The 1,082,235-nt window shown below is 46.6% G+C and overlaps 3 protein-coding genes across 5 annotated transcripts; 1 reads left to right on the plus strand and 2 right to left on the minus strand.

Moving 5' to 3' along the window:
• Positions 1 to 55,493: 55,493 nt before the first annotated feature.
• DTX4 (deltex E3 ubiquitin ligase 4) lies at positions 55,494 to 345,399 on the minus strand. 2 transcript variants are annotated; one of them, XM_069628868.1, is made up of 9 exons: positions 344,935 to 345,399; positions 115,364 to 116,087; positions 77,211 to 77,272; positions 76,642 to 76,803; positions 76,424 to 76,485; positions 66,740 to 66,892; positions 65,455 to 65,616; positions 64,529 to 64,618; positions 55,494 to 63,091 (listed from the first exon to the last, which is right to left on the minus strand). In XM_069628868.1, the coding sequence occupies exons 2-9, from the start codon at positions 116,026 to 116,028 to the stop codon at positions 62,861 to 62,863; spliced, it is 1,587 nt and encodes a 528-aa protein (XP_069484969.1). In that variant the 5' UTR covers positions 116,029 to 116,087; positions 344,935 to 345,399; the 3' UTR covers positions 55,494 to 62,860. The 2 variants fall into 2 exon arrangements, with proteins under 2 accessions (XP_069484969.1, XP_069484968.1); XM_069628867.1 differs by lacking the exon at positions 344,935 to 345,399 and adding an exon at positions 174,626 to 175,792.
• Positions 345,400 to 345,523: 124 nt separating this feature from the next.
• On the plus strand, positions 345,524 to 831,954 carry CENPQ (centromere protein Q). Of its 2 annotated transcripts, none has more exons than XM_069628870.1 (10): positions 345,524 to 345,770; positions 407,347 to 407,468; positions 499,708 to 499,824; positions 548,716 to 548,770; positions 570,655 to 570,775; positions 627,580 to 627,648; positions 650,034 to 650,163; positions 719,850 to 719,960; positions 720,615 to 720,686; positions 830,790 to 831,954. In XM_069628870.1, the coding sequence occupies exons 2-10, from the start codon at positions 407,349 to 407,351 to the stop codon at positions 830,916 to 830,918; spliced, it is 924 nt and encodes a 307-aa protein (XP_069484971.1). In that variant the 5' UTR covers positions 345,524 to 345,770; positions 407,347 to 407,348; the 3' UTR covers positions 830,919 to 831,954. The 2 variants fall into 2 exon arrangements, with proteins under 2 accessions (XP_069484971.1, XP_069484970.1); XM_069628869.1 differs by having other exon boundaries at positions 345,526 to 345,830.
• A 16,845-nt stretch (positions 831,955 to 848,799) lies between these two features.
• On the minus strand, positions 848,800 to 880,363 carry LOC138514609 (olfactory receptor 8A1-like). Its single transcript, XM_069630059.1, has 2 exons — positions 879,476 to 880,363; positions 848,800 to 849,102 (listed from the first exon to the last, which is right to left on the minus strand). Exons 1-2 carry the CDS (start codon positions 880,361 to 880,363, stop codon positions 848,800 to 848,802), a joined length of 1,191 nt encoding a protein of 396 aa, XP_069486160.1.
• Between the last annotated feature and the right edge of the window lie 201,872 nt (positions 880,364 to 1,082,235).

Here is a 1,082,235-nt window from a genome sequence, read left to right on the forward strand (position 1 = left end):
ATGTTGCCATTTCTTGGTAATTTTTTACAGTTACAGTGCACAATGTACCCTCCAGTACCGTGCGCTGGGGTCTCTTTGTTTTATGGCCCTAGACACCCTCAAAAGATTTTCTGGTGATTTTACGAGTGTGCCTGGGACAAACTGGTGGCAGCAGTTACTTTTCATAAAGTTGTAATTCTTTTTACTGAGTTAAACCGTGTTTACTACGTTTTAGCTCAAGACTGTGGCCAGATCCGAATATGGCAGAGCCACAAAGTCTTTTGTTCTGTCCATTGGCCATTTTTGTCCCTTGCCTTCACCCAGGTCGAGTTACCCAGGTCTTCCTTATTTGGGCATGCAGCCGCCCACGAAAACCGATCTCTTTCGCAGAAGTCTGCCCGTCTCGTTTGTGTGCCCAGGAAGTGGGCTGGGACTGTCTCGCCCCAATCCACACCACTGGTACCAGGATTTCTGGTTTCCCCGAATTTACAGACCACCGTGGACAATAATTGGTCCATGTCTGGGATGCCAACAAGAGAGCAGATCTTCTATTCAAAGTCCTCGATTTTGGCGCAAAGCTAATCTTGGATAAGAGAAGAGGCTCTGCAGCCATTCCAGGTTGATCACCTGTGCTCTCACTTAAATACAAAAGGAGCCAAGTCTCCTGCATGAAGAAACAGACTCATGAAGAAGCCTTATATGCTTTGGAAGGTTTTGGCACCCTACGCCCTCTGCTATCCCATCGGACCCCTGCTTTCTTCTTCGATCAAGAAGGCCTGCCAAGGCACTTCACTCCTTTGGAGTAGTGGGAACAACTACTCTCGGCACCCCCTGCTTACCCACTGAACAAGCCCCTTGAGAAGTGATCCTGGGCCATCTGGCAAACTGTCCAGCTCTACCTCAGGGTAACCCACCGCTGCCGTCTCGAGCGCAGACCCGAGAAATGGGACATTGCTTGCGGTCTGCACATTCTGCTGCCAATTTTGCAGGCCTAGCTCCTCTGGTCCCAAATTAGGATAATGCGTAACCCTGCCTGCATCCACAATTCCCATGTCACTACCTGGTGGTGACGGTCCCGAAACAACCCCTGCTGTTCTGCTCTCCAGTGCCCTGACACCAGCTGCACCAGAATTCTCTTCATACCTCCTTTGGAAGCTGAGAAAAGGCAACTGTTCCATCAAGGATGATCGTTCGCCACCACTGCGCGCTGCAGTACTGCGAAACTGCAGGACTCGAAACTACTAGCGACCTCAACTAAACGGTCAAAGTTTGGTCCAGACCGTGCCGAGGGTCAGTGAGTACTTGCATCACTTACCGCTGGCCCCCTGGCACAACCGATCACTTTTATGCACAAGTATCCCTTAAAAGGTATTCGAACTTGGCTGGGTTAGCCTGCACTCCCTAGCTATTCTCGCCATTTGAACACTGCTTTGCCACCAAGGGCAGGGCCTGCTCAAATAGTGGGAACCAATTCTTCATCATCTCAAGCCCCTTCCTGACTTGCTACAGCCCTTCCAAGAAGACCCGCTTTTTGAATCACCTGCGCAATTGTGTGTTTTTACGCACAACTTTACTGTTGAGCACAAGGCTCCACTCTTCGTAGGGTTGAACTTGAAAGTTAGGGACTGAACTCTGAAGGATTGCCTAATACCGTCTGTGTGTTAACTGAACCCTTTCTTTGCAGGTTGTGGTTTTATCTTCTCACTGAATTGCATTAGGAAATGTAATGTATATATTGCATTGTTTAAGGATTTGTGTAATAACTGTTTTCTCATTGCTAAAGTGTATTTTGTCTGACCAATAATAAATGTATAGATATTTTTCATATACACTTGTCTAAGAGTAATTTGTGGTTCGTTGCTGTGTGTGCTCATTGTGGGCTTCCGATCACTCTCACCCCTCCCGAGACTCAGTCTTGACCGCCTGCCAAGCTACCTAGATTGGTCTGGCTTATTCAGAAGGTTCCCCTGTTTCACTAAACTGAGGGTGGCCTCCTAAACCGAGGGTGGCCTCCTAAACCTTTGCCCACCAGGTCAGGGTTTAGAAATCCATATTAACAAATTGATGTTATTGTTAATTGTCATTTATATAGTGAGCTATATATCATTGGTATGATCTCAAAGCACTTGTGAGTTGAATGCCCTTGGGGACTGTAGTCAAGGTCAGTCGAGAGAGTAGGGTAGCATGTGGTGCTTGGGTGCACTGAATATGTGAGTAGCTGATGCGATTGCATGATGGTAGCTGCATCCTAACATTAGGTGTGGTTGGCCTCCGAGACAGCATTCTGGCGGCATTAGGCCTGTGTAGGACGCTTATGTGCGCAGCTAGGCTGATTTTTTCATGGGATATAGCTGCGTTTGTCACACTCACCTTGGTCTCTGCAGGAGCGATGGACGAGCCTCCCTTGACCCAGAGTCTTCACTTCCCCTGTTTGACCCGGCGGAATACCTGTCAAATACAATGTGGACATTCAGACCTGAATTCACCCGATTCACCTGGCCCCTTCCCTTCTCTTTACTGTGTGCTATGATGTCCCTCTATGGTCTTACCTTGATCTTTAGTAGGGTGTGCACTCCATCCTGCATTTGCAGGGGCGCGATTCACTCATGTGATTGGTGCCAATGTCTGTAGGCTGAGTTCAGATGCCAAACGCTGTTTTATGCCTTCACAGCAAGGCCGACAGTTCAAGGCATCAGTTTCTTCACTGGCTAGAAAGTTCTTCCCACAAGTGAACGTTGCACTTTGAATGTTGAGTGTCCAAAATTGTCCGTATTGTCTTTGTTTGCCAGTATTTTTATGGGTGAGTAGCGCTGCTTGTAGAAGCTAGCTGCTGGTAGGTTTGCGCAGCGCCTTCAATTCGAGAGCGCCTGGTAATGTCTTTCCCTTTGCCTTGCAGGAGAAATTATGTGGTATTAGCGCCTTGAGTCCGGGTTCAGCGCTACTGGAGACTTGGTGGTTTTGCACCGCGTAGAGATAGAGAGAGCGCAGTGAAATAAGTGTTCACGTTATTGGAGTGAGCGTAATGAATAATGTCTCTTCTTTCTTAAAGGGGTTGTCCAATCGTGCAACTGACCTGGATTCCAGCGTCGCGGGAAGATTTGGTGAGTATGCGCAGCGTTACTGATGTGCGCGTGTTAATGCTGTTCTTTGTTCTTACAGGTGCTGGTGTAGAAGTCCCCTCTTGACTGGAGATAGCTGCGGCATGGAGCAAGAACCAGGTAAGCTGAAGCTGAATGATCCGGAGCAGGTAAGCAGATGCTGGCTGATCCAGAGCACCGCAAGTGTGTTGCTGATAAAGCTCACAGTAAGCAACACAAGCACTGGAAGAAATTTGGGTGTGGATTATATAGCCAGCCACACCCAAACACTAGAGAGCTCATGAGCTATCATGTACTTCCCGTTTGGCAACAGAAAGTTACTACAAACACTAGGAAGGAATGAAAGGAGGGATTTGTTATGGGTTCTTTGTGTGCCTATGCCAGGCCTGCCAAGCCTCCACCCAGCTTCCCCCAACTACCTGCCTGATACCCATGACAGCATTCTAGCAGGATGTTGAGGTGTTCATGGAGTATTGTTCGTATGAGAGCAGCTATGCCGAAATTGATCGAGGGGTATAGCTGCGCTCTATTGCATGTTGGTGTTAAGTAGAGAGTGAGCATAGTGATACAAGAGGTGAGTGTTTGAAGTGGATGTTTTATTCTTATGAGCCCACTGTTCCAGAATTGCATTCTCGTGACGCAGTAGCTGCACTCCGAGGTAGATTCACAGCTAGGAGAAGTGTAAGATATATTTGCTCGGTCAGAGTGTCATTATTTTAAGCTCAGCACTATGTGGTTTATGATGGGTTGCAGGGTAGGATTAAGCAGGATAATTGGTTATAGGGCAGGAGCTATCTCGCACCAATGCAGTCACATCGAGCTCATTTACCTGGTCTCCGGTTGTCATTAATGGTGGGTTGCAGGGTGGTGGGATAAGATCAGCGGTACCCAGTGTTGCACACTGGTAAAGTACCCAGGTTATACTTACATGAGAGACCGTGTCCTTAAACCACCTGCCTTTACTTACAACATGGAAGCAATTACAGACATTGCTTTGAGTGCCTCTAGATCTGAGACACTAAGAAAGATTATTAGCAAAAGGGGCCTTTCAGCCACTGGTACCAAAACCAAAATGATCCAAAGGATCACAGATTGGCAAGAAATTTTTTTTTTTTTTTTTTTTTTTTTATTACTTGTATTTAATCATATAAACAACAGATTTTTACAAGGGCGTTTTTCAGTCCGACTGAAGGGAGTCCGTTCCTAGTTTTACTAGATAAGTACTAAATGATGGAAGCCTGGCTGGTTGATTCAGTGTGGGTCTAATCATGCGCCAGCCTCCGAAATCGCCTTTATTCTTTCCAGGGCCAAGTTTAGAAGTTTTGCGGCAGCCGTATGCCATTGAGTCTTTTCGCCCGTTATCAGGCGTTTCCACCAAGTATCTTCATTCCCTGCAAAGGAGGTTGTCGTCAAGGCAGAGAAATATGCAATCCTCGCCTGGTGAAGAGCAGGACAACACATCAGCAGATGTTTTATTGATTCAGTGACCTCGGGATTAGTACATAATCTACAGTTTGTTTTCTCCGAGTCTGCTCTAATCGCTAAAATTTCTCCAGTCGGTAAAACATTTAGACGGGCTTTTAGAAAAGTTCTCATCAGTAATTTGTCGGGATATTTCTTACAGTACACCATCGGTTCTTTTAATTTGTTGGTATTCATTGGAAGGTGGTCAAGAAGTTTACAAGATGATACTGACTCAATGGTATTAATCCAGTCCCAACATTCCAGTTTTGTTTTTATCCTGGATGGGTTATCTTTCAGTTCTGCTTCTGTACACGCAATTTGATGTAATTTTTGTTTTTGGTCCTCAGCCCACTTATTCATAGTTTGATTAGAACCCTTTTCCAGTTCTGATGCCATTATTTGATAGATTTCCAAACTTTCGGGGTGGATCATTTTCCTAAATAACTGAAGAGAGCTATGGTCCACAACTGCCTTCAATGACAGAAGGCCAAGTTCTCGCCTGATTGGGGCGATCGGAGTTGAGTTTGGTAGACCCAGGACGGCTCTCCATATGTAACCTTCCAGTTTTTGCCAAATTAGAGGTGGAATGGATGGTATGGCGTCCATGCCATAAGTCAGAGATGGAACAATCTTTGCCTTGTAGTAATTTATGGCCGGTTGGAGGGAGAACTTTCCGTATTTTCGGTCAACCATTTTCAGCTGCGCTGTCAGACTTTTGGTTTTTGACCATAGATTTACTTGCATACTGCTTGCTTTCTTCGAGCTATCCACGAACACTCCCAGGTACTTGAACGAATCCACCACTTCAATTTGTTTCTCGTTCAGATGCCAGTGGAAACGCTCCTTTTTTTTTAAAGCCCTTTTTTGCAGAATCATTATCTTCGTTTTGGATTTGTTGATCTCCAAGTTGTTTTCTTGAATGTATGATGATAAATTATCCAGTTGACGTTGGAGACCAACCTGAGTCAAATCAAGTAGGATTAAATCGTCTGCATACAGCAGTCTTGGAATATGAGTCGCACCTATTTTGGGAGGAAAAGATCTGATCTTGTTTTGGCCTTCTTTAAAATCTCCCAAGAATGATATAAACAAGGCTGGGGCCAGGGGGCAACCTTGCTTTACCCCTCGACATGTTTGAATGTGTTTCGAGGTGAGGCCAGCGTTGTTTAGGCGGACTCTGATGGAGGTATCTCTATGGAGACTGACTATGGGCTCTAAGATTGTATTCGGACAGTCCCATGTCTTCAATTTCGCCCAGAGTTTCTGCCTATCCACTCGATCGAACGCTTGAGATAGATCAACAAAAGCAAGGAATACTCTAGGGCCACCTGTCAGAGCTTTTTCTTTAAGTATCGTCAAACACATGATGTTTGCGCTGGTACTTGCATTTTTCTGAAAGCCAGTCTGTAGAGGATCATAGCAATTTGCTGAGATCGCCCATTTCCGGAAGTGACATAAAAGGGAAGAGGCAAAAATCTTCCCGATGACGTCCAGAAGAGCTATTGGCCTATAATTCACAGGATCGTCTCTGGGGCCTTTTTTATAGATGGGAACGATCAACGCTTGAGACCATGATTCTGGTAATGTTCTTTTTGCCATACAGAATTTAAAGATCGTGCTTATAAGTTTCGACCACTCGACTGGATGTTGCTTTAGGTCACAGTTTGCCAGGCCGTCCGGTCCGGCTGCTCTTGATGAATTTAGTTTCATTATTAAGTTGTTGATATCTCTCACATCTGTCAGGTCCACCCATGATGAGTCTTCTTCTCTGATGAAAACCTCCTTATTTTCTTCTGGTTCTTTGAACAGATTTGAGAAGTGTGAGATCCAGTTTTCTTCTGAAACTGGATTTATCATGTGTGATTTTGAGATCTTGTTTGATTTATTTATCAGTGCCCAGAAGTCGCGAGATTTTTTGTTAGCTAATGCTTTCAGCATATGTTCAGCGTCAGCTTGATATAAAAGATTCCTTGAATTTTTCAACCATTGTTTGTAGTCTCTGGTTTCTGTTTTTAGAGTTTCCCACAGAGATGGTAAATTGACACTTTTTGCTTTCCTTCTTAGTCTTCTTAACGTTCTGCGTTTTGCGACCAGAGTTGCGTTGTATTCGTGAGTATGCTCGACGAACATCATATTCGTGGTTTTCCTTGGTTTTTTAAAGGCCAAGAGAAGAGGGATGTAGCTTGATCTGGCCACATCGTCTTGCACTGTAGGATTTGAAGTTTGAATTGTGAACTGGTCATTTAGCTTGGAGACATCCGAAGCAATCATTCGTAAACGGGTGTGTTGTGCATTTGTCTCAATTTCAGACACATAGAATTGCGAAGGAGTCTTCTGATGTTTACATTTGAGATGTAATAAATTATGGTCACTGTGCGTTGTTTTGATGATATTGAAAGAGACAATGTTGCAGTGTAGAGAGTCAGAGACGAAAATGTAATCAAGAGTTGCCGAGGATCCAACCCGTTCCCATGTCGGTAGCAAAGACTCCGAAGTCGACATTGAAGCCGCGTTGTGTAGGTTGCGAGATTTCATGGTTCTGTTCCAGGCCAGACCCCTGTTTAGCGTGGTTGAATTGGTAGATCGATTTCTTTCAATTGAACTGGACGTTGCGCAGTTGGAGTTTAGGTCACCACAGATCATAATGTTGGGAGATTTGTAGTTGATAGAGATTTCGTCGATTGTATTTATTACTTCTTCACACATATTCACTGTTGAAGTCTTTTGGGGGTTCCAGTACACATTTATTATTGCTACCAGCTCTTGTGATTCTGGCTTTGTCTTGGATGTTCTTGAATTCCATACAGTTAGGACTGCCAGCATTTCGTATGTCCTCTTTATCACCTTCATAATTGCTACCCCAGAACCAATCCTAGTTGCTGTAAGTAGACCCGATGAAGGGCGGCCAAGTGGTCCCTTGTGTGCCGGTGATATTTCCATAGAATAGCCATCGAGTGTCGGTTTTTCGCACAGCCAAGTCTCTTGAAGGCAAATGATGTCATACCCGCTGAGATCGTGGCTCTCGGAGTTGGTAAGGTGTACATGTCCCCTAGTGTTCCAAGATGCTATACTTAAAGTGTTGCTTATTGGAGTTGTTGCAGACGAAAGGGATGCTGGTATCATTGGCTTTGCATCCCTTAGTGATTGCTATTTTGCTTGCCCTGGCGTTAAAATATTGCGGAACCAGCTCCATTTACTCTTCTTTGTTTCATTTTCTGTTTCATGGTGGGTTCGATTGGTTGTTTTTTTTCCTAATGGAGACTCAGTCCATAGTGATCTCCTTTCCTGGTCACGCAAGCGTTCTGATGAGGTTTGTTCTATGTCTCGAGCCGATTTATAGTTTTGTCTCCTCTCTTGTCTATGATCAAATCTTTCGTCTCTTCTTGACTTATTCGGCCACTGGGCTCGAGTTTGTGGACTTTGGTCTCCTCTTCCAGGTCTATATAGGTCTTCGGTTCTAGATTTGAACCTATAGTTCCTTTTTGGGGAGGTCCTGTGTGGGTATCTTGACGAGTCTTTCTGGATCGACGTCGAGATCTCGAATAAACTGAACCCTAGGTGTTCTAATTCCAGATAGGCATCTTGAGAGAGGTCTTTCAAAGCTCGTTGTTTGATATGCAAGTACGCCTTTGCTAGTTTCTTACTATGGTAGGGTTCAATTAGTGCGAAATCGTCTGATTTTAAGTTTTGCAGAGTTTTAGTCTTTTTAAGTATCTTCAGCACCATATTGCGATTTAGGACCATATACTGGTCCGCTGAGGATGTTTGCTCAATCTTAAAGAGACGCGTCTTTGATAGAGAAGGACCACTCTGTCTCGCACGATCGTCTCTGCTGTTTTTCAGTGGACTCTTTTTCCGAGAAGAGTCAGGGACTGAGTCTGTAGATTGTTTTGGGATGTTGCAGATTGTCGAAACCGGAACACCGGTGAGGTCTATTTCTTTAAGGTTTTTTTTTTTTTGCCGGTGCTTTTTCAATAGGTTTCTTTTCTTGTATCCGAGCATTAGAAACATCAGTAGGCTTGATTTTTTGAACCTGGACACCTTTCGTGGCCGTAGAGTTCGTTGTAATCATCTTTGTTTCATCTAGGTGTTGGCTTACGTCCATTAGTGAGCTCTCTAATATAAATTCTTCTACCGATCTCGGAGAGGAAGACGTACAGATTATTGAGTTGTTTGCGCTTTCAGTTGACTCAGGTAGCGTCGTAATTTCTTTTACTCGATCTGTTTGTTTGCTTCTCTTTACCATCAGTGGATCCAGAGCCGAAATTGTTTGGTCCCCACTTTTTCTCGGTTCGTTCCTCTTTCCGATTTTCAATAATGGTTTACTTTTAGTTGCAGGTGTTACTGGTTTTAGTGTTTCACTCATTTTCTGTTTGCTAGACACTGTTGTGGTGGTTTGAGGAAGCTCTTCTGGTTTTCTAATAAAGACCGGTGCCAGATCTCTAAGCACAGATTGCCCATCAGTCTGAGATTCCTTGTCCACTGTAGCTGGGGAGGCTTGTTTTAAACGAGACAAAACGTCTTCTATCCTGCTCAGCTTTTCGTTCCAAGTGTCGATATGGTCTTTATTTTTTTTGTCTAATGCTGTGATGAAACCTTCAACAAAAATCAGCTTGCTATGCATCATTGCGGTTAAAACCGTGCTGTCTTTCAGTGAGTCATTAATTGCTTCATAAAGCTTACAAAAAGGTGCCAAAGCAATGGTGATAGCTGACATGATGATTGGGAGGTCTGTTTTTTTTGATGGAGAATCTTTATTTGCTGGAGTCGCAATTTCACTCAGTCTTCGATTTTTTGGAGGAGATCTAAGGTGAGATGTTTGTTGGGATGCTTGGTTTGTCACATACGGGAGAGCGTCGGGATTAAAGGTCTCCACATCTGAAGACCGGCAATCTGGCAGGGGACAGATATCTGGAGACATCACGTATGGACTGGATTGTCGGTCTGGGAGTTTTATAGGTGTGGACGAAGTTTGTAAGTCCCGTTCGAGGGTTTTGGGGCTAGATGGTTTAGAAGCCCCTTTCGGATTGACCTCCGACAAGCGTGGTTTATCCCTGGGTAAACGAGTGACCTCCTCTGGGTTGATGGTTTTTAGATTTTCACCTCTTTCACTGTTCGAGTCGATCCTAAATTGTTTACTTGGTTCACGCTTTTCAGCTAGCTGTTCGTTTCTTAGGGGTTCCAGGACTTCTTTTCCCCCCCTCGATTGGATGCTTTCAGCAATTTGTATCTGTGCCTGATTTGGCAGACCCGGCATTTCGTTGGTTAATTTCCGTGATTTGCTCATCGGTGGTAAATCTTGAATTGCCTCTAGTATTTCAGCGTCTGATAATTCTTTTGGTTGCTCTAGTTTTTTTTTAAATTGTTTGTTTATAAAGTCTTTCAGGGCACTTGACAGAAGAGGGGTCGATAAGGCTGACTTCCCTGTTTTCCTAGCTCTATGTCCTTTTAGTTTGACATTTGAGGGGTATGTTCTCTTTCTCTTTTGGGTTTGTTTTGACGGTTCCTGTAAGAGGTTAGATTGTGGTTCTGATATCGTGGTTTTCTCCACTTGGACGCTCGTCAAGTCCAAAAGTGAGTCCGTAAGCAGCACTACGCATGAATTGCTTTGATGGATGGGCAAGTTCTTTGGGGATCCGCATACCGACACCTCCTCTACAACCACAGTTCCCTGTGTCGGACATTTATCACCGGCTCTTTCTTGGGGGATCAAGTGAGGATTTGTTTTATTCAGGAAAGTATCTTGGGAGGCATGGTACTGGGCCGCCACCGTACTTGACGTTGAGTTTGTATTGAAAACTGTGTCCGTTGTAAGTTCCTTGGTATGGCCCCTTGGTACCGGCAATGAGACGACATCGTCCTGGGCGGGCTCTGTACTCGCGATTTTCTCCACACTCTCCACACTCGCGTCCTGGTTTCCCAGAGAATCCACCGCGTGGGTAGCGGTCATGCTATTTCCCGCGGTGACCCTCCTCCTGCCTGGGGCTGGCTGCACAGGTGCCATGGTCGCCCGTCCTCCGACGGAAGAACCCAAAGCACTACTCGTCTCGATTCCGAAACGGGAAGGCAGAGCCTGTCGGGCAGGGGGCTGATTACAATTACCGGCGTGAGGAGGTAGAAGCAGCTGTAATCCATCAGAAAACGATGCGTCGTGGGGTCCCCCCCTGCAGGTCCGTGTCGCTGGAAAAACTGGGGATACAGGTATGGCTGGTAACATATTTTTGGTTTTGTTTGAGTCAGTGAAATGACCCTGTAATTCCATTGGTCTCTTTTTTGGGTCCCCTTCTGAGTCAGAATTTTCCGAGACATTTACAGACGTGTCCGTCAGGGGGATTGATTGCGAATCTATTGATTCAGAGTAGAAGTTCGAGGTACTTGGAAGTCTTGCTTCAAATCCGGCCATATATTCAGGTCTTTGTTCACCGGCCCCTGTGGTCGCTGAAGCTTGGATCGGCGAAAAAATAATATTCGCTGCATTTGTTACAGTTTTAGTAACGGGAGAGACGACAATTGCTTTTGGTGGCAGTCGCTGGTGTTTTGGAATAGGTAGCGGAATAGGTAGCGTTGATTTAAGATTTGTAATATTGCTTTTTGTTGATTTCAGGGAACTTCGTAGAATTCTAGGGAATTGTTCCTGGGGGGAGGGGTTTATCGAATTTATGAGTTGGTGTGACTGGTGAGACTGAAACTCCGATATTTCAGTCTGGTTAAATGTCTCTCTCACCTCTTTCCCCTCCATTGTCCTCCGCTGTCAGCAGCGGACTGCAGAAGACTGCTCTCCCTCTGCTCTCGCTCCGCTCACCGCTCCGCGAAGAATGGCAGGTTTAAAGCACTTCAGGCAGCGTAGACAGCGTAGACAGACTGCAGAAGACTGCTCTCCCTCTGCTCTCGCTCCGCTCACCGCTCCGCGAAGAATGGCAGGTTTAAAGCACTTCAGGCAGCGTAGACAGCGTAGACAGACTGCAGAAGACTGCTCTCCCTCTGCTCTCGCTCCGCTCTTATGATAGTGCAGAAAGTACTGGGGCTGTCCCAAGGACCAGTAATGTGTTAACTAGTGCTACCATAGACAGAAGCCAGGATTTTGATGTGTACTCTGTTCCGCTGACCAACTCTGGAACTGATCCCATACTGGAATTCAAGAACCAAGAGCTGCCGTTAAAGCAGAAGGAGCTTGGATTCCACATGGCTAAGCTGGATGTGAATGGGGTCAGAGAAGCAGAAGGACAGGGAACACCAATTGCAGCTTTCTAGATTGCAGAGCACCAATGGTTCCACTAGAGGGTTTGGCCCATCCTCTCAGCCATGATTTCCCAAAAATCTGCTTGGTGTATATGATGACAAGAATGCCTTCATGGACTGGTTGACTGCATTTGAGTATACATGTGAGGTACAAGAGGTAGTGGATGCTGATAAAATTACATGGTTGCTCAGTCGACTACCCCAATCTGGCTGTAGTGATATTATAGATATGTCAAAGGCTTACAGAAAAGACTTTGCAAAATGGAAGCAAACTCTGGTTTTAAGGTTTGGGAAGACTCCTGCCCAATACTTGAAACGTTTCAGAGAATACAAGAAGAAAGAAAAACTTGACTGGATGGGTAGAAGGACACAAGGTCACCACCTTTGAGGGTATGATGTATTTAGTCATGCATGAACATATTTTTACTTCTTGTTCCCCTGAGCTTAAACAGCACTCGGCTGCCTCTAAGGGGATAGATCCTATGAAACTAGCCATTGCGGCAGATGTATGGGTGTCACAGAATGGCCCATAAGGACAAGACTGCTTCTGGTAAGGCGGAGGAGGGGAAAAAGCACAAGGATAAGGTAGGTGTGGGATCTGCAAAATCTTTTTCTCAGAAGGGCCACCCAAAGTTTAAAAAGGGTAAGTCACCTGAGAACAGTCAGAATAGTGGAAGTAACCCTGCCAAGCATAGCCCAGGTTTCAGTAAGCCTCCCTATGTGCACAGGCCCAGTGGATCCTGTGTGGCTTGTGGAGCAAGTGCCCATGTGAAGGGGGACCCCAGATGTAAGGTGAAAACCTTGGTTGTCCACTCTGAGACTAGCCTTCCCCTCCTATGAGGAGGAGAACATTATCACAGGGGCATCCATCTCCTCAGATTATTTCCCCAGTGGGATATAATCTGAGGTAGTCTTAGTTTCCCTGGGTTACTGGGAGCCAAGCATTTCAGAAGCTTATGCTAGAATACCTGACAACACCAAGCACTACTTTAAAGACAGTGTACTGATCAATGGAGGTTACACTCTTGCCCTTAGTGGAGCCAGCAGAACTGTGGTGGCTGTGACACTGGTCAACCAGGAGGAGCTTGCCAGAGCTCCCCTGATGCCCACCAAGTTAGCTGATGTCCACCCCTCAAGTTCCTAGTAATACCTGCAAATCGGACTATTAATGGTACAGTAGTAAGGACTCCTGTGAGTGTACAGAGGCAAGCCCCTAGAAATGTCCTGCTGGGAAATGACCTCAGACTTGATTCTTGTGGGGGACACAGCAGAGAGACCATGCACAAAGTCACAAGCAAGAGCAGCCCTGGCCAAGTCCAAAGCTGAGCTAAAGCCAAAGCCAAAGGGGAAACCCAAGGCTTAGTGAGTCAGAAAAATCAAAAAAAGAGAAGGAAAATATTCCCCCAAATGCACCTACCACTGAGGTGGAGGTAGTTGGCCAAGCACCTGAACCTGACGAGGAAGAGGTGCTGCCTGAAATACTCAATTCACATGACCATTGTGAACTCCAAAGTTTATTGGTTGAAGGTGGTACTGATAGGGAAGAGTTCAGTAAGAGCCAATGTGAGTGCCCATCTTTGGAAGGCCTACTGAGACATGCCTGAACCCAGCTGCAGGGTGAACCTCCTGGGAAGCATAGGATTTGTTGGGAAGGTGGGCTCCTGTACAGTGAGCCCACAGAGCCCACTGAAGGAGATCATAGGAGGTTGGTGGTCCCCCTTCAAGTCAGACCTATTTCCTTCAACTGGCGCATGAAGTTCCCCTTGTTGGTCACCTTGGTATCAAGAGAACCAAGCAAAGGTTATCCATGCACTTCTACTGGCCCAAGATGGGGGCGAAAGTAGAACGTCATTGCCGGAGTTGTGCCACATGCCAGATCTCTGGAAAAAGTGGCTCAACAATCCAGGCTTCATTGGTGCCACTCCATGTTGTGGAAGTGTAATTTGAGAGGGTAGGGATTGACATTGTTGGTCCCCTTGTCCCCCAGACATCCTCTGGCAATAGGTTTATCTTGGTGCTGGTCGACCATTCCACCAGATATCTTGAAGCCATCCAATTGAAGACAGTGACTGCCAAGTCAGTTGCTAAAGCTTTACTTGGCATATTTACTAGGGTTGGCTTCCCTAAGGAGGTTGTGTCTGACAGAGGCAGCAACTTTATGTCCAAGTATATGCAAGCCATGTGGAAGGAGTGTGGGGTCACTAATACGTTTTCATCAGCTTATCATCCACAAGCAATTGGCTTAGTTGAGAGGTTTAATATAACTCTCAAACGCATAATTGGGGCTCTGGAAGAACCTCAAAGGAGAAAATGGGCTATTGTGCTGCCATGCTTACTCTTTGCCTACAGAGAGGTACCTCAAGAGGGGATTGGCTTTAGCCCCTTAACGCTGCTTTTTGGTCACCCTGTAAGGAGACCACTGGCCATAGTCGAGGAAAGGTGGGAGCTCCCCACTCCTCCTGTCACTACCAACGTGGTGGACTATGTGTTGGGTTTAAGGAAGAGGATGTCCTCCTGATGGCTCAGGCCAGTGACAAGTTGAAGGCTGGTCAGGCCTTGGTCAAACATTGGTATGACCAGAAAGATTCCCTTTTTCACTTTACCCCAGGTCAAGAAGTCCTGATCATGAATCCTATAAGACCTCGAGCCCTACGGGATAAATGGTCAGGCCCTTACACAGTTGTGGAACAAATGGGTGTGGTTAACTATTTGGTGGACCTTAGAAGGCCTGGGCAAGCCCCAAAAGGGTTTTACATAAATAGGCTGAAGGCTTTCATCCCTACGATTGAAATAGCTGCACTGCTACTGGCATCAGATATGGAAGAGGAGGAATCAGAACCTCTACCTGACGTATTACAGAATGGTCCATCAGATGGCCCGATTGAGGTAGTCCATGTTGCCCCTCACCCGACTTCGGACCAAGAAGCGGAAGTAAGAACTTTGCTGAAGCAGATCTCCTTGTTCTCACTGACTCCAGGTTTGACACCTTCGTGCAAACATGAGATTGACACTGGAGATAGTGTACCTACCAAATGAAGGGGATACAGAATGTCAGACAAGTTAAGATCCTACTTCAAGGCCGAGGTCAACAAGATGTTGGATCTAGGAGTATCGAGCCCTCCAGTAGGCCCTGGTCCAGCACTGTGGTTTTAGTGCCAAAATCTGGTACCTTTGAATTTAGGTTGTGTAGATTTTAGGGCTCTGAATGCTGTCACCAAGACAAATGCTCACCCCCTACCTAGAACTGATGAGCTGGTGGATACCTTTGGTGCCTCCATGTACCTCGACTAATTTGACTTCACTGCTGGCTATTGGCAAATAGCCTTCGCAGAGCATGCCAAGGAGAAGATGGCATTCGCAACTCCAGAAGGCCTTTACCAGTTAAGGGTGATGCCATTTGGGTTGAAAAATGCACCCGCCACCTTTCGGAGGCTTGTGAACCATGTTCTAAATGGGATGGATGATTTCTGCTTAACATATCTGGATGATATAGCAGTCCTCAGTGCCACCTGGGAGGGACATGTAGAGCACCTTAGCATTGTGTTACAGGCTCTTCAGAAGGCCCACTTAGCCATAAAGGCTAGCAAGTGCCAGATGGGTCAAGGATCAGTGGTCTACATTGGACATGAAACAGGTAGAGGGAGGATTCAGCCTCTACCCAGCAATGTACAAGCAGTACAAGACTGGGTTACCCTTACTACCCAAACCCAAGTGAGAGCCTTCTTAGGACTCAGTGGGTACTACCAGAATTTCATGGCAGACTATGGCACCATAGCTGCCTCTCTGACTGCTCTCGCCATTCCAAAATAATCCTAAGAAGTTCTCTTGGTCGGAGGAGTGTGAGAAGGCCTTCCATGGCTTAAAAGACTCCCTGTGCCAGGCCCCTGTTCTCAAGGACCCCGACTACAAACATGCTTTTATTGTGCAGACAGATGCCTCCGACACTGGGATAGGTGCTGTTCTATCACAGATAGATGAGAAAGGCAAGGAACACCAGATTGGATTCATAAGTTCCCAGCTTAAGGACAGAGAGCTCAGGTGGTCCACTGTGGGGAAAGAATGGTTCTCTGTCGTGTGTGCCTTAAGGGAGCTGAGGCCCTACCTCTTTGGGACCTACTTCACTGTGCAAACTGACAAGAAGCCCTTAAAGTGGCTAATGAACATGAAGGGAGAGAATCCAGAGTTGCTCAGGTGGTCCATAGGCCTGCAAAGGTTTGACTTCACCATTGAGAACAGGCCAGGCGTCCAACATAGCAATGCTGATGAGTTGTCCAGAATGTTTTAACAGCCTCAACATGAGGCCTATCCATGGGTGGATTAGTTCCCCGTATCCTTAGTCTGGGAGGGGCGAGAGTTAAGAAAGATTTCATTTATGTGCAATTTTCCCTCCATTTATGGAACCCCACAAACGTTTTGCTTTTGTTTTTGTTTTGCTGTCCGAACCCGACTTTTTCCAGTGGAGCTCAGCCTTCAGCTGAACTCCCCTGGGCTTTTGCTCACTTGTTATGGGGCAACTGACATGTCCTTCAGACTGTCAGTACTGGGGAAACTAGGTTTCCCTTAGTCTTTGACTATGTTGCCATTTCTTGGTAACTTTTTACAGTGCACAATGTACCCTCCAGTACTGTACCCAGGGATGCCATAAGGGTATCCCATGGGTGTTGTTCACCAAAAGGAAAAATGAAAAGCTGCACTGCCAGAGGTGAAGGCTGGACCTCAGAGGCAGAAAACATACAGAAAATCCACACAGATAAGTATCACACTTGCAATTTTCAAAAATCAGCTGGATTCAAAACAGTGGCAATATTCAGGGGGCAGCTAGAATCAATGGCGTTGTTAAAATCAAAATGCTGCTAAATTCAAGGCAGTGGTGAGATTTCAGAAACACATCACTAGCTGTGCACCCAAATCGTCATCCCTTACCTGATGGTTGCAGCAGGCCGGAGTTGGGGTATTGGTTTGGAGGAGTCAAACAGGCAGACATGCGATGGAGGTGCCCTTTTCCTAGGCCCTTAGTTGGCTGCCCGGCAAGTCCAATGGGCCTAGGCTTAGCTGGGGCTCCCAGCTAAAAAGTGCTTACTGGAAGCAACGGCCAATCAGGCAGAAGGTGGACATGAGAGGGGTGGAGGGGTGTGGGGGAAGAATGGAGAGGAGATGCATGCCTAGGGGAGCGCAGGGAGCGCAGTGAATGGAAAGCAAATATGCCGGGCAAAAGAATTGGCTTGTAAGGGGTCACAGGCTTTACCTCAGGGGTGGAGGGTTGTGGGTCTCTGGATTCACCTGATCAAATGGAAAGAGGGCTTCCCCTGCAACAATGGTGATTATTGTGCTTCCTGGAAGTAACTGCCAATCAGGAAGGGGGTGGGCAGGGGAGGGGATCTGGAGGAGGAACGGAAAGGAGATGGAGGCCCAGGGGAGCACAGAAGTGCAGTGAATGGAAAGAAAAATGCTGGGCAAAGCAAGTGGCTCAGAGGGCTAACCGGCCTTAAGCTTGGGGGTGGAGGGACCAGTCTCTCTGGATTCACTGGATGGACTGGGAAGAGGGCTTCCCCTGCACTGAGGATGATCAGTGTGCTTCCTGGAAGCAACAGCCAATCAGGGAGGAGGTGACTGTTTGAGGGGAGGAACGAGAGGAGATGGATGCCTTGGAGAGTGTGGGCAGTGCAGTGAATGTTAGAAAAAAATATGCTGAGCATAGAAAGTGGCTCAGAGGGGTCGTTGGCCTTACCTCAGGTGTGGAGAGTGCCGAGTCTCAGGATTCACCAGATGGAACGGGAAGAGGGCTTCCCCTGCACCGAGAGTGATCACTGTGCTTCATGGAAGCAACAGCCAATTAGACTCGATTACTATGGCTCTCTTCTTTTAGGAACGCCAGGGAGTCAGTTACAGCGACTTAAAGTGGCCCAGAACACCACAGTTCGACGAATACATAATCTTTCTAGAGCTGCATCTGTGTGTCTGCATCGCAGGAACCTACATTTGTTGCCTGTCCAGAAACGAATTGAGTTCAGGTCCCTCTGCTTTATATATCAATATTTTCATGGCATGGCGCCCAGTTATCTGGTTTCTCATCCATCTCGCTATCTTCGCTCGATCCGGGAACATTTGTTGGTTTCCGCCTTCTCATTTTGTCATTCCCGGTGATCAGTGTTTTTCAATCAAGAGTCCCCGTCTCTGGAACGCACTGCCCGATGAACTCTGCAAAACGTACTCTCTCATTCTTTTTCAAAAGAAATTGAAGACCCACCCATTTCAATACTTCTGCCTTCGTATTGTTCTATGCTGTGTCTTTAGGAATGTAACATTGCACCTAGATGCGGGTGTGAGTATGTGGGCAATATACATTTCAAATCAAATTCGGTTGTGATGGGCGCATAAAGGGAGGAGGTGGCAAGGGAGAAACTGAGAGGAGTCAGATGCCTAGGGGAACACAATGAATAGAAAAAAAGAAGCCAGGGAGTGCCTCTGGCTCAGAGGGGTCACAGGCCTACCTCAGCGATGAAGGGTCCAGAGTCTCTGGATCCATCGGATGAATTGGGGACAACATATTGGAAAGAAATAAAGGGCGATTCCAAAGTAGAATCCCAATAAAAGAGGAAACTGATTGATCAACTTGCAAAAACAGGAGCTCTACGTGGGGCATTTCATTGATATTGACCCTCTCCAGAAGGAGATCCAAGCATGAACTATGACTAGGTCAGTCTTGTGCTGAGTGACAACCAAGAAGATAAGTGAAGCAGAGATGCACCAGAAAAAGATTGAATTACTGCTAAAAAAGAAGATCACAGCATTGGAAAATGTCATCAATACTTATAAGACCCAGTGAACTTTCCCCTTACTGATCAATATTATATGGGAAAGGAAGAATTTTGAGTGATGACATTTTAAAAGAGGTTTCACATTCAAGAGGGACTTCTGATCAGGAAACTCCAATCAGAGTATGACCAGCGGTCAGTATGCACATTCTTCTGAAGTATTATCTTAAATCATGCCGCTGCTTTGACAACAGCAAGTCACATGGGATTTCATTGGATGTACACAAGCAATTTCTCTAAAGACTCCTTTTGTTTATTCTGTGCATGTAAAAACCAATAAATGAACCAGGTTTTCATTAGTTATATTTATCGTATAACTTCCCCTCTGTTAAGGAGGAGGGTCTCTGTGCTTAAAAACAAAGTTAAAGATTAATATGCCATTCCATTACTCAAAAGACCAGACCCTCAAACCAAGACATGGTTTTCCTAAGGAACAAACCCAATATTATTTAGGCACGCATGTATGTATTTTATTAAAACTACAGATCAATTGAGGGTCCAGTTAAGTCAGTGTGGGAGACCTCAAATCTGATCAATGCTTAGAGATTACATTTGTCTTTACTGGTAAGGTGTGAGTGTTGTAAATCACCTGAAACCTGACCATCAGAAGCACCTAGGAGCACACAATGCAGAGAAATAAGAAATTCAAGCTACTACATGGGTCGCATATCAATCAGGGATGGGTGTCCTACAGTGCACAATCACTCCAAAGTGGCAACATTTACAGCCTTCCGGACTGTGGGGAGGGACAAAAGTGCACGTTCCTTCCTGCCAGATTCTGAGAATTGAAAACAGAACATACATTCTGAAGCTCCATGAAGGATTGCATTACAACTTTAATGTTTGAGCAGGCTAAGTATTAAGCCCAGATTACATTTGGAGACAGAGTGATGAAGGAGTTTGTACTACAAAGAGAATGAAAGACTTACTGTCAAAAACATTGACTTGCAACTTGTGTACTTGGAGCATGCTGAAATGAAGAGCTACAAATGCAGATATTCTATTAATGTAGATCATTTAAATGTAAGGTTATCAAGAATTAGGAATGGTCACATCTTTTCAACCATTCTCGCTGTAGAAAACCCAAAAGGTATGACTGATCTACAGAATGCGGGCCTTCACATTCTGCTAGTGTTGTAGCATTATCAATTATTTTATGTGTAGAAAACATTTTGATAACTCAATGTTTGTTCATCCTTGCTGAATTTAACTTGCATGTCAGAAAATGGCTTCATTTGAAAGGTCTAAAGTGGTTATTTTAGAAAAGATGTTTATGCAACAATTTTAGCAACCACATACTTATTTTGTAAAACTGTCCTTTTGGTAAAGCCATTTTACAAAGAGGAAGGATCAATGGAACATATGATCTCTTCTCCAGTAAAAGCGAGGTAGAAAAAAATGACATACAATCCGCAGATTAAACAAAAACAGACAAACAACAGAAAATAATGTCATCACTAATGCCTCATAAGTGTTTGTGTGATGCTCTATATAGACCACGGGTCTGCAATCTGTAGCTCTCCGAATGTTTTGCACTATGATGTCCGTGATCCCTCACCATTGGCTACGCTGGCCACGGGAATGGGAGTTGTAGTGCAAAACGTATGGAGAGCCAAATATTGCAGGGCCCTGAAATAGGCAAACCCTACGTAGTTATGAAGAGACATTTTTGAAAAACATCCAGAGCAAAAACACCACAATACAGAAAGAATGACAGTGATCCTACAAGGAGAAACACAGATGCCAATAGAAGCAAGAAAGAACTCATCCTGGAAGAGGGTTCCAAAAGACATTTGGGGTCGGTAGGCATTCCAAACTGGCACTGAAGCAGAAGGAATCCAATCCATAGGAGCTGAACAAGAAAGGCTGAAAGCTGAAGTGGTTTCCTGGGAATAGCTGGAGGCCTCTTTAACCCAGGCAGTGAGAATATACTTGCCACAGGGAGTCCGTAGAGTGACTGACCCATGCAAAGTCCTGCTGCCTTCAGCCCACTGTGAAAATGGCAGTCTCCATGTCCCTTGCTGTTTACTGTGGGATTCCTGTATTTCCCCCCACCCCCACAAATGTATTTTTCATCTTGTAAACTTGTTCCCACCCCATGCTAACAGCTGCCAGTTTTTACGGCCAATGTCATCATCTATTCCTGAGAATACCCTCCCAAGTCCCTGCAAGTGTTACCTAACTGTCCCCATCCTGAGACCTCCTTGCCCCTTTCTGTCACTTGAACAAAAGCAGGGGGTAACGGGTGCACACCAGGTTCGAAAGGGAATTTAAATAGAAGTGACTAGGTTGGTGAGGTGCAGAGGAGAGTAAGGCAACACTGGCACTGTGATGCAATGAACAAAGTACAGAAAAAAAGGAAAGTGTCCACGGTCTGTGGATCACTCGCGTCCCCTGCACACTCGGGAGATTGTACAAAGACAAACAATTGTTTAAGCAAATTTCAGTTAGAGGTTAATAAAAGGTGCTTTTTCCTTCTGGGTTAGATGACAATTTGTCAAGAAAATATTCCAAGACACAGTTTTTTTTTTTAAATCATCCAAATATATAAATTATAAGGGACCTACATAGTTATGAAATATATTCTTACTGAAACCTTTACTAGGTCAACTCAAAATAGAAGTAGGTTCAAGATTGAAACATTAGTTTTAATGTGATTCAAATATAGTGGAGCAAAAGAAATATTCCAGCTCATAATACAGAGTTACAATATCACTTTCATATTGACACAATGCGATCAGAGGTGAATATTATTATTAAAAACTCAACGCGTTTCGGAAATACAATTTCCTTCATCAGGTGTGGTTATTTGTGGATATATTCAACACTTTCAGTGATCCAGATTTCTGATATCTGCAGGTAATAAGACAAATGATATTCATCTTAGATTATACTTGAAAGACTGATGTATTTACAGTTCTTCAATTAACTAAATTGACTAAAAATGACAATACCTGGCATAGGTGCCCCACTGTGGTTCATCTTGTGGATATTTTCTTGACAAATTGTCAACCCTTTCGGTCACTTGGACAGCTGTGTTCATCATGGCATCTCTTCCTGAGAAACTCTTCCTCTCCCCTCTGTGGCAGGGGGCCGGGGGAATCAACAGCTGTGGGAAAGTCTATTTACCCACTTGCCTCCCACTTTACAGCCAGTGTAAAATCTGCAGCCTGGGAACCATTGTGTCCATCATGGGCGGTGGGTGGGTGGGTGAGGGTGGTCTCTGGAGGGGTTACCTGTCCCTGCATGAGTCATCTGCCACAGCCTGTGATCCCCACCCCCTTCCTCCTTTGACCCTCTGGAGGGGCAGAGCAACAGCCTTGCAAGTGGACAAAGGACTGGGACTCAGTTTCTTTTTGGTTGCATTGGTGTGTTGGATGCGTGGGTGGGGGCAGAAGAGCTACAGAGGTGATTAGCAGGTAGACTTGTCCCAGTCTGGCCTTCTCCCTTTTCCCTCTCCTTGTGCCCCATTCTTCACAACCTGCTCTCCTCTACCACTTCGCTCTGTCTCCCTTTCCCTCTCTGACTGTACGCCCCTCTCACTGTGCACCCCCTCTTCATAACTCTCTTCCTTCCCCCTTCTCTTAACCCTCGCCGTCTCTACCAGCCCCCTTCTCCCTCTCCAGCCCTTCCCATACTCCTTTGGGGTCCCTTCCCCTGCATCCGAGGGTACTCCCCATGCCGCTGGGTCTCATGCAAGTGGGTGTGCTTAGCTAGTATGCCTGCTATCAATGCCCCACTTACTCTGCTGGAAATGGGGTACATATCTGCCTGTAGAAAATCTGGTCCGGATTTCAGCAAAGACTTTGGTGCCTTCATTTGTTCCCATTTTCCATTGTAGCCTGCCTGTGATTGCAAGGGGGGGACCCAGTCCATCTGCACACAACGCACCCTCACCGGGTCTGTTAATTCCCTGGCCCAAAACCGTGGCCCTGCCCGGGGTCTCCCACACAGCCTTTCCCATTTGGCCAGCCTTCCACATCCAGTTTTCTGGCACTGTGACTCAGACCTAGAATCCAGTGTAGGTCCCTGATCACATGAAGATAATCTTAACATCTGTACCATCTATGACTGAACTCACCCCTGCTCTGCGGCCTGCGCTCCTCTCCTCTGTCTTCAGCAACAGTAACTTCCAGCCACATGGATTCTAACTTTCCTCTTTTTCAGAATCGACAGACCAATGCCTACCAGTCCCAGATAAAGGCGATTGTTCCCTCCAAGCTGCTTACTGTACCCGTGTCTAGCTGTCTGTCTGCTGGATCAAGTAGTAGGTCAGAACTGGATCACCAGTCACACACACTGACATTGTCAGCTTGGGGGGAGGGCTCCTAGTATCTGAGGGGAGCGGGAACACTGAGGGTGGGTCAGTAACCATCCAGTTAAACCAGGTCCCACTCCCACAGTGGCATTAGCCACTGTCAGAGGAGGACCTGCACACCCACACAAAAACACACAAGTGTACAGGATAATCTACCCAACTAGTCATTTTCTCCAGTTCTCAGTCCATCATTTTATATGGCATTTGGTTTTAACCCTGCAAGTTCCTCAGGAAGGTGGGGGTCGGGGGAGGTTTGCCTGCCCTGAAAAGGAAACTCGCCTTCTAGGCCCATACTGGAGGGTGAACAAGGGTAGCTCTGACTCATTGCTCAACATCAGGACTGGTCAGTCTGGAGACTCGTTTTAGAGCATGCTACCTGTCGCTTAATTCAGTTTACTAGAGCCATGGCCACCTAGTCTGTACCAAACTAATCTAGTCACTCACTAGGAGTGAACAAGGCTAGTAGAGGGCCCCGATTCACCCACTTAGCCAGTGAGTCTGTCCAAATCCTGGTTGTGAGAGCCGTGCATTTCTTTAGGAGCACAAGAGTGGGCCTCTAGAAATCATCTTTGTGCGCAGTGCCTGACCTGCCTGAATCAGGTTTTCCAGAGATGCCTGGGAATTGTGCCAGACACTCCTTTTGGAAGTGGACCAGTAGCTTAGCATCACTCCGCCCCCTGTACTGAGACAGTTCATCACTCAACCCCTCCCCTATTTGAGCACCTGTGAGTGTGCATCTGTGAATGCTTGTGAGCAATGAGTGCACTAGGGTAACCCGGTTGACAGTCTTGGATAGTAGGGACTCAGTGGTGCTGGCATATGACCTGTAGTGATTTAGTACTCGTCCTGAGAACATTTGTCAAGAAATGTTGGTTTGTGTACCTGTAAGGATGGGAAATTTAACAAGCAAGGGAGTGAGCCTTTGCCCCCGCACTCCTCCCAGATTACCCTCTGACCCACATGTCCCGGATATTGTCAGGTGGCTGCCAGTATGGCATAAACAGAACCACCACCAGACCCTACTGGTCTGGCCCGTAGAAGGCTCCTTTGATGAAACTCACCTAGCTGCAGTTCATGAGGCTCTTTAAAGGAAGAAAGGGAACTCTGCAGTTAGACAGTGGGAGGCCTACATGTTGTGGTCCCAGCAAAGTATCTGTGGCCAAAAAGCAGTGGCTGAAACAAGTGACCCTAGAGAAAAAGTTAGAAGATCATAATAGAGAAGATGAGAAATGACTCGTTATAGGTGTGACCCCCGGCTGTTCCCAGTGTTACCCCCAGTAACCACTTCTGCCCCAGCGGATGTCCTAGATTTTTCTGCACTTGCTCCCCCACTTTGCTATTCTGCATCCTTCCCAGTGTGCATATGCTCCTGCTGCATCAGCCCTTGTCCAGATGGTGCATGCACCCTATGGGGGCCAGTATGGGGCTTCCAGAGGACAGCATGGATTTGGCAGGAGAGGACGAGGAGGAATCATTCACTACTCCCAAATGCCCCCTCTGAAACCCCAGTACTGGGACTATCAGTACATGCCTCAGCCTGTCCCAGGCCTGTATTCACGCCCCGGCCTGTATTCACGCCCAGCCCAGTGCTCATCCCAGTTACGCCCCCTCGTGCATCAGGACCAGTGTGCATATTGTAAGGAATGGGGCCACTGGAAGTACAACAGTTCTTAGCTGATTCCGCATGAGCAGGACCAGGCCACAGTCCTGTCTGCTCAGGGCCAATCCCAGCTGCCTTCACCATACCGACCTGGTCCCATTCAGCTCCCCGCTCAGCCTAGATCCCCAGATCAGAATGCTAGTTTAGACCCAGCACTCCAGACAACCCCAGGCCGGAACCTAGACTAATGCTGCTCATCACCCAGCCAGTAGCCAGAGCAGCCAGGGTGCCCTTTCTGGCACCGCTTTGCCCTTCCAGTTTCCTCAAGTTTGACAGCAACTGGGCCCAGATGAAACACCCCTGGCACCCAAACTCCTCGCCTAACAACCCCCTTCCCATCCATTGGCCCCTACATGACAGCCCAAGTAGGTAATAAGAGTCAGACACGGCTCTTGTGAACAGGTTTTACCTACTCATTCAGGCATGGATGGCAACTCATGGCCTCTGCCTGAATGATGACAAGACCGAATTCCTGATCCTCGGAACCACGACCAACCTTAAAAAACTCAACTGTGACTGCTCTTTATTCAACATCGACAGCAACACCATTAAGGTCGTAAAAGCAGTAAAAACCTTAGGTTTTTACCTTGACTCCACCTTATCACTCAACAATTAAGTCAATTCCCTAGCCTCAACGTCAGCTTACACCTGCAAGTTAATTAGGGCTTGTAGACCCTACCTATCTCCATCCAGCTGCATCGCTTTAGCAAACGCCCTCATACTCTCATGACTGGACTACTTGAATGCCCTTTACCTGGGCACTAATAAATACATCTTGAACAAGATACAAACCTTCCAGAATAACGCCCTAAGAACCGCGTTAAATATTCCAAATAAAGCTCACATCTCTGAGTGCAGAAGACAAAACCACTGGCTGACAATCAAAGACAGAATACTACTCAAAATGACCTCCCTGACCTTCAAATGCCTTAATAACGCCGCCCCCCGCTACCTTTCTAACCGTAGAACTAGGAAAACATCCAATCGCCCTTCCAGGACTGCCAACTCATTCTGTCACAATATACCAAGCTTTAACCTTGTTAATTCTGGGGGCAGAAGCTTCCCAGTCATGGCAGCTCAAACCTGGAACTCCCTACCCTCACCCTCTGCCCTAACCAAAGCTACCCTAGCTTCAGACGTAACATTCAGAAATGGCTATGAACGAATGACAACCATAATGGAACCTAACTCCGACTACTGCCTACAGGCAGATGGGGAGCAGGTGCAAGTGTATCTAGGTCACCTGGCCTAAGCCCCGCCCACCTGGTGCCTTCCAGCCTGCCGCTCTTTTTCACCACTTAGCAAGCCCGCCCACCTGGTGTCTTCCTGCTTGCCGCTCTTTTCCACCACTTAGCAAGCCCTGCCCACCTGGTGCCTTCCTGCTTGCTGCTCTTTTTCACCACTTAGCAAGCCCCGCCCACCTGGTGCCTTCCTGCTTGCCGCTCTGTTTCCCTAACTAAGGAGCCCTCCAGCCTCTTTTCCTTTGCAGATGGGGAGCAGGTGCAAGTGGATCTAGGTCACCTGGCCTAAGCCCCGCCCACCTGGTGCCTTCCTGCCTGCCGCTCTTTTTCACCACTTAGCAAGCCCGCCCACCTGGTGTCTTCCTGCTTGCCGCTCTTTTCCACCACTTAGCAAGCCCCGCCCACCTGGTGCTTTCCTGCTTCCCGCTCTTTTTCACCACTTAGCAAGCCATGCCCACCAGGTGCCTTCCTGCTTGCCGCTCTGTTTCCCTAACTAAGGAGCCCTCCAGCCTCTTTTCCTTTGCAGATGGGGAGCAGGTGCAAGTGGATCTAGGTCACCTGGCCTAAGCCCCGCCCACCTGGTGCCTTCCTGGCTGCTGCTCTTTTTCACCACTTAGCAAGCCCCGCCCACCTGGTGCCTTCCTGCTTCCCGCTCTTTTTCACCACTTAGCAAGCCCCGCCCACCTGGTGCCTTCCTGCTTCCCGCTCTTTTTCACCACTAAAGGAGCCCTCCAGCTTCTTTTCCTTTGCACATGGGGAGCAGGATCAAGTGGATCTAGGTCACCTGGCCTAAGCCCCGCCCACCTGGTACCTTCCTGCCTGCTGCTCTTTTTCACCACTTAGCAAGCCCCGCCCACCTGGTGCCTTCCTTCACCATCACTGTCTTGTGGCCAATGCCGGATTTGACTTTTATGGACTTCATTCATTCACGGTGCGTCACTCTTTCTCAACTCTCATGCTGGACTTCCTTTGAATCTTGTACTCATGGTGGCCCTGAATCATGCTGTTCCCATCTTCATCTTGTATTCTGGCTTGCAACATTATGTGTTACTACTGACTTCTGCAATTGTGTTCGCTCTCCACTCTTGCTTCTCCACTCTTTTTGACGGCTTACTCTCTTTTCTCTCCTCTTTTCCCTTCTCCCTTTTCCTATCTCCTCCCCTTACTTTCTTCTATGCACTTACTCTATCAGAATTGTCCCTGGACCTAATACGATAGCAACCTCGTCCGTTTCCTCCACCCTCCCATTACTGTTTTTTTTCCTTCCCAACACCCCTCCAGCACTATCTGAAATGTCGTCAGGCCTAGTATGATAGTCGCTTGTTTTGTTCCTCCCCTCCCTTTCTGCACCCCTCTCCCTCACCTTTTGTTTTTCTTCGGCTCTACCAGAAATGTCATCAGGCCTGGTACGGTAGTCGCCTGTCTGTTTCCATTTCCTTCCCACTCTCCCCCTCCCTTCCTTATCTATGTCTTAGCTCTTGCACTATCTGAAATGTCGTCAGGCCGAGTACAATAGTTAATTTCACATCCTTAATGTTCATGGCCTGTAAGAATGTGGTTGTATTTTCCCTTGTTCCCTCCCTTGCCTTGAAGCGCTTTGAAACACATTGTGTATAGGCGCTATATAAATAAACAATCATATCATATCACCCAATGACTGTCCCTCCTTTGATTGTATTCTAACCTCCACCTCAAAGGATCACCTTGTATACATTGCCATGAACCTACTGCACCTGTAATTCTACCTGGAACTATAACCTATGTAATCCTTGTAAATGTAACTTGGTAACTGTTTTGTATTTACAGCCTCAAAACTATTCTTGTATTTCGATATAACACATGTATACCTTGTAAGGGGGGCGTGGCTAACCGCCATGAACGCTTTCCAGAAGGCTCTGCATGATGCACCCACGATACTGCTGAAACATCACGGTTCCGCGCCTCACAAACAACTGAGAGTGGCCACAATTACTGCCAAGCACCCCATGCACCCTCAACAGAAGTTTGCAGCCACTGCGACCCTCCTCCTCCGCGGAGCGCCGAGTTGCGGAGAGATGATGGAGCCTGGGGAAAATGGTGCCCGCCAACTGAAAAGCGTATTACGCAGGGCTCCGACCCCTTGGGTTGAAACAGTATAACCCTGAAGCACCAGAGAGCACTGAGAAGACCCAGCGGGCGACCCGAGAGCTCGGTGGAGAGCCCACACCTCGGATCGAGCAGCAGTGAGACTTACGCCACGAAACACTAAGACCTGAGACCCAACACCCCCGTGCTCCATAAGAGGACTGGCCGCGTGAGGCCTGGTGGGTGACTGGAGAGCACCGCAGGCGGGTCCTTGCCCGCACTGCCGGCGGTGATGCGTGGGTCCCCGGAAAGGGGATCACAGAAGCGGCCCGGACGGGACTGCCCCCAGCGAGAGCGAACGGAGCGCACGGACCATCGCGGAAGGCCCAGGCAGAGAGGGGCTGGAGACTGGGGGAGTCGGAAGCCGCCGCATGAGAGAGCCCAGCAGTCCAGACCAAGGGCACGAGGTGAGGAGCCGGCGGGAGGGGGGCCCAGTCGAGACAGCTTGGCTCATAACCAGAAAGCGGGTGCCCCCCCTTCTTGGGCCCCAATTCACAACACAACGCAGAGGGTGTGGCCAAGGGCAGTGCATGGCCTGGAGCGGTGCATGATTAGCGCGCACTGCACTACAGCCGCAAACAACGGCATATATTGACATTTACACCAGCGCGCAGCCCCACTGGATGTGTTTGGGGCCGGGCAGCACTTCACAGCAACAAAGACTCCTGGGTGCTCCAGACAAGCAGTACCCACCGAAAAACCGGCAGGCAGCCAGACGCGGCCAGAGGGGTCCCCCTGCACGCCGAGCAGAGAAGCACAGGGGACCGGCAGCAGCATCATAGTAAGCCCGGGAACCCACTCACCCACATCCAAGAGATTGCGAGCGACCCACATAGCCCCCGTTGGCTACTAAGCCACTGCACCACAGCCAGCAATGGTGCAACCTGATTCGGGAACTGGCAGGCCCCCCTGCCCACAGAGTAATGACCACAAAAGGAGCTAGAGGTAAACAGAAGCAGACCACCGTGGAGACCTACACAGCAGGCAGTTCAGTCAAACCAGACACCAGATCCACCGGCACTGAGACGACGCGGACCGAGTCCCTAGAACTAGCAAGCTCGCAACTCCTGGAGGCCATCAAAACGCTCCAGAGGACAATGGAAAGTAAAATGGACGCAGTGTCTATTGATCTAAACTTACTTAGACAAGATGTTCGCTCCATAGCAAGCTGAACCGAAGCGCTCGAAACCCAGGTTCCGAGAACACAGAGGCCAAAACCCAGCTCCTTAAGGACGTTGATGAACTGGCGCAAAAAGTAAAAAACCTGGAAGATAGAGCCGATGAGGCGGAAGGGCGGGCGCGCCGAAATAACATTCGAATTTTAGGCCTGCCAGAGGGCATCGAAGGAATCGACCCCACAAACTATATTGAGGATCTCCTACTGCAAGAAATTGGGGCTGGGAAATTAACACAAGGCTTCACCATTGAGAGAGCCCATCGATCCCGCACCAAACGGCCGCCCCCGGGGGACCCACCCAGGCCAAAAATAGCTGAAGTGCTCAACTACAGAGACAGGGAGACGATCCTAGCCTTCTCGAAGTCAGGAGGCCGCATACAAAGAGACTCAGCGAAGATAGCCATACATCCGGATTACACTTTTCAAGTCCAGATTAAGAGCCCAATTTATTTACACCAAAGCAAGATTGAAGAATGCAGGCCTACGCTATATGCTTCTCTATCCAGCAAGACTGAAAGTGGTACATAATAATAAAGCGCACCTGTTCGACACGCCGGCGGAAGCCAGAGAGTGGATGGACAGAGAACAGTTCCCTGACCTCGAAGCGAAAGAGCGCAATCCACGGCAACCTGCAACCTAAACCTCCATCGTGGCCCAGCAACGGGACAAGGCACGCACTGAGAATTTAACTAAATCCTGATGCAGCAAGATCGATCCTCACAGGAGCCACACTGGAAACGGACTGCTCTTAACACTACAGCAACCGAAGCAGACTTCTTCTGCCCCCAGAAGTAGTTTGGGTATATTAACCCGCCCGTAGGGCACCATGAGACCTATAGGTCAAATGGAGCGGAAACGGGATAGTCAGAACAGGGGGAACCCCGCTAGACTTGTTTTGTTACAGGGGAGTTTATTGTTTTTGGGAAAGGGAACCTGTAAATTGGGATCTCAGTTGGGGAGTTACATACAGCAAGACCAAGACCACCCAGAACGCCAGAAGCCGCCGGAACCGATAGAGGAATCGCCGCAAACACCACCTTCGAACAATCGGCCACATAAAACTCATGGCTGACAAAATCAAGATCATGACATGGAATGTCAAAGGAATGAATAGCTACGTCAAACGATGCCGAATCCACACATTTATGAAATGTAGCAAGGTCGGAATTGCCCTCCTACAGAAGACCCACCTGGACGCACAAAAGCTAGCAGCGTTAGCAAAAATTTGGAGAGGCACATTGACAGACACCACATACTCCACGTATGCAAGAGGTGTCCTAATCTGGATCGCCCCAACCATTCCCATAAATGTGATGCAAATGAAAACGCACGGTGAAGGCAGAATGGCCTTGATACACGGCACCATAGAAGGAAAGGAAGTCTGCCTGATTAACACTTACACCCCCAGCCACGACGCCACTGTCTTCTTTCGCTCATTATACACCCGACTCGGCCCATATAGGGATAGCATCTTCATATGGGAGGGAAACCATAACTGTACCCTTGACCACCGTAAAGACAGATCGGACAGTAAACACGTCTGCCCCTCCCCCCCTGCCAAAATACTGAAAGCACTAACACAACAATTTGCACTTAGAGACCTATGGAGGGAGTAGCACCCTGAGAAAAAAAAAAAAAAAGTATTCCTACTACTCACCCCCACACGCAGTACACAATAGAATAGACTATATATTCGTGAGTGAGGAACACCAAGCCTCGTTTGGGGACACGCAATACCTTGCCAGAGTGTTGTCAGATCACTCCCCATTAACAACCACCTGGACGGCGCTCGTGCCCAGACCCCTCGTGCCCACATGGAGGCTCAGAAGTGAAGCCCTGCAGGACAGGGCCTTCTGCGAACAGATTAGGAAGAGTACGCTAGACTACTGGCAAATAAATTAAAATAGTGTCCAACGCATCAGTACAGCATGGGAGGCGTACAAAGTAGTTATGAGGGGGGAAATGATTGCTGGTGTAGGTGGTGCCCAGAAGTCTACATTGACCTCGCTAGCACGTGCCGAGGAGGAGCTGAGGGAACTAGAAGCAGAGGCCTCCTCAGACCCGGCCTATATAAAAAAAGCGGTTGAGCTTAAACAAGCCTGCTTAGTGCACTGGGAAAAATTGGGGAAACTCAGCTACGCAAAACATATCGAAAGGAGTCACGCCCTCGGCGACAAACCGGGGAAGCTATTCGTTTGGCTCTACAAATGCGAAGTCCCCAGAAAGCCCAGCTGCCAAGTTTGCAGACCAGATCGTACAGTAGCACACACGCAGGCCGACAAACTCGGCGTTCACGGGGTTCTTGTAGTGAAGAGCTTGTTGGTGAATTTTGTGTGGTTGTGCGTCATTGGAAAGGAAGGAGATGTGTTGTGAAGTGCTTGCTTGTGAATGAGGACCCTGTGATGTCATGTGGAATGTTGATGTGTGACTGCTGCAGGAGTGTTCTACCTGAGGTCAGATAAGCCTGGGTGATGGGTCCCAGTGGTTATCCTTATATGTAGCTTAATGCAACTATGTAATAAAGTATATGTAAGAATCCCAAGAAGACCCCTGAAGTTACATTATTACACTGGTGATGAGGATTACTGAAACAAAGAACCTGAGCAAAGAAGAAGAATGCTGAGGGGGGAGCAGCAGAGGAAGTCAAGGAACCACTGCCCCCCAAAGATAAGAAGTAAGTCCCATCACCCAGGGGTGCAGAGCGCAAGGGGCATAGAAGTAAAGAAAGCCCCAGCGCAGGCCCAGGGCTCAAATAAAGAAGGAGCAGTCCTGCGCAGAAGCTGAGGGGTTGAGAAGTAAAGAAAGCCCTAGCGCAGGCCCAGGGCACAAGTAAAGAGGAAGGGGCAGCCCAGCGCAGAAGCAAAGGGATTGAGAAGTAAAGAAAGCCCCAGCGCAGGAACAGGGCACAAGTAAAGAGGAATGGGCAGCCTAGCGCAGAAGCAGAGAGGTTAAGTCTTGAAGTGAAGCCCCAAATACTAAAGCAGGCCCCAAGGAGAAGTGTTGAAGCTTGAAGTAGAAGCTGCAGCAAAGTGACTGGGGAAGTGAAGCCCCAATAGCGAAGCCGGCCCCAAATGTGTGAAGTGTGAAGCAGAGGCAGGTTGCAGTGTTATGAAGATAAACACCTGTGCTGTGATATTTTGAAGTAAAAGCAGGCTCCAAAGGGCTGTGTCCAGGGGGATGTAAAGTGGAGAAAGCCCCAGCGTGGATGTTACGCTCACCTGGCTCCCACAGGGGCGTCGATCGGACCCGGACAGCTGCGACCTCCTCCAACGTGAAGCGTAGTGCAGAGATGACAGACTGGACTGGACCGCCTAATCTCGTCTGCTTGACCCGTAGAAATATTCTCCTGCAAGTGGAGAAAGGGATTCAGCCACCCGTGGATTTTAGTAATGGCACCCCACTGTTCTCCCCACTAATCACCACCGATATTCACTTTCTGTAAGCTCATCTTATGTTTGTAAATGATGAGCTCTCCATCCTGTGTGGAATGCAGGGGCGCATAGATACCAGTTGCTTCACTGGTTTGAGGGCGTTGGAAGAGTTCTGGATGAATATTGACTCCGAGGTTCCAGGCGAGAACCCGCAAGTATAAAGTTCAAAGAGTTCAATACGCCCGATGTTCACTCTTGTACATTCCTTTCTTGTGTTGCAGCTGGGTCCAAGGGAAGATTGTCTTGTGGCAGCTGATGGTGTTGAGGTAAGAGTCTGTATTACACAACACTGTCCGGCAAAAGATGCGTGTGTTTAAATTGCTGGTTTCTCTCTCCTTACAGGTGCGGCGTAAGAAGTTGCGGTTTGTTACAGAATAATGCCTCCGGTTGTTAATCAGGTAAATCTATGGTGGAGAGGTTGTATTTGTTGGCTCTCTCGGCTCACCTTATGTTTCTTTTATCCCCTAGATGGTGGAATTCGGCGGAGAAAATGATGGAGGCTGCGCCGGATCGAAAAATGCTGTGAGGACTGGCGAGTATGGCGCGGCGCTCAGCTGGCGATGCGACGCGTGTAGAATAATGTCCTTTTCAAGTTCGAAGACGTGATGGATCCGGAATTCAGGTAAGGATTGAAATAATATCTTTTCTAACCTTTCCTTCTTCTTTCTTCTATTGCTAGGAGCTCTGGATTCGAGACGGGCGTGGCTGAAGACTGGATGCTGACTGCAGGCACGGTGAGCGTTACGCTGCTGGATGCAGAATAACACGAAGCATGTGCTGCTGTTCGGCCGTGGTTTAAATAGCCTCCAAAGTAGTTCCAGGTAAGAAGTCCCTAGAACCACAACCAAGTAAAAAATAGTCCCTGTAGAAATATAGTCCCATCCAGGCCTCACGTTGGCTTGGATTCATTTGCAGCATGGTCTGCATGAGGTAAGTAAATTCTATGAGCCTGGCGCCTAAGGCGCCAGGACTGAACCCAGACAGCCCCCAGCCGGGGCTGCTGGGGTTTTAATAAATACCTGGATGCCTGCTCCCGGGGCTGATGGGCTTGATCCGGATGCCCGGGGGTAGGCATCATGACAATGGACCCCAGGGTGCAGCGTGATGAAGATAAGCACCTGCGCTGTGATATCTTGAAGCAGAAGCAGGCTACAAAGGACAGAAGTAGAAGCAAAGTGAAGGGAGAACTAAAGTGAGGAAGAAGGTCCCCAAAAGGAAGATTTGGGAAAGCAGATGCAGCGTGGTAACCAAAGGTGTGAGATGTCACTGCAATGTTGAGCCCAGTGAAGTTATCATAGTGAAGGGAGGAAGAAATAAGTGGGAAGGACCTTTGAGCAATGAGAAATGATTGTTTTATTTTGGCAGAAGCGCTATAGAGCAAAGTGAAACCAAATGACTTTGGGGGATATGGTGCAGTATAGCTTCCCCAAACTTTCTCAGGCCAGACTAAAAGAAGTGATGGGCGTGAAGAAGGAGCGCCATTATATGAGGCGTCACCATATGCATGCATCCTTTAAAGCAGAGGTCTTCAAACTGTGGGCCGCGCAAGAGCCCAGCATGCAAACATTTTTTTTTTTTAGATTGGAGGAAATGGGAAGGGGCAGCTCACATGGTCAGACTGGACCATAAAACGGTCTTAGGCACCAATGAAAAAATGGCCAGCGGTTGCAAATTAATATTCCGTCCTTTAGTCACAGACTGTTTGAATAGTACTCAAGGGGTTGTTTTTTGTTCAAATGTAAACAAAATTGTGATATTTAAAGAATATTTATTCAGCAACAATGGTCAAAACTACTAACTGCATAGTGAAGTAACTCCTCAAACTGGCCCACATTGGCCAAAAAAGTGGCCCATTTTGACTGGCCTACACTAACATTTCGCATTTTTGGTATGGTCATCGCCCTATTGCCCTATAGGCCAGTCCAAGCCTGCCGGCTCATCCATAATGGGTGAGGGGGCGTCCACCCACTGGCCAACTCGCCCATTATGGAGGAGCCAGCCCAGTGAAACACTGAGCACTCCCTCAGCTGCTTTTTCCAGCTGAGTGAGTGCTCCTGGGCTGGCAGAACTGTCAAAGGGAAACACTGTTTGCCTTTGACAGATCATTTCCCCAGCCGCACATGATCACCGAGCCATGCAACGCTGGGGGTGGTTTGCTTCGCCAGCCTTGCATAGCTCATTGGAAATGCTGGCTGGGGCACTGCATGTATGTATGTATGTGCAAGGGGTGCTCCTGCGCCTCCTCGCACATACGGGCAGAGCAACCTGGAGCGGGGCATTTTAGCAACCACGCGCAGGCCCCTGCAGAAGGTACGTTTATGGTGATTTCTTTTTTATTTAAATGTGTATGGATGTGTGTATGCTTGTGATATGGGACAGTGGTGGGTGCAGGATGGGCGGCAGCACTGGGACAGTGGTGGGAGTAGGGTGGGGAGAGCCCAGGGTCTGTACTGGGAGTAGACTGCGGTGACAGCATGCAAAAGTTCATAGCAATTTCTACATACTGTCCATCTGGCACTTTTGGGGGGGGCCCAGCCTGCCCAAACTTTGCTCAGGGGGGCCCAGGCCAAAAAGGTTTGAAGACCACTGCTTTAAAGTTATGAACTTTACGGATGATTTGTATTTCAGTAGAGTCATGTTATTAAGGCTACATGAATGCAAGAAGATACTGTATTCTTATGAGGATGCAAATGATAGTGAGAATATGCATATGTGGTCTACAAGTATTGAAGTTTAAAAGCTACCGATTGAAGCCTAACCTTTTGAGGGTTTGCAGCTATAAATGGACTTATGTACTTTATAGAGTACAGTTATTGTCTTAAGTGAGAAAGTTGGAGGTGCATGATGCATGCCTGGAGTTGCAAGAAAGTGGGCTAGAAGTAACCTTTTGAGGCATTTCAGGGTTATGTTATATAGTGCAACATGGAATTCTAGAAGTTTAGAGGTATGCACTTAAAGCAAAAGTAGGCTGCATGAAGGCGGCATGGACTTAGAGATTCATAGATTTGCAGATTTTACTATAATAAGATATTGAAATTCAAAATGTCCTCATTTAGAAGTGGGTCGCCATTGTTGAAGGTAGGTATGAAGTGCAAATATATCAGAAGTGTGATAGTGCAAATATACCAGAAGTGTGATAGTGCAAATATACCAGAAGTGTGATAGTGCAAATATACCAGAAGTGTGATAGTGCAAATATACCAGAAGTGTGATAGTTGAAGTAAAGTGTAGGGATAACGTTCCCAATAGAGGAAGGTAGCGCCTTCACTTTTTAGTGAAGTGTGGAGTGAAGAGTAGGGATAGCATCCCCAACGGAGGAGGGTAGTGGTTCCAATCAGCAGTGAAGTATAGGGATAGCGTTCCCAATATAGGAAGGTAGCACCCCAATCCTAAGTGAAGTGTAGGGATAGCATTCCCAATATAGGAAGGTAGCGCCTTCTATGAGAATTGGGGTGTAGGCATAGTGTCCCTTTCAACCTGAAGTGAAGTGTAGGGATAGCGTCCCTTTCAACGTGAAGTGAAGTGATGAGTAGGGATAGCATCCCGCAGCAGAGTAGGGATAGTGTCCGGCAGTGGATGGATAGCATCCCGCAGCAGAGTAGGGATAGCGTCCCGCAGCAGAGTAGGGATTAGCGTCCCGCAGCAGAGTAGGGATAGCGTCCTGAATCAGAGTAAGGGATAGCGTCCCGGACCGGTATAGGGATAGCATCCCTGAGTAGAGTGGAGTTAGCGTCCGTCATCAGAGTGGGGGTAGCATCTGTCATCAGAGTAGGGGTAGCCCCATGCACCAATATAGGGATAGCGTCTCACATCAGAGTAGGGATAGTGTCCCTGAGCAGAGTAGGGATATTTTCTTTAGAGCTGCATCTCTCTATAAAAAGATGCATGTTGTGGATGTCCTGTATGAGTGCCCTGTATTGTTTTGTGTTTCCCAGGCCAGTGGTGGTTGTAAAAAGGAAAGGGATGTGTTGTGATGTGTTTGTTGGTGTGGTGTGGGAAAGAAAGGAAAGAGGTGTTTTGTGAAGTGCTTGTTGGTGAATTTTGTGTGGTTGTGCGTCATTGGAAAGGAAGGGGATGTGTTGTGAAGTGCTTGCTTGTGAATGAGGACCCTGTGATGTCATGTGGAATGTTGATGTGTGAATGCTCTATGAGTGTTCTACCTGAGGTCAGATAAACCTGGGTGATGGGAGCCAGTGGTTATTCTTAATGTAACTATGTAATAAGGTATATGTAAGAAGCCCAAGAAAACCCCCAAAGTTACATTATTACAGTTCTACCAAGCCCTCTACACTGATCCCCCAACCACCCATAGACACTGAAATTGAGGATGTCTTGGACATCATTAATCTACCCAAACTAGATCAGCAAATGGCTGAGGCCCTAGACAAGCCCATCACCCCAGAAGAGGTCACGTCCGCCATCAGGTCACTCCCATCCGGGAAGGCACCTGGAACCGACGGGCTTCCAGGGGAGTTCTATAAAACATGAGGACACACTAGCCCCTCTTCTAGCCCAAGTGTACAATGAAGCATAAGAAACAGGCACCCTCCCAGACACCATGAGAGAGAAGCCGTTATTATCCTGTTGCTGAAACCTGGTAAGGACGGCAAGGAATGGGGATCATACAGACCCCCATCTATGCTAAACGTAGACGATAAGATCCTGGCAGCGCTGCTGGCGAGGAGGCTGCAGAGGGCGGTCCCGCTGTTGATCCATCACGATCAGACAGGGTACGTGCCTGGGCGATCCATCACAGAAAATCTACGCAAACTACACCACGTCATATACAGCACCAACGGCAAGCCTGGGAAATACACAGTGGCACCCTTGGATTCCACCAAGGCATTTGATTCAGTCCGGTGGAGTTGGCTGTATGCCACTGTGTCTAAAATGGGAATAGGACCGGCCTTCCTATAATGGACAAAACTTATATACACCGACCCCACCGCAAGAGTACGCACAAATAATACCTATTCGGATATATAGCACCTTCACCAGGGCACATGACAAGGATGTCCGCTTTACCCCATACTGCACATCATAGCCGTTGAACCAGTAGCAGCATATCTCAGACAGGAGTATGGGGACGGGGGCATAGAAATTGATGGGGTGACCCACCTGCTATCAATGTACGCAGATGACATGCTCCTTTACCTACACAACCCAGAACACATTACCATACATTCTCGAAACCTTAGATGGGTTCCATAAATACACAGGGATTCAAATTAACCACGACAAATCGTGCCTCTTTGCCCTGGTGGCCCTAGGCGAAGCCAGACCAGAGAGACTCCCTGCCCTGGCCTTTAAGTGGGAGACCACCTCTTTCAAATATCTGGGCATCCCCATCCACCGAGACCCCAAGACAGAACACACCCTAAACACTGATAGCCAAAGATAGCTTGGAAAAATCGATGGACTTTTGGGGCAGATTACCGCTCTCAGTGGCAGGAAGAGCTGGGCTACTTAAGATGGTAGCGTTGCCCCGACGCCTACACTTCTTTACCAACGTCCCATTCAACATCCCCCTGCAGTTCTTCAAAGAACTAAACAAACTCTGCAGAAGATTCCTATGCCAAGGAGGGAGGAACAGAGACGCTTTAGAGGTACTACAGAGACCTTATGACAGGGGAGGCCTGAAAATCCCCAACTTCGAACTATACTTCTTAGCAGGAAACTGAAACACGTAATACAATGGATGGCAGACGAGACTACAACAGACACCAGTCTTCTACAACCGGCCATCCCACACATGCTTCTCAGAGACTTATTATGGACCACACCAAACGCAAAGCAACACAACCCATACTTAATTAACCTAAGGACCAAGATCTGGAAATGAGCCTGCAAAGCCATGAAAACAAACGACCCATATTCCCCTCAGATCCCGATAGCAGCTATCATGACATCCAGACCGGGGGGCCCGAAGGAGATAAGGAACATATGGGAGCCCTGCGGAATTGCCACCTTGGGCGACCTGGGGGATGATCAGAGCATCTTAACGTTCGCTGAGTTGCATGAGACCTCGGGGCTGCCAACCGGGCAGTTCCTACTTCACTGTGCCGTAGTAAGAAAGCTCACAAACAGATGGCCGGAGGCAGTGAACCTCAAAACAGGGCACGAAGCCATAGAAAACATGCTGAACGCCACCGAGGGAGGGAACGAGACCTTGAGACTTTATGGAGATGTTGCTAGACTGCACAACCAAGCAAGACCTCAAGTGTAAAGAGAAATGGGAACAGGAACTAGGCTTGCAATTTGAGGACAAAGAATGGGAATCCATAACCCATTACCATAAAATAAGTATCCAGAAACGCCTGGCTGCAACTCATACAGTTCTACATCATTAACAGAGCATACCTCACACCTGAAGTCATCTCCAAATTTAAGGGGGCTAATACTACAGAATGCCCAAAATGCAACAAACCCCGCGCTGTGATGACCCAAATGTTTTGGAGATGCCAGCTGGTACAATCCTTCTGGACACAAATCGACACAAAGTTAGCCCGGGCAGACATCACCTTGGACGTACAGTCGGAGAGTGCGTGCATCCTGGGCAGATACAGGAAAAACAAGAAAAACAAACCTCTGAATAAGCTTAAGTACTTGATGTACATTCTAGCGAAAAGACGCATTGCCATGGGGTGGAAAAATGGTCGGCTGCAGAAACAGAGGCGTGGGAGAACGCACAACGAGAACAGAAACTTGACACAAGTGACGTCCTAAAACAATGGGTGGCACTCACAGTTTCATTATTCCACCCGAGAGAAGAAGCTTCCTCTAATGACGACATAGGCAGCCCATGATGACCATCCGGCGAAGGCTGAACTGAAGGCAGAGAGGAGTGGTCTTGAGAAGTTGGGAGGGAGGGAGTTCACCTGCGATTTCTTATTTGGCACAGTATTGATAATAACTGTTGTATTGTTACATAACCCAATAAATACATTTAAATTAAAAAAAAATGTATACCTTGTAACTAAGCTTAACAACAACCTTGTAATGCGTGCGCCCAAGTGCCTTCGGGTTTGGTGCGGGTGCGCTATACAAAAAAAAAGCAATAAACAATAAATCTTGTTTTTGTTTTTTTTATTTTTTTTGCAAGGGAAGAGTGCCAGGATGCTAGTGGACATAGAAGGCACCTTCAGCACACCAAGGTTGGGGGAGCGCTCGGAAGCCCTAGTTTGTGGCTGGACTGTCACAGCTGTGGCAATAGTGGCCATCTATTCTACGATGCCTGTATCATTGTGGTGCACTGCATTCTCTGGCCCACTACAGAACTACGCTTGACCCGTTCGCTGCTGCCCTACCCTCTTGTCTGTGCAATGTCGCAAGTTCCGCGTCCCTGGTTCCTTCTCCCCAAGTTACCAGTACAAGATCCTATTGCAGAACGGACACCATTGCTACACACACACACTGCAGGCTACCCCTCAAGACAAAATAGAACAAAGCTTGAGGAAAACAGAAAAGAAGAACGGGGAGCTACAAGCTGGCTGAAGAGTGCGCACAGACAGGACTGAGCTGGCCAGGCATGTGTCCTCTTTCCCTCATGTGCACGAGAGGTATGCCCAACTGCTTTGCTGGACTCTTTCCCTTTGAGATCATGGTTGCAAGACCACTGCCCCGGTCGGCTGCAGCTCCTCCCTCTGTGAAGAGGTTGCCTTTGGCACCAATTGATTATTCAATTCTGCCATATTTCCAAAAACCTTACTTCAGTCATGAGACAGATCTACCACCAGGTCAGCAAGGCACAACCTGTGCGAGGCCAGCAAAGATTAAATGTAGTGCAGGAGGGAGACCTAGGACACTGCACCCCCAAGCATGGACTCCATTTTCTCCAAAATCTGCCCTCAACCTTACAATTTTTGATGTTTTGAATTTGATCAGTCTTAATATTTTGAACATTTTAATATTTTATGATTTTTTTAATGCATTTTGTAAGCTTCATATCTCTTTTAAGCAGATTTTCTTTAACGTTTTGAGTTAGACCAGTATTGAGGGGGTGTAACAGCTCCGCTTCTGAAGGTCTCTTAGTATCTCAGCGTGACTATCATACAGCTACAGTGTACCAAGATCACTTTCCTTTCAGTACATTTTCTATTCCAGCATACCAGCCTTGCTTCTCAGCTCTCATTATTGCACTATGCTATCATCCCGACTTTATGTACCAGCTTTTTGTTGTAAGATCTTTGCTTTTGAAATGGATCTAGTGAACTGTTCATCTGCAACCCGAAGGATTTGAGGACAAAGAGATACTCATCTGCAAATACTCTCTGCTCCAACCAGGTGCTCTTGCTCCCTGTGGATCCCCAAAGCCAATTCGTAATGTCCACCATCAGCCAGTTAATAAGGCTTGCTATGCTCCCTCTGCTTCTCCCTCCTGTTTTTTTTTTCAAATATATTTTTATTGATTTTATACACATCATGTAACTTGTGGAATATGAGTTGAGAGCGCTGCGAGCAGTGTTACAGTGCTTATCAATGTGTGTAATAAACAGAAAAGAAAAAAACAAAACAACAACAGGTCAGAGAAATGTTTGTGGGGCGGGTCAGGAGGGGGGAGGTGCGAAGATAGTAGTTCTCAGTTGGGTGAAGGTGAGCAGGGGGGATTGTTCATGGTTCGGACTCGTGGAGGGGGCGGAAGAAGGGTTCCACAGAGGCCTGGACTTTCCTCGTTTTGTCTCTGGGCTCTCGATCAGGGGAAACCCCCCCCCCCCGGTCAACACCTCTGTTGTGCCCCTCCACCCTACTTTATCAGTCGACTTTATCCATCCATCGTAGAGCGGGTGGTTGTCGGGCCAGGCCTGGGTATTTCTGCGTATAGTCCAGGAAAGGGGCCCACGTCTGGAAGAATTTGTCTCTATTCCCAAACCAGAGGGCAGTTATTTTTTCGGCTGCAATTATGTCCCAGCATTTCGTCCACCACATTTGTACTGCCGGGCCATCTGGGTTTTTCCAAAGCCTAGCCACAGAAATCTTTGCAGCCGTCAGCAGGTGGGCCCATAGTTCAGCTCTATGCCCTGATAGAGGGAGTTGGCCCTAGCCGCTTGATCCTAGTAGGACAATACCTGGGTCCCATGGGATTGTCAAGCCCGTAATCTTGTTGTTTTGGTCTAACACTGACTTCCAAAACTGGATGGCTTTGGGGCATGTCCAGAACAGGTGGTATAGTGTGCCTTTGTCTGGGCATCCTCTCCAGCACGTCGATGGGATTGACGGATTGCATTTATTGAGAGTTTCTGGGGTCCGGTACCACCTGTAACATACCTTGAATGCCCCCTCCTTATTGGATACACATTTTGAGCTTCTATGTGCTCTCGTCCAGACGTGGTCCCACTCCTCCGGTTCAATGGGCCTCCCAATGTCTTTCTCCCATTTGAGCATGTACAGCTCCTTCCAGGTCAGGTCCGTTCTGTCGAGGATCTTGTAGAGGGTTGATATTTTGCCCTTTGGGGGGGGATGCTGTGAGGGTGAGTTCCAGGGCTGTGAGGTCTCTGCTTCTGAGGTGTTTAATGTCCCTGCTCGAGAGTCAGTGACGAAGCTGGGTGTATCTGAACCTCTCATTTTCCGGAACGTTAAAATTCATCTTGCAGGCCTCGAAATCCAGAGTGTTTCCTTCCTCATAGAAGTCTTGTACCCTCTCCAGTCCTCCTCCTCTCCACCTCATGAAGTTCTTGGGGTTGTAGCCCAGTGTGAATTCCGGGTTCCTCCAGACCGGGGTGAGTGGGCCTGTTGTGCTGCAGACTTTCCACAGCCGCGCCGCCTTCCTCCAGCTCGCCACTGTGTTTTCAGTTGCTGACAGCAGCCCCCTGCCCTCACATTCGCTGGGGCATTTCATGTGTGGTAGAGAGGTTATTGGGGCTGGGCTCCAGGCCTCTTCCAGCTCCAGCCAGCGGGGTTTTGGGGTGAGGACAGCCAGGCGAACGCATACGAGAGCTGTGCGGCCAGGATATATCTGGCAATCTCAGGCGCTCCCAAACACCCCATCGCCAGTCCTCGGAGCATTAGTTTCCTTGGAATTCGTGGCTGTTTACCTTCCCAGATATATCTCATAATGTTATTTTGCAACTTCTGGACAGCTTGTTTCAGGATAGTGGTGGGTAAGGCTGAGCACTGGTAAAGAAGTCTAGGAATAAGGTTCATTTTCAGGGCCGTGATTCTCCCAAACCAGGAGATCTCTTGTTTCTGCCATCGTATCAGGTCGCTCTTGAATTCTTTGAGCAGCACCGGGTAGTTGGCTTTGTATAGTCTACTGGGTGCGCATGGCAGCTGGACCCCTAGATATGGTAGTTGCTTTTTCGCCCAGGGTATCAGATATTCTTTTTCCAAGTCTGTAGTTAGAGATCAAGGCAGGTTAATGCTCAGTGCTGTCGATTTGGATAGATTGACCTTGAATCCCGATGCTTCCCCAAATTCCATCAATTCCCTCCATAGGGCCTTCATACATTCCCTCGGCTTAGTCAGCGTGAGGAGAATGTCATCGGCGTACAGGGCGACTTTATATGTTTGGGCCTTGATTGTCAGGCCTTGGATCTCTGCATTCTGTCGTACCCTGTTCGCGAATGGCTCCATGGAGAGGGCGAAGATTAGGGGTGACAGGGGACATCCTTGCCTTGTGCCTCTTGAGATGTTGATTGTGTCGGACCTGGACCCATTGATTCTTAGTCTGGTGGAGGGATGCCGATAGTTCGCTAGTGTCTATTTAATGAAGTTCGGCCCAAAGTCGAAATGTCGTAATGTTTTTTGGATGTAACCCCAATCAAGCAGGTCAAACGCTTTGTGAGCGTCGAGGGATAGCACCATCAGTTCCAGCCCCTTCCTGCTGGCTGATTCAATGACGTTTATGGTTCTCCTTATATCATCCTGTGTGCTACGGCCAGGAATGAACCCGGTCTGGTCCGGGTGGATAATGGCTGGAAGCAGGGGAGCCAGCCTGGTAGCAAGGGTTTTTGTGAAAATGTTTGCGTCATAGTTCAGGAGGGTGATGGGTCTGTAGGAGGCACAGTGACTCCGGTCCCTTCCAGGTTTCAGTAGCAGCACGGTTAATGACCCTTCCATTGAGGGGGTGGTTGTTCCCGATAAAAGGAATGAGTTGAAGAGGGCCGCCAGTTGGGGTGCGAGTATGTATGAGAATTTCTTGTAAAATTGTGCTCTGAGCCCATCCGGACCTGGGGTTGAGTTCTTCAGGCCTGCTATGACCTCGCTCACTTCTTCTGCCGAGATAGGGGCTTCTAGAGCCTTGAGTTGCGGGTGTGGGCCGTCCGGATGTGCTCCTGCTAAGTATTTGGCTTGTGCAGGTGCGGCCGTGGGATAACCCGACATAATACCCTTGTGATGTGCTGTCATGATTTCTATTTTCTCTGTGTTGGAGTAGCGAGGAGTCCCTTGTGCATCCTGGAGACATTGGATAGTGTTTCTTGATTGCAGATTTTTCAATTTGTGGACCAGGAGCCAATTTGCTTTGTTGCTGTGCACATAGTAGAACTGTTTGGTGTATATTAGTGCTCTGGCCGCCTTGTCTGCTAAGTGCATTTCTAGGGAGCATTTCGCTTTTTGGAGTTCGTGGCTCGCTTTCCTATTCTGGCCTTGTTTGAGGATGCGTTCCGCTTCTGTCACTTCCGCCTCAAGTGCGTCTTGTTGCAGCTTGTGCAGCCATCTGAGCCGGGCGGTACAGTCGTTTGCCGTGCCCCTTATGACGGGTTTCATGACGTCCCAGATCGTGGCAATGGATGTGTCTTCGGTGGTATTTTCCCTAAAATTGGTCTTGAGGGCTTCTGCCATTTCCGTTCTGATCGCAACGTCCGTCAGGATCTGGTCCTGTAGTTTCCATTGCCGCTGAGGCGGCTCGGGGAAGCTCTCTACCCTCAGATTCATTGTGACTGGTGCGTGGTCCGACAGGGCTCTGTGTCCAATTTGGATGGATTCGACGCAGGGGATGAGAGCGCTGGAGAGTAGCAGTAGGTCGATTCTAGAATGCCCCAGGTGGGCATGGGAGAAGAAGGTATAGTCCCTTGCCCCCATGTTAGCCCATCTCCATGCATCTATAGTGTCGGTCTCCCTCAGGAATTCTGCCATGGCGAGAGCCTTACCAAAGTCCTCCTTGGATGGAGGGAGCGTTTTGTCCAGGTTTGGGTCTGGAGTCAAATTGAAATCACCCCCTATGAGCAGCCGACCTTCAGTGAAGGAGAGGAGTATAGGGAGGAGGCTGCAAAGGAATTGGCTTTGCGCTGTGTTTGGGCAGTATATGGCTGCTATAGTGATAGGAAGCTCAACTAATAGACCTTTCAACAGAAGATACCGACCCTCTGGATCCCTCTTGATGGTAATGTTTGTTAAGGGTAAGTCTCGGCTCAGCAGGATGGCGACCCCTCTCTTCTTGAGACCAGCGGAGGCAAAGTACCGTTTTGTGTAGCGTTGAAAGGCTATGTGGTGCTCATCCATACTGAGGAGGTGAGTCTCCTGCAAGCATACGATGTCGGGTGCCATTTGGGCGAGCCTGTGCTCCACTGATTTCCTTTTCCGAGGGGCATCGAGAGCCTGGACGTTACAGGTCAGGATCGAGAGCTCCCTATTCGGCCGAGCCATTTGTCGTTAGGTTGGATAGCTGAATGACCCTGAGTTGTACTATTTGCAGGGCTGGGGACCCCCCCCCCCCACTCCAGTGGGACAAATTGCCATTGTTATGGTGGTTCCTTGCAAAGGGATGAGCACCTTTTCCTCTCATGTTTTGCTGCCTGATTCCCCCCTGCTTCCGGCACTCTCCTCAACTCCAGCTCCCGCTCTACCTCCGACTAGGATGAACCAACAAAAGAAACTAGAACAGAATTTGAAACAGAAAACAAATATCGGTATCCAGACCAGCCTTCTACCAACGGGGCTGTCGGCTGGGCCTTGGCTACCAGCTGGATAGGAGACCAAGGGGTCTCGTGCTGCATAGGTGAAAACAGTGCAGTGCAAGAGAGAGCACAGTGGATTACTATGGTTAAGGAGATTGCCAACTTGGGTTCCTTCCGGTGGGGTCCTGAGCGGCCAGATAGTTTGTGTGGTTCTGGGTTTCAAGTCAGAGCCCCCGGGGGGGGGTTGGGGGGGGGGGGTGGGGGGGGTGAGTTGGACGACTGTCTGGGGGCTGTAAATCAGGAAGTCCCAGGCTGCTGAATTCGGTGAGAGCAATTCTCCCAGGTGGAGACACCAGGGTATGGGCGGCTGGGGCCCTCAGCGATTGTTGGTGTTCTTCCCCCTGGAAGACGGGCCGTGCACCTTACGACGGCCCGCCACCCAGGACCAGGAGTAGAGAGACTCCCTGTTGGCCCCCTCGGGGGAGCGGTTCGAGCCCCCTTGGACCTCATCCTCCGTTTCCGGGTTCATAAATAGTTCTGCTTCTCGCGGGGAAGGGATTTGCTGCATTTTCCCTTCCCAGGTGAAGGCGAGGCCCGAGGGAAAGATCCAGCGGAAGGGTATCTTGCGATCGCGCAGCCAGTCCACCATGGGTTTGAGAGCACGTTGTTTAGAGAGGGTAGACGCTGCCAGATCTTGAAAGAGGGCTATCTCTGAATCCCGGAAGGTGATGTGTTCCATGGCCCTGGACTCTTGCATTATCTCCTCCTTAAGCTTATAGAAATGGACCCTTACTAGAACGTCAGCTGCCCAGTTAGGACTCTGCCTGGGTCTTGCCCTGTGCACTCTATCGAGCTCCGGGGGGGGGGGGGGGGGAGTTATCTGGAAGGGTGATGATATGACGGAGGAGATCAGATACGTATGCTGGGAGATCTTTCTCCAGAATTGCCGTTGGAATTCCCCAGATTCTGATATTGTTCCACCTCGAGCGGTTTTCAGCATCTTCTTGTTTGGCTTCGAGAGACTCGCACCTGCGCTCCAAGGCCTTAATTCTGTCAGCTCCTTCTCCGATCTCAAAATTCTGTTCGCATAGTGTGGTTTCGATTTCCTCGGTCCTCGATTCGATTTCCCCACTCTTTTGTCCAGACGAGCAATTTGGCTCTTTACTTCTTCCGTGCCCTTCTGAAATTCCCTGGTGAGGGCCGATAGGAGGTCATGCAAGTCAGCTTTTGTAACCCTCTGGGATGCCTGGTCCTCGAGGGGAGCATTTCCCATCCCACCTTCGTTGCGCTCACCCTTTTTGCTTTTTTTCCCCCCCAGCAGGCATGTTTAGTAGCGCTGAGATGTCTGTTTGCTTGGTGGTTTTATTGGATTTGGCCATGGCGCTTCGATAGCACTAAATCCCTGCCATCAGGGGATTACTTGGAGTCTGGGGGGAGCCGGAGCCCAGGTGGCCGCCTCCTGCAGCCCGATTGTGGGGGATGCAGGTTATCCGGAAAGGAGTGTCCTAAGTGCACTGCCGCTTGGAGCAATGTCAGAGGGAGAAGCGCACAGAGGGATCCCTTAGCTGTGGTAGCAGCGCCTCGCTCCGAAGGGCCCCCGCTGGTGGCGGCGGGAAGGCACTGAGAAGCGGCAAGGCCCGCCGTGGAAGATGGCCGCCCCCCTGGAAGTTGCGATTGACGGTGAGAGCGCCGGGGCCTGTGCAGCAGTCGGGCCTGGTCTGGGATGCAGGCCGGGCCGTTTCGTCGTGGGCGATTCCGGTCGCCGAGCCCCCAGCTGTAGGTGTGTCTCGGGGGGAAGAGGATGACGGCAGGGGCCGGGCTCCGGCCAGACTCCCCCCCCCCCCCACCCCCACCGGCAGACCCGCGGGTCTGTCATGTCCAGGTGCTCCCGTAGGGCAGCGGAGGTCCCCCTCACCGAGGTTCCAGGCTATGTCCGGGGCCGTTGGTTGTAGAGGCGTGCCGGGGTCGCAGCAACAGAGGGTGATTTCCGCTGTTAGACCCGGCAGTGGATGCCCCTTGGAGAGTTCGTGTAGCGGGAGGGAGAGGTCGGGGAGCCGGGGGCGGGAAGAGATGAGAAAGCCAACCGTCGGGGGCCTCTTGCTCAGTATGATGGAGACCGCAGTGTCTTCACCATGTCGTGGTCGGGTCCTGGCACCTCCTCAGCCCTCAGTTTGATTAACGGGCTCCCCTCGGAGAGATCCGCCAGTGGCCGAGTAGAGCTTAGGCAGCCCCCGCCATTTTGGCCTCACTTCTCGATCGGGCTCTTTGTGGGTCTGCCTCAGGCGGAACAGCCGTTAGGCATAACGGAATCGAGTCGGAAGCCTCTCAGGGCATGCTCCTTCGTCTGAGCCGCACTCCAACGCTTTTTGTCAGCTCCAAACTCAAAATTCACTGGGCATTGTGGCTGGTAACGTGGCGCCAGCCGGGAGCTCTCACAGAGCCGAACCGACCGCCATGACTCGAAGCCACGCCCCCCTCTCCCTCCTGTTTTAACAGACTACCAAGAGAACATTTCCCTCCAGATCTGTTCTTTCTCCTGCTTTTGAACCCAATCAGACCAACTGCTGGGTTTGTTGCCATATGCCTCCCCATCAGAGCAGAGAGCTCCCGCTCCAGGCCATACCTGCCACTGTCCTCCGCCATCCCGGGAAGCCAAGTGCAAACCTGGAAAAAGCGTCTGTGTGCTACATGGCCACCTTCCCTGAAGTGCAAAGGTCAAGAAAGGGCAGAGGATGTGGGCGTCACCACCAGATGCCAGTGCACGGTGCTCCCCTGGTTATGAAGAAAATGGCAAAAACTAACGTGGACTTCTTCTCCCTGTGAGAACACCCCCAACTAATTTTTAAACAATGCGGCTACCCGTCCCTGAGTGCCAGCCAACAGACACCTGGTTGGCACCTGAAGACCTCTTTTGGAACTGTGGCAGTAAAGCCTACAATCAGCCTTCATTTGTGTTCCCATTTTGCAGTGTAGCCTGCCTGTGATTGCCAGAGGGGGGCCCAGTCCATCTGCACACACAACACACCCTCACCGGGGTCTATTAATTCTTTGTCCCAAAACTGTGGCCCTGCCCGGGGTCTCCCACGAGGCCTTCCCCATTTTGGCCTGCCTCCCACGTGCACTCCACTGAAGAAATATAAGTGAATGGATACCCTAGAACAGAGGTCTTCAAACTATGGGGTGCACCCTCCCGCATCCGTGATGGGCGCAAGAGCACAGCATGAAATGTAAAAAAATAGATTTTTTTTTTTCATTTTAGATTGGAGGAAATGGGCAGGGGTGGATCACATGGTCGGACTGGAGCATAAAACTGTCTCAGGCACCAATGAAAAAGTGGCCCACAGTGGTAAATGGATATTCATTCCTTTATGTGTATGAATGCGTGTATGCTTGTGTTATGAATTAGTGTATGGTGATGGGTGCTCGTATGAATGATAAAGGGATTGCTGTGTGACTGAGAGTGTTTGTTTTGGTCCGTTGAGCTGATTTTGGGGAGTGGGGGGTAAAGTGGGGGAGGAAGGTTGTCCAACAATGGCATTTTAAAAATGCCTTTGTTGCACAATCCCCCTACCCACCTGCCATAATCCGCTCCCCTTCTGAGGTGCTGTGGCGCCCAGGGGACAGGGATGGTATTTTTTTTACTGGATATCTATCATAGATGTCCAGTCAAAAATGCCATGCTTTCCCCCATTGCCCCCCCAGCACCAATTGCAAACTGTTAGGCTTTTTATTTTTTATTTTTTTTTTTTTTTTTTTTTTTTAAGGTATGCTCTAAAATGCCACATTTTAACCCATTATTTAAAAGAAATTCATGGGGGCAAAACCCATCCAAGCCCCCCTTGATTGGTTTGGGCTCCCTCGCTACACTCGCTCGCTATGGCATTTTTGGGGGAAATCTGTATGCACCTCCACCTAAAAAATTCACCAACTGCCACTGGCCCTCAGAATGTGTTGGGAACGGGTTGGGAGAGCCCAGGGACTGTGGTGGGAGCAGGATGGGCGGGAGACGAGGGATAGTGGTGGGAGCAGGGAGGGGAGAGCCCAGGTACTGGGTAGGAGTGGGATGAGGGAGCCCAGTGACTGATGGGAGCAGATTGGGGAGCCCAGGGACTATACTGGGAGTAGAGAGCGGTGACATCACGCAATAGTACTAGCCATTTGTACATACTGTCCATTTGGCATTTTTTGAGGGGGACCCAGCCTGCCCAAATTTTGCTGGGGGCCGGGGGGGCAGGCCAAAAACGTTTGAAAACCACTGCCCTAGAAGAATGCTTAAACTTTGATCCCTTAGAAATTAAAATGTTATGGAGCATATTTGCCTCTTATCGATGTAAGCAATTCATTTAACTGCCCTGTTTTTCACATTAGGTAAAGACCCAGCTGTGAACTCTTGATCCTAAAGCAAAATCAGTCCAATCTGCTGTACGCCCAGAGACCAGTTCGCCCTGTGAATACTAGTCTAAATAAGAGTCCGGATTTAACGTATTTGTCTTATTACTTAAAATAGCAAAAAAGGAGATTGCGATAGGGGAAAACAATTGCGGCAGACACCTGCGGGTGGATTAGATTCTCCCCTTCATTCTCCCACAGGAAATAAAGTACCAATTTTGCAAACACATTTCAACTGCATTGCAATCTAAAGCAGAACAAATAAAGATATTTTGCCATAACTGAACTCCAAAGACACATAAGTGACCGATTGCCGATTCCTTTACCAGTTTGATTTCCTCATGCTGTAATGGTACGACATTTCAAAAGCGAGTTCACTTTTTTGTTTTCTAAACATTTAAAATGCAAACTGATTGAAAATTCAGTGATTGTATCAGTGTGAGTTCACATAAAATTAATCCAGTCCTACTCTGAATAAAGTTCCATCCATTGATAGAAGGATGTGGGTTTGTTTTGAATACGTATTGTTCACAGAACGATGGAGCCAGGCATGTTGTGGTGTATTGGGATGGTGTGGGATTTATGCCGCTGATCTGGGTCAGTGGCGTTGCATGTGCGGTTCCCATGGCTAAAGAGTGGGCAGCCACCTGTCCATTACCTTGCGATCTATATCAAATAAAGGTAAAAGCTACAACACACCTGGTTTCATGTCCTAGGGGTGGAATGACATTGTGATGTGCAAAACTATCAGACCGAGGTCCATAAAAAGGATCCAAAATAGTTAAATGCACAATCCTTGTTGGGGTGGTGGGTTAATGTTCCCCAAATTAGGTCCTGCTCAATTTAAAGTCATTAAAGCGACGAGCACAGCACAGGATGGTAGAGAGGTCAGAGTAATCGAAGCAGCACAAAGTGGTGGAGAGGATGTGAGGTGTTGAGAATTGCTTGGTATGGAGGTACCGGGCACAAGACCGCACCAAAGTGGAAGTGAGGCGACTGTGGCAGGAGGTAGTCACCAAAATAAAGGGAAAGGGTGACAACTAAGAAAAAGGAGGTTGGACACAGAAAGGAGCTGGGAGAGAAGACACCTGGGACGAGGAGGGTGAAGAGGAAGAAGTGTCTTCAATTGAAGGGGTGAAGGAGGAAAGACAAGTCCAATTGAGGCAAGAGACCATGACCTTGTTGTAGGATCTGATGCATAAGGTGGACTACTGGCGAAAGATCAGTTAGAGAAGGAATTTGTCCCGAGGGCCAGGCCTTGAGCAGATCCAGAAGGCGAGAGGATGCTGCAGTGGGCAGGTGGGGGCGTCGAGGATCAAAGTGCCCAGTGGGAGCTGAGAAAGGAGGTGGCGAGGCCCCCTAAAGGAGGACAAGCAGGACGTGATCCTTTGCTTCTCTCCTGGTTGAAGATGAAGAGACCCAGCGAACATCACAGGTCTTACAGACTTGGTTTGTCATGCGGTAAGGGACCCTTAACAAGCCCGCAACATAAATGTATTAAAACAGATTGGGGCGCCATCAAGCCCACAACACATGAAGTAACCTCTGACGAACTGCGAAGTGTCGCTTCCGCCCGTGCTTTGGTCACTGTACCCTGCCCCTCATTGTTTGGTTTCAATACAGAATTGTCAATTTGGAAAAATAGAGGCAAGGAGCACCCACTCGTTTCTGGTCCGGTTACTTTTTTCTATTACGTATGCACGCCTTTAATATAACTATAGCTCGCAGTTCTGAATAACAACGTGAATGCTACAGGACATGTATTCTTGCGTTTATGTTCGTTGTGACTTCCGAAGTTTAACATGAAAGACGCATCTATCACGGGACGTTGATTTCGCCCACATGTCATTGAGCTTTCTTTTTAGGTTCCACTGTGTGAAATTGAGACCAGGTGTTAATGAGATTTACATGATCACTCAATAGTTCCCGCCATCCTTCCCTCCTTTTCTCCAACTTGCAGAAGATTGATGTTAGGTGGGGTGGGGTGGATGCAAACTCCAGTGTTACAGTTGCAGAGTATGGAAAGCAGAAGCCATGTGCGGAGATGTGCCAGCACCCTTGGCCATTTACAGAATGGGTGCCAGAGGCCTTCGAGAAGGACCTTTTGGGACGTCGGGTTTTATTTTATGTTACCCTCATAAAGTGATGGTATGTGAGAGCAGGGAACGGCTGAAGGAATGAGGACCTGGGAGGGAAGTGCACCAGTTTGAATGATGGTCTCAAGCAAGCATCTATGTTGAGAAAGACTCCCCTCCCCCTCAACTCTAATCAGGCTTTCCTCAGGAAGAAACTGGAGTTTCCTCATTAGTGACATGACTTTCCGGTATTTGGAGCACCCTTTAGCTCCTGGTGTGAGGGATACAACCTCCCAGTATTTCACATTAACCTTGGTAGTTGTGCCATTGTGGACCCAAGCCTCCCTTCGAGGGCATTAGGTTTGAAGTCAAAGCTCCTTTGGCCCCAAAGCTCCCCAAATGAGCGCATGTTTACAGTTCCAGTGCACTTTACAATGCCACATGATATGTAATGTTAACGGTACTTATATAGCGCCCTGTCACCAACGGAATTGGTCCCCAGGCGCTCTGGAGGATCTGTAAATGAGAAGGTGGGATGGGTTAGTAAGGTGAAGAGAGCGTAGGATAGTGGGAGGAGTGGTGTACTGTTGGCAGCTTCAACTCGATAGACACCGGGTGCTGAGCTTTGGTGCGAGTATTGGATCGGTGTCATTCCGCGTGTGCTGTTGGTGCGGCTTATGTGTTGTTGCAGTGTGGTGAAGTGCGTGCAGCTGGTTGTGCAAGAGATGGTTGTGTGAGTTTTTTTTAGTATGCAGAGAGTTAGAGTTTATATTGCTTAGTGGGTTATGTGACATTTAACATGCAAGCATGTACAGTTCTATCCAAGTATGGCACTTGCTGCCCTACACAATTCAGTCTGAGTGTGGCACTCACCAACCCTAACAATACCATCCAGATACCGCACAGTCCAATGTTCATAATTCTATCCAAGTGTGGCACATGCCAACATTCTCAATTCCTTTTAAGTGTAGTGCTTGGAAATCTTCATAATTCCGTCTAGGTATGGCACATGCTAACATTCACAATCCTGTCTAGATACGGCGCAGGCTAATGTTCTCAATTCTAAGTGTGGCACATGCTAACATTCACAATCCTGTCTAGATACGGCGCAGGCTAATGTTCTCAATTCTAAGTGTGGAATATGCTAACATTCACAATCCTGCCTAGATACGGCACAGGCTAGTGTTCTTAATTCCAAGTGTGGCACATGTTAACATTCACAATCCTGTCGAGATACGGTGCAGGCTAGTGTTCTCAATTCTATGTGGCACAGGTTAACATTCACAATCCTGTCGAGATACGGCGCAGGCTAGTGTTCTCAATTCTATGTGGCACATGCTAACATTCACAGTTCTATCTAGGTGCGACACAGGCTAGGTTGAGGATTCCATCTATGTGTGGACATGTTAAGAATTCTCTGTAAAGTGTGGTGCATGCTAACAATCTTGATCCCATCTGGATGCGACACAGGCTAATCTACACAGTTCCCTCCAGGTGTGGTACTAGCAGAAATTGGTAGGTAAGTTGGTATGTATTACAGGGCAACATTTACAGTCCATTTGCAGTGGTCACAAATTGTTCCAAGTATGCATTATGTAAGTCTATGGCAGTCTATGCTATGGAAAGGTAAGGTAGAGTGGCAGGGGTTTTCTGGAATAGAGTAATTTTTCTACACCCCACCCATGCCACACTCACAGTTTTTGTTGGTGTCTGCCGACTCCTGGCTTCATTGAAATACATAGCAGTACATACATACACAACCATGGGAGGTGGCAAGGCTCAACAGAAGCAATTACTTTTACCTCCTCACCAGGTTCACCTTTAAGCTAACAGGTTGCGTAGCACTGCTTGGTCGAGACTACTGGCATCCGTGTCGACGCAGTAGAGATTTGTCAAGGTGTGTGTAGACCGCACATAGCAGCCCTGCAGATGAGCAGGTATACACCAGACAGGAATGAGCAATGGTAGAACAGCCATGCAGCGGTCGGTTTGCCAACCGGTGACAAGAGTAATAGCAACCCGGGAAGCCACCTGGAGATGGGAGCCTTGCAAAAGGCCTTGTCATTGTTCACAGGACCAAAGTTCAATTTGAGAAGTCTTCCAGAAACTTTGTGCGGGCCACAAAACTTCAGCGCTCAAGCCACATCCAGCGAGTGCAATGTCCTCTCGGCCGGTGACAAAGGTGCCGGAAAAATACAGGCAACAGCAAGGGTTTATTGAGATGACATTCCGACTGGAGGAGGGGTGCGCCTGCAGCACCACCCTCGTCTCGTGGAAAGTCAAATAGGGCTGCTTGCAGGACAAGGCCTGGATCTCATCCACCCTCCTGGCAGAGGTGATTGCCACGGGAAAAGCGATCTTCCAAGAAAGGAAGATGAGAGGAGCTTGATTCATAGGCTCGAAGGGGGCTCTCCCCCTCCACCCCCCCAATGAGCCTAGTCAGCACCACGTTGAGTTCCCACCAGTGCAGGCGCCGGCGTGGCAACAATCAGAACAGTACTTTAATGAATTCCTTCACTAGGCGGTATGACCAAAGAGAAGACCGTCCCAGAGATCTAGTGTAGCGGGAGATAGCTGCCAGATGCACTTTGATGGACAAGTACGGAAGGACGTGGGGGCCATGACCCATAGAGGGTTAATCTTCTGCGACCGGCACCATGACGCAAACCAGTTCCATTTGTGTCTGTGGCACTGAGTCGATGCCCTGGCAAGGATCTCCCTGCAGTCTGCCAGCAGCTCGTACCCACCGAATTCAAATGCTACAGAAGCCAGGCTTTCAGGTTCAGTGATCCTGGTCTGTGGTGCAGGATTGCAACTCTTTCCCTGGCAAGCACCTCCGTGACCACTGGTGGCTTGACTAGAGGTGCTGCTGACCTGATGGTGCAATGAATAATCAGCACTCCAGGCAGCTCTGAAATGATTCGTCCTTTTGTGTTGCATCAAGCATCCCTGGAAAGATCAAGGAATGAGATGCTAGCATGATCCAGGCTAGCTGATGACGAGACAACTAGCAATCAGGACACAGCATGGCTATTTTGGAATACAAGCAGTGTTTGGTGTAAAAGTGGGGGATGATCCCTAAAAATGCGAAGTGGGATTTCTAGCAGTTAAGAAACAAGCTGTAATGTCCAGGCTTTTCCACCGAGGAAGAAGTCCATATAAAATGGCCGTCATCAGCACATTGACTACATGCCCTCCCCAATCCCTGGTTTGCACCATAGCTTCATATCTTGGCAACTCAGCCCTAGGGTAGTAAGGCTCAACTACACTGTGAGGAACGCTGTGCTTTAATGCATTTGTGTTATGCAGCTGGTCAGAGTTGCAAGTAAACCACAAGCTCTGTTCGTCACGATTTTGTACATTTAAGTAGTGCTTAAACCATCTGGGACCCAATCTTACCATCAAGTGGGGGTTTGGAACGTGCATAGCCAGCTCGTTCTTCCTGGTGTGAGAACTAGAGAACCTATTGAACAAGTCTACTTGTGACAATGCTTCAAGGTTTCAGGTCAGCGAGACTGTGCGAAGGTCCACCTCGCCGCGCCGCACACCGTCCCAAGGGTTCCGATATGGAGTGAGATCCGGAGGAGAGCGTTCCACAACGTTTCCAAATTATGAACAGGAAGGAAAAACATGACTCACACAGCAGAAGCTTTGGGACAAATGTTTATTATTTACAAAACATTACAGCCATGTGACATAAGCGTCCACCCGCATAGCGATGAACCAGAGTCAGACAGAGGCCTACACACTTCGACAAAAACAATACAGGGAGGCTGGCAACAAGAGGATGAGCGTAAACCCAATGCCACAGCGACAACCGTGGAACACAAAGCAGCGTACCATGACCCATCCTCTCCACAGACCCCCTTCCCAGCATCGTCCCTCCTGTCACTAGTGGTTTAAAGAAAACAGTAAATCCCACATTTTAATATTGGCACAAAACACCACCTTCGTTCGCGATGCATAAAGTGGACGTATTATCCTAAACATTAAAAAAAAAAAAAAAATAGGTTATTTGTGGAAAAGTACCAGAGGCCAACAAAGGGGAAAGGGAGGAAGGTACCTGAAAGTTGGCATTGCATGGGGCATGGGCTGGTGACCAGGCACACATTTGAAAATGGCAAATGTTTTGGAGATTCCCTTCTGCCACCACTACATTACACCTGAACCCTCTCTCTTGGGGACAGTCGAACCATACGCAACCTGTTCCATACCACACCCGTTAAAGCCAACAATGCTTTATGGGCGCTTTGCGAGTTGGAGGCGATACAATGCTTGTGTGCTGGTTGGGGTCTGCTCCATTGTCCATCACAAACTTGCTTTTCAAGCCGCTCACTCAGACAAACAACAAACCACCACACCTCCATCCAGTGGGCAGGCCAGAAAAGGCGAGACCCTCTCTGCACCCACCAGCATGGCATCTCCAGACCACCAGTGTTACAGAAAAATGTATGCCTCTCCCCTCAAACATCCTGGCTTGGTGCATTTTAAGGCAATCACAGGCCGGATTAATACTGTAGAAATACACTTGATATTCAATTCATAAGACGACATTCCTTGTAGCCAATGAGGCTAAAGTACCAAAGATGATAACCAATGAGTGGAAGGGCGGGTCTTGGAATGCAGGTCTCCCATTTCTCCAGTCAAGACATTATCCGCTATAGCCCCTTTCCTGCCCTGCAGTCCACTTTTAACATTTGAAGTCTGGTTGCGCCGGGATATTTCCAGGATTTATGCTGGCCCAAGCCAAATGTGTTTGTGTCCAGCTTCCCTTACAAATGGGAAGATTTGATATTTTTAGCTCTAAAATGGCTCCCATAGCCTTCGCCCTCAGGGGATGCCCTAGGCAGCTACTTCGAGCAGCCTCATTGCAGCACTGGCCCCATGTGTTCAGGGTGTGAAGGCAGGCCTCTTTTGCCCATTAGCACATTTACTTGAGTTCTTCCCCCACACCCACCTCCCCACGACCCCCTTCCCGGCAATAAAAGGAGCCAACATTATGTGAAATGCATTTTCTTATTTGGCACTGAATTTGATATATTGCCTTCGTTTTGGCGCAGTCATTTGCTGCCAATGTTCGGTTTTGATAGGATAAAAGGTCAGGCAGGTGCATTGGTGGAGCCCGATTTTCATGCAAGACGTTACTAGTGGATGTCTTTTATTTCCCCACAGATAATTCTTCCTCGGGAACATTCACCCCACATTATCTCATTATAGAGGATTCCTATTTTCACTACACGCTTTGACAACATGTGTAATTTTTAAGACCCCATTTTCAATTCCCTTGCTAAAGACCAAGTGGGTTGAAACACGTGTTGGCTGATCTTCTGACTAAAATACCACAAATTGAAAAACAAGTGTTGTAATAATTGAGCACCAGCGCAGGCAGTCTCGAGTTTTGCTCTCAGGCTACCTGATGACTCTGTGCGCGGCTTCTCCTCCACTCTGAGCACCTTCGCGCCTTGAACCACTTATAGGCGCGTTACAAATGCCATTTCATATATCATGTCATGTGCCTCTTCCTTTGCTTTCCGAATTTGGTCAATTGGCACATTATCGTTCTACCATTTACTCTCAGGACAACGCGCAGGTTGATTCCGTAGCTAGCGCCCTTTGCCATACATTGTGATTCGAGTTGGTGGTGTGATTTGGTGAACGATCAGCTTTTGGTGCATGGAGTAAAGTTATGTTAATTTGGAAAGATACACACCCACCAATCCCCTCCCCCTTTCTAAAAATTGAGCCCGGGAGCAGGAAAAAATCTTTAAAGTCAAAATTCTCTTTTTAAAAAAAATGTATAGAGCAAAACAAGAATTCACAATTGTAATAAACGTTCGTCAATAAAGCAGACCTTGCAATTGGACTTTCCCCAAGAACGTCTTGCAGATAAAAACAGGACCATTACGTGCGACTGCCTATAATATTTTGGAAATTCTATAATTTCTTAAAGTGTGCAATTCCATATTCCTCAAACATCATGCACAATTAAAATACTATGCATATTGCATTTTAAATGTAAGCTTTAATGCACTTGATTCGTTGGTTTTGGCAGCGTTGCCGTGGCTGTTTGCAGGTTAGTATGATTTTTCTAAACATTCTTTTAAGTTTCAAGGATGTTAGATTCTTTTATTACAGGGGTTATTTATTCTACGTGAAAAACCATTGTGGGCTTTTGTGCGCTGTGTTTTAACAATCAGTTTCAAGTGTCAATTGATGCATTTCAAATTGCAATATTTCCAATCCATCTTCGAAATGTATCATTTTAGTTTCAGTATCTTTCGCTGAATGTCATTATACATCTTATCTTTGTAAAAATGAGCTTACTTTGATATCAGAGCATTCATTTACTGGTCTGTGCAGAATCGGCTTTCACTTTTATGATGTAGGAATTTGATTTCACTTTCAGCTTTTTATGGTTTTGATTTGTTCAGTCCCTTCTAGAATTAAAGCATTTACTTGTTGCATTAGATTTGTGCTTTTAGGTGTTCGCTTTCACTCCAAGTCTTAGTTTGCTTTCTTTGAAATTCAAGTAGTTGCGTCCACTTTTATTGGAATTTGCTAGATTGTCTTTTTATCTTAATTCCTTGTGTCCACCGGATCTCGCCATCTGCACCCTCAGGGCTTTCCAAGTAGTAATTTGCTGAACAAAGGAGTCTCTAAATTGGAAACCCATGGACTTTTCCCCAGGTGGTTTGATAGCAGGCACAAGAACTAGGGATAGCAATGCCTGTGGCTTTTGGGGCCAGAGCCGCACCCTACAGAAGCACACATATTCTAGGGCTCCCAAGACCGGCTTCCTCCGCACGCGCATCCCTTCATCCGCATGCGCATCCCTTGCTAGTTAAGCCTTGTGAAATGTATGAAGTGGATCATCGGAAATGTTGGGTTTGCCTTTGCAGTGGCTGGCCAATCAAGTCTCTCATTCCAGGACCTTTCTGCTTCCCAAAGCCTTTTCTTTTCTGTCCTTCTCATCTTCGCCAATGCGGCATTTCCACAACACCCATCCAACTCACACATACGTACACCACACCATCAAACAACATACTGAAAGCATCCCCAATGAGCACACAAGCATTTTAACGCTGGGTACCGGAAGCCGCCCGGGCACAGTACAGCCTTGAGGAGGGAAGAAGAGCACGGAAATGGAATACTTGGATTCTCTGCTGCAAAGAGCAACGCAGGGCCCCGCACCATACAATGTATGACATTGATAAAGGGGACGGTATCACCATAGGGATAACATTGCTTACTCACTTCAGCGGCCATTGCCCCGCCACTCTGCAAAGAGCTTGAGGGTACCACAGGGAATACACCCCCAGAATTCACCCAACCATTGGGTCTCTGTAGGGAGTACACCCCTGGCATTCAGCAGATGGACCCACCAAAGAAACGGACCACTAGAGTTCACTGGGGCTTGCCCAAAACAATGAAGATGGCCTGTTGCAACAAATAGTCTGCATGCTTGCTGTCATTTGCTTTATCACCCTGTAACATTAAATTGTACCTTCCCGTGCAGCTTATTTATTTTCAATGCATAAACACGCACCCTAGAACATGGCACATTGACAACCTTTCCCATAATGCCCTAGTCATCAACCTTGTGTTCTAGGGAGCCAATCACCTCACCTTTAACAATGACCCTCATACCAAATAAGTACCGATTAAGAGGGTGCGGGGGGAGGGGCAGGGATCAGAGGAAGGATGTCTAGCCAGCCTAAAATTTCTAACAAAGTACCTTCATTCACATTTTTATTTCGAATCCTAGCGGAAATTTTCAAAGTTGCAGAATGGAACAAAATATATACAAGTATCGGAATGCAAGTCAGCCCAAACCAAGGGAGTTCACGTGAAACGCACACAGTGTACTCCCATAATAACCAGCTTTTCCAGCTTCAGTGCAAGCTGTGTGGAGGTAGGGAGACAGAGGGTGGGGTGCAATTAGAGTGCATGAGAGGAGTGAATTATTTTCTGCAGCAATTACAAACATTCTTAACATGTGCAATTTAGGAGGTTGTCAAGTTGCAGATGCACCACCTTAAAAAAAGAATGATCCACTGCGACTTTCCCAGTACACTTGCAAGACTGCAGAGTGCGCGCATTTGCAGCTCTTTGAGGAGGCAGTTGCCAGGAGTCTCGTGCGCAGTTGTGGCCCACTGCACAGAGGTCACAGAAGTGCTTACTGTGCGAAGGAAAGCATGGCTCCTGGCCCCGGTAGAAACAGGCTAAGCATTTGAAGAGATGTGCAACATTTTGGGAGCATGCAGGGAGACAGGTCTGCGTGGAGAAAGGAGGGGTTGGGAAAAAAAAGGGAACGGGCTTGATCACAAACATCATATGGCACAAAATAAGACCCTGTACTCAGAAAAGCAGCAGACATGGGAAACACATTCTGCATGATGGCAGCTGCAAGTGGAAAGTTGGATCGCTGTCTAGCATATGCAGCGCCTTCCGGATCCTTGGGAGGATCCCATTTACTACAAATAACATTTTTTTTAAACAGACATACAAATGAATGTATTCCTTGGCCAAGATGGAACACGTGCTTTTTTATTTTTTAAATATAGGGCTAAATAGAATGGTTGCCTTCTTCCTGAGTCTGTCTCATGAATTAAGATTAGGTTTTAGTATATTTGGGAGGATTCATCCTACTTTTAATTACTGTAATCATAGCCGTTATTACCCAGTGTCAAGGTACACATTTATCCACCTGTGAACGATGAAAGGCCAGCGTCAGCTATGTTGTCATGCAAGCATCCAACTGTGGCTTCCCACAAGATCTCTGAAGTGAGCGCTAAACTCACTCAGCTAACTTCTTGTCTGTAGCCACTGAGGCGAGTCGGATACCATGGTTTACCCATCGCACAATTCACTCAAGTGGAGCATCTGGGATTAGAACCCCAGTGGCCTCGGTAAACAGGCAGCACTTTAGTGAGGCGGCGCTGCTTCAACAGACGGGCGGGAAGCTCAAGTATTCTTTATGAATTAGAGGAGTGGATACACTAGAAACTCTGACTTGCTTTTATCCCCAGCCCACCCGAAACCTGCTCATATCTCTGGCACATGGAAGCATCATTTGATCAGGGTGGAGTGGATTGTTCAACACGCGCACGTATAAATTAGACAACTCTAGGCCCGCATACACTTCTAGTGAAGTGCACCTTTTGACCTTCAATTGGCAGTTTTCTGGCCCCCTAATCAAGACCTGCATTTGTAGCTTTAACCCATAGTGTTTGAGGGACAGTACACGGGACCAAGAATGCCTTCAGTGGCATTCAGATGTTTCGGTCAAGAACTTCCATCCGCCCTATCCAGTATAGTCAACAGTGACGGATCATGGGAGTTGTAGTTCAAAAGATCTGGAGAGCCTCAGGTTGTAGACACCTGTTCTATATATAAAGAAGTAAAAAGACACAAAAAAGACACAAACAAAAAACAAACATGGCTTTGATACAGAGATGAGAGGGGGCGGTGGGGTGGGGGTGAGAGAACGAACACACTCGTTCTCCAGGACCTACATTTCTTACTCCACCCTCTGCACACTCAAAAAAAAGAAATCTGAACATTCATGTATTCACAAGGATACAAAAATACTATTATAAATGTCCCTTCCGAGGACAACTTCTGCACTAAAAGCAGAATACATTTGTGGTCTGTAGACAGTCACAGCAGTTAACGTAACCGCCATGATGTAAAAGGAGGGCAGGACACAGGGCACCGTTGCCAGGCGGCTCAGTGGGCCCCGTATATGTAAAGCTCTTCCAGGGCACCGTCCCCAGGACCGGCTCTCGGTCCAGGGAAACGGGCATCAAGGCAGGCCATGGGGGCCGCATTCAATAGCTGCAGCCAGTCACCCTCAAAGCAGAAGACTAGACACGCACCTTGCGTCATGTTCTCCATCTCTGGCCAGCCAATGTAGCAAACTTATCGCTGACCGCTGAAAAGCAGCGACATAATGGCACCATCTGCGGGACACGGGGCATTAATCTCGTACTGCTAAATGTACCAGAGGACTCCAGGATACAGAGAACATCCGACCTCCGTATTGGACTTCATTTCTACATTTAGTTGCATTCTGGTAGTGTTGGATAACTTCGATTGAATAAAACTAGGGTGTCCACTGCAACATGGTGTCACCTAGTAACCTCAACACTTACAATGCCAAAGGCAGCCATGAGTAAATCGCTAGCTATTACTTTACAAAAATTAGAATTGTTCATAGGATGAATATGGGAAAAATTATTCCGGACCAACGCTGCCCTCTCGTGGACATTAAGTGTAACTGTTTCGATACGAATGAATAGCGACGGTTACAATTCAAAAGAGCAATAGAGCGCCTGCAGCTGACAAGTGTGAAGTAAACCAAAAGGGCGTTATGTCGCAGTTAATATGCGGCCGGCATTTTCTCTATTGCTTAAAGTGTGGATAAAACATCGCCGATGTGCGCAGGGGCGAAAGCCGCACAGTTCCCGCGAGGTTTACATTTCCTGGGGCCGTCTGCATACACTGTCCCCTCTGACCCAACTCGCTAGCTTCCGCCTCCCCCTTCCCCCCCTCTCACACACCTTCAGAAATAAATTGCAAACACAAAATGGCAGCAATGCTTGGCATAGAAAGAAACGGAAGTGAAGTAACGTCTGCGACACAGAACCATTTCCTTCTGGGAAATGCCCGGCCGAGACACAGTAACTGGCACCACCCATTTGAAGCACTTAATGGCACAGAATTCTAAAAAGGTTCTTGGCAGTTTGTTTGTGGACTGGTTATGCGCAACCAACGTCCACACAGCTTGAGGCAGTGTGTGGGCTAATGTTATTGGCGGAATGGTAAGATCTATCCTAGTAGGCACCGCCACCGACCCATGGAGTGCATAGCCGTCATGGAGACACACTCTGTGTTGGCTTCAGCCGAGTCCCTTGGTAGCGTGAGGAATATCAGACTGGTCCATCCACAAGAAGGTGGTGTGAGCTTGTGGCTACAGTCTTACACCCCACCACATACCACGGCCTCCCTGGCGCCTTCAGTCCCGCTCGTTCATGCTCTCCTCAGTAATACCCTGTGCCGCCAGCTCGGCCAGCAAATTGTCCAGGTACTTGGGGTCCGGGAAGCCGTGCCCAGTGAGGTTGGAGCCAAATTCGGTCTTGTGGTGCACCTCATTCCAGATAATGGTGTCAGACTCGCCGGTGGTGCTGGAGGTGCCAACTGCGAAGATGAGGCGTCTTTCCCAGGCAACGATGAGCAGCTTCAGCGCCTAAGAAAACAACGATGAAGCAGAGTGAGAAACACGGAGAGTACACGCGTGGAGAGTACACTACACAGGACGAAAGCGACCATGCAACAACATTCGGATTAGAATCAAGTTGCCATAGAAGAGCGGGGGCTGGGCCTTTGTATTGTAGTACAGGGGGGTGCTGGAGGACCGGATGGAGGTGCGCTAGAACTTCCAATGCATCCCCGTACGGGGTAAATGCAGCGATACTGCAGGAAAAGGCTGATATGCACCGTGGAGCTTTGTCTGTGCCAGGGTATTGGAACAGGGTTGTGGATAGAGTCGAGGAACAGCTTTGATGAACATTAGCGGACCTCTGAGGATCCAGGTATTGGAATAGCTGGAGGGTGCACTAGGCCAGTTCTAAGGTGCATTACACCCTGTGGTGATCAAGCACTGCAGGTGGTGTGGTGTGCTACAAAAGCTGTGCACGAGTCTTGGTGCTAAAACCTCAGTAAGTGCAGAGGACGAGGTTGAGGTACAAGGCAGGGGAGTGTGTGGTTGCTTCTATTGGAATAAGTGACTATGCTGGAGCACAGACATGGAACTCCCTGGCAGAGCTGAACTAGAAGAGTTTCAGATTTTTTTTTTTTTTTCAAACAGAGCTGTGAGTGGGACCTAGCGTTGGAAAAATTGGTGATGCTAGAGGGCAGATTGAGGTGCATTGGCAGGGCCGTGTATGGCTTACTGTACAGAAATAACTAGATGTGTGTGAGTACAAGACACATATGCACGTTTGCAGGAACAAGCACAGGTTACAATCGAACAGGTTAGAATCGAACAGGTTAGAATCGAACAGGTTAGAATCGAATAGGTTGCGCAGCTGCGCATGGGGGACAGCACTGGAAATGCAAAGGCGTGCTGTAGGCGCATGGGCAGTGCTGTGGGGGAATCCTATGAATGGAAAGGCAGTGGCTTTGCTGACCTGCGCGCTTCGCTCCTTGTACAGTGTGTCATGAATGAGGCGATTCGGGTGAGCTGCTGCTACTACTGGGATGGCAGTGGGTGCGAACATAGTATTTTCATTTTTAGATGATTGGGGTACATCAACAGAGCTGTGTGGGGTGCCATTCATAGAACAGCAATGTAGCCAGCATGCTCCTTGCCGCGTCTTGTATGGTAGATCAGGAGAGAAGTGTTTGATCCAATCACCTGGTAATCAGTGGCATTGCAGAGATCTCGGTTATGTGGCACTAATGGGGTGTGCATTGCCAGAACCGTCTGTAGACTAACTAGTCGCAACTGTCAGACAGGCGGAAAATTGATTGGGTCAGGGGGGGGTGGGGGTGGAGGGAATGGAGCATCTAATGTACATACATACTTTACTCTACCTAAAGCATGTCTCTCATGAGTTTTTCCAAAGGGTGTGAAGGCCTTCTACTTTTTAAGCGGCATGTTCAGAGGCTCGCGCAGGCTTACCTTCCTCCCCTTCTCGTTGTCTGGCAGGTAGCAGTGTCTCGGAAACCCTCGCGCTGTGAAGCTTTTCCCTGGGTTTGGATGCTCCGGGCCCTATGGAGAGAAGTCAATATTGCACGAATTCAGTCTTTTCACCCAGGTTGTGACTTTGTCCAGCAAGAAGGATCATTTTTTCTCTTGCATCAGGTTTCCCCAATAGTCTAATAACAAGAATGTAACTCTGCTTCACGGGTACTCGCGCCATCTTCGGCCTGGTTTGGCAGCTTTCCGATGCCCGCCCAGCCACCCCTGCTCCCTCAGACGACCACATTTTTTGTTCTATACGCTATGATTTTCAGGCCACTTGCTTTGTGCACCACCGCCCCCAATCCATTACTCTGCCACAATTCTTCCTGCCTACTTCACCCTGTTGGGTATCCGGGTGCATCAGGCTGTGCCGTCTACTGTCTCACAAAGGCCCCCCCGTTCCCTGTCCCCCAATACCTACACCCCCCCCCATTGTGCGTTCCAACGGTTTTCCCAGGCACTACTCATGCTATAGTTATCCATCAAAAGAAAATGTATTAAAAAATAAAAACACACACCCCCTCCCCGTGTCCCCCAAACCAGGATCCCCAGTCGCACATGTGCTCCCTTCCCTAGAGGTTTCCGGTGAGCAAGTTACCCACTCTGAGATCCCTCCCTCCCATGTTCATCTCCTTCCCCCTAGATCAGCAAACCACCCCTTCGCTCAATACTCTCTTCTCTCTCAAAGACCTCAGTCCCTCCTTTAAACCCTCCTGCAACAACTCTGCTTTACTTTGCCATCAACTACCCGACTGCACCTTGTTCATTTTAAGCTCTTAGCTTCTCTGCTTTTGGAGATACACTGTGTAGCACCCCTTCCTTTCTCCAAACTCCAACCCTCCCCGCCCCCATTACACACACACCTGAACCCCCGCTGGGATGTTGTAGATGATTCGAATGGTTCGGCATTCAGGGTGCCCTGGCAGCGAGTGTGGGATAACGTGATATTCCATCTTGCCAGGTGGCTGGTTCCCAGTCTTCACCCCGTAAATGGTCTTGCAAGTTGGGCACTGCAGGCTGCCATCCTAAAAATGAAGATCATTTATAATGCTGTAGTTCTATAGGACACAACAAACATTCCAGGCTTTTCAAAGTTCATAAGTCAATGGTACTCCTTTTAACAACCCCAGATGGATTAAAGACATCAGCCTGATGACCTTCAGGCTAATAACAGACTTCTGGAGTGGACCCCAACCCCAGGTACCAGACACTCTTCCCCCCCCCCCCTCGAGATATCTTACCGGCCGTAGGGAGGGTGGAGCGATGGCAGAGGGTCACATGTATGCCAAGTAGTTGGTAGCGGGCATGCACCATAGCTGGCCTGGGTCCCCCTGCGCATTTAATGCAGGCACTGCCGCAGTTACCCTTCTCCACTGATCGCAGCGCAGCACGTTCCTGGCCACTGCTGGCTTCCTCTTCCCTATGCTCGGCTAGGACCGTTTTACACCATTGGAATGCGTTGTGTGCAGTCTTGGGTGTCGCAGTGTCCTAGTTTCAGGAGCTTGGTCCCCAGGACAGGGGGCGTGGGAAGGGCCCCATGGTTTCCAAAGGCCCAGTTCATAATTGTTGCCTGGGTTTTATTCAGCGGTGGTTGTGAGAAGGCAATGTGGTCGGACAGTAAATCTGCTCTGCCGGCTAGTTCTGACTTTTCCCACTGTCACCACTGAGGAGTATAGTAAAGATTCGGATTGGGAGGTAGTGTAAGAGGGCTTTGCACACACCATTCAGCGGTGGTCTCATCTCTTGTACCTGAACCGCACACTGAAGGGAAACACTAGAGAGAAAAACTTAATGGCCGCTACATCTTCCCACCCTCCTGATCACGTGTCAGGCAGACACCAGAGACCCAAGCTGAGAGATAGAAATGTGGGGTCCGCCAGATCCGATGACAATACCGCTGATGGCCACTAGGTGTCACTACAACACCGGTGTCCCGCAAAGAACCGACATATCGATTAGAATGCACCAGCCTCCCGTGGGCACAAGTTTACATACTGGGGAAATGACCCAGGGAGGAATCTAAACCAGACACTGGACCGGAGCAGCGAGTCTGTTCTAAGGCGATGCCCGTGCACTACAGCTCAGACCAAGGCAGGCTACGTTACAGGATGTGCTGCTGGTCCAGAATGACTGCACGCAGGCACTTACCTTGTTACCATTGTTGTACATGGCGACCAGGCAGTGCAGGTGGTAGGCGTGGCCGCACTTGGAAAGCCGGCCCACCAGGTCCGGTCGGATTGCAGGGTGGGGATTTTTGTATCCCGATGGATAGGTGAGGCAGTCCATGCAGATGGTGCAGTCCTGGGAAAAGAAATGAAGTTCTGTTAGGATATGCGGGGGTTGGGGGGGGGAGGGTGAGGGGTGCAGGTAAAGTGTTGGTAGAAGAGTGGCAGGGATGAATGAGAGTGAGAGATGGGTAAGGAGGAAGTGCAGAGGAAGAAAGGGGAACGGGAGGTAGAAGCAATGCTGATGGGAAAAAAGCAAAAGAAGAAAGTAAACCAAGAAGAAAAAGGACAGACGAACAGGGCAAGCTTCCCTCGCACAGAAGGGGTACAGCATAGGCCACAGCATGGCAAGCTCCCCTCACACAGAAGGGGTACAGCATGAGACACAGCATGGCAAGCTCCCCTCACACAGAAGGGGTACAGCATGAGACACAGCATGGCAAGCTCCCCTCACACAGAAGGGGTACAGCATGAGACACAACATGGCAAGCTCCCCTCACACAGAACGGGTACAGTATAGGCCGCAGCAGGGCAAGCTCCCCTCACACAGAACGGGCACAGCATGGGCCACAGCATGGCAAGCTCCCCTCACACAGAAGGGGCACAGCATGAGACACAGCATGGCAAGCTCCCCTCACACAGAAGGGGCACAGCATGGGCCACAGCATGGCAAGCTCCCCTCACACAGAAGGGGCACAGCATGAGACACAGCATGGCAAGCTCCCCTCACACAGAAGGGGCACAGCATGGGCCACAGCATGGCAAGCTCCCCTCACACAGAAGGGGTACAGCATGAGACACAGCATGGCAAGCTCCCCTCACACAGAAGGGGTACAGCATGAGACACAGCATGGCAAGCTCCCCTCACACAGAAGGGGTACAGCATGAGACACAACATGGCAAGCTCCCCTCACACAGAACGGGTACAGTATAGGCCGCAGCAGGGCAAGCCCCCCTCACACAGAACGGGCACAGCATGGGCCACCGCAGGGCAAGCTCCCCTCACACAGAAGGGGTACAGCATGAGACACAACATGGCAAGCTCCCCTCACACAGAACGGGTACAGTATAGGCCGCAGCAGGGCAAGCTCCCCATCACACAACGGGTACAGCATGAGACACAACATGGCAAGCTCCCCTCACACAGAAGGGGTACAGCATGAGACACAACATGGCAAGCTCCCCTCACACAGAAGGGGTACAGCAAAGGCCACAGCAGGGCAAGCTCCCCTCACACAGAACGGGTACAGCATGAGACACAACATGGCAAGCTCCCCTCACACAGAACGGGTACAGCATAGGCCACAGCATGGCAAGCTCCCCTCACACAGAACGAGTACAGCATGGGCCGCAGCATGGCAAGCTCCCCTCACACAGAACGGGTACAGCATGGGCCACCGCAGGGCAAGCTCCCCTCACACTGAACGGGTACAGCATGGGCCGCAGCATGGCAAGCTCCCCTCACACAGAACGGGTACAGCATGGGCCACCGCAGGGCAAGCTCCCCTCACACAGAACGGGTACAGCATGGGCCGCAGCATGGCAAGCTCCCCTCACACAGAACGGGTACAGCATGAGACACAACATGGCAAGCTCCCCTCACACAGAAGGGGTACAGCATGAGACACAACATGGCAAGCTCCCCTCACACAGAAGCGGTACAGCATGAGACACAACATGGCAAGCTCCCCTCACACAGAACGGTTACAGCATGAGACACAGCATGGCAAGCTCCCCTCACACAGAAGCGGTACAGCATGAGACACAACATGGCAAGCTCCCCTCACACAGAACTGTTACAGCATGAGACACAACATGGCAAGCTCCCCTCACACAGAAGGGGTACAGCATGAGACACAACATGGCAAGCTCCCCTCACACAGAAGGGGTACAGCATGGGCCACTGCATGGCAAGCTCCCCTCACACAGAAGCTCCCCTCACACAGAACGGGTACAGCATGAGACACAACATGGCAAGCTCCCCTCACACAGAAAGGGTACAGCATGGGCCACCGCATGGCAAGCTCCCCTCAAACAGAAGCTCCCCTCACACAGAAGGGGTACAGCATGGGCCACCGCAGGGCAAGCTCCCCTCACACAGAACGGTTACAGCATGAGACACAACATGGCAAGCTCCCCTCACACAGAACGGGTACAGCATGAGACACAACATGGCAAGCTCCCCTCACACAGAAGGGGTACAGCATGGGCCACCGCATGGCAAGCTCCCCTCACACAGAAGGGGTACAGCATGAGACACAACATGGCAAGCTCCCCTCACACAGAAGGGGTACAGCATGAGACACAACATGGCAAGCTCCCCTCACACAGAACGGGTACAGCATGAGACACAACATGGCAAGCTCCCCTCACACAGAAGCTCCCCTCACACAGAAGGGGTACAGCATGGGCCACCGCAGGGCAAGCTCCCCTCACACAGAACGGTTACAGCATGAGACACAACATGGCAAGCTCCCCTCACACAGAACGGGTACAGCATGAGACACAACATGGCAAGCTCCCCTCACACAAAAGGGGTACAGCATGAGACACAGCATGGCAAGATCCCCTCACACAGAAGGGGTACAGCATGAGACACAACATGGCAAGCTCCCCTCACACAGAAGGGGTACAGCATGAGACACAACATGGCAAGCTCCCCTCACACAGAAGGGGTACAGCATGAGACAACATGGCAAGCTCCCCTCACACAGAAGGGGTACAGCATGAGACACAACATGGCAAGCTCCCCTCACACAGAAGGGGTACAGCATGGGCCACCGCAGGGCAAGCTCCCCTCACACAGAACGGTTACAGCATGAGACACAACATGGCAAGCTCCCCTCACACAGAACGGGTACAGCATGAGACACAACATGGCAAGCTCCCCTCACACAGAAGGGGTACAGCATGGGCCACCGCATGGCAAGCTCCCCTCACACAGAAGGGGTACAGCATGAGACACAACATGGCAAGCTCCCCTCACACAGAAGGGGTACAGCATGAGACACAACATGGCAAGCTCCCCTCACACAGAAGGGGTACAGCATGAGACAACATGGCAAGCTCCCCTCACACAGAAGGGGTACAGCATGAGACGCAACATGGCAAGCTCCCCTCACACAAAACGGGCACAGCATGGGCCACAGCATGGCAAGCTCCCCTCACACAGAAGGGGTACAGCATGGGCCACAGCATGGCAAGCTCCCCTCACACAGAAGGGGTACAGCATGAGACACAACATGGCAAGCTCCCCTCACACAGATGGGGTACAGCATGGGCCACAACAGGGCAAACTCCCCTCACACAGAAGGGGTACAGCATGGGCCACTGCATGGCAAGTTCCCCTCACACAGAACGGGTACAGCATGAGACACAAGATGGTAAGCTCCCCTCACACAGAAGGGGTACAGCATGGGCCACCGCATGGCAAGCTCCCCTCACACAGAAGGGGTACAGCATGAGACAACATGGCAAGCTCCCCTCACACAGAAGGGGTACAGCATGAGACGCAACATGGCAAGCTCCCCTCACACAAAACGGGCACAGCATGGGCCACAACATGGCAAGCTCCCCTCACACAGAAGGGGTACAGCATGAGACACAACATGGCAAGCTCCCCTCACACAGAAGGGGTACAGCATGGGCCACCGCATGGCAAGCTCCCCTCACACAGAAGGGGTACAGCATGAGACACAACATGGCAAGCTCCCCTCACACAGAAGCGGTACAGCATGAGACACAACATGGCAAGCTCCCCTCACACAGAAGGGGTACAGCATGGGCCACCGCATGGCAAGCTCCCCTCACACAGAAGGGGTACAGCATGGGCCACCGCATGGCAAGCTCCCCTCACACAGAAGGGGTACAGCATGAGACAACATGGCAAGCTCCCCTCACACAGAAGGGGTACAGCATGGGCCACCGCATGGCAAGCTCCCCTCACACAGAAGGGGTACAGCATGAGACACAACATGGCAAGCTCCCCTCACACAGAAGGGGTACAGCATGGGCCACCGCATGGCAAGCTCCCCTCACACAGAAGGGGTACAGCATGAGACACAACATGGCAAGCTCCCCTCACACAGAAGGGGTACAGCATGGGCCACCGCATGGCAAGCTCCCCTCACAAAGAAGGGGTACAGCATGAGACACAACATGGCAAGCTCCCCTCACACAGAAGGGGTACAGCATGGGCCACTGCATGGCAAGCTCCCCTCACACAGAAGGGGTACAGCATGAGACAACAGGGCAAGCTCCCCTCACACAGAACGGGTACAGCATGAGACACAACATGGCAAGCTCCCCTCACACAGAAGGGGTACAGCATGGGCCACCGCATGGCAAGCTCCCCTCACACAGAAGGGGTACAGCATGAGACAACATGGTAAGCTCCCCTCACACAGAACGGGTACAGCATGAGACACAACATGGCAAGCTCCCCTCACACAGAAGGGTACAGCATGAGACACAACATGGCAAGCTCCCCTCACACAGAAGGGGTACAGCATGAGACACAGCATGGCAAGCTCCCCTCACACAGAAGCGGTACAGCATGAGACACAACATGGCAAGCTCCCCTCACACAGAACGGTTACAGCATGAGACACAGCATGGCAAGCTCCCCTCACACAGAAGCGGTACAGCATGAGACACAACATGGCAAGCTCCCCTCACACAGAAGGGGTACAGCATGGGCCACCGCATGGCAAGCTCCCCTCACACAGAACAGGTACAGCATGAGACACAACATGGCAAGCTCCCCTCACACAGAACGGTTACAGCATGAGACACAGCATGGCAAGCTCCCCTCACACAGAAGCGGTACAGCATGAGACACAACATGGCAAGCTCCCCTCACACAGAACGGTTACAGCATGAGACACAACATGGCAAGCTCCCCTCACACAGAACGGGTACAGCATGAGACACAACATGGCAAGCTCCCCTCACACAGAAGGGGTACAGCATGGGCCACCGCATGGCAAGCTCCCCTCACACAGAAGCTCCCCTCACACAGAACGGGTACAGCATGAGACACAACATGGCAAGCTCCCCTCACACAGAAAGGGTACAGCATGGGCCACCGCATGGCAAGCTCCCCTCACACAGAAGCTCCCCTCACACAGAAGGGGTACAGCATGGGCCACCGCAGGGCAAGCTCCCCTCACACAGAACGGTTACAGCATGAGACACAACATGGCAAGCTCCCCTCACACAGAAGGGGTACAGCATGAGACACAACATGGCAAGCTCCCCTCACACAGAAGGGGTACAGCATGAGACACAACATGGCAAGCTCCCCTCACACAGAAGGGGTACAGCATGAGACACAACATGGCAAGCTCCCCTCACACAGAACGGGTACAGCATGAGACACAACATGGCAAGCTCCCCTCACACAGAAGCTCCCCTCACACAGAAGGGGGTACAGCATGGGCCACCGCAGGGCAAGCTCCCCTCACAGAACGGGTACAGCATGGGCCGCAGCATGGCAAGCTCCCCTCACACAGAACGGGTACAGCATGAGACACAACATGGCAAGCTCCCCTCACACAGAAGGGGTACAGCATGAGACACAGCATGGCAAGATCCCCTCACACAGAAGCGGTACAGCATGAGACACAACATGGCAAGCTCCCCTCACACAGAACGGTTACAGCATGAGACACAACATGGCAAGCTCCCCTCACACAGAACGGGTACAGCATGAGACACAACATGGCAAGCTCCCCTCACACAGAAGGGGTACAGCATGGGCCACCGCATGGCAAGCTCCCCTCACACAGAAGGGGTACAGCATGAGACACAACATGGCAAGCTCCCCTCACACAGAAGGGGTACAGCATGAGACACAACATGGCAAGCTCCCCTCACACAGAAGGGGTACAGCATGAGGCAACATGGCAAGCTCCCCTCACACAGAAGGGGTACAGCATGAGACACAACATGGCAAGCTCCCCTCACACAGAAGCTCCCCTCACACAGAAGGGGTACAGCATGGGCCACCGCAGGGCAAGCTCCCCTCACACAGAACGGTTACAGCATGAGACACAACATGGCAAGCTCCCCTCACACAGAACGGGTACAGCATGAGACACAACATGGCAAGCTCCCCTCACACAGAAGGGGTACAGCATGGGCCACCGCATGGCAAGCTCCCCTCACACAGAAGGGGTATAGCATGAGACACAACATGGCAAGCTCCCCTCACACAGAAGGGGTACAGCATGAGACAACATGGCAAGCTCCCCTCACACAGAAGGGGTACAGCATGAGACGCAACATGGCAAGCTCCCCTCACACAAAACGGGCACAGCATGGGCCACAGCATGGCAAGCTCCCCTCACACAGAAGGGGTACAGCATGGGCCACAGCATGGCAAGCTCCCCTCACACAGAAGGGGTACAGCATGAGACACAACATGGCAAGCTCCCCTCACACAGAAGGGGTACAGCATGAGACACAACATGGCAAGCTCCCCTCACACAGAAGGGGTACAGCATGAGACACAACATGGCAAGCTCCCCTCACACAGAAGGGGTACAGCATGGGCCACCGCATGGCAAGCTCCCCTCACACAGAAGGGGTACAGCATGAGACAACATGGCAAGCTCCCCTCACACAGAACGGGTACAGCATGAGACACAACATGGCAAGCTCCCCTCACACAGAAGGGGTACAGCATGAGACACAACATGGCAAGCTCCCCTCACACAGAACGGGCACAGCATAGGCCGCAGCATGGCAAGCTCCCCTCACACAGAACGGGCACAGCATGGGCAAGCCTCATTCTCACAGAACAGGTACGAAATCAGGGCAAGATTCACTCACGCAGTGTCTGGCTTCAGATAGCAGAGTGGTCTCCCTAAATTGCACCTTCTGCTTTTTCAAAAGTCTGATTTTAGACAGGAGAGCTATCACCCTAAATCATCACACATAGTGTTGACCCTGCGGGGCCCACATGTCACAAGATGGCATAAGATACACAGACAATAGAGAGACTGTTCCTGAAGCGGCATCGGCAAAGCTGGACACAGAGAAAAGGGAGCAGGTAGCGACGAGGCTAGGTTAAAGCTCGAGACCCCACCTGGCCAGCGTCTCAAAATAAGATCGGAAATATGCAGACAGGACTGAAGAGCAATCGCCCAGCCAAGGCCAGCCGAGACCCACAAAGAGCCCCGGGGCCACAAGACGACAAAATGTCCAGGCAACCAAAAGGAGTCTACATTGAAAAAAACGAACGTGTTTTGGCAGTTTTTGGAACTATCTTCAAATGTATGCAGGCTACATTTTTGACACTTTGCAGAAATCCTACCAAATTATCTAAAAGTGTAAATATCACAGTACAAATGAGTCAACCACACTTTGCTCCTGAAATGCAGCTCCCTCTCTTCCTGCTCCCTTTTCTATTGCAAACAGCTCTTAATGGGTGAGGCCGGTCCTTCTGGGCTCCAGGAGACCTCCACATAACAAATTACATCTTGTGCATGTGACAATCACAGTGATCCCCCTCCCCTAGCTTTGGAATGACAGCCCCAAAAGACAGATAAATCCTGCATGCCCGCTCTTTCTCCCTCATTAGATATCTCTGGCGCAAACCTTTCTAAGGACCTCAGGCAAAGAGCAGTGCCGAGTAAGCAGCCCGAGGCACTGCACGTGCATGATGACAGTGTTACAGTACTCCACTGCTCTTTGTATCCCACTTCCACAAGCCCCCAGCCCCCCTCTTTCTCTGCCCACGTGTTCTCTGCACCTTCCTGCAGCTGCAGCACCCCTTCAGACCAAGAGACCATGCACCCAGCTTTGTGGGGCACTTTGAGGAATCCAGATTCCACGTTTTACATCTTTCCCGCTTGTAATTTCACTGTGAAACCCCCCTGCAGGGTTTCAGCATTGTTCTGAAACTGTAGTTAATGAGCGGCCACAAAGCCAAATAAAGGGTGGCAAGCAGGGAGGGAGAGTGGGGGAGGGGAGGTATAGCAGCACAGAGAGGTCACTAGGTTATAAAGCCTTTTACATGTCTTGCTCTGTCTTCTAATGTTTAGCGATTACTTGTATGCCTTGCTTTTCCATGTTACAAGCCGATATGTGAGATTTCAGGTTTCTCTGCCCAGTTAGGTCGCAGACTTCTCCCCGCAGTAACACGCTCAAATACTATATTCCAAAACACAACATACATACCAACTAAGCAACCCACACATGGCAATTAAACACTCCTACCAAAAGGCATCAAACAAAGGAACACTACACCTCTACAACCAACTACACACCAAAACTCTGGTCAATCCATCCTAGCACCACAGACACAGGAGGCATCCCTTTGGACACAAATGCCTCTATATTCTTACCAGAGAACACCGGAAGCTGGCCCACATGCAGAGCTCAGGGTACTGGCGGTCTGCACACATCAATACAAAAGCAGAGCCATCTTGTCTTCCCCTTCCTTCTCTGCTCGCAAGCCCCGTCCACCACCCCACCCTCCTAGGGCACCTGGAGACCACCCTAGGGCAGTGGAGCAAAATATAAACCCCAATAACGTAAGACAGTAAAAGATAAAAACTGAGATGAAGTGACATGCAGCACTGGGTAGCAAGCAAAGAGGATAATCACAGGCACAGAAGGAATGAGACTGGACACAGTACTATCAAGTGGTAGAGCGTAGGGCCAGGAGAGTGGGGTAGTCGGAGGGACTGGAGGCAAGGAGAGAGAGAAGGAGGAAGAGGAAGCAAGTGGGAAATTCCGGAAAGATTCGACCTAGGAATGCCAGATAGACCCACCAAGGTGCAAAATACAGCAGCCAGGATCCCATTAATACTAAACGGAAGAGACCACATCACGCCAGCACTGAAAAGCCTACACTGGTTACCAGTAAAAAAAACACATCAAATTCAAAGCACTCTGCATCTCCCACAAAGGCTTGCACAGACAAGGAGTTGAATTCCTCCAAGACAAAATTAGCCTGTACCACCCAAGAAGGCACCCAAGATCCAGCAGCAACCTACAAATAGAAGCAAAACATTATGAACAAAGGAAATTCGGTGGAAGAGCATTCTCACGTCTAACGACGTCTGCAACACCATGCCCAGAGAAATTAGAACCACAGACGAAAACATCACCTTCGGGAAATGACTCAAAACCTTGTTATTCAACAGACAATGACAGCTGCAAAGGAGCAATGGCAGTAATAACATCACAGATAACTAGTGTGGAGGAGAGATGGACCACAACCAAGAACTTCGGTAGATACCATTAGCCGTCAACCAAAGAGTCACACCAGAAGCTCCAAACAACGACAACCCACCCCAACACCACACTACACACCAACACAAACCCTAGTACAACACACAGGGCCTTCTGCACCAACTCCCACATGCAAAACAACACTCACAGACGCCAGTTCCTCTTGGTTCTGAACCTATCCTCTCATCCAGTCCACATTAACCTCCCTACACCCCCCTTTTCTTCCAGAGCCACGCAAGCGCCTGGAGACTGCCCCTGGTTGGTAGCGGTCCACATTATAAATCAACATAACAAATAGAAACCAAGGCGTTCAGGAGCAAGCAAGCGTCACAGAGAGCCGATTACAGCAATGCGCCTCCCTCACCTCCTCTGGTGGGTTCCGCACCTTCTGCAGGTATTTCTTCACCACCTCTTCTGGGGTTTTACCTGGAAATAGAAAATAGACCCGGCTCAATCCAGAATGAAACATCAGCCCTTCCATCTAACAAGGAGGCAGAGTTTACGTTTGGGGAGAAGAGACCCGGTCCAAGAGGCCCCCCAAATTATTGCATTACACAGACTTGCGAGAAAAGAGCGCCTCACCTTTCTTGGTTTGTTTCTTGCTGGTCTTGCGGCACGTGCCAGGTATCCCCGGGACAGGTTTGAGGTCACTCTTGCCGACAGGCGGTGGGTGGAGGACAAGTTTGGGTGGTCGAGTCAGGCAAACTGGGAGACCTGCAGCACTCATAAGGATGCCTGTGATCCCTGCAGGGGAAAAGCAGGAGACATGTATGGTTAGGAAGGAGCCAAGCGTGTTACAATTGGAACTTTGGCTGGTTTGGATGGAGATGCTAGGTCAGCAAAACAAAGACTAACTTGTTTGGAAAAGGGCCCCAGCTTAGAAAGTGTTTCCCCATCATAACCTCAATCCCCAACAGAAAGAGCATTCAGGACTTGCCAGATGCAACACACAGCTCCAGGTTACCTCTGCCCCATGCTCATTAGCAACAAATCCCACCTATCAGAAAAAGGACCCAGACCAGTCGGTGAACAGACATTGACTCTTCTGAAAGTTACATCGGCTCCTCAAAAAGAATGGCAATGCATGATCCTGCTACATGACTGGACCCTCTCAGAGACTGCTCGTCCTGCATACATGCGTGCTTTCTTACCAGCCAGAGCAGGGTGTACTGGGCTTGCTCCATTCAGGTTCTTCACTGGAACGGTGGGCACCCTACAAGGAAAAACAGGGCGACATCAGTATTGCGAACCCCAGCATGGACCACTGTCGTCCTACACAGTAAACAGGAGATCCTAGCAGTTTGGCGAGGTTATCTTCCAGAGAGACAAGGTCCGCTTGGGGCCTTAAAGACCGCTCTTAAGAATGGTATGGATTCCCGTACAGGCAGTGGTGGACTGGCCTATAGGGAACTCTGGAGATGGGATGAAATAAAGAATGTGTTACAAAGCTTCCAGTAAATGTTAATATGAGGCCACTTTGAAAAGCATATCCAGGGCCACTTTGGATCCCAGCCAAGCCATGCATGCAGGGAAAAGGAGGTCTGCAGGAACAGCTGACCCTCTGGCCTTGAATCACATCACGGGTCATAATGGTAGCAAACCGGCCTGCTGGTCTTATTCTGGCTCTGGTTTTGCCAGCCACAAACCAGAGTTCAGAACTGCCCCGAGTCTCTCAACCACGTTCCTTCCTGGGCACAATCCGCGTTAGGGAGATTTTTCCGCAGCCCCTCGGCGAGGGATGTAAAGCCATCTAACCCAAAAGGTAGAACAGGGCTTCTCGCCAAAAGGAAAGGCCAGACTTGCTCGTGGTAGCTGTGCCAGAACAGCCACACAAGAGAGTGGAAGAGTGGTACTGAAGTACAGTTAATCCCCATAACTAACCCTAATGAATGCACTACGCTGGTATACCGGAAATGTGACACATTTCCACTGCGCGTAGAATCTTACTTCAAATAAGTACTTCAGTTGAAAGAGAACGCATTTTAAAAACATAGTGCATTTATCATAAAAACAGTAATGGCCAATGAAGACTCAACCCACTCCAAAACTAAAGAGGTTGCCCACCACCTGGTGGGAAGAAAAAGGAACCATAGAAACTAAAACATTAATACAGTCATCCTCAGGACAACACAGAAGACAGTCACAGTGTTCCTAAATCTGTAGTGCATGTGAACACATGATAGAAGGGCCAGTCACCTACCTAGGGCGTGGGAGGTAAATACTTTTGCACCCATGCCCAGAGGGCCACTAAAATGTAGGACACAATGATGCTGATCACACCAGACCCATACGGTCGTATGACACCTCGAAACTAGATGCAGGGATAAATAGAAGTTACACATTGCAACAGAGCATTTTCCCAGAGAGGAGCGTAATAAAAATACATAATAAATATATTAAAAAACATTGGAGGTACTGGCTACAATTCCTATTCTTTGGCCTAAAACTCAAAGGACCCGAGGGTGAACCAGGCAAAATATTCAAGTACAGGTCAGTACCTACCAAGACTTTTAAAGCGTTTGAGGTAAATTCAAAAGTTCCCCATAGGAATCAACTGGACAAAAAGTCTGTGGGCACAGCCGTGGATATAGGATAAAGTCTAGTGTGTCAAATGTATGCCACAGATGCAGAGAAGGCAGCAACCTGCCCCAGGGGATGCCAGCACGAACCCTCGAGAAGAGTTCTAGTCCCAGGTTTGAGACCTAGGACCTCCAGGAAAGAAAAGGAACCCGAGCAGGATTTGTGCCAATCGAAGTCTATGGCAAAAAGCGGTAGAAGTGGACCTGCAGAAACCCATGACACGGACAACAAGGATACAGGAGGGTCAATATCTGAAATACGTTAAGTGCTCATGGAGCAGTTAGGGTAAACAAGGCCCAGGAATTGTAAAACAAATCAGTGAATACAAATAGTCACTCTTGCGGGTTGAGTTACAGGACCCGGCTACCCACGGACTTGAATCCCACACCAATGACAAACCAAGTCACCCAAAAGAAGAGCCTACCTTCCCTGGAGTGGGAACAGTGAAGTTGCCTCTAGGAAGACAGAGCAACCAGACCAAGCAGATTCCAAAGGCTCAGCGGGCAAAGGGAGGCAGCCAGCCAGTCAGCAGATAATGGTCCCATGAAGGAAACAGTGGAGGCACCCCTGACAGCCCAGACAAACAGTAGGGGCCAGTGGTCTCCCCCCCAGCCTTCTGTATGATGGCAGCCCAATACCACAAGGCGGATAACCAAGGTGGCCATTTGGAAATACGGCTGTAAAAAAATAAAATACATTATAAAATACATTTAAAAAACAAACAAAAATTGTCCTAGCATGGGAATCCCAGCCAGTGCGGAGGTCTTGGGGAGGATGCGGACAGCCCAGGAAGGATGTCCATCAGCCAAAAAAGGGAACCTGAGGTAAGTGTAAGAACAAAGCCCCACCCCAGCCAGTATGGCCAAATGGTCCTAAAATTGCAGCAGTATAGGAAAATGCTACAGCAGATAGGTAAATGTGCAAACGTTACAGCTGGATCGAGTTGGGGTCCCCCCCTAGATATAACTAAATACTCATAGGCTAGCCTACGTCAGTCCTGCAGTCAATCAAGCTGGCCCTAAAAGCACCAAACACGTGCATGCACGCACGCAGTATGTGTATTGGCTGGTCTATGGCCGGAGACCAGTCTAAAGCAGTCCAAACCACAATAGCGAGTGCATGGCTGGGCTCCGAGTGAGCCCATTTTTGCACTAGGGCCATTTTAGGCATGCTTTGTGGTTTCTCTGTAAAGCACTGTGTTACTTCCCGAAGCTAGGTCCGCGCTCAATAACCCAATAATAATACTTCTATAAACAAAAGGGAATGGTCCGAAAACTAAACAGAATGCAAGAAACATCTGTACCCCAATGGCTACCAAAAAAGGTATAATGGGCTACAAATATAGTAAATTAGACTGCACTCCTGATGGAGTCAAAACTAAAATTGCAGCTGCCCTCATCAAGCAATGTAGGGCAATATCACTTCCCTAGTGCCTCAAGAGGGTGCTTAAAAAGCACACCTATCATAGGAGCCATGTGGGCTACCATAAATCCATATGCAAAAGGGGTTTGCAGGGGTAGTGTGAAGCCCCTATGACCACAAAAAGAAGCCAGACAGACATCATAAAAACCAAAGGGGAAAAAACGAAGTTTAAAAATCCAATAAAATGGGACAGATGTCCCAAAATGGAATCCTGCCCTAACAATTTCCAATACTGGTCTGGATGCTGGGCGTAGCCACACACCCTATTGTAGGCGGCTCTTTTGGAAAGTGCTGTAGCAATGTACTTGGGTGCCCTGCAAAAGGAGCTGGGGTGTGAAGTCAGAAGTTCACATTTTGTTTCCGATACACTGAATACCTGAGGACAAATGAAAACGTTCTAGGTGCACATGTGGGAAAGAAGCCATGAACATGGAATCATTGCACAATGTCCATCAGGCCCTTGCAGAGGGGAGTCATGGAGGGCTTGCATGAACTCTGCGTCTCCGTTGCAGGGAATTTGCAATAGCAAATGTACCTGCTGTTGCAGCCCTTGGAACGCAGTGGCAGGAATGGGGCTCAGCAGCTTGCTGCCCTTCCTGCCAGGCAGAGTGCCCACAGTTCCTGTCACTGCCATTGTGCTGCTGTCAGGATACACCACCTGAAAAGGGACACACAACAAAGTTAAGTAGTTCCAGTTGCTCCAGACCTGGATTGGATGACAGCTTGTGGTGAGCATTCTTGGTAATAATTCAGAGAAAGAAAATGGGTCTCATAGGAAGGCCTCAAAAGAGGTCCATAGAAGAGTAACAGTATTCCAACTGCACTGTAGCTGTGTGTACTGGAAGAGATCTACGACTGCTCCAGTGGCTGACATTTCCCAAACTCCCCCCACAAGTAGGGTGACCAGATGCCCCAGTTTTGCTGGGACTGTCCCAGTATTTGCCCCTCTGTTCTGGGGTCGAGACTAAGTTTAAAAACCTTGTCCTGGGATTTGGGGGGTTGGGTGGATACCATCGCATTTTTTATCAGACCGATTGAAAGAAAAAAAAAAAAAAAAAAAATCACTATCTGGCCACCTACCATTCTCCCCACTCACTTTTCACAGCCCTTCCTCCTTCCTTAACGTCCTCCCTCCCCCAATCAGTGTTCTGTCTCTCCAACATGCACCGGGCTTGCCACAGTCATAGAAGTAGGACTTCCGTTTCATTACCACCCTCTTTGTATTTTAGGCCTTCTTTTGTGTTCATCACCACTGAAACTGCAGTACTACGTCTATTTCAGTGGCCTGCCCTGGTTTTTATTTTCAAAATCTGGCACCCTAACCTCAAAGCCCTTCACCCTTGCCTAGGGGGACCATAGATCCCGGTCTTGCTGGGACTGTCCCGGAATTGGGTGCTCCACCCTCCTTCCCAAAGATTATTTTTCCATTGGAAAATGCAGTGGCCCTGGTTTTTTTGATAGTAGGGCCTCAAAACTGGCAGGCAGGAATGCACAATCTCACAGAGAAGAAATGCTGCATTTTACGAACTAAGAAAGTGGTAATTTGTGATAAACTAATTATAATATGCGTTTATTTCACCAGAAACACTTAAACCTCCTCCCCCCGCACCCCAACTACTACTGAAGTGTAATGCCTTGACAGCCACTGTCAAGACTAAGACCTACTTTCATTTTAGTTGCCTTGTCCTGGTGTTTTACTTTTTAAATCTGGTCACCCTACCCTTGCCTGCCTTACTTTCTTCCCTCGATGGCAGCGTATTGGTTTTGGCATGGTTTGGTTTATCACTGGTTGCACAATAAACTTTATTTGAAAAAAGCAATAAAAAAAATAATATAGTGCACAGTTGCTCACTACCGAATTAGAAAGACCTGTGGCTGTCCCGTGAGCTTTTCATATCGGCTATTTTTCTTGCCTTTCAGAGAGCAGAATGCACCACGAGGACCTGTCGCCTATGAAACCCGCTCTGCGGAATCCAGTCCTGCGTTTGGTATTGTACAGGACCGGGCCCTATCAGACCCCATACAGTGTCGTTTTTTCCCGGCATGATTTGTTACAGGCACCTCTTCAAAATACAGGTGCTGCACAAAAATGGTGCCGCAACAACACACTACGGTGGCCATTGAACGTTGAGGGTCTGATGCTGGGAAAAGTACCATCAAAGCACAATGGATATTGCGCCACCGATACCTCCTTTTAAAAGCACTTCTGTGAGTGGTCATAATTGATCACTGCACAAAAAAAACTATCTTTGAATAATGTACGAGAGAAACGGAGAACATATGTTGCACCAAAATCAGACCCTGGCCTTTGCATAATAACTTTTACAAATGACATCAAAAATTCACAACCATCTCTCGGAACACAAGCCGCACGCACTTCACAATACTGCAACAACACATAAGTCGGAGCAACAGCACACGCGGACTGACACCGATCCAATACCTGCACCAAAGCTCAGTATCTGGTGTATACCGAGCTGAAGCTGCCAACAGAACACCACTCCTCTCACTATCCTACTCCCTCTTCACCTTACTAACCCGTCCCACCTTATCGTTTACAGATCCGCCAGAGCGCCTGGTGACCAATTCCGTTGGTGACGGTGCGCGGTACAAATACCTTTAACATTTAACAATACTCCTTGTGGCAGTTTCTGGCTCGGTCTCATGGTGCCGGCACTTTCCAATATTTGGAGGATTTGGAAAGAGCAGAGAGGGCGATTTTGGAAGCCATTCTGCTGCTACCTGCGACTCAAGGAGACCCGAACGTGCACTGTGACTCGCGCCCTTTCCTCTCCCTTCCTACGCCCACTTCCGCAAACGCGCTGCCTTTGACCCTACGCGCCAGCACTCCTTGCAGCATAAGCGTGTGTGTGTGCGAGAAACTGCACGTGTACACACACGAAAGTAAACCACACTTTCCCCATAACCGCAGTAATAAGTGCAAATTGCGAAGAGTAAATTGTGTGGCAATTTGTAAGACCCACAGAGAAGCTAGCTGGATGAAGTACCAATTCTGCCCTGCATTTTTGGAATCGTGTTGGGGAAGCTCGGTTAATATTCGATTGCCTTGGAATTTGCAGACAAAAATGGTGTTTGACGGACTTGGGGTAGGTGTACCAATTCGATGACAAGTGTAGGCAATATACGCGACCAGGAGAGGACTACTCTGAGACGAAACTAGCTGCTTCTGGGAGTGCAAGGCTCCGGAATATGAGCGTAGGAAAGTGCCACTTATCACCACCAGAGGGCGGCATGCGCTGCGGCTTTTTATTTTAGCGGAGCGTGGCGCCGATGTGCAATACAAAGCCTTCCGTGATGACTGTTCAGGCCATTGGGCTAAAAGGCAAATAAACGGAGTAAACAGATGGTACACTGCACGGGGGGAGGGAGTGCTGTCCTTCACAGCGCCCGATCAAGATCCCCCATTTTAGGCCTCTGCGCCGAAAGATCACCGAGGCCGTAATTTGTCGATATTACACAGTGGTCCACAGAAATGCGTGCATTAATCCAACGATGCCTCAGGGTTCTACCACTGCCCCAGCGGTTTCATTAATCTTAGGGCGGTTTCATTAATCTTAGGGAAAGGTGCTGTTTTTCTTCTTAAGAACCAACCATGGTACACATGTGGGTTATTAGATTGTTGGAAAAGTAGCTCAGTCAGTTAACGCATCTGATGCAGAGTGCACAGGGTGTAGAGGTGGAAACCACAAGTCACAGGGAGTGGATTCTGACTTCCATAGTCCTAAAGCGAAGCAAAATGTTATTTAAGGGGAACTAATCATTTTTTGACTCCCACCTATAAACCTCCCTCCCGCCCCCACTTCAACGAAGCCACACAAAGCTTTTTCAAAGTTTCCTGTAGATTGGAACAGCACCAAAGTTGCAAGCCATCCAAAAAGCACTCTTCCTATGTAGAGTTCAACTTAACAATAACTACAGAGTCAATTTTGCAGACTCTGTAAGAAAGGTAGCTTTACAACCAAGTTAATATCGACCTGTAGGACCGGGTCACAGAGAATGCAAATACGGTATATTTGATGTTGGGTGTTGACATTTTGGGTGGATCAGGAAACACCTATCGTAAATAAACTGAGACAGCACCCACCCATTTTCAGAACAGCACCCTCTTTAAAAATAAATGCCAGGGCGGGACACACTCCTCATAGGTTTGCTTACTGCTAAACTGGACAAGATCCCATCTCAAAAGTGTTTTCTTGTTACCATCAGTCACCATTCTTTCTTTATAGCACAAAAGTAACTTCTAGCATCACTGTACCCTATGGTGAACTGTGTTACAAATTAGGGCCATAACTCAACAGCCTCACCAGGCCTCAACAAATGGGGTCTTTGCCAGTAGAGGCAGTACCTAACACAAGGCATACATTAGTTTTCAAAAATTGATTAGCAGAGTTTGCTAATTAAAATGTTCTTGATTAGCAACCAGACCTATTTGATTAGCGATGTTGCACTAATATTTTTGTCACCAGACGTTATTTGTACCCAAGACACAAAACAAGCTACAATATAGCAGTTTTGTGTACCACTGAAGTTAGAACTTAGTGAGAAGCCAGGCCTTGCAAATGTGTTATTCCGTTAGACCTGCAGGTTGAGTAACTTAGTTTACCTATTCAACCGAAGAGAAACGCACTTGAGACATTGCAACAGATGACACATTTAAATGGGCTTTCTATAAAATGGTGCAGTCACCACAAGCCCACTTTATGTTTAGCATACTGCTGCCACCGAGAGGCCAACCATGCAGAGTGAAACCTTTGACATTTACTACAAACAAGGTAGATGTTAAATAAAAGTTTCAAACAGCCCCAGCAAATGGTACTCGCCTTTCATAAAATATACTTGACTATGTGAATGTGCGGAAAGACTGCAAGCCCTTGATGAGTGGCTATAAAATGTAAAAGGAAAGCTGCATTAATTGACACAAATAGATATGATAAAAAGGCTCTGAAAACAGTTTGACTACCTCTCTACTGCAGGTGCTAATATATAATGAAATCATAATCATATAGCAAAGCAAGCTCTGGAAGCCAACTACAGTGTATTGTAGGGCAGTAAGTCTGTAGACATTCAGACTGGATGGAGCTATTGATCACTGCTTGATGTAAACATCTAGTTAACTTTGTGTATTCAAAATGTAAGAGGAAAGAGAACAAGACTAAGCAGAGTGGATGGCACAGCAGGCAGAGAATTGGGCAGACTAGTGGGGCAGATTGTAGTTTGCCACCATCTCAGTTTCAGAGTAGTTGGTATAAAGCAAAAGGATGATAAGATAGAATGTCAAAGAGTATAGGATCAACTCATGTGTTGAGCACCAGTTGCCGCAAACAACAAGTTACAGAACTAGGGTTGCCATCAAAAGCATTGTGTGATCATGTACATTTTCAAAAGTCTTTATTCGGCATCTTCCCCAACACAATGAAACATAGTTGACACTGATATTTAGATACACTAACCTAAACATTACTCTAAAGTATGGAGATGATGCAGTGTTTTTCCACATCAATACTCTAATTATGCATTATGTAACAACTTAAATTTTAGGAATGCAATTGCACGACTGTCTTTAAAAAAAAAAAAAAAAAAAGTTAACACATACCGGCAAGACAGGATATAAAGTTAGCTTAATAAAAGTATCATCCTGATTACTTCTGGTTCGCAATTTGAAAAAGACATTTTTGCCTAGCACTCCCACAAAGGCCTTTTGCGCCTATGAGCGGAGGAGATGATTACTACAGCATGCTCCCCATTAGCCCCTTTGAGCTTGCAGAGAAAAGAGGGTGACAAGAGCACTGAGGGCAAGAGAGGAATGCAGGGTGATCTGTGCCTTCATTAAACAGGGTAACTTAAATAGCTAGCTTTGCTACACAAGTGTCAATTTGATTAGCAAACCTACAGAATTGCACAGCAATTTGCTATGCAACACTGGCTATGTTATGCCTTGTAGTATAGGGCAAACATTACTTATCCAGTACTCGTCTGTCAGTGGCTTGTGACTCTGCTTGTATAAATAAATATGTATGACCAATCACCCTTATGTAATCTACCCATTCCACTGCCTGATGCAGCACCAGATTGATTGCAGCGGTTTTTCACGTACACTACATGTTTTCTAGTTTATCCAGTCTTTCAACTGATTCCATTCATTGTGCCGCTTGGCGCCCTGCAGAAGGTAACCCCATGCATTTGCTGCTTTCTATGTAAAAAGCAACCCCATGTCACTCCAGACCTTCGCCCGATTGTTTGGATAGATTCATCTGCAGCCATGGACACCCTCCTCTACCATCTTACACCGCCGGAAGAATTCACATGTTTCAAGCACATCTCTTCCCTCTCTCGTCCATTCCACTCTCCATAGAGTGAGACCATGGGTGACTTTAGTATGTAACTTTTCCTGGGACAGTCTCTGAAACGATTTTTAAATCGGGACACTCATTCGAGTGTATTTTCAGGAAGACCAAGTGTAACTGCATACTACAAAAGCACTGCTGAGCACCAGGGGATACCCCATCAGGCTAAGGGAGACTGACTAGAGGTCATGTGTTCCTCCACTCACGGTCCATTCCCTCCAATCAGGGGACTTGGTGCATCTTCATCACACATGTTATGTTATTTTGACATATACCTTTCACCGCTACCACCCAAAGGCAGTTTCCAGGCACTCCCATCACCCTTCCACAAATATTACCCCCTCTCCACCCCCCGGCTGTTCCAAACCCAAGTCACAACTCCCTGCTCGAGAACTGCTACTGCAGCATTGGGCGAAGTAGGTAACCATGAGGTCCTTCCAACACTTCAAGTATCCAGCCCATCACATAACGAGGGTCTGAAGACTTGCACAAAGGCCCCCCCCCTCTGACTTGAGGGTTGTTGTGAGAGAGGTGTCAGGACTTGAAAATCGCGCTTCTTCATCTCAGACAGTCCTTTGCGATGTCCCAAGTATACTGGCCTGATGGTGTAAGTAAGCTGTGCAAGTTTGCCAGGTCTCATGGTACCCTACAACATGGTACATGGCGCACAGAGGGTTCCCCATGCCATACGTCAGTACGTCACACAGTCAGGATTCTATTTGCCACTCAGGCCTAGATTTGAAGTAGGAAGAGCAAAACCACAAGTGCCAGAGTTCAAACAAAATAAACCTGGCCCGGATGGCCTACTCAAGCATGGCACAGGGAAACCGGAGAGCTCCAAGTGCAAGACAAAGGCTCACAGACACCAAGACGACCCAAGTGTCACACAATGACTAGGCACAAGCCCTGCCGACACACAGGGTGCTTATAAGCGCAACATTGCAACAGAGCCAAATAGTACAGGGTGGCTTCGGAGGGTGTACTGCCCTACAACACTGGTGTTGAATGATGCAATTTGAAAAACACTTTTGCCCAAGTGAATCACTGAAAAAGCAGATGCGAATGGCCCCTAAAATTGCAGATGGAAGCGGATACATCAGCAAGAAATATCTGAAACAGATGCATGGTTCGAAATTGAGGGGAGCTGGGAGCTATTTCGCTCCTGCCTGAACCCCAGAAGAGCCGGTTAGCTTGACACCAACAGCTACCAGGAGCAACTTTTGGCTCCCAAGGCCAACTGATGGCCAACACACACACCTATGTGAATATAACTTTGTGCATTTGGGACAATTTCCAAAGTACCTTTTGGATGCAACAATATGACATTTAAAGCATAAGAGGTCATAAATAATGGATACAATCCTATGTTTCCATTATGTGGAAGTTAGATTTGTATAACGCTTTGTGCTCGCTCCTTGTCCCCCAGTGGTAGCTCCTGGTCACTGGATACACACGAGAAACTCTTAGCTCCTGCTTATCTGAACTGAACGTCGAGCCCAGAGACACCATGCAACACATTCAACAATTATTCTGCATTCTGTCCAGCAAATATCTTCATTTCTCAGTAATCACATGCCACATACAAGTTAAGTCCAAGTGATGAACACCAGCTTATAAATCGGCATCCATTAATATCGCTATGCGTCTCTCATTACAGTAATTAGGGCCCACATTGTCTGGTCATCAGTGCTCTTTGGATTATCAACTGTGCCCTGGACAGAATTGATGCGGACCCCATTGCAGTATAACCAGTGCCCTCCAGAATGTTGTCCCCCACACTATTGAGACTAGTGCCCTTGTATATTGCCACCAGTGCTCATTGTATTGCCATTAGTACCATTTTAGATATTGCCCATGCCCTTATTATAGTGCCATCTCATATCCCAGTCCCCAGAGATGTCACCTCATCACCACTATGGTCCCCACTATATTGCCGTCAGCGTCATATAGGAGTACCGGCCGTACCCCGCTGAATGACCAGTGACCAAATACTATTGCCATCAGGTACTCCACTGCACTGGCAACGATTCCATATCATTTCGCCGACAGTAATTACTTTGAATATTACTCAAGATTGTTTTCTTTTTTTTTTTTTTTTTTTTTTTAAAATTGGACCCCCCCCACATGCCCTTCCTTACACTTCATTAATACTCCCACCCCAAAACCCTCCCTCTTTTTACCCGCAATGAGCAATATTATCCAAAGTCATCTTGTAGTAATTTCTTCAAAGTAAATTACCTTGAAGTGATTAATGTCATTGAAACCACGGGATACGCTGGCAACAGTTAGCCCCTGTATTGCCAACAGTGTCTACATAATGTTGCCACGATTGCCACAAAGTATTTCCATACTTGCACTGGCACCAAAACCAGAGAATATTGCCATTGGTGCCCCGAAATCTTGCCAGCAAGCCTATTTTATTTGCACTGTGGAACACAGAGTACTGTCATTCGTGTCACCACTATACCCCTCCTCCTCCCTCTTCACTTTCGGACAGGTTCATGAACCACACCAAGAAGCACATGAGGCGGCCTGCCTCTCTCTCCTGCCACCCATGTGGCGCGTGTGGTTTGTGAAGGAATGGGTGGGGAGGGATTACCCATCCTCCAGCGTCCGAGTGTCTCCAAGAGGAAGGGGAATCCTGGGGGAGCGCCAGTGTGGATGCCAGCGCCCCACAATGTATGTTTGGTTACATTTGTACAGCCTCCAACAGCCATGGCCATGGCCTCGAAGCGTACCTGGTATACAGTGAAAGGCCTTGCAGGAGTAGGACCTCATATTATGCTGTATACACATTATGAATTTCAGAAACACACAGTTTCTTGTTAGCGAGACCTAGTACGGTAGCATTATACTTCACAGAATAATATATTCAGTGGCAGATGCTGTGTGATTGCCATGCCAACGAATACGCGATTTCCGGTATGAGAACCAGATTTGCGGTGACTGCAATAAAAGAAAGTTAACAGCGTGTTGTTTATACGTGGAACTATCTATCCCTAGAGCAACTGACTGCAGTTGGAGGCTCTGAGATTACATGTTGGAGAGTAGTTAATATTGCATGCCTATTTGATTTAACAAAAAAAATAATAAACGACATTATGTTTGGTGAATGGGCCCAATTGCCAAGGCTATCCATACAGGTCATGTGTGCGGTTATTAATATTCTCAGGTTTACTGGGGGCTACACCCCATGCAAATGAAGTAACAGCCCTTCTTGAATGTGTGACCGCTGTTTCGTACATTTGTTGTTACAGAATGCCAGGGATACAAATAGTTAATAAGCAGCAGCTAAAAATAGCTTCTAGGTATTGGACACCACTGAGCAAGCAAGAGTCCCTTCTGCAGAACTGGGAGTGAGAGGGGTGCCTAGAATGCAGGAAATGGAGCCCCGCTGCGAGTCAGGCAATGCACACGTGTCTAGCAAATACAAGAAGAGTTAGAAGCACATCGTGGTTTAGTCCATTCCAAGGGACTCCAACTACAGCCATGTAAAAATCAAAGCGTTTCAATGCAATTGTTAGAATTGACAGAAAAAGCTAAGTAAATGAACGGGTATATGACGAGTAGCACGCCTTGGATCTTTGCCCGACCACGAGGAAGCACACAAGGGGACAGGTTAGTCGTACTGCATTTATGGGAAGAGCATATACCTACATATTGTTTTTAAAATCACAATTGGAAATGTGATGTCCAAAACATGTATGCAATATCGCACACGTTCACATGGCACCATCTTGGAGTCAAAAGTAGCCCCATCCAGGTAGTGCACATTTAACAGACTTCTCAGCACAAAAAAGGAACCAAATAGCTCCCATATCCCTTGAATAGGCCGCCTACGCAGGGCAGATGGTAAGGTGACGTTTGTGCTTCCCAATGGCTCCTGTGGGCCAGGATGGCCTCCTGTTAGACTACTTCCTGTTAACATTGACCCGTGAACGTGTATGAGCCGTGGCTCTCCAAGGCTCCCCCCCCCCATCATCATCATCATCTATCTCCATGGCGGAAGGACTCCATGGGCAAGGGAATCATAAAGTGACACACTGTCTGGAAATCCAGCACATAATGACATTTCCATGCAGGCAGGCCAGGCAGGCGACGGGGAGGAGCAGCGGAGAATGCTTCTAATGCACAATCCAGACGCGCCAGAGTCCAGAATGACGGTTTGTTACGGCTTCTGTCAGGGCAGCCAACTTATGAACTTCCCCAGCAGTGCAAGTGGCTAGACTTCCCCGGGGGTGCAAGTAGCTAGACTTCCCCGGGGGTGCAAGTAGCTAGACTTCCCCGGGGGTGCAAGTAGCTAGACTTCAATGAAGTGCCATTGAAACTATTAATAAGTGCAGAGTGCTTTTCCCTGGAAATCAGGGGGTGGGGAGGAGGGAGAGGTTAGTTGAGCCCCGGTGCACCAGCATAAGTGACACCGTGACTCCGATACTCTCCTTCACCTGCCCCAGGGGTGTCAACCTCCAGCTGAGCTACCAAGGCATGGGCAAAGGGACTGGCGCACCGTAAATGGTGCAAATGAGATGCCCACCGATTGGCAGCCCACTACAAGCAACATGAAAAACAGACATGTGGGTGTGGTGTACTGTGGTACCGCCCGCTCCCTCTGCCAACCGCCCCATGCCCCTACTTAAGAGCCATCAATCTGAAATAAAGGGAAGATGCTCTCCATTTCTCCCCTGGATGTTCCCAACCTCATGGTAGGTCCCGGGTCAGGCTGAACCTCTCCTCTTCCTCCAATATCTCACTTCGGATAGGTTACATTATGATGGTAATTACCAAGTGCTCTGAAACTGGAACCCCAGCGATGGCGGCACTCTATAAAAGGAGGGCAACATTACTATGCAAGGTTTTGGTATGCAGGTCTTTACTAAGTACTTGTGCTAGTGTACATGTTGCTACAATTGTAAGCTCTGCATAGTGTTCCGCCATCTTTTCTTCTGGTGTGGGGGGGTTGCCATGTTAAGTGGCGGCAACATAGAACTTAAAAAGCACCCAAACAAACCATACACTTGGAGGCACTGAAAGTGCCTAAACGCTCAAAACAAAATCTGCAAATGCTGACAAAGGGAGCAAGACACAGCACGTTGCACACACAGGCGACGCTCACGAACTTGCAAACGCTTAGTTTCTGCTGGACTGGGGGCTACAAAATTTCCCAGTTCTGCTTGCGGGTGGTATCGAAAGCTTTTGGGCAATTCCTCACCTCCATTTTGGACACACCCGTCACACTGCACTGTCCAAAGCGCAACTACTCTCTGCCCATGAATTCTCCTAGGTCTTCGAGGTCATACCAAGGATACATAGAGAGCACTATATAAATGCCAACTAACAATAGGCCTCACATGTTGATCCATTCAGTTACAGTCACGCACAAAAAGGGATTCGTTTGCATCTTCGCCCCGCAGCCCCCACAAAGCTAAGGCACCTCTGTGTCAGTTTGTGACTTGACACACTGGGTATGTGCAGGAAAAACTGCACTAGTTTTCACTGGCTAAGTTGGTGAACCAACAGCATCGTCACACACTCATTCACAAGGTCTAGTTGTACAACTAACATATCTCAGCACAGAATTATTGGCTCCCAAGTTGCCGTTAAAAATAATAAATAAATAAATAAAAAGGAGCACCTACACAAGGGACTCTCTTTCAAGCGTGGATAATGCGGGCGCCAAGAGGTCCAATCCGGACACCCTCTTACACAAGTGGTTTTGACTGAAAGACCATCGATCTGCTTTCCCAGCTATCAAATTATATTTTCTGACAATCAACCAAATGTTGACTTGTCACTTCCCGCTTCAGCGAACTCATGTTCTGATATCGAGCGCTTTTTTTTAAACTATAGAATTTTTCGAAATATGGGGAATTTCCACAACGCAATAAATGGCATCATTTAACCTCGGCCATTTTGTGTGCGCGGACGCTACACAGCTCTAACAGCTAAGCATGTGCCACGTTTCGTCCTTTAAGTGTTCACAAATCATAATCAGCCAATATTTTGATCTATGCACTTGGGCAGTCCGTCACAACGAGAAATAAATGCATTTGGCTTCTATTAAGTATTTCATTTCCAGTCCTAGTGGACGATACTATAGTTTTCCTTTTCACCTTTGACTGTAAAGAGGCCTCTTTAAGAAAACAATGTAAATGTTCGTATGTTATGTTATTTGGCATTTATACAGCGCTCCATACATGATTGATATGAACTAAAGCGCTGGTGGGTTGTACGCCCTCAGGGATATTCTTCTAAACAGTATGGCAAGAAAACCCTTCATGTATCCTGCTGAATTGAAAATGGTTAATCGCCAAATCACTCCATAATTAACTGCTTCGCTTTGATAAAATGAAAAAAGCTAATCGTTCGGTTTCTCTTAACAGCTTTAAAGGTTTGAAAATAAAGCACCCTAAAGTGACCGCATTGGCTGCTGCAGAGCACGTGGTCACCATATTGCACACGATTCAGGAAGTTGTAGTCCTTGTGCCAGGAAAGACAGCATCTGTTACACAGGAGCTCTATTTGAGGGCTTTGTTACCATTACTTCAGTAGCAACATTGATCTACGAAAATATTAGAGTCCGCTGCAACCATTTAAAAAAAAAAAATTATCTGGTTGTAGTTTGTTTGAAAAAAGTAATCAATTTAAAACAAAAAGGTGGCAAATAAATAAAACTAGGCTATTAGGGGGGATTTTGACTCTCCCCGTTATGGTAGGGATCAAAGATGTCCCCCCGCCCAGCTGGCGGAATTGCGCAGACCCAGGAAGCAAGCTTCAATCGATAGCAGTAGAAGTGACCATTCTGCAGAAGCATTTTCTTCCCTTTAGTGCAAAGGGTGAGTGTGTTCGTCTGAATTCCCACAAGGAATCATTGTAGGCTCCGCCTACTCCACAACAAGTGATAAACGGCGGTGACGTGTCACTGGCTTATGGATTTCCCAACTCCTTTGGCTCCTTCTCCCCAAGTTCTTGCATGTCCACACTTAGTAAACCGATGCACACCGCCCATGCCCAGAAGGAGTCGGGGATGGAAGTGTTGGGATGTAGCCATGCTGCTCCAGTTGTCCCCCCCATCTAACATGGGGCAATCTTCGCTGAGGACAACCCATCCAATGCCAAACAACATCCCATCTCCCCAATAGCCATCAGCTTCAAACATTTCGCTTTACCAATACCACTGACCAAAACAGACATCCTGTTTGTTCCACCCCCATAGGCCATCCACGTGCCTCTTGCCCCCTGACCCCCCCACGAGCCACACGTGTGGTTGCCCCCTCCCTCTGCCGTGAGGCATGAATGTTTCCACCTCCCACACACGAGCCGTCAGGAGTACCCACCCTCCCCATGATCTTGTCGAGGTTTGCCACCTCGACACCCACACCTGGTTGCACCTGTTCCCTGGCAGCTCCTCGCTCAATCTGCCCAAACCGGACTATCCAGTTCAGGAAAAGGCGGAAACCGGGCTGAGGCAGGTTTGCCTCATCTCCAATACTGTTGCTTGGCTCTGCATGCAGCTACCTGAATATTCCCTCCATTTGTAAACTGGTGATCTAACCAGGCGGGTTCATGTGCTAGCTGCAGGGAACAATCTCCAACCAAGAAGTCATAGGTCGAAATACATATTGGATGAACTCAGACTCACCATTCATGGTCAATGGACCTTATCACCGAGTTGGTCATAAAGAAACCACAAATGGATTTGTTAAAATGGCATATTATGCAAGGCCATTTTCCTTTTTGTATGCTCAACTTACTAATCTCTACCTTCAGTCTCTGCCTCATCTTCCACGCATACCCACTAATCCTCCTATACCGCTCTCTACCCCCTTCCACTCATCCTTTCTACCTAGTCGGACTTTCCACTATACACAGTTTTTTACTTCTAGATCTCGCGCTTTCATTTCCCGATGTAGGTTGTCGCTTACCTCTTAAACCCCTTCCAGTACTCCAGAAGTCCCCCTTCCGAAGAATTGCTCGGTCTTTTCGAGAGTATCCCGAGAGCGTCCACTGCCTTCTAGGGCAGAAGATCCCCTTTCTCTAGATGTTTCCTCCCTTCACAGTGATCTTTCCCTCCACTTCCTCGAGCCCAGTGATTACCAAACGTTTTTATGCCGAGCACCCATTACTGGTCGTCACCCCCCTTTCCCTGTCAAATGGCAGAACGGGTTACCTTTTGGAAGAGCTTTGTACCTCCCCTGGGCATCCTCTGCGGCCCCCTCCTATCTCCCTACACCAGCAGGGGGCAGCTTCACAGTTTGAAGACCACTGCAGCAGCCCTACCCGGAAGCTTCTACCAAATCTGCACCTAGATGTTCCTCTAGCCCGCAACACTCCCATGGAGCTGTAACCTTTGGCTGTCCAGAGGTTTTGGACTACCACTGCATCAGCCCCAGGCAGCAGAGTCACTGGTGAGGGAGCATGGTAGTCTCAGTCCAAAAGCCACAGATTTCAGACCCCTGCTCTAGACCTTCCCCTCGACTTATTCACTTTTGAGGCCCGGCCGCCCCAGTGCTGCACGTCCCCGAGAGCAGCCTCAGAGCGCCTTATGTTCCTCTTCTTTTAGAGCCAACCCCTACACCCCTCCTTATCCTTTCTCTCCTCCTACATCTCCCATTTCCTTCCTCATTCCATTGAGATTTTGCTGTGAGGAAAGGCAACCCCTTGCACTTTAGTTTTACTGGCATGTTTATCAGCTCACCCGTCTATAGGAGGCCAGCTCGAACCAAAGATGATCATTACACCTAGGCTCGTCGTCACTCGCGAGTGGAATGATTATAATGGTACATGTACAGGGAGGAAGAAAGATCTTCGAAACCTAGTCGGCGACACAGCTTTTTTCATTGTAACTCCTCCGTGCAAAGTAAAAACCTGGTGTAGCAGTTTTTCTTTCCTGCACCACCAAGTTGGGGTTAATGTAAAATGACAGCCTAGTCTTCATAACTTTTTATGCCGACTGCCCCATTCCGTCAATGCACTGAATGCCTAAAATGGGACAGTTGCTACCTATCGAAACAACATCCTTCCAATCCTAACGCGTAAGGCCTTCCCGAGCCTTAGAAGGTCTTGGCAAACCTCATAAGGCCGTCCCACATGCACCTTGTGGCATGTGCACCTTACCGTCGAGAGACAGATGAATACATCATTCATGGCAACTGCCCCTTCCCAATATCGCAAAGGAGAAAAACACTATGCACTAAGGAGACTATACCAGCCTTATCCCAGATCAATACAAGAAGAAATGAGCCTGATGTAACTGAAGATGGCGAGAATAAACAAACGTACTCTTAAACTCACACACGTTCATGCAATAGACACAAAAACACAAGGTTTCAAGATGGATTATTGCAATAGTCTCCTGACGGGAGTGAACAAAGGGGAAATTGCAAGACTACAGGTCATACAGAACAGCGCTATTTGCACGCATTGAAATGAATAGAGACTTCAACACATCATGGAAACAAACTGCTGAATCCACTAAAATACAGATTCGTGTGGGGTGCAGGCAGTGGCTGCGCGGCCCCTCTTCAAGGTTATGGGAGAATTAAGGGAGAGCTTGAATGGTCCAGAAGAGAACATGTGATAAAGATTCCCAAGGCTTAAGATATATTTCTTTTAGATTAATTGAAGAACAAAGCTAGGTGCCGACAAGTTAAAACCTTGTGAGGAATGGATTGGCCAAGTCCCTACTGGTTGGAAAAGGAAGAACACTTGTGCTCAAGCTAGCTAAAATCGCAGTAAGTGCAGGGTGGAATAGTTCAGAACATGGTCCTTTCACACATGACCCATAATTCAAGAACAGCATCTATTCATTAGGACCAGATATAGCCCAGCAACTGCCTGAACTCCGCACATATTCTCAGAATCAAGGCACCCAACAAGGTCAAATACAAAGGGATATTTTGGCTCATGGCCTAGGGATAAAGGATAGCGTTTTATTTAATTGGGTGAACGCAGGTCTTGGACTTCTCACCCCCTAATCCCATTTTTAGTTAATATGCTGATGACCCGTCATTCCCAATTTTGGTGAGCAAGGTGCCAACTTCAGGTTGTTCTGCCCAGTATATTTGCATTAACCAACAGTTGACTTTAAAGAGGACATTCTCGCTCATCAATTTAGAGGTCTTTCTAGTGGAGCCATATATTTTCTATATGTAGACAATTGCCTTAAACAATCCCCGTACCCCATAGATTTTTGTAACCCAGATTGTAACGTGACGTCAATGATGACGTATTTTTTGTTTGTAAACCATTGTCTTGCCCGAGTAGTTCACAACTATTTCGTTTGTATGCAGTCACTGCTTTATGTGGATTGTTAATAAAGCAGGGTTTGCCATTTACTTTGACTATTTCTGTTTTTGTGTCTGGGATTTCCCGGCCTACCATGTCCGTTTAAACTGGTGGATTACACTGTGGCACTCATTCCTTTCTAATGCATCTTTTTAGCCAATGAATGCCTTCCGTGACTTTTATATACACATGGTATGCTTTGCTGCATCTTCCATGCTTTCTAATTCACCTTTTGTGGCCTTTTTAGTTCTTCCAGGATTTACTGTAATGCACCTTTTTTGCCTTCAATGCCTTGTATGCCTTCAATTCCACTCTCTCTTCTCAATGTCATTTACCAAGCAATGTCATACTATGGCCTCTGGGATCCCAGAACCGGGAGGGCTGGCTCTTCCAAGCTGGTCAAAGCACAAAAAGGCTATGCCAATAGCAGAAGAGCACTTGACAATCAACACATAATTGTAAGAGTAACCAGGCTTTTATACCCTGTGATTTACACAAAATAAATATCTCCAAATGCAAGCACGACATGAGCTTTTGCATGTTCCAAAAGATGGTTGGTGGTGCTTGGGATAGAAAACAAAAGGCTGGAGCATGTTAATAAAGATGGGTTATAAAAAATCTCTAATCATGTGTAAGATTGTTTTATGCACTTCCTGAGAAGTCATTAGCATAAGAAAAGGGCATGAAACCACACTTCCCTACCTGTCGAGTTTTGAAGAAACTAAGCGACCAAGTCTTTGCCGGGCCTTGACCTGTGTACGGAGGCAGAGGAATGAGTCAGCCATAGATTCAGCCCTGCGCCCAATACAATACTGCACAGGTGATGCGCCCAATACAATACTGCACAGGCGATAAGCGTTACTCTGACAACCATACCGTCCTTATCCAAGCCAGGTACAACAAGACAGACCATTTTATTTATTTAATTTATAAAGCGCACAAACAACCCGAGGGCATCGAGGCGCTGGTTACAGGAACACGTTCATTACAGACAAAGTTAAGTAAATTGATCAGGCATAGCAGGTATGACTGCAGGGAAGGCAGAGAGAGAAACAAGGCAGTATATTCAGACATGTGGGTCTTCAGAGCTAAGCGGAATGCCCAGCATGATTGTTCTGCTCCGAGTGAGGGTGGGAGGGCATTCCAGTGTTTGCCTGCGATGTAAGGGAAGCTTGAGCCTCCAGCTTTTACTCTTCTGACTTTGGGCAAGACTAGAGGTTGAGTGTATGGCATCCTGGATGGTCTGGTAAATTGGGCTTTGGTAATTGTTTGTGCAAGGTAAGGGGGGGGCAGTGTTGGAAAGGCTCTTATGACTGATGGACAGAGTTTTGAACAGGATGAGTTTGCCGATAGGCAGCCAGTGTGCGGCTTTTCTGGTAGCAGAGATGTTTTCTTTTTTTAAAAAATATTAAGTGCTGCTCGCAGGACATGGTTTTGTATCACTTGTTTCTGGAAGAAGTGCCTGCGAAGAGGGAATTACATTAATTTAGCCTCGGGCCTACGATTGCTCGGGCGATAGTTAGGCGGCTGTCTTTGAGAGAAGTGTCTTGAAGCATTTAAGACTTTGGTGGCGTAGGCTGCTGAGGATGCAATAGCGTTCACTTGTCGGGTCATGGAGAGAGTAGAGTGGCTTCAAGGTAGACCCCTAAGGTCTTTACTGACAAAGAGACCTGGATCAGGAGGTTATCAATATGGAAGACTGCGTATTGGGTACTAAGTTTCTTTTAGAACTGCATAGGGGGTCCAACAAGAAGGACTTTGGTTTTATCAATTTTAAGGCACATACGGTTAGCTGCCATCCAGGCTTGAATCGTGGAGTAGGGGTCATTGAGGGTGTCAGAGTAGTCCTTGTAGTTACCCGTGAGAGGGAGTAGAATCTGAATGTCATCGGCATAGATGGTGTAGGCTATGCCGCCTCTGCCCAGGATGTCAAATAGGGGCATTATGAAGATGTTGTACAGAGTCTGTGATATGCATGAGCCTAGAGGTACACCACATGGGACAGGGGATGGAGACGCACTGGAGTTTTCTGCAAATTCTCTCATGACTCCTCCTTCCAGAAATTAGGTGATTCAGGCGGTAGCCATAGGGGAGAGGCTGGCAGCGGTATTGAGGTGGTAGCACAGGATTTTGTGATAGACCAGGTTGAATGCAGCAGACAGATCCAGGGATAAGATAAAGCCGGCACTCCTCCTTCTCCTGATCTCATCCATCTGGTTTTTAGGTCCAGCAGGGCCGATTCCATGCCATGGCTTGGACAGAACCCAGACTGCCTTATGCCGAGGATGTGGTACGTTTTTAGGACATTTTGAACTTGCAGATAGGCTGCCCGATCTAAGTTTTTTAGCAGGAAGGAGATGCTCTTAATCTGCCTGTAGTTGGTGGGAAAAGTAGGGTCTTGGGAGTTTTTTTCTATTTTTTTTTAGAAGGGGGGAGTACCCAGGCTTCGAGGTTGGCAGGCACTATGCTTGGTGAGATGAGCGGGGCTAGAGAGTCTGAGCAATCTTTGATAATGAAGGCAGGACATAGATGATCTTTACATCTGAAAGGTTTTAAGCCTTTGATGGTGGCTAGGACTTCTTGTATTGAGGTCCCTTTAAAGTGAAACTGGTGGGTCTGGTGGTTACGGAGGTCAGGGGGTGAGGTGAAGAGGGGGGGGGAGGGGTGTGGAGTTTGGCTTGATTGTTCTGGATTTTATCGTGTCCAGTGTGTTGATTTTGTTGAGCATTGCTGATTGGATGCTTCTGCACTGCGCTTCATCCTTGGTGAAGGGGGTGAGGAGTAGGGGTCTCAAGTTCATTGAAGATGGTGAAGATCACTCTGGTGTCTGAGATAGCATTGGAGATTCTAGTGTTGTATGACTTGGATTTGGAGATTCTAGTGTTGTATGACTTGGATTTGGCCGATATAATTGCTAGCTTACAGAGCTTGGCAATTTTGGTGAACCCATCTTTCAGAGTGTCTGAAAGATTTTTTGACACAATAGTTCTGTCTAGCATTTGTTGCACAATTAAATTAAGCACCTTGAAACACTTGTGTATAGGCGCGTTATAAATGCCATATCATAAGTTTGTTTTGTAATTTGATCTAAGCTGAAGATACCAAAAGCAGTCAAGCTGACGCAACATCAATAGACACACCCACTAGGCACAAAGTAGATCTACACTCCACATGAAGAACATGTACACTTGGTCAAATCTGCATTTATACATGAAAAATATGAACATAGCAACCATAAAACATGAACACTAACATAACCAATATATAAGCGGAATGCAACACAAACGACACGCGAGTATAGCTCTTAAATATAGAAAGAGTAGGGCTTAGGCAGTACAGGGCAGCCCTCTTTAAAAAGGGACACTGCAGCGTGCTTTTAAATAGACAAAAGCCTTGAGGAGGTTTTCAGAGAATTCAAAATACTGAATCCGCAGAAATAGAAAGCTGTGCAGAGCTCATACAGTAGCTGGCAGTTAGTACCAAGGTCAGAAGGAGATAAAGTGAACGGGAATGGCAGATCAAAAGCATAAGATAGTGATTCCCAGGACATAGGTAGGATACTCTCCAATTAAAGGTTATAAGAGCATAACCAACCTTTGATAGCCTAATGCAACGGCAAAGCAAGTCAAAAGGATCCTGTGAAGAATAACTCGAGAGTGTCCCTGGAAGCAACAGAAAACGCGGCACACACGTAAGAGCAGCTAAAATCTCAATAAATAGGGAGATAATTCCACTTCCTACATGGCCCTTTAGCATGTGACTTGTAATTGGAAAACACTGGGTATTCATTAGGTGCCAGCAGAAGATACGACACCTGTGGTACTCCCTAATAGCACACACAGACCCAAGGTCAAGAACGGAGATTGCCCAAGCTTATGGTCTAAGGAATGAGTGATGGTCATTTCTTTGATGAATAGAAAGCAGTTCATGAGCCTCTCTGCCCCTACTTGTAGTTGGGGGCATCTCTTGACCTGTCAAAATGTCCAAGGTTGGTTAGCAGGAAGCAAACCAATTGAATACCTTAGTGTAATGCCACCCACCATGTAGAATGCCAGTCAGTTTGTTTTCTTAGAAGGGATGCATTTTTACTTTTATCTATATTGGGGTGGTCTCAGGAGGAGCCATCAGATAGCATTTAGCCAATTAACTGTAACCCCTATATGATCCATATGTAGCCACATCCTTAAACAATCCCCATTCCCCATAGGTTTTGTAAAATTGTGATGATGTATGGCGCGAGAGATGACACGTCAGGGGTAAGTGTGTTTTGTATGAATTTGAGGAGATTTTGATGTTTGTATGCTGCGCCTTGGCTGTATTTAGATAATATAGCTGAACGTTGCCTTGCACTTTGTCTACATCATTCAGTTTGGCTTGGAGCAATTCCAGTACCTCGGGCATACCGAGAACTTCTGGGCCCACCCAAACACCTGCCTAATGCACACTCGGACTTAGATTTAGAGTAGAGCGCATCCATTACTGTGGGGTGCAGGAGAAGGGCAGAATGCCTGTCACTATTAACTATTGATGTACACCATGGACTAGCACCGCCTACACGGTCGGTTGTCATTATCCCCAAAGCCAGCCTCCCGGCAACAGTGTATTTTATAAGCTACTCTACATGTGTGCTTTCTACGGGGGCCGCAGGGATCCAGGCAGCGTACCACCAATGGGACATGGCTTGGGACATAGTCCACTAGATTTTGACAATCAGTCTTCGTTGCCGATGTATGCCTCTTCGGGGACAAGCACCCATGATCTCCATGGAATTGTCATTGGTGGCCCACTGATTACACGTTGGTTAGCTGGGGCAGCACTCTTAGTGACACTGGACCTCGGATCATATACATACTTCACCTCCACTGTTGACTAATTTCTGTAACAAAGAAGAATTGCAGGTGAGGCGTCTTTCAGCGCCGTCAGCTGCGATTGTGGCTCCTATGACCCGAGTGATGGCAAGGGAGACTGCTTCGATGCATGGGTCACTGCCTTCTCTGCCGTCAGTGACTGAGGGCTTCACCCCCGACCTTCATACTGGTCGCTTCACAAGATGGCACCGGTCCCAATATTCTTTGGATTTCCACTTCACCTTTGCGTCATGGGCTCCGACAGCCGCATTCTGCTAAGGTGTCTAGTCAATTTCCTTCAGGGACACGGGAACGCATTAGGCAACCGTCCGTCAGGGCAGAAGGGCTGAAGTCATTACTAGGGCGCAGCGTGTTTCAGGTAACAGTGAAGCACACTGCATCATGCTAGCTTCAGTGGAGAGCCTTCCGCACAGCCTCGATGGTGGACATGAAGCGTTCAGCCACATCATTAGTCTGGCCATAGACGTGTTGGCCATCTGTGCGAGAGCCCCAGGCAATACGCGAAATGCTGGAACTCCAATCCATTGGAAGGTGGCCCGTTCTCGGATTTAAGTTTTCCGGTCATCTCTCACTTCCTGAGAATTTCATCCAATAAAAGCGCAACAGCTGTTTAAATCATGGAAGCAAATTCCCGAACCACTGGAAATCTGAAATACTGGATAACGATAGGAGGTATAGGCCCTTCTTCATTGGTCCGTAGAAATCCATCATCTCCTTTGGCTACGACTTGGGGTGCAGATTTTAGTTTTAGTTGGCATAAGAGGGCCGCAGGGTCTCTATTCGCCGTTGCCAACATGAGACAACGCTCCTCTACAGTAGCTCAGTAATGCCGGCTAACCAAATACAACTCCCCAAGAGGTGCTCGATTGTTGCTATCCCCAGTGCCCTTTATGTGCGATGTCAGTGACTGTTTTTTTTGGGCTGGATATTTTCGGCCCTATGGTAGAAGGTAAATTGCCCTATTGGCGAGTCCGAACCTGTATTTGCTTTTGCATGGCCCGGGAAAGGGACCTCTAGGCACCGCTTTGGCACGACTAGTGAGTGACCTTAGCAGCTCAATTACAGACGACTAGTGACCTTAGCAGCTCAGTTACACAATTTTCGAAGTCCAATCACGTCCTAGTTCTGGCTGGGGGGGCGGGAGGGGGGGGGGGGTAAGAGACAGCCAGCGGGAAACGCTGCAGACGGCTCACTCCTGGGAAATGTGGCTGAAGTTCAGGGACAGCTGTGTCCAGCTGCTGAGGAAAGGTGGGGGGAGGAGGGACAGGCTTCCCAGGAACAGGCCAATGCTGCTTCCATTGTTTATAAAATACATTTCCAGCCCTTGACGGCCGGAAATCATCAAACACAACTGTCCGGTTACATGTCGCCCCCTCCCCCCCTCCAACCACCGCAAGGCCCGAGCATCCTCTGGGACCAGGAGAGGCAGAACATTTCTCTGAAACGGAGTTAAGCATTTGCACCAGGCGGTGTACGAGTCCAGAGACAAACAAACGTTCTGCGCCAGATGCTGCCGCGCATGGACCAGGATCCACAACCTACCTGGACCGCAGCAAGGGTTCCCAGCATTCAGGAAGCCGGTCAGAGGGGCCCGTTCCAGTCACTCCTGCCCCCGAAGAAAGAGAAGCGCATTAAAGGTCAAATGCAATATCACTTCTCGCAAGGGATTCAGATAAACAAAAGAACATTGGTAAAAATAAAAATAAAAGGTTTCCTGAGAGTGTTTACAACACTATCAAAGACACAGGGGATCCCCCAGAATGCCAACAGTCTTTCTGGGGTATTTTAGCACAGCAATCCCGGTCTCTTGCTGGCGTGACAGGCACCCTCATGCCGCTGCTTCCATAGTTGTCCGAGCCAGCCAGCTCTGGTGCCCCTGGTGTGGGATCCCATCTGTGATGTAATTAATGATGTCACGACTAGTGCAGCACTAATGATGTCACGACTAGTGCAGCACTTTGGGGGTTTGTTTGCTTGCGCTGAAACCATAACGTCTCTTTAACAAAGATATTTCATAGAGGTTAGAAATGGTAACTTTACCACAGACTTGTTCCCACTAAACGCAATATTTTTAAATAATTAAAATATCATATGCACAGTATCCAACAGGCATGAGCTGTAGCCACGCCTGATGAGCACTTTGCTAAAAAGCATTTGGACATGCATAAGGCCTGCCAAGTCACCCAAAGCGACTGCTGCGCTTGACCTTTGGCCAGGCCCGATCTCCACCTAACCACCAAGGTCAGGTCGGTGGGCCATGCCCAAGCCCAGACAATCCTCAAAGTAGTTTCTAGAGCTACTTAACCCCATTCCCAGTCCGTGGGCCATCGGCCGTGGCCTGCAGCCACTTATCGGCCATTGCAGGTCCCAGGCCCACTAGCTACTTTACCCAGGTTATTCTCTAGGCTGGAGGCCAGACTCATTGGCCCCTTCTCCCTCCTGCATTTAGGTCACAGACCATGGCCTACAGCAATGACCAATGGCCACTTGGCTTTTAGCCATGCCCCAGAGCCTGCTAAGTTACCATAAGGAGGCCGTGGGGCCAGACCCAATGGACACTTAACCCCCATTGTGGGCGTATGGGACAATGGCATGGCCAGTGGCCACTTTGCCTGGGGCATGGACTTCGCCTTGCCCTTTGCATCACGTGAAATAGCCACTGGTCTTGGCCCAAGGCCAATGCCATGCACCGGGCTTCAGCAAACCACTCAATATAAACACTTACATTAATTGCAAGTCTGTGGTCCTGCAGCCCTGCCCAGCACCACCCATACCAACCAAATTACTGCCCACAGGACCTTACGATTGCCACTATACGTATTGTGGATCTGCAGACCACTGCACACGCCGGAGGCCTTGGATAGTGGCCATTTTGCTATGACCAGCCTCCAGCACCACTTCACACCTGCGCAGCATAGGGGCCCACCAAGGGGTCCTCAATGAACCCCTTTTCAGTGAACGGATGGTCAGAGGCCCTTCTCCGAGTCTGCAGACATTGTGGGACATTTTTCGAGCATATTTACCCCCACAGCACTAGGCAAGATGTGGGGGGGGGGGGGTTTCCAGAGAAGTGCTAATTTCCCCAAAGCCAGCATACAAGCCTTTGAAATTCGCACACAGAAAATTTTGACTTTTGCGAGTCCCGAACCAATCATTCCCTAACTAGCCAATCTGTTTCTCTGTAAGTCAGCAAGCTCAGACATCAGTAAAGAAATCTTCAAAACAAACCCACATTTCACATTCTTTTCGGCCAGTTTTGTCCCGATTTAAAAAAAACATTTCAGGTAGTTTTGCAACAAATTTGTGAAATCTCCCATTCGGGATCAGACTGCTGCACCCTCGGAAAAGTTGATGCACGTCTGGCTAGAGGTTCGGCTGTGGGTGCCACAGAAATGTGGTCAATGTTTAGTATGGAGATTTAAACACATGTATGACCCCCCCCCCTTCCCCCGCGGCTGATCCCGCCTTGAAGAGACAGCACAGAGATTTGCACAGAAACACAGTCTGGTTTATATATTTGGGGGAATTAGTTGACCAGCACCCACGTTATGAGCCACGCACAACTGCATTTTCCTATTGGGAAAGCAATTGAACCACAACTACAGGGTCGCTGTGACAAACCCTCTAAAATATTAGGATAATAATATCTGTTCTGGTGGGGAGTGTGTGGTGCAACTGGACTAGCCTGTGGCACACATTTGGTAGACTGGGGGCAGGATACAAGACCCGCTTCCCTACTCTCCAGCCGAGCTCTCCTACGGAAGTTTATCATTAAGGAATTGACCGCAACAGCCAGATAGCAGAAGTGGAGGAGGTATACTGCGAGTATTTAAGGGGGAGCACAGTAGGATGCTAGCTAATAGTGGGCATGGCAGGAAAAATATACTAATCAATGGTACTGATCCAATAGCCGCCAAGGTGGCATTTGGACCTGCTGCATGAGCCGAAGACTGGAGGAGTCAAGAGAGGGGGTTTCACTCCTAAATGTTTGTACATGATACGATAGGTTATTTATAACACGCTTAATACCCAGAGGTTTCTAAGCTCGGCATCGTCTTGCTTCCAAGGCGAGCACACTGCCCCTGAGCTATCCTCTTGGGACATTGTAGCAGTCTAATGTAATCATTTGAGGGTTGCTCATCGGTGGGGGGGGTTTCTGGTTTCTTGTTCTGCCCCAAGTCCCCTCACGAACACATTCACTATTCTGGGCTATCTCTGAGAGGGGGAGGGGGGCGGAAGGGGGTCTTCACCTTATGTAATTAGTTAATGTTGCTACGTAATCCTATGCTTTCTTAAACGGACCCTTTCATTCCATCTGACCATCTTTTATTTACCACTGTTCTGCCTTCTGGGCTTACTATTCGTCTGTACTCAGGGACAACTGTAGTTGACCATCATGGCCAGACTGGAGGACGCAGGTGTGCTTGCTAAGTGCTCTGCATTTGGGTCAGGGTGGGCTTCTGGGGCCACTTACATGGCAGGTGTGGGTATTTCTTGCCCTAGAAGGGAGCCAAAGGCCCGATCCCTTTACTGCCCAGAAAGACAGCAGATGGCCCTGAAGCAGCTCCGCCCAAAATAGGGGACTTTCTTTTCACCTCGTTAACCTTCTTTGTACAATTTCGTTGACACAGTCTTACATTCACAGTTTGTAAATGTTTTAGGGCTCATAAAGTATAACTTTCGACAGCTCTGGTTCCGCAATTTTACTGCATAATCCCAGACGGTCGTCAACATAGTGACCATTCCACAAACTAGGTTTTAATGTCAGTTTGAACGACTGTCGTTGGATTAGGATAGGAACTCATTTCATGATACCGTCTATTTCCTGTAATACCCATGGGTTTCAGAACCGCTTTTTATCCTTTGGGTTTCAATACACTTGACATCTATAAAAGGTACTGCAATATTGAGACAGACTTGAGTTGCCATCATCCAGTTGAGATACTTTCTCTTCTGCATGCAGCAGCTTGGTCATTGTGGCAGATCGGTGTGGGCACAATGTGAATCCTCCTCCCCATACTTTCAAAGGCAGTAGAATAGGTCACCCATATCCACATCTCCTAACCTAAGGGGTGCGTGTGTGTGTGTGTGTAAGTGGTGCGCACACACGGTTCTATGTCATTTCTACGACTGCCTTATTTACGAGTACACTATTATGAAAAAAGTCATCAAAATTAAAAATGTGGGGGGTTCCCCCTAAAGCCGCCACCTGTGCCCCCCTATTTTTAACTATTCCCGACCCCTTCAACCCCTTCCTTTTCTGCCGCCCCCCCCCCCAAAATGGCGATGACTTTGTTCGTAATTGGGCACTAGTAAAAAGGCCAGTCCTAAAAATGACTGTCGATGAAACGACGGTACAGCGTGTGTACACGTGGGTTGTGTCTCCCTGGACGACAGAAGACTTGGAAATCCTCAATGAGTGCAGTCAAGTCTCCTGATCTGGGTGGGTGTAGATGGCTAAGACTTGCTACCACGAGGAGATTTCCTCACAGCACCAAGCACGGTTTGCCCAATCTCATCCATCAGGTGGCAAGGCAGCCATGACCCTTGGGGAATAGATTATCCGTTCCTCTCCTGCCTACTCCGAGTTCACCGCTTCTATCCTTACTCTGCCAATTCCCTGGCTCTGCCACTTCCATCATTCAGCTGGGCATCACCTGATTACCCTCCTCCTTTACAGAGCAGTAAATTCAAAAATAAAATCTGGCAAAGAAGCCAGTTCTAGGCATTACTAAAGCACATTTTGAGCAAATTACACAACTATGTACTGACTAGTACCATGCAATAATCGTCCCATCACAGAAAATTGATGGGATCACAGTTTTCAGTCCCTTTTCTCGAACATTCGTTTGATTCACGCCCAATGATTACACACGCACCCCTCCTACCACAATCAGACACCTTCCCCTGCAGCCCCTCGTGCTACTCAAACGGCTTGTCAGTTTGTCTCCATTGCTAGACTCGTGTTAACCATTTAACGGCCACCTCCCAGCAGGCAACAGAAACGACTGCCCATTGGTCACGATTTCAGTCCGGTTTATCTTTACCCTGGTAATTTAGAACTACCTCCGCAATGTTGCGGTCTGGCAAGTGCTGGGGAAACACCCATGCAGCGAGCCAGGGCCCACATTCCAAGAACCATCTCCAAAGCTGGGCATGACCTCGGATACAAATGTCTTGGCTGTCCCTCAAGTAAGAAAAGATAACGAGGCACTCGTCACTTCCAATGGTTGGCCACAAGATTTCTTCCCGCCCCAATGACTTCCAGCAAGATGGCCGCCATTCAGTTGGGTGGGAGGTTCCCATCTTTCTTACTGTAACTCGGCACATCCGCGACAATGTACCTGCTCGACAGAAGCAGGCAGTAGATTAGTCCCCAGAACCAGGTATAGTACCTAAAACACTGGATTTGCAGCCAGCAACGCCGACACTCGAGATCTTCCGTGTTACACGCTTTTGCCACAGTGTGATAACGTGTAGTGCAAAGGAGACAGATCACTCCTATTAGCCACCTAATTAATATAGACTCGTCCCACACGCAGGCAAGAGATATTTTTGGTGATGTTGACAGACAAATGAGCCTGCCACCATCTGCAAACTAAGACCGAGGCACAGAATACAGACCCAAATATTAGCTCGATACAGAATGTCACATTGCGGGATGGCAAAGCCCCGGCACTTGTGCATAGAGATCACTGCAACTAATCTACCATAAGGAGGCAACTCTCTGGCCCGCCCAGCTTGCCCTCGCGGGTAGTGGACACCACATGGACAATTGCCCGCCTGACCACCTGCAACGTGGCTCCTTTAAAACAGTCCTTTACCAACAGGGCTGGAGATGTATTCAAGAGCACAGGTTCCGTATCCATTTAATTAATAAAAAAAAAAAAGTTAGCATTTCAGACAGCTGTCATTGGTATGGTCTTGCAGTGGTTTGTCGGCACGACAGCGCATCACTGCACCGCCACAGGCTCTCTACCAAAGGACACCGCACTCGGCTGACCGGAGTTCTGGTTGGTGGTCCTTGTTCAGCTTCCTCGCTGGGAGCAAATATTCTGTGCCAAGAGGCTGAAGTTGGCTCTGGGCCTCATGTGTCACATTTGAAATCACTTACATAGCACCATTTGCTTCCATCTCTTCCCACCCACCCTCTTTCTCAGGCCCACCATTCAGCAAGGTAGCAGTGGTGCTCCCACATCAGTTGCTGGCTCATAGGCTGCAGCCTGCTGCAGACCCTGGACCGTCATTCCCTTTTACCCCCCACCCCCCCGAGCCCACCCGCCAGTCTTCTTTGCCACCCCCACGGTAGTATTCAACCCCCTAGCAACTGCACTTTCCATTAAATCCTACTCGGTGAACTCATTGCCAGTCCCGGCTATGTCAACAATGGTTGCTGTGGAGCCAGACAGCGGTTTGAGGCGGACACTGAACCCTCCTCTCTCTCTTGCTCTTGCATCCTGGCTCCCTCAGACCCCCCCTCACCCACCCCTATGCTGCAAAGCCCCCCCCCCAGCCATCCATATCCCCCAGGAATTTCTAGGACCCACCACACCAATGACTGCTATGGCCCCCATAATAGTTGCTGTGGTGACAGACTACGGGCTGCTGCAGGACCTGGCGAGGCTGGAGAACAGACAATTAGAAACCGCTTTAAGTCGCATTCCCTTTCTTTGGCCTCTGAAGAAAAGAGCTTTTGTGGTGTTGGGTTGGGGTCCAAGCTTCACAGGAGCTTTTGTTTTCGGCAGCGGGACTGCGCAAGGGGAGGCGTCTGCTCCTCCACTCCATGGGAAATTCTCCTGCATGGGTCACAGAGGAGGGCACTGGGGCATTTGGGCGCGACATACGGTCCCAGCGTCCCTTTCGCTCTGTGAGCTCCAAAGTCAACAGGAGGCGGGCACGCAGCGCCACAAAGCCCAGGGATTACCAGATGACAGCTTAGTCACACTCCTTGGCTTGTGCTACCATATGTCTCTTGTAAAAACAGAAAGGTGATGGCTGGAAGGTTTTGAATTAATCATAACCACGGGCAAAGCTCTGGGCAACCCTCCAGACCATCGTTTTTCAGCCTGCCAAGCCATTACATAAGGGGAAAAACCATATGCAAATCAGGCTTGGTCCTACCCCAAAAGGGGCAGTCCAGCCCGAACTGCTAGGTCACATCCCTTCTGCACGAGACCACAAGCATCCCCAGACATGTTTCAGCCTTGTTGGGCGTCATCAGTGAGGAGTAGCTTGGGTCTCTAGGCCCGGCAGACTCGGGACCCACGTCTGGGCATACCCGTGCAATGGTGCAGACGGGCTAAAAAATGGTGGTGTGGAAGGTTGCCCAGAGCAATGCCAGTGGTTCAGATTCATTCAAAACCTTCCACCCATCACTTTTGTGCTTACTGTTTGTCTCACTATGTGGGAGAGGGTATGCCCAGACGTGGGTCCCTTGCTCGCTGCACCATAGGGAACCAAGCTGCACCTCACTGAGGAGGCCCAACAAGGCCGAAACATGTCTGGGGTTGCTTGTGTTTCCGTGCAGAGGGGACCTGGCCTAGCAGTTCGGGCTGGGCTGCTACCATTGGTGGCAGTACCTGACTGATTTGCATATGGCTGGACCCCTTTTGCAATGGTGCAGACGGGCTAAAAAATGGTGGTGTGGAAGGTTGCCCAGAGCAATGCCAGTGGTTCAGATTCATTCAAAACCTTCCACCCATCACTTTTGTGCTTACCATATGTCTCTTGGACACCACTTTCCTAGTCCGGTACCGTGTTCCGAAACAGTTTTTCTATCATACAGGTGGCATCTGGGGGACAGAGCAACACCAATTAGAGGGATTTTTTTTTCCTGAGGTGGCACCATGCCCAAAAAGGGAAGAACCAAGGCCCAATGAGAAGTGCCACGCCCATAAGCAGGTACACGGCACGTCGTACTTTAAGGAATTGGGATCCTACTTGAATGGCCTCAACACCCATAACAGTAAACACCTCTCCCAGGAAGGGTGAAGTTGCCATTAAAGTATATGCCACATATACTGTATACCATGTACACACTTATGAATATACATAATATCATGTACATATTGTAAACTTGTAAATATAACTATATTTTCTACTATGCTCATGCTTAACACTTGCCTGTCCAGCACCCAGATACCCACGGGTTCGGTGCGCTCTACAAATGTCAAATAAATCAAGGAAGAGCAACACTGGTGAGGGTTGGGGGGGGGACTGGGAGGCACAAAACCCCAAAGCAGGTATGCTGCATCCAATGGAGTTGGTGCCTTTTCATGGAGGGTACACCCCGATACGTAGGCGGGGGCATTGCATCCGAAGGATGGGGGAACCCCGCTATTCGAAATTAAGCAGTGCATCTCAAGCGGAAACGCTGCATTACACGGAAGAGGCCCTTTCCGCTGGGAGCACCGCGAGCAGTGGGAACAGGAATGATCAATGGAAAGAAAAACAATACAGGTAATGCACTCTAGTCATTCCGACAGGGCAGCACGTATCCCTCCACCCCTAGGTGTGCTGGAGTGATATCTCGCCAGGAGTGGGGGGTGTAGATACCAGGGCACAATCCCTCCAAGGGCCCGGGGATATTCTGCCCACGTCGAAAACCCCCCATCTTTATTTATCCTCCTCTCTTTCTCTCGACTAGTTATAAAAAAAGGTCTACAGGATGCGGTTGCTAGCTGGCTTAATAATACGTTCATGTGGCGTGGCAGCAAAGGGACTTCGTGCCAAAAATACAGGCCAGCAAATATTGACTAGACAGGACCCTTTCCCGGTTCCCCTGCAACCGGCAAACTCGCGCCAAGAAACACTTGCATACAGGCGCGTTATAAATGACTTAAGCAGGTTAGCGGAAGATACGGCTAACTAGATAAACATTTGCCACCCACTAGTTTGTACATGTGGGGTTTCTATCAGGACTTATCGCGAATACCTGACCCATGCCTCATTCCACGTGTGTCCTTCGCTGCAGACTTGGAGCCCATTGAAACCTGCAGCTTTCTGCTTAAAGAGCAGGTCTTCCAAAAACTTCAGGGGCTGGGTGACCAGACATCCCAGTATTCCCAGAATTGGGCCCTCTACCCGAGATGTTTTTTTTATTATTTTATTTAAAACTCGGGGATGGGACACCACTGCCACAGATAACACCATCTTGCTCGTATACCATCAATTATAAGATAAATGATCTTTTGGCCACTTTATAGTAACACGTAAACCACACAGCAGTGATCTCTCCCCCCTCCCACACCCCAACCTTTCAATTAACAGCCACCTGAATTAAATGAATGCGCCAATAAAACTACCTTGGAAAGAACTTCACAGGCTGAAATAGCAATCGCAGCAAGAGCTCCTTTGGTTTTAACATTCTTACACTACGAAAAACCAAGCAGTTTATATCCACGGGAACAATGACTTGTACACCCCTCCTTCCCTGCCCCTCAAGCGTAGTCAAGGCAACCACTATCAAACAGTAGTCCTACCTGTTTGCTAGTGGGCCGTCCCCTTTTCGTATTTTTAAGATCTGGTCACCCTACTCAGGGGCCCATTCAGAGTTCACTCTGCCAAGGAGGCAGTTGTAGTAGGAGAGGGAGAGAGACCGCTCGACACCCACCATCCCCAGGGCCTCCCAGGAACCCCACCTCAGGACCTCCCGGGAAACCCATCTATGAAAAGAGGACATACGTGGGAAGCAAACTTTTCAAAGGTCTGGAGCGCTCTCCTGGAAAGTTTCCCTTTTTCCTGCATAAATGGAAGCAGTGAAGCATCTTAAGTCTACAGAGCTGCTGCCGGCCAAGTCAGCTACCTGATGGCTACTGGAGCCTCGAGAAGGGACGCAACTGCATGGGAAATGCCGATACCTGCACCGTAGAAACAAACCGGTGCACAGGTTACCCAAGAGGTCCGGGGAGAAACAGGGTGGACATAGAGACTGGAAGGAGAGGCTCTGCCACCCTGAAACATAAGAAGTTGAACACAAGTGGATCTGGGACCCTGAATGTCAAAGTAACAAACCGGGAAGAGTTGCATGCTTGGCAGGAAAGCGAACCAAGAAGAAATGAAGTGACAGTGCGAGTCTGGGACAGGCAGCCAAATGAGAAGTCAAGATGACGAGGGTCTGGCCCCTTGAGGATAAAAGAAGTGCACAAGGGACAGGTGTATGCTTGGCAGGGATGTAAACCAAGCAGACATTGTGCTACACTTGCGAGTCTGGGGCCCACACCTATATGAGAAACCAAAGTTTAAAGTCACGAAGATTAAGAGGGTCTGGGACCCTGTGAGGGAAAGAGAGACAGTCCATGAGAGGACACTAGCTTGGCAAGAGAGTGAACAAAGCCATACAAAGTGTTGCAAGTCCGGGACCCGCACCCACATGAGAGGTTGAGAATAAGAGGGTCAAGAACCCTGAACTTGAAAAAGGAATCCTATGCTTGGTAGCGGAGTGTGCCAAGTTGGTGGGATAAAGAACTATGAAGCCAAGAAGGTTGCATTTGTGAATGGCCCAGTGACATTTTACCACAAGGGCAAAAAGGGGCTCAGAAGCAAAATAAGTTACAAAGAAATCTAGGGGAAAGCAACACTACTCCAGCATTTTAATCCTGATTTTCTGAACGCTTGTTTTCTCATCACTTTTTGCTACCAGACAGACTGGAAACTTTTGTGTTGGTTGAAACCAAAGCGGGCACTTTAACTTTGAGATGAGATCATCCTTGCACAGTTACTAAGCCAGGAGGATAGCTCAGGGGAAACACATTGGTCTTGGGAGCAAGACAGCACATAGCAACACAGGTTCGAATCCTGGGTTTGCGCTTAGAAATTGGTGCCCGGTATTAAGCATGTTATAAGAGAACAATTATAACGATAATTACATTAGGTTATTAATGTTAGGGACAGAGGTAGGTTTTGGCGACACTACAGTGACTGACTTTTCAGTTCTGGACTTCGAGACAATTACACTAGTAAACTCTACTTCACCGCACTAGTCGTGCATTTTGGCATTTACTAACTCTGTTCTAATGGGATTGAATTTCCCTATTACACTGATGTTGGTCTTGAGTCTTTAACTGAGGTTTTTTGAAGATAATATCTTATAGTACACGGGTATGTTTCACTTGAGGCTGTTTTGTATAAAACTGTTTTTTCAAAATTTTGTTGAATGTAAAACTTTTTGAATGTAAATATTGTATATATATATTGTTTTCCAGAATGTGTTCTTGCACCTGATGAAGAGTGTTACCACTCGAAACGCGCTGGGCCCTCCACAGCTCCACCATCATGAATAAAACGAAGATTTATTCTTGTGATCAAAATTGACTGAACGATCATTATTACAAAAGTGTTCTTTTTCTAATAGATGTAATTTTCTTAAATATGACTTATTCAAAATTATGAATTGTTCGTCTGGTATTCCAGACATACAAAAGTGTGCAGGGGACGCGAGTTCCCAAATTGGGAACTTGTTTGTTTTTTCTAGCATCAGGGAATAACCCAGTCAAATGCACCTTGAAGCAAGTCCTGGCAAACATTCAAACCTGGACTAGTAAAAAGGCCTTGGAGTTAGATGTAATAAAAACGAAATCTCTACCCTTTTCGCATTGTACACAGTCCTGAAACATTTTAAGAAGGGTCCGGGACCTATCGTCAAGTTAAATTCACAGGCAGGTATGAGGTTGCTAATCCTGTCCCACCTAAATTTACTTCCCCCTTTTACAAGGACGGGCTGGTTGAATGGGTTATGCAAATACCAATGGCACATGGGGCGGATGAGGACCTGGCTCATTTTCTTCCGATCTGCCTGCAAAATCATAAGGAGAGTAAAAAATAGTTAAAACCATACTTCCAAGGTCATCACATTAGGTCTGTCAAGGGGGCTATGATGGCTATACTGAATTCTGAGGACACCCAATTGTTATACAACAGCAGAATTTAGAAGCAGAGTCGTAAAGTTGCAACTCTATTTCATGCACGATTCAGGATAATGGGGGCCTTGAGTACTTGACGGACATTGGAGCCGACCCTTGTGTCGGTTTTATTTATTGTGGGTGGAGGGTGACGATTTGAATTGAATTTTGTTTATTTATAATCATTATGGTCTGATTTTATTGTTAATGGAGAAATCCGAAATAAATGATTTGACTTGAAAAGGTACAAGGAGCTCTGCCACTGCACTCAATTATGACCGGCAGTGCCCTTTTCTGTTGCAATACAGCAACGACCAGACAAAGGCAGGCACATCCTGAACCCAAGTCAATGTTTTTTCCAGGACTGCTACCACACAACTTCCTGCACCCAAGTCCTGACCAGCAGTAGGTCCATACACATACCTTTGCAGGACCAGAAATGGCGATTTGATGAGCAGAAAATAACAGGGTACCAATGTGCTCCCCTTTTTGTACTAAACCCTGTGCACAGCTCTGACAATGCAGTTCCAACTTCGTAGCAACCCTGGAATTCCAGCACAAGGCCTTCACAAAAAAGGGTTCACCAAATATACTCTGAGCCTAACCCGCTGCTCCAGGCCCCGGGGAAATCTGCCAACAAACCCCAACTTCATAAACCCGTAATTACTACTATCTCGACTGTGCCCCAAACAAAGAAAGTCTTGCTGCAGCCATTGCAACATTTCAGGATGTACCCTAAGGTGCTCAGCAAATCAGGAATGCCAAGCCCCTGCCCAGAATGACAACAAAGAAGGGGTACCTACCACACAGATCCAATGTTCCACCAACCCGCCAATTCAACCATTTCAAACTGCAAATAATTCCAAAAAGTGAGCAGTTTACTCACCCTGAGGCAATGAGTGCTCGGGACTGGGCCATGGCTATCCGCTGCATGTTAGTCCTGTTCAGCGTGCCAAGGCTGCCACGGCCCTTCTCCCCATTTGCACCTCGCGGGATAGTGTTCATGGCAGACGACGCTAGGGCCGGCGTGCTAGCCGCCTGCCTCCGGCTCACTTGATTCGCCAGAGTCTTTGTGGGGCTTGTGACGGTGATGGCCGAGCCTGCTTGTCCCTTGCTTGCAGAAAGCGTTCTTGCCACAGAAATAGGCCGGCGACCCAGCTGCCCAGCACTGGCAGTGCTAGCGCTTGAGTTCCCCGCTGTGGATTTCTTCACACTCATCACTAGAAGGCATTGTGGGCATGTGCAGGGCTGTGGTGGCTGTGTGGGAGCAGCCTGCCCACCCGTACCGGGGCTGGTGGGCCACGACTGCGACTTGGGCAGAGTACCACTCACAAGTGGGTAGACAAGGTCCTGCCGGCGCCTGATACGTCGGTTTCGCTGTGTCTGGCGGTTGACCTGCGCCATGGAGGTAAAGTCGATGACATAGCAGAAGCCGATGGGTGTCAAGTCAATCCACGTGTGCTGCTTCTCATAGGCTCTCTGGATGGTGATTGCAATCTCCATGTCATAGGGGGTCCAGGAGCCATTGTCATTTTCCCACTCCCATACCATGCCTTTGGCAGGCGCGGACGCTGGGTCATAGTAGCTGCGCCGTACAGGGCGGATCGTACCTGGAACAAGGAAGAAAAGAAGGGACAGCTTGTGTTATAGTTTAGAGCAGAAACATGGTTAAGAAATCCCTACAACACACTGGTACACACAGTACCCAAGGAGATGGCATAGCATGGTACCTTTCTGTAGAAAATAATCATGAATATGTACACACCATTCATGGAGAATGAAGAACACCAAGTTACACTGTGATGGACCATTTGCATCTACTCAGCAAGTAATGACCTCATCCTGAGGCCAGTTGAAAAGCAGAGACGCAGTGTCTACTTTCCATTGCCAGAGTAATCCCAGAACTAGAAGGATACAGTGCAAGAAAGAACAAGGAATGGGTGGGGAAAATGGACAATGCTGTATGGGATAGCTACACATGAACCTGGATCAAGAGGACAAGGGAATCAAGGCAAAAAAATCCACACATCCAGAGCCTGGGACTGTCCTGAGAAAGCAATGGGCCTAAGCCCCTACATGAAGACACAGACCTTCTTGGCCAAGTCTATCTGGAAGGACGGGCAGCAGTAGATAACCAAGCCTACGAGAGTTGATGATCAAATCCTTTTAGGCTCATTTCGCCAAGCCATTGCTGGGTGAGTTGTTTAGCGGGAGGACTGAAGAGGACAAATTCGGTATTGGATGGATCAGTTCCGAGGTAGGCAGTCAACATCCAGGACTGGATGATGGCTAGGTAATAGCGGAGACAACTGACGTCCTGTGGACTTTTACTCTCAAACGAGCATCCTCTGCGTATTGGTGGAGGACTCGTTCAGGATCTTTGAGGCGTTTGCCCAGAAGCTTCATGTAAAGGTTAAAAAGTATCAGTGAGAGGAGGGGGCCTTGGGGGATTCTGCAGATAACTGGAAGGCAGTTGGAACATATTTGATCATCTGGGTGGCCTGGTGTCTGCCAGAGTCCTGTAGAGGCGGAAGAAACAGGAGGATGCAGAAGTTGACTGTGTCAAATGAAGCAGAGAGGTAAAGGAGGATGAGGAGGCATGAGTCGCCTTGATCAATGATTTGGAGGGCATCCTCACTGCCCAGATGGGGACTGCCTTGATGCTACACTTGGGGCAGAACCCCGACTGATAGTCTTTTAGGAGGTGTAGTTAGTTTCTGGCAAGTAGTTGCATAGGGACTACTTTTTTCAAGATTTAGCCGATAAATGGGAGCTTTCCGATGGGCCAGAAGTTGGTCAGGTCATCTGTGACTAAGGTTGGTTTTTGCAAAACAGTTCATGAGACCAGTCTTGAGGGGGTCCAGGAAAGACCCTTCAGTGAGTTAAGAATTCATGATGCTGAGGAGTGCGTTACACACCGGACCCATCAATAGTTCAATGATGGAGGCCAGGAAGGTATTGTCAGAGAAGAAGGTAGGTAGGAGGGAGGCACGCATTTTTAGGAGGTTCGGTTAAGAGAATTATGTCCAGAGCTACAGTGATCGGGGCAGGGTGAAGCAGGGCCCAACACAGGAGGGGGTTGATTCAAGGATATTGAATATTGTATATTTGTTCTTAGAAAAAGCTGTTAATTCCGCCAAATTCTTTCCTGACTTCCTGCACCATGGTGGTCGGGTGAGGATTTGATATAATGCTCTTCTACTTTGAAGCTGGTTTTGCCCCCGTTAGAGGCTGCCGCAATGGTGGTGGAGTAGTGAGCAGATTTGGCCTCTGTGATCCAAATCCTATGGTTGGCACAGAGGGATTTGAGGTTTGGGAGAGGTCTAGGATTATGGTTTTTGTGATATTCTTTCTCTAGGGCGCTCATTGAGCATTTGTTGGAGGGGAGTTTGGAGTGGAATAGCATGTCTTTATACCAAAGGGTGTCCTGCCCATGTATTTTCTGCATGCCTCATTGTTACATGGTTATGAATGTATGGTTTGTTGGATATTTCTATTCCAGTTCCCTTCCTAGAAGGACTCCTATTCTTGTATGGTGGGTACTACACAAGAGATTGTAGCATGCCTGTTTTTTTTTTTTTTGGAAGGCAGGAGTATCAACTAGTTTCATAGCACAGGTGTTGGATAGCACCAGGAGGACAGAGTGACTACTGGTGGCGGGAAAGCCTGCAAAGTTTGCTCTGAGCTCACTGATCAGGAAGGTTTTGATTAAGCGGTGCTGAGTGAGGGGCTGTTTAGCCGTGTCAAATAGGTGATCAACAGTGGGATGACATTGTGGTCAGAACAGTCGAGTAGGATAATTTCTGCACAGATGAGGAGGGAGGATGATATAAAGACTAGGTTGTTGAATTTGTTGTGCGTAGGGAAGAGCACAGTTTAAGGTCCATTCATCTGGATCTGGTCAGACCAAAAAGTGTGGTTCGAGTGTGGTTGTCAGTGTGAGACTTGGGAGACATTAAAATCACCCAGGAAGACAGTGCGTGCAAATTTGGCAAGGGAGAGTAGTAAGTTGGTGATGTCCTCAATTGAAGTTACTCCTGTGAGGTGGTCTGTAGATGAGGTTGAACACAATGGATTACTTGTGATATCAATAGACGCATCAAGCAAGTGAAGATGGAGCATGGCCAATCACTCCTTTGGATGATGGTCACTCTGCCTCCTGCCCTTCCTGGCCAGTGAGCAAGTTGGATGCAGTATCTGCGGGGCAGAGGGGATGTCAAAAAAACATGGGGGATGAGAGGTGTAAACCATGTTTTGTTGAGGAAGGCATCAATGTTGTTGACGTGAGGTTGGTGATCTCTGCAGCATGAGCGATTGGCGAGCAAGCATGAGGGGGTGTGTACGTGTGGTCTGTACGTGTTGGATGCAGCAAGCGCGATATTGATGAGATTGACTAGGGTAGCTTGACGGGACTGCCCAGGGGGCTTGGCCGTTCGACTACGGAGGGAGGAGACACCTGGTCAGGTCTTCCAATGAGTAGTTCTGTAGAGACTACTTTGTAAGTGAAATGCAGGATAGCGTGTGTGGCCCTTTGCCCTCTCAGGCCCCGACAGGCACAAACAGGTGAGGCACTTGCCTTTGCTCAGGATGCCAGCGTTAATGAAGTCTAAGAAGAACTGTTGAAATAGGTTTGTTTTTTTTAAAAGTCCCAAAAAGGTGACTTAAAAAAAATGAAAACCCTAACGAAGACAGAGGGTGTCCAAGTATTAATTTCTATTGTGTTTGCAGCTGCTGCGTCCCCCAAATGTTCTGGATGAAACCCCTGAGCCCTTAGGGGTGACATCTGCAAATGCTCACAGGATCAAGGTTATAACAGTAAATTGAGCATTGAATGTGCCAGAGAGCCCAGGTACTTTTACATTCGTGCTAAAGTTTTCACTCGGGACAAAATTAGACAGTAAATAATATGCGTTCAGAGGCACTTAAAATGGCAAAGGCAGAGGGTGGAGTTGAGACAGGGGCACAGACCGTGGCAGTGCCATACACCCCAAAAACAAAGAGGTGGTGGCTGGAAGGTTTAGAATGAATATTAACCACTGGCAATGCTCTGGGCAACCCTGGAGACCATCGTTCTTTGCCTGCCAAGCCATTCCAGAAGGGGAAAGATCATATGCAAATCAGGCTTGGCCCCACCCCAAAAGGGGCAGTCCAGCCCGAACTGCTAGGCCACATCCCTTCTTGCACTAGACCACAAGCATCCCCAGACATGTTTCACCCATGTTGGGGCTCATCAGTGAGGAGTAGCTTGGGTCTCTAGGCCCAGCAGGCACGTAAATTGAGCATTGAATGTGCAAGAAAGCCCAGGTACTTTAATATTCGTGCTAAGGTTTTCACTCGGGACAAATTAGGCAGTAAATAATATGCGTTTAGAGGCACTTAAAATGGCAAAGGCAGAGGGTGGAGTTGAGACAGGGGCACAGACCGTGGCAGTGCCATACAACCGCCCACCGGTGGACCCCGTAGCCGGTAGTAGAACACTGAGTGCTTCTGTCCGTGCTCCAGCCCCACCGGGCCTGCAAGGTAGCCGAAGCGTCGACAAATGTCAGTAATCATCTATGCCAGAGAGGGGTCTCCAGCGGCACGAAGACAAGACATCTAGATATGAAAAGCCCAGTCGCTTCTTTTTTTAAAGGATCTTCGTTTCCTTAATGAATAGGACACGCGAAGCCCTGGTTGTTAAACGCCAACGCCTTTATATTCTAGCATGACAAGTTCCACTAGATACCGAGGTCAGGAAATGAAAAAAGTAAAATGTACCATCATGCAAAGCGACGTGACCTAAAAACTGAACTGGCTGAAGATGTAGTCGCTTTAACAGGTGTTATTACGCAGCGCGATGGTGTACATTTTGAACAACCATGGACCTACGAAAGGAAAGGGGCACTTGTGGGATTCGACCTGTAGCAGGGGCTAGACTCACTGAGCTCCCTCGCCGGTTTGATGAAAAATCCCAGCCCATCGCTTGGGGGACTCGCTGGAGACGACCATGGGAGAGAGAGCCTGAGGGAAACGCAGACACAAACTCGTCCCATCCGCCCCCTCCCTGGGAAAGTCTCCGCTCCCCAGGGCGGGGTGGGCGGCGAAGGTAGCGCGCTCTTCGTCACAAAAGGAGAGAGTAGGGACAATAGGTAATGAATTGAACGCCTTTCAAAAAGGAGGTCAGGACCTCACATTAGGGAAGCCCACTTAATGACCCGCAAGGACAAGCCCCCAGCCAGCGAAACGCACAATCCATCATTCATGGATTGGGAGAAGCGGCTCTGGGAACAGAGGGTTGGGGACAAAACCCCATTCAGCGGCCGGCCAACCATCTACCGCGCGACACTGCCAGCCACAGCCAACGCTGCCGCGCCCCCTCCCTCTCTCCCACCACTCCACGCAGAAACAAACACACAAAGAAGCCTCTCCGAAGCTGGGTGAAGATAAGGCTGGTCAGAGCCCGACTTTTACACACATGGCCCGTCTATCCTCATCACGTCGTCGAGGGACGGCGCCAGGGCCTTTCAAGCCGTCATTTAAAGTGGGCCTCCGGGCTGCTGCCACCGTGTTGGAAGTCTTGCCATAGAGCAAAACATACTTGCAATATGGTTGACCATGTAAGCTTTTATACACAACTAAATATAAATCGGGCATAATTCCAGAGAGATGGGGTCTTGCAAATTTGCAAAATGTGCTAAATTCGGAAACTGAGCAGCAATGCAGCTCCAGAGTTCCACGCAGTTTAATGGGGGCAGTAACGGCCGTGCATCGCATCAGCGGGTCCCAAATAATCGCCTGTGCCTTTCACGTTACATCTGTTATTCTGGCATCGACGAATGCAGAGAAGTACAACAGTGGCTTCGACGTGGCACGGTGAGCCAGGTTACCCCACAATCCAGCTCCTCCCAATACTTCTCCAGTCATGCAATAGGCATGCACAACCTGCGCTTATCCGGGCCAGAGGAGCATTCAATAAAGCTTGCAAGCGGGCCGAGATTAGATTTAGTAGCAAAGTAGCGCATACTCCTTTGTCAGGACATTAATATTAGAGGCTGGCGTTGCTAGCACCAGCAAGCCGCCACCTCCCTCGGCCCTTGCAGCATCCAGCATCTTTGACATTTTCACCACATTAGCGCCTGGCTTATGAAGAGCTAAATGGGTTTTCAGTGGACGTTTAGCCACTCAGCTGACTGCGTGTTATGTGCACAGCCCAATACATCCTCCTCTAAGCCACTAGCCCTGTCCCTCCATTTATTTCTCTCTCTCTCTTTCCAATGCAATTGAATTGAATTGATATTGTATTTCTATCACGCTAATACACAAGTGTTTCAGAGCACAACAAGGCAAGGGAGGGGAAACGGGAGAACAAAACAACGATCTTACTAGGCCCAGAGACATTGAGAATGTGCAAGTGCATGGGGGAGAAGGAGGGGGAAAGTGCAAGGAAGGGGGAGAAATGGAAAGTGCGGAGCAAAAGGAGACCAGAATAAATAATGAAAAGCAACAAAAGTGGTAGTGCAGCCGGCAAGTGTGGAGTTTAAGGCAGCAAACAGGGTAGGTCAGATAAGTGCAGGAAAAAAAGGGGGGGGGGGCTGTATGGGTACAGATACAGACCCCAGTGCAAGGGCTGGCCTGGTGGCCCAGAGGCAGTGCGGGAGGGTGGCAGGGTGAGCAGGAACCTGGGCCCGGAGGATAGAGGGTGGCCAGGTGCACGGTTCCAGGAGAGAACAGATCAGCAGGAGAGTGGGGGGGGGGGGCGAAGGCAGAGGCAAAGAGGAAGGGCTTGAGGTGCTTCTGGAACTGGAGATGGTTCTCCTCAAGTTTTAGAGTGGCATGGAGTCTGTTCCAGAGGGAGGCCCCAGCCGAAGACAGATCTAGCCTGAGCTCGTTTCTTTGAAAAAACGACTGACGTTGAGTTTGAGGTAGAGGAGCGAAGAGCTCGAGAGGGGAGGTATTTGCGGAGGGATAGCAGAAGTTATTTTGGACCCAGTCCCCAGAAAGCATTGTGGACAATGCAGAGGGTTTTGAATTTAGGCGCCCCTACAGTTGCTCAGGCTGGCTCTGGGCAAGGGGACCTACCACCCACCCATGAAATGAACACCCACAAACTGTGCCATCTTCAGCCGCCCCTGGTGGTATACCAGCCCCCCTATAGTACACCGAGGAGGTGTCCGGCTTCCTCCTTCCATTTCCAACTGTAGCTTCTTCTGCTCAACATCGGTGTATTTTCAGATATTCAATACAGACCTCAGAATAAAATATTCAAGTGCCATTTTAATTATTTGCCGGTCTGTCTTTTACTGTTAAGAGATTCTGGTATTTAAATGCACAATGCCAGCCAGTGAAAATTCTGAAACTGCATTTACACCACGGACGTGTTTAAACGCCCCACTTTTGCCCCCTACTGCTGCATGTATTACCTGGGTTGTTTAACATCCCCGCTCCTACGGTACGTACGTAAACGTCTCCCGCAATTTTCCAAACTCTCTCCTCAAATAACTGAAAGGTGTTTAAGTTTCCCCAGTATTAACACCCTACAAACCCGCGAGTAATTATAAAGCCTTCATCTCTCCCCTTTTTAATTGCCCAATGAAAGCCAACAGATTGATGGCCTCTCCTGTCCCTTGAATGATAATGCAGATTAACATGGCGCCCACTATAGGTGCTGGGCGGAACCCTGTGCCAGAAAGAGGGCCCTCAGAGCATCGCAGCCTTGGGGAAGGTAAACACGGGACACCACAGGCCGGAAACCTGCTCCAGAGCCTTAGGCCAGTGAACAGGAGACATGCAGGGTGTGAAGGGATACGCCTGACACATGGCCACAAAGACAAATTAAAAGATCCACCCTGGGGCAGGTGAACAGGAGACCATCACCGCTCATAACCCTGCCCACAAAGGGCACCCATGACGCCTCGGGCAGGAAAACTAGAGGGCGGGAAACGTGCATCCATAACAATGCGTTATTGATGCAGAGCTGGTTAAAGTAACAGTAGGTGGAGGGATATTTGTTAAGTCCTATGGACGGGAATTCAAATTTGTGAAATCTTGTAGTTCGACCTCACGAGATATCAGGTAACATGCACATGTATAACTGTGAAACTAGACCTCAAGTAATTCGAACGTGCTTCGTAGTCCCTAGAAGGGAACACAAAGATATTCATGCGAGGTCCCAAGCATTTACAACTTTCTAGAAAGTTAGTTGGACAAGACTAGATGTGAAAGGTTTCACTGGCAGATGGTTCTCATCAGGTAAAGGGACCAGACCGTGCATGTATGGCTAGCAGAAGGTAAACTATAGCCCACATGTATTATGGCCCTCCCCAGTACATTACGGGATGCATGCAACATCTTTAGGGTTAACAAGTTTTCATTCCGTCACTGAGGGTCTGTTGCGACAATTGCAGGACAATAACCCAAACGGAACTCAATAATAATGCCATGAACTGTAGGTCGGTCAGATAGCTCAGCGAGTAAAGCACTTGCTTTGATATTTGTGCAGAGCCTGCTGACGTAGGTTTCGAATCCGGCAGGTCCAAACTCAGCCTTCCATCCTTCCGAGGTCGATAAATGAGCACCACACACCGTGGGTAATAAAAAGCAGCGCTTGGATGCCTGAGGGTTTGTAGCGCTATATAAATGCAAAATTATTATTGATTACAAATGGTGTCTTCTCTCATCTCATCACTTCATTCATCGTTCTTCTTGGGATCCAGGAGTCTCCTTCCGCCTCGCACAGTTTCCCCGTCACATTCCCCTATGAGGACTTCTTGTTTTTTGAGGAATTTTCTGTCCCTCGAGTTTATCCTCTAGTTGCACTGGAAAGCCTGTTGTCCCTTCTTGACCTGGGAAGAGCTTGCCCCTTGCTCATGACCGTCTCGATGATTCATGCTCTTTGGCTGGAGATTACATTCCCCCCAACATATTATGTGAGACTGGTTTTGTTCTCTGGCAAGGGGCCATTTCCAAAAACAAAGACCCTTAGTCCTTGAACCAGACCTTTTCCACAGTATGCATTAGTTCAGGTAGCTGTGACTCAGTCTTCAGTTGAGGCTGCATTTCCATTAACAAAATGTCCCGGTCTTCAAGAAGACTTTGTTCCAACATCAATTGCCCTCGCCCAGTCAAGGGAACCCCTTTTGCAACATGCTTTCCTTTTGAGCGTCACAATAGTCGCTTGGTCTTCGGTCAGACTTGGTACCAAAAACAATGACACTTGATCTTCGATGAGACAGTTTCCAAACATGCATCAGTTTGGATTCGCATGTTCTTGGCCTGGTTTCAACAACACAGACTACTGGTCTTTTATGAAAAAAAGTAAATTACGAACTAAATAATAATCAGACTTGACCGGAGGAATTGGACTTTTTCGCCCTGCTGATAACGATTTGTCAAGCTTTTGTTTTGCTCTCTTTCATGGAGGATTTAGGTTTGGCCTGGTAATTTAGACTTTCTTTCCACAAATTCCTAATGATTGTACACATTTTTAACCATCTGCTCTTTCAAATGTGGGGGTTAGCACGCATCCCTTGCTTGCTATCCCGGCACTCACAGTCCACCATGTCTGTCGTACTGGACTTTGCCCCCCCCCCCCCCCCCCCCGCCTGATCAACACCAATGATCTTCGGTCCTGCTTTGCAGTCCCTTCAGGTCCTTCACCCGCTTGCATTCTCCAGTTCTGCTCCTCAGCAGTTCTGGGCTCCCTACTTGGCTCAAATTCTGAGTCAATTGCTCCTCAACTTTCGATGGCTCTTCCCAATGCTGCGCTGGATACGCGCTCGGAATACCGTGCTGCTCAGGCTCTCGGAATCCATGTCTGACTCTTCCGGTCATCATCTCCTTGGCTCTGATGGTTTCCTTGGGGGCGGGTTCAATAGTTCCACCAACAACTACTGGCTTATTAGTTTCACTCCCCCGGGCTAACGTGCTTTATTTCGTCCCCAAACGCTCCCCTTCTTGCCACATTCGGTTGTGGTTTTGAAGGGCCCCAGTGACAAGCTGACCAAAATGAAAGACTGGTATAGTTTCCTTCCACGGCTTCGCCAAGGATGGCTGCCTCAGCACACAGCAGTAACATTGCTATAAGACACATCAGTTAAACATAAGCTGCTAATGGATTTTGCGTAGAGAACATGTATTAGGGAATCTGTTACTTTTAGGAGTGGTGTCCGCTTGAAAATTATCATTGCTCCCGGAGGGCAGTCAGTGGGGGCACATACTTATAAATTGAGTACTATCATAGTTATTTTAAATGTTACTGTGCAGATGTTTTTTTTTAAAGTTATTGTGCGAATTTGCCATACATTCATTGGTAAATACACAGAGGCCTAGCCAGGATTGTTTTACAAGTGGTGCCTGAAGCTAATGTAGTTGGGACCCCCGCGGTGACACCAACATCTGTAAATGCCCACGTAGCGCTGCTGAGTGGGCATTCACAGATTTTTGGGTGGGCCTTGCCCGCTCAGGCCGTAACTGGTCTACGCCTCTGTACATATGCTGCTCATACGGTCGAATACATTTGTTTTTAATGTATTGATGTATTAGAGGGTGCCAACTGGGAGCAAAACTTTGAACCAATACACAATGTAAATAAATCCGACCAGTCCCAGACTTATTTCTGAAACTTAGCCCCAGGCTCTTGCAGAAGCCGGCTTCCTCGTGCCAGCTCTCAGCGCGGAGCCTGACGGGATCACTGGAACAGGTTTACCAAGGCCCGTTTCTGCAACTTCGACATAACCGCAGGGCGATACTGGACAGTCCTCGGCGAATGCACCAAGAACGAGAAATACGAGCCTAGAAACACACACGGCTCCGGTTACAGGGCACCGAGAAGCTCGCTCCGCAGCGCAGCAAGCGAGGGCTGCTACCGAAAACAAGGCCGCCTTCCTCGGCTTCCGTGCACGCTGCTCTCTGGCCGCGAGGCATTGTTTTCATAGCTGCGCGCGTGCGAGCGCGCGCGAGGTTCCCGCGTGTTCCAGTCAGCGGCAAGCGGTGTGGGTGTGCTCATAGCTGTGGCTCTGTGGAATTCGCATCCGTGTCGAACACCCCGAATAACCCGCAGACATGGGTGAAATATTGCACGTTTGCGCAACCTACGATGCACACATACACGCGTTACCTAGTTCTACGGGTGTAGAGTGGTTGTGCGTGCGCCTTTTCTTGGAGCTACAAGTTACTGGGTTTTGGGTTTCACATGGTACACTCTTTCCCCTCATATGCACCCAGGAGCCAACGCCTTTAACGTCATGATTGAAAGGAGCTAAAAAAAAAATCAGTGGTAGAAGTGTACCGAAAAAAAGCAGTGGAACTGTGGTCTCCGCAAGGAAGAGGGTAGGCGGCGAGTCTAGAGCAACATGTGACAAGGTCTCGCAGCCGGGGCATTGCAGTATTCTAAGTGACTAGTTACTAAGGCACCCATTACAACTGTACACGTGCACAGGGACACAAAGGGACAAATCCGCTATACAGAATGCTGAATATGGTCATGTAAAGGAAATAGAAAACATTTTTTTTAAAAAATTAAGTGGAACACCGTTTCGATCACTGGCTAAAATGTGTGGCAGTGACTTGGGGACACAGATGGTGTCAAGGCCTTTCAACTGCCATAATTGGCGTAGTTCCAGAGCCTCAGAGCAGCGGCCCCCGTTTTGGCAGTCTCATGGCACAGGAACATACTTCTGTAATGGAGGACATTAAATGTACACTTTGCTGTGCGTACGTTTTACTTGCCCCCTTTGCTACTACCCTCAGTCCGTCACCCCCCTCTTGCAGCATCTAGCAGTGCCTGTCCAGTGATAATTGCCGCCATTAAGCACCTCGCTGCAGTCCTTTGCCTCCATCATAATGTTATCACCCCACAGGTGCCTCAGATGGTTTCTTCCAGATATAGGCAAACATGGTGAAATGAGCCTCGACGAGCCCAGACATATCTTCAGGCAGCAGAGATTGAATGGAGCAGATGGAACAAATGTAGCAGAAAAAAAATACAAATTAATCAGAGTTGCTTTGTATGCATAATTGGGGAGACCCAATGTGGACTTAAGTGTGGGCAAATCTCCCATGAACCCATCTGCAAATTCAACCCATGCGGGCTCAGCCACGATATGCTGGTCCATCCTTTGGAAAGACAAAAGATCCATGTGATGTTTATGCGGAATTTGAGTGGGATCATGATGGTCAGATGGGATACGGATACCCGTGCACGGATTCCGAAGAGTTCTTATGCCGAAGGCTACTTCCGACACCTATATTAGAATGTGCAACTTCCTGTTACCTTTGGAGGGGAGTTTGGCTGCAGAAAGGCAAGGCAGCGCGATACCAGACCATACTACACCACAGGAGTTGGAGAGTTTATGGTGGAGATGAAGGCAGCAACTTGTTTTCTTGCCAAGGACTGTGCGTCTATGTTGGCGGTGGGGCGGCAGGGACAACAGTTCGGTTTAGAGAGACAGTTTTAAAAAATTGTTTTAAAATGGAAAACGGCAGGGAGGAAAGATGGAGATGCTGTGCATTAGCGAGTGTAGCGATCTTGATGCAGGGCATAAGTCAACGTGTAACTGTGCTTCTAAAGAGGGATATGCAGAGGTATATAGCACATTTCATTTGATGAGGCGCACAGACATCTGCCTCTTCTACCCAACATATGTTATTTTGCATTTATATAGCGCCTTATATACCATTGGTATGGTCTGAAGGCGCTGGTAGGTTGAACGCCCTTGGGAACCGAAGTTCAGGTCAGTAGAGAGAGTAGGGGGGAGTCAAAAAGTGCATGTGCGCACCATGTATGTGTGCAGCTGGTGCGAAAACAAGTGGTAGCTGCTTCTTAGCTGTAGGTGTGGTGGTTGAGAGATCAGGAGTATGTGTTCGCTCTGATCGGCTTTATCCGGAACGAGTGTGGCTGCGTTAGGCCTGAGAGGAACGCCTGGCTGGGTGGTGAGAAACCAGCGATGTTTACTTAGAGTGATGTGGAGTAAGCGGGAGATGTAGATATGAGAACAGTTATACCGAATGGTGTCATAGTATCTCTGTGTTCTAGATGAGTGGTGGTGTAAGGGAGAGAGTAAGCGTGGGGTGTGGCGTGATGTATGTTTTTAAGAGTTTCCTTCATTCCAAGGCATGTTAAGTATCGTCCGTTGCACATAATCGTCCGTTCCTCATACTCGACCGCTCCACACATACGTCCAGTCCGCACCCTACGATTGGTTCGCACCATCGTCCAGACCGCACACTTCGTCAGGTCTAGACACTTGTCGAGACTATATGCTCGTGTAGTTTATCCACTCGTCCAGTCTACATACTGGTCGAGGTAGGACGCTCGTTCAGTCCATAAACATTCAAGCGCTCCCCACACTCATGCGCTCCCCACACTCATTCGCTCTCAAAATAATCCGCTCTCAAAGTCATCCGCTCTCCACTCTCGTCCGCTCTCCACTCTCCACTCTCAAACCGCTCTCCGCACTCACCCGATCTCCAGTCTCACATGGTCTCCACTCTCACCCGATCTCCGCTCCCACCCGATCACTGCTCTCACCCGATCTCCATACTTATCCGCTCTCCATAGTCCTCCGCTCTCTAGCGTTTTCCGCTCTCCACAGTCCTCCGCTCTCCACAGTCCTCCGCTCTCCACAGTCCTCCGCTCTTTTCGGTTCCTCATACTAAGCCGCTCTATACACTCAACCGTTTTCCGCACTCAACCGTACTCCGCGCTCAACCACGCTCATCCGCTCCCCACAACTCGTCCGCTCACACACACTCATGCGCTCTCCACACTCATGCACTATCCGCACTCTCACACTCGTCCTCTCCCCACGCTCATTCGCTCTCCACGCTCGTCCGCTCTCCACGCTCACCCACTCTCCACGCTCACCCGTTCAACCACACTCGCCACACTCATCCGTACTACGCTCTTGCTCTCATCTGCACTTCGTTCTCATCCGCTCTCATCCGCTCTCCACACTCATCCGCTCTCCACACTCATCCGCTCTCCACACTCATCCGCTCTCCACACTCATCCGCTCTCCACAACTCATCTGCTCTCCAGTCAGATCCTCATGCTTCCGTTTAATGTAATTGTCTGTTCTGTACGCTTCATCCATTCAAACTGTTTCATTTATGTCATTCACTGTATTCCATTCTCATTCATTATGTCGTTTTGATCGGTTTAGATTTCCTGAGTTTCTCAATGATTTATTCGTATTTTCTGTTTCATTGTTTTTATCTACTTTACTCGTTTAAGCCTGCTTGTCTTTCTAGTTTACATTCGAGTTTATTTAGCTGTCATTCTCGCTTCAGGTAGTTTGGTGGGTCGGTATTATTGTGATGATGCTGGATTGGTTTTATGGGAAGAGCCAGGTTTTCAGTAGTTTGCGGAAGGAGGTTAAGTCTTCAGTTAAGCGGATGTGGGGTGGGAGTGAGTTCCACAGGGTTGGAGCCAGGGCAGAGAATGATGATCCGCCTAGCCTGACTGAGTTTGTCTTGGGAATTACTAGGAGGCCGGCTGAGCTTGATCTTAGGGTATGAGTGGGATGATAAGGTATTAGTTTGTCTTGAAGATATTGCGGTCCAGTTTTATGCAGTGCTCGATGCGAGAGGCATAAGGTTTTGAAAGCTACCCTACGGGCTACAGGAAGCCAGTGCAGTGTTTTAAGGGCTGGGGATATGTGGTCTCTTGGACTGAGCGCAAGTAGTAATTTGGCCGCTGCGTTTTGTGCTCTTTGGAGTTTATTCAGTTGGTAGGTATGGATTCCGAGGTAAAGGGGGTTTCCGTAGTCCAGTCTGGATATAACGATTGATTGGACAGCGGAGACTCTGTTGGGAAATGAGAGGTATGGAAAGACGCGCCTTAGGTTTTTAAGGTGATGGTGGCAGGACTTTGAGACATTGTTGACTTGGCGCGAGAGAGTTAGGTCGGAGTCCAGGGTGCATCCAAGATTTTTTACTGTTTTGGAGGGTGTAGGTGAGTTGCCCATGGCGGGTGGCCAGGGTAGTGGGTGCGGAAGAAGGTCGGAGTTGCCGCAAATCATGATTTCTGTTTTGGAGGGGTTTAACAAGAGGTGGCTTTGGGTCATCCAGCGCTCTATGTTTACGAGGCAGGATGCCAGGTCGGGTTGGGAGTTGGGTTTCGAGTTCAGGAATTTTAGAATTAGTTGAGTGTCGTCGGCGTAGTTGTAACATAGGATGTTGTGTGAACGAATTATTGGTGGGAGGGTGATCAGGTAGAGATTGAAAAGGAGGGCGGATAGACCTGCTCCTTGAGGGACTCCCGTGTTGACTGGTCGGGCTTGCGAGGTAAAGCTGGAGAGTACCGTTATTTGGTGCCTGTCTTTGAGGAATGAAGCTATCCATTTAAGAGCGGTTCCACAAATTCCTAGCGAGTGGAGGCGGTCTAGGAGTATCGAGTGATTGATCGTGTCAAAGGCAGCGGATAGGTCAAGAAGGATAAGAGCGGCACATCCCGCGGAGTCTGCTGTCATTTTAAGGTCGTCCCAGATCGAGGTTAAGGTGGTTTCAGTTCCGTGACGTGGTCTAAAACCCGATTGGGCGGGGTCAAGGAGATTGTTGGCTTCAACAAAGGCGTTTAGTTGGGAGTAGGCGGTTCGGTCAATGAGTTTGGCGAGGAATCTGGTGTTTGAGATTGGGCGGTAGTTTTTGGGCTCGAGAGGGTCGAGCGAGGGTTTTTTAATTAGAGGTTTGACGTGTACCATTTTGAATGCTTCGGGAAAAATACCGGAGGAAAGGGAGGCATTTATGATAGATCTTGCGTGTTCTCCTGCGCAGGTGGAGGCAAAGATTTCTTTAAGGGTTGTGGCTGGGCAGGGGTCCAGAGGGGATCCAGATGGTTTGCGGGCAGATAGAAGTTTGAGAAATTGTTCTGGTGATATTGGACTAAAGGATTCGAATGTTGGTTGAGTTGAGGTTGTAGTTGACTGGCTGGCCGGTACGGGTGGAGGATTGTCAATTGGTTGTAAGAGAGCCAGTTTGGTGTTTAGAGTTTTTGTCCTTTCAATAGCTGTGGTGTAAAAGTGGAGGGAGAGTGAGTCACACAGTGATTGTGACGGGGTCGGGACGGTTGTATTACAAGTTGGATTGGTGAATTCGGAGATGATTTTGTGGAGTTCTTTGCTTGGGTTTTTGCAGTTTAGGATTCGGGTGTTGTAGTGGGCTTTTTTAGCTTTCCGGATTTCAGCCTTGTACCGGTACAAGTGACGGGCCAAGGTGGTCCTGTTTTCGTTGGTTTTCTCATTTTGCCAATTGCGTTCTAGGTATTTGTAACCATCTGGGGAACGGGCCACGGCGGGTTGATGGTTTGCATGTAGGGGTGAGTCGCATCAGAGATGCGTTGAGCCATGAGTCAAAGGCTTCAGGTGTTAGTTGGTTTTTAGGGTGGCGGGGACTGGAGGAGTGCCTCGGCTAGGTCAGGGGTGATTATTAGTTTTTTCCAGCATTTGCGTAGGATCGGAGGTTCAGATGCGGATATGGGAAGGGGGCCGGGTGCGGGGATGGCAAACGAGAGAAATGAAGTGATCGGACCAGATGATAGGAGTTGGGGGCTTTAACTGAATCTGGGTGTCGGAGCTAAAGATGGCATCGAGAGTGTGTCCTTTAAAATGAGTCGGTCCATTTATGTGGGGTTGGAGATTAATTGCATCTAGACCGTCGATTAGGGCGTGTGTCATAGGATTGGTGGGCATGTCTAGCCATATGTTAAAGTCTCCGAGAAGGATGAGGTTGGGATGGTTTATTTGGAGGGTGGCAATAGAGTCGCAAAGGTTGTTTGCGAAATGTCTATCGTAGCCAGGGGGCCTGTAGATTATTAGGAAGGTGAGTGAGAGCGACGGGGAGAGGGATAGTTTAATGAGGAGAGATTCGCAGGATGGAATGGAGGGTTGGTTGTCCATGATTGAAGCGCGGAAGGGCGATTTAAAGACAAATGCTACCCCCCCTCCTCTGGACGGACGGTTCAGTGGGATGAGGCAGTAGTCGGGCGGAAAGGCTTCATTTGCGATTTGGCTGAAGTCATCAGAGAACCAGGTTTCAGTGATGAAAACTAGGTCAGGTTTGACAGAGGTGAGGAGGTCAAAGATGCAATGTCTGTTTTTTGCTACAGAGCGGGCGTTAAATAGGATACAGTTCACATCGGCAGGGAAGGTTGGTTTTGGCGCTGGAGCGGGATGGGGCGGAGGGGGAGAGAGTAGCGGGAGAGGGGTAGGGTTGGTGGTGCTAGGGAAGAGTGGGCGAGCCGAGAGTTTTGCAGGCTTCGTGCGGGGTTGGGTGGATGTGTGAGATGGGATGATCGGGATTGGGGTGGGGGATTTGAGGATGGGGGAGGGCGGTTGGGAGTTTCGGTTGTGGTGAAATCGAGGGCGAGGGGTTTCAGGAAGGGCGAGGCCACGGGGGAGGGGGGGATTGTGGGAGAGAGGTGGTGGGTTGAGACAAGGGGGGCGAGGAGAGCAGAGAGGTAGAGGGGGACCAGGAACGCTTCCTCTTTAGTTTCTTTGCTGCGATTGGCGTGAGAGAGAGGGTAGGAGGGTCAGAGGGGGAGAGAGAGGCGGCTTCGGTTCTCGCTAGGGCTAGGCGCGCAGTTTTTAGGGAGGGGAAAGGGTGCAGTCGGATGGGGAAGGTGGCAGGTGTATGATGGCGAGGCGGGGGGTGGATGGTTGCAGGGTGGGGTGTGGTAGTGGGGAGAGGAGGTCTGGGCAGTGCTGGCGGGACGGCGGTGGGGTTCAGGAGATGAGTGGTCTTGGGGTGGGTGGCACGCCATCGTGCCCCCCTGGCTTGATGTTTGGAGAGGGTGCTGGCAGGGATTGTGGAGGAGGGTGGGTTGTCTTGGGAGCGGGGGGGGGGGGTGAGGGAGGGCAGATCGGAGAGTGGAGGAGGTTCATGGGAGTCGTTTCTGACGGGCATTGGTGGAGTTGGTGCGCTCATGATTGGTGTGCAATTGGGTTCACTTCTAAATGCAGGAGGGAGACGATTCTAAGTTCGACTTTCACAGAGAGGCTCTTGGGCGTGACTTCTAAATGTGGGTGCACTTCTAACTGTAGGTGGGAGCAATTCTAAATTCAACTTTCTAAGGGAGGGTATAGGGTACAGATTTAAATGCGGGAATAGTTCTAAATTCAACTTTCACAGAGAGGCTATTAGGCGCAACTACTAAATGCAATGGTGTACGCTTCGAAATGCAATTGGGTACACTTCTAAATGCAGGTGGGAGCAATTCTAATGGAGGAGGGAGCAGTTCTAAATTCAACTTTCTCAGGGAGGTTATTGGGCGCAGCTTCTAAATGGAATTGGGTACACTTCTAAATGCCGTTGGGTACGTTTCTAAATGCAAGTTGGACCAATTCTAGAATCAGCTTTCTCAGAGAGGCTGCTGGGTACGCTTCAAATGTGAGTGGGAACAATTCTCAATCGATTTTCTCAGAGAGGCTATTAGGCGCAACTACTAAATGCAATGGTGTACACTTCGAAATGCAATTGGGTACACTTCTAGGTGCAGGTGGGAGCAATTCTAATGGAGGAGGGAGCAGTTCTAAATTCAACTTTCTCAGAGAGGTTGTTGGGTACACTTCTAGAATGTGAGTGGGAACAATTCTAAATCATCTTTCTCAGAGAGGCTATCAGGTGCAATTACTACATGCAATTGCGTACACTTCTAAATGCAGGTGGGAGCAATTCTAATGGAGGAGGGAGCAGTTCTAAGTTCAACTTTCTCAGAGAGGTTGTTGGGTATACTTCTAGAATGTGAGTGGGAACAATTCTAAATCCACTTTCTCGGAGGTGCTGCTGGGTACACTTCAAATGTGAGTGGGAACAATTCTCATTTAACTTTCTCAGACAGGTTATTTGGTGCAGCTTCTAAATGGAATTGGGTACACTTCTAAAATGCTGTTGGGTACATTTCTAAATGCAAGTTGGACCAATTCTAGATTTAGCTTTCTCAGAGAGGCTGTTGGGTACACTTCAAATGTGAGTGGGAACAGTTCTCAATCGACTTTCTCAGAGAGGCTATCAGGCGCAACTACTATATGCAATTGTGTACACTTCTAAATGCAATTGGGAATACTTCTAAATGCAATTGGGAACATTTCTATATGCAATTGGGAACACTTCTCAATTCAGCTTTCTCAGAGAGGCTATTTGGCGCAACTTTGAATGCTATTGGGTACACTTCTAAATGCAGGTGGGAACAATTCTAAAATCAATTTTCTAAGAGAGGGTATAGGGTACAGATCTAAATGCGAGTGGGAATAGTTCTGAATTCAACTTACTCAGAGAGGCTATTTGGCGCAACTTTGAATGCTATTGGGTACACTTCTAAATGCAGGTGGGAACAATTTTAAAATCAACTTTCTAAGAGAGGGTATAGGGTACAGATCTAAATGCGAGTGGGAATAGTTCTGAATTCAACTTTCTCAGAGAGGCTATCAGGCGCAACTACTACATGCAATTGTGTACACTTCTAAATGCAATTGGGAATACTTCTAAATGCAATTGGGAACATTTCTATATGCAATTGGGAACACTTCTCAATTCAGCTTTCTCAGAGAGGCTATTTGGCGCAACTTTGAGTGCTATTGGGTACACTTCTAAATGCAGGTGGGAACAATTCTAAAATCAATTTTCTAAGAGAGGGTGCTGGGTACACTTCAAATGTGGGTGGGAGCAATTCTCGTGCAACTTTCTCAGAGAGGCTATCCGGCGCGACTACTAAATGCAATTGGGAATATTTCTATGTGCAATTGGGGACACTTCACAATCCAACTTTCTCAGGGAGGTTATTGGGCGCAATAATTACGTTGTTGATGCTGCGTTAGAGGAGTGGTAGGGTAGTATGGCCTGAAGTAGTTGCTTCTGGCCCTGCCCTTGCCACACTTACTTGTTGTTGGCTTCTTGCTTCTCCTGCGGATACCTGCAGATACGATCTGGAGTCGTCCTTTGCCTCGGGTCCTTCGACGTAGGGTTGCCAGGCAGAGGGCTGCCTTGGGAGCTGCAGTAATGGCCTGGGAAAGGAGGCCGGATGGCCAATCGGAAGGGTTGTGGGCGGGTCCGGAGGCGGACCAGGACGCAGGAGCGGCAGGGGGAAGAGCACGGGCCGGTAGGCTCTGTTGCTCTGTGCTCGTGAGCCAATCAGGGCCAAGGAGGAAGCGGTCCGGCCAATCAGGGGAGGAGGGAGGAGAGACAAACACGGAAGGGAGAGGGTCTAGGGAAGGGAGGGCTGAAACGGGGTGGAAGCGGGCTGGGCACAGGGTTAGAAAGGGTCTGGGGCACCAGGAATTCGGCCCAAGAGGGTATAAGCAGGCCAATGCAGCACTCACCGAAGTGCAGGAACGAAGTGGCCTACACGAGTCGAGCGCGGGCCGGTAGGCTCTGTTGCTCTGTGCTCGTGAGCCAATCAGGGCCAAGGAGGAAGCGGTCCGGCCAATCAGGGGAGGAGGGAGGAGAGACAAACACGGAAGGGAGAGGGTCTAGGGAAGGGAGGGCTGAAACGGGGTGGAAGCGGGCTGGGCACAGGGTTAGAAGGGTCTGGGGCACCAGGAATTCGGCCCAAGAGGGTCTAAGCAGGCCAATGCAGCACTCACTGACAAATTGAGGGATTCAGTCACTTCTCCCCAGCAGGGAGCCTTTCCATGTGAGGCTAGGCAGGTGAGCCCGCTACACAATACCTTCCCTAGGGGTAGAGGCAAGTGGCACCACACCAGGAGAGACTCCTCGCCCCCAACATGGGGATACAGACTCCCGTTCCGATGAGGAACTCCCTTTCCAATCCAATGGAAGAGAATAAGAGAAATCTACCTACATGTGCTATTCTGATGTCTCACAACAAAACAAGTATCTGTTTGTTACTGGGAAGATCATCATCCATGAGTCAAGGAGAACAAGTACTTGAAGCAGCCTGCCATCCCAGGAGGGACACAGCAGTGAGGAGTGGTGGCTGAGAGATGGGAAGAGAGGAAACCCCTCTCTCTGGTGATACCACTTAACAGGAAGCACCCCAAGCGGTGCCAGAGATGGAAATGGAGCCGAGGATCATACTTGTCCTGAGAGGTGGTGGCCAAGAAAGGGAGCGAGAGCACCCCCATCAGTGTCGATACCACTGCTCGCAAAGTATACCAAGCGTATCTGGAGAAGAAAACCAAGCACGAGAGCCGTCCCGACGAGAGAGGGAAGTTCAAAAGGAGAACGCCTACCCAGTGACACGGCCCCAATACAAGGAAGGTAACGGGGAGAGCGGGAGACCCAGGGCAAGAGGTGGTCATAACAATTGCTATAATTCACCTAGTCAACCTAGGACCAAAAGCGAATATAACAATTGGAACAATCATACTGGTACGAAGAATAACAAAAAGACTAAGTATACATACTGGGTTCAGTATACCCATCCAAGTAGCAAGGAGAGTGAGAACAACTACTGGGCTAAACATACTCATCCCAGTAGCAAGAAGTATGAGAATAAATACTATACTAATCATACTCGTACCAGAATCGAGACGTATTTCAGTAATTATTGTGGGAATCCTACTCATCCCAGTGAGAGGAGAAGTAATCAAGCAGTAATCAAAAGAGTGAGAAACACCATTGCATTCATCCTATACATCAAAGAAGCAAGAGGGCGAGGAAGCCATTAACCAAGAGAGTAAAAGATGCCAATATTTAATATTTTCTTTCATGTGTTGTATGCCTGGATTAAAACAAAATATTGACATTTGCCTTTCCAGCTCTGCAACGTCCAACCTGTGCCTTAATGTTCCATTGCCTTTTGGAAAGGTTCATTTCCAGCAAATACTCAATGGAAGCACACCACTAAGTGACTTGGAGCTTTGGCCCATTGAATGTTGCGCAATGTGTGGTGCAACGAATCCTTGGATGTCGTCACTTCTCCCCAAGCCGGGAGCCCCTTACCATGAGTGCAGGGAGGTGAGGCCACTTCCCATTAGTCCTCCCGGGGATGGTACTCAGTGTGAGAATTACAAGGGAAGGGTTTATCTGTGGGAGCAGGGATGACTTTCCAAGGAGAACACAGTATACGCCTCTCCAATCCCCCTCACCTACCCCCCCCTTGCCCGCGTTGCCTTGTAACCCCATGTACATGTCTCATGTAGCCAAAATCTTAAGTACTGGAGCGAGGAAGAATCTAGTTAATCCAAGGGATAAGTATAGTATACATACTGGGACAAGGAAGAGTCTAGGCTACCCAGCAGAGGACTATACAACAGGTACTGCGATGAGGAGGCAGTGCGGAAGCATGATGAGCACTCCTACAACCACTAGTGAACATTATAGTGGTTCCCGAATTCCAATTGGTCAAGTCCCATTCAAAAAAAGAAGATGGAAAACATGAAAGGAAGTTCAACCCTCCCAGAAGCCTCAAACCAGTCAACGGTGTGGTGGAGAGAAGCAAGGCAGACCGGGAGGCGAGGTAAGAAAGCAAAGCTTCTATTGAAGGTCTGAAGTGGAAAGATCCTTATCCCTTCTGGAAAGCAGCCGACTTACCCGACGGAGGAGGAGGAACCGTGCGGTATACATCGGTATAATAGTCCAGAGGGAACCCGCAGCTGTAGAGCCGCCATAGCTAGAACAGCATCAGCGGAAGGCACGCCAGGACCAAAGGCAAGTCCCAGGACCGACCACAGCCCAGAGCACAATTCCCTAAAGTTAAGGGCCAACACGGACTGGCTGGTGGGGACAGAAGAGAGGCTAGTGGTTCAGATAAAGATGACGAAAACAAAAAGACTGTGGGAAAATAATACGTGAAGCAGTACGGGTCTGGGACCCGCACCCACAAGAAGGAAAGTTCATCAGTCATTTCATAGTCGCACTACTTGCAGGTAATTGAACCAAGCATGCCACACTACAAGCAGAGTCTCCTACGGGTCTGGGACACCACAAGACTGTAAGATGAGTCAACATATTGTGTACTGTGTCAAAATAGTAAAAATACAGAGGCAAGGGAGACATTCCACCTAGTGTTGTGAACTATGAAGTAAGCCAAGAAAGGCCAGGGGAAGAGAGTCATTCCCCTGGCATTGTGAAAACACAGCGAGCACGATACCTGGAGATGGGAGGCATTCCCCAGGAATCAAAACAACTATGGGCAATAAAGAACGTTGATATTCGAGTGCAAACCTTACATTTTGAGTTTGAACTAAGAACTGTACTGCTTTTTATCTTTACAGCCTGGAACTTTGTTTTGTGCCTTGAAAAGAGATTGAGACCTCGGGAAGGAAGTCATTCCCTCAGGTAAAGATCCCACCTAACAACTAAAACTGATCAGTTGTCCAGAAGAAGGGAGCCATTGTTCTGGACCAAGAAGATGCACTACCTCTTTAGGTTTAGTAATAAGCCTAAGGGACAGAAGGTTTTTGACAGAGGACGGTGGATTGATTTACATGGCCATCCTGACGGAATCCTTAATATTTTAGTTGAGGTAGGGAAACCCCTCTTAGAGTAGGGAGAGGTACGTTTTCTCATGCCAACAACCATGCCACCTGTGTGTTTGTCTTCCCCTTCTGCACCCTTACAGTGGCTTCTTCAAAGAGCCATAGAACACAGCGAACATTGCACATGAGCGGTCAGAGTCATGAGGTGAAGGCCGCCCCTAGATTTCTCAACTCCGACTATCCGTATTCACTTGCAGCAGTGCTTTGGTGACACAGGTGGCCACGAATCTGCGAGGTTGACTTATAGCAGGTCAGCACAGATCACAGGAGTTCGTGTTTCACTAGCAACACATTCTCACTGAAATGAGATCCGATCTTGCGAGTCATGGCAACATTTCATGGACAGGCGGCAATCGCTGATGAAACATATGACCACAAGGTACAGAACACATGAAAAACATGGGGCATCTATTGCGTTTCCCAGCCTCCGGGCAGAAATGGCATTCGAGCCATTGTCCGCTGCCATGAAGCCCAAGGATAGCTGCTGGGGGCATAGCTACTCTGCAACTTTATGCCACATTTCTGCACCTTTCGTGGCTCGTGCCATCAAAGCCTTGCATGGACAAAGTGGGTTATTGGTGGGGAGCATGCTGCTGATGCGACAAACACTCTTGCTTGCCAATATGGCCACTAAAGGGAACCAATGCACCTTTACAGACACCTAGTGCGTGCTTTGGCCACTCATCCACATACCTGTTGCAAAGTGAACTTTCCTTCCTTCCGATAGGTCAATTTCTCTCTCCCACTAGAAAGAACCTCTGCATCATACAACTGAGGTATAGCCTTACCTGCAAAGTAATTCCAGGCGAGAATATGCAATCGTTCATGAGCAACTGCCACGAGCTCCATAAAACCTTTATTGAAAACAAATAAGGAGGCTGGGCCGGCACATACTTATTGCCCCTGCCACTTTGCTCTGGACTTCATCCCCAGGATGGCAGTACAGAACAGTGGCAGCATTCCACTGAGTTTTCTGGTTTGGGTGCTACTGTGTACATTTGTCCCTTTCCTCGTGCATGATGTCACTGTAGTCAAGCCTCACAAGGTACCCAGATTGGTCCCAGACTTCCCCACAGGACAAGTGTTTTTGGCACACAGTGCTGGTGGCAAGATGCAAATCTTCATTCGGGACAAAAATGTCCCACACAGAAGATCTGCTGGGTGGGCCACCAGCACGTGCAGTAGTTGCCATTGGCTTTTGGGCAGAGGCACAAGGAGAAGAAAGATGGACCTGTGCAAGACTAACGGGTGACGTAGGCAGACCACCCAGATTATAGCGATTTCGCCATCACTATAAATACTTCAATACTGGCTGTGTTTTTTTTTTTATACGAAAAAAAACTCTCGTTGCAAAAAAACAAACGAAATCTTTACAGCATTTTTTTTTTATTAGTCACACGAGGGAAAATGAGCGAGGGGCGCAGCGGGCAGAGGGAGTGGTAGGCAAGAAAGCAGAGATGTTGGTGGGCTACAGAAGGAGCTTTGGGCCAGAGAGGGAGTGAAGAGCATCAAAGAAGCGATGGGGAGCAATGGGCGAGAAAGCAGAGCCGGCGGTGGGCCAGAGATGGGAAGCGGTGGGGCAGAAAGAGAGAAAGCTGCTGACTGGGGGAAAGGATGCGTGATGTAGAAGGAGCAAGAAAGAATGGAGGATTACAGACCGAGGAATTTAAGAGTGCACGGTGAGAGTTTGGAGCATGTTTGGGAATGACTGCGGAGTGCGAGCTGTGACTTGGCAGTGCGACAGAGCAAGGGAGGATAATACATCAGTGGCAGAGTGAGAGGTTTGGAAGTGTAGGTTGTGATGGAGAATCTGTGAGTGTAAGGGTGTTGGCGAGTGGGTGCTTGGGAGAATTGGAGAACATAGAATGGGAATATTTGCACCATTACAACCGATCAGGATCAAGAAAGTTATAACAAAAAAGGCATGCACAATAAAGCAAAAAAAGGGAGAGCAAAAAAATAAAAACACTTTAATCAATACAGATGCATCTATTACTCTAATAAATTGATAGCACAGCCCACATAAAAAACGTGAAAATAATAATCAACCTTGCTCTCTTGCAGCCTCGTGTACACACACACGCACCGCACCGCTTTCTAGCAACCTTGCTTTCTTGCACCACATCTCCCTAGCACTCCAATCAACGAAATATGTGCCACAAAAATACGGTCATAAATACAATTGGATGCCACAAAATGTTCAATTTCATGCTGTAATATACCAGAGAGTCTGCACACGTGTCCCGGTTTGCTGCGACCACCTGCTTGGTGCATTGATTAATCCTCACCACCACTGCCCCATCGGATTCATCGACCAAAAGGAGTGAAGCGGTGGGGACAGAGAGTGGTAGATGCAGTAAGAGTGCCAAGCACCTTCCTGACCCTGGAACATGGGCCACTAACCAAGGCAGGGCTCGCCCGCACTACCGCTGGGAGTTCAAACTCCAAATCCTCTTCATTAAAGAGATCCCCTTCTGAAAAACAGGTTTGGTGGTCAGCTCCTCTGCCAACACCTCCAGAGAGCCCGAAAAACGTGGACATGTAGCCTGGTTTGTTGCAACATGACAGGATGGGATGCATTTACACTCGTGCCAAGCGCAGATGCTAGGGAAGGTGGTCTTTGGGCTGTCAGACACAGCCAATAGACAATAAATACACAAGTAACCACATGAACAGGCGTTCCATTGAGCTCAGTAGTTGTAGCTTTGGCCTATAGGTTTCTTCTACCGGTTGCTGTACTATGCAGCCACCCACGATTTGCACGTTCCAATCATTTTGAACGGCATCTTCCGCTTTAAACCATGGCACCTTAGCCCACCTTCCTCTTCCACTGTGCTGTTCAGCTGCTAGTGGAAACACCTGCCAGAGAGTGCCTCTCCCGCCCCTCTCCCTCTGGCTTCTCTGTACTTCCTGTGCCTGCTTCCTTCCACCTTCTTTGAACTAGTTCTTTCCCCCCCACTCCGTTGACTTATTTCTCTCACAATCCCTTCCAGTCTCGTGTCGTTCTTTCTTTCCTTCCTTGTTAATCCCCTTTGCCTTCCCTGTCCCACCTCCCTTCCCGCTCTCTGCCCACCCAGACCACCTCACTTCAGGACCTTCTCTAGGGCTAAGGGCCAGGGGAAAGGGCAGCTCTGGTCCCAGTTTGCCCGTGAGAGCCCCAAAACCGGTCTACAGCAACCTTCAGGTAAGTGACAACGGCTTTGTTTCCCCGTGTCGTATTAATAACATGGCTGAAGTTAAGTGCTTTGAAATGTAGCACATATTATTAAGGAGCTGTTTAGAGGGGTTTATGTGAAAAGCCATGGTAGTGTACCTGCATGAGCGTTGTAACTATACCAATGGTGAAAGGCGCTATACAAATGAAGCATTACATTATTTGACGTTGCTTGTTGCGCTCTAGGTGGCGTGTGTCACTATGCATCTAGGGGTTAAGCCTGTAGTATGGACTGTGTAGACAGTGCTGGCCTTAGCGGCGGCTGCTCCCCAAGTGGTCCAAGAAAAATGTAGGGGGCGGCGCCTGTTTTTTTATTTTATTTTTTTAACTCCCCTCTCCATGGCCTGAGCAGGGAGTGACTGGAATAGGGCGCTCACGCATTAGCATGAAAACAGCCTCGCTCCCGCCTTGCAGCAGGGAGGCAATCATCTTAATAGGTCGATGCTGCTTTCGCATCAGCCCCCTATTGTTATTAAATGCGCACCACGCATTTAACAATAGGGCGCCTGCTGCGCCTTCACTACCCCAGCTCGGGGGAGCCCTTACTCCCCCGTGCTGGCGTGGGGGGGGGGGGGCTAATGGCGTCCCGGGCAGTCCCCGGGCACGCCCCGACCTAAGGCCAGTTGTGTGTGGTCACTTATATTTGCGTCTAGTAAACTTTGTGTGCCTTGCCGCCCGAGTGTTCATAGCTCTGCATGTTTACACTGCTCTGCTGTGTGCATAAACTCGAGTTCGTCACGAGCACGAGGAATGCTGTGCATTTAATCTGCGTATGAGCTGGCTTTGTGACTCCGTCTTAGGCTGCCAGCCGCCACCACCCCCCACCGCCATCTGTGCTATGCAAGGCCGCTGCACAGATCTACAAAGGCGGCACCCCCACACTGCCCCCACAACACTGCCGTCCCCACAAGCTACTCTGTACACATCCCCTCTTTCGGTCAAAGGTCACATGCACCAGCCTTTCCCTGAATGGCAATGTGATGGCATTCGCACAACCCAACTGTGCTTACAGAAGTCCACCTGGGCGACACGGCACCACATGAGCAAAGCAAGGCCAAAACTTAAACACCCATAGGAGGTGAAGTTAAAAGCGGTCCGTTTTTTTTTGAGAAAAGAACATGCCAGTCCTTTCGCCTAAATAATCTAGGAACTGATAGTTCTCTAAACGAACTCCAGTTGTAGGATTTTCGGGAAATTGTTCTCTTTTGGGAGTAGCCGGGGTAGAGCGCTATGAAGCCCGCAATCGGAGCTTTTTTTAAAAAAAAAAACGAGGCTAAAATCCTAAAGTACAATTCTGTGTAGAATCAATTAACAGGACAATTCTAAAATATGTGGCTGATTAATAACGAAAAATCCCTAAACCCACTATACATGGGGTAGGAGGGGGCTTGGAGGTGGGAAAAATAGGGTTTAGGGCTAACTTCCAATACCAGGTCTCGAGCTGAAGGGACACCTAGTCGGACTAACCCTTGCATTTATCAGAAATCTGCACAGGAGTGGAAGGAGCGCCACACCCCATATAAGCCCTTGATGGATCACGATAACCTCACTGCCCCACCCACCCAACCCCCCCAGCCCAGTTCTGGAAACTGGACTATGAGCGGGGCTCACCTCCCCCTGCAGGCAGGACACTGGGCCCTTTGTTTCCTCATTGTTATCTGCTCCTGTGTGCAACTGGGGGAGGAGGGCTGGAAAGACCGAGCTGAATGCTGGGAAATGCAAGCCAGAGTCCTCGGCATTCTCCTCCCTCGCCCCCACGAAGGGTCAAAGTCGATGATAAAGGGAACGGGGCTTAAGAATGGTGCTGCGATGCCCAGCCAGAACCAGCTGGCTGCCCCATGGACAAAGTGTTGCTGGCGGAGAGGAACCCGCAGGGCAGGCCTGGGAATATGAGAACACAGGCCCATTGAGCTTCCCAAATCCCCGACACATCACAGCAGTGCCCCCGCCAAGAGCCCACAGCAGAGCTATCCCTACTACAACCGATACAGCTGGCATGAACGGGCCCTGCCAATTATAGCACACGTAAGCGGGCCACGCCTCAAGCAGGGCTCGCCCTGTGGCTGTGAAAGAATTGGTCGGAGGAACAGGCCTCACAACTGAGCTACTACCAGACTTCTCGATGGGCCGATATCGGTTTGGCCAACACATGTTGCATGCTGGAGCATGTGGTCCCTTTAATATATTTTATTTAATTAAGAAAGGGACTGTGTCCCATCGTGCGGTGGGGCGGGTGGCTTCTTTCTCGATAAAGAACTTGAAATTGCAACTATACAAAAGGCACATTTAGATTGATGTATACCAGTCAAAACACATGGGTATCTTGCTGAAGATTTCCAACTTTATAGAAAACCTGGGTGCGAGATCGGCCATGTAAACAAACGCCTTCCACCAAACTACAGGAGTACATTATCCGACGTACAAAACAAATCAGGGCGCCAACTTTCACCTCTACAACGTAGGCATCCATTTGCCACATGGCACACTCGCAGGGTGTAAGAAGCAGGCGGCTCAGGGCCTTCAAATCATCCTACCGGTCTTGAGTGCCGCAATATAAAACTACCCCCGCCCCACCACCACGGACATTTCCGTTCCGAGCAAACAGGGACCGCGCAAGGGGATGCTCCCTTCTTGATACAGAGAAATCAGTGCACAGTATTACCTTATTTTACAGAGCATAACGAGTAATGATATTGTATAGCGTGCTGCACTACTGCCTGACTGCTACCGACATTTTAACGTACTCTATAGTGTGTTCATCCGTTTCACAGAGTGTGTGCTCACTATAGCACAACGCACATCGGGTGAATCCCCTTTCATGGTTCATATATACTGATCATCTGCAATAACCTAAACTGAAAATCGGATTGACAAATGTGGGGGCCACAATGGTGAAGGAGACAGCTCAGTAGTTAAGCACCTGTTGCAGATATTTGCATTTACGTGCCAGATGCTAGTAAGTTTCCGGTTTCTGGGTAGATAAACAGAGTGTGTAAATGTTGGTGCTGTGAACCGTGAAACAGAACAATGGGCGCCATTACGAGTGTGGAGGTATTTTCACAGCAAATGCTGGCACAGCCATTTACTGTTACAGGAAATATGCCAGAGTGTGAGTGGTGGTAGTCCCCATTTGCGGAATCTCATTTTAGGACCCTACTGGGGATTTGGAGAATTTTACAGCTGGAGCCAATTCTGCCCATGGTAAATACTACCATTTTGGAGCCAATACAGAGAAACATCTCCCAACGTTTGTGCAGAGGTTTTTCTTCCACAACACCAACACTTCCTCAATGAGGCCCGATTTACTTACACCAGAAAGCACAAGTTATAAATATTAACATAACATCAGTATGTTGCGGGTCTAGAGCCCAACCCTCCAAACCAGGGCCGAAGAAAAGGGTTTCCCTTCCCCCACCCATCTGCCCACAGCCGACTAAACACATTTTGCAGTGGACATTGCACTGCATTTTGCCGCAGTAGAGTTGGGGAAGGTAGTTGGGCCTGGGATGGTAAAATGTGAGTCAGGGTAAAAAGGGGTTACAAATGTGGTATATGGGAGAATGGGTGGTGGGTTGGCTCCCCATAAACACAGTGAAAGGTGTTGCAATGCCCCAAGTGGCCAGATAGGTATAAGCACAGAAAAACTGGGCAGCAAACGCCAAGAGAGAATTATGCGTTTGTCAGGAGAGGTGATTTGGTAGCCAACTTTGAAACAATACAGTCAAATCGTTGAGGCTCATATCCCATCGATGCCGCTGGATGATAGGCGATGCCGGAGAGATCCTCTGATCTCAATGGACTGTATAGCACTGGGTTGTCTTCAGTGAAAAGGTTCACCATTTCACATTATGATAGCATTGTTGAACCCGTTCCTTGTTCTTACTTTTTATGAATGCCATAGTTGGGCCCATAGACTGGACAAATGTAACAAGCTTTTTCTCAGGAGGTCTAATTATATATTTTAATTAAAATATTCCTCACAATAACGATTTGCTAGTCAGTGTCAAACAACGAATACAAGACTGGCGACCCTACGTATACAAGACTGGCGACCCTATTACACAGTTTCATTTTTTTTTTTTGCTCAGTGCATTTAGATCTTTGAAACTCAGTATTAAACCCAGGTGAGATTTCTTTAGACTCACATTTAGGTTTAATACTTCCATTTATGATGGAGAAAATAAAGCAAAGACTGTGCTCCTTTCGCACAAAAGGTTTAATGTTAATGTTAAAGGATACATGTACCATGCACTATCACCACCAGAGTGGTCCCCTGGGGGATCTGAAACAAAAAGGGGGTAGGTTAGGCGTGTTATTAGGACAAAGTTTGGAGAAGAGCAAGGGAGCTGTGAAGTACTGTTGGCAGCTTCAGTTCAGTTAACACCGTTCGCCAAGCATATTGGTGTGGTATGGTATTCGATTCTGAATGAGGAGGTTTTACAAATATTTTAATGCCAAAATTACAGACTGGACTGAAATCCCAGCATTACCAATTCACCATTGCATGTGATCTTGGGCAACTTGTCAATACTTCAATAGTTCGAAATTGTCAATACCAAACTGTGATTTTGCTCTCATTCTATGCTCCTCAAAAACCCTCCCTTGTGCTTTAACTGGCTCTAGTCTTGCCTCATATGATATGATAGTTTATTTATATAGCGCCTATACACAATGTGTTTCAAAGCGCTTCAAGGCAAGGGAGGGAACAAGGGAAAATACAATGACATTCTTACAAGCCATGAACAGTAAGGATGTGAAATTAACTATCGTACTCGGCCTGGGGACATTTCAGATAGTGCAAGAGCTAAGACATAGATAAGGAAGGGAGGGGTGGGAAGGAAATGGAAACAGACAGGCGACTACCGTACTAGGCCTGACATTTCTGGTAGAGCTGGAGAAAAACAAAAAGGCGAGGGAGAGGGGTGCAGAAAGGGAGGGTAGGAACAAAACAAGCGACTCTCATACTAGGCCCGACGATATTTCACATAGTGCTGGAGGAGGAGGGGGGGGGGCTGGCGAGGAAAAAACAGTAATGGGAGGGTGTAGGAAACCGACGAGGTTGCTATCATATTAGGTCCAGGGGAAATTCTGATAAAGTGCATAGAAGAAAGTAAGGGAAGGAGATAGGAAAAGGGAGAAGGGAAAGGAGGAGAGAACAGAGAGTAAGCAGTCAGAGTAGAGAAGCAAGAGTGGAGAGAGAGAATACAATTGCAGTCAGTAGTAACACAATGTTTCAAGCCAGGATACAAGATGAAGATGGGAACAGCAGGATTCAGGGCCACCATGAGTAAAAGATGCAAAGGAAGTCCAGCATGAGAGTTGAGAAAGAGTGACGCAGAGTAAATTAATGAAGTCCATAAAAGTCAAATCCAGCATTGGCCACAAGACGGTGATGGTGAAACCAGAATGCATCAGGACAGACTCCTGCAGAAGTAGGCTGGATGAGGAGGTTGAGGGGGAGCAGGGTAGAAGAATCAAGCAAATAGGCAACACCTGTGTGCGAAAAGGGGGGGGGGGACAAGACGGGGTGGGGATGGCCTGTGGGGACAGAGGGGGGGATGGCCTGTGGGGACAGAGGGGGTAACACATGTTGGTGCATGCTTACCTGCTGTCTGAGCAGGGGGTCTGGCCCCGAGTCGTCCTGGTCCGATAGGTCCAAACAGGAATTGCCCTTTTCTTCGTCTGCCCTTCGCTTAGGACGCCCGGGCGAGAGACGCCCTTGATCTAATAGTTAAGAGCAGTAAGGAAGAGGCAGGGCTAAGAAGGTGGGTGGTGCTTAGACCAGGTGACCTAGATCCACTTGCACCTGCTCCCCATCTGCCCCATCATATATATATATTAGTAGTGATCAGTAGTCGTGCCTTCAATAGTGATGGCATCATCAACAAACAACCCAAAGCCAAACTGAAATTCTCTAGGAACTGTATTCTCATTACCAAAGGTGTCAAGGTTGAATAAACAAACTGATTGCGTTAGCGTACATGTGGGTCTCCTACCCCTTTTCTCCTCATACGTTTCTTTCAATCTTATGTTGGTGTTCCTCCTCCTTCCATTCCTCTTCCACCTCTCTGTATCCCTCCTCATCATTCCCTACAAGTTAATCTGTTTATACTAATTTCCTTACTCTAGCTCCAGCACCAAGTTCCTACTTCAACTGTTTCTCCTCCACTTCCTCCCATTCATCTCTCTGGTTGCTTCTCCAGCTCTTTCTCTATCCCTCACTGCGCTACAACCACTCCCTTCGCTCACCTCTTCCATGATAACCAACCATCTCCTAATGCCAACACCTTCCACTTGCAAGGCCTTCATTTTATACTCTGTGCGTAATTGTACTTGGGCTCATGAGCAGGAAACCTACAGCAATAATGCACTCATAGGAAACCGACTCCGATTTAGGGACTGGAACAAACAAACGTCCCCACGTGTGGCTGTTTGAGCTGCAGAGACCATCATGGCCCCACAATGCAAGGAAACATAAGGGCAGTCTGACACCTTAGAGCCAGGAAGCTCAACCGCCATGGCCGCCCGAATGGAGGATGGCGCCACAAGCCCCTCCTACCCCCGCCTCTACATTGGTTATATTGGCACTACTCTCCACCAGTGGCACTCATACACTTCCCTTCCACGAACCTTAAATACCTACTAGTGTCATCAAGTGGTTTGTAGATCCCCATGCACGCTGGCCTGTGTGTTTAATGGGCTCCTTTCGAGCTGCCAGGGATAATTCCGGGTGTCTCTGGGAATGCGTCGTGGTTTCGGGCCGCTGCTCCTCACAGACCCAGCTACCTCCCATGGTGTCTGGGAAATAGGACTACATTTACCAGGCGCGTACACGCTGCAGTGATGCATCTTCACGCCATGCGATTCGGCGATCTGAGGATGCCGTGCATCACCTGTACTCTGTGGAGCTCTTCTGGAGCTGCAGGTAGAAACATGGTACTCAACAAACTTTCAGTGAATGCCTTTGAGAGCCTGCCACGTTTTTCTGTTCCTGTGGTGTATTCTTGATCCTCTGTGTACCGAATCTCTGCCTGCTTTTGGATTGCCTTCCTTAAACCCGTTCTGGCCCGATCCCTGTGTAATGCAGCTCTGCCTTCTTTTGGATTGTTGGATCTTCCTTGTGGATCATTCCATTTTTGTCCCCTCACCTTCTTTTCAGTTTTTTGGACTTCTGGACTTTGGAACTTCCTCTGGATTTATGTTCTAGACTTGATGGACTCGCTCTTTTACCACTCAGTTTCCGGCCTCGTTACATTCGGAAACCCCCTGCGTTGCATTTATTTTTTCGCCTTCGTGCCGTGGGATCGGTCTTTCCCCTTCTTCCCTTCCTGGGCTTTTACTCCCACGTCTTCGTTTCCTGTTTTCCCAATCATCTCCAGGTACTTCTATTCATTGGAGGGCTATGGTGGGCACCGCGGGAAGGTTGATTACCATTCAGACCCTACTACTTGTTTGTCCCCTATAGACACGGAGGGTGTCCTTTTAGATTGTTTGCTCTTTGGGTGGGTGACTCCAGGTCTTTTTGACTTGGAGTGACCAGTTGGGGATCCGACAGCAATGGTCCACAGACTCCGTTTCCTTGACAGCATGCCAGGTGGAATATTATAACAAATTAGGTTAGGGAATGGGATGGAGGCCCTAGGGTCTAACCTATATACTTCTTCAGGGGCCAGCATGACAGAGCAAGCAACGGTCCCTAGCCTCCAGGGTCACCCAAGCCCCATCTTATGACCTTAACATGGGCTTTGTGATGATCAACTATCTATAGACGTAGCAAAGTAATGTGTTTATTGGCTCACTCCAACCAGCATTACGTGAAAACAATGGACATCTTCTAATCTCAGCCTATGGACGAATATTCACCTTCCTGGACTTCTGATAGAGGTTTTCTATACTAGGGTATCTATTACCGTCCCTGTTCCTGCCCACCAGTCTCCTTTATCCATGCTGGAGCAGTTGGTCATTCTGCGAGGCTGCCATTATGAGTAATGCATCTATGTGGGGAAAGTGGGGCAATACCTTTTTCATGCGGCTACTGATCTGTGTCCCCGACTCTATAGTACGGCCTGTGTATCTTTGTTAAATTGTGTCAAGTACCTGTGCTAGAACACAAGTAGCGGCAGCAGGGACTGCTGTTGCCCTTGAAATGCCACTTTCGGGTGACTTCAGGGGGAGTTCATATGCTTATTTGGCTTGCTGCCGCATCAACCTTTCACGAAAGCCATTGCAACACTGGGGTGGAGCGCAAACAGAGATCCTTGGATCCTTTAATGTCTTTGGTGGTGGGCGCGCGGGGGGTGGGCATTTGCTGAACCCAAACCTCCAAAAACCTTTAAGGCCATCTTTTCTGAGCTATGGCCGGTCTGGGAAAACCGCCGTATTGTGCTGCAGAGATATCGGGGTGGTCACCAGCATCAGGGCATTTTGATTTTATATGTTCCATGCAGCCTTGAATGTTAATACTCAGGAGATCAGACACCGACTTTTGCCCTCCTGGCTGCCTTTTTTACTGCAGGTGTCACAGATCTACACCCAGACCATGTCCTCCTCCAGGAGAAAAAAAATGAGATAGGGCCCAGTGATTTCTCGTTGTGCGAGAGTCACCGAGTTAGATGCACGACACTAGTGCACACACAATGACCTGGTCAACTTCTGCACAGTAATGCAGTAATAGTGTGTGCATTCAGCTACCAAAGTAATGGGCGCATGTGGTTGTATACTGCACACTTTGGGGGGCTAAATTGCATCTTGGCGCTAGGGGATTATGGTTCCACGAAGGGTCTGGATGGGCGAGAGCTTCTACCAGTTATGCTGCTCGGGGCTATGTTTTTGGTACGGAAAGGATTTTGATTAATACTCTACATGGATCAACAAGCGCTACATTAATGTCTGAAATAAGAGGTGGGGGATAGGGTCAAAGAGGGTTGGCAAGGAATTGGGCTGTAGAAGAGAGGAAATCAGTCTACTGCTATAGAACTATCCTCACAGAGAGGCACTGTATGTGCCTCCAATTTGCCCGAGTGAGTCAGAGAGGATGGGATGCAGGGCAGTGTAATCTTTGCATGGAGTCTCTGTTGAGATGGACAAGGGACCAATTATGTGGGTGTTTTGTGGCAAGATGAAATAGAAATGGACACAGACAAGGACACACGCAAGGACACACACACACACACACACACACACACACCAGCCACATTCAACCTGCCACAGTGCGCTTGAAACCAGTTTCTCTATGCCGCAAATTAGAGCAGTTTCGTTGGACAAGAATAACAAGCTAAAAAGGACATCTCAACACAGATCCCATCTAAGAAAGACAAAAAGAACATATGTATAATCTTTGTCTGTCCAATCAGGCTTCCTACATTAGGAAAGAAGATTCAGTGTTCCCTAAAACACTGACAATTTCTTTAGTCAAGAAAATCCCTGGAAATGTGGGTGTGCAATTAGCCCCCACCACAGGATGTGCCTTGCCCCTCCCTGAAGTCCAGAGTCTCCAATGCCTTTGCACATTAGGGATTAGCACACACTGTGAAACAGTGCCATCACATGTAGATCACACTGCATCCCAGCACATCTAACATTGCAGGTGCTATCATTAACTGCATCACTGCAATTAGCATTTAGCGCCCTTGCACCGATAGGCCGCAGCGACACACTGTGGCAGGGTGCAAAATGCGCACTCGCCACTGGCGAGTGACACTTGCAGTGCTGTCTACATGCATGGAGTTGGCAATTGACATGTTATGGTCGGCTAGTAGCTTGCAACTTGAAATGTTACCGCTGGTCTATAGCACACTGTGGACAGGCAAGGTAGCACGGAGCTAGCCGCCATTATAAGCCAGTCACTCCAGCGGCGCGTATGGAGTTACATCCGAACAAATAGACTAGGGTCTACCAGAGCGGAGTAGTAGGATAATGCAATACTTCTCTCCCCAAGTCATACCAATGGAAGACGAGGCCATTTCAGTGCAAGATTTAGAGGTCTGCTTGGGACCTGGTCTCAGCTGGGCCGAACGACCCCTTCATCAAAAATAGATAAATAGGATTATAATGAAGCAGGAAGAACCTTGCAGGGACTGCACATAAGCGCATGCGCAATGGGGTGACAGGGTATAGCTGCTGTCCCTCCGAGTTATTCTTAAGCCTCTTTCACAAGCCTTGGGGAAGACAGATTTCGGTACACCCACCCAAACCCCCATCCCCGTGTGACACCAAGCGCCCCCCTTGCCTGAGAAGGGCCCCGAGCAGCGATCACACACGCACTAAGCCTCTGAGGAGGGGCCGTGAGGGTCCTGGGCAGACCCAACCCTCTTCAACACAGCTGCCAAGCAGCTCACAAAGGGGCAGAGTGGTTCCCAGGCCAGGCAGAATTACAAATGAGGCTGAGATGAAGCCTCCTTTGTCCCGCCTGACGGGTATGATCCCCCCACTGCCCAGCCCGCACCCCAAGGAAGTGCATTTAAAAAGGATGGACGGTGCGTTCTCCAGTGAAAAAGTCTATCTCAGCTCGCCGATGCTGTGGGCGGAGGGGTTAAAAGCGGCGGCTAAAGACAGCATCGTGTTAACACTTGGAGCTGCTCTAAATGAAGAGGCTGTAATCTGACCAATAGGGAGAGTTCCATACAGAGCTGCGACAACAAGGAGTACATTTCTAGCACTCTTACGAACAAAGTCGTCTCTAGGCGCTGAGAGCAGGCGACATTAACCAACAAATGTTCTCCTTCAATCGGGAGAGAGGGTGGATCAGTCCACTGCATTTCAAACCTGTGACACACACGCCCCTCTGCAGCGGACGCATTAGTCACCTGTGCACGATACCAAACCCGTATAACTAGGAGGACCAAGTAAATAAACAGGACAGGGCAACTAAAATAAAAGTAGGACTAGCTCTGGCAAGTGGCTGTCAAGGCACTACACTTCAGTACCGGTTGGAGAAGGAGGTGTAAACACAATTAATTTATCACAAACTACCACTACCTTAAATCGCAAAATGCAGCATTTCTTGTGTGAGATTGTGCATGAAGACCTTCTTCCAAAAAACCGGGACCACTGCATTTTTCAATGGAAAAATAATCTTGAGAAAGCGGGACAGGGACGTCTGGGCACCGTATGCATAAGGCCAGAGAGTCTGGAGCAGGATCGATGTCAATCAGTTGTAGCTTTTTATGCATCATGGTCCGTCAATGCATCTGCCCCACTCTTCAAGCCTTTCAGAAACAGCAGCCTGTCGGGAAATGCGCCGTTTTTCTTTTCAATCGTGTGCCTTTAAGTGGTCCGATTACGCGAGCAGGTTGGGGTGTTCGGCTGCACAGGACATTGACCATCAGATAAACTGTTGTGGTATGTATTATATTAGTCACTTGTGTTGCTCGCAAGTGGACTTAGAATACAGAACATAAGAGGGCGGACGGTTAGCAGAGAATGGGGGAAAGTTTGTAGTGGAGACAGCTGTGCCGACCCGCTGGCAAATAAAGATACTCTGACTGCACATCTTACCATCTCTGTGTGCTGTCAGTCACATCATTTTGGCGACAAGTGCCAGTGAGGCAGACCCACGCACGGGGGCCATCCGTGTAGCATTGGCCGAGTGGTGAGAGACACAGGTTCTGTATAAGAGACACAGACGCACAACGACACTATGCATCGCCAGGTACAAGTCACTGAACAGCTCAGCAGTAGGAGGGGACCCACAATTAATATATAAAGTGAATTGCTGGCATTGCAAAGAGCCGACGCATTTTCATTGCCTCTTGCGCGCGCGCGCCACTCCGCAACGAACATTAGAGGAAAGGGCATTGCAGTGTCAAAAGATGTGCAGCCATTTTGGACTGGGCAATTTCAATTGTGTTGCAGGAAACTAACAGTAACGTTACTTGTCCCAGTACTTCAAGGAACCACAATTTATAAATGGACTAAAAAGGAAACAATTCCACAGCAGAGGTCACTATAGCACAGGAATAATACCATATTTGTTCAAAAGTGAAATTGGTGACATTTGCACCAACGTAAAACTTGGCCACAAAGGGCATAACGGTGCATCCTCCTGAAAGTTTTCTTACCAATGCGGGCCAATCAGCGGTCCCCTGACCAGAATGGAGATAATATTGGTGCAATTATATCAAAACAGTTGAACAGGAGAATCTCACTGCTGTAAAGAAGAAATTACTATTGCTGCATGCCCTTGGCCCAGAAGGACAATGCAAGTATAGAGAGTTGCCCTTATTAACCGAATTAAATGCTGGAGATATGGATGCACATGAATGCACAATAAGGCAATTAGATAATTATTATGCACCAGAAACCAATGTTGCTATAAAGGACACAAAAGGAATAAGAGTCAGTGGAAGAGTATGTATCTTTGTTAAAGAAATTGGCACTCACTTGGGCGGTGCAGGATTTACGGAATAGTCTATACGCAATTAAATCATAATACATACTAAAAATTCTGCAATACAATAAAGATTGTGGATGATGGGAGACCCATTGTTACAGTAATCATTGGCGATCGCAAAAAGAACAGAATATACTCAAGAGATGCTCAACCAAAATTAAGAACAAAAAAAAAGGGGTACAGCAGGCGAAGGCGGCAAAAAAGAGGAATTGGTGGAGCATACAAGTGTGGCAGTAGTCAGGAAAAAGAAGGAAATACTTAACGAAAAAGAATAATCATGGAACGAGGTTCGTTCTAAGAATAAAAAGGTAGAGATGGCAGCATTTTTAAATAAAAGACTTGTGAAGAAAAACACATACCGGCCTGGAGAAACCAGAGATAGAGACAGATAATTTAGGCGCGGAAGAGTAGGACATGTCTCGTGCAGAAATTGTCCTGCCATTGACAAAATGTGTGCAGCTTGCAAGGGCAGAGACCATCTTGCTGTAGTATGCAGGAATAAAATGAGTGTCAGTTGTCCAGGAAGATTCTGAGGTAGAGAGAGCGGTAGTAGCGTGTGAATTCAATGAGAAGGATAACCTACAAAATATGAAGTGTCCCAAGTGTGAAGTAATTGTTGAAAATTGGTCACTGAAGTTAATTATGGATAGTTCACCATAATCACAGAAAACAAATGGCAGGAGTTAATGTCCAACGATTGAAACACAGGCTACACCGATCAGACATATGTAACCCAAGTGGATTTGAAGGATCTAAGATACGTTGGTTACTTCATAAGCAAGGTGTAATTTAAAGGCTGCACAGCTGAAGTTAAAATATACGTGGCAAAAAAGGAGTAAATATTTTGGGTGGGAGGGATCAAGCCAAACTGAAAATTTGACTTGATCCATGCGAGAGCTATCCTGTACGTTACGTGACTTGAGTGAAGCCAATGATACCAAAGAGCAGAAGAAGAGGTCTTTTCAGTTTTATACTAAAACCCGTAGCGATTCCAGTTGTACATAAGAAAGCTAGACCTGTTCCACTTATCCATCAACACAAACAGAGGTGGAATGGGACAGGATGGAATGGGAGAATGTTATCAAGAAAATTGAGTTGTCACTATGGGTGAGCCCCATTGTTGCAGCAGTAAAGAAGAAAGGTAAGCTGGGAATATGTGTGGATTTAAGAGACTTAAAAAAAAAACATCCAGGTGGACAATTACCTGATGCCAATTATTTCAGAGATGTTAAACTGTATCGAAGGATCAAATGTGTTTACAACACTGGATGCTTACCACCAAATAAATGTAACGGAAGACAGTAGGGATTTAATGGCATTCATTACATCGTTCGGAATATTTAGTTATAAGAGAATGCCTTTCGGACTGGGCTTCGGCGGCTGTCGTGTTCCAAAGAGCGAGGACACAAGTGCTCAAGGGTCTCAAAGGAACATTAGTGTATAAAGACGACATCATAGTGTTCGGAAAGGATGAAAGATTGCAGATGGTGTTGGAAGAGTTAGATGAGAAGGCTTAAAGTAGAGAAAAGCAAATGTAAAATTTAGAGAGTGCGAGATGGAATATTTGGGGCACATTGTGAGTGGGAAAGGGTAGAGGCAGAAGATGGATGCCACGGAGGCAATTAGGAGTGCTGCAGCTCCTATGAATAAAGGAGGAGCAAGATAATGTATAGGTCTTTGCGAGTACTATAGCAAATTTGTGCGCAATTTTAGTTGCATCACAGAGTCAATTCGGAAATTATTAAAGATAGGCAGTCGGTTTGTGTGGGATGAAACATGTGTGAAAGAGCTCAATGTCATAAAAACATATATGGTGCTGTAGAGAGCTGGGTCGTTTCGTTGTAGGTAGAGAAACTAAACTCATGGTGGACGCCAGTGGGGTAGGACTGGGGCGGTGTTGTGTCCAAGTTGTAGGAAAACATGAGAAAGTGGATTCGTTATGCCTCAAGAGCTATTACTGAGGTGGAAAATAGACTGTCATAGAAAGGGAGTTGTTGGCTTGTGTGTGGGGTATAAATCATTTCTGCAAGTATATTTGGGGAAGCAGGTTTACAGTGTGTACTGACAGAGGAATTATTGACAGTGAAAGGTTTGTGCAACCCCAAAGTTAGTGAGACAGATAAGATTACAGGGGTATGATTCTGTGGTGGAGTATGTTCCAGCTGGTAGGGTAGCCGATTTTCCTTCTTGATTATCGATTGATGATAAAGTTTTTGATGGATTTGGAAGAGGGAGTGGTAGCAGCGATCATTGATGTGATTTCCAAAGACGAGTGGTTGGAGGAGTTTAAAGTAGACCAAGTGTTTAGTAAGGTGAGTGAACTTACCAGTAAAGGGTGGCCAGCTAAAGGTGAACTGGATGAGAAGGTTAAGCCGTATTGGGAAGTTAGAGAGGAGTCTTTCGTGGAGGATGGGGTACTAGCGAGAGGTGACAAATTGGTGCCACCAGAGAAGTTGAGGATGGATTTGTTGGAGAAGGCCCAACAAGGTCATCCTGGATCCACGATTACTAAGCGTAATTTGCGAGAAAAATATTGGTGGCCAGGCAAGGATCTTATGGCAGAAAGAAATTGTTGGCCTTGCAAGAATGCAGACAATGTAATATTCAGACTTTTGGGTGCAGCGACGTGCCTAAACCTGATGAAGCATGGAAACAGTTGGGGATTGACAGTGTAGTACCATACAATAGATTGGGCAGAGAGAAGATTTCTGAGAGTGATGGTAGACCACTGTTCCGAATGGGTTGAGGCGGGTCTGAAGCGTGAGCACAAGCCAAGTCACAAAGTTCTTGGAACACATTTTTAGAAGAGAAGGTTACCCCAAAAGGATGGTGAGTGACAATGGGTTGCAGTTCAGGAGTGTGGAAATTAAGAGGTACGCGTGCAAACTAAATGGTAAGGTGATAAGGGGGAGAGGTGTAACAGGGTCATGGTGGAGGCAGTTGAGCAAGTAATGAGAAATTGGGATGTAAAGTCAGCGATTGAGAAGTTCTGTGCATGAGGACATCAGTGTGAAAGGATTCAGAGAAGTGGCTGTTTGCGATCATGAGAGGTAGGCAGCCTAGTACCATGCTTTGTTCTGCATGTGTCAACCTGAAAGGAGTGTGTAGATGAAGAACGTAGAGTTCAAAATAATCTAAGTCTGTCCATTTTTTGGCAATAAGATGTTTAAGCCAGGAGACTACGTGAGGATAAAGAAGGGAGTGTTCTGGTAAAGGTGGCTCTAAAATTTCAGATCCTGTAAAGATTAGAGAAGTATTTGGCAAGTCTGTCAGGATTGGAGATGGTGGTAGGAGGGGTTTGGGTGTTCGTGAAGGTAAGACCTTTTATGTGTGGATGGTGGAAGATGTAGAGGAAGCAGTAGGGGATGGTAGTAATAGCAGTGGAAGTGGTGATGGAAGAATGTGAGAGGATGTAATGGTGGAGAGCAAAGTATGGTGAGAGGAGGTGATGGTATAAATGATTCTTGTACAGGTAGCAGCATTAGCAGAACACCAATTTGGTCCAAAGACTGTTGTGAATAACTTAAGGTTTGTGGTTTCAGATCACTTTAATGTCTAGTGCATCATTAATATTCGTTATTCTCTTTAGCCTTGTTGCGTCTTTCGTTGTTACAACCATATGTATGCATAGTTTTGTTTTCATCTCGTACAATTTTTTTTGTTTTTCTATGGGGAGGGGAATGTATTATAGTAGTCACTTGTGTTGCTCGTGAGTGGACTTAGAATACAGAACATAAGAGGGAGGACCGTTTGCAGAGACTGGGGGAAAGTTTGTAGCGGAGACAGCTGTGCCGGTCCGCTGGCAATAAAGATACTCGACTACACATTTTACCGTCTCCGTGTGCTGTCAGTCAAATCATAAATGTAGATCGCCCCCAACTTGTTGAGTCCACAGGCAGGGTGGTAGAGATTTTGCATGGTGACATCCATGAAGAAAGCAAGGTTTGGGTAGGGGGCACCAGTACCACAGAGAAGAGCCTGGAGTAGAGTGTAGAGGCATGGGCTTAAAATATGAGGAAGGGCGCGGCAAGTATAAGGAGAAAGAGGGAGACGAGAGAGAAAAAACAAAGTGGGTGCGAGGATAATAGAGAGAACGGAATAGTAAAACAAGGGAAAGTGTGAGGGCAAAATAAAGAAGAGGGACAGATATGGGATGAAGGAAAGAGCTAGGCAAGAAGGGCTAAACAGTGACAGCAGGGACCTACAGGAAAAGAGGGGAAGGCAAAACACAGAAAAAGATGCTAAAATGGCTCTAAAGCCAATGAACTGCGTGCAAGAGCGTGCAAGAGCGTGCAAAAGAAGACAATGGTCTTCCCTCCATGTTCTCTGACCTTTCAACTAAGACCAGGCTAGAACCATGACAGTCATACCCATTGGTAGATTGCCCGGTCAAGACATGCAGCAGGCCTCGGGTTCAATGTAATCGCCCCCAACCACTGAAAGCAGCGTCAGATTAGCGATTTCCTGACCACCACAGATGGTCGCCAAAATGTAAATCTGCCAATGGAAACAACTCTTCAAAGTATGGAGTCGGCTGAAGACACGGATAGGTTTACAGTTGTATTTGGGGAACTCCGTGCATGACCGCCTCACCACCCAAAAAAACAGCTACAGCGTGTTCAGTTGGACACAGATGTCGGTGCTGTAAAGGTGACTTTATGTCGCCGTTATACACCCGCTCAATAACACAGTAGAGAACGCCGCTGCCCAGGACTTGTGATGGAAAACACAGCTGGGGTGCATAGGTCTGTAAAATGGGTTTCGTTTTCCCCCTTTTCGGAACGGACAGTAATAAGACGCAAGTGGTTTGTATCTCTCTTTTCACATACTGAAGTACAGAAGTAGAGAGGCTCGTCTCTACACCTATGCATCCTTGGCAGGTAAAGTTACAATGGCTGAAAGCGGAAGTGCTCGAATCCACCATCACATGATCAGTGACAGACAATGGCGGATACAAGTTCACAATTCAAACTTCGGCAGAAACTCCGTGAAGTGGCTCCCTGCCTTATTGCACTGGTAGAATTGACTTAATGCTTTGAAAGAACGTTCATCTTTCATTTTCTTAGGAATTTAACTTGAGTCGTATGCCTCTGTGAAAGTAAGAAAGAGACAAAGATCGGCCGAGTGTCAGAAAAAAAGTTGGGCGAGAACAAGGAAGTTGGCCAGGTTTCCTGCCGGAAAACGATGGGTTAAACCCGGGGAGGGGAGGGGAGGGCAGGTGCACAGGAAAGCTGCAGGAGGGGCTTGCAAACAAGCCACAGAGCAGAGTCTGGAACAGGTGAGCGAAGATAATCAAACTTACCCCATTCCACCAAACGATTAGAGCGGCCTTCCTCAAAAGCGTCACATCTAACCCCTTCACCCTTTAATAGAAGGAGGGGGGAATATAACATATGGAATTTGGGGTTGGGCCCCAATGAGAGAGCACACAGACATCCGACCCCCCCCCCCTGCCAGACCCGAATTCTTTAGCCGTCCTGCCCCATCACACAGGACCCACCAGCTGCACTGTGTGTGGAGGAAGGGGCACAAGGAGGAGCCCCTCCCGTGGCTGTATATGGGTTTCTCGTCTAATGGAGAATGTATTGTCTGGGCCGTGGGAGTCAGCAGCCAGATGGCGACTCCCTCCATTCTTGTGGAGGTCAAGGCCCTCTCTCTACATGTCAATGGAAGGGGAGGGGGGTAGAGGTCTGTGTGGGGATGCCTTTAGAGCAGTGGTCTTCAAACGGTGGGGCTGCCCCCCCCCTTAGGGGAGCCTGAAGGAAGTCCATGTGGGGGGCAATGCTCTTCCAAAAGGAGTATGGGGACTGCTTTTAATAGAAAATATAAGCAGATAGGTACCTGGGTGGCCACAACAATGCTTTTACTCAAGGAGGGGCTCAGCAACAAAATGTTTACAGAAGGAGGGGGGGCCACGCCATAAAAAGTTTGATTATCATTGAGTACTAGCTCAGACTGGCCTACCGGGCAAGAGCCGGAGTGCAAGCCCAAGATGCTAGTATGGGTCAGTTCACCAAAGTGGGCCAGCTTGATGAGGTACTTCGCTTATGGGATATGGAGGGGTGCCCCCCCCCCCTCCCCACCCAACGTTGATCAATGAAGATTTCCATAGGATACAGGTCTTGCAGTTTTTTTTAAAGACCATTTAATTTTTTATGTTTCATTACATTTTTGTATGATGCCATTCAATAACTGTTGCATTAACGAGAATACAGCAAATTGTCTCAAAAAAGAATTATTGCACTGCGTGTGTACTCCATTTGCCCGGCCAGCAATATCTTCCACCACCATGAAAGCTTAAGAATGAGGTCACACACTTATATAGAACACACTGCGTGGAGGTTTTGTGCGGTGCTTAGTTTAATTGATTTTAACCCAGAGGTTTATTTGTAGTCATTTGCAGCAGGGCAGGGTCCTTCAAAGTGAACAGGTAGAATGGTATAGAGGAGAGTACAGAGCCATCACACAGCGGGGTGCTATTGCAACAGGAGGGTTGTACGAAGGAAGCGCAGCGGAAATAATGGGGCAACAGCGGCAGACAATGAAGCCATGCAAGCGTTACCCATCAGGCATCGTTGTATATACAATAGGTACACTGGGAGAAGAGGATAAAGGGGGAGGAACAATGTTCTGGGCTTGGGGAGGGGACATCCTGGAACTTCCTCCATGGAGGAGATGGAATGTAATGGCAGATGTGCATGCAGGGAAAGGTTTGATGTTATGTGGAGGTGGCCGCAGTGGAAGCAAGAGGTCCATATGGAGTGCTAGGAAAGAGATTGAGAAGGTACAAGCAGCGGAGAACCAGAAGCAGTTCTATAGGAGGTGTGGCTAGTCTGTTTACTTAAAGACAAGTAGAAGTAAGCGGTTTCTGTGATGAGTGGATGGTCCGCTGGCATGGAGGCACAACGGATAGGTGGTAGAGGAGAGGGAGAGTTTTGGGGGGTGGGGAGGGAGGATTAGATAGGGAGAAAGGCTAACAGGCCTTGGCCCAACACAATGAGCTCCTTAGAGGTGGGCTTGGTTGCAATACTGAGAGTCCTCTGTCAACCTGTTAAGTCTCCTTTCCAAAGGTCATGGTATTCCCCTACAGCAGTGGTCGCTAAGGACTTCTTTTTCCCATTACATCTTTCAATTATGTCCATGGCAAGGAGAGACTGAAGGTACGAAAAAGAAATTGGCATTGCTCGAACATCAACGAAAGGCACCAGCACTCGCCAGTCTGGTCCCATGACCACTCAATCCTAGTACTGCAAACCTTTTGGAGAATGGTGCAACAGAATATAGGTCCAGGAGGGACACAGAGAATGGGCGCAAGAGCTGTGCACAATGGGCAGAACCGACACTAGCATTCAAAATGGCCACCAGGGCCCTTAATCCCTCTGCAGTGCATGCCAAGGCTACAGCAGGTCCCAATCAACAAAAATAAATAAATATTTAAAAAAGGGCCATAATCCAAAACAGAAAGACGCCAAAAGGCTCACGCAGCAATTATCAATACCAAGCCTTGGATTAGGAAAGAAATATCTCTGAGACATATAAAAAGGCTCACCCAAAGCAAACCAAGCGTGGCAGTGGTGGAGACCAGTTCTAGAGAGCTACAGTGAGGAGAGGAGACACCAGGAGAAGAGGCCCAAGAAAACACAGGAGTTCAAGTCATTGCCATTACAGGTTACAAAGAGTGGCACACCTGGAAAGCTCAAAACTAGTAAGAAGGGCCAGATCTAGAACTAGAGCCATGGTCACCCGAGCACAAGAGCCCCGCAACCGAGCCAGTGCAAAGAAGCCACTTAAGGTACATATAACGTGTCCCTACCTACCACTTTAGGCATAGAACACCAAGAAGATTTACAATGAGGTCTTTATCAAAACCGCACCCGGCAAAGGTGAGAAAAGACGGCAAAGGTGAGAAAAGACGACAAAGAAAATTGGATCAGGTCGGTGAAGTAACAGGAATCGGCTTTGAGAAGGGAGACAGGGAGAGCATAGATGGAGGAGTGCAAGGGAGTGAATTATATGTGTGCTACCATCATAGATGGAGTGACACATTTGTCTCGAATCAGTGAATCTACCTGGAGAACCATGGGTGGGGTGGAGGGTGGTGTTAAGAGCCGAGGGCCAATTTGAAGTCCAGGAAGCCTTCTTGGACAGATGAGCTGGGTATCAGGTTAGGTCCACATGGAGTGAAGGGGTGAGAGAGGAGGTGGTAAATCAGAACATTTAAGTGTAGAAAAGAGAGGGAGATGGCTCAAGAGGAAGGTAGGCCAAGGGAATTGCGAGCAAGTTTGTGGCATGTGGCGATTTTAGCACACTTAAATCCTCCAAGGGGGCAATAGGGGTCTCCAACCAGGGAAGGAGCTGGGTGGCCCAGACGTCCCATTGGCACGGATGGCAGTGATGGGACCGGGATCAGGAAAAGGATGACAGTGCATTAATTCAAAGGAGAGAGGTTTAGTGTCAGATGGACGCTTTAATCCAACCCCGCCACCACACCCCTGAGGCCGTGCAGAGCAGTAGAAAGCAGCGGCATCCGCACGAAGGACATCAAGCATGTTCAAATCGAGCACTCATCTCTGCTATGGTCATGCCAGCAAGCAGACGATTGTGGAAGTCACAGTGGTCAATAAAGAAGGATTTCTTCTTTCAGCAAGATTGGGCATTCCAGGGCCCAAGAAGGAGAGTGGGAGACTGATAGGAGAAGGTGGGAGGAGAGAAAGATGTTCCTAGTGAGGCAAGATGGAGCGGGGGGAGGAGGGGCCTAGGTTGGACCAGCAGGGATTGCCAGGGTGTACTTTGCGGAAAGCGCGTGGGTCAGGGTTGGGTTGCCCCACTATGCCCTCTGTAGGCAACTTGAATCACTGGGGGCAGATGGGCGTAGACAAATATCACAATAGACACTTCAGGATGAGGGATCAGGTCCTATACCAACCTGCAATGGTATATATGGGTAGGAAAACAATAAATATATATCAGCACAGAGATGCAAGACTGTCAATGCCCCAGTCACCATTAACTATTTTGGATGGTCTTTAGTACTCAATATCCTTGAAGACATCCAGCAACACCCTGCCCTTTCAACCAAACTTAGGCATATTTAGAGGCGTGGGCTGGCACTTTGTCCCAGTGTTCAGTTTAACTTTAAGGCATTCAAGTTGCCAGCAGGACCTTATTGTGCACCTAGTGCATGCAAGGACTCCCATCCTTGCTCAGAAATCAGAGAGGATGGGAGGGGAGGGGAGGTGGTTGGGGGCACTGGTTAACAAGCGTCATTTGCACCTGCACTGACAGAGAAGCCTTTGAAGAAAAGCCAATGATGCCATTTTGCACCACGAGTGCACGTAACCGTAGCCTGAGAAAGTTCATGTTTTTGAGCAGAAATGCGCTATAGTGGGCGAGGTGGTAAAGGTGGGGGTGGGGGGGGGGGCAGTACAGGACGCTGCCTGCTAGGGTAACCATCACCATCGTAAACACTCTGCAAACCTAAAAGTTCAATCACGCGAAACGTTCACCACAGAAGGCTCCAGTGGAGAGGTGGATCCACCACAGCTTTGCATTTTCAAGCTAACTGTTTTTCTGAGTCAGACTGAAAAACGAATCCACTATGCAGAAATGGAGAGGCGGAGGGGGGGGGCTCACATGTACAATTGGGACCCCTTGATTTCAATCCAGGTTTAAAAACGGGACCCCATTGCACAACCCCCAAAAACATCAACTCCATGTGTTGCCTGGTTTCGAAAATTAGGCGCACCCGGACACAGGCTGAAGAACAGCATTGAAATAAAACTTTATATGGAAAGCGGGACGCTCATGGAGCAAAGTGTGAACTTTGCAGTTGTGTGTGAACTTTGACTTCGCGGTGAGAGCTGGACGGTCAACAGACAGGGAAAACAAGGTCCAGAGCACTCCTCTGCACAGTATTTCCGCTGCATCAAGACCACACACACACACCCAACAGGTTGGTGCGCCCACTCTCTTGTGTGCCTCCGTTCAGCAGTGTGAAGCAGGGACTGTACAAGACCACCGACTTGTTATCCTCTAGAAGTCAACGGTAATCAAGCCACCATGTTGTCTCTGTTAGTAGAAAATGCCAATATGCGTTTGGGCCTGGATAGGGTAGGTCTACCATTTTGTGAACAGGAGAACTGTGCAAAAAATGAAATTACTGAGAAAAAAAAATATCCAGCCACCAGTGAATAGTGGAAGCCGTGGAAAGCATGCGCTACAAGTCGCAAGGATTTCCACACCACCACCGGTTCGTCGGGTCACAAAGACGTTCTGTGACGGGGAATAAGCACGGCATCCAATGTTTTAGGGGAAGGAGTGGAGGATATGAATTTATGTTTTTAAAACATCTTCCTATCCTAGAATAAAGTCAATGGTCTCAGCGGGCATCCCATTCATGAAAGATGATCTGTACGACTGGCACTAGTAATGGCGGACTTCTAGCATAGTAATAAGCAATCGCGCTTTAGATTTGTACTGCCACACTCTTATTCTCGCCACACGACAACATACATTCTCCACAACTTCAGATTAAAGAAGAATGCGCTTGTTCTGTTGAGGTTAGAAATGGCATCAATCACATGCTGCCCGAAAGTGGTGCAGAGGTTTAGGGGTTAACGGAGAACAAAGAAGTTGAGAGTAACAGGATAATGCATGTAAAATCTGCAGTGTAAATTGGCGATAAACATAAATATGTTATCATGGATAAATAATTGCGGCACCGTTTGATTTCCCAACAGGCTACTCACCTCCAATCCAGGTTTGAAGCATCTCGAACACCTTAAGCATGTACACACAGCTTAAGCCCACAGTCTAGGCATCTTTCAGAGCAAGGCATTTAAGCCCTAGTGCAACTTCAGAGATATTGGTTACCAAGTCCCAACAAACAGTCTTACACAAGATCATTTAATGACCTCAATCTACTCTTCTAAAGAAGGCAACAAAACAAAGCATGTCTATCCTGGTCGAAACAGGTTGTCATTTCAATTATCACTAGAGACTGGCGCTTTCATTACCCCACAGTTCTAGTGTCTACCATGGCCTCATCTTTTTGGACAAACCAGCCAATACAAATACTTGTCCCAGCTGTGTTTTAAATTATGTAAACACAATACATTTATCCTGTGCTTAAGGCTTGAACATCATAGAAGTCCCAGGACTGTATCTTCAACCCCTCTATAGCCGGACATCTTGATTTGCCTATTCGTAAATGCATCTATTTGTTAACCAATATAGTTTCGTTCACAAGTTTTGCATTTTCAAATTCAGATGAGGGTTCAACAGCAGGTTCTGGTTAATAGAGTATCAGAGAATAATTGGATAGCCTTCTATAAGAACTTATATAAGTTCCCAAAAAGCTGTGCCGAAATGCTCAAGCGCAGGGGGACGTGTAGCCGAGATGACCTAATCTCTTTGATAAAATAAGCAAAAGCTTCAGGAACACCTGGCCCAGACGGGCTGACAAACAGGATGCTAAAAGGAGAACCCGATAGAATGGGCAGCTGCTCTGGATACGATTCTAAAATCTGTGCTAGAAATAAAATCAATCCCGGAGTCATGGAACGAGGCAACCGTGGTTCCCATCTTCAAAACTGGAGACCGTACTGACCCAGGGAACTATCGGCCAATAGCGTTTTTAGATGTCTTAGGGAAACTTTACGCTACTTTATTCAAAGACTGAAAAAATGGGCCAAGGACTCTAGCCATCAAGACCCCTTTCAATTTGGTTTCACTAAAAGTGCCACTTATCGACTTTTCCAAAGCGTTTGACAGCATCAGCTGCCAAAGACTGTGGGGAAAATAGACAACCTGGAAATGCCAGGCAGACTTAATAGCACAAATGAAAGCTCTGCAGAATAAAACTGAATGGTGACGTGTTGCTGTCGGCCAAAATCAGAACTGAACACAGGGTAAAACAGGAATGCCCATTGGCCCAGTACATTTACAAATTATACTTCAGAACTTTGTGACTTCATGAAAGGATGCAAAAGTTTCCTCCCAAAATTAGGTGGACGAGAGCTCACACATTTGCTATACGCAGACGACGTGGCGCTAATGGATAGGACTAGGTAGATCTCCAGAGACACCTCAAAACATTTAGAAGCATACACTGAACTGAACAATCTCACTATCAACCGGGAGGAAACTAAGGTGATGCAATTTCAGCTGTTCTCAAAGGGGAAAAGGCGGTTTGTCTGGAGCATTGACGAAGAGGAACTGGAGGTAGTCTCATCCTTTAAATACTTGGGTTTGATGATTTCGGCAAACCTTGCGGAGAGAGAATACAAGGCCAATCTCATCGGGAAAGCAGAAGTGCTGACCAATCAAGCGTTAATCCTGAAGAAAAAATGTTGTGCTTTAGCCAAAGTAGTACCAACATTAACTTACGGCTCAGAGACCATGGCGAACGCCCTTTGCCAATTTTGGTCGCTGATTGAGGGAGAATTTTGAAAGCAGGTGCTGGGCCTGCCAAATTCAATACCAATCCAGATAGCGAGACGTGAGCTGGGCCTAATCTCACTGGAGGCCTCTGTGGATTGGAAATCTCTCTGTCTTTACATAAGTACATACATTTGAATCCAACCAAATGCTTTGAATGGATTCAGGAAGAACTAATGAAATATGGTAACATCATGGGCAGAAGATGGGAGGCGAGGTGTCACAATCGCCTATCAATAACGGAGTCTTCATCCAAAGAGTTGGTGACAAATCCAGACAAAACCAAAAGAAAACTATGGATAAAAGACTAGATCCGGACTGGAACTGAGGCAAATAAATATAAACTCAACAGGCAGCTGGAGCAATACGAAAAAACATTTGGCCAGCCTCAGCCAACTAGAGATTCCAGTGGATGAAACTAAGATTCAACCTACTGCCAACAAGGAGATCTTGGCAACCAGATTTAAAGACCACTCCGTTTTGCCGACATGTAGGTTCTATGCACAGGCAACGTCCTGTGAAACCCTGCAGCATCTGGGGACAATATGCGAGGCACTATCAGAAATTAGATCTAAACATCTGGTAAAATGCACTAAATTTGCAGAATGCTTATTGGCAGAAGAATGGTGGACACTGGCAAAAAGAGGGGAACATGCGAGTTTGTCCATCGCAATGATTGATTTTTTTGATGAATGCCTAAATTCAACTGGGTAGCCTGATTGGACACTGTCAACTGGAGGGGGGTAAAACAGTTCTTCGGGGGTTTGTCTAACTGAATGAAAATCGATGATACAGAAGAACGGCCAGCAATCGGGTTTGACCGTAGGGAAACAGAACAACAACTGATTTGCCAAGGATCAACGGAGCATCTCCGATAACTGTCTGCTTGCCTATCATTGTCTGAAGGGGGATAACACGGTTTAAGGGGGGCTGGACAAGCTAAATGAGAACCTACGGTCTGGGAGCAGGGCCCACAAATGTGGTATGGCCTCAACAAAACGACAATATACCATCGGCCTGTAATGGCTCCTTGGACTACTGGACCTTTTGCTGGAACTGCTTGCTTGGGGATACATTTAAATGCAAATTAATATTAAGCACTGGGAAATGGCATTGTAAAACGTTTTGTAATAAACTATCTACACAATAAAATAAATATATATTTTAAAATACAGCCTCCCTGCCTGAGACGGTCATCCCTGTCCATTCATTGGAGCCCCCTGTCCATTCATTGGAGCCATCAGACTTCTCCATCAATTGATTAATTTACTCTCTGGACTCTCTTCAGAAGCTTGTAGTTCTTCCCCCCCCCCCCTGGCCATTTCATCCTTGGCAGTGCCTCGTTGGGGTGGGATGGGGGGGGGCGAAAGGAGAAAATCCCTGTGAGGCAGCACGGTGCCCATTCTAATTTATTGCCCAGTCTATGTGGGTAGACTTCAAACAAGCGTGGCCATTTCATTTTTACTCTTTAAGCGTCACTTGTCTTCGAGTAACAGCATCAAAATGGAAGTCCGACAAAGGCAGCACAAGAGCGTGCTAGACTTAATGGACTGTCGTTACACAAGGCCACCAAAGCATACGCTTATTTGTGAGCAGCCTTTGTGCGCCAACATAATACAAGTTGCATGAAGCAACAACCTGGCACCTGCCACCTCTACGAGCACGGTCTCTGCAGAGGCAACCACAAGAGAATCAAAATGGACGAAGAACCGCCTCTGCAAGCAACACTTCTACAGGCCATGACATCTACTAGTCCATCCTTTGGTGGCAGTACCTCTACTAGTGTAATCTCTGCTGGCACCATTGCTCATTCCACAGACAAACGTCACAAGTAAATGAACACACACACCACCACCTCTGGTGGCACTGGTCACATCCAGGTGGATTGCTCCCGCTTCGCTCATTACATGATTGGAGACCGACCGTGCTCACTGTGGAAGATGAATAAAGTGGCAGGTCTGCTTACTGACAAAGACCAACTTCCCTGAAGGCCCTGCCTACCCGTAAAACAGTTCAGCTCACCACAGGGCACATTTGGGTGAATATGGAAGCCTGTGCCCACCTGTAACACAGCTAAATGCAAGGCCCAAAAGGGTGTAGTGTGGAACCCCCCTGACCTAGCTGCAAACCCTAACCTGGGACATCAGAGGTTTATTCTTCCTTAGTGACAACAGGGTAAGTACTACCTCCCCGTTGTGCGCTCCGCAAACCACTAAATTCCAACAATCTATTGGTTGTGGGGTCTGGGGCCATATACTAGGTTTGGGCACAAGCAGGGGCTCGTCCGAGTTAGTTTGTGTGTTTGAAGAGCGTCATTTCTGAAGAACTTCACCCATCTGCAGTAGGCTTGCTCGTGCGTATCCGCCTGAGGATCAGCCATTTGCAAGGGTTAAGCTCAAGTGAGTCTACAGGGGTTTCACCCTAGCGTGCATACAGGACTCTTGCTAGAGTGCGTTCAGGGGTGGTGCGATTTCCATTCAAATAAATGCTGAAAACACCTGCTACAGGTTATGTTTTTATATGACAAAAAATAAAATGTGGAGACAGATGAAAATTACGGAAAAATAAATACCATTAAACCAGGAATCATAATTATATTTAATGGCGGAAGTAAAGTTGAACGTGATCGATAGAGTTCCTCAGTTAAAAAAGGAACGATGGGAAAGAAAAAAAGAAAAGAAAATGAGAAGGAAGGGTATAGAAATGAGAGAGAAAGAAGTAAACACAGGTGCCGATACCGGGTCAAAATCTTAATTTTTTAAAAAATTGATTATTGCGAGCTTGCCTCCTTAAATTCAGAATTGTATCATTGCACTTCAGAGCTGAAAAATGCTTCCTGCTGTCAGGACCATTACTGATATTTTGTAACAGCAGCTGTTGCCTCTTGGAGGTGTAAGAATAGCGCTTTAGTGAGTCAAGTCTATTACTGATCAGTTATTGCAAGGCCTCCGAGTTAGTGGGAAAGATGGCAGCCGCCAGGTTCCAAGCTGACACTGGTTATTTCTCCAAGGTCTTAAAATAATGATGCCCCTACAACACAGATGCCAAACTAGAGGCTCCCAACCACAACTATGCCCTCGGTACACACAGTGCTACTCCAACTCCAGCCCTGTGGTGCTCCTCTTGTCCAGCACTCCACCCCCAAAACACAGGAGCAGCTTCTCCCATGACTCAACCTGCAAATATCTACTGCACTCCGAGGAAGCGAGGTAACCTGCTTCTACATTCGGTAGACGCTAGCATGGTTCTGATTTTTTCCTTTGCATTCTGGGGCTTGTAGTCAGAATTTATAATCAGGAATCCCAGGGCTGCAAGTCCCAAAATGAAATAACTGGGCTTGGTTAGTATCTGCCGAACAGAATGGGGCATTTGTAAGAGTGTACACCAAGCCACAGGACCAGCGGCCCGGGAGAGGGCTACTCCAGATGAGAGCAACAGGTCCAGGTGCAGGGGAGAGCAGTGGAGTAAGTTTGCTCAACATGTTAGGGGAGGTCATGACATCTGAAAAAAAGGTGGCCCAGCCAAATGTGGACATAATGGTGTGCCATGAAAGTTGGGGGGACAATCACCCCTGTTCGCCCCCCTAAAATAACGCCCATGGGAGAGAGGCTCACTCCAGCAGAGAGCAATGGGACCCTCTGCATGGGAAGAGGCTCACTCCAGCAGAGGGCAATGGGACCCTCTGCATGGGAAGAGGCTCACTCCCATGCAGAGGGCAATGGGACCCTCTGCATGGGATATGCTCACTCCAGCAGAGAGCAATGCAACCCTCTGCATGATAGAGGCTCACTCCAGCAGAGAGCAATGGGACCCTCTGCATGGGAGAGGCTCACTCCAGCAGAGAGCAATGCAACCCTCTGCATGATAGAGGCTCACTCAAGCAGAGAGCAATGGGACCCTCTGCATGGGAGAGGCTCACTCCAGCAGAGGGCAATGGGACCCTCTGCATGGGAGAGGCTCACTCCAGCAGAGAGCAATGGGACCCTCTGCATGGGAGAGGCTCACTCCAGATGAGAGCAATGAGACCTTTGCATGGGAGAAGCTCGCCCCAGATGAGAGCAATGGGACCAGGTGCAGGGGAGAGGCTCGATCCAGAGGAGGCAATGTGCCATATGTCGTCCCCTGGGAGGTGTCCAGGTACATTTAACATGTGTTTAATCTATGTGTATTGTTGTTCAATGTGAAAAGTCGAATTGATTGACTAAACCACATTAACAAAAAATTAAAGTAGCTTCTTGTTTTCGTTTCCACTGACCCTAGCTGTCATCGGTGAGTTTAAGATCTGAAGTGCTACACCCTGTCTTCCATACCCACTGCCTGGAACCAGACAGATTACCTGTACTGTCTTGAAGGAGGGTGAGGTGGGGCTCCATGGTAGAAACGCAGAAGAATACGTCAGACCCATAATGACTAGTTGTTCTGTGGCTAAGGGTGGGGACTGCCCGAGGAAGTTCTTCACAGAAATGATGACCCATTCACGGAATGGATTCCTGCGCGGGTGATGGGACCGAAACCATTTACGAAATAAATAGAAAAAAAAATGAAGAAAGTAGCCTGTAATGGTAGCCAAAGTTAGAGTTGGAGTCCAAGTAGTGCATAGAACAGACAAGGAGGTGGGAAGTACGCAGACTATCCCCCACCCGCTTCCAAGTATCTATGAAGCCTGCCGAGGCCTCTATAGAATTGACCGCAAGCATACTACTCTCTGGCTCTGTACCAAGAAATGTACAAGAAGTTCCTCTGAAGAACAAAACAACAATCCACCCTGGGGGAAGGATAGCCCCTGCTCGGAAACCCCTAGGGTCCCATCCAGTGACCGTCGGCTTCGTAACCAAACTTTCTACCCAGACATAATTCCACAGGTTCCCAATTGTGGGGCAAGGACCAGCTCCTCACAGCAGCCCAGTGCTTAATTTGTGGGGGGTTGGAAGGGGAGTGCCAGGGCTCAGTCCCAGAACTTGCCCACCTTAATTATATTGTGGTGTTTCGGCACCTTTATTATTTTTAACAGTCAGTCATAGTGACATAACAATCAACAACAGTTTGCACTGGCCAGGGTCTCTGCACCCTGGGTAGGCTCACTGTTATTCACAGACATGATGGCCCAGGTAGGCAGTGAACAACCATTTTTCCATTTTCATGAAAAAAAAAAAAAATGAGATGCAAGGTGCCAATCCCGGTCACTTATGCCGGCCACATCCCCACACTGCTCCACTGAGCCTGCATGGCACTGCTGAAATTCTCTAGTGTAATAACCAGCAGGGTGGGTTGGCAACAACAGCCCCAACACAGGGGCAAAGTCAGTGAAAAGATCCATATCGAACAGGAGAGCCATTCATGAGTGCCAACCTATGTAGTGTTTGACAGGCAACTCATCAGTTCAGTAATGACTTTGCATACATTCATCCATCCTTTTACCACAGGAGGAAAGCATTTTTACTCTTTTTTTCCTGTGGTTCGATGGTGAACATGCTCCACAGGAATAGGCAACATTTTACGATTATGTGTTTTAAAGAAACACATACATTTATTTTATTTCAAGACACAGCTAATATGTTATGTTGATTTCACCCTCAATGAACCAGAGGGAGTTGGAACTTTAACCCCAAATATTTGACACTGCATGGAGCAGCTGAGTGACACTGTATGGAGCAATAGTTAGTGGTGTCAACAGTAGACAGGGAGCGGCTCCTCCCCATACAAAAAAAATATGTGGGCCCTGCTACTTATTTCTTACAAATTAAGCACTGCAGCAGCCATCAGGCTCTTCATTCAGAAATGTACCCTGTGGGGAAAAGGAGGGACTCCACGCTATAGCCACGAGAGTCTTCAGTTAGACCTCTACTTGCTGAGGAATGGACTAGCTCCACACAGTTAAAAATGCTACATTGGCTTTCAATCAAACGTATCACGTTCAAAAAAATGTGCATAACACACATGGCAATCAGCGGACAGAGAGCAGAATTCCTACAAAAGAAAATAATCTACCAGCCAACGAGACTCCTTAGATTAAGCAATGAAATCTGCCTGGACCCAAAGCCATATGCCAACAAAAAAACTAGGGGGCTCCTTCTCCCACCTGGCAGCAAAAACCGGGAACAACCTCCCGAAAGGAAGAAACACCAAAGACCACCTAAAATTTAGAGACCTACTAAAAACCTGGCTCTTCAACACTGCTAAACCATACGGAAACAACTGAAACAATCAAACAGGAAATGCAAAAGAACAGGCTGACAGAACCCATGAAGAAACAGACAACACCTAGAACTGACTAAGAGGAAACTCCCACAACAACAAGAGAGACAATGCTACGTGGAACCGACCATGAGCGACAACCGTATCAGGACAGAACAATAGCAAACAAGGGTAACACAAACAAGCACAACCACTAACCTTACCCACTCATACAGGGCATTGGGTAGGGGTGCAAGTCACAAATTGATCAGCGAGGACCAGTTTGCATCAGCCTACTGGGATATAGGGGCTGGCCTGGAATAAAACCGTTGATAGAAAAGTAGAGACTAACTAACACAACATAATGACAGAGAGACAGCCTATCATGCTGAAACTAGATCACTGAAAGGAAGACAATCTTGCCTAAATCCAGAAAGACACAATAGGAACAGGCGTTTCTCGGGACAACAATGCCATTAACCAACCCTGCAAAAACTTCTAAAACCTCACTCCTCTTCACACACCCTCACTAAACACAACCATACCTCTTAAACCATATCAACCCACATGCACTTCACCACTCCGCAACAAACACACCACCCAGACCCTCACACAACAGCACACGAAGGACTCGGACTGGATACCACACAAAAAAGCTGAGCGAAGGGTGTTAACCGAACTGAAGCTGCCAACAGCACATCACAGCTCCCTTGCGCCTCTCCAATCCTACTAACACGCTCTAACCTACCCCCCTTTTCTTTCAGATCTGGCAGAGCGCCAGGGGACCACTCCGGTAGTGATAGTGCGTGGCACAAACATCCTTTAATATTAACAGTTGCAGTCTGACTTTTCAGCCAGAAACCTGCTTGGTGAGAGATGGGCCAGCTCTCGCAGTAGCCCTCAGTCAGTCCTCTACCCTGTGGGTCAAGAACTGACTCCACACCGCAGTTCTTCAGTCATACTTCTTATTGGTGGGTTAAGGACCAGTTCTACACAATACCCCTAAATCGGACCTCTATGTGATGGGGTAAGTAGCCGTCATGATGTGTCATAACATGGACTCCAGTCTTCACCCCAGGTAAGGACCAGCCACTGTCTCCACATCACCAAGGTTACCAGAAGACTCCACGTAGTCAGAGACATAGCATGCCACAGTCCTTCACTTCTCCATCAATTGCATTCTGGGAGTTGTAGTCTTGGGTCACTCAATCTGAGCAAAAGTTACTTTTGAACAAAAAACAAATTAAACCTAGAGTAAAAGAAAAGACCAAGGTCGGAATAGTGTTTCCACAGGGGTCACTTGGTCTATCCAAGACCTTCCCGCAGCCCTTCTCCCCAACTCCCACTTGACCTATTCACTCATATGTAATCCAATTCCCTAAAAATAAACTAATCTCAGCTATTTATTAACAGTATCCCTCGGGTGCACCCAGAAATCTCCACCGTAGCATCCACTACACACACAACCCATCACAGTTTCCTCCCACAGAATAGCACACCATCAGAACCCCAACTCACCCGTGTCCTGGCGAAACTGGTGCATGGACTGCAGATCTAGGATGTAGGGGGCCAGCCGGGGCTCGGCCTGGCCAAGGGCAACACTACCCCCGCGGGGGTTGGTCCGGATCACGGTTTCAATGTGCAGGCTGACGGCTGGACTGTAGGGCCTCCAGCGGCCGTGCTCGTTGAGCCATTCCCAGACCACCACGGCAGAGGCCAGCAGCATCCTGCGGCCTGCTGCGGGCAAGGAGGCCTCCAGTGGGCGCTGCGGGGGTCGGGTGCAATAACAGTAAACAGGAGCCCCGGCTCAGCCGGAAGGACAGGTGGTCATGGTTGATGCAAGTGCTGTATTAAAACCCTGGGCCATCTTCTGGGCACGGCGTACAGGCTTGGAATGGCGTATTCCTAGGAGGCGCCTGAAGACGAATATTTTTGAAGTGGGCGCTATACTAGTCCCAGAAAATAAACATTGGTTTCTCTATCTACGAGCCAACGGAGGTTCGTCCAGCCTGCACGATTCCGACAAAGAACTGGAAATGATATTCCTGGCTGTAATGTTCGTCTCCGAAACGCGTGCTTCTCCGTGATCCCGGGCAGCTTTCGGGGGTTCTCCGCCTTGTTGTCGAAGCGGCTGGCAAGCGCTGTCTCCCGGCCCGACGTCAGCCCCTGTCTCTGGTTTCAATGCACAGCACAGGGCGTGTGGGCCCCTCTCCAATCTGCTTGCTCGCTGCTGGGAACTGCGAGCAGGGGGCGGGCCCAGCTCGCCCTTGTTTGGGCTTTTCTCTCTTTTGTCTGCCTGTGAATGTCTTTCCTCCCGGTCTGGGAGGGATCAGCTTACAACCAGTTGATTTCCCTCTGCGCCCCGCCCACAGCGCTACCCATGCACAGGGGGGACCTTTAAAAAGCAGCAGGCGAGGCTGCGATTTCATGCTCCAGTTTGCACGCTCTCCCCGCCCCCCTTTGGAGCACATACATTATGCATTGCTAATCCCCCTCACTCCACGTCGAGAAATCTACGGGTTTTACGCTCATCTGCTGGGTCTATAATAAAACCGGCGCACAGACTACGCGAAAGGTGCGGCGGGGTGCCCCTGGGAGGTCGCCGCAGTCAGCACGTATAATCTTGTTTTTAAAGAGCTTCTCCAGAACCAGAAGCTCGCAGCCATTTCTCCACTATCGGACGGGGCTGCGTGAGAGAAGCAGCACCTGCAGCGCCGTCGAACCGAGAAAGAAACCCGACGCAGCTGCAACAACTATGGAGAACCCCGATTAAGCATTAGCTTTGGCTAGAGTTAAAATGTGATGGGACAGCGCCATCGGAAGGAGAAACGAGAGAGTGCGAGGCAGAGTAAACGTTGCCCAGTTATTTTACGTTGGAAACAGGAAAGTGCCCTGTCTAACAATATTTAGAAGATATATGCTAGATAATTTATAACGCGCTTAATTAATACCCAGAGGTTTCTAAGCGCGGACCCAGGGATCGAACCTGTGTTGCTCCGTGTCGTCTTGTTTTCAAGCCGAGCTGCTGCCGCTGAGCTATACTCCTGGGAAACTAGTTTCACTGCTGTCCTTTATTCTGTTGGGGGTCTCTGGGTGCCCCCGCTGCGTGCCTGCGAGCCCATGCGCGCACAGACTAGACACCCACACGTCTGTACGCTTCGGGCTCCCCGGTCGCTCTGACGCGGCCGGGAACGCCCCGTTTATTTAAGGCGCACGCGGCGACGTGCAACGTCACGCAGCCGCGTGCGTACCCCTTCACGGGGCGGCACCACACTCCTCCTTTTTCCCAGGAGGAACAACAACAAACAAACACATCAAACATGTCACTGCACACACTGTCAGTTGTGAACTCACAAAACCCCAGGCCCCCTTTTATTAACAGCCTCCCGGATCCCCTTCACTCCGGAACACAGTCAATCGGCCCCAGCACGTAGTCTCCGAGGTAGGCAGGTCTCCCTCGCCCAGCCCTCTGGGGGTACCTCCCACCTACCTCCGTCGCCGGACTCCCGGCCGCTCCAGTGTCTCGTGCTGGTGACCCCACGCATTCCCCCCGGGGGGTGTCATCGTCCGGGAGGACCGTCTCATCTGGGTCAGGCGGGAGTTCAGTCCGAGAGTCCCCCAGTTTCTTGAAGAAACTCACATTTCGGGTGACGGCCGACTTCCCATCCGATGCCGTCACCATCGACCCCTTCACTGCCACTACGTCCAGCGGCTCGGGTTCATATGGAAGCGAGAGTTTCCCATGGGGATGCCGATTCCTACTCAGCACTTCGTCGCCCGGTTCCAGCCGCTGCGGACGAAGACCCCTCCGTAGGTTTTCCTGATGGGTCCTTGCCAGTCGCTCCGCTTCCACCCTTTGGTCGTCTATTACACCGGGTACCTTCTCCTGCATCTCCGGGAGGAGACCCCGGGGGCACCTGCGGAATAGAGCCTCAGCCGGGGCCACCCCAGTTGAAGCATGGGGGGTAGTGCGGTATACTCTCAGGAACTGGTATAGCGCCCGCTGGAGAGGCTGGCCTTGTCCCTGAGCTATCCGGAAAGTCTTGTTTAATGTCCTCATCAGCCTTTCTGCGTCCCCGTTCGCGCGGGGCCACAATGGGGACACCTTTCGGTGGGCCACTCCACAGCTCTCGAGAAATTCCGAGAACCTCGCGCTCTGGAATGGGGATCCATTGTCCGAGCACAGGGTCACGGGGAACCCATGGGTGGCAAAGATTTTCTCCACAGCGCCCACCACGTGCTCAAATGCCACCGACTCAACGAATTCCACCTCCGGGTATCGCGAGTACTCATCGACGATGGCTAGGAAGTGAGTACCCACGGCTGTGGATCCGAAGTCCGCATGCACGACTTCCCGCGGGCGGGTCCCCCGTGGCATTACCTCGATCTCGGGCTCCCGTTGTACAGGGGAAGCCGCCTGGCACCATACGCAGGCCGCTATGAAGTCGTCCACCTTCCTCTCCAGCTCGGGGAACCACACCTTCAGCCTCAACCTCGCCTTCGTTTTGGCGGCCCCTTGGTGTCCCTGGTGTGCCAGGTTGATGACCTTGTGGACCTTGGAGCCCGGCACCACCAGGCGATCACCCCGCAGCAGCAGACCCGACTCCGTGAAGGACAGTTCATCCCTCACCTTCCAGAGTTGCTCGAGGGTCACCTTGGCCTCTTGAGTGCGCCCGGCCACCAACTCCAGCACGGCCTTCCAGGACCCCGATTGCATCGAGCTTCTCAGGATGCGGAAGCATTCGTCATTGGCTGCTGCGATCTCCAGTTCGGGCAGCGGCATTGCATTGGGGGTGGCACTCTCGACCACCATGCTCACGTGATCATCGGCCTCCTCGGCACACGACTCTTGTGCGGGCCCATCCCTGCCCACCGGATGCCTGGACAGGTAGTCCGCCGCATTGTTGGCCCCTGGCCTGTAGATGAGGTTGACGCCATATTCCAGGAGGGCCAGCATCCACCGCTCGATCCTGGCTGGTGGTTTGGAGGAGGATCCGGCCATGATTGGAATCAGTGGTTTGTGGTCTGTTACCACTGTCACGGGTCTCCCCAGCACATATAGCCGAAAATGCCGGCACCCCCACAGAACCGCCAGGGCCTCTCGCTCAATCTGTGAGTACCTCTGCTCGGTCTCGGAGAGGGCCTTGCTCGCATAGGCCACGGGCCTCATTCCCCCATCTCTGCTCACCTGGGTGAGGACTGCCCCGAGGCCAAACGGGCTGGCGTCCACAACAATCTCCGACTCCAAGGCGGGGTCAAAGAAAGCCACGGTGTCCTCTGCTGTTAGGGCACCTTTAATGTCCTCGAATGCCGCTTGTTCTAACGGGCCCCACTGCCAGACGGTGTCCTTTCTCGTCAGGGCCCTCAGAGGTTCCGACCTCGAGGCGAGATTCTTGATGAAACGCCCGCAGTACGTCACCATTCCGAGGAAGCTCCGCACCTCTGATGCGGACTCAGGGGGTCGTGCCGCCTTGATGTCTTGGACCTTCTTGGGGTCAGGAGACACCCCGCCCTCCTTGAAGATGAAACCAAAAAACTCAATGGTCGGGCGGAGGAACTCACACTTGTCCTTGTGGAGGGTGAGCCCCAGCGATTGTAGCCTCTCGAGAGTCCTGGCTAGGCGTTTCAGGTGGTCTGGTTCAGTCCTCGCAAATACCAGAATGTCGTCGCTAATGTTCAGGACGCCCTCCAGGTCTGCGAGAGCGCCTCGGATCAAGTTCTGAAATACCTCAGCTGCAGACGACACTCCAAAGCTCAGACGCTTGTACCTGTAGAGTCCCCTGTGGGTGGTGAAAGTCGTTATATAACGGGACTCTGGGTGGAGAACAACTTGGTGATACCCAGCCCGTAAGTCCAACTTCGAGAAGAAACGGGCCCCTTGCACCTCCGCAATGATGTCATCAATCGTCGGGGTCAGGTGTCGTTCTCTCCTGATGGCCTTGTTGGGCAACCGCATGTCCACACAGATTCGGACGGAGTCCGGTTGTTTCGGTTTCCTCGCCACGACAATGGGGGATACCCAGGGTGTGGGGCCCTCCACCTTTTCAATTACGTCCAGGTTCACCAGGTTATCGAGTTCCCTGTCCACCTGGTCCCTTAGATGAAATGGGATTCGCCTGTGCTTCAGGGCTATGGGCTGTACCGACTCGTCGATGTGGAGCCTCACGGGGTCGCCGTTCATCCTCCCGATCCCTTTGAAGATGTCAGCATACTTGTCTAGCAGGTCGTTGATGTCCTCCAAGTATACTGAATAGGCGAAGCTGACTATTCCAAGGGCCTCCGCTGCCGCACAGCTGAGCAGGGTGTTGCTGCTCACTGGAGTCACATAGAAGCGGGCTCTGATTTTTGACCCGTCGTGTTCCACCTTGGCAACGAATACACCATCGAGTGGCAAGGGCTCCCGCCCACCAAATGCGAAGATACGGGCCCTTGGCGTCGCCAGCCTCGGGGCTGGGTTGAGCGCAGCATAATGTCCTCTCGCCATGACATTGACAGAGGCTCCCGTGTCGACTAGCACTGGGACTGGCGAGCAGTTTACCTCCACGACACACCTCGGCTGTCTTCTGCTCCTTCCCTTGAGGACCTCCATGCTGGAGACGAAGAAGATGTTCTCCTCGTCCTCCTCCTCCTCCACTTCTTCCGCCAGGGCCTCCTCTGGTTCCACCTGTTCCACCTGAGCTACCTTCGGCGGGCGGTACTGCCGCGGGGCCCATAGACGGGGCTGTCCTCTCGGGATAAGTACCGGCAGAGTCGCCTTGCACACCCTCGAGAAGTGATCAGGCACCCCACAGCGTCCACAAACCTTTCCTTTGGCCATGCACTCCGATGAGTGGGGGAGATCATAACCGCATTTCTGGCACGACTCTACCGGCTTCCCCGCTCTGTCTCTGGGAGGTATACCGGGTTTTCGCACCCCTCTGCCGCCCCGCCAGACGGCGCACACCTCCTCCGGTTTCACAGCGCGGGAACCGGCCTCCATTTTGTTGGCTCGAGCCTCCGCCACCTCATGGCACCTCCCGAGCTCCAGGATCCTGGCCAGCGTGAGTCCGGGCTCTCTTAGGACTTGTCGCCTCAGCTTGCCTGACGAGCATGCCTGGATCAGCATGGTCCTTATCATGTCCTCCGCATCCCCCCACGCACACCCTTGTGACAGGCGGCGCAGGCGGCCATAGAAGGTGTCAAGCGTCTCCTCTTCCTTCTGTTTGGCCGACAGCATGACGAACCTTTCAAAGTCGACATTGGCAAGGGGGACGAAATGTGCCAGGAGGGCTGCTTTGGCCTGATCATATGAGTTACCCGCTGGAGTCAACGATTCAAAGATCTCTTGCACAGTCACTCCTGCAGAGTAGAGCATCGTGGCCACCATGCTGTCATCGTCCGTGACCTGGGCGGCCCGAAAGTACATGTCTAGCCTTCCAATCCATCTCCTCCATCGGGGCCCCAGGCTGGATGGGGGGCCCGTAGCATCAAACTCCGGAATTGGCTGTAGGGCCGCTTGCGCTCTGGCTTGGGCCATGGCCAGGGGTGGTGGTTGGATCGGAGGGGGGGCGGCACCCACCGGTTGTGCAGGCAGTCCAGACGTCGTCAGGCGTGGGGGTTGCTGCTGGAACAGGTCTGTTAGATCTTCATCCAGCGAATCCTCCGAAGCCGTGGCAGTCGCACCCTCCAGGGCATCAGGATCACTCATAGGCGCAAGCGCACAGGCACCCTTGTTCCAATTCTGAGGGCCGCAACTTGCACCACTCCCCACACTGCCACCACCCACGTGATGATGAAAGGGTTGACGGAGAGTACCTCAAGACGCCTTATGTCCACGTGGGCCGCAGAAGCTGGAGCATCATACCCCACGTGATGATGATGAAGGGGTTGAAGAGGTTCCTGACAAGGATCCGTGGATGAGAGTGTCCAAAAATTGAGCTTCAAAAGGAATGGGCTGAGAAGGCCCAGCCACCTCAGTCCATCTTCCAGCTACAACACGACGTCACCGCCTGAAAATTCACCAAAATGACAAAATTCTGGCATGGGCCTGCAGGTTGTACTTCCCGCAGTCAGTTACTCCAAAAATTAGGTTTGGATGGCCTTCCTGCTCCAAACCGGAGCTGTTGGAAGATCCTCCACCTCGTGGGTAAAATGGCCGCCAGCCGCGTGTGGTCCGCGGCCTCGGCGCGATGCGAAACATCCACGGATGCTTCACTTGAAGTGAAAAATTATGTCCGGGATCGCGCTCACCGCCGGGCCCGGGCATCCGACACTCGTCGCCACTGTTGGGGGTCTCTGGGTGCCCCCGCTGCGTGCCCGCGAGCCCATGCGCGCACAGACTAGACACCCACACGTCTGTACGCTTCGGGCTCCCCGGTCGCTCTGACGCGGCCGGGAACGCCCCGTTTATTTAAGGCGCACGCGGCGACGTGCAACGTCACGCCGCCGCGTGCGTACCCCTTCACGGGGCGGCACCACATATTCTAGTACACAGAGTGGCGCTCTGCATCTTCCGTGCGGTTTCTGCCATTTAGAGTGATTAAATGCCATTTGAACGCATGCATAATTGAGCCCACCAGATTATGTTTGGAAAATACAAAAACCGCACGTTTTTGCAAAAGGAGAAAAAAAAGCTGAATGGTATTTACAGCTCAGGGCAAGCAAACCACTGACCGAAACGCACATGCCTGTTTTTGCTGTTTGCAGGATCTTCCCACAATTGCGCCTTCCCAAACACACCAGCACTCTTACCTCATTCAAACCTTGCCCCTTCCCCCCAACTGAGGCCTCCAGGAGATTCCCTGGAATAAAGAGGCAGGACCAGTTTATATGGTGGAAGTCACAATGCTGCAGCAAGCTTTATTGCATAAAGCCAAGGAGTTATCTTGCAGGTGATCTGTTTCTCCATCGCTCCCCCATGGTCAGTGTCCTGAGGACCCTGCCTAAGACCGCCCCTCCATATACATTTCCATCTCTACCCATGGCCATTACTTTGTTTATTTTTCACACTACACTCCCCAGACATTTTTTTTTTCGGTGCCTTTATTCACAGTACACATTGCACAGTACCCTTTCCCTTTTACTCTTCCTTCCCGTTCCCCATTTACATACTTTCTTCCCTTTTAATTTCTATTCCCTTGTTCTGCCTGTCTACCATTCTAATTCTAGCGCTTAGTGTTCACTACTTCTCTTCTATATACTATTCCCTTGCCCTGTCTAGTATGCTACTATTGTAATTCAATTCCCATTTCTTGATTTCTCACTCTACCCATCTTCATTGATCTTATTTCCGTTCTAATTACACACCTATCCTCTCCCCGTCTAACGCCCCAACCCTTCGTTCCTGAGTCTCTTCCTCCCCCTTTAGTTTTCTTCCATTTCCTCCGCCCCTTGCCTCCATATTTTGTTCTATCTATTCCACAAGTTGCCTGCACCTTCCCCTACCCCCCCCTGGTTCTAGCCATCATCCTCCAGCAAGTTATTCCCCAAGCCGCTTAATCCTTTCCCCGCCCTGCCAACCTTGCCCTGTCGGTGACCCCTTGTTGGGCTGCAAGGAATGCCATCATTCCTTCTTTGCCACATGTGTGCACCGTGCTGTTCGGCAAACAGAGTCATCAAAGGGGTTTGCCTACCCCCATTACTGACAAAAAGAAAGTTATTACATTTCCATGTTAGCCGTTTGCTCACTGGTGACTCCTGAGGGGCAATTTGTAGTTGGGTGCTTTATGGGCTTTAATGGACGTCCAAAATATAGACAGAGCTCTGACGAAATAACAACTGCTCTGCATGCGTAGGACGGGGATGAGTTGGGCCTACTCAGGCACACTATTACTAAACTAGCAGTGATCCGAATCATAACAATAACAACCCAAACAGCTTTAGTACAATAATTCCAAAGATGTCCAATCAAGGTTCTATAAAAAATATAGGAACTTTAATAAAAACAATCCATGCAGCAAACTAACTAAAAACAGCACAAACCCAGCCCCGTATAAGGAACACAGAGAATGCAGAACGTTGTGTGAAAGGGTACTCGGGTGATTATATGTCCAAATTCCATCTGTTGAAGGCTGCATACCAATAAGGCAGCATTTTTTAGGCTGATTTGGTGCAGCCTTCAGCGAGTGGGAAAATGGCTATTTTGTGGCAGGAGATACCCCCGAACTCCCTGCCCATTGCCCTTTCCCATCTTCTCCCACGTTGGCAAGATGTAATTTTATCTCTTTCACCCCCTCCCTTGTCAAACACATAGCATTAACCCTCCCCCACACATACATACAAATGTACATACATACACATGCACACTTACCTGCTGTCCGTGAAAACATCTTCCCCCTTTCTGGCCACTGCGGCCTGTCAGCCCCTGCACACACTCCTCATGTGTGGTGTTGGTGGTGCAGGTGGGGGGGCAGTAGCTTGGTCAGTCTCAACAGTCTGCCCTCTTTTGCCCGTGATCTATACATCGCAGGCAAAAGGCAGCATGCCCTCTGGATTGATAAGCAGGGTTGTTTAGACAAGTGCAACAGGGTCAAGGACCTCACCCTGTCAAGGGGAGCCAGGGGGTGCTCTTAAACTGGAGTGGGAGGCCTACCAGGGGTTTCACCAGAGTCAGACATGCCCCAGTGATGGGGTGTGGAAGTTGGGAGGGCCCAGTCACTTTCTCTACTTGTGCTTATTTGCATGAAACAAGTACCACATTTTCTTGCCTGTGGGATATATTGACCCACTCAACAGCAGTTCCCCACATCACTGGGCTGCAGTTGCACAGAAACTACAAAATGGTTGTGCTGGCTCCAGTGAGTGCCGTGGCTCAAAACTGCGGTTAGCAACAACAACAAAAATGGCTGCACCGTCCTGCCAAGCACACATCGGGCAGAATGGAACAAAGGGGGCACATTGAAGGAGATTGCCAGTGAGTTCCGACCTAAACAAAAGGAAGAAAGTGGAAAAAGCAGCGTTGCTTGCTGCAAAAGCCAAAATCTCCATGAAAAAGAAAACCTTTTTCACCTTTAAAAAATGCGGCTTTGACGCTAAATTCCCTCTGTTCCTTAAAACCACTGTGATTCATAAGCCCTGTCAAGCCCTTTGTGTCTCACTGTGCCTCAGCAAAACCAGGTATGATTTTGAATTGACAAGCCCAGTCAAACCAACCCTAAAAAAAAATCAATCAGGAACTTTAGTTTTACTTACATGGGAAATGCGGTCATTTTCTTTGCAAAAGTATCCAAAACTCAGCTGTTTAGAGAGAGACTCTAACTAGCTGAGCCATGTCTGTTTCAATGTACCTGTGCTGCAGACCAACTACAGCATTATAGAGAATAACTATAGCTGCAAGACAGTGTTTCAGGCTGCTGGAGATGAAAAGTTGAATTTAAGAAGGAAGGCCAGCTGCACCATGTGTAAAAAAATGGGCCTTTCACAAATTAAAGAAAAGCAAATGCCTGTGTTTAGGAGCAGCACACTGGTGAATGAAAGCCTGCCAGTCCTTAGCAATATGAAGGGGTTTGTTGATGGTGAGACTATATAACATGGGTTATTTTATGCAACCGGCTTGCTTTAATTCTGGATCTAAGATCAGAAATTAAAGGTTAAAACTATTGTGGCTGGAGCTGCAAGTTGAAAAACAGGTTTTTCTGCTTGGGAGGGTGGCACCAAAAGGAGGGCTCTCTCTCACCAGATACTGACAACCCCCCTCATAATTACGTGGCCACACATCCTGGGAAATGCAAAACCCTGGAACTACTATAACGTTGGTGTTGGTGGCCCTCTATGCACAGAGATGTATCCACCTACATATCCTCTTGTTCTATATGTGCCTAATGTAAAGGTGCTACAACCAAACCGATGGGTCTCTTGCAGCCTCTTCCTGTTCCTGAACGTCCATGGGCCATGATCTCAATGGATTTCATTGTGGAACTTCCTCAAGTCATGGGTTATGACACCATATGGGTGGTCATTGACTACTTTACCAAATTAGGTCTGTTTATCCCCTGCAAGGGAATGCCTTCCGCTCCTGCTCTTGCAGATCTGTTTCTGCACAATGTTTTTTGTCTGTTTGGTCTTCCGGATATTATAGTATCAGACCGGGGATGCAGTTCACCTCCCGTTTTTGGAAACACCTCGCCAGTTCTATTGGTATTGAAGACCGCTATTCTAGTGCTTATCATCCCCAAACCGATGGGCAGACTGAATGTCTTAATGCTACTTTAGAGCAGTATCTGTGTTGCCTTACCCTTCAATACCAAGGAAAATGGTTCTCGGTTCTTGTTCATGCTGAGTTTGCCTACAACAACTCCATCCATGCATCCACTGGTACCACGCTCTTCCATGCTATGTACGGCCAAAATCCACTGACCATTCCCATGGACTTAGCCCCGCACAGTACCAACCTGGCTGTTCATGCCTATCTTCAGGACCTTTCTGCTGTGCATAAAGCAGTTGGAGTTCATCTGACGGAGGCCCAGGAAAAATCCAAAGCCTATGCTGACTGACACCGTCAGGAGGGTCCTCAGTATTCCATTGGTTCAAAGATGTGGCTGTCCACAATAAATCTCTGCATTCCGGGTCGTAAGTGCCTATTGCCTCACATTCTGGGGCCATTTCTGGTACAGGCATTGATTAATCCTGTGGTGGTCAGGTTGGAGTTGCCTAAATCATGGAAAATGCATCCTGTATTTCACATATCCTTACTCAAGCCTTGTGTGGAATCCACTAGATTGCCTGTTCGCCCTTACCCTGTTATGGTTCAGGGCTCTGAAGAATACGAAGTCAATGCCATCCTAGATTCCAAGTTATCCAGGGGTACTAGGTTGTTTCTGGTGGACTGGAAATGCTATGGTCCGGCAGATCGTACCTGGGAACCTGCCTCTAATATCCATGCCCCTTTACTCATGTCCCATTTCCTTGCTTCGAGTAGGGGGGTGTCATCATTGGGGGAGGATGCTGTCAGGAAACTGTTTCGGTCCCGACACGTGGGGAAAATCAGAACTCATATACGGGCCAGCTTTCCCCTCCCTAGTTGTCCCTCTCGTTCGCACTCTCAGGTAACTGTGCCACACAAATCTAAGTCCATGAATATCCGCCGTTTAGCAGTTAGACGGCGTTGGAAGTTACCATGGAAACGAGGTCCTTCCGCATTCATTCAGTCACGTGTCTTTTCACGTTAAGCCTTGTTTTCACCCAGTCACATGATCTATGGTTCCTACTTATGTCCTGCCCGTCCTTCAATCACTCTTCTGAATGAGTTTTCTACGGCCATTGAAACTTTGTTTTGGGACTGTTTTCTTGGTTATCTACCCGGCTACATCCTACGGCATTTCCTTGTCTTGCTCCCTGTCTGTCTGTTCACGAAATCCACCTTTCGACCCTTGCAACGCTTTTTTGACCTGCTATGTCTGCTGATTCTGTACTCATTCTGCCTGCACGGATACTGACCCGGAACTCTCAACCATTCTTCCTGTTCGCTCAACTTTGTGCTCATTCACTTATTCTACCACTGCTTCCGCACTACCTTATCTTGAGACTCTCTCCATCGCGTGTACCTGGACTGCCTTCAGGAATACATTTAGGCGTCCTCGTGCTGGCGGGTGTTAGGAGGAGCATTTCTTTGCTTCACTGTAACTTGGACGGTTTCCTGGGAACTCTGCTAGGCGTCCTCTTGCCGGTGGGTGTTAGGAGGATCTTCTTCACTTCAACCAACCTGGGACTGTCTTCTGTGAACTTGCTAAGCGTCCTCGTGCCGGCGGGTGTTAGGAGGATTTCCCATCTTCCATTCCTCTCAAAACCTACTTCAATCTTCAGAATCCACTCTCGGACATATGGTAAGAGCTGTTTGTCTTGTTTTTTCATACTGTTCATGATACTGCTACTCTTCTTGGTTAATTAAACCCACTCATTATACTGTTATCTACTTCTTAGGATACGCCTGTTGCTTATAATCAGGAACACTGATCTTAGTACTGGAACATTATCTGCTAGTCCAAAGGTACTATTTCCTTGATCTTGCCTTGTCATTTGTTCACGTGTATTCGTTGGTATTAACCTTGACCTTCCTTTGCAGGTCAGCGGTATCCTGTGGCGTCCATCCATCTTTGGGTCAATTAACTCCTCATGCAATTGTTTTTTATATCCCTGAGAGGTACATTGGCAGAGAGAACTTGTCGACTACACGACGGGTTCAAACTGCCGGAGCAGAACTCCAACCAGGAATACTTCAGAGTTCTAAGTGGTCTGGCACTGCATGGGTGCTCAGTCGAAGGTCTCTGTAAGGTATCCGGCTGAATGTGATCCGAGCCTGGCAGAGGGAGATCATTTGAAAGTGAATGAATAAATGTGAATCGAAGTGGTCCTGCAACGGGTCAAGAAAATTCCTGCGTGCAGTCAAAAGTCTTTGATTTTGATGAAATAGAGAAAGTTTGGAAAAATACATTAATCTTGTCTGAGCCCAGCAGAGGGTGACCAATGGAAGATTTTGGGCCTCATTCAGACCATGCCGGTCCGGAAACAAGGGTGCCGGTGAAGTTACCGGAACGGTTGTTTCCAGATTGGCATATTACAAGTCTGCCTGCCGGAGCTGCCGTCCCCGGCAGGTCTGCCCTGCCGGGCAAGCGGCCACAGTAGGCAGACCATCACGAAAGCACCGGCACCATTAGCAACGGTACTGGTGCTTCCATGGTCCCCACTTCCATAGAGTCCTCTATGGGAATAAGTACGTACAAATTGCTGCGCCTGACTTTCTGGGCCATTGGGGTTGTAATCCGTTGGTGGCATCGGGAAGCCAGGCACAGGGAAATATTTACAGGTCCGGCAGCAACCCGCCAGCAGCACCTGCACGGTTACCGCTGGACCCGTTATGAGCCCCTTTGTGGTAAAGCGGGTCTGAGCCCGAAAGAGGGGCACCCGGGGTGAATCGAAAATCGCCCAAGAAGTTGTACATTAGAATCCTGAGGGGAAAGGAACTTTTGAACGTTTGTTTGTCGCATCAGGCCTTCTGAAATAAGAGACTTTGAATGGCAAAGAGGCTTTGGTACAGAAGGACCTGACACTGAGATTTGAACTGCATCCTCGTGCTAGAGAAGACAGAGACTGTGCTAAGCTTGAGTGTGCCGCCGTGTCCCGTGCTGAAAACTTGGGGAAGTGAAAGCAACTGCTTGAATATCCTGATATATCATTTCTTTTTTTGATCAAAGACTTTATTGATTTGAAACATAGGAAAACAACTTAACAGTACGTGCATCTCTCTGTGTATCAGGGCTGGGAGCAAGGGAGCAATCATACAATCAACATTTTCAGGAGGGGGTAAGGAAAGGAGAGAGAAGCAGGTAAAAAAATAAAAACAACAAAAGAGAGGAAAGAAAAGAGAAAAAACCCTTGGTAACTGGGACTGCCGTCTAGTGGTCCGTCAGACTTTGCCAAAACAGGAGTTACTCGTGGCACGATCAGTGCGTTTCTGGCTCGCTTCATTCGGCATCATGCGACCCTGTCCATTCTTAGCGTCTGCCGTGTCACACCTGACTTCTAGCTGGCATCTTCCCAGCGGCTCCATATTTTGTTCGCTTTTTGCGGGCAGCCCCTCGCAGTATACACCCGATGTTCCATTTCAGCGCAGATGTCTACACCCACGACCCATTGGTCATAGTCCGGAGTGCGTTCTGCGCCCCACAGTTGTGCTATATTCCGCCTGAGCACGGCCGTTGCAGTAGAGCAGAGTATCTTTTCATACCGGGACAGGTCGGTTTCATTGGAGATCCCCAGAAGGAGATGTTTTGGGCATCTTTCTATTGTCTTGCCTATAACGCTGGATAGTTTGTCACAGCATTTCTGCCAGAGTTGTTGGATATTATTGCATTCCCATAGGATATGGAAGAATGTGCCTTCCTCACGCTTGCAGCGTAGGCAACGTGCGTCTGTCGTCTTCCCCCAGCGGAAAAGGGCGACTCTTGGGTAGTAGACGCGGTGCAGGATCTTTAGTTGAACCAGTCTGAGTCTTGAAGAAATGGTTACCTCACGCGGGTACATTAGGGCCTCCACCCAGTCTTCTGGCTGGAGCGATCCCACGTCCCGTTCCCATTTGGTCTTCAGGCTGGTCAGTTCTGGTGTCGCAAAGGATGTAATCACATTGTACATGGTGGAGGTGACTTTCCGTTCCACCTGGTCCGATACCATATTGCGCTCAAGGGGGGAGCTTTCCGGTATGTTTCGTATATTCTATTGGTGGGTGCTCCACGCATGTTGCAATTGCGTGTAGTGGTACCTTTCTGTGGCTGGGAGGGAAAATTCCTCTTGCAATGTTTCAAATGGTGCAAGTTTGTCCTCCCGCAGCACAGCCCCAACGGTGGTGATTCCTAGTTGGACCCATTCGGGCCATCTAGGTAACTTTTGTATTTCAGGAAGATGGCAATTGTTCCACAGGGGTTGGGCCAGTGTCAGTTTCCCATCCCGGCATATCATTTCTTGAACACTTTTCTTTTGCTTAACATTGTTTCCCACACTATTTGTATTTAGAAGTAAGGATTGGCGAATAGGTTTATTAGTACAGGCCCTTTTTGACAAGACACCAATAGGACTGCATTATTATTATTTGATGGTTGTAGCTTGCTCCCATCTTTAGATTTAGGATTAGATAGGCGTTTTTCAAACCCAGGCGAAGTTCAATAAACATCCTTGAACTGTGACCACTTGTGTCTTTCTTACTGATTGATAACATGCCTTCCTTACAGAAAAAATGTAACGTTTTTTAGTTATTTGTGCAGACATTAGGGCCCCGTTTTTACTTTTTAGAGCAATGGTCATGCTTAAGAAAATCTTGACATTGGTATTAAAGTGTTTGTCAGTGTGGAAGGACTGGCCCACTTGATACAATTTGACCAGTAGTAAACGTCAGAGACAGATTATTACACTGCAAAGCAATACAAAAAACTGACAGCATGTCCCTTTCTAAACTTCCAGGAGCAACTTAGATCTACCCACTAAACACAGTCTTTTAAAACAAAATAGGCGATGACGAGAAAGGACATCAATCAGGAAAAATGAGGTCATCTCTTCTTGGACAATCCTGGGAAGGCTCCTTCTCACCACCTCAGTGGCAAGACCCTCCAAGTCATTGTTCCATATTTTCATGTGTCCATCATCATTCTCTGATGCACATGCTGTACTTAAACACTTGACAGAAAGCTTCTCAGAAATGTCCAGACTTGGAGGCTACCTGACAACCTCCTCCGATCTTGCATGGTCTGTGGTCTTCCATCATATTGCATCTTGGGCACACACACGCACCCTTTGTAAGTCTGACTCCCACGCTGTTTCCCAGCCCATGGATCTTCTACTTATCAGTAGCTCATAGTGCCAGCTGCTTAATGCCATCTGGCCTCATAGCTCGTGCCATCAGATTTAGCAGTTCTGGTGTCATAGAAACATATCCACAAACGTGATGGCAGCAGTAACATAACACTGTTTATTAGTGACAGTGCATTTCTAGTTTAAATGTCTATGCTGAACTAGAACAGTTACCAACCTAAGGAATAGAATGAAGATATGTTTTCATAACAGTGACGATTATTGTAGTAGCTTTTTATAATGTGTTGATCCTACTCATAAATCGACTTTGCTACTTAGATCCAGGGCATTCTTAAGCACAACACACTCAGCAACCAATATTTTATCACACTTCATGCAGCAATGTATGATGTTTGAATCAGTGCACAATGTGTAGAATGCCTTCTTGAGATATACTACTGGGAAGATGGTAGAGAATGCTTTTAAGCCATTGAAACGGCTGGTCGCACATGCTAAGCTGGTCTATGATGAAGATGCCAAAAGGCTGACACACCTCAATGCAAAAAAACTCCACACTTAGAGAGCAGGCCAAAAACGTGTAATGCCATTTACGCCTCTCTGGCTTTATAGCAAATACTGTCACTCTTTTCAGTTGCTCGGTCACGTTATTGCCAGTGACAACGTTCAACCTAGTAGCAAGGGTCTTTCTTAACATGGATTGAAATAAAGTTAGCCTGTAGCATTTCACATTTCTAACTTCCATATGTGATGCACACATGTGTCCATTGCATAGGATGCATTAAATAGATTTCTAGGAAGGTCAGATTTACATGGTACGTAAGTACTTCCACAGAGTTCAAAACCTCATTCTGACAGATGAGGCCATTGCATCCCTGCTCCCTGCTACCTGGCCAACCGATTTGCCCTCCACAACTCCATTAGACCCGGCAGAATGGCTCATTTAAACTGCCTTGAGGTTCCACGTTTCAATCTCCAAAGATCAGGTGGAATTAGCTTCCCTGTCTTGGCAGCTAAACTCTGAAACACGCTTCCTAATGAGCTTAGAGCAGAACCCTCATTCCCGAGATTCAAAAACCTGGCTGGCCGCCCAGGACATTTAGCTCTGGGTTCTCTTCTTAATTTGTACATGTATATATAATCTGCTTGTCCTCTCATTGCTACTATTATACCTGTAAATTCTGTATTATACTTGTAAAATTTGTAATTATGGTTCTGTTTGTTTTTCTTATGTTGTAACTAAGTGATGCGCCCGGTTGCCCCTGGGCCTGGTGCGCTATACAAATAAATAAAATATAAATACAAATACAAATGAATCTGTCTTTGGTAGCCAGAAGTTCTCAATCGTAAATGGTATAGTTTCACTCTGCTGAGAGGAACTTTCATTAGTGATAGACTATTGAATATAAAAATCCATCTGTTTCTTTCTGGCACAGGACCACTCCCAAGGCACCTCTGGAGACATCTGTTTCTAGCACCAATGGGCTGCGAGCCTCTCGTTGGATCACAATGGGTGCCGAATAGAAGGATTCCTGGAGGCTGTGTATTTCTGACTGAACTGCAGCACCATGTAGTTGCTGGTTGTTCCAGATTGAAAATTGCAACTTTCCCTCGTGCTGAAGTTCCTAGGAACCTAATGGGTACATAGAAATGTGGAGATGATGTATTTATGAAAAGGCACACTGGGAACTCTAAAGAGGGCTTGATATGTTGAAAGAAATGTCCCTATCAGGTTTCGGGCCAACAAGGCAATAAACAGACAATAACAGATTTAACACTCACCGGGAGACCTGGATACTCACCCACCCGCAGAGCCGTACAGATGCTTTGCCAGACGCCCTCAATGATAATCCCTTGTTCTCAAACGACTGCCCGGGCCCCCTCAACTTGAACGAACCTTCCCAGAAATACACCCTACTTCCCACTTAAGCCACCAGGCCAGGTGGGTTGATTGCTTGAAAGGGTGTGAGACCCTGATTCTCTGCGTTCCCATAGCAAGCTGCGGAAGCAAGCAGAAGTCAGATTAGGAGGGGACAGCTAAACACTTCCAAGACAGTACAAGAAGAAGTGGGTGTCAAGGCACTAACCTGAGGGAAGAAGAAGCCGCAATCCCTAGTAGCACCTGCACGCAATCCCCACATGTTCTGCCGCTGGGGAAAAGCACAATACCCAGATCTTAGTCAACAGAACACCCAAGGAGGAAATGGAACACAAAGAAGGACTAATGACACACAAAGGTCTAGTGAGAGGTGGTGAGTTGTGCTTACCGGATGATGATGTAGTGAAGAACCGAGGAAGTCCAGATTCCAGGAGGGATGAAGGGAAAAACAACGAAGGAAAGGAAGTTAGTTCAGGGACTACCCTGGGTGGCACGAGGGAGGCACTAGAGTAGGGTTGTGGCACGGCGTATACAGGATAGCGTCCAATGTTCTTGTGCCAGTTTCTTTGTGGTTGTAGAGTAAAGTTCCTGAGGGGAGGCAAGTGGTTTGACAGAACAAGAGGTATGCGTGCAGGAAATATAGTTTGTATGGAATGAGAAAGGTGAATGCACATGGATAACGTGAGGTTGAGGAGGGTAACGTGGGGGGGACAGATGAACCCCGTCAGCGAATCCAAGAGAGTCCTGGTGGGTACAAAATCAGGCCAGACAGAGACACAACGAGAGACGGAGGCACTCCCGACAACAAGCCGAGTCGAGTAACCATTCGGGCATAAACAGAGCCAAATGTAATCCGTAGTCAATCCAGTCACAGGCAATGGTCGGCAACAGCGTAGACATAGTCAGTACAGCAGACCAAGTTCAGGGACACGAAATCAGTTGGAAAACATGCAATGGCGTGACACAAGGAATACACAAAACAGGCTCAGAAAATCCAGAAATGATCAGAAGCGCTGACACGGAAGTTGGAGGGTCTTTTATCGGCCCAATGGAACAGTGTGTTTGCATTGTAAGCCCGAAGCCGGCATCACATAACCACGAGTTCTGGCCAATCATGAGGGAGGAAAGCCGAGCGGGTGGGAAGTGTGCTGTGACCATGGCAACCATCCAGACGCCTTCCAAGCCCTAAACGGAGGACGTGCTGCTAATTGGAAATGGGATAGCAACTGAGCATATGGGGCAGCCGACATGTGTTTAGAGGCAGAAGGGGCAACACACTTCAGCATCATGACAGTTTCCCGTTGGCACCAAGCTTTGGTGGTTTATGATATTGAATTATGACAGGTGCCTCTGGAGTCCGTATTGCGCTATCTTGTACTTTTCCTGTTTAGATCTGAAAATATCTACGTGTTTGGACCATACAAAAGCTGTTAAAATAGTTTTTAATACAGTGCACTGTATACACTTTGTATATATATTTTTAAGACATTTTATATTTGTAAAGGACTCTTTATATTGGGAAGGATGTCAGATTTATGAGGTGAGTTTTACAATGTCCAAAAACTCCCACATTTACTTTACTTAAAATCCGATTTTGCCAAAAACATACATTTATACAAATTCAATCTCTTAGCAAATTATACACAGAGGTTACATATTTTAATCGTGACACCATTGTAAGGCCACGTGTCTTGTAACTTGATCGGGAATGTAGACACGACCTTGGACATATGGTAATTTCTTGATCACATCCATGTTGTTTAGCCACCCATTCCTGGATCAATGATTTCAATGTAGGTTGTAAGGTGCATAAACAGACCACATGGTTCTCGAGAAGGACGGTACCATTCCATGGAGAACCGTGAGTCCATGAAAGGGCATCTGCTTTTGAGTTGAACTGACCTGGACGGTAAGTTAACACGAAGTTATACATAGAGAAGAACACGTGCCATCTGGCATGACGGGCTGTGCATTTCAATGATTATAATGCGAGTAGGTTCTGATGATCTGTGTACACCTGTACAGGAGAAACAGTACCGAGTAGGTGGTGTCTCCAAACTATGAACGCTTCCCTAACAACTAGGAGTTCACGTTCCATGACTGTGTAATTCTGCTCGTACTGTGTTAGTTTCCTTGAGTGATAAGCTACTGGATATAACAAACTAGTATCATTGCATACTTGAGAGAGGACCGCCCCAACCGCAACTTCCGAGACATCAACCTCCACATGAAACAGAAGTCTGGGATTAGGGTGTTGTAAGACTGGTGCGGTCGTGAAGTCCACCTTCAAGGCCTCAAAGGCTAGTTGGGCCTTCTCACTGTATATGAACTGACGTTTGTTACTGGTTAACACTGTCAACGGAGCGACGGTTTCTGAGAAAGACCGGATAAACTGCTGGTAAAAGTTTGTGAAACCAAGAAAAGATTGCAAGGCTTTAACTGTGGTAGGGGTAGGCCAGTCCAGAACGGCCTTCACTTTTGATATCACTCATCTTGATTCCCATGTTAGTGATGTTGCATCCTAGAAACTCCAGTTCTTTAACATGGAACAAACATTTCTCAAGTTTGGCATACAGACGGTTTTCTCTTAACCGTTGAAGAACAGTAGATACATGTTTGACGTGTTCTTGGCATGAAGGAGAATATATCAGGATATCATCCAGATATACAACTACGTATCTATCAAGCATGTCGCTCAGTACGTCCTTTATGAATCTCTGGAAAGTGGCCGGGGCATTACAAAGTCCAAATGGCATAACCAAGTATTCAAATAGGCCATATTTGGTCTTAAAAGCCGTCTTCTGCTCATCCCCTTCCTTCATCCTTACGAGATTGTAAGCACCCCGTAGATCCAATTTGGTGAAGTATTCGCAGGTACCCAATTGGTGTAGCAAAACAGATATGAGAGGTATAGGATATTGATTACGTATGGTCACAGCATTGAGTTCCCGATAATCAATACATGGACATAGGTCCCCCTCCTTCTTGGGTACAATGAAGAGAGGAGAGGCAGCCGGAGAATGAGATGGACGTATAAAACCGTTTTCTAGGGCTTTGTCCAGATATTCTTTCAGGACTGCATTCTCCTTTTGTGTAAGGGAGTAAACCCTTCCTGAGGGAATCCTGGCCCCTTACACAAGGTCGATGGGGCAATCGTAAGGGCGATGTAGTGGTAATTTCTCTGCCCCTACCTTATCAAAAACATCCCGAAATCTTTCGTATTCTTTGGGTAGAGGGACAGAGGCTATACCCCCAATCACTGAAGCTGCATCTAACAGCGGGAAACATGGAATGGACATTTCAGATTTTGGGGCAAAACAGTGATTTTAACAATGACTAGAAGTAAGCCTGACTACACCAGGTTGCCAGTCAACCAAGGCGTTATGCAACACTAACCAGGGTAAACTCAGAATAAGTTTTAACTGAGGTGCTGCAATAACATCAAAATGTATCTCTTCCACATGCCCTGAGGCGAGAGTCATGACAAGGTTGACGGTACGTTCAGTGACCAGACCTGATAACAACGAGGTACCGTCCACAGCGCTGACTAACTCTGGATGTTCCTTTCGGGTGACCGGGATGTTCCAGTCACGTACATATTGAGCATCAATGTAAGTCCAGGTTGCGCCAGAGTCTAAAACAGCCTGAACAGACCATGAATTCTCAGAGGGAACAGTCAGCTTGGCATGTACAACAAAAGGTACTGATAAGCAGGAACCCTGATGATTCATGCTCGGCAAAGGGGTTCAAACTATTGCCGAGCTTTGGCATTTCCCTGCTTCTTAGGTTTTTTTGGGCATTCTCTTAGGAAATGCTCCATGGAACCACAGTAGAAACAAATTATTCTTTTTGCGGTATTCTCTTCTCTCGGACGACAGAGGACCCCGAATCCCTCCACTGTGGATGGCGCATTAACAGGAGGTGGAGCAAGAAACACGCCTCTTTTCTCCCCTTTCCTTTCCGATCTACGGGCGTCTATTTGCAAAACAAGGTACAATAATTCGGAGAATGTGGAGGGCACCACTGGAACCGTGGCTAGGACATCTTTCAATGTGTCCGACAAACCCTTATAGAACAAAGCGGCTTTCTTTTCATCAGTCCATCCCGCCTCAGCGACCAGTTGATTGAAACAGGCAAGATAAGCCAACAAGGGAGTGTCCCATTGCTGCAGAGACAGGAGTTCCAGATCATTAGCTTGGGATTTGTATCTGGTATCAAATACCCGTGACATGGCCGTGATTAATGCATCACAATCATGAAGCAATTGACTCCCTTGTTCCAGAAGTGGATTATCCCAAACCGCTGCTGAACCACCTAAATAGGACAGAATGAAATCCGATTTAGTGGTTGAATCCGGAAAAGAGGAAGGCCGGCACAAAAAGTGTAGTTTACACGGATTGATGAAAGTACGGTAGTGCTTAGGATCTCCATGGAAACGTTCCGGTGGAGCAAGAGGGAACTGAGCAGCCATGTACATGGCGGTATTCTCTTGTCTATTGAAAGAACCGCTTGCGGCGGAAACTGAGGCTGAGGCTGATGCTGTCCCCCAGGTGCTTGCCCCCCTAGGTTGCATACTGGCATGAAATTCGAGAAGATTTAGTTGAGTGGCTTCATGAGCGGCTGTCATGTCAGCCCTTAGGTTTGCCACTATCTGGGCTAGAGTGGTCAATGGATCCAAAGTAGCGTCCATTCAGGAAAGAGGCTTCTGAATATGTCAGAACTCTGAAGTAGAAAAAATATAAGGGCACCTGGCAGGGTCCTGATATACCCAGGCGGGTACTCATGTAATAATCAAAAAAAAATCAGGATGAGAGATCCTAGAAGCAATATGCGGTTCTGAACATATGAATTTATTTCAAGAACAACAGTTTATCCTTTTTTTAGTATACATAACTTTCAATAAGCACGAAAGTACAATAACAACGGACAGGTGTGATTCTAACAAATGGAGATACCAAGTGTGTATAAACCTCTATGTTGTTGAGGTAAAAGCTCCACGATTTGGCACAGACATATATGACAGTCGGGTAGACCTATAGTTAGACAAAAGTGCACCCAGGACAGGGGATGGTCCGGGGCGTGGTTAACACATAGTGTACACAACAATATCTACATAACATACACAAGGAGGGGTTTGGTTGTGTCACGGAGGATCGACACAGCTGTATTTCGGCCAAGGAGGGCTGGATTGTAGCCTGTCTGGATAATGGCCTTCTTCAGGATGGGCACCGATTTGAGGTGCTGTCCGTAATATCTGTTGGTGAGATAAGGCTTATGAGGATCTCAGGGTAATTTAATGATTCAAGAATTTACTGAATAAAGGCATAGTGATGCCGTGGGGATACAACACTTGGTGTATCAAAATACAGCTTACCTGCTGCTGTGTTTGCAGTAGTGATGCTGTATCCTTAATTGATTGTAGGATTGTTCGTGCACAACTGCACCTTGGGGTAAGCCATTGGTTCCTGATGGCTGTCTCAGGATCCCGTAGGTGTGATGAGGGCCTGAAAAGGTAAGCATGATCCTCCCACACTGGTCCACCCCAAGGAACTGGATCCAAAGCGATGGCCGTGTTCTGAGCACCTGGATGACTGATCCCTGGGGACGAGTGGGTAAGACACCTTCTGGTTTCTCACAATTCCCACTGCTATCTGCCACAATTGAACAAATAGAACGGCAGACAGGTCTTGCATTGGCTATAGAATATGGAGGTTAGGCTACAATAGTGGTCTAAGGTACACAAACAGTATTGTTTTTACATGGATTGTACCTGAGGGCATTCTCACTTCATTTTCCCCAACATCCTCTGCTCAAGTAGCCAGGGAAAGGCCAACGGTCATGGATCCTGACCCTGGGGGTGGATATGCGAGGGAGGATCACCTGGGTGGAGGAGACTTTGGGAGTGCAGAGAGGACATCCTTCGGTGAGACATGGTATTCCCCATTCTCTTTTGACCATGTAGTGCTCTGTGAGATGAAAGATTTTACATTTAAGTTCAATTGACCTTTTAACTTTTTTGTATGATTCTTCTCTCTAAGGAATGTACTGAAGGTGTCGAAATTGAAGAGACACCTGGACCAGACGTATACATAACATAATCTGAAATACAATTGAGCATCACATCGGATTGTGATGACATTTTTAAAATGTTGTAATGTTTTGACGTCCATCAAGATGGTTTTGTTTGTAGATACGTACATTTGTTTCTTTGCGTCAAAATGAAATTTGCTTGATTTAAACCATATGAAAACGTTATTTTTTCACCTTGGTGTTTTGGTCGGCAAAGCGAAGTTCACGGTTTTGAAGAGAAAAACAATAGTAAAGAACAAACCAGTTTGTTTTGGAGAAGTTTTTAAGCATGTGTTTTAGTTATATTATGTTTTTAGTTGGAAAATTGTATCCTTTGTATGTGTACTATACATTGAGCATGTTTTTCTATAAATCTGTTAGAGGCCCAGGTGGAAGAGGAGTATAAAGACTCAGACAACAACTGAAACCAAAGATGTCACTTGCCAAATGGATTTCACAATGGATCAACTATGTTTTGGGGCACAGCATGGTCCAGTCAATATTCATAGTTGTGATGCATATGTCCAGTGCCCGGAAAATGAATGCAATCTCACCTGTAAACCATATAAAGTTTCCATGGTCCATTGCTACTTTGTGAAAAGTCACACGGATGAAACTGAAGACACTGAAGATGCCTTGCAATTGCTTGCAGACACATTGACACAAACTACACCCTCTAAAAATGTTCCACCCACCAAATATTCAATGTTACCTGTTTCCCCAATTCATGCAAACATATCACAGCCTGAACTAACAGAGACTGAACCATCAACGCAATTGACTGACGAATTCTGCTCAAGATCTCGACTTCAGTATATCTAGTTTGGGGGACTTGTCCACCACCGTCGAGTCACAAAACACAATACTGCGGGATGATTGGCTATTAAAGGTGCACAACCACATTGTATTTGAGTGCTGCCTGCTAGCGACTGTACAAATGATTAAATGTGATCATAAATTAAGTGGGAGTATATATAGGGAGCCACTGGTGAATTTCTCTTGTGTATCCCAAGTCGCCAACCTGAAATTCCAGGCCAGCTGTGCCCATCTACATAGCACATTTTTATGGTCTGCTCAACCGATGCTCATTACCTGCTGGAAATTTAATTTGTTCAGCAGATTTACTGTTCTGCGGTTCAACTTTCAGTAACATTTCCAGTTTCTGTCAATTTGTGGGACTAGAGTTCCTTGCTAAAACCCAGTAGTACAAATATCAGAGGGAATTCTTGTTGCCTGCTATGAGTCATCCCTGGAAACTCGAACAGATGTCAATGGAGAGTACACTCTCTGACAAAAGGGTCAGGCTCGCTGGCGACGGACAGTGTGACAGTCCAAGCTGTTCCTCTAAGTACTGTACTTACCACTTTCAAGACATGGAAAGTAAACAAAATTGTGAGTTCGGTCATCGTGCAGGTGTCTGAATGTACATCATCTGTGGGCATGGAGAAGCATGGTTTCATTAAATCTATCAAACTTCTAGAATCCAGGGAAATGCATATAGACCTGATAGCCACTGGGAGGCACGTTGGAATTGTAAAGGCCATGCGAAAGCAGTTTCCACACATTCAGCATCAATTCGATATATGGCACATTGCCAAATCATCAATCACTAAAATAAATTCAGCCGCTGGTAAAGAAAAGGGTTCAGAAAACCTTTTAAAGTGTCTCAGTCTGTCAGCAACTATTTTTGGTTGTGCTCCAAAACATGTGATGGATCGGTAGAATTGCTACTTGAAAAATGGCGTTCATTGCTGCACCATAGTTCCAAGAAACACTCATGGAGATAAAACAAAAATTTCCATGAATGTGCACATGGAACTTTATCGAAGGAGCAGGAGCATAAGAAGTAGTGGTTCCACTCCACTCCATGCACAACACTTGAGAAGATTGTGTACGATAAAATGGTTTCAAGAGACCTGAAAGGACTCACCGAATTCTGCCATACTGGAGATTTGGAGGTGTTCCATAATATGTGACTAAAGTACATGCCCAAAAGGTTGTATTTCGGCATAGACGTTATGGAGGCCAGAACAAGTTTGGCTGTACTTGTGCACAACAAGAACATTGGGAGGGAACAAGCAAAAACTGTAGGAACTTTTGGGATGATTCGTTACCTCATGGTCTTCACAAAACAAAGCAAACAATGGGCAGCCAAGGCGATATACCAGAAAATGGATTTTCAATTTGCGATAGATCTCACATTGACTGTGTGGGCCATGCACACACATGGAATGGATCCTGATGTTGTTACCAGGACACATACAATGCCACAGAATGTTGCAAACGAGCCTTGTCCTCCAAAAACTGGAACTTGTTGAAAGGTTGACTTCCAGACAGATTCAAATGATTTGTAGCTGTCTTCAAAATCTGTTCAGAATAAAATGTTCAATGTGTTCCCCGATGTTTGAACACTGTACAGAAACAATGTAATGGTATTACACTTGCAAATCCAATTGCAATGCAATGCCATCATAGGAGGTTTAGGAAACAGTTTCTGAAGTAGTGGATCATGGTGTAGGTGTTTCCAATTATTGGTGATGATTCTGCGCAGATGAAGACTCTGGAATATTCAGAGATATAGAGAAGTGGAACTCCTTTATCTTTTGGAACTGGGTGAAATAGTGTCGCTCTGTCAATTACATCTGTATTCTCTTTGGCTTGTTCCACAATCTCAGGAGGATAACCTCTCTTGATGAATTTGGTTTTCTGATCTGAGTATTCCTTTTCAAGTGCCACAGTGTTTGTTGTTATTCTTTTGATGCGTAAGACTTGGCTGTTGGGTAAGCTTTGTATCATTTGTCTTGGGTGGAAGCTAGCATAATGCAAAACATTATTGGCATCTGTGGGTTTGTGGTAAACATTAGTTTCTAATCCAATGTCAGATATTCTAAGTTCCATGTCCAAGAAATGTAAATGTGGTTCTCCGATCTCTAGGGTGAATTGAATCCGGGAGTGTATTTCATTAAGATATTCATGAATATTCCTATGTGAACATATTTATGTATTATCTTGAAAAGAAACATATTCTGTAAAACAAACACTGGAATATCCATCTGGTAGTATGGAGAAGATACATAGAAGATGGTTTTGGAATATGGTCAGGTACTAGATCTCAACTAAACATGATTTCATATGTATTATCTTGAAAAGAAACATATTCTGTAAAACCAACACTGGAATATCCATCTGGTAGTATGGAGAAGGTACATAGAAGATGTTTTTGGAATATGGTCAGGTACTAGATCTCAACTAATCATGATTTCATGAATATCTTAATGAAATGTGTCTGAAGACACGTGTCTTTCTTAACTGACTATGATCGATTCTTAGGAGCCTTTCAACTCATGTTCGATAGACAGTACACAGGCCAGGCCGCGCGTAATGAATTACTAGAGATCAAACAAGGCTCTAGAGATCTTCTTGCGTATATATCCCATTTCAAGGGCTTAATTACCGAAACCCCTTGGCCCGAAGACGCACAGATCACCATCTTCTGCAAAGGATTAAAGGAAGAGCTGAAAAACTCCCCTAGTCAAATGGTAGAACCCCTCCAACATCCTCTCAGCTTACATTCTCCTAGTAATAAGGATGGATCAGAAAGCCACAGAGAGAAAGGGGAAAGGAGAAGGATTGAATTTTATGGGACCCCATCTCCTAGATGGGAAAAAGATACTCCCACGCAAGAAGCAGAACCAATGCAACGAGGGAACACTTTTGGCCCAGTATCCACTAAGGAATGGGAAAGAGGGAGACGTCTTTGGTGATTCTACCGACACGGTTAGAGAATGCCCCAGAAGAAACCTTCCCAGTCAGGGAAACGCCAAAGCTTGCCCTCAGTAGGGAGTCCCCGGTCGAGCCTTGTGGTATCAGACTCCCCTCATGAATGATGTCCTACGATGCCCAATCCATCCACTCATTTGCTCATTTTGGTGGATCTCTAACTTAATTCCCATAAATGGGAAGGAATATTTAGTAGAGTACAAGCAACTTCATAGACATCGCCTTTGCACATAAACATGGAATCCCTTTGACTCACAAAGGAGCCTCTGAGCCTATTCTGTCGGTAGATGGTTCTCCTCTTATTTCTGGGCCTATCTCGTTACATACCCAAGCAATGACCATGATATGTGTTCATTTCCATTAAGCAACTCTAGAGTTTGATACCATTGCTGCCACACATTTTCAAATCATCTTGGGAACACTTTAGCTTACATTTCACGACCCCTCCATAGATTGGAAAAATCAGAAACTCATGTTTTAGGGTTCCCAATGTCCACTTTCTTGTTCCCAAGGAAATACTTCTACTTCTACTTCTACCCCTCTCGGTAATCCTGCCATAGTTTCCCACTCACCGCAACATGCTCTAGTCATTGTGACCCCAATACCCAAGGAACACTTGGAATTCAGTGATCTTTTCCATGCTAAAGAAGCAGACAAACCTCTGCTACATCGGGAGTTTGATTGTCACATCAAATTCCTACCTAATGCTATGATTCCATATTGGCTGATATACGCATTGTCCAAGAAAGAAAACATCTTTCTCAAAGATTACATCAATTCCATTCTTGCTAAAGGGTTCATTAGGCACTCCACGTCCCCTGCAGGGGCCCCCATCTTTTTATTCCAAAAAAGGATGAGGAAGAACATCGGCCCTGTGTGGATTATCGGCAGTTAAACAACATTACTGTAAAAAAACATTACCCTCTGCCACTCATCCAGGTATTGTTGGATCAAGCTAAAGACAGCGTGATATACACCAAGCTAGATCTAAAGGGGACGTACAATTTAATCTGGATTGCTGATGGGGAGGAACGGAAAACCGCGATCCACACCAAATGCGGTCAATTCGAGTATCTTGTGATGCCCTTCAGTCTTTGCAATGCCCCTGCTATTTTTTAGTACTTTCTTAACAATATTTTCAGAGACCTTTTAGATATGTACATGGTGATTTATCTCAATGACATACTAATATTTTCGACTTCATATGATCTCCATGTTTGCCATGTAAAGGAAGTACTTAGACGTTTGAGACAACACAGTCAATATTCAAAACCCTCTAAGTGTTTCCTCCATCAGAGTCGGATTTCCTATTTAGGATATGTACTGACTCCTAATGGCATTGAAGTGAACCCTAGGACAATCTCTTCTGTTGTAGACTGGCCTAGTCCACACTCTGTTAAGGAATTACAACGGCTTTTAGGTTTTGCAAATTTCTATCAACAATTTATTCCTGATTATTCAGACATATTTGTTCCCCTTGCTGACTTGATGAAAAAAGGGACCCCATCCATGGACCCCGGTTTCTGAAAGAGCGTTTCAGCTCCTACAAAGAAAATGGACCACTAGACTTCCTAGCCCTGACCTTCCTTGTGTTGTGGAAACGATGCTTCCAACTTCGCCTTGGGAGTGTTATGCTTGATTTATGCTTGGTTCAAAATGGCGCGGACGCGCAATGCATTCTGGGAGCGCTCGGAGCCATGTTGGATATTTACTTCACACCGCAGTGAAAGGCTGCACACATTTTTGCTGAAGTGTTAAATTCACAGTGCTGAGACAAACATGCTTTTCCAAACCTGATGTGCAGTCAAGGCCATTTCTGCTGGGAAAGCTAAAGTTGTTATGGCTTGCTACTGTTCTCTGTGGAGCGTGTTTTTAGAGCAGGGAGGCCCTGCGTTCCTTGGGGGAACTCTTGATTGACCCAGCTGGCAACTGACAGCTGTTCCTCAACTGCGCAGGTGCAATTTCCAGAAGGTTCGAGAATTAACTCCCCTTTGTGGAGTGTGTATATATGCACAAACCCAGAGGGGGTCAGGTGAGACTTCAGCCAGAGAAGGACTCTCTGTCTGGCCTTCCTGTGAGCTGTGGCACCCTCGGCCTGGCTGTCCCCGGGGTCTTCCAGCCGCTTCTGGACGAGATGAGGACTTCTATTACGCTCACGGTGATGTATTTCTTTTTGACTTCTTTATTTCTTCGGTGAACCATATCCATATTATTTTTATGAGTTATTTCTATGTACTTGTAAACTTTGAATAAATAGCCGTAAAGAGCTGATATATCTTTAAGAGTGCGTGGTTGTGAGTTATTGTGTCTGTCTGTTTTTTTTGGTTCAAAGTACTTGCTCTATAACTGCATTGATGATTTATGGTTGTGTCATGCACTTTTCGGGGGAGAGCAGCACATTTTTGGCGTCACGAACAGGATGTACGTGATGAGTTGTTCCGTGCATCCAAGAATCTGTTGAAATGTAGATAAGATTTGGTTGGCATGTAAGTGAAGTTTTTTTTTGAAAATTGAAGTTTTTTGTTGTCTTTTTTGGTAACTGTTTGAGTGCCTGTGGGAGTGATTGTAGTGTGGAGAAGAAAAATATATAGGTTCAACAAGGTTTTGCTTTGCTTGCGATAATGAGTAGTTTGTTCAAGAAGAAGAACGTTACCGCTGGCGTTGACTGTTCTGATGTTGTTATTCCAGGTTGGACTAAGAGTCCGTATGATAAGTTGGCTCAAGCGTGGGCATGTGGTGCCGGTTTAAGTGAAACTTGGGATCAAGGATTGGGAGATGCTGATCCGACTGATGTAATTGCATGCTTGCAACAAGTTCCCATAGAACGTGGTAAAGAATGTGCGGCATTAGGTAGGCGCGGTTGGGTTCTTTTGCATGCTTATAGGAAAATACATCAGAGGCAAATGGACATGAAAAATGAGGTTTTGAGATTAGAGAGAGAACTAGCTGCAGAACGGCAGACTACGTTAATGCAGCAGATTCAAATGAAATTGTTTAAAGATGAGGCCGACACATATCAGGCGGTGGCCGAGAGGGCAGCAGTCAGAGTAGCGCGATATAAGTATAGGAAAAGACAGGGAGGGGTCAACAAAAGAAAGGTGGCAACTGTAATCGCTACCGCTGGTGTTGACTGGGATCCGGACAAATGGGATGGTGATATTTTTGATTCGACCAGTCTAGAAAGTAGTTCTGCAGAAGAGTCTGACCCCAAACCAGAGGTGAAACAGAAAACAGTGGCGGTGAAGCCTGTTAGAAGGCGGAGAGCCGGACCACACCCGCAGAATCCTGGTGGTGGTATGGTGGATTTAAGCACTTTTGAAGATTACACACAACAGGAGGTTGGGGAAATGATTACCCGTTTGAGGCAAAAATCATGGGAAGCTTTATTGACATGGATGCTGAGATTACTAGACGGGGTGCTGCAGGGTTCTTGGTAGATTCTACTGATTCACCACGTTTTCTACCCCTGTCAATTGACACCAATGTACAGGAGGTCTTAAGAGCAGGACCGCCCCCTGATGCTAATGGTCAAGATACGCAGGTGTCTTTGTTGCACCTGATAGCCCAAGCATGTAACCGTAATTACCCTATTACCACAGATTGGCCCAGTGAAGAAACAAAGTGGTATACGTTGAGAGAAGCAATTCAAAAAGTCAGACAGCATGCTATGAAAGAGGCGATTCAAATAGACGCTCCTGATCACACGGGACCCGTGCCGCTCTCAGTTTCAACACGAAACATGGTGATTAGAAATGCGCCACCCGCATACAAAATTGTCATTATGACTTTGCTCGTAGGCATGACGGGCAAGGCTACTGATGAGGTAGCAGATGCCATTCGGCAACTTGCAGATTTGGGAGAGTGGGATAAGAGCGATAACAAGCCATGGGAGAGAGAGGGGCGTAGTGAGAGAAGAACCGAAGGCAGGCGGCAAGATAGTAGAGACTCCCGAGTGTCCCGAAAAACACATGTTTTTGACTTTGTTAAAAGATGGTGTGCCACATGAAGAAATTGATGGCATTGAAACCAGAGTAATGTATGAATTATACAAAAAGCGAGGACTTGCAGCCAAAGAACGCTATAAACAGGTTAAGAAACAAGTAGTCACCATGACACAGGGGGACGCCTCACCTTCTGCTCCCCTTGCGGAATAACAAGATGAAGGGTCTATGGGGACACCTTCCCGGTACCAGCCAACATATGCTGATTTGAGAAAGGTGGTGAGTGCGATGCTAGAGGCGGAGACGAGTCACACTCATTCGAAGTTTGACTAGGGCTTCGGCCAAGCTCCGGCAGCGTCTGCCCGCATAAAAGTGGATAGACGGCTTCATGTTGATGTTAAGATTTTTTGGGGGCCAGGAAACACACAAGGGGTGCGAGCATTGATAGACACTGGGGCGGAGGCCTCTTTGATTCATGGTAATCCGACACGATTTAAAGGCAAACAGTTTACGATTACAGGTTTAGGGGGAAAGGAGACCCCTGCAGTGCAAACGAGAGTGGAGATGAAAATAGGCAATTTAAAGAGGCAGAAATACCAAGTGTTGATTGTCCCAATACCTGAGTATATAATTGGCTTTGACATTTTGGAAGGGCCAACCTTGGGAATTGGCGGTAAAACTTACCAGTTTGGGGTGAGTGCATTAATTTGTACACCCATTACTGTAGGCAAATTGAAGATGCCCCCAGTGCAAGTGCCAGTGGCGACTAAGCGGGTAGCCATGAAACAATACTGCATTCCTGGGGGGCACAAGGACATTTCAGACACCATCAAAGAGTACGTGGAGGCAGGTGTATTACGCCCTATTACCACATCATGGAACAATTTGCTCTTGCCCATTAAAAAGGGGGATGGGTCGTGGAGGATGACGGTGGATTACAGGGAGTTGAATAAACACACTCCTCCCTTAGTACCCGCAGTCCCAGATGCTATTACTTTGATTGAAAATGTCCAAAAGTTTGACGGGACTTGGTATGCAGTGATCGATTTAGCTAATGCATTTTTCTCCGTGCCAATTGCTGACGAGTGTCAAGAACAGTTTGCATTTTCATGGGGTGGACGTCAGTACACTTTCACGAGACTACCCATGGGGTACATGCATAGTCCTACTATCTGTCACCGGCTGGTGGCGAGAATACTCAACGCCAAATCTGGTACCAAAGAATTATTCTCTATATTAAGGGAACTCGAATCACCACTGCCACCTACAGAGGACTGCACCAAGGACAAGGGCTGGTGTAATAATATTCAGCTTGCCCTCGCCAACAAGATTGCCCTCCTACAAGCAAAGATAGAAGCTAAAAAAGCTAACCTTGCCGCCAAAGATAGCCTCAATAGTAAAAAAGACTATACTATCCCAAACAGCCCCCCTTCCACTTCTCTCCTGTCACAGAGGCGGAAGTAGTCAAGATAATCGGCAGCCTCAAACCATCCAATTGCAAGGGCCCCGTGTCCGTCATCAAAGATGGAGCTAATGAGCTAGCCCCTCTTATGACCTCATTGATCAACTTTTCCTTTAAAAACGTAGTGGTCCCCAATAACCTAAAAGAAGCGTGGGTCCTCCCCCTTCTCAAAAAACCCAACCTAGACCCTAACATCCCCACGAACTATAGACCCATCACTACGGTCCCTTTTCTCCTTAAAATCTTAGACAGAGTAGCCTACCTCCAAATGCAACAACATTTGGAAGACAACAACTTCCTAGGCTTGCGACAATCCGGCTTTAGACCCAGGCATGGGACCGAAACTGCCCTCCTGGATCTAAAAATACAAATGGATGATGCCAAAGACAAGGGCAAACTGGCCATTTTGCTCCTGTTGGACCTCTCTGCTGCCTTCGATCTGGTTGACCACCAGATCCCCACACAACACCTCTCTTTGGCTGCCGCATTCTAACAGAATGCCATCAATTGGATTCAGTCATTTTTGTCTGACAGGTCGACTAGGGTCTTTGCCCCCTCCGCGGCTGCTGACCCTATCCCAATCCATTGTGCAGTTCCTCAAGGCTCCTACATTTCGCCCACACTTTACAACATCTTCACTAAGCTCCTCTTTGACCTTCTCGACGAACTAGGTGTCAGCTACACTAATTACGCAGAGGACACCCAGGTCCTCATCACTCTCACTGGTTGCTATGAAGAAGATGTTGCAAAGCTTAATGAAATCTACCTTGAAATTCAAGCCTGGATGGCCACACACAGTCTCTGTCTCAATGACAATAAGACGGAACTGCTTATCGTAGGATCCCAGGCCCGCCTCAATAAATTGGACCCTAGGTACCAATCCTTTACCATTGACGGCAACATTATGAAAGTCTCCAAAGAGGTCAAAACACTAGGTGTGTACCTCGATTCCACCCTGTCGCTAAAAAAAACAAATAAACACCACCATTTCAACTACCACCTACACCAATAAATTGATCAATGCCTGTAGGCCTTTTCTTTCGCACTCCAGTTGCCTCACCCTAGCTAGAGCGTTGATATTGTCTAAATTAGCCTACTGTAACACACTATACCTAGACACTACCACCAAAAATTTGAACAGACTCCAGATTCTCCAAAATAACGCCTTAAGATGTGCCCTCAACCTCCCACATAAGGCCCACATATCTACGGCCAGCAAAGAAGTCCAATGGCTCCCTATCTGGGACAGAATCAAGCTAAGAACCCTTGTCATCACACATAAGTGCCTGTCCCTCACTTCCCCACGCTACCTTTCGGACAAATTCTCTAGACACTGCTCCATTAGACCCACCAGAACTCCCTACCTGCACCAACTAAAGGTTCCCTACTACAATCTAAGAACAGCAGGAGGCTCCAGCTTCCCAGTGCTTGCAGCTCAATGCTGGAATTCTCTCCCTCTTACAATCAGATCGGAAGCCTCTTTCTGGCCATTCAGAGCCATGGTGAAATCCGGGCTCTCAGCCTAAACACCTTGCCATGTACTTACACTTATTCCTGGCCTCCTCTCGCCACTATCCAGAACTGTATGTCCTATTTAAATCATGAACTGGACCACCATGTAACTCGGTCCTTTCTTTCCGTTGTAATTATCTCATGCAACATTCTGTACCATTCCTTTTGTCCATTGAATGTATGTACCCTTTTTCTATACATGTGTTTGTGTAACAATATGTAACTATGCCGTGCACATGCTTATGCGCCCAGCTACCTGAGGGTTCGGACGCGCTCTATAAATAAACAAACTAAACTTAGACAAGATACTGTGTAAACCTGACATACAAATCTCTCATTACATTGATGATATTTTGATCCTGGGCAAGGATGAGCATAGCGTGCAAAGTCAGCTAGATGTCATTACAGAAGAATTGAAAAAGGAAGGGTGGGAGATTAACCCGAGTAAAATTCAAGGTACAGCTGAAACAGTGATATTCTTAGGGATTCAGTGGCATCATGGTCATCGAGAAATGGTGCCAAAAGCACGACAGAAAATACTTGAATTCACCACTCCAACGAGCAAAAAGCAAGCTCAGCAGTTTATAGGACTGTTTGGCTTTTGGAGAGAGCACATTCCGCATTAAGGGCAGATCTTGGCCTCCCTATACAAAGTGACACGAAAGAAATATGAGTTTCAGTGGGGGGAAGAGCAGCAAAGAGCCTTTGAGATGGCGAAAGACACGGTGCAGCAGGTGCTTGGTTTATGGCCCTTGAAGGAAGGCGAAGTGGAATTAAATGTGTCTGTGCAAGACAAGACAGGAAACGTGTGCCATTAGAGTTTTGGAGTCGTAAGTTGCCCAATGCTGGTAACTCATATACTCCGTTTGAGAAGCAATTGCTGGCATGTTATTGGGCTCTTGTTGATACCGAGCAGATGACCTTAGGTCATGATGTATTCATGAGGCCTGAAATACCAATCATGCAGTGGGTACTGAGCTCTCCTAAAACGCATCGTATAGGACATGCTCAAGAAGCCAGCATAATTAAGTGGAAATGGTATATTCAAGACAGAGCCAAATCAGGAAAGGGTGGAGTGGCAAAATTACATGAGCAAGTAGCCAGCATACTGCCCTCAGATTACATACCACCGGAAGTGCCTGAAAAATGTGAGTCTCCCGTGAAATGCTTGGTTCACGGATGGTTCAGCTCGATATGTGGGAACTAAGCGGTACTGGAAAGCAGTGTCGTACAATCCCAAAACAAAAAAGATGTTGACAACGACAGGGAAAGGAAAGAGCAGTCAGTTTGCAGAACTTTACGCAGTTTACCAAGCATTGAAACAAGAGACCCCTGGTCAATGTCATGTGTACACAGATTCATGGTCAGTGGCGAATGGATTGGCAGTGTGGTTGCCGACTTGGCAAAAGAATGGATGGAAGATTCATTCAAAAGAGTTGTGGGGAAAGGAACTGTGGCAAGATATTGCAGAAATGTTGTTACAAAGTGAAGTCATTGTATATCATGTGGACGCACATTGTGCCACAGATTCATTAGAACGTTGGTTTAATTCTGTTGCAGACGAACACACCAAGATTGCGACAATGGATGCAGAGGCTCGGGAAGACGATATGGAGGGTTTGGCCAAATGGGCCCATCAGAAAAGTGGGCACCTTGGAGAAAAGGCTACTATCAGGTGGGCACAAGCTTGAGGCATCAGTCTTCCGTTAGAACTAGTGAAAACAATTATTTTGCAGTGTCCCGTGTGCCAACACCACTTGCATAGACCTATACCTCAGATTGTTTGAGGCACATTGAGAAGAGGAAAATTACCAGGTCAAATTTGGCAGATTGATTATATCGGTATTATGCCAAACAGCAGAGGTTGTCAGTATGCATGCACTATTGTAGATACATACTCGGGATATTTGATGGTTTTGCCGTGCAAACGTGCAACCCAATGGAACACCACCAGGTTGTTAAATCAGATCATATTACATTATGGATTGCCTTTGCAGATCCAAAGTGACAATGGGTCACATTTCAAAGGCAAACTAATCCAGGAATTTTGTCAGGAAAAGAGCATTGAGTGGATTTACCACATCCCCTACCATTCAGCTGCAGCAGGGCTAATTGAACGAATGAATGGGTTACTGAAGAAACAGTTGCGCAAATCTGGAGACGGCAGTTTGGCAGGCTGACGTGATCGTGTGTTTGATGAGGTGCTGAACAATAGGCCTGTGTATGAACATGAAACTCCTTTGATGCGATTAATGACTCCTAATTTACAGGTTCAACCCAATTCAGTTAGAGAGACATTGTTATACTGGGAAATTATGCCAGGTTCCTTAGCTCCCTATCAAGCAACTCCAGAGTCAGCAGGGGTAGACTTGCATTCTAATGAAGAAATCAGATTAGATCCAAGAGGAATAGTTGTCATTGAAACATGGATTGGAGTACAGATTCCCCCAGAGCATATGGGATGGATGGATTGCCCCTAGATCTGGCCTAGCATTGAAGGGGGTACAAATGTTGGGAGGGGTAATTGATGCTGATTACCAAGGCGAGATCAAAGTCATCCTAATGAATAGTGGGGATCAGTTGTTATCAATACACAAGGGTGATCGAGTGGCCCAATTGATAGTCATTCCCATTAAATTGTCCATGATTAAGAAAGGGGAGCCTCCTACAGTGTTAACTACCCGTGGGGATTGCGGTTTTGGCTCTTCAGACAGTATAGTACCGGGTGCAAAGATGTGGGTGGAAAATCCAAGTGGCCCACCAGTGCCAGCAGATGTCATTGCATCAGGCAAAGATCAAGTGGTTTTAGTAATGGAGCCTGGTAGAAAGAAATGGCAATATGTACCCGCAGACAAATATTACCTAAGAGAGTGATGTGCAACACTGATATCTCTTTTCTGGGTTTGCTTTGTAGATCCTGGGTCTGGTTGGTGTGACTGTGGCACTAAATGGACTCCATTTGGGCGAATTAGACGATCTTCTGTTACCAGCAACAAATGTTACATCTGAGCCAGTGATCAAGGGGATACTGATAGTGATGAATAATGTTGTCCCCAAGCAGCCCGATGCCAATGCCGACAAACCCGCCAGACCGAAGACATGGATCCGTGAAATGCAACAAACACATCAGGAGCAAGTGAAAATGACCTTGATACCAGTTGTGCAGGAGACCTTTGTAGGAAGGAGGAAACACTCTCCTATGATCGCCCAAGAAGAGAATATGTGGATATATCTGGCACAGCAAGTACTGAATATATCACATTTTTGTCTTACTGATGTGGCCAATGCTGAAGCTTTATTGACTACATGTTTAGTAGCGGTGCCGATGCCTTTTCCGGTGTTAAAGCATATTTTCGGCGTCACACATAATGATTCTTTAGTTCAAGACTCAGACATTAGACAATCTTTTTCAGTTTATGAATATTGTAGGTTCTGCCAAGAAACCGACAAGAAATGGAGAAATTTGACACGTGTGATTATGTACAACATAACCCAAGGCGATGTGTGTTATATTATGGCATGCAAAGCACAAGAAATTGGTAAATGCAGACGAATAGAATTGACCAATCAATACAATCACACTACGTTTGAGAGGAGACTGTGTTCACGAATGTCACGCAAATGCACCAGTGTAAATAACACTATGTCCTGCAATCATACAGTGATAACTGTTCGTCATTTGAATCATGTGAAACTTCCAACAGGATGGCTCTTTTCATGTGGTAACATTACATATACTTATATTCCAGCTAACATTTCTGGAGGTCTATGTGCTTTGACTCGATTAGGACTAATGATGTTTCCTTTACACCCAGCGATAACTCGAGGTAAAAGGGCAACCTTTGAATCTGTAGGGCTATCTCCTGACTGTGATTCACATGTACATTTGCTATCAGAAGCTGAGGTTTTAGCATTAACCCTTTCATTAGTGGGTGTTTGGGGTTTAGCTGCTGGAGGTTACACATTCTTGATGAAATTAGCGTGTTTAGTAGTTAAAAGCCTTAATCATACTTCGCAGGCTTTAGAAGAATTACTCCTTGATAGATAAGTTATTAGAAAAGCAACTTTACAGAACAGAGCTGCTGTTGATTACTTATTGCTGAAACATAATTTAGGGTGTAATGCCTTTGAAGGTATGTTTTGTTTCAATTTAAGTGACCATTCACGATCCATTGAAAGTCATATTCGAGGTTTGAGGGATCTCATTTCTCAAGTGTCTCAAGATCGTAACAGAAACTGGTGGGATTGGTTATTTTCATGGATACCTGATATTAGGGGTACACTACGTTATATTTTTGCTTGCTTGCATTTTTATTATACTGTCTATTATAATTGCTTGTTGTTGTTGCCTTCAATGTGTTCCCAATTTAGTTTTAACATTTCGTAGGTTTCAGAGACCAGTTCCAGTGCCAGTTCCAGTGCCACCTGGCTACGGAAGATAAATATCCAAGGGTGGAATAATTGTTATGCTTGATTTATGGGGCGGGCGCGCAATGCATTCTGGGAGCACTCGGAGCCATGTTGGATATTTACTTCACACCACAATGAAAGGCTGCACACATTTTTGCTGAAGTGTTAGATTCACAGTGCTGAGACAAACATGCTTTTCCAAACCTGGTATGCAGTCAAGGCCATTTCTGCTGGGAAAGCTAACGTCGTTATGGCTTGCTACTGTTCTCCGTGGAGCGTGTTTTTAGAGCAGGGAGGCCCTGCGTTCCTTGGGGGGAGCTCTCGATTGACCCAGCTGGCAACCGACGGCTGTTCCTCAACTGCGCAGTGGCAATTTCCAGAAGGTTCGAGAATTAACTTCCCTTTGTGGAGTGTGCATATATGCGGAAACCCGGAGGGGGTCAGGTGAGACTTCAGCCAGAAAAGGACGCTCTGTCTGGCCTTCCTGTGAGCTGTGGCACTCTCGGCCTGGCTGTCCCCAGGGTCTTCCAGCCGCTTCTAGACGAGATGAGGACTTCTATTACGCTCACCGTGATGTATTTCTTTTTGACTTCTTTATTTCTTCTGTGAACTATATCCATATTATTTTTATGAGTTATTTCTATGTACTTGTAAGCTTTGAATAAATAGCTGTAAAGAGCTGATTTATCTTCTAAGAGTGCGTGGTTGTGAGTTATTGTGTCTGTTTTTTTTGGTTCAAAGTACTTGCTCTATAACTACATTGATGATTTATGGTTGTGTCATGCACTTTTCGGGGGAGAGCAGTACAGGGAGATATCCTCATACAGGCGGATCCAGACACCAAGAAATACCACCTGCTCTCCTATTACCCTTGCACATTTTCACCTGCAGAAAATAATTACAGTATCTTTGAGAAAGAGTTGTTGGCTATTAAGGCTAGGCCCATGAATCAGCGTCAAAAACGCTGGATACATTTCTTTGCCAGATTTAACTTTATTGTGACATTCAAACCAGGTCATTTCAATACTAAGGCCGGCCATCTCTCTGGCTTATAAAACAGATGAGGACGAGATGGAAGCAGTACCCTTTGTACATCCAGACAAAATCATTGGGGTCATCTTGCCCACCCTCTCCTTTTAGGAAGATGCACTTAAAAAACAATATGCCCTTCTAGATAGAACTGCATTCCTTAGTAAGGATAAGGATAACACCGAAAGGCAGTGCCTCCTATTTTACAAAGCTACGCTATGGTTGCCTACATGGAAGAGTGAGGAAACAATATTATCATGGTGTTAAGACCTGCCCGGAGTGGGGCATTCTGGTATCCAAAAGACCTTGGAGAAACTACAAAGGATTGTTTGGTGGGATACCATGAGAAAGAATACCATGGATTATATTAAGGGATGTGGGGTATGTGCTCGGTCAAGGTCCAGAGGCAATGGCCACAAGGGATGAGCCTCTCCCAGTCCCACCATGTCCTTGGCATACCTGTTCACTTGACATTATCACTGATCTTCAATCAGACAGAGGCCATACAGCAATTTTGACCATTGTTGATTCCTTTACGAAAATGGAAAATTTTATTGCTCTGAAGAGAGTGCCTTCGGCCCTGGTTTATGCCAATCAGTTTGTTCACAACATTTTCCGTTTACATGGTGTACCTCAAGTTTTGATTACTGATCGGGGGTCGCAATTCTTTTCAGTCTTTTGGAAAGAGGTATATAAATGATTGGGTATCCAACATTGGCTCTTGTCAACTTACCATCTTCAGACTGACGGTCAAAACGAGAGAGCCAACCAGACTTTGGGTCAATACTTGCGATTATAGAGCGTTATAAATGCCATATCATATCATCATATCCTTGAATGATACCCCATTTCATGCATTTTATGGTTATCACTCCCTTTCACTTCCTATGTTGAAGGCGTACGATAATAGGGTGCCTTCTGTCAAGGAACAGATACTAAGTATCTCTTCGGGTCTTTTGAATCAGTCAGAAGCATTTGTATCTGGCTCAAGAACATGTTCGACGCTACTGTGCCAAGAGAAGAACACCTGCGCCACTGTACAAGATGGGCGATCGTGTTTGCTTTTCCACTACCCATATTAAACTCCTGTGAAGTACCAAGAAATTCAAGCCTCGATGTATCAGTCCTTTTTCTATTCTCTGTGTCATCAAACCTGATGCCATGGAACTAGAACTACCCTGCCAGTATAGGATACATCCTGTTTTTTATGTTTCCCTCTTGAAGCCTGCTGTTAGTCACGGGTGTATCCCGAAGACTTGTCCTCATCGCTTCCTGCGCTGGGGCCCCAGGACGAATACAAGGTTTATTATATTGTGGATTCCGACTATCGGGGTCGTACTCTACAGTATCTGATTCACTGGAAAGGGTATGCGCTGGAGGAATGGTCCTGGGTGTCTTACCATGACGTCATGTCTCCGCGCCTGGTTAAGCGATTCCATGACAATTTTCCTTGCAAACCAGACCTGTTATTCAGAAGGTCCCGTGGGGTTGTAGGGGCCTTGGAGGGGGGCCTGATATTAGGATCTGGTTGCAGATGACACGGCTCCCGCCCGACACCCCGCTTGCAGCAACACAGGGTGTGGCCGGCGTGACCGCATACCATTGTGGTGGGCACAGCAGCATGGGGGCCTTTCCGCTGTCATCTCGGGTTGCCGTGGAACACAGTAACGCTTCTGCACAACAGAACATGACATCATGAAGTGAGTGGTCCTTTCCTCTTGCTTTTTCTTTGCACACTTCCAATCTTATGAAAAGCTCCAGGAGGCAGGACATGGTTTCTCTTCACAGTATTGATTTGTCATCCGCCGGCACTCTTGGCGTCTATATCCGCGTTGGCGGCTCCGCTGTAGGAAGCCGAACGGATAGTTTCGCCACGTTTTTTCCCCAGCGTAATTCGCCGGTGTAGCGGTTTTCAACATGGCGACCCCAGCGGTCGTCGCGTTGCAACCACTTGCCGTGCGCTTTCGCTCCCTTTGGGTTAGACGCTAGTGTTCCAGTACTCGGCCACTTTTGGCTGTTCCTTTTGCTCTCTGGTTCGTCCCTCTCACGGACCGTCTCCTCCCTTCCATCCTTTACTCTCCTTCCTTTCCTCCCGCTCCGGATCACCTCCTCCTCAGCGGCTCCTGCTTCCTCCCTCCTCCTGGTTGGCCGCAGCTTCTGCTCTGTGCCCGCTCTCTCCTCTCGCCTTCCGGCTGCGGTGTCTCTCTCCGCCCGCTTCCAGCCCTACTCCAGTCTCCGGTGGAAGGTGTTTGCTTGGTGTTGCTTTCAGATGTACTGCGTTTCCTGCAGTACTCCTTCCGCTCAGGCTTCTGCTACAGCCTACTTCTTTCTACTTACCTACTCTCAAGAACTCCGCTACCATCAAGCTCCCGTACAACACATACTCCATGCTGTGCCTCACGGCTATCCAACTCGCCGGAAGGGTTTTTTCAGCCTATTAAGGCTTTTTCCCTTCGTTTCAGCCTTACCGCGGGATGGGGGCCCCAGAACTGCTGTTTATTAGCATTCACTGTGGCTTCCTCCCGAGGTAGGCATTCAGCACACAGGAAAGAGAAGGACTACTTGTCTCATCGACAGCTACACTTGGAGAACTTGGAATCAGGTGAGGAGAGTGGGGAGGAACGAGGGTTGGAGGACTCTATAGAAGAGGACATGATTTTACGTTTCCACGCACCTGTGTATCCTGATGCCTTGTAAACCGTGGTCATAGGTAAATAGATGTAGAATAATATTTAGTCTTTCTAAAGGTGCCAGGGTCATTCACAGGTGTTTCATTGATGCCAGGAGCTGAAAGAAGAGGGTCAGAAACTGCTGCTTGTATTGGGGTTGAATCTTTCTTGTAGCTTCAGGTTGCCCTACTTCTATTATACTTTGTCATTTCTGTAGCTCCTGTTGCCTGTGTCACCAGTTACAGAGGGAGTGTGTCCAGTAGCACTCTTGCCTCTGGACCCTAGTCGCACAGGCTGTTCAATTAGGCTGTTGGGCTCGGTCCTTCAGGGAGGGGAGCACAGCATCCCAAGATTTCCGAGAGCTACAGTCTTCGCCAAGAGCAACCTGACACTATTGGAATATACCTGTGCTAGACATAATGTTAGCTTATGTCTCGCTGTTAATGTACGGTAGCTGCTTTGTGACAGTGTATGATGTCGTGGACTGCTGAGAGCTTGAAACCGGGTCAATGTTCTGCGCGCAGGGACGCATCGACTGTTGCTAATGGGACTTAAGTCATCCCAACATTTCTGGCTGGACCTTCTGGCCAGGCAAGACGCAGATGATAATGTTCTGGGCTACACTATCGCTGTGCACAAAGGCCTGGCAAACACTTCTGTAACACGTTTCATTGTTAGCAACAGCGGTTTTTCTACAACTAAAAATGTAAGGCAATTGAAACTGGCTGGAACATTCCCAATGGGCAATGTCAGTGGCCGAACCTGATATAACTTGCACCATTTTCTGCTAACTTGACGCTAGTTTCCACAAACATTCTCTGCCTGCCCCTCTCCCCGTAAGTAGGTTTGCCCTTCCCCTAGCCCCTGAAGGTTGCATCTCATCCATTTTCACAGAACTTAAAAACAGTCGGCACAGCTGAAATATCTGCTACTGGGAATGGGTCGCCCCCCTCACCCTCCTTCCAAAGCAGAGCATTATAAATCAATGTTTTGTGAGATCCAGTGTTCAAATACTCCCATCCTTCATAAAAACACCTTTCTGTTTAGCAGACTGTCAATTTCGCTACAGCTTGCATGCTCATGGGCCTGTCTGGGAGTGGGTGCCATGATGTCAGGGAGCAGCCTGCTTCTGACATGGCAGTGCCCGGCGACACTGCATGCTCCCAGACCCGCTATAGTTTACTTGTGTGGCGCTACGGTGCCTCCTGCAAACATGCGCGCCAAATACGCGGGTGCTCCGGCGCTCGACCGCCCCCCACCCCCCGCAAAGCCCAATTGCGTAAACGTCCCATTTGTTACAATGGGGCTATTTTGCCGCCATCCACGACTCCCCCCCCATCCCCCCCAGCTTCCGCCGGGAAAAGCAAAAGTCTACGCCCCTGCCTGCACCCGGTGGTGACAGGAATATGTTCAAGCATTGTTTGTAATTATACAGCAATTTGTGTATTTTATGATACAAATGTCTTATTTTTATGGCGTTTCCATCGAAAGCTTTTCACAAAAAGCTATTTTTTATTTACAAAAGTTGTTTCCCAAAAACAAAATTGGTGTTTTTGTTTCGACTCCCAGAAGGATGAAAAGATGTGTCCAAATTACAGACAGTGGCACTGAAACTGGGGACTACAGATCCTTTTGAACCCTAAAGGCGGTTCAGATGGAGAATGAACAGCTAACTTCAAAGTTCCCTTCTTTAACAACATTTGGCATGTGTTCAAAGGCAGTACCATTTTACAGGCAACAGAGCAGAAGTCCAGAACTACTTACTACCTATTGGTATGTTTCCGGATCAATGGACAGTGCCTTAGACAGGTTGCGGCGCGAGGGGCAGGGTCCGCCCTCTAGCCCTAGAGCCAAACATGAGACATTATGATCAGACGCAGGGGAGAGGATGAGTGGGGAGTGGGAAGCTGCCCTGTTCACGAGGTAACTGGAAACACTGGTACCCTCAAGCAAAAGTGTAGCTGGGGGGATGCTCTTACCACACTGAATGGGAGACCAGTGTAAGTGGGAAGCTGCCCTGTTCACGAGGTAACTGGAAACACTGGTACCCTCAAGCAAAAGTGCAGCTGGGGGGATGGTCTTACCACACTGAATGGGAGACCAGTGTAAGTGGGAAGCTGCCCTGTTCACGAGGTAACTGGAAACACTGGTACCCTCAAGCAAAAGTGCAGCTGGGGGGATGGTCTTACCACACTGAATGGGAGACCAGTGTAAGTGGGAAGCTGCCCTGTTCACGAGGTAACTGGAAACACTGGTACCCTCAAGCAAAAGTGCAGCTGGGGGGATGGTCTTACCACACTGAATGGGAGACCAGTGTAAGTGGGAAGCTGCCCTGTTCACGAGGTAACTGGAAACACTGGTACCCTCAAGCAAAAGTGTAGCTGGGGGGATGGTCTTACCACACTGAATGGGAGACCAGTGTAAGTGGGAAGCTGCCCTGTTCACGAGGTAACTGGAAACACTGGTACCCTCAAGCAAAAGTGTAGCTGGGGGGATGGTTTTACCACACTGAATGGGAGACCAGTGTAGGTGGACGCAGCAATATACTTCTCTGTCGCTTTTGTCTTAACTTTAAATACTTAACACAGCTCTTACCTGTCTACAGCAACCCCCGCTTACCTCACATTGGTGCTCCTCTGTGGGAGGCGAATGTGGGATGAAAGGCAAAGGTTAGGATTGGATTCCCCCAAGACCCCTATGGAGGAAACACTGGGTTATAATAACTTTTAGCAGGCACGAAAGGAAAGACAGACAATGAAATGCTGGTGTTCACATACTTTAGTTGTAATTTAGCTCAGTTATTTTCTTTCTTGCAGTACACAATCAGTTTTTAAAGATTTGTATACAAAAAGGGGGAATTACAAAACAGTATGTACACTATCCCCATACCCAAAACACGGAGGAACTAAGAAAAGTGAAGAATTCAAAATACTAAAAATAGTCATTTTAAAAACATAAAAAGTTCTTCAAAATATATAAAAGAGTCTATATAAAGTGCAATATTAACTACTTATAAAACCTAACTTGGAAGACAGCCTGGCCTGGTCCTCTGTTGTTTTCTAGCAGGCAGGGTGTTCTGGCAGGCAGGCAGCAGCATAAGGGGCGGGGGAGGGGGCAAAGACCTTATGAGCTGGGCTGCTTATGCCACATTGTGGGATGTATTTACCCATGCATCCGAGCCCTACCTCAAAACTGTGCAGTACTGACATGAAAACATCATGATGGCCAGAGCTTCCCAGAAAATGCACAGGGAAATGCAGGAAGAATAGGCTGCCACCCATTTTTGCCGATGTTATGGGCACAGAAGGACACTGCCTAAAACCACCATTGGACTACCCGCACAGTAGTCTGAAACCATTGGGAGTGGCAATGCTGATTGCCAAAAGCAAACCCATAACTGTTGGGAATTCATTTTCTTAAATCCCAAAAATGGGTGTAGTACCAGTACTCACCACTATCCAAAAGCCGGCAGTTTAAAACCACCCTGTGTTTCTCTGAAGGCAAGCCAAAGTGTCTATTTTAAACATTGCAACACATCTAAAAACTCACTGGACACCAGCAGACATTTGGTAGAATGGAGTGTTGTGTGCCTACAAAATCTGGGAAATGAAGAGCCCAGAAAAATGCTTATAACAAAACTGGCAGAGCTATGGAGTCAGCAGTTTAAGTTGCACTGGATTTAAAGACACTAAAATCGAAAATGTTAGATTAAATGAGTGACCTATGTTTGGTGTCACATGCCTTTGTAATTGTTTAAATGTCATAGTTTTAAACTTAGAATCAGCCTTCTAGCTGCATATGTAAAAATGTTTAGTTTTATTTGAATGCAGGAACTGGGGAACAAAAAGTGACATTTTATCTGAAACCTGGCTTAAGGAACTGAATTCTGCCTGGCAACTACCCCCATCAGAAGGGAAACTTGAGTCACAGCTGTGTTCCCAGGCCAACCTTCCTTTTGCTGCCCACACTAAGGATATGCCATCTATCTGATAATTGAATTATCTGTGCTCTGCAAGAGAGTGAACAAAGCCCTCTTCACTCAGGCAAAGGTTTTTATTACCGCAGTCGTAAATTGTAGCTTCCTCTTGGCAGGAGCTGGGAGGGGCACTGCCTGTGAGAGCAAGCTGGCTTGGCAGAACTGGATTGCTGAGAGGAAACCACACCCCTTTGGAGCCAGAACATAACTCTAAAAAGATGAATAACTCATAGAGCGGACATGTGAAAATTTTATAAAGGACACCATAATTCTTGTGATTTTTCTGCCCACATTTTAAGAGGTTTTTCGACCCGGTGGCATGTTCAGGGGGGTGTCAGCGGAAAAGTGGATATAACTCTAAATGTATGCATGTTAAAAATCTGAAACTTCATCAGTTAATGTCCCTACTCCCTGCGCACATGTATGTAAAGTTGGGTCAATGTCAGAAATTGCAAAATCAGTTAAAAAGTGAAATATGTGCCATTTCTGAATGCAAGCTCCCAGGAAGAGCAGAGTTTGAACAGGGGATACCTCCTGTAATGCATGATGGGTGCATATGATTTTAAAACAATATGTACCTCTGCAAATATGTATTTGTTTCAAATCTAGATTTGTGTGTAAGTTGACAGGAGGAGTGGACTTTCTGCAGGCTGTAAAATGACATCACGCTGACTCACAGTTCATTCCCCAATCAAATGATAAATGGAAGTTTGACCAATTAGAAGCTGAGAGAGAGGTAGGGTCAGTGATGCTAGAACACACCCACATTCTAAACACATAAAAGCAGACAGACAGGACAGAGAGGGAGCTTCAAAATCCATCTGCAGCGGGACGCTCTGCCGGAAAAATCCATGCTTTACCACCATACAACATCCAGAGATCCAGACTTCAAATTCATCAACCTCCAGAAAGCCAAACTAGAGACTTCAATCTATCCAGAACTAAGAGACCAGACCAGAGAGAAAGCAGTGCTGTACCCAGAGAGACCCAGACCAGCAGAGAGAGCTGACCCAGATCCCTGTGAAGTGCAGAGACCAGACCAGAGAGAGACCAGAGCCCAGTCTAAAACCCTGACCAGATCCGTGATGAGGCCCATTTAATTCAAGAATATAGTGTGAGTACCCAGCAGAACTGTGTAGAACCAATCTCTTAGTTTAAATCCATCTAATTCAATCTATTTAACCTAAGTAGAACTGCCTCCTAGCTGTCACCTGTCATTTCTAGTTGCAAGCTGCACTTGTCATTTTGAGCTTTTGAAATTTGCAAATCTGAAAAACGACCTTCACTAAATCGCTCATATCTCCGCGACCGTTTGGGCTAGAGACTTGCAGTAACTTTCCTCTGATAGCTTAGAATCGTAGCTTTGAATCGCACCAAGAACCGCATTCCTACCCCTTATAGTTTTACCGCAATCGCGGAACACGCATCCGCGAATTTTACCGCGATTTGCAATTTCTTCACATGTAAAAACTGCTGCTGCTTGCCTTCCATTTGCCAGAAATTCGTTTAACCTGCTAACTATCCCTGCATCATTGCTAGTGTGAGCCTGGACTAATATTAACTAGATACCACTCACCCTGAACCTCTGTAAGGGAATTAAAAGCGTTTAGCATATTTTTTTTAATTCATTGCCAGCACATATCAAAGCAATTTGGGCCTGTGATTCAAAACTCCTATCTGTTTTCTGTTGTCTAAGCTTGCTGGATTGAACTGATTACATTGATTGCATTTCTGAGAACTGTGTGCTTCCTTCCATTTCCTTGCACTGCATCAAGGGGGGGAGGGGATTGCCAGAGAAAAGTGATTACCTTGTTTGTTGAAATCATATTGAGTATTTTCTGTACTGCATTCATTGAATATTGCATCCACCTGAGCTTACATAAAGCATCCTCTACCACATTATACTTTTGTTCCTATTTACCAGTGTGCTACCTTATCCATTTCATGTCAACTCATTAGTGATTATAAAGAAGTGTGCTAGTGCCAGATTCTCCATTGTTAATCTTTATCATATCAGATTAAGGGTGATATTCAATTATTAATTTATTATAAAGTGGGATATATATACCTATTGTTTAAATTATCAAATAAACCTTTTAACTTGCAAAACAGAACTACTTCTTGGCTCAGTGGGGTCAGGGGGATTCCAAGAGAGGGGTGTTATATAGGGGTAGTCATCCAGAACGCATGAACTGGACCTAAAGATATATCAATAAGGGTTTTCATTCAGTATTATAGACTAGGCGTCGCTGAAAACCTCTGCCCAGTTAGGTCAGTGGAGGGGGTACCCATCAAATCCTGGCCGCAAGGAGGAATCTGAAGACTCCTCTGAACTGCGCAGGGCACAGGAGACCAGGTCCCCACATTCTGCCAGCCATTCCCAGGCTCGCAGAATCCGGGAAAACCTGGAAGAACAGACGGGAACCTCTGGGAGCAGTGCCTCTGAGTCCGAGGAAGAATGGACAAGGGTTACCCGAACCAAAAAGGCCAATAAGGCAAAAAGGGCCTTGCTTAAGGACCCCTTAAAGCAGATTAAGGCGATCAGGAGCGTCATCACGCCTTACCATAAGAACGCTAAGTATTCTGTTTGGGAGCACTTAGAGTTGTTTGAACAAATGATGGAGACTTTCCATTTGAAGAACAGCCAAAGCTGCATTCAATATGTAAAGTGGACCTTCTCCCCGGAATACTCCAGTTTCTTTGCGGGGCTGGAGGACCAAAATCATTTAAGATGGTCCACCTATAAGGCGGCCATCCTGAAACATTTTTCTGTTCACAGAAATCCTCAAGAGGCTCGCAAGGCAGCCTACAATTTGCAATGTGGGGAGGATCAGGCCCCACAAGAATTTGTGCAGGAGTTAAAGCGTGCTTTTGCACAGACCACAAGAAGGGTGCGCACAGATAGTAGAGAGTTCATAAATACGTTTTTCCATGCCTTGCCCAAATACATCATGACCCAGCTTGTGAGGGATTTTCACGAGAAAAGATCCTTAGATTGGGTCATTGAACAGGCTACCAGGATCTATGAGGTTCAGAAGCCCATAGAAAATAAAAGCAATGCCCAGAAAAACCCCAAAGCCAACAGCACCCCTGCTGCTGTCAAGGTGGCAGAGGTAAAGGTCACCCCCGTTTTGGATCTGGAGATGGGGGGGCCTAAAAACCTACCTGCACCTAATAATGCTAGGCCCAGAAGGTCCTCGGGTCAGTCACAGGCAGGGAGCCAAGGAGGCAGCCCCACAAATGGGGTCCCTCGCTCTCCTGATTATGTAAGTCCCCGTTACAAGGGAAACAGACCCATCCTGGGTTATGTGTGGACTCCTCCAGCCCAAGGGGGGGGGTCCAGCCAAGCACCTAACCCAGGGAACTTCCCTCCAAACTTCCCACAGGAGGGCAGAAATTTACCAAACCCTGGGCAGAACTTTTTCCCCAGATATCCACCCGACTTTCAGCCCCAAAACCATCCATCCTTCTTTCCCCAATTCCCTGAGCCCAGACCACTGAATCCGGGAGAGGGGAGGCCAAGGGTGGAGGGGTACCCAAATCTTCCCAACCAGGGGTACTACCAAAGAAGGGACAGCTACCCTTCCCGGGATCAGCCCAGGGGAGAAAACAGGGCCCCGTATCAGCCTGAGCGGGTTTCCCAGTTAGAGCGCCAGGTTCAAAACATGGCGCGGGATATGGGTCATATACTGAGGGCGCAGCAGAACCCTCAGATCAGCATGCCGGCGCAGAACGCACCCAACTCTGGACCTGGTGCTCCAGAACAATGACGGGGGCAGCACCCCGATAACTCACCGGTTCCCAGGGAGGAGGCACAAGGGGAAGGGGGGTGTAAAGCCTTGGAGGAAGCTTCCTTCCTCACTTGTAAACAGCCCCTGGAAACCCAGGAACCGGAAACAAAATCTCCTGCCCCTGAAAGTCTGCCTCCTAAGGAGCAGAGGGGGGGTAGGAGAAACAAAAGACCCAAACAGACTCAGTTTGAGGAGGAGGTACAGATCTTCCAATTTGAGGGAGAGGGATCCTCAGAGGATCCTGGGAAAAGGATCTTCGCCTTCAAAGAGGGGGGAACTCCTCCCAAAGAAAAATGGGTCCCCTAGGGATGCAAATTCAGACTGGGGAGATGTGGAGACTGAGCTACCGCCGCCCACTATCTCATCCCAGAACCAACAGCAAGAAAATCCCCTGGTTCAAACCCATCCTGGTGACTGCCTCCAAAAAGGGGGGGGCGGCCCAGAACCGGAACCAGGGGAACCCACAATGGCTCTGATCTCCAGTTGCCAACTTTTTCTTTCAGATTCCCAAGGCTCTCCACAGAATTCTGCCCAAAATTCTTCTCTCGCGATGTCCAAAACCAGAAAATTAGCCCACCAATTGTCCAAAAATGTACATTATCTGTGCCCCCTTGAGGAGAAGGAGGGAAGATATTATGCCCTGGTACAAGTACAGGGGCAGGGTACAATCTCGGCACTGGTGGACACTGGATCTCAAGCTACCCTTCTGTCCAGAAGGGCCTTTGACGAACTGAATACAGGAAGGGGAGAGAATTACCAAATTCCTCTCACCTCTCTTCCTGGACAACTGCAGAACTTTGACGGGAAGGAAATTCCCGTCGAGGGGACTGCAGACTTGGACATTAAGATCGGGCGACACAAGTTGAAACACCCGGTCATAGTTGTGACCCCAGAGGGCACCCCTTGTTTACTAGGGAATGACCTCCTGAGAAGGTTGTCACCCCTAATAGATTGCGTAAACAAGGTCCTCTGGACCCAGACTAGCCGACCAATAAAATTAAAACAGAGTGTCAACCATATTAGTTTAAACGGCACCTGCCACATGGTTGAACAAAAATCTGACCGAGTAGAATTTCACTTCCAGAACCACCAAATTCCAGACGTGACAGTCATAGCAGTAGGACAACAGACTGGTGATGGGGGGTCCTCTCTATTTCTGAAAATCAACCTTCCTTCCAGTCTAAAGTGGTATTCCACGCTGGAAGGAAACACTCTGAAATTCTATACCAATCCACAATCTGAAACTCCCACTCCTATAGTCCAGAAAGATGTGAAATCAGCTCAGAGCCTGGCTGATATTCAGCAAATTGGAGAGCAGTTGTTCATCCCTGTTCAGTTAAATGATGGGAAGGACTCTGTTCTCGCTCGAGTGTGCGTGAACAACGGTAAGAGCTTCATCAGCGAAGCCATGTTTCGCCAACTCCCAAAAGATCCAGCCATTCCCACCTTCAAACTGATAGACAAATGGGAAATGGACCTGGAAGCACCCAATTCAAAACATCTCCTGCCAAGCAGGTGTATGCTCAAAATCTCCATTGGCAACAAGAGCATAGTCCATAATTGTTGGGTCGTGCGAGACGTCACTGCCGCCTTTTACTTAGGCAGTGACATTCTCAATCGCTTTGCCATTAGTTTGGACCTAATAAACTTCAAAGTTTGGTCCCGATTAGCGGATAATCCCATGGGCTTTGATGATCCAGAAAAAGCATTTAGGTCAGCTCAATTGCTACCTTATGCAGTTGAAATTCAGGTTAAAGAGGAAGTCACCATCCCAGAAAGGACCCGACAATTCTCCCTGGAAGTGAAAGTTAAAAGGGGACAAGAGTTGAAAAACCCTGATGCGTACATACATCTAAATGCTTCTCTCCAACAGCAAGGGTTAGGGGTAAACCCAACACCATTAGTCAACATAGAACATGACACCATTCTAATAGAGGTGGATAACAGCGACTTAAAGAGTATTACTCTAGCCGCAGGCACCATTATTGGAATGGCGGTTGATGACCGACATTTCTCCATTGATCTTGTAAATGAACTGTTAGGACCAATCCCCAAGGACTGTGTTGACAGTGACAGTGAGGACAATACAACACCAGACAGGATTTTCACCCGGCATGGGGGGAACTTCCTGATGTACACTTCCTGCCCCTATGGTAAGGAAGATGTGACGTGTGACTTCAGGAGGGATGAGGTGATTTTCCAGGTACATGAGGGCTGCCTTTCCCACCTGAAGCCTCCGGTCCAAATCAGCACTCTGACCAGGGACTTCTCCACCCAGCTGGAGGAGGCCGCGGAGATAGCCAAACCAGAAGTCTTTCCAGGCTTCAGGCAGATGGTGGAAGAGAGAGTCAACCTAGCTGATGCCTGTGTGACTCTGGAACAAAAGCAAAAGTTGAAACAAGTTTTCTTGGATTTCCAAGATCTCTTTGCGGTAGACTCATATGACTGTGGTCGCACTGACATCCACACAACAACAATCCCCACGGACCCTGGCATGACTCCTGTGTTTGTGAAGCAATATCGCTTGCCTCTCGCATCAATGGAGTCCCTTACTGAAATAATTAAGAACCTTGAGTCCCGGGGAATAATCCGTCCAGTCCACAGCACCTTCAATAATCCGGTGCTGGGAATATTGAAGCCAAACGGCCAGTGGAGACTCTGCGCCGACCTTAGGGAGCTCAACAAACGGGTCCATACTTCCCGATGGCCTCTGCCCTACATTGACCAAGGGCTGGCCCAGATCCAGGGGTCACAGGTATTCACTGCAATAGACCTGACCAATGGGTACTGGACCGTGCCTGTCAGTAGGGAGGACCAATACAAACTGGCTTTTACCTTTGGGGGCCAGCAGTACACATGGACCCGGACTCCCTTCGGATACCTCAACTCCGGTAATGAGTTCAATATTTTCCTACATAAGGCCATGCCCGACCTGGGTGCGAGGGGTAACCTGGCTTATGTAGATGATGTCCTCATCAAAAGCTCAACTGTTGAGGAACACATAGCGGAGATCCGTTATGTTCTGACACAGTTGAGGGCAGCCGGAGCAAAACTTTCCTTTCAGAAAGCACAGTGGTGTAGAACCCGTGTTAATTTCTTGGGGCATGAGATTACTCCTCAGGGTCTCTGTCCCCAGGAAAAGAAAGTGGAAGCACTTCAGAAACTGAAAGACCCCACAACTCTGCGGGAACTAAGGAGCCTCCTTGGACTGACTAATTACAGCAGAAAGTTCATTGAGGGCTACGCAGAGGTCACCAGACCCCTGATTCATCTCCTGAAGGGGGGGGTCAAGTGGGAATGGGGTCCAGAACAAGCCGAGGCGGTAAAACAACTCAAAAGAAGCCTCTCACAAGCGCCTTGCCTAGCTTACCCTGTCAGAAACAAGGAGTTCTTCCTGGAGACGGGGTTCTCTGATACGTGCTTGACGGCAGTATTATACCAAAAGCATGACAAGGTCAATAAAGTAATCTCCTATGCGAGCAAAACTTTATCCTCTGTGGAGGAAAAATTCAACGATTGTGAGAAGGCACTCCTGGCAACGGTGTGGGCATTGAAGAATTACCGCCCGTTTATCCAGGGGGAACACATCATAGTGGAGACTCCACACCAGCCTCTGCAATATCTCCAAAGTGACAGAATCCGGGCCGGAAATGTGAGTAATTCCCGAATTACTTCCTGGATTCTGTCAATGCAAGGCTTTCCTGTGGAGGTCAGATATGGCCAAAACAAGAAGAGTCCCCTCGCGCAAGGTCTGGCTGACTTGCATGATTGTGCCAGAGAAAACTGTCTCGAGGACGAAAGTCTGAAAATCAAGGACAACATGGAGGCATACCTTAATTCCCCACACAAAGTCTTTGAAGAGGACAAGTGTGAGGGAATGCCCACTGTGTATGTGGATGGATGCTCTTACCATGTTGACAACGACGGGGAGAAAGAACTGGTGGCTGGCGTAGGGAATGCATGGGTGAATGAGTCCCCAGAACCCTCCGCTGGATACAAAATTGGTCCCCGAAGTAGTCAGGTGGCAGAATTGATGGCTGTGCATCAGGCCATCCTCACTGCTGTCCAGCATCAACTCCACGAACTGGTCATAATCACAGATTCGGATTATGTACGGAACGGGTTCGTGGAGCACCTGGTTAATTGGAAAACCAGAGGCATGTTATGTGCTAACAACAAACCCTTGAAACATGGGAAGTTGATCCAAAACATTGATGATCTGGTCACCTCGAATGAGATGACCATCTATTGGAAAAAGATCAAGGGTCATTCCAAAGAAGAGGGACCAGACAAAACTGGAAATGACTTAGCTGATCAGCTGGCCAAAACCGGGGCCATCCAAGGGGATCTAATTGAGATTGAGTCCCTGTTGGGGGAAATCCAGGTCACTGCCATCACTAGGTCCCAGACAAATGCTCACAACGACCTTTCAATTGCACAATGGAGTAAGGAGACCCCTGATGCTGATTTGATTACCGCTCAGAAGGGGGATCCAATTATTGGTAAATTTTACCAGCACCTTGAGGACCCTGAGAACTTTCCCCTGACGGATACCGATTACATTGGGAAAGAGGACCTAAGAGTGTTGATGAAATGTCCAAAAATGTTCCGAATCCAAGACGGTTTGCTGGTAAGGAAATCCAAAGCTGGCCACGATCAGTGGGTGGTTCCTACCTCATTCCGAAGCCTGATGTTAAGTCACGCCCATGATGCGGCCACTGCCGGTCACAGGGGGTTTCATACAACATTGGAAATCTTAAGAGAGGTTGCATACTGGCCACACATGGGGCAGGACCTCGACCAATATTTGAAGGGTTGTCTTGTGTGTGCACAATTTCAGCCGACATCCCTCACACACCGGGCGCCTTTACAAAAGAGGGGGATGACACTGCCATGGTCAGATTTACAAATCGACTTTGTAGGCCCTGTGATTCGCTCGGCTAGGGGGAATAAGTACATGTTGACTGTGACATGCTTGTTTACCAAGTGGGTGGAATGTCTCCCAGCCCCAAACTGCAAGGCAGAAACTGCAGCTGCCTTGATGATTAACCACATCTTTTCCCGTTTTGGTCTACCTCAAAGGATTGAGTCAGACAGAGGTAGCCACTTCACCAGTGAAGTAATGACAAAGATGTGGGAGATAATGGGGGTCAAGAGAAAGCTGCATATTGCTTATAGACCAGCTTCTTCTGGGGCAGTAGAGAGATATAACCGGACAATTGTGAGCATATTAAAGAAGTTTGTGGCAGATTCTGGGCCAAGTTGGGATATCCGATTACCTCTGGTCCTAATGGCTATCAGATCTACCCCTTCATCTGCAACCAAAATGTCACCATTTGAGTTGATGACTGGGCGCAAGATGGTGCTTCCTCAGCATTTGCTCTACAGGACCCAAGAGCAGACACTGATAAATGCCTCCACTACTCATGAGTATGTAGAGAATTTAAGGAAACACCTCCAACATGCTTTTGCTTATGCTCAGCGGAATCTAGAAAGATCGGCTGATAGCATGAAGACCCATTATGACCTGAAAACTTCCAGGAAGGAATATCAGGTGGGAGACCGGGTCTATCTATACAACTTCCAAAGGAACCAGGCCAAGCAGCGCAAATTTTTGCCTACATGGAAGGGACCCTTTGAGATCATCGACAAGATCTCCCCTGTGGCCTACAAAATCCACATCCCCAAAGGTCCTTCGGCAGAGGGGGAAGACAAGTGGGTCCACATTAACCAGCTAAAGTGTTGCCATCCCAGGCACACTCTGCAACAACTGGAGGAATCCTCTGGAATCCTAGCGGGTACTGTCTCAGACTAATTCTGTTCCAATCATAAACATACCACATCTAGTCTCTAAAATATTGTAATTTGCATGAAACTGTCTCTTAGTTATACTGTTTTTTTTTTCAAAATAAGAATGTAATGTTTCGTTATGATGAAATGCATATGCTGCCCCACTATCTCAACGGTGGTGGAAAAACGTCTATGAATAGGTATTGCCGCTCTTCCTTTGTCGTCCTAGGAGAAAGAAAACCTTGAGACGGGCCAAGGAGGACGATCCGGAGACCGGGAGCTGAGACGCAACGGGCTCGGGGTACCGCCCAATATTCCCATCAGGACCGGCGAGGAGAACCAATCGATCCGACCGGATGGAGGAAAAGATGCTGAACTGTGCCATCTATTGGAAGAAGATGAGGAAACATCCCAGATCTTGCGAGTCCCATCAGTGAAACCGAATGGCCATCGCAAGAGGGGGGCTTGTGGGATGTATTTACCCATGCATCCGAGCCCTACCTCAAAACTGTGCAGTACTGACATGAAAACATCATGATGGCCAGAGCTTCCCAGAAAATGCACAGGGAAATGCAGGAAGAATAGGCTGCCACCCATTTTTGCCGATGTTATGGGCACAGAAGGACACTGCCTAAAACCACCATTGGACTACCCGCACAGTAGTCTGAAACCATTGGGAGTGGCAATGCTGATTGCCAAAAGCAAACCCATAACTGTTGGGAATTCATTTTCTTAAATCCCAAAAATGGGTGTAGTACCAGTACTCACCACTATCCAAAAGCCGGCAGTTTAAAACCACCCTGTGTTTCTCTGAAGGCAAGCCAAAGTGTCTATTTTAAACATTGCAACACATCTAAAAACTCACTGGACACCAGCAGACATTTGGTAGAATGGAGTGTTGTGTGCCTACAAAATCTGGGAAATGAAGAGCCCAGAAAAATGCTTATAACAAAACTGGCAGAGCTATGGAGTCAGCAGTTTAAGTTGCACTGGATTTAAAGACACTAAAATCGAAAATGTTAGATTAAATGAGTGACCTATGTTTGGTGTCACATGCCTTTGTAATTGTTTAAATGTCATAGTTTTAAACTTAGAATCAGCCTTCTAGCTGCATATGTAAAAATGTTTAGTTTTATTTGAATGCAGGAACTGGGGAACAAAAAGTGACATTTTATCTGAAACCTGGCTTAAGGAACTGAATTCTGCCTGGCAACTACCCCCATCAGAAGGGAAACTTGAGTCACAGCTGTGTTCCCAGGCCAACCTTCCTTTTGCTGCCCACACTAAGGATATGCCATCTATCTGATAATTGAATTATCTGTGCTCTGCAAGAGAGTGAACAAAGCCCTCTTCACTCAGGCAAAGGTTTTTATTACCGCAGTCGTAAATTGTAGCTTCCTCTTGGCAGGAGCTGGGAGGGGCACTGCCTGTGAGAGCAAGCTGGCTTGGCAGAACTGGATTGCTGAGAGGAAACCACACCCCTTTGGAGCCAGAACATAACTCTAAAAAGATGAATAACTCATAGAGCGGACATGTGAAAATTTTATAAAGGACACCATAATTCTTGTGATTTTTCTGCCCACATTTTAAGAGGTTTTTCGACCCGGTGGCATGTTCAGGGGGGTGTCAGCGGAAAAGTGGATATAACTCTAAATGTATGCATGTTAAAAATCTGAAACTTCATCAGTTAATGTCCCTACTCCCTGCGCACATGTATGTAAAGTTGGGTCAATGTCAGAAATTGCAAAATCAGTTAAAAAGTGAAATATGTGCCATTTCTGAATGCAAGCTCCCAGGAAGAGCAGAGTTTGAACAGGGGATACCTCCTGTAATGCATGATGGGTGCATATGATTTTAAAACAATATGTACCTCTGCAAATATGTATTTGTTTCAAATCTAGATTTGTGTGTAAGTTGACAGGAGGAGTGGACTTTCTGCAGGCTGTAAAATGACATCACGCTGACTCACAGTTCATTCCCCAATCAAATGATAAATGGAAGTTTGACCAATTAGAAGCTGAGAGAGAGGTAGGGTCAGTGATGCTAGAACACACCCACATTCTAAACACATAAAAGCAGACAGACAGGACAGAGAGGGAGCTTCAAAATCCATCTGCAGCGGGACGCTCTGCCGGAAAAATCCATGCTTTACCACCATACAACATCCAGAGATCCAGACTTCAAATTCATCAACCTCCAGAAAGCCAAACTAGAGACTTCAATCTATCCAGAACTAAGAGACCAGACCAGAGAGAAAGCAGTGCTGTACCCAGAGAGACCCAGACCAGCAGAGAGAGCTGACCCAGATCCCTGTGAAGTGCAGAGACCAGACCAGAGAGAGACCAGAGCCCAGTCTAAAACCCTGACCAGATCCGTGATGAGGCCCATTTAATTCAAGAATATAGTGTGAGTACCCAGCAGAACTGTGTAGAACCAATCTCTTAGTTTAAATCCATCTAATTCAATCTATTTAACCTAAGTAGAACTGCCTCCTAGCTGTCACCTGTCATTTCTAGTTGCAAGCTGCACTTGTCATTTTGAGCTTTTGAAATTTGCAAATCTGAAAAACGACCTTCACTAAATCGCTCATATCTCCGCGACCGTTTGGGCTAGAGACTTGCAGTAACTTTCCTCTGATAGCTTAGAATCGTAGCTTTGAATCGCACCAAGAACCGCATTCCTACCCCTTATAGTTTTACCGCAATCGCGGAACACGCATCCGCGAATTTTACCGCGATTTGCAATTTCTTCACATGTAAAAACTGCTGCTGCTTGCCTTCCATTTGCCAGAAATTCGTTTAACCTGCTAACTATCCCTGCATCATTGCTAGTGTGAGCCTGGACTAATATTAACTAGATACCACTCACCCTGAACCTCTGTAAGGGAATTAAAAGCGTTTAGCATATTTTTTTTAATTCATTGCCAGCACATATCAAAGCAATTTGGGCCTGTGATTCAAAACTCCTATCTGTTTTCTGTTGTCTAAGCTTGCTGGATTGAACTGATTACATTGATTGCATTTCTGAGAACTGTGTGCTTCCTTCCATTTCCTTGCATTGCATCAAGGGGGGGAGGGGATTGCCAGAGAAAAGTGATTACCTTGTTTGTTGAAATCATATTGAGTATTTTCTGTACTGCATTCATTGAATATTGCATCCACCTGAGCTTACATAAAGCATCCTCTACCACATTATACTTTTGTTCCTATTTACCAGTGTGCTACCTTATCCATTTCATGTCAACTCATTAGTGATTATAAAGAAGTGTGCTAGTGCCAGATTCTCCATTGTTAATCTTTATCATATCAGATTAAGGGTGATATTCAATTATTAATTTATTATAAAGTGGGATATATATACCTATTGTTTAAATTATCAAATAAACCTTTTAACTTGCAAAACAGAACTACTTCTTGGCTCAGTGGGGTCAGGGGGATTCCAAGAGAGGGGTGTTATATAGGGGTAGTCATCCAGAACGCATGAACTGGACCTAAAGATATATCAATAAGGGTTTTCATTCAGTATTATAGACTAGGCGTCGACTTAGCTGTAGTGTTGAATTGAATCCTCTTACAACATGCAACCCAGCACTCATCAGCAGCATGGAGGGAGTCTGTTTATGATGGCTGGGTTGCGTATGCCAGGTGCAGCCCTGCCTTGCCTGCTGCATGGGGTTATGGGCGTAATTTTAGGGGGGGGCAGTGGTGTTTGTCCCCCCAACTTTCATGGCACACCATTTTGTCCCCATTCATTTGGCTGGGCACCTTTTCTTCAGATGTCATGTCCCCCCCAACATTTTCAGCAAAGTTACTCCACTGCATGGGGTACCCAAATATTTACTCAACCTGCCAGCAGTGGCAAGGGGAGTCCATATGGGCTGCATGGAAGGGGCTGTGCCTTTCATAATTGACCCGACCCTCCCCGACATCTTACGTGGAGTGCTGTGTATGTAAACAAACACCCCGGGAGGCAGTGGTGAAGAAAGGCGCTTCCCGCTCACGTTGCGGCTGTGAGCTGGGCCATGTTGGTGATAGTGCATGCCAGGGACGCTGGGGTGAAGAAAGGTGCTCTGCTCCCTGTCAGGAGGGTGCCTCCTTTTAGCCCAGTGTGATGAATCCTGCAGTGTCGTCCCTTCTCTCGAGGGGCTCACCATTCTCATGAGGGCAGGGAGGTGAGGCCGCTACCCGATAGTCCCTCTGGGGGTGGTACACAGCGGGAGGATCTCATGAGGAGGGATTCCCCCTCTGGGATACTGGGAGGACACAGCAGGAGAATGCAGTATTTTGACCCTCACCCAAACCCTAATAATCCTCCCTTTGTCCCCAGTTCCTTTTCATTTACCTCTATCCATGTTTGTCAGTCTACCTGTCTCATTAGTACTGAGACGAGGGAGGATAGAGACTATTCTCATAGACCATCATGGACAAGGACTGGCACGAGGAGGAGGCGTGGAACAATGATGATCACCAACAAGAACATGATGGAGCAGTCTAGCTTTTTGTGTACTTCTCCAATAAGGAGGGGAAGGGCTGCAGAGAGCCGCCAACCTCAGTCTGGGACTGGTGGGAGAGCTCAGGAAGAAGAGAGAACCAGAAACGGTCAGTTGAGAGACCCTACCCGAATCTAGAAAAATCCAAGGGGAAGGTGGAGGACATCTTCCTCGTCAATGTCTTATTGGAAAAGAGTGAAGCGAAGATCAAAGCTGAAGAAAGCTGACCATACTTGTCAGGTTAGTGAACCAAGTTGGTCCAGGCCAGGGGAAGGAAATCATGCGCATGGGTGTGTGAACTGTGAAATTAAAGTCAAGAAAGGGCAGGGGAAGGGAGTCATTCCCCCTGATATTGTGAACTGTGTTGAAATTGTAAAGAGACCAGGGGAATAAGTCATTCCCCATGGTATGGTGAACTATGTTGAAATTGTAAAGAGTCATTCTCCTGGCATTGTAAAACCACTAAGAGCAAGATACCTGGAGAAGGGAGACATTCTCCAGGAAACCAATAAAAGTAAGCCTGAAAAAAGGACAGGGGAGAGAGACATTCTCCCTGGCATTGTGAATTGCAAAGAAAGCATGAGAGAAGGCCAGGAGAAGGAAGCTATTCCCCTGGCATTGTGAAAACAGTGCGATCAGGAGGCCTGGAGAAGGGAGGCATTCTCCAGGAATCCAATAGTGAAGACATAACATTGTGCAATAAGGAATGTTGACGTTTGAGGTGGAACTTTACCTGTTTGAGTTGAACTGAGAACATTGCTGCTTGTTTGGCATTTCAACCTGTAATTTTGTACCTTGAAAAGGGATTTAGACCTGGAGAGGGAACCATTCCCTCAGGCAAAGATGAAACATACCAAGTGGAACTGAAAGCTGTTGTCCAGGAGAAGGGACCCATTCTTCCGGACCAAGAAGATCCACTACCTCTTTAGTTTAGTTAAAGTGTAAGGGATAGACGTAGGGTTTTGACACAACATGGTGGACTCTTGATTTCAAGGACATCCTGACTGAATCCTTTGTGTTTTAGTTGAGGCTGGAAACCTCTATTAGACTAGGGAGAGATAGGTTTTCTTTTGAATTTTCATATTGATAAACAATTATGCCAACAACCATCCCACCTGTGTGTCTGTCTCGTACCTCTGCACTCTTACACTTAGTACACGCAGTGGTGATGTTTTCTCTACAAAGGTGCAGAGCAAAGCCCCGGTTTGACCCTCGGTTGTGAAGATCAAGCTTAACTGTTCCAATGGTGCTCGACTCGTGAAGTTATCAATGTTTTTCCCTTTGTAAAGGATCCCCCTGCAGCATCACTCTTTTTTTTTCTCTTGTACTTAAAGGGTCCTCCACTCGACATCACACGCTGGGGAATACTTAATCGTTTTCCCTTTCCTTTTTTTTTCTCCATGTTGTCGCTCCCGCAAGGGGTAACAAAAGTCCCAACAGACCACCAAGTACAGCACATAAGCATGTTACAGTGATGTTTCAGGAGTCTCCAGTGTCCCAACCAACATGCCAAGGAAGGTAAAATGGGTGACTGTGATTCACAACTTTCAAGCAGCCCTTTCATTGAACCAAAAGTTCTCGCCTTCCATAACTCTTATAATGTAACTTATAGTAATGAGCAGAGTTTCAAGACTGTCCTTTCCCACATCTGCCAACTCGCTGATGCTCATTTTGTTGAACAATATGTGATGACTCTGATCCCCAGCCTAAAGTTTCCTCCCATGTGGCAAGGGGAAGGCAGTTATTACCTGATCCTGACCCTAAGGGCGGTGTTCTGAGGGTGGATCACATGGGAGGAGATGGCTGTCGTGAGAGAGTGATGACTCCAGCAGGAGAGAAGCAGTATTCTTCTCTTTCTTGAGGGGAAGATCCCTTGTTCCTAAAGTTTTTAAAGGTATGTTGTCATTATCCAAAACTATTCAAATGTAAACATCTGACAACTACTTTGTCCCAACAAAACTCTATTCATTCTGGATGTGTGCATGATAAGCCGAGAACATATTCAACATCTAATGTTTATGGTGATTGTTGTCTGCATGAAACTGTCCAACAATGTAACTTGAAATCATTTGGAAATTCCAAGTCCCAGAAAGGCTGAAGAACTCAGACGAGGAAAAGGAGCAAAGAGTTTGTGGAGGGAATGTGACACCAAGTGTAATGTGCAGTCCAGTTGTCAAGATTCGAGTCAGCTGCGCGGGACATTTAAACCTGGAAATCAACTGTAGCTGAGAGATCGAAGAAGGAGAGAGGAGAAAGGCTTCAGGGTGCACGCAGTGGGAAGTGAGTCAGAAGCAACCTCACGGGGAAGATCGGTGGTGAGAACGGGAAACGCCTGCTGGTAGCAGATTGGCGGCGTTCAGGACCGGAGAAGAGGAACCCGGTGTCGCACAGTAATGGTGTCCTCAAAGTCCTTCAACAACATTGAAAACAGACTTACAGCACTGCACAGTGCTGGGCCGCACTGTAAAGGTAAGCCTGCTTTTATAATGTTTTTTTTTAAATACACCATTAGCACCAGGGTGCTAATGGGGATGTGCCCCCTCGTGCTGAACCTTTTAATAACAGCACCGCCACCCTCATTAACTTGGGTGGCGGGCCATTACATACAGGGTCGGCCCGCCACCTTGGAGCATATCACCTCAGAATAAAAACTCTGGTGATAGTAACAACTGGTGTGCTCCAAGATAACGTACCTGCATCGGAAACACTAGTTACAAAAATTAACATAGCATCAGACTGATGCATGTCTATAACTTGGTCTACAAAATCAGGTTTGTAAAAATTGGGTAGTCACCCCTAATGAAGAGTATAATGCTTTAGACAGGAGAGGTGATTAGGTGGCCACATTTAAGACAGCAGAGTGTAAGGTTGTAGGATTTTGGGTATAAACCTTTATTTACTAATAAAACATTGGGGAAATACCTCTCTGTCCCTAAAACTAAAGGGGTTTACCTACCTCAAAGAAAACGAGTGAAATTATCAGGAAGTCAAAAACTAAAAAGTCAATAGTTTACACGGCTTGGTTCAGTCTCCTGCCAAGCCAGTGTTTTCTCATGAACTGTCTCGGCTTTCTTCTCATAGGGTCCCAGAACCTCTTTGTCTCATAAGGGTGTGGGTCCCAGACTCGCACTGTGGTGTTGCATCCACTTGGTTCACTCTCCTGCCAAGTGTACAACTCATTCAGGGTCCCAGACCCTCTCATTCTCTTATTTGGATGTGGGGCCCAGACTCGCATTGCTTCATTGTATACACTTAGTTCACTCTCCTGCCAAGTACACAACTCACGCAGGGTCCCAGACCCTCTTCTTCCAGCTTTGTAGGGTCCCTGTTGCTTCCCCGGACCTCCTGCACCTCCCAGACACCCTGTGTACATGTTTCCTTTCTTCTTACAGGTATCTGCGATTCCCGGGCAGCTGATTCCCTCTGTGAGGCTCCAGTAGTGTTCAGGCTTCCAGCAGGGTCTTCCAACATTCTTTGGCTGTGCATTCTCCTCGCACACTTTGCCAAGGCCTGGGTCGCTTAGAGGATTTTCTTTGCGGAAACCTGAGTAGTCCTGTTCTGGAGGACCAACTACGGGTTCTCCCTTTCCTCTCTGTTCGGCTTCCCTAATGGTTTGCGTCAGCTGTCTACCTGCACCACTCCCGTTGTTCCTCCTCAGAGGACCACTCTCTCTCATCAGTATCCCAGCTGCCTCTGCTTGAAACTCCTGCGTGGTATTGTTGTCCTTCTTTGGACCAATCCAACTTTTAAGAAAAACACTTTGTACTTTTTGGTTTCTCAGTCTTGCCATGTGTATTGACAACAAAATACAATAACTCTGTCCAGACAGGACGAAGGAGGATTTAGGGTTGAAGAAGGATTAAAAAAGTATTGAAGCAGGGTCATACCGCTTTTTCCATGATGGTCGTCCCCAGTCCCATATATGGATTCCTTCCCCATGTGATCCTCCCTTGGTGCACCACCCCCAGGTGGACTGTTGTACCGTGGACACACCGCCCTGGTCCCATGAGAAAGGTCTCCCCCTAGGGGAGAAGGGACGACATCCTCAGATTCATCACCAGAGCCACAGTGCTATGGTCCATATCTTGGCTTTTCCATAGGACAATACTGTCATCCTGCCGTCAAGTCATCTTATCTCACTGTTTAGCGCTGTGCTGTCTTCCGTGAAAGGTTTTGCCTTCTCACATTCTCATGGCATTTTTTAGCCCACTGCCCGGTCTTTATTATCATGTAGGCATCTGAGTAGAAAGGCAGGAGGGAGCTGGTAAATTGGCAAAGGCATCCAGCAAGTTTATTTTAAGGTTTCCTTAATGGACACAAAAACCATTTGCTTTTTTCCTACAGTTCCAACCGTTCTTCTTCACACCATGAATAACAATGTCCAAATCTTCAAGTTTCTGTCAAACAATGCTTATAGGAAGGCAATCCTTTCTCAAACATTTTCTTTCTGGGTTTAACTAAATGCTTAATATACAGTAGGTGTTAAGACTGATTTCTGAACTCTGACCTGGTGGGCAGAGGTTCAGAAGGCCAGCCTAGTTTCTTGGAACAGGGTAACCTCTGGATAAGGCAGATCAATCAAAGTAGCTATGGCAGGCGGTAAAGACTAAGTCTCAGGAGGGGTGAGGGTGACTAAAAGACCTCAATGAGCACATAGAGCAAGGATACTTACAAATTACTCCCAGACAGGTGTATATATCAAAAATATAAACACATTTATTACAAGGCCTTTGTAACTCAACACACAGTAAAAGAATCACAGCAATCCTACTAAGCCAACACACCACACTCAATACAAGATATATACAAGACCATTGGGGTCTAAAGGGTTAAAAGCTCGAAATATGTTCACAACCTAGAGGGGAAGGAAAATAGGCAGTGCAGGTAGTCTTTAATCTCCTTCAACATCAAACACACACCTAACTAAGAGGCAGTCCAAACCTTAAGAAGAAAGGAGACTTATGCTCAAAAGTACATGTAGTGCAGGCACATGCGGTTGTTCCAATGGGCAAAACGGGGTCTCTCCAGGGGTCTCTAGCAGCTCAGGAAGGTGGGTGAGGCGATGAAGAATAGATTCCCACTATTCGAGGATGGCCTCCACTTGAAGGCAGAGGTGATTCCAAGGTTCGGGAATAGTTTGCTAGTTCGCACTAGCAGTAGAAAGGAGAGGGACCCCAAGGGGCCACTCGTGCATAATAATGGATGGAGGCATTAGGAGCCACTGGTTAAGGTTAGGGTCACTCACCGGCCCCAGGTGCACTCCGGACCAAACTTCGCCAGTCGAGTCCACTTCGGTTGCGGGTTCTACTGTGGAAATATGACGGCTCTGCGGCTTTCAGTTCCGAAGATACAGTGAGGATTCCCAAACGGGACATTGGCAATTTCTCTGCTTCTGGTGGATGGATCAGGCCAGTCTCACTGCAGCAGGCTTCAGGGGAAAGAGGGTCACAAATGCAGCGAACCTGCAAAGATCGTTGCCGTGGCTGGGCAACACGGTAACTGCGTTTACTCCGGTCCTGGCGCACTCGTCTCACTTCAGACCTGGGAATGCAAGTGTTCGAAATTCGGTGTGAGGGTGCTGGGGACAAAGAGCTAGCAGTATAAGAAGTTTCAAGGGCCTCCTCGAAACGACGGCGGAGACAGAGCAAAGGTCCACTGTAAGCTGGTCAGCCCACTGGTTGGCCCTGGGACACTTCCAAGGTGGCTTACTTGCAGGTTTTGTTGAAGGTGCCGAGAATAGTTGGTCCCACTATTCTAATGGGTCGAAACGTCTTCGCAGTCCTTCTAGGACGACCAGATGCAGAGGGGTCCCACAGGACGACAGCAGGCTCAGGGTGCCAAACCGTCCAGCGGTTCCTCGACTCTGCTTCTTAGTTTCAGGATACTTGGATCCTATCCTTCATTCAGTGAGAACTCCAGAGATCGACATGGTAAGGGTGTTTTCAGCTTCCTCTTATCCAAAGTTCCCTTTGCACCAAAACGGAGAGGACCCAATGGGAGATCTGCTCACTCCAGACTCTCTGGCACCCAGGATGTGTATTGATATGATACAAACTTTTATTTATATAGCGCCTATACACAATGTGTTTCAAAGTGCTTCAAGGCAAGGGAGGGAACAAGGGAAAATACAACCACATTCTTACAGGCCATGAACAGTAAGGATGTGAAATTAACTATCGTACTCGGCCTGACGACATTTCAGATAGTGCAAGAGCTAAGACATAGATAAGGACGGGAGGGGGAGAGTGGGAAGGAAATGGAAACAGACAGGTGACTACCGTACTAGGCCTAACGACATTTCTGGTAGAGCCGGAGAAAAACAAAAGGTGAGGGAGAGGGGTGCAGAAAGGAAGGGGAGGAACAAAACAAGTGACTGTCATACTAAGCCTGACGACATTTCAGATAGTGCTGGAGGGGTGGTGGGGAGGAAAAACACAGTAATGGGAGGGTGGAGGAAACAGACGAGGTTGCTATCATATGAGGTCCAGGGACAATTCTGATAGAGTAAGTGCATAGAGGAAAGTAAGGGGAGGATATAGGAAAAGGTAGAAGGGAAAGGAGGAGAGAAAAGAGAGTAAGCAGTCAAAAAGAGTGGAGAAGAGTAAGCAGTCAAAAAGAGTGGAGAAGCAAGAGTGGAGAGCGAATACAATTGCAGAAGTCAGTAGTAACACATAATGTTGCAAGCCAGGATACAAGAAGAAGATGCAAACAGCATGATTCAGGGCCACCATGAGTACAAGATGCAAAGGAAGTCCAGCATGAGAGTTGAGAAAGAGTGACGCACCGTGAATGAAGTTCATAAAACTCAAATCCAGCAGTGGCCACAAGACGGTGATGGTCAAGGAAGGCACCAGGTGGGCGGGGCTTGCTAAGTGGTGAAAATGAGCAGCAGGCAGGAAGGTACCAGGTGGGTGGGGCTTAGGACAGGTGACCTAGATCCACTTGCACCTGCTCCCCATCTGCAAAGGAAAAGAAGCCGGAGGGCTCCTTAAGTAGTGAAACAGAGCAGCAAGCAGGAAGACACCAGGTGGGCGTGGCTTGCTAAGTAGTGAAAAAGAGCAGGAAGCAGGAAGCCACCAGGTGGGCGGGGCTTGCTAAGTGGTGAAAAAGAGCAGCAAGCAGCAAGGCACCAGGTGGGCGGGACTTGCTAAGTGGTGCAAAAGAGCAGCAGGCAGGAAGGCACCAGGTGGGCGGGGCTTAGGCCAGGTGACCTAGATACACTTGCACCTGCTCCCCATCTGCAAAGGAAATTAAGCTGGAGGGCTCCTTAAGTAGGGAAACAGAGCGGCAAGTAGGAAGGCACCAGTTGGGCGTGGCTTGCTAAGTGGTGAAAAAGAGCGGGAAGCAGGAAGGCGCCATGTGGTCGGGGCTTGCTAAGTGGTGAAAAAGAGCGGCAGGCAGGAAGGCACCAGGTGGGCGGGGCTTAGGCGAGGTGACCTAGATCCACTTGCACCTGCTCCCCATCTGCAAAGGAAAAGAGGCTGGAGGGCTCCTTAGGTAGGGAAACAGAGCGGCAAGCAGGAAGGCACCAGGTGGGCGGGGTTTACCAAATGGTGAAAAAGAGCGGCAAGCAGGAATTGGGGACAGACACCTCAACCCACATCCTGGAAGCACACACACAAGGCATGCAGAAGCCTGCAAAAGCTTGCCGTTTTGCGGGAAACTGCATGTCCAAATAAGGACTGACCCGGGTCGACTCGACCTGGGGAAGGCAAAGGGGCAAGATGGCCAAAGGACAGGACAAAGGACCTCTTGGCATGGCCATTTTGGAGCCAGGCCATCTATTCGTGCCAAACGTGGTTAAAGCAGTTTAAATGGCAGGAAAGGGTTAAAATTATATGAAAAGATAAGCTGCCACCAGCCCTGTCCATGACACATCTGCACATCTCCCAAAAAGTCCTGTGAGAGTATCTAGGGTCTTTGTAATTGACTAGGAGACCCAAGTGCACTGTACTGTAAGGTACATTGTGCACCTGTTACATGTTGCAGAAAAGTTACAACATTGGAAAAGGACTAAGGGAAACAAAGTCTCCCAGCACTGATTGCCTTAAGGGCATGTCAGTTTCCCCATAAAAAGTGAGCGAAAGCCCAGAGGAGTGCAGCAGAAGGCTGTGGTCCCCTGGCAAAGTCAGACTAAGGTGGATAAACAGCAGCAAAACGTTTGGGGGTGTACAACTGGAGGGAAAATTACATATAAAATTAAATCTTTCCTAACAGTAGGCAACCCAAATATGATCTTTTAGGCTTTGATCAATTAGTATTCTGATACTTGTAGACTGCCATAGGTAATGGAAAAAATACATCAACATCCATTCTCCTTTCACATAGCATGTTTCCGCATAGATTGTTTTTTAAAAATAGTTATTTTGCGCATCATGTGATTTCTGTATTTTCCAAGTTAGCTCTACAAAACAGTATTATTTGTAGATCATGAAAGTCACATTTCACAAATAATTGCACCTTGCTGTATGATAGGAATTTGTAAACAGTGTAATCACGTGAAAACATTGCACACTGGGCCAAAAGTGTGTGATCATGGGCGATTCATTTAATCTCACATTGCCTAATCTGTCATAAGTGCCAGTCTATATACATCGTCAACCCTTATAAATTGTTTTTAAAACAAACCCTCACTCGTTATTTGTTTGGCTTTAGCGTACCTACATATATAAAAATAGTGACCACTGGTATATTGCACACCACTTTCTGTTTCTTTGAACACTCATGTTTCAGCACTAGAAACACAAATTGCCTAGTCTAATCTCATCCTATGTTCGGGTATGTGCACTTTACTGGTAACTTCTTAACTGAGGTAGATATACATTAACCATTGCTTCTAATCTATCTCCTTTGTGTATGTTTCAGCACTTGTACATACATTCTGTGAGGATATTAATCTTGATTAGCACTGTGGGCGGCGGAAGCAGCCAATCAGGTGGCCAGAAACTAGGCCGCCTGATGGCTGAGTCCCCCACCCATCATATTCCCCCCACCCGACCCCGCTTTCCCTCCCGCATCCCACTTACCTAGTCGTTGTGGCAGCACGTCCTGCCCCCGCAGCTGCTGCTGCTGCTGTCCCCGCTCTGGCCACAATGGAAATGGAAGAGGGGCTCCAAACGGCAGCCATGTTGGTAGAGTATTTCAGGATGTTGCGAGGAGTCCCGTGCACGGAAAGAAAATACTTTCCATGTATTTTTTTAAAATACCATTAGCACCCGCCTAGCATGCTACATGGGTGCTAATGGCGATATGCCCCTCTGTGGCTGGTCCCACCTTGTGGCTAAAGGCCTGCCACCCTAATTAAGGGTCCCACGCGCTGGAGTATGGGCACCTTTTACATAAGGCTACTGATCTGTAACCTGAATCTTCATCCTGAATGTCTTCTTTGTTGCTGCTAGTGTTAACATGTGTCCTACACATATACTAGAACGCACATATCCTCATTGTGGACAGCTATTTTGCACTTGAATTGCCACTTTTTTAATATTGTCATTCCAGCACAAATGAAGGGGACAAAGGGACTTTGAGGAAGTTGCCATGCTTTTTTTCAAATGTCTACCATCTTAATTGCTATGGGTTGAGATAGCGACAAAAGTGCTGGGGTCGGGGTGGGCACGACCAGAGAGTTTTGCATCTTTCATTTGTTTGGTTTGGGAGGTCCCCAAAGTTATTGATGCCCCCACGCAAAAATATGTTACGATGGCCCAGGCTTAAAATGGTCAGACACAATCTCACATGGGACAGAAGACAACACATGAGAGAAATAAACCAGCAGAGCACCTCCAGAATCAGCGCTGTCTGCAGTTTGGTTTTCCCATTAGATCAAATAAAAGAATTTAATCAATTTCCGTCAAATTTGCATGCAAATGGGACCTGGGCACAAGTGTAAACACACATCTTCTTGGAAAGTATATCTAAATTCAGAATTCTTTCGTATGGAATGCTCTGCCATAGAGGAATCGCTTGGAACCTCTGCCAAAGATCCTGTTGTTTATGCAAAGACAAATAAAGCTAAGTAAAATCTGTGGTATCCCCGGCTCCCAGCCATAGAAGGGGCTTGGACTGGCCATCTCTTGCAAGGAATTTAACACCGTTAGGTATGGATTTACAAATTGTATTCATATTATGCATAGTACTGAAACACTTGCATGTTTCAAGCAATGCAAATAAGCAGGTGACAATCACACAGACTCTTCCAAATGTTGTGTAATTCTTAATGAAGTACAGCCACTCATAGGTTTCCTTGTTGGTACTCAAGTTATGGTATGTCAGGTGTGAAACAATAAACCAGTTCTGACTTTTAGGTGCACTACGTAATGCATTCTGGTACATGTGGTCCTGGATTTATAATATGTACTGGTATGCAAATTAGCATGTATACAAATGCTAGGGCTTACAAAACAGGATTTGAGAGGATATGTTTTGTCATATTTCTATGGAACAAGAGGATGCCTCAAGAAATGATGTGTGAAAAAAGTATATCATATGTTTCTGCATTCCTACCCTTAGAAGGCTTGAGAGGCTATTTAGCAGTTACTTTACATGCATTTTATTATTCTGCACCAGGAGAGAAAACATGCATATGCTTGAATGCTGCCACGCCCAACTCTTTCATTTATCATTATGTATTCGATAAAATGAATACCATTTAGTTGGCTAATATTATGTATTATTTAAAATGTTGTGAAGCTACTCAATCTCACTGAAATACAGTGAATGTCACTCATTTTCCTGTGACAAGTCTTTCAGGTAAGTGTGAATGTTTCACTCGTTTACAATGCAGTGGGTCCATCTGGTCTCAAAGCCCATTTAGAAATCGAACCGTCAACAGCACTACATTGAAGGACAAAGTAAACCTCTTTCTATTTTTGTATCACTTCAAATTTTTCATCACATCACACAGAACAGCAAGCTTTGTGTCTGTGCCGAACAATGACTATAAGCAGGTACCTTCATCACAAAGTTTCTTTTGTTGTGTTTCTTGAAAATACAGCAGGAAATCCCAGAAGAAAATATGTTTTCGTGCTCACAATACTTTATGTTTAAGAGGAATAGAAGTGGACATTTGGTTGAATTGTGTCTTTTCACTATGTACAAGTATTCAACAGTGTTTAATAATTTAAACTTTGGACTGGTCGTGACAGCTGGTCCCATGTGTATAAACGCAGGCCCACCCTACCAAGAAATCCTGGCTACATCACTGGTCTGGATGAAAAGTCAGGGTATGCTCTAATCTTATCCTAGTGGCTATTCATGTTGAGGCCCACGAGAGAGTCAAAGTGGGAGGCCATGGTAAATGTTTCCTAACAAAAATATAAGTAACAAACATTTTTAAAGCCAAATGGTGTTGCTTGTTATAATAAAAGGCTTGTGTGTGTTCTGCATGGAGATGCTGAGCTAAGCATTCTTTGCTCGGACATGTGTTCATCCTGCAGGTACCATATTTCAATATGGCACAGCTGAATCCCCTTTCCACCCTTTGGAGGATAAGATGTTAAGTACCATCATCTGTTATATGCAACACTATGCACAGTTTTACAAGAGAGAGAGAGAACGCACATGCGAGAGAGAGAGCGCGCACGAGAGAGAGAGGGCGCGAGAGAGACAGATAGGCCCTCATTACGACCCTGGCGGAAAGCGACTGACCGGAGCGCCACAGCGTAAATAGCGTTTCCGCCATTGCACGAAGGAGCAAAGTGCGGCCCATTCCGACCCATCGGGCACGAGCACCACGGCATGGCGGAAGTGCAAAGTCCGCGATGGCGGAAAAGACCCCAAAACGGCCCACACCGCCGCCGTACGGCGCCCCAGGTGCAATACCGCCACCCCTCTTAGCGGTCACCGCAGTGTGCGCCTACCGGAAAGTACGGTGGCCGGAAATATACGGAAACGGAAGTTAAAACATGGGCCCGGAACGGGAAACATCCCGGCGTACACCTATAAATACACTAAAACCACACAACCACTAAAATCACTACCCTGAAACACACCCCAACCCGTCAACCACCCTAGCGAAACCAAGAAAAATGGGAAAAGTAGCGAAGAAAGCGTGCGACCGCAAGCGGCAGGTCCACTTCTCCCGTGAGGAACTCACCGTGCTAACAGAGACCCTCCAGGAGAATGCTGCCGTCGTCTTCTCCACGCAAATGACCAGGACGGCACTTGCAAACAAGAAGGCCATATGGGCTCTGGTGGCACAGCGGGTAAGTGCGGTGGGGACCGCACCCCGCACCCCACAGCAATGCCGCAAGCGATGGGACGACCTGCGGATACGCGTCCGCAGCATACTCTCTGCCAACCGCAACATTGCCACAGCCACCGGGGGAGGTCCTGAATCACCCATCAAGTTGACCCCCTGGGAAGAAATCTGTGCCTCCACCATCGGAATGGAGAGCATAGAGGGAGTCGGAGGGATGGAGAAAGGAGTGCAGACATCCGAAGATACAGGTAGGTGGGCCAGGAAAAACTATGCCAAATCCACACAGTCCATCCATGTGAAGTACCATGCGTCCACATAGTGCAACAGAAACACATCTCCAGGAGAACGTCCACACACATCGGCCTGATAGCGCACGTTAAAACCCACAATAAATACATAAATAATTAAAAACCCCTAATACACGCACTACACGTGCAGCAGGCACACCCTAACTGCAGGCTGCCAAACAACTGCACCCTCACTCCACACACAAATCAAAGCACCTCCAAGGGCCCGGCCCAAATCACCCTCAGGTACCACCCCAATGCATGTGACACAATGCAATTCCAATTCCCACAGACCCACCAATAACCCTCGCCCTCCTCTACTCCACCACAGGGTCCGATCCAAACGACGAGCTACAGGACACCCCTACCAGCACACCTGCAAAGAGGGCCAAGACCAACGGCCAGAGACCCTCCACCTCAGCTGCACGCATCAAGACACGGCAGCAGCACAAATCAGGTGGCAGCACAGAGGAGGGAACATCAACAGGCACCCCAGCAGCCAGCATGCCCACAACACCACCACCACAGGTCCCCCCAATGGATGCCACAGAAGGCACTGCCTCCGGTGGCAGCAGCACCATGGTGACACCCCATTGATGGCAGCATGCTCCGACACAGAAAACGGGGATGCCGAAGTCAGATCCATCCATGACCTGTCCCAATCCCCCTGTCTGTCCCATCCCGTACAACATGAGGATACCACGCAGGGGCACCCACAAGACGACGACTGGCCATCCCCCACAAGCCCTGTGGCAATGCAACATGAGGACAACAGCCCCTCCGTGACACCCCCGCAAATGGCCTTGGCCCAGCAGAGGCAACAGTCCCTCGACCAGTTGATCGAACAACAGCAGCAACTGGCCATGCTCCTCAAGGACCATGCTGATGAATGTGGGGGCACTAAGGCAGACATAGAAACATCAACTGAGACACTTAGGGCACAAATCGAGAGTAGCACCGAGAGCCTGAGAGTCCAAATGGAGAGAAGCACCGAGAGCCTCAGGGGGGAACTGCATGCGACGGCCAAGGACGTATGTGCCGAACTTGCCGCAGTGCGCCGTGTGCTCACTGAGCTCTCGCAAACCCTTAGGGACATGCATGGACGTGAGCAGGCAGACACATCATCCGTTGCAAGCTCCGTCCAGGGCAGCCCCCAACGTAGATCTGGAAGGAACCTGCGCTCCACAGGCAGGGGTGCCCCTGATACCCGCAGAGGGGGCCTGCAATAGCGACAGCCCACTGACAATGAGCATCTTTGGACACTGGTGTTCGGGGGGGAGGTAGGGGGGTGGAGGGGGTGTGTTGGGCTCACTTGGGTGGCGGGTCGATAGGGTGTTCAACATGACATCACATATGCCATAAAAAGTGCACGATCAACCAATGAGATGTGTGGACATTGATCTTTGTGTACTAGGCCATCATAGGCGTACAGTCCATATTGTGCATGTCCCAGACACACGCAGTGCCACGAGTCCCGTGTCCATGTATCAGCCACCAGGCGTGAGTGCTAGAAGCATACATCAATGAGATGCTGACGAATGTCACGGGCCTCCGGTGCCTCGCAGACTCCATGAGGTGCTGCCACATCCCCACCCTCATCATGACCATCATCAGGTGCTTGCAGTTCTGCGTCAGGGGGCATGGGCACATTTCTACGTACGCACATGTTGTGGAGCATGACACATGCCATCACCATCTTTGCAACCTTCTCATGGCGGTACAGGAGTGCCCCGCCAGACCTGCTGAGGCAGCGGAAACGGCCCTTCAGTAGGCCGAATGCCTGTTCTATGACTACACGGGTACGTGAGTGGGCATGGTTGTAGTCCTCCTCATGCTGGTCCCGTGGGTTCCGGACTGGTGTGAGGAGCCATCTCTTCAGTGGATATCCAGCATCACCTGTATGTGGACGAGAAACGTATGATGTGGAATGCCATTGATACGTACGCACACCCCCCCCCCTTCCTGCCAGGTCATTGCCAATTCACATACCCCACATCATCATGCATGTAATGAGACTCACCGAGTAGCCAGGATCTGTTCCCTGCGTGTCGCTCCATGTAGCGTGGTATTGTAGAGTTCCTCAAGACCATAGAATCATGGGTTGATCCAGGGAATCGGGCACAACAATGTGTAATGATCCTGTTGGAGTCACACACCATTTGTACATTCAGGGAATGAAATTGTTTTCGGTTGCGGTACTGGGCCTCCATGGCATGTGGGACGACCAATTCCACATGGGTGCAGTCGATGGCACCAATGCAACCCGGTATGCCGCCAAGTGCATGGAATCCCACTTTCGTGTTTGTAATTTCCTGCTCCGAGCGTGGTAGGCAGATGTAGTCGTCTGCGTGCTGCAGGAGGGCATCGAGCACTTGCAATAGTGTCCGTGAGAACAGTGGCTGAGAAATGCCATGCAACTGTCCGACTGTGTGCTGGTAGGTGCCTGTGGCCAGGAAGTGGAGTACAGACACCACCTTCAGTAGGGGTGGGATGGCGGTTGGGCTATCTATCATGCTGACAAGGTCAGCCTGTGTCATGTCCACAATGGCGGCTATGGTGTCCCGGTCCAAACGGTAGAGGGTGTGGATCTGCTCATCAGTGAGGTTGAACGGATGTGCTCGGAGGCGTGGGATTGCGGGCTGCCTGCGTGGTGGTAGTGGCTGTGCTGGTGGGCCTTGCTGGCCCTGCCTTGCCCTCCTCCTCCTCCTGCGTCTCCTCCGTGCGGCCGGTTGTAGTTGGTGTTCGTCTTCCTCTTGGAGTTGGAGCACTTGCAGCGCTATCAGGTCCCCCAGGGCCAACATCGCGAGTCCTGCCGGTAGCATTTCGGTGTGGTTGTGGGAGGAGACTGGCTGTGCAATTCATGTGTTTTCAGGCTGTATGGCCTCCACCTGTGGTGATTCATTCCACCTGTGCAAACTGCTCTCCCCTTTGGCCGAGCACGTCACGCGCACAACGCTGCAATTCGGGGAATGGTATCTTGCTATTGCTATCATGTATTTGTACCCGATGGGCGTGTTGGATTGGTTGTTATGTTCATTCGGCTATGGTCCCATTGTTTCCCATTCCATCTGTGCAGTCGCGAACAGACTTGTGAAGGGTCAGTGGAACGTAGTACTCGAGTAACGGTGGGCCCTCATGCATCACTGTACCGAGTTGCAATGACGGGCGGGGCGTCCCATTCGTGGGTGAAGGCAGTTGCCATTTTCACACACAGCCGCACTCGATGGAATAATTAGGGATTTCAAACGGCCACAGATGCCTTTTCGACGTGATGTTGCAAATGAGGAATTCGAAGGGCGGCGCTTTCGGTTATCAGCTGGCGACGAGGAGATGCCCACAGGTCTGACTGCAAATATAACGTTCTATTGTTCAATGTCCTTGAGACAGGGCCCATGGCGAGGGAGCAATGATTGATATGAATAGTTTGGGATGCGCATTAGCTACGTGGGCGATGAGGCCGGCCGTTCCAAAATACATGTTACTTCACAACACTGGAAATACGGGCTGGGGCACTGTGGATTTTGCAGGCTGCATAACGCACAGACTCAATGGATGTTTCTAATGTCATGTGAGTAATTATTCAGGCGTTTTGATCCCGGGATGAGGGAATGATGAATGGATGCATGGGCAGGTGATTTGATACAGAGTTTGCCATGTACAGGGCTTCTTGGGATCTATCCGCCTCCCCTACGCTATGTGATGCAGGCCTGCCATAGTGGGACCATCGTCTATCTGGCCTTGTTGAGCCCTCCCTGTCTCGAGGCGCCCTCAGACACTTGTGTCCATGCACGTTGACATTCCCATCTGATGGATTCTGTTTTGACAGACGCATGCACAGGTACACTCGTTAGTGATGGTGTTTGCACCTCGATATAGATGGTTATGAGTCGCAAGTGGTTTTGGGGTGGTGATGATCCTTTTGAGTGGGCTAGCATGCATATGGCTGTGGATTTCGTGTGATCATTGAAGTGAGTTGTTCGAATGTAGTTCTGATGGCCATTCTGTTCTTTTTCTTTTCTTCTGGTTGACAGGTATCTCCTCCCCTTTTGCCACTGCCATCTGTATGCCACTCCTGCAGATGGATTTTACTCCCGACACCTGCTGCTTCGTGTTAATCGGTGGAGCAGCATTACGATCTTATGGGACGATCGCCAATGGCCCACATGCCCTTACGCAGTACTGGTGTCTCGGAGCAACATTTCGGCCTTTCAGCTGGACTAGTGCCTCCCCATTGGGACAGCCCTGCGGTTCTGTGCGCTTCCATGTTGCCTTTTCGTACGTGAATGTGGCTCTGTGTACCATGGGGGTACAGGGCGACACACAAGTAGTGGCTGGTCTGCAGCCCACAATGGTGATTAGTGTTTTGGAGTTCATGGCCTGATGGCTGTATGGGCTTGGTGTCTTTGATGTGCATAAATTGCTATTCTGATTTGGCCCGTGTAGCGTTTTTCTTTGCAAGTGATGTGGCATATGCCTATTTGGGGGGCGATGTATTGTGAGGAGATCTGCATTGGGTTCCAGCTTCGGGGTTTAGTTGCGTGGTACTGTACTGGGCGCGTTTGCCTACTGAGCCCGTGAGGTCAGGGATGGGGGCTGCCTATATGACAGTTTGAATGTTGTCATGCTCAGGGGCGGGGGATTGGGTTTTGTGTAACAGATGCCGGTCAGCCAGGTGGACTGGTGGAATGATGTGATTTTCGGAATGTTGCTGGGCACAGGTGCCTGTGTTTGCGTGCGTTTCCTGGTGGGGGACTGTGGTCATGTCCATTGGGATGGCTTCTGTATTCGTGCCATCTGTGACCTGCAGCTCCCATTGGCCCCTCTTGTGTTGCTTTTGTTCGGTGGCATGCATGGGTGCTTTGTACATTTCAATGGTTGCATTGTGACTTCATAGCACCTACAGGGAGTTGTACTTTGTGGGCAGGGAGCGGTGTACAGGCACTCAGTGGGGCCGTTTACGGTTGATTCGCGATGCCGTACTTCTCGCCATGGCGGAATGGTACATTCCGCCATGCCTGATGGCGTTAGGTACATGTCCGCTAGGGTCGGAATTGGCGTACCGTTGCACCATGGTGGTGTTTGCGGTTTGGCATGGCGCGCGCGCGCGTGCTTGGTGCAGTTAGCGTTGGCGTTCACTACGGTGTCGCTAATGGCTTCGTACTTTGCGGTGACGGGTCATAGTCGCACCGAGCGCTATTCGATGGCGGTATTGCATTTCCGCCATCGTTTTTCGATTTCCGCCAGGGTCGTAATGAGGGCCATAGTGTGTGTTCATGGACCTCATTACGAGGTTGCCAGTAAAACCCGTTGGTAGGCTGGGGCTAAATCAGTCAATCCCACCGGCAAACGTGTAGTTTGGCGGTGCAGGAAAAGTAGCAGTAATGGAATTACTGCCACTTTTCTCCTGCACCACCAAACTTTGAATGAGCCCCAATGCACCCAATGTTTGCACATCAAACAATCAGCTGTAACACTTAAGGTGATCTGAGATTTATTAGACGAAAGGGCTACCCCTACATTGTGTGCCATGTCTGCTGCCAGGTGTGCAACTAGATGAAACGTTGGCGGTAGGAGGAAGCACTAACATTTTAAATGGTGGAGAAGGGGTTAGGTTCAGAGACTTTGTGTTGCATATTTGTGATGTATGTTTGTATGCACTTATGCTTGCATGCATGCAAGGGTATGCTATGTATTATGTAATGTATATGTGAATGAGAGATTATAATGTGTGGGCAGCTGGCACATGTGAATGAGCTAGTTTATGGTGTATGGGTGCTCGCATGAATGAGCAACTAAATTGTGTGAGTAAATGAGCAAGTGAATGTTGTGTGAATGACTCTGCCTGTGCATGTCGTGGGCCAGTGCTGAGGAGATGATTTTGGTGGGTAGGGTTGTCGGACGGGGGGGGGCAGAAAATAGTTGCGCTATTATGGGCATACATCCATGACAAAGCAAGCATGATATGAGTTGTGTGGCTACACTGGTATTTTGGTGCTCCTGTCTAGCTATTTCTTACTGTGCCATGGATTTTCTTTTCTGGGTATATATGATAGAATAAGCATGACAAGTGTTATTACGAGTCAAGTCTGGCATTTTGGTGCAGCCAGTTTGTACATATTTTCTTATTGTGACATGGCATTGTTAATGGCAAAGCCTACAGTATTATGTACTTATATGGGTATACTGGAATATACTGGCAGAGCCAACCTGGTCATATTTTCTTAAAGTATCATTACTATCATTATGTGCAAAGTAAACATGAGTATGGTCTTATATGGGAATAATGTCATATATTGGTGCAGCCATCATGGACATGTATGGGCACAACTAGTGTGAACACGTTTTATTACTCGCATATATTGTGGGCAAAAGCATTATCAAAATGTGTTGGGAAATGCTCATGTGCACTGTTGGTGAATTGCAACTATTGGGTTGGAGTTAAATTGCATCTATTGGATTGGAATACAAAACCAATTGCTTTTTATCCAATTTTTCATTCATAGACAGTGTGCTGTATAATGCAACATTTTAACCCATTATTCCAAAAATGTTGTTAGAACCCCCTGAACCCTTTTGGTGAGTTTGGGCTCTCTTGCCACGCTCGGTCCCACTGGCATATTTGTGGGGAATGTTTATGCCACTCCAATAAAATAATTCATCAGCTGCTACCTGGTGAGTGGGTATGAATGTGTAAATGCAAAGCAAAGTGGCATTGGAGCATGGATGTTTTCTTACACGTTCTACTGGTATCTGTGGGCAAGGCCAACTTGATAAATGTTATTACGTATAGAAGGGGTTGGGGTGATGGGTTTATAGCACAATGTGGCAGGCAGACAACTGGACATTTCAAGGCCAATATGATTTGTGTTTTTACATGGGGCGGTGCGGGCACAAGTGCAGTCAGCAGATAAATGTTATCCTACTGTGGCATTGGCAAAGTAAACATGATTAGTGTTTTTACACGGTGGGTGGAAGCATTTGTGCCGCAAACAAGTAAATGGTTCCTTACTGTAGCACTGCATGTTTTACTGGCATTGAGGTCAAAATTAACATGAAGATTATTCTTACATGATAGTGCAGGGGTTGGGCAAGCATTTGTGCAGCGGCAATAACATGTTTTTTTCCTGTGTCAGGAGATTTTGACTCATTAAGGGCAAAGCCAACAAGAGAATGTTTGTACATGGGGAAACTGGCACATACTTGTTGAGCCAGCATGAACATACCAACATCTCACTGCATCATCCACCTGAGGGATTTGCACATACATGTGCTCACCACCCTGCATTCACACACAACCAAATCCACGACTCATGACCCACAACAAGTCTCTCACACCATCTCGGAAAGCAACACCCATCCTTTCCACCAACTCAACCTCCTGCCTGTAAAGATAGCCCCACGCAACACACCTTGCACCCGTGTACCCTCAAAACATGCCAAGCCTCACACATCCTCAGTTACCTACTGACCCTCCCATCCCACCCCGAGCTGCCCACCCAGCCAATGCTGCATTCTCTCGCGCCACTTGGACATTGTGAAACCACAGACAAACAATGCTGCATGCCCAAACACTACCAACTCACCGCCCCTTTCACCCAAGAAGCACATCTGCAAGAAATCACCTACTCGGCTTGTGCACCCAAACCTCAGCAGCCAAACACAACCACGCTAGCCTGGCTTGCCACTCACCCAACAGTAAACTAAAAACCTCTCTAACTGCACACCCGCAACCCACAATACCCCTACCTCCCCTTGCGAAAGTGGTTCACAGTAAGCCCACCCCAGCACACTCTACTAGCTGCTCTACGACAGCTATTTTGGTATTCACAATCATTCAAGTAAATTCTTAGTTTTTCTTCTTTGGTGGGGGCTTTTATTATTTAGCCCATTTAGCGACTATGACATGCATAACTCAATCTCCACTGGTATCCTCATGCAGATCTATTGACACTGTACTGAATCAAAGACTACTCTCACTTTGAGGTCAAACTGCCACAGCCACCCTTGCACTGACCACCAATATCAACACCACTAGCATCAATACATACACCCACATCACACTCAAGCCAAGTGCAGCTTGCTCCGGCCAGCCCTTCTGCTACCACCACCCCTGGTGTAATTAGAAGCCCCCACAAGCAGTTCACCAAACCAACTGCCGTACTTCAATGTGTCCTCATCAATGCCCTTTCTCTCTCAGCACGTGTTCTGGAATTAAATAACCTGCTCACCGCCCACAACCTAGGCCTCCTTGCCATCTCCGAAACTTGGCTACATGAAGCCTCCAGCCCCGCCTTATCCTTATCCCTACCCCAAGGCATCTTCCGTCAGGACAACCTACACACCAAAGGCGGTGGAGTTGCCATCATTGCTAAGGAATCCATCCTCCTAAAACAGGTCACCAGCTCCTTCGAAGGTAACAGTGACATCTTCTCCCTCAAACTTACCACCTCCCCTAACTGCACCATCACCATACATATTGTGTACCTCCCTCCTTACCCCATGGTTGATTTCCACACCTACTACCCAACAACTTAAAAATCTCCTCGAAATCCATTCTGCTAGGAGACCTGAACCTTGGATTTAATGACCCTCAAGATTCACATGCCAAATCACTCGCTTAAGCTCTGGACACCCTGGGGTTCAATCAATCAATCACCAACCCCACCATTCCAAGGGCCACATTCTAGACTGGCTAGCAAACCACAATTGCTCTCTATCCATCTGTTCCAATGACCCCTGCCCTGGACTGACCACAACATCATCCACTTCTCCATCCCCATACCCACAAAACAAAAATCTCTCACCACTCCACTACCACCAGCCCCGATTCACAGCTCTAAGAAACTAACCAAAGAGAGGCTACTGCCCTACTTAGAAACCCTCCTCAAACCTCCTTTCTGCAATAATCCCATCATTCTAGCGGATCTATATAACTCCTCACTAAAAAATGCTGTCAAGCCATAGCACCACTGTCAGCAAGGAAAGCCCAAACTACCAGACATGTAAACGCCTGGTACACCCCAGAGCTACTGTAACTCTGCTCATTGAAACACACCGCCCCCTCCACCTGGCAAACCAACCCACTTGATTCTGCTAAACTAGAATTCTACATCATAGCCACCCAATACAAAAAAGCAATCATCTCGGCCAATTCTGCCTCCTTCAACACTAGGATCACCAGTGCCAAATCTGGAACCAAGTAGATCTTTGCCATCTTCAGGGAGCTACAATCACCAGCTCCCACCACGCAGGTCATAACCAAAAATGTTTCATGGTGTTCCAACGTCCAAACCGCCATGCTCAACAAACTCAGGCTTCTGCAAAGCAAAATCCAAACTAATCAGAACGCAATGTCCTTACCCTCACCCACACCCACCCCTAACCCTGCTGCCCAAGACCTCCCCCTCTTATCCTTCAGTGATGTCACGGAACCCAAAGTTCTCACTCTCCTGAAACACCTCAAACCCTCGAACTGCAAAGGTGATGACTGTCCAGCCACAATCATTAAAGACTGTGCTATTACACTAGCCCCGTTTCTCACAGCATTTATCAATGCCTCCTTTGCATCAGGACTGGTCCCCTCTAGCCTTAAGAAAGTCTGGATATGAACACTTCTAAAAAAAAAGCAGTCACTTGACCCAGCCACCCCAAAGTACTATAGACCCATAACATCAGCCCCTTTCCTGTTAAAAATAAATCTCAGACAAAGCTGCCTACACTCAGGTCCCACACTTCCCCGAATCCAACCACATTCTGGGCCTATGTCAATCCAACTTCGGCCCTGGTCATGGCACAGAATCTTCTCTGCTTGACTTAAAAAAACAACTTGATGACATAAAGGATGCAGGCAAGCCTGCCCTACTCCTCCTCCCTGACCTATCAGCCGCTTTTGATCTACGGGACCACAAAATTCTATGTCACCACCTCACTTCCTCAGCACACTTCTCACCTAATGCCACAGCCTGGATCAGATAATTCCTGGAAGGTAGAGCCAGGAGAGTTTTCTCAGATCCGTCTTGTGCTGCTCCGACCATCATACACTTTGGAGTCCCTCAGGGATCCTTTATCTAGCCCACTCCCTACAACATCTTCACCAAGCCCCTATTTGACATCCTAGACTCCATTGGCATAGCCTACACTAACTATGCTGATGACACCCAAGTCCTACTTCCACTCTCTGGTAACTACGAAACTGACGCCAAGGCCCTCAACACAGCCTACTCCACTATTGAGGCCTGGATGTCAGACAACCGCCTTTGCCTCAACGGCGATAAGACTGAAATCCTTGTAGTAGGTTCCCAAGAAACCCTAAACAAACTCTCCAACAAATACACAATTTTCACAATTGACAACACAGATCCGTGTCTCCTCATCGGTCAAAACCTTAGGAGTCTATCTCGAGGCCACCCTCTCCAGATCTCGCCAAGTCAACGCCATCGCCTCCTCATCGGCCTACTACACCAAGCTCATCAACGCAGCTAAAGCATTCTTATCCACTGAGATTTGCCTCTCTATCACCACAGCCATAATAGGCTCAAGACTGGGTTACTGCAACGGCCTCCTTGTTGGCACTACAGCAAAGAACCTAAAGCAATTCAAAATAATCCAGAACAACGCACTTTGTGCTGCTCTCAACATCCCCAAAAGAGAACACATATCTACTGCCAGACGCCAAGCCCACTGGCTCCCCATCAAAGAACCTGTCCTATTTAAAACACTTGCCATCACCCACAAGTGAATTAATCACACAGCCCCCTTCTACCTTTCTTCGAAAGTAATGAGAACAGGCTCATCCAGACCCACAAGAACACCCTACTCCCACCGACTCATTATCCCCAGAGTCAAACGAACCAAAGCAGGTGGCGCCAGCTTCCCCTTCATTGCTGCCAGACAATGGAACTCCCTTTACACTCACCCTCAGAAATGAGCCTTCACGCCCCGCATTCCGCAAAGCACTCAAAACAAACTAACCTCTGCCTCACCCTCGCTCTGTGCCCCAAGCATGCTTACTCCTGTCACTTGCAACCTTTTTGAATTATTTACACCGCATGTGCCTTGTCATGCACCGATGTAACTATTTCTTGTACCACTTTAACCAACTCACCACAGTTGTTTATATCTTCAACACTCCTTCTTATACCATTGTAACTAAGTATCCTACTTACCTGCGTAACAGCACCACGATGCCTACGGGCTGATGTGTCCTATACAAATAAAAAAATAAAATAAAACATGTTTTCTCATGGTATCATTACTGTGTGCAATATTACTGGCCAAACGCAAAGTTGGCTGGTACATTTGGGTGTCAGGACATGCACAGCAACCTTATTTCTATGCCAGGTGAAAGATTTAAGGTTTGATTAAAACACATACTTACATCTTTTATCCAGTGCAGTGCGTGGTGCGCTCCTCTAGCAGCATGATCATGATGCGCATTGGGAATGTGTGGCTATCCAGAACAGGCCAGAGTGTGGTGTGCCCCATGCTTTGTTGTTGAGCATGGGGGCCGTCTGTCACGGAATTCCCCCTTTCTCAGCTGGGAGCGATCCTTGCAGGATTTCTTGGGCGATGTCTTCTTATGCACGGACCTGGTCTTGTATAAGCCTGCGCGAGCCTCTTCTGGCTCCAGCGTGCGTTCAGAGCTCCAGGATTCAGACACTCTGGGATCCAGGAACGAAGAGGGTAAGAACACAGCACACGAGTCCGGGAAACAAGGAGGAAGGAAGAGGGTAATGGGAATGGAATTAGGAGGTCCAGGAACAAGGACAACAGTGTAGCGAACTACGGAGCACACGTCTAGTTGCAGATTGCAGTAGCATTGAGATGTGCGGGCCCGCAGGGGCGTGGCCTATTTGTAAATACGCTACGCCTGACATAAGGACAAGGAAGATGTTGCACGTTAGACGGCCATGTTGGGAGTATGAAGGAGTGCAAGCCCCGTTGTGACAAGGACCATGAGGTCCAAAAGGGGGGTATTCTGCGGATCATGACAGCATGCCCCCTCCGAAGACTCGTTCCACCGGGTTTGCCCGGGTGTATGAGATGGTATCTTCTGAGCAATCGGGGGTATTCAGGTTAGAAGCTGGTTCCCAGGTTCTTTCACTTGGAGGATATCCTTTCCATTCAACCAGGTATTGAAGCTGACACCGTTTATACCTGGAATCGCATATTCGGGACACTTCATATTCCACTTGGTCGTCCACCACCACCGTAGGGGGTCTGCAAGATTTCCGGGAAGATCGGATGTAGGGTTTTAATAAAGAAGTGTGAAAAACTGGGTGAATCTTCTTCCAGGAGTCGGGTAGCTTGAGTCGGTATGAGACAGGATTTATGATTTCCTTGATGGGAAATGGACCATAGTACCGGGGGGCCAGTTTGTTTGGCCGTAAGTGTCGGGTAGTAGCTTTGAGGACAACCAGACTTGATCACCAACTGCATATGAAGGCCCTGGTCTTCTTTTAGAATTAGCATTTTGTTTAGTTCGTATTCTGGCCTTCTCTAAGTGTTCCTTGGCTTCCTTGTGTACATTGATGAGTGTTTCCATCCAGGAGTCAACGGTAGGAACAGGTGTGGGATGTGGAAGAACAGAGGGTAACACTGATGGATGGAATCCTTGACTGCAATAAAAGGGGCTGGTGTTGATTGCCGAATGATCGGAATTGTTGTACACAAACTCAGCCACGGGTATTAGGAGCGACCAGTCGTCCTGAACCTTAGTGGCGAAACAGCGAAGGTATTGTTCCAGGGTCTGGTTTACACATTCCGTAGCTCCATTGGTTTGTGGATGATAACCTGATGAGAGAACGCGTTGGATTCCCAGAATGCGACAGAGATGTTTCCAGAATTGTGAGACGTATTGAGGTCCTCGGTCTGATATGATCTTGGAAGGAAGTCCATGTAGGCAGATAATGTGTTCCAGGAAGATTCCAGCTAGCTCTGATGAGGACGGTAGCTTATGCAGGGGTGTAAAGTGAGCCATGTGAGTGAACAAGTCAATGGTAACCATGATAGTGGTGTATCCCCTGGAAGGTGGCAATTCCACAATGAATTCTGTAGCGATGAATTCCCATGGTCTTGTTGGTAGAGTAGGTTGTAGTAGGAGACCTGCTGGTCTCTTGCTATCGTGTTTGTTCTGACTACAACTAGAACAGGCTTGGATGTACAGTTGTACGTCTGTCTTCATTCTAGGCCACCAAAATTGTCTTTGTATAAGACGGAGGGTGTTGGTGATGCCACGATGTCCAGAATGAAGGGTATCGTGGCAGAGGTTGATTATCCTTTGTTGTAATTTCTGTGTGGATGACTAGAGCATTATCCTTGAACAAGTATCCATCCTTGATTCTTAGATTCCATTGATTCTTCCTTGAAATATCCTTCCAGAGTTCAGAGCATTGGGTTTGTATCCGAATTTCTTCGAGGAGACTGACTGCTTGAGCTACAAAAATAGTGTGGGGAAACATCTTGGGATAGGTCCGGTCTTCAATTGTTTGGTAGTCAGGACGTTGGGATAAGGCATCAGCAATTATGTTCTATGATCCGGGAACATGATGGATGTGGAACTGGTACTGGGCAAAGAAGAAGGCCCAACGGGCCTGACGACTGTTCCTACACTCCAAGGATCGTAGAACTTGAAGATTCTGATGGTCCGTGCGGACCTGGACTGGATGTCGCGCTCCCAGGAGTAGGTGTCGCCATTCGGTGAAGCCTTGACAGATGGCTAACAGTTCCTTTTCCAGGACAGAGTAATGTGTCTCACATGGAGTCAGAGTTCTTGAAAGATAAGCAATGGGGTGTTACATCTTGTCCTCGAACTCTTGCTTCAGCACTGCTCCTATGGCGTAGTTAGAGGCACCGTCTCCACTATGAATGGTCGATTTATGTCGGGTTGGGCTAGGATGGGGGCTTGAGTAAACTCTGTCTTTAAACGTTGGAATGCCTTGTCTTGAGGTGTAGACCAGAGAAAGGGAGTGGGCCTCATTACGACCCAAGCGGAGGACCATGGTGCTATTAGCACCAGGGTCCATGCCGGTGTCCGCCATGGCGGAATGGGGAATTACCACCCCATTCCAAGGTTGGCGGGGCGGTAATTCCCCATGCCGCCATGGCCCTTCCCCATTCCCATTTTTGCCCCATAGGGCTCAATGGGAATGGAGAAGGCGCTAAGTATGGTGCCGTAAATTGCGGCACCGTACTTAGCACCAAGATCCCTTTGCGGGTCCCTACTTTAACGGCTGGTAAAACCAGCCGTTAAGATCGGGTCCCGCAAAGGGACCTCGTAATTAGGCGCTAATAGGTTAACGGCGCCGCAGCCTTTTACGGCGCAGTTAACCCATTAGCGCCTGGGTCGTAATGAGGCCCAGTGTCTTTCTTCAAGAGTGCAATGATCGGCTGAACAATCTCAGAGAAGGTGGGTATGAACTTCCGTAGAAATTGGCTAGCCCCAGGAAGGATTGAACTTGTTTCACAGAAGGGGGAGCCGGCCAGGATAATATGGCTTTTACCTTTGACTGATCCATACCAATTCCTTCTGGACTAAGGACAAATCCTAGGTAATGGACAGAGGTCACATTAAACAGACATTGCTCGGGTTTGGCTAGGAGTCTATGTTCACGTAGTCGTTGTAAAACAACCTTAACATGTTCTTTATGCCTTAGAAGGTCCTTGGAATAGATCAGGATATTGTCCAGGTAGACGATGACAAAGATGAACAGCATATCGGAGAAAACCCTATCCATGAAACGTTGAAAGACGGCAGGGGCATTAGCAAGTCCAAAGGGAATTGCCAGATATTCGAAGTGTCCAAAGGGTGTGCGAAAGGCTGTTTTCCATTCGTCTCCTTCCCTGATATGGATCAGATGATAGGCACCCCTGAGATCCATTTTCGTGAAGATTACAGCTCCTCTCACCGCTTCCAGGATATCCGAGATCAAGGGTAAGGGTAGCGGTCCTTGAGGGTGCATTGATTTAATCCATGATAATCGAGGCAAGGTCTAAGTTCCTTGGTGTCCTTCTTGGGAACAAAAAACAATGAGGCTCCAGCTGGGGATTTCGATGGTCTTATGGTGCCATTTTCAAGGTTGGTATCCAAGTATTCTCGTAGGGCTCTCTTTTCAGGTTCGGATAGGATGAACATCCTCCCAAAGGGAATCACTGCTGAGGGTTCTGTGTCTATGGCGCAGTCTTCAGTTCTGTGAGGGGGTAGAGCCTGGACTATGGCAGTTGAGAACACATCAGCCTAACTCTGATAGGCCTTTGGAACCGATACGATATTGGAAACCATGAGTGGAACTTGCTGATCTATTGATGGTTCTTTGGAAGGTGCCAAGGATGATTCCAGGAATAGACAGTGAGACATACAAAACTCAGATCCAAGAAATAAGGATCCTGCTGCCCAGTTGATATAAGCATTATGCTTCTGTAACTAGGGCATACCCAGGACCATGGGATAATGAGCAGACCTAATGATGTCAAATCTGATCAGCTCTTGGTGATGGTTTATTGAAAGTTGGATCTCTTTAGTCTGCAGGCGTATAGGCCCTGAAGTGAGAGGTCTTCCATCGATCGCTTCCACCGGTTGCATGGTACTTCGTGTCTCGTATGGAATTTGGTGACACGTAACCCAATCTTGATCAATGAATACTCCCATAGCTCCGCAGTCAACCAAGGCCAAAATGGAGTAGGTCTTATTCTTGGATGGCGATAGAAGGGCCTATACAATCACTAGGCTGTTTTGTCCAGGAGAGTTCAAGGATGGAATAGACGTGGAGCAAACATCTCTCTCCCGAAGCCTTGCTCCATCTAGGATCGGGAGCTGGCATTTCCCGAATGCCGAGGAGGGGCTAGAGGGCATTCTCTAACCAGGTGTTTATCCGAGGCACAGTATATGCATAGCCCCGTATGAATCCTTCTCACCCTTTCTTGCAGGGATATGGGTCCACGGAAGGCTCCTATCTGCAGAGGTTCTGGTTCAGCAGCTGACCCTGGATTTGTGTCAGTCTTGGAGGTAATCTCGAAGGGTGCCTTCCGGGGGGTTACTTTGGATTTCCTTTTTTTCTGCCTTTCTTTCCTGGATACGAAAATCTGTTTGCATAGCAAGGTCCAAAAGAGCCTGGAACGAGCTTGGGCGAGCCACTCTGGCCAACTCATCTTTGATCTCCTCATTCAGTCCCCTTCTGAAAAGTGTAAAACTTGCTTCAGGAGACCAGTCAGCTTCCTTGGTCAATTGCTTGAATCGGGTTACATACGTAAGCATATCCTGGGATCCTTGATGAAAGTCTAGCAGGCGCTCCTGGGCACTATAGACCTGCTCAGGGCGGTCAAACATGTTTTTAAGGGCTTGTATGAAACCGTCGTAGTCATCCAGGAGGGCATCACCAGAATTGACTAAGGGCGTAGCCCAAGTTAGAGCATTTCCGGAAAGGTGTGAAATTATGAAGCCAACCTTAGCCCTAGGGGTTGAAAAGTAGTATTGCTTAAAAGTAAAGTGAACCAAACAAGAATCAAAGAATCCACAAAGGGTTTTTGCCGACCCATCGTATTTGTCAACAATGCCGCCCAGCAATACGCTTTCCTTTGTGGCAGAATCACGGAATAGAACTAATTGTTTGAGAGCGGCGTTTTCCGCCTATACATTTTGTACCTCGGTCATTAGTTCTTGCATGCCACGCATGAGATCCTGAACAGCCGCTTCCATGTCGGCTTCGACTTCGGTCGTTTGGAGTCTCAAACTGTCACGGAATTCCCCCTTTCTCACCTGGGAGCGATCCTTGCAGGATTTCTTGGGCGGTGTCTTCTTACCCCCGGACCTGGTCTTGTATAAGCCCGCGCAAGCCTCTTCTGGCTCCAGCATGCGTTCAGAGCTCCAGGATCCAGGAACGAAGAGGGTAAGCACTGAGCACACGAGTCCGGGAAACAAGGAGGAAGGAAGAGGGTAATGAGAATGGAATTAGGAGGTGCAGGAACAAGGACAACAGTATAGCGAACTACGGAGCACACGTCTAGTCACAGCTTGCAGTAGTATTGAGATGCGCGGGCCCACGGGGGGGGCAGCCTATTTGTAAATACGCTACATCTGACATAAGGACAAGGAAGATGTTGCACGTTAGACGGCCATGTTCGGAGTATAAAGGAGTGCAAGCTCCATTGTGACAAGGACCATGAGGTCCAAAAGGGGCGTGTTCTGCGGATCATGACACTGTCAGGATGGCTCTCACGGGTCTAGGGGCTCATTTTGTGTTACGCCGCTGCTTGTGACATGGTAGTCTTTAGCCTAAATGAGTTTAAAATATCTATTAAGATGTCAGTAGATGGTTCCAGGAGAGGGTCCCAGTGTATGCTGTCAGTGATGAGATTTGGTAAGCTATATTCTTAGCCACATGGACATATTTGAAACTTTCACTTCATATTAATAGTCTGTAAAGTGGAGCCTTTGTTATGCTAGGTTCAATAATGTGTAGGCTTTGTAGGAGCCACAGAGGTGGCTTGGGGATCCTCTTGCCCCTTATGTGCTACTTATTCCAGGAAAAGAGAAGTGTACTGGGGTGGCAGGTCTGAGGCAACTGAGTGAAGAATAGAAGGATTCCCCCCACTGCACATAGACATATGCAGCTGACAAATCCAGGTGGCAGTCACTGTTACATTATGCAGGGTAGGATGGGTCCTTCCCTCCCCACATCATTATCAGCTGTCACAGGCATCCCTGTGCTATGGCATCTACCCAAAGGGCAATTCCTGTTCAGGCCTGCTAGACCCTGGTGCCATAAACCATCACCACCACCGATAGCCTCCCCAACCTGGAATGATGCTCAAAACCACTATGCCATACTTCTCTGACCCAGAGCCCCTCACCCTCTCATCCTTCATGTCACCACTCATCCAAACTACCCCTTCAGCCTAATTCTTTCCTTGACTAATCTCTTAATTCCTCATCTATTTCCACCCTTCATACAACTCTTGAACCAGACCCAAGGTCTTTGTTTCGACCCCACCCTAATCACCCCAACTCCTCTCTCATCCTCCCTCCAGAGATTCCCTTGTTACCTAAACATCTTTCTCTCTGTAATACATTTAAAAATGTAATAGCTTTAATTTCAATATGGAGTCAAGAGGAGAGCATCTGGGAACACCAGTGAACATTAGATTTCAGGCTTAAATAGAAGCCCATTTCTGAGCACAATGTGCGTTTGCTGGAGCCATGGAAAGACAACTTGTTTATGTGTTTTACATTCTTTTATTAGCTAAGAGCAAAGTCTGGCGGCTTCTCATGAGACACCGATTTACAAATTCAGTGGAGTCCAGTAGCTGCAACAGCTGTGCAGCTTTCGGGTTCTACTGACGGTAAACATCTCTGGAAAAATACTTGATTACATTTTGAGGGAAAGACATCACACAGACAGTGAAAGAGCAAGTCACTTTTCACTTTGAACTCCGACTGGGCTGACTGAAGTAGACATGTTTCCTTCAGCCTGTTCCTGTTGGCGAGTGACTCTCTCTCTTACCCTGGTAGTTTCCAGTGAAGACTCGGCAGAGATGAAGAATGTTAGAGAAATGCTAACAGTGATGTATTTCTTCTTTATTTCTATCTGTATTTTGCTGTGGTAATCTAATTGTGATAATAAAGAGACCTGAGACAGGTCTATTTCAAAATCTACATGAAGTGTAAATGAATTCTAGAGTTCCAAGAAAAAGCACATTGCCTTCCAGCCTTTATTTAAGTGCAGAGGGGAACCCCTTAAGTAAAAAAGATATATTTAAATTACTGAGAAAACAGGAAGGCAAAACAATTGGCAGCATGATCAGTGGCCTTGAGCTGTTAATTCCTTGACTAACCGTAATATGTGTTTTTTGTGTTTTGTAGCATGAGATTTCATTTTCATGTACTTTGAGTTACAATGTTTTAAAAGGTTTGATTTTTTTTTTAGCTTTGTTTTGTTAGTGAACACTTTTGCTGTGTGCGCTGATCGTGGCAGTGCGCAACTGTTTATTTTGGCTTTTTGAAGCTACATCAGTGATTTATTCAGTGTAATTGAATACGTGTGTAGTTTTGTGGTAATATGCATTCTTTGGTAGGGGTTCAGGTGAATAGCTAATTCCTGTTTGGAATATTGCCCCGTATAATGCTTTAGCACAGGAATTTGCTGGGGGATCTGGTTTGTGTGAAAAACTTCAGGATTTCTTAGCTGAGGCAGACCCTGCAGATGTGATTGCTTGCTTGCAAACGTTCTGGTACTTAAAGGGAAGGAATTTGAGTCTGTGGGCAGGAGAGGTTGGATTGTGCTTGAAGCTTATCGTAAGATACATCAGAGATTGATGCACTTAGAAGAGGAAGTAAAGCACTTGGAAAAATAATCGGCAACAGAAATATATGCTTCTTTAATGCAACAGTTGCAGTTACAAATTTAGATTAACAAGGTTTCTACATTTCAACAAATTGTGGAAAATGCTGCAATTAGAGCAATTCAGATATAGGAAAATCAGGGGTAAAATAGATAAACGCAATATAGCGGCTGTCATTTCAAAAGCTGACATAAACTGGCGCATGGATTGTTGGGATGCAAATATATGGCATGTCTCTACGAGTAGTACATCTTCTGACCCTGAAATGAAAACAGAACCTGCAATGAAACAAGATGGGAAGAAAGTTACTGTGAACCCAGTGACCCGGCGCAGAGCTCAGCCTCATCTGCATAATCCACCAGGGGGCATAGTTGATTCAACCACACTTGAGGATTTTACTCAGCAAGAAGTGGGTTAAATAATCAATACATTGAGACAAAAGTCAGATGATCCATTATTGGCTTGGATGCTGAGGTTGTATGATGGGGGTGGGGAAGGTATGTTAGAGGACTCTACGGACTCAGCATGCTTCCTAGCTTTATCAAATTATGCTAATGTTCAGGAAGTGTTGCGAGGTGGACGATGGCCTGATTCCAATGGCCAGGCCTCACAGGCGTCATTAATAGACCTTGCAGCTCACAGATGTAATAGAAAGTACCTGATTGCCACAAATTGCCCCTCTGAGATGAAGAGATGGTATACTTTAAAAGAGGCAATTCAAAAGATTAGGGAACATGCATTGAAGGAAGCAATCCATGTTGATGAGCCAGGACACATGGGTGTAGTGCCACTATCGGTATCAACCAAAAATATGGTTATCAGAACTACCCCTCCAGCATACAAGAGTGTCATCATGACTTTGCTAGTAGGGATGACTGGCAAACTCACTGAAGTGGTGGATGCCATTTGGCAATTGTCAGATCTGGGGGAATGGGTCAAAATTGAAGACACACCTTGTGAGAGGGAGGGGGCAGTGCAAAAAGAACAAAGGGCAGGAGACAATATAACAGAAATGCCCAAGTGTCTAGAAAGGACATGTTTCTGGCACTATTGAAAGATGCCACAGGAATAAATAGATGGGATTGAAACCAAAGAGATGTATGAACTCTGTAAGAAGAGAAGGCTTGCTGGGAAGGAACGCTGTAAGCAAGTCAAGAGACAGGTGATTTCTGAGCAGAAGGGAGGCACTTCACCCTTGTGCCTCCTGAAGAGGAGCAGGGAGAAAGGTCTATGCAAACCCCTTCCCAGTACCAGCCAACATATGCTGAGTTGAGAAAAATAGTGAGTGTAATGTTGAAGGCTGAGTCTGGGTACACTCACTCTAAGTCCGAATAGGATGATGGCCAAGTCTCGGTGGTGTCAGCTCGTATCAAAATGGACAGGCAACCTCATGTTGATGTAAAGATATTTTGGAAGCCTGGAAACACACAAGAGGTCAGAGCTTTGATTGACACCGGGGTGGATGCCTCATTGATTCATGGTAATACTTCAAGATTTAAAGGTAGACATGTTACCATTAGCAGACTCTGTGGAAAATAGACACCCGCAGTACAGACAGGAGTGGAAATGAAGATTGGCAATTTGAAAAAACTGAAATATGAAGTATTGATTATCCTGATACCTCAATACATTATGGCATTTGACATTTTGGAATGATTGACTTTAGGGATAGGAGGTAAAACATATCAATTTGGAGTAAATGCATTGATTTGCACACCAGTGATTGTAGGCAAATTGAAGACCCCGCCAGTGCATGTGCCATTGGCCATGAAGCGAGTGTCAATAAAACGATACCACATTCTCGGGGGGCACAAGGAAATTTCAGACACCATCAAAGAATATGTAGAGACAGGTGTGTTAAGGCCAGTCTCTACTGCTTGGAACAAGCCAATCTGCCCTCTTAAAAAGGGGGATGAGAGCTGGATGATAACTGTGGACTATAGAGAGTTAAATAAGCACACCCCCCCTTTAATTCCTGCCGTGCCAGATGCGTTTACCTTGATTGAGAATATCCAGAAGTTTGAGGGAACCTGGTACTCTGCGCTAGATTTGACAAATGCATTTTTCACAGTGCCAATTGCCGAAGAGTGCCAGGAGCAGTTCTCCTTTTCTTGGGCTGGGCGTCAGTACACCTTCACAAGACTGCCTATGGGGTATTTGCATAGTCCCACCCTCTGTCACGGACTGGTGGCAGATCACTTAGACAAGATACCATGTGAGCCTGACATCCAACTCACACACTACATTGATGACATTTTGATTCAGGGAGAGGATGAGCACAGTGTGCAAAATCAATTGGAAACAATCATTGAAGGATTGAAAAAGGAAGGCTGGGAAATGAACCTTAACAAGATTCAAGGGCCAGATGAGACAGTGATATTTTTGGTAATTCAATGGCATAATGGCCACCGAGAGATAGTGCCAAAAGCCAAGCAAAGGATACTTGAATTTGCTACTCCATTGAACAAGACGCAAGCTCAACATTTCATAGGGCTGTTTGGGTTTTGGAGACAGCACATACCACATTTAGTGCAAATCTTGTCCCCACTGTACAAAGTGTCACAAAGGAAATACGAATTTGAATGGTGTGAAGAGCGGCAGAGGGCCTTGAATTGGCAAAGGACACAGTGCAACATGTGCTTGATTTGTGGCCTTTGAAGCAAGGAGAAGTAGAGTTGAATGCATCTGTACAGGACAATTTTTCTAACTGCAGTCTGCGGCAGAAGCAAGACAATAAAGGAGTCCCTTTGGGATTTTGGAGTTGCAAATTACCTTAGGCAGGTGATAAGTACACTTCAATTGAGAAGCAATTGATGGCATGTTATTGGGCTCTTAGTGATACTGAAAAATTGACTGTGGGTCCTGATGTACTGATTGGAGCTGAAATCCCATTTATGCAGTGGGTAATGAGCTCTCTAAAAGTCACAGGATAGGTCACGCCTAAGAGGCCAGCATAATCAAATGGAAATGGTACATTCAAGACAGAGCCAAATCAGGAAAGGGTGGAATTGCAAAATTACATGAGCAAGTGGCAAATATACCACCTGTAGATTACATACCACAGAAGTGATGGAAGTAAAGGAATCTCCAGTGAAATTGGGAGTACCTTATGGAGATCTGACAGTGCAACAGACAGAGTACGCTTGGTTTACTGATGGCTCTGCTTGCTATGTAGGGACTGAGTGCTACTGGAAAGCAGCGTCATATAATCCTAAAACAAAAAAGATCTTGACAACGTCAGGGAAGGGGAAGAGCAGTCAGTTTGCAGAACTCTATGCAGTCTATAAAACTTTGAAGCAAGAGATGCCTGGTCAAGGTCAATTGTACACATATGTATGGTGAGTGGCCAATGGGATAGCTATGTGGCTGCCCACATGGCAAATGAATGGATGGAAATGACATTCAAAAGAATTGTGGCAAAAGGAACTTTGGCATGACATATGGGAAATGTTAAAACAAAGAGAAGCAACAGTGTATGGGCCTATGCCAATTAGTAAATGCTGCCAATATGCATGTACTATTGTAGATAATTTTTCAGGATATCTGATGGTGTTGCCATGCAAGAGGTCCACACAGTTGAACACCATAGAGCTGCTAGACCAGATTATATTGCAGTATGTAGTATCCTTGTAAATTCAGAGTGGCAATGGCACACATTTCAAAGGCAAACTAATTCAGGAGTATGGCTCTACCATGTCCCTTACCATCTCCAAGGAGCGGCACTCATTGAGAGAATGAATGGGCTGCTGAAGGAGCAGTTACGTAAGTCAGGGAATGGGAGCCTAGTAAGCTTTTAAGATTTTGAATCATTGCCCTGTGGTGAAACTCCTTTAACACACTGTTTGATGCCAACTATACAGAAGCAACCTCAGTCAGCTACAGAAACACTGATTTACTGGGAACTGACACCAGGTGCTTTAGCTCCTTATCAAGCAACTCCAAAATCTACAGGAGTAGATTTCCATGCTCAGAAAGAAATCATACTCGAACCCAGACATAGGGTACTCATTGAGACAGCGGTTGGAGTACAAATTCCCTCAGAGCATATGGAATTAATTGCCCCTAGATCTGGATTGACATTGAAAGCCATTTAAGTGTTGGGAGGAGTGATAGATGCTGACTATAAAGAAGAGATTAAAGTTATTTTGATGAACAGTGGAGATCACATTGTGCCTATCCATGTATGAGATTGGATAGCCCAATTGATTGTTATACCTGTCAAACTGTCTATGATAAAAAAAGAGAGCCCCCCTACTGTATTGACTATTTGGGGGGACTGTGGTTTTGGTTCATCAGACCACATGGTACCAGGTGCAAAAGTATGGGTAGAGAAGACTAGTGCCTCACCTATACCCGTAGAGATAATTGCTGTAGGCAGAGACCAAGTCATTCTGGTCATGGAACTTGGCCAGAAAAAAATGAATTATGTTCCTGCTTAAAATTATTATTTAGGAGAATAATTATCAACACTGATATGCCTGTTTCTGGTTTGTTTTACAGATTGTGTACTGGATGTGTCTGATTTATGTAATTGCAAGTATCAAAGGTCCCCATCTGGAAAGCTGAAACAGCTTCAAAATGCCACAATAGGACAAAGGGTCAATGTGCAAGTGAAGCAAATGGAGAATGTGATTCATAAGTCACTTGATGACACCGCTAAAACATCATTCGCAGCAGCCATGAAGAAACAGATTCGAAAGGAAACATGAATTACTCAAATGAAATTTGCTCAAACACAAAATATTTGGAAATATTTTGCCAAAGAAGTCCTTTATATGTCTTACCTTTGCCTATTGGATGTTTATATGGAATGGACCTACTGACGACAGGTCCTGCCAACGCCTGCGCCAGTATTGAGGCAAATCTTTCAAGTACTACAAAGATTCTTCAGTTGAGGACAACGATGCTCATCAAACTTTTTTGGTCTACAGTTAGTTTCAATTTTGCCAAGAGACAAACAACAAATGGACCAATATGATGAGGTTTCATGCTTGCAATATCGCCAACTGAGAGATTTGTTTTTGGATGACTTGTCGACCAAAGGAGGTTGGCAAGTGTCAACAATAAATCAAGAAATCAACCGAACAGTGTCTTTGAAGAGAGACTATGTGCATGTGCCTGAAGCACATGCACCCTCGTCAACAATAATATGACATGTAATCATACTTATCAAGCATTTGAAGAATTGCTTTTAGATAGCAAAGTTATGAGAAAAGCAGTTTTGCCAAATAGAGCTTCTATTGACTATCTTTTATGAAAACATAATTCAGGGTGCAATGCATTTGGAGAGATGTGCTATTTCAATTTGAGCGACCATTCCCAGTCTGTGCAAAACATATCAACAAATTGAAGCAGTTGACCAATGAGGTTACTGTTTATCATTCAGGTAATTGGTGGGATTGGCTATTTGCATGGATCCCAAATATTGGTGAGAACCTATGTCATACCCTTGCTTGCATTTTTAATATTCTGATTATTTTGGTTTTATTGTGTTGTTGTGGACAATGTATTTCTAGCTTAGCTAAAATGCTTCATAGATTTAAACAACCTGATTTAGTGCCATTAAGCTATGGAAATCAAATGTTCATTGGTGGCATGTAATACATGTATTAGCTTTGATTCCAATACTGAGTCAAGAGGAGAGGCATTCTGGGAACACCAGTGAACATTAGATTTCAGGTGCAAAGAGAAGCCCATTTCTGAGCACAATGTGCGTTTGCTGGAGCCATGGAAAGACAGCTTGTTTTTGTGTTGCGGCGAAGCTTGTTTTACATTCTTTTAGCAGCCAAGAGCAAGATCTGTTGGCTTCTCATGAGAAATCGGAGATTATTTACAAATTCAGTGGAGTCCAGTAGCTGCATCGGCCATGCAGCTGTGGGGTTCTACTGACGGCAAACATCTCTGGGTAAATACTGCATTACATTTAGAGGGAAAGGCATCACACAGAGAAAGAGCAAGTCACTTTTCACTTTGAACTTCGGCTGGGCTGACTGAAACAGACATGTTCCTTCAGCCTGTTCCCATTGGTGAGTGACTTTCGCTCTCATACGATGGTGGTTTTCAGTGAAGACTCGGAAGAGATGAAGAATGTTAGAGAAATGCTAATGGTGATGTATTCCTGCTTTATTTCTATCCGTATTTTGCTGTGGTGATCTTTAATTACGACCATAAAGAAACCTGAGAGGTGTATTTCAAAATCCACATGAAGTGTAAATGAATTCCTGTGTTCCAAGAAAAAGCACATTGCCTTCCAGCTTTTTTTAAAGTGCAGAGGGGAATCCCTTAAGTAAAAAAAAGATAATATTTAATTACTGAGAAAAAAGGAAGACAAAACACTCTCCTACTAAGCTCACCACCGGCCTCTGGATTGCATAGCTCCTCTGTAATAATACCTGCTTTCTCACTGACCTCTTTCACTCCCATCGCCCTAAACTCTCTGTGATGACCACCAGTGAAACATGGATTTTCCACATGACACTGCAATTCTGGCTGTCTCACTGACCTCTTTGACTCCCATCGCCCCAAACTCTCTGTGATGACCGTCAGTGAAACATGGATTTCCCGCATGACACTGCAATTCTGGCTGTCCACAAAACATACTTCCCTACTTTCTCACACTTCCCTCAACTGACTTAAAAGGTGTTGGTGGATTGGCTACCAGGGGGTGCACGGATGCGGTCTTCCTCCGTGTGAGCTCCGAACTGCGACCCTCAAAAGTAGCTTGAGCCCCCACTTCCCCCCCCCCACCGCATAACAACGGATCCACGGGACGGGGGAACTGGACTCCCACATACTGAGTGAAAATCTGGTGAAAATGGGAGTTCTGGAACCTGAGTACAGCCTCCGGGATCGTGACTCTCCCTCCAGGCCCTCAGCACAACTTCACGACGGAGCACTGGGACCTGTGAAGCCCGGGACTGCTGGCTCCGCCCTCCGCTTTCCCGCAGAATGACCGAGTCGCGCAGCGGGCCCCCAAGGCAGTTCCTGCCTCACCGCACAGCCCCCAGGTCCTCGTGGAGCGAGGAGACCCCCGACCCCAGAGGAGGAGGCGGCCCTTCATGTGTTGCGATCCGCACGGCAACTCCGTCGCGCCCGGCACAGCCTGAGGCCCACCGTCCATAAGAGTGAGTGCTCCCCTGCCCATCCACCGACGCTGTGCCTGCTCCCGAGAGGCCTGCCCAACCTCAACCTTACGCCCATGTACAGTGGCCCCTCACGAGAGAGAGTGCGTGGCACAACCCCAGTCATCTGCCTGGGGAGGCTGCTCCCGCCATTTCCTGGAGAATATCCCTCACCCCTCGTCGGACTCTGTACGGTGTCACCAGCCCCATTCCGTCAACTGGGCAAGCCACGTACCACACACCCTGACCAAGAGGATCGCACCCAATGCCTCTGGCCACTGGATCAGGATTTGGATGCTAGCTAGGCCTCCCCTATTCAACTCGTCCTCCAAACTCCCGACACTGAACCCGCCACAGAGGGTTGGGCCCCCACTTGTGGGGCATGTGCCCTCCTCTGTACACCTCCCAAGACTCTTCCAACACTCCTGGGACCCAGGTCACCCGATCTGAGACCCCCCTGCACGCAAACCAACAAGGTCCACGAGTCAATCCGCATTCACTCCGGCACATTGTGGAACCCGCACTGAACCTGAGGTCTGCATGGAACTGAACGCAAGGTGACGCACCCAGAGGGAAGAGCCCCTGACCCCAGGGCGTGTGCCTCCTCCCAATGCTGGACTCTCGTTACCCTGGACTCTCCAGAGATTGCCCTGCAACGCACTCCAGTACTGGGTCATTGACTTAGTGTTGAGGGTAGTGCCCTCGTTCCAGGGGCGAGTGCCTCCTCGCACCTACACAACGCATGAGCGCCAAATCCAAACTAGCCAAATACGCCTACAACCCGCCGCACCCCGAACCTAGAACTGCCCGCACAATGTCAGCGGATCCCTCCGAAACAGAGGCAGCGGCTACCAAAGGGGACATAGCCGCCCTCCTCAGTGAAATTAGAAACATGGGCGCCAACTTGGGTGGCAAGATCGACAAAATGACCCAGAGGGTGGACAATATTGAGGAGAGGCTCGAAAGTGTCGAGAACAACCAAGCCTCAATTGACACACTGGAAACCCAGCTGGACCTCCGCATGTGCAATATAGAGAAAAGAGAAGACATCCGGCTGAAGATAGACGATTTAGAAAACAGGGAGAGGCGTAACAACCTGCGATTTATTGGGATTCCAGAACGGGAGGGGGAAACAGAGGAGGACCTTAAACACACCATACATGACATCATTAGAATCCTAACCACGGATGAGAATATCGACAAACCCACAATAGAAAGAATACACAGAGCGGGAGGCCCACCAGGGGGTCCGAGATCGGTCCTTGCCAGATTTCATAGGTATCAAGACAGAATGAGGATTCTCACTAAAGCCAGATCAGGCGACACCCTCACCCTTGGTGGAGCCCAAATAACCATCTTCCAGGACCTATCCTCGCTCACCTTAGCCCTGCGTCACCTGTGTGGCCCGCTAACCAGATGGCTCATAGACCAGGGCACAAGATATAGATAGGGTTATCCCTTCTCCCTAACGTTTGAACAAGGCAGCAGGAAGATAATACTCTGTTCCGAAGAAGAGGTTCGTGATTGCATCGCAGATCTCCTCGACACCGGCCCCAAAGAGGGGTCACAAGATGAATCATCACGAGAGGGAGCGCAGCGGGGACCCCGAGGCCCGAGAAGGAAGAAGGTCAAAGGAGCTGGAAAATACAGACGACCCAACGACACGCTGGAAAATGCCAAATGAAGTGGCAGGCATGTATCTTCCGACCTGGAGAGGCCTATTCAGGAATCATGGTCTCGGAGTCCCTCCGTCACGTTGGAAACCGGCACATCACAGCCACCAGAGCCGGCCCGTCCATGATGAATTTGTCTCCAGACCCAGGACAGATGATCGACTGGCCGCAAGGGAACCCGAAATCTCATGTATCACAGCATTCATTACTCAGTGATAATAGTTGTTGTTGTGTGTTAAGTTGTAATTCGAGTTGACATTTTAAGAACCGTGGGGGGGTCAAACTGTTGGTGAGATGATATTCATGCTGGGGGTCGCGTGGTTACGACCCTCACGGGCGGTCCGATAGTAGGCCAGTTGCAAGCACCTGGCTCGCCTCGGACGCCATCAATCCAAGTTTCAGTTCCTTGTAGGGGAAATACTGTGCCGAAAATTGGAACTGCCGACAACGGGTATTGTGTTCAATGCCCGGGAAGGGGAGAGGAGGGAGGGAATCCAAAATTTTCTGAAGACCCATTGGATGTGGGACAACCATCAAAAGACTTCCTCTGCGGCGATTTGCGATACATACACAGGCGGTGTGACCAACAAACTCACAAGACTCACCACTCATTGGTGGACATGACGAATCAGGTGACAGGCATTGCACACTAAGAATTGGCACGCTTAATGTTAAGGGGCTAAATTCCCCTACCAAAAGATCGCTAGTTTCCCGAGAATTCAAGAGGGCCAATCTAGATATACTCTTTCTGCAAGAAACTCGATATAGTAATGGAGAGGAGAGGAGGGGACTCCACCCCAAATGGGGCACTGAATATTGGGGCTCCGGCCCACTTAAAAAAGCTGGGGTTGGTTTTCTCGTCAGTAAATCAATTTGATTTGAGCTCTTGAGGTCCTGGTCAGATGTGAGCGGTAGGACGCTGGTGCTAGTTGGCAAGATACAGGACACCATCATCACACTCGCGTCTATATACGCGCCTAATACCGGACAGTCCCGGTTCCTTCAACAGGCAATCCCCAAGGTCATGTACGAGGCAAAGGGTGAAGTAATAATAGGAGGTGACCTCAACACGTGGATGGACCCGGATATGGACAGACAAGCAGGCACCCCGTCCACAACCCCTTCACAGGGCACCGGACACTCCCGGATTGTAGATATGATGAACGCCTACAATCTCACGGATGCCTGGAGATGCATGAATCCAACCCGAACAGCCTTCACCTTCTACTTCATGCCTCACGCTACGTTCTCTAGAATTGACTACGTTTACATAACCGCAGCAATAGCCTCAGCAATGACGGCAGCTACCATATTGCCCATTACTTGGTCAGACCATGACATGGTGGTGGTCACTATAGATCAGATCGCTCTCCCTCGGCTGAGATTCCAAATGGCGATGCAACAAAACGCTTTTCAAGAACACAGTCTTTCGAGCGCAGCTGGAGTTGGACATCACTCAATACTTTGAGCAAAACAACGTAGGTGAAACTCCCATCAACACAGTATGGGAGGCAGGTAAAGCCACATGGAGGGGACTTCTCATTAGGGAGGGAGCAGCGAAAAAACGAGAACGCCTGCTCATAGAAAACAGATTGCGAAATTAAATCGCCCAACTTGATCTCGCAGCTCAATCGGCGGACTCCGAAAGACCGCAGAAGATCAAACAAGCTAACTCCAAAAGAGAAGAACTATGGCAGCTGGAAACAAATAGCATTATTCACAAGCTTCAATGCCTGAAGCAAAAGCGCTACGAGCATGGGAACAAAGCAGGCGTGTTACTCGCTGCAAGACTCCGAGGCCAACGCCATGAACAATGGGTTCCAACGGTGCACGATGCAGATGCACCCCCAGACCATCATCCCCCCAGTATCCCCGAATCCTTCGCCAATTTTTATGAGAGACTTTACACTTCACAAGATACACCGCACCCAGAGGCGATAACCAACTATCTGACCAAAGTAGCCATGCCGACCCTCCCGTTGGAAACAACGCAAGCCATGGAAACCCCTATCATGGGAGAAGAAATTACAGACGCAATTAAAAGACTTCCAATGGGGAAAGCACCGGGGAACGATGGATACACCGCAGGGTTCTACAAAACTTTCCAGAATGCACTCCTCCCGTTTATGCTGGTCCTCTTTAACAACATCCTCAGCACTGGTGTGGCACCCGACTCCTTTTCTGAAGCCCTAATAACGGTGATCCCCAAAGAAGGAAAGGACCCCAAGCAATGTGCCTCCTACCGCCCGATATCGCTCATGAATATTGATGCCAAGATTTACACGAGGGTTCTCACCGCGAGGCACACATGCCCACAATATTTCACAACGACCAAGTAGGCTTCATCCTAGGTAGACAAGGTGTAGATTCCACCCGCGAGACCCTCCACCTCATACACGAGGCCAGAAACCTGCCAAACGCACCAGCACTGTTTTCGATCGATGCAGAGAAAGCGTTTGACAGAGTCGAATGGCACCTCTTAGAGGCCAGGCTGAAACAAATAGGCCTGGGACCCATTCTTCGACGAGCAATCAAGGCAGTCTATACAGCTCCAAGCAAGAGCCGCTGTAGCGGTGAACGCCCAGTACTCCCGCTGGTTTCCTCTCAGGAGAGGAACGAGACGAGGCTGTCCCCTCTCTGCGATTCTCTTTGCGCTCTCACTAGAACCCCTGGCCCGAGCCCTCCGAACGGACACCGCCTTTGAAGGAATGCAGGTGAATGACAGAGAATACAAACTAGCCCTGTATGCAGACGACATTTTGCTCCAGGTGGTAAACCCACTCTCGTCAATCCCAAGGGCGATACGCCTCATTGAAGAATATGGGACACACTCCGGCTTTAAGATAAATAAATCCAAATCCACTCTCTTCCCGCTCCATGACCCATCCCCGGAGCAGCAACATGACCTCGAACGCCTTGGCCTGATTGTCGGAGGCCCCGCATTGCGATACCTGGGAATCAACTTAACAAGAGATCTAATTCAACTCTATGAGCCTCATTACACGGATGGTGGAGAACCATGGCGCTGATAGCGCCATGGTTCATGCCGGTAAAATACCGGCTCAGCCTTTGCGGAAAGGGGAATTACCGCCCCATTCCAAGGTTGGCGGGGCGGTAATTCCCCCTTCCACCATTGCCCTTCCCCATTCCCATTTTTGCCCCATAGGGCATAATGGGAATGGGGAAGGCGCTAATTACGGTACCGCAAATTCCGGTACCGTAATTAGCTTCCTGGGTCCCTTTGCGGGTTGGTTTTTAACACCTGCAAAAATCAGGCGTTAAATCCCCCAACCCGCAAAGGGACCTCATAGTAAGGCGGTGAGGATTTACCGGTACCGGTATTTTACCGGTAAATCCTTACCGCCATCCGTGTAATGAGGCCCTATGAGGCGAACTTCCCGCAACTCCTAAGTGCTCTCAAAACGGATCTCGCAAAATGGAAAACCCTCACAATTTCCTGGATAGGCTGCTTGAACACAATTAAGATGGTGACCCTCCCACGCTTCCTATATCCCTTCCAGGTCCTCCCCATCGCAATCCCGGACCACTTCTTCAAACAGACCAAGAAAGCCATACTGGAATTTTTGTGGGACGGAAAGAAACCCTGGATACCATAAGATATCCTGATACTCCCGAAGGAGATGGGCAGAGTGGGCCTCCCGGACATCGAACGATATTACCAGGCGACCCAACTTAGGATCCTGATCCCACACCTGCGCAATAGAAAGGACCTCCAATGGGTCCAACTAGATAATGATGTCCTGCTCCATGTTACTCTTGCGGAGTGGCTATGGATCCCCAGAGCAAAACTCACAAAACGCTTACGTGACCACCCAATACTTCTGGAGGAAGGGGAAAGGGATGACCGGAATCACGACATGTCCTTCTCCACTAAGTCATCACTGGTCCCCCGGGATCCGAGAGGAAATCCCCAAACACGCCAGATACCAGACCTGGTTTGATGCCGGCCTGGAGAGAGTAGGCCAACTGTGGAGAAACGGAAACTTCATCTGGACCTCGGAACTAGAGGAGGCCCTCCAAATCCATCCAATTCCAATCTTCTTGTATCTACGATTAAAAGGGGTCATGTCAAGGAAGAAATGGAAGGAAACCACACGACGAGAGCGGACACCGTTCAAATTGATACTGGACACAACCAACTCATCGAAAGGTTTAATAGCGCGCATGTACAAGGCCCTCATCACCAAAGATCAAACTCCAAGTCTTCGCCTCAAAGAGCGATGGGAAAAGGACTTTAACATAAAATTTTAACAACACACCTGGGACAAAATCTGCGAAACACCAGCTAAAGTATCAATCGCCACCCAGTACAAATTACATACTCTGAAATTGCTCCATCGATGGCAGTATTATCCTTGCAGACTCTCGAAAATGTTCCAAACATCTAGCCCAAAATGCTGGAGACACTGCGACATGGACGCTGATTACTGGCACATGTGGTGGAAGTGCCCCAAGGTACGCATCTATTGGCAAGAGGTCCTGGGATGGATTAAACAATTAGATGGCATAGAAAGTGTCCTATCCCCTCTCCTGATCTTATTTGTCCTTGAAGACGAAGAAGACAGAGTGGTACGCGTAAAAGGATTGATATCTCCCCTCCTGTTGGCGGCAAGAGCTGCCCTAGTCATCAAATGGAAGTCCCCGCGCCTACCTGACAAAAAAGACTGGCTGCAAATCGCTATAAAAATATACACAATGGAGAAAATAACCGTGGACCTCCATGACAAGGCCGCCCGGCAGGAGGAAGCCTGGATGGACTTCACTTAACAATATATTACAAGTACGGCCGGTACCGACTCACAGCTCTAACCATAACGCCACTCAACGGCCCATATCCGTAAACCGAATAGCGATCTACGTACTGCTTGATAGCCATCCCTGTCACAACCTCCGCATAGAACCTATGACACCGACAGAGATCAACGTCACACTGCCACTTAAGACAATTACAGTTAACGCTGATATCCGGAAGTCGTCAAAGAATGGACATGGGGGTGAGGAGGGGCGGGGGTTCGTACTATATATCCATCGAGAGTGGACATGTATGTTACTATTGGTTTGTTATCGAAGTGAATCGCGATGATCTTGTGATATAGCCAAGTTTGCTCAGTTATGTATTCACCTGACTGTTCACTTTTGATGTAAAAACCCAATAAAATTCAATTTGAAAAAAAAAAAAAAGGTGTTGGTGGTGTTAGCTTATTGATCATCAAGGGCTCCTCTTTCCCCATCTGATAAAATTGCTGTTCAGCTCCTTGATCCCACTCACCTAACAATCCTTATTATCTACTCCTCACCTGGCAGCCCCGACTTCTTCTTTTCTCACTTCCAATTGCATCCCTATCATTGTCAAGGGAAACATTAACCTGACACTGACAAACCAGCTGAAAGCTCATCAAACATTGCTAGAATCTGTTTTAACAACTGTAGACAACCATGCCTCTCCACCTAAGTCCCCAGACATACTTACCATTTACAAGGACCCTTTTCTTGCCATCACCACTGCTGTTGGCATAACGAAATCCCTCTTGTTGCATTGATTTTATATCAACCTTCCACTCGCAACCCCACAAGTTGTCCATGATCTTGCAGGCCACTCCATATCCTACTTTCTGTGTCATGATCCACAGAACACGCCCCTTTTGGACTTCCTAGTCCCTATCACAACGGGGCGTGCACTCCTTGGTACTCCCAACATGGCTGCCTAACGTGGTACGCCTTCCACCAGCCTCCACGTCGGACGTAGCGTATTCTACAAATAGACCACGCCCCCACTGCCCCGCGCATCTCAACCCTATCGCTGGTAGTGGCTAGACGTGTGCTCTGTTGGCATAACAAAATCCCTCTTGTTGCATTGATTTTATATCATCCTTCCACTCGCAACCCCACAAGTTGTCCATGATCTTGCAGGCCACTCCATATCCTACTTTCTGTGTCATGATCCACAGAACACGCCCCTTTTGGACTTCCTGTTCCCTATCACAACGGGGCTTGCACTCCTTGGTACTCCCAACATGGCCGCCTAACGTGGTACGCCTTCCACCAGCCTCCACGTCGGACGTAGCGTATTCTACAAATAGACCACGCCCCCACGGCCCCGCGCGTCTCAACGCTATCGCTGGTAGTGGCTAGACGTGTGCTCTGTAGTTCGCTGAACTATTCTCCTGTTCCTGGTTCCCGGACCCTCTAAATTCCATCTCCCTTCCTCCCTCTTCTCTCTACCATGCTTCCCAGATTTTGTGTGCCGTCTTCGTGTACACCTTCCTCGTTTCCTGGACTTCCCGGAGCCTCCGAGTATCCCGGAACACTGAACGCATGCTGGAGCCAGAAGAGGCTCGTGCGGCCTTGTACAAAACCCGATCCGTGCGCAAGAAGACTCCTCCCAAGAAATCCTGCAAGGATCGATCTCAGGTGAGAAAGGGGGAAATCCGTGACACTCTGCTGAGGTATTTTCTTCCTACTTCTCCTCAATGTTCATCAAATCACTGCACATACTTTCCACCGTCCTACTCCCTTCTCCTACTCACCTCTGCCCTTCACTCCCACTCACTCTTCTCTATCTCAATTTTCTCCCACCTCCCATAAGACGTGGATGCACAACTTCATTCTTCTAAACCATCCTTCATTTAAAGGAGCCCCTTACCACACCAGAAAATAATGGAGGTTAGACTTGCCACTTTTTATCATCTTTCCTCTCTCTTCAAACTTGGTCTACCTACTGACATCTTCCCAGCCTGCTACATGGTGGCCATGGTTACAATGCAACCATCTTTAAAAGAAATACAGCTGACCATAACAAACGCTCTTTTTTTCAACCTGTCTCTTCTTTCTCATCGCTCCAAAATTCTAAAGAGGCTGGCTTTCAACCACATTGTTAAACACCATCCGAAACATTCATTAGCTAACCCTCTTAAATCTGAATTTTGCAGTAAATATTCCATTGAAACTACTGTTGCCCAAGTCTCCAACTTTCTTACCACTGCCCATCACACCCATTCCTTCTCCATCCTCATTCTTTTAGATTGCTCTACCACCTTTGACATCGTGGTCATCCCTTTCTCATTGAAACTCTCTCGTCCCTTGGCTTTAAGTACACTGAACTTTACTGGGTGTCCTCTGATCGCTCGGAATGCTTGTTCTCCATCACCTGGAACTAAATCAACTCCTCTCCAAATCCCCTTTCAGTGGGCGCTGCCCCTGGATTAGTCCTAGGCCCAGTTTATTCTCACTATTTGGTGTCAGGATTCGACCATGGAAACTCTGGCATGCATGGAAATGCACTGCAGTTTAGAGTTCTGTATCAGGCGGTCTAGTCCTCACCTATAATGGCCGCCGTGTGTATATTATCTTGCCCCGCTCACCAACCGGTGCGTTGTATCTGCTTACTGATACTCAGCGCTCCGCAGCTAATCACGCTTAGCAGCCCTCCTTTGCCTTCCTAAAGTAGTTTCTTAATAACCTCTTTTTGCTCCTTTCAGTCCAGTTGCTTCGCTGGGCTTCCTCGGAAGTTTTCTGCTTCCTTTTCTTTTCAGCGCCCGCTCGCTACTTTCTTCCTCTCTTTTGTTTTCTTTGTCGGCGACTACGCCATTCTAGCTTTCGGTTCCGCTTCTTAGGTTAGGCCTTCTCCAACGGCTCTCTGTGCTCCCTACTGGTTTCTTTCGTGGGATCTATCTATATCTGGTAAGTGGGTTTCTAATTTATGACTTCCTACTTTTTGTGCGTCTTACCTTTTCCTTCCGCGGTACTCCAAAGCTTATCTCCTCCATTCTACGGGTGCTCACCCTTCTTTCACACCGCAGCTGAGTTCGGCCACGTCATTCTAGTTTCCAGACCTATTTCTTGGATTTACGCTGCAGTCATACTCAACCGATTCTTCGGTATCTTCAAGATCAGCACGCTGGAGGATATCTTCTGGTCCAAGTCAAGACCCAGGACATTCTCATTTTCCCAATTGTGTGCATTTCCTTGACAACCCGGACCTTACCACAGAAGGACACTGCATCAGGGTTTTTTGGCGCCATCCAGCTTTTTCCCTGAACTTTGGGGTTTGGCTCCCCGGAGTTCCCCTCAGACAGGTATCAATCCCTGTCAAGGTGGCTTCTGAGGGAGCCAGACCCTATCTACACAATAGGAAATTGAAGGATAAGACACAAAGAGAGGATTCAAGATCCCAGAAGAAATCATCATCCTCTTCCAAGGACAGCAAATCAGACGGTTCAGGTGAGGAGCAGGGGAAGGGCAGGGCAAGTCCTGACAGAATACAACGCCAGACCAAACAGATGGCTTCCCTAGAACAATACCAAGAACTAGTAACTGCCCTGCAGGGCCTCACAATTGAGGTGCAATCTCTCAAAACTGAAAACGCTGCACTTCGTCAACAAGTAGTGCTTCACAGAGATGATCAGGGTGACTTACAACCCATGCCGTTGCCATTTGGTAAATATGATGGCTATCCAGGAGGTCTGAAGGATTTTTTGGATGCCTGCCAGGTGCATTTTGCCTTTAGACCCCACGCCTATGAGACAGCCAGATCCAAGGTGGGTTTTCTTATTGCAAACCTAACAGGTAATGCCCTAGCTTGGGTAACCCCTCTGGTCTCAAATAATGATCCAGCTCTTAATGATTTCGACAGATTTGTGGAACAGTACCAGGGGAGATTGGACCGTCCTGAAGTCCTGTACACGTCGCTGGAGGCTATTCTGGATGTCAAACAAGGAACCACAGATTTACAAACTTACATCTCCCACTTTCTGAGATTGGCCGCTAAGGTGGACTGGCCGGACTCAGCAAAGCAGACCATTTTTAGAAGAGGACTCCATGACGATATAAAGGACGAACTGGCTCGAGTAGCACAACCTCCATCCTTTCAAGATCTTATTACACTCTACTTACAGATCGAATTCCGGCTATCTGAACGCCGACAGGAAAGACGAAGACCTCGGTTATTCTCTCCATCTCCTAACCCTGCTCCTTCACCATCTAGAGAACCTCCAACTACGGAAGGACCTATGCAGATAGGAGCCACCCGTGGACCCTTAACACCAACCGAACGAAAGAGACGCAGAGACTCAGGTCTCTGTATGTATTGTGGCTCCTCCAAACACTTACTCAGAGACTGTCCAGAGGTACCTCCATGAAGGAAGGAAAACTACAGTCCCCGGTCCTATGCCAGGGAGGAGGCGGGGGAACAGTCTACCAACCTTGCTATCTCACAAGACCCATCGAAGTAAAGGAGGATAACAGTCTGATGGTTTTTCATGTCAAATTGTGGACTACAGGTACTAAACCCATAGAGGTATTAGCCATGTTGGACTGTGGGGCGGCAGGCAACTTCATGGACATCAATTGGGCCAGATAGAATCAAGTACCCGTACAGCATAAGGAAAGGCCGATACCAGTTGAAGGAGTGGATGGTACCCATTGTCCTCGGGACCCATAAGTATGGAGTCCTTACCCTTACAGATGGCATTAAGCGAACACCAAGAGTGGGTAGTATTTGATTTAATCCGGGCAGCACATTTTCCTCTGGTGATCACAATACCATGTTTGAGGAAGCATAACCCCAACATTGATTGGGCCTTCAACCAAGTAAGTTTTGACTCTTCCTTTTGTAAGAACCATTGCATGACCACTCCTCAGAGAAAGGAAGAGATTGTTGAGAACAGATCATCCAACCTTAAGATAGTATCCTCAATTCCTCTTCAATACCAGGAATATGCGGAGGTATTTAAGGACACCATACCCAGACTTTTACCTCCACATAGAACGGAAGACTGTGCTATCGAAACACTCCCAGGGTCAGATGTTCCTTTTGGAAGAATGTACCCATTATCTCTTTCTGAGAGACAGGCTCTAAGACAATATTTAGATGCTAATCTACAGAACGGACTCATCCAAGAATCAAGGTCTTCCGGGGGGGCCTCATTGTTTTTCATCCCAAAAAAGGATTCGTCAGAATTGCGACCTGTATAGACTGCAGAGGTATCAATCAAATCATCACAAGAGACTGCTACCCCATGCCATTGATAAGAGACATTCTGGAATCTGTTAAAGGGGCAAGATATCTCACCAAACTGGATCTCAGAGGAGCATACCATCTCCTGAGAATAAGAAGTGGGGATGAATAGAAGACCGCATTTAGAACCCTGTTTGGGTTGTTCGAATATAAGGTGATGTCGTTTGGTCTACTAAATGCCCCAGCTATATTTCAAAGATTCATCGACAAAGTATTCTCTGACATGTTGTGTATTTCAGTAGTCATCTACTTGGACGATATTCTGATATTTTTACGAGAACTTCAGGATCATCGCACTCTGGTAAAGAAGGTTCTGCACAATCTCCAAACCAACCAACTCCTAGTGAAGCCAGAAAAATGCCAGTTCGAAGTCACATCAATATCTTATTTGGGATTTATCCTTTCAAAGGATGGTATAGAGATGGACCCTTGTAAGATTAAGGCTATCCTGGAATGGAAGGAACCAAGGTGTGTCAAGGACATACAGAGATTTTTGGATTTGGCTAATTTTTATCGCCAATTCATCCCAAACTTTTCAAATCTAATGCTACCCATTACAGTATTACTTAAAAAAGGAATCAAGTTTCAATTCGGCCAAGAACAAAGAGAAGCTTTCTCTCATCTCAAGAAATTATTTACCTCTGCACCGATATTCATACAACCAAATCAAGATAAACCCTTTTTATTTGAGACGGACGCTTCTGGAGGAGCTGTTGGCGCAGTTCTATTACAAGAAGCAGATGATGGATTAACCCACCCTGTTGCGTATTATTCTAAGACTCTGACAAAGAGTGAGTGTAACTACTCTGCCCTGGAAAGAGAACTCCTAACCATTAAGCTAGTCTGTCAGGAATGGTGACATCATCTTCAGGGGGCAGCACACTGTTTCCTTATCCGAACGGATCATCGAAATCTCTGAGTATTACAACAAATGTAGTGTGCTAATGCCCGACATGCTAGATGGGCTTACTTTTTCTCCCAATTTGACTTTCAAGTAACATACATACCTGGATCAGAAAATAAGATGGCCGATGCCCTCTCTCGCAGTCAAGGAGATGAGACAGGTTTTTACCAAGACCACAATCTCTTGTTTCCAGAACTAAAGGTGATAGCTAATGTGTCACCTTTTCTTCATGAACTCATAACCTTGTATGCTCAACAACCCAGCTTCCCCGTCATTGTAACCCAAGGGTGCGACAACCTTTACTATCCTGGTACGGCGTTGTACCTTCCTTCTGAAAACTTCAGGAGCAGGTCCTTTCATGGTGTCATGATTTACCCCTCTCCGGACACCCGGGTATCAAGAAGACCTATGATCTGATCAGTCAGCGCTTCTGGTGGCCCGATTTACGCAAGGATGTCGACCAATATATGTCTATATATATAACAACAAGGACCGTTTTGGGATTGCCTACTGTGGGTTGCCCAATTCAATAGTCACACTTAGGAAACACACAGTTTCTGTTAAAAAAGATGATTCGAGTGAGCACGTGTCTCTAGCTTGGCTTTCAAGCATATGTGAGTGCACTGTGTCGTGCTAAAAAACACATGTTGGGCCACGTAAAGAGTGGGCCATGTGTCTGCTGCTTTCTAGATGAAAAGAACTGGAATCTTTAATGGGTTTTCTCTGTCAGGCTGGTGCATAAGTGTTAAAAAAGAAGAACAAAGGATATTCTTCTGTGAATCTTTCTCTCTCGATTCTTTCGTAAAGGTGGGACCCTCGGGCTTAGTTGGTTTGGGGATCCATAGTCCAAATGCACTGACTCTGGGTGATCTTATTGTCCTCTAGGTCAGGTCATTTCATAGCCAGATATGTGTCCTCATGTCCTGTTTGTTCTGCAAACAAATACAGAACAGGCAAACCTCTCGGAATGCTTCAACAACCCCAGTTACCCGGTCGTCCATGGGAGCACATATCCATGGATTTTATTGTAGACCTGCCCAGTTCTGGGAATGCGACTGCCATCATGGTCACCATAGAGTCCTACAGCAAGATGGCACATTTTTCTGCTTTAGCCCAACTTCCTTCAGCTCCGGAAACTCCCTCCATTTTTCTCAGAGGTGTGGTACGTCTCCACAGACTACCTCAAATAATAGTCACCCGAAAAAAGGAACTCAATTCACTTCAAGGTTTTGGGCCACTTTATGTCAACAACTGGGAATTCACAGAGCTCTTTCTTCCGGTTACCACCCACAAAGTAACAGACAAACAGAAAGACTCAACGCTACTCTCGAACAATATCTGAGATGCTTTTGCAACAACAAACGGGAAAGGTGGTCTTTCCTCTCTCAAGCCGAGTTCCCTTATAACAACTCTCATCACGCTTCCATCCAAATGAGTCCATTCTATTGCACCTATGGATACCATCCTCAGCAAATGCCATTAACTGGGATACAATCCACAAGAACTTCAGCTATTGAGGATATGCTAACTGAACTCAAGGAGGTTCACAATATGGTAAAGAGGGCATTAGAGGTCAGCCAACAGAACCACAAGAGGTGGGCCGATCGAAGTAGGCTAGCTAATCCTGAATGGAACCCAGGACAATTAGTCTGGCTATCTACTAAATTCCTACCTTGTTGTGTTCATGTTGGCAAGTTTGCCCCCGATATTTGGGTCCCTTTCCCATCCTAGCTCAAGTGAACCCTGTAGCTTTCAAACTACGCTTACCCAAGAATCTTCAACTGGTTCACCCGGTGTTCCATACCTCTTTGCTCAAGGAATGTAAGGAGGATCCATATCAACGGAGGACTCAGAGGATGAAGAACCCCACTAGACAGGAGTCACAGGAGTATGAAGTTGAGTATTTGGTGGATTCTCATTATCGTAGAGGCAGAGTCCAGTACTTGGTCCACTGGAAGGGATATTCAGCGGAAGAAAGAACATGGGAACCCAGACACCACATTCACGCTCCTAAATTGTTGAGACGCTTTCACGTGCGACTCCCTGGGAAGCCGGGGGGTCTCCGGAGGGGAAGGGGTTATACTGTCAGGATTCGACCATGGAAACTCTGGCATGCTTGGAAAGGCACTGCAGTTTAGAGTTCCGTTATCAGGCGGTCTAGTCCTCACCTATAATGGCCGCCGTGCGTGTATTATCTTGCCCCGCCTACCAACCAGTGCGTTGTATCTGCTTACTGATACTCAGCGCTCCGCAGCTAATCACACTTAGTAGCCCTCCTTTGCCTTCCTAAAGTAGTTTCTTAATAACCTCTTTTTGCTCCTTTCAGTCCGGTTGCTTCGCCGGGCTTCCTCAGAAGTTTTCTGCTTCCTTTTCTTTTCAGCGCCCACTCGCTACTTTCTTCCTCTCTTTTGTTTTCTTTGTCGGCGGCTACGCCATTCTAGCTTTCAGTTCCGCTTCTCAGGTTCCGCCTTCTCCAACGGCTCCCCGTGCTCCCTACTGGTTTCTTTTGTGGGATCTATCTATATCTGGTAAGTGGGTTCCTAATTTATGACTTCCTACTTTTTTGTGCTTCTTACCTTTTCCTTCCGCGGTACTCCAAACCGTATCTCCTCCATTCTACGGGTGCTCACCCTTCTTTCACACCGCGGCTGAGTTCGGCCACATCATTCTAGTTTCCAGACCTATTTCTTGGATTTACGCTGCAGTCATACTCAACCGATCCTTCGGTATCTTCAAGATCAGCACCCTGGAGGATATCTTCTGGTCCAAGTCAAGACCCAGGACATTCTCATTTTCCCAATTGTGCGCATTCCCTTGACAACCCGGACCTTACCACAGAAGGACACTGCATCAGGGTTTTTTGGCGCCATCCGTATTTTTCCCTGAACTTTGGGGTTTGGCTCCCCGGAGTTCCCCTCAAACAGGTATCAATCCCTGTCAAGGTGGCCTCTGAGTGAGCCAGACCCTATCTACATGATAGGAAATTGAAGGATAAGACACCAAGAGAGGATTCAAGATCCCAGAAGAAATCATCATCCTCTTCCAAGGACAGCAAATCAGAAGGTTCAGGTGAGGAGCAGGGGAAGGGCAGGGCAAGTCCTGATATTTGGTTGCTCCTTGGGTAAGCACAATTAATCCCTGGGTTTCAACTGCAACGTCTTTGCTGATGACACTCAGAGCTTCATCTCCTTTCCTGTACTCAACCCAGACATTTTGGAACACAACACAAACTGGCTCTTTATTATCCATCACTCGATGGTTCCATGATGCCTGATGCTCAACTCAGCGTAGACAGTTGTCCTCTTACTCGCAGCTTCCAAGGCAATCCACACTCTCCCAGCCTCTATCACTTTTCCTTTCCTCCTGACCTACTCACTCCTTCTGCAAGACATGGAATCTTGGAGGCCTCTTTGAAAGTGAACTGAAACATTTCATGACTGCCATTGCGACTACAACCATGATTAACCTATATAGCAGGACATTCTCTCTGCACCTCACACAGCTTCAAATGTAATCCCTAACCTTGTCCTCAGCAAACATGGCTTCTGCTGTAGCTTACCCCTGGACATTCATCTTTTACTCTTTTTTTCTCCCTTTGACAACTACTCAACTTTACTACATGCATCTTTTAAACCTACCTATATCCTCTCCTAGCCAAAAGGTACCATCACCATGCTGGATGGATTTCAATACAAAATGGGTCTCTCTTCAAATTTCTACTCCTCGCCCTCAAATCAATTCACAGTATTGCCCGTTCACCCCCACTACCTTATGGATTACTTCTTTCTATTCTCCCTTTTGGGCTCTATGCTCCTCAACTTTCAACAACCTATGTGTCTCCATCCTGCAAGCCACCACTTTCTTCTTCTCCTTCACATTACTTGCGCATTGCACTGGAATGCTCCCTTCCTGCCCAATAAAGCCAAATAATCTCTGGAACCTTTCAAGGCCAGACTCATGCTCAATGTCATAGCCTCCAAATGGGCATCCTGACCCCCACTAGTTCCCTCTCAGCCCGACCTCCCATCCTTCCTGCTCTACCAAGATACAAATTGTTGACGCACCTTACCGCAAACTGCCAATGGTATTTCTGGTAGAAATGTCAGCAAAACTACCAAATAAATAGCAAATAGACTTGAGGAATCAAAAATAGAGCCACAAAAGACATAACTCTGCAGACAAAACACAGGCTCTCAAACAACTAGCCACAAAGACACTGATGACGCTCCAAGATTTTGAAAAATTCCACCACCAACCTCCACTATCCAATGTCTAGTCAAGAAAACCCCTTTATCTGCCAACTTGCAAACCTCCACACACACCTGCCAGTAGATGACAGCACCCAACGATCTATACACTCGCCGGGATTAGAGAAGTTCACAAGATCCCAAGTCTACCACCTCAGAATGCATGACCTATGCTCTATATGTAGGCAGAAAGACAGACAGACACACACACGCACCAAACAGAAGCATGCACACACTGCTCAACTCTTCTCACAGTAACTCAATATTCCATCCACTGAAAACCTCAGACTTACCAGACCCAAAGATAGTCAACCTCAAGCAGAATAAACTGTTCCAAAACGCTCAACATCAACCACACAACGCACCAGTGAATTATCCACGGTTGTTCGTTGTTCCCTCACGACCGATACTGCCTGTCCCCATTTGTCATACCACTGCAGCTTGCCAAACCAGGGCTCCAGTAAAAAGACCACACACTTGACATGAGACCAAAACTAGCCACCAAAATAAGACCCTCTCTAATGGGAACAACCGTGGCCAAATAACCTATATTCTCTTGAATGGTCTACAATCACGTTTTAGCTCAGTGTGCAGAGAGGAGAACTATACATTTTCCTTTCACTCGGAATTCACCCACAGGAAGGAAAGTCCAATAAGAAAATCGTAGACATTTCGCGTCTGAACAAGAGCACCAACAGTGTCCCAGCAAACGGGTTTCTGCCTTGTGAAGTGTCATCATTGAGGTATGGCTATGCTGCTGTGTCTCACTAAGCACAGAGAGCAAGGGGTCAACCTCTGGATTTCCCTTTCATTTAGGGTGAAATATGTATTCCAAAATGTTTCACAAATATGAGAGCCTCTCCGTTAAAAATAACCTGTTCACTGGGTTGGTGCCCACTCGGGAGAGTCTACAATCACGTTTTAGCTCACTGTGCTTTTACAGAGGAGACATTCCACCTGCATCTCAGTCTGGTCCCACATACGAGGCAGTCCAGCACCAAAATGCACGCGATTCTTCTCTGACCAAGAGTATCATCAACAACCCCAGACACATTTGTTAAAAGGATTCACTTAATTTACAAAGCAAAGGACGACACGACACGTCTTGTTCTTTCAGTATTTATTTTCAAACTAACTCCCCTTCCTTCCACAGGCTCTTCCTCTTCCTCCTCTCGCCTCTTGTTCTCCTTAACCCTTTATGTGCCAATTCCTCCTCCCTCATAACACCTCCACCTCACATATCTCCTTACACCCATATTACACTTCTTCGATAAGTCTGCATGGTCTCTTGATGGTTTTGTCGGGGTCGGCCCTCTGTGAGGTCTTCGTCTCCTACTCCCAAAGGGGTCGGGGAATTGCCCTCTGTCTCTTCCGCGTCTCCTCTGACCCTCCTCATCTCTTGTCCAGTGTCTTGCTCTGGTTTGAAGTGCCTGAAGAATGACTTGTTCCTTGTGACACCCCTTTGCGCGTTGGTGGCTGTTATCATGGTCCCTTTTATCTTTGTCACTCTATTGGGGTTGCTGTTATACCAGGCATCTGTCTTTCTCTTTACGCATTGCTTTACCAGCACTTCTCCCTCTTCGAATGTTTTCTCTCTCGCTCTCCTGGTCTGATCTGTCCATTCCTTGGCCGCTTTCTTCGCTGCTGCTTCCCGTGCTCTTACCTCGTCCTCCAACACTGCTCGTTCTTCCGAATCCTTCCGGGTCATGGTGGTTCCTTGGGGTAGGCTCATCTTGGCTTGGTACGCTCTCATTAGGTCCCTGGGTCTGTTTCGGTAGTGGTGGAGCATGCAGCATGAGGCCTGCTGGATTGGCATATCCTTGATGTTTACCTTCTGGATGGTTCTTTTGATGGATGACATGAACCATTCTGCCTACCTCATAACACCTATCTTTCTTATTTGTTGGGTGCCATTAGTAAGGCATGACTTTAGTGCTATCTTACTAGACATAGGGTTATATTCTAAGAAATGTAAATTACATGCTTAGTACTGCAAAGGTTTGCACTTCTTAAGTGCTTTTAGGTCATTTTCTTGCCATGTTCCTCATTCAAAAGGCAATGGGGAAAAAGGAAGGGTAAAACGGCATTAATAACATTACTCTTTACTTTTTCTCTCCAACTTGTGAAGAAATACATTCTGCCTCAAAATTACACTTTGCAGGCGGCATTTATTAATGGATTCATATGGCATCTGTTTGGTCTTTAGCAGGTGCAAAACCAAGGTGGATTCCATAGTAATCCATTTGTTTTATTATCTCTGCATGAAAATCACATGCAGTAGGCGTAAAATGAAATGCACTGACAAGATGGTGGAGGTCAGAATGGCTGGCAGATATCTTTTCTCTGCTCAGTGGCCCTTCTGTACCTTGCCACTGCAGCAAAATGAGGCTGAGCAGGAAATGGAGGCGTAAAAGCCTTACCTTTCGCTTTTAGTGTGCATTTCCAGCTATGCCCCATTTAGTCTGACAAACAGCAAGGGACCCCTGGTGGTGGTATTCTTGTTCAGGGGAAAATTGCCCGGTTTATAGTGACATTTTCGAACGCCATATTTTCGAAATGCCATTTTGTCGACACAAAATTGCCAGAAATAAATGTCGAATTTTTAAAATTTTATTTTTGTAATGGGGGGGGGAGATTCCCCCCTAACCTCCTGTTTTTTTTTTATTCACATTTTTTTTACTAACGAAACAAAAAAAACATAAAATAAAAAATAATACATTCGGAATTTTTTTTTCGCCATTTTATTTCAACAAAGTGCCTTTTCGAAAATATGTTTTCGAAAATTTTACCGGATACCGAATTGCCCAGCATTTCAGTGATGGACTGCCCTCGTCAGTGGGACCAGACTGATATGCAGTGAAAATTGATATTTTTCCTGTGAGGCACTCAGAATTTAAACAGGGTTGTAGACCCTCCTGAACAGAACCATCCCATGCAACAGGTTATTTGGCTGTGTTTCTTATCTGTATAGGGGCTCCCACCTTTGTGCAAATCATGACACACAGCCATTTTGCACCACACTACACACCTGCAGATCCCACAGAGACCAACATATACCATTCAGTTTTGCTCAAGCCCTGCAATACAACCATCACAACACACACAAGCAAACTAGAGATCACTACGTGTGCAACTTAAGGTACTTGGTAAGTAAAACACCCCTCTGTCCCAATATAGTACACCCAGCACTGGCCATTACTCTGGATGTTCCCGGATCCGAGATACAGCAAAACATTTCTCCCAGGATCCATAAACTCTACCTGTGTCCATTAGAGTGTGTAATCGATCTGCTCTTGATGCTGGCACAGATCATCCGGATTTAAGTCGAGTGATTTACCCACTAGACTACTGGAACATCTGGTTGGAACACTTGTGAATAGTCCTGTCAGGATTGTACTATGCAGAACATTTTCAAGTACAGCTTTGTACATTTAAAAGATGTGCACCATTTCCAATTTGCTTGCAACATTATAGGGAACACTCCTCCTTTCTTTAATAATGTATAAATTAATCTCCTTGTTGGGGGTCGCCTGCCATGTCCATCCGGCAGGCGCCCGCGGGGTGCTGCTTCCTCACAGCACCAAACAGGCCCAGCGCCTGTGGGAGTTTGGGGCCTGCCATGTCCATCCGGCAGGCCCCGTGGCACTAGGGGACATCAGCGCCATCAGGGTGGGGGCACAGCCTGCCAGGGTCCTGACCATGCGGACCTCGGCCACCGTCCTGGCACGAGGGTCCCATGGCAACAGGGCCTGCAGGCCTGTACCTCCCACATGTAGGCCTGCGGCCTACATCATCAATGAGACACGGACTCAGACCAACCTTCCACGGAGTCTGCAGCCGTTCTGTCTCACGTGCCTGCAGGGGCTCCTTTTATTAGCTTGGGCCATGTCACAGTCATGGCCCATCTTAAAGGGGCAATACAAGGGGGAGGGACACATCCCCTTAAAGGGGCAATACACGCAGGAGGGTCACCCATCACACTCCTCCTTTTTCATAACAATAAACAAACGTTGCTGAGGCATACATGCATCCCCCTGTTACAGAACGACAAACTACTAACCAATTCTACACACACTCAATGGGTGACAGTCGAGCTCAGTGAGCTGCCGGAAAAATTCCGGCAGTTCTCCCAGTTTACAAAACCCTTTATTAACCTGGGGTTCGGAACAGCAAATGCCGGAACAATACCATGATTGGCGGCTGGCACCACACAGACCAGTTTGCCCTTCATCAGCGTCGGTTCAGGAGTCACTTCCAGAGTCCAGGTCCATTGATGGCATAATTCACGGCCGGCAAGACCGCACCTGGCAGGTGGTGCCAGGGGCCACATCGGCATAGGTCCTTGATGTTGTGGGCAACTCGTGCATGAGCCACTTCCCCCAGATCCAAGTCCCTTGAGGGTACAGAGCACAGCCGGCAAAGCCGCACCTGGCGGATCCCAGGGGCCACATCGGCCTAGTCCCCTGTTGTTCAGAGCAGGGTAGTGAAACGCCGGTCGCGGGGCGTCCATGCTGCTCCTGAAGTTGTTGATGGGAGGCGTTGCGGGACGGTGCTGTAGGTCAGGACAAGAGGTGACAGGATATCACTTACCCCCCCTTGCCCGCAGTGCTCCCTCAGGCCGGAGTGTCCCCTTCCTCCCGGGGTGCCAGAGGGCGACAAGCACTCCTGATGAGCTGCAACCCATGCCCTCCCCGCTGCACGACTTCATGGTGTTGGTTCGGTCAGACACTAGTTGTTGGCCGAACTCGGGGAGAGGGTCGGAGGGACCGCCCCCAAACCCACGTTGGCCTGGTCTAACGATGGTATGGCAGGGAGGGCGACACCAGTGGCCGGCAGTCCAGGAACCTTGGTGGCTAGATGTCGAGGCCACCTGTGGGATAGGCAGGGTGGCTGTAAATTCCAAAGAGCATGAGGGTGGAAGTCCCACATTGGCCACGGGGTGGCCACAGTTGGTGTTGGGTCCGTGCCACACTCCGTTAGCATAGGGCTGCCTTTTATCTTCTCTGCTCCTCAGGTTGGTCCGGGCTGCAAACGAAACCCTGAGACGTTTCCATTCCAAACAGCGGATGCTGCGGGGTTTGGGCCAGCTCCCTCTTCGCAGCCCCGGCAATGCCGCCAGGGTTTGCAGGCTGGCTACCTCCCTGGCTTTCCCCGCCGGGCCCAGGATTGTGCTGGGGCGGCTGCCGGTGTTCACTTCGCTCCTACCAGAGCACGGCGGTAGCACTTCAAATCGGGTCACCTTCTTCATGACACCGCTGCAGGGCCTGGGATCAGGCTGGGCCTCATTTCACTTCCTGTCTGCTCTGATGACAGGAGCACGCAGTCTTTACCGCCGGTAGCCCAGGATCACATAAGGGGGGCCACGAGCACCCATGGCGAGAGCAAACGTGGGGCCTCTATCCTTTGCCTCAGTCTGGAGCCTGCATCACTCACACCGGCCAGCGGCCCGGGATTTCACACGGCCGCTCTCATTCCATCTCTGTTGCGGTGGACACCGTGTAGGTGTGCAGGTCCACTCCCTTGCTGGTCGCACGAGCACCCTCATTGCAGAGGGCCGCGGCCAGGTAGGATCGCAGACAGGGCCCCTCTGCCCCCTCTGTTTCAGGGCACCTCCACTGCTCGCTTGGTTGCGGCATCAGCCGTTTCGTTTCTTTGCGGCTCAGGGGGCGGGACCAGCACAGCTTCTCCTTGTTTCGCTTGTGGAACGCCGCCGGGGCACGATGAGGGTTCCTGGAACGCCGCCGGGGCACGATGAGGGTTCCTGTTGGCACAACTTTTGCTACTGGAGCACCTCCCTCCTTTCCAGCAGATAGCCCCAGATTGCGGTATGGGAGGGGCAAGTCTTTCCCTCTGCTCTGGTGGAGGTGCTTGAGCAGGAGGCGCACACCCGAGGTGTAATCCAGGTGTTCTTTTTCATTCGGCGGGGTTTGCCGCGTTAGGCAGGTTGCCTCCTGCCTCCACAACATGGAGAGGCACGCTGGTGCAGGCCGTCTCACGCCCCTTCCAACGGCGAGTCCACCCCCTCCCGTCTTCTTGTTCGCCATGGCCGACCTGCCGGCCTCCTCCATGCATGCAGCGGGTGCTGCAGGGAGCTGCTCGTTGGGCCCCACACGCACTGCGGGGCCTCCAGGCGGATCCCCACTCCGGCCGCACGAGCGCCCTCTTTTCCGAGGACCGCGGCCAGGGGGACAGGACCGCCAGTAGGGCGCGGGGATGGCGCTCTCCCTCTTCTCCATCTGGGGACCGGGGTAGCATAACTCCTCGGTGTGCAGCGGGTGCCGTCAGGGAGGGGAGTGTCACTCTCACTCCTTCACTTCTTCGTGGCGGATGCCACAGGGGCTGCAGGCTGGCTCCTCCCCTGGCCGCACGAGCACCCTCGTTGCCGAGGGCCGCGGCCGGGGAGGACCCACTGTACCACTGAGCCCGCTGTCTTCCAGCCGGCATCCACTCCCTTTTTTTTCTCTTTCTCGGTTGATGTTGGGCCCGCCTCCCATGGGGGATGGGGTGCCGCGTCAGCTGTTTTGTACGCGGCGGATGCCGCCGCTTCGTGCGGGGGCAGACCCTCCCGGCCGCGGCCAGGAATCTTGATGCGGCCGACGCCGCCCTCTTCATTGTGGCGGCCGAAGCTGCGGGCATTTCTCCCTTTCCTTGCGGATTGCGGGTGGGGCAGCGCCCCCACGTCGCGGCTACCGCCGCAGATACTTTCGGGGAGACAGCATCCCCCCCCCCTTCATGGGGGAGCAGACCCCCCTCCGAATGCGGCCGACGCCGCTCGCTGTTCGGGGCCGCCTCAGCTGTACGGCGGCCCCCTTCCAGCTGACACCTTCACGGCTCGCGCCGCCTCTTCTTTCCTCGGGACAATGAGGTGGGGCAGCTCACGCGGCCACCGCCGCACATTCCCCTCCACACGGGGTGGAGGCAGCAGCTCCTCCTCCCGGGGCCACGTCTCATTGTTATGGGACTGCCTTGCGTCTCCCTCGGGAGACGGGCCGGTAGCTCACCGTCCTTATTTCCCTTTTGGCGGGAGGGGCCGCCAGCTCCTCTGCGGCCGACGCCGCTTCTCCTTGCGTGCGGTTAGCACCGCACTGCGAACCGGGGCACCAGGCGGCCCGGGCCCACGCATCCGGGGCCCTGGGCCACCCCAGCTCCTCCATACCTCAGGCGGCCGACGCCGCTATGGGCTCCAGCCCTCGTCGCCATTGTTGGGGGTCGCCTGCCATGTCCATCCGGCAGGCGCCCCCGGGGTGCTGCTTCCTCACAGCACCAAACAGGCCCAGCGCCTGTGGGAGTTTGGGGCCTGCCATGTCCATCCGGCAGGCCCCGTGGCACTAGGGGACATCATCGGGGTGGGGGCACAGCCTGCCAGGGTCCTGACCATGCGGACCTCGGCCACCGTCCTGGCACGAGGGTCCCATGGCAACAGGGCCTGCAGGCCTGTACCTCCCACATGTAGGCCTGCGGCCTACATCATCAATGAGACACGGACTCAGACCAACCTTCCACGGAGTCTGCAGCCGTTCTGTCTCACGTGCCTGCAGGGGCTCCTTTTATTAGCTTGGGCCATGACACAGTCATGGCCCATCTTAAAGGGGCAATACACGGGGGAGGGACACATCCCCTTAGAGGGGCAATACACGCAGGAGGGTCACCCATCACACTCCTGAAATGTAAAGGTTTATTTATTTGGGGCGGGGCTGAAAATAATATCTTGAGCTCCCTCTCCCACTAATTTACAACCCCCGTGCCCTCCAGTGGCTGGTGTTAAGAAACAGTTTATAATGTTCATTTCCAGCACTGAGCACACATGCCGGAAACACTTTCAAACTAAACCCCCTCTTAAATCTGACACTCAGCAGTCAGCAGATCCTCCACGCTGCCTTAGAAGTCTAGATACATAGCCACCAGGAAAACCACAAAGGTCAACCCACAGCCATCTCATCATACCTATTCCCGTATGCTTAAAGTTGCTAACCACGTACAACCCACATGCTGGGACTGAAACACAGAGATGACAGTCCACCCAAACAGGGGTGAGATCATTTATGAATAAAGAAACATTCAAAATTAAACCTAAAAGACTAGCGAAAGAACAAACTAAAATAATAATGCCGTGTCTTCTTTGTGCAGAGGATTTCAGAAATAATAATATCAGGCGATCAAATCACAAAACAGGTAGGGAATGAAGTACGAAAACAGAAAATGGCGAGGTATCCTATTCCCGTGAATACCATATAACATACAGAATTAGCGACTCAATGTTGTTTTATGGTGGTCGTGATCGCATTTGATTAATACAGAAAACGATTGGTTCATTGATTTGTGGTGTTTTATATTTAAAGCATATACAATGGCATTGCGACTTTGGCACAGTGTCCAATAAATATATCTACAAAACATAACCGGCATAGTTGTAGAGATCATGTTCAACCCTAGGGTGGCAGCTTGGCGCTACTGAGCCGGTTACTTACCAGTAATCTTCATCACTCCTAGTTCTACTCTTCCTTGTCCCAGTACTTACTTGTGCTGTCCCGACCTCCATCTCAGGAATCTATTCCATCTTTTTATTATAATATATATATGCCCCACCTCTCTCCTGCGAGTATAACATTCCCAGCCCCACACAACATGACAGTTCAATATCTTCTAACACATCATGGCAGTTTTCCGCACTACACCAGGGCGGATGAGGAGGGTTGCAAGTACTGTGACGAGGAAGAGTAGGACTCTGAGTAATGAAGTAACCAGCTTTTTGACCGTCTTCTTTGTCCCTGTACCTATTTATGAGACATACCAAATACAGCAGTGAAAAACATGATCCATGAAGAAAAACACAGACCAACTAGAGTGCACTTCCAACACTCCATGACCAATGTATTACCCAACATCAAAAGAAATCACCCATGAACATGTGTACCATTGATCAAAACCGACTCCCCGAAGGAGGAAGATCCATGCTTACCAAGTTGAGGCAATAGTTTGCTGCCTTGCAAATGTCCTGCATAGCAACTTCCTGCACCTCAGGACAATATGCGGCCATGCCTCTAATTGAGCGACCATGAATAGAGTCTGGCAAGGAAACCTGCTCCACTGAATAGGCCAAAGCAATTTCCTACCAAATCCATCAGCTAATCAAAGGGACAGTCACCTTCATGCCTGGCTTTGGACACCCAAACGTAACAAACAAACTGCTGGACTATCGAAAGGAAGATGTCCTGTCCAGGTATGCCATGACAGACCTCGTATATCCAACCTGTGCCACTGCGGCTCCCCCTTAGAAGTGGGACTAGAGAAGAAGGATGGAAGCACAATGTCCTGCGCTTGGTGGAATATAGACATGACCGTAGGAAGGAATATTAGGACACACAGGAGGTTAGCCATACACAGCAAAGTCCCAAGCTCCCCCAGCCTCCAAGGTGAGGCAATAGCCACCTGGAACATAGCTTTCCAAGTGAAAAACAGGATGTCAACTGACTCCACTGGTTCAAACACAAACGGAGAGTCACAAATTGCCTACAAATCCAGGGGAAGGTCCCATGGAGGCACCTGTGAGGATTCACAGGTTCTCTTCACTTCTCCCCAGGCGGGAGCCCTTCCCTGTGAGGCTAGGGAGGTGGGGCCGCTACCCAATAGTCCCACTAGGGGTGGTGGAAAGCAGAACCTCAAAGGGAGAGGCTCCCCTCATAGGGATAAGGATTCGTGTTCCGTGAAGGAACTGCCTAACCCCTCTTCTCTTGGGACCAAGTTCTTATCAGAAATCCCTGATAACACTACTGTCTGTTATGGTAATGTCGCTTCCACAAATTAATATGACTGAGACCAAGAAGAGCCAAAGAAACCTGCAGAGCAATAACAGGTTGCCTTACCATACTACTGAGAAGAGTTGGCCCCAAGGAGGCATAAAGATTATCTCAACAACAATAAAGAAGGGCTTGGATTTTACTATGGGGAGAATCCAGCTACAGGGAATAAAGACAGAGAAAGAACTAGAAAATGGAGAGAGCAGGCGGCATGAGGCCAGCCCAGCCTGGGAAGTTCGAACCTGGGCACACAAAGCTGCAAGAACGCTAATCCCCAGTGGTGGGGACATCCAAGAAAGGTCGTTGGCAGGGTTGGCCTGGGACAAGAAATAGGCCAGTCACCCAAAAAAAGTGGCCCATCCCTCGCCTCAAAAAAGTGGCCCACCTCTCGCCTCACAACCCTTGACCTCTGATGACATCACCGGAAGTGATGCCATTTGACCCCACCTGTTACACCATCCACTGGTCACCTTACGCACACGAATACCCGTGCAGCCACTAAGCCCTCCATCTCAGGTCCTGATCTGCCTTCCCCTTCTAACCTCATGTCCTCACTCCCTCAAGCAGCACGGCAGCGGCTATACAACAAGAACACACAAGGGCATCCAACGCGCTATGGTCATACTCACCCGTTGCAACGTTGGCAGCTGCCCTGGCATCTTGGAGACAGTCGACGGAGACACCGATCTTTTTCTTTGCTTTATCACGCCCCCAGAAGACCCGGCAGCGTTTTTGAAAACTTGGGTCATGTGACAAGGAAACGTGCTACATCGTCAGTCATGTGATGGGGTCATGTGACACTCCTAGGCCCCTTCAAAACCGGAGAGGGAACGCTCATTCAGTACTTCACAGCTGACGCAATCAGGCACTGTTCGGCGTCTTCCTGTCTCCACATCTCGATTCTGGACTATGGACTGTACTTCTTGGATTCCTCTGTCAAGCCCTCAGATACTGTTTTGCTCTGCTGTTTCAGGACATTTTGAAACTTGTTTTTGGATTCCTTTGGATTACCCCTGGTTTCGACGAACTTGGCTGGCTTTTGACCTTGGAACTCTTAACGGACTGTTTTCGGATTTCCTCTTCTGTTACCTTTTGGAGTACCCTCTCCATACAGGTTTTGCAGTGCCAAATTCTACAGCAATCTTCCAGTACTACTACTACCCGCTGCCGCTTGCTACACTCTGCAGCCACACGGAACACCTACATTTTCATCTGTGCTCTTTCCGTCCCCAGACCCCACCTTGGTAAGCCCCTTGATATTTGTTACCTCGCTATTCAGTGTATTTTTTGCCATTGTACTGACCCATTGCTTGCTTTACAGCGGTCGAGGGGTCACCGGTGTTCCTGGTTCCTGGCGTTCTTCGGCACTCAAAAAACCTGTGGCCACAAGGATCGCTCAGGAAGTTATTTGTATCTTTCTGAGTGGAACTTGTGGACAGAGGCCCCATAATCTTCACGACCATCAAGTCATAACACCACCTGAAAGAGACATCCTGGGAAGCGATGAAACACGACCTTTCACCCCTTGACAAAACAGGAAGTGGCATCAAATAGCATTGTGCCTAAGTACACTAAATTACTGTGAATCCAAGCAGACCTCCAAGGCCAAATGATAAGTTTATTGTATAGCATTTACACTTAAGCTCTTTTTTATAGAACAAATATGCATACAATATCACCCAACCTGTGTTGGTACTCATTTATTGACCTAAGAAGGATGAAAGGCTTTTTGGAAAAAATGGAAAAAAAAAAAAATTATATTTTTTTTCAAGTTTTGTTTTTCAAACCGGCCCATGCATGGCCAGAAACCGGCCCCCACTCACTAGGGATGATTTCGGCCCGGCCACGGGCCGAAAGGCCGAGAGGCCAATCCGACCCTGGTCGTCGGAGTGCTGCAGAGAAAGCCAAGCTCCTGATCAGTGGAAGAGTAGGAAAGAGTAACTTCGGGGAGGTGGACTGTGTGGTCCTGCAACTATGCCGGAGCCGTGGGGCCAAAGTCTCTGCAGAGCTGCAAGGATAAAGCGAGAAGCGGAGTGAAGGAGGCAAGAAGGGCTGAAGCAACGCGATCCAGCCCAGCACCCTAGGAAAAACTGACAACGTTGTCCCGACACGTAACAGGTAACAGGAGTGGCCAGAGACCCAGTAGCGGATTGGGGCAGCTCAAGAGTCAAGAGAGACTCAGAAGTGCTCTCCCTCATCACAGTAGTGACCCCCAGAGAATCAAGAGAGCCTCGGAAGAAAAATCTCCCTCATCACAGTAGTGACACCCAGAGAACCGAGAGTAAAGAAAGCCTCAGGAGTAATCACCCTTGTCACAGTAGTGATACCCAGAGAACTGAGAATCAAGAGAGCCTTGGGAGTAATCTCCCTCGTCACAGTAGTGATACCGAAAGAACCACGAGAGCCTCGGAGAGAGATCTCCCTTGTCACATCAGTGATGTACAGAGAATCAAAAGTCAAGAGAGCCTTGGGAGCACTCTACCTTGTCTCACTAGTGAGATCCAAAGATCTAAGATTCAAGAGTACATTGGGAGGAATCTCTCTCATCACTGTGGTAATGCAAGTAAGAGTTAAGAAGATACTAGATAAGAGCTGTCTGGATGTAATCTTCATGGGGTCATAAGGCAAGGAAGAATTGCTGGAACTGTAAAGCAAGCTTTCAGGAGCCCTTGGGGAAGAAGTGAAGAGACCTTTGAGAACTATTAAAAAAGACTATCCTAATACAGCCCTCAAGGCTGTGCAAGGTGGGTGTTACGCTCACCTGGACCCCACAGGGGTGTCGATCGGACCCGGACAGCTGCGGTCTCCGTCAACGTGATGCGTAGTGCAGAGATGACTGTCTGGACTGGCCTGCCTAGTCTTGTCTGCTGGACCCGAAGAAGTATTTTCCTTATGTTTGTAAAAGATGAGCTCTCCATCTTGCGTGTCTTGCAGGGGCACGTAGATACCAGTTACTTCACTGGTTTGAAGGCGTTGGGAGAGTTCCGGTAAGCATTGACTCTGAAGTCCCAGGCGGGATTGGTAAGTATCAAGTTTAAAGAGTTCAATGTGCCCGATGTTCACTCTTGTCCCCTTCCTTCCTTAAGTTGCAACTGAGTTCGTGAGAAGAAGGTCTCGTAGCTGCTGCTGGCATTCAGGTAAGAGTCTGTGTTACCCAACGCTGTCCGGTAACTATTGCATGCGTTAACGTGTTGTTTTTCTCCCTCTTTACAGATGCGGCATATGAAGATATGGAGAATAATACCGCCGGTGGTAAATCAGGTAAGTCTATGGTGGTAAGAGGTATTTGTTGATTCCCTTGGCTCACCTCGTTATTCTTGTGCCCCTAGGTGCCGGAGTACGGCGAAGAAATGATGGAGACACTGCCGGATCAAAAGATGCTGTGAGAACTGGTGAGTATGGCGCCGTGTTGGAGCTGGCGAAGCAACGCGTGCAGGACTGATGTACTTTCCAGGTCGGGAGATGAAATAGATCTGCAATCAGGTGAGGAATTTGAAATAAGCTCGTTTTGTAACCTTGTCCTTTTCTTCCTCTTTATTCTAGGAGCTCCGGATTCGAGGCGGGCGTGGCAGAAGACTGGATGCTGGCTGTAGGCACGCGGGCGTGGCAGAAGACTGGGTGCTGGCTGCAGGCACGGTGAGAGTCACGCTGCTGGATGCAGAATAACACAAAGCATGTGCTGCTGTTCGGGTGTGGTTTAAATAGCCTCGAAAGTAGTCCCAGGAAAGAAGTTCCCCAGGACCACACCCGAGTAAAAAAATAGTCCCTGTAGTAAAATAGTCCCATCCAGGCCTCACGTTGGCTTGGATTTATTTGCAGCATGGTCTGCATGAGGTAAGTAATGTCTATGAGCCTGGCGCCTATGGCGCCAGGACTGATTTTTATTATGAGCCTGGTGCCTACGGCGCAAGGACTGAACCCAGACAGCCCCTAGCTGGGGCTGCTGGGGTTTTTGTATATGTCTGGATGCCTGCTCCCGGGGCTGATGGGCTTGATCTGGATGCCCGGGGGTAGGCATCATGACAGCACTCCCCCCCAAGGCCCCTCCTAAAGTTGTTCTTCCCCTTGGGACTGGTTTGTCTGGGAAGTTCCGATGGAATTTCTTCACCAACCGAGGTGCATGAACGTGGTCACTAGGCTCCCATGACCTTTCCTGTGGTCCATAACCTTTCCAGTCGATTAAATAAAAAAGTCTTGATTTAACCAACTTAGAGTCCAGGATATTCTTTACCTCGAATTCAGGTTCTCCATCTATTAGGATGGGGTCAGGTGGTTTGGCAAGTCTTGTCCCGGGTTGAACTGGTTTCAGAAGTGAAACATGAAAGACAGGATGGATCCGCATATTAGAGGGTAATTCCAACTTGACGGCCACCGGGTTGATAATGGCCTTAATAGTGTACGGTCCCAAATACCTAGGATTAAAAGTCTGAGTTCCTTTTAGAGGTATGTGTTTTGTAGCCAGCCAAACTTGATCCCCAATCTGATATCGTGGAGCATCGCTTCTATGTTGATCAGCATTTTTCTTATATTTCTCTTTCGCTTGTTTCAAATGTTCTGTTGCCTCCTTAAAGGCTTGTGTAATAGTAGAGCGTAAATGACTAACTGCAGGCATTTCTAAGTGCTGAGACGAATCGAGTTCTGAGGTTCGAGGGTGATGTCCGTATATGGTATAGAAGGGGCTTTGTCCGGTTCCAGAATGTACTGAGTTATTGTATGCATATTCGGAAATCCATAAAATATCCTTCCAATTGCTTTCGGTCTGGTGCAGCATGCAAAGTAGGTACTGCTCAAGGGTCTGGTTGGTCCTCTCCGTCTGACCTTCGGTCTGGGGATGGTGACTGGTTGATAACCTCACGTCGATTTGCGCCAATTGACAACATTTCTTCCAAAATTGTGAAATGAATTGACTGCCTCGGTCAGAGACCAATACGGAAGGAAATCCGTGTATTCGAACAATGTTTTCGAGGAACTCCTGGGCCAAAATTGAAGCGGAAGGTAATCCTTTTAAAGGAATAAAGTGGGCCATCTTGGAAAAAAGATCCACAATAACTAGGATGATGTTAAATCCATTACATGGAGGTAGATCTGTAATAAAATCTAAAGACAAGGTGTGCCATGGTGTAGGTGGAATATCCAAAGGTTGTAAAAGGCCAGCTGGCTTTTGTTTTGGGCGCAAATGCCACAAGACATCACAAATGACTTTACGTCTTTTCGCCAAGTGGGCCACCAGAACTGTCTCTTAATTTTCGCTTCAGTTTTTGCGATACCTGGGTGCCCTTCCATCATGGTGTCATGGTAATTGGAGATGACTAGTTCTTGTATTTCCTTGTGTGGTAGAAATAGTCGTCCTTGATAGTAAGGTAGGTCATTGACGACCGAGTAGTCCGGGCCTTTCTTTACCCAGTCCTGCAGGGTTGCTGGATCGAAGAGTTGTTGGATTTTTGAATGAATATCTTCTAGTGTCTGTAGAGTAGTTATGCCAAGAATTCTTTGCTCGGGATTTATTGGCACCGGTTCCGGGTTTGCATATGCTTCTCCCATCCCTATTCGGGATAAGGCATCTGCTTTGCCATTTTTGCGGCCTGGTCGATAAGTGATCACGAAATCCAATTTGGTAAAGAACAATGCCCATCGAAGTTGTCGCGATGATTGGGCTTTGGCTGTTTTAAAATACTTCAGGTTCTGGTAATCAGTGATTACGGTAATGGTATGCCTGGCACCAAGAAGGTAGTGCCGCCAAGCCTTAAAGGTGGATTTGATAGCTAATAGCTCTTTATCGGTAATCGCATAGTTTAATTCAGGTGCTGAGAACTTTCTGGACCAAAACGCTACTGGGTGAAGTTGACCGGTTTCAGGATCCTTCTGGGACAGGACAGCTCCCATGGTTAAACTGGATGCATCAGTTTCTACTATGTATGGAAGCTCAGGGCGTGGATGCTTTAAGACAGGTGCTGATGTGAATTTCGCTTTCAGCTCTTGTAAGGCCTTTTCAGCCTCTTCGGTCCACAAGAAGCGTTTGTTTTTTCGCAAAAGTGCTGTGATGGGGTGTACAACATGGGAGAAGTCCGGAATGAATCTGCGGTAGAAATTAGCAAATACAAGCATGCTTTGTACCCCTTTGACTGAACTGGGTGATGGCCACTTGAGAATTGCGTCCACCTTTCGAGAGTCCATTCGGACTCCCTTTGGAGTCAGGATAAATCCAAGAAATTCAACTTCCGTAGCATGAAAAACACATTTTTCCAATTTTGCATATAACTTGTGCTGGCGTAGTTTCTCAAGGACTGCACGCACGTGCTTAACATGGTCTGATTCTGAGGAGGAGAACACAAGAATATCATCTATGTATACGACGACACAGACGTCAATTAGTTCACGAAGGACATCGTTCATAAAATACTGGAAGGCTGCTGGTGCATTGCACAACCCGAAGGGCATCACCTGATATTCGAATAATCCGTACTTGGTGCGAAAGGCAGTCTTCCATTCGTCGCCTTTCTTGACACGTACCAGATGATATGCCCCTCGGAGATCTAACTTAGTGTAGATACAAGCATCCTTTACTTGGTCTAGTAATTCAGGGATCAGAGGCAATGGGTATCGGTTTTTTACCGTAATCTGATTTAATGCGCGGTAATCTATGCACGTTCTAAGGTCACCTTCCTTTTTTGGCACGAAGAATAAAGCTGAGGATGCAGGAGACTTGGAAGGACAAATAAAGCCATAAGCAAGGTATTGGTCCAAGTATTGCCGTAGGTGAAGATTTTCAGGTTCCGTGAGGGCGTCGATTCTACTGCATGGGGGTTGTGCACCAGGTAGGAGGTCGATTTGACAATCGTATGATCTGTGAGGAGGTAATGTATTGGCCTGTTCTTTTTGAAAAACATCCTTAAATTCTTGGTATTGCTGAGGTAACTGCACGATTGGGTTAACGACTGTAGCCAGGCCTTTGTTCAAAGTTTTCTCCAGGTAACAGGTGTGTGCACAATCCGGGAAGGTTATTCTCTTCTCTCATCATTCTATACAAGGATTATGTGTTTCCAACCATGGCATCCCCAGTATTATCTGGAACTGTGGGGCTTTGATTAGATCAAACACAATAGTCTCTCGATGCCCATCTTGACTCAACAGTGTCATCTCTGTAGTGGAATGAGTTACAGGCCCCGAGGCAATCTCAGTTCCATCAACTGTGGTGATGACATCCGAAGTGGTCTTTTTGGAAAGAGGTAGATTCATCCTTGACACCAATTCGTGGTCCATATAGTTTCCTACGGCCCGCTATCTATGTATGCCCTTACTGCGTGCATACGTGATGGCTGCCTGGGATCAAGTAGGACCATTGGGATGATCAGATGCGAGGTCTGAGTGTCCTTCTTTAAGCTCGGCAAGCGGACCTCTACGCTTGTCGGGCGTGGTCGTTTCCCGAATCAGGCTCTATGTGGCTTTTAACAGCAACTCCTACCACCTTCTTAGGTGGTTTTGTAGGGCAATCCCGTAGAAAATGTCCTGAGGTTCCACAGTACAGACACAACTGCATCTGTCGTCTTCTTTCTCTTTCCTTTTGAGTTAAGGGTCCTTTCACCCCCCCGATCTGCATAGGTTCAGATGCATCTGTTCCTTTGGGGGCAACGTCGGGTTTAACCAATACCCGATTCTCGAACTTAGCTCCGTCAGTCTTTCGGTTCTGAAGTCGGTGGTCTAGCTGGACCACTAAGTCTATAAATTCTGTGCAATCCTGAGGTGGGTTCACAACTTCAGCCAAGACGTCTTTGAGTTCTCCCCGAAGTCCACGATGAAACAATGTAATTCGTTTTTCCTCCGGCCACCCGGTTTCCACCACCAACCTATTGAAGGTTGTAATATAGGTTAGCAGATCCTGGTTACCCTGTCGTAAGGATAAAAGTTTGTTGTCCAGGGCTTGCCCTGTGAGTGTCTGGCAAATAGTTTTTCCATGCTCCTTTGAAAACCCTGAAAATCCCGGAGAAGAGGATCATCCTGGTTGACTAACGGAATGGACCAATCCGCTGCGCTGCCACTAAGATATGACACTACAAAGGCTACTTTGGCTTGGTCATTTGGAAAGGCTCCCGGTCTGCATAAAAAGTGCAGGCGGCATTGGTTCATAAACACGGCGAACCTTTTGGGGTCCCCAGCAAAGCGTTCGGGTGGAGCTAACGGAATATTTCCTGGTAAAACCACTTGCACAGGATTGCTTGATGAAACGGGGGTTGGGTTTCCCCCATATCCAGGTAGGGGCGTTTGCCCAGCTTGGTTTTGCAGTAGTTGCCTAGCCAGATCATCAGTGCGCTCCTTTGAGACAATCAGTTCTCTCCTGAGGGCATTAGTCTCTTGGCGAGCGGCATGTACTTCCGCCCTAAGTTCCCCCAATAATTGGGCATGTTGGTCGGTTTCCAAGGTTTCCATAACACCCGGGTGGGTATTTTTAGAAAGGCTTTGTGTTCTGTTACGCTCACCTGGACCCCTCAGGGGTGTCGATCGGACCCGGACAGCTGCGGTCTCCGTCAACGTGATGCGTAGTGCAGAGATGACTGTCTGGACTGGCCCGCCTAGTCTTGTCTGCTGGACCCGAAGAAGTATTTTCCTTATGTTTGTAAAAGATGAGCTCTCCATACTGCGTGTCTTGCAGGGGCGCGTAGGTACCAGTTACTTGACTGGTTTGAAGGCGTTGGGAGAGTTCCAGTAAGCATTAACTCTGAAGTTCCAGGCGGGATTGGTAAGTATCAAGTTCAAAGAGTTCAATGTGCCCGATGTTCACTCTTGTCCCCTTCCTTCCTTAAGTTGCAACTGAGTTCGTGAGAAGGTGGTCTCGTAGCTGCTGCTGGCGTTCAGGTAAGAGTCTGTGTTACCCAACGCTGTCCGGTAACTATTGCATGCGTTAACGTGTTGTTTTTCTCCCTCTTTACAGATGCGGCATATGAAGATATGGAGAATAATACAGCCGGTGGTAAATCAGGTAAGTCTATGGTGGTAAGAGGTATTTGTTGATTCCCTTGGCTCACCTTGTTATTCTTGTGCCCCTAGGTGCCGGAGTACGGCGAAGAAATGATGGAGACAGTGCCGGATCGAAAGATGCTGTGAGAACTGGCGAGTATGGCGCTGTGCTGGAGCTGGCGAAGCGACGCGTGCAGGACTGATGTACTTTCCAGGTCGGGAGATGAAATAGATCCGGAATCAGGTGAGGAATTTGAAATAAGTTCGTTTTCTAACCTTGTCCTTTTCTTCCTCTTTATTCTAGGAGCTCCGGATTCGAGGCGGGCGTGGCAGAAGACTGGATGCTGGCTGTAGGCACACGGGTGTGTCAGAAGACTGGATGCTGGCTGCAGGCACGGTGAGAGTCACGCTGCTGGATGCAGAATAACACGAAGCATGTGCTGCTGTTCGGGCGTGGTTTAAATAGCCTCCAAAGTAGTCCCAGGAAAGAAGTTCCCCAGGACCACACCCGAGTAAAAAATAGTCCCTGTAGTAAAATAGTCCCATCCAGGCCTCACGTTGGCTTGGATTTATTTGCATCATGGTCTGCATGAGGTAAGTAATGTCTATGAGCCTGGCGCCTATGGCACCAGGACTGATTTTTATTATGAGCCTGGTGCCTACGGCGCCAGGACCGAACCCAGACAGCCCCTAGCTGGGGCTGCTGGGGTTTTTGTAAATGTCTGGATGCCTGCTCCCGAGGCTGATGGGCTTGATCCGGATGCCCGGGGGTAGGCATCATGACAGCGGGTCAGGAGAAGGGGGTCATTCTCCTGACAATACTCTCTTTGTTGAATCAGAAACTAAAGCAAATTATTGTTGGAAAAGAGATAAAGACATTCAGTAGTTAGAACCCAAGGCTCCCTGAAAGCTCAGATAACCACCCACTGAGCCCTAAGACGTGACACAGCCAGTCACATGTCCTAGCCTTCTAGCAGGAACTGCAAAATACTTGGCACGAGGCTGTCCACCGCCAGCACCGACTTCCGGGCATACCACTGTGCAAAGTTTCTCCAATGCTTATCATAGACTTTAAGAGTCGAAGATCTCCAGAACATTTGCACTGCCATAGCCAGCTGCGTAGTCATCTCCCGTCGATGCAAACCCCGCCTCTCAATTTCCAACGCCCCTCTACTCAAGATTTGGAAGGCAAGGTCGATCAGCCCCTTCATGAGAGGGCAAGGGGAAGAGGGCAACAACAACCATGAGTAACCTCCAGGTCGAGCAGAAGAGGACAAGAGAAACGTCTCAGCCACACCATTGCCACATGTTATGTCTTGATGGCCGTGTAGACTATGGAACCTCTGTCCCCAAGTGATGCACAGAAAGGACAAAAATGACTCCCTGTGCGACCCTTGAAACCACATGTTCTTGAGTGCTGAAGGTGCAGGAACCAGGAACGCCGGAAACCCCCCAACCGCTGTAAGGCAAGCAAGGGTTAAGTACAATTGGTTCAAGAGAGGCAGACTATATATATTGCATAGAGAATCACTACCAGGCTTACCTAAGAGGTTGAGGAGTGGGGTGTCAAACCATACCCTGCGCTCGGGGTAGGCAGGGTTCCTACACTTGTGGTGAATGAATGACAGCAGCAAATGATGGAGTACAAGGTCGGCACGTTAGATGGATGGAAACACCTGTGCATGGAGAGGTGAAAAGTTCAAGAGAACTGGAGGGATAATCCGTATGCAATCCAAGAACGTTCCGAGGTCAGTATTCCAAGAGCATCCACACAGTCAAAGGGTAATCCAGAGAAGAACCAATGTACAAAACAGGAGTCAAGAACCAAAGTACCAAAAGGCAAACGTAATCCAAGGGCAAGGTGAAGAAATCCGTCAAACAATCCGGTTCGTTACCAGGAAACAAAAACAACTCGAGAGCGCCAAACAGTGCTTGATGTAAACAGCTGTGAAGCACCGTGTAAACGTGCACTCGCTGTTTATAACAGCACCGGACCGTCAGGTGATGCACGTCACAGTGTCACATGTCGGGGCGTCCCTCAGATTGCTTCCGCGTCACGTGTACCGTCTTGTTAGACGAACGCTTTCCCATCACGTGACGGAACAACTCTGCACCAAGGGTTACGGCGGCCCGTCGCAAGTCACCATGGTAGTTGCCAGTGAAACAATCGATCACAATGATCGCGGGTGTCCATTCGTGCCCGCTTTCCTCCATCTGCAATATCCATGACTACCATACAGCTGCTGTCGTCCTGTCTGCGTGTGTGCTGGTGAGTGAGCAATAGGGGGACTGGAGGGACGGGTAGGGGGACTGGAGGGACGAGTATCTAATGAGGCAGGGGTATTGGGATTCATAATATTGGCAGGCCGCATGTCACCACCAGAATCACTTCCAGCCCAGATTCCTGAACTTTGAGCAGTGCATGAGCAGTACTTTCGGTAGCAGAGGTATCGGAGGAAAGGCATACAGAAACCCGTCTGCCCAGCCCATCGTTATGGCATACACTCCAAAAGCCCTCGGAGATGGGAACCTGGAGCAAAACTGGGACAGCTCTATTTGCCTCACTAGAAGAAAGGCACACAGATTTAGGACTCCAAACCCAGAGAAGAGCAGGCGAAACACCGACCTGCACAAGACCCAACAGGTTGAAGGGAATACCCTGCTGAAGCTGTCCACTTGGACACTGTCCACCCCCATGACATGAATCACCCACAAAGACCCCAGGTTGCACTCAGCCCAGCAAGTCAATTTAACAATGAACAAAAAACACAGATATTTCTGATGAGATCTCCGAATGGGCACATGAATGTATGCGTTCTGGAGATCCAGGGATGTCAGAAGGACCAACTCCTTGCTTAATAGGATTTTCTCCTGCAGACTCTCTATCTTGAAATGCAGGATCTGCATGAACACACTCAGTTTCTGAGGTCCATGACCAGCCTGAACTTGCCATTTGGTTTAGGCACCACAAAGATGACAGCGTAGAAACCCTGAGCCCTTTTCCTTGATGAAATTTCTGGGTTGCCCATTTCACCTGCAAGTCCAGACTGCCCTAACTCATGGTCAGAGCGTTCGCTGCCCTTCTGGGCACAGGAGTCAACAATGCTCCAGAGTACGGCAGAGGACAAGTAAACTCGATCTTGTACCCCCACAGAAAAACCCTGTTTACCCAGGCATCTGCAGACAGGGCCATCCATGCAGACCAGAACCAGTGGAGCCGGGCCCCCACTCACCCAGCATCAGGAATTCTGTGACGGCGCCAGAACAGAGATTTTGCCAGTCTTAAGCATCAACTTTGAACGACTCTCAGCAGAGCTGTAACACCCCTTGGACATAGTGCATCTCAGAAACATCTTATGCCCACCAGACGTCCCTGTCTGGGGCTTAATGTCAGAGCGCCTGCTGAGTTTGTCAGCGTGCTTGTCAGCCTTAAGCACACAATGCACCCTAACCTCTTGGGACTCTCCAAACAGCATCTTCCCATCAAAAGAACCTTCAGGACCATTGCCTTCTGATGCCCATCAGATTGCCAATCTTGGTGGTGCAAGTGGCAGTGACCCGACACTGTAGTCCCAGTGGTCGCCGCTGCAGCTAAGACCCCATCATATGCCAGCTCCAACCGCAGCTCCACCTGCAACTGCATAGCCTGCAGCAGGGGCGCACAGTCTACCCCTTCCTCCATGAGCTGTGTCAACTTCCAAAAGCCACCCAGCTTAGTCTCAGCTGTGTAGGAGGTGTATCTAGTTGCCTGAAATGCCAAGTGTGCCCCAGCAAAGGATCTGCCTGATCACACACAGCTGCCTCCTCAGCCACCATAGAAGAGCGACCCACCTGACTGGACTGCATAGTATCCATCAAGGTTCGTGTCCAAAAAAGTGGGGGATCTCTGACGGACATTGGGAAGTGACGTCATGGGACGTCAAAGTGAAATAAGCAAATTTCACCATGGCTAGGCTTTCACGATTGGAAAAATTTACACATGACAAAAATAGCATTTGCCAAGAGAACAGACATACATTTTATACTTTATACTTAAACAGCAAGGTAATATAAACATATTAATATAAACATATTACCTTGCTGCTTAAGTATAAAATGCACACACCTTTTAAATCTGAAAAAATGTAACCAAACATGTCCGGTATAGTGTGAGGGGTCAGCAATGAGAGGCGGACACAAAGTTGCAATGTTCTTAATATTTGCCTTATTTATTGAAAGAAAAATGGAAAAGGCCTATTTTGCCATAACCAGAAAAGAATGTCCCTACCTATGAAAATAAAAATAAAATAAGTTGACCTTGTGTCCAAAACACATCTGATCCTCACACTAATACAAATTCAAAAGGTACAATATCATTTCAATCGTCACTTCAACCAAGTTGTGCAAACAACACATATATATATATATATATACAGTCTCAACAAAACCACCCTTGTCACCAGGATTTAGCTTCCCTTCTCCTGAACGGTTTCAGGAAAAAGGCATTTGAAATACTTTGTTTCACAAAAGTTCCATTAAGGGTAATGAAAATGTCTCTTTTCTGGTTATTTTCCTTAAGATGGCAAGGCAAATGTTCTTTTGACAATGCAGGTTTAAATATTGTCCTTCCAGGAACTCCTCTATATCCAATGTCATCAAACTCTCAATAGGACCAAAACTCCTTTTCAATACAACATTGAATTTCCTGGTACAGTCCCCTGACAGGACTATCCTGCTTTTGGCTCACACAGATCCCCTGGTGTACAGTCCTGCCAGGACTCAGTTTCAAAAGAAGGTTCAAGTGAAAACTCTGGATATCGTGGTTTACTCCCCTGCCAGGAATATCCCTTCCCTGTTTTGACTCATACAGATCCCTCTCTTTCAAAAAGGTTTCACTACCTGTTGCTCTTATCGGGTCTCTCTGCAACATTCATCTTTTTCTTAAATATAACCAAATTGCATCTCTTCATAAGCACAATCTTGTTGACTTCCGTTAGCACGTGCATCAATTTCCACCATATTGTCATACCCTATATAAGGGTTTGTTCAAGCTCCTGTCAACCTCTTTTAAAATGTCTCTTGGGCCTTGGCAATGCTTGTACTGGGTTTCTCCCAACTGACATTTCATGTCAGGAGAATTGTACAACTTCTGCCTTTTTTTTTTCTCTCACAATGTTTTTCAGTTTATGGCAATGCTGGTTCCAGGTTTCCCCCAACTGACACCTCATGTCAGGAGAATTGCACCATGTCTGCGCTCTTGTTCCTGACACCTCATGTCAGGAGAATTGCACCATGTATGCGCTCTTGTTCTCTCTGTAATTCTATTTGGTCGGTATTCAAAACTTTAACTTAATTGTCCAAGTACCTGTCCGAACGCCCCAGAATTACCACTATCAAAGGGTCAACTCACCGGTATCTCTTGGCATCTCCGACTCGAGGTTAGTTGTAGCTGCAGAGTTTTGCTTCAGGTATGACTTCCACAGCTTGTCAAACCTCTTTTCAGATCCTCTGCCGGCTTTGTGTTCTCTCACCGATACAGGTGCTGCTTTCCAGTGTGACAGCATTATGGACAACCTTTCTGCGGTTGCTGGTTCCCTTGCAGAACTTCCCCGGAGCCCGTCAGACTATGTTGGGTTTCCCGCCACTCTGGTACGTCAGATTGACAAGTGGCAGGTCGGAAGCACCTCTCCCCTTCAACTGGGTTAGCTCCTGCACGTCTGCCTTTGTTTGCGGCTCTGCTTCCTGCTCCATGTACTCTGCAGCCCAATCTGGCTTCTCCTTCACCTTCTCTTTCTCCTGTCCTCGGGTATTTCTCTGATTTAAATGCCCCATGCAGTTGATTGAATGGACAAAACTGGACTGCACATTACTATTGGCACTACTTTTGATCCTCATTGACCCTTTACTCCGCCTCTTCTTCGTCCCAGTACTTAAAGCTTTCTTGGATTGGAAGTCCAAAGGATTACCATAGTGTTTTAAGTTCTGTTGTTGCACACTTTATCTATATAACAATTATCATCAACATTAGATGTTGAAGTAGTTTTAGAGGAGTTATGTACATGTGAAGGATCAATAAAGTTTGGCTCAAGATGTTTGAAAGAAGTAGGTTTTAAGACCCCACAATTAAAGGGTTCTGATTAATGACAGCAGGCCATTAGAAACTCTGGGATTAGAGTTTCTTCTTCACGGTCAAGGGAAGAATACTGCAACTCCCCTATTGGAGCCATCGCTCCCCCCCCCGACAGTCATCTCCTCCCATGTGATCCACCCTCAGAATACCACCCCGATGGTCAGGATCGGTAGCGGCTGCCTTTCCCTGGCCACATGGGAGGAAACATTTGGCTGGGTATCAGTGATGACTCTACAGGATTCATCACATACCCTTCTCCTAATGTCTCGGCATCCCGCTCTAGGGTCATTGGTTTTGAAAGAACCAATTGCCTTCCTCATGTGAGTAAGAGGTCTCTTGAGTTTGAATTTCCCCATTCAAACCTGGGCCTGTTGATGGAAATCTTTCTTTCTTCGATGAGTCAACTGGAGGATAGGGAAGAGATGTTTTATGATTTCATGTTTGGTCTTATTGGGTGTTTTGAAATTTATTTGGGCTACACGGAAGACCCACTGATCAAAATGGGGAACTTAACTTCCCAAAACGAATTGAGTTGGGAGTTCAGGTATTACTGCCACTAATAACTGTACTTACTTCCTCAATAGGGTAGCATGAATCTGAGTTAATGGGTGTCCTTTTGTTTGATCATGAACACAACCTACAGTCCATTGTCCTATAGGTTGTCAGCCCTGAGGAAGTAGACCTGCTGGGAAGTGCTGCTTCCTCCCCCATAAAGGTATAGAGCTTGGACATGAAATGAGGAACCACCATTTTCTCCATCTCCCACCATTTTCTATCACCCCTTGTTTAATCTCCTAAAGCAACGGGGGTCCCACCCTGATTGTATGTTTATAATGCAGAGGAGGAGGCAAAGTCCCATACTCCAGAGCAGCAGCCGGTGCAGTCTGTTGAAACCCCATGTAGTCTGCCACCTGTACAAGGACCACAGCCAGCATCTCCTTGTCGATACTTTCCCTTGTGCTCCTGGACATCACAAGGCTCTACATCCGAAGAAGTCGACAACTCTCGCTCCGAAGAAGAAGAGGAGGATAGCACCAGCCCCATGGACCATCTAGATTTCTCCAGCACTCCAGCCTCCTGCTTCAAGGCCTTCCGTCAAATGCAGACCAATCTCATATAAGGCACTGCAGGAGCCCTCCTATGCTTGGAAGAGGTCCACAGGACTGCATCCTGAGAGAAAGACAGAGACCTCGCCACGGCGTATCCGGAAGAAACATGCTTCTGATTACACAGCCTCTTCTTAGGAGCCATGGCCACCCATACAGAGCCTCAGCAAGACAGATGTCACAGTCGAGAAGCAGCCGAGCACCAGCAGGACCCCCACAACCCAGGAGCAGAGGATCAACAGGACAGCAGCAGGGCCACAGCAAGATAGCAGCAGGATAGCAGTCAAAAAGGAGCATGAACACAAAGCAAACCCAAACCAGCGCAGAAATGTACCAGCAACTGTAAGTGCTGACCTGTGATCTCTGCACTCACTCACCTCTCAAGAAGTGAATGCACATTGTCATTAAACCATCACACCGGCTGCTGGGAGAGAGACTAGACAACTCCTTGGAGATTGAACTAACCTGAGGCTCCCTGAACCACAGAACAGATATAGTATATATATATATATATATTTCCAGAATAGTTAAACTCCAACATTTTCCTCATGTTCCCATACAAAGCCATCAACCAAAATACAAATGGTTAAGACCTGTACAAGGAAATCTAATCCCCACAATCTCATTGGCTGTCTTGATGCTGACACCATCCCCTTAGACATACAATTTCATGGCGTTGCAAATAGAAGTCCAGCCCTCTTTTTGGGTTTCTTCCTGCAAGACACAACACCCTAACATGGGATTAGTCATGCTTCTGCATCTCTGCTCTGGGTGGCGCTGTCTTCAAACCCGTGGGGTGTTTTCTACCATCTTTGGAAAAGCCCCTAAATCATTATTTGACATTTTCTTTCCGAAATCTGTATTTCCGAAAACATGGACTTCAATTCCCATAATGCACCTTACAGCAGTTCTCTTTTCCTGGTTATTCCTATGCTTCTGTGTTGGAACCACAATCCCCAGAAGCCCTAGAGATCAGTGCTACAGGACCAGAGAGAGAGAGGAGGCACATTACCTTCAGGTGTGCTGCTCCAGGTGCTGCTAATTAGCCTGCTTCAACACAGGGCAGGGCAGTATTTAAGCAGCTGCCTGCAGGAGCATAGGTCTCTTGCAATGAGTTCGTTCCCAGCCCTTTTTGCTTTGAGCCATGATATTCTGCTGTTTCCTGTTGCTGTCAGATCCTGCTCCAGTGCCCCATGCTCCCTGCCTGGCAGCCCTGCCACTCTCCTCTGCCTTCTGCCTGCTCCTCTGTGCTCCTTGCCTTGCAGCCTGCTACTCTCCTCTACCTTCTGCCCTGTTCCTCTGGCCTCCCTGCCTTGCAGCCTGCTACTCTCCTCTTCGATCTGCCCCGCTCCCCTGGGCTTCCTGCCTTGTAGCCTGCTACTCTCCTGTGCCTTCTGCCCTGCTCTTCTGAGCTTCCTGCATTGCAGCCCTGCTCCTCTGCAGCCGTCATTGTTCAATGTCTGCAGCCCCTTGCTCTCTACCTTCTATTATCTGGCTCTGTGTCTGTTCCTTCTTCCTTTCCTTCAGTCTTTGTTTCCTGGCTTTAGTTCCCAAGTTCCAGTCCTGGGTTTCCTTGTAACAGTCTTCTGTCCAGCCCTTGTTAGCCCACTTCAGAGCTACAGTTTCCTTGTTAATCCGGCTTCTGTCCAGCCCTCGCTATCCCACTTCAGAGCTACAGATTCCTTGTATATGTCTTTTATTCTACCCTTGTTTTCCCACTTCAGAGCTACAGTTTCCCTGTTATCTAGTCCTGCCCTGGTTATTCCAATCCAGATTTACAGTTCCTGATTACCAGTCTGCAGTTCCAGTCTACTGTATTATTGCAAATAGTTTATTTTCCACTTACTTTTCCCCTTCTAAACCTTGCTTACTGGATGGCCTAGTTGTCCCTAGTTATTTGTTACAGTTCTTGTCCTCACTTGTGCTTCTGTTATTCCTTTGTTCAGAGTTTGCGTCCTGGGCTACCCAGGAGGCAATCTCTGCCCCTTCCCTTGTCTTGTTTTACTTGTAGTTTATAGTGAATTAAATGGAACAGTGTGTTGCGTTCTGTTACCTCAGAGGGCATCTGCTGCAGGTTCCGCTGGACCCATACCGGCTTGTCTCATGTAAGTAAACTCCTTGTTTGTGCCTCAGATGCAGACACAGAAGCGACTCCTGCTTCCCCTTTCCATGACCTTGCAGGTAGTAGTGCCTGTAAAAGTAACTTACACAGAGGCATTGAGCTTCCCTTATATCTATGGGCAGTCTCTAGTCCAACCTGTGTATACACCTCTAGTGGGATTCCTCATTGTTTGTCCATTGCATGGTTCCCATCCCTTTTTGTTCACCATCGAGATCCGTCCTTTCTTCCTGTTCCATCGTTCTGAATTACCTTGCCTATTCTTCATTCTTGTTTAGCTTCCTGCTGTGTGTGCTTACCTGCCCCCTTACATCAGCATAGCCACCTCAAACCTACCTGGGTGCCCTGCGCAACTTATGACAGGATTCCACTTGGTCACAGATCTGCAACGCTAAATCTGGCATGCATGGTTTACCTATGGACACTTTGAGGTTATAGAGAGCTAACAAAAGGCTCCTTTTATTGGGCATTAACTTTTTTTTCCAAACACTCTGGATATTTACCCTTGGCGTCCTTTCGCACCCCCTCATCATGCAACCACAAGTTCAATCCATCAGGCCGCCGTTCCCATTATAATCCTTTTCCTACTAATCTATTTGACCTTCTCATGGACCTGCGTCATCTCTGCTCTCAGTCACCCTTTTACAGTGTTAGCCACTAACCTTAGATTGACACTGCCACTTGTTCAACAATTTCTGAGCCTAAACCCTGGGGCCATGCTCTTCCTTCTATTTCAACTTCAAATAGCCACTTCCATGTTGTCACAGCTGTTCCTCTGCCAATTGATAATTTCCTCCTTTTCCAGCCATTCTCCTGGAAATCTATTCCACAAACCCAGGCCCGGCTTACGTGTGTTCAAAACTACTGCATCCCCTCATAATGGGTTTCTCATTCAAGAGCCCTTTTCTACTTTTTATGAAGCTCTGCACTTTAAATCTCATTGTATTGTACTAAGTTGCACAATGTGCTGCCAAATTATGTTAACACAATCTTCATTATGTTGCTACATATATGCAAGTCTAAACTGTGTCACACATGACACAATAAAACACTAAAAGTGAACTTTAACAACCCTTAATTAACTATTCTAGAGACATGGAACACTACAACATTGTAGCAATATCACATCCATTCTTAACATTAATATGGTGCATACAATGTGGAGCTTTCCTTTCTATTCAGATAAAATCCAGCTACCCCAGCATTCCCCAATTTAGTTAATTCATTAACTAATACATTTCCTTGATCCAAATCTGGACCCCCAATTAATTCCCAATTTACCGTTTTGTGTACCCACATGGAATGAAATGGAGCTGGCCCTAGCCTTAGACGGGTTTGGCAGACATTATATGAGCAGTTCTTGGCATGTTAAAGGAACAGCATCGAGAAAGAAATTGACAAAAACAAATGATATATAATACAAAAGCGTTGATTGGCTTCAGGATCTTCATTGCAAGGCTCATCCATGACGGAACCCATTCCAACCAAGAGTCAATCCATGAATCTGATTTAATGCCAGACTCACTTTCCATGGCCTGTTTCAGTTTATTCAATGTGGTAATAGTCTGTGCAAGTGTCTCATTCTCCCCATCAAATGTAGGTGAGAAGGTGCAACACAAACTGCCAATTTTGCTAAAAACCCAACCCTCCATAGCAGTGAGGAGGTTGAGGATGTAGACATTCTGTAATGTCATAAGCCTCAAAGCACGCATTTCTTTCTTGAGGTCACTAAATGCTAACTCTGAAGAGTTTACCAACAAAAGCAGTTTAAATCGGGTAATCTGGAGCCACTTTGCATTTGATATGGCTTTTAACACCCGGGGCCACGAATGAGGCAAACACCATCTCAGCTTTGCTAAAAAGTATGTACTGCTCAGGAATCATGTTACGTGCTTCTACTGATGCAGCTAAAACATAGTTTGAGCATTTGACCCTAATAGGAAGATTCAGCTTCATAAGATCAGAAAGGTTGGATGTACCGTTCTCATCCTGAAACTCAAAGAATGCAAGGGGCACAGGGTGCAAGGTAGGCACAGATATGGTTTTTGATACCATACTTCTAAGCATCAACTGTTTTTGCGGAACCACATAGATGGGCACATGCAGTGTAGACTAACTGCACACACCACGCCAGGCTGGAGGCAAATGCCATTTGGAATTTGCTTCACATGTCCATGCTGTATCCAACAATGCAGATGTTCCCCAAGCCAGGTCAGCAAGGTGTATTATGTGACTGCAGTTTCCATTAGTGCCCAGAGGCACTGTGCCATCGCCCCTAACACACAGAGAAAAGTAGCTGATTCTTGAGCCATGTCAGACATCTTACAGGACTCAGTTGTACCCTTCTAGTACAATGTATATTATTTTCCTTCTCCTTAACATCTATTCCTATACATTCATCTTCATTGACAGGAACCATTGAAGCTGCAACAGACTGCCCTTGAAACTGCCCTCTAACCGGACATAAGGCTAGGTGATCCAAATATAGTGCAACTCTAGAGTCTCTTATCTGGAAGAAATAGCGTAGGTATGCGAGAAGTGTGGGAAATGAGTGAGCAGATATAACAAGATCCTGCAGATTTCTCTCTTCCCACCTCCTTCATATGCCCATACCAGACATTCTCTGCAGCAAAACCATGCGTGTTTTCAATCCAATCAAAATTTGGTTCATCATATAATTTCATAGATTCTGTTTCCAGGTCTCTTGGTGACCATAACATTACTTCCATTATACTATATACTCTTAGACAACTCAAATATTACATGTATTCTTCCTGATCCGTTAAGACAGTGGGCCTGATCATGACTTTGGCGGTAACCCTTAAATCCGGCGGTAGCGCTAATACCGCCGGATTTAAGGGTCCGCCAAATTAGGACTTCAAAACAGCCTTCCAGTTAGGGCCAGGTCAAAGGCCTTAAAACCTCATCCAAGACTCTCTTGGAGTCAGTCCTGGCGCCTTTGGTCCAGGCTCATAACCATCATGAAGACCAACATTAGAATGGGACTATTTACTTGGGCCTGTTTAACTTGGGGGGTTCAGCCAACATGGAGGCACACACATAGCTCAGTTACAAGGAACTAAGCTATGCGGTCTAGTCTTTTGGGTGTGGCAGGCCTGGGACTACTTTACCTGGACTTCTTTGGGTGTGGCAGGCCTGGGACTATTTTACCTGGACTACTTTACCTGATACTATTTAAACCGCACCCAAACAGCAGAACATGCTTTGCGTTATTCTGCTGTGGGCAGCGTAACGCTCAGCGTGTCCAGTTCTTTGATGCCAGTTTACCTGAAACCAAGGACCTGCAGAGAGAGAGAGAACACTACGAAACTTACCTGGAAGAGTATCCTGTCTTCAATCCATCGCCGACTTCAGTTCCACTCACCTGAAGGTACGAACTCCATCATCCGGGACTGCATGCATCCTGGAATACCATAACCTGGAAAGAGGAGAAAGAAAGACAGCATTAGTAAGTGTTTACTCACGTTTCCTCCCGAATGAAGAAAGCCATACAATTCTTACCTGGGTAGTCATCTCCTGGTCAGTATCATTGATGGAACATTACGGCGTTCGGCGAGGAACATCGCAACCTGCAAGGAGAGAAAAAACACAGGTCAGCAATATAAAAGGCGAAACAGCACCCGCATCGCGCTTTACTCGCCGGACAGCATCGCGCACACCGCGCTTTCGCCTACTGGCCCATGCTCATCTTCAAACTGCATGACAACACCAAAATACCTTTCCATACCTAAAAGGAAAGAAGCAAGACATTATTATTCGAACTAAGAGGAACATAAGAACTGCATATAAAGACTGTAAAGCAGCAAACCTACGGAGTCGCAGCAGGCCTGGATTCCCACAGGGGAGCTTGCACCAGTGAAGTAACTTGGTCGCTGCTCGCCCCCCACATCTATGCGCCCCTTCCACGAGGAGCAGGACGGAGAATCCACCTTTTACAATATTAAGGTGAGTAGAGGGCCCAAGGGGGAGGAAGGAGTTGAGGCCAAGGGAGGTGGGAAAACAAAGACAATCTGGTATTGAATTCTGCTCTCCTATATTGCAGACCCATCTTTAACCAGAGGCCTTACCAAGGGACCGGGAGAGGGTTCGAGAGTGCAAATCATCCAACCAGGGCTGGGTGGCGTCCCTGTGGATACCAGTTGAGCGTAACATCAATGTCACTTGTGACAAAAACAATGTAGGGTCATTTCAGTATTATTGGTGGGGTCCTTATGTACATACGGTCAACCCCTCATAGACCATCCAATGATTGGCTGGAGTTGCTTGTGTCAATCTTCTTCTACATGGACCTTGGCAGCGACAAGTTCACACCCTAGTAACTCAATTGGTTCATTAGATGAATAGACCTTTTCTTTTCACATTTCGACCACGTGATGTGCACCTGGTACTTTAGACATGAGCGCAGTGGTTACTCTCGAGGTCAAGATGGCCCTCAGAAATGTGCAAAGCCTAGTTGAATCCCAGACAATCTGGCACACCATCATGCCTGCCCATTGTTGGCCTCCATGTGTTATTTACACCCCCACACATCTCGCAGTACAAATCACAGGACATGGTCTTTGAACTCCTCCCTTGACATCTCCCCCCTCCCTTGGGTTGCATGGTGCGACGGATAATCAATCGTCCGTTGAGGTATTTAGGGCTTGGGATGGGTGCTTCTGATAGTTCAAACAGGACAACTCGGTAGTGTTGGCGATGTGGGAGCTCTAAGTCTTGAATCCATGTTTTGGCAGCTTCATACCTCTGCCCTGCTTCTCATGAGATTGTACTGCGAAGCAAGGAACATCCCTACCTGAGCTCCGCTGTTCGCATTCCTTCTGACTGACAAGAGTCTGCAGTGTGCACAATGAGCGGTTGTATCTTGTGAGCCAAATGGTCTTCTTTCCCCCTGCCTGGATGGGCAACGGAAATAGAAATGTGTACTTTAGCTGAACACCTTTCATCATCTTCAGATAGTACTGGGTCTTCCCTATGCCAGGTGGACGGGGAACGGAAATAGAAATGTGTACTTTAGCTGAACACCTTTCATCATCTTCAGATAGTACTGGGTCTTCCCTATGCCAGGCCTAACTCCCCAAAATGGCAGTGGTTCATCATACTTCCCACTAAGTGTACCCCCATATTGGACCATTACATTCATTATGATATCACTTGCATACACCTCTCGCCTGCTACCTTATATTATCCCATGCAGCTCTCTTTACTGCATAGCTCTCAGTTGGAACCGCTTGGGTGGGACAGGGAGTTGGGCCTGCATCCCAACATTCCCCCTTTAGTTAATCCTACAATAACTAACTCTACTGCCATTCTCTGTCTTCTTCAGTACCCAAACTCTACAAACATCTTGCAAACTCTCCCCTGCATGGGCGTATTCTGCTGGATTGCAAGTCATGTAAATACATCCCCCATCTCCCGATAAGTCTGCCCAGTGCTCAGTATAATTTTCAGGCTCTGGTGGAGGTGTTGTTACTGTCCATGGGTGATCTATGGGCACCTCACAAACCTGTGCTTCATGGGATCTTCTGTTGGTACTTGCCCATCTTTTGTACCGTGAGATTTTATGTATTTATTGAGCATTTGTATGGCGCCTATACACCAGAAAGTGTTTGCAGGTCCAACAAGACAAATGGAGGGGGGGGGGCAGAACAGGGGAGAAAACAATAACAGTACTACTTGGCCTTGTGACATTCGGATCGTGCAAGTGCAGTAACAAGAAGTGTGGGGGCGGGGGAGATAGGGCTAACAGATGGGATAGGGAGAAGAGGGGGAAGTGCCGAAGGAGGGGGACCAAGGGGTTGGGCAAGTGCTAGGGGGAGCCCAGAAGGGCAAGTACCAGGGGAAAAAAGGGGTATGGGCCAGTAGTGCGAGTAGGACAGGGGTGGACCATAATCAGTAGGCGCTATTTGCCTTAATTGTAACCACCATCATTGCGCTATTTGAGAGAATCTTTGCACAGACCTGAAGGATCATCTGGCAGGTGCTGAACATCACCAACAGAAGTACTACGACGGGGACCAATACTTTCACCAGCGCTCCTATCCATGATGGAGCCCATGAGAACAGGTTGTTGAACCAGTCGTCCGTCTCACTTCTGCCTTCACTCTGCACATTCGTCTTTAGCTTGTGCAGGGCCCTGACGATGTGCGTTAGGGACCCATTTTTCTGCCTCATTTGGGGTGCGTATATGCAGCAAAATGACCCCATCTTCTTGCAGACCCCTCCCTCATTGCCTGTGAGGAGATCTAAGACAAATCTATTCCGGAGTATCATCAACCTGATCGCTAACATCTCGCTCTTAATCGCATTGAGTCCTTGCTCTGTCTCATTGGCCAGCCGGATCACTTCCCACCTCACTATTTATAGCCACTTCACATTTGCTGAGGCCTGCACTCTTGGCAAAAGTATGGACGTGAAAAATATTTCAGCTTGTTGTATATCCTATATTTGTCAGGAATTTCCATCAGTAGCTTAAAAGATTCTTCCGACAGGTAGCTGGACTGTTGCTTCTGTTGTCTAAGTGAGTGCTTCCGTCTTGTAGCCTGCAGGGCCTGTGGTGTGGGTGGTCTCAGTGGTATTGGGCTCGCTTTTGCTGTTCCAGCAGGATGTGCTTCTGGAACCACAAGGATTGGAGAATGAGGAGTGATGAGCAGACATATGTCCCTCCATGATGGCGGGAGGTGCAAAAAAGCTTGCTGACTGCACACCCAGTACATGTCCATAGGCACTGCAGTACCCTTCTTGAGGTCTGGGATGTACAGAGTCTTATTACACTTGCCTTGGATTTGCTTTCCACAGGAACAGTTCCTTTTCCTTTGAAGCAGACCTCGTATTCCTCCTGTGGTTGCACCATCACCAGGCTCTCTTTTGCTTCAATCGATGTTAGTTTGGAGACATGTGCCACCCAGACATCTTGACACATGTTGTCAACAACTTCATATATTACATCTTTGCCAAACCCCACCAGCCCCCCTGCTGTGCAGCTAACTACTGCCTCCTCCAATTGGTTGGATATGAACAATGCACCATTCATCCTTACGAGCGGATGCGGTACACACTGAGGGTCTTTACTGTTACAGTTCTTTGCACATTTTTCATTGTCTTTATCCATCAGCACCGATATTACTCCATGTGCCTGGAGCAAACTTTGCACATGGTATTGCGCTAGATGGACTAAACACTGAGCGTCTAACGACAACGTTTCTTTTGGTACTAGCATCTTTTTTTTCTGCTACTTGCCTTTTTTTCTGTGCATGTTCATATTTTTGCTAATTGACAAGGGTGCTGTGGGCAATACTTTACCCTTCACATTTATACCTGATCCTCCATTAAGTTCAATCTTGTCTATACACTTATTTCTATAAACCCCCCTTTTTATATTCTCTGCAAATATAAAACTAGTGTTAATCAGGCCACAACAGAAACTGAAAACACTTATAGCCCTGAAGAACTTGTGGTGTATGGGCGCACTATAAATAAAATATATCACAAAAAGAAACATGCAATTATATACATTATCAATGGTAAAAAGAATAATACTGTGTATATTTTCTAGTGCCAATGCGATACATAGTATAATAACAGTTGTGTATTTTAGCGGCAATCATAATATGCATCGAGATAGAATATTATCACTTATGTGTATATATATCTTTTTTTCTCCATTAAACTGAAAGTGTAATATTTTGAAAAGCAGTTCTTTGTCGATTAGGTGGAGGTGAAGGTGGGGAACAAACAGTTATTATAGAGAAGCGATAGCCGCCCTATAGTTAAGGTGAGTCTGACTCCCATAGGTACCCCTCAAAATTCTTTTGTTAATAACAGTTGATTAGAGTAATGGATTTAACCGAAATTTCGAATGTAATTAAGGACACACGGCCGCCCCCCAGATTGCAATATTTGGTAAAGATCTGTTAAAAGATAAAAAAAAGGTCATTAAGAAGACAAAAACATTTTTTTCTCCAAAAGTGCCGCCTACTTCCCATTCATTTTCCCATAGACAAACAAGGTAAATGTTTCCAGTGCACAGCCCAAACCACTAGATGGATTTGGATCATGTCCAAAACAAATTGGGCACGAAGCGTGTGAGGAACTCATGGTGGCAACAAGTAAGACAGACACAAGTGATTACAGTTCAATGGTGTTTATTGAACAATGAATGCTGTATGCAGGTTGACAAATGCCTAATCTAAACCTAAATCTAAAATGGAAGCAAGCATCAACCATCAAATGAAAAATAAGGCAATCCTAGTGGCGTTTTGTCAAATAAAATGGCCTATGCTAAGAAACCTATTGCCAAACCTTACAGCTAAAACAAAAAAAGGGTGTGGGATAGTTTTCAAGAAAAGAAAGAAGTGTTCTCAAATAATATGTCAGGTTGCGGTAGCCTGGGTCTCCCTTCCCCAAGTTTTGAGCACGGGGTCAGGTGGGATCTGGGAGCACAGTACATTTTCGGGCTTCTCCAGCACGAGACAGTTCTTTTTTCAACAACACTTTATTGTTTTTCATATAAACATTAATAGCAAAAGTAACAATGCTTCACAATCAGCAGAAAAAGTGAAATTTACAAAAGGACTAGAGCATCATAGACAATACAGCTCAAACAAGGAATCAACCTTAGTGAAGCATAACTAGCAAGATAACCATAAACACACAAGACAGGACAAACAAACAAACAAAAATAATAATAAAAATATAAAAAAAACTTTTTTCCATCTACCCATCAATCATATAGAGCCATAAAGGGACCCCAAAGATTCAAATAGTCCTCATCCTTATCTTTATTATGAAATGAAACCTTATCATACTGTGCCAAAACATGTAATTCCATCAGCCATTCATCTACATTAGGTTTCTTCCTCGATTTCCAAACCCCGAGTATTAACTTGATAGCCACCATTATGGCTCTATCAATCCAACAAGAATGTCTCATAATCCGACGACCCCCGTCCTTACGGGAAAGTAATATGATATTCATTGCCGACCTCCGCAAAACCACATCAAAAATCAAGTCAATTCTATCAACCACTGCCGACCAAAACTCCAACACTAATGGCAGCTCTCAGGGCCGTCAATGACCAAGTCTACTTTCACTTGAAAGTCTCTTGCCTTCGAGGACCTGATGTCTTCAAAATAATAAAACAAAAGTTCCTTCAACAAATGAAAGTTGGTTTCACTTAGGGTGAAGATTCTTCACCCTTGGGTCCCCCTCTTCCGGGCACTGAACCCTCTCGAATCTTAGCCTTCCTCGTCGGGTTTAATATTGCTTTTCCTTCTTCACAATATGAATGTCTTTTTAAACAGTTCCAGCTGACATCCCTCAGCCGGGTAATCTTTTGTCAACACACTGTTTCTTGGGACTTTAGACTTTGCCCCTCTTTGGATTTGGCCCTCTTTGGATTTGCTTCCCTCGTTTCCTCTCACTGCAGGATTCACTTCCCTTTCTTTCACACAGTTTGTAGATCAAAGTCTTTCGATTGTACAGGGATTTTGCTTGACCCTCACTGTGACCTATTTCGGTAGCTCTCCTATGGCCTTCTGGTATCTGTAGTTTCTCTCAGATGAGGATCGACCAGAGTCTTTGGAGTTAGCACCCGCATGGTGCCGGTTTCCCTCTGCAGCTGGTCTCCCCTTTAACACTTGTTACAGTTCTTTCACAGTCTAACTTGCCACTTTACGATTCTCACTCAAAACAGCCAGGTTCTTATTGTTTCCCCTTTGACTCACCGGCTGTGATGAACCGCTTGGTTTTTCTTCTGGAGCTTCCCTCGCTCCTGCTTATCGGCGTAGGCTTGCCCAGTGTACCGTTGACATCTCCTGCAAGACACTTGTGCTATTGTCTCTGGTCTTGAAATCAGCTCTTGATGTCGGTGCCAAGGTCTAACCTGATCTCTGGGGGAGACAGAAGATTCAGTGTGTTTGGTCGACAATTGTGGAACCAACTACCATTAGAGATTAGATCTTCTGAATCCCTAATACTTTTTAGGAAGAGCCTGAAAACTTTTCTTTTCAGATAGGCTGCTTTCATTGAACTGATATGCTGAAAGTCCACCCATTAGTTTACATCAGCGCCCGTATATAGTTGACTCTGTCTGGTGTGCATTAGAAATTCTCAAATCAAAATAGTTCACAGTCTTAGCTTTTCTTCCTCGAAGGTTCTGTGGGTCTGGGACGAAAAGGGCACGGTCACTTCTCTCCTCGCCGCCCTCTCGATTCCTGCAGCCTTTCTCCTTCATTAAACTGCCGCACTTGATTAGCCGTCTTGTCCTGATGTCTGCTGTGCTCGTACTGTGCTCTCGGGCTCCACCTTTTATCCCTGTGGAAAGGGCCGCCAAGTATGTGTGCTTCTGATCAATTGCATGACCCTTGTATTGGGACATGTCAGGGAAACGGCTCTGTTAGTCCGTTGTCCTTCGTGTTATGTGAAAGTGTTCGTGTTGGAAAGGGGGTGGCTTTGGTTTTGAATGTCCTACGTGAGAGGATGGGGAAAAGGTGCTGAAAGAAGGGGGATACATCGTCTCACCCGTCGGTGTCCCACTCCCCAAGGTCACCCCATCCAGGTGATCATTCCTCACTAGTCCACCCCAGGAACTGGATCCAATAGTGATGGCAGTGTCCTGGCCACCTGGATGACAGATTCCCCAGGGACTAGCTAGAGAGACACCGTCAGGTTTCTCACAGAACCTTCCTCCATGCGATGTAGCCACACATTTGTTTCACGTGGGAACCGAGCCAGAAAATCAACGTTTCCCTGGTCTTTTTCTTTCTGGTGTTCAACTGTGAAACAATAGGATTGTAGGTCTAGAAACCATTGCATGACCCGAGGGTTGGACTATTTGCGTTGGCTAATCCAGACTAAGGGCGAGTGGTCAGTAACCAGAGTGAACTTTCTTCCTAACAGATAGTACCTGAGATGGATAATGACCCACTTGATGGCTAGGGCCTTTAGTTCCACCACAGAGTAGTTTTTCTCACATGGGAATAACTTGCGACTAGTGTATAGTTTCAGTCAAATCAAGTTTCAGGGCTGCAGCTTTCAAGCTTCTGCCGTTTCTTCTGTGCTGGGGGCTGCAGACGTTCCTGCCCTGGCCTCTCCTCTGTGCTACGGTGAACCGGCGTCCATGCCTGCAGCCTCCGTCTCTATTGCAGCAGGTACCCTGTTGGACATGCCTGGCTCACCGCCTCTCCTCTGCTGCTGGTCACTGCCAGCACCTGACGGGCCCTGCTCGGCGTTGTTATCCTGGGCCTCTGTCGGCCGTTGCTCCGCCCATCTGTGTCAGCACCTCCCAGCTCCGGCCCCTCCTCTGCGTTTGTCCCAGGCTGGTGTCCTGGGTCTCTGCCGGCTTGCTCTGCCCTTCTCTACAAACACCTCCTAGCCCCGGCCCCATGGCCATCTCTTCACAAGCCTCTCCTGCTCTCATCCTGGGTGGATGAGCTGAACCTCTGCTGGCTACGGTCCGCACTTCTCCATTGCATCTCCTCTGCTCCGGCCCCTCCGAGGCTGTGGGGGTTTCACTGCCTCTCCTGCTCCTGCCTCATTGCCTGGAGGAACCTGCTGATGCCCCTGCCTCTCCTTGGCTGAATCGTGCCTGTCACTGCCTCTCCTACTCCTGCCTAATAGGCTGGAGGAACCTACATCTGTCCATGCCTCTCCTTGACTGAAGCGGGCCCTGCCACTGCCTCTGTCGGGTGGGTGTATTGGGCCACCACCTGCCACTCCTGGCTGCCCTGCCTAACGTCTCACTTATTAGTGCACAACCCTCACTCACCTGGGTTCACCCGGGCACCACCACTGGGCATCTATTCAGTGCTCTGCCTGCTACTATCTCGACCTCTCTACTGCCCCTGCACAATTACTGGGGTCCTGGGCACACTGCTACCGTCAGTGCAGTTGCCTCCTGGACTGACTGCCTTAATCCTGTGGACATAATCCTGCGGACTACCTGCCACCTTCAGTGCCGCTGCCTCTTGCACTGGTTGCCATAATCCAGGCCCTACCTGTTTACTGGCCTCTGCCACCTCTTGGTCCCTACATATCTACTGACCATCCCCCCTTCACCGGACTCTCTTGTCCCTGGACTGCCTGCTCCCACCATAACCACTGGATTTACCACCATCTGGATTCTTTCTTCCCTTTGACTGCCGGCTACCACCTTAACCCCTGGATCTGCAAACTGCCTGCTGCCCCTGGACCTTTCCTGCCTATCGGCCCCACCATATCTTGATCTCTCTCTGGACTGCCTGCTACCACCTTAACCCTTGTACCTGCACCACTTGATTCTTTTTTCCCCTTGAGCTACCTGCTTCCACCATAGCCACTGGATTTGCCACCATCTGGATTCTTTCTTCCCTTTGGCTGTCGGCTACCACCTTAACCCCTGGATCTACAAACTGCCTTATACCCCCTGGACCTTTCCTGCCTATCAGCCCCCACCATAACTTGATCTCTCTCCTCTAAGGGCTACTTGCTACCACCGGAGCCATCTGTTCCTTCGGAACAACTGTTACCACCAAAGTCCTACCTGATTACTAACCATCTGCCACTTCCGGGGCTCATCCGGTCTGTCGTCCCATTGTCTGCACCGAGTTGCTATCTCTCGAAGTACTGCCTCTCATACATCCTCTCATTCTACAGTCCACACTACCCAATATGTTTCTTTCCTATATCGATTTACACAATTCAAGGAAATTCTTCAGGGGTTAATTTTCATATAGCAACAGTCTGTTATGTAGTGGCCATTTGGTCTTCTTGTGTTCTTTTAAACTTCTTGGTCGGAACTCATGTGTTCCACTGGCGTCTATTTCCTTTCTGAGCCAGACTTCCAAAAAACGGTATCTTTTCCAGAATGTAATAAGACTTTAGAGACAAAGTCTTCTCCAAGGTCAAAGATAGATATTTTCACATTCTAGACCCATCGCAGCGGCGATAAAACACTTTGCGTGGCACAGTATCCCCTCCTTTGGTCTTCACTAGTATGTGTGTCGAGTTGGATCGTTTCTTGTAGATTGTAGAAGTGAAAGCCTCTCCAAGTTTCATGGAGCATCAACCCCTCCAGGAAGCTCGCGGTGTCCCAGGTCTGGCTGTCAGTCTTCTGCAGGCTCAAAATAATGGTTGGTGGGGACTCAAAAATAATGGTTGGTGGGGACTCAGTCGCTTTCAGGATGGGCTGTTATTAGCACAGCACCCGCCGAAGGTCTGCTAGCTCTGGAGGCGCCAGAGAGCAAAGCCCGACCATAGAGACTTGGGAGGCTGTCACTACATCCTCCTCCTCCTTCTCTCACGTCCCTCTTTCTTCTGGTCGTGGTGGAGACATTGGACTCCTTTTCCACCCTAAATACCTTTCTTCTACCTCCTCTGTACCTCTCCCAACCTTCCCTTCCTTTGAATACCTCTACAAATCCTTCACTTCCCCTCACTATCTCTTTTCTAATTATATATAGACCTCCCGGCTCCCTTTCCTCCTTTTATGAAGACCCTGACCACCTCCTATCTCTTATCTCCCCATCTCCTTCTCCCCTCACCGTCCTTGGCGATTTCAATCTTCACCTCCCCTCTCCTCCTCATCCTTCCCCTCTTTTCTCCATCCTTGACTCCTACCTCCTCTCCCTTCTCCTCCTACTCATTCTTCTGGCTTCATTCTTGATCTTATCTTCAACTCTACCAACTCTACCTACACCTCCTCCTCCGTCTCTACTCTACACAACTATCTCTCTGACCATGCCTTACTCTCCTTCTCCCTTACTCCTCCTCTCCCTCAACCCACTCCTTCGCCCTCCTCTTCATCCTTCATCCTTCTATCAAAGAGCTCTCCGTAACTTTAGCCCTTCTCCCTTTCACGATACTTGCTCCTCCTCTCTTCCCCCTCTCTCTGACTTTTATTCTCTCTCGGCTAATGAAGCCCTATCTGCTCTGTCTTCATCAGTCTCTTCCAGTCTCGATCAACTCTATCCTCTCATCCTTTCGCCCTACTCGTAAGCCTTCTCAAACTTGGCTTTCCTCCCACCTCTTGTCCATGCGTAGTCTCCTACGCCACCTCGAGCGTCGCTGTAATTCCCCTCTCTATCTAACCAGACATCCTACTTCTCTTACCACTCTCTATATGACTGCAGCCTCAGCTCGGCTAAACGCTCCTACTAACCTTCTACACTCCCAAGCCTCTCATCCTCGTCGTATCTTCAAAACCCTCTCTCGCCTCCTCTCCCCTCCTACTCTTGACCCCTCAACCTCATCTCCCTTATCCCCTTCTGATTTCTCTGACTTCTTCTCCTCCAAGATTCTCTCTTCGCCAAAACAAAACTTCCTCCTCTTTCTGCTATGTTCCCCTTTTCCCCCCCAGTCCTCATACCTGTATAAAAGACTTCTCTCCCGTTACTCCTTCTCCTGTCCAAATTTCATCCCACTGCTGCCCCTTCTGATCCACTCCCTACCCTCCTTATTCCTAACATCTGCCCTCTCCTCATTCCTTACCTAACCTCCTTCTTCAATATCTGTCTCTCTGCTGCTACTTTCCCCTCTGCCTTCAAGCATGCTACTATCATCCCTATTATGAAGAAACCTTCCGCTAATCCTCATCTTGTATCCAACTTCCATCCAATCTCTCTTCTTCCATTCCTCTCTAAATTACTTGAACACATAGTCTATTCTTAGCTCTGTGCTTTTGTTACTAACTTTTCTCTCCTTCCCCCCTTTCAATCTGGCTTTCGCCCTAAACACTCCTCAGAGACTGCTCTCACTCGTTCTCAACTCCCTCCTCACTGCTTGCTACTCTAAGCAATCCTCTGTCCTCATCCTCCTCGATCTCTCTGCAGCCTTTGACACCGTTGATCACCCCCTAATGCTCAACACTCTTTCCTCTTTAGGTTTCAAAGGCTCCGTCCTCAACTGGCTCTCTTCTTACCTTTCCCACCGCTCTTTTACCGTCTCCTGGGGAGGTCGTACCTCTTTCACTCTTCCCTTGGACTATGGTGTACCCCAAGGCTTTGTCCCTGGCCCTTTTCTTTTCTCTCTTTACACCTCCCTTCTCGCCCCTATCATCTCTTTCTTCTGTATTTCTCACCACGCCGATGACACCCAGCTTTTCCTCTCATTTTCTTCCTTCACTCCTGACCTCCATCTTAAACTCTCTTGTCTTACTGCCATTAAAAACTGGATGTCATCCCACTCTCTCTCTCTCAATACAGACAAGACTGAAGTCTTATTCTCCCCTCAACACTATTCCTCCTCCTTCTCCCCCTCCTTCTATTCACTTTCTTCCCTCTAATCTATCCTCTCTCTGCCCATGTTCGTAATCTAGGCATTTACTTTGACTCCTCCCTCTCCTTCACCCACAATATTTCTCTCACTTCCCGCTACCACCTTTTCAATATTCGCAAAGTACGCTCTTCTCTCACCTTCCACGCCACTAAACTTTTAATCTCCTCCCTTTTCTTCTGTCGTCTTCTCTACTGCTCTTCTCTCCTCTTTGGACTCCCTGCTTCTCATCTTGCCCCCCTCAAATCCCTTTACCACTCTGCCATTCGTATCCTCTGTCTTCTCTCTCCTCACAACTCCATCTCCTCCTCGCTCGCTCATCTTGGCTGGCTTTCCTTTCATTCCCAACTCAAATTCCACTTCCTCTGTCTTGTCTTTAAATCTCTTCATGATCTTGCTACCCCATATCTCTCTCTCCTCTTTGTTCCCCCGTCCCCATGCGCCTCCTTGTTTTCACTCCTTTCAGGTCCTTGCCCCCCTCCACTGGAACTCCCTTCCTCTCTATCCGTTCCATCCTCACCTATCCCTCCTCGCGTGTCTCCTTAAAATCTCTCCTTCTCCACTCCCCTCCCTGATACTCTCATTCCCTCCTCCACCTTCCCCTCTCCTCCCTCTTTTTATCCTCCTCTTCTTACCTCTCTCTCCCTGCTTTGTTTCCTTTTAAGTCCCCTTTCCACTTCCCTCGCCTTCAGCTTATTCCACTTCCTGTTCCCCACTTCCTTCCCCTCTCCACCCCCTTTCCTCATTTATCTTCACTGGCAAATTGTTCCAAGTGCTGTATTACTGGTTTGACTCATATCTGTAATTGCTTCTACTATTATTGTATTCTTGTTGTTATAATGTAAAGTGCTTTGGTGGAAAGCACTAAATAAAAACTATAAACAAACATATAGTATGGGGTATTCTAGTCCGAGGCAAATTTGGCACAGGATGGCTCCTAACCCTGTAAGGGAGGCGTCCGTCTATAACATAAACTCCTTTGAGAAGTCCACTACCTTTAGGATTCGGTTTTGGCATAGTGTTTGCTTTAGGATGTTATAGTATACATCGTTGTCCTCGCTCCACTGAAGTTTCTGGGGTTCAGCATTTTTAAGTTTATCTGTCAGCCGTGCCGTTTTATCCAAAAGGTTGCGGATAAACCTATGGTAATATCCTATTACCCAAGGAAAGCTCTAAGGTCTCTTTTGGTCTTGGGAGTTAGAATATAGAAGATGGCTTTTACCTTTTCATGTTGGGGCTGTACATTATATCATTCTTACATACATACATACATACATACATAAAACCATTATGGCCTACTATACATTGTGTAGTCATACTCTAGACATACATCCATGTTTACACAAGATATTTCACATATGGTTACAACTCAGTCCTCAGTTTCGGGTGTCGTATAACATCTGGTTATAATGCACAGACTATTTGTGCGGTCGTCGACACATCTTTTGGTCCAATCTGACTGTCCTGAAATGACTGTCCTGATTTTCTCAAGACCTTCTTCAGGACGTAGGGCACAAGAGAAATGTCCTGCTCTTCATGGAATGGAATAAGCCATTTTTGAATCCCCATGCCATCAATCTGGGTATGAAGCTAGATGTTTAGGATTAAATCCTTCACTGGCGTCTATAGATTCTTGTAGACCCGCAAAAAGTGGTGATCAGTGTGCTGAGTAACTCCCCTTTATATCCAAATTGTGGACACCAAAGCAGTTCCTTGCTTGTGTGGATGTGCATGTTCTTAATAATTCCCGTGTGATCAGGGTCACTTCTGTGAAATCCACCGGAGTCACAAACAACACTCGAACAGCACCCGGGTGACTCTAGCCTCTAGAGACAATGGTTTACACTTTATTTTTGTAATGTACTCTTTGCCTGAAGGACCAGGGATTTAACTGCAGTTAAACACCTTTATTTATAACCTCTTGACAGTGCCAGACAAGAGTGTGCCTCAACAAGGTCTTCAGTCCCTGCTGATTCTGCCACGCCCATTCCCTCGGCTGTGGTTTCGCTAGGTAGTAGGTAGGGACAGTGGGAATCTCGTTCATCCATTCAAGCGTCACTAATTAGATGATGAGGCATTTGGCTACCTTAAGAGAGTCATAGTTACTCTCGCCGTTTACCCGCGCTTCATTGAATTTCTTCACTTTGACATTGTGGGCACTGGGCAGAAATCCAGAGTTGGCACTGCCCCCTGGGAGGAGACCTCATCCAGCTGTAGTGCGCAGCCAGCCCCGATGTGCATCACCAGCCTGACCGACCCAGCCCTTCCCGAAGTTACGGATCCGACTTGCCAACTTCCCTTACCTACATTGTTCCAACATGCCAGAGGCTGTTCACCTTGGAGAACTGCTGCGGATATGGGTACGGCCCGGCACCAGATTAACACCATCTCCCCCAGATTTTCAAGGACCAGCAAGAGCTCACTGGACGCCACCGGAACTGCAACACCTTCAAGGCTCGGGCCAAACTCATTCCAGGGTGCCCAGCCCTTCACAAACAGAACAGAACTCTTCCTGGGGATCCCACCAGCTTCTCTGGGATAGTTTGCGTTATCGCACTGGAGGCCGTGAGGGCGCCTGTCTCTGCCACACCAGGTTCAGAGATCTGCACCCGACTCCCTTTCGATCGGCTGAGGGCAACGGAGGACATCGCCTGTCCCTTCCGAGCGGCGTTCAGCCATTTCTTAGGACCGACTGACTCCTGTTCAACTGCTGTTCACATGGAACCCTTCTCCACCTCGGCCTTCAAAGATGTTTGAATATTTGCTACTACCACCAAGACCTGCACCTGCAGCGACTCCACCTGGATACTCGCCCTGGGCTTCCGTGCACACTGCAGCAGTCCTCCTACTCGTCGCAGCTTATCCCCCACGGCTCTCAGCCCCGGTCGGGTAAGGGCCAGACGCTCCAGCGCCATCCATTTTCAGGGCTAGTTGATTCGGCAGGTGAGTTGTTACACACTCCTTAGCAGATTCTGACTTCCAGGCCCACCGTCCTGCTGTCTATATCAACCAACACCTTTTCTGGGGTCCGATGCGCGTCGGCATCGGGTGCCTTAACCCAGCATTCGGTTTATCACATGGCGTCAATTCTGCTTACCAAAAGTTGCCCACTGGGCACTTGCATTCAATGCCCGGCTCCACGCCAGCGAGCCGGGCTACTTACCCATTTAAAGTTTGAGAATAGGTTGAGATCATTTTGGCCCCAAGACCTCATCGGCTTTACCAGATAAAACTGGGGTTTGCATGCGCCAGCTATCCTGAGGGAAGCTTCGGAGGGAACCAGCTACTAGACGGTTCGATTAGTCTTTCGCCGCTATACCCAGGTCAGACGACCGATTTGCACATCAGGAATGCTACGGACCTCCACCAGGCCTAGTTCACCATCTTTTCGGTCCTATCACACACACACGCTCCGTCTCCCTGACAGAGCGGGCGAGACTGGTCGGTGGTGCGCCCACTGCGACGGGAAACCACTGCAATTGGCACGCGCCGGCCCTCACCTTTATTGCACCACAGGGTTTCATTCGGTCCTCCTACTCATGCACGTGTTAGACTCCTTGGTCCGTGTTTCAAGACAGGCCGCGTGGGTAACTGGCATCACCTCAGACCCCTGGCACCCTTTATGGGCCACCCCACCCAGCCGCACTACATCGCCGGGGGCACTGAAAGCAGACCACCACAGTCGCATCGGGAGCCCTGTCTCCCGTCACTGCCTCAGCTACCCCCAAGAGGGGCCAGATCAGTTGCCGGAGAAGGGCACAGCAGCGGTCAAGCTCCCTCAGGCCCTGTGGACACAGCAAAACTGCTGTCAGGGGGCTGTAACACACTCTGCCAGAGCGGAGAGCCATCTGCCCCCTGGGGCCTTCCTAGCCGGTCGCGGTGCACCGCCACAGAGGAAATACGCCCTGCGGGGGCCGAGTGTGCCCAGGCCGCAGTCCTCTGACAGCATCCACCATCCAGGCGACAAACCTGCCCGCCGTATTGAATCCTGCGGACAGACTGCACGGACCTGAACCAGTTTACCTCTCGACAGTTTCACGCCCTCTTGAACTCTCTCTTCAAAGTTCTTTTCAACTTTCCCTACGGTACTTGTTGGCCATCGGTCTTGCGCCCTTATTTAGCTTTACATTGAGTTTACCACATGCTTTGCGCTGCATTCCCAAGCAACCTGACTCCAAGAAGACCTGATCCTGGCGTACCAGAGGCCGCTACCGACCTGACACCGTCCGCATTGTGTGACTTGATTAGAAGGACTTGAGCCCCCAGAGCGATGCCGGGGAGTCGGTCTTCTGTATGCCACATTTCCCACACCTGCCGCTGAACAGGGATTTGGCACTGGGCTCTTCCCTCTTCACTGGACGTTGCTGAGGGCATCCTGGTTAGTTTCTTTTCCTCCGCTTAGTAATATGCTTAAATTCAGCGGGTCGCCACGTCTGATCTGAGGCCTTAGACAGGGAGCACAAAGCTCAGGGTAGCTGGTCTCGGGCCTGCACGGGGTGGTTGCCCCAGCCCCGTGCCTCTGGTGCAGCCGAGTGTGCACTGCACCGATCTGCGGCTGAAGCCCACATGGTCTCCAGGCCCACGCTCCATGGCCAGCCAACTCCAGCAGCCGTGGGACACCACAGACAGCCACACACAGCACGGCCAGGTGCCCCGGGGTAGGGAGAAGGTACGCCAGGATTTTTTAAGGCCCGCTACCACCGCCACCACATCCAGTGCGCACCAGCCACCCGGCCCTCCCAAAATCGGCATGTGGCAGAGAAAATGGTGAGGCCGGGATGCTCCGGCAATGAGTCTGCGCGCCAGGTCCAGGGATCCTGCGACAGTGCTGATCGGGACTGACATTAGGGGGATGAAGGGAACAGGGTCCATGTGACAGCTAGAGTCTTCAAACCCCAGCCCGGCTGCACAGGGCCGAGCTCCAGGTACCTGGGCAAGAGGGAAGGTCACCCACTGTGCCAGCGATCCTGGCCATCGCTCGCCCACAGATGTGGGTGGCTGGAACCTCAGCGCCCGCCCGGCGAGTAAGCCTGCCGTGCCATGGCTCAGGACTTGCGCCTGCCGTGCCCTCTACCTGGGGAGGCACTGCTCGAGAACAGTCCGGTTTCTCCCGGCTGGCCCCACTCAGGGCTTCCCTGCTGACCGGCTGGCTCGGTGAGGAGAGAGGACCGCGCAGGGCTCCTCCTACAGTGCGTGGTTGGGGACATCCCGAGCAGGTTAACCCAACCCTGCCAGGCATCACTGTCCATCTGCTGGGTCGCATACCCCCCCTTCGGTGGAAGGAAATCCCCGCTCCACAGCGCCTGGTTGCCCACGTGCCCCGGGCCATTCTGCAAGAGGTGCTGTGGGTGTGCGTGTCTGGGATGCAACCGAGGTCGGCCTGCAGCTCTCCCTCCGGCTGCTCCGCTGTTAATGATCTTTCATGCTCCCACTCACAAGCAGATACCCCAGCCCTACATGTCACAATTCACACTCAAATGCCCCATTTTTTATTCCAAACACATGTTCCAGATTCAAATGCCACCTCCCTCCGATCCCACACAGACACCAACATCCGTCCGACCGATACCAATGTGCCCCCATCCATTGCAGACCCCACCAAGATCCCACCATCCACACAGCAAGATGCCCTATCTCGCCATCGAGACCCACACCTAGATGAACTATCCCTCCCCCAGACACAGACCAATGTGCCCCATCCCTCCCATCAAACTCACACCAATGTGCCCCCATACCCCCTCCAGAGCCACACCAAGATGTCCCCATCCCACCCGCACCAGGATTCCACACCCCTCCCTCCAGAACAAGAGGCCCCATACCTGTTTCAGACTGACACCAATGTGCCCCATCCATTGCAGACCCCACCAAGATGCCACCATCCCTCCCTCCAGACCAATATGCCCCATCCCTCCCCAGATCAATGTGCCCGTCCCTCCTATCAAACCCACACCAATGTGCCCCCATGCCCTCACTCCAGACCCACACTGATGAGCCCATCCAACCCAAACCAGGATGTCCCATCCCTCCCTGAAGACCCACACCAATGTGCCCCGTCCCTGCCCAGACCCACACCAATGTGCCCCATCCCTCGCATCAAACCGACACCAATGTGCCTCCATCCACTCCCTCCTGAGCCACATCAAGATACCCCATCCCACCCTCCAGATGCAAACAGATGTCCCCATCCTACCCACACCAGGATGCTCCATCCTACCCTCCAAGCCAACAGATGCCCCATACCTGTTCCAGACCAACACCAGCCCCATACTGACACCAGTGTGCCCCTCTCAATTGCAGACCCCACCAAGACGCCACCATCCCTCCCTCCAGACCCTCACCACTATGCCCTCATCCCTCCCCAGCCCCACACCAAGGTGCCCCATCCCTCCCCCACACCAATGTGCCGTCTTTCCCTCCCTCCAGACCCACACCGATGTCCCCATCCAACCCAAACCAGGATGCCCCATCCCTCCCTGCAGACCAACACCTATGTGCCCCCACCCATTGCAGACCGACACGATGCCACCATCCCTCCATCCACACAGCAAGGTGCCCCCATCCTTCCCCCAGACACAGAATAATGTCCCCCATCCCTCCCCTCAAGCCCACACCAATATGCCCCCATCACTCCCCAGACCAATGTCCCCCATCCCTCCCATCACACACACCAATGTGTCCCATCCCTCCCCGCAGACACACACCAATGGGCCCCATCCCTCACATCAAACCCACACCAATGGGCCCCATCCCTCCCATCAAACCCACACCAATGTGTTCCACCCCTCCCATCAAACCCACACCAATGGGCCCCATCCCTCCCAGCAAACCCACACCAATGTGCTCTCATCCCCTTCCTCCAGAGCCACACCAGGACACTCCATCCCACCCTCACAACCCACACCAGGATGACCCATGCCACCCTCCAGAAACACTGTGCCCCATCTCTCTCGCCAGACCCACACCAATGTGCCCCATCCCTGTCCCCAAACCCACACCAATGTACTCTGTCACTCCCAACAAACCCACACCAGTGTATCCCATCCCTCCAGACCCACACCAATATGCCCCATCCAACCCTCAGATGACCTATGCCACCTTCCAGACCAACTGATGCCCCATACCCATTTCAGACCAACAGCAATGTGCCCCATCCATTGCAGACCCCACCAAGATGTCACCATCCCTCCCTCCAGACCCACACAAATATGCCCTCATCCCCCCAAAACCCACACTAATATGCCCTCATCCCCCCTAGACCAATGTGCTTGTCCCTCCCATCAAACCCACACCAAAATGCCCCCATCCCCTCCCTCTGGACCCACACCGTTGTCCCCATCTAACCCAAACCAGGACCCACACCAATATGCCCCATGCCACCTTTCAGACCAACAGATGCCCCATACCTGTATCAGGTTGACACCAATGTGCCCCCATCCATTGCAGACACCAAGATGCCACCATCCCTCCCTCTCCAGACCCACTCCAATATGCCCTCATCCCTCTCCAGACCCACATCAATGTGCCCTATCCTGCCCCCAGACCAATGTGCCTGTCCCTCCCATCAAACCCACACCAATGTGCTCCCATCCCCTCCCTCTGGACCCACACCGTTGTCCCATCCAACCCACCCATCCAACCCAAACCAGGATGCCCCACCCCCCACACCAATGTGCCCCATCCCTCACACCAAACCCACACCAATGTGCTCCATCCCTCACATCAAACCGACAAAGTGCCTACATCCATCCGTCCAGAGCCACACCACGATGCACAAATGTCCCCATCCCACCCACACGAGGATGCCCTATCCCACCCTACAGAACAGATGCCCCATACCTGTTCAAGACCAACACCAAGATGCCTCCATCTAATGCAGACCGCAAAGATGCCACCATCCCTCCATCCACACATCAAGATGCCCCCCATCCCACCCTTCAGACCAACACCTAGATGAAGTATCCCTCCGCCCAGACCCACAATGTGCCCCCATCCCTCCCCGAGACACAGACCAATGTACCCCAACCCTCCAATCAAACCCACACCAATGTGCCCCCATTCCCTCCCTCCAGAGCCACATCAAGATGCCCCATCCCATCCCCCAACCCACACCTAGATGACCCATGCCACCATCCAGACCCACTGTGCCCCCATCTCTCCCTCCAGACCCATACCCATGTACCCCATCCCTCTCCACAGACCCACACTAATGAGCCCTATCCCTCCCTCCAGCCCCACACCAATGTGCCCGAACCCTCCCTCCAGACCCCCACCACTGTGTCCCTATCCCTCCATCCAGACCCACACCACTATGTCCCTATCCCTCCCTCCAGACCCATACATTGTGCCCCATCCCTCTGCACCCACACCAATGTGCCCCATCCCACCAGACCCAAACCAGCATGCCCCTAGCCAACCATTCAGACCCCACCAAAGTGCCCCATCCCTCCCTCTAGACCATGGGTGCACAACATACGGCCTGCGGGCCAGTTGCGGCCCGCCATGCTGTTTTGTCCGGCCCGCAAGGCACAAACACTTTCCTAATGGAGGGCGGCCCGCAAGCAGCATCGGCCGCCCTCCATTAGGAAAGTCTTTGTTGTCTTCCGGGCCGGACAAAACACTGGCCGTCATTGGCTCAGCACACAAGCACCACGTCGCTCCTACGAGCCACATGGTGCGTGTGTGCTGCACCAATGGAGTGCCAGCACTACGGCTGGCGTGGCCAGTAAGGCTTGATGCCAGAAGGCATTTCAGCCTTGCTGGCCATGCCAGCCGTAGTACCACTCACTTCGCCAGTGTTCCAGGTTACCTGCCGTCCAGCACATCCGGTAAGTGGTCTGTTTGTTTGTGTTTGTGTGTCGGGTTTGTTCTGCTGTATGTTTGTGTATGTTGAGATGGGGAGGGGTTGTCGGGTGTGTATGAATGTTTGTTTTTGAGTGTTTGTGTTGTGCATGTTGAGATGAGGGGTGGGGGCGTCGGATGTGCGTGAATGTTTGTTTTTGAATGTTTGTGTTGTGTATGTTGAGATGAGGGGTGGGGGCGTCGGATGGGCGTGAATGTTTGTTTTTGAGTGTTTGTGTTGTGCATGTTGAGATGAGGGGTGGGGGCGTCGGATGTGTATGTATGTTTGTTTTTGAGTGTGTTGTGTATGTTTAGATAAGGGTGTGGGGGGTGTCGGATATGCATGAATGTTTGTTTTTGAATGTGTTGTGTATGTTGAGGTGGGGGTTGGGGGGGTGTCGGATGTGTATGAATGTGTTTTTGAATGTGTTGTGTATGTTGAGATGGGGGTGTCGGATGTGTATGAATGTTTTTGAGTGTGTTGTGTATGTTGAATTGGGGGGTGTCGGATGTGTATGAATGTTTGTTTTTGAGTATGTTGAGATGGGGGGGTGGGGGTGTCGGATGTGTATGAATGTTTGTTTTTGAGTGTTTGTGTATGTTGATGGGGGTGGGTGTAGGATGTGTATGAATGTTTGTTTTTGAGTGTTTGTGTGTATGTTGAGATGGGGGTTTGGGTCTGTATGGGTGCATGCTTGAGAGTGTGTGCGCTGAGTCAGGGGTGGGGGGGTTTGGGTCTGTATGGGTGCATGCTTGAGAATGTGTGTGCTGAGTTGGGGGTGGGGGGTTTGGGTCTGTATGGGTGCATGCCTGAGAATGTGTGTGCTGAGTTGGGGGCGTGGGGGTTTGGGTTTGTATGGGTGCATGCGTGCTGAGTTGGGGGGTGGGGGATTTGGGTCTGTATGGGTGCATGCTTGAGAGTGTGTTTGGGGCATAGTGTTTGGTTGGGGGTGAGGGGGCCATGGGGCATAGTGTTTGGTTGGGGGTGGGGGACAGTGTTTGGTTGGGGGTGAGGCGGCCATGGGGCATAGTGTTTGGTTGGGGGTGAGGCGGCCATGGGGCATAGTGTTTGGTTGGGGGTGGGAGCCATGGGGCATAGTGTTGCACTCCAAGAGTGAACCCAATAATAAAGTTAAAACGGGCACAGTTAGATGTACATCCTTTGCTTTTTTGAGGAAACCTGACTCAACGAAGGCCATACTCCTCTTGGGCAACCCAAACAGCAAACTATAGCAGTCCAAAATAACAGAATGTCCAATCATAGGTCAATAAAATATTAACAGACGATATACAATAACTAAATCGAAATAAATTATAACAATGGAAAATGTGTAGTACAAAATTTAAGTTTGAAATGCAATAAAAATCGTTACCCCTCAAAAACATATTCTTTTTCCATGTGTTTAATACAAATTGGGGGTTGAAAAAGCCTCCTGCTCCACCCCGCCCACATTTACTTTTCGGCCCACTATAGCCCTCATGTAAGGTACTTTCGGCCCTCTGTCAAAATTAGTTGTGCACCCCTGCTCTAGACCAATACCATAATGCCCCATCCTCCCACCACATAGCAAGATGCTTCTTACCCCACGCAGACCCACACCAAGATGTCCACATGCCTCTCCCGAACCATACGCAGATATCCCCTCCTGACCCCCTCCAAAACCACCCATCCTAAACACAGCCTCAATGAAACATTAAATTACTCTACTAGCCCCCTTTGATCAGTTAAACTCCATCATCCACTGTCCCTTTTCTTATCCCTCCATACCTTTCACGTTGAAAAGCTGAACATGGGTTTTAATGTAAATGCAATTTTCCGCTCCCCTCTCTCAATCTGGTGTTTTACAGGAACGTTCACGGTATCCCGAAGACAATGCAATTGTATTCTCAGTCAGCCAAGAAAACACAGATTGCTGCTGCTCTTGCAGCCTGGGCGTTCCCACTCAGAAAAATGCCTTCCCGCGATTCCTGCTGCTCTTGCAGTCTGGCAGCCCAGAGCCTCCCCGAGTTCCAGCTCGAGCCAAAAGCACGCAGATTGCGATTGCGGTTGCGCTTGCACCGGAGCCTTCCCCTTCCCGAATCCCGCTCACTGAAATAACTCCGGACTGGACCGGAACCGAGCGCCTCCAATGCTACGGAAAAATCACAATGATGACGTAAAAGTCACTTGGACTCCGGAGAAGAGTAGGCGGGCTGTTGTTGTGGTGCGTTTCTTGGATGGGAGCTAGACACTAGCATTCAATAAAAGGAGACAAAAGAAAATAACAGCATGCAATGAAGACAAGAAACGGGTGTGTGCCAAATGAGCAAAAAATAAGAGATAATTATATCGGTCTGCGTACACAAGACGTCACAAGCTGAAGCTATGCGACGCTCTCCGCTAGCTTCTTTTGGAGCCGTTCCGCATTATTATCAAGGCCGAGCTTCATTTCGACTTTTTTTGACAGTCAGTTGCAGTAAACCCCCATCCCACCGAGACATCACCATAAAGGTCTAGAGCTGGCGCGAAATTTAGGGACGTGACTTTCGTGGGTCACCACTTCTCCCACTCGTATTGAGGCCGCATTCGCAGGATAGTCGGATGCACGTCCAGACCAAGACAAGGTGTGGATGTCACAGTCTGGGTGGACATGTGTGGGTTGGAGTGAAGAGGGAGGCGGATAAGTAAGTGATGTTGGGCATGTATTGACTCTTAAGTTATTAGTATCTAACTCTGATTCCTCTGCTGCATTCTGGGACTTGAGTTTCTGCATTTATTATGGTGCAAAATTACCAGAATACAGAAAAATAAGCGAAGACTGGCTGGGTCACTTGCACCCGTCATGAAACGGCTTCAGTGGGTGGTTAAACATCGTTTCTAAAGCACGAGAGCCCCATATCTTTAGGGTGTGGGTCAGACCTTCATAGTTTCACGTGCGGCTTCAGAAGAATTCTCCCGAACTGTGTGTGTGGCAGTTCTGATAAGTACATTTTACAGTGAACTGCAAACCACTGCTCAGCCAGCTGCTCTTTCTGCCTCACAGCTGTCGTCCTTTCAGATTCCTTATGCATTTTATCCAGTCCATCATTCGCTCAAGTGCATGCATATGCCTCTCAACTTAAACGCGTTTGGCGGGTGTCACCCGCCACTTAGGCAGTGCTCTCAACCGCCAAGCTTGCCACATGCTTATAGGATTCAATGGGCATTTCACCCGCCAAATACAAAATCGTATGTTTTCACCCGCCCAGGGCCAATGAAAGGTTGAGAGCTATACATGCAAGAAGTGCACAATGGACCATCATCTCATTGACTCCTCCTTTTATATAATAATAAATGCGGCGCCTTAGGTGGCAATGGAGCATGAGCTGAGGCTCAAGGGGGCGTGGCCTTTCGGGGGTGGAGGGTCGGCGGTCTCAATGGGTTACAAGCACCCTCGCCAGACAGCCTTTTGTAGATATCAGCGCCCTCTTCCCCCGCTTGGCAGAGGGTTGCTGATATCTGCATTTACTTGCTTAAGGCTTGGCTGGCAGGGGACAGCACCTCGCCTTTTCAGCCATAATGGTGGCACTGCCCCTGGCAGGCATCGTGCCTTGGATGGGGCAACATTACTATTAAGGCTGAAAAGGTGAGGCCACTGGAAGCCAAGGCCTTTTATTCTTGAAGCTCCCATGAATGAGCGGGAGCTTCAGGCATTAGGAACAAAAGGTCTCTGCTTCCAGCGGCCTCAGATTTGTTCCATAATGATGGCGCCGGCCCAAGAGCATCTCTTGCTTGAAGGGATGCCCCGCAGGTGCAGCGCCACCATTTTGGAATAAAGGCATTTGTTTGTGAAGCCTGAAGCTCTCACACATCAATGAGAGCTTCAGGCTTTAGGAACAAAAGTTCTTCTGGCGTCCGGGGCTGCCAGGGGAGATTATTGAGCCCTGGCAGGGCCCTGCCTCAAAACGAGATTACTGAGCCTGCTGGTGCTCGGCCCTGGCCCTCTCAAAGCTCAGACTAGACTCAGAATTAGGTGGGTAAGAGAAGAGTTAAGGATGGATTATCATGGAGATAAAAGCGTATGCAATTCAGAATTACCATGCTAACGTTAAGAAAAGTCATGATTCTATTAAAGACACAGAGGCAAAGGATTATACTCAACTCTTCTATTTACTTCTCGAGCAGCACGTGACAAAACTATACATTGAAGTGAAAAAACGACAACCTCCGACAAGTCTTTTTTTCGTAGTCTGAACTTGAATGACTGCAAACTTCCCACTTGATACTGCCTCTACCAATCTCTGCTTTGCTCACGCCTTTACCTCTGCTTTTCCTCTTTTTCTTTTGCTGCTTTAACATTACATTCCAACTCTGTGTCCCAAAACGGGAAACGCCCCAATCCGATATCTGACAGAGCCTAACTCCTCACAAACCAGCTGGTTTGGTCTCAGTGCCTGCAGAGGGGCCAAAAGATTACTCCAATTGTTAAACTTTACTGGGTGGGCAATTGTAACAAACAGTTGCCGTGCTCCTAAGCAGTCGCCACTTAAGCCACCTCACTATGCGCTTCCTCATCTCTGTATCGATTGCATGGGTGGGATAATCCATTGCCTCCATATCTTTAATAGAATCATGAATTTCCTTCACGTTAGTATGGAAAATCTGTATTCTATGTCAAGACCGTAGGCTCGGATTATGCTTGCTCAAAGTTTACCAGCAACAAGAAGACTAGGATTGCAGCTTAAAATAAATAAACATTGACTTGTTTGACCAATCTGCTGCCTTTAAGATGTCTTCTAGGAGCGCCCAACGCTAAAGGCTTTAGACGTCATCGCACCCCTTGCTGAATGTGCACCATATGCACTGGTATCGATACCCGCTTGCTGCATACTCCAGCCAACCAATCTAGGCAAGGTATCAATGGAGACTGCCTTTAACGTCTTCCGTAGGGCAATAATAAGCTGCGACTCTCGGGGCAGTCTAAGCTGCTCTGTCATTGCCTCGTAATCTACCAGGCCCCTGATAGGACAGTGCTTAGGCTGCTCCTGAATGCTGTGTGCGAGACCGACCTAATGCTAGTCTTGATTCTCTTCATAATTAACTCCTGTAGACGAATAGGACATCTTATCAATCTCTAGTGCTCTAATGTCTGAGACTCTTTTGCAAGAAAGCAGGCAGAGCAAGGTGATCTCTTTGGCAGAGAGGGCTTTCTCATTATTGGGCCAACCTTGAAAATGTTTCAAGACTTCATTCACATCCCAAAGCCGTGAATATCTAGGCGCTGGGCGTCTCAAAAATGTTACCCCTCTTAGCAGCCTGCATACCAATGCATGCCTTCTGACTGGTAGCCCTTGTATGCGCTCATGCCCTGCTGAAATCACTGATCTAAAGCTAGAGACTGTCCTATACGCTTTTCCCTAAGCAGCCATAGCAGCAAAAATGTTCAGTACGTGAATTACATCTTTTTTAGCGGGATGCAGATTCCTTGCCATGCACCAGCTATACCATTTGGCCCAAGCTGCTCTGTAAGATTTTTCTGTCCCTGCTGCCCAGGACTCTGCAATGAGGCATTCAGCCTCTCCCAAAAAGCCTGGCTTGCGGCAGGATCCCCTGAAATCGACCATACTGTTAGTCTCTGCTTCCCTAATTGAAGCAGGGGATGCACCTCACATGTTGGACCTTGGGGAATCGACTGTTCCTGCTGGAGCTGGATGGGGCTCTTGAAGGACATCTCCAGAAGCCCAGGGAACCTTGCTTGGCCTCTCCAATCTGACGTTATCCAGACTAGGTTCGCTCACTGTCTCCTTATTTGCCCCAGTGTTCTCAATATCGTTGAAAAAGTTGGAAACGCATATTCCGCTTGAGGACCTCAAACTTGCAGAAAGCCATCCGTCGCCACTCTTTCCGGGTCCGGCCTCTAACTGTAAAACCACAGAAGCTGATTGTTCAGTCTCGACACAAAGAGGTCTGTCCAACAAATACATTGTGGCCTCATTATCTTGTGGAACACAGCATTGTCCAACTGCCAGTCGCTGGAATCTCTGAGATACCGCAAATTTCAGTCAGCCACTTGATTGTCCAGGCACAGAAGATATTCCACCGTCACAATGATGTTTCTCTGAAGTGCCAGAAACCCCTTGCTAGCTCTGCTAGCATTCTGGATCTTATCCCACCCAGCCGGTTGATGTACCTGACTGCTGAGTCATTGTCCAAATTGAGAAGGAGACAGGACACAGGATTTTGCTTTCTCTTGCATCCAACCCCTCACAGCTAAAGAGCCAGCAAGAAACTCCAGTCAGTTGATTTGCAGGCTGAGCTCTTTCTCTGACCGTCTCCTGCTGGTTGTCATTTCCCCGCAGCAAGCTCCCAAGCCCTTCTGGCTGGTGTCTGATTCAATCACCAGGTCTGGTGAGGATCTGGAGATCGCTCTCCTGTTCCATGCATACATGTGATAAAGCCACCAAGACAACTCCATCTTTTCTTACGGGGAGAGAGGTACCCTCTGTTCGTATGAAAGGCGCCTCCTGAGGTGTTGGATCTTGAGGCACTGCAGCACGCGATAGTGCAGCAGCCCTGGGAAAGTCGCTTGAATCTATAAAGCAAGCCGCCCTACCAGTCTCGCTAGCTCCCTAAGTGAAAGTCCCTTGCCATGACCGTCCTGATCTCCTACTTGATCGCATACTCTTTTGCCAAAGGGAGGCTGAGCGTCCCTTGGGCTGCCTCCACGACAAAACCAAGGAGCGCCAGCGAATAGGATGGAATGGTCTCCGATTTCTTCCCAGTTGACCAGGAATCCCGGCTCTGTGAGGAGCGTGGTTGTTTGTTTTACCTGATTCTGTAGTAACTGCTTGTCTGACACATAATGCAGATGTTATCTAAGTAGACCATGAGCTGTATCCCTTGCTTGCTCAGGTTGCTCACCACTGGTTTGAGTAACATGGTGAAGCTGCATGGTGCCGACCCTAGGCTGGGGGGCAGGCAAGTAAATTCACATCGCTGTCCCTGCCATAGGAACTGCATGAAGGGATGATTAGGTCGGAAGATTCCAACTGCCAAATAAGTGCCTCTGAGATCAATCCGGGCCCGCCAGTCTCCCTTCTGCAGGATGTCTCTTACAAGGTGAATCCCCTTCATCTTGAATTGGCGATAAACTAATATTGCATTGAAAGATTGGAGGTTGATGACTGGCCTCCGTTTGCGCTTACTTTTCACCAGAAATGTTTCTTGCAAAACTGACTGGGTCAGCACTCGCAGGTGCTATTGCTCCTTTTTTGTTGCAGTTTGGTAATCACTTCTCCCAATAGATGCTCATCCTCCCGAAAAAAAATGATTGGGCTGGAAGTTGCACCTGAATGGGATCCTGATAAATCTCTACATGAAAGTCTTGCACAGTCTTGAAGACCCAGGTGTCTCCGGTGCTTTCTAGCCTCCTACTTGCGTGTTGAGGGAGTCTTCCCCGACGGCGGGAATCGCTGCACTTGGACGCGTGTAGGGTGGCACTGGTGTTGCTCTCATATGAGTTATTGCTCATTACTGTACAGCCAGCCTCTGCCTCACGAGGGCAAGGACTTGTGGTCCTCTTGGTCCCTCCAGGCAGCTCTGCTGTTGGCGTACCTTTTGGAATTACGGGTGGATGGCCGAGCGGCTCCTTCCTCTGCCGGCCCTTCTGAAAACCTTTGTCCAAAAACTCTCTAGAGATGCCTGTGCTTTATCTAAAGGCGGATAGCTGCTGGCGAACTTCGCCATATCCTCTATGAAGGAGTCACCGAAGAGCTTGTCTCTGGTGGCAGCTGCTCTTTATGATGAAGCCAGCTCTCCTAATTTGGGGTCTATTTTCACCAAAATAGACCACATGCACTCTGTTGCTATGGCACAGTTTGCGTTCCACAACAGATAGATCGCTCGCTAGGCCCAGCCTGCCAGGATGTTCGGATCTACCGGTCTTTCCATTCCTTTGCTTCTTCAGCCATCCGCAGAATCTTTGCCAGTGGCCCAACAATGTCCAGCATTTTGTCTTGGCAGGACTTCCACGACCTATCTATATTTTTCTTAATGTCTCTGCCCTATCACCCCATGACTGTTAGCATGCGTAGTCTATCTTGGGCTTTTCCGCCACATTGTCATGAATTCTGGGGGGGTAGGGCATTCTGCTCTGAGTTTTCGTCTGGGTTCTTTGTCCAATGGTGTGTAAAGGCGCTTCCTTAGATATGTTGCGACCTTGGCTATTGGTTCCCTCTCTGCTGACCTTGGATGAATCAGGCTTCTGGGTCGAATTCATCCCCTACTTTGGCTTACTCCTCCCTGTGCCTTTTCTTTGTTTCTTTCCGTGTTTTACTTGCACTGGAAGAGGAGTTTTCCCTTTCATCTCCTCCGAGTCCTGAAGACTCGGAATTGGAGACATCCTCTTGGTCCCTGAGCTCGGGGGACAAGTAATGCATGTTATCTTTGCTTGAGGATAGCCAGCCCACCTCATCCCATGACCTTGCTCGTTTAGCACACTGGCGCCTTCTGCGCATGAGCCTGGGCGGAAGAGAGGGTATAAGCGCTGCTCGCCCTTAGTGCTTTCTTTCTTCCCCCTAGTCTGGTGGAACTGGAGGCTTCTAGATCTCCTGAAGTGCTCCCCCTTAGGTCCCTCATGCTTTGTGAAAAGGCTATGCAATCTTCCACCACACTCAGTTGTTTGCTGAACAGACCCAGGACAATGTGTCCCATGCTGGGTTCGCCCCTGCCACACACCTTGCGGCTCAGCTTGATTTCCTGCTGGAATCTATGGCTTGTCTCTTACATATGGTAAGTGGGCGGGAGCGGTTTGGAGTGGTGCTCCTATAAATAGGTTTTACCGTTCCTATACTTTTATTTTAAAAAGAAACCGTTCGAGCAGCAGAGCTATGAGGACGTGAGCCCCTGTAGCCCCTACAGCCGCGGCAGATATCCTGTAGAAACGGCCTGCTACGAATGGCTTTCCTGTAGAAATTATACATTTTCCAGAAGACAACCACACTGGGCACAACCAGGCGAAATCCCGGCCAAAATTGCATACTCCTGGGTGATTTCAGAGCCGAGGAAAACAAGCCGCGCAGCAGCGGGAAAATGCAGACAAAATGGCGACGCCCATCGGATCGTAGCCGAATGAAGGATCGTCACTCCGCGGATCTGCGATCAGTGGCCTGTGGCTGGGAATAGAGGCATGCAGGAATAACATCCGCGCATGACAAGGTGGAAGCTCCACCAGAACAGCAGCACTCACTTCGTCCGTGGAACACCCCCGGCCAAGAAACCGAACCAGGCGGGAACCTGTTGAACAATACGGAGAACGGGCCCACCGTCTCCCGAAAACGGCGTATCTACGCTGTGCCCGTGTGAGTGGTGAGACAAACCCCCAGTGCACCGTCGGGCCGCCAGAGTGACCCAAGAGGGAGACGGCAACCTAGGGTGACATCCAGACGTTCGCCCTACCCTGGCCCTCGCGCTCGTACAGAGCCTGCAAGAAAAGGAGCCCAGACGGCGTGCAGAACCAAGCGGCCCGGTAGGTGCACGGCTCGTGACCCGCTGGCTTCATAACGCGTTTCGGGAGATACCATAGACCCCTCAGAGACTCTGACCTGTGGGTGCGCGTTAGACCCCTCAGAGACTCTGACATGTGGGTGCGCGTGGCGAAGACTCTTGCCTACGTGGGCCCGTAGTGCAATCAGTGAAATTACAGGGCAGCCGGAAAACACGGACAAAATGGCCGCACCCGTCACTACGTAGCAGGGTGAAGGAGTACCATACTGTGATAGACCTGCGACCAGCGACCTATGCCTGAAAGCGACTTCCCACAGGCCTAACCAACAGGCACCCGCACCTCCACGGACTAGCAGTCACCGCCAGCCCAGGAGGGCGCAGAAGGAATATTACGCAAGCCGGCCTGAAACCCCAAAACTGTGCGCCTGTTCATTCGGAGGCACCTCACCATCGACGTACGACATGGGCAAGGATAAACCCAGGAAACTAATCTCCCAGAGCAGGATGGATCAATTCACGACGCCGACAGCAACCACCCAGTCGGAACAAGACCTACCAGACACTATACCACAAGTAGAAGGAACAATATTGTTAAAAGACATCATGGCTGCCATAGCAGACTCATGGGCCTCGATGGGGCAAAAAATAGATGGCATCAGCATGGACGTCTCCCTCCTCCGGCATGACCTCCAGAAGCTGACGTCCCGTACCGGAGAAGCAGAGCAACGCATATCTGGGGCAGAGGACAGCCTTCGGCAAGTAGAACAACACCTGGCTAGAGTTACGACCCGCCTAAAAACCATGGAGGAGAGGGTCGATGAAAGCGAGGGAAGATCCAGGCGTAATAATGTTAGAATCCTGGGATTGCCGGAGAAAGTTGAAGGCCCGCACATGGAATTATTTCTGGAGCAGCTACTCAGACATGTTCGAAACAGATACATTTTCCAATTGAACGGGCCCACCACGTGCCGACGGGTCGCCTAGTACCAGGTGCCCCCCCCCATGCACAGTGATAGCAAAGCTATTGAACTATCGAGACCGTGACGCATTGCTCCAGACGGCACGGGCAAAAGGCACCCTCACATACAATGGATCGAAGATAGCATTTTTTCCAGATTACAGCAGAGACGTGCAAAAAGCCAGACAATGGTTTGCCCAACTCAAAAAACAGTTGCAAACCTTGAATATGAAATACGGCCTCCTATTTCCCGCCCAACTTAAAATATACTATAAAGGCACGACGGTTCACTCCACTGACCCCAAAGATGCGTGCAAGTGGGCAGAGCAACACATTGAAGGTGACTGGACCAAGACAAGAGGCAACGGAAACAGAGCCCGACCAAGACATGAACCGATAACCGCCAGGCAACGTTCCGCAACCACAAGAAAGAGAAAACTGACACCCGAGGCATGAACGATCAGGCACTCTGAAGGCCCCAATGAGCAAGGTGTAAGGTACTGTGCATTGTTGACATTCTGCTTACATGATTTGACAGCCATGAAGAGACTCATAGAAAAGCGGCCAGAACAGGTGGAAGCCCCCTCTTCCCCCTAGAAAGTCCCCCGCCTCCCTGCGTTGGAGCACGGTGGGAACTTACGAGCAATGAGCTGCGAATCTACAGTTTTTGTTTAATTTGTATTTGAGTTGCAATGGGGCGACAGATGCTTCAGTTGGGGGCGAAGTAAAGGGAGGGGGGAGTTGGATATATGTTTTTATGTTTAAAGGATGGACAAACTCAATGGAACATTGAAGTTCTCAACACACAGGTTTTGGTGCGACCTAGACCGTTGTTCCCTGCCATGGTACAAATGAACACAATGGCCAGACCCCAAAGAACGTTACTGTCATTTACACCCACGCACGCCTAGATGACTCCGCAACACACTAAGATCCGAACCTTAAAGCTCCTCACCTGGAACGTGAATGGTCTAGGAAGCAGTCTGAAGAGACGATTAGTGCTGCAATTCCTGAATAGACACAGCCCAGATATTGCTTTACTAACTGAAACCCACCTAGCGGGAACAACCAATGCACTGTTTAAGCGGTCCAACTACCGCACAGCAATACAAGCAGGATTCATGATGGGAGCCAGAGGAGTAATAATACTGATACATAAAAGACTTCCTTTTACCCTTACGGACACAACACAGGACACTGGAGGCAGGTACAAGCATGTCACAGGCACGCTCTGGAACAAAACTATCTCCCTACTGGCAATCTATGCCCCACCCACACTGCAAGCCACGCTGATAGAAGACATTACACCACTGATCACTATGGACACCCCAGACATCCTAATCCTGGGGGGAGACTTCAACGATGTAATGGACAATACCCGAGACCGCACACACCTTCGCATTAGAGACCCCAGTCGCCAAACTAATCTAGCCACCTTTGTCAAAGCTTTTGGAATTAGGGATGTGTGGCGGGACCTTCACCCGGAAGGCAAAGAATACTCCTATCACTCTGGGGTACACGCATCATTGTCACGCCTAGACTATTTCTTTATACCAGCATCAATAATACACACGGCGACACAGGCAGAGTATCTCCCAAGAGGCATCTCGGATCACTCCCCCCTATTAATGTCAATTACAACGTATAAACCAATCCCGCCACTGGTATGGAGGCTGAATAATTACCATCTAGGGTCCCGGGAATTGTTAGAACGTCTACAAAACGCTAGCACAACATACTTCGAGCTAAATGAAGGAACGGTAGACTCCCCTATTATTCTGTGGGAAGCCTACAAACTGGTGATTCATGGAGAGATCATCTCCTGGACCGCGGCACAAAGAAAAGCACACCTGGAATCAATAAGAGAAGCAGAGGCAAATGTCAAACTAGCGGAGGAAGCACACCTAATCCAGCATACTCCTGACACAAACAGAGCTCTGATCCTAGCTCAAAAAAAGTTACAAAATATTGCGTTGGACAATGCTAAATAGGCACACGGGGCGATGAGAGCCAGAGTCTATGAAACAGGCGACAAAGCTGGAAAGATGCTAGCATGGCTGGAGCGGAGAGATGAGGGACACAACCAAGTAAGAGCGATAACAACACAAAATGCTGAAACGAGATCAACAGATGCAGATATTGCAGACGAATTTGCAAAATATTATGAAAAACTATACAGAGCACCAGAAACTCACCCTGAAACCTCCGTGTTAGAAAAGATCGCCCTTCCCTCTCTTAACGCTGAACAAGCGGCTGGGCTAGAAATGGAAATCACAGAAGACGAGATAGTGGCAGCTATGATGCAACTCCAGTCCGGAAAGACACCTGGTCCGAACAGTTTCCCCACTGAAACCTGGAAGAAGATAGGCGGAACTGAACTGGCCCCACACTTACTCAAATTGTATCAGCAGGCCCGAGACAAGGGCAGCCTACCAGCGGATTTAAGGAAGGCGACAATAGATGTGATACCCAAAGCAGACAAACCCCCAGATGAATGTGGCTCTTATTGACCAATATCTCTAATTAACAGCGTGACGAAGATACTGGCGAAACTGTTGGCGACGCGCCTACAACAGGTCATAACATCCCTAATACACCCAGATCAATGTGGTTTTATGCCTGGTAGATCTACGAGAATGAACATACATAGACTACACCTGGCCATTGAGCGCACCCAGACCCTGGACACCCCCATGGCAGTACTTGCGGTGGACTTTGAGAAGGCCTTCGACTTGGTCCACTGGGAGGCACTCTGGGCGATTATGCGTAAAATGGGGATCGGCGAGCGATTCCTAACCTGGATCCAACTGCTGTACGAGGCGCCGACGGCCGAAGTGAGGGTGAACGGCTGGACGTCACGATCCTTCGCCCCTGGGGAAGGGGACACGACAAGGCTGTCCACTATCAGCCCTCCTCTTCGCGCTGGCCATGGAACCACTGGCCCAATGGCTGAGAGACACGCGCACATGGAGAGGCATCCCCGGAGGACCAGAGTGGGAAGACAGAGTCTCACTATACGCAGATGACCTACTGATATACCTTCAAGAACCTAAAACATGCCCAGTGGTAACATAGCTACTACAAGATTATGGTACCTTTTAGTTGTCTGAAAGTGAACCGGTCCAAAACCACACTATTTGCACTGAACCAACTGGGAAACGAGACCCCTGAGTCTTGCCCATATAAAGTCGTGCATGAACAGTTTCGATATCTGGGCGTCCAGATTACAAGAAATCTCAACGATTATACATTCGACAACCTGCAACCTATTACGGAAAGATTTACAAGAGATGTGCAACATTGGAAGTCTCTACCCCTGACCCTCTTAGGGTGAGCTGCACTGTTCAAAATGTTAACACTTCCCCGCTACCTGTACGTGCTACAGAATGCTCCACTGCACATACCAACCAAGACGTTCCAGGAGATAGACTTGACTTGACCTTGCACATGCCACGTATCTGGGCAGAGTCACACACCTGTATAGGCTGGGGAGACAAAATCACTCCACTACAACCGCTGTGGAACAACGGGAACCTCCCCGAGGTGATCAAACTGACGAAATGGCCGGGTGGATGAGACACGGTATAGAAAAAGTGAAGGACATTATAGCAGATGGATCCATTAGACCCTTTGATGAACTAATTTTGACCTTTGACCTCCCGGAGGCAGAAAGATATCACTACACACAGCTCCAACACGCCCTGCAACAGCACCTCCCTGCTCTCTCCGACATGGCAGACTCTACCCCACTGGAACGGAACATAGTGGTGGACCATGTTCCAGCTAAAGTCATCACTGTCATGTACAATGTTATCACCTCCTTCGCCACACCAGAACTGGAACGATTGAAATCAAAATGGGAAGCTGAAGTGGGAGAAATTATGTCGGAAGACTGGGTCCAAATCCTGATGTACCCCCGTGAAGTCACCATATCAGCCAGACTCCGCCTAGTACAACTGAAGATATTGCACAGGATCTATTACCCGGGGGTAGCCCTGTACCAATGGGGCAAAATAGCTGAATCCAACTGTCTGCGCTGCCGGGAAGGGGAAGGAACCTTCTTTCATGTACTATGGGAATGCCCAGTAATCGGTCATTACTGGCAACAATTCTGCGATGTGTTATCAGGAGTCCTGAACCAGACGATCCCCAGAGATCCCAAACTGTTGCTACTGGGAGTGGACAGTGAGATAGATCTCTCAAAATATGAAAAGCTCTGCCTCTTGACCACAACAGCGATAATCAAAAGAAACATAGCACGCCTATGGGGGGCAGCGGAACCGCCGCAGGTCAATCAGTGGATTACGGATGTAGAAATCTGCATCGCAATATAAAGGAGGGTTTACAGAGCCAGCGGTTGCCCTGAAAAAGCAGATGGGGTATGGCAACGCTGGGTAGACATGATATGAACTACTGAACTTCTAATATCATAACATTATAGACTAAGGGTTGTGGACAATGCTGCGGAAAACCTACTATTGTACCAAACATGATTACGCTATGTATTGAATGTTACATAATGGCATATAGTATGTGTTCCATATGAGTGCTTTTCCCATCCAACGTAATTTTTATTTCTATTATTATTAATGTTTAAATGCTAGCCCCGGAAGGCCCACTGGTTGTATGTTCTAAATCTAATAAAATTCAAAGAAACCGTTCCGGAACGGTTTCGTTTTAAAATAAAGGTGTAGGAACACATTGAAACTTGCACTTTCAGTGCACTGAACTGGACGTTCCCTCAAACATCAGGCGCATGTGTTTTGGGGTTTGTATTGTGCATATTGTGCATGGGAGCAGGTGCATCAGTGGGGTTTGTGAGGAGCGGTGCAGGCCAGTAGGGAACATAGTTCCACTACTTCTTTTCGTACACTTCGACCACTACTATGGTTCTGTAGAACGGTGTAGGAGCTGTGTGTAGAGCTGTGGGTTAATTTGACCAACTCTGGGCTGTGTAGAGGAAAAAATAACGCAGGCTGACTTGTGGCCTGCACCCGTCAGTCTCATTAAGAGCGGGTCAGTGAGCTGCTGCATTAAATGGCAGAAAACACGTGGTCTTGGGACTGTGCCCATGTGACCCCCAATAGTGAACTGCAAATATTGGTGCTTCCACATGAGCCTTTGCGTGTTTTGGCTGTAGGTGGTGCTGTGGTCTGTGCTGTGTAAAATGGCACCTGACACACTGGCAATGGCATGGTGTCGCAGATTCGAACGTACTCATTTGTCAGGTAACCGTTAACCCGTGTGGAAATTGCCCTCCTGACACGCTAAAGTAACTGGTGCTCTGGTAGTGCTCTTGTACACTAAGGAAGTATGCAGAGTGGGCACCGGAACTCCACTGGTCACTTCCGAGGCACACTGCCCCCTGATGATGACGCCTTCTCGAGTCGCTGTTCTCTAGGAAATGCTTGGCTCCACAGAGTCCACAGATAATGCGGCTCCTGCTTTTACCTTTTCAAGAAATGGTCTACATGTTTTTATTCTATTTTGTAAAATATAGCCTATACAGCTTTCTTATACACCTCAACATACAAATACATCATGGCAATCGATAAAAAAAACAATGATTGCAATGTTAAAATAGTAAGCCTATTTAAAATGTCCTTGGAAGTGTACAATGTAACATTGTGAAGCATAACCTGATTAACTTTTTATATACTTAATATTGGTATTCTTCTTTGGCAGTTGGCTAAGCCATACTCGATTGCATTATAACTTCGTCCAGTCAGTGGTATATTAGATTTACATCATTATGTGGTATCCTGCATGCTCTGATGGTTGTGCTGTGAGCTGTCCTTGGAATGTGTGAGGTAATGCGGAATGCAAGCGGTCTGGGCGTTCTGAATTCGGCAGTTGGGAAGGAACTTCAGGATGGGAGCTTGGGACATGGAAGTATGTTGAAGCCTGCTCTCCTGTTAACTCCTACCTTTGATCTGTAACAAATACTTTTTGTACTTACCTTGTGCCTGCCTGGTTCCTGTGTCCTGCTTGTCCATCCTGTGGTCCTGTTTACTACACTTACTTCTGTAGAAAATATTCCGTCATTCATTCGTAGTAACGGTTTCCTAACTGACCACTTTGTCATATCCAAGCAAGAACTGCCTTTGAATATTGCTCAAGCTATCGCATGCTAGTAACTGATGTTTTGCAGATTCTAGATCTTCTCCTCCACATGATTTGCACATACGCTGCAATCTGTGTAAACCAATATGTGCACCTATTACCTTTTAAGGAGTTCACACAATTGAATTTAATCTTCATATATTTTGGGCAATCCAATTGAGTGGATCCTTTTTTATGTATGAGAGATCCGAAAGTCTTCATGTAGTGGAATATATGTTCATGGCTGAGGGGGGAAAACGAGCAACATTGTTTTTGTTCCTGTTCTAACTCGTATATCATTGTTTTTTTGCAATTGCTTTGAGCCTTTCGTGACATTAATGGGATCAAGGGTAAGTCTGACATACCATAGGGAAAGCTCACTTACCAGAGCATGCAGACAAATGCTACTGAGTTGGCAACATTTGTGTAGAGGTGCATGATAGATGATGTGCAGCAGCGTATCTGGTGTAGTTACCCAGTTTCCAATGTATGTTTGGTTTCCGCAACCTTAATGCACTATGTGTATTGTGTATCTGGAGTTCTAAGTATAAATGATCTACTGCAAGATTCTTGGGGCATTTTTGTAAAGTTTTGACAGTTGCGCTCTAATTTCATCATAATCATTTTTTTTAAACGGTTGTTTTTATTGGCATTTCACAAGTTTGTATAACAATCTCCCCCCTCCCAAACTCACCTTCCCTACCCCCTTTTCCCTTGATCAGCAGCATCTTTAATAATGAATAAAACATTAATAAGGCTTCATCATAATTATCGTACATTAGTGAGACATTGGGAAATGTCTAGCACCCGAATGTTTTGTGGGCACCACTGAATTCGGTAATCATCCATCAAATAATCCAACAGTTTACCCCGGTCTGTCCTGAACTTTCGATCTTCTCCCTGTTAGTTATATGTAACCCATGCCATGGCCAAGACACGCCAGAGTTTATGTAGCCACTCGTGATAGGATGGGGCCGCCTCTTTCTTCCAATTCCACGCAATCACAAGTTGGGCCGTCAAAATCAAAACCATACATACCTTTTTATGTGTCCTATCTTGTGGATCCGCACCTTTTGACCAAAGGCCCAGAAGTCATTCCCCTGCCCCTGCAGATACATTTGCCCCCACAACCTCCTGCAGAGTCTTACCAACCTGGCCCCAGAATAATTTCAATGTTGGACAATACCACCAAATTTGGAGCCTGTCCCCCCGCCCCTTACATTTACGCCAGCAGCCCAGCAGCGTCCCTTTGAACATCCCACTGAGCCTCTCCGGTACATAGAGACATTAAGTGAGAATTGTAAACCACATTTCCCTTAGTTGTATAGATTGTGTTAGTTTCGGGATATTATACCAAAGTGACTTGCGTTTCTCTTCAGCTATTTGACGATACAAGGTACTTTCCCATTTGCCCACGTATAGCCCTTTTCCTAGGAGCACCCTCAGAAAACAAGGCATAAAATGTGGAGATGAGTGTCCCTGTATCTGATGTGATATATTTCTCAAATGCAGTAAGCTGTCTGCCGGCTTGAGTTTTATTAGGGGGATGCATAACCCAATGACTAAGTTGGTAAGAGCTGAGCCGATCCCTTTCTGTAATTGCATAAGATTGATTAAATTGCTCAACTTCTTGGCCTAGCATAAGATCTTTAAGCATTACACAGCCCCCTCCCTCCATTTTTCAAAAGCTCTAGCCTCCATCCCAGGAGTAAACTGGGTGTTCTCAAATATTGGTGTAAAGGGCCCTGGAATAGGCGATATGGGTATCCGGTCATATTTCCGAAAACATATTTTCGAATGACCATTATGTCAAACATTTTGGCGATCGTTTTTTTTTTATTTTAATTTTAGTTTTTTTTTGGGGTTTCGTTAGTAAAAAAAAGTGTAAATAAAAAAAACGGGTGTTGGGGGAACCACCTCATTTAAAAATAACAAAAAAAAATTCACCACATTTGGTGTCGAGAAAATGGCATTCGAAAATATGGGTTTCGAAAATATCACTATAATCCATGATATGTACTTTTGCTTCAACACTTCGTCCCACAAAATTCGCTCACGTGTGCAGTTATTCGCGATGCCTTCATACTCTTGAGGGCGGTCAGCCCTAGGCAACCATAAAATCTCATCTAGATGGGCCACTCACCACTGCTCTATCCATAGCAACCCAATGTTTACTATTATGTCCTGCAAGCCATTGTTTCAATTCCCTCAGCTGGGCCGCCCAGTAGTAGTTTCTAAAGTCAGGGTGGCCATACCTACCCTATTTCTCAGGCCATTAAGGTCTGCACGGTCACCTGCAGTCTTTTATTATGCCATATAAAGGTGGAAAGGATGCCGATGAGTGACTTAAAAAAATTCCTGGGTATAGCCACAGGCAAAGACTGAAACTAGTAACGAAAGCGTGTGAGGGTCACCATTTTTATCGAAGCCATACGCCCCAGCCATGATATGTATCAACGGTTCCACCTTTGCAGGTTCCAGAGCGTTGAGTAACGGAGGATAATTGGCCTCATACAGCATTGCCACAGATTTCGTAAAAAAAAGAAAAAAATAAATAAATACCATAACATTACATTTTTTCTTCTGCACACAGAAATTGGGTCGATCCCTGTATTTCCTCTATGGTGTCCTTTTAAGTATTTCACATTTATGTGGCTTAACTTTTAATCCTGAAACTTCCCCGAATAATGCCAATTCCGAGGCAATCACTTTCATGGATTCTACAGGGTCCGATTAATTCAACATGTCATCGGCGAAAGCCATTATTTTGTGCTCTGACCCTCCAAAATGAATCCCTTTCACACCCAGTGCTTCCCGTATACGCTGCAGGAAAGGTTCCAGCTAAATGGCGTAAAGCAAGGGGGACAGCGGGCATCCCTTTTTGGTACGCATCCCTTTTTGGTACACCTCTCTAAGTGAATCGGACCCAACAATTGTCCATTGATGGATAGACAGAGGGTTTTGTTTTGGTAGTTGGCCTTTATCCTCTGCAGGAAGCGCTTGCCAAACCCTATATTCTTCATTGTTTGAAAGAGAAATGGCCACTCTACCCGAAACAACTTTTTGGCGTCTAATTCTAGGAGTGCCACTGGGATCCCGTGCCGTTCAACTTTCTCAGTTAGGGGACATAATTATCAAAGGTTTGACAGTGTTTTATGAACCCCACATATGAAGTCTGTACTCCATTTGTGCGGCTAGTATCTTGGTGTATATTTTGGTGTCAATGTTGATTAGCGCTATTGGACGGTATGACCCACACTGTGTCAGGTCTTTGCCCAGTTTTGGGAATACCACTAGTTTAACCTCGTTCATTGACGCAGTAACATGCCCATTTTATTCGAAGCAGTTATACTTATAAAACACAGCATTAAAGCCATCTGTTCCCGGGGCGTTTTTCAGTGGAAGTTTCCTTATGGATGCAATAACTTCCTCCTTCATAATATTCTCCTTGAGGTCTTCCCTGTCTACTCTCTATAGCTTCGGAATAGATATTCCTGCTAGATATGTATTCAGCGGGCCATTCTGTAGCCTATCGGAAGACTATAGCATGCCATAGATTTTTCAAAACCCCTTATAATCCACTCTGTGTCAGTCACATCCTCCCCTTCCCCTTTCCTAATCTTCAGAATCATTTGGGTGGCAGACCTCTGTCTTGTCGTGCTAGTAACCTAACTGCTCTATTCTCCAACATAATAAATGTTGTTTAGTTCTAAGTAGGGTCCTTTCTGCCTTTTTTGCCCTTAATAATTCTAGCTGCCCTCTGACTACTCTGTATATTTTCATTGTTTCCCTCGTAGGGTAATTGCCCATTTTTGGCATTCTATTTCTAAGTTGAGCCTGTAAGTCATCCTCAAGCCGCTGACTCATCTTTTCCCTCCGGGCTTTGCGAGGTATCGGTTCCCCCCTGATTACCGCTTTGAAGGCCTCTCGCCAAAATTTCGGCGAGGTATCCATCATCGCATTTTCCCCAAAATAGGCTTGAATTAAGCCTACCTCCCCTGAAAAAAACGTATCCGTAAGGATCCATTCACGCAGAACCCAGTTCCACAGCCCCCTATTACAGGGTGTCATGGTCAATATTGCCCTTAAGTGTGCATGATCCGATCCCACCGAAACTTCTTGCATTCGTCCCGCCATTCTAGCAGATACCCAGATATAATCTATTTGCGACTGGGTTTTATGAACGTGCAAATAAAACGGAAATCTTGCTTCCTTTCCGCTGTTAGCTCGCCACACATCCATGAACCCTAATTGAGTACATTTGTCTCTCAGCCGTTGTGGTGATGTGCCCCGCGGCATAAATCCCACTTGGCTACTGTCAATTTCGGCATCCCATATTATGTTAAAATCCCCTGTTAGTATAACATGACCCTCAGCTATATCTATATTTTCAAGTGCCTCCATTGTTGCCTTCCGAAAATCTTCCTGTCCCGAGTTAGGTGCATACACTGTCCCAACCCTCACTACTACTTCCCTCTGAATGCAGAGTTTCACAAATGGGTATCTCCCCTGTTTATCACCCAACCGAGTTCAGGATCACCAGATCAGGGTTATCTCTAAATGTGATCGCTTTTTCCTCATTCATATTAGCCTGACAGATCTGTGGGTACCGCGGTAATCTAATACATGATTTATCTTTTCTACATATATGGGTTTCTTGAAGAGCGAGAAAATCTGTTTTCTCGCGCCTCAAGACTGATCCCAGCTTACATCGCTTTGCCGGTGAATTTAGCCCATGAATATTTAAGTACTTTAAAACTCATGGTGAGTACCTAATCCACCCAACCAATCCTAATCCTTTCCGCTGGACCTTTATCTGTAATACCCATAGGGATCGACGTGGACCATGGCTACTTTAAAATAGAATGCACATATTAGAACCTTCGAGTCACCTCTTTGCTTGCCCGCCTCCCCCTGCCTTACTTTCACATTTATCATGCTGATCTCCCTCCCAGCCCTTGTATCCCACCCCACCATTGCGCACACCCCCTTGCTCCCCAATCACTCCCCCCACCCCCCAAAACTTTGGCCTAGGCCGGTCCATGGGTCCTAGTGACAACCATGGGAAAACCCATCCATGAACTGTTATTACCTGGGAACAACCAACTGCAGAGAGATATAGTAACCCTCTCCATAAAATCCCAATCCGGTCCCCTGCTTCAACCCCCAATCACATCCCGGCCTTCCATCTCCAACTCTATTTTCTCTCCCCTGCTTGTTTTCAAAAGTCCCACCAGCTCCCTCGGTGTACCTGATTTATCTGTGCAACCCCCCCGCCTTCACTCCTCAGAATGTTGCGTGTCCTTCAACTTGTCCCAGCCATTCGGAGCACAGGCTTTCCTGTTGTCTCACTTCGCCATGGACCACTCCCATTGTCGCCTCTGCTGGGTGGTTTTACTGCATCTGATGACCTACTCCGATCTCCTCTACTTTCCGGTGCCACCACATCCAGACCTTCTTCACACGCTGTTACTCGGAAATTTCTACCCTTCCAGGAAAATAGCCAGCCAAAAGGGAAAGTCCACCTGTAACATACCTTCCCCTGAATGCTGCTGACCAGATTCATCTGCCTCCTTTTGAATATGGTGGAAAAAGCCAGGTCTTGATAAAGCTGTACTTCCGAGCCATTGATGGTTAAGGACGTACCTGTATGTGCCGCCCTGAGGACTCCTTCTTTATGCCCATATGATGTGAATGTGGCCAGCACGCCCCCAGCTCTTTCCTAGGGTGGCCCGTCCTATGTATTAAATCTAGAAGGATATCGTCTGACGGAATCTCCAGAAGCAGATTGCTTGAGGTCTTTATCTATGATCTCCTATGGAACGTTCTTGATGAAAATGTTTGATCGCCTTGACCTGTTCTCGAGATCTTTGCACTGAATTTTCAGCTTGTGCGTCATCCGTGTTAGCTGTTGTAGGGTTTTGTAATTTTTGAATGAGTTTTCTGACAATTCTTGTAAAGCTTGTTCAGTAATGTCCACCCGCTAACCCGGTTTTGAAACCTCCCCTTTTACTTATTGAACTGCAGTTTTTATGTCAGATCTTACGGTGATAACCTGTTCTTGAAAAGACTCCTGAATCGTTTCCTTTAAGCGCTGATGGTGATCGGCTAGACATTGCATTAGTTCCTCTTTAGTGATTGCCATCGTTTCTCCGTGCTCTCTAGTCACTGTGTGGCGACCGTAGTGTAGGAGAGTGAGTCTCGCTGGGCGTGTCTTTCACCTTGATTGCCAGCACCCTGTAATTGTCCCCTCTGCCCTTCGTGTGTTCACCTTGGGGGTAACTGGGTACATTTCGTGCGTCCTCTCCCTTTAGCACTCAACATATGCTTCCTTGGGCGTAGACCACCTAACGGCCCACACTCTATTAACTGGATCGCAGGGGTTACCCACTCCACTCAGCACTGTAACTCTCAGTGTTATCTGCATCCACACCCGGAGTCAATGCCCACTAGTTCCATCAACCAAGTTCCGATACAACCAGAGGCGAATGCCATTATCCTTCAGACCTGTCTTTCACTCCAAAAGGGCTCACATGCACCATTATTAGTACCAAGTCAGCCCAAAATTTCTCAGTATCCAAAGCTGAAGCCCTAGCCCTCCTGAAGCACACAAGATATTAAGGGTCTTGCCCTTTGGTTTGAGGCTTTGAAGCCTGAGGGATCACGTGGCTATCTGTTACGTCTTTAAATCCCCAGGACTTCCTCACCCCCTCTTCAGCCTGCCCTTTGTAATCTTTAATTCGCCTGCTCTCCTGCTCCTCCTCACTTTCACCACTCGCCAACAGTCGCTGTTTTTGGAGTCAGCTGGCGCAATCTTTTTAGAGTTAAATTGTCCATAAACGAGTGGGAGTAGGCTCCGCCCACATCCGCTTAGTAGGTGTCGCCAATGCCATAGAGTTTATTTATATCATACACCCTGGAGAACCGTCGTCTCTGTCTACCTTTCCAGCATCATGGGATCCACCTTTCTAATATCAAGGGCTATTACACCCTGCACTGTTACTTCCTACGGTGGTACGTTTCTTCTGGGGATCTGTAAGCCTTCTCCCCAGCACCTCCTCCCATTAGATTCTATAGGTGTGTATATGGGGGGGGGTTTCAAGGAGCTAGTAATTCTGTATATTGAGGAGACAAGCTTCGTAGCCCATACAGGTCAGGACACATATATTGAACGAGTGGTGAGGGAGGGGGTACCTGGGGATAGTCGGGCCATTTAGATTGAAACACAGCTCGTAGCCTATAATATATGAACATTGTAATGGCGGTCCATTCACCCCTCTCCTTTAGGGCATCCCAAGTGATGAATCGACTCTCCACTATGAGATCCTCAAATTTGTAGACCCACAGTCTCTCGAAGTGTTGTGGGAAGACCCTATCCTTTGTGACTGGGAACCCCCTCATTGCGTACACCAGGAGCTCAGGGGAGTAGCAGACAGTGTTATCCGTTAGTCGCCCCAGGTGTTCCCAGTCTTTGCAAGTCATTTTCACCAGCTGTACCTTAGACGGGGGCATCCCTCCAGGAGCACACATCTTTAATTGGATTTATGATGAGGAGTCTCAACCCCCGGGTCTCCCTAGCCAACAGCAGGAACCGGCCCTCCATGTCCCTGTCCCGTTCATGCAACTTGAATTCCATTGAGCGGTGAATATAGGTAGCTACCCCTCTAGAGTGTGATTTGAATGAGGACCCTTACCTGTGCACCCCGAAGCCTGGCAGCGTTAAAGGGTTGGTGTCTTTTGGGTAAATGTGTTTCTTGAAGGCACATAATATTGACACTGCGATTCCTTGCATAATTGGCAATAAGTCCTGTTTTATTCCTATTGGTAAACACCTGAATATTCCATTTCAACACAGATATTGCTCCCATCGTGACAGCTGCTGTGGATGAGCGACCATGTGGCCACGAATTGGGTCGGGGTGCCCGCGTGGGGGAGTGTAAAGACTGGAGAGAGGGGGGGGGTTTCTATACTCCTGCCCTCTATATGGCAGAGCAGAAACACAGAGCACCCCAGCCAAGATTCTCTATAGGGTAACTATGGCCGAGCAATCAAGGATTAAGCTCTCGGGAGGTGATGCAGGCTGGTTTTATAAGTACAATGTAGTCCCCAAGCCCCCACAAAGGAATGTCCCCACACTGTTGGGTGATAACACAGTTCTTTATATAAATAAGGTTCAATAAATAGACACAATGAATAACACACTTTGTACTCTGTACATATTTACCATATTAGAATTGCCAATGTCTATGTGGTACCACAGTTAACTTTAAAATGCACCAACTGCTGACCGTTTCAATGGTATACAAATCAAACAGTAATGTGAATCAACAATGGACATAGGAAGGAAGACAAGTTGGATTAAACAATGGCAGAATACTGGGTCCCTAACACCAGACACAGTTCTGTGTGAGGATCCCCCCCATCCGGGCAACTGTAAATAAAGTGTATTAACAAGCCCAGTCCATATATGTTTAAAACAGTCTTGTTTCCTGTTAAAATGTTCTACTACCCCAATGTACCTGAGTTTAGCAGAGTTCTTTCAATGGTTAGTCTACTGGCCCTTCTTGAGTGGACTCCTTTTAAAGCAGGAACCACAGGTCAACAGGATTCCTACGAAGAAATGTGAACACTGTTGTCGAGGGAGCAGCTTCGACCTTCGCGGTGCCTGTCGACGATCGGTCTTGGACGTCCTGTGAAGATGAGGCGTGCGGTGCACCTCAATGACAAGAGTTTGTTCCTGCAAAGCAAATCGATTAAGAGCGTAGGCCCAGCAAGGGCGTTGGGTCTTCGGCGTTGGCAACGACGATTGGGACACGACCACGGCTGGCGTTCAGATCTTCATTGGTCTGGGTCTTTGTGGACTTCGGGTGGCGGGAAACCCACCGGCGGATTCTCCTTGCTTCGTCGACGACCCCGACTTTCTCCGGCGGGAAAAAGCGGTCGACGGTGATGGTAAGGGAGTCTGTGATTTCAAAGTATTTTTGGCAATTGAGTGCTGTGGCTCCGGTTGTCTAGCAGCACAGCATCGAACTGTCCCCGCTTGGGGGTAATGCGACTCAACGGGCTTCCAGCGGTTACCATGGTCCTCTGAACCCTGGTCGATGACGACGGACTTCAATGTCCGGGTGCTTCACTTCAGGTTCTTGGCAGACCGCGTCTCTGGTCGGCAGTCTTTCGAGGACTGACTTCCAGGGCACCTTGAAGAAGATCAGCTTTTGCACGATGTTCCCTCATAGCTCGGGAAGAGGTCTCCTCGCAATGTCCTCCTTTTGGATCAGTTCTTAGAGAAACAGCTATCAGATTGCATTGAAGAAAAGCGGCAGCAGAGCCTTCTTCCAGCTGGACTGAAAAGGTTAAGGATCAAGTTTCGACTTCAGCTTCTGAACAATTCTTGTCGGGGAGATGTCCCCAGATATACTGTTCTTTCTCTCATTCACACTGCTGAGCCAGGCTCAGGAAGCCAATCATTCAGAAGTGCATTCAGCAGACAGGCAGCCAATCGGGCTCACAGTGCATTCAGGCCATTCTTCTCCATCCAGACACTCAAAACAAGGAATGTGGATTGGGGCAAGCACCCAGCCTTTCAGCACACCACACTGTATTCATACCAGTTTCGGGCAGGGCTGTCTCATTCATTTTTTCACACACCAGAAACCAGACACCCATAACATGAAATGTATATTGGTCAGACATTCGATTCACCCAGGTCCCACCCCAAGGGTGTACCCACTACGTACAGTCATTGGAAAGGCTCCAGCCAGTCTGGCCTGGACTTCCCCCACAATACCATATATGAAACTTCCACCCAACAGCTAGTCAGGGGAAGGGACTGAGTCAGGGCTTCCCAGGACTTTGGGAAAACAAGGTAACACAATAGAAAGCAAGAGGTCACAGGGGCCATCTTGCCTCCTATCGGCAATCAACCAATTCCAATGGCAGGGTCTGGGCATCCCAAAATGGACGATACTCGGAGCACCTGCAAAATTCAGCATGGAGCTGCCACCAGCCCATACCTGCTCTGTGAGTCACACACAGGTGCCCAAAAAAACATTCACTAGGGGTACAGGGTTGTACTCCCACCCATGGGTGCCATAAGGGTATCCCAAGGGTCTGTTCACCACAACCAAAAAGAGGAAGAGCTGCACTTCCAGGAGTCCCACACAGACTCCTGTGTTGTTTTCTGCACAGAACACACATAAGGGAGTACAGGACAAGGACATGGAGGCCCTGTACCTCGAATGCATTTCAAGCATCAAAGGGAGACCAGCTGTGCTAGCTGTGAGAAGGCCCGATCCGCATAATTCCACACCCCTAAATGAGCCCACAAGTGTGAATCTCCAACCACGCCTCATTGCCCCCCCCCACCTCCCACCACCCAGGCCAGAAACATAAACATACTGGCAGTGACCCCCCCCCACCCTCCGATTCCCAAGAAACAACTAAGTAACCAACTACGACTGCAGTGGCTGTCGTAATGAGGAGCCGTTGGCGACAGGCTCCTGTGGCTCGGGCTCATTCCTTGGCAGTGAAGAGTGCTCCCAGGCGAATGTCAGTGTGGTTCACTGCGAGAGACAAGTACCGCATTGCATATGCTAGGGAGAGTGTATTGGATCAAGGGTCGTGGTCTGGAGATCGAAGCGGGTCGGGCAGTTCCTGTGCGAACCTCTTCATTGATTCAGGTATTGTAAAGTAGGATACTTTCCCCATGTGCATCACACAAAGCTTGGCCCGAAACATCATTGCATTTCAGATGTTTTTCCGATGGAGGATATTCTTGGCCAATTAGAAGGTTCTCCTTTGATCCTGCACCTGGAGGCTGAAATCGGGAAACGGGGCGGATCATCGCGGATTGCCATTGTAGTTCTCCCTTTTCTCTAGCCGCTTTCAGTAGGACATCCCTATCGTGGTAGTTGAAGATCCGAGTGATTATGGGGTGTTCAGGGGCTCCCGGCGGGTGCTTAGCCGCCAGGGAGCGGTGCGCTCTCTCTCCACAAGAAACATTTTGGAAACTGGAGGGTCTGCCAGCAGTTCCTTTAATAGCGTTTCGACAAACTGCTCTGTGTTGCCAGAGGGGGGTAGATTCGGGCACACCGAGAATTTGAAAGTTGTTCTGGCGAGGGTGTCCCTCTAAATCGTCATTCTTAGTTGCTGTTGCTGCAGATGGGTGACCTCTCGCTGTAGGACTGATACTTTGTCCTCACCATCACTAATTCTAATCTCCGCCTCAGTGATACGACCACACAATTTCTCAATCTGGATGGCGGATAATCTACCTTGCTCGTTAGGGCGTCAGTCTTTGTACGCAGGGAGTCCGTGCTGGTTTTAAGGGCCAGCAAAGTATGGTTAAGGGCGGTGATATCCAACTGTGAGGGGCCGGGTTGTGCTGGTGCGGGCGGCGGCGTTGCCTCCATTCTGGTGAATTGATCCGATTTGCCCTGCTTCTTGGGGTTCACCACGTTGTGGTATGTCCTACGAAGCCTGGGAGTCACCCCAGTGTTGTGGAGAGTGCAGCAGAGAAGAGGAGCACCAGTGGCCACCCCACCACAGACACGGGTGGCCTAGGATAGAGTACATAGTTGTGGCTGAAGAAGGCAGGAGGCACAAGTCAGCTGTCCCGAGACGTGTGCGCCGGGAGGTACTCGGGGTCCCGTCAGATCGGCCAACGCGGCCTGTCGGAAGTTCGATGGTTGCCTGTTCTCTGGAATCCTTTTCAGTTCGCAGAGGTGCACCTGTTATGCGGTTGAAGGTTGTTGAGCGTGGGTTCCACTCCGCGCCTGAAGAGTGGTCCCCCAGTGGAAATGGTCTGCTGTTCTACTTGTGAGGCTCTCCATGGTCACAACTGGAGCCATCCAAGGCAGGGGGGCGCAGGTGACGCACCAGCAGAAAACGAGGTGCTAACCACCTTCCTCCCACCAGGGAAACAGTAGCAGCCAGACGTGGCCTGCACCCTGACGGCAGCGTGGTATGCCCAGTATTGAAAGTTCAATGAGGGAGTCTCTGGACAATGCGGCTCCGAGGTCGCCAAGCTGATTGCAGGAAGATAGGATGTGAAGGGCTGTGGGCACACTCACCGCCTCATTCCAAAGCAGAGCCAGCTCCAGGCACAATAAAGGCCCTGCCAACCACACGGGGGGGAGTGGAGGTGACACCTCTGCCAAGCAGCAGCCGACAGGGAGCCCAGAGCAGGACGCCGATCGATGGTGGTCCGTCCCCTCCACTCAGGATGCAGGTGTAGCAGGGGTCGGGCCTCCATGCAGGCTGGCACCAGGAATTCAGCGCTGCGCAGCAACAACCCAGCTTGCCTTGCCTGGTCTGCCCAGCCCTTCACCAGGTCGCTGATGGGGACCATGGGGAGCGGCACCACCTCGCTGCAGGGGCCGAGCGGGCCCCCCCACAGGCACGGAGCTGCTCTGCCAGTCTCCAGCGTCAGTGTATTCCGCACCTCTCGGGTGCCCCCCCCCCCCCCGGATGAGGAAGGCCAGCCATCACAGGACCACTGGTGCCCAGCCACCTGAAGGCGGTTCTCCAACTCCGGGTACTGGCACTTGCCACAGCCCCCCGGGAGCTCCAGTTTTTGGGACAACAAGCCACGGCTGGGCCGTGGGATGAATGCTGGAACAAATCAGCAGTTTTCAGGTACGGAAGGCGGGGATATACTGCAGGATATGAAAGCCCAAGCTGGAGCTCTCTCAGGCTGCAGCCATCTTGTTGCAGCACAACGGCTCCCGCTACACCAAGACATACTTTTTAACGTCCAGTTTGGGCCACCACTGCTCTTCGGAAGAGGTGGGTTTGGGAAAGAAAGACGAGAGAACAATATCCTGCACATTATAGAACTTAGAAATTAATTGAAGAAGGAACCCCGGATCACGCCTGAGAACCAGGGAATTCGAGAGGACCAGGAGGAATGGAGCCATACATAATGCTCCAATTTCACCCAGCCTCCTCGCTGAGGTAATGACCAACAAGAACACTGTCTTCCATGTGAGAAACCTGATTTCAATGGACTCCACTTGTTCAAATGAATACTCCTGTAAAGCTAGCCAAACTAGGGGAAGGTCCCTTTGAGCAACACAAGCACACAGACAACATTTCAACAGTTGGCAGACCAATGGCTCACAGCTGGAAATAAGAATCCAGGGCTCCCTGAAAGCCCTGATGCAGCCAGACCCATGTCCCAGCCATCTTCCCAGAACGGGCAAGACAACGGCACAGAGCAGTCAAGAGCCTGCGCACATTTCCTAGCGCACCACCGTGCGTTCTTCCAATGCACCTTGTATACCTTCAGAGTTGTGGGTCGCATATACTTCTGAATCAAAATCTCCAACTGCGGAGTCAAACCCCATCTGCACAATCCCTGTCTCTGAACCTCCAAACCCCCCAATTCGGTATCCGAGAAGCAAAAGGCTCAGCTCCATCAGAAGTGGGCATGAGAATGAGGGCAGGAACAATCTGCATACTCTCATCTTCAAATGCACAGTCCGAATTAACACGTTCAGCCTCTTGACGTCCATGGCGTGTCGGAACTTGCCATTTGGTTTGGGCACCACAAATATGACGGAGTAGAACTCCAAAGCCCTTTTCTTCCTGGGAACTATCTGGATCGCACCCTTCTCCAACAATTCCAGGACACTGAGTCGGGTCAGTGTGTACCCCGCCCTCCTGGGAAGCAATCACCTATGCTCCCAAGCACAGCAGATGCGAGACAAAACTCGATCTGGAATCCCCACCGGACAAACCTGTTCACCCACAGACTAGAAGACAAGGCCAAGCCGGCCAAAATCAGCAGAACCTGGCCCCAAAACATTTGGCATCTGCACCTATGTGAAGGAGCTGTAACAAAGGGTTTGCCGGAGTTCTGTGGCTTTTAGACCGACTCTCAGCAGAGGGAGTCTGATAACTCTCCCTGGACACAGCATGACTCCGAAGCACCAGCCCAGGCTTAACCTCAAAGCGACGATGTAGCTTGTCATTGTGCTTATCTGCCTTGAACAAACAATGCACCCTGTCCTACAGAGAATCACAAAATAAGATCTTTCCTTCAACGAGAATTTTCAAGGCCACTGCCTTCTGATGCCCATCAGAATGCCAGTCTGGGAGGTGCAAGTGATGGTGGCCCGAAACTGCAGCTCCCATGGTCACTGCCGCAGCATAATCAACATCATGCCAATCTGACAGGAGCTCCACCTGCGACTGCATAGTCTGCAGCAGGGGAGCACAGTCTGCCCCCTACTCTGATCACCACCTTGTATGTTTCCCAAATCGTTCTTCCTTTATTGACGCTGCCATTGTTTATCTCCAGAAAGTCTACCATGCTTTTCCTGATGTGTTCATGCCTTGTCTAATAGTGCCTCACTCCTAAGTCTCCAGGAGGGTATAGGCGGTCTCGGGCCAGTGATCATCCATTTCATTAGAAATGGGGCATGGTCTGACAGGACTTAGCTAGGTATTCCGCTTCTGTAAATTCTGTCTCGTTTTCCTCAACTGTGAACAGATAATCTAGTCTTGTGTGAACTTTATGTGGGGCTGAGTCATGGGAATATTCTCTACCTTCTCTATGAAGCGACCTCCAAACATCTGTTAACTGAAAGTGATCTATAAAGGTGCTTAGGACTTTGGCTGGTGGGGCCGGTCTTTTGTACCTTGAGTCTGATCTGTCTAATGTGGGGTCAAGGGTGCAATTGAAATCTCTGTCCCGTATCATGACTCCATTCCCATAGGGGCTGAGTCTCACATATAGTGACTTAAAAAACATTGTGGCGTCATGATTGGGTGCATAGGTATTCACTATGCATACTTCCCGGTTCCCTAACATACCGGGTATTATAGCCATCTTCCCCCTCATCATCGATCTTAGTATTCAACACTTTAAAGGGGATTGATTGGCCTACTCAGATGAGAACCCCCCCTTGCATATATTGAATATGTGGAACCCACAACAACCCAACCCCATGTTCAGCCAGCTTCTCCTGTTTGTGTTTATTCAAGTGTCTATCTTGTAACAATGCAATCCCCACTTTGTGCCTTCTTAAGTATGTGATCACTCTGTCTCATTACATAATTATTTGGGCCCCGGATGTTCCAGGTCATGATTTTGATGTCACTAGCCATCTAATAATAATTCCTTCGGGCATTGGCGGGGTGCTGCCCGCCCTCTGACATCAGCAGGGGTCATGTGTAAACTGTGTGCTCTTCTATCAGGCTTCCCTCCCTTCCCCTTGTGTAACACCCCCTTTCCCCCAACTAACAAAACACACTCATGCTTGGCATGCTTACACTTCCCCACTTCCGCTCCACGAGATCCATTCAGACTTGACTCCTGGTGCCCAACTGGTGGGTACTATTCAGTACCCTAAGAGAAACCAAGTATGGTGTAGTAGAAGGGTCTGCCAATTGTGTTCCCTCTACCAGGCTTCTGTGTCTGTACTGCAATGCACCTGCATCCTATGCCACTAGAAATATGGCTGTATCCATAGGCCCCAGGAGCAATTGCCTTCGGACCAACGTTTATGTACTTCCTCCAAAGCCCTGTCACACATTCCTTATTTATCTGGCTTCTCTTGTGAGCCATCTGGGCATCTGACTTGTTCCTTAGGTTCTGGTCAATGATCGGCAGATTCTGGGATCTGCACACTAGCCATCCAATCATGTGCCTCAGATGTTGTTTAAAAAAAGAGGGGCTTGCCATTGTGTAGTATCTTTTAATTTAGCTGGGTAAATTATCATATATTTATATTATACCTGCTTTCTTTAGTCAGGCTTTTGTTGAGATGAATTGGACGTCCCACTTTTGCACCTGAAAGGTGTAGTCTGGGAATATAGTTAGCTATGCTGAGGCTCTTTGTATGTCCCCCCCCCCCAGTTCTATAAAAGGCAAGGATAGTCTCCTTGTCCTTATAATTTAGGACCTTAGCGATGATGGGCCTGGGAGGAGCTCCTGGTGGTGGTCTCCTGGCCAGAGAACGGTACACACGCTCTATAGTAAAACCCTGAGGTAGGTTCCCAGCACCTGTTTCCTGCAATAACACATTTTCAATATAGGTGGTGGGGTCGGACCCCTCTATTCCCTCAGGCAGGCCCACTATCCTAAAGTTATTCCGGTGCGCCCGTCCTTCTGCGTCCTCCGCTCTTTCCTCCTTTAACTTATGACATCTTTGGTCGTTTGCACTCTTGCAGTGGTATTTTCTTGGATCTGTTCTTCAAGTTTGCTCATGCGCTCTGCCAGGGCTCGAACATCTTGCCGCAATAAGCCTAGCTCTATTCTTACTTCGTGTATCTTAGATTCAAGGATAGCTTGTAGTGTTGCAATAGCGTTCTATATCTGCTGATTTCCTGCATCTATTTTACTTTTGCGGCCCATGGTGGAGCCCGCCTCAATGTCATCACCACTGGTCTCAACAGCGTTTACTTGTCCTTTTCAAATGATTTCACTGTTTGTTTTTGCCTTTGCCACCCTTCGCTGCCATCTTCTCACTGTTGCCCTCTCCTGTTCTACGAGGCCGTCCACACCCAGCAGCCTCTCAATTCAGTCTTACAGCAATTCTGTGCCTGGTGTGATCTGCCGGGAGGGTTCCAACACAATTCTGACCCGGGACAACCCCCAGCGTCGGGCCCCAACCCTGGACCGTCCAAGCAGTTCTTTGTCACTCATCAGGCTGCTAATGGGCCTACGGGATGTGTTGCGGCCTTTACCCACCTTGCAGCTATCTCACAGAGGCCACTCGGAACTCGAGGTTAGAAGAAATTCTGGTGACTGGGCCTGTGGTGTCAGATCCTCGACTCCTCACTCACAGGCTGTTTTAACTTTGTTTTTTATGTGCCAACTTTAGCCTGTGCATGGTTTTCACTCCTTCCTACTATCGTTATATGTCCCAATTCAATGGAATCAGTTGCGTGCTAGCAGGGCCTCAATGTTATTTGCTTATTAAATATACAGTTGCAGTGAGGACTCTGGACTCTAAGAGTCTGATATGCTCTTGCCGATGACCCAGTGTTTTGCACAGTCCTTTCCTTCCTTTTCACCCCTAACTTGGAGGGGGTCTTATCTGCGAGGCTCTGGTGGTCTGAGCTTGTGGGCTGGTACTATACTGTGGTCTGCTCCCCTCCCTTGAGGCTCAATTGGGGGGCAGGGTGGAGCGTATGCGTGCACCCTAATTTCTAGACAAATGTCAAGTGTGCGCTGCTATATTTAGGCTCAGGCTGCTTTGTGTTTTGCGAGCAGACCTGGCCTCCTATGAGGGTGCGCGGGCGTCCCGCCACCTTCCCGTTCCTTACCGCACCTTCGGTCTTGCTGTTCTCTGTGCTGGGTTGGAGTCCGGAGCCTTGTATAGTTGCTCTGGCGTCAGCCACAGGTCCCCAGCAGCTTCAGAGGTCTGCCTCTGAGATCTTCCGTCTGCTTTGTTTCCCTGTAGTTATGGAGCCGCCGGTTGTATTCACTGTCCACTCCAGGCGGGCTGATATTCATGTCGGGATGATGTCCCGTCTGCCCCTGTCTTTACCCGCGAGGGCAGCCGCCTCTGTAACTTGCGGATCTGCAGCTTCGCTTCCACATGTCTGCTTCGCCCAGTCTCTGAGGCAGCTGGCGCGTGTCTCCTTCCACACGGCTGGGAGCCGGCCCTCCTGACCGGAACCTGTTCCTCGCCTTTGTGTATTCCGCTGCTTGTGGAAAGTTGGGTGCACCCGCCTCAGTGGTCGTTCTCTGTACAGCACATGGCTGTATTTCACTTCCTCACCATCTCCTGGCAGGCAACCCGAAGCATGCCACCATTGTTGTTGAGCCAGTGCCATGTCCCGAGCCTCGGCGTATCTCTCTCCAAGACCTATCCCTGGCTCCCTCAATCTCGCACAGACATCGCCGTAGTTCGTATCGTTGGCCCATGAGTGTTATATTTCAGGCTTTGTTTGCTAAACGTATCCGCAGGAGCTCCGAGTCAGCACGTCCGCTTTACATGGCGGTTAGCTACGCCCCCGAGAGCCTGCAATGTTGTCCCAATTCTGAGGCAAGGCAAGTTCAGGCAATCAACTTTCAGTACACACACCTGACTTCCCTTTCTCTACCCCAAAGGGATAAAAGGTGGAGCATGAAAGCACATAGAAAAGGAGGCGGTACACAAGAGGAAGACCTCAGCAAGGGCTATCAAGAACCAAGCTGGAAAATACAGAAAGCCAAAGTGCTGCTTGAATACAAATTAGGGCACAAGAAATCCAGGCTGAAGAACCGTGGCTTTGACCGATTGTACGAATTGGTAACATCGGGCCAAACGGATGGAGGGATTGTTCCTGGCAAGTGTGTAAAGACCACCCATTCCCCTCTCCCGGAATAGCAAGAGTACTGGGGAGGAACCCCAAGATTAAAACTGAAAGCCTCGACCAAGAAAATTAGAGCCGGAGAAAAATGCTTGCATGCAACCGGTGAGTGATGAAAATGAAAGGGAAGCTGGGTTTGCGAAAGACGAAAGAGATAGAAAGTAGCCAACCAGGTTATGCGGATAATGGTTACCGCATGTAGAGAGAGTCGGTTGTTCTAAAAGCTGATTCAGAATAACAGAGTGGTCCTCCACGTCTCTGTACTGAATGTTTGAAGTGAAAACCTCCTGGTGGCGAGGAGCAAGAAAGTAAAAGTAAAACAAATATGAAATAGGCCAAGCAAGTAGGCCTGAATCCTGCAAGGGCTGGAATTTAATGAAAGTCTTGAGACGAGAACTATAAAGACCAGAATGCCACGGTGCTAGAAAGGCACCAAGAGGTGAAATCGCAGAGTCTGTCGAAGTGGTCAGGCATAGTTAGAAGTAAAAGCTGTGCTATTTTGAAAGTCTTCGACAAAAGAAACAACGTTGTATGGAAAGGAACCCCGAAGAGTGAAATATTAAAAAGGAAGGGGGATTGATCCCAGAAGAGGGACGTCCGCCCGAGAAGATATTGATGTGTCAACTCGACCTAGGGGGAGGCCTGTGAACTAAAGCTGGTCTGAACTCGACTGAGTGAAGCAAATTGTATGAAATAGGATCTGAGTCCGGTTGAGAGGGATCCAGGGTGTAGAGTGAATTGTCCGACTTAAACATTAGAAAAGGAACTTTTTTTCGTTGTTTCTGGTACATCTGGCCCTCTGATGCAAGAGACTTTGAATAAAAGAGATGGGCACAGAAGGCCCTGATGTTGGTAAAAAGAACTGTGGCCTCGTGTTGAAGAAGCCCAAGAGTGTGCTTTGCTCGAGCGACCTGCCTCGTCCCGTGCTAAAAACTTGGGGATGGGAGGCCAACGGCCTAAACGTACTGACTTATTTTGTGAACACTTCTTTCTTTTTTGTGAAACATTATCTCACAACTTTTTGTAGCATAGTGGTAAGGATTAGCAATAGGTTTTGTTTTTAGTATAGGCCCTTTTTATTTGATTAGACTCTACTACAGTGGTCCTCAAACTTTTTTGGCCTGGGACCCCCGTGAGCAAAATTTGGGCAGGCCGGGCCCCCCAAAAGTGCCAGATGGACAGTATGTAGAAATGGCTATGAACTTTTGCGCGCTGTTGCCACACCCTACTCCCATTACAGACCTGTGCTCTCCCCACCATGCTCCCACTACTATCCCTATGCTCCTGCCCATCCTGCTCCCACCACAGTCCCAGAACACAAGCATACACGCATCCATACACATACTCTTCCCCCCCCCTTTCTGCTTTACCCTCATATTTTAAAATGTTTCTACGACAATGAGGCAAATCGTTGTGAGCAAGCGGCGAGGTAGCCGCGGAACGCGTGAACGTCTCTGCACTAGGAGTGCTGCACTTGGGAGGACCTAGATATTTTGGTCTTTTTTCTATTGGGGAACGGATTTCCATTTTTTTAAAATGCTACGTATTTTCCCTGCAATATAAATAAAGGAAGCAATTGAAGAAAACATTGGTGTGGACCTGGACTTTTCTTCCTTTTCTCAAACTTGGATGGGTCATTCAGAAACTGTGGAGAGTGCAGCTCGAATTCTCTACCTAAAAGGTAGAATCGCCAGCATCCATACACATATTTAAATAAAAAAGAAATCACCATAAAAGTACCTTCGGCTGGGGCCTGCGCGTAGTTGCTAAAATGCCCCGCTCCAGGTTGCTCTGCCCGTATGAGCGAGGAGGTGCAGGAGCACCACCTCACACATACATACACGCAGTGCCCCAGCCAGCATTTCCAATGAGCTATGCAAGGCTGGCGAAGCAAAATGCCCCCAGCGTTGCATGGCTCAGTGATCATGTGCGGCTGGGGAACTGAACTGTCAATGGCAAACAATGTTTCCCTTTGACAGCTCAGCCAGCCCAAGAGCACTCCCTTAGCTGGAAAAAGCAGCTGAGGGAGTGCTCAGTGTTTCACCGGGCTGGCTCCTCGGCTCCTCCATAATGGGTGTGGGGGCCAGTGGGTGGATGCCCCCTCACCCATTATGGATGAACCGCCAGGCTTGGACTGGTTTATAGGGCAATAGGACGATGACCGTACCAAAGATGCTAATGTAGGTCAGTCAAAATGGGCCACTTCTTTGGCCAATATGAGCCAGTTTGAGGAGTTGCTTCACTATGCAGCTAGTAGTTTTGACCATTGTTACTGAATAAATATTCTTTAAATATCACAATTTGTTTACATTTGAACAAAAGACACCGCCTTGGGTACTATTCAAACAGTCTGTGACTAAAGGTCTGACTATCCATTTGCAACTGCTGGCCACTTTTTCATTGGTGCCTAAGGACGTTTTATGGTCCAGTCTGACCATGTGAGCTGCCCCTCCCCATTTCCTCCAATCAAAATAAATATATATATATTTTATTTTCATGCTGGGCTCTAGCACCCCCCCCCTGGGATGCTGCTGCACCCCCCTGGGGGGGGCGCACCCCGCAGTTTGAAGCCCTCTGCTCTACTAGGACTGTATTATTTAATGGTCGTAGCTTGCTCCTATCTTAGATTTAGGTTTAGATAGGCTTTTTTTCACACCCCTGATAAAGTTCAATAAACACCCTTGAACTGTGATCACTTGTGTCGGTCTTACTTTGATACCATGCCTGCCTTACACTGCTCACCCATGCCAAGTTTGAGATGATTAGACCGTCCTTGCTTTCAGTCCACCATCACTTTGCATTGTGGTGCTTGTAGTTCCGACCACTATCAAAACAACTTGGGCACAGGAAAATGACTCCTTTCTTCTGTGGTCTACTTTTCAACACAATCACTCTAGTAACTTATTCGTAGGTAGTTCTTGGCAACTACTTTGACCAGTTCATACAGTTCAGAAATAGGGCACTTAAGTTTCTCTCTCGTCTCCTTGACACCTTGCTTTCCCCTTCTTAGGTTATTCTTCTCTCGCTCTTTATTTATCACAATTGGTTCTTCTCTATACAATGTCCACTTTTTTCCTTTGCTGGGCCAATTGGAAGGACTTGCAAAAGAACTCTCACTTTTCTTTTTCAATCGCTAGCTACTGGGACTAGTATGAAGGGTCCAATAATGGTTCTCACTTGTCTTTACTTCTTCGACCTTACTGGAAAAACTATGAATGCTCCAATAATGATTCTCATTTGTTTCCACTTCTTTAGTCTTACTGGGATGAGTATGAGGGTACAAGTACTCATTCACACTTCTCTCTACCTCTTTAGTATTACTGAGATGAGTCTGAAAGTACCAATAATTATTCTCTTGGTTCTCTACTGCTCTTTTTTAAGTATGAATGTCCTTATTTGACTTCCCACTATCCTTAGGGAATATTAACTTGCGTTCCTCACTGGGACGAGTCTGATTATTATGCTCGTTATAGTCGTTATCCCTCCCGGGTCTCCTGCCTTCCCCGTTACCTCTCTCACTTGGAGTTAGTGTCATCGGGCCTGCGATCAGGATGCGATGCTTGCTTCGGTTCGTCAGGTTGGCTTCTGGCTTCTCTGATTCTCTCTTCCTTCCACTGTGCCTGTGAGTTTGTTTTGTTTGTTTTATTATTTGTAATGCTCACCAGACCCAAGGGTATCGGGGCGCAACAGATACAAGAATATGCGAAGCTTAGTTACAGTGAGTCATACAATGCAATACATTACTATACAAAGCAGGATATACAGATATTGTACATAAAGATGAAGTTACCGTCATGCGTTAGTAGATGGGTATTACGAGTTGCAATTCGGTTACACAGGTGCAAATTAGTGGTCAGTGGATTTTAACCACAGGATAGTATTAATTCTGAAGTTCTGGTAGGACTGGAAGGAGGCAGGGAGTTCCATAGTTTGGCTCCTTTAAGAGGGAAGTTGTTGCCACTAATCGTGGATAGTTTGAATCTGGGAGTGGACAGGCAGTCCAGGTTTGCTGATCTAGTTGGCCTTGGGGATGTCCACGAGTCTGTGGTCTTGGCATCATTGTTGGACTTCTTAGTCCACCGATTTTTGGTCACGCCACAATCTTGGACTCTGTAACCTGTCTGAGGTCTCCTTCCCTCAGCTCTTCCTGCTTCAAGCATTTCTCGTGCTAACTTCATTCACCGGTTTATTTCCACACTTGGAAGCTGCATGCCTGATCTGGTTCACCTTCTAGAACAGCTGATTCGAATCTCCCGGGCTTCTCTCATGGAGTGTCAAAGTCCTTTTTCTGTTGTAGGAGTACTCTGCATTACTTGGACAATCTTATTCTTCACAGCATTGTACACACATTCTTTCTCACGTGGATTTAAGGTTTTTACACCACAATACCACACATTCATTTGTTCTACATATCTTCTTTGGATAGAAGTTGTTGGGGATGGGTTGTAGTAAAATACCTTAGGGAGTTCATCTTTGAAACAGAAGTCATTGTCCCCAAGGGGCGAGGTCTCTCCTAGTGAGGTCCCACTTGCCTCCTCCCCTAGGGAGGGTATCGCATAGCAGGCTCACTTCCCTAGCCTCTGGCGATTTGTCACAGAGAAGTGACTGAATTCTGCGATTTGTCACATTACACATGGTTTATATGTATATACAATGTATCGAACACTAAGTCTTGAATAAATTACTATTTGACAGACAACGGTTTGGAAGTTATTCTCTGGAAAACCTTTAGTGTGTTATGTTGCCCTGGCATTACCAAACATAGATGGCAATGTGCTCTTTTTCTTTCATTTTAATTGATAATGTTCTTTAACCTTGATTTCATAAATGCAGTATTTCAATAACTATTGCTATATGTAGTAATTTTGACAAAATGTATAATATTATTCGCACTCTTGGTGGGGAAGCCAGCCAATCGGGAGGCTAGGAACGCGGCCTGAATCTTCCGATGTTAGCCCACATTCCAAGCTGCCTGATGGCTGCTTCCCCCACCCGCCATCCCCCCCACCCCTGATCCCTTTTTAACTTATCCCGCCTCCCCACTTACCACATTGCAGCAGTGGTGTATGCTGGTGCTGCTGCTTCCTCTTCTTTATGCGTGAGGCCGTCATGGAAAGGAAGAGGGGCTCCGTATGGAGCCCCGCTTTCCCTTTCCATTGTGGCCATTTTTGAACAGTCTGTTTGTTCTGTGATTGGGACGCTGTGAGGTGTCCCCTTCATGGAACGAAAATACTTTAAATTAGCCCCGTCCCAGCATGTGGGATGGGTGCTAATGGCGTTAGCCACCCGTTCCAAGGGCTGGAACGGGTGGTAACATCCCGGGGCCCTCGTTAAAAGCCCTTGCTTCGCTCGGGACTTTAACTCTGTACGCTTGAAACGAGTGGGTAACGCCATATTAATATTTTTTTTAGATTGCATGTGATGCCTGCAACCTCTGGTTCCACTTGGCCTGTATTGACAAAGAACAAAGACCTGCTGATGAGTGTTCAACATCTCTTTGCTATAGATGTTATAGGAGATGCCAAAGAAGTGACGTAGGTTATGCTAAGGCCTCTGTACCACCATGGGTGCCTCTGTATGTGACTGGGTTTAAAGTGAGTGTATGATGCACATGCCCTTTCTTGACTGCCAACCCTCAGGGGCATTGACATTAAAATTAATTTGCTGCATATATTTATTGTGGGAAGAAACACTTTAAAAATGAGCTGCTCTTACTTGCACTTGGTCCTCGATTTACAGACTATATATTTGTCATGTGTAAGACTAAACTACAGAAAATTAAGTGAATGCTAGTCCCGGTGTTCATGTACATAATCGTATGTAATTGTAAAATCTTATTTATTTCTAAAATAAAGTTTGGATTCTTGTTGTGTCTTGGTTTGAAATGGACTAAATACATCCTTGACATTACCTTCATGCAATTGCATAGACTATTTCCCTTCAATATTTATAATATTGGTTTCCTGAAAAGTGCACTTCACCATTGTACTTTTACAATATGGTACTAGCAGTGGGCCTAATTTACAAAAAAAGTGCTAAGTCCGTGCTAACTACTTTGGGTGAGAAAGAACATTGCCAGGACGATAAGAATAGCATGGGGAGCCGATTCATAGATTCAAAAGCCCAAAGGAACCTGTAGCGTAAAGAATATTGAGTTGTGCCAGGAACGCCCACACCATGCCTACACAGTAAGCAAAAACTAGCACTGTCAAACAACTTTTGCCCGCCGGACCCATGTAAAAAAGTGATCACAGATTACTTACAATAAATCATCATTATACCCACTCTTTGCTTGCCACTCACAAGTCCCGTCCCAATACCCTGATGAAACTGCTTTCCAACCCCCTAATTCAAGCCAGCGCCTGCGAACTCCAGAAAAACTGCACGCAGAAGAGTATGACGCAATTTGGGTAGCATTTTCAGATGGGCAAGAGTGTGTGATAATAGAGTCTTCATTGAGGGAGTATGAAGACTATAAGGGGATGGGGGGGGGGGTATGGATAGGGTAACTTATGTCTAGGTTCATCAGGAGAAGTCCACAGGGGAAGGTGGGATCAGGGTTCAGAGTGAGGTGCATGGGTGAGGGGCACACAGGAAATGGGCATAATGGGCACGGTAGCAGACAGGGAGGATAGTGTAGCATGATGTGAACAATACAATAGACCTTTATTAAATATAGGCCTCAGGTAAGTAAAATATCTCTTCTTTTTGTGACTGCAGGCCCCTTGTACTGGGTGGACATGTATTTCCTGAGCACTCAGTCCAAGACGGTGTGCTGGAGAAATGTTGCAAGTTGACAGTGCCCTGGAAAACTGGGCTGCAGGGGAACGGGACCAGTAGATAATTTCAAGGCCAGTGAGCTAGGCACCTGGGCTCTTGCTGGGAATTATAAATTGAATACGGTCAATTATAATTCAACCACAGTGGGGTGCAGAGTTTCAAATCGCCCTTGGCAGATGAGCATGGGAAGAGGGAGCGAGCAGTGGGGAGTGAGAAACCTAAAGGTGTCTCCCTAGCTTGTCCCCGGGGTCTGTCATCTAGGTGGCCAGGACACGGCCATCGCTATTGGATACAGTTCCTGGGGGTGGACCAGTGAGGCAGGATCACTTGGATGGGCGGTCCTTGGGGAGTGCAAGTGGGGCACCGATAGGTGAGACATGGTATCCAAGGGTTTAGATAGACGTGCACACCTATGGTAAGTAAGTTTAGTAAAGAAATTCGAGGATTATTTTAAATAATTTTTAGGTGCGGGGAGGAACTGGGGTCATGGCACAAGACCCCGACAATAAACAGTAAAAAGAAAGAGGATTCAACTTGGGAACCCTGCCGTCCCCTGCACACTTTCAAATGTTTGGATTAATCCAATACAGTTGTTCAAATTGAGTTATACGCATTGTACATATTTTTGTTTCTAACAAATCTGGTCAGACACAGAAGTGTGAGATAAAACATATATATTTATAGGCAAGCTATATTATTTTCAACAAGAATTATAGTTCAGAGACAGAATATTTACAGTGCATAGAAACAAAAATGGAATCAATAGATGAAGCTCAAATTGAGGAAAAATAGAGTCCAAATTAAATGACGACGCGTTTCGAGGAAGTTCTCCTTCTTCAAAAGGCCAAACTTGGACTCTTAATGTAAAAGGAAAAACACAAATTCAGTAAAGAAAATATTGTAGACACAATTCATAACATATTCAATTTTACAATTTAGAAAATGTAGAGACATTTGTTGTAACATGTTGTAATACATGCAACATTATAAGGTGAATTATGTGGTCCATGTTTGAGAGAGAAACTGAAGGTCAATTGATACACCCCTTACTGTAAAATAGACAGTAAAACGTACATCATATTATAGTTCAGTGGAATGATCCCTCTAATGGGACTTGTCAAGTGGATGGTGAAACATAAGCTGAAGTGAATATATAGGGAAAAAAAGTTAGTAGTTCCTAAACTCAATTGATCTAGTGAGGAAGTAATGCGAAAGTCGTTATCTTTTGTGAGTTGAAAGTGCCGGAAACAAAGAATCCGACGGTGCAAGAAAAATAAGTAGACAGACTGTTTTCGTATAACAGTTAGTTCCTAGAGACACGGTCAATTCCCAAAAGGATACTAGAAATCTGTAAATAACAGCGCCTGATCAGTGTCAAGTTCAATGTTCAAAAGAAACGGACATTAGTATGAAAAAATTCAAATAACATACCTAACCAAAATGTGGATGGCGGTAAATAGTCAAAAAAGGATCCCATGTAAAGTGTGGACCTCAAATATCACGCTGTCGCTGCAGCAGTGCCTCAGAATTCGGGAGTTCTGTCATGCAAATAAACAAGCTGAACAGGAATGGAGTCCTGATTAGTATAAAATACTCAGCAATCTGATATGGAGTAGTGAAAACGTAACGTGATGTTTAATAAAGGCAAACTGAAATGTTAAAAATTACCACGATAAGGATGTGCTCATGGCACAATTCTTGAAGCTGATGTCAAGATAGTGCAGCCGGTCAACAGCTGAAGAATCCGGCAGTAATGGATTAGGTAGAGTACCAACTAAAGAAAGTGTAAAAAAAAAAAAAAACATTAAAAGAATGAGACTAAGGAACTTTATCCCTGGTCCCTAGATAGACAAATGCTAATGCATTTGTGCTTACCTGGAGCGTGGGGGGACAATCCTGAACAGGGTCTGTCCAGCCGAGCGGTTTGTTGTTCACGAACCATGGAAACAGCATGTGACCATGGCGATAAATAGAGGACTAGAGTTATAGATAAAGAAGAGGGACTAATGTTATTTTTCTTATGCCATGGCAAAGCCCGTAGGCATCCAGGCGCCGATTGCTAATAAGCAATCAGGCTGAAAAGATCGGCCATCTTGAAACGAGGTTATATGTTGTAATAGAGTATGAACCTCTAGATATTCAATAACTGGGAGTCATTTGAATCAAAAAGCACAAAAGTGTGAAATAAGATCGATTGAAACGAAAAATTAATGCGGTGCAGATACCTAGTGTAAAATATAAACCGGGCATTACAAATCCTAGTCCGCACATAGTAGAACAGGGCGGGGAAAGCTAAAAAATGTTTTATTGGTTTACCATGTGAAATAGAATTGAAATAAGTAATGAAAAAGGGGTCATAAATTGGGTAGAACGCTCTGATCTAAGAGGGAAAAACAAATATAATTATCAAATAATCAGAGTAAGGTTACTGAATGACCGCGTGTAACCGCTCAGTTTATAGTAAGTGGAGGATATAAATTCACATTATACACAAAGAGGAAGACTAACCCTAGATCTCTTTTTCACATGGAAGACCTAGTACAATGTGACGATCTCAGTTGGATAAACGCATTAAATTTACAAGAGGTCAAAATTTAATGTGATAAGTTTTTTAAAAAAGTGACATACATAAGAGTAAAGAATAAGAACAATTTTTACATTGAATTTGCAGGCAATGATTTTCATGGCAACCATCTATTAGTCTCAACAAAGAAGTGCCTTAGATCACAGTCAGACACTAGAATAGTACAATGCGTATAACGCAATTTGAACAACTGTATTGGATTAATCCAAACATTTGAAAGTGTGCAGGGGACGGGAGGGTTCCCAAGTTGAATCCTCTTTCTTTTTACTGAGACATGGTATCCCCCTTCTTTCAACATATTTTCCCCCATCCTACCACATAGGATATTCCAAAACACTGCCCCTACCCTTTCCGACACAAACACTTTGACACAACACGAAAGACGATGGACTAACGCCAGAACCATTTACCTGGCATGTCCCAATACAAGGGCCAGGCAAAGTCGGGCAATTAACTATAATCACACACACCTGACAGCCCTTTCCCTTCCCCCACAGGGATGAAAGCTGGAGCACGAGAGGACAGGAGGAGCAAGGCAGACCACACGACGTGAGAGCTAACTCCGTACGGCAGTTCTAGAGGAGGAGAAAGACGGCGCAGACCGAGAGGGTGACAAGGAGAGAAGCGACCTTGCTATTTCTGACCAAGGCCTGAGAATCCTCCGCCGAAGGAATCGTAGGAACGCAAACAATAGCCAGCGTATGTTGCAGCAGATGTCAACGGTACACGAGACCCTCCCCCGCTGATAATCATGCCGGGGAGAGACGCTTGGCTCCATGGTACCAACCTTGACTCCAAAGAGTTAGGAAGCCAAGCGGTTCATCACAGCTGGTGAGTAGAGGGGAAAGTCGATAAGAAACCGAAATGTGTTGAACCAAAACTAACGAACGTCTAAATTGAACTGTGAACGGCTGATGGAGCTATTGATGCAAGAAGGGGGGAAACCAGCAACAGAGGAGTCCGACACCACGTGGGTGCTCACTCAGGGAACTCTGAGCGATTACCCGATTGTTGAAACTAAAGTCGAAAAGAGGTCAAAGTGGTCATACATGGGTCTCTTGTAAAATCCTCTGTACGGTTGAGTCTTTGACCGACGGATGATTGTGAAGCTAAGGGAAATGAATCCCGCTTGGTGAAATTAGTGCATGAACAGTGTCTTGCAAAGGTTGGCAAGAGTGAACCCGGCGGAGGGATGTCCACAACGAACTGTGTGAAAGGACCTTAAGATTCATAAATGCAAGGAGTATTGTAAGACCAGGGCAAGTGGATTGTTCCCCTTGGCAATTGGATCCGAGCCCTGCAAAGGGAGATCCCGAAATAAAGGCCTGTGCGTGATCGAGGGAATTGTCCGAGCCCGACCGAGGGAGATCCAGGGGTGGAAATTCATCACCCAAAGTCAATTTGGAAAGGAACTTTTTGTTTGTTTTGTTGAATACATCAGGCCCCCGAAGGAAATAGACTTTTTATTGAAAAGAGACTTAATCATCGAAGAACCTGATAGCTGGTACATAACCGTTGGCCAATGCTGGGAAAGCTCGAGTTTGTGCTGTGCTCAGGAGATCCACCTTGTCCCGTGCTCAGAACGTGAGTAAGGGAGACCCCTGGCAATCACATCCTGACTTATTATTTGTGAACACTTCTTTCATTATTGAAAACCCTATACCACACTCTTTCTGTAGATTGTAAGGATTTGACAAGACGCCACAAGGACTGCCTTATTTTTCATTTGGTGGTCGAAGCTTGCTCCCATCTTAGATTTAGGGGTAGGATTATGTGTTTTTCCACTCTGCATTTACAGTTTATTAAACACCCTTGAACTGAGATCACTCGTCTGTCTTTACTGTTGCCACCATGCGTTCCCTACACATAGCAAAGGGAAATTCTCGTACATTAAACCATGAGTTCCTTACAGGAGCCAATCACCAGGAGAGGATTCATTGTCCCTAGGGTGCAACAGTGTGTTTGCTTGCTGATATCCGAGAGACACCCTATTGGTCGGATACCTTGTGAATATCCCCCCTTTGCCGAGCTCAAGTTGTCATGTGTCTCTGATCAGAACTGAGCAACGGCAGATTAATAACGTTCAGTGGTTAGTACATTCATGTAATGCAATTGTGGGGCGGCGTGGGAAGATCTGTGTGTCACGAGGGGTGATGTTGTATAGTGGGGAGCAAGGCATGAACCAATTATGATCATTTAATGTATGTTTGGAAATGGAGGGCTGACATAGTTCCACCAATCTGCTTCTGTATGTTGTGCATGCAAATTATGTTTATGTATAAACACGTTGCCCGCTGTGGGCAGTTTTGACAGCTCACTTCATGCAGTTCAGTTCCACAGGGCTGTGTGAACCGTGCTTTCCCAGCTGTTATATGGGCCTAAATAAATTACTTTCCTGCTTGGTGTATGCTCCTTTTTGGATTACTTTGGTGTTCCAGTTGTTACTTGCCTTGGAGGAACCCTGATAGAGGGACATCAACTATAAGAGGTAAAATGGTGCTATAATATTTGGCATTACCTTGATTTTGAGGCTAGTAGTGAGTATACTAGTAAATTATTCAAATCCCTGGGGTACTACCATCTATCAGGGAATTTCTGCTGTGCTAAAGCTAATCAGTGCTGTATTAATTGGGATCTCCTTCATTTTTACACAAAACGTCTACACTACAAATAAAAATGTACACTTTTTCAACACAGCAACAAGTGTCAGAACCTTTATTAAAGGATTGTTTAAACAATCTCTCATTGTAAGGTAACCAGGACTTGTTCTACAAGTAAATTATGAGTCTGTTATATATTCTCCTTTTGGAGTCTTTACATTTATTGTTCTCTTTCTTGGGGTCCTGCCCTCCAGTCTTCCCGTTTGCCCCACATAGCTAATAGTGTTATAATATTTGGTATCCACTTGATTTCAAGGGTTAACATTTAACACAACCTTGATTAAACTATCCCTTCTATCAGGGTGGCGAGTACATAATTTGTCCACACTCTGTCCTTCTGGAAGCCAGCCCATCCTTTTTTTCTGGGGATACCAAATATAATATCTAATTTAGTGTTGTAATATTTGGTATCCCTTGATTTGGAGGGTTAACATTCAACAAAATACTGCTTGAACTATCCCTTGTATCGGGGCAGTGAGTACATCATTTGCTTATACTATGACTGCTTCTGTAAGTTCCCCCCCAAGCTTTTTTCTGGGTATACCAAATATAATAGCTGATTTCGTGTGCAATATTTGGTATCCCCTGATTTTGAGGGGTAGCATTTAACAAAACACTGCTTGAACTAAAGCTTGTATTGGGGAGGGGAGTACATCCTAAGTCTACACTGCGACTCCTTCTGTAAGCCACCCCATTCTTTTTGTCTGGGGATACCAAATAACAACTGAAATAGCGTTGTAATATTTGGTATCCCCTTGATGTTGAGGCCTATTGTGTAATGTACCACTTGAATTTACACTGAATTAGGGAGAGGAGTACTGTATGTGTCTGTATTTTATTGTTCTTCTTGGAGCCCTCCCATCTATTTTTGTTGGGATGGAGTCCTTCAAGCATCCCTTTTTTTTCATGGATGTTACATGCAGCAGTTAATTAAGTGCTGTAGTATTCCATACCCCTTTGGTTTCAAGGGTTAACTTTTAACACAATGCCACTTTAATTGTACTTGAATTGTGTAGGTGCATAGAGTATTAGTCTATGCCAGATGATCCTTCTTGTAGCCCTTCTATCCTATTTTCTGGGTAATGCCAACTTGAAAAGATGGGGATACCAAATATAATATCTAATTTAGTGTTGTAATATTTGGTATACCTTGATTTTGGAGGGTTAACATTTAACAAAACACTGCTTGAGTTATCCCTTGTATCTGGGCAGTGAGAACATCATTTGTCTACACTATGACTTCTTCTGTACGCCCTCCCATCCTTTTTTTCTGGTGATACCAAATATAGTAGTTAGTATAGTGTTGTAATATTTGGTATCGCCTTGATTTTGAGGGATAACATTTAACAAAACACTGCTTCAATTATCCTTTGTATCAGGGCTGAGAGTATTTCCATTTGTCTACACTTTGACTCGTTCTGTAAATCCTCCTATTCTTTTTTTGGGGATACCAAATATAATATTGAATGTAGTGTTGTAATATTTGGTTTCCCCTTGATTTTGAGGGGTAGCATTTAACAAAACACTGCTTGAACTAACGCTTGTATTGGGGGGGGGGAGTACATCATAAGTCTACACTGTGACTCCTTGTGGAAGCCATCCTATACTTTTTGTCTGGGGATACCAAATATAACAGCTGATATATTGTTGTAATATTTGGTACCCCCTTGATTTTCTAGGCCTATTGTGTAATATAATATCACTTGAATTGACACTGAATTAGGGAGGGAGAACTGTATGTGTCTGTATTATACTGTTCTTCTTGGAGTCCTCACATCTATGTTTGACATCCCATTGATTATGAGGGCTCTCCTTTAAAAAAAACACTGCTTTTGCATGCCTTGCATTTGGTAGGGTATGTGAGTATGTACCTGCACTATATTCTCCTTTTCCGAGTTCTTCCATTATCCTTTTTTATTTGGATGCTAAATACAGCAGTTGATTCAGTGCTGTAGTATTCCACATCATTTTGATTTCAAGGGTTAACTTTTAATTGGCCTTGAATTGTATAGGTCTGTATAGTATTGGTCTACGCCATATAATCGTTCTTGGAGTCCTTCTATCCTGTATTTTGGGTAATGCCATCTTGAATATCCCCTTATGATCTGCAATATTGCGTATCCGTTTCAATTTGAGGGTTAACATTTACGAAAAAACTGCTTGAACTATGCTTTGTATCAGGGAGGCGAGTTCATCGTGTGTCTACACTATGATTCCCTCTGGATGTCGTCCTTACCATTTTGTCTGGCAATATCAAATATATTCGCTGATATGTTTTAATATTTGGTATCCCCTTCATTTCGGTATCCTCTTGGTATCCCCTTCATTTCGATGGTTAACATTTAGTAAAGCACTGCTTGAACTATCCCTTGTATTGGGGCGGTGAGCACATCATTCGCCTACATTATGACTCCTTCTTTAAGTCCTCCCATCTTTTTCTATGGGGATACCAAATATAACAGCTGATATAGCGTTGCAATATTTGGTATCCCCTTGATGTTTAGGCCAATTGTGTAATAGAATAACACTTGAATTGCCATTGAATTGGGGAGTGGAGTACTGTATCTTTCTGCATTATATTGTCCTGCTTGGAGTCCTCCCATCCAATTCTGTTGGGATACCAACTATAATAGCTAATATACTGATGTATTATTTGGTATTCCATTGCTTTCAAGGGCTCTCCTTAATAAACACTGATTTTGCATGCATTGTAGCCCCCCCCCATCAACCTTTTTTATGTGGATTCTAAATGTAGAAGTTGATTCAGTGCTGAAGTATTCTGCATCGAGGGTTAACTTTTAACACAATGCCACTTTCTTTGGCTGTGAATTGTATAAGCGCATAGAGTAGTTGGCTACACCATATTATCCTTCTGGAAATCCTTTCATCCTGTTTTGTCTGGGAAAGTCCACTTGAAAAGTCCATTATGTGCTGTAATATTTGCTATCTCTTTGATTTCAAGAGGTATTGTTTAACAAAATGCCTCTTGAAGTGGGCTTATATTGGGGAGGTGTGTAGCGTATGTGTGGCCGACTCAGAGCTGTAATATTTGGCATGCCATAGATTTTTGAGGGCTGGCATTTAAATAAATCTGATTGAACAGGCCTTGTGGTGGAGAGGTGAATAGATTTATCTTCACTATATTGACCCTCGCGGAATTCTCTCATCATTCGTTTGTGGGGATGCCAACTCTAAAGGCCAATATAGTGGCGTAATATTTGGTATCCTTGATGTTGACTTTTAGCAAAATGTTTCATGAAACAGTTTTATTTATTTATATAGCGCTAAAGGCTGCAGGCATCGGTGCGCATTCCAAAAAGACAGGACAGTGATTACAAAAACGGGACAGGTTGTATTGGGTAGTGGAGTGGAGCATGTGCCTGCTGAATGTTTTCCAAATTAGTTCTGACATTTTCTTATGTGAAAATTGCAAATATAATAGCTTATATGGTGCTGTAATATGTTATATCCTATTGACTTGGGCTAACACTTAACAAAACAGCACATGCACTGTCCTTGCATTATGTTGGTGAGTATAGGATGTGCCTATACTTGTCATGCAGACCTCTTACCATGTTTGTTTTGTCGGGTAGGGTGGCAACTCCAATCTAGTGCTGCAGTATTTAGCATTTGAATGATTTTGATAGTAATCATTTAACATGACACTGCTTGAACAGGCCTGTTTGGAAGGGGAGTAGAGCATGTCCCTGTACGATATTCTCCTTCTAGAAGTCTTTCCACCCATTTTGTATGGATACCAACTATTAAAGCGGATTCAGTGCTACAATATTTGATATCCTTGATTTTGAGGGGAAAATTTTTAATAAAAAGCCACATAAACTGACCTTGTATTTGTGAATAGAGTATGTGTCTGCAGCACAGTCTCTTTTTTTGGAGTATTCCCTTTTCTTTTGTTGGGATACCAAAGAAAATTGCTAATATACAACAGCAATATTTGGTATCACCTTAGCTTTTGGCAATTTTCAGTGGTCACTTCGGGATGGGCGAACGGCTTAGACTCCTAGGCCACTAGACATGGCTACAAGTAGGCTATGGGACACCAACTTGACCCCTTAATGACCACTGGCCGGGGCATGGCTAAGCAACACCAGCCTCAGCTTTGTACAAATAGACTTTTATTATTTCAGAAGGCTTTTACTCAATCATAACCCCTGGCATTGCTCCGGGCAGCCTTCCATAACATTTTTAAATCCATCTTTGCAATTTCAGAAAGGGGTTGGCTTTATCGAAATTAGGCTTAGTCATTCCGCCATTATTAGCAGTGTGGGGCGAACTGCTAGGCCATGTCTCTGCTGCGCAGCAAGACAAGTAACCAACAGATATATTTTGGCCTTGTTGGGCCTCATCAATGAGATGCAGTGACCAAGGGACTCACATTTGGGCATTCCCACTCCCACATGAGGAGAAAAATTAAGAACCAAAAGTGGACGGATGTAGGGCTTTGAATTAACTATAACAAATGTCATTGCTCTCTGTATGTGACAGAAATCAGTCATATTAAGATTCAGAAGACGAACACGGTTTTATTATTCCATTGTCTTGCAAGAAAATAGGCAGTATTGCATTCTATCTCTGCACACCCAACAACTCACTAAAACGGTATGTTCCTTATCTTTTTGGTGAAGTCCATCATCTGTTTCCAGCATTCATCAGACATCACATGATGTAGTAGTTCCGTTTTAGACCAGCCATCTCTTCGACTTCCAATCCACTCCTCCTGGGGCGGGAGGCATAGGGCCACTGCCCCCTTACGCACATCTACTCTGAAAGAAGGTCCCATTGTTGGAGTTGGATAAAGCCAGCGCAGTATGATCACTGCTGCTGGGCGTCTTTAACCCAGTGCCCCTAAACTCTGAGCTTAGCACCCCTTATTTTACATGATCCGTTCACAATCTCAAACGAGCATTGTAAGTGCCAGATGCCGAAGGGATAATCCTTACCCAAAGTCTAGCACTTAAAATAATAAACTCTCAGGCCTGGAATATATGGGTATAGCGAAGGCATCCAAAGAGAAAGTGTTCTGTTTTAACGCTGGAAATTCCTCCCACTGTATTAATTTGCTCTCCTTGCACCCTATTAGATATCCATGGTGACATCATATCATTTCACATAGCCTGAAGCAGAGGTTGGCAACACTGACAGTAGCCTTCCATACCACCATAGGAAATTACTCTTGGTCCTGCCATCAATTGGCGCAATCCATCCAAAACTGCTAGATGGTAGGTAGCACAAAATGCAAAAACATTTGCGCTGTATGCTCCTTATCCAGTCAAGCCCCAAGCCCTATCTTATACCAAACGTTTTAGTTAGTATGTCATGTAATTCATTTTTCTGTTAGGATAAATCCATGATTCAGAAGTGTTGGTCTCATGCGTGAACTAACAGAAAAATTATGGGTGAATATGCAAACCTTGTTTAGTAATGGCGCTGGAGAATGGTTGTAACCATTAGTTTCCTGATTATCGGTTGAAATAAGTTTGTAATTCTTGGTTTGTGTTCACATGTGAGGTTTATTTTTTAGTAGTGATCCAGTTGGCCTAGCATAATATGCTAGGTGCATGTGAGAAAGAAGCCAATACGTGTTTCGACCGAAGTCTTTGTCAAGGCGGTGGGCAATTCATATGTAATCCTTCTTAGAGATTTCTTGTGCTTGAGCGTTCGAGCAGTGTCCGTTCTTGATAACCGGCTGAATAGCCAATCTGAGTAATCCCTGGGTAGCGTCCCGTCGTTAAGTGGTGTATGTTCTGACAATACACCACTGAACAACGGGAAGTAAATGCAATTTCAAGAGAAATTAGTTTTCTCCTCTGCAAGAGTAAAACGTATCCAGCAGTCACCCAATGCATACGAAAAATCAGACCTGTAGATCAAAGTTGACTGGCTTGCCTTTAACCATTTTATTACACTTGTGGAAAATATTCTGCCATAAAATAACTTGGAAGTACATGCTACGTACACCGCTACGTTTTCAAATTTCTGGAGCTTCGAAACTCTTATGAACTACTATAGATTGAGACTAATGTATTGCCTGCAGAGAGTGTGAGTGAGGAAGTGTTAGCAGTACAGAACTTGCTTACATTACTGCTCACCTAGGAATCCTAGGTGACCAGTCTTGATTGCCCGATAGGTTTCTTCCTAGGCAGTAAAGAATCTGCATCTCTGGCATAACGCGCATCACAGCCAATTCAGCCTGTGATCGCGAATCACATCAGAGGGATTAAAGCAGGGGTGGAAATGGAAAAAAGGAACTCTTGGTACTCTGGCTGCATCCAAAAAGGAGGGAGTTGGATGGCTGGAAAGGTGGGGAGAGTGGGGAGCACAGGAGAGGAGGAGTGCAGGGACAGGGGACCAGGACCACAAACCTTGGCTGAAAAGTGAAGCAGGGATTTTAATCCACTCTGCAAATTTGATCACATACTTTCCAAGCTTTACTCAGTACAAATAGTTTGGATTTCAAGGCCTACATACAGTAATGAGGTTTTATAGAGTTTACTTAAAAAAAACACAAATTGCATAATAACGCCACCTGACAACATGTAAATCCTTACAGCAACATTTTGAGTCAAAAGAATATCATTGTGGCTTTAATTTTCACTTCCTGAATGGTAAACTTTAAGTCCCAAAATCTAGTTAACCCCACTGTACTTTCAGTGTTTTAATACATGTAATAAAAGAAGTTGTGTAATAAACTCAGATATGGAGATTCTTTGCAACAAACCTCCAGCTCATTGTTATTCATGATGTTGAAAACATTTGATTAGTGACTTAAAGCAACTTTATTTTTCTGCATGTCAAGCTAGTAGACATGGGTAAAAAGCACCCATTTAATGATGTGTTTATGATATAAACCCATCATAAAATGGGTGCTTTGTGTTGCTCACTTTAACGTCCTGCAGAGCCACATGTGCCTGCCTAGCTGAGACCTGGGAAACTGGCAGTGCTTGAATGATGTCGGCATGGGCTGTATCTATAACTGGCTCGGGAGAAAGAAAAAGCGTCCAAACGCATTTCTTGAACCCTGTAAAAAGCAAATGAACTAGTGGTACAGCCGGCGTCACAATTATTTATAACACTTCCAGCATCGAGGCTTCCTTTCAAAATCAAGCGGGGGAGGGGTGGGCTGTTATAGTAGATATGGTACTTCAGCGCCATAGGATCTTGCCATCATATGTCTTATTAAACCATTCTAAGCAGGGCTCCAGATAAGGCGAGTGCTAGGCCTTTTTACACATGAACATCTTGGAAATACGCCAGCTTTATTATTTTCCTGGGTACATTTACACACAGGTTTAGAGCAGAGGGCAGTGCAAAGGTCAGGTTACTTGACAGAAACCAGAAGGCTTCTTGTGATTTTTATCTACATGGATGTAATTGCAAGCCACCTCTGAAACGGAATGTATTTCTCTGAAGCCTTTCAAAAAAAACTGCACACTGATAAAAGGAATGGTTTATTTCAATTCAGCTTCAGAAACACTGCATGTTTTCCTAGAATTTTAGGATTGTATAATTAATAAGACGGAAAACTATGTTGCAATTGAGATTTTTTTTATATATTTTTTTAACAAGTTCTGCTTTTTTTCCAGTGAAAGCAAACCAGTATTGCACAATTGTATTTTTCAGAGTTCCGGTGCTGTGTACATAATCATGCAGAGGCAGATCATTTTTACACTTCTAATTTAATTTACAGTCTAATTATATAAACAGTGTATAAAATGATGACTATGCACAGTCTAGTTTACATTCATTCAACCTTGCAGTCAATGGGGTACATTACTATAAATGGTCAGTGGCAGCAGAGTCTTTGCTCAGGGGTAATTGTCATTACACTGATTACAGGTGTTCTAGCCTCTCAAATCTTCAAGACTACAAATAAAACATCAAAAACCTGACTCTCAAGAAAGTGCAAGCGCTGTTAAAAAACAAACAAAATTAAGTTACATTGGTAATTCAAATAGAAACTCAGAAAAACCTGTCCCTGTGATAATCCAGATAGGTATTTAACTTTATGTAGCGCTTCATAAATGGTTCATCATGCATCTAGGTACTGTGATCATCATACCTCAGTCGATGCTTGGTTAACCAACCTCTGAAAGATGTTAGCCAGTAAGATAGCGCAGCCCGTTGAGCACTCGTTGCTTCAATCTCTGCGCGATCTGTGGGTTGCGGGTTGGAATCCCGGATAGTCCACCTCAGCCTTTCATCCTTTCGAAGTCGATAAAGGAGTACCGACTTTGGTTTGGTGGTAATTGTGATAAATATGTTCTATGTACAGCGCTTTGCCAAAAAAACTATATAAATAACCATTTGACCACTAGATTAGATATAGAATTTAGCATGGGGTCCTTGCCTCTCTGCACTGTTGTATCATAACATTGGCATACCATTAGGTAGGAATAGCTCCAGGAAATCAGGACTTTCATTAAACATCAAAAGACAATTCTGCTATCGAAACCTCAAAACACACAATACAAATTCATGTTTGCTTTACTATATAATTGGCTAGGTTTTTGTGATTTCAACATTTAAATATATACAGGAGAGACCAAATGGGCAGAAATAATGAAAGGTGTATTCTGTCACAATGCAGAAAGCTGTCGCATAGTAATGATTTCCATACAGTTTTTTCACACGTCGGCTGGATGTCGCATACATTTTACTCTCTTGCGAAGGAGAAAAGTCATTTTTACTCTGTTAAAATCACATTTACTCTCAAAGTTTACAAAATAGAGAGTAAAATACTCCCACCTCAAAATCTTATCTGGGGCACTGATTCTAAGTTCAACATATAACAGCACATTGACTAGGATACTCTAAACAACTGAACACCCACTCCCAATATAAGAAAATCAGTAGTCTACATACAACTCATCAACTTTTATAAACTGATCAGCCCACGCACACTAACACTACGGTACACGGGCACCTAGCACAGCAGCATCTGAATACAAATAGCTCAAGTACTATTTACAAATCACCTTCAGAGAGCCTGGGTACTTTGCACGCATGGCATAACAGCACGCTCTATTGCATTTTCCCCTGTGCCTACTCTCCAAACCAAACTAATTTCTTAGGAATCCTATAGCGCCAAGAGACCATGCAAATGCAATGCACGATATAAAAAAAAACCTTTAACAGCATTGCTATTAATTAGCAGCTCTGACTGGCGTTCTCAATTAAGCATTTTTAACAGGGAGCATAGCAAGCATTCCCCAATCTACAAACATCAATTTCCAGAGAAATTATTTCGTAATGAGCCTGACACAGTGCAGTGAAGGATGAACGCTGAAGCTAGGTTAAAGAGTAGGTGTACCACACACTTTCAGGTCAAGGGTCTCCACACAGGCACAGTGTGGAACGGCCTGCTGTTTCACTTCAAAACCAGGACCATACCAATGCCTGTGACACCTTCGAAACCACAAAGAGGAGCTTCTGCAAAAACCCCAAGGAGGAGTCTGCGGACTGCAAACTCCTCCACTGTACAAGGGTAAACAAAAGAGGGCATTGTCAAGGCCACTGGACACATCTTCGCCCTCGGGATCACCACAGTGTTGGCCTTTCATCATCACAACTAGGACGTGCAGTGCTAGGGATGATTTATGAAGACATCCAAGGGTTGCGAGGGTGCCTCTGCTCTTAGAGGAATCATTGCAAATCAGTAAAAAGTGAAAATAACTCCCAAAATCAATACTCCTATTCAGCATTCATAACACAAAACACACAGCTTCAACCCTAGCAGTCAATATGGAGAAACTACGAACAGTGCTCCAAAAAAAATGGCAAACAGATTCTTAGCTTACTTGAGTTTGGGAAATCTTTTAAATGTTGAGGGTTAAATGTTTAATGCACTTTCTTGCACTACAGTGCCACCTACTGGAGGAAAATATGTTTTTTTTATGAAATGAAGACAGCGTAAATGGTACTCAGTAGAAAATGAAATGCACCTTATCTGCAGATCTGCTTGACCTGTTGCAGGACCACTTTGATCTCACAATTCCTTTTTCACATTTGCCAACCAGTTGGATACCTAACCTAGACCTTCGAATGAGCACCCATGTGGCGCCGGACCACTCTGTTTACAGTATCTTTATTGGCTTCAAAAGTTCAGTCACTCCTCTGTTGTTCAATTATATTTGTGTCGCTCATCACATAAAAACCCCACACTGTTCTCTTAGATTTCTCCTCACAATGTTGCTGCTTGCAACCTTGGTTCTAACACAGGCTGGTCTGGTATCGGTCTCCCTGACTAAACAGCTGTGCTGGATTTACTGGCGCTGCTTTGTTGTACGAGCCAAGGACTGTACCACAGCGACACATGCTCCTCCCTGCCTTGGTTATCGACACGGGAGATCCCAGGTACCTCCGACACACAATGCAGGTTTCTTCAGCTTTAATTCCGGGTCTTGGGTTTCTTATTTTCCAATGCTCCCGAAAGTAACGGGCTGAAAAGGTCAAGGGCACTTACTTATCTGGTCTCGCAGTCTTTCTGCTCGTATTAAACTGCCATCTTGGAACGGCTGCTTCCTCGTGTGCTTTTCCTTGCTCAGTGTGCTTTTGTGCGCTTCCGTTTATCCGTGTGGGGAAGTGTGATGGAGTCAGGTGTGTGTAATGATCAGTAATTGCCTGACCATTGTATTGGGACATTTCGGGTATACGGCTCTGGAGTTAGTCTGTTTTCGGTCATGGTGAGCTGTCCGTGAGAAAGTGTTTGTGTCGGGAAAGGAGGAGGGGAGGTGGAGTTCCTAAGTATCCTACCTGGTAAAATGGGTAAAATGTGTTACAGGGAAGGGGACACTGCATCTCGCCATCCGGTGTCCCACTTACACTCCCCAAAGGCCCCTTATCCAGGTGATCCTCCAGCACTGGTCCACCTCCAGGAACTGTCCAAAAGCCATGGCTGTGTCCTGACCACCGGGATGACAGATCCGCGGGGACTAGCGGGTTAGACACCTTCAGGTTTCTCACAGTACCTTTCCGATAAGACTAGGGGTTACGTTTCTGGTATGGGATACAAAATATTACATAGAGGGCTTTAAGTGGGGTTTGAGGGGGGGGCCCTCATTTGGGGGCGTGACTTGCATGATTTGCGTGGCCTGAAAAGTACACCAACCATAGAAAGGTACGCACATAAATGCTATGTTGTGTGCACCTTACTATGGTTTGTGTACTTTGCAAGTCATCTTTTATAAATATAGAAATATGTTGCATAGTTCTATGTTTTATAAAAGATGGCTTGCAAAGTACACAAACCATAGGAAGGTGCATACATAAATGGTTACATTTATATACTGCGTGCCTTGCTATGATTTGTGTACTTTTCAAGCTTTCTTTTTTTAAACAGAAATATGTAACATATTTCGTGGTTTATTTATAAAACTTTGACTACGTCTTTGTCAATCGGCAAAGCTTTATAAAAGATGGCTTGAATTGGGCTCTTTTCAGTTTTCAAGCCATCATTTATAAATCTTGAAATATGTCAAGCAGGCCCCAGGTTTGCTGAGGGTTAAAGATGTCTAGGGGAACCAAAAGGACAGTAACCTCCTCTGGTGAGCCATCGCGCGAGAGGTCACCAGAGGAAGTTACAATGACTGACAGAAGTGCCTCAATGGCAGGCGCATCTCCTGTCATGGCTGCGACCGTGGCGGGATAATGTGTTCCCGCCGTGATGTGGTGGGACCGGGGCCCCAGCCGGCAGGTGCGCAACGTATTGAGCTGACTGGGCTGTACCCCCCCTATGTTAGCTGAGTGGCGGGGCGTCCGTAGCCTTCACCAGTTGAAAGGATCAGCAACATGCTTCTGGGTGCATTTTGTTCTTTCTGAGGCAAATCTGCTCGGGTCGTATGATCAAGCACTGTCCGTTTCCCAGAGTCACAGCCCCCCTGAGATACACAGGTTGCGTCCCTGGCTCTGCAGCCAGTTCGTAATGAACGAGACAACACGTTTCTTTTGTCATCAGCAGCATAGCCTTTCTTATGCATGATGGTTGAATTTCCAACTGAAAGACAACCAGTCACCTTCCAAATCTGAGACTGTTAAAGCGAGCAACACAATAAAGTAGCCTTTGAAAATGTGTTCATACCCATACCCATAACGTCTAATAGCGTGATATGCTAAAAAGTAAAGTTTGCTTTGATGTCCTTAGTTGAATGTTCTTAAAGCATACATAACAACATGCTGGAGGTTTGTGACGGATCTTCAAACCGAAGTGAGTTTATGATACAACTTATTTCATTGTGTCTTCTAAAGCGCTGAAAATAAAGTGGGTAAATAGATATTTTGCCTTTTGCATCTTATAGTTTTCCATTCAAGATGTGGAAAATAAAGGTACACCCATTTTGGCCCATCGTGCTGCTATAAGGATTTACATGTTGTCATGATGCTTTACTATGCAATTTGTGTATTTTGCAAGTAAACTCTATAGGACTATATTATTGTAGGGCTTTACACCCAAAACTTAAATATTTGTTCCAAGTAAAGCGTGGAAGAAGGGGGCTGTGGGTTAAAATCCCTATATCGCTGTTTAGCATAGGTGTGTGATCCCGAGCAAATGATGTAATCGCACCGACTTCAAATGCAAAAAATTGGAGTACTCTTAAGTGATTACGTGTACACCCTTACAATAGGACAGTTTTAATAAGTGTAGGGACACATTGGTATACCCTGGTGCTCATCTGCTAGTGGCTTCAATACTTTCAGATAGAATTGCATTATAGCTGCACTGGCCCTCCCCCAGTCTCGTATCACTTGATTTGACAGGCAGACAGTCTTACCAGCCAGTCGGTGCACCAGAGATTAGTATAGCGGACTAACTGTGGTAGAAGCAACATTACATTTTCTTCTTTTGTTGTTCCCAGCCACTGAAGTTGCTTGGGCCGTCCAGAGTATTGCCCCACACGCTGCAATGTCCTGTTATGCTATGATATTGAGTCTTTCATTGCACACCATCTGCCATTTTCACACTTTCTAGGACCTTCAGGATCTGCAGGAAGTGGGTGTTTTCAGACTTAAAGGGGAGAGTTAACTGATTGTAACATTGAAGCTGCACTAGAAGGGTCTCATTACAATGAGTAATGAATGTAGATGCCCCAACACAAGTAGGTTTGCCACTCCTCAACTGTCTCTAAAGTTGGCGCCTCTCCCAACATTTGAAGGGTTGGCCCCCGCCTAAATTTCAGACTAGGTGCACCCATGAATGTGCGCACTTGCATTTTGTTAGGCAGAGAGGTGAGGGAAGCCTTTCCCCGAAAATGGAGGTGTTAAAGTTTTACTGAGTTTGTTCAGAAAAATGTACTTGAACAAACGCAGTAAAACTTTAAAGCTGCTACTTTCAAGAAAGACTTCCATCGCCTCCGCATATTCTTTACAATATACTATTTGATAGTTAGTCCCCACACCAGACCATTGGGGATGGGGGGGGTAGAACAGTGGGGGTGGAGCCTCCAAGTTTGCTTGCCTAATTTCTGAAGTGGCCCCTTCCATCACCACTTAGCCCCCCTCTCCCCGACCCCCCCCCCACCCCGCCCCCGGAAATGAAGGTTTTGTTGCGCCCCCACTTTTTGGAGACTACCAGGGCCTGCTCTGGCCCACTTAAAGCACTGATTACATGACACTGGGATGAGAGGCCCTATACGGAGGGGCTAGGAAGTAGCAAACCGCACTCTAGTTGTTGTCCCAGTTCCCCAGGTGATGCACATTGGATAAGAAACTAAGTCAGTCAAAAACGGACGGAAGAGAAGTAGTAGCATTTGTGGCGGTCGTGGCAGTGGTTGTGTGGACAGAAGCAGCCACCAGTGGTTGCAGGAACGGGATAATCTGTCGAAGCAAGAGAGGGAGAGGTCGTGGTAGAATTAGCAGTCTTCTTGGTGGCAGCAGAAAGAATAACCAAGATGCTGTAGGCATTGGAAAAAGAAATACTTTTCTTGGGATATTGGCAGCAGCAGAGTGGTGATGCGAACGAGAAGAAGAGAGAGAAAGTCTTTATTCGAGGACCTCTGCCGCCTGGTGTGCCCGTCGGCATCACACAATGCGTAGGTTCCGCATCAGCAGAGACGTTCCGGACTAAGGCAGAGGGCTGCCAGAGGAACGGAGCAAACCAGACAGACCGGTATGCTCAGGGCTGATCACAAAACGAAGCTACCCTCAATAGAGCGAGGACCTGAACTTTGATAATGGATGCAGGGGAAGCGTTCCTGAATGTAATTGGGAACCATTTAAAGCTAAAAAGTATTAACCAAACCTGGGCAGAACAGTGAACCCTGACTGGGAGGGAACGAAGAGGAGGTGCACAATTATCTTCCTTATTAAAGGAAGATTGTTCAAGGAATGGTTTGTGAATTATGAAATGCAGACACGTTGCACCTCTTACCTGAGCTTCCTCGTTACAGGTACTTTTGAAAGTATGTAACTGGCAACGATTGAGAGGAAGGCCAAGCAAAATTACTAAAACGGTCAGGAAGGCCCCAAACTAAACAACCACCAATGTAAGCCCAAGGGGCATGTCGGGTCTTGAATACCCGTGGCGCATGCGGGACTACGCGCGCTTGCAATAAACCAAGCCATACAGCAAAACGTCAGACATGGAACTGCTTTATTGCCGCGTTCTGTCTCTTAAACTTGGGTCCTCAGACCTCCTTCCTTCGTGGTCGTGTCACCTGACCTGGTGAGCACTTAAGACGCTCTACATCTTCCCCCAAAATAACGTAGTCCTACCCCATCTCGTCGATCCATTGTCTGGGTCGCTGAATGGTGCGTCATGGCCTGCCTTCGGATCGGGGATGGATCGGTTCGTCCGTCTATCCCCTTGCGGGGTCAAGCTGTCCCTCTGCTTCGGATTCATCTTCGTCCCCACCCACCCCCCTCTGGAAATAATACCCTGACTCAGTTTGTGGATGTATAGGCCGCAGTTGCTTTATTAAGCACAAGGTATCTTACAGGTGCTCCAGTACTTATGAGCTGGTAATGCAGCATCAGGATTCTGTTCTGAGCTGCAAATCCTCACTCCGCACCCCCCACCCCCATGCTTGGTGGGCAGCATCCGTTGTGCGTAGCTGACGCTGTACGTTTTGGCTTAGTTAACTTTATTACATTTCTTCAACTTTATTAACTTTATCAGCTTTTCACATTATTAACGTATTAACTCAAACTTCAAATGCTCGCCATTTTGGCAACGGCTTCACTTCGCAGCTGATTACACTTTGCTACTTTTCCCAGGTGCAGGATAGTTAAACATCTTTCCATCCCTGTCGCCTGCCCCCCCCCTTGCTCCCCGTTGCCCAGGTGTAAGAGCTCTCTACTTTCCCTTCACCCAACCCCTTCATACACCGACCCCCAGCTTCTTCTTGCCCTCAGCTGATCCGGAATGAGGCTGCTCTAACCTCCTTACCGTGCTTATAAGCCCACAATAGGGGATGGGCTACCTCTCTTCACCCCCATTCATAATGCCCCCTTTTAGCACTTTGGGGTTCCCTCCGCCCTACCCTCTTCCTGGGGCTGGCGCCAGCTGGTCTGGGAATGGGTGGCCCAAGGTGGTCCCTGTAGGGGATGGGCCCCTTGGAGGCCTGCTGGGTGAATGCAGCTATGGTGTCGTCCGCCATATGCCTCCCGCCATATGCCTCCCTATGCTCGGTGCGTCCCCTGGCTGAGTGTTTTTCTGAAGAACTAACTGTTCCTGGTTACTTGTCTGTCAGCTCGCTCAGCGGTGATCATGGATCCGTTCATGGTGGGGATGGTCAGGGGCTGAGGGTTGAACAGCGATGTGTATATGTGGTTTTTTTTTCTGCCGCAGAAGATGGTGGCACTTTTGTCCCTTCTGTGGGCCTCATGTTCTTGTAGGTCCACTTCCGTTAGCTGGGCCTCGAAGGGCACTCTGGAGCGTATTACGCGGCCGAACATTAGTTCTACCGGGCATGTCCTGGTGGAGTCTTGGGGTGTGTTCCGGTAGTCCCATAGGAGTTGGAAAGTTGGCATAGGGATTGCTCTATGCGCATATTGGTGAAGATTACTATCCTGATGGCTCTCTTGACATTGGCCATGAACCGTTCCACTGTCCCGTTTGCCTCGGGCCACAGTGGGGTGATCTTCCTGTGATGAAATCCCATACATCTGCCGTAGTTCTGGAAGTCTGTGCTGGTGAAAGGAGGGCCGTTGTCAGATTGTACCATCTTTGGTACACCGTAGGCTGAGAATTTCCAGTCCAATGCAGGGATTACTGCAGTGGCTGCTCTTGATGGCAGTATCTCAATCTTGGGGTACCTAGAATGTTTTCTCCTGACATCAGTGGACTAAAGAAGCCGATTGTGACCTCTTCCCACACGCCATCCGGGAGTACTTTTCTGCTCTGAGGTCGCGCTACTTGTCTTCCTGTTAATCAGTCAACAAACAAGTGCACTTGTGTGAAATTATGCATGTTACAATTTGTCCATCAAGAGACGGGCACCTTGTTTATTTGTAGGTGATTTGCCTTATGTCTATGGACACGAGTACAACCAGGGCTGTAAGTGGGCTGGGGCAGAGCCCTGACTGTCTTCAAAACTGCTCCCAAGCTCGGGCTCTGGCGGGCTTCCCCTCCCTCCCCGACTAGCCCTAGAAGCACTAAACACTTCCTTTAGCAGCTCAAAAGTGGTTAAAAGACTTCCTGCGCGGTCAGAGCTTCTGATTATAAAAAAAAAACAGAGGTCCGACCTTCCAGGCAGCCCTTTAACCACACGGCTATGTTGAGTTAAAGCCCTACCTGAGGTGTTGGTACCTCTCACAAAGAAACAAAAGGTGGGGCACCACAATTCATTTGGTGCCCCTTCTCCCTTTGTTTCTTAATCACTGGATCAGACACCCGCAATTAAGAAACAAAAAGGAGAGGGCGCACCTAAGCGTCCCACCCCTCTTGCTTGTCTCCCACTATGGCCCCTCTGTGTCTCTACGTTCCCCACCGCTAAGGCTACACACCCTTGCCCGAGCCAAACCTCTAACCCGTGTCCCACTGAAAGCGCTGAGTACAACTACTTTATTGTGACACCTTTTGTCCATCTCTGCATAGGGCAATCGAAAGGTGTCTCAACTGCTATAATCTGACCTCACTATAGCCTGTATATCACTTACTTTGGGCGCGTCGAGAGGTGACCACTCTGTTGGTTTCAGCCTGAAGGAAGGTAGGTCCTTGGGTATGCAATGAGATCCCGTCGCTACTATACCATGTTTTGTCTCACGTTGTACTTGTATTCTTTTACGGGATGCAGGGATCTTGTTTTCCATACTCCTTCACCTGTATCTTCCTCATCTCTTGCGATAACCAGTTTCCCCTTTTCCCCTGTTAGACATGGTTCCTCGAGTTAAAGCAGCTGCTGCTAACGAGAACAAGTCCATAAAAGCCAAGAAGAAAGATGGGGCTGCGACGAGCAGTAGTGCCATGGGAAAACCCCAGAAACCTGTTGCCAAGGTAAGAAGAAAGTAATTTTAAATGAAAAAGGGGGGCTCTTGTACTAAAGTTTGTCGAATGAGCTCAGGAGATGAACAATCCATCAATTTCCACCCCGAGTAACAAGCAGCCCCACATGTCTTACAGTGCAGGTTTGTGTTTATTGTATATCAAGTACTACTGGATATGTGCCAACTGGCTAAAATTGTACCCCTTAAAAAGAAAAATCATTCTCCTGTAGTGGGTCCCACCCTCTTGAGAGGTTGTCTCTGGCCTCCTGATCCCTCACGCTCAAATTTGGGAGCACACCGCTTCCGCCATATCTGCCCTGCACCGGTTGCTGGTAGCAAAGTGAATCCATTTCAGTGCATCTGCATTGTACCAATAGTATTATGTGGCATAGGCTTTCCATTCCTCATCTCCAAATGCACTCATCATTCTGCCTCCAGGAAGCTGCGCTTTGCAGATGCCATTCTTCCCCCTAACATTAGTTTAAGGCAAGTCCCAATTCCAATAATAAAATCAATTAAAAAAGGAATGCACGAGATGTGAGAAAAACAAAAGTTTATTCCACACACACAGCCTCGGCTGGAGAAATAGCCCAAAAAAATTCGACATGGCCACCGAAAATGGCTGCATTTATAGTAATTATCAGAGGTGAAATGACAACAAATGTAACAGGTTATTCACATATCTCCAGCCTGTGATTGGCCATCGTCATGTGCAGTATAGGTGAATCTATACAATATCTAGCCCTATTGGCTTGTTCTAACCTCGTGACCGTAACAAGACATCAGTTTACTGATTAATTAGTGTTGAGATCATCTCCTTTCCCATGGTGCTGATTGGATGCTACTCTTTGTATTTTGTATTGTCTGAACTTCGTACCAGATTGGCTATTTCAAGAGGAGGGAGGATGTGTGGATTGAGTGATTTGGTAGATTTCAACCCATCCCTGTGTGAGCTATGACAGTTTGACAACAAAATGATAACTTTTGCATCCTCTTACTAAAAGACCTCATAGTTTGGCACTGTCTTACCGTTCCCATCATTGTGAACTGTCCATCGCCAGTTCAACTTTGCAACTCCTCTTTGGAAACATTACTTGCTTCCCTTCCAACACTTCCTTTTTCATGGCTTGTGCATTATTTCATTTGCTCTGTCTTTGACCTTATGAGCTGGGGGCCTAGGTACTTGCAAACTCCATTATTTTACAATGGTATAAATATATGTATGTATTTTGCAATATTATCAACATAATCCTTACTAAAATCATAAATGCACTGTTGGGGTTGTTCATATGTTTCCATGGATGTTGTTGGTACCTCATTAATTCTACTCTGAGCAATGATGTTTCGTGTGGTTCCTATCCTAGCAATTGAGGCTCTTTTAGTGTTGTTCCTTGATCATTCTTCCTGAACATGTACACTCTGCACTGCTCACAGTTTCATCCAAGCTCAATTGTAACCTTTATTGTGATATGTTTCGATGTACTGACTGGGAACATAAGTTGTTGCATATCTTTTGAACACAGGCTTGGGAACTTGGCTAAGCTGATGTGTCTCAGCCAGTCCATGGGCAGTATTTGTCCCTTAACTCTGGGGTCTGTTACTGGCATGCTCCCTTGCCCCTGAAACAAAACGAAGATCGAGTGAGTTTCTGTACTTTTACAGGTTGTTCATGTTGATGCACCTTTCGAGGCAAAGAGGAAATGGTTCTCTTTCTTGAATACCGCATGTTTTTTGGTTGGAAATATTAAAAAAGGATGTACAGTTATCACTCTCATGCCAAGCAGCCATACATTGTTAACAGAGAACCATTGCACATATAACCATTGTTACCATTGTAACATTTGCTGTATAATTTCAGGAGCGCAGAATGCCCAACACGTATTACTTTTTGTATGTGATAGACGGTTTAAGGGTTCTTTGGGCTAGTATTGGTGTTCAGTGTAGATCATGGAGGTGGGTAGTCTTAATGTGATCGTATTTTATGATGCCAGGGATCAGTCTGACTGCAGCATGATGTGCTGCTGTGTGATCGAGGCAGTGATACAATTGCAGTCATCAAGTTGGAGGAAGACAAAAAAAGGCTTGATTTTTTTTCATAGTAAGGCTGTTTGGTAGTAGGGCATCTCAGCCTTTAGGCAACATGGTGCTTGAGAAATTGCAGTCCAAACTGAAGTCTAGTGATTTGGAGCTTGGGGATAGCTGAGCTGTGGATCCATGGCAGCTATGATTGGGTAAGTGTTTGGCTGGTTGGATTTCATGGCCGTCAGGGAGATTTTATCACGCCCTCTGGTGAGGGGTGCACAACATCTTTCCTAGGGGTACACAGGGTTGCAACCAAAAGACAGACCAAGCACCCTTCATTGGTACCTCTGGCAGAGCAGTCCGGCTTCGCACTAGGTAGCTGAAGCCTGGTGGATAGGTAAAATTAGTCCCAAATATTCCAATCGAATAGAGCCATACTGAACATACATACTCTTTATTTCAGGTTACACTTGAATCACATTGTCAAAGTTAGTTTGGGTTGTAATACAATACATATGTTTATGTATACAACAATAAAGGGCCTAGACGCAGACCCTTCCCACTCCTGTAGCTAAATCTAATGCCCTCTACCCATTGGTAAACTCTGTACATTGTAATGATAAGAGATGGGGAGAAAAAGGGAACCTTGTACATCACTGAGATACATTATGGTAGTCCTATTCAGGACTCAAAATAGCAACATTTGAACAGTGTGTCATTCCCACAACCTCTAGTACATAGTAAAATTCTGAATGTACATGTAGGCCATATACTCGATACAGTGCCTAGAGTTAGTAAATAAAGTTAGCACATTTCCAACAATGCCCAGAGTGCCACCAAAGGCCAGAATAAGCTTAGAATTGTACAAACAGACCAATATGGTCTCATGACATGCCTAGAAAGGGATTGGTAACAATGTAACCACAGTTAGACACAGTATGCTAAAACGTTATGATGGCAGAAGTGCGGTTTAGTGATCAAATACATTTAAATTGGCATTGAATCAGGGATACAATTGCTAACAGTCTTGCCTAAAGTAGAATGATTCAGGGACCCAAGTAGGAAACATTTAAAAATCAGGTAAATGCATATTTTAGTCACTTTTGAAGGAGTTTTACAGTTGATGAGCGTTCTCCATAGGAGCTACAGGACAAATCCAATCGGAAGAGACATGGTTATAAAATAAAGCCATGTAATTATCTGTTTTGCCGCACAGGCTTGGACAAAGTAGCAACCCACCTTGCTGGATGTCAGAACAAATCTACTTGAAGAGCTCCAGTACGAGGTTCAAGCCACAGATGACCAGAGAAAAAAGTAAGCAGTTCAGGGTATGGGCCAATGTAAGTCAATGACTAACATGGTAGAGCGTGCCTTACAGAACCCCAATAGCCAACACCCAGGAGAGCCCTGTAGGGAAATACGAAGATTATACTGATGCTTGGAGGCAAGCCGGTATTGTGCCGATGGCTGAAGATTTGGTTCAGAGATTTCAGGAGAACCCGTTAAGAAGAGGGCTTCTCTTACAAGGCTTGGATAAGGCTATGGAACTCAGGGTCATGAACCTTGGACCAGCAATGACCCAAACAAAGGGAGAACAAAATAAAGGGCGACTTAGCAGGCAGGAGCAGAAGCAATAAACAATGCATCATTTGGAAGACATAGGAACTTGACAAGAGTATCTGCATAGATGGCGGGAAATGAGTGGGAAGTCAGCCAACATGAATGGTCTCACCACAGGAGCAATTGTGAGGGGGGCGACCAAGGGTGGGCCAGATGGCTTTCAGGTCCTGCCGAGCCTGTCAGCCCCTGCGCGCACTCGTGTGTGACAGGGGCGTGACAGTTCGATTTAGAAAGACTGCTCCGTGCGGTCATGGAGCGATCTTTCTAAATGAATAAAAAGATCTTTTCACCTAGACCGCAAACCTGGTCTTAGCAAATCAGTTCATCTTCGTGGCTAATCCTCTAGCAGTGCAGGTAACAATCCACTGATCTGAGGACTGCACAGGGTCACTCCTATTTAAGCATGTAAACCAGGCAGACCCACAAAGATATTGGTGGTCAGTCTGTCAGACCAACCCTGAAACCGCTAAACACTCGATTCTACCCACATTGGAGGTGTCGTGGAGTTGACTGGGGCAGGGGAAAGGTCTAAACCAGTCCAAGCCACTCTAAATGATACAGGGCTTGTCTCGGAGTGAGTGCATGTTTGAGCAACAATCCTTTTAGTCCTGCCTCATGCTTTCCACAGACAAAGAGATTGCCAGAAACACAACTGCCGGGAGCACGGCTTACAAATATACATTAGTACTCCAGTTTCTACCATACTAGCACTACTATCGCATCCATGCTAAATCAAAAAATAATTTCTAGCTTCCACTAGCCTACTCCACAAGTGTATAAAATCACACTGCAGTTAAATGTGGGTGCTTTTAAAAAGCACCTCTGTTCTAGGAGACATATGGGCTATCCTAGGGCAAAACATCGATTAAAAAAATAAAATAAAAATAAAAATAAAAAATAAAAAAGGGCTGCTGTGGCAACAGGAGTGCTGGAACCCACAAACTTGAATTCTGCCCTAACAACGTTCTCAGTGGGGTTGATTCTGAGATATTGGCTTCATATCCAGGATTGAGTGAGTGCAAGGCAGTGTTTTAGTTAGAAAATAACTTTGTCAGAGGCTCCCATGGGTTCTATGTATAGATGGACGATGACTAGTGTCGGGTGGATCCTTGGTGGACTTGTCGGGGGGGAAATTCTGCCGGGGTCGGCCGGGCCGTCCGCAGACCTCCAGGCAGGGAGGCCCCAACTCCTCCCGTGTGTATCCCAGATAAGATGAGATAGAGTATGAGACGCACACAAGGAGCAAGGTGACTCTGCTGTTTATTAGACAAAACGGCAGGGATGGGTCAAGGAGCGCACGCGTTCGTCCTGACACACACTCAATTGTGGGGCTCGCAGGCCCTTTTTACTGTAGTATGACGCGCTACTTGCGTCACTTCAGAAAGTTAACAAAAAACCTATCGCCACTCTTAATTGGGTGTTCGAGTGGTAGGGTTAGTATAGCACACATATAGAGAAAGATATTAGTGGACAAGGTGTAGTCAGGTGGTATATCTGGGTTGTCCCTACAATTAGATACATGAAAATTGTTACATGAAGGCTCCTGAGGATTGGCTAAATGTGCTGGCGTCAGTGATAAGAACCCCAAGTTCTGATTGGTGCACCCGTGAGCTTCCCAGCCTGGGACCACCGTCGTTCCCAGCTCTCGGTGTACCTGTAAGTTGCAACAATGTTTCACTATGGGTACATGCAGACAATGTGAGGACTTATTCATAGCTAGACGGGGTACCGTTCCCACTGTTGCAGATGTCCATTGAGCCTTTCAAGTGTATCTGCCAGTGTCTCTGTTCTCCAGGGTTTGGCATCTCGTCAGTTTCGGCTTGATCACGTGGGGAGGGACCGTGAAAGAGGCATAATTCTGCACAATTAATATTGTTTTTCTACTGTGCGTCTGGTTTAATTTGTCGGTGTGACTTTAACGTTGGTGCGCGGAGTGCGAGGTTGCAACATCGTGCCTTTGATGATTTGCTCTTGGAACGTGGCTTTGCAACATTGCGACCTTGGCTGGTTGCTTCGCCAAGCTCATTCTGCAGGATCAGCAACTGGCTCTTGTCTTGTTGATGTCCACGGGAGCTCTTGTTTAAGGCCTACTTTGGCCCGGTGCATAAGTTGTTCGTTTGGTGCACAGGTGCTTTAGGTTATAGGAGCATATAATTCCATAATCGGTATTGTCTTTATTATATTTCTCATCGTTGTACCTGATTTCAAAGAGAAGCGTGAGCAAGCTAGTAAAAGTTCATGACGCGTCTTGCGTTTCTGCATTCTGACAGCCTATATAAAAATAATAAAGATGCACGTCCGTGAATATGCCTGTCGCCTACGTCATAGCACTGAGTATATTCTTCGTGTAGGTTGGTGTGGGAATGTCCAGTGTGTATATTTGTACAGATGTGCTTCCCGTTGTCTAGGTCGTCATGGCATCTCTAACGACGTGTAGATTTTAGTCTAGTTGATCCGCGCCGCAGGTGTCGGCATGGCCAGTGCGGGCTGCTGGGCAAGCAGATGGACACATCCGTATGTTCCTGTACCAGGGTATCTGGTCGTCTGGTAAATGGTCAAACTCTTCTCGTGGCGGGTGTTTGGGTCGTGACCCTCTAGGCCAAGCGCGAGAGGTGAAGGACGGGAGCCTGGTTTTCCATTCTCCCACTTCAGACTCCTCAGCTGACTGGGCAGTGCGTTAATGCATTTTTCCAATCTGGACTAGCTGGTACCTGTATGATAGGAGGTGAAGCAGGACAGTACCGGCTCTGTGAATCCCATCCTTGTAGTAGGAAGTAAGAGTAAGTAAAAGCTGTGTGGGTGACTTTGGTGAAAACTGAATGGAGATAAAGTAGGACCAAGAGCCGAGGCTTTATGTAAGTTGTGTAAGCCATTGAGGTCTCTGCACTACATCTAGGCCTGTACAGGAAAGGTAGTGTGTAGTAGGCCCTGCCAGTCTATTTCTTCATGCAACTGTATGTTCTCTGCCTCTTTGTTGCCTGCCAACATGCTCATGTGCTCTGAGGCCACCTGTGACATGTAAGGCACTACAAGTAGGACATTAACCTCTTAGAAAATCCTTCTTTACACCCTCAATTCAAAATCAGACACTCTTGATATTGAACAACTCTCTAAGTATTGCAACATATCCAGGATATCATAATACAGGTTTTTGCAAGCTCTCTGAAGATGTGGGTTCCTGGTGGGACATGGGTCCTTTTCATCCAGAGAGAGGGGTTGTTCCAGACCCAATTGCACTCAATCAATATTCCTTAATCATGTTCTTCAAGAATATAGATAAGCAACAATTGAGCTTGATTCAGATATAAAAAGAATGTCCTTGTTTGCTTATTTATTATGGATAACATGAATTGCATAAAACAGCCAACACATGTTTCGACTATACAAGGTCCTCTTCAGGGCAAATCAAGATGTAATCTCTTAGACCCAACTCCCAAATGGGAATAATTACAGCATTCTAAGAAGCCCAACACAATTGCAGACACTGAAATGTGAGGAGTGAATGTTCAGGAATGATTGGAGTTTTGGGGTTTTTGTTTTTGTCTGAGTGACCAGTTTATCAGAGAAGATTTGGGTCATGGAGAGTTGGGGTTATATTACAGCTTGGTTTGCCCTGAAGAGGACCTTGTATGGTCGAAACACATGTGACTATTTTATGCATTTCATGTTATTCGTAATAAATGAGCAAACCAGGGACCTCCCTTTATCTGAATCAAGCTCCATTGTTTTATATTCTTGAATAATGCGATCAAGGAATATTGATTGAGCGCAATTGGGTCTGGAACAACCCCTCTCTTTAGGTTACAATATCCTGTGACGTTGGGCTAAGGTCACACTTTTTCCAGATCAGTGCTGCTCATCTTCTCATCATTTTCTTTGTCTATTTAATGATTAGGCTGTTTAGCTCAAACCTTGGAATTAGTCCCGCTGTTTGTGGTCCTCGTCATCTAACGCCCAACGCCATATTGATGCTTAGATTGTGTCCTTTAGATGAAACGATGGGTGTTCTTTGTGGAGAGCTAGACTGGGCACAAAGGTGTTTTGGGAGAGTTTCAAGATCATCAATAAAAGAGATTCCATTGAACAAAGTTCTATAATAAAATTATTGAATACTAGACTTTTATCTCCTATATACTTTTTTCCTTGACTTAATAAATACATGAATTCAACAAAAAAGGATGTTATACAAAGAGAAGTACCAGTCTGTATCACATTTTCAACATTTTATAAAGCATAAGTAAACGATTCAGTCAATCTAAGACGCCAGAATCTTTTCAGACTCTTTGAAAGATGTTGCTTTGTCTGCTGAAGAAGAAAGTGGAAAATAAAATGTTTTAGAGAAAAGGGGAAGAAAACCCTCCTATAGGCACAAGGAAATCTGTTTTGCACAATAGCATCTCATTATGAATCGTAAAAGCTCACTTAACCTTCAAGTTAACATATACATGTTTCACGTTGCGTTTGGATGTATCCGACCTCTTTTCAATTGAGGGCACCAATAACAGTTCATGTATCAATATTTCAACAACCAACCTTGAACAATTTTTCAAAATAATGTTCTGTCATTAGAGTTTTAATCATCAATTGTTAGTTGCCTTCTTCTTTAACCATAGATGTTGATGTTTACGTGAAGATGAAGCGATGGATGATGCACGAATTACAGACAGACAGACAGCAAAAATAGTCATGTTACCATTTTATTTTCTGACATCCGATCACATGTAGCACATTGCAGCCATGTTCATGGTGTATTGGCACTTTGGCACTTCTAAAATAAATAGGTTGTGTTTCGTTAGTAATATCAGAAGTATTGCAAGATTGCTTTTCTGTTAGTATGAATGTGCGTAGATTAGATAGATCCAAGCTTTGAGGTATGTGTATTGTGGTGAAGTGACACTTGCCCCACTCTTGGTTTGGGAAAATGGTGGAGCCCCTCTGAGTGGGGGAAGACCCACCAGATGGCTGCGTTATGACTCCCGAGCTAGTGGGAAGTGAGTGCTCAAAGCTTTTCTCTTTTACATCCAAACAATGAAAATATGCCATGTTGGACTGCAACTCCCATAAAGCACCATTGCAGTATAAGGAATATTCAGAGTGGAGCCAGGAGCGAAGGAAACAGCTAGAAATGCCTTCTCCATATACAAATCTAGTGCAGATTTACCATTTGGTGCTCCTTTTTAGATGTGTGCAAACCTTGTTTTGGCCATTAGGCAGATAATTAGAGTGTGAGGTTTGTCTTATCAGATGCAGCACTTGCTTGAATGCAGAGGTTTTAACAGTGCTGTATGCCATTACAAGTATAAGAGCCCAGATGAGATGTGTGTTTTGCGCTATCACAAGTATAGCAGCCCTGATGGGATGTGCTTGTTCAGAGCCATTACAGATATAGCAGCCCTGATGTAATGTGTCTGTTCTCACCCATTACAAGTATAGCAGCCCAGATGAAATGTGTGTTCTGAGCCATTACAAGCATAGCAGTGCTGATGAAATGTGTGTGCTCTGAATCACTGAACATTTAATAGTCCTTTTGATAACTCAAAAGCTGTCGGCTCTGTTACAATTGAATGTTAACTGCATCTTAAACGCATACCTCTGATGCAGACGCATTAAATCACATATCAACAGGATTTGAACTAACATGTTGCACAATAATCTCTACAGCAGGGTTATTGATCCACTGAACTACCTTTCTCAACGGGCTATTGACTCGGAAAGGCACATAGGGTTATGGCACTGGCAGTTCCATGTGAGACTTGCCTGCCTTGACATAACAGGCTTTACAAAAGCTCTCAGCCTCTTTGGAGTATCCTACCTGAGTTAGGAGATTCACAATGAGGCTTTGAAATGTGCTAGAATTTTGGCAGTGGGACTCAGTAATCGGAAATAAAAGAAGCAGAGGTTTTTTTAAAAGCACAAGACCGAGTAAGATGGTTTGAAGTATATGACAGTATGGCCATCTTCTCACACTGTTCACCAGTGTGCATCACACCAGCTCAGAAGGATGGTGGGAAGGATATATGTGAAAATAACAATTATTTTACTGTGAGGTTGAACATCTTGCAGCATATAAAACAATACATTTTCTGTATTTTTAATATGGGGGAAGACCCCGCACCCCTGCAGCCCTTCCAATCCCACCACATACCCCCACTATATTAAATACACCTACCCACCCCCCCCCCCATCTATTTTTTGGGAGACATTTGTTGTTTTCCATGCAACGTTTTCTACCTTGCAGTAATGGGATTAGGTATTTTGTAGTGATACCGGTGGGAAAGGGAGTTAAAGTAAAGTCCAGACCACATGTCCAGCTATTCCTTGCTCTCTAAGACAACAAACAAAGCACCCTTTCATGCATGTGCATGCACGCGAACACATGCAATCTTAATACTTAAACACTTCATATAGAATTCCAAATTCTTTTCCTTCTCACAAATGCTTACCAACTGCTTGCTGGCAGGCTCTTCTAAAAGGTCCACATCAAGAACCCCAAGCCATTAACTGCACATGATGTGCTGATGTGACGAAAAGAAAAAGTATGAAATACCCATGCTGCTGCAACTGCGCTGCCTCGATTTAATGCTGATTAAAACAGAGGAAAATTATGCAAAAATGCAGCCCTAGCTGAAGACCATTTTCATTTTACACAATACTAAATATCCTTAAGCAATGTAAAACGAATGTTCATGATTCAAAATGCTTTAATAACACTGTAACCTACAAAATGCAGGCAGTTGAACAAAGTGAACAAAACACAAATTCCCTTCTACATTACTCAAGTATTATCTTGATAGAATTATTAACAGAGTAGAGTGTTTAAAAAATGAACGGAGCAGGATTTATCCCAGTTGCTTCTTTCAAGGGATTTCTAAAGTAAAGAGTGAATTTGCAAGCTGTTGCTGGCCAGGCAGTCACTGGTGAACTCCATGATTTATGGGTGGGGGGCTGCTATATATAGCCTGTGTAAGCTGTACGCAAGGAATAATTAATAGGGATGTATTGACAAGATTTCTGTGCTTAAAAAGACGGTATACACACCTTATCTGGAAGGCTGCGTGTATGCCAGGTGCATCATGGGAGGTGAAGCAGAGCGCAGTGAGTACCGGCGAGGAAGTTCACTCCGTCCTAATTGGGCGGTGCAGTGAATGAAGTCCCGGCCTGCCAAGTCCTTGTGGCCTATGTGAAGAGGGGAGCTCTGGCATGATGGCCACAACCCCAAGGAGTGTGTGGCCGGCCTCCTGCACCGAGCCGATGCAGGAAAGGAAGCAGACCTGGGTCCAGTTGATGCATGCCTGAGTGCTATGATGGTGTCACCCTTTTAGCAATGTGGATGCTGCCAGAAAAAATGAGCGCATTTTGACATCAAGCCAAATACTATAAGGTACTGTAATGAGCCCAGGGTATGGCTGACCTCAACAGCAATACCCATGTTAAATAATAGACCTATTTGTATGTTATTATTTGTAATCTATTTGCGTTGGTAGGTTTATGTACCTAGGTACTTAAGTTATGAATGTATATAGACTTGGTTAGGCATTTAAATAAGTGAGGTGTTTAGGTATGTGTTTTGTTATGTTTGGAATGTATATAGTTATTTAGGTATAGCTGGTAGGCTATAGAATTTTGAGTAAGTAGAAATACCCTATCGTAAGTCAAGGAAAAAGTCACCCAAGGGAGGGAGCCACCCACTGCGGCCTTCTCTTGGCCCTAGTCTACAGTGGGTAGTGCTAGGCAGGGCGTAGGGGTCTGGTTTTAGCTTGTAGCATTTATACTTTGTTCATTATTTTGTTCAAAATAAAAAAAAGGGCCCCCGTTGTATCCCTTTAAAATCCACCTTGGTATATGTGTCACATTGTGTATAAAAGGGTAAGAACTCAGGGCCCTGCCCATCTCCTGTTCCACCATCTTTTAATTGCAGGTGGCCTACTACTGCTTCCTTTCCAGCTGGTCTGGGAGGTGGGTATGGTTACAGTGTGGTTCATCCCTGGTAAGGGCTAAGGAAGTGTAACACTCACCTGGTATTCACGGGGACGTCACTCAGCCTGTTCTGACCTCTTACGACCTCAAACCCTTCCCTGGAGGCTATTCGACTGGACACTGGGCCTGAAACACAGGATTGGTAGAGTTTAACTCCCTATTGTCTGTGTGCTCGAAAACCCTTCTTCCCCGGGGTCCAACCCTTCCCTTTGATCCACAGCTCACCTTGTTTTCTTGGATAGTGTGCTCTCCGTCCTGCTTTCAGCGAAGGGGCACATTGATTGATGCAGGCTCGTTGCTGCCTAGTTACTTCAGTGGCAATAGTCCGACAGGTAAGTATAATGAGTCTTTTGAACAGTTCTCTAACTTCGTTCCTTTCCTTCCTTAGATGATGGCTGGCGTCTGGGGATGGCGGCATGCTGCTGAGATGAGTAGCGCTGAAGGTGAGTGAGAGTGCGATGCGCAATGCACCCCTTTCGTATTTGCATTGAACTGAGTTCTTTTTCTGTATCTTTTAGGTGCAGCGACATTTTCAGCATGGATGCCGGTTATGAAGAACAAATGCGGTGGCTAAGCACGGTATGTGGCGCCTCTAGATGTTTCCACGCTAACCTGGAGTGTCTTTTCCCTCTTGCAGATGGATGAGAAGTTCCAGAGACAGAGTTCCCCCAGAGCGGCTGGGATTCAGGTGAGCATTTGAAGCTCGTACAGTATTTAAAAATAAGCGAAGATTTGCAGAATGCTTACTAATGCCTTTTTTCTGTTCTTTTACCTTTTCCTTAGGAAGCGGCGTGCTGGGATGGGAATGACACCGCCGAAGATGCCCGCAGAACAGAAGGAGCGATGAATGATGGGCAGAAGCGCCGCAAGGTAAGGCTGTTCCTAATGGTGGTCTTGTTCTTGCAGGAGCTGAGCGCAGAAGAAAGATGGAGGCCTACTGGAGACCGATCCGAACACCGTGAGTGTCACGCTGCAGGTGCAGAAAACGCAAAGCATGTTTCTCAGCCTGGGTGTGGCTTAAATAGTCTCTGGGTATCCCAGGTGTCTCTGGGCTGAACCACACCCAAAAGACTAGACCGCACATGCAGGTCTGGGAACCAAAATATGTGGGGGCATCCATCTTGTCCCCATCAATGCACTACAAGTTCAATCCCCAATGTGATCCTAGGGGAGTGAGTGAGTCTGGTGCCACAAGCGCCAAGTCTGACTCCAAGTGGGTCTTTGGAGGGATGGAGAAGCCCTTGAGGGCCATGTAGGTGATCGTGGCCTGCCTCCAGCTTGACATCTTGGAGGGTTGGGGACATGAGGGGCAGGATTTATGACAGCACGCCCCCCCCCACCCCCAAGGCCCCTCTCAAGGTGGCTCTTCTGTCTCGTCCTGGTTTGGTTGGATGGTTTTGATGAAATCGTCTAAGCAAGCGAGGTGCATGGATGTACTCACAAGGCTCCCATGTCCTGTCTTGTGGACCATACCCCTTCCAGTCTACTAAGTAGTATAATTTGGATCTGACGTACTTTGAATCTAGGATGACCTTGACTTCGAATTCTGGCTCCCCGGCGACTACTACTGGCTGCGGTGGCGTTGCCACCCGGGTCCCAGGTTGAACAGGTTTAAGGAGAGACACGTGGAACCCAGGATGAATCTGCATGTTTGATGGCAAAGCTAGTCTGACCACCACAGGATTTATCACAGAGGTGACGGTGAGTGGACCCAGGTATCTTGGACGGAAAGTTCGGGCTCCTTTAATGGACACGTGTTTAGACGCCAGACAGACTTTGTCTCCCACTTGGTAGTTGGGGGCCTTTGCTCGGTGTTGATCAGCAAACTTCTTTTGGCGATTCTTAGCTTGAAGTAGGTGTTCAGCTGCCCTTTTAAAGGTTTGAGAAATGGTTGTATGCAAGGTTCTGACTGCTGGCATTTCCAGGGTTGTAGGAACGTCCAACTCGGAAGTACGTGGGTGCCTGCCATTCATGGTATAAAAGGGTTTCTGCCCAGTGCTGTTGTGTAGGGAATTATTATAAGCATATTCAGCTATCCATAATAGGTTGAACCAGCTTCCTTGAGCTTGGTGTAACATGCAACGCAGATACTGCTCGAGCGTCTTATTTGTCCTCTCAGTTTGACCATCCGTTTGGGGACGGTGACTGGTGGATAGCCGGATGTCGATCTGGGCCATAGAGCAGCATTTTCTCCAGTTAGATACGAATTACCTTGGTCTGAGACCAAAACTGAAGGAAACCCATGGAGCCGTACGATGCCTTCAAGAAATACCTTTGCCAGAGTGGAAGCATTTGGGAGCCCCTCAAGAGGGATGAAATGTGCCATTTTTGAAAATGGGTCCACGACCAAAAGAATAGTGTTAAACCCTTGACTGGGTGGTAAATCAGTAATAAAATTGAGGGACAACGTGTGCCAGGGTGCTGGTGGGATTTCCAATGGTTGTAATAGCCCAGCCGGTTTCTGCTTGGATGACTTGTTTTGAGCACACACTCCACAAGATAGGATGAATTGGATAATGTCTTTACGCCATGTGGGCCACCAATAATTTCGTTTTACCTTGTCTATGGTTTTAGCGATTCCGGGGTGGCCCTCGATCAAGGAATCATGATAACTGGACATGACTTGTTCTCGTAGTTCTTGGTTTGGTAAGAATAAAGGATTCCTGAAGTAGGGCGACTGATCTTTTATCATGTAATGTTCTCCTTGTGCACTCCACGCTTGTAAGTGCTCCGGACTCATCAGGTTTTCGATTTTTTTGCATGTAATTCTTTGAGATATGGTTGCTGTGATTCCTAGGAGCTTGTCACTCGGGATGATTGCTATTGGGCCAGGGGTCTGATACCCTTGCTTTGCCACCCCCATACGGGATAGGGCATCGGCCTTCCCGTTTTTCACCCCTGGTCGAAATGTAATCACGTAGTCCTATTCAGCAAAAAAAAGAGCCCAACGTAGTTGTCGTGAGGATTGGGCCTTTGCCGTTTTTAGGTACTGGAGGTTCCGGTGGTCCGTTATTATGGTGATTGTGTGTCTGGCGCCCAAGAGGTAGTGCTGCCATGCCTTTAAAGGCTGACTTAATGGCCAGGAGTTATTTGTCTGTGATAGCGTAATTGAGTTCAGGGGGTGTGAATTTACGCAACCAGAAGGCAATAGGGTGTAACTGGCCCGTTTCGGGGTCCTTTTGTGAGAGGACGGCTCCCATAGCCATGCTTGAGGCGTCCGTTTCCACCAGGTATGGGAGATCAGGGCGAGAGTGACGTAAGCTTGGGGCAGATGTGAATCTTGCTTTGAGTTCCTGGAAAGCCCCTCGGCTTCTGTTGTCCACTCAAACATTTTGTTGCTTTTCCTTAGTAATGACGTGATGGGATGCACGATTTGCGAAAATCCTGGGATGAACCGGCGGCAGAAGTTTGCAAAACCCAGCATACTTTGAACCCCCTTGAATGAATTTGGGGATGGCCAGTTCAGGATAGCATCTACCTTGTGTACATCCATTCGGGCTGAGAATAAAGCCCAGGAATTCCACCTCGGAGAAGTGCAATGAGCACTTTTCGAGCTTGGCGTAGAGCTGATGTTGACGGAGTTTCTCCAATACGGATCGGACGTGTTTAACGTAGTCCTGCTTTGATGCGGAATATACTAGGATATCGTCGATTTACACTAGAACACAGACATCAATCAATTCGCGTAGGACATTGTTCATGAAGTATTGAAATGCAGCAGGCGCGTTGCAAAGGCCAAAGGGCATTACTTGATATTCGTACAAGCCGTATTTGGTGCGAAAAGCGGTTTTCCATTCGTCCCCCTGTTTTACGCGAACAAGGTGATATGCCCCCCCTCAGGTCTAGTTTTGTGTAGATTTGGGCATCTTTGACTTGATCAAGCAATTCAGGGATCAGTGGCAGGGGGTAGCTTTTTTTTTGTTTTTTGTTTTTTTTACGGTAATCTGGTTCAGTGCTCAATAGTCGATGCAGGTTCTCAAGTCCCCCTCCTTTTTCGCTACGAAGAATAGAGGACTGGCTGCTGGAGACTTCGAGGGACGGATGAACCCGTTGGCCAGGTATTGGTCAAGATAGGCCTTCAGGTGCTGGTTTTCTGGTTCCGTGAGTGTGTAAATTCACCCACAAGGGATTTGTGCGCCGGGTATCAAGTCAATTTGGCAATCGTATGGTCTATGCGGTGGCAGGGTATTAGCCTGTTCTTTCTGAAAGACATCTTGAAAGTCTTGCTATTCACTTGGTAGGGTGCCGATTGCCACAGTCGCAAGCGTGGAGGTTCTGGTGTCTATTGGTTGTTTCTCTTGGCGATAACATGTGTGGGCGCAAGTCTCGGGAAAGGCCAATTCTTTTGCTCGCCATCGATTCGAGGATTGTGAACTACCAACCATGGCATTCCCAAAATCATCCAGAACTGTGGTGCCTTAATGAGGTCGAAAACGATAGATTCTTGGTGTCCATCCTGGCACAGAAGGGTTAAAGCTGCAGTGCATTGGGATACTGGACCAGAAGCTATTTCTGTGCCGTCGACAGTGGTAACAGTGTCAGTGGTTGGTTTAGGGCGTAACGGAAGCCCCATCTTTGCCGCAAGATCCTGGTGGATGTAATTCCCAACGGCTCCACTGTCTATGTGCGCTCTTACTGCGTGCATCCGAGATGGTTGTTGGTTATTGATCAAGACCACAGATAGTGCAAAATGGGAGGTCTGTAGTTCACTTTCTTCGCTCGACAAGTGGACCCCTACACTTGCCGGACTGGGGAGTTTTCTGATTCCTTGATGGTATCTTACTTGTCCGTGTCCCCTACCGTCCTCCTCGGTGGCTTCACAGGGCACTCTTTAAGGAAATGACCTGACTTTCCACAGTACAGACATAACTGCTGCTGTCTCCTTTTATCCCTTTCCGCTTTAGTCAAGGGGATCTGACCTCCCCGATTTGCATTGGTTCTCCTGAACCTTCCGTTGTTCGGGCAGTATTGTCCTGAACGCACATACATAGGGCGAGGGTCCGGCCTGGTTCGATCTGCTCTTCGGTCTGGCAACCTATGATCCAGTTGAACAACGTCAATGAATTCTGAGCAGTCTTTCGGGGGGTTCACTACTTGTGCGCGAACATCCTTGAGCTCCCCTCGCAACCCCTGATGAAATAACATGGTTCTCTTCTCCACTGGCCATTCTGCTTCAACTATGAGTCTATTGAACATGGCTATGTATGTTAATAGGTCTTGATTCCCTTGGCGTAGGGACAGAAGTTCGTTGTCTAATGCCTGCCCATTAGTACGACGGGCGAACAGCTTTTCCATCTCCTGCTGAAAGCCCCTGAAGTCATGCAGCAAAGGATCTTCTTGGGCCACAAAGGGTACAGACCAGTCCGCGTCGCTACCACTCAGGTAGGATAGCACAAAAGCGACCCGTGATTGGTCATTCGGAAAGGCCCCTAGCCTACAAAGGAAGTGCAGGCGGCACTGGTTCATGAAAGTTGCAAACCTCTTGGGATCCTCCGTAAATCGTTCGGGCGGGGCCAAGGGAACTGCCCCAGGAAGGGTTATCTGAACGGGATTGGCTGATGGTGCTGGCATCGATGTCACGCTTCCCGGCAATGGTGCATGTCCTGCTTGTGACTGGAGAAGTTGCCGGCTTAAATCATCAGTGCGTTCTTTGGCTACTATCAGCTCTCTCCTCAGGGTGTTGGTCTCCTGCCTGGCTGCATGTACTTCGGAACGTAGCTGCCCCAACATGTGGGCTAACTATTCGGTTTCTGACATTTCCATGACGCCCAGGTGGATTTTGATGTGAGGCTTTGCGTTCTGTAATGCTCACCTGGTATCCATGGGGACGTCACTCAGCCTGTTCTGACCTCTTACGACCTCAAACCCTTCCCTGGAGGCTATTCGACTGGAGACTGGGCCTGAAACACAGGATTGGTAGAGTTTAACTCCCTATTGTCTCTGTGTGCTTGAAACCCTTCTTCCCCGGGGTCCAACCCTTCCCTTTGATCCACAGCTCACCTTGTTTTCTCGGATAGTGTGCTCTCCGTCCTGCTTTCAGCGCAGGGGCGCATTGATTGATGCAGGCTCATTGCTGCCTAGTTACTTCACTGGCAATAGTCCGACAGGTAAGTATAATGAGTCTTTTGAACAGTTCTCTAACTTCGTTCCTTTCCTTCCTTAGATGATGGCTGGCGTCCGGGGATGGCGACGTGCTGCTGAGATGAGTAGCGCTGAAGGTGAGTGAGAGCGCGATGCGCGATGCACCCCTTTCGTATTTGCATTGAACTGAGTTCTTTTTCTGTGTCTTTTAGGTGCTGCAACATTTTCAGCGTGGATGCCGGTTATAAAGAACAAATGCGGTGGGTAAGCGCGGTATGCGACACCTCTAGATGTTTCCACTCTAACCTGGAGCGTCTTTTCCCTCTTGCAGATGGATGAGAAGTTCCAGAGACAGAGTTCCCCCAGAGCGGCTGGGATTCAGGTAAGCGTTTGAAGCTCGTACAGTATTTAAAAATAAGACAAGATTTGCAGAATGCTTACTAATGCCTTTTTTCTGTTCTTTTCCCTTTTCCTTAGGAAGCGGCGTGCCGGGATGGGAATGACACCGCCGAAGATGCCCGCAGAACAGAAGGAGCGATGAATGATGGGCAGAAGCGCCGCAAGGTAAGGCTGTTCCTAACAGTGTTCTTGTTGTTGCAGGAGCTGAGCGCAGAAGAAAGATGCAGGTCTACTGGAGACCGATCCGAACACGGCGAGTGTCACGCTGCAGGTGCAGAAAACGCAAAGCATGTTTCTCAGCCTGGGTGTGGCTTAAATAGTCTCTGGGTAATCCAGGTGTCTCTGGGCTGAACCACATCCAAAAGACTAGACTGCACATGCAGTGCTGGGAACCGAAATATGTGGGGGCATCCATCTTGTCCCCATCAATGCACTACAAGTCCAATCCCCAATGTTATCCTATGGGAGTGAGGGAGTCGGGTGCCCGAAGTGCCAAGTCTGACTCCAAGTGGGCCTTTGGATGGATGGAGAGGCCCTTGAGGGCCATGTAGGTGATCGTGGCCTGGCTCCAGCCTGACATCTTGGAGGTCTGGGGACATGAGGGGCAGGAATCATGACAGGAAGGTCCACTTTTGCACTGGACCAGTGCCAGAAAACACAGTGGCTACATACATACATGCATACATACATACATACATATGTGTTAGTATTTAGGATTGCTAAGGGGTGGGGGGATGGGGAGGTAGAGTGAGAGAGGCCGTGGGGCATGGAGGGGATCCGCCCCATAACAGGAAAAAAAAGAGGTTCACCATTGTTCAAGTGTCACCTAAATGTACAACAAAGTTGGTAGAACCCTGTAGAACTGCTAGTGACACCCAGAGATTAGGGTGGGGATAATACTCGCTCTATCCCTAAGGTTGGGGGGGTGACTGATACCCCAGGCCTATGTGAGAGGCCTATAGGAACATGTATGAATCTTGAAGCCCAATGCCATGCTAGGAAAGAGGCCTGCTGTGAAGCCTGAGGGCTCTAAGGGAGCCCCACTCTGAAGCCTAATGCCCTGATCTGGGAATAGCCACGTGCGAAGCATGAAATCTAAGGTAATGGAGGGACATGTTGTAAACCCGAAGAGAACTAAGAAACAAGTCTAGTTTTGTATTGGAATATGGATGGAATTGAAGGTGGGATGTAAGAATGGTTTGCTTTGGCAGTCCTTGGAACATTTGTTTTTAGCTCAGGGTAGCTAGGAGGCTATGGACTCGAGACTAGATTAGAACTCCTTCTGTTAATGGCCCAGAAGGAACAGGGACCTATAAATAATAGGTCTTACTTCGAATTAAGATAGAGACTCCAAAAAAGGAAAACCACATATTTCTGTAGTTCATCCTGATAGTGTTTATTTTATACAGAAATCCCTTTTAGTTTTTGAGTTCCCCAAATTTGTCTAACCCACACTTTTACTATTTTTACATTAAAATAAAGGTGTCAAACCGGATTTGCAAAAGGACATGTATCATTGACTTGAGTTCTCCATATTCAGAAAGGGAGCCCTATGAGGGGTATCCTGGTGGTTTGCTCCTGAGGTCTGCCCTTTGAGCAATGATGTATCTATGATTGTTGTATGGCCGTTTGACAAGCTGGTTGGAATGGTTGAGAGTTCAGATGGCGTTAGGGTGCTGGCTGATGTCTCCTGAAGTGTGTGAGCGCTAGATGATAGTATAAGGGGGGAAATGTACAATAGTGAGCAGGTTTGTGATGGTTGCAAACAGTGAAGACGCTAATTCTAGCCAGCCCTCCAGATAAGGTGCGTATTGGGCCTTTTTACGCACAGAAATCTTGACAATTTTAATTGACAAAAATTTTAATTTAATCTAGCCCTTTTATTTTTTTTACTTGCTTACAGTGTACACAGGTTATTTATAGCAGCACTACCATAAATCTTGGAGGTCACTGGAAACAGGCTGTCGAGCAGCAGCTTGCAAACCCACTCTTTACTTTAGTAATTGACACAGTTCCTTGAAGGAAGCAACTGGGATGAGTCCTGGTCTATTTCTTTTAACACTCTCTGTTAATAATTCTAACAAGAAAATACTTTCTGAGTAATGTAGAAGGGAATTTGTGTTTTGTTCACTTTGATAAACTGCCTGCATTTTGTAGGTTAGTGTTATTGAAGCATTTTGAATCATGATCATGCTTTTCATATTGCATTAAGACACATGTAGTATTTTGTAAAATGAAAATGGTCTTAAACTAGCGCTGCCTTTCTGCTTCATTTTCTTCTGTTTTGATCAGCTTTAATAGAGGCAGCCCAGTTGCAGCATCATTGGCATTCCATACTTTGTTTTCTTTTCATCACAGAAGCACATCAATTGCGTTTGATGTCATGAAGTTTTAGAAGAGCCTCCCAGCAAGCAGTTGTTGGGCATTTGTGAGGAGGAAACACTTTTGGTGTTCTATATGAAGATGTGTTTAGTCTTTAGATTGTATGTGTCCTTGTGCATGGGCATGCATGAAAGGACACTGTACATAGTTTGTTGTCTTGGAGAGCATGAAATAGCTGGGCAAGTAGTCTGAACTTTACTTTAACTCCCTTTCTGACCACCCGTCCACCGAAAGCGGGTATAATGGATGCAGGTAGAAGCAGTTCTGTATATATTTTCAGTGGCACAGTTTGTACAGGTACCTCTAAACAAGACTGCTATATATTCAGGCAAAGTAGCCTAATTTATCAGCAGAGCTGCTATAAGCATGTCATGGCACAGTGCCAATTATTCACACCATCATGCCCACGTTTCTCAGCAGGACTGCTATGTTTTGGGACAGTACCTGCCTTTCGATTGGATTGCGTCCTCCAACATATTACACATCTGTGACATGTAATGCCCACAGCTGTGCTGCTTCAGCAATTTTTCGGCAGAGGGTGTCCTGCGAGGGACTGGGAGGGCGATGTGGAATACGCTAGAGGAACATCCAGTCGAAAGAACGTTACCAGTTGGTAATTAACTTCTTAAAAGGTGCTGTAATGACAAAACGCAAACATGTGTTAGCATTTTCTGCAGCGAGCTAAAGTGCTGATCAAGAACACTGTATGAGCTCTTCCACTGGTTTCACTACAGAATTCCCAAATCCCATTGCTGTGATGTAGAAAACCTTGCATGGAAAAGAAAGAATAGGTGGGGAGGGGCGTTAGGTAGGGGTATTTAATGAAGTGGGTGGACCTTTAGGGGGTCTGCTGTGAGCGGCCTCACCCTGCTTTAAAAATACAGAAAAAGTTGTTTTACATGCAGGATTTTCACCCTCGCAGTAAAAATTTGATATTTTCACATAGATCCTTCCCACCACCCTCCTCAGCTGGTGTGATGCACACTGTCGGACAGTGAGAGAAGATGGCAATGCTTTCATATACTTCAATCGCTCCTACTCTGTCTTGCGCTTTTCGAAACCTCTGCTTCTCCCATGTCACATTAATGAGTGCCACTACCAAAAATCTAGCTAATTTCAAAGCCTCATTATGAATCTACTGACTCATGTAGGATAGTCCAACCAGGCTGACAAGTTTGACAGGCCAGTTATGTAAGGCAAGCCTCACATGGAACTGCAGGTGCCCTAACCCTATGTGCCTTTCCAAGTCAACAGCCTGTTGGGAAAGGTAGCTCAGTTGGTCAATAACCGTGGTGCAGAGGTCATTGTGTAACCTGTTAGTTCAAATCCTGTTAATAGGTAAGCTAATGCATCTGCATCAGAGGCATGTGTTTAAGATGCAGGTAACATTCAATTGTAACAGAGCTGACTTAGTCTTCGACTTAAATGTTCATTGATACAGAACATACACTTCTCATCAGGATCATACAATTACTGTGCCTTTTTACGGCGACCACTGAAAATTAAGAGTTTTTTATTTTGTGTGTGTGTGTGTGAGATATATATATATATATATATATATATATATATATATATATATATATATATATATAGAGAGAGAGAGATGGGTACAGTATATAATGAAGGTAGGGGGTAGCAGGAGTTCTCCTCCTGCATATATATATATATATATATATATAGAAAAGGGTGTTGAACAGACACATTCCAGTCAGGGCTGCTATGAAGAAGCACATCCCATGAGGGCTGCTAAACTTGTAAAAACACACACACTCGCCCCCGTCCATACTGTAATGGCTGAGAACACACATCTCATCTGTGCTCTTATACTTGTAATGACATACAGTGCTGGTAACCCATCTGCATTCAAGCAAGTACTACATCTGGTGAGACACACCTCTAATTCTATAATTCCCAGACTAATGGCCAAAAGAAGGTTTGCACACATCTAAAAAAGGAGCACCCAATGGTAAAGCTGCACTGGATTTCTCAATGGAAAAGGCATTTCAGCTTTTTAAATATGTATTTGTGCTATGGCGAAAGACAAAAAGGAGAGAAAGATCAACTCTGAACCTAAGCAATACAGGAAAGTGAGGGTTGAGGGAGAGGCCGTGAGAACAAAGAACATATTAGACAATTCAAAATAGGAATTCGACCCAACAGGAAGATAGAGACCAATGAGTTTCATAATAGAGCAACCAAGAAAGTGAGAAGGGGAAACAGACGTAAATAATAGGACACACAAATAACAAGTGTGAGGGATAGAAGCAGAGCAAAAGAGACATATAGAGACCGTAAAATAAGAAAAACCAGATCAACAGCAGACGGGGAGATCTGGAAATAGAAAATCCAGATTAGAGAAATGCTGGCCAATAACATAAGAGCAAATAACAAGGGGACCCCCCTTGTTATTTGCATATTCTCATTAACTTTGGGTCTCACCCTAAGTTACTAGGGGAATCCAGACGTGGAGCCCTTGCTCACTATTCTTAGGCACAGCTATACCCTACTGATGAGGTTCAACCAGACCGAAACATGTGTCTGGGGTTGCTGTTGGTACTCTTGTTCAGAGGAGAATTGCCCAGCATTTCGGTGCTGGAATGCCCCAGGGCAGGACAAAGACTGATATGTTTGGGATATTTCTTCTCTGTGAAAGATAGTGAGCTAAAGACTCTGGGTAAGGCTCTTGTAACCTGGTCTAACGTCTGTCAGAGAGTCTCCCAGGACCCCTCTTGTTATTTGCAATAACATAAGAGGCAGTGCAAGAAAGATAATCAAAAGGAGTAGCAACCACAACAGAGAGAGCCAGAGTAATGACATGAAAGAGGAAGAGGAGTTATATCAACCGATACAGACCAATGTAGGAGGGAAAGGGCAATAATAGAATGCAGAGATGGGAGAGGAAGAGTGACAGAGCAACACACCTCAAAACGTGGCATGGAAAGAGTGGGAGGCAGAACATCAGAAAGTGAGAGACCGGGAAAACAGAGTAGCAAAGGGAAGGAGAGATGGAGGGAAAGCATGGAGTGGCTGTCAAGCAGGCATTGCCAAGCAGAAATGGCTTGCCCAAGAGGCAGAGAAGTGATGCTGGTAGAGTGAGGGACATGCTTTATGATGTAACTAGCTGGCATCTGTAGTAGTTCTTAAGAGTTTTGGTGTCCAAGTATAATGAAGATAAAGCTGGGTAGTACACATCGACAAGCTCTTTGTCACTAATGTTTTCTAACACAGTTTGAATTTTACGCACAAATTGGATAGTTGTCACACACTTTTTTACTCTCTTGCGAAGGAAGAAACTCATTTTTACTCTCTTGAAATTGGAATTACTCTCCAATTCTAAACACTGTGTGTAAAATACTCTCAAACCAAAATCCTATCTGGAGCACTGATTATAGCACAGCATAATGTAGCCCCTGGACCGATGTTTTTTTTTTTTTTTTTGGCCTGGATAGGCTACATGCTTGTCCCCTGAGGGAAATAGAGGCAGACACCAGGGTGAGGAGAAACATATTGTATTTAATGTTTGTGTTTTGTCACATGGTCTTACCTGCACGGTACCATCCAGCCCACCACAGGGCTTGATTAAATGTACAAAAAAGAGCAATGTACAGAACCTCCCCAGCTCAGGTGTGGGTTGCGCAGGGCAGAGAATGTTAAGGGAGTTCTAAAGTGCAAAAGAAAAACAATGGTTGGAGGAAGGGCGTAAGAAGGAAGCATAACACAACTGCTCTCTTGGGAGCATTGGCCTCTAAAATCCCTCTGGGCCTATCAATTTAGCTAAACAGGGCTACTTATGCCGGGTGCGCTCCGCTATCTTCCGTGGCCCTGGATTGCATGCCTCGTGCAGCCCAGACACTCATGGGGGCTCATGTGGGGGGCTGGCCGAGGCATGGCAGTGATGGTGGTGTCCCCGTAGCTACGGGACGCTGCCAGAAACAAAAATGCACCACTGTGAATGTGGTGGCCCCCTGGGCTCATGGCCTCCTCGAAGATCATCAAGTGCTCCCTGAGGTGTGTTGCTGTTCCCGTGTGGTCGACAAGGCCGCAAAGGAATGTCTTTGGGCTGCAGGCTGCCCGGCAGTGACTCAGGAAAAGCGATGCAGAGTGTGAATAGTAGAGAACCAAGAATGGAATATAGGGGACCATCATTTAAACAACTGGTTGGGGGTTTGGATCAAAAGTGCCCATGTTCCATGATGTAGAGACCGCTCAATAAGAGAGGTAGGAAGTTACTGTGAGAAACCTGAAGGTATTCTCCCAGGTAGAGCCCAGGAATCCCTTGACATGCCCATCGCTGTTGGCTCCAGTTCCTGGGGGTGAACCATTGGGGGTGGATAATCTGGGTAGGGGAGCCCGGGGTTGTACCTGGCAAATGCCCCAAGTGATAAGCGGTACTAGACCGGAGAAAGGGGCGAGGAGGACGAGGTCACTGAGGCTTTTATGGGCTGTAGTAAATCAACCTCTCTTCCACCCGATAACTTCCCCTTCGAAAAAAAATCCACCATCCCCTCGGTTTCTGCTGTATTTATTGTACACCCTGTTGTATTCAGAAACAATCTTTTTCAGAATTCCTGCTTTTCTGTTCCCTATCCAAATACTCCCAATCATTCTCCTTCGCTTCCCTATAAATTATTCTTTTCTGAAACCCCAGTATACTGCATTGATGGAACACTACAATTCCCACAATTACCTCTGTTAATTTCACGATCCTAGTTACCCCTGTTTGCTTCACAAACCCTACCAATCACGTTCCTCTGATTGCCATCTTCTGAAATACCAATCTACTGGGACAGAGTACTACCATTCCCACAATCCCCCATGTTCTGTTGTACATCCCAGTAATAATTGTCCATTTTGCAGACCTTCCCCATCCTACCCCATAGGATAGTCCAATTCTCTGACCCCCCCACTCCCTTTTTGATATGAACACCTTTGCACAAAAAACTGTTTACTTGATATGTCCCGACACAAGGGTCAGGCAAAGTCAGGCAATTGACTTAAGTCGCACACATCGGACTACCCTTCCTTTTCCCCACAGGGATAAAAGTTGGAGCATGATAGTGCAGTACGAGCAAGGCGAGCACAGCACGACGAGACGGCCAAGCAGGTGCAGCAGTTCAAGTGAAGGAGAAAGGTGGCAGGAATCGAGAGGGTTGCGAGGAGAGAAATGACCGTGCCCTTTTCATACCACGCTCGATGAACCTTTGAGGAAGAAAGCCTAAGACTGCGAACTATAGCACAAGTGTCTTGCAGCAGATGTCAACAGTACACTGGGCATGCTTACACCGATGAACAGCAGTGAGGGAAGCTCCTGCGCCTCTGCTACCAGTCCTATCTATTTATTTATTTATTTATTTATTTATTTAATCGAATTTGTAAAGTGGAAAACAGCCCGACGGCATCGTGGCGCTAGTTACAGAGAGTGATAAAATCAGCTTCGTTGCAGTAAAAACATACAGGCAAACTTATTGTACAATATTGTAAAGAACAGGTTATGCAGCACTTGGATAGGTTAGAAAGTGAGAAAGGGTAAGAGAGAAGAGTGGATTAGTTGAAGAGGGCAGTTTTGAGGTTTTTTCTAAAGGCAGTGAGAGAAGTTTCTGCTCTGAGGGCAATCGGGAGCGCATTCCAAAGCTTAGGGGCTAGATATGGGAAGCCTATCGCTCCTGCTTTGGCCCTGTTGATGCGTGGTACAATGAGTTGGTTGGTGTAGCATGTTCTAGTAGGCCTAGTTGAGGTAGCTCTGGATAGTGTGTCTGAAAGGTATGAAGGGCCTGTAAGGTTAATGCATTTGTGTGTAGTCGTGAGAATTTTGAAAGTGATGCAGCCTTTGACTGGGAGCCAGTGGACAGTTATTTGTGAGATGTGGTCTCTTTTTGGAATGCTTAAGGCTGCTCTTAGTGAGTTATTTTGGGTGATTTGGAGGTTTTTTTTGTGGAGGTGCCGGCTAGGAGAGCATTGCAGTAGTCCAGCTTGGCCCCTATGGTGGCTCTTGATATTGAGAGACAGTTGTCCTTAGTTGGGAAGGGTTTTATGGCGTTAATGAGTTTGGTGCTTAGGGCGGTGGCGGAGACTATAGCGCTGACTTGCTTGTTCATTGAAAAAGTAGCATCAGTGTGGACCCCTAAAGTCTTAACAGAGGATAGGACTGGGATGATACAGTTGTCAATGTTGAAGTTGGCATAGAGACGGTCAAGTTTATTAAGGGTGGACTTTTGGCCAAGAATAAGAATCTCCGTCTTGTCCCCGTTGTGGCATAGGCCATTTGTGGCCATCCATGCTTGGTGGAGTAGATTTGCCGTAGGGCTGTAGCGTCTTGGTGATAAGAGCCTATTAGTGGAAGGAGCACCTGGGTATCGTCAGCATAGTTTGTGTATGTGATCCCAAGTGCATCCAGCTTATCAGAAAGGGGCCTTGTGAAGAGATTGTATAGCGTAGGGGCCGTACAAGATCCCTGTGGGACTCCACAGTGAATGTTACGCTCACCTGGTTCCCACCGGGGCATCGATCGAACCCGGACAGCAGCGGCCTCCACCAACGTGAAGCGTAGGGCAAAGATGGCTGTCTGGACGGACCCACCTAGTCTCGTGTGCTTGACTCGTAGGAATATCCTCCTGTAGATGGAGAAAGGGATTTAGTCCGTGGATTTGAGTGCAGACCCCTCCCCACTGCTCCCGCTCTCCCCGCTGTTTTTAATGGATGAGCTCTCCATCCTGCGTGGCTTGCAGGGGCGCGTATATACCAGTTACTTCACTGGTTTGGGGTATTGGAGTTCTGGAAGATTATTGACTCTGGAGTTTACCAAGTTTAAAGAGTTCAATATGTCCAAAGCTCACTCTTGTACCCCTTGGTGATTTTGCGGCAACAAATACTGTCTGGAGGTTGCTGGTGGCGTCAGGTAAGAGTCTGTATTACCCAACACTATCCGGTTAAGTTGCGTGAGTTTAACTTGTTGTTTTGTCCTCCCTTCATAGATACGGCGTAAGAAGATGCGGCGTATTGAAGGATAATACCTCCGGTGGTAAATCAGGTAAGCCTTGTGGTAAAATGATTGTCTTTGTAGTCTCTCTAGGCTCAACTCGCTATTCCTTTGTCTTTTTTCCCCAGGTGTTGAAGATCGCCAAAGAAAATGATGGAGGCAGCGCTGAGTCGAAGATGCTGTGGACTGGTGAGAATGGAGCGGCGCTGCAGCTGCGAAGCGATGCGTATCGAAGTAATGTCCCTTCAGGCTCGGAATGGTGCAAGATCCTGAATCAGGTAAGGAATTAGATTAATGTCCGTAACCTAACCTCTTCTCCTATTTTCCCCTTTCTTCTAGGAGCTCCGGATGTGAGGCGGGCGTGGCAGAAGACTGGATGCAGGTTCGCAGGCACGGTGAGTGTTAGGCTGCAGAATGCAGAATAACGCGAAGCATGTGTTGTAGATGGGACGTGGTTTAAATAGCCTCAAAAGTAGTCCCAGGTAAGAAGTCCCTAGAACCACACTCGAGTAAAAAAATAGTCCTTGCAGAAAAATAGTCCCTTCCAGGTCTCACTTTGGCCTGGATGCATGTGCAGCATGGTCTGCCTGAGGTAAGTGATGACTATGAGCCTGGCGCCTTAGGCGCCATGACTGATTCCTACCATGAGCCTGGCGCCTAAGGCGCCAGGACTGAACCCAGATAGCCCCTAGCCGGGGCTTCTGAGCTTTTACTAAATGTCTGGATCCCTGCTTCCGGGGCGGATGGGCTTGGTCCAGATGCCCGGGGGTAGGCATCATGACAGTGAATGATGGTTGGAGCTGCATTAGCTATGTTTGAAAATACTTTTATTGCTCTGCCTTCTAAGAAAGAGGTGATCCAGGAAGCTGCTTGGTCAGAAAAAGGCACAGCATGCGTGATGTGTGCGGTGAGTGTTTTATGATGCACAAGATCGAACGCCGCTGAGAGGTCTAGGAGGAGGAGGAGGGTGGGTTTGTCTTTGTCCAGAATTTGAGTGGGTTGATTTTTTAGGTCTAGCAGGGCGGTTTGAGTTCCGTGCCTTTTGCAAAATCCAGATTGTCTTTTTCCTACGATGGAGTTGGTTTCTAAGTAAAGTTGGATCTGGCTGTGATCGTCCTTGTCTAATATTTTGAGAAGAAACGGGACGGTTGTTATAGGTTGCGAGGTGTCTAATGTTTTTTTTAAGAGGGGGCACCCAAGCGTCTTTAAGGCTGTTAGGGACAATGCCTGTTTTAAATGAGGCATTGATGAAGGCGGTCAGGAGCGGAGCAAGTGACTGGGCACAATCCTTAATGATTTTAGGGGGGCATATATAGCCCTTGCATTGCAATGGTTTTAGGCGTTTGAGAATGTCTTTGACTTCTACTTCTGAGATGTCTTTAAATGCAAATTTAGGGAAGTTAGTGGTTTTGCGGTTGGGTATAGTCTGAATTGGCTGGTTCTGGTTGAGTAAGGCTTTATAATGGTCTAGAATTTTGTTTTGTAGGAGGTCTTTTTTGTGAGCATAGCAACTTGTATGCTAGTGCACCAAGCTTCATCTTTAATGATCTCGTCGGTGCAGATAGGGGGATCTGTGAGTTTGTTAAAGATGATAAAGAGTTCTGTGGATTGCTAGTTGGCTTCAGCTATTCGGCGATTATACGCTTCGGATTTGGCAGTGAAGATGGCGTCTTTGTACTTTTTTGTAGTTGTTTTGAAATTTTCTTTAGCGGCATCACAAGGGTTAGCCTGCCACTTTGAGTGAAAGGACTTTTTTTCCTTCCTGTTTTGTTTTCTATTGGGGCAATGGTGTTAACTGCGTGCGTTTTAAATATATCTGCTAGGATGTTTGGGTCTTGTGAGAAAGAGTGTGCTAAGCACAGGAGGTCAAGAAAGGGTTGGAGGTTATCTGCAGTTAGCTTTTTTGCACTTCTAGCTTTAGTAGCAGATGCATGAGTGATTATTTTGGTATTTGGGGCTGAAGGAATGGTGAATTGAATACAATTAGGGTCTGTCCAGGGGTAGCCGGTGAGTCGAGGGGAGAACTGATAAGAACCGGGTTGTGTTAAATGAGAATTGCAAAGTGGCAAGTTTGAATCACGTTCCATGAACTATGAAAGAACTGTAAAAGTGTTAGGGAGACCAGCTGCGGAGGGAAGCCGGCACCACGTGGGGTGCTAACTCGAGAAACTGGTCGATCCCCATGTGAGAGAAACTACAGATACCAAAAGGACATAGGAGGGCCACTTCTTCACTACTTTGATCTACGAACTGTTTGAAAGACAGGGAGGTGAATCCCACACACAATGGTGAATGTGAAGTTGGCAGGAGTGAACCCGACCGAGGGATGCTGATGAGCGGGGCACCATCTAAAGTCCAGAGAAACAGTAAGTTGACAGACGTGAACCCAGAAGAGGGATGTCCACTATGAACTGTTTGAAAAGACATTAACCAACGAAGGGAAGAGAAATCCCGCTAGCGAAAAGAGGGGTCCAAGCCCGACCGAGGGCGATCCAGGGGTGAAGCTATAACCCAAAGTTGATTGATAAAGGAACTGTTATATAACTTGTGGAATACGATTGAGAAGGGTCTTTGCCCAGAAGATGAGGACCCAGGGGTGAAACCATCACCCTAGGTGAACTGTGGAAAACAATTGAGAAGTGTCAGCACCCAGAAGAGGGGGACCCAAGGGTGAACCGTTTACACCCTAAGGAACTTTCATTTGGTTAAAAGAACATTTGTTTTTGTTATTTGAACACGCCAGGCCCCGAAGGCAAGAGATTTGCAAAGGCAACGAGACCTGGCCATCTATGGTCCTGAGAACTGCCATTGGAACTGTCGTCTCGTGCTGGAGAAGCCTGAGACTGTACTGTGCTCCAAGCTCCCATCTTACCCTGTGTCCAAAAAAGTGGGTAAGGGAGACCCAGGCTACGGCATCCTGACATATTATTTGAGAACACTTTTTACTTTTCTTGAGAACTATCGCACACCACTTTTGTATTAGTTGTGAGGTTTGGCAATAGGTTTCTTGGTATGGGCCCTTTTTAATTTCATTTTGACACAATGCCACCAGGCCTGCCTTATTTTTCATTTAATAGTCGACGGTTGCTTCCATTTTAGATTTAGGTTTAGAATAGGCGTTTTTCCAACCTGCATACCAAATTCATTGTTCAATAAAACACCCTTGAACTGTGATCACGTGTCTGTCTTACTTTGTTGCCACCATGAGTTTCTCACATTACCCAATTGAGATCATTGCCGTGAATTCCAAAGTCAACCATGGTCAGGAGAAGAGGGATATTCACATGCATGGCATTGCATATAGACACCAGTAACCACTAGAGGGCAAGTGAAACTCCATGAATGTCACCAGCAGAGGCGAGAATGTGAAAAAACTAAATCGGGATCTGGCGAGAAAAAGAGACGACATTCAGGCCTGACTGGATTGGTATGGGCGAACAAAGGACTGTACAAGTAGTTAAACATATGGAATTCTCCACAACTGGTAGCAAGTTCCCAATCAGACATGGGATGCACATCTCAATTTCCACCTACCCTTGCTTGGCCAGTGCGCTGAAACATTGGAGGCACACCAGTGTTTCAGAATGTACTCGCTTTGCGAGCCTGCATGAACATCACACAAGTGCAGTTTTCGTTGAACCCTATGAACACCTCTGAACTGAAGCATGACGCACTTTTCCTCAGAGATCGCATTGCTAAACTGCCACCGAAAGGTTTGCTTCCCGGTGACTTGAACCCAGACAATTCTGAGGCAAATAGCACCCCAGATAACTTCTCTTGTGGAGCACAAACGCCTGCTCCAGGATATCCAACGTGAAAAGTGAAATCAAAGATGGTCAGTCAGCCCATTAAAGGCTGGGCCCAGCTGTAAACTACTATACACAACAGAGGTGAACTAAATAACTGTAACCCATCACAGCCCTTCACGGATTCACGCCCGAGCTTCAGAAACTCACAGGGAGTCCAACATCGTATGATCACCCAGGGCTGAATGCTAATATTGGCAGTAGGGACCCCTGTACTGAAGCAAGATGCATGCAGGACCATCTACAATAGGCCAGACCAGAATCCACAGAGTCCATTTGTCCCTGGAAAAATGACACCACCCACCTTTGAACAAATCTCCAGTGAAACCTTTGGAAAATTGGACTTCGTAAATATATACATTGAATCGCTAGTCCCTCAGAGAAACAACAAATAATGCAGGACTACAAGAACAGAATTGGACTGACTTGTTGGGATGAAACGTTTGCCGTGCATGCAACTTCATATTAAGGTAGCTTTGTGGGGTTATGCTGCTGCCCCTTCCTCCTGCAAACAGAATGCTGTGAATATACAGAAATTGTATGCATAGAGACATCCACACAGCTGTTTCAGGCTGAAGCAGCAGAAGTTAGCGGAAATGGAGTCCCATGCAGGTACCACAGGGCAGTCAGCGTTTGTGTGCCCCAGTACAATCCTCCATCAGATGCCACTTATTGTGTTCCGTACCAACAGGTAACCAAGATGGCAGCTTGCCCGTTTCACAGTTTAGGCTGCAGACTCGCACTACTCCGTGGAGGCAAATCCAGCTCAGCTGTAAATGTGAAGTTCCTACACTGATCACCCACTCCAAGGTCTCGTTTTCCTCGGATACCCAGGTCGACCAAATAATAAAACTAGTGGGAGAAAAGACCAATCCGGTTTCCTGTGATAAGGACTAGTTATGTTTGGCGTTTGAGTCGGGAGATGATGTGCTCGGAGAGTGGGAGTGCATATCAAAGCAACGAGGAGGAAAGAGTTGTTGTGGTGGCAGTGAGATACAGGTGGAAAGTAGGCTTGAGGAAAAAGAAGAGGAGGAGGAGGAGTAGGAAGAGTGGAACCATCGGGGAGAAGAGGAGGAGCCAATAGAGTTGAAAGGAAGAGAGTTGGTGACTAGTATTGCAGTGAGGACAGGAGAATGAGAGATATTGACGCCAGTTGGAAAGGACAAAAAGCTAGAAATGATTATAGAAGCACATAACTTTACTAAACCAGAGAGGAGAAATGCGGGTGAGGAGGAGAGGAAAAAGAGAAATTGGAGAAGTGATGGCGAGTGGGAAAAGGTGGCATAATATAGATATGGTTGATCATAGAGGAGGGTAAGAATGGCGCATATACAGACAGTAGGGCAGGAAGGAGTAAAGTAAAGGATGGAGAGGGAACTATTCCAGAGGCTGAGGGAAGGAAGTGAAAATGATGTCGCAGAGGCAGGATTCTAGAGAGGTTCTTGTTCTCATGGAGAAGGTTGAGCCTGTGCTGAGGCTTAGTGTAACAAGCGTAGGTATTTAGTGAGCCAGGTGATGCCCCTATATCCAAGATGAGAAGTAGACATACAACATCCTCACTAGAAAGACACTGCAATCAAAAAATAAGTATGGGGCTCTTAAAACTCAAAGGAATTGAGGATTTCTTTTTGACTGTGGACCAGGACCAGACACTATGGGTGGAAGTTAATGACTGAAAGACTACAGTCCATCAAGGAAGATTGGTTCCCTTTTTATCTGTAGACATTTTAGCCAACCTTCCCTAAACCCTTAGTTTCTCACTTAAATTGGCCCTTTCAATTTAAATGCACACCAGTTCTTGGCTTCTAGGATTCCCTGTCGCCATACTGCAGTTAATCTAATGTCGTATTTAAATGACCTGCTCTGTTCTTTCTCTACAAAGCAATCTTTGCTGTAAGTTGGGCTTTAACCACTATCCTGATCTGGCCCTTGGATTTTCTGTGCCTGATTCCTTGCTGATACTGTTTTCTTATCCCACTGAATTATTTGCTGTTGGGCCTGATTTCATTAAGTTATCCAATGAATCCTGCTGCTCGTTAATGGTTGATATCTCAGTCCTTCTCTGTCTGCATTCTTCCTTCTGCGGCCCTTGGCCACTGGATCACCGAATTGAGAGTTGCTTCCTTCTTCCATAAAAGGGAGAATCCACTTCACATGTTACCTGGCATTTTTAGAGTATCCAGAAATTCATGTGGGGTCAGCTGCCTCGGAGAACGTATTCTCAAGTGACTCTTCATCTACTAGGTTTCAGAGCCACAGTGAGGCACAAATTGACTCCACGCTGGGGGGGCCACCATTGTGGACCTTACCAAACAATCCTGAATCCCATAGTACAATATGGGGAAGATAATGTAGCTTTCAGAGACATAGCCGAGCCTCTTCAACAAGAGACATTTTGTAGACCGGCATCACCGCAACCATAGCTTTTAGCACGTGAAGCAGGATGTTCAGTGGCCTTGCGCTCTGTTGAGCGATACAGTCATGACCCTCCAAAATTGTCATTTTATCTACAATGTAGCTGAAATTCCTGGGTAGACCAACATCTTTTCCACCGATCAAGCCAAAGAAACCTATATCATTAGTGTAACCTCAGTAGTGAGGCATTGATCTGGGCTTCTCCATTGTAGAGTGCTGCTCCCTACTTGCCAGATTTAAGGAGTTATCGAAGGAGTGTACTGGAGTTATGCAGTGCCTTTTTGAAAGAGGAATGATGTTCCAACGGCTTGTGATGTCAACTAACTGTAGTGTCATCATGCAAAAGGCTATATGTCACACTGACCACCTTTGGGCAGAGCTTAAGGATGAGCTAGTAAGGATCGATCGACCAGCCACACGTTAAGAGGACAGCACAGGGTCTTTAGCCCAAAGAAGGGTGTAGTGTCTGCATACGAGCTTGCATTCTTAGGTCCACTTTAGCCATTATGGCCCCTTTCATGATCTGGATGCCGCTCACTTTTATTATTTATTTGGGTGTTTGCAGGACTTGCCAGCTTTATATCATTGTACATGACACCAATGTGCAAGGACATAACAATACATAGCATCATATAATATTCCATAACACAACATAACCAGCTAGTGGAACAAAACCGGCCATATGTCCATAATAAAATAATGGGGTGGTGGAATTAATAAATGACCAAACAAGTACAAACGAAAAGGAGCAAAACTCCCTTGAATCCATAAAATACATTTAATTTACAAGATTGAAATTGGGAAGGATAACTAAAAAAGGATAAGCACAAGGGTGTTCTAGGTTTGGGTATAGATGCAGTGAGGCAAGAAGTGAATGCCCAGGAAAGGTGTGTTGGTAATACCCTGTTAAAGTAAAAAGGAAGGTGTACGTTAAAAAGCACAATTTCATGTGTCACTTATCTGACAAAGATGCATTTGGGGTCAAAACACAGATCCTAACAGACCAACATTGCATAAAACGTCCCAGCATTGTCAAAGCTAGGCAGCGCATAGCAAAGATGGCAAAGTCTACCATAGCACAACCACCTAGCAAAAACAAAGATAATATATCATACCAGACAAATAATAACGCAACTCCGCATAACAGTACCGCAACGGTAGCATGCCACACATTGGGTGCTCGTAGGAGGGTCTTATAGAGGACAATGGATAAGTCTATCCCGCGTGGGGACTTGCAACAGCCTTATAAACACCCAACCTGGAACATTTTGTGACATGCACACTTTCGTCCCCTCTGCCCAAACACTGCACCGGCCAGACGCCACAAACTACACCCACCACCCCTAGTCACGTTGCACCTCTTCCCATTTTGAGCTTTGTTTCTTTATAGTTTGCCTGGCAAAATGAGAATGGATAGCTGTATTTGAAAAAGCGGCTCAGAAATCCAGGGGGAAAGAATTCGACCCTTGACACTTGCCTCATTCTGCCCTGAAGACAAATTGCTGTTCCCTTTACAGCTGGAGGTGTTGTCATGCCTACAGGAAAGAATTTTGTGCTGTTTTGTACCTCTGAAGGAAACTGTGGCTTCCAGAATGTAGAAGAATGTTTTTTGGTGTGTTTATATAGTGCTCACATTTGCTTTGTAGCCCTTTGGGACACAGCAGCATGCTTCAAAGCTTATTAAAAAAAAGCACACGAGTGGGTTCAGAAATGTGGCGTTGCTACTGCACACTGCTTTTCTCTTTAGACAGTTGACTATACAGCAAATTATGCAGTTTAATTTGTTTTTGTACTTCAGTTTTGCTAAGCAGCATTTTGAAAACTCGGCATTACTATTTTCCTGGTTTCTTCAGGGGTGGGTTGACCACAGGGAAGATTTACCTGGGGAGTGCTACACCATATTACCCCATACTGGTGTCCAATCCCTGAGGCTTGTCTGGAAGATGGCGTATTGTGCCCCTGTTTGGGTGTCCAGACCATAGTCTTCGGAAGTCAGTAAAGGAAGAAATATTGAAAGATGATAGAGATATTGCAGGTGGGGACACGTTAAGGAACGAACAATAGTGTGTAATAACTTGGGTGCACGTGGAGCCAGAGAAGATCCTAGAGCAGAAATACAGAGATTAGGCAAGGGTAAATCCTGAGGGGTCTGAAGGAGAAGTGACGGCTGATGCTTGGTGGTCAGTTTCAGGGATAAAGGGGTTATTTAAGAAGTGTGTGGTTGTGAGATGGACTTGAGATGTGCTCAAATGTGCCCTTTAAGCATGTCTGTTTTTATTGATCGAGAGTACATTTAATTCAGCACGAAAACAGGTTCCAGAACAGCAATTCTGAGACTGCCAAGTCAAGAATAGATTGTGGAAGACTCTCTCTCCTGGAAAAATTAGTTAATTTTGTGCTTTGCAAAGGCGTTTCTAGCTCCTACAATGGTACAAATGATATAGCATTCATAACGCGCCTGTGCACAAGTGTTTCTGGGCGCGACAAGACAAGGAGGGGGAACGGAGGGAGGACAAAACTATCTTACTAGGCCTTGTGTCATTCAGATTGCGCATGTTTAGGGGAGTGGAAGGGGAGAAGTGCTGAGGGAGGTGGGGGGAGGGGAGAAGTGCTGGTAAGTGCAGTCAGCGGGTGGCTCATAAGTGCAGAGAGAAGGAACTGTAGGGTATCAGATACAGACCAGAAGTGCCGGGGGAGTCCGGAGGCAGTGCTATGGCAACTGGACAAGCAGGAGCACAGGCCCAAATTCAGAGGGTAGCCAGGTGACCAGTGCGTGGAGCAGTCGGGACATCAGCAGGGGATAGGGAGGGAGAAAGCGGAAGCGGAAGCGAAAAGGAAGATCTTGAGTTGCTTCCGGAGGTGGTTCGTATCAAGAATGAGAGAGGCAGGGGAGGCTGTTCCAGAGGGAGGCCCCACCCTAAGAGAGATCTGCCCTCAACTCTCTGCTTGGAAAAGCATCTGACCCTCGGAGAGCTGGAAGTGGATGAGCGGAGAGCTCGAGAAGGGAGATGTTTAGGAAGAGAGTTGGACGTAGTGCAGTCCCAGTCCCCAGAAAGCCTTGTGGACGATGCAAAGGTTCTTGAACTTGATCCTTGCTGCCAGAGGAGGCCAGTGAAGTGATTTCAGAGCTGCAGAGATACGGTACCTGGGCTTAAGGCAGTCCTTTTCTGGATAAGTTGTAGAGGTCGGAGAGTAGAGGCAGGCAGATTTAGAAAGAGGCTGTTGCAGTAGTCCAGCCTAGAGAGGACAAGAGCTCTGGAGACGGTGAGCTTTCTGGGGGAAAGTGAGGAAAGGAAGAATACCCCTGAGGAGGTGCAGCTGATAGTTTGACTTCTTAGAGACATCTGAGATCCGAGGAGTGAAGGAGAGGGTGGAGTCGAAGATGACACCAAGGTTCTTAGCCTCTCAGGTAGAAGCAGGAACAGGGCCCAGAGTAGGCAGCCTAGAGAGAGAGAGAGAGAGAGAGAGAGAGAGAGGAAAGGAGGGAGCTGGTGTTCTGACATCTGTTGATGGAGACTGCTTCCTTACCATGGTTTACCAACCAGGATCATCAGTGGTAGAGGTGCTCCGTCAAAGTATTCTGGAAAGAAAAACAAGACTATGTTCCTAACTGAGTAATCCTCATTCTACCCTACTGCTGATTATACATTGATGGATGGACAAACCGAATTCACCTTAGCTCTAGTTTCTTCTTTAGGTTTCTAGGTATCCTTCCAGGGCTGTCAGACTTCCCCTGGTCCTCCTCATTGGATGACTTGGATGGCCCGCTCGGGGTCTTTGAGTCGTTATTCCACTGTCTTACCTTCCTATCCTCATGGTTGAAGTGCCTTGAGATAGGTGACTGTCTTCCAGAAAGGTAGTGGAACACAACTTTCCCACCTATGCTCTTTGTCAGGACCCTCTTGGGTCACCTTCAGTGTTGCCCCCCTTTCGATGGACTGTCTGTTACTGGCTGCTTCATTTTGCCCCACAAGCTACCCGGATCTGCTTGATTTCTTACACCACCTGAGTGCCATCTTTATGGTTAATTTTGCATCTGGCTGGAGCGTCACGTTCCTGGGTTTGCTGATTATTTTTCATTTTGAATTGTCTGGGTCATCACCGGTCCAAAGTTGGTTCAAGTCCTTGGGTGACAGGATCCTTGCATTCACCCTGCAAAAGATGATCTGTAGTTTCCGGGTTGTTTCTCCTTTCCTAAGCCGGATTCTAGAAAACCAGCACTTTGAGTTCTTACCCGTGTGTCTGTGAAAGTGGGCTTCTGTATGTATGTATAGAGATTTATAGAGCGCAGCAAAGACCCAAAGGCATCAAGGCGCTGAAGGCGGCAAACCACCAGAGAGGTAGGAGGGAGGCAGACCAGATTAAAACTGGTCTGTAGATCCCCTTTTACTGTGGTTCACCATTGACTTGGATTGTCCTGAATCTTGTTTTGCTTCCTTTCTTTCTGGGGTTTCTGGATCTTGAACTGGAACAGGAACTCTTTGAGATGGTCGTTGGTTGCTGCCTTTTCCGTATCTTTAACTTAGAACGGAGACTGTGTTTTACACAAAGTTGCACCTGTGCTTATTGGATGTGCTCTGTTTAATCCAATGGGGAACGTTAACCAACTCTACAAACTACTACAAAGTTAAGTTGCCTAGTTACCTGCCTGTACACTGATGGGTTTCCCTGTTTGGTCTCTTGAATTTGACACAAGAGACTGGTATTTTAGCTTCTACCACTGATTTATTGTACATTTGTAAATCTCTGCATTACACTCCTGCCTATAGAAATGTTCCAAAGGACTTTAGATAACTATTATTATGTTTCTTTTGTCTATATATGCAATGAGATCGTAGGCACCTCTTATGGGTCTGGTGCTGTACTACTAATTGTCTCCTAACATATTGGGGCCCTATGGGCATTGTTGGCTTAGTGTTAACCTCTTTTCCACTTCTAGGTGGTATATGTAATGTTTAGTGCACATTTCTATCATTACAACTGCCATGAAAACAAGTATTGGCAATGCCAATAGTTTTGGCGTTTACTGAAGTTATTTGCATGTTGCATTTATAGGTACCGGGGTGCAAAATTTCAAAGGAGGATGCAATAAGGGGTGTGGGTGTACAAGAGAACGAAAAGAAGAACAGAGCAATAGCCCATTATGAAATAACTAGCTGTGAAATGGAAAGCCAGGCACCTGACTTGCTTTTTACGATAATATTGTTGGGGAACTTCTCAAGTGCTGTACATAGCACATATTGACGTACAGTTATCCCAACCATAGCCGGTACTCATTTATTGACCTCAGAAAATTGAAAGGCTCAGTTGTCTTTGAAACCTACCGATCCCGCACACATCGCTGCAGCAAGCGCTCAACCCATGGAGCTAGCTCGCCTTTGTAAGAAAACCCTGCTTTTCCCAAACCCCAGCACACAACCTGCGGGCCCAACCCTAGTCAGGGCTTTCACACACATTGCTGCAGCAAGCGATTAAAAACCCACTGAGTTGTCTTACCGCTTTAAACATGTCCCCTGTTACCAAACATCCCAGCACATAACCTGCAGGTACTTAGTACAGCATCTACCTGTGGTTCTACGTGTACTTCTGCAAAGCATATACGTGCAGCTGTGTGGTTAAAAGCACAGAGAAGGGCACCTTTTTGCCATTTTTTTTGTTGGGGGGTAATTTTAGTGCCTGTTTTTCTTTGTTAGGAGTGGTTACCTAGTTTTAGGGAGTCCGAGTGGCTGATAATCCCTTGTCTGTAGAGCTGGGTCCACCATGTCAAATGTAGCAAACGTATACCTAAAAGGTTTAACAGAAAGCCAAAGTTTTACTGTCTTTCCGAAATGCGATGGTTCATGATGGACAGAGAGATCATAGTGGCGTCTGAGTGTGCCAGATTGAACAGTACAGGGAAGAGAATTAAGTTTAGTTTAATTTATTATTTGTAATGCGCGCCAGACCCGAGGGTATTCAGGCGCAAGGCATAATGATATTCAAAGCTTTGTTACAACATGTACAATACATTTGTGTGCAGGTGCCGATTGGTTACAAGTGGGCACAATAAGGTTACGATAGATGGAGAAATGGACAAAGCTTATGGTGATCAAGATGTTCATGTTGTGTAGATAGAAAAGAGGGATAGGTTTAACATTGGCAGGCACAGAGCATGTAGTAAGAAAAATAAAAGCAGCATATTAGAAAACGTACGAGACAGGTTACTAGACAGAGTTGTAAATAGTATATTGGTATGGGATGACACAAGGATAGTGATGGGATGAGTGCTTCAGAGAAAAGGATGATGGAAGCAGAAGGGAGATGATCACATTTGAGAAAAGAAAGACGATTCCATTAAATAATAGGTGAACAAGCAGAAAGGGAAGAAGGCTCAGATAGGGCCCAATTCATAAAGTATTTTATCAGTGGCTGAAAATTCTTCCCTGTCCAATTGCCCCCAAGATACAGCACCCTAAAGTAGGCCACTTGTGACTGACTGCATAGGAAAAGCATGTATGCAAATTGCTCTGCAATTTACGCCTATGTAAACATGAGACCTTGGTAAGAGGGTGTACCCCCCCCCCCAAGAATCCAATTTGCATTTGCAGATTTGGTGCGTCTGGTACAGTGGCAAAAGTGGGCATCTCTAATGGGCGACACATATAAAAACCATTTAGCCCCAAGATGGGGCCTCAAAATCAAAAAGGAGCAAGTGATCTGCTCCTGTCTTCTTGACACCAGACCTATCTGTAACCATTTGTCCGCCTCACTGTTAAATCTGTACTTTTTTCTCCATGTATGTAATTCTTAACTTCTCCAGCGCCCAGTTACCTCATGGTTCGCTGCGTGATACAAATACATAAAAAATACAAGCAATATTCCCCTGACACAAGCAAACGAGCGGAGACAAAATGTACTTGTTTGTTTATCATTTTCTCCTGAAAGTACGTCACTTCCTAACGCTTTATGAATGTGCCACCTAGGATAGTAAGGGATGGAGAAGGAGAAATGAAGAAGTAACATTTAGTGGGAAAGGAATAGTAGCCATCACAGCATTAAAATGGGTATCCAAATCGAATGTAGAGGGAGAAGATATGATCAAAGGGACAGAGGAGAAGATTGAATCAAAGGGACAGGGGAGGAAGGGGAGGTCAGTGTGGGTGGGATTGTGGAATCTGGAAGTGATCACGGTCTGGTGATAAGATTCTTCGGCCTCCTGAAGAGAAGACCCTCATATTAAGAATTTAGGGAGGACAGAAGAGCGAGCTCAGAGGAGGAATGCATCTTTATCCAATGCTTCTCTGCTTTTCTATTGGTTTAATCAAATGTGTGAACTTATTCATACCAACTAAAACAAAAACAAGTTTACAGTGCAGTGGACCTGGTGGGTGAGTGGCTTGTGCACCTATTGTGGCAATGTCTGTGGCTTGTGCATCGATTATGGCAATGTCAGTCAATTGAAGGCCTGCTGGATGAAGTGTGAAGCAGAATCAGCATAACTACATGATTCAATCGCAAGCCAGAAAATAACGCTCGCTCCTTTTTAAATTGACTCAAAAGGACAACTTAAGAGGCTATTACGCAGGTCTACATGTTGGGTAAACCGTAAGTATGTGCACATAAATAATTTTCAGAAATTACAAAATGAGCAGGAGATTGATGCCTCCAACAGCATTTTTGGCATTTTTGAAGTTGTCGCAGTGGCTTCAATGCAGAGCAAAGGGAGACTTCAAAGAGGGCAAACGGTGCAATCACATATTATTGACCAAGCTCACATGCAGAGTCCATTCTATAATAAGGCAATTCTAGGCAGCTTTCTTGGGTTTGTTTTATACGCATTTATATAGCGCACAACAGTCCGAGGACATCATGGCACTTGTTAGAGTACAATGCTTAGTTACAGAGTCATGAATTATGCATATGTTACATAATGAACAGTTTGAGCAGGGATGCAATATATATACAAGTTAATAATATAGGTATATTACATTTGTGTTTATATTACAATATACATGACAGGAATAGGGTAGGAAGTTGCGTTACTTGTTGAGAAAGGTGGTCTTGAGGTTGTTGCGGAAGACGGAGATGGAACTTTCAGCTCTGAGGGTGGCAGGGAGTGAGTTCCAAAGTTTTGGTGCAATATATGAGAAGCCTAGACCTACAGCTGTGGCTCTCTTGATGCGTGGTATGTGTAGCTGGTTGGTGTACTGAGCTCTGGTGGGGCGAGTGGAAGTGGTTCTTGATATAGCTTTGGATAAGTAGGTGGGAGCAGTGTTAATGCATCTGTGTGTGATGGTAAGGATTTTCAAAGTAATGCAGTCTTTGACCTGTAGCCACCGTGCTTCAAGTCTGGCATGGGATATATGGTCTGTTCTAGGGATGCTCAACGCGGCTCTTAGGGCATTGTTTTGTGTGGTTTGCAGTCTATGAATGTTCTTGGCAGAGGTGCCAGCTAAGAGAGCATTGCAATAATCGAGTTTAGCGCCTATAGTTGCTCTAGCTATGGCCAAGCGGTTGGGCATGGATAAGTAGGGTTTGATGGCGTTGATGAGTTTGGTGCTGAGAGCTGATGCAGAGGCTATGGCGCTGACTTGTCTGTTCATCGATAGATTTGCGTCAATGTGAACACCTAGTATCTTGACGGAGGAGGATACTGGGATGGTGCCACCATAGGCACTACATTGGCCCCAAAAACTGACCCGATTTTAAAATGAAGGACGTGCACTATAATTGCACTTCGTTTGTGGCAGCATGTATCCTTGCAATGGCCCTTCACACATTTATTGAAGGGTGTTGACTTTTCTGGATCCATATTGGCAGCATAGGCATGTACTAGGGAACTGAGGCCCTTCTACCTTAATCAAGTCCAGATTCAGGGGGAAACAATGTGATCATTGCATACATCCGTACCTTGCAGTCTTGTGGTGTGTAGCATGCACCCCTGGCAGGCTGTGAATGGTAGGTCTTGCCTCACCAGTATTGCCTGCTCATAGACATGGACCACTCTGCAGATCGTTCCATCCACACCATCTCTTGAGTCACCTGGGTAGGATCTCCTACCCCAGCTCCTGAAGCAGTTCAGGAAGGGCAGAAATGCCATCCTGCTTGAGATGCTAGAGCATGTACAAAGGGGGTGCCATCTACAAGCTGCATTTCAGGGCACAGGTGATGAACATCACTAAAGGTGACTAATACATGCAACATGCACACAATCATGCTGCTTACACACATCACCATCCACGTTGCCTTCGCCATGGAAGGGGCTGCACAGGCAAGGAAAAGTGTGAGAGTGGTGCATGGGAATGGAAGTATTTGAAAGGAGTGCAAGCGGTGCGGTATGAGGGTTGAAGAAATGGCACAGGAAAGGAGGGCGGCACAGAGGCACAAGCAGAGATCCCAATGGGAAAGGTAAGGGTGGATGATGTTAGAACTTGTTCGCTCGGAGAGTGTCTTTACAAAGGGAAAACTCTTTTGTTGAGTATAATGGGTTAGAATTCATATTTTTTACACTGGTATGCCCAACAGTTTCTCATTCCATTTTTTTCATATTTCTCTTTAGGTTTGTTACAGTAAATAACTAACAATTCATGGAACTCAATATCAGGTCAGGTTAGGTGTTATGAAAACTGTCAATAGTTTTGAGTTTATATGCAACTTGACATGATGATACCCACTCGTCCTATCCAAATTGCTAAAAACTCTTGCATCGCCCAATAACGTCAATATCGCTTGATGACAATCAGCCACCACAAACTCATTCACATTCCTCAAATCCATGCAGAACCTAATCTTTCCATCAGATTTGTTTGCGAGAACCACTAGGGAAACCCATTCTGCACACTAAATGGGTTCTATTATATCATTTTCTACCATTTCCTCTAATAAGTCAAAGTCTTTCCTCACTGTAATGAGTACCATGTGCACCTTGCTTCTCACAGGCACAGCATCCGCCTGCAACCTTATCTCGTGCAAAAATTTGCTCAACATTCCCAACTCTTTCTAAAACAATGTTGGATAAGCATCAATTATATTTTCTTTTCCTTGTCTATACACAAAACGTGTTTCTTTCCCAGGATAAAACTTCTTCTGTAACTCTCCTTGCTGAATCCATCCTAGAATGGGTGCTCCAGATTTCCGCCATATATACTTTAGCTCTCGTTTTCCTGTCAGAGTGCATACCCTAAAATGTCAATTTTGGTACCACCATATCCTCCTGGATTGATGTGAGGTTTTGAACATTTTACATTCACCAAAAAACGTCCTTAAAGTCCTCCAACCCCAAAATGGTGTACTTCGAACAGGAGTCTGCAGTTACTCTCTTCTTGTGTCCATCAAATGAAACCCAACACCAAGGTCTTCTGCGATCATCCTGATCCAGACCTCCAGCCACCATTAAAACATCTGCTGCACCATCCCCATTGCTGACGGCATTTCCTTCAATGTAATGCACCTTGTTCTTATGCCTCACATAGCACATCCTTGAGAAATGTCCTTTTTTACGACCACAATTTGAACAGTCTTTCTCCAACGCTGGACAGTTATTATTAGCGAGATGATCCTCCATCCCGCGCCTAAAGCAATGTCTCCTGTCGCCTCTTGGTTCGTGCACATCCCTTCTTCCTCTTTGTAGCTCCTTCTTGACTTGTCCAATGGTATACAAATAGTCTTTCTTCTCTCCTTCAAGCGCTTTAATGCTTAGATCTGCCACCTCTATGCTCCTCGCTAACTTTATTGTGGAGTGTAAATCAAGATTGGCTCCTGTCCACAGTCTTTCTCCGATCTTCTTGTTCAGGGCATTCATCAATATCTGATCCTGTAGCGATTGATCTGGAGTTATTTTCTCAAATTCACATTTTGCTGCCAAACCTCTTAATGCTCCCACATAGTCATCAATACCTTCTCCAGGCATCTGTTTTCTTGAAATCAAATTGGTATGGCATTGTTTATTTATAAAGCGCCTATACACAGGCAAGTGTTTCAATGCACTCAAGAACTACATTGGTTTTCTTTGCAAACCGCTCTTCTAGCCTCGACATTCCTATTCTAAATATATCCCTATCTTCCTCCTCCCGACACAGAGGTGTTTCATGAGCCTCACTGCTTTCACTCCAATCGCAGTTTTCAACAATGACCTTTTTTTCAAAGCTCTAAGTCCTCAAAATTTTGTGTAGCTAAGTAAGCCTCAAACAATTCTCTCCACAATTCCCATTTCATACTGGTGTTCCCTGGAGACTAAAACTGGTATGGGCAGTTGTACAGCCATATTCAAGTTCCTCCTCACATATGCTCTGTCTTCCTCCATGTTCATTTGTGATATGATTATTCCTATGTAATGGCCTCTTCTTTTATTTATTATTCCTTTTCTTTCAAAACATGAAGGCAACTCCCTAATAACCGCCTTCAGTTCCTCAGAACACACAAAAATGCAGATGGTGGTTTTATCAAGTCAATATTTTTTTAATCCGCCACTCTCCCTATCCAATATGTTCCTTACCAACCTTCAGATAATTCTTTTATATGCTGCAGAGGCCCCACAGCACGTGTACGGATAACGTCCCTGTGTTTTTTTTCTCCTCACAGAAGAAAGGCATAGATTACACATCGGCGTGCAGAGCAAAGTGTGAAAACACACTGCGCTGTTCCCTCTGCCAATGTGCCTGTACTTCCCGGTCCTTCGTTGCCACTGTGGGCTAGAAATGATAGCCGAAGAAGGTAGTTGGGTAAAAGGTCTTTATAAACTTAATGTGGAGCTGAGGGGGAGAAGCAGCTGAGGCGGGCATAGCAGGAGCCGCTCTCATAATCATCACCCCGAACAGCAAGACCAGCATGAGCCAAGGATTTGACACGTGGGCCTAGGTCAGAGCCCTTTCTCAAACTCCAGCACATCAAACGCACGCGCTGTATCTTGAAAGGCGAGCTGCCGTGCCAAGCATCCGCCAGGAAAGCGTGCTTTCTGCTCTCTCATTGCACAGGCTTTGCAAGCTCACAGTGCCCCTCTTAGAAGCCCAGTTTGTTTCCTACATGGTCCTGCCACATCCCCTCGCAGCCATTCCAAGTGCGCGCAGCACGACCCTCTCAGGCACCCAGCGCAGCTTCAATGTGTTCACTGAGCACACAGCTTTAAAAGGGAAGTATCTAAGCCATTGAGGATAATTGCAGGCTTGCTTTCAGCAGCCAGAATCTTATAGTGCTTGCCTACCTTGCGTGTTAATGAAGCTGTGACCTCAGACACAGTCTTCGCACCGGGACAGCTTGGCGTCTCCATTGGCCAGCCTGCCTAATTTATTTTTATATAAATCAGCCATTTTGCACAAAGCAATAACCCATGGGGCTGTTTAGCAAAAACACAATCCCTTATAAACGGCCTTGCATGTGGGTGTTGTTGGATGGTAAAACCCCAGGCCCCCCGTCACACAAGCACGCACCTGTACACATAAATACACGGACATGTCTTGCTGTTTCGGTGTCCCAGAGGCAACTGCCACGCACGGATTCCCATTTATTTACAGCGCATGTGCGGCCCAGACCAGGGCTCGCGCATGCACGTTACAATGCGTAGTGCGCCGTAACATTCCTCCTTTTCTTTAAAGAACAAAGAATAACAATCAACATGATATCACAGGGGCTGATACTGCGGTACATACACAATTGCAACAGACAGACCCAACGTGAGTCATTAATGCTGTCCCTTAAACTCATGGACCCTTGTCCATTACAAAGCCTTGGAACTGTGCCGGACACCTGCGCCCTTCCCTGCTTGGGTATCTCCGACTGATGCCCTGGGCCGGACTCAGAGTCCATGGGTGGTAGGTCCCTGCCGCCTTCGCCGTCACCGGCTGCTGAACTGGCATCCACGTTCCTTGGCCCATTGTCCAGTTGGTCTTCACCAGCTGAGCGATCCTCAATTTTCTTGAAGTATGACACATTCCGTGTCACCGTCCCTCTTTCATCGGCAGCAGTCACCATGGACTCTTTTACGTGTGTTACGCCTATGGGCTTTGGTTCATATGTGAGGGATAACTTTCTCTCTGGGTGACGGTTGTGCACCAGCACATTGTCCCCCACTGCAAAAGTGGGATGTCGGAGATTTTGCCAGTGTCTCTCCCGCTCATAGCGTAACTGTCGCTCCTCTTGGACTCTTTCGTTGTCAGTGCTTCCCGACTCTCTTCCCTTGACCTCGGGAATGAGGCCTCTGGGGCACCGCTTGAAAAGTGCTTCCCCAGGTGCCACTCCCGTGGATTGATGTGGAGTCGTTCTGTACTCCCAGAGGAACTGAAATAAATGTTTTCGTAGTTCTCCCCCCCCCCCTTCATTCAGCGATATCCTGAACACCTTATTCAACGTTCGCATTTATCTTTCGAGGGGATTGGGTCCTCCGACGTATTCCATATCTATGACAGTAATCACCACAGCTGTGCTGCTTTGGAAAATCTTTGGCGTTTGCGTCCTAGTTCGATACGCCGCCCTCGAGGACCTCCGACAGCCGACGTCACTGGATGTTATAAGTAGGATGCACGATGCCCGTAGCCTCAGTTCCCCTTTTTCCTGCGACCGTGTTCGCTTCAGGAATCTCAGCGCACTTCGACTCTTTGGAGTTTCTGTTGTATTCTCGGTTCTTCAAACCTGTTTGGTGTTTGTGAAGTCTTTTCTTCGTGAAGATGTCTACCTCGTCTTCCACACCGCGTCCGGGCTTTAAGAAGTGCAGGGACTGTGGGTCCAAGATGTCGATTACGGACTCGCATGACGCCTGCCTCTGGTGCCTCGGGGAGGCCCATGACACGGATGACTGTGTCGACTGCCAGTCGCTCACGTCTAAAGCCTTGCGGGAGCACAAGAAGAAGTTATCGGTAGGTAAGGTGTTCAAACCCCGGAAGTTGAGGTCTGCGGGGCTTTCGACGGACGACTCGAGGGGCGACTCTCCGCGTCGTCAGAAGTCCAGTGGGTCTCGGTCCCGGAGTCGATCTCGGCACTCCCGGAAGCGCCGTCATCGGTCGCCTTCCCCGTCCTCATCCGAGGACTCCACCTGTCGGCAGGTCGCTTACCCCACCAAGCATGCGACGCCAGAGGAATGGGCTTCCTTCGGGAAGAAAATGTTGGCGATTCTCAAATCGCAGGGCACTGGTCCGTCCGCGCCTCCGAGTGGGGTCGGTCGTGATCTGCCGAGAGACACCGCTCGTCACGATTTGTGGGAGAGGTCCCGCTCGGACAAGGGAAATCGTTCTCGGCCAGGTCCCGGTCCTCGATGCGCTTGAGACCGTGTGAACCTGTGGTGTCTTCACGGAAGACGGTGGCGCCAAAGTCGTCGACGGACTCTTTCGGGGGCTTGCCCTCGAAGTCGTTGACGCCACTGGCGTCCCGGCCGTCGAGGGACACACTCTGGGCCCCTGCCTCGAGGACTGTGTCGGTGCCGTCGATGCTTTCGACGACGCACTCGGCGTCGACGTCCAATTCACTCGAGGCTGTGTCGACGGGGGTACCCTGGGGCTTGGGGGAACCCCCTAGAAAGGCTCTGGCCAAGGTCAAGCATGGCTTTGGTTACAGTTCTGTGCCTTCTTACCGCCATCTGGAGTTTATTTCAGAGGTGGATGAGGGCTCTGATGATGGCATGGTGCCTGACACGGTGCCAGACGAGATTCTCTCGGGCCATAGCCAGTTTGAGGACCTGAGGAAGCACCTGCATGATGCTAGTGGGCTGGACACCTCTCTGGAGGTGGAGTTTTGTAGGCCTGAGCCTGGCAGTCATGCCGATTCTTCGTACCAGCGCCTTATGTCAAGGGTCACCGAGTACTTAGGATGGTCTGCTCCCCCGGGGGAGTTTGTTCAGGATGACCTTACGGATATCCTCGACAATGGTCCACCAACTGACCTGATACTGCCGTTTCATATGGCTCTACAGAGGAGGGTGGTGGCGGCTTGGACTGCTCCGGAGAGTCTCCTGGCAGTGGGCAAGTCTTTGCCGCGAAAATACCGTCCAGCCAGTATTGACCCCTGCTACTTGTCCAAGCACCCTACTCCGGAGAGTTTGGTGGTGCAGGCGGATACGGCCCCGGCAAAGCAGGCGTCGTACCCTACCATCCTTCCTGATAGGGACGACAAGCGTTTTGATGGCTGGGCGAAGAAAGTGTTTTCTGCAGGGGGTATGGCGCTTCAGGCGGCCAACTCCATATGTGCCTTGTCACGTTTCACGCACACTCTGTGGAACTGTGTTTCCTTGGCGGCTGCACATATTCCCAAAGGGGTCGAAAGGGATGGTTTCCTTGCCATGGTTCAGGATGGCAAGGGTGCCATATGTGAGGCCGTTCAGTCGGGTTTGGACATGGCAGATTGTGTCAGCCGGTCCATGGCGGTGAGCACCGTGATACGCAGGTTTGTGTGGTTGCGAAAGTCGTGGTTTGCTCCTGATGTGCAGGCCCGGCTCCTCAACATGCCCTTTGACGGGGAACATCTTTTTGGCAGCAACGCTGACGAGAGCCTTGAGAGGTCGCAGACCTCAAAAGCTGCAGCAAAGTGGTTGGGCTCTGCAGTTCGACAACCTCCGCCTTTTCGTCCTAGGGGACAACAATGGAGGGGCGGTTCCTTTCGTTATTACTCATCCTTTGGTAAAGCGAGAGGAGCTGCCAGTCAAAGGGGCCACCGTAGGAGTGCCAGAAGTGGAAAACAGGGTACTCGAGGTGCCAAGGCCGCTCGGGCTGTTGCCTCTTTGCCCTCAGGCAACGCCGCAGCCGCTTCAGCTCAGTCATGAGGCCATGTCCCATGGTTCGCCGGTTGGGGGAAGGCTGGCGCAGCATCTTGCAGAGTGGCGCGCCATTACTTCAGATGTGTGGGTTCTGGAGATCATAACCCACGGCTACTGTCTTCCTTTCCGGCAGAGGCAGAGGCCTCAAGACAATCCACCGGGGAATCTCTCTTTGAAGAGTCCGGATCCGCTCCTTGCGCAGGATATTCAATCCCTGCTGGAGAAAGGCGCCATAGAACTGGTGCCTGTAGCGGAGAGGAACAAGGGATGGTATTACCCTTATTTTTTGATTTCCAAGAAAGACGGGGGATTGAGACCCATCATGGACATGCGCGGTTTGAACAAACTCCTCAGGAAGGACAAGTTCAGGATGGTTACTCTCTCTCAAGTCCTCCAGGCCCTTCAGCTTCAGGACTGGTTGGTGTCTCTCGACCTCAAGGATGCTTATTTTCATGTGCCGATCCATCCACAGCACAAGAAGTAACTGAGGTTCGCGGTTGGCGACTCGCACTTTCAGTTTCGGGTCCTGACGTTCGGATTGACCTCCGCCCAGGGGGTCTTCACCAAGCTCATGGTAGTGGTGGCAGCGCACCTCAGGAAAGTGGGGATTCACGTCTACCCCTACCTGGACGATTGGTTGATCAGGGCGCGCTCTCCTGAGCAAGTCCTGGATCATCTGTCCGCCACCTGCCACTCCCTCCACAAGCTGTGCTTCTCCCTCAACTTAAAGAAGCCCCGTTTGACACCAACTCAGAGGCTCCAGTACATCGGAGCAGTGCTCGACAAGTCCCTGGGGCAGTGTTTTCCTCCTCAGGTCAGGGCTCATTACATTCAGATGGTGCACAAGTTTCAACTTGTCCAGACTCTCCCAGCGTTCGAGTTCTTGAGACTGTTCGGCCTCTTGGCATCCTGCATTCTTCTGGTGACGGAGGCCAGGTTGCGGATGAGATCTTTGCAATGGGCACTCAAGCTTCAGTGGTCTCAGACCTCCGGCAGGATGTCGGACCCTGTTCAGGTGCCGTCTTCGGTCGCCCGGGACCTTCTGTGGTGGGCTGACGAAGGCAATCTGATGAGGGGGGGGCTCCATTTTGGCTGCCCTGGCCGGAGGTGAAAATTGTGACGGACGCATCCCTCACGGGATGGGGAGCTCATGCCAACGGGCTGACAGTCGGCGGTCGTTGGTCTCCGTCGGAGTCCAGACTCCATATCAATCTGTTGGAGCTGAGGGCCGCCAGGCTAGCCCTGAAGGCTTTTCTGCCGACTGTGCGCGGGAAGAGTGTCCTGATCCTGACGGACAACATGGTGGCCATGCACTACCTCAACAAAAAGGGGGGGCAGGGTCACTTCCTCTGTGCAGGGAGGCGATGCAGCTCTGGTTCTGGGCAATCCAGCCGGATGTTTCGATTTCGGCAGTTCATCTGGCAGGAGACGAAAACGAGACGGAGGACGCTCTGAGCAGGCATAGCGTGATCTCTCACGAGTGGGAGTAGGCTCAGGAGATTTTCCTGGAGATTTTCGCCCTTTAGGGGACCCCTCAAGTGGATCTTTTCGCCTCCAGTGTCAACCGGAAGTGCAAGAGGTTCTGCTCACGGGAATTTCCTCCAAACGGAGCCTTAGGAGATGCGTTTGTGGTGGAGTGGTCATTCCCACTGCTGTACGCGTTTCCTCCAGTCCCCGTCATCCCGCAAGTACTGCGGAGGTTACGGAGGTTCGGTTCCCGGAAGATCCTCATTGCTCTGGCGTGGGCCCGGAGGACGTGGTACCCGGACCTTCTCGACTTGTCCATCTGCCCTCCACGTCATCTTCCCTAGCGAGACGATCTGCTCTCACGGGAGAGGGGTCAGGTTCTCCATCCAGAGGTCAGATCCCTCAACCTTCACGCTTGGTTTCTGAAAGGTTGAGGTATAAGGATTGGGACCTCCCTGAAGACGTGATGGAGGTGTTGCTTTCAGCCAGAAGGCCCGCAACAAAGTCCCTGTACCGTTGCCGTTGGAGAAAGTTCTGCGACTGGTGCAGGGTTAAGAATGTGGATCCTTTTGCATGTGAAATTCCCATGGTTCTGTCTTTTTTGCTTTCTTTGGCCCACAGGGGCCTTCAAGTGGGTACCATTAAAGGTTACCTGGCGGCGCTGTCCATATTTAAGCGCTCGTCTGAAGAGTGTTCCTATTTCAAAATTCCTTTAATTTCTCAGTTTCCGAAAGGGCTCACTAATGTGTTCCCTCCGTCACCTTTCCAGGTGCCCGGTTGGGATTTGAACCTTGTTCTCAAGTTTCTGATGGGTGCTCCGTTTGAGCCTTTGCATTCATGCCCTTTGAGACTTTTAACTCTGAAAACTGTATTTTTAGTTGCGGTCACTTCCGCTCGCAGAGTGAGTGAGTTACAGGCACTTTCAGTTAAGCCACCCTTCACTGTGTTTCAGAAGGCCAGGGTTGTCCTTAGAGTTCGTCCGTCCTTCCTTTCTTCCGAAGGTGGTGTCGTAATTTCATTTAGGCCAGAAGGTTGTTCTTCCTCCACATCCTGGTAAGGAAGAGGAGAGGCTCCATAGGCTTGATCCTAGGAGAGCGTCAAGCTTTTATATTTCACGCATGTCCCGGGTCAGAGTGGACGATCAGCTCTTCGTTGGTTACGCTGGAAAGCGTTTGGGACAAGCTGTGACGAAACAGACTTTGTTTCGTTGGATTATTTTGGCTATCTCCCAGTGTTACCGATTGGCGGTTAAGGACCCACCGGTCGGCTTACGGGCCCATTCTAGCAGGGGTATGGCTGCCTCTACTGCCCTGCAGAGGAGTGTTCCTATTTGTCACATCTGTGATGCAGCCACCTGGGCTTCGGTACATACTTTTGTACGTCACTACTCCCTCGATTCCATCCGGGGGCAGGATTTGGCCTTTGGCAAGGCGGTCCTTTACTCCACAATTTGATTGGCCATTCTAAATTTCTGTTTTCTAAATTCTTTTCCCACCTCCTTGCATTGGTACTGCTTTGGGAGTCTGTCATAGATATGGAATACGTCGGAGGACCCAATCCCCTCGAAGAACAAGTTACTCTCTTACCTGGTAACGTTCTTTCGATGGGATGGTCCGACAACGTATTCCATATCGCTCCCTCCCTACCTTCCACGCTACAGAATTTCTTATGCGATTGCAGCTTACGTTTCCGCAAGGCTTGTGTGTCAGACTGGCAGAAGACTGGTGGCACACGTTCTGGGAAAAAACTACAACTGAGGCTACGGGCGTCGTGCGTCCTACTTATAACATCCAGTGACGTCGGCCGTCGGAGGAGGTCCTTGAGGGCGGCGTATCGACGCCATCGATGCAGGACGCAGACGCCAAATATTTTCCGAAGCAGCACAGCTGTGGTGATTACTGTCATAGATATGGAATACGTCGTCAGACCATCCCATCGAAGGAACGTTACCAGGTAAGAGAGTAACTTGATCTTTGGCCTCGCCATTTGCCCTTGGCCAGAGGGGGGTTAACTTGCGATGCTTTATCCTGCACTTCTCCATGTATTTTGCGCTCTGTTGGCCTTGAAAAGGGGGTCCATTATCAGAACACAGTTCGACCGGGAATCCATGGGTGGCGATTCTCTCGAGGGCCTGGATGGTGTGGTCACTGGCAGTTGATTCCGCAAGCTCTATTTCAGGATACCGGGACCATTGATCTATCACTGCCTAAAAGTACGTGCCCCTCCCCATGGACCGTACTGTGCCCCATGGTTGTTCAGTCCTATCCATGGATTGGATGTCGGGTTCCTTTGCTGCTGGGCTGGCTGCTTGGCACGGAATGCATTGACAAATGTATTTGTCTACTCTACGATCCATGTCCGTGAACCACACTTTGGCCCGCAGGCGGGCCTTGGTTTTTGCTGTGCCTGGGTGGCCCTTGTGAGCCAGCTCCAACACTTTCACCACCTGTGCTCGTGGTACCACAATTTGGCGCCCTCTCAGCATTAGTCCTTCCTCTGAGATCGACAGTCCTTTTCGGGCTCGCCACAGCGCTTGCAAGTCCTGCTGGGCTCCTCTCTCCCTCTGGGTGTTATTGGCCCATATCCCTTTTCACTCTCCACTGTCCATGGCCGCCTTAATGAGTTGAATTACCACATCTGCTCGGGATGTGTCCGCCCGCTCCGGGATGGTCAGCGCTCTTGGCATGGCTGCCTCCGCTACGTGATGGTCAACCTCTGCACAGTCATCCTCTTCAGTCTTTTTCTGCGTAGTGCCGGATCCAAGGTGTCTGGACAAATAGTCTGCCGGGTTGTTTGTTCCTGGCCTATAGTGAAGTTTCACCCTGTACTCTATCAGGGAGAGCATCCACCTCTCGATCCGTGGTGGAGGCTTTGTTGACGTGCCGGCCATGATGGGAATTAATGGTTTGTGGTCCGTAATTACTGACATAGGCTTGGCCAAAATGTACAAACGAAAATGCTTACAGCCCCATAAGATTGCGAGCGCCTCCCTCTCAATCTGAGAGTATCACTTTTCAGTGTCAGTCAGGGCCTTGCTGGCATAGGCTATCGGATGCATCTGGCCTTGTGCATCAGGTTGTAGCAACACCGCCCCTACTCCCACAGGACTAGCATCTACCAATAGCTCTGATTCCTTTTTGGGATCAAAATAGGCCATAGTTTCCTCCCCCGTTAGGGCTGCTTTGATAGCGTCAAACGCCTTCTGTTCTCGGGCGGACCATTCCCACACAGCATCACTCCTTGTGAGAACCCTTAAAGGCTCCGAGAGCGATGCTAGGTCCCAGAGGAATCGACCACAATAGTTCACTATCCCTAGAAAACTTCTAATGTCTGAAGGAGATTCTGGGGGTGTTGCCTCTCTGATGTCACGTACCTTTTCTGGGTCTGGGGAAATGCCTCCCGCATAGAACATGAATCCAAAAAAATTCTATTCGGTCTCTGAAGAATTCGCATTTCCCTTTGTGTAAAGTCTGGCCCAAATCATGTATTCTGTCCAGGGTTCACTCCAGCCTTTTCATATGCTCTGCTTCAGAGGAAGCGAACACTAAAATGTCATTGCTGAGGTTTATCACCCCTTTTAGCTCTGCGAGCGCCCCTCGGATCTCATTCTGAAAGACTTCAGCTGCAGATGAGATAGCAAAACTTAGTCTCTTGAATTGGTACAGGCCATCATGCGTTGTGAATGTTGTGATATAACGAGACTCAGGATGCATCTCCAGCTGGTGGTAACCAGAGCGGAGGTCGAGTTTGGAAAATACCTTGGCACCCTGAAGTTCTCCTAATATGTCGTCCAGTGTCGGTGTTGTGTCGCACTCGACGGATCGGCATGTTGGGCAGCCTCATGTCTACGCAGATGCGCACTGCGCCCAGTTGTTTGGGCTTGGCTGCCACAATGATTGGGGACACCCAAGGAGTGGGGCCCTTGACCCGCTCGATTATGTCCATGTCTATACGCGCTTGAAGCTCATGTTTGACCTGCGCTCTCGGGTGAAAAGGAATCCTCTGATGTTTCAATGCCGTGGGTCTCACCGACCCGTCAATATGGAGGCGTATTGGGTCGCCCTTGAGTTTGCCAACCCCTTGGAATATGTCCACATAATGCTCTGTATGTCTGCCAGATATATATACGGACATGGCAAAATGCACGATGTTGAGAGCTTCCGAGGCCGCACAGCTCAACAGAGTGCGGACTCGCCTCCGTCACAAAAAATCTTGTCTTAATGGAGTGTTGTCCATGAATGACTGGTGCTACAAATGCCCCTTGTAATGGCAAGGGCGTGTCACCCCCAAACGTATAAATTCTGGCTTTGGTTCCCTCAAGCGCTGGCGGACCCGGTAGTGCTTCATAATGCCCTGCAGCTAGGGCACACACTGATGCTCCAGTGTCTATCAGTACGGGTGTTGATGTTTCCCCAATGTTGACCACACATGTGGGTTGACGTCTCTTCCGTGAACCTGATGCGATGATGGAGATGAACACTTCGTCCTCTTCCTCTTCTTCGGCGATGTTAAGTTCCTGCAATCCCTGCTCAACAGTGGCAGTACTCTTTGGCTTTCTCGGGCCGCCGCGGTTGATTCTCGCTGGACCCCTCGATGCAGCTACCGGCACGGCTGCCCTGCAAACCCTTGCATAGTGTCCCGACACCCCGCAGCGACCACACAATCTCGCCTTCGCAAGACACTCCGTTTCCACAATATTGACAGGGATGTGCCTGTTCAGTCTTTTGAAAAACCTCCTGCCGTTTTGTAGTCCATTGCGGCTTTGAGCTGTAATCATCGCCGAGCATCCCACAGCAAAAGCTTCCTCACCCTTCCCAGGGCGAACTGCCGTGTCCATTCAGGCACCTCTACTTTTTGCCAGCTCACAGTCTCTCCCCATGTCCGAAATCTGGGCCAGCGTCAGGCCAGGTTCGCAAAGCACCTGCCGTCTCAGATTTCCTGAGCTGCACCCTTGTAGGAGTTGGTTCTGCACCATGCCCCCTAACTGTCTCAGCCTACAACAGAAATGATCCAACGTCTCCTCCCCAGATTGTCTCTCCGCGCACATGACAAACCTGTCGAAGTTCTAGTTCGCATGGGGTAGAAAATGTTCGTTGAAAGCATTCTTCACTTCAGCATACGTTGTTGCCTGTGAATTTACCAACTCAAAAATACGATGCACCTTAGACCCTGCCGAATATAGCATGGTCACCACCTTTGCAACATATTTAGTCTCTCCAGTGGCCCTGAAGAACATCTCAAGCTTCTTGACCCATAAGAGCAAGGTGGGACCCAATTTGGACGGGGGATCTGGCAGGTCAAATTCAGGCATGGGTGCCAAAGTTCCCTGCTGTCTGCGTGATGGTTGCGCTGGGGCCACAGCATCTTCCTGGTCCTCCATGACCTCGGATGGCGCGAGCACCTCACTTAGAAGTATGAGGCCGCAAGTCTGTCCTCCACCTGGTAAGTCCTGTGCACCAGTCTTGAATCAACGTTGTCTGCAGGTCATGGATGGCACGTGGGAGCACACTAGGCCACTTAGATGCTCATTACCGGGCTGGAGAACACTTAGTACATCAAGATGCACACTTTTTGATAATTGGCCAAAGCCATCTGGGTTCAGACAGCTGTGGAATGTCCAAAAATTGTTCAAAGATTAAACGACCGGTGCACGAGCACCCGTGAGGGTCGCAACCGTCGTGTACCTGAAGAAAATGGTGGCCGCGTAATAACCAGCACCTAGAAGGCGTTGTAGATGGAATATCCAGTACTAAGGAACGCTGTTCCAGGATTCCACCCCCCCCCACTCGGGGCCTTCCTCGTCACCAATGTTGACTGGTAAAACCCCAGACCGCCCCGTCACACAAGCACGCACCTGCACACATAAATACGTGACACGTCTTGCTGTTTCGGGGTCCCGGCGGCAACTGGCGCGCACAGATTCCCATTTATTTACCGCGCATGCACGGGCCGGAACGAGGCTCACGTATGCGCGTTACAATGTGTAGTGCGCTGTAACCGGTGTGGGGAATGCTAATTATTCGAACTCAGATCGTCTTTGTAGCCGACCACAAAGTGAGCATACTTTCCATCACGGGTTACTGCTTTATATTAAACGCATGTTTCCCACAATGTCCTAGTCGTTATGCAAGGTAAAATGCTTCCAAAAAGCATCATGTTAACCTTACAACTCCAGGATGGCCGATGTGTTTTCCATGACGTGAATCTCGCTCCTCTGTAATGCTCACCTGGTATCCACAGGGACGTACCTCAGCCTGTTCTGACCTTTTACGACCTCGAACCTTTCCCTGGAGGCTATCCGACTGGAGACTGGGCCTGAAACACAGGATTGGTAGAGTTTAACTCCCTATTGTCTCTGTGTGCTTGAACCCCTTCTTCCCCGGGGTCCAACCCTTCCCTTTGATCCACAGCTCACCTTGTTTTCTTGGATAGTGTGCTCTCCGTCCTGCCTTCAGTGCAGGGGCGCGTTGATTGATGCGGGCTCGTTGCTGCCTAGTTACTTCACTGGCAAGAGTCCGACAGGTAAGTATAATGAGTCTTTTGAACAGTTCTCTAACTTCGTTCCTTTCCTTCCTTAGATGATGGCCGGCGTCCAGGGATGGCGGCGTGCTGCTGAGATGAGTAGCGCTGAAGTTGAGTGAGAGCGCGATGCACCCCTTTCGTATTTGCATTGAACTGAGTTCATTTTCTGTGTCTTTTAGGTGCTGCGATGTTTTCAGCGTGGATGCCGGTTATGAAGAACAAATGCGGTGGGTAAGCGCGGTATGCAGCGCCTCTAGATGTTTCCACGCTAACCTGGGGTGTCTTTTCCCTCTTGCAGATGGATGAGAAGTTCCGGAGACAGAGTTCCCCCAGAGCGGCTGGGATTCAGGTAAGCGTTTGAAGCTCGTACAGTATTTAAAAATAAGCAAAGATTTGCAGAATGCTTACTAATGCCTTTTTTCTGTTCTTTTCCCTTTTCCTTAGGAAGCGACATGCCGGAATGGGAATCACACCGCCGAAGATGCCCGTAGAACAGAAGGAGCGATGACTGATGGGCAGAAGCACCGCAAGGTAAGGCTGTCCCTAACGGTGTTCTTGTTCTTGCAGGAGCTGAGCGCAGAAGAAAGATGCAGGCCTACTGGAGACCGATCCGAACACAGTGAGTGTCAAGCTGCAGGTGCAGAAAACGCAAAGCATGTTTCTCAGCCTGGGTGTGGCTTAAATAGTCTCTGGGTATCCCAGGTGCCTCTGGGCTGAACCACACCCAAAAGACTAGACCGCACATGCAGGTCTGGGAACCGAAAAATGTGGGGGCATCCATCTTGTCCCCATCAATGCACTACAAGTCCAATCCCCAATGTTATCCTATGGGAGTGAGTGAGTCTGGTGCCACAAGCGCCAAGTCTGACTCCAAGTAGGTTTTTGGAGGGATGGAGAGGCCCTTGAGGGCCATGTAGGTGATCGTGGCCTGGCTCAGCCTGAAATCTTGGTGGGCTGGGGACATGAGGGGCAGGAATCATGACGCCCTCCCACCACCACCAAGCTTCGGGAGAGTAAGCAAAAACAGATCACTCAGCAGCATTGAAATCACCCAGACACATGACGTGTGACAGTACTCCAGATTGGCAAGAAATACATCAAACATGCCTCTATTGGATTGCATCCAATTAGTACAACTAAAATGAACACTTTGTAAATTCGGATTGTATGCCACAGTAGTTACGGTTGTCATGCCAACCACAAATACTGCTTCTTGGAACCCCTTTGTAGCAATGTTTTGGCGATATTTGCTGACTTCCGCCACCAAAAAGCGCAAAACCAAAAAGGTGTGAGGGGAATTATTGTGAATATCCATGGGCCTTGTTACAAGGAAGGCGGTAGAGGGTTAATAGTGCCGGTAGAGCTGCCGGCGCCGTTAACCCTCTAACGCCTCATTACGAGGTCTGCTCGCGGGTCCCGCTAAGGACGTCTGGTAAAACCAGGCCACCTTAGCGGGACCTGCTAGCAGACCAGGATGCTAACAAGGGGCCCGTCATTAACGGGCCCCTTGTTAGCATCCTCCCCATTCCCATTGAGCCCTATGAGGGCTCAATGGGAATGGGGATGTACCGGGTCTGGGTTCCAGGAAAGGGAATTACCGGGCCCTCCAAGGTCAGAATGGCCCGGTATTTCCCCATTCCAGGAACCCGGACCCGGTACCCGGTATGGAGGGAGCCATGCCGCTTTCAGCGGCATGACTACCTCCATACTCGTAATGAAGCCCTAAGTGTCTTTTATGGATCTCAGTGGCACTCCATAAATATTTTGTACTGTTGTCTCAGGATCCCTTTTTCTCCCCACACCTTATCATTTAATGTATTAATGCAACCACCTAGTAGTCAAATATATTGAGAAAACAGTTCCTGGGATATGTTTTGCTCTCTGTATTTTATGTATTATGAACCCAGTATGTTAAGACTTTAATCTTAAAATGTTTAACCAGTTTCTCAGGCCACATCCTTAAAGGGGAAGTTCGCTCAAAAATATTATTGTCCCAATCAATCGGGCATGTTTTTTTAAGCGTACTGTAATTGATCTTAAAATAAATTCCTATGCATCGTACCTTAGTTTTCCTCACATTTACACATGCAAAAACAACGGGTTGGGCGCCGCCATCTTGTGCTAATCTTATCCGTTGATACATCGCCCTAAGTTCAAGTGCCGTCTCTGTTCCCGTGTCGTCCCTCAGGATAGGGGTAGGGGGTAGATAGCCCGCCCCTCAAACTGACTCACTTGTCAAAATGATATGCTCCTCCTATTTTCATGACGTTAGGGGCCAGTGTAGCCAAACGTGCCTTGTCATCACCCACACCGTAACGTTACCTAACACAGAACCAGTAAGGTAAACACACACGTCCTCTCACAGCGCAAAGCGTTTCTTTCTGTTCACAAATAAGATAAAAACATATTTATGTTGAAGAAAACAACAGTCTAAAATGTAACAAGTACTTTTATTTTTCACGTAACGCTCAAAATAGAAGATTGTCCAAGACAAAATGATAACGTTAGCCAATGGAAGTTATAGCTAGCGAACATCGCATGCTTCAAATGTTTTATATAAGTTCCTCATGAAACGCTGATTGAGTTCAGCGATCGATTAATCCCTGTGTTTCATGTCTTCTATGTTCCTTGTTACATCGCTGATGTTTCTTTAACCCACCTGCTGTTCCATTAGTCAGAAGATAAGGAGTCGTTCGATTTTTCAAACGCAACGCCTTCACATCAGCTCGTTTTCACATGAACGCCGACAGGTTGTTCCTTATTGCTTCTACCGCTAAAGGACAGGTTGGTCCCTGGCGATCTTCCCACATAATGATAATCAAAGAAGCCCCTTTGAAGATTATGGTCCAAAATTGATTGAAGAATCCATCAGACGGGAGCTGGATACTATGGCATGCGCAGAACGGTAGAATATAGCTATGTAAATGACAGAATAAAAGAATATATTTCAGTAGCCATTTTATAATCGAATATACACATTTAACAAGTTAGGTTATAATTCTGTACCAAAGGAAAAACGATGAGCAACACCCACACCACACGGAATGAACACAGATGTCAAGACTGGGGAGTAGGTCATGCTAAAACATGCAGGAAAGTAGTATGACCACCGAATGGGAGGGAGACCCAGGTGCACCCGTTTCCCATATCGGCCCCTACCTGAAACTAAGGACAGAGATTGGTTCGTCTTGGGTTGAACCACAGACAGAGGGCATTATAATTGAAGTGGAAAGAGTAGCGAGCGAACAGATAACACCTGGGGCCTAGGGATCCCAAGGGCACTGGGAAAAGGTTCTGCCCCCTGCCTTAATGGTGCCCAGGGATAACACCAGAATATGCCACGGGATAAAGCGTACGTAGCCTGAACACAGGTTGTGGGTGCAGGTGTTGCAGGAGTCATCACCACAATATAGGCCACCTAAGCCATTCCCCTGCACAGAATATATGATTGCGATAGGCACAACAATCCGCAAGTGCAACACTCGGTGGTTATAGCGCGCAGTATTAATATTCTTCAACAAAATGTACGATGTGCATTCTTTTCATCAAAAGTAAATTCTTCCGTCACATAGTCATCAAGCGCACAGCACCCATGCCATTTCCAATCGCCCAAATATTATGTACAGTTACGCTTACATAATTTCAGGGTGTTCCATTCTCTCGTCGTCAATCGGAACAACGGCTCCGAAATCAGATCCCAGAAATAGAAATTGAAGTTTCATATGTCCACTTTCAATATAGCCAATGTTATCAATTCTTTTTGGATGTTCAACGCATTGTATCCTTTGAACTGGTAGTGCGTTTCATTCAAGGACAAATAACAATGCCAGTCTGTATTCAGTAAACTAAGCAAACAAGGGGTAGGGTTACGTTTTTGAGAAAGAATGCCACAAAAATAGATGCAGCATAAGACCTTGCTTTTGACACGTGGTTTAGAAAACAAAGGACAGTTAAAAATAGCGATTTACAATATGTGCCTCAATAGGGGAGCAATAACATACCAGAACATTATGTATTGCTGTTACCTCTAGGGCGATCTCTGTGCTGTAAGAATAGGAGATCCATACCCCCTTCTCGCTCGTCCCGCCCTCTTTCATAGCCCAAAGCATACCCCTGCGCCAGTCTCCTAAAAACCTACAGAACTTCATTACGAAGTCCCTGTTCCACCTTGCATTAGTTTTTTCGCTACCTACATTTCTGTCATAGATTGTACGACTCTTAGTATAATACCTGCATGTCCGTTCATGCTCCCTTGCAGCCCTGTGTACCATCAGGCGATAGTGAGATTCTCCAGCATGGGGTCTGGCATGGATTCACATGCTCATGTATATTCCCCGTCGTCAGGCTGGGAATCCTCGGTAAAGAAAAAATCAGTATCCGTTTCATTTCTGATCTGTCTTTCTTAGTAGTAACCAATCACTGGTCTCTGGGTCATACTGCCTCAGCCAATGACTGCCCTCTCCCTAAGCCCCGCCCCTGGCAGCCATCCTCAGATTTTTACCGCACGTTCAAGTGTTGAGAGCCCTCGTGCTATAGCTCTCGAGCTTTTACTTCGTTTTGCGTTTTTTCAAAGAGATTTATCTAATTTTTTCGGTTAATTGAGTCTCAAGCTCCACCATTTCTACTTCCGATCAACGGGACCCGTTTCGGATTTACCTACGCCCCTCAAGGGTGAAGTTTTCGTCGAGTTACGCTTCTTGGAGGATTCCAGAAGTTTCTGAGGCCTACCTCGTGGACGAGAAGAACATGGCCCAGGAGAAGGGAAGCTCGACTCCCGGCAAACTGTTCAGGATCTGCCCTGGATGCAACCTACAAAATGTGTTCAAGGAGGACGAGCATTCGAAATGGCTTTAATGCCTCCACGAGGACAAAACGCACGTGGAGAAGGACTGTGTTTTGCTTGAACATGACGGATCGGACGATGAGGGATCGCCGGACCCGTCTTTCCAACTGGCTGGAAGGCAAGAGCCCAGCAGGTGAGAAGAAGTCCGAGCGGTCTTCGAAGTCCTGTGAGGGCGCCCTGGCGACGGGGGCAGGCAAAGCACCGTGAGTCCGCGGGCACCGGGAGCGCCGAATGGCCGGGCTCCTCGGCTGCCATGCAGGGCGCACCTTCACTGACGCCATCAACCGCGAGCCAACCAACGGGGAAGAGGAAATCCGAGAACCCGGCTAAGCTTCTGGAGAGGCCCCGGTCGATCTCAGAAGAACCGGCCGAGGGTGAGCGTGAAGGCCTCAAGTGCACCCAAGGCGGCAAAGGCCCTGATCCACCCGGCTAAGGCCTCTATTGAGTGAGTCGCTGTGGCCCTGGCGAAGCCTGTGGAGGCTATCCCAGTGGAGGTGATCTCGGGGCCTAGAGTTTCCCTGCCTCCGCGGAGGGAATCCTCTTTTAAGCCCATCGAGAAGACCCCCCCCCGTGAAGACCCTGGTGGAAAAAGAGGGGGGGTGGTGGCCATTACGGACTCTGACACAACCTCCGAGGAGGAACTGACTGAGAATTTGGAAGAGGCCCGGTCCCACGGGAGGAATCCCGACGAGGGGGCCGACGAGAGCGAGGGTGGCAACGACGACGAGGTTTCCGTGGATGAGGAGCAACCGTCGTGCCCGTCGCAGCCCGAGCCGCAGGACAACTCGGCGGCCATTTTGACGGCAATCCAAGCCTTATGCACGGAGATGAGGACGAGACTTTCCCTACCCCCGACGGACGACCCGGCTGAACCGGGTCCGTCGGGAAGCCCTCCAAACAAGAGGAGGAGAATTCATCCAGTGCCACTTCAGCCCTCACGGCCTTCTCAGCCTTTGTCGCCTACCCCTATCCTGAGGGACGACACGGGAACAGACACGGCCACGACGGGGACGGATGATGACGGTGGGGACGACGGGACTGACCTTCCGTCTCCGATCCCTCGGGCGTCCCCGCCCGATGAGATTGGCTCCTTCCACGCCATGATTGCCAGGGCATCCAAGCTTTTTCAGCTCTGCCCTGAAGAGAAGGAAGGCTTCCTTTACCAGCGGTGCGAGGCCAATAGGAAGATGGTCCTCGCGGTGCCGTTGCTGGATGACATCTAGGACGAGGGGCTTGCCCTTCTCAAGAACCCATCCACGACACCTGCCAAGAGGGACCGGTACGAGAAGTAGTAGTCCCTTTGTGCCTTAGGGCACAGCCGACCCCGGACTCGGTCGTCTCTGCAGCGGCCAGGAAGAAAGCGGGGGACGGCATCGGCTTCATCTTCAACAAGAAGCTGGACGCCATGGGACGACGAGTCATAGCGATTGTGGCCCGCTACGACAGGCAAGATTGCCCCCCTGTTGGACTTCCTCCCGGATGACAAGAGGGCAGAGCCCTGGCGATCCTACAGGAGGGTGAGGTGACGTCAGACCACGCCATAACTGTGGCCACGGACATTGCCGACACCGGTTTCCGCCAGTTGGGCAACGGCGTTTGCCTTCGACGGCGGGAGTGGCTCAAGGTGACGGATTTCCACCAGGACGTGCAAGCCAAGGTTTTGGACATGCCCTTCGACAGGAACAATCTGTTTGGAAAGACAGTGGATGAGTCGCTGCAGGCCATCAAGACCGACATGGAGACGGCTCGAGCCTTGGGAGTTCTGCAGCAACGGCGGCCACCCTTTCGGAACTCCAGAGGCAAGCAAGGTGCCTCCAAAGGTTTCGGCGGCGGCTCCTCGACCTAACGTCAAGCGGACCGTTCCTCATCGCAAGAAGCCTAGAGGGGACGAGGCAAGTCGGGTGGATCTCGCCGTCGTCGCCAGGGAGGCCAAGGAGGCAAGGCTGCTTCCAAGCAAGACTGAACCGGCCGTTGCATCGGTCCTCCACCTAAGCACCCCGGTGGGAGACCAGCTGGCGAAGTTCATCAGCGTGTGGGAGTCCATCTCCACCGACCGTTGGGTGCTGGATGCCCTGGCAAACGGGCACACTCTGGAATCCCTAAAGAGGTGCCCCCGAATTCCTCCACTGGCCAGGAAAGAAAACCATGTCCCACAACTGCTGTTCGAGGTAAGGGCGATGCTCAAGAAAGGAGCCATCAAGCTCGTCCCAAGAGGCTCCGAGGCTCCGGGGCTACAGAGTATACTCAAGATACTTCCTCGTCAGAAAGAAGACAGGAGGTTGGCATCCCATCCTGGACTTGCGTCGGCTAAACAAATACATCAAGGCACAGAAGTTCCGGATGGTCACCCTCCAGCACGTGCTGGGCCAGCTGGAGGAAGGCGACTTCCTATCGTCGTTGGATCTGGAGGATGCGTACTTTCACATCCCCATCCTGAAAGGACATCGAAAGTTTCTCAGATTCGTAGTCCAAGGGCGGCACTACCAGTTCAAGGCCCTCCCATTCGGATTGAAGTCGGTGCCCAGGGTGTTCACCAAGTGCCTAGCACCAGTGGCGGCGCGGCTGCGCCTGCAGGGGATCCAAGACTACCCCTACCTGGACGACTGGGTCATCCGAGCAGGGACAAGGGAACTAGCCGTCAAACACACAGCAAAGACCGTCCGGCTGCTCATGGACCTGGGATTCTCCATCAACTTCCCCAAATCCCACCTGGTTCCGTCACAGGTCGCGCTGTTTCTGGGAGCCAGGCTCGATACAGTAGCGCAGTTGGCCTCGCCGTCGGAGGAAAGAATGCAGGCTATCCTGGGCAAGGTACAGCGTCTGCTGGCCACCGACGTGGCCAGAGTGAGGTCCATCAAGTCCCTTCTCGGGCTGATGTCCTCTTGCATCTGTCTGGTGAACCTGTGCAGGCTTCGGATGCGTCCTCTGCAGGAGTTCCTCGACGCCCGTTGGACGCAAGCTTCGGGGACAAGATCTCACTCAACGAAGTATTCCGCCAAGCAATTTGATGGTGGGGCACCCGCGCGCATCTCGCCGCGGGCACAGACTTTCAGACCCCAGCATACCAGGTGACGGTGATGATGGATGTCTCCCTAGAGGGGTGGGGAGCGCACACCGGAGATCTTCATGCGAGAGGCCTGTGGCTCCCGGAGGAGAGGCCGCTCCACATCAACATACTGGAGCTCCGAGCAGTGTTCTGGGCCCTCAAGTAATTCCTCCCGTCCCTCAAGGACAAGGTGGTGAGGATCTTCACCGACAACACCACCACAATGTTCTACATCCGGAAGCAGGGAGGAACCAGATCCCCAGCCCTGTCCAAGGGAAGCCCAGGATCTGTGGCACAGGGCCGTTGCCCAGGGGATGTTTCTGGTACCTTTTCATCTAGCAGGGATAAAAAACACCATCGCCGACTCACTCAGCAGGGAGCTGCGCTCGTGCCACGAGTGGGAACTACGCCAGGATCAAGTGGATCAACTCTTCCGGCGATGGGGCAAACGACCTGTTCGCGACGGCGACGAACTCCAAGTGCCAGAGGTTCGCCAGCAGGTTCCCCCAGCCAAGGAGCATGGGCGATGCTTTCTCGTTCCACTGGGACGGCCTGTTCCTGTATGCGTTCCCACCATTGCCTAGGTGACCCAGACAGATATGGTTCCCGGACCTTCTGGACTTGTCAGCGTCCCCACGAGTCAAACTGTCGACGGACGCAGATCTTCTCTCCAGAGAAGGAGGAGCCATTCTTCATCACGACCCGGAGTCGCTGAACTTGCAGGCCTGGCTCCTGCAGCACCAGAGTTTGGAGGGTACAATATCCCGGCTGACTGCAGAGAGGTTCTTGCAAAGGCCAGGGCGTCCTCAACTCAAGTGCTACGGACATAAGTGGAAGAGGTTCTCTGTCTGGTGCCGTGCACAGAAGATTAGCCCTCTACGGATTACAGCCCCCCAAGTGCTACTGTACTTACTGTCGCTGGCCAAAGCTGGACTAGCTCACGCTTCCATCAAGATACATCTGGCGGCGATTTCCCGATACACCAGAACTGCAGGACGGTCGTCCCTGTGGTCTCATCGCCTGGTGAAGGAGTTTATGAAAGGACTGTTCAGTTCGTTCCTGCCTGTGAAGGCTCCAGCCCCGGTGTGGGAGCTCAACGTGGTGCTGACCAGGCTCATGGGCCCGCCATTCGAGCCCTTGCATTCGGCTCCGTTGAAGTTCCTGTCGCGGAAGACGGCGTTCCTTGTGGCCATCACCTCTGCACAACATGTGGGAGAGATTCAGGCCTTTTCCTGCAAGCCTCCATACTTGACTTTCCACGAGACAAGGGTGGTGCTGAGGACGCACCCATCCTTCATGCCCAAGGTGCCATTGGACTTCCATCTCAACGAGCCCTTGGTGTTACCAGTCTTTTTCCTGTCGTCTTCGTCGCCGGCCGAGAGGACTTTGCACTCGCTGGATGTAGCTAGAGCGCTGAAGTTCTACGTGGACCGAACTAAGAGTTTTCGGAAGACATCACAGCTGTTTGTGAACTTTGGACCTGTGAACCAAGGGAAGGCTCTCTCGATGGCTTCCATTTACAGATGGCTCTCCGGCTGCATCATGCACTGTCATCGGTTGGCAAACCGACCGTTGCCCGGCCGTCCGAGAGCCCATTCGACCAGAGCGATCGCTGCTACCACGGCATTCTTGTCTGGTGTGCCCCTGCTGGACATCTGCAGGGCTGCTACGTGGAGGTCGACGCACACCTTCACGAGATTCTACTGTGTCGACTGGGATTCCAGGGAGGAGTCCAGAGTCGGCCAGGCCGTGCTGCGCAACCTGTTCGCTTAAGGTGAGCCTGGTGAGGAGGTAAGAGTTGCTTAACGTTGCGTTTTATGTAATGCTTAATGTTGAGCTTTGCCACCTCCCGTGGTTGTGCATGTGTGTACGGCTATGTATTCTTATATTCATGAGCATGTGAATCCATGCCAGACCCCATGCTGGAGAAGGAACAAGTTACTTACCTGTAACTGTTGTTCTCCAGCATGGGTCTGGCATGGATTCACATGTGAACCCTCCCTCCTTCCCCTCTGTGGCTCTTCACTTGGTCATACTGCCAATTTGCGTGCTACCAAATCTGAGGATGGCTGCCAGGGGCTGGGCTTGGAGAGAGGGCAGTCATTGGCTAGGGCAGTATGACCCAGAGACCAGTGATTTGTTTCTGATCTGTCTTTCTTAGTAGTAACCAAACAGATACTGATTTTTTCTTTACTGAGGATTCCCAGCCTGACGATGGGGACTATTCATGAGCATGTGAATCCATGCCAGACCCATGCTGGAGAACACAGTTACAGGTAAGTAACTTGTGCCTTGCGTGCTCACACTGCATATGTCTCCTGTGTGTTTATTCCCATGTGAAGTAGAGAGACACACACACACACACACACACACACACACACACACACACACACACACACACACACACACACACACACACACACACACACACACACACACACACACACACACACACACACACACACACACACACACACACACACACACACACACACACACACACACACACACACACACACACACACACACACACACACACACACACACACACACACACACACACACACACACACACACACACACACACACACACACACACACACACACACACACACACACACACACACACACACACACACACACACACACACACACACTTTTATTGCACTTGAAGTGACCATTTCAGCTAGCCGTGAATTCATTGTAGTGTATATTATCTCGTTTTTATTTTATTGAGCATTTGTAAGGCGCTTTATACAACAGAATTGTTTCAAAGCTCCACAAAGGCAAAACAGTAATATACTGGTGTTGTCTGTATAGGCCTTGTGGCATTTGCTCGTGCAGTGGAGAGGTGCTGGTGAAGGGAATGGAAGGAGGAGCAGAGAGGTGAAGTGCTGGCGGAGGGCACGGGAGGAAAAAAGGGGAGCCAAGGAGGAGAACATCGGGCTCAGTGCTAGTACAGGTGGCTCTCAAGGGTGGTACACGAGTCATCAAGCAGGGGTCCGCAGGACAGTGAATTGTGGTGGAGGTGTGCTCGTATTGACTGGGGGGATGGTCCTGGGATCCTGTGACATTCATGATCATCAGGCCACCAGTCACAGCGGCAGTGGGGTGATTTAGCAGTGAAGCGAATAAGGGATGATGCAAAAGAGGGCCTTGTGGATGATGAAGAGGGTCTTGAATTGATCCTTGCAGCCACCAGTAGGAAGTGCAGAGATTTTAGGGCTGGACAGATGCGTTACCTGGGCATGAGGGCAAGGATAAGTCTTTCAGCCCTATTGTGGATTAGTTTGGGGGGGGGCGAAGGGAGGAAAGAGGGAGATTGATAAAGAGGCAGTTGCAGAAGTCCGGCCTGGAGAGGACCAGAGCTCCGGAGACTTTGAGCTTCTGGGTGAAGGTGAGAAAAGGAAGAATGCCCATGAGTAGGTGGAGCTGGAAGTGAGGCTTCTTGGTAGGGTCCATGATTTGTGATATGAGGGAGGGAGCAGAGTCAAAGATGACCCTACCCCGAGTTCTTGTGCCTCACAAGATGGTTGGGGTAGTGGGCCCAAAGATGGTGGGCAGAGGGGTAGGAGGAAAAGAGGGCACAGGTGTCCTGATGAGGCAATTGGGAACATAGGCCTTTGTTTGATTACAATTGAATGTGCGCATCTAGGATTCCATCCTTTTCACCACTTTCCATGGCCCTGTCAGAAAATGTTTACTCTAGGAGGAACACCCCTCTACTTTGTACAGATTTTTTAAAAAAATAATTTTATTGGTCATCCTCTGCATCACCATCTCCACAGATGACATTGCATGCGGTTACCTATGCTTCCCTGATTGGAAATATGCATCAAACTTTAGAACAATGACATATGTCTGTACAATAATTGTCAAGTGCACAGTGTCTTTAGCTCAGTTGTTTGTGGGTGGTCCCCATAGATACAACTACCATCATGTGTGCGACCACAACTACTTCCTGTTTATCACGTTATATGAATGGTAAATAAATGTGATCTACCATGTACATGTAAACCAAACAAGGGCAATGGTGGGTGATGATTTGCAAGCAAACGGAAGATGAGCTAGTTGGGCTAATACGTACAAACATTATCGCCCTACCACTTCTGCGTGGTAAGATTGCTTGATTAATATCAACCACACAACTAATGGTTACTGTTCCGTCCATCCTTGTTTGAATTTATTTATTTTAATTTATTTTTTGTAATGCATCCAATAGTCTTTCAAGGCGCCACAAGACCGACAAGTTGGGGGATGGGGTGGAGTTGGGACAGGGGATAAAGTTAACAATAGTGCTCCTACCTACTAGTTCATTTGAAATTTGGATAGTGCAAGTGCATTATTAAGAAGTCTGATGAGGTGTGGGCGTGAGTGTCGGTTGGATAAATGTGGAGTGCTAGAGTGGGAAGGGGAAGTGCAGAGTAAAGAGGAGAGCGTGCAGGTGAAAGGGCTGGGATCGTGGAGCGGGGGGAGATGGAAACAGGGGCTAGGCCACTTCTAAGGGTAGGCATTGAGCGCAAGTATCAGGGATTGCATGGGTTGGACAGGGTGAGGGTCAACCAGAGGGGCCCATTCTGATAGACAAGAGTACTTCCCATCTAGTGCTACTATTAATGGGCGATAAAGAGAAACGGGAGAAGATAGAGAGCATTTGGGCAGTTCATATGTCCGGAGAGGGAGCGACACAGAAAGATTTAAAGAATCGTAAAGCATATGTCTCAATAATTTCAATCACCAAAAATGTTTCCATGATTTTGAAATAAGGGCGCTTACTTCAAATAATCACATTGACATTTTAAGTTTTTAATATATATACAATGACGGAGGAAAAGCAACATTCTTTGGCCACCCACCCACTGTTTGCTTCGTTTTGTAAATGCCATTTGGTAACGAAGCATCCCGAACATTTCTGCAGTTCTTGCTTGTTCCCATGTTCTCATTGTGCGCAAGTACAGCCAGTCTTGTTCTGGCCTCCATACCATCTATGCCGAAATGCAACCTTTTTGGCCTGTCCTTTAGGCACATATTATGGGACACCTCAACATCTCCAGTGTGACAGAATTCGGTGAGTACCTTCAGGTCTCTTGAAAGCGTATTGTCGTACACAATTTTCTCCAGTGCTTCGCGAGGAGGGGACCTGACGCCAACCACTTCTTCTTATGCTCCTGTTCCTTAGTCATGGGTCCATGTCCACATTTGTGGAAATGTTTGTTTTCTCTCCAAGAGTGTATGTTGGACCAATGGTGCATCAATGAACACCACTTTTCAAGTAGAATTTCTACAGTTCCATTGCTGATAGACTGAGGCCACTTTAAAATGTTTTCTGATTCCTTTTCTTTACAAGCAGCTGTAATTCTTTTAGAAATTGATTTTGCAACGTGCCATACATCAAATTGATGCTATATGTGTGGGAACTGCTTTTGCATAGCCTTTGTTATTCCAACATGTCTGTCATTGGCTATCAGGTCTATTTGCATTCCCCTGGATTCCAGAAGTTCGATTGATTTAATGAAACCATGTTTCTCCATAGTGCGAGAAACCTGAAGGTGTCTCCCGAACTAGACCCTGGGGATCTGTCATCTAGGTGGCCAGGACACGGCCATTGCTATTGGAACCAGTTCCTGGGCGTGACCCAGTGAGGGACGATCACCTGGATGGGGGGTCCTCAGGGAGTGGAACCAGGACACCTAAGCAGTATTCCCCTTCTGTTAACCCCTCTTTCCCGTCTTATTACATAGGACACTCAAACGCTCTACTCCCCTTCCTTTTCCAACTCTAAAACTTTCTCACATCATAAAAGACAACGGACAAACACCAGAGCTGTTTACCGAACATGTCCCAACACAAGGGTCAGGCAATTGACCTGAATCAAACACACCTGGCAGCCCTTTCCCTTCCCCTCAGGGATAAAAGGTGGAGCATGAAAGCACCAGAGGAGCAAGGCAGACTGCACGACTAGACCGCAATCCAGTCACAGCAGTTCAAGAGAAGGAGAAAGACAGCGCATACCAAGAGGGTGACAAGGAGAGAAACGACCTTGCTCTTTCCGACCAAGGCCCGTGAAACCTCTGCAGAAGGAATCTTAAGACCGCAAACAATAACCAGCGTGTGTTGCAGAAGATGTCAACGGTACATGAGACCCTCTGCTGATAACCAAGCCGGGGAGAGGCGCTGGTCTCTGTGGTACTAACCTTGATTCCAAAGAGGAAGAAAGCCAAGCGGTTCATCACAGCCGGTGAGTCGAGGGGAGACTTGATAATAAACTGAACTGTGTTGAACAAAAAGTAGCAAACGGCTAAATTAACTTTGAAAGCATAAAGAGTGATTGATGAGAAAAGAGAAAAGCCAGCTGCAGATGAGCCAGGCGCCACGTGGGTGCTCACTCGAGGAACTCTGGGCGATTACCCGATTGTTGAAACTTCTATTACCAGAAGTCCTTGGGAAAGGCGAGAAGAGAGTGTATCAGAGTTATAGAGTGTATCGTTTGTGGGAGTAAGTCTGCAATCATAGCGAGGAACCCCATATATGGGTTTAGCATCAAATAACTTACTTCCAGAAAGGATACACTCTAAAACTCTGAGTCACAATGAAACCTTTAACGAAGTACAACTAATACTGTAGTTGAACACAAAAAATGTCCTTTAAATTCCTCTTGATGAACCAGTATTAATGCTGCTGGAGAAACGCGTTTAAAGGACCAAGTTCTCAAGGACCATTTACTGAAATTTTCTTCATGACTCTTTTTACTGCACATATGCTCCAATAAATGAACCTACAACAAAAACAAGTGATTTCTTGAATACATTTTTTCTACCGGAAGACAAATATATGGACTACATGTCCGCTTGCTGTTTGGCATGAAAATTGTTGTTCTATTTTCCTAATTTTTTCTTAGCCTGTATTGGGCAGACACAACATTAACTAACTAACATAAAACCATAATCGCAACGTTCGCCAGTGGTTTGTATTTTGTCTGCAAATGCACAAGTTCACCCTTTTTTATATTATGTATGTAATCAGAAAAGAGTCCAATTGAAAAGGTACATTAGTATAATAAATTTGACCACATCCAACGCTCAAAACATGACTACTTGCATGTAGCATGGCCTCACCGTTGGGCAGATCGATGTGTCTTTGTTTTCCTTATTGGTGAAGATCTGCATTTCCGTCAGTGAGCTCTACGTAAAGAAAGACATGTTAACCAGCAAATAAAAAAAATAAGCAAAAGTGGGGATAGACAAAGTAGTCTACAGTGAAAACCTTTAAAAGTACAGTGCGATGAGTCGCGAGCACAACTTGTGTAATGTAACATCGATGTAAATATTCCCCAAAAAGTCAAAAACAGTCATCATGTCACCTTTTAACCACACCAATTCATTAGATTGTGAGATCATTTAGAAGACATAGTGCACTCTTTTTATATGCCAACATGCATAACAAATTCTTCGCCTGTTACTCACCGGAGCCAGCGTGTGCTGAAATTTAGTTGAAACTGCATTTGGCAGTAATTTGCAAAGGCGTCTGGGCAACTCGTTTTAGTGTAGTGGGATGCTTCGTACATATCGTCTGAGAAGGGCATGCTGCAGAAGCGGAATCGATTGCCCCTCACTTCTTCCAAGCCATCACTGGCGGAAAATCTGCAATTTTAAAGCCATTTTCCTATTAAATCTAAATCCTTTGGGAATAAATGCTGGACTGTGCCATGAGTTTTGAAATGGCTCACAGTAGGCCAATCCAAAACGACGCATGAAGGCATTCTTGAAATGTCCGTAAAATCTGTTAAAGAAATATAAATATTTATTATATTTAATAAAGTATCACTGTGAGCAAAGCAACAATCACATAGCTTTGTTTTTAAACCTTTTTAAATGAAAACAAATGAATCTGTAATGTTGTCTAATTCACAGCAATCAAATTAGTCCGAACTCTGTTATACCGCAAATTGTAACGTATTACTATTCCATTCAATGAACTTTGAGCCACCAAAAGAAAACCTGCACCGAAAACATGGTCTAAGAAACATTATATTCTGATACAATGCTCTGCAATGAAATGTGCTAATTCCAGAGAGAGAAATACATAAAACCTTCCATAATGGTGAACTCTTTGAGATAAATTCATTAAAATGAGAATTCGGTCTTTGAGATAAATTAAAATGAAAATTTGGTGTACATTAGGTATAAAGCAATAAAAACTTTCCGAGCAGCGATCGATGAAACTACAGAACCGAATAGTTGACCAACTCTTACTTGGACGCACATATGAGCTGATTGAGCAAGCCTGGTAACAAGTAGATCGATAGCAATATACCTTGCAGATTACAGAGATGTTCCCTAGTGAACTATCAAGGTGTTTATAAAGGCTTAGAAAAGTGGTTGTGAATGTGCGACATGTTCATTGACACCCACCAAGCCTCGATACCAATGTTTGACATCCTCATACCCATGCACCCAGCCCCCTCGAGAGTGCACAGTCATTGGTGTGTACTGCCATTGATACTGGAGGGGGATGGATGGGCGTGAGGCGAGCGCAATAGGCCAGAAACAATGTTCAAGGGATACATACACATGTTGATTGCAGGGACAGGGACTTCAAAGGGGAGTCTGGAGACACCGGGTCTGGGGAGGCCATGTGGACAAAGGACGCAGTGCGGTAAACCCCTTTGAGAAGTACAGGGTGTTTGGCACCTTGAGCATACCCATCCACCCAGCACCCTCGGTAGCGCATGGTCATAGGTGCGAACTGCCATTGATACTGGATGGGCATGAGGCGAACGCAAACCTCCACTAAACTTCTTTCATGACCCTCCTAGAAGGTTGGACCTTGTGGTTGACTTACTGAAAAATTCAAACAACTATTCATATTAACTCTTTTTAAATTTACTTTGGTAATGTAGATGGCACAAACGATCTACAAATTGTATTCATGTGATTGCGGTACTGTGTGTAAAAATCCTTTTTACTGTCCGCTTTCACAGAGGAATTTCGTGCAAATGACCAACGCAGAATTCAAACCTTCCATGAATCAACCATGTAAACGCACAATCGGCCACAAGCCTGTACCACCTGTGAAAGAGAAACCGAAATATTTTTACTGGAATGAACCAGATAACTGTACTTATTTAGTTTGAAACGCCATTTGAAGTATCAGATAATTACAAATGTGAGCACCCATTGAAGCAAGAACAGTTTAGAACCTAAGGAAATATTGTTTTTAAGAAACTTAATTGTTCGGACGATACATCTAGTGATGAATACTCTGGTTTTGCATTAGTACGAGAAATGTATTCAAATTACAGAAAAAAAACATTTGTAGGTGATCGATGGACGTTCCAATGATGTAGGAGAACAAAATCAAATGTTAGCCATTTCATTTGTCAAACATACATCAGCTCTAGAAGAAACCTACTCATTACTTGGATTACAAGGGTGAACTGTTGCTCGAAGTTCGTGCTTATGGACCATCATCATCCGCAACACAGATCTTGTGAGGCAGGCTGCCCTGAAGTCATGTAGCTCGGTAACGCATAGAGGTGGTGTCTTCAGCTATGTAGGCCACGCATCCAGAGTTTTCTCGGCAGCAGCACTTCTGCACCTCGTTTGGCATAACCTCGCAACCATCGCAGGTACACCAGGTGGCAACGTCTTCCATGCGGCTGGGTTCAGGCTCCAGTGATTGATCATCACGACTCTCGTCCAATTCCCCCATTGTTTCTTCTTCTTTCTCTTTCAATTCCTCCTCTGAATATTCGGGTTTGTAATGGTATGGCTGTATTGTTGCCGTAGTTCCTGATTATTGAATAAGTACAACATCAAAAGTCAGAAAAATAAGAATTTGTTGGTTGGTATACAAGAAATACTGTTAAAGAAGGAGAAGAGAACACACTGCCATGTTACCAAAACCCATAGTGCAAAGACATGAACAATAGGCACAAACTATGAAATTTCGCATTCACACATGGAAAAAATAAGCCTTGTAAAAGTACAATTTAAATATGGTTTGGCAAAGAAAAACACTTGTGTACGAGCGCGATAGAAATAAAATATCAATATCAAAAAGCCATTTGCACATAATATAAGAAATGTTTAAATTAAAAGCAACTACTGAGTTCAATCAGTTCATATAGTGAAAATACCTGTTCAAAGGGCGTTGAACTAGGAAGATAGCTGAACAGAGCAGAAACATCACAGAGGCTCGAAATACACTGACACAAAGGAAAAAGAAACTCCAATGTTGTGTGATCAGAAAGGTTTGTTTACACTTTTCGAGGACGAGGCATCTTGGCATTTCCATGGAGACCCATCAATAGAATGAGCACAGAGGACTTTGACATGAGACGTGCATTGGCATTGTGAAAAGGGGCATACGCGTCTAGTGATGTCAGTTTGAGGGGCGGGCGATCTATATACTTGCCGCGAGGGCACTTGAACTTAGGGCGATGTGTCGATGATAAGAATAGCACAAGATGGCGGCATCCAACCTGTTGTTTTTGCATGTGTAAATGTGAGGAAAACTAAGGTAAAATGCATAGGACATTTCTTTTAAGATCAGTTACAGTATGCTTTAAGATACATGCCCGAACGATTGGGACAATAACATTTCTGAGCGAATATCCTCTTTAAGATGGTTCATTTTCACCATTCAGTCCTGAATAGAAGAGTTCAATTCATACACAACAGGTCTGAAAGTTTATGTGTATATACATAGAAATAATCCTATTTGATTTCAGGGTGACAAAAGATGGTTTGAACTCTGAACACAAACTTAATATTTTGTTGACATATGTGGCACCGAAGCTTAATGTATTGGTTGAATCATAAGAGAGGGAAGAAGGAAACATTTAAAAACGTACACACTCTATATTGATTTGTAAATAATTATGAAAAAGAATAAAAAAACGTTTTGGCTAAAGGACACTAACATTTACGAAGATTACTTCATCTTTCTAACAAGGGAACCAATCATTTTGAAAAAATGGCTGGGTCACATCAAAAAGACATCTATGTGCAATGACGAAGCACAAAAGCTGCACGTTGCGGAGGACCAGCTTGAGACTGCTGCCTGACACGGCTAATAGACAAACTAACCTCAGCATAAAATGAACTAAGACCTGAAACCAATGGGAAATGTAGGACAAAATATGAATTGCTGCATATGTAGCTCCACTTTGCATTCAGTTGAATGACCAGAAAACATCCCACTCTTAATACCCCACAGAAACGAAGACGACATGCTTAAAAGTTCATAATTTCCAAAGTGGTCCCTCAAGCATAGGACCATTCGTAGAGGTGGACACCAAGGCCACTTACATTGCCTTGACAAAGACCATTTCTTTGGTTGAAACGCATGTTGGCTGTTATGTTACTGAATATTGTTGATTCACTTCCTAAAAATGTTTTAAACATGATCTGCCTAACGCACAAGCTGCCCTAGCCTGATGGCACAAAACAATTTAAAATGTGGGAAATGTGGAATGTACCAGCACCGACTGGCTCATAAAACACTGTCTCACCCTTTTGAAAATTGCTGCATGCACAAGTTGCCTGTTTGTTTTTTTTTTTTTATTTTATACTTTTTTTTTTTTTATTTTATACTTTTTTTTTTTTACCTGTTTCGGGAAAAACACTATCCCTGCGCACACCACTGTGGTGATTCCTGGAAGAATGTGACTCGGCGGGGAGCAAAGCTCAGGATGTCTGGTGATGAAGGCACCAGAACGTCTGGAGTTCCCATGGGGTTTTCTGGTACAGCAGACCCTAGTAACGAGGGATGGCACAAACCTGAGGACCATCAAGGTTTCTGTCATAAATGTGAACAATCAGACCATCCGCTTCAAGGCATACATTAGTTTTCGAAAATTGATTAGAAAAATATGATAGTTAAAATGTTCCTGATTAGCAAACACACTTTTTTTGATTAGCAATTTTGTACTCATATTTTGGATGTCACCAGAAGTTATTTGCACCGAAGACATAAAATAAGCAACAATACAGCATTTTTGTGCACCGCTGAAGTAACACAGTGAGAGGAGTGTCTGTAAAATATAAAAGGTTAGGTGTCTGAATGGACACAAATAAATAAATAAATGGATATGATAAAAAGGCTCTGAAACATTTTTAAGTGCAAGGCTCTGTTCAGCTGGGTCCAGTCCATGTTGCACAGGGCGCAGTGTCCTTTACATTTTTATGCTTGACCCATCATTTGCTATGTAAGCATACGTTTCATAAAGCCAAAGCTACATGCTGAGATGTAGTTTGGTTTTGCAGCAGGCGGGTAATTGTCAACTTCAGGTGACCTTTCCCTGTCATGAATCGACTGTTTTCAAAATAGTGTTAGTTACCACTTTCGGGGAGAGAACAGGGTTGCTCATGGTCCTCAAGCTTGAGTTGGGTAAGCACAAGTTCAGCGTTACATCCCTGCGCACCCATTAACACAATATGTATCCCTAGTAGCACTCTAGCTGCCTTCTGGGTTTCTGATGCTTTTTGTTTTGTTTTTAAGGGAACTAGGATTTGTGCACTTCATGACTTCCTTTAAAAGAAATTCCCTGTATGTGCACGATTGGAAATAAGTATTTCCAGGACCTGAATGTGAGCAAGGAGGTGTTCGGGTGAGTGGGCAGGGGGTCGAAATGTGGCCCTCCAGTGGAGAGTTGTCTTCGGCACCACCCAAGCACAGGGTGCGATGGGTGGACATAGGCTAAGGTGCCCGGCATGCATTGCTAGTAGCTACTTACAGATTGTGCTTGCGTTCCCAGCCTCTGGATTATCCAGCTATCTCCTGCAGGTGCTAATATATGATGCAATCATAAACGTAGACCAAAGCGAGCTCTGGAGGCTAACTACACTGTATGCTATTGCAGTAGATCTGTAGATGTGCAGACTGGATGGAACTATTGATAAGTACTTTGCATAAATGTCTATTTAGCTTTGTTTTCATTATGTAAAAGGAAAGAAAATAAAAATAAGCAACTAAGCAGAGTGGTTGGTGTAGCAGGCACAGAACTGGGCAAACTATGTGGACTATTGTAGTTATGCAGCCATCTCACTTTCAGGGGAGGCTGGTATAAAGCAACAGGGAGATAAGATAGAATGTCAAGGAGTTTGGGACCAGTTCATGGGTTGAGCATCAGTTGCTTATATGTATGCCACCAGCAGGTCACAGAACTAGGTATGTCATCAAAAGCATTTGGCTGTGTGATCATGTACATTATCAAAAGTGTTCACTCGTAAATATGATGCTTGTTTGTTTGTTTATTTTATTTGTATGGCGCTCCAAACCCGGAGGTAGAAGGGCGCTTAAGAATTTGGTTACAGCGTTTGAGAAGTATCTTTGTGTTGCATACTTCGTACAGGTTTATAATATATACATATATAAATACAGTGGTCAGTAAACAGAACATATGCAGTACGTACAATATACAATTTTCAGAATAGATAGTGTTTAAGCCAGTTACCGCACGGGTCTGGTGTTAGAGGCGTTATTCTTTGTTTAGCAGCCAGCTGATGACCTGCTTCCTAAAGATCTGGAAGGATTCGACAGTTTTGATGTTAAGCGGTAGGGAGTTCCAGAGTTGGGGGGCAAGCACTGTGAAGCTTACCCCTCCAGCTCTTTTTCGGTGGAACCTGGGTACTAATAGGCAAAGAGTGTTGGAAGATCTGGTGGCAGGTTTCAGGGTGCGCTTTTCCCATCAGAATAAAATCTAGTTTACACTGACATTTGGATAAACTAACTTAAGCTTTGCTGAAAAACATTGAGAGAATGCTTTTTTTTACACCAGCAATACCGTAACAATGCATTATGTAACCTTTTTTTTAGGAAGGGAATTGCAGAACTGTCGTTTAAAAAAAAAAAAAAAAAAATGAAAGTTCACACATTCTGGTCTTTGCCGGACCGGATAGGGTCTGCTTAATACAAGTATCAGCACGATTATTTCTGGTTTGCAATTTGAAAAACGTTTCTTGCCTATGTGATAAACCAGAGTGTCTCATCCGCTAGTCCCCAGGGATCTCTCTCTCTCAGGTTGCTAGGGCATGGCCATCGCCTTTGGATCCAGACCGTGGGGTTGGACCAGTGCGGTAAAATCACCTGGGCGAGGGGTCTTCGGGTTAGACAGACGATGGTGAGACACAGTATTCCCCCCTGTTTTGTTCATCTAGCCCATCCTATTTTGTAGGATTTTCTGAAGTCCCAAATTCTTTTGCGCAAACACTGAGCCGAGGAAGAGGGTGACTGAGAGTAACCAGACTAATTCTCTCACATCGAATTGGACATGTCCCGTTAATCGGGTCATGCAAAGTCTGGCACTTTACTCTGAGTACATACACCTAATACCAATTAGCTCTCCTCACACAAATAAAAGTCAACACCTAAAGGCACACTCTGAGCAAGGTATACGGGACGAAGGCACACCTACTGGAGCACAGTGTGAGGTCTGAGCCTGACAGAGGGGGACCTTTGTGAACTTTGTATTGAAGTATTATTTTTGGAAATGGAGAAAAGCGACTTTAACGTGTAAGGCCAGGCGGGCCTCAATCCACGGTTTGCAACTGTTAATAGTGTTGAACACCAAGCCAGAGTGTGTCATCCTGCCTACAGGGACAGCCTTTGTGTGGTCTGACGTGGGGAGAAGAGCTGGTGCAACCGCATTTATTCTTTCAACACTGATTTTTCCTTTACATACATTTCTCCTTTTTACACTTTTGGTACAAGAGATGGGCCAGACGTTAGGTTTTATTAGCATTGGCCATTTTGATTTGACGGACTTCTCTAGGACTGTTTTGTTTATCGTTTGATGGTCGAGACCACTCCCAACTTAGTTATAGGGCAGAATAGGTGTTTCTCCAACCCCAACATTTTCAATAAAGGTTTACAAATTGTATCCATTTTGTCAGTGTCATACTTGTGATACCATGCCTCCCCTACATCTAGCACTCCCAGGGGATCCCCCTCCCCTGCAGCCTCTCCCCCCCTGTGCAGCCTCTCCCCCCCCCCTGTGAAGGGGGTTCCCCCTGCCACCAGGGCCCAGGTGGCGGGTGGACCACTGGCTGAAGACAATGACCAAACATGCTGTATTTAGCTAGGCCCTGGAAACCATTTTGTGAAATCAAAATGGTTTGAGCCCTGTGCACCACAGCGCAGGCCCCACCCCTGGAGAGTCTCACTTGTCCCTGCGGCCGCAGCTCCCTGACAGATCCGCTGAGAGCCCGTTCCCATGAACAGACGGACATGAGCTAGTGTTAGATGCAAACACTGTAACATTTCACCTTCCGCAGTGTATCACTGTTCCCAGTATGACCCGGCCAGCAGGGCCGGGGTGGAAAAGAACTGTAAAATGGTCCCCTGACAAAAGCAGAGCCCCCAAATACTAATGAGCAAACTACCTGTGATGAAACTCTTCTCTCCATGACCTTTCTGACTAAAAACATGTAACCTCCATGAAGATGGCAGAATGTGTGCTTATATGGCATTCGGGTTGAAGTACCCACATCCCCGTAGCTATGCGCAAATGGTAAAAGTGTCCCGGGGTTTTCATGTTATATGTTTCGCCGAGAAGACTGCACCTCAAGGTCCCATGCCATAACTGAACTAATGCTGCTAGAGTGCAAAGGAAGACAAATACAACCCTATTGGGAGCTCATGTAAATGGTGCACGAAAATGCACAGTATGTATGTCCAAGCTCACCATGTGTCACTGCCATCAGTCTTATTAGCCGGATGTTCCTGCGTGCTCCACCAACCTTACTACTACCTCGCTTACCGCGCATGTATAGCAATGTAACAAAATGTTGTGGTAGTTAAATACTTAACATATAGGTAACACATTTGAAATGGCCATGTAAAAGGCACTAACAATGTTGAAAACATAAGCTTTGAAAAGACTCAATGAGTATTGTATATTATATGAATGTTTATGCCTCTTCCACTTAAATCTGCAACACACGAGGAAAATACCTTTGTGGGCATATCCAAGGCCATTCCCCCTTCCTCCCCATTGAAGCCTGCCAGACGGAAAAGCAGAGGCCTGTGCTGCTCTGCTCCACCTCCCCCAATTCGGCTGGAGCCGCTTCAAACATTCACATTCCCCCGCAGCACCCAAGGCCGCGGCCTGCCACCTGAATTATTTACAACCCAGCAGTAAGCCCTGGCCATAAACACAGGCCCGAAGGCGCCCTTTCTTAGGCTCCACGACCCACCGGCTCACCTTAGGTTAATGGCCCCTGTAAAATTAGGACACCCAATATTATAGCGACACTACATGAACACATTCATAATGACTTCTAACGAGACGTAACTCGGACAGCTCGTCCCTTGCCCTGAGACCCAACCTCGCGACCTATGATACCCGGTCAACAGGACGATGGTAACCATGTATTGATGTATCACCAAAAGACCCCACTCTAGGTGCATTTCTCCTGTGTTGCATTAACCTGTAGAATAACCTATTGGAAGATTTACCGGGGAAGATGATATTGCAATGTTGAATGAATGCGGTGTGCGTGGCCTTAGGGCAGAAAGCCAGGAAAGACGTTCATCACTGACACTGGTCACGGCTGGCACAACAACACCGTCCGGATGAACCCAGCTGACCTGCCCGGCCCGGCCCACGAGGGTAACCAGTGACGTCCACCAACCACGGCAAACCACATCACAGCGGCACCTATAGTTAGTCGTCGCCACCCAATCCCCACGAACTTGTGCCCGCTATAGTATGTAGGTTCTTATGACGTTGTTTGTAAATATATACGCCTGTCTTTGCTATTGTCAGACAGAGCGCTCTCTGAGTTTGCAGAGTCCTTTGCATGCCTTTTCTGATTGATAAACTCCCATTTAAGCTCACCCGCACTTTGTTTTAGCCTTATTCCCATCTTGGGAGAGTCCATTATTGTCTCTCATTGTGGGGAGGATCGTGCTAGCTGGGGGACGCTCGCCTTCACCTTTTACAATTTTAATAGTGGATGAGATGATTACTGCTGCACTATCTCCCATTAGAAGTTACAGTGAACAGATACGAGGGTTGATGGTGGCCCCAGGACAAGAGAGAAATTCTGGGTGAGCTGTGCTTTCATTGAACAATGTAATTTAAATTGCTAGCTGTGCTACATAAATGTCAATTTACTAGACAAGCCTACAGAATTGAATGCAACACTGCTATTTTTTTTAATGCTTTGCAGTTACCAAGATGTTAATGTTAAAGGTATTTGCACCGTCACCAACGCTCAGGCGGATCTGCAAACAAGGTGGGGTTAGTAGGGTGAAGAGGGAGTAGGAAAGTGAGAAAAGTGATGTCCTGTTGGCAGCTTCAGTTCGGTTTTCACCATGCGCTGAGCTTGGGTGTGAATATCGGATCGATGGGAGTCCTCGTGTGCTGTTGGTGTTACTTAGGTGTTGTTTGTTTTGTTGTGGTTTGGTGAAGTGCGTGCAGTTTGCTTTGCGAGAAAGTGGTTGTGTGGATTTTTGTGTGAGTTAAGTATGCAGAAATTCGACCTTTTGGGCTAGTGGGTTATATGTCACTTAGTCCTTAATTATTGTTCTATGTATCTCGTTGTCCTATTCTTTCTTTTCCCCCTATCTGTCTAATTTTTAGGAGTGATGGTGTTACAAGTTACCAGCTATTTTATTTTTGACATTTTGTGTACCAGGTTGAGGCATGCATTGTCCGCCACTCTGGTATTGGAGCTGTATTTTTACAATCCCTGGCTCCCTTCCTATCTTTTTCCTGTCGGTGATCCATTGCTGACTGTATTTACTTTGTAGGCCAAGGTATTATTGACAAATCATCCTTACCCTTCCATCCGATCTCTCGGTGACCGTTCTTTGGTATAATTCTACCAGATCTATCTTTCAATTGGTAAGATGATATGCCGTAGACTGATCTTCCCTTACTTCAGTTGATGGGCGGTAGCTTAGGGGCACAGGGAGGATCGGTTTCCTTTGTATGCTCCCCCATAGACATTCTTTCTAGTTACGGGGTGACGAGCCATGATTTGAGGAGTTTTATGAAAGCTGCACCAGTATAGCACAGTTCCACATGGCTGCTTCTGTAGCTCCAGCATTTGTGCCACCAAAGATCAGCGTGCCAACACAGTTGCCCGCTTGCTGTTGTGACAATTAACAAGGTGTTGTCAGTTCTCCCCAGGGCGGAGCCCTTTTCCATGAGGCTATGGAGCTGTGGCTGATATCCATTAGTACCTCTAGGGGTGGTTTAATGCGGGAGAACCTCATGGCAAGGGACTCCTCCCTCTGGGGACACGGACGATCACTTGTGCCTCAGCCCATTGACTATTGTCACTCCTCAATGTTCCCTAGCCTTCCCCACTCTTCAGAACCAATTTGTGGAAAGTAAACCTATGTACTTCTGTAATACAGGGGATACAACTGTAATCGGAGGTACTAGGATGAGGAAGAGCACAGGAGACCTGGGGATCATTGACTGTGCTAGTACTGGTGCGAGGTGGCTCTGAGGAGGCATACAGGTTAAGTTATCATCAAGAGCAAATGACTTGTACAAACCACCTGGGCAGGACTGACAACATTGTATAAGTATGGTAGACTGACTAACTAGGCTGTCAAACGCAGCCAGGAGAGGCAACAGGCACGGAAACCAGCAGGAGTTTCAAACACTGGGCAGACAAGTGTCGGAGAAGAGCTGAGGACACTGGCAAGGAAGAAGTTCTCTTCGGGTCCTGCAGATGCAGACCCGAATGTGAAGCAGAAGTGAGGAGCTGGGCAGCAGACCAGATCGCAGAACCGCTGTGCTGCTTTGGAAAGCGAAGAAAGAAGACCTGTGTGGTGAGAAGAACCCCAGTCCCAGGAATTTCCAGTGACTTGCCGAGATCCCTTTGAAGGTGACTGGAGGTGTGAGAGACACAGGGGTGGAAATTAGACTGGTCAGAGACCTGTGAGAAACTTGAGGATATTCTCCCAGGTAAGCCTTGAGAATCCCTTATTCAGGTGGCCAAGGGAGGGCTAACGCTGTCAGATCCCAGCCCTGGGGGTGGACGAGTGAGGGAGGATCAACTGGGTATGAGAGCTCTGGGTTATGCTCTTAGGAATACCCTAGGTGAGACGCAGTATTGTGCCGGGGAAGGAGAGGGAGACAATATACCTGAGGTCTTTGTAGGCTGTAATACATTTACCCCCCTTCCTCCCTCTGAATCTATCTTACTCTAGGGGATGTGTTATGTACAGAAGGGTCCAACGACCCTTCTGTACATAACCCATCCCCTAGGATCCCAAACCCCGTTGCATCCAGAAACCCTCTGTCCCAGAAACCCTGTTATCCTATTCCCTGTCCAAATACTCCCAATCGTTGTTCTCCACGTTAAAAATCCTACCATCTTCTTTTTCCAACACGAACACTTGCTTCCACAGTGGTAGACAATGGGCTAATGTTAAAGCTGTTTACCTGACATGTCACGACACAAGGGTCAGGCAGAGTCAGGCAATTAACCAAAATCACACACACCTGGCGGCCCTTTCCTTTCCCCAGAGGGATAAAAGGTGGAACACAAGAGCACACTACGAGCAAAGCAGTCCGCACGGCGTAAGAGCTAACTCTGCATGGCAGTAAAAGAGGAGGAGAAAGCCGGCTCACACCAAGGGGAAGACGAGGAGAGAAGTGACCTTGCCCTTTCTGAGCTTGGCCCGTGAAACCTCCACAAACGGAAACCTAAGACCGCGAACAAAGGCCAGCCTGTGTTGCAGCAGATGCCTATGGTACACAAGACCCTCCTCCGCCGATTACCAAGCCAGGGAAGGACGCTGGTCTCGGAGGTACCAACCTTTACTCTAAGGATAAAGAAAGGCAAGCGGTTCATCACAGTCAGTCGAGGGGAGGATTCATAAGAAACCGAATTGTTGAACGAAAAGTAGCCAACAGCTAATTTGAACTTGGAGAACCTGAAGGGGGGAAAACCACTAACGGAGGAGGCCGGCACCACGTGGGTGCTCAGGCAGGAACCTCTGGGCAACTACCCGATTGTAGAAATACTAGCCTAACCAGAGGCCCTTGAGAAGAGGTGAAGAGAGGTCAAAGTGGTCATACAGGGGTCTTGTTAAATTCTCTGTACCGTTGAAAGTCTTTGACCGGCAGATGATTGCGAAAGCTAAGAGAAGTGCATCCCGCATGGTGGAAAGTTAATACACACATTTTATGTTTAAAAAGTTGACAAAAGCCGCAGTGAACCCGGAAGAGAGGCTGGCATTTGGAAGGGGTCTGAGCCCAAAGGAGGGAGTTCCACGGGTGGAAAGTCGCCACCCAAAAGTCGACTAAAAGAATTATTTAAAAAGACATCAAGATTTTTGAAGCAATAAGTATTGCAAGACAAGGGGAAGGGAAGCGCCCCCCTTGTCATTTGTGATCCGAGCCCAGCCGAGGGAGATCCAGGGGTGGAAAACTATCACCCAAAGGTTCACTGAGAAGGGATCTGTTTTGAGACTTTGTTGAATAGCAGTACTGAGGGGTTTGCGCCCAGAAGAGGGGGAACCAGGGGTGAAGCAGTCACCCAAAGTATACGTGAAGCAGAACTTTGTGTTTGTTGGATACATGAGGCCTCGCAGACAAGAGACTTTTTAGACTTTATCATCAAAGAACCTGATAGCTGGAACAGAATTGTCGGCTCGTGCCGAGACATCTCGAGCGTGTGCTGTGCCAGCTGAAACGGAACGGTCAGCTCGTGCTGGGAAGGCTTAAGCGTGTGCTGTGCTTCAAAGTCCCAACTTGTCCCATGCTAAAAATGTGGTGAAGGGAGACCCCTGGCAATCACATCCTGACTTATGATTTGAGAACACTTCTTTCTTTATTGATACCCTATCCCACACTCTTTTTGTAATTAGTTTTAAAGAATTGGCTATAGGTATTTCTTAGCATAGGCCCTTTTACTTTGACACAATGCTGCTAGGACTGCCTTATTTTTTATTTGATGGTTGACGCTTGCTTCCATCTTAGATTTAGGTTTAGGTTAGGCGTTTTTGCACCCTGCATTCATTGTTCAATAAACACTCTTGAACTGTGATCACTTGTCTGTCTTTAGTGTTGCCATCATGAGTTCCTTACAGACCCTACCACTGCTACACCAAGCATTTGCGGAGAACTTCCTTGTCGCAGTGGCGACCATAAACTCACTGACCACCAGAGACTGGTAGGAGACCCTAACCCGTACAACCTAAGCATCTACGGAGAGCTTCCTCTTCGGTGTGGCATTAATACGCCCATTGGTCATCGGTGAAGGGTCTGGGACCCGAGCAAAAGTAAACTGATCAGTGGCAGCAGTAAGACCAGTGATCAGCAAAGGAGGATTTGGGACTTTGCGAACAACAAAAAACAGAGTGGCAAAGTATGAATTGCGCTGAGGGTTGTGAGAAAGAACCTTTGAGACAGCAGAAAGGATTCCTTGCCCCTGGCCTTGTTGGGAAATGTGCCAAGCAATACTTGGAGAAGGGAGTCATTCTCCCGTTACTGAACTGAGAGTTATAGAGATGCCAGCGGAAGGGAGTCCTTCCCCCTGGTTTATTAGGAAACCATATCGATCTACACCAGGTGAACCGAGCCATTCTCTTGGATGTAGCAAGACTGTGAAACCTGCATGCCAGGTGAAGGGAGTCTTTCCCCCTAGCATATTTGTTACAAAAGAACATTCTTTGGAAGATTACCTAAGCATCAGGAGAAAGGAGAAATTCTCCTGGAAGAGGAACTTTTTGTTAGGTTATCGTTTAGTTATAGTGTGAGGGATAGAAGCAGGTTATGGCACAAGACGGTGGTATTTTCTTTGACTGGTATTCTGCTGAACCCTTTAATATTAGTTTCCAGGCAGGGATACCCTTCTTAGAAATCGGTATGGTGAGAGATTTCTCTTCTACAAATAAGTCTTTTCACCAAAACCATGCCACCTTGGTGTCAGCTTTTTTCTTCAACACCCTTACACTGTGGGAGAAACACTTTGTGCGTTACTGTTGGCCAGCCTCATCAAACGAATGCTGGACCCGGTTTGCAACAGGAAGACTCGCAAGACTCTGTACCTCCCTCAGGAAGAGTGGGGCATCAATCGCACCCTTTTAGTGATGCTGGGCACTTTCAGGCCGGGGGAGAAGATCAGGTGGAGTCGGCATGTTGCTACCCAGGCCCATGCATACAAATGTATGAAGAATGATGCCATCGGGTTTGCACTGTATTACTTAATGTTCAGAACTGACTCCCAGTTGCCTGTAGACCTGTGTTTTGGAGTGTCCGTAGATGGAACAGGCAGTGCGAACTACTCCAGCTATGTGAAGCAGCTGAAACGCCAAGTAGAACAAGCCCATCAGCTCGCCCAGGCTGCTGCGGAGAAGATCGCAGAAGGAAACCAATGCTGCTACGACTGCCACGGTCAAGTTCCATGCTCTTCAGCTTGTCAATCGTGTATTTATCCACAGTCTAGGAAAAGAGGACGGAACAAGCTAGGCAATAATTGGGCGTCACAACCATTCATGATCGAGCACCAGTTAGGAGAGCTCCCTGTCTACTGATTGTGAGAGTAAGGACTGCCAAGATCAAGACTTTGCACCAGAGCCACCTGCTCCCAGTCAGGGATGAGGTTGAGTTGCACCCGGCAGTGACAGAAGAGGCATCACCCAAGGAGCCAATGACTTTGACAACAGCGACTCCATGCGGAAATGCCCAAAGAGGGAGACCCTTTGTTGGCACAATCCGCAGAAGCTCCTCAAACTACCGAACCTTTGAGGCAAGTGGATGGCCAACCAGAAGCCAATGATGACAGATGCTCTGGGTGATCAGTTTGGTGTCTACCACAACACATTTTTATTTGAGATCAGAAATGAGTGTGGGTTCTTACACCCACGGCTCCAGAGTCCACTCCTAGGGAACCTGATGCCCAGCCTCAGTGTTCCTTCTCCGATGAATCATCATCCTGCTCCCATCGCCCCTGCTATGCTGGACATGGCAGAGGAACCCTTACCCATTCCTCAAGTTAGATGGGGAACCTGACTCTGTACAGTACACACAACTGGGTCCGATGAGGCCCCAGCTGCTCTACGTCATTCCATGAGAGAGAGCAGACCTGTCATGAGATTAACACATGATTCACCATGGATCCAGTATGACGCTCCTATTGTCCGTTCCTCAAAGTTTTCTGTCCCTCCTTCCTTTGAGCAGGTTCCCGGGGATTCGGCGGTACTGTGGGATTTGCACCCATGGTGATCCACAGCCTTGGATAAGCAGGGGTTGTATGAGACCGGTAAGGGGCAGATTAAGTAATTAATAGTGAAGTGGAAGAAAACGTGTATTGCTGTGTCTGCTGACGCCGGTCTCCCACCAACTGCGATATTATTATATTTGTTTCTCCGATACTTTCACACTGAACTTCTGGAAGGAATTGAACGGATGAACCTCAAAACTCGAAAAAGAGTAGGATTGAAATACACTCTTGAGATTCATATGATTTGTTGTTTTTGTACTTTGGCTTTAATGCAAGGAGATCTTACCTAAATTGATTTTCAGTCCTTTTTTATCGGCACCTCAGTCTTTCTGCGCAAGTCTCTGTGATGGTCCACACTGGTTGATGGTATCCTATGGTGAGGGTTGAGAGTAGACTGGGTCATCCTGTATTGTCATGCCATCCCGCTGACCTATTACCAGATATACCTTGCTAGTATTCAGATCCCCTTCACTAACTTAATATAAAGCAGAAGAATAGATTTTCTTGAAGGCCAGGGTGGATACCTGACCTTAGTCTAGGTCTTCAACTGCTAGTTCATCAGGTTTGGAGAGGGGAGAGGAACATGAAGCAAAGCTTTCCAACTCCCACTATGTACCGTTTGAATCTGGCACGAAGTTCCAGGAAGGCCAGATGTCCTGGATCGCTGAGTCCTCTTCATGTCTTGTTAATTGGTCGGGCACTTGACTTCATCACACATCCAACTTTGCAGTCCCTCAGCTTAAGAACCTGTGCACTGAGGCTCTCTGATATGGACCCAAATCACACGCAGACTAATGCATGAAGGCATTAAGAGGCTAAAAGGCATTGCACAAGGTCATACTGTTCTTCCAAATATGTTCCCCTTTGTGTTAGAGCAACAAATATAATCTGTTATTTTTAAAAGGATGTAAAAAAGATATCTCCTACATCCAGCCAGTGTTGGTCGGGAATCGCCTTCTTTAAGGATCTCTGTTAGCTTTTGCAGCTCAAAGAAAACCTTATCTAATATCCTTCAAACCTCTTACGAGTTTAGAAAATAAAGCTTCCCTTACCTGCAGACAAGTCCCTGTGTGGATAAAAAGGTTCTCCTTTCAAAAATAAGGGCTCCCTTTGTTCTAATGCATAAAAGTTATTTGAGATTTTTAACCTAAAAGGTATATTTTCATGTGATCATTACGTCAACCAGATGAGTAAGTGAGATTAGCAAAGTCATTAGACGTTCACAGTGTGTCTGACTTTGTCACACCAGATGTTTTGGACTACAATGCCCATCAGCCCTAGCCTGCATAGTCAATAGTGAGGGATCATGGAATAGGTCTGAAACGTCTGAACATCAGGGTCTACACTTCTCACAGCTTAAGAAAATAGGGAGTATCGTTGCTTAAGAAAGAAATGTCTTGCTTAGGACAGCATTTCCCAAGCAAGGCTATCCTCCTGGGAGTGAACTACCATCCCATCTCATGTGTTGAGGGAGGGGGTTGCACAACTGAGCTGAAAAATAATCTTTAATGGTTTCCTGGTGCTGAAGGGAAGTCCATGTAGGCAAAGTGCCACTGAGAAAACTGGGCTATGCCACCTTATATTTTAAAGGATTCTTTGGAGTATTCTTCTCATTTTCTTTCAACCTGCTATGTGGAATTAATTTCTTAGCGTCTCTATTTGCAGCAGGTAGCCCCTCTGCGAAACCTTTATTACAGTTAAGTGATTTTCCTCTCTTTTTTTTATAATTAGACATAATGGTTGATTTACATTAAGCAGTGTGAGGGGTCAGAAATTAAAGCTGCTCAGAGTTGCGGTTGTGGTTAAAGACATTTTTATTAAATAAAAATGGATTGGGAAAATACCTCTCTGGCCCTATTCTAAAGAGGAACTTCCCTACCTAGAAACCAAAAACTAAGGATCTGTCTGTCAGGATGTCAGTAACTGAAAAGCTGTCCTTGTGTCCACAACGTTCTATCAAAACAAGGGTGCAAGGAAAACCTGATGTTGGCAAGTGTTCAAAACCAAAAGTTTAAGAATAACTCCAACGGAAATGGGAAATGTTCTCCAAAAGACCCTTGGATCCAGAGGATGGTCCCCATCCCCTGGATTCTTAAATAAGATGGCAAAATGTCTTGTTAGCGAACAGTTCCTTTGTGTCTTCACTGGGCACACATACTTCTGTCGATGTTCTTGTAACTTTGCAGATCACCTGCTATAATCCCCTGCCAGGAATATGTGCACAATTTCAGCTGCCTGGTATACTCGCCAGCCAGGGCTTCTCTTATGGTTTTTCCAGATCACCTGGTATACTCCCCTGCCAATAATCTTTATACAATTTCAGCTGCCTGGTGTACTCGCCTCCCAGGACAACTTATGTGCTTTACAGTTTTTTGGCTATACCACAATAGAATGTACCGTGAGGTGCTTGGTATATCTGTCTATGGTAACATTTGCTCGATCTTCTTCCCACACAGGCATTGCATGCGTCTGTACTTGATTGGGGTTTGCCTTTGCCTTTGTACTTTGCTTTGTCTGCATTCAAACATTCTTTTTATTGAGTGTTGAATTTCTACTTTCACTTGACTGCATTTAAACATTCTTTGTGCATTTTCTGCATCAGCAATCTCGTACCATTCAAACACTTGTTGGCAACCTTGTCGGAACGCCTCTGGGTCCCCATCTCATTTGGGCAGACTCACAGGTTCCTTCCAACATTTCCAATGCTGCTCACGCCTCTGTGGTTCCTTTACTTTGTAGTGTGCGGACATTCCTCCAGCGCGGCTCTGCAGTCGCACGCTAGCGTTCCTCTTCGGCCCGGAGTGGAGAATGCTGCCTTCTCGAGCTGCCTGACCTCCAGGTGCTTCTGCGCAGCCCCCACCTTCTCCACGGCCCTTCGTGCTCTCACGTGGTGTCTCTTCTCCTGTTCCGGTGGCCTTCTCTGTTCCAGCAGGCCAGTTTGTGAGCCATGCGTTCATGAGCCTCAGCCTTGGGTACAACGGCTTCTCCTGCACTGTTCGCTCCCATAGTGCAGTTGCCATTCTTAAATGTCCCACACACTTAAAACTTGAAAAAACTAGCCTCCACATTGTTCTTCGAGCTCCTGTCACTTTGCACAAACTCCCTCCTCCTAGTCTTAGTACATAGGTGGTTATGGAGTGGAGTCCATGGATGTCTTTCGAATTTTAAATCTCAAATGGTTTTTCTCAGAGATTTCATATAAAGGCACATTATAAACAAAAGGAGGAATGTGTGATTGTGGGTGTTTGGGTCAAAGGTGAGGGCTTGACCAGTGTGGTGTAGAGAAAACATTTCTTGACTTCCTCTACAGGGGGAGAACCGTTAGCTGACAATAGGCCATTAGGTTCTTGGGTGTCAGAGGGTCTTCCTCATGGGGAAAGGGCAGGATACTGTGACTCCTCCAATGAAGTCATGACATCTCTCCGGTAGTTGTCTCCTCCCATGTGATCCTCCCTCATAAAGCTGCTTCCAGGGTCAGGATCATGTAGCGGCTGCTGGCCATATGGGAGGAGGTTCCTACCAAGGAATCCTTATTGACTCCATTGGAGTCTTCACAGCAGCTTCCACGTTCATTAGTAATAGCGCTTCAAACCCATGTTTTTCCCATTACGGGCAGTCAAGCAGGTGCTAGGTCATTGGATAGGGGATGTAACATGTAATCATTGCTTCATTTTCTATGCATTCTTTTCTCTCTTTGCTTATCTTGTTTGTTAGCATCTGTTTTCTTCCCTCCAACTCTTTGCTAGATGGCTTCACACATTTGTTTCTCCTCGCTTTTAGCTGGCAAAATGCCCTCCGTTTCCCAACGAAAACGCAACTTCTCAGGAAGAACTGAGTGATCAAAAGAGCAAGACTGGCAATAAGCGTCGGAGGGCAGAAGCTGACCCGGATCAGGAGGTGAGAAGTCATGTCACAATAGCATAAAAGAGTTGAATGAAACTGGGATTGAGTGAGAGTTTATAGTGATACAGTGACTTTGGTGCAAGGTGCAGCAGAGAACGTCAGAGGACATGTATTGTAGCTTATACCATCATTGAAAGGAGGTCCTGAACAGAGTTTGTTATGACGTGTGGGGTTGGGTGGTCAGCAGGTGTGCAAAATCAGACTATGATGGCGATGGGGGTGGGATCATCTAATTCGGATAGTACTAGATAACATACTGGGCAATTGATTCTTGCAATTTACTTCACACGTGTATAATGTCAGGTACTGTCATTTGCCCATAATCATTCAATGTGTTTTGCTTAAGTGCCATATTTGCAATTCGAACCCAGGTTGTCGGTGTTCAAGGTCAGCAATGACTCATCTCAAAAGTAATGAGGCCATCAAGTCCAGCTGCACACTTGTCCTTGCACCTTCTTTTTCAGTCATGATTTCCATGAAGATGCTCAGAAGAGTTTGGGTTAGATCCCGACCTCTTAAAATGCTTAACGTTTACACACTCCGATATTGAAATCCACTTTTTATAGTGCTACTATACAATAAGTGCAATAGATGCTCAGCTATTAGGTTATTCTTGCAGATTGAATGAGACAGAGAAGGTTTCAAACAAGGGAACTGAGGTACAAAATTAGGTTGAATTGGGAGAATCATTACCCTGCATGATTTATCTGAGTGCTTGTGGTGATGTAGGGCAGCCCAATAGTTATCTAGGTTGACGAGAATCCAAGAAGACATACTTTGAGGATCTTGCATAGCAGCCGGCGTCTCCTTATAAAGATAGTTAACTATGGACTTTTTACAGTTAAAGACCAAGAGGTTTAGGAAGATGTTTTGAGCTGAGAAAACGTCATGATACACAACTGTTTTCAATCTTAGTGGTTTATTGAATGTCACTTCACACCTATGTTCGAGTTTTCGTACCTATTACTGTTGGACTTTTACCGTCTCATGAAGATGATAGTTGTGACTTTGAAAGCTCATGCATTATTCCATCTCAGTGTAAAATGTCCTGACAGTCCAATGTAAGGGTGCAGAAGTAACACTCTGACACAGAGGGTTCATGGTGTTGGCGATAAACATATATTCAAAGGCGCAAAAAGAAAAGAAAACTCCATCCCTCCCTAAATCTAAGAGGGTATTCCCTTCCTCAATGGAAATAACTGATGTCAGAATGATGTGACGAATGTAAGGACGTTGTCCCTTCTTTCCTTGGGGCTGGGAGGGACCTCTCCATGGGGCAGGGCGGTGTGTCCCCAGTACAATAGTCCCCTTGGGGGTGGTACCTGAGGGAGGATCACATGGGGAGGGAATCTCCCTGTGGGACTGGGGACAATCCTCACCAGAGAACGTGTTATCAACCCGCTTTTCCACATTTAACCCCTTTGATACATCCTGCTCCATCCTCAGATGGAGGTAATATATATTGCTGCCAAATTAGCCAACCCCTTTTACCATATCCAACTCACTTGACAAATCCTACTGCTCCCTCTTCAGATGGGGTGCATATATACTGTTGCCAATTAGTCAACACACTTTATATGACAATACTGAAAAACCAGATAAAACGAAGTATTGTGCATGTAGGTTTGAAGCTGGTACTGTGATGAAGAAAATGGCTAATATATATTGTTGCCATGTTAGTCAACACAAATTATTTGGCCCTCTTCCTGCTCCCACCTGCGAGGCAAAAAACCTTGGTCATCTTCGACTCCACACTCTCCTTCTCTCCTCACATCGCTGACGTCTCTAAGAAGTCACACTACCAGCTGCACCTCCTCAGAGGTATTCTTACTTTCCTCTCCTTCCCCCAGAAGCTCACTGTCTCCAAAGCTCTGGTTCTCGCTAGGCTGGACTATTGCAACAACCTCCTTCTAAATCTGCTTGCTTCTACTCTCCACCCCCTGCAACTCATCCAGAACAGGACCACAATACTTGTCCTTGCCCTCAAGCCCAGGGATTGTATCCCTCCAGGACTGAAATCTCTGCACTGGCTATTGTCCACAAGGCCTTCTGGGGCCTGGGGCCTCAATACCTTCAACTCTTTCTTCCTAAATATCTTCCCTCTTGAGCTCTTCGCTCATCCGCCTCCAACTCCCTCAGGCACAGTCGCTTCTCCAAGCAACGAGTTGGTGGCAGATCTTTCTTCGGCTGGGGCCTCCCTCTGGAACAGCCTCCCTGCCTCCCTGAAACTTGAGGAGAACAATCTCTGCTTTCTCGCCTCCTCTCCCCTGCTGAATTCCTGACTGAAACTGCACTGGTTACCTGCCCACCCTCTGTTCTCGGGCCCAGGTCACCTCCCCCACCAGTTGCATACCTGCACTGCCTCCCTTGCAACCCCTGCGCTTGAGGACTGTTGTCTGTATACCTACAGTCCCCCTCCCAGCAATTGACAACTGATGTCTGCACTTGCCACCAGCTGGCTGTATTTTTTAATTTTTTATTATTGTTCTATTTATTCTGTGTATCCCATGTACTGCACTGTCCCCTCCCCCCCCTTCCCTTGCACTTGCACGATCTGAATGACACCGGGCATAGTAAGATCGTTGTCTCCGTATTCCCTCTGTTCCCCCTCCCTTGCCTCGACGCGCCTTGAAACACTTGTGTATAGGCGTGTTATAAATGCCATATCATATATCATATCATAACAGCAATGAAAATCCAGATGATACAAAAGTATTGTGCATATATCTTTAAGGCTGGTACTGTGACAAAGATGATGTCCCGGATGAGAAAGATCTCTCGCGAGGAATCGAGTGAGCGGTCTAGTTCCCAACGGCCAGTGATTGGCTCGTCGAAATGCATCAGTCAGACGTGGTAGATACATGGCAGTTCAAGATCAAAGGAAGATGCAGTGGAGATGCAAGAGAGTGAGAGCATTCCCCGAAGAGGAAAAGCAAGAGCCATACCCGGAGGTGAGAGGATGTGCGGAAGGAGCATGCAGCCGAAAGGGAGGCTCAGTCTGCAGGGACGCTGCAGACCCCTCTGGTCGCCTGAATGCTACCGAGCCTCCAGGAAGAAAACAGCTGCCCGATGTGGGGAATCCTGCGGATCTCTTACCAAAACCCTACCTAATGTCTCCTCCCAGGTTGCCAGGAGAGAGCAGACGCTTCCTGATCCCAATCCTGGGGGTGCTGTATTGAGGGAGGATCACCTGGGTGGAGACAAAGCCCAGGGATGTGGGGAGATTCCATGGGGTAAGAAACTGTATTTTTCTCTTGAGAGGGATACTCTTGCCACTGGGTTACAAGAAGAACTGGCTTACTGTCATTTTGATATATCTCGACCTCCTAGTGAGGATGAAAAGGTAATTTCGAGGGGATTGGGTCCTCCGACGTATTCCATATCTATGACAGGTAATGTCCACAGCTGTGCTGCTTCGGAAAATCTTTGGTGTCTGCGTCCTGCGTCGATGACGTCGATGCGCCGTCCCTGAGGACCTCCTCCGACGGCCGACGTCACCCGATGTGATAAGTAGGACGCACGATGCCCATAGCCTCAGTTCGTTTTTTTTTGCGAACGTGTTCGTTTCGTGAATCTCGGTACGCCTCGACTCGTTGGAGTTTGTTGTTTTCTATTCTAGGTTTGTTGAACCTGTTTGGTTTGTTGTGAAGACCTGTCCGTGGCGATGTCTTTCTCATCTTCGACCTCACGTCCGGGCTTCAAGAACTGCAGGGACTGTGGGTCCAAGATGTCGGTCACGGATTCGCATGACGCCTGCCTCTGGTGCCTCGGGGAGGCCCACGATACGGACGACTGTGTCGACTGCCAGTCGCTCACTGCGAAGGCCTTGCGAGAACGCAAGAAGAAACTGTCAGTAGGTCGGGTGTCTAAGCCCCGGAAGTCGAGGTCTGCGGGGCTTTCGACCGATGACTCGAGGGGTGACTCTCCGCGTCATCGTCGGAAGTCCGGTGGGTCGCCTTTTCGAGGCATTCCAGGAAGCGCCGGCATAGGTCGCCTTCCGAGGACTCCGCCCGTCGGCGGGTCGCTTATCCCTCCATGCAAGCGACACCGGAGGAATGGGCTTCCTTTGGGAAGCAGATGCTAGCGATTCTGGAATCACAGGGCACCGGTCCGTCCGCGCCTCCGAGTGGGGTCGGTTGGCACCGGTCGAGAGACACCGCTCGTACGCCTTCGGGCTCGAGTGGTCGGCACGGCTCGCGGGAGAGGTCCCGCTCGGACAAGGGTAGCCGTTCTCGCCATGCCCGTGCCAGGTCCCGGTCCTCGACACGCCCGAGACCGTGTGATCCTGTGCCGTCTTCAAAGAAGACGTCGACGCCTGTGGTGCCGAGGTCGTCGACAATTTCTCTCGAGGCTCCGCCTCCGAGGGGGTCGTCGACGCCGTCGGCGGCTAGGTTGTCGAGACACGCTCGGAGCTCCGGCTTCGAGGACTGTGTCGACGCCGCCGATGCTGGCGGCGCTGCAGCTGACGTCGACGCCTTTTCTGTCGGCGCCGATTCGTTACGCGCCCTCGACGCCTTTTGAGGCCGTGGTGTCGGATGGGCCCCGTGGCACAGGGTTTGCCCCTAGGAAGGCTATGGCCCGGCACTGCTTTGGTCCGCAGAGGTCTTCCTCTCTCCGCCTGGAGTACATTTCAGAGGGTGATGAAGGCTCTGATGGCGGCCTGGTTCCGGTTACGGTTCCAGATGACCTTATCTCGGGCCATAGCCAGTTTGATGACCTGAGGCAGTTGCTGCATGATGCCAGTAGACTGGACACCTGTCCGGAGGTGGAGTTTTGTCGGCCGGAGCCTGGCACTCATGCCAATTCTTCATATCGGCGCCTTATGTCTCGGGTTACCGAGTACTTGGGTTGGTCAGCTCCCCCAAGGGAGTTCGTTCAGGATGATCTCACGGACATCCTTGATCTCGGTCTACCCACTGACCCGGTTTTGCCTTTTCATATGGCTCTGCAGAGAAGGGTGGCGGCGGCTTGGACTGCTCTGGAGAGTCTCCCGGCAGTGGGCAAGTCTTTGTCGCGAAAATACCGTCCAGCCAGTAGCGACCCCTGCTACTTGCCTAGGCACCCCACCCCGGAGAGTTTGGTGGTGCAGGCGGCTACGGCCCCGGCAAAGCAGGCAACATATCCTACCATCCCTCCGGATAGGGACGACAAATGTTTTGACGGCTGGGCGAAGAAAGTGTTTTCTTCGGGGGGTATGGCGCTTCAGGCGGCCAGCTCCATATGTGCCTTGCCTCATTTCACACACACTCTGTGGAACTGTGTTGCATTAGCGGCTGATCATATTCCCGAAGGGGACGAACGGGATGGTTTCCTTGCTATGGTTCAGGATGGCAAGGATGCCGTGTGTGAGGCCGTTCAGTCGGGTTTGGACTTGGCGGATTGTGTCAGCCGGTCCATGGCGGCGAGCACCGTAATGCGCAGGTTTGCGTGGTTGAGGAAGTCTGGGTTCGCTCCTGATGTGCAGTCCCGCCTCCTCAACATACCCTTTGACGGTGAACACCTTTTTGGCAGCAAGGCTGACGAGAGCCTTGAGAGGTTGCAGACCTCCAAAGCTGCAGCAAAGTCGTTGGGCGCTGCAGTTCGCCAACCTCCGCCTTTTCGTCCTAGGGGACAGCAATGGAGGGGAGGTTCCTTTCGCTATTACTCGTCCTTCAGTAAAGCGAGAGGAGCTAGCAGCCAAAGAGACCATCGTAAGAGTGCCAGAGGTGGAAACAAAGGTACTCGAGGTGCCAAGGCCACTGGGGCAGTTGCCTCTTTGCCCTCAGGCAACGCCGCACCCGCTACCACTCAGTCATGAGGCCAGGTCCATGGTTCGCCGGTTGGGGGAAGGCTGGCGCAGCATCTTGTAGAGTGGCAAGCCATTACTTCGTATGTGTGGGTTCTGGAGATCATAACCCACGGCTACTGTCTTCCTTTTCGGCAGAGGCCTCACGACAATCCACCAGCGAACCTCTCTTTGAAGAGTCCGGATCCGCTCCTTGCGCAGGAAACTCAAGCCCTGCTGGAGAAAGGCGCCATAGAACTGGTGCCTGTAGCGGAGAGGAACAAGGGATGGTATTCCCCTTATTGTTTGATTTCAAAGAAAGACTGGGGATTGAGACCCATCATGGACTTGCGCGGTTTGAACAAACTCCTCAGGAAGGACAAGTTCAAGATGGTGACTCTTTCTCAAGTCCTCCAGGCCCTTCAACTTCAGGACTGGTTGGTGTCAGATACCGAGGCTTCCTCCCCCAACTCCTCACCTGTTTCTTCCGGAATGGGTTCTGTAAGAGTAGCCTCTGATCTCTTCTGATCCCTCTTCCTTGTGGGAGTCTTGTCCTTTGGTGCTCGGGCCTTTTTATCGTACAGATAGGGTCTGTCCCCTCCGGAGGCCACCTTGGCAGAGATAATCCCTGACCGCGGGGATCCCCAGGGGGCCAGTCCTAGATTCAGGGAAAAAGCACTAAGGCAGAAAAAACCCTGTTCCCAATTGGGTTCTGCTGGGTGGCAATTAGAACTCCTCTCTTCCAATTATGAAAGTTCCATTTGCAGCAGGCAAGGAAGTCCGTTAGACTTGAGAACAAACTCCCCCGCTGATGAATGCTCAGCGTATCCAGGAGAAGTGGAATAATAGAACAGGAGATATAAGAAGCTACTAGAACCAGTGGTTATGACAGAGAAAAGTATTAGAAAGGATAAGTAGGTAAAGAATGAAAGAACCCATACAAAGCAGACCGCGAAGACGAACCATTAGGAAGAAGGAAGAAGTATAGAAAGAAACCCACTCACCAGTTTAGAAATGCTCCTTAAGGTCCCAGTGAGCAAGGCTAGCTCACAAAAACAGAGTGACGGCACCGGTAGCAATATACCCCCGGTACCTACAAGAAATGAAAAGACCAAAAGTGCTCAAAGAATAAAGGCAAGAGTAAGTAAGCACGGCACGGCCCAAAGCAAGCCGATACCGCGTATAGTGCAGTAGAATTTGGGCTGAGGAATACAGAAGGGAATCACTCAGTAGGCGAAAATAGGAAGCCGGAACGGATGAATTTCACGAGAGAATCTCCACACGAACCGAGCGCTGGTAAACAGATACAACGCGTCGGTTTGTGGGAGGAGTCAGCCTATAAAGGGTCGGCGGCCATCTTGGGTGAGGACTGGAGCGTGATCGATCGGCGGCCATCTTGGGTGAGATCGGCGGCCATCTTGGGTGAGGACTGGAGAGTGATCGATCGGCGGCCATCTTGGGTGAGGACTGGAGCGTGATCAAAGCTTCCAGCGCTTCCACAGCCTCCAATTCCTGACACTCGACCTCAAGGATGCTTACTTCCATGTGCCGATCCATCCCAAGCACAAGAAGTACCTGAGGTTCGCGGTTGGCGACTCGCACTTTCAGTTTCGGGTCCTGCCGTTCGGATTGACCTCCGCCCCGAGGGTTTTCACCAAGCTCATGGTGGTGGTGGCAGCGCATCTCAGGAAAGGGGGATTCACGTCTACCCCTACCTGGACGATTGGTTGATCAGGGAGAGCTCTCCCGAGCAAGTCCTGGATCATCTGTCCGTCACCTGCCACTCCCTTCACAGGCTGGGCTTCTCCCGCAATTTAAAGAAGTCCCATTTGACACCAACGCAGCGGCTCCAGTACATCGGAGCAGTGCTCGACACGTCCCTGGGGCAGTGTTTTCCTCCTCAGGTGAGGGCTCTTCACATTCAGCAGATGGTGCACAAGTTTCAGTTTGCCCAGACTCTCCCAGCGTCCGAGTTCTTGAGACTGCTCGGCCTCATGGCATCCTGCATTCATCTGGTGCCAGAGGCTCGTCTGTGGATGAGATCTTTGCAGTGGGCGCTCAAGCTCCAGTGGTCTCAGTCCTCCGACAGGCTGTCGGACCCTGTTCAGGTGCCGCCCTCGGTAGCCCGGGGCCTTCTGTGGTGGGCCGTCGAGGGCAATCTGATGAAGGGTGCCCCATTTTGGCTGCCCTGACAGGGGACGACGATCGTGACGGACGCATCCCTCACAGGATGGGGAGCTCATGCCAACGAGCTGACAGCGGTCGTTGGTCTCCGTCGGAGTCCAGACTCCATATCAATCTGTTGGAGCGGAGGGCCGTCAGGCTAGCCCTGAAGGCTTTTCTGCCGACTGTGCGCGGGAAGAGTGTTATGATTCTGACGGACAACACGGTGGCCATGCACTACCTCAACAAAAAAGGGGGGCAGGGTCACTTCCGCTGTGCAGGGAGGCGATGCAGCTCGAGTTCTGGGCCATCCAGCAGGAAGTTTCGATCTCGGCAGTTCATCTGGCCGGAGACGACAACGAGACGGCGGATGCTCTGAGCAGGCAGAGCACGATCTCTCACGAGTGGGAGCTGGCTCCCTTTGGGCGACCCCTCTTCGCCTCCAGTGTCAACCGGCAGTGCGAGGTTTTGCTCGCAGGAAATTCCTCCAAAAGAAGCCTTAGGAGACGCGTTCTGGGTGGAGTGGTCATTCCCACTGCTGTATGAGTTTCCTCCAGTCCCCGTCATCCCGCAAGTGTTGCAGAGGTTACGGAGGTTCGGTTCCCGGATGATCCTCATTGCTCGGCATGGGCCCGGAGGACGTGGTACCCGGACCATTTAGACTTGTCCATCTGCCCTCCACGTCGTCTTCCCTACCGGGACGATCTGCTCTCACGGGAGGGGGGGGGGTCAAGTTCTCCATCCAGAGGTCAGATCCCTCAATCTTCACGCTTGGCTTCTGAAAGGTTGAGGTATAAGGATTGGGACCTCCCTGAAGACGTGATGGAGGTGTTGCTTTCGGCCAGGCGGCCGGCAACAAAGTCTCTGTACCGTTGCCGTTGGAGAAAGTTCTGCGACTGGTGCAGAGTTAAGAATGTGGATCCTTTTGAATGCGACATTCCCATGGTTTTGTCTTTTTTGCTTTCTTTGGCCCACAGGGGCTTGCAAGTGGGGACCATTAAAGGTTACCTGGCGGCGCTGTCAATATTTAAGAGCTCGTCTTGAAGAGTGTTCCTATTTTAAGATTCCTTTAATTTCGCAATTTTTGAAAGGGCTCACTAATTTGTTCCCTCCGTCACCTTTTTTGGTGCCAGGTTGGGATTTGAACCTTGTTCTTAAGTTTCTTATGGGTGCTCTGTTTGAGCCTTTGCATTCTTGCCCTTTGAGGCTGTTGACTCTGAAAACTGTGTTTGTGGTTGCGGTTACTTCCGCTCGCATAGTGAGTGAGTTACAGGCACTTTCAGTTAAGCCACCCTTCACTGTGTTTCACAAGGACAGGGTTGTCCTTAGAGTTCGTCCTTCTTTTCTTCCGAAGGTGGTTTCGGAATTTCATTTGAGCCAGAAGGTTGTTCTTCTGGCGTTCTATCCTCCTCCACATCCTGGTAAGGAAGAGGAGAGGCTCCATATGCTTGATCCTAGGAGAGCTTTGAGCTTTTATATCTCGCGCATGTGCCGGGTCAGAGTGGACGATCAACTTTTCATTGGGTACGCTGGAAAGCGTTTGGGACAAGCTGTGACGAAACAGACTTTGGATTATTTTAGCTATCTCTGAGTGTTACCGCTTGGCGGGTAAGGACCCTCCGGCTGGCTTGCGGGCCCATTCTACCAGAGGAGTGGCTGCGCCTACTGCCCTGCAGAGGGGAGTTCCTATTCTTCACATCTGTGATGCAGCCACCTGGGCTTCAGTACATACTTTTGTACGTCACTATTCCCTTGATTCCATCAGAGGGCAAGATCTGGCCTTTGGCAAGGCAGTTCTTTATTCCGCAATTTGATTGGGCATGCTAAATTTGTATTCTAAATTCTTTCCCACCTCCTTGCTTGGTACTGCTTTGGGAGTCTGTCATAGATATGGAATACGTCGGAGGACCCAATCCCCTCGAAGAACAAGTTACTTTCTTACCTGGTAACGTTCTTTCGATGGGATGGTCCGACGACGTATTCCATATCCCTCCCTCCCTGCCTTCCCCGCTGCAGAATTTCTTTTGCGATTGCAGCTTGCGTTACGCAAGGCCTTGTGTGTCTGACTGGCAGAAAACTGGTGACACACGTTCTGGGAAAAAACTATAACTGAGGCTATGGGCATCGTGCGTCCTACTTATCACATCGGGTGACGTCGGCCGTCGGAGGAGGTACTCCGGGACGGCGCATCGACGTCATCGACGCAGGACGCAGATGCCAAACATTTTCCGAAGCAGCACAGCTGTGTACATTACCTGTCATAGATATGGAATATGTCGTCGGACCATCCCATCGAAAGAACGTTACCAGGTAAGAAAGTAACTTGTTCTTCCCGGTTGTAACCCTGCCATGTGTTGTATCAAAAGACCATCTTCCTCAATGCCAAAGTTATACCAAAAGGAATGACGGAAATGTAGCCTTTTTTAATACCATAAGTCCCACAGTCCTTCTTTTAAAAAGATGAAGGGAATTAAAACCACCTTTAAAAATGTAAAAGAAGTGGGAAAACCTAATTTTTTTTAAATGAACTATGTGACACAGACTCCCTCAGGGACTGTGACGAAGAAGAGGGCCGAGGAGGCATGTAGAAGTAAAGGGCAGGTAGGTAGGCCTAACAGCCTTTGCCAGGGTCAGGCAATTAACTTTAAGGGCTTGCACCTGAAGTCAGTTTCCCACATGAGGCATAAAAGGCTGCAGCAGGAAGGAGTTGGAAGATTGACAGAAGTAGCAGAAGGAGAAGAGCAGAAGGCTGGCAGTTCAGTGTGACCACTCAAGGGATGTCCAGGTTGAGAGAAAAACAGATTTCACGTGCAGGTTCTGAATTGGTCCTGTGTTCACAAGCCCTGTCTGGCTGTGGCTGCACTGAGAGAGTCTTGGAAGAAGTTGATGTTTTGCCCAGATGTGCCTAATAGCTGGGACTGCAGAGCTGAGGTTGTGCAGCTACGAGAGGCCTGTGTGAAGAGTCAACCCGAGGGAAGTAGGAGACTCACCGTGGTCAAGGCCAGATCAAGGACACCCGTGCTGCAAAGGGGTGTGGGTCCAAGGAGTGTCTGAAGAAGTAGTAGCAGGAAGAAAAGTTAGAAAGTGGAAACTGCCCGCAACCGCAGTGTTTTGGAGCCGGTGACTGAAGCTTCATACTCCAAATCACTAAATCTCCTTGCCGGTAAGTGTAACCAGCTGTATTTGAACTTCCGTAGGAGTAAAAGTAGTTTTTTTGCCGTGGGAAGTCTGGAAAACAAAGAAAATGTGTCACAAGCTCGTTTAAAATAAGTTAACATGCTCTCGTATAAGAAAACCCTTTGATTTGCCATTGTTGTAGTAAATTGCTTTACCGGAGTGGTCGTGTGTCTCCAATTAAGAGGGAGGGCACCACTCTTAATCACTGGCAGCTGACTTTCCTGAATTGTTACAAGAATATAAACATCAAAGAAATGTCGCTTATGAATGATGGTGATTCACGTTGAAGCCGCATTCTGTATGAATGAAAGGGAAAGACTTTACAGTTGAAATTCTCCATCGAAGAGTGGTTGCGTGTACCTAATTCTGTTTCCTTTGTGAAACATGAATCTTGTAACATCCAGAACAAAGTACCTTTTAATTGTAGAAGTTGCTGAAGTAACAAGAAGAATAAGCATTATCCAAGCCAGTAGGAAAATCCTTTCTAATGTGAAACCATGACATAGCAACCGGCTCACACAGCCGATGCATCCGCGTTGCCCGACGGCGTTCGCCATTGTGCTTCTAACTACTAGGACCTTGCCGATTACGGCGTAACTAACATGAGGAAACTTGCACAATTCGATTAATAATAATGAATTTGGCTCCATTTTGAATATATCGGCCAGCCTAATACAGCTCACAAGCGACAGTTCACAGCATATTTAAAAAAGGAAAAATACTGCTGAAGCTTTTAAGACCAATATTAGGCCTAAAAATACCTGCAAAATGATATTTTCCAATTACCAAATTAGAGGATTTGATAACAAGTAACACATACACAATTGTAAGTGCAATTGTATGTCTCATTAAACCTTTTAACGCCCTGAGGATGACCATGTAAGGTTGAAACACGTGTTGGTGTGTCGTTGCTTGAAATAATGACTCATATTCACAAATTATACGAAGTATGAATCAATACTGTTGTATACAGGTGTGTTAGGAAACATTCCCTTGACCTGTGTTTGAACTTCATGTGGTATCAAAACCCTAAAAGTGTATCAAATTATACATATGTTTGATTACAAAATAGGAATAAACCTATTTGTGTTTTCTTATGATTTTCTTTCTTTCTTAATCACTGAATCAAACACATTTGTATCAATTACCAGTACGGTGAAATCATGTCATAAGAAGTCTGTTTGAGCGCAGTCAGTGAGGACAGTACCTCCTAGTTAATGTGAAACCAGCCCTAATAAGAACTAACCACCTATATTTTGAAGTTGTCAAAGTTACCAATCCAGTGCCCTCTGATACAAGGGTGACAAGGTTATCCAACGCTATGAGAGTGGCCATACAGCTTTGGGGGCAGCTGCTTGAATCAAGAAGGTGTGCATAAAGCTGGGGAAGGGAGCTGGGTGCTTGTTAAAAGAACTAATCAACAATCTGTAAAGCTGAGACCATTGAAGCTGAGGGAATGAAGCAGTCTAGAAGCCAAGGCCGATTCTTATGGTAGCAGTAAGACCGATAGAAGAGGCAAAGAGACTGCCCCTTTCTTGTGGTATAGGAAGGAAGAGTACCTTGCCTACCCGTGGAGGTTGAAGAGGCTTGTCCTTAAGTTGCCTAAAAAACCTCAAAATACCAAGCAGAAGTAGAGCTATCAGTACTGTGGTTGTCTATAATATTGTCAGAAAACATTATATTGAAGGTGGTTGAAGCAGTAGTACACTGTGAAGTAAGGGGGCCTGCTTCCACAGTGCAATTAGTAGAAGGGAGTTGCCAAGAGGAAAGTAACCCCCTTGAAGATGCATCCTGACCAGTTATACCAATGACGCTGTAGAAGTTAAAAAAAGGTGGACAGTTGTGGAGAAGTGGTACTTTTGTTTTGAACTTTATCAAGTCTATCCTGGAAGGTGGTTATCCAGGATTACCATTGGTACTGTTTTCTTTGCGGAAATTGGAAAGGGAACTTTTCAACAGAGAAAGAACTGTTACCAGTGGATCTTTGTTTTGGTGAACTTTTGCTTCTTTTGGAACTTTCAAGAATTGGTTCAAGACTTTACTTTTCTTTGTGAAAGGTTGACTTTGGACATTTCTGGGACAGGGATCCTACCCAGGACAAGTGAAAGTTATCCAAGTCACTGGTTATTTGGTACGCTTTTATATGTTCATGATTTACTTTGAATTTTTATTTGTTTAGTGTGAGGGCCAGTTTTATGTATGCTAGGAGATTTTCCCTTAAAACCTAGACTAGGCAGGGAACTCCCTGGTAGAGTAGGCTTAGTTAGGCTTTTTTGTATTTTTTTAAATTAATAAAATGTAAATACTGAGAAAACTACAAGTAGTTGTCTGCCTCACATTACTGACCCCTCATACCGGGGACCTCCGATACTGCCAAGAAGAAGGCAGACTGACACGTGGGTTGCCTGGGAGGTGCGAGAGGTCCGGGGAAGCATCTCGGTGAGCTCAGGAACTGGAGGTAAATGCATCCAATCAGAGACAGTTGTATAGTTGGCAGGAGTGTGAACCAAACAGATATAACAAAGCCATGTAAAGCTGGGACCCGCACCCAAAACCAAGAGTGTTTGGGACCCTGATGAAAGAGATGGTCTGGGACCCTTGGTCAAATGAGAAAGTGAATAAGAGACAATTGTATACTTGTCAGGAGAGTGAACCAAACGGATATAATGCAACCATGCGAGTCTGGGACCTGCACCCAAAACCAAGAGGCCTGGGACAACGTCAAATGAGATAGAGTTGTGCAGAACAACAGTGAACCAAGTGGACACAATGCAACATTGCGAATCTGGGGCTAGCACCCATATATGCATGGAGCTTCTGGGACCCTGAGAGAAGCAAAGATACAAACAGTCTGGGTAAAGAATTTGCAAGTCTGAGAACCTCATTCATATAAGAGACTGAGAATAAGAGGGTCAAGAACTCTGATGGAAAAGAGTGAGCCCTAGGCTTGGCAGCAGACGTGTCAATCTGAAGGGATATAAGAACCGTGCCTCTTGAATTGTATAATGATTTAAGATGAGAAGACGACTAGCGGAAAGGAGCACAACCGTAGTATTGGCATGAGAAACAGTCTAGGTAAAAGGAGCAGCATCCCAATATTTGGGAACCTACGTTTGGCAGCCGAGCATGCCAGATCGCTAAGATACAAAAACTGTGAAAACAAACAATTCCTCGTCAGTTATTTAACTACTTAAGATGCAAAGAATTATAGGGGAAAGGAACGCAACCCGAGCGTTTGCAATCTTGCATCTTGGAACATTATTTTGTATTGCTTTTTCTACCAGTGAACCTGGGAACTTTTCTGTTTGAAGGAACACGTTTTGCTTTGAGAAGGGACCATCCTTGCACAGTTTTATAATATTAGAGTTGGGCGCAGTAGTAGGTTTTTCAACATGACGGTCACCAACTTTTTAGTTTTGCACTGCCTGACAAATTCCATGGACAAAAGGCAGTTTTTGTTAGATTCCCTTTATCTAACTCCAGCCACTCCTTGGTTGTCGAAGAAATGTCTGTCTTTCCCCAGCCTTCCTCAGGCTTTCAAATCAGTTTGTTGGGGTTCCAGACCCTGGTTGGTAGCTTTGGTATACCCTTGCCAGCTACTACGCTGAAAAGGCGCAGCCTGAATACTCTCTCCAAGCTGCCTTGGGTCCTCGACCCTTGGGTGCAGACCTGGTTTCCCCTTCACCAAGTGCTGTACTGCAAAAGCTTTGTCTGGATGCTCTCTCCAAGCTGTATGGGTCCCTGACCTTTGTCAAGAGGAAGCCAGGTATACACCTAAGTGATGCACTTTACAAACATTTCCTGGATGCTCTCTGCAAGCTATCAACCTGGTTCACTCTCCTGCCAAGCCTTAGTTCAAATCCATGTACTGTTTGGGTGTGATTGCCAGAGTCGCCTTTCCGGCTTTTGCAATTACCTCCTTGAGGTTTCCGAGCCACAGTGGCTGAGTTGTTTTATTATGTTTAAAATAATACTATGCAAGCCCTAACTTGCACACATTTTGAACTATTCAAATGTATATACTGCATATATGGGCTTTATTTAAGTACTGTTTGTCAAATTGCATAAATAAACCCATGTATGCAGTAAATACCCTTTAACGCAGAAACATGTTCTACTATGTCTATGCTTAATGTCATAGATCATATATTCTTACAGGAGCAAATGCTGGCTGTTAGGTGCAATACAATCCCAGGTTTATCATTACCGGTTTTTAGGAGCAGAGCCATTGTAGGTGTGTCCTTACAAGGATAAATGCTGGTGATATTTGGGCAAAGCCTTTGCATGTTTGTCCTTAAAGCGGAAAAACCTGGCATTTTGGGGCACACCCATCACAAGTGTGCACCCTACAGGTGGAAGTGCTGTTAATATTTGGCCAAATGTCAACACAAGTATACTTCCAAGGTCAAATATTGTCAATATTTGAGGGAAGCAATTATGAGTCTGTTCTAATAGTGGCAAAAGTGGCAATACTGGCATTCTGTTTTCTGTCTTAACTGTATACAAATCATTCACCTAACAGCTAGACATCTATTTGTTTGTATATTGCAATGCACTTTACATTTAATGATGGTTGCCTGTTTCTATATGGCCTCATTTTTTTGTGCTGCCATACCCTACCCTGGAAGCTACCCTACTGTGGAAGCAATTGTACCCTATCGGTGACTAGAAATAATAAATAACTAGCAATTAAAAAAAGAAGCATATTTATTTGCTTTGATTTAAAACTGGACTAACGTGGCAGCCAACTTTTTTGTTTTGTTTGTACAATTCACACCTATGGTAACTAACTTCCCTGGATCATGATTACGCCCAGTGGTGTGTTTGTTAATCTGTTTTGAGTGTGAGGCTCAGTACAAGATGATTGGTGCACTTCGGCCACAAGCAGGCAGTAGATGTGGTCTTACTGTGACACTTCGCTCCCAAAATCGCACAAGGACTCCTTTGCCAATTTAAAAAAGAAAACAAAAAGTGAACCAGGTATTTTCCAATTCAAATCAATTGGGGTTCTCGGACTAGGGGTGGTCCCAGCCATTGACCTCAACCTCTATAGTGGGTCCAGATCCCTAGCCCAGGCATCCATATTCCCCCCAGTATTTCTTCAATCTCTGTACACTGCAGTCAGGTGACCCCTATGGTCTGGGCCTATCTCTTACACTCATGGGGGGCATTGTCGAACTATCTCCCTCAGTGACTTCTTAAAGGATCCGACAGGTTTTCCTGATAGTTTAGTCTTTTTTTCTTTTAACTGGTTAACTCCACAGGTTCTCCGCACTTCTCTCATCCACCACTCGTTGTCACTCTCTCCACACACTCCTTCCCCGATCTTGCTATTGTCTCACACTTCCCTATTCTCCACCCGGTCTCCCCCTCTACTTATACTCTTTTCCCTGGTCTTACTTCTCCCCCTCTGTTTCCCTCTCCACACTCCTTCCCCTGTTCGTAACTCTCTTTCTCTAGTTGCTGTCTACACCCACCATCTCCCTTCTGGTCACCCTTCTCTCTTCTCTCCTAGTTTGCTTTAGGGGGTGAGAGAAAATAACCCAAAAGGGAGACATTTTTTTTCGTCTCAGAAAATGCCAAAAAAATGATGTACAAAGAAGGTTGTGTTTTTTTCCTTGTAAGTGCTAGTAACATATTTTGATATGGTTACCAGCCGTTTTGTGAGGGGTAGGCGATTTTGGCCTTTTTTTCCTATAGGACATGCGTGGACGGATTGGAAGAGAAGGGTAGGAAAGCTGAATGGGAAGACAGAAAGGCATACATTGCTGAAAAGTAGACAACATTCCAAGTTTAGGAAGGGGTGATTTGCGCAGGTCAGGCAACAACTATGTAGGGAAAAATTACAGTTTGGGGTAAAATCGGAAAAATGACAGGAAAAAGGTATGTGGTGGACATGGTTGGCCCGGCAAGAAAAAAACAATGCTCTGCTACATTCCCCCGACTCTTCCAGGTAGGAAATCACACATTTTTTGGAATGTTTGACAAAACAAGCAATACCACAAGCCAAAAATGGAACCATGGTACACAGGAGTTGTATGCTTACTGCCTAAACAGATGTACTTAGCATGTGTAAATAAAGGAAAACAAATATGGAGAGGAAGGGCAAGCATACATTTCTTGAAAGAGCACAGGCAGATCTTTTGAAGGGTAGTTGACTTGTCCAGGTTACAAAAGTGTATAGTGCCTAAAGCAGCAACTAAATGTAGGTCACATTTGAGAAATGAAAAGGTTGTGTGACAAAGGGCAGCAGCAAATGGGTCGAAAAGGTTATGAAAACTACGCAAACGCAACACATGTCGTACCTTCTCGCGTTCCCACAGGTGTCCTGACGAAAATGGTACCTCACATGTGTGGGTGCACCTTTCTAGGCGCAAAGGGACAAGGCTAAACCACTGGTAACCCCAAGTCTTTTGGCAGAGCAGATTTTGAGAAATGTTGCTTGTGTGGACAACCTACACATTTGGGCCTAGGGTGTCGAAGCCACCAAGGAAAACGGGGAACCCGATGCATTTCCGAAAAGAGGACACCCATGGGAATCCACAGAGGTGTGACTTGCGTGAATCACCCCAGACTTTATTACCCACAACCCCCAGCAAAGTCCGAAATTCGGCAAACAAAATCACAATTTTCAGATATTTCACTCTGCCCACCCACCGAAACACACTGCCAACACCACATTTCCCACCTTCCCGCATTCCCACAGGTGTCCCAACGAAACCGGTACCTCACATGTGTGGGTGCATCTACCTGGGCACAAAGGGAAAAGGATAACCACTGGTAACCCAAGTCTTTCGGCAGAGCAGATTTTGAGGAATTTTGCTCATGTGGACAACCTACAGATTTGGGCCTGGGGTGTCGAAGCCACCAAGGAAAACAGGGTACCCCATGCATTTGCGAAAAGGCGACACCTGTGGGAATCCACAGAAGTCTGCCTTGCGCAAATCACCTCAGAATTTATTTACCCACAAGCCCCGGCAAAGTCGGAAATTTAGGGAAAACATTTTTCTGACCTTTCCCACCGCCAAACGACGGAAGCACGCCACCAACAACACATGGCCTACCTTCCCGTGTTCCCACAGGTGTCCCAATGAGAGGCAGACCTCATGCGTGGCTGTCGTCACCTGAGTGTGAATAGATAAATAATTCGTACAGGAAGTGCTCTGGGAATACAAGAACCACTGTGTAGTACCCACTGCCACCCAGTTTCTCCTCCTTGAAGCCCATTCACATGTACCTTTGTTCACACTTCTCATTCATACAGTTCACAATGCAGTATGACAGGCAGGGTTGGGTTTAGCACAAGGAGGAAAGTCCTGTGAGCAGTGAAGCCACATCAAGGCACCAACCGTTTCACTAGCCATTCATACACCTTTCGTGTCTGCAGTCATTAGGCATCCATTTCAGCAGTCGCACCTTTACGAAATCACTTGCGCCACAGCAACCGTATCTGCACACCTTTAGCATGTGGACATCTGCTCACAATGCAATTTTGTCTCTAGTGATATCTTTAACACCATTTTCCAGTACTTGCATATCAACTGTGTCTGCATTCAAATGTCATGTGGCACCAACCGTATCTGCACGCTGATAGCAAGTGTACATTGGTTCACTTCTCTACTAGGTCTAAATGCGCTGTCTTTCACACCAACTTCAAATACGCCCATAGCAAGTATGCCTGCATTTACCAGTCATGTTGAAACATTCATATCTGCAACCTTACACATTCTAAACACACATCCACTAACATGCTAATCATTTCTACAGTGCTGGGAAAGTGCATTCACAGAAATCACATCTGCATGTACTACGTAGCTTTACCTCATTCACACATCAATTGTATCCAAGTCATTCCTACAGAAGACATTTCAGTCACACCAAACATGACATTAGTTCAGTTACAACAATAGAAAAGGCAGGGTGGTACGAGATACACAAGACACCGCCGCCATGTAGATGGTGTCCAAGTACCATTTTCATGACACTTGGACCTCAAGGTAGGGAGCCAAAGTGGTGTGTACTCATTTCGAAAGACACCCCTTGAGTGGAGGGAACCAGACTGTACAGTCAGTACAGAAGTCAAAATTAAAGATTTGGTTGGAAATGAAAATGCATCCGTTATAAGGACATCGAGAGAAATGAGGAGCATTGCAAAGAAAAAAGCTCAAATGGAAATCTAGCCGTCATTGCTTTAGGTTTCCACAGTTCTGTTCGTTTGACCCCTACCGACACAGACGAGAATCTGATATCTACTGAAGATGTGAGTGGACCCGTAGTCATACCTAATGAAAAAATGCCTTGTAAAACAAATGTGAAAATGAAAGTACTATTTTGAAAGATGATCTGGATACGGTTATGGATACGGTTAGCCTTGGCTTACCAGAGAGGCGTTTGCAAGATACTCTTGAAACCACCAGCAGTTAACACAGATGAAGAGGGAAGTAGAAGTGACGACTGCATGATTGCAACTCAAGTTGTAACGTACAATTGTGAGCCGTCTCCTAGTTACTCAGTTGGCAAACCGGATGCATGCTTCTTTGGTCTCAAAAAAGAAATGCCTGCCTCACAGAGGGAATTTGCGACCGATTCTGGTAAAGAAATTAATCAGAGTGGTTGTACAAATGACAACAATGACCATTGTTTGGAAACTCAAGTAAATAAAGTAGGTGCATCAGTTGCGCATGTCAGCAATACAAGACAAAATGATTTTGAAACAAGTGATATGAGTTTCAGACAAGCTGTTAATTTAGATTGTGCTACATATCAGAGTTCCTTGGTTTGTAGTCCTACAAAGATGACTGTACATTGTGCAGTTTCTTCTATCTTACCTGGAGGCCAGAATGGCATCAAGAATGTCCATGTATGCAAAGGAAAGCAAGATGAATTCAGTTTTCTTTTAGAGAATGAATTGCAGCATTCAAACACAGCATTCTCACCCCTTATGCATGACAGATGGGCACCCATCTGCCCCAGTGGGGCCCTAACGTGCGCCCCCATCCCTTGGGGGACCTATCAACACTTTTCTGGTGGCTCTCTCCCCCCACTCCAAATGGATGGCGGGCATCTCATGGAGTCCTCCCTTGGGGCAGATGCTCCTTCCTAGGGGCTGAAACTTGATCTCAGCGACTCAAAGCCGGAGATCGAGGGAGAGGGAGAAGGGCACTCAACTTCTCTGTTCACCACAGCAGCCGAAAATGGCTGCCGCTGTGAATTTGCTTTCAGTTTCATGTCAGTGTGCGTTACGCGTGCGACGTGAAACTGAAAGAAATCCAACCCCTGGGCCGTGAGGAGGAACCTCCCCCTCACATATCCCAGGGGTTGGATTTAAGTTTTGTGCGATCGATCGCACAAAACAGAATGCCAAAAAGGATGAGCTATCTCGTCCATGGCACTGCATATGTAATGTCAAGGATGAGAAGGCTCGCCCTTGGTATTTAAGAGGTTAATTGGATAGAGGCAGGTGCGAATAATGTGTAAAATGTAAACTAATCAAAAATAGAGTGCACAAATTGCAAGAAAAACCTGCTTTTTATTTGCAAAATACGGGTGGGGGAATCAGTTCCATGGAACTGAACTGTGGACCATCTCAACACGCCCACTCTGGGCTACAATATTTAAAGCAAACAAAAACAAAACCAAAAAATACATTTTTTTACAAATACAACCTTAATTCTAATTTCAATATTTCGATAGGCTATTCGTCATTAAGCCCCTAAAGAACACTATACATTAAGCAATATAATTGGAGGTTTCCTTTCTCATGACCATCAAAATACCACCCCTCAACATGACATAATTTCATAGTCTGCACAAAATGCATCATTTTATTTGGCCGGCACCATTCATGTTATAAATGATTTAAAAAAAAAAGCTTTACCCTGATTGGACAGTGACACCTGACACAGCTCGGGCTGTAGCATTCCACAGAGACAAACCAATCATATAGTGAGTAGAAATCGGCGTGGTCAAAACTTTGTTGCGACCCATGGAACACCACAATCCCTTGCCCATAATTGGCGCTCTTGGCTTCCCGACCCTTGGACCTGCTCACTCTGAAACTCCACCTCGATACATGTTGCCAACTCTAGAAGCAACCTCTATCTTCTCACAATGAAGAGCTACAGTGTCTGAGGCCCTGCTCCTGGAAATTAATTTCTTCTATGTATTCGTTTTACCAAGGTACTGATCACTGCACCAAGTGGCCTACTTTCAGTGGGCGCGCTGTGATCACAACCTAGTTCATTTTGGCAATGTTGCTGTCTGGGGCCTTATTGCATATCACACTGTCCTTCACAACCCAGATGACCTCCTCCCTCGCAACAATTAACTGTTCTGCATCACTTTCCATCCTGACCTTGGCTGCTTAGTTTCCTGCCCAACAGCAGAAACAAAATTCAATTAAATGAATATAGCTTAAAAATGCATCCTAGCGCACTAGAATGGCAACATCTGCAGCCTTCAACAATGGCCTGTTCTAACATGGCAAACCTCTTACTCATTATAACCAGCTATACTTAATAAAGCTCAATCTACATATTCAAAATAAATCGAAGCCACATAACCACATCTAATAATATAGGTATGGTGAAAAGAGTGCAAATGTGCACGTGTGTTCTATTATGGAGCAGACAACCTAAAAACTCACTAGAAGTGTGGCAAAGCTACGTCTACCCTAAATACAGTATCCCATCACAAAAGGCATGCGACAGCCACTTCACTACCAGGGGTCCAATACCTTGCTTAAAGAGTTTTCTTATACTTGCGCACACGTTTTAGGACATTGGACTTACATATTTACACATGTGATGCTCGCACTTGCAGGACAGAAGTACCTGAGTCCTGTGTGTGGATGTGATGCCTGGTGGGTAGCGACTGAGAGAAACTTCAGTGTGCACAGACACAACACCAAGATTCACCAATATGCTAAGGACTCGCAACTCTGCCGGACGTCCACTGTCTCAAAGTCTTCTCCTCCCTACAGGCCTACAGTGTCTACTTGAAGCTGAACCCCATGAAGATTGAATTCATCATCCACAGACGCTCGTCCAAACTCAGACAAGTCTAAGTGTGGCTGACTAAAGTGAAACATTGAGAGGTTCAATACTCAGCTCACTTGCAGAGCCAAGTCGCTTCAACTCACCAGTTGAACCTTCCTGCAAGGTTTAAATAGCCAAGAAATCACAAAGTGCCTTTTACTAGTTCTTTCCTTCATCCTACCCTCGGACTTCATAGACTGGGACCAACTCATCTTCTTTTACCTGGGCAGTGGCAGTGTCTTTCCTGCTGGTGTCTCTGCCTCGACCCTTGCCCTGCTAAAAGCCATCCATCATGCCGCAGCTGGTCTGATCAATGACCTAAAGAAATTCATTGACTCCAGCAACTGATTTGGCTGCCCACACGGAACTGCACTACCTTCAAGATGGCCAGCACCACATAAAATTAACTAGCACTGAAGACACCCTCCTTCTTGGTTGCACAACTCGCCATTTCTGGCGGTCAACGTAATGCAAGAAGCATCAACCTCTCCAGTTTGGGAAGCAAGAATTGCAAGAAGGGCAGGAAAATTGGCTTCCACATGCTACCAACCAGTTTGTGGGAACAACATCCAGATGCACATCAGAATGGCTCTCTTCCCTCTTGCATTTCATATAGGAACTGAAGACTTTACCCTTCTAAGAACATCTTGTCAGCTACTGTAGTACTCCTACTTCTATATCTGCCCTCTTTTTAGCTTAATTGTTCCCCACATATGGTTTACCATTGCTTCCCAGCTAGGTTTGCGCTAGAGAAACCCCAAAACGTGCATATACTCAAAGCTTTGTTATCCTGCTTCTGAATAACTGACATATTCTACTATCTATTTTTCCCCCTTGCACTAATAGACTAGTTTTGGTTAAAAAAGATGCAAGATTATTTTCCATGCCTGTCAGTCCAGAAAGAATAGACACCCCCCTTGATCGTAAGGCACTATACTTTGTTGGCCGAAGACCAACCGCCTCATGTATTTAGTAATAGAAAGGTGTAGCAAAAGCTTAACCATGGTGCAGCCATTTTAAGGTGACTGAAATCGCCATTTTGTTTTCTTCTTGTTTTCTCTAACATTGCCTTTTTGCCTCATGTAAAACTGCTTTGCTGAAATATTATTCTGCTTCACTGGTGCACAATGCAAGGCCGCGAGTGGCATGTTGAAACATAACGCAGTAACCCGGACAGAAATGCCCGGTCCCCTCCCTCACATATCTGTCATGATGCCTACCTCCAAGGAGCCAGGTCCGACCCAGAAACCCCAGAGGCAGGCATCATTCCCCCCAGGGAAGTACCAGCGGGCCCAAGCTGGGGCCCTTTGGACACAGTCCTGGCGCCTTAGGCGCCAGGCTCATGTTGGACCCCTGTCCTGGCGCCTTAGGCACCAGGCTCATAAAGCTAGACATGTGTCCAAGTGTTTTAATGTGCACTTACCTGATGCAGACCATGCTGCTACATCCAGGCCCTCTTGAGGCCTGAATGGAACTACTTTACCTGTGGGACTACTTTCCACCTGGGTGTGGTCGGGGAAGGATACATACCTGATCGGTGGAAGAATACATACCTGGAACTTCCTCCAAAGCTATTTAAACCACGCCCGAACAGCAACTCACGCTTCGCGTTGTTCTGCTCCTCGCAACTGGACGCTCACCGTGTCAGCTCCTGCATCTGGACTTCAGCCACGCCTGTCAGCATCCTGGGTCACCTGCAAAGGGAGATGAGAGAGAATTGGCGAGAAAGAAGACCTTACCTGCTAAAGCTGTGTCACAGAGACATCACACTGACGATCCTGAAAGGGAAGACATAATTTTTAAAAGCATTTCGCTTCGATCGCTGCAGCACTGCATTTCACTCACCTTTCCTTGGCACCTCCATCTTCAGCAGCGATCAGCCGGATCCGCAGCCACTTCCCAGAGCCTAGAGAGAAAAAGACAAGAACACAAGGTGAGAGAAGGAAGGGAATAGGAAAAGCTCAGTTTCCTTCTAAGACTTACCTGTTGGGTCATTCCCATTTCATTTCGGGTCCTGCCGCTTCCTGGCATTCTGGACCCCGGCCACTATGGGGAAAAAAGGCAAAGACATTGAATGAGCGAATGCAAAGACATTACCCGAACGCTCATCCAGAACTTACCTGTCCTTTATTGGAACTGCACGTTTCACTTCGGGTCGGCGCCATATCTCTGGCATTCCGAACCCCGGCCCCTAAGGAGAAAAAGACATAAGCGTTAGCACTTGCTGCAATAAGACTATGAACATTATTATTAAGCTTGAACTTTTGAACTTGCAACAGAACTCTTACAGCGCCTTACCTGAATAGTCAAGCTTATTTGAACTTCCAACAAACCTCAATCCAGTGAAGTAACTGGGTTTCAACGCGCCCCTGCATCAGAAGCAGGATGGAGAACTCATCCTTCCAGACCCTAAGGTGAGACTTCACGGGGAATCGTGAAAGGGAATCGTGGAGGGTTGGAAGGGAGTGGGAGGCTTGAGCATTATTCCGTCAGTAGGTAATACTCCCTTTTCACGCACAGGGGAATATTCCTGCGAGCCAGAGAAGCCAGAGTAGAGGGGCCCTACCTGTCCATCTTCAGAGTCCTGCGCTTCACCATTGAAGAAGCATCAGCACTCTAAGCCAGATCTGCGCCTCCGTGGGAATCAGGTGAGCGTGACAGAACGCGAAGCCTACCCACAATTTCCCACCCGGGCACTATGGAGACTTCCGAGACAGATCAGCTGGCCCAGCTTTTGGGGGAATTACGGGCAGAAGTGCACTCAGCCCGCCAGGAGACTAACGCTCTCAAAAGAGAACTGATCCTATCCAAGGAAAGAACAGATGACCTTGCCAAAAGGTTATTGCAGGCCCAGGCAGGGCACACTCCTTTACCTGATTCCGGAGGTACTTCCACATCAATGGGTTTGAATAACCCGGTACAAATCAATCTACCTGGACACATACCTTTGGCCCCGCCTGAACGTTTTGCGGGGGATCCCAAGAAATATGCCGTCTTTATGAACCAATGTCGTTTACACTTTCTATGCAGACCCGGGGCCTTCCCTAACGACCAGACCAAGGTAGCCTTTATACTATCTTACCTCAGTGGCAGTGCTGCCGATTGGTCTATTCCATTGGTAAATCAGGATGATCCCATTCTCCAGAATTTTCAGGGTTTCCAGGCCAGCATGGAAAGATTGTTTGCTCGACACTCTCAAGGACAGGCCCTTGATAACGAACTGCTATCCTTACGACAAGGTAATCAGGATCTCCTGTCCTACGTTGCCACCTTTAATAGACTGGTTGTGGAAACTGGATGGCCAGAAAACAAAAGGATCACATTGTTTCATCGAGGCCTGCGCGGAGAGCTTAAGGATGTTCTAGCTCAGATAGTAGATCCACCCCAGGTCTGCGCAGACTACATAGACTTGGTGGTTCAACTTGATCACAGACTTCAAAATAGAAAAGCAGATCGGTTCAAGTACGAAACCAGAGTACCGATCAAAACTCACGCCAACTTCAAGAGTACCGACGTATCCGAACCTATGCAAATCGGCGGTTAATGCAGGACCATTAACGCAGAAGGAACGAGAGAGAAGGCGGCAAATGCAACTTTGTCTGTATTGCGGGACTTCCGGTCACTTTCTTCGAAATTGTCCGGTTAAACCACCTAAAAAGCTGGTTGGAGCCACTGATAATGATTTATTGACACCTGATTCGGGAAACGACCTAGCCCGACAAGCGTAGGGGTCCACTTGCCGAGCTTGAAAACAGATTCTTTGACCTCGCATTTTGTCATGCCAATGGTGCTCGTGGACCCAAAACAGCCTCAGCAGTTGCATGCTATAAAAGCATACATCGACAGTGGAGCTATTGGAAATTACATAGACCGTGAATTGGCTTCCAGGATTAAGCTCCCTCTCCGCCCGAAAGTAACCCAAGATGTCATTACTACAGTAGATGGAACCGAAATAGCCTCAGGGCCTGTAACGCATTCCACTGTTGAAGTGACACTGGTGGGTCAGGATGGACATTGGGAAGCAATCGTGTTTGATGTGATCAAGGCCCCACAATTTCAAGTAATTCTTGGAATTCCTTGGTTAGAAACACATAATCCCAGAATTGACTGGCGAGCAAAGATAGGTTTTCCTGATTGTGAACCAACTTGTTATCCAAGAAATCCAGTTATGGGTCTAGCCTCAGCAACTTCCACCCTTGTACAGCTACCGTCAGAATACCAAGACTTCCAAGACGTTTTTCAGAAGGAACAGGCTAACACGTTACCTTCCCATCGGTCTTATGATTGCCAAATCGATCTGGTACCCAATGCTCAACTACCTTGTAGTAGGATTTATGCTCTTACGGAACCTGAGAAGCTGCATTTGCGTCAGTATTTAGATCAGTACCTAGCCAATGGTTTTATTCGCCCGTCCAAGTCTCCTGTCTCCTCAGCTCTGTTCTTCGTGCCGAAAAAAGAGGGCGACCTTAGAACATGTATAGACTATTGCGCCCTAAATCAAATAACGATTAAGAATCGTTATCCACTGCCCCTGATCCCTGAGCTTATCGACCAGGTGAAAGACGCTTGTGTGTACACCAAGTTAGATCTTCGAGGAGCTTATCACCTGGTACGTATAAAAGAAGGCGACGAATGGAAGACTGCATTCCGCACCAAATTTGGGCTCTTCGAATATCAGGTGATGCCCTTCGGTTTGTGCAATGCACCTGCCGCCTTTCAGTACTTTATGAATGATGTTCTTCGGGAACTTATCGATGTCTGTGTCTTTGTTTATATTGACGACATCCTGGTGTACTCTTCTTCAGAATCCGATCACAGAAAACATGTTAGGGCAGTTCTTGAGAAATTGCGCCAGCACAGACTATTTGCAAAGCTCGAAAAATGCGTTTTTCATACCACAGAAGTTGAGTTTCTCGGATTCATCCTGACACCACAAGGAGTCCGAATGGACTCGCGAAAGGTGGACGCCATCCTCAAATGGCCATCTCCTAGCTCGGTGAAGGGAGTTCAGAGCATGCTCGGCTTCGCCAATTTCTATCGAAGATTCATCCCGGAATTTTCCCGAACAGTCCAACCCATCACAGCTCTCCTAAAGAAAAACAAACGCTTTGAATGGACTCTTGAGGCCGAACAAGCCTTTCAGGACCTGAAAACCAAATTCACCTCTGCACCTGTATTGAAGCACCCGCACCCAGATCTCCCTTACATTGTGGAAACCGACGCATCCAGTTCGGCCATGGGAGCTGTCCTGTCGCAAAGAGACCCAGAAACTAACCAACTACACCCTGTGGCCTTTTGGTCCAGGAAATTTTCTCCTCCTGAAATGAACTACGCAATTACCGACAAAGAGTTACTGGCTATTAAATCTGCTTTCAAGGCTTGGCGTCACTACCTTCTCGGGGCAAGACACACCATCACCGTAATTACGGACCACAGAAACTTACAGTATTTAAAGACGGCCAAAGCTCAATCTTCACGACAACTCCGATGGGCTCTATTCTTTGCGGAATTTGATTTTGTAATTACCTATCGCCCTGGCTGCAAGAATGGTAAAGCGGACGCCTTATCCCGGATTGGCATGGAAGAACCCAATTCGAGTTTAGAACCTGTGCCAATCATACCTGAACAAAGAATCTTGGGCCTAACTTCATTGCAAACTATTGAGGACATCCAAACGCAAGTAAAACAACTTCTAGACTCTTCAGCCTTACTGGAATGGAGTCAAAAGGGTTCTCATTACACCGTTAAGGATGATTTACCCTACTTCCAGGAGCGGTTGTTTCTGCCAAGTAAAGAATTGCAAGAACTTGTTATTGCCCATCATCATGAATCATTAATGGAAGGACACCCTGGCATCGCTAAAACGGAGGAAAAAATCAAACGCCACTTCTGGTGGCCTTCTTGGAGAAAAGACATAGTCTTTTGTATTGTCTTGTGGAATTTGCGCCCAAAACAAGGGTCAAAAGAAAAGGCCAGCCGGCCTACTTCAACCCTTGGATATTCCACCGGCACCATGGCACACCTTGTCAATAGACTTTATAACTGACCTGCCTCCTTGTGCTGGTTACAACACTATTCTTGTAATTGTGGATCTATTCTCCAAAATGGCCCACTTTATCCCTTTAAAAGGTTTGCCTTCAGCTTCCACCTTGGCCAAGGAATTTCTGGAGAATATAGTTCGCATACATGGTTTCCCTTCCATATTAGTCTCGGATCGTGGAAGTCCATTTATCTCCCATTTTTGGAGGAAGTGTTGCCAACTAGCACAAATAGATGTGAGGTTATCCACCAGCCACCACCCCCCGACCGACGGACAAACCGAGAGAACCAATCAGACTCTCGAGCAATATCTTCGGTGCATGTTACACCAATCCGAGTTAAATTGGAAAGACATCCTTTGGATCGCAGAATATGCATACAACAATTCAGTGCATTCTGGAACCGAACAAACTCCTTTTTATACTTTGTATGGTCACCATCCTCGGACCTCTGACCTAGATCCACCTCTGACCCTGGAAATGCCCGCAGTAACTCATTTGCATTCCACAATAACCCGAGCCTTCAAAGAAGCTGCAACTCATTTACAGCAAGCCAAGACAAAGTATAAAGAAAACGCTGATTTGCACCGAAGTAAAACTCCTCCTTACCAAGTAGGAGACCTGGTATGGCTAGCAACGAAACATTTACCCCTCAAGGGCCCGCGAACCTTCAATCCCAGATTCATAGGACCTTATCCCATCAAGGCTATAATCAATCCCGTGGCCTTTAAACTGGATTTACCGTCCAACATGCGTATTCATCCAGTTTTTCATGCAACACTTTTGAAGCCAGTACAACCAGGGACCCGACTGTCCAAGCCTCCAGACCCAGTTCAAATTGAAGGGGAATTAGAATTCGAAGTTAGACATTTTAGACTCCAAGGTGTTAAAGTCAAAACTCTTCTATCTTGTTGACTGGAAGGGATATGGACCTCAGGAGAGATCGTGGGAGCCTACTAACCATGTTCACGCACCTCGATTAATACAAAGGTTCCACCGGAGATTTCCAAACAAGCCAAAACCCCCGGAGGGAACAGCCTTGGGAGGGGCCTTGAGGGGGGGTACTGTCATGATGCCTACCTCCAAGGAGCCAGGTCCAACCCAGCAACCCCAGAGGCAGGCATCATTCCCCCCAGGGAAGTGCCAGCGGGCCCAAGCTGGGGCCCTTTGGACACAGTCCTGGCGCGTTAGGCGCCAGGCTCATGTTGGACCCCTGTCCTGGCGCGTTAGGCGCCAGGCTCATAAAGCTAGACATGTGTCCAAGTGTTTTAATGTGCACTTACCTGATGCAGACCATGCTGCTACATCCAGGCCCTCTTGAGGCCTGAATGGAACTACTTTACCTGTGGGACTACTTTCCACCTGGGTGTGGTCGGGGAAGAATACATACCTGGAACTTCTTCCAAAGCTATTTAAACCACGCCCGATCAGCAACTCACGCTTCGCGTTGTTCTGCTCCTCGCAGCTGGACGCTCACCGTGTCAGCTCCTGCATCTGGACTTCAGCCACGCCTGTCAGCATCCTGAGTCACCTGCAAAGGGAGATAAGAGAGAATTGGAGAGAAAGAAGACCTTACCTGCTAAAGCTGTGTCACGGAGACGTCACACTGACGATCCTGAAAGGGAAGACATCATTTTTAAAAGCATTTCGCTTCGATCGCTGCAGCACTGCATTTCACTCACCTTTCCTGGGCACCTGCATCTTCAGCAGCGATCATCCGGATCCGCAGCCACTTCCCAGAGCCTAGAGAGAAAAAGACAAGAACACAAGGTGAGAGAAGGAAGGGAATAGGAAAAGCTCAGTTTCCTTCTAAGACTTACCTGTTGGGTCATTCCCATTTCATTTCGGGTCCTGCCGCTTCCTGGCATTCCGGACCCCGGACCCTATGGGGAAAAAAGACAAAGACATTGAATGAGCGAATGCAAAGACATTACCCGAACGCTCATCCAGAACTTACCTGTCATTTATTGGAACTGCACGTTTCACTTCGGGTCGGCGCCATATCTCTGGCATTCCGAACCCCGGCCCCTAACGGGAAAAAGACATAAGCGTTAGCGCTTGCTGCAATAAGACTATGAACATTATTAAGCTTGAACTTTTGAACTTGCAACAGAACTCTTACAGCGCCTTACCTGAATAGTCAAGCTTATTTGAACTTCCAACAAACCTCAATCCAGTGAAGTAACTGGGTTTCAACGCGCCCCTGCATCAGAAGCAGGAGGGAGAACTCATCCTTCCAGACCCTAAGGTGAGACTTCACGGGGAATCGTGGAAGGGAATCGTGGAGGGTTGAAAGGGAGTGGGAGGCTAGAGCATTATTCCGTCAGTAGGTAATACTCCCTTTTCACTCACAGGGGAATATTCCTGCGAGCCAGAGAAGCCAGAGTAGAGGGGCCCTACCTGTCCATCTTCAGAGTCCTGCGCTTCACCATTGAAGAAGCATCAGCACTCGAAGCCAGACCTGCGCCTCCGTGGGAATCAGGTGAGCGTGACAATATCCTTGGAGAGTGAGCAGCAAGGCATTCTAATCAGTACAGCAGGTGCCAGCTAGTCTCGGTAAGCACAGTATAAATGCTAGAGCGAACATTAAATCACTTGAATTATGCTCTTCTTTGCGCCCCCCCTTTCCTGAGCCCGGTAGAGCCCTGGAGAGCAAGTTGACCCCCAGTACACAAATAGAAACGAGGAGATGGGAAGGCCTGGAATGTGTCTCTCCCTACGCACAGCTTGCTTGTAGAAACAGAAGCATTGTGTTCTTTAAAACAAAGACTTATGTCTGTGAGCTTACAAAATTGCAAACTGTTACTAAATGAATGTTTGAAGGTGTCATACTCGTCACCATTGTCAATCATCGCGCCTAGTTCAAAGGAAATGCAGCAGGGGCGGTATAAATTGTGACACTACTGATTACTAGATGCTTCTTTTATATATATGTAACTGTTGTACGAATTTCTCTCTTGCGTCCCCCGAGGTCTGATAGATGCACGTCGCGGGGCGTGGGACCAGTTGGCCAACTGAGACTATTTGTTTTGCAATAAACACTAGATTTTGGGAATACACCCTTGTGTCTGGAGTATCAGTTCGTGTGTGGTGATTGTGCCTTGTTTCCACATACGAGGGTCCCTCAGGGGCCCCTTCATGCCGGAAAATCACTTGTTTGGATCATATTGTCAGTAAACTGGGCGAAATATCATAGTCTGGAAGCTTTGTTATCTAGCCTTTCTACTCTTGCTAACAAGCTCCCAGCCACCTGGATAACCGGCATTCAAATATTCAACATATTTTAATATTTGGCATCATTGCGTTCACAATGATACCGGATAACTAAGCGTTTACTGTACTTCTATACCTATTTATCCCAAAGAAATCCTCTCCTGATTGATCTTCTTTCTTATTCATTTACTCCCTCCATTTCCCATTGGTCCTCCCTGTATGTTTTCCTTGCTGTTTCTTGAAGGTTGGATGGCTGCATCGTGTTCTTTCCCATTTCACATATCCTGCCTGTCCCCAGGAGGAAGGACATGCATCACAGAATGGGACAGGATATTAAGTACTTTACGTGCACACTAGATTCCCAGCAGCAACTGGGCAGGGGCAGAGAAGCTTTGAACATCACAAGTACTTGAAGTTGTAGCAAGGCCAGAGAATGATGCACACTGCTTAGCATAACATCTAGGCAGGCACGTAATTGAGAGTTACAGGAGAAGCTGGGAAGTTGGGGATGGCTTGCCTCTTGCACACCTGGAGATCTGAAGCGCTACGACCAGTTGATGCTGCAAAAAATGCTTAGTTGACTGATGCCATCACATTATGTGGATGTGGGGGTGATGTACTGAATATCTTCTGGATTCAGGATCTGTTGCTGCATGGATGGGCCTCTTATTTCAAGGGCTGGGAGCCACCTCTTGACAGAATTCTGCATCAACAACAACCAAGTGTGGTGGAAAGTAGCATACCCTGCACTTTAAATTGCACTGCTGATCCAAAGATCCAACAGGAGCTATACCAGAGGTACAATCAACTAAATCAAGAAATGGAGGAACAAGGTCACATACCTTGCCAAGCACCATGTCTATGTTCTTGTCACTGTGAGTCAGATGTATGTTCATTTTCAAATATCTTCATGGTGTTAAAGCTTAAATCCCATCAGCTGGGACTTCTGTGGTGGTGGGGGGGCCACAAATGTGAGCCGCCTATTTAGCGCATACATTTTTCAGGGAAACGCGCACATAGATCTGTTTGTTACCACAGATAATTTCGAAGAAGAATTCGGACCCAGGAATTTAAAATGGGAATTACTGGACAACAGCTTTTTTTTATCTGTATTGCGAATATCTAAACCACTGTCTTTCAGTTAAGCCAATACACAGGATAATCAAGAAGTTCAGGAAAGTGAAGTAACAGGGAGATTGTCCACCTCTGGTGGTAGCTTGGGGAAAGCCAACCAATAGCGTTTGTACATGGTTTCCCTTGCAGAAACTCTCCCAATGGTAGTGTGACTGATCATTAGGGCTTCACTCGTAATAGGGGAGATGAGTGTTTTTAAAGTATAGTTCCCTCTCTCCCCACTCTCTCATCCACTCTTACTCCACCCTCTTACTCTCCCCTCTTATTCCTCCCTCTTACTCTATCACTCCTCCCTCTCTCTCTCTCTCTCACTCCTCTCTCTCTCTCACCCCATCTCTCTCTCACCCCATCTCTCTCTCACCCCCCTATCTCTCTCTCACCCCCCTATCTCTCTCTCACCCCCCTATCTCTCTCTCACCCCCCTATCTCTCTCACCCCCCTATCTCTCTCTATCACCCCCCCCCCCCACTCTCTCACCAGACCATTTGGAGCCTGGTTTAGCCCATGGACCTAGCGTAGCCTACCAGGGAAAGCCGATCACACTGACTCGCTGCGGCCTGGGTCGCAATGGACATTCCATGATGCACAAGGAAGTGGCTGGGACTTAAGCTCCTTTCAAAAAGTTCCCTAAGCGCATACACATTCCAGGTGGGGAAAGAATAGGATAGGTGGGCAGGGGAAGGGAGCCAATGATGGGTATCAGAAGTACAAAACCAGAGACTGAAACCAGAGGAGTGTAGGTGGTTCGGGTAAGGTCAGAGGAGAATTGGAGAACCATGAGACGTGTGGAGGCGATTTTGAGATGGGTGAGGTAATTTTTAGTGAGTGCAAGGGTTGCCCCCACAGCGAATACCTCACCTGTCTCAAAATTGCCTCCACTCTCCTCTGCTTCCTCTTTCCTCCTACTGGTCCCTTGGTCGTCCTCGTCATGGCTGTGCGTGTTTTTGAAATGAGTGGGTTTGTCTAAAAGAGTAAGGAGTGAGTGGGAAGTGATTGAGTGTATGAAAGAGTGGTGATGTAGAGAGAGGGAGGAGTGGTAGGTGTAGTGTAGGAGGAGTGGTAGCAGTAGAGGAGTAGTTGTAGGATGAGGAGGGGTAGTAAGATGAGGAGTGGTAGAAGGACTAGTGGTAGAGGGGGGAGTTGTAGAGGAGGAGGGGTGTAGGAGGAGTAGGGGCACAGTAGGACGAGTAGGGGTAAGATGAAAGAGTGGAGGTGAAGGACAGGAGGAGTGTGTGACATTGGGGAAAGAGGAGTAGGAACTGAAGGGCGGCAGGAGGTGATCCCACCAGAAGGAGTATCCGAGACAGGAGTGCCTGAGCGTAAAAAGAACACTCACTTTAGAATACTAACAACTGTGAGGCTATGGAACGATAGTTTGTTCCGTGAGGGAGGTAAGCTAAGCCTTTAGGTTATCCCCGCAAGGACAGGAAGATCTAGTCAATAGGGGTTACCTGGCTGTAGATACTAATGTGGGGTTAAGGACACCTGGTATGTGATTCCGCACCCTCCCCAGGTTGAGAGAGAGAAAGAGAGGGACGGCCCTAAACCCCACAATGCTACAGTAAACACCTTTGAACTAACTTGGCGGTTTGGTGTGACTTTTCTGCCATCTGTGACCTTGAGTATCAAGAAATATGTACAATACAGGTAAATACTTTAAAAATAGAAAGCAGGTGAATGCAAAAACAGTAAAATGCCCCTAAAATCCACCCCACACCACAATCTAAACGGGTGATGAGCACAATTGTAAAGGTAAGTACAATATTCAGATTCTGTACTTCTAGGCAGTTTAGAAAGACACATTTATCCATAGATTTAAATGGGACGAAGGTCGTAGACAACTCCGGGCTGTAGGAGAAATTCCGGTACATTTTTACCAGAGTGTAACGCTCACCTGGCTCCCACGGAGGCGCTGGTCTGGTCTGGGTTGCTGTGGCCTCTTCAAGCGTGATGCGCAGAATTCGGACCACCGATTGAACAGGACCCCCAAATCTTGCTTGTCTGGCCCGTAGGAATATCCTTCTGCAGATGAAAAAGGGGATTAACTGTCTGCTGAATAATGTGCTTGCTCCCCCCTTTCCCCCTTCATTCTTCTCTGACTTCTTCCAAAACCCCCGGTTTAAGCTCACCTTATGGTTTGGAAGGATGAACTCTCCATCCTGCTTCTGGTGCAGGTGCGCGCGTTCGTCCAGTTATTTCACTGGTTTTCAGAATGGCGCTGGCAAATCCACTTGACTTTACTGAGCGATACGCCGTAAGTATGAAGATGCAAAAGTTCAAGTGTGAGCCTCCTTTTATGTTGTCTTTTTCTGTCCTTTATTTCAGGTGCAGAACAAAGGCGATGTGTTGAGGGGTTAAATTGCCGGGGTAAAATCAGGCGAGTTAGTGATGAGGGCGACCCCTCTAAATGTCTTTATAATTCCCCAGTAATGTCTTTTGTCCTTTCCCCATAGGGGCCGGGGTGCGGTACCTGCCAGAGATGTGGCGCCGACCCGAGATGTGGAATGGTTCACCAAGAATAGCCGGTAAGTAATATGGCTGAAAATTCAGCTTTCCTCTTGTGTTCCCTTGCTCACCTTTTGTCTCTTCTTCTCTCCCTTAGGTGCAGTGCAGAGATGTGGCGACCGGCACTGAGAGCCGCGATGGAGTCGGGCGGCGTATCAGGAACAGGTGAGTGAAGCGCGGCGCTGCAGCGGGCAACGCAGTGCTTTTAAATGGAAGTCTTCCTTCAGGAATGCTGGTGTGAAGATTCCCGATGCAGGTAAGAAGGTTGAAATAGTTCTTGGTTTTCACCTTTCTCTTCTCTTATTCCCTTACAGGTGTTCCAGGTTCGAGGCGGGCGTGGCTGGAGTCCAGGTGCAGGAGCAGACACGGTGAGTGTTCAGCTGCTGGGATGCAGAACAACGCGAAGCATGTGTGGCTGTCCGGGCATGGCTTAAATAGCCTTGGAAGAAGTTCCAGGTGAGTATTCTTCCACAGCCCCACCCAAGTAACAAAATAGTTCCTTCAGAAAAATAGTCCCTCCTAAGCCTCTTTTGGCTTGGTTCTTCATGCAGCATGGTCTGCATCAGGTGAGTGTGCAGCATGGTCTGCTTCAGGTAAGTGCACCAAACACTTCCCCTTATGAGCCTGGCGCCTATGGCGCCAGGACTGATGTCCAACATGAGCCTGGCGCCAACGGCGCCATGACAGAGTCCAAAGAGCCCCTATAAAGGGCCTCTGGGCTTTTACCCGGGGGCGTGATGCCTGCTCCCGGGGGTGCTGGGCCTGGCCTGGTGCTCCGGGGGTAGGCATCATGACACAGAGTCCAGGAAGAGCTGAAGCGAAGGCAATCTTCAGTCAGGCAATGAGAACCCCACAAATTCAACAAGCAAAAGCCTTTAGATGGAAGAGGGCAGAGCTGAAGCCAAGCACGTTGCAGCGCATGCTGCAGACATAAGGCCTTGCAGGAGGACTGCGGGCAAAATAGTGCAAGAGAACAGGACAAGCAATGGAATTGAGGTGCGAAGGTCTCCTGGTTGGACCTGGAAAAGGTAGAGGATGCACAGGAGTCATGGTTGTAGTGCTTGTTTCTGGTGTGGTTTGTGATATTGTTCCTGTAGAAAATTCTTCAAGGAGTGTCCCTGGAGATGGCAGAGCAATGAAAGCCATGTTGGTGATGCTGGCAGACTGCCTCAGGGTGAGTTTCAAACAGATGGATATGACAGTAGAGTAAGCAAGCCAAATGGTGATACTTAAAAGCAGAGCATAGTGTGCTGTTCTGCTTAGGCTAAAGAACTGCAGCAAAGGATGCAGGAGAGTTCCATGAGGAAAAACTGCTGTAGAGCCAGGACAAGATGTCCCACAAGCGAGCAGAAACTTGTAGCCAGCAGGAAATTGGCTTTTCTGGTTCCAGCAGGTGCTCCCAGTCCAGTGATGAACCAGTTCTGAAGCGCTAGGAGAGCGCACAAGGCTGCGTGACAGGAGCATCCTGTTGTTCCACTGGATTAGGAGGATCCTGAAGTAGGATTGTCTCGCACAGTGATAAATGGAGCTTGGCCTTTAGCATCATGCAGTCTGCAATACAGCTAGTAAAGGGGATGGATACTCCCCTTCGTTTTCTCTTTGCCAGTTGCTTGCAAAAAGTTTCAGGTAGGTTCCATCAAATTGCATGGGGTTTCCACTCCTATGCACTGAAACGCCTGAGGGCATCCTCGCATTTTATCCCCTTGGATCCTTTGCTCTGTTGGTGAGGGAAGGGCCATTGCTTTCGGATTCCGACACTGAGGGCAGACAAGTGAGGCAGGATCACCTGAGTGGAGGGTCCTTGGGGGTCGGAAGGAGAATGCCCATAGGCGAGACAAAGTATTCTATACATCATAGTGATGGCCTACTCTCTGCATTCATGGGTTATTGTCAACCCTGTATAAACCTCCCTCCTTCAGGTTTGCAGAATATTGGGACCAGAGCAGTGGGAACAAAGTCTACTACCTATCTCAGAAAAAGTTCTGAGAGTAGAAAAGGGGACAAACAATCACAAGGACAGCCACTTTTATAAAACCCACATCAACAGTTCCCATTTAAAGGGATAGTGCTATCAAAAATGTTGTTGGCTAAAAAGATGGCCTATAATCAAAAAATATAAAAAATATTTTTAAACAAAGTTCCGATGTAGAGTTTTGAGCAAATGAGGCTCAAACTCAAAAATGTCAAGCACTTGGAGGCATCCATTTTGTGAAATGGATGAGCCTCCTGTGCTTGTGTTAATTTCTGCCCTTGCGGCACTAAGGAAGCAAAAGCCAGCCAGCTGTAATACACAAAATCTACCAGCAGGTGGCTCTTGCTTCATTATTGCTAGAGAGCAGAGATTAGCACAACCTGCTGCTGGTAAGTGCTTTACATTTAATTCTTTTTTGAAAGCACTGCAAAATAAATGCTGCAGCTTTCTTTCTAACTTAGAAAGAAAACTGCAGCGTTTATAACATTGTATTTGTTTGATGCGGCTTCAGCTTTGAGTCTCCTGGGCTTCCCCGACCCGGGTCGGGGGAGCACAAGAGACTCAAAGCTGAAGCCACAGCAAACATAAATACAACGTTGTTGTATTTAAAAATGCTGCGGTTTTCTTTCTACATTTCCCGGAGCCCGAGAAATGTAGAAAGAAAACCGCAGCATTCAGAAATACAACAACGTTGTATTTCTGACTGCAGCGGCTTTCGCTTGGAGTCTCCTGGACTCGGGAGGCCCAGGAAACTCCAAGCGAAAGCCGCCGCAGTCAGAAATACGACATTGTTGTATTTGTGATTGCCGTTGTTTTTCAAACACGGCAATCGCAAATACAACAACGTTGTATTTATAATTGTCGTGCCTTTGCTTTTTTCACTTTCGTTTTAAGTTTCCTGTGGTTCCCTGGGCTTGGGGAGCAACGAAAACGTAAAATTAAAGTTAAGGTAGCCTCCGCAGCTCATGCAGCTCTGCTCTGGCTGCAGTAAACAAAATCTCCCAGTAAGGGGCTTTTGCTGCTTGTTTAGTGCTGCCAGGGCAGAGCTTAACATGAGATGAGGAGACTGCCTGAAATGGCAAAATGGATGCTCCCACGTAGCCTTGTTTGCTCTAAAGTTTACTTGGGAACTTGCATCAAAATTATGTTTAGTGCATGTTTTTCATTATTGCCCATCTGTTGGGACAATAGTATTTTTGAGCGCACTATTCCTTTAACCCCACAGGTTTCCTTGAATAAGAGGAGGGTAGTTAGGGGCGGGACATGGTATTCCACATTTCCTGAAGATGCATCCTCCCTCCCCTCGCCCCCACACCCTTCCCCTTTGTAGGCTACTGTGACTCTACCTTATCCCTAGACAATGTGCAAAGTACGGAGAAAAGGAAGAAGCATCTTCGAGCAAGGACGATTACCTGGATGGAAAGCCACTATGGCACTGGGACGAAGAAGAGGAAGCCTGGAGGCTTTGAAGGTCAGGCATGTCCCCTTGATTGGAGTCAGGTAAGCCAATCCAAGCCGATAAACCTGAAAATCCTTAACGGGGTACAGTGTATTAAAGTCCAGGCATCAGCAGCAGTGAAGAGAGCAACAGGGAGGCCGTGTGGCTGAGGGGATCCCTTTCTGCGTGGAGGTTGCTGCAGGACAGGTATAAAAACCAGATTGCCGGTAGAGGTCCCAGAAGACTCATGGGGCCCAGAGCAAGTGGGTCATATTGTGATTGAAGGTGTGAGTTTTCAAGCACAAGGGAAACCCGGCACATGTCTTGTGTGTGTTGATACAGAGTAACTGAATGATCACCTACGGCAGGCTCTCGGAAGCATGGAAGTTCAAGAGCAAAGGAAACACCTAGCCGGTAATTGACAAACGAGCGAGGCAATGTATTTGTATCGAGTCTCCTGAGATTGCTGGTGAAAAGCGAACAGAACTGCCAAGGGGAGCTGGTGAAGTGGGAGCAAACATACAATAAGCACAACAGAAGCTAAGCAAGCCAGAACTAGGCAAGAGAGCCAAAAAGGGAGTGTGGGTTATTGAGAGAGCATAAAAGATCCACTGGTTCCGCTACCTGTAATGGGTGGACTGTGCGTTCTGCAACTGCGCTACGACTGGGGGGGGGGGAGCTCCCATCGAAAGAACCATCAGATGAGAAGAACCTGCGAGTGCTGTGTTGTGATGGAGAACTGTGTTAAGCTTGGGAAAGGGAGCCCTGAGTTTGAAGTACCTGCTCCGATACTATAGGTATATTAGGCAGAGAACTCTTTGTAGGTTATATTGGACTCCTGCTCGAATGGCTCAACTGGCGCTGTTGGATAATGATAACTGTTGGGGCTGTGGTCTTTATGGAGGTACCTTAATTCATATGCTGTGGTCCTGTTCAAAGGTTTCCACCTTTTGGGGTGAGGTTTTAAATAGATTGGACATTATTCTGGGGGATTCGCTCCCACGTACATCATACTCGACGATTTTGTTATCAAATAGAGAGAGGGGAGACTAGGCTAATGCAAGATCAGACTGGATCAACAGGGTGTTGGTATTAGCAGCTAAACAAACACTAAAAGTCTGGAAATCGAGGAAAGAGCCGAGTGTAGATGATTGGTTGTTAGATGTCCGCACCTTGTCTAACTATGAGAAAGTGATGCTAATGAAGCAGAAGCGAAAGGAGTATTATCTTCAAATTTGGGGTTCTTTTAACGAATTGTACAGCTGAAGCTTATTAATTGCATGCATTATTTGCGGTATGGGATAGTTTGGGGGTTTATCATGACTTTCATGTGGTGTTGTGTATTGTTATTGATGTTGTATTGTCTATTATAGTAGGGTATTTGAAATGTTACTGTGGAATAGAGGTTTGTAGTGGTTCATTAAGGTTTTCATATGTAATATACTGTTATGTTTAATAGCTTAGCAAGAATATGTATTTTCCACTTTTACTGCGAATCCCTGATGTAATGGATATGTTGATTGTTATCCTTTTGTACGATTAGTGATCCAAAAAAAAAAAGACAAGCTCATATGGATTGAAACTAGAGACTGAGCCAGCAGAAGGTACACGTCTTGCTATATCCTTTTGAAGAGACTTTTTCCGACCTCCTGGGACGTGGGAGCTAGTGATTGCTCCAGACTTTGTGTTATCCACTTTTCAGTTGACCTTCAGTTCACTTAGATGTGAGGGCAACCATAGGCTTAGACACAGACAGACCTTTTGATTTGGACATTTTGACTTTGACGTTCCTTAGTTTCTTTAGGAAGGGTAACTTCTCCAATTGCGATAGGGCCAGATAGGCATTTCACCCATCCTGATATTACAAAAAAGGTTATCAAACTGTCACCTGTGTATTTCTCGATACCATGCGTGTCTCACGGCACACAGAGGGCTGTGGGCTGCCCTACTCCTCAAATTACCATACTTGCACCATTCAAAGTTTTTGCAACCATCCAATCACGGCTAGCCTGCACAACTCCACTATTGCTGACACACACACATGGGTTGAGGTATCTGGGAGACAGTCATCCAACCTAGGTTGGATTACATTATATCATGAAGTACAAGCCTTTGCAACATCTAAATCGGAGCTCATGTATGCAACCTGGCTAAAACTGCTGTTTTTCCTGTAAAATCACAAGGTTTACAAGCATTAATCACATCTGCCTGGGTTGAAAACTAGACATCAGAATGCTGTTACTATGGCTAACATTGGATTGGAGGAGGCAGATCCTCTTCTCTATTCCTCTGGACTTCGGGATGCCTGAAGCTTTATGATCATGACGCTTTCAGTAAAGACGCTGAGGTCAGACCCTAACTTAGCCACATGGCTTGCAGAGATAGAGGCCTGACCTCTGAGGTCACCCACCGGGGAGTAGGGCCACCTAGGTAAATGTATAATGGGAGCATAGACTAACCATCAATCTCATGGAGGGGGTCCCTAAATAGACCACCACATTGAATAGTTTCTTTCTGTTGCTAGGAAGATTTAGTTCAAGTGGAACTTTGAGGCTCTTTTGGCTGGAAACTTGGGTTTGGCTGAAGTCCAAACGAGTGCTCTGAAGAGGTGTGTGCATCCTATCATTATCACATGGAGACCTTTTGTAGGTCAAGCTATATGTGCCAGATAACAGCAAGGCAGCAGAACAATCTAAAACGTCCTAAGTTCCGTTCTTGTTGGGGTGCTGTTTTATGGGGTGTAGATCAAAAACTCTGGTTCCCTGTGTCCTACCAAAATGTATGCAACAGTTATTGGCCACAAGACCAAACCGAAAGCCCCTGCATAGCATGCAAACAGTTTAAAACAAAAACACTAAAGATTAGAAGGATAAGGCGCTGGTTGGCATACACCATAGAGGGCAATCAATCTGCGGCCATCGATGAAGAGTGACATTATTCTTTTGAAGTTGTCCCTGTGGGTAGGGGTTGCATTTGACACAGAGGAGGCCGAGTTGCCCCGAACTCCACATCAAGGCCACACCAAGGTCTAAAGCCCATAGTACCACATCTCAGAACAGCTAGCCATGAGGTAATCTCAGGAGACAATCCATGGCTTACACAGGCCTCAAGGGGTCACATACCTGCAGTGCCAACATCTACATGATATGGGGCTTAATGCCTTCCCAAAAATCTCAGTTTTAAATTGTGATTTAATAAATCGTGTATAAAGCCATGTCACCTACCACAAGTTTCAAACCATGAGCTCAGGCAAGCTACCAAAACAGTGAGCTAGAACAGAGGTCTGTAACTTGCATCTTTTGATATGTTTTTGGACCACAACTCCTATGAGCCCTCATCATGAACTATGGAGGCTAGAGTTGATGAGTATTGTAGTCCAAAGTATCTGAAGAGCCAAAGGTTGCAAACCACTGAGCTAGGGGTTGCAGAGGAACACCTGGCCCATCTCTTTAAGGGAATGAGATGTTCCCGGTGTGAATGTTGTAGTCCTTCAGAGTGAGATAGGGTGATGGTATTGGATGGTTTTGTTATGTTATCAATGCTTATAAAGCGCATTGTCACCCGGAGGTATCTTGGTGCTGGAATATCACAGGCCAAGTGATGCACTCTGGCCTAAAAAAGAAGGGTCTGCAAGGATCGCCTAAATTGCAAATGGTTAGTAAGATTTCTAAGTTTGGGCGGTAAGGTGTTCCAAAGTTGGGCAGCCGCCACAGAAAAGTCCCAGCCGCCCACACCAGTGCGTCAAAAAGTAGGCACACAAAGCAGGCCAGCAGACCTAGAACGGAGCTCCCGATTAGGGTAGTAACTGACACATTTGTCCCAGAGGTATTCAGCCCGTGACCCTGGAGAGTACGGTGAACCAAGCAAAGCGATTTGAATTTAATACGTTGGGCTACAGGTAACCAATGCGATGCCCATAGGGCAGGAGTGATATGAGCTCCATACGGGTAACCAGTGGCAACTGGGGCTGCAAGAGCTTAAAGGTGCTGAAGTCACTGGACTAAGCCTTTAGGCTGGGCAAGATAGAGCGTGTTACAATAGTCCAACTGACTAAGAACAAGAGCAGCCACGACTGGGGCTGGAGTTGCAGGAGTATGAGGGGGAGGACTTTCCGCAAGATCTTCAAATGGAAATGCCCCCCCCCCCTTACACACAGCAGAGACCTCATAATCCATGTAGAGAGTGGAGGAGACCATAACCCCAAGATCTTTTACAGTCGTGACTGGAACAGGGAGACACCAAAGTGAGGGCGGCCAAAAGGAAGAAGCCCAGAGAGAAGGATAAGGGTGGGTGGGTGGCTCCCACCACCAGAACCTCAGTCTTGTGTCCGTTGAGTTTCAGCCAGTTGTGGTTCATCCAGTCTCCCACGGCAGCAAGACACTAAAAGAGAGGACTACATCTCAGCCTGCTCAAGATCTAACCGGATTAAGATCGGAATGTCGTCGGCCTAAGAGTAGCATCTGATGCTGAAGGAGCGGATGAGTGAGATGGATAAGTGGCTGAATATAGATGTTAAAAAGTGTGGGAGACAGGGCGGAAGCCTCGAGGGACCCCACAGGAAAGAGAACAAGGAAGTGAAGAAAAGGGAGGAACTGAAAGTACTTGGCCCCTTTCAGCCAGGAATGAAGTGAACCAGGCCAGCACTGCACCAGCGATGCCGGCTTGGGCCAGCAAGGTTGGGTGGTCGACTGTGTCAAATGCTGCTGATAAGTCGAGCAGAATCAGGGCAGCCACCCCACCCCTGTCGACCAGCCTGGCCAGATCATCTTGTACCGACACCAGGAAACTCTCTGCCTCGGCCTGGTCGGATTCCTGACTGGAAGGGGTCAAAGAATCCTGAGGTCTCCAAAAAAGATGAGAAGTGGAGAGATCAGAGCCTCAAAGTTTCATTAAAAAAAAAGGCAGCAAGGAAATCGGACCTGTCGCTCTCCTCTAGCTTTCGTCCTCAGAGGGCTTCTTTAGAAGTGGGATGACAGTGGCTTTTTTCAATTCCCTAGGGATATGGCCTGACTGGCAGGAAGTGTTGATGGCCTGGGTAATCTCACCCAGAAGTCCAGTAGATATATCTTTCAGCACAGAAAAAGGTACCAAATCTGAAGGGGCTGCCGACTTAAATTTGTTAATCGATGCACTAATCAACGTCTCTGAACACAGAAGGAAGGATGACGTCTTGGGCTGTACTGACTGGGGCAGTAGCCGGAGTGGTCAAAAAGATGTTAGATTGAATAAAATCAATTTTTGTGACAAAAAAACTTGGGCAGAGAGTCACAGAGCTCCTGTGATGGAATAATAGAAGTAGTGAGAGTGGCATTAGAGGACAGTGATCTAACCACAGAGAATAGCTCCCTGGGTTTACTAAGGGCTTTGTCGATTTCTTTGCAGGAGAAAGGCTTTTTTGGCTGCAAGGCAAGGATGGTAATCAGTGTAGACCAAACTTCCATCACTTACAATAAATCAAGTGAGTGTCTTCTGCCTGAACCTCCTGGCAGGAGACTAGATTGCTGCCTCCACTTGTCAAGGTGAGTGCTAGGTTGGGGTATCTGGTCCATGCTCACCCAGTCATTGGAGGTCTGACTTGGCCATCAAATAAGGTGGCAAGCATTGCAACTGACTGATCTTGCTTAAACCAGGGTTGGCACAGGGTGATGTAGAAGTTTCCCAACAATGTTTCCGACTGGATGTGCCTGGATCGTAGCACCACTGCTTCCGAGTATCCATGTGGCACATAATGGCGATTTCTGCAATAGAACAAGCAATCAATCCACACTGCGCCTGTTAGTCAACTGAAAAGTTGCATGTACTTTGGGACTCTGATTAAAACAATTATTATTAGAATTTCATCCTCTCAGTATATCTTTAAGTAAAATCTTATTTTTAGCTGCCAACAAATCCTATGCTATCAATGTGGATTTGGTGCTTGGATTGCAACGCAAAGTTTTCGGCCTTTGCTAAAGGGGATTTGGGCCAGCATATTGTTTCTCACACGAAGTCACATAACCACTGAAGGTTAGAGTCCTAGGCGCATCCTTGAAGGAGAAACCCTGTGGCGCAAGTCCTCGGCCATAGAGCATGTCTTGCTGCCATGCAGGTACATTTCTTGTGGTAGGTCAGAATAAGGAGACCGACCAGTTTTGGTATTTTTGACGACATTTTATTCAAATAATATGTGAACAGGCCTCACTATGCCTATTCTATGGGTTTCCCTACACAACTAACTCAGGTGCTAGTCGTCTTTTGGAAAGTACAAAGCAATGTGTTTCCTCCGTCCAAAGCTGAGCTTCAATGACTGTACCACTAAGACAAAATAACCAAAAGGCCAGGAGAATGACTTCCTTCTCCTGGCTAGGCTTCCCCAGCCTCAACAAATGATTCTTAAATAGTATTTGACTATTTCTTGTAGCTTATTTAGTTCTTTTAGGGGATTGGTCCACTTCTTTGGTCCCCCTCTTTCTGGGCTTTGAAGCCTTCTCCTTGCCCTTAGATTTTCTCTTTTTATGTTTTTCTCAACTGTTTCTGAAAGTTTCAGCTTTTTTTAGATCACTGGGGCAATAGTTTCTCCGTAATCCTTTGATTTGTTATTTTCTCACTGTATTGATTCCCTCTCTCGTATCACTGTGACAAATAGGCTGAGCATCGTGATGTATTTCACTCTTTCGGTCCTTGGTCGTATCAATGGGACAAGTAGGATGTATTTCACGCTCTTGGTTCTTTAATCGTATCACTGGGATGAATATGATAAGTCTTGTGATGTATCTCGCTCTTTCGGTTCCTCCTTGTACCACTGGCATGGTTGGAATGGGTCCCTTGGCATATTTTCACTCCCTCAGTTGCTTCTCGTAGTCCTGGGACTGTGGGAATGGGTCTCATGATATACTTGGCTCTCTTTACTAGGAGGAGTATGATGCATGTACTAGTTATTCCTGTGGTCCCTGCCGGTCTCCCGCCTTCTCCGTTACCTTGCTTCTTATGGGTTGGCGTCACCGGGCCTGCCTTCAGGCTGGGGATCTCGCTTTAGTTTTTCAGGTTGGCTTCCACTTGCACTCTGTGTCTCCCTGCATCTCCTATACGGAGGCAGGTCCTGCGTTACAGCGGTCTCAGCATTGTTGCTGGACTGCAGAGTCCATCTCTCCTGCATCACTCCACCACTCACGACTTATTTTCTTTTGTGGTTCTCTTTGCCTACTTTTTTTCCTCCTTCAGCTTCTTTGTCTCCTATTGCACACACCAGCTGGTTGCTTCCTCCCCGTGGAGGATCTCCTGGTCCCTCTCCGCTTTCACCACACTGCTGATTCAAAACTACTGGGTTTTACATCCCCCCAACGGTAGTCCTTCTTTCATTGTTATGTTACATTGCTCGGCCTCCCCAACAGAGAACTATAGTCCTCTTTCGTTTCTAGTTGAGTGCTCCTCATTACTCGCTCATTCCTACTCATCAAAGTATTGTTGGTTTCCAACCACCGTGCAATGGTTATTACTTGATCATTCTTCTTCATAGTGGTTCCACTAGACCTTTCTTCAGATTGAATCTTGAAACTTTTGTTACAGTAGCAAACAGTGGCTTGATCTGCTGAGTCTTTCTTAAGCGTTGATGTTACTGTTGGGGTAAGAGAAAAGGGCCTTAGGGTGTTCCTTGTCCCCAAGAAGGGAGGCTCTCCCCGTGAGAGAATATTCAGGGGAATATTGCATAGCAGGCTCACCTCCCTAGTCTCACAAGGAAAGTCTCCCCTTTGGGGAGAAGTGACTGAATCCCAGGATTCATCACACTCTTGTACCCAGTTATGCTTCTTGGATAGAAATGCAGAATTCTTGTTTGCTGCAGTTCATGTTCAGTTGTTGGATAAACACTTGTTCCTTTCTGTCTAATTCTGCAGAGAGGGATTTCTAGTTTTTGTATTTATTAGCACTGGTTATTGTTACTTTCTGGTTTCAGGGTCTCTTGTTAGAGTAGGTGGTCAGGGTTCTTTTTATTCTCTACTTGATCAAGAAATCCCTGAGACAAGCATTTGATGCATGCATCCTGGCTACACACAGATCTCCGAAGCAAACTCTCAGCTCCGAGTAACTTGTCAGTATATAGAGGACTATCTTTCAGGTGCCAAAATTGTCAAGAGTATGCATAATCACTGGCTACCAGCATACAGAAAATCTTCAGGTGTTGTGGCATGCACAAGTGTATAGCGAGCGTACTATCTATAGGGGGGAACAGGACACTTGATGGGGGTCATCAAGCAGGGTAATGAAGAAGTGTGATGGATATTGTGAGAAACCAAAGGGTGTCTCACCCGCTAGTCCTCATGGACTTGTCATCCAGGTGGCCAGGACACGGCCATCGCTTTTGGATCCAGTTCCTGGGGGGGGACCAGTGCGGCATGATCACCTGGGTGAGGGGTTTTCGGGGAGTGGGGGTGAGACAGCCGACGGTGACATAGTATTCCCCCCCTATTTTGTTTATCCAACCCATCCTTTATTTTAAGATGCCCCGAGGTCCCAACCCCCTCCCCCACTTTTTACATGAACACTGGGCCGAGTAAGAGGGTGACTGAGAGAAACACCATTAACTTTCACACATTGTACCGGCCATGTCTCGCTAATCGGGTCAGGAAAAGTCAGGCACTTAATTCTAAGTGCATACACCTGTTACCAATTGGCTCTCTTCACACGAATAAAAGGCAGAACTCAAAGACACACTCTGAGCAAGGCGGAACACGAGAATGAGCAGGGTTTCTGGGATGAAGACAAACCTATTGGGCAGAGTGACTGACCAATGGGTGAGAGCAGTGGGTCAGAAAACCCCAAAGTTCCACACTGGAGACCTTGCCTCCGACAGGCTGCCAAGGCCAGATCTTGCAAGTGAACACTGCATTGTGTTTCAAGGATGCCAAGACCCTCCCTGATGAACGGCAGAGTTTGGGAGGCGAGGCCAAGCCTGTGGTACTAACCTTGACTCGCAAATTAGGAATCGTAAAACAAAGCAGAAATGCACACAGCCGTTGAGTTGGCAAACAACCTGAAAGACCAGTGTGCGTTAAAGTTTGAAATAGCAAAATTTTAGCACAAGTGAAGAATGCATGTGTGTGAATGAGACTCGAGGAAAGGCAGACCTATGAATGAACTTAGAAGTAAAAGGCCGCTGCGAGTTCAGCGATACTAAGTAATGGAGTGGTCCGGCGAAAGGAAGTAGTCCATTCGAAAGTCTCTGTGAAAGGTCAATTGTTCGAAGCAAGAAAGCGAATATAAAGCAAAAGTGATATGGAAAAGTTTAACTCCTAGAAATGAGGAAAGTAACAGTTGAAGCATACATTTTGAGTCTAAGTGGTCCTGCAGTGGTCTGAAAAGTAAGCCACGCACATTCAAAGTCTTTGACATCCAAAAGTGGTCTGAGCCCACAGAGGGAGACCCAAAGTGAAGTAAGCTTGGGTAAAGGAACCCCCCCGCCCCTTGCAAGTTGGTGTTGGACTTTATCATGAGAGGTGTGAGCCCGGCGGAGAGGGACTTTCTGTGAACTTTTTGGTCAAACATTATTTTTGGAAGTCTGGAAAAGAGACTTAAACGTGGAAGGCCAGACTGGCCTCGGTCCACGTTCCGAAACTGTATTTCTGTTGGAAGCCGAGCTAGAGTGTGAGATCCTGCCTACAGAGACAGCCTTAATGAGTGAGGTCTAACATGGGAAGGAGAGCTGGTTCAACAACATTTGTTCATTTGAACACTGATCTTTCCTTTTGCATACATTTATCTTTTATTCACATTTTTGTAGAAGAGATAGGGCAGGCATTAGGTTTTGTTAGCATAGGCCATTTTGATTTGACAGACTCCACTAGGACTGCGTTATTTATTATTTGACGGTCGAGACTACTCCCATCTTAGTTATAGGGCAGACTAGGAGTTTCTCCAACCCCAACCATTCCAACAAACATTTTACACATTGTACCCATTGTTTGAGTCATACTTGTAATACCATGCCTCCCCTACAATATTCAAATTGAAGCAAGTGACACCCTTATGTTGGAACTGGGGACACATGAACACTTTGTTTGGAGACATTTGGGGGCCTGCTCCGTGCGTTTGGTAATCGGAACACCACATGGGTTTGGAATTTGAATGTTTTACTTAATAGTTTGAGTTTACAAGAAATTGTTTTTGGACTGCTTTTGGTTCATTCGGTTTTAATCTTAAATGATTATCATTTCTTTACCTCACACCTTGAAGTGTTGTGATAGTTGACTCTCTGCGAATAAGAAATTTTGTGCCATGTTCAGTTCTAAATGCAGGGGGCAAATTACTTTTTTTGCCTCGCTTGTAGATTGCAACTGGAAATGTTTACCTCTATGTTAAGTCTTGTCCTGGTGTTGCCTTTCTGACCTACTGAAACTGTATCATATTGGCAATTGATTTTTGCTACATATCTGCAATCCTAACACTAGTCTGAAAACATTTTCTACCCTCAGGTTGTGCGGCCATCTACTAAGAAGCAAAAGAAGTGCAGCCCTGCAGCTCGAAAAGGTACAGTTCTCAGTCTAAATTATGTGGAACTATATTCTCATATCCTTGTGCTTGTTAAAATTTCGCGCATCTTTGCATTTTTTAGTTACACAATTATTTCACTCTGAATAGCATATTGATCATAACTTTATTGGGACAACATTTAATGTAACCTTGTAATAGGGCGGAATGGCTTTAACGGCGCCGGCACCTTTACAAGCGCCGTTAAACCCATTTCGCCAGGGTCGTAATGAGGCCCAATGTCTTTGTGGTTTTTGAGTTGCCACTAATGGTAAAAGCTGATTTGCAGTATATACCTCTTTTTGCAAATGATTACATAATTGACTGCTAGGCCCACCTGTTTTCCTGTATAGTGAACTGTCTGTCAATTCAGGCTGCTTTATCTCAGTCTCCAGAGTAAGATCTGAATAAAGTGGCAAATTTAATTATTTGAGATGAACTAAAATGGTAAAAGGCCAAAGGATGTAGTAGCTTGTGCGCTGACCAGCTGCCATTAGTTAATACAAAGAAATTTATGAAAAACAAAAATTGCTTCAGACTAGTTAAGGGTCAGACATTAAATTCTTTAATGAAAACATTCTTTTAAATGTACACTAAAAACAGGTTTTGTTCATGACTATTATTGTTGATTATTTGAATAGTCAATGAGTTCCTTGCAAGTAATTCCAGAGTAATATCCTCTTTATTAATAGTGATCTCTTTCAGGTTCTGCTTTACATAATTCCTTTTGATTTTGAATAATCAATTTCTCTTAGTTCCTCTTAATAGATAGTGATCTTTCTTTAAGATACTCCTTTAAAAAAAATGTGTAATATTTTGTAGTTAATTTGTCTCAATTATTCTTATTTCCAGATAAGCAATGTCTTACTTTCTTTCATATCCTCTTCCTTATGATTAGTTTGTTCAGATCCTCAACACGTGTTTCGCCTTGCTAATGGCTCATGAGGAGGATAAGTCGTTTGAATTTTGAATGAAATCTAGTATTGGCGTGATTGAAGCTTGTTCTCTTTAATATTGACATTCTATTTTCTAGCTTATCATCAAATTTATCAGAATAGATTGCTTGGACAAAGAATAAGGCTTTAGACCTGAATGTTTTTAATCCATTTTATTAATCTAAATGGATTCAGCCTGGTGTAATCTCAATTCTTTGTTGCCAAACCTTGGCACCATTAAACAAAAAAAAATAGAGAGGCACTCTTCTACAGTTAATTCTCATTTACCTTTACTATATTGTAGAACACTCTTTTGAGATGTCTTGCAAATCAGCTCTGATCCTTGCCTACTACATCAAGTAGTTTAACAAAATGGTGGTAAAAGCCAACAATATTCAATAAATGAACGCTCTTTTACCTAATTATTCACAGAAATTTCAACTTGAAAAATACATTTCAAGATCAGTCTCAACATCATCACTTACATCTAATAATTATCAAACTCTCAGGGCAGATTTAATCAATCTTGTATAACTAATATATACTGTTATCTTTCATTTTATAGGTGTATCAATTCAATATCAAGCCTTATTCTTTTTCCAAGCAATCTATTCTGTTAAATTTGGTGACAAGATAGAGAATAGAATATCCATATTAAAGACATGTTTCCAAGGCTTATCACACCAACATTAGATTTAATCCAATGTTCAAGTGACTTATTCTCCTGATGAGCCATTAGCATGGCGAAACATGTGTTGAGGATTTGACCAATCTAATAATAAGGACAAGGATATGAAAGAAATTGCTTATCTGGAAAAAGAAGCATGGAGACATTAACTACCAAAAATTAAGAAGAACTGTTTAAAAGAGAATCTGAAAGAAAGATCACTACTAATAAAGAACTAATTAAGAACTGGAATGAATTACAATGAACTCTCATTGACTATTCAAGTAATGAACAATAATAGTCGTGAACAAAACCTGATCTTTTAGTGTCAATATTTTTTATTTTAATTTTTTTCTTGTTTTTCTTTAAAGAATTTTATTTCTGACCCTTAACTGGTCAAAAGCAATTCTATTTTCATTTATTTCTGTTTGTAAAAATGTTAGAATGCTCAGATTTCTAATGACCGCTGTTTAGCGCACAAGCTACCAAATCCTTTGGCCATTTATCTAATAAAGAACATTGGAGCAGGAGTTTCCAGTGGATGCAGGGCAACCTTTAAAATGAAATAAAGTATCTAAAGAATGATATTCCTGCACACCTATTAACGAATAACATTTAGTCGGCATGAAATTGTAGTGGTATTCCTGTTATTTGAGTTGTGTTCATTGCATTCCCGTATCTCCACATACACAATGGGAACCCCTGGATATTTGATTACAGGTGATATCTGGTGGAAGCGCCATTGGGGTTTATCAAGGTTACTTGCCTAATTTTGCTTTTAAAATGAACCCAACAATTGCAGGCCAGTAAGGATGGGTTTGAGATCAATGGAGGAGGCAAAGTCAATGATCTCTAACTCAGTAGATTGGAGCCTCAACCAGGGTTTAGTTATCCAGTAGCAGATGAACATTTGGTCACAAGAACTTTGAATGAGTCTTAAGGGGGTAGGGAGAAAGCGGTTTAATATTTGCATTTCCTCATGAGAGGTGGGTTGGGGACCGAAATTGCCCTGGAAATGTTTTTTAAAGTGGCCCCATAATACACTAAGTGAGTGAAGGTAAGGAACATGCCCAACACTCTAAGGTGTATGGGGGGATGGGAGGGTTATATTAGCCCAGAAACATTTTAAACCAGCATTGGCAAAGCCAGTAGTGTTGGTGTTTACTGCTGTTCTTTGCATTTGCCAGTTCCCTATAAATGTCAAATGTTTCAAAGGATAAAATAGGAGGTGCCAGTGTGCAAGAGCATGAGAAAGGAGAATGGTGCAAGGGAAGAAACGATTGAGAGTGGGTGCTATCGATGATGAGCAAGAGGAAATGTGAGCGAGAAAGGTTGAGAGTGTGAGGGTAAGAAATAAAGCGAGTGTGAGAGGAAGGATGAGAGATGGTAAAGAGCTGGGTGAGTAGGGATGGGGGATACATGGAGTGGGGGGAGTGGGGTTAGGGTGGGTGGGGGAAGAGAGTTCAGGAAGGGTGGGGCAGGGTTGTGGGTAGGTTGTAGGGTGGGTGGGTAAAGCACATGCGAGTAGGGTAGGAGGGTGGAGTTAGAAAGTGGGGGTAGGGCTGGTGGGGTAGAGAGTGGGTGGGTGCAGGAAGAGGGGGGGTAGGGTTGAGATGGTGGGTGTAGGTTGGGTGGTGGTAGATTGGGTAGGGCTAGAGAGTGTGGATTGGGTGGGTGAGAGTAGAGAGGGTGAGGATTGGATACGGTGGGTGGATTAGATACAGTGGGGGGAAGGGCAGATGGGTAGGTTAGATAGGGTAGGGTGGGTGTGGGTGGAGGAGCATGTGGGGTTTGGGTTGGGAATGGGGTGGATTGGTGATGGTAGCAAAGCAACCTCGGGAGGACTTGTCAAAAATAGCCCACAATAGCCCAAACAAAACCCAACCACCAGCACACGGAATGGGGGTGGAGTGAGTGTGTGGGCGTAGAGGTGGAGTGGGGTGGATAGGGTTAGAGAGAGCGGGGCTGGGTGTTGGAGAGAGTGGGTGTGGGGTGTTAGGCAGAATCATATGCAGTGCCCTTATGGACCACTGCACACAAATAAGACTACAAGTGGTAATACCATTTCACCTTTGGTACAAACCTGTACTACACAGAAAGAGTGGTAGCAATGGCTGAGCAGCCAGACTTATCTCAAGAGCAAATGAGCAGTAGTAGAAATTACACAAAGGACTACAATTACTGTGACTCAAGCAAACACTGACTCAAGGTTTCTGGTTAAAAAAATATAAGTACATTTATTTTTAAACCATCTGTTCACAAAACACTTCACTTCTATTAAAATCAAACCACACTTCAAATATACTACACACAACCAATTCCCCTTGTGCTGATCAATTCAAGGTAAGTACAGTGGGCTTTGACAAGCCGTTGTTGTGAAACAAAAGACGTTACCGGGAGTACATATGCGATCATTTTTTGACAGTAATGACAGTTCGGTCTTACAAAAACTAAACGTACCCGCGGGAAGAAATGTAACCGAAGTCAAAACACACTAAGCACATGAATTAACACAAGAGAATTGGGGATAAAAATCATAGGCAATACTTTTGTCAAGGCAGATAGAATTCGAGGGCACCTTCTAACCAGTAGATAAAAGTCAATAGGCCTGCGCCATTGTCAAATGTAACAGGGGTCCTGTTGCCGAGGATCACACGGTTAGCACAGTTCACGATTCGAGATTGCCAGGAGTACTTGGATATTATCACAAAGGGAGGCAAAAGTTATAAGAGGGAAGGCAGAAAAGGACAAGCCTTTAGTGAGGAAGAAGGCTTCACCCCAATTCCTCGAAGTCGGACACAGTACCTTATTTGGTTGAAGCAAGCTGGTGCCACGGCAGTTGTTCCTGGTAGTTCCTGCAGACTCACGGTTCCTGGAGCTTCAGTCGTGGGGAAAAGAAGGACGACGTCTGGAGCGATCTGCACTACCCAGGGATGAAGCCAGCAGCAGCAAGGCAACAGTGAATAAAAGGTGCGCTCCTTTAAAACAGAGAGATGGAGTGGGGTGGATGGGGTTAGAGAGAGCAGAGCTGGGTGTTAGAGAGAGTGGGTGTGGGGTGCCAAAAATAGCACAAGTACCCACAAAAAATAGCCCAATATGAAATCACGGTGCAGCTGGAAAATGGAAAGCCCGGCAACCGACTTACAAAGCTGCTGATTGAAGCAAATGTTGTTAGGTAACTCCTCATTGGTTAGTACAGCAGAGGAGATTGCAAAAAGAGATTTTAGTGATTTGGAAGTTTCATGCCATGGCATTGCCTGTTGTTATGCCAACCATATATTCTCAGTTCGGAACCCCCATTCCTTCTCATTCTTCAGTAACAATGGTTTCAGCAATTTTGTGGTGCAAGCGCCACAAAAATTAACCAGAACCAAAAGTGGGTCTAATAGTGAATTTTTCAAAGTGTTTATATAAGGCTCAACAAGTAGTTAGTTAAACATAACAAAATAAATGACATTTATTATGAGCGAAGAATAATGCACTGTAAGGTTAATCGCAAATTTTTTGCTTTAAATGGATGTTGGGACTGAGAAGAGATGGAAATACAGGTGTGGAGTGACTAGGAGCAAGGATGAGAGAGGAAGAAAATCCGATGACTACTCACAGAAAATTGTCCCATGGAGCACCCTGCAATGACAGTTCCATGTAGGCCAATCCACCACTGGGGGGAAAAACGGAGGGCAAGATAATGTTGCCGAGATACCTTGTGCCTAGAGAGATCATTCACCTGGGTCCCAGGCTTGTAGGACACCCACAAGTAGTGTGGTGGGCATGTAGTAAGTCTGGCATTGGGACAGCACCTTTTATTCCCACACCTTATATAACTGTCAAGTATATGTTGTGATCGAATAAGGATTACAATGGAGGAGAGATGCATGTAGTTGGCAAAGTTTATGGTTTTGAGGTGCGAGTGAATACTGTTTTGGTTGACTGCATTTCGAGAAACCCCGATTACAGGGTGCTGCGTAGGTTGTTGGTCAAAATATACAGATTGAATCTGAAAAAGACTGTTGGGACGGTCATGTTGCTCCTTTTTATTTATTTTCAAATATTTGCATAGTCTTTTTATTTTAAAAGCAGATATATATTTTTAATTCTTACAACAAAATTAAAACAAACCCCCAAATCCCCCTTTACCCCCCCCCCATCTGCTTGAGGATCCCCATTAATACTTTTTCTGTGCCCAACCCACTTAGTACTCAAAATATGTCCATAATCCATATACTGTGCAGGCCCCATTGTTTCATATAGTCCATCTGGAGATAATTCAACACACCATCCCAGTCCTGTTTGAAGTTGGATGTTTCCACCCTGGAGTATCCAGATCTTCCAAAACCAATCCTGATTTGTAGGTTTTGGTGCTTTTTTCCACCTTTGTGCCACCTCTAGCCACGCTGCTATGAGCTAAACCATGAAAGCACGTTTCTGCCTTTTAATGTTGGACTTAGCTTTGGGATCCCAAAGACCACATAACCACAACTCCAATTCTATGGTACTCAAATCCTGAAACATGCGCCTTACTCTTGACCCACAATGGTTGTAAAACTAGACAGTCCCACCAAATATGTTTCCAATCCCCCTTACCCTTACAGTCCCTCCAGCAGAAAATGGATGTGGTTGGATACATAGAATTTAGCCTTTCGGGAGTGTAATGCCATTGGTACATCACCTTATAGCACATTTCCCTTACTTGTATGGAGCGGGTTAGTTTTGATATGATTCCCCAGAGGTGTTCCCATTGTTCTCTTGACATGACCTTACCTAACGGACATGACCTTACCTAAACTGTTCTCCCACCTCTTTATGAATTTCCATTGAACCTGAGTAGTGTCGTTGTTTAAAAATCTATGTAATACTGAAATTAGTTTACTTGAACCCGTATGAGTTGTAATATAAGTTTCAAACGGTGTCAGCTGTCTCTGGGCCACAGATTTAATAGCTGCGCTAGATAGCCAGTGCTTCAATTGGATAAATCACATTCTGCCATATTCTGTTATGCCAATATTAATTATACAATCCTCAAATGTTCTAATTGTCTGATCTAGGAACATAGCTATTATTTTTTCAGAGCCCGCTTCCTTCCACTTTATAAAGGCTCCTCGTTGCATGCCTGTAGGGAATTGGGGATTATGAAACATCGGGAGGAATGGAGGCGGCTCGGGGATAGGGCACCCTCCTTCACTACCGAGTCCCACACTTCTGTCACGAAGTCCACTATCCTGCTGATATGTAAATTGGGTGGTCGGTGTTTCCTTTTAAGCCAGAATAGTCCAGCCAGGGGTACACCCACATAGTCCAGCCAGGGGTAAACCCACTATCACCCTTTCCTGTGTTACCCACACCTTCTGTCCATTCCCCGTGAACCAATCCCATATTACTCTCAATTATGCCACCATGTAGTATGGCCTAACCCTATAAGTATAGGCAGAAGATGCATCAATCGATTCGCCAATATTTTGGTATACATTTTACCAATATTTTGGTATACATTTTGGCATCCATATTTATCAGCGCTATGGGCCTAAATGACACCGGAAGTGTCAGGTCTTTACCTGGTTTTGGAAGCACGATCTTCCTGGGCTCATTAGTTGAATCCGTAATCTTACCCTTTTGTCTAAACGAATGAAATAGATTTTTAAGTCGTGGAGCTAAAGTGTCAAGGAATGTTTTATAGAAAGTCGCCGGGTATCCATCCGGCCCCGGTGCCTTATTTCTCGGAAGAGTCCGAATGACCTTCCACACTTCCTCCTGCTGTTTATCCTCCTCTAATCTCTATCTTCCTGGGTGATTTTTGGCAATGGGACCTTGTTCAAATATGTTTTACCCTTTGTACTCTCAGCATAGATTCAATAAGTTTCGGGAATCTGGATTCATCATGGTCAGCACCCTGGATGCCCAATAGCATTTGGAGGGGATCTAGGTTTGGGGTTATGCCAATCGTGTCTTTGATCCAGCTAAGGACTTTAGACCAGAATATCTGCACTTGTGGGTACTCCCACCACATGTGGTACCATGAACCCGTTTGACTGCATTGCCTGCTGGGGCAGAGGGGGGACGATCCCCCAAAGATTTTAGAGAGTTTCAAGGGGAGCAAATGCCAACAGTGCAGTACTGTGAAGTTGTGCTCCATTGCTGATGTATAAAGATTACCGAGAACATCAACTTATATATCTTGCTCCAAATGTTATCTGGAACCCCCCCCCACTCCCCTGTCTGATCTTCCCACACTGGCTTAAACTTCTGCTTTCCCTCTAGTTTGGCCGTGACAAGCACCTGGTAAACTGTAGAGGGAATCACCTTCCTCGAGGTGGCTTCACTGAGCGTCTTCTCAAAAGGTCTAAGGGGTTGCTAGATCTTGGAGCGCCATCTTGGGTGAACATGATGCCTTTCAAGCCAAGGTACTCAAAAATACTCAGGGAGTTTGCTCCCAAGATCTCTGATAACGCCTTTTAATCGATAGTGACCTTCTAGGAACAGTTGGCCGGCTTTCTCTAGCCCCCCGTCTAACCAGGTTTGTGTGTGACGGAGGCCCCTCTTCCCCATGTCTAGTGTATCACCCCATATCGAGCTCAGTGGCGATGGCCAGTAGGAGAAAGCAGTATTAGCTTTGCCCTCTTTCCATAAACTCCAGAGTACCGCCACGGTAGGGTGGTTTTTGATGTGGCTAGGGATCGCTTTGCCCGGTGACCACAGCAGATCTGACTTTTTTAGGGTAGGTAAGCAGATCTTCGATATAGGTCCAGTAAGTGCCCAGATTGTCTCTGAGATGTTCCAACATAACTCCCATTTGTGCAGCTTTATTGTATTGCTCGAAGTCAGGGAGACCAAAGCCTCCAAAGTCCCTAGAGAGAGTTAGGGTATCATATTTAATTCTGGGCTTCTTTCCTTTACATATAAATGTATTTACCATGCATTTTTATTTGGCGAAGAAGGATTCCGGGAGGGGTGTGGGAAGTGCTGTGAACAGATATAGGAGGCGGGAGAGAATATTCATGTTTACAGACACCATACGCCCAAACCAAGACAAAGTAAGGGGTGCCCACGGGAGAGGTTCGAACACATTTTTTCTAGTAGCGGGAGGCGGTACCAACCTCGAGAGGTCACTGGGTAGGTTAACACCCAGGTATGGTGTAGCCGAGTTCTCGATTCTCATCCCACATATGAAGTTTCTATCTCTAGTTGTGGTGTCATTGACTCAGATGGGTATCACATTCGACTTTGGGATGTTTATTTTCAGGCCTGAGTATCTACCGAATCGATCTATTTGGCCAAGAAGTTTGCGACGTTCGTCATGTAACAGAGGATATCATCGGCAAATAGGGACAGTTTAAAGTCGATTTCACCACATTGGATTACTGTGATACCACGGTTTTCCCCAATTGCTATTGCCAGGGATTTCATAGTAAGGGCATAAAACAGGGGGGAGATGGGGCACCTCTGTCTTGTAGTTCCGGTCAAATGGAATGCGGATGAAATGATGCCGTTCACTGCCACCTTTGCAGAGGGGTTATTGCATAGGGCTGAAATCCAGCACCTGAAGTTACTGCTGAGGCCCATTTTTTTGTAAGACCTTTCCCATGTAGCCCCACCCCACTCGTTCAAAGGCTTTCTCTGAGTCTATGGAAATCAGATATGCCCTTGTTCCCAGGCATTGTGCTTCGTGCATTATATCCACATTTTCCTTACATTGTCGGAACCCTGGCGGCCTGTGAAAAAACCTACTTGGTCACCATCTAGCAAGGTGATCATAAGGTGGTGAAGTCTACTGGCCAGCACATTTGCCATGATTTTAACATCAGCATCAGTTTTAAGTAAGGAGATTGGGCGATAGTATTGGCATTGGGCCGGGTCATTCCCATCTTTCAGGATGACCATTATCAATGCTGAGATCATGGAGCTCGGGAGAGAGCCTGTCTCCATTGCGTTGTTAAACAATTTAGTCAAGAATGGGGCTAAGGTGGAACGGAACCTTTTTTAAATTTTTTTTTTTTTTTTAAAAAAGCAGACTATGAAACCGTCTTCCATGGTGTAGTGCCCGCTTCAATTCACTGATATTATCAACAACTTCCTGCTCAGTGATGGGAGCTTCCAGGGCAGCTGCTTTATCTGGGTGGAGATTCTGGATCGGAAGGGAGTTCAGGAAGTGGTCCTCATCGGCACAGTTGCCTGTGTACTCTGCTCTAGAAGAGTTTCGTAAAATACCCGAAACTCCTCGGCTATATGGGTGTCTTCAAGAAGCTTTTTTCCTCTAACTGACTGTATGGCAGCGACCCTTCTGGTTTTGCTCTGTTCCCTTAACCTCCAGGCCAGTATTGTATCAGCTCGTTCCCCTTTTCCATGTATTTCTGTTTTAGGAACTCTAATTTACGCTTCGTTTAGCTGACCTAAAGGGCTTTCAACTTTGCTTTGTTACTGGAGCTTGGTCCATTCCCCTAGAAACATCTGGGATTTCAGTTTCCCTCCCGATTGAAGAGCTTCAATTTTCCTCGTAAGCGCTCCCTCCTCTGCTGCTCTTACTTTCTTTTGGCTCCCATCCCTGTCAGGACTCCTCGAATTGTGGCCTTGAAGGCCCCCAGACTACGGGGATCGCTACTTTGGCCTTATCGTTTAATTCAAAGTATTCTCTAATTGCTTTCAGCCGCACAAGAGCAAGCTCCTTATATCTCAGCCAGAGGTAATTGCATGACCATCTAGATTTGCGTTTCAATTGGGATAGTTCACCTATTTTGACCTTCACCATGTCATGGTCTGACCAAGGGATGGTTTCTGTTATTGATTTCCGTATCCTATTTTGTAGTGGGTGTCGACAAGGATGTAGTCAATCCTCAATTGTGTTGTGTATCCTTGAGTAGTATGTGAACGGGGGGGTCCTGGTCACGTATCGGTGTATGGGAATCCGCCACCCCCAGCTATGCATTGATCTGCTGGAATGCTGATGCCTTCCTGTACTGCGATTGGGATGCTATGTGGGGGGGTCTGCCCTTTTCCTGTCTTGCTCGGGATCTAGGACCATATTAAAATTGCCTCTGATTATCAGTGAACCATAGCAATTGTTTGGATCTTACCCTTGATCGAGTCCCAGTACTGCTCTTGGGCGTCGTTCGGGCAGTATAGGGAAACCACAGCTAATATGTGGCCTCCATAAAGCGGCCATCAGGATCTTTCAATTGTGCTTTTGGGGAGAAGTTAAGGTTATTGCCTACTACCACTGCCACCCCTTTTTAAGAGAGGCATGAGGCGTACCCACATACAGATCAAACCTATTCAACACTAAAGTTGTTATTCAAGTTCATACTCAAGCTGAAACTTAAATCCTATTTTTCTAGCATTGGCGCTGAAAAAACACAACCAGACACAGAGTTTTGGGAATTACGACCTAAAAGTAATTTTGTACCTCCACTTGCACATGGAACAATTGTCCATTAACTGTATTGAAAGATCTGAAAACATATATCTTACAAGACTCCATGCTACAGAAACTTGAACAAAAGTGAAATGACCATCATCAGGAACTTGTATGAAAGAATTGTTATCCGACCAGCTGATAAAGGTGGAGCTTTGGTGATTATGAATACTGCAGATTTATCGAGAAGAATGTAATAGACAACTGAGTGACACCAGGATATGTAACACTCTACCTGAGAACCCGACAAAAGAGATACAAAAACAAGGATGTTTTTGACAACTAATTACCCTAAAGTACCACACTTTTATCTATTGCCCAAAATTCACAAAGCTTTGCACAAACCTACTGGACGACCGATCGTTGCAGCAACCAATGGCATTCTACAACCCATGGGCATCTACATTGACAAGATTATGCAACCGATCATTCAAACATTTGTGTCATACATCAAAGATACCACAGATTTGTTTAACAGACTTTGCTGCACTGAGACAACCACGACGACATCTTGGTAACGATAGACATCTGCAGTCTATACACCTCCATACAACATTACTTGGGTCAAAAAGCTGTAGAATGGATACTACTCAAAGAGGAAGATGTTGGATCCTAAGGAATGGATCATGCTCGTGCTGGAATTCATGTGACAAAATGCTTATTTTGGATTTGAAGGTAAATTATATCTTCAAACCGGTGGAACAGCAATGGGAGCAACAATGGCCCCGGCCTATGCCAACGCCTTTATGCTAAATTTTGAGAAAGATCACATATTACCTCCTTCCCGTTCAGCACAAATATATAAGACATTGGGGGAGATATATCGATGATATATTTATGATATGCAATGACACTGCTGAAACATTAGCTACCTTTCTTGCATATCTGAACATGATCGATGACGGGATACAATTTACATCCAAAATTGGTAACCCAGTTCTACACTTTCTAGACGTCCTGATCTCCCCCAAGGCACCAGGATTTGACACCAACGTTTATCACAAACCTACGGACAGGGACAATCTTTTACACAGAATGAGTTTTCATCCACCATCAACACTCAAAAGTCTTCTGCACAGCCACCTTTTTAAGGTTAAAATGAATTGTCAATACCACAAGTGAGTGGGAAGCTGAATCAACAAAACTGATTAACAAGTTCCAAGGAAGAGAGGATACCACGAAACTGAACTGATTGAGGCCAAAACCAAAGTTAATTATAAGGATCGAGAAATTCTTCTAACACCCAGAACTCAAAACACTGATGTCGAAAGCCCACTTGTATTGCATCCAGTCCACCAAGATTAATAGATCAATATTGAAACACTGGCCATTCCTTAACTCTGATAGCAAACTACAAAGCCTGTTCATAACTACAAAACATGTTCATCACAAAATCTACCTTTGCATTCAAAACGATTAATAATTTGAAGGACTAACTCGTTTAATTGCAACCAAACTGATGGAGGAAACACAAAATTGGTCATCCTGGCACCTTCCCTTGCATAGCATGCAACAGCTGCAATAATGTGATCAAAGGTGACATCATCACCCACTCAAGACGGGAGGAGAAAATGTAACTGAGAGAGTATGCCACTTGGGAGACCCAGAATGTCATTTATGCAATCAAATGCCCCTGTGGACTGACATACGTTGGACAAACTAGTCGCAAGACTCGTATATGATGGAACGAACATAAGTCGAACATTATTTTATATCGTTATATTAGAACGAATAACCAAGTGTCACCATTAGCAAGACACTTCAATCAGCACAAACATCAACTGACGCATATTAGGTTCCAGATACTTGAAGTAATTGACACAAAAGACCCAAGAACGAGCCTTACCAAAAGACTGGAGCAGAGAGAGGCATTCTGGATCGATAGACTGGATACAGTCTTTCCATCTGGTCTGAACGAAGAACTGGCTCTGTATTGTTAGTTGTTACCATTCCCCTTTTCCTTGGTACAAAAACTATCCACAAATGCTATGCATCACGCAACTGTATGAACAAAGAGGCAACTGCCACCACTGTAAGGGTTTTCTGGCATTAGTGACGGTTAAGGAAGTTCACAAGAACGAGTTAACATGTTTGGGAAATAGACAGCGGATGCCTTAAGCATGAATATTGCCAAAAATGATCTGCAGAGCAGTGACGTAACTGCTCAATCTCGAGACATGAATTTATATGTCAGGAAACCAAGCTTTGGGATACCATTAGATTACAGCACAGTTGTAACCTAAGTACCAATTTATCACACATGATCTAAGTCTATTCATGAAGGTGATAGAACAGGTACTTTACGTTCTACAGACAGTACGCAGTGCATAGAACTATAGAATTATAGGAAAATACATTTATGTCTTAATGTTGAAGTTTTATTGCTAATGATCAAGGATGCATTAAGGCATTGTTTTACTTCACTTGTTGTATAATCCGTACACACAAGTTTCCCCTTTTCACACCTATAAGTACCTAGCACCAGTATTTTCATTGTAATCACACTCCAATATTTCATCTGTAGCTATTATTGCGCCAACTACCATTATAAATTCAGTTGGTTCATTAAGGCATTGTTTGCACCACTCGAAGACATACTACGATAGCCATCACTCACATTAGAGGTTTGAGAGCTTAGAGACCACAATACCCATGTATCCTGAGTCGGGGACAGAAGCAACTCTTGCAATGCACAAACTCCCTGTGTACGCCCAACGTCATCACATTCCCACATGATGACGTGGTCTTCATCTACCTCGCACAGAGATGCGCCAGGACCCCCAGCGAGGAACTTCATTACTGCGACGGCAAACTAACACACTGAGTAAGCCCATAGATACGTTTTACATAACTTTACAGAACGCCCGGCATCCCTTGGCATGTGCCTTACCTGCTTACCCATTCTCCCACTAGGTTTCCTCGCTACTCCCAGAAGGCACATTTCGCCATTAGTATCCTCTTGAATCTACCAAGCTGACACCACAATGTTTTAAGGTAAGCCAGTATACGGTTTCCATATACTGCAACAGGTAGCTTTCTATCTGTATGCCCTTAAACATGTTTTTGACATGTCATCCTATGCACTTTTGTACATTGAACCCCTATTAGGTACTGGGGACTCGGCCACATCGCTGCACAGATCAATAACTTGGTCCAAGAACTAACAGTACATAATGATTCGTTCATCGTTAAGGTAACCTCCCTATGTAAGTGGGCACAGTTGATTCACTTGAATACACGGATTGTTACAGCTAACACGTAGGATGATGGTATGTTCTCTTCCACTAGGCAATTTGCACCGATGAATATTAGGCAGTCTACTGCAACAAAATAGCAAAGAGTGAAGATATTTTCAGTCACTCGAAATTATGTTCTGAACAGGTATGGTTTATCTGGACAAAAAGGTGCATTTATGTATGATTTATTCACTGCTTATACTATGTTATATGATTCTATCTCTACAAGATTGTACTTATTATTTTCGTCTAGAGACCACCCTGAAGAAGCACCTAGAGTCTAAAAGGCATTGGCTAGGGCTTCTGCAAATAATCAATTGAGCAATAAAACAGAAAATGATCTGAATACAGAGAACTGAAGCATTTCTGCATTTTATTTACATTAACAAAGATTATAATTTTGAACTTTTGAATACTCATTTGAAGTAGTCTTCACTACACAACAGGCGTCTCCAGGCTCAGTGAATGTTTCATTGAGCATCTTCGCTCCTGAGGCGTGGAAGACCCCACCTATGGACTTTGCTCCCTCCCCCTCTGCAAGTGGGTCTCCTGCAGGAACAGGAGGTCTAGTTTCAAACGGTTGAACTCCCGAATCGTTAAAGATCTCTTGTGTGGGGAATTTAGCTCTCCAACATTTAGGGAACCCAATGCCATATTATACACTATCATTGTAGGGCCGTGACGCAGGCTATGTAACTCCTCATTAGTAAGGTGAAGTCTGTGGTCCAGTGCCATAATTTCGAATTGACAAATTTGTATTACTCTAACTTCCTGTTGAGCGGCCTTAACTTTAATTAACTTGTGCAACCTGAAAACTCTTTGAACAGAACAAAAAAAAAAAAATTCCTCCCTTCTCCCCCCCCTCCCCTTCCTGGCGTCTGGACTATCAGGCTTTCATTGGTCAAATTAACATCTTTGAGCGCCCCCAAATAAACCCGATTCTTTGACATTCACCCCCCAGCTCCCCCGGTCCCCCTTGCATTTTAAGGTCACAACTCAATCATGATTGTCACGTGGGATGGTGGGAGCTTTGTACCACTGTGAGATGCTTGCAGAGGCTGTCTTTCGACAGCTGCTAGGAAGCTGACCCCCTTAGGTCTGTGGGGGGGACATCGGGTCCAGTTTCTTAAATTTGCAGTGGCCTATGACACGTCTCCTGTCAACAAAGCCTTTGTATTTCGGGGCTTCACTCTGTTCTCCCTCATGGCCCCTAAGGGAGGGCCCCAGAGCAGATTCACTCAATCTCCTGAGTCACTCTGCCGAAGTTGTCTTCCGTTTGTAAGATATTTATAGCCTGCGAAATCGAAGGCTAGGGAGAAGGGAAAGCCCCATCTGTATTAAACTCCTCTGGCGGCGAGCCATTTCGTCAGGGGTGCACAGATCTTGGTATATTGTAATTTGAGAGCCTCCCCAGTCCACCGGGCCTCTTTCTCGTCATTTCGAGAATCTTATAGTTCTCTGTGTAATAGTGGAATCTACCCAGCATAGATATTGGGCCGCGGGTGCTTCTGCCCGCTCTATATGCTCCATCAATCGTGGGCTTGTTTGTGTTGTCCTCGTTGAAAATCTTCCTGATGACCTTGTTTATGGCCTTGATAATGTTGTTCTATGTTTCTCCTTCTCGCTCCGGGAACCCAAAAAATGTGCGGTGCTCAAGATTTTTGAAGTCGTCCATTTTCAATGCACACTTCTCTCGAGCTCTGACAGTCTCATATCAATTTGGGTCTCTAGTATGTCCACTGATTGATTTGCCTCGAGCCCTTGGATTCGATCATCCATGCTGCCCCCTTTCTTATCCAGCCCGTCCAGTCTTTTGCTGATATTTGCCCTGAAACCTCTTATTTCGTCAAGGAGCGCTGCCATACCTTTGCTCATTGATTGGGACTCCTCCACATCTGGTGATGCTGTGGTGGGCATGATTTCTTGGGGTCGCTGGGGTTGTTGTTCAAAGTGGAGTTTCTGGAAAGTGGTTGCCCAATTTACAGGTGCAGTGCTGTTCCGAGGCACTTGCAGGCCCAGGGGGTGGGGGGGCCAAGGCAGGCGATTGTGCTTGGGCGTGTTAGGTTCAGGGTCTGGTGTGTGTGACCCACTGTCTAGCTGTGGGAGGCACCGGGACCTTCTCCTGGTCCAGCTCGTCTCTCTCACCAAGGGTTGCCTCCTGGGCTTCAGGTGGATATACCACCTGTAGTAGGCCCCAAGGGGATTGACGACCAGGTCTATTCTTGTAGATATGGTGGCGTGAGGCCGGTTGGTGCGAGGACAGCTCTGTAGCTGGTTCGGGGGAGGCATCCAAAGGAGTTCACTTACTGTTCAGGGCAAAGCAGGGGCGCCTGGGTCTCTTCCCTGGGACCAGCCGTGGTGTGGGTCAGGGTGTGGGGGAGTCCACAGGAGACCGGGGGGTGGTCAGGTTTCCCTCGACGGCAGCAGCAGGGGCCCTCAGGTAGAGCTAATGGCCCTGTCCACCACTCAGTGGCTCGCTGGGGAGTTTGTGGTGCAGAGAAACTCTGGCCGCTGTGGGTTGTTTCACTGGAAGGGGTCGGAGTCACTGCACTTGCCCAATCGCTTTCTCTATCCACTGGGGGCCTGGGAGGGATAGGTGCCTCCTGAGCCACTTCAGGCTAGGAGTGAGAGTTTTCCGTGCCTCAACGGGTTGCTCTTCTCTGGGCCTCAAGTTACCTCCCACTCTGAGCGGGGCTGCAGGGTTCAAGAACGGTGTAGGGGGGGGCAACTGGGTCAAGTACTCGTCCCGCTGTAGGATGTCTGGCGTTCAAGGGCGACCCGGATGTACGCTCCGTCTCGCCGCAGCTAACGAAGTTTAGCTCGATGAAGTCCTTAGGGCTGTGGTCCTCGGGATTTCACTCCACCGGCACTCTGTGAGGTGATATACACGGGTGAGAGGGTTGGGCTATGAAGCAGGTCGGGGGTGCCTGTCCTTATTTGTTTCTGAATTCCCCAGCCCTCTCAGACTCGCTCCCGATGGAATTACAAAGGAGGCCAAGTTGTGTGATATTTCGAGCCCTCCCAGGATCAGATCGAAGGTTGCTGTGGGGGAGGGGCACCGTGGGGGACGGGCCCTGAGGCCTGCGATCGCTCCCTCTGGTGCTCCCTGTCTGGAAGGTGTGGTGGGGCATGCCTCAGACTCCACCACCCGCTTCCTCACACCCAGCCGCCTCGGCCCCGCTCCAATCTGCGGTGTCAATAGAGGGATGTGGGTTGCTGCAGAGCGGCTCGGGCACTGTCGGCTCTGCTGAAAATGCTGGGGCAGAGACTAGGGCAGTCTCTGGCGCTCCGGGTCCGTTTTTCCCCCACGTTCCTCGGGGTGCTGGCTCCACAGGGGGGTCACATTGGTAGCACTTTGGGGGCTACGTGGGGGGCTCTCCTCAATGCGCCCGGCTGGTGGGGAGCGATGCAGAGGAGCTATGACATCTCTGCGCCCCCTGGTGGCCCCTTCCTGTCTTTGTTTTTTTAACTTCAATATTGTATGAGCACATATTTCCCCCTTAAGTTGTCTAGCTAAAAGCTTATCTTCTTTATTTGCTTTTATATAGTAATACGAAACACATCCAAGTGGCCCTGCGTATTTTTCAGTGCCCTCTGCAAAGTCCTATTTGACCCCTTCTCCATTTCCACCTGTATCTCTGTCACTTTATTCACTAGTTCTGCTTCTTGTGGCCTTCTTTGTTTATCCCTTGCCGCTATAAGATTCCCTCTCGTGAACCACCTCGAAGGCATCCCACACCACTTCCTTAGCCATTCACTAGGTCTCGTTGTCAACCAACTGTCCAAATTTTATCCTTTAATATTCCCACTAGAGCTGGATCTTGCATAATGTCTGTTGAAAATGTCCACCTCTCTAGATCTCCCACTATGTTCCCTAACACTATCTTCATTGGTAGTGGAGCGTGATCAGACATAGAGATTACTCCCAAATCCATATATTCGACCCTTCCCAACAAATGTGTAGAGGATCTATGTGATCACTGAGACCACACATAACTGCAACGGCCGAATATGATGACTTTTTTTAATTAAACCTCTTTGCACCACATAGATATGCGGGGGAGACCCCTGCATCCCTCCATATTACTATAATATCCCACACCCCCCCCCACATATATATGTGGTGTCAGGGGGTTACATTTTTTTTAAGTCGTCAGCATTTTCAGCCGTCGCAATTTTCAGGTCGACATTTTTGTACGATTCCACGTGTGGATACCCATATATAATCCAATCTGGACTGGGATAAATGTACATGGGAGTAGAATGTATAATCCTTGTCTTGTCCTTTCTATCTCTTTCCAAGTATCATGGAAAGCTAATGTAGTTATTTTGCTTTAGCGCTTTAGATGGTGCCTTTATATAGAGCAGTTACTTAGCTGCTATCTATCTGGGGGGTCCATGCATATTAAAATCTCATCCCTTCAATTGTGAAAGCACCCCTCTTAAGAATCTGTCTTGCCTCTAGTTGGGAGAGTATACATTTCCCAATGTGTAAGTCAGGGGCCCAAGTGTTAGGTTGAGGAAAACTGATCTCCCTTCCGCATCCGTCCTAGTGTCCAACACTTGTACCCTTATTAACACCCTTGCCGTTTTGTCTGCCGCATTAGCCCTATGTAGATTAGAGTAACCTTTTAGCCCGAGTTTCCCCTTTATCCTTTTTCCCCGATATGTGTCTCTTGATACATCAGGATATCCGGTTTCTCCCTTTAAAATATCTTTAACTTCTTCCTCTTGACTTGTGTGTTCATACCTCTCACATTATAAGACAAGATTTTAACTATTGCTATTGCAGTTTAGTAGTACACACACGACCCGTTTAGTTGCATGTAAACTCTTCTCCACCTCCTCCTCCTGGCGTTGGCCCTCTAGATAATGCAGAGTCCTGTCGTGGGGAATCCTAGACCCCACTTTCAGATTCCAACCCTCCTACCACCACGCCGTGTCCCCCATGGTCTGCATTCTTACTTCATACGTGTGTCTGTTTGTTCTGCAAAAGTCTCAAAGTTCTCCTCCGGGTCCGCTGGTATTCTGAAAAGCCAATCCTTTTCGATAGCTCTGTGTCTAACGGTCTGCTTGTATTTTCAGGAGGGGCATGTATTCACGACTTTCCCTTCTCATTTCCCTTGCTCTTCACCATCTTCCATCCCCAAGGATTCCCGCTCCTTCTGGCCAGTCTGTCAGATGGTCTGACGCTATCCTGAACTTCAATGTCCTCCTCCTATATTTGCAGAATATGCTGTCCCTCTTCGCATGTCGTAATCCTATGCTGCCTGCCCTCCCATGTGAAGAGCAGGCCAAATGGCAACGTCATTTTATATCTAATTTGTTTCTGGGCCAAAATGTCCTCACAGGGCTCATGGCCCTTCTCTTTTGAGGCGTCGGCTGGGCCAAGTCTTGATATAGCTGAACTTCACTGCCATTACCCTTAATCAGCCCGAGGGTCGCACTGCCTTTAGTATGTATTCTTTTTGGCTAAATGTAAACGCTGTGAGTACATCCCTTGGTCGCACTCCCGGATCCGATCTTCTTGGGCCAACTCTGTGTACTCGGTCCGAATTGACCATCTTTGTCCCGTCAGAAGGTCCACAAATATATGCTGTACTGTAACTGACAAGTCTTTATCCTCTATAGATTCAGATACATTTTTAATACGAATGTTGGATCTTCATGATCGATTTTCGAAGTCCTTGCACTGTATTTCTAAATTGTGTGTGAGGCGAGAAAGAAGTTCCAGGGTCTCATCGTTTTTGCTCAAATCTTCTGCTGTATCTTGTAATGCTATGTCGCATCTACCCTTTCTTCTAACTTCGCCACATCGCTCTTCAGCTCCTGCAAGGATTGTCTCATTTCAGCTTTCAGTTGAGCAAATTGGGACAGAACAGTTATCATAAATTGCGCCTGAAATTCTTTAAAGCACTGTTGCAGATCTTCTTTGCACATTGCCATAGCTGTCTCCTGATCCTCCTTGCCTCTTACCCCCTGAGGTGATGTCTCCGTCCCCACAGTTTTTTGATGCTGCTCTCCTTCTTTTTCATTGGGGGATTTTGCCCCACCGTCGCTGCCTTCCCCTTGACTTTGGACATTGGGAGCTATTGTATATGCTCGGGCGAAGTGTTATATGCTAATCACTGTATCAAAGAGAACTGGAAATTCACACTCCTCTATGTACCATTCCTATGTGCACTAATGGATTGGGATCTGGGGAATCTATGCCTTCCTGGCCTGTCTCCTTCCAATGCCTTGGCCACTAGTAAAGGAGAATGTATTTTGTAATTTATCCCAACTCCTCCTAACTATTTGTGTCTTTGTTTTCCTTACCTTTATGCACAGTCACTTAATCTCTGCTTCAAGGGGTGTCCCTCATTGTCCTGTGGGAAGCCTCCAAAAATTGAAGCCACTCCACCACTTTGCGCCCAGCTGCTTCCAAAATTCTCTCAGGATGGTGGAGTGGAATGTCCAAAATCAGGGAGCGAGTCAAAATTGCGGCGAGCTCCACCTCCTTGTTATTCTTTATTTTGGTGGCCCCCAGCGGACTGGTGGGGGCGCTGGGTTTAAAATTCCTGCACCTCTATTTCCGCTTGCTAAGTCATCCGTGCCACCATTACCCCTGCGATTCTGTTCCAGTGCTTTCAAATCGTACTCGCTGGCCAGTACATTACTGAAGGTGCGCTGCCGGTAGCTAATCCACCCAGCCTCCGGTCCTCTTCTGTGGTCCGGTCCTGGATAGACTGATCTGCCCAATCCGTGCTCCACTTACACTCACAGCCCCAGTCTACTCATCAGATCCCCCTTACCTTCAGCTCCGGATTCAGTCTGTATGCGTAGATCGCTTCTTGTCTACGCTCTGCTCTACTCACGAGCCCCGCCCACCTCTATCACCTCTTCCATTTCCTGTTATTCTGGATAAGTACATCCACTAGTCAAATGTCCTGAGTGCTGATCAGGACCCACGTAGCTGCTCTGTCCTGCTAATGATGCGGCCCGGTGGGGACGAGGCAGCTCACTCGCATGCGTCTTCACCGGCTGCCATTTTGGAATCCTTTTAGTTTGAAGGCATATTCGGATTTTATAATTTAGTCAAAGGCGCCCCTCTGCGAGAACTAACACGGCCTATTGACCTGTTATTTGGGAAGGTACCCACTCGAGAGTCCACAGCCACACTTTAACTCACTGTACCTTTCACAGATGGGAAATATATATTTGCATATCAGTCTTTGTCCCACCCACATGGGCTGTCCATAACTGAAATGCTATAGCAATTCTCTTCTGAACAGGAGTACCAACAGCAACCCCATACACGTGTTTCAGCCTTGTTGGGCATAATCAGTGAGGTGGAGCTGTGCAGAGCTCTGAGCACAGTGAGCAAGAGGTCCGCCTATGACTACATTTTGCATATTTGAATTTTACTTTCTTGCTGTTTCTCCCAAATTAATCGCCTCCTTTTTAATCCATGCCCTTATTTTCCTACAGTCGTTTCTAATTAACAGTCTACCTTCTTGAAAATGACTTCATTTTCTCCTAACATGTATGAGGGTGGCCACTTACAAGCCTTTCAATTGCTTTGTTTGACAAAATATCTTGCACACCCTTTCCTGCTTTGCATTTACCCGTTTCATTTCCCTTGTAATTCTTTTCTCTTGCAGTCTGCACTCGTGACAAAGACGGAAAGACCGTTCCTCTGCCCTCTGCCAAGACCGCTAAGTGGAAGTGTATCTCCAGAGAGAGCCTGGATTACCTTACAACAATAATTGACGGGTCAATAATGTACGTATCTGATGGTGTTATAACCAGGCAAAAAGGACATCCTTCTTTTTTTCTTAATTGTGTTGCCTATTACTCCTACAAGCTGAAACTATTGCATTACAGTACAGCGTGGAGGAGAAGGATGACCTGTGAGGATGGACATATCGCTTGTGGCTGTTTGGTTATTTACCTACCCATCGACTGCTCATGGCCATGACAATCCATATGGTCATTCCCACCCACTACCTGCCTCTCCCACCCAAAACACATCCTTCTGGGATGTCTTTGTGTTAGCTCTTTTTCAAATAGTAACATCAACATTTGCTTGCCAGTGTTATTTCAAAGCAGTCTGCTGAGGTAATGTCTTAGTTGTAGCTGTACATGTTCTACTGTTGTAATATAAATGTCTTAACCAAGTGTGTCTTTAACCACTTGATTTCTATCTGTTCCTTGCCTTGAAATTCTGTTAAAACGATAAATGTAACAGTTTTGGCTTGTGTGTTAGGTGTGCATTTGACATTCACTGCTATCATACATCCAGGTAATCGCACTTTTTTCTAGCGTTTGACAACTTTTGTCAAGTTAGTAAAGTTATGGCATTACCTGGAAAATGCCTATAATATACCTACACAAAAGTCAAAACTGTTAGCTTTGCAAATGCTTGTTTTACTCTAGATGATGGGTGACGTGTATGGCACTGCAGGCCATCATGTAGCTTCAGTGCGCTATTGGGTAGTTAAGAGGAAGGGGCAGAATGGAAAGGAGGGGAGAGGCAGGAAAAGAGGGCATATGGAGAACAACAGTTGAGGGGCGATATAAGCAGGGAGAAACCCACCATTCACAAATACATGTTGCATTCTATTATTGGTGAATGTGGTTATACAAACTTCAATTGACATCCGAGGTAGAGTCGTTTTTGAAAGAAACTAAAAGCTGAACCCAAGTGTCAGAGGTTCCATTTTCTTACAAATGCTGATTCGGAAAGACTTGTATGCACATTTTAGTGGCGGTGGCATTCGACATTTTGGGAGTGTTCTCTAGCTGTCCGAGCTCTAAAAATGGAAGTGTCCAAGAACTGGGGCTATCGTTTCTCCCGCTTTCTACTTGTGACTGCTTGGAGTTTCTTGAAGGACGCACAGCTTTAAGCTGTTGTTAGATAGTAGTGAGTAAGGCAGCTGGTTTGATGCAAAGGCACTCTCAAAATAGTCTAGTGACATTTACTATAGAAAAGAAATGATCTCTCAAAAAAACATGACTTTTTCATGCAGTCTTCAAACGCCAAACACTCCACAGCTTCATCCCAGATTCATGGCAAATATGCATTCCACTTAGCGATTATTTATCTTCCGTTCATCCACTCATGCAAAATATACTGTGCGTGTGGGTTTCTCCTGTAGTATTTAACTCTAACTCCGAGTGGGCAAGTGTATACTGTCCATGACACATTGTTTGCCCAACGCTGATTTTGGTTTTGATTTCTTATTTCAGTAATGAAAGATCTTCCATTGGGCCTAACAGCCTTAGTTTGAGAACTTGTGGACTCGAAGGTTGCCACTGTTCTACCCTCATGAGTCTGATGTACACATAATTTCTGGCTAGTGTTGGGCATAAGGGGATCCGACAGCCCCAGTCTGCAACTCACACTAGTGAGCCCTCATTACAAGTTCATCAGGTTTTCCACCCGAATACTGCATGCATTTACTGTATTGTTATGTCGTACCACCCTACTGGTGGCAAGAAATTGAGTATATACAAAAATCGTCTTCTAAAATCTGTTCTCGTACCTTTTTGGAGGATTGAAATAGATTTGACAGATGGGAAATAAACAAAATGGTCAGTATTGAACCTTTTGTGCCTCACTTTGCAAACGATTTGAGAAGCCCAATAACTGAGAAACTATCTGCCCCCTTTGAATGTCCCCAGCAGATTTTTGTCCTTTAATTCGAAGGGAGGTGCAACCGCAGCCCTTCACATTAAGTACAAAAGCGGTGATGCATAAGGTGGAACTGTGATCTTTCATTTTTATTGATTCAACTTTAAGGAGGAAAGATAGTTGGTTGTGGACATGTTTACAGGGAGGCTCGAGACAGACCTTCTGTGAGCACATCCCAATCCTTCAGCCATACAGATCTTTAGGACATAGAAAAAAGAATGTGATGCTGGAAAAGCCTTTTGGCGGGAGACAACCTCCTACTCCTTGTCCTCCCAATTCTCTCTGTGTGTTTTCTCTGTTTTCTGCCACTGAGGTCAAGCATGGATCTCTGGCAGTGCAAATCGTCATTTTTCCTTTTGGTGAACAACACACATGGGATACCCTTTTGGCACCCATGGGTAGGGGTACACCCTTGTATCCCTTGTGTGTTTTTTATTTTTTGGGGCACCTGTGCTGCCCACAGAGCAGTGTATAGGCATGCTGACTGCACAGTGGTGCTGAGTGTCCTCCATTTTGGGACACCCAGGCCGTGCCATAGGAATCAATGGCTTCCTGGACAAGGGCAAGATGGCCACTGTAGCCTCTTGGTTTCTATTGCCTTTACACCTTGTTTCCCAAAGTCCTGGGAAGCCCTAACTCTGTACCTTTCCCCCTGACTGGCTGTTGGGCGGAAATACTATATATGCCTCTGGGGCTGTGTCCTGTCTGATTGGAGCCTTCCCAGGGGCTGTGTGTTCGGGCACACCCTTGGGGTGGGACCTGTATGAATGGAATCGGAAGTCCACTCACATTCTGTGTTTAGGGTGTCTGGTTTTGGGCCAGCCCTGACTGAAACTGGAGCGAATGCAGTCGAGTGTTCTGAAAGGCTGGGTGCTTACTCCAATCCACATTCTGTGTTATGAGTGTCTGGTTTGTGTGAATGGCCTGAATGCCTGTGAGCCTGATTGGCTGCCTGCATGTGCTTGTGAATGATTGGCTGACTGAGCCTGGCTCAGGGTCTTGGCGACTAATCCAGAACAGGACTGCGAGACTTGTCCTTGGCCTCAAGCCCTGGGATCATATTTTTCCAGCTCTGCAATCTCTCCATTGGCTCCCAGTGGATGCAAGGATTAAATTCAAAACCCTCTGCATTGTCCACAAGGCTTTCTGGGGCCTGGGTCCAAAATACGTTCAGCTGTACCTCCACCAATACCTCCCCTCTCGAGCTCTTCACTCCTCTACCGCTAACTCCCTCAGGGTCAGTCGTTTTTCAAAGAAACGAGCTGGGGGTAGATCTGCCTTCGGCCGGGGCCTCCCTCTGGTACAGCCTCCCTTCCACTCTGAAACTTGAGGAGAACCGTCTCTGGTTCCGGAAGCACCTCAAGACCTTCCTCTTTGTTTCTGCCTTTGCTCCCCCTCTTCCCTGCTGATCTGTTCTCTCTTGGCACTGTGCACCTGGCCACCCTCTGTCCTCTGGGCCCAGGTACCTGCACACCCTGCCACTCTCCCGCACTGCCTCCGTGCCACCCCTTGCACTGGGGTCTGTATCTGTACCCATAAAGTGGCCCCCTTTTTCTTCCTGCACTTATCAGACCTACCCTGTCTGCTGCCTTAACCCCAGCACTTTCCACTTGCTGACTGCACTACCGCCGTTGGTTGCCTTTATTATTTATTTATAATTTTTTATCTGTTTCTCCTTTGCTCTGCACTTTCCACTTCCTCCCCCTCCCATGCACTTTTCCCCTCCCCCTCTCCCATGCACTTGCGTGTTCTCAATGTCACTGGGCCTAGTAAGATCGTTGTTTTGTTCTCCCCTGTTCCCCTCCCTTGCCGCGCTCTGAAACACTTGTGTACGGGCGCGATAGAAATAAAATATCAATATCAGCCTGAGTGACTTCAGAGCAAATGTGTATAACTAGGGACCTCTCACTCATCAATGTGTTCAGAAGCTAAAGCTGACTCAAGAAGCTGTTACCTGGAGCCCAGCTGGAGGAAGAAGTCTGCTGCTGTATTATTATACTTGTTTTTTTATAACACGCTTAATACCGAAGAGGTTTCTAAGCGCGCATCAGGGATTAGAACCTGTGTAGCTCTACTTTGTCTTGCTTCCAAGATGACACATTGCCACTGAGCTATACTACCCGTGCCAACCTGTGTGTCCTTCCAAGGACTGATCCAAGAGAGGACCTGGTTAGTCAACCTCTTCCCGCGCTAAACAGGCCTATCGTGCACCTGCTACTCTTCATCAGAAGTACCCTGGAATCCAGTCCTGTGTGCCTGCCGCTGGAGAAGGGGTCTTAGTGCCTGGACATCTTGATCAGTGTTAGGGAGAATTCTCTGTTTAGGCTGAATTTCCCTACCTAGTGAGTCCCCCAGCAGCTTTGCTGGATTTCTGGGGTTTAATTTTTTTCTCCTGCCAAGAGTGAGACTCTTTTACCCTCACTCTTGGACATGTTGAAAGTGTGTTTTCTTGGTTAAACCTTGTGTTGAATGGGCTATGGGGTCTTTTACTCCATAGGGCCTCATGTATTTTTGTGATGTGGGTCACACAGCACCCTCTGTGCCGTGACCCAGGGGTGTCCTAGGGACTCCCCAACATAGACTCCATACCCTGGGACTGACTACTGTCTCCCAGGGCATGTAAAGTCACCAAAGACTTTGCTAGTCTTGAATCCTGAACAGAACCAGTACAAACCATCATATTGTGGACGTACTGGCTGGGGCAATTCGATTGCCCCAGGGTCTGTTAGTCGAGGGGGCACGTCTCCGTCCCCCCTGATCGAGTTTTGGCTGGTGGCAGTGGAAACTACTTTTTATATCCCACCGCTGCCACCAGTGTTAGGCAGAAACCTGTGCAGTTCCCTTGGGGAACACTGCAAAAGATTTAAGACTACAGGTAGAGCAGTAAACCCCTTTGGTAGCAGTCTGTACCACCCAGATTTACCTGGTAGCTGTGGCTGAGCAGTCAGACTTCTCTCAAGAAGAGTTAGGCAGTATGCAAAGTATACACAATATGTACCAAAACACAATAGCACAAGCAAACACTGACCAGAGCTTGGTTTCAAAAGTATATAGTTATTTATTTAAAAACACATAAGTTAAAAACACTCTAGCAAAATATAGTAAACACTTCAAACACAGTTATAATGAAAGTAGATTCAATCCTTTCTCCTATCTAGACAACTCTAGGTTAACACCACTTAATTAAAACAGAGGTGAGTGCTTAACGTTAGATGACACTCTAGTAGTTTCCAAGAAAGGGAGAGAAAAAGCAGAAATGGGTTAAACACACCACTCTAAGGTCCAGAACACTTGCAATAGGCTCAAAGAAGCACAAAGTCACAGGTGAGCAAAAGTCACTAGGCAGGGCCCACTCTTAGAGTAGCCGGAGCGAAAATGTGCCCAAGATCACACTGTTAGTTAGAGATTCAAAGTCTGGCAAGGAGTCAAAAAGAGTTTAGAGTGGCTCAGAAAGTTTAGCCAAAGTGTCCCAGGCACTCCCAGGTTCGAAAGCCGGGGACTAAATCTACCCCGTACAGTCGGTGGCAAGGGAAGCCAGGCGGAACACAGTACCTTAAGCGGAAAGGATCCTCCAGCGGGGGCAGTTGTTCCAGGCAGCGACAGCAAGGCTCGACGTCGGTCAGGGGAGAAGAATATCTCGCTGAAGAGCAGAAGAGAAAGGTCGTAGCACTGCCCGGGAAGAAACCAGCCGCGGAGTTCTCCGGTTAAAGGGTTGGTACCGACTTTCGCGGTATGGGGGTAAAGTGTGGTATTCCGGATGCCGGGGTGCTTGGCACAGGCAAGGCGGCCACGAGATACCTCAAAGAACGGAAAGAAGGCGAAAACTGGTTGTCCCCACCAGTCAAGAGAAGTCGCCACAGGACCAAGAATCCGACGAGGGAAGAGCTGAGCCGACCTGCTTCGACGACACCACCCGGTGGAGCCCTGCTGAACCGTCTCACCACTTTTTCCCGACGACCGAGGAGAACTCTTAACGGAGTGGCTCCTTCCCTTGACTGGTGGGGACAACCAGTTTTCGCCTTCTTTCCGTTCTTTGAGGTATCTCGTGGCCGCCTTGCCTGTGCCAAGCACCCCGGCATCCGGAATACCACACTTTACCCCCATACCGCGAAAGTCGGTACCAACCCTTTAACCGGAGAACTCCGCGGCTGGTTTCTTCCCGGGCAGTGCTACGACCTTTCTCTTCTGCTCTTCAGCGAGATATTCTTCTCCCCTGACCGACGTCGAGCCTTGCTGTCGCTGCCTGGAACAACTGCCCCCGCTGGAGGATCCTTTCCGCTTAAGGTACTGTGTTCCGCCTGGCTTCCCTTGCCACCGACTGTACGGGGTAGATTTAGTCCCCGGCTTTCGAACCTGGGAGTGCCTGGGACACTTTGGCTAAACTTTCTGAGCCACTCTAAACTCTTTTTGACTCCTTGCCAGACTTTGAATCTCTAACTAACAGTGTGATCTTGGGCACATTTTCGCTCCGGCTACTCTAAGAGTGGGCCCTGCCTAGTGACTTTTGCTCACCTGTGACTTTGTGCTTCTTTGAGCCTATTGCAAGTGTTCTGGACCTTAGAGTGGTGTGTTTAACCCATTTCTGCTTTTTCTCTCCCTTTCTTGGAAACTACTAGAGTGTCATCTAACGTTAAGCACTCACCTCTGTTTTAATTAAGTGGTGTTAACCTAGAGTTGTCTAGATAGGAGAAAGGATTGAATCTACTTTCATTATAACTGTGTTTGAAGTGTTTACTATATTTTGCTAGAGTGTTTTTAACTTATGTGTTTTTAAATAAATAACTATATACTTTTGAAACCAAGCTCTGGTCAGTGTTTGCTTGTGCTATTGTGTTTTGGTACATATTGTGTATACTTTGCATACTGCCAAACTCTTCTTGAGAGAAGTCTGACTGCTCAGCCACAGCTACCAGGTAAATCTGGGTGGTACAGACTGCTACCAAAGGGGTTTACTGCTCTACCTGTAGTCTTAAATCTTTTGCAGTGTTCCCCAAGGGAACTGCACAGGTTTCTGCCTAACAATCAGAACAAGTCAAACTGTCACCCACGGTCCAGAAGAGTGTTTGTGGTCGCTGGAAGCCAGATTGCTGTCTGCCGCCCAGAAAGGGGGTGCCGTGGCAAAGTGCTGCTTGACAGCCGGAGCTGCAAAAGTTCCACCTGATAAAAAACTTTTAATGGACATCCCTGACACAACATCTGAACACTCTGTCCCGCCGAAGAAGATCCCAGTTTGCTGTGTGCAGAGACAGGTTCGCTGGTGGGTTTTCCGCCACCAATATCTGAAGAAGACATCCCGAGGGTCCAGCCTTGGTGAGGGTCCGTAGTCTAGTGGTTGCTTCCAGGCCAACCGAAGCCATCCAGAGGTCCGTGCTGCGGCTGCAGCACCGAAAAACAAAGACAATAAACCACGAAATCCTGAAACTTCCTTCTGCGACTGCACCCATCGGCATCGAATGTTATCCGATGTCGCCAAGTGTCTTATCCTCTTTAGCCAGGCCTTTTCAGAGTTCACAGCAAGTTTCACCTTCGTGGGACCTCCATAGCCAGATTAACGACCCGCCAACGGAGACTACTGCAAAGAACAAAAGTGCTACCTTTCCAACACTGTCTGGTTCTTCATTTTCTCTTGGCCATGGCATCCCAGCAACTCCTTCTTAAAAAGAGGGTCTATCCTTCAGGGGTCCTGTCGAGTGAAGCCAAGAACTCCACCACTTCGCCTGCCAAGGCATCAAAGGTACTGTGACGAAGAGCGTTTTCCAGCCTCAGGAATCATACAGGGGTCTCAGATTCATGGCGGATCCTGTTCTCCTGTGGCATCACAAGTACTTTGGAACCTATACAAATAAAATAAGGGCATTATTGATCTTGGCTGGGCTGTAGTAGACAAGTTAAAGTACACCTTGACATTTCCTTTACCTATAGCCCAGGTTGGGGGGGATCCTCCCATATAATCACTATTTAAGTCTAAACAAAGTATACTGCCTATGTTGTGAAACTATCTTCCTTGATCTATGCAGTTACACCTTGCTTATGATTTGTATGCTTTTTAAACTACCAGCTATGGGTGCATTTTAAATTGAATCTAAAAGTATTGAATGGTACCACACATAGTGTGTGTGTGTGTATATATATATATATATATATATTTGCCATTATTAGAATAGGATTTACAAAGTACTATTATTTACATGAAAACATTTTCCTGAACCTTATTTCCTTATTTTATATAAAGGAGCTGTGTTATCACCTAGCAAAGTGTGTGGACATTCCTTTGTGGGGGCTTGGGGGCTCGTTGTACTTAAGAACCAGCCTGCATCACCTCCTGAGATCTTAAGCCTTGGTTGCTCGGATAACCCCCTCCAGTCTTTACAAAGACCCTCTCATTTAACAGTGGTATTAGATAAGTATAATTGTGTGTTTCAACCTACAGCCAATCAACCAAATAACTTGAAGGGAAGAGTAATTTAAACAAGACACTGGTTTCTGTCATGACCACAAGTTGTCAGTGCATTTTATGAGCTCATTGGCTCTATCATGCATTGTCCTAGCCAACCTGCAGACCTTACCACTGGATGTGGACCCACACTTTCAGCCCCCAGAACAGCTTGGTGCCACTGATGACACCATATCCTTTACCAATTTCCTTGCTCATTCCTCTTTTCGGCTCCCCACCTGTGTCCCTACTCTGCCCCCAATTCCCCGACCCAGCATCAAAGCCTGCCGCCACAACTCTTGTGTCCCCACCTTCTTGCCATGTCCTGCAGAGTCCTTTTAACTTTTGAATTGCCAACCAATCTGTTTCTGATCAAAACTTTAAAAACAACTATTGACACTCGGAACAACATGATTCGCTGCTAATAGCTGTAACTCCCTTGTGGGGGAGAGTGCTATATGGCCTTCACTTTGCCGCTGCCTCTGACTTGGTCTCCGCGCTCATACCAGCCAGTGAAGCCCCACACCTTAGTGATTTCTGTTCAAGTATTGACCTTCCCAGCACATATCTCCCCTTCACTGCCTCGATGTAAACACAGCTTTTTCTTCTGATGTCCTTTCAGAATTCGAGTCTTAATATATTCTTTTCCTCAGATGTACCCGTGTTATAGCACAAATTGTTTGACCTATGTCTTTACATCTGCGTCATTCTGCTTATCCCCTTAACAATCCCTCTTAATATTTGGGAATTTAGTCAGCATTTTCACTTGCTTGGTTCTGTTTCTGTAGGTCTTCCACTGCTTTAACTTCTCGCTCACCTTTTAAGCATGTATGATAGTGGTGTGTTGGATGAACTCTGGACCACTTTTGATGAAAGGAGCAACCCACAGAAGACTAGGGTGGTCCTGCCGCTTCCGAATGTGCTTCCGAGAGGGTGGGAGGATTAGGATCCTGCTGGCACGACACCCCCATCAAGGCACGTATGACACCCTATGGGGTGCTGCAGATGATCCCTTCTTCTAAAACACTCAGGAATACATCATCGGGGCCTTTTAAGAAAACCCGGTGCAAAACTCTCAGACATCCTTGTCCAGAAGTGTATCCGGAAACACTGCCTCACCCTTTCTTGTTAAATGCCTTTCAGTCAGTGAGCGAATCCAGCCCGAACAGCATAGCATTTGGAAACCAAACCCTTGACGTACATGCAACAAACGTTTCCAAACTGAAACTCAGCAAGTTAAAGGTTCAAACTCCTGTGGCCTACGCAGTTGTGCAGAAAGGCAGCAGGATGACGCAAGGTCATTACTCTGCAGTTGTGAAACGCTGTGCATGCCTGCACAGGCACCTGCAGGATTCCAAGAATATGTCAATGGTGCAAGCTGCATTTAAAGACGTGGAATAAACTTGAGGGAACTCACCTAATTTGCCCCTGCAAAGAGTCCAGTAGAAGGATTTGCGTATCTAATATACAGTCACAGCAGGAATTACAAAGGAGGGTTAAGGCAGGAGGAACAGGTTGGAGGGACGCTGGCGTGCATGGAGTCCATCCTTGGATTCTTGGGGCCATTGCTACCTGGGAAGAGGCAGCACACATTTAAGCACAACTACAGCAGTTACTCTGGGGAGGACTTCATCAACCCATGCTATTGAAAGGAAGGTAGACCTAGTGAGGGGTCCCGGAGCCAAGCTGAAGCTGGGAGACCGACCAGTGGCAGTAGGGTGACTTCATATTACTGCCTGAAAAGGATCCTGATTCATGGGTTGGGCAGGGGAAGTACACATTGAATTGCATGCTGAAGAAACCAAGGTCTAATATAGCCATCATCTGGCTGCTGAAGAAACCACAGGTTTGGCAGCGTCCTCAAGTGAATGTTAAAAAAGAAAAAGCGCAAATCTAGGTGAGACGTAGAGTGAAGGTTGGGAAGCCTAGGCCTGGAAGGAGGGTTGTGAAAAACCAAGTGTAAGGTGGAGAATCAGATGCTGAGAGAGTCTGAGAAGCCAGGCACATGCGAGGCATCTTGAAATACACAGCGAAAGAAGCAAGACCATAAAGGGGTCCAGATTTTGTGTAAACCCTGGAAGAACTGACCTGACCTGTTCTGTTTAATTATATTATGATTGGCCATTAGAGAGTGGGATTTATGAACTCTTTTGCTGGCTGTACCTAGGTTAAGAGCTTTATGATTTTAAGTTGTTGGACACCCTTCCCTGACCGAATACTAAATAAAGCCATCTTTTTTAACCAGATTTGTTTAGTGTCACTTGTCATTGCTCTGCCTTACCAAATGCTGTACATGGCATTCTTGGTGAAGGTGGCACCCGTGTCCATCTGTTGCTGGATTGTTTAGCCTAATTTGGCATGATATGATATGATCGGTTACTTATAACGCGCTTAATACCCAGAGGTTTCTAAGGGCGGACCCGGGGATCGAACCTGTGTTGCTCTGTATCGTCTTGCTTCCAAGGCGAGCACGTTGCTGCTGAGCTATCCTCCCGAGATACTGCACTATGAATGAACATTCTTAAAATCTTGCAGCCCCATATGGGGATTGTAAGTTTGGTTTTGAACCGGGTCTCCTCTTTGCTGCTCTGTTGCATGTAACTAAGATTAGTGTCCCAGCAGTCAGTCTTACACCCATGCTTTTCAGTATGTACTTGGAGCCGCTCCCAGTTCTGGATGCAGATTTGGCTGAGGCCCTGCCTGTAGATCTGAGGTCTGAAACCTGTGGCTCTCCAGATGTTTTGGACGATGACTCCCATGATCCCTCTCCGTTGACTATGCTGGCTTGGGCTGATGGGAGCTGTAGTTGAATGCATCTGGAAAGCCAAAGGTTGCAGACCCCTGCTTTGGATGATAGTGTGGATTACTTTGCACTTTCTTTAATTCTCCTACACTTCTGCTCTCAGCTCCCCTCACTACCTTGTTAGATGATATATATCCTTCTTTCTCTTTTCTCTCCTTATAAAACCTAGGTTTTCATCTTGGAGCTCAACGTCCCTTTTCTGCACATTGAGCCATTAAACATTTTCGTTTCTGAGCTCAGTTTGCTTGTTCAGTATTTAGTTCTCTCTCAACTTGATGCTGGTAATTCTGTCCTGTATAGCCTTCCTAAATCCCCATTCAGTCCTCTGAAGGCAGTACTCCGCACTGCTGCCGAATTGACAGAAGGCACCCAAAAATGCGAGCCTGTCACAACTGTCCTGAGACTCTTTGGGTGTTTGGATCTCATTTAAAGTCTTCTGACTTATCTACAAGGCTGTTGATGCTGGTAGCCAGTATTATCTGGCCTGGAAGGCCTGGATCTTGGGGTGCTCTTGTGGCTTAAGCAGTCATGTCCAGTTTCCAAATTTCATACATTTTCATACCTGCCTTACTCCTTTTCAGGGGTGAGGGCACCCTGTTTCCTACAGGAATAACCCCCAGGTTCTTCTTTGCCAAATCCATGACTGTTTGTTTTGAAAATCTTTAAAAACGTACTCTGGGGTTAGGCATTTGGTTAGGCATAGCCATTGTATAACTTATTGGAAGTACTAGTTTTCCAGTTGCTAGGACAGTTTTTCTAGAGTCCAACTTGGGGCTTAGTTATACCATACAATTAGGCAGTACAAGACTCTTAGTATAAGGCTGTATCCCCCGAGTGCATGGTAGCGTAGACCGAGCAACCAGGCTTATCCCAGGAGAGAGAGAGGGCTGTAGGAAAGTACATAGAACCTGTAGTACACCAAGGATTCAATAGAAACACTCGCAGCCAGAGGTATCAAAAATAAAGGGTTATTTTAAATACAAATAGGCCAAGTTAAGTCTTGGGGTAAGTACTGGTCATAGTCCTTGTAAAGACTGGAGGGCGGTATCTGTACTTCTGCCCTCTATATGGCAGAGTAGAGGCACAGAGCACCCCAGTCAAGGTTCTCTATATGGTAGCTGTGGGCGAGCAACCAAGGCTTAAGCTCTCAGGAGGTGATGCAGGCTGGTTCTGAAGTACAGCGAGTCTCCAAGACCCCACAGTGGACTGTCCACACACTGTTATGTGCTAACATAGTTCATTATATAAAAATAAAGTTCAGAGATATATACACAATTCAATAACACACTTTGTACTCTGGTAATTCTATAATGACAGATCTATACAATCCTATGTGGTACCACACTTAGACTTTAGATTCCTTTAATATGCATCAACTGCTGGCAGTTATAATAGAGCATACAAATCATTCAGTAAGCTGTTTCAACATGGATATTGGCAGGATAAGGTTAATCAATAGCAGAATACTTTGTTTAGATATAGATGCGCAATTCTATATGAGGATACCCCCACCTGGGCAACCTGTAATAAATAAATTAACAAGCCCACTACATAAATGCTGAATAAGCCTTGCTTCTTGGTTAAAAAGTTCAACCACCCCAATGTACTTGAAGTGGAAGAGTTTCTTCGACGGTTCATCAACGGATCCTTCGAGGTGGTACTCCCGTTCAAGCAGGACCCCCGGGGCATCGAGAACCTGGAGGAAAATTGGAACACTTGTGGTGACACAGCAGCTCCAAACTTCGAGGTGCTCTTCGAGGATCGATTCCTCAATGGTGGAAGGGCTGGGAAGGTGAGGCGTGCAGTAGACCTCGATGCAAGGTGTTCGGTGCTGCAAATAAGACTCTGTGTACTTGAAAGACCTTTGGCGGTGATGGATGCAGGCACGGCAGCGGATGTCGGGAGTCGCGTTCGGCGGTCCTCAGCATGTATCTCGAAATAGCTTCGGCGATCGGGACTCGACCACAGGCTGGACCTGGGATCTTCACTCCGCCAGTGTCCTTGGGACGTCTTTGTCGGCTTCTGGTGGTGGGATACCCACTGGTGGACTTTCCTCGGTAGCCAGCAACCTTGACTTTCTCCGGCAGGACAAAGTGGTCGACGTTGATGGCAAGGGAGCCCTCGTTTTAAGGTCCTTAGGCAATGCAGAGCATTTCGGTTTTGGGCTTCGAGCAGCACAGCGTCAAGGTGTCCTCGCTTCTGGGCATCATGTTTCGACCGGCTTCCAGCAGTCTCGGAAATTTTCCAAACCCCAGTCAATGCCAATGGACTTCAATGAACTTGATTGTCCAGGCCCTCTCTTCAGGATTCTCAGCGGACCCCTTCTCTGGACGTCAGACTCACAGAACTGGCTTCCAGGGTGCCTTCATGAAGAACAGCAGTTTTTTCACGATGGTCCCTCGTAGCTCGGGGAGAGATCTCCTAGCCAGGTCCTCTCTTGGATCGGCACTCGACAGCTCGTGGATTGTCTCGAAGGAATTGCAGCAGCAATCTTCTCCTTCAGCTGGGCTTCAGGGATGAGCTTCAAGTTTCGACGTCAGCTTTTGAACAAATTGGTAAGTGAGAGGTCCCCAGATATACACACCTGGCCCTCATTCATTCTGGCTGAGCCAGGCTCAGTCAGCCAATCGCACAGAAGGGCATTCATTCATGCAGGCAGGCAGCCAATCAGGCTCGCAGGTATTCAGGCCATTCACGTCCAAGGAATGTGGATTGGGGTAAGCACCCAGCCTTTCAGCACACTACACTGCATTCATGTCAGTTTCAGGCAGGGCTGTCTTATTACTTCTGTCACTCACAGAAACCAGACACCCACAAAATGGAATGCATATTGGTCATACACTCCATTCACACAGGTCCCACCCCAAGGGTGTACCCACAACATACAGTCACTGGGAAGGCTCCAGCCAGTCTAGCCTGGACTTCCCTACAATTCCATATATGGTTCTTCCACCCATCAGTCAGTCAAGGGAAGGGACAGGGTCGGGGCTTCCCAGGACTTTGGGCAAACCAGGAATCCACTGATTCCTATGGCAGAGCCAGGGACTGGGTATCTCAAAATGGAGAATGCTCGGAGCACCTGTAACATCAGCATGAAACTGCCACCAGCCCATACCCTGCTCTGTGGGCAACACACAGGTGCCCAAAAACGTACACTAGGGGTACAGGGTTGTACCCCCATTTATGGGTGCCATTAGGGTATCCAATGGTCTCTGTACACCACACCAAAAAAGAGGAAGAGCTGCACTGCCAGGGGTCCCAACTGGACTCCTGTGCAGAGGACACAGAACACACATGATGGGGGGAGTACAGGACAAGGACATGGAGGCCCTGGCCAGCCGATGCATTTCCAGCATCACAGTCATACATTTATAAAAACACACCACTATGCTTGAAGGTACGCAGACCATAGCATAAGACCTTATTTAGAATATCCAACAGTAGTTCTAGGGAAGTCAAACCAATGGTTACTTTTAAATTACTTTCAGTAATATAAGGGTAATAAACTCTAGCAGTTGTACTGTTACGCTCAGCAAGTAATCACTTTGTGAACCAACTGGGCAACATACGTTTCTGAATAGTGGAACATTTATTCATGGAACAGTAAAAACCTATAACTCTCATTCAGGATAACACACAGTTATACTAGGAGAGTTGGACCTGATGGTGTAATATAAAATTACACTTACTTTCAGCTCAGTGGAACACAGTCTAAGATCAGTAAGAATGTTTTACGCTCATTGAGGATTGCACCATGGATACCAAGGTCAGCTACACCTAAAGAACACTTTTCAAGAACGGCACACAGCTATTCTAGGCAGGTCAAACCTATATGCTATCAGCAACGTATGGATCAGTATAACCTAAGGCAGACTTATTCTGGTCAGGCTAACAGCAGGTCAGGAGAAGCAAGGCCCAATTGAGGAAACTAATACGTGTATATCCTAATGGGAATAGTACAGTGGAACCAACAGCATTACTTTTGGGAAGAGGGGGACCCAATTCACAGGTGACTAAATGAACCTATCTACCTTCTTTTAGAATGGCGAGATAGTTTCTAAGGAAAGAAGCCTTTGAGTACACTTATTCAGAATGGCGCACAGCTATTGTAGGTAGGTAAAACCTATATATACTTTTCAGAATGGCAGAACACATCTAAGGTAAGTAATAACTTTACATATACTTTTACAAGTGGCAGAACACTTTCAAGGTAAGTAAGCACTTTTGTAACTGTTCACTCTGAGTTACAGTTACCAACTAATTCTTTTACAAGTAAGTAAACGTTTCAAGACCTGTTTTATTTTTCAAGGCAGTCCCCTTCTAGTATACAGCCCTTCCCAATTCTATGACATGAGTTGTCTCGGGATCAGATGAGGGACCGTAGTCGTCAAGGAGCCAGCTGTAGGCAGGGTGCGATAGGGCTCAGTTGCAGGCAAAGTCTGAGGAAGACTGTTCAAACAAGTAAGTATTCCACTTTTTAAGTTAGTTGAGGGTCCAGGGACATCAGAGAAGGCACCCTAGGAGGATCCCAGCGGTAGGCCTGGGTGAACTGGATGAGAGGACTCCCAATCACAAGAAACGCCCCAAAGCTACAAAGGAATCACAAGAGACTTGAGGTAAGTAATACCCAAGCCAACACAGTACCTCTGCACAGAAGAAGAGTTTGCAGCATGAGGACTTCAGGATCTGCAGCCAAAAATGCAGGCGCTGAATTCCTTATCGTGAAGACAGAAGACCAGTCCCTGGATGGGCTTTTTCAGCAGGGATCAAAGGGGAGGGGGGGGGGCCTCCAGGCAAGAGTTGGTTCTTTGAGGCTGGATGCGGCTTTGTGGATTTTGGCACCCTTTTCAGGAGCCAGAAGAAGACTGAATATCACTGGTCGGATTCTTGTTGTTTGCAGGTCCAGCACTGTTGCGAGGGGATTTTTCATACTCTATTCACTTCTCTGGAGGTCCAGCAGGATCTCTACAAAGTTTCAGCATGATTCAGAATTCGGAAGACTGTTCACCACACAATGTCTCGAGGCCCCAGGGTATTGGGGTATTGCAGCCCTACAAGATAGCAGCATGCCGTGGGATGTCTCAAAATTCAGGTCCTCGAGTCTAGTGGTTCTCACCAGGCACTGGGTCGGGGTCATCATTTTGGGAGTCCCCAGGTCGATTGGAAGGAAGGGTAAGAGCAGGCTCTGGTTTCACAGCAGGCTCTCCGGTCACTGGAAATTGTCTCAGCCGTGTATCATCCTCTTCGGTTTCAGTTCCAGTTGTCGATTACCTCGTCAGCTTCGAGGATTGGACTTTTATGCAGGAACCCAGCCAATCAAACATGTATGCAACATTTAAACCCGGGATTCTCTCAGTCAGGCTGGAAGGCAAAGGGCTGCAGAGTTTTTTTGGACTCCTCCCTCGCTTCCTGCCTTCAGACACTCTGGCGCCTGGGCGGGTTTGACTGAGGTCTCCCACTGAAAACAAAATTGACACACAGGATTTTCCTGCCCTGGGGTGAGGGGAAGGAACAAGAAAAAGGACAAGGAACACTAAAATGCCGGAAAAAGAAGATGGGTCATTTTGGTAGAATGAGTACCCATGTGTGCCTTTAGCAGGGCTGTGGAAAAAGCCTGTGGTAAAGGTGCACCAAATTAGTTAAAAGGTTCACTGCCACCAGCCATTAAAGGTAAGTTAGGCCTTGTAACATTAATGTTATATTTAGAATGAGAAAGGGGATAACCAGTATCTCCCCAGCACTCCACATAAAATGTAAAAGGGATCCAAAGATCCTTTCTACCCTTGGGAACTGTAGTTCTCACAAGGTTAGCCCAGAGGAAGTTAAAAGGGGAGCCCCAAGGGCAGCCCAGCAACAATAGGCACTTATTGCCAAATGTGGTCAAAGAGGATAACAACATCAAAAAGACACCATGGAGAGAAACATGACACCCACCAAAAGAATAAAAGACTAAGTGTGAAAAAAGGTTCCCACTCGCTGAGGTATATGGAAAAATAATTCACCAGTAAAGCAAAATGTTCTGGGGTTGACATGTCAGGAAGATTAAACATTGCTATGAAAATCTTACCTAACACCAGTTGTCATTCATATTACTCTCCCCTTTGTCTACCCTATATTTTGTTTAGTTTCCTTACCATTCTTAATTGATCGTACCGAGCTTTGATGCTTCGCAATGCCACATTCCCGCTTAAAGGAATGGTCACTCCCTGCACTGGTTTTCAATGTATCATGGGTACACCAGCTCTGCATCTCATACCGATGCATTATAACTGTTGTCTAAGGAGCATCACTTACATTTCAATGCCGTTAACAATGCGGTTCACCCTCGTTTGCCCCAACTATCTAGTGGTAACGGAAAGCCGAGCTAACTCTGAATGCTCTGGCAGAACTGTAGATGGTGTATTCTGTGAAGAATCCTATATATCCGTCACTGAAACCCTGCCCAAAGTCTTCTCCCAGGTGGCCAGGGAAAAGCAGACGCTGCCTGATCCTGATCCTGGGTGGTGTACTGTGGGAGGCTCACATAGGAGGAGAAAGGGCCCATGGTGGTGAGGAGATCCCGTGGAATGAGACACTGTACTTGTCCTGGGATAAGGAAAACCTTTGTAGGTATTCAACACAGGTAATGGCTTATTGTCATTGTGGTGTCCCTAACCCACATATAGAATCTTGGGTTCCAGACACAAGTATTACATCTATGGAAGCCTTACCAATAGAAAGATATTTTCAAGTTATTCAGGATACATACCTTCCTTATTTTCAAAGGTATAGTGTAAATGATTTTGGAAAAGTTGCTTTAAATTGATTGTCTTCCCCTGTACCAACACATTCTAAAGGTTTACTTTTAAATAACCTTAAGGGAAGTAAACCTACCCTTAAAGTTCAGCAAACAACTAAAAGAACTAACTTTGTTAGTGGGGACTACATGTCCCATAATCCCATAAGAACGAGGGTTGAAGATGCCTGTTGTCAGCATAGTCAGGCAATTAAATAGTCCACACCTGAAGGAACCTGGGACGCATAAAAGGCTCCCTCAGGTGCAGGCAATAGAGAGGAGGAGAGGAAGAAGCTGGAACTGTGACTGGAGTGCGTGCAGCAGCAGAAGTCGCAGAAGGAAAAAGAAGGCGGAACAGGCTGGCAAACCAAGCAGAAGTGTGAGAACAAGAAGGATGCCGGAACGCGGATGAAGCAGATTTCACCTGCTTGTTCTGAGAGGGTCCCGTTTCCTTCAAACGTGCCGAGGCTGCCTAACGGAAGGCGTGCAGAGAGGATATCTTTCCCCGTGTGAGCCTTATTGGCGTGGTTGCTGGAAGGAAAACGTGTTGGAGGAGCTGTGGGCGAGTCTCAGGAGCAAGCAGGACTCCTTACTCGAGTGGTCTGACCAGAGAAACCTGAGCAGAGGAAGGGCATGGATCCCTGAACAGCCAGAAGTAGTGGATGTTGTGCCCGAAGTCGTGGAACTCGAGCAACCTGCAGAACAACGATAACAAAAGTCAGTGAGTCAAACCTGGAGTTCCGATTCCTTGCGCAAGTACTGCTGGCAACAGTATCCATTCTGTCTTTCTCTTGCGTAAGAAGTAGAAGCGAGCTAAAGTTGGTTGATGCATTTGCTAACAAAGGAACAATGTAAGTAACACTGCTGTGTGACTGGAAAGGTTTTCTTTTACTCGCGTAGGAACAAAATGTTACCGGAATACCATTGTTAAACCCTTAAAGTCTTTAAACTTTATGAAGGAGTGGTCATGTGCACCTAATTTTGTTTCCTAAGAAGAGAGTGAACAATATAGGTCGCGTGTCTTTCATTAAGCAAAACTACCGTTATGAGATCCCATTGTTAAACACTTAAAACTTTGAAACTCCATGAAGAAGTGATTCTGTGTGCCTAATTTTGTTTTCAAAGTTCAAAGGGAACTTCATCTCTATATCGAAACAAGCAATCATTGTTACTAAGGGAAGTTAGTGTTTTTACTCAATTTCTGAAATTGGAGTGAGAGCAAACATTGCCCAAGCCAAGAATATTCCCCTTTTGAGAGTAAAGCAGCCTTTTCTCAAAGCCAGAAGCTTTACTAATGAACATTGTGAGCCTATAAAAAGATCAAACGTGAAGTGTGCACACATTACTTAAAGCCAAGAGAGTGGCACCAAGGCTTCTGGGTAATTGTGAGCCTGACATTGGCAAAACAGATGAAGGCAAAGTTGGGGAAGGGAAACCTTGCTGCTCAAATGCAAAACTGAAGTGATTGTGGGTATAGAAAGACAAGGAGGCAAAGAGGCTGCCCCTTTTGAAAGATTCGAAGTACTGAAGCTGTGGTGGTATATTTTTGGTTCTCAGTGGATGCACGAAAGCAGTAGTCCTAATGAAGTAGAATGTTATTAGGTCAAGGAGAATGTCCTCATGGTAAACTGTTGTGTAAGTGAAGTAGTTGAAGTAGAAGACGCAGAACTAAGAAGTTATCCTGACAAATATACCTACTGTGATTCCTAACCTGAAGATACGAATAAGCATTGCAAACCAAAATGTTTGTTCCATTACCCTTCTGAAAGTTGTATTTTCTTTTTTAAATGTGTCAAGTCTAAAAGTGGTAAAAAGGCATCTTGACAGAGAAAACCATTGATGCTCTTGTGAAGAAGTGGAAGACCTTTATTTCAGCAGAAAAGGAAATTGTCGTTGTTGGAACTGTGATTAAGAAATATGTACCTTGATATTGACTTCAAGAAGGTTTACCACTTGGATACAAGGGTAACAGATCTGGACGAGAAGTCCTATGATATGGGATCTGAGATCACTGGGAGTTATAGAGCCTACAAGAGTTTGAGAGCTGATGTCCAGAAGGGGAAAGATCATCGCCTGGAAATGGATCTGAGATTGCGAGAGAAAATCTTAGACTGGTTGGAGTTGCAGAACATTCAGAACCGAACGATGAAAAATGGTTGCCATTGATTTTACAAATTTTTAAGGATTGCTATGTGTGGTCTCTTTGGAAGGTGATATTGACCATGTTTATCGGATTGGGAAACTTGTCCAGGCCTGAAGCCTAGGCACATTCTAGTGTCTTTCACTTGACAAGGATGAGGGAATCCATATTGGAGGCTTCTAGGGGTAAGGTCTCTGTCATTTTTAGATGCAAACCCCATTTATGTGTTTCCTGATTATCCTAGGGAGGTGATGGAGGCAAGGAAGTTGTTTAAGGGAGTAAAGGAGCGGGCGAAATCTCTACACATCAAGGCTTTCCTGAACAGGTTTAATATTTTAACATTGGCTTTGCCTGATGGCAGCAGAACCACTTCGGATCCTCAGGAAGCCCTCTCTTGGCTGGGGAAGATTAGTGCTCCTGACAACAATATTGCAAACTAAATGCATTCATTTTTAAACTTTTTAATTATATTTGTTTTTATGCATATACTTAACATTGGTTAAAATGGCACCCAGCAAGGTTTTCAGTTGATATTTTTTCGTTTGATTGGAACTTTTGTGACTTTGTAGGATGCAGCGGCATTTGTGTAGAGAAAAGCACCTTAAAGCTGGCCCGATCAGCTGGCATGATATTGTGACGCTTGCTCTGATTGGATATGCTACTTCCTGGATTTGCTCGCGTTATACGAGCTGTGTTTCCCTCTCCCTACGCGGCCATCAGCGGTTGCGTTGCTTTTACTGGCTCCGTGTTTGCTGCTGCGTCGCCGGTGGACTACAGCAGATGACGCTGCTCTTGAATATTATCATGGAGCTGGAGCGGAATTGTGTGAATCGGGGAGAGGGAGAAGTATCGGGAGCTGGCATCTTATTTCACCCGCCTTCATCATTGACGGGTTGTATTTGGGCGGCTCACTCTATTCTATGGAGGGATCATTTCGTTTGCCAGAAATGCATGCGGATTGTACTGTTATCGCTGTCTGGCCTTCGAGTGGGCGCATACCAGATGCCCATTCTACGTTTAATGGAAAGCAGGTGAGACTTTGGATTTTATGCTGTTTTATGCCTGCTGGATGACGTTTGTTGCCCTTCATTTAGGTGCAGAAGATGCTAGTTTTCAGTCAGCTGTCACTTTTCCCCAGTCTTGCGGAGTTTTGATTTTTTACTTATGGGAAGCTTCTTTGAAATGCTAATGAAATGCTGTCTGCAAACTTTTTCAACTGCCATAACTGAAGAATGCCACTGAAATGAGGGTGGGGAACAAGACCATCGCCAACGACTAATGTTGTGACGCTGGCACCTTGCTTCTATTGCCTGCCTGGGTGCCTTTCATGTATCGTACTAATGCAATGTGCTAGCTGGAGCTTACCATGAACTCTGTGCAGTTATATGGTTTGTTGAGGACTGGCCAATGTTAACTTTATGCAAGCCATGACTCCTGTTAGCTATGCCATATTGGATTCTTACACCCAGGCAATATTTCTTTCAGCAGTAAGGCGTTTGCAGTTTAAAGCTGAAGGAGCATTTTTCATTCTTGCTTACTTATATTTTAGTTGTAGCAGCATTGAAAATGTACTGTATTAATAGAATGCAATGGGTAGAGATGTGATCATGACCGAATCCCGTTGCCTTTTTCTCAGGGTGTTGCTGCTGCTGAGCAGTCTAGTTTCTTAATTCAAATGGGAAACACATTTTCAATGCACTGGGCAGGGATATTTGTCACCTTTCTGTCTACATTGTTGTTTTATGCATTTTCTAGGACCCCCTACTTGGTCTTCTGCTCAAATTAAATTTGGATATTGTTTTTTACATTTGTTCACGGTTTTCAAATGTTACTCTCTGGCGGATGTCGCTTTTGCATCCCAGGTATGCATGTTTGATGTTCATTTTACTCCTGAGTTTTTTGGGGGTTTATGAGATGGGTTACTAGCCATGAAATGTAAGCATGGCATGGCTTGTGACTCATTACGGAATTCTGTCTGTAGAGGTTATCTTGGATTTGGGAGGGGTGCCGGGGTAATGGGTTGGTCTACTGTTTTTTCAACTTTGGCGTCCTTATTCTGTTGCAGGGGGTTTGGAATTGTTTCTTTAGTTTTTTGTGTGTTTTTGGCTGTATTGCAATTACCGACCAAGCGCCTATTTTTTTGGGCCTGTCTTTGAATTTTGCACGCTGTAGGGCTTTTCAATGGAAGATGAATACTTCTATATTACAGGATGAGACTATTTTAGAGAAAATGAGAACGGAGGCTGAATGCTTTGTGAATGAGAATTCTTCAGATGTTCTTAGTAAGAAGGTCACTTGGGAGGCATTCAAATGTACAATGAGGGGCATTACTTTAGGTTTATCCTGTGGTAAGAGGAAAAGACTGGCAAAAGTGCAGGTGGAAACTGATGCCTGTATTGTTGAAGTAATGAACGATTTGATTCGTGATCCAAATGATATTGATAAAAGAATGGAACTGAAGAGATTGAAGAAAAACCTGAATGATGTTTTGGGCGCTAGAGCCGAAAAGGATTTATATAGAATCAGAAGTGCTTATTTTGAGAGAGGCAAAAAGTGTGACAGGTGGCTCGCCTGCAGATTGAGGCAACAGATTTCAGAGGGAGCCATTAATTCTATAAAAGGATTGGATGGGGTGGTCACTTTTGATACTTGCAAGATTAATGCTGTTTTCAAGGATTTCTGCATGAATGTGTACGAGAACGAGGCTGGTATTACTGGCAGTGGTGTTGGCTTCTTGGATAATTTGATTGTTCCAAATGTTTTTGATGATGATATGACTGGCTTGAGTCGGTCGGTTACTGTTGATGAAATTAGGATTGCTATTGCAAGTTTGAACTCTGGGAAAACACTGGGTCTTGATGGTCTGCCGGCCGAGTTCTATAAGATTCTTCCTGAAACGGCGCTGGGGCTTTTGAGAGACATGTATGTTGAGTCCAGGGAGGTGGGAGTTCTTCCAGAGTCTACTAATCATGTAACCATCTCTGTATTCCTTGAGAAAGGAAAGCATCGTGTCCTACCTTCCAGTTACCGGCCAATAAGCTTAATAAATACTGAGAACTAGATTCTGGCTAAAGTCCTCACTTTAAGCATTGAGGATGTGATTCAGAGACTTATTCACACAGATCAATCTGGTTTTATTAAACATCGTACGACTTCTAGCAACATTCAGAATCTTTTGTTGACCATGTCTCAAGCTCAGGATCTGGATGATGTGGCTGTGTTTTCTTTGGACGCCGAAAAGGCTTTTGATCGTGTTAATTGGCAACACATGTTCACAGTGATGAGGGCAATGAATTTGGATGATGAATATATTTCTTGGGTCTCCCTTTTGTATGCTCGCCCTACAGCTAATGTTAAGACTAATGGTTTGTTATCTGGAACCTTTAATCTCTGGAGGGGCACTAGACAAGGGTGTCCGTTTTCGCCCTTATTGTTTGTGTGGCTATCGAACCACTTGCGATTGCTCTGCAAAATGATTTAACCTTGAAAGGTGTCTTTCAGTGGGGTTGATCAGTTCTTGTTACTGGAGAATGATTGATGTTACTATGCAAACCTTCCTTTGGAACTGGAAGCCTCCTGTGCTTAAATTGTGGAAGTTACAGCTCCCTTTTGACAGAGGGGTGCTTGGGGACCCCAATTTTAGAGCATACCATCTTGCCTTCTCTTGTTAGTTTTTGCTTCCTTTTCTAGATGTTTCTCCAGGTGCTTGGGCTGTGGCGGAAGCAAGTACTTTGGGTCCTCTTGCCCCACGAGCGATACTTACGACTGTTAGCAAACGTGGCAGGACACTTCCTTTGACTGGATTTTTGCGGGATGTGTGGAGGGGCATCCATGAAATGTGTGGTTCATCTGCTCAGACATCACGCTCGGCTTTGATTTGGTTTAATAAATCCATCACAGAGGCTGGCAAGCCTATATTTTGGCCGGAATGGTTATTGGTGGTGTTCACTGGATTAAGGATATTTACAGGGGTGGGGCTGGATTGATTTTGATGTTATGTGCTGATTTCAATATTGAAAATGTGTCCATTGCGGATTACAGGAAATTGAAGAGGTGCATTGGTGAGATTGTGAGTGATCTTGAGGTTTTGGAACATATGGCGGTGGGTTGTCAGTCTGTTGTGAGCAAAATGTATCGCCGGATTGTTGCAAGCTACAAAGATAATACTGGGTTGATGGATGATTGGAGTAGACGATTAGGTTGTGAGATTACCGTTGATATGTGGAATGAGATGTGTGTGAATGTGCGGCTTTGCTCAGTTAATTTGTGTGAACGATCTAGGCAAATTAAAATTCTAAACAGTGTATTTTGGTGTCCGGAGAGGCTCAAAAATAGGGGCATGTCTGATTCAGATGTGTGTTGGTGTTGTGGTTTGGAAGTTGGCATTCTTGAGCATATGCTCTGGGACTGTCCGGATCAGGGGGTTTTGGCGGGAGGTTTTCACTATATGCTTGCGGGTCCTGGATTGCAGCATTGATTTGGATTTTAAGACGATGGTTCTGGGCTGTGGTGACTTGCTTGAGGAATTTTCTATGTCTGAGAAAACATGTTTATTCAGGGGAGCGTCAGTGTCCAAGAAAATGATTTTGAGGGGTTGGAAATCCCGGATCCCACCTACAGCGGAAGGTTGGGTTGATGAGATGATTTCTTTGGCGACTATTGAGAAGGTGATGCACAGGCGGTTGGGGAAATTGTGAGTGCATGCTAAGGTGTGGGATGTATTCTTAAATTTGTATTAGCGAGAAGAATGTATATTTATCCGTATTAGCAATAGGAATGTATATAATAAAGAAATTATTTTTTTTTCTTTCTGTATTCAAATGTTGTTTGTATTGATGATCTTCGTTCGCACTATGATGTATTTGCTTCATGATCGATGTATTCTTGTTTTGGTAAAATGTAAATAAACAATTTAAAAAAAAAAACACATGATTTGTCCTCAACATTAAGTACCGAAGGAAACCAACTTTTTGTTTAATTCAGTGCTAAAGTTGTACCCATGTACTAATACTCTTCACCCATGATGGAAACTTAAATTCTATTTGTTTTTGAATTTACAGCAAGGCCATCCTTGCTGTTAATTCAAAAAACGTACAAACAGAATACTTTTGAAGTGGGGAGTAAAATGTATGTACAAATAGAATTTGATACTGATCATTTGGACATTCGAAATATGAACAAAGTCTAGTACGTTTTTAATATTAGATGGTCTTATTTCGACATTCTCGGTATTTTTTTTTAGAATGTCGTGTTTTTTTAAATTACAAAATGGTAATCTTCTAATAAAATGCCAACTTGCATCGTCATTAACTGTGTCAGCTCTACACACATGCATGCCCACCCCAATATGCCAGGCACCCCAAATCACGTTTTCCCCAGAGATATTCCACTAATCCGACAATGGTTACTCGACCGTAGTGTTCAACCAGTTGACATTGGTAGAAGTACTATTGTAGAAATACCAGGTAAGAGGCAATTGATACCACATATGCATCCAACACTTCAGTGCAGAAGGTGCGAGTCGGTGCAATTTACAAAGAAGGGCCAGCCTAGAATAACTGAGATCATTTACTACTAATGCACTAACACTCTTTCAACTTCAATACAGGCCAGTTAGTATGAATTGATCATTAATGTAAAGTCCTAAACCAAGCATAATTGAATTCTTACTTTATATGTATCATTTTTCCCCTTTCCGCTTCACCCATACAATTTTTTGTCTGCAAGCAGATACTGGGGCAGCCAGTGCTTTCTCGGTACCCACCAAAACTTTTAAGTTCATGCAGTATGCCAGTCAAGGTTGCATTGTCGAATGACAGACTTATTCTCTTTGGTTAAAATTCTTTACCATTCATCAAATCAGACCACTGCATTCCAACTCTCTTGATCGCTTCACTCTCTTCAGTGTTGAAGACAGAAATCGCATAACAAGCCATATTCCGTAGTAATGTAAATAATTCTAATTTTTGTACATTTTATTGTTGGAGACTGAGACTGGCATTAGAGTTTGTACGGACAACGTGTCTGAAGAAAAGTGATGAGTTCCAAGAGACTGCAATTGAACTATTACCATGACTTGTCAAGGAAAGGATAGTCACGATGCAATACTAAATTACTTGTTAGGCATTCATTTCAAAAGTATTTTTTATTCAAACATAAGATGTTAATGTTCAAGGCATCACACAATCTTTCTAATTTTAAATTGTATTATTTTTCCATAGGGGCCTAGGAAAAAGAAAGACCCAAAAACATTGAATATACCATAAATACAGCGGCGTAAGCTGTCTAATGTGAGGAGCCAGAAATAAGACTCGGACACACGGGAGTCATGGTTTTGGTCAAATATTTTTATTAAAATAAAAGGAGGTGGGGAAAGTGGGGAAATGTCTTTGTTTCCCTGCTCGCGTTTCCCTACCTAAAATAAAGACAAAGGGTCTGTTAGTGTCAGAATGTCCAGAGCAAAACCGTCCCGTGTCCAAAGTACTATTCTGGCCCTCACATTGTTACAACATTAACTCTAAGGTTAAAATGGTAATGTCTTTGGCCTTGAGTGGTATAAATGTTCAAAAGGAAAAATGCGTAACTCCAACACAAAAGTTCCGGAAGGATAGAATACTTTGTTCCAGAGGGTTGTTCCCTTGCACTGGATTTCTCTTACTCTGTTGCATATTCAAAAATATCAGTTCCTTGAGTTTTTCTTTATCCACAAAAGAACTGGTACACAAAAGAACTTTGCTCTTTGTCTTTATCTTGTTAAGATATCTGGTGTACTTTCCTGCCAGGTTTTCACTCCTTTGCTCTTGATTAACACAGCCTTTTTGCTAGTCCCGATATATCTTTCTCAGGACCTCTTTAGGTGATGTATTTCCTATACACTGTTCAGCTTGTCTTTGCCTGGTGTGCTGCCCTTCCAGGGCTTTCTTCTATGAACACACTTGCAATTGCCTGGTATTCTCCCCTGCCAGGGTTTTCTTATATGCACATACTTGCATCTGCCTGGTATATTCATGCCAGGGCTTTCCTCATTTGGGCTCTGCACACACTTCCAAACTTGATATTCTCCTATGTTTGCTTTATCTGATATTGTATCTGCCTGGTATACTATCCTGCCAGGGCTTTTCTTAGATTGCATATACTCAAACCTGAAAGTATCTTACTTTTTTTCTGTTTTCCCTTTTAAAGAAATGCTCACTTTCTCTTTCATGTGCTTCATAAACAATTATTCGGATTTGGCATGGCTATCAATACGCCCGGTGACCCCACTTCCCTTTGGTGAACTGACCGGCTCTTGCTGGCATACTTTTTCTCCCGCGCCTAAGCAGTGGTGGTAGTTTGATTTTCCCTTCCATCTCGCCGCCTCCGTTCCCCGGCTTTTGCTTCATTTTCTGGCTTTAAGGCACACGTTGCTTCTCAACACCTGCAAATGTGCAGGAGCCCTCTGTCCGTTTCTGGGATTCCCGTAGCGTCTACTCTCTTGCGGTGAGCTTTCCTTTTCCTGGTCCTCGAGCTGGTTGCTTCCACAGAACTCTTTACGGCCCGATGGTTTCTCAGTCCGTGCCGAGAGGAGCTGCTTTCTCCCGCCAGCAGCATGCTTCAATCGGCTGCTTTTGCGGTTTAAATTTCCTGGCCACAGGTATGCGCTTGTGACAACTAGAGGGCAGCTTGTGCTCTTGGCCTTCTTTGCTCTGCATTACTCGGCTCAGCTTCCTCGTCCCAGTATTCTTGTAGTTGTGGGAATAGAAGTCAATTCTTGACAACTTGTATGTAAAGTCTGGGTAAGTGTTCTTATTGATCTTTAAGGGCAAGTCAGTTCTGTATGACTTGTAGATAGTCTGAAATAGAGTGTTCATTAGTCTTAAAAGGCAAGTCAAATTTTGATGGCTTACAAACATATCTTGTGGAAAAGGTCTTCAGTACCCTTCCTAGGTGGATGAGGGGAGATATAACAATATGCCATTAAGGTATTGGGCATGGGTGGGGTATCCTCAAAAAAAGAAGGGGTTTACCATGTCTCGTCAGATGGTTCCATGATATTCTCCTGGAGGCATTCTCCCCCATTTGATCCTACTTCATATAGCCGCACCCAGGGTCAGGATCAAGTAGCAGCTGCCGTCCACAGGCCACATGGGGAGAGGTCACCGCCGGGAAAGGAGTGATGATGCCATCGGATTCATCACACTAACGGCATTTACTTTGTCACATTTGTTCTTGCAACAATCAAGACAATCAGGAAATGTACTCAGAGGATGCCCATGTGCAGTGGCCAGAATTTGTTATCGACATCATCCCAGAACCGTGGAAGATTGTTGCTAATCTGAAATGCCTTCTACACAGCTGACATTTCCAAAAGTGGTAATGGAGATTAACATCTACTGCATCAAACCCGATTACATTACGTGCAACATAATCATCCATTTTATAAGCTTCATAAGAGCTTGAACAATTATAGAAGAAATGACTAGCATGTTTGAAGCAGAAGAATGTGAATTGCCAAATGAGGGTCTATTGTGGGAACCTAAATATATAGTTTTCAAGTGCTGACTGCTGGACATTTTGAAGATGTTGAAATGCACCATGTCAAATGATGGTAGATGGGGTTCCTGTGCCTGCTGGGCCTAGATACCCACGTTACTCCTCACTGATGAGGCCCAATGAAGCTGAAACATGTTTGGGGATGCTTGTGATCTCGTGCAGAAGGGATGTGACCAAGCAGTTCTGGCTGGACTGACCCTTTTGGTGTGGGGCCCTTCCTGATTTCCTATAATGAAACATAAATCTGATTGATGCCCTGGTCCTGATGGCATGCTGGCAGAGCTTTTCAAAGCCGAGGTAGATATATGGGCACTGCTGTTGAGACAATCCTTTAATGCCATTTGTAGCTCCAGAGTAATCCCACCTTCTTGGAAATTGGCTATTATCCAGCCCATTTATATAAAAGGGTTGAGAGACTTGACATCCGTGTATTGACCAATATCTCTTACTGATTCTTTGTGTAAAACCTTTGGTCGTGCCCTTCTTGTAAAACCTGAAAATTGAGTGGATAGGAACCATATTCTTTCAAACATCCAACAGAGATTTAGACCGAGGGGTTGGAACCTCTGAGCAGGCATTAAACCTGTACTTGTTTATTGCACATTCATTGTACATCAAAAAGGAATCTATTTACTTGACCTTTATGGTTCTGAGCACAGCCTTTGACAAGGTATGTCGTACTAAGCTTTGCTCAGTGCTTCGGTCACTAAATTGTCCTTCAGAACTATTGGAACTACTGTTTACCCTTCACCATAATATCATGGCATGTGTTACGAGTGGGGCCTATGGCAAGTGCACTGGCTATTTTCTTTTTTTAAACTTAGTTTTTTATTTGCATTTGTAACAAGAACAATACATTTCAAATGAAAAAGCAAACTTACAGGTGTATCCCACCATCCTATCAACAATCATGGTGTCCACCTACCCACCAATACCTCCCCCCCCCATACCTATCTCTACCCTACCCCCCCAGGGCTCAACCCACCTGCTATACTTATACACAATCTGTGGTGCCGTTCTCCCTCTTCAGCGTCTCAGAGGCCTTAACCTCATTACATCTGTCTATTCTCACTGTCGGCTCCCTCCAAGTCCATTCCCCACTCTCTTCCCGTTGAGTTCCAACCATTTGCTCATTCAAACCCTTTGGTTTCCATCCTCCAACGCCCAGTTGAGCAGCAAGTAGCCCCATTCTGCTTGAAACGCATTCATTTTATCATTCACCGTCGCAGTCCGCCTTTCCATTATCATCATGCTCTGTACCTTCCGCTCCCAAACCACCTTAGAGGGAAGCATTTCATTTTTCCAGTACTGTGCTATAGCCAGTCTCCCTGCCCTCAGCATAGCTTCCCACATCTTGGGGAGTCTATAGTTGTCCCTGTCATTTTGTAGGAACCCTAACAGTTACTGCAACGGGTCCAGGTCCAGCTCTATTCCTGTGATCTCTTCCATCCAACTCAGCACTTCTTTCCAAAACACTCGGCGCCTAGGACACTACCACCACATGTGGACCATAGACCACTGGTTCCACAACCCCTAGGGCACATGGGGGGGAAGCTCTCGCAAACATCTTGGACATTCTCAGGGGATCCCTATGCCAGTCCATTAGCATTTTTAAGTTGTTTTCCATCATGGAGGCGAACAATTCCCCCCTGGAATACTATTTTATAAATACCTGCCCAGTCGTACTCGGATATTTCTTCCCCGCTAAATCCACCCAATATCTCTGGAATGTTTGTCTCCCCTAGAGACATAGTTCGTTCATTGCTTTGTATAGCCTGGACAAAATACCTTTTCCACTATCCACTCCCTTGCAAACGATCCTCCCCATTTTGGATCCATCAATTTACCCTTAAAGCAAAGATATTCAAATATTGAGTTTGCGCCCCTCCCCAGAAGCCCCCCTAACCGCTCCCAACTCTAGGAAGACTCCCTCTTTAAACAATTGACCCACTCATTCAAGGCCCGCATCTGACCACATCTGAGATCTGGTTACTCCCTGGCATCCCAGGTCAAAAGGGGGCCCCCAATATAGAGTACATTGGAGAGGGCCATGTTGTGTATCCTTGTGTGCCCGTACACTCAAGCCAGATTGACCAGTAAACCCCCAGCGTAGGATGGGATCTTAGCCGTTCCAGGACAGACCGGATCAGAGACCAAAAGTAGTCACTCACCTTTAGCGGATGTGCCGCCAGGTCCTCCAGGTACGTCCAATAAGTCCTCAGGTCGTCCCTCATATGTTTGAGCATCACCCTGAGTTGGGCCACTTTGTAATATAACCGGATATCCGGGTACCCAAACCCTCCCCTATTCCTAGAAAGAGTTAGGGTTATCATTTTTATCCTTATCGTCTTATGATTCCAGATAAATCTATGAAGCTTACCCATAACTTCCAAGATCAACTTCTCCGGGAGCTGCCTCGGTATGAGTGCGAACAAGTAAAGCAGCCTGGGGAGCACATTCATTTTTAATGGGCTCATCCTACCGTACCAGGTCAATATCAGGGGATACCATTTCTTTAGATCGGCAGTTAATTGGGTTCGGAAGGGGTCATAATTGGCAGCGACCATCCCCTCCAGATCCCTTGTGACTCGGATTCCCAGGTAGTGGAATCCCTTTTGGTCTACACTTATAACTTGATCTCTCCGTCGCGTCTAGGAGGGGGCTCTGCTTCAGCATCAGCATTATTGCTGACTTCTCTACATTGATTCTAAGCCCTGAGAGGCGACCATATTGCGCAATCTGGGTCATAAGTGCTGGGAGAGACTCCCGAACAGTAGTGAGATAAGCCAGAATGTCGTCTGCGAAGAGCAAAATCTTACTCAATTTCCCTCCCCCACTATGCCCTTGATTCGGTCACTAGCCTGTATCGCGATTTCCAGAGGTTCCATGGCCAAAGAGCATAATAGTGGGCAGAGGGTCAACCCTGTCTTGCACCTCTGGTTTGTTCAAAGGTATCGGTGTGTCCCCCGTTCACTCAGACCCTTGCTCAGGGCCTGTTGTAAAGAGCTATCACCCATCTCAGGAAGTTCTATCCCAACCCCATCCTTGTTAGGACCTTCATTCGACCCTGTGCAGTGAGATCAGGCACGCTTCTTGCCCCTTCATTTGCGCCCCATGAATCAGGTTCAGGGTCTTTCTGAATATTTTCCTATCCTTGCCTTCCAATAATGAAGCCCACCTGGTCATCATGTATTCGGAGAGGAAATCCCACCTCCAATCTTGTGCCCAAGACCTTCCCCATTGATGATCGAGATCAGTCGGTAGGAGGCGCACCGGGTGGGGTCCTTTCCTTCCTTAGGGATTGCTATGGTCATTGCTAACGGCATCATAGAGGGTAGGGCATCCCATCCCAGAGATGCATTAAACACCTTCACCAGGTACAGGGCTAACAAAGATCTAAACAGTTTGTAAAATTTCATAGAGAACCCGTCCTCCCCTGGCACCGTCCCTGACTTCATCCTCTTGATGGATGAAGCACCTCATCCACCGTTATAAGTCTCTCTAGGCTCTCTGCCATTTCCTTGGGTAGCCCTGGGAGGAGCAACCCCACCAGGAACTCATCAATCTGTGCCTTGACCCCCTTCCACTCCGAGGTGTAGAGGGTACTGTAGTACTTTGCAAATTCACAACCTATGCTTTTGGTGTCGTTGACCTTCATTCCCTCCTCTGTCTGGATCGCTGCTATGGTTCTCTGCTTTTTCTCCTCCCTCATTCTCCAGGCTAAAATCGTATCCGCTCTGTGCCCTTTCTCATAATATTTCTGTTTTAAGAACAGGAGTTTTTTTTCCGTATCCTGGGTCAGGGTGGCCTTCAACTGTGCTTTATAGCGCCGGAGATCCTTCGCCTCAGAGGGCGTAATAGATCTACCCTGTGTACCCCCCAGCAGTATGTGCTCTATTTTCTGCTGGAGCTCACACTTCTCCCACCTTTCTTTTTTTTTCCTAGAGCCTATCCTTATTAGGTCCCCCTGATCGTTGTGTTAAAGCCCTCTCAGACAGATTGGATCCCTACCTCTCCATTATCATTGAAGAGGATGTACTCTTTCATTCCCCAGATTAGCTCCTGCTGTACCGCCCTGTCATTTAATAAGAAGTAATTCCATCTCCAAATCCCTCCCACCCCCGGGCCCGTTGCCCGCCCCTTTTCCACTGAAACTCACCATGTGGTCGGACCACGGGATTTAGGCTACCTGGGACTCCAGTAGATGTGCCTTTATGATAGAGTCCACCAGGACTAGGTCTATGCGTGAAAAGTAGTCATGCACCACTGAGTAAAAGGTGTACGGTTTATTCACCCCCCACGTCCAATCCAACTGGGCTTTCTCAGACTCATGGAGCACCAAGGATCGTTTGCTCAGCAAGTTAAGGCCCCCGGACATTGAGGGAGCCAATGGTCATTTCACCCAGACTGGCCCCTTTCTGAGGCTTCACAATATCACCCCATCCTCCCTTGTTAACTGGGCCCTGGCATCGTACCGCCCTTTAGGAACAGACACATCTTGAACGTTACCAACCATAGTCCCCCTGAATTCCTCATCACCCCCCTCCCCACAGCATCCAACCACGCCTAGAGTTATCACCTCAGACAGGATTAAATCGCCAGAGGTCCTCCCAAACCAGACCAGCTTCACCGATCACTTGTTCTCGAGCCCCCTTAATTTGCCCCCATTTCCTGATGGAAAAATTACAACCCAAGCCAAACCAACTAAATGATCTCACTCCCCCCTCCCCCCCTTGCCCCCCGGCCAGACACATCCATACTTAGATTCAGACTAGGAGGGGGGGAGTTAAGTTTCATGAATGTCCTCGACCCTGGAGCTTTGCGTCTGTTGGGCCCCTTAATGCACCATTGCCTCTCCTCACAGCTCTTCTCCTCTCCTTCCACCGCTGGTGTCCCCCGCCCCCATTCCCAACAGCTTGCGGGTGACACTTTGTATGTCGTCCACTGTCACCAGCTTATAGTTGTAACCGTCAACTTCAAAAGATATGGAACAGGGGAACCTGCATCTGTATCGCACCCCCTTCATGCTGAACCATTTAGTTAAGGGAGAGCAAAGGCGCTTCTTTGCTAGCGTGAGCGAGGACAGGTCCTGATAGTTGGCTATTTTCAAATTTTTCACAGGGACACTGAGCCCTGCCCCTTCGCCTTGTCCAAAATCCTCTGCCCATCCTGGTAGTTGTGGAAGCGGACAAGCACCGAGAGAGGTCCCTTCCCAGCTGCCCCTGCTCTGTGCACCATGTCGACCTTGGGTTTGTTCTCATCCCCAAACACAATCTTCACCACCTCATGGATAATCCTCCTGAGGTCTTTTTCTGATTTTCTTTTTTTCTTTTCCCCCCCCTTCTTTTCCGGTATGCCAAAGAATCTCAGGTTATTTCTCCTCTCCCGGTTTTCAAAATCGTCCATTTTCAGGGCAACCTCCCCCTTCCTTCTTTCCAGCTCTGCCAATCTCGTATCCATTTGAGTCTCCAGTGTCTCGAAGGAGGTTTGGTTGTTTCGTCCATCCTGTCAACTCTAACATTTATTCTATCCACTTTTCCTCCAATATCTGCTCTCATCCCCCTGATCTCCTCTAGGAGGGAAGCAATATCTTTCTTGCTGGACATGGTGTCCCCCCCACCTCCTACATGTTGGAGTCCTTTGTGTTAGATTCCGCCTTTGATGTCTGGAACTCAAAGTGCCCCAGTTTTGCCCTCCAGTCCATGGGCAGGTGTGCGTCCTCTGTTCTAGCCTTTGTGGACACCCCTGCTGGGAACTCCGGTGGGCTTCTGCGTTATAGTTGCTGGTCACCTTTGTATGGGGAGCCCAATTTTACTGTGCGTCCCTGGGATGGCTCTCTGCGTAACCTTTGATGCTTCAGGGCTTCCACTTTTCACCTGGTAGGTGCCCACGAGTTTGAGCCTCCTCACGCCTGTAGTACCCAGGTGTCCTCCCCCTGAGTTTGCTAAGGTGGGGGTCCGGCATCTTGCGGGACTCTGGTCCGGCACTTAGCTCCTTCCCCTGGCCCTGGGGACTGTCTTCCACACACTTTCTCTCCTCCACTGGGCTCACCCCCAGGCAGGCACCCTCCCCGTGTTCTTCTCCGGAGACTCGCTCCTCCTGAGATCCTTTTTGGTTATTTCGAGACACTAGGCCAGTGGTCTTCCCCTGGTGGAGTCTCCATGCGGTGGGCACTCACCCCTTCTTCTTTTCTTGGCAGGCACACGAGCCCGGCTATGACCGGGGGGCCCTCACCTTCTCTCTTTTGCCATTTGGGGCAGCGGGCCCACAACCCCCACTGTGGGTATTCCCTTGTGCACTGTCTTCGCTCTTGCTTCACTCCCTTCTTGGGATCCCTCCTACAGGGGGCGCCGAGGGGGGCCTCGCCCAGGCGGGCACACGCCCCAGAGTCTTATCTGGGAACCCCCACACCTTCTTGAGGCCCCTTGCGATGCACTGAAGCTCCTCTGGGTGGGGGGGGCCTCACTGGACCTGCGGGCCTGCACCTTCTCAAAGCTCCACTTGAGAGGCTGGGGATTTGGTGGGCAGGGAGCAGTATACCTCACTGGGGACCACCCACACTAGTCCGCCTGCCCGGGCCTTCTGCAGGCTGTTTACCCGCCTCCCTGGGCCTCCTCTGGGCTCCCCACACCTTCCGGATTCCTTTCTTGTTAACCGCCTGTTACAGGTGGGCAGGAGGGAGGACTGCGCCACCCTCCTCAACTCTGGGCTGCCGCGTGAGGTGATCTCTGAAAAGGCCTCCTCACCTTTCGGCTGCCATGGGGTGTCCCACGCAGCTCAGGGTATGCTCACGGAGCTCCTCGCCAGCAGGTTAACTTTTGTTTTTCCGCTGGTGTGCTCCGCTCTGCTTTCTCGGCCGCCTGGTGGTCAATCTGTTCCGCTCTTGGACCGGAGTGATGGCCAGCGTGTCCGGGGTCGCCTGGTCACGTTTGTGCTCGGAGGGGGGGGGCAAAGTGGGGGCTCGGACCACTTCTTAGCTCTAAAGTTCTGGAGAAGTGCAATCAGGCAGCGCTCATCCACGCGCCCTCTGGTGGCCTCCCACAATGACTATTTTTAGGTCAACCCTGGTGTCTGCCAGGGATGCTTATTAGCTCCCCTGCTTTTTCCCTTTACTTAAACAATCTTCAAGATGTTTTAATTCAAACCGGGACTGACTTTCCTAAACTAGGAACTAATAAACTACCTGTCCCGGCCTATGCGGACAATACCGTTCTACTAGCCCGTACTTCCCTCATCACAGCTTATACCGACTTTATGGCTGAATGCAACCTCACAGCCTATACCGACTATGGCTGAATGCAACCTTATGGTCAACGCTGCAAAATCTGCTCTGATGGCCTGTCAACTTGGACCTAGAAAAACAAAGTTTCCCCAATGCTTAGCAAAACCAGTGAGATCCCCCATCTGTTTGCGTATGATTATCTTTGCATACGATGTGTCACTAAATAAATAGTGCCCCTCATATTATTAAGCAGGTAACTCGATTCAACCATGGTCGGTGAAGAGTCGACTGATTCAGAAGATCTTTAACAAATCAACTCCTCAATTCTATTTTACAAGTTTACAAGTGTAAAGCTCTTGCAGTTGGCAACTATGGCTCCTCTCTATGGGGGATGGAGAATACCAAACCCCTTCAAGTAGTGGAAAATGACTTCATAAATAGTCCTGTTTTACCTTGGTAATCCACCAGTTTTCGAGCACATCTTGAATTGGCTTTGGATTTCTTGTCATATAATCTGATTGTACAGACGTTTTTTCATTTGCTTTGCTTGTGGTGCAATCCAAAAGCACAAGTATCGCAAGCAATCTTATCTGCTGTAATGACCAAAGATGGCTTGAATGTGATCCCCTGGAGTATCGAGGTCTACTGGGGGCAAAACAAAGATGCTGCTTCCTAAACCCTACTCGATTGGGATCAGCTGTAATAACTAAACTAAAAACTGATTGTCGGTGCTATGTGCAAGACCATCCTGAGGCATGTGAAATTAATAAAATCTTCAATCGAAGCCATATAATAATTTCTTCTGGGTCGATTGAAAATTACTTGGTCTGGGTCAACAAGCCGGCTGAAACAATTCCAATAACTAGGGCTCGCTTATTTTGCCTTCTGGGAGCAAACACAGCAAGGTGGTCTTCTAGCCCCGCTAAGAAGCATTTCATTGCACTGTTTGATTCACGAAGAATACCTTATCTTAAAATGACTATCCTTATGCAATACACCCATCCCTATTATAGCCTTTATGGGCAAAACCTCCACTAGTTGGCTGGTCTGTATTATCTTTTAGAAGACAATCGCTGTATAGGAGGAAACATCTTGCTGTTTCTCAGTTTAGTCCTATCCTATTTATTGGTCAATTTTGTAATTCTGATCTATGATTTTTGTGTGTATTTTAAATAGTGTATTTATTATCTATGTGTTTTTGCGCGTTTACTTTGCGTGTTTGACCATTAAAGAGTCATGGTATTGTAGTTAGTTGGATTTTTAATATTACTGTGGTCAGCCGACGCAGGTTTCAACCCTTGATAGTCTTTATCAAGGCTAGAATTCTTTTGAGTAATTCTACAGATGTGATCCAAGTCTCGTGGGTTCGGGGGAGTTTACCGTCATCGCCCCTGACAGAAAACCGAAATGAGAACACCCAGTTTACGTGACCAGACTTGTCCAACCGAGGGTCTACTCGAGGGCGACGACAGGAAACTGAGCCACCCGAGACTTGCATCCGCAAAATTACTTCAAAGAATACAAGCCTTGATAAAGACCGGGAGGAGTCGAAACACGCGTTGGGTTTCCACTGTAATAATGATATTAGAGAATCCAACTAACCACAATATCATGACTCTTTAGTGGTCTCAAGCGCAAGGTGGCCGGCAAAAACACATTCAGATACCACACAAGGTGTGGGCAACACCTCAGCCGCCGACAACCTCGCAGCTCAACTAAAACGACACAAACCCAAGGAAACCCATAGTGAAGCGCTAGTTGCGTCGGAACCTAGTGCCCAACCTGCCTTTATTTATTATCTATACCCAGTCTACTTTGAATCCCTATATTATAATTTGGTGATGTAAAGTCTGAAATATCTATTGAATAACCCTGAAAAACCAATTAGGAATTCTCCTGTTATCGTGATATCTACTGTATTTTTAAGTTTTCTTTTTATAAAGTGTACCATATTATGTAATTGTATGTGTTGTTTTACAGATGGGTGCTTTCTATCTGAAAAATAAACAAACCTTCTTGTTATGCATTGTCCACAAGGCCTTCTGGGGCCTGTGACCAACATATCTCCAGCTTTCTCTTCTGAAGTATCTTCCTTCTCGAGCTCTTTGCTCCTCCACCTCCTTGCGGGTCCGCTTTACCAAGCAACGAGCTGGGGGCAGATCTCTCGCTTTGGCTGGTGCCTCCCTCTGGAACAGTCTGCCTGCCTCTCTGAAATCTGAGCAGAACCATCTATGGTTCCGGAAACCGCTCAAGACCTTCCTCTTTGCTTGCACCTTCTCTCTTCCTCTCCCCTACTGATCTCCTGTCTCGTACTGCACTCGATTCCTGGCTACCATTTAACCACGGGCCCAGGTACCTGCCCTTCCAGTTGTACACCTGCACTACCTCCAGGCAACCCTGCAGTTAGGGCTGTATCTGCAACCCTACAGTCCCCCTACCCGCACCAACACTTGCTTTCTGCACGTCACCCCCTGCACTGCCACTTGCTGGCCACACTTCTTATTGTTTTGTTTTTTGTGTTTTAAAAAAAAAAATTTCGATCCTATGTCCTGCACTTGCTCCTCCTCCCCTTCCCCCATCACTTCTCCCCTGCACTTACGCGATCTCAATATCACTTGGCCTAGAAAGATTGTTGCCTTGTCCCCCTTTTCCCCCTCCCCTGCCTAATCGCGCCTTGAAATACCTGTGTATAGGCGCGCTATAAATAAAATTTCCTATCATATATTATTTTTATTTGTTTCAATATTGTTATGGTAGTTTATTATACGATGTATGTATTTTCCAAGGCATGTCTACAACAGGTTATTATTTTAGTTCATGAAGTCCAACATTCACAGATAATGCTACCTTGCTGTAACAAACTGGGAAACACTATGGCCATGTGTGGAAATAGCAGGCACATCCCAGCTTCATCTTATAACCAAAGTGTGTGATCCAGGGCAACCCATTCAATCGTATGGTGCCCAACCTGTCAAAATTGTCAGTCTCTCAATCTTGCAAAATCGTCTGCCCCTAAGAATGATTCGGTTTTCAGGGTACTGTTAGGACAAAGAACTCATAGTTTTGGCTATAAACTTGCATTTTTTTATGATTGTTATATGGTTATAAAATAACCTTTAACAACATTCCTTAAAAACGCATCATCTTAATTACAAAGCCATTAATTTTTTCCAGTTCTTGCGAGTACACTTACACTTAAAACTCATACTCAATCAATTTAGACAGCAACAGTCAAATTCATTTAGGTTTACCCCGAATCGTAAAAATCACAAGCAATACAAAAAAAACTACCAAAATCTCTTTGAAAAAATTGATGGCTGCCATCAGCCAGTGATTAGTACCTTGAGTACTCATAACTTGCTGCCAGACCATGCCCACTCCTCCAATAGACAGTTTTTCTACCAAGTGATCAAAATAGTGGTGTGTCACCTATCGCCGAGAGCCCCACAATGTAGCAATAAGTACTTCAGTGACTTGACCCGACCCTGCACCGAGCAGTAGCAACAGAACCTTGACTCCCACGGGATCCCAGCTTTAACACCCTCAATTTCTTTAGTTGCTAGTATATTGAGTCTCAGCAACATGGCCGTACTACACCATGACGGGCTCGGGGATAGTCGGTGGCGTACCCACAGGCCTGACTTCGATAAGCAGGTCTTTGAATCGCTTGTATGATCTTACTTTTCCAATCGGCAGTATCCAGTCTTTCTTTTAGTTTTGTCCTGGTTTTCAAAGGTCAATACAGGAACATATCCATTGAAATGTCACTTTCCTCCAGAATTTGTTAACGTCCCTGTTCCCATTTATTGAAACAGAACCAAATCTTGGAGTCTAGGAGTAACCTCAATTCCCACCAAATAGAGCCCTCCTCAGCACACAATGTTTTTCAGTACTGCAAGTTTTTTATTTTAGAGGAGTTGGTATTTAATAGAGGGTAGGCCTAGTTAATAGCGAATTACCGCTGCAGGGACACCATTTGGGAGCAACAGGACTTTCCTCCAAAAGGTGTCCTCAAGCATAAACTTGTATTCAAAATAAAAGGGGTTGGAACAGGCCTCACTGTTTCAATTCTAGGAGGTGTTGCCCTACCCCTACCCCAACCACAACTAAGGTCTGTCCGTTGTCAAGATGTCCAAAGCAAAAATGTCCTGTTCCACAAATACTATTCTGGCCCTCACATTCTAAAAGGAATTCTAAACTGAAAAGGGTAATGCCTTTGGATGTGCATAAAATGTTAAGGCGTAACTCCAACAAAAGTTCCCAATGGGTAAAGTTTACAGTTCCAGGGGATTGCTCCCTTCCCCAAGTTTTCTCTTCTCGATTATTTAAACTCCTAAGGGTACAAGTCTCCCTTGGATTTCTCTTGATCAATAAAAACATGTATATTAAACAATTTGGCTGTTGGTCTCAATTTTACAGGATACCTGGTGTACTCCCCTGCCAGGTTTCTTGTCCACTTTAATGTAACATTTTCTGACGGTCTTGGCTTTGCCTGTTGTCGTCTTCTACCAGGACTTCCCCATGTGATTCAATTGACACACTTGCCAAATTTGCCTTTGCCTGGTATACTCTCCTGCCAGCGCTTTTTGAGACTTGCTTTACACATTTGATTACCTTATTCACAAAAGTACTTGGTGGCGGGTTCAAAACCTACTGTCCACCTATTTCTGTTATAACGACTTGGCTTTTCTCTGCCAATCTTGGCTGTGCTTTATTTGGTTTATTTTCTCCCCTGGGGTCCCTCGACCTGGTACTCTGCTTTCATGTAACATCAGACATTCAGCGCCCGTCTCTCCAACCGCGTACCTGTCCGGGTCGGTAGTGTTTGAGGGCCTTCTGCAGTTGGCGGCTTCTCTGCCACCTGCTTCTCGCTCAGTCTCCATCCACTTGCTCGCATGTGGCTGTCTTTGTGGCTTGTTTCTTGTTCGGCTCCCATCCCACATCTGGGTGATCAGTGGTAGCTGTCGCTGCTGCTTGCATCTCGCACTGGGATATCGTTCCCCTGCCAGAGACAAACCAGAGCTTTACTGGAAGGTTTCTTTGGGCAGTGTGTCCAGGACTCCACCTCCTCGGATCTCCCTCTCACTTTCGCCTTCCTTTCCTCTCAGCATTCTCAGCTTCATGGGACTTCTCCAGGCAGTGTCTTCTCCAGCCATGCTGGACGTGTCTTTGAAATGTACTGGCACCTATCAATTGTTCATAAACACTAGACCGCGTCTTGTGTTTTTCACATTCATGGGTCTTCTTTGCTCTTTTCAGCTTTCTTGTCGCAGTACTTTCTTATGCATGGAAATGGTAGTCACTTCCTGGTAACCTATGCACAGCAATTTGAAAGGTATCCTCAGCAGTTTCCATGGGTGGATGAAGTGAATCATGACAAAATGCCATTAAGGCATGGGTAATGGCAGTGGTATCCCTAAAAGCGAAATGGGGATTCCATGTCTCGTCCGAGGGTGTATCTCACCTCTGAGGGTCCCCTGCCCCCTTGTGATCCTCCCTCATATAGCTGCCCCCTGGATCAGATCAGGTAGCGGCTGACGTCCCCTGACCACATGGGGAGAGGTTACATCTCGGAAAGGAGTGATGACATCCGATTCATCACAGTACGCTCTTCAGAACAGCTGCACACTATAATAGTGACCAATGATGTAAAGCATAACAAAATGTCTTTCTTTGCTCAATACCAACACCCTCGAACCAGGCCTCTCGTCTAATCTCGGTCTTTGTCATTATACCTTCCTGGTAACTTTTAATCAGCAGCCACAATCTATGATATGGTATGTGTACCTTCCTTGATGTGTCTTCTGTATCCAAGCTTGAGCACTTATACCTTCTGCGGGACTGGTAATCTTTTGTCTGTGTGCTGGAGTATGCGTACCATTTATATATGACCACTGATCTATATATTGCCTGTCTACTGACGTGAATGGAGGACCCATGCACTGTTGGCTTTACCAAAGAGGCGCTGTGGAGAGTGTGTGACATAGAAGTCCATTGAAGAACAAAGGCATTAAAATGAAAGAAGCTATCTGTAGCGCCCAAGGCAAGCAGGGATAAAGCTAATTGCTAAACCCATAATGCATATTTTGGATGATTGTTCAAAATATGCCATTTTATTAAATTATAAATGTTATCAAACGCCTCACTATCCCTACCTGCCTAACAAAACTAAAGTGAAACACTCTAACAAAGGATGTCTGACCCTCACACTTAAACATCAAATGCACAAAGACAATATATGGTACTTCAAATAACATCAACAATGATATTCACAGTTTCGTGACAACCTCTTAACCTGGGTGAGCTCCCTTCCCCAGAATTCAAGGTAAATTCAGCTCCAATGTTCAATAAAAGAAACCAGGAAAACCATGTAGGTAATAGTCTCAGTGCAGTTCTTGATGTTTCAAGGTCAAGGTAAGGTTTTGTTAACCAAAGTTCCAAAAGCAGCAAAGCTTTTCTTCTTGGTGAAATAAGGACTTTCTACTTCCTCAAAATTGCATCAATGCTATTCCCAGCCACAATGCTTTGACACCAGTTCCAGTTACCCAAGAAGAATTCCCACAGTTCAGAAATACAACTTCTGTTCATGTTAGTGAAACACAGATCTTGGTTAAAAGTTATTGGGCCTCATTACAGGTCGGGCGGTCCGGAAATAACAGTGGCAGTAAACCCGCCGCCACTGTTAATTTTGGACCACCCGATCTCGAGTCCTGCAGGCGGGAGGTGGCGTTCCCGCCAGGTCTGACCTGGCGGGTTTACCACCGCCCGCCTGCAGGCGGACGTGGAAACACCGGCACTATCAAGAGATGGTGCCAGTGTTTCCATGATCCCCATTGCCATTGAGTTCTATGGGACTCAGTGGCAATGGGTATTTACACCATTCCGCCTTCGGAATTCCCGGGCCACCGGGGTTGTAATGCCCCGGTAATACCGGGAATCGTGGAGGCGGAATGGTAATACGAGTCCGGCGGTAACCAGGCAGTTTTACCGCCTCGATTACCGCCGGACTCGTAATGAGGCCCATTATGTCTCTAAAAGATTCACAGAAGGTATCTTTGTCAGGCTGACTTTACAGCACTGCTTCTTGTACTTCAACAATGTTCAACTGCTACTAGAGTTTAACCAAGAGGGCATACTCCTATGCCTCATAGAATTCCACCATGTACTACTGAAGTCTCACATCTACTGACAACCAGATATACTACCACAGCTTCAGTACATTTTGACTTTAAACAGATTACATCAAAATTCACTTTCAGGCACTTCAGCACCTTCAAGTAGGCAAGGCAATCATCCTCTGAATCTCTCTTCAAAAAGGGCAGCCTCTTTGCCTCTCTTGTCTGTCTGAAACCACGTTCCACCCCAACTTTAGTATTTTGTGTTTTTTACAACAGTTTTCAGGTAGAACAAGATTCCCATTCGGACTCTTCGACTCCTTCAAGTAGACAAAGCACTCTTCCTCTGAATAGAGGGGCAGCTTCTTTGTCTTTGTCTGCCTACCACAACAACAACCTCTGATTGCATTTAGGACACACTTGTCTCTTTCTCCTACAGTGTTTGGCAAAATAGGTTGTATCAGCTTCAAATAATATTTGTAAATAGCAAGTTTCCCTTCCCCAACTTTGCCTTAATCTCTCTGTGAACTGTTAGCCAGTATAATGCTTTGGTGCCACTCTTGGCTTCAGGTAATGCATGCACACTTGTTTTTAGGCAATTCTGATGTTCTATTGGGCTCACAGTATTGTTTATATTGTTCTCTGGCTTTGAGAAAGGCTCCTTTGAGTCTCCATCGGGGAATACCCTTGATTTGGCCAATGCTTGCTCTCTCCAACTTCAAACACAATATTTAAACACTTGCCATCTCTTTATAAGCAATTGTTGTCTGCGTGAATAATGATTCAGAGTTCACTCTGCCTTTGAGAAACATAATCCGGCACATGCGACCACTGCTTCATAGGTGTTACAATGTTTAAAGGTTTAACCATTGCCTTTTCTGTGTTTTAGGTCTTCGAGTGAAATGGAAATACCCGATCACACGCGAGTGGCACATTTCAGGTGTCCCATCAAATGCTAAACAAACATCTTCAACTTACTTCTACTCTTAACAAGTGATGATTAAGCTGGATACTGTTGCCGGCAGTGCTCAAGCATGGAATCAGAACACCAGATTTAATTCAACGGTTTCTGTTTTACTTCCTCCATGTGTTGCACAACTTCCACAACTTCTGTCTTCACTTGGGACCCCCACCCTTCCCCGTTGAAGGTGTCTGTTTCGGCCACTCAATTGAGGAGCACTTCTCACTCCTGAGACCCACGGCTACACAACAGCTATTCACCATGGTGTCCGACATGCTTCTTGCTGCGCAATCTCTGCAATTAGGCTCACATGGGGAAATGCAGCCTTCCTGCATGCATTCCGCTGTGCAGCCTCTGCATACCAGAGTTTGGGGGAACAAGACCCTCACAGGACAAGCAGGTGAAATTTGCTGCATCAGTGTCCCGCCGTCTTTTTGGTTCTCCCACTTCTGCCTGGATTGCCAACACTGTGCCTTCTTCTTTCTGGCTCTGTTATTGCTGCATACACTCCAGCCACAGTTCCAGCTCCTTTCTATTGCCTGCACCTGAGGGGGCCTTTTATGCCTCCCAGGTTCCTTCAGGTCTGGGCTATTCAGCTTAATTGCCTGGCTACTACTACAGCATAACTCTTCAGTCCTGTTCCTCGTCCAAGTACTTATGGGACTTGTAGTCCTCAACAACACAGGTAGTTCTTTTAAGTAACTTCTTGATTTTAAGGGTAGATTTATTTTCCTTAGTCATTTAAAGATGAACCATTGGAATTTGCTGCTATAGAGGAAGACAGAGTATTTAAGGCCATATTCCTTCCATTACACCTGTGGGAATGGTGAGGGTTTATATCCTGAAATACCTTGAATGGTCTTTCTGGTATTAAGGTTTGTTCAGGTTTTTTGGCATTTGTGCCCAGAGCCACAGATCTTACATGTGGCTCAGATACATCATATTGACAATAGGCCATTGAATTGAGCCAGCTCTACAATTATCGGTGTCCCAACCATCAATGCATGCCATCGCTAGTTTCTAAAGACAATTTATTTAAATTAAATGCTATTACTTTTTTGTTTTTACTAGGAGAGAAATAAAACATTTGCACCGTACAATGTATTTTTTCCTTCTCTAGCTGTTCAGTTGGATGTATTGACATTTGTGCCGATTTTAAAGATATTACATTTGACAGAACCAGGATTTAATTGTTTCTGGCCTTGACATTCCATGTGCCAAGCTAACGATAAACCCAAGGCGAGAGGGAGGGAAACGCAAGCTGTGATAATACATACACCTGAAAAGACTCTGTAAACATTCATAATGTTTTTTATACAAGAGTATAAGAACAATATATATATTTGAGGTTTGGGAATCTGCTTAGAATCACATGCTTTGCTTAGGCCGACATCTAGTGGAAGCCGCATGCACATTAGGTTTTCAAAGTTTTGAAAAGGGACGTAGACGGGGTGTGACTTGTAATGCTATCCCTAATGTGACGTGCCATATAGCCATGATCCCTCATGGGTGGAGGTCCCTCAGATTAGTTTTTTCATGCATCGTGGCAAATTGTTTATTGACGGAGTCCGTAGCTGTGCGCTACTTTACTGTTACATTTCTGCAAACATTCTCTGCTGATCCTGGGTTCTGAACCAGGCATCTGCTCCGCCAACAGGCTTTGGTCTTCGCCAGTCTTCGGCCAAGAACCAGTAGGAGAGTGGGGGGACTGATCCTTTCCTTCCGGAGAATGCATACTTCCATTTCCTGCACCTGCTATTTTAGTCTTTCCACCCTCTATTGTGGAGCATACTCCCTTTAAGTTTTGCCCCAAGTGCAACAGGGAATCCCCCATAGTTTGTAACTACTGCCTTCCTCGCGATCCTCTCGAGTCCCGTTGTGCTGCGTGTAAGCTATTATGCCAAAGACCCTAAAGGAGCACAGAACCAAAAGGTGGGTGGCATACGCCATTTGAGTGGAGTGGAAGACTGCTGCTGAGATCTTTGAGTGAGACCCAGAAGGCCTAGGTAGCAGAGGATCCGACTCAGAGCTCAAAGACACTACTGCAGAACCCTCCAGTCCCATCATGCCTGTCCTGAGCCTCGATAGGCAGTCCAAGCACGTTGCTATGAGGAAGGCCTCTGGCAAACCCCCGAACCTCCCCCACTGATTCTCCGGAAGCCTTTACCACATGGCGATCATACACTCAGTCCAGCAAATGGTGTGCATAAACGCCACTCGGCGGCTGAGGTGGAAACACTGAAACAGCTGTCGAAAAAGGTAAAATCACATTCTCACAGTAAAACAACATAAGCAACACCCTGCTCACCATAAACAAGCCTCTCAGACCACTGACAAATATGTAGGAGAATCCTCACCTTTAGATTCTACCCTCAAGAAGAAACGCCCTAGGGAGAGTCCCAAGGACATACACAGTGCACCATGTCAGAAAGGATCTCCTTCTCTGCCAGTGGTCACCCTTGTAGCACCATCCTCCATTCGGTCTTCCACACCCTGGACTCGGTCACAGTTTGAGGACACTATGGGAAAGATCTTATTCTTCGTGGACTTTATGAGCAAGCTGCCCAGTCCGATAAGCCTACTGAAGATCCTCCTGCTCCTCCTACAGTGCCAGTGGCACCTTCTCTTCCTGCCCCAGCCCTGCCAACCGGGAAGCCCTCACAAGGTTATCTCTGAGGATATTCAGTCGACACAAGCGGACCAGGACATCTGGATAGATGATCGAGATGACCCCGGGAAGGATGGTGACGATACCTACTCCCCAGACCTTATCTTTGTCGACCCTGTTGACCTTCCAGGAGTGGAGGGCAGTGACTCCTATCCCATTGCAGACCACCCCCTCTACAACGAGCTGCTAAAGAAAGCTGCCCACCACTGTGGCATAAACACGGACGAATCCAGCCCCACAGGGACTGACTTTGTTGAAGATATTCGGAGCAAGAGAAAACCTGTTGGCCAATCAATTTATCTTCTGGAGTCCATTAGAAAGAGCGCCTGTCCATCATGGTCTACTCCCTCCCTTACTAGTGCAGTAACCCACGGGTAGGAAAATCCTTCAGGGCCTCTCCCTCAGATCCCCTTTAGATTACGGGCCACGTCAAGCCGGACTCCCTGGTGGTGACCATTACATAGAAGAGAGCTGGTGTCCCACTCTCAACCTCCCAACAAGGAGTGAAAAAGACTGTACACGCTGGGAAAACGTATCAAAGCCGCTGTTGCATACCTTACCAGTATAGCAAACAATACCACCTTGCTTGCCAGCTACAGCAGCACTCAATAGGATGAGGTCTCACAACATCTGGACTCGGTATCAGAAACAACACAATCCCATCTCCTTAAGATCGCCTCTGAGGGAAAGCAAGGCTCCCAAAACATCCTGAAGAATGTACAGACACCTCAGGAAGAGTCATTGCAGAGAGTACCCTTCTTAAGACATTCCTGGCTCAGAGACTCAGGATTTATGTCAGACACGGCGGCCCTGGTCAATATGCTCATCGAGGAGGGTCTCCACTTAGGCAAAGCTGTAGACTACCAGCTGGAAACGGCAAAAAAAGAGCATGAGACCATTAAGACCCTTGGTCAAATATCCAATACTCTTTGTCCCCAGGGGAGCATTTAACACACGCCAAAACTTTCGGGCACAAGGCTCGGAAAAACAAGGCTAGGCCAGAGCAAGCACGTCTGGTGCTTCTTTCTATAGCCCACATGCTCAGTCGTCCTACGAATACCAGCAGCGAGGGTTTTGTTGTGAAAAAGGACGAGGCAGGGCAGCAGCCTCTAGAGGCGCAGCAGCCCGTGCTGCCAAATAAAATGCCGATCCACATTCCCTCCCATGTGTCTCCAGTCGGGGGTCACATAACACTCTTTGCCCAGCAATGGGTCGGAAAAACGTCAGACCTCTGGGTTCTAGATACAGTGGCCAAGGGATACTCGGTTGAGTTCCTCGAAACACCTCGCCACCATCCACCACGCGTAGCATGCATGTCCTCCGCTCACCTAGACATCCTCAAGGAGGAGATCCAAATTCTACAAAAAGGAGCCATCGCCATGTGCTTGACCTGCGCCCTGCAAACACGTATGTCAAGCCTCAAAAATTCAGGATGGCGACGTTGCAGGAAGTCATTCCACTATTAAAAACAAGGGATTAACTGGTGACATTGGACATGAAAGATGCACACTTCCATATTTCAATGTTGCCGGCGCACAGGAAATACCTTGTGTTCAAATTGGGAGACAAGCACTACCAATTCAAAGTGCTACCATTCGGCATTGCATCAGCCCCCAGGGTATTCACAAAGGTCCATATACGACTGGCTAATTACAGATCATTCTCCCCAGAGGTGCCTTTAAAACACGCAGCAAACTATCAATCTGCTGTTCCAATTGGGCTTCTCCATAACCGATAAATCAAGCCTGATGCCCAGCCAAGTAAAGCAATTTCTAGGGGCACTAATCAAAACGGACATTGGGCTAGTTTACCTCTCCGAGGAGATGGTGCAAGACAAGCTGTTTCAAACTCCTCAGTATGTACCTGGTCGTCTGATGATGGTACGGAAGGCAATGATGGCTTTGTGCATCTACCTAGTGCCTCATGCCAGGCTGCGCATGCGGCCAGTGCAAGAGTGGCTAGCGAGTTGTGGGACGATCTAGTGGTGATTTTGCAACCTCTGGTTCAGTCGCTACCATGGTGGAACAGAGTAAATCTGCTAAATGGAGAGCCTTGGCACACACCGGCGACCCAAGCCATTCTTCCAACAGATGCATCTGACAGAGTGGGGCGCTCACTTCCTTCACCATACCGGTCACGGCCTGTGGACACGAGCATTGACCAGGAAATGCAACAAACTTCTGGCAGTTCTCAAGGCACTTCAAGACTTCAAAACTCAGCTAGCTCACAAAACAGTCCTAGTCCCCATGGACAGCACTACAGCCATGTTTTACATAAACAAACGGGCCAACACACTCTCCAAGAGTGTCCAGACTAGCTCAGAACATCTGGCGGTGGGCACTATATCACATGTTCCTGGTGGCTCAACATGCTCCAGGGAACTCAATTCTCTGGCAGACATGCTAAGCAGGAGTACAGTGCTACCTTCAGAGCATGAACTGCAATTAAACACATATCTGCTCAAACTGGGGGTTCCCAGAAATTGACCTTTTCACGACACAACAAAACACGCAATGCCAAGATTACGCTCCAGGTTTCGGAACGCACTGCTGATGAACTAGTCGGGGATATTTGCATACGCCTTTCCCCCAACACCCCTTGTCAACAAAATAGTCCACAGCTACACCAGGAACAAGTAACTCTAATCCTTAAAGCTCCAATGTGGGCCCGCCAGACCTGGTTCTCACACCTACAAATGATGTCCCTGTATCCTCCCATGAAACCACCCTGCATGGACAACCTGTTGACCTAAGATCAGAGAACAGCGTTGCACCCATGCCCTTAGAAGCTGAATTTAGCAGCTTGGCTCCTGAGGTCATAGAATTTGATCACCTTAACCTAGACCATAGTTGCATGGAAATACTCAAGGAGGCACGCAAGCCTAACACATGACACTGCTATTTTAATAGATGGAAACGCTTTGTGTTGTGGTACCGAACACAGTCGCTCAATGCAACCGACTGTTCACCAACCAATATAGTCAACTACCTCCTCTACTTGCTTGACTCTGGATTAGTCTTTAACTCAAAGTACACCTAGCAGCTCTGTCTGCTTACATCACATCCCAGAACAAAATATCATGGTGGGAGGTGCCCGTAGTTAAGGCTTTCATGGAGGGCATCAAAAAAACTGTACCCCCGGCCCACCGTATCTCCCCATATCTCCCCCATAGTCCGTGCTCGACGCAGCTACTTCATCCAATAGCAGCCATCGGCAGGCGGAAGCCGGCCCAACTGCCTAAAGCCCACTGTACAAGGCTCCCTGTCCCAAGCCTGTTGGAGCCGGTAGGGCCTGCAGGGCTGCCCGAAACTTTTCCCAACATCTAACTCGAAAACAGACTCATGAACACTACCGATCTTCATTCATGGCTCTTACGCGCTAAGAAATCAGCCGTTCATTATTGTAATATGACTCCTTGCCTATAGCTACATCCACATGCAGAGGTTACTTACCCTCGGCCCTGCTACAGTAGCAACCTGTCCCTCAACCTCGCACGCACCGACTCGCGCCACCCTTAGTGCCCGAGCCCCTCCGCGCACTCCCCACATCACCCACCCGCCAGCCCATGGCCAGTCTACACCGCCAGCTGTGTCACCCGCCTGATCGCACTGATCACACCTGCCCCTACAAAGGAATTGTGGGGAGCTACTGCCATCTCACAGCTTGAATATACAACTGCTACCTGCAGCTAAATACTGGTTTCACCTGATTGCCCCCATTGCCTGAATTGACAGTGCTGTACTATTGTGCATTTATTGTGTTGTACCGCACCTGGTTGCTCATTGCCTGAATTGACGGTGCTGTACTACTGTGCATTTATTGTGCCGTACCTCACCTGGTTGCTCATTGCCAGAAATGACAGTGCTGTACTACTGTGCATTTATTGTGTTGTACCTCACCTGGTTGCTCATTGCCTGAATTGACGGTGCTGTACTACTGTGCATTTATTGTGTTGTACCTCACTGCCTGAATTGATGGTGCTGTACTACTGTGCATTTATTGTGTTGTACCTCACCTGGTTGCTCATTGCCTGCTCTACCCTGCACTGAGAACTTGTCCTGTTACCCACAAACTCGCCCCATGGGTGAATCTCCCCAATACAAACACCCACACCACCTGAACACAGCATGTCACCCCTCGCACTCCCGCCTCACACTGACATTCCGCCCAGCTCCTTCCTACCCTCCTTCTCTAAACCCACTTACCCAACTGCCACTCTCCTTACACTCCAGATGCCCGGCCACATCACATCAGGCAACATGATCACCCAACACAACCACAGCTCCAGAACCACAACCCCACCACGCTATTGACATAGATCCGTTGGCTCTAGAAATACACACCTAGGTCAGCGCACTCGCTATGCTCATGCCCCTACCCACGCTGAGGCTCAGGAAACCCGCTCACCTGATTCTCTCAAGGACTCTACTCCCGATTCATCCAAGGCTACCAAAGTAAACACCACCACACAGTCCAACAAAGGCCCCATCAATCTCAGCATAACACTATTACAATGTGCCTTGATTAATGCTAGATCCCTCCCGGTACACGCCACTGAGATCTTGGGCATCATCTCCAATCTTGACCTGGATCCCCTAGCTATTACGGAGACCTGGCTCCATGAAGCATCAGGCCCTGCCCTATCGCTAGCCCTCCCACCAGGCTGCACCATCTTTCGGCAAGACAGACCCACAGCCAGAGGGGGTGGGGGAGTATCGCTCATAATAAAAAGAGAGCCTAGCAGCTAGACAAATAACCTCAACCCTCGGTGAGAACGCAGTCTTCCTCACTATTAAGATCGCAACCTCACCGAACACCACCATAGCATACCGCCCTCCAGGACCCTTAGCGGATTTCCTTGACAACCTTTTCCACTTCCTTGGCAAAAACTTGAAAACCACTTCCAAATCTATTCTCTTGGGGGACTTCAACCTCTGTCTCAATGACCAAAAAGACAGACCAGCCAAAGCCCTAGCGAAGACACTGCAGGAACTCTGCTTCCACCACAAAATCCTCACCACCACTCGCTGCAAAGGGCGCACCCTGGATTGGGTTGCAGACCACAATTGCAATGTTGACATCAACTCCAACACCCCTGCCCCCTGGACCGACCACCACCTCATACACTTCTTCATCCCCACCACCACCACCACCAACTCCCCTAATAACGCCAGCTCAGTCCCACCAGCCCTAGCTAGAAGTGCATGCAACCTCACAAAAGAAAGGATTCTCCCCTTCATACACATTTCAGCCCTCACTCATCCTGCCTCATCAGACCCCTCCGCCCTGGCTAGCGTCTACAACACAACGCTTAAAACAGCAGTGGACGCTATCACCCCACTAGAGAACAAAAAAGCTAAGAAAATAAAACACTCCAACTCATGGTTTCCCTCAGAACTGAAAGAACTACGTACCCTTAAGCGCAAAGCCCTTAACAAATGGCAAGGCTCCCCACAGGACGCCACGCTCCTTGCATATAAAACCCAAGCAAGCAATATAAGCAAGCTATAGTTGAAGCTAAATCTTACCAACCCCACCTCTGAATCCAGAGAACTCTTCTCCATCTTCAAAGAGCTCTCCACACCGACTACCAATGCACAAGAAGTAATCAAAGACGAAGCTTGGCACGCCAATGTTCAAACAGCCCTTATTAGCAAAATCGAACTCCTGCAAAAAAAGATCCATGACCACCACAACAACCTCTCTAAACACATGCAGACAGAATCCCTCACTGCAAGCATAAAAACTAAAAACATTAAACCCTTCTCATTCAGAGAAGTAACCGAATCTGAAATACTGGACATCATGAAGAAAATTAAACCCTCCAATTGCAAAGGTGACGCCTGTCCAGTTAAGCTGATCAAAGAGTGTGCAGACACATGCGCCCTTCCTCAAAACCTTCATCAATGCCTCCTTTAAATCCAACTAAGTACCTGATACGCTAAAAGAGGCCTGGGTCTGTCCACGCCTGAGAAAACCCTTGCTAGACCCTGAGATAGCCAACAACTACAGACCAGTCACTATGGTCCCTTTCCTGCTCAAAATTCTGGACAAGGTTGCCTACACCCAAATCCAGCAATTCCTAGAAGAAAATTGTATCCTAGGTAAAAGACAGTCCGGATTCCGCCCGGGCCATGGGACGGAATCTGCCCTAATTGATCTAAAAATACAACCTGGTGACATTATGGACAAAGGCAGACCAGCACTTTTCCTACTGTTACATATCGGCTGCCTTTGACCTCATCAACCACAACATCCTTTGCAAACAACTTAAAAATGCTGCTCACTTCTCTCCTCAAGCCATAGCCTGGATTGAGTCCTTCCTCAAAAGAAGACTCATGAGGGTCTTCTTAGACTCTGCGTGTGCTGCTCCCACCACCATCCACTCTGGAGTTCTGCAGGGCTCATGCACAGCACCAACACTTTACAACATCTTCACCCTCCCCCTCTTCAATGACTTGGATCATCATGGCATAGCTTACACGAACTATGCTGACGATACGCAAGTCCTTCTCCCACTCACAGGATCCTATGAACAAGATTCAGAAGCCCTTACTAACATCTACACAGCCACCCAGACCTGGATGGCAGCAAACAGTCTATGTCTTAATGGAGACAAAACGGAGATCCTCCTGGTAGGAACCAACGAGACCCTCAGCAAGCTCTCCCCTCAATATGCTACCTTCAACATTGACAACACACCTACCGCAGTGTCACCCTTAGTGAAAACACTAGGAGTATTCCTCGACTCCTCGCTACCCATGACACGCCAGGTCAGTGCCATTGCCTCCTCGGCCGCACGCACCACTAAAATCATCAACGCTGTTAAACTCTTTCTATCAACCAAGAATTGCCTTCATATTGCCAGGGCCACAGTAGGCACCAAATTCTACTGCTGCAATGCCCTCTTCTTAGGTACCTCTGCCAAAAACATTACAAAACTACAAGTTACACAGAACAACGCCCTCCGGGCAGCTCTCGGCATCTCAAAAAGGGAGCACAATTCTCAGGCTAGGAGAGAGGCACACTGGTTGCTGGTTAAAGAACAAATCTTATTAAAAACCCTTGCAATCAGACACAAGTGCCTCTCACACAATGCTCCCCCATACTTATCTGAAAGGATCACCCCTGTCACTTCTTCCAGACCCACGAGGTTGCACCTCACGAACCAGATCTATGTACCATCCTACAAACGAGCCAAAGCAGAGGGTGCGAGCTTCCAACACCAAGCACAAAAAAAACGGAATACTCCCCCTGCCCCCAACACTCAGAAATGAAACGTCATACTCAGTATTCCGGAAAGTCCTGAAAACTAAACTCTTCATTTAGCCTGCCTACAGGCCAGCCTCCACTGACCCGTAGCGTGCACTAATGTTTCTGTGCTCACCCTGTTGCAATGTAACCACAGAACCATGACTATGCATGCCACTGTTGTACAACTAATACCATGTAATGTTGTTTTATTGCACACCCAAGTAAAAACTCTGTAACAGCGCCACAATGCCCCAGGGCCGCTGTGCGCTTTATAAATTAAAAAAAATGAAAAAAATATCTAATCCTACTTCCGGCTGGGACCTCAATGTCCTGCTCACAAGGCTCATGGCTACCCCCTTTGAGCCTATTTACAAAGGCCTTCTTAAGCAACTTACAAACAAGACAGCCTTCGTAATAGCCGTAACTTCTATCAGAAGGATTAGTGAACTACAAGCTCTCTGTACAAGACCACTTTGTAGTAATACACAAGGAGAAGGTGCTGATACACATACACATCCTCGCTTTTCATCCAAATCCATTTTAAAATTCCACGTCAATAAAAGTAGAGCTGCCTGTGTTTTTTCAAAACCCTTCAAACACAGCAGAGAGAAGTCCACATACATTGGATGTACGCAGAGCTGTCATGTTCTACCTTCAAAAGACAAAGTCGATCAGAAAGACGGGTCGCTTCTTTGTATCTATAGCCACTGAAAGAGAAGGGTACCCTATTTCTTAGGCAGCGATTTCTATGTCAAATGCATCAAACTCTGTTATTCTCTTGCCAAGAGATCATTGCCCTTTAATCCCAGAGCACACTCAACTCGAAGCAATAGGGCAACCATTGCCTTCATAGCATACGTGCCCCTAGATGCCATTTGCAAGGCTGGTCTTGGAGTACAGTAAATACCTTCACTCAACTTTACTGTCTGGGGACACATTCTAGGGTTGATACACAGGTGGGGCAAGCGGTGCTCAAACATCTCTTTGCAGCGCTACCTTTTTATAACCTACCTCCTTCTACTAGTACTTCTCACTAATCTATGCAAAGCTTGTGATGCTAAGCAGATCCTCAAGCCTCACCATAATCGTATTTCTGATGCTTGTATCTGCTTAGATTCAAATGTGCCCGACCTTCCTCCCCACCTTAGAGTAGAAGGTGCTTATAAAAGAAGCATGGATCTTTCACTCCTCATGGTCTCTACCTACACTGCACGCTTACAACGTACACTCCCTCTTGTCAGAAACAAATATGAGGGACCTCGACGCGTGAGGGATCATGGGTAAAGGGTACTTCACACTTTGGATAGTATTATAAGTCAGACCCTGTCGACGTTTCTTTTTGAACTTCGAAAACTTAATGCGGAATACTCTGCGACTTCCACTAGATGTCGGCATATGCAAAGCATGTTAATATAAGCAGATACAAGCATCAGAAATACTATTACGGTGAGTGATGAATACAATATTGCTTCATTTGTGAAAGCCTTCAGAGCAACATAAAATAGGACCGATAATTGCCTCAAAAGTACAGAACGTTTCACATGAGTTGTGGAAAAATGTGATTGGAAGCAGTTTTTATGCCCGTCACATTTCTTAGGGACTGGGGCAATGCAGGTTTCCATGGCTAACCGTTGGTATGATGTGTTTGTACAGCACCTTTTTGCAAAACAGAGTGACATTGTGGCGTGTGCTTATTGCTGTAATGTATCTAATGTCAGAATTGTCCGGTCCTTTGGTAGTGTGTATTTGAAATTATGGATACATTTTATTTACAGTTAATTTTTAATACTGGGATTCTTAAAACATGAGAGTCTTCAACAGGCATACAAATGTCGAATACTGGCTTTATCAGTGCATTTATTCAACAGAAACCCTTTGGTAACAGTCCTTTGAATGGTCAACTGTTCATACTGATGGCGCTTGATACACTTAACGCCGGTTTGTTTGCTATTCTTCACTGATGGATGCACAACAAGGCCGAAACATGTTTGGGGATGCTTGTAGTCTCATGCAGAAGGGATGTGTCCTAGCAGTTTGAGCTGGACTGCCCCTTTTGGCGTGGGACCAAGTCTGATTTGCATAGTCTTTCCCCTTTTGTAATGGCTTGGCAGGACAAAGAACGATGGTCTGGAGGGTTGCCCAGAGCAATGCCCGAGGTTAAGATTTATTCTAAACCTTCCAGCCATCACATCTTTCTTGTTTTTCTCCCACCTATTGCCCATTAACTAAAAGTAGCTCTTGTTAACGTAAAGGTTAGAGACCCCTGGTCTAGAGACTAACATTTTCCATGTGTCTAATTTTGATCTTGCATCCAAATGCTTTGAAGCATACCAAGATGACCTGCATTTAAAGTGTGAAACACCTTGGACTCATTCTGACACATTCTCACCAGCACACCACCAACCTTTTTCCGTTGGGCTTTCATATACACAGACATGTGATATATTAGTAACCATGGTATAACAAGGATCTAATATTTTGTATCCTGTGCAGAATGATAACTGTCCTGTGTTACTGATATCGAATGGCGGCTATTTAAAAAGTGGCCTATTTCTACAATGACATGTTCATACGAATACTTACATTGTCTTCTTCTTTCCATGGCGACACGTGATTGCGTGAATGCATTGAGAATGTTAATCTCTGGGGGGCACGGACGTCACCAGCTGGGGCGTATGGTTAGGGTTGTACTGCCATTGCAGTCAACGTTAACTCACCCACGTCTTACCTGTTACCACAAGATGGCAGTTTTGAACATATAGTGCAATAGTGGGCCTCTGCTTTAAAGGCATTGAAATGCAAAAGATCTCTTTAGAAAGCAGTTACGATATATTGCTATGAGGTTCGGTACGGGTGTACTTGGATTAATCCAGATATGGTCTAGGAGAAGGGAGGGTGACCATTACTTTTAAGATTTATTGGGGGGGATAAAATAAACATTATCTTAGTTGACCCACTGTGAAATGTTCCATGTTTTTGTCTTACTTAGGACACTTCTGAGCAAGAAAGTGCCAGACCGCGAAGCTGTACAGACGCACCTCAGAAACCTGAAGGGAAGGTAACTAAATGAAAACATAAATTCATAATTTTCATGTCACCCAAACTGTTGGGGCAATTTTACTCCTAAAGTGACAGTGAAGAAAACAAATGCAGTTTAAAAGGAAAAATGAAATCAACAGTCACTGGTCTTGGCAAAATCCAAACTTTGCTTTGCAATTGTTAAGGGAGAAGGGATGTGTGGCAGTCAACCGTCATTTTGATTATATACAAAAAGCTAGAGATATGTTCATTTGTATTAGTGCTGTTGTCAACAATCATACAGAGTTACCTCTTGGACAAGGTGAACAAATGTACACTGTACTATTGTCCTGAGTTGCTCCTCACATGGCTTGCTGTAGACGATGTACAACAGAATGGTATAGCCCCTAACAATTTAGCTACAGAGCCAACTGCAGGACTGTGCAACCCCAAAATAGAGTACAGACATAACTATTGTTTCCAGCAAGACAAGTATATTGTGCTCTACCAAGGCCCAGTGCCAGTTTACCAGTCACGTACATGCAAAGAGATCAATGGACATGTATAAATGTGAGTAATGTAAGGAACTCATGGTGGCAACAGTAAAGACAGACACAAGTGATCACAGTTCAAGGGTGTTGATTAAAATGTATGCAGAGGTGAGAAAAAACCTAATCTAAAGCTAAGATGGGAGCAAGCTACGACCATCAAATAATAAGGCAGTCCTAGTAGCGTCTTGTCAAATAAAAGGGCCTATACTTAAAAAAATAACTATTGCCAATCCTTATCACAAAGTTGCAAAAGAGTGTGGGATAATGTTCACCCGAAAAGAAAGAAGTGTTTTCAAAATGGATGGATGATTTGCCAGGGTCCCCCTTCTCCACGTTTTTAACACGGGACAAGGCGGGACTCCTGAGCACCGCACACTCCTGGGCCTTTCCAGCACAAGATTCACAAGTCTATTTCACGATACCAAAACCTTCAAGGGTCAGGTCTCTTTCCTCAAAGTCCCTTGCCTTGGAACGCCTGCTGGATCAAAACAACAAACAAAAGTTCCTTCGGTGGTCTTGCACTTTTGTGGGCAATTGTTCTTCGCCCCTAGGAACTCCCTCTGCCGCGCTCGGATCTTCTTTGCAAAATGGGCCTCCCTCTATCGGGCTCAGTACGGCCTCTCAAATATCACTCATAACATCTGGGATCTTAAATGTCCTTTTAAACAAACACTGTGGACAACCCTCAACCGGGTTCACTTTCATTGACACACTGTTCACGGGTGCATTATTCTTCACCCCTACTCGTAAACAGCAAACAAACAAAATTACCTTCAGTAATCTTGTACCTTGGCCGATTGCTCTTCGCCCCTTGGATCTCCCTCCGGCGGGGTCAGATCGTTCTTGCAACTTGGGCCTCCCTCCGTCGGGTTCACTACGGCCTTCCAAATGCAGCTCACAATATTTAAGAATCTTTAACACAGTTCATGATTTCCTAATACAGTTTGTGATTTATTTAGTCTCAACAGAAAGCATGGATTCGCATTTCCTAGCTAGGCATCCCTCTGTCAGTTTCACACTTGCGTTATTCTACACAATGTTCGGGTTTTTCAAATATACCTTTCACTTTACATTCTCATGATGCAGGATTCACTTCCGTTAGCTCTATCTTGGCAATCGGTCACAGACAGCGTGTACAAGGGATTTGACGTGACCCTTGTAGGACTACTCCAACAGCTCACGCCGCTTTTTCCCAGGGCATTCTGGTACTTGCAGTTTAAACAAAAAAGGTGCCAGCCGGAGTCCTTCGAATGAGCACTCCTGCAGTGCCTTCCCACTCTGCAGCTGGCCCTTCTCAAGCTTTCCCAAAAGTTCAAACACACAAGTTCTTTGTTCTCAAGTTCATTGCAACCAATGGCTCAACACATGTCGGTTTGCTATCCGCTTCCTCCGACTCACCGGCTGTGTTGAAGCAGTTGGCTTGTGTTGCCTCTGGAGTCAAGGATGGTACCACGGTAGCCAATACGCTTCCCTGCCTATGTTCTCAATGCAGGAGGCCCCCATGCACCGTTGACATCTGCCCCTCCACACGCCAGCTGTAACTCCCGGTCTTATGATTTCCCTCTCAGAGGCTTCACGGGTCTGAGATGAAAAAGGCAAGGGCAGCTCCCCCTTCATCATCCTTCCAGGTCTCGCCACCTTTCTCCTGCCGGTTTTGTGTAGCTGTTTCCTCTTGTGTTTGGCCTTGCTCGTAGTGTGCTCTCGTGCTCCGCCTTTTTATCCCTGTGGGGAAGGTAAAGGGCCAGCAGGTGTGGATGGTTATTGTCAATTGCCCGACTCTGCCTGACCCGTGTGTTGGTACATGTCAGGTAAACCACTTTGGTGTTAGTCCGTTTTCTGTTAGTGTGTAAGAAAATGTTTGTGTCGGAAAAGGGGAGGGCAGTAGATGTCCTACAGGGTAGAATGGGGAAAAGGTGTTAAAAGGAAGGGGGTACTGCATCTCGCCCGTCTGTGTCAGACTTCTATTTCCCAAAGACTCCTCATCCAGGTGATTTCCCCCCCTTGCCCCCGACTGGTCCACCCCCAGGAACTTGATCCAATACCGATGGCCATGTTCTGGTCACATGGATGACTGATCTCCGGGGACCAGCGGGTGAGACACTTTCTGGTTTCTCACAGTAATCACTGATATAAGGATGATTGATTGAGCAGCATTCATATCATATAATTTACCACTGGAGCAACTGAAGCAGTTTCTCTTCTCAGTGCTTGCTTGCAGGTTTCACACTTACAAACAGAGCATGTTCCATGCATGCCTCAAACCTTCCAAGCAGGCAAAGGCCCCATTTGGAAAATGTAGAATTAGCACACACAGTTCCAAACATGGGCTTGACGGGGGATGGATTTGTTTTAATCATATGTGTGAGACCTGAAGTGTCTTCCTAGCTAGTCCTCAGGGATCTGCCATCCAGGTGGCCAGGACACAGCCATTGCTATTGGATCCAGTTGAAGCGGGTGCACCAGTGAGGGAGGAATACCTGGATGGGGAGGGGGTCCTCGTGGAGTGGGACAACGACGGGTGAGATGCGTTATCCCCCTTCTTTCAGCACCTTTTCCCCATCCTACCACGTTGGACATTCAAACCCCCCAGCCCCCTTTTCCGACAAACACTTTTGCATGACACACCAGAGAACGGACTAACATCAGAGCCATTTGTCTGACATGTCCCAATACAAACATCAGGCGAAGTCAGGCAATTGATCAGAATCACACACACCTGACGGCCCTTTTCCATTCCCCAGAGGGATAAAAGGTGGAGCAAGAGAGCACAGTACGAGCAAGGCAGACCACAAGATGAGACAGCTATCCAGGTCCGGCAGTTTTAAGAGGAGGAGAAAGGCAGAGCATATCGAGAGGCTGACAAGGAGAGACACAACCTTGCACCTTCCGACGCTGACCTCTGAAACCTCTGCAGAGGTAATCGTAAAACCGAGGACAATAGCCCAAGTGTGCTGCAACAGATGTCACTGGTGCACGGAGCTTGTCGACACTGATAAGCGGGAGCGAGGGAAACTCCTGCTACCGTGGTACCGGCCTTGACTCCAGTTACGAGGAACACCATGCGGTTAATCACAGCCGGTGAGTGGAGTGGAAAGCCGATAAGAGCCGGGCTGTGGCGAATGAAAGGCGCAAAGTGGCAAATTGAATTAGTTTAACAATCTATAAAAGTGTTAAGGGGAGACCAGCTGCAGAAGAAACCAGCACCACGTGGGTGCTAACTCGAGACACTCATCGATCCGCGTCTGAGGGAAACTACAGAAACCAGACAGCCGTAGGAGAGCCGCCAATTTAGGCCACAGTGGTTTTACAGGAGGTCAAGCAAAATCCCCATACAGTTGAAAGCCATTGACCTATGAACTGTGAGAAAGCAAGGGAAGTAAATCCTGCAAAGAATTGTGACTGTTAAGTTGGCAAGAGTGAACCCGACCGAGGGATGCTGATGAGAAGGGGGCAAGTCTAAAGTCCCAAGAAACAGTGTGTTGACAAACGTGAACCCGGCTGAGAGAATGTCCACTATGAACTGTTCAAAAAGACATCGACATTTGAAAAGGATCAGAGCCCGAGCGAGGGAGATCCAGAGGGGACTCCATCAACCGAGAAAAGCCAGCGTGAACCCCGGCGTAAGGAGGCTGAAAGTAGAGAAGGGGTCTCCGCTCATTAGAGGGGGACCCAAGGGTGACGCCATCACCCAAGGCCTACACAACACAGAACTTTGTGTTTGTTCGTTAGTTTTTCGTATTGGTAAACCTATCAAGCCCTCAGTATCAGTAAACCATACTGAATGCCTTGATATTGAAAGGAACTGTTTTGGGATTCAAGCCCGGAAGAGGGAGATCCCAAGGGTGAAAAGTAATCATCCAACACCACAAAAAATAGGGGTCAGCGCCCAGAAGAGGGCGGACCCAGGGGTGAAGAATCGTCACCCTAAGTGAACCAGGAAACAAACTTTTCTTTTGTTAAAGGAAACGTTTATTTTTGAGATTTATAGACGTCCGACCCTCGAAGGCAAGTGACTTTCATGAGAAACGAGACTTGGCCATCGAGGCTCCTAATAAACTGGAACAAAACTGTTGCATCGTGGTGGAGAAGCTCGAGTGTGTGCTGTGCTCCAAGATCCCACCTTACCCCGTGCTCAAAACGTGGGGAAGGAAGATCCAGGCTACCACATCCTTACATATTATGTATTAACACTTCTTTCTTTTCTGGAGTACTATCCCACACCCTTTTTGTTTTAGTTGTAAGGTTTGGCAATAGGTTTCTAGTATAGGCCCTTTTTTATTTTGATACGCCGCCACTAGGGCTGCCTTATTTTCATTTGATGGTCGACACTTGCTCCCATCTTAAATTTAGGTTTAGATTGGGTGTTTTTCCAATCTGCATACAGTTTAATAAACACCCTTGAACTGTAATCACTTGTCTGTCTTTGCTGTTGCCACCATGAGTTCCTTACACATAGCAGAGTGAAATTCTCGTACATTAAATCATGTTTTATGCTATTAGTGTTCCAGCCCTCCTACACTCTCAATTCAGAATGTAATTCTTGTATAGCCTTATATTGCACTATTTCCATCCCAACCAGCCCTATTCCCCAGTGAGATGTTGGGGGGGGGGGGGGAGACAGAGATGTGTAGTACTGAAAGTGGCATTTAACTCTGTGAATAAAGAATGGCTGTAGAAATCAGAGAGTCGAAGCATGAGAAAATGGTATGTGGAGATGCTAGAGGTGCTTCAGTAGGGTACCCTGGCAAGAGTCATAAACGACCATGAGAACTAACTGGGCACTTTTCTGTAAACATTGGTGTCAGACAAGGGCGTGTGCTGACTCCCACCCTATTATCCCGGTCCGGAATGGTTTAGCAGAGTTTCTGTTTATCCAGCAACTGGATGTGCCCAGGGTGGGAGTCCAGGATAATTTGCTCCTCTATTTATGGATGATGCCATGTTAACCACTCACATGGAAACTGAATAAATTACTGAACACTATTTGTAACTCCTCGGTTTGCAAACTGCTAGTCATTGAGGAGAGAAAAACAGAGTCAGTGGTGATGGGTCCAACTAAATGGCCCAGGAGGTGTTTTTTTTTTTTAGTGGTAGCTGTTTAGAGGTAATATCTCACTTTGACAGCACAGCCATCTGCTTTGATAATACAACATGGTGCGGCCACCGATGGAAAGGAGCTGGATTAAATTGGGCCAATCTGACTTTGGGTTTCTGTTGTTCATTATGACGTTTGGTGAGAATTGCCCTGCCTTGTTTCTTGATATACATGAGTTTGTTCCTGCAGTTATGTATGGTACTGATTACTGGGATATGCACCATATACCACAGTGACTGTGGCTGAAAATTCCTTCCTTAGAAAGTTGTTTTTCATTGTTGACCTCCATAGTCTATAGACAAGGGTGTGTTCTATCGCTGATCGTATAGCCCTTTTACCAATTGCATATTGGATTTAGGGAATGGGGTTAACCCGGAGGCCGGATTAGATCAAGCAACATTAAGATATTTTAGGCTTGGGTGCTTGTATGAAGAGCCTGTGGATGGCCTGGATGAATAAGAGATGGTTTGCATTGGGATTTTGAATCCTGCGTCAGTCTCCAAATGTGATTGCTATATGTTACCTTAGGGAATTGAGGGAGACATTTTGGGATGTGAAAAGGGATGCAGTGTGTGGCAACTCGGACAAACGCCCCACACTTCCGGCATTTGAAACATGAGGATGCATGGGAGATGTATCCTTATGTGCCCTCAAGGATACTAAAAAGTCCAGAAAGCTATTTATGCGATTTCAATTGAGAAAACTCCTGCTGACCTACCTAGCCACAAAGTAGGGGAAAGTGTCTGTGGCTGGATGCTGTACATGTGATAAGACCATTGAGACCATGGTGCACTTCTTACTTATTCCCACCTATCGCAGATGGAGCTGGAAGGGGCTCCTCTTACCCTTTATGTCAAACAGTATTAAACTTGTAAGGAGGCCGTGGATTACTGTGCGTCCACTAATGATGAGAGGGTGATGGAAGTAGTGGCCCGCTATATCCATGCAGCCTGGCACAAAAGGCACTTGCTCCATAGACGTGTGGGTCTTGCAAGGGAGAGCTGTCTAAAGGGACGTGGCGGTTATTTTATGGAATTTGTCATTTCATTTCTTTTGTATTAATGTTATGTATTTTATGGGTTGTGGTCTACCCATTACATTTTTATGATATTGTATTGTTATAGTGTAATGGTTTTTGCTGCTCAATAAAATGATGACGATCATGACAGAAAGAGATAGCAAGCAAGAGAGAAAGTAAGGCAGAGAGAGACAGATGGCCATATGAAGGAAGAAGAGGGGAAAAGATGAATGGAGCGATACAGGGGGAGGCCAGAGATTGAGAGACTGTGCCTGGGACAGTCTGACTTGGATGAAGGAGGTGGACAGACAAGGATGTTGACAATGGGGGAAGAGAAGGATATTGATGAGGGGCTGTGACGAAAAGGAGGACTGTGACGAAGGAGAATGGCAGTGAAAAACCAGAAGGACTTTCATGAAGAAGGGCTGTGACAAAGGGGGGCTATAATGAAGGACTGACAGAGAAGTGTCGTGACAGAGAAGCAATGCAACTAAGGTCAAAGACTTGGATGAAAGATTGTAATGCAGAAGGACTATAATAAAGGAAATGTGGAAGGACTGGCAAGAGAAAGCCTGGATGTATGCACATCAGGAAGGAAAAAGAGAAACTTCAAATACAATCTATCCTTGCACTAGTCCGCAAGCCCATTGTGGAGCGGCAGAGCAATGATGCACACAATGCAAAGCAAAGATACCATGCAATCAAGTCTTTATTCTGAGTTAGTCTGAGGGTGGATTTGATAAAACTCATATAGGGCATAGGGGAAATGACTAAAAGCCAAAAGGGAGTGGCTATAGAAAACGTGTTGGGGATGGGCCAAGACGGAATGAGGGTGTTGAATTGCTCCCATCCTCGAACGTGAGGTGTTTCTAAAAAAAAAAAAAAAAATACAAGCCTACCCCTTAATCTGTACTCGTCCCTCCAGGGATGCCATAAACTATTCTGAACAAAAATTCCAATAAGATGCACAATAGAAATGTTCCAAAATCTAATCTTAAGCTATCCTGTTGGCCTCTAGGTTTTTCCTACACTAAGTAACACAAAATTCCAGCCAACAAAAAGATCCACAGGCTAGCACTATAGTGTTGAACCCCATGCTAAAAAAATGCTTAAAAATTACACACGTTTTGAGCCTCCCTTCCTTGAGAGTACACCCTACACTAAGGGGCCAGTAGATTGGCTCTTTCTCAGGTTCTGGTTTCACCTCACCAGGCTTCTCTCACAGGCCCGTGGATTCTTCTGGTAACCTCTCCATTAGGTTTTCCAGACACAAGTCGCAGATTCTGCCTGGAGACTTTCTCCAATGCCAGGCCATTGTGGTTCAGTTCACTCCCAATGAACTCCGACTCCCAGCAGGCGCCACCAGTAGGCCCTCTGAACCCATAGATGACTGATTCTTCGTCTCAAAATATCCAATAATAATTACACCTTCTCCCAGGTGTGTGGTCTTCCTCCTCTCTCAGGGTTGTAGTATCAGGATCTTCCTGTGCTAGTTAATGCAAGAAAATACTTATTCGACATGAGAGCTCCACTCTACTCATGTTTTACTTCATGAATTAACACACTTTTCAGAAACGTGAGATACAACATATTTAATGTTTAAGTAACTACAATCCCTCAATCTCAATAAAGATGAAGCTTGAGTCACATGTCAGTTTAGTTAATGAAAGAGAGATCAATACTGAGTAGGACGCATTGTTCAGTCATGGTGAGAAAAATGTGATGCATCAAAATACAAAGAATGTGTTGATAAAAACAAACTAGTCTGTCACTCAAGTTTTGCTCACAAGCCATCATCAAGTCATTAAAGTTTTCCAATTAGTCTAGAAACTCATCAGAACTTCACTGTACTTGTTCCATTAGCAATGAGCACAGCGTGTGCCACGATTTCTATTCTGGTCAGCGATCTAGCAAATTGTGTTCCAAGTGTGTTTTCTTTAACATGACATTCTTGCACATAAAATAGGTTTAAATGGCAGTCTTGGGCACAGGAGAGCCTTCAGCACATATTGATTCATTTCTGATGGAGTGTATTTATATTTTATATTTTAGTTTGTGCTTTGTAGTTATGCAAACCCCTGTTGGCGAAATGGAGCACATGCCATCATTTAATGTTAGTAACAAAAGAGACCCCTTCATTGTCTTGCAAAGATGCCCTGGAGGACTGCTTAGAAGTCTACAGTTACTTGTTTACTCTACCAGAACAATCGTGCAACAACCTGCTCCACCTGCCAAACATGCACCTATATAGGTCGGGGCCCAGTGACCAAAACGGAACTATCAAGGATCATTTGAGAATCGAAACTCATTGTTGAGTCCCTCAGAGGAGCTCAACCTTTCCTGTCCAGTACATGATGGATTCAGACAAGTCCATCGACAACATGGTCCACTAAGTTGAGAATATACTTGTAATGCTTGCGCCCTCATACCTTCTGGTCCGGTGCACCATATAAATAAATAAACAAACATGGATGTCTCCATGGTCTCAATCCCATTACTTAATGTTTCTGGAAGGTACTCCCTGAGAGACTACAAAATCTGCATCTTCCATCTCACATGTGACTGTAACCTTACATTCTTACCAGTCTACACCCTGTAATGTCCGTACCACATTATACCCCTTGTAACCTGCACAGAATCACTGCCTGAGCAGCTTTTACGGTCTATTAATTAGTATAGTTCCTTCTGAAAAGGAGTTTATGCAGAAGACATATAGCAATGCACAACCATTGCAATAATGCACTTAAAGGAAAAAAGCATTATAGGATTTATTCTAAATGTGTCTGAAAAAAGTCACGTGTAACATTTGTATTTTGTATTTTATTTGACTTATAAAACGCTTTCGCCAAAGCACTGCGCATACATTTGAAACTACATTTTCCATGAAGTTGACAATAATAAACTTGATGGTTAGAATTCAGAAGAAAGTTTGTAAGATGAGAGTGTAAAATAGAAAGAGAAAAGGAGGATCTAATGTCAAGAGGGAATGAGTTCCGGTGCTTAGAAGTAAGGAATGAAAAGCAACGACAGCGAGATTGGGCACAGGGAGGTTTAGGGACAGAGAGGGGCAAATAGGATTTGGATTGAAGCGGACCAGAATGAACATAGAATGAGAGCAGAGAGATGGGGCATAGGCCATGAGTACACTTATAAACCGTATATATTGACAGTAATAAGGGATGCACCATTCAAAGAATAGCCAAGAAAGAAAGTACAAAGATGCCGAGATAGAGGAGTGGAGAGAGTGCAAATGGCTGAGCGAAAGAGACTGCACAGGGGCACGTGGGTAGGCACGTCAGCCGCTAAGAAGAGAGGAACTGTAGTCCAGGCGTGAGAATGCAAAATTGTAATTGAGTTATGTAGTAGTGTGAAAGGTCAAGTATGGCCGGGCCTTACATATATTGTAGAGTTCAAACTTACACAAATGGGAAATGTTAGAAATGTGAGGAGCAAAGGAATGGCAAGTGTTGAAGATTGCACCTAAGTTGCAAGCTGTTGTAGATGGAGGAAATGATAAAGGAAATAGAGGAGGCAGGAAACTGGGGAGGGACAGAAGTAAATGAGAAGAACAGAATCACTGTTTTGGAGGCATTTAAATGCAGAAAATTGGACTGCATCCAAGATTTGGCCTGTAATAAGACAAGAGGAAATAGTAGCATGGAGAGATTCAGAAAAAGTGGAGAAAGAAACAAAGATCTGAGAGTCATTAGTGTAGAAATGAGATGATAGTCTGAAAGAAGAAATTATTGCAGATGGGGGCGGTGTAGAGCAAAAAAAGAAGTCCCAAGACTGAACCTTGCGGTACACCATAGAGAAGAGGAGTGTTTTCCAGCGCAGGAGATGGTAGAGGAACGGTTTTCACTATAGGAGCGGAACCATTTCAGAGCCAGAGAATCCAAGATAAGAGAGGGTAGTGACAAAGGTGGGGTAACGAACTGTGTTGAAAGCGGCCGATAGATAGAGAAGAATGAGAACAGAGGAACGTTTAGAGTGCCTGGCTGAGAGAAGTGAGTTAGAGACACTAAGAAGAGCAGTTTCTGTAGAGTGCAGTGGACAAAAGCCTGATTGAGAGGAAGGGAGTAGGGCATTAGTGTCAAGATAGGGTGATATTTGGGAGTGGACGACTCGTTCAATTCCTTTTGAGAGAAAGGTGAGAGACAGGCATGGTGTCAAGAGAAATGACCCAGACAACAAAAGTTTCAACGAGTTTTAGTTAAATGTCAGGATGGTGTAAGGCCTAACTTGCCCTATAAATAATGTGTGGATTTCTATATCTTAAAGAAAAGTAACGTCTAAGTCTATAAATCCAAATCAAAGTTCTGGCTGTGTCCCAAAACCTATGCTTGCCATCACATCTATAAATAAACAAAGTGTGGGATTTCTTCTTACTTAAAATAGTGTTCAAAATTAAGTCTTAGATGCTCTTAGCTTAAGTTCTTCTTGGGCCTTATACTTCAGACTTAATATAGTTCCAATGTTCTCTCAAATCTTGAGTTTCCCCTCCCCAAGTTCAATTTAGCACACAGTTCACAAAAAGGGGGTCTTGAGGTTCTCTTCCCCGAGATGGCGTTTCTTAGTTGTTTAGGTTCTCAGGATTCCCTTCCCCGAGATTGCACTGTAGTATTCAATGGACTTGCCACAAAGTCTCAGGCTTCTCACCGTCTAGGTCCCCCTGGTCTTGGTGCAGTTGTCAGACCACATGGTCCACGCATCACTGGTCACGCAACCAGAAGCCTGGTGCTTCTCTTTAATTTGGTTTGCTCTGTAAGTGAACTTCACAGTGGGGAACTCCCAGGTCTAGGCACAGTTGTCAGACCACATGGTCCACCCACCACAGGTCACGCAACCATAAGTTCATCCCCTTTTGCCTCTGTTACACTCTTGAGCGTGTTTAAAATAACTTATCATATCATCAGTCTTTTTCAAGTCTCTTCCACATTGGTTTGTTAACCCCTTTACTTTAGTTCTGTTTGTAAATCTGTTTTCACTCAGTCTGGCACTCTTTTGTCAACTTATTTGCCAATGTTCGGTCAGTGTTTAATATGCTGGTGCTTGATATGCCTTAGTTTTTCGTCAAACCATACTTTTTCTCCTGTTTAATATTGCATATTTTCATTCACACTGTACTTCTCATTCAGTCGGTATTTAAGCCTGTGTAATTGTGTTCAAACAGTTTTTTTCATTCAATTCAGTATTCAATATTAAGCAATTATATTCAACTAGTGCTTTTCGTTCAGTTTGGTATTCAAAATTAAGTAATTGTATTCCAACAGTGTCTTTAGTTAGATTCAATCTTTTATTTCAGTTCGTTATTCAAGATTAATTATTTTCAAGTAGTGATTTTAGTTCAGTTTGGTATTCAAGATTTAACTAATTGCATTCAAGATTCTGAACCGCTGCTTGCCTTTGGTTCACCTAGGAGCTTTCCGGTGCTTCCGAATCCTCTAACCCTCACTGGATCTTCCCGCTCCACTAATGTGGTTTCTGCGGCTCCCTCTCACCTCCTGGCCAGCCGGGATTTGGACCCCGTTTTTTTTTCTCCTCCTTGCCGGACACAACTCTCCACACGCCGGCTTCAGCTGCGGTATGCAGCCGTTCTGCTTTTCTTTGGTTTGGCAGCTCCTGTTATCCTCTTTCACTGCAATGGATTCCCGGTCTTACACACACCATGCGATTTGTTCACTTCGGGTCTTGTGAGTCGTCTGGGATAGTGGCAAGTCTTCCGACCTCTGGATCTCCTGCTACCAAGGCCACTCTCTCTTCCTGTTCCCAAGCAGCTGCCTCTCTCGGCATCGAGACAGCTCTCCTTTACTGTACCCATGCAGCCCTCCTCCCTCGTACTGATCTGGGCTCCACCTTTTTATACACCTGAGCCTTATTCATAGGTTTCAGGTGTATGTTGTCAATTGGTATTGCCTGACCATGATAAATCGAATTACTGGGACATGCCTGACCTTCAGTAATCGGGATCTGCATACTCCTTCGTCCCAGTACTATAGTGGTGTTTTACATAAGTGTGTATTACTCATAGTCCTTTCTTCTTTGTCTCAGTACTATAGTGGTGTTTCCCATAGGAGGTGTATATTACTCCTAGTCTCCTCTTCTTCATCTCAGTACTAGATAGGGGTGAAGAGGGAGTTATGGGTTGGGATTACATGTAACCCATAAAGGTTGAGGAGGAGTCAGATAGATTATTGTTGAAATTGGGGGGGATACCATGTCACACCCACAGGTACACTCTCCCCAATCCCCAAAGACCCTTCACCCAGGTGATCCTCCCTGAATTGTCCACCACCAGGGTCGGTATCCAAAAGCTAAGGCTTTCCCTGGCCACCTTAACAGATCCCTCGGGAGAAGATGTGAGAGTACCCTCCGGTTTCTCACAAAGGGAGAAGCTAGACAAAGGTTAGCATGTGATAAAGGATCAAGTGAAGGTTTTTTAAGGATGGGTATGATAACAGCCTTCTTAAAGGCAGAGGGAAAAGTATCTGAAGAGAGGGAAGAGTTAATGCAAGAGGTAAGAAAATGAAGTAGAGGATACATTTAATGAAAGCGGAAGGGAGAGGATCAAGAGGAAAAGCACTGTTATGGGCTAGAGTAAGAACGCAAGCTCTGTCAAAGACAATTGAGGAAAAAGATAGTGAAGAAGCATTTGCAGTAAGGAGACAGAAAAGAGGAAAGTAGCATGACTTTGCTACTTTATTTACTAACAAAGTCAGCTGGAGAATAATGAAGAAGCTAGAGACTGTTACGTGAGGGAGAAAGAATTTGGTAAAGGAGCCAAAATATACAGCAAGGGTAGGGAGAAAAAGAATGGATGAGGTTGGAGTAGGCTTTTCTTGCTAATGAGGGAAGAAACCTAGGAGGAGTGCAAGGAAGAGAAAAGAGTAATGTTGGCAAAAGAGGGATATGTCCCCTCTGCCCGATTCAAAGGGGAAAGTAAAGAGAGAAGAGGTGAGCACGGGCTGACCGGTGTTACGAGAGGGACAGCAACGCTGCGTGGGGAAAAGAATCAATAGTTGGAGCAAGACTAGTGTTAAGAGAGAATTGCACAACATTAGTTGAAAGAAGAGGGAAGTGAGTAAGTGACGGAAGGGAGGATAAAGGGAAAGAGATTAAGTTTGAAGCTTTTAAAGAGGAAAGATTATGACTGGCAGAAAGATGGTGCGGTGGGTAGTACTGAATGATGGAAGATGGCTAGATGCAGGAAAAGGAGAAGCAGTGACAGGGAAGGTGGGGGAAATTGAGGAAAAGGTTAGGTTTAGGGCTTAACCATGATGTGAGATGGAGGGGAGTGAAGCTGGGTAAGATTGGAAGAGTGAAAGCGAAGTTGATTGGAATAAAATAATGGACTCACCGCTTCTGCCAAGTGACAAAAAGTAGATGGAGATCTGCTGAGTGATGGCAGATCTAATGGTATGGTGGAGAGACCTGGAGGGACGACTAGGAGGGAATTGCCCTTGTCCTTTTCAACTCGTACTCGTGAAGTCTCTGAAAGGGAAATCATAAGACCGGGAAGTCCAGCTGGCATGTGTTGTGACAGGTGTCAATGGCACACAGGGCCCTCCCACGCTGATAGACAAAGCGGGGAGACGCGACTGCCACTGTGGTGCCGTCCTTGACTCCCGAGACAAGAAACTCCAACAGTTGAACACAGCCGGTGAGTCTGAGAAGACAGTGAAACTGAACTGTGCTGGGCCCAAGGTTGCATGTGTCAACCTTGTTGAACAAAAAGCTTGTGTAATTGAACTTTAAAGAAACCCTAGTAAAAGGTTCAGAAGCAGAGTGGTCAGGCTTTGCGGGGGCGCTCATTCGAAGGACTCTGACTGAAGTCCTTTTTGGGTTGTGTTGTTTTGTTGAAACTACAAAGACCAAGAGGCCTTAGGAGAGCTAGTGTAAAGTGTCAAAGTGGTCCTACGAGGGTCGAACAAAACCCCTCATACACTCGAAAGTCTTTGACACATGAGAGAAAACTGAATGAGCTGTGAAACAGGCAAATGTGAACCCGACAGAGGGATGCCTGCTAATTGAGAACTGTGAAACTGGCAGATATGATATGGCTGCGAATTGAGGGTAAATGGTAATATACCTATGTACATTGTGACGACATGTGTGAACCCGGCTGAGGGATGTCCACAATGGATAGTTGGTGAAAAGGACATTGAGACTGTTAAGTGATACATTTTTGAGTGATACATTTTTGAGTGAAAGGCCGTAGTGAACCCGATTGAGGGAGGCTATCGTTGCAAGAAGGATCAGAGCCTGGCTGAGGGGGATCCAAGAGGTGAAGAGCAGTCGCCTAATGTGAAAAGATTGCCAAAGGAACTTATTTTTTGTACAGCCGGCCTTCTAAGGCAGGAGACTTTTGCAGGGAAGAAGCTTGGTCACAGCATCTTTGAAAGGAACTGTAACCTCGTGCTGGTGAGGCCCAGGAGTGTGCTGTGCTCAAAGGTCCTGTTTTGTCCTGTGCTAAAAACATGGGGAAGGGAGACCCAGCCATACCATCCTGACTTATCAGTTGGTGAACACTGCTTTCTTTTCTTGAGAGCATTATCCCACACTATTTTTGTAACTTAGTTGTAAGGAATGACAACAGTTTTTTTTTATTTTTAGTATAGGCCCTTTTTATTTGGCAAGACACCACTAGGACTGCTTTATTATTTGATGGTCATAGCTTGCTCGCATCTTAGATTTAGGTTTAGATTGGGCGTTTTTCTCACCCATTGTACAACACCCTTGAACTGTGATCACTTGTGTCTGTCTTTACTGTTGCCAGCATGAGTTCCTTGCATTATACACACCTGACTTCCATCACACTTCCCCAGACAGATAAAAGGCGAAGCACGAATGCATACTCTGAACAAACGAGGCAAAGCACACAACGAAGCAGCAGTTCCACAATGGCAGTTTAATACAAGGCGGAAGACCGCAAGACCGAAGAAGATTGCAAGGAGGGAAATACCCTTGACTTTTTCACTGACAAACTGCATTTTTCATGAGCCTTCAAAAGTAGAAAACGTTAAAACCTGGAATTAAAGAATCCTGCATTGTGTGACGGGCTCTCCTGCGTCGATAGTCAAGGCCGGGAGAAGAGTTTGCCGCTGTGGTACTGTCCATGGCTCCTACAACAAAGCAACAAGCCGGTGAGTTGGGGAGACTGATACCAGACCGGTCTATGTGGAAATCAAGGTTGCAAGTGGCAACATTGTATGAAGGAGATTATCAAGACAGCAGATTAGTGAATGAAATTTGAAGCTAACATTCGATACTGTAGACAGTGGTCTGGCATCACTTGGGTACTCATTCGAAGGTCTATGCTATGTATCCAACCAAAAGGGTGCAAACGTTAAAAGAAAGAGAATTGTGAAATTGAAGTAGTCCTGCAACGGGTCAAGCCAAACCCTGTGCACATTCGAAAGTCTCCGATACTTGATGTAAAATTGACATTGGTCCGAGCCCAACTGAGGAAGACTAATGATGCAGAAGGGATCTGAGCCCAGCAGATTGGGATCCGGGTTGAACCGTGAGTTACCCGAAAAGGAAGAACCTACGAACATTATGTGAAAGGTGAAAGACGGGCTCGAGCTTGGCAGAGGGAAGCCTGTGTGGAACTTCATGCTAAACATATTTGAGCCCGGTTGAGTGGGATCCGGGGTGGATATTGTATCACCCGATGTGAATACTGGTGAAAATCGGGAAGGGAAATTAACTTGTTGTATATTTGGTTGCATCAGGCCCTTTGAGTGAAGAGAATTTGAGAATCAAAGAGACTTACGCTCCTGAGGCCCTGATGCTGATGAGTGAACTGTAACCTCATGCTTAAGAAGCCAGACTGCTATGCTCGAGTGAACTGCCTTATCCCGTGCTAAAAAACATGGGGAAGGTAGGCAAACGGTCTGAAAACCTGACATATCATTTTGAACACTTCTATCGTTATTCCCTCACTATTTGTATTTAGAAGTAAGGATTGGCAATAGGTTTTTTAGTATAGGCCCTTTTACTTTGACAAGACACCACTAGGACTGCCTTATTTATTATTTGATGGTTTTAGCTTGCTCCCATCTGTAGATTTAGGTTTAGATAGGCGTTTATCATACCCTTTTTGAAGTTCAATAAACACACTTGAACTGTGGTCCCTTGTGTCTGTCTTGCTGTTGATGCCATGCCTTCCTTACAGTATCCACATTCTCCCTCTTTGCACCTCATACGCAACACATACCCAATCCCAAGGAAAAAACTCCTCGCTCAGTTACAACAAGGGGTTCATGAGAAACGGGTCTATGCGGACAGACCTTTATTTACCCTCAGTGCAATAAAGTTCAGTACTCATCAGGGCATCCATTTCTTCCTCTCACTATCATATTTTTGCACATCTTTATCTTCAAAATACTCTAGATAGTATAATGTGCCTTCTACTGTTACTGGGGGTTTGGTGGCATGAATACTCCTGTTTCCAGTATTAACACAACGTCTACAACAGCACATAAAGTGAACTGTTAAAGAAATCTCATTGCTGAGATGACAGGTTTATCTTTTATACCTTCCCGTTACTAAACGCATGTCATCAAAAGGAGTCCACAAGATGGCGTACCAGTTAGTGACCTGGAAAACTTGCTTTTCGTCAGAGAGCACTGTCTGTAGAATGTGTAACTGTTTCTTTGTCACTAGACTTTTGGACTGGAGGTCAAACCTGCAGAAGATTTGCAAACCTATGTGGCAACAAAATGGACCAGTTCACTATTATCTCATGCTCCAAGTTTACCGACTTAGACCTCTCCTATCCTAAGAGGTGTATGTCCATAGAAGGGGTTGCACTAACCCAGACACAGCTGTTCTTAGCTTCAAATAGTTGAATTCCTTGTATAGACGTTCCAGTTGCCCCTCCCTCGGCCGCCAGATTTCGTTCCCGATCACATGACCTGACCTGGCTGTAATCTTCACTCTGGTAACATGTCTACACCACACGGCCATGTTCCTCCAGGATCGCACAGCCCACTTGTCAGGCCATAGAAAATCTCATTGTACCAAAGCCAACTCTGAACTTCACAAGTAGTGACGTTGATGACCGGGTCGGACTGGGTCATAAAATTGTTTCGCGCACCAAATGAAAAGTGGCCCGCCGTTGAAAATGGCAATTCATTCCTTTTGTGACCGGCTGTACGCAAGGGGGAGGTGTTTGATCAAATGTGATGCAAATTGTGCATTTTAAAGAATATTTATTTAGTAACACTAGTCATAATTACTAGCTGGATGGTGACGTAACTTATCAAACTGTCCCACATTGGCCAAAAAAGTGGCCCACATTTACCAAAAAACTGCCAACACACTAGCATTGTGTTACCCTTTTGCCCTATGAGCCAGTCCAAGCTTGATTGGTGAGGTTAATACTCAACAATCCCTTAATCAAACTTTCCAGTTCTTTCTAATTGTCCCAATGTTTGAGTTTAAAACATGTCGCATATAAAAATCCTACTATCAGGCTGACTTTCAGCAACCTGCTCTGCATCATCTGGTGCCACACTGCATTTACAGTAAGTTGCCTGGACCCAGAAATATATCTCCTTAAACCTCATGGTGGTATTAGTCACAAGAAGTACCCTTTTCATGACACCTGGGAGCCAGTGCGGTCTTCCTCTTGGGTATTTTAACCAAAGCATAATCCCAAGGTGGGATGGAGTGGCAGGCTCTTCAGGTCCTTCATTTAGACCCTCACATACCTGTAGGTGCAATGACATAATAGTAGTTACGAGTCTCTGGGTTTAATTAAGCATGGCATCATATGTAAGGTGAATATTCAAATAAGCACTCCTGACAGTGGGTTGTGGAGAATCTGATGGGATTCCACCCAGGAACCTGGTCTTTGATCCTGCTCATGTGGCCAGGGACAGGCATGCTCTCTCTGATGCTGACCCTGGGGTCAGTGCACTGGGGGAGGATCACATGAGGGATTTTGGGGGTGGGGGGTCAGACCCGGAAGACTGGGAGTAACTCCTTTTTAACTTTCCCTGTTAATCCCTCGATTTTGATGGCCCTTTGCCAACCCTAGAAAGTGGAAAAACCCAAACCAAATTTGCTTAAAATTAACTGCGTGTCCCAGATTCCCGCAGGTAATGTGATAAAGACGACGACTGATGAGGCATACACCAGTAGAGGACAGTCAAGTAGGCCTAATAGCCTTTGCCAGGGTCAGGCAGTTAACATTAAGGACCTGCACCTGAAGTCAATTGCCCCGCCCGAGAGGCATAAAAGGCTGCAGCAGGAAGGATCACAGAGAAGGAGCTGGAAGGCTGGCAGTAGCAGAAGGAGAAGAGAATTAAGCTGGCAGTTCACAAGGAAGTGTACTCATCGAAGGTACGGCAGGACGAGAGAAGAGACTATTTCATCTGCAGATTCTGAGTTGACCAACCCTGTCTGGCCGTGGCTGCACTGAGAGAGAAGTGCTGAAGTTGGAAGTCTTCCCAGGTGCGCCTAGTAGCTGTGACTGCACAGCTGAAGTAGTGCTGCAACCCGAGGCCCATGTGCAAAAGCAAGCTGCGGGACAGACAAGTGAGAGAGACTCCCCATGGTCGAGGCAGTACCAGAGACACCAATGCTGCAGAGGTGTGTGTGTCCCAAGAGTGCCTGAAGTAGTAGTAGCAGGAAGAAAAGTCAGGAAGTGGTAGCCGCCCGCAACCACAGGGTTTCTGGAGCCGGTGAGTGAAGCTCTGTACTCCGATTCACTGAAAACCCCTTGCCAGTAACTGTAACCAGCTCAATTACAACTCTACTAGAAGTGGAAGCGAGTAAAAGTTGTTGATATAAGAAGTCGTCATGACAAAAGAAATGTAACAAACGCACCCTTAATACGTGTGAGAGTGTTCGCGTAAACGAAAAGCTTTGCTTTTTCCGATTGTTGATTCAATAACTTTACCGGCATGGTCGCGTGTCTCTAATTGAGAGGGAGGATGCTGTTTGAAATCACCCGGAAGGTTAAAGCTGAATTTTACAAATTGTTAAAAGCATTATCACATCAAAGAGAGGTCGCAGATGAACAATTAAGATTCCCGACAAGATTATTATCACTCCTGTCTTTTGAAGTTGTTAAAATTGTTAACTGTCCAGTGTCCTCTGATACAAGGGTGACAAGGTTATTCAAAGCTGGAAGAGTGGCAATACAGCTCTGGGGTAGCTACTGGAACCAAGAAGGTGTGCATGGAGCTGGGGAAGGGAGCTGGATGCTTGTAATAAGACAAAGTCCATAATCTGTAAAGTTGAGACAAATTATATTGGTAGCAGTAAAACAGAAGAGGCAAAAGGCTACCCCTTCTTATGGCATAGGAAGAAAGAGCCTTGCCTACCTTCGGGGGGTCAAAGAGTCTTGTCTTTAAGTTGCCGAACAATCATTAAGGGTCAAGTTAAAGCAGAGTTAACAAAACTGTGGTTGTCTATAATATTGTCAGATAACATTATATTGGAGGTTGTGGAAGCAGTAGAACATTTTGGAGCAAAGGAGCCTGCATCCACAGTGAAAGTAGCAGAAAGGGGGTTGGAAGAAGCATCATGACAAGTTTTATTAAAGACGATGCAGAGGCTAAAAGCATATGGACAGTTGTTGAAGTAAAGGCAGTATTTTTGTCTTATGAACTGTATCTAGTCCATCCTGGAAAGAGGATATCCATGATTACTATTGGTGCTGTTTTTTTCATTGGAATTGGAAGGGGAACTTTTCAAGAGACTGATAAAGAACTGTTGTCAGTGGATGTTTATTTACTGTTGCCAGTGGATTTTTATTTGGGTGAACTTTTGTTTATTTTGCAACTTTTAAGAACTGATTAAAGATTATGGGCCTCATTCCGAGTCTGCCGGTAACCCTGCCGGACTCGGAATAATTTACCGGCGCCTGACCTCCCGGTGCCACAGGTTCATTCTGAGTCCGGCATCCGGGAAGTCAGGCGCCGGTATATTTGTAAATCCCCATTCCCATAGTCAAATGGGAGTGGGGACACGGGAGCACCGGTACAGTGGGTGCTGAAATTATAGGTACTGTGTCAAGGTAGCAGAGCTCTGAGATCGAAGTAAAACATTTGGCAAAGGAATTGGATTCATTGAATACCTTGCAAAGCAAGCCCACCTAGCAAACTGAACCACATTTGTTTCCCAGCAGTATGGTGCCAACCCGCTCACACAGGGGAGCAACACAAAATTCAAAAGTGCTTTCACTTTGCTCACCATCCTTTTAGTACTGACCAACAGCTCCAGGTTTTTTGAAAATGAGTGGAAGGCTGTGCAAGTCATGGGGCTGCAGTAGTACCACAGTTGGTGCGTATGTTTATGTTTATTGAATTCATATAGCGCTTTAAGCCAAAAACGCTTTACAATATATATATATATATGGTACAAAAGTGAGAGAAGCATATTTACAAACATGAACAGGTCATTAGAACAATAAGTAGAACTATTTACAAGGGGGGGGAGAGAGAGAGAGAGAGAGAGAGAGGGGGAGGTAGAGGAGGGGGTAGGTGAAGGGAGTTACGGTGGAGGATTTGAGGTAGGGGTAGGGGGAGGGGGAGGGGGAGGGACTTAGGGAGGGGAAGGGAAGGAAAGGGGGAGTGATCTGGTGTTCTCATAGCCCTTAAGTAGTATTTGTTACCAATTTAAGGTCAGAGGGGAAGGAGAGAGGATGGGGGAAATGAGGGGGGGGAAAAAGGGGGGAGGGGAGGGGTAAGGAAGGGAAGTCGGGGGGGGGGGGGAGTGAAGAAGATGGGCTTTCAAGGAGTGGCATAAGGATCAGTAGGTAGGGGTGGAGCGGATGGGAAGCTGAAGGGATTTCCAGTGTAGGGGGGCCAAGAGTTGGAAGGAGCGGAAGCGTGAGGATGCACATGGGGCTGGGGGTAGAGTGTGGAGGTAGAGGTTTGCTAAGCGGAGAGAGCGGGAGGGGGAGTAAAATGAGAGGAGGAGGAGGAGGAAAGGTAGGGGGGCGCCAGGTCATGGAGAGATTTGTAGACAAGACAGGAATTGAAATTTCAGTTGTGAGAGGAAGGGAAGGCAGACAAGTTGACTTGCAACTTAAAGTACAATCCACAATCCAAGATGGCGGATCAGCCTTTTGAAGACTTGGTGGCTCATTACGGGGTTGCCGGTAAAGCCTGCCGGTAGGCAACAGGTTACCGGCAACCCTGTAACACCCTTACTGCCGCCTGATATCCCGGTGCCACAGGGATATTGCAAGCGGCAGTGGCAATGGTAAATCCCTATTTCCATGGAGTCCCATGGAAATGGGGTCACTGAAGCACCAGCACTATTGCTAACTGTGCCGGTGCTTCAGTGAAAAGCATGCAGGTAGGGGCCCGAAAAACCAGCAGGTCAGGCCTGCAGGGGGATCTGTGGTCCCTACGGGCATTGTATTATGGCGGCCCCTAAAGGGTGCCGGTACGTTGCTACAGGCACCCTTATTTCCAGACCGCCAGACTTATGAGGGCCTGATCTGGCCCCAAATCAAATACATGTGAATTTTCTTGGACTGAGTTAAATGTAGCATGCTGAACACTTTCTATCACACATTATTGGTTCCTAGCTCGTACATCAATACTATTTGATATCTTTTGTAATGGTGAATTGGTTGCAAATCATTTTAAAGTCTTGGGTTTCTGTTATTTTTGTTTCTTTTGGAATGCTGTAACAGCAGAGCCTAACTCTCTCGATCGTCTTAAGGGATCAGGTTCACCCTCGGAGCACCCCTGTTCGGTGTTTTAATTGTGCTGCTTTTTCTCTTTGGATGCTAGGCTTCTTGCTCACTGTCAGCACCTGAAGGTTCCCCCAGAAGTCTCTGGACAGTACAAGAGAATGTACACCAAACTGGAGTTGGAGAAAGAACAGCTGCAATTCCACCAAGAGGCTCTTGGAGAGTTGCAGGTGAGCAAATCGGAGAAGGGTACTGACAAATTATCCATCACTATCCTCTCTATGGGTTAGTAAATCAACTGTTGAAGGCTAAACATTTTAAAGGGGATATATGCATGCTTAGCTGTACTGGTGTATTGTTGCCATACCATTAGGTAAGTTATCTTTGATCTACCTACCATTAAGAAACCCTTTTCCCGGAATAGATTGGTGCACCTCACCTCTGGTCTGACAGTACAAATAAGATCAAACCAAAGGGGCGACTTTGAAGCTGTGTACACTTCTTGAACTCCAATAATTTTTGCCGCTTAGCTGTTCGATGAATTGCACATGCATCAAAACGTTATTTCCTCTTACTGCTGTGCATGTAGGCATTTTTTTGTTTAGGCACGGCACCTTGTCCCAATGATGTATCTGCTATTATTGTTTATAATGTTATTTTGGGGGAATATTTTCTTCTCCTATGTATCGAGATGCTTGGATTAGAAAAATAATACATGTTTAAAAATATGCATTTCTATACATGTTTTTGTGGATAGTATAAATAGGCTGACCACTATTGATTTTAGAGCTACTCTATTAGTTTATATTTAAACACGCACAAACACTCTGACGGGCAAAGTGAAAACCTACAGACAAGCAAACAGAAACAGTCAAGACACCCTGCTAGGAAGCCTTTTCTTAAATCCTATGGTGAGGGGCACAAGAAGATCAAAACAGTAGTATATTCACAAGGTGATAATTTCGACTTGCTCCTCCAGAGTTGTATTGCTGACCCAAAGGCAGACAGTATTTTGAATTTGTTCCCCTACATCCAGGGGGGTCTCACTGGGGTCTAATCTGATGGATCAGGTTTGTCGATTAAAAATTACTCTGGCCTACTCTTTTGAGGGGTCCTTCTTTGATCAATACGAAGATAGCTCCCAAGGCGAGATTAAGTAACTGATAGGCGGTTTGTAGCTCACCTTTCAATAGAGGTCCCAAGTAGAAATTTTTAAAATGTTCTCCCCATCCCAGCTGCTCAGCTAATCACTCAAAATACAGAAAATAAATCCTAGGTCTTCCCCTTCCTGGTAGGGTTGTATTATCCCTTGGCGAAATAGGGGTCTAGCTTGTCATTCGACCAACTTTGTCAAATCTTCTTGAAAACGAGCCTCAGCCTGAATCTGGTGGGCAGCTAGTTGAGCTATGACTGTCTCAATATTGGCCATATTTTCGGGAGGGATGAGGGTCCCCTCCATTGTGTTTTCTGACTCTGCGAAGAAAAGAGTCTCAACTTCTTCAGATAAGCTTTCAAAGTCGTCTTATCCTTCCAAGCTTGATCCTGATAAAGGGGGCTTGGTACCGAAAAGAAAAGGTTCGGGAAAAGGTGACTTTAGGGCGCTAGGCCCAATGAAAATGTGGTAGGGTCTTATTTTTAAGACTATTCGGTCCCATTGTAGTATTTGATAGTGGGCGACCGGTAGGGTATCTAGTAACACCTGGGTTTTGAAAAACAAATCCTGTTGTAGAGGAGGAGCCAAGTACCGCCCCTCCAACTGCCCCGCCCTTATTACCTATAGAGTGGGAACCAAAGTATTTGACTTATGCGGAACAGTTGAATCAGCAAAGAGCAAAGCGTGGGCTCTGTGCAGTACCCATAAGAGTACCAGTACCTAAGAGAATCTGGGAGGCAAGGTACCCATTGAGAAAACCATACCAGCATGCAAGACAATATGAATGAGATTCCTGAAGAAGCAGAGCAGATGAAAGGCAAGGATGAATGGTGACGTCGCACAGAAAGAGATGACGCACACAGAAGAGATGGAGAGAATGTAAATATTCTATAAGGCATCAAGAAAGTACCAAGGATAAGTGACATCTTGGGATCGAGGTGAAGAAACTTATGCCATAGACACAGATGAAGACATTAAGCTAGTTTATACGTGTACAGATGCCACAAACGCAAGCAGCAAAATAATCTTGAAATCTAGCTTCAAGCTTTATAGTACATAGATTGCGGCATATATATATATATATCAGTAAAACAACTTTGTTAAAGGGACGTTATGGTTCCAAGTAAAACCGAAAAACCCCTGAGATTTGCCAGTTATGGTAAGCTAAGCAACCATAACTCGCGCCACCACTATGCACTGCTAAAACTAACACCCAGGACATCAAAGATGACATCACAAATGTCATTGATGACATCACTGATGACATCACAAGTCTGCCCCCCCCCCACCCCCTTTTTTCCTTTACTGACATATCTAGGCCACATGGTTTTCTTCAGTAACAGTCGGGAACAAAAAATTGAAAAGGTACTATATTTGTAGACTTATCCTTCAAGTATGTTCTTACAGTAATTCCCTTAGGGTCAAGTCACATCATATGAAACATATACATAGCGGAAGACACAGGCTTGAAATACAGCAATCCTTTCTGTGCATGAAGATAATCATTGGGGTTATCAGCACTTTCTCATAGGTTTTTTTTATTACTGTACTTTCCCTTTATATGCTCATATTTGTATACATTGTACTCCCACTCCTTTCCTTAGGGTCCAGTCACATCATGTGTTGTTGTCTCTTTGTGTTTTGTCTGTAATAATGCAATTATTATCTATTAAGTGGGTTTTATTAGCTACTTGTTACATGTTTCACAGTATGCAAATCTCTAAAAAGAAAGCAGTTATTTCACTATTCAACATGGCAAGATTATTAATATTGCACCTTCATCATGTATGGTGCACACACTGCCTATGTTTCTTCATGAGAAGCTTAGTATACTGGATCGAACTTCATAATAGAATGCTATTTATATCAATCCATTGCTTAATGCACTAATTAGCTCATGATATTTCTCCAGCATGGGGTTTGGCATGGATTCACATGCTCATGAATATTCCCCGTCAGGCCGGGAATCCTCGGTAAAGAAATAATCAGCATCAGTTTCGTTTCTGATCTGCCTTTCTCAGTGGTAACCAATCACTGGTCTCTGGGTCATACTGCCCCCAGCCAATGACTGCCCTCTCAATAAGCCCTGCTTCTGGCAGCCATCCTCAGATTTTTACTGCACGCTCAAGTGTTGGGAGTCCTCGTGTTTAGCTCTCAAGCTTTTTCTGCGTTTTTGCGCTTTTTTAAAGAGAATTTATCATTTTTCGGTCAAATAGAGCCTCAAGCTCCACCGTCTCTACATCCGATTAACGGGGATCCCATTTTTCTATGCCCCTCAAGGGTGAAGATTTTGTCGAGTTACGCTTCTTGGAGGAGTCCAGAAGTTTCTGCTGCCTACAAGAACATGGCCCAGGAGAAAGGAAGCTCGACGTCCGGAAAGCTGTTCAGGGTTTGCCCTGTATGCCAGCTGCAGAATGTGTTCAAGGAGGACGAGCGCTCGAAATGTCTCTACTGCCTTCATGAGGACAAAACGCACGTGGAGAAAAACTGCGTTTTGCAGGAACATGTCGGAACGGACCATCAGGGACACCTTTGTCTCTCCAACTGGCTGGAAGGAAAGAGCCCGTCAGGTGAGAAGAAGAAGAAGTCCGAGCGGTCTTCTAAGTCTTGTTGGGCCCCGGCGACGGGGGCCCAACAGAAGGCAAAGCACTGCGAGTCTGCGTGTACCGGGAGCGCCGAACGGTCGGGCTCCTCGGCTGCTAGCGCCATCAACCACGAGCCAACACTCTGGCTCATGGAAGAGGAAGGCCGAGAACCCGGCAAAGCTTCTGGAGAGGCCCCGGTCGAGCTCGAAGGATCCGGCCGAGGGGGAGCGAGGCAGTGACCCTCCCCCAAGGTGAAGGCCGCAAGGTGAAGGCCTTGATTCACCCGGCCAAGGCCTCTATCGAGGAAGTCGCGGCGGCCCTGGCGCAGCCTGTGGAGGCTACACCAGTGGAGGCGACCTCGGGGCCCAGAGTCTCCCTGCCTCTGCGGAGGGAAGCCTCTTTCAGACCCATCGAAAAGACCCCCGTGACGACCCCGGCAGAAAGAGGGGGGGGCGGTGGCCATTGTGGACACGGACACAGCATCCGAGGAGGAGCTGGTAGAAGTCTCAGAGGGCCTCGACGAGGGCGTCGAAGAGGCCTGTTCCCACAGGAGGCATCCCGACGAATGTGACGACGAGAGCAACGGCGGCACCGGCGAGGGTCCTAGTCACCCGTCGCTTCCAGAGCCGCAAGATAACTCGGCGGCCATTTTGTTGGCGATACAATCCTTATGTTCGGAGATAAGGGCGAGATTGCCCTTACCAACGACTGAGGATCCGGAAACCAGGCTCGACGGAGGAGCCAGAGCCAGGCCCGGCGGGAAGCCCCCCGAACGAGAGAGAAGACGGAGCCATCTAGCCCCGCCTTTTCAGCCCTCGTGGCCTACTCAACCTTTGCCCACGTCCCCCGTCCCTGGGGATGACACGGGAAAGGACACGGCCACAACGGGTACCGACGACGACGGCGGTGACGACGGGACGGAGCTCCCATCACCAGCCCGGGCCTCCCCGCCCGACGAGATCGGATCTTTCCATGCAATGATCGCCAGGGCATCCGGGCCTTTTCAGCTCTGCCCCGGAGAGAAGAAGGAAGGTTTCCTTTACCAACGGCACAAGGCCAGGAGGAAAACAGTCCTTGCCGTGCCTCTGCTGGATGACATCTGGGACGAGGGTCTCACCCTTCTCAAGAACCAGTCTTCGACGCCTGCCAAGAGGGATCGGTACGAGAAGAAGTACCGGGTCCCTGACGTGGCCCCTTTGTGCCTTAGGGCACAACCGACCCCTGACTCGGTCGTCTCAGCGGCAGCCAAGAAGAAAGCGGGGGGGGCATCAGCCTCAACGTCAACTTCCCCGCCAGACGGCGAAGGAAAGAAGCTGGACGCAATGGGATGACGAGTTATCTTGTCGGCGGCAACAACGATTATGGCGGCCAACGCCCTCGCGATCGTGGCCCGCTATGACAGAGTTATGGTACAAGATCGCCCCCCTGTTGGACTTCCTACCGGACGACAAGAGAGCTGAGGCCCTGGAGATCTTGCAAGAAGGCGAAGTGGCGTCGGACCACGCCATTATGGTGGCAACGGACATTGCCGACACCAGTTTCCACCAGGTAGGCAACGGCGTTTGCCTTAGACGACTAGGGTGGCTCAAGGTGATGGATTTCCGCCAGGACGTACAAGCCAAGATTTTGGACATGCCGTTCGAAGGGAACAATCTGTTTGGGAAAACAGTGGATGAGTACCTCCAAGCCATCAAGGCGGACACGGAGACAGCTAAGGCCCTAGGCGTTCTCTGGCAACGAAGGCCATCCTTTCGGAGCACCAGAGGGCAAGCAGGGTGCCTCCAAGAGATTTGGCGGTGGCTCCTCTACGTACCACCAAGCGGCCTGCTCCTCGTCGCAGGAAGCCTATAGAGGACGAGGCAAGTCGGGTGGACCCCAAGGGAGGCCAGGTCGTCCTCCAAGCAAGATTGAACCGACAGCAGTGTCAGGCCCCCCCCCTAAACACCCCGGTGGGAGGCCGGCTGGCGAAGTTTGTCAGCGTGTGGGAGTCCATCTCCACCGACCGTTTGGTGCTGGACGCCCTGGCCCAGGGGCACGCCCTCGAATTTCTAAAAAAGTGCCTCTGTATTCCACCCGTGGCCAGGAAGGAAAATCACGTCCCTCAACTGCTATTGGAGACAAGGGCGATGCTCAAAAAAGGTGCCATCAAGCTCGTCCTGGAGAGGCTCCGGGGCTCTGGAGTATACTCAAGGTACTTCCTTGTGAAAAAGAAGACAGGAGGATGGCGCCCCATCCTGGACCTGCGACAACTGAACAAGTACATCAAGGCACAGAAGTTCCGGATGGTCACCCTCCAGCATGTGCTGGGACAGCTGGAGGAGGGCGATTTCCTGTCGTCGTTGGATTTGGAGGATGTCTACTTCCACATCCCCATTCTAAAAGGACACCGAAAGTTCCTCAGGTTCGTGGTCCAAGGGCGGCACTACCAGTTCAAGGCCCTCCCGTTCATATTGAAGTCGGCCCTCCCATTCGGATTGAAGTCGGCACCCAGGGTGTTCACCAAGTGCCTCGCACCAGTGGCGGAGTGGCTGCGCCTGCAGGGGATCCACGTCTACCCCTACCTGGACGACTGGCTCATCCGAGCAAGGACAAGGGAGCTCGCTGTAGATCACACAGCGAAGACCGTCCAGCTGCTCACGGACCTGGGATTCTCAATCAACTTTCCCAAATCCCACCTGGTCCCGTCGCAAGTCGCACTGTTTCTGGGAGCCAAGCTCGACACAGTGGCGCGTCTGGCCTCGCCGTCGGAGGAAAGGACGAAGGCCATCCTGGGCAAGGTGCAGCGTCTGCTGGCCACGGACGTGGCCAGGGTGAGGTCCATCAAGTCCCTTCTCGGGATGATGTCCTCCTGCATATACCTTGTGCGCCTGTGCAGGCTTCGGATGCGCCCTCTGCAAGAGTTACTCGACGCCCGCTGGATCCAAGCGACGGGCAGCTTCGAGGACAGGATCCCGCTCAACGAGACCTTCCGACGAGCGATCCGGTGGTGGGGCACCCGCGCTCATCTGACGGCAGGCACAGACTTTCAGACCCCATCCCACCAGATAACGGTGATGACAGATGCCTCCCTGGAAGGGTGGGGAGTGCACACTGGAGAACTTCACGCGAGAGGCCTTTGGCTCCCGGAGGAGAAGCCGCTCCACATCAACATCCTGGAGCTCCGTGCTGTGTTCTGGGCCCTCGGGTCCTTTTTCCCGTCCCTCAAGGGCAAGGTGCCGAGAATCTTCACCGACAACACGACCACGATGTTCTACATCCGGAAGAAGGGAGGAACCAGATCCCCAGCCCTCTCCAAGGAAGCCCAGGATCTGTGGCATTAGGCCATCGCCCAAGGGATGTTTCTGGTGCCCTTTCATCTGGCAGGGATAAAGAACACCATCGCCGACTCACTCAGCAGGGAGCTGCGCTCGTGCCACGAGTGGGAACTACATCAGGATCAAGTGGATCGACTCTTCCGACGATGGGGGGAAAAGCGCAGATCGAACTGTTCGCGACGGCGACGAACTCCAGGTGCCAGAGGTTCGCCAGCAGGTTTCCCCAGCAGAGGAGCATGGGCGATGCTTTCGCGTTCCCCTGGTTCCCTCCGTTGCTGCTCCGACTCGTCAACCAGCTCAAGAGGTCCCGGTGCAGGATGGTCCTCGTTGCACCGGCGTGGCCAAGGCAGATCTGGTTCCCGGACCTTCTGGACTTGTCAGCGTCCCCACCAGTCAAGCTGCCGACGGACGCGGATCTTCTCTCCAGAGAAGGAGGCGCCATTCTTCATCACAACCCGGAGTCGCTGAACTTGCAGGCCTGGCTCCTGCAGCACTAGAGTTTGGAGGGTACGATATCCCGGCTGACTGCAGAGAGGTTCTTGCAAAGGCCAGGGCGTCCTCAACTCTCAAGTGCTACGGACATAAGTGGAAGAGGTTCTCTGTCTGGTGCTGTGCACAGAAAATTAACCCTCTACGGATTACGGCCCCTCAAGTGCTGCCGTACCTACTGTCGCTGGCCAAGGCTGGACTGGCTCACGCCTCCATCAAGATACATCTGGCTGCGATCTCCTGATGCACCAGAACCACAGGACGGCGTCCTTGTGGTCCCATCGCCTGGTGAAGGAATTTATGAAGGGACTGTTCCGATCGTTCCGCCGGTGAAGGCCCCTGCACCGGCGTGGGAGCTCAACGTGGTGCTGATCAGGCTCATGGGGTGCCATTCGAGCCCCTGCATTCGGCACCGTTGAAGTTCCTGTCGTGGAAGACTGCGTTTCTTGTGGCCATCACCTCTGCACGACATGCGGGAGAGATCCAGGCCCTATCCTGCAAGCCTCCATACTTGACTTTTCACGACACGAGGGTGGTGCTGAGGACGCACCCCTCCTTTATGCCCAAGGTGCCGTCGGACCTCCACCTCAACGAGCCCTTGGTGTTACCTGTTTTCTTCCCGTCACCTTCATCGCCGGCCGAGAGGACTTTGCACTCGCTGGATGTGGCTAGAGCGCTGAAGTTCTACGTGGACCGCACAAAGAGTTTTCGGAAGACATCACAGCTATTTGTGAACTTTGGACCTGTGAATCAAGGGAAGGCTCTCTCGAAGGCTTCCATTTCCAGATGGCTCTCCGGCTGCATTATGCACTGTCATCGGTTGGCAAACCGGCCGTTGCCTGGCCGTCCGAGAGCCCATTCGACCAGAGCTATCGCTGCTACCACAGCGTTCTTGTCTGGTGTGCCCCTGCTGGACATCTGCTGGGCTGCTACATGGAGGTCGACGCACACCTTCACGAGATTCTACTGCGTCGACCGGGATTCCAGGGAGAAGTCCAGGGTCGGCCAAGCAGTGCTGCGCAACCTGTTCGCCTAAGGTGAGCCTGGTGAGGAGGTAAGAATTGCTTAATGTTGAGCCTTTGCCACCTCCCGTTGGTTGTGCATGTGTGTACTGCTATGTATTCTTATATTCATGAGCATGTGAATCCATGCCAGACCCCATGCTTGAGAAAGAACAAGTTACTTACCTGTAACTGTTGTTCTCCAGCATGGGTCTGGCATGGATTTACATGCGAACCCTCCCTTCTTCCCCTCTGCGGCTCTTCACTTGGTCATACTGCCACTTGTGTGCTACCAAATCTGAGGATGGCTGCCAGAGGCAGGGCTTAGGGAGAGGGCAGTCATTGGCTGGGGGCAGTATGACACAGAGACCTGTGATTGGTTACCACCGAGAAAGACAGATCAGAAACAAAACTGATACTGATTTCTTTCTTTACAGAGGATTCCCGGCCTGACGACGGGGAATATTCATGAGCATGTGAATCCATGCCAGTCCCCATGCTGGAGAAATATCATGAGCTAAATAGTGCATTAAGCAATGCATTGATATAAATAGCATTCTATTATGAAGTTCTATCCAGTATACTAAGGTACTCGTGAAGAATATTGAGAGCCATGCTGGAGAACAACAGTTACAGGTAAGTAACTTGTTCCTTATTCCAATGATCCTTGACACTTTTTGGTCAACATTACAATACGAATCCCTTGTACAGAGTTTTCAGGAAAAGTAAATGCACATGTGATGTCATCAATGACATTTGTGATGTCATCTTTGATGTCCTGGGTGTTTGTCTTAGCAGTGCACGGTGGTGGCGCGAGTTATGGTTGCTTAGCTTACCATAACTGGCGAATTTCAGGGGTTTTTCGGTTTTACTTGGAACCATAACGTCCCTTTAACAAAGTTTTTTTACTGAATTTCATAGGTTTTTAGTAGCGCAACTTAACCATAACGTCTGTTTAACAACGTTATTTTACTGAATATACATTTTCATAGTGTAAATTTGATAGATGTTTACTAGGATTCCCTTACTTTATATACAATTAACTTAGAACATACCGAACACCCCGCTAATGATTTTGATGTCCACGGGTGGTCACGGACGACATCATCACTACCCAAACACACAGGAGGTATCTGAAATAGTTCTATCATACCATATAAACACTGCGCAAGTTCAAAAAGCAGCACATAAACACATTATATATAATAATAAATAAGCAGTGGAACCTACATATTTAACACATCAACCATCCATTTAAATACGATATGTAATAAAATAGATTATACCATAACAAAAAAGATATGCCTCCATCATAAGTACCTCACAGAAACTGCAGCGCTAGAAGCAACAGTAGACCTACCCAACGAATACAACTTTCCAGAAACAAGTAAGTAAACTTGTTTTTTTGGTATATATTGCTGTACTTTTTGTGTGAGGTACAGTATAATTAATATATTTTTGTTTTTCACACAGAAATGTGCAGTACTTTGGAGTGGCTGGAAGAACATTTTCCACATGAGGAAATGTCTTAAGAGAGTGATAATAATGGTAGACACTTGTCTATACAAGGAAATTAATAATCATTACCTAGTGTGCATTTAACATATAAATGTTTATTTTTTACAGACCATACAAATATTGAAAATGGACTCCAAAAGACACAATGGAAAAGACTCTCAAACATTCTTAAGGAAAATTTTGATAGTTTGAAACAGCGGAGGACCACATCAAAGAAAACATTAAGTACCATTGTCCCACCTGTACCTGTGCCCCCTCTCCATGTCCCAGTGAACTATCCCCAAACCGTGAATAACAAAATAAATGTTTTGATGAGATTTCCATCCCTTCATCCCCTCATCCCCTCCCATCCATCCTCTCCAAAACCCTAATTCCCCTATTTTTGTATCAGTTTCTGCTTCCCCCTCTCTTTCATAATTTGTGTATATATATTTACTAAAAAAGTAATGTTTCTTGTAAGGAAATTCTTTGTATCGTATTTTTTTTTTTTTAAAAAAGCAGTTGAAATGTTGGCGGACAGCGTGTCTGTCCGGCCTGTCCGTAATTAACAAAATGTGGATGTCCTTGTCCTAAGGACACTGCAACTCTCCGTACCATCCGCCACCAAGATTGAACTGTTCTTAGAACATACCAGGTGTCCGGGTTGTCCGTAAATGAACAAAATGGAGGTGTCCTAAGGACACTATACCTGTCCGTACCGTTTGCAACCAAGATGGAACTGTCCATAGAACAGGCGCGGTGTCCGGGATGTGCGTAGTCAAACAAAATGGAGGTGTCCTAAGGACACTATACCTGGCCATACAGTCTGTAGAACATCTACGCACGTACGCACCATACCCATAAATCCTGCGAACATCGCGCCTGTCCGTAACTGTCCGTCTCACTTGTGTCGCACTTTTCATTACTTTCAGGACCCGAACACTGTAGAACAACCGCGCGCAAGCGCACGACCGCTCCTGCGCATTTGCTGTACTGCGGACACCTGTTCCCTTTGCTGACATGTTCCCGACATCATCATGTGACGGCACCCATGCTGAGCGTGTGTCCTAATTTGCGGACTCTGTCCGGATGCCCAACATTTTAAAAGAACTTATTTAGACAATTCAAATTATTTGACAGTACAGTAAAAAATCACCATTTCACATGTCCCAGACAATGGCCCTGGCTTTCCACATATTTTTTGTAACTTTTTGAAGGTTTTTGAGTGTTCGATATGTTCTCGAGGCGCACCCCTCGACCCCTATAAAAGGCCACACCCCAGAGCTGATATTCATTGTACTTCTGGCTATTGCAGATTGACTTTTGCTGCCTTTAGTGCTCTAGCTCAGATTACAGCATCAACCCTAATGGCATCCATGGCTGCTGTTGCTACATCAGCCTCAGCACCACCCCCAAACCCTCCACCACCACCACCACCACCACCTCCCCAAGGGCCTGCGGAGAGGAACATGCGTGAGGATGTAGAGAATGAGGATGAAGAGAATGAGGTGGAGGAACGCCCTACTACCAGCACTCGCCGGGAGTCTTGGGTGTGGCGGTTATTTACCATTTATGGTAACGTACCCAAAGTACGTGCGGACAAGGTCACCTGTAACTAGTGCAAATTAGTGGTGAGTCGTGGGAGACGTGGTGCATAAAGCTTTGGTACGACATCCATGAAGCGACACCTAACTTTGTTCCATGGTGCGGACGTTCGCAAGGTTGTACCTTGTGATGAACGTAGTAGGTCGAGTACCTCCACAGCATCTTCCGTTTCCGCCTCTCTCACCACAAGAGACACTCCTGTGGGAGAGCACATCCCTCCAGCTGCTTCACAGACCATTCGCGATGCTGTTGACCCTTACCTTTCGAGGGTCACAATATTGTGTATGTACTGTGACGCAGTACTCTGCAGGGGGGAGAGACTTCAAAGTGCTTTCGAGACTACGGTCACGGACCACCAGAAGACCTGCTACCTACCTAAATAAGGCCCACCCTACATCTTCCTCCCTCCACCTGCCCTTTCTTATCCCCGTGGTTGGTGTCCCTTCATTACCCTCCATCCCCCTACTCTCCTAGTGTGTCGTGTATAAAAAAGGAAAAATAATATAAAACAAAAATCCCCCAAAAAAGGCTCTTTTCAGAGCAGCCTTTCACAGTTTAAAAATAGAAGTGTCAAATAAACAGTGCAGGGCCCTGCGCATTTTTTAAGTCAGCGGACAGTCCTAGGCCAGATAAAATTTTGGGGTGCTGCCCTAGCAAGACCAATGCACTTTTCTCTGGGAGTAAGTGGTGGCTCTGAAAAGAGCCTTTTGGTGGTGTTTTGTGTTTGAAAAACTTGTATTCGTCAACATCTAATGCAAAATAGATTACCATAATTCCAAAAAAGGTCGCAATGCATTTTGTAAATTTCTAAGAAAAATATGATTGCCAGCATATGTAAGATGGACTCCAACGAAACATTATATTTTCATTGTGAAAAGGGACATGCCAACGTCTCTTAGAAAGGCACAAACAGCCTTATTGACATTGCGCCTTGCTTTCTCCATTTGTGGACCAATTGAAGAAGAACGCAGCCACATTTGTCTTTGCACAATACGAGAAATAATAACTTTGGAATTTGGAAACATCTCCATGACCTTCTCAAGTACTTCTTTCATTGCAAATTGCAAAGAAATTCCAGACACATGTCCTAAACTGTTCCCTCCACAATGAATTATAACTATGTCAGGATGACGCTCTGTCTGTAAAGTAGCACAGAGAGGTACCAGGTCCAGCCATTTCATTCCACGCACTCCATGCCATTGCACTTCCACATGAGGGAATCCAAGATCTGCAGATACACCACAACGTTCTGCATGCACCTCCAACCAATGTATCCATGAGTCTTCCAAAATCCAGATAATCTGTTTTCGAAAACACACAGCCATAGCCATCTGTTCTTCTCTCAGGAAAAAGACGTCCTCACTAAGTCGCTCCTTACACAACACACCCACTAAACTTTACTTACCAATCCCTAGCTCCGCTCATTCGCATGCCTCTCCACCCCAGAATGCCCGTATGTAATACGCGCTGTCCGCAGACTACCGCCATGTCCGCAGACATGTAGATGATCTGAGCGTGGTAAATGTACATTTAAATAGTGTTCCCCATTTCCGCTTTAAGGTGGGCTCTGAAAAGAGCTGTTTGTTTTGCAGATGCCTGACAGACACCTGTTATTTTGTATTTTTTTTTTTTTTTTTTCTTTAGTTTACTCCTAAAAGCTTCACATAACCTGTTCCAAAGCAACCCTTGCATTCCAAAAGAACATGGCATTTCCCAAAAAAGATAGAGAAACACCATCTGCTTCAAAATGAGCAGCGTTACTCGAAACAATGTTCTCGTTGTTACAGAAAAACATACCAGCTCTTAGCATGAAAGCACGCATGCCTCGATTGATTGCACACCTAGCAATGCTTTGATCAGGACAAAAAACAGAACTGTTGTCCCATTTTGCTCGAGGAAGTAATCCAGAATAAATTACTTTGACATTTGGAAGGATGTTGATTACTGCTTGAACCAACTGTTCCAAATCTGCCAACAAAGTAGGGAAACTCACGTAGCCCAAATGGAAAGCACCATAGTGAAAAACTACCAACATGGGGACTGTTCATCCTACGCATATCTCTGCAAACTTGGAGAATTGCCTCTACATTGCAGTCAGTCACAGCGCTCCATACCACCTCCACTCCTCTAACATCGAAATTGTTTGCCACATGCCTGCATTGAGAATACTGCTGTCAACCATGGACAAACATATCTCCGCGCACCAACACCCTGACTGTCTCCACCTCTGCCATCTTCACTACACACACTCTTTCTACACAAATCAACAACGTCAACATCTGATTGGCTGATCCCTACAGTCCCCTTTCCATGTTGGATTTGCTGGAAAACACTGTATGTGGCACGCCCTATCCGCGGACAGCCGCGGTGTCCGCGCGGCACTTAACTCTTAGCCAGCCTTCTACCCTTTCCACATCATTCTCGATTCCATTCCCTCATTGGACACAGCTAAGCAGTCACACAACCATCCACCAATCACATCACCTCTACATCTAACTCCATCATTAGAGTTCCGCACTTCAAATGTATTGTTGATCACTCTGAATACAAGTCTCATATCATTGGAAAGCACCTACTACAAAAACTACTGTGCAAGTCTCGAAGATTTCTACTTACAGCTCCATGCATATCCACATGCATGATTACAAAGTACAGGTATGCATATTTTATTCAGAGTACATGTACAACTCTTATGATTCCATATAAAAAAAAGTAATGCCAGTAAATCTGCATAGCCAATACATGCATGCCAACGCTCCCGATTTACGCGCGAGTTTCGCTTTTTAATTAAAAAAGTCACAATGTTTTACTGTCTCCCGCCTAAATTAATGCTAATCCCAATGCAATCATATATTATTCATATTTTTCCCATCTTCTACAATGAACTATCACTTCCAAACCTCTCTGCTATCTACAACACAGCTGCAAAAAACAAGTGATTTTCTTGAACTTAAAATTCTACTCATTTGCGAAGCATGTTGAACTAACATACTGAAAATAACATATAAAGGCTGCACATGGTCAAATGAAATGTATGCATACACTATGTCCAGATATCAAACAAGAATACTACCACGAAAACATAAAAATCAACGTGTACATTAACATCAGTGCTATAAACACACAAAATTACTAACTTCTTCCTTTTACAATTGCAGTGAAGACCACTCTCCTGAAAATCAGCAGCATCTAAACTATAAACAACATATCCGAAGAAACCTGCTCATTCCACAAAATAAAGTAAGTACAATACTACCTTTATATTCTTATTGTTCCTCAAAGAGACTGTGTGGTTCATTCATGTAATTTGCGCACCAAAAAAAAGATAGATTTCTGAACCATTCTGCCCACAAATCCCCATTTATTCAACAAAGATTAACAGGCAGAATGGCCACACAAATCCCCGTTTTCTGGAACATAAATAACATACTGAACCCTTAGAACTGTTTTAATTTTATACCATTACGTTTACTATTAATGCTTCTCCTCACCACTTGTTCACTTTCTACTCTCATCTGTACCGCAGTGTAGTAACATACACATAGAAGAATAGCCTTCCCAACTCATTGTAACTGCCCAATGCACATTCACACACCACCACATACATATTTCCCATCAAAATCATATACGCATGCACACCGCACACTGCAAAACAAACCAACCCATACCTTCTTTTTTTTTCAACAGACCCCAAAGTATGCCTACCAAAAAGCAAGTCCGTAGAAAGCAACACAGAAATAGAGCAAATGAAAATAAGTGTCCAAAATAAGCATCCATCTCTACCAGAGTTTGTACAAAACATTCAAACAAAACCGCTAATGCAGTCATTTAACGAAACAAAAGAAGCTTCTACTACAGAAACTTTGCCTCCTCAATCAAAATGTAAAACAAGACAGTGATTAACAAGAATTCAGCTACCACTACTGCTAACACTGCTCCTAGAAAACTTGATGTAGTGGCAAGTAACCATACCAAAAAAAGTATTTTAGCAAAAATGTTCCGCCACAGAGTCCTTCAGAATCTTATAAAAAGAGGAGCGAAATCATGCACAACCCTTAAACCCTATCATAGAAAATGAATCCTAGAAGCTCTCGTAGACCGTGCAATCCTTCTCAAAAGGAAGTTATTTCTTTTAGTTTTAAACAGGATGAAACCACTAACAAAACTAAGTACTAAACTACAAAAAGACTTCTCAATAAACGCAATGTCAACAAAAATAACTTCTTAAATATCTGTGGAGGTGAATGGAGTCACACCACGACCACAGAACCATATTTTAATGAAGAAGCATACAAACAAAACCAAACAAACACAATTGCCATCCATAGCAGTGGACGAGGTTATGAAAAAATGTATAATACCATCATGGAACAAGAAACACTGCTTACAAAAATGTCCCCAGAAAACTCCCCATTCGACTGAACCAGAACGTCCAGTATACAAATGGCTGTGCACGCCATTGTGTAACATTCCCAACAAATCTTTCAAATCTTTACGCCAGTTCCTCAATCAGTATGTGAAAGGTAAAGCCAAAATCAATATGAAAGTACTGCAAAATATGGATACCTGTCCAGTGCGCAAATACACAAGACTACAAGGACATTCATTAGCCTGCATTTCAGGACCTATTTGCAAAAGCACCTTCCATGATATCAAAATGATATCAACGCATCATTCAACTGTAAGAAATCTAGTCTATAAACTGTACTATGCTAAAAGTCCTGCTTTAGAACTAGCCAATTTAAATAACACTCTGCTACATGGTACACCCAAAGACCTGTTACGCTCACCTGGTTCCCACAGGGGCGTCGATCAGACCCGGACAGCTGCGGTCTCCACCAACGTGATGCGTAGTGAAGAGATGACAGTCTGGACTGGCCCGCCTAATCTTGTCTGCTGGACTCGTAGAAGTATTCTCCTGCAAGTGGAGAAAGGGATTTAGCCACCTGTGGACTTTAGTGATGGCCCCCCAACAGTTCTCGTTCTCCCCACTAATCACCTCTGATATCCCCTTTTGGTAACCTCACCTTATGTTTTTAAATGATGAGCTCTCCATCCTGCATGGCATGCAGGGCCGCGTAGATACCAGTTACTTAACTGGGTTGAAGGTACTGGAGGAGTTCCGGAGGAATATTGGCTCCAGTGTCTATAAAGTTCAAAGAGTTCAATATGTCCGATGTTTACTCTTGTTCCATTCCCTCGTTAGGTTGCAGCTGGGTCCAAAAGAATATTGCCTGGAGGCAGCTGATGGCGTTCAGGTAAGAGTCTGTATTACCAAACACTGTCCGGTGAAAGTTGCATGAGTTTAACTTGCTGTTTTCTCTCCCTTTTATAGGTGTGGCATAGGAAGATGCAGTGAATTAAAGAATAATACCTCCGGTGGTAAAGCAGGTAAGCCTATGGTGGCAAAGAGATTGTCTTTGTCGGTTTTCTCGGCTCACCTTGTTTTTCCTTTTTTTTTCCCCCCAGGTGCTGGATTTCGACGAAGAAAATGATGGAGGCAGCGCCGAGTCGAAAGATGTGGTGGACTGGTGAGTATAACGCGGCACTGCTGCTGGCGAAGCGACGCGTGCTGAAATAATGTCCTTTCCAGGCTCGGAGATGTGCTGGATCCGGAATCGGGTAAGGAATCAAATAATGTCCGTGATCTAACCTCTTCTCCTTTCTTTTCCTTTTGTTTAGGAGCTCCGGATTCGAGGCGGGCGTGGCAGAAGACTGGATGCTGACTTGCAGACACAGTGACCGTCACGCTGCTGGATGCAGAATAACGCGGAGCATGGGCTGCTGTTCGGGCGTGGTTTAAATAGCCTGCAAAGTAGTTCCAGGTAAGAAGTACCCCAGAACCACACCCGAGTGAAAAATAGTCCCTGTAATAAAATAGTCCCATCCAGGCCTCACGTTGGCTTGGACTCATTTGCAGCATGGTCTGCATAAGGTAAGTAATGTCTATGAGCCTGGCGCCTATGGCGCCGGGACTGATTTCTATGATGAGCCTGGCGCCTAAGGCCGGGGCTGTTGGGGTTTTAATGAGTATCTGGATGCCTGCTCCCAGGGCTGATGGACTCGATCCGGATGCCCGGGGGTAGGCATCATGACAGGCCTACAAGAAGAAATCGACCGTATCCAGAGAAAATATTTTGGAAGTGAACGGCGCTTACAAAATGCAATAGCTTTAGAACAGACTAACAACAATTCTGCACATGGCAACCTTCTACTACACACATACAAAAAAGAAATACTAAAATTTAAAAGTACATCCGCTGAAGTACCAAACCACGTGTGTGTGTGTGTGTGTGTGTGTGTGTGTTGCCGCAGAACTTTTTACAAAAGTAACACAAAAACTAGACGTAACATACAATGAAGATTCCAAATGGTTTGAATTAGCTCTCTACCTTTTAGCAGAAAACAAATAAGAAATAAGCGACCCCTTAATACTTTGCAGTTACTGCACTACAAAACTCCTTCAAGTGCTTTCACAAATAACTTGGAATTCTTCCCACTACCAAAGCACCTGCAACAACTCAATTTATATGAGAGCATCATAATTCAAACAGTCTTTGACCAAAAACAGCAAAATTACCTCCCTCTGAATTGGTGAAAGGCATTCATGGCAAAGTCGTTTATTAACCATTAGATCTGACAGAAAATGTGCACACTCTAGGAGTGCAACGTCCAACAGATCAATCTTTAATTGTCTTAGTAAATGGTCTACCAATAAAAGACAAAAAAATTTGGCAACAACTCGTGGACTTGCATAAAGTTAGACAAGCCTTGCAATATCTAAAAGACAATAATGAATACTACAAAGAAAGAAATATTGAAGAAAACGTAAGGCAAACAACTGAAATAATTTGAGTCACCAGAAACTGGTCAATCCGATCTTCTGGATCCTGCTGCAGTATCCAATATTTTAGACCATTATACAATTCATCCATTGCACTCTAAGGACAGCATAGATGATGCACTAGAAACGTACCAAATGCGACAAGCCAAAGGATCACCAATGAGCATATGGGAAAACGTATAGAAGCACGTGCTTTTCCTCTAATATTTCCTACTGGCCAAGGAGGAAGGTACGATGACAGACCCACTCGGAGAACAGCATCAGAATACCGCTCATTACGAATGTATTCTGAAGATCCTAGATTTAGACAAAATGTGGAATAAATATTCCACCTATTCTTTGAAAGTGAACTAGCAACTGTTACGGATCTGCACACATATTGAAATCGGGAACCCACTTTGAAAATATGTCAGCTACGCAATTAATACAAAAAGTGCAAGAAAAAATGAGGTTTTACAATCAAGCATTACAAATCTGTTTGCAAACATGTGTGGTACAAAAGAATACTGGTTCCGACTTCAGAGATGTACGTTGTATGATCAGAAACCTTGGACCACCCACTTGGTTTGTTACATTAAGTTGTGCAGAATATGCATGGGTAGATTTACATGATTTCCTAAGCATATCAAACAAAAACAAAACAAACATAGATAAAGTAACACCTGGAGAACTTTGCTCTCGATCCTGTTAATGTTTCAAGATATTTCCACCATTGTTTCATTGCTATGCTACACTTTATTTGTAATAAAACTGTTCCTCCCCTCTGAGAAATGCAACACTTATTTTCAAGAAAAGAATACCAAGCCCGAGGAGCACCACATATCTACATGCTTTTTTGGATTAAAGATGCTCCTAAATTTGGTCAGGACAGTGATGCCACTGTTTTGCAGTTCATCCAAAAATGGTCACTTGTGAAATCCCTTCCCAAACGAGACATAGTGACCTTCATGGACAAATTGTAAAATTTCAAAGACACAAATGTGGCAAATATTGTCATCGCAGATACAAAAACAAAAGGAAATACTACACCAAATGCTGCTTTGGTTTCCCTAGACCAATTACAGAAACAGGTGAAGTGAACAACTTCATGTCTTCAGTTAGACCTAGTGTTAAAGGTAAATCACCTAAGAACACATATTACATAAAAAGAACAGAAGAATCAAAATATATCAATGATTACAATGCAATCATTGCCCTCTTATGGAATGCAAACGTAGATGTGCAGTACATTGCAGACAATTCCACTGCAGTTGCACGATATGTTACAGCCTACAAAAGAAGAAAAAACAGAGCTTCAAGACCTCTGGAATACCTATCATCAGACAAAACACTATCTCAGAAATTGTACAGCTTAGGCATAAAAATACTCTCTCATAGAGAATGTGGCGCCTACGAAGCTGCAGATAGTTTAACCGGTACTGCTTTGTATGGAAAATCAGAAAATATAGTATGGCTAAGTCCTGGTCCTGCTAAATCTAGAAAGAGTTCTCAAATCGTATGAGGACATAGAAACAATATGCAAATAACAAGGGGGTCCTGGGAGACTCTCTGCCAGACATGAGTCCTGGTTACAAGAGCCTTATCCAGAGTCTTTAGCTCACTATCTTTCACAGAGGAGAAATATCCTACACATATCGGTCTTTGTCCTGCCCTGGGGCAGTCCAGCACCGAAATGCTAGGCAATTCTCCTCTGAACAAGAGTACCAACAGCAACCCCAGACATGTGTTTCGGTCTGGTTGAAATAATAGCAAATGAGGCAGAATTGGCTATGACAGAAGTAGAAAACTCCATGTGTCACTATGAAAAAGATATAGAAGACTTAACTGTACTACAATCAAAACTTAACAAAGACCAGCACACCATTTTTGAAAAAGTAACAAAAGAAATTGCACATGGTGTACAACACGAAAATAAAGAATGTACCTGCCAAAACTACAAACCTATACTGCTATACGTCAGTGGTGAAGCTGGTTCAGGCAAAAAACTTTCTTAATCAAAATCATCAGCAAGTTCCTTCAACAATTGACAAACAACAAACTGTCAGCTGTTGTAACTGCCCCCACAGGTTTAGCTGCCTACTGCATAGGCGGTGTCACTTTACACTGATTACTACTCCTTCCAGTAGAACACCAAAACAAATTCGACTATTACAAACTTTCTACAGAAGCTGCAATGGAACTATGCAGAGTATTAAAACAAATGAAACTGCTACTAATGGATGAAGTGAGCATGGTCTCCAACCTAATGTTGGCTTTGATTCACCTCAGATTGCAAGAAGTACTTAAAACAAACTACGAAGAGCTCTTTGGAGGAAAACACATTGTTTTCATAGATGATCTTCAATTGACACCAGTGAAAGGTGAACCTATTTTTAAAACCTTAGAACACAAACTCTGCCGTAAAACTGTTGGCAGCATAGGAAATGTCAACCTTTGGCAACATTTAGTATTAGAGTTGGTGTACTCTCTCAAAAAGCACAAGCAATATTAAAAACCTGGCACATCCATGCACTTTATGGCTATAACTCATGTGCTACTGATGTTATGGAACAATTAGCGCACAAAAATGTCAATTGTATGGCCTTAATGCCAACTCTTGCAAGCTGTTCCAAATTCAATGAAACAATGTTGAAAAAAGAAATGCAACCAATAATTGAAATTTGCTCCACAGACAAACTGGACGTGCATGGTATGACACTACCCATGTGTCAACAAGCCACAACAAGACTAAATACCTTAGAAAATTCTATCTCCATCACAGCTGGGTTGGAGAAAATATTAAAATTATCCTTAAACTGTAGAGTAATGCTTAAACGTAACCTTGACGTGGAGCAATGACTAATTAATGGAGCACTGGGTACAGTTGTTGGCTTTCAAACATACCCACGTGACAACAACATTCAGTTTGTCAATATTCTCTTCGACAAACCTTCAGCAGTAAAAAGGATAGGGCGCTCAACAGCTCGATTCCTTCTCTTCAAAGACATGTATGTACGCAGAGAACAATTTTCTCAAACTCTTGCATATGCAGTCACCATTCATAAATCCCAAGGTTTTACCCTAGACAAAGCATTGATAGATATTGGTAACAGTCTTTAAAGAAGGCATGAGCTACGTAGCACTATCACGCTTACGTACACTTGATGGTCTATTTCTAATCAACTTTGGTGCAAGTAAAGTAAACGCTGATATTCCTTGCATTTTAGAATACAATAGACTACGTTCACTATACACCCCCCCCCACCTAAAAGCATATCCTGTTCCACAAAAAGGAAAACGTTGTAAACGAAAATTCATCCAAACTGAAATGCAACAGGATCTGACTGCAAATCCTCCAAAGAGAGTAAAAGAAGCTAATACTTCATCAATTACCACAACCAAAGAAGAACCAATTCTCTTCAAAGAACAACACACACTCCGAAAAAATGACTTGGACACAGAGCTATCTGGTCCATTCAAATGTAACTGGTGTAAGTTGTCACGCAAATATAGCAATGAATATTCTATTTCAAATGCCACTAATTGTTGAGAACATTAACTTACACAGTACAGACCAATTGTGTTTGCAAATGTTAGTCCTTCATAGAAACGCAACAAACAATCCTGACAACGCGTATAGTGTTCACGGAATAAGACAAGAATTGGACTACTGTGCTGGAATGGTGAAATTCACTATAAACTCACAGGAAGATCCACAAGAATTTCTAATGTACTTACTACAAGTACTGGAAAACAAAAACACCTATAAATGAAATCTTCCAGATTTCATACATGTGGAAACATACATGCACTCTCTGCAACAATGTGACACAGGAACAAATCCCTAATGAGCGCTTCGTATATGTATCCATACCTAATTGTGAATCCATTCCATTTCAGCAACTTGTACAAAATGCAAACCAAGGCAGATTATGTACTACCTGCAATTCAGATAATCGCTCCACCTTACTAATACAAACACATAGTAACTACGTAATACTAATGCTTCTACGTTACAATGCAGATGATACCAAAAACAACTGCAAGCTAACTGGATTCACACACGGTCAAGTATCGCTTGGTAATAAAAACCTTCACAACAATAGGTATAATCTACCACGCAGGAGCCACAATCGATGCAGGTCACTATACTGCATGTATAATAAAGAAAGGTGGATGGTTCAAATGTAATGATAGTACCATTACTCTAAAGCAGAGATTACCAGCAAATCTTACAAACGCTTATTTAATCTTCTTAAAACCAAAATTTAATAACTAATCTGTACTTCAGCATTAACAAAAATACAATGGAAAAACTATAAACAGTTAGAATACGCCAACAGGTATCTAACTGCTTCAGAAATCTGCAACAAGCCAACAGATAGAACATTAACCATAAACAACAAGTGAACACTGAAAAGAATCAAATAGACTGTAGCATAACAAGAAAAGTTTTTTTTTAATCCAACAAGGATTTTTTTTTCCCACATACCCAATGATTTGAAAAACAAACACAGAAACTGAGCAAAATGCACAGTACACTGGTTTGTAAACCAAATATGAGGGTCCAAAAAAACTAAAATGTCTATTATGCAATGTAATAAGTCTTTATAATATACATACACTAACATGCTCTTTTCTTTTATCACAGAAATTGAAAAAGAATATTTCCTCCAGGTACCAAACTCATGTAAAAAATATATCTAATCTCAACAAATAAAACAGTAAGTATAATTTCAAACATTTGATAGATATTGGAATCTATAGATGTGATCTATGGCTGTAATATGGTGCAGTGGTTGTGGCCAGGGCCTAGAGTCTTGGGTGTATAGCCTACGGCCTGCAGCCATGCACCCAAGACTTTAAGCCCTGGCCACAACCACCGCAGCATATCACAAACACTCCACCATATCACACCCATGATACCTTATACCTTCAGTGCTTATAACTTTCGTCTCGGGTGCATGGCCTCTAGCCATGCACCCAAGACTCTAGCCTTGCCCACAACCACCTGATAGATATTCGATTCTATGGGTGTGTTCTATGGGTGTGATATGCTGCGGTGGTTGTGGCCAGGGCCTAGATTCTTGGGTGTATGGCCTACGGCCATGTACCCAAGACTCTAGGACCTGACCACAACCACCGCAGCATATCACACCCATGGTGGCTTATAACTCAGTATCACACCCAAGAACCAAACCTCACCAAACTTTGCTAAAAGATTTGGAGTGGGCCATATACTTTTTTGCAAAGTTTGGTGAGGATTCGTCCATGGGGAGCGAAGTTATAAGCCGCCCAAAAAGTGCTCTTCCTATGGGAAAGATGGATGTTTCCACTATGCATTATAAAGCAGTGCTGAACATGAACAAGAAGGCCTCACTTCAGTGTGTCGCAGTTAAAAGCAATTTTAATTACAGAGGAATCTCAGTAGAAGGAGTTGGATGAGCCAAGAAGCCAAAGTCTTATCAAACAGGAATTGGCTGACATTGGATACAAATTATGTGAAGGAAAAAGAGGCTTCTACTCAGAAGACTTCAGCAAAACAAAAGTGGTCAGAGGACTAAAAAAAGTAACTTAAAATATATTACGAAAAGGCATGATTTTTATGATGACCAGTCATGTAAAAAAAGAAATTGGATGATCGGGGTGCTCACACCTAAGCACGAGGGCAGGCTGTGCCTTCGCTCCTTAAAAATTCTCACAGCACAGTACAAACTCAAGGCCAAACTTCAAAGCACTAATTGTCACTGGACCATTGAGGTGATGATGGATTGAGATGTTAATTGGTGAAAAGCTAGTGTTATAACGAACCCACCAACACCTGGACGTTCAGTCTGCATGCTGCTAGACGTAGGTGTAAAAGTACTGACAAAGGTTAGAAGCCAACCAATTGTAGAGGACCTTGTAATCTAGGGTCCTATAGTTTGTGTAGCCAATAAAACATTGTGTATTTGGTGACGTTCATAGTGCCCATTTTGAGAAAAGGGCTTAGTTGCCCCACCTGATAAGTACCCTATCACTCTCCTTCACGGTTCTATACTGATATGAAACTTAGACTAGATATTCACTTGGAGCCAATCACTCCCTCCAATAGGTTTTGTAGTTTGCCACTCGTGTAGTGACGCAGGTCAATATGTCAGCGATGATGATTTTATGCAATATAACCTCAGTTTCTACTAAAATGAGTTGAATAAGAGGATCGAACGAATGCTGATGTTCGTTGTACTCCCTGTTTTATATACTTGTTAATAAAACTGACTCCACTTTTGCCGTTCCGATTATTGATGTATGAATAAGATCTGCATCCCCATCCATTTCCAGGGTATTGCTACTCATCTTAAAGGGCTGGGCATCGTAGTTCAATTTTGACTAACCGGAATTTGAAGTTGGGAGAATAAGATCTCCCTAATGGCGGATATTCAATCGGAATCAAGGAATTCAATAATCCTGTTTTAGAGGGGATTGGGTCCTCCGACGTATTCCATATCTATGACAGGTAATGTCCACAGCTGTGCAGCTTCGGAAAATCTTTGGCGTCTGCGTCCTGCGTTGATGACGTCGATGTGCCGTCCCCGAGGACATCCTCCGACGGCCGACGTCACCCGATGTGATAAGTAGCCCATAGCCTCAGTTCCGTTTTTTCCGCGAACGTGTTCGCTTCGTGAATCTCGGTACGCCTCGACTCGTTGGAGTTGCTGTTTTCTTTCTCGGTTCGTTGAACCTGTTCGGTTGGTGTGAAGACCTGTTTGTGGCGATGTCTTTTTCATCTTCGACCCCGCGTCTGGGCTTCAAGAACTGCAGGGGCTGCGGGTCCAAGATGTCGGTCACAGACTCGCACGACGCCTGCCTCTGGTGCCTCGGGGAGGCCCACGATACGGACGACTGTGTCGACTGCCAGTCGCTCCCTGCGAAGGCCTTGCGAGAACGCAAGAAGAAACTGTTGGTAGGTCAGGTGTCTAAGCCCCGGAAGTCGAGGTCTGCGTGGCTTTCGACCGATGACTCGAGGGGTGACTCTGCGCATCGTCGTCGGAAGTCCAGTGGGTCTCCTTCCAGGAGTCGGTCTCACCACTCCTCCGCCTCTTCTAGGCATTCCAGGAAGCACCGGCATAGGTCGCCTTCCCCGTCCTCTTCCGAGGACTTCGCCTGTCGGTGGGTCGCTTATCCCTCCATGCAATCGACACCGGAGGAATGGGCTTCCTTCGGGAAGCAGATGCTAACGATTCTGGAATCGCAGGGCACCGGTCCGTCTGCGCTTCTGAGTGGGGTCAGTCGAGACACACCGCCCGTACGCCTTCGGGCTCGGGTGGTCGGTGCGGCTCACGGGAGAGGTCCCGCTCGGACAAGGGTAGCCGTTCTCGCCACGCCCGTTCCAGGTCCCGGTCCTCGACGCGCTCGAGACCGCGTGATCCTGTGCCGTCTTCGAAGAAGACGTCGACGCCTGTGGCGCCGAGGTCGTTGACGATTTCTCTCGAGGTTCCGTCTTCGAGGGGGCCGTCGGCACCCAGGTTGTCGAGAGACCCGCTCAGAGCTCCGGCTTCGAGGACTGGGTCGACGCCGCAGATGCTGGAGGCGTTGCAGCTGACGTTGACGCCTTTTCTGTCGACGCCGGCGCCGACTCGCTCGGCGCCCTCGACGCCTTTTCTGTCGACGCCGACTCGCTCGCCGCCCTCAATACCTTTCGAGGCGGTGGTGTCGGAGGGGCCCCGTGGCACGGGGTTTGCCCCTAAAAAGGCTATGGCTAAGGTCCGGCACTGCTTTGGTCCGCAGAGGTCTTCCTCTCCCCGCCTGGAGTACATTTCAGAGGGTGATGAAGGCTCTGATGGCAGCCTGGTTCCGGTTCCGGATGACCTTATCTCGGGCCATAGTCAGTTTGATGACCTGAGGCAGTCACTGCATGATGCCAGTGGACTGGACACCTCTCCGGAGGTGGAGTTTTGTCGGCCGGAGCCTGGCACTCATGCCGATTCGTCATATCAGCGCCTTATGTCTCGGGTTACCGAGTACTTGGGTTGGTCAGCTCCCCCACAGGAGTTCGTTCAGGATGATCTCACGGACATCCTTGATCTCGGTCCACCCACGACCCGGTTTTGCCTTTTCATATGGCTTTGCAGGGAAGGGCGCCGGCGGCTTGGACTGCTCCGGAGAGTCTCCCGGCAGTGGGCAAGTCTTTGTCGCGGAAATACCGTCCAGCCAGTAGCGACCCCTGCTACTTGTCTAGGCACCCCACCACGGAGTGTTTGGTGGTGCAGGCGGCTACGGCCCCGGCAAAGCAGGCGTCGTATCCTACCATCCCTCCGGATAGGGACGACAAACGTTTTGACGGCTGGGCAAAGAAAGTGTTTTCTTCTGGGGGTATGGCGCTTCAGGCGGCCAACTCCATATGTGCCTTGTCTCGTTTCACACACTCTGTGGAACTGTGTTGCATTAGCGGCTGATCATATTCCCGAAGGGGTCGAACGGGATGGTTTCCTTGCTATGGTTCAGGATGGCAAGGATGCCATGTGTGAGGCCGTTCAGTCAGGTTTGGACTTGGTGGATTGTGTCAGCCGGTCCATGGCGGCGAGCACCGTAATGCACAGGTTTGCGTGGATGAGGAAGTCTGGGTTTGCTCCTGATGTGCCGGTGAACACCTTTTTGGCAGCAAGGCTGACAAGAGCCTTGAGAGGTTGCAGACCTCCAAAGCTGCAGCGAAGTCGTTGGGCGCTGCAGTTTGTCAACCTCCGCCTTTTCGTCCTAGGGGACAGCAATAGAGGGGAGGTTCCTTTCGCTATTACTCGTCCTTCACTAAAGCGAGAGGAGCTAGCAGTCAAGAGGCCATCGTAAGAGTGCCAGAGGGGGAAACAAAGGTACTCGAGGTGCCAAGGCCGCTCGGGCAGTTGCCTCTTTGCACTCAGGCAACGCCGCAGCCGCTACCACTCAGTCATGAGGCCAGGTCCCATGGTTCGCCGGTTGGGGGAAGGCTGGCGCAGCATCTTGTAGAGTGGCAAGCCATTACTTCGGATGTGTGGGTTCTGGAGATCATAACCCACGGCTACTGTCTTCCTTTTCGGCAGAGGCCTCACGACAGTCCACCAGGGAACCTCTCTTTGAAGAGTCCGGATCCGCTCCTTGCGCAGGAAATTCAAGCCCTGCTGGAGAAAGGTGCCATAGAACTGGTGCCTGTAGCGGAGAGGAACAAGGGATGGTATTCCCCTTATTTTTTTATTTCAAAGAAAAACGGGGTATTGAGACCCATCATGGACTTGCGCGGTTTGAACAAACTCCTCAGGAAGGACAAGTTCAAGATGGTGACTCTTTCTCAAGTCCTCCAGTCCCTTCAACTTCAGGACTGGTTGGTGTCTTTCGAACTCAAGGATGCTTACCTCCATGTGCCGATACCATCCCACGCACAGGAAGTACCTTAGGTTCACGGTTGGTGACTCGCACTTTCAGTTTCGGGTTCTGCCGTTCGGATTGACCTCCGCCCCAAGGGTTTTCACCAAGCTCATGGTGGTGGTGGCAGCGCATCTCAGGAAAGTGGGGATTCACGTCTACCCCTACCTGGACGACTGGTTGATCAGGGGGAGCTCTCCCGACCAAGTCCTGGATCATCTGTACGTCACCTGCCACTCCCTTCACAGGCTGGGCTTCTCCCTCAATTTAAAGAAGTCCCATTTGACACCAACGCAGCGGCTCCAGTACATCGGAGCAGTGCTCGACACGTCCCTGGGGCAGTGTTTTCCTCCTCAGGTGAGGGCTCTTCACATTCAGCAGATGGTGCACAAGTTTCAGTTTGCCTAGACTCTCCCAGCGTCCGAGTTCTTGAGACTGCTCGGCCTCATGGCATCCTGCATTCTTCTGGTGCCAGAAGCTCGTCTGCGGATGCGATCTTTGCAGTGGGTGCTCAAGCTCCAGTGGTCTCAGTCCTCCGGCAGGCTGTCGGACCCTGTTCAGGTGCCGCCCTCGGTAGCCCGGGACCTTCTGTGGTGGGCCGTCGAGGGCAATCTGATGAAGGGTGCCCCATTTTGGCTGCCCTAGCCGGAGGTGATGATCGTGACGGACGCATCCCTCACGGGATGGGGAGCTCATGCCAACGAGCTGACAGTCAGCGGTCGTTGGTCTCCGTCGGAGTCCAGACTCCATATTAATCTGTTGGATCTGAGGGCCGTCAGGCTAGCCCTGAAGGCTTTTCTGCCGACTGTGCGCGGGAAGAATGTCCTGATTCTGACGGACAACACGGTGGCCATGCACTACCTCAACAAAAAGGGGGGGGCAGGGTCACTTCCGCTGTGCAGGGAGGCGATGCAGCTCGAGTTCTGGGCCATCCAGCAGGAAGTTTCGATCTCGGCAGTTCATCTGGCCGGAGACGACAACGAGACGGCGGACGCTCTGAGCAGGCAGAGCACGATCTCTCACGAGTGGGAGCTGGCTCAGGAGATTCTCCTGGAGATCTTCGCCCTTTGGGGGAGCCCTCAAGTGGATCTCTTCGCCTCCAGTGTCAACCGGAAGTGCGAAAGGTTTTGCTCGCAGGAATTTCCTCCAAAAGGAGCCTTAGGAGACGCATTTGTGGTGGAGTGGTCATTCCCACTGCTGTACTCATTTCCTCCAGTCCCCGTCATCCCCCAAGTGTTGCGGAGGTTACGGAGGTTCGGTTCCCAGATGATCCTCATTGCTCTGGCGTGGGCCCGGAGGACGTGGTACCCGGACTTTCTAGACTTGTCCATCTGCCCTCCACGTCGTCTTCCCTACCGAGACGATCTGCTCTCACGGGAGGAGGGGGTCAGGTTCTCCATCCAGAGGTCAGATCCCTCAATCTTCACGCGTGGCTTCTGAAAGGTTGAGGTATAAGGATTATGACCTCCCTGAAGACGTGATGGAGGTGTTGCTCTCGGCCAGGCGGCCGGCAACAAAGTCTCTGTACCGTTGCCGTTAGAGAAAGTTCTGCGACTGGTGCAGAGTTCAAAATGTGGATCCTTTTGAATACGCCATTCCCATGGTTTTGTCTTTTTTACTTTCTTTGGCCCAGAGGGGCTTGCAAGTGGGGACCATTAAAGGTTACCTGGCGGCGCTGTCCATATTTAAGCGCTCGTCTGAAGAGTGTTCCTATTCTAAAATTCCTTTAATTTCGCAGTTTTTGAAAGGGCTCACTAATGTGTTCCCTCCGTCACCTTTTTTGGTGCCAGGTTGGGATTTGAACCTTGTTCTTAAGTTTCTTATGGGTGATCCGTTTGAGCCTTTACATTCTTGCCCTTTGAGGCTGTTAACTCTGAAAACTGTGTTACTTCCGCTCGCAGAGTGAGTTACAGGCACTTTCAGTTAAACCACCCTTCACTGTGTTTCACAAGGACAGGGTTGTCCTTAGAGTTCGTCCTTCTTTTCTTCCGAAGGTGGTTTCGGAATTTCATTTGAGCCAGAAGGTTGTTCTTCCGGCGTTCTATCCTCCTCCACATCCTGGTAAGGAAGAGGAGAGGCTCCATAGGCTTGATCCTAGGAGAGCGTTGAGCTTATATATCTCGCGCATGTCCCGGGTCAGAGTGGACGATCAACTTTTCATTGGTTACGCTGGAAAGCGTTTGGGACAAGCTGTGACGAAACAGACTTTGTCTCGTTGGATTATTTTAGCTATCTCCGAGTGTTACCGCTTGGCGGGTAAGGACCCTCCGGCTGACTTGCGGGCCCATTCTACTAGAGGAGTGGCTGCGTCTACTGCCCTGCAGAGGGGACTTCCTATTCGTCACATCTGTGATGCAGCCACCTGGGCTTCAGTACATACTTTTGTACGTCACTATTCCCTCGATTCCATCAGAGGGCAAGATCTGGCCTTTGGCAAGGCAGTTCTCTATTCTGCAATTTGATTGGGCATGCTAAATTTGTATTCTAAATTCTTTCCCACCTCCTTGCTTGGTACTGCTTTGGGAGTCTGTCATAGATATGGAATACGTCGGAGGACCCAATCCCCTCGAAGAACAAGTTATTCTCTTACCTGGTAACGTTCTTTCGATGGGATGGTCCGACGACGTATTCCATATCGCTCCCTCCCTGCCTTCCCCGCTGCAGAATTTCTTTCGCGATTGCAGCTTGCGTTCCGCAAGGCCTTGTGTGTCTAACTGGCAGAAAACTGGTGGCACATGTTCTGGGAAAAAACTATAACTGAGGCTATGGGCGTCGTGCGTCCTACTTATCACATCGGGTGACTTCGCCCATCTGAGGAGGTCCTCTGGGACGGCGCATCGACGGCATCAACGCAGGACGCAGACGCCAAAGATTTTCCGAAGCAGCACAGCTGTGGACATTACCTGTCATAGATATGGAATACGTCGTCGGACCATCCCATCGAAAGAACGTTACCAGGTAAGAGAGTAACTTGTTCTTCCCCTTCAGGTGGAATGACAATTACTAGCATGGGTTCTAATTGAGTCAGATACCACTTCAGACACCATATGTAAGGGAGGCATGGTATCACATGTATGACACTGACACAAAAGGTACAGTTTGTAAAACCTTTAATTCTATTCTCAGCGTTTGGAAAAACTCCTACTTTGGTTTATAGCCAAGATGGCAGTAGTCTCTACTGTAAGGAACTCATCATGGCAACAGTAAAGACAGACACAAGTGATCACAGTTCAAGGGTGTTTATTCAACTGTAAATGCAGGGTGGAAAAACACCTAACCTAAAGTTAAGATGGGAGCAAGCGTCGACTATCAAAAGAAAAATAAGGCAGTCCTTGTGGCGTTGTCAAAATAAAAGAGCCTCTACTAAGAAAAACCTATTGCCAATTCCTTACAACTAATTACACAAAGAGTGTGGGATAAGGGTTCAATAAAGAAAGAAGTGTTCACAAATAATAAGTCAGGATGTGATGGCCAGGGATTTCCCTTCTCCATGTTTTCAGCACCGGCAAGGGCGAACCTTGGAGCACAGCACAGACTCTAGCCTTCCCAGCACGAGCTAACTGTTCCTTATCAGCTATCTGGTTCTTCGATGGCCAAGTCTCCTTTGACAAAAGTCGCTTGCCTTTGAGGCCTGATGTTCCCGACAAACATACACAGAGTTCTATTCCACTAATACTTTGGGTGATGGCTTCACCCAGGGTCCCCCTCTTAATGGCGCAGACCCCTCATAAATCATGTTCAACAACTTAACAAAACAGTTCCTTTCTCAATGAACTTTGGGTGGTGACTTTCCACCCCTGGATCTCCCTCGACCGGGCTCGGATTGACAAGGGACAGTTCACTTCCCCTTGTCTTGTAATGCTTCTCGCTTTCACAAATCTTAAACGGTTCTTCAGGATTTGCCCCTGGTTGTCAGCTTCCCTCTCCCAGGTTCACTCTCACCGATTTATGGTTGCTGGCTACCCTCTGCCGGATTCACTCTTGTCGACTTTTGTAACACATTGTTCATGCACACCCCCCTTTAGTCGGGTTTACTTTGTTCCACACTATTTAAGATTGTCTGCTTCTCTCTGCTGGGCTTACCCTTGCCAGCCTTTACCAATAATTCCTCATGGGACTTTTAGACTCTATCCCTTTTCAGTAGCATCCCTCGGCCTGGTTTACTCTTGTTAATCTTCACGAAAACACAGTTCTCCAGCATTGGATCTTTCATGGATTCACATGCTTAGAATATTCCCCGTCGTTAGGCCGGGAACCCTCGGTATCTTTTTTTAAGTGTTTTCCATTGGGGAAAAACTCAACACTTTTGTGTCCTACCGACGTCCTTTTGGGACGCTTACGCCTGACGCAATAAGAGATAGGGTATAAATAGCCCCGCCCCCGCAGCTCCCTTCAGATTTCAACCGTCTCGAAAGTAGTCGGGATCACCTCGTGTTTTCTACACTTTGTTAGGTTGTATTTTCTTTCCCAATGTCGAGGAAAGCGTTGTTCCGCCCGTGTGCTACGTGCGGAATGAAGAAAGTTTATGAAGGGGATGGGCACATGGACTGCCTCTATTGTCTCTACCCTCATCACTCCGCGGATACATGTGACGTCTGCAAGGGGTTCTTGCAAAAAACATTGAAGGACCGTAATCGGCGTCTGATATCGTGGCTAAACGAGAGGGCCTACCCTCCATCTGAGGTAGGATTGATGCGCAGTCTGGCATCTAACAGACCGAAGTTCTGTGCCGGTCAGTGTCGGCTGAGCCTCCTGCAAAGAAGCCACGGCCTACGGAAAAGAGTCGTTCCTCTTCAGGGAAACATCTAACGAAAGGCTCTCCTTCATCGTCAAAACATGGTCATTCGGACCAGGCCCAGAAGCCAGAAAAATCTTTGTCCTCTTCTACGTCAAAAAAGGATGGAAAAGATCCTTTGAGGCGCTCCTCCTCAGTAGACCATCACAGGTCTTTCTCGAGTAAGGAAACTTCAAAGCACCGACCGAAAAAGGCGGGACCGCCTTGCAAATCTGCACCACAACTGCACCGTCAACAGGAGTCCCGTCGTCGACGGCTTTACTACCGCCTGCACTGTTGATCCCTGCAGTGGTGTTGTCGACCCCAGTGGCGATAGACGAAGGAGAAGCTCCCAGGTTTTCATCGCCGACGGTGGATACTCAGAGTCTTGGCAACCTGAAGTGTATGACGCAGTTCTTCCGGACACCTTATTACAACAGGAGTCCGCTCTCTGTGTCGTCGGTGGAGGAGGAACGAGAACCTGTGGTGCATCCAACATATCTCGGCTAACAGGGCGTTGTCCTGTCAATGACTTTGGGGATCCAAAATGTCCCACCTATGTCTTCTCTGCTAAATCCGCAATCAACGTTGTCTCTACAGGTGTTGTCTACGCTGCAATCCCTCTTAAGCCAGTTGGATGCGAGACTGCCTCCCATGGGTACGCCTCCGGCCACATCCATCGTCGACGCGGCAGGCCCCGCTCCGCGTACATCATCCACGGCTGAGTTGCCGGCTTCTCGTTAGTCAGCGAAGAACCACGTTCACGCCCAGAAGAGGGTGAGCTATCGGAGTCGGATCAAGGCCACAGGGACTCCATCTCGGACATTTCATCATCGCCGTCGAGAGACCCTACGTAGGAATCTGAAGCAGAAAAAGAAGCTCCTAGGAGTCCTGGGCAACCCTCACCACCAGATGACGAAAGCCTGTGTTGCGTTTGGTCTGACCCCAGAGGAAGAACGGAAAGAATGTTTCTTATTTGACCATATGGGTAAGAGAAGAAAGTCAATCTTCTCGGTTCCAATCGTGGACCACGTTTGGCAGGAAGGATTACAGACCATGCGCCATCCATTTTCGGAGCCTGCAATCAAAGGCAGGTTGGAGGAAAAATGTAAAGCCCCGGACTCTACACCAAAGTGTTTAACCACACAGCCCTCTCCTGAATCAGTGGTGTCGACGGAGGTTAGCAGAAAAGCTAGGTCACAACATAAGTGCACAACACCGGACAGTGAAGCGAGAAGGCAGGATGCCTTTGGTACGAAAGTCTTAACAGTGGGAGCAACGACGGTCAAGGCTGCTAACTCGTTAGCGATTATGGCATGCTACGACCACAAAATGTGGCATCGCCTGGACGCCATCTTGGAACATCTGCCAGAAGAACACCGAAAGACAGCCATGTTACTGGTGCGTGAAGGTGAGGAGGCATCAAATCACAGCATTAACATCGCTGTAGATTTAGCGGAATCGGGGTTCAAGCAGATAAATAATGGGGTGGTGCTAAGGAGACCGGCTTGGTTAAAGTGTACAGACTTTAGGCCGGAAGTCCATTACAAAGTGATAGACCTGCCCTGTGAAGGTGAGCAATTGTTTGTGGAAAAGATAGATGAAGCCCTCAGTCTTCAGAAACAGCAAGATCACTGGGAACATTACAAAGTGGGCAATCATTTCGGCCCTTTCATCCCCTTAGTGGAGCTTTGGGGAATTCTCGATTTGCCACATCCAGAGACCGGAACTACAATAGCTCGACCTACTCCTCACAAGGATCCAGACGAGCAGTTCAGGCGACAGAGAGGCCGTGATTTCCAGACCTCTAGAAGGAGAGGAGGACAGCCTTCGTCTACCAAGAGTAAACAATCGAAATCTCAGCAATGACAATCTTCAAGACGCCCTGGGAGGCGGAGTGGGCCAACGCATCGACGAATGGGAGAAAATTACATCGGACCATTGGGTGTTGGACACGGTGAGGCTAGGCCACTCTTTAGAATTCAAGGTCCAGCCATCCCCCATTCCTACCGTGTGTTCGACGCAACCTCATCTTCACATTTTACAGCAGGAGGTATGCTGCAAAAAGGGGCTATAGAATTGGTTCCGGTGGCCGAAAGAGGTCGAGGGGTTTACTCCCGTTACTTCGTGGTCAAAAAACCCAACGGCAAGTGGCGACCCATTCTGGACTTGCGAGTTCTCAACAAGAGACTGCAACGCCTGACGTTCAAGATACTTACACTTAAAGAGGTCATCCGGTCGATACAACCCGGGGATTTTCTGGCATCGTTGGACTTACAAGACGCATATTTCAACATACCTATGTGTCGGCGACACAGAAAATTCCTGAGGTTTGTAGTGGATCAGAGTCATTACCAATTCGGAGTGCTCCCATTCGGTCTAAAATCGTCTCCCAGGATGTTTACGAAATGTTTAGCTCTGGTGGCGGCATGGCTACGACGAGAAGGTCATCACGTCTACCCTTACCTGGACGACCAGCTGATATGGGGCTCGTTGCCGGCGAGGACGCAGGCAAGCCTCGACGTTACCATGCAGCTGCTGCAACGGTTGGGCTTCGCAGTGAACTTCGAAAAGTCTTTTCTGTCTCCCTCCAGGAGCTTGGTGTTTTTGGGCGCGGAATTCCACACTCAAGCGGGGCTGGTGAAGCCTTTGGTCGAGAGAGTTCAAAAACTCGAGCAGAAAGTGGCAAAGTGGAGACTGGAAACCCAGAGTGTTAGTCAGAAGCTACATGCCGCTACTAGGAGCCATGGCATCTTGTATCCCATTAGTCAAGAACTGTTGTCTCTTCATGAGACCAATGCAAGAATTTCTGGCAGGCTGATGGACTCAAAGTCACAGATTATGGTCCGACAAAGTGGTGATCAACAGCAATTTACTAGAAGCACTTCGGTGGTGGCAACTCTCTGACAATCTGAGGAATGCCGCTACTGGAGCCGGAATTCCAATCCACAATTGTGATGGATGCCTCCCAAACAGGATGGGGCGCTTATCTGGGGTCCTTACAAGTTCAAGGTCGGTGGTCCCCAGGAGAATCAAACCTTCATATCAATGTCCTTGAACTAAGAGCGGTTCATTGGGCTCTAAAATCCTTTTTGCCGCGCATACGAGGATTAGTGGTGAGAGTGTTGACGGACAATACAACCACGATGTTCTACCTCAGGAAGCAAGGGGGCACTCATTCCAGAACAGTCTCGAGCGAGGCTCAGGAACTGTAGCATTGGGCACTCAAACAAGACATCAACATCGTAACGTTTCATCTACCAGGAGTGATGAATGTACAGGCAGACTCCCTCAGCAGGGAGATGAACCAACTCCACAAGTGGCAGCTGAAGGACCAGCAAGTGTTAAACATCTCTGGATCTCTTCGCCACCCGGGAGAACAAAAAATGCAAGCAGTTTGCCAGCAGATGGCCACAGCCCAATTCTCTGGGGGATGCATTCTCCTTCCCGTGGACGGGTAGGTTTGCGTATGCGTTCCCTCCGTTTCCACTCATCCGGCGGACCCTCCAATGGATTCAGAAATACCCATCCCCTGTAATTCTGATTACCCCTCACTGGGCCAGGCAGTCATGGTGTTCAGACCTGCTCCATCTATCCGTGGCAGAACCAGTGAGGTTTCAAGTGACGCCAGATGTTCTATTCTAAGACAAGGGAGCAGTTTGGCATCACAACCCGGGCTCCCTCAGCCTGACGGCTTGGCTCCTGACTTCTCAGAGTTTGGTTTGCTGAACATTTCTAGAGACTATCGCTGCGTTTTGGAGGCGGCAAGGGCTCCGTCCACGAACGTCTCCTATGCATGCAAGTGGAAAAGGTTCTGTATGTGGTGTAAGGATCAGCAGGGGGTGGACCCTTTAAACATTTCATCAGAGCAAATTCTGCCTTATTTACTAGATTTGGCGAAGAGAGGGTTGGCATGCCCTTCCATTAAGGTTCACCTGATGGCCATTTCTAGGTTTACTCGAAGGAGGCATTCAACTCCGTTGTTCAGTGATCGTCTAGTTAAACATTTTCGGAGAGGTTTATTTCAGACTTTTCCTCCGGCCAAAAAGTTCCCTCCTGGTTGGAGTCTCAATATGGTGCTGTCAGGGCTAATGAAGGCCCCGTTCGAGCCTATGTCGTCGATGCCCCTGAAGTTTTTGTCATGGAAGATGGCCTTTTTGGTGGCCATTACATTAGCAAGAAGAATATCGGAACTGCAACCTCTGGTGATTGACCCTCCGTACTTAAGTTTCTTCAAGGACAAGGTGGTGTTAGCGACTAACCCTCACTTTATTCCGAAGGTGCCAACTACATTCCATAAACACTGTTCTATTTTTTTTTTTTTTTTTTTTTTTTATTGTTGTATTATTAGTTTGCATAAAACCTTATACAACATATAGCACAAAAGAAAAACACATTTATACCTTTCATACAACCAATACATAAGCATATAAGAATGCACTGATATATAAGATGGAGACAAAGTTATCATACCATACAAAAAAAAGAAACGGAGAAAGAAATTTCATCTAAAACATCTAAGACGTCAGCATTTTACAAAATTCTTAAAAGATTCCTTCCCAGCCCTAAAATCAAATTACATAGAAGTTATATCCCTTGTTAATATCATTACCCGTTTTTACCCTATAGGTACCTACACAATTAATTCTTTATTTTTGGCTTCCAATTCCTCCGTTATATTTTGAAGAAATAAATTCAAAGCGAGAGTTAGGGAGATATTAACACCCCACATGCAGCGACTCCAGAACAGATTTTTCGACATTTCTAAATCCTCATCAAATCTATCGGTGAGGTATAGAGCTCGTTTCGACCCAAAATGGACACATGTTAAGACAAGGTGCTTGAGAGTTTCTAACATGTCAGTTTCTCCACAAAAACGACATGCAAGGCTAGGTAAAATATAGTTAAGCACCTTTTCTTTATGTATCCAATAGTGAATTCTTTCTAGGGTTGGCATCTGGTTAAGTCTAAAACGCAAAAATGTAGTTCTCGCCCTATAACAGGGGAATCGAAGTAAATAAATGGGGATACATTCCCTTGCATGTACAAATTTAGCATATTCCTTATAGGTTGCATAAGACTCTATTTCATTGACTGTATCCACCCAATCCGCCTTGAATAACAGTTTCTTAACTAGGCCGGGTCGTTGCACCAAGTCGTCTAAACTAGAGCCTAAAATATATAACCGAGCATTCATTCCGTCGCTGAATCCCTTAATTGATTGGTCTGACCCAGATTTAATCACCCTATTCAACAACTCATACAGGGTATTTATACAAGGATCATTCATTTTTCGAAAAAAGGAAAGCTGTCTCCACAAATATCTGGCTTTGAGTGAGACTAGACATAGTTCGTGCCGGATAATGGCATTGGGGATTGCCATGGAAAGGCCCATTACTTCCTTCCATAATTTCCCCTGAACCATATTTAAATAGGAACTCATATCCGTGGTGCAAATATCCAGACCATATAAAAGAACCGGCTCACATTTAGCAAGGTAGAAACGTCTAATGGGTAGGAGCGAAAATGTACATACTCGAACCCTCAAAAATGTCATTTGAGTCTTCTATTGTGCTACCAGCATTCTTCGCTTCACTGCCTCACTAGCAGAGAAAGCCCTACATACAAGAGCATTGAAGTTTTATCTGATTCGTACTCGGGATTTCAGGCATACAAGGCAGACGTTTGTGGCTTATGGACCCTCAGTAAAGGGAAGAGCAATCTCCAAACAAGGATTATCACGCTGGGTTTCGTCAGCTATTGTCTTTTGTCACTCTAAGGCGGGAAAGCCTCTGGAGAGGCGTCCAAAGGCTCACTCGACAAGATCCACTGCATCATCAGCGGCATTATGGTCGGGGATTCCGCTGGTGGACATCTGTCAGGCGGCCTCCTGGTCGGTGCCCCATACATTTACTCGGCATTATTGCCTAGAGCAACAGCATGGGGCAGATATGCAGATGGGACATGCAGTCCTGCAACACCTGTTTCAGTTAGGTAAGCCCCCACGAGTGGGGTACCTCTTTCATTGTTACCATGGCTAATGGTGTTATTGCTGATTGTATGTTTGCGTTCCTAATGTGTTGGTTTGCATTACACGCCGCCATGTATACAGATACTGCTATGTAGTCTATTCTAAGCATGTGAATCCATGAAAGATCCAATGCTGGAGAAGGGAGTAGTTTCTTACTTAACTCCATTTCTCCAGCGTTGGTATCTTTCATGGATTCACATGCGCCCGCCGGCCTCCCCTGAATGCAAACCTGGTTATTGCCTCTACTTTTGAGGTTAAAATTTGAAGGGAGCCGCGGGGGCGGGGCTCTTTTTATACCCTACATCCTATTGTGTCGGGCGTAATCGTCCCAAAAGGATGTCGGTAGGACACAAAAGTGTTGACTTTTTTCCAATGGAAAACGCTTTTAAAAAAGATACCAAGGTTCCTGGCCTGACGACTGGGAATATTCTAAGCATGTGAATCCATGAAAGATACCAACGCTGGAGAAATGGAGTTACAGGTAAACTACTCTCTTCATATGCTATTTTTCACTGAACGGGACTCGCTTCCCTTAGCTTTCACAATTCTCTGTTGTTCAAAGACTTTAGACGGTACTGAGGATTGTACAAGACCTCTGTATGACCACTTTGACATTGCTTTGCCTTTTCCCAAGGTCTTCTGGTTACGGTAGTATTTTACCGTTGGGTAATTGGCCAGAGTTTCTTGAGTGAGCACCCACATGGTGCCAGCTCCTCTACTGCTGGTTTTCCCCCTTCATAATGGTATACAGTGCTTATATCGAATATTTTATAAAGAATTAACATATATGGAATATTTTATAACAAACCTTTTTATAGAGAATGCATTTAGGGGTGGGGTAAAGAGGTACATATTTTTGGGAAATGGGTTTGGGGGATGCATTCTATTTTTGTTATAAAATATTCTATATATGTTCTTTATAAAATGTTTCAGTATAAAGACATGTAAACCTTCACAATATTTAACAGTTCTTTGTTTGTTCAAAGTTCGAATAGCCACTTGCTACTTTTCAACACAGTTCCGTTTCTTATCCGATCTCCCCTCGACTCACCGGCTATGATGAACCGCTTGGCTTTCTTTTCCTTTGATTCAAGGTTGGTACCACTGAGACAAGTGTCTCTCCCTGGATTGGCAATCAGCAGAAGAGGGTCTCATGTACCGTACACATCTGCTGCAATCCACGTTGGCTATTTTTCGCAGGCTTATTATTCGCCCTGCGGAGGCTTCACAGGCCTTGGTCAGAAAGGACAAGGTCGACTCTCCCCTTGTGACCCTTTCGCTCTGTGCCATCTTTCTCTTCCTCTTGAACTGCCGTGCTGAGTTAGCTCTTATGTCGTGCCGTCTGTCTTGCTCTTCCTGTGCTCTCTTGCTCCACCTTTTATCCCTGTGGGGAAAGGAAAGGGCCGTCGGGTGTGTGTGATTTAGGTCAATTGCCTGACTCTGCCTGATCCTTGCGTCGGGGCATGTCAGGTAAAAAGGTTATCATTAGTCCTTTGTTACAGTGTAAGAAAGTGTTCAAGTTGGAAAAGGAGAAAGGTAGTTTCTAAGTGTTCTACAGGGTAGGATGTGGAAAAAGTGTTGTGGAATTATAGCTTTTATACCAGGTGGTTTGATAAACTTAGAAGCGTAAGATTGATAGGGTTTGTGAGACAGACGGGAACGACCGGATTGTTCTCATGAACGGAACATGAGGGATTATGGGAACGGTAGTGTTTAGTCCATGTAGACTGGCTGTTTGGAAAAGAATAACCAGAAGGACTTGAAGACGAAGGATGGGGGAGTATTTGAGTGTAAAGCAGGAAAACAAGGATTCTCGGGGTTGTGGGTTTTAAGTGAGATGGGGTTTGGGCTCCTGGGATATCTATCGGATACAGAGGGTTTGTGGGATTGGAATAAGGGAGATCTTTTAGGTGAAAGGGAGGTTGAGTTGGTGCATCCTATAAAAGCTTGAGTAAGCTAGTCTTCCTCGTCCCTTTCTTCAATATTATACTGTGTCTCACTCGTTGGCGTCCCACTCCCACTTCCAAAGGACCCCCCATCCAGGTGATCCACCTGCACTGGTCCGCCCCCAGGAAATGGATCCAAAAGCGATGGCCGTGTCCTGGCTACCTGGATGACAGATCCTCGGGGACTATATAGGGAGACACCTTCAGGTTTCTCACACTACCATCAAATAATAAAGAAAACACAGTCCTAGTCAGTCTCTGTCAAATCAAAATGGCCTATACTACAAAACCTAACGCCTGCCCTATCTCTTATACAAAAAGTGTGTAAAGGGGAATATGTATGCAAAGAAAATTAGTGGGAAAATACAAAGAATCAAAGTGGCTGAGTCGGCTCTCCTCCCGCATTGGACAGCACAGAGTAAGACGGTCCCCGTAGACAGGATGACACACTCAGGATCAGGTTCTCAAAACAAAGTAGTTCAAAACGTGGATCGAGGCCCGCCTGGCCTTCCACGTTAAAGTTACTTTTCCAGCATTCCAAAAGTTCCTTCAACATTCAACAAAATGGTTCACAGTTCAACCAAAAGTTCACGCAGGCCTCCCTTGATCGGGCACGGACCTCTCAAAGTAAAACAAAAGTTCCCATGGGTCTCCCTCTGTCGGGCTCGGACCTCTCAATCACAACACTTGGGTTGCCTTACCCAAGCTTTATTCACCTTTGTTAGGCGGTCCCTTCTCCTAACTTATCATACTTCCGGTCTCTGAATGTGTGGGGCTTTTCCTAAAGACCTCCGCAGGACCACTTTGACTTTCCCTTCAGCTCGTACTTGTCTGTTATTTGCCCCAGTGTTTCTTGGTCTATGTAGTGTAACACCATAAACATAAGAGTTCAGTATTCACTTTCTAGTTACCCTTTTGCCAGGGTCAATCTTGATCATCACGCCTTTTAAAGTTCATTCACTTTGTTGCTTTATAACAAAAAAAACACCTTTCATCTTTCGCAGAGCCTTTCGGGTGGGCTACTTCCTTTCGCTGTACCACTCTGCTACTTTGTATTACTGGCTTTGGTAATTCAAAGTTCAACACAGGTCTGCCTTTCTTCGTGTCTCATTCACCAGCTTGCAGCCTTCAGTTGTAAGATATATTGTTGCCACTTTTAATCTTTCCTTAATGCACCCTGGTCTTTCATCTTGCTTGCCAATTCACTGGCTGTGTACATTTTTTTCTTGTTTTGTCTTTGCCGTTTAATTCACGAGTCAAGGTTAATACCACAGGCTTGGCCTCGCCAACTCTGTCGTTCACCCGAGAGGGTCGTGGGCAACTTTGAAACACAATGCAGTCTTCTTGTCTGGGATTCGGCCTTCTCCATGTATCTCTTACGGTTCTCTGGAGGCAACAACCTCCTGCAGGGAACTCCTGCGTTCCTTTACCAATGGCTCTTGTCCCTCTATCCGTCGCTCTGCTCCAGTAAGTTTGCCTTCGCCCTGGAAGTTTTGCTGCTTCTCGTGTTCCACCTTGCTGATAGTGTCTCTATGTTCCGCCTTTTATCCATGTGGAGAGAGCTAATGGGTGTCAGATGTATGTGATTAAAGTGAAGTGCCTGGCTTTGCCTGACCCGCCTAGCGTGACATGTCCAATGAAATATGTAAGGGTTAGCCTCGTTACTCTGTCACCCTCTTCCTCGGCCCAGTGTTTGTGTAGAAAAGGGGGTGGGAGTTGGGACATCAGCGAATCCTATGAAATAGAAAACCTCATGGGTATGGGAAAGGGGGGGTAATACTGTCTTATTATCGGTTGTCTAACCCCCACTCCCTGAAGACCCCTCACCCAGGTGATCCTCCCGCACTGGTCCAGCCCAGGAACTGAATCCTGGATGACAAGTCCTTGAGGACTAGCGGGTGAGAGACCCTTTGGTTTCTCACAGTGGAGACCATTAGTGTAAGCCAGGAAATGCCTGATGTGGGGTGGCGGCGGCGGGGGGAGAGCAAACAACCAATCAGTTGGGGTGCTTGGGAAATGGCCAACCAGGGCAGTTCTCACTATGAAAGAAACCCAAGCCCTGCAGGGAGCGTTGCTGTCTAGCCCTCCAGCCAGAGTGTAGAAAATATTGAGGAGGTGTAAGAGAGACCTGGTAGCCTGCGGAGCGCTGTACCTCATCGCCTGGCAGAGACCAAATATGGAGTAGGGGAAAGCTGAAAGCCTTCTGAGAGCTATATCTCAGGCCAAAGATTAAATCAAACATAGAGGACATAGAGGAGGGGAGGACCCACTGAGAGCTAGATCCTAGGTGCATGGTAAGAGGCCAGAGACTAAGAGAAATTAGTGGAAACACTTGATTTGTAGGACAACTCGTGGTTGATGTGAAAGAATATCACAATCGTAGCCTGACAAAAATCCTCAGCAATGGGGAAGAAATACTTGCTGGTAGGAGTTTGTGAAACGTAGGCTAGTCGGTCATGGAGGGTGATTATTGGCTGAGAATAAGAATATCTTTGCCTGCTAATTACTCTATGTATGAGAGGACAAAGTTATTGCTGGTAGGAGAAATCATGCAGAGCTTGCTGAGGGCAATACCTCAAACCATGAAAAGGCGAGATTGCTAAGAAGTGACTGAGCACTATAACCCTGAAACTGTGTTGATCCTTGGAGTAAGTGGGTGCAGGTGGACAGCATCCCACGAGGGGAATACTCTACCACTGAATTGAATGACCAATCCCAAGGAGTGAATCCCTTCTATGTTGTAGAAAACCACCTTTCCCGTTTTATCATATGTTAATCCAAAGCGTTCTTATTTGTGGACTGGGGCCAAAGGGGAGGCCATGCTCTACACCCCACCAACTGGGGCAGTAAGCTAGAGAAGCAGATGGAGACGTGCATCCATATTAGATTGTGAACCTCAACACTTTATGGTTCACCCCATCTCAACAATATTTGGTCTGATTGTTTTCTGAGAAGAATATCGCGTTTGTGAAAAGACCCCATTTCCCTCTTGGGTGTTTATCCCACACCCACCCTGCAAAAGCGTTCATTGGTTCCAGCATACTGTCCCACATGTAACTCCATAGACCAACTCCTCCACTTGGTGTAGCCATGATTGCCACAACCACAATTGGTCAAGGCGGTATTGATGGAGTCGTCGCCTTTCCTTGATAGGTGGCATATGGGGTTAGGGTTCTGGGTGATGACCTAGGCCTGCTTTGGAAAATGCTTGCTTCATGAAAGGTAAGCAAGCCTGTCAGATGCCTTAGTCTGCCTTTCCCAGTGAAGCATCAATTACAACTTTTAATGGCATCAAATGATCATGTTGCCTGTAAAATCCAAGAAAATATCCAGAAACGGGCCTTAAAATTTCACGAGGCATAGCTAGTCAGTGGTGCTTTAACTAGGAGTTCTTCAGCTGATAGGACCCCGGTACATCCCTATTGGCAGAGATGCCACTAACCACAAAACTGTACCAAACCTTTACATTAATAATATAGGTAAGGTAGCAATGGGTCTGCATAAACAGCAATGTTATGCTTTTCACTTCCACCAGCCCAACACATAAAATCACACACACACACACACCCAGCAGCGTGTTTAGACCATGTGAGGGAAGCTGCCAAGTAAATGAGATAATGCTGTGCCTCCAACATCCTGCATGATATAAGACGAGTGCTTTGTGTCCCTCCTTTCATTATTTGGCAACTTTGCTGTAAGTTAACATAGTGAAGCATTTCCATTGTATGTAATTTGAGGATCATCATTTCTCTTGTTGACAGGTATTTTTGTTTGCCTTATTTTGCACCCCTGACCACTGCTCAACCTCCTCAGCTAATGTACTGAATCCTCTCCTACGCCCTAGCCAGCATCTCTAGTGCCCTGGTTCTACCTGGTGCCCAGTCATTGAGCCATGTTAGGGTCATGTGAGACCTGCCTTCCTTCCTACTAATCGTAGCACCTCAGGGCAGCCAGTGAAGGGTGAAGTCTAAGGGTGAAGCCTCTTCGACGCGTTGCTCATGTCTTCACCTGCTACTTCCCAGACACCTTAAAGACCCTGATCTCTCACTGACCAGGTAAGGGATATTGTCCCATCACTAATGGTTGCCCATTGCACAAGTGTAATGCTGCAGGGTGACAATCTGCTTTGTGAAATCATGGATAGCATTCCCTATAAACTACAAGAAACACTTGCAACAGTTACACCTAGAAGGGAGCATCTTTGACATGTGTGTGAATGTATATATGGGATTTATAAAGTGCAAACCTAGCTGGGAAGTAACAGAGCGCTGTACACCCATAAGGTTGCTTTTAAGAGTGCGCGGGTAGCAGAAGAGCTTGGATAGATCGCAGGAGAGGGGGAAGCATCAAAGGGAGAGAATTAGGGTTGTTAGCAGTTAGCAAGATATTTTTGAAGTATAGGATCTGCAGTATAGGATGGAGGGGGCCAGTCTTAACTGTGCTGGAAACCTGTTCCAGAAACTGGGTGTGCATAGTGGGAAAAACCAGCTCCTTCAGGATGGGATTGATGTGGTTGAATTTTCTTAGTCCTGTGATGAGGCATGCTGCAGCATGCAGGACCGCTTTCATAGGGGCCAGCTGCCATCCGATCCTTTAGCCAGTAGAGCGTTGTCACTGTCAACAAAAGATGATGACCAGGGCTTTGACAACTGTCCCCATCACAGGGCAGGGATGAAAGGCCTGACTAGGGTCTTGTGACAATGTGTTTTGAAGGAGTGCTCAGCCAATAGTAAAGCTGAGCGATTTTGCACTGGGAGAGAGTTTGGGTGTGGATCTGTTGACCTTCATGGCAGTCAGCCAATTCTGGACTTGGGCATACTTGGTGGGATATCCTAGGAAAATGATTTTAGTTGCTGGGTTAAGCTTAGGGTAGGTGCGTGACATCCAAGCTTAGAAGACAAGCGGGTAGACGATGTATGGGTTAATGGATGTCCTTGATCGTTGGGAAAAGTGGTGTATCTTGGTATCGCTACTGGTGTTAGTGTTGATGGGGAGATAGCCCAGAGGTTCCATGAAGAGATTGAAGATGACTGGGCACAGGATGGAACCTGGTGGAACTCTGCAGGTGACTGGACAGCGCTGGAATCTGTTGTGGCCCACCTGGACAAGTTAATCTCTGTTGGAGAGGTGGGAGGTGAGCCACTGCAAGATTATTCTGTTGTGGCGCATGCACTTGGCAAGCATGTTGAGGTGGCTGCAGATATTTTGAGTACGATGAGTAAGAAAGGGTCTACTTTGTCCAGAATCTGTAGAGCGTCCTCATATGGGGTTACATGTGGTAAATGCTTCTAAGCAGGGGCACCTGTGCTAGCTAAAACGCACATTACTGAAGCAGGGCAGGCGATACTCAAAATGTAAGATTGCAGTGTTACTGGACTGCCCATCCTATCCCCCACTCTGACTACTCCATTTCACTGTTGGCATGCTTCTCTTCACTTTCCTGTAGCTATAGCACCCCATTTAGGCCAATGAGTGTTCCACCTATCTTCTTGGGGGGTAGCCCCTGCAGGATTTCAGCATCCTTCTGAAACCAAAGTTATGGAACGCCCGCAACACCAGGTGACTAGTTGCAGGTAGGAATTTTGTTTTGGCCTGTGCCTGTGTGCACTATGTGAAAGGAATGACTTGTGGGAGACCATGAGGTAAGCTTCAGGGAGAACCTACCAGAGATACTGGCTTCTGCCCCGATCACCTGACAAATGCTGTTCATTCTGCCAATCTACCTACTAAGGAAGTCAAATGGGTGCCTGTGGTCTTCATATCTGAAGCAGCCATTTATCTGAGCCAAAGGTTTTTGCCATCCATATCACCCTAATCATCTATCTTATGGCAATGAGTGGATTCCCTGACTTCCTCTTCCCTAGTCAGCCAATTGCTCGGCCCTTATGGCACACAGGGTACAATGTATGTGAGAGAGCGAAAGCCAGAGAGATACTGAGATCGAGGAAGAGAAAGAGAGATCGACAGGAAGAATGTGAGAGTAAGGTGAGAGAGACCAAAAACGAGAGAGAGGGAGACGGAGACCAAACCGAATCTTGCATCAGAATACCAGAGGAAGAAGCGCAGTTCCTTGTCAGATATCTTACTAAAACAATGCTATACAAGCCCGCTCAAAGTCTTCAGACAACCATGCAAAAAACAAGCAGCTAGATGGTTCTCACCTGAACTATGCACACTAAAAATAACAACCACAAACACTAGACAGGCAGGGAGTAAAAGTGACAAGAATAAAAGCAAAGCAGCATACCAAAGTCCGAGTCAACACTACAAAGTGGGTGTCCTTAAAGTAAAGACAGTCCATTGTGCAGAGTGCGTCAGAACAGCAATACAACCGCAGGAAGATAATTTCTGAATTATTAGCTTAATGGGAAAACAAAACCTATGGCATAATACACCTGTACCATCGCAAGAATTATTCAACGTCATCATTGGGCACTTCAAAAACCAAGTAAGGATAATCCAACATGCCATAGATGTAGAGCATATAGGAAGAAAAGAACAATCTTTTGAAGATCATACGCCCACGCCAAGACCAGCCATGCTATTTCGAACCCATCACTGAACTAGAATTTTCTTAACTTTATAAGACCAACAACAAAGGGTTGCCAGCGCAGACCTCTTGCCTCCCAGTCATCTACAGTACCATCCTCAGCAAGAAGATGTCAGCCACCCTTTACCAGGGACTCATGAACTCACTATTAGCAGCAGCAGGAGTCATACCGTTATATTTTAAGACCGCCTCCAAGTAAAGTATGATAGGAAATTCTGAAGACCCCACATACTAGCATCTAAATTCCAACATAACATTCCCAGTAAAAATCATTGAGAGCTAAGAATGCAATTAAATCCTGGATTAAATTGAGTGAAGCGATATCCTGGACCACACACACAGGTAGGCTTCAGACCCATGAGGAGAACAGAATCTGTGCTTGTATCCATTTGGGAAAACCGAAAGACCAACATGGACATCACATCAGCCCTCAGGCCTAGGAATCTGTGCAGTATTTGACACAGTGAATCACTCATCAAAAATGAAGATTTCAAGATGCAAGAATAACACTATTGTGATGGTATGGTATTGTTTATTTATATAACGCCTATACACAGGAAATGTTTTCAAAGTGCTCAAGTAAGGTGGGAACATGGGGGGGGGAAACAACAGTCGCTCATAGCCCTTGAATTTAATAGTCTGCACAGGCAGAGTAAGGGCATGAAATACATTTAACAGTTGGAGATACAGCAAATAGGCCTGACAGCGATTCTACAGTTTTAACAGTGCAATTAAGGGGTGAAGACCAGGGAGAACAGACAGATGATCTTCAGGCGCGGAGCGTGCGGATCGTGAAGTGCACAGAAGGTACCGGTAGGAGGAGGATAAGGGTGAGCATAAGTGCACGTGGTCGGTTGAGCCTGGGTTAAGTGCAGAGAGAGCCATTCTCTAGGTTATTTCTCACTCAAGTGCCGTGAGCATGGGTAGGGCGTAGGGCACTGAGGCAAGTACGAAAGAGACTGGCAGGCGTGCCGGGGACCTGTGAGACTCTGTGCTACACCAGGCAGCCAGTCAGCAGCTGCAAGGAAGAGGAGGGAGGGAGAGAGAGAAAGAGCAGAGAGCTAGGTTAGCAGGGTAGAGCGAGAGAGAAGGAAGAGAAGAGGATGGTCTGATGGGTGGCTTCCTTCCCAACAGACAGAAAAAAACACACCTGGTTAGACCCCTACAGATTGAATAATTGCAGCATAGCCAGTAGACCACCACAAGTGTCAATCCTGTTGCCTTTTCTTTTCATCATGTACATCTCCCTAGCCTTGAAGATGAGCAGAGTACTTGCCACTTGTACTCTCCAACATCGGGCATATACTGACAAAAAATAAATAATTTTGGTCCCAACTTCCAAAAATAGGGAATACAATGCTACCACTTAAAGATTGTATCTGGAACCTGTGATGAATCTGATGATGTCATTACTCCTTTCCCTGAGCGCCTCTTCTCATGTGGCCAGGGGATGGCAGCTGCTACCTGATCCTGACCCTGGGGGCGGATATTTGAGGGAAGGCCACATGGGGGAGGAGACCCTCACAGGGTGGGGGATGACCTGACTTCAGGTGAGACCCAATATTCCCCTTTCCCTTTGAGATATTCCCTCCATCCCTCATGCCCTAATAGCATATTGCCATCATCCCCTTCAACAACAAGTTGACATTTGTACTAAGTGTTCCTCAATATCAGAAAGCAAATGAAGGAACAAAAGCTTAGACAAAGAAGAGGCCAGGAGCAATGATGATTACTCCTAATATGAACCAACGCAGCAGTCTAGTAGCTGGAAGAATGCAATTGAGCATGGAGTTAGTCTCCTTACACAGCTGGGGTGAGGACAGCCGGCTAGAGGGACCAGGAGTACGGCGACAGGTGGCAAATAAGACTCCTTGATTCTGATGTGGGTCAGAGCAGCCAGAGGAAGCAGACAGTGTTTCCGAGTCGCAGAATGCTTGGGAACATTGTCCAGCGAAGCTCACTGGTGGAAGCACTGCCACGAGTCACAGAGAAGAGGCTGCCATGGGGAGCTGAAGGCATGGTGGAAGCTGACGAGCGAACGAAGCGCTTCACAGACCAGATGACAAGCCGCAGACTGACACGGAAGACGCAAGGGACCACAAAGCCGCTGCTGAAAACCAATGAGCCGTTGAGAGGGACAGGGACGCTGTGGCGCTTTGGAGGGTTTACCGTGTACCGAAGGAAACGTGTGAGAGCTGGGGGAAGCCCTGGGACATTCGATTACAAGAGAAGTCCATGGAAAAGGGTCTGTGACCTGTAGCCACATTATAAAATACATGTGGGTGAACAACATTGTGGCGGAAAAGTCTGAGATGCAATGAATATTAAAAAACCTGGCAGGAGAGTATACCACGCAAAGCCAAGTGGGTGAAGTTAATTACAGTTACAGTGAAAAACAACCTTGCAGGAGAGTATACCAAGTGTTTTGTGAGTCTAGGAGCCACACCCAAATTGTATCAAGGAACTATATGAAAGAACTGGCTGGGGAATATATCAGGCGTTCTTGTTGAGTCCGAGAATCCCAAGGAAGATTCATGCCCTTAGGATTTGTGAATTACATTGAATGTGAGAAGAACTTGGGGAACGTTTCCTCAGGAATATGTTGCAACATCAAGAGAAGGGGAAGTTCTCTTCTTGAGCTATGAAGAGCTTGGATATTTTTCTGAACATTTGTTTTGGTGGAGAGAAACCTGGGGAAGGGGGTCATTCCCTTGAACTGTGAACATTATTAATTTGGAACGTTTGTTGTATTTGGGCCTTTTTGTTGAACTTGAACATTTGTGCCCTTTGCAAGTCAGAGACATTACCCATGGCACCTTAGAGGTACTTTTAGCGTGTGAGGGCTAGGATAGGATTTCAGAGACAGGACAGTTTTGCTTTGGACATCTAGATGCACTACAGGTCCTTGGGTTTGGTTGCAGTATGAAAATAGATTAGGGACAGTGAGGCATGTTCCAACCCCTTTATTATTTAATAAATGTTAATGGCGAACACCATGAATCCTCGTGTCTGTGTCTCATTCCTGGCTCTTAACAAACCTTACATGGCCCAAGTTATCTGGCCCATCAAGAGACACTGCCTCACCTGCTACAACTAAGCAGACATTGAAATTGTCAGGGTTACAACCAACAAAGATATAAACCCGCCCTCACAAGACGCCTGAACCAAACCAGCCTGTGACTCAACCCAAACATAATGGGAATCTTGATTTGCCCTGATACACTCAACCTCATATAATGATCTTATGGCCTTCAGAGACTTGCCTGAAGATGTAAAAAGTGGTCAAGAAATGTTTAATTCTTTTGGACAGCAATCTAAACTATACTGCTAACTATATTGGCTCCGAGATATTCCAAGCTGATTGGGAAGCTAAACCCCTGTCACCCAATCCTCTATGCTGGCCCTCCACACCAAGGCCCGACAACAAAGGCTCCGCTCTGAGTCTGTGCTTGACATTTACAGACCGCAGCCTGCGAAGGAGAACCCCTAAACTCGTTGTGCGCAGCAGGAGCAGCGCACACCTGTCACTAAGCATAGGTAAGCCTACTGGCTATTATATCATCCCATGCTGCTCCTTCCATTCACTGTGCTCATTATCTGAGAGGTGCATGTCATGCTCATGGAAGTAGTACCCAGCAGCTAAATTGTACTACAGCCCCACTATTCTGTGAAAACCGAAGCCTTCTTTTGAAAACCGAAGCCTAATGCATACTTTTCATTTTGGTCCCCACGAAACCTCGCCATACCAAGATGGCCGCCGTACAACCTTGGCCCTGCTAACTATATTGGCTCTGAGATATTCCAAGCTGATTGGACAGCTAAACCCTTATCAGCCAATCCTCTACGCCGGCAGACCGAAGCCGGCCCTCCACACCAAGGCACAACAACAAAGGCTCCTGTCTGAGCCTGTCGAGCATGGACGAGCTACTAAACTATATACCAGACATATGACAATCTATTACGGAGGGAACCTGCTGGTAAGTGTCTGTCCTGGCCTTTGTGATTTGCCTCTCTCCTGCGCCTGAGATCGCTGCCACCTACATGACCCATGGAACATCAAACAAACACAAAATCACTAATTTACGCTACTAATGTAGACCTACCTCGTCTGGCAAAAAGTACCTCTGACTATGCTCTATGTGGTTCCCCAATTGTTAAACGACTGCCTCATGCGGTCCATTAACTGTCCGCTTTTAACCGGGTGACTACGATGTAGCTTAGCTTAGACCACTGCCCTCGCCTGTTATCACTGTTACTGTGTCTGCCATGCCACTATTCAGTATCTAGGCGTCGTAAACCCACCTCGTTATTATCACGAATCCGAGGTTCCGCCTCATTGATTGAGCGACTTCAGTCCCCGATTACACCTGAAGCACAGCTCGTCATCACAGCCTCTTTGTTGCTCGGCCTCTTGATAAATGAACATACTGCTTCATGCGCCCTCATTACGCCTTCAATGATAACCTGCTGGACGGTTTGACTATCTCAGTCACGCTATTATTGATATTTCGCTGTTCTGATGTGGTGTTTGAACCTACATTTTCCTTCTTTTACGACACTGACATTCTGCTGGTCCGTCTTATTACCCATGTATGCAATCTGCCATGCCATTAACGACAACGCACTTTGCCGCCTTTTTGACTTGCGTGACCAACCTTCCTCATTACACTAGATTTGTATCATGTTGGCACGGCGTACCTGCTGTCCTGCATATTATTGAACGTCCCTGTTGATCTTTTGCTCTGTGGCCCTTTGCTTCATGCGCCCTCATTAAGCAGTTAATGATATCCTGCTTGGCCACTTGACTGTCTGAGCCGCGCCTTCATTGATATTTCGCTGTTCTGATGTGTTGCTTGAACTTCCATTTCCTTTCTTTACAATACTAACGACAATCTGTTGATCCACACTATTACATCTGTACGCAACGTGCCTTGCCATTGACGACAACACACTGCTGCTTTTCGGCTTGATTGACCACCCTTCTTCACTACACTAGAACTGTATCATGTTAGCACCGCTTACCTGCTGTCCTACTTATTATTGAATCTCCTTGCTGATTGTTTTGCACTGCGACCCAATCCGTAACCAAAGTCATTTTTTTGGCAGGCCTACTGTCTGAGAATATACACTGAGCCTGCACACTGATTACGCCACGTACCTTCCACAGACTCACCTATTAGTAACCTTAACTACCTAAACACCTCATCGATCCAAAGTCTTCACTACCTCACAGCTAGTCCATTATGACGTAGACCTCCGCATGATACCCATTGCCCAAATGTGATGGTGAGCACCTTGGTGATGAACCTAATGGTCCATCACTACTTATCTTCCTGCCTCTTCGATGTATCCATGATAAATACCTTATGCCCGACACCAATTAGTCCTTGTTATAGATGATTGTGGCCCCACCCCACCTGACATCAGACCAGCACCACTGTGTAGACTAATTATACACCACTAACATGCCTACTCACACCAAGATTTCCACCATTCGCATGGGTGCTTATTTATGCCTTGCAGACTCCCAGACTCAAACTCAATCACCTACCTGCTTCCTGCCACCCCTTCATCTTCTTGCCCCCACTACAGCCTAGGAACATCACAGCCCATCTCTCCCACACGGAGTCAGTTACCAATTTATGCCTGACGCTGTTATCTTGTCGAGCACTCAGCCGACCATGCCAACTCACTAATCGAAATAGGAGACTAGCACTGCGAACTAGGCTCAGCGAGGCCATCTCCCTAACCATCACCCAGACTACTAGCTGAAGAAATTACTACCTCAGCCTCAGAACTACTGGAACCTCCTGCAAGACGACCAAATCTAATGCCACTAAGTCTAAGGACAAACTCCCCTCCAACTCTACTGTGCAATGCCCCTCCTCGAGTCCTAACCCACCTGACACATGCACTCGCCCATCCAGCCCATGCATCACAGCCCAAGAGCAAAATAACCTCAGCAAAGAAAAAACGGTAATACGAGGAGCTCTCATTAACGCTAGGTCTCTCCTTGCACATGCCCTGGACATCGCAAACTGCATAACATCTAAGAAACTGGACTTTATGCATATTACCGACACTTGGCTTCACCCTGCAGCAGAACCTGCCCTTGCGCTAGCAGTCCCAGAAAACTACATGATCTACAGATCTGATAGACCGACTCACGAAGGAGGTGGGGGGTGTAGTTATTATTGCTAAAAATACCCTTAACATCAGAGAGCTTCCTAATACGGAGTTCCACTCTGGCGAAATACTCTCTGCCAAAATGACTTTATATCACACAGCCACACTAAATATTTACTTGATCTATAGGCCCACAGGCCCTACACTATCATTTGAGGATGATGTAGCCCAACTCCTTTCAACCAATACTAAACCTAGCACCCAAACCCTCCTTATGGGGGCTTCAACTTAGGTTTTAACAATCCTAATGACAATGCCTTAGCGCTGGCAAACTCCATCTCAGCAGTAGGCTTCAGACACTGGATTATAACTCCAACACACACTAAAGGTTGCACCCTCGACTGGCTAGCCAACCTTAACTGCAATATTGATTTAACTTCCAACAATAGCTGCCCATGGTCTGACCACCACCTCATCACCGTCAATATCACCAAGAATCTAGAGACCAACAAGGCCCCCCTAGTGGCTCTAGCTGCCCTATCTGGAAATAAATGGAACATCACTGCAACCAACATACTCCCATTACTACACACAATCACAGCACATCAAACCCTAGTCAACAATGACCCATCCACCATGGTTGACCTCTACAACGAACTGTACTGGCAGCCAGTGGCAAAGTTTGCGCCACTGTCTATGCGTAGACACAAACAAGCAGCCTACCTCAACTCCTGGTTCATGCCAACTCTAAAAGCTCTGAGAAATGCCAAAAGAACAGCCAAGGTCAATTGGCACAAAGTACCAAATGACTTAAATAAAGGAAAATTCACTATGGCAGCCAAAAACTTCAAACGGGCAGTTATCCAAACGAAAAGCTCTACTTACAATGATAGAATAACTAACACCAAATCAGGCAAGAAGGAACTTTTTGCCATCCTGAGAGAATTAGAATCTGCAGTACCACCATAAGAAATCTATAACAAAGATACAAACTGGTGCACCAACATCCAAAATGCACTCTGACAAAATTGTCCTCCTTAATCTAAAATTGATACAAAAAAGGATACCATGAAACATGACCTTCCCCTGCTGCAGTCTCCTACTCATTTGAATAAGAACTCAGCTCCACAATTTGAATTTACCTCTGTCTCCAACTCTGAAGTCCAAAAAATCATCGCAAGCCTCAAATAATCAAGGTTACGCCTGCCGTGCAGCGGTTATCAAGGACTATGTGCCTGACCCAACTCCCTTCATCACAAGTCTTATCAACGCCTCCTTCGAAAGCAGTGCTGTCCTATCCAACCTGAAAAAAAAATGCATGGGTGCTACCGCTACTAAAAGAAACCTCACTGGACCCTAACACACCATCTAACTATAGACCCTTTACAACAGTATCTTTCTTACTCAAAATCCTAGACAGAGTAGTGTATCTCCAGATCCAAAACTATCTGGAAGTCAATAACCTCCTTGGCCTACGCCAATCAGGATTCCGCCCTAGACATGGCACAAACTGCATTCCTGTACCTGAAAATTCAAATGGACGAGCTCAAAGATAAACTGGCCATGCTCCTCCTACTTGACCTCTCAGCTGCTTTTGACCTGATCAACCATAACATACTTTGTAAACGCCCCTCTTCAGCGGCCAACTTCTCACCAAAAGCTGTTCGATGGATACAATATTTCCTTTCGGACAGATCGACACAGGTATTCTCACCTAGTGCAGCAGCTCTCCCAAGCCCAGTCACATGTGGGGTTCCTCAAGGCTCCTGTGTCTCCCCGACACTATACAACATTTTTACGAAACCACTATTTGACCCTCTGGATAATCTGGGTGTCACCTACACCAACTATGCTGATGACACCCAAATCCTCATTCCCATCACTGTCTCACATGACACGGATTCAGCGTCTCTCTTAATGTTATTTATCACACAATCCAAACTTGAATGGCCTTCAATGGCCTGTGCTTAAATGACGAGAAGACCTCCTCCTAGGATTGCAACGCCGCCTCAACAAACTCGATGACTCCTTTTAAAGCCTTCAATATAGACGGCAACACTATTGAAGTCTCTTAAGGTAGTAAAAACCCTAGGTTTCTGCCTGGACCCTGCCCTGATCCTAACTAAACAAGTTAATGCCACAGCGTTGGCTGCCGCGTACACCAACAAGTTGATCAATGCCTGCAGACCATTCCTCTCACCTGACGGCTGCATCACACTAGCCAGAGCACTCATGCTGTCGAGATTGGATCACTGCAATGCGCCGATACCAAGAACCAAAATATCAAAAAGTTACAGGTTATCCAAAATAATGGCCTTTGGGCAGCCCTAAACATACAGAGAAACTCACACATCTCAACGACTAGAAGGAACGTCCACTGGCTGCCTGTTCAAGAGTGCATCCTCTTTAAAACCCTCACATTGGCACATAAATGCCCTCATAACACGGCCCCTACATACCTGAATGACAAAGTTCCTAGATCCCAATCCAAAAACCTACACGCTCTGTTCACCTGCACCTGCTCTTCACACCCAGATTTAAACTTCAGAAAGCCGGAGGTAGTAGCTTCCCATCTATAGCTGACAGACACTGGAATACCCTGCCTGCCAAATTTAGATCAGACTCTTTCTGGACCTTACGAAAACCGCTGAAAACATGTCTTTTCGTTGGAAACACAAAACTAAGTTTGCCCGAAATGCCTGCTAGTGAACAACACACGTAACACCGTTAAGCTGATCTTTCCTTCGCACAGCACTTTTTATTCTCTCCGTAGCAGACCTCACCATGTAGCCACAATTCTACTTTCTGGTGTTGCTCTTGGATGACTGACACTGACCCCTGTACAACTGCATAACTTGTCATTCTGTAACTATAACTCTGTAACTGTAACCATGACTAACTCTGTAATGTTGCAACGTATACCTATGCATCCAAAACAAAGGGGTGTCTGGGAATCTCTCTACCAGCACAAACACAGCCCAATGACCTGTTCTTGGGTGAATAACCCCTGGGAGAGACTCTACAAGTCTTTAGCTCACTGTCCCATTCACAAAGAAGAAATTTCCCCGCATATCAGCCTTTGTCCTGCCCAGGGGCAGTCCAGCGCCGAAATGCTAGGCAATTCTCCTTTGAACAAAAGAGTACCATCAGTAACCCCATGCACGTGTTTCAGCCTTGTTGGGCATCATCAGTGAGGTGAAACTGTTGCCTCTCTAAGAACAGTGAGCAAGGGGTCCACGTCGGAATCGCCCTGTTAACTTAAGGTGAAACCCAAAGGTAATTCATGCAAAACAAAGGGGGGTCATAACCATGCATAACCATTGCTGTAAGAAAAGTGTAAGAAAAGTGCCCAGATGCCCCCGGGTTGGGTGCGCTATATAAATTGCAAAAATAAATAAACCTGGAACAACAAATTAACACTATTGGTAAGCATTCTTTTTACCAGCAACTCCGTCAGATGGATAATCCACTTTCATACCTTCCCAGACAAGAACCATTGTGACCATGTCACTGGCTCTGTCAAAGAATCTACAGTGTCAACAGCATGTACGTTGACATCCAGGATCCTCTAGTAAAGTAACTATAAAGAGTACCGGACACCACCTTAAGAATGCTGGCAAGACTAGTGTGGACAGAGACCAGATCTTGCCAGCACCGCTTCCAGGTGTAAAGGTTTTGCACGAGTCATGGCGAGCAGACTGTCGTGGTCTTTTAGACTGCTTTGAATATCCTCAGATAGCTTTAAGAATGGGGCAAGCGAGATTGTAGGAGCTTGCCATCATGTTCTGAATCTGCGTCGCTGCCTCATTAGAGAGTTGCGGTCTCTGCACATTTGATTCATTATATCACGATTGGTTACCTAGTGGGGAATAGGTTGGCGAGCACTGCATATTAGACGACCCGTATATAATCCGTCGTCATGATGCACGTCACTAATGTCTTCCATAGATGCACGGTCTGTGTTTGCAGTTTCCGCCTTCTGACCTGTCTTTGTTATCACCACTCGACACGTTATTCAAAAAATTCCGAGCAATGAAGCCTGTCAAAAAGTGTTTGTTTTTTTCCTTTAGAACTTCTGTTATGCGCTGAAATATATTTAGTGCCGTCCTGGTTAGAGCATATTTCTTCAAAAGAGGCGCAGGGACTGTTCGCAGATACGCTCTCTCATCTCTGCTGCGTCCACTCTTAATCTTGCCACAATACACATGTATTGCTCCATGTCCGCATTTTGTTTCAGTTCTAAGACGGAGATTTTTTCATTGATGTCCTTTGTAATTGCTTTTTCCGAGCTTCCCGCAATGTGTTCATGGTCCTTTCGCCCTTTTCGCTCAGTTTTGTTAACTTCCAAGTTCATCTTGCAGTGTGAATACATTTGACTCGACATTCTCAATGGAGGGTGGCTTTTCAGTAAATTCTATCGCCCGGGGGTTAATTTGAGGTGGCGTGTTGATGTACTGACTTTGCTTCGGAGAACTCCTCTCTGTCACGGCTCTGCTTTCGTTGTCAATAGGCCTTCGATCTTTGTCAAGGTTCTCGTAGTTTATTTGGGGTACTGTGTGCGCCTACTGTTTTTTTTATGCTGATCACAAACCTCTCGTAATAAAGTTGAGCTCTTGCTGGTGGACATTTGAGAATTCACAAAGCGTATCGGCCTGCAGGAGTTCAGCATTGGTTACAAGCTCGTCACTTTATTTTCCAGGTCAGTTTAACTTCTCTTTACATAACCTGGGCATTTGTCCATTAGCTATGCCGTTTGTATCCAACATTACTCCTTTTGTCAGCCCCTTTCGTTTCCCCTCCAGTAAGGTGCTGCATGAGACATTTCCTTTGGTTTGGCATAACAAGGCCGCAGATTTATTTTTACATATACATAACCACTGCAAACAGGTATTAAAAATTAGTTCCAAAAGGTGTGGCGACTGCTCCTCGTCCTGCTTCCCCCTTTACCTCCATGTTGATTGCAGGCACAACTCCCCCAAGGCCTTCGAGTCTGAGAAACCGCCTGCCCCTGCAGGTCTTTGCGGACTGGGGGAGCGCCGTTTGTTGGGGGGAAGTTGAGCCCCAATTGCTACCGCCAGACACCCCCGCCGTTTAGGCTCCCAGGAGGCGCTGTCTAGAATGGGCGAAGCCCCTACCGGTTTAGCAATGGCTCATTCGGAGTCTTTGTCTTATCATAGGTTGCCACAACCCGCCACGCCAAAGGTGGGTTACCGCCCACCGTGGCTCCCTTCTTTCCTATCTTATAACTCCAGTAATTTTGTGCAGATATTCCAGAAAAACAAATCCATTCCTTGCTCCGACAAATGCACTCCGTCCTTCAAGTAGTGCTCCCTGTTTTTCAGATTGATCAAACCATGTCTGATATGCTGAAAGCCTCTCCCTTTGCAAAACTTAGCCATGGCCCAATTCAACTTCCTCCTTGAATTCTTCACTGCTGCCTGACTCTCAGCACCCCTCCATTCGTGCCTCGAGATGATTTCCAACCACACGATTTCCGTGTCCCCCATTTCCGCCGATAGCTCCTGTAATGAAGACATCATTTCCCTGAGCAAGATCCCCCTCCCCAGACCAGCCAAATCGTTGCCGCAGAGGTGCACCACCAACACATCGGGCCTCCGATGGTCCCTCAGGAGACTGCGTATGTGCCCCTGTAGCTGTGCCCATTTCATACCCGGCACTCCGTGCCACTGCACCCGGTATTCCCCGGCGGTCAACACCTCCTGCTTGGCTGTCCAGCTTGCCCTGGCCCTTGACACAAATGAATGGCCCACCACCCAGGCAGACCGTCGCCTTCACTTCTTCGATGCTACTGCGAGGAGATAGGAAGGAGTAACCGTTAGTCTTACATTTTTTCAGGCCTGACATACCGTTTAAAACAACCGGACCTCCAGCCCCCAATCTTTTTGATTGCCTCTGCTCCCAGGCCCATCCCTGCCGCAGACGTAGCTGCCCCTATCCTGAAGGAATGCGTCCCATAAACCCCATTTGATTACCCCGCCTCCACCAGTGTCCTCTCCAACACCTTTTTAAACTGAAACAGGCTTAACGCTGACCCATCGTTATGTACCAGAAAAGGGGCCTCGTCCCCCGTGTGAATCCTCCGACTCAAATACTTGCTTACGCATCCTACTGGACAAACCGGACTGTCCTGGGTACCCCCTAACGTAATGCTTCTGCCTTTCCCTGTCTGATCGGTCTTGGATCTCCTCAGAAATATGTATAACCGCTCCCCTTGTACCCCTATGTCACAGCTCCTAAGGAAACTCAAGCCTTTACCCTTCTTGTTGGCTGGCACCAACTCGCTTACCCTTAAAGCCCCAAAAAATGCCAGTGAGAAGGCTGCTGCGAACAATGCTTTTTCATAATCATCCCTGCACACCACCCCCAAGCTCCTGATCAATTTGTGCAACTTCCCCACATCTATGGGCCGCCTCTCGTCGGGTTTCACTGTCACCTGTTTGGCCCAACCCCTCATTGCCATAACAATGTAATGCTCTTTAGTGGGGGCGGGCCTGCCCCCCAATTTATAGAAATGCGCAATCGCTGCCAGGTGGTAAGCCACCCAAGCCCTGGACCTTCCTTGGTGCCAACACCATCCCACAAAGGTACGCACTGGCCTTTCCTTCTCGCTCTCGGGCAGGATGTTGTTTTGAAAGGCCATGAATCGTTCCCAGCACCCTTTGTATCTTCGCATAGTGCCTGGTGCGAGAGCCGTGTCGATCAGTGAGCTCAGATATCCCCAACCAATCCCCACCATTGTGTCTGGAAGGGGGTCATCCTTGTGCTCGCCTCTGGGTGATTTTCCCGGAACTTTCCCCACTGTAAAAGAGAAAGAGAGTCAGCGGCCACATTCTTAACCCCGGGTATATGTCGTACCCTGACCTCTGCATTCAGCTGCAGCAAGCACTTTGTAAGCTCCCTGAGCAGCCCCAACGCCCTACCGTTCTTGCTTGTTCCTTGGTTGATAATCTGCACTACCGCTAGGTTGTCCGACCAAACCAGCACCTTTTTGTCTTGCATTTGTTCTGGCCAGAGCTTGAATGACACCACTATCGGGAACAACTCCAGAACAGTAATGTCCCTGGAGGTCCCCTCGGCCCGCCATTCAGCCGGCCACGCCAAAACCTAGAGCCCCTGACGAATCGGTAACCAGCTTCGGGCCATTCCCTTTCCACACCAACACCCCGTTAAAACGGTCCAAAAAGGTATTCCACATTTCCAGATCCTTCTTAACCTCCTTTCCCAGGCGCACATGCTGGCCCGCATGCTTCAAGCCCACTGTTTTCAACTCTATGCTTCTAGCGAACGCTTTACCTGCCGGGATCACTTTGCCCGCAAAATTCAGGCTGCCAGCTAGGGACTGAAGCTCATTCAAAGTGGCTTTCTCCTTGCCCAACAACCCTGCAATTACTTCCTTCAACTTCCGTACTTTGTCTCCCGGAAGCCTGCACACCCCTGCCACTGAGTCAATTTCAAACCCCAAAAATACCAGTATCGTGACCGGACCCACAGTTTTATCCTTAGCCAGCGGAACCCCAAACTCTTCCATCAACTCTTGGAATACCGCCATGAGATCCTTGCAATCCTGTGTCCCTTTTCTCCCAATAAACATGAAATCATCGAGGTAATGGAGCATCCCCCCGACCTTGGTTCTTTGCCTTACTGAAAATTCAAGGAACCTGCTGAACCTCTCAAAATACGCACATGAAATTGCACACCCCATCGGTAAACATTTGTCGTAGAAGAACTCCTGTAACACCTTGAACCCCAGCAAATGATGGCTGTCCTTGTGAATTGGCAGCAAGCGGAAAGCCGACTCTGTCGGCCTTCCCCATGAGGGCCCCCACCACCGCAGATTTTACCAACTCCACGGCATCTTCAAACGCTGCGTAATGAACCCTGCATTCTTCTCCAGCAATGCCATCATTAACTGACTCCCCCTCAGGAAAAGATAGATGCTGTATCAATCTGTACTGTCCCATCTCCTTTTTAGGTACCAGGCCCAAAGGGGACACTACCAGGTTTTCCAGTGGAGGTGTGCGGAAGGGGCCAGCCACCCTCCCCAACTGCACCTCTTTTCCCACTTTCTGTGTCAAGACCTCAGGCATTGCTAACGCAGATTTCAAATTACACGCCTCCCTTGGTCCTATTTGCCCGTGGAAAGGAATCTTAAAACCCCACCTGAAACCTTCCCATAACAATTTTGCATCACCCTTGTCACAATATGCATTCAGAAAAGGAATCATGGCCTGTAAACGTATTGGCGTTGGCAGCTGTGTTTTAATCATGCTTGTTTTTATCCTTGCTTTTTGCGCTGCCCCTTGCCTTACCCTCTCGGCTGGAGGAGCTGTGCCTCCCTGCGCTCGCGGCCTTTGAGTGCTTGAACCTGCATGCATTTCCATAGGAGCACCTCCCTTCTGCAAACAACCAACATTCTGGCAACTCCTCTTGGTAATTGGAACGGTTGTTCCAAGAGGAGTTCCCGCGAAAGGACCCCCTCCCCTTTGAGTAGGACCCCCTGCCCTTGCCCTGGGCTGATCTTTCGCTTGTAACACTCTCATCCACTGGCCTGGCTGGGACCATTTTTGTGTCCATGCGCCCACCCACATCCACTTCATCCCAGGTCATTGCTGGCCATACCTGCATTTTGAGTCTAAAACCTTTATCATAATTGCTCCATGAATCTCCCCCATGCTTCAAGTACTGCTCATGAATATACTGCTCGTACGCCATCAATGCCACCAGATCTTGTGGGAATTTCTCTAACATAATAGTGGCATATACCCTGAAAGCCCTCAACCAGGTATGGATATTGAGCTCTATTTTAGGCCTCTCCCTCTACTTCTTCTCCTTTTCCCTCTCAGTGGGCTCACTGAAACCCTGTCCCGAGGGGACCATCCCCAACAACTCCATAATATCCATGAACTCCTTCCTCCATACCCGCTCTTTGTATGCCAGCGGGATGTGCCATGCCAATGCGTTAATCGCCACTCTGGCCGGTGCAAACCCCGTCATGGGCCTCCCGTATATTGTGTTATTGCTAGCCAGCTCTTGCCCTTGTACCTGTGGGGGAGCCTGTGCACCAAGGTGTTCCCCCTATTTGTGGCATATGGACGGTGTTTGCCCCTTGCGTCGCCATCTGCCCTGGGTTCACCCCCACTACTGGCTGACTTATGCTTACCACGGGCTGACACCCCCCCCCCCCCGGGCCCCGCTGCTCCATGACCCCACTTCCCCCTTGCGCCCCTTTACCCACTAGGTTCAAGGCATTATTATTACTGAAAGGTAACTGACCATTTACACCAGTCCCCCAAGCTTCCATACATTCCCTGAACATACCTTTCACCATCTCCAAGGTGGTTGGAACCTCAGCTGCTACCGCCGGTGTGGCTACAGGTGTGCCGTGGGGACCTCCCATTGGCCTTGGAGCCTCAGCAGGAACAGGTGTCGGTGTGGCTTCAACCTCCTGCGCCCTCCCCTTTCCCTTGGGGTTGGCTTTCCTCTTCTGCGCCGCCGCCGCCGCTTGCTGCTGGCTGTCCCTTCCTTTCTTGGTCATCACTCTTTTCCTTTTACCGACCGGCTCGACCTCTTCCTCGAGCTCCTCGATGTCCAGCTCCTCCCCCTCCTGGGAGTGCACTTCCACCCATGCCTCTTCGATGGGTGTTGGTGGAAACAAGAGTGGTGACTCAGACCTGTGGTTGCGCCCTGCAACCTCAGCTCCCACCTGTGCTGCCATCAACTGCATCCAGCTGGTGCCATATTTGTCCCCAGCCCTCCTTCCCATCATCAAAAATGCCTCCAGGTCATCCTTCTGCTGGTCCTCCTGGCTTTCCCCTTACATCTGCATGATTCTCCTTAGCCAATGTCACTCCAATTAATGTCTTACGTGCTCTCTTAAACTTCAAATAGAGCCAATGCAGTTAAAAGGGAAATACTTTAAAATTGTGTCCTTTCTTTGCTATATAGCCCCCTGGCGGTCCCTGCCGTTAAATGCAGTCACGAACAAATAGTTTTTCAACACTTCCAAACGTGCCGCTCCTGGCAGGCTTCTGCCTTAGAACTGTACCTTATTTCCCCTTTGAGCTGGCTGGGACGTGCGCACCACAGCCGCCTCTTCGCTCCGATCCTCCGCAGCTGGCCGCGTCTTCTGGATACTCCCGCGGTGCTCAGCTGTTGCTTCGGTGCCCGGCGGGTCTCTCCCTTGCTGTTCCCGACCCGGGATAGAGACCGCCTCTCTCCTCCGACTTTCCTTGTCGTGGGGCACCGTGGAAACCCTGCCTTCGCCCTCGGTGGCCATGAGCGTGCAACGCAGCTCGCCCTGCTTTCTTCCGTATCCCGGCTGCCTCGACGATCAGCTGACTGGCGTCTCCTCCTTCCCGCACTTCCTTCTCGGTTGCCGGCGCCTCCGGAAGCAGACCGCTCCTCCCGGTCGGCAATCCTTTCTCCTGCAACGAAGTCGAAAACGAAGTCCTCCACTTTTGGCGGGCGCCCGGCTGATGGAAGAGCTGCAAGTGCTCCTGCGCCTGCCGTTTTTATGCCCCAAGCCCCACCTCCTTCCTTTGTTGCCCTTTGCGGGCTTTCCCGGGCTCTTGGCGCCCTTTCCTTTGGCTCCTTTGCCGCCCTCTCCCCTGCCCCTGTGGGGGGAGGGGCGAGAGAGCGTAAAGGAGGAAGGCCCCTGCCCCGGTTATCGGGGTGCCTCCTCCATTCGCTGCGCTCCCCGTTCGTCACCTTCACTCTGCCTCATATATGCAGCTGAGTCTCTTATAGTCTGTCTGTGTAGAGTGTTCTGAGAGTCCTTTAGATTTCCACACATATTTGGCTGCGCTTGTTCACTCACCTTATAGGACAAGTCGGTTTCATTGTGCCTGGGCGAGGTTGTACTCAGCTGTTGCTGTTGCTGTGTTCTTGGCCCCACTTGCTCCATTTTCACCCACATGCAGGTGCCGCGTAGCAAGCCGATGCTGTGGTTTCCAAAATAGAAGAGGGAAGGGCGTCCGCTCGTTCCATGTGAGGGACTGGAGAGAGACTGGACTCTCAGCCGGACTACGCGCCGGCGCCACGTGCCACTTCCAGTTTATATGGGCTGTCTCTTTACATTAAAGGTGCCACAGCAGCTCCACACAAACTCCTGCAGCAAAAAGCAACGTGCAACTGGAGAGAGACTGGACTCTCAGCCGGGATCCAAACAAAATGCCCGACTGGTTAACCTGGATTGGTTTCTGCTGTTTCAGTAACTGCAGGAGACTAGTCAACCTTTTCCTTGCTGTTCACCTGTGCTTCTTTTCACCTGACTGGATGATCAGGCAGATGGATGCCTTCAGGAAAAGATCCTAGCGATGGCTGTGCCTACCGTTAAAATGCTCATCTTTTTGGATATCTTCTTGTGGTATGACTGCCAAATGTATCACAAAATGCCACATGTTGGCCTTCTTGCTTGTAACTAATTAGTTGAAATCCCAATGGATTGTAAAAGATGGGAGGGGCAGACTGTATCAAATGACATTAATATTTCATTCTGGCGAAGTACAGAATGGTGCCCTTTGTTCCGACAGTGCAATGGGAACAATCCAATAGCAGCTCATCTCTTCTTTGAATACCCCTGAAATGAGAAAAACCTTTCATGTTGAGAGGCACTGGGATCCCCGCTTTGCTATGGCAACAGTAGGGTCATTCCTTTTTAGAAATGATGGATGATGAAATGACCATATTAGGTCGCCTTTCAACGTGGGAGGGAGCGTGCGCTTGTCAGGTCCTCAACCCACACTTGTTCTAGGAAAGGAGCTAAGAGATTTTTAAAATGACGGTAAAACTCAGCCGTAAGGATCCTGGGCATTGCCAGTGGGCAAAGCATCTATAGGACGAGAATATCATGCAGCGAAATGGGGGTATCCAACCGTGCTCTGGTGTCAGCTGACCGCTGCGTAAGGGGGTGACCCTCCAAGAAGTCCTCAATATCAGCAAGGGAGCGGGTGTTTTTGTTGGAGTATAATTCAGAGTAGAAAGCCTGAAAACACTTGATTGATCTCAGACAGTATGTGCACTAGAGTACCCGACCCGTCGTAAATGGAAGGGATGCAGTTATTGCCTGCTTGCTGGCGAATCATGAGGGGCAGCAGACGACCAGGCTGCTCTCCCTCCCCATAGTGTCTCGCTGCCATCGGGGTGCTCGAGAAACACAGTTCTCTTGCGGCATTGTCGCATATCTCCTCCAGGGCCTCCTTCACCTGAAAGAGTAAAGCAGTAGGGGGCCGGGCCACTTGCTGTAGCTATAGAGTCCGGAGCCTCTTCTGTCTATTCAGAATGACCCGTTGTCTTTTTAGGGACCCTGGGGTCTGTGGCCATTGCCATAACCTGTATGTATGCCTTAAAGGCCTCCCAGAGTGTACCGGCAGACGTCGCATACCCCACATTAGTCTCGAAGTATAGTTTAACGTGTTCCCTAAGGTTACTCTCAAAGGGGACATCCAATAGTGCCTGGGTCTTAAATTACCAGTTGTAGCAGAGCTTAGGGAGTCCTTCCAAATGAAGGGCGAGCAAGACCTGGGAGTGAACAGAATATGTCCTGGCTAATACATTAATTCGGGCAACACCGCTAAGCCAGCAATCGGAAATCAACCCATAATCAATACGGGAGAAGGGCGTTATGGACCGAAGAGTAGGAGTATGCATGTTCCTCTGGATGTAGAGACCTCCACGTGTCCACCATACACAGCTCCGTCTTGCCATCACGCAACTTTCTAGCGACCCTCGTAAGCGTTCTGGCAATGCGACCTGATTGGTTCAGGTTTGCATCTAATATAGTTTTTAGATCGCCACCTCACTGGACAAGTATAAGGGGGTAGGAGGGCAGTATATTTGTAATTTCCTCATAGAATATTGGGTCCTCAATATTGGGCCCATAGGTGTTCACTAATATTAGTTACCCACCCGCCAGCGCATCATACACCAGTACATATCGCATCAGCAGGTCAATGTATAATTTCCTGTGTGTGAATGGTACCGTGTTATGAAGAAGGATCATTACCCCGTGTGATTTCTTGCAAACCCCTCACATCCAGAAGCTTTGGCATGGGTTTATGCACCCCAATCCACACACATTCCAACTTAAGCACTTGAGCTCGCCCACATTCGATATACCAGACATCCTGGGTCACAAATCAAGAATTGACTGTATCTGTCAAGGAGTTCCCCCACTTCTCACCCGAGTTCGATCTTTGCTGGATTTCTTGGTCGATGCCTTCTTGCGGATGGATCGGGTCTTGAATAAGGCTGCACGAGTCTCTTCCGACTCCAGCGTGCGTTCAAAGTTCCGGGATGCAAAGATCCGGGAAGTTTACAGAGTGTGCTACTCATCACACAAGTCCAGGAATAAAGGAAGGAAGGAAGGAAAGGGACTAGGAATGGGGTTGGCTGGGAAAGAACCAAGGAGAACCATACCGCGAGCTAGGGAGCACACGTCTGGTCGCTACTTTGCAATAGCATTGAGACGCGGAGCCGTGGGAGGCGTGGTCTATTAATAGAACACGCTACGTCCAACGTGTAGAGCGAGGAAGGTGTTTTACAGTGGACGGCCATGTTGGGAGTACCAGGGAGTGTAAGCCCCATTGAGACAAGAACCAGGAAGTCCAAAAGGGGCGTGTTCTGTAGGTCATGACAGCATCAGTGCCCCATCTGGGCCCCACTGCTGCACCCTCCTGCAATTTAATAGTTCCTCTGTGCCTGAGCCAAGTGCATTTTGAACCCAAAATGTAACCCCCCCTCTCCCACATCCTCCTCCCAGTCAGGAAGATGTATCCCCCACAAACACACTATACCAATAACACAGCAAACTTTATTTGGTGAGGCCAGTGCTGGTGGTGGGGGGGGGGGCGGCGGGGCGGGTGACCCAGGCTTAACCACAACCTTTTTTAAAAAAAAGGTATGATTTTAAACAACTCTCCTGAGCAACTTTTGCAGAATGTTATTAGCATAGCCTGAACCATCAAAGCAGCCTTAGCAATGTGCTGGAGCGGCCCGGGGCTCAGCTGCCCTGAGACACCAATGCTTCACCCGCCACTACGAGGCTCTCCCCGGCAGGCCCCCATGCCTCTGGTCGCGCTCTTCCCCGCTATATCATCCGACCAGCAGCCAGAGGCAATCTGCCCCGCATGGCGACATTAGGGACATTCTTTTTAGGAATGATGGATGATAAAATGATCATATTAGGAGCTATTGTGAGGGATCAGAAATCCGAGGTGGACACAAAGGTATAAGTTTCTCAATGCTTGCCATTTATTAAAATAAAAAGGATTGAGATAAACTCCTATCTTTCCCTATCTTAACAAAAATGTTCCTACCTAGCAAACTAAAACTAAAGAAAAATGACCTAGTGTCCAAAAGGTAGATGACCCTCAGACTAATACAAAGTGTACAAGGAATAATTGGATGTCTTCAATTCAACACACAATGGCAAAAGCTTAAACGTGTAAGGTTTTGAAAGTACTCCTTGTGACCAGGATTGTGCTCCCTTCCCCTGGTTCAATTCAAGAACAGTTTTAGACAAGTTCTGGTCCAACAAAGTTCTGTTCAGCTCAGCACAAAAAAGTCTCGCCATCCTTTGCATCTTTACACTTGGCAAAGCAAATGTCTTTTCCATAAACCCGAAAGAAGTAGTTCCCTCCACCACATCCTTCTGGCTAAGGCCACTGTCTCCCTCATAAACACTAGTTCATAAACCAAGGCAATTGTTTTCTTCACAGTATGTCTTTCTCAGGTTTCAAAGTACATCTTAACTCATCACAAGTATTCTTCTTTTTTTCAGGATGGCACAACCATTACTTTGGAGATTCAGCTTTTTTTAAAAAAAATGATATAGTTCGCAAACTCTCTTCACAACACTTTTTTACCACAACCACTTTTCTTTCATTCAACTGTTTCTTTCCTGGTCTACTCGCCTGCCAGCACTTACTCTAAATGGTCCCTTTCCCAGTTCACACTCCTGCCAGGAAGAAAACTCCCACTGCTACAGTTGCTCTCTTCTTGGTGGCAATATTACACATTTCCCCCAAACTGGTGTCTCGGGAAAGATTGCGCCCTTGTTACCCTTTTATCTCTTGGTTACAATGTGTGTACTGCTGGCGATGTGGATTACGGGTTTCTACAAGATGACTTCTCATAAATAGAGCATTGCACCCTTCTTGCATTTTACATCTTTTAAATAGCCTCTTGACAATGCGGGTTACAGGTTTCCCCAAATTGGGTTCTCATAAACGGGGAATTGTGCCCATCTTGCACTTTCAATTCTTTTAAATAGCCTCTTGGCTGTTGGCAATTCAGGTTACACGTTTCCCCAAATTCCATTCTCAAGAATGGAGAATTGTGCCCTTTTTGCAGTTTCACATCTTGCCAATTAAGGAGTTTGATTAGGCATTCATCCAACTCTTTGCCACCTCCTCCTTATGTCTCTTTGCTCTAGGCCGCCCCGTAACTCAATTGTGGGAGCTGTAAATGCTATGAAGCGCCCCAATGCCCTGTGTCCCTTCAGAGGCTCACCGATTACTGTTGGCAGCTTCGGCATCCTCTCCAGGTGCTGCATGGCCCAGTGGTTCTTCTTTCCAGCGTCTCGGGAGCCTGTTTGGTTCTCTTGCCATCTGGGTCTCTCTCTGCAGGAGCCTCTGCTGCCCCAACTTCAGCAACCACAGATTTATCGACTTCCCGGTCTCCTCGCACAGGCTACTGCATTTGCTTCCACTACTCTCTGCACACCTCCTGTCCTGCATGCAACCTAAGCCGCAGCCTGGGAGAGAAAGTCTTCTGCTCTTACACCTCCACTACTACCACCACCACTCAGCTGTGGTATATTTTCGAATTTCAATGTCCCACTCAAGTGCCTTCCCTCCCAACAACTAGACCGCTCCTTTTCTTCAGCAGTACTTTGATCCTCATTAATTCCTGGTCCTTCTTCCTCGTCCCAGTACCACAGGCCTTATGGGTCTTGGAACCATATTGAAATGGTCTTTTAAGTCTAAGTTTTAATGTGTGTTTGTTGAATTGACTGCTATTGAAGTTAGGAGATGTTATATGAGGAATATGGGACTTATCATTAGCGCTTAGATTTCTACCCAAGACAGAATCGGGGCCAGTAAAATATGTTGCATCTAGTTCAGGAATTCCCAAAGTATATAACTAGTTCTACATAAATGACTCTTCACAGAAAGTTCTTTGGTTTTCTTCATGAGAGGGACTTTTACAATGACAGCATGCCATTAGATATTTGGGGATTACAGGATTCTCATCCTCAGAAGGAGATGAATACCGCATCTCTCCCAAGGGAATCAACACTTCCCCCTGGCGGCCATCTCCTCCAATGTGATCCTCCTTCATAGTACTACCCCCAGGGTCAGGATCATGTAGCGACTGTCTTCCAATGGCCACATCGGAGGAGGTCCTAGGCTGGGGGGCAGTGATGACTCTGTAGGATTCATCACACTATATACAGACCCTAGAGGGTAGGTATCTCAACATATCCTCTAGTTCTATATTCAATCAACTACATTATTTATTTCCCATTTTACTACACATATGTATTGAATATCCAGTTTTCAAATTTCTCAGATTGAAACCATATCTTTCTCCTATACACTTCAACGGTCTCTTCTTTTGTCATGAAAGGACGAAGTTGACAAGTCTGTCAAGACTCTTGAGCAGATGGCCGAAGAGATTGAGATTCTGCAGGGGAAAATACATATACTGAAAAGTCAGCAGGATGAGGACTCTCTGGAAGTAAGTGACTCTCCTTCCTACTACTTTGCCTAGGGATAAGATCCAGTCAGGCTGGCTATTCCACTGCAATGTTGCCTGGCACAACCCTTTGTTGAAGCATCAGTTTCAGCGTTTGAATCTGTTTGTTAGAGTGCCAGCTATGCACCTTTCCCGACAGATATGTCTCCAAAGTATTTGTGTGGTATTAGGGGACACATGAATGTTTAGCCGTAGTTAAATTGTTTCTACTCACTTAATGTCTTCTAGAGGTGACCTGAGATTTTGAAGACTCCAGATTCTGACTATGTATTAGGTGTGTTACCACTGCTTCGCTTCCACGAAAAGTTTACCACTGCTTGTTACCACTGCTTCGCTTCCACAAAAAGGTTGTCCACTAAGCAAAACTGGACTGGGTTTTGCTTTACTTTTTAGCTTTAGGTAATAAAATAAAAACATAAAAATTAGGTGAAAATTGAGTTAACGGAGCAGAAAGCAACTCTATCAAAGTTACATTTTTGGAATGGAGCACATTCATGGGGAACGCAGAAGAGGATCTTATCTGAGAGCATAGCAGTTGCAAAGTTAATCGGAATATACAATTGCCACGGTGGAGAATGATGGCCATCGTCCCAAAATCCACCTTTGAATAATTTATTTTCACCATGCTCCCCACAGGTGTCAAGCAGCCCTGGAAACAGAATTTCTCTGGATCTCCCCAAAGCTAGCCTGGAAGCTCCCCTTCTACAGGTGAGAATAGGTGTTTACTGCATGTCACAGGTAAGGGTCTGAGGGGAGTTCGTGTTGAGGTCCTTGAGAGGCTTGTAGAAACAAGCAGGCACTTGCAAATATTATAGTCCAGGAGGGACGGGCCAACATGAGGTGTGGTTTGTGAAATGTGCCTGTTGGAAACTGAAGAAGGGTTCAATGGAGGAGCAGAAACCTGTAAAGACAATTGGCCCATTCACATGAAAACTGACTATGTGGTTGTAATGAATACCTTTGTGGACGGCTTACGGAACACCGAGGAGGGCATTGTGGAACTACACAGGTGGCATCATAATAATTGGGGAAGAAGCTTATGGTCACAGAAAAGAGCTACAAGAAACCATTCAGGCTTTTTGTAGTTCACCTTGATTACACACTCTTTATACTACTAATACTGTTGAATGTAACACACACACTCACTCACACACTCTCTCACACACACACACACACACACTCACACACACACTATTCTTTTTCACAGTTACGCTTCCAACATGTTTCCTTCTGAAGTGATGGTAGTGCCAGTGAAGCTAAAAAAAGAAGACTGTGCTCCTTTCCCACCAGACTTGGCTGCTTTTAAAAAAAATGTTTTATCACAGCTGCAGCAGTGTACTGTGTTTGCATGCGGTGCCTGGTTAAGCCAGGGTTGTTTCTATTTATTTATTTTGACACTTGTAAAGTGCACCAAACCCTGAGGCATCTAGGCGCTGGTTTCGGACAGTAAAGCAGAAAGTACATACATAATGCGTAATAAGGTTAACAGTTCTGTTCAGAGTCATGCCCACGGTTAATGATACTGATGAGGGTATATGTTTTGGACGGAATTGTGATAGAGAGTTACTTTAACAGTTCTTCTGTGTAAAGCCATGTTTTCAAGCTTTTATGGAAGGACCAAAAGGAAGATTCCGATCTTAATGAGGATGGCAGAGCGTTCCAGTGTTTGGCAGCTACCACTGAGAAGCTACTGCCCCCTGCTTTCTGTAGTTTGAATCTGGGCATGATGAGTAAATGCAAGTGGGTTGAGCGTGTGGGTCTATTGGATTGCTTTTTTGGAGAATGTGTGGGCTAAGTACTTGGGGGCTGAGTTTGATAGACATTTGTAAGTCGAGGAGAGAGGGTTTCGAATAGGATTCGATCGTGGACTGGCAACCAATGGGCATTCCGTCTCATCATGGTAATGTGTATATTTGTTTGGATGTTAAGGCCTGCTCTTAGAGCATTGTTTTCAATCACCTGCAATATTTTGATATTGTGACTGTTAGTACCTGCATAAAGGGTGTTGCAGTAGTCTAATCTGGATAAGGTAAGAGTTCTAGCCAGCGTTATACAGCTATCGGATGACAGGACACGTCTACAGGCATTGATGATCTTTGAAGTGTAAGCTGCCACAGATGCTGTGGCGTTGACTTGTCTGGTTAAGGTGAGAGCTGAAACAAGGTAAATGCCCAAGGTTTTTACTTCCTTGGAGATGGTGATGCCATCTATAGCAAAGGATTTGAAGGAGTCGCATACTTTGTTTAGACAGTTTAGTGAGCCTATGAGGAGTGTTGGGTATGAATTTGTGCAGTCCAACTGGTGTGGGACTATGCAAGACCTATTTCCTTGGTATTAGACCCACCTTTTTAATATAGGCCTGTACCACACAAGTTGGTATTGTAACTGAGCAGCCAGGCTTATCTCAAGAGGGGTAATGTGAGCTGTAGAGCTGTGCAATGAAACTAGTAAATACAAGTATCCAATTAAACACTTACACAGTTTAAGTTATAATATATAATTTACTTCTTTATTTATGCACAAAGATATTTAAAACATTCTTTAAAATGCAGTAATTAGCTGTAACAGTAATCCCAAGTTAGTATTCAATTCAAAAAGTGAACAATAAAGCAAGTGAATAATTCATTCATATGTTACACATGTTCCAGCACCTGGAGGTGATGTCATTTGAGGTCAGCACAGCATGTATATAGTATCACCTTTGCAATATTGAGTTTTTCAGGAAGGAAAGGTTGGGGTTAGATCAGAACAGACTGATAGGTTACAATAACAGATTCTCCCAAAGGGATGCAGGCAGTCAATTATCCCAGCATTACAGTGTTCAACATTTAAAACCTGTAAGGGAACAAGCACTGCCAAAGCCAGTAGGTTCAGAAGGAGGCACTTAGGGAGCCATGACAGCCAAATTCAATGGACAGTCTCTGCCAAACTATCCTCTTCTCCCCTTCTTATTCTCCTCCTCCCCCACCCTCTTCCATGTCCTCATGTACTCCTGTCACTCAATCTGAAGTTACCCTCCTATCTAAAACTCATCCTACTGCGTCTCCCACTGACCCCATTCCTACCCCCCTCATTCCTAAAATCTACCCCCTCCTCCTACCCTACCTCACCTCCTTTTTTAACATCTGTCTATCGACTTTCACCTTTCCTACTCCTTTTAAACATGCGACTATCGTCACCATTCTCAAAAAACCTTCTGCTAATCCCCACCTTTCATCCAATTATTGCCTCATCTCTCTCCTACCCTTCCCTTCTAAACTTCTGGAACGTATTGTCTATTCTCAAATTTCTTCCTTCATCTCTAACCACTCCCTCCTCCCCTCTACACAATCTGGCTTCCGCCCTCTACACTCCAGTGAAACTGCCCTCATCTATGTTCTTGACTCTCTCCTTTCTGCACGCTACTCTAAGCACTCCTCTATTCTTATTCTCCTCAACCTCTCTGCTGCTTTTGATACCGTTGACAGTCCTCTTCTTCTTACTTCTCTCTCCTCATTTGGCCTCAAAGACTCTGTCCTTAACTGGTTCTCCTCTTATCTTTCTAACCGCACCTTTGCTGTCTCCTGGGGTGGCTCCACCTCTCCCACCCATTCTCTCAACCACGGCGTCCCCCAAGGTTCTGTCCTTGGCCATTTTCTCTTCTCACTTTACACTTCCTTCTTAGCTCCTATCATCTCCTCATTTGGTGTCTCACACCATGTCTACGCTGATGATACCCAACTCTTCCTCTCCTTCTCCTCTTTCTCTCCAGACATCCACCACGAGCACTCTTCCTGCCTCTCTATTAATTCTTGGATGTCCTCTCACCTCCTTACTCTTAATGCTGACAAAACGGAAGTCCTTTTCTTCCCTGCCGACACACTCCCCTTCTCTTTCCCCCCTCCCAACTCTCCTCTCCCCATGTCCATAACCTTGGTCTTCACATTGACCCCCACCTCTCCCTATCTCACCACATTTTTTCTTACTGCCAGATCTTGCTGCTTTCACCTTTACATTTGTAAAATTCGACCCTTCCTAACCTTTCACGCGACTAAACTCTTAATCCCCTCCCTCATCTTCTCCAGACTTCTACTGCTCCTCTTTTCTTTGGACTTCCCTCCTCTCCCCACTCAAATCAGTCTACCACTCTGCCGTCCGCTCCCTCTGCCTTCTCTCTCCTCATGACTCCATCTCCTCTTCTCTCACCGCTCTAGGCTGGCTCTCATTTCACTCCCAGCTCAAATTCAAGTTCCTCTGTCTAGTTTTCAAATCCCTATATGGTCTCCCCCCTCCCCACCTCTCTTCCCTTCTCACTTTCTAAACCCCTTCTCGCTCTCTCCGCTCTGCTGATCTTTTCCTACCATCTCCTCCTCCAGCACCCTGTGCCCCTTCCCGCTTCCGCTCTTTCCAACTACTCGTTCCTTTCCACTGGAACCGCCTCCCCCTCCACATCCGCTCTACTCCCTCCTACCCTACCTTCCGTACTTCTCTAAAACCTTATCTCTTCCGTTCACCTCTCTAACACCTTAGCTTCCTCTCTTATTTCTGCTACTACCTCTACCCTCACTTCCTACTCCCTCTCTTACTTCCGTACCTCCTCACCCTCTCCTCCCTCTCAACTCCCTCCTACCCTACTTCTGCACCTCTCTAATCTTATCTCTTCCATTCTTCTCCCTTACACCTTCTCTCCTCCTCTCTGATTTCTGCTTCTATCACTACTCTATTACTTCTCCCTCTCAACCCTTGGTCCCTCTCTACTCTCGTTTTACCTCAGCAATATTGTAAATTGTTCCTGGTACTGTTTTCTGGTTGTGATTCAATTTTTATTTAATGCTTGTTGGATTTTTCTTGTTCCTCTTGTAAAGCACTTTGGATTAAAGCACTATATAAATGTAATAAAATACAAATACAAAGTCAAAGTTTTTATGCTCTTCTTCTTAGAAAAATGTTTTTAAATAGTGAGTGTTCAAAAGAGAAATCACAGCAACTCAAGAGGAGTGGCCTTTAGAAAGCACAAGCTGTAAGGCCAATGCAGTGTGTGATGCTGGAAATGCATCGGAGGGACAGGGCCTCCATATCCTTATCCTTTACTGCTTTTTATCCTGTGTTCTGTCGTGTTTTCCGCGCAGGAGTTCATGTGGGACTCCTGGTGGTGCAGCTCTTTTGGTTTTGGTGAACAAACCCATGGGATACCCTTATGGCACCCATGGCTGGGGGTACAACCCTGTGCCCCTAGTGTATGTTGTGGCCCACAGAGCTGGGTACGGGCTGGTGGCAGCTCTGTGCTGAATTGACTGGTGCCCGGAGCATCCTCCATTTTGGGATGCCCAGGCCCTGTCAATGGAGTCAGTAGATTCCTGATGGAGACAAGATGGCCTCCGTGGCCTCTTGCCTTCCATCGCCTGTTACCTTGATCTTCCCGAAGTCCCGGGAAGCCCTGACTCTGTCCCTTCCCCCCTGCCGACCAGAATGGCTGGAGCCTTCCCAACAACCGTATGTTGTGGGTATGCCTGTGGGTGGGATCTGGGTGAATGGAGTGTGTGACGAAAATGCACTTCTTGTTGTGGATGCCTGGTTTCTGGTGTTTGACACAATGACTGAGACAGCCCTGCCCGAAACTGGTATGGATGCAGCGTGTAGTGTTGAATGGCGTGGTACTTGTCCGAATCCACATTCTGTGTTATGAGTGTCTGGATGGAAAAGAATGGCCTGAATGCATTGTGCACCTGATTGGCTGACAGACTGCTGAATGCCCTTCGTAGTGATTGGATGCTTACGTGTGACCCAGCGGAATGAATGGGAGATTAACAGTGTATCTGGGGACCTCTCACTGCTAGGAATCGTGTTCAGAAGTGTTCAGAGCTGAAGTCCAAACTACGAAGAGTAACTGGAGTGAAACTGACGCTTAACCTTGAAGCCCTGCTGGAAGAGAAGAATTGCTGTCACTCTCCTTCATCAATCTGAAAGCTGCTGTGTCTCCAAGGACTGACCCAGAGAGGACCTGGTAAGGCGCCCTCTTCCCGAGCTACGAGGGACCATCGTGCACCAGCTGATTGTTGCCAAAGCTCCCTGGTAGACAGACCTATGACAGGCTGCCAACCGGAGACGGGGACTGCCGTGGAATCCCAAAGAGAAGTGTCCGGACTGTTTTGTCCACCACTGTCGACGACCGATGTCGCCTTCTGGAGCCGCCGTACTCCCGTTGCCGAAGAACTTTCGATCAGACGCTCTCGTCCGCACCGCCGCCCGCCTTATCCCGGCGGAGAAGGCCAGGCCGTCAATGCGCCGAAGAGCATCCTGCGGTGGGTTTCCCGCCACCCAAAGACCACAGAGACGCCAACGACTCGACGTCCTTGCTGGGCCACAGTTCTTCAAACTCTTTGCGGTCCAGAACTATCGACATCGAGGTGCCCCGCACGCCTCTTCCTTGCAGGACGTTTACGCTTCCCTGTCAACGAGCACCGCTAGGAAAGAAGCTGCCACTTCACCGTCGTAGCTTACCCTGTTCTCCGTCGGATGTTCGACCCGTGACTCCTGCCTTAAAGGAAGGGCACTCAAGAGGTCCGTCGATTCCCTGACGAGGAACGCTACAACACCAGGTACTTTGGGGTTGCAGAACTATTGGAAAGTCTTGTGTGAACAATATATGGACTGGACTTGTGATATATCTTTATTCTACATATTCCTCAGGTGGGGGGGGGGATCTCCACACAGAACTGTGCCTAGGTATCGGGGTTAGTATTCTTCCAATTGTTCTAACTAACTGCTTTCCTTATATCTATTGTTGGTTTCTTTTACAAACTGATTTGTGTGCCATTTAACCGTACAGTTGATGCACTTTAAAGAGATCTAATAGTAATTGTGTTAACACGTAGAACTGTATATTTGACATTATAGATAACTGAGTGCAAAGTGAGTTATCGTGATATTGTACATAATCTTGAATATTAATTATATAAAGACTGTGTTTTAACTAATACAGTGTGTGGACATTCCTTTGTGGGTACTCCATAAAACAGTAAGGAACATGGAAAATCTTAGTCTGGAAGACACATGAGTGAGTTAAAAAAAGTCCCCCTCAGGAGTAAAATTTAAAAAACTCGTCTCTAAGGTTAAAGGGAATTGGCACAGAAATGAAAATTCTCCCTAAAAAGGAGTAATTCCGTTTTTTCATCGTTTAAACATAGGCCATGTTGGGACATCCAAGCCTGGATGGTTTGGTATATTTTGTTTAGTGATTTTAAGCCTGTCTCATATGAACCTTAGATGGGTATGAGGATTTGGGTGTCGTCTGCATAGTTGGTGTAGGTGACACCCAAGTCATAGAGAAGGTCAAATAGAGGTTTGGTGAAAATATTGTAAAGTGTAGGGGAGACGCAGGGGCCTTGAGGGACTCTGCAGGTGACAGGGGCTGGCAGTGCTGCTGCGGTAGGTGAGAAGACCCTCATTGTTGGGTTGGTTAGGAAGGACTGTATCCAGTGTATTGCTTTGTTTGAAAAATGGGCAGCTGAGGAGAGATGTTGGCAGAGTATGTTGTGGTTGACTAAATCAATGGCTGCTGATAGGTCTAGCAGGGGGAGGAGTGCTAGATTGCTATTATCTTTGATCTCGTCCATTTGTATTTTTAGGTCCAAGAGGGCTGATTCAGTGCCATGTCCTGGACGGAAGCCTGATTGGCGCAGACCTAGGTGGTTGTTGGTTTCCAGATGGTTTTTGGATTTGCAGTATAAACTGCTGTGTCCAATATTTTAAGGATTAAAGGAACTGTTATAGGGTGGTAGTTTGTCAGGATGGTGGGGTCTAAGGTAGGTTTCTTCAGTAAGGGTAGGACCCACGCATCTTTGAGGTTAATTGGGACAGTGATTATTTCAAATGAGGCATTGATTAGGGTGGTGATGAGTGAGGCTGGTCACTTTGACACCTGGAAGGCTTGAGGCTAGTGATGATTTTTCAAGACTTCTGTTGTTGAGACTGGGGCGAATTCAAATTGTGTATTAGGTTTTTGGGGTGTATAACTAGGAATCTGCTAGATTTGGGACAGTGTTCAGTTCTTCTTTTTCATTTCGATTTTGGATTGTAGAAGGGCGATTTTGTCAAGGAGAGCTTCTTGTATATCTGTGCATCGGGCAGTGTCTTTAAGACACGATTCTTGCGGTGGTACTGGCGATTCAAGTTCTTGTGGAATGGAGAAGAGTTCCTTGGTGGCGAAGTTGGCTTTGGCAATTCTCTCGTCGTATGTGGCACCTTTAGTTTGGAGGATGGCCTGTTTATAGTTTTTGAATACCGCTGAAAAGATTTCTTTGTTTGATTCAGTGGGGTATTTTTTCCAGTTGGTCTCAGCAGTTCTCTTAGTGCTACACATTGTTTTGAGGTTTGGGGTGTACCAGGAATTTAGGTGGGCTAGCGTTTTAGGTATTTGCATGCCCTGTGGCGCTACTTTGTCAATGGGAGCTAGGAGAGTTTTATTTTATACCTCTACGATGGTGTTGGGGTCATTGACAGTTATCTGGGTATTCGGTAATGGGGTGCATCAGAGTTAGTAGTTTCCCCTGCTGTGATGTTGCGCGTATTTCTGGATAAAGTGGCTGGTGGTTTTGGGGAGGTGGTATATCTGCAGCGAGGTTCTTTGGGATGATGAAGCAGATGACATGATGGTCAGACCAAGGGCATCGGGTGTTGGAGGGGATGTTGGTGTTGCAGTTGAGGTCTGCCAGCCAGTCCAGGGTTCGACCTTTGATATGTGTGGGGTTAATAATATGGTGTGAGAAGCCTAATACACCAATGGTATTGGTGAGGTTGAGGGCATTGTCATCGGTAGGGTCGTCAAGTCCCAGATTTAAGTCTCCCAACAGTGTGATTTGTGAGCATTTTCTGGTGTTCACTGAAAGAAGTTGTGCAACGTCTTCGAAGGAAAGCACCGGACCTGGGGCTCTGTATATAAGGTGGAGGGGTATGGTAACCGAGGAGGTTAATGAGTTTTTGATAGATAGTAGCTCACCTGAGTAGAACGATTGGTTGGGTATTTCCCTAATGGGGAGTTGGTTTTAAGCAATAAATGCTGCTACCCCTCCTTTGGAAGCCTGTCTATCGGTCCAGAATATAGTGTAGCTTTCAGGGATGGTGAGAGTGAGTGCCGGGCCAGCTGCTGCGTGGAGCCATATTTCAGTGATGGCTAGGAAGTCTAAATTATTTGTAGTGATAAGGTCTGTAATGTCTAGAGCATGTGCCAGGAGTGACCTTGCATTAATGATGGCACCCTCGAGCATGGTTACTTCCAAGTTGGTGTTGGTTTTGGGTGCTGGATTGACCTCAGTGCTTGACGGGTGTGCCAAAGCTGGTGGAATCACTGTGCTTAGATCGGGGTAGTGGGTTTCGGAAGAGAGGTTGTGTGACCTAGGGCGGAGGTGTTCCGCTCACTGGTGGCATCGAACGAGTCGTGTGATGTCTTTCAAGTTGCATCTAGTAGCAGTTTAATCATGTGTGGAGACCTTTTAATTGTGATAGGTGACTTGCAAGGGCAGTTGATGTGATCTCGTAGTGGAGTGAAAGGTGGCTCTGGAGTTGGGGTGTGCATTCCTCCAAGTGATCCATGGGGTTGTTGATTGCAGAAGCTGCTTGCCAGTGGCTAGGTGAGCCAATAGTCTAATCCTTCAAGTGACAAATGGGCAAGGTTGACTAGGGCTAGTTGCGAGTATATATGTAATGAGCTGACTGGGACTAGGCGTGCATTTAAATGTCGTGATCTGCTGGAACAGGGACCATGGTTGGCGAGGGCAGAGAATGATCTTAGATTCAGTATCCAGTGGGAAAACTGAAGGTTAAGGTTGGCGTGCATAGGGCAGGAAGCGTGTTGGTGGGATGCTGAGAGTCTGGGAGTTGATGGACATTATTAGGGTGATTGCGAGTTTACGGTTAGGAGAGTCATATTGAGGGAGGACGGTAAGGCAGGTTGTTGGCTTCAGGTAGCTCATGTCTTGGTGGGGCTAGGCAAGGTAAGTCCAGGCCTGGTGATGCGGTGGTGTATTGAGTCAGCAGCTTGTAATGACCGCTAGAGGTAGCTTTTGGTACAATTCAACAAGGGCACACAACGAAGTGCACGTTCATCGGAGGAACCATCTACCTATAGTTAATCAAGTGGACACTTCTAATGCACACCTGGGGGCACAGCTAATGCAGTTAATAAAGGGGCAATTCAGATGCAGTTAAACAAGCGGGCAGATCAAATGCAAATAATCAAATGGGCGAGTCAAAGGCAGTTAAAACAAGTGGGCAAATCAAATACAGATGATCAGATGGGTGAGTCAAATGCAGTTAAACAAATGAGAAAATCAAATGCAATTGATGAAGCAGCGAGCAGTGGGTACAGTGTAGAGCATAGCACAAATCTCTGAGTTGTTTTTAAAGTAGGACACAGGAGCGGGCAGTGGAGATAGTCAAGAGAATGTTGCTGATCGTTCCCAAAAGGCAGTGACTGTCTTGTGTGACTACCAGGGAGAGTTCATGTACACTGGGACGTGTCGAGGCGAGTATACACAGGACCCTGCAATGGGACGTTTTTCGGCAGGTGATCAATGAATGGTTGTTAGATACTGCAAGCAGGCTGTTACGCTCACCTGGCTCCCACAGAGGCGTCGATCTGAACTGGACAGCTGCGGTCTCCACCAATGTGACACGTAGGGCCGAGATGACGGACTAGACTGGCCCACCTAGCTTTGTTTGCCTGGCCCGTAGGAATATTCTTCTGTAAATGGAGAAAGGGAATTAACCACCCGGGGGGTTGAGCGTAAATCCCCCCACCCCCGCTGTTCAGCCCACAGATCACCTTTGATGTCCCCTCTTATAGTCTCACCAGATGGTTTGAAAAGATGAGCTCTCCATCCTGCATTGAGCGCAGGGGCACGTTGATAACCAGTTGCTTCACTGGCTCGAAGGAATTGGTGAGTTCCAGAACAATATTGACTCCGAAAAGTATGTAGTTCGTAAGAGTTCACATGTCTGACTTTCACTCTTGTCCGATTCCTTGCAGTTTGCAGTTTGACCCCAGCGAAGAGTTCCTCGTGGTAGCTGACAAAGTTCAGGTAAGGATTTGGCTTATCCTACACAGTTCAATAAAATAAGGCCAGAATGTAACCTGTGGTTTGCTCCCTTATTCAGGTGTGGAGAGAAAATATGAAGTTCGGGGAATAATGTCTCCGGCGGTAAAATTAGGTAAGTCTATTGTGGTGAGAAGAGTTCCCCTTGTTTGTACCTTCGTCTCACCTTATTGTCATTTTGTTGCCCTTAGGGGCTGGGGTACGGCGAAGATGCAATGGAGACTGCGCCGACCCGTGAAGAGGTATAGTACCCCCGGCGATAATCAGGTAAGTCTATGGGGGTAGTTACTATTGCCTCTGTTTATTTCCTTAGCTCACCTTTGCTGTTCTTGTGTTCCCCTTAGGTGCCAGAGTGCGGTGGGAACGTGCAGAAGGATGCGGTGGATCGTGAGGATGCTGCGAAGGCCGGTGAGTTCAGCGTGGCGCTGCAGCAGGAGAGGCGGCGTCCGTAAAATGCTTCTTTCTTCCGGATCGAAGGTGCGGTGGATCTGGAATTCAGGTAAGGATCGAAGGTTTTGCTCTTATTCTAACCTCTTCTCCTTCTGTTCCTCCCTTTTTCTAGGAGCTGGAGACTCGAGGCAGGCGTGGCAGAAGACTGGATGCAGGCTTGCAGACTCGGTGCTGGATGCAGAATAACGCGAAGCGTGTGCTTCTCTAAGGGCGTAGTTTAAATAGCCTCCAAACTAGTCCCAGGTAAGTATTCCTCCCCAGCCCCACCCGAGTAAAAAAAATAGTCCCTAGGTAAAATAGTCCCCTCCAAGCCTCATTTGGCTTGGAGCTCTGCAGCATGGTCTGCATCAGGTAAGTTCTACTCTATGAGCCTGGCGCCTATGGCGCCAGGACTGACTCTCCATATGAGCCTGGCGCCATAGGCGCCAGGACCGCACCCAAACAGCCCCTAGCAGTAAAAGCCCCTAAAATAACTTGATGCCTGCTTCCGGGGTTGCTGGACCTGGTCTGGTTCCCCGGGGGTAGGCATCATGACACAGGCCTTACCGGAGTTGGTTGACGATCTTGCGGCCAACTGTCAGGACGATGTGAAGCAGACTGCCCTCTTGAGCTCTCCGCTCCGGCAGCCACAGGCAGAGACAGGGGCCTTAGAAGTAGGCCTTTGGCCAGCACCCAAATAGGCCAAATAAGCCAGCCCTGCCCCATTCAGAGTGCAGGAGGTGAGAGGTGGAAACGGCTGATGTGCCTTCGAGTTAGGAGCTGCAGGTGGCGGCCATCTTGAAGATGCCACTCGGAACCCCACGCACAAGTGTAGTGCTGCAATGATAATCTTTTCAGATGACAAATCGGCTGCTCTATGCAAAGCTTTTTACCTCTCAGCTTTTACTCTGATTTGCAGACCCTTTCTTTTTACATAAATGGCTGCATCACAGGAGATCATGAGGCCGGAAGTGTTTGCTTCTTAATTGCATCATGGGATGACCCCTGTGTTGCGGTCTTGACTCCCCTACAACAAACAATGTCTCCTAAACTGCCCTGTCCAAAGCCCATGGGTCAGTACATGGAAGCAGAGGTTGTATACCTGTCTGCAATAATGCATTACTTGGCATTATTTATGAATCTAGAAAACTTAAGTGTTTTGTCTTATAATTGACTCTCCTTACGGATAATGATCTGCTTTACATCCATCATGTGCCAGTCTCTGTTGTTCACAGAGACATACTGGGCTTCATCAATAATGCTGTGAACCTGATTCTCGTAAACACATTGCAAACAATGACCACATACATTTATATAGTGCAACTGCAGATTTTGTAGTTTTTTAAAAACCTGTATTATCTCCTTTCTTTGCACTCCATTTTATGGTCTTGAAAGGGTGAGAATGTAAGATGGAATTCAACCATAATCTATGTTCTTTGCTTAGTACCTTGCTGCCTCTATGTAGGAGAACTTAACCTGGAGTGCATTTGGGGAGTGAAGAAGAAATCCCTGCCAGAAAACAAAGTAATAAGAACGTTATGCACCTTCCCTCACTCTTTCCAATCTGTCACACCATTTTGAGGTGTGGCGTTGGACCAAGGGTGATTTGTTGCAGGTATTGCGGCTAAGGGCTTGCATCTCTGGACTGATGATCGTAGATGCAGCCACTTCCATTTGAGAATCTTAACTGATGAAAGGACCCCGTTCTGTGGAGGTATCTATCTATTGATCGTGCTCCTTATGTGGATTTTTTTAAAAGTAAAATAGCTATTTAGTAAGGGGGTATGCGAGACAAAATAGTGGCTGTGCAATTTAGTGCCCTGCACATGAGACCGATTCACTCCAAAGCGCAAGTGTGGGACCAAGCTGGGATGCAAGCTCTGCCTTGTTCCAGGGTGTCAAGAAAGGGGAGAGAGCTAGAAATGGCGTACTTCCCCCCCCCCCAACCTTGGTTTGCAATCTGAAGATCAACCGTATACGCCAAATTAAATCCCCTTTGCCAACCTTTAAATGTATTCACTTTTTTGATCACTTTTTTTTTTTTTTTTTTTTTTTTTTTTACAAATCCACCTGCTTCATATCCATGGTTGTCAGCCTTTGATGTTCCCTCGGCTAATTCATCACCGGTTTAAGATCTTAGTTTGTTTGTGATTATATGCTAAAACGTTGTTGCGATATGTTATATCAAGGATTCACAGCTGTGCACTATTGCACTTTGTGCTGATCAAGATTACGTATTATTGAATGCACTTTTAGGGTGTACTTACAGGTGCATTTACAAAAATATTTAATACTTTTAAAAAAAGCATTTTTGATTCACTATCTCTTTAATGTTTGACATGATATTCTTATTCAGCTGAGCAACAACAGCTTGTGTACAGGTGCGTTATAAATGCCACATCACAGCATATGCTGTTTAGGAGACCCTGCTGCATTGCTGGCTCCTCAGCCCAAAATGCTGCCTATTCTGCCAATCAATCTCATGTGTGAAACCTCTGTGGCTCAGGCTCTTCCCCTGCTCCGCCTCGAACACTCGATGTCCCTGGAGCAGGGAGGGGAGGAGCAGGACTCGGTGAGTGCTAAAGCAGTCTCAGTGGGACTGTTTGGACTATCCAGGAAAGTTCCTAACCTGTTGCACTAGTGGAAGTCTATTTGTATGAGGCTCTGAGCAACCGCCTGTATGTCAAAACGAAACTGTCCATGATAACCTTAGACTCCGAAGATGGGGCTCTTTTGCAGCTCCTTCTCCGTACGCATTCCTGGGTTTCATCATCACATTTTAGAAGTTGGGATTGCTTTCAGCGGGGTCCATGGAATTCTTGGGGTTCTTAGTGGATGCCTGAGTGAGTGTCCTCAAGCTTCCGCTGACCAAGGTCAAGCTGATCCGCAATTAGCTAAGGGCCCTCATGCCAGAGGCTGCATTCTAGCATCAAATGCAGCCAGTAGAAATGCCAGCAGTGGCATTCCCGTTAACCTCCTCATACAAAGGGGGTGGGGGGGGGGGCATGGATGTAGTTGCTGAGGAGAACAGCAGTATCCCCTATAAAAAAAAAAACCTACAGGAATGCCTCCCTAACATGAATTGCCAGTGCTGTTTTATGGCTGACAATTTCACAAAAGCACCCCCCTCGCTTTGGGCACTAGTATCGTCATGGGCCTCCTGTCCCTGTCCATCGAGGCGCTCTCCTAGGGTCTGCGTCATTACAGGGTGCTTCACTATCTGTAGGTGGATGTCACAGAAGTCCCACTCTTCCACCTCACTCAAGAGGTTTTATGATTCTACCAAAATCGGATGGCCCAGGTAAAAGCCCCACCCCGTCTGATGCGATCCAGGTGGCAGCCCTTCTCGCCAAGCCTTTCGACCCTGACGAAGGGTACATGCGACTAACACCAAAGTACCTTGATTACATACCATGTAGGCCAGCTGTACCAGTGGGTTACTCCCTCCTGGTCTATTGGTCTATTTGTAAAGATCCGGTTGTCCTACTAAAGGTTGTGCTCCTACACATGCCCCCATCTTCAAAGTATGCAAGTAAATGGGATGTAGACAAGGTGCCTTAGGTGTTTTTTTTTCTCGGTGCCAGAAAATAACTCTTATCCCGGAAACCGCTCATCAGGAAACGTATGTGGCCCTGTGTCTAATCTTATTTAGGATTCCAGCATCTCGGGCTTTGAACCCGGCAAGTCTACCTTGATCCACTATCCCCTCTTGGAGGCCAATCCTGACCTGTGTGGTGTTCGTGCATTGTGAGAGTATGAGTCCAGAACAGACCTTGTACGGTCTTCAGATCAGCTGCCAGTGTTGTTTTGTGCTGACTTCCACCTCGCCTCGTCTCCGTTGAGCTCAGTGATTTCGAGCTGCGATGGGGCAGTGGATCTCTTGTAGCTCATTCTACTTGGAGGGGGCTATAGCCTCAAATGCACTGCTCGACCACAGTAGGCTGAATGATATTGTCTGCAACAGCAATGTGTCTAATTCATGGTGGGTAACAGAATGACCCTATGATAAGGACATGTTTAATCTCTCGACAGTCGGTCACCCATGAATTGATGAATGTTGGCAAGTGGACCACTTTTAATGCTAAACTAGACACCTGGAACGTTTTGCATGTAGTGTGCTCAAGGTCGCCTATCAAAGACAGGGCCCGCATGGCTCTGAGTGGAATTCTTCTGTAGTCGAGGGGAGGAGCGGGGGGGAGGGAGGATAGCAAGTTGCATGTAGAAATTACTTGTAGAGGCAGCTTGCATGTAAGGCTGTTTATTCAGGTTGTAGCATAGTGCAGCATACAGGTGCCGGGCATCCATCAGTGTTCTCTCTCACACTCCCACTCGCTCTCTCGGCAGGTACCCCGGGAAAAATAAGGGTAAGGGAACAGGATTGACTTAAAGGTGAAATGCAAGCACTGCAACTGCCCGCATTATAACGTTTGTGACAAACCCTCGGTTTATCTCTCTCAATTTTGTTAAACAGGATGCTGTCGTATCCCCTTGGCTTGCTGGGCCAGGGGTTAGGTGCTGTGCATGCAGCGTGAGAAATGTGTGTGTAAAGCACACACACAGGATGAGGGAAACACGTCTTCTAGACTTAGCTTCCTCTTAGACACTGCTGTGTAAAGTGCCAGTTCCTGTCCTGCACAACATGCGCTATATCTCTCCTCATTGGCTCTGCCTCTGGACAGTTAACTCTGTCCTGCCCGGACATGACATCTTCCTCTTGTGGCAAACAAATGCACCCTACTCACAGTTCCTCTTAGATGTCTTCTATCAGTTGTACTGACCCCTTGATGTGCTGCTGGGGCCTAGCAGGCACCTCCCGTTCTGGATCTGTCCTTGTGTCCCTTTCGTCTTCCCTTCTTGGCTTATCCTGTCCTTCAACTTCACTCCCCTGTTCCTCCGCCTCTTCTTCATGATCAAATTTGAACTGCAATATGTTTCGTGTAATCACATGCCCTGGTGATCGGGCAGTGACCATGGACCCCTTTTTTGAGAGATCACCAGGTGTGCTGGGTCGAACTTGATTCACACTTTGTCTCTTTCCTGCGTTGCACAAGCACCTTGTCTCCTGCCTGCAGCGTGGATGCGCTGGCTCCTCTCTTCTCATCCGCATAGGTCTTCATTTCCTGTTTCTTGACTGCATCTTCTTTCTGCCGCACCAAGAGTTCGCTTTCTCTGGGCTTTTCTCGACGAGGAAGCCTGATTCTCTTTTCTCTGGAATACAAGCTCAGAGGGACATTTACCCTTCGTCCCGTGAGGTGAATTCCTGTTATCTCTGAGCATGCTGCACACTGCTTGGTTCAACAATATCTTGCTCATTTCCTTCTGCTGTAACACCTTTTTGAGACTCCCCATGAACTTCTCCACCATTCCATTGGCCCAAGGCCAGAGTAGTGTTATTTTCCGATGCCGGATACCCATGTGGGCCATGAACCTTGCAAATTCCAAGCTGCTGAACGGTGGTCCATTATCTGACATGAGGACCTCTGGAACACTCCACGCAGAGAACAGGTTGTCCAGCTCTGGAATCGTGGTGCTAGCTGAGGTACAGCTGATCATTTGTATAAGCAGAAATCGTGAAAATTCGTCCATCATCACCATCCAGCATTTCCCACATCCGAAGGGTCCGATAAAGTCAACCGCCACGTGAGTCCATTGGGCATCTGGCATTTCATAGATCCTCAATGGCTCTGGGGACTTTGCTTTGTCTGTGCACCGACACAGGTGGCACCTTCTTACCGTGTCCTCTACCATGGCATCGATCCCCTGAAAACCACATGGTGTCCCTTATCGGTCTATTGCTGGCAACTATGCCTCGATGGCCCTTGTGTGCTAGGTCCACTAACTGCTGCCGTAAATCCGCCGGTATAACCATATAATGTCCTTAGAGGTCAGTGCCAGTTCTTCCTTCGCATTTTTGAAAGCTTGCATCTCTTGCTTGCTCACTAATCAATTTTCACCGTCCAATTCTCTCCACCTCCTCGACACCATCTCTCTCACTTTCTGAAGCATTTTGTGCATGTGGTGAGTGGCCTTGGCGGCCCTTGCTGGGTGAGATAATTAATGAACTCTTCAGCTATTGACGTCCTTCTAGAGTTTTGCTCTGTGCGCCAAACCTAGTTTGGTCTCTTTGTTCATTCGCCTTTGGCGGGCTTCAGGAGTGAAGACCGCCTCTGGCGCCTGAGTGTGTGGGGTGGGCAGGAAGTACGGGAAGTGCCCGAAACTCCCTGTGCTTAGTCTTCTAGGAGTCCCAAATGCACTCTGTGGTGATTGGCTGGCTGACTGTCCAACTAAACAGTAAGCCACTTGAACACCTATATCGGAGCTGGTTGCATTTTCCTCAGAGTGCTGAAGGAAACTGGGAGAGGGACAACAGCTTGTGTGCGTTACTTACAGCCACCGGAATTTAAGTTTGCCAGTTGCAGGCTTTTTGATAGTCCCAGTGCAGTGCAAGAATCCCCCGACGTCCTCCCTTTTGTCCCCACGACTGAGGCACAGGAACAGCGAGATCTGCAGGAACAGAAGTCACCCGTTGCATCTTTTTCTTCATTGTAAGGTACTTTGAAACAAGACTGAGAGAACTTACTTCTTGCAGTGAAAGTGCTTGAAACTTGTGCAACTCGCAGCCCTAATCGGCTTGTGACCCAAAATATGATTCTTCTTTTTACAAACCACTTCCAAGAACTTGTGCGGAGACTTTTCCGTTTAAATACCAGAACCGCTTTATCCTTTACAAGACTTTAGCCCATTGAATTTGGCCTAGCCTATTGAATTGAATTGACTCTTCTGGTAAACCCAAAGTATTTGCACTGTCCAAGAATAATTGTAACCTTTCATGTTCCAATAACCTTTGCCTTTTACTCCTCTTGAAACGTATTCTGAAATGATGATATTGAAGTAAATTTGTGTGTTATATAATTGCCTCCTTCTTATGAATGTTTTATAACTGAAAGATAAATAAACTAATAAGTATTTCTCAAAGAAACCTTGAGTGTATGAGTTTATTTGACACCTGTGATTGTAGACCTCTGTGTAACATCATTACTGCTCACATTCCCCTCTTGAGATCAGCCTGGCTGCTCAACACGCTACCAAAACTGTGTAGTTCAGACTTATACCAAAGGTTGGTTTGCTTACACCTGTAGTCATAGCTGTCTGTAGTGGTCCCAGAAGGTACTGCATTCAAACTTTGCTTAACAGGGGGGGAGATCTTAGTAATAGCCTCTAGATATCCGGGGTCAGGGCTCATTCCACTTGGCAAGAATATGTGTCCAAAGAATTCCAGGTTCCTTTTGTGAAAAGTGCATTTCTCCGTATTCAACGTCAACCCTGCTTAGAATGGTTCCATGCATACCTCATGTACAGCCTGATCATGTTGTTCCTGATCCTTTCCGAAAACCAAAATGTCATCACTGTAATTAAAGTAGTTTTTTACATGACAAATCACTCTTGATTATCTCCTGGAAGGTCTCTGCTGCAGATGATATTCCAAAACGGAGTCTTTTGTAGTAAAATCCTTCATAAGTTGCAAACGTCGGTATATAACATGATTGTTCATCAAGTTTGATCTGATGATATCCCTTGTAGAGGTCTATCTTGGTGAATATTGTGGCTCCATTTAGCAAACTAATCATGTCATCCAGATGCATCCCTGGATGCCTCTCACGCTCAATGGCTTTGTACGCTTGCCTCATGTCTGCACATAGACAGATTTTATTGTATGAGCCTTGTTTGGGGATAGCAGCCACGTGCGAAAGCCAGAAAGTGGGGCCGCAAGCTAGTTATATTATGCCTTCTTTTAGCAGACACCTAATTTCCTCCTCCACTTCTGGTTGTAAATTGATTGGTATCCTTCTGGGGTGCTGGACAATCACGACAACAGACTCATTGATGTGGAGAGTCACTGGTTTCCCTCTCAAGCATCTGATTCCTCTGAATAACTCTGGGAATTTCTCATGGATTGGCCCCTCATATCTCATTGCAGATATTAAAGCGGCATATCCCATTTCTACGGCCGTTGGTCTCCCCAGAAGATTGCTTCCTGGTACTTCTCCTTGAAGAACATGTAGTTCTGCCATGGTAATTCGCCCTTCATAGCTTAGCTCCATTGTGAACTTTTTGTGGTTTCGAACGGGTCCTTTTGGGGCCCCCTACAATACCTTGAGCACGACAGTGTCAACGTGGGGGTGCGCCAACTTGCGTAATTCAGATTTGCACAGAATGTATAACTTGGCTCCAGTGTTGAAAACGAACTTGGCCAGATGCTGTCCTACTTTGCTGTCGGTGTCTTCTTCTAGGGCAGTCACCACATCCGTCATCAAATATGCATAGTCTTGTTGGCTTCTTTTTTGAGAAGGTGTGGACCGGCCTGTTACTTGTCGGACATGACTCACCAAGTTTCTCCTCGCATCCACATCTCTTTTGGGCTCTGACATGCACGTTTGATTCAGGTCTCCTGCTTGGGCTGCTACTTCCTTGCATGCGATTTGGCGGCGCATTACACACTCTTGTGTCGTGATTTTCTCTCCTACAATTTGCACACCTCTGTCCAAAATGCAGAGCATTTCACCCCTTCAATCATGTGGGAATGATAGGCCACAGCTGTAACATTTTCCTGTGGTTCCATATCTTTGTACAGGTGGATTTACACCTGTCATTGATATGCTTGTTCTCTCACCGAACCCTGTTCAGTCTCTATTTGTGCTGCTTGGGTATGCGCTCTCGCTTCTGTTCGTGCCATTTGCATGATGGTGGCGAGAGGGAGAGTTTCACGGAGCAGCTTCTTCCTGAACGTGGATGAGGCATTCTCCTGTAATTCCTAATATGAGAGCTTCTTCATTTTTAAACTTGTGAAATTTGCACAAAGGGCTACTAGCTTGCACAGCCTAGTTGCAAAAGCATCCATTGACGCCCCATTCATTTGCCTGGTCTTATTAAACGTGTGCCTCTCATGGTCGATATTTCTCTGCTCTGGGCATCAAAGTATGTGAGTAATGCTTCCTTAAGTCCCTTGTAGTAACCTCCTCAGCTGGGAAAGTGGGGATGAGGTCTTCGACTTCATCTCCTACCAGGTTAAGAAGCAGTCTCCTGGCAAACTTATCAGGAGCTCGCTCATCATGTGCTGCCATGTAGTTTTCAAATCTCCTGATCCATCGTTCCCATCTCTGCCCCAAAGCTTGGTTTTCCCCCATACCAAATGGGCCTGGGCGGCAAAATGCAGCTGCACCGGGCCCTTCGTCATCAGATATCTCATCTCTGGTGGTATCTCGTTCACATGCTGCTTCCTCAGTAATATTGTCGAGGATTACAAGTGGGAATGTAGTAGTTCACCGTGTGGCGATCACTTGAAACACTTGGTGGCAAAGCAGGGTTGAAATCCCACCTTCGTTGCTAGTTATCGTGTCTCCTTGGCTTGCTGGGCCAAGGGGTTAGGAGCTGTGCATGCAGCGTGAGAAATGTGAGCCAATAAAGCACACACACAGTATGAGATTCCTCTTACACACTGCCGTGTAACGCGTCACTTTCTGTCCTGTGCATGCACGCTAGCTCTCTCCTCATTGGCTCTGCCTCTGAACAGTTAACTGTGTCCCTCCCGGACACGACAGATGCGTTCAATCATACAGTGAGAAACACCACGCAAACCTGATTCTTTCTCTGTGCTGCTTAACGCCTGGATTCTACTTCTGAGTTGGCCATCTTGTTTTTGTTCCAATGACACCTGAAAGAATCAGCACTGCATACCTGCGTTTGGCACCTTAGTGCCCAGATTGTTCTCTGCCTGCCAGAGGCATCAAGAATAAGCATGTTTTAAATACTTAGAGTACCTGTGGCATGCGTCAGTGTGTGCCAGTGCACTTGAAATACTCAGTGTGCTAGTGGCACCCGGGCAGAATGTGCCTATGCACCTTTACTAAGTGTGCTTTAACACCTGGAGGCATGTGCTGGTGTACCACCTTGTACCCAGTATGCCCATGGCACCTGAACTTAATGCAGAATGTAAATGTGCTTATAAAAGTTTAGCAGCCCCTCACTCCTCAGTGCTTATTGATTCACAGCCTGTGCAAGACACAGAATACAACTATCTAGAAACCACTGCTGTTTATGTACTTCTCGTTGGCAAACGATGTATATTGTGCCGAGGCAGACCCTTTTATTTGTATTTATTTCATTTATATTTATAAAGCGCACCAGGCTCGAGGGCATCCGGGCGCATAACTTGGTTACACCATGGTAATAAGCATAATGAGCATTACATAGTTACAGTTATATACATTATAAGTTGCAGTTATATACATCAGAGACAGTACACGATGAACAAATACCTTTACATGAAGTCGCATTAACAGCTATTGCATGTCCGGAGATTGACGAGGCGAAGATAGGGGCTCATCTTGGGCAGAGAGCCAACTTTTAGCCAAGTTTTTAAATCTTTGGAAGGAGGGTTCAGCTCTTAGCGAGTTAGGGAGCGAGTTCCATCGTTTAGAAGCCATTACTGGGAACCTAGTCTCGCCAGATCTCTGGAGGTTGAAGCGTGGTATGGACAGGCAGTTAGTCTGGGCATTTCTGCGGGGTCTGCTGGAATGGAGGAGGGAGAATCTATTGGCCAGGTAACTGGGTGCTTCATGGGATAGGCATTTGTGAGTGAGAGCAAGTGTTTTCAGAAAAAGAAGTTGTGAAACTGAGAGCCAAAGTATGCTACGTCTGGTGTCAGAGATATGTTGCTTCCTGGGTATGTTGAGTGCAGCTCTAATAGCATTATTTTGGGTGATTTGAAGCTTGTTTAGGTTGCAGATGTTGGATCCCAGGCAGAGGGCATTGCAGTAATCAATTTTTGACAACACGAGTGTCCTGGCGAGTGTGATGCAATTAGCTGGTGATAAGAAAGGGCGAATGGCTGAGATCAGCTTGCATGTGTAAGCCGCTGAAGAGGCTTCTGCATTAGTTTGTCTGGCCAGAGAAAGGGTGGAGTCAATGTAGATCCCTAAAGTTTTTGTGTCCTTGTAGACTTTAATGGTATTACCATCAATGGTGAAGGATTTAAACGCTGGGTCTAGTTTGGCAAGTCTTTGGTGAGAGCCAAGGATGAGGATTTCTTGTCTTTTCATCATTAAGACAGAGACCATGCTATGCCATCCAGGCTTGGATGCCTTGGTAAATGGCATTGATAGCAAGAGAGTCAGTAGTGTGGTCACCTGAGATCGGGATGAGTATCTGGGTGTCATCAGCATAGTAAGTGTATGTGACACCCAGATAATCCAAAATATCAAATAGAGGCTTTGTAAACACATTGTAGAGGGTAGGGGAGAGGCACGATCCTTGTGGTACCCCACAGGTGACAGGATAAGGTATGGCTGCTGCTAAAGGTGAGAACTTGCATCGATCTATTGTCCAAAAATGAACAAATACAGGCTGTGGCTTTGTCAGAGAAATGGGCGGCTAGTTTGAGGTGTCGGCATAGTATTTGGTGATTTACGAGATCGAATGCTGCAGAGAGGTCAAGTAGGAGAAATAGTGCAAGTTTACCCTTATCTCTTAGGTCTTCAATCTGAATTTTGAGATCAATCGGAGCAGTTTGTGCCATGACGCGGTCGAAACCCAGATTGTCTCAGTCCCAGGAGTTTGTTGGTTTCAAGATATTCTTGAATCTGTAAGTAAACTGCTCGATCGAGGATTTTTAGAAGAAAAGGCAGCGGGATAACCTATGCGTCCTTCAAGTTATCCAGAACGATCCCAGTGCTAAACAAGGAGTTAACGAAGGTGGTGATGAATGGGGCTAGCTCATGGGCGGCCTCCTTGATGGGCACAGGGCAAAGGTCCCCGTGGCAGTTGGAGGGTTTAAGGCTGTTGGTGATAGTTTCTACTTTGGAAACGGAAAGGGGTGTGAAGCTGAAGGGAATCAGCGAGTCAAGGCTAGGGATGTTTATTACTGGTTGAATGTTAGGTGGCGAGTTGAGTAGTAGACTGGTTTGTTTATCATTAATTTTGGCTTGGAGGGAGGCTATCTTGCCAAGGAGTGCATTTTGAATATTAGAGCACCAGGTGCTATCTTTGGTGCAAGTGTCAGGTGCAGTGACAGGGGTTTCCAATTCTTTGAGAATTCTGAACAACTCTTTATTATTGGATTTGGCTTGTTCAATCCGTTTATTGTAAGTATATTTTTTCGTCTGGAATATGGCTTCCTTATAATTTAGGGTTGCTAGGATAATGCTGGCTTTGTTGGAGTCAGTCGGGTTACTTTTCCATTGTGCTTTAGAATTACGTTTTACTTTGCGTAGAATTCTGAGCTGAGGTGTAAACCACGAGTTGAGGTGTGCTTGAGGTTTAGGTTTTCTCAGTTTAGAAGGGGCAATGTAGTCAACGGCTTTTAGCATGGTCTGGTTAAAGGTGTCACTTAAGGCCGTTGGGTCGTTGCCCGAGAGAGCCTGTTCATTGAGAATTGGTAGGATGAGGGGGAGGAGTTTTTCGCAGGTTATGTCACGCTTATTTCTTGTGGGAATAAAGGTGGGATGTCCGGTTGTGCTGGTAGGTTTGGCAGGGATGTTAAAGGTGATAATTTGGTAGCCTGTCCACGTAGAATGTTGGTTAGAATCAACAATAATGTCACAGTTAAGGTTGGCTATCCAGTCAAGGATTCTATCCTTGGAATGTGTAGGTTTATTGATAAACTGAGTGAAGCCTAAATTCGTCAGCATATTGTCGATCACCAAGGTGGCAGCGCCATTAGAGTCGGAGAAACCCAGATTGATTTATGTAGCCCCAGTGATCAAACAACTATTTTTGTCAACAGAACGCCACAAGGAACTGTGGCAGGAGACCATGAGGTCTATTGAGGAACACTTGATGGAGACAGCAGGCCTTGAGAGGTGTGTGCTATGGCTGGTATGCACAAAACCAGGAAGAAAAGTATCAGCCGAATTTCCCTGCAGCAAACTGACTTGAGAGAAGGGATAAGCAGTCCTGCCAAACTTCATGCCGCTGCTGCCGAAAAAGGCACTTACTGGAGAGGAAGTGGTAGCTTGCTCATAAAACTGCAGAGCCTGACCAAGCAAAGCTTGTTAAAGCTGAAGCCCATTGGCATTGCGTAAAAGGAACTGTGAGAGAGGGTCTGACCTCTACTCTGAAGAAGAGTGTTCTTCATGGAGCCTCATCTTTCTTCAACCTTCTTTATTCCCTACACGTACAGACTAACCAATCTCTTCCTGTCCCTGCCCCCAGCCCCCAGTCACATGCACTCCCTTTCCTGAGGTCAGCCTCCTCTTAAGGAGGCAGTGCCCTGCAGTTACTCCACAACATCTCCCAAGTACTTATCATGGAAGTTCTTGCAGCTGTTTGATAAGTCTCTGGGGCTTCTTGATAACCCGTTTGGGTCTTCCTTGTACTTTAGGTGGCACTCCATCTTCGGACTACGGTGGACCCCTTGCTTCTGTCTCTGGCCGTTTCAAGGGGCTGTCCCTGCGGTCCCTCTCCCTTGCCTCGGCCTGGTCATCTTTACGCTGCCACTGATCTTCAGTTTCTACGGGTGGGGCATGAAGTCTTGCTCCTAAGTGTAGTCCTCCAATTGTATGAGAAAGGTTCTTGGTTTGTAGCTGATCATTCCTACCAGCTGGGATTTCCCGGTGGCTTTGTGTGGGTTATTTCTATAGCTTCTCTTCATCTGCCACAGAGCTTGTGGGAATGGCACTTGGTCAATGAGTGCCTTCTGTCTGGTCTTCTTGATGGTGGACATGAAGCGCTCCACCATCCCATTCGCCTGCAGCCACAGAGGCATGACCTTTTGATGTTGGGAGCCACGGTGAGTTGAAAGCTTCATGAATTCATGGCTTTGGAATGGGGGCCCATTGTCCCTTTTCACCACATTGGGCACCTCCGACTCACTGAACAATTAATCGAGTGTCCCTGCCACACTGTGAAAAGCTATGGACTGTACCTGTTTCACAACCAGGAAGCAGGAGTTCTCGTCCATGGCCAGCTTCCCCAAGGGGCCCATAGAAGTCCAAAACGACACTTTGTCAAGGGCCCGAGTGATCAGTGTGAACGTGAGTGGACATGGAGACGTAGCTGTTGCTGCATGCTGACAGGCCTGGCAGGACGTGGGTATGTCATTGTCCACTGCATCCATGTACGGGAAAAACACCTGGTTGCTTATTATCTTCAGTTTGCAGAGTCCCTAGTGGCCTTCGTGTGCCAGATTCACGATGGCCTTTTTCAGCATCTTGGGCACTACCAGGTGACTGCCTCTCAGTAACATTCCTTGGTTGGTGGTAGCCAGCTCACTCTGTATCATCGCCAGTCTTTCTATTTCCTTGATGTCTACTTCTCTGACTGCCTGGAGCTCACTCTTGTAATTCATCAACTTGTTTCTTTTGGTCAGCTCAACCGCCGCCTTGATGGTGCCGTTGTCCTTGCTCTTGTCTGCGAACATTATCAGAGTGAGCATTGGGGGAAGGGCATTTTCTGATATGTACTGGATACAGTGCTCTGCCTCACTTTCCAGCTCGTCTTTCGCCTGCTCTCCCGGGTTTATTGACAAGTAGTCCACTGGATTGGACTCCCCTCCCCACCCTGGCTTGTGAATTATTTGAAAGTCATATTCCTGTAGTCTGATGCCCCACTATTTTAGCCGTGGAGGCATCCGGGTCTTTGGGTTCCCAAACGGGGACAGCAAAGCATGGTGTTCTGTTATAAGGGTGAAATGTCACCCTATCACAAAGTGGTGGAACTTCTCACCGACCCACACGGCTGCCAAACTCTCCCTCTCTGCTTCAGAGTATGCAGTCTCGTTGGGAGAGAGAGAGCCCTGCTGGCATAGGCAACAATGCATTTTACTGGTTTTGTCTTGGATTTACTCTGGGCCACAGGGCTGGCATCCACTGTTATTTTGGTGTACCACATGGGGTCAAAGTAGGCCAACCTGCAACTGGTTACAAGTTCATCCTCGTCTCCCCGTCTGAATGGTGCATCTTTCTTCAGCAGCTTCCCGAGGGTGCCTGTGAGGGTGGCATAGTTGGGGAGGTACCTGGCAGAATACTCTGCCATGCCCAGAAATGACTTGAGTTCTGTTACGTCTTCCGGTGGTGCCAGATGCACTATCGCGCTGATCTTGTCTGGATCCACCGTCATGCCCTAGTCAGAGAAGATGTCTGAAGAACTTCAGGCTGGGTCTGTTGATGTCACACTTTCCGCATTAGGGGTGAGGCCTGCCATCTTCAGAATCTCGCACACCTCTAGCAGTATCTTGTTGTGCTTGGGACATTCCAAATATCAGGATATTGTTGCTGTAGTTGAATTATGATGTTATCAGGGAGATCAGCCTTCGGATTGTTTCCTGAACTATTTCTGCAGTAGAAGAAATATCAAAATGTAGTCTCTTGTAGCGGAACAGCCCATCATGAGTAGCAAATGTTGTGATGGGCCTGGATGATGAGCTGGTGGTAGCCCTTGTTTAAGTCAGGCTTTGAGAAACTCATCGCTTGATTTAGTCAGATGATCATGTCCTCTATGCTCTGGCCTGGATGCTTCTCCCTCTGTATTGCAGAGATTGGGATGCGCATGTCAACGCACAACCTTAGTCATCCGTTGTCCTTTGGCACCACCACCAGCAGGGACACCCAGGGTGTTGGCCCTTTTACCTGTTCTATGATGTCATTGTCCAGGAGTAGTTGTAGTTCCTTGGACACTTGTGCCACAGGTGAAATCCTACTCTGTGTGGGTGTTGTGGCACTGGGGTGACCGTTGGGTCCACGTGGAGCATTGTCACTGAGTCTTTCAGCATGCCAACGCCTTCACATATGACTGGGAACTGTTATTTTATGCACTGGAGTGGTAGGTGTTGATCTGTCACTATGTTTACGTGCCTCTTATTCCCCGGGTGGCCCTGCAGAATCTCTCCGACTGGTCATACTGGATGTTGATGAGAGCCAGGGCTCGGGCTATGTGGTAGCCTAGTAGGCATCTTCCTGCGATGGACTTTGGATGTTGTGAATGGTTGATGACATGATACGACTCTTGTGGTGCAAGTCACACCTGAACTGTCCTGTCGAATGGAGTCTGTAGTCAGCCCTCCATTGGAATATCTTGGCATTGGATGGTGTTAGCGGATAGTGTTCCTTTATCATTCGGTGATATTCTGTGTTCATCACGTTGACAGTGGCTCCTGTGTCAACAATGAACTGATGGTTCCACCCTCCCATTTGGTTACTGTGAGGTGTCATAAATGTGAGTCGGACAACATTGTAAAGGTTTTTCATAAGATGCCATTTTATTAACTTAAAAGGGTTTGATAAACGTCTCACTATTCCTACCCTAAAGAGAATTTTCCTGCCTTTCAAAATAATTAAAAGAAACTGGGAATATATGGCAGTTCAAAGTTTAATAAAATCAGTTATTTAAAAACATACACTTAAGAACTGTTTCTCCTTGTGACCTGGGTAATGTTCCCTTCCCCAAAATAGGAATTTGTATATACAGTTCAAAATAGGAAAGTTCTGTTTTTTAACAAATTTATGGTAATAATGTTCTTGCTCCAACAGTCTCTCAATGGGATTTCCCAACAGTTCCAATAGAAATAAAAACTCTTTGTTTCTCCACTTGTAAACAGAGTTCAACACAACTTCCTTTTAAGAACCAAAACACTTCCACAGTTCTTTAATAGCAACATAAATGGTTTGTCGGGATGATTCCAAAAAGTTTACTATATCATATAGTGATCTTGCCACTTCTTCGCCACAGTCTTTAACCACAACACAGTACTTCAGTGTCTTCTACCTGGTCCACTCACTCACCTGCCAGCGCTTTCACTACAAGGTCTCTGCCTTGGTGTACTATCCTGCCAGGACTAAATAAACTCCTAAACAAAGGGGGGTCTGGGAATCTCTCTACCAGCACGAACATAGCCCAATGACCTGTTCTTGGGTGAATAACCCCTGGGAGAGACTCTACCAAGTCTTTAGCTCACTGTCCCTTTCACAGAGAAGAAATTTCCCTGCATATCAGCCTTTGACCTGCCCAGGGGAAGTCCAGCGCCAAAATGCTAGGCAATTCTCCTCTGAACAAGAGTACCATCATAAATGCAGACGTGGACCCCTTGCTCACTGTCTTAGAGAGGCGCAGCTTCACCTCACTGATGATGCCCAACAAGGCTGAAACACATGTATGGGGTTGCTGTGGTACTCTTGTTCAGAGGAGAATTGCCTAGCATTTCGGTGCTGGACTGTCCCTGGGCAGGACAAAGACTGATATGCGGGGAAATTTATTCTGTGAAAAAAAAGTGAGCTAAAGACTTGGTTGAGACTCTCCCAGGGGCCATCCACCCAAGAACAAGTCATTGGGCTGTGTTCGTGCTGGTAGAGAGTTTCCCAGACCCCTCCTTGTTTTGCATAAATTAACTTTGGGTCTAACCCTAAGTTACCAGGGCGATCCAGACGTGGACCCCTTGCTCACTGTTCTTAGAGAGGCGCAGCTTCACCTCACTGATGATGCCCAACAAGGCTGAAACACGTGTATGGGGTTGCTGTGGTACTCTTGTTCAGAGGAGAATTGCCTAGCATTTCGGTGCTGGACTGTCCCTGGGCAGGACAAAGACTGATATGCGGGGAAATTTCTTCTCTGTGAAAAGAACAGTGAGCTAAAGACTTGGTTGAGACTCAAGTTTGTTGTGCTTGGTTGAGACTCAAGTTTGCTTCAAACAACTTCATAAAGTCTTTGGGGCTCATTACGAATCCGGCAGTAGCAGTGCCGGTAAATCCGGCAGGCTGCCACCGGACCAGTAGTGATTTACCGGCGCTGTACTTGCTGGATTTACAGAGGATTTACAGAGGCATTACAGCCCCGGTGGTCCGGTGAATCCGGCGCCGGCAATTCTGTTAATCCCCATTCCCATGGAGTCCTATAGGACTCCTTGGGAATGGAGACCACGGAAGCACCGGCAATGGTGCTGGTGCTTCCGTGAAACTCTGCGGGTGCCGTCCGACCCGTCAGGTCTGACCTGGCGGGCTGGATGGCACCCGCCCGCAGAACTTGTAGTTTGCCGGTCCAGAAACAACAGTGCTGGCATGTTTACCTGCGCCATTGTTTCCGAACCGGCAAACTTGTAATGAGGGTATTTGACTTTCAACAACTTCATTAATGAACACTTCTTCTAAAAATACATGAACCACATTGGTGCTGTTTATGCCACACGTAATGCAGATTCTGCTCCTCTCCTCCTGAACTTTGACTATCAAGATGGCAGCTATTCTGCCACACTTGTTTTTCCACTTCTGTGTCAACCAAATGTTGTTGATGGCTTTTTAACACCCTTGCTCTTATCTGGCTTTGGCAATGCTTGTTTGGGTCTTTCTTAACTATTGCCTCTTATTTTCTGTGACAATAGAATATACAATTGATCTGCTTCTCAATTTCCCTTTTTAGGTTGTGGAAATATTGGTTGTTGTTAATGTCTTTTACTAATTTTTTAATTGCCCTCTCTTGGCTTTGGCATGGTGGATTTTGTTATCTTTAGAATTACAGTTTACCCCAATGTTCTTATTCTACCACTTTAGTTGGTAAGCATCAGTTGGTATGTAAAGTTATTCCCAGTCTGCCTCTTCCACTTCTTAACATTAGTTTGGTATACAATATTGAAAATGCAGGCTAGTGGGCGATTACAGAGCGTTTTGGGTTCATGTTCAACTAGTGAACTCACTGGCTGCTGCATACGTGTCCGCTCGCACCGCTACCTCCATTTCTTCTGCTTTCTCTGCTACACAGTACATTTATTTATCCTGCTCCCTGCATCGCATGCCTGTCAGGGAAAGGAGCACTGCGGTGCTCGCCTGCCACCAGAGCACACTTCACTTTGGGGAAAGCATTTTGGATTAACGCTTCACGCCGCGCAGCTTCTGCACAAGAGATCCTCGCGGGAAATTCTTCTGGAATAATGCTTCCCGCTGCGCAATCTCTGCATACAAAGTGCTTAAGGGTACAGACCCTCATGAAACCGGCAACCACTTCCCAAGTAGTAGCCGCTCTGGCGTCCCTGCTTCCCCTCAGCTTCTGCTGCTGATGTAACGTGAAGTCACAACAATTACTCCACCCTCCGCTTTTTCTCCTGCTAACTCCCTTTCCCTGCACTTGAGGGGGCCCTTTATACTACTTAATCCCTCTCGGGTGTCATTGAAATCATTAGACTGCACATTGCCATCTGTCTCCTCCAAATACCTCTTCCTCGACCCAGTACTTTGGGCATTGTGGGACTTGAGGTCCCCAATGTTACCACTATATTTTCCTCTCTGCGCATTATGTTTAAATGAATTGATTTCACTTCCATTATTGATCCTGTTTTCAGGAGGAAATTTAAAAGGAGACCATGATTGTTTTGGAATCTAAGGAGTGCTAGTTCTATTAGAATCTAAGATGGTAACGTTTTGATGTCTACATCCAACTTCCTCACGTTGACTACAAGAGTTCTTACTATTATAGATGTGCTAAACTTCATGAGGGGGAGTTTTATGTCTGATAAATGATTGATTAGGACATGTTTTGCAACCCGAAGAATACGTATCTTTAGGAGCAGAAATCTCACTCTTGACAACAAGCCATTACATGTTCTGGCATCACTGACCTCTCTTCCTCTAAGTGAGACAAATTAACGGTCTCACCCAACAGAGTCCTCCTATTCTCTTGGGGCCCTTCTCCTCCCAGGTGATCCTCCTGGCTAATATCACCCCAAGGGTTACGATCAAGTAACGGCTTCCTTCCCTTAGCCACCTGGGAGGAGACTTTAGGCAGGGTTTTTGTGAGGACTCTGCAGGAGTAATCACAATAGTATACACTGATTATAACGAAAAATAAATGTTGCATTTCTGGTTGAAAATATGTATGGGGTGGGGTAAGGGATTAAAAAGGGTGAGGGGGTTGGGATGTGGGTAATAAAAAAAACTAGGGAAACAGGGTTTTGGGGGAGCCCCCAAAATAAAAGTGAAATTCTAAATGTTTTCGTTATTCATCCTTACTGAAAAAGATTGTATTTGTGTTTGTTATAAACACATGGAACCATCACAGTTACCCAGTGTCGTTGACTGCTTCCACGCCGATTATGGAGTATATCAGGGCTTCTGGTTAAAAAACCATTCTGCACAGGAGGGCTAACTATATTAAAACAAATTAATGGGTCTGCCTCTCCCTATACCTTTGTCTAAATTGTTGGTTCTATGTCAAGTACAAGAGACACCTTGTTGAGTTAATGCAAAGTATATGTATTTACAGGTAAAGACTAAATGGTCTACTTGCACTGTTGTAATGACTGTACTTGGAATGTTGTAACCACTGTATTCACCCCTATTGTGACCGAACACAATAGTAGGCTTTGTATCGTCTTCACCGAATGATATTGAAATTTGGGTTTGAATTCACCCAAACTGTTTGTTTTGACATCACATATTTGTTCTGTATATTGAAGTGGACAACTCTATATCTATGTGTGCAAGTAGACCATTAGGTCTTTACCTGTAAATACATATATTTTGCATTAACTCAACAAGGTGTGTCTTGTACTTGACATAGAACCAACAATTTAGACAAAGGTATAGGAGAGGCAGACCCATTCATTTGTTTTAATAGTGCTTCCACGCTGATGAACCAAACATAGTCTCTGCTGTATCTGTCAATGTAGATGTAGTCGTCTTCGTTTTGATACATGTGTGGGTTATTGTATGGATCCACTATGTATTGGGGCTTGTGCCTTTCTCACTGGTGTTTGTACAGTTCTCTCAGCCCAGAGTGTATTCTAGTTCCTGTGTACAGATGTTGGACAGTAGCAACTCAAACAGCAATAGTACTATAGTCCTAGATAAATGAATGTCCAATCAAGGTTCTATAAAAGTATATATACATTTAATTAAACATACCAGTATGCAATACAAACTGTACTTGAAAACACTAACATAAACCCACCCCTGTAAAGGAAGAAGGCGACATTTTGAATGTAATGATGCAAACACTCTTGATACTGTGACGATTCCCTGACGTCGTTACTTCTCCCCTAGGGGGAGCCCCTTCCCATGAGGCCATGGAAGTGAGGCTGCTACGCGATAGTCCACCTGGGGGTGGATCTCAGCGGGTGGATCATGAGAAGGGACCCCCCCCCCGTATGGGGTTAGTGATGACCTGGGTAGAACGTGGTATACCCATTGCCCACCTAACCCTGACGCACCTTCCTAGCCCCGCTCCCAACAGTACCTTCCCTAGTGTACCCATGTACCTTTGCCATAACAGCCAGGTAGGAAGTACTGAGACTGGGAAGAGTGTGATCTCCTCAAGGGACTTATAGCCCTTATGTACTGAGACAAGGAAGTGACCAACTGACTCACTGGGAGTCCTCAACATCAGTACTGGGACTAGGAAGAAGTGCAGAAGCATAAAGAGCACCTCTACTGAACAGTCTAGTTGGTGTATGATTCCTATTGGCCGAGCTACCACTAAACTAGAAGCAGGAATTCTAAATCTGAGAGGCCCTCCCTGGAGGATCCAGGAGATTCGAACCATGTACGATGGAAGAAACAGTAGAGGACTAGAAAGATACCCGCCTGCAGTTAAGTCACCAGAAGGTCTGTTGTGGAAAGCCTGGAGCGGGAGACAGGAGGCCGTAGCATCCAGCCAAACGAGAAGGCTGGAGTGAAGGAACCACCTGGGCTGTGCTGCCTAGCAGCAGGGAACTGCTGCAGAGTCGCTGCAGTCCCTGGAATGTTCAGAGGAGGCTAGGATCCCTTTGGGAACCGGTGCGGAACACCTGCAGTCTCTGGAAGGATCAGGAGATACTGGAGAGAGGAATTGAAGCCTGTACACAACCACGGGACACTGGTGATCACCCAGAAGAGGGTGGGAAGACCAGGACGGTTCCGGGGGCCCCCCAAAAGAGAGGGAAACCTTTTCCAAAAGAGTCTGCCCTATGTCAAAGGGGTCTCTAACCTGAAGGTTAGAATAACACCAATACAAAAAGGAGTCATGGACACGAGATGAAGAAAGAAACTAATAAGGAGGGTCTGAGACCCGACAAGGGTAATTCCTGGAAGTGTAGTGAACTGGGTGTAACTCCTGAGAAACTAGACGAATTGAGAAGGGTCTGGGACCCACAGCCAATGAGGAGTTGCCTATGGGATAATCATACTCGCAGTACCTGGGAGAATAGTGAACCAGGTAGACTGTGAACAGTGGAGATCCCGAAGAGCACTTTGAGAAAGGCCTGGGGAAGGGAGACATACCCTTTGGTCTTGGGAACATTGTGAGTACCAGCCAAGAGAAGGAAGTTGTTCTCTTGGCATTCCGAAGAGCTTGAGAAAGGCCTTTGAAGTGAGACAACCCCCTTTGTCTTATGAACCTTGTTGAATTGTTGAACCTGCCAAGAGAAGGGAGTCATTCTCTTGGCATCCTGGGGAGCTTTAAGAAAGACGTGGAGAAGGGAGACGTACACCTTGGTCTTGATGAACATTGTGGAAAGAACCAAGAGGAGGGAAGTGCCCTCTTGGCTTTGTGAAACATCTCAAAGGCCAGGAGAAGAAAGACACTTGTCCAGGCATTGTGCGAACCATCTTGAAACCAAAGAAAGTTCAGGGGGGGGGGGGGGAGTCATCCCCCTAACACTTTGAAGATACAAGACTTTTGGTTTGTGCATTTTTCTGGAATACACTCATAGACCCTTTTTAAGACTTTTGATTTACATTCCCGAAGAAGAACATTTTGTTTGCAATACACAGAGCAGAAGTTTGGAATTCTAGAGTAAGGGATGGAATTAGGCCTTTGACACACAACAGTGGACCCTTTGCTTTAGACTGACATCCTGACAATTTCCTTAGTATTAGTCGAGGCAGGGACACCCCCTTTTAGAACTAGGGCCAGATGGGGCTTTCTCTTTTATTTGCTCACTAATAAGTCTATAGCCAAAAGCATGCCACATGTGTGCCGGTCTCCTACTTCTAAACCCTTACAGTACTTAGTAGGGATCAAAAGGCAATAAATCACTGCAATGTTGTAAAAACAAGGCTTTGTCTTTGGGGGAAAAGAGGGCTTGACCAGTCTCTAGGCTCCCAAAAAGTGGCCCAAGGGGTTTGGGGCATTCCATCAGTATCTTAATCTGTTATTGGTTATTCGATGGCATCAAATCAGCCTTCTCAATGTCGTGTGAGTAGGTAAAGCCAGAATCCGATGCAGCTAGTTGATTTTTTTAAGGCAGGGAGCAGGCATTGAGTCGGCTTTGAGATGAAAAACTCTGCCGTTCGATGCAAGTTTGAAAGGATGTGGGGTTGAGGAGGCCACAGGGGTCGGTTTGTCGATCAAGCTTCTGGTCGATAACGAAAATGCTTCTACTTTTGAATCGCTGTTTGAGACTTGGTGGTTCGAATATTTTTACAGTGGTGAGGTTCTCTTTCGAGGCAGGGCAATGAAGGTGCTCAGCTTGCATGGTATAGCATAAAACTGGCTCTTGGAATATCAGTAGCAGTTCGAGAAGTTCAAAGAAGTGACAAAGGCAGCAATGCAGGTTCCGTTGGTTTAAATATGCTCAAAAGCGATAGACAAGGGTTTAATGGAGATTCGATGCAGTAGAATGCAGGAAACCAGCTGCTTTGCTTCATTAGTTGCTGTGAGTCCCAATCCAGGGGCCCAGGGGCAAGATGAGTATTTGTTTGTTGTCCCACCCTGTGGGAGGCTGGCTAACACCTGCAGGAGTCCAGTGAGGTTCTGAGTACCAGTGTAGCTGGCAGAGGCAGGTCTTGCTTCAGCAGCATTTCACCCTCTGTGAGCCCTGTGGATGGGTAGGTAGTAGGTCCAAATGAATTCTTCTTGAAGTCTGGCAATTGATCCTAAAATGAATCGCAGCAAGAGGGGGAGACCCATCCCTTATAAAGGCAACAAGACACAGGGCATTGGTTAACAAGTGGCTTTTGCCTTTTTGCATTATACCCATGTTGCAGGAATTATAGGAGAAACCCACAGATATTCACGATGGGGGAATCCTTTCTCCCTTGTGCTCTGTCTGCCTAAACCCTCTTCTCTAGCCATACACATCAAAAGGCCCTTTGGTGTGCATCTGCCTAATGGCAAATAGGCCTTTGTTATGGAATTACCTTTTTGAAGCCAGGCTCCCAGGATGTCTCCTGTTGTGATTTACTGGTCCTGGTGGGGAGGAGGTAGCCAACCTCCCAGATGTCAACACAGGCAGGCATTCTGCCCTTTGTTCCATCCACTGAAATGCAGACAGGTCTGAGCTCACAGGGTTGACGCTGATGTCCTACAAATCAGATGTGGCTTTTAATAATAATGTAAGCCATCAGCCACCATACCAAAATCTATGTATGGCTTTTGTTTCCAGATTAGCCTGCCACCAGGTTGATAGTATATCACAAATGTGGTTTGGGAACAGAGGTGCATTTTTAAATGCAGCCTCTGCACTGCAGTGACTTTGTTGTCACGCCAGTTGTCAAACAGGCCACTTGTGACCTCAGAACCTGCTCTATGCTATGGTAGAGCAGAGGCTGCAGATCAGAAAATGGATTCAGCAGGTCACAGGTGTGCACTATACTTTTTGGGCATTTTGGTGGGTCGGAAGAAGGAGTCAGACTCTTTGAGGATATTTCAAAATGACTTTTATTAAATAAGAAAACGACCTAGCTTTCCCTATTCTAAAGGGGTGTCCCTACCTAGCTAAATGAGCTAAAGGTGGTCGCCTGACTTCAGAAGTCCCAAAGAAAAGTTCTCCGTCAAACCTAGTTCTACCCTTACCCTACCATTAAGAAACTAAACCTTAACGATTTCAGTAGATTGACTTGATTCGCATGATGTACCAGTATTTCCAGTGGCCCCTTTGTATCTGTCTTTTTATCTGGTCAGTATTTATCCTGTACTACCTTCATTTATAGTCTCTCGTTACTTCTTCGATTAGTAATTGTAGTTCCTTCACAACACTTCAGAGTTTGGTGTTCTCTTTGGTGAAGTATTTATGGCAACTGTGATGAATCAAGGGAATTCCACCCTTCTCCCCAAGGGGTAGGCCCCCACCCAAAGCGTGAGGCTAGGGAGGTGAGCCCGCTCCTCAAAACTCTCCCTGGGGGTTGAAGCAAGTGGGTCCTCACCGGGGGAGAGACTCTTTGAGGACAAGGACTCCCGTTCCTGTGAGGAACTCCCTTCACCAGTAAATATAATGGCATACATGGGACTACCAAATCCTGCCAATTATCAAGACTGTGCTGAGGAAGAGGCTGAGTGATGCTATACTTCCGGAGAAAGAGAATATTTCTCTTTGAGGACAACTAACCAATCCACTGAAAAAAGTGGATTGAAAGGAGGGCAGAATTTGAATACAAGTGAATTACCATTGTTGCATGGTAACTGTGATATTTTGGGGGAAAGAACAAGACAGTTCCCTGGTGGGGATGAAAGTAGAAATACAATATATTTACTAAAAGTGAACTCTGGCAATACAAGGAAAGAAAGAATAACGTTCCCAACCAGGGAGCTGCATGAAAGTGAGAGAAGCCGAAGGGCAACCTGAATGAATGTGAATACATTGAGTAACAGAAAGCGAGACACAGGCATCCTCAAAGGGGAGGATGAACCATGGAATATATTCCTATCCTGTAAAGAAAGGAAAACATGTGAGACACCCAAAGTAAGAATCTGAGAAAAGAAAGAGAGAAGATCAGTAGTTAAAGGCACAAGTAGCCTACATAGCCAAACAAGTTGAACAAAGAAAAGACTTGCCTAAAGTGGAATGTAAATTGTCTAGTGTGAGAAAGGAACTATCTGAACTGAAAAAAAGAGTTGCCAAAGAAGAAAACATACACCAAGAAAACAAGTGCTAGAAGCATTTCTGACAGTTATTTAATAAACCTCAGTTAAAAATGTCCTGCGAGTCTGCATACTTCCTCTGACGAGTGACGCAACCTTCCTCAAGATAATTCCTCACTTGTTGGTTGGGATTTTTAGGAATCACACAGGCTATTGATCCAGGCCTTCTCAACTTGGCTGGGCTTTCTTTCCCCTTTTGCATTTTCCTCATTTACGAGTTTCTCTTGTTTTCCATTTCTGTACTTGTCTTTGCAGCTTCTTGCTCACATAATATGTTCCCTTTGTTATTGGGTTTTGATTTAGAATCTTCATTCCCCTCTTTCTCAGCTTTTTACAGCTCCAATTACGAGTTCCTCGTCATGTCATGTGTTGCCCCAGTGACCTCTTGCTTCTCCTGTTCTTCCGGTTACCTCTTTGCCCGGTTGGAGAACGTTGTCGACTTGTGCATTCGCTTTGGTGATCTTTACCGGTGCTTGGCCTCTCCTCCATTTGCTTTGTCGTGCCATCATCCTTGGCTGCCCCACTGCTGTATGCAGAGAGTTTTGCTACAAAATCTGCTTGCCTTCCCAATACCACTTTCCTTCTCCGTGTTCATTTGTCTCCCGTTCTCTGCTTCCGTTGCACAATATATGAGCTTCACAGTTTAGAAGCTGCTCATGCTTTCAGTTGTCTTCCTGGGTAGTCTTGGCATGTTCAGTTGGGCGCCCTGCCGACCACGGTTGGGACGTGGTCACTCCACCACCTGCTGCAGGACTCCGCTTTCAATCCTACAACTGTTCTCCCATATTAGGAATATGGCAGGCCTTCAGCCGCTCTTCGAAAGCCACAGGCTCTGCAACTATTCTCGGGTTTGCCTCTTCCAGGCATGCTCACATCAGGGGAGCTTCCCCGTCGTAGGATACTCTCCTTCTCCAGCATCCTACACACTTCCCAGTTAAGTATGTATTTTATCCCAAAGAGATATTCTCATTTCCCTTTTCAGGCTGGTATGTTCCATCATTACCTTTGGCCAAGCAGGTATATGGTACATTATTCTTTGTAGCAATTAGTCCCATGTAGGCTACTAGGCTGGGTGGTTTAGGGAGTTCATCATAGGAACGGGAGTCCTTGTCCTCTAAGGGGGAGACTCTCCCAGTGAAGTTCCAATTGCCCGGGCCCCTAGGGAGGGTCTTGCAGAGCGAGCTCACCTCCTAAGTCTCAAAGGGGGAGGTTCAAATACCTTCGATTTGTCACAGCTTGGATTTTGCTGGAAGAGGGTTTTGTTGGAAGACCTCCCTTTCTGAGAGATTACCTGCATCACTTTATTATTAATAGAAATCACAAAAAGCTAGCGCTTCCCAGGTGGCAATCATTCACACATATGTTCAGTTATCAATGTGTGTTCTTAAGCTACCTACCCTGTTTTTTCCCCATAGGTGGTTCATGGGCCACTGTCCTTGACCAAAGGCCATTTTGCTTAGGGCATGGTCTGAGGCTATGTCCAGTGCCTCACTTTTCCACCTGATAAAGAAGATTTAAGATGAATTGGGATGCGCAAGAGGACAATGGACTGGGATGCGGAAGACACACTGTGATGAGGAGGAGCTACTGCACCAAGGAACAGGGGCTGGGATGAGCAAGAGGAAATTGGACTGAAGAGGAAAATGTAGAGGGACAAGGATGCACAAGAGGGCAAGGGACCACAATAAACCTATCTATAACCTTCTCTTATGAGGAAGGGAGACCTTGACAAGGAAACTATAAAGGTGTTCCTTTTTAATTTATTAAATCTTATAGAATTGTATGTAATTATTTTATAATACTCTTTTCTATATTGTACTTTTTAAAAAAAAGTTTTAAATTCAATTACACGGCCCACAGTAGTGCAGTTATGGTTAAGTTGCTAAACCCATAGGTAGAGCACTTTTTGGGGCGGCTCATGACTTTGCTTCCCCTGGACGAATCTTCACCAAACTTTGTGTAAAAAAAAAAAAAAGTATGTGGCCCACTCTGAACTTTTTTGCAAAGTTTTATATATATATCAATAAAATTATATGGGTAAAATATAAACATGTATATATTAAATATCTTATAATTAAAACTTCATATAAAGAGGTTATATATATTTCTGAGGCTTGTGGAACTGCTTAGATCACATGCTGTGCATAGCCCAACATCTACTGGTAGTTGCAGAGTATTACAAGATTTGTTTTGGAAACTTGAAAAAGGACGCCGACTGGGTGTGTTAGTAATACTATGCCTAGTGTGACATCTACTGTACCCATGGTCCTTCACGCGTCAAGTACCGTCACATTGTTCCTTTCCGCCATCGTGGTCGGAATTTGCAGAGTTGCTTTCAGGCTGATGCCTTTGCTTATCTAAAGTTTATTCGTAGACTTTCTCTTTCTTTACTTTACTGTCCGCCCATTGCCGCTGCATCATCTACTGCTCGACGACCCTCAGACGATGCAACTGACTTGACAACCATACACTGCAGCCTTCACAGGCCTCTTTGGGCCTCGGCCCTTACAGTAGGGAGAGCAGGGGGAGGTTTCATATAGCTGTATCCCTTTAGAGCATGCCTATTCTGCCACCCTATTTTCCCTTATGTCACCAAACTACCCTTTCCATTTACTATGGAAAATACCCCTTTTAAATGTTGTCCTACTTGAAATTCCCTTGGAAGGATATGCACAGAGTGTGCAACTACTGTCTTCCTAGGAACCACCCAGAAAAGATCTGCAAGTGCTGCAAACCTTTCCACCCTAAAACCCAGAACGACCGCCGGACCAAGCGCTGGCCCATCCACGCCAGGCAGGCCGAAGCCTCCATTGACGTGACGGCAGAATCCAGTGAGGGCAGTATCTGCATCCTTAGTGATGCCGAAGACAACAGAGGTACATCGGATCCCCATGTGCAGGCCCCCCGACTCCACTAGGCAGGTCCATGGCTCTGTGATGGAGACTACACCCGGCGGCCCAAGCACACACAGTTCCAAATATGCTGAATACACAACCCATGCCCGATGTTCAGCGAAGTCGTTGACCGCCGAAGCCCACGCAGTGTCTGTGGGGAAAGCCTCTAAACCTTCCCTGTCCTGTGGGCCATCATCCACGCTTTCACTGTATGACAAGCCACCGGAACTGGCATTGAAAGCCGTTTCGGGCACAGCACATAAAAAGGCCCTCCTTTAGCGCACCGAAAATCGTGCGGCTAAAGGCACATCGCGTCCCCTAAGTGTACGCTGAACATGCAAGAACTTATAAAGAAATATGTCCCTACTACCCTGCTAAAGACAAAGCCGCCGAAATCCGCTAAATCCTTGACGCTTTTGCCACTCCAGCCCACTGTCTCTCAGGATGCTGGTTCCTCCTCCCCTACAGATACACTTGCAGGGGCTATGCAGCACAAAGACTAGACACCCTCTCAACACATATCTAACCCCCCAGATTTTCCAACCCCACTGAGTGGACTCCTGAACAGTTCAAAAGAATAATGAAGAGGATGCCCTGCTTTGTAGATTTCATGGACAGGCACCCTGAAGTGCTTAGGTCTCATAGGCACTCCTCTCAGACGGGGACTGCTGAACACCAACCCCCTGCCAAAAAGCCACCTTCTTGATACCTTGCAGCCCAGCACTTCTGCCCAAGGCCCGTCAGCCTCCCTTTATGAAGACCCCTCTCAGGGCAGGTATGTTATCGATCCCTCAGAGTTTCAGGACCCCGACTTTCTCTGAGACCAGGGAGATCAATACAACCAAGACCAGTACTATGATGATGATGACAACATTTATGTCATCCAGTCGCCTGACCACCTAGAACAGCCTGTAGCAGACTTTCCAGTAGACTATCCGCTACAATATAACAAGCTGCTACTAAAGGCTGCCAAACACTTCAATATTGACACCAGGATACCGAGGTGGACAAGGACTTTGTGGAGGACATTCTTGGTGTCAAGAGGTCCACCACTCAGTTCATTGCCCTTCCCAGCTTACACTAAGCCTCACTAGGGCGGTTAACCATCGCATTGAAAAATTATAAAAGCCAGCACCCAGGGACCCCCTGTACTATAGGGGTCCTCTCAAAGCTGACTCATTTGTCGTCCCGCTACTAGAAAGAGGGCTGGCATTGGCTGAAGCCCCGCCAGATAGAGAGCAAAAATATCTACACGTTTGGTAGAAAGGTCTTGTCCTCTGAGGCCTATCAGGCAAGAATTGCTAATAACACCACCCTACTAGCTAGTTATGGCTGTCATAAGTGGGATGAGTTGGAACACCAAGCTGAGGCGGTTCCAGAACCCTTAAAGTCTCAGTTACTAAACACCATCTCAGAAGGCAAGCAGTTATCTAACTGCATACTTAAGATCAACCTTGACGCCGCTGACAATGCGGGTTGCATCATTGCATCATTGCAGAGGGCGCACTTATCAAATGCCATGCCTGGCTTAGACAGTCTGCGTTTAAATTGAAAGCACAGGCCACCCTGATTAACCTGTCGGCGGAACCTAATGCAACCTTTGGCAAGGCAGTCGAAGATGCCCTCAAGAGTGCAAAGGAAGAGTATCAAGTCCCTCGGCCAATTGACCAACAAACCCTTCATCTAACGGGGTTCCTTGAATTCCAGGAGGTTTCGGGGACAGGGCATGCAAGGCTCTTCTGGGTACAAACAAGGCGTCCAGTCTTCATCATGGGGCTCCTCACAAGGACAGTCATCCTCTTCTCATTTTCATCGAGGCCATAAAAGATCCAGAGGAATAGGCAGAACCTCCCGGGCCAGAGGCTCCACCCCTCCCAAGCAATAAAACACTGCTGCAAGTCCCCTCCCATGCCACTCCAGTAGGATCATGTTAAACAAGTGGTTATTGTCCACCGTAATGAACAGGTATTGCATAGACTTTTGCAAAAAAAGCAACCACCTGCCAAGGTACAGAAGGATGACGTCAGAGCGGCACATACCACTGGAGGAAGTAAAAGCCCTGCTGGAAAAAGGAGCTATAGAGATTGCCCAGCAAATCAGGTAAACAAGGGTATTTATTCAACCGTTGCGCCAAAGGAAGTCCTACCCATGCGTCCAATACTAGATCTGCGCCCAGCGAACACTGATGTCATACCTCAAAAGTTTTGCATGACAACGCTCCAAGAGCTAATACCCCTCCTAAAAGAGGGGGATTACATGGCAACATTGGATATAAAAGATGCATACTTTCATATTTCAATGATTCCAACACATAGAAAATATTTGCGATTTTAAATAGCGGTAGTACACTACCAATTCAAGGTGCTCCCCTTCGGCATCAACTCAGCCCCAAGAGTTTTCACAAAGGTTCTTGCAGTAGTGGCAGCACACCTCCGCAGAGAGTCAATCCATGTGTACCCTTATCTAGACGACTGGCTAATAACCAGGGAATCTCCTCAAGTTTGCCAAGACAATACCCAAAGAACTATCAACCTTCTTTTCCAACTGGGGTTCTCCATCAATGAGAACAAGTCAAGTCTTGTTCCCAGCCAAATAAAACAATTTCTGGGAGCCATCTTAAATACAAAGGAGGAGCTGGCTTTCCCGTCAAACAAGAGGATACCAAACCTGCTGTTGCCAAGTACCTCACTACTAGGTTGGTCGCCAGATAACTACGCAAAGTAATGCGCTTGCTCGGGATGATGGCTTCATGCATTCACTTGGTTCCACATGCATGCTTCCAATGCAGGAATGGTTAGCGAAACAGTGGTCTCAGGCAAGCGGACAGTGGGATGATCTAGTGGTTGTTTTGCTAACCCTGGTTCAGGCTCTTCGCTGGTGGTCCAAGGATAACCTGCCAAAGGGGAAACCTTTTCGCACTCCACCAGCACAAGCTATCCGAACGACAAACTCCTCACTTGCCCGGTGGGGGGCCCACTTGTTCCACCACAAAGCCCACGGTCAGTGGACACACGTTGCTGCCCAAAGACATGTCAACTTCCTAGAACTCTTGGCAGTCCTCAAAGCTCTTCAGGCCTTTCAGCAACATCTCAAGGGTCAAACAGTGCAGGTTCTCACAGACATCACCACGGCCATATTCTGTCTGAACAACACTGAACAATTTCTCAAAGTCTGTCCAAGCTATCCCAAAACGTATGGAAGTGGGCACTCAAGCGGAACATGTTCCTAACATCTCCACATGTTCAAAGGGAACTCTATTCTCTGGCAGACACCCTCTACCAGAAGAACATGAGTGGCTACCTGACAGATATCCTAGACAGAATAGTCTCACAATGGGGTCACCCCCACCAGACTTGTTCGCCACAAACCTAAACGTACAATGCCCAGACGTTGCATCCAGGTTTCCCTAACCAGGGTCTAAGGGGAGCGCCCTGTGGATGTGGATGAACTGGTCAGGGAAATGTGTTTACGCTTCTCTGCACGCTCCCCACCAGACACCACTCCTGAGCAAGATAGTGCACAAGATGCACCAGGAACAAGAAACTCTGATCGTGGTTGCTCCTATGTGGGAGAGACAGCCCTGGTTTCCACACCTGCTCTAACTGGTGATGTGCGACCCAGTCATGCTCCTGTGCCCATACAACATGTTGACACAACACAAAGGGGCATCCCTCCACCTGCACCCAGTCTATGAACTTGGCAGCTTGGCTCTTGAAGTCATAGAGTTTGGCCACTTAAATCTTCCACAAAGGTGTATGGATATACTTAGAGGCACGAAAACCCAAAACCAGGCACTGTTATTTTAATAAGTGGAAGAGATTTGTGATATGGTGCACATCACAAACTCTAAACCCAACAGAATGTTCTCCAGCTAACATTCTACACTACATGCATTACCTACTAGACTCCGGCCTAATATTTAATTCTGTAAAAGTGCATCTGGCGGACCTGTCAGCTTGCACTACTTCACAGAAGAAGGTGTCCTGGTGGAAAGTCCCTGTCATTAAGGCATTCATGGAAGGGGTAAAGAGGCTATATCCCCCAATTTCCAACCCTCTTCTGGGTTGGGATCTCAATGTTGTGCTCTCCAAGCTCACGGGTCCACCCTTTGAGCCTATGCACAAGGCCAGCCTAAAACATCTTACTTAAAAGACTGCATTCCTAGTAGCTATCACCTCCATAAAACGAGTCAGTGAGATAAAGGCGTTGTCCGTACAAGACGCCTTTTTCATTATACACAAGGACAAGGTTGTCCTCCGAACACATCCTAGGTTCTCACCTAAGTTAATTTCAAAGTTCCATGTAAATCAATCCAGAGAACTTCCTACCGTCTTTCAAAATCCATCAAACTCTGCAGAAAGAAGCCTCCATACTCTTGATGTACGGAGGGTGGTCTTGTACTATGTGAGCAAAACTAAACCTCTAAGGAAAACAGACCAACTCTTTGTTTCCTTAGCACCTGGTAGAGAGGGTGATCACATATCAAAGAACACCATCACCAGATGGATAGTCAAGTGCATACAGCTCTTCTGTTCCCTATCCCAAAAGGTCTTACCTTTCACCCTGAGGGCTACCAGAGGTACAGGGGCTACCTTAGCTTTCATTGCAAACGTCCCTCTAGACGCCATCTGCAAAGCTGCTACATAGAGTTCCATCCATATGTTCACACAGCATTATTGCATTGACACACACTCTAAAGTAGTTTCACAAGTGGGACAAGCGGTCCTAAAACATCTCTTTGCCGCTGTACCTTCTAACTTCCCACCTCCTTCTCCAGATACTGCTCTCTAATCTATGCAGAGCATGTGATCTAAGCATATCTCTAAGCTCCAGAAGGGATACATTACTCACCATAATCGAATTTCTGGTGCTTGTATCTGCTTAGATTCACATGCGCCCACCCTTCCTCCCCTTCTGGAGTAGAAGACGCATTGATGTTTTCTGGGTTATCATGGTCTTTACTTTATCATATCTGTACTCACACTACACTCTGAGGGACCTCGCTGCATGATGGACCATAGGTATACAGTACACGTCACACTAGGGATAGCATTACTAAATACGCCCTGTCGAGGTCCGGTTTTCGACTTTCGAAAACAAATCTTGTAATATTCCATGACTTCCACTAGATGTCGGACTATGCAGAGCATGTGAATCTAAGTGGATACAAGCACCAGAAATAAGATTACGGTGAGTAATGTATTTTATATATATATATTTCTGAGGCTTGTGGATTCTGCTTAGATCACATGCTGTGCATAGGCCGACATCTGGTGGAAGCTGCAGAGTATTACAGTTTGTTTTTCGAAACTCGAAAAGGGGCGTCGAACTAGGGCGTGCCAGTAATACTATCCCTAGTGTGACGTCCACTGTACCCATGATCCCTCACACGTGTAGGACCCTCAGATTGTTTTTTCCGCCATACTTGTCAGAAGCATATCACAGGGTTCCCTTGGCTTTAGCCATTTATCTTTATAATTACAAATATTCCCCGTTCTCCAACCCTACGTCGAAAGATCGCTGAAGATCGATGTCGATACTCAAGACCGAGGACTACACGAGGGACTTTGGGCCTCGGAAGGCATCTGGCCTCGGCCCTGTACAAGTAGGGAGAGTGGAGGGTGGAGACACACACGCACACGCGCACGCACGCACGCCCCCCCGCCCGCCCGCCAAATAGTGACATATGGAGAGTACTCCCTTTTAAATTCTGCCCAAAGTGTAACCGTAAGTTTCCCTGGGTAGACAAACACAATACATGTAACTTGTGTCTCCCGCGGGACTATCCCGGGGCTAATTGTAGTGCTTGTAAGCTCTTCAAAGCCAAGACACTCAAGGACTGCTCGACCAAGCGCTGGGCCCACTACGCCAGACAGCTAGAGGCCATGGACGCAGTGGGTTCCCACAGCGATGGCAGCGACGCCGCCTTATCGAACGGCGAGGGCACAAGGGTGTCGTCGGACACCCACGTGCAAGCCCCCGACCTCGGAGGACTGACCGGCGGTTCAGTTATGTGGACAACATCCGGCGGCAAGAGCGCAACACACACCTCTTCCACCAAACGCACTAACCCCAGCCGAGATTTGACACGTATGTCGAGTGACCGGCAGAAGAAGGCACCAAGAGAGCGGTCCGCCGATTCGGTGTCCTCTGGGCATTCCAGGTCACGGTCGCCTCATGACACACAACAACCGTCCACGGTTGCTAAGGATGCCACACTACCAAAAGTCACGAAGGCCCGGTCGTCAGAAGACGAATCCAATCCTTCTTCCCCCAAGAAGCGCGTTCGACATCTACTTCTGAGATTCAACGCCCTTCTTCCAAGACTCCCGAATTTCGTGACAGCACCTCCAAATCTCAACGCCAGGTGTCGAAACATTCAGGAAACCCCAAAGGGTCAAGTAAACATTCCTCTACACATGGGAAAGGGTAAAAACAATATAAAAAATCCTCTGAACATCAGGCTCAGAAGGAAAAATACAAGGAAAAATCCAAGGTCCCTGACCCTTCCACCAGGGAAAAATCTGCTCCTCCCACTACTCAGGAAACGGAGATAAGTGAAGAGCCACAGCAGGAGAGGGCTAATCCCAGTTCCAAGCAATGGAACTCTGAGGACATCGATAGAGTAATGAGGAGGATGTCCTTTTTTGTAGCTTTCTACGAAAAAGACCCAAATTACTTTCATAGCTATCATAGTACTCCAGCTACCTCTGCCTCTTCGGGATCCAAAGACCCTCAACCTCCTACTAAGAGGCTTGGTTCTGAGACTCCAGTTCAGGGTTTGATTTCAGAACCTTCCATAATTGAGCCTTAGCAGCCATATGGTGAGGAGTCAGAAGTACAAATGCTGGAAGAACTGACAGGGGTGGATTATTATGGGGACGATGAAGATCAGGAAGAGGAAGACGAGGCAGATGCCTATAGTCTTGACTCCCCTATTCCCAAGGATCCCCCTGTGAATGACTCACCGGTTGACAGTCAACCTTACTTAATGAGGTATTAGCTAAAGCTGCAGCCGATTTTCAAATTGATACACAGGGTGTCCAAGAAGAGAGATTTTGCAGAAGAAATTCTAGGGGACAGGAAATCCATTGCCCAAACTATCCCAATTTTAAAATCAATTCAGCGCAGAATCGATCCTTCTCTGGTGATCCCTAATCTTACTCGGGCGGTTAATCCATGAACCGCTCCCTCCGATCCACTATACATAAGGGGTCAGTTAAAACCTGTCTCACTGGTGGTTACTACCACCAGAAAGAGGGCAGGAATAGCATTAGTTTCTTCTGACGCACCCCGGGACAAAGAGAGAAAGAGAATATATGCTCTGGGGAGAAAGGTGGCATCCACATCAGCATGCCAAGCACGCATTGCCAACACCACCACTTTGCTAGCAAGCTACAACTGCCACCAATGGGAACAGGTAGCTGCCCTCATTGCCTCTGCACCCAAACCTCTAAAGAGCCAGTTGGCCCAGATTGCATCAGACGGAAGATCAGTGTCTGAATGCATTCTTAAGGCAAACTTCGATGCAGCAGATAATGCAGGGAGACTAATAGCAGAAGGCACCGCCATTAAATGCCATGCTTGGCTAAGACAATCAGGGTTTAAGCCTGAGACAAAAGCCACCCTCATAGACATGCCGGTAGAACCAAACAATCTATTTGGTGGGAAAGCAGTGGAGGAAGCCCTGAAGACGGCTAAGGACGAATAAGAAACCTTAAAATCCCTCGGCCAACTAAAAATTAGCCCTCAGGTCAAAGGGAGAATAACAATAATTTTCATCGCTTTCGCGGCCAAAACTCCCAAAGAGGGTCCAATTACTATCAAGGTCAAGGAACCTCATGGGGTGGCAATCAACAGGCTACCCAAGGTTTCACCAGAGGTCGAAAGAGGGGCCGCGGTAGAGGGAGAGGCAGCCCAGGTAGAGGCACTATGCCACCCAGTAAACAGAGATGTTCCGCTCTGGGTCCCTTCTCATGCATCCCCAGTAGGGGGCGCATTTCCATCTTCACCCACGCATGAGAAGGGATCACTTCGGGCAGATGGGTGCTGTCCAGAGTGTCCGCGGGATACTGTATAGATCTACTAGAACGCCCCCACAACCATCCTCCAAGACAAAAGATACACTCCTTGGAGCACCAAAGAATCCTCCTCGAGGAGATTGTTGTTCTTCTTGCAAAGGACGCAATAGAACTCATCCCGGGCAACCAGGTAAACAAGGGTATTTATTCAACCTACTTCCTTGTGCCAAAAAAAGATCTAACGATGCGCCCAGTATTAGACTTGCGCCCTGCAAACAAGTATGTCAAGTCACAAAAATTCTGTATGACTACACTCCAGGAGGTAATCCCCCCACTAAAAAGAGGAGATTACATGGCAACATTGGATATGAAAGATGCCTATTTTCATATTTCCATGTTCCCAGCGCACAGAAGATTCTTGTGTTTCAAGATAGACAGCCAGGACTACCAGTTCAAGATGCTGCCCTTCTGAATAGCCTCGGATCCAAGGGTATTCACCAATGTACTGGCGGTGGTGGCGTCGCACCTACGCAGGGAGGCAATCCCGGTGTACCATTACCTGGACGACTGGCTCATCACAGGGGAAACCCCCGTAATTTGCAGATCCAACATTCAAAGAACAATAGACCTCCTCTTCCAATTGGGCTTCTCAATCAACGGGAAAAAAATCGAGCCCGGTGCCAAGCACCTCAAAACAGTTCCTAGGAGCTGTCCTAGACACCCAAGTGGGGTTGGCCTTTCCATCAGAGGAAAGAATTCGGAATCTGTTGCTGCAAATTCCTCAATATCATCCGGTCGCCAGATAAGGGTGCACAAAGCAATGTGTTTGCTAGGCATGATGGCATCATGCATTTACCTGATTCCCCACACGTGCCTGCGCATGCGACCCATGCAGGAATGGTTGGCGAAACAGTGGTTTCAGGCAAGTGGTCAGTGGATGATCTAGTGGTTGTTTCTCCAACACTAGTACAGAGTCTTCGCTGGTGGACAAGAGAGAATCTTACAAAGGGGAAACCCTTTTATGATCCAGAAATGCAAGCCGTCATCACAACAGACGCATCCCTGTCAGCGTGGGGAGCTCACCACCTTCACCACGCAGCTCAGGGTCTCTGGTCTCACACAGTGGCTCAGAATCACATCAACCTGCTAGAACTTCTGGCAGTCTTCAGAGTGCTTCGGCATTCGAACTCCTCCTATCCAACCAGTCAGTGCAGATCCTAAAAGACAGCACAACAGCAATGTTTTACCTAAGCAAACAAGGGGGCACTCGTTCACCAAATCTGTCCAAGCTTGCCCAGAAAATTTGGAAATGGGCACTCAGATGGAACATTTACCTGTCATCCCAACATGTTCCAGGGGATCTCAATTCACTAGCGGACTCTTTGAGCAGAGATCCCCTCCAGAGGAACACGAATGGCGACTACACAAAGAAGTCGTAGAAGATCTCTTCTCTCAGTGGGGTTTCCCCACTATAGACCTGTTCGCCACAAGCGAAAACAGACAATGCCCAGACTTTGAATCCAGGTTTCCCCAGCCAGGCTTCAAGGGGAACGCTCTATGGATGAATTGGTCAGGGATGTTTGCCTATGCTTTTCCACCAACCCCTCTGATGAGGAAGGTGGTCAACAAGATACACAGGGAATCGATGACGCTCATCCTAGTTGCTCCTATGTGTGCGAGACAACCATGGTTTCCACACCTATGCAAACTGGCGGTGTGCGACCCCATCAAACTCCCGTGCTGGCACAATCTACTCTCACAGCACAAAGGACAGACCGTGCACCCTCAACCCAACTCGAACTTGGCAGCATGGCTCCTGAAGTCATAGAGTTCAGCCATCTCTATTGAGATATGATACATTACTCACCGTAATCATATTTCTGATGCTTGTATCTGCTTATATTCACATGCTGTGCATAGACCGACATCTACTGGAAGCTGTGGAGTATGTGTGTGTGTATATATATATATATATATAATCTCTTCTAGTTACTGATTTTACACCAGTCAGATGAGTGGCCCTCTCCGTAGCGATTTCGACATAATGATCAGGATACCAATTCTTCAATACATATTTCCTTTATTGTTGTAGCGCTATGAACCCTCAGGCATCTGAGTGCTGCTTATTATTACCCACAGTGTGTGGTGCTCCTTTATCGAATTCGGAAGGATGAAAGGCTGAGTTTGGCCTGAAAATAAATATATATATATATATATATATATAGGAAAACTTTGGTTGTCGTGATATTACGGTGAACAAAACCCTCAAATTCGGCAATTGTTCGAAGCTACGCCACTTTAAATCTGATCCCTGCCCCCAGATTACTGATGATATATCAGTTTCCCCAACACTTAATACCTTTTGAACCATTGGATACATTTCCCCCAAAATAAGGTGACCCACGCCAGCCATTATCTTTGGAAAATGCTATTCAGACAAGTCAACAGTTGTTAGCAATAGACTTTTCAAAAGTCAATGGTTCATATGTTTCACCTTAACTACAGGGCAGTGATCAGCCGCCTCCAAAATGTATGTATATGTTTGGTCAACATTTGAAAAAGCTCTGTAACGAGACATAGATAAGAATCCTATGTTGAACAATGTTGCACATTGAACTGGCTGGCGGATTTTGCTGTGGAGTGGTTGCAGAGGACTGGGACCAGTCAGGTATGTTATCAGACTTTGTGGAGCCCTCACCCTGCCACAGCTAACACGAATTCCCACTGAAAATTGACATTGGAACGTAGTCTTAGTTTCTATTTTATGGAAGACCGGGACATGCCATGAGATGTATCCAACCTCATGGAGTCCTTACCAGGCCACAGGTACCGCAAATGAGCAGGACCGTTGGGTCAGGTCAAGGCTTCTTGAGAACGGGATTGGATACCGCTGCTTGTTTGTCCATAACTTGAAAAAAAGTACCAAGTTGCAGTATCAAATTTCAGCGGGACCTTGCATTTGCTGTTGGTAGGTCAGACTATCAGATGTTGGATTTAGATGCCCTTTTTGCCTCCTACGGGTATGAAGCAAGGACTCTGGCAGGGAAATGGTCGATCATTGACAACTGCACTACCTGCTTTCTTTGTAAAAAAACAAATTAATAAAAATCCAGAGCGGATATGGAGAAGATGGACCAGGTGGAAAAAAGTTAAGGTAAATGTACACATTTTAAAAATGTGTGTGTATGTTTGGGTATATGTGTGCATGTTGTGGAGAGAGACGCATGGCACAGGAACATGTTTTACAATTGCAATACTGCCATATATTGTGGACTTGCTGCATGACATATTTACTGGGCAATACTGACGTATACTTGACATTGGCTGCATGAACACGTGTTTTACAGGGCCACAATGGCATATATTGGGCACACCCAACATAACATGTTTTTACAATGGCAATACAGACATGTATTTTGGCACAGACTGCATGAAAATGTATTTTACATCCGCAAGCAAGCATTTATTGGACATGGCTAAAATGAAGATATTATAGTGGCAAGTTGCTGATTTGTATTGGACCCTGGCTGAATTACATCTTTACTGGGCAAACCTTTGCATATATCATTCACAGGTTTCATGGGCACATATTGGGCAGTGACTGCATAACCCCCTGTAACTGCTGGGAAATCGACAGACAGTAGGAAGGCAGGAAACACGGGGAAGGTTACATGGGTTTATTAAAAAATAACCAAAATCTAATGGGATTATGTTTAAGTGAGTTCACACGGTGGGTGTTCAGAAAAACAGGTGCAAAGTAAACCAGTTGTTTTAGGGCTGCTGTACTTAGTCCTTCATTTCCTCCTCTTATCGAAAAATCCTCCCTCTTGTTTGCAAACCTGGGGTTTTAAGTCTCCCCACGTTTCTTTCTTGACAGCATTGCGTAGCCTTTCTTGGATTAGTTGGTTCTAGTCAGGATGTTGCCTGGGACTGCATTGCAACATGCTCACCCACCTCAACATGCACTCCATCATCCACCACTACATGACAACTGATGCTTGACAATGTCCTCTCAGCAATCAATCATGCAGGAGATATCGCCGACTTCTTTACCAGACATGACTTTGATACCATCTTCATTACTGAGACCTGTGCGAAAAGTACAATTATTTGGAGATGTTCTTTCAATAATGGGGGCTGAAAGAAATCTTTGGTTGGTCAGACAAATGCACTTATCAGTATCAACAGGTGCAGTAGAAGCTGAGAAGTTCACTAAGGTATTGTGTGGCTTCCTGATGTTAGTCTGCCTGATGGAGGGCAAAATATTGCTCAACAATGTATATGAAGCATAAGGACCAGTTGGGGGAGACGTAATGTGCAGACAACAATGAAACAACCTTTCAGAAATCGAGAAAAAAATAAAGCTAAATATTAACTGGTGTGAGAGTATGCTCTGGCAGGAACAGACTGCATAATGTGCCTTTGGCCTCCTGACTTATGCAGGTAAGAACAGCCTTCACTCTGTCAGGAGTCTGTTGTGCCTGCCGAAGAGAGAACCCCTATTTCAAGGTGATCTTGCAGCGAATCAATGAAATGTGATTTTCAGTCCAGTGGTGGCTTGTATTGTTGAGACAGTCAACACGAACATCTGTTGCAAAATGCTCCTGTGCATGTCTGTGACCTGGCATCTATTTGCATTTTTCATGGGTACCCATACTGGAACGATTGCGATTTTGTTTTTGTGAGGAGGGTTTGGGGGGTAGGGGGGTTGTCCATGTTTTCTGAAATTTGTGCTGTATAATACAGCGTTGCAACCCTTTATTTGAATAAATGTATCAAGGGGGAGGTTCCTACCAAACCACTTAAATGTTTTGGCCTTTCTACTGGGCACGCTCAGGCCATTTAGTGGGAAATATTTATATTTATGATGCTCCTCTTGAAAGATTCACCAGTCGCCCTTCGGCATGATGGTGCTGTGGCAGTTCACATGGTATGGCCAAGGCCATGCCTCTGGCATAATTGTCACATCCGGTGGTCTGGGGGTGCCTACCATGAGGTCAATGGACATTCCCACAGGCCATTCCCAGAGTCATGGTATGGCCATGTGCAATGTCTACATTGAGTGGCCCCGGTCATGGTCATAATTAATGACCCAAGCAAACGGATGCCCAGTGGACATACGAAGTGGCGTAGTGTGCCTGGGCCCTGATGTGTTACGCTCACCTGGCTCCCACAGGGACGTCGATTTGAACTGGACAGCTGCGGTCTCCACCAATGTGACGCGTAGTGCCGGATGACAGACTGGACTGGTCACCTAGCTTCGTTTGCTTGGCCCGTAGGAGTATCCTTCTGTCAATGGAGAAAAGGAATTAACCACCCGTGGAGTTGTGTTAACCCCCACCCCTGCTGTTCTCCCCACTGATCACCTTTAATGTCCCCTCTTATAGTCTCACCTGATGGTTTGGAAAGATGAGGGGCGCGTAGATAACCAGTTGCTTCACTGGTTCGAAGGAATTGGTGAGTTCCAGAACAATATTGACTCTGAGATTTCCGACGAGACGCCGCAAGTATATAGTTTGTAAGAGTTCAAATGTCTGACTTTCACTCTTGTCTGATTCCTTGCAGGTTGCAGCTTGTCCCTAGCGAAGAGTTCCTCGTGGCAATCTGTAGCATTCAGGTAAGGATTTGTATTATCCAACACAGTTCGATAAAATAATGTCCGTATGTAACCTGTTGCTTTCTCCCTTATTCAGGTGCTGAGAGAAATTATGAAGTTTCGGGCAATAATGCCTCCGGTGGTAAAATTAGGTAAGTCTATTGTGGTGAGGAGGATTCCCCTTGTTTGTCCCTTGTTCACCTTGCTGTCCTTTTGTTCCCCTTAGGGGACGGGGTGCGGCGAAGATGCGGTGGAGGCTGTGCCGACCCGTGAAGAGGAATAGTACCCCCGGCGGTAAAATCGGGTAAGTCTATGGGGGGGTAACTAATATTGCCTCTGTTTATTCCCCTTGGCTCACCTTGCTGTTCTTGTGTTTCCCTTAGGTGCCGGAGTGCGGCGGGAACATGCAGAAGGATGCAGTGGATAGTGAAGATGCTGCGAAGGCCGGTGAGTTCAGCGCAGCGCTGCAGCAGGCGAGGCGATGCGCATAAAATAACTTCTTTCTTCCAGCTCGAAGGCGCGGTGGATCGGGAATTCAGGTAAGGATCAAAGGTATTGCTCTTGTTCTAACCTTTTCACCTCCTTTCTCCCTTTTTCTAGGAGCTCCAGACTCGAGGCGGGCGTGGCAGAAGACTGGATGCAGACTTGCAGGCACTGTGAGCGTTACGCTGCTGGATGCAGAATAACGCGAAGCATGTGTGCTGCTCTTCGGGCGTGGTTTAAATATCTTCCAAAGTAGTCCCAGGTAAGTATTCCTCCCCGACCCTACCCGAGTAAAAAATAGTCCTTAGATAAAGTAGTCCCTTCCAAGCCTCTTTTGGCTTGGAGCTCTTGCAGCATGGTCTGCATCAGGTAAGTTTTAATCTATGAGCCTGGCGCCTATGGCGCCAGGACTGACTCTCCATATGAGCCTGGCGCCATAGATGCTAGGACTGCACCCAAATAGCCCCTAGCAGGGGTTGTTGGGCTTGCTTGGAATAACTTGATGCCTGCTTCCGGGGTTGCTGGACTTGGTCTGGATCCCTGGGGGTAGGCATCATGACAGATGGATGGTCCATTATGGAATTTTCTAATAGATTTTTGGGTTTTGTTGTTTTGCACTACTACAATAACATCTATTTAACCAACTCCTCTTCACTAAATATGCATATATAAATACATACACCAATATACTCCCACAAATATATATATTTATGGCATTAGGTAGAAATGGCTGACATTGCTTTAATTGTGTCACCTGATGACAGGATGCAACATATCTTTGAGCTACTTTATTTGGGTGTTGGGTTGTTGCTGTGTTTTCAGTGCATATATTTTCTGTTTGGATAATTTCAAGCTGTTCTGCTTTTCAGTAAATGATTCTGGTGGTGCATTGTGTCAGGAGTGTTACAGTACTTGCACGGCATTTTGGAGTCTTGCTTCTGTTTCTTTTTCCTGGAGGAGGAGCTGATACTACAAAATATGCACACCACCGCGGAGCCTGCACGGTGTGCGCAGTGTGTTGGGAGTTTGGAGCTTGGGGGCGAACTTCACTTTGAAGCTACGTCCGGCTGAGGCTTGCAGGACCCGTACGTCAGTGGTTGCTATCGGTGAGTTTGATTCTATCTTTGCACTCTTGCCTTGTCCTGTCCTGCCTCCCCTATGATGTACGATCTGCGTAGTAGAGGTATGGGGGCCTCTTTCGATCTTGACCCCATTCACTGACGCTGAAATGCTAGCTGCAGTGAATCTTCCTCTCCCCGGGGGCCGGTGACCTCCAGCCAGACTCCCTTCCGGCAACTAGCTTTCTAGTTAATTCAACCTCCATGTTGGCCCTTAAAGATAAGCAAAGACTCAACTGTACATCTTTTTTTTCTCCAGCCCGCAACTCAGAGACACCAAAAAACTTGACACAGAATAAGGTGACATTTATGCCCTTGGAGGCACCGGTGGATGTACAGTATACCAGTATCTCCCTGCAGTCAGGCCCAAGTACCCAAATCGATCTTTCAACGGATGACACTCCATTGGACTGGAGCTTATCATCCAATTTACCACCTTTCTGGCACAGACTTTTTTCATCGTCCCCTGCCCCTTCTCTCATTCCGCTCCTCCCACGTCTCCTATCTGCAGCATTACGAAGAGTGGATGAGGGTTAAAAGAATGAACAGAATGGCTTGTTTGCTGAAATAAACCAAGTTTTATGTATCTTGGTTTCTTTCTACGAAGGATTACAGAAAGAAAATGAAAGCCAACACGTTCCAACTGGGATCTTTTCTGTTCAAGCTTGACCATGTAAACTTACATCTACCAGCCAAAGAAATTTATTTTTACGCGAAAACAAGCTTACTCGGAGGCAAGGGTACCGAACATGGAACAGGATGGGAGGTCATTGCCTTCTGTTGGCCTGTCGGCACTTTTGGTTCCTCCATCGAAATCCCCATTGGGTCAAAAGGAGCCGGCGCGTCCTATGGTGAACACATATAAAAAGGTGACGGCCCCAGTCTCTCCCAGGGCAGGTTTGGCTCCTTCAGGTATCATGCCAGCAGCAACGGGTTTGGTGGAACCAAAGGGGATGAGCCAACAGGGTACACAGGTACCCCTCGGCTCTAAGCCTTCCCGAACCAACACAGGGGGGTGACGATTTTGTGGAATACATTTTGAGTATGATCACTGTAGCAGAGGCAGGCACTGCCTTGAAGCCTCCTGTGTGTCGTCGGAAACGGGTTGTGCAAATGAAAAAATCTAAAAATATTACCAAAAACAAATCAAAGAAATAGGTGGCGCAGAAATTCTTTCAATCTCTCCTTTCTCAACCAAAATTGAAGGCTGCGCTGACCCCTCAGGCACCCTTGCTGGTATCGCAATCAGACAGCAGAAGGTATGCTGTAAGTTTGGCTGGACCCATGAGGGCTATCGATAACCCACATCGTCTCCAGTGCAAAACGTATCCATCGCTCACACGCTGCCAGTGGTTAATTTACTAGGCTCATCCTTAGGTGGAAATGTGAACTCAACACTTGTATTGGGAACTTTGCCACTGACAAGTGAAATTGTTTCTGAGGATCGTCCATTGACTTCGAGCAATGGAAAAGTTGTGCCTGTCAATTCACTTGGCTCACAGTTTTTGTCCCTTTCTGTCTTTCAACAGTTAGCACCTGCAAGTAGTCTTAATTCCTTGAATGAGGGACAATCTTTGCTGTGTTTGGCGTTACAGATTCCTCCCCAAAATTTATATGCTCCAATATGGTTCTAATGGCTGGTTTCCTCGGGGTCCTTCTGGCTCAGTTTTACCTCACTCTCAGTTGTCACACAAGATTCGAGGAAACAGTCAGCCCACTAGCGCATTTACCATTTTAATTGAAAGTGTGATTCCGTAGACTCGGCAGGTAGTTCTGAATTGCACAAAGATTTTAGCATTGGTACAGGAAATCTCAGCTTTGGCCAGCATTAACTCTGAAGGTATGGCAATGATTCACTTCCCAGACCACCAGAGAACGGATCGAGCCGTGATTTATTCGAAGTCCCCGATGTTGATGGATGTTGTCCTGAATGAATGCGACAACGTGAGACGGTTGGGTTTTGATTTAGTTTCTATTTCTGTGAAGAGCATGCAGGAAGTAGGCTATGCCCCTTTTCGGTAATAGGCACCGAGAGGTAAACAGGCTACCCAGGGTGGGGGTCCTGTACTACTGGATGAGCAGGTTCTGTCACTAAAGAGAAATATTTTGGCGCCTGAGGAGAGTTGCGATCAGTCTTGGCTCTTGGGGGCACCCCTGAATTAGATCGTAGGCTGCAAGCCCCTGTGCCTAGGTCAACAGGCCACAGTTGCTTATCATTCTTGTCATTTAACTCCAGGGGCAAAACACATTTATTCAATCATGTTCACCTGTCCCAAATATTCAGAAGCTTCTCTATTATCACTCTTCAGGAATCTTGGTTAACATTCCCCCCTCCTTTAATGGTTATATGGTGTTATTCCAGGCAGCTGTGGGTGACCATATGGCGGCCTACTCACTCTTGTGAATTCATGTTCCGACATCAGAGTGGTTGCACATTTTTGTTTCATTTGGTTATGGCTATGCATGTTGAGATGTAATCACGGGAGTGCTTGAACATCCTGATCATTGACATATATTGGCATCAAGGCATTTGTCCCTTGAGCGAATAAATGCTATTCATAATGACATTCATTGCCAATTGGCATCACATTGTGCGTAGGGGTCATATTCCCCTGGCAGGAGATCTGAATTCAGAATGTATCCTTGGTCGTGAACTGGAACATGTTGGGGTGGGCTAAATTAGGCCCAAAACTGAAAAAAGTCAAAGTGTGGGATGAGGGTCTTTCTGGCTTGGGGCTTACAGAGCTGAATGGGGTTGTTCTTGACTACGTGTATGTAGGGCAATGGTATTCAAAAATTGGCTCAGATCTAACGTTCGTGTCTGACTTAAGTGATCACGCAGTGTTAACAGCTTACTTTGAGATCTCGATGATTGGGGATGTGGTGATCGAACAGTATCTGTAACGTCTGAAAATTAATCTGAACTGCCAAGGAACCTTTTTCACTGGTCAACTAAATTGATATCGCGTGTGAATTCTGATCACTGTGAGCATACTTGCTTGTGAATCTGTGCCAGGGCGCCTGCAAACCTTATCTGTGGAAAACTTTGGGTACTTTGTGGATAATGTAATAACCGCTAGCTCAACAGGGGGGAGTAAAAGGAGGGTCAGCCCCAGGAAACACCATCATGCATACAACATAGACCTTGTTATATTTAGAATAGAGTTGAGAAGACAGGTGAGTCAAATTAAAAACGATCTGGCTCTGAGCCCTTATGAGAAACAGGCTTGCTTGTGATGCGCTCTCCAATCATAAAAATTGGTTACGCACATCACAAGCTCGAAGGTGCCAGCTGGACGCAGAGTTGATGTTAACTGCCCTCACTAACAAAAACTCCAAGGCTTTTTGGGCACTAATCAATGACACGGGGTGCAAGTGGCCAGGCTAGTTAATGCTGTTTTGGAAGAAGACTTGTGGCCCTCATTACGGGTCCAGCGGTAACCATTAATAAATTACTGGCACCTGACTTCCCAGTGCCACTGGGCTATTCCAAGACCGGCAGCCGGGAAGTCCGACACCTGCAATTTCGTTAATCCCCATTCCCATAGCGTCACATAGGACTCTATGGGAATGGGGACACGGAAGCACTGGCACCGTGTCAGGGTCTGATCTGTCAGGCACAGCGGCTCCAGCAGGCAAACCCGTAGTTTGCAGGTCTGTAAACTACCAGCACCATTGTTTCTGGACCAGCAAACTTGGAATGAGGCCCTTGGTCTCTTATTTCAAAGCCCTCTATGCCCTACCTCTTGGATCGACTGACAAGGTGTGACCAGTTTGTATATCTGCTTTAAGGTCCCCTGATATAGATGTAAGCATGGAGAACGTCTTGAACATAATTATGGGTATTAGTTTGCCTCGGTGCCCTGGCCCAAATCGGCTGTCGAACCTCCTGTTTATGTCTAATGCAGTTATTTGGGCAGAGGTCTTGTCTATTCTATTTTACATAACATTGTACGACTAGAGCAATTTCCCACTCGTGGGACCTGGCCCATTGCACCATTGCAACTATAGGCCCATTGAAATTCTGGACGCACTGCCTACATCCTTCTTCAACCTCTTGAATCTTGGGCCAGCGACCAGGGGCTTATTACTAAGTGGCAAACCGCTTTTAGGAAAAATATGGGGACAGTCCTGAACAGACCGCTCCTTAAGTATATCCAGTATTCAGCAAGGGCCAAGGGCAGTAACCCAGTCTCCTTTGCATCAATGGATTTAAACGCTGCTTTATACTCAGTGGATCGCCATTTACTTTGGCGTAAATTAAATGAATGGAGCATTTCCACAGGTCTACTGGGGTTGATAGTAGGCCTACAGGAGCATTCATCAGTCCAAGTTGCCAAAATTAACAGGTGTTGTCTCATCGCATTGCCACAGCAAGATCTGTGAGGTAGGGATGTGTATTGGCCCCCCCTGCCTCTTTAACGTATACATGGCCAATATAGGTTCCTATCTCCAACCAAAGGACCAGGCCACTTCAAAATGTCAACATCTTCACCTTTGGTGTCTAGCTTATGCAGACATTTTTCACATTTTTGACAACACGCCCATAGGGCTGCAACATCTGCTTGATGGCTTTTCAAACTTTGTGAAGGATCACTCTGTCCATTAACCCAGTTAAGACAAAGGTCATGCAGTTGTCTAATACTAGGGGGAAAAAGTCTCCTTTAGGTGGTATATACAAAAGGAGAGTGTAGAGAGGATCGACTCCCTCCTGTATCTGGGCTTCGTGATTAATCGAAAAATGCAAAAACGTCAATTTATTCCTGGTTGCATGCAAAGACCATACAATTAGCGAACCAGTTATGTAGAGTGGACTCAAGATATGACAAATGTTCTCTTTTGCCTGCGATTCATTTTTACGAATCAAAAATCGTCCCAAAGATCTTTTATGGGATTGAAGTTTACAACTTCTCAACAAATCACTGTCTTTTTTGGAAGCCCTGATATGGAGAATAGTTCTTTATCTCCCAACTCAATCCCTCATTCAGTGATTCGTTATGAACTGGGTCTAACGTCTTTAAAAGCCAGAGCTTGTTGGAGATATTTGACATTGTACACTAATATCCTGGCCTCAGTCGATATCTTGCTCTACCTTGATCTGACATTGATATGCCAGGGAGGGGGTTTGAGGGCACTGAGTGACCTCAAGGAGATTTCAGTGAAGATTCTGACTGGAATTGGCTATGGGTGCCCTGAACTGCTTGGGAATCCTTGCAAGGTAAAGCAAGCATTGTATGACGCAGACTGGGGGCACACAGTGGAGGCGTTTCATCAATATCTCTCAATGGTTCATTTAAGGGGGGACCATAACAAAGGGGTACATTGGCCCCCTTTCTCTCGATTTATCCAAGCAAGGTTACACGCAGTGTTCTTATGCGTTTCCGTCTGAATATTGTCTACACAAAGGAGGTCTTACTTGGATATGGCTCTGTGAATGAGGAGCTTGTTTATTGTAGATTTTGTGGGGATGGGAGACATAGGGAAACTTTACAGCATTTGATGGTGCATTGCAATTCTTTGCAGGCTTGGAGACACAGGTTCCTTAGAAGGTATGTCAGTAGTACAATCTATTTGGGTCCGACAACATGTGGAATTGTTTGTCGGGGTCAACAACCTCTGCTGTGATTTCGGTTGTAATCTTTTTAAGATCTTTGAACATTGACGCTGAATTTATTTTGATTTTCCTTTTTTCTTTTGAGGTTTAGGTATATTGATGTGTAGCTTGACGATTTTGTTGTATTTCGCTATTTTTGTGTACTGTTGTTAAAGGTTAAACTTTTTTTCTTTTTAACCAATCAAAACAACTACAAATAAAATATCTGGGTGTACTAGTCATTTATAGAGCGTTTTTAAAGGCTGAGGTCATAATAAAAATGTTCAAGCAAAGTAAAAGAATTCCCCAAAAAACTACTGCTATTTTTGGATTTATTTTATTTATAAAACTGTGTCCATGCAGTCTGCTCCAATTTTTAGTTAAGCATTCCTCTGCAAGTAGGTATGTGATAGGCATTATGTTTTCGTCATGTTTGATAATCTTATATTATGCATTACCACCATAAATATAGATATATTTTTAATTCCTATTTGTCCCTCGTTTAACATGCACCTAAAATAGGGAGCAATAGAGTACTATGAACGGTGTAGGCCTCTCGCATATCAAAACAATGGCAAATGTTAATGTTGCTTTAATTCTGTGCTACAGCCCAGTGTATATTTGTGGCAGGATGTTTGCCTTGTGCAGAATATGTAAACTGTACACTGACTTGCAAGATGTGGTGCTTTAACATATGTGTTGATTGTTAACAAAATGTCAAATTCCAAACTGTGTCCATTGTGATGTGCAAAGAAAGGTTTGACTCCATGGCAAAAAGTTTCAAAATCGAATACAATGAAGATTACCCCTGCATATTGAGCTGGGAGTCTTGATTTTATTAGACACCGAGGCGAGCATTATGCTTCAACTTCTTTTAATTCTGTGCTTCAGCGGTTTCAACAAATAACTGAAAATGATTTCAATTTACTCATTTTCTCTCTTTTTTTTAATTGTTTTAAAAACTACATTGCCCTCTGAAAAGCACTCCTTCTGTAGTCCAAGACACTCCCTGTCTGTCCATCAGTCACTTCCTTCCCTTTGCTCCTCCTCTTCTTTGGATGCTCTGAACTGCACAAAAAACACAGTAACTGGAAACTCAATAGCGCACAAAACCAGATAATCCTTGGAACCTCCATAGGCAATCCTGCTGTGCTTCCTTACTCAGATCCAACCCCTTTCGCCAGTAATTCCATGGCATCGTCACTTAGCCTTGTGGTCAGCCGTTCTTCTGGTTGTCCCCTATCAAATAGAAACAATACCGTTAGGGGCACGGGGAGGGAATGCCACTGCCCATGGGAACAGGCTGATTATACATAACAGATTTACAGTGCATGCGGTGGGCGGGAAAGTAATGCTCGCCCCTGTGTCTTTAATAGGATCAAGACTCCCTGGCAGGATGCAGGGGTAATCTTCATTCTATGTCAAGACCAGAGGAGGCGAGCATTATGCTTCTTCAAAGCTCTGAACTATCGCCGCTGCTATTGATTGTACAGGCTTAAAATAGAAAGTCTTAACGGCACCTTCTTTGGCCTAATCTCCCAGAGCTAACCCGGTTGAGAATACCTTGGACGCCATAGCCCCTCTCCCTGAGTGTGCCCCAAACCGTGCTAGGTCAATCCCTGCTTGCTGCATGATCTCACAGACGCATCTCGCAATGGTGGCTGTAGCCGCCGCCTTGTATGGTTTCCTGCACGCTATTAAGAGTTGAGACACACCCGCCGGCCGCAGTTCAGTGGTCCTGCACTCGTATTTTGTAATGTATTTTGCCACGCAGAGCTGCAGTTTTTTGGTTAGATATGGGTATGAGATTGACGATGAGTTTGTTTTCGTCCTCCTAGTGAGCGTGAAGGTAATCCCATCTTGTCCGTATACCTTCCTATGTGTGTCCAACGCTCTGACATCTGATACTCTCCTGCACAACACTAAACATAGCAGCATGGCCAGTTTCCTCGATAGCTGACTCAAGGACAGGTGCTTGTTGGACAGCCAGTCCATTGGGAACTGCAGCACTATGCTCATGTGCCACATCTGTTGGTATTTCAGACCTGGAGGGGTCTGAAAGCGAGCACCTTTCATGAGCTGGATGGTCCTCTATAGGTGCTCCGTCCACCTGTGTGTGACCTGCAGATATTCCCCACAGATATACTACTATGGTCTTTAAATCTTTCAATTCTTCTAAAAGGGAAGCTAAGAAATTAAGGGGCAGAAACGGAAGGAAAACCTCTGCCTTCGCACCAGCTCGGCCACCTGCTCCAAGCCACGTTGTAGCTCCTCCGAGTGGAGGGGGCCCACAAGTCTGCAATGAGCCCTGCAGCCTGGTCCGAATTCTTGGCAGAGACCACCTTTGCCTGATAGCTTGCATGCCATCAGGGGGAGAGATTCCGTCACCCTCAGAAAGGAAATGACCCAGTGGGTCCGTGATCAGGTGTTGTCTGGACCGGATAATCCGGAGGAAATCTGAGAAAGTTCCATCAGAGCTGGAAACCACACTTGCGACTTCCACTTTACCGCCAATACTATTACTGTTGCCTTTTCCCTGCAAACTTTCGCTAGCACTCTGCTCATCATGAAGGGGGGAAATGCGGAGTGCAACTTGTAGAAACACATCTGTGCCTTGCTCGGTTGGGTGTAGTTTCCAGCTGAAATACTGACTCTACTGAGCGTTCAGTCTGGAGGCGACCAGGTATGTGTGAAACGGGCTCTGTAACCGTTCAATTAACTGAATACCTCTTTGTCGAGCTTCCAGTTGCTGGAGTCCATCAAATGGCAAGAGTTCCAGTCTGCAATCATATTTAGTGTTCCTGGGAGATACGCAGCTGTCGGAGATCCCTGCCTGCAGGCAATAGTGGCAAAAGTCTTTAGCTAATTCTGCCAGGAGTGTGGACTTTGTACCTCCCAGATGGTTTATATATCTGACTGTCAAGATGTTGTCCATCTTCAGCAGTACGCTTTGTCCTTGGTGAAACCTTTTATTGCGAATGACCCAGCTAATAGTTCTAGACAGTTTATATGAAGCTGTAATTCCTGAGTTCCATTTTCCTCCTGTCTCTAATGCGCCGCATCGCGTTCCCCAGCCTGCTTTGCTGGTGCCTGATTCTACTACTAGGTCCGGGCGGTCCCTGAAAATGGTGCACCCATTCCACGTCTCCTTATTCTGTAGCCACTGTTGTATTTATGTGGTTGCTTCTTGGTCTAGTGGCATCGTCTGATGATACTTCAGACTTTGTTGAAGATGGCTGATCTTCAGCCTCTGTAATGCACCCGGAGAGAGACTGTCTGCTTGGTGAGACATACTCTGATCTCTCTCTTGATATCCCGGATCTATCTCGCCGGTAACTTGAGAGCAGCCTTGTTTGTGTCCACCTCAAAACCCAAGAAATCTAGGCGTCTTATTGTTGTCATGTCCGACTTCTCCTGATTAAGAAACCTAGAGATGTTAGGAGGTCTCTCGCCCATGCTGTCTGGTATCTTAGTCTCTCTGCCGTCGGCCGACAGTTGGATATTGTCTAAGTATATAATTATGCAAACCCCTTTCTCTCTCTGATGGTTGCCGCTACTGGCCTCATTAGTTTAGTGATTGCCCACTCCACTGATGTGAGGCTGAAGGGCATTGTCTTGAATTACCGTAATTGCCCTTCCCAGCAGAATGCAAGAAAAGGGTGATATGTCCTCTCTACTGATAGGGTGAGGTATCCGTCTTTTAAATCTATCCTCGCTAACTAGTCCCCTTTTCTCATCTTGTATCACAGCTGATGGATACCCTCCATCTTGAAGTGTCTGTATGTCATCCAACCATTTAGGTCTTTCAAGTTTGACAGGTCTCACTTTCTCCTTCCTGTGCACTAGGAACTTATTGCTAAAATATTTTGGCGTTTGCTCGCATAGTTCCATGGCCCCCTTCATCTGAGTGAGCTTGTTGTGGTGCAGACCGCACTCTGCTTGTTATAAGATTATGGGGCGAGGGTGTGTTTCTTGACAAGGTTCTTGTATGAACTCTATCTACAGCCACTGATAGTCTGCAGCACCCAAGCATTGCTGGAAAGCATGCACCGATTCTTCCAGAACTTCTTCCCCCTCGCTCACCTTACCGGCAGATAGGTAACGGATCTCACGTGTGTTAGAGCTATGTGCTCTTCCGGCTCCTCTGCTCCGGCGAATCACCTCTGGACGGGAAAAAAGAGTCTTTGTGTGCTTTCCCAGTAGTGTGCTCTACTGCCTTGAGGTCTCCGTATAGACCTCTTTAGGTGCCGGTGCAAGTAAAAACTCTACTGGGGAATATTTTCTTAATTGATGCTTGGGCCTTTTCCAGGAAGGTGCAAGTCCCTACGAACCTCCCCATTTCTTTGCAAAAAGCTTCTCCAAATAGCAGGCCTTGTGCAGCTTCGCCTGCTATTTGGAGAATAATACAATGTTTGAAAGCAGGATGTGTTTCGCATTTACCTTAGTCTAAACATGTCAGTGCTAGGTATACTTAAAATGTATTCCTGCAAAAAACCTTCAGTTTTTCTAAATAAAGTATTTGTTTGCGTCTCCTGTCATTCACCCATATAATTACCAAAAGTCATTTCAATAATATCCAGTTAAGCTTAACAATGACACTTTCCACCACTGTGTATGGTAATGCATTATGTTTTTTACATATATATATATATATATATATATATATATATATATATATATATATATATATATATATATATATAGTAAAAAAACGTTGTTAAAGGGACGCTATGGTTAAGTTGCGCTACTAAAAACCTATGAAATTCAGTGAAAAAACGTTAAAGGGACATTATGGTTCAAAGTAAAACTGAAAAACCCCTGAAATTCGGCAGTTATGGTAAGATAAGCAACCATAACTCGCGCCGCCACCGTGCACTGCTAACACTAACACCCAGGACATCAAAGATGACGTCACAAATGTCATTGATGACATCACTGATGACATCACGTGGCTGGCTCTCCCTTTTTTTCCTTTCCTGACATATCTAGGCCACTTGATTTTCTTCAGTAACTGTCAGGAACTAAAAATTGTAAATTACTATATTCGTAGACTTATCCTTCAAATATGTTCTTAGAATAATTCCCTTATGGTCCAGTCATATCATATGAAACATATACATAGGAGAAGTCACAACCTTGAAAGACAGCAATCCTTTTTCCTTTTTGTGCATTAAAATTATCAGTAGATTTATCACCACTTTCTGATACTTTTGATGTTTTTTTTTATTACTGTACTTTCCCTGTATATGCTCATATTTTTATATGTTGTACTCACACTATTTTCCTTAGGGTCCAGACACATCATGTGATATATATATATATATATATATATATATATATATATATATATATATATATATAAAGTAACAGCTTTGAAACAGAGCAATCATTTCTCTGCATAAAGGTAATCAGTTAGGTTATGAACACTTTCTGCTACTATTGCTGTTTCTTTTTCCTACTTCAATTCCCTTGTATATATTCATATTTGTATGTGGTGTTGTCTCTTTGTGATTTGTGTATAATAATGCAATTATGTAGTAAGTGAGTTGTATTACCTACTTATCACAAGTTTCACTGTACACAAAACTCTAATATGAAAACAGTTATCATTTCAATATTCAACATGGCAAGCTATGAATATTGCACCTCCATCATGTATGCTGCACACAATGCCTATTTTTCTACATGAGTACCTTAGTATACTGGATTGAAGTTAATAATAGAATGCTATTTATATCAATGCAAAGCTTAATGCACTGATTAGCACTTGATATTTGTTCCAATAATCTTTGACACTTTTTTTTATTAACATTACACTAAGAATCCCTTGTACAGACTTCATGAAAGGTAAATGCACATGTGATGTCATCAATGACATTTGTGATGTCATCTTTGATGTCCTGGGTGTTAGTGTTAGCAGTGCACGGTGGCGGCGTGAGTTATGGTTGCTTATCTTACCATAACTGCCGAATTTCAGGGGGTTTTCGGTTTTACTTTGAACCATAACGTCCCTTTAACAATGTTTTTTTACTGAATTTCATAGTTTTTTAGTAGCACAACTTAACAATAATAACTTTGACTTTATGTACATATAATATGGAACATACTGAACCCTTTCTACTGAATTTGACGGTCCGCAGACATGTTTGGACAACAGTACCACCACCTAAAAACTCTGGGGAGCTATGTGTAATAGTTATATCATAACATAGGAACATTTAACAAATTCACAAAGCAGCACACATACAAAGTATATGTAGTAATACTTAAAAAATGTTACCCATATATGTAACACACTAACCATTCATGTAAATACAATATGTTTTAAAATGGAATATACCAAAAGAAGATAAAGTGGCTTCCACCATAATTACCTCACAGACGCTCCACAACCAACAGCAAGACCAGACGTATACACTACTGATTACATATCTCACCAGACATAGTAAGTGCACTTCTTTTTACTCATTTATTTATAAACTTTCTATATTAGAAAATAAAACATATTACTTTTTTGTTTTCTCACAGAAATGTGTAGTACTCACGACTGGCTAGAGGAGCATTTCCCACGAGAGGAAATGTTAGAAAATAGTCCACCTAATGGTACACACTTTACTATATAAACCAATTAATAAATATTATTTTGTACACATTTAACATATACTTTTTTTTATTACAGACCATACAAAAATTCCAAGCATCTCATAACAACAATCAGAGGATATCACTCTACAGCAGATTAATCAAAAAATGGATGACCTTATGCAAAATTTTATGGATTTGAAAAACTTTGTGGAAAATTATGTGAAACCCCCAACAACACACCATTGTCCAACCTGCACTTGTCCCCCCCTAACCCTATCCCACGCAGTTAACCCCAAACCCTGTCTATGGACCAAAGCGTTTCGATGAGATTTCCTTCCCTTCTTCACCTGATCCCAGTTATCTAGAAATCCCTAATTCTCCTGTTTTTGTTTCCGTTTCTGCCCCACCTTCCCAGTGATAATTGTATATATATATGAAATAAAGTTACTTTTCTTATATTGTGTTGTAATAACTTTCAGTTCCTTGTGATAAAACCAATTTAGGTGTCCACGGACACCGCGGTTGTTCGGAAACGTTCATAAAGAAACGAAAATGTAACTGTCCTGAGGACACTACATCTGTCCGTAATGTTCTCATGCAAGTTGAAAATGTTCTAAGAACACTCGTAGTGTCCTGAAATGTTTGTAAATAAATGAAAATGGAGGTGTGCTTGAAACGCTATGTCTGTCCGTATTGTTAGCAAATAAATTAAACTGTGCTAAGAACAAACGGCTGTCCGTAACTGTTTGTTTTACATGTGACGCACTTTAAATTAGTTCAGGACCCGAACACTGTCCGCAGAACATCAACACGCATGCGCAAAACAATGTCCGTACATTGGCTGTCCTGCAGACGACCGCTACCTTAGCGAACATGCTCACAAAACAATCATGTGACCGCGCCCACGCTCATCTCGTGCTCTAAATGCAGACACTGTTCGTGTCCCCGACCAGTTTAAAAGTACATTTCCAAGTAATCCACAATATTTCTCATTAAAAAGTCACCATACCACAAATCCCACATAATAATCCTAACTTTCCACATAGTTTTTGTGACTTTTTGAACCTTTTTTGATGTTCGATCTGTCTTGTGGACGGCGCGCATGTCCGCGACCCGCGCACAAGCACCCCGATATAAGACCACACCCTAGAGCGCATTCTCATTGTGTTTCTGACTATTCCACAGAGCCCACTGCATTTTGCTGCATACTTTGCAGATTTTGAGATTTCCATCCCCAAGACTGACATCCATGGCTCGACTATTACCACATGGTGCTACATCTGCCTCAGCACCACCCCCACCCCCTCCACCACCGCCATTTCCCCAAGGGCCTGAAGAGGGGAACAGGAGTGAGGATACAGAGGAGGAAGAAGAGGATGACGAGAATGAGGTAGAGGAAATCCCTACTACCCTCCGTTGGCGTGAATCTTGGGTGTGGCGGTTGTTTAACATTCATGGAAACGGTCCTAAGTCTCATGCGAACCGTGTCACCTGTAATGAGTGCAAAATGGTACTCAGTCGCAGGAAGCATGGTTCGTATAGCTTTGGGACCACTACCATGAAGCGACACCAGCGCTCATTCCACACTAGGGCCATTCGCAAGGTTGTACCTTGCAAGTAACATAGTAGATTGATTGCCTCTACTTCATCCTCCGTTCCTGATCCTTTCACCACAAGGAACACCTCTGTGGGACAGCGTCTTCCTCAAGCTGCCTCACAGGCCATACAGAATTCTGAAGACCCTTACCTTTCGAGGATCACAGTTGTATGTGTGTACTGTGACACAGTACTCTGCAGGGGGGAGCGACTTCGGAGTGCTTTTGAGACGATCGTCTCAGAGCACCAGAAGACCTGCTCACTACCCAAATAAAACCCACTCTACATCTTCCTCTCTCAGCTCGCCCTTTCTTATCCCTTTGGTTGGTGTCCCCCTCCCTTTACCCTCCTTTCCCTCCTCTCCTAGTGTGTCGTGTATAAAAAAGAACAAAAGAAATACAAAATAACAAAAATCAAAAAAAAATAAGGCTCTTTTCAGAGCCGCCTTTCACAGTTAAAAAGTAGAAGTGAAGATACATAAAGCGCAGCCATTTCCATTTCGTGAAAGTCCACGGACGGTCCGCGAACAGAAAAACAATTGCATTGCTACCCTATTGAAACCAATGCATTTTTCTCTAACAGGAAGTGGTGGCTCTGAAAAGAGCCTTTGGGAGGTGTTTGAATGTAAAACATTTTAACTACGTAAGACGTACTTCAAAATGAATGCTGTATTTCTAAAAAGGTCGCAATGCATTTTGTACATTTCTCAGAAAAATCTGATTGCCAGCATAAGTAAGATGGACTCCATCTTTGCGAAAAATGTATGTACTACGAAACAAAATATTTTCATTGTTAAGAGGACATGCCAAAATCTCTTAGGAAGGCACAAACAGCCCTATTAACATTACGCCTTGCTTTCTCCATTTGTGGACCACATGAGAAAGAACGAAGCCACACTTGTCTCTGCGCAATCCGTGAAAAAATTATTTTAGAGTTTGGAAACATGTCCATTATCTTCTGAAGTCCTTCTTTCATTGCAAATTGCAAAGAAATTCCAGACACATGTCCTAAACTGTTCCCTCCACAATGAATTACAATTATGTCTGGATGTTCCTCTATCTTCAAAGTTGCACAGAGAGGTAGCAAGTCCAACCACTTCATTCCACGCACTCCATGCCAGTGCACTTCCACATGTGGGAATCCAAGATCTATAGATACTCCACAGCTTTCTGCATGCACCTTCAACCAATGATTCCACGAGTCTCCAAAAATCCATACAATCTGTGTTTTGAAACACTCAGCCATAGCTATCTGTTCTTCTCTCTGCAAAAACAATATCTGAGAAAACCTCTCCTAGCACAACACACTCACTAAACTTTACTGACCAATCCCTTGCTTCACCCAATCTCATTTCCATACCTCCCCTCCCCAAATTCCCCGGATGTAATACGGGGTGTCCTAGAACAACCGCCATGTCCGCAAACGTATCGTAACATGTACAGCCCTTCCATCATTTCGATTTCACTCTCTGTGCCATTCCCTCATTGGATGTAGCTAAGCAATCACATGACCATCCACCAATCAAATCCAATAACTCTACATGTAACTGCATCATCATAGAGCAGCACTACAAATGTACGGTGTATCTCTCGGAGTACAAGTATCATACCATTGACAACCACGATCTACGAGAAATACTATACAAATCTCCAATATTTCTACTTGCAGCTTGGTCCATATACATGAACAGAAAGTACAGGTATGCATATTTTCTACACAGTACATGAACACATTTTCTAACCGACTTTTACCTTCTATAATCTGAAAAATGAATGGACGATCATTGTTTCATTGTCCTAGAATGACCTGTCACTTACAAACCTTTATATCGTCTAATTTCTTCATACACACACACATGCCAATACTATTAAACTAACATTTTTGAAATAAAATATATACACAACATATAATCACACAAAATAACATACACACTCTATGATCAAATCTCAAACAATAATATTTGTACAAACACATAATTGTTTTTAATTTTTTTCATTTATATAAGTACTTACATTTATATAGGACAAGCAGACTATGACATTCACTCACTGTTACGTGCAAAAGCAGGCTATGACACATAGCTCTCAACTCACACGCTTTTGGCGGGTGTCACCCGCCTTGTAAAGGACTGACTCACCCGCCAAGCCTCCTGCACGCCCATTCATTCCAATGGGCGTCTCACCCGCCAAAAACAAAATCAGGTGATTTCACCCGCCTTTGCGACACACATGGTTGAGAGCTATGATGACAATGACTCACTATTACGTGGAAAAGCTTAGTTACAAGAATAGTGGTATACGTTGGTAGATTATGAATTCCACAAACCATAGTAAAGATATTTTCTTTCCTACTCTTAGTCATAATATAGTTTTAATGGTTTTCAGGAAGGCGCTGAGCATTTCAATTTAAAAAAAATCTGTCTAAAATGAAAACAGTGCTATATAGCAACCAAATTACTAATTTATTTCTTTTACAATTGCAGTGAAGCCCATTCTCCTGAATAGAAGCAGCCGATTTTGATTTACAAAGAACAACTAAGAAGCAAACTACTCATTTTTGAAAAAAAAGTAAGTAGATTGTTACCATAATATTTGATTTATAACTCATACGAGTTGTACGGTGCATTCATGGTATTTCTGTGCCTAAAAATAGAGATTCTGCACCATTCTGACCAAAAATCCCCCTTTCTTAAACGGTGATCTCCTGTCAGAATGGCCCTCAAATTCCTATTTTTCGGCACACAAATTACCCAACTCAGCCGCTAGAATGTAGATGTAGAACAAACAACTGTTTTAATTGTATAGCTTTACCTATATTATTTATTCTTCTCCACGCCACTGGCTTACTTTTTTCTGTCATCTGAACCCCAGTTTAGTAACACATTAATTGAAGAATACCCATCCCTAGTAGTTCAACTTCCCAATTCACAATCACACACCATTACATACATCTTTATCATCTTACTCCAACAATCATGCACACAACACACATGCATTGCAGAAAACCCCAACGCATGCCTTCTGTATTTTTTTCAACAGACGCTAAAGAATACCCACCAAAAAGCAACTCCGTAGAAAGGGATGCAGAAGTAGAGCAAATGAAAAGACTCCAAGATAAACACCCATCTATAGCAGAATTTGTAAAAAACGTTGAAACACAACAGCTAATAGTCATGTTGTGAAACAGAAGAAGTTTCTAGTGCAAAAACTTTGCCTCCTCTATCACAAAGTGAAACGACCCAAAAAACTATTAACAGAAAATCAACAATCACTACAAATAAAACGTCTTCTATAAATCTTGATATAGTACAAAGTAAGCATACCAAGAAAGGTATATTAGCCAAAATGTTCCGTCACAAAGTCCTTCAAAATCTGATAAAAACAGGAGAGAAACCAGGTTCAACACTTCAAACCTATCGTAGCAAAGTAATCTTAGAAGCGTTGATAGACAGTGCAATTCTTCTCAAAAGAAATGTATTTATTGTTGTGTTAAACAGAATTAAACCACTAACAAAACTAATAACTACATTTCAAAAAAGACTTCTCAATAAACGAAATGTGAACAGAAATAACTTCTTAAATATCTGTGGAGGTGAATGGAGTCACACTACAAGCACAGAACCATACTTTAATGAAGAAGCGTACAAACAAAAGCAAACAAATACAATTGCCATACATAGCAGTGGTCGAGGTTATGAAAAAGTTAATAATACCATAATGGAACAAGAAGTACTCCTTACAAAAATATGCCCTGAAAACGTTGATTTACCGCTCCATTCAACTGAATCAGAACATCTAATTTACACATAGCCATGCACGTCAATGTGTAACATTCCCAAAAAATGTTCAAATCGTTATGCCTATTCCTCAATCAATATGTGAAAAGCAAAGACAAAATCAAAATTAAAATACTGCAAAGTAAGGATGCTTGTCCAGTACGCAAGCACACAGGACTGCAAGGACATTCATTGGCCTGCATATCAGGAGCTACTTGCAAAACAACCTTCCATGATATCAAAAGGATATGAACACATCATGCGAGTATAAGAAATCTAGTTTATAAACTGTATTATGCAAAAAGTCCTGCTTTAGCACTAGCCAATTTAAATAACATTCTTCTACATGGTACACCAAAAGACCTACTAGAAGAAATCGAGTATACACAGAAAAAATATTTTGGAAATGAAACCCACTTACAAGATGAATTAGCTGTCAACCAACTTCGTAACAAATATGCACATGGCAACCTTTCACTACACACATACTAAAAAGAAAAACTAAAATTTCAAAGCACTTCAGATGAATTACCAAACCACCTGTGTGTATGTTGCCGCAGAACGTGTTATAAAAGTAACACAAAAACTATAGACCTTTCATACAAAATAGAAGACAATGAAGGTTCTAAATGGTTTGAATTAGCTCTCTACCTTATAGCAGAAAACAAATACGAAATAAATGACCCCATAATACTTTGCAGTTACTGCACTACCAAACTTGACAACAACCAAACTCCTTCACGTGCTATCTCAAATAACTTGGAATTACATCCACTACCAAAACTCCTTCAACAACTTAATTTATATGAGAGCATCATAATTCAAACAGTTCATCCATTTCAAGCAATAATACGCCTTCAACCAAAAACTGCAAAATTACCTCCCTCTGAATTAGTGAAAGGTATTCGTGGAAAAGTAGTGTATTTACCATTAGATCTAAAAGAAAATGTGCACACTCTAGGAGTGCAACGTCCAATGCAACAATCTTTAATTAACTTGGTAAATTGAGTACCTACAAAAGACAACAAAATTTGGCAACAACTGGTAGATTTACATAAAGTTAGAGAAGCCCTGCAATAAATCAAAGAGAATAATGATAATTACAAAGAAATTAATATCGAAGAAAACTTGAAAGATACAACTGAAATAATTCAGGAGACACAAGAAACTGGTCAATTTGAGCTCCTAGAGCCTGCTACAATAGCAAACACTTTCGACCATTATACAATTCACCCATTGCACTCTAATGACACCATAGAAGATGCACTGGAAAAGTACCAAATGCGTCAAACAAAAGGATCACCAATCAGCATATGGGAAAAAAGTATAGAAGGACGTGCTTTTCCTCTACTCTTTCCTACTGGCAAAGGAGGAAGATACGATGATAGACCTGTTCAAATGTCAGCATCAGAATATCGCTCATTACGAATGTATTCTGAAGATCCCAGATTTCGACAAAATGTGGAATACATATTCCACCTACTCTTTGAAAGTGAACTAGCAACTTTATGTTACGGAGGTGCACACATATTAAAATCAGGATCACAATTTCAAAATATGACAGCCACACAATTATTACAAAAAGTTCAACAAAAAGATGAGGTTTTACAGGCAAATATTACAAATTTATTAGCAAATATGCGAGGTACTAAAGAGTACTGGTTTCGACGCCAGGGAGATGTACGTTGTATGATCAGAAACCTTGGCCCACCCACTTGGTTTGTTACATTAAGTTGCGCAGAATATGCATGGGAAGATTTACATGCTTTCCTACGCATATCAAACGAAAACAAAACAAACATAGTTATACTAACACCTGGAGAACTTTGTTCTCAGGATCCTGTTAATGTTTCTAGATATTTTCACCATCGCTTCATTGCTATGCTACATTTTATTTGTAATAAAACTGTTCCTCCCCTTGGAGAAGTGCAACACTTCTTTTGGAGAAAAGAATACCAAGCCAGAGGAGCGCCACATGTCCACATGCTTTTATGGATTAAAGATGCTCCTAAATTTGGTCAAGACAGTGATGCCACTGTTTTACAGTTTATTGAAAAATGTCACTTGTGAAATTCCGTCAGAATCCACAAATGGTGATCTTCATGCAAAAATCTTACAATTCCAAAGACACAAATGTGGCAAATATTGTCGTTGCAAATACAAAAACAAAGGGAAATACTACACCAAATGCCGATTTGGTTTCCCTAGACCAGTTACAAATACAGGTCAAGTGAACAACCTCATGTCTTCAGTTAGACATAGTGTTAAAGGTAAGTCACCTAAAAATACATATTGCATAAAAAGAAAAGAAGAAGAAAAATATATCAAAGATTGCAATGCAATCATTGCCCACTTGTGGAATGCAAACATAGATGTGCAGTACATTGCAGACAATTCTACTGCAGTTGCAAGATATGTCACAGCATACTTAACCAAATCAGAAAAGACAGAGCTCCAAGACCACTGGAATGACCTGTCATCAGATAAAACTGTCTCAGAAATTATACAGCTTGGGCATAAAAATGCTGTCCCATAGAGAATGTGGATCCTATGAAGCAGCTGATCGATTAACTGGTACTGCATTGTATGGTAAATCTGCAAATATAGTATGGCTAAGTCTTGGTCCAGCTAAATCTAGAAAAAGAGTTCTAAAATCATACGAAGATATAGAAACAATAGCCAAACATGATCCCAACAGCCAAGACAATTTAAAAAACAATTTATTGAACACATACTACCCAAACAGGAGTACCACTTTGGAAACCATGTGTCTATACCACATAGCCCAAAACTACACATACAAAAATAATATAAAACCTGATGAGCAAAACCGTAAATACAAAGTGACAAACTGTGATGGCAGCTTAGTAAAACTCACCAAACCAAATTTAATCATATCAAATTGTCATTAAAGGCTCCTCAACATAAAGAAATAAATTACATGTCCCTGCTAAAACTCTTCAAACCATGGAGAAAAGAAGAAGAAATACTAGATACCTATGACTCATATGAAGACGCTTTCAAACTTTGCACAGTACAAAACAATGTTGCACAATGAACAGCAACACGAAGAGGAACTCCAGGCCCAACTAGATAAGGACACTCCTGACAGTAGTCAACCTTCTGTCACAGGAAGCCAAGAACCACTGGGAGAACCACTAATAACAAATGAGGCAGAATTAGCTATGATAGAAGTAGAAAACACCATGTGTCACTATGAAGATAAAGAAGATTAACTACACTACAATCAAAACTAAACAAAGAGCAACGTAGCATTTTTCAAGAAATAACAAAAGAAATTGCACATGGTGTGCAATATGAAAACAAAGAATGCACCTGCCAAAATTACAAACCTATACTATTGTATGTCAGTGGTGAAGCTGGTTCTGGCAAAATCATCAGTAAGTTCCTTCAACAATTGACAAACAACAAACTGTCAGCTGTTGTCACTGCCCCCACAGGTTTAGCTGCCTACAACATAGGTGGTGTCACTTTACACAGATTACTACTCCTGCCAGTAGAACACCAAAACAAGTTATATTATTACAAACTTTCTGCAGAAGCTGCAATGGAAGTACGCAGAGTATTGAAACAAATGAAAATGCTACTAATAGATGAAGTGAGCATGGTGTCCAACCTAATGTTGGCTTTGATTCACCTCAGATTACAAGAAGTACTCAAAACAAACTATGAAGAGCTCTTTGCAGGAAAACACATCATTGTTTTCGGAGATCTTCAATTGACACCTGTAAAAGGTGAGCCTATTTTTAAAATATTAGGACACAAACGCTGCTGTAAAACTGTTGGCAGCACTGGAAATGTCAACCTTTGGCAACATTTCCAATACAGAGAATTAACAGAAAACATGCGCCAATCTGCAGATCTCACTTATGCCAACATCTTAAAAAGTATCAGAGCTGCTATACTTTCTAGAGAAGCAGAAGCAATATTGAAAACCCGGCATATTCATGCACTTTATGGTAATAATGCATGTGCTACAGATGTTATGGAACAATTAGCCCTCAAAAATGTCAATTGTATGGCCTTAATGCCAACTCTTGCAAGCTGTTTCAAATTCAATGAAATAATGTTAAGCAAAGAAATGCAAACAATTATGGAAATTAGCGCCACAGACAAACTAGATGTACATGGAATGACACTACCCATGTGTGACCAAGCCACAGCAAGACTAAATAGTTTAGAAAAATCAATCTCAAACACAGCATGCTTGGAAAAGATATTAAAATTATCCTTAAATTGCAGAGTAATGCTTAGACGTAACCTTGACGTGGACCAAGGACTAGTTAATGGAGCACTGGGTATAGTTGTTGGCTTTCAAGCATACCCACGTGACAACAAAATTCAGTTTGTCAATATTCTCTTTGACAAACTTTCAGAAGTAAAAAGAATAGGACGCTCAACAGCTCGATTCATTCTCTTCAAAGACATGTATGTACGCATGTATGTACGAAGAGAACAATTTTCTATAACTCTTGCATACGCAGTCACCATTCAAAAATCACAAGGTCCTACTCTAGACAAAGCAATGATAGACATTGGTAACACAGTCTTTAAAGAAGGCATGAGCTACGTAGCACTGTCACGCCTGCGTACAATTGACGGTCTATTTCTAATAAACTTTGATGCAAGTAAACGCTGACATTCCTTGCATTTTAGAATACAATAGACTTTGCTCACTATACACCCCCATCTACAAACATATCCTGTTCCACAAAAAGGAAAATGTTCTAAAAGAAAACTAAATCAAACAGAAATGCAACAGGATGTCACTGCAAATCCTCCAAAGAGACTAAAAGAAACTAAAACTTCATCAAGTACCACAAGCAAAAAAGAATCAATTAGGGAAAGTAAACCAGATACTTCTTTAAAGAAGGAAGACAAACTCCAAAAAAAGCAGTTAGATACAGAACTACCTGGACCATTTAAATTCTCAAATATAGTTGGTGTAAGTTGCTACGCAAATGTATCAGTGAATATTCTATTTCAATTACCACCAATTGTTGACATTTACTTACACAGTACAGACCCATTGTGTTTGCAAATGTTAGTACTTCACAGAAATGCAGCAAACGATCCTGACAACACGTATAGTGTTTTTGGAATAAGACAACAATTGGACTACTGTGCTGGAATGGTGAAATTCACTATAAACTCACAGGAACATCCACAAGAATTTCTAATGTACTTACTATTAGTACTGGAAAACAAAAACATACCTATAAATGAAATCTTCCAGATTTCATACATGTGGAAACACACATGCACTCTGTGCAACAATGTGACACAAGAACAAATCCCCAATGAGCGCTTTGTCTATATATCAATACCTAATTGTGAATCCGTTCCATTTCAGCAACTTGTACAAAATGCAAACCACGGTAGATTATGTTCTACCTGCAATTCGGATAATCGCTCCACATTACTAATACAAACACATAGTTAATACGTAATACTAATGCTTCTACGTTACAATGCAGATGGAACGAAAAACAACTGCAAGCTGACTGGATTCACACATGGTCAAATATCACTTGGTAGGAAAATCTTCACAACAATAGGTATAATCTACCACGCAGGAGCCACAACCAACTCGGGGCACTACACTGCATATATAAAAAAAAATGTGGATGGTTTGAATGTAATGATAGTACCTTTACTCTAAAGCACAGATTACCAGCTAATCTTACAAACGCGTATTTAATGTTCTTAAAACCAAAATTTGATAACTGAACTGTACTTAAACCTTAAGTACACTTGTAGTAAGAAAATATAAACTGTCACAATATTTCAAAACCTATCTAACTGCCCAAAGATTCTACAACAACTAATCAGATAAATTAATACCACTCAAATAGAGCAAAAAATAGACAGTTAGAATACGCCAATTGGTATCTAACTGTCCCAAAATTTACAAATATGCAAACAGATAAATCAATACCACGAAATTATATAAAAATATAAACAGTTAGAATATGCCTACTGGCATCTAACTGGGCCAACATTTTACAATATCCAAACAAATACCTAATATTTTACTGCTCACAAAAACTGAAACGATCCAGTGCATAAAGCATTAGGCAGAAAGAACAAGTAAACGTGGAAAACAAACAAATAAACTGTAGCATAACAGAAAAAGGTTTTTTTTTTTTAATCCAACATGGATTTGTTTTCTCCCACAGACCCAATGATTTTAGCAACAAACACAGAAACTTTGCAAATTGCACAGTACTCTGGTTTGTAATCTACTAAGTATGATGGTCAATAAAAAGAAAATGTTGATTGTACAATGTAATAAGTCATTATAGAATACTAATACTAACATGCTATTTTCTTTTCTTTTATTACAGAAATGAACAAGAAAAACATGGACTCCCGATACTAAACCAAATAGTACGTATAACAAGATAAATACAACCATCGCACCATATCACACCCATACAAGCTTATAACATTGTTCCTTATAAATTAGTTTTTGACCCAAAGTTAAAAGCCACTATGGATGTGATATGCTGCGGTGGTTGTGGCCAGGGCATACACTCTTGGGTGCATGGCCAAGTGGCCATGCACCCAACATTCTATACCCTGGCCACAACCACCGCAGCATATCACACCCATAGATGCAAGCATTGCAACCATGTTTATGTCCACGGACAGGGGGGAAGGTCCTAGGACACATTCAACTTGCTAGAGGACCATACAAACAGCGTCCTCAGGACACCCCCATTTTCTTTATGTACGAACATTTCAGGACACCGCGATGGTTCTTAAAACATTTTCACCTTGCCAACGAACAATACAGACAACATCTCCAGGACACCCCCTGCAAACATTCCAAGACCCCACAAGTGTTCTTAGAACACTTTCAAGTTGACACCAAATCCATTCTGTTTATTTACGAACATTCCAGAACAGCCGTGTTGTCCACAGACAAATCAAACACAACAAAAGCATCTAGCACATAAATAAAATACAACTTTGAACCTATCTCATACTCCCCCCATCCTCCCCAAAGACTTCTACACACTCAACACACATTTTGAACAAACTTTCACCGCGCTGTCTGCGGACGTCCGCAAATGCAAGATGGCGGGCGTGACAGAAAATCTGACGCGCATCACGCACCACGCCGCCCAATCAGCGAACACGTCGCATGTGACGCAAGCCGCTGGGCCAATCGGGGTGCTGTCCGCGGAGCGAACAGGGAAGTCCGTCCGCGAAGCGAACACAGATATCACTAATTTTTTTTCCTTACATTTTGGTCATTTTTTTAAAAAACTACTGGACGGATTTACACCAAATTTGCAAATGCAGGCTTTCGGGACCAGGCTGCCGCTCCTGCTCCAAATTTGGTGTAAATCCGTCCAGCGGTTCGGGCTGTAGCCGTGCGCAAAGTTTTTTTCCCATTCAGTCTATGGGGAAAAAAAAGGTTTTGGGACCCCCCTATAACTTTTCCCCCCCCTGGACGAATCCTCACCAAACTTTGCAAGAGTGGGCCATATACTTTTTTTGCAACGTTTGGTGAGGATTCGTCCAGGGGGAGCGAAGTTATAAGCCACCCAAAAAGTGCTCTTCCTATGGAAACACCAATTTAACCATAACTACATGGCCACTACCGTGGCCATGTAATATATATTTTATAGTCTTTATGTAGTGCCAGGGCTGTGTAATGATTTCACTACAGTTCCTTAAGCTTTCTGGCTTACATACAGTGTGACCACTACAAAGTATGTTCCCAAACATGAAATGATGAAATGTCCAGTGTTACCTTGGTTTTCCTCTTCCTTAATAATGGCGCACTGGCTTACAAATAATCTGGTGAATACAAAATGTTACCTGTGTTTGAATGGTGGAATGTCCACTGTTATCTCAGTGTCTCATGCTTGAGAAAGGGTGCCAACCATTTCAGCCTAGCTGACACCCAAGCGTAATGCCGTTGTCTTCTGTCCTCGCTCATTAGGGGTTCTAAACATTGGTTTCATGCTGCTGCTGGTGAAAGGTGGTACTGGCAGGCTGTCTTCTTAGACTGTTGGTGTGCTTGCCTTGATTGACCCAGGTTCAAAATGGGCAATAGTGCCATAAATCCTGTAAATATAGGTCGAGCATCTAAAAGTATCTGAGCTCCCATGTTCTTCTCTGTGTGGTAGTTGAGAGGACACCATTTAATATCATGACAAATGCTGCAGTGTGCCTATCCTGTGGGAAGTGTAAACTCAGTGGCATTTATTTTGTGGTTCAAGATCTTTTATCTATGTAGGTTAATTCTTTAGCGCAGCTTCTGGAAAGTTTCACGTTCATAGTTGACTTTTGTGCATTTCTTGCTTTGGGTGAGATATACACCATTGGATGATTTGCAAATGTATTTCTGTTGTATATTTTTTGCTTCTATGGGGTTGTTATAGCAGTGTTGGTGCAGATGTGTTGGTAGGTTTCCCATGCCCTAACATTGGATGGTTATGTTCCACGTGTTCTTGAGTTAGTGAAAATGCACTTGTGGTCATGGACTGTGCTAGGTTTTTTAGTTGCTTGTGTGCAGTTAAGGGAGTTTACTTTAAAATGTCTAACCTCGTCATCCTGCTGAATATTGGTTGTTAGGCCTTAACAATTCTATTCCTTTGCATTAGTGCTGGATAATGTGTGACCACCAAGGGTTCACTGTGTATGTATTGTGGTATGCTGTCCTTGGTAATTTTAATACATGAACAAAATCCCTGGATTTCTGTTCCTTTTGCAAAAAGTATGTACTGAGCATGGCAAGTTGGTGATCCCTTCTCTTTCTGTTAGAACATTTATATTGGTACCGGATGACATGACTGTAGATAATAGACTGCTTGTGTGACTTGGATGCAAACCTGTTTTTTACAGATATGCGTTTCTTGTATACATCTATTTCTAAGTAGGAGTTCCGTTCCAACTGAGATGGTGGTGCCGAGGAATTGTATGCTCCTCATGGGGTATTCCATGGTGATCTTAATCCAGTGGCCATTTAGTCATTCACATAATACTTTTCAAGAGAATCTTTGCCTTCTGTCCAAATCAAGACAATGAGCTTCATTACGTGCCTGGCAGTAACCGTGCCGGTAAAACCGTCAGCTTGCCGCCGGACCCGTAAACAGTTACCAGCACCTGACTTGCCAGCAGCACTGAGGGGATTACAACCCTGGCGGGCAGGATGTCGGGCACCAGTAAAATGTTTCCCATTCCCATAGGACTCTTTGGCAGTGGGGACCACAGAAACACCAGCACCAGTAAGAATGGTGCCTCTGTGAAACTCTGTGGGCAGGTGCCGGTCCGCCCGGCAGGTCAGACTTGTACTTTGCCGGTCCGTAAACAACGGTTCTGGTAAGCTTACTGCCACCGTTATTTCCAGACTGGCAAGTGTGGAATGAGGCCCAATATAATGAATGTATCTGCTAAATTAGTAGTTTCTATGTGTTTTGTTGTAAGATCTCTAGTTCAAGGTCAGACATGAAAATGTTAGCATAATAAGGTGACATTTTGGTGCCCCTGGCCACTTCAGTCTTTTGTAGGAAGTTTATCTTCCATTGAAGCAAAAAATGATGTGTGCGAGTATGAAGCCTGTGAGGTTTACTATGTCCTTAATGTATCTATCTTGTTGCTCCCTTCTTAAAGGGCCATCAGGTATGAGATAACTCTGACTGCTCAGTCACACTACCAACTTGTGTAGTACAGACCTATACCAATAGGTGGGTTACCTAATACCAAGACGACAAGGGTTGTATAGTCTGCCACAGGGTTACTACATCAATACTTGTCTAACAACCACGGAGTGGCCTGGCTCAGCATCCTTGTTTAATTTAGTCTGCGACTCATCATGTGGGCAGAGACTCCTTCAAGCATGGAAGAAGTTTGCCCGGCACAATTTGAGAGGTCTCTGGTGCTGCAGTGAAGGGTACGCAGATGCAGGAGGGTCTTTTGTGAAGGATGCCTGGATGCCGCACTGAAGGGCACGTTGACGCAGGAGGGTGCATTGCCAAGGGCGCCTGTACCGACGTAGCTCCATGCTCTGACGTCCGTAATGCAGCGGAGTACGATGTCCATTCCTCCAATGCAGATTGGGATGCTATGGAGAGAGCAACTGATCCAGAGGAGCACAAGTTGTGAAGGCCACAGTGGCGTCTAATGACTTTTTGGTAGGAGTGGCTGTGCTTATATGAAGCCACTGTACTACTAGGCTTCTTAGATTGACTGGAGTTAAAAAATGAATTCACGGCCAACAGAATACTGGTGCGGTGCATCAAAGGGCCAAGTAGGAGATGGTGATAACGGTAAACATTATATTTCCTTCTGCTGCGATAGTGTGCTCAGAGTTCTAAGTGAACAATGGCCATGCATAGTGTACCCGGTCCACCCATGTTTTGGGATCGCCAGGTCCCGTCAAGAAGAAGTGGTCCCAATGGAAGAAGGGTTTTCTCCATTATGTGATGGCAGCATGTGGAAGCGGATTTGCTACTGACTGCAAAGTATCCCTGTTAATGCATTCTCTGGCAAATGAGGGTCCGAGAGTGTTTGAGGCATTGCCAGAACAGCCAGATGCAGTGAATACTGACTGATTCAATGAATTAGAGATAGCGATGTGGAAGTTGGATGCTCATTTTAATCCCAAAACAAGCACAATACTAGAGAGGTACAGTTATGGGGTGTGCTATCAAGAAGATGGTGAGAGTGTAGAGGAGTATGTTACGGCACTCAGCCATGTAGCGTTGACGTGTACCTTTGGCAGTACTCTACATGAGCATATAAGGGACCAATTTAGGATCCATTGCAACAACAACCGAATAAGAGAGAAACTGTGGTTGACTGATGACCCGAGGTTAGATGAATTCCTAAGCATTGCAAAGTGGGTGGAACATTCCATGGCATGTGTGGTGAAATTGTCAAAGAAAGACCTGAAAGTAGAAGTTGCTACAGAGGTCCTCACACTTGCAGTGGATAAGTCTCAGAAAAAATTAAAAGCTTGACAGAATAAAGGAAAGGTTCCTGTAGAACCAAAAAATTGCCCCAAAGGGTTGAAAATAGTATGAGTTAGGAGTGGCTGTGCTTTCGGTCTGGGAGTATCTGGCTGGCTGCCTTGGGAAGAAAGTGAACTGCTCAAAATGTAAGAGATGGGGGCACTTCGCCAGCTGTTGTAAAAATTACCAAGAAAATGATGGGGTACCCGAAGAAGAATGTGATGTGTGTGTGAGCGGCGAGGTGTGCGAGTGGTCTGGAGATGACACAGATGAGTATATTGTGAAGAATTAGAGATGATTCCCACAGAAAACTGACCTGGGACCCCTCATGGGCCAGGGAAAGGCAGACACTTCCTGATCTGACTGTGGGGGTGGTGTTCCGCGAGACGAAAACTGGGAGGGGAGGGGGAACCAGTCTAGAAGAATGGGGAAATTATTTTTCGAACTTGCCCAGAGACGCCACCCGTTTGATGGCATACTGTAAAATCAAAACTGTAGGTAGAGCTGAATTTTACATTGTGGACTCCAAGTCCCACAATTCCCAAAGTACTGGGACGAAGAAGGTGGCTGCAGAGGCACGAGACTGCAAGTTGCAGCCTATTAGTGATGATGACCCACACCTGAGGGACACTGGAAGGCATAAAAGCCCCCCTCAGGCGTAGGCCATGAAGAAGAGTAGCAGAAGGAGGCGGAGTAGTCGTGGTCCCTCCATGTTGCAGCAGAGGCAGAATCTGGAGGAGAATGGAGACGCTGGGACCACTGTCATGTGTCGAGCAGTTGCCGGTTCTGAGAGGGTCACTTCCTCTTTAAACATTCATTGCAGAGATCCTGCAGTGGTGAGCATTGAAGTTAAAAGCTTTCCCCCTGGAGACCTGAATTGCACAGGTTGCCCGGTGGGAAGCGTGAATTTTGTAAGCTTTCCCCAAAGTAAGGCAAACTCCGGTGGCAGGCGAGCACCAGAGAGCCTCTGAAGCAGAGAAAGTTCCTTTTTCAAGTGGAACAGGCCTCAGTGGACCTAAAGAAGCAGGTCGCCGAGCCGTGTTAAGCAGCAGAAGATCAAGAGGCAGCAAAGGGAAAGGACGCGCACGCCAGATCCGATGAGTTCACTATTGTGCTGTTACCGCTGAGCGCCCCGTGATCGCCCACTGGCCAAGCCGGGGTATCCTAAACAATGAACTATTACATTGTGAGTGAAGGGACAAAGTAACTCTGATTTTGAATACTAAACTGATGTGTAGCTGAATAGTAATTCATTTGAAAACCATGCTGATGTAAAGAGGAGGAGTTGGCAAAATAAAAACTTGGCAAATGCACCAGAAAGGTGTGGTTGTATTTATTTGGGTCGGGATAAAGGCCAGCGACAAGAGAGGACAATATTCAAAGAAACCAATACAAACAATTATTGTATTGCAAAAGCCAAAAGAGAATCACAGTTGGGCAAGTTAAAAAGAAACCACATTGCCAAAGCCAAGAGAAAGCCATTAAGGGATTTAGGGCCTCATTACGGGTTTTGGAGGTAGCCATGCCCTTAGTAAGGGCATGGCTGCTTCCAAACGCTGGTCCGTGGTCCCTTAATGGGGAAATACCGGGCCATCCACACTTTGGAGGGCCTGGTATTTCCCCATTCAGGGAACCCGGACCATCACCATTCCCATTTGAGACCCCATAGGGCTCAATGGGAATGGGGAACCTGCTAACAATGGGCCAGTTAATATTGGGCCCGTTTTTAGCATGCTGCTCCCCTCGCGGGACCTGCAAAGGACGTCTGGTCGTACCAGACATCCAGAGAGGGTCCCGTGAGGGGACCTAGTAATGAGGGGGTATGGGGTTAACGGCATCTTCACATTTACCGGCGCCATTAACCCCTTACCGCCTCACTTGTAATGAGGCCCTTAGTGTTTGTAAAACATATTGCCCATATATTAAGGAAGTCAAAAGAGGATCTGGCTTAAAACCACATTGCCAAAGAAGTGTAAAAGTGGGGGAGAACTATTGTCAGCATTTGGTTAATGTGGAAGTGGGGCAATAAGAGTGGCGGGAGGGCTATCCTCAGGTGTGAAGCATAACCTGCATTGTCTGTGGCAAACAAAAGAGTGTAACGAATAGCACCAGTGTGTTGTTTTACCAGAAAGAATACTTATACTTGATGCATCGTAGTTGGCACGAGAATTGTGCTTTTGCTGTTTTTAGATATTGTAAGTGCCGATGGTCTGTGATTACAGTGACGGTATGCCTAGCCCCCAAGAGATAAAGTCGCCATGCCTTGAAGGTGGATTTTATAGCAAGCAGTTCCTTATCGGTCATGGCATAATTGAGTTCAGAAGGTGTGAATTTTCGTGACCAGAAAGCCCTACATCGATGACTGGTTAGTCTGGGGGAGTACCCGAAGCAGGTCAAGCACTCAACAACCTGACTCATGACTACACTCTACGAACTGGGGTTCTCAATCAACTTCCAGTAGTCTCAGCTCTGCCCTAACCAAACTGTGTTTTTGCAGCTGCTGTGAGATAATCAGAAGCAGAAGGTGTTCCCCACGGAGGAGAAGGTGGCATGATCAAATCTTCTGTTTACTTCCTCAGCAGGACAGTAACCATGGCCTGGTGGTACCAGCACCTGCTGTGAGTACTGACAGCATGCTTCCTGGCTATCCCATACACCAGGCTGAGAATGAGGAGGCTGCTGCTGCATTTTTCGGCATCCTGGGACCATCACGGAGCCCCGGCCACTATACCCGCTCACCTACAGCAGGACCTCAGCTAGTGGGAGCAGAATGCGAACCTCATGGTGGGCAGATCATTCAGACCGCCGCCAGTGGATCATACTATGACAACGGATTCCTCACTCCAAGGGTGGGGAGCTACCGTGGGGACATATTCAGTACACGGTGTGTGGTCGAAGACCGACCAACAAAATGACATCATCTTGCTTGAAACTATGGCTATTGGCTCGCACTCAAAGCATGCCTCCCACTAATCAGGAGCAGTGCAGTTTGCATTTGGATGGACAACTATACCTGCATGTATTACCTCAACAAGCAGGGAGGCACCAGATCCCCGCTCCTATGCAGACTGGCCCTCAGCATCTGGGCGAGGGCAATTGCGCAGGACATCGGGGTCTCAGAGGTGCATCTGATGGGCTAATCGTACCTGGAGGCGGAAAGGCTCAGTCGGTTGGGCTCAGACAACTGAGTGGCAACTGAATGAGAGAATCCTTCAAGAGATTTTCAGCAGGCGGGGGTCAACCAGTCACAGACCTGTTTGCGAAGGAGAGCAACTGGACTTATCAGTTTGTGTCCTGGGAGGGAAGACGGGCACTGCACCCTCTGGGACGGGCGTCAGATCCACTGGGACAGGATGTGGGCGTATGCATTTCGTTTTACACCTCTCATCCACAAGGTTGTTTGCAAGATCAGGCAGACTCAGTGGCTGCGTCTCATCCTCATAGCGCCTCAAAGGCTGGCTAGGCCCTGATTCTCAGACCTTCGACAGATGACAGTCCACCCAGAAGTGCCTCCTATTTAGGAAGGGCCCGCTTCTCGCGCAGCAGTGAGTAGAGCAGTCCTTCACTCCTGCACAGAAAGGCTAGCCCTAGCAGCCTGGTGTACCTGAGCAGGTAACTCTTCAACATCTCCAGGGGTCTTGGGACAACCTGGAAATCATCCTAAACAGTACAAAAGCAAATGTACCAAATTCTGCTTCTGGTCCAAGAAAAAAGGAATGGACCCACTATCTTGCACGCTGACCCAGTTGTTGTCTTTCTCGGCGTCCCTAGCCAGATCAGCGGTCCAGGTTGAGACCTGCCGGACATAGCTAGCGGCCATTGGTACATACAGGAACTCGAACAAGTTTACTTTCTCTTTGGCCAACCCAGTAGTGAAAAGACATCTGGTGGGGTTAACCAGGCTGTACCCGCCTGTCAGATGCCCGCACCCAGTCTGGGATCTTAACGTTGTACTTAACGCCCTTGCGCACAAACCATTCCAACCCATGGCCACAGTGGGGTTTACTTCAGCTCGCAGAGTTAGCCAGGTTCAGGCCCTTGTGGCTTCCGGGCCCTACATTATGTTTCATCTGGACATGGGCATCCTCTGCCCTCACCCCAGGTTCCTCCTGAAGGTGGCCTCCTCCTTCCACATTAATGAAGAAATTGTACTCCCCACTTTTTTTTTCCAAACCACAAGGAAGACTCAGAGAAGGCTCTTCACTGTTTGGACGTCAGAAGAGCACTTGACAGAACCAAGGTCTTTCGCAAGACGGATGCCTTATTCATGACATTTGGCGGGTCAAGGCCCGGACAACAAGCGTCCAAAGCTTCCATAGCTAGATGGATGATGGCAGCAATCCGGGAGGCATACAATGTACTATCAATCGCCAAAGGGCATGCACGCTCATGCCATCAGGGCCAAGGCAGCGGCTGTTGCCTTCCAGCATCACATACCGTGACAGGTGATCAGCAGGGTGGCTACATGGGCCACCTCATCAGCCTTCTGCAAGCATTACTGTCTGGATACCAGTGCCTGGGCTGATGCAGCATTTGGCCAGGCTGTCCTTCATAATCGGTTTGCCTAGAGTGTCAAACTCTCGTCCCATTATGTTGTATCAGTGGTAGTTGCCCATACAGGATGGAGGAAAGGGGACGGGACATAGCAGTAATTAAGTTTTGCCCACCAGAGTGACTAACGTAATCCTAGTCCATAGTCCCCCTTCCTCCATACGTCCCACCATCCTTCCCCCTAATAGAGCAAATGGGTTGAGCAGTTTAATACAGCTGACGTGTCAAAGGGGACTGGGGTCTGGTGCCGGTGGGCAGGGTCAAGGGGAAAGTGTTAAAAAGGTTCCGTTCCCATCCCTAGCGAGGGACGCCCATACAGGATGGAGAAAAGGCGACAATAGACTAGGAGTACGTTAGTCACTCCGGTGGGTAACAATTTATTGCAAATACTGTTGTCAGTGCCCCAACACACCCATCCAATAACACCACCAGATCCCAGGGCGATCATTCGGCAGCACATAAACGATCTATTTACCAGTACCAGTCTGATTACCTTTCGTATGAAAACATTAGCCTGTGGGAGGATGAGGATGTTTCTGTGGGGGCGTGTGATAGATCTGTAATGACAGGGTGCAGTTTGATAGTATAGATGCAGCGCTTGGTGCTCTGAGGGCTGATGAGTTATAACCCTGTATTAATATGTCCACTCAGGAGGTTGACCCGAGTACAAGCACTAAACACACAAGCATGCATAATGATTACAATGTTGAAACCTGTGTCAGTGTTTCAAATGTGTATGATAACACCCATGCTGCCCCCACTGACCTTCAAGATGGTGGGTCAGTCAGTATTACCATTGTAAATGATAGAAAAATGCATGCATTCATCATGCTGTTAAAAACTCTGAACAACAGTGTTAATGTCACGGAGCGGTTGTGTGTTAATCGGCTGGTGGACCTCACTAACATTCAAAATGGCCTTAACGCTAGTAGCCTCACTAAAGATGACGCAGCTGATGTATCTGAATATATATCGGTCATGTGCGGACCGCAGTAGTGTGCGAACTCCTACCCCCCAACTCCAGCAAAAAAGAACAGAAAAAACATGTAGACAACCATGCCTTAAAACAGAGCTATAAACAAATGCTGGCTGTCGTGAAATTGTTAAAGCCCTATTGTAAATGTTAATTGGTGAACCCAATATCAGGTGTTCTTTTCAATATGTGGAGCAAGTAGTTTCTACATTAATAAAACAGCTGGTTGATAGCACTACAGCCTTAGTGGTGGGGCCTTGTGGGGTTTCCATGGTAAGCCAGCCCAACTATCCTAATGGTGTCACGTTCAATACTCAAATGTAGAACTTATCATACTGGTGGCCTGCTCTGTTTGAAAACCATAAAACATCTTCTACGCCACTGATAACCACTGAAAATGATGGTGTAGTGATACCTAGCCTCAGTACAATTGCTACTCCACCAATACCCACTGAAGGTGCATCGCAACCATCAGATGTAACATGGTCTAACGACCGCAAACCCTTATGACTAGTAAATAGCTCACACCTGAAAATGAAATGGCCTATTACAAAACGGGTACCTATTTTAAACAGCCAGTGAACCACTAGAGTATATATGTGTTTAATCAGCGCACCAATGTAACAGGAGTAATCCAGCGTGTGAAGTTGAAAACACAAGCACTGTTCCAGTCGGTACAGAGCCGGGTTGGATACCCAGTTCAGAGGGACTGTAAGCACAGTGAACAATCTTTAAAATGGTGTATATTCAGAGCCCAGCAGCATCAGTTATATAAAATCTTCAGAAAGGCCAGGTGGGTTATATCCATACGTGATTGTCCGAATATGTCACAACCCCAAAACCCACAGCCTGATGCTGCTGTGTACTTAAAAGTGGGGCGGACATATCAGTGGGTGTATAAAACATTAGCAGCGGTCAAGTATTATGAGGAATTACGATTTGTAAACTTGGATAAGTTACGGTGCTTGGGGCATGGGCTAGCTGTTATAACAGAAGCCATAGAAATACTTGTCAGGCTCATATTGGAAACTGTTGGACCCAATGTTTTCATACAGATACGCATGGATGCTGATGGTTTAACCAGGCCCTTATTTATAGGGCAATCCACGTGCAATGTCTTCTTCATTTTACAATTTGTGGAAAATCTGAGCAGGCTCCTGCAGAGTAAGACTGGAATTATGTGTTTTGCACCATTGCGATTCATTGGGGTGGTTGTCAGGTATTTACAAACCTTTGAACAAATTCATTCACATTCATATTATAAAATCTAAAAACAGGTGCCTATTAAATTCCTATCACAGGCTATTAAATCTGTGTCTGGAGTCTATTCTCATAGGTTTAGTCAAGCTAGGCAACTGTCCAGACGCAGATATAAGCATAAAGAGCTTGGTGTTCCGACGGGCACATCTGTATGTTTTGGACAGTTGGCTCTATTTGAGCGGTATTTCGCTAGAGACATTAAAATACTGTACTTCAACAGAGTTGTATGCCAATACTTCCCACGTATGACTAAAATAGCAAAAAACACGTTTTACATCATGACAACCATTACTATGGTCTAACAATTCTACAAAACCTTGCAGTAGCTAAAAACCTCTGTAAGCATTGTCACCATATTTTCAACAACAAAAATAAACACAGCAGTGAGTATCATTGTCGCTTGTGCTTAAGAGACGAGTGCAAAGCGCTTAAGGAGAGACCTTCAAAGTGTCTGCAATGTCACACCTTTACAAGGTTGTGTGTTTGTTTAAACATTCACATTGAGAAAGCGGCTGTGGTGGCTGTCATGCGTGAGCCACGTTTTGACTGTCCCATGTGTAGGAAATGTACCCCCAAGAGTCATAAATGTAATGGGTTAATTTGCCTGGTATGCAAAGTGCCTGTTGTAAACAAGGCAAATTAACCTGTTGCATTTATGACCCTTTTCATATAACACCTGGTAGACCGCCCAAAGAAAAGCAAGGATTATATTATGTATGGCATGGAAGCCAGGCAGGAGGATATAATGCACCAGCCAAACTACAATAATGCCGGACATTTAACAGGTGATAGTTGTTGGAAGTTCGGGGGCGATTTGTGTGAGTGATTTTGGTAGCACCTTTGTAACAACTAAATTCTGAGGCTACATGTTTTAGCGCATAATGCCAAAGGGTGCAACGGCTACTTTATACTCAAACAATCTGTGAAGGAGCGAATTAGAGTGAAACTTATCACGCAGGGTGCTAAACTCATGTCAATGCTTGTGGTAACTTTGGGAATACACGTTATCGACTGATTGAACTTCCTTCTCATGTAGATTAGTAAACTCCCAAAAACATTTAATTTTCATGGTTTAAAGGACTTCTTTCAACATCTTTTCAACATGGCGGCTAATCAAAACCATGAAGGCATGATCCCGGCCCCCGATCATTATGGCGTTCAGTACATGGTGCCTAGGGAGAGAGACCAATTCATGACCTGGTATAAGGTAAATGAGCATAGCGTTTTTGACTTTCGCCAGGAATTAAGGGCTTTCTGCAAAGAAGTCACTATTTTAAGAAAGGCATGTCATTTGTTCAGGGACTGGATCATTCAAATGACCCGTCAGGAAATAACCTATACTGGGGCTAGGGGTTACACTTTTATAAGTGTCATGCTGGCTGAATACGATCACGCTGCTACCCCAGGATTCCTAGCAAGGGCATCAAAAACATTATTCCACAGTGGCAATTCATTGGCTCTTATGCATAGCAGAGACAAAAACATTACAATACAACACACCCTAACTGGTAGCGGTGAGAAACGCTACAGTAAATACTGGCTGGACGGATATGCTTTGGTTCAGGGTGTGGAGACAGCCTACAGATTCAACCGTTGTTTTTATCACGGGTGCCCTGAATGTTATCCTGCCAGGGGTTTCAATACTTTTGGCAGGTACCACTCGCAAGCGATTTTATAGATGCACCCTGTTGAATAAGGCATTCCTATCCAGTCAGGGAGTTTGCGGTGTCAGTATCCGGGAACATGAGTGTGGAGCAAAGCAACCCAAAAGTGGATAGTTTTGCTAAAAGGAATAGACTGCCTGAACCCATACAACCCCGAGATGCAATGTAGAGGTTGCACGGATGCTTTAAAGTTACACCATCATATCTCAGAGGATGAGCAAGTACACTATTTTGATTTTACCAATCTAGACCTAGTTGTGAACAATGAACAACCATATCCTCTAGGACACTAGGAGATCATCTGTGACAATTTCGGACGACTAGACCACTTTTATGGTTTGAACAGGTGTGAGATTTATCCACACAAGGCCTAAATTTACCTGTGTTGCCCTGTAGATTTGGCAAGCTAATGTTCCCGCTTTATGGTATATGCGTTGAGACAAAACATGTTGGCTGTAAACACACAGATGAAGAGCGGGTGCGGACAAGCATTTAGTGTGCGATCGAGTTACAGGCCACTTTGAACCATGGCTATCAACTGGGGCGCATACACGAGATAAGGCATTTTAAAACAATCACCCTATCACTTTTCTGTGAATACATTGAAACATTCCTACAACAGAAACAAGAGGCCTCTGTATTTCCATCATTGTATATGGACGATGCCACTACACAGGTTTACGTAGATGATTATTAAAAATATCAGGGCATACCTTTGTGTATGGACACATCAAGGACAACCCCCCTCGGCAGCTGTTGGCAAAACTAATTCGCTATGGGGGCAGGTTTGGACAAAGAATTAATTTGTCAAACACAATAATAACAATAATGAATTTCTTATACAGCGCTACACACCCATAGGTCTCAGAGCACTGAAATAACAGAAGTCATTATTATCACAGAGTGATACTCGATTTGTCGACCTCAGAAAGATGAAGGGCTGAGTTGACCCTGCTGCGATTCAAACCTGCCACAGCAGGCCGCACACAGATATAGGGGGTGAACGCTTAGCTCACTGTGCTATCTGACCGATGAGCTTCATGCTTTTTTATTCGATTATTCTTACGATGTGTGTTCATAGATGATTAACCAGCTTGTATATGCAGGTGATATGCAAAGGAATACCCAACAACTTCTGACAAAACCAATATACTCATAGTCGCATTCACAACCGCTCACGCCTGCTTGAAGCTGTACGGTGTGATGGAGCAATTGCAAGAGAGAGTTCTGTAATCATGATACCGATAGTTATCTTTGTCGGCGCCCCAGGGGATGTCAACTCGGCCACCAGCGATTACCTAGGGGATCTAACTTCAAAGCTAGCCCCCCGGCGAGTACATTGTGGAGTACGTATCTATGCCTATCGCACATCTCTAGGGACTGTCGGTATAAAAGCTTTTGAAGACACTACCAGTAAATCCTACGGATATCTGTTGGTTGATTGAAAATCAATCACTCTAGATCATAGACTGTGCACTGATATATTCCCACACGGTCTACACGCTGTCTACACCCCTAAAAAGGGCAATCTAGAAAACTCCTTCGCTACAGTACCGCGTCAGTAGCTGTTAGAGCTTTCAACACATCGGCAAACATACAGAAAAACATTGCGCTGCTCAAAATGCTTGTATACGCCACCAATGCAAGGCCATTCTAACTACAGCCTCTGACAATCTGGTGGCTGCTATTTCTGAGATTGCCCAGAGCACTTTAAAGGTACACCTCCCCTTAATACAACACCAAGTGTGTTAATTAAGAAGGGTGTCATCAAGAAACTGGTTAATAAGCAGGTATCCATACAGGCTAAAAAAAAAGTCGTCTTTCCAGCCGGTGGATTCATAGGATCTCTCATAGGCATAGCCCTATCATTAATCACCAGGGTGCTCGGGGTTCAGTGATGGAGCACACTCTCAAAATGTATTTGGTGGACAAACGCCAGTTAGAAAGCCTGGCACCAGCACCCACGGAGGATCGGAACATACGAAACGTTGCGCTCATGTGACTCAACTCTGAATGAAGGATGTTTTAAACTGGCTTGATTTTACAGGCTCATGATAAAGCTGCCTTATACGCACATTTTCTGCATAAATACTTAAATCATGCTAGGCATGGTGATGCAGAAAAGAGCTAACATTATTTTTATATATATATATGAACAAGCCACAGGAGTGTAGCGAAACGCGTTAGATAGCCTCCTTGTAACTGGGAAGCCGTTTTTTACTGTTAGATTTATCTAAAATAAAATTTGAACTTTTAAAAGCAAAAATGGTTGCTGCGTATAGCCGTCTGCTGTTGAATCCCTTTGATTGAATTTCCTGGTGAGCAACTGCTGCTGGATAATCTGGATTTCGTTTTTTGGATGGGAGTGCAGCTTTCAAAGTAACGAGACTTGGTGGTCTGTGTTCGCTTTCATTTTCATATATATATATATATATATATATTTTTTTTTTAATTATTATTATTTTTTAAGGTCATTTATCATGTGCCTATACAGGTGTCTCTCTGAAGGCGCAACAAGGAAAGGGGGCCGAGGGTGGAGCAATCCTACTAGGCCTTGTAAATTCAGATTGTACAAGTGCACGTTATTTATAACACGCTTGGTTTCAAGTGTGGATCCAGGATTCAAACCTGTGTTGCTCAGTTGGTTTCCAAGACCCGCGCCTTGCCACAGAGCTATCCTCCCTATATGCTACCCAGTAAATCTAACGGTGTGAATGTTCCACAGGCAGAAGGTGCGGATGTGGTAAATACATTTAGCCAGCGCTATAGGCCTAATGCAGAACTACTGCTGCATAAAATGGAGCTTGAAAAGGATGTGGCTGTGTGCACCGATAGGGGAGAATATATCTACAGAGGTAGGGTTGTAAGGGGCTCAAACCTGCACAATCTTGTATGGTGTATTACAAGTCGACAGCCAACTTCTGTACAAAATTCCCCCATTGGCTGGAACGAGTTCATGCAAGCAGCTGCTGATTTAACTTTCCCGACATCCATTGTAGGGAATGTTACCAGCAACGCCTTCTGGAGAGGTTAAAATCTGTTGACCACACAACAACGCAGTCCTGTAAATATATATGCAGGCCAACCACCTCTATAAACTGATCCTGATCGGCCAGTCCTGAAACGATGTGGCACACCTACCAACGCACGATACTATGGTGACCCTGCCATCTATACCCCTGAAGCTCGTAGGGCTCACTGAAGACCTATACGTCTAAATTGGTTGTTCGATTAATGCAAACAACTTGTTTAGCTGTATTAAATATAACTGTTTTGAGAATAAACAATGCTTTTTATCCATTCTGTATTAAATATTTATTTTATATATAAATATTTTTACAAGTAATAAAACAAACTGGTTGTTTATTATGTTGCCATATCTTTGTTTAATAACACATGACACTTGTTGATTTAAAAAAAAAAGTAATTTTATTCATGCACAATAAGACTAAATAGAACACACATCTGCATTCTGACACAGGGTAAAAGGTCTGCGAGATCTATACACGCTGTGTAATATCTTATCATTATTAACGAATGTCGTCACCATTTGATAATTTTGCTTGTGATTGCTCAAGTACATTTTCAAAACAGCTGACCGCTGTATTTTGCTGATAAAGAATATACAGTGTTGTCTACATGTAATAGCTTTAGTCTTGGACCTGCACAGTGGTATAGCGTAAATATTTTGCAATTCTTTTCACGTAATCCATTAAAACTCCAACATATATGGGGTGTTGCGGAAAGTGTGCCAAGCTCTCAAACGCCATTAGCGTATCCCCCACCAGCCACAGAGCTATCCAATGCAATCCATCCTGGGCTTGCGGATCAGTGTTCACTAACAGGTTAACAGGGCGACTGTGGGGTATTTGCGCGGGGCATGCATCACTGGAATACACACCGTAAAATGTTTTCCTGGCATGTCTATTGTTACTTAAGAATCCTTTTATCTGTAGACTATCGATCTCGAGATCACGATCAACAACGCTCCACTCCAGAAGCAAGTGCGTACCTCCTAGATTTCCTTCAAACTTTGTATCGGCTCATAAGTTCTCACTCCTGTATAGGTTGAAATGTCCTGATGTGTTTTCAGGTCTTTAATTGTAGGCCAGTCGCGTGTAACCGTGGGCGTAGTCATTGCGTGGTAATGCAACTGCCGCATCATGCATAGAAACCATCCCAATGTACTCCCCGATTATGTTTGGAAGTCCAAAGTTAGGTGCATATGCTTTGGCTGGGATCAAGACACCATCCTTATGCAACGCTGCATTGTTCATGTTGGTGTTTGAAGTCCAAGGGATTTTGAGCATGTGTACCTGTGAGCGATGCTGTTTCAACAGTCCCTGTGATGATTATTTTTGGGAGTCTCCCCCACCCCCCTGAACAGGTTGTCTTGCTTGGTACCCTTGCTACTTGTAGTAATGCTAAAGATGTTAAGGGCTACCCCCTCAACTGATACTTCATGTTAGATATTTGTAATGCCTCTGCATATGCTAGTGTAACGATTGGGGAGACACTCACATGTTTCACAAACAAACTAGCCGATATGATGACTAGCTTGTTCGGCATTCGCGCTGATGAGGGAGAATGTGTCCGTGTTTCTGTTTAGTTTCACTTTAAGGTCCATGCCGTTGATCAACAGTTTATCCTGAAAGAAAAGGTCTGAATGTAAGGGTTCCATTAAATAAATTGTTCTACTGAGAGTGTCATGGCGGGCTCTCTTCAGGAAACCCGTGTTGTCATCATTCAGAGCAGTGGCGTAGGAGTGCCCTGCAGTGTCTCGGTAAAAACAGACCAGTCGAGAGCTGGTTTTCCAAGGCATCTGGCCCATACATTCATATGCTCTATATACAGGCACTGTAGGTGTACATATTATCACTTTGTCATGTCATTCGATCATCCAGTACTATGTCCACATGGTTGAACATTGTGACTATGGGGAATGCGATCGTAGCCACTCGTGTGCCAGCCGCGACAGTGGTGCTGTCGGCATTTGTTTTTTTGCAAGACGTTAGATGCAGCAATGTGTCACTCAAATCCAGATACATGTTGCTTGACCCAGATACAAAGGATTCTATGGGGGCTAGCGGCGATGTGGCTGCCAGGGGTGACACCTCCATGAATAAATGGTTCTCCGTGCTGGTTTGGGTCAGTGCTACGCTAAAGAGACCAAGCTCTGATTTATTTTTTTTTTCACAAACTCCTCAGAGGAACCAAGTAAGAAGGACTTTATTCTTCAGAAGATATCACTGCCCTCGTGTGTTTAGGGATAACACACTTCTTAGTTTGATGTCTGCGTCGGGACCTTGAGCTTCTTCTCTTTATGGGTTTTGGAGGGACACAGATATGATGTGGACCTCTTCCAAGGTCTATAAATGAAGCCTGATCGCACCTGCCCCTTCTTTTTCTGTTAGGCGAGACGATTGGCAACTTCCCACGACATCTTTTGCAATACTAGTGACAGCAGTTTTCACGTGTGGTTTAGCTAATTCGAAGCAGCAGTCTAGGAAGGGCATTGCTCATCTAAAGAGACTTCGAACGATACCGCAGAGCCCAGCTCCATACATTACGGGGCTCCTACTAAAGTATTGCTGATAGCCGTAATCGGCCTGGGCCCTATAATATTGCATATAGGCACTGCGGTCCCTATAGTTCTTCACCACTGCCATTGAAACATTATTTAATTAGTCCTTGACCCGCAGCAGTCGGAAGTGCAACTTCAGACAGATCGTTCCATATTTATATCATACAAACTGCCCTTCATGGTCTCTTATCTGAATGTTGATTTCAAAATATTTTTTTACACATGGGGACGTAGTCGGGTTTGCTGTATTGAATGTTCACAATATTGTTGTTGCCGCTCATCAGCGAGGTTCTAAGTAATGGCGCATGGCTATCCACCACCCTTTCATGCTCCACTGCATTGCTATAAATCCGTAAACTGTAAACCCCCCACCCCCATTAATATCAGCTTGGCCATTGTCCTGCGGTTCTCTACTTCCAACGTTTTGCACGGTTCGAAGTATTTTACAATGTCTTCCCTGTTTTTGAAAACCTCCCGGACATGTCCGGCCCCTGGAGAAAAATGTTCCTCCGGTGCGGGTCTAGATGTAACTTTGTGTCACCAGACTCTGGTATGGTTGATATTGTGAGGAGCCCGGAATGAGACGCGGATACAGAGGACTCGTGGTTTTGGCCATCAAATTTTATTGCAACAAGAGGTTGGAAAATGTATCACTATCCCTATTCTAGGAAGTATTTCCCTGCCCAGGGAAATACCTCATGGGGGAAGTTGGATAGTTTGTTCTCTGGGAGTGTATCTGCAGATGTGTTGCTTGGGAGCATAATGTAAAAAGGTATAGACTCTGGCATTCCTGCTATTTTCTAAATTTATTATATTTTATTGGGTATTTATAATGCGCCTATACATCAAATGGTGTTTCAAGGTGCACCCGTGGTCTCTAGGGAGCTGGAGTCCACCCAACTGTTGAATTTCACAGGCCACCCCTGCCATTTCACTAGATATTGCTTGCTAGTCCTTTACTAGTTATGACTTTTTGTAGTCTATAAATTCTGTGTTGGTCTTTGCTGACTTTTTGGATCTCCTCCCTAAAAAACAAGTTGGACTGCTTTCCCTAAGTAATCTTTTTGTCTGCATATGTAAAGACCTTCCCGGAGATCCACTCCATCTATGATAAAAATCTCATTGCTCTAGTTCTTCTCATAGCCCTTTGTAAAGATGTCCTCAAGTTTCAAAATCTGCACATGATCCCTCTTACCAGTGTTTGTAGCTGCAAAGAAATGCCAGGTACATGTTTTAAAGTTTTGTATAAAATGTTATAAAATAGAGGCTTTAAGTTTGGAATGTTAGGAAATGGTATATCCTGTGTTTTAGAAGGATTTGTAGCGGTTTATTTAGAAACTCATTACCTCTGTAGTATAATGGATACTCTGAAGGGTCAGAAATGAAAGCCGGAAACAAAGCTGTCATGTTTTGGTTATGGACCTTTATTTAAATTGAAAGGGTTGGAAAAATGCCTCTCTGACCCTATTCTAAAGAGCAATTTCCCTACCTAAAAACCAAAACTAAGGATCTGTCTTTGTCAGGATGTGATAAATCAAAAGCCGTCCTTGTGTCCAAAACATTCTATCCGGACCCTGACACTAAAACAAAATAACAGAGACAAGGGTCTATAACCTGGTACTTGCTACAAGGTTTTCTTAAATGAAAGTAGAATGGCTTCAACGTAAATTTTCTCCAAAGTGTAAAAGACCTTAATTCCAGATGGTAATTCCCTTCCCCTGGATTCTTCACAAATGTCAAAAATGTATTTGCGAACCAACAGTTCTTTACGCCTCCCTTGGCCCACAACAATCTTGTTAAACGAACACAGTTCAGTCTTGTAAGTTCTCTTGAAACGAAAGTTCCTTCTTTTAACACAAACACTGTTTCTGCTTGATACTTCAATTTCAAGTTTTCAATTTGCCTGGTGTACTCCTCTGCCATGACTTTGCACTCTGGACTTTTATTTATTACCCAAGTAAAAGGTACCATTCTCCTTGCCTCGGTATATCTACTTGATACACAATCTTCGTTTTCACTTTGCTTTCTGTAATCTCACAATATTCAAAAACCTTCTGCCGGTTTTACTTTGCTTTCCGCAATCTGATAATGTTCACAACTCTTCTGCCTTTTATTATTCATGCACAATCGTCTTGGTGTTTCACTTTAGTCACCTCCTGGACTTCTATTCCTCTTCAGCGCAGTCGCCAAAACACCCCAGGGACCCCACTCTGCTTTGGCAGACTCACTGGTGTACTGTAGCGTTTCCAGGGTTCCTTGTGTTTATGCGGCGTACCTTTGCTGCTGGTTTTTCACTATCCAATATCTCCTGTACGCTGGCTACTGTCTGATTACCGGTAAGAAAGCTGGTGCTTCTCTTGGCTGCCGGATGCCCAGGGACTCTCTCGCGGTTCCTGGCGTCTCCATGTCTGCCTCACTCATACCACATTTTTCCTTCTTCTCTACCGGCGAGCCCTTTCACCTCGCCGCACCAGTTTGCACATCCAGCTTCTGCACGCTGACTTGTGCCTCCAGCTTCTGTGCACCGAATTGTGCCTCCAGCCTCAGTCCACTTTCCCTGGAGATATCACGCCTTCTCCTGAGCTCCGTCTCTAGGTGCGAGGTCCTGTGCACAGGTGTTTCCCTCCCATGACTAGTACGTTCATCACTGTAAAGATTGGAGGGTGGGTATCTGCACTTCTGCCCTCTATATGGTAGGGTAAAAGAACAGAACACCCCAGCCAAGGCTCTCAATTTGGTAGCAATGGACGAGCAGCCAGGCTTAAGCTTTCAGGAGGTGATCCGGGCGGGTTCTTAAGTACAGTGAATCCCCAAAGGAATGTCTACACACTGTTAGGTGATAACACAGTTTCTTTATATAAAGTAAGATTCAGTAATATATATACATTTAAATAATAACACTTTGTACTTGGAAATACTTATTCAAAAAATGGCAAATATGTACACTCTGGTACCACACAATACTTAAATTCAGTAATAGATGCACTAACTGCACACCGTTTTAAATAGGCATGTGGATTCTTAAGTGAGGTGTATCAGCATAGAATGGGAAAGCAAGGCATTTTAATTGTGAACAGTGGCAGAATGCTTTCTTTAGACTTGATATACAATTCTGTGTGAAGATCCCCCCACTTGGGCAACCTGTAATTGAAATGTTAAGGAGTAATTTATCTTGTCTTTTACAGCCCAGTCCAATAATGTTCAATAACCTTCTGCTTTTTTTTAAAAGGTCTACCACCCCAAAGTACCTCAGAGGCCACAAGAGAACGTGGTCCAAGACTGATCTGGGACCCCCGGACGACTCCTGAGGCTCGAAGATGCTCTTCCTTGTCACAGTACCTTTGGTGCCTTGGCAGGCGAAGTGCAAGAGTTTTTTACAATTTTATTCGATGATTTCCTCCGAAGATGGACCCCCCCTTGGAAGGAGGACCCACTGGGATGTTGAGTCTGCGAGAAGAATGGAACCAGTCTTTCTGGAGTGCAGCAGTTTGGCTTTTCACAGTGCCCTCCTTTGGTCGACGATTTCTCTGACTGTAGAAGTCTTGGGGAAGATGAAACTTGCTGTGGGATGCTTAAATCTTGGCAGATTAGTACGACCCCTGGGACATTTCGATGACTACTGGCAGCAACGGGAGCATTGGTCACTTTCGGTGTCGGGTCTTGGATTTGCGCGTTGTCTGGCTTTTGGTGCTTTGGCAGCTGCAGCTACAGCACGGATCTCTGGATGGCTTCTGGGGAGCTGGACTCGACCACTGGAGTGGACCTCAGACCGTCACCAAGTCTGGACCCTTGGGACGTCTTTGTTAGCTTCTCGTGGCCAGAAACCCACTGGTGGACCTTCCTCTGCAACCAGCAACTCTGGACTCTCAGAGGGGAAACGGTGGTCAGTGATGATGGCAAGGATGGCCTTTGAAATGTTCTTAGACAGTATGGGACCTTTGCAGCTCCTAGTGTCCAGCAGCACTATGCCAGGGTACCCCTCTTCTGGGTCGTCGACTGCAAAGGCTTCCAGGGATCACAAAACGATTCACCAGACCCTGAGCAACACCAATGGAGTTCCCCAACTGAAGATGTCCTGGCACTCCTTTTCAGGACTTCGAAGACCCCTTTTCCGGACCGTAGGCACAGAGGACTGGCTTCCAGGATACTTTGATGAAGAGCAGCAGGTTGCACAATGGTCCCTCGTAGCTCAGGGAGAGGCCTCTTTTCAGGTCCTCTCTGGATCAGTCCTTGGGAGACACGAAAGCTTTCGGATTGCAGTTAAGAAATTGCAGCAGCAGACTTTTCCAGCTGGGCTTAAAGGAACAACAACTTCTTGCTTCAGCTTCTGAACCTATTGGTAAGTGAGAGGTTCCCAAATATACACATCTGTTCCCATTCACTCTGGCTGAGCCAGGCTCAGTCAGTCAATCACGCAGAAGGGCATTAATGCAGGCATGCAGCCAATCAGGCTCACTGGCATTCAGGCCATTCAATCCACCCAGGCACCCATAACAAAGAATGTGGATTGGGGCAAGTACCCAGCCTTTCAGCACACTACACTGCATTCATGTCAGTTTCAGTCAGGGCCCTCTATTCATTGTGTCACACACACAGAAACCAGACACCCACAACAGATAATGTGAGTTCACATCAGACTCCTTCCATACAGGTCCCACCCCTAGGGTGTACCTGCAACACAAAGCCCCTGGGAAAGCTCCAGTCAGTGTGACAGGAGGCAGCCCCGGAGCTATATATGGTATTTCCACCCAACAGCCTTTCAGGAGGAAAGGGAACTGAGACATATATATATATATATAGCGTTTCCACCCAACAGCCACTCAGGAGGAAGGGGCAGAGTCGGGGCTTCCCAGGAGTTTGTGGAAAAAAGTGAAAGGCAATAGAAACCAAGAGGTCACAGTGGCCATCTTGCCTTTGTGTAGGAATCAATTGATTCCTATGGCAGAGTCTGGGTATCCCAAAAATGGAGGACACTCAGAGCCACTGCTAAATCATCATGTAGCTGCCACCAGCCCATACCCTGCTCTGTGGGCAACACACAAGTGTCCAAAAACACACATAAGGGGTACAAGGGTGTACCCCTACCCATGGGTGCCAGAAGGGTATCCCATGGGTGTTGTTCACCAAAAGATAAAATGAAGAGCTGCACTGGCAGAGGTCCAGGCAGGACTTCAGTGGCAGAAAACAAAGAAAACACACACAGCGAAGTGGTAGGACAAGAACAGGAGGCCCTGCCCCTCTATAAGGCATTCCCAGCATCACAATCACGTTTCCTGTTCCATATCAGTTCCTTCATGTTCCTCGACTCAGTACTTGAGAGGTTATGGGAGTTGAAGTCCACTGATATTATCTGAGGATTTAGGTGGTTGTGGGAATGAAAGCCTGTTGATGGTTTCTGATGCATGATTCTGAAAAGGTATTTCTTAATGAGTCTATATGGAAGATCAATTCTACCTGAAGGAAATCTACAACAGAAATGGATATTTTTTTGAGCTTTTATTCTTTAGGTCAGGGATGGAGGTTTGGCCTATAAGGTGTTGGAAAAAGGTTTCTCCACCCTTCCTATGGGAGGAAACCGAGGCATGGCAACAAGTCATCATGGTCTTGGGCAACAGGGAGTTTTGTTCTTGGGGAAATGGGGGACACCTCGCCTCATCCTATGAAGCTATAACATCATCCCTACCATGTGATCCTCCCTCATATAGCCGCCCCCAGGTTCATGATCCGGTAGCGGCTGCCGTCCCCATGCCACATGAGAGGAGGTTGCCGCCAGTTAATCCAGGATGATTCCATTGGATTCATCACAGTACAAGCACGCTGTTAAAAATGCATTCAAAACCCATCACTGCTCTGGGTGCCGTCTTGTCTTTTAAAGCCTCAAAATAGGCGTATTTTGAATGTATTTCAATGATGGCTAGAATATATCGGAAGCCATTATTGTCTCTCTGCAACTGGCTCATATCCATAAGATTAGACTGCCATTGTTGATCGATATTCGATACCACGGTCATTCATCATTTAAAATGTTTTCGGTCTGGCTTCTGTAACGCGTAGTACTCCTGAGCCGAAAGCCATGCCTTGACAGTGCTCCTTGACACTTTCTCACCATCAATTCTGTTTATGATACAAACCCTCAACACCTCCACACCTACCAACTCCACAACTTCATCGTAATATATTTAGGACAGCTTTACGTAGAATATGTTCACCCCATGAGCCGTTGGACATAAAGACACAACTACATTTTACAAACAGATTTTTATTGGCATTTACATCAGATTTGTATTCGTATTTACACCACCAGATGTTTATTCACATTGAAGGTCTGGGGTTGTATGCTGCTGGACAGTTATCAATCGGGCTGCAAAATCTGCAGTATGATCAATTACGTCATGCACACTGTGCTGTTATCCGCATCAATGAGCAAACATACACAGTATAGCAGTGGCTGATAGAAATTCATAAAGCTCCCTATCAAACAGCCAATATCCTTTAACGGCTGGGAAATGTTGCATGTCGTACATTGCCAGCTTCAATGAAACGTCCATAGGTAGCCTCAGGTAGCCTTAAATTGTCGAAATTCCCTTTGTAGCTATTTCGCCAGCATATGTCCATTGTAAGGTGGCAGCTTTTGGAACATATTTATGCAATAGAACATTGTTAAATTCACATTTGTATGCCCACAGTGGTGTTTACAGGTAACACAACATCCTTGGGGATATACTGCCTAAATGATATGATATATGATATGGCATTTATAACGCGCCTATACAGAAGTGTTTCAAGGCGTGACCAGGCAAGGCAGGGGGAACAAAGGGAAGACAGACAACGATCCTTCTAGGCCAGGTGTCATTCAGATTGCGCAAGTGCATGGGAACGGGAAAGGGAAAAGTGCGGGGGGGAATCGAGAGGGGGGGGAGTGCAATACAAGGGATAGTACAATAAAAAAGATAAATAAAAACAGCCAGCAGGTGGCAAGTGTACAGTAAGTGCAGAACATAAGTGCTGGTAGGGGGACTGTAAGGATACAGAAAACAGTCCCCAGGTGCAGGGGTTGTCAGGGAGGCAGTGCAGGTGGGCAACTGGTGGGCCTGTTCCCAAGATCAGAAGGGAGGCCAGGTATCCAGTGCAGTATCTGTCAGGAAAATCAACAGGGGAGAGGGGGAGTGAAGGCAGAAGCAAAGAGGAAGGTTTTGAGGTGCTTCCGGACCCGGAAATGGTTCTCCTCAAGTTTCAGGGAGGCAGGAAGGCTGCTCCAGAGGGAGGCCCCTGCCGAAGAGAGAGATCTACCACCAACTCGTTGCTTGGAGAAGTGACTGACCCTGAGGGAGTAAAGCCAACATTAATTGCTGTACACATCCACTGGCGGGTTTCACATTAAATTCGCAGCTTCCCAACAGGTGTTAATTTTTTATTTCCTGCAAATAATGTACATGCACATGTAAATGATCTATATTCTCAATCGTCATAGGTTAGTTTACGGGCCACCATGCAGCTTTCTCTGTTGTAATGGCTTAAATACACTTTATGCCCCACTTGTGAACCGTTTGTTCAATTATACTTCTAAGACACAGCGGACACCCCGTCTGCACTGCTTCATTTTGAAGAGGGGCTTATTTGCCACTTGCATAGCACACAACGTTTTAGACACTCATTGTTCTGCCCCTTTCACAACCCCAGCTGGGTTGACGGCTGTATTAGATGCATCATTTTTACAAGACTGTTAGGGCTAAACATGTAGCATATTTAACGTAACCATTTATCTGTATGGGTTATCTCCACACATTCATGAGCCTCCTGCTGCAGATCTTCAATTTTATGCCCGGCGTACCATTTGTGAAAGTGTGTTAAACACATTTTCACCAGTATGGCTGTGAAGCCCTGATTGGCTAGGATATCATCCCAGGTATTAGCTCTTTTGACCACATTGTCTTTAACACTATATATTCATCAATTTTATTTTGGATTTCTCCATTTACAAAAATTGCTTACACAGTAATTTATTGAGATTCCCCAGGTTTTCAATTTGATTTGAGCAGCAAACACAGTAAATATTGACAGTGTCTGCTACAACCTGGCTCCCGTCATTGCTACCAGCTGTAGGCAAAAAGAGAAACGCATGGCTTTAACTCGGGGTTAGGTGTCGCACCCGTAAAAGGTACAAGTGTTTGCTTTAGAAATATACCCACCGGCTGACACGATGTCTGATATAAATGATCTACGTCCTTCTGCATTCCACAAATGTTCTGTGCGTCTGGGTCAATCGCCGCACCTCTGGACGCTAACTCTCTTGCTGTCCTCATTCTACTTGATCTCTGCTCTGCCTTCGATATGGTTAGCCATTCTATCTTCATAAAACACCTCTATGATACCCTTGGTATCTCAGAGCGGGCACTGGACTACCTCACCTCCTTCCTAACCAAAAGCTTCTCACAAGTCATTTTGGGCACCTTCTCATGAACTTCTCCACCTCTGGTGTCCCACAGGGCTTACACCTCTGCCCCTGGCTCTTCAGCACTTACGTTGTTCAGCTGTCACTCCTCATTTCCTCCTCCAACTTCCAGTGCTATACAGACAACACACAACTCTTTTTCAAACTTCCTGCTAACCCTCTTGCATATTCGATCATCCCTGACTGCCTATCTACCATCCAGTCCTGGTGTACTTCCAACGATCTCTGCCTCAATTCCAGCAAGACTGAGATCATTCCCATTAGGACCCCTTCTCCCTCTCCCCCCCCCCTCACTCTGACCATCCTCTATGGGCTGTCCCCCTGCTCCTTCTACTGAAGCCAGAAACCTTAGACCTCTCTCTCTCCTTCCTCCCTCATACTCAGGGCATTGGTAAGAAGTCCCACTTGCAACTCTTCCTTCTCAAAGTAATTCTTCCCTTTCTCACTTCCCCCAGAAGCTCAATGGTCCCTGGTTCTCTCTAGGCTTGACTACTGCAATAGCCGTCTCCTGAATCTTCCTTCTTCGACTCTACGACTCCTCCAGCTAATCCAGAATAGGGCAGCAAGATTTCTCCTTGGGTTTAAGCCCAGGGACCGCATCTCTCCTGCCCTAAAATTTCTTCACTGTTTCCCGGTTGCGGCATGGATTTAATTCAAATCCCTCTGCATCATCCATAAGGCTGTCTTGGCCCTGTGACCATGCTATCTGCAACTTTCTCTTACTAAATACTCACTCTAGACCTCTGTGGTCCTCTGGCAAAAGCTCTCTGTGTGTAAAGCGTTTCGCTAAACAGAGGGCCTGAGGCCGATCACTTTCCTCAGCTGGTTTCCTATTATGGAACAGCCTCCCCCTTCCTCTTAGTCTTGAGCAAGATGTCCTCAAATGCTGGAAGCTCCTTGGGTCTTTCCTCTTGACCTCCTCCTTCCCTCTTTTGCTAATCGGACAGTCGCTGTGATTAGTGGCCATGGCCCTTATACATCCCTCGGGGACCTGGCCTCCCATACCCAATCGCCCCAGCCTCTGTCTACTTCGCAGCACTTGGCTCGGCACTCACCGGCCACAATCCTATTGGTTTGCACTTTCTACCCAATGTGACTCCAGAATACATAGCACTTACCATCCTATGCACTTCATCTGATGCTCACCCAAGATCACTGACATTCCAGCACTTACCCCCACCACCACCACCACCTCCCCTCCCCTCACTGCATTTGAACATTATGAATACTCACAAGGCATAGTAGGTTTGTCTGTATCTTCTACTATATTTATTGTTTTCAATCCCATGTTCCCTCCCCATTTTCCTGTGGGCGCTTTGAAACAGAATTGACTTACTGTATAAGCGCCTACAAATGCACAATACATACATACATACATAAATTAATTATGCATGATCATGGACTCGTACCCATTGTCTGCAGACTCCATTGTACCAGTTTGCATATCTAAACATGATGGCACAGGATCCACACCTATGGGCTGCCTGAGAACCACTGTGTCGACACCGGTAGCCATTTGCAAATTAGTCATATCTTCTGCTGCACTCGCCTGAGTGTTTTGAATGACATCACCAACAGACTGCCCATGACCGCAGCTATGAGAGGCGGTTGACTGCCCACAGAAAGTGTAGATCTGTTCTCTTTCATCTACCGATCTTCACGGTTTGCCATCAAAGCCTGTGAGTCGTCTATTGCATCAAGACTCTTGCATCTTCTCCTAAGGCAATAAGCTAAATAACTCATCGGGCTTGCTGAGGCTGCCGGAGCGGTTTTCTACTTGTAACTGTAGCTGTTTATAATTCTAGTTTTCTTGACACCACTCTGGCTAGCCCTTAAAGGTCTGAAGAGTGCATGTATTTTCAAGGCCTACAGTAACAGCTTTATATCCGGATTGTGAGATCCACACCCCTGATAGCATCATAGCCTTAGAGGCGCCCATAGATGTACACCTGCTTAGCGCACAGACCCATTCAAACTGTCGGTGTGCTCCCAAAGTTGTATTTTTATATCAAATCCATTGGGGTTCTTATCAAATGTATATAAAATGTTTCGGGGGATCATCAAATGTATTGGGGTTCAATTCAATGTATAGGTGTTCAGATACATCTCTATCAAATGTTATATACACTACAGCAGGGTTCTTATACAGTTAATATAAAATGTATATGCATTTCTTTTTGGGGGACATTAAATGTATAGTGGTTCAATCAAGTGTATAGGGATTTGGGGGCATGGTATAGGGGTGGGTCCACCTCTCACTTGAAACGCTTGATGAAAGGTAGCCCACCCTACTTCTGCTGTTTAAGGTCGACCAGTTCTCTTGTTTCCAGCTCTTAATAGACTCAAACATTATCTAAAGATGTGCATTGCCCACGTTGAGTTAGCTTTTCTTTTTAAAGAAAAGCTAATAATCATCCATGTAGCAGTGGAACCTCATTTTCAAAGAATCCAAGAAGTCATCAACGGTTGTGTATTTCACTGGTGTATGTTTATTTGAAAAGCTTCCCAACATCATACAGCTTATTTGACCACATAGGAATCAAACCAGTTGATTATCTTGTTCAATACCCTCAATTAAGTGTTGATTAGCATTGTAGGGATATTTACTTAATAGCATGTATGCAGACCTGTCGTAATCGTGCAATTTTTTTCGGAGCCTTCTCAGATTTCTTTACAGTGGGATAGCTGAAAAACAAACAAATGAAAGCGCTGAATACCTGTTCCTACACTACTAAAACTTAATTTGTTTATTCTTTGAATCCCTACCTATTTGCTTGATTATCTATTAATACGTGGGTGGAAAAGGAGAGAGCGAGGGAAGACTACAGAACAGGAAAGTGGTAATTTGAAAGGTGGTTTTTAGACTCTCACTGCCAGGGCTGGTCTTGCCAGAAAGGGCAACCATACAGGGCCTTCTTGGGATTAGGTCTTTTTGAAGTTTTGCATGTTTGGTACAGGGTGCGGGAGTGGCTTCTAGCCCCACTAAATCCCTGTATAGACATATAACTAAATGAGCAAACTGGACGATAGCCAAACATTAGACATGTTTAGTTTGTAGCTTTATTCATCGGCACCATCTCAAAGCTAAAGTTCCACAATCTTCCAAAAGACCTCCTGGATTTGTATACTAGAGAAACCTTTGAAACCCACACTCCAGGGGCATGGCTTAGGTGTTGGTACATTTGAGTCTTCCGTAAAATCAGTTTTGACAGCAATCTGGACCAGAGGTTGTGGTTAAGGGCCTGTGAGAACATGTGAATGGGCTGCTCTTAATGGTTGAGGGACAGACTTATGTGGCCTTAGTTGCAACAAATACATGCTAGCCAAAATGGCAATATCTCTGTAATAATATTTTATTTTTAATAATAAGTATTTATGTGGTTGGCTTTTGGTGTGGAAGGACAAATGTATGCTGTCCCACCACTAATATTTCACTTTTTCCTGCTCACCATGTTTGTAATTCTAACCACTCCCCACACCCCCCAATTCTTCCCTGATCGTACTCATCCCATTATCTGTCCTTCCTACTCTACTCTCTTGTTACTTCCTTCATCTGGTCTATCTTGACCATGTCCCTTGACACACTTTAGCTCAGCCTTCTCCCCATGAATCCTCTCAACTTGTCCTTGTAACTACGTCAACTACCTATTCACACTTATCCCACCCCTACTTAGTAGCTTTTTTCTACTGTCGTTCTCTTAAGTCTTCAAGACTGATATGGCTCCGAGCCTTGCCCTCGCTTATCCTGCCACTTGGACACTCTTGTCCAACCCCTTTTCTCTCTCAAGTCTCCTCCTCTTTTTAGTCAATCTTTCTTCTGCTACTCTGTCCATGCCCTTGCTTTCCGCTGTGTACCTGCTCTCCTTTTAGCTCTAATACGTGTTTGATCACTCTATGGAATTCCTCCCTTGATGTTTCTCCCTTTTCACTTTCTCGCTATTGTCGCCTGCATTTCCTTTTCTTGATCGATGAACCACTTCCCCTGTTTTGTCCCCAACCATTTTTCACCAATCTACACCATCATTCCTACCATTTACATTTCTTGCCCCTTTGCTATTTGCTTTCTGCTCTACTTCCACAAATTTCTCTTGACTTCACTCTGTTAGCCATTCCTAACTCTCCCTCCCCTGATTTTTCTCAAATTTAAATTTTGTACACTGTCTTTACAATCACTGTCCTAGTCATTCTTCCTCCAGTCCTAGCTTACCCATCTTTCCCTTTAAGTTGTCCTTCATTGCCTCGCTTGCTCCACTCTTTGTAAAATCTATTGTGCATCAGTTGGCAATTTCTTTGATTGTGCTTGTGATGTTCTCATCAATGATGTGCTTTTTGAATACAGTTGTTGCTCTACCCTCTCCCCAGGACGAGGTGCTGAAGATCCCAAACCATAAGGCCCTACTGCAGGATCTAGACACAGCAAGGAGCTTGACAGCGATGCAGGATATGCAGGCACTGGTTGAAGAAGCCTTCGCAGAGGTGGATGCTCTGTGAGTCATAGCGCCAAATCCTGCAACCAGCAAGAACACTGCCTGTCCACCCAAACAATTGATGTCCATCCACACAACTGCTTGGGAACATTGACCGTTTTGCCACACTTTCACGTTCCCAAGGAATATAGCCCAGTTATAAATGACATTTGTAAAATGTTCTCGCAACCAGCACTCTCAATTCCTTAAACGGCATTTTTGCTGTTTCCTTGTATCCTGGTAAAATGCAGCCAGGCTCTCGCACCAAGTGGGCAAGTTGACCATTATTTAAAGCCAGCAACATTGTTATTCTCTCGCAGCCAGCGAAAGCCCATCTCCTAAAGCCTGCATTGGTGCTATTCCTCTCAGTTGATGGAAGTAGAGTTGGAATCCTAAAACCAGTAGTATTCCTAACCATGCACAATCGGGAGGAATTTGGTTTTGCTTCTTATTCTAATGGTGGATTTCTCTCAGCTAGTGGAAGTGTGACCAAATACTAAAACCGGTGTGATATTATCATTCACCCACAGCAAATGTACGTACATCCAATATCCTAGCCTCAAAACTTTACTGTTCTCTAAAAAAGGGTCAATAATACCTCTTCATCCATAACTAGCAATGTTACTAATCGTTCACAACCTATGGGAAAATGATTACTAGATACTTATGTAAATACATTTTTTCTAGTCTATATATTTGACATCGATATTGTCAGTGTGCCAAACGTTAGGACTTCAACCAATTAGTCAAAGTATTTAGAAAATTCAGCTGTTGTTTGTTTTGGGACCTTTCCTTCCAGTTGGTATCTATGAATTGCGAGCTATCTTATCAACGCCCCCTCCCTAGGTTTTTACAATCTTCCAACTCCTCCCTGTCAGCAGCAGGCCCCCACTCTCCTAGAGCCGCTTGCCTCACTGAATTCCCTATTGGAAGTGGGGTTTGCTACCCTCCTGGAAAATTGCAAAACAATAACCGATTTTTATCTTTTTTTTTTGCTGTCTGTTACAATTTAGACTCAATTGACTACAATGTTTTTCTTTTGTAATAAATGATGTTTCTGATTGGTTTGTTTGGTTCTTTTATCTGTACATGTGACTGTTAAATAGACTGTGAGGGACCTATATAACAGGCCCGGCTCTAGCAAGGGGGCCAGGCCCCCCCAAGGCCACCCTCTGCCCTCCATAGAAAGTAGCCCATACCAGTAGGACCTGAGGGAATATAGGGATGGGGTGGATTTCACTCTACACATGCAGCAGCAACCTCAGAGATATCATTCTGAGAGGCTGAATTGCAGGAGGCCCAGCTAGGATTTGTTTGCTTGCCCTAGACAATGATATATGCCCCACAGCGATGAAATGACCAGGGAGATGGAAGGCCATTCACACCTATAAGTGAGGTAGCATACTTGAGGGTTATCGCCCAACTCGTGATGACCCCGAAAGTATTTAGTCTACTGCATTAACTACTTGAGTATAAGTAAAAAGATAAGGTTGATAGTAACACAAATGTAATTCTGGAGTGTAGTAATATAAAAAGCGATAGATGCAAGGCTTTGAATTAAACATTACCACTACCGTTGCTCTGCACAGCATTCCATGCCATAATTCTGTACTATGTCTGTGCCATTACAGAAGAGGACAAGCCATTAGCAAAGGCCATGACCCCTCTGCACTGGAACACAGCAACGACATGCATTTTTAGGCCTTGTGGTCTAGCAGTTAGCGAATGGGTTCTCGCATTGGTGAATGGGTCAAGGCTGATTTGCAAACAATGGTAAAGAAGGCTGGCCAGTGCAATGCCAGTGGTCATACTTGATTCAGACTTTTTCCTATTAGGTTCAAGCCAGAAATCATACAGCAGAACACACATAGGATGGAGATAAAATGTAAGGAGACAAACACATCCTATGGGTGTATTTGGTAATTTACCCACTCAATGACTATCTATGGCTATGCTGCCTATGGAATTACCAGCAACTAAATGCCTAGCGCCACCAAAACGTAACCTTTCTGGAACTCTTCGAGCAAGCTCTGTCAGAAAGTAGGTGTTGCTATATAGGGCCTGCCAGTGTTGTATCTAAGCATTCTTTTATTTATTTGTATTTATAAAGTGCACAGAAGGTACTAAGGCATTGTGGCGCTGTTACAGTTGATTTGCTTAGTTACATGAGGAAAGCAGAGTAGGACACAATCACATTAAGCAAATAGTACATGAAACAGTTGCTCGGTGATCTAGGCCAAAACGTTCAATGGTTACAGGTGAACATTTTCATGTTACTCAACTGTCAAGACACAGGAAGAGCAAGGTGTATAACAGTGAAAATACTACATTTGACAATTGCATGAAAGTAATATAAAAATGAGTTTTAAAAATGAGTGTTTAATGATTAAATTGCCACTGTAAATGAGCTTCTGGTATGATAAAAAAACCTCTTAATGTGTGTCTTCCACCAGTTGATTTTATAAGCAATATCTTTGTCAATGCCTCTGCCTGAAGTACTGTCTTAAACAAGCAATCGCAAAGATAACAGTTTTTGCTTGTGTATACGTATTAGACATTTGCCAAGCAATGCCATCATATGCCCAGGTACTCGCACCATTTTCCAGCTGTTACCATTTTATGGCCAGGTGGTACCCCTATGGCAGTGCCTGGCAAATGCCTAATCAAAAGCCCAAGCTGTTGGCTTTGTCAATGCATGTTTGTTTCAGTTTGTCTCCCGAAGTGAACATGTATATGCCCAGATGTCAGTGCCTTGCTTGCTACGCCTAGGTAATCAAACTGCACCTCACTGAGTTGGTCCAACAAGGCCCTACCTGAAAATAATAAGGCTAGGATGGCAAGTATGGACCAGTTTCAGATCTTCTCATGCATACTTAACAGTGGTTCTCTGACCTAAATGGAATGTATCTTTGTCTGTGTGGAAGCTAGTCTGCCAGAACGTTTCATGAATTCAAGTACCAACTTGATGAGCTCATACTGTTTGAATAACTTAAGAGTTTGCATTCCAACAGTCTACATCATGTGCATTGTGGGTGGTTTTTGGAAAGTAAAATGTAAATTCTGGGGGCTGGGTGTTTAGGCATTGCCGGAATCCCTTAAAGAGCACCTTTAAAATAACACGAGGGAAGAGCATTTCCTATAATGTTGCGTGCAAAGTATAAAAGGTGTACATCTTTTAAAACTAAAAAGCAGTATTTAAATATTTACTGAAGAGTGTAATCGGAGGTGGATTTAACATTTGGACCTGGGACACATGCCCATGCTTGTTCGCCCTGCTTTGCCTCTCTCCCCCAAATACAAACAGCCAGGGCTGCACAGGCCCTGCCATTGAGGTTGTGCTTCACAGGCAACTTATTTACAACAGGTAGTGATTAACAGAAAGTAATTTCATTTCACTTTGTGTCTCTATGAGATTGTTTGTAAATTCTCAATGTCTATGCTGGAGCCATTTGCTCCCATTCAGGATGGGGAAAACAAAGCTACAATCATAGGGAGTCATTTTACAAGCAAAGCGCAGTGCAAGAAGTAGTGATAAATGCATTTATCTCCACTTTTTTTTGACATGCAGTATTTTGCATGATTTTTTATGTGAGGTTGGAGACCAGAGGTCCCCCTGCCAAATTAGATTGGTTTTCCACCAACATGTATTTTTATGTTGGCAGAAAACCAGTGGACTCCTCTGGGATCCCCGTATGATATTTACTCCTGGTAAACAAAGGCAGATTCCAATGGAATCCATTGTGGTTGGCTCCCACAATCATTAATTGTGGAAGTGATTTATACTTTCCCAGATACATAGTGAAAATGTAAAGAGCAAAGGCGATTTTCGTCTGTGTTTTACACTTTACTTTTCCAGTACTTGGTTGAAACAATTACAATGAATGAATTGCCCCTTTTGTAAAAAGTGCAAACAGGAGTGGTTCCTTTCTGTGCAATATAGGATTCAAAACAAAATGCCCCTCTTGCTCTTCATCAACACGTTTTTACAATGATGAATACATTGTCAGGTTGATTTATCATTTGACTTGTGCATTTTTAAAGTAATCTGTATAAAGTTAAGTATTATTGTAGCTATTCAAAACCAAATTTCAACATATATTTGTACCAAGTTGAGGTTAGACAATGCATGGCCAAGTATCTAAATTTCAGGCTAGGCTCAAATTCTGGATTTACTACTCTACCAAAGTGTGTGATCCTGTACAATTCATTTAATTTCACCAGTATGTAACAAACAATGATGTACAGGGGCAAGGCAGGGGAGCAATGCCCTCTCCTCCTTGCCACACCCCATCAGGAGTGATACCAGGAGGCCGGAAACCCCTCAACCTGCACAGTCTGCCTCCTCATGCAGCTCACCCAGCCCTAGCACTCTCCCCTACATACTAGCAGTCCCTCACCTCAATTAAAATGTGCTGCAAAAATGCAACGTAATTTTCTAAGAAACAAAATCTCCTATTCCCTGTTTCAGTATTCTGGGGTGGGGGGGGGTCTATCTTTAACATAAGATGGAGGGACCACAAGCACCTCCTCTGGGGCCTCTTGGGAGTAGCCACAGTGGTCAGGAAGGCATTGTTGGGCGAACACCATCATCTGAGATGGTACAAAGACTGGGGGCCTCACTGCTCAGGTCTCTCAGAGGAGGTGGAGGATGAATCACCCTTGATGTTCCCCAGCCAGGATAAGACAGACATGCTGGGGGCTGGTTGGAGTTGGTGAGAGTGGAGGTAAATGGGAATGATGATTGGGGGAGCTGAGGGAAGCTGACTGGGGGTGAAAGGTGGAGGAGGATAGGACATAATAGCAAGGGAAGATCAGATGGGAAGGGAAAATAGGTAGATTGATTTTCCAACGCTATTTTCCTTGCTTCTCCTTTTGCTCTGTAATGTTTTCTTATAGAGGGGGGAAATGTATTTTTCCAGATTTGGGATCACAGATCTGGGAAATCTGGATAGACGCCAGCAGTTTCTTTAGGGTGCTCCTAGGCCCAAACCCAATGGAATTTCCGGCCCCCTTTATCAGAAACCTGGCCCACCCAGATGAATATTCCTGGAGCCGGGACGGGCCTGCTATATAACCAATTCTCTGAATGATTTGTGTATGGTTGAGAGAGGTCGTTCTTCATGTCCACATGTTTAGTGACCTGTGCCTCTTTTTGGCCACATCTATGTTCAATCGTTATTTGACAGCTCTCAGGAGAAACCACATCTTCAGGCCAAGTAAATGTGTTTCCTAAGTGGTATGATCGCCTTTAGGCAAGTTAGTTCATGGCCTCCTCGGTGACATTTAACCATTTATGCCAAATAGTGGTTTGTCATCCTGGGACTTTTTATTATTATCCTTTTTATTATTATCCATAGCTTCTTGGATATTCCCGTCTGTTTAGAGGCACCCTAAAAAAAACCTTAAAAAATTATATTGATAGTTAAAATGTAAAAACACATTGAGAACACATTCAGATGCTGCACAGCCAGTACTGTGTGGGCCTAGTGGAATCTGATATAGCTCTCCTAACAAGGCTTAATGGAATCTGGCCTTGCTGTGCTAACTGGCCCTCCTGTACTCCCTAGTCGTGATGTAATCCTGACATGCAGTGCTAACTGGACATATTTGAGCCTGGTCACACGGGGCATAATGTACTCTGCGATTGCTGTGCTAATTTGGCATATTGAAATCTGACTATACAGTAAAACATTATGGATTCGGGCCGAGAGGTGGTAACCAGACATAGGATGATTTGATCTTACTGTGCGAACATGTCAGAATGGAAACAGAAAATAAAGTGCTAATCGGGCATACTGCAGTGTGTACCTGGTGTGCTACAACATAAGAGAAAATAGCCATGGTGTGCTGAACGGTATGCATTGATAAAATCGCGGCAGAAATGTTGCCTGTACAAAAAATTGCAAGAAAAATTCTGTGGTTTGACCCGTTAAAGGTGTACCCCATTACACCATTTCAGGGGAGCGGGGGTGTCCTCCGCTCCCCTTAAATGGTATAATGGGTCCAGGGGTTGCAGGGGTGTCCCTGCATCCTTTACATGGCTTGCAGAGGCAAAACCACTGCCTTTTTGCTACGATATTTTGTGTCCACGGCCATTTTTGCTGCGATTTTAACACATGGAACCCACAGAACAGGGTGCAAATAGCAGGAAACGCGATGGCAGTACATGGCATATGGTCTGAGTACTTAGCATGTTGTGTCAGTGCCAAACTTATGGAAGTGGTATACGTACTTGAGGTTTTGATGCCTGTAACTGGCAATTGTCCATGCAAATGGGATTTTCGTAGCCATTCCGGTTGATACATCCTGGCTATGGTGTGAATATCTGGATCCTACATTTCGGTACCTTGGAATGGTAGCACTATCTATCATATGGTTTGAGTTCCTGAACATACCGTGGCAATACCTGACATATGATGATAGCTCCTCTGTATATAACGTCACTAGCTGTCTAATGGTGCGAGTACTTGGCCGAATGAAGATAGTGGGATTGGGTGGCCAGAGAACTGTCACTGTGGATGTCTATTGGCCACAACGCGAAAGCCATAAGCATCAACAGAAAAGAAAGTGACCAGACAAAATTCCTAATAAAACATGAACCTTGACAAAACTTTCACCAAATTCAATCTTTAATTATTCTTTAATCACAGTGATCTGCTATTGAACATGAATTAGTACTTGAAAAAAAGATTTGCTGTGGACGTTAATGAAAAACAATCTTTCTGGTAATTCACAGCACGCTGCTTGCAGCTTCTCTGGTATCCTTCCATCCCTAAACCAGTGCCTCAGCAGACATCCACTTCTCACCTCATCTCTGGAACCACAATCTTGTCAGTTCTGGTAAATTTGCAGCACATTTTATGCAAACACTAAGCACAACAAGCCTGTAAATGAACAAAATCCCCACAGCTGGTAAATATCTTTCTGATGCTTGTTAATCTGCTTAGAATCACATGCTGTGCATATGGTCCGACATCCAGTGGTAACCGCGGAGTATTGCATCATGTCTTTCGGGGACCGAAAGGGGACGTCGGCATAGGCGTGTCTGTAACACTATCCCTATCGTGACGTGTAGTGTACCCAAAATCCCTCACGCGCTGAGGTCCCTCAGATTGTTTTGTTCCGCCCAGATAACTGGTCGCCCTATAGCAGAGCTCTTACTAGAGACATTGTTTATCTTCACCGAATTGTCGGTTTATTCCCCGTTAAGTTACTTCGCCCAACAAGAACATCTTCGACGAAGACTACGGGGGATTCGTCTACGGTTGTGTATTTCGGCGCCTAAGGTCCGGCGGCCGGATTTTCCACGTGGTCGGGCCCTCTGGCCGACCTATACAGTAGAGAGAGTGGGGTCAGGGTGGCCATATTGTCGGTATGTCTTTCTTCCTTTCCCCTCTTTTCCCTGTTGGTCTGATCATCCTTCCCTTTAGCTAAGGAAAGGACTCCTTTTAGATTCTGCCCTAAGTGTAGGGTCAGATATCCTTGGAAGGAAGAACACAGGATGTGTAATGCCTGTCTCCCCCTAGAGCACGACGAGAAGCGGTGTGCGGCGTGCAAACTCCTTTGGCCTAAGACCTTTAAGGAGCGCCATGTAAAGCGGTGGGCCGCGTATGGTATGTCACGCGTGTAACCCCCTTCCCCCACCGCACACCCGCTGAAAGTGACGGGGGTACTTCGGATGACCAAACCTCAGTTCCGGATGTTATAGACCTTGTGGCAGACGCTTCTAGGTCCGCCACACCGTCCCCGACCCTTTCACGTTTGACTCTGGTCTTGCTACAGGGACAACATCCAGCGACAGGGGCGTACAAGCGCATAGCACTAATCACACAACCCCTATGCCGATTTCGACATCTTCGTCGAAAAAGGCGAAAGCGCCAACAGGGCCGCCAAAAACGTCGTTGGTTCCCTTGGATCGTTCAGATCCAAAGCCTTTCCTGCATCCGCAGCAGCGTTTTTGCGACTGGGCAATCTAAACCAGCTAAAGGCGCTACTCCAAAACCTACACACGTCGAAGCGCAGGAGCCCGACGCTTCGACGGTCTCCAAGGCCGCGGTAGGCCTGAAAACTATGGCTAGGCCTCTACTCGGAAAACCTACCGCTAGGCCCTCTAGTGCCGTGGAAGGTATTACACCTGCCGATAAATCATCTGAGCCACTGTCTCACGACGATTCAGCGTCTATCGTAAGCAGCATCAATAGAATTACGGCGGCGGTGGGTCTTACCCCGGTTCCGCCTAAGGTAACGGGACAATCGGCAGAACATTTTCGGCGGATTGGGTTCCCGATTCTGACGACACTTACGAAGATAGTCGAGAGCCTCTTTCCGACACCCTGAGAGACTCCTTTCGATGCTGCAGGGCAGAGAACGTTGTTTCTCCTCATGCAGGCACGTTTGGGTCCTCTAAATGGACTACAGAAAAATTCTAAGGGTGTATGGATCAGCTGGAGCAGATTATCAGTTTTTCTGATCATCCTCCCCCGAAAAGGGCTCGGGTAGACCCTAACCTTCAAATTCAGGAAGATCAGTCTCATGTTTTCCAACAGGAAGACGTGGTCCAGATGGACACATATAGAGGCATTTATAATAAAGAAGAATAAGCTTCTTTTCTGCTAAACTATGAGGAAGACCAACAGAATACTACGGACAACTGGGAGGAAACCCAGCAGGAAGGTCAGGACCCATGGACACAGCAAGATCAGGACTCTGATGTTTTGTGCCTAGACTCCTCCGTCCACCCCGGCTCGCCAGGCCTCTCCTGTAGATGATCAAATGGCATTCAACTCTATGTTGAAAAAAGCAGCTGAATAGTTTAAAATAGCCACTCAAGAGGCGGTATCTCAGCAGGATTTCATGGAGGATATCATTAAGGAAAAAGCTCCGGCGAGTCAATCCATCCCCCTCCTTAACTCTGTTAAGAGGAGGGTAGCTCCCTCATCGGTGTCACCTGCTCAAACACGGGCAGTGAACCCGAGAGTCTAAAAATTATTTTGCCCTTCCCCTTCCGACCCTCTATACGTCAAAGGGCACGCCATCCCAGATTCACTGGTAGTGACTACCACTCGAAAGAGGGAAGGGGTACCCCTTGCCACAGGGGAATCACCACTGGACAAGGAATCTAAGCGGCTGTATGCCCTTGGCAAACGTTACGTCAGCAGCCGCATACACTATACGGGTTGCTAATTATACTACTCTATTAGCAAGCTATGCTGATGCCCAATGGAACTTGCTCCAGGAAGGCCTCCAAAAGGTCCCCGAACCCGCCAAGTCAAAGCTTCTCTCCATTGTAACGGAGGGAAGACTAGTTAACCAGAACCTGGTGAAGAACACCCTGGACACTGCGGAAACTGCAGGCAGGTCTCTTGCTCAAGGGGCAGTACTGAAAAGACACGCTTGGCTGTGTACATCAGGATTTACACCTGAGACTCCGGCCTCCCTCATTAATAAACCCATTGAGGAGACTAACCTCTTCGGGAAAGCGGTGGATGAGGCTTTGGAACAGCCAACAAGGAGCATGAGACTCTAAAGTCTCTGCAACAAATTACAGAGAAACCCTCCTCCCAGAAAGGTAATAATTCTCGGCTGTCCTTTCGAGGACAAGCACGTGCTGGTCAAAACAACTACGGCACGGGTAACTTCAACACAAATCAAACATCTGGAAGCCCCACTTACTACCCCTAAAGGGGGTCAGAAACGCGGCAAAGGTAGAGGCAGAGGCCCCAATCCCATAGGAGCCACAACCTCTGGTCAGAAATGACCACCAAGTCCAGGTCCCCTCCCATGTCACCCCAGTGGGGGGGCGATTAACATCTTTCCTCATGACATGGGAGGGTATAACTTCCGACCAGTGGGTCTTAAAGACGGTCGCCCACGGTTACTGTGTGGAATTCGCCTGACCTCCACAGTTCAGACCGCCGCGCTCACGGCACCTTTCACCGGACCATCTGGAGATCCTGATCCAAGAGGTAGAAGCACTGCTGGGAAAGGACGCAATAGAAGCCGCCCTTATTCTTCAGGTAAACAAGGGTATTTATTCAGTGTACTTCCTTGTACCCAAAAAGGATCTCACCATGCGCCCTGTTCTAGACCTGCGCCCAGCAAACAAGTTTATAAAACCCAAGAAGTTTTGCATGGTAACACTGCAGGAGGTGATCCCATTGCTGAAACAAGGGGACTTCATGGCCACATTGGACATGAAAGATGCATACTTTCATATTTCAATGTTGCCAGCGCAGAGGAAATATCTAAGGTTCTTGATCCAGGACAGGCATTACCAATTCAAGGTACTCCCCTTCGGCATCGCCTCAGCACCAAGGGTGTTAACCAAAGTCCTGGCAGTGGCAGCAGCACACCTGCGCTGACTATCAGTCCCAGTTTACCCTTACCTCGACGACTGGCTCATCACGGGGGACTCGTTCGACGCTTGTTTTTCGAACACCCAAAAAACAGTAGATCTCTTCAGCCTTGGTTTCTCAATCAACGAAAAGAAATCCAGTTTAGTCCCAAGCCAAATAAAACAATTTCTGGGAGCTCTAATTCGGACGGAAGTCGGTCTCGTCTTCCGCTCAAACGAGAGGGTTCAGAACATGCTTTCTCAGATCCCTCCATATGTAGCCAGTCAGGAGGTGACGGTAAGCAAAGCCATGCGTTTGCTAGGGACGATGGCGTCATGCATATACTTGGTTCCCCACACGCGGCTGCACATGCGTCCAATGCAAGAGTGGCTCAACAGCCAGTGGTGTCAGGCCAGCGGACAATGGGAAGATCTGGTAGTTGTCTCGCCAGCCCTCGTTCTCTCTCTGCAGTGGTGGTCAAGATAAAACCTCTTGAAAGGGAAGACCTTCACCACCCCTGCAGTGGAAGCCACTCTCACGACAGACGCATCTCTCACAGGGTAGGGAGCTCATCTGCTTCAACAGACAGCGCACAGAGTTTGGTCTCCAAGTAGCGTCCAACCATATAAACTTACTGGCGCTGTTAGCAGTGTTCAAGGCTTTGAAAGCCCTTCAGGTGCAACTGCAAGGGAAGACAGTGCTGATTCTAACGGACACCACTATAGCTATGTAATACCTGAACAAACAGGGGGGGCACTCTCTCCAGGGCTTTCCAAGCTGTCCCAAAACATTTGGATATGGGCTCTCAGACACAAGATGTTTCTGTTGTCCCAACATGTTCCAGGGGAACTCAATCTTCTGGCAGACGTACTCAGCAGAGATTTCCCTCTGCCCGAAGAATATGAATGGCGACTGCACGAAGACATTGTGTCCAACGTCTTCGCAGAATGGGGTTTCCCAGAGATCGACCTGTTCGCTACTCAGGAGAACGCCCATGATACTGGTGGGCCCCCTAACCCTGGTTCGCTCACCTGATGGAAATGTCCCTCTTCCCACCAGTCAACCTACCCTGCCCGTACAACATTTTGTCTCGGGACAGGGGGGAGACCCTACACCCATGCCCACAATCTCTGAACTTGGCAGCTTGGCTCCTGAAGTCAGAGTTTGGGCACCTGCAACTCCCTCAGAGGTGCATGGACATACTCAGAGAAGCGAGAAAGCCTAATACACGTTATAGTTATGCCAGCAAATGGAATAGTTTTGTCATCTGGTGCAATGCCAAGGGCTTCAATCCCATCGATTGTTCACCCTCACACATTGTGCTGTATCTAACCCATCTGTTGGGCACTGGGTTAGTCTTCAATTCCCTAAAGGTTCATCTGGCTGCTCTGTCAGCCTACACCACATCACAACAAAAGGTGTTGTGGTGGAAAATACCAGTGATTAAAGCCTTTATGGAAGGGGTTAAGAGGATTTATCCTCCCATTTCTCACCCAGCTCCGGGATGGGATCTGAATGTGGTTTTTACCAGGTTCATGGGAGCTCCCTTTGAGCCTATGCATAAAGCAAGTCTAAAAGACCTGACTTATAAAACAGCCTTCCTAGTGGCTATCACTTCTAACAGAAGGGTTAGCGAACTACAGGCTCTTTCTGTTCTAGACCCCTCTGTTACAGTCCACAAAGATAAGGTAGTTCTGCGCACACATCCCAGGTTTGCACCTAAATTCATGTCAAGGTTCCATGTGAACCAATCAATCGAACTACCCACTTTCTTCCAGAACCCCACCAACATGGCCGAAAGAAGCCTGCACACACTAGACGTGCGCACGGCAGTCATGCTTTACCTGGAAAGAACTAAACCACTTAGGAAGACAAAACAATTCTTTGTTTCAGTGGCAGCTGGTAGACAAGGGGATCTTGTCTCTAAATCAGCTATATCAAGGTGGATTGTCAAATGCATCACACTATGTTACACTCTTGCTAAGAGAGAACTGCCCTTCAAGCCTAGAGCACATTCTACTCGAGGCACTGGGGCATCCATAGCATTCATTGCAAATGTTCCGCTTGAGTCCATTTGCAAAGCGGCACCCTGGAGTTCTGTACACACCTTTACAAAACATTATTGCCTAGACACTCATTCTAGCTCTGATTCTCAGGTGGGACAAGCAGTATTAAGACATCTTTTCTCTACTGTTCCTTCTCACAACCCACCGCCAACTCGGGTTACTGCTTGCTAGTCTATGCACAGCATGTGATTCTAAGCAGATTAACAAGCATCAGAAGACATGCATTACTTACTGTAATAGCATTTCTGATGATTGTATCTGCTTAGATTCACATGCGCCCTCCCTACCTCCCCGCTCGGGGTGGAAGGAACATAGACGTCTTACTATTTTCTCTCTTTCACGTACTCACTCACTATAGCCTTGGGCTCCCTCTTGGCAGAAAAAATACAATCTGAGGGACCTCGGCGCGTGAGGGATTTTCGGTACACTACATGTCACGATGGGGATAGTGTTACAGACACGCCTATGCTGACATCCCCGAAAGACAAGATGTAATACTCCGCGGTTACCACTGGATGTCGGACCATATGCACAGCATGTGAACCTAAGCAGATGCAATCATCAGAAAATGCTATTACGGTAAGTAATGCATGTCTTATGTGGAATAAAAGGAACTATATACGATAGGTTAACTTACCAATCATTAGTCTAGCATTTTTCAAACGGTAAAATGCTATATCACTTCTTCTTTTGTTTACGCTCATTTTAGGATTTTTGCTTTTGAAGGGTTGTCTTTTTAAACAAAAAAACACTTTGGTGTGTTCTTAATGGCATCCAGTCATTATGTTGCGGTACAAAATATAATTTAGAAAATTATATTTTTGTACTCCCACTAACTAGGACTTTCCACACATAATCTTGGACTGGAGTTTGTTTTACAAAACTACTCCATTCCTTCAATTTGTTTGCAAGGCTGATAACATGGAGAATACAAATATATTTTCCCAAAGATATTTTGTACAGCAATATTATCACATGGTACCTTTCTTAATTTGTGAAGCAATGATGACTGCTAACACAACCTATACTGTCTGTCCGCACTGTTAATGCAAGGACATCATTTGAATAACACTTACCAGCTTTGGCAGCTTCCGCTCCAGGCTATGTGAAATGATATGACAACAGCATAGGTATTTAATAAAAAAGCAGTATGCACATAACTCGGGAAAGCTTATTTAAGCTATTACTGAGAAAGACGGCATTACATTTTGGAAATTGGTTAAGGTGGGTACAAGTAAAGAAACTCAAACTTTAGGATAGTATTCCTGAGTGCGAATGGTTTGAGTTTTTCCGAGGGCTCTACCGGGAGATTAGAATATGTTACAAACAAATTTACAAACTGTCTGGGAGCCCCTCTACCGAGAGCAAACACTGCCAAATAACCTGTTCTCTGGGTAGGTTCCCACTCGGGAGGGTCTACAATCACGTTTTACTTTACAAACAAGATTGGATGATAAACAACCCTATTCTTCAGCATGCAGTCCGCTTACATTTCTCGATTGAAGAGATCACATAAGTTATGATACAAAATAATAATAAGGCACTAGGCCCCGACAAGATTTCTGCAGAACTCTTTAAAACAAAACCGACTATCTTAGAAATGTGATGTCCACTGTGATGCAAACGGATCACACAGCTGCATCAAAGCCAAATCTCCATCTGAGCCTCAAGTTACGTATTCATGCATCACTTGGGTAGACATCTGCTGCAGGCACAGTTACCCACCCGCATGCATCATAATGCAGCGACGATCTATGAGAAAAATTCAGTCTGTCGGGGCACGTAATGATTCAACTCCATACACCAGACTAAAACACTCAGCACAGCACCTCAGTCATCAGAATAAGGTGATGACCTACGACAAACAATGTGGTCTAACTGGACCCATAACGAGCCTCTTGCACTTGCGCACTCTCCTGTCCCCCTCAGCACCAATCCACATGTCTGACTTTCATGGGTATCTTACTTGAACTCGGCCAGCCCACCTAACTCCCTATCTTGTCTAAATGCACAGACAGGTTCTAATCCTCCTGACAATATTCCCCTATCATGGATTTCGGTCCCCTGAGGGCGTTCCCACCACAAACTCGTTGAGGCCATATTAATGGGATAATGGCGCTATATAATTGACAAACTACTACATATAAAACAAAACACATCGATACTTGTGCACCTTTAGAAATGTCCACTGTGAAAAACCTGAGAGTTTTTCCCTTCCCACTCCCAGGGAATCCTCAAAACAGGTGGCCAAGGGAAGGCCATCGCTTTTGGATCCCGACCCTGGGGGCAGACTAGCAAGGGAGGGTCACCTGTGTGGAGGATCTGCTGGAATTGGGGAGGGATTATCCCAGGGCATGACATGGTATCCCCCCCTTTCCAAATACCCCCTACACGACATTCCCTTGGCCCGCATGACATACTGAAAGCCAGACCCCCATTTTTCCCTGAACTCTCCTTGTTTTTAACTGTCACAATATCAAGAGGGAGCAGCTACATTCAGAGGTAACCACAGGAGAGTCGGCGAGTGAGTTGGAGCTGGAGAAGGAACCAGAGTCAGAGACCGAGCTGGTAGGCAGTGGAGAAAGCCTGGGCACCCTGAGAGAGGCTGTAAGAGATCTGAGCACAGAGATGCGGAGAGGCTGTGGTTTGAGAGGGCCAGAGAAAGCGTGGCGAGAGAGCCGTGTCTCCAAGGAGCGTGGAAAGCTGCTCTCTAAAGGGAGAGTCCTTAAGGTGCTTGTTCCCCTGGGCCAGAGAGGCTGCCCAGGAGTGTCAGAGCGTCGGAGGGGTGAGCGAGGAGTCCCTGACCTCAACACAGAGAAACCACAACGGGTGAGTTCAAAGAGAGACGGGAGCCCGGTTGGTGAAAGACGCAATGCACAGGAGATAATTTGTAGCAGGAGAAGGACAAGTGTATGATGCACTGAAGAGAAAGCTTCAGTTGTCCATTGTGAACTGTAATGTGTGATTGCGAAAGGAACAGAACGGAAACAAAGTAACGGAGTGGTCGCGTGTACATTTACACGTTGTTAAAAGACTCTGTTAGAATTCAAAGTAATTCTCCGAAAAAGTGCAGGGGAGCTGTGCGAACCTCGAAGTGAGAGCTAACGTGAAGCACGAGAGGGGAGCTGCGTGAGACGGGAAGAGCGAGATGAAACCCTGAAGTAACTTGAAAGTAAAAGTAATAGAGTGCCAGGGGCACGACCCATGAAAGCCAAGGTGTCGGTGTGGTCACGCATAGAGCAAAATAAACTGTGAGCATTTGAATGTCTCTGATACGAAAAATTGGTGAACTGTGAAAAGTTGTGGAATTATAGGGAAAGGGAACCCCTGCTGAATAAAGAGTGAGAGAATCTTGTGTTCATCCTTTCAAGTAAACTTTGTGCAAACTTTGTGAAACAGTGATTGAAGACGAGAAGCTTCTGAAGAGTGTTAAAAGTGTGAACTGTGAAACCAAGAGGGCTGTTGAATCTGGGGAAAAGGAAAGCCCGGAGAAGCCCGAATGGAAGTTTGAGACTTGTTTTAATCTATGGAACTTTGGTGATCCCGACCAGTTCAGGCTTGGGGAAGTGAGCTGTGGAACAAAGAAAGCTGCTTAGCAAATGCAGTGCTATCCTGACATTATTTTCCCACACCCTATTTTAATGTTGGTGAAACCCATACACAGTATCTTTCTAGAAGTGAGGGGCAAGCTTAGGTTAGACGCAGACATTCTTTTGTTTTGACTGACAGACTGTGGACTATTATTGTTTTTCTTTTATGGTTGAGATTACTCCCATATAGTAGGGCAGGTTAGGCATTTTCCCAACCCCTTGTCTTAAATAAAGTTTTTGAAACAGTATCCTTGTTTCTACCTCTTCACACAATGCCAATCTCACGCCACCTTTCAAAAATCCATTCTTCAGAATAAAATACTATACCATGGTGTTGCAATCTTATTACCAATGTCTTTGTCTATTTAAAAATTGTACATTTCTGTACATAATCTAATTGAGAGTGTAGTGGTAGTGCTGGCACAAAAGTGGGCTGCCTTTTGCTATTTCTTCAACGGGCCAGTCTAACCTAAAATCATGCTGCTAACAGGATCTCAAATAATGTAGTGCATTGGTTTCAATTATAACTGAAATGTGTGCCTTTAACCTAGGTTATGTGACATTAAAACAAAATGGTCAAATTGCTTCATTTATCTCTGTACAAATCTTAATGTACCTTGTCCTCAAATAGAAATTCCCAAATCCTTTCATCGAATAGTGTAAATTATTATTTGAATGCAAGTAGCACATGTGTGTTCTCTAAGCAATAATTCTAAAGTACTGGTTTTAGTTTTGCTTGACTATGACTTGTTATGGTATATGTCATGTCATTTATACCGCGCCTGTACACACGTTTTTCTAGGCGCGACAAGACAAGGGGGTAGAAGACAAAGGAAGGACAAGACAAATAATCTTACTAGACCTTGTGTCATTCAGGTCCTGCAAGTGCGACAGCGTAAAAGTGCAGCGGGAAGGAAGAGAAGGAAGTACCATGGAGAGGGAAAAAGGGAAGTGCAGTCAGGGCAGTATGCACTAAGTGAGTGCAGCCAGGGCAACACGGCTCTCAGTCAGTGTAGGGTGGCAGGGGGCTGCAGGGTAGTTACAACCCCTAAGTGCGTAGTGGGCCTAGAGGCAGTTTAGTTTATTATTTATAGAGCGCACCAAACCCTGGGGTATCTGGGCTTTTAAGCAAATATTGGTTGTTAAAAGAGCATGAACAAAGAAGCAGTAGACGCGTAGCTTGTTGACAGGGGTTACACATTGGTCAAACATGCCAGTGTTATAATGAATACAGGAAGGCAATACACAGATGGGAGACAAAGCGATTTACAGAGGTTAACAACAGATGCAACAAAGTAAGATGATCACAGAGGACATAGTAAGTGCTACTTTTAGACTTACTGGTCAAATAGCCAATCTTTCACTTTGGATCTGAAGGTCCAGAAGGAGGGTTCAACTCTGACGGCAGCCGGAAGGGAGTTCCAGCACTTGGCTGCTAACACTGGGAAGATAGTCCTGCCCGTGGTTTTCAATTTGAACTTAGGGATGATGAGAAAGTTTGCATTGATGGATCTAATAGTTTGAGGATGAGTTCCTAATGAATTTATCAGTCAGGTATTTCGGAGCTGTGTTTGAATGGCATTTGTGCATGATGACTAGCATGCGCAATGCGATTCTGTTGCGCACTAGGCACCAGTGTACATCGCGCCTGAAGGCGGTGATATGAGTAGACCGTGGGATATTTAGTGCCGACCTGAGTGCATTATTCTGAAGAACCTGTAACTTGTTGAGGTTGCGTTTGGAGGAGCCTACGAATAAAGTGTTGCAGTAGTCCAACTTTGATAGAATCCATGCCCTAGCAAGTGTTAGGCAGCTGTTTGTCGACAAGTAGGGTTTGCACGCATTGATCAGTTTGTTGATTTATACTGTTGTTGAGGCTGTAATGTTAACTTGTTTTTGAGGGAAAGAGTAGAGTCTCAATAGACGCCTAGCGTTTTGACTTCGTTGGCGACTTTGATGAGGTTCCCATCAATGTTAAAGGTCTTGTATCGTGTGTCAAGTATATTTAGACGGGCTTGAGATCCGATTAGCAAAAGCACTGTCTTGTCATCGTTAAGGCACAGGCTGTGAGCAGCCATCCATGCCTGGATTTTCAGGTAAATCTTGTTAAGCATTTTAGAGTCTTTGTCATAGCAGCCAGCGAACGTGATGAGGACTTGGGTGTCATCTGCATAATTTCTGTAGGTGACACCCAAGTTATCAAGGCGATCAAAGAGGAGCTTTGTGAAAATGTCATAACGCGTCAGAGAAATGCAAGAGCCCTGTGGGACTCCATAATGGATGGGTATTGAATCAGCAGATGCTGACCGTGCGAAGACCCTTGTTCTATTCGATAGAAAGGACTGGATACAGCTAGCAGCGGTGATGAGATCGATGCAGCAGTCGTCAAATGTTTGGTTAGGATCCGATGATCAACGAGATCAAATGCTGCTTAGAGGTCCAGCAATAAGAGGATAGCCAACTTGCCGTTGTCTTTGGCATCATCCATTTGGATGTTTAGGTCCAAAAGGGGCATTTCTGTACCATGCCTTGGTCTGAAGCCGGATTGGCGCAGGGCCAGCAGGTTGTTGTCCCCAAGGGACCTTTGTAATTGTGGGTATGTTGGGGTCTAGATTGGGTTTTTTGAATCTGTGTGATTTTACCACGGGTTATTCACCCGCGACGGAAATGATTGCATAGGAAATGTACGCAACACAGAAATGTTTGTACATTTCCCATGCGGTCATCCTGTGAAAATTGCACAGATTCCAACACATAGCCTCACTCACACCCCTAACACACCCCCAACACCCTACTTACCTTTCCTTCCAACGCGCTGTGTCCCTGCGGCGCCGGTTCCCTTTCACTTCCGTGATCGGGAACCGGCGCCGCTGGGTCCTTTTTTCTTTTTTTTAATTTTTTGTATTATTTTTTTTGCTCGGGTGAGCTGCATGGGTGTCCCTTGCAACCTCCGCCTACTATACTGTAAAGTATAGTGAGCGGGATGTTGCGGGGGACTACCCTGCAGTTCCCGGCTTTTATTTTTTTCTTGCTCGGGTGAGCTGCAGGGGTGTTCCCCACAACACCCCGCTCACTATACAATATATAGTGAGCGGGGTGTTGCGGGGGACACCCCTACAGCCTTTGAGTTTCTTTTTTTTTAAATTCTGACCCCACCGAAACAAATACCACCAAAGGTTCGAACTTTTGGTAGTTCGAACTTTTGGTGGTATGTGTTTTAGGTCTTTTTGTAAGGTCAGTAAATTATATTCGGTCATTTTGGCTTATTCCGTTTTTTTGAGGAGAGGCATCACCCAAGCCTCTTTAAGACTGATAGGGACTGAGAAACTTTCGAAGGATGAATTAATCAGTGCAGCTCTTTGCCTCCTTCCTTGATAAGTGATGCTGGGCAGGTAGCAGGTATCTCCCCAGCATCTTGTGGCTTTAGTCCAGAGATAATGTTTTCGATTTCTTTTGCTGTGACTGGGGAGAAGTGGAATGGAGGGCAAGGAGGGGGTAGGTGATCAGACGGTGTGCGAGAGTCAGAGCTCACCACAAGGCTATTCTTTTTTTGCCTCACTTTTTGCTTGTAAAGAGGTTATTTTATCTGATAAGTCCTTTTGGATGTTGGCGCACCAAACAACATCTTTGATGCAGGTTTCAGTTGGCGATAAAGGGGATTCCAGTCACCTTAGAATGGTAAAGAGTTCTTTAGTGCGAGAGTTTGCATTTACAATTCTGACATGGTACATCTCTCTTTTGGTGTTGAGAATGGCTGTTTTGTAGGTGGTAACAGCTGAGATAAATTGTTCCTTATTGGGGATTGACAGATTTTTTTCCACTTGGCTTCAGCGGATCTTTTCGCGTTGCAGAGTGTTTTTAGCTCTACTGTGACCCATTTATTTAAGTGGGCTGAAGGTTTCGCCTTTCGTAGTTTGAGAGGGGCAATTTTATTTAAGACTTGTTCTAGTGTACAGTTCTACCAGGGAGGATGGGTCCTTGTCCTGGTTATTGGAGAGGTCTGTGATAGGCTGAAGTAGCGTTAGTAAGTTCTACCAGGGAGGATGGGTCCTTGTCCTGGTTATTGGAGAGGTCTGTAATAGGCTGAAGTAGCGTTAGTAAGTTGTCTAAGGTAATGTTGCGATTGTTTCTTGATATGATTTGTGGGGCGATGGCGTTGGGTGTATTGATGCTAGTGCTCTCTTTTATGGTGAACGCGATGCAATTGTCAGGAGGGGCCCGAGGGTAGAAGCGTGCCCACTAAGCCAAAGGGAGAAAGGCACACAAGAAGCTGGATTACAAGGAGTCCTGTAGACAAGAAAGGATAGGCAACAGAGGCTGTGAACAAAAAGGGGCAGGGAATACAAAGATAACAAACACGCTGGGTTCCCTCTTGGGGTGTATGCAGAATGGGGAAAGAGTGTTGCACAGAACTTGGGAAACTCCAGCCTTCTGCACAGATTGCTATTACAGGGGCCCACTCTGAATGCTCATGGCTAGGAACAACAGCAGTGGGTGTCTGTATCTGAACCCTAAGGCACGAACAAGGTAACACTACTCACAAGACTGATGCCTGTACAGGTCCAGCAGGAACTGAACAATGAGTGCTTCCTGAAACAGGAACCAGTACACTGTAAACAATGACACAAAGTACAACACTAAAACGCAACAATGTAAGCGGCAGAGATTGCCTGCTGGAAATCCAGCAGCCAAACTCTGCACATAGGAATTACATAAAACACAAGTGAAGACAAGAACAAAAATATCCAGGGAAAAAGGAAGTCAGAGAGAGCAAGGTTCAGGACGGCGAACTGGAAGAAAAGAAGGGCAGAAAACTAGTATCTAAATGCAGGGAACGGCGACCGGAAAACGGTACACGGGCATCAAGAACGGGAACTCAGGGCAGGAAAGACAAGAGAACGCTAGCAGAGAGAGATCAAGGAAACAGTACTACTGAAGTGGATGAAAAAAGGGGAGGACTGAAGACTCAAGGAAGCTAAGGACAGGAATCATGGGCAGAGGGTGCAGCACACGGCAAGGAACAAGATAATTGATGATAGAAAGCAAAGTGGGTGTAGCCAGGGAACAAAGGGCTTCAAGCAAGGAAGAGAGCAAGGAAGCTGTAGCCAGGAAACAGAGGGCTTCAAACAAGGAAGAGAGCAAGGGGGCTGTAGCCAGGGAATAGGGGGCTGCAATCAAGGAAGCAGGGCTGCAGTATGGAAAGCACAGAGGTGCAGGCAAAAGGCAGGTGAGAGAGGGCTAAGAAGCAGGGCTGCAAAACAGGAAGCACAGGGCTCTGGAACAAGATCAGGAACTGGAAACCAAAGGACACAGCAAATATCCAAGGAACAGGGCAACAAAGGGCTGGTAGAAAGCTTACTGCAAGAGACCTGTGCTCCTGCAGGCAGCTGCTTACATACTGAGTTGCCCTGTGCTGAAGTAGGCTAATTAGCAGCACCTGGAGCAGCACACCTGAATGTAATTGGCCTCTGCCCTCTCTAGTCCTGGGAAAGCGAAAGCTGCACTGCTCTCTAAGGCTTCTGGGGAGTGTAGCGCTAGAACTGCTGCATAGGAATAGCCAGGAGATGGGAACTGCCACAAGGTGCATTATAGGACATGTAGTTTGTAAAAGTAAATAAGAAAGTTCCAAAGCCTTGCAAACGGAAAGTAAAGACAATAATATGAATAGGTGTTGTCCAGGGAGTATTACGGAAACAAATGAGTCCCAAATAGTCCACGATGGGTGACAATTGGTGCACCAGTGGCACAATCGTGACAGCAATTGTGGTCTGACCAAGCGCAGGGGGTATTGTTGAGGATTGTGGTCTTGCAATTTTAAGTCTGCCAGCCAATCCATTGTTCTGACCTTATTGTGTGTAGGTTCCTTGATGCGGTGTTTGAAGCAGAGTTGTATAATGGAATTTTCTATGACTGTGGCATTGGAATCATTAGTTTCGGGCAGGCTTAAGTTGAAGTCTCCTAGCATTACAATTTGAGAACCTAGTTTAGTGTTATGAGTTGGGAGGAGGGTAATATCTTCCTCGAAGGATGAAATGGACCCTGGAGGCCGGTAGATAAGATGTAGTAAGAGGGTCCGAGTGGCTGACAGAGGGAGTTTCACCGATAGAAGTTCTGCTGAGGGAAGGTCTGCATTGGAGAATTCTTTAAGGCCCAGGTGTGCTTTTGCTATGAACGCCACTGCCCTACCTTTGACAGACACTCTGTCTGCGTTGATAATTGTGTAATTGTCTGTGAGAGCTATTTACAAGGTTGGTCCTGCCGCTGGGTGTAACCAAGTTTTGGTTATGGCGAGGAAGTCTAGTTGGTTAGCTAGGATGAAGTCTGCTATGTCAAGAGCGTGAGCCAGCAGGGATCGGGTATTGATGAGGGCTCCTTTGATAACTGGCATGTCTGCTTTGGGAGTAGGTGGGATCAGCTTAGAAGATTTATGAATATGCTTGGGTGCAATAGTTAATGTATGTTGTTTGTGTGGTTGGCAGAGTACTTAGATTGGAAGTTGGGGAAGGGATCATGGGACTGGTTCAGGAGGAAAATCTGAGATTCCTTATAAGACTAGTGACAGGATAGGAAGCAGGGGAGCACTTATGGGATATAGGGTCAACCATTTCCCTGGAGTGGTCAGTAAAGGAACGCAGGGATGGTAGTGTTGGCACTGGGAATGGTGTGATTTTCGGGAGAAAAGGGGTAGGGCAAGGGAGAGGGTGATGGCGTGAGCAACCTATGCGGGCAAGAACATGCCCTATTCTGATAAATTAGCCAGTTGCACAAGGCACATCCCTTGGGTTGGAAGTAGCCATACTTATGTAAGTAGTAGGTAGAGTGCAATAGTGAGTGATTTTACTGGCAGGGCCTCAGAATAACGCCTGTATTGAGTTGCAAAATGAGTAAGAACTACAACTGCAGTGTTGCATTTTTTGTCTGGGGCAGAGATAAGCATTGTATACAAAATGCAGTTTGGTAATCGTGATTATTAGGGAAGCAACATCCAGGAATCTAACCGGTAGTGGCCCCCACAATTCTAGCGAATTGCAACAAAGGTTCTAACAGGAGTAATCACAATACAAGTAATGCAAGGCAGTGCAGGAAAAACTGATCATGGAGAAGCCTGGTACCTAATGCGACTCTGGGTGTAGCCAAGCAACCCGTTGGTGCAGCAGACAGGTAGGTCAGCAGGGGAGAGATAGAGAGAAAGCAGAGGAAAAAGGGAAGGCCTTGAACAGCTTCCAGGACTTCAGGTGGTCCAGATCAGGTTTGAGAGGGGCAGGGAGGCCATTCGAGAGGGTGGCACCTGCAGAGGAAATAGATTTACCACCCACTCTCTGCCTTGAGAAGCGTTTGAGCCTCAGGAAGTTGGATGTAGCTGAGCGAAGGGCTTGAGATGGAAGGTATTTCGGAAAAGAGTTGGATATAGTTCGGGCCTCGGTCCCAGAAAGCCTCGTCGACGATGCAAATGGTCTGGAACTTGATCCTTGCAGCCACCGGGAGCCAGTGAAGAGATTTGGGGCTGGGGAGATACAGCCCCTGGGCTTGAGTCCAAGGATAAGTCTCACAGTCCTGTTCTGGAGAAGTTTAAGAGGGCGGAGGGCAGAGGAAGGCAGATTTAGAAAGAGTCTGTTGCAAAAGTGCAGCCTAGAGAGAACCAGGTCTCTTGGGACAGTGAGCTGCTGGGGGAAAGTAAGGAAAGGAAGAATACCTCTGAAGAGTTGCAGCTGGTAGTGGTCCTCCTTGGCAAGGTCTGTGATGTGAGGCCAGAAGGAGAGAGTGGAATCGAAGATGACTCCCAGGTTTTTTGCCTCACAGGAAGGTGAAGGAAGAGCACCCAAGTAGGGGGGCCAGAGTGAGAGAGGGAAAGAGGGAGCAGGAGTCCCAATGAGAAGGCTCTCCATCTGGCTGGTATTAAGGCAGAGATCGTTGGAGGCGCACGCATCCTGAATCACAGATAGGCGGTCAGAAATGTGCGAGAGAGGCAAGGAGGCTGAGGGGAGCCTGAAAAAGAGCTGGGTGTCATCCGCATAACACTGAAAGTTGTAGGAGAAGATAGAGCTGAGGTGGTCCAAAGGGGCCAAGTAGACATTGAAGACCCAGGGCGAGAGGTTAGAGCCCCGTGGAGCACCACATAGAGGCGGTGGAGAAAAAGGACCCAAGTTGGACCTGGGAGGGTCTGTCCAAGAGGAAGGGGGTCAGCCACTCCAGGGCCTGATCAGGTTCTTGCAGGGTCGATTAATCAGGATGATGTGATTTACAGTGTCGAAAGCAAAGTAAAGGTTGAGGAGGATGAGGATAGAAGGAATGCTGGAATCAAGATTTGAGAGCAGATCTTCAAAGGTGTTCAGGAAAGCAGTTTCCATGCCTCTGGCTGCTCTGAAGCCAGACTAATGGTCATGGAGACAACCAACAGATTCAGTGAGGAGAAGAAGCTGGGAGATGGCCAGCTTTTCCAGAAGTTTGCCCAGGAAAGGAGTGATAGAGATCGGGTGATAATTTGCTGGACAGGTGGGGTCAGCAGAAGGATTTTTATGGAGGGGTTGCACAATGGAGTGCTTGAGCAGAGAGGGGAAGGATCCAGTGGCGAAATAGTGATTGCACAAATCGGCCAGGGCTGGAGTTAGGGTGTCAATGTGGTCCTTGATGGTTCTGGAGGAGCAGGGGATCACCTGTTTGGACAACACTTTCATAGATCAGACTTGTCTAGAAACTTCGTCGGGTGTTATCAGAGAGAAAGTGGAGAAAGGAGGAAGAAAGGGAGAAGTGGCCAGAGGGAGCCGAGAGTGGAAGAGGGAGAGATTTAGGAGAGCGAGGACAGGATTTAGTGGTGAAGTGAGAGCCACGTGCATGCAGAGGGCCTGGGAGAGAACAGGAGAAGTAGAGACTAGAGAGGGATTGTCCAGCTCCTTGCAGATTTGAAAGAGTTTGGCTGTGTTGTTAGAGGCCGCAGAGGCACAGGTATGGATGTAGACTCTCTTCTTGGACAGGACAGAGTCTCTTTATAGCCTTTGGAGCAGGCCAGTTTGTCTGAGGATGCACCTGAAGCCCTCCACTCCCTCTCAGCCACCCTAGTCTTGCGTTTCAGGGGGGCGAGGTCAGAGTCATAGCAAGAGTTGCACTTGGAGGTAGACTTCAGACAGATTCGCATGACCTGGGCAAGGATGTCAAGAGTGTTGGAGATAGAGAGATGCAGGTTAGAGAGGGCTGTGTCAGGGTGTAAGTCAGCCACAGGAGTAGGAGCAGAAGAAAAGGTAGAGGCAAAGGCATCCACTGACACATGCTTCATGGGCTGAATGACCAAGAAGGTAGGTGGCAAGTGGTGGGCTTTGCCTGAGGGACAACAGGTTTTGTGCAGCCCATGGCCCGGCTAGTTTATATGCTGGCCCTCTGAGGTGTTGGGACAAACTCAGGTAGGTTCGAGGGCTACTAGGAGTTTGCGGACTCACAGAAGGCCCAACACCTTCCCCCAAAAGGAACGCAGACCCAGCCAGACAGCAAATTCAAACTGTGGTTTATTACAGCTAAAACCAACAGGGATCAGTACAAGGATAGAAGAAATCTGTGGACATCTCATTGTTCTCTGGCTCGCAGGCCTGTTGTGCCCTAGCGTTGCATCACAATGACGTCACAACATGGCCCCCCTCCAGGAAACCTCTTGTGCAACTGTATTGGGTACTGAGTGATAGTCTACCTATAGCAAACCCTATACGTGTTAGTCCACTGGCTCTCACATGTCAGGTGGGTGGCCTGGTCCATCCCCAATGATCTAACTTTACACAATGTTGCAGTGTGAGGGTCTTACCATTGGTTCTTGCCTGTTGCTACCCACCCCTAGGATACTGAACTGTGGTTGGCTAGAGCTGACGTCCCCAGGCCTGGGACCCGAAATGATTCCAAGCTCTTGGTGTACCTTCTCAAGGTAATCAGAATGATTATGTGCCTGCATTGTAACTTGTGTGTACCAACATAGTCTATGAGAGTGCCCGTTCACGTAGTGCAACACTTGTCTCTCAATGTAACTTCCTTGTTGCAAGCTTCCGTCTGGTGGCATTGAAGGGGCCACTGAGGGAGCCTGGGATGTGGATACAAGGCACAGTCACCACACACGAATAGATACGCCAGACACGAGGTTCTGTTCCCAAAATCTAGGGTTTATTGCAATACAAAATAGTCCCAGTTGGCCAAGTAGTCCCATGCCCTGCGACGTGTGTCTAACAGACCTCATGGAACGCAAGAGAGTGCGAGACGTACATCAGTTACATATATACTAACGCTGCATCTAACAATCAGTAATGACACATTTGATGCTGCCCCCAATTAATTTCCCTTTGAGTTAGAGGCGATGATTGACCAGTGTGACAAATGACACCTTAGACCACCATATTTAGTAACAGTTTGCAATCTCCAATTTTACAGACACCATTTTTTGTTTGCGAGAACACAGTGTTTCTCTTTTTCATGGGCAAGCTGCGCGTAGGAGACTGGCACATACCAGGCCTCACTATCTCTAAGTTTCGATTCTCGCTCTAGAAGTCAGCCCGCTCTCTGGGTACTCGCTGGGCTCAGAAAGGGGGGCCGTAAAGAAGATCATAATTCAACTCTTTAAATGCTAGTTTCGTACATTGCTATTCTTTCAGGAGATTCGCTGCCATTCGTATACTGATTAAATGCCTCGCTCCCTGTCTTCAAGAATACGTGAGGGAGGGAATCGGGCATTCCTGTCTGGCTCTCCAGTGTAATGTTTCAATATGTTTCTTAGCCTTGGACCATTGAAGCGAAATAATATCTACAGCAAAGCAGTTTTACATGAGGCAAAGTGGCAACGTTGGAGCAGAGAGAGAAAAGAAAATGGCGGTTCTGGTCATCTTAAAATGGCTTCACTCTAGTTAAACTAATAGCTACGTAATAACTAATGAATATATATTCTTACACTGTAAATGAGGCGGTTGGTCTTCGGCCAACCAATTATCATTAATTTCCAGACCCTCAAGGGGTGCTTAGTTTTTCTGGACTGACAAACCCTCCTCTTGGCCGTAAGCCAAACGTCTCATCCATACATTGCATCCTCCTCTGACCAAGTATTTGGATTAGATTCGGAATCTGATTCAAATTCGGATTCATGTATACTAGTTGTCGTCTCGTTATTATTATCAATTTCCATGAATTCTTTAATTGTTTCAGACTCCTTACTATGGCGAGTGCTTGGTTTAGTAATGTTTTTTTGTTTCATCATTTGTACACACTCTTCGCTGATTTCAGTACATATTATGGGGAGACAATGTATGCAACATGTCACGAATATTCCTAGGATTGCTACTAGGATTGCAAATAGTTTCCATCCCCAGGATCGCAACACTTCTCAGAACCAGGAGCTTATGTTCAATTGCCAACCGCCTTCAGGGGGATGAAGATCGGAACTTAACACATGCAATGTTCTTATCGCCTCAAAGATCGTGGGGGAGGAGTCCCTTACAAATACGCAGCACGCTGATCCCACGATTTTGCAAACACCGCCGCGATCAACTAAGAGTATATCAAGGGCCATTCTATTTTGTAGTGACATTAATCTAATTCCTTTTTCTTCAAGAGTCTTATTATATAATATACCAGTGGTTCCATTTATTGTTTCTTCTAATATCCTAGACAGTCGTCTTATGTTATAGTTTATCGCCTGGCCCTAAAATGGTACGAATGATTTTGCTATGTCCCCTACAATCAACCCGTCTTCAATATTACGGCAAGGTCGTGACCTGGTCAATTTGGTTATGTCTGATGTTTTTAAAAGAAACACCCGAGGAAACAGCAATCCCAAATAACACGTACCTCCCCAGTTTCTAGGTAACCAAGGATATGCTTTTTCTCCACATATGAAATACACAGGATCTCCCACATATATTGGTTCCACTTCTTTATCAAGGAATACTATATTCCTGCATCTGGTAACTGGTCCTACCTGGAAAGAACCCTTTTACATTAGACAGAATGAGGGTTGTAATTCACTGTATATGAAGGGGGTTCCGCATCCTTATTCCCATGTGGGTTCATGTGGAACCTGATCACAGAAGTTTTATAAGGTACAGACAATCTATCCTGTGGCATTATTGCTGGTGTAATTAATCGTCTTTTTTGGAACACGGAGCAACCCACCGGTTTCATAATTTCTTCCTCGAATTCATTCATATTTGTTTTATCTAGTTGACCAGTTTCACTTTCGTTCCATTTCCCATAATATAGGGCACTCAGAGAAGCATAACATGCAGAAGTTAAGGGCAGGGGCTGTACATACTATCCTACTCCCTGACCACCATGCTGCGGCAGGTGGGCACAAACCCAACAATTATTTTTTCTTAGGATTGAGTGAGTCATATTCATTATTAACAGCAATGTGTTGTTCCCATATCCTTCCCTCTGTCTCTCTTCCATTGGGGACAAGGTATAGGAAATCACATGGACTGGGCTTTCCGTTGTGGAAATGTTCATCATGGGCAAAAGTACTTCAAGAGGGTGCATTTCCTCTAGGTACCATAACACTGTTATGGTCAACACTGGGGCTAATGTACTCATTATGCAAATTACTATGGTTCGACCCAGCATACAATTCTTTCGACCATGTCCTTTTTTCACCTTATTATGTGCTACGTTTAACTCGCTATCAGCATTAGTGCAAGAGGAGGCATTTGCTGGTTCCGACATTCTTCTCTCGTCCTCCTTCTTCCGCTGTGCTCTTCGTGAATATTGTTTGCTCTTGTGCTTCTCCGGATGTTGAAATAGTTCAATCAATGTCTACAATCTTTTATGCCAGTTTGTCTGCCTGGATTGCCTTTTCATCTGGCAAGGCCTCCGTGTATTTTGCACATCGCTCTACAATTTCAGAGCAGCTTCCTTTGTACCACGTGCGCCCCGCTTGTTCACTCGGGTTCCTGACACATGGATTTAGCACCGAGGAGTTGTGTTTCGTGAGCTGTCTAATTTGCACAACTCTTACGCCACCCTCCTCTAGGCCTCCGGTTCCCACTTCATCCGAAAATGGGAAACGGAGGCAAGAAATTCACCAAGAGATGAAAAATGTGATCACTCCTTCTTTCTGCTCCGCAGGTTGTACTGATTTGCTCCTGTGTGATCAACAAATAGTGTGTGTGTACTTCCGGTCTCGAGCTTGGAGTCAGCCTGGGGCACAATGGCAGATGATGATGGGTGCCCAGGCGACAAAGCAGGCTGTGGCGCAACAGAAGCGTGAGATTGCTCCTCTTTTCCAACGTCGGTTTCGATTAATCATCTGGGTCGGCCGGATCACATGTTCAGAGACCGCGATTTTGCTTCTGTAGCTCTGAATTATGAGGAATTATTTGTCTTTATTGCAGCTGGTGTTACTGCCATTCAGGGAATGGAATGTCACTCGTATCTGGTGGCCTTGGCAGCAGGCCCTGTCTCATACTTTAGTTCATCTGTTCAGCCTGGTTTCAACTCAGCTCAGCTATTGGTGAGGGTCTGTGGCCTGCTGTAGTTTTCCTAAGTCATAACAGGCCCCTGCATGTTCGTGCTATTCTGTAGTGTCTATATATTAGTCACACATGGCTCTGTCAGGTCTCATAGGTGCTCTGCAGTTCCATAACTTTAATTGCATATAAGCATCTGCAAGGTTCCTCAGGATCTCTTGCTTCTTGCGGTTTCTGCATTGTTGCATCTAAGCTAATGGCAAAATCATAAATGCAATGACTGTATGTATATGTATCTGTCCTAACTTATAGATCTGTTCTTCATGTATTAAGGTGCGTGTTTGTATGCTGATGTGTAGATGGCACGTGTGCTTCCTGTCTAACGCTGCTTTGTCTTCATGTCGCTAATGATGTCAGGCACATGGTTTCTTGGAACTTTAATCTATATCATCAATTGAAGTCTCCTTAGTTGCCGCCTGAGACTCTTCATCCACTCTAGGCAAGGTCTGTACTGCTCCTATTCTGTAGTGCTGGCTGAGTGGGTATCTCTCGACATACTGGTCAATAATTGGAGCGCTGGGAATCGGTCCGAAATAGAATGGGTGATCACGGTATCTTCTGTTGTTCTTCCGCATCATATACTTCATAGGAGGGGGAAGAGGGAGTGATTTTGCCCATCCCTCTTCAGTCCCACCTCTGGTCGACTTGTCAACCACATTCTTAAATGGCTGTCCTTACTGCTCTGGGCTGCCATATCTTTGTTATTCCTCAAAGGTGTCCAAAATAATTTGTGTGGTCATCGAATGACCAGTGCATGTAACAGCATACTCCTTCATGGTTGCACCAAACCTACTTCCTGTCATAGAACTTAGGATCATGGGGATTATACAGCAGGATAGTCCCTTCTGGAAATAGTTCACATTGTGTGATCTTCGCCCTTAACTTGTCTCGTTCTGAAACAATCTCATCCTTTGTTCCACCTATGTTCACATCCATCAGAATCTACATTCCAATAGCTTCTTCTGCTGTCTTCTTGCACCTCCCAATACATATCTTGATTCCACATACTGATGCTGCTCCCAGTATGAGGGCTCCAGCTATTACCTTTAGTCCGTCTGACAGCCATGATGGCATCCATGGCCATATATATGCTGGCCAGCTCTTGTCCTTTCCTGTTCCTTCATCCTCCATCTTTGCATGCATCTGTGGCAATTGTGCAACTGCATCATAGTGAGTTCTGTTATCTTCGTTGTTAGCTGGTATGAATGTGCAACATGAACTCCCTATTTTTGCGCAAACTCCTCCTTCCACAGCTGTGAGGAGATCCAGAACGTACGTATTCTGGAGCGCCACCAACCTTATTACTCGGAGCTCGTCTTTTATGGTGTTGAACCCATTTACTGTAGAATTGTTACCATCAGCTTCCAACGAGTGATCTGTAACCATTTAGCATTGGTGTACATCTGTATTCCTGGTATTATTGATGCAAAGAACATTTGTGTTCTGCTAAACAGTCTCAGTTCCGGTGCTATTTCATCCAGTGCCATTTCTGATTTTTCGGAAAAGTAATTCCCCCCCCTCTCTTCTCACTCTGCTAAATCCGTCTGTCTTCTCTGCCTTCTCTGTCTGGGCCGGTGGTGCTATCTTGACCGACCTCTTCTTCCGTTTTTTTTGTACATCTTCGGGAAGTCAAGCTTCTTGGGTACCACCAATGAAGGCATGTTGATGTGTACCAAGGAACATACTCCTCCCCACTCAGGTGGCAATTTTTCATATGCCTTTGATCCACATGCCCAGTAGTGATCCATCAGCACTGTCGTTCCCACTCTCATTGCTGGAAGCTGTTCAGTGGTCTTGCATCCTTCGTTCTCACAAACTTCAACATCACCATTGTTCTGATAGCACAGGGCTGGCGTCTTCAGGGGAATTGTTTGCATTGGTCCAGCTTCATTCTCTACCAATGTTAGTAAATTTAGGGTTGTGTCCCATTCCTTCAGGCACTTGTCATTTTCTTCTTGCACCTTGTTCACTGCTGACTGTGTCAGTGCTTTGCTTCCCACCACTTCATCTTCCCAACCATCATTAGTGTACACTCATCCATACACCAATATCTGTGGTCTTTGCCAGAATCCTGGTTCTCCTCCTATCTCCTTTACTCTTGTCCAGGGTCGTGGTAATTCCTTTAGTGTGATAGTCTTTGTCTTTTCCTTCTCAGGTCCATCAGTCATGTACTGCAATCCTTCATATAGCTGCCGATAATTATTCATCATGTCTAGCGTCTTTATGTAGTTATCTTCATAGGGGAATGTCTCGTTGGACATCCATCTCAATGGGCTGTCTTCCCTTGGAATCTTCCTTGCGTTTGTACCATTGCGAGTTGCATCAGGCACTGTGCTCTTGCTTCGGGTATTTCAGTTACTATGAATATTCTGGAAGCACTCATGGCATAGGGGATTAAAGAGCATACATAACAGCTCCCTCTGGTGGGTTCCTTACCTACTTTGGTCATGTGCTTATACCACATGTTAGATACTGGTGCTGTGTCAGCGAGATAAATGTCAACTCCCTTCATGTCTGTGTCAACACTGCGCTTACCTCTCCTTACCTTATCAGCAGTGTCTTCTCTCCCACCTGACATGGTCGTCCCTCCTGCTAGGATCGGGGGTAATGTTAGTAGAGGGTACAGCACTAGTGCTAACGACTGTATATATAGTTGCCAAAACACTATTCCCATCATACCACTGGGAAGTAATAAACACAACATGATAATAATATTCTTTGTTTCTTTCATGACCACTTACGCTGCTGGGTCCTTGCAGCTTCATGAGATGATAAAGTTTCCCGCCTGAAATTCACGAAGAAAAGTGTTATCGGTTTAGTATTTGTCAGTATCCTCAAGCTCCGCAAACTAAATAATCGCTGATGGCGAAGGCAAAGACCTCCTTGTTTGGGCCAAGTATTCTGTGAAACAAGATAGTATACTGCAGGGAATCAGGCTCTGACTCGTCTGAGTCTTCGTATATAATGCACAAACTCATTAGAAAACGCTTTGGGGTGATGAATGGGAGGTAACATTGGAACAACAATCTACACAACCCTCACTTCAATCACGTAGAGCTGCACGTGTGGAAAGAAAAATAACAGTGTTTCAGTCCTCAACAGGAATTTCTGCTGCAGCTGCTGTTTGGGATTGTCAAACCATGGAGTGTCCTTGTCTCCCTAACTCTAAACTCTGCTCGCACTTGTAGCTCCACAAGGACTTAAACATTGGCCCTGTCGGTCACTGCAATTCTGTTGCCAGGTCCAGCCACTGCTTTGTAGGGCTTGACGTCGCTGCCTCGAGCGCTCCCCTGGGGCCTTAATCCTTTGAAAAGCGTTGGGTTGCATAACGGGGAGCCCCCACAGAGACTGGGAGCAGGTGGAATTGAGCTCCTATGTCAGGGGCAGTTCGGCCGCCCCTGGCCTGTGGCACCTGTCAGCTTGCCCGGGGGTCAGACCTGACAGGCCCCAGAGCCATTTCAGGCCCAAGCAGCGTGGCAGTGGCTGCCTGGGCCCGTTAAAAACAGCCCAGCCAGGACTGCGTGTGGGGGCTGCCCCGGCCGTACCCCCAAAGACTCGCTTCTTGGCCAGTGAGGTGGGCCTGTCATTGGAGAAATCCTCCCTGGCTGCGTATGTCAGAAGCAACCCGGGAGGGAATACAGAGCGCAGCGGAAGGTAAGCCCACTCCAACCCGGAGGGTGGACCTGTGAAGAAGGAAGCCCCAGGTGGGCCTTGGCAGCCCACTTGGGTGAAGAAGAGGCGGTGGCGAAGTCCCAGGAGGCTCCATTGAGTGAAGAGGGCCCCAGGCTACGCAGCCAAGTGGCCCGGGTGAAGATGTGGCCCGCCCCCTGTGAGCGTGGCAGGGTCCCCATAACAACAGGGAAGCTGCTGAAACAAAAATAGTCCCTGGCTGCTGCGGTGAGATCGGGTGGGCCCCCAGCTAACGGGGCCCATTTTAAAAATGATATATGTACTGCGGGTCACGTCATTGAGTGTGGGCAGCCCCCAGGTGCATAGGGGTCTACCCAGGAAAACATAAAGAACACGGGCTACCAGTGAGTGGGGGTGGCCCTACGTGGTGGATGGGGCCACCCTGAAGACAGAAGAGCGGCCAGGCCCCAGACCTGTGGGGAATAGGCCCCCATCATCAAATGTCAACAGGACCAGGCAGCCTGCAACCAGCACTCTCCAGCCTTTCACCCATTCAGAGCCAGCGTCCCAGGACAGACCTCAAGGTACTGTGAAGTTGTGACTGACTGCAGCAGTCACCCCATTGTAATATAGTGTTTTAGGTTGTATATATGTTGTGAGTCTATGTATATATGTATGAGTAATTATGTGTATATGTGATTAATGCTATGTAGGGTAAAGATTAACCAGGGAAAGTAGAGAGTTGGAGTATTAAGGGAATGATAAGTAAGGTAACTGTTAAGTATGGATAGATGAGATATTATGTAGATGGCCATTGTTGTTTATTGGGGGTAGAGTGGAGGTACATTGGCATGAGGTAGATGGATAGGTTGGCAGCTCTGCCCACAGCTGCCTTGCAAGACGGGACCACCCACAGAGGCCAACCTCTGGCGTCACTCTCCATGTGGGTGGTACCTGAGTTTAGGACAGGGATTGGTTGCGGCATGCTCATCCTTAGGGTCCCTGAGACCCCTCCAAGGGAGGGTGAGCTGACATAGCCGGTCCCCGCTTAGATGGAGCTCACGCCAGAGGAACCCTAGAGTCTAGGTTTTAAGAATGGGTATGTTTAATAAAGCGGGGTCCTATTGGGATTCTTATAAAAGTTCACTCTGGTGTCTGTCTGTTACCCATCGAAGAACTCAGGTTGTAGCCCATCTGCTGAAGTGATAACTCTTTTATTTGCATTTTGCTCAGCGCTCCAACCAGAGCAGCTGGTCCGGGGTGGTGGTGTGGTGTCGGTGAGTCTGTTCCTGGTCAGGATTATTTATAATACTGTGCTCAACCGTGCTAGGAAATAAAAAACAGGGGCTACATTCAGATGAGAGGAAAGCAGAAAGTGGTTGGTCCAAGGGTGAGTGGTGAGAGGGGTGGAGAGGGGGGTGTCTGCTGAGATGAGTACATCCATGGTGTGTCTGGCAGAGTGTGTCAGACCAGAGGGAAGAATGGAAAGAGAGAAAGAGTCGGCGACTTTGCAGAAGAGCCCAGAGGAAGGATTGGAAGCATTCAGGTGGATGTTGAGGTCTCAGAGGAGGAGGAGGAGAAGTTGAGAGGTAGAGGCAAGGAGATGAGGAGAGGACAGCCCACTGTGAGAGGAAGAAGGAAACTTGGCCAGGAGGCCTGTAGCTGGTGGCCACAGTCAGAGAGAGGCTTGTAGAGATGAAGAGCCTGCAGGCCAGGCATTCAAAGGGAGGAGTAGGCCTGGTAGGAATGACAGAAGAAGGGACCCACTCCAGGAAGATCAGGGCTACTCCACCTCTGGGTTGGTTGGTTCTGGGCTCGGATAGGATCTTGTAGCCAACAGGGTGGAGAGTGTTGAAACTCATGTCAGAGCTTGGCGTGAACCATGTTTCAGTGAGGGTGAGAACATCCAGGTCAAGTTATTTGCAGAGGTGGCGGATGTCAGAGGAGTGATTGACTGCAGAACGAGAGTTGAGAGTAGCGATGTGGAGCAGGTTGTCACATTTGATAGTCTTCCGGTGAGGGGTACACACTTGATGTACACGCAGACAATGTCGTAGAGGGGCCTGAGGATGGGCAGAGGTGGTGGCAGGATGTGGCATAGTAGCCGGAGAGGAGGAGGGAGGAGCCAGAGGGGCCATAGAGATGCTAGTAGGAGTAGCAGGAGAAGGAAGTAAATTGATAAGACTCGGGAGATGCCTATGGAAAAGGAGGAGATTGGGCTGAGGGCTCTGGACCAAAACGATGCCATTCAAATAGATATTAATGATGGTCTTGGAGGAGTGGAATGATGCCAAGAGGACCTTTCACCGCGTGCCACCATTTATGGGAGGGGAAGAAATACAAGAGATGGCCGAGACTATATGTGGGGACCATAGGTCTGGTGAGGGAATGACAAAGAGGATGTTGGTGAGAGTCTTTCTGGAGGAGGCACTGATGTAAGTATCAGCGATAGGGAGGCCTGGGTTGGAGACCAGGGTGGCCCTCTTGAACTTCTACCTTCCAGACTTAGTGAGAGGGATTGGATAGGGCTTAGAGTAGCAGAGAAGATGGGCAAGACGGAGAGCACCATACAGGGTGCACAAAGGCGAGGAGGAGGAGCGAGCGACATAGAGGAGGAGAGACACAGCCCAAAGCGACGCACGCAGGTAGCGCAGAGGGGGAGCAGGGGTCACACAGTAGGGAGCACACAGGAGGAGCAGACAGAAGATACACAACAGTACAGTGAGACCCCCCACAGGGTGCGGACCTAGAGAGTGGGAGAGAGCCTAATGGGACACAGTTCACATTACAACAGTAGCCACACTGCAAGCCCACTCAGATTCGACTTTCCTAGAAGAGGGAAAAAGGACTAGATATAAACACAGCACAATGCAAAAAAACACCCAGATTCGACTTTCCTAGAAAGAGGGGGAAAGGACTGGTTTTAAACACAGCACATTGCACAAAACCGCCCAGATTCCTATGTTTCAGTTGCATGCAGCTGTTATCTTGCCATTCATATCTGATTGGCACACTCCATCTACTTGGGTCACTCTGCCATCTGGTGGTCGGATGTTCAGCTACTCTCTGCTGCCATTGGCAGGGCTGTCTAGTAGATCTCTGGATCCCGTCATTCTTCAGTTGCTCTGAGGCTCAACTCTCGAACTAAAGCTATTCCCTTTTCTATTCTTTTTAGAGGGCTAATTAAATGTAATCTCAAATGAAAATAGTGGAGACTTGCGTTAGCTCACCGGACGCCTACGTTGTTCCAGGGTGCATTTTCCTTTTGACCAGTTTGCTGTTGATAGCCTCATTTGTAAAAATAAAAATAAAAATCTGTATGTAATTGGGTTCTTATCTGTGTTCATTCTGCCTTTCTGTTCAGTCTGAATGCTTCGTGAAGTTAGAGAAGAAAGTTTTTAAATAACGCGGTTTTCCTTACTTGAAGTTACAGCACTTAGAAATGACTCCAGGCTTTTCATTTGTTCAATGTTAACTACCTTATAATATAAATCAAACATAGGGCCTCATTACGAGTCCGGCGGTAACCGTGCCGGTAAAACCGTTTTTTTCCGGTGCCTGGCTTGCCTGCAACACCGGGGGATTCTAACACCGTCGGTCCGGGCAGTCAGGAGCCAGAAACATTGTATTCCGCATTCCCATTGAGTCCTACAGGACTCAATGGGAATGGGGAACACAGAAGGAATGGCACCGTAAATAACAGTGCTGGTGCCTCCATGAAAGTCTGCGAGCGGCTGCCGTTCCGCCCACCAGATCAGGTAGGCTTACCGGCACCGGCTTACTGGCACCATTGTTACTGGAACGGCATGCTCGTAATGAGGCCCATAGTATATGTATCTAACTAATATTTAAAATAAGCAAGATTTTTGTAAGCGCATTAGATGAGGATAGATCTGTGTATTGAATGCATAGCTACCTGAAGGCTTGTGCTGGCACTATAACAATGTGCATCTCCAGCAATACATATACTTAGTATATTACTATTTGTATTAACCCTACTGTTTAAAGTGGCTCTTGCCAATCTATACATCTATGTATGCATAGTAGGTGTCATTTGTACCCTGGACATAATTCTAAGTAGCCAGGCAGCCAGGCGTGCTTATGCATCCCTGCTGCCGGTGTTTCAAGACTTATTTCTACCATGGAAAAGGTCTAATACATGACAAAATAGGTAACTGAACATAATATGGAATAATCAGAGTTACAGTAAAATTGAAAGGCAAAGACCTTAGGGATACATGGGCCTCATTACGAGTTTGAAGGTAGCCATGGTGCTATTAGCGACATGGCTGTCTCCAAACCCGTGTCCGGGTAGTTGGAATGGGGATTTACCGGGTCATTCCAACCTTGGAGGACCCGGTAAGTCCCCATTCTGAAAACCATTCCCCATTCCCATTCCAGCCCCCATAGGGCTCAATGGGAATGGGTAAGGAGCAAATAACAGGCCCGCAAATAGTGGGCCCGTTATTAGCTCCCTTGTCCTTAAGCGGCTCCCGCTAAGGGCGGCTGGTAACGGCACCGTTAACCCCCTACCGCCGTACTCGTAATGAGGCCCATAGTTCAAGTAAGTCTAAATGATTGCTGGAGAACAGTGCAGAAAGCACAGGTATCAAACAATAAAGAAATGCTTTTAATGCATGAGTTTGAATTCAGAGGAGAATAGTCTGATAGAAAAGGTATCTGTAATTACAATATCAATTGGATAAGTCATATTAGAAGTTTATATCACAAGCTATGTTGAAACAGATCCTGGTCATTATGGATAATTGCTAAATAGTGGTTATTATTCTTAAATCGTTACTAGATCAATACAATAATCTACGCATACGAGGACACATATAGGAAGACTTTATTCTTTAATTCACCCTACCCTGTAAAAGCAGCAGAAAGTCATGAAACACACGTCGGTGGAACTAGGACAGCATTTCTTTCTATACGATGAATAATTCATTTATTATAATATCTATAAAACAAAGATTATGGCGGTTTAACATATGGAATGTAAACATTAAAACATTGTGCACTCGACTACATAAAGAAGAATAAATAAGTGCAAATAAAGAATCGTTTTGTACAACTTTTAAAAAATGTCTGTGATCTGTTTTGAAATGTTCATTAAACATTTATGAGACATGCTGTAAATTAGTCCGGACAATTTTGAATTGTACATGAGGGTGATTATTGTATTATTTTGTATTGCTGGTGTAGGTATATAAGTGCTCATTGACTTCTTTTCTACCTTGTCCTTGGGACAACAGTGGACCTGAAAAGAAGCCCATACGGGATGGCCATCATATTAATATAACGAAGTAGTGAATTGCTTAACATAATTTGAGATTAAGAACACTGGCGCAGTGTCATTATTTTCTGTGACATTTGATAGTCCAAATTCCTAAATGTCTATCTACTCCGGTTTCAAATCCAGAACTCAACATTTCATATCCTTACGTGTGTGGATATCAACAGCCTTTGCCACGGTGCAGCTCAAAATAGACCAGGATCCATAGTAAAACTGCATTATGCACCTTTGATTCAGAACGTTCCCTCTACTAAACCAATAGAAGTACCTTAAACACCCTGCAGCAACAAGTGACTTTCCAACAAACCAATCTTGCCACCACAAATTCCTAATTCAGGCACCATTCCCCAGATGCCCACTAGAAAATGCCAGAGCGACATTGCATCGGGCATGTTAGGGATTTTCAATGCCATTCCAATGGAAATCTGGAATCGGGTAATAATATCCCTATATATATATGGTCGCTTTATATAATGTCACCAGGAAAAGGTAGTGGCGACATATAGAGGACCATATATATAGGGACCCCTTGAAAGAAAAAAAAAAAGGTTTGGTTGTTGCAGTGATGTCGCCCGCATGGTCCATGTAATAATGTCCCCTCAAAAAACAGCCATATTTATTTGCATGGCAACATTTTTGAGGGGACATTATTACATGGAACCGGAAATCTGCCTTGCATGAAAAAGACATGCTCTTATGTGCTCCTTGTGTGATACCGCACAATAGGTCTGTGGTTTTTCTGCATCAAGCAATCCACACGCACAATCTGTAAAACTGTGAATATTCGGAATCCATGCAAAATAGGCTTCATGAAGAGAAACACACTAATGGTAACTGCCTTGGGCACTAGCAACACACCTAGGCTCCTCTTGGAAGAGGGACGGGGAATGGAAACCAACAGCTCTGCTTCACTGAATCTGTCTTTGTGAAAATATGTTGCTACTGCCTGATGCATGGTACCTTTCATGGCCACATTGTGGATACTAGAGGGAATGGGAAGAAATCCTAATAGAAATCTAGGGAGATGCGTCAATTGACTGTTAGAACTACCAGGTGAGATCAGAGGGGAGTGTGGGTGCAGGGTACATTTCTATCTGCAAAAGGTTTCAGTGGACCACAGCTCCACAGATGCCCGACGCACCATCCCAGATCTTCATCAAATCTTGCTTGGGAATGTCCAAATAAGCCTCTTGCCATGGAGGTGTGGCATGGTTGGTTACAGTAACTGTTTGCTTTGCATGGTTTCTCCAGCACATTGTTGGCAGCTTTGGTGCTGTCTAACGTGTTTTTGCTCTTGCCTGTAGGTCAAGCTGATGCTGGTATTAGGAATTCTCTGGGTCCAGGTACCTCTGAAGCAGTGTATCAAGCCAGCTAAGAAAGTTCCCTTCTGTTCATTCTGAGTCCCTTGAAAGGGGCATGCTAATCTGCTTTTTGTTTTTTCTGTGCACATATGAGGTTCCATCGTGGGTTCTACGGAAACCCCTCATGCTGGCATGCCCACAAAAGGTAAGCTTACCCAAATGACTGGCATGGAGCATGTGTGGGTGGGACTTTATATAAGGTACACTTCTCCATTACAATATCCCACAAGATTTCATTCCCGATGAGAGCCTGTTATCCAGCGAGATTTGCTGAACATTCTGGGTGGTGCACTATACTTACGCAGCTGAGAAAGGACTATGCAAACAAGTGCCATGTGTTCTTCTTGAGTTTTGGAGTACACCAGAATATCATCCAGCTAGACGATTGCACAAACATTCAGTAGCTCATGATGCACCACATTCATGAAGTTCCGGAATGCAGCCAGAGCATTAAGGAGCCCTAACAGCATTACCTGACACTCAGAGACTGTACTTCATCCAGAGGTCTGTCTTCCACTTGTCACCAGCCTTCATGTAGAGTAAGTTATTTGCTTCTTGTAGCTCTAATAAAGTGTAGATTTTCGCTTCTTTCACTTAGTACAAACGTACTGGTATGAGTGGTAATGGGTAATGTTTTTCCAGTAATCTTGTTAAGCACCCTATAATCAATAAAGGTACGTAAGTGCCCCTACTTCTTGGGTACAAAATATAGGAGGGACATTGCAGGTGACTTTTAGGGCCGGGTAAAGCTATTAGCAATGTATTCATCCAAGGAACTGCCCTAGGTATTTATTCTCTGGTTCAGTTAGCGCATACACGGGGCCACTAGTCACTTGATCTCCGGGCACCAGGTAGATGTCATAATCATAAGGGAGGATGTGGTGGGTGTGTATTTACCATTCCTTTGCTGAACATCTGCATAGGTTGTGGAGCCATCTCAGGGATGGTATTGTTAGACTGTGGCATCATTGGACGTATCACAATTGTGCTATTACAACAACTTGGTCTTCCCTGCCCCCAAAAAGCCCTCCCGTCTGGAATCTCCTCTTGTTCAGATACCTGCAATACCATCTGCTGCCACGCCTTCCTCTCTGATTAAACAGCTTTGTGTCTCTTTAGCTGGAACCATATGTACTGCCTTTCTCGAAAACTCCAACACTATTTCCAGTGTGTCCATGTTGGGTAAAGGAAAGAAAATCAAATCTTCCCATAAAAAGGAGTCATGGTCGAGATGGTTGACATCATACCCGAGAAACTCTGCCTCCTTGGATCACTCATGCCGAACACCACTCCACAAACAGTGTCCCATCCATGGATTGGCCAATAAAATAGGGACAACATTGTGGTCAGCCTGGAAAATGATGTGGATCTGAAGGAAATTTATAATACCCTTAAGCGATGGATACACAGCAAGAATAACATTGCCAGTAGTCTCTTGCCACAGATAGTGGCTCACCACCACCCCTCAAGCTGTGGCCAGGGGAGGAGAAGGCTCTGAAAATCATCATTCTAGCTGACCTGGAGGGAGTTCAAGGCCTGAAACAAAACAGGAAGGTAAGTGCATGGATACTGAAACACTACATATGTGGCACAGTGGACGCAAGTCAATGCACAGTTACTTTATGTAGTCATTCACATCCCACAAAGAGCATGCTCAGTCATGGGCCCTCATTATGAGGTGGCCGTTAGGCCGCCGGTAGTACTGGTGGCCTACCGGCAACCTCGGCTTACTGTTTCCATCACAGGCAGAATGGTAAGTTCCCGTTCCCGTGGAGTCCCATAGTATTTTATCTGCCGGTAGGGGCCTGAACTACCGCCAGGTCAGGCCTGCCAGTAGTTCACAGCCCCTACCGGCAGACTCAGAGCAAGCCTGTCCGGAAAAGTGTTATTAACGTTGTTAACGGCACCTTATTTCTGGATCCGCTCACTCCTAATGAGGGCCATAGACTCTAAGGATTATGACACCATGTTTGAGCTGGATTCCTACCCTCAGAGGCCAGCTAGAGCTCGCAATTTTCACTGGAAGTTGCTAAATCAGGCCAGCAACAGCCCAGCAGAGATGCCATCTGTGTTGCCCTGCTGCAATGTTCTCAATGATGGGAGGCCAAGAATGACACAGAGCATCTGTGGTGGTAAGTACCTTTTACTGTAGGTAGTCGGGTGGAGCGTAGTTGGAGCACAGTACCAGGCATCCTTCCCTAGCTTAGATGGTTATCAGCTGTGCCAACAGTAATTGCTGCAACCCAGACATGGAACACTGACACGAGGACTCCACACAGAGCTGTCACTCACACAGGGTTCCACTGAACATGCCTGAAGCATAACAAGAAACAACACATGCCAATCCTATTCTAGCCCTGGGATGCAGCATTTGCGATAGATGCCTCCAACAACCTGGTTTCCAGGCTTGAGGTTAGAGCGGAGCTAGCAGCAAGTGACTGCTAAAGGGAGGGAGGTTGTGGAGGCTGTGACCCAGCTCGGCTAGGCCAATCAGAAGTCCATGAGGGCAGCAACCCTGACACAGGTACTAATGCTGCTCAATGTGGCCAAGAAGCACAGAAAAGGTATTGATGACAAGGCTGTGGCTCTCTAGGTTGAAGCTATGTTTTTTGCTGTTCCAGGTCTGGATGTGTACTCTGTAGTAGCACTGCTAGGTGGTTGGGAAGGGTTGGAACACAGTCATGAGAACCTGGATTCCTGTTGAAATTTAGCGTGCCCTACAACATGGAATGATAAATGTTCAGTCACGAGCCGTGCCGAACATTTCAAGGGGTAGAGTGGCGTACCTTCACCTCTGCTGTCCAAGGTCAATACACAGTTCGATGTTGGTTGTTTTCATTTAGGGTAAATGGAGTTATTCAGCAGATTGTGAGCAGGGTGGTGATCCTTTGCCTATGTGCTATGTTAGACAGAGTGTAGCGTATCATGCCTGTTGACTGTATGTGCCTGGAGCACCAACTATGTCCGTTTCCTGCATGTCAGTAATTTACCTCAGAGCTGGATCTGATGTGACACTTGGCTCACCAGGCATGGTTCAAGCAGCTGTTTCACGAGATCAAAGAGTCATGCATTTTTCACTGTAGCTTGTCACAACCATGCATGCGTCAAGTGCACATTAAACTCCCAAGTCTGGGAATTTGGTGGGATGAGGACCACAAGAGTGCAGTCTAGCACACTGATCACTTTTTCAAAAGGCTATAGTGCATAGACATTTCCTCTGATGGCCCTGTCAGTGCTTTGCTTGCTTTGGAAGTCTATGCAAGCTTCTATTGGTTACAGCATGACTCCAAGGACCTTCCTCAGGTTTTTGTAATAGGTTGCAAATGTGATGCCATAGGCCAAGGCAACAGTACATGAAATGAGTTGGCAGCATAGGAGTGGAGCATTGTAAAGAATTCCAGTAGTAACAATTTGGCAGTAAGGCAGTAAGAACGATGTGGTTCAGACCCATGTCCTGACCTGCGTGATGGTTTGGATGGTGATTCTATCCACCCTGTAGGGTGCGAGTAGCTACTGGTCCGAGACAGCAGCAGGGACTTGTCTGTACCTGGTGAGCCTTGCCAGCCTCCTCCTTCCTCCCCGCTGCTGTGCCTGTCTTGCATCTGCTGCCAACAGTTATCCTGCTGCAATTAGGGGTGTTTTTCTCGGGGAAATTACTAATTGTCAAGGCCTTCCAGAGTGTATGGTGGGTGCCCAACTGTCATACACCATGGTAGTGCAAATTATTCGAGGACTTTGTGCATTATTGTGGCTTTCCCTCCAATCTCGAATGGGTGGAGCCACGCAACCTGCTGCTTCCTGTAGTTGTGGAGTCTGTGTACCAGTGGATTATAAACGGGTTAAAAGATTTGCAGAACCTCTGAAACACACTGAATAGAATGGGTGAATTATGTACAAAAACAAAAACACAGAAAGCTAGTTGTTTTTTTTCTTCAAGTTGGCATACTACAGAATAAGGATGCTACTCGCTTTACTAGAAGGGCAATGAAATGGAGAAAAAGAGCACATTGAAAGCACAAGGCCCTCTTCATCAAAACCATGTGCTGGCTGCACATTGCGAAACTAATCTGAAACACTCTCCCTCAGCGCCCTTTATGGAAGTTAGCTCCACCCATCCTGGTCGCCCTGGTACATCAGTATTTATCCCAGTTTGAATGTCAAACCCTTTTCATGACCAACCCAACGCTTTAGCACACCCATCCTCTGCTCTGTGTCATATGGGATATATTGACCCACTCAACAGTATTTCCCCACATCACCAAGCTGCATGTGTGCAGAAACAGCAAAATGGCTGCGCTGGCTCCTGTGACGCTATGGCCTAAAAACTGCATTTTTGCAGCTACAAAAAGATGGCTGCACCTTCTTGCCAAGCACACAGGGACAGGATGCAACAAGGGGATACACTAAGGGAGCTTGCCAGTGTGTTCTTACCTGTACAAAAGAAATGGAGTGAAAAGGCAGCACTGTTGTGCTGAAAGCCCAAGATCTCCATTATACAGGATACTTTTTTCACCTTAAGAAAATGCTGCTTTGACGCTAATTCCATCTGTTCTTTCTTAAACCACTGTGATTAATAAGGCCCTGCCATGTACATTAATATCCCCATTGTGCTTCAGCAAAATCAACATGACCCCAGAATGACAGGCTCTGTTAAGCCAAATCTTCACTTTCTGCCGTGCACGGGAAACACTTTATTTTGTGCTATAAAATGTCAAAGGAATGAGCCCTGCAAAAGAAATCATAGCTCTGCGCACATATCCATTCCAGGAGACCTTTGCCTTGTACAGACTGTTGTGCACAAGAAACTAACTATGGCTGCAAGACAATATTGGGAAGTCAGATGGCAAAATAGAATTTGAAAGGAAATGCTAGCAGTTTTCACCAAATGTGTAAAATGGGCTTTGCAAACCAAAGACAAATAAATGCCTTTTTAAAGGAAAAGTAATATGTTGAATGAAAGCTTGTCTGTGCCTAGCAATGAGAAGGGGTTGGCTGCTGGGAAACACATATGGGCTATTTTTATTCCACAGGCTTTTTTTAAAATTTAATTGAGGACCAAATAAAAGAAAATAAAGGTTTGAAACTGACTTGGCTACATTTTGCAAGCTTCCAAAAACAAGTTATTCTAGTTGGCAGAGCTAAGGCCTCCCCCAAGGAAGGGAGCCACGATAACCTTCCAGGACACGAAAGTGATAATTGCTAGGTTGTAAAACTTTGAATGGACCAAGACAAAGATAGTTCACACACTCGTCACACACTCGTCAGACATTCGTCTATGCTCCAGGCTGGGACAATAGAAGTCCTGGGACACTAACCTGTGAAGTGGAGGGGGCCATAAAACCTTCAATTGAACTGTGAACCCCCACCCCACACAGGGCTGAAGTTACAGTTGGTGGGTGAAACAATGTCTCACAGAGTTCAGAGTTGGAGTGGAATGGTCTGCATAAAATATGTAACCTGCTCATGGCATTGGGTAATACTGTACAAATGTGTACATTCTGTTATGACAGATTTTTGGCAAAAAGGTCTGTGGGAAGTCCTTTTACATCATAAAATGCAACATCCTAAACTGAGTACCTCCTTGGGGAGGCAGCCAACATTGACTGCCCAATCCAGTTGGTAGAGGTGCGTTTAGCAGACCCTGCCCAGCCCGATACTTCGATGATGTCACTAGGCATTATAAATAAGAGTCTCAGACAAGACTCTAGACAAACACTCTTCCTGAAGTTGCTGTGCTGCGTTCCTGTTCCATTCATCATCCAGATTTCAGACCCCAACTACAAGGCCAAAGCATTGCTGACCCTACTCCAGGCCCCACTGCAAAACCCAAGCAGTGCTGATCCAATTCCCAGGAAGGCCTCAAATCTGAAAACCCACTAATCTCCTATTAAAAAGGGGAAAGCTGTGGTACCTTTTACATCCTGAACCAGCCTGGCTTGCTGCCCACTAACTGCATACCTGTTGCCATCCTGCCATCCTGCAATCTTGCCCTCCAGCTGACCTTTAGTACCCAGTGACCAGAAATGCCAGTCCATAAGTGCCATCCGGTGACCAGAACTGCCCAGCTGTTTGCCAGGCACGCGGCCGTGTAGTGACCAGAACCATTGACGGTCCAAAATCCAAAATAAAAGTGGACTAAGTATAATCCCTACCCCATAGAAATCCATCGCCTATTTTGTTTTGCATTTGTCCTTATCCCACTCTCTAAGCCATCCTATCCTTATCCTGATAACTTTCTAAAAACTGTTAGAATTATCTATGCACCCTGCCCGTGACTTTCTAAAATGCTAGCGCCATTTCTTTTCAATTTTGTCGTGTGTAATCCTAAAACATTAGTCCTATTTCGAGTGATCGGACTGGTTTCCGTCGCGGTTGGGCGCTGGGGTGACAGGGTTGAAATCGTGAATTAACCCCGGATCTTACTGTGTCCATCTTTGGTGGCCTAGCCTGAATACTCTAGTGTAAAGTAAAACTGTTCTTGTCGCAACTGATTTCCCTTCCTATTTCACAGCTTCATTTTACTCAAAGCGCACCTTTTTATTTCTTGCATAACACACCCAATTTAACAGCTAGAGACCTCGTTTCACTTCTAGAATACCCCTGGCATATACCTCTACACCGCACTCCAAATCAGGTATTTCACCCGTTTTTATTAAAAACCGTTTGGGTAATTTCCGGCGGGAATTGCAAAATTGCAACGTTTCCAACGTGTTATTTTGCTGCAATCTGTTTTAAACTTTCCACTCATTTTCGAACTGTATGCTTTTGGTAATCCATTCTTTGTGATTGTTAGTGTCTTTGCATTGGTGCTTTAGTGAGGAATTATATTTGCGTCAAGGTTTTTAACACATTCATTATTTATTTGTCAATTTCCGAGTGTCATTTTGTCAAAAGAGAAATTATATTGTGCCTCCTATTGCAATAAATATATGTATATTGGCCTACGCCAAGCTGCTCGAAAGTCGCTTGCGAAAGAATCCGTGTTGCAAAGTCCTGACCTTAAAATCAATGTAAGCCGCCGTTTTAGGCCAATCCGCCATTTTAGGATTCGCTTTGTAAAAGTCACCCTGTGAGTTAAAATGGTGGACGATGTCATTCCAAAATACAACATAGCCGTCTTTACCTCTGTACATAATATGTAACTTGCCTGCAGGCCACTTGTTGAGGTCATGAACTGAGACCTTGTCCTTCGTTGACTTGTATGTAAGGGATTACTCGTGTAAAGAAACTAAGCCACGAGTACACTATGAAAACAATGTATTCAAATATTGAACATGGAACACTTGTTTAAACCGCATTGTATTAATGTTTAAGAGGACTAGTATGGAAAAATCCCAGATCAGTTATTGTATAGGCTTGTTGATACATGTATTAAAGGCAAACTAGTTGTATGCGGTTGTTCGAGACTTGGCACGAACCCTAGATCGGTGATGTATTAAGTGGAATATTAACCCAAAGTGGGGCTGGACATCGTGCCCACCAAGTGTATAAAAAGCGAATGCATTCTAATGTACAGCGTCTCTCACTGAACACACTAAACCACGCTGGAGTTTGTTGTGTTGTACTGAGGGCCGATAGCTATCTGATTTTGCTCTGTTTTTGTAACTGGATTCAGTATAAAATAAAGTACTTTGTATGTTCCTTTGTAACCCGTGTTCGGTGTATTTCCTTTTGGGGTACTCAGCCTCGATATTTTGATTTTGTTTTCACAATTTCATAACATTGCAAGGGGTTTAAAATCCGTTTTTCTCTCTTATTTGAGGAGGGAAGGTCAGATTTGGATTCTGTTTCCTATTTCTCATTCCTGATTACCTGCTGCTTCTGTATATCCACTCAGAATTGATTATTTGTCGGTTGAGGGAACATAGCAGGTGGAAATCCAAACTTGGGTGCTATCTTTCCTAAACCAAAAAGTGCTCCTATTCCGCTGTGCTGTGTCTATGTTCCACTAGCAGGTTAAACCCAGTGCATTGCTCACATTCTCATTGTAATTATCACCCCATTGGTGATTGCAGCCCCATATTACAAAGTGTGATTTCTTTTGAATTTTAAAATAAACAAATAAATATTGTATTTTACCAACCAGCCTGGTTCATGGTCCATTGTGACCTGGGGTATTTGAAAAGAGCGTGTGATATGAGTGGTGTACCATCTCAATATTGAATCTATATATATCAAAAGATAAGCATTTCGGTCGTGCGCTGCATACTAGGCCGAGACCAAGGTGTGTCGCCTGATTAAAATCCTTAACATTCATCTCGCATCTCGTCAATGTCAAACCAAAAACTGAGCACTACTGAAGACCTTTCTATATTACCCACTGTACCTTAATGCCAAATTCCTTGACCTGCAACCTGTGAATGAATGTATGCATATATAAAGCATGCAATGCATTCAGATCTGCGAACCTAGGCCATGTACTAGACAGAGACCATTACACAAGTGCTAAACAGAGGCACCCTTATTGTTATGGATAACTTTGCTTAGAACCTCGTCCCCGAGTGGCATAGGGTGAAGGAAAGACAAGTTCTCACTGCTCCCTTGTTCAGCAGCGAAGCTGTGATTGACATGACAGGAAGTGAGAATTGTTTCCACTCCAGTAATAGGAAATGACCTACCTATGATGATAGTGGACAATGTTGGAAAGCAGTAAAAAGTTCAGGTCAAAAATCCTGATTCTAACAATGAATGAGATATATGTGGGTCATTGAAGAGTAAAAGGGAAATGTGTCTTGCTGTGCAGAGTGTGTGCTATTTACACATGCACTAAGCTCATGATATTTAATTTTTTATGTACATGTTTCCAAAATGCCCCAGTCACCTCCTGGTTCCTGAGACTGTAAATCAAAGGGTTGAGCATTGGATTCACCAGTGTATAAAATATGGACACCACCTTGTCTTGCAACACAGAGTCACTGGAAGGAAGCCTCAAGTATATGAAAAGAGCTGTCCCATAAAACAGAAAGACCACAGTCAGGTGGGAACTGCAGGTAGAGAATGCCTTGGACCTCCTTACATTGGGGCCGATCTTCAAAATGGCTGAGATGATGTAGCCGTATGATGTTATTGTGACCAGAAAACAGGCGAGGCCGAAGAATAACACCAAAGAAAAAATGACAGTCTTTTCAACAAATGTGTCTGAACAGGAGAGCTTCATCAGTGGCATCAAATCACAGTAGAAATGATCAATAACATTAGGGCCACAGAAGGAGGTGTGAAAGATGCACCCAGTGTAAACTGCTGATTGAAGAAAGGACCATGTGTAGACTGTGACCACCAGCTGGATGCATACGGTCCTATTGATGACAAGCGGGTACAGCAGCGGGTGACAAATGGCAGCATAGCGGTCGTATGCCATTGCTGCCAACATGTAACCCTCAATGGTAACTAGTGCTGCAAAGAAATAGGTTTGGGATGCACATCCCATGAAGGAGATGACCTTCTTGCTGGCAAAAAAATCCACAAGCATTTTTGGTGCAATGACTGAAGAATAGCAGAAATCTGACAAGGACAAGTTGCTGAGGAAGAAGTACATAGGGGTGTGGAGTTGTGACTCGATGGCAATTAATGTTATCATGATCATGTTACCAATTAGTGATATGATGTAAAACAGGAGAAACAGCACAAAGAGTGGAACCTGAAGGCCAAAGTCATTGGTGATGCCGACGAGGATGAATTCCGTCACTGAGGTCTGGTTACCACCTTCCATGTTATCATGAAATGCTTCCTGTTGGAAGAAAATAGAACACCTTAACGAGGACTCATTCAATTCCTTTGAAAGAAACGACCAAGCTGTTGGTCTTTCCCACTTCCTTGTTTACTCGGCTGACCACGACTGGGAGTCCACATCCGTGCTCCCAAGCCAGCCTAATCTTGCAATTCGGCATGACTGAAAAGGAGCAAGAACAGCATTGATGGTTGTAGAAGGATATGTGCCACTCTATGATTGCACACATCTATTAAGGTGCTGCAATAGCCCTGGCCATAGATCTTGGGCTAAAGGTAGACACCTGCCGTGTCTCTGCTTTGGTCAATGAAAGAGGGGGAAGAGCACTGAGAGACCCAGCCTCTCGTAAATGGCCATCCCAAAGCATCTACCCCCCAATCCCCTGCCCAAGTCCGTACTTAAGGTACCAAATACTGCCCCATTCCACCAGCAAGGTGGTATGCTTCCCTGGCCCAGAAAATGCAATGTATGCTATCTGGAACAGAGATCCACACCAGTACCAGCGTGCTCACCTGGGTAGACATCGCCAACTGATTTGGCCTTGTCCTATTACATGCTAATCCGTGAGGAAGGCCTAGGAATGACAGCTTATTGGAGAGGTTAGTCGCCTATGGCAGCGGTTGTCTTAGCGGCAGAGGTGTGCTTTACAATTCCCTCAGAACATAACATTTCAATCATGGCATGACATCATGCTAACACTCGTCAGAGAGGGAATTAATTTATTTGTGCAAGCTTCGCATCTATTGAGTGATTTTTCAGTCCAATCCCTTACATTGGATGATGCTGTCCTGGGAAGGTGGCTACTCTATGTAAAAGGATATAGTAGATTGGAAGGGCCGTCATTTCACCAAAATGCCAGGGGTAGTGACAGTGACATCACATGACCCTTGACCCCCAAATGACATCACATGAAGTGATGTCATTTGACCCCGCCCCAAGTGACATCACGGGAAGTGATGGCAAACGACCTTCAGATTTTTCAGCTGTGTGAAGCACCTGTGTTTCCAGGTGCTCTTATTTCAGCCAGCTATAAGAACCGAGGCACAGAGGGAGGCCTGATTGGTCCACGATCACACATGTGGGGAATGCCCTTTTCCAGAATCGACATGGGATCTATATGTAAAACATACATAATGCAGTATTTCTAAAGGGGTAACTGAAATCTCTAACTCAGGCTACAGCTAGTGTATGTAACATCTATAGATCAATGGACACAGAAGTACGCGTTAGCTGTGGCACTGCTGTGTTAAACAAGTCAAAAAAGCATTGACTTGGGGGGGAGTGCGCTGCTGTTTACCCAGGAGAAAAATGCTACATGAGCAAGTCCTGAAAATTAAATCATTGGGCCTCATTACGAGTTGCCCGGAAAATCCGGCTCAATTACCGGCATGGTGGGAAGTGCGTGTCCGTGCACTCAAGAACCCGCTAACAGCGGCCAATCACGAGTGCGCGAGCACGCGCGTCCCCCCATGCCGGTAGTGGAAAAACCGCCATCCCGGTAGTGGCCCCCCAACCCCCCTATACCGGCATTGTGGCTTGCGTCCACTCCGTAACCGCCTTCAATGAACCACTAAAAACCGGCATGGTAACTCCGGCACGGAATAACCGCGTTCGCAAAACCGGACCCGGAAATTACGTCATCGCGCAGGAATGGGAAATGGGCCGGCAGCCATCTTTAAAAACACAATCCATTGCAATCCTCCACAACCACCACTCCTCCCGTGTCGTCGTGTGTCAGAATAGCATCATCATGTCCAAAGCCAGCAGGAAATCCACACAGAGGAAGAGGAAGCAGCGTTTCTTGGATGCTGAGCTTACCATGCTCGCCAACACCCTGGAAGAGCATGCTGACATAATCCGCAGCACAGACCTAAAGCATGCAGCCCAAACCTGCAAAAAAGAGGTCTGGCTTGAGGTCGCTCAGAGGGTGCCACCAGTGGGGAGCGCCCCAAGGAGTGTGCGTGCCGGAAGCGCTGGGACGACCTCCGCCTCTGTGTCCGGAGGATCCTGTCAGAGAACCGGAATGCCGCAATGGCGACAGGTGGTGGCCCACACTCCCCAGTCAAATTGATGCCATGGGAGGAGACGGCAAGTGGTTTCATCGACCCTGAATCAATTGAGGGGATCGGAGATCAGGAGGCCGGCGCAGCAATCACCACACAGGAAGGTGAGTGTACCATCACAACCACGTATTACGACACATGATGTGGCCCAACTGATGGGGAAGTTAGAGTGGGCAAGGTGATGCATCAACATATCCATAGAATAATCATTGTCACTCCCTGCACCACATGGACGCTGAGTGACGACCCCAATCCCAACAGAGGTGCAAAATGCCCCAACCATGCCCATGCACCCACCACACAGAGACCAAACTAATGCTACCCCACCAGCCATGCATTGAATCCCGCAATGGCGACAGGTGGTGGCCCACACTCCCCAGTCAAATTGATGCCATGGGAGGAGACGGCAAGTGGTTTCATCGACCCTGAATCAATTGAGGGGATCGGAGATCAGGAGGCCGGCGCAGCAATCACCACACAGGAAGGTGAGTGTACCATCACAACCGCGTATTACGACACATGATGTGGCCCAACTGATGGGGAAGTTAGAGTGGGCAAGGTGATGCATCAACATATCCATAGAATAATCATTGTCACTCCCTGCACCACATGGACGCTGAGTGACGACCCCAATCCCAACAGAGGTGCAAAATGCCCCAACCATGCCCATGCACCCACCACACAGAGACCAAACTAATGCTACCCCACCAGCCATGCATTGAATCCCCACATACCTAAAGCAACAATCCAGAAATGAAATGATGGCTGAATGCATGAACATATCCCACCGCAATTCATCATAGCTTCCATTTGACAACATCACTGATGACCTGCATCTCTTCTATCCCCCAGGCACCGATGATGAAGGTGGACCACTGGACAGGGGTACAAGCACGTCCAGTGCACACAAGGGGACCAGGGCCACCACAACCCACCAGGCCAAGGAAATGACATCTGCCAAAGCCAGTGTGCCACGCAAGGCACCAACCCTGCAGGGGACACCTGCACCCACTGTACAACAACAGAGAACCACAACAGTGGGAGCCGTGCCGCCAGCCACCAGGGACGTTGTGTCCACAGAGGTGGAAGATGATGCAGATTTGACGTCTGGCACACCCACCACAAGCCACATTGCCAGCCCCCAACCTCTTGCGGAGTCTGAGTGCCGCAATGATCCCTGTCTACATGACTCCGACCTCGGGACATCAGACTATGCGCTGTTTGAGGACAGTGCCCCGGACGAGGGCTCCGCGCAGGCGCCTTCCACCACCCTGCCAGCCACCACCCTGCCAACCGCCACCTTGCCAGCTGCCACCTTGCCAGCCACCACCTTGCCAGCCACCACTCTGCAAGCCACCACTCTGCCTTCCTCCACCCTGCCAGCCACCACCCTGCCAGCCACCACTCTGCAAGCCACCACTCTGAAAGCCACCACTCTGCATTCCTCCACCCGGCCAGCAACCAGCACACCTGCGGACGACACCTCGTTGGAGTCCCGCCTGACAAGGGTAGAGGCCCGGCAGGAGTCCATGCTCCAAATCATGCACCAGCAGGTGGAAGCAGGGAAAGAGGCCATGAGTGCCATTGTAACGGCTATTGCAGCCAATACTGCTGCAGTGGAGGCACATACGCGTGCCTTCAGGGAGTGCATGGGGTCACTGACAGAGGCCCTCCTTGCAGGTAACGCTCAAATGCAGCGGCCACACCTTGCTACAGACAGTGGATTGACCATAGATACTTCCGCAACAACTACCCCTACCACCTCGTCGCAATCCAGTCCAGTGCGTCTGATGAGGAGGAGCGCACGACGGTCGGCCATGGCACCCCCGAACCAAAACTTCCGAAGAAGTGAATGCACAGACAATGACATTGTGGAGAACCACATTGGGGAAGGGAGCACTGTTCGTTGCACATATGGGGACACTTTGCATCTGTGGGGTGGGAGAGGGAGTTCACAGGGGTGTTTTGAGGGTTTGTGGGGTGGGAGAGGGAGTTCACAGGGGTGTTTTGAGGGTTTGTGGGGTGGGAGAGGGAGTTCACAGGGGTGTTTTGAGGGTTTGTGGGGTGGGAGAGGGAGTTCACAGGGGTGTTTTGAGGGTATTATGTCCGCCACATCACGTTTGATTGAAATACACCGTAGTGTGCAAGCATATCCTTGTTTGGACTTCATTCTTTTCAGACATGTGCATTCATTTTGTTTGGTGTACAGTGGGCCAATTGGGAACATCAAGGTGGGCATGTCCTGATTCAGTGTGTCGTAGACACATTACTCACATCGTCCATGCGTTCTATGGATTGTGTATATTTTGCATTGGCGTACAGCATGTCTATCCCGTGCAGCACGTACTGGCAGGGGGACTCCTTCTCCTCTGTCTCCATCCCCTTCATCCTCACCCAGGCCATGCCTGTGAATGTGAGGTGTCAGTGTTACATTCCTTCAGACGCACATATTGTGCCGCATGACACAGACCATGGTGATCTGTGCCACCTTCTCCGGCCTATATAGGAGTGCCCCACCAGACCTGCTGAGGCAGCGGAACCGCCCCTTCAACAGGCCAAAGGTCTGCTCAATCACAACACGGGTACGGGTGTGCACACGATTGTACTCCTCCTCAAGGATGTTCTGCGGGTTACGCACAGGGGTGAGTAGCCACGGCCTCAAGGGATATCCTCCATCACCTGCAAGCAGATTCAAATAGGTGTGTGTCACTCTGAACTGCCACATTCAGGCAGCACAATCATGGCGGCAGCTATTTGGTGTGGCCATGCACATGTCCCTGTAAGCATGACAAAATGTTATCTAGGTGCAATCTATACTGTCATGAGGTGTGGTAGTCTGGATGGCGTTCAATAGATGATGTAGGGTGTAATCATGCATGCTGAGGCAGATATGCTGTGGTAGTGAAACAATGTTTTGACTCCAATTCATGCTGTTCATTATTTACTATGCATGGTCACACTGCCCACATTGCCACACTTGCCATCCTGTTCATTCATTTCATGCATTGCTTGCCATCACCAGGGTGGCCTGGTTGTGCCTCTTACTTGTTCTCATCGATATGCATTATTTGTGATATGTGGCCCAGTGAAGTGTCATGTACCGTTTGGCTGGGTCAAGTGAGGAGTGTTTAGCTCTGCATTAATTCTCCACTCACTGGCTATTGCCACCCAGGTGTACTATTAACCCCCCCTTTCCCACCCTGGTGAAGCATCCCCCCCCCTTTCCCACCCTGGTGAAGTACACCCTCCCTTTCCCACCCGGGTGCAGTAGCCCCCCCTTCTTCATCCGCACACATGAGTACCCCACAGCATGGCCATGGGCCTGTTGTGCAACTCACCGACAGCCAGGCACGTGGTCCGGCATGTTGCTCCATGTGACGGGGTAGCGCAGAGTTGCGCAGTACCATGGCATCATGTGTGGATCCAGGAAATCGGGCGCAGCAACGGGTGATGATCTTGGTGGAGTCACATACCATTTGCACATTGATGGAGTGGTATTGCTTGCGATTGCGGTACACCGCCTCTATGGCATGGGGGACTACCAATTCCACATGGGTGCAGTTGATGGCACCAACACAATTGGGCATGCCTGCCAGCGCATGGAAGCCTACTTTGGTTTCGGCTATCTCCTGGGCAGTCCGTGGTAGGGATATGTGGGTGCTTGCGTGCTTCAGGAAGGCATCCAGCACTTGGTTCAGCATGCGTGAGAATAGTGGTTGTGAAATGCCATGCAGCTGGCCCACTGTGTGTTGGTAGGTGCCTGTGGCCAGGAAGTATAGCACAGACACCACCTTTAGTAGTGGGTGGGATGGAAGTGCGTATTTGTATGTGGCTGGCAATGTCGTTCTGTATCATGTCCACTATGGTGGTGATGGTGTCACGGCCCAACCGGTACAGGGTGTGGATCTGCTCAGGGGTTAGGTTGAATCGGCTGTGTCTGGTGCGAGGGATTGGTGGCTGCCTACGAGGCGCTGGTGGCTGCGCTGGTGGTTATTGCTGGCCCTGTCTCACCCTCCTTCTCCTCCTGCATCTCCTCTGTGCTGCCTGTTCTTGCTGCTGTAGTTGTTGTTGTAGCTGTAGCAGTATAGGCATGTCCTCCTGCGCCATGATTGCAAATGCTAGTGGTAGCATTTTGGTGTAGGAAGGGGTGTGGTGTGTAGGTGTGCTCCTTTTGTACTGGGCCACTCTACATTGCCTTCACCTGTAGGGGGGTTGTGGTGTGTGGGTGTGCTCAGTTCATACTGGCACAGCCTCCTTTGACTCCACCTGTGGGGATTGTGTGCACCTGTGGCAGCTGCCTTGTATCTTGGTTGCTGTTTGCGGGTGGTCCGCAATGCCTGTTTTGCCGGCATCATGCAGCCCATTATTACCGGGTTCGCGATGCCGGTATTTGCATGTTTGCGTGGGTTGTAATTGGCACCTATTACCGGCATGCCGGTATTTCCTGCCTGAAGAGGCGCGTGTACGCACCTATGCCGCTATTTGCGGCACAGTAAATAACGGTGCAGTTAATACCGGGTTTGTGGGACAGAATGCTACGGAACGTTAAATGATGCCGTTATTTACATACCGGCATCATTTTTCCCTTACCGGCATACCTCGTAATGAGGCCCATTGACAAGGATTTAGTATCAACAAAATGTTCTGGTTATAAACGTATCTGAGTCAGCTACCATTACGATAGAAGAAACCTATTAGACTAGCCTGCTTGCACACAGGGGGGTGCACCTGATAATGTTATCTTTGCTGGAGTATAATACCTGGGAAATATACCCAAGATCCCCCATAGTTTTTATTATCCAAGTGTAATACTGGCTGTCAGAGGATTTCTTTTAAAAGACACCATTTAACGTGATATCATTGCTGCACACATAAATCCATGGCACCACATAGCTATTTTAAATTGAAAACACCCATGAGTTGCTTCTCACCCGGGGACTCACTGGCAGACTTCAAGGCACGCACTGTACACTAACCCTTTGTGAGACCCAGTGGTGAACAATGGCGTAGCACACAATTTGGCTGCTCCCCTGCAAGCCAAGCTCCTTAACAAAGCACAGGGCACGTCACACCCAGGTCCGGGCCGGTCGGGACCACCACATATGCGCTATGTCCATGATGATTATGCCACTGCAGGGGCATGCACTACTGCAAGTGAAAGAAGTAAATATGTTTTTTAATCAAAGCTTAAATGTTTAACATAACAGAGAACAAATGGGGCGGTGCCTGGTCCACAAATATACCAGCCACCAGTGGTGGGTGGTGAGATGTTTTTTTTGGAGGGTGTAAATATTTGCCACAAGTATGTGATTGCGACTGAGCATAGCGAGGGAACCTGAACAAACGAAAATGGGTTTGGGGGGTCAGGGGCAGCAGGGATTCTTCTCCCTCCCCATAGAACATGTTTTGAGTAATGGTGCATTACACAGCACAGTTTCTGTGAAAATGTGGGTAAAAGGCCAACAATTTGGGTAAAACACCAATAATCTGTTTTGTAGGGTGTAGGGTAAATCATGAAAAAAATACAATAGATGCAAGTCACCAAAAGTGCACAGGGCATTTCCCAATGAATTATCACGCCGGTCCCTGCATTATATGCCAGTATAAAAAAACATGTTCATGCTGACTGTGCTCATAGATTTCCATGCTGGCGTCACCAACATATGCTAGTATTTCCATCTAAGACTATACTCATATTCGCTTTAAGCTGTTTTATTATAGTATTGTTACTGGCAGTCGGCACAAAGTGGCTCTGCCAATATATGCCAGTAGTCCTATGTAAGAACATACACCTGTTGGTTAGGCAATTAAAAGTGACAAATCACAATATGAAAACCTGTCCACGCGGGTTCCTATGTAAGGCATTCTAGACCCATAAGAAGATTTATCATGCTTGATTCATCATAGATGCTCAGTTAATAAAAAGTCATGCTACAGTAAAAAATATACATGCTGCTACACCAAAACATCAGTCTAGCGAGGTAACACTACTCATCATGCCTTATTTTTTTTAAGATGCAAAGTAATAAATGTCATGCCACAGTAAGCAATGTCTAGTCTGACTGCACCAAAATGCCAGTCTAGCCAGATAATGACACACATGTACTTGGCTCTGCCTGAAAATACCAGTAAAACAGGCAGTCAATAAAGGATGTGGCAAATATCCTCCAGTGATCCCCACTCTCCCAGCGCCGTACACACACATGCACCCCCTTTCACCCACCAGTCACTCACCCATACATCCACTTCTGCATTACCTCACACTGGATTCACCCCAAAGGCACACACCAAACCCCACGCAGAACATTCATAAACGCACACTACCACATTCATTCTCATTCACCATCTAGTCAGTCACTCACACCTTTTCTTAACTCCACTCATTGCATTCTCTACATAGGCACTTCTCTACATGTCTCGGGAGGATAGCTCAGCGGCAGCGTGCGCGTCTTGGAAGCAAGACGACACGGAGCAACAACAGGTTTGATCGCCGGGTCCGCGCTTAGAAACCTTTGGGTGTTTAAGCGCGTTATAAATACGTAACTAAGAAAAAAAAACCACACAATTACGTAACTAAGAAAAACAAAAAAAGACAATTCCTGTAACAGCGCCTCGATGCCTGCGGGCTGTGTGAGCGCTTTATAAATGTGAGATAAAAAAAAAATAAAAAACCCACCCACCCAGAACATTCAAAAACACACCATCACATCACTTCTCATTCACCCACCAGTCACTCACTCACACCTTCTCTTACATCCACTCATTGCATTCTCTATGCAGGCACACACCCGCCCACCCAGAACACACATCACATCACTTCTCATACACCCACCAGTCACTGGCACCTTCTCTTACACTCATTGCATTCTCTACACAGGCACACACACATGGAACATTCAAAAACACACATCCCTTCACTTCTCATTCACCCACCAGTCACTAGCACCTTCTCTTACACTCATTGCATTCTCTACACAGGCACACACCCACCCACCCAGAACATTCAAAAACACACAACACATCATATCACTTATCTTTCACCCACCAGTCACTCACACCTTCTATTACATCCACACATTGCGTTCGCTACACATCCACACACATGTGCAACCCCTGGGGACTCGCTTATATTTTATATGATGTCCCTAGGTCTACCAAACTCTCATTTAAATTAAAAGTCCATTAGAAATATATTTCCCTAACACTTTTTTAGCAGATCAAAAGCAGCAATCACTAAAGCAAGTGCTTGGGTTTCTTTTCCAGAAAATAGTCGGACATAAAAGCTTACCATTTGAACAACAGAACAACAAAAACGGAAAACGTGGCAATTGACAATGTTGCATAAAAATGCTCAGAAAGGAACTCTGTGACTACCAACAGATCCTCCATAGGAACTCTGTGACTACCAACAGATCCTCCATAGGAACTCTGTGACTATTAACTGATCCTCCATAGGAACTCTGTGACTATTAACTGATCCTCCATAAGAAAACCAAACGGATATTCCAAACGTACCTAGAAAATCAAAGACTTTTGTAACAGCAAAGTGGAACATCAAAAACACATACATAGGAACCTCCTGAAGAACCGTCAAATACTTAGACGGGGAAACACGTGTTGGGGAACCTAGAATGTGAGGAAATTAGTATGCAAAAAACTATTAGCAAATAAAATATATAAATATCAAGACAAGAGAAGTGGATTTGTAAACCAACTGAAGAAAGGCTAAAGTGCAAAGGAATGCTGGAAATGTAAGTATGTAAATTCCAAAAGTCAACTCACAAGCCAACTGAAAAAATCCAAAGGAAAAATACAGTGAATGTTTTGTGGATGTAGGACAACCCATTGGAAAATAGCTTACAACAAGAACATAATTACTCAAACCAACTGAACAAAAAAATGACTCCGTGACTGTTTTGTCGACAAAGGACTTTAAAAGCAACCAATTTAAGTAAAGGAAACACTAATGTGATTAACTCAATGGATAAATAAAAGCGCCAATTCAAACATTACAGTATTTCTTATTTATTGTACATCCACACACACACCCCCCCCCCAGAACATTCAAAAACACACATCACATAACTTCTCATTCACCCATCATTCAGATACATATATCTGACACGCACTTCACAGGTGCAAAATACACATAATATATTTTTTAAAGCCTTCTTACTGTTTTCTTGCAGCTTCGATCTGTCCTTCCAGGACACCCTAAGCTCCTCCATGCTGCTCACAAAAGGAACCAGGAAGCTGCAGAAGATTCCTGGTTCCTGTATGTGAGCTGCGAGGAAGCAGAGGGAGAAGGGGTTGGAGCTGAACGTGGCATGTGACATGTGCCACATGTCCCAGTCCGCTTCAGCCACTACTGTGCGCCTCCCCGTCCCAGCCTTCAGCCTGATGGGTGAGGACTGGGCTGGGGACCCACCAGACCAGGTGCGGCGCGGTTCCATGCTCTGCGGGGGGCCCCTGCTACACCAGGAGATCGTTTGTTTTTTAAATGTGGGGTTGCAAGCGAGTCCGCAGGGGTTGCAACTACTGCCCCCAGGAGTTGCAGTTGCAACCCAACTGACGTCCCTGGTAAGAGCCTGGAGCAGATTGCTTTCCACAGTCGATGCAATCAGCCTGTTCCCACAACAGCACTTAAGAGGTCAAGACTGGGACTGTTTCCTCTCTCTAAGGTAGTCCTTGGGCACTGCTATCTTCAGTTTCTAAACAACAGGCAGCCCACTCTGTATTTTCTATACCACTTAACTGCATACCTTGCTGTTAGCAATAAGCAGTAAGGGTTTTCATTTTGGGTTTTAGGCCCCCTTAGATAGGATGCATTCCACAATCTAAGAAGGAGATTTAAAGTGAAACATAGGCTGGGTTCCAAAGGATTGTGACTGTGGTTTATTCTGTTCTTCGACCGCCTATTTGGGTAAATATTTCACCAGCAACTGAGAATTTGGGATGACCGGTCTGTGAGCTATTGGAACTGACAGATGGTGCTCTGCCCAGGCTGTCTATGGCCGGAGACTGAGTGGTTCTTTGTTAGAGCAGCAAAGTGATTTGCTTGTGGGTAAAAACACAGAATTTTGTTTGCTGTGTTTATACCGCAAAATGCGGGGAGATACCCTACTCACTTACCTCAATGCCCTCTTTCTATCTACCTAAACCCAAACCCCCATCTACCTGCACACAGTAAAAACAAAATGCAGTAAAAAAATCAGCAAAAATAATTTGGTATTTTTCCCTGTAACCAACATGGTGGGTACCAACCAAGTCACTTTTGTATCATGGTCATGCCATCTACTACCATTATTTTTAATTTAATTTTTAATTAAAATAATTTCGTTTCTTTTACAAAACCTTTCATTTATCAACAGAATTGGCCCAATTTTTATTTTCGTTCAAAGTCTTCCCATCCTTGATAAGAGTTGGATTATTCATCTGCATGGGTACATCAGTTCAGTTCGTCTCTGGTTGATGTGGTTGTATGATGTTGTTCCAGAATTGAATAACAGTAAATGTCAGAAAGAATCTGTGCCCGTTTATCCTTTGGCCAAAGCGACATTTTTGCGGTGGTTATCCTAAATAGATTTCTCTTTTCAGTCTATGCAGGGCATTCCATAATCATATGATATCGAGATTCTATCGTGTCTAGTTGTGCACAGAACCGACAGTGATTTAACAGTCTTGGAATCTGTCTTGTTATAGCAAGAACTTCTCGAGTTGCTAGCTGGTTTTATTGGAATCTGAAGAATTGATCTCTGATATGCCGATCTGGAAATAAGGATAGATAAAGCAGCATGGAGTTGATTGATCTGTTATCTAGTTCACAATTGATGTTCAGTCGATATTTCCTCTTTGTTTCGATCGTCTTAATCCAATCATTCTGCATAATGCAGTTTTTTGACAGCTGAGGGTGTTTAATGAGCATTTCTAAGCTGATGTCATTGTCCTCTATATTCTGTTTAGCTGTTTGTTTCCATGCATTTAAGACTGTGGGCCTCATTACGACCCTGGCGGAAGACCAAGGTGCTATAAGCACCATGGTCCATGCCGGTAAGTAACCGACTCTACCATGGAGAAAGGGGGAATTACCACCCCATTACAAGGTTGGCGGGGCGGTAATTCCCCCTTCCTCCATGGCCCTTCCCCATTCCCATTTTTGCCCCATAGGGCTCAATGTGAATGGGGAAATTGCGGCACCGTAATTGGCACCAAGGTCCCTTTGCGGGTCCCTACTTTAACGGCTGGTCTACACCAGCCGTTAAGGTCGGGTCCCGCAAAGGGACCTCGTAATTAGGCGCTAATAGGTTAACGGCGCCGCAGCCTTTTACGGCGCCGTTAGCCCATTAGCCCCTGGGTCGTAATGAGGCCCTGTATCCGCAATCGAATTATGTCTATGCAGGAAAACGTCCATGACTGGTATGCCATCTTTGTTATGGATCTTTCTATAAAAATCTATTTTTTTCCATAGTACTATAGATTTTAATGATTGTATTGCAATCTCATGCGGATTCTAGGTCCTGGAAAGGTCTTTTGCAGTGCTAATATTTTACAGCAAAAGATTCCTTCGAGGGCTTCCCATATTGCTTGAACCAAAATATTCATTGTTACACTCCCATACCACCACCTTCTGTTTGTAGAAGGTGATGATGTGTTTCAACGAATATTTCCCAAATTTATGATGGAAGGATAGGCCTTGTCGGGTCAGGGATCAAATCTTTAGTTTGAGGTGTTCTGCCCAATCTTTTTCAGCTTCAGAGTGGCTTATTCGAAGTCCTAGATATTTAATTGTGTTTTCATATGCCAGTTTCTTCCCATCAATAATAATCATCATGGGTTTTGGTTTATTTTTTGGTAGATAGGACAAAGTCATGATTTTAGTTTTGTTAGTATTGATTTGTAAGTCGTTGTTTTTCATGTATATTCCTAATTTGTTCAGGCTGCTTTGAAGACCTAAGGGTGTCTTATCTAAGAAGACAATATCATCGGCATATGAAATATATGGGATCAGAGTTGCATTGGGTTTAGGTGGAGTGGCCATCATGGACCGTTTATCTTTTGGGATGTCTGATGTTTATAGGTTGAATAGTGTGGCTGCCAAGGGGCAACCCTGTTTCAGTCCATTGGTTGTGGAAATGGGAGCTGATAGTACACCGTCTTTGGATAGTCTTATTTGAATACTTGTATTGCTGTACAATTGTTTGATTGGTTCATAAATTTCTGATGGACATCTCCAATTTCTTCGTTTTTTCCATAGTTTGTCTCGATTAATCAGGTCAAAAGCCAAGTGGAGATCCACAGTTGCTGCATATATATGATATTTATTAGATAGTGATTCCTGTTTTAGCATATTTAGGATCATAAGGTTGACATTTGTCCCAGTGTTTTTAGTAAAGCCTGTTTGTCTGGTGTCCAATTTTTTGTTGGTTTTTATCCAGGCTACCAGCTCTTTCAGTAGGAGAGTTGCAAAGATCTTGCAGATTGGGTCAAGTTAAGCGATCAGCCGGTAATTGCTTGGTAAGTTTGGATCACCTTGTTTGTAAATTGGAATCAGGGTGTCTACCTTCCAGGACTTTGGGATCGTTTTTAGTTCTTGGATATTCGCAAAAAGTTGTAGACATAAAGTAGTCCATTCTTCTGGGTTCTGCTTTATGATGGCATTGCAGAGCCCGTCGGGTCCAGTGTTCAGTTTGTTTATCACGGTAAAGATTTAATCGTATTCCCATTTTTCTGGCCATTTGATTTCATCTTGTTTATCAATCTTAAGATCGTTTGTTATATCTTTTCCCTTGTATAATGAAGAAAAATGTGTCATCTATGATGTTTCCGGAACATTATGTATCAGTTGATCTCGATGAGTGGTAACGGAGTTCAGGATATTCCATAACTCTCTTGTGTTGTGAGATTTCAACGCTTTAAGGATATTCTCTGTGTCATGTTGTAGCAGTTGTATTTTTGCGTTCTTTGTCCAAATTCTATATCTTTGTTTCATTTTTTTCATTTGTTGCCAATTATGCCTTTTTAATTTTTTTAATCTGGTTTAGTTGTCATCGCAATTCCCTTTTTTTCCCATCAATTGTAAGTTGTATATATGATTGTATGTTTTCTTTATTTCTGGTTGTTTTGTTACTTTTTGTTGGTATGGAGTGAGCATCCATTGATAATTTTTTTTTTAGGCCAGGCCGCGTCGTGGTAGAATATGACCGGACTATGGGCCTCATTATGTCCCTGCTGGTCTGGAAACAACGGTGGCGGTAAATCCGCTGCCACCATTGTTTCCGGACCGGCTGATTCCAAGGTCTGCAGGCGGGAGGTGTCACTCCCACCAGGTCTGACCTGGCGGGAGTAACGCCACCCGCCTGCAGGCGGAAATGGAAACACCGGCCCGTCATAGACGGAACCAGTATTTTCATTGTCCCCATCCCCATGGAGTCCTATGCGACTCCATGGGAATGGAGATTTATGGAATTCCGCCTCCGGAATTACCGGGTCACCGGGGTTGTAATGCCCCAGTGATTCCGGCAATCACAGAGGCGGAATGGTATTTCAGGTCCGGTGGCAGCCTGCTGGTTTTCCGGCATGGCTACCGCCGGACTCGTAATGATGTCTCTCAGTTGTCTTTCATTGATTCGTAATATGTTCTCAGCGTTGTTAAGTTCCATATCCGTTAAGGTAATCTTTTCTTTGTGTGGACAGTCGGCTGTCCATTTTAGGCTAATGACATGGTAATCACTAGTCTTTGTTTTGGTATTTCCAATGGCTATTCTTTTTTCTTTTATTATTTGGAATGTGTAAATGTAATAAAGTTTTGCAGTTGAGTTGCCGCGTATCCAAGTTAGTTTGTTTTCTGGGACCTTTGTATTTGATAAACTGATCAGGGTCAGGTTTCTGTTTGTAAGTTCTTTTGTCCAGATTTGAGCTTGTCGGGATAGTTTCTCATATGGTATCGGATCTCCTGAGATATCAAAGAGGTGTAGATACAGGTCTTTGCATGTTATTAGCTGAATACCTTTGTATTCAATAATTGCTTTGTCTATAGGGGTCAAAGTGGCATCAATAAAATTCACGTTATTTATTGCAAAGGGATTCCAATATAAGTTTAGTATTCCCAGAATTTCTTTGGATTGATGCGTGTTCGCCTTATCAAGTGTTTGGTGTAGTTTTCTACAGTATTCGCAGATTGTAAATTGGGCCCGAGGATTCATGTTTTTAGTTTCTAGCATCCATAGTTTTATGTCGTTCTTGATTAGTGTTAATTCTCCCAATGAGGGCCGCCCTTTTGATCGTTGGATGGCAGTATTTTCTTTTTCTTTTTTTTTCTTCCCTTTTCAGCTAGCATACAAATGCGCTTTTAATCGAGTTTTGAAAAGAGAGATCAAAGTCAGATTTAATAGAGAGAGGGAGGTTATTCCAGTGCTTGGGGCGAGAAATGAGAAAGAGCTTGCTCAACTAGTGCAGTATACCTCAAACTAAGTGAGGTATTTCTCTACCTGGGCATCATAACAGTGACAAAAACTCTTGTCGAGCAGTACGTTTTGAAGGCAGATCGCTTTCAGAATTTGTGATGGAGCGATCATCTGTAGACGGTCAGATTCACATTTTGGTTTTGCTCAGATGATGCTGGATGGCAGTATTTAAAAGCGTAATGAAACCCTCACATCCCGGTTGTTCCGATAACAACGTTTCTTGTAGGCATATACTTTGGTATTTATGTAAGTCAATGCTGTTCTTATTAAATAAATGATTAAAGCCTCTTGTGTTCCAGGAACAAAGTGACAAAATGTCGTCCTGTTGTCTTATTAGTGGTTATCTTTGTAAATTCTTGGTCGAGTTCAATGAAGTAGTGGTTCTAGATGTGTCTTTCCGGAAGAAATTGTGTAGCTTAGACGTGTGTTATTTCTAGTCTCTCTGTGATATTTTGTTTTCTGAGGAATTGGGATGTTCGTGAGTGTGGCGGTCTTCTCGCGTTTGGACTTCTTTTCTGATCCCGACAGCATTTTATTTATCCCTTCTTACCTTCTTCTGATCTTGTTTCCATTTTACATATGAATCCTTATTTGAGCCACATCTAGTATTCTATCTGTAATGTCATCCGAATTAAATTCAATCCTTATTTTATCCATTAAAATGTCATTGAGGAATTCTACCACTTTTATGTGTTCTGATTTTATCCATTTGAAGAAGGGTATTGCCTGTAAGAGACGAAGCGTGTTTGTTCTATTTAGTATCAGTATTCCTGCTTCAACACGTTCAATTATTATTGTCTTTCATTCCATTTGTATCCTTGGATTCAAAAAGATTGGTAATTTTAATTTCTTGTCGCAGGTGGAGTAGTTAGTGCTAAAGGTCTCATCAATCTGGCTCGTACGTAATCAAACATTTCTTTCTTTTCTTGAGTCAGTGTCGTTCTTGGTTAGATTGATGATTGAAGAGTTTTTTCACATCGACATGTATAGATCGTCCGTAATGTCTTCAGAGGATAGTTAGTTGTTTATAGTTTGTAAATTGTGACCTTCCTCATATGTGTCTATTATGATTAGTGACTGGTCACTTATTGGATGTGTAACATTGTCCAATGTAGGCTCTTCGTTATCGAAATAAGTAGATGGATGTATCAACAACTCTGCTTGCTGTTGTTCTTCCAGTGTTGGTGATGTAGCGAGGTCTATTAAGGAGGTAGCCATTTGGTAAGATTTGCAAAGATCTAACCGTTTAGCAGATATCTTGAAATTTGTGAGCTTTTTCGGTTGTGGCTTTCCTTTCTGAGGACCTGGAATAGTGAGGTTTCTTAGAAAAGCTCTTGATCCATTAGTTCTTTTTTTCTTTGTTCTATTTATGGATATTTGAGGGCTTGTCGGCACCTTTGGCCGTTTTTTGTGGTTGAAGATTGCAAATGTTTCGTGTCCTTCTGTTGTTATTGGCTGTTTGTCAACAACCCCTGTTAAGCTCATTGAAACCATTTCTCCCTTATTTTTTGATTTTCCTGAGTTGGTTGGCCCTAATTGGGGGGAGATCATCGTGGATGGTGGGATGTTGGTTGCTGAACTGTGTGTTCAGTTCTTAGATTTGCTGTGTCTGTCTTCCGGTTCATCGTCGGGAGCAATGCCAAAATTGCTGATGTCTTCGAATTGTTGTCTTCCCTGTCATTTCTTGCAATCTCAAAGAGCCTTGTTTGCCATGTGCACTTGCTTCAGCCTTTAGTCTATTGTGGATAGTTCATGAAGGTTTCTAGGTGAATCTGTTTAGAATGTATTAATGCCAAAAGTGTGGCTTGGTCTTTCATTGCTTCTCCAGTCGCCTCTTGCAATTTCATAAACGGAATCATGGCTTGTGATGTTACTACCAGTAATAGATTTTGAAGGTCTAGCATCGTTGTTGGTATTGTGTTGCATTGTTGGTCTGGCGAGGGACTTGCGTGACATTGGCATGTGAGTGCAGGAGACTCCTTGTATGTATTCATAGGTTCCTTCATCGGGTCCCGGTTCCCATGATGGTTGCCTGGCAATCTATTTGTCTTTGTACCAGACGGAAAGAAATCTGCAGTTAAAGTTCGGGGGTTTGAGGTGTTCCGCATGTTGTTGTGATTAGCTTTGTTTGTATTATAGAAGACTTCATTCCTTTTTTCTTGGTTGTTCATAAGGGCTTCAATTTCTGTAATGTCTAACTACAGGCGTGCCCTGCGAATCTCATTCTTGATCTGGCTTTTAAGGCTTTGGTTTAAACGATTCCTAAAATAAAGATGTTTAACGTGGTGCCGGCACCTTTGATAACCCAGTTTGATGTTGGTCTAAGATTCTTGCATTCTTCGCCCATTTTGTGAGGACTCTCAGGAGTAGTGTATCAAACAACTTCCCCATAGACTCCAAAAGCGCAATGGGGCGGTAATTGTGAGGGTCTTTCCTGTCCCCTTTTTTATGAATCAGTATTATTATGGCTTCACACCAAGAACTCGGCACCTGTTTTGTTCTTAGTGCTTGTTTATAGATTTGCATTAGGATCTTACTCCATGCCTCTGGGTTTTGTTTAAGGAGATGGTTTGATATCCCATCTGGGCCCGCGGTTCTCGAGGAGCTCATTTTCTTGATTCTTGCTTCCACATCTTTTGTGTCTATCTCGATGTTCCACACGTGTTGTGGGCTCTTCAGGAAGGAGGACTTTCGGTGCCGAAAATAGGGCCATGTAGTTTTCGCACCATCTCGCCTCGCTGATTTGTGGTAGCATTTTATTTGTTCTAAATGACCCTCCGTTATTTAGCAATTCCCAAAGATCCCGAGTATTTTTCTGGGAGATCGCTTTTAGCTTATGTTCATCTTCGAATTGGAGGCATTAGGCATTGAGATTTAGTGGTTATCAGCCAGTTTTTAAAATTCTGTTTCCTCAAATAAACCATTTCTCTCCACTCCAACGTTTTGGATTTTTTGATTAGTCAGATAACCGCGCAAAGCTTTTTTTGGCATCATACACCATTGGATCGCAGTGGTTCTTAGGGGGAGTCACATAACATTTTTATGGTATTAGACTAGACGTGGATACTGAGAGATTTCTTATCTGATTTGTATCAACTCCAGTGCTTGTTTGAATGTAAGCCCAATCTTTGTTATGTCCTTCCTACCAATTTTTAGTCTATTTTTGCCCCATGACACCTGAACTGGGCCCATATATTCTTGATGGCTTTGAGATCGATCAACTTCTAAGGCAGTTGCGATTAAATCGTGATCGCTTGTGGGTTGAGGCTTTACTTCCAGGCACTTGATTCTTCTTTTTAGGTTTCCAGATATAAAAAAGAAGTCTGGACAATGTCTCATGTCTCTCCTGCCCCAGGTGATATGGCCTGGTATATGACCTGCTGTATCTCCATTAAGCATGTGTAAATCTCTTGCGTTTGCTCACTGATACCAGTTTAGAGCGTTCCCAAGCAGATCTGTTCCTTTTTTTGGGAAGCCCTTGTTATCTAGAAGATGGATATTAAAATCGCCGCAGATAATCACTGATGCTTCTGTCCATCCTGTAATGATGTGATCTATTTCATTACATAAGGTATGTAGTAAGTTACATGTGTCAGTTAAATTGATTCTCCATTAGACATTTAACAATATCACCTTTTCTTGGGTGTTTTTAGTATTTGTTTGAAGATGCAGGATCTGTATGTATGGATTAGGGCTATTGTGTTAAGTTACGTGGTAAACTGAATCAGTTTTTATCAATGTTAAAAGCCCTGAGTATGGTCTACCCATGAGGCCCTTGCCGGCTGGATTTAAGAAGGGCTCATAGCCATCACAGGCTGAGACATTCCTCAACCAGGTTTCCTGCATGCATATGATCTCATACTTTATGAGATCCTGCCTCTCTTCCATAAATAGAGGTTTAAAACCTCTGGTATTCCAACTGGCGAACTATGTCACTAAAGTTGTTTCAGGTTCAATATTCTATTTCATCTTTCGCTCTGCTAGAGCTTCAGCTAGCCAATTCCACAAGGTTTCCTTAAAAGTGGTGTCTCTCAGTGCCTTCATTTCATTGTTTCTCACTGTGAAGTGGATTTTACGTAGTTGTTTTTTGTCTATAGTTGTCTGATGTTCTAAATTTCTTATTGCACTTCGTGTCACAGCCAGATTTATTTCTTCAGTTCCTAAATGATGATTTTAGCTTTAGAATTCTGGCTGTCAGTTTTGTAAATCCGTGATTGATTTCTATGTTGGAGTAGATGGAGTCTGTCCAAGCGTTTTTGTTCCAGTCCCCCTTGATGTTGGAGGTGATAATCCTTAAGGAAGCATGTCTATTAGAATTGGCAAGGACAGTTGTATTACCTTCTCATTTTTCTTTAACTGGATACCCTCTTTGGTCTTGTTGGGACTTCAGATGGATAATTGACTGGCATTCTTGAAGATCATACCCCAGTCTCAGTAAATTCACATTCTGCTCTAGAATTGCTTTCTTGATTTTCCAGTATGTCAAATGTAGAACTACTTCATCCATTGATTTTCCAGAGACAAACTCAACTATCTTTAGATCATCAGTAGATATAAATCTTAAGCTGGCAATATGGTGGAACAATTTCAAACCAGTTAATCTGTTCAAAATTGGTGCTTTTTCTCTTTTGGTCCATGGTGAGGAAATCTCGAGTTGCGACTTGCTTTTCTAGAGGGAGGGTTTTACAGGCTTTTAATTTATTTACTTAATTAGTGTTGGGTTCTTGAGCGAGTTTAGCGGCTAGGCTTTCGATCTCGGCCCATTTAGTTTCTGAGAGGTTATTCCAGTGGACATTTTCTTCCTCTTGGTCGATGAGTTCAACTAAGTCGCTAAGGGTAGTGGAGTCTTCAACATCGCCTGAGGTCACTTCGTTTTTGGATAAATCATCAGGAAACATAGTCAATGTTTGCCCAGCTATAGGTAAGGATGCTTTCACCTATAGCTAGTTCTTTTCTCGCTTTCTTGGCCGGTTGATCGACTTCGAATTTAGGTGGGGTTCGTAGGTTTCTAAGAAATGCACGAGAGCCAGTTGCTTTCCGCTTTGGTTTCAACAATGATTGATTTTTTGTTTTCTTTTGATCTTTCATTGGATCCTTCTGAAGTAAGGGCCTTCGATCTGCATTTGATTTCCCCTGAGATCTTTTCTCCAAAGATAGAGACCATGTTCTCACAGGGACTTTTTTCTTGGTTTGGTTGTGTTAACTCAATTGGTATTACTAAAGACAGTACATTCTTTGGAATTTGTTCAGGTTCTTCCAATTGAGGTAAAGGCTCTTTGAGTTTATGGCATTTCTTTGAGGTTTGAACAGATTCCTCCATTTGAAGTGTTGGGACGTTAGATGTGTTGGGCTTTCCATATGAAGCGCATCCATCTACAATCCTCCAGTATAGCTTCCATTAGTGTGGAGTTGTCGTTAGCTTCTCGCTGAGCCAAATTAGCTAACCGGTTTTGCCACACTAATGATGTTTCTGCTTCCTTATCAAGGCGAGATTCAACTTTGGTTACTAAGTTCTCCACAGTTGATAGCTTCGATTGAAGCATGGCAGTCAGAGTGCTCTGGTCTCTCATAGCTTCATGGAGCACTTAATACAACTTTAGGAAGGGTGACAATGAGAGTGAGATAGAGGCTAGAATGGTTCTTTGGAGTTCAGATGTGTCTATGTTTATTGGAGTCAGCTGTGAATTCTCCTTCGTTGGTCCCCAATTTTGGACTTCTATACTTTGAGTCTGAAATACTGGTTGAATCAGAGGAGGTTGACTTGATGTGAGGAATAAGGTTCCTTGAGTCACGACTCGCATTCAGGGATTGGATGGCGGTGGAAGCGAGATGTTTTCCCTTCCCAAGCTTGGGTCATCACTTTGAAGTGGGTGTTCAGCTTGAGGCTCGTCATTCTTTGGTAAATCATTTGATGAGAATGTTGAGTGTCTATTGACATGTTGCATTCCAACTCTAACATCTTGTTATGGATGGAGGCAATGCTCTTTCGCTTTTGTGTAGAGATTTTTTCTGCCAACAGTGAAAGATCCTTGATCAACTGAGCCGCCAGATCTGAATTCTTTAACTTTTTTGCAGAATCGATGAGAAAAGGGTCACTTTCACTAAATGAAATGCTGTGCTGGGCAGGGTCATGCCTCGAGGATGTCCAGTTTTTATGATAAGCTGTTTCGGCGTCTTCAATCTGCAGGTTTGTAATGGCCAGCTTAGTCGCACTCACAGGCGGGATGAAGAAGACTTCGTCTAGGTAGGTGTTAATGGGATCTGCATTGGGATCTGGCGATGGTGCAAGCTCAGGGGTTTGTCTACTTTTTGAAATGTTTTCCCCATATTTGGGGAGGCCACAACTTCGGCATCTCTACTTGTTTCTGTTGAATTTGGGATCGCTTCATTTTGTTGCCGACAATTCTTAGTACTGAAACTTCCTGTAACACAGTCAACCGCAAATTTTAGGGCTTCAGGCGTCCGTTTTATTGGACTTAGGTTTGTGGCAGCAGAAGCATTTGGAGAGGTCTCCTCAGTTTCAAGGTTTAGGCCAACCTTTGCTTCCATTGAATTCTGGGAATTTAGAGCTCTCTTTACTTGACGAGTTTTCATGGCAGATCGAAACAGGAAAGAAGGTGAAAGACTGCACTTCTGTTGGCTCGTGGAATACACAAGCCTATTTGTATTTCACTCGTGGCTTTGGGGATCAAATTGCATACCCCTGCAGTCTCCCCGAAGTTTCAGGCCACACAAAAGCAACCAGTCAAGGGAATGGTCTTCCGCTACAGGATATCAATTGCGTTGTTTATTAGGATACTTACATATTGTTTCTGGTGCTGGCAGTCCGCTGGCAGTCCAACTCTGATGTCAGTCGCGTAGGCAAAATAACGTGCAGATTATTGCACGGGCGACGAGCAGGCAGCTGGCAGATGCAATTGCAGCAGCTCCCAGCAGGCCACGCCGCGCCTGCAGCCTGCCAACTGCCAACTGTCACTTGACTCACTTTGCTCCGCTTCGCTGACCAAGGAGTTTATGAGCCAGCAGAGTGGTGATGGTGGGAGGGGCCCATAGCGTTTCCCAGTGTTCTCAGGGAATTAAAGGGGGCAGATCTTCTTCCAAACAACGCTCCCGGCAATGCGTTGCAATTTGTAATGATATTTCCAAAAGTAGCAAACCAAGTGGAACAGCAGCAGAGTAGCCCTGCGAACTGTCACTTGACTCACATTTACTAGACTTATTGGAGATCTTGTCCTCTATCCAGCACAGTCTGTACATTGCCATTCTTTAGCGTTCTTCTCCAGCAGGAATACGGAGCGTCATCATTAAAAGCACGCCTAAGTGGAAGTTCCGCTGGAAAAACAGAAATGTTCAGACTGATCACAATTTACATCTGTGTAAAATGTTTACACAGACACTTCTTTAGTTTGTTGGTAGCAGGTGCACCACCGGTTATACACAACCTACCTTCTTTACAATAGCAATAAATGTATAGTTATACATTATTGGGGTTCATCAGAGAGCAAACTTAGGGCATAAAAGCAAGGCCTTATCCTCCACCTTCAATGGGCACATGATTTGATATTGTCATGCAGTAGTTAAAGGAATTGATTACTATAGGATCTAGTGGATCCACCTATGTTTAGCATCTGCCAAGGTCAGGTGGCTTCGATAGCAATCCATTGCGAGTTGTGTTAGCAGAGCATAATTTGCAGGCAGAGAGAAAAGGCGTTAAGGACATTTTGCCTGTTTTCACTCATGGATTTTGCACTCAGTTGTGCAGAAGATGAAAATTGCATGCAGAAGACCAAACACATGTGCTAAGTTTGGTGGTCTCTTGCATGCAAATTTCACTTTTAATTTAAAAAAAATACCCGCATTGTGTTTCCCTACAAGGAAATGGGCTCAGGGTGAATTTGCGTTTGATTTCTTGTACTGGATCCTGCTTCATGTTCGCCATCCTCTGAGTCGCAGATGGCCTCTACAGAACACATTTTATGGACAACCGTAGAGAGCTAGGCCACACCTGCCTGGTACACAGCCTAAGAAACACCAATCATGTTAGTCCCAAAGTGTGTGTGTGCTTGATCACTTTGAATAGTCTTCCATATGTTTTTGAGTAGTAAGCTTGATTTATCATTTGGCAGACATTATGGGTTTAGGCTAATGTGTCATTTTAACCAGTAATATGACGCTGCCCTTCCATCCCAAACATGATTGAAATGCCACAAAGATATACCTGAACTTAACATGGCCACAGACACTAGTTCCCCTGTGGAGGTGGTGTTGAATCTAACATAGTCACTCTCCCAATGCAGCCGCTTTTCATAAAAGGCTGTCTGACTTTTAAGATATATATGGGGTGGTCAAACTCAATTCTGCTACTTACCACCATTTCCTTTGTAATTATGAGCATGCCACTTGTTCAGCTTCAACTTTGCATAATGATATAGCCTCATTGCTTTGGGAGCCATATTATTTTCAGCCATCTGCAGGACCAACTACAATGTCGACTAGGCTCCTAGATTAGCAGGAGATGGCCCTGCTACATCCCGTGGCATCACCACAAATACGTTCAAGGATGAACATGGGTTTACTGCAACATTGAAAGTAGTTTTGTACAAAAGGGCATGCTGCTCTCTCTGAGGTAAGGTCTTCATCCCCAGTGAAATTGGAATCACCTCTGCCTTCAAGTGGAGGACCTCCTCGAATAGTGGGAATCTATTCTTCATCGTCTCACCCACCTTCCCGAGCTGCTAGAGACCCCTAAAGAGACCCCCTTTTGCCCCTTGGAACAACCGTGTGCGCCTTAACTACATGTACTGTTGAGCATAAGGCTCCTCTCTTCTTAGGGTTTGGACTACCTCTTAGTTAGGTGTGTGTTGGGTGTTGAAGGGGACTAAAGACTATCTGCACTGCCTATTTTCCTTCCCCTCTAGGTTGTGAACATAATTTGTGCCTTTAACCCTTTAGACCCCAATGGTCTTGTATATATCTTGTATTGATTGTGTTGGGTTGGTTTGATAGTACTGCTGTGATTCTTTTACTGTGTGTTGAGTTACAAAGGCCTTGTAATAAATGTGTTTATATTTTTGATATATACAATTGTCTGGGAGTAATTTATAAATGTCCTTGCTCTGTGTGCTCATTGAGGTCTTTCAGTCACCCGCACCCCTCCTGAGACTTAGTCTTGACCGCAGACCATAGCTACCTTGATTGGTCTGGCTTGTCCAGAGGTTACCCTGTTCCAAGAAACTAGGCTGGCCTTCTGAACATCTGCCCACCAGGTCAGAGTTCAGAAATCCGTCTTAACAGCCTCAGTGAAAGGAATCATAAGATCAGGAACTACAGCCGACGTGTGGTGTAACAGATGTCCACGGTACACAGGACTCTCCCTCACTAATAACCGAGGCAGGGAGGTGCGCTTGCTACTCTGGTACCATCCTTGACTCCAGAGCCAAGAAACAACAAGGAGGTCAGCACAGCCGGTGAGTCGTACGTAGAACCAATATTAAACCGGACTGTGTTGAGCGAAGGTTGCAAGCGGCAACTTGTTATGAACAAAGGACTTGTGTACTAGTGAAATTGTAAAGCCCAGGGAAAGGCCAGTTGCAGAGTGGACTGGCGCCACTAGGGCGTCCATTCGAAAGACTCTGGCTTGTCCCCTTTTCTTGTGAACGTGATAGTAATAAGAGGCCGTGGGAAAAGGCCAGCATGAAGAGTTAAGGGGGTCATACAAAGGTCGAGTCAAAATCCCTTGTGCAATCGAAAGTCCTTAACCCATTAACAAAGTTGTGACTTTGTAAAACAGGTGTGTGTGCCCAGCTGAGGGAAAATTCTGTATGAACAGTAAATGTGGAAAGCCTGACTGGTGGCTAAAAAAAGTTAAGCGAAGTGAATCCTACAAGGTATTATGAATGAATGAACTGTGTGCAATTGGCAAATGTGAACCCGAATGAGGTAAGCAAAGGTTACAAAAAGGATTGGAAAAGGATTGGAGCCCAGTTGAGGGGGATCCACGGGTGAAAGGAAATCACCCAAATAGAAGATTACTGAAAGGACATTTTTGTTTGTTGTCAATAGTATATCAGGCCCTCAGACGCAAGAAACTTGGTGTAAAAGAGACTTGGCCACAGAAGGCCCTGATCATTTGGAAACAAACTGTAAGCTTGTGCTGAAGAAGCCCAGGAGTGTGCTGTGCTTGAGAGTTCCCGTGCTAAAAATCTGGGGATGGGAAACTGCAGTTATACCCACTGACTTATTTTGTGAACACTCCTTTCTTTTCTGATGAACATTATCCCACACTATTTTGTAACTTAGCTGTATTTGGCAATATTTTTTTTATTATAGGCCCTTTTTATTTGACAAGATGCCACTAGGACTGCCTTATTATTTGATGGTCGTACCTTGCTCCCATCTTAGATTTAGGTTTATATTAGCCATTTTTCTCACCCATTTATCCAGTTTAATAAACACCCTTGAACTGTGATCATTTGTGTCTGTCTTTACTGATACCACCATGAGTTCCTTACAGTCTTCCTCGATTGGGCTCAGACCCCAAAGTCTCAATAGGTCTCCCTTGGTCGGGCTCGGACCTTTCAGAAGGGATTTAAAAGTTCATGTAGGCCTCCCTCAGTCGGCCTCTGGCCTTTCAGAAAGGAAGGATATAATAGTTCCTGTAGGTCTCCCTCAGTTGGCCTCAGACCTCTTTCACCAAGAAGTACTTGATTCCACGTAGGTCTCCCCCAGCTGGGTTCGTACCTCGCAATTGCAACACTGGTAGGTGTTTTCTTCCCCTAAACTTCCAATCCCTTCAATTCACATTTTCTCATAGTCTTAAATGTTTGTCTAAAAAGAGACATTCGATTTGGCACTTTCACTATGCCGGACCACTCTGTTACTCTGTAGCATCTGTCCACAGTTCAAAAGGTATAGGCAAGGTGCTGATGTCTTCAAGGTTGTATTTCCACTACATGCCCCACAATTCACCTATCCTTATGGTTAATGTGAGAAACTAGAAGGTTTCTCACCTGCTAGTCCCCGGGGGTCTATCTCTCAGGTGGCCAGTGCACAGCCATCGCTTTGGATCCAGATCCTGGGGGTGGACCAGTGCAGGAGGATCACCTGGGTGAGGGGTCTTCGGGGAGTGGGACACCTGATGGTGAGATGTGGTATCTATCTCTTCCCTGCAACACCTTCACCCTATCCTACCCCATAGAATATATGGAATCTCTAGACCCTGTTGCATGCACACTTTCAGACGGGCAGGCCGCTCTGAGAGAAAACAGACTCACACCCGAGCTGTGTACCTGACATGTTCCACTGCTATGGTCAGGCAATTATTAATAACCATTCTCACTTGACTTCCATTAAACTTCCCCACACGGATAAAAGGCAGAGCATGAGAGCACACTCTAAGTGAGGCAAAGCATTCCATGCATTTAAGACTGTGGGCCTCATTACGACCCTGGCGGAAGACCAAGGTGCTATAAGCACCATGGTCCATGCCGGTAAGTAACCGACTCTACCATGGAGAAAGGGGGAATTACCACCCCATTACAAGGTTGGCGGGGCGGTAATTCCCCCTTCCTCCATGGCCCTTCCCCATTCCCATTTTTGCCCCATAGGGCTCAATGTGAATGGGGAAATTGCGGCACCGTAATTGGCACCAAGGTCCCTTTGCGGGTCCCTACTTTAACGGCTGGTCTACACCAGCCGTTAAGGTCGGGTCCCGCAAAGGGACCTCGTAATTAGGCGCTAATAGGTTAACGGCGCCGCAGCCTTTTACGGCGCCGTTAGCCCATTAGCCCCTGGGTCGTAATGAGGCCCTGTATCCGCAATCGAATTATGTCTATGCAGGAAAACGTCCATGACTGGTATGCCATCTTTGTTATGGATCTTTCTATAAAAATCTATTTTTTTCCATAGTACTATAGATTTTAATGATTGTATTGCAATCTCATGCGGATTCTAGGTCCTGGAAAGGTCTTTTGCAGTGCTAATATTTTACAGCAAAAGATTCCTTCGAGGGCTTCCCATATTGCTTGAACCAAAATATTCATTGTTACACTCCCATACCACCACCTTCTGTTTGTAGAAGGTGATGATGTGTTTCAACGAATATTTCCCAAATTTATGATGGAAGGATAGGCCTTGTCGGGTCAGGGATCAAATCTTTAGTTTGAGGTGTTCTGCCCAATCTTTTTCAGCTTCAGAGTGGCTTATTCGAAGTCCTAGATATTTAATTGTGTTTTCATATGCCAGTTTCTTCCCATCAATAATAATCATCATGGGTTTTGGTTTATTTTTTGGTAGATAGGACAAAGTCATGATTTTAGTTTTGTTAGTATTGATTTGTAAGTCGTTGTTTTTCATGTATATTCCTAATTTGTTCAGGCTGCTTTGAAGACCTAAGGGTGTCTTATCTAAGAAGACAATATCATCGGCATATGAAATATATGGGATCAGAGTTGCATTGGGTTTAGGTGGAGTGGCCATCATGGACCGTTTATCTTTTGGGATGTCTGATGTTTATAGGTTGAATAGTGTGGCTGCCAAGGGGCAACCCTGTTTCAGTCCATTGGTTGTGGAAATGGGAGCTGATAGTACACCGTCTTTGGATAGTCTTATTTGAATACTTGTATTGCTGTACAATTGTTTGATTGGTTCATAAATTTCTGATGGACATCTCCAATTTCTTCGTTTTTTCCATAGTTTGTCTCGATTAATCAGGTCAAAAGCCAAGTGGAGATCCACAGTTGCTGCATATATATGATATTTATTAGATAGTGATTCCTGTTTTAGCATATTTAGGATCATAAGGTTGACATTTGTCCCAGTGTTTTTAGTAAAGCCTGTTTGTCTGGTGTCCAATTTTTTGTTGGTTTTTATCCAGGCTACCAGCTCTTTCAGTAGGAGAGTTGCAAAGATCTTGCAGATTGGGTCAAGTTAAGCGATCAGCCGGTAATTGCTTGGTAAGTTTGGATCACCTTGTTTGTAAATTGGAATCAGGGTGTCTACCTTCCAGGACTTTGGGATCGTTTTTAGTTCTTGGATATTCGCAAAAAGTTGTAGACATAAAGTAGTCCATTCTTCTGGGTTCTGCTTTATGATGGCATTGCAGAGCCCGTCGGGTCCAGTGTTCAGTTTGTTTATCACGGTAAAGATTTAATCGTATTCCCATTTTTCTGGCCATTTGATTTCATCTTGTTTATCAATCTTAAGATCGTTTGTTATATCTTTTCCCTTGTATAATGAAGAAAAATGTGTCATCTATGATGTTTCCGGAACATTATGTATCAGTTGATCTCGATGAGTGGTAACGGAGTTCAGGATATTCCATAACTCTCTTGTGTTGTGAGATTTCAACGCTTTAAGGATATTCTCTGTGTCATGTTGTAGCAGTTGTATTTTTGCGTTCTTTGTCCAAATTCTATATCTTTGTTTCATTTTTTTCATTTGTTGCCAATTATGCCTTTTTAATTTTTTTAATCTGGTTTAGTTGTCATCGCAATTCCCTTTTTTTCCCATCAATTGTAAGTTGTATATATGATTGTATGTTTTCTTTATTTCTGGTTGTTTTGTTACTTTTTGTTGGTATGGAGTGAGCATCCATTGATAATTTTTTTTTTAGGCCAGGCCGCGTCGTGGTAGAATATGACCGGACTATGGGCCTCATTATGTCCCTGCTGGTCTGGAAACAACGGTGGCGGTAAATCCGCTGCCACCATTGTTTCCGGACCGGCTGATTCCAAGGTCTGCAGGCGGGAGGTGTCACTCCCACCAGGTCTGACCTGGCGGGAGTAACGCCACCCGCCTGCAGGCGGAAATGGAAACACCGGCCCGTCATAGACGGAACCAGTATTTTCATTGTCCCCATCCCCATGGAGTCCTATGCGACTCCATGGGAATGGAGATTTATGGAATTCCGCCTCCGGAATTACCGGGTCACCGGGGTTGTAATGCCCCAGTGATTCCGGCAATCACAGAGGCGGAATGGTATTTCAGGTCCGGTGGCAGCCTGCTGGTTTTCCGGCATGGCTACCGCCGGACTCGTAATGATGTCTCTCAGTTGTCTTTCATTGATTCGTAATATGTTCTCAGCGTTGTTAAGTTCCATATCCGTTAAGGTAATCTTTTCTTTGTGTGGACAGTCGGCTGTCCATTTTAGGCTAATGACATGGTAATCACTAGTCTTTGTTTTGGTATTTCCAATGGCTATTCTTTTTTCTTTTATTATTTGGAATGTGTAAATGTAATAAAGTTTTGCAGTTGAGTTGCCGCGTATCCAAGTTAGTTTGTTTTCTGGGACCTTTGTATTTGATAAACTGATCAGGGTCAGGTTTCTGTTTGTAAGTTCTTTTGTCCAGATTTGAGCTTGTCGGGATAGTTTCTCATATGGTATCGGATCTCCTGAGATATCAAAGAGGTGTAGATACAGGTCTTTGCATGTTATTAGCTGAATACCTTTGTATTCAATAATTGCTTTGTCTATAGGGGTCAAAGTGGCATCAATAAAATTCACGTTATTTATTGCAAAGGGATTCCAATATAAGTTTAGTATTCCCAGAATTTCTTTGGATTGATGCGTGTTCGCCTTATCAAGTGTTTGGTGTAGTTTTCTACAGTATTCGCAGATTGTAAATTGGGCCCGAGGATTCATGTTTTTAGTTTCTAGCATCCATAGTTTTATGTCGTTCTTGATTAGTGTTAATTCTCCCAATGAGGGCCGCCCTTTTGATCGTTGGATGGCAGTATTTTCTTTTTCTTTTTTTTTCTTCCCTTTTCAGCTAGCATGCAAATGCGCTTTTAATCGAGTTTTGAAAAGAGAGATCAAAGTCAGATTTAATAGAGAGAGGGAGGTTATTCCAGTGCTTGGGGCGAGAAATGAGAAAGAGCTTGCTCAACTAGTGCAGTATACCTCAAACTAAGTGAGGTATTTCTCTACCTGGGCATCATAACAGTGACAAAAACTCTTGTCGAGCAGTACGTTTTGAAGGCAGATCGCTTTCAGAATTTGTGATGGAGCGATCATCTGTAGACGGTCAGATTCACATTTTGGTTTTGCTCAGATGATGCTGGATGGCAGTATTTAAAAGCGTAATGAAACCCTCACATCCCGGTTGTTCCGATAACAACGTTTCTTGTAGGCATATACTTTGGTATTTATGTAAGTCAATGCTGTTCTTATTAAATAAATGATTAAAGCCTCTTGTGTTCCAGGAACAAAGTGACAAAATGTCGTCCTGTTGTCTTATTAGTGGTTATCTTTGTAAATTCTTGGTCGAGTTCAATGAAGTAGTGGTTCTAGATGTGTCTTTCCGGAAGAAATTGTGTAGCTTAGACGTGTGTTATTTCTAGTCTCTCTGTGATATTTTGTTTTCTGAGGAATTGGGATGTTCGTGAGTGTGGCGGTCTTCTCGCGTTTGGACTTCTTTTCTGATCCCGACAGCATTTTATTTATCCCTTCTTACCTTCTTCTGATCTTGTTTCCATTTTACATATGAATCCTTATTTGAGCCACATCTAGTATTCTATCTGTAATGTCATCCGAATTAAATTCAATCCTTATTTTATCCATTAAAATGTCATTGAGGAATTCTACCACTTTTATGTGTTCTGATTTTATCCATTTGAAGAAGGGTATTGCCTGTAAGAGACGAAGCGTGTTTGTTCTATTTAGTATCAGTATTCCTGCTTCAACACGTTCAATTATTATTGTCTTTCATTCCATTTGTATCCTTGGATTCAAAAAGATTGGTAATTTTAATTTCTTGTCGCAGGTGGAGTAGTTAGTGCTAAAGGTCTCATCAATCTGGCTCGTACGTAATCAAACATTTCTTTCTTTTCTTGAGTCAGTGTCGTTCTTGGTTAGATTGATGATTGAAGAGTTTTTTCACATCGACATGTATAGATCGTCCGTAATGTCTTCAGAGGATAGTTAGTTGTTTATAGTTTGTAAATTGTGACCTTCCTCATATGTGTCTATTATGATTAGTGACTGGTCACTTATTGGATGTGTAACATTGTCCAATGTAGGCTCTTCGTTATCGAAATAAGTAGATGGATGTATCAACAACTCTGCTTGCTGTTGTTCTTCCAGTGTTGGTGATGTAGCGAGGTCTATTAAGGAGGTAGCCATTTGGTAAGATTTGCAAAGATCTAACCGTTTAGCAGATATCTTGAAATTTGTGAGCTTTTTCGGTTGTGGCTTTCCTTTCTGAGGACCTGGAATAGTGAGGTTTCTTAGAAAAGCTCTTGATCCATTAGTTCTTTTTTTCTTTGTTCTATTTATGGATATTTGAGGGCTTGTCGGCACCTTTGGCCGTTTTTTGTGGTTGAAGATTGCAAATGTTTCGTGTCCTTCTGTTGTTATTGGCTGTTTGTCAACAACCCCTGTTAAGCTCATTGAAACCATTTCTCCCTTATTTTTTGATTTTCCTGAGTTGGTTGGCCCTAATTGGGGGGAGATCATCGTGGATGGTGGGATGTTGGTTGCTGAACTGTGTGTTCAGTTCTTAGATTTGCTGTGTCTGTCTTCCGGTTCATCGTCGGGAGCAATGCCAAAATTGCTGATGTCTTCGAATTGTTGTCTTCCCTGTCATTTCTTGCAATCTCAAAGAGCCTTGTTTGCCATGTGCACTTGCTTCAGCCTTTAGTCTATTGTGGATAGTTCATGAAGGTTTCTAGGTGAATCTGTTTAGAATGTATTAATGCCAAAAGTGTGGCTTGGTCTTTCATTGCTTCTCCAGTCGCCTCTTGCAATTTCATAAACGGAATCATGGCTTGTGATGTTACTACCAGTAATAGATTTTGAAGGTCTAGCATCGTTGTTGGTATTGTGTTGCATTGTTGGTCTGGCGAGGGACTTGCGTGACATTGGCATGTGAGTGCAGGAGACTCCTTGTATGTATTCATAGGTTCCTTCATCGGGTCCCGGTTCCCATGATGGTTGCCTGGCAATCTATTTGTCTTTGTACCAGACGGAAAGAAATCTGCAGTTAAAGTTCGGGGGTTTGAGGTGTTCCGCATGTTGTTGTGATTAGCTTTGTTTGTATTATAGAAGACTTCATTCCTTTTTTCTTGGTTGTTCATAAGGGCTTCAATTTCTGTAATGTCTAACTACAGGCGTGCCCTGCGAATCTCATTCTTGATCTGGCTTTTAAGGCTTTGGTTTAAACGATTCCTAAAATAAAGATGTTTAACGTGGTGCCGGCACCTTTGATAACCCAGTTTGATGTTGGTCTAAGATTCTTGCATTCTTCGCCCATTTTGTGAGGACTCTCAGGAGTAGTGTATCAAACAACTTCCCCATAGACTCCAAAAGCGCAATGGGGCGGTAATTGTGAGGGTCTTTCCTGTCCCCTTTTTTATGAATCAGTATTATTATGGCTTCACACCAAGAACTCGGCACCTGTTTTGTTCTTAGTGCTTGTTTATAGATTTGCATTAGGATCTTACTCCATGCCTCTGGGTTTTGTTTAAGGAGATGGTTTGATATCCCATCTGGGCCCGCGGTTCTCGAGGAGCTCATTTTCTTGATTCTTGCTTCCACATCTTTTGTGTCTATCTCGATGTTCCACACGTGTTGTGGGCTCTTCAGGAAGGAGGACTTTCGGTGCCGAAAATAGGGCCATGTAGTTTTCGCACCATCTCGCCTCGCTGATTTGTGGTAGCATTTTATTTGTTCTAAATGACCCTCCGTTATTTAGCAATTCCCAAAGATCCCGAGTATTTTTCTGGGAGATCGCTTTTAGCTTATGTTCATCTTCGAATTGGAGGCATTAGGCATTGAGATTTAGTGGTTATCAGCCAGTTTTTAAAATTCTGTTTCCTCAAATAAACCATTTCTCTCCACTCCAACGTTTTGGATTTTTTGATTAGTCAGATAACCGCGCAAAGCTTTTTTTGGCATCATACACCATTGGATCGCAGTGGTTCTTAGGGGGAGTCACATAACATTTTTATGGTATTAGACTAGACGTGGATACTGAGAGATTTCTTATCTGATTTGTATCAACTCCAGTGCTTGTTTGAATGTAAGCCCAATCTTTGTTATGTCCTTCCTACCAATTTTTAGTCTATTTTTGCCCCATGACACCTGAACTGGGCCCATATATTCTTGATGGCTTTGAGATCGATCAACTTCTAAGGCAGTTGCGATTAAATCGTGATCGCTTGTGGGTTGAGGCTTTACTTCCAGGCACTTGATTCTTCTTTTTAGGTTTCCAGATATAAAAAAGAAGTCTGGACAATGTCTCATGTCTCTCCTGCCCCAGGTGATATGGCCTGGTATATGACCTGCTGTATCTCCATTAAGCATGTGTAAATCTCTTGCGTTTGCTCACTGATACCAGTTTAGAGCGTTCCCAAGCAGATCTGTTCCTTTTTTTGGGAAGCCCTTGTTATCTAGAAGATGGATATTAAAATCGCCGCAGATAATCACTGATGCTTCTGTCCATCCTGTAATGATGTGATCTATTTCATTACATAAGGTATGTAGTAAGTTACATGTGTCAGTTAAATTGATTCTCCATTAGACATTTAACAATATCACCTTTTCTTGGGTGTTTTTAGTATTTGTTTGAAGATGCAGGATCTGTATGTATGGATTAGGGCTATTGTGTTAAGTTACGTGGTAAACTGAATCAGTTTTTATCAATGTTAAAAGCCCTGAGTATGGTCTACCCATGAGGCCCTTGCCGGCTGGATTTAAGAAGGGCTCATAGCCATCACAGGCTGAGACATTCCTCAACCAGGTTTCCTGCATGCATATGATCTCATACTTTATGAGATCCTGCCTCTCTTCCATAAATAGAGGTTTAAAACCTCTGGTATTCCAACTGGCGAACTATGTCACTAAAGTTGTTTCAGGTTCAATATTCTATTTCATCTTTCGCTCTGCTAGAGCTTCAGCTAGCCAATTCCACAAGGTTTCCTTAAAAGTGGTGTCTCTCAGTGCCTTCATTTCATTGTTTCTCACTGTGAAGTGGATTTTACGTAGTTGTTTTTTGTCTATAGTTGTCTGATGTTCTAAATTTCTTATTGCACTTCGTGTCACAGCCAGATTTATTTCTTCAGTTCCTAAATGATGATTTTAGCTTTAGAATTCTGGCTGTCAGTTTTGTAAATCCGTGATTGATTTCTATGTTGGAGTAGATGGAGTCTGTCCAAGCGTTTTTGTTCCAGTCCCCCTTGATGTTGGAGGTGATAATCCTTAAGGAAGCATGTCTATTAGAATTGGCAAGGACAGTTGTATTACCTTCTCATTTTTCTTTAACTGGATACCCTCTTTGGTCTTGTTGGGACTTCAGATGGATAATTGACTGGCATTCTTGAAGATCATACCCCAGTCTCAGTAAATTCACATTCTGCTCTAGAATTGCTTTCTTGATTTTCCAGTATGTCAAATGTAGAACTACTTCATCCATTGATTTTCCAGAGACAAACTCAACTATCTTTAGATCATCAGTAGATATAAATCTTAAGCTGGCAATATGGTGGAACAATTTCAAACCAGTTAATCTGTTCAAAATTGGTGCTTTTTCTCTTTTGGTCCATGGTGAGGAAATCTCGAGTTGCGACTTGCTTTTCTAGAGGGAGGGTTTTACAGGCTTTTAATTTATTTACTTAATTAGTGTTGGGTTCTTGAGCGAGTTTAGCGGCTAGGCTTTCGATCTCGGCCCATTTAGTTTCTGAGAGGTTATTCCAGTGGACATTTTCTTCCTCTTGGTCGATGAGTTCAACTAAGTCGCTAAGGGTAGTGGAGTCTTCAACATCGCCTGAGGTCACTTCGTTTTTGGATAAATCATCAGGAAACATAGTCAATGTTTGCCCAGCTATAGGTAAGGATGCTTTCACCTATAGCTAGTTCTTTTCTCGCTTTCTTGGCCGGTTGATCGACTTCGAATTTAGGTGGGGTTCGTAGGTTTCTAAGAAATGCACGAGAGCCAGTTGCTTTCCGCTTTGGTTTCAACAATGATTGATTTTTTGTTTTCTTTTGATCTTTCATTGGATCCTTCTGAAGTAAGGGCCTTCGATCTGCATTTGATTTCCCCTGAGATCTTTTCTCCAAAGATAGAGACCATGTTCTCACAGGGACTTTTTTCTTGGTTTGGTTGTGTTAACTCAATTGGTATTACTAAAGACAGTACATTCTTTGGAATTTGTTCAGGTTCTTCCAATTGAGGTAAAGGCTCTTTGAGTTTATGGCATTTCTTTGAGGTTTGAACAGATTCCTCCATTTGAAGTGTTGGGACGTTAGATGTGTTGGGCTTTCCATATGAAGCGCATCCATCTACAATCCTCCAGTATAGCTTCCATTAGTGTGGAGTTGTCGTTAGCTTCTCGCTGAGCCAAATTAGCTAACCGGTTTTGCCACACTAATGATGTTTCTGCTTCCTTATCAAGGCGAGATTCAACTTTGGTTACTAAGTTCTCCACAGTTGATAGCTTCGATTGAAGCATGGCAGTCAGAGTGCTCTGGTCTCTCATAGCTTCATGGAGCACTTAATACAACTTTAGGAAGGGTGACAATGAGAGTGAGATAGAGGCTAGAATGGTTCTTTGGAGTTCAGATGTGTCTATGTTTATTGGAGTCAGCTGTGAATTCTCCTTCGTTGGTCCCCAATTTTGGACTTCTATACTTTGAGTCTGAAATACTGGTTGAATCAGAGGAGGTTGACTTGATGTGAGGAATAAGGTTCCTTGAGTCACGACTCGCATTCAGGGATTGGATGGCGGTGGAAGCGAGATGTTTTCCCTTCCCAAGCTTGGGTCATCACTTTGAAGTGGGTGTTCAGCTTGAGGCTCGTCATTCTTTGGTAAATCATTTGATGAGAATGTTGAGTGTCTATTGACATGTTGCATTCCAACTCTAACATCTTGTTATGGATGGAGGCAATGCTCTTTCGCTTTTGTGTAGAGATTTTTTCTGCCAACAGTGAAAGATCCTTGATCAACTGAGCCGCCAGATCTGAATTCTTTAACTTTTTTGCAGAATCGATGAGAAAAGGGTCACTTTCACTAAATGAAATGCTGTGCTGGGCAGGGTCATGCCTCGAGGATGTCCAGTTTTTATGATAAGCTGTTTCGGCGTCTTCAATCTGCAGGTTTGTAATGGCCAGCTTAGTCGCACTCACAGGCGGGATGAAGAAGACTTCGTCTAGGTAGGTGTTAATGGGATCTGCATTGGGATCTGGCGATGGTGCAAGCTCAGGGGTTTGTCTACTTTTTGAAATGTTTTCCCCATATTTGGGGAGGCCACAACTTCGGCATCTCTACTTGTTTCTGTTGAATTTGGGATCGCTTCATTTTGTTGCCGACAATTCTTAGTACTGAAACTTCCTGTAACACAGTCAACCGCAAATTTTAGGGCTTCAGGCGTCCGTTTTATTGGACTTAGGTTTGTGGCAGCAGAAGCATTTGGAGAGGTCTCCTCAGTTTCAAGGTTTAGGCCAACCTTTGCTTCCATTGAATTCTGGGAATTTAGAGCTCTCTTTACTTGACGAGTTTTCATGGCAGATCGAAACAGGAAAGAAGGTGAAAGACTGCACTTCTGTTGGCTCGTGGAATACACAAGCCTATTTGTATTTCACTCGTGGCTTTGGGGATCAAATTGCATACCCCTGCAGTCTCCCCGAAGTTTCAGGCCACACAAAAGCAACCAGTCAAGGGAATGGTCTTCCGCTACAGGATATCAATTGCGTTGTTTATTAGGATACTTACATATTGTTTCTGGTGCTGGCAGTCCGCTGGCAGTCCAACTCTGATGTCAGTCGCGTAGGCAAAATAACGTGCAGATTATTGCACGGGCGACGAGCAGGCAGCTGGCAGATGCAATTGCAGCAGCTCCCAGCAGGCCACGCCGCGCCTGCAGCCTGCCAACTGCCAACTGTCACTTGACTCACTTTGCTCCGCTTCGCTGACCAAGGAGTTTATGAGCCAGCAGAGTGGTGATGGTGGGAGGGGCCCATAGCGTTTCCCAGTGTTCTCAGGGAATTAAAGGGGGCAGATCTTCTTCCAAACAACGCTCCCGGCAATGCGTTGCAATTTGTAATGATATTTCCAAAAGTAGCAAACCAAGTGGAACAGCAGCAGAGTAGCCCTGCGAACTGTCACTTGACTCACATTTACTAGACTTATTGGAGATCTTGTCCTCTATCCAGCACAGTCTGTACATTGCCATTCTTTAGCGTTCTTCTCCAGCAGGAATACGGAGCGTCATCATTAAAAGCACGCCTAAGTGGAAGTTCCGCTGGAAAAACAGAAATGTTCAGACTGATCACAATTTACATCTGTGTAAAATGTTTACACAGACACTTCTTTAGTTTGTTGGTAGCAGGTGCACCACCGGTTATACACAACCTACCTTCTTTACAATAGCAATAAATGTATAGTTATACATTATTGGGGTTCATCAGAGAGCAAACTTAGGGCATAAAAGCAAGGCCTTATCCTCCACCTTCAATGGGCACATGATTTGATATTGTCATGCAGTAGTTAAAGGAATTGATTACTATAGGATCTAGTGGATCCACCTATGTTTAGCATCTGCCAAGGTCAGGTGGCTTCGATAGCAATCCATTGCGAGTTGTGTTAGCAGAGCATAATTTGCAGGCAGAGAGAAAAGGCGTTAAGGACATTTTGCCTGTTTTCACTCATGGATTTTGCACTCAGTTGTGCAGAAGATGAAAATTGCATGCAGAAGACCAAACACATGTGCTAAGTTTGGTGGTCTCTTGCATGCAAATTTCACTTTTAATTTAAAAAAAATACCCGCATTGTGTTTCCCTACAAGGAAATGGGCTCAGGGTGAATTTGCGTTTGATTTCTTGTACTGGATCCTGCTTCATGTTCGCCATCCTCTGAGTCGCAGATGGCCTCTACAGAACACATTTTATGGACAACCGTAGAGAGCTAGGCCACACCTGCCTGGTACACAGCCTAAGAAACACCAATCATGTTAGTCCCAAAGTGTGTGTGTGCTTGATCACTTTGAATAGTCTTCCATATGTTTTTGAGTAGTAAGCTTGATTTATCATTTGGCAGACATTATGGGTTTAGGCTAATGTGTCATTTTAACCAGTAATATGACGCTGCCCTTCCATCCCAAACATGATTGAAATGCCACAAAGATATACCTGAACTTAACATGGCCACAGACACTAGTTCCCCTGTGGAGGTGGTGTTGAATCTAACATAGTCACTCTCCCAATGCAGCCGCTTTTCATAAAAGGCTGTCTGACTTTTAAGATATATATGGGGTGGTCAAACTCAATTCTGCTACTTACCACCATTTCCTTTGTAATTATGAGCATGCCACTTGTTCAGCTTCAACTTTGCATAATGATATAGCCTCATTGCTTTGGGAGCCATATTATTTTCAGCCATCTGCAGGACCAACTACAATGTCGACTAGGCTCCTAGATTAGCAGGAGATGGCCCTGCTACATCCCGTGGCATCACCACAAATACGTTCAAGGATGAACATGGGTTTACTGCAACATTGAAAGTAGTTTTGTACAAAAGGGCATGCTGCTCTCTCTGAGGTAAGGTCTTCATCCCCAGTGAAATTGGAATCACCTCTGCCTTCAAGTGGAGGACCTCCTCGAATAGTGGGAATCTATTCTTCATCGTCTCACCCACCTTCCCGAGCTGCTAGAGACCCCTAAAGAGACCCCCTTTTGCCCCTTGGAACAACCGTGTGCGCCTTAACTACATGTACTGTTGAGCATAAGGCTCCTCTCTTCTTAGGGTTTGGACTACCTCTTAGTTAGGTGTGTGTTGGGTGTTGAAGGGGACTAAAGACTATCTGCACTGCCTATTTTCCTTCCCCTCTAGGTTGTGAACATAATTTGTGCCTTTAACCCTTTAGACCCCAATGGTCTTGTATATATCTTGTATTGATTGTGTTGGGTTGGTTTGATAGTACTGCTGTGATTCTTTTACTGTGTGTTGAGTTACAAAGGCCTTGTAATAAATGTGTTTATATTTTTGATATATACAATTGTCTGGGAGTAATTTATAAATGTCCTTGCTCTGTGTGCTCATTGAGGTCTTTCAGTCACCCGCACCCCTCCTGAGACTTAGTCTTGACCGCAGACCATAGCTACCTTGATTGGTCTGGCTTGTCCAGAGGTTACCCTGTTCCAAGAAACTAGGCTGGCCTTCTGAACATCTGCCCACCAGGTCAGAGTTCAGAAATCCGTCTTAACAGCCTCAGTGAAAGGAATCATAAGATCAGGAACTACAGCCGACGTGTGGTGTAACAGATGTCCACGGTACACAGGACTCTCCCTCACTAATAACCGAGGCAGGGAGGTGCGCTTGCTACTCTGGTACCATCCTTGACTCCAGAGCCAAGAAACAACAAGGAGGTCAGCACAGCCGGTGAGTCGTACGTAGAACCAATATTAAACCGGACTGTGTTGAGCGAAGGTTGCAAGCGGCAACTTGTTATGAACAAAGGACTTGTGTACTAGTGAAATTGTAAAGCCCAGGGAAAGGCCAGTTGCAGAGTGGACTGGCGCCACTAGGGCGTCCATTCGAAAGACTCTGGCTTGTCCCCTTTTCTTGTGAACGTGATAGTAATAAGAGGCCGTGGGAAAAGGCCAGCATGAAGAGTTAAGGGGGTCATACAAAGGTCGAGTCAAAATCCCTTGTGCAATCGAAAGTCCTTAACCCATTAACAAAGTTGTGACTTTGTAAAACAGGTGTGTGTGCCCAGCTGAGGGAAAATTCTGTATGAACAGTAAATGTGGAAAGCCTGACTGGTGGCTAAAAAAAGTTAAGCGAAGTGAATCCTACAAGGTATTATGAATGAATGAACTGTGTGCAATTGGCAAATGTGAACCCGAATGAGGTAAGCAAAGGTTACAAAAAGGATTGGAAAAGGATTGGAGCCCAGTTGAGGGGGATCCACGGGTGAAAGGAAATCACCCAAATAGAAGATTACTGAAAGGACATTTTTGTTTGTTGTCAATAGTATATCAGGCCCTCAGACGCAAGAAACTTGGTGTAAAAGAGACTTGGCCACAGAAGGCCCTGATCATTTGGAAACAAACTGTAAGCTTGTGCTGAAGAAGCCCAGGAGTGTGCTGTGCTTGAGAGTTCCCGTGCTAAAAATCTGGGGATGGGAAACTGCAGTTATACCCACTGACTTATTTTGTGAACACTCCTTTCTTTTCTGATGAACATTATCCCACACTATTTTGTAACTTAGCTGTATTTGGCAATATTTTTTTTATTATAGGCCCTTTTTATTTGACAAGATGCCACTAGGACTGCCTTATTATTTGATGGTCGTACCTTGCTCCCATCTTAGATTTAGGTTTATATTAGCCATTTTTCTCACCCATTTATCCAGTTTAATAAACACCCTTGAACTGTGATCATTTGTGTCTGTCTTTACTGATACCACCATGAGTTCCTTACAGTCTTCCTCGATTGGGCTCAGACCCCAAAGTCTCAATAGGTCTCCCTTGGTCGGGCTCGGACCTTTCAGAAGGGATTTAAAAGTTCATGTAGGCCTCCCTCAGTCGGCCTCTGGCCTTTCAGAAAGGAAGGATATAATAGTTCCTGTAGGTCTCCCTCAGTTGGCCTCAGACCTCTTTCACCAAGAAGTACTTGATTCCACGTAGGTCTCCCCCAGCTGGGTTCGTACCTCGCAATTGCAACACTGGTAGGTGTTTTCTTCCCCTAAACTTCCAATCCCTTCAATTCACATTTTCTCATAGTCTTAAATGTTTGTCTAAAAAGAGACATTCGATTTGGCACTTTCACTATGCCGGACCACTCTGTTACTCTGTAGCATCTGTCCACAGTTCAAAAGGTATAGGCAAGGTGCTGATGTCTTCAAGGTTGTATTTCCACTACATGCCCCACAATTCACCTATCCTTATGGTTAATGTGAGAAACTAGAAGGTTTCTCACCTGCTAGTCCCCGGGGGTCTATCTCTCAGGTGGCCAGTGCACAGCCATCGCTTTGGATCCAGATCCTGGGGGTGGACCAGTGCAGGAGGATCACCTGGGTGAGGGGTCTTCGGGGAGTGGGACACCTGATGGTGAGATGTGGTATCTATCTCTTCCCTGCAACACCTTCACCCTATCCTACCCCATAGAATATATGGAATCTCTAGACCCTGTTGCATGCACACTTTCAGACGGGCAGGCCGCTCTGAGAGAAAACAGACTCACACCCGAGCTGTGTACCTGACATGTTCCACTGCTATGGTCAGGCAATTATTAATAACCATTCTCACTTGACTTCCATTAAACTTCCCCACACGGATAAAAGGCAGAGCATGAGAGCACACTCTAAGTGAGGCAAAGCACACGAAGGAACAGCAGTTTCAAGTCAGCAGTTGAACGAGGGACGTAAGATGACAAACCACAAAGGTTGCACAAGGAGAGAGATACCCTTGACCTTTCAGGCAGAAAGCCATTACTTTCTAGACACCCTCGAATCTCAGAGCATAAGGCCAAGAAACAAGACAGAAGAATCCTGCATTGTGTGTTGGAGATACCCGGGGCCCTCCTGCATGGCTGATCGAGAGAAGAAGCAGCCACTGTGGTACTGTCCATGGCTCCAAGATCGAAGAAAGATCAACAAAGCCGGTGGGTTGTTAAAACCGATGCAAGAACGGTCTGTATTGAAGTCAAGGTGGCAAACAGCAATATTGTATACAAAGAGCAAGGATAAAGATAGCTGAAAGCGTGTGAGCAAAGACACGAAAACAGCCAAATGGCTGATGGATGTTTGAACTGTAGAAAAGAAGATACAATATTTGTGACACAGGGTCCGGCATCGCTAGTGTGCTCAATCAAAGATCTCTGGAAGATTTTCAACCAAGAAGTAGCAGAAACAAAAGTAAAAGATACAGAATAAGAATTGGTGTGAATCGAAGTGGTCCTGCGATGGTATAAGAAAAACCCATTGCACAATCGAAAGTCTTTGGTTTTTTGATACAAAAGGATCTGAGCCTGAATGAGGGAGACCAACGGTGAACACTGTGCAAAAGGATCTGAGCATGAACGAGAGGGATCTGTGGTCCGAGCCCAAACAATGGAGACCAAGTGCGAACCTCTGAATGTGAAAATCCTGATAACAAAGGTACTATGGTGTTTGTTTGTTACGTCAGGCCCTCTGCAATAAAAGACTGTCATTGGGAGAGAGAGTTCGGCACTGATATCTTTGCTTTGAACTGTTTCCTTGTGGCCAAGAAACCAGAATGTGTGTGAAGCTGAAAGTGCCACCTTGTCCCGTGCTGAAAACGCAGGAAAGGGAAGCCAACTGCTCAACTATCCTGACATATTATTTCTTGAACACCTTTCTTTTGCCTACATTGTTGTCCCACACATTTTGTATTTAAATGTAAGGATTGGAAATAGGTTTATTAGTATAAGCCATTTTATTTTGATAGAGACTCCGCTAGGACTGTGTTATTATTATTTGATGGTTGTAGCTTGCTCCCATCCTTAGATTTAGGATTAGATAGGTGTACAACCAACCCATTGAAGTTCAATAAACACCCTTGAACTGTGATCACTTGTATCTGTCTTCACTGTTTGATATCATGCCTTTCTTACATTAAATAGTGGATTTCATGCTCACAAGAAAAGTTCATATATTTCTAACAAGTTCCTGCTTCAGCCTCACATGCGTGGGGGGTTTCCCCTCACTCAGAAATTCACCGGCCATGCGATGCTGTCAGGAAAAGACTTGCCGCTCTGAGGTCTGAGGTCAGCGTCTCGCCACCTGCCCCTCTTCCTCCCTGTGGATCAACATCCACCCAGGATAAGCAGCACTGGCCTGTATCTGGCCTGCTGTGAGCAGCTCTCCTTGCTTTTTTCTCTCTTTCCAGGCTCCAAGCCTCCAGCCACACCGGGTCAGCGTTTCAGCGTCTCGCTTTTCTTTGGCCCAAGCAGCAAGTGGGGCTGTGATTGAGAAGGGGTCCCCTGCTGGACTCAGCCATGCAGCCTTCCTTCAGGTCTCCCAACTGCTGCTTCCTGTTCTGCCATGAACTCCACCTTTTATACATCTGGGTTTCTTTAACAGGCTGCAGGTGTGAGTTCTGGACTGTGTCTACATGTCCTTGCCTGACCCTTTTAGTGGGATAGTCCAGTTTTAACAGTCTCAGTGTGGTTTTGAGTAATATTTATTCTCCTTAGTTGCCTCCTCTTATTCTTAGTGATTTTCGAAAATGGGGAGGGGGCATTGTGATGAATTTGTCCTTTAAAGGCAGAATGGGTATGACTGTGATTGAGCGCTTGACCCTGCTTGGTCTCAGTGGGGCAGGGCCATTGCATATTACTAGAGGTATTCTTTCTAGTTGTAGCACATGAGTAACTCAGTGGAGTAAGGGAATTATGGGAGTTGTAGTTTCCTCTCATGACGGTAGATAGCTTGTGTATGGACACGTCCGAAAAGGAGGGATGTATTAATTTCCTCTGGGTTTGGAAGCGGGGGGGGCTATGTTACTTTTAACGTTCAAAGGATGGTTTTATTTCCCATGGTGTTTTCTCTTTCCCTTTTCTGAGTTAAAGAGATGGGGTGTGACAGGAGGCTGCTGAAAATATTCTGCCAAGACAGAGGGGATATCGGGTAGGGGCGTGTCAGACAAAAGGGGGTAATACTGCATCTCACCTGAGGGCATTCCTCCAACAGTCCCCAAGGATCCCCCGTCCAGGAGATCCTCGCACACTGGTTTACCCCCAGGGTCTGGTTCCAAAGGCGATTGCAGTGCCCTGACCACCTGAACAAAGAATCCCTGGGATCTATATGTGAAACCACCCTCCGGTTTCTCAAAGTCCACATTTGGCAACTGTACTGCTCATTACTTAATGAACTTTTATTCCTGTGAGCAAAGGTCAGTAGAGACTATTGCATAGGTACGATGCCCAGAAGGATGAAGGCACAGCTCCATCTCACTGACACCAGGTGAGAATTCAAAGATGCCCAAGAGGACCCTACGTGGCACCAGGTGGAGACTTGCTGCTGCAGTCAAGAATCCCAGAGGGACACGACAGGCATCACAGAACTGAATGGAGAATGTGATTCCGGGGAAGTAGTCCAAAGTCCCAGAGGCCTTTCTTGAATTCCTATGGCCCCGTGGAAAGCGGCTGTGGACCAAGTGAGTCATCTGGCTCTCGTTTCGTGATCATATTTCCTGCTTTTGCCCTGTGCCCTGGGATAAGTTTGACCTGGCAATTCCTAGAGCGTACACAAGAGGCGTAGGCTGAAGGGCGCTACAGGTCACCATCACTGAAAACTGACTTTTCCTAGTGATGATCCATCAAATCCAGCAGATTTTGCTAACAATAGATCTAACCACAAAGATTATATTTAACTGAGAGCTGCAGAAGGGCAATTGTGGGACGCTGAGAATCCCTGAACACCAGGGGGACGCTGTGGATGCCGAATTGAGGGAGTTGCTTTTATGATGAAAGGTTCCACTAGAGGGCAGTGTTTGGCTATCTATGCCAGGACCTGTAGAAGAGCTACTGACATCTATGCCTCTCATAACAATTAGCTGTTTGGCTAAGTGTTGCTCTTAGCTCTTTATACGGTCTTGTGACTTACATCGCAGGGACTACATTAATTATACTCAGTAAGTTATACTAACCGGTCATCTACGAACACGTGATATAACAAGGCCCTGTGATCATTGATTATTTGGGTACCTTTCAGCTAACAGCTAGCGTTTTGAGAACTTTATCATACCCCGTTGCCCTTAATACATTTCATGAAGGGCTGGTTTTTAATTTTTTTGCTCTCTCTTCTTTTCGTTTTTTTTTGTTCTCTGGTAACAATCTGTGGGAGCTTGGTTCTAACTTGGTGGTCAATGTTGAACTCGCCACTTGGTGGTTAGTGTTGAACTCAACTGAATGTCAGTCGCACGCTGCCTCTTTATGATACTGAGGTCAAGAAACAATTGTCAGTCGTTTGACGTCTGCTGGGGAGTTGTAGCTCAGTCAGAATTAGCCGCCTCTCTCGAAATTTTAAAGGCGGTTGCAGATGGATACAATTATTAGGCATGGGAAAGCCATCTTTTCAAACCGAGGCACCTATTAACACATTGTAAGTGTGATCTGAACTGTTCTGCAGATCCATAAAAACCTTTATGGAGGGAGAGTGACTGCCCCTGCTTCTATGCCACAAGGTGTGATTACTGTGCACAGTATATTGATTTAACTGCGTATTCATTGGTTTTGCTATCCCACCGCTTTATTTGAAGGAGGCAAGCGGAGCTGTGCTGACTGTTAAGTGATTTCTATTGAACCCATATACACTGGGTTACGTCTGAGAGGGATCTGGGCATTGTATGGAACTGTATTGTTCTTTAAAAGGCACCTCTAGGTTGTAATATTTCCAGAAGTACATTTTGCTGGTAGTCATGGGCACTGGTACACCAGGGGTGCGGCTTGGTGGAGGAGGTGGGGCAGCTGGACATGAGTATGTCCCACAAACCAATGAGGGGTGCCTTTTATCCTGAGCTCCTACTACAGCTTTTCCTACTATGGAAGAATTATATACATATCGTATTTTAAGAGTGCACTCTGCATTTTAGTTGTGACTCCATTTTTAGCTTAGGTCATTTTAATGTGATTTTTGCTTCTTTCTGATGTTTCCTCTATCCTTATTATTGATAGTACTGTTTTTGTTTGTCTGAGATAATTTCTTTGTACTTTGGCGCTGGCTCGGTGTTACCCAGTTGTCAATAAGTTTGATTTTCCACACTTAGTTTGTTTTTCAAAAGTTTTTGTTGTTTTTATTATTGGATTCTTTTCGGTTCTTGCACCATGCCCTAATTGGCATTGTTTCACCTCAGTGTTATACAAATGTTATATACATTTTTCAGGCAAGTTTCAGAAAAAAAGCCACATGCTTTCAGATAGTTTGTGCCTACACGTGTTTCAACCTCAAGGTTTTTCTCAAGGCGAATACGTCTATTTCGAAGTCCCAAATGGTAAGGAATGCGGTCAGGCTAAGTGGCTGGGCTGGTTAATCCCTGTACCCGGCTGGGTCTCAACGTGGTCTCTGGACTCGCTGCGATCTGCTGTATAAAGCTAGATCGATTATTGATAGGATTGGACTTTTAATGTCTGGTTAATACTCTGATTCCAGTATGAACTTAAGAGTTTGAACATTTTTCATTTTATTTATTAAAGGCATACATTGAGATCCTATTTTTAGTTAATGTATAATATTACCAACTACGTGGAAAGCCCGGGCGCAGCTAAGATCGGGTCAACGATGATCAGTGATTTGTACTGATGATAACTTAAAGAAATTAACATCTGAAATTGATATGCAAACAGGAAAAGTAAATTTACTTACAAATGTTCACCTGCCCATATACCCTTAAGATCATTCAAGTACAATCATAAATGGGGGGGGGGGGGTTATTGTCAGCCAATAATGTAGGATCTGATTCTTTGCTGTGTGATGGAGGTGTTTTTGCCAGTACAGGAAGTAGAATTGAAAGAGATCAATGGGGGAATTGTGTACTGCTATGACGAGTAAGACTAATTAAATTAAGTCACAAAAGTCTCATTACTATGAATTGTTACATGCTATACACCGGTATCCAGTTGCATGCCCTTTCTGGTTGGATTATAGTCTAGCTCATTGTAAGTGGAAAGGTACGGGTGGGGATCCCTTTGAGATATTGCGAAACAATCATTTCATATATAATTCTGAGCAAAACACACTGGTCCTCATTACAAGTTTGCTGGTACAGTAACAACGGTACTGGTAAACCTTCCGCTATCGTTGTTGTTATACCGGCAAACTACGAGTTCTGCTCGTGGGTGCCTTTCCGCATGTCAATACCGACCAGCCCGACGGATCGGCACCCGCGAACAGACCATGCCAGATGCACAGGCACCATTCTGATTCCCATTGAGCTCTACGGTGCCCGGGAATGGGCAAATACTGGGTCCGGCAGGGCCGTAATGACCCGGTAATTGCCCATTCCCGGGTGTGGTAAAAACAAACTCCGGCGGTAGCCGTGCCGGTTTTACCGGCACGGCTACCGCCGAAGTCGTAATGAGGTCCACTGTTAATATTTCAAAAAGGAATCCCTCTGCCCTCCCAAGACCATTATGTAAAGGCAATTCTGGGTGTATTTGTATGCAAAAAAATATTGTACAAAATTTCCTTTGTGTGTTGCCGTTTGTCTAAATCAATGAACTGAAGCAATGATAAAATCAATGGTTTACACAAAACATTTTATGTGACCCCACAGGTAGGGATGGGTGGCTTGAATCACGATTTCTGATAGATATTATTCATCATAAAAGGGGTACAATTCCTACAACAGTGGAAATTATTAGAGCTGGGGAATCTGGTACTAATCTGATTTTAGATGATTAATCTAATATTTCACAACTCCCCCATCCCTGTACCCCACCCGAGTTAGAAACATTTCCGAGGACCACCAGAATGAATGTTAAATTAACAGCTATTAATCTGTTTCTAAAAGATAAATCAGCACTAGGTCATAAACATTAAATATTTTAACAAAGCTCACAAATAAGTCTGATGAAATAACACATCATGGAAAGATGTGTGCTAATCCACAATACAATAACAACCCACAGAAGGTCCATTTGTGGTAGTTTTGTCTTCTGTACTATCTCTCAAATCACAAGAAATAAAATGTACTATTTCATTCATTAGTATGTCCAGACAATGGATTATTGCACAAGTAATCGTCCCTTTAGTTGAGCCCGCCTAAGTGATTGTCTAGTAGTACAGCCTGGGTAGCATTAGCTGATGTGTTCCTAGATGGAGATTGTACTTTAGTAAATTTAAGGGATTCTTTAACATCTAGACATCTAGAATGCAGTCTTGCCCATCCAAAACCAGCAGGTATTGCGATTTAGGCTTCTTATATCCACAAGACAGCTACTTAGTTTGAAGGCAACCCATCAGGGAATGGGGCACTACATAAGGCATAAATGATTAACTTAAAAAGTTCTGAGGGCAAACCCAATAACCCATGTTCAAACTTTAAAGCACCTAATCACGTGGAAAATGGATGTATCATTCCAAACAACTATGGAATACATACCCTGGTAATTCATAATATATATATATATATATATATATGTATGCCCTTAGACAGCATGGTAGATATAGATTGCGTTACACAAGGGACCACAATTATAACATGTAGCAAAATAATTTTGAGCAACCAAAAATTAGTTTCATAATAAGACTAGTAGTGAACTCTGTAATCTCTATTGGGCACATCCTAAGCCTGTAATGTTTTTTTTTTTTTAAGGTAAAGAAAGAGGATGAACTCATGAGCCAGAGGGAGTAAATCTAAGGCACAATCCTCAGGTCGATGCAGCAGTAGATCATAATGGCGAGCTTCAGAGAAAACCTCCTGATAATCTTGGCATTGATGACGTAGAAGATGCATGCAATCCACAATAGGAGACGTAACAACGTTGTCTTCTCTTTTTGGAGACGTTATGAAGACAACTGAACCTCCATAAAGGCAATAAGAAATGCAGTATTCAGAACCCAAAAAGAAGGAACTAGCAGCCCAATTGACATAGGGATTATGTTGTCAAACCCAAGGCAACCCTAGAATCAGAGGAGGCAATAGGCAAATACTCACACAAAAGAAAAATAGGTAGTAAAAATACTCCCAACAAAAAATAGCAAACAATGCCATAGGAGCTTGTCCATGTGCTTTCACCCACAGAGCTAAATGGATTTAAGAAGGTTACTACCATCTTAGACTGGCCTATGCTTTCCTGTGCTCATGATATTCAAAGGTTTCTAGGCCTAGCCACCTTTCGTAGAAAATGTATTCCAAGGTTTTCTGAAGGCGTCCAACCTTTCACTAGACTCTTGGAAAAAGGGGTCTGATTAGTATGGGATAGCTTGGTGGCAAATTCGTTTGACAACCTTAAAGCATGCCTTTTCTTCAGCACCCATCTTGTTTCAGCCAGATATAGACACACCCTTTGTTCTGGAAACAAATATGTTGAATTCCGCCTTAGGGGCAGTATTTAAAAAAAAATGAAGGAAAATGCTGAAGAACACACACTAGCCTATCTTTCATGAACCCTTACCTATTCAAAACACAACAATACAGTACTGGAACGGGAATAGCTAGCCATGAAGCAACCTTGCCTGGCTTGGAAACATCTCTTGATAGGAGTCAATCACCCTATTGAAAACTGGACACACCACCGTAACTTGAGGGTTCTACAGAAAATGGAATGAATCAAACAAAATCACAGGTACACTCATCCACCAGAGACATGTATAGAGAGACAACCTGCAAACAGCCATACACAAATATGCACATGCGTACTGGTACACATATTTATGCACAGAGAGCCCAATCACATTGACAGGCACACACTCAGTAGAGCTTTCCAGGCTATTGATCGGCTGCCATCCCACTTCCGTTTGTCATGTCTCACCAAAGGGGTGGGAAGGACAGGGTTGCGTTACACAAATTGCTGGCAGCAGTCCAAAATTTAGCGACCTAAGTAAATACTATACACAATGAAAATGAAACCTTGATGCAGGCTGTTAATGCAGCCGAAACAGTAACACTGGATCCTCACTTTGCAGTGTCTTATACATCCAAGGGTGATGGCACTGCCTTGTGCTTAAAGAAATGCCTGTCACGATTTGCTCCTTTCACTCTCATTCCCATCACTAATGGTCATGCATTTGTATTTGCATTTTCTTTAAGAACAGGTATGTCAATTTTGACTAGACACATTTAAAGTTGGTGGATGAATTCCCACGAATGATGTCACTCCCTCCTCCCCACCTCTCAGTCTGGTTTCTGCCCTAAACACTCCACTGAGTCTGCTCTCACCTATATACGTAACTCTCTCCTTACTGCTCGCTATGCCAAGCAGTCCTCAATTCTCATCCTCCTTGACCTCTCCGCAGCTTTTGATACCGTAGATCACCCACTACTTCTTAGCACTCTGTCCTCCTTCGGCTTCAAAGGCTCTGTCCTCTCTTGACTCTCTTCTTACCTCTCCAAATGATCCTTCACTGTCTCCTGGGTCAGCCACACCTCCTTCAACTTCCCCTTGAACTATGGTGTCCCCCGGGGATTTGTACTTGGACCTTTTCTTTTCTCTCTTTATACCTCCCTTCTTGCCCCCGTAATCTCTTCTTTCGGCATTTCCCACCATTTCTACGCTGATGACACCCAACTCTCTCTCCTTCTCATCTTTCACTCCTGACCTCCACCACACTTTCTTCTCCTGCCATCCCTACCTCTCTCCCCCAAACCCCTTGCCCCCCCTTCCCATCCCCTCCCTCCTTCCCCCTCCTCCCGCTGACCTCAAATCAAACATTGAAACCATCAGGGGTGCTGGAGGCCACAAGGGCCCCCCTTTCCCTTCCCCTCTCCCCTTCCCCCTTCCTCCCGCTGACCTCAATTCAGACATTGAAACCTCCCTTACCTACCTCCTCTCCCCCCCTTCTCCCCCTCTTAAGTAAATTGTTCTACATTCTGTATCACTGGTTTGTTTCATGTTTGGAAATATGCTTCTATCATTATTGTACCTTGTTGTTATACTGTAAAGCGATTTGGATTAAAGCGCTATATAAACTTAATAAACATAAATATAAACAATTGATGAGCCAATTCATGAGAGTGTAAAAAAGTGGGCATATACCAAGGACAAAACACAACAGAAAAAGATATATATAAGAGAAAAGGTTAGTTATCAAAGCAACATTAACCTAAGGGGGCAAGAGCTTCAAACTAAAAGAGATGTAATATGTTATATATTATGCCTTCGCACTAGCACAAGACATAGTTAAGGTTGTAACAAAGACTCTATGGCATTTCAGAAAATGACTTTTCTTAATAACTTTCGTATGCTTGTAATAAAAAAAATCTGACAATGTTCCAGAGTAATATTACGAGGCAGCTGCCTGTGCATGCCTAATTTCCGATTTTTACATTAACTGCTTCACAGTATAAAATAAATCTCCTGAAACTCACTAAGTTTTAATGTGTTCGAATGCATGTACACTTTCAATACGAACTGTCCAGAGTGTATGAATTTTACAGTACGTACATTACACAATTAATTACTCCTAAAAACTAACAATAAAGGGAAGTCTCATCTGACTTTAATGTGAGTTCTTAGGGGATGGAATCAATGTACACTTTTCATATGGACAGGCCACAGAATGTGCACCTATGACACATGCTCCTATGACACATGTTTCTAACACATGAACCCTTACTACACACACTTAAAACATACACTCTGACACACACTCCTATAACATGTGCTCCTACGACACGTGCTCTTACAACATGTGCTGCTAGAACAAGTGCTCCTACAACACACACTCACATACATGTTCCTATGACACGTGCACTTACTACACATGTGACTACTGCACATAACATGTGGACGTACAGCACATGCTCTAACATGCCCTTTACACACATGCTCCTACGACACATGCTCCTAGCTGTGATGAATCCAGTCAAGTCTTCACAGATTTACCTAGATACACAATGCTCTAACAAAACTCTGTTTGTTTCCGATATACCTTTATGTGAAAATGTTTTCTCATGTAAAATCACTGAGCAAAACGATCTACAAGATTGCTAATACCAAAACTACAAGAAGATTGTTTTAATCTAAATGCTGTATGTCCGATGACACCCATGGACTCCAACTCCCATAATCAGTGAAGTACTGAGACGAGGAGGATGAAGGAGTTGGTACAAGGTATCAGGAGCCCAAAGCTCAAAGGGCAGATGAGTTGTTCTACAGAATCACCTGTGTGAGGGACATTTAAAGATGCCAACCGCCCTCCTGAGTGTGGCAGTGCAGGAGAAAACATTGCTTCCTATGGAGAGGCTTTCGAGCGCGGGATACACATACCGGAGTGGCAGAGCAGAAGTGTCTGCTGAGACAGAAGGAGAAACACAGTGCGTGAGCAGGACCTGCCATGGAGATGCCAGGAGCCGTGTTAGAGTTCCTGGGTGCTAGGCAACTCAAAGAAGCAGCATTCTCCATACCGGGGCCTGAAGGGAAGCAGGCGTGTGACCGTGGAGCCCCAAAGGAAGCTGGAAGGACGTCTGCCCAATCCAGAGAGGGAAGCGAGTGACAGAGCCATGCCGCATAAGCACAATTAGGACCAGAGATGATGTACAGAACCAGTGAGTCAACCCAAAGCAAGTGGGGACCCTGGGGCATTCTGGTGACCGCGCCAACAACAATTTGAATGTTATGAGATTGCTAAAACCGAAACTACAAGAAGTTTGTTTGAATGCAGAAAAGGCAAAGTACAGATTCAAGCCCCAATTAGATACGAATGCATGAGATGCAAGTGTGGGGCAAAGTTTGAACAAACATTACTGCATACAGATATACCGAGCCAAGAACGGCTGATGCAGTTTTGGTGATAAAGAGGAACTGTGCGACACAAAAGAAGCCCTGGCAGGGGAGTATACCAGGCGAGTTACAAGAAATACTAAAGAAGGACAGTGTTTGCTAGACAAAATAGACACCTGTGTTAAAGAAAGACTGTTACAGAATGTGTTGCCTAACTGGAACATTGTAAATCAAGGAAAGACACAAAGGAACTATTAGTAAAAGAGACATTGCCATCCCATTTCATAATCCAGGGTAAGGGAACTACCCTCTGGGTCCAAGGTCTTTCACCTTGGAGAACATTTTAGTTGGAGCTATTCTAACACTTTTCTGCCAATATCAGGTTGAAGCCTTTCCTTTCACACGTCATTGTTTTGTTTGTAGTGTGATGGTCAGGATAGGACGTTTTGGACACGGACACAAGGACGTGTCCACGTACACCTATGACACAGGCCCCTATGACAGGTGTCCCTACCACACACGCTCCTACCACACATGCTCGTACCACACACACTCTTATGACGCAATCCTATGACATGCGCTCCTACAACAAATGGCCCTATGACACACACTCTTAACACACATACTCCTACCACCTAGGCAGCAATAACAGTCATGTGCGGAGAGTGGATGAGCTTTACAGTTGGTAAATTACAAAATTAACTTAGCCTAAAATCTCACATCAAAGGCAAATCACATCTGACATTGATGACAGTTTTAAGTTGATGGAATAAATGTACACTTTCAATACAAACAGTCCACATAGCGCATGAGTTTTACAATACGTTCATTACACAATTAACTTCTCTTTGCAAGTGTCAGCTGAATTTAATGTGAGTTTTAAGGTTATGGAATAAATTTACACTTTTAATACAAACTGTCCACCAAGCATATGAATTGATTTTGATGTCAGTGATGGAATAAATATGACACATGCTCCTATGACACACGCTCCTACCACACACATTCTTATGACACATTCTGTAATGACACACTCCTATGACAGGTGCTCTTATGACAAGCAATGCCATAACATGCACTCCTACAGCACACGCTGCTACAACGCACATGACACACAATCTTTTGACACACGGTTTTACAAAACAGAAACTTACAACATATGCACTTACAACACATACACTTATGCCACACACGGTTATGCAACATGCTTTTATGCCACACACACACTTATACTACATGCTCTTACAAAACAGGCTAATATTATAACAAACACTCAAAATCAATAAGCATAAAAAAGAAAGTTTAAATTATTTGGAGAAAAAAAACACAATTTTTACAAAAGAGTTATGGTTAAACTAGTATACCTAGGGCTGGAATATTGAGATGGGTATGTGAATGTGGAGTGTTGCAGAGCTACTCTGATGTAAAGGGCATTCTAGAAAAGGACGGTTGAAGGACTCAGTTGAAGGAGGATGGATGGCTGCACAGATGTAAATTATCTAAATAAATAGCCCATGTTGCCGGCATATGCATTCCGGCTGCTTTATTCATTGGCGATGAGCTGAACCCTGGAAAGCAGCCCAGGCGGCTATGTGTGCGTTAAATCCTACATGCAGTTTGTATCGGGTCGTAGCAAGCCAAATCCGTCTGAGATGAGGGCAGCGCCCTGGTGAGGCTCGCTGCTCCAGGTTTTCGTGGAGCGGCTGCGTGATCAATCCACACCTTGCAAGGCTTCATGAGCGATGTAGGACTACTGCGGCAGCCGGACTGCTGTGACAGTGGAGCCTGAAGGAGTGGATGCCTGCCTGTGGGCAAAGCAACGTGAGAGCACTGTTGGCAGCGCATGAACATCATTATTTGTCATGGAGGAGGAGTGGCTATGCTGCCCCAGGCAATATGGGGAGTGCGTCATTTGGATTACGATTAGCACTGGTAAATTAAAGGGAGGAAGGGGGACGAAAAGGACAAGGAATTGCTGTACAACGTCCACAGGAGTGGCAGCATCTGAGAAGTGTGTAGAATCCTTGTGATCTCAACTGTACAATGCAAGGGGTGGGGCAAGATGCCCAGGAGGACGGTTACACCAGCGGTGTTTGATAAGAAGTGTACAGGAGGTACATGCAAAGAGTTCCTGGGGGTAGCCGGGCCCTATGTAAATAAAGTGTTCCCAATGGCAAAGGGATCTCCTCACTATGTGAGGGCGGCCTGTGGAAGCAGTTTTGCAGTTGACCGCAAGGTGTCACTGTTAATGTATTTTCTGGGGTATGCGTGCTAGTGGATTTTTGAAACGCTGCCGGATTTGGTGGATACTGTGGACATGGATAACATGAATGAACTGGAACTCGCTATGTTGAAATTGGATGCACATTTCAACCCAAAGACTAGCACGATTCTGGAATGCTACAATTTTGTAATACATTATCAAGAGGGTAACGAGAGCGTGGAGGAGTATAATCAGGGCACTTTGGCATTTGGCTTTGACATGCAACTTTGGGAACTCATTGGATGAACACATTTGGGATCAGTTCATGACCCATTGCAGTAATAATAGGATCTGCAAAGAATTGTGGCTGAAGGATTACCCAACATTGGAAGAAGTAATTCCAATTTCAAAATGGGTGGGACTATCTCTGGTGTGTGTTGCAAAAATAGCAAAGGAGGGCAAAGAAGTAGCACCAGAAGTACTCAAGATTGCTACTGATGAGAAGACTAAAAAGAAAGTTAAAAAGGGGCAGTGTCGAAAAAAATGAGGGGGTGATAAGGTGTGAAAGGAGGTGCGGGCGAAGAGTCTTTGTGTTTCAGGTGTGGAAGCAAGAATCATTTGGCAAGAGCCCTGATATGTCCAGGAAAGAAGGTGAACTGCTCAAAATGGAAGAGATGTGGACATTTTGCAAATTGTTGCAAGAGCTACCAAAGGAATGATGGGTTCCCTAGGAAGCATGTGATGTGTGTGGGGGCTCAATGATTTGATTCTTCATAAGAAGATGGAGATAAGAATATTGACATGATCACTGTAAACGTGGTGAGTGGACGTGGCGAGTAAGAAGATTGTGACAGTACAGAAGTGGTACTGGTGGTGAATGGTAGGAAAGTGTGCGAAGGTATTTCTCATGTCTCAGGAGGTATTTAAGCAAGTGATATTAGGAAGAGTGTTGGACCTGATCCTACCGGATGTAAAGCCAGGAGTATACAATATGGACAAAATAGAGTTGTTGGGATATTTCATGGCAAGATTGGAGTTCAAGGGGAGGAAAGCAGAAGGGAAGGTGTATGTTACCATGAGAGGTATGACGTTGTTGGGATGGTGTGAGCAAAATAAGTTGTTCATAAGGTTGGACCCCAACACGGATGATCGGGTTCTTCATGTGGGACTGAATGGTGGGACGAAGAATGTTTTTTGTTACTGGTGTGGGGAAGAGTAAAGGAATGAGACATCAAATTGTATTGAAGAAGGCTAGTGTGCCAGTGGCGGCAAAGTTGTGTCCTGTTCCTTTGGTCCTGCGTGATGGGATGAAGGATGTGTTGGGTAAGTTATGTGCTATTGGAATTATAAAAAGAGCATGAACCGTAGAATGGGTGTCGCCTTTAGTGGTGGTCAAGAAGCAGAGTGGAGAGATGTCTGTGTGTGGACTTTAGGGAACTCAACCCTTGTGTGGTGGTTGAGAGGCAACCTTTGTCCCATATGTCAGAAATGTTGGTCTGTGTGCTACATTGACCCACTGAACAGAATTTCTCCATAACCAAGCTGCGCCTCAGCAGAAACAGCAAAATGGCTGTGCTGGCTCCAGTGAGCACCATTGCACCAAAACTGCGTTTTGCAGCAACACAAAGATGGCTGCACCTTCTTGCCAAGCACATATTGGGCAGGATGGAAAAAGGGGGCACACTGAGGGAGCTTGCCAGCGTGTTCTTACATATACAAATGAAACAGAGTGAAAAAGCAGCGCTGCTTTGCTGCAAGCCCAAAATTCCCATTGAAAAAGGAAATATGTCACCTCTAAAATGATGCCGCTCTGATGCTATTTTTCCCTATTTTCACCAAACTGCTTTTATCAAAAAGACCCTGTCACGCCCAGCCATATTCACATTGTGCTCCATCAGAAAAGAACATTATTCCTGAATGACAGGCTGTGCCAGCTAAACCTGAGAAAATCAACAAAAGCTTTCCTTCAGCTACACGGGAAACTCTTAAATTGTGCTACAAAATGTCAAAAATCACTGCTTGAAAAGAAAATCAGGGCTTTCTGTGCCCTTGTCAATTCCAGGAGACCTTTGCCTTGAACAGACTGTTGTGTACACAAATTTAACTATGCCTGCAAAACAATGTGGTAATCTAGATAGAAAAACTGGATTTGCATGAAAAATGCAACTTTCAGTCACCACATGTTAAATGTACTTTTGCAAAACAAAGGAAAATATCTATTTTATAAAGGGTATGTTGGATAAGGCCCTGTCCTTAACTAGCAATGTGAAGGGGATTGTGATGTGAAAATACATGTATGAGGTGGTTCTATTCAGCAGGTTTTCTTCCAATTCAGAACAAAAATAAATGCAATTGAATCAAACTGCAATGGCTGCCTGGGGGGAAGTCAGCCCAAAAATAGGTTTCTGCAGTGGCTACATGGGGGGAGAACCACCCAAACAGGTCTGCTGGGAGGATGCAAGCAACATAAGAACCCCCACAGTAAACTCTGTTAACACACAGGTGAAAATTGCTAGGTTGGCCAGACTGTTGTCTGTGCTCCAGCCTTGTACAATAGAATTCTAGGACACTAAAGTGTGAAGTGAAAATTCACACCTCCTCGTGATTTCCACTAGAAGCTTCAAAGGAAATCTCTGTGACAACCTGTGGTGAGGGGGTAGCCTTGGAAAGGCATACAATACTGACATTTGTTTCCAAAGGCTATTTATTAATAAAAATGTTAAAGACTTTTATCTCTGCAGCAGGACTTTGCAAAAATGTGAAAATGGCACAGTTTAAATGTGATTTTTTGTGGTTTATAATTTAAGACATTGTAGCATTCACTGACCCCTTGGGAATAGAAATGGCAGAGAATTGGGTATTATAAGGAAAGTATCCATGATGCCATTGCGAATTGTAACACTGATATGCCTAATAATCTATACACATGAGTAAAGTTATAGAATTATAACTAATATAATTCTGCCTGAAAAGCGTGAAAAACTGGTAGAAGGGCGAAACAACGTCCAACAATCGTGAGGATTGGACTGCTATGCTCTACATACAATATGTAATCTGCCCATGTGATTTGTTAAAATGCCACAAATGTATAAATGTGTAAATTAGGTTATGACTGATTTTGGGCAAAAAGGAATGTGGGATGGTTTTTACCTCATAAAATGCAACCTCATGAACTGAGACTTCTCCCCGAGGAGGCAACCAACATCGATTGTCCTATCCGCTTCTTGGAGGTAGGCCTAGCTCAGTTCTGCCCACCAATAATTCTGTGATGTCACCATGCTCTATATATAGATTAGCTGACAGAACTACAGACAGACACTCTTCCTGAAGTTCCTGTGCTGTGTTCCTGATGTTCTCCATCCATCTTGCTGATATCAACTACAAAGCCTGAGCATTGCTGATCCTATCCCAGCAGGGCCTCAATTCTGAAATCCCACTAAAATCCCAAATAACCGAAGGGGAAAGCTGTGGTATTCTTTTGGGAAGCATCCTGAGCCAGCCTGTCTTGCTGCCCACTAACTGCTTGCCCATTACCTGCATGCCCACTGCAATCCTGCCATTCAGCTGTTCTTTGCCAGGAGAATTACCATCCAGTGACCCGAATTGCCCAGCTGTTCCCTACCCGGTGACCAGACCTTGCCCAGCTGTCTTTTGCCCAACTGTCTTTTGACAAGCGCACCAGCCGTGTGGTGACCAGACCTGGTTGACTGTCCAAAAATACCAAAACTTAAAAGTGGACTGTGAGTATAATCACCACCCCATAGAAATACATAGCCTACCTTGTCTTGCCCTTTTCTCTATGCCACTACCTAAGCAATCCTATCTTACCCCGATAACTTGTTGAAACTGTTAGAATTATCCTCGAATCCTGTCCTTAACATTTAAGTGCTAGCGCCATTTCTTTTCAATTTTGTCTTGTGTAAGCCTAAGCCATTAGTCATATTTAGAGTGATCGGACTGGTTTCCACCAGGGTTGGGTGCTGGGGTGACAGGGTTGAACTTGCGCACTCCTAATCAGAGTATTTCACCCATTTTTATTAAAAACCGTTCGGGTAATTTAATGTGGGAATTGAGAAGATTGCAAGTTTTCCCACGTGTCATTTGGCTGTAGCATGCTCCAAAACTTTCCACTCATTTTCAAATTGTCTCCCTTTTGTTGATCCATTGCCTTGTGATTGCCAGTGATATAACATACATGCTATTGTGATAAAAAAAATGTATGTATATTATAATCTAACCACACATTAATTAATTATTTGTAAAATTTGAGTGTTATTTTAGGCCTTTGCTAAGGGTTTAAAGTTTTTGCCTCTTATTCTGTGAGGGAAGGATTTTTGTTCTGTCTTCTGCTTCTTATTCCTGATTACCTGCTGCTTCTTTCTATCCACTCAGAATTCGATTATCTGTGGGTTGAGGAAACATTGCAGGGGGAAATCTTAACTTGGGTGCTATATTTCCTGAATCAAAAAGAGCTCCTATTCAATTGTGCAGTGTATATGTTCTAGGAGAAGATTAATTAAGGGCATTGCTTACATGGTGATTGCTGCCCCAAATTAAAAATTCCATGATTTCTTTTGAAACTTAAAATAAATAAATAAATATTGCATTTCACCAACCAGCCTGGTTCATGGTCCATTGTGGCCCGGGGTATTTGAAAAAGGGTATGTGATACGAGTTGTGTACCATCTCAAATTGAATCTGCATACAATAAGGAGAAAGGCATATCAATTGAGCGCTACATCCTAGGCTGAGACCAAGGTGTGTGTCGCCTGATTGAAATCCTTAATGGGTCATGATTGAAAAGGGTAGAATATTTACAAAAATAGACTTGTTCTTTGTGTATCACTTGCTGGAATTGGAGCAGGAGTTGTGGTGACTAACAGCACTGTTAACGCATGAAGTTATTTCCAGTTTCGCAGAATGCCTTTCGGATTGGTTTCAGCATCATCAGTATTCCAGAAACTGATGTACAAGTTCTTTGATGGTATAAAAGGGGTCCTCTGTTTCCAGGATGATATTTTGATTTGCGGGAAGACGATGGATGACATGAAAAAATACTGGGAATGGTAGTGGATTTTTTGAAGATTAGAGGGATGATTGTGAAGAAGGATAAGTGTGTTTTTCGGAAGTAATCGACAGAGTATTTGGGGCATGAGATTGCTGCAAAATGGTTGATAGTATAAGGAAAATGTGATGTGCCATTAACAAAAGGAGAGTTGCAGTCAATTTTAGGGATGATAAAGTTTTATCAAAATTGTGTGAAGAATTTTGCGGGCAAAGTTGGTGAGATGAGGAAGTTGCTGAGGAAGGGTGAGGCGTTTGTATGGAACAGCACATGTGAAAGAGAGTTTATCAATATAAAGAAGGAGATTGGCATGGTGCAAGTATTCAAACAGTTTGACACATGAAGGAAATCTGTGATAACCGTTGATGCCACTAAAGTGGGGGTTGAGGCAGTGTTGTCTCAACTGGATAGTGAAGTTGAAGAAGTAATTGTGAATGCGCCAAGAGTGTTTTGGGGTCCGGAGTAAGTATATTCTGTGTTGGAAAAGGAATTATTGACTTGCCATTGGGTTGGGAAAAAGTTTAGGAATGTTGTATGGGGGCTGAATTTCTTTAAGAACTGATCATAAACCAGCTCCATGTCTGTGGTTCAATTAGTCCTGATTCACCTTCCAACGTGTGAAAGTAAAAGGGTCTCCAAGTGGTATGGACCCTATGAAATCATAGAAAAAAACGTCTGATATGCAAGTCAAAGGTTATTAGCAATGGAATTTCCAAGGGATCTAGGCAATCACCTTAACTATAGTGGAGGCATTGTTGCACTATAATATGTCTATTAAAGTGCGGTAGTCTTTGCACTTATTGAATATTTATAAGGCGCGCTATACAGCAAAAGGGTGTTTCCAGGTGCCACAAGACAAAAAGGGGGGCGGACAGAGGAGATAACAGCAATAACAGTCCTACTAGGCCTTGTGACACTCGAATCGTGCAAGTGCAGTAACAAGAAGTGCAGGGGGGAGAAAAATGGTGGAGGAGGGGACCAGGGGAGGTAAGTGAAAGATCAGGGGAGGGGGAATAAAATGCAGGGGGGAGGTGAGGGAAGGAAGGAACAAAGGGCTTGGATCTAGGCAAGTGCTGGGGGAACCCAGCAGGGGCAAGTACAAGGGGATGCTGGGGGCTGACCACGGTCTAAGTGCAAGGATGGGGGTGCACCAGACTCAGGAGGGAAGCCCAACCCACCAGGCTAGTCAGAGAAGGTCATTACTGCTTTGGGGGGGGGGGGTGCTGGTAAAGCCTGGTCAAGGAGGACCTGGTGCTCTGTGTGACTCATAAGGGACCAGGCCATCAGTCGCAGCGGCAGGTGGGGGCATTAGCAAGGAAGGGAGAGAGGGAAGGAGGTAGAGAAGAGCAGGGTCTTGAGAAGCTTCTGGAATTTAGGGAGGTCCAGCTCAAGTCTGAGAGGCCCTGGGAGGCCATTCCAGAGTCAGGCACCGGCTGAAGAGAGAGACCTACCCCCACACTCTGCTTGGAACTAGAAGAACTGAATAGCTCTAGCAGGGGGGTATTTAGGGAGAGAGAGTTGGATGTAGCCGGGTCCCAGGCCCCAGAAAGCCTTGTGGATGATGCAGAAGGTCTTCCATTTTATCCTTTCAGACACAGGAAGCAAATGGAGAGATTGAAGGGCTGGAGGGATGCGGCCCATGAGTTTGAGGCCAAAGATAAATCTTGCTGTCCTATTCTGGATTAGTTGAAGGGAGCGAAAAGAGGAAAAAGGCAGATTAAGGAAGAGGCTGTTTCAGTAGTTCAGCCTAGAGAGAACCAGACATCATTTATGGGGGAAGGTAAGAAAGGGGAGAATGCCTCTGAGGAGGTGAAGCTGAAAGTGGCCTTCTTGGCAAGGTCCGTGATGTGAGGGGAGAAGAAGAGAGAGGAGTCAAAGATGACACTGAGGTTTGTAGCCTCACAAGATGGTGTGGGAAGGGGACCCAAGGAGGGCGGCCAGGGAGTAGGCAGGAAACAGGGAGCAGGTGTCCCAATAAGAAGGGTCTCTGTCTAACTGGCATCAAGGCAGAGTTCATTAGCCATGCGCTATGCCTGAATAGCAGTTGGACAGTCAGGAATGAGAGAGGTGGAAGAGGAGGTAGTGGAGGGAAGCAAGAAGGAGAGCTGTGTGTCATCAGCATAACACTGGAATTGAGGAGAGAAGGAGGAAATCAAGTGAGCCAGAGGGGCAAGGTCGATGTTGAAGTGCCATGGCGATAGGATAGAGCCCTGAGGGACGCAGCTGGTAGAGAGTGAGATGGAAGAGAGAAAAGGGCCCAGTTGCATCTGGGAAGGTCGATTAGATGAGAGGGAGGTCAATCAGTCCAGTGCCAGGTCCGTTCTATCAACTGTGTCATGGAGCCGCTTTATGATGGTGGCATGATTGACCGTGTCAAAGGCAGAGGACAAATCAAAGATGATGAGAACAGAAGGAGAGTTGGAGTCAAGGTTTGAGAGCAGGTCTTCACGGGTGTTCAGGAGAGAAGTTTCAGTGCCTCTGGATGCTCTGAAGCCAGACTGGTGGTCATGGAGAAAGCCAAAGGATTCAGTGTGGTGGGTCAGTTGGGAGATAACCAACATCTCCAAGAGTTTGCCTGGGAACAGGGTAGTGGAGATAGGGTGGTAATTAGCCCGGCAGGTGGGTACGTCAGACAGCTTTTTTAGGAGAGGGTGCACAAGGGAGTGCTTGAGGGATAGTGGGAAGGAGCCTGTGGCAAAGAAGTGGTTACAGAAATCAGCCAAGGCAGGAGCAAGGGAGGAAATGTTGTCCTTGGATAGTTCTGGAGGAGCAAGCGAGCACTAGTTTGAAGGATATGATATGATAGTTTATTTATATAGCGCCTTTACACAATGTGTTTCAAAGCGCTTCAAGGCAAGGAAGGGAACAAGGGAAAATACGACGACATTCTTACAGGCCAATGCCAGTAAGGATAGTGCTGGAGGGAGGGGGGGCAACAGTAAGGGGATAGGGGAGCGACACACAAGGTTGCTAACACAGTAGGTCCAGGGACAATTCTGATAGAGTAAGTGAGGGGAGGAGGGGTTGAGATAGGAAAAGGGAGAGGGGAGGGGAGGAGAGAACAGAGAGTAAGCAGTCAAAAAGAGTGGAGAAGCAAGAGAGGAGAGCGAATACAATTGCAGAAGTCAGTAGTAACACATAATGTTGAAAGCCAAGATGCAAGATGAAGATGGAACAGCATGATTCAGGGCCACCATGAGTACAAGATGCAAAGGAAGTCCAACATGAGAGTTGAGAAAGTGTGATGCACCGTGAATCAATGAAGTCCATAAAAGTAAAATCCAGCATTGGCCACAAGACGGTGATGGTGAAACCAGAATGTATCAGGACAGACTCCTGTGTGCAGGAAGGGGGGGGGGAGTGCACAAGGGAACACCACGGGCGGACCAGAGAGGGTGGGGGATGGCCTGTTGGGACAGAGGGTGTAAACACATGTTGGTGTATGCTTACCTGCTGTTTTAGCAGGGGGTGGGATCCTGGATCCTCCTGGTCCAAACAGGTCCAAACAGCAATAGCCCTTTTCTTTGACTGCCCTTCACTTTGGACGCCCGGGCGAGAGACGCCCTTCATCTAAGAGTTAAAAGCAGGAAGGAAGAGGCAGGCCTAAGAAGGTGGGCGGGGCTTAGGCCAGGTGACCTAGATCCACTTACACCTGCTCCCCAGCTGAGGAGACTTTCATAGAGCAGACAACTTTAGAGACCTCATCCGGTGCTATTTGCGAGAAGGAGGAGACTATGGGGAGGTAGATAGGGAGGCCATAGGAAATGCAAAAATTGAATTGCTAATAACCTTTGACTTGCAGGATGGATTTGGCCGATATTTTGCAAACAAAACGTTTGTCCCTGACGGACTGGAAATGTTGCAAAAGATTCGTAAAAAAACAAAGTTATGAAGAAAGCAAAATAAATGCTGTTTTTGGCCTACCTCCATTCATTTTTCCATAGAGAAAAAGTCTGAATTTCTCCATAGCACAGGGCAAAAACCGCTGGATGAAATCGGACCAAATAAGAACCAACTTGGGCATGAATAATTGACTGTATTTCTAGGAGGGGTCTAGAGTTATTCCTTACAGAAGTTTTTTAAAATATTTTACGTGGAAGATGTTGCTCCCAAAATGATAGGTATATCTCCCATGGGACTTTGCAGTAGAGAGGCTGACAGGCTTTTAAGAAATGAAAAAGCATCCATGTTTTCCCAAAATTCGAATCACTGTAGGTAGCTCACACGTACATTTTGGAACCTTCAAAAGCCTTTGTGGTCAGTTCACACCACTACAACAGTTTAGGCTTGTTGTTGGACAGCACACCTGTAAGCAGACTTGTCCAGGTGGAAAGCTGTGGAAAGTACAGGCTCTCATTTTTCATCAGTCAGAGGAAGGATTTGTAAGTCTTCTTCTCAGGCAATGGGATATTCTGAATGCCTTCTACCTTGGTGATTTGTGGTTTATCACTCATTTTACCGCATGATAACCCTTATATTGCACAGATGACGAGGTTAGGGTACACTTGGTGGGGGTGGCCATGAGACCAGGAGTGTTAGACAAGTCTTAGGTGCTCCATGTGATCACTACAGGTCAGACGTTGCATGATGATATCATCAAGGCCGGCTACTGAATAATTTCTGTGATGCTGTAAGAGATGATCCATTAGGGGCTGGAATGTTGCTGGGGCATCAAGGAGTCCAAGCAGTAGTACGACAAAAAACGAAAAAGGCCTTGTGCAGTTGCAAAGACATCCTTTTCCTAGTTTGAGGATGGAGTGGATTTTCTTTGGATCTTTTTGTGAGGTCCACGGTGTAGATAGTCCTGCACCGCTATCTGACACTTTAATAATTTCTCAGTATGGGGTTTTCCGGATAGGCATGAAATTCAGAAAGGCAGGTAATGGTTCTGAAACCAATACAGAACCTCCTTGGCCTCTCAGGCATATCTACAAGGTGCCTGATTGGAGAGGCACTCACTGAAAAATGTATCTATGATGCCGATCTTCAGCATTTTCCTTGACTTCTTCCAGGGTTTACCTACCTTTAGACTTATATGTTTACGTAGCCTGGTATCTCAGAAAAAAAAAATCTTGGAATTCCTTACGGGACTTTGTTAGTTTTCTATTTTGACTGGCTGACTAGCCTTTGGGAATCCCGTGAACCTTCTTAAATTTTAACATAGGCTTTCAGTTGATCCTATATGAGAGGCTTCATTCTTTTATGATTTCATCACTCAGATTCCTCAATACTTCAGTCAGGGTTCTTGCCACTGAACCAGTAGTTTGTTTTCTCTTGTTGCTAATAAAACCAGGACTTTGCTTCTTGCATCAAATGGACAAAGACAAGACATTTTGTTGAAGTAGGCTTTCTGGTTTCCCTGGGCATTTCTTGAGATTTTCTTTCAGCAGGTTGGCAACAAGTTGCAATCTTTCGAGCCTATTCCCAAAGGCCATCATCTGATTTGCTTCACTTCTAAAAGACTGCTCTTTCATTTCACCAGTGAAAAGTGATTTAATGTGTTTTCCTATTATCTGGAGGATAGGGAGGGCTCTGGGTTTTGCTTTTGTTTTCCAGAAAGCTGTCTTGTTCATATTTCTCTCACATTCCTTCTCAGAGTGAGATACGGGATTCATATTCCCAGAATACACTGCTTCAACTTTGCCACGATTCTTAATGGATTCTCAAGCCACCTCTGAACAGCAATGTTTCATTTTCTCACTGGATGATGCTCAGGGGCTGCCCTATCTCTGCCAGGATGCAGCATCAGATTCACTTTCCTCACTGCTTGACCTTTCCCTCCCATGGTTCTTTGGTGTCTCTTGCTCAGAGTCAGATTTCACCACAGTTTTGGGGTCTGAGATTCTCCTCCTGGGGTAATCTGGTTTCTGCCTCTCACCATAAGAGGCTTTTCTCATAGTCATCTGAATTGCTATAGCTGTCGGGGTTCAATAGCACTTGCCCCACTGTTGCTATTACCGGCATGTGTTTCCATTTGTCTGGCCCTCCCATCTTCCTAGGGCTTGTCAAGCACAGATATTCTGTGCCCATTGCTCACTCGCAGTATGTGTTCCTCTCTCATTGCCTCATCGCTATCTGCTTCTAGTACGGGTTCTCTCTCCACTCTTTGTCAGTTGTATTTGGCTCTCACGTGTGGGACATCTCTCAGTCACTCTCCACTGTCATGAAGCTTTGATGTAGGCACTTCTGTCCTCACCCTTGCACAGTGGCTCTGTGTCATACATCTGTCATTTCACCAGCTGTCTTGTTACTTGCAGTGGTTTCTCCCGACCACCCACTCACTGATCCATACCCTACTGATGCACCCCTTGTTTCAGCAAGAATACTCTCTCTGATACTGGCCTCTTGTCTCATTTAGTCCTTCCTCTTTTCTGTGGTGCCATGGAACCTCCCGCATTTCCAGTCAAGAAGAGCATCCTGGTGGTTTTTTTGTTGTCCAAGCCTCTGGCAGATTACTTTCGACATTTCCTAACGCCTGGTTCTTGATATTACTGAATATCAAGATATTGGGCCTCATTACGAGTGTGCTGGTCCAGTAACAACGGTGACCTGGCGGGCGTAACGGCACCCGCTTGCAGACCTTGACAGATGCACCGGCACCATTATTAACAGTGCCGGTGCATCCGTCCTTCCCATTCCCATTGAGTGCAATGGGACTTGAATGGGAATGGGGAGTAATATTTTCCGGTGCCGGGCCCATTGCTCTGCGCCGGGAAAAAATTACTCCAGAGGCAGCCGTGCCAGTATTTACCTTCTCATTTGGACACCTGCTACTAGTTTCCCCCTCACTCTCTGGCCAGATTCCTTGGGTCCCCTCCCCTCACCCACTTGGGAGGCAAAAACCTTGGGATCATGAACACCATGTCACTACCCGGGGATAATGAACACCATGCCACTACACCACTAATTGTGCTCATTTTTAATACATGCAATAACAATGTGTTGGTATATAACCTCTAATGTGAATGTATATAACTTGAAATGAACGCTATGTCATTACGCTGCCAATTGTACTCATATTCAATACGTGCAATAGCAATGTGTTTGCATATGAATCCCAAATGAAACTTATGTCTTTATTCGCAAAATTATGCTTCACAAATAACATGTAAATTTATAATCACTTTCACAATGTATCACTATATGTTGGACAATGAACACTAAATGTACCAAACTCAGCCTTGATAAAGACCCGGAACGGTTGAAACATGTGTCGGCTGACCACCAAAACCACGCAATAAATTGCTCTGTAAACGAAGAGCATAAACGTTGTCATTCTTTTTGCTATAGGAGCGCCCGGTATTCGGGTTAAACTAGCACATTTTGAACAAATACGAGGTTTAGGCAACAGCTCACCCACCCGTGACCTTGCAGCAATAATAATGAATTCAAGCAGGAACCTTTAAGTGCAGCGCAAGTGGAGTTAAAATCTAGTGCTCAAACTGTTTTTACTAACCAATATAAAACAGGTTAACTCTTCTGTTGTGAACCAAGCTGATTTTAAAGGGCGTAGTTGGCAAATTAAGAACTTGATCACCTTACCAGAAGAGTGTGATTATGACATTGTGGGCGTACTGAGATCCAGCAACGAAAAGGGGCAGTATCTATAAGAGAAAATATAAAACTGCATTGCCAAAGCCAAGAGAGAAACATATCCAGGAAATTAAGAAAGAACCAGAATTGCCAAAGCCAGAAAAGGCAGTTGACACTTTCAGTGTTGGTAAAACCCATTGCCCATATGAAAAGGAGGTGCTACAAGATAATGGGCCTCATTACAAGTCCGACGGTTACCGCCAGACTCGTATTACCATTCCGCCTCCGTGATTCCTGGAATTACCGGGGCATTACAACCCCGGTTTCCCGGGAATCACGGAAGCGGAATGGTGTTAAACCCCATTCCCATTGAGTCCTTAGGGACTCAATGGGAATCCTTTGGGACTCAATGGGAATGGGGATCATGGAAACACCGGCAGCATCTCGTAATGCTGCCGGTGTTTCCTCATCCGCCTGCAGGCGGGCGGTGTTAAACCCGCCAGGTCAGACCTGGCAGGAACATCACCTCCCGCCTGCAGGAGTTGTGATCGCCCGGCATGGAAACAACGGTGGCGGCAGGTTTACTGCCACCGTTGTTTCCATACCGGGCGATTTGTAATGAGGCCCAATGCCTTAAACCCACATTGCCAAAGAAGTGTGGAGTGGAGCATAACCTGCAGGGAGGAGTGTGGCAATCACACAGGCATAACAAAAATCGCCAGTGTGGTTCTTGTTTTCCCTGAATTGGTTCTTATATTTAATGTTGTAGAGCAAAAAGACTTTGCTAACCTGTTTGAGTTTAACCTTTGCCACAGAAGCACTTGCAAGTAGTAGAGTGTTCTGGCCTGGCAGGGGTGTACACCAGGTCAGCGACTGTGTTAGTATTTTGATCTGTTCTGGCAGGAAAGTACACCAGAGTAGAAACCTTTGTTGTATTAAGGCTGGCATGGGAGTGGACCAGGTGGAAGCTATTGAGGTACTGTGGTGTGGTTATAAATCTTGAAGAAGAAGTCGAAAAGCCACTAAAGTGATTTTGTGGATTAATACAGAATCATCCTGACAAATTAATATCCTTGAAGCAAGGGTGGTGTGAACTGCTGCGGAAGTTTATTATTGTCAAACAAGTGGTTTTGTGAACTGGTATAGAAATCTTTGTTAACCACGTATGAACTGTTGGTTAAATACAAGCTGGAGCTTTGTGTTATCAAATTGGAACCAAAAAGAGAACCGAAATGGAACTTTGATTTTAAAAAAACAGGGTTGTCTTAACCTTTTGGAACTGTTTAACAAAATCCTGCTTGAATCTGGGGAAGCGGAATTCACCCAGATTAGTAGGAGAAACTGTTGTTATGATGTGAATTTGTTACTGTTGAACTGCCATATATTACCTTGGTAGGTTGGTGTATGTTTAAGTATTAGGGACAGAATCCTTTTGTTAGACTTTTTCCTTTAGGGAAATCCTCAATAGGGTAGGGATAGTGAAGCATTTATCCAACCTTTTGAGTTAATAAAATTGCATGTTTTGAAAAACCTTCACAAAGTTGTCCGCCTCAGATTTCGGAACCCTCACAGTGCTCCTGCATTCTAGGTACACTGTTGTTCATTGTGTGTGAGGTTCTGAATTGTTTAATTGCCTGTAGCTGTATGATAACAAGTTGTTTGACTTCCACTTGTTTACCTTCTGTGTTGTTATATACTGTCCCTCTATCCCTTCTTTTCACCTTGCCAAGCATGGCAAAAACCCCATCAGATGCCTCCAATGGAGCCAGGCTGGTGGTGGAATAAAATAGAGGCTGGGCAATTGGCAAGCTACCATTATCAGATGGTTTATGGGCCCCATCTGACCCAGGTTTTATGGTCAGTTGCAACTGCGGTAACAGCGCAGGTGGCTGTGGTGGTGCTGGCAATGATGGTGTAGGTGAAGCACTTATGGGCGATGGATTCCACTGGTGTACGTTGATGATAGTGTCATATTTTTCGGAGTCTTCCTTGTCTCCATTCTTTTCCTCTTCTATATCACCTTCAGCAGATGTACCAGTGCCTTTGCAGGATACAGAGACAAGAAGGTCAGGCGCTGAATTGAGATGCATAGGTTGTGCAATATATTGCATTCCACCTGCTTAGATCTCACTGAATCTTGTCCATTGATTCATATGCCATATATGGGGGATGTAGGGCTCTAGAAGACCGGCAACAGGAGGAGTATGGTAATTGGGCTCTCGGTGCAGTATATGATATGATATGATATTTTATTTATATCGTGCTCGTACACAGGTGTTTCAGAACGTGACCAGGCAAAGGGAGGGGAACTGGGGAGAAAAACAAAAACAACGATCTTACTAGGCCCAGTGACATTGAGAACGCACAAGTGCATGGGGAAGAGAGAAGGGGGAAAGTGCATGGGAGGGGGGAGAAATTGGAAAGTGCAGAGCATAGGAGAGAACAAGATAAATAATAAGTAAATAAAATAAATAAAATAAAGTGGTCAAAAACGGTGGTAATGCAGCCTGTGAATGACAAAGTGCAAGGTTAGTCAGATAGGGTGTATCCGATAAGTGCAGAAGAAGAGTGGGAGGGGACTGTATGGGTACAGATACAGGCCCAAGTGCATAGACTTTCAACAGCCATGACATTTTTTGGAAACAGGCTTTTTTTATTGTATATGGTTTACAAAAGAAACCTTTACAAATACATTGAATAAAAAAAGAAGAGCATCACTATAAAGAAAAAAACATACATTACAGATAGATTTCATTACAAATGTTAAAAGATACATGAAGACCCAAATATCCTATTTCTAAGAATGAGACATAGCGCAGATCAATTTAAAAGATTCAGTGCAAATTACAATTCAACACAATGTTTAGTGACTAGAAAAGCAGCTTCCCATTACGTATGAACACATTTTAGCAGAAATATCAAAAAGATTTCAAATTTTTATATACATACATGGTATAGTCGGTGATATAAGAAGTTCAAATTCATCATACAGATTAATCAGAGGGAAGGAGCATACAGATCTAATGATTTAATAAATCCCGCCACAGCAAGCCCATCTTTGATTTTAGAGATGGCAAGACACTTGGACCGAATAAGGTTTTCTGCCCCCAATAGACCCAAAGTGTTGAATCTACCTAAATAGATGTCCCTAGGACCTTTCAGAGCAACGCAATCTAAAAAGAAATGGCGGGTAGATTCAATTACCCCAGGAGTGTGACAGAAACGGCATGAAAGGTCCAAATCACTAATCTCCTTCCCTCTATGGAGGACTTCCCTAGTAGGGAGGTGATTCCATCTAAGCTTGAGGAGAAGTGAGCGGTAGTGGCGGTTAGGGAATTGAGTCAAAATAAAAGACAGACAGCCTCTCTTCTTATGGTCAAGTTGTAGGTCACTGAGAGATGGGTAAGTATGCAATTTTTCCAGCGTGTTACTCCAATCACAACTGAAAAGACATTCCTGAACTTTATTAGGGTTATTTAACAGGGTATCCCTATCAGTGGAAGGATCTAATAGCGTCTTGTTGCAGAGGTCACAAAATCTTGAAAGATATAGATTTCGATCTAAGGATCCCTGCGAGAAGAGCGTTTTTCCCACATCAGCATAGAGAGTATCGTGTTTAGGAAAGAGCAGGGCAGAAAAAAATGTAAGAACTCTCCAAAGAATTCTGGCTCGCAGAGAAACTAAGCCCAGTTCATATTTTATGGCCACTATTGGGACACAATTAGGCAGTTTCATAACTTTTCTCCAATAGATACCCTCAAGGGTGTCCCAAAAGGTCAGGAGGGCTAGGTAATGCAGTTCCATTCCATATATTAGTTTTGGCATCACCTTTCCCTTGAAGAAATCTACAATAGGTTTAAAGGAAAACATGCCATATTTATTGTCTAACTTAATAGGTTGAGAAATAAGCGGGAGTATTTTGAGTCTAAGGGAATGTCTTAGTTCAATGGCCAATGGTTGGGCCAGAATAAGGAATCCCAAGTAGACAATTTTATGTGCTCTGAGGATGTTTTCACCAGCAATTTTCCACACTTTTTTGTTCCCTTTTCTCCCCCTGGAGAAGACCATCGTTCGGGTTTTGCTCGGGTTAATTTTTAACCCGTTAAGAGTGGCATATTCTTCAGATTTGCAGATGAGCCTCTGCAGGCCAACCTTAGTGTGGTCAAAGAGAAGAAAATCGTCAGCATATGCCAACCATGAGAGCCTGAGATCCCCCAATTTTGCATTCACCATGCCTGTATTTCCAAGGAATTCCCCAACATCTGCCAGATAAAGGATAAAGAGGCATGGGGCTAATGAACAGCCCTGTCTGACCCCAATACGAGTCCTTATCCTTCTAGAGAGCGTTCCTTCAATATCTATCCTAATATGGATCCCCGAGTTCTCATACATTGCCATGATAAGAGTGAGAAGACCTGCCGGGATCCCCCACTTAGCTAGTTTTTCCCACCATCTCGACCTAATTACCAGATCAAATGCATTTGACAGATCGATTGAGGCAACATAGAGAGAACCACCATATTTTCCCCAGGTTGAACTTTGTAGGGCAGTTAAAATAAAACCATTGAGATTGGTTGAATGGCCAACCCTGAAGCCTGTTTGTTGTTTAGGGAGGATATGATTTTCCTTAATCCAGACATTAAGGTGGGAGAGAAGCAGGGAGGCAAAAAGCTTACAGTCCGCATTGATAAGAGAGATTGGTCTATAGTTCTTGACCAGAGATCGTTGGCCTCTCTTAAAGATGGGGACAATGTGTGCGTTCTGCCAACTGGTTGGGACATTACCAGAATTAACAACATCTTGGAATAGCAGACACAAAAGTTTAGCCCAAATTTCTGGTTCCGCTTTCAATGTATTATTTGTTAAGCCATTTGGCCCGGGGGCCCTTGAATTCTTAGCTTTGGCAATAAGGCCAAGTTGTCTCATAGTCAATGACGGGCTCCCAGGTATCATTTAGAGCATTCTCCCCCATTGAGCAAAGTTCTAGCCCCTCTACCTCTGTACCAAAAAGTTCGGTGTAGTGCTCCACCCATTGAACCTCTGAGATAGCATTCAACTGGTCAACCACTGCCACATCATCTTGGCTGGAAAAAATAGCCCAGAATGCCCTAAGATCTCTTTTGACAAGTACTCTAAGCATAAGCTCTGCGTCATATTGTAGCAATCTAGATTTTCTTAATTTGCAGTAATTTTTATATTTTTGGCGGTTAGCTTTGATTTTTGTTTTTTTGATATCCCAGTCAGTATCGAGAGCTTGAGCCTCTCTGATAAGTTTCCGAGTAGAGGCCTTTTCATTGGCCAACTTCTGATCAAACATGAGCATGAGATTTTTTAGGGATACCCTTCCTAAGAGAACCAGAGATACTGCTGTGGAGAGCATTAAGAAAGCTATCAAAATACAGGGTGTTAAATACTGCTAGTTTCCAGGAGAAAGAGGTATGATTAAACGAAGAAATCAGTTTACAGTTAAGGAGATTGATATTAGCAGGTGACCAAAGTACCCCTGTCCCGTGTCCCACAGTTTTAAGATTACGTAGCCCCCCAGCGGGCAAAAACTTCATGGGAAAAGGAGAAAGAAATGTAACCAACAGTGACCCATGGTCGCTCCATGGGTTGAAGGAAACCTCGACCTCAGATGAAAGAGAGAACAGAGAATGATCTACATAGACAAAGTCTATAGTAGACGTTGATAGACCTCTATGCCATGTAGGGCAGGGTGGGAGAGTAGCATCATAAGAGCCGTTGAGACATGTTAGACCAACCGAATCCAAAGCGAGATTCCAAAGTTTACCCCATACATATTTCTGGCCTCGCCAATTGTCATCCTCCAAAGCCAAACCCAGATCGTCATAGTTGGCCTCGGACGAAATAGAACAGTCAGAGTTAAAATCACCAGCCAAGATCAATTTCCCCCTCGGAAATAAAGATCTCCATGCAAGTACCATATCCGTTAGACTTTTCAAGAATGGCTCGAGGGCAGCAATGCCCTTGTGCCAATATACATTAAGCAAAAGAAGGTTAACCAGTCGATCAAGGGAACTGACCTCCAGAGCCAAAATCCCAAATGGCATGTCCACAAGGACCTTATTCCTCAAGCCAAAAGAAGCTCTAATTCCAATGGGAAGGCCCCCAGAGGCCCTCCCTCCCGAGCTAGATTTAGCATTTTGAGAATGGATATCAAATCCATCTACAACGCGAGGAGGGAGCAACCAAGTTTCCTGTAGGAAAAAACTGTGTGAAGCACTGATCATAAGTACTTTGTCAGCATTCGTGAAGAGATGAGTATTTCCCCTGGAATTCCAGGAAAGAAAAGTGAATTTATTCAGGACCGAGACATTAATGGATGTAGCAGAACACTAAAAGGAGTGCTCATTTCCACAGACCTGAGGTAACCTGGGCCCAGTTTCTTACATTTCCATTGAATCTGGGCATAAATTGCCTCTGTTGGTACTGTGGAGCTCTTTCCGGGTGATACACCATTGTAAGGTTTCCCCTATACTCTTCACACCCTCCATATTTACCGGGAGGCTGATTAGATTGTAGCAGATTTGCTTCAAAACCAAGCTGCATTAGACCTTCCCTTTGGCCCATTATTAATTCTAGTACCACTCTTGATTTCAGAATAATATTGCTCATATCTACACGTCCTTGACTGGGAAAGAAAATCCTTTCCATATCGTAACTAGAGATGAGTGAAAGAGAAGGCAGTTGGTGGAAGATTTTTAATATGTTTCCGCGGTTGAGACAAATAGGCATGTCTTGACCCCAAAGGCTAGTAAGCTGCAAAATGTCCAAAGGATCTTTAACTTCCACTGAGTGAGGTAATGAATCAGTTATACTTTTGTAAATTATCTTAAAGAGTCAGCTTCCAGATCAGTACCCCTTGCACCCCTTAATATGGTCCTATTTTGGGTTACATGTGGTCCCACAGGAAATCTTTCATCCAGATTGGGAGAATTCCTATCTTGAAAATGTTCGGGCCCGGTGGTAGAGCCTTCATGACCATTGAGTGGGCCTCCATTAGGCGGCTTTGGGTGAGCTGAATTAAGGGAGTTAGGAACATAGAGACCACCCACTGGTCTAAATCCCGTAACACGCTCCCCCGTTATAGACTCTGTGTTGGTCAAATGACCATCAAGATCACAAGATGGGTGATCATCTATAGAGGAAGAAGGAATAATGGGGGCCCTATCCTGAGATGAGCCTGTAGTTGGATTATGAACCACCCCAGTAGGTGAATTTGTACTAAGGAGCTCCTGAAATAGTTGTTTCACCATGTCAAGGTTAACCATATTCACCAGAATCGGAGTGGTAGTAGACTCAGGGTAAGTAGGATCTAAACTAGATAAGGAATTGCACAGAATAGTTGAGGGTTGTGCGTTCGACTTACATACGGTTTGGGTGTTCAAGATAGCTGGAGCAGTGTTGTTTATAGGCTCCAGTTGGGTTGAGACTATTTTTGGATGGCAGGTGACAAGAATTTCCTCAGCCCGCCTAATATTGCCCACCACCGCAGAAGGAATATTATCCTTTGGCATAGAACTAACTGCCGAAGGATCAGACTGACTGGGTACAGCTGGAGTGATAGGTAGAGAGGCGACAAAAGCAGCAGCCGCATAAGGGATAGCGGTCACAGGTACCGGTGGTTCCACCAGAATCTTAATCCCCTTAGAAGGGGTAGGAGTTGTTGTACAAACAGGAGCACATGCCAAAAAAAAGATTTTTAAAGAACTGATAGGTAAAAGAGTTTATTTTTTTCATATTCTTCTGATTTTTAGTTTTCTTTATTTGTTGGTTATGTTTTTTTTTTACTATGTGAGCAAAGCCCTTTGAGTGTACCGCTTCTTTTGTGAGGTCAATAAAGTCAGGTGGCTTCTCCAGAATAAGATCAGATTTAGAATCAAAAGAGGAGGCAGCATTGTCTCCCTTAAGTGATTCAACCATTTCTAGAGTAGTAGGTTCACAAGATAATCCCTGGTAAGTGGAGGAAGGCAAATCGACGATCAACCCCTCTTGGGTTTTCTCCAGTAGGGGTTTAGTACTCACTTTTAAGGAAGTGATAGGGAGTTGTACATCTGGGACATGGTCCTCTTGGACGCTCTCAACGTTTGTAGGGGGAATAAGAGAAGATTGATCACAAGTACCCCTATCCGAACAATGAGGGTCAGTAATACCTGGGACCATATTAGGGGTGTCCCCCAGGAAACTATCCTTTTCCACATTAGGGGCTTTTTTAACCAGAGGCCAATCCATAATGGGTTGGCTTGGGAGAATAGAGTCTGGAGACTGTTTCGTTATTGAGGGATGATCTTCCTTAATAATTTTAACCAACTCTTCAAATCTGTCTAATCCTTCTAGCCTATTATAGATTTCAGAGAGTAAGAGAGAGTGTGATCTAACCTCTGACCATATATTGTCATAGAGGCTCACAAAGGAGCTAAGAACCATATTCAATTCAGAGAGTGTTGGTTGAGTTAGTTTTATTCTGTCATCCGCCTCTTTAAGGGTATGATGCAGAATAGACTCACTGGCATGATCCTTTTTTATATCTGGGAGTAAACCCCTTTCTCTAAGCCAATTTTGCTTCTCTGTATACTCATCAATAAAATTAGTGAGTTCAGAAGGAGAACCCACATAAGAGGCATCACAAGTTTGCTAGGTTACATTGTTTATGTTAGTGGAAGTAGGATCCAACTGACTCTCAGCTATTGCCTTGTCTGCACATTCTATAATACTAATGTCGTCAATTTCATTATCTGCAGGATCTTCAGTCTCCAACTTCTTTGCTACATCCGCCAGGTGCATATGGTCCAAAGTAGCAACTGTTAAAACTGAATGCGGCTTTTTGATGAGGGTAGTAGTGGCAGTCCTTTTTCCAAAGAAGTTAGATTTCTTTCCCTTGGATAGGTTTGCCCTGAGTAGCCATGTTAGATTTTATTTTGGGGGTATAAGTTTGGGATTTTGTGAGTGGAGTTTTAAACACTATGGATTTCACTGTAGAAGTGTTGGGAATGCCAACAGAAGTAGAAGATAGATCCACATGAATAGAAGACGTATGGTTGACCCCCCTACCAGAGGAAGATACCTCCGGTGATAGATTAATGGGGGAAATACCATAGTTTCTGTTGCCCTCTGGTGGGAGAAGTTGTTGAACAGTAACCTCTTTAGACAGGACAGAAGATTCTATAGCATTCACAACAGAGTCATCCAGCAATGAAACAGGTAAAGGCAGCCTAGGTTGTGGTAGGACGGGGGTAGGGTGTGCAGAGTTCAGCGTACTGTTATTCAGGTGATCAATGCACACCCTTGCCCTTAGTAAACTACAACCTTCCTCCAAATTCAAAGCTATAGTAGCTGCTAGGCGTGTTTCCTGTGCATCTATGGATAGATCTTGTTTTCCACTAAAGATGCAGCTGTTATTAGCTGGAGTGCGTGGGATAATACCCATCATATTAATAGACCAGTCCTATCTTGTGAGTGGATTTGGGCATGGACCATACATCTACTAGTGTATGTAGTGGCTTGCCCAGAGAGACAGGGATGCCGTTTGCTGGTGGAATAGTCTATCAAAGGAGGAGAAAGAGCCACCACAACAGTAAGAGTAGAGTCAAAAGAAACCTCCATAGCTGCCTGGCTCCTAAGACCCCTACGTGTCATCCAAAAAGGTGGAACACCCGCAGGGGCGAAAGGCAGGGAACAGGAGGGGTAATAGCAAAGTAGCTCTATGGGTGATAGAGTATAGAAACTCCTAGACTTAATATTAAAATAGATATCACAGGCAGGAAAAATCACAGATGCTAAGACCAATGGAATAACAGACAATAATTTAAAAATGCACTGAATACAAGGAGTAGCTAAAACACATCAAACACTACCCCAAGTACACTTTAGGATAAAATGCAAATAGATATGGATCTCTTTTTAAAATCAGGAAAATAGGGAATAAATGTATCATCATGTATGTCCTTTAGTTATTTCGATGAGAAACTCATAGACTAAGTAATAGTCCCATAAATCAGCATAAGACTGAAAGAACACCTAGTCTCAGGGTAAGGAACGCCCGACAGCTTGAGGAGCTGCCAGAGTCCGACTCTCCCCCCTTACCCTAGAGACTGGTTAAATTATAACAAGAGAGGTAGCAGTGTATAACCTCGGTCTGGGTTACTCACGGTGCCGTTGCACAGACACAGGTCACAGCCAAACAGCAAAACAGAAGCTCCAGCCCTTACTGCCTCCAGGGCTTAATGCCGCAAGGGTGGCTGTGTGCTGGTTAAGAACCTCTTTGCGAGGTCACGTGCAGCAGTCACGTGATCGGGAGGTCCACCTTCCGTCCTCGTAACAACCGAAGCAGCAAGAGCAGGTGGTTCGCAGTGCTGCCTTAAACGTGTGCAAATTCGCAATCCATCAGTGTAAAACAAAGTGACACCAGCACTTTTCAAATTCAGCTTCTGAACGCCACACGGCCGGCTGTGTGCTGGTTAAGAACCTCCTTGTGAGGTCACGTGCAGCAGTCACGTGATCGGGAGGTCCGCCTTCCGTCCTCGTAACAACCGAAGCAGCAAGAGCAGGTGGTTCGCAGTGCTGCCTTAAACGTGTGCAAATTCGCAATCCAGCAGTGTAAAACAAAGCGACACCAGCACTTTTCAAACTTCAGCTTCTGAACCTTATATTGTGATTTTATGGAACAATATTTCCCCAAAACATGCATCTAAGTTTCCACATGACATGCAGTCATGTGTAGACTTGAGAAAATGAATCCATTGGGTATATGTACTAGTGAACTTGTTTTCAATACAACCAATTACAGCTGGGCTATGTCCTGCACTACTATTCCAGCTCCCGAAGATCACTCTCAACTCATGTTGCTGTGGTCTGGTGTTACTGTTCTGCCAGGATTCACACACTTACCACATGAGGTTGTTCCAACATTTTTGTTTTCTAATGTCATTTTGTGGGGAAAGACTGGAAGGGACATGATCTCAAATTCTTCTTCATTGAGCTATTTTGGCTATTATGTTGCCAATTAGCCTTGCCACATCCTTGATCACACACTCCACATGCAGCAGGAGCTCCTGGTCAGTGAACCTCACTGTGCACTGTCTCTCAACCTTTCCACTCACGGTAAGCACTGTCTTTGTTTTCGGATGCCTGTTGGGAGTGTTGCATAGAAAAGGGATTTGCCATACTGGATTCAACCTAAGCAATTGAAATGAATGCCCCTTTTACAGTGTATCTAAGCTCTCAGTATACCTCCCTTCCAATCACCTTCCGTCAGCACATGTACATTCAATGATGTAATTATGCTTCCCTACAACCTTTTAGGTTTTTTGTCACTTTTGAAATGACCCTGGTAAAAAGACCACCAGAAGCATTCCCTTTTAACCCCCAATATAGGAGAAGTAAGGGGCAGAGCTGTAGGTGGTGCCCAGGAGTGAGGGTTAAAAGGAGTTCAGGGGAGTAACCCCCATGAAAAAGCAAAGAAGAAAGTGAATGCTTGCAGAAGAATTTGCAAGACAACATTATGACTTTGAATCCAATGTTCACTTGAATTTTACTTTCCCCTCGACTACAGATACTTGTGTCCCAAATGAATCATCCACTCATAGAAGCCATTTTAACAAGTTCATCGCTGAGCAGTTCATAATAGCACGACAAACCTCTGCGCTCGAGTAATTAGGTGGGGGTTGGAGAGAGAGGCTGTGGTTGTAAAAGACGGTCTTCAAGTACAGAATTCAACATTAGAGAATCAACAGTAATCTGTCAATTACAAAAGCTTCAGCAGGCACTTGGCATCTATGTGACACAGAGGTGAGCTTACTTGCTCACGCACAAGGGTGTTCTTTGTATGTTGCCTCATCATGCTCAACAATTCACGTTGCAAGCCTCTCTAACCGGGAACTTCCCTGATTGCCATAGTATCCTGCTGCGCCACTAATCTGTCCTCTGCAATGTCATACATAGACAGTCTTTAGCCCATCCAGAGAAGGGCATGGGTGTAATTTTAAGAGGGGGGAGCAAGGGTGTTTGCCCCCCCCAACTTTTGTGGCACACCATTTTGTCCCACTCATTTGGCAGAGGCCCCTTTCATTTAGAGGTAATTTCCTCCCCAACAATTTCAGAAAAGTTACTCCACTGGAGAAGGGTTTACTTTTTGGGAGGACTACTGAAGCTAGCAAAATCTCAGAATTCTGAATGTTTCACACTGCCTGCTCCTCAGATAGGGACATGCCGGGACTTCGTAGATGGGACTTTGGATATCTGTAACTCTTTTATTTGCAATCCTTTTATTTGCAATCCTTTACATCCCTTCTTTTTTTATTGTACAAAATGGTTTATTACAAACCTTGAACATTTTGGTCAAAAGATACAATTCATACAATCATAAAATTTAAAAATTATTAAAAGTTAAACATTCATGAAAAATGATTCATAAATTCACCAACTTCATTGGAGTCCTGTTAAAATCTTTAAAAATTATTCCACAATACTATATTCATTCACTCCTCAACTCAACCATTCATTCTTTCAATCAACAATATTAATGCATTTCAAGAAGTTGACTACTTCAATCACCAAAGAAGAATTAGAGCCTCATAAAGTGTATCTTCAGAAGTTCACTGTGTTCAGTGAGTTAATAGAATAGACAGATTTAGAGAATAGCCTTTCGCTTAACTTTTGGAGTGCCCCAGAGTCAATCATTAAATGCTTAAGTGTTTCTACCGCTATTCCACAGTGTCGACAATGCACAGTTTTCGGGATTTTATGAATTAATGTAAACTATCCAGTTAGGAGAATTTATCTTACATTCCCCTCTGCTTGCTGCAACTCCCATGGGCTGATTACGTTTCCTGGACAACATTTCCTATTTCCATCCCCAAAAGTCTCTCCAGTATCCTGAACAGGAAGCATTGTGGATAAAAAGCATCTCACCCGCCCCCCAGAAGCCTTGCAAGTGCCCGATAATCGCCTGAGCAGTCTGACTAGTACATCTGCCATGAAAGAGGTTAGGAGACAAGGTCCTGCCATGACTGATAGGGTTCACCGCTCCTCCATCTGAGGGTCCTTTGTTGTCCCCCAATCCTCCTTTAGTTAGCTCTGACCATGGATCTTCACGTTGTGGGGGCGGGCGAGTAGAAGACCTCATAACATTGTCACAGAGTGCCGCAGTTCAACTGTAAGCAGCAATAATTAAAATGGCCTCTTGCCTCTATAACCAGCTCTCTGTAGCCTCCTTTCAAACGCTCTGCACCCCTGCACATCACTTTACCCCCCCCTTCTCATCTAATGCAAGTCTGCACAGGCCACCAGAGAGGTTGATTAGACGAAGACCACAACCACCCAGTGAGGGCCTTGATCTAATTTCAACGATCAAGATCACAACCACCCAGAGAAGGGCCTTCATCTAATATCGGCAATCAAGACCACAACCACCCAGTGAGGGGCCCCCATCTAATATCAACGATCAAGACCACAACCAACCAGTGAGCGGCCTCCATCTAATATCAATCATCAAGACCACAACCACCCAGTGAGGGTCCTCCATCTAATAGCAACGATCAAGACCACAACCACTCAGTGAGGGGCCTCCATCTAATATCAACTATCAAGACCACAACCACCCAGTGAAGGTCCTCCACCTAATAGCAACGATCAAGACCACAACCACTCAGTGGGGGGCCTCCATCTAATATCAAGGATCAAGACCACAACCACCCAGTGAGGGGCCCCCATCTAATATCAACGATCAAGACCACAACCACCCAGTGAGGGGCCCCCATCTACTATTGATGATCAGGACCACAACCACCCAGTGAGCGGCCTCCATCTAATATCTACCATCAAGACCACAACCACTCAGTGGGGGGCCTCCATCTAATAGCAACGATCAAGACCACAACCACTCAGTGAGGGGCCTCCATCTAATATCAACGATCAAGACCACAACCACCCAGTGAGGGGCCCCCATCTACTATTGATGATCAGGACCACAACCACCCAGTGAGCGGCCTCCATCTAATATCTACCATCAAGACCACAACCACCAAGTGAGGGTCCTCCATCTAATAGCAACGATCAAGACCACAACCACTCACTGAGAGGCCTACATCTAATATCAACGATCAAGACCACAACCACCCAGTGAGGGGCCTCCATTTCATCTCAATTATCATACTGCACTTAATGTCAGGCTTCTTTATGCAAAGCATATATTCCCCTTAAAATCCCTCAGCAAGTCAAGCTGCCTTCTCATGAGTGCCGGCAGCCGTGTCCCCGCTGGTTGATCTCTGCTGCCTGGTTAGAAGCAATGCATTGAAATCATGTTTCAGTGTTATTTGATGTTTTAAAATAGTTTAACTCACTTTGTATGTGAAGCCCAACAAGGCTGAATGCATACATAAATTAACAAAGAGGTTTTAAAACTAGAATGAATTGTGCCAGTGTTTTAAAAATGGCAGTCACCTATTGAACAATGGAATACTGTGTTTTTACTGGAATCAGTATTACTGATTTTTTTTCTATATTTGCTCTTTAATTTTAATCTACATTTTTATTTCATAATAGTCCAGGGTAAAAAGGACAGCACATGTGGTAACAGTATTACCACATATGCAATATTTCTGGATTTTCACTGCACAACTCATAATCGCCCTTAAATGGGATATGCTAGAGTTTCTCCATGGAGCGACAATATGCAGCAAACAGTTTGCACGCTGTGCAAATCATCTGTTGTGCATTAGAAGAGGGGATGATTGGAAGGCAGCCTGTAGGACACCCTTTGTCCTCCATGAATATGGGTCTCTGCTGATTGGGCTCTGCAGTACCCCCACCATTGTTCATTTGTTAATTGATTCAGTGTTTGCGAATATGCAAAATCTTGGCAAAGGGGGGGGGTCATTATGATTTGGGCAGCAATGATCAAAACAGAAGTTATGTTGAAGTGTATCCTGCATTTTCTCAACATGTCTTGGAAGGTCGAGGAGGAGACAAGGGCGTTGATCTTCTACCTCACTGACTGATGCAACAGCCTACATTTAGGTCTCCAAAGAACCTGATTCACCAGTAGCAAATAATTCCGAGCAAAGCTGCCAGGCTAATTGTGGGCCTGAAGTCTGGAGACCATATCACACCAAAACTCAAATCCCTGCATTGGTTACCTGTCAGGTGCTGATATCCTTCAAAACATCATGCTTTATTCATTGTGCCTCTGGTGTGAAGGCTCAGAACTGCCCCATTAGGTCTTTACGACCAGCCACCTCCTTCTCTCTTACTCCAGCTCATGCTAAGAAAGGACAGTAGCTGGCTGACTATTGAATACAGCAGGTGCTTCCTTGTGGAACAACCTTCCTATCGTCTTGAGGTGCCGGGACAATCCTGTTCTCTTCCGGAGACAACTAAGAGACACTCTTATTAAAGCCTGCCTTTGGCAATTCCTGAAGAAGAGCCCTCTGGCACACTGAGACTTAAAGACACTGAAGCCCTGTACTTCCAATGAGCATCTGCACCACTCGAACATATGGACGTTTGTTTATAGTGTGATCTAAACATACCCACAGTGGATACATGATGTATTGTTGCCCACTCTATATACCTTCCTCTCTTACATCTAAATCTTAGATATTATTTGGTCCATGAGGTACACAGCTGCAGGATATGTAGCATATATGTACTGGTTTAAATGAAAAAAAGCAGTGGCTACAGTGTAGTTCATACCAATCCCTTCTTCACTTGCTTTGTATGGCACAGAAGGTAGTGTATCACCAAAATGTAGCGCAACTAAGAGGAGATGTTGTCGAATCATCTCGGCTCTCAAGGTTCATAAGACTATCTGTAGGTTTTGGATTCTCTGTCTGGGTAAATTATTTCACCAACTGGCTTTTCTCCTTTTTCTGGGGGCTCTCTTAATGTTTTTAGTGCTTCAATCTATAATACCACATTCATTCATAAGAAACCTTTCTCGCACACCTGCTCAGGGTCACTTAGATCAATAGCATAACCACTTGTTTGATTACTGACTCCGCGCACTGCTCAGTGTCTAGGCTGGAGAGCCTGTCTCCATGAGTTGCTCACCTTTCTTATCCCTTATGTTGTTCTGCCTCTGCTTTGCCACCTGATTATTGCATTCCATGTTCCATGTAATGTGCGCATGGCACACCTGCAATGGCAGTGATAGGGATAAAACAGCACATCAGGAGAAATTACTACAACTTCCAGCCCAACTGCCATTAAATATCAAGAAAGTACAGGTGGGCAGGTCCTCGCTGTATCAGACAATTTGCTTACATAATCTTCATCTATTTACATGACGTAGGAGAGATTGCCTCTTTGTGTAATTAGTGTCTGCAAGTTGTTTCTGCTTTACATGCAATCAGCAGAGGCGTTGCTAAGGGGAGACTGAGGGAGCTATAGCCCCTGATCTTTTGGCTGTAGCCCCGGGTAGAAGCTCAGGGGTTACAACCAAAAGGCTAGCTAGCCCTGAGCACCGACAGTTTCGACATTAGCATAGCCCCGGGTCTTTTCCAGACCTAGCAACACCCCTGGCCATCAACAACAGAAATTAGCGTCATTTTGGAGTCAGGACCTATCATGGCGTCGAATTTCAGACATACACTCTTCATGATCTATACATTGTGCCCAAAGGAATTTCCTGGTAAAGTTAATACAGTAGCGCTTTTGGAGCTTTTATAGAGTGTGGGTTCAGATGGTTTTGTAAGTTTGTCTTGTAAAGTCTAATACAATGTGTAGAGCATTATTGTTTTATTCCACATGCGTGTAGTGTGTATTATTTTTTTACTTGTACATAATCACAAAAAGTGATTTTTACAAGAAGAAGAGACAAAAGAAAGGAAGTACAGTCTTGTACCCGACCCCTCTTTACTTTTAAGACAATCGGAACTTATTCGAGAGTATAGTGTGTATTTCGATCTCCTTAAACTTCAGAATGATCTTCCAGCTTATTTCAGAGCTCAATAATCACTTGGAACCCAACTCCTAGCACTTCCCTCTGCTACTGCGTCCGCTTTCCTACTAGAGGCCCGTCAATCATTTTCCATTGGCATAATCTAATAAAAGGATCCATTGAGTCACTGTGATGTGGCATCAGTAGAACACACGGCCTTGAGTCCAGCTGAGCACAATTTGGTAAGGAAGTGACCTCCCTGATGGAAGAAGCATTGTCTCACAATAGGGCCAGAAATTGCTATTTATTATTTTGTTGTATTGTATTTATTGAAGAAAAGAATGTTATCTCAAACAGGAATTACTGACAAAGTAGGCAATAATGGGGAGTGGATGCAATCCATGAGGTAAGGTGCATTTACATAAGGGTGTTTTTTGAGTGGTGTATACCATATGTTGAAGTGGTAAGTGTGGGAGCACAAACCAGGGACAGCGACTGGAGGAAATCGTAATATTTTTTAACATTGACAACATAGGCCAGTTTTTTTCACATTTACAAAGTACATAAAGTGGCTCTGAGGGTGGAATGTAGGAAAGGTGGGTAGCTTGGGTAGGAGGGTGGGAAGGTTTGGGGGGCTCCTTCGGTCACTAGCAGCTGGAGGTGCAGCCACATTTTGAAGAGTTCCACTGAAGAGATGACTTTGATGGCCAGGGCCATAGCATGCCAGTCGAGTGGGGCAAGAAGGGAAAAGGAAGGATTGCGTGGTAAGGCACGGAGAGGGGCGGGGTCTGACAGCTTGTGAAGAAACCAGGAGTAGGGGGTTTAATAGGGAGATTACAGAGCAATTCATTCAGTGAGGTAGTGGGAGGGGGAGCAAGGGGTAGGGAGCAGCCATGGATGGATTTATAGACTAGTGGCAAGAATTTAAAGAGTGGGTGATTTTCATGCAGAGCAAGTCAATGTGGTAATGGTAGGTAGAGAAGACTCTGGAAACTTTGAAAACTGTGCGTGTTGCAAAGTTCAGGGCTTTGTTGATGAGAGCAAAAGTATAGAGGAATAGACAAAAAATCAAACCCAAGCATCCAGTTTTCCGATACAAAGATTACAGATGAGTCTTTTAGATGAGTGGTGAGTGAGGCGTTGGTTGGCTCTTCTAGTGTTAAAGATATTGAATCTGCCAGTGGTGGCAGTGGCAAGGACAAACTGGCAAGGAGGAACCGGAAGAGTTTCTTCTTGCTATCAAGGAAACCCCCCCGCTAGGAGTCATGATTGAAAGGGCACGAAGGTAAGGAGGGAAAGAGATGGGAGAGGGAGCGAATGGGGTTCGTGTGGACGGCAGGGAGAAAGATGGCTTCCACCATTGAGGAGTGCAGCACAAGACAGCATAAAGCCATCCAGTGGAATATTAGTTATACTATGCTGCATTGTCTTAGCACATTGCAGAATCAGTCTAGCAGAATGCCTCCTGTTCAAAGAGCTTGTGTTGATTCATTCATAATCATATATTGTGCTATAGGTTTAACAAAAGCAACCATTCAAAAACCTACCTGAGCAAAGGACACAGACTCCAATGCTTCTGTGCATTGGCAACTTGCATCCTTTAGTCTTACCAAGTCTTCGACCACTGTTGATGTGTGTTGATACTGGATATGACAGCTTTTATCCAGTGTGATATGGTCCCACAGCAATGGTATTCCCCTAGGCTTTTCAAGCACACAGAAAAAAACAAGCCACCAATTAGTTATGTGCTCTGCATTGCAGCGTTAATCCCTGTGGCTGAGAATAGCCTGGGGCATCACTGACATTGCAACTAAACTCCCATCAGATGAGCAAGACCCTGCAGATTCCCAATTAGTATCTGTCTTCTGGTTCTTGCTCCGTGGCTGCTTATGTTTGACTTTTAATTGCTACAGTACTATACAAATTAAACGTATAGATTCAGAGTAACAAACAATTCTCTAGTGTGCATGATAGGATCTTTTCCAAACAGATCAAGTAGCTCTCCTATCCCACATCATCAGTAGTAAAAAATAAAATAAAAGCTCTGCCAGGTCCTGGAAGGCAATGTCCATCAACAGTCCATACCATTCCCAGAAACTATCAGTCTCTGAGGAATGTCTATGGAATCTCGGTGGCGACAAGTAATAAATAGTAAGAGTACTTTGGATCATACTTCATACATTTAGGTTGCATTCGCTTATTTTTACACCACCGCTGATACTCGCCCACATGTCCCCTGCAATGACAATAGACACGCCTGTGACAGTGGACGCTTGCACAGATATTGACAAGGGTTTGAGGGTCTCACCCCAACACCCACCTGACAATAGCAGTGTATGCACTTGCGGCACCTTAAAGATATGATGGAATTTCAAAAAGATGTATGCAGGGGTGTGGAATGCTTTAAAACATCTTCTTGCCATGCAGAAACATCTGCTTGTGAATATGCAACATACATGTATTAAATATGGCACACAGACACAACATGCTATTTTATTTCTGATAATTACCAGACACATGAAATTAATACAAGATAGTATGTTCAGCTGTAACTAAACCCTTATTGAAATAAGTGGCTTTGTACTTAGAAATAAAAAAGTAGGGCTCACCCTAGGCAAAATAAATGCATATATGACTAGGACAGCACAGTTAAGTACTTAAGCAATGCTCAGGAAAACAGTTTGCAGACTGCACTTTCCAGCACATCCATGCAATGATCTGTATGTGCAGGATCGTAGGCAGCTTCCTTCTCGCTTCACTATGGGGGTGTGTGGAAGGGGCAGAAGAGAGGCACTGAACTCCGTGCTGCTAAAAATGAAAACGTCATATTCCGGTCATGCAGCTGAAAAGAGTAGAAGGATGGGCTCTGGACAAGATTTACATTATTGCCACTAGTCTGCCACAGCGCCTAACATGTCCACTGCTTTAGGTCACTGAAAAAATGCAGGTGGTGCACACAGTCTCTAAGCAAACTACAGCACAAATACATGTACAAAAATAGATTTGCTTAATTGTCACCTCCTGAATAATCTACTCAATGGCAATACGCGTTGACAAGTCTCGACCCCTTCTGTATGGTTATGTCACTCCAGATCAAACCTACATTCACATCCCAACTCGTTTGCTTGCTCAGCTAAAGCCACTTCTCCCATTATTAAAAACACCCCCACTGAAAGTAATTTTCCTTGCCCAGAACTGTATACTTACTCATACTCTGAAAACAGGTATCAAGGTGATTTCCCGGGGGTCGGCAGGGCCGTCTGCAGACCTCCGGGGGTTCGGGAGGCCCCAACTCCTCCCACGTCCCAAAGGAGTATGAGGTAAACACAAGAGCAAAGAGTTACTGCTGTTTAGTGCACCAAACAGACAGGGACAGGTTCTCAGAGCGTGGGTACCCAAGGAACATCTCAGCGGTGATGGGCTTGCAGGCCCTTTTTCTAACCGGATGATGAGCTAGCTTGGCATCGTATCAGGTAGGCCTGGTCACGTGTTGAGAGACCGTGGCTGAAGCAGAATTGATTTGTATTTCTGCTCTTAGGAGTGTTTAGAAGTGGCAGGTGTAACCTTGGCGCTGGGAGCGGGTTGTGTAGATTGCAACTTCTTGACCTTGGCTGTGGGGCTCCCGTCAGGGTTTGTTCTGCATGATCAGCATCTTGCAGCTCAGTTTGAGCTGCTATGGGCCTGGGGACTCTGGTTTGCGGCCTACCTTGGCCTAGTCTATGGGTGGCGGCATACAGTCCATAACACTAGGATCGCGAGGTGCGACTTGGGTCCTTATACATTAGTCCAACTACAGGGTGACATCTTCAGGGTTTTTAGTGGCAAAAAGCATCTGCAAGCATATACACAAGCTCTTCTGGCGTCTTGCTTTTCTGCGGTGCATTATTTAGCCTATGTGATAAAATAACAACGATGCGAGTGTGTGAGTGTGAGCGGTCCTCTACGTCATAGCGCTGAGTATGTTCTTCATGTGGGTTGGTGTGTGTCTGATCCAGGTGCTTGGTGGCATGTGTGTTCTTGTCCCTTGGCTATGTCGTCATGTCATCTCTAACGATGGCGATATTGGTGGGTGACGTCTAATCGAGTTGGTCCATATGGTCGGTCTCAGCTCCCCCCGAGGTCCCACCACGTGCTTTGGATGACACGCAGCTGGCCTGGGTGTACGGGTCGTGGCCACGGTGGGTCTTGACGTCCGGGACAGCAGTTAGAGGGCTGAACTCATCCCACGGTGGGTGCCTAGGTCGTGACGTCATAGGCCATGGTCTGGATGAGAATCGGGGGAAAGGATCATCCCATTTTCCCCTCTTCAGTCCCCCCCTGGTCGACTTGTCGCCCACAAAATTATCCACTCTTTTATCTCCTCTTACTTGCCATACCTTTCTTATTCCTGCCAGGTGTTCGTATCGGTCCACGTGATATTCAAATGACCAATACATATACACACATCCACCACCAGGCTTGCAATAAACCCATTTTCCAACATAGCTCTTCGGGTTTCGTGGATTTTCTACTTTTATCGATGGCGGGTACAGGTCTGCGTCCACTATGTGTTGCCGCAGCCGTTCACGTTCCTTGATGATTATATCTGCGTGTTTGTCTTCAGCGGGCATTAGCACGTGCATGCCTATCATTTCCTCGCCGGTACACTTTGACCTTGTCATCCATAGTTTTAACCCCATCAGTGAAGCCATTCCCAGTATCATGCATCCTGACACAACCTTGACGCCGTCCGACAGCCACAACGGCATCCAGGACCAGATATACGAAAACCAGCGACCATCCTTCTTTACCCGCTTTGCTTCTTCTTACATCTTGGCATGCATCTTTGTCAGCTGTGATACTGCTGCAGATAGGATGCTGTTGTCTTCGTCATTTGCAGGAATGAACGTGCAGCATGAACTTCCTATTTTTGCGCAAACACCTCCTTCCATTGCTGTTATAAGGTCGAACACATACCTATTCTGTAGGGCCACCATCCTTATTGCCCTCAGTTCCTCTTTGATTGCGTTGAATCTGTTAACAGAGGAGTTAATCGTCATCATTAGCTTCCATCTTGTTATCTGTAGCCATTTTGCATTCGCATACGCCTGTATTCATGGAAGGATCACGGAGGAAAAGAACATTGCCACTCTGCTAAATAGTTTGTATGCTGGTGGAATCTCACTCAGTGCTGTTTTTGACCTTCCCCATAGGTAATTTCCAGTGAGTGGTTCTCTTTGTCTTTTTTTTCTGGATACTTTATTGTCTTTAGTAGCGTCACTCCTCGAGGCGCTCCCTGCTTCTTCCAGGGAATTTTTCTTCCTTTTGTTTCCTTCGTCCATCTTAGGGAAATTCTGCAGGTTGATATGTTTTTGCGGTACTACCAGGGATGGTACGTTGACGTGCACCATGGTACATATCCCATTCCATAATTGTGGTAAGCTGTTGTAAGCTTTTGTTCCGCAGGCCCAATACTGGTTCACCAGTACGGCTGTTCCTGCTCCCCCCTCAGGAATCTTTATTGTTCTTTTACATCCTTTGTTTACTCCAACATCAACCTCACCATCGTGCTGGTAACATAGTGTAGGTTCTGCAACAGGTATTATCGTTATGGGTTCCTCCTCTTTGTTCAACCATGTTAGCAACGCTGCTCTCTTTGTCCATTCCTTGTAGCACTTGTCGTTTTCCTCTTGTACTGTCATTACTGATGATTTTGCCAATGTCACTACCTTGCTTCCTACTACTCCATCCACCCATCCGTGCTTCGTATATACTTTGCCATATACTAATATTAGTGGTCTTCCCCAGCACCCTGGTTCACCTACAACCTCTCTTGCATTCCATTTACATGGCATGTAGTTCAATGTCACTTCTTTTGTGTCCCCCTTGTCGGGTCCATCTGTTGTGTATTGAAGTCCTTCAGTCAGCTGCCAATAATTGTCATACATCGGAAGTGTCTTGATGAAGTTGTCTTCGTAGGGGTATGTTGACCTTGACTTCCATCTTAGTGGTGCCTGTTTACCTTGAAAGCACCCTCGTGTTTGAAATAATGCTAAATATAAAAGGCATTCTGCTGTTGCTGCTGGTACTTCAGTAGCCACAAATGTTCTTGAGGCGCTCATGGCATATGGGATCAACAAGCACACATAGCAGTTGTCCTTTGTCGTGTCCTTATGAATTTTGAACATGTGTTTATACCACATGTTGTTGGAGATGTGTGCAGATTCTGTAAGATATGTGTCCACCCCATGTACATCTATAGAAACACTACGTTTACCTCTGTTTACGTTAGGTCCCGTGCTACTTGTACCACCTGACCCAGTTCTCCTTGCAGCTGTGGTAGGGGAAATGTTAGTATTGGGAATTGCAGTCACGTGAAAAGCATAGTAGGCCTGCCAGACAGCGGCAGTTATCCGACAAGTGGTGAAAAATTTCCCCAACATCTGTATTACAGTTGCTATTACCACTGGCATTCTTATCTTACATGTGCTGCCATCCCACATCTACTTTACTTTAGATGATATAGATGCCCGCCTGAAAATCTCTAAAAAGTTATTTCTGTTAGTGTTTGTTACTCAAGCCCTGCGTATCAAGTGGTCGTTTAATGCCCAGGCAAAAAGCTCCTCCCATGCCTTCCTTACCGTCCTATCTCTCAAGGCAGGTAATGCTGCGTGGAGGTGTGGAAAGGAACGTACTATTAGCATGAGAAACGCATTATAATAGATACGTATTCTCCTGGGCCTAAAGTACTTTGGCCTTTTTATAATGTATGCAAATTGGTGTGACAGTGCTTCTGGGATATGGTCTGTGGGTAGCATTTGCCAGATATTTGCATATAACAATAACAATGCGCAATAAATGCATGTGCGAGACAAAAGAGAAGAGATCATGCATGTGTTGTGGTAAGATCTCTTCGACAATGTTCTTCTTTTGCTATCGGGGGTGCTTTTTAGTGAAGCTTATTTTTCCAGTTACTATTGGCAGTTTCTTAACAATAATAATTTTATTGTTCTGGTATGGGGGCGTATTGGGTCTGTAACCTCGTAACCATGGGGTGGGCTATGGGTGGTTGGTCGTTTATGACTTTTGGGGTATCTGGTGCTGGTGCTGTGTCATTGTTGTTAGTTGTCATTGCTGAAGCATTGTCCCTGTCGATGTAGAGATGGGGGCAGGTCTGTGATTTTGTAGGACTTAATGCTGTGAATGTGTGTCCAAACAGACAATTTGACGGCCCTAATGGGCCACTTTCTGGACTGTGTGTGGCCCTGTAAATCTATGGGTGTACCACTTTCTCCGATAGTTTTTAAGGAGTACCGTGTCTCCTTCTTTCACTGTCCACTGTCTAGTCAGTTCCTTTTCCTTGTTGTTTGCTGTTTGCTGTTTCCCGTTGGTTGTTCTCTGACCTACCCTGCGTCCGTTGAATCTGTTGAGAGATAAAAGCAGCGCTAGTAACCAGGGAAGAGACATACTCATGCATTTCTTCACCAAAAAAAGTACTTGCTGTATGACAATCACTCATAGCCCTTGATGGTGGTGTGAGGGCAAGGTGCATTTGGCATCCGGTCACCACCTCATGTGGTGTGAGGAGGTGGTCCGAACCTGGTTTATTCCTCAATTCAAACAGAGACAGAGGAAGGCAATAAAGCCAGCTCTTTTTGGTTGTTTGTTGGATCTTAGCTATCGCTTCTTTCAGGAGGCCGTTGAGGCGTTCACAGACGCCATTGGCTTGTGGGTGATATGCACAGGAAAATGTATGCTTGATCCCCAGAAGGACAGTTACGTGCTGAAATAATTCATTGACTAAGTGGGGACCGTTGTCTGACCTTAATACTTTGCAAACCCCCCACCTCGGGAAGACCTCCCATACTAAATTTGTAGCTGCCCTAAATGCATCTCCATGAGAGCACGGCCGGCCTCAATCCACCTTGAAAATGGGCATACTACTACAATCATCTATCTGTATCGTTGACATACATTGATCATGTTGACGTAGTCAATGTGTAGGTGTAGAAAGGTTCCTTCGGGCCGGGGTATTGTACCTTTGATCACTTGCAGCGTGTTACCGGCCGTACATTTTTGGCAGGTGAGGCAATTGCTAATGAAATTTGCAAAGTGTGAGTTTAGCTCGGGGCAGAACCATGATTCTTTTATTCGTGCTGCAATTACTTCTTTCCCTATATGAGTGGGGTGGTGTACTTGGGCCAGAGCTATTTTTAGTAGGGCCAGGGGCATCTCAACGTTCCCTGTGTTATTCTGCCTCCATAGTGCATCTGTGGGGACATAGTGCATCCTCTTTTAACCCACAGTTCCTTTTCTGCCATTGGTGCTGCCACCTGCAGTTCCATAATCTGTGTCTCTGGAATGTGCGTGTACCCATCCTTCATTATCATCGGTCTTACCCTCCTCTTATCTTTTTGTTTTTCTTGGAGGTCCCATGTCTCGCCAAAATATGCAGCATATTTTGCATGTGCGTCTGCTGTTTCGTTTCCTCTTGATACTGGATCTTCCCCATTAGTGTGTGCCTGACACTTCACCAGTGCCACCTCTGCTGGGTATGCTATTACTTCTTTTAGTTCACCCAGGAGGAGAGCATGTTGCACTGGAGTACCATCTGCTCTCCTAAATCCTCTTCCGAGCCACTTTAACAATCCTGAATGTATCGTTGAGGTGACATATGCACTATCAGAATATATTGTTACTCTTTTACCGTTGCTTTCTTCTAGAACTATGATCAGTGCAACCAACTCTGCTGCTTGTGCTGAGTATTGTTGGGTTAATCTAAACATTTTACTGGAACGCATGTCCAATCTTCCCTCAATCGCACTACAGCTGCTCCAGTCCTCCTCACACCATCACTTTGGTCAATTGTTGATGACCATTCAATGTAAAACACCTCACCTCCCTCTAGGACATTTTCTTCTACTTTTCTAGTGGATGAGAAAAATTCAATTGCATGTGTACAGTCGTGTACATATTCTCCTTCGGCCACTTCCTCTGCTATGAACTGCGACGGATTGACATTGCTACATCTCACTTTTTTTCAATTCAGGCCTAGAAAGAATAATCTCATACACTGTTGCTCTCTGGGTAGGCAGTGTAGATTTTGGTTTGTTTAATATCGCAAAGAGGGCGTGTTCCACGTATGGTGTGGTGGGGCAAACCATAGTAATGGATGATGATGATTTTTCTACTGCAAAAGTTGCTGCAGCCAAGTGTTGTTCGCACGGGAAGTGTCCCATCATTACTGGATCCAAATGGCTGCTGTAAAATGCTATTGGTTTGTGTCCCATGCTCGTCTTTTGTGTCAGCACTGCCTTTATTACTGCACCATCGCAATGTGAGAATATGTAGAACTCATTATCATAGTTAGGGGTACCTAGAACTGGTGCCGTTGAAATGGCCTCTTTGAGTTCATTAAATGCATCAGTCATCTCTCTTGTCCATCCCAACTTTCTCGTCCCCATTTGTGCCTTTTTGAGATCCTCTATTAGGGGTCCTATGTATGTGCTTTAGTCAAAAACCCATGCTCTGCAATAGTAGCACAGGGCAAGAAATTGTTGCAGTTCCCTTATCATTTGTGGTTGTGGTGTGTTCTTTATTGCTTGTGCCCTTTGTGGTGCAATGTTTCTTCCCTTTTGTGGCATTATCTGCTGTATGTATAGTACTTGCTCCTGACAGTACTGCAGTTTTTCCTTGTCATCTTTACAGAGTCCCTTCTGCACTTTTGCTCAGTGGTGCTGCAGATGATTATATCATCCACATACTGCAGAACCGTGCTTTCCAGGTCGATGTTCCCTAGGTCCATTTGTATTACTCTGTTAAAGATGGATGGTGACTCGCAGTACCCTTGGGGTAGCCTAGTGTGTTTCCATTTTGTGTTGGGGTATGTGAAACTTGTTAAATCTTGTGAGTCAAGGTGCAGTGGTATTGAGAACAATGCATTTTTTGAGGTCGATCACGGTGAACCGTGATGCCTCTGCTGGTATTCTGCACAGTATTGTGACTGGGTTAGCTGCTATCGGGTACTCTGCCTCTACAATGTGGTTAAGAGGTCTTAAATCCTGTATGAAATGCCAAGACCCTCCCTTTGCCTTGCGCACTGGGTATACCGCAGTGTTGCATGGTGATTCTGATGGTACCAATATTCCACTTTCCACTAGTGCACTTATTGTTTCATAAATCCCTTCATCAGCTTCTTTGGGCAGTGGGTACTGCTTCACTCTAGGCAGCATTGCTCCCTTTTTTAGCTTTATTTTCACTCCTGCAATGCTTTGTATGCATCCCACATCATAGGGACTAGTATTTTATAGTGAGGCGGGTACAACTGCTAAGTCTTCCTCGTAAAAGTCTGATTGTGTGGGGACGGGTGTTTGTAGTTCCATCGCCATTTTCTGTGCCACCTCCTTGGAGGTCACTCTCAACCAAACGTAGACGTTCATCTGGAACACCATCTCCCCATCTCCTACTTCGTCCGAGAACAGTTCCTTGTCCAACACTTGCATCAGCCTGCATCCTTCAGTCACTGCTATTACTGCCCTCCATGCTTTCCCTTCCCCATCCTAAGGGTGAACTGCAATGTAGTCTTTGGTTGCCACAATACTCTCGATATCCACTGATATTATTGCCCCTTCCTCCTCGCTAGTGGGCGTTTCTGTTCTGAAAAGGTATGCTGCCGGCCTCCTCCACACCTTACCCTCAATTACTGGTAGCCATGCTATGGCCATGTCCCGTATTGGAAGATGTCCCCGTCCACTGGTTCTGCCCTTACTACTGTCTTACCACAGTAAGCTTGAAGTATGTGTCGTGTGGTGAGCATGTGTATGCCTGGTGTTGAGCATACTATTCCCTTGTCAGTGAAGCATATGGTCATGTTCAATCTGCTCATGATGTCTCTGCCTAGTATATTTACTCGTGATAGTTTTGAGTATAGCAGTGGCAAAGATAGGTCGTGATCTCCAACAGATAAGATGTTATCTGTAAAAGGAACCAGCCCTTGAGCCCCAGAGAATCCTTGAGTGTGCATGGCATCGCCTGACAAGTTGACCTTCCCTTCCCTAATACAGGATCTAGTGGCCCCGGTGTCGACTAGGCAAGAAAATGTTTTGTCACCTATCGCCACCTTTATGTGTGGTTCCTCCGCAGGGTTAAGTGTTACTGACAGGATGGGACACAACAAGGACGTCTGTGGGCTATCCTATTGGGGGTACAATGATTGTCCATTACCTGAATATGGGTTGTGACCCAGTATCGTCACTTTCCCCATTTGCGTCTGTGGTATTGGCGTGTCCGTAGCTAGTTGTGTATTGTCTTGTATTTGTGTGAGCTGTTGTACCGTTTGGATGTGTTGTTGTTGTACCATCATCATTTGTTGTTGTGCTTGGTGTTGGGCTGGCTGGTGCTGTATTTGTTGTGCGGTGGACGTCACATATGTTTGCTGTTGTGGTTGTTGTGGCACTTGCTGTGCCCCTCCCTCTTGCTGCTGCATGTGTGTTTCACCCATTTGTTGTAGCTGTGGTTGTTGTTAGTAATTTTGTCCCTCGTTGTAACCCTGTTGCCCTTGCTCTCCCCATCCTGCGTGTGTCGGCCTTGCCCTGCATGTGCGTGATACGTGTCCTACTAGTCTGCAAGTCCAGCACATTGCCGGCTCTCGTGCTTGCCACGGGTATCCTCAAGTGTTGTCTAAATACCCCTGCTGTCCGTATTGGTTAAACCCTCTGAACCCTCCGCATAACTGGTGTGCCGCTGGTCCAAATCCCCTCCCTCTTGTTAACCCACCCCTCCCTCTGTAGTTGGTGGTGTAGCCGTTACCCATTGGCGTGTATCCACCCCATTGGTGATTGGTATATGTTTTGTGCTGTGTATGGGGGTGGCAATTGCTGGGTTGTAATTGGTACTTGCTGTGACAGTCTGGCTGGTGGTTGTGGCTGCTGTGCAACTGCTGGTGTCGGTGGGGTAGGGCTCGTTATCAGTGCACCTTCCATAGCATATTTTGACAGTTTCTTCTGGACCAGTTTTGCTTCATCTGCATTCCGATCTTCCTCTTTCTGTTTCATCTTTTCTTGCCATAACCTACAATGGTGTATGATATGATAGTCTATTTATATAGCGCCTATACAAAATGTGTCTCAAAGCACTTCAAGGCAAAGGAGGGAACAAGGGAAAAAACAATGACATTCTTACCAGCTATGAACAGTAAGGATGTGAAATTAACTATCGTACTCGGCCTGACGACATTTCAGATAGTGCAAGAGCTAAGACATTGGGCCTCATTACACGGATGGCGGTAAGTATTTACTGGTAACGGTAAAATACCGGTACCGGTAAATCCTTACCGCCTTACTACGAGGTCCCTTTGCGGGTTGGGGGATTTAACGCCTGCTTTTTGCAGGCGTTAAAATCCAACCTGCAAAGGGACCTCGGAGCTAATTACGGCACCGCAAAATTGCGGTGCCGTAATTAGCGCCTTCCCCATTCCCATAGAGCCCTATGGGGCAGAAATGGGAATGGGGAAGGGCAATGGTGGAAGGGAGATTTACTGCCCCTCCAACCTTGGAATGGGGCAGTAAATCCCCTTTCCACCAAGGCGGTGCCGGTATTTTACCGGCATGAGCCATGGCGCTAATAGCACCATGGCTCACCGCCTACCGTGTAATGAGGCCCATAGATAAGGAAGGGAGGGGAAGAGTGGGAAGGAAATGGAAATAGACAGGCGACTACCGTACTAGGCCTGACGACATTTCTGGTAGAGCCGAAAAAAACAAGAGGTGAGGGAGAGGGGTGCAGAAAGGTAGAGGAGGAACTAAACAAGCGACTATCATACTAGGCCTGACGACATTTCAGATAGTGCTGGAGGGGGTGGGGAGGAAAAAAAACAGTATGGGGAGGGAACTATTGTTAACTGTATTTCTGGCCATGTTTTGCTTCTATCCCTAACAATTTCTTCAACTGCCTCTGTACTGGTTCTGGGAGCCCCCGTATCAGTATGTGGTAAAAAAATGACTAATGTTTTGTCTCATGGCTCTCGCGTTTCCAGGCGCCACTTCTCCTGAATTTCCTGGATGTAATTAACAGGGTCCTCGTTCTCGCACATTTTGCGTGATGTTATTGCCCCTATGTCTGAGCTGTCTGGATAGTGTACCCTCAGCGCTTGCCATAGTGTGTGTCTGCCATTTGCAAATGGTGCCCCGTCATGAGAGGTGTCACTGATGGTCACCCCGGGGAATCCCGCCCTCTTCCAAATGTCATCTGCTGCATCACCCAATATTGAAATTAAAAACCCCTTGACATCTCCAACTGCTAACTTGTGCCCTGCAGTTAGCTTCTCCATTTCATATATCCATTTTCCCGCCCCTCTGCTCAAAGATGTTAGTCTGCATTTAATATTCTCTTTGTCTGCATGCTTCCATGGGGCGTATTGTGGCCTTGCCCCCTCTCTCTAATAATGGCATTTGTGTGTATTCTGTTGTTTCTTCTGGCGTGCGTCTCTGTGGTGATGTGTGTGTGTGTATTAACTCTCCTCTTCCATGTCAGAAAATTCTTCGATAAAGTCAGTAAGATGTTGTGCAAGCCGTGTGTCCCATTCGCCTTTATGACCTCTCTGTTGACCAGCTTGGTCCTTGTTTTGTGTGGTTGCTGATCCCTCCATTCTGCATCCTGGGAGGTCTCTAAGCCTGTTGACATATGGTGTGTGCTGGGCTGGTGGCGTCATTGGTCGTAGTGTCCCTTCCTTTGTGATGTTTTACCGTCCTGTCCTGTCTTTTTTTCTTCTTGTGTCCTGCACTCCCCTGATGACCCGCAGCCTGTCCGTGTGATGTATAGTTTACTTATTCCTTCTCCACTCCCATCACTCTGCCCTTCGCAAGATCCCTCCTCCTCCTCATCACTACAGAAGCTGTCTGAGAATGTCAATTTTGTGCATGGGCATGTTCCTACCACTGTTACAGTTGCCAAATCTATATCTGCGTACTCACCTGTCCCCTCCGTGTCTCCTCGTACTTGTGGTATCGCTACCTCTTTACTACTACATGCATTGATCTTGCTCCTAGGTACTTTGCTGGTTCCTCTTAGCCCTTGATTGCTACTTTTGTCTCCTTCATTCTGTAACTCCGTCCTTGCCCTGGGAAGTTTGTTCATTATCGCATCACATACCTGTCCTAGCACCCTCGCGTCCCTGTCCTTGTCATTCCACGTCCCGCCCTCTTTTGCCAATATACTCTCTATTATTCTCCCTTCCTCGTACATCCGTGTGCGCTCTGATATAATCTTCTTCTTCCATAGTGTCATTTCCTTCCCATTCTCTTCCCGTTCCTTTTCTTTCCTCCTGGTCTCCCATTGCTCCATACGTGCTATTCTTTCTGCAATCCCCCTTATATGGTCCTCTTCGCTTTTCCTTCTCTCTTCCTCTTGCTGGTTTAATCCCGCTCGCACCTCCCTTCCTTCTCACATCTTCACCTTCCTCTCCTGCTCTTTTTGCTCGAGCTGTCTAATCAATACGCTTCGCGCCTCTCTCAGCTCTGCTAGTTTCACCTCCAACACCGCCTCCTCTTCCTTCGTCATGTTTCCCTCTTCCCTGGTACTTACCTTGCTCCCTTTCTGAGTATGTCCTACATCTTCCTTATTTGTCTTTTTTATCACCTCCTCCTCTTCTCCTGTTACCGTCCCCCAAAGCTTCAATAACGCTGTGCTGCTATCCACTCGTCTGGTCCTATATTCGGCAAATCTATTTGGGTTTTGTTTGGGCCTCCCAATCTCACCCATGTCTGTGTGGTTTCTAATGTATTCTCTGCACCCAACCCCTTTTGGTAGTTATCTTCTGGAGCGTATGGCGGTGGGCTGTATGCAGGGTTTGAGTATTCCTCAGCAGCTGTTAACTGTGGTCGTGTTGCTTCTCTTAATTCCCTCATTGGATACAAACCTTCCATTTCTTTCATTGGGGGTGTCTCTCCCTCACTTTCCTTTTTTATTTCTGCAATGGGGTATGTTCCTTCTGCCTCTTCCTCGCTCTCCTCAGCACTGGGAGGAGCTTAGGGTGCGCTGCACACTCCCCCCTCGCTTTCCTCCTCCTTTTTCACCTCCTGCTTGCTCAACATCCCCGATGTATACCCCTGAAACATTCTCCAGAGGTCAAAAACTTCTAGGTGGCCTGCTAACATCTTCCCCTTATAGGTGTTATGTAGGTATGCTAGCAGTGAATGTTGAGTGGTCATGTCAAAGCTGTCGTTGGGCGGCCACGGTATCCTAATCCTGTCATCTGTCCCTTGAGTCCATTCAATAATGTACTTTACTATTTAACTCTGTGCGGTATTAGTGTTGCACAGATGTGCTGGAGTGGTGTTGTAAATGTGCTGGCCCTATATCCCGCCCCTATCCCGTAATACACAGACATTTTGAAATTTGCAAATTTTGTTTACCGCCGTTACCTGTCCCCATAATTTGGGGACTTCCGACTTTCCACTGCAAGGAAAAGCAATGTTGTTATTAGAGTACTTTCGTGCTGGCCACCACCACTCTCCTGTTCTTCACAACGCTATTGCCCCCTTGACGCCCCTCCTTTCGGAGCTAGGGCCCCCTTCGACCCGTGGCCCGCGAAGCCCCCTGCGTCCTTGCGTACAGCGCGGCGTGCTTTTGAGCCGTCCCTCCTTCTCAGTGTGGCCGCTACTCGGCACGCCTGTGATATTCTTCTAACCCCTCCTCCTCTCTTTCTATCCCCACTGCCTGCGCAGTGTATGTCTGTCTCTTCCCCCTCCCACAGATCGCACTGCTGCTCAGCGTGACCCCTTTGGTCGAGGATGTGCTGGCGTTCTCTGTGCGTGGCTGCCTGTCCCCCTTCACCCCCCCTTAGCCGCGTGCCCTTGCTCCAATTACAGTGAAGAAGACTGCTGTGTCCTATGCAAACCCTATGGGTGACGTCACCATCTAGTACAATGTGTTACCAGTACGTACAACTGCAACATAAAAAATGTGCGCTAATTTTGACAATGTTATTTCCCACAATCCCCACAGCTGTCTTCCCACTGCACCCAGAGTGGAGTATTCATTAATCACTTTAGTTATTATAATTGTGTTGCACCCACTGCGTCGCCTCGCGTGTGACACGCCGCCACCGTAGGGGGGCTTAACCAGCCAACTATCTTCCTCACTGAGAAACAATCTAGCTACCTCTTGTGGGAATACGTCATCTATTCACTGAGCTAAAACACTCAATTAATAGGAATCCTCATCTATTCATCGGACTACAACGCCAACTCATAGGAATGCCGCACCCCCTGTACAGGTGTCCGCGATCTAGACCAATCACTGCGATCCACCACTCAGCACGTGGGAGCTCGGAGCCCCACCCAGCATGCTCCGTAACACCAGAAGAGACGGCCTTCGTTCCGTTCTCCACTACAACTTACATATCGATCGCCGCAAAATGACCAAAATCTTTTCTTAATACACTGTAAAACCACCCGCCACCCTATTCGCTATTCCTACCGCCACCCGCACAACATTACAATGATGGTTGCGTGTGCCATATTCACATCGGTCTCTCGCCTGCCGGTGCTGCTCGGCTGCGGGCACCCCTCCCAATCAGCTCGCCGCCTTCCCTCGTCTGGACCATGCCTGGACACTCGCCAATCGCAGGTGGGAAATTTTCTCAAGTCGGCTCCCGACGCCCAATCTCCGGATTGCTCTATCCGGTCGTCTTGCAGTTCCGCGATGGTCCTGCAGTCCTCCAAAGGGGGCAACGGCAGAGGGGGCCGCGTTGCTGGGCAACCTTGATGCAAGCGGTCTCACTGTGATCTGCCTCTATCTCAGCAGTGCCTGCAACTTGTCGGGGTGACTTCCTGGGGGTCGGCAGGGCTGTCCGCGGACCTCTGGGGTTGGGGAGGCCCCAACTCCTCCCGCGTCCCAAAGGAGTATGAGGCACACACAAGAGCAAAGAGTCACTGCTGTTTATTGCATAAAACAGACAGGGACAGGTTCTCGGAGCGTAGGTACCCAAGGAACATCTCAGCGGGCCCTTTTTCTAACCAGATGATGCTACGACGAGGTCACCTGGGAAAGCTTGCCCCTAAACCTAACGCTACCCCGGGTTGGCTCCCCTGGTGGTGGGGACAGTATGGATCAGTATAGGAGAAAATATTAGTGGTGGGGAAGAGGTCAGGTGGTACGCTTGGGTCATCCCTAAAAATGGCTGCATAAAAAGTGTTACATGAAGAAAGTTAGTGATTGGTTGAATGATAGTGTCATCAGTGATTAGCCCCCTTGCATTCTGATTAGTTCATCCGCGAGCACCCATCCCTGGGACCATCGTCGTTCCCAGATCGCGATGTACCTGGTGTTGGCAACAATGTATGACTATGTGTCAGTGGTGGACAATGGACAGGTCTTACTACTGGCTGTTGGGTGCTCCTGTCCCATCGCTGACGGTGTTTCATTTGTAACTTCGTTGCTGCAGTCCGGGTCTCAGACGTGAGACCCCATAGGTTCTCTGGTCCTTGGAGCTTGGCATCGTATCAGGTCGGCCTGGTCAAGTGTTGAGAGACCGTGGCTGAAAAAGAATTGCAGGGATTTGATTTGTATTTCTTCTCTGAGGAGTGTTTAGCAGCGGCAGGTGTAACCTTGACGCTGGGAGCGCGTCGTGTAGATTGCAACTTCGTGACCTTGGCTGTGGGGCTCCATTCAGGATTTGTTCTGCATGATCAGCACCTTGCAGCTCCGTTTGAGCAGCTCCAGGCCTGGGGACTCTGGTTTGCGGCCTACCTTTGCCTAGTCTATGGGTGGCGGCATACAGTCCATAACACGGGGGTCGTGAGGTGCGACTTGGGTCCTTATACATTAGTCCAACTACAGGGTGACATCTTCAGGGTTTTTAGTAGCAAAAAGCGTCTGCAAGCATATACACGAGCTCTTCTGGCGTCTTGCGTTTCTGCCCTGCATTAGTTAAGCCTATGTGATAAAATAACAACGATGCAAGTGTGTGAGTGTGAGCGGTCCTCTACGTCATAGCACCGAGTATGTTTGTCATGTGGGTTGGTGTGTGTCTGATCCAGGTGCTTGGTGGCACATGTGTTCTTGTCTTTTGGCTATGTCGTCATGTCATCTCTAATGACGGTGATATTGGTGGGTGACGTCTAATCGAGTTGGTCCATATGGTCGGTCTCATCTCCCCCCGAGGTCCCACCACATGCTTTGGATGATGCGCAGCTGGCCTGGGTCTGCGGGGCGTGGCCACAGTGGATCTAGACATCCGGGGCAGCAGTCAGAGGTCTGAACTCGTCCTGCGGTGGGTGCTTAGGTCGTGACGTCATAGGCCATGGTCTGGACGAGAATCGGGGGAAGGGATCGTCCCATTTTCCCTCTTCACAGGCCTTTTCATACTGTGGCCATCGAAGATCTGATTTCTGTCCAATGCATTTTAATGGGCGGCTGCAGATGGACCAGAGTTTCAATGTTGAAGAACACAAGTTGTAAAAAATGTTGCAAGGATATTCAAGTTGATGCCTTTTATTTAAGGTGTCGGGATGATTGGGATTTGTTATAGTGTTCCCCTGGCAATTCACAAGGACACTGCATGTTCTTCTTCCCTGGGTTAGTCCCCAGGGGACTAGTTTCTTTCTGTGCCTCCTCCTTCTCGTCATCTTTTCTTTCTCCTAGGCCAGGGGCTATATCCTTCTGCTACCTTTGGGCACTTCCTTTGATTCTCTTGTCAGGGCCTCTGCCCTTCATGCTCTGCCTCCACTTTGACCAGAGCATTAATCGTTCTTCTCCTTCTTGGTCTTTCTTTTCTTCCTTGCCCTCAGAGCATTTGTCTACACCTTCCCCGTCTTTCCCCTCTTCAAAGGCCTTCACCTTTGCTTCCTATGCCCTTTTCTTGACTAGGGCTGTGGTCAGGTGTCTATTCACCTCCCTTTGGTCTCTGCTTCCATCACTTTCCTTTTCTGCATTTCAGTCTCCTCTGGTTTCCAGGTTTCACAATCAGTCTATCCTATCTGGGTTTACAATCAGCCACTCTTCTCTAGGAATTCAAATTCACCATTCCACTCCAGGTCACACAATCTGCTCAGGACTCCCCCCACTCCTCTCACTTGCAATCCAGTTCATACAACCAGCCCAGAAGTAGTCTTCCTCTACTCTCTGGGTCTTAGAATCTGATCTTCCACTCCAAGTTTTACAGCAAGCCCAGCAACCTGCCTCTTTGCTCCTGCAACTTCTTCCTCTAACACCACAACTCACCTTGTCTTTACCACAAACCCCCCTTCCACTCTTGTCCTGGGAGCTGACCCTTATATAGTGCTAGGAATGACTAGCTTCCTGCTAATTAGCCAGAGTGGTCACATGCCCGCTTTTGGCAAGTTCCATGGCTGGGATGCATTGTTCATGGGGGAAGTCTTTAAATGGGGAAGCCGCCACCTTGGATCCCACTTGAGTCTGTGTTTGTTGCTGGTTGGGATGGAGCTTCTGGTTTGTACCCCTGTCTCCACAAGGGACGTTTCAGTTTTTTAAATGTTGTTTTGGTGACTTGTGTCTAACAGCTCAGGGTATGTAGTAAGCATTACTGCTGTGTGGTTGGAGTCCGGAAAGAATGTTTCTGTTCTGTTTGGTGCAGTGCTAGTATCCTTTCCCTTGCTTATAATGGAGGCTGCAGGCGCAGGTGATTATGTCCCCTTTGTGCTGTCAATTGTGAGGGAGACATGAGTTCTCTCCTCTCCAGTGTTCTGGTAGCGTGGGCAGGAAGTTGGGGTCTGTCTGCGTGCCCAATAATTGAATGGGTGAGGACAGGGCTTCCTGCTGTCCCTTTGGATGGCAAATGGGTGATGGGGTATGTGTTACCCAAGACTGCCCTCTTTGCGGGGTGGAAAACACTCTAGTGGCTTACCCTGGTCTTCCCCATTATCTTCCTGATCCCAAATTTATAAGTGCATTTTGATAGTCCAGTACAGGTTTTCCTCTGTTGGGAAAGAGGGATTATGGGAGGTGTAGTTCCTTTCTCGGTGGTCTGTTAACAAGGTTTGGGCTGTCTGGCCAAGGACATATTTTCCAGACCTTTTCCTGGCTTAAGTGACCACACTATGTCTATGACTTCCCAGGGCCAAAACTCCCATCCCTGGATACAGACCGGGTTTTGTTCAAAAGGGAAATTATGGGACCTGTAGTTTTTTCAAATGTCTTTATCCCAAAGGGAATGGTCTATGGCCAGGGATATGATTGTACTGCCTACAGCTGCTTTTGTGGACCTGGTGATACCATAACAGGTCGATGCGGTGACGTCAATGTGGTCACATTACCACGCCTACCCAAGCCTGCAATACTATTCTCCAACCACAATACAACTGACACACAGTTACTGGAGCTGTGCAGCCGAGTCACCAACAAACACTTGGTAGCCACAGTGCTGACAGGTACACACTAGTTCTGAGAGAGTATTTTGAAGTCCACAAAACCTGTGTTGAACAAAACGAAAAACTTTCAGACTGCAGGGCCTGGGAATCTATTTTCGCTTACTAATGTAAGATCTGATTTACTTGTGTGTCACTGATTTTTGTAGGCAAACTGTTTTAAAGATCGTTTCCTTTCCTGTGTATAACTTCCAATAAAAATAATTAAATAAATAAATTGTGACATTTCTGGCACACATCCCTTTTCTGGATTTATAATTGTTATGTTGATGTCTGCAGTTGGATGGCATTTACTGTGAGGGATAGAAATCTGCTACAGCAAGGTTTGGAAGAGAATAGTTTATTGCCCTAACTTTCAGTTTTACTTGTGAGTAACTCACCCAAAAGTTGTACTTGAGATGGCACAAGCGAGCAGTGGTGGCTCCTTTTATAGGCGTGGGGGTGTGCCACCCTTGAGAAATGTACATGTTTACACTAACATTCTAATGTACGATTATAATGTTAATCTAAGCATACTTGTACATCATTTGGCCTGGCGCAAAAGCCCAGAATCCATCTACCCCTACAGGTGAAAGGTAGCTTCTCCATGAACAAATCTTCAGACACCGTCGCTTGAAAGTGACAATTCTCTTTCCTCAAGCAAACTCGTAGAGTCCATTACTCTTTCGGGTCACAGTCCATTGTGCTTGAGGAATCCCCTTCCCTTATGCTTTCCAAAAAACCAAGTCTCAAAAACTCATACTTTCTAAGTGAAAGGCAACCCTCACTGAATCCATGCTTCCTACAGGAGACTGGTCCTTCGATCCTGCCTGCAGGTTTCAACCCTGTTGTCACTGTACACAACATAGTTACTTTGCAACAAAGACTACACAGTCATTTTGCAAAGTAATGCTGCTATTATGCTCAAACACTGTAACCCTAAAGGGGCATCTAGCAATATTTGTCCCCCCAACATTTCAATAATGGTTACTCCCCTGCACCTCTAACCATAGTAACGGGAGGATAGCTCAGTGGCAACGTGCTCACCTTGGAAGCAAGACGACACGGAGCAACAGAGGTTCGATTCCTAGGCCCGCTTAGAAACCTCTGGGTATTAAGCGCATTATAAATAACCTATCATAGTGGCAGGCATTCTAGTCCACCCTGATGCTTCATTTGCATAAGGGACTGTGCTTTGTGCCTCTGAGCAGGGGCGCACCCTCACCGTATGTGTATTAGTTTTTACTGAAGAGCCCACTGGGCGCTACAAAATATTTAGAGCGCAATAATGAGATGCTGAGGGGGTATAGAAATCGGGCCCTTGCGTCTTTCATTATTTTAATAAAAGCTAATAAAAGCGTATGATCTGACTGACAAGAGAGGTGTCCATTCCTCTCCAGCCAGTCAGCACGCTCTGCGAGGAGTGGCCCATTCTGCCGTGTCTTGTGTATGGCGCAGGTGTGCTGATGGTGTGCGCCTGAGGTAAGGTATGTGAAATATGAATGTTTATGTGTAAAGTGCTTGTATTTGTGCATGCAAGGGGATTGTCTGAAAGTTTGCATGTCTGTTTGTATGTATGTATCCGTGCATCAGGGGTGGGCGGTGATACTTTAATTGCCACGAATATGTGGGAGCAACTGAGTGTAGTGAGGGAGTCCAAACCAACCAATACGGTCCGGGGTGCAAGGGGATACAAATAATGAGTTAAAATGGTAAGTATTATAGAACACTTTCTGCACAAAATGTGGTAAAATGCCATGCAGTTTGCAATCTTTTTTATGGTAGCACATGAACTATTCCAATAGATGGGAGTTACCAGAAGTGCACTGGAGCATTTTCCAATGCATTTTCATGATGTCTTTGCCCACAATATATCCCAGCATAAAAACACATTTTGATGCTGGCTGTGCCTATGCATGTCCATGCAGGGTGCACCAATACTTGCCAGTCTTACAATATAAGAATGTACCCCTGTTGGCTCTTTGCCACAAAAAAATGCTATGCCAAAGTAAGAGAACATGACCAGATTGGATGCACAATGCAGGCAGGCCTAGCCACGTAAAACACATATCATGATCGTCTTACTCTAAATGTCCAGTAAAAAGTGGCATGCGAGAGTAAGAAAGTGTTTCCACACTAGCTGCACGAATGACGGCCAGTCTAGCAACATTATCACACTCATCATGCTGGCTTTACCCTTCATACAAGTAAATAAAAGGTCATTCCATGACACAAAAACATAACTAGACTGGCTGCACCAATTTAGGCCAGTCTAGCCAAATAATAACATTCATGATGTTTGCTTTACTCGTGATGCTCAGCAGAAAAACGACATGCCACAGAAAGTATATTCAGGTTGACTGTACCAATGAAGGCAAGTGTAGCAAATTTAGAAGGATAATGAAGGCCAGTCTAGATGCATTATAACGTGCCTCATACTTGCTTTCAATTCACACCAATAAAAATGCCATGACACAGTAAGAATGTATATTCAGACTAGCTCCACCAAAGAAGGCCAGTCTAGGAACGTTGCAATGAAGTGGTACTGTCCTAAAATGCATGTCCCAATGCAACTGTCATTCCCCATGTTCTGTCCCTTTTTACTCTTAATGCCCTAATTCTGCCATGTGTCACGCTCATAGACCAGGTTCTGCTCCAATGTAACTCTCATTGCACCGGTTAATGATAGATTATGTTAAAATTATTCATCACATGCATCCTACACCCCCAAAATGATACCCTGATCCTAATGTCACTACTTCAAATGGGGTGTGTACTATTTTTCAAGAAATACAAAGGTCTTTAGCTGCTTGAAGAAGCTGAGATAATTGTCAAAGTTTCGCCCTATGTCATGCTCACCGCCCCAGTTCTGCCTTAGTATCACGTATATTGGCCCTGTTCTGTTGTGATGTCATTCATAGTGCCCTTGCTCTGCTCTCTGTTATGCTCACTGCCCTAGTCCTGTGCCATTGTGGTGCTCAAAGCCCCATGTTTGCCCCAATGTCACTCTCAATGCCCCAATTCTGCACTACATTCCTCACATTGTACCAGTTCTGCCCCATGGTACTCTTACTGTCCCAGTTCTGCCCCATGGTACTCTTACTGTCCCGGTTCTGCCCCATGGTACCCTTGTTGTTTCACTTCTGCTCCAGTCCCTTCCCAGTGTCACTATTAAAGCCCCAGATCTATCCTAATATTAATCACACTACAGTTTAGCCCCATGCATCACATATTGCCACCTTTCACCAATGTCACTCTCATTGCCCCAGCTCTGTCCCAATGCCATATTCAATGCCCCAGTCATTTCCTATTGTTCTCTTTTTACCTTAGTTAATTTCGCTCTCACTGTCCCAGGCTGACCCATTTTCCCTTAGTTAATTGCCCCAATTCTATCCCAATGTCACTATCACGAACACAGCTGTTCCCTGCTGTACTAAAATGTGCCAGTTCTGGCCAAATATCACCCACACTTATCCAATTCTGCCCCATGTGCCATTCATTGCCCACACAACTGCTCCATCATCCCCAGTATGATACCCCACTCATCCTGATCACCTCCTCTCACTTTCACACGAAAGACCCTCATGGCGCACGCTCACACACGTTTCCTTAAACATACCTATTTTTGCTCAGCAGGTGCAAAAAGTCCCACCTCAGTGCATCATCAGAAGGCATTGGAGAGCATATAAGAGTTAGAGTCTCTGGCCCCACCCCTCCATACTAGAAGGTGGTTCACTGCCCATCAACTACTATGGGTGGGCTTCCATTGGATGGCAGTGATACCAGGCTTTAGAAAAGCCACAAGGAAGGCTGTGCCTTCTCCGTGCCTGCTGCCTCCTTGAGGATCTCCCAGCTTTAGAAGCTATGCTCCTTGCAGGTCCATGCAGAGTTCAGACAGAGATAAAAGCATTTTGTTCCCCTAACCATTCAGTGCCAGACTGAACCGAAGGAATACAATACAAATGAATCCTTGGTTTCATCAAAATTGCAGGAAGGCAAAAGAGAATGTGATCAAAAGTGTGAAAAGGTTTGTAGGGGAGAGGGAGGCATCAACAACAACCCACTCCCTCTACAAGAGTCTGCTGAAAGAGAAAAAGGACCACTGTAGAGGTAAACAGCACAGTCCAAAAGCAAATTCAGCGTAATATTCGGGAATCAGTCTGGAATTCGCATTTCTCATCATTGTATGAGGAATCCAGAGTGTTCGCCGATACAAGCCCCCCTGTCATAGTTGAAAATGAGGGAAACCCAGGCTCCCTGAGCCTAACACTAGGTGGAGTTATCACTTCTCTCAATAGACAAAAAGCCGAAAAAGCATCCGGCCCAGATAAGATGCCGGTTGATTTTTATAAGTCAGAACCCATGATATGGACCCAATATCTTACAAAGCTTTTCGATGTTACTCTGGTAGCGAATCTTGTCCCCAGACATGGGCCCAGGCTGAAATTGTCCCATTGTACAACAATGGCAGTAGAGATTATCCTTGGAACTACCACCCAATATCATTGCTTGATGCAGGGGGGACTATATTTGCCAAGGCATTACTAATACACCTGAAGGACTGGATGGAAGGAAACCCGTCTTACATCCTCTACAGGCTGGCTTCTGGGCAATTATCAGTACAATTGACCAATGCCTAAGGCTGGGCCTTATATATGACAAATATGTAACTTTTCAGAAAAATGATACTATATGCCACATTCGTTGACTTAAAAATGGCTTTTGACAAGGTGCCCAGGTTGATGCTATGGAATATTTTAAGAGATATGGTGATACCTCTACCCCTTCCCAGGGGAAATACAAAGTCTATAAACAGGAAATGAGGCTGTGGTAAAATGGAGTGCTGATGGGAGGGTTACAAAGGGAATTTCTTTCCAAATGGGCGTAAACCAAGGATGCATACTGGTTCCCAAACTGTTTTGCCTTTTTATCAATGGTATAATCCCTAAATTAGTTTACCCTGCAACGCAACAACCTTGGCTCGGGTAAATTGCTCTATTTTTATGTTTGCAGAGGACGCTGTACTTTTAGCACGGGTAGGAAAAACAATTGCTGGCATTCAAAGAGTTTTGTGATCATAATGGGCTCTCTATAAATGTGGAAAAAACGAAAGCTATGATCTTCAGGAAAAACAGAACCAAGGGGCTAAATAGACTTAGCCTAATATTGAAGGGAGAGCGCATTGAGCAAGTAAATGAGAATAACTTCCTGGGCATCTGATTCACAGAAAAATGTAATTGGACTTCCCAAGTCTCTAAGGCAGACATCACACTCGGTGCCATTGCCAAGTTCGCTCAGTATTATGGGGTTCACAGTCAAAGTTTCGAAAACAAAAGGCTCAAATGCCTTTTTCTCGACAGTCAAAGGACCGAAAAAAAGGTTAGAATTTTTTTTTTCTTTTATGGAGGGGTTTCCCCCTAACCTCCTCCCCCCTGTTTTCTTTTTATAAAAAAACTTTTTTACATTCTAATCTAAAAAAATATATAAATTAAAAAAAATGTCGAACCTTTTTTTCAATCCTTTTAGTTTTGAACAAAAGGTCATTCGACCCTTTGTTTTTGAACATTTGACCGGACACCGTATTATGGCAATGGGGCAGTAAAGGTATCCCTGGAAGCTTACTCTGCCCAGGAAAGACAAGCAGCACTCTATTGGGCTGAACTGTGGGGAGGAATGAATTGTGGTAAATTATATACAAGTGAAAATAAACATATTAAAAACCTGTTGGGGCTCCCTGGTAGTACCCCAAATATTCCTGTTTTCCTAGAGGTTGATGCACAGAGAATCAGGCCTTTGTGTAGGTCAAAACTACTCTATTGGGTTAAGGTATGGTCCTCTCTTGGATTTGTTGTGTACAGATTGACCCTTGAAGATACTTTATCACAGGAGGGAGGTTGATCGTTCCCCTGGATGAAATATCTAAAGGATACTTTTAACTCATTGTGTCTCAGTGAGTTTTGGCTACAACACCAACTAATTGGTCTGAGTGCAAAATCACGGATCAAGGAGACGCTTATGTATAATGAAGTATGTGGACTCCTTGATGACATTGTAAGCAATGAGAGGGGAAGGAAATATTGGGAGCCGAAGCAGACCCTTGGTTACTAAAGCTACCTGTATGTTGTTTCTCCAGGGCTTTATACCTTAAGCTTCAGTTTGGTATGTTACCCCTGGCTGGATTACTGCATAAATGGAACTGTGATCTCCCAAAAAAATCCCTCATGCAAAAAAATTAGACTGAGAATGCAATACACTTTCTTTTATTCTGCCTGTTATATCATGAAACTAAGAAGAGATATCTCAAGCTGCTATTTAGGTGCAGATCAGTTAGAACTGTAAATGATGCCCTGGCACTGTGTGCCAACTCAAAAGATGATTTAGCAGTGCATTCAGTTGTGCATGGCGGGGGCACGAATATGCAGTATCACTTAATCTTGTCACCTTTATACTAAAGGGGGTACAAATTGGGTGTTTCTTTGGCAAAATTGTTCCTTTGCATTTAAGAGTTTACGACTACTTTTGGCTCATCATACCATTAAGCCTATTACTCTTATAACACTGTGCACTTTCTGATTCTGTACCTGAGATTTTTTAAGAACTATAGGAACACTTTTTTTATTATCATGTTTTACCCTTGCTATTTTTAAATTGTATTTAGATTAAGGGGGTAATTCATAGAATCCAGCGCACAAGTGGCGCACGCGGCTGGCGCAGAGTATGCGCGTGCGAATCCCTGCGCCAGCCGCGTGCGCTAAAATCCATTTCCGCGCACAGCGTATTCATGGATTCCAGCCACCAAAACCAGCCGTGGCGCACAGTGGCGCAGCGACCCTGCAGCAGCGCCAGTTACGCCCCCAAGAACGCCTCTCGCGCAGGGAAAAGCCATCAATATACCCAATCCAGCGCAAAGGGCTGCGCTAACCCTGTACCAGCACAGCAAGCGGGCTACGTGTATCACTGGGGTGCGCGGGAAGTACCTCACGCGATTCCATCAGGGTACGTGTATTTCGGGGTGCGTGTGAAGTTCCACACGTGATATCAGCAGGGTACGTGTATTTCAGGGTGCAGGGGAAGTTACACACGCGATTCCATCAGGGTACGTGTATTTCAGGGGTGCGCGGGAATTTCCACACGCGATTGGGCCCGTGCGAGCAGGGTACGCGTATCTCAGGGGTGCGCGGGAAGTTCCACACGCGATTCCATCACGGTACGTGTATTTCAGGGTGCGGGGGAAGTCTCACACGCAAAATCAGCAGGGTACGTGTATTCCAGGGGTGCGCGTGAAGTTCCACACGCGATTCCATCAGGGTACGTGTATTTCGGAGTGCGCGTGAAGTTCCACATGCGATATCAGCAGGGTACGTGTATTTCAGGGGTGCGCGTGAAGTTCCACACGCGATTTCAGCAGGGTACGTGTATTTCAGGGTGCACGGGAAGTTACACATGCGATTTCCGCAGGGTACGTGTATTTCAGGGGTGCGCGGGAATGTCCACACGCGATTCCATCAGGGTACATGTATTTCAGGGGTGCGCGGGAATTTCCACACGCGACTGTGCCCATGCGAGCAGGGTACGTGTATTTCAGGGGTGCGCGGGAAGTTCCACACGCGATTCCATCAGGGTACGTGTATTTCAGGGTGCGGGGGAAGTTTCACATGCGATATCAGCAGGGTACGTGTATTCCAGGGGTGCGCGTGAAGTTCCACACGCGATTCCATCAGGGTACGTGTATTTCGGGGTGCGCGTGAAGTTCCACACGCGATATCAGCAGGGTACGTGTATTTCAGGGGTGCGCGTGAAGTTCCACACGCGATTTCAGCAGGGTACGTGTATTTCAGGGTGTAGGGGAAGTTACACACGCGATTTCCGCAGGGTACGTGTATTTCAGGGGTGCGCGGGAATTTCCACACGCGATTCCATCAGGGTACGTGTATTTCAGGGGTGCGCGGGAATTTCCACACGCGACTGTGCCCGTGCGAGCAGGGTACGTGTATTTCAGGGGTGCGCGGGAAGTTCCACACGCGATTCCATCAGGGTACGTGTATTTCAGGGTGCGGGGGAAGTTTCACATGCGATATCAGCAGGGTACGTGTATTCCAGGGGTGCGCGTGAAGTTCCACACGCGATTCCATCAGGGTACGTGTATTTCGGGGTGCGCTTGAAGTTCCACACACGATATCAGCAGGGTACGTGTATTTCAGGGGTGCGCGTGAAGTTCCACACGCGATTTCAGCAGGGTACGTGTATTTCAGGGTGTAGGGGAAGTTACACACGCGATTTCCGCAGGGTACGTGTATTTCAGGGGTGCGCGGGAATTTCCACACGCGATTCCATCAGGGTACGTGTATTTCAGGGGTGCGCGGGAATTTCCACACGTGACTGGGCCCGTGCGAGCAGGGTACGTGTATTTCAGGGGTGCGCGGGAAGTTCCAAACGCGATTCCATCAGGGTACGTGTATTTCAGGGTGCGGGGGAAGTTTCACACGCGAAATCAGCAGGGTACGTGTATTCCAGGGGTGCGCAGGAAGTTCCACACGTGAATTGCACGTGTGGGTCCTCCCAGGTGTTCCCTCTACACCCTCCACGGCCCCTGCAGGTGGCTCACACCACAGGGGCCTACCCTGCACATGTCCTGCAGGCACCCCATCCACCATGGCCATGCCCCCCAGCCAACCCACATGTCAACTTGCACTACTGCCCACCAACGCATGTCCCCCTGCACCCCCAGCCACCAGGGGCACCCTCCACCTGGCCCCCACCCATGTCTCCCACCACCCCCACCCCCCAGCATCCAGGGGCAGCCTCCACCAGGCCCCCACTCATGTCCCCCTGCACCCCCACCCCCCAGCACAGAGGGGCACCCTCCACCAGGCCCCCACCCATGTCTCCCACCACCCCCACCCCCCAGCATCCAGGGGCACCCTCCACCAGGCCCCCACTCATGTCCCCCTGCACCCCCACCCCCAGCATCCAGGGGCACCCTCCACCAGGCCCCCACTCATGTCCAACTCATGTCTCCCACCACCCCCACTCCCCAGCACCCAGGGGCACCCTCCACCAGGCCCCCACTCATGTCCAACTCATGTCTCCCACCACCCCCACCCCCCAGCATCCAGGGGCAGCCTCCACCAGGCCCCCACTCATGTCCCCTATCACCCCCACCCCCCAGCACTGAGGGGCACCCTCCACCAGGCCCCCACCCATGTCTCCCACCACCCCACCCCCCAGCATCCAGGGGCAGCCTCCACCAGATCCCCACTCATGTGCCCCTGCACCCCCACCCCCCAGCATCCAGGGGCACCCTCCACCAGGCCCCCACTCATGTCCAACTCATGTCTCCCACCACCCCCACCCCCCAGCATCCATGGGCACCCTCCACCAGGCCCCCACTCATGTCCAACTCATGTCCCCCTGTACCCCCACCCCCCAGCATCCAGGGGCACCCTCCACCATGCCCCCACTCATGTCCCCCTGCACCCAGGTCCTCACAATCCCCAATCATGTGCGTTATGGTCAGCCTCCACAGCCAAAAGGCCCTACCAAGTAACCCATTCACCCACATGGAAATGGAAATTACATGTTACACCCCTAATGTTCATAAAGCAAATGAACCCATGTCTGTCACACACAATGGTTGCAAATGAATGGGAAAACACCCAACATGACATGCATGAAACCAATGAGATGATACCACACAGTGAAGTATGAAAACAAAATTGTATTAAAAAAATTGAATGCAAATGAAATGAAACAAACTACAATGGCAATGAAAAAAAGATAAGCTGCATGTCCGTCCAAAAAAATCAAAACTACAAATCCAAATCCAAATCAATGTTGTTCAAAGTCACATTAAAAATGAAATCAATCCGAGAAATAAAAATAAATGCAAAGACCATTGCTCCATGGAGAATAAATCAAAAATAGAAAAATAATATACAATCCAATGAAGAACTATGTACAAAACATCCAAGGGTCCATGAGCCCAACTGAACAAAGGAAACCTACAAAAAACCCTAACTAAAATGCAACTATATACAAAAAGTGGAGCTGTGTCCGTCGACTCCAAATCATAAGAAGAAACAAATGAAACCTAAAACTAAAGAACTATATACAAAGGCGGCGGGCAAGTTCAGCGGCTCACTCCATGGTGTGCCGGGCCAGGGCATCATCAAACTCCTCGTCTATGTCCCGGAGGCGGTCCTGTTCCATGGCCCCGAGGGTCCACAGGGACGACGCCGTCTCCTCCTCCAACCCCCTGCGGATTGCCTCGAGGCACTCGGCCCGCCTCAGGGCCCTCCGCATGGAGTTCTCCGCCCTGACCATTGTGAGCCGCGCCTCTTCCGCCCACCGCTGCTCCGCACCTATCTGCTGGCCCAACCGCTGCCACATGGAAGTCACTTCCCGTCCTGGGTCCTCCTGTCCTCCGGCCGATGCCTGCCCCTCCGATGTTGATGGCCCCGAGCCATGATGCCTCCCACGTTGACTCCGCTGCTGCCTCCGACGCCACTGCCTCTGCCAGCACAACGGCATCCAGGCTGATGGAATCCACCGACGCCGTCGTGCACGTGCCCTGCCTGATGATGCCGGCACATCCTCCATCTGCTGGGGTACAGTTGCTGTGGTGTCCACCCCTGCTGGACCTCTGACTCCCGACTGTGGCAGGGATGGGATCCCCACCGAGCTGGCTGCATTGGTCAGGGCAGGTCCACAGGGGGCCCTGGTGGCATCTGGGCCGGAAGACGGCAAGGAGAACGACTAGCGTATAGTCTCCACAGAGGAGGAGAGGGCCGCCAGATTGGCCGACGCATGCAGGAAACCCCCGAACATGGACGATCCCAATTGGGCCACGTCAGCACGGTGCTCTTCGTGATGACGTGCATGCTCCTCCTGGGAAGCACGCACGGCACCACGAATCACAGCCGTGCGCATTGCGACCCCAATCAGGACCTTCTCCATACGGCCAGGGGTCCCCTCGTCCGCAGGTGGAGGGGAGTCAGATGACATGGACATCCCCTCTACCTGCGGACGGGCCTGGGACGGGGCATCCCTGCTGGTGCATGGTGGTGCACCCACAGGGTCAGGGACAGCGACATGCACAGGCCCCTCCACGGTGACCTGTGCTGCCTCCTGCCCCTGCCCCTGGACTGCACCACTTGCACCAGCAGGGATGCCCCCACCAGGCCCCATGTGCGCCTCAGTGGCGGCCTCCTCCTCCTCTGTGGAAACCACCAACCTGGATGGCTCCTCACCGTCTACCGCCGTAGCAGGCCCCTGTGGGGGCTCACCCACCCCTTCCGCTGCAGCCGTGGGGGCATCCCCGCCGCCTTGCTCCACAGCGCCGTCTCCGCCCTCTTCTTCACTAGCCGCTGCGTAGAGGGAGACATAGAACACAAGCATCAGGGTACTGTACAATGGTCCCCTAGACAGGAAGCAATAGCAGATGAGTGCCACTGTCAAAGTACACTTCCATCATGTCCCTCCACAACACATGTGTCAGTCCAGGCAAAACACACACAGTGACAGTCATGGTGCATGCCAGGGACATTTCCATACATGTCCAATGGACTCTCGAAACATACAATGTAATGGAACTCACATGCATCATGGGTCATGCCTATCACATGCACACACTTCACCTCAGTCACATCCATCTGGCCCCGTACACCCCAATCACAGTGGATACAAGGATGACTAGGCTGCATCAGTGAATCTGTACATTGTCACAGACATGTGTCATGCATCCATGGCATTCACAAGTCACAGACACGCAGGTCAGGCACACAGACATGGATACCATATATGTACCTGGCATCAGCACCCATCCCTCACCCCCACCCATGTCCAGGAACAGAGACTGCCATGCTCTCATGTGTACAATCTGCATAGGGCTCCCCATGTCGCATTTAAACACATGCAACAACCGTGCGGTTCACACATTACTGGTCGCACATGCATTACCATGATGTCCCCGCACACATACATGCGTACATGGCCTATGTCACACATACAGGCAAGTATCAGACAACCAGCACACTGCAACATGCCCTGTCTCACACAGCAATGCTTGGCCACTTACTGCTCAACTCCAGACGGGTCTCCCTCTCAAGGACCTGGGCGTGGAGCGCTGGGTGTACGCGTTCCAGGACCCTCATCTGGATGGAACTCATGCGGCCCCGGCCCCCCTCCACGAGGCGCCGGGCCTTTATGAGGGTCCTGGACCTCAAGTCCTCCCAGCGCTTCTTGACCTTCTGGATGGTGCGGGTTGCCACCCCCTCCGCGTTGATGGCAACCACACAGTCGGCCCAGATCCTCTCCCGTCCTTCCTTGTTGGCGCAGGACGATCCGAAGAGGGCATCATACTGCCCCAGGACTTGCTCCACCAGGACACCAACTTCGGTGGCAGTGAAGCTGGTGCCCCTCTGCCCCCCTGGCCGGGGGTTGCCACTGGTGCCAGATGTGGATGTGCCCGACATGGAAACCCCAGGGGCAGGAGTGGGTGGGCAACTGGGTCCTGGGCTGGGCTGTGGAGCGATGTTATCCGAGTCGGGAGTCTTCTGTTCCAGCAGGGGTGGACACAGCAACTGGACCCCTGCAGATGGCTGATGTGCAGGCACCAAATGGCAGGGCACGGTGGCAGCAGGCAGGCAGGCAGGCAGCAGCTGATGGCACGTGGGAGGCTGCTCGGGGCACTGGGGGGCAGTAATTCGGCCTTCTGGGCAGGAGCGTGGTCTTCCGTGTGTTTTCGCGTGGCCAGCTTGATACGGAGTGATTTGGCACGTGAAAATCCTGCACGTCAGCGTGAAAATCGAGGAAAGGCCCTTAGCGCGTAAGCGCGTCAGCACGCGTACGCGATTTCATTGGACCAAAGGCCCTTACAGCGTAAGCGCGTCTGTGACGTTTTGCGCACGGGCGTTGCCCTGGCGGGCTTGGAGATCCCGCGTGCCTTTACACTGTTCTGTACGTGCTTTTCGTGCGGTGTGTGTGTTTTCCATCTGTTGGGGTTCACACGCTATTACTTCACAGCGGGTGTTGGCTACGCGTTCTTCTACACGCAAGGCAGATGGTGAGTGGTACCCCGCTCCCCCAGGCCCGATCGCGTGAATAAGTTCACGGGAACCCCTGAAATACACGTAGCCCGCTCCACCAGGCCCGATCGCGTGAAAAAGTTCACGCGAACCCCTGAAATACACGTAGCCCGCTCCCCCAGGCCCGATCACGTGAAAGAGTTCACGCGCACCCCCGAAATACACGTACCCCGCTCAATCGCGTGTGTTACTTCCCGTGCACCCCCGATATACACGTGCCCCGCTCAATCGCGTGTGTAACTTCTCGCGCACCCCCGATATACACGTGCCCCGCTCGCACAGGCCCAATTGCTGTATGTTGCCACTTTTGTAATGCGCAGGGACGCTACCGCCTGCCTTCGTGTGGCGGACGTGTTTCGGCTTGTGTGTGTCTTTGGCTGTGCGTGGCTTTTCCCTATTCGATTCCATGAATACGTGTGGTTCGAGTGCGTGTGGGCGTTCCGTCTGCTTCCCTGCAGTACATGCCCAGTTACGCCATTATTTTCGCGCGTTGTTCCCCATTCCGCGCGTTACGCCCCGTGTTCCGCCCACTTTCTGGTGTATGCGCCGAGGTTGTGCGCTTTCACTCTGCGCGTCGCGCACGCCTTTCGGGATGTTGCAGTGACTTGTGCGCCATGCACAGGTTTGGCGCACATCCCGAGGTAAACACGTGCAGGGACTTCCATGAATCGCACACGTGCGCGTGCGCCTGTTTTTTTGCGCTTGCGCCTGCTTGCGCCTGCTTGCGCAACGATTTTCGGCGCACGTTTGTTCCATGAATCGGCCCCTAAATATATTGTGTACATTGATTTGATAACGTTTTGCAAAACATTTTGCTTGTGATTTGCATTTTCCTTGTTCATTTTATGGTCTGTTGACCGACATAAGCTAAATTGACTGACTCAGTGCTTTATCTTTGCTCACAGAAAGTTTCTACTCTGCTCCTTGCACCATGTGTTATATAACCTAACAAAACCATCACATAACATAACATGCATCACTTGTGTTGTCCCATCAATGCCTTTGATATACTGTACACAGAATTCACACGATTAGACTCCATAAAGTGAAAAAAGCTGCACAGATCAGAGGTTTGCAATTAAAACAGTGTATGTGCTTCTTTCATTATTTTGCCTCCATCAGTTCTCCAAACATCAACCTAATCGGCATATGTTTTGAAGCTGGCACGCACCGTTCTCAAGACATCATCGGTAGAGGTATTTTAATAACATACAGTCATTAATATACATTTTTGCTTTCCAAATATGTTATCTATTAGAACTAGTTAAATCCTTATTAGCTGAAATGCTTCCGCTTAATAAATCCATTTATTTAAAAATAAAATAACATGATCCAATTGCAGAACAACAGCCTTCACCTATGCAGTAGTAGTACATTAGCATTTCTAGCACAATGGCAACTTATTTAATCACAAGCGACACAATTCATCTTATGTACAGAACTATCTCAAATTTGATTCATTCTGTTTCGATTCATTTTAAATATTCAAACATTATTTACATATCAGCTTCTCATTTTATGGATTGATCACTACTTCACTCATTTAAACAACCCTGGAAAATATTCCTCAACTTAAACATACACGAAGCTGAACCCACACATTATAGGATTAGAAGAACAACTGGGGGACTTGAGACTTACAAAACTGATAGAGAGAAAATAGCTGTAAGTGAGCAACAGTTAGAGTTACAGTCAATCTTCAGTGATTGTAAAAAGTTCTGAATCCAAATTCTCCATTTACTTTCCTGATTTATTAAATGCAGTCATCAATTTCCACTTCATGGGTTGTTTTGACGTTATCAATAGCAAAAGGAAAAACAATTTCAAGTGTGACAAATGAAAAAATAGTTAAACAATTAAAATACTTCAGTGATAAAATATCTTTCTTCAAATTCCCATCGTTTCAACTTCCTGAATTTTACTTTTTGTGTTAACGTTAACCTTACAATGACTAAAACAAAATAAATGTTTGCAGTGGGAGCCATGTATTCAATTTTGTATCATTTTGTTACATAAAATAACTATGGTATAACATTTCTTTACTTCTTGTTTTTTCAAAATGTTCAGGAGGAAATTCCTGAAGTTTACCTTTCAAATTTGGGTTGGATAATTATCTCTTCTACTGTTTTAGTAGGACCTGTTCAATAATCCCATGTTGAATGCTACACTTAGGGGCTCATTTTGCTCCATGCCGTAATTTGGCGTTGGGGAGATGTTATGTTTGCAATGCAATTTAAAAGGCTCCCGGTTGCCAAATTCTGGTCTTTTGCACAGTGGAATTCAAAGGTGCAGGGCAAAAAGTGCCTTTTGACCTGCACTTTTGCACTCAGTCCTGAAAATTGAGTAAATGCTGCCTGCCATGTATGCATGGGAGACAGCATTTATAATGGATGTCTATGGGATCCATCTGCTTTTTGCTGGTTCATAAAGCCGGTGGACTCAATAGTGATCCACAGCATTTGTGCTGGCATGAAAATCCATATTGGTGCAAATGCTGCTGGATTTGTAGAGCGGGCAGGAAGGGAGGTGGCAGAAATGCAAGTTGTGTTACGCCCCTCCTCTCAACCATACAAATCATTGAAAATGAGTGGTAATGGAAGAAAAAGGCATTAAAGCCGTATGCAAGTCATTTACACATGTTTCATACATCATGGCTCATTGAAAATGATCCTCCTAGTAATCTCAATTATTGCTGGAGACTTTATTAAGCTATTGCATAAGTAATTGTAACCAAACAATTCAACCTGTTATGTGTAAAGTTCATGCATGTAATTGTAATCTCTGAATATGGCAACCATCCAAGAGATTTCTGCTGCAAAATCATCCACGAGTTCTTTGCCTTGCTTACATTTTACCAAATGGTATACTATGTTTGACAAAGTTTGTGTAACAGCACATAACATGTACATTAGAATTACATGTACTCTCTTCCGGTGAATCTTGGTTCTCAGATGGCCATCTTGGACAAGAAATGTTAAAGCTAAAAATGTAACCTTAGATTGACTCATGTTAGCTGTCAATTTTGTATTTACATAATTTTGATTCAGGATCGTAATGAATTGCAGTAACAATGGTTTGCTAGCCTACTAGATGTTTAAAAATCATCACTAAACGTCACAGAACATTGTAATTTCCATGTATTTCCGCATCACCCCAGAAGTATATTTATATGGGTGTTCACATTTGCCCCTCATTAATTGGTATATGGAGGTGTATAAATATAAAAAAAAAACAAAATTAACCATTTCACTTAGCATCTTGATATGATAAAAGAGACTGATGGAACATTGACGTAAAAAAATAGGAATGACCCCCAATTCCACCTTGTTGGTTAAAAGATGTATATAAAGATGCAGCATCTAGGGTTACAAGCCACATACTCTCGTAGGAGTGGTCCTTTGATCACCGTAACCCAAAGGAGGCTCAGCACTTAAAGAGTACATGCGCGTTTGTTTGTCAAGTAAGTTTATTGTAACAATGGCCGGGAGGGGCTAGATGACATCAATGAGTCAAACTAACCAGAGTCTCCCTGAACCACACAAAGAACATGCATTTTATACAATATGCAATATTTAAAACACTACCACGGGTTTTATTACAAAGTCAACCCCACACACATGATTGGCTAAACCTATACAATGTAACCATATTCCCTTCAGTTCCCACGCGTCTCATTGGATACATTCTTTTAAGCAGCATCCTCTTTAAATTTATAATTGCATGTTTCATATTTACAATACACCCCTCTCTGGTGTCCTTCCATATTTTGTCACAGCCCCATCTCCTAGTTATACAGTTCACACAACTTCACAACTTACAAACAGTTTCAATTATTACATGTTCCATCTGGTTGGAAACCTTTCACCCTACTTGTGATGCACACAGCCATTCTATAGAAATGCCATTGAAGTGAAGAGGAGGGGAACAAACTTTTGATCTATTATTGCCCAAACTTGTTGGTGTCCACATTTCATTCCAAACTATGCGACTTATCATTCCAGCCCACATGGTCCCAACCCACTTCCTGACAACTCAATTGAAAATCAATGATCTATTGGTGGACCTTCCCTGCAATCAACCCTTGTATCAGGTTATTGCCCGGCGTTTAAACTCAGCCCTACCAGGTGGCCGAAATCCCTCTGTCATTCAAAACAGGCTCCAGATTACATCTCTCTTCCACAATAGCAGCTGGCCATAAAATAGGCTTGGTCGAAACTGACAGCGTCCCTCCCTCTCAGCCTTCAAGCTTGAAAAAACAGTTTCCTGGCCATTCAAAATTTCACTTGCAGGCCAACTGCGATGCGATGCAGACGTGAGTCCCTTCGGCTCCCGCTGCCACATGATACATCCTGGAAAACCAGCATGATATGTGACCGCTAGCCGTGCTCCAAGAGGGCCGCAAGAAAGAGGAACACCCGCGGCACAAGTGTGAGAAGTTGTGGTGACTGGGGAGGCGGATGCGCTGAACCCCGGTGATTCGAAGTCCGAGGCCCTGAGCGGAGTCCCTGAAATAAGATGGCTGCCGCTGGAGATCCGTGGCTCTGACGGGCTGGTGATGCCCTGCTGAGGGGACTGGAGACCTGACCGCGTCTGGGCTGGGGGGTCGGGGGGGCTGCTGAGGCGGCGCCTACCTCCAGCGCCCTGAAATCCGAACCGATCCGGACCTGAACGCGTCCCCTGCGCGGCCTGCTACCCCGGCGGACTGATGGTCCCGGGCACGGCCACACCGCTAGACGGCCGCCGGTACCAGCGTCCGCCGCCATCCGGGGCCCACGAGGGATTGGCGGTGGTCCCAGATGAGCCCGAGTCTGCAAGGGATGCAACTGAGGAGGAACATCGGGTGAAGTAGGGGCTGCGCCCGATCTGCGACACGCTGCCGGAGATGGACGGAGCAGGCTCCGCGGCTCAGGCCCGGGTCCTCGGGCCAGACCGATCCCTGGGGCAGTGCCGCTCCCATGCTCACTGCCCAGGGGTCCCCGCTGGGGACCGCAACAGCAACGTGTGCGGATGATTCAGGGCGGCCCACCCAACGCGCCACGGCCCCACCAAGGGGCGGGGTGGACAACTAAGCACAGCTCCGTGGGCCGCTGCTGGATCGCCCAGAGAAGAACTGTCGGGTCCTCCATGGGCAAAGAAAAAATGAAAAAGCCTGCCATGCAGAATAGGATTGAACAATATACAGTCCCCTCTTCTCAGGCCACCGACCTTCAACCGCATCTATCTGGAGACATGGAACATGGCGCCACGGCCCCACCAAGGGGCGGGGCGGACAACTAAGCACAGGCCCGTGGGCCGCTGCTGGATCGCCCAGAGAAGAACTGTCGGGTCCTCCGTGGACCGGAACAAACAATGCCCAAGCGGAACAGCACAAAGCGTAACACCACCTGCACGGAAAAGGACAATATAGCCGGCTCCCCCCGGGCCCAAAGGCGATGGGGTAATAAAAACCGGTGGGCCAGCCGAGCCTAGCCAGAGAGACTGCAGGAGGCGCACATCAGCCTGACCCAGAACAGCCTGGAATAAGTGAGGACACTCCCCCATATACCACTGGTGAGTGTGCCGGGCTGGGCGGGCGGTCAGGAGTGACGGAGCACTGTGCCGCCACAGCCCAATACGTTCCCACTTGCAGCCTGACACTAGGACAGTGGGAGTAAGACTAATAGACAGCTACTGGTAGCAGGACGACTGGGTCACTCTCACCACCCAAGGAATCCGCTCTCACCCAATACCTCGAAACCATCGATTAAGCATAAGCATCCTGGGAACCAGACAAACTTTGGGTTAGTAGGAACACCTGCCAACATAGCAGGGTGCGGTGGCTTGGCATCGGAGCCCGCAATCATACGTGAACTAACAATAAACAGCAAAACCCAGCCTGTCACCTTATCATTGAGTCGTGACCGAACCGTGCTGCACTCCATGAGACCGAGAGACAGGAGCTCCGCCACGACATTACACCTGCCCGACCGGGTTGCAACCATGGGCAAAGAAAAAATGAAAAAGCCTGCCATGCAGAATAGGATTGAACAATATACAGTCCCCTCTTCTCAGGCCACCGACCTTCAACCGCATCTATCTGGAGACATGGAACCCGCCGACACGCTCTCCCTCAAAGATGTCATGGCCGCAATAGCCGACTCACGCTCGTCCATGGAGCAGAAGATTGATCGGATAAGTTTGGATTTATCCCTTCTCAGACATGACCTGCAGAAACTGTCCGCGCGCACTGGAGAAGCGGAACAGCGCATCTCAAATACAGAGGATGGGCTACACAATGTGCAACACCAACTCCAGGGAGTCGCGGCCACACTCAAGTCCTTGGAGGCGAGGGTCGAAGAAAGCGAAGGGAGGTCCAGACGTAACAATGTTCGTATACTCGGCATCCCCGAGAAAGAGGAGGGCCCATGTATGGAACTCTTTCTGGAACAACTACTAACAGACCTCTTTGACTCACACTCCTTCTCAAAATTCTTCTCCATAGAGAGAGCACACCAAATGCCCGTGGGAAGGCCGTTGCCGGGTGCTCCTCCGTGCACTATGAAAGCGAGGTTCTTGAACTATCGAGACCGGGACCCAATCTTACAGCTGGCTAGGACCAAGGGCACGGTAACCTTCAACGGGTCCAGGCTGGCCTTTTTCCCTGATTATACAAAGGAGGTAAAGAAGCAGAGGCAATCCTTTGCGAAACTTGAGAGACAATTGCAATCTCTGGGTGTCAAGTATGGCCTGCTTTTCCCTGCACAATTGAAAATTTATCACAAGGGCACTACGGGTCACTTCGACGACCCGGGTGAAGCATGGCGCTGGGTGGAGCAACACATTGAGGGGGACTGGTCGGGGCCCTGAGGAAACAGGCAAAGAAACCCTAGACCACCTCTGGAACAACAACCCAGACCTGGTCAACCACCACCCCCTGACCCTCCGGCACTCGGAGGAGTCGGGGCTCTGCCCTGACTCCCCTCGCGGGCTCAACATCCTGCTATTAGGCAACCATACCATGGAGGCCACCACAAGGGGCCCTCGGAAGGACGCCAAAGGCGTGTCACACACCTAAAAAGCGGTAAGCGGGGATCTGCTACCCTCACACCTGGGGTATCTTATTCCCCCCCATCAGTTCTAGTTGAACTTCTATAGGGGCTGTTATATGCTGACACTCTACTCTTTTTCTCTCTGATTGTCAGCACATGTTGGGGCGACAGGTACTTCGTGTTGGGGTGGAGTATGGGGAGGGGGAGGGAAGGTTTTGTTGGGAGGAGTTCCAGGTTATTTCAAGACCAGCTTATCCCTGCAACTCCCAAGGGACAGCAGTGTTTCTGGTTAGTTGGGCTTATAGCATGCCCAGGCAGCGACTCAACCATCAATCTTTGTTTAGTTTACACTACACCACCATGCACCAGGATGATATTCCCGAGGGCCACCCACCTACCCCTCAAATAATCTTCCTAGATGACACCTAACCATTCTCAATTGCTACTTACTGCACGTCCCAAGTCCCATAAGATCCTCACCTGGAATGTGAACGGGATGGGCTCCGGGATCAAGAGACGCCTGATTAAGCAACTACTCTCTAGACACTCCCCTGATGTGGCCCTGATTACCGAAACTCACTTAGCGGGATCGCACTGTAATTTCTTTCAGCGGACCAATTATAGGATAGCTTTCCACGCGGGATATACCATGGGATCCAGGGGCACCCTCATTCTCATACACAAACACGTCCCGTTCGCACTACAGGAACAGGACCCCCGGGGTCGCTATGTGTTGGTCCTGGGAACACTCTGGGGGGAAACATATGGGTTTGTCTCAATCTACTCCCCACCGGGACTGGGGAAGGAGCTTTTAGAAGAACTGACCACCCTTATGGGTAAACACCAACCCGATAAATGGTTCCTGGGAGGCGACTTTAATGACGTCATGTGTAACTCCATGGACCGCTCCCATCTTAGACAGCGTAACCCGATTGTCCCCACAAGGCTTTCCGGCTTTGTATCTGCCCTGGGTCTCTGTGATGTGTGGCGGGAACTCCACTCTGAAACTAGGGGCTACTCATTCCACTCAGGTGCCCACGGCTCCCTCTCTAGGCTCGATTATCTATTCATCCCGCACACTGATCTTTTCAGAATACTTTCGGCAGAAATTACTTCCCCGGGGAATCCTGGATCACTCACCCTTGATGGTGGAATCACACCTACAAGGTACAGCCCCACCTAGAACGTGGAGGTTGAACAGTTACTATCTGAACTGCCCAGAATTGGTAGACCGCCTCACAGAGGTCTCCACCAAGTACTTCGAGATTAACAATACAGACGAAAACGACCCGGTGGTGATCTGGGAGGCTTACAAGACAGTGTTATGGGGGGAAATTATCTCCTGGACGGCGAGAAGGAGGAGGGAGACGCTCCGGAAAATAAATGAGGCTGAAGCCGAGGTAACCCATCGGGAAAATGCACAAACCCTCGAACCAACCCCCCAGACCCACATATCCCTTAAACGAGCCACCGAACACCTCCGCAATCTCATGCTGGATAACGCCAAGCAAGCCCATTGGGAATCCAGAGCTAGGATATATGAGCTGGGGGACAAGGCGGGGAAAATGCTGGCGTGGTTAGAGAAAAGAGATGAGGGACAGCGCTGCGTTCGGGAAATCATTACCCCGCGGGGGAGAGATGCCGATCGGAAGCTGAGATAGCGGAGGCATTCGCCCAATTTTATGCTGCGCTGTATCGGGCTCCATCAGTGTCGACCCAACCCTTCTTGACGACATAGCAATCCCTACCCTCTCGGAACAACAGCGAGAGCTGCTGGACGCCGACATCTCCGAAGCTGAAATAGCAGATGCACTGGCACAATTGCAACCGGGGAAAACTCCGGGCCCCAATGGGTTCCCGGACGAAATCTGGCAGAAACTAGGGAGTAATTACATAGCCCCCCCCCTGCATCGGATGCTGCTGACAGCCCGGGAACAAGGTTCCCTTCCACAAGACCTGTGCAAGGCCACCATTGTGGTTATCCCCAAACCGGATAAACCACAGGAGAAAGGCCAATCTCGTTAATTAACGGGGAAGCAAAGGTCCTGGCTAAACTTCTGGCCAACCGGCTCCAGCAAGTAGTCAACACCTTGATACACCCAGATAAATGTGGCCTCATGCCACATAAATCAACCCGAATGAATCTGCGCCGACTCTATCTGGTGCTAGACCGTGTCCCTATTCTGGACACCCAATTAGCCCTTTTAGCAATTGATTTTGAAAAGGCGTTCGATTCAATCAGATGGGATAGCCTCTGGGAAATCATGGACCGCATAGGGTTTGGAGAGCGTTTCCTGGGATGGGTAAAATTGCTTTATACAAACATCCAAGCAGAGGTCAGGGTGAACGGGTGGACCTCCCGATCCTTTCCCCTGGGCAGAGGCACAAGACAGGGGTGCCACCTGTCCCCCCTCCTCTTTGCCCTCGCGATTGAACGCTGGCTTTGTGGCTTCGCCAGTGCAGGAAGTGGACGGGTTTCAGATGGCCCGAGGGGCATGAGGATGATACTTCCCTGTACGCCGATGACCTCCTGTTGTACCTGGCCGACCCGGTTCGGACCTGTCCCATAGTGACCCAGATGCTAGTTAGCTAAGGGGAATTTAGCGGAATGCGAATCAACTGGAAGAAATCAATACTCTTCCCAGTGAAGGGGGGGGGAGCAGGCCAGTCCACCGATCTGCCTGTATCGGATGGAAAGGCAGGGCTTCAAATACTTGGGAATTTGGGTTACCACTGATATAACCAAATATGCGATGTATAACCTCCAACCGATCATAGAAAGGTTATCAATGACGTTCGTCACTGGAAGCTCCTTCCTCTGACTCTCATGGGGAGAGCTGCGCTTTTTAAGATGATGGCACTCCTCAGATTCCTTTACGTCCTGCAGAACGCCCCACTTATGATCCCTACCTCTGAATTTACCCGAGTAGACACCCTTCTCAGGGAACTTATCTGGGGGGGGAGGCCAGTCACGTATTGCGTTGAGCACTTTGCAGAGATCGGTCTGGGAGGGTGGGATAGGGATACCCCGCCTCCAGACCTATTACTGGGCTTCACAGCTCGCGGTGGTCAACGACCTGATCTACAGGGACCGGACACTGCCCCACATCAGAGCCGAATTGAATGCCATGCAGGGCTTTGACCCGCTACAGATATAACAATCCCCACAACCGTCCCCTCGGCAGACACCTACAACCCACATCACCACCGCTTGGAGACAGGCACACGTGTTTCTTGGGTGGGGAAATAAGATAACCGCAGCGCAGCCCCTATGGCAAAATGGTAACCTGAGGGAAATTGAGAAGCTTGAACCATGGCCACGCTGGGTAAGAGCGGGAATTTTGAGGGTGGAGGATACCCTGAGGGACGGGAAAGTAGCCTCATTCAAGGACATGCAGTGTAAATTTCAGCTGTCTACCACCGAACGATATCACTTTATGCAGTTGTCCCACGCCCTGAGAGTTCACATATCTCCAGAGGACACGGTCCCCGACTACACACCGATAGAGCGAAATATGTTCCCCGCCTACATCCCCACCAAATGCACATCCATCCTTTACAACGCCATTACGTCCTTTGCTACCCCCGAGCTATCGAGATTAAAGGCTAAATGGGAGAGAGATGTAGGGGAGATAGACCAAGAGGACTGGATCCAGGTTCTTATGCATCCACGGGAGGTGGCTATCTCCTCCAGGCTCAGGCTAGTGCAACTTAAAGTCCTGCATAGAATATACTACCCTAGAACTACTTTATATGGCTGGAAGAGGGCTACGAACTCGAACTGTCTCAGATGTGGTGAGGAGGAGGGTACCTTCTTCCACACTCTTTGGCTATGCCCCCGGATCCGTACCTTTTGGAATGCTTGCTGTACAAAGCTCTCCAGGGTGCTCACTTGCGCCATTGAACTGAACCCAAGGGTCCTGATCCTTGGTGTGCCGGACCCGTCCAACCTTAATAAATGGGACAAACTGCTACTGAATACTGCGACGGCCCTAATGAAGCGTAACATCACACAAAAATGGGGAGTGCCAGACCCCCCCGACACTGGAACAGTGGATTTTGGACATGGACTCATGTGCTATGATGGAACACCGAATCTATGGCACAAGAGGCTGCCCAACCAAAGCAGTTAAAATATGGGGGAAATGGGAGGAGTCTGGGCCCTGAGGCCAAGGCCAGCAATGCTTACTGCACGTACAGATGGAGAGTGGGCCGGGGGAAGAACTCTTGGTGTTTTGTAACGCAAATGATATTCTGTTGATTTAAGATGTGGACGCTGTCCTGAAGTGCTCTTGTTCTGCCGCTTTGTGGTTTTTGTTCTTTTTGTTCTGTGGCTGTTTTGCTTCAGTCATGAAAAACAATAAAATGTTTTATTAAAAAAAAAAAATCACTTGCAGCAGATCCAAGCTTTAGTGATTCACACAAACTGCCCTCTATGAAGGGCACACAGCACGAAGAATAATTTATTCATAATTATCTCCCAACTATCCCAAAAAGCATCCTGTGTATGTACGTTCATACATGTGTGTGTTATAGACTACTGTGTCCACTCATCACAATCTTGATTCACAACCTTCTATCTCGCATGCACATGTTTAACCTTTTGCTTCTCATTAAGGCTGAGTGACACTCGACGCATTTCTATAGCATCTATATCATATCAACAAAGTAGTCATTATATCGCTGCCCGTGTGCAAATCTAAAAATGTATCATGTTATACAAATAACCCTAAAAGTGCCAATTTGCAACATTGCCGTCACCCCAGTCCCCAATATGGCATGTGCAATTCAAACTTCTCTTTACCCGTGGGACCTTCATTAACTACCCCAACAATCCCTCTCTTTAATTAATACATTAACTAACAAACCAATTTCAAACTCACAAATCTCGCCTTCTTGGGGGAAAGAAGCATCACGGCCATCTCTCATACTGGTCCCACCGTGAACATGCGTCTCTGCTGAACAATTAAAATTCGCCCCTACACTAGTTCCGCAATCTACCCGTTGTTCTACACATTCACCCCAACCTGGTGGGGGACATAGGACCACCCTTGCATTTATTTCAAAATCAGTTTGAGTACCCATGTGAGATGAAATGGCAGTGGCCCTAGCCTTAGACAGGGTCACGATCATCAAAGTAGCGGTTCTAGGCATTTGGGCAGAGCAGCACCGTAGACATAGTTTACAGGAACAAAAGATAATTAAGAAAAAGACAAAAATAGGTACGAGAATCTTCATAGTTATGCTTATCCACAAGGGCACCCAAGAAAAAAGAGAGTCCACAAAAGAGTTATCAGTAATTCCTGCCTTCCCCTTTATGGGCCCCCTTAGGTTGTGCAGTGCAGCAGTCGTCCAAGCCAGAGTTCCATTGTCCAAATCATTGGGAGGTACGTATTGGCAACACATACTCCTGATCTTCTGGCAAACCCTGCCCTCTATAGCCGTTAGGAGGTCGAGGATATACTGATTCTGCAACGCTACAAACCTTAAGGCCCTGAATTCTTGTATAATTGCACTAAATACTGATTCAGAGGAATCCATAAATAATTATAATTTGTATCAAACCATTTGCAACCCTTTACAGTTCACCAAAGTTTGTACACGATGGGCTAAAATGGAAGTGAAAAATGTCTCCATCCGGCTGAATAGTCAAAATTGTTTAGGAATGTTCATAAGAGCCTCAGTGGGTGCTTATGAAATGTAATGTTTCTTCAAAAATGTGTAAAGTACTGGGATAGTCCATATCTGATGGCACAAGGGATGCAAGGGGGACGGGAGAAAGAGAGGGCAAAAATGTAGATTCAGATATTGAATTTACAAGTGTGAGGTGGCTCTGGGCAACCACAAGGACGGGCACGTGCAGGGTGGTGAGACTGCAAATACCACCCTGCATGTGCCCGTCTCACCACCCTTCTATCTCGCATGCACATTTTTAACCTTTAACAAGGTAACTGCTTGTAGGAGAAAGGTCTGCAGAACCAGAACAAGTTGAGAAGTGTTGCTGTACCTCTAGCCAGATCAGCGATGCAAAGTGTGAGGCTGCAGTTTCAATTTGTGTCTACAGGCACTGTGCCATTGCCCTTAAAAAACAGAAAAAGACATGTGTAAGTAACTGGAACTCAACAGGTTTCTCTGGCTCTTCGAGCCATGTTAAAAAGTTCACATACCTTTTCCATACACTTCCACATACTAGGTTTATTTGTGCTACGCCTTTCTCCGGAGAGTGCCACCAATCTTCCTGCTCTGCAACTCTTCACCCCCCTGCTTCCATTTATTGTTCACGATGATAAGTACTTCAAGATTGAATAGTAAACATTCTTCTTCGACTGGAAGGATAAAAGCTCCCACAGTTTGCCCCTGAAACTGCCCTCACAAGGCTAGTTGCACTAGACACAATACTTCTGTACTTCTACCTCATCCGGAATAAATAATCGAGGGACACTAGATGCATGGGGTTCAGAAAGCAGATATAACATGACTGTCACTCTCTTTATCCCCACCCTCTTCATATGATAATACCAGATATTGGGCCTCATCACGAGTTCGGCGGTAATGCAGCGGTTTTCCCGTTGAACGTAAATAGCGCTAACGCCAACCCCCCCGGCGGATAATCCGCCAAATCACGAGTTTTCGTGCACACGCACAGGGACATGGCGGTAGCGCAAATAGCGTGCAGTGGGTAGAACCCGTAAATCCGGCACACCGTGCTCTACCACCATATTTCGCTAATAGCACGCGCCATGAGCGCACGCTATTAGTGCGCGGGAAATGCGTCACTGCCGGAACGGGAAACAAAGTGGCGGCCATCTTGGAAATCACAATCCGTCGGATATCACAGCCCCTGGAAGCCATCCACCCCATTGAACACCAAATCATGTCACAGGAGTGCACTAGGGGCAAGTCTGCCCTGGACAGGATGAGAAAGCCTAAATTTAGCAACCAGGACCTGGCTGCACTGGTGGAGGAGGCTGAGATCCATCATGACAGCTGCAGCAGCGCAAAACCAGTGGCCAGCGCAGAGCACAGATTTGGCGCAACATCAGCCAAGGGGTCACTGCAGTGGGTCGCGTGCCCCGGGATGGGGAGGATTGCCGCAAGCGCCTCAACGACCTGTGTGGGAGAGTCCACGGCATCCTCTCACAGCACAGGAGTGCAAGCAGGGGCACTGGAGGAGGGCCACCACCACCCCCACCCAAACTCACACCTTGGGAGGAGAAGATGAGTGCCCTGATTGACATCAGCACCATCGAGGGAATTGGTGGAGCGGAGGCAGGCACTGGCATTGATCCAACTGCAGGTGAGTCCCACCCCAAATGCATGCAACTGAAAGTACCACACATGCAGACCCTGAGTGAATGAATATGAAGAAACATGTGTGAGGCACTGCAGACACCCATAAGTGACCCCTTGATCCATTGAACCGTGGTGCTGCCTAGACTAGCCTGCACGTGCAGTGCATCAATAGAAGGGGGAGGGGATAGACATCCATAGCCATGGGACAGCTACGTACAGTGTGAGTGTGCAAGAATACACCCTCAGGACCCTGAGCGCAGTGCATCATGTAATCTTGTCACATAAACATTCGCATGCAGTGAACCTCCACACTCACACCAAGCACCACATGGCGACTGAACAAAATGCAAGTTGAATGCATGATTGATACTGCCTCCAATCCCACTTGATGGCATGAACTGCTTGATACTAATGTAGGTTGCCTTGAACTCAAAACACACCCTATGTACCCCACAGGCACACGGCAAACCCCACGGGATGAAGATGATGGGGAAGAGGCCACACCATCACGGCGCCCGAGGCAGCGAGCCTCCACCAGCACCACCACCCCACAAAGGGGCCGCACGGAAGGTGACTGACGCAGGGCACCTCCCACTTCACCACAACACAGCCCTACCAGACTGCTGCAGCACCCACATGCCTGCAGGGAGTCCACGGCCAGCTCGCCCCAAGCCACCAGGCATAGCCTCGATGCAGAGGGACTCACCTGTGGATCGGAGCCCGACGTGGGAGTGACACCTCCACATGCGCATCAGCCAGGATGTCTGCATTCACCTGGAAGCAGTGACACTGAAGGGATGGTCACACCACAGGGGACCCCAGGGCCAGGCACACAGGTAGCACAAACCCTACCCGTGTATGTGCGTTGTGTCCGCACACCTCAGCCAGTCCAAGACACGCCATCATATGGCAGCCCTGAAGGCCAGCATTCAGAGCCCGGCAGCCCAATCCCAGCTGGCAAAATGTCCCCATGCAGCCCCCCCCCAACAGCGCACAAGTGGCAGGCCGGCACTTGCCACACCAGGGGTACCCTTTATCATTGGGGCAGCAGTGATGGGCAGACTGGACGTGATCGAGGCCAAACAGGCCAAAGTTGAATCTATGGCCAAGGTGCATCAGTGCATCCATACGCCATGGATGCAAGTACATAGCGTGTGACAATGCACGCACACGCAGAGTGGTGGAGCAATGCACCGCAGCCCTGACAGGGTTTGGACAAAGGGTGAGGGAGTTGTGCGAGGCAGTGTCAGCACTTGCCGAGCAGACAAGGCAGGGGAACTCCGACAGCACTTTTAGGCAAAAAGGTCAGTCCCTTCAACCTCCACTACACCCACGGAGGGATCCCTTGAGCCGTCTCCTAGGCGCCGTTCAATGTGCCACCTGAGGTCACACACACCAGAGGGGCCTGGACAAGGAAAGCGCCGACGACCATCCTAGTCGGACATGGCATCGTTGTGGGTGCCCTGATAACTAACATGCACCTACCTGCACTGTTGTTGGGAGTTCACTGGGGGAGGGGGGATTGTGTGCTGGGTGTTTACTGGGGGAGGGGGGATTGTGTGCTGGGTGTTCCCTGGGGGGAGGGGGGATTGTTGCACTGAGAATAAATCATGTTTCAAAAATTACAAAGAATGGACAGAAGTGATTGTGAAAAAGTGCTATTTAGGGCCTCATTACACGGATGGCGGTAGGGATTTACCGGTACCGGTAAAACACCGGTACCGGTAAATCCTTACCGCCTTACTACGAGGTCCCTTTGCGGGTTGGGGGATTTAACGCCTGCTTTTTGCAGGCGTTAAAATCCAACCCGCTAAGGGACCTCGGAGCTAATTGCGGTGCAGTAATTAGCGCCTTCCCCATTCCCATAGAGCCCGATGGGGCAGAAATGGGAATGGGGAAGGGCAATGGTGGAAGGTGGATTTACCGCCCCTCCAACCTTGGAATGGGGCAGTAAATCCCCTTTCTGCCAAGGTGGTGCCGGTATTTTACCGGCATGAGCCATGGCGCTAATAGCGCCATGGCTCACCGCCTACCGTGTAATGAGGCCCTTAATGTTGAAGTGACATTTGTTAAATGTAGCCGTCACCCGTTTAAAAAAAAACATCAATCAATCCCTGTCTGGCCAACCTCCCCTCCCTCAGCCCAACCCTTTGTGCACGTGCAACACCTTCAGGCACGTCATCACCTTCACTCCCATCCTCAGGTGGCTGCACATGAGCATCAGGGGGCAGTGGCACATTCCTGCGACAGCAGATGTTGTGCAGCATGGAACATGTCAGTACAATTTTACCAACTTTTTCTGGTGCATACAGCAATGCCCCTCCCATACGGTCGAGGCACCGGAAGCGTTCCTTCAGCAGTCCAAATGCCCTCTCCACGCAGATCTGTGTACGAGCATGGGCAAGGTTGTATGTCCGCTCCGCTGCTGTGTGTGGATGCAGTGGTGTAACACAAAATGTGGGGGCCCCCCTGCGAGCCATGCTGAGGGGGTCCCCCCAACTCTACAACAAATCACAGGTCGCACCACACTCTGGGCCGGCCTATATCATCATGCTTGCGCAAAACGCACGAATGTGCTGTTAAAGGGGTATGCCACACACTGCACTCATTGTTTTAATGCAATATACAGCACACTTTCTGAGAAAAATTTGCTAAAAACCCACAGTGTTTGCAATGGTTTTGTAGGGTAACACAAATCCAATACGTGCACGTCACCAACAGTGCACAGGAACATTAATGCTTTGCTATTAAAAATGCCATGCTGCAATGAAAACATGTCCAACTGGCTGCACAATTTAGACCAGTGTAAACACGTAATAACATTACAGTAAAGCATGGCAGGCCACATTTAGACATACCTAGACTGATTGCATCAAAATGCCAGTCGAAGCAATAACACTCAACAAGAAGAGAACACACATTCAAGCCTGCGTCTCTGTGGCCTCTAACAACACGGCCAAACTCTTTTAAAATCTGCACGTAACTGGTCAATCCTGTTGCAGTCTTTACGTCTCCCGTTCCCTCCCAGGCTCTCTGGATGGCTCTGTTCTCTCACTTCTCTGCTAAAACTCAGGACATCCTGTCCCCCATCTCCTCTTCCTCTCCCTCTTCCTCTCTTGGTCCTGCTTTGGCCAGCCCTACTTCTCTTCCTCCTTTCTCCTCTTTCTCTCTGACAATACCTGATGAGGTTTCTAGACAAGTCCGATCTATGAAAGTGTTGTCCAAACAGTGCTCCCCTGCTCATCTAGAACCATCAAGTACCATATTGACACCCTCGCTCCAGCCTTGGCCGACTTCTGTAATCACTCTTTCACCACTGGAACGTTCCACTTTCCCCTTAAGCACTGCCTTGTGCACCCACTCCTCAAGAAGCCGTCTGCCTGCCTCGCAAACTATCGCCCAATCTCTACCACCCCTTTCCCGGGCAAACTGTTGGAAAAAAAACTGTCCATCTTCCAGCTTACCCTCCACACTGGATCTGTTGGTTGTCTCCATGACCATCAGTCTGGCTTCAGAGCTGCAAGAGGCACGGAAACTGTTCTCCTGAACACCCGTGAAGATCTGCTCTCTAACCTTGATTACAGCATTCCTTCTGTCCTCATCCTCCTTAATAATTCCTCTGCTTTCGACACAGTCAACCACGCCATCCTGATCAATCGACTCCATGAGAACCTGTACATCACAGATCAGGCCTTGAGTGGCTGACCTCCTTCCTCTTGGACTGTCCCTCCCAGGTGCAACTTGGTCCCTTTCTCTCTTCCATATCTCTCTATACCTGTGGAGTTCCCCAGGGTTCCATCCTCTCACCCTGGTTTTTCAACCTCTTCTTGGCCCCTTTGGCCCGCCTGATCCCTACATTCTCCTCTTATGTAGATGACACTCAGCTTTCCTTCAGGCTCCCCTCAGACTCCTCTCCTCTCTCTCTCACTCCTGATTATCTATCTGCGATTCTGGATTGGTGAGCATCCACCAATCTCTCCCTTAATGCCAGCAAGATGGAGATCCTTCTCATTGGGACCCCTGCCCCTGCTTTCCCTCTCACACTCTGGCTGCCCACCTTGGGCCCTCTTCCTTCGCCTTCATGTGAGGCAAAAAACGTTGTTGTCATCTTTGACTCCACTCTCTCTTTCTCTCCTCACATCTAGGACATTGCCAAGAATTCCAAATACCAACTGCTCCTCTGCAAAGGGACTCTTCCCTTTCTCACTTTCCCCCGGAAGCTCACTGTCTCCAGAGCTCTGCTTCTCTCTAGGCTGGACTACTGCAACAGACTCTTTCTCAACCTGTCTTCCTCTACTCTCTGCCCTCTGCAACTAATCCAGAACAGGACTGCGAGACTTATCCTTGGCCTCAAGCCCAGGGATCATATCTCTCCAACCCTGAAATCTCTCTACTGGCTCCCGGTTGCTGCAAGGATCAGGTTCAAGACCCTTTGCATTGTCCACAAAGCTTTCTGGGCCCAGGCCCACACTACATCCAACGCTCCCTTCCAAAATACCTTCCTTCTCAAGCCCTTCACTCAGCTACCTCCAACTCTCTATGGATTAGGCGCTTCCCCAGGTAGAGAGTGGGGGGTAGATCTCCCTCCTATGCCGGTTCCTCCCTCTGGAAAGGCCTCCCTGCCTCTCTCAAACTTGAGCTGGACCACCTGAAGATCCGGAAGCACCTAAAAACTTTCCTCTTCTCCTCTGCTTTCTCTCTCCCTCCCCTGCTGGCCTACCTGACCTTCCTGTCTGCTGTACCGACTGGTTGCTGGGCTACCATTGCTGCCCTGTTTTTCCTGCCCCTCTGCCTTGCACATCCCCCCTCCCTTTCCCCTTTCACTTCTCGCTCTCGCACCTGCATGATCTGAATGACACAAGGCCTAGTAAGATTGTGTGTCTTGTCCTCCCTCTATCTTCCCTCCCGTGTCTTGTTGCGCCTAGAAACACTTGTGTACAGGTGCGTTATAAATGACTTATATCAGTAGAAGTAAGAAATGACTAATCTGGCAGCACCCACATGCTAGTCTAGCCAGATAATTACACTTAGCAGGACTGCTTTATCAGAAAAGCCCAATTATAAAAAATAATCATACCAAACTGAGGAATAACTAGACTGGCTGCACCAACGTGCCTCTCTAGCCACTAATACCACATATCATGCCTGCTTAGCCTGTACATGGACAACCATTATGATTTGTCGCACAATCCCGCCACCCCCCCCACACAAACATCCCCTCGCCCTCCCACCTCTACCCCAACCTCCAAAATCAGCTCCTTGGCCCAGAATTACCTTCATGCCCCTCTTCTTTGTCACAGAGCTTACGTATGAGGCTCCTTCACTCATAGGTAAGTACTGGGATGAGGAACAGTGGGACTAGGAGTAATGAAGATTACAGGTAGCTAAGTCAGGCATTAACTCCATGTACCTCTACCTCATCCCAGTACTTGTGTATGAGGCACAGTGCCTCATACACAAATAGTGGGACGAGGAAGAATAGGGCTAGGAGTAATGAAGATTACCAATAAGTAATCAAGACATTAAACACAAGTAGTGGTGCTACACCATTGAGTTGACTGGGATTCAGCACTCACCCCCCCCCTTCCTGAAATGTTGGGCTATGTTGACTCGACCTGGCTGACCTTCAGAGCAGTTGCCGGACAGAACAGGACAAAGATGTTAAACGGCACCTGGTCCTGGGTTTCGCTGTTAACAAAAGCCCATCAATTACTAACAAAAAGCATTTCACTGTTAGTACCTGCATTCAAATCACAATTTTTTAGGCAATTGAAATTGTCATGTGGGTTTAGAACTTGCATGCCAGGGGAGTGATTGGAAGGGTAGAGAGGGAACAGGAGACCACTCAATTCTCGCAGCAGTCCATAAGTGGGCGCTTTCAACCTTAAAGGAGAGAGTTAACTGCTTGTAACATTGAAGCTGCACTAGAATAGTCTCACAAAAATAAGTTTGCCCCTCCCCCACCGCCCGTGAAGTTAGCGCCTCTCCCAACATTTGAAAGGTTAGCCCCCCACAATGTAGGTTTTGTTGCACCGCTGAACGCAAGCACACACACCATTCACCATATAAACACATGGACACCCAGCCATCCATGCATTTAAGTGTGCACTTTCACCATACAGGCACACCCAGGCAGCCACCCGTACATTTAAGTGTGCGCCCTTTCACCATACACTCACATACGCAGCCGTCATGGGGCTGAGGGGAGCCCCATTACTTCAAAAAGAAATGTTTTCGTTTTGAAGTCACTTTGATTTCATAAAGAAATAATTTCCGTTAAGGACTGAACCATAACGGAAATAATGTCTTTATGAATGCAGAGTGACTTCAAAAAGATACTGGGCCTCATTAGATGTTTGGCGGTAGCCTTGCCGGTAAAACCGGCAGGCTGCCACCAAACTTCCAAGAATTTCCGGCGCCTGCGAATGGGCAATTTCCGGGTCATTACGGCCCTGCCGGACCCAGTAATTGCCCATTTGCGGGCGCCGGAATGGAATGCTCACCATTCCCATTCGTCCCGATAGGGCTCAATGGGAATGGAGAGGTCGGATGCACTAGGCACCGTTATAAACGGTGCCAGTGCATCCGACATGCTGTTCTCGTAGGTGTCGCTCTGCCCGCCAGGTCATACCTGGCGGGCAGAAAGGCACCCTCGAGCACAACTCGTAGTTTGCCGGTCCGGGAACTACAGTACTGGCAAGCTTACCGGTACCATAGTACCCGGGCCGACAAACTTATGATGAGGCCCACTGTTTCTGTTTGAAGTCATAGGGCTTCACTACCCCATGACCTGGAGGCCTTCACCCTAGGGTCTTCCATTGTAGGGGGTGGGATATCCCTTGTACTTTAAAAAGAAAGTTTCTTTTTGTAGACACTCTGCCTTCATAAAGAAATTATTTCCGTTACAGAAATAATTTCTTTATGAATGCAAAGTGAAATCAAAAAGAAAAAAAAATATTTTTTTTTTTAGAAAAAAAAAATATTTTTCATTTTTTTTCTCTTCAAGTGGGGGCCCCTCCCAGGACATGTGCTGGTGGGGCCCCCCGCACCGCGGGGGCTGTGGGGCCCCCTGTTATGCCAGTGTGTGGATGACGCACAGGGGTCATGAGCCATGTGTACTGGGGATATCCAGAATCACCTGCAGGGGAGAGAAAGCAGGTTTGGGGACAAGTTAAGCTCAGTGGGTGTACAGAGCTCGGTCATCAATGTCATTTTGTCATACTTGTCATTTGGTCAATAACATTGTGGAGTGTACTGTGCTACGAGCAGCATTGAATCAATGAGGTACTCACAACTTGGTACGCCTCTGTTTCAGTATGTAACAGTACTCATTCACTTGTCACTGGGTAAGGGGGCCCTTCCATCTGCTTGTGCATGCGAGAAGTGGCTACCTCACGTGTCATTGCCATTCCCTTTGGCTGCAGTTGCATTTGCTGGTTGACCCTTTTCTGTACTGTTCTCCATGTATTTCCTTGGCCATTCAGGGGACAGGGTTTGTGGGATGTACATTGCCATTAATCAGACTACTTATGTGTGGTGCATTTGTGGATGTGGCAACTTTTGTGTTACATTTGCATGACTGTCGGGTGGGCAGGGTGGGATGTCTGTACTGTGTCAGTGTTGGAAGCCATAGTGCTACTCACACAGGAGGCTTTGTGGTGGTAGGCCTTCCATATGTCACTGTGCTGCCACATGTCTTTTACATCCTGAATGGTTGTCTTTTGCTGTGTTGGACATGTCCAAGGTTTCTCGTGCAAGGTACTTGATTGGAAATGCTGCACTAATGGTGCTGCCTATTGAGATTCAGGGATTTCATTGTGTGTGACCAGCCCCATCAGTTGTGGATTAACATGCATTATGGTATACATTTGTACTCAACCAGCAGCCATGTGTTTTGCCCTCGGTGCCTTTCCATGTACGCTGGCAGGGTACTGTTGCGCAGGACCATGGAGTCGTGGGTGGATCCTGGGTAGCGGGCACAGCAGTGGCTGAAGGCGAGGTCAGGGCCACATATCATCTGCACATTCAGGGAATGGTACTGTTTCCGGTTTCTGTAGGCTGTCTCATGTGCCTGGGGTGGTACGAGTGCTACATATGTGCAGTCCAGGACTGCTATTACATTCGGGACTTGGGCAATGGCATGGAATTGACCATTCAGCTGGTTCACCTGTGCCTGTGTGGCTGGCAATGCGATGTGCTCATTCACATGATTCAACAGTGCATCCAGCACGTTTCCCAGCATGGCACTGAATGTGGACTGGGCCATGCCATGCATCATGGCAACGGTGTGTTGATAGCTGCCAGTCCCGAGGAATTGCAGCACATACACGAGCTTCAGTAGCGGAGGACATAGCAAAAACAAAGAGGTGGTGGCTGGAAGGTTTAGAATTAATCTTAACCACTGGCAATGCTCTGAGCAACCCTCCAGACCACCGTTCTTCGCCTACCAAGCCATTACAGAAGGGAAAGACCATATGCAAATCAGGCTTAGCCCCACTCCAAAAGGGGCAGTCCAGCCCGAACTGCTAGGCCACATCCCTTCTGCACGAGACCACAAGCATCCCCAAACATGTTTCGCCCTTGTTGGGGCTCATCAGTGAGGAGTAGCTTGGGTCTCTAGGCCCAGCAGGCACGGGACCCACGTCTGGGCATACCCGTCCCACTCGGGGTGACATAGCAAAAACAAAGAGGTGATGGCTGGAAGATTTAGAATTAATTTTAACCACTCGCAATGCTCTGAGCAACCCTCCAGACCACCGTTCTTTGCCTGCCAAGCCATTACAGAAGGGAAAGACCATATGCAAATCAGGCTATAACGTGCTGTCCAGGCATGACCCTCCATCTGCGTGGCATTGGTTCCCTGCCATAAATCTGCAACCTACTTTGATGTGCTGCCGGCGGCGGCTCACGCCTCGCCGCCCCGCAGTCCAATGACTGCTCGACCTCCAATGAGCAGAGGCTGCCTTCCCTTCGTCTCTCCCAGCAGCACTCAACCTCCGCTCTACCGGAAAAAGGCAGCTCTGCTCCTCACCATGTTTCCCCATCAGGCAGGCTCACAGTGCGATACAGTAGTGGCCCTTCTGCTCAGCCTTCATGGTCTCAGCGGCATACCTTGATTCTGCAGCCGTGCCCTGGAGCAAGCTCTTCACATGTGGTCCACCCAGCAGCCAAGTGGTTCCGACATCAGTGTCTCCTGAAGCCAGATGATTTACACCCTCTAGGAAGGGTTATTGTCATGCAGATATTCCTGGGTTGCAGAGCTCCCGATTCAGGCAGCCATTTTCAGCATTGCACAACAGCGCCCCCCATTTACTATTTATACATTTTCATCATCCTCGTTATTTACAAAATCTACTTCAAGGTCTTGTTGTGCTCTTAATAATTTTTCAGCCGTATGCATATACTTTAATCACTCAGATCCATTTACATTCCTACTATTCAAAGCATATACCACAAAAATCAAGACAGAAATACATCTACACATTCTCATACACATTTTTAAATCCATTATTTTGTTTAAAAGTCTGAATAACAATTCTCAATGTTTGTGCAATCCCCCCTTTCGACTGGCATGAACTGCTATTCCCTAGGGCACACTTATGATTTTAAGACTGCTTTTCCCTAGGTGTCAGTGGAAGGACTCTGATGTCTCTTTGCACGTCATGGACATGGATCCAATTTGTGTTGCCTTCCACTTTGAATGCAGTTGGTGTAGCAAAGATCACTTGATGAGGCCCATCTAAATGCCATTCATTCCAACGGCAAACAAAAGAACGCACATAGATGGATTCTGCGGGGAGTAGCAATCGTTGCTGCCAATCTTGTTTCTTGTCATCGTTTCCTGTTGCTTGCTGATGTGATGCTGTAACCTGTGAAGACACAATGCTAACACTCCTTGTTAAGGCCCTAGGTTATTCCCCAAACTCTTCTCCAAGAATCTCTGCTGATTTATATGCATCTGAATTTGTGTGTGTTGTGGAACTGCAACAAATCTACCTCGGGGGGTTGGTAGGGGTTGCAATCTGACTCCCGTTACTGCCTAATATCTCAGCAAATATATATCTCAGGATCTCAGGGTGCTGTGCACTGCACTGTGTTACTGCCAAACTGCTCTGCTACACACACACATACCAAACACTAAGAAATAGACACAAGAATGAAACACAAAAAAGTCAATACAGTTATGACAAGGAATACATTTTTCATGCATACCAAGGCATGCTAAAATACACTATTAGCAAAACCAAATGTGCACCCTTTCTGCATAGGTGCAAATCTACAATGCAATGCAAATGAATGCAATCTACAATTGCCAGTTCTTCTGGCTTCTATGCAAGCAGCCTAATTACTCAGTCCTGCTGAATCTAAATGCATTGCAGCCTAGTAACAACAAAGTGTCCTAATAACAATGCTAAACTTCAGAAAGTTCCATCATCAACATTTCTCTCTCTCTCTCATCACACACACCACTTTTCACACTCTCTCTCTCAATGATACCATCCCTGTCTGATCTCCCCTTCTATCAAACCAAAAGCTCTGTGTGAGTGTGTGTCCTAATTCCCCAATGAGCCATCCTCCCCTTTTGCAAGAACTGCAAGCAGCCCCCACCGATCTGCATCTATCGGGCTTCTCTCTCTTGGCTCCTCAGCGGTCTGCATCTGCTGCTCTCCCTGCCAGATCCATCTCGAACTCTGCTCTCCCCTCTCAATCAGACTGCATCTGCTGGTGTCATTCCAAAGGCTTCCCAAAAAGGCTTCCCCTCTGCCAAAGCCATCCTATTCTGATTCTACTGCCTCTTGACCCCAGGATATACTGTGAAATGACGTACATACATCTCTATGGTAACATCAAACATTCACTCTCTCTGTCAAGCCGGCATTTCTAAAAGCGGACAGCGCCTAAAGGTCTGTCAATGTCAGTCATGCACTCTCTAGTTCACTGTGACATCTCAAAGCATATCTTGTACATGTCCTATGGCCTTCTTCTCTGTCTTACAAAATCATACTCTCCCTCTTGTCAGCTAAAAACTTCTTTCTCTCCACTGAAATCCCTCACTCCCTGCAGTCCTTCCCACCTTTCTGTCTTTCTGCGAACACAAGGCCCAATGATGCTGATAAAGCCAGGCTGCATTTCCTCTGCTCGGGCAAAAGTTACAACCTCCCTGCCAAGACTATGTTTACACATTCCTGCTCACAGCCTACCATAACAATTCTCTGCATACAGAGTGGAGCTGCTAACTGTCTCAGAATGGCTTAAAGAGCCAGTTCCATGCATTCTCTCTATAGTGCCTAAATAACATAACTAATCAAACCCTTCATATAACAGGGCCTATTTCTCTCTTTAAATACATGAATAATGGCTTTCAAAATGCAGCATAGCAAAGCGGATATTATGGATATATCTGTCTCTGCATATCTGAAATTGGCTCATGACAAACAGCCAGGCCCAATATCTTATCTAGACTAACAAACTCCCCTTTTGGCATAAGATTATTTCAGATAACAATCCCTAATAAGATCAATCAGATCTCTATCAGTGTGATCAAAATGGCAAATGCATTTCTACAAGTGTGTCAGAATTCAAAACTGATGCCAATCTTATGACAGAAATCCTAATGTAGCAGTTCAAGAGAAAGTCAAGTCAAAAAGGTGTGAAGCCAACTATGCATTCACTCTACAAGCAGAAATATTCAAAACGAAAATAAAGCATGGACAATGCAAGTGTACTGTGGACATCAAGATGGATTCAATTCCAATGTGTCAAGCACAAAATGACAATATTTCACTTTCAAAGTGTAAAGGTGACAAGGTGTCAAAGTCAGTAGCCAAACAGGCAAGTTCAATACATTTCAAGTCAGTAGCCAAACAGGCAAGTTCAATACATTTCAGGTCAGTGCATACATTCAGTGTATACATTCAGTTAATTGGTCATGCAGGCCAATCCGTTCAATTCCAGTTCAGTGGTCTCCTCACCGGCCCCAGATTCCAGTCTCTCATGCACTGCATGTCAGTCTGTGGACAAATCAGCCAGATCAGTTCAGGTTGTAGCCAAACAGTATGTATGTCCTCACATCTGCGCAAAATGCCAATGTCAAAAGCGGCTCAGTGTCAGTGAAAAGGTTTCAGCAAAGGAATGTCAACAAGGCTTGTCAACAAAGCGATGTGTCAACAAATGTGTTCACAAATGTCAACAAAGAGTGTGTTCAGCAAAAGTGTTCAGCAAAAGAATGGGCATCAAACCATAGCCCACCATGGCGAAGTAGTGGTTCCAGAAAGCTAGTGGAACCAGTGTGTGTCCTCGCAAACGGACAATCTTCAGTGACCATATTAGAGAGCCTCACTGCGTCGGCTCTCTCACAACAGGTGACAGATGTTTCCTCAGAGCAAATCATGTTCACTGCTGCAAGCTTCCGTTGGTGACAATCAAACAGATTCTCAAGCACTTTCCTCACTCACCCTATCTCCAAAACTCTCCCTAGTCTATCCTTTTGATACTGCATGTATCATTCACAGTGGTGTCTCGCACCCTTCAGATGACAACTCTCCTTTGGCAATGCAATGGGCCATCACATATGCCAAAGATTCAGATCAGAGCACTATCATGCTCCCTCCTTCCATGCCATTCCAGTCTCCACCTCTTCACATGAGTGACCAGCCAACGTTGGTGTCTGTCAAGTGCAGATTTCAAAGCACTATGGTGTCGGATCAGTGACCTCTTGCTCACTCCCACAAGAGCCAAAGAACTTCACTTCTCTCCAAACGTAGTTTAGCACGGGGAAATGAATTGCGTAACCAGAGCGTGTCTTCCCAGCTCATTTGCATCCCTCACCTGTTGTTCCCTAGCCCGAAGCCTGTGACCTCTCCGTCCTCGAGTCACAAGGTAAGACATTTCAGATGGATTCTCTTATCTCGCTGCAGATTACAATGCAGCCCACATGACGATTTCTCTCCTTTGCTGAACATCTTTCAAAGAATGCTGCAAGGTGTCAATTCTCACAACAGTCAGGATCTTCACTTCCCATGGCACTTCAGTTGTCAGCCAGGAAATCGGTCAGCAAACAAACTTCTGAGTACTTCTCAGAGCAGAGCCAATGACAAAGCTCAAACCCCAAGGCCTCAAACAAGAGACATTCCCAAGACGTCTTGCTGCAAAACGTGGCAAAAGTCAGATGGTGTCACATCACAAGGTGACAAAATCTTCAAAACAGATGCAATGGTGTCAGCCATTATGGATCTTGAACAAACGGTCATCAAGGTCTGGTCAATTCGGTCTGGTCAATTTTGCAGTCGTCATGCACTGCTGTCAATCATGGTCTGGTCAGCAAGTCTGCAATCTCGGCATCTCTGCATCTTTCTTTTCAGGTGTCACTCAAGGAAAACAAAAGGTGCAAGTATCAGTTCTCTCAGATTCAGGTGTATTCAAGCCAAAACAGAACAGCATTTCCCATTGTGCTTCAGTGCACATAGCTAGGTCTAAACTCCCAATGTCTCTCAAAAGACATCAATGCTAATTTCTCAGTGTCTGCCCAATGTCAGTGTGCGTCAATGTCTGATTCAGTGTACCAGTGCATCTGTCTAACCAAGCCTGTCCCTCTATGCTGCATGATGCATTTCTCCAGCTGCCATCTCTATCCTTTTCAAAACAAAAGGAAACAAACCATTTCAAATAATTCAGAAATTTCAAAACTGCATTCCTCTGTGTCAAAACCTTCTATTGTCAATCAATCCATCTCCCTTTTGAACATCAATGATTCACTCTCAATCCATTCATGTTCACAAAACAGCTGCATTTCACACAATTGCACTCCATGTCCTGCAAAAGCATTGCTCTTCATATTCAATAAGCATTCAGTGTTCTCTCAGCCTATTGCCTCAAAACAGTCTCCTGCTAATGTTGTGCAATGCTTCGGCAGCATTGTTAATTCTATCCATGTGTTCTCTCTTCAAACTGAAAATATTCAAAGAATGCAGCCTCTCAAAACAGCCCAATGTCACACGATTCACTAAGCATGCTCTTCTCTTTCCCTCTAAAGGCCAAATGCTGCTGCCATCAATTCTGTCAAAAATGCCATTACAAATGCCATTGTCAAGACCCTTCACATCATAGATTTTCACCATCTCATCTCTTCCCATAAACTCAGAATGCAAATCAAAATGCTTCACATAACTCTTCCCATGCACATGTGCTTTCAAAGAACCATCATTAGGACTGAATCCTTCACAATACAAATCTACAAAGGAAATCCCTCTATGCATCATTTCTGGCAAACTACACATGTCTGGTAAAAATGCACTGTCCATATTCTCTACATTCTGTTGCCCTGCAGATCTAGTCAAAGCTCGGCTGTGAATTTGTGCACAGATTCCAACAACAAATGAATCCAAAACAAAGGTCGGATTCCAATTCAAAAATGTCTGCGAACATCAACAAAGGTCATCAAGCATCGTCAAAAATAACACGATTCTCTAGCCTGACAAATATATGTACATGTGTTTTCAAAACAATCGCCAGTCATAAAAAAACTGCTCTGACAATTCAATTTAAAAAAATCCCGGATTCCTCAAAACAAGGAGTCAGACAACCAGGTTCCCCGTGAACAAAGCTGTGGACAAAGAGCTCTCTCTAATTCAAAGGATCCCCAAGACAAAACATCAATACAGAACAGAAAATACAGCTAAAACAAGAATACAAACACAGCCAGCTGCACACAATGTTCGAACCTTGCCTCATGCCAAGTCGATCAGTGGATCAGATGCCAGCTGCAAAAATCTACCTCGGAGGTGGTACAATCTGACCCCCGTTACTGCCTAATATCTGAGCAACTATATATCTCAGGATCTCAGAACGGTGTGCACAGCACTGTGTTACTACCAAACTGCTCTGCTACACACACACATGCCAAACACTAAGAAATAGACACAATAATGAAACACACAAAAGTCAACACAGTTATAACAAGGAATACATTTATTCATGCATAGCAAGGCATGGTCAAATACACTGCTAGCAAAACCGAATTTGCACCCTTTCTGCAAAGGTGAAAATCTACAATGCAATGCAAATGAAAGCAATCTACAATTGGCAGTTATTCTGGCTTCTATGCAAGCAGCCTAATTACTCAGTCCTGCTGAATCTAAATGCATTGCAGCCTAGTAACAACAATGCAGTCTAATAACAATGCCAAGCGTCAGCAAGCTCTATCATTAAAATGTCTCTCTCTCTCTCATCACACTTCACACTCTCTCGCTCAATGAGACAATCCCTGTCTGATCTCCCCTTCTATCAAACCAAAAGCTCTGTGCAGGTGTATGTCCTAAATCCCCATTGAACCATACTCCCCTTTTGCAAGAACTGCAGGCAGCCCCCACCGATCTGCATCTATCGGGCCTCTCTCTCTTGACCCCTCAGTGGTCTGCATCTGCTGCTCTCCCTGCCAGATCGATCTCAAACTCTCCTCTCCCCTCTCAATCAGTCTGCATCTGCTGGTGTCATTCCAAAGGCTTCCCAAAAAGGCTTCCCCTGTGCCAAAGCCATCAGATTCTACTGCCTCCTGACCCCTGGATATACTGCCCAATGACGTACATACATCTCTATGGTAACATCAAGCATTCACTCTCTCTGTCAAGCCAGCATTTCTAAAAGTGGACAGCACCTAAAGGTCTGTCAAGGTCAGTATTGTACTCTGTAGTTCACTGTGTTCTAGTCACTGTGACATCTCAAAGCAGATCTTGTACATGTCCTATGGCCTTCTTCGTTGTCTTACAAAATCATGCTCTCCCTCTCATCAGCTAAGAGCTTCTTTCTCTCCACCGAAATCCCTCACTCCCTGCAGTCCTCCCCACCTTGCTGTCTGTCAGCGCTGTCTGCGAACACAAGGCCCAAGGATGCTGATAAAGCCAGGCCGCATTCCCGCTGCTCGGGCAAAAGTTACGACCTCCCTGCCAAGACTGTTTACACATTCCTGCTCACAGCCTACCATAACAATTCTCAGCGTACATAGTTGAGCTGCGAACTGTCTCAGAATGGCTTAAAGAGCCAGTTCCATGCATTCTCTCTATAGTGCCTAAATAACATAACTAAGCAAACCCTTCATGTAACAGGGCCTATTTCTCTCTTCAAATACATGAATAATGGGTTTCAAAATGCAGCATAGCAAAGCGGATATTATGGATATATCTGTCTCTGCATATCTGATATTTGCTCATGACAAAATAACAGCTAGGCCCAATATCTTATCTGGACTAACAGTGTGGGTGAGAGTGGTGTATACAATCTATGGCCTGTCACTATTGCATGTGGACTGGACTGGTGACCTTTCACTGGCTTATTTTGTAAGTAAAACAGGGCCAACGGAAGACAGTACAATCATCATTTTCTCAATTCACTACATAATTTAGACAACTCTATTTTAAGAAAACCATTAAGTGTTTCCACTATTCCATTGGCTTTTGGGTGATAAACAGAGCACAACCTGTGCTTGATCCCCAGAAGTGATGTAATGTCAGCAAATAATGCATAAAAAAATGGGTCCCATTAACTGATCTCAGGACCACACTTCTCCCCCCCCCGTGAAAATACCTTCCTCACCAAAATGTTAGCTGCTGATTTTGCATCAGGGTGCACACAGGGACCAACCTGTAGCCATCAGAAAAATGGGCATACAATTACAATCAAATACTCCTGTATCAAAGTCAAAGTCGATATGAAGTTCTCTGAAAGGACCTTAAGGCCAGGGTATTGCCCCTCTCACTGCTTTCATGGTGTTACCAGGATTGCATTCTTTACAAACTATACAATTCCGCACAAACCTTCTTACATGTTTGTGAATGTTTGGTATAAACCACTCCTCCTGGAGTTCTGTTGCTATTTGTTGTCAAGACAGATATGCCGGGTAATGTAATTTCTCTAAAGCCACAAGAAGCAGCTATACAGGCATTACTAACTTCTCTATCAGCTCCTGTCTCTACAAAAAATCTGCGGCCGACAGTATACGTCCAGTCCTTGCCCAGAGCTCCTTCTCCTCTTGAGGTGAATATGCCACTTGCTTTGCTGCTCTGTCTGCAGCATCATTACCAACCGCTATTAAATCAGTTCTGTTAGTATGCGCCGTGCACTTCACTATTCCTCCCTCGACAGGCAATGTTGGTGCTTTGAATAGTCTGATAGCAGTATGGCAGGCTGAACAGGGGTCCTATCAAATCTTTTAAACCCTCTTCTCTGCCATCAAGATAACCCAGAATGTACCATGGAGGTGACATACGCAGAGTCAGATTAGATAGTGACTGCCTTCCCCTTACTCATCTCTAGCGCTTTGATGAATGCCACTAGTTTCGCTGCTTGTGCAGAATAATGTGAAGGCAGTCGTTTCTCCACTCCAACCTGGTATTCACATCCGTAAGGCCTACAAACACCACTCAAGTGTGCCTCTCACCAGTGTCCTGATTAATTGTCAACAACCCGTCAACAAGGAGTACCTCACCCCCTTTCAAGGCATCCTCCTTAAAATTCAGCCTCTATTCCTCTTCTCCCTCATAAATTACACAGTCAGGGACAAAGTCATTAGGTTTCACTGGTTTGGCTAAAAATGTCACTGGATTGACTAGGTAACACCTTACCGGATGTATGGAAGCATTTGTCAAAATAACATCATCCCGTGGCACTCTTTAGGTTATCAAAGTCGACTAAGATTTTCCCAAGATTGCGTAAACTGCATGTTCCACATACGTCACTGGGCAGCCCGTAGTAATGGTTTAAGACTTTTTTCTTGCAAGGGCTGCTGCTGCAAGAGCTTGTTCACATAGGAACTGACCATGCATAACTGAATCTAAAAGCCAAGGGTTTGTGACCTAGTGACATTTTTGTTTGAGCCAGGACCGCTGTCTTTACCTTTCCATCTGTATGTGAAAATAAAAGAATGGTTTCTGGTAATTAAGGGTCACCAAAACTGGACCATTACTAATTGCAGTTGTGAGTTCCCAGAAACATGTTTTCATTTCCGATTAGCATTTTATCAGACCCTTCTCCTTTTGTGCTTCCTTAAATGCTTGAAGTAGGGGCCTTATGTAACTAGAGTAGTCACAAATCCAGGACCTACAATAGTTACGGAGCCCAAGAAACTGCTGCATCTGTTTTCCCGTAACTGGCTGAGCCGTATTTTGGACTATGGTGGCTCTCTCAGGCATCACCTTTCTCCCTGCAGATGATATTACCTGTCCCAAATATACTACCTGTCTGGCAATACTGCAATTTATCTTTGTCCACTTTGTACCTCTTATCTGCAAGCAGGGTGAGGAGCTTGATTGAGTCTCCTTGACACTGCTCCTCTAAAATACCACAGATGAATACATCATCCATGTACTCAATTATGGTACTGGACACTTGTAAATTTCCCAAATCTATTTGAATGACCCTGTTAAAAACCCTCAGATTCACAGTACCTCTGGGGTAACCTTGTGTGCTCCAATCTCTGCCCACGATCCATAAACGTTGTGAGATACTGGGAATCGGGGCGTAAGGGGACAGAGAAAAAATAATTTTTTTAATCAATTATTGTAAATGGGTTGACCCAGTTGGGATGTTACAGAGAATGATGGCAGAATTTGGTACCACCGGAAACTCTCCTTCAAAGATGTTGTTCAGAGGTCACAAATCCTGGACATCGTCCAAGTGGACCCATTTGCTTTCTTCACAGGGTAGATGGCTGTGTTGCATGGGGATACAGATGATTGTATAATGTCGTGTTTTAACAAGCCATAAAGGTCTCAAAAATCCCTTCACCGGCCTCCATAGACATAAGATATTGCCTAACTCGTGGCAATATTTCTCCTGGTTTAAATTTAATCTCCTATACTTTTCAACAATCCCACATCATGAGGATTGCTGGTCCACAAGTGGTAAGAGACTTTCTCTAAATCCCCCTTCCAATACGGCAATGTTTTCCTAGCTAGTAGTATGGTCTGTGGTACTTCCCTTTGCTCTCTCATTACTTGGCAAGGCACCCCAATCTCAAAGACCATCTCCCCTGTGTCCTCCGCATCCTCAAACAAATGCTCATTGGACACGTCTCTTAACGATGAGGTTGGATCGATACACAACAGTGTTCGCCATTCGCCTCCTTCCTCATCGGTGCCTAAAGAACCACCCTGTCCTTCTTGACAACTACTGCTTCTAAGAAAATTCTAACAATAGTCCCAGGCACTATCTCCTGTGACTCAGCAGGCCGAAACAAAAATTTGAGAGGTATACGCCATGTTCAATCTTTTATTACCGGGACCCAACTGAACACGATCATCACCCCATACAGAAACAATGCTGAATGTACTGGCCCCCACCTGGTCACGTGGTCACAGTAATACGTGGGGGAAAGCGCTGCTTCTCTCACCAGGTACAATCCTGGAGTTAAGCATACTATGCCGTCTTTTGAAAAAGTTATCAACATATTAAGCTTGCTCAGGAGGTCCCTTCCCAAAAGATTCACTGCAGTATTCTTACAGTATAACAAGAGGGCAGATAAAATGTGCTTACCTACCTTGATACGCACATACTCGGCATAAGGAACTGACAGGACAGCCCCAGAAAATCTGTGTGTGTCCATCGTTTTGCCTGAAAGAGGAAACTCACCTATGATTTTGTGGCCTCTGTATCAAACATGAATGAAAATATCTGCTCGCCTACCTTTACTCCTATCTGAGGTTCCTCTTCCAGATCAGTAGTAACTGATAGAACTGGACACTTCAGAGATCCCTGTGGGCTATCCTATTCCTGGTACACATGAGCACAAGGAAGCCAAACCCCGGATATCTTGCTTTTGTCCAGAGCTCATGTGCCTGTTCCCCCATCAAGGCCAGGAAAAAGCTTTTCATGTACCCAATCGCTGACATGATACTGGCAGTTTGTTTTTCCAAAGCATAAATCCACTTCACCGGCCCTGCAGTGAGCAAAGGAAGCGTCTTCATTAGATTTTTCCGGTCCAAGTCCCATGGTGTGCTTTCAATGGCTACTGCTGGAGCGGGAGGTGCAACTACTACCTCTTGTCCTCCCTACTCATTATCTGTTTCCCATTCATCCTCTTCCTCCTCTGTCCCTGTTCCCACATCCCCTAATTTTTCTATGGGGACAGATGCATATTTAGCACTGCCGTAGCATGCCGCCGATTTCTCCTCTTTATGATTCCGTACCTATGACAGCATTTCCTTCCTCCAGATCCACATTTACTTCCTTTATAACTGATTTTTCTAACCTAACAAGGATCTGACCATGCCTCCATCTCCCTTCCTCAACCTCTCAACCTCCTTCACTTTCCTTTTCCCTTCTTCCTGTTCTTCACTCCTGCTCTGTCCTAACCGTGCTACTTTATTCTCTGCTAACTTTACTGCTTCTTCCTGTTTCCGTTACTCTTGCTTCTCTACTGCCATCCGAAATCTATCTTCTATTATAGTGACATTGGGCACCGCCTCCCATCTGAACTCTTCTTCACTTCTTTCCCTTATGGTTCTCCCTCGCTCTTGCTCCTCCAGCTGCAATTTCTGTGCTGGTCTAACCCTCAAATAGACTTTCATAATTCCACCTTCCATTTGAGACCCATTAATAACTTTTACTAAAGAAGGTCTTCTCCTTCTGCTCTCTTCATCAACCCATCTTTTGAAAATTGGAGCCGACGGAGGTGTCACCCCTGTCTGTGTTTCAACTAACAAAGTGGTTACCGGAAAGTATGGAGGTTCAAAGTCAAGGTTGGTATATCCTTCTGCAGGTGTCAAAAGACAGCACTCATATGGGGGTGGTGCGGGGAAATTCCTACACGCTCGTTTCTCGTCCCCTACTCAACGGTCATAATTTTATTGACCTTCCGGCCCTTCTCATACAACCTCCATAACTCCAAGATGCTCCATCTATTCTCCAATTTCGAATCTTTATACTTAGTTACTAGGAAAGTGTACACGTTCTCCAACATACCCCTATCGCAAGACCCTTTATTAGGTCCAGAATTAAGCATTTTGCCTTTTTATTTCCCTTAACCATTCACAATGGTATTTTAAAATCTTTACCTTATATCGGGGCATCACATGACATAAATGATTCCATGGAGTCTCCATACTCAAAACCAATCTAACTCAAACAAATTTACCAAAATCACGATATAAACCTCGAGACCAAATCCGCAGCTCAAAAAATCACTACTCATGCAATCCCTTTTCCAGTCCCTTTTCTAAAAAAGAATTTCTAGCACTACCACCTCGGTACTCATACACTCCTCAGGCATACACAAAAGACAGCAATTTATCAAAACACACGCCGGCCAAAAATCCTCTTTACTTTGTTGAGATTTCTCCTTCACTAGAGCTTAAAGGGAGCACAATGTTTTCCACTACAACACCGCTGTATCTCTCTCTTGTTTACTAGTAAAACACTCTCGACTACAGTGCTGTCTTTTCCTGACTACAGGAAGATACCCATCACTACTTCGACTAACCAAGAAAAAGCGAGGTGCAGGCTCAGTCTGCATATCAATACAAAGTAAGGGGCTACCAGAGGTATACTCCAGAAAGCTATCTACAGGTGGATTTAGCATAAGATGCCACCTCAAGATAAGGTAAAGGCTCCTGCCAACCAGACAAGCAAACTGAAGGGTATCAAGGCTATCCTTACAATGGACGTGCAATGCGAGGGACCACACCTCTAAAATAACAAACTAGGTCAAAATAACATATGACATGGAACAATCCATCCACTCCCCCAAAAATACTCACGCTTCCAACCTACTTAACCTAATCTAACTTCACACACACTGATCTTACCCTATCCAAGAACAAAAAAAAATGGTTTCTTCTCCCCCGTTACCCTCTTGCTTTACCTGGTAAAGAGGCACTCACATGAAATGAGCCCAAAAGTACTCAGACGCGGTGCTCTTTTAATCTGTCCTGCGCAGCTGGGCTACAGTACCACACCTCCGGGAGCCAGAAAGGCTCTCACCAATATGACTCCTGTATACATCTTGGTTGTCGTGCACGAAAGACTGGTCTCCACAGAGAAGTGCCACAGCTGAGCTGGTTGGACCAGAGACCCTCAATGTCTCAGATAGCCTGGTGCCCACCCAGGGACACCAAATGTAGGAGTGGGCCCTTGATCACCATAACCCAAAGGAGGCCCACGACTTGAAGAGTAAGTGCATGTTTGCCCGTAAAGCAAGTTTATAGTACAAAAGGCCGAGAGGGGCTAGATGACATCAAAGAGTCAAACTAACCAGAGTTTCCCTGAACCACAGAAAGAATATGCATTTTATACCATTTGGAACAGGTAAAACATTACCACAGGTTTTGTTACAAAGTCAACCCCCACACATGATTGGTTAAACCTATACAATGTAACCATATTCCATTCATTTAAGCACCATCCTCTTTAACCGTATAATTGCATGTTTCAAATTTACACTACACCCCTCTCTGGGGTCCTTCCATATTTGGTACATGGAAGGGCACAGTGAGCCTCAGAGCCTCTGGTGCTTGAGTGGGCCCAAACACAAGATTACTGGACTCCTCCTTCCCATCTAACTTTGGTGAGGCCCTCTGTGCGGACCTATCAGTGGTGCCGGTCCGGAACGGTACCAGTGTGCAGCAAATTGCCTCGAGGATAGGAGGTTGATGGGCACAGACCATCTGGCAAGCTGAGAATCGGAGGTGGGGCTGGGACAGTGAGGGCTGGTGTAGCCGCTGGCTGCTGTTGGACTGCAAGGGATCTGTATCCCCCCTTAGAGCCAGTGACGGTGGGGAGGCGTTGTGTTAATGTATTGCTGGAGGCATGGGGCAGAGGGCGTCCTCTCGGCTGGATCCACAGGAGTGGGCTGAGAGGTCTCCACATCTTCTGTGGATGCTGCAGATCCACACTCGATCTGCAGCATCCACAGAAGATGTGGAGACCTCTCAGCCCACTCCTGTGGATCCAGCCGAGAGGACGCCCTCTGAGACCATGAAGCGTGCAGGACTGCTTGTATAGGCTGCCAGGGCCAGCGAGGGATAGGTGAGTGCAACAGGTGCTAGGGTGAGGGACTGGAGCGAGTCTGGGTGTCGGCTAGGCTGTGTGTGGCCAACTATGCCTGCACTGCTGTGGTAATTCGGAAGGTGAGACAGTAAGCACCATGTGGGCTTTGCCGTGGAGTACAGCATTGCCATGAGGCCGATAAGCTGACCTGGGGGCCTCCATCACTATGGAGTAAAGAGGATTGTTGTGAGTGGTGGGAGACACATCTGCCATAACTGGTACACTGGGGGCCGGAAAGGACAAAGAGGGTAAAAGAGGTGGAGGCCCAGTATCTGAGGATTGGACTGTGGTCATCGCTAACTAGGGGTGTTCAGTGGGGAAGCTGAGAAAAGGCCCAGGGGAACAGCAATCGGCATGACGGTGAAGTTTAAATTTTGCTGGTGAGGGCAAACTATAAGAAAACGGGCGAGCGGGCAGCCAAAGTGGAAAAGAGAGTAGGTGAGGTGGAGGATACTGTGACGTGCTGCAATCTCAGATCAATGCCCTCATACGATGACATGCTGCAATCTCAGATCAATACCCTCATGTAGGCCACAAGGGCGCTGGAGGTCAGAGCTGAAGATGCGAACATCGTTCCAAGCAGAGCAATGTTCACATAATCAGCGTCAGTGAGGTGGAGGAGGGCCCCAGTATGAGTTATACCTCGAATAGCTATTTGTGGAAATCTTGAAGTTCAAGGGCCTCTGAATGTAGTTTACCATTGAGAGGGCACACAGAGTTCCTGGAAGGAAGCCCCCAGTGGGCGTTCTACCGCAGGCCATAGCAGTGAAGTTGTTAAATGTTCAGGACTGGGAGCGATCCTTCAAGATGCAAGGAGAACCAATTATTCAAGGTGGGCGACATGAGGATCATGGTCTTCCCCAAATTCCCATAAGAAGTACAGAAACAACGGAAGTCGTATGATGTGGTGAGGAGGCAGCTCAGGGAACTTGGATGTAAATACATGATGTTCTTTTTAGGGAAACTGAAGGTGCTTGTGGAGGGTTGTTCTCTTTTTTTTTTAAATCGACCGAGTGATGTGTGGGACTGAATGGACGCCATGCCGACATGCACTTCAGTTCCTAAGCGGCCGGCTGGATAAGGATTCAGAGCTTCTGGATGGGTTTCACCTTGGCAGCCAAAAAACCTGGTGGCAGAGGCATGAGTTGGGTGGGTGTTTGTCAATGAGAATGGTACATTGGCTAAAGAGAAGGGGTCGCAACCCCAAAGGACTGGACCTGACGGCGCAGCAGATGCTGCCTCTCGTACTGATCTGCTCACGCATGAACTAAATGACACTGGTTGAAGAAAGGGCCTTGCAGGTGCTTGTCGTTTCTGTGCATGATGAAGTTGAGGGAGCCCTTCATTCTGATGTTCCTCCACTTTTTGCTATTGGAACTGGTGTCTAGGGAGGGTGGGAGGTGGGCAATTGGCAGGTGTAATCGTTTACATTCGGGCTCATGTCTAGTGATGTTGGTTTAGTATATTGGGGCTTCATGTTCCTTGGAGGGGCAGGGCGAAGGGGAAAGGATGACTATTGCGGTGTGGCTCGTGGGGATGGCTACTGTGGTTTTGATCAGAGTGGCTCACCTCTAGTGCTCTACCCATAACTCTTGCTTCTGGCTATATGGCTGCGCGGAGGTGTAAATGACAAGTTGCAGATTGAGGGGTTAGGTGTGGGTCAGTTTTGGGTTGTGGAATGGGGGTTGGGTTGTGCCCAGTGTTTGGGGTGGTTAGGTGCGGGGAGGTTGGGGGTTTGTTTGTTTTAGGTCAATTTGTCATACAAGTGGGGTCTGACCCAGGTTATGCAGGTGGTTGGACTGGAGTTGGGAGAACGAAGCTTAACCCATGGCTGTGTTGAATGTTCTCAGTTGGAGTGTTAGAGGGCTAAAAATAATTGTGAAAAGGGGCAAGCTTCGCTCGTATATCATAAGACATAAGGTGGATGTGGTGGTGTTGCAGGGGAACCACCAGGATGCTCAGGTGCTGTGTGCCATGGGGAATCACTGGAAAGGAAGAGTGGTTGGTACAACCTTCTCATCCAATTCCAGGGGGGAGTTGGTATGGATTAAGGACACATCAAGGCTAGGTCAATCACATTGATAGATAGGGAAAGGAGATATGTGGCAGTGTATGGGGAGGCACTTGGGTGCTCCATATTCCTGCTGGGCACATACGCCCCCAATGTGGCAGGCAGAATTTTTTCAGCAGATTCAGGATCTCATGGTGGATCATAGAATGGTCTGGACTCTCTGGCTTTGGTATTTTAATTGCATGTTCGACTGTATAAGGGATGTAGAAAGTGCTACTGTTCAGCCACTGAGGTTGCGACTAAAGCTCTGTCACGGGCCCTTGCTGAATTGTGCCTTTAGGATTCATAGCGGGTGCTGCATGGTGAGGCACGCAGTTACTCCTGCTACGCTGTGGTGCATGAGTCCCATTCCCACATTGATTATGATCTGGAAGGGGAGGAGGGGTTTGACCTAGTCTTGTTGGTGGAGTTTCTGGAAAGAACGCTGTCGGACCATGAACAGTTGATATTGGGTCTGGTCAGAAAAAAATGCTAGACCATCCATTCCACAATTGAGGTTTGACAACCAGATGTTGCTAAATGGCACCTTTTGGGCCTTGTTAGGGGATCAGATCTGGCAGTTCCTGGAGGATAATTGGAGATCTACTGTGCATAGATTCATGGAATGTGAGGCACAGAAGGTGTTTATTTGGGGAGTCTGCACTTTGGCAATGGTTGGGGTGCAAAGGGGTCTCACGGAGGAAGTAAAGGGCCTTGAGTTGAAGGTAGAATCATTGGATCAGGAACTGGAGAGGCGGCAGATACAGGCCCAGGCGGTGGCCAAGGCACGGAGTGATCTTCACGGGCAAGGGACAGGTTGGACTCACACACACACTGAGTATGTGACAAAGCAGCATGCCAAAGGGAATAAGGCCAGCCAGCTATTGGCCTGGTTGGGGAAGGAGGGTGTGCAGCAGGGTTTCGTGGGTGTGTGAGACCAATAGGGGTCATTGGTCACAGAAAAGGAAGGTATATGCAAAGTACTTAAGGATTTCTATGCCTCTCTGTATGCTACGAGAGACGGCTTTGAGGAGGTGGAACTTGGAGTGATCACAGAGGAACATAGGGTGCAGTTGTTGGGGTACATGGATTTGCATGAGGTGGAATGGGTGGTTGAGGGAATAGGCTTGGGTAAAACTCTGGGAATAGATGTGATTACGGATTAGGTATATAAGGTGTATAAGGTAATGTTGGTGCCCAAGCTGTTCAAAGTTTTCCCAGAGATTAAGGTACAGGGTAAACTCTGAAACACAATGCTGGAGGCCCTGGTAATACTTCTACCTAAGGAGGTTAGGGATGGAAGAGACTGTGCCGCATAACAACCCTTGTCCATGATAAATGTGGATGTTAGGATCACATGAAAGTTACTAGTGGGTTGTCTGATGCCGATTATGCAGGGGCTAGTGCAGCCAGACCAGACAGGCTTTATACCGGGATGGTCCACCATGTGCAATTTGAGACGGCTGTTCTTGAGCCTGGATAAGTACGGAAAAGTGTTGGAAAAGGTAGCAGTGGTGAGCTTGGACTCCTATAAAGCATTTGATTTGGTTATCTGGGACTTCCACTGGAAGATGGTAAGCAAGATGGGGTCAGTTTACGGAATGGGTCCAGCTTTTATGTGGGGTTTCCACCTCAAGAGTACAGGTCAACGGGATGGTGTCCAATCCGTGGCAGGTGCAGCATGGTGCACGTCAGGGGTGCCCATTGCCTTCCCTGATTTTTCATTGTTCATCAAGCCATTGGCGGGGGTGGTTCGGAAGAGGCTTGAAGCCGTGGGCCTGCAGATGTGTGGGATGAGGCCCTATATTTCCTTGTATGCAGATGATGTGCTTCTATAAGTACGGGCCCAGAGGTTAATCTAAGTCTGGTGATGGCAACGATACGAGAGTTTGGGATGCTCTCAGGGCTGGTCATCAACAAGTCCAAATCTGTGATCTGTACATTACTGTTGGACTTGCAAATGTACGAGAGCGCGACCCCATGTTGTCCAACCCCAAGTCCCCTCTGCCTTTATTATTTCCCCGAACCCACTACCCTACATACATTTGCGGCAAAATACGATGGAAACAATTTGAAGAATTCTCCCACGATGGAAAATACAGCAATGGGATCTTCCTATCCCTTGCACTTGTTAAGTTGATTTTGCTTCCAAAGTGCTGTATGTGTTTCAGGTGATGCCTCTGGTGCTACCTGCAGTCTGTATCCAGGCCCTTCATAGGATTATGTCCAGATTATTGTGAGGATAGAGCTGCGGACGTTGCATCTACCGGCTGGCAAAGAGGAATAGGGGCGCCGGACTTCATGCCATACTGTTGGGCTTCGATAGTGCAACATATGGTGGAATGGTTTGTTTGTCCACATGGAGATCAACTCACGGACTGGATTGTGGCTGAGACCGCCCCCTTAAAGGTGATGGAATTGCTGGAGGGTCGGGAGAAGGAGCTTGGGCAGCTGTTGACCCCGGTTAGTAACATTATACTGTTGTGGTGGAAGACCACCAAAGGTCCAGCACAGATGCTTCCCTTCATGGCTGAAATCCCCTGACTTGTAGCAGACTGGAGTATGTACTTCGATGGAAATAGGGCAGTAATATTGGGCGGTTGGGATGAGGGGGCCTCGTTGGGGATATCTTCAAGGAGGACAAGGCTGTCAGTTTTGTGGAATTTAGGGCAGCTCAACCGACTATTCAGCTTAATTTTTCTAATAGCGGGGGTGAGAGTAACTTGTGAGGGTTTTCCAGACCGTGTACACATGGGATAAACAAGATGCTGGTGCGATTGGCGGAGGGCGGTCGGAGTGGCTCTGAATTGTATGCAGCGGGTAGGGCAGAAATGGATGTTAAGGCAATATGCCTAAAGGTTAAATGGGAACTGGTCATGGGGGGGGGCATCTTTGGATGGTGAATGAAACAGGGTTCTTAGGCATGCGAAACAGGTATCTAGAAATGCGCACTTTCAATGGATAAAGTATAAGATTGTGAGAAGGGCCTAGGTCACTTCGGTAAAGGTGAACAAATGGCACCCAGTGCAGATCTGTCTTGCTGGAGGTGTCGGGTGGCGGCAGGGCTGTTTCTGCACATGTGGTGGGAATGTGACTGGGTAAAGGGGTTCTGGGGAGAGAGATAAGAGGAAGTGTCTATTATGCTTGGCAATCAGATTCAATTTACGGTGCAGCATTGCATACTGGGGTTGGGGCCTTCTCCGAAGGGAAGTCGAGGTAGAGCCATTTTCAGTTTTATCTCTGAGGCTTATACTGGCCAAGAGGGGGTTTTGCCATGACCTGGAAGACGAGTTTGGGACCCAAGGATAAGCAATTGGTGTAAGGACATGAGCAGGCTAAAATGGAGCTCACTTCACGGATGGGTGCATCAGGGGATGACGGGGCAGGATACAAGGTGTGGCGGGAGGTTACGGATAAGCTTATGGTACGGTTGGACCTATATCTGCCTTAGACTAGTGGGCGCTTTGCTCGGAAGTGTGGGGGATGGAGGTCCTGCTTACTCAATAGGATGGAGGGGACAACATGGCAGGCAGGGGTGGCAAACTGGTGGAGTGGAATATGGGAACTAGGAATGTGGGACTAGTGGGATTGAGCCAAATTGTTCTCTCTGAGATTGTATCGGTGGAATGACAACTTGCATTGTGGAAACTGTGATATACCAACTTTTGGTCCAGTATCCGGTTGTATGATGAAAAGGACAAGGAACAAGTTACTTGCCTGTGACTATTGTTCTCCAGCATGGGTCTGGCATGGATTTACATGCTCATGAATATTCCCCGTCGTCAGGCTGGGAATCCTCTGTAAAAAGAAAAAACAGTTTCACTTTCATGTACAAACTGTATTTCTCCTCTACACCAATCACTGTCCTCTGGGCCATACAGTCCCCATCCAACGACAGTCCTCTCCCTAATCCCCTCCCTTTGCAACCATCTTCATATTTGGTAGCACGTAAAGTGGCAGTATGACCAAGAAGATCTGCAGAGGGGACGAAGGGAGAGTTTGCATGTAAATCCATGCCAGACCCATGCTGGAGAACAATAGTTTAAGTAACTTGTTCCTTCTCCAGCATGGGGTCCGGCATGGATTCACATGCTTGTGAATAACAAATCCATAGCAGTACAACATACACGACCACAGGAGGTGGCAAGGCTCAACAGAAGCAATTAACTCTTGCCTCTGGAACAGACTCACCTCAAGCTAACAGGTTGCGTAGCACTGCTTGGCCGACTCTGGACTCCTCCCTGGAATCCCTGCCGATGCAGTAGGTGTGCATGGACCTCCACGTAGCAGCCCTGCAGATGTCCAGCAGGGGCACACCAGATTGCAACGCCGTCGTTGCATCGATCGCTCTTTTGGAGTGGGCTCTTGGTTGTCCAAGCAGCGGTCGGTTCGCCAACCGGTGGCAGTGCATGATGCAGCCAGAGAGCCAACTTGAGATGGAAGCGTTGGACAAGGCCTTCCCATGGTTCACAGGATCAAAGTTCACAAACAGATGTGAAGTCTTTTGGAGAACCTTTGAGTGTGCCACATAGAACTTCAGGGCACAGGCAACGTCCAGCGAGTGCAATGCCCTTTCAGCCGGTGACGAAGGTTTCGGGAAATAAAACGGGCAACATCAAAGGTTTGTTGAGGTGGAACTCCGACGGAACCTTTGGCATGAAAGAGGGGTGCGTCCCCAGCACCACCCTCGATTTGTGTAAAGTCAGATATGGCTGCTTGCAGGATAGGGACTGTATCTTGCTCACCATCCTGGCAAAGGTGATGGCCACCAGGAAAGTCGTTTTCCACAACAGGAACTTGAGGGGACTGATGCATAGGCTCGAAGGGGGCCCCCCCCATGAGCCTCGTGAGCACCACTTTGAGTTCCCACGCAAGGGCAGGGGTCTTCACCGGCAGGAAAGAACAAAAAAATCCTTTGAGGAATTCTTTGATGAGTCGATGAGATCAAAGTGAAGATCTTCCTGGAGACTTGGTGTAACGGGAGATAGCCGCCAGATGTACCTTGATCGAGGCGTGTGCCAGTCCGGCCTTGGCCAAGGATAGCAAATATGGAAGAATCTGCAGGCCGTGACCCTCAGAGGTGTAATCTTCTGCGACCGGCATCACGTAGCAAAGTCACCATAGCACTTCAAAGTAGATGATGCCCTGGCCTTGGCGAGGACCTCCCTGCAGTTTGCAGGCAAATCATATACTCCAATCTCTAGGGGTGCAGGAGCCAAGCCCTCAGGTTGAGCGATCCAGGGTCATGGTGCAGGATTGCGCCTCCTTGTCTGGCTAGAAGATCTGGGACCACTGGTAGCTTGATCGGAGGCGACTGACAGCCTGAGAAAGTCTGGATACCAAATCTGCCTTGGCCACGCCGGGGCGATGAGCATCATCCTGCACTGACACTGTCTGAGTGTATTGATGACTTGTAGTAGGAGAGGCATAGGAGTAAACAAGTACAGAAATATCCCTTCCCACGGGAAGGAGAACACATCCCACAGGCTCGTTGGTTGGTGGAATCTGCTGGCAAACTTCTAGCATTGGAAGTTCGCTGCAGTCGCAAACAGATCAATCTGGAGCCTGCCCCACTTGGCGAAGATGTGGTCCACTTGGTCCCGCCGAAGTTCCCATTCGTGGCAGGAGCGCAACTCCCTGCTGAGGGAATCTGCAAGTGTTCTTGACTCCCGCTAGGTGGAGAGGCACGAGGAACATTTCAGGTCCGACAGCCCAGCGCCATAAGTCCTGCGCTTCCACCGGAGAGGGCCGGCGATTGAGTGCCCCCTTGTTTCCTGATGTAGAACATTGTGGTGGTGTTTGGCCCAGAAAACTGCCTGTAGCTTCAGGATGTTGATATGGAGATCCTTCATCTCTGGCAGCCACAGGCTTCTGGCATGCAGATGTCCGGTGTGGACTCCCCAGAACTTCCAGGGAAGCGTCTGTGGTGACCGTTTCTTGGAATGGAGGGTTTTGAAACCCTGTGCACTGGGGAATGTTGGGGCGGACGCCCCACCACCTTATCACCCGACAGACCTCGTTGTCCAGAGTGATCTTGTCCACAAAGTCTTTGGACACTTGCACCCAGCGGCGTCCAGAAACTCCTGAAGAGGTTGCATTTGTAACCTGCATAGCCAGTTACATGAGGTAGATGCAGTACGACATCATGCCGAGCAACGTCTTAATGGTCCGCCCCATTGCTGTCATTGACAACAGTCATAGTACCTTCTCCTGAATGGCCACTACCCTATCCTTTGAGGGGGATGCTAGGCAGGAAACTGTATGGAGTCTGGCCCCCAGGAACAGCATGTTCTGCAATGGTGTCAAGCCGGACTTTGGATAATTGATGGAGAATCCAAGATCTGTCAGCAGCTTGACAGCTGCCTCTGTGTGGCCCACGGACAACTCTCGCGAGCGGGCCCGAATGAGCCAGTCATCAAGGTACGGGTATACGTGAATCCCCCATAGATGCAGATGGGCCACCACCGGACCCAGGCACTCCGTGAACACTCTGGGGGCCGACTTCAAGCCGAAGTGTATGGCTTTGAATTGGTAGAGCTGTCCCTGCACTATGAAGCGTAGAAAGTTCCGGTGTTTCTAGTGAATGGGGATGTGGAAGTAGGCTTCCTCCAGGTCCAGCGACGTAAAGAAATCCCCTCTTTCCAGTTGTCCAAGCATGTTTTGCAATGTGACCATCCTGAATTTATGAGACTTGAGGTTCTTGTTCAGATTCCGCAGGTCTAGAATGGGCTTCCAGCCCCTCGTCTTCAATCTTACCAAGAAGTATCTGGAGTAGACTCCGGAGCCACAGAGTCGGTGGGGAACCAGCTCTATCACCCCTTTTCGTAACACATCCCTCAAGAGCTGAGGGATGTGTTGCCCCTGACAGGCCACTGGAGGGATCTGCGGACACCTGTGCTGAAATTCCAGGGTATGTCCTTGGGTGAGAGCGTCCAGAACCCATCTGTCAGTGGTGATCTTTTCCCACTCGCTGACGAGGTTGGCCTTCCACTGGGGTGCATGGGTGGGGGTCCAATGTCTTTGCCGGTACAGGCTTGCTTCAGTGCCAGTGCCCTGCTGGTGAAGGCAATGCTGTCCTCCTCCACCAAAGGCCTGGGAACGGCCTCTGTGGGCTTCCTGGGTCATGGATCTGAAAAGCTGATGGTAGAAGAAACCTTTCAAAGACCTGCTGACTTTCCTCTGGAGGATCAAAAGGAAGAGCAATGCTGCTGGAGGGTGCCCAGAAAACGGGCCATCTCCATCTTGATGGCCTTTAGGGATTTGTCAACGACCTTCCCGAAAAAAGGTTATCTGCGTTGAAAGGCATGTCCAGTACCTTTGTTTGGACCTCATGGTGGAAATTTGTGCCTTCATCCAGCCTTGGCGACGAAGGCAGACACTGTTCCCCATCTGCCAGAACCCTGTGTCGGCAATGTCCAGCGTCACTGTTGGCATGATCCGATGCTACCGCTCCCTCCTGGAAGAATGGATCGCCTCCATCCTCTTGTCGTCTAGGAGGAACTCCAAAATCGGACCCAGCTTGTACCACAGCTCCCTGTTGTACCTGGCTAGGATTGCCAGTGCATTGGCCGCCTTGATGGTGGACACCGCAGTGTAAATCACCTTCCTCCCCATGGCATCCATCTTCTTACCCTCGCTGTCCGGAGGGACTGAAGATGAGGACGGGTTAGATGATTGTTTCCTTGCCGTCGCTGTAACCACCAACTCCAGAGATGGTTGCGACCTAAGGAAATTGCGTGCGGATTCCGGCACCTGGGACTTTATCTGCAGCCTATCCCCCTTGGCAGGAGCCATACAAGGTTCTTCAAGAGGGCCAGGCCTTCCTCCCACACGTCGTCCAGGAGGGGCACTGCCATGTTTGTGTTCCTCTTGGCCATGTGCTTCTGGCACAAGTTGGAACAGCTCAGAGGCTGTGGCGATCATGTAAAGGAATGACCCCACCTCATCTGGTGGGGACACCCTAGCCTCCAGGGACCCACTCCGACGATGTTGTCCGTCCTCGTGTTATGCTAACCTGGTCTCTGCGGGGGCTTTGGGGCCCTCCCTTGGCGTAGTTCCTCGAAATCACCTTCCCCTTCAGAGAGTGGTTGGACCTGCGTCTCAGGAGATGGGTGTTGCCCATGCATGAAGAGGAGAGGCAATGAGAATGGAGTGGGGACCCTGTGACTTCCCCCAGACCTTTCGTGCCAGAATTCGGTGGGCAAGCACTTTCCCATAGATGCTCACCTGTAGTTTTGTGATGTTGAGCTATCCGTCCTGCCTTTCCTAGCAGGGGCACGTAGAACGGACCTAGTTACTTCACTGGCCCGTGGGAAGGTTGATCCAGACCAGCTACAACCAATCCATGTATGAGGTAAGTCTTTAGTATGATTATAGTTCAATCACAATGAATGTATTCAGTCTAGCGGTAATTCTTGCAAGGTCTCATTCCATTTCCATAGGTACGGGAAGAGAGTCTTGATTTGAGGAGAGTCTGGACGACCTTAGAGTTTAATGGAGTTTCAGCAGTGACTGGTAAGTTGGTCTTTATAAGAACTTTGGTCTCTTGTATATATGCGGCCGTATGAATGCATAGGAGTTCTAACCTGTTTGTTCCTTTCCCCCATAGGTGCAGGGTGACGATGAAGAATGGTGTCCGGGTCCTCGATGAAGATTCGCGGTTGCAGGAGGGTGTCTCCGATGCTGACCATGGTGGAATGTCTGTTAGGAAGAAGACTCGGCTCAGGCCATAATGGAATGGAGGTAAGAAGAAGAGTCCTGCACAGGGCGCAACGAGATGCAGGTAATAGGTGCGCTCAGCGAAGTAGCAGCTGGAGCACTCAGTGATGTAGAGGCTGGCAACAGGTAAGATGCTCACTCAGCAATGTAGCGGCTGGCAACAGGTAAGACGCACGCTCAGCGATGTAGTGGCTGGCAGCAGGTAAAATGCACGCTCAGCGATGTAGTGGCTGGCAGCAGGTAAGATGCGCGCTCAGCGATGTAGAGGCTTGTAGCAGATGGGAAACGCGTCCAGGGATGGAGCGGCTGACAGCAGGTAAGACGCATCCGCAGCGACGGAGTAGCTGGAGAGAAGACACTCGCGGTGATGAGGCAGAAGACTACAGGTAAGAACCGTTCCCAGAAAATCTCGAAGATGAGGCTGTAATCCAGTGAGGCACAGGTAGGTACAGCAGAGAGCGTTACGCTGCTTGGAAGCAGAATAACGCGAAATGAGGGCCCGTGGATGGGCTGGTCTTATATAAGCTGGTTCAGTCCCCTCCCATTAGCTCCGCCTACAAACTCCCCCTTGCCCTTCTTTGGGTCTGTAGCATGTGCCTTCCAGTTCTGTTCCATGTGCCACGCCCAGCCCAGTTGCACGCGCCATAGGTCTAGAGTGTACTCAGCACACTTTAACATGAGCCTGGCGCCAGAGGCACCAGGACTGGGTCCAATGGGACCCTGGGGATGAGGAAGGACTGGTCCCATGACTACTGGCCATGACACCTCGTGGCCGTATCCATCCCTGTACCCGTGTCTGGGTCTGCTGGGGGAGAAGGTGCCCAACGCAGATGTGGAGGCTGAAATGGGGGCGTCGGATGGCGCTTCCTCTTCTTTGTCTGCGGTCCCCCAGGTTGGGGTCTGGGGGACTGTTGGAACAGGCCCCTGAGGCATCCTCTTCTGGATCTCTGACACCAAGGTGTCCAGGGTTGATCGGATGTCCAGAGACACATCCCTCGGTGGAACTGGCGTGATCGGAATGCTAGGCCCGTGCCGTTGTCACCGGCGCCCTCCTCTTCCACATCCTCGTGGACAGTATGTAGGGACTCCAGGTCCTCTTCATCCATGGACGAAACTGAGACTGGTCCGGGGCCTCCTTGCCCCCCCCACCCTTTTGTCCACACTGATGGGCTGGAACCGAGTTCTGAGACGGTGTCCCCTTCTGCGGCGTGCTGGCAGACTTGTCAAAGTCACCACGGTGGCCTTCTGCCTCGGAGGGACGGATACCTTCCGCGCTGTGGGGGCTACCTTCTCAGGGTCAGCCCCTTTAGCGTTCGAGAGAGCAGCCGCTACCAGCTCTATCGTCGACAAAGACTTGTCCTGTGCCGACTGGGCCTTCTTGGGCAGCTCAGCCTTCTTCTCCTCTGTCTGTGGCTTCTCCCACAGTTTAGCCGGGGTGGACAACTTTCTCTTTGAGGACATGCTCGATTGCTGGCTGGCAATGGAGGCAGAGGTTGATGTTGATTGTGCCCTGTCTGTCATGGCACCCGCTTCCGCAGCAACCCGGGTCGACCGGGACTTGCAGTGCTTGGCCTTAACTTGGGCACCCACAGATGAAGCACCCTCAAAGGACTTAGAAGCCCGCTCCTCAGACCAACCGGCCTTGGGTGAGGCATGCCCCTGCTCGGAGCATGGGGCAGAGGCCTTGGCGTTCTGCCACACCACCAGTTTACTGTGCATGTCTTTTATTGTCTTCTTGGAGAAGCCGGAGCATATCTTGCAATCTCCTTCCTTGTGGTCCGGATGCAGGCAGTAGAAGCATTGCAGGTGCTTGTCCTCCACAAACACATTTCGAAGCCCGCACTTGGTGCAGGACTTGAAGAGGCATCGTCCTTCTTTCTCCTCCGCCATGGCAGGGCGTGAAGTAGGCCTGATGGCCTTCTGGAAACTTCGCCCTTGAGGGACGCTGAACTTCACCGACAACGGATCCCTGCTGTTGTCAGATGGAGAAGAAAAATAGCATCTTTTTCCGTGATAAACACAAAAAAAGTAGAAGTATCTCGCAGAGCAAACTCAAGGACTCCCAACACTGAAACATGCAGTAAAAATCTGAAGATGGCTGCCAGGGGAGGAGCTTAGGGAGAGGACTGTCATTGGATGGGGCAGTATGAGCCAGAGGACAGTGATTGGTTTAGAGGAGAAATACGGTTTGTAAGTGAAAGTGAAACTGTTTTTTCTTTTTACCAAGGATTCCCAGCCTGACGACGGGGAATATTCATGAGCATGTGAATCCATGCCAGACACCATGCTGGAGAAATACACGTTTTTTTAAAAAAAAAGAGTGGATATAATGTTAGACGGTAGGGATGAAGCAGCTTGATCAGCAAAGAGGGAAGTGAAATGAGAACTGGACAGAAGTGAGAGAACAAGGAAGGAAAGAAAGGAGGATGAGAGGATCGTAACTGACAGTGAAAATGACAGAGGAGAGAGCGGGGTTGAAGCAGTGGGGAGTGAAGGAGAAAAGGAGAGTAGGGATCAGAAGAGTACATAGGGTGAGCAGACACTGAAATGTTATATGAGAAACAGGCGGAAATTAGGTTAAGAGAGCAGCCTGACTCATGGGAAGGAGGACAAGGATTTTGAGTCAGTTCAAAAGAATCGATGAGTGATAGAAAAGGGCAGGAAGAGTGCATGCAGGTAAGATAAAGATTGAAGTTCCAAGAAGAAAGAAAGCAGAGGAAAATGGGAGGAGAAATGAGAGAGGGAGTCAAGGTCATCAAAAAGGGAGGAACTTGAGCTGGGAGGTCTATAGCTAATAATAATTGTTCTTCTATAATGAGGAAGGAGAGAGAAAGAGGATGAGAGAAAACAATAGGACAGAAAGAGCATGCTGCCACCACCACCTTGGTCCGTAAGGCAGGAGGTATGCACAGCGTTTGTGACGGAGAAGGAAATGAAGGCCGGGATGATAATGTTTGAGGGGGTAATCCAAGTTTCAGCAAGGCAGAGAAAATGAAAATTGAATCTGAGAAAAAGATTGAGAACAGAGTGAGACTTATCACGGGGGTAGATAAGATTATATAGATTGCAGGAATCGTAGGAAGAGGATCCCACAGGAATCACCAATACCCAATAACAGTGCCTGAGCCCGCCCTGCAGGGTCATGTGGTAGGGTTCGATTCTGTTCTGTTTGGCAAGCTAATCAGAGTCACCAAATCTCCTGGAGAGATTTGATGTGCGCGTGGAGCTCAGGCACTCTACAAAAGAACCGTAGCACTCTATTTTCTCTTTGTGGCTTTTGTTTGGCTGTAGAAGCAAGGCAGTACAGGACAATCTCACAACCTGTGTTTTAAGGGAGTTTTGGTCCATGCAGAGGGCTTTGGTGTACATGTTTGCCAGTGCATTAGATTGTAATGCTTTTGATACATATTTACCCTGTTTTGTACGTTTCTTTGTTTAGTAGGCCCTTTTTGGAATCTTTCCATTTTGCCCTTAGTTTCCCACATAAAAACACTAAAACTATTTCACTATCATTTCCCTTGCTACGTTTCCTCCGTGTGCCTCTCCAAAAGCAAAATACATTATTCCTCTTGCATTCCTAATCCCATTTGGCTTTGTGTTTCTCATGACAGGCCTTGCATGAATTCTTCAATGTTTTCCCCTTAACCTAAAATAATTCATTAAAACTCTTAAAAACGGTTTCCTTTTGTATTTCTGTTTGTTTGTGACACCTAAAAACTCTTTCCATTTGTGTTAACCAGAAAAGCCTTCCTGTGGTTTGGTCACCTTCCTTTGTGTTCTAGAACCCGGTGTCAATCCATTTCAATACCCAGTTTGGTTTTGTAGTGAGGGATTGAAATGATGTTGCTGAGCAGAGCTTTGTTTTTGAGAGAGAGGCAGAGAAAGAATAGACGGTTCACTCCTCAGAGGATGAGGAGGTTAATTGCAAGGTCTTGTAGGAGAATGGCGAGCATGTAGTGCTTGAGGGGGTGAGGGGAAAGACGTGTAGGGAATCTTTATGCCTGAGGTAGTGGATGTGTCAGGGATGACTTTGGTGGCAATAGCTGACATACTGCAGAGAGGTGGGCATTATAGCTGCAGATGCAATAAAGTTGATTCAGCAATTGTCCAACAGCGCTAGAGTTGTGAAGGGATGATGTAACACAGGACCAGGAAGAAGGTTGAGCAGAGCTGCTGGGCTGCCCAGAGACAGACAAGAAGAGGGTGTAGGTTGTGGTCCAAAGGATGGAGAAGAAATAGTTGGTCCCCCAGCAGATGTCTCAGCAGAAGGAAGAGACTGTGGCCTCTTCACTTGCGAATGCTCTTGCAGAGGGAGCAAGGGAGGTACATGAATCACTTGTCAAGCTTCTGAAAGATCAGGCAGCCTTATGACCTCAGGCCTGGATAGTGCCCCTCTTCTTATTGGGCTGCGACCACTTTAGCTTGATGAAGGGGAAGACTGTAAGGTACATGAAGGCACTGTGATGTGAAACAAATGCAAGACCCCAGCGAAGCACAGTACACCAAATATGGATTTATCCTTGGGAACCACAGAAATGCACAAGAACATGATTTGGAAGCATGGTCCGATTGGTCCTAATGCACTCATGTTAGCTCCCAAGGGTCGCCCCTCCATAGCACCCTCTGCTGTGTGGGCTGCAACGAGAGTGTCTTTAGGTTCCTCAGGAGATTCACATGCTCATGACCAGGAACACCAACCCAAGCAGCCCTCAGTCCCCCACCCTCTAAGCTTGTGCAAGCACCTCTGCCCTCCATGGATATTGGGACAATGATACCATCCACCAGCAGGGTCTTATTCCAACCACCAGCACAGCTTGTTGCTGATGGTGGGGTAGCCTTGTGGGTGTTATGCTATTTAGTCAGACACAAAGGTATTGCATGGTGCAGAGGGATGTCATTTGGGGATCGCCAGGGGTCACACCTGCGACCCCTGAGGTCTCCCTTGCTACCCCTGTGGTCTCCTCTCCTACTCATACTGCTTATTTGTTTACATTCAAGCGCCTGGGTTGTACCCAATGCCATGTGGCCCTTTGTTTCTGGAGTGGCTGGCTTTCTTGTTCAGGCCTCTTTAAAAAAAACAGGGCACCCAACAAGTGTAACCTTTTGAGCAGTGACTCTAAATAAGAAACAATAGGAATAACAAATAATTTTTCTTTCTAGAATTCTATACAATAATTGCTAGACTCATTAAAGGTTTATTTTAGGCACACTTCAGGGCGTGAATCACTGATTTAGTCTGCTCTTAAACACCTCAAATTCACAATGCACACAAAAACCTCCAAAAAGCATTTAGAATAGAATAAGCATACATTCCGGACTATGTATTTTGCTTTTCACAAGTTACAGTTATCGCATGTTTTTTTCTGCTGTTGTCTCTGTTACGATCATCAAAAGACATTCCATCTCTATGTCCTCCTCAGTCACTTGACAAAATCCTTGTGCCTAAAAGCGTGTCTAAAGTGTAGAAATGTTTAACCATAGCACATAAAGTGGACTTTGATTTCATTGTGCCACAATGTTTTGTTGTAATGTGTCTATCTTGCCTAGCTCCAGAGCATGCTGTTCGGGATATTTATTTGCATGTATGAGGTAACGAGTACCCAAAGTACGAGGATGTTGTGTGTGCACGCTGCTTTCCTTGCACTACTCTGAATTCTTTAATACACAGTTATGAACTCCCCGAATGGTATGTATTTTGCCAACCTCTGAAGCCTGAAAAGTAGATCCACGCAGGCTTGACATGTGGCCAACTTTGCACCAGACCTGCAGATGAACTGGCCTGCTGTTAAATCTCAGTTACCAGTTTAATGGTATGCACTACAGAGTGTAATTTGCTTTCTGACTCAGAACATTCAGATATGTAATTGCTCCTTTTACTATAGCTGGTAAGATAGCTCAGTGGGCTTGAGTGCGCGCTGCTGTGATGTGTGTGTAAGCTGAAATTTGTAGGTTCGAATCTTAGCTAGCCAACTCAGCCTTTCATCCTTATGAGGTTGATAAATGAGTACCAACACAGGTTGGGTGATATTGTATGTATATTTGTTATACATAAAGTGCTTAAGCGTAAGTGCTATATAATACATCATTTGTCATTAGACGTCTACTTGTATTCAAAGTAATTTGGCAATATGGGCCTATACACACTGAAATTAACGATACATATGGTGATCCATTCTTGTAGGAAATGTATATCACATTACAGTGATATCTTAACCATATTTTTCGTAGTGTACTTAAGAACAATGCTATGTGATGCCATTTCCTGTTTTGTCAAGGGGTGAAAAGTCATGTTCCATCGCATCCCGTGATGTCACTTCAGGGTGGGGTCTAATTACACCACTTCCTGTGATGTCATCAGAGGTCAAGGATTGTGTGATATCACTTACGCTACCCCTGGCATTTTGGTGAAATTACATCCTTGATGGTACATCAAATTTGCACACACTGCCAGTATTTGCAGATGACCATCAGTCAGGGGGGCTGAAGGCCCAGGGCAGTGTAAGATGCCCTGGAGTGGGGCATGCTTCAGCACCACTCGACCCACTTGGAGGTGACCGCCAAAGCATCATGAAAGAGGGTATGAAAAGTGGTGCTGGAGTGACGGCCCTTGGAATCTGGCTGGACAGATTGTGCGAGAGTCACAAGGAGGTGCAGAATCCACTTAGTTCCACCATTGTATGCAGAGCTGAAAAGGGGAATGGAAATAATTGAGAAATACTTTAATTGGAGGAGTTAAAAGGAGCTAATCCAGAAACAAATCAAGTGAATGGACAAAATGTTGGCCTGTGAAAGCACATGGTTGAGATATCAGCAATTACGACACTGTCATAAAAACCTCTGATGTTAGAAATCCAATCTATTATAATCCTACCCGTTCTCACCGTGCATATTTGAAGTTTCCATCTGCCACTTAAAATCGTTGCCAGCTAGAAATGGGCCCCATGTGTTTTTCTTTCGCAAATCCCTGTATTTGGTTTCATCACATAACAATTAGCTTGTTGCCAAACAGGTGAAAGTAACATGTGCATGTCAACTGCAGGATCATTTTCATCCTTACCTTTGGTATAAAATCAACATCGTTAAACTTTGTTATATATTCCAAACTCCCCCTCCCTCAACCATACCCATTATCCACCATGCATTGTCCCAACCTGCGGAAGTGAAACACATTATGCATTATTATTACTATTATATTTATTGAGCGCAAACTTAGCTTCAGGAAGCAGTGGAGAGCTTTACAATCATAGTGGGGAAGAACATGGTGTGGGAAGCTGAGAAACAAAGGTGCTTGGAGCTAACAAGACAGGAGAGGGCAGGACACTTGGCAGCACTAGATATACAACCATCCAGGAGAGGAAACAGTGGGGAGCAGATAACTCAGTCTCAGGTAGGGTGGAGAGGGGTGGGTGTATGGACCTAGATGTTGGGGAGGAACCACTCCTTGAAGAGGAGGGTCTTGAGCCGCTTCCTCAACTGTAGAAGCGAGAGGATGAGTCTGATATTGACAGGGAGGAGATTCCAGAGTCACCGAGACGGACTGTCTTCTGGTGCTTTCCTTCGTGTACCAGTGGAGTTAAACTCTGCACATGTCCTTACTTCTGATGCATCTGACAGATGTTCCTGTTGGCACTACTCATGTATCAACAGCTCATTTGTATTGTTATAGATATTAACATCTTTGGGCCAAGTGCGCTATATAAATAAATAAAATACAAATACAAATCATCCCAGAAAGAAAGGGAAGGACGTTGTTCAAGGCAGTTTGTCGTCAGTTGCTTAAGCTCACTTCATTACTATTTCTTTCCATTGCATAAATGCATCTGGTCTGGCTCAGGTGTAACCAGAATATCTTTGGCTTAGTATAGATCATTCTGCTCTCGCCCATCGTTCTACATCAAGAGTTCACAGTTTAATCCTTAGGCTCTTTGATTTCAATACCATGTCTATTCTCCTAAGTGCTAGTTTAACACGTTTCTCCAGCCGTCTTCTATTTACAGACTCTGGATGCAGACCTAATAAACAGAACTCGGGTGGGTCAGGGGACTTGTTCAATTCCTATGCTTGTCAACATGTGGCATGTCGTCTCCCAATATAATATAGACACTGTGCACTCCCAGGACATATGTAAATCTGCATTTTTATTATTATTATTATTATTATTTATTTCGTTGTTTTAATCAAATTAATGATTTTTACAAAACTTAGTTGAAGAAGTCAGTAGAAAAATAGAGATGACGAAACATTTACAGTCAAAGTAGAAGAAGACTCTTTAACAAAAGAAGTTCATAAAGACAAAATGGACTTTAACGTTTGAGTGGTCGCAATTGTCCAGGTATTTCGTTCTCCGCTCGTTAAGCGACCCCACCAGAATTCTTCCTCTCTAATGTAGGAGGCCTGAAGATGTTGTTGCAGATACTTTTCACCAATTTCTTGGGTACCTGGACAGTTGAGAAGTAAGTGCCGAATAGTTTCGACTTTTGAACTGTCTTTGCAAAAACGACATGTATCTGAAACACTCAATCCTCTACGTTTCAGAATCTCATTTGTCTGGAGTAGATTTAGACGTACTCTCAAAAACAGGTTTCTTGCAGCTTTGTTGGGAAACCTGCTCAGATAGTTGGGGACCGTGTTTAATTTGTTGTTATAGGGCGGGAGATGTTGAACTGATTTCGCTTTTTCCGCAAAGTCCAGTGTCTTTATCCAATCACACTCTGCCATTTTATTTTTTATTTTTGAAGGATTTCGCACCAGCTCTTGTTCCGAGAAATGGAGTTCCAATAGTTTTGCTTTTCTTGCGGTTTCCCAAGATTTGAGCTCCAAGCATTGCGTCCTTTTGACCTCAGCATAGATCATCGCTAACACGCGAGGGCAATCGGGTAACAGCATTTTCCTGTAGAGCATCATAGATTTAATCTCCACAGATCCTTGCAGTGAAAGTAAACCTAATTCCCTTCTGATTAAGGGTGCCGATGTAGATTTTGGCAACCCCAGAACCGTGCGCCAAAAATACCCCTCTAATTTCAGCCATAAATGGGAAGGCACATGAGGGAGAGCGTCCGCTGCGTAGGTGATTGATGGAACTACCTTTGTACGGTAAAATTTGATCACTGGAAGCAAAGAAAAACGCCCGTACTTTCTGTCTAATGCTCGCGCCTGTGCTGCCAGTTTCTTTGCCTTTTCTATCAGACACGTCTGGAATGCTACATTTGTTCTTGAACTGTCCAAGGTGACTCCTAAGTATTTTATAGTTGACACTTTCTCAAGAGCCTTGCCTTCCAAATACCAGGACAATTTTTCTTGTCTCCGTTTGAATTTTTCCATCGTCAGGATTTTGGTCTTTGTAGCATTGATGGTTAAGTTGTTCTCGCAAACATAAGCAGCAAGGTTATTAAGCTGACGCTGCAGACCGATTGGAGTTAAATCCATTAGGATTAAATCGTCTGCATAAAGTAACCTTGTAGTTTTGTGGTCTCCCAGTAACGGTGGAAAGGAGCGAATTGATTTCTCTGAATCTTTGAAGTCACTGAGGTAAGCGATGAAAAGTGCGGGAGCAAGTGGACATCCCTGCTTTACTCCTCTGCCAACCAGAATTTCTGATGATAACAAGCCTGCTTGATTTAACCTAACGCGAAGCTTGGTGTTCTTGTGTAGTGCCTGAATTGGTTGGAGTATTTCTGCTGGACAATTCCACTGCGACAGTTTCCTCCACAAGTTTGCTCGGTTGACTTGATCAAAGGCTTGCGCCAAGTCGATAAAAGCCAGGAACACTCTTGGAGCGCCTGCTAGCACCTGCATTTTAAAACAGACATTTAGAACATTGTTGGGATAAAGTGGGGAGATGAGTGTTCTGGCATTAAATATACTCTGGTTGTATTGAAGTGCCTTTTTCTGTGAGACTACTTTGGGGTGGAACAGTACAGTATGCAATTATGTGTTTTCAAATGTGCCTCCCAAGTCGTCCTCCCAAACACATTGGATATCTAAGTCTGTGCGCATTGCTTCATTCAATAAGGTATACTATATCTGTCATTACTCTGTTCCACTCCCCCTCTCTCGTAAAATGTGGTCAGGGTAGGGTCCTGTGGTGGTTTCATAGGTAAATTGGCCCAATGTTTCCTGGCAGTGGTAGTCAGGGGACCTGCCTGGGAAATGCCTGTAAACAGTACTAGACCACCATTACTCAGGGTAACTTTAATCTGTGGGCAAATTACCCCTCTGACCTGGAGGCGTCTTCCCTTCTGGAGTATTTTAATACTCTAGATTTAACTCAACATATTAAAGTGCCCACCCATATTGCAGATAACACCCTAGATTGGGTTTTATCAAAATATTTAACTATTTCTAACATCACAGTTGACAATTGCATTTGGTCCGATCACCACTTCGTCTTTTTTTAAACTAATTACAAAACCCTTTTAAGCAGCTCTCCACAGCCCCCTTCACCCTGTCTTTCTTGCAACCTTTGGAAAGTTACCCACAAAGCCTTTCGTGTTCTAGTCTACCCTTTATTGCCTCCCCTGGATGAAAACATGCCCCTTGTGGCTTTATATTTGGTTTTAGACAGGCTCTTCATCAGGCTTTCAATATACTAGCTCCTCAGAAACTGTCACATCAACAAAAAAAACGCCACCCATAACGTTCGTTTCACTCCCGAGGTAACTGAGGCAAGAGCCCATAAGCAAAAACAGAAACGTGCCTGGAAAAAACATCCTACCTATTCCAATCACAATGCTTATAAACAAGCTGCTAAAACCTTCAAATCCATGAACCTTAAGGCTAAGGAATCCAAGCTTAGCACTCGGATCCTAGCACCAGAATCACAGCCCAAGGAGCTCTTCTCAATCCTGGAGGAACTGAAAGGATGTTCTACTACTCCTATCATACCTCTAGATAATGACTGGTGTCAACGTGTCCATGATGGATTCATAGAAAAAAACACGTAAACCTCAAGATAACATACGAGACCAAGTTAAAACATTCTCTGCTACTACAGACTTTACCACCAGTCCAGTCAAAGGATCTGCTCCTTAATCAATACTGTTCACTTTCAAACCAGTGTCAGAAGAGGAAGTCCTGGAGGTAGTCCACAAACTTAAACCCACCTCCTGCAGAGGCGATATATTTCCTGCCACTCTGTTAAAAGAGTTTATCTCTACTGTAGTCCCTTGGGTCACAAGGTTTGTTAATCACTCCTTCCAAGAGGCTACTGTACCCAAAAACATTAAGGAAGCTTGGGTCACTCCACTACTGAAGAAAAACAACCTTAATCCGGCAGTGGTTGGGAATTCCCCCCGATCACAAATGTTCCTTTTGTTATTAACGTTTTTAACAAAATTGCATACACGCAGCACCAAATGTTTGTTGAATCTCAGGACATATTTAGTCCAGCAATCAGGCTTTCATCCCAACTTTGGGACCGAGTCAGCTCTGCTTGATTTGAAATCTCATATTGCTGGCGTCATTGATGAGGGAAATGCAGCATTGCTTCTGCTCTTAGATACATCCACCAGTTTTGATCTTGTGGACCACCATCTTCTGGCAGACAGATTATCCAGTGTTTGCAGATGTACTCCCGCATCTATAACCTGGTTTAAATCCTTTCTTAGCCCCAGAAGTATGAAAGTCGCAAAGGAAATGGCCCACTCTAACAAGACTGTTCTTACTTGCGGGGTACTGCAGGGCTCATGCCTGTCACTATTGCTTTTCAATGTCTATTCTAGACTTATTTGCAACCTACTATCCACCCTGGGGGTATATTTAGCAAACTACGCCAATAAGAAACAGATTGTTCTGAGGTTATCGGCTTATAAACTACAGACTTTATGCATAGCAATAATATTTTCACAGTGATTAAAAAATGAATCGCAACAAACTCGCTAGCTTTGAACGATTCAAAAACTGAGCTCGTTATCCTCGGCACCCAGCACAAGCTTAAAAAGCTTGACCCAAACTACGCTAACTTTACCATTGCTGATTGGGAGTCTATTTTGACCCCCAACTTTCTTTCTATCGCCAGGTCAGCTATCTCAAATCCTCATGCTGATATTATACCCAATACTTATGGCACATTCGCCCTCTCTTATCCGATGCCAATCGAGCAATGATAGCAGCTGCTATTATCAACTGTGAACTAGATTACTGTAACAGTTTACTGATAGGCACAGCGCAGACCAATACATTTTTTTTTTAAAACAGGCAATTCAGAACATCGTGGTACACGCCGTTTGTGGCTTGAAATGCAAAGCACACGTTACTGAAGCCTGTAGGACCCTACAATGGCTGCCCATCCAACAAAGAACTTGTTTAATTCAACCACGCATCTTCTTGAAAAAATTGGGGGAGCCAGTTTTAATTCTTGGGATCCTGCCCTATGGAATGCTCTCCCCAAACAGCTGGCTGACATCGGCTCAACTATGCTTTTCAAGAAACACTTGAAAACCTTCCTTTTCGATGCTGAACTAGGCTGAATGTTAAGATTTTATTTTAACCCCCTCACCTCTGCACTCCCCTCTCCGATCAGCTTGTTTTTCTACTATCCCCCTCTTTCCCGTGTTACTGTGTCTCTATTTGTGAGCGCTCTGAGGTCTGAGGGTTAGTGGCACTATAGAAAAAAAGGCAGATAGATAGGGCTATAGGTTAGAAATTGACCAGAAGGTATGCCAATGCACTTCCAACCCTACAAAAGGTTGAGACCCCCTTCCAGGAAAACATCTCCAGAAGTTGCAATGCCTTCAAGCTCCCACACAGTAAGTATGTGGTGATGTGGTGCGATAATGTACGTGTCATCCAAGTTCCAGCTACAAGCGACATGTCGAGAGAATATGGAAAATCGAATCCTAGTTTTTTGCATGTACAGGTCCATATCTGGATTATCAACCATATTAACTTGGGAGCCTTGCTTCATCGCAACGTTTCAATGGACTGTCTCCTCAATCATGCCACTGATGTCTCGTCGTCTGACAGCAATTATGCTATGCATTGTAGCTGTGAGGCCATGCAATATCTTTTTTTATCTGGGACCAGGAGTCCGCCCTTGGCAATTGGTCTGCACAGAGTGTCCAGTGCCATCTTGTGCTTACCCTATGCTTATAGGAATGTTCTGAGTTTGGTATCTAGATCTTGAAAAAAGCCAGCTGAAATTTGATATGGTATATCAGCAAAGTAATAAAGAAAGTGTGTCAGGACCAGCGTTTTGGATATCTGCTCCCTTCTCTTTAGGGAAAGTGGGAGTTTGTTCCAGAAGTCTAGATACTTATATAAATGCATTCAGGGTCTTGTATGTATTGTTTTTATCAGTGCATTCGAATGAATCAGGGCACCACGCCAGTGTTTTCAGAATAATTTCTACCTGTTAACATTTTCCATTATTCAAGGGGAACATACAGGACTTGTCATAATTCATGTATAAGTCAGAAAGATTCCCAAAACTCGAAAATGTTCCAATATACAAAGTCTCATAAATAAAGTAGGTTATCACCCACGTTCATCCCCACTGTTATGTCCACATCTATGTGTCAATCTCTAAGTAAACAAACAAATGGCACTATTGCAAGTGCAAATAGTGTGGGGGACAGTGGGCACCCCGCCTCATCCCTCGTTTTACCTGCCATCCATCTGATACCATCTTGTCCTTTTCGACTCTTGCATTGTTATTTGTATTCAAACGTTTAATAGATAGTATAATGGAATCTCCCAAGCCAAAGTGTTTCAGTATTGCAAACAACCAATTCAAATTCACTTTGTCCAACACCTTTGTTTCCCCACTTCCTGCAGCCCCTGCACGACTTCTGACGTTCTTACCGGGACCTAGTGGTGCAGTGAAATGCATCAGACGGCTCCATTCACTTGTAAAACAGCCACGGTTTAAGCTCTCTTGCCTGTCCAATGCCTACATACGAGCTCCCTCACCACTTAATTTTCAGTTGCAATCAATGAGCGCCATTATGGGTGGCAGCATTTCTCAGACCGGGCCAGTCGTTTCAGAGAATTTCTCTTCCCTTTCACTGGCATATGGTATCAACAGCAGAAGATTGCTCATGCACGTCGTCATCAAGTAGTCACCATCTCAGATCAGCTCATCGGTACACAGGAACAGTGTCGGATTCAGAGTCCCGGGTTTCAGCCTCTCTTTGCTCCTTCACAGGCCACACCCGCTGGGTCCTTTGTGTTATTCAATCTTCTTTCATGGATGGAAGAACGGAGAATGTGCATTTGAAATGGAGTTGTATGGAAAATGTATCAAGCCACAACTTCATTAATTGTCAACATTAAGGTGACTGGATGAATTACACGCCAAAAATGTAAGTCTTTGAAGAGGAAGTGAGGTGATATTTCACAACAATTTTGGGTACTAAGACTGCTTGAAAAGCAAACTTGTTTCGTTCTGATAATTTGCCATCTTTTCATTGATTGCCTGGGACTGATCGCGTGTTTTATACAGCAACTGTTTAGGTATTTGCAATTTTGGAAAATCACAACACAGCAGGGCATGAAACAGAATACGACATTGCACCAAAGGAAACTATTGCAATTGAAATCTGCACGTTTTTCCTGCTCTTGTGCTAATTTATGTAATTTGTCTCTGTTAAACTTGACAGTGTATGACACCACTAGCACCAATGCAGGTAGGGTGACGTTTTGACTTCCTCTATGTTGTTTGGTCTTGCTTGCAGAATTGATTAGCTGCACTAACACAAAATAAGGGCGAACTTTGACCCGATTGGGCTTCCTACAGATGAGCTAACGTTATGTTGTTTGCTCCATTTTTATATATGAGCTATTAACAGATGTTGATAGTCTATGGACAGTTGGGTTTTGTGGAATATTTTAATTGGTTTTATATATGTCTTTCTTAGATTATGCTAAAGACTACATGGCTAGCACTAATACATTTTAGAAGTGCCATGTAGTGTTTTAGAGAAGGTGGTCTTTGAATTGTAATCATTTTTGGTCAATGACAGTCCAGTCCTGAGGAAGACGGGTATCAGTGCTATTGCAGCCCTAGATGCTGCTTGGTCGAAACTAAGAGAAAGGAAGATCCATGTAAAAATTAGAGAAGATAAATGGATCTCTGAACAACCTCTCGTCAACAAATGACTGTGCTCTATGTACTTTGCGACAAATTATTGTAGATAAAATGATGAATTCTTTTATAATTTTTATAGTAAATTATTGTATGAATTCTGAAACATTTACCAGCACATTAGGGTGTGAGTTTTGTAGATAGGGATTTGTGCATTATAAATGGATATAAATACTATTTATTAACTTTATAGTGAAAATTGAATCACATGTTCTAGTTTATATCTTTATTGGACCATCTACACATTCCACTGTATCATTACTTGCCCTAAGTGTGAACAAAAGCTTTTCCAATAGTTAGTAATTTTCTATTTGTATTTTAAATTATGGTGTTTATAGAATAATAAAATATGCTATTTTCACAGAACTCTCTGTCCTGATCTTTCAACCTTGGTCTAAGCCCTTCGAGCTAAAGAAATATTTTTAAGTGTTTATCTCGTGAGCCACCATGCTTGTAGTTTATGTTGTGCTAGCATGCAGCAGGTACTGAAGTAAACCAACATGTTGTGGCGTGGTCCCCTTTAAGGCATGAAAGACGTTATATGTCACGTCTGTCCAATAAAGACGGCCCGTCTCATCACACAGTAGTGCACAAGCTTGGACCATTCATGGCAGTAACTGTGTCTGTTTCCGTTATTAAGGCGTGGGAAGCATCGTTGCCCGTCACCCGGATCTGTCCTCACGGGACATACCCATGTCAATGTTAGCAGCTCTGGAAGACCTGGAAAAAAGGTCTGGGGTAATACTGAGTGTCCTGATGGATGCGGTCTCTTTCTGCATTACATAGAGAACTACAGTAATACTCAGCATTACAGCGGTTTAAGAAAAAGCAGGACTTATGAGCAGAGCACACATTCTAATGGCATCTATAACTGGTCAGTCGCCATCACTACAGTTAGTCGCTATGGCACAACATCAGCAATTTTTTGGGGGTTACAGTATGTACTGGGGTGGTATGGCGAGTGAGGACCAGTAAGAGAACTGTTGTAAGATGCTTCAGGATTCATCACAGTTCTGCGCATGGCATTGCATTACATTACATGGCATTGCAAAGATGTGCTACCCAACTTCGCCCCAGGCATTCCCCAGCTCACAGTTTTGCTACAGCGTGGAGGTGGCAAGATGCTGTTTGTTGTTGTGTACTAAGAACTTCTACACTTTGGACTTGCTGGAGCAAGAAGACATGACACCCACCCTTCTTTCTTCTGGCCACAAAGAAGGTGGTGGTGGGGTTGGTACTATGACGGTATGATGGCCAAATGCTGATATTTTCCACTTTCAAATTTGACACGTTCTTTTTGAAAGACTGTACAACGATGGAAGTGTAGATGTGTCCTTCCCGCCTACCTCTGTTACTGTGGCATTATTTACCTCCTCTGTATCAGTTCTTTAAAACATTATGACTTGTAGTCTGGACACAACTTTTTCTTGGTTCTCATTATCATCATTATCCTCAGACTCATCGATTGACGTGGGGGGTGGAGACCGGAAACAGACTACATCCTGAATCTCTGCTCGTTTTCCTTTGGCTCCTCCAGCGGTACAAGCCACAACTCTTCTTCCTTTTCTGCCCCAGACAAAGTGGGCTGAAACATCTCTGCAGGTCTTTCTCGCCCCTTGGCACTTTGTTGCTCTGAACATGTTACCATACAAAACATTCACTTCTCTATAGCAAGCAAACAATTGCTAGCCAAGGTTATCGTCCCTGAGGCCGCCATCTTGAAATTACACTCTCCATGGCTCTTACTCCGGCAACCCTCCATTTGACCTTTCCACCCTTCCTATCTGAACCTCTGTAAAGTCACTTTACATTTCAGTCCATTCCTAGTGGGAAGAAGTGAGTGGGTATCAGCAGGGGTCTGTGGATGTCCCTGTGAGCAGGGCTTTGACATTTGGGTTGCTGAACAACATGTGTTACTAACTAACTAGGTGGCTTACTGGTGCCAATGTCAGCGGTTCCATGAACTACTTGATCCCAATTATGTTTTCTGGGCTTAGACCACTAACATTATAATGCCCAGGCTAGGGATTTCCACTCGGCAAGGCTGGCACCACATACAAGATAAGGGATAGGGTTGTGGTCCCCAAACCGGCTCTGCTCCCCTAGCCTCAAGCATGTAACTTCATTACAGTGGTCACTCCTCGTTAGTGCTAAAATGGTGGACTGCCACTGAATCTAATGGCTCTTCCTGCCAATCACGAATTCTAGTATTTTTCTCTCACCACAAAAAGATGATACACAAAGCTAAAGCCACTGAACAGACTCTCATACCTCCAAATACTTTTTCTGTGCAAGCAACAAGGATTTTCTCTGGCCACAAAAAGATGACACACTCAGCTCAAACCATTAAATGCTCTCTCCTAGATCTAAAGAATTAGAAGACTTTTTCTACGCAAAAATCAAGTATTTCCTCTGGCCACTGAAATATCACACACCGATTTACAACTGAAGGTAATCTACTGCATACCTACAAACAATTCTGTGTGTTCTTCTCCTCAAACTTCGAAGAAATGCCACATGCATTTATTTCATGTAAGGTGGTCAGAGGTATTCTCCCCTCCCTTGCACTAGAATGCCACACCCACCGATTATAATCTCATTGTGCCTATCAATAATTATAAAATAGTTTCTTTGCAACTAGTACTTCCTTTGCCTACAAAAGGTTGACACACTCAGTGGTAGGCACGGAAAGCCCACTCCAGCCATCAAACACTTCCAGTACCGTTGCTATGCAAGTAACACGTCTTTTCTATAGCCAATGGAATAAACACAAATACATTTGTAGTGTAGTGAATGTACTCTCCTGCCTGCCTCCAAACAATTCTGTGATGTTATTCTCCTCACACTGACAAGAAATGTCACATAGGTTTCTTTCATAAAAAAAAGTGTCAATGGGATTTTGTAAAGTGAATAGCAGTGACAAAAAGATGGCCTATTCTATTATAAACGTCTACCTCTACCATAGTTAAACCTTTAATTTACTTTTCTGCCTGATTCTCAAGAAAACCTATATTTTCTTAGCTAATTATTATTGATGTTTGACCACTCACTAAAACGTATCCCCTGAAATGTTATAGCAATCACCTGCATTAAAAGACTGACCATAAAATTGGAACAGAGTATTTATACTATCTTAGCCCTAAGCACCCACAACACTAAGAACAGCTTGATTCACAAAAAATACTCAATAATCAGGCATTTCAGATTATAGCCAAACACATTTACTGAAGCATACTCAAATGTTACCTGACCACCTTTACATTCTCGTTGCTGGTTTCAGACCTTAAAAGACAAGCACATCTTTCAAATCATAGACAATGGAGACGTAGGGATTTTTTGGATGGCTGCTAAATATGTTGCAACAGAATGAGAGTGCTAATTTCAATGAGTTTCAAAGGGCGAACGGCTTTGTCGACCTTTTGAAATCCGAACCTGTGGATCACATATTGATTCACACTAATGAATCATTAACCCACTGGCCTTTGTTAAATATTTAAGCTGACGTTGTAGACCAAAGACTTTACATGTGTTTTTAAGGCCTGGTGTCACCTTTGCATCAGATGGCTTTAAAAGTCTGGATTAGACTCTCACTTCCATGGTCCACAGACGCATCTTGTGAAGACAGAATGACAACATAATTATCCTAGAAACAGAAATTAAAGATAGGTGGGGATGGGTATAATAGAAGATTTACAACTTTTACAGCAGCCTCTGCCAACATGTGTTCTGTGCAGTTTAATATTTAACACCATGTTCCTAGTGGGTGCTGTGAGGAATCTGGGGATGTCCTCACTTCTTTCCCCAAAATCTCCTCCTCCCAGGGGGGCAGGGAAAGGCTGTCGCTATCGGATCCTGACCCTCGGGGTAGATATGCGAGGGAGGATCGCCTGGGTGGAGGAGACTTGGGGAATGGGGTTGAGGCACCCTTTCATAAGACAGGGTATCCCCCATGTCGATTTTCTAATGAACCCAATATCCCCAGGCCTTTATAGGTTATTACCAATCCCTTCCCTCTTTCTTACCTAAAGTATCTCCCAGTAAACATCAGTCAGGTACTAGGACAAGGAAGAGACACACCAGAGCTACACACCCGCTCTTTGATAATTCCCACACACAGGAACAACACTTTGGTACTGGGACGAGGAAGATGCAACAAAGACTCACAACAGACTACAGAGCTCACTGTGAGCAGTCTAGTCCCCGAAAGTCAAATCAAGCTGGCGGGACATTTAAAGGCTAGGGCTGGAAACAGAAGGGCAACCTGAACGAGAGAGCAGTTGTGTGGGAGCTAAAGCCTGAGAAGTCCAGTGAAGTCCAGAGAAGCCAGAGAGGGATGGAGAGCGAGTGCAGCAGGAAGCCAGGTGGAAAGCAGGCTGGCGCGAGAAAGCTCTGTAGAGGCAAGTTGGAGCTTCCCTCTGAAAATGGAGAAGTGCGTTGGACAGACCGTTGGGCAAGCGAAAAGCTGTCCACGAATCCGCGGGAAGGAACAGCAGACAGAATGCTTCCCGGAGACACAAGTGCTTCAGCCTCACACCCAACTTTGGACACGCCAGTCAACACCGGTGAGTCTGCCTAGGAGCGCTTGGAGTCCCAGGACATACTAGAGACAAGTTTCAATAGGCTAATTGCTTTATGTGACAAACGGATAAAAGAAAGAAACATTAATTGTGTGAATTTCCTGAAATACGTCAAATGTGATCTGCTAATATATCATATTTTACCATCCACCAAATAAGAATAGGAATTCATAAATACATGACAGGCATTTTCAGAAATACTGTACCTGGTACTTCCGAAAATCGGGATGTTTTATCAGCGATAGGGAGATAAAGTCCTAATAGTGCAGAGACGCTCAGAGGAAAGCAGAAAGAAAACTGCAAAACTCATACTGAGGGACTGAGGGTTTATTTTGTGGACTAATGATTTCTAGATCTGGCTTTATACAGCTTTAGCGCTCTGCCTGTGCTCTTGTAGCAGTAAGTAGAAGGACCCTGGTGTCAGTGAGCTGCTCTACGATCCATGTTAATCATGGGAAAAGCACAGTTATGGCATTAGCCATTGTGTAGAACCTAGTGCAACTGTTCAAGTTGGGGATGAGATCTGTCCAATGCTGCCTTTAAGAGCTTAAAACGTTTCCATGCTGCCTGAAGCATTAATTTAGTTCCACTTTTGTGCTGTGTTACAATGTGGTTAAAGAATACGATAACAAATATTTCAATTCATAACAACCAGCCACTTTGCGGTTCAGAGGCTCTCTTTCATTGGGCATTTGCATCTTCACTAAACCAGTACGTTGACAAGAGCCTTCTTGGAATGATAGGACACGCCTACCAATGTTTTCTTTAATATAGCAATAACACCCACTACAGTGAGTCCGATTGGCCGGCAAATGCCCGGGGCCCAAGTTATAGGCCCAAGCCAAGCGAGGGCCTTAACGATCCGCCCTGTCCTATTACCAGGCTGTTCCAGCCCGCAACCTGGGTTTAAAAACAGGAGTGATGATGGGAATGTATTAGGTTCAACCGACAGGTTGCACGCTCACTGCAACCATTTCACTGAATCAAATACTTAGCCAAAATGGCTGCCATGGAAAAGGAAGGCGGGGCTCTGTGTGGAGGCCCTCTTCCATGTCCATGACAACAGGAAGCATTGGAGAAGCGGCCCGGAAAAACAAAAGATAATCAAGCAGTGAGGGGGAAGCTGAGGGAAGGTAGCGTGGAGACTGGGGGCGGTGTGGAAATGGGGAGAAATTGGTGGGGCTGGTAAGAGCAGCTGTCAGATTACTCAGAACATGATATTGGATCGTGAGATTCAGACTGGGATCCAAGCAACCCGATTGGCTGCCACACCCACCCCAGGTGCTAACCGAGCTGTGATAATATTCATCAGCTTTTAATATACTAGCATATGAAAGCTTTCAGCTTTAGCCCTGACCATGTTGTAGTCAGTGGAGTTTTACAATGAAGAGTGGCCTGCTTCAGGTTGTTTTCTAAAGCTTATAGAGCAAACAAGGCACAACTGGAGTTACACAGTTTGACACTGTGTAACAAAGTAAGTACTAGTGAAGTAAGCCACTCCAGCCAGCTGTATAATATAAGATCTGGGTTTCTGTATCACCTCTTCTTAGTTACGTGGATTCATAGGGACACCAATCAATCTGATCATCACACACTCAGTCAACTCCCAATTGACAGTCAAAGCACTCTCATTCACAGCATACACTCTGCATTCCATTCACTAGGACATTCATGATATTACAACAGAATCTTGTCAACCCTCATACTGATGTACGGGCAAGATGTAAGAGGAAAAAAATCCTCAATCCAAAATATTGTCAAAAGACGGAAAAAAAAACAATCAGAGCTTGGACTTTAAAATTCACATACAAGGGCTCATTTTCCAAAGCCCGGAGTGCAAAGGTAAGGTATATAAACAAGGTATTAGCCGTGTATACCTTACTTTTACACTCTAGGGTCTGCTTTCCTTCCCGAGTTCAATGATCACATGAAACTAATGGATTCCTGTGAAACACATTTAAGCCATAAGGCCCGAGCTGGGGGTGCATTGCCGCTATTTTGTTCAGAGGACATAAAGGCACATGAATAGATCCTAATTGAAGGTGCTATTTGCTGTGACGGGATATAGGTGTCCAAATAAATAAAAGCAATCCGACTAGCCAGTGCCACATTTAGATAGAATTGTGAATATTAGCTTGCATCATTTCTACACAAGACTGAATGTTAGCCAGTGCCACATTTAGATAGAATTGTGAATATTAGCTTGCGTCACATCCAGACAGGATTGTGAATATTAGCCAGTGCCGCATCTAGATAGAAATGTGGAGATATTCACACACCACATCTAGAAAGATTTGAAACTTAGCATATACCACATCTAGAATGCAAGGCCACTAACAATCTCATCCTTCTGCATACACCTCTCAAACTATAACCAAATACAACCACACCCCTAAAGCACAGCAAACCGCACAAACTTCACTGCACTGCAACAACTAAACAAATCACACATAGTTTCGCACAACAGAACACAGCGGCCATCAACCGAAAAGTACACCTAAGCTCAGTGACCAGTGCTAACAGAACTGAAGCCACCAACAGCACATCACTGCTCTCTTGCACGTTACCCGCTCGGTCCTACTAACTCACCCCACCACTCCTTTCCTTTTCAGATCAGCCAGAGCACCTGGGGACCACTCTGGTGGTGATAGTGTGCGGTACAAATATCCTTCAACATTAACAATTTAAGGACTGTCTCGGTTTAAACAAAAAGGTCAGGTTTTGGGGTACTGTTGATTAGTTTAAGCTTTTGTTCACATTCAAAAAGACTAATAAAATGTTATTCTAAAATCTCTGACATAGCTACTGCGGAAAAGCCTTCTTAGGCTCATGATTTCCCTTATGCCCAACATTGCATAGACTAATTTAGATGAATATCCCCCTGTTTGAATAAAACCACAACAGCATTAAGACGGTGAACAAATGTGTTAACGATGTGTTAATCGCAGTAGGCAAATAATGAAATGTCCAAGTTTAACATACACAATTAGGAAACCCTGAATTATATTTCATATGTTCATTTGTGTACAATATGTGAATAATTGTACTTACCCGACAAGTTAATTTGAAACTTTGCACGTGGTTGGATGGCCTTCTTTCATGTGATTTAGTTTCAGCAAGTGGGACACTGTATGAAAAGCAAATACATTTCCATTTTCATTCCCTTAATCAATTTGTTTTATTAGTAATTCTTTCGATCTGTGTTTTTGCAAAATAACCACCCCTCAAAAAATATATCAAAATACCTTGAACTATGTTGAATTATAAGTGACAGAGCCTGCTAAAAAACAAGCTAATAAACATGCCACCTATTCCTATATTGTGGGAGTGGAATTCACATGGTCTTGTCTCGATTATGTTATGCCTCTTGAATGTTAAACTATCTGTATTTGCATCCACATCTTATTTTTAATGTTTTGCTGAATGATCCCACTTCGAGAGAGAAAGCATTACTTCCCCAGTAATAGTTTCTCTATGGCTTAGAGTCACATGCTTATCATGGGCTGCCATCTACTGGTTGGTATTGAGTATTACAAATTGTTTTCTTTAAAAATGAAATGGTCATCAACAGGAGTGTTCTTGTCACACTATCCCCAATCTATATGCAAAGGTAGTCATGATCCCTCACAGGTCAGCGTTCCCAGATTATAATTTTTTTCTGACATGACAGTTGGGCACATGTAAACTCTAAGCAGATACAAGCCATAGAAAGACGATTACTGGGTATGTAATGCTCGTCTTCTAAGGCTTGTGAATCTGCTCGGATTCACATGCTTTGCTTAAAGTAGCTAGCAATACCTAAAGAGGGTGGTTGATGAGCAGAAGAATTAGCTGAAAAAAGTATTGCTTGGCCCACCTGTGAGTCGGCTCTCGATGGTTTAGCTGCTCAGTGGTGCTGTGTGAATGAGTCAACTGAGCTTCATGTTGCTGCTTTGCAAATAACATCCAATACAATATGTGTGCAACCAAGGTTAGGGTCGCTCTAGTTTGTTTGTTAACCTGCAATAGAGATGTAAAAAAAATGAACACTCCATCTTGTGATGGTAGATTTAGTCACATGATCTCTCTCTCTCTTCCTGCTGCAAAAGACACAAAGAACTCACTTGTTTTTTGCAGTGCTTTGGGTTGGTTTAGGTAGACCATTACTGATTTCCATACATGCAATGTGTGTAGTTCTCATTCCCTCTGTTTTGTGGATTTTGAAATGAAACTGGACAATTAAATTGATTGATTGATTGACATGAAACACTTAGCAACGTGTATGCGCTCTAAAAACACTTTGGAGCTCATTTTGCTCCAGAGCATAATTTGATGGTGGGGCACCATTAAGTTTGCACTGTATCGTAAACGTCTGCACCCTGCCACATTTTTGTCATTTGCACAGCGGGTTGCAATTCTATGTCAAGACCGGAGGCTCACATTATGCTTCTCTTTCTTTATTAAAACCAGTAAAGAAAGCTCAGCAGCACAATATTTTGTGCACCCGAGTGCAATATGGATAATATGCATACAGAAAAGGTGCACCAAATATAATAAAATATAGAACATAGTAACACACCATAATATGTCCATGAGTCTATGATGAAAATAAGAAAACTCAATTTCCCAGAAGACTTCCCTAGAGTTCATATAGAGGCCACCAACATGTGACATTAGTCCTCCAATAGGTATCCAGATCCCTTCATAAACAGTCCTGAACATGATGTAACTTCCTCTTTCTTTGCTGCTCACAGCAAGAGATAAGTACATTCATGTTCAGCAGTATTTAAAAAGTATTTCTTTGGTTTTATATAACCTTGTTTATATTTTAAGTATTGAATAACATGGTTTTGATGCCGTTTTAAGAGCTTGTGAACGTCTTTTTGACCGATTTAAATCTTTACCTACGCCCGTAGCTTCGTATTTCTTCTTTTTCGTTCCCTCCGACGCCAGCTACTTCCTGCTGGCGTCAGAGGCAGCGGTATACGCGGAACTCTTTGTTCGTGCTGCTTCAGCTTATCAGCTGATTTGAAGTCTGCGAAAGCGGACCACTCCGAGCGCTCGTGCTCGCTTTCCTGGCCCTTCGTTGTCCCCTTAGGCCTTGGGGAAGTCGGCGTGGCCTACTCAAAGCCTGCAGTGCCACCCGCGGGCCGCCAGGGGAGCTCCTGCTCTCCCTGATCCTTTCCTCAGGATTACGGCGCTCGAGTGTGCATGTCCGTTAGAATTGTAACGGTCTTTGCTACGCGAGCACCGGAATCCTGACTACAGTACTTCTGCTCATTGAAATTAACGGATTACTGATATAAAGCATAAAAAATAAAATAAAAAAAAAGGGAAGAATTCCCCTGATTCAGCTTATCTTCAAGGATAATACTACTAAGAACTAAGACCCCTCTTACCTGAAGATACACTACAGCTGAACTATCATAATTACTGGGCTAAGAGAGAAGGCATTCAGGAAGCCCAGAAAAGAAAGAAAAAAAAAAGAAAGTGAGTAAAGGTGCTTTAAATTTTACCATTGCAGCGCAGTACTCCGCTCAATCAGATCAGGCTTGGTCTGAGAGTGAGGGAGATACCTGCTATATCGATGAGGGCAATGGCTAATAGCCTGCAAAAAGTGCTGGGATCTTCAGTTGAGACCAGCATAAAAAAGGCAGTAACTGACATGCTCCTTCCCATTCAACACCGCCTAGATACTATGGAGGGGCACCTAAGAGAAACCTCTCCTCCTGGAATGAAAAAGACCCAAAAGAGGAAGTACCATACTGAAGGGGGATGTATCCTGGCTCGCAAGAGCAGAAGCTCTCCTTCCCCCCGAGCCAGCCAGAACCTGCCACTGCTGCCGTATCGGACGCCTTCTCCAGGCTAAAGAAAGCCTTTTATGAATAGGAAGGTAACCCCTTCCCATGATGGACCCCCTTACCCCGAGGAGAAAAACAGAGCTAATGGACTCTCAAGCCCGGAGGGGGATGGACAGGGCACGGAAGACGATCAGAGCAGAGGCGTTTACGATGCGATCACTCCCACTCCTCCTCTGAGGAGGAATTTCAAATAGAGGGTTCAAAGCCCTCAAGCTCAGGGATTGTGGCAGCCCCCATCCCCAAGAAGACAACCGGGAACAAGTCTCCTTCAGAGAGGATGTTCACGCCAGAGGATCTAATACATCCCAGATCCACTGACTGGGAAGCATCTTCCAGAACAGCTAAATATATTTATTCCAGACTGTGCAAACCCCTCGATAAGGAGGTTAGAGCCAGACTGAGCCGAATGCCCCCGTCCAGATATTGCAGACAAAGTAGCTCTAACACCGGAGCTGGATTCAAAAATGATTACATTCTTAGGCAAAAAAGTGAAAGACCCTAGAAAAGGCATAGACCGTGCCTGGAAGTCCTGTCAGGGCAAAGTACTGGATGTTGCGGGTTCACTGGCTAAGATTTCGAACCTAGCGGAAGGAGCCATCAGCTCATCTGACCCCATTGACCCGGTGATCCTCTCAGGTTGGGTTCAGCAGGCTATCTGCCTGCTAGGAAATGCTAGTTGTGCCATTTCAACTGAGCGTCATAAAGGCATTCTGTATAAGATTGACGCCAAACTGAGTGAATTAGCGGACACGGAGTCAGGTCCTACTGCACAAGGTCTGCTTTTCGGAGATCCTTTCATGAAGGAAATGTCAAAGTTTGTTGGGACCTTCACAGCATTGGACAAAGCTCAGGCCTCCATCAAGAGAGTCTTCGCTTCCCAAATTTTCTCCAGGGCCGGACGAGATAGAGGTCACTCCTCCGGCCGTTATTTCTTCGACAAAAGACCTCAGCACTGCAGAGACCAGCATAACGCCTGGCAAGAACAGACCAACACATTCTTCCCTTCAAGAGGTCGTGGAAGAGGGCATCCCTGGAGAAGAGCCGCTAGACATCCAGCCCAACAACAATCCTCAGGTCAGTGTACTTATAGCAGTGCCAGCGCCACAAACGCCTACAGGAGGGAGGCTAACTATGTTTGCAAGAGCTTGGGATACCTTATCGGGAGATGCCTGGGTCAGGGACACAGCTCGCGGTCTGCACCTAGAGTTTTTTTTCGTGCAGCCCGTTCAAACCTGTCGCCCTACCCCTATAGTAATATCCCAAACAGATCAAATAAGCTTTAGACAACTAAATACACAGTCTATGTCAGAAACAAGCGATTCGCCCCTGTGTATGTCAAGGAGGTTTCTTCAGCCCGATATTTTTGGTACGCAGAAAACAAAAGGTGCGTCCAGTAATAAACTTAAAAGCTCTAAACAAATTCATCATTTACCGCCATTTCAAAATGGAAGGTATAACATGCTCAGGGGCCTCCTGCGACCGAACGATTGGCTCTTGCGCCTAGATCTGAAAGATGCTTACCTCGCAGTGCCTATTCATCAGGCACACGCAAGTTATCTGAGATTCTCATGGAGAAATCGAGATTGGGAGTTCACGAGTCTGCCTTTCGGGCTCTCCTCAACACCTTGGGTTTTTACCAAACTTCTAAGGCCTGTAGTAGCTCATCTTCGAGAACAAGGTGTCCCACTTATAATTTATTTGGACAGCATAATCTTTATGGCTCAGTCACAAGAACTAGTTCACACGCAGACCAGACTAGCCATAGACTTGCTACACAGCCTCGATTTTCTCATAAACTGGGAAAAGTCAATTCTTCATCCAGGAACCTAGAATTTCTGGGGTTCGTAGTGCCTTCCATCAGCCAAGATCCACTCCACCAATTGGGAGATACGCAGACTTCTACAGAGGAGCCTGTTCTCTCTTCGAGAGCTAGCAAGAGTGATAGGTTTACTATCCTCCTCCATTCAGGCAATATTTCCCGGCCCCCTTCACTATCGAGAATTACCAAGATTGAAAGGCCAGCACTTAAGACACAGCCTTTCTTACTCCCAACTCCTGACACTATCACCTCAAGCGAGGACAGAGCTCAACTGGTGGCTCACTCACAAGGAAGCCTGGAACGGCAGAGCCATTTTCGGATCTTCCCCAGATATCATCATCGAATCAGATGCCAGTCGCTCCGTTTCCGTAGCCACGGGTGGAACTTGGTCTCCCCAGGAGCTGGATCTACATATTAACTGCCTAGAGCTTCTCGTGGGTTCTTTGTCAGTACGCACCTTTGCCAGAGCGAGTTGCTGTATCTTGCTAAAAATGGACAACATTTCCACGGTAAGGTACATCAATCATCTGGGTCGAGGCCTCTAGCAGAATCAGCCAAGGATTTTTGGCACTTCTGTTTGGAACATCGAATTTCAGTCACAGCTGAATATCTCCCCGGTCTCACAAACGTGGTAGCGGACTGGTACTCCCATCACTCCACAGATTACAGCGACTGGAGGCTCAACAGAGAAGTCTTTCTCCGCCTCCAAGAGATTTGATGTCCATAGACCTCTTAGCTTCCAGACTCAATACCAGTGTTTTACAGCTGGAGGCCGGATCCAGCAGCAGCGGCAACAGACGCATTTCTGCAACAATGGTCCCAGGGGATACTTTATGCCTTTCCCCCATTCACCATGATAGCGAGGACCCAGGCAAAGGCCTGTCAGGAGCATTTGGATCTAGTCCTCATAGCGCCGGTCTGGACCTCTCAGACCCGGTATCCAGTTCTTCTGGAACTTTCCCCAGATTCTCCAATCCTACTACCCCAGTTTCCGGATCTCATTCTAGATTATCAGGGCAGCGTCATCCCCTTCTTCGCAGCGGATCTCTGGCCCTTGGGGCCTGGAGGATTTCAGGTCAAGATGGAGAGTCCCCGGCATGTCTCCCATGGCGATCAGTCTCATCGAGGAAAGCTGGGCTCCTACTACCCTTAAGAGGTATTCCAACTCTTGGGGCACCTGGTGCCGAAGGAAAGGATTATATCCAGTTTCAGCACCTGTAGAGGAGATACTGAATTTCCTAGCTTCTCTAGTGGAAAGAGGGCTTGCCTACAGGACAATGAACGCCTATCGTTCAGCAATTTTTGCTGGCCATGACCTTGTTCAAGGGGTGCCGGCAGGAGAACACCACCTCGTCTGCAGATTACTCAAGGGTGTCAGAATTACAGTCCCACCCCCGTCCCGCTACTACAAGCTTTGGGACGTTAATAAAGTATTGAATCTTTTCCTGTCATGGCCGCATAACGAGGAGCTATCACGTATGGCCCTATCCGGCAAACTTACTACCCTACTCTGCTTGGTCTCCTGCAGGAGAGTCTCTGACGTCAGAGCTCTCAATCTAGCGGGCAGGACCTTTTCTCCTGATGACATCGTATTTCATATACACAGGAAGACAAAATGTAATTCTAGGGTGATTTCTTACCCCGCTTTTAGAGACCAACCCAAGCTTTTCCTGGTTAAATGCTTAAAGGTTTATGAAGAAAAGACAGCCCCACTTAGGACCTCCTAACGGGCAACTATTGATAGCTCTGCGTAAACCGCACAAAGAAGTTTCCGCTCCAACTTTAGCAAGCTGGGTGCGTTGGACTCTAACTCAAGCAGGGATAGATACCCAGCACTTCGAAGCCCACTCAGTGAGAGGAGCCATGGCTTCCAAAGCCTTTCAGGCTGAAGTTTGCCTAGAAGACGTCATGAGGATGGCAGACTGAGCAAGCAAATCAGTATTTAAGCAATTCTACCTGAAACCAGTAGATCAGCCGGCATCTATCGTGGTAAGTAAGCTTTAAACAAGCATAATGTGAGCCTTCGGTCTTGACATAGAATAAAGATTTTCCATAATAACTTACTAGAAAGTCTTAATTCTATTAAAGACACGGAGGTGAGCATTATCCCACCCAGCGAGAAAATAACAGCGTGTATAACGCTTAATAGTGATTAAATACATTACTATGAATTGTTGATTATTCAGAATTTATATGTATTCTGCCAGAATAACTCAATGAAATTTCTCTCCCACTCTGCTAAGGGAACTACGGTTGTAATATACGTGAAGTAATTTCACTCTTTTATCCTTTTTTTGACAGCACCTGCAGACCAGTCCGTCTCATCGACAGCTCAACACAGTTTTCTTCTACGAGATGGCTACAGTTACTATTCTACTATGGACAGCCAAGTTCGCAGCCTTGAAAGAGGAAGTTACATCATGTTCACGACTGTTTATGAAGGGATCTGTATACTTATTGGAGGACTAAGGTCACATGTTGGTGGCCTCTATATGAACGCTAGGGAAGTCTTCTGGGAAATGGAGTTTTCTTATTTTCCTCAGAGACTCATGGATATATTATGATGTGTTACTATGTTGTTCTACATTTTATTATATTTGGTGCACCTTTTCTTTATGCATATTATCCATATTGCACTCGGATGCACAAAATATCTTGCTGCTGAGCTTTCTGTACTGGTTTTAATAAAGAAAGAGAAGCATAATGCTCGCCTCTGTGTCTTTAACAGAATTAAAACTTTCTAGTAAGTTTTTATGGAAAATCTTTATTGCAAAGGGCAAAACGCAGTTTGGAAGCATGTACGCCGCCTTTTGCCCTTCACACACATTTGTACTCCGAGGCAAAGTGAGCAAATGCTGCCTGGCATGGTATCATGCCAGGCAGCGTTTACTTTTGTTTGTGAGCGCCACTTGCCATGCTCGCATGACAAGAGGTGCTCACAAATGAAATCCGCCCCAACATGCAGGCATATCGGGGAGGGTTTAATTTCAATTGTATACACTCTCTTCCATGCTCGCATGGCACAGGGAGCATGTACAATGGATCCCTATAGGATCTGCCTGCTTTATGCTGCTTCATAGGGATCTCCAGCATTTGCGCAGTCATGAAAACCCATGCCAGCGCAGAAGATGGAGCATTGTTATGGTGGAAAGGAAGGAGGTGACCGTTGCGTTCCGCCCCTCCTCTATGCCATACAAATGCTTGAAAATCAGCATTGGCATATTTGGAAGATGTTAAATCCTTTCTCAAGGCTTTTACACCTTTCAATCACGTTATGGCTCTGATGAATCCGAGCCCCTTTGTGTTAGTGAATCGTGGCAAAAGGTTCTTCCACTAAAAGCACCTGAACCTCTTTTACCCTTCTCATAGAAATTATGGCATTTAGGACAGCTTCTGTGTATGTGAATTCTCTAAGATATGCTTTGTGCATTGGTTCGAATGGGGGGGGGGGAATCAGCCTACTAATGACCATTTCAATTCCCAACCAAGTGGAATGTTTTTAACTGGTATATATACGTGCTTTAGTCCTTTCATAATATGCTTGACAACCAGCATTTTGCACCATGATGCATTCTGTTGACAAGTGACTTATGCTACTAAGTGTACTTTAATTGAGTTGTATACTGAGCCAGAGTCAAAGAGATAAAGCAGTTCGGTTACAATGTCTACAAATAAACAATTGATTGATCGGTTTCCTTGTACACAAGATGACAAACTGCTTCCATTTATTGAAATAGCAGTGTCTTGTATTTGGCTTTCTTCATAGTATGTCCATACATCGCTGAAGCAGGTGTTAGTGATCAAACCTCTATAACCTTAGTAGCCAGGCTGCCAAGATGACAGTTTGTAGATTTGGGTGTGGTATGTGCTGATGTTATGTCAGTGGGTTGTGTACTGGGTGCAACTTCATTGGTGGGCACCAAGACATGCACAGGAGGTGAGGACATCACACCCGTCATGCCCACTTTGGAGAAATGAATATCAGAGCTAAGCTCTCCTGTAGTAATTTGTCAATGTGTGTGTGTGAATTAGGAGAGTCAAGCAGCAAAGCATATGCAAATATCCATGACCAGTTCACCCATTGTGCATGGCAGAATGTCCCCTGTTGTGGGCCTGGGTGTGAAAACTGGATACGAAGACTGGGCCTTTTGGTTTATTTTGACACAATAAAATCTCTTACTGGATGACACCATGTCCTGACATTCTGTTTGAGTTGGTTTGTGTCGAGTTCCTATTCGTGTTCCTGAACCAACACTCTGCTTAGGCTGTGCAATTGTGCACCCCTGGCACAGGTGAGCCGGGATGTAGATTTATCTGCCCCATTGCCATATCTGCTTTGTGAGAAGTGACAATGTTATGGAGCATGTGCTGCCCTGTTTGTTTACATAGAAAATGGCTGTTGTATTCTTGGAGTTAATGAGGATGCTCTTGCGTGTAAAATGTGCATTGCGCCATTTTTGTTGTTTGCAAATTCTAAAGCATTTATGTGCTGAGATACTTCTTGGCCTGCCCACTTGCCTTGTGCCTGGAGGTGCCATGTAGTCACCCTATTTAGGAGGGCATTTACCTCTTACAATGTGGTTATTCTGAATCTCCGTGGATTTACACATTTGTTCGAAGAGCACACATTTATCACTGGCGTCTTGATTATTTTGGTACTAGGACATCTATGGAATAGAGATCTATGTGATCTATGTGTTCCACCACTTTTGAGACTTGTCCCCCTTTTGCAGAAGCGTTTGAATTTCATTTTGTAGAAGCCGAAGATATGCTTTTGGCATTCTCCTGTTGTGGGGTTGGAGGCTGTGTGGTTTTCCCACATGTTCTAAGCAATATCCTTCCTTTATTGTGCTAAACACCTATTTGTATGTGGTGATCCCCTCTTATGTGTGGGTGAAGGATGCTAATCTTCTTTCGACTGAAGTAACGTGGGAGGGGGTGTGAATGTGAATGCTTTAAGGAAGAAGTGGACCTCTTAGGGGTGTGGCCTTTATCCGGTCCAGGTTTATGCCATTGTTGTCTTTGTGATGTGAACTATGAGAGTGAGTGGTCACTTCAGCCCGTAGTCCATCCTTGGTAGGAAGGTTGCCAATATTACGTGGTTGTGTGTCCATAAATGTAACATTTAAAAGTGCATCTATTTGAGGAGGCCACCCTCTGCTGGTAAGGTTTACTGTTGATTTGTCCCAGTGTTTTCAGGGTTTCATGCTCTTTTCTGGCATTTGTCTCCTCCATTTCTTTGCCAAAGAGCAGGGAATTCTCTAGTGACTTATCCACCAGGCTAGCTCATGTCACCATCTTCAAGCCTGTTCCACGTAACAATGCATCAAGGTTGATGACAGCTTCTTCTGGGGTCTATGCTGCGTCTAATGTATTTTTGATAACCACGTGTTTAGTCTGCTTCGCGTCTTCCACATTCTTTGGGAAAGCTGGTGGCAAAGACTCAGGCCCCTCTTTAAGTAATTCCCCGAGTACATCTCATTGGGATTATAAGGTGTGAATAGGGCTGTTGTGTTAACAATGCAACTACTATATGTAGCTGACATAGCCATGTGTATGCCAAATTAGCATATTTTCCTGCTCCCCTTCTTGTGAAGATGTTCCGAGTTTGAGAGAGGTTTCTTACTGACACTGGTTGTATAGTGGGTGAGATAGAGTAGGCTTATATATTTTCTTTCTATAGGCATTAACAGCTTTTGATCCATCTGGTCTTAATAGAGAGGGTGCTAAGCATTTTCTCACAGATTGCATTCCCCAACCGCAATGTGACACGGACTTGTGTTCATCTAAAACCTATTTAATGGAGTCTTCATCTGATATCTGTGCCCCGATTCCAAACCTGCCATCTGGCTTGAGTAGAGCAGACTACTGAAAATGGTTTTCAGTTGAGGGTGTTATAATTGAGGGTTCGATGTCCTCTGGAGGGCCCATGGGGTAATCCTCCAAATTCCCAATGTCCTGCTTATTCACAGGTATCTCTTCTTCCTGATCCTCACGGTCTACTTCACATTCTTCCCTTCAAGAGAATATCCTTGGGTGCTCCATGTCTACCCTATGGCCCTCATTACAACCCTGGCGGTAAGTGAAAAACGATGCCGGCAAATGATTACTAGCATCGTTTTCCGCTAGGTCCGATCATGACCCGTGACCGTTAACTACGATGCCATTAGCGGCATCGTACTTAACGCTGCCGCTAACTGCACCAAGGCCGCGCGCACGTGACCTGCCACGCCGTAAATACCGGCATGGCGCAAAGCTACGCGAATCACGAACCAAGCGGACATGCTACTAATGCCATCACAAAGCCCGTTAAGTACCTTACCGCCATGGTGCTAATTACGCCATCGCGAACCAACCATAAATGGCCATGTGCAGTGTATCCAGCTGCCACAGGTGCACAGAATCAGCACAGGCGGAGGCAATACAGACTCAGCAAGTACAAAAAGAGCACACCCCACCCCTTCCCACACCCAGTCACACTCCACAATGATTCCAATAGGACTAGCAATGTTGGGGCTGGAGGACCTGATAGCAATGCAAGTGCTACAACTACAACAACAACAACAACAGGCAGCACAGAGGAGACGCAGGAGGAGAAGGAGGGCAAGGCAGGGCCAGCAAGCCCCACCAGCACAGCCAGTGCCACCACGCAGGCAGCCCACAATCCCACGCATCAGAGCCAGTCCATTCAACCTCACCGCTGAGCAGATCCACACCCTGTACCGTTTGGACCGGGACACCATCACCACCATCGTAGACATGACACACAACGACATCGTCAGCATGATAGAAACACCCACCGCCATCCCACCCCTACTGAAGGTAGTGTCCGTGCTCCACTTCCTGGCCAAAGGCACCTACCAGCACACAGTGGGGCACTTGCATGGCATTTCACAACCATTATTCTCACGTACACTGATCCAAGTGCTCGATGCCCCCCTCAAGCACACAGACAACCACATCTCATTACCACGGTCTGACCAGGAGATTGCAAACACCAAAGTGGGTTTCCATGCACTAGCCGGCATACCTGGTTGCATTGGTGCCATCGACTGCACCCATGTGGCATTGGTGGTCCCACATGCCATGGAGGTACCGTACCGCAACCGTAAACTATTTCACTCAATCAACGTGCAAATGGTCTGTGACTCCAACAGGATCTTCACACATTGTTGTGCCCGATTCCCCGGATCAACCCATGATTCAATGGTCCTGAGGAACTCCATAATACCACGCTACATGGAGCGACATGCAGGGCCAAGATCCTGGCTACTCGGTGAGTCTCATGTCATGACCATGGAAATGTGAAGTGGGTAGGTGATCGACGTACCAATGCATACTTTACCTGGCTGAAAGGGGGGGATGATGCATAGTTCACCTGGCTGAAAGGGGGGGGGGGAATGATGCATACTTCACCTGGCTAAAAGGGGGGGGAATGATGCATACTTCACCTGGCTGAAAGGTGGGGGGATGATGCATACTTCACCTGGCTGAAAGGGGGGTGGAATGATGCATACTTCACCTGGCTGAAAGGGGGGGGAAATGATGCATACTTTAGCTGGCTGCGAGTAGCAGAGGCAATGGAGCCAGCTCATACCCTAAAGCAGCACAAACGTCAGCTGACACCTGTAAACATAATGCCTGATGTAAGCAGCCCTACCATGTGAATGAAGGTGTGTCCCAACCATGACACAACCATCTGCAAGTGCGTTGTACCGATTCGGACCACACTGACTTCAACGAAATGCACCTACATGCACGGCACCAAACACCATCAACTGAAAGCCCTGTCCCCCATAACTGCGCACAAAGGAGGCACATGACGGACAGAACCATCAATACACCATTACACAGACACCAAGGCCCACAAAATGTCCCCATCAACATCGGTAGTGCTCATTGGGGTCATTATGAGGCTGCCAGCAATGTTGCAATGATGTGAGCGTTGAGATCACAGGACACGTGCCAGGTCACCAAAACAAACGCCATGAACGAACACAGTGGATGGGCACTCACAAGGCACTTGACCCCCCCCTGCATACATTGGTTGATGGCATGCAAAACAGTCCATGAGAGCCATGAACATATACCGGTCACATAGTGTGAATCCATTAGTGCATTTAAAAGTGGTACAAAGTAACAGTTGAATGCATGGCATGGTGGCACGTCATGTTTTGAATTAGATGTCATGACTGACACATACATTGTTGCCCACATACAGGTGATGCAGGCTATCCCCTGAAGAGGTGGCTCCTTACACCAGTCCGGAACCCAAAGAACCAGCATGAGGAGGACTTCAACCGTGCACATACACGTACCCGTGTGGTGATTGAGCAGGCATTCGGGCCTACTGAAGGCACGGTTTCGCTGCATCAGCAGGTCTGGTGGGGCACTCCTGTACCACCATGAGAAGGTGGCAAAGAT

The sequence above is a fragment of the Ambystoma mexicanum genome, chromosome 12 (genome assembly GCF_040938575.1).
Source record: "Ambystoma mexicanum isolate Mex_15411 chromosome 12, UKY_AmexF1_1, whole genome shotgun sequence".
NCBI lineage: Eukaryota > Metazoa > Chordata > Amphibia > Caudata > Ambystomatidae > Ambystoma > Ambystoma mexicanum.

Bases quoted from the DNA above. Each gene is read 5' to 3' on its own strand.
- DTX4 (XM_069628867.1), bottom strand. From the start codon at position 174,833: ATGCTGCTGGCCTCTGCCGTGGTGGTCTGGGAATGGCTCAACGAGCAC. The intron at 66,893-76,423 runs GTGAGGGAGGCG...TTCTTTTCCCAG, and splicing joins TGCGGAACCCACCAGAGGAG to GACTGCACCATCTGCATGGA. The intron at 65,617-66,739 runs GTAAGTGCCTGC...CTTCATTTTTAG, and splicing joins TGTACAACAATGGTAACAAG to GATGGCAGCCTGCAGTGCCC.
- CENPQ (XM_069628870.1), top strand. From the start codon at position 407,349: ATGGTTCCTCGAGTTAAAGCAGCTGCTGCTAACGAGAACAAGTCCATA. The intron at 499,825-548,715 runs GTGAGAAGTCAT...TTCTACCCTCAG, and splicing joins AAGCTGACCCGGATCAGGAG to GTTGTGCGGCCATCTACTAA. The intron at 719,961-720,614 runs GTAAGTGACTCT...TGCTCCCCACAG, and splicing joins AGGATGAGGACTCTCTGGAA to GTGTCAAGCAGCCCTGGAAA.
- LOC138514609 (XM_069630059.1), bottom strand. From the start codon at position 880,363: ATGGAAGGTGGTAACCAGACCTCAGTGACGGAATTCATCCTCGTCGGC. The intron at 849,103-879,475 runs GTGACTGGGGCA...ATTTTCACAAAG, and splicing joins ACAGTCTCAGGAACCAGGAG to CTCCTCTTTGATCGCCTTGA.